This window comes from Giraffa tippelskirchi, chromosome 2 (genome assembly GCF_054371585.1).
Source record: "Giraffa tippelskirchi isolate mGirTip1 chromosome 2, T2T-mGirTip1v1.2.pri, whole genome shotgun sequence".
Classification (NCBI taxonomy): Eukaryota; Metazoa; Chordata; class Mammalia; order Artiodactyla; family Giraffidae; genus Giraffa; species Giraffa tippelskirchi.
This window is the reverse complement of record NC_137276.1, coordinates 84825803-85979235: the sequence shown is the minus strand read 5'-3', so window position 1 is coordinate 85979235 and position 1153433 is coordinate 84825803. Positions and strand designations below refer to the sequence as shown.

At 38.2% G+C, this 1153433-nt stretch overlaps 7 protein-coding genes, 3 long non-coding RNA genes and 2 other non-coding genes across 36 annotated transcripts; 6 read left to right on the top strand and 6 right to left on the bottom strand.

The window, feature by feature from the left end:
- The first annotated feature begins 104676 nt into the window (after positions 1-104676).
- LOC145540027 (small nucleolar RNA SNORA70) lies at positions 104677-104811 on the top strand. Its single transcript, XR_014078157.1, has one exon. It is a non-coding gene; the product is annotated as a small nucleolar RNA SNORA70 (small nucleolar RNA).
- A 30591-nt stretch (positions 104812-135402) lies between these two features.
- On the top strand, positions 135403-135475 carry TRNAE-UUC (transfer RNA glutamic acid (anticodon UUC)). Its single transcript has one exon. It is a non-coding gene; the product is annotated as a tRNA-Glu (tRNA).
- Positions 135476-319937: 184462 nt separating this feature from the next.
- On the bottom strand, positions 319938-954320 carry LOC145539796 (uncharacterized). 2 transcript variants are annotated; one of them, XM_081573949.1, is made up of 6 exons: positions 953517-954320; positions 948010-948117; positions 542144-542244; positions 458186-458267; positions 418657-418748; positions 319938-320361 (listed from the first exon to the last, which is right to left on the bottom strand). In XM_081573949.1, exons 3-6 carry the CDS (start codon positions 542219-542221, stop codon positions 320134-320136), a joined length of 480 nt encoding a protein of 159 aa, XP_081430075.1. In that variant the 5' UTR covers positions 542222-542244; positions 948010-948117; positions 953517-954320; the 3' UTR covers positions 319938-320133. The 2 variants fall into 2 exon arrangements, 1 of the variants encoding a protein (XP_081430075.1); XR_014077963.1 differs by lacking the exons at positions 319938-320361; positions 418657-418748; positions 458186-458267; positions 542144-542244 and adding an exon at positions 804066-807037.
- Positions 336465-338579, bottom strand: APOC1 (apolipoprotein C1). Its single transcript, XM_081569969.1, is given in 2 exon segments — positions 336465-336667; positions 338537-338579. Coding segments are annotated over 2 exon segments (246 nt in total).
- On the bottom strand, positions 611850-612893 carry LOC145534881 (uncharacterized). Its single transcript, XR_014075033.1, has 2 exons — positions 612733-612893; positions 611850-612299 (listed from the first exon to the last, which is right to left on the bottom strand). It is a non-coding gene; the product is annotated as an uncharacterized LOC145534881 (long non-coding RNA).
- On the top strand, positions 714096-766946 carry AGTR1 (angiotensin II receptor type 1). 3 transcript variants are annotated; one of them, XR_014077962.1, is made up of 3 exons: positions 714096-714275; positions 723833-723917; positions 764958-766946. XR_014077962.1 is itself a non-coding variant. In XM_081573948.1 (2 exons), the coding sequence occupies exon 2, from the start codon at positions 765004-765006 to the stop codon at positions 766081-766083; it is 1080 nt and encodes a 359-aa protein (XP_081430074.1). In that variant the 5' UTR covers positions 723832-723917; positions 764958-765003; the 3' UTR covers positions 766084-766946. The 3 variants fall into 3 exon arrangements, 1 of the variants encoding a protein (XP_081430074.1); XR_014077961.1 differs by having other exon boundaries at positions 714096-714285; XM_081573948.1 differs by lacking the exon at positions 714096-714275 and having other exon boundaries at positions 723832-723917.
- On the top strand, positions 855839-890627 carry CPB1 (carboxypeptidase B1). The gene is made up of 11 exons (XM_081573947.1): positions 855839-855909; positions 856019-856094; positions 864668-864792; positions 871196-871295; positions 871384-871485; positions 872338-872439; positions 875094-875204; positions 875290-875380; positions 876292-876494; positions 888453-888537; positions 890250-890627. The coding sequence occupies exons 1-11, from the start codon at positions 855839-855841 to the stop codon at positions 890435-890437; spliced, it is 1254 nt and encodes a 417-aa protein (XP_081430073.1). The 3' UTR covers positions 890438-890627.
- Positions 899019-928752, top strand: CPA3 (carboxypeptidase A3). The gene is given in 11 exon segments (XM_081573412.1): positions 899019-899086; positions 899184-899259; positions 902312-902436; positions 910096-910198; positions 910308-910409; positions 911833-911934; positions 914159-914269; positions 915371-915461; positions 916836-917038; positions 918790-918874; positions 928565-928752. Coding segments are annotated over 11 exon segments (1254 nt in total).
- A 77103-nt stretch (positions 954321-1031423) lies between the features above and the next one.
- Positions 1031424-1067030, top strand: GYG1 (glycogenin 1). Of its 2 annotated transcripts, XM_081573944.1 has the most exons (8): positions 1031424-1031657; positions 1034344-1034479; positions 1036332-1036506; positions 1036807-1036969; positions 1048367-1048493; positions 1064064-1064283; positions 1066432-1066482; positions 1066755-1067030. In XM_081573944.1, the coding sequence occupies exons 1-8, from the start codon at positions 1031471-1031473 to the stop codon at positions 1066926-1066928; spliced, it is 1233 nt and encodes a 410-aa protein (XP_081430070.1). In that variant the 5' UTR covers positions 1031424-1031470; the 3' UTR covers positions 1066929-1067030. The 2 variants fall into 2 exon arrangements, with proteins under 2 accessions (XP_081430070.1, XP_081430072.1); XM_081573946.1 differs by lacking the exon at positions 1066432-1066482.
- LOC145539793 (uncharacterized) lies at positions 1044894-1058165 on the bottom strand. The gene is made up of 2 exons (XR_014077960.1): positions 1058077-1058165; positions 1044894-1047777 (listed from the first exon to the last, which is right to left on the bottom strand). It is a non-coding gene; the product is annotated as an uncharacterized LOC145539793 (long non-coding RNA).
- Positions 1062794-1068170, bottom strand: LOC145539792 (uncharacterized). Its single transcript, XR_014077959.1, has 2 exons — positions 1065018-1068170; positions 1062794-1063043 (listed from the first exon to the last, which is right to left on the bottom strand). It is a non-coding gene; the product is annotated as an uncharacterized LOC145539792 (long non-coding RNA).
- Positions 1068171-1080127: 11957 nt separating this feature from the next.
- HLTF (helicase like transcription factor) lies at positions 1080128-1142499 on the bottom strand. Of its 21 annotated transcripts, none has more exons than XM_081573940.1 (26): positions 1141686-1142499; positions 1140972-1141179; positions 1131728-1131894; positions 1127875-1128008; positions 1127244-1127341; positions 1125875-1125949; positions 1125521-1125712; positions 1122400-1122495; positions 1116480-1116555; positions 1115159-1115249; positions 1113476-1113555; positions 1113346-1113390; positions 1112182-1112271; positions 1104449-1104546; positions 1100310-1100453; positions 1098813-1098951; positions 1097979-1098114; positions 1096302-1096481; positions 1090349-1090473; positions 1089697-1089875; positions 1088438-1088563; positions 1088022-1088134; positions 1087496-1087676; positions 1084454-1084534; positions 1082253-1082419; positions 1080128-1080785 (listed from the first exon to the last, which is right to left on the bottom strand). In XM_081573940.1, exons 3-25 carry the CDS (start codon positions 1131877-1131879, stop codon positions 1082267-1082269), a joined length of 2784 nt encoding a protein of 927 aa, XP_081430066.1. In that variant the 5' UTR covers positions 1131880-1131894; positions 1140972-1141179; positions 1141686-1142499; the 3' UTR covers positions 1080128-1080785; positions 1082253-1082266. The 21 variants fall into 21 exon arrangements, with proteins under 21 accessions (XP_081430066.1, XP_081430069.1, XP_081430062.1 ...); XM_081573943.1 differs by having other exon boundaries at positions 1112182-1112268; XM_081573936.1 differs by adding an exon at positions 1115289-1115291 and having other exon boundaries at positions 1080128-1082419; positions 1142308-1142499.
- Between the last annotated feature and the right edge of the window lie 10934 nt (positions 1142500-1153433).

Sequence of the window (1153433 nt, the reverse complement as noted above, 5' to 3'; positions counted from 1 at the left end):
AAATAGATAGCCAATGGGAATTTGCTGTATGACTCAGGGACCTCAAACAGGGCTCTGTGACAGGCTGAAGGATGGGATTGGAAAGGAGGTTCAGGAGGAAGGGGACATGGATATACCTATGGCTGATTCTTATTGTTGTATGACAAAAAAACCACAAAATTCTGTAAAACGATTATCCTTCAATTAAAAAAAATTTAAAAAGCAAAAACAAAAACAAAAATTAAATAGCAGTATACAGGGGGATGACATCAGCAAGAGGGAAGACTAGGAGGTCCCAACAAAAACAATAAGAACAATGAATGAACAATTATAAGCCAATGAAAATATCTTTCAGAGAGCTCCAGAAAACAATGGTAGGCAGAAACACTATGGGTCATGGAAACCCAGGATTACCTCTTATATAAGCATAGGAAGCATTTGCCTGTGTCACCCCATACCTCACTCTGGCATAGCCCATCCCCAAGAGGGATCCCCTCCATGCAACCTTCTCCTATGCTGGAAAAGGAGAGCAGGAGGATCCCAGCAGCCCTCACCACCACCACAGAAACCTGCAACATTCACTACTTAGGATGCCTACAGTTTTCACAGGCCCTGAACCCAGGCCACTTTGCCTACTTCCCTTGGAGAAGAAGCAAGCAATGCTGTAAAACTCTTTTTTCAAAGGAGCTGCTGCTGTGTGTGCCTCATTCCCAAACTCTGGGGCTAGAACCAACACTCTCCTCTCCTGCAGCCCAGACATCAATGTCACTGCTGCTACAACCACACATGGACCCCAAACCTGGTGCTACTGCCAGTGCATGTACACCTGCAGGCCAGACCCAAAGCCAAGAGAAATTCCCTCAGCCAGGACTTCCTCCTGCAGGGAAAAAGGAAAACTGAAGGACCTCAGAAGACTTCAGTATCACAAATACCCACAGCCTGGGGCACTGAAGATCTCATCAGTCTTCACTACTGAGCCCCCTCAGAACCACCATACCCCACCCATGAGTGTCCTCACATTCACCCATAAATGAAGCTCTTTCCCCACCAAAGCCAGTCCATAAAGTCTGGAAGAGGTGACTATTCCCTCAAACATACAGACAACTATGCAAGTCCACAATAAACATAAAAAATCAAGGAATTAGGATACCACCAAAGGAACCCAATAAATTTTCAGGAACTAAATATAAAGAAATAAAGAGCTATAAAAAAATGCTTGTCAAAGAATTCAAAATAATTTTTAAGTAAGCTTGGTGAGCTAAAAGAGAACATAATTCAATGAAATCAGAAAAGCAATTCATGAACACAACAATAAGTTCAACAGAGATTGATCATAAAAAGGGACCAAACAGAAATTATGCAGCAGAGAAATGCAATGAATGAAAGGAAAAATACAATAGAAAACTTTAACAGCAGACTCAAGCAAAAAAAAAAAAAAGTAGAAGAATTTTGAACTTGAAGACAAGTCATTTAGAAAGAAAAACAAATGAAAAAGAGTAAAGAAAGTCTAAAAGATTTGTGGGAAATAACCAAAAGATTCAATATGAACATTATGGGGTTACCAGAAAGAGCAGAGAAAAACAAAAGGGCAAAAAATGTATTTTAAGAAATAATGGCTTTAAATTTCCCAAATCTGAGGAGAAAAATGGACACCCAGATTCATAAATCCCAAAGCCCAAAAGTTCCCAAGTAAAATGAAATTAAAGAGATCTACACTGAGACACATTATAATTAAATTGCTAAAAGTCAAAGACAAAGAGAAATTTGAAAAGTAATTCATAGCATGAAGGGAAATAACATAAAGGGTGGATTTCTCAGTAGAAAATTTACGTATGATAAGATTCAGATAATAGATTCAAAATACTGAAGGCAAATACTACCAATCGAGATTACTATACCTGGCAAAATTATCCTTTAAAAAATGAAGCAGAGGAACAGACATTGCCAAACATACAAAAACTGATGGAATTGGTCACCACCAGAAGTACCCTGTTAGAACTGAATATGAAGGGCACTATGCTTGGGAAATAAGCCAGTTATAAGTAGAATCTAAAATAATAAATCTCATATAAAAGAGAAGAATACTTGCCAGGGGTTGATGAGAGGCACAGGTGGGAAGATGTTGGTCAAAGCGTACAAAGTTTCAATTATGCAAGATGAATAAGTTGTGTAGATCTGATGTACAACAATATGAGTATAGTTAACTGGACATGGAACAATAGACTGCTTCCAGATAGGAAAAGGAGTACGTCAAGGCTGTAATGGAGAAGGCGATGGCATCCCACTCTAGTACTCTTGCCTGGAAAATCCTGTGGATGGAGGAGCCTGGTAGGCTGCAGTCCATGGGGTTGAGAAGAGTTGGACATGATTGAGTGACTTCACTTTCACTTTTCACTTTCATGCATTAGAGAAGGAAATGGCAGCCCACTCCAGTGTTCTTGCCTGGAGAATCCCAGGGACGGGGGAGCCTGGTGGGCTGCTGTCTATGGGGTCGCACAGAGTCAGACAAGACTGAAGCAACTTAGCAGCAGCAGCAGCAAGGCTGTATATTGTCACCCTGCTTATTTAACTTACATGCAGAGTACAGCATGAGAAACGTTGGGCTGGAGGAAGAACAAACTGAAATCAAGATTGCTGGGAGAAATATCAATAACCTCAGATATGCAGATGACACCACCCTTATGGCAGAAAGTGAAGAAGAACAAAAGAGCCTCTTGATGAAAATGAAAGAGGAGAGTGAAAAAGTTGGCTTAAAGCTCAACATTCAGAAAACTAAGATCATGGAATCCAGTCCCATCACTTCATGGCAAATAGATGGGGAAACGGTGGAAACAGTGTCAGACTTTATTTTTCTGGGCTCCAAAATCACTGCAGATGGTGATTGCAGTCATGAAATTCAAAGGTGCTTCCTCCTTGGAAGGAAAGTTATGACCAACCTAGATAGCATATTAAAAAGCAGAGACATTACTTTGCCAACAAAAGTCCGTCTAGTCAAAGCTATGGTTTTTCCAGGAGTCATGTATGGATATGAGAGTCGGACTGTGAAGAAAGCTGAACGCTGAAGAATTGATGCTTTTGAACTGTGGTGTTGGAGAATACTCTTGAGAGTCCCTTTTACTGTAAGGAGATCCAACCAGTCTATCCTAAAGGAGATCAGTCCTGGGTGTTCATTGGAAGGACTGATATTGAGGCTGAAACTCCAGTACTTTGGCCACCTCATGTGAAGAGTTGATTTATTGGAAAAGACCCTGATGCTGGGAAGGATTGGGGGCAGGAGGAGAAGGAGACAACAGAGGATGAGATGGCTGGATGGCATCACCGACTCGATGGACATGAGTTTGGGTAACCTCTGGCAGTTGGTGATGGACAGGGAGGCCTGGCGTGCTGCTGTTCATGGGGTCGCAGAGAGTCGGACACGACAGAGCGACTGAACTGAACTGAACTGAAGGGACAAATATGTTAATAAACTTGAATGCAGTAATTAATTCAAGACACATATGCACATCAAATGATCAAATTGTATACTTTAAATATACACAGTTATTAACTGTTAAAAAGAACAAAAAAACAAGCAGTATATTGAATTTTATGTATATAAAATAGAAAGTTTAAAACATGCAAGTACATATTTATGTATACGGAAAGTCAGTTTCCATGATTACATTTCAAATTCAATTATTAAAGTACAAAATTTTAAATCTCCAAAATGTCTTTCAAGTGTATTTAGTTTAAAATGTTCCAAATATTTATACATCTTATGGTTGCCAAGTGAAAACTTGAATTGAAAATTTGGAAGGGAACTTGTTAAACTTACAACGATGTCAGCTTACCTCAAATTGCATTTTCTAATTGCAAATATATTCTTGGTCATATATACAAAATTTATATCTCTAGACACAAGGATATAATTTTAAATTTCCCACTTATGGGAACTTCTGTGAAGTATCCAAGATATTATAGAAGGAATACAACATATATATTTGCAAATACATACTGCAACATTGATGTAATAGATGTAACAAAATGCTAATATTTTAGATTCCATTAATTGGAATTTTTAGTTATTCAGATAAAGCCTTAGCATTTTTGGTATCTTTAGAAGTCTGAAAGTCAATAACTTCTCCCCTACCCAAGCTTGTCAGAAAAAAAGAAGCCAAAGCCAATTACAGACCATTATTATTTATATAGCTAATATTGGAGAATGTGCAGGTAAATGAAATATATGCAGATAAATGAAATATCTAATATCATTCCCAGAATTAGACATATGTGTCCATCTAAAGACAGGGTTAATCTAAGGATGACCTTGTTGTGTTAAAATGTATGGCTTGGAGGAGCAGAGTTAAATTTATGCTGTGAGCAACTTCTTTGACTTGCTCAACACTCATACATTTTAAAGCTTTTATCTGTTTTATTGTAACTACCACTACTAATGAGAAATTAAGAGTTTTAGACAGGCAAATATTAATGTAGTTACAGATATTTTATCTACTTGTTCAAAAATTTTAATAGCATGTATTTAAAATAATTAATAGAATATCAACAAATAATTTATATCTACTTATCATAACTTATCATAGCTAATGGAGAAGGAAATGGCAACACACTCCAGTATTCTTGCCTAGAGAATCCCGTGGACAGAGGAGCCTGGTGGGCTGCCGTCTATGGGGTCGCACAGAGTCGGACATGACTGAAGTGACTTAACAGCAGCAGCAGCAGCAGCAGCATAGCTAATCATGTGTTGCTAGTGGTAAAGAGAAGGCAATGGCAACCCACTCCAGTACTCTTGCCTGGAAACTCGCATGGACGGAGGAGCCTGGTCGGCTGCCGTCTATGGGGTCGCACAGAGTCAGACACGACTGAGCGACTTCACTTTCACTTTTCACTTTCATGCATTGGAGAAGGAAATGGCAACCCACTCCAGTGTTCTTGCCTGGAGAATCCCAGGGACGGGGGAGCCTGGTGGGCTGCTGTCTATGGGGTCGCACAGAGTCGGACAAGACTGAAGCGACTTAGCAGCAGCAGCAGCAGTGGTAAAGAATTCGCCTGCCAAAGCAGGAGACGCAAGAGGTGCAGGTTTGACACAAGAGATGCAAGCATGGCAACCCACGGCAGTATTCTTGCCTGGAGAATCCCATAGGCATAAGGAGACTGGCAGGCTATACTCCATGGGGCCACGAAGAATTGGACACGACTGAACACACATGCACACATCATAGCTAATCCAAAAAATAATAATAATAATACTGATTCTTAGGTACATTTCATTAAAATTAGTTTGTACATCTAGAATAAAAGTATTTCAACTGAGGTAAGGAAATATATGCTGAGTCTTTACAAAGGAGATTCCCATGATTGTGAGGTATCACATTTCTGATACAAGTGATCCACTTTTTCTGTGTTATTTTTACTACCATAGTGATCTAAATAGCTAACACTGAAAGATGAGGGGAAAACTGAAATAGAGGTTTAAAAAAGCAATTTCTGTGGTTAAAGAAAATAGTAGGTTAAAAACTGATAAATGAAAGTATAATTGAAACAAGTGAAAATGATGAAACAGATTTAGGAGCCTTTAAATATAAGAATTCTGAAGGATTCTGGATTTTGTATCTATAGCATAGTGTATATTGACTTCCTAGATTCCATGACCTCTGCTCTCTAAGAAAATTTTTTCATCCTCCCCATTTACTGTCTCATGAGTTCATTCACATTGATTTAACACACCATCATCTAAAGGATGTGATAAGTTGGTGTTTATATCTGTCAAGGGACCAAGAAGATGAAAGCAGACATCACCAAAAGGTATAATTTTAGGTTGTTGGATACCCTTGCATTTTTCTTAATTATTTCTGACATTTTACCTATTTGACCATGAGCTTCCTTAGAGAATACAGATGAAAAAAAAATGTTCTTCATGACCCAAAAGAAGAAATACATCTTCTCTTAATAAATCCCATGTGAAATCATATAGGGGAAGGAGAGAAGAAATAGTTAACATTTATCACTCATACTGTGTTTCATTTGCTAAACTCTTTTTGCAACCTGAAAGACAGCTTCTTTTCAGCATGAAAGACATTTCAGATAAGGTGTGAGAGTCTGAGAAAAAGAGTTTTGGATAAACTATATAAGGATATGTCCAAGAGGAAATTGAAATGTGGAAACAGCAAGTACTGCTTGTCCTAATCCTAAACTCTCTGAAGATAAGACAGACTTTTGTTAATTGATATATCCCTAGCACCTAGTATATGGTAGGTATTCAGCAAGTATATCTTAAAATACTTTCATGTGGCATTTTAGTTTCATGTGGCATTTTAATTAAGAATTTGTGAATCCTTTCAGAAATATGTGCTAAACCAGAAGAACATAGACACACTAAATTGAAGATACAAACTGAATCTTTACTGCATACCACATATATTTCCCAGGGCAAAAATTACTGTTTGTGTTATGTAACAGAGGTTATTATTGAATTCATAGTTTCAAAATTAAAGAGATAAAAAACTATTGAGGCAAAAATACATTTCTTATAAATGGTCTCTGTTAGTTTTTTTTGTTTTTTTGGCTTAATGGGTTATAAAAGATGGCAGGGCCTCTTTCAAGATGGCCCTAGTGAGCCATGCTTCCTAGTATTAATTCTTTTGTGTGGTTTCCTCTTATGCTGATCTAGAGGGGCCCTGTATAATCAATAGAAGACAGTAGAAGTAACTCTGTGATTTTTAAGGTCAAATTTGTTGTATCTAGCAGCTTCTTCCTTGCTCTTAGAAGGAGGACTTTGGGGGAAGCCAACCACCGTGCAAAAAGGACTATCCTGAGATTGCCATGCCCTGAGTAAGTCCAAGTCAGCCACATGGGGAAGGTCTGCAGAGAGATAGAGATGCCAACCTGCTTCACAGCATTTTAGCCTTCTCAGATAAGACACCAGAATTGTGAGAGAAATCATCTTAATGAATTAAGCCAAATGTGTAGAAAGTCACACTTAAACTTGGAATCCATTATTAAACCTTCTGCTGGGACTTGGAATGGGGAGGGTAAGTATAAAAAGAATAGCTTAGAGGAGGTTCAGTTATTAAGAATAAGAACAGGCTCATATCAAGCTCTTCAGGCCCAGCAATGCAAGGAGGTGCAATAAATCAGGAGGCTTCCACAGGCACAGGTATTGGTAAGTTTTGGTATAATTAAGGAAGTTCTTATAATTTCATTAACATGTTAAACTGGTGTTGATATAATCAATATCTTGATTTTAATTATTTTCTATGTGGCAGCTTCAGATTTTAATTTAATCTGTGATTTTTAACTGATAAGATCTCCATATAGAGGTTTATGTTAAGGGTAAGTGTCTGTTATTGAACACGGCTTTATTTTTTTCTGGTATGTGTTTGGAAATACAATTAAATTGAAGGATAAAAATTCTGCTCTCTCTGACAAATTGCAAGAGCCGAAGAGACCAAAACAATCTCTTATGTGAAAAAATATTTTACTAGTTATGTCTTTATTTACAGATTAAGACTAAACATGAGGGTAAGTAATCTCAGTAACAGATTTGGTATTAGACAAGAATCAAAAGGAAAAGAACAACTATTAGAGAATATGTTTTTCATATCAATTAGTTTTAATTTGATTTATGTAAACTATTTTATTCAAATTTAATTGGGTAGATAATTTCTGTTATCTGTTAGAGATGGTGTAAAATGTACAAGAAATAACTAAAAAGAAGATAGAGAAAGACTTTGTTCCCAAGGAGATTGTAGTGATGGAACTGGAGAGTAGGGGCAGGTAAACAGAAAGTCAACATGAATCGCCTTCAAGAGCTCAAATATCAAAAGATGTTAGAAATTATAGGTAATCCTGACATACCTGTTGATAATATAATCTTGGAAAGAATATTCCATTTTAGTTGAGTGATGAAGGCAATTTATTATTAACAGTAGACACTGTGGTCAGTCAATCAGTTCAGTCACTCATTTGTGTCCAACTCTTTGAGACCCCATGGACTGCAGCACACCAACTTCATCCACCTGTCCATCACCAACTCCTGGAGCTTACTCAAACTCATGTCCATTGAATCGGTGATGCCATCCAACCATCTCATCCTCTGTCATCCCCTTCTCCCACCTTCAATCTTTCCCAGCATCAGGGTCTTTTCAAATAAGTCAATTCTTTGCATCAAGTGGCCAAAGTATTGGAGTTTCAGCTTCAGCATCAGTCCTTCCAATGAATATTCAGGGCTGATTTCCTTTAGGATTGACTGGTTGGATCTCCTTGCAGTCCAAGGAACTCTCAAGTGTCTCTTTTCCCAGTTTTGAAGTAGTCTCTTGTTCCATGTCCGGTTCTAACTGTTGCTTCTTGACGTGTTTACAGGTTTCTCAGGAGGCAGGTGAGGTGGTCTAGTATTTCCATCTCTTTAAGAATTTTCCACAGATTATCCACATTTTGTGTGATGATACAGAGCACATCATGCAAAATCCTGCACTGGATGAATCACAAGATGGAATTGAAATTGCCAGCGGAGGTATCAACAACCTCAGATATGTGGATAATACCACCCTGAAGGCATAAAGTGAAGAGGAACTAAAGAGCCTCTTGATAAAAGTGAAAGAGGAGAGTGAAAATGTTGGCTTAAAACTCAACATTCAAAAAAACAAAAGATCATGGCATCTAGTGCTTTCACTTCATGGCAAATAGAAGGAGAAAAAGTGGAAACAGTGATAGATTTTATTTTCTTGGGCTCCAAAATCATTGCAGATGGTGACTGGAGCCATGAAATTAAAAGACACCTGGTCCTTGGAAGAAAAGCTATGAAAAACATAGAGAGCATATTAAAAAACAAAGATATCACTTTTCCAACAAAGATTCATATGGTCAAAGCTATGTTTTTTTCCAGTAGTCATGTATGGATGTGAGAGCTGGACCATAAAGAATCAGTTCAGTTCAGTTCAGTCACTCAGTCGTGTCCAACTCTTTGAGACCCCATGAATCGAAGCACACCAGGCCTCCCTGTCCATCACCAACTCCCGGAGTTTACCCAAACCCATTGAGTTAGTGATGCCATCCAACCATCTCATCCTCTGTTGTCCCCTTCTCCTCCTGCTCTTAATCTGTCCCAGCATCAGGGTCTTTTCAAATGAGTCAGCTCTTCGCATGAGGTGGCCAAAGTATTGGAGTTTCAGCTTTAACATCAGTCCTTCCAATGAACACCCAGGACTGATCTCCTTTAGGATGGACTGGTTGGATCTCCTTGCAGTCCAAGGGACTCTCAAGAGTCTTCTCCAACACCACAGTTCAAAAGCATCAATTCTTTGGCACTCAGCTTCCTTTGTCATCCAAATCTCACATCCATACATGACCACTGGAAAAACCATAGCCTTGACTAGATGGACCTTTGTTGGCAAAGTAATGTCTCTGCTTTTAAATATGCTATCTAGGTTGGTCATAACCTTCCTTCCAAGGAGTAAGCGTCTTTTAATTTCATGGCTGCAATCACCATCAGCAGTGATTCTGGAGCCCAAAAAAGTAAAGTCTGACACTGTTTCCACTGTTTCCCCATCTATTTGCCATGAAGTGATGGGACCAGATGCCACGATCTTAGTTTTCTGAATGTTGAGCTTTAAGCCAACTTTTTCACTCTCCTCTTTCACTTTCATCAAGAGGTTCTTTAGTTTTTCTTCACTTTCTGCCATAAGGGTGGTGTCATCTGCATATCTGAGGTTATTGATATTTCTCCCAGAAATCTTGATTCCAGCTTGTGTTTCTTCCAGCCCAGTGTTTCGCATGATGTACTCCGCATAGAAGTTAAATTAGCAGGGTGACAATATACAGCCTTGATGTACTCCTTTTCCTATTTGGAACCAGTCTGTTGTTCCATGTCCAGTTCTAACTGTTGCTTCCTGACCTGCATACAGGTTTCTCAAGAGGCAGGTCAGGTGGTCTGGTATTTCCATCTCTTTCAGAATTTTCCACAGTTTATTGTGATCACACAGTCAAAGGCTCTGGCATAGTCAATAAAGCAGAAACAGATGTTTTTCTGGAACTCTCTTGCTTTTTCGATGATCCAGCAGATGTTGGCAATTTGATCTGTGGTTTCTCTGCCTTTTCTAAAACCAGCTTGAACATCTGGAAGTTCACAGTTCACGTATTGCTTAAGCCTGGCTTGGAGAATTTTGAGCATTACTTTACTAGCGTGTGAGATGAGTGCAATTGTGCAGTAGTTTGAGCATTCTTTGGCATTGCCTTTCTTTGGAATTGGAACGAAAACTGACCTTTTCCAGTCCTGTGGCCACTGCTGAGTTTTCCAGATTTGCTGGCATATTGAGGGCAGCACTTTCACAGCATCATCTTTGAGGATTTGAAATAGCTCAACTGGAATCCCATCACCTCCACTAGCTTTGTTTGTAGTGATGCTTTCAAGGCCCACTTGACTTCACATTCCAGGATGTCTGGCTCTAAGTGAGTGATCACATCATTGTGTTTATCTGGGTCTTGAAGATCTTTTTTGTACAGTTCTTCTGTGTATTCTTGCCACCTCTTCTTAATATCTTCAGCTTTTGTTAGGTCCATACCATTTCTCTCCTTTATCGAGCCCATTTTGCACGAAATGTTCCCACGGTATCTTTAATTTTCTTGAAGAGATCTCTAGTCTTTCCCAATCTGTTGTTTTCCTTTATTTCTTTGCATTGATCACTGAGGAAGGCTGTCTTATCTCTCCTTGCTATTCTTTGGAACTCTGCATTCAGATGAGAATATCTTTCCTTAATGCTGAGTGCCAAAGTCTAATGCTTTTGAATTGTGGTGCTGGAGAAGATTCTTGAGAGTCCCTTGGACTGCAAGGAGATCAAACTAGTTAATCCTAAAGGAAATCAGTCCTGAATATTCATTGGAAGGGCTGATAATGAAGATCAAGCTCCACTACTTTGGACACCTGATGTGAAGACTTGACTCATTGGAAAAGATTGTGTTGCTGAGAAACCTGAAGACAAAAGGAGAAGGCAGTGGCAGAGTATGAGATGGTTAGATGGCAGCACCAACTCAATGGGCACGAATTTGAGCAAACTCCGGGAGATAGTGAATGACAGGGCCCTGGTGTCTGCCATCCTGGGGTTGCAAAGAGCTGGACATGACTTAGTGACTGAACCACAATTAATTCGGATTGAAGGTCAATAATTCATATGAAATAAAACCTTGTGGTTGACTAAGACATTTGCAATCAAAAATAATTTAATTGCCCTCAGGTTTTTCTATATGTTTAAGATAAACTTTAGCACATACTAGGGTGGGTTTCAGCCCTTTAATTCCTAGATAATAGCTTTTCAGAGCCTTATTTCAGAGTACTTTCTGACAGACACTGTAATCCAGTATTGATCCTTCTAGTTTCTCAGATTACTAGTTCTCAGCCTCTTGGTAGATGCCTCTAATACAAAAGTGATAACCCTTTGATATAGTGCATCAATGTAGGAATATATTTTTTTTTCTGAATTGTAGCCTGTGAGTCCTCACTACTTTTTAAATTATCTGATATACTGAAGCAGGTCTTAAAAAATGTTTAATTTGGCCTTTCTAGGTGTTCTCATTGGGAGTTTAAATCACTTATTCCAACATTACTTAGAAGCAGAAGTTTTGCCTTCATATTGCTTTGTGTTCTTATGAAAATTTAAAGGAAAGGCAAAATATGAACTGATCACTATCCAAAGTTTTCTTACATATATATATGTATTAGTCTTTATAGACTACATATAAGATTTTATTTTTCACCAGGAAATTTCAAGTTGTTTTTAACTTTATTATCCTCAGGCCCCATGTCCAGATCTTTGACATGAATTATGCTCAGACTGGAAAAACTTTCATGTTTAATAGTTTCTCGAAAAAAAGTAAATTATCGTTGCCTCATTTATTGCATAGTCATAACAACTCTGTAAGATAAATATTATACTTTTCATATCACACAGAACTTAAATAACTTGTCTCTTTGTTTCCCTGGAGTCAGAGAAATGAGTAATATTTATCTCTCTTTGGAGGAAAAAATAGGCTTTAAAGACTTTAATGTTCCTAAGACCTTAGGATCAATAAATGGCAAACTGGGATTTCCACTTTGACTTAAGTCTTTCTTCTATGCCACATTATCTCTTTACATTTGGGAACAGCCTGTTGTGAGATTCAGAAGAAAAAGTTATGATAAAAAATAGGCTTTCTCTGTTGACCTTAAAAGAATAATGTAATAATGAAAGCAATCTTACCACTATGTTCTTTTTTCATCTAATTTTTTGATTGGGATTTGTATTGGGTTATATTTATTTTATAAGAATGTAAGAATGTTAATAGTTTTTAAGAGCACAAAATAAAATATTATAAAAATCTGTATGTTCCGTAATACAGCTATTAAATCATGTTACTGGACATTAAGACAATGAGATCTACTATTGATGTGGAAAAATGATAGCCATTGATTAAAGTAAGTCATTATAAGCTCATTAATAAAGCTGCAGTTTTTCATACTTGGACATATCTCTTTAGGGAAATTTCTATATTAAAAATGAATTTTATTATTTTAGCTGAGGGCAAGCCTTTCTAAAGTCACAGGAATTTTAAAGCCAATTAATAGTGCTAGTTACAAGTAATACTAGAAATCCCCAAAAGCTAAACTAATAGTCTTTAGCCAAGCTTGAAAGAATATGGGATATCCTTGAATGGTCTTCAAAAGATGGTCACCTCATCTAGTAGTTAAGTCTTTTTTTTTTAATTTCATATGAATTTTCTCATCTACAGTGAGATAAACTAGGTAGCCAATAGCCAAACCAATAATTTCAATAATTTATGTGTCACTTTATTTATTTGGCATCTCACTTCTAAACTGATGTTTGAAAATCTCTGCTGAATCAAAATCAGAAGCATAACATTTTTTTGGTTATACTTCCTTCCATGAAATTATGCACATGTAATTTTCAAAACTCAGATGTTTTATTTTGTAATATTATTAAATGATAATAATTTAATTTTAGCATTTCCTTTATTTATATTTTAAAAGTTAATCTTAGTAGAGTATTATATTGAAACGCTTCTAAAATCATAGCATAGTGGAACTCTATTGGATAGCTATACACAATAAACCTATTTTTAAAATCTACAAGTACAAATGATAGAATGTCAGTGCACAACAATTAGATATGTCTTTTTCCACTAATGTAAATTTCAAAAATGCTAGATTGTTAAGAATGTAAAGCTAAGCTATTAAATGCATGATTATTTGATTAAAATATATGGACTTTAAAAATTACTGATAAGGCTTTTATGAAATGAAATAACTACTAGGAACGGGAGCCACATATTTTCAGAAGCTGAAATATTTGACTAGAAGATGGGTAGCCTTGGTGCATCTTGGTGAATACATCTGATGTGAGCCAGGTAAGCTCCAGAAGTCAGAATAAGCAATAGATCACAAAGATGGAAAGGGTATACCACAATCTTCCATGCCAGTTAGAAAAGGAATACATCCTACAGGTATGAGTGTAAAGTTCAGGGACTTTACAAGCTAAGGTAGCCCTAGAATTCTTTCTAAATATCATCTAAACACATATTTGACTTTTGTGTTATAAATTACTGTATGTTCATGAATGTTCTTTATTATAGCTTACTAAGGGTACTATTTTTCTTTATTTCAAAGATAGTGATTAAGCATTATTATATGAGACTAATGGAAATGTTATTGTTTCACTTCCTTGAGATTATATTATTACACTTTGGTTATTTCTTAATCCTTATAACTACCCCTCAAGAAATGCATGATTATCCTCCTTATAAAAGTTTATGTTTGGTGAGGTAAATTTAAATTTCTGTTAGACAATGAGAAAATGGCAGAACCATTTTCTAAACTCAGATTTTTTTTTTCTTAATGAAGTCTTCTTTTTTTTTCATTTTCTGAGAGAATATACTTTATTTTGTGAGTCTTTTCTGTAGTTCATTATTATGCAAAAAGTGCTTTGTTTCACAAAAATTGAGACCGTTTTCAAGCATTGCTCTCTTTCCTATTCCTGGAGATTGTGTAACCAGTCATCACTAGAAAATAAGTCAATCGTCCATTTTGTTTTTCGTTCTGCTCCAAAGATGGTTTTTTTATTTCCTCTATTTTATTTTTAATTTCTTGTTTATAATATATTTGTAAAATGGCTGAGTAGATAGTTAAACATGAATGTAGTTATATGTTTTTTGGAGACTGAATCTGTAAGCTTAACCTTAAAACAGCCTGCTTTAATCTTAGTGGTGCTATTTTTGCCCCCAAAATCGTTGCACATATTTTTCACTATTATAGAATGATTGAGTTTGGATAGTCCTTGAAAAATATGTATCTTTGTTCTGCCACATTTTTTCAGTATTTTCTCTAGTCCTTGGTGTCTTTCTCTTTCTACTAGCCTGTTTTATTCCACGTCACGTTTTTTCACAGTCTGGTCATCATTTAAAAATATATTAACTGATATCATTTATAAAAATATGGTTTTACTTAAAACATTGATAAATGCAACTATAACACTATGATATCCAACGACAGAGTTAGATTCAAGTGACAGAGTTAGATTTTAAGTGCCTTCCTTTGTACCTCCTCAAACACATATAAGTGGCTGGCTGATCTACTAAACTATGCATTTCTTGAGCAAAATAATTTAAGTGTATTTGTTTTTGTATAAATTGGTATGTGTGTGGATACTCATATGTACATATATGAGCATAAGGCTACTTTTATGTATCACTACATTTACACATATATTGTATGTATTCTTGTAAATGTGTTTGAATAAATACATAATTTATCTTGTTTGACTATCCATAAGATAAGTCCTAATTTGAAATAAATTTAAGGATGACTTAGAACACAATGAAACATATTACCCTTAAAATACACAAAGCAAATATTTCATTGAGGCAGATAAATATAAGAACAAAACTTACAAAAAAAATATCATAAGTCAAAAAACTGTAAACCTTTAAGCAGTTCCACACTAATTCTGTATTAAAAATTTAAAAAGCAAATCTAGGTTTTATTCAGGCACCATTCTCATGCTATCATATTCAGTGTTAGGTGTACCACCTAAATTAAAGATCATTAAAATTTTTAGTACAGCAATTTGTTAAGAGCACTCATGAGTAAAAAAATTATACAAAGGACAAAAAACAATGTTTTCTTTTGTTATTTCAAAGTTATTTGCCAACAGGAGGTTTTTTGTTTTTTTTTTAAAGCATGCAAATGGGAAAACTGTACCAACTAACCACTATATTTAAATGAAATCTATTTACCTTTTATCCAGTCTGAATAGATGCTTTTTAATTATTGCTAATTGTTTAAGATGCCTTTGCATCCCCCAGAAGATTTAGCCTGAATAAATTTAATTCCTTTAAAATCTCCTTCAGTTACAGGCAAATACGGTAAGAAGCCCCATAGGTATGGTAGTAAAATAGTCATAAAGGCAGAAGTGTTTAAATGAGTAGCAAGGAAGTCTTCCCCAAAAGAGGCAGAAAAGAAATGGTTGGAGATGCAAGAGCCAAACATGAAACACAGAGTTGAAACATTTAAGATGACTGTGAAAAAGGTCTATGTTCATTTGTTAAAGAATGCACTGGGGCAGACGAAAGCATATGAATAGTTCTTTCACAGGTCACAGCGTCCATTCAGCCTATGACATTGTTATTACCCGACAGAAATAGATGGGCCTAATTAATATTCTGAACATACCTGGGAGAACATTCTTAAGGAAATCATCCTCTGGTGGTTTGAAAATTGAAAAAAGAAAGAAAGAAACTTAACAGTGAGCATTAAAAATTGGATCTAGATAACAAAGTCAACTGCTCTTAAAGTTTAATGCCAGCTGCAAATAGGAGTCTTGTTTGTGTACATTTCTTGGTGTAAATGGTTGTGCCTTGTAAAATAAAGTTGAGCAGTAGTTTGAATTTATTAGTAATTATATTCTTGCCATTTCATCAAATAACAGGTACAAGTCAGCTACAGAAAGTTTGTCATAGTAAGTTGTGCAAATTCTTTCAGTAATGAGTAATGTAGCAATGCATAAATTTAGTATTTATTAATATAAAATGCTCAAAGTGAAATACACTATCAGGAAAAAATCATTTAGCATTTTTATGAAAAAGTGGATCTGTCAATGACTGGAGAAAGAATCATATGCAAATAATGTTGAAGATATTTCTCAATAAATTATTAATTTTCAGTAATGATTAAATCTAAATTTCTCATACATAGCTATAATACAATAAGCCATGAAACTTTCAGGTTTTTAAATTTTGAACATTTTACATTTAGAATGTCATTTATATAAGATTAACTATAATTGTACTTAAACATTTACTTTTGCAAATTGGGATCTAAAATTATAATCAGTTAAAAAATACAAGAAAAAATGGGAGTGTGGGACAAATTTTAGGAGCTATTTTAACATATAAATTTAAAGCGTGAATATTTATATATAAAAGGCATATATGCATCCACATATGTATAATGCAAAACACATTAGAGAAAGAACAGAGGATAATAAAACAAGATAAATGTACTTATTAAATAATTTTGTAAATTGCTTTATCCTATTTAAATACCTGCATTTAACAAAGTAATTCACTCTGAAATGGGAGTCAAGTGTTTAGTGTCCAAACCTAATACAGTACATATAAAACAAAATCCCTATTGAAATGAATGGAGCCATTCATTTCCCAGACACAAAAAGCTGTACTCTCTTTGTCTTGCTACTTTAAGGCCCCTTGATAGCATTTTTCCTTTTTATAGTGCTTTAGGTATAGATGCCTCTCTGCTCAAAAATCATGAAAAAACTACAAGTAGCAAATACCTAAATATGTAACAGATGTATAAGTGTTCCTCAGAATAAATAGATTATGGACAATTAACTGTCATCATACCCCGTCTTCATTTCCACTCGCTCCTGTAGTGTACACCTGTGGCTTATTAGGAATATAACCAAAGCAATAACATAAATTCCAGGTTCAAAGGTAACCTAGGAAAATCTGCTTCCTTGCTTCTTGAGTGTTCCTTGTGAAAAAAACAATAAGCAATGTAGAAACAAAGCACTAAATGCATACCATTCAAAAGACCATTAACAAAGAGCGCCATCTTATGCTTTTGTCTGGTTGCAAGCATATTTCAAATTAGATGATCAAGGGAGGATTTAACACCACTTTGAAAACTGTTAAATGTAATAGGTGGTCCTTGTTTGGATAAAGATTCAAACAAATCAAACCAGCTGTAAAAGTTTTATGAAAAAATCAAAGGTATTTGAGCACATTGGATAGTTGATATAAAAAAAAGTTATCTATTTTAGTTGTGAGAATAACATTGTGGAGTTTTTTTATTTATGGATGAAATGATGCATTGTCTGGAATCCTTTCAAAATAACTGGAATGATAAGTAGAAAGTAGGTGGATATATTGTGGTGATTTTGAAATATGTTAAAAAATTCTTTGATACTCCTCCTTGCAAGATGTGGAGCTTGACTCCTCTCTCCTTGAGTGTGGGCTGTGTGTGATGACTTACTTCTAGCAAACAGAGTACATTAGAAGTGACAGTGTTTGATTTCCAACACAAGGTCATGAGAGTCATTGTGGCTTCCTTTTTTTTTAATCTATTCTTTTTTTTAATTAATTTTTATTGGAGTATAATTGCTTTACAATGTTGTGTTAGTTTCACAGTACAGCAAGTTGATCAGCCATACATATACATATATCCCCTCCTTTTTGGACTTCCTTCCCATTCAGGTCAGCGTAGTGCATTATGTAGAGTTCTTTGTGCTATACACTATGTTTTCATTAGATATCTATTTTATACATAGGTAAATAATATATATATGTCACTCCTAACTTTAAATGTACTTATATCTATTAAGTGGTTGTTTGTTTTTTTTGTTCATTTGTTTTTGTGGCTTCCTTTTTGTATTTCCTGGAGCTTCTCTGGTGGCTCAGCTATAAAGAATCCACCTGCAATGCAGGAGACTCAGGAGAGACAGTTTCAATCCCTGGGTCAGGAAGATCCCCTTGAAGAGGGAATGACACTCCAGGATTCTTGCCCAGAGAATCCCATGAACAGGGAAGTCTAGAGGGCTACAGTCCACGGGGTCACAAAAGAGATAAATACGACTGAGCTACTGAGCTCTTGTCTCTGCTGCTCTGTGGGGAAACTGTGGCACTATCATGAGGACATTCCAGCTATGTGCTGAGGTAAAGAGTCTTTCTTCCAACAAGCCCTGAGGACTTCAGGACATCTGCCCATAGCCATACAAGAGAATCATGTTGGAAGTGAACCCTTTGGCATGGTCCTACTGCAGATAACCACAGTCCCTGCCAACATCCTACCTGCAACCTCGTAATTGGTGCTCAGAACCACCCAGCTAAACTGCTCCTAAATTTCTGACCCAGAGAGACTGTGATAATAATTCTTTAGTATTTTAAGCTACTAGGTTATTGTTATTTGTTGATATATAATATCTAATATTATCTATGAAATCAGATTCTTTAACTATTAAGTTTTTGAGCTGAATAATAAAATATGAGGAGTTGCTATAATATTTTATTCATTTCAGTTAAGCTCAGTTGCTTATTCACGTCCGACTCTTTGTGACTCCATGGACTGCAGCACACCAGGACTCCATGTCCATCACCAACTCTCGGAGCTTACTCAAACTCAGGCTCATGGAGTCGGTGATGCCATCCAATCATCTCATCCTCTGTCATCCCCTTCAATCTTTCCCAGCATCAGGGTCTTTTCAAATGAGTCAGTTGTTTGCATCAGGGGCCAAAGTATTGGAGTTTCAGTTTCAGCATCAGTCCTTCCAATGAATATTCAGGACTGATCTCCTTTAGAATTGATTGGTTCGATCTCCTTGCAGGCCAAGGGACTCTCAAGAGTCTTTTCCAACACCACAGTTCAGAAGCATCAGTTCTTTGGCACTCAGCTTCCTTTGTAGTCCAACTCTCACATCCATACATAACTACTGGAAAAACCATAGCTTTGACTAGATGGACATTTGTTGGCAAAATAATGTCTCTGCTTTTTAATATGCTATCTAGGTTGGTCATAGTTTTTCTTCCAAGGGGCAAGCGTCTTTCAGTTTCATAGTTGCAGTCATCATCTGCAGTGATTTTGGAGCCCCCAAAAATAAAGTCTATCACTGTTTCCCCATTTATTTGCCATGAAGTAATGGGACCAGATGCCATGATCTTAGTTTTCTGAATGTTGAGTCTTAAGCCAACTTTTTCACTCTCCTCTTTCACTTTCTTCAAGAGGCTCTTTAGTTCTTCTTCACTTTCTTCCATAAGAGTGGTGTCATCTGTATATCTGAGGTTATTGATATTTCTGCTGGCAATCTTGATTCCAGCTTGTGCTTCATCCTGCCCATCGTTTCTCATGATGTACTGTGCATATAAGTTAAATAAGCAGGGTGACAATAAACAGCTTTGACATACTCCTTTCCCTATTTGGAACCATTCTGTTGTTCCATGTCCAGTTCTAACTGTTGCTTCTTGACCTGCACACAGATTTCTCAGGAGGCAGGTAAGGTGTCTGGCATTCCCATCTCTAAATATTTTCCACAGTTTGTTGTGATCCACAAAGTCAACGGCTTTGGCATAGTCAATAAAGCAAAAATAGATGCTTTTCTGTAACTCTCTTGCTTTTTTGATGATCTAACAGATGTTGACAATTTGATCTCTGATTCCTCTGCGTTTTCTAAATCCAGCTTGAACATCTGGATGCTCACAGTTCACATACTGTTGAAGTTTGGCTTGGAGAATTTTAAGCATCCCTTTGCCAGCAGGTGAGATGAGTGCAATTGTGCAGTAGTTTGAGCATTCTTTGGCATTGCCTTTCTTTGGGATTGGAATGAAAACTGGCCTTTTCCAGTCCTTTGGCCACTGCTGAGTTTTCCAAATTTGCTGTGCAGTACTTTAACAGTATCATCTTTTAGGATTTGAAATAGCTCAACTGGATTGCATCACTTGCACTAGCTTTGTTCATAACCATGCTTCCTAAGTCCCACTTGACTTTGCATCCCAAGATGTCTGGGTCTAGGTGAGTGATCATACCATCGTGATTATCTGCGTCATGAAGATATTTTTCGTATAGTTCTTCTGAGTATTCTTGCCACCTATTCTTAATAATTTCTGCTTCTGTTAGGTCTATACCATTTCTGTCCTTTATTGTGCCCATCTTTGCATGAAATGTTCCCTTGGTATCTCTAATTTTCTTGAAAAGATCTCTAGTCTTTCCCATTCTGTTGTTTTCCTCTGTTTCTTTGCATTGATCACTGAGGAAGGCTTCCCTATGTCTCCTTGTTATTCTCTGGAACTCTGCATTCAAATGGGTATATCTTTTCTTTGCTCCTTTGTCTTTTGCTTCTCTTCTTTTCACAGCTGTTTGTAAGGCCTCCTCAGACAACCATTTTGTCTTTTTGCATTTCTTTTTCTTAGTGATGGTCTTGATCACTGCCTCCTGTACGATGTCATGAACCTCCATTCATAGTTCTTCAGGCACTCTATCAGATCTAATTCCTTGAGTCTATTTGTCACTTCCACTGTGTAATGGTAAGGGATTTGATTTAGGTCATACCTGAATGGTCTAGTGGTTTTCCCTATCTTTTTCAATTTAAGTCTGAATTTGGCAATAAGGATTTCATGATCTGAGACAGTCAGCTCCCGGCTGCAGGCACTTAAGCGACTGTGAGGAGACACCTCATGTCCAAGGGCAGAGAAGCCCCAGCAAGATGGTAGGAGGGGCGAAATTGCATTTAGAATCAAACCCCAGAGCCACCAGGGATGCTCAGAAGGCTTAAACATACCTTGTGCACACCAGGACCCAGAGACCCCACAGAGACTGAGACAGAACTGTGTTTGAATGTCTCCTGAGGAGGTACGGGTCATCATTGGACTGCCTCAGGGTCAGGGGCTCTGGGTGCAGTAGACCTGGGTATGGCATAAGCCCTCTTGGAAGAGGTCACCATTAACCCCACCCATAGGGTCGCCAGAACTTATGTAGGACTGGGAAATAGACTCTTGGAGGGCACAAACAGAAACTTGTGTGCACCAGGACCAGGATAAAGGAGAAATGACCCCACAAGAGACTGACCCAGATTTGCCTGTGAGTATCCAGGAGTCTCCGGTGGAGGTGTGGCTCAGCCGTGGCCTGTTGCTGTGTTGGGGGCATTGAGTGTAGCAGTGTGTGCATGGGATCTTTTGAAAGAGATCGCCATTATCTTCATTACCTCTGCCATAGTTTGGCCTCAGGTCAAATAACAGGGAGGGAACACAGCCCCGCTCATCGACAGAAAATTGAATTAAAGATTTACTGAGCATGTCCTCTCCCATTAGAACAAGACCCAGTTTCCCCCTCAGTCAGTATCTCCCATCAGGAAGCTTCCATAAACCTCTTATCCTTCTCCCTCAGAGGGCAGACAGACTGAAAAGCACAGCCACAGCAAACTAACTAACCTGATCACATGGACCACAGCCTTGTCTAACTCGATGAAACTATGAGCCATGCCATGTAGGGCCACCCAAGATGGACAGGTCATGGTAGAGAATGCTGACAAAATGTGATCCATTGGAGAAGGGAGTGGCAAACCACTTCAGTATTCTTGCCTTGAGAACCCCATGAACAGTATGAAAAGGCAAAAAGATAAGACACTGAAAGATGAACTCTCCCACATCGGTAGGTGCCCAATATGCTACTGGAGATCAGTGGAGAAACAACTCCAGAAAGAATAAAGAGATGGAGCCAAAGCAAAAACAACACCCAGTTGTGGATGTGACTGGTGATGGAAGCAAGGTCCAAAGCTGTAAAACGCAATATTGCATGGGAACCTAGAATGTTGGGTCCACGAATCAAGGCAAATTGGAAGTGATCAAACAGGAGATGGCAAGGGTGAACATCGACATTTTAGGAATCAGTAAACTAAGATGAACTGAACTGGGTGAATTTAACTCAGATGACCATTATATCTACTACTGTGGGCAAGAATCCCTTCGAAGAAATGGAGCAGCCATCATAGTCAACAAAAGAGTCTGAAATGCAACACTTGGATGCAATCTCAAAAATGACAGAATGGTCTCTGTTCATTTCCAAGGCAAACCATTCAATATCACAGAAATCCAGTCTATGCCTCAACCAGTAATGCTGGAGAAGCTGAAATTGAATGGTTCTATGAAGACCTAGAAGACCTTCTAGAACTAACACCCCCAAAAGATGTCCTTTTCATCATAGGGAACTGGAATGCAAAGGTAGGAAGTCAAGAAATACCTGGAGTAACAGGAAAATTTGGCCTTGGAGTACAAAATGGAGCAGGGCAAAGGCTAATAGCGTTTTGCCAAGAGAACACACTGGTCATAGCAAACACCCTTTTCCAACAACACAAGAGAAGACTCTATATGGACATCACCAGATGGTTAATACTGAAATCAGATTGATTATATTCTTTGCAGCCAAAGATGGAGAAGCTCTATACAGTCAGCAAAAACAAGACCGGGAGCTGACTGTGGCTCAGATTGTGAACTCCTTATTGCCAAATTCAGACTGAAATTGAAGAAAGTGGAGAAAACCACTAGATCATTCAGGTATGACCTCAATCAAATATTTTATTCATGTAAATTTTAATAACTTGATAACTTTTTAAAACTGGTTTTCCTTTTTCTTATTCTATAAGGATATTGTATAGGTGGAAAAAAATTAACATTTTATTAAAGTGTAGGAAGTGATAGTTTTCTTTAAAAAGAGCTCTTTAAAACCTTTTGGCTAATTTTTTTCTCCAACAGTGCTTAGATCATTTTGATCTTATTCACCATTTTCCAGCAACTTTTCAAAAAGTAGACCTTAATAACAATAATTAAAAAAAAAACACTAACAAAATCATGTAGGGCCATAAAATAGAGGTAGCACTAAGTGGGGAGTTGAATAAATGATTTGTGTCCTCCCCACATCATAATCTTTATCATTCTCTCACAAATAAGCACACTCTGTGAGTAAAACAGTGTGTTTTCCTATTTGCCAGGAAGCTTCCAGATAAGACCTCTTAGCTCTAACTGCAGCAAAATAAGACTAAAAATATGAAAGATATTATCTTTAAGGATTGTTGTGATATGATTACCTAAGCCCCTATCTAAAATGAATATAATCATTGAAAATATATTTAATAGCTTTGAACTAAGTACTACACAAAATGAAAAATATTTTAGCTTAAGGAAAACAAAGTGTTTTTTTTCTTTTTTTCATAGAGTAAATTCTAAAGGGGTTAATTTCTAAAGTTTTGAGTCTTTGGTCTTCAAAAAAATGTAAGTTATACATATTATATTAAGTAGAAAGCATATCTATTATCAACTGTAATCAGGCTTTTATTAAGGAAAATAATGCATATTAGGAGTACATTGTTCTTGTTACATTTTATTATGTTGATTTCTCACATCTTCCCTGTGGTTTTTTTTTTTTCCACATTTATAGAGGAAGAACGAAAGGTAAATTATCTTGCTAGGAGTACACAGTTAAAATGAATGATTTCCTATTTCAGATTTGGGGACTTCCCCGGTGGCAATAGTAGTAAAGTATCTGCGTGCCAATGCAGGAGTCTTAAGAGACGTGGGTTTGATCCCTGGATCAGAAAGATCCCCTGGGGAAGAAAAAGGTAACCCACTCAAGTATTCTTGCCTAGGAAATTTTATGGACAGAGGAACCCAGAAGACTATAGTCCATAGGGTTGCAAACAGTTGGACATGACCAAGCATGCACGCATTTCAGATTTGAGCTTGAATGAATCTAAATTCCCGAATAACTGGGAGTACTGTTAAGTGCCTCACATGGTCCTGTGTGAACAGCAAAGAGGCCTACAACATAACCTCTACCCTCAGTACACATTCACATTTTAAGGAGACAAAACATTAAGTGCAAAATATTAGTGCAAAAAACTTAATTTTTAAATTTTTGCACTTAATTAAAACATTAAGTGCAAAACCTCTCAATAGTATACTGCATGAGTCTGCTATCATTGAAATGGAAATCTACAGGAATTAGGGATGAGTGTGGTCAACAACAGGTGAAGAAATTTTCTTGAAGGAGGTGAGATTTTAGGCAAGCTTTGAGAAAAAACTGTAAATAGACAGAAGATATTATTATTATTATTATTATTATTATTATTATTATAAGACAGAAGTGGATATTATTGGTTAACTTAATCCCCACATTTCTGTTGAAGAATTTCCTAGAAGAGTTCTGAATGATGGCATTTAAGCAAAACTCAGTTGTGTGATTTCTGGGAAGTCCGTTGTCATCTTCACACCCCTTTTTTCTTTTTCTTGTTGGAACTCAGATGTGATGACTGGAGCTGCCAAGAGAACATCCAATGCCTTGGGGTCAACTCATTGAACTGCTCCTAGCACTAGTAACTGCTTATCAGAGGCTTCTTGTTGTATAACAAAAACAAACTTATATTTGTTTAAGGCTCTATATTTGGGCCATCTATTACTTCTTGCACAAACATTTGTAATAGATATGGAGTGGTATACATTATCTCAGGTAAGAGAAATACCACTGAAAATGCACTCATCTTGAGCATAAAAAGCTTAAACTTCCAAGATTGATAGTATTTAAATATAACTTAGTTTGATTCCAAGTGTAATCTTTGGCTAATAAATCCCGATGAGCTCCCTGAGAGAATCAGGCTTGTTTCTTTTAAGGTCTCATGTATTAATCTTCTCCATAAAGTTGGTATCTGAGATCATCTGCTGAATATAGGGTGGAATGAAGATTGTGAGATTGTGTGAAGTCCTGAATAATCTCTATTTGGAATGTTAAATGGAATCCCCCGACCCGTCCATGAAATGAAATAAAACCTGGGTAAGCAACTGTGAAGGTCAGTTGGAAGTGTGTGATTTTTTACTTCTGCTGCATTTAGAAGGGATAGATGATAGTATTAAAATTAGTTTTATATAAGATATGAAAGAAAAACCTGATCTGGGCTTTCCAGTTTAAGGGGTTGATGATATTAATACTTCTGACTAAAATGAAGCTATTTGAAAGGACTGCTTGTCTTGGAGTGAGAGAGATAATTTCCCTGTTGGATATATATATACATCTGTATACCCCTTATGTGACCTATGTAAGCTGCTAAGAACAGACACAGGGACAAAAGCAGTGGATTATGAATGGAGTTTGACATTTAGAAAAAAAAAAATAAAAGCTATTACAGTCATTGATTTAATAAACCTGCTAAACCAAAATTGCAGGTATCAAGAACAGATGTGTAAGCTTTCATAAGGATAAAGCAGCAGTGTAAGGAATGAACAATGTTGGGTAGAGATAGAATAACAAACTTATGGTTACCAAAGAGGAAAGATGGAGAGGGGTAAACTAGGAAGTTTTATCTTATATAAAATAGATAATCAAGAATGACCGACTGCATAGCACAGGGAACTCTACTCAACCCTTTTCAGTAACCCATATGGGAAAAAAATCTGAAAAAGAAGGCTGTGATGTGCGAAGTCACGTTAGTCGTGTCCAACTCTGTGTGACTCCAAGTAAGAATATTGGAATGGGTTGCCATTTCCTTCTCCAGGGGACCTTTCCAACATAGGGATCAAGCTTGTGTCTCTTAAGTGTCCTGCCTTGACGGGTGGGTTCTTAACTACCAGTGCCACCCAGGAAGACCCAAAAGAAAGGGTACACGTATATGTATAACTGAGTCACATTGCTGTATACCTGAAACTAACAAAACATTGTGAATCAACTATAGCATAGTGTTAGTCACTCAGTCATGTCCAACTCTTTGGGACCCCATGGATGGTAGCCTGCCAAGCTCCTCTGTCTATGGAATTCTCCAGGAAGAACACTGGAGTGAGTAGCCATTCCCTTCTCCAGGGGATCTTCCCAACCCAGGGATCAAACCTGAGTCTCCTGAATTGCAGGCAAGTTCTTTACCATCTGAGCCACCAGGGAAGCTCAAAAACCTAACATAAAATTAAGGGAAAGGGAGCAGTGTAAGAAATGAACACTGTGAATGGAGATAGAGGAGCAGTTAGGAAGGTGAAATGTCAAGAAAGCCAAGGGATATGGGTTGGGAACTCAGAAAACCAACACAGTCAAGGGTAGAGTTAGGATTCAGGAAAGATTCTGGTGTTAGAAGGCTTTGTCAACCTGCAGCAGAGCAGAGTTCTGGTTGTGTTGTGGGTGGTCAAGAACCTTCATTTCATGGAATTCCTTGGTGGTCCAGTGACTAAGACCCCATGCTCCCAATGCACGGGACCTAGGTTCAACCCCTGGTTAGGGAACTAGATCTCATACTGAGAGAGTCAATTCCTAGGCAGGTTGGTAAGAAGTCTGGGGTCTCTGAGGAGGAGAAAGGGGTCTGGGGCTCTTGAGAAGGAGATAGGGGTCTGGAATTCTCAAGGAGGGGGAAAGGACAAATGTCTTTTTTTTTCTTTTCTCTACATTACTTAGACTTAGGCACGTAAAACGTTTTTTTGTTTGTTTCTTTCTTTTTTATTTTAAGCCTGGAACTGATGATTACACAATGAACAGCTCAGTTTAAACTCAGTACTAGGGTTATATAACAACAACGTATTCTGCTTGAGGACAGTTTCTCCTTCCTGAAAACCTTCTGACTAATCCTGATATCTTAGAATGTATATTATGGGAGTGGGTCTGGTAAGATCTTTTTATTGTTAAGTTCTAATCTTGTTACCATAAAGTGTAAATTGTGGGAGTGGACCTGGTAAAATTTTTAGAAACTTGAGACATTCTTTTGATTTATTGTAATAGCTAATTTAAAAAGTATATACCTATTTTGCTTAGACTAGCGAGGGGGAAACTCTGTCCCTGTTCTGACTTTAATAAAACTCGGCTACGCGAAAGCTCTTGAGTGATCAAGCCTGGTCCCTGGTCCTGAAGCTTGATCTTCTTCTTCGGAGATCAAGAATCTGACATCTTTCAGCATAAGCTATCAATATGTCACAATTAAGTGTTCACATGCCCAAAAAAAGATCTGGCTACAACTAAGACCTGGGGCAGTCAAATAAAATAAATATTTTAAAAACAAAGAGTGGATGAATGAATGGAAGGAGAGAAAATAGATAATGTCTGCCCGATAGACCCCATTTCAAAAAGAGCTTGTGCAGGATTGACATGCAGTTTCAGGAAGATGGAAGAGGTTTGCTCTTGTCATGGCAGCTGTTGGAAGATGCCGATTCTGGAAGCATCAACTCCGTTTGACTGAACAATTTGATGTAATATCTTTAAAGTCCTTTTCTTGTTTCACATAATTGCTTTTGAACTTTGGAAAAATTTATGTGAATTTTTGTGAGTTGTACAAAGTTTATAAAAACTTATTTTCTTCACTTTATAATAATTGACTTGAATTGCAAGGCACAATTAAGATGCAGAAAGTTGGAAATATTCAGCTCTTAATGAAAAAGTTTCTTCTTACTTTTATGATCAAACTAAAGTTTTTATAATATATTTAGACAGAAAAATGTCTTTTGTTCATGGAAAAACTTTAAGTATATTTTTACACTTATGTTTTTATATCCAACTTTATGAAATATAATTATTCATCGCCATCTACATTCTAATCACTATTGTATGGTATCAGAAAGCTACAAAACCACATCATATTACCATGGCATCATACAAAATTGCCTTTATACAATTATGTACAATAATTTGATTTTCAAATAATGCCACTACTTTCATTTAGTATCTATCTAAAAGTTACTCATGAACAAAATAGCTATATTAAATATTAAAATGAAGACAATAAAATGACTGAAAAAATTATCCCATACCTTATGCAATTCATTATTTTTTATTTAAGGTTCATATGATTAATTCTTCTTAAGAAGTCCATGGTAAGAAAACAGATAAAGAAAGTTGCAAAACCATTAAAACAGTGTATGCTGTGTATCTTAGTTCTGGCAAACAACCAAAAAAGGAAAACACAATCCCTTTTTGTCTAATGGTAGTTCTATAAACCACCACATGGGCTTCCCAGGTGGCGCAGTGATAAAGAATCCGCCTGCCAGGGCAGGAGATGCAGGAGATGAGGTTCGAACCCTGGGTCGGGAAGACACTCTGGAGTAGGAAATGGCAATCTGCTCCAGTCTTCTTGTCCGGAAAATTCCATGGGCAGAGGAGCCTAGCAGTTTACAGTCCGTGGGGCCACAGAGAATCAGACACGACTGAGCAGGCACACAGAAACCATCATGCTCCCTCTTTCCCCCCGGTTATCAGGACGTTCAGTTGAAATTTTTTGAAACATTCTCCAACAGATTATCTTTCTTTTTTTCATAATTATTTCTCTATTCTGGTTTTACTACTTGGATTTTCTATTCATTCTCACACTTTATTGGTTTGCCAGTCTATTGAGTGTCTTCTTTAATACTACTAGTTTTCTTATTTGGAAAGGGGCAGACGTAAATGATAAATACTGAATTATTGTCAAATCACACCCAAGTTCAATAAACAAATACATTTTAGGAAAAATATTAAGATATGTTCTTAAAGAATTAATTAGCATTAAATTAAAGTTACAGATTTAAATACCATTGTTATTTAAATTAATTTAGCTGAATGTTGAATGAATAGCAAGGAGAGATAAGAAAGCCTTCCTGAGCGATCAGTGCAAAGAAATAGAGGAAAACAACAGATTGGGAAAGACTAGACATCTCTTCAAGAAAATTAGAGATACCAAAGGAACATTTCATGCAAAGATAGGCTCAATAAAGGACAGAAATGGTATGGACCTAACAGAAGCAGAAGACATTAAGAAGAGGTGGCAAGAATACACAGAAGAACTGTACAAAAAAGACCTTCACAACCCAAGTAATCATGATGGTGTGATCACTCACCTAGAGCCAGACATCCTGGAATGTGAAGTCAAGTGGGCCTTAGAAAGCATCACTATGAACAAAGCTAGTGGAGGTGATGGAATTCCAGTTGAGCTATTTCAAATCCTCAAAGGTGATGCTGTGAAAGTGCTGCCCTCAATATGCCAGCAAATTTGGAAAACTCAGCAGTGGCCACAGGACTGGAAAAGGTCAGTTTTCGTTCCAATCCCAAAGAAAGGCAATGCCAAAGAATGCTCAAACTACCGCACAACTGCACTCATCTCACATGCTAGTAAAGTAATGCTCAAAATTCTCCAAGCCAGGCTTCAGCAACACGTGAACCGTGAACTTCCAGATGTTCAAGCTGGTTTTAGAAAAGGCAGAGGAAACAGAGATCAAATTGCCAATATCCGCTGGATCATCAAAAAAGCAAGAGAGTTCCAGAAAAACATCTATTTCTTCTTTATTGACTATGCCAAAGCCTTTGACTGTGTGGATCACAATAAACTGTGGAAAATTCTGAAAGAGATGGGAATACCAGACCATCTGACCTGTCTCTTGAGAAACCTGTATGCAGGTCAGGAAGCAACGATTAGAACTGGACATGGAACAACAGACTGGTTCCAAATAGGAAAAGGAGTACATCAAGGCTGTATATTGTCACCCTGCTTATTTAACTTCTATGCAGAGTACATCATGAGAAACGCTGGGCTGGAAGAAACACAAGCTGGAATCAAGATTGCCGGGAGAAATATCAATAACCTCAGATATGCAGATGACACCACCCTTATGGCAGAGAGTGACGAAGAACTAAAGAGCCTCTTGATGAAGGTGAAGGAGGAGAGTAAAAAAGTTGGCTTAAAGCTCAACATTAAGAAAACTAAGATCATGGCATCTGGTCCCATCACTCCATGGGAAATAGATGGGGAAACAGTGGAAACAGTGTCAGACTTTATTTTTTTGGGCTCCAGAATCATTGCTGATGGTGACTGCAGCCATGAAATTAAAAGATGCTTACTCCTTGGAAGGAAGGTTACGGCCAACCTAGATAGCATGTTTAAAAGCAGAGACATTACTTTGCCAACAAAGGTCCATCTAGTCAAGGCTATGGTTTTTCCGGTGGTCATGTATGGATGTGAGAGTTGGATGGTGAAGAAAGCTGAGCGCCGAAGAATGGATGCTTTTGAACTGTGGTGTTGGAGAAGACTCTTGAGAGTCCCTTGGACTGCAAGGAGAGCCAATCAATACATCCTAAAAGATATCAATCCTGGGTGTTCATTGGAAGGTCTGATGTTGAAGCTGAAACTCCAATACTTTGGCCACCTCATGAGAAGGGTTGACTCATTGGAAAAGACCCTAATGCTGGGTAGGATTGGGGGCAGGAGGAGAAGGGGACGACAGAGGATGAGATGGTTGGATGGCATCACCGACTCGATGAACATGGGTTTGGGTAGACTCCGGGAGTTGGTGATGGACAGAGAGGCCTGGCGTGCTGCAATTCATGGGGTCGCAAAGAATCAGACACGACTGAGCGACTGAACTGAACTGAGCTGAATGTTGAAATCAGCTTTATTAATGAAACTTACATTGCTATTAAAAATAATCTAGAGACAAAAAGAGGGCAATAGACTAGACTGTATATTAGAAATGATCTCAATTGTATAAGGTATGAAATGAAAATAGTGAGTGAAAGTTGCTCAGCCGTGTCTGACTGTTTGCAACACCATGGACTATACAGTCCTGGAAATCTCCAGGACAGAATACTGGAGTGGATAGACTTTCCCTTCTCCAGGGAATTTTTCCAACCCAGGGATCAAACCCAGGTCTCCCACATTGTGGGCAGATTCTTTACCAGCTCAGCCACAAGGGAAGCCCAAGAATCCTGGAGTGGATAACCTATCCCTTCTCCAGCAGATCATCCTGACCCAGGAATGGACCGGGGTCTCCTGCCTTGCAGGCGTATTCTTGACCAACTGAGCGATAAGGGGAAGCCCTAAAAAGTGAAAGTCGTTCAGTCTTGTCCGACTCTTTACAACCCCATGGACTACACAGTCCTGGAATTCTCCAGGCCAGAATACTGGAGTGAGCAGCCTTTCCCTTCTCCACAGGATCTTCCCAAACAAGAGATCAAACCCAGGTCTCCTGCATTGCAGGCAGATTCTTCACCAGCTGAGCCACAGGGGAAGCCAAAGAATACTGGGATGTTAGCCTTTCCCTGGAGAAGGCAATGGTTACCCACTCCAGCACTCTTGCCTGGAAAATCCCAGGGACAGTGGAGCCTGGTAGGCTGCAGTCCATGGCGTCGCGAGAGTTGGACATGACTGAGAAACTTCACTTTCACACATTGGAGAAGGAAATGGCAACCCACTCCAGTGTTCTTGCCTGGAGAATCCCAGGGACGGCGGGGCCTGGTGGGCTGCCGTCTATGGGGTCACACAGAGTCGGACACGACTGAAGCGGGTTAGCAGCAGCAGCAGCAGGCCTTCCCTTCTCCAGCGGATCTTCCTGACCCAGGAATCGAACCAGTGTCTCCTGCATTGCAGGCAAATTCTTTGGCAATTGAGCTATTAGGGAAGCCCAAAGTGAAAATAAGTATAATCTATTAAGGGTAGCAGTAATTTTCCTCAGGAGACTGGAGATCCACTTCTTACTCTGATCATTCCATTCACAAGTTATCTGATTTTTACTGAGTCTTGACATTTTGAGATTTCAGTTTTTTTATATCTGTTAAAATGAATAAATTTGACTTACCGGTAAGTCTCCTTCCAACTCTAAAATTCCTTTCCAGGAATGTTTTTTAAAGTCTTGATAGATGTGCTACTTATTTTTATTTTGCTTTATTTTGATTTACTAGATATAATAATGGGTTGGGATAAGCAAAAATATTGCATAAAAGCCACATAGGGAAAAGAAAAACAGAGAGAGATATCTCTGCTGCTCCAGAATTTCTTTTGAAAGAATATGCATAGCACACTTTAGTAAACTTACTTTGGAAATGTTTTACTTCCAGAAGTTTGTGAAATTGTAAACAACAATAAGCAGTACTTAAAACCAGTTACGTTTGCCATAAAATATAGAGACTGAGAATCTTTTCAGAACATTTATGATTCTGGTATCTTACAAGTTACATTTGGTTTGCTGGGTTCTCTGTATAACGTGTTCTATGCACACTTTCTTTCAGAATTTCAACACATTTACCCAAGTGGGAATCTGGAAAACATAGTTCAGTCAAAATAAAAATTCCATATTTTAACATCATTCTTCACTTTTTCTCTGAGTTTCCAAAAATGTTTGATTCTAATTTGATTTGGGAGTGAATTTACTTGATTGCTCGTCTCCATTTCAGATTGACGGCTGGAGGGCATTCAACAAGCACAGACCTAGGGCAGAACTGCCTTTAGTAAAACTACAGTGGACAGAAAGCCAAGGACACTGGGAAACCAAGGACACATCAGCAAGATGGAAATTTTCCTGATGGTTTCTTATTTACACTTGGATTGATTTCTTGTTTATGTCCTTTTTCAAGTGTTTTTTTTTTTTTTTTAACTTTTGTGTTTTATAAACTTTGTGCTCATTGAGAATTGATTTACCCACCTCTGGTAAAAGAGTGGAATCCAAGAGAGAAATATCATTTTGGCTGATTTACTAACAAAGCCATTAAAAATCTATTTTTTACAGTATCTCCTTGACACCAACAGACTATGAGATTTTCCTTGATAGTAATGTATATTTTAATTACAATATCTCAGCTTCTTTAATATTTTTTTTCTTTTTGCTATCTTTTAACCTACTGACATAGTTGTTGAGAAACATATGAGTGTTCAGTGGGAGAATAAAGTCACTACTTAATACTTACATAGATATTAGACCAGTTATTGAATAATTGACTCAGTTTCTACAGCTGCGTAATTGATAGTCTCCAAGTATTAAAGTAATTTATGTAACAGCTATCCAAAAGCTCCTCCTTATTTTTCTGCGAAAAAGACATATTACCTCCAGCATCCCAAAGGTAATTAACAGAGAGAGTTAACAAAGCCAAAGTTGGTTCTTTGAGAAGGCAAAGAAAAAAATGGAAAAACCTTTAGCTAGACTAAGGAAAAAAGACAGAAGGTACAAATAACTAAAATCAGAAAAGCAAGTGGGGACTTTATTAACAATCTTACAGAAAGTAAGAGGGTATTAAGAGAACAGTGAATGATTGTACACCAGTAAACTTAATAATCTAGATTAAATGGACTAATTTCTAGAAGCACAGTATTTACAAAACTGACTCAATAAGAAATAGAGGAGCTTCCCTGGTGGTCCAGCGGTTAAGACTCTGCCTGCCAATGCAGGGGATATGGGTTTAATCCCTGCTGGAAAGATCCCACATGCCGAGGGGCAACTAAGCTGGTGTGCCACAACTACTGAGTCCATGTGCCCTAGGCCTCGTGCTCCACACGAGAAGCCTCTGCAATGAGATGCCGGTGCACTGCAGCTAGAGAGTAGCCCTCCTTCTCTGCAACCAGAGAAAGACTGCGTGCAGTAACGAAGATCCAGTGCAGTCAAAAATTAAATAAATATTAAAAAAAAAATTAAATAAATATTTTTTTAAAAAAAAGAAGAAATAGAAAATCTCAACAGACCTAAAGCAAGTAAAGAGATGGATACAGTAATCAAAACCCTCTAAGAGAAAAGTTTAATACCAGATGACTTCACTGGTGAATTCCATCAAATATTTAAAGAAGAATTAATACCAATTCTCCTCAAGCTCTTCCAATAAAAAAAAAAAGGATACTTGCTAACACATTCTTGAGGTCAACTTACCTTGACCCAAAGATAAAGAAACCACAAGGAAAGGAAACTGCATAAGAATATCCTTGTGAATATTATACAAAAAATTCTCAACAGAATACTAACAAATCAAATTCAACAGCATACTAAAAGGATTACACACAATGTGGGACTTATCCCAGGGATATAAGAATGGTTCAACATAAGAAAATAAAATAATAAAATAATGTAGTCCATAATATACTTAAAAAATTAAAAACTCACATGATCATCTCAATTTACATAGAAAATCATTGCATAACTGGGTATATGCTTGTACTGCAGTATGCTAAGACTTTCAAGAATTCCATCAGTTTATCCAGAGATAACTTTATTTTTTATAGCACACTGTTGTTTTTAAGTTGCTCAGCCATGTGCAATTCTGTGAGCCCATGGACTGCAGCATGCCAGACTTCCCTGTCCTTCACCATCACCCAGAGCTTGCTCAAACTCATGTTCATTGAGTTGGAGATTCCATCCAACCCCCTCATCCTCTGTCATCCCTCTCTCATCCTGCCTTCAATCTTTCCCAGCATCAGGGTCTTTTCCTAATGCCAAGAGTCAGCTCTTCACATCAGGTGGCCAAAGTATTGGAGCTTCAGCTTTAGCATCAGTCCTTCCAATGAATATTCAGGGTTGATTTCCTTAGGATTGACTGGTCTGATCTCCTTGCAGCCCAAGGGACTCTGAAGAGTCTTCTCCAACACCACAGTTAAAAAGCATCAATTCTTTGGCAGTCAGCCTTCTTTATGGTCCTTCTTGAGATCTAGTCACACTAGCCTCTTAGGGTCTGCATCCATCACTGGGCAACCATGAGAGAATTCGTGTTGCAATGTCTCCGTTCATTTTTTTCTTTCATAATCATCTTCTTTTTATAGTGTTTTAACATAACAGGGTTATGTTAACATAACATAACATAAGATAACATAACAGGGTTATGTTAACATAACAGATCATCTGACCTGCTTCTTGAGAAATCTGTATGCAGGTCAGGAAACAACAGTTAGAACTGGACATGGAAAAACATACTGGTTCCAAATAGGGAAAGAAGTACGTTAAGGCTGTATATTTCCACCCTGCTTATTTAACTTATAGGCAGAGTATATCATGAGAAACACTGGGCTGGAAGAAGCACAAGCTGGAATCAAGATTGCCGGGAGAAATATCAATAACCTCAGATACGCAGATGACACCACCCTTATGGCAGAAAGCAAAGAAGAACTAAAGAGCCTCTTGATGAAAGTGAAAGAGGAGAGTGAAAAAGTTAGCTTAAAACTCAACATTCAGAAAGATAAGATCATGGCATCCGGTCCCATCACTTCATGGCAAATAGATGGGGAAATGCTGGAAACCTAGACAGCATATTAAAAAGCAGAGACATTACTTGCCAACAAAGGTCCATCTAGTCAAAGCTGTAGTTTTTCCAGTAGCTATGTATGGGCGTGAGAGTTAGACTATATATACAAGCAACTTCTGCAGCTGAATTCCTGAAAAATAAACAACCCAATCAAAAAAATGGGCCAAAGAACTAAACAGACATTTCTCCAAAGAAGAAATACAGATGGCTAACAAACACATGAAAAGATGCTCAACATCACTCATTATTAGAGAAATGCAAATCAAAACCACAATGAGGTATCATTTCACACCAGTCAGAATGGCTGCTATCCAAAAGTCTACAAGCAATAAATGCTGGAGAGGGTGTGGAGAAAAGGGAACCCTCTTACACTGTTGGTGGGAATGCAAACTAGTACAGCCACTATGGAGAACAGTGTGGAGATTCCTTAAAAAACTGGGAATAGAACTGCCATATGACCCAGAAATCCCACTGCTGGGCATATACACCAAGGAAACCAGAATTGAAAGAGACGCGTGTACCCCGATGTTCATCGCAGCACTGTTTACAATAGCCAGGACATGGAAGCAACCTAGATGTCCATCAGCAGACGAATGGATAAGGAAGCTGTGGTACATATACACAATGGAATATTACTCAGCCATTAAAAAATACATTTGAATCGGTTCTACTGAGATGGATGAAACTGGAGCCCATTATACAGAGTGAAGTAAGCCAGAAAGAAAAACAACAATACAGTATACTAATGCATATATATGGAATTTGAAAGATGGTAACGATAACCCTATATGCGAGACAGAATAAGAGACACAGATGCATAGAACAATTTTATGGACTCTGAGGGAGAAGGTGAGGGTGGGACGTTCTGGGAGAATAGCATTGAAACATGTATATTATCATATGTGAAACAGAACACCATTCCATGTTCGATGCATGAGACAAGGGCTCAGGGCCGGGGCAATGGGATGACCCAGAGGGATGGGATGGGGAGGGAGGTGGGTGGGGGGTCCAGGAAGGGGAACACATGTAAACCCATGGCTGATTCATGTCATTGTATGGCAAAAACTATTACAATATTGTAAAGTAATTAGCCCCCAACTAAAATAAATAAATTTATAAAATAAAATAAAATTAGTCTTTAAAAAGAAAGCTGAGCACTGAAGAATTGATGCTTTTGAACTGTGGTGTTGGAGAAGACTCTTGAGAGTCCCTTGGACAGCAAGGGGATCCAACCAGTCCATCCTAAAGGAAATCAGTTCTGAATATTCATTGGAAGGACTGATGCTGAAGCTGAAACTCCAATACGTTGGCCACCTGATGTGAAGAGATGACTCATTTGAAAAGACCCTGATGCTGGGAAAGATTGAAGGTGGGAGTAGAAGGGGACGACTGAGGAAGAGATGATTGGATGGCATCACCAACTCAATGGACATGAGTTTAAGTAAGCTCTGGGTGTTGGTGATGGACAGGGAGGCCTGGTGTGCTGCAGTCCATAGGGTCACAAAGAGTCAGACACGACTGAGCCACTGAACTGAACTGAACATAACAGGGGCTTCATAGCGGCGCTAGTGGTAAAGAATCTGCCTTCTGATGCAGGAGACACAGGAGAAGCAGGTTTGATCCCTGGGTCAGGAAGATCCCCTGGAGAAGGAAATGGTAACCCACTCCAGTTTTCTTAACTGGGAAATCACATGGACAGAGGAGCCTGACAGGCTACAGCCCTTGGGGTCTCAAAGAGTCGGACATGACTGAGCATGCGCACTATGTAACATAACAGATTTTAAAATCCTGCTTTCCTCAGTTTTTCAATGTATGAATTTCATTCTCTCCTTTGGACAGGTCATGATTGGTCTTGATCTCTTACTCGTTAGATAGAGTCTTCATGACTATCTTTACATCCCAGTACTTGCTATGACACCTGGGACACCATTATTATCCTATACATATTAGTGTATTATTATTAGATATTAGCTAGCTGGCTCCAATACATCATCTTATTCTTTTCAGAACTGATTTCCATTTCCCAAACATTGGGCTTCCCAGGTGGCTTTAGTGGTAAAGAACCCATCTGCCAATGCAGGAGACACAAGAGATGAGACGTGTGTTCTATCCTTGGGTCATGAGGATCTGCTGGAGCGGGGCATGGCAACCCACTCCAGTATTATTGCCTGAAGAATCCCATGGACAGAGTAGCCTGTCAGGCTACTGTCCATAGGGGTGCAAAGAGTCGTATGCAACTGAAGTGAGGCACCTTTCCCAGACATTACTTATTAACCAATTACGACTGTAGATATCAAATAAGGTGCTTGGCTGGTACTTAAAGATTTCAAAGATATACTTCCTTTAACTTTAAGGAAATTGTTTTAAAAATAAAACTACAGCTAAGGGACTTCACCAGTGGTGCAGTGGTTAAGATTCTCAACTTCCACTGGAGGGGGTGCAGGTTCAATCCCTGCCTGGGGATTATTTTACATTCCATGCAGAGTGGCCAAAGGGAAAATTACAGCTAACCTATGAGATGAAATTTATTTTTTGTCAAAAAATGACTATCATGGTTTAATGCTTTAAACCACAAATTAGATCAATACTGAAAAACATTAGAGGAGACCATTATAAGCAATTAAAGTTCAAAAGTGAGAGGGTGTTATTATAGTTATTATATAATATGATTCAAATGTGTAGTTAAAAGTGACTGATGGAAGTACAAGAGGTAGACTAGAGTTACAGAGAACACTTCAAAGAGAACACCTGAGCCTTAACAGATTGGTATACATGACATTAGAATGTAGAAAGTGTAGAGCATTCTAGGTGAGGGCAGGGACAAACGTTCTAAAGAGATAATGTGTTTATAAAGTGTATTTGGAAAATAGGATATAATAGAAAAAATGAAGGATTTCTTAGAACCCTGCATCTTAGAAATATTCCTTTTTTGTTTTTTTTTAAGAAAATGGGTACCTTAAGAATATTTGAATATGAGGAGAATGGGTATCTTAAGAATATTTGTATGTGAGGAGACTCCTTTCCTGGCTTTACTGGCTGTAAGAAGAGCTGGGGGACCAACAAGACTAGGTCATTTGGACCAATGGGAAAATGACAAAAATGGGTAGGTTCCTTAAGCCCTCTTCTTGCAGTAGAAAACTTTGCTAAAATGGTTAACTATAAGAGGCAGGGTATTCTCCTAATGGAAATGCTTCTGCAGTAAATGAAGTCAGAGAGATGGGGCTGGACTCAGGAAAAGTTTCACCCCATGATGGCTGCTCATTCCCCCAGAGCCCTAATGAATCATGTCCTTTCAGCTGCTGCTTGAAAGACTCTTGCCTGACTGCACATAGTAAGGAGAGAAGCTGCTTTGAGGGGAAGGCACAAAATACTTAAATAGCCAGGCCAAGCAGGAAAGCAGGGCTGGGCTGAATTGTGTCCCCATCCCCCAAATTCATACAGTGAAGTCCTAACCCCCAGTAACTCAGATTGTGATTACATTGGGAGATAGTTTTCAAAGTAGTAATTAAGTTAAAATGAGGTCACTAGGGTGGACCCTAACCCAATATGACTTGTATCCTTATAGAAAGAGAAGATTAGGATAAAGACACAGAGAGAAGACCATGTGAGGACACGTAGAGACGATGGCCAGCGACACACCGACAGAGGGGCCTCAGAAGAAGCCACTCTGCCGACACGCTGATCTTGGACTTCTGGCCTCAAGGACTGGGGAAAAAAATAATTTCTGTTGTTTAAACCACCAGGTCTGTTGTACTTTGGTGTGGCAGCCCATGCAAACGAATAGAGCAGGATCCCCAAATGTGTCTTAGTATAGAGTTTGATTACAGCCATTGGGAGAAAAGGAGGTAGATTGATCCAAGAGATTAATAAAGTCAAGTGCATCCAAAAAATTTTCATTGTGTATCTGTATGTTTACCTAAGGGTTACAGAGCAGTGTGGCAAACACTTTTCTGAGGACAAAGTGAGATGACACCACCCTCTGAGGAGGGTGATTTTGAATGTTCGCCCATGCTGAGCACATGGCGAGGAGAAGATATATGCAATTGAAGGTATGAATTAAGAAGGAGCTAAATTGTTCTATATAAGAAAGGAATGAGAGACCAGAAGACAAATTTCTATGTAGAGAGTCAGAAGTCTGGGAGGTCAAGGCCAAAGGGAGGAGGGGCAGAAAAAGGAGAGCCAGAGGTGAGAGGTGGCAAGGTCATTTGCTGTTGACATTTGCAGTCGATCTTGCTATCATCTGAAATTGCCAAAGAAAGTTCTCACAGGGCTTGATGTGAGCAGATCTATTTTTGAGACTACCCAGAAGTATGGCCCCAGTTGGCAAGTTTGATGCAGGCAAAAACAGACTTCTCTGGTGGATGACTTGCAACTTGACTTCAAAGTTAGCATTATCTGGAAAGCAAGAAGGATTGTGTTACAAATTTGTGAGGCTCTGGTTTGAACTTGTGGAATTGAGCAATATTGTGGATGTCACGAAAATATGTGAATTTGACTCTGTACAAAGGATCTAGGTGAGATACAGACATGGTCTCTAGATGTTGGCAACCTAAGAGCTTCTCAGAGAATTTAACTTGTGAGCCTGACCAGTGGGGGAGCCTTAGCTGTTACGGCAGTATGGTAACTCCCCATGGAATGTTCAGAGAAGGCAATGGCAACCCACTCCAGTACTTTTGCCTGGAGAATCCCATGGATGGAGGAGCTTGGTGGACTGCAGTCCATGGGGTCTCGAACAGTCGGACATGACTGAGCGACTTCACTTTCACTTTTCACTTTCATGCATTGGAGAAGGAAATGGCAACCCACTCCAGTGTTCTTGCCTGGAGAATCCCAGGGACAGCGGAGCCTGGTAGGCTGCCGGCTATGGGGTCGCACAGAGTCGGACACGACTGACGTGACTTAGCAGCAGCAGCAGCATGGGATGTCAACCCAGGAGCCAATCTCACTGAACTCTTGCTGAACTCATCGATCAGTGACACAACAATTTTCCCTCTCTTATCAAACTTGCCTACCCTAAATATATATATATACATATATATATATGTGTGTGTGTGTGTGTGCATGTATATATATATGTGTGTGTGTGTGTATATATATGAAAGACACAAAAGTTTGTACATCTTTAGGGAAAGAGCAGTATAGCTAGTAATCCATCCAGGGCTGTAGCATGTGCCATTTTTACTGTAGACCCTCGCAGGGTCTTGGACTGCTTGACAGCTATAGGACATTGGTGGTGGTGCCCAAGAAAGGCAAGTCCAACAGAGTGATGGTGGTATCTGACTATCAGCAGTGCCTGCCTGCACTGTGGCATCTTCCATGATCTTCAGACTAGCAGGGACTCCCAGCAGGAGAATAAAGTGGCAAGGAAGATATGATTAAGCAGGACTAATTTGAGAATGACATTTGGTTTGCATTTATAGCATCTAGCTTCTTGCAGTGCTCAAAGGAGCTGTGAGCTTACGCTGTCTGTGGGCCTGGGGAATAAGAGAAGTAGAATGGGAGAACCATAGATGGGAGCAGGGTAGCATCCATGCCCAGTGAAAGTGAACTTGTTTTGAGCAAAAATGAACGTTATCTGGGGACACCCAGAAATATCTGGGTAGATTGTATGGTTTGCAAGGGGCTCAGGTCCTGAGCAATGTATGTGAAGCTATGAGGCAGTGCTATTTCAGTTATTAATGGTAATGTGATCTCATTTGCTTCCATAGGCTTGTGTGGCCTGGGGAAATTTTGGTTATATTGTGTGTAATGGGGAGATTCTGATTTTTAAAAGCAAAAGAGTTGGTATAATGGAAGTAATGTTTTAGAAAGATTAAATTCCAATTTGTGAGGAAAGAGAAATGACTTTAACAGTAGGAAAACATTAGTTACATTGCTTTAAAAATTGAGGAAAAAAATTCACTGTTGGTTTTAAGCAAAGCTATGCCATTTAACATGCTAATTTATATACCTACCTCAAAGAAAAAGAAAAATATCCAAAACTTTGGAATGACTCACAGAAGTCTATGAAACTGCTGGTAATTAAGGTCTTCAGAAATTCTTTAGCTTGAAGCAAAGGCAATACGACTTCTAATCTGTGTTAATACCTCTGAATAATTGCTAATATCTTGTTTTCATGTATGTATTGCCAACTTCATGCTCCTTGAGCTGGTTTGTGAATCTTACTGTTTATATACATCTTACAATGCTTCTCTTCAAGTTGTATAAGTGGTGGGAAATGACATCAGGTCAGCTCCCTCCAGACAGTACATGAGAAAACAAATGGTGATTAAATCATTTCATCAGGCCTAAATATTTCTGTTTGACTATCTTAGACAAGTTGTTAATTCTCTCTTTGCCTCATCTTTATTCTGTGTAGAATAAAAATGTTCAGATGATCTTCAAGTCTTTTTCCATGCTAAAATAATACAATTCTAGAAAAATAACTCTGTAATTACTTGAGAATCATTTTATTTTCCCATATTGACAAGTTCCTCATGTACTTTTCTTTCAAGCCAGGTTGAAAGATTCAAAATTTCTCTTTAGATAAAATTGCTCTATCTTTCAAAAAAAAAAAAAAGGTAGACAGCAGCTTTAGCTTAGAAAAAGGAGCAAGAAGGAAGTAAGGAGTAGCTTCTGTCTAAATGAAAATCTCATTAGGAAAAATGAACTAATCAGTATGCTCTGAGGAGAAGTCATCTGTTCAGAAGAGCATAGCCTCTGCTGCTACATGTCCTTAACATAATTTATATTATTATTATAATCACTATTTAAATATATATCCATGTATATTTTTATTTATACATTTGGAACACAGCTAATGGACCATATTTTACAATTTAGTATCATTTCTATCAGGAGTTACTAGCTATTGTGATATTTCATTTGAATATGGATGAGATAACATATTCAAGCAAATATGTGCGCTGTGGTGTTAGGAATAGGAAGTAAATTTATTAAACAGACTCTTCTGCAAAGTTGCACATTCTGAGGTGAGTCAGTACATGATAGCAGAGTTGAAAGGTCAGTCCACATCTTACCACATCAAAAGATTGCCTAAAGATATTTATCTATGTTAAGACATAGCTGAAGAAAAATTCAGTACACAGAAATAGAAATGCAAAACATTTATGAACAGTTATTTGGTCTGTCAAATGCCCCAATTAAAAACTTAAACAGGACAGAATTTCACAAAATCTCAGAGAGTGTGCTTTAAAAGAAAAAACGAAAGGAAACAAGAGAAGGAAAGAAAAAGGAAAGAAAAAAGGCAGGAACCATCATAAAAGATACGGTTCCAAAGAGATATCGGAGACTTGTGGTGTAAAAGAGATGATTTAATCATGGCTTATGATATGATAAAATTGACTGACTACAGAAAACAATTTTCTAACTAATTTGCCATAATTTTACAGTGGAGAATGGAAGCAAAAGAGAACTAATATTTATTGACGTCTGCTACAGATTTAGTTCTGTTTACTTTACCCTTAGTATTATAATTCCTTGTAAAATGAAACATAACAGAGAATGAAGTATGATAAACATTATAGGAAACTATACGTTAGGACTGGTGGGAGAAATGGATATAAGTGAACATAGATGATGACAACAAACTGCTTACAAATGGAATGAAAAGGAAAAACAATCACAAACTTAGGTCATGCCTTTTTCTCCCATTAAATTAAGTACCATGAAAAGTAAAAGTGAGAGTCTCTCAGTTGTGTCTGTTTCTTTGTGACCCTATGGGCTGTGGCTTGCCAGCCTCCTCCATCCATGGAATTTTCCAGGCAAGAATACTGGAGTGGGTTGCCATTTCCTTCTCCAGGGAATCTTTCAGACACCAGGGATCAAACTCAGGTCTCCTGCATTGCAGGCAGACTCTTTACTCTCTGAGTCTCCAGGGACTGGTGTACCATAGGCATTGAAAGCAAGCAGAAGAGGTCAATGTTAAAAAGGTCCTTGGAATGGCATTAAGCTGTTACTACTAAAGAGAAAACAAAATAATAAAGTACCTGGAAAGATCCAGCAAATATCACTCAATAAAAAGAGAAGGGATTAATTTTCTGCCTCTTTGTTAATTTTTCTTTCTTTATTGAAGTCAATCTTTCATCTTATGAATTATTAAAGAAATGTCTAGGCCACACAGACTGGTATTTTGTTATGGCAAACACAGCAAATTAAAGAAATACTAATGGCAAAATGGAAGCCAATAGGCAAAATGCAGAGTGTAGCCAAATTAAAAAAGACAACAGAAATCAGAAAAATCACTTTCAAAAGTCTTTACAAAGCATTAATGAAGCAAACATTTAAGTCAATTATATCAGTAACAGTGGAAGCAAAACATGTAGTCAAAGCAAAAGTTTATATGCAAAGTAGAACTTACGAAACACACACACACAGGAGAGAAGAAGCAAAGCACTGTTAAGAAGAAAATAAGGTATGGTTTAATTTAACTAAAGTTTTCTAATAATTAAACCACTTATTTTATTATACCATATGAGAGTAACTATCTAGCTTATTCCTGATGACTCTTTAATGATAATGAAATTATTGTTTCTTCTTTTATATTAGGAAATATATTTTTGCTTACTATACACCTAATATTCTATAAAGTAGATAAGCAAAACTAGCTGTATTAATCAGACTAGGCTAGGTTATGCTATGGTAACAAAAATTTCCCCAAATTCAGGAGCTTAAAACAATAAAACCAACCAAAAATACTTGTTTTTCTCACTCATGTAGTACTGCCCATTGTGAATTCTTAGATTTCTTGGGCTGATATAACTAAATACCATAGTCTGAGTAGACAAAGCAACAGAAAATTATTTCTTTACCAGTCTGGAAACTAGAAGTCCAAGATCAAGGCATTAGCAGAGTTGGCTTCCACTTGCTGGCTTGTGGATGGCTTCTCACTGTGTCAGTGTGAACTTTCTTCTGTGTGAGTATGGGGAGAGAGAGGAGAGAAAGAGGGATAAAACCTCTTATTATAAGGACACTAATCTTATCAAATTACAGCCCTGCCCTTAAATTTGTTTAATTTTAATTACCTCCCTGAAGGCACTGTCTCCAAAACAAATTACACTTGGACTTAGGGGCTTCAACTTATGCATTTTTGGGGAGACACAGTTTAATCCATAAGTTGGTTAGCATGTCACATGACTATACCTAACTTCAAAGGGAGGGAAAGATGGAGACTTACTGTGTTCCTGAAAAGAGAATCATATACTGAAGAGGACCCCAAATGATTATCACAGTGTGCATAATTTTCTCTTGCATCATCATTTTCATAACTAGTCTAATTAATAATGCTATGATAAAAATCACTACAAATCTAGCTATGATCTGATATTATACTAAGATATGATATCATTATTGACTGTATTCCCCACATTGTACATCTCATAACTTTGACTCATGTATTTTGCAATGGAAGTTTTTGGTGATTTTGAAATGCATAGAAATATCAAGTCACTATGTCATGTAATATGAAATAACACAGTGTTGTAGGTCAATTATACTTCAAAAACAAACAAACATAAAAAAGGGATCAGATTTATGGCTACCAAAGGTGAAGTGGGAGGAGGACTTGGATAAAGGCACTCAAAAGTACAAAGTTACAGTTATAAGCACCCCACTCTGGTACTCTTGCCTGGAGAATCCCATGGACTGAGGAGCCTGGTAGGCTGCAGTCCATGGGGTTGCTACGAGTCGGACACGACTGAGCAATTTCACTTTCACTTTCCACTTTCATGCATTGGAGAAGGAAATGGCAACGCACTCCAGTGTTCTTGCCTGTAGAATCCCAGGAACGGGGGAGCCTGGTGGGCTGCCATCTATGGTGTCGCACAGAGTCGGACAAGACTGAAGTGACTTAGCAGCAGCAGCACAGTTATAAGATAAGTAAGTATTGTGTGTGCATGCGTGCTCAGTCTGTAGGACTCTTTGCAATCCCATGCACCATAGCTCACCGGGCTCCTCTGTCAAAGGGATTTTCCTGACAAGAACCCTGAAGCAGCTTGCCATGCCCTCCTCAATTAGTTTTGTACTAGGTGTAATGTCCAACATGATAAATACAATTAGCACTGCTGTATGTTATATATGAAAAGTGTTAACAAAGTAAATTTTAAGAGTTATCATCTCTCAAGGAAAAAAACAGAAAAATTTTGTATCTATAGTAGATGACGAGTGTTCACTAAACTGATTATGATAACCACTTCATGATGTAAGTCAAATCATGATGCTGTATCCTTAACTTGTCCAGTGCCTGCATGTGTGTTCAGGTGCTCAGTCATGTCCAACTCTGTGACCCCATGGACTAGAGCCTGGTAGGCTCCTCTGTCCTTGGGATTTCCCGGGGTTGCCATTTCCTTCTCCACGGAATCTTCTCTACCCAGGGATTGACACTGTATCTCCTACATTTGGCATATGGCTTCTTTACCAGTTCACCACCTTGGAAGCCTCACTTATTCTGTGCTTATGTCTCAATAAAATGGGAAGAAATAACAACAACAAAAAAGAGACATTAAGCTCTATTGGCACATTTTTAAAAGTGCAAAATAAATATAACATAAAATTTACCATTTTAGTCATTTTAAGTGTATAGTTCAGTGACATTAAGTAAATTCACATTCATGTGGCATGAGCATCACTATCTATCTCCAGAACTTTCTCATCATCCCATATTGAAACTCTATACCCACTGAACACCAACTCCCCACTCTCCCTGCCCCCTGTCCCAGCTAACCATGGTTGTACTTTCTGTCTTTATGAATTTGACTACTCTAGGTGTCTCACATAAGTAGAATGACACAGAATTTGTTCTTTTTTTGTTTTTTTGGTAACTAGCCAAAATAAATATACTACGGAAAACTTTCCAAAACATATTCTTCTACTATGAATTCCACGTGAAAAATGTTTGGAAGTAGAATACACGTATTAAACAGTTTGGAACATTTTGAGCATTTTATTTTGTCCTGGCAAATATTTTTCTGAAAATACATTGTAGAGTTATCCCAATTCCTTAAATCCTCGAGAACGTTAGACATTATTTAAGAATTAAAAGAAGACAAGGAGGAAAAAGAGTTGATGAGCATTTTTGCTAAGCATACTGTCCAAAAAACACATCATTTCATTGATTCACTTTTTAAACCCCCAAAATCCATTATTATCTTTTAGCTTGCATGCAGTTTTGATGATAGGGAAAACATAGTCACTTTTTTGGTTATTTTTTTTTCTCAGAAAAGCATTTGCCGTCCAATTACAGACATTTTACCCATCTACATTATTCACTACTTTGAGGAAGAACTCTAAATTCTAACATATGGAAAAACTTGTCCATCTCTATTGGCCAAAGATTCCATATAAGGAGTTGCTATACTAGCACCTTAGATTGATAAAGTCCAAAAGATAAGGTTAAAAAGTAGATGCAACCTTTTGTTTCTCTTTTGTCATACAGAAACTGACATGCCATTACCTGAAAGAGAACATCTGTTGTATCAGAAGGAATGAACACTTCCCAAGAATAATATTGGAATATGACAGATGAATAAACATCTCTGATCTTCATCAGTGTGTCTTTATCTCTTTACCTCACCAGAGAGCTCAGTTAGAGGTGGACAGCCCCCGAAGAAGGTACAAGCCCATGAATCCACCAAGTGCTGAACTTCCTCTTGGCCCTCCTGTGCTTGGTAGACTTCAGCAGCATGTGAGCTCTTGCCTCAAGCTATTTACACCATGATCAGGCTAGTAATTAGCAAAATGTTTAATATAATATAGAAGCAATTAGGAGGTGATAACATGCAATTAAGATGTGTTTTCAGATTAAAGATTTTATAGTGCTCTTTTTCTTAAAAAGATAAAGTGCCTATCTCAAAATGTCAAACTGCAGTGATTTAATCTGAATTATTTTCAATTAATATGCATGTATTCTTGCGATGTGTTCACCGTTGTTATTGACATTGATAAATTAAGCTCATCCCAGCTGAATTTATCCTTGAGTCGCTCTATATTTCCTGAATGTCAGCTCTTCATTCGTGCTTTTTTCTTTGCCGACAAGCTGTGCGTGATCTAACTATAAGTCCCTTGGTTCATCTCTGGGATTACAGTGATGTGTCAGTCTGGAAGAACAATAATCTGAAAGGGCATTGTTATAAATAGAGTGTTAGAATATAATTGTTTGTCATGTCATTTCTCCTCTTTAAATTCCCTTGAGCTCTGTTGAAGTAATTTAGACAGCTAAGATGACAAGAGTCTTGAGACTGTACTTATAGAGTTGTCCAACACATCTTTAGCCTAGTCTGCCTTTTGAGACTGTGTCGTCTGCGAAGTAGAAAATGCAAACATCAAATGAGTTTTGACTACAGTGTGGATTTAATTTGAGAGTTTAAACAGGCCACTCCTCATATAATACAAGCATTATGTCTCCTAATTCATCTGTACTTGTTGGACAATGGTGACGATGGCTATTAAATGCCATTTAAAATTAATTAGAAATTGTCGTGAGCACAGCAGCTATTGCAGATAACTTAGAGGAATTAAATATTTAATGTGTAGGATTTTGTTTTTGTTTTTTTATAAAGATAATGTGCAGATAATTGGGTAAGCAGTAAAATATATAATTTTTAGATAAGTTATTTTATATCAATTCACTAATTGTAAATTAAGTAAAGAATAATATTAATAATTATAGCAGTAATAGATGCCATATAATATGGTGATAAAATAAGAAAAAAATTTAATATTTCTTTCTGAGCAAAACACAGAAATGCCTCAAATTTGAGAATTTTTATTTATTAAGAAACACTTCAACTTACAGTTGGTTTAGTAATTAAAATTGCATTTTTGCAAATTATAAATGAGATAAGATATAAGAGATGAGATAAGGTATAAGAAGCAATAGTTGATAGAATGATGAGTATGTCATATCCCGGGAAGTATTTATAAATATACTTATTGGCTCTAGTAAACAAACATTTATTTTAGGTTCAATTGAATTTTTTTACCTGTTTGAGTTCACTAAAATGAAGAAAATGAATGTTTTGACAAAAATTGTAATGTTTATAAAAAATAATTTAACATTCTTTATTTGATAGGCATTGTGAGCTTGACATTGTCAATGACTGAGGCCCAGGGTCTTTGAAGTGAGGTACATCCACCTGAGTTTCCCTTGTGGCTCAGCTGGTAAAGAATCCGCCTGCAATGTGGGAGACCTGGGTTTGGTCCCTGGGTTGGGAAGATCCCCTGGAGAAGGGAATGGCTACCCACTCCAGTATTCTGGCCTGGAGAATTCCATGGACTGTATAGTTCACGGGATTGCAACGAGTCAGACACCACTAAACAACTTTCACTTCACTTGAGCTTTCCTTGTGGTTCATTTGGTAAAGAATCTCTCTGCAATGAGGGAGACCTGGGTTTGATCCCTGGGTTGGGAAGATCTCCTAGAGAAGAGAATGGCTACCCACTCCAGTATTGTGGCCTGGAGAATTCCATGGACTGTACAGACATCCATCTATATCCACTGTATAGATATCCACCTAGAAGGGATAGACAATCCTTGAAGTAAGCCAACAAAATATTCATTTAAGTGATATTTACATTTCATCTAAAAATAAAAATATATTGAACTTCCAGTGTCGTAAACCACATCCCTGTCCTCATGCTGTGCTGTGTCAAGGGCTCACGCAGAGGCCAGATCCTATATGCATGTGCAATGTGTCCAGGCAGGAGAGGAGTTCACAACACAGAGGTATCAAGGAATCCTCAAGGCATTTGTTTGCCTTTGTTGTATTTCCATACAGTACATATTTAAGTGGGTTTGTGGACCAGGTTTGTTTTAACAAAGCTAGCCCTCAATATTGACAAGTGATTTTATAAGATTCCTGCAAAGAAAATGCTGCTGAATATACTCATCATGCAAGTGTTAGTGAATTTAAATAAAAATTGTCATAATTGAAGATAGTACTGCAAAATTAGCATCCTGACTTAGTAATAAGGGCCAATAGCATTCTTCTTCTATTTGGGACTATCTGTCTTTGAGAAGTATCTTTTTTTGGTGATGATCATAATAATCATTAAGCAGATAACAAAGTAAACTGAGCTTAAAACTAGGACTTTAATAAATATCTATATTTCAAATTATTAAACTAAGAAAATTGAAATAATGAATAAGAGCAAATGGCATTGCTCCCATCATATATCACTTTAGTAATAAAATTAAGATGTAACATTTAATGAATAAAAAAGTAGACACTTAAAAATTTTGTTTATTCTGGATGAATTTCATTCTAACTTTCAGAGTATCTTTTATGCATTCATAGAATGAATAGGTATAGACAACAATAAAATATATTAGCCCAATTTAATAGGTATACATATTAAAACAAAATAGTCATTTTTGTAAGCATTTGGCCTAATCAAGCAAAGTAATGTTTGCTCCAAAATGTTTATTGACCACTGTTGTAGACAATGGATCCTTTGCTCATTCAATATACTGAGATGTAAAACGTGTTTAAATATATGTGAACTTAAATACACACATATGTGCAAAAAGGTATACTCCTGAACCCATATATAAGCTTATGTAGGAATGTAATTTTATTCAATACTTTTATTAAATATTAAGATTCTGTACTAAGTATAGGATAGAAAATATGTAGTAGGTTTTGCCTTCAAAGGAACTATTGTGTGAATTCTCATGTTTGCTGCAAAATTATTTGAAGAAAACGTGATGGAGAGAAGGCCAATATCTTAGTGAAAATTATGTCTTAGAAAAATATCTGATAATTATCTTGTGGTAGGAAGTAAATATTTATTTTTCTGTATAAATTATAATAATATTGTTTATAGCTATGCATCAATTATTCTAAAAATAAATATGAACAAAAATATAGTTAGATCCTATGCAGTTGACATCTTTGCAGGTACAAAACTGTCATTCTGATGATTTCTGTCCACTAAACATTATAGAATAATATTTCTCTTGATTTTATACAACTGTCACATCTTTTTAAGACTGTAAATACCTAGAACAATGCCTTCCCCATGGTAGGTGCACAATAAATATTTGTTGAATAAACACTATCATTAGTGCAGCACTTCTCATGCATTATTACCTACTCATGCATATCCCCATTTCAGTCTCCTTAGAGAAAGTATTGCTTGATGGCCACAGTTGATGCTCAGTTTTGATTGTTGTTGGTTTTTGTTCTTTCTTTTTATTTTGACTGCACTGTGCAGTTTGCAGGATCTTAGTTCCCAGACCAGGGATTGAACCTGGGGCCACAGTGGTGAGGACACAAAGTCCTAATCACTGGACCACCAGGAGGTCTCAAATTGCCCAGTTTAATTCTTTCTCTTTCCAAAATGAGACACTGGCTGACCAGAGCGTGTGCATGCATGCTCAGTTGTATCTGACTCTTTGTGACCCAGTGGACTATAGCTTGCCAGGCTCCTCTGTCCATGCAAAGAGTAGGCAGGCACAACATATTTAATGAAGCTTGGTGAGATCTGTTGAGACCCAGACCAGATGAGGATGTGAAGCACTTGGTACATTCAGAGAATTAGGGTAATTAAACATGCTTTTGTAAATGTTGCTTTGAGAATTTTAATGAAGAGTATTCAGGGTCAACCAATTCACATAGACCTTAGGTCAGTGCTTTGCACTGGAGTAAGTGTGACTGGAAGTCGCATTAAAACTCCAGTTATTTGATTTTTAAACTTCAGTGAAATGATGTCCTAGTGTACGGATGTTTCCTCACTGCTGATCAAATAAGACTTTACTTAAAATTTTGATTGAGCTGGCTTTCTAGTTTCAGAAAATTTCTCAGATGATTTTTACTGCTCAAAGGAATGTGGGTAAATACTGTGTCTGATGTATAGGTCAGTTATTTCTGTTTCTACAATGTACTTAGTGGTAGTCTTAAGAACACACACTCAACAACCAATTGTGTCAGTAATATGATAAAGAATATTGATCCATTTGAAAGATAACAATTAAACAGATTTATGTCAGCCATTTTAAATAATCAGCAATAATTTTTTAATATTAATTTTTTTGATTTGGTAAAATAATATCTTGAATTTAATCAGGTCAATGAAGCATTGCTTTAAAATTCTAGCAACAAATTTTTAATTGACAAAATATATTCTTTTCAGCTTATTCATGTCAACAAATAAAAATGTTTTATCTACAAATCATTTCACTCATTTTAAAGTTTTTATTTTATATAAGTGTCTTGACAACAAAATTTGTGCTAGTATGTTATTGTAAAACAACAAAGTATGTTTTGAAGTTAATTTTTAGAAAATGTCCTACAAACTTCATTTTAAACCACCTAAGCATAAGGTGCTGTAAGAAAATTGCAATTACTTTTATCAGAGAAATAGCACCCATTAAACACTCAAGTCAGTTTCTAATATTTGTATAATTTGAGGATAATTTTTCAACCACCTCCTTAAATGGAACTGATCATAAAAAGAACACTCAGTCCTTAATTAGTATTCTGTATATTATAAAAATGATAAATAATCTATTGGTATTCAGGATAGACCCATGATTTTAACTTTATGTTTTGTTTATTTTTAGCCAGTCGATAAGGGGTTAAGTGGCTCCCCACGTTAGTCAGTTTCTGTAGTTCATTGTGGCTAAACAGAACAATGGGACAATCATCTTAAAATAAATGTATTCATATATGTTACATATGTTCATAAACACTTGAGAACATGCCATGTTTTTAATTCATGAAATGTTTCAGTGCATCAGCAACTCAGCTAAGAGTGTGCAAGGTAGTCTTTAAAAATCTTCCTGATCAAATTTAATTCTACTGGGTGATTTAAAGGGCCCATTTACATTTCTGACACTTTAAGGAAAATTGAAAGAATTTTAACAACTGTGAGTTTAGTTACAATTGTTTGCTAATAAAAGACTGATTTTATTTCAGAGCAAGTAAAAATTACCAACAGCAGCAATGCCTCAACTAAAAACACCGACTGCATTATATCCTACCTAGATGTATGCATGTGTTTATAAAATGTGGACTTTCTACTTTACAATACGTCGAATAACTAACTAATTTTGAAAATCCGATCTTAAAACCTAATTCAAGGGGAAACCTCTCAACCTGACAAAAGGAATTATTGCCGGAGATTAAACTGCTTGATGCTCTTCATTGTTCTAGTTGAGTCAGGAGGGAATATTAATTGAGATGTGCCATGGATTCCGGTGTGTGTTCCATAGTGGTTCACAGGTTTCCTGGTGGTCCTTCCAACAGGAATAGCATAAATGAGTGGAATAAGACGGATCATTCTAAACCACAGTAGTTAAGCCATTGTTCTGTTTGGCACAAAAGGTAATGGTTGGTTGATTTGCTTTATTTTTGTGCTGTTCTGATTTTTCCCCCGTACACCCTAATCTCTACCACTTCCTCTGTGAGTCATCAGCAGCTGGACCCAGAGAGACCACAGGAACTGGCTCCTGGAAAAGAGCTCTAATAGAGCTATTACTCAAGTTCATTCTCTTTAAGTCTGGTAAGAACTGCGAGATACAGGAGATTAAAAAAAAAAAAAAAAGAATTATTTTGCATTTTCTGCTTTGAAGAGCCTCCAAATCATGCTGACCTATTTATGTTTCTTTGCAGACACATGGATAGATGTATTTATCTCAATAGTTCATATGAACAAATACAATTTAGATAGAAAAATAAGAATATTTCACACTACTACCCACAGTAATTTAATTATTTCTGCTGGAGTTTCTTTGTTTCTTGGTTTTGTATTGCAGTAGTCTATTTTCTTTTGCAAATTCCTAAAGCTATTTGTTAGTACTTTATTTCCCACATAAAATCTATCTAACAGTTTCTGTTAGTCTACATCTGACAGTTACTATTATAACCTCCATTAAACATAAACATCCCTATTTTCTCTCCATACAAGGGAATCTTGAATTAGATTTACAAAGAACAACTGTATTTATAGTTGTTTTCTCTTATTTAAAAAAAATTAGCATGGCATCAGGCTTTGATATGAGGGAGTTCACACAGTCTATTGGGTAAAATCTCTAGTTTATGTGGTTTAGAGATTTTGCTACAAGGGGAAAATGTCATATACACCTGAAACGGTGGCTATGGTGCTGGGCTAGTTAATAAGACTGAATAGAGAGTCCAAATCTCAGATTTCTACTATTACGTTACTCCTCAAGTGGAATCTCGGGTTCCTTCAAGTAAACAAGATATTTTAAAATGTTAATAAGTATTAAAGAAAGTGTATTGATTAACAATACATTTCTTCTATAGGTAATATTAAAAACTCGCATGAATTACAACAGGTGATAGTCTCTTCATTGACCATAAGCATAAGGAAATAAAAGGAGATTTTGTGTGCATGCTAAGTCGCTTCAGTCCTGTCCGACTGCGACCCTATAGATGGGAGCCCACCAGGCTCCTCTGTTCATGGAATTCTCCAGGCAAGAATACTGGGGTGGGTTGCCGTGCCCTCCTCTAGGGGATCTTCCTGACCCAGGGATAGAATCCAAGTTTCCTGAATTGGCAGGTGGGTTCTTTCCCACTAATATCACCTAGGAAGACCCAAGATGAGATCTCTGAAATCAATTAGGGTAGTAGAGACTGTAGTCTTCTAGTGTTGGAGGTTCCTCTGCATACTATATCCTCCCTACCCATGTGGACTTGCCTTCTTTCATTAGCTCTTGCACAAATCTCTTTGCTGTAGTTCCCGTATCAGTAATCTCATCATGCCATGTGTTGCCCTAAAGGCTCTATCTACTGAGCCCAACTCGACCTTTGTTCCATAAGGGTCATGTTTCCTGAAACTCTTTAGGCATCCTTCCGTTTCTTTCTATAATCTAATGGTAAAATTGTTCCAAAAAAATCTAGTGATTTGCTCTACTTAGAAATATCTTCAGCCAACAAAAGACTTCAAGAGTTTTTTAAAAAGCAACATTATTCTCTCATATATCTACATTGAAAACCTATTTCCTCTGAAGGGGATTAAGTCTAAATTATTGTATCAGTAAGAAAATGACTTTTTTAGCCTAGTTATATTAGGAATTGGAAAGTTTTAAATATCTGTATGTTAGTATTAATTCTTTCTAAAAGTGTATTTTTAGTACCACAGAAATGCCTACAAAAATGTAATGGTAGCTTTCTAGAGAATTTTAATGATCTCTATTTAAATTTTTTAAGAATCTATGGGAAGTTGAGAAATATTAAGGGATTTAAAGACTCAATATTATAAATCCCACATCTGTCTTCAGCAATGGGTGGTTTTAAAAGTAACCACCTCAAGACCTGAAAATAGTTGTTTTTTTCTTTTTAAAATATATGTGTTTTACATTTTACGGCATTGTCAGATATTCTAAGACTCATAATTACATACTCAAAATATCACTACACCTTTCTCAAAATGAGTGACATGGTAGATAAGCCCAATTTCACCAGTTCAAATGTAAATTAATTTTTGGTTAGGAAAAAATAATTAAGATTTACTCATGTGTTTTGGAGACATTTACTAAGTTTTATAGCATTCCATTGCAAATTAATCCCTGATTAATGCTCATTTGCTTTCATGCATGATCTCTGGTCCTAGGAATGCAATACTTTCCCCCATATGTTTTAGCTTTTATTCATACAGCATGGATTAGTTTTACATAATAAGACATCTGACAGTTTTCAATCTTTTGATATAATAAGAGGTTAAGATAAGCCTGAAAGCCTTCTGGTTGTACTCAGTTTTAACAGATTTGTTTGTTTTATAAAGGAAGTGGTTTTTATCTTTAAAATTTTGAGCTACATAAAATTGCTTGTTTTCTTATGATAACATTTGAAATACTCTAGAAATATAACGTGGCCTCAGTGACCTTTGTTTTACATGAAACACAAAACAGATCACAATGAGAAATTCCAAAAGAGGTGTATATTTTATAAACTGATGTATAATGGTGATAGAAAAACATCCCATATTAATCATTAATTCCCTTTTCTCATTATTTACTTATTTTCTCCATAAAAATTTCTTAAGCTTCTTTTGTATATAAGGCATTGTTCTAGGTAGTTTTTACTTAAACATGAGTGGGTAATATTCAGCTTTACAAAATATATAAGTAAGACAATAACCACCTGATATTTGCTGTATAATTCTTTCTAAAATGTCCTGAATAAATTTGCAAATATTTTATTTCATGGAACCTCTGTACGCCAAGAGAACAGAAAGGAAAACTATTCTGGTGTCTTCTCTAAGTTCTCCCACCTCAAAACTTTTGCCCATTCAATTTTTCCTAAACTAAATGTCTTATTGGAGAAGGCAATGGCACCCCACTCCAGTACTCTTGCCTGGAAAATCCCATGGATGGAGGAGTCTGGTAGGCTACAGTCCATGGGGTCACTAAGAGTCGGACACGACTGAGTGACTTCACTTTCACTTTTCCCTTTCATACACTGGAGAAGGAAATGGCAACCCACTCCAATATTCTTGCCTGGAGAATCCCGGGGACGGCGGAGCCTGGTGGGCTGCCGTCTATGAGGTTGCACCGAGTCGGACACGACTGAAGCGACTTAGCAGCAGCAGCAGCAAATGTCTTATTGCTCTATCCATTTCTTTACATTCTAGAAACACAGTGTGAAGGAATTAAGTCTCAGTCTCTCTAGTCACTCATGATCAAAACAATGATAAATTAAAACTGAAAAGTAGGAGGGGCCCTACAAAGCCACCTCTTCCTTCTGGCACTGTATTGTATCTACCTCAGCAAAGTGGGGATGAAGACCCATGATGACTCCTTGTAATACCTGCTCTTCAGTATCCATTACACCAGGTACTGACTCAAGTCATAGGCACATAGTTTTGTAATACTGAGTTCAGTGGTGAATTTGGGGATAATGTAGAAAATTTGAGCTAGAAATATAGTAATGGAGGGGGAAATGCTAGGAAACTTTCAGGTTACCACTAATAGGATGCTCTCACCAGTGTTGTCTGGAAAGACCTGCTTTACTTGGTACCAGTTACATTTTTTGGATGCTCAAGCAGACTATAGAAAATACTAGCCCAAGAGATATTTGGTCAATAAGGGATTTGCGGACTGAATTAGTGTTGGAGACAATAACAACATGAGATTAAACTTATGGAAAAATTCCGTATTTATTGTACTTGAAATGGAATAGGACAGCTTTCCAAATGTATTGAGATCTATTGGGAGAAAGTAATCACTCCAAATTATGAAAGAAAATTCATTGCACCCACTACACACTTAGAATATGAATGAAAATATGGAATATGTAAGTATTACCTATGAGACTACAAGTTTCATCTTATATGCATCTATTAAAGTGTCAGTGTATGTGACATCATATCATAACACCAGGCATATCAGAGAAGGTGTCTCACAAAAAGGACAGTAAAGATGTGGTTAAAATCATGATTCTAAAGTCAGACAGGTTTGGGTTTAAATCCAAGCTCTACCTTTCTTAGAAATATTACCTTGGACAAATTGCTTCTCTAAGAGCCAGTCGCCTCATCTGTGCAATGGGAACAATGTTAGTCCCTGACACATAAACTGGCAGTGACTAATCTGTGATTACTCAGTGCCTAGAATGGATTAAGTTGTCACTACAGACAAATTATTACTGCCTCCAGGATTTTCACAACTATTTATTAGTACCATTGCAATGTCTACATTGTTGTTGTTCTTTAGTCGCCCAGTCATGTCTGACTCTTTGTGACGCCATGGACTGTAGCCTGCTAGGCTCCTCAGTCCATGGGATTTCCCAGGTAAAAATACTGAATTGGGTAGGCATTCCCTTCTTCAGGAGATCTTCCTAACCCAGGGACCAAACCCACGTCTCCTGCTTGGAAGGCAGATTCTTTACCACTGAGCCACCTAGGAAGCCCCAATGTCTACATTACATTACAGCTATTTGTATATTTAGCTTATAGTTTCTACCAAATTCTTGCTGAAGCTTGGAGCCACATCTGTTTCAACTTTAAACCAACACATTGCCTCAAAAACTGTTTTTCCCTGAAGATTTATTTGAAGTCATCAGAGTGATGTCACCAAAATTGCAACATTAGAGACCTCAGTCTCCATCCAACTTCAAGACTAAAAGGTCATCCCAAATTTCATTTCCCATTTCCCAAGTTTCTCCAAGACACATTATAATAAAACTACTTAAATCAAAGAAAAAAATTATTTTTCAAAGTTTTAAAACAAGAGAGGAAAAAAATCGATCTCATACAAAGGAACACCCCTTAAGGTTATCAGAAGATTTCTTAGCAGAGACCTTGCAGGACAGGAAAGAATGGGATAAATTCAAAGTGCTGAAAGAAACTGGCAATCAAGAATAGTTAACCCTGCAAAGATGTCCTTCAAAAATGAAGGCAAGATAAGGACTTTCTTTAAAAAAAATTTCCGCTGAGTTCATCACCACTAGATTTACCTTCAAGAAGTGCTGAAAGAAGTTCTTCAAATATTTTCTTGGGCTCCAAAATCACTACAGATGGTGAGTGCAGCCTCAAAATTAAAAGATGCTTGCTCCTTGGAAGAAAAGCTATGACAAACCTAGACAGTGTATTAAAAAGTGGAGACATCTCTTTACTGACAAAGGTCTGTCTACTCAAGGCTACGGTTTTTCCAGTAGTCACGTACAGATGTGAGAATTGAACCATAAAGAAGGCTGAGCACCGAAGAATTAATGGTTCTGAGTTGTGGTGCTGGAGAAGACTCTTAAGGGTTCCTTGGACAGCAAGGAGATCCAAATAGTCAATCCTAAAGAAAATCAACCCTGAATATTCATTGGAAGGACTGATGCTGAAGCTGAAGCTCCGATACTTTGGCCACCTGATGTGAAGAGCCGACTCATTGGAAAAGACCCTGATGCTGGGAAGATTGAGGGCAAGAGAAGTGGGTGACAGAAGATGAGATAGTTTGATGGCATCACTCAACAGACATGAGTTTGAGCAAACTCCAGGAGATAGTAAAGGACAGGGAAGCCTGGTGTGCTACAGTTCATGGGATCACAAAGAGTTGGACAAGACTTAGCAACTGAACAACAACAACAACAAAAGGATGCTAATTAATACCACAAAAATGTATAAAAATACACAACAAGCCGGTAAATGTAAGTATATAATCAGATTCAGAATGCTCTCATAGTGTAATATGGCAGTATTACGTGGCACTGTTATATAGCAGTATTAATATGGCACTTTAATAAACAGGTAAATGGCAAAAGTATGAAAAATACTTATAAATACAATAATTTGTTAACAGATACACAATACACAGATGTAAATTGTGATATCAAAAATGTAAAAGAGATTATGAAAGGGTAAAATTTTTGTAGGCAATTGAAGTTATTAGCATAACAGAGACATACCTGTTAGATGTTTTATGTAAGCCCTATGGTAACCACAAAGTTATAACCTACAGTATATTCACAAAAGAAAAGTGAAATGAAGGCATACGACCTCCAGGAAACATGACAAATTTGAGAACCCAGAAATAAGCCCTCTTATATATAGTCAACTAATGGTGGGCTTCCCAGGTGGCCTTGACAATTATTTTTTTGGCTATGACACCAAAAGCATAAAAAAATAAAAGCAAAAATAAACAAGTGGAACAACATCAAACTGAAATTCATCTGCACCGCAAAAGAAAAATCAACAAAATGAAAAGGCAAACTACAGAATGGAGAAAACATTTTCAAATTATGTATCTGATAAGTGGTTAATACCCAAAATACAGAGAGAACTTATATAATTCAATATAAAAAACAAACAATAATTTTAAATAGAGGAACTGATTAGACAATTTTCCAAGGAAGACATGTAAATGGCCAACAAGTACTTGAAAAGATGCCCCACATCATTAATCACCAGGGAATGCAAATTAAAACCACATTAACTGTTGGAAACTACCTTATAACAGTTAGAGAGGCTATCATCTAAAAGAGAGAACAAGTATTGGTGACAATGTGAAGAAAAGGACCCCTGCTGCATTGTTGATAGGAATGTAAATTGGTATAGCCAATTGGAAAACCAGGTCATTTCCTCAAAAATAAAATTACCATATGATACAGCAATCCTACTTCTAGGTAATATCCAAAAAAAAGAAAAAAAAATGAAAACAAGGTATCAGAGAGATATCTATACTCCCATGTTCATTGCAGCATTATTCATAATAGCTAAGATATGGAAACAACCTAAGTTCCCATCAAAAGATAAATGGATAAAGAAAATGTGGTATATATACAAATATACACAATGGGGTATTATTCACTCATGAGAAAGAAGGAAATCCTACCATTTGCATGGACCCTGTGGGCTTTATGCTACATAAAATAAGTCAATGAAAAATAAATTTCTTGCATGTGGGATCTAGAAAAGATGAACTCATAGAAACAGAGAGTAGAATGATGGTTACCAGGAGTTGGGGAATGGGAGCAATGGGAAGATGTTCATCAAAAAATTATTTAAAAATTTAATAAACTGTTCAAAAATCTGTTTTCAAAAAGAATTTGAGGAGACATTTTAAAAGTGTTTACAATTTTTTCATTTAAAGAAAAGTATATGTGTTAAGGTATAAGCCCACATCCCCTTTGACTCCTGCATTGCAGGCAGATTCTTTAGAGCTGAGCCACTGGGGAAGCCCTAAGATAGGATCAGTATTCATTTAATGAAATATTAATGTATATTTGAATTAATTAACTAATCAAATAGATTTTATTTTGAAATAAAATAAATGGGCTGATTAGAGCTGAGAAAACGCGATTTTGAATCTAGACACTGCTCTTATTTCAGTGTTTGAGAGAAGGCTTTATAGTCCCTGAACCTCAAAAACTATGAAAATTTAACAAGATGCCATTGTGTGAAAGCACCCACTCATAGTACCTGGCAACCAATAGCCCTTAAGAAAGTTTTGTGATATTGTCTTTAACCTGATACACAAAATGGCTCAGAACTATTTTATTGTGTTTTCAGCTTTTTATGTTTCTTCCACAAAGTATGTATCCATTAAGCTAATTCATCTATGAAGCTGTACACAAATAACTTGAGATTAGTTATGGAAGCAAAACAGGATAATGAGAAAATTCTCCAAAACACAGATGAAAATGAGATAGGATTCTTTTCGTAGATCTTTTTATTTCCTCCAAAGTAAATTTGACCTGTAACTATTGATCAGAATATGATGATATATTTTTAATATGAAAATACAATTTATCTATGTTTTATTAAAGTTATTTACTAAATATGATATTAGTTTTCTTGGAGAAGGAAATGGCAACATATCCAGTATTCTTACCCTGGAAATCTCGTAGACAGAGGAGCCTGTTGGGCTACAGTCCATGGGGTCGCAAAAAAGTTGGACAGGACTGAGTGATTGAGAACACTTGCATATATTAGTTTCCTTGTTTAGTCGCTAAGTCATGTCCAACTGTTTGTGATCCCATGGACTGTGGCCCGCCAGGCTCCTCTCTCCATGGGATTTCCCAGGCAGGAATACTGGAGTGGATGGCCATTTCCTTCTCCAATTAGCTTCCTAGGACTGCCATATCAAAGAACAACAAATTGGAAGGCTTACAAAAACAGAAATCTATTCTCTCACAGTTCTGGAGACTAGAAGTCTGAAATAAAGTTTTTGATAGGACAAAGTTTTCTCTGAAACTCTGGATGGAATTCTTTTTTGTCTATTCCTACCTTCCAAAGGTAGGGCTTTCCAGGTGGCTCACTAGTAAACAATCTGTCTGCCAATGCAGGAGATGTGGATTTGATCCCTAGGTTAGGAATAACCCTAGAGAAGGAAATTGCAGCCCGCTCCAGTATTCATGCCTGGGCAATCCCATGGACAGAGGAGCCTAGCGGGCTGCAGTCCACGGGGTTGCAAAAAGTTGACCATGACTTAGCAACCGAGCACACGCATGAACCTCCAATGGTAGCCATCAATCCTTGACATTCCTTGGCTTGAGGCTGCATCACTCCAATTTCTGTCTCGTTATAACATGGTGCTCTCCTCATATGTCTATGTGTTTTCTTATTTTGTTGGATTAGAGCTTATAAAAAAACACAAACCTCATCTCAATTTAATTACATCTGCAAATACCTCATTTCTAAAGTTATATTCACAAGTACCAGAGTTTAGGATTTCAACGTACTTTTTCAGGGATACAATTGAACCCACAACAGACCCGTATTATATTTCAGGCAGTATTCAAGGCACGAAGGACACAACAGTTAAGAAGACAAAGAAAGAAGTTCTTGTAATAATGGAAATAACATCATTTCTGTTTTGGGAAAGAAAGTTTGGGTTCCATATCTGTTCAGAACTTCCTCCTTGCATAATTTCTCCATCTCAGCCATTTTTCATTTTTTTTGGAAACATCAATGTTCTTTACAAATTCAGCTTCCTATCAGATTTATAGATTAGAAAAAAATGTTTTTTCTATATGTTCAGTTTAGTAGGTGATTACCCAATAGTAGATTAAAGCTAAAATGTATCAAGAGCACACCCACAAAATTCTCTGGTATCTGTTTAACAGATGTGGAAACACTACCCATCTTATTACTCTGATTGTATCACAACATTTGCTAGGCAGCAACAATGGTGTGCACAGCCCTCCAATTATAGAATTAAACATGGTCCTGACTCAGTTGGCATATTGCCAAATTGGACAAAGACTTGATGCAAACAAACCTAAGGAGGATGTGAGTAATCATAGGGAAGAAAATTCAGTGAATTAGTGTTTGTTTCCAGTATTATTCATATTATAAATGTTGAAATTCTGGGAGAGTTAAATAGAAAGAATGGAAAAGCATATTCAGACCATTAGAGGAAATTAATACATACTTCCTAGAACATTTCAAGAAATTTGTAGAAAAAACTAATTTCTCTCTAGGCACCTTTCAGTTCCATACCCTTTTTTGTATATTGTTGCATGGTTTTAGGTGTGGATATAATTTACAATTTTTTTCACTAGCAGCTCTATCACATACTGAGAATGGTATGTTAAGATCATTACGATTTAATGATTACTAGTGGTTATGAATTTACCAATTTATCCTGTTGAATCTTTCTGGTTTTGTTTTTTATATTTTGAGACTATATTATTAGTTTCATACATATTTAGGATTGTTGTAATTTCTCAGTACATTAAAATATAAAATCAAATCATTTTATCATATAAAATGTATCTCTAGTCCTACTAATATTTCTTGTCTTAAAAACTATTTTGTTTGATGTAAGAAAGCTAAATCAGTTTTTTTTTTTTTTTAAGTTAATGTTTTTCACAGTTTGTTTTCACAGTTGTTGTGATCCACACAGTCAAGGACTTTAACGTAGTCAATGAAGCAGATGTTTTTTCTGGAATTTCCTTGCTTTCTCTATGATCCAACTGATTTTGGCAATTTGTTCTCTGGTTCCTCTGCCTTTTCTAAATTTATCTTGTAGCTCTGGAAGTTCTTGGTTAATGTACTGTTGAAGCCTAGTTTGAAGAATTTTGAGCATTTCCTTGCCAACATGTGAAATGAGCAAGATTGTATGATAGTTTGAACATTCTTTGGCATTTCCTTTCTTTGGGATTGCAATGAAAATTGACCTTTTCCAGTCCTGTGGCCACTGCTGTTTTCAAATTTGCTTCCGTATTGAGTGCAGCACTTTAACAGCATCATCTTGTAAGATTTTAGATAGCTCAGCTGGAATTTCATCACCTCCACTAGCTTTGTTATGTTTTTTCCCCAATTTTCAATGGATTGCTTTTATTTTTATTATCGAATTTTGAGAATTCTTCGTGCATTCTAGATATTAATCTTTTGTTGTTGTATGTGTGATTTGCAAATATTTTCCCCCACTCTGTAACTTACTTTTTTTATTCTCTTCAAAGTTTGTCACAGAGCAAAGTCTTCATTTTTGATGTAATCCAACTGTAATTTGTTGGAGAAGGTAGTATTTTCACTGTTATACAGATTACTAAATAAATTATAAGAAATTAAATGGTTTTTGCCTATGATCACTGAAGGCATGAACATCTCTCTACTGTTTTCCACTACAGCACATCAGCTCTGTCAATGATGGCTGCATTCTTAGAAAATTAGAAAGATATGAAAATGTGCAGTTAACATACTGGATGCAGGACCTCACTACATCTACCACCACAACTACCACCATTCCTACATGGGAAATTGGGGATAAATTAGTGTCATTTTCAGTGACTCTATATCCTGCTTGATTTCTTCCATCCTGATTTTTCTGAATGCAACTAGATTCAGCCGAACTGGAAGACCTAAAATCAACCAGCACTGGGACACATTTCACTTGAACACTTTTGGTGTTACAAGTAGTATAAATACACTAGGTTTTTGTTGTTGTTGTTGTTTTAGCTAGTTTTAACAGTTCAAAATTATCACTTTTATTAAATCAAAAATTATTTCCTTGTCATTTTTTCCCTGAGAGAATGCCAAGACATAGAGAACAGATATTATTATTTGGAATCAGAAGTTATGTAGTTCACAGTGGGGTCTGCTGTTGGTGGACCTGTTACCAGAAGTTCAGGCATATGTGGATCCTGTCTGGTCCCTGGGTGTATGGGACTGCCTCCAGGACTTTGTTCAGAGGATTTGGGGACAAGAATCAGTTCCAGGGTCTGCAGTTGGGTCCACAGACAGTGAGGCTGTTATCAGGTGTATATATGGTGTGTGTGTGTGTGTGCACACGTGTGCGTGTGCTCAGTCATGTCCAACTCTTTGCAATCCCATGGACTGTAGCTCACCAAGCTCCTTTGTCTATGGAATTTTCCAGGTAAGAATACTGGAATGGATTGCCATTTCCTCCTCCAAGGGATCTTCTCGACCCAGGGATCAAACCTGAATCTCAGACCTGTGTCTCTTGTGTCTTCTGCATTGGCAGGCAGACTCTTTACTGCTGCACTGCCTGGGAATCCCCACAGACTGTGTGGCTCCTGCCAAGTCCCTGAAAGGGCTCCTGCCAGATCATTGGGTGGGTCCCCGGGCAGGCAGAATTGGCCCTAAGCAAGTTCTATGGCTGCTTTAGGACTAATAACCCAGACCAAAGTCTACAGACCTGGCTCTAGAGGCACAGACACAAAGGTCTCCCATCAGGTCACCAGGTGGACAGGACCGTTCTCTGACCACAGCTGAGATAGCCTGGAGCCAAATTAAAGTACCATCTCAGGATTCAGTCAGACCAAGTTTGGCAGGCTTACTTCCAAGGACACTGATGACTGTTTCTCCTGGTGGTCTCTGAGTAGGCAGACCTGCTCATGGACCACAGCTGGAAGTTGCTGGAGCTGAGTCACAACACCACTTTAAGATCTGCTGTCAGATGGAGGTCTGTCGGCTTCCTTTCAGACACACAAATAGGCATGTCTCCCTATGGTCTCCAGGCTGACAAGACTGCTCCTGGACTATAGATGAGGGACTGGAGCCCAGTGACAGGGCCATTTCAGAATGGAAAGTTAGACTGAGTTTGGCGAGTTTGACTCAAGAGGCTTCCAGATTACAGCTGAGTGGGGCTGGAGACAGATCATTGAAACATTTCATGGTCCATTGCCTGGGCAAGACCAAGTTCAAATAGTGTAGCTTAGTCCACAGGAGGATGGAGCTGTTTCTTGGTCTGTAGCTGAGATCACACAGTTGGGCACAGGTTTGCCTTCTCAAAGAGTTTTGTTTTGGACTCCTGTTAATTTCACAGTCTCCTATCTAGATCCCAAAGTTTCCACAGAGGTACATTTCTTCTGAGAATGGCTACCAAATTACTGTTGTTGGGAGAGGATATGAGTGTGGGGCCTCCTTCTATTTCATTGTCTTGCTGACATCACTCCCTCTGAAGGAAATTTAAAAGAGTATTAGTAAATGAAAGAATCCAATGTAAAAAAACTACATGCTGTATGATTCTGACTGTATGACATTCTAGAAAAGGCAAAATTATTTTTTCTATGATAAAAATTTTAGGGGTGGAAATTGCCAGGAGTTAGGGGAAAGAGGGATGCGTAGTAGAACAAAGTACTTTTAGGGCAGTGAAACTACCTCATGTAATACTATCAAGTTGGCCAAAAACTTCATTTGGGTGTTTCCACAAGATGTTATGGAAAATCTTGAGCAAACCTTTTAGCCAGCCCAATATAATGATGGAGACATCTCATTATATATTTGTCCAAACCTGGAATGTACAACATGGGGAGTGAATTCTGATGTAAATTATGTACTCTGGATGATAATCATGGTTCAGTGTATGTTCATCAGTTGTAACAAATCTACCACTCTGGTAGGAGATGATGATTGTGGGAGAGGCTATGAATTTTTGTGAGCAGGAAGGATATGGGAAACTCTGTACTTTCATTTTTGCTGTTAACCTAAAATGTCTCTAAACAATAAGGTCTGTTAAAAATTTCCTAGTGCAAAATTTTACATGACATGTTTTTTTTTCCCATTGATGATAATAATACATTGAAAAAACTATGAAATAAACTTCTTAATATTAAGTCATCTTTGCTTTTATTTTTTAACAAAACCCAACTAGATGATGCTGAAGCAATCGTACCTCAATATTAATACACTGATGAGTTCAGATTATTTCTTTAGTCCCTAGCCATTTTACTGAACAACTGTTTTCCAGATTAACTTTGCTTTCCTGGGTAGGGAATCAAATTATTGATCAATACAAAGTGTTACTCTTTATTCTTAATATTTATACAGTTTCTTTGTTTTCATAAATAATTTTATTGGTTAGAAACTTCAGAAAACATTATATAATAACAGCTATGATAATAGGGTTTTTTTGTCTTTTAGTTTAGTGGGATTCCTTCACACTTGTTAATATTTCATTTGATTTTTTCTGTTTATTATATGTAATTTTGCACCACAGTGTTTTTGAGCTATCCTGTTTATATTCTATCAGTTTAGCTTTAAAAACATATGGAGAAGTTTTAATTTGTAAAATAACCTCTCAAAAAGTATAAATAGATAACACCTTTTGGTTCTTAAATATCTGAAAGAAATCAGTAGTGAAATTCTTGGTCCAGTGTCTTATGGCAGGTCATTGTTTTGTTTTGTTTTTGTCAGTTCCACCTATTAGGGTTTTTAAAATTTTCTTATTGAATATTTAGAGTATCAATATTTTAATACAAATATGGTTCACACTTTGGGGCTTCCCTTGTGTTAATCAGTTAAGAATCCACCTGCAGTGTGGGAGCCATAGGAAATGAGGGTTCGATCCCTGGGTTAGAAAGAACCCCTGTAGGAGGAAATGGCAACCCACTCCAGCAGTCTCACTGCTCTTATAACACTGTGTTTTACTTAGTATGAAAAGCTAGAAGTAGCAAAATCAAAGGCAGTAACATTGCACAAAATACAAAAATCAGATCAGACACAAACTCTAGGGACCTACAACCAAACTGAGAAACAGTGGGAAAAGTAACATTGACAAGCTAGACTATGGATTAATTGCGAAAGAACACACATATTGTAACTGACATATTTATTAATCTGAGCTCTATTTTCCTTTAATTTACTCTCACACTCCATGATCCTAGCTTTGGGGCACTCACTATATAAGTGTTTGCCTTTACCAGTTTTGCTGTATGTACTCATATTTCAGAAGCTATATTTGACAAGCAGTTCTTATGACTAAGCTTAAGAGTGGCCTCTGTTTTATTGTGTAATAAAAACAGTGACTCAACTGTGTTTGCAATTCTTGCAAGACCAGTATTTATAATAAAAAGTACCTTTAGTTTCTATTTCCCTCTCCTCTCTGTTGAAACATATTACTGATTACCAATAAGAGGAAACTTAAAATTTGGGGCAGCAGCTCTTCAAAAACCTGTCATATGATGGAACTGAACCTTTGAGTGGTCATCACACTGAGCCCATAGCTGGCTCTTCCCCAGCTGATGCTGAAAATGACTGAATGTTTGTTGATTGGAAAGAAACTCCTTGAGTCAAGTCTGAAGAATTAATGTCATTGTGGATGAGAACAAGTCCTAAGGGGATCATCTCTATTATATGACAACTGTGGATTATCCCAGCTCCCAAATTTCATCTTCAACATCTGAATGCAGCTGATGAAGCAGAAAAGACAAAGTCCCATATATGGTTGGAATACATGCAGCTGCATATGTTATTGTACTTTGGTCAAAGAATAGTTGTTCAGTTGCTAAGTTGTGTCCAACTCTGCATATCCTACTATTTGCAAGCTTATGGACTGCAGCATGCTAGGCATTTCTGCTGAAGAAGAGTAAGCATACTTATCATCTCAAGTTAGTTGACATTTACCTGAATACAAACTAGAGTTTATTAACTCATACGACTCTATTTACTGTCTTTAATCTTAGCTCATTCTGTAATAAAATGGGAGTGCTAATTTGGCTTCTGACAGTGATGGCAAACATAGTTTAGGAAGTAGAAGTCCTAAAATGCAATTTTGATGAATGGAAACTTATCCTGTACCCAGAAGTCCCAGGAATAAACACAAGCAAAGGAGTGTTCTGATTTTCTTAACTAGGAAATGACTAATCATAAGGATTGACTTATCAGTGAATTCTTACCAAACTGATAAATAAGAAAATAAGAGTACATTCTTCTCTTCATCCAATGAAAGTAATTTTACTTTATTTTAGCTACCATTTTGATATGATAATTGTCACTAGAGGGTCAAAAACAGACCAGTCACGGAAATCATTTTAGGGAAGAGGTTTTTTCTTTACTAGCAAAATATTCCTGTGATCTTTGCTGGTTATATACAGAGCAAACATAACAAAGATCATGTTTAGTAAGAGTCCCTTTGGTTTATCCTAGATTATGTTTCAAGATCTAGTACTTTACTCCTCTTATTATTTCCTCTTTAATATGTTTTCCCTCATTTTAAACTCTCCATTGAGACTGCTTACCAAGTCGATTATCCCCAAACTCTCACTTTATAAGTTAAAAAAATTGTATATTCAATAACCTTAGAACAAACATAATTTATAAAAATAATAATTTGCAGTGCCAGCTCTTTGGAGGGATTTTTCCCTCCTCTGTGAATGTGTCTAATGAGAGAATGTGTATCAGGAGAGGAATATACCATTTGGGTTCCCAGATTGCTTGCCCTATTTAGCATTATTATTTTCTTAAAGTTGCAATTAGTATTAGCCTTAAGAAATGAATGAAAATTTGCGATGAATGAAAAAGTTAATAGATGTTAGTACTGTAATTAGCAAGGGTCTGATTTTGCAAGAGCAGTTTTACAACTGCAGTCTTTGGAGGACAGGCAAGTCTCCAGCCTGCCTGCCTGGAGCTTTGTGCCACATGTGAGAGAAAGATTTCAGTGGAAAAAGGATTAATTGCCCTGCTCTGCCACTTATGATGATAGGGAATGCAAGAAAATGATATGAAGTCTGAGTCTCATTCAGCCTCACAGACATAGTCCATCCATCCCCAGACAAGTGAGAACAGAATACCCTGGAACTTTAAATGGGCTACGGGAGCAAACAAAATATAATTGAGATGATGTTTTTATCACAAGACAAAAAAAAGAGACTGTTAGATTGAAGAAAAGAAACATCTAAATAAGTTTCTAGAAACAAGTTATCCCCTTATTTAGAGCAGAAACAACCTGAATTTCTCTTTGTGTGTTTTGTCTACCATTTACCCAGAGGGTAAATTTCTCCCTGCCATCATTCCTCTGTCTGAATGGCACAAGAAATGAACTAAGCTTGAAGTAAAAAGTAGTGGAAAAGAAGTCTAGAAAAAAAGATACAAGGGACTGGGTATAAATAATGTCATTCGTATTTGTTCTAAGTGTGAACACAAAACTTTACTATTGAAAAATATATTTAAGACTAACAATACTCAGCATTGGTAATGATGTCAAAAAATGACATCTCTTGTATACTGTGTGTGGGCATGTAAATTGTTACAATGTTCATTGAGGGTTATGTGGCAGGGTTACACATGTAAAGTATTAAATACAAGAATGCTATTTGAACCTGTAATTATAAGACAAAATAGCCATCAGGAAACAGACATGACTAAAATAATGTATGTAAAAGTTATGGATGTTCTATCAACACTGCTTAGAATTTAAATAAATATATAAATAAAAGACAACAAGCAATAACCAATGACGAGGGATAGGCTAAAAAACCACGATGCATCAATAAATGGTACACTATGTAGGAGTTTAAATATAGGGGAATTTATGCAAAGTGAAAATAAAATTATAGAGGAAGAGAGCCTTTCTAATTAAGCACAAAATGATTTTAGTTACCTAAAATTTAAAATGTTTTCCCGTGGAAGTGGAAAAGAGCATCAATAAAGAAATGACAATCTGTGGAAGACTTATTGTAATACATAAAACCAGGGAAATGTATTGATTTACTTAACATGTAAAGAGCTTTTCTGAATCAATATCAAAAACAATAAACAATCAACAGTAAAATGAGAAATGTTCGTGAAGAGCCAGCTTTCAGATACAGAAATGCAAGCTTCAGTAAGGATTCTTTTACCATATGATTTTAAAATTTTAGTTAAAACAACTGTGTAATACCACTATATCACCTATCATAGTGGTGGAGATTTTTTTTAGTGGTGGTATACAGTGAAAGTATTCCATTAAAAAATAAAAAGTGAAAGTAAAAGAACATAAGTGGCTTCATTCCATTTTTCCGGATAGGGAATGTTAATGTCACTGTAGATCTGCATGGCAATAGCTGTAAATATTTTATTTTCAAATTTTAAATTGAAGGCTTTATTTTCAGAAGTTCCAGTTCTCTTCAACTTGGGAGCCGTCTTTTGAAGGGAATGTCATATCTGCACTATTCAGCAAGTTCTGTTTCTTGCATAAAGAAGTCTTACACAATAATTCAATTTTAAAACATTCCCTAAAGTCTCCCCTGGTAGCTCAGCAGGTAAAGAATCTGCCTGCTATTCAGGAGACCCTGGTTCCATTCCTGGTTTGGGAAGACCCTCTGGAGAAGGAATAGGCTACCAACTCCAGTATTCATGGGTTTCCATGGTGGTTCAGATGGTAAAGAATCCGCCTGCAACGACAAGACCTGGGTTCGATCCCTGGGTTGGGACCATCCCCTGGAGAAGGGCATGACAACCAACTCCAGTATTCTTGCCTGGAGGATCCCATAGACAGAGGAGCCAGCTGTAGTCCATGGGGTCGCAAAGAGTCAGACACGACTGAGCAGCTAAGCACAGCAGCACAGTGTGGTGGCTTAGTGGTAAAAAATCCTCCTGCCAGTGCAGGAGATGCAGGAGGTATGGGTTTAATAGAGGTTGGGGAAATTCTTTGGAAAAAAGAAAGGCAACCCATTCTGGTATTATTGCCTGAAGAATCCCATGGACAGAGGAGCCTGAAGGGTCACTGTCCCTAGGGTCGCAGAGAGTTGGACACAACGGAGCACACACACACACACATAAGTTTAATTAAAAGGACAATTTTTGTACAAATGTTTAAGACAAGTTTGTGAGACTACAGTGTTGGTTTCATTTTTTAATTTTCTGCAAGTTATTTTAGAAAAATATCTTTAAGTGTATTTATATTTTTACCTCATAATTACATTTCTAGGTATTTATCTTGCAGAAATACTTAGACATAGCTTACATTTGGGCTTCCCTGGTAGGTCAGATGGTAAAGAATCTGCCTGCAACGCAGGAGACCTGGGTTCAATTCCTGGGTCAGGAAGACCCCTGGAGAGGGAATGGCAACCCACTCCAGTATTCTTGCCTGGAGAATTCCATGGGCAGAGAGACTGAAGGGCTACAATCCATGGGGTTGCAAAGAGTTGGACAAGACTGAAGCAGGTTAGCACACAGAACACACTTTTTAAAAAAATTTTTATAACTTACTGTATTTTATAATACATAATTCCTATTTCCCTTTGCTTTCCTATATTTTAAAATATATATTTTATATTAATCTTTCATGTTATTTCTTTTTTTGGAAGTTTTGGCAGACCATATTTTATTTTATTGACTTTCCTTTTCCTCCTTGAATTTCTGCCTTTCTACTCTGATGTCTCCCCTCAAAAAGGCAATTACTTTATTACTGAAAAAAATTGGGTAATTATTGCTCACATCTTTCACAAACTAAGTAGCCACATTTTTCTGGTAAGTAGCTTTCATCTGTTGGAAAGTTCTGCTACTTTTTTCTTTTCTTTCATAATTATGGTGGTATTGCATCCAAGCTCTCCTAGTGTCTTTTTAAAAGTTCATTGTTAAATCAACAAGGACCAGCTATTTGCAAAAGATTCCTTTGGGAAGTTGTTACTGCTTTAGGCACTAAGTCATGTCTGACTCTTTTTGCAACCCCATGGATTATAGCCCACAAGGCTCCTCTGTCCATGGGATTTCCCAGACAAGAATACTGGAGTGGGTGGCCATTTCCTTCTCCAGAGGATCTTCTGATCCAGGGAACAAACCCTCATCTTTAGCACTGCAGGTGGATTCTTTACCGCTGAAGCACCACAGAATCCCATAGAGAAATACTTTATTAGTATCCCAGATGGTTGATTTTCATAATTCAAGTCTTAATGTCTGAGTTGCTTCACATTCTAGGTCTCCATGCCACATTCCTTGTTTCTATAAACTAAACCCAATCCGAAAGTCCTGCTTGTTCAAAAAAGGGACATAGGTATTTCAGTTTTGGTTATATCTCTTATCTTCAGAAAGTACACATTTGCTAGTGTTGCTGGAATCTATTGTGACAACCTCTTGCAGAGTCCTGTCTCCACTGCTTTTTCTCTCCTCTTCCTCTAATGAAGCTCTTTTATCACATTTTTAGATTTCCCCAAATCGACATGAAGTCATCACTATTGGAATTGAAATAAACTAATACATTAATGCACTAAGCATTGACTTAAAAATTATTGAATAAAAAAATATTTAGTAAGCGTTTGTGCTCACCATTCATCATTTTGTAGTAAGATTGACAGTTTATCTAAGACATCTGGATCATTGTTCAGTTAATATATTATCAGGAAGAATATGTGGATACCTTCTTAGACTCTGCTTATTTAGGAGTGTGTATGAATTTTATTTCCCTTCAAAAACAGCAATGTGTGTGACAGGTTTTGTTTCCCGTCAAAATCTAGAAGGCAATCTCTATTGATTTCTTGCTTTTAAAATGATGACAGAGATGTCTTGTGTGTGTGTGGCTCAATCTGTGTTCAACTCTTTGTGACCCCATGGACTCTAGCCTGTCAGGCTCTTCTGGCCATGGAATTCTCCAGGCAAGAATAATGGAGTGGATTGCTATTTCCTCCTCCAGGGGATCTTCCCAACTTAGGGATAGAACCTACGTCTTTTGTGTCTCCTGCATTGGCAGGCACATTCTTTACCACTGTGCCACCTGGAAAGCCAAAGATGTCTTTAGCTAAACTCGTTTTGTTTATTTTAAGTAGTCTAATTTGTTCCCTGGTGACATTATTTTCAAAGACGGACAGATTAGTGTAGCTGCGTTTAATATTATCCTATTGCTGCTGTAGCCACAGAACTTCATCAAAATTTCTTTTTGTATTCTCTAGGACTTTTACTGACTTTTACCCTATTTTTACAGTCTGCCAGTTATATATTTATTGGGGATGTGGGCAGGCGCCAGCTAAATACCTGTGTTTAAAATGCTAGCCCCCTTGGCATCTACAAATTAATTCAAAGGAGATTAAACTGCAAAACATTAATGCTAATGCTAACCTGTAAAAGATTTATTTTTTCCAAACCACTTTAAGTTTTCCAATTTTAATAAGAAAACAAAAAACTTGAAACAGGAAATCGCACTTTAGTCTCTACAAAAGTACTTATGATGAAAATATCCAGAGAATTTATTTGGCCAATTATCTTACTTTTAAGCTAATTTCAAAATATGATTATCAAATGTTCTTAACTGCTGAAATCATTATTGAAATAAACATACAGTATCTCAACATTATTCTCTTTACAAATATCTGTTCTCGGGATTTTTATGTTCAAATATGCATGTAAAAATCAATCTCCATACTTTACAGTCACATCTCAGGTAAAATTATACAGAAAATGAATTATTTAATACTCATTAAATCAGATTCTTCTAGTTCATGCACTATTCACTGTTTTAATGAAATAAATAGACCTCTAGTTGCCTGAAAGAGTTATTCAGCTTCCAAAAGTGCTTGGCTTCCACCCAGAAAGGAGTTTACACAGTGACACTTTATGAGCGATAAAGTGATATGAAGAGGTACTTATACACTCACAAGAGCACACATCTGCTAATAACTGGAATTGCTCTCAGTGTCTTTAACAGCTTCTTTTGAATGTCTTCAATAGTGCAAATTTTCATCTTTTTAGGGTGGACCTGCTCTTTGATGTCATCTCCTAGGAAAAAAATGCCCAGCTGCATTGTGCAGTTTGCAAAACTCACAGAAAATCTTTTTATTTTTTTTAATTGGAGAATAATTGCTTTACAAAGTAGAAAATCACCCAGTAAACTAAAAATAAAGGTATTGCACATGGTAACTTTATGACATTATTGGAAAAGCAAATTAAGAAGTTATAAACATTTTACATTTCTGAAGCAGGAATATCTTAAATTGAAACCCAATAATAAAAAAAAAAAATTAAAGATTTACCTATGTCTTGTCTAGTAATGAGTTTTAACATCTGAGGAAATGGCAACCCATTCTAGTATTCTTGCCTGGCAAATCCCACGGATAGGGGACCCTGGCAGACTACAGTCCACGGGGTCACAAAGAGTCAGACAAGACCAAAGCGACTTAGCACACAAGTATGGCCACATAAACAATAATCAATCGCAGCACAAAATTTAGTTGAAAACAACTTTAAGGGGTACATATTCATAAATTTAATTCCTTTTTCTGTATTTAAAAAAATTATTGGAATATAGTTGCTTTATAATATTGTATTAGTTTCTATTGTACATCAAAGTGAATCAGCTATCTATATATATATATTCCCTCTTTTTTGGATTTCCTTCTCATTTAGGTCACCACAGAACACTGAGTAGAGTTCTCTGTACTATACAGTAGATTCTCATCAGTTATCTCTTTATACATAGTATCAATAGTGTCTCCCAATTCATCCCACTTCCCTTTCCCCCTTTGCTATCTATGTATTTGTTCTCTGTTTCCCTATTTCTGCTTTGTAAGATCATCTGTACCAATTTTTACTCTTCTGGTTTACTAGGAAGTGTATCTTTTCTCTTTTTAGACTATACCTATTGACTCCTACTTCTGAGATCTTGATTCTCCCGTTACTACCTTTCTTTTTAAGATAGCTTTAATTTGTTTAATTTGTTTCTCTCTACTTCATCCGGTCTTTCATATTCAAGAATGTAGAGTTATCCTTTATGCTTAAACAACCCTGAATGGCTAACATCTAACGTCTTTTGGGGTTTAGTGAAAGGTGGAAGAGAGACAAATCATTCTGAGTCTTGCATGCTCTATTAAATATTTTAGTCTTTAATTAAAAAAAAAAATTTAGGCATTTATAAGAGGAATGAAAAGGTAATAAAAGTAGAAGTTATATGATAAGTTCTGGATCTCAAACAAATTATCCTTCCTATAGGAAATAAATTTGGTAGTCAAGTGAGTTAATGGTTGGACACACATTTAGAAACTAAAGGTGAATATGGGTTGACTCTTGAGTTTCTAGCTTATGGACCTAGATCCACAGTGTAATTCCCTGAGCTTGAGAATTTAAGTTTATTAGAGGAAAGATTCTAGAAGATGCCATGAGTTAGGAGTGCTTTGGAGATGTCTAGGTGGAACTGTAGAAAAGGTAGCTGGGCTTATATGCTTTTACAACAATAAAGTCTGGGATAGAGATAAACATTTGGAATTCATGTATTAAACTATAGACATGAATAAGATTGCATGGAATAAGATTGCGTGAAAAGAGATTATAAAGTGAACAGAGAATAAGAGACTAAGCTTAGAATAAATACACAGTCAAGATAGGAAGATGTCTGCAATGGAGATTTAATAAATAACCAGAGTTAGGAATAAGGAAATTTTAACATAAATTAAGCCAAGGAAAGATACCTGTATAAGGAAAAATTGTCAACACCACCGCATCTGGCTTGGAGTTCAAAAAAAAAAACAAAAAATGTCCATTGAATTTTGGAACATGGAAATCCATGCCTATCTCAGCCAGAGCTATTTTGGTGGTATTATAGGTTACCCAATTCCTTGTAGACTACTATACAAATATTATATATTTATGCTTGTCACGGGGATTTACCAGTCCAAATTAATATTCTATATTTTGCCTTATTTCTCTTTGAACTCTGTTTGATGATGATATTAAGTACCCTTTTTTGTTTGTTTGTTATTTCTTTTTAACGCCAAAATTCACTTCCAACTCTTCCTTCCTTGGTTCTTTCTGGTTCCTACTTAGGGTTTGGGCTTCCCAGGTGGCTCAGTGATAAAGAATCTGCCTGCCAATGCAGGAGACTCAGGAGATATGGGTTCAATCTCTGGGCTGGGAATATCCCATGGAGGAGGAAATTGCAACCCACTCCAGTATTCTTGCCTGGAAAATTCCATGGACAGAGATGCCTGGCAGGCTAGAGTCCATGGGATAGCAATGAGTCGGACACCACTGAGCAAGTACACACCTAGGGTTTGCTTGTTCATTTGGTTCTCTCTTTGACTAGTTTCTCTTCCAACTTTTCTTTGTATTTGTAAAGATACTTTTAAGATGATAATATTGCTTAGAACACTACCGTTGCTGCAGGATAGACACATACTAATGGCAGGACAGCCAATGAGACAATGATAATTTTTTTATTTTACCTACAAGAAATATCATTGTATTTCTCATTAGTTAATAATTTATGGATGAGATTGTAGAACCTAACTTGTTCTAATAAAAATCTTAATAATTCCGGAGTCCAACTTTGAAAAGGCCCAGAGTATTCTAATTCACCAAGATTTAGAACCACTGATTTAAGCAAAATTTTCCTTCAGATTTGCAATTATGTGATGACAAAAAAAGTTTGAAAATAGATGTAGTTTGAAGTGAGTGTGAATAGAAAGGGTAATAGTGAGCTCCTAGTGTAAAGCAGATATTGTTTTAGGTATTCTATGTTTTTCTCATTTTATCTTTACAAGCTTCTCTTTTAGATGTATTTTACAATCTTTGCTTCAAGTCAGGGAATCAAGACTGGTTAATCACTTTTACTCAAGATGTAAAACTAATACATGACAATAACAGGATTCAAATTTAGTTCACTAAAACTTCTAATTGAATGCTTTTCTCACTTTTATACTCAGTAGGCTTTTTCAAAGTTGCACAATATTCCTGAAGACAAGAAAGTATGGATGGTTACATCAAGATCCTAATTCTTCATTCAATAATTAAATTGTAAAAGGATTTCCATGGGTCAAAATCTTAAGTAATTTAATTTTGTTATATTTGTTAACTTGGTATCTGTGTATACTTTGACGTGAAAATGGATAGTTTCCTTTTGAGAACACAGCTAACCATGGGGTTCACTGCATTTCAAATACAATGAAATTATGCATTAAACTTTGGCTCTGAAATTACAATGTGAATTACTCCATAAATAATCTTCTCTAGCCATCAAGTTCTAAGCATCAGTTTTTAACCTTTCAATTTCATTAATGATAGACTCTCCAAATACCAACCCTCTAGTTGCATCATTATAGTAGCTTATACATTTATGGTGACTAACTAATAATACAGACTTTTAATATACAACACATAAAAGAAAGGCATGTGATGTCAAGTTTCCTTATTTTAGGAAGCTTTTGTTACGTAAAGATTCTGTACAAAGTGAAATCATTATTTGTGTGAATCACTGTTCCCCCAAATCAGGCATTATCAATAACATGACAAATTCAGTTCATCCCTTAAGTAGAAGGTGGAGGAGAGCAAAATATCTCAATAGGTATGATTATTTTTGAGTTCACTTAGAGCACAATTTTAAGTTGTTATACTTTGAATATTTACCCTAAGATTTAAAATTGTGGTTGTAATTGCTAAACGTTGAAAAGTTATCTTTGGAAAAGAGAATAGGTGAAATTTAGGACTTTTTGATTTTTTCTGTTGCTTCAAAACTTTGGTGATTCTTGCAATAATGTATATCTAGATTTTCCATATTTCCCATGCTGAATAGAAAATAAATGTTTTCTGAAACTTACTAAATTTAGATAGTTGATTTTTGTTTTACAATTTAGAATAATAAACTCAAAAAGAATTCATAAACAAGGCTTCCACAAATAAAATTTATATTACATTCCTGAAACTCATGACTTTTTGAATAACAATAGGTCATTTAATTGCTTCTGTCTTTTGGAATTTGAATAATTCGTTATTTTTTGGTCATAGGCATAAGTAGTCACCTAACTACATACTCTTATACATGTGTAGTGCATGCTGTTTCCTTAGTGACAAACAGTAATCATGTGTTTAAAGTGTATTGTAAATTATTATGAAAGTATTTAAAATATACTTATAGTAAAATATACTTAGCTTCCATTTTTGCCATTTTAAAGTGAAGCTAAATCTTCCAGATTAGGAATGATTTTACCTTTAGGGTCTATTATAATTTATGACTTCACTCCACTTCTTTGTTTTGTTTTCCTGTTCCCCAGTTACTTTAAGGAATGTGAATCTCAGTAAGTTACATTTATTTTGAAATAAAAATATAGCTCAAAACAAGTTTCATTGCCAGTGGAAATTTTCTAAAGGTGTCTGTATTTTTTTAAGAAACTGTGATTTATTTACACATTCCCTCTCTGTAAGACACTCTGTTCTATCATAATAAAACCTACAAATAAAGGATCTGCTCTATGGAGCAATGTTGATATAATACTAAGAGTATAAACACAAGACTTGTTTGTCAAGAGGGTTTCCAAAGATTATTTCATCAAAGTAAAAATATAACACTTAGAAATTTCCATTATATACTTGAAATTTTGAAAATATTCATGGAAGATTATAATAACACATCCAATTTTCTTGCACATCTAATTAAGCACTGCTACATATTGATGAGGGAACTAATAATTTTACTGTATTTTATAATGACTTTGAAAAATAACTTGGTTTTTCACCTAAAATAATTATTTTCTCAATGAATTGGCTTCTTAAACCATTCAGATGATTTTTTGACATTAATCCAGAATTTAATTTCACTCTCTGAATCTGAAGAGGAAAGCATAAGTCCAACTTTGCTTTCAAATATAAGTCAGATCCACATAATAATATATTTATATGTGTTCATGTGTCTGTTAAGACATGAGTAGTACAATTGACTATTTCTATTCTAAACAAGAAAATTAACTAATTCTTGCTCTTTTTGTCTGGGGAATATCAAAAGTAATTTTTTCTTAGAGTTACTAGTTTATAATTAAAAATTTCAGCTCAGCTAACTTGGATACTCTCCCTTATATGTTTTGCAATCCAACCAACCATGACTATTGCTGATTAAATTTCTACTATTTTTTATGTGGCATTGGCACAAACTCTAGAAAAGCAAAGACTGAGTGTCAGGTAAAAAGGATAGAGACAAATAAAAAATCCTCTTTATAAGCATAATCATAGCAGAAATGTAAAAAAGGATGAGAGCACTTTTAAAGTTTATTAGGGATTTCAGTTTGACATAGTTGTGTGTGTTAATTGCTCAGTCGTGTCTGCCTGTTTGTGATCCTATGGACTGTAGCCCTCCAGGCTCCTCTGTCCACAGGATTCTCCAGGCAAGAATACTGCAGTGGGTTGCACTGCCCTCCTCCAGGGGATTTTCATGACTCAGGGATCGAACCAGTATCTCCTGCATTGCAGGCAGACTCTGAACCACCAATAATTCAGCTCTGTTTATACCTTGATTGCACTCTCCTTGGGTTTCGAGGGTTTTGTTTTGTTTACGTAAATCCAGTCTTCTCTGATGGATTTCTCACATAGTCTAAATAAATATTAAAAAGGTAAAGTTAAGAATCAATGTAATATGCAAAATCACCTGTCATGAGTATCTGGAATATGGTAGGTATTTGTCAAATCAATTGAAAGATGGCACACTAGTAATTAGGGAGAAATATTTGTATGTATTCTGAATATATAGTAACTTGGTATACTTCTCGTATGTTCGCATTTTGAGAGTTTCAATGAAGGAGCTTTCATTTAATTTACTTGACTTTTTTTAATTGATTTTTCAGAGAATTCCTTATGGTGGCAATGGTTCCCCAGGGTGCCAATTCTGAATCATGCTATGCTTAATTTTTTAAAAATCAACCCACTTAGGCAAATGCATTCATCAATCTAGGAAGAAAACTATTGTGATATTTCCTTTTAGACTGATATCTAAACTATGTGAGATTTTCTTCTGCTCATTTAAACTAGGCATTTTAAACACTTCTAGCATACTTTTTATAGCATTTATGTCTCATATAATCATCAAAGGTCTACTTAAAATTATTAAGGAGGGCAATACTCAGTAAGGTTGACACCAATGTATGTTCTGACAGATTACACTGACAGAGTTAGAAACATTTTCAAGATTGAGTTGTGACCAATGTTGTGTTTTGTTTGCTTGTTTGTCTTGGTATTTTCACCTGCTTTCCCTGTTTGACTCAGACAAAAGCAGTACTTCATTATATCGTGTGCAAAGAAACTGATAAATACTAGAGATAACAAATAGAAGGTTATATGTGTATATAATTTATGTATCTTACAAAGTGCTTTGTTAAAAAAGAAATCAGTATGGGGCTTTCACCAGTATTATCTAATTTAAACCCTATACACTGTTGTGCTGGATGGATCAGCTCCTGTTGGCCCCATAGGAGATGAATGTTCAATGTTCGAGAATGTCTTGAGCTGAGTTGCTGAACACAACTATTATTATAACAAAATACATAAATTATAGAGACATGAAATAAATTATACTAAAAACAAAGATAATAAATTCTTCAACTCCAAATTATTTTACTATATTCCACTAATATCTTTGCTTTTGAGGTTTTTTTGTTACAATTACTACATCTGTATGGTGGAAATATTATTATATAAAATAATATAAGGTGAAATACTGTATTATTCAATATAATGATGTGTAACTGTTCTCTCTTCCCAATTCTGCATTGAAAGTTTAACTTTGGCAGTGCTGGAAAGGATTTGTTGTTGTTTAGTCACTAAGTCGTGTTTGAGTCTTTTGTGACCCCGTAGACTGTAGCTCACCAGGCTCCTCTGTCCATGAGATTTCCCAGGCAGGAGTACTGGAGTGGGTTGCCATTTAGCTGGAAATGATTTTCACCATAAGAAGCCAGCAAATGCTGTAAACCAGACATTTGGAAACATTTACTGTCATAGCACAGGTCTAGCAGTTCAAACAAAGATATAGACTATTTTACAGAAGTGGAAACTTAAACTTAGAGAAATTCACTAATTTACCAATGCCACACATAACTTTTTCACCCAGCATGTTTTACCTGACTCTAAACCAAAATGTCTTTCTTTGATGCTTCATTACCTGGTAAATTCTAACAGCATCAAAGTGGCTAACTTCTTTGAGCTCTTTCCTGGATGCCATATTCTCTGATAATAATATGATACGCCTTATCTTAATTGTTACAGAATACTTTGCAACCTTCATCTTCATTTTATAGATGAATGAAGTGTGGCCTTGAGAATTTATTTGCTTTCTCCACAGTGAGGATTTGAACTCAAACCTGTCTAATTCTGAAGCCAGAAATCTATCCTCCTACCTACCCAAATAACATTCAAAGAGTGATATAGAGCAAATAAAGTAGATGGAGAAACTGTTTATACATGAACTTTTCCAATATTGGCATCAGACTTGAGTCTACTTTTAGTTTTACTTTGATTCTTACCTATTTTTAAATAACTGCAAATTTGCTGCAAAATTCACCTATTCATTCCTTTCTGATGCTGGTTAAAAAAAAAAAAAAAAGACTTCCCTCACCCTTCACTCAGTAAGGGCAAAGATATCTCCTTAGGATTTTCTAATTTAAGCCTGTCCTTTGAAGAAGCCAAATTCTAATGTAAGTTGAGGCATTAAATAGAGGCTTGAGTCTTATTTTAGGAAACATTTTCAGGAATCGCAATACTATTTAAACATAAAATATTACTCTTTTTATTCACTTTTCAAAGCTATTTTAAAGCAGTTTGATTCAATATTATGTTTAAATAATGAGAAAGACTAAAATATAAAATGATAATGTTAGAAAATGTTTTAATTAAAGAACAGAGTCCTTAATAAGACATCAAGGTTTTGGTTAAAGAAACTTTGAGAAATAAGAGTAATGAAATGCAATTAAGAAAGGAGTGCTAAATATCATAAACTAAATAAATCTTTGTAACAGAAAAAAAAAATGAGAGAGAGAGAAAGTAATGAAAGAAAAGAGAAACTCAGTCTGGTAACAACAAAGAAGCAAAGTTGGTGTCTTTATAGTTTCCAGAATGGCCACCATCCAATGAAGATGTTGCTATTTTGGGCCAACATATTCTTTTCTAAATTACACATAAACTCATTTACAAATAAGCCATATTCAAATATATTTTGAAAATATATATTTACTCTTTCGTTGTTAACACATTTCTTTGATAATTTATCAAAGATGGAGTTATGTCAATAGAAAAATTTCCCATTTAAAGATAACTTAATGCCTGAATTAATTTTTAACCTAATGATAGCCAGTGCTTGAAAGCAATAAGATCATGTCCTAGTATGTATATGTATTGCTTACTGAATATCACTTTTTATGACTAACTCCATATAATTTAAATAGAGTTGAAATCCAAGTAATTAATTCTAATTTTCTACCTTTCAAAGAATCATCATTTTTTATTGTGTCAAGAAATCATTAAAAAATATGTTGTGTTTTTTTTTTTCCCCCAGGACTTAAGGAAAAATCTTCACAGGTGAACTGTGAAATCTCTATGAGCATGTCACTTTCACCAAAACTTCACTAAAAAAAAAAAATAGTATCTGGAATAATATAAAAAGCCTTTAAACATTCAGAAATTTAGGTAGTGGTGCTAAAAGAGAAATAAACTATCCTTTCATAGCATATATATAATTTTGAAACAAAAATGAATGATGTTGATATTTATTTGAGGCTCAAGAAAAGACAGCTAAACAAAATTCATTTTTGTTCTTTTTACAGACTGAAAAGTCTTTTGTTCAGATGATACAATAAGAATTGAAAAACTATACACTTATTCAGACTTTATATACTAAGTTGTTTTATTGTCTGTTAGTTTTTCAGATAATACAAATACAAGCTGACTCAATCATTTCAACTTGAAGTGTGTTAAGAATATGGTTTTCATATAGAACTGAAATTCTAATTCTTTTAATCATTCAGATTTTTTTGGTTTATATGATGTGCATTTTAGAGTATCACTAGGTCCAAAAAATGTCATAAATAATACATTCATAAACAGACATATTTCTTTGATTGGCAAGGTGACTTTAGTAACATTTTCAAAGTTATAATTTTGCTTTTAAAATTATTTTCTGAAAATATTTCTTAAATTGCCAATATTATGATGAAATCACCTTTAAGGTATGTTATCTTCTCACTAGATTTCTTATTAATATTTATGTCTTTTGAATGTGCGAGTTCAAAGTTTTATTTATTTATTTTTTTTATGACCTGAGTACTGTTGAAAATAGTAAGCTGTGATGCAGAGATAAAAAACATATTTTATTTTAATGATATAATGATTTTATTATTTTTCTTTTACATTGTTTAAAACATGTGATGATGGTAAGCTATTACTATAATAAAATTACCAAACATTAATGAATTTAATTTGAAAATTAAGATTTAGGTAACTGTAGGCATTTTAATTACTTTAAAACATACAATTCAATTGTTCAATGCCGTTAATATATATTTACCAATGGTACAATAACTAACAAGAAAATATGACAAAGGTCATTTTTCCAAAGCACATACTATCATACTGTTTATTTTTATATTTTCTTAAACATTTAGGATTTTTTCCCACATGTAACAGATGTTTTATTAATGAATGTTAAATCATTATAAATCTTTAACAAAGTGATTCTATTAGATGATGTATTTCAATTTCAATTAGTAGCTTTATAAAACAGAATTTGAACAAATATCACATAATTTTATACTCAAGAATTGGAATAAATTTATCTTGAAACTATAGTCAGCAGAGTGGATAAGCAGAAGAGGTAAAAAGAATTACATATAACTGCATCAGTCCAATTAACTTATTGTTTATTAAATTTATTTATATTTATTGTGTGTTTGAAGGACTTTTTTGGATTAAAACATTGCTGAGAAGCCAGTGCTAGACTTCTTTATTCATATTATCATTTGCAGATATACTTGAAGGTGACCATATCTGATAATGAAATCTTGGATTCTGTAAGGTGGAAAAGAAATTTGACAAAGTGAAAATTGTCCATCCCAGTCAGCTATTAATGATAAATTTAGATGTTGCAATGATTGCTAAAAAAAATATCTAAATACTAAATAGGAATACAAACTATGACTCGAGAGTTTAGAAGCAGAATGGGAGAGGAGAGTGGAAGGAAATAGTCTTAGCTGCTGTATTTGGTTCAAGTCACAGTGACATATTAAGTAAGTGTGTTATTTATCAAAGACTGTCTTTTGGCTATAGATTGTTCATTAATAGATTTCCACTTGTTGTTTCACCATTTCGTGAATATGAAGGAGTAGTTAAATTGATGATACATAGGTTTGTACCAGGATTATACATAGCTTTGATGTATTAACTTAGTCTCAATTTGATGGAAATTTTTGCTACTTGTTTGTCAAAAGTGAAACGATTTTAGAGGTTGAAAATATTACTGTTAGGATTCTTAATTTTGCACAGTAAATCTTAGAGAAAACTATATATTTTGTGGAATATTAATCTTACTGTGAAGTTCTTGTTGTGTTACTCTTTAATTAACAAAAATAGCTGCTTTCAAAATATTAGACATTAAAAAAAAAACAAAAAACTCTTGTCATACATTTGTTAACTGCGTTGTAGTTAACTGGAAGAGGCCTCAGAGATTATCTAATCCCATCTCTGTATTTTCCTTGAAGGTAGAACTGAGGCCAGAAGAATGAAATAATGTATCTAAATTACATAGCTACTTAAAGGCCCTTAAAGGATAGTTATCCTAGGAAATTTAGAAAAAGAATGATACCGTGTAGCATCCATTTCCTTTTACTTATCTCATTAGAACTACTCTGAATCTGTGAAACTATAAAACATCTAAGGTATGATAGATGTCCCCTTGGGGGCAAAGTAGTAAGGCTTTATGCGTATGACTATGTGTGTGTGTGTGTGTGTATCTGGGGATCACTGGACTTCTCCAGTCTATTTTCTATGACCTTGTCTATAACTTTAAGTATCAATGACAAATACTCCTTTCTGTGGGCCTGTTTTGAAGCTTCATGCACTTTTTGTTAGGGTTTTATTTTTTTATTCTTTCATATAACTCTTTACTTAAATGAATATAAGAAATAGGTTTAAAACTAGGAAGAAGGCATATATCTATGTTTAAAAAGTGACCCAGAACTATACTTCAGCTGTTCCAAAGACTGTGTTGAGAAACAGAAAATTATCTCAGCACAATGTGGTAAAACCTCAGTGCATATTGTGATTCCCCTGTTGTAACCATTGCTGATGCCAACACATGTTCTGCATAAGTAGAGAAACACAAATTGAACTCAAAACGCCCCAAGAGTATTGTCCTTCATAACACCCTGGTGTCCCATGTGTAGCTGAATGAATAACAAATGACTGAGCTATTAAGATACTAAACAAAAGTCATCTAGGTCCATAATATTGATGTAAAAGCATCTCGATACTGTATTTGCTTTCATTAGTTTGTGTAGAACAAATCTTTCTATCTTAAAAAAAGAAATGCCCTGACTTGGTGCTAATTTGCTCCAGGAATTTTTTTGAAGAGGAAACCTGCTATAGCTCTTTTTAGTAGTTGCACATGTTTAATATTACAAGCATGTTCACAAATGTGTGATTATATAACTTCAGGGATTTTTTTTTAACAAGGTCTAGTCCTTGATGTTGGCATTTATCAGTTTATCTTCATCATAAACTCCAAATATGCAACTAAAATGGAATCTGTCCAATAGTTGAAATATACAGCATTTACAGCTGTATATGTGTGCCAGACTTTTTCTCAGTATGACTAAACTCAAATTTTCAAATTGATTTGAGAAAGCATGAGTTAAGTTAACAAAGTTTAGCGTATTAAAATATGTACATATACACACATATTCCCTTCTCTACAGAACCAAGAGGGAGTTTAACATTTTCCTTCCAAATGTGAACTCTGTCCCAGTATTATGCCTGGGTAAACACAAGTGTGTTACATGTGGGTTGTGCTCACAGGGATATTAAAAAATGAGTCATAATACGCTACTTTCATTCATATTTCATAAAAATTCAAATTGTCAAGTCCTAATAAATTACAAAACAGAGGATCTTCCATCCTCCAATATTTATAAAGCTTCATCTAAGTTTTAACATAGTAGCCCTCACTACCATAAATATTTCCTATAAAATAATATTCGATGTGCATTCATGTGACCAGACTCCAAAAGCCCCATGATCTCTGTACCAATTTCCATACTGCTGGCAGATGTGCTGAGAGTTTCCCCTCATTACATGTGTGTCATTTTATCTATTTCCTGATCATCCTCTATGTTGGAAGAAACATCCCAGTTTTAAAATTATTTTATTATTACCTAGGCTCCAGTCTTTTTATAAAGGGAAAATTTTTCCTCTCAAATTAACACAGATATAAGATAGAAAGGCGAAAGCACATAAAGGCCAGGGGCTGCCTTTTGCAGGGGATAGGTTCTGGTTGAATGAGATCTGGGATGTGTGCCAAATTAATAGAAAAAAATCCTGTTCTTCCTCTCCAATAGCCACAATGTTCATTATTAGGAAAAGCATATGAACCACAGGATTTAATTTTAATAACACCAATGTCTTCATTAATCTGTGTGTTCCATTTAGCCTCATTATGGAGCAAATGCTGCATTAACGTGGTCCATATTCTTGTTGGACTTCCCTTGCAAAATCTTTCTTACCTCTTTGTCATTCATTCAAGGACTATCAGGTGTATATGTTGAATTTTTCAACAGGCCTGTGGTTCTTGTGAGCTGTTTTCTTACTTCAGTTCTAAGAGGGGAGACTTTAGGCCCAGGGTGTCACCCAAAGAGAGTGGGACACGCAAGTGCAGATTCCCATTCTAAACCGTAATTATTTTTTTCTGTCATTTTAACACCATTCTGTCAAGAAGGTCTCTCTGTCACCTGCAACGGAGATGATACTTCCTCGATGGTTGCTGGGTCTCCTAAATCAAGAGTGGTGATAGCCAACACTGCTTTGTGTCTGCGGAACAAATAGTGGCCTTTGTCCAGCACAAGTCCCTAAACAAACTTAATCTCTCTAACACTGTGACAGATGACATTTAGATGTCCTTGTTACCCTTAAAATGAGTTTTATTGACAATCAGAGAACAAAAAGAAGGCTCAGAGAAAGCCCAATGTTTTATAGACTTGCTAACAACATCTTAGTGCAGAGGGTGAGGAAAAAGCCTGAAGTTGCCCCCATTTTCGCCTGCTTTGCTATATCACCATGACAACAGATATAGAAATCACTTAGTGACTCCTAGAAAGAAAACACAGTGACACAGTACCCCTTGTATGGCGAATCAAACTAAAGCCTTCATTCAAATGGCTATTCAGCTTGGGCATTCATGTAGAGGATAGGGTGGGTTTTACACAGGTAACTACAAGGGAAAGGCCAGCAAACCCTCCAGCCAGAGCATATGGCAGCGTCTCTGTCTAATTAATGCATCCTCAATAGAATTGATCCATTTTAAATTTGTTTTCTTTTACTTGAAACATCATTAATGTAAAGGGCAACATTAATCAACATCGTGGAACTTAAAAGGGCATTAAAGAGTGATCTTTTTCCCTATGCAACAAGAATCTTTTCAAGTAGTTGTGCTAACTGCTGCGGATGCCAGGCGCTTTCTGAGTTCTTAACCAGAAGGCAAATCTAGAGAGGCCTCTACTGGTGAGTGTCTCTCTGTGCAGTTGCCCATGTGGAATGGTGGGTCCTACACAAGCAACCGAGAGGGTGACTTTCAGCTTCTACTGGAAAGTTGCATACAAGTTGGATCACTGATGAACACACTGAACAAAACATTGAATAACAGCAGTCACACTTCTGAAGTTGGCATGTCTGCTTCTTTTTTTTCAGGTAATAAAAGGATTGTTGAAATACTGATATATGAGGTGCTAGTATGTTGCGAGACCTCTTAAGATATTCAACAAGGAAATAACAGATCATTTTTTTCTCTTCTTAAACTTTATACATAAGACTCTCATGCAAGCTGGAGATTTAAAGCTATTCTAATAGGAAATTATACTTCTTGACGTGCTGTGTGTTGAGGAGGAAGGTAATAACACTATTCCCACATATACCCCTTTATTTCCCTCACCTAGCAAATAAAATAAATTAAAATCTTTAGACAAAACGAAAGCATACAAAAATTATTTTTTGATTAATTACAAAGCAAAAGTTTTCTTAGTTATAGTGAAAAATATGGAGCAAATAGAGTTCCTTCAAAGTGAAATTTAACATGAAAATATCATTACATGTTTTCATCAGATGAGACCAGGAATATGTCTCTGTTTTACAGCAACTTTTGGGGAGAAAAGAAAACAAATTTTTATTTTTCTACCAGAAGTTTAATATTCTTTAATATTTCTTAGGATGAGGATATATATGATCTGTCTCTGCATAGGGAAACTCATATTTCTTTTTCCTCATGAAAATTTGCCTAACTCCACAAGTGTCACTTTGGAAGTTTTCAAAAGGCAAAAAAATCCTAACTCTTTCCTTGTTTCCCAATATTTATATTTCCATATTCAATATTGTTTGAAGTCTGATGACACCAGAATACTATTCCAGTTTCTTAAATTTTATCCAAAGCTTCTTAAAGTATTTTTTTTTTTGCAACGTCTGATATATCTTTAACTTCAAGATTACTCCCAGCATATTTTCAGTAGGGTCATTTCACATTTCAAATTGCTTCGTTTATTTGAGATAAAATTTTAGTCAATCGTTTCTTTTCATAGGGTAGTTTGGTTAGCATGGCTCAGTAAATTATCTTTTTGATTATATAGGTAATACATGATTTTCTTTCCTGTAAATTGTGTTTTATGGCTTGGGATCACTACCTTAAAGTCCCAATAGTGACACCTACTGGCAGAAACAGAAACAAAAATAGTTTTAGTTTTCTTGTTTTAGAGAATGCTACTAGGGACTCTATTGGTGTAAAACGGACTTTAGCCACAATTATTTTTTCATCTCTTCCACATTTCCAAAAACCTTACAAGTGAGAGGAAAAACCCAAAGTGTATGACGTAAATAATTATGAAAATGAAAAAAATTACTAGAAGAGGAATGTGTTCTAACTTAACAGAATAATGTATAGATATGTAATTACCAATCTTGTAGGGCCTTTTATAGCATAGATAGTAAGAGTCCAAACTTTAACAATAGTCTTTCTGAAAGTGCCATATTTCACAATTAGAATTAAAGATGGATAGTCAAAATGTTTAACAGAAATGCTTAACATTTCTCTAAAGTTTTCTTAAATGTTTTAATTACAAAAGAGCAAAGCTGATCCTTTTTAAAAAAAGAATATATACTTCATAGCCCAATTGTCAACAATCTGAGATTTTATGCTAATTTTACAAGAAATGCTCTTCCAGAACCTAGATTTATTATTTACCATAAAGAAATGTTGGAGTCACATTGGAATGTGATAATTTCTCCTGAGGTAGAAGCACATGGCAATGGCACCCCACTCCAGTACTCTTGCCTGGAAAATCCCATGGATGGAGGAGCCTGGTGGGCTGCAGTCCATGGGGTCGCTAAGAGTCGGGCATGACTAAGCGACTTCACTTTCACTTTTCACTTTCTTGCATTGGAGAAGGAAATGGCAACCCACTCCAGTGTTCTTGCCTGGAGAATCCCAGGGATGGCGGAGCCTGGTGGGCTGCTGTCTGTGGGGTCGCACAGAGTCGGACACGACTGAAGTGACTTAGCAGCAGCAGCAGAAGCACATGGTTTGTAGAACATTGGCTACAATAAAAACATTCTCTGGGCATCAGAGAGGATTCCACATAAAAACAAACTTTGTCAAAACAGATTCATAGCTATTGAGGAGAGGTATGACCTTCATTCCTCTATGAGGCTTCAGTGACACTCCCCTTAAAATATATTTGTTCTTAATTTGTAATATCAATGCATAACACTTCAAAGAATTTCTAGCTCTTCATACACAGGAAGATTAATAAGAAACTGCTTCAGATAATTATCCAAAGTCCCCTACAGTACCTGTATCGTCCAATTTACCTGTTAAACACTAAAACGCGGTATCAATAATTTGGGAGTTTTATAGTCACAGGAGATTAAACATGGCAGAATAGAAAGAAATCAATTTCCACACATCTTTCATCAGAATAGTTATTTCCATGGAAAATGTGACTGATACGTCTTTCCGAAAACTCGGGATCTTTATTGATGTTTCAGATTGCAAAGAAGATGCGGCTATCGGTTTCCAAAAATATTGTTTTGCCATGGGGATTGTGGTCAGGCATATGGTGAACCAGCGAATCGTTTAATCCATGGTACACATTTATGACTACTTTTGTGATAACACTGTGAGGAAACATGTGAAAATGCCTCACAAATTATGCGGTAGACAGTTATATTGGTGTCTTTGAAAGCATCTTTGGCTCTGTTGTGTGCCTTTGTTTGTACAACTTGAGCACATGCTTCAAAATGTCACCCAGATTACAAGCATGCAGGGGATGAAGTATTGCTTCTGTATCGATATCAGAAGCATGCTACTTTATTTCATTAAATATTCATCCACTAATTGCACTTGGTAAAATCACAAAATTCCCTCCTTGTATTTCTTGCAAGAGATAATTTATAATGTTGTTATTAGTGATCTGAGGGAAAAAAAAAACTTCCAAGATTATTCATGATAATGAAGATGGGGAAACAAAAGACTTTTAAAAATCACATATATTAAAACATAAAAATCAGAGAGCACAGCAGTTATACAAAATCAATGGGCCAACACTCTGGCCATTAGGTTGGGATACGGTGTGTTCAGGAATGAAAACAAAATAGTCACAAATATTGTAAAAGTTTGGATTTTCCTGGGTATCTGAGGTAGCAATTCAGCTGATCATTGACACAACCAGAAAGAAAGGGCCTCTTTTGCCTTTGGAGGAGGATTCATCCAGAGATTGCACGAGGGATTTGCACAAAATAAAGCTTCACAAAACCCAAGGGCTATCAGGAGGAAATGGTATCCAGGAGGACAGAGCAGGCCAAGCATCACTTCAACAGCAAAGCCACACAAGAGAGCCAGAGGCAGCACGGTGGCTGCCAACACAACTGCCTACCTCGTCTGCCAAGGAGCCAGAAACCGCTTGTGGGAAAATATCACTTACCCTTAGCATCTGGGTCCTGTGATTGTTATCCAAAGAGACATAGTGGTAAGATATAGTGGGATAAACAGCATTCCAATTAAACACACACATACACACAGATTCTCTTTCACATTCTCCTTACGTGCTCAGAGAGAGATACGGCATCCATGGCCTTGAATTAGGAAGACTTTGTGTACTTGGAATTCTTTGAAATGACATCTATTCTTAGTTAAATATTCGCACTTCATAATGAGATGAGCTTTAGACATTGCTGTTCACCAATAGCTTTAGTCTGTAAAATCCAGGAATTAGCTGTATGTGTGAATATTTGCAGAGATGTGTAGTCCACTATATTTTTACTCACTTGGGTAGCTTTTTGTAGCTGGCTGATAGGATTATTGAAAAGTTAAATCTTGATCATGGATAAACAAACTAAAGTGGGCTTTGATGTTAAACTTTTTTTCCTGTTTTTGATATTGTATCATTATTTAAGAGGTCAGATTTCAAACATAATTCATAAAAGAATTGTTGAAAATTCTCATTCAATGTGTACTATATTATAAACATACTGTGATATATATAATAATATATAGCTATGATCTGTATATTATGTATATAATATAACATTATGTATAAAAATATTTAAGTTTGATGAAGTCTCTACTTTCAATTTACATCAGTACAAAAGTCTTTGAAGTTTCCAAATGTGATGATGTGGTCATATAGATTCACCCTGTATGGAATGGGGGAAGGAGGGAATCTAGAGAATTTAAAGATTGGAGACACCTTGTGGATAGCGCAAAGGCCTTAACTTTTTAGCCATATGTCCATTCTTTGAAGATTGTCATTACTGGAGAAAGCAAGTTATAGTCCTTTTTTTCTCTTTTGATTCTGCAGCAAAAGGGGAAAGAAAGCATTTTTCATTTTAAATATTCTACTCTGATATCAAAAACAGAAAAGAGTGCTGTTTTAAGTTTCAATGACAACACAATGTACCCAAAGATTACTATTTTTATATTTCAGTGCATAACAAATCAACTTGATCACACAGGTTAATGGAGAGCATTTGGAATTACAACTTTACTTATTTACACAGTGGGTTTGTTATTTAAGTTATTTTATTTTCCATGAATGAAATCAAAATTTCAGTTGCCTTTAGGTGACTAAAAAATGTTCATGTCAAAGCCTTAAAATCCAGCTGCTTATTTATGTATGTTATATGAGACAGTGTACATGATCAGTTTGTATTATATATAATAACATGCATTAACTACTCATAAACATATTACACATAGGCATAAAATATTCATATATTATACAGACATTTAATTTTTTATTTGTATACGTAGTAAATAAATCCAGGAACGTCTAACCACATAGTAACATGAAGACAGTACTCAAAAGAGATGAAATTTTATGGAAAGATTAATACAAAACTACATAGTAAACAATTGATCTGTTTTATTTATTTTTATTGCTTTTTATTACCACATTCACAAACAAAAAAAAATTTGATTCTAACTGATAGTCTTCAATAGATTATTTCTTTTCTGGTACTAAATAGTTCTCAAAATTATACAAATTTAGTTCCATATTTATTGCATTTCTATGCAAGCTAGAAAATTAGGGTGAAAAGTATTTTTTATATTGCATATTTGTATAATGGCAGAAGAGGCTGCATTCAAAACAGTGCTCAGTTATGGGAGTAAGGAAGGAGATAAGGAACAAATAAATACTAAACATTTCACTCCACTTAAAAATTTTGAATACTTAATTGAAATCTAAAATATGTCTCCAATTTTTCTAAAAGTGTGAAATAACTTCTGAAAGAATGCAAAAGATCAATAAGAATTTATAAACACTTTTTCTGCGGTATGTGTTATTTCACTTCCCATAAAGGAAATGCACAGAAAGATATACATAAAATCACATCTTCTTTTTCTAAGGCATTTAAATCATACTCTGAAAGCATACTCTTAAAAGCAACTTTTTAATTTTATGGTCAACTATTTGTCACTTTTGCTATATCTTTTTCTCAATATTTTTGTTTTCTTATCGATTTACCTTTTCCCGATTTCATTTCTCATTGCTAAGATTTGCATCAGTTTCAAGTTTCATTCTTCGAGTTACATTTATTCCTTGCCTTTAATCTGTAATAGTTTTTTGCTTAAGTTTAGCTGATTTCTTAACCCACCAGTTTTAATTAGGTATTCTTCAATACCACAGAATATATCAGAGGATGCAGTGTTATAGACAAAAACATTAGTATATTAAACCTACTGAATTTCAACTTCTTATAATTCCATGCTGCAGAACCATTTAACCCTTGATGATCTTAACATTTTAAATTGTGGAAAGGAGGCTCACACTCATTTACTAAAACCAGCACAGTTTGCATACTTAACTAAACACATAGCCATGATTCCCAGGGATTTTTTTTTCCCCTCTAAGATACCAGCTGAAGCTGTAGAGGACATGTCAGCCTCACATTCTCTGTGTTCATCCTATATTCTTTACAACTGTCCAAATTGTATTAGAATTTGCTTATAATGATGTTATATGATGTCCTTGTTGTGATACCTGCGTTTGTGGAGAACTTAATATTGATTTACTGTGTCTTTGGCCCATCTTGGAGCAGCCTAGATAGCAATTACAGCTGTTGGTGGTATCTATTTTGTCTTTTCATAATTGTCATTTCTTGTTCTACTTAAGATTAAAATATGAAAATTGTACCACGTGTACATCAACAGTGCATTAGCCAAGTTATCAGCAATATCTGTGAAGAAGTATCATTTTAACTATGGTTCTTTACATTACATCTTCATTTGATTTATGAAAATTGCATGCTACAACATCAACTTGCACAAAGAATACATTTGGTGAGTTTCCCTGACATCAAGTCCTCATCTGGACCATTACTATCTTCCTGAGAAATCACTAGTGTTTCCCTAATACCTGCTGCCTCTGCCAAATGCTTTCTCTCCCTCAGACAGGGCTTTCTGACAAGCAGGGGCTGCTTTGTTATTTTTCAACTCTAACTTTAAAGAGCCCTCACACTTTTTGAACTCTCTCCACTACTCTCACTTCTTCATAAAAAAATAATGTGTTTTTATTTACAAGGCAAGTCATTTTTTAATAATAGAGAAGACATGAAATAAGTTTTTTCCAATCACAAATAGAATCACCAGGTATGGATTTCTTCAAAGGAGTGTTCAAAACTGTTCCAAAATTCAAAAATGTCTCATTTGAAAACCAAGTACACTTATGTGTATTTCCTTTCATTAGAAAATTTATCAAACAGAGACTGCCAAAATACTTTTTTAAATGGTGGACAGAGAAAACTCTTTTGAAACTAATCTGGAATTTTTTTCCTGGTCAATTTATATAAAATGCACAGTTGAAATAACTGAAGCATTTTATGATTCGCTCTTGACTCAACAATGCTTGAACTGCTTGAGAAGGATTTTTCTGTGTTGTGCAATGAAAATAAACATCATATTTCAAGATGAAACTGAATAAATATTTGAATACCATGCCCCTACACACACAGAGACAGACACACACTTCCCTACCAGCAGACTAAATCCCTAGTCCCTAAAAGGCATTCACTTGAAGAATCTCTATTGTTTTATTTTACTACATCTGTTTGAAGACTTTTAAAAATGACTATGTGCAAGAAAATAATAAATGCATCTGTAATCTCTAGCAGAGGCTCCTCCTTCCGAGACTATGTAGAGCATTTGTGGGTGTTGTTATTGTTGTTGTGGCAATCTAGCTAATAAAGGCTTTCTTTTGCACAAGAGAATTTTGACAGGGTTGACTCCAGACAGCTTTCCAGCTGAGGTCTGGGGCCTTGCTGAACCTTCAAAATTTTCCCATTTGAGCTGCATCAAAGTGAAGGAAATTCAAGGATCACTAACGTCTCAGATGGTAGCACTTGCCCTAACAACGAAGGTTCAGGAATTCTTTGGAGCAGGCTGAGGTCATTTTTCTCCCCTTTTCTCCTAATGCTTTTCTCTATTAATCAGAGCTCAGAGCTCAGATTGGTCTTCAACTTCCTCCCAATCCTTGCTAAGCCTGTCATTTCTAGCTATTATTTACTTTAATGGACTTTGGCTGATCCCTTATGAAGCTTTGGATCTGAGAATAATAAGGCTGAAGAGTAACGGGCATAGACATGGGTGTGGGTTTGCCTGCAGATTAACCGTGGCAGATGGGCTTTATTGCGGTTTCCTGTGTACTGAGTGTTGATTGAGAGGGTATAATGAGAGAGGTGGTGTCTACACAATGGTCACAGCCACTTCATTGCACTTTGCGTCTAAACAACCCCATTTTTCTAAATCTTTGGGTTGTGAAATTTTAGGAAGTCAGAGCACAAGAACAAGTACAAAAACAACTGTAAATAACCATGAATGTTAATCCAACACTAATTGGTCCCTTCTTTCAATATTAGTCCATTTTGCTCAGTTTTTTAAAATTCTGGGTAAATTAATGGCAAAGATGGTTAAACAAAATGTTATTGCATTAGGTAGTTTGGGATGAAATTGTGAGCAATGTGTATTTTCTGTGTGTGTCTTTTGTTTGCTTGGAGTTTTTGTTTGTTTGTTTGTTTTTGTTGTTGTTACATATATGCTCTATTTTGGGCTCTGTTCTTACCACAGACAACAAAGTCTTCAGTTGGAATTGTTTGCAGATGTTTTGGGAGTTATCACGTTGGAGATATTTTTCTGAATTAAGCTAGACAATGTTCAAAAAATAGCATCAGGGCAATGTTTTATCTGGGGCATATTAAAGCAAAGATTTTTTACCTTTGTTTCTTGCATTTGATGCCAAAGTCTATTCCAATGCAACTTGCCATGCCATTAAAACATTTTTGTTATAGGTGCTGGTGAAAGGTCTTTTACACATTCCTCATTTTTAAGATTTTACTTAATTCCTCCCTTTCACCAATGGATTAAATCACAACTATTGATTCCTTTCTTCCTTTGGGGCTTTACCCATCTGTCTTAATGCTTTCATCCTACACCCCTTGGTCTCAGAGGGGTGTTCTGACAATGAACCGCCAAAACCTGGAGAAGACTCTAGGTCAAGTTTGTGTACAAGAGTTTAAATTTTTAGTGACAGTCCTCTCTCCCAGCAGCCTGAAAGTTTCCACACAGAGCTGCACAAGCGAGCACCACCAATTATCCTCCTCCTTTGAAAACCATTATCAAGTTTTTCAAAACTTCTTTCATTTCACTGTTGTCATTCAGTGAAAAGGAAACTAACCACCATGTCAAGACAACTCTGCTGCCTAGCAACGCAGGGCCACATTTTAATTCTGACTTGCTTCTGGTCTTGACTAATAGAAAGTGAATATGTTAAGCCAGTCACAAGAGCTGTTTGTCACTTCTGAAATGCAAACAAAACTATATTGTTTTCCCAAGTATTGGGTGTGATTGATGTAAAGATTTACAGTAACATCATTCATTTTCTCTTGTGTTTTAGTAGGATTGATGTCATATCTTTTCATGCTTTATTAATGCTTTAAAAGAGCTCAAAAAACTTGATGCTTTTTGTCCTTTAAGGAGTCTAAAGACGGTTGTTTTTTTTTCCAGTGAACTAGACTCCAACAACTTGTGAAATTTAATGAATCTATTCAACCAGTGTCAGCCACGTCAATAAATAATTTAATAAGAAGCCATCATCCATGAAGGAGGGTATAATTCAGACAATCAGAGAGGAACAGACCAGACCAAGGTCAACATTATGGGTGAGGGGAGGAAAAGTTAAGCTTTTAAGTTGTGAATCTTCCAGTTTGATTTGTCATATTTTCCCACACTCCTGTACTTTCATGACTTTCTGTATGAAAAGCTGGTTGCTACCCATGTGATTTAAATTGTAAATTTTTCCAGGCATATATGTTGCAAAGTCTATACTAAAAGCACAGCATATTTAAATTCCCTCAAATCATATAAAATGGTTATTCAAACTAAGAACTTGCAGCTGTGCTCAAAAGCAATTTTGCTGCAATTGACTGGAAGCCAATTAATAAAGTAGAAAAATATTGCTATATTTTAAATGCTTTCTAAAATTTCTGATGCTTTTCATATTTTATATAAACATATAGTTGAGCTTCATTTATCAAATACTTTAAAATATGCCAACTTACGTGATTTGAATATATGTAATAGAGAAAAAGGTAATACTCTTCTTCAGAATAAGATAGAGTATAAAAGAGAAAGTACAAGTATTATTATAATTTCCTTGTGATATTTTAATATTCTAAGTGATATTACAATAATGTTAATCATTAAACAAATGTTTATAAAAAACATAACTTAGGAAGGTCAGAATCACACATGAAAAATTCAACTAGATGTTAGCATTATGGACAAAGAGTGGAAATGCCTTTTCCTTTCAATTCTGATTTCAAATACCATCTGTTTCTATGAAACCTTACTCATATTTGGAAGTGGAATCCAGTTATTAAGAAGGACAAAAACATAGAGCTTAAAACTGTTTAAATAATAATAATAGATGTATATTTTGAAACTAGTAAAAACTATTTCATAATCAATAACTTCATCTATAAAATAAAATTAATAATAACACCCACATCTTAAGGTAATTGTGGGCGTTCAATAAAATATTGCATGTAAAGTACTTTCAACTTGGCCATAATGGTAAATAAACAGTAAGTAAATGTTAGTTGTTCATGTTATAATTACGTCTGTGTTAATATTTTCTTTCCTAAGATATTAAAAAACTTTGGTTCCTCACATTTTTTGTGATAAAATTAAAAGCTTTATTTCCACATCAGTAAGCAGATTGCTAAAACTAACAAAGTCCATCTGGTAACAGAAGGAGTAGAAAGATAAAAGTAAGCTTTTTACATATTGATTATTCTATCGAATATTTAATCAAATACCATCATGAAATATAATAGAACATTACTGTAGTATGCCTTGGCAAACCTCATAATATTCTAGCTCCAAATCAAAGGTGCTTTGCCAAAATAAGTCTAATTATTTTATACAGCCAATCACCATGCAGTAACAGTAATAGGAGGAGACAATAGTAGGCACAAAATCTGATACTTCGAAGCCCACGCTTGGTTTTCTCAGAATTGTCAGCAGGAAAACATATTTATGAGCCAAATGCAACTGCTGAGCATATTTTGTTTGTTCTATATAGATTTACTATTATTACTATTGAATTAATTCACAACATCTGAATTAAGATTTTTGCGTTAAAATCCACATTTCTAGATTCTCAGTCAGGCCTGCAAGGGTGAGCCGGCTTTACTGGGAATGTGTGAGTGATCACGGATCCTTTAGATGCAATCTGAACTGTTCACTTCCCTCTCGTCCACCCTCGCCCTCTCAGGGCACATCCATCTGGAGTCATGTATTTAAGCGAGGTGACTGGCTTTCAGAGACATTTTAGATTTTTAGCACAAGAACTCAAATTAAAAATCATGAAAAATTCATTAGCCAAATCCAACCATACCTACAGCACTCGATGCCCATGGCACTTTGTAATTTCATTGCTCTCCCTCTAGTATCTTCAGAGGATATTCAGTTTAGCTACTCTTGAAAAGTGTTAAAGATTTCTACTCTCCAGACATGACAGTAAGATATCTTTTCTCTTTGTATGAATTTTTTCTCCTGACTAGATAGAGAAGAAATTAAGTCCCCACTTAAGAGATGCAGGCAGGCTATGAACGGCACAGAGCTCTGAGGCCTGTCTTGCGGAAGAGTGCTGTCTGCCCAGAATTGTACCTGTGGCCACAGCAAGCGTGGTGGTTTTTCAGTTTCTTCTGCCACACCACACCAAACACTTTGTGCCAAACATGCTAAGGTGACACTGTATGAAAGGAGACCAGTGGCTTTTAGAGAATTCAGCTGATGGCTTCTCTGGTGGAGATGAGGCTGGGTACATAATTCTTGATGAGAATATATGTGTGTATTAACACCATCACCTAGACACTAATGTTTCCTTTATAGTTTTTTAAAAAATTAATTTAGGCTAGTTAATAATTGTTGTGATGAAAATAAGTATCATAATAACATTCACATAATACTTTTAGGCTTTTTCATAGTATTTTCTAAATGCCTTGATTTGGGAAAATAGACTATATGAGAAACTAATTTCTTTTAAGTTCCAGTACTTCTTCCTATGAGCATCATCAAGTCTCATTTACAGCAAGGCGAGTAAACAAACCTATTAATTAAAGATTAAACTGCATAAATAAAGGAAGAATATAAAAGTAGAAATTTCTGATCCTCTTGCTACATAAATCTAACCTCTTACTACTGTCAGTACAAAATGTGCTTCCAGTTGATTTGTTGAATTGTAGGATTGAATCGCTGAGGATATGAGGGTGTGTTTGGTACCGTTGAGTAGAATGTAGAGTATTGCTAGTGGCCTCTGGATGGAATAGATTTATTTGTTTGCCTTCCACTTGGGATTGTAGATTCTTCTTTATTTGCACAGGGCCCTAATCATTGAAGCAAATTATCTGGCCTATCCTTCAAGATGGGTTAAATAGCTCATTACTTCTTTAAATGCAGACATTGTTGTTACAGTCAAACTTGAATTCCCAGAATTTAAAAGCACCCACAAGCTGTTCATGCAGCAATTTCAGTTAAAAATAGTTTCATACGTCGTTTGTTTGCTATGCCTTCTTTATAGGTATTCTTATTGAATTCTAAATAACTCTTTTTTACTTACCAAGAAATTTCAAGTAAATATCTGCATAAAGAAATTTCCTTATAGGAAAATATACTAAATTTTCATATGATGTCTAGTTGCATGATTTTTAATGCTCTGTTCATTTCCTGTCACAAGATGTTAACCTCAAAGAAACATTTGGTATTACTGAAATGGAAGATTTTTTAATGTTATTTTCAAACCACGGAAATTGCTTTTGATACATGTGCCAGTTGAATCATCATATTGTTAAAATATTTAATCACACTTGTCATGATATATAGAAACACAGAAAAATCATCTTGATATGAGAAGAGGATTTAAGGAAAAGTGTCAATATCCAGTGGAGATTTTGGCCGTTTAAGCTCATAGCTAGATATATAATTCTTATTCCCCAATTTAAACTAAACTGTTTTTAAAAACGAGACACAAAAAGATATGACTAATTTCTAGTTGAAAAGAAAAACAATAAAACATATGACTTGTATACATAAAGAAGGTTATTATTCTAGGTGGAGATTTTTATGCATAAATACTTACATAGGTTCTAGTTTGGAAAGAGTTTGAAAATCAAACAGTGCAGCTTCGTAAACAATGAGGAGACAACCCTCTGCCCCATTCCCTCACCATATGTGTGTCATAGCTCACCAGGTTCCTCTGTCCATGGGTTTCCCCAGACAAGAATACTAGAATGAATTGCCATTTCCTCCTCTAGGGGATCAGGGATCGAACCGGCATCTCTTATGTCTCCTGCATTGGCAGGCAGGTTCTTTACCACTAGCGCCATCTGGGAACCCTATGCCCTCACCTACTGGGTTGCTTTCTGCCTCCTTCCAATAAAGAGAAGGAAGACTGTTTCTTTTTGAGAAAGACTGTTTCATAGGACCATTCCAGTTCCTTTTAGGGGGTCCATCTCACAAGGCAAGTGGAGCTGAGGTTTGCAAGGCCACTGATCTCACCACAATTATCAGCAACTCACATGATGTGTCACACAATATATATTCAACAATTACAAGTGAGCCTTGGTCCATGAGTTAGATTCTTCTGTTATCTGGGACTTATTTGCCTTAAGGTAATAATAACTGTGTTGTTCCTTAGCCATGTCCCCCTAACATTCCCTCTGCTCAAAGAAGGGGGTAGGAGAGGGCAGCAATCACAGAACACGTGAAATTCACATTCAATCACTATTCTGCCTCTTCTCTGCTTCAGAATTTAACCTCATTCCCTCATTGCCCCACACAGTTGGTACCAACAGTTTCCTTTTCGCGTGAGTCCAGACAGGTTGGGTTCATTCACATGATGCAAGGGAGCAACAAAGCAATCAAGGCCGTGTGTTCATTTTCGTCTTCTTATCCCTTAAAATAACATTGAGGCCACAAGAGTTGGCTGAGCCTTGGGCACCGCTGGTCAGGACTTACTTGTGTTGTTTCTAATTTTATCTTCTTATCCAAATGTCCTCAAGTCATTGTTTATTTTGGTGAACATTTATAGAATGCCTGTTAGATGTCAGGCACTTTGCCATGTACAAAAAACACAAAAATGAATATGACTTAGTTCCTACCCTGATGTTGCTTACAGTCTCCAAGAAAGACAGACAGATGAACAAATCTTTTCAATTAAAAGAGCCCCCAAAAGAGATCAGCACCTTCAGCTAAATATAGGAGCAATAAATGCCTGTGATAGGTGGGGAGAAATGATGGGTCGACAGAGTAGTTTGGGCTTTAGTAGAGGGTCTGGAGTGCAGGTCCATGGCTATTAAAAGGAACTATACCTTCAATAGCCCGCTGGTATTTAAGAATATAGGGCATCCTGGAGAGACGGCAAGTAATCTGTGTGATTGAAAAACTGGGCCAGGATGATGGAAATTAGATTAGATTGAAAGATAGTCTAGAGTTATTAACACAATGTGATTGCTTCCATTAACAACAAGATATTTTATCCAGACTGTAAATACACTTTTTTTAAAATGAATTAATCACAAGGGCCTGTTGAATCTGCTTTTTTTCATGAATATACCTTAGCCTAAACAAGTTTTTATTTACATGTGAAAAAGGGGCAATGCGAGAAGATTAACTCAGTAACACATACGTTTTACACAAATTTTAGCTGTATATATGATCTTTAAGATTTTAAAATCACAATTTATAGACTATCTGTTTATCCTCAATACAGTGCTGATAAAATGAATTTTGGATTATCTACGCCTGGAATATCATGGATCTAGTAAAATGAGGTTTAGGAGAAGATTGAAAGCGAAAGTCGCTCAGTTGTGTCCACCTCTTTGTGATCCCGTGGCCTATATAGTCCATGGAATTCTCCAGGCCAGAATATTGGATTGGGTAACTTTTCCCTTCTCCAAGGGACCTTCCCAATCCAGGGATCGGACCCAGGTCTCCCTCATTACAGGCAGATTCTCAACCAGCTGAGCCACAAGGGAAGCAATGGATTATATAAATTGATAGTCATATAGATTATTAGGAGAAAAAAAGCAGGTTTTTAAATACACAGTAAAAATATCTTGAAATATGTATATAAATATTAGTGGTGGTCATCTCAGAGTGGTCAGATTAGGGATTATCATAACTTTTTTTTAGTGTATCTTTTAAATTTTTCTACAATAAATGTGCTTTTAATTGAAGTATAATTGCTTTATAATGTTGTGATAGTTTTTGCTGCACAACAAAGTGAAACAGCTATATGTATCCATATATTTCTTCCCTCTTGGACCTCCCTCCCACCTGCTCCCCACCCAACCCCTCTAGGTGACCACAGAGCACCGCGCTGAGCACCCTGTGCTATATTCCAGGTTCCTTTCTATTTTATCCTGCAAGAGATAAAAATAAACCCTGTAGTAGTAACAAGGACCTTTGTCAAACACTCATGCCCAGTTCATCTTCATGCATAGATGAAGCAGAATAATGTCAAGATGTTTCAACTCGTCGTTAGATGCAACATTCATGTCTGTCTTCTTGATATTACAATTGAGTATGACTCAGTCTGTACATAAAAGGGCAGTCTTTTTCTAGTTAGGTGAATTTCTGAATTTCTCCTACGAAACAAAAGTTGGTTGAAATTCATTAGAACTTATCTACCACTTGTTACATATGTTTATATATATAGTTAGTTTTAGGTATGATATTCTTTAATAATTCACTTTGTTTTGATAATATACAAATAAATAAGGGTTCAGTCCCTGGGTTGGGGCAATCCTCTGGAGGAAGACATGGCAACCCACTCCAATATTCTTGCCTAGAGAATCGTATGGACAGAGGAGCCAGGTAACCTACTGTTCACAGGGTGGAAAAGAGTCAGACACAAATGAAGTGACTTAGTACACATGCACACATAAATGAATAAATATATACCTTCTGCATTTGTCCTTATAGGTGCTGTTTCAGTTGCATAGCATTCCCTTCTATCACCCATGAATTAACTTGGAAGACTTGGCCAAACATTTTTCTGCCTTACTTTTCCTGATTTTGTTTAGATTGAAAATTCATAGTTTCTGCTTAGCATATAACTCAAATAAATAGCAATACATATAACTACTTTATTATATAAATGCAAAATCATATTTTGTATTGACTTTGAAATATGATTAGACCTATTTCCCATTCTCAGTAGATTTAAAAGAAAATTTACCTAATATCAAATTTTAAGTGGAATATTTTTGTCTGCTTCCAAAGAAATTTTAGAAAAAGAAAAAATTTAAAATGATATGATTCTTTGTATTTTATTGGTTCCTTGTAAATGAACATGAAGATTCAGTGATAGCTAAGACTACTAAAATATTACTTCACTTTTGAGTAAGTAATTTGGGAAAGGGACATTTATCTAAAAGGCAGCCATAAATCATCATTGTATTCTTTTGTAAGCAAAAAGTAGAAGCAATACATAGTTTGTAACCAGCAGTTTCATCTTCTCTTCATGTTGTGGCAGATTAATACCAGCTTAGCCCAAACATCCAAAGTTATGCTGTTGGCAATGTAACCATCTGTTTTTAATGAATATCTGGGGTCCATTTTTCAGTTAAGCTTCTCTTATTGTGTGTGTATGTTGCTTTTTCAGAGCTATCTGCATAATTGCTTAAAGATTTTACTACAAAATTAATATCCTTGCTGTGAACAAGGGAACAGGGCAAAAACCAGGATGACAGAGCCTGAGATGAGGTGAAAAGCAAATCCAATTTTTCCTTGCACCATAGAAACCTCGTCAGGACTAGCTTTATCTGGTAATCCACATTTAAACTTTAACCTGTAGGGGGGCTCTTTGTGTTAGATAATGTAAGCATAAAAGGAGGCTGAATCACTAATCAGATTAATCATATTTTGTAAGACTCAAAAGCTTCATTAAAAAGACCTGGTATCCAAGTTACAAATTTTTGCTAGTGGTAGTGGTGGAGGAGGAGTTTGTCATTAAAAAAAAAAAAATGTCATGGAAATGCTCAAATGTCTGCAACTTTTAATGATCCTATAGCAAGCAAGACTGAAGAACAATGTAATATCCTAATTTACAAAATCATACCTTCACAGAATTAGCCCATATTTTATTGCACTTTCTTCCTATTTTAATATAAGAAGGTACTATTGGATAAAGGTTTTCATTGCTACATAGCTTCTTCATATTTTGAGCATATGTTGATATATTTGTATTATAGGCACCTATAATTTATATTTATATAAGCAACATTATAAATGCAGTATACATTATATATATGTAAAAACTAGTTAGTTGATGACTTATTATTCTAAGTCATTTCTCAAAGCATTTTATAAAGTTGATTGTTCAATTAAGGAAAATATTTGATGGAAATGAGGACCCTTCTGAGGAATAAAATGGAAAGGAGAAATTTTGTTGGCCCAGAATTTTATAAAATGTGAAGTAAAGAAATGCAGTCACAAATTTCTTTGGTTTGTTGAACTAGAAGGCAGGAAGAAAAATATGTCATTAAACTAAATATTTGCAAGCAAACCAAATCTTAAAAATAAGCAAATGAGTTCTATGGTTGACAGTCTGTAGCATGACTAGGTAATTATGGGGAAAATGCAATTGCATGTGTAACTTTATGCACACCAAAATCTCCTCTTCAAAAACTCAGCCCTCATATTTTAAATCAACAAATAGTTTTTGGCATATGGTATGTTATACAAATGCTTCCTAGCAAAACAGCTTCAATAATAATCTTGGTGAAAGAGCATGCCTAGTAATAGCTATTGAAAATTATTTCATGCTACCTTTTGAAGATACCATGTAATTCTGATGTCTGATTAGGAGTATAAAAACATTGTATCAGTTCATTTTTCTCAGCACATCCTAAGAGAGATCCATTTACAAAATTATATATTTATATCTGTGGAAGTCTCTATCTTAAAATGAGCTATGCAAAATTACCAATGAAAATACACAAGTCTTTATAACCAAGTCATTTGAGATGAGGAAACTCAATCAAATGAAATGACAATATATTGACAACAAAAAGCAAACAAGACTTTGTAACTAGTTGAGCCAACTGTGCTCTTTTCCCCAAGCAGGCTCAGTCTGCAATGGCTGCAAACAGCAGCCTCCTTGGTAGTGTAGGCAGCCTGCTGCCTGTACAGGTTGCCCTAAGGGACCTTGGAGACAACTCTTTCCAGTGGACATTCATGACTAATTGGCTGTCCCCAACTAAGGCTCCAGACAAGTATGTGTAGTACCTTTAGAAAGCCCAAGGGCACAGTGGCTAAGGTCTATATTGACCAAGTCATAAAGTTCATCCACACCAAGGTGCAGAACAAGAAGCATGTGACTGAGGTCCTCCGGGACCAACTTCAAGTTCCCTGGCCACCAGGAGGTCCACATTTCCAAGAAGTGGGGATTTACCAAGTTTAATGTGGATGAATTTGAAAACATGGTGGCAAAAAAGCAGTTCATACCAGATGGCTGTGGGGTCAAATATATCCCTAATCATGGCCCTCAGGACTCATGAGAGCCTTGGCATTGTCCCCTTCTTAATCATACCCACCAATGAATCCTACATTCTTGTCAAAAAAAAAAAAAAAAAAACCAACCAGGAAACAGAAGCAATGTCAATAACTTTCTTAGCATATGATGAGATTCAGTTCAGTTCAGTTCAGTCACTCAGTCGTCTCCGACTCTTTGCGACCCCATGGACTGCAGTACTCCAGGCCTCCCTGTCCATCACCAATTACCGGAGTCCAACCATACCCATGTCCATCGAGACGGTGATGCCATCCAATCATATCATCCTCTGTCATCCCCTTCTCCTCCTGCCCTCAATCTTTCCCAGCATCGGGGTCTTTTCAAATGAGTCAGCTCTTTGCATCAGGTGGCCAAAGTATTGGAGTTTCAGCTTCAACATCAGTCCTTCCAGTGAATATTCAGGACTGATCTGCTTTAGGATGGACTGATTGGATCTCCTTGCTGTCCAAGAGACTCTCAAGAGTCTTCTCCAACACCACAGTTCAAAAGCATCAATTCTTCAGCGCTCAGCTTTCTTTGTAGTCCAACTCTCACATCCATACATGACTACTGGAAAAACCATAGCCTTGACTAGACGGACCTTTGTGGACAAAGTAATGTCTCTGCTTTTTAATATTCTGTCTAGGTTGGTCATAACTTTCCTTCCAAGGAGTAAGCGTCTTTTAATTTCATGGCTGCAATCACCATCAGCAGTGATTTTGGAGCCCAGAAAAATAAAGTCAGCCACTGTTTCCACTATTTCCCCATCTATCTGCCATGAAGTGACGGGACCAGATGCCATGATCTTAGTTTTCTAAATGTTGAGCTTTAAGCCAACCTTTTCACTCTCCTCTTTCACTTTCATCAAGAGGCTCTTTAGTTCTTCTTTGCTTTCTGCCATAAGAGTGGTATCATCTGCATATCTGAGGTTATTGATATTTCTCCCAGAAATCTTGATTTCAGCTTGTGCTTCCTCCAGCCCAGCGTTTCTCATGATGTACTCTGCATAGAAGTTAAATTAGCAGGGTGACAATATACGGCCTTGACGTATTCTTTTTCCTATTTGAAACCAGTCCGTTGTTCCATGTCCAGTTCTAACTGTTGCTTCCTGACCTGCATACAGGTTTCTCAAGAGGCAGATCAGGTGGTCTGGTATTCCCATCTCCTTCAAAATTTTCCACAGTTTATTGTGATCCACACAGTCAAAGGCTTTGGCATAGTAAATAAAGCAGAAATAGATGTTTTTCTGAAACTCTTTTGCTTTTTCGATGATCCAGCGGATGTTGGCAATTTGATCTCTGATTCCTCAGCCTTTTCTAAAACCAGCTTCAACATCTGGAAGTTCAAGTTCATGTATTGCTGAAGCCTGGCTTGGAGAATTTTGACCATTACTTTTCTAGCATGTGAGATGAGTGCAATTGTGCAGTAGTTTGAGCATTCTTTGGCATTGCCTTTCTTTGGGATTGGAGTGAAAACTGACCTTTACCTGTCCTGTGGCCACTGCTGAGTTTTCCAAATTTGCTGGCGTATTGAGTGCAACACTTTCACAGCATCATCTTTTAGGATTTGAAATAGCTCAACTGGAATTCCATCACCTCCACTAGCTTTGTTCATAGTGATGCTTCCTAAGGAACACTTGACTTCACATTCCAGGATGTCTGGCTCTAGGTGAGCGTGAGTGATCACACCATTGTGATTATCTGAGTCATGAAGATCTTTTTTGCACAGTTCTTCTGTGTATTCTTGCCACCTCTTCTTAACATCTTCTGCTTCTGTTAGATCCATACCATTTCTGTCCTTTATTGTGCCCATCTTTGCATAAAGCGTTCCCTCGGTGTCTCTAATTTTCTTGAAGAGATCTCTGGTCTTTCCCATTCTGTTGTTTTCCTCTATTTCTTTACATTGATCACTGAGGAAGGCTTTCTTATCTTTCCTTGCTATTCTTTAGAACTCTGCCTTCAAATGGGTATATCTTTCCTTTTCTCCTTTGCTTTTCGCTTCTCTTTTTTTCACAGTTATTTGTAAGGCCTCCTCAGACAGCCATTTTGCTTTTTTGCGTTTCTTCTTCTTAGGGATGGTCTTGATCCCTATCTCCTGTACAGTGTCATGAACCTCCGTCCATAGTTCATCAGGCACTCTGTCTATCAGATCTAGTCCCTTAAATCTATTTCTCACTTCCACTGTATAGTCATAAGGGATTTGATTTAGGTCCTACCTGAATGGTCTAGTGGTTTTCCACACTTTCCTCAATGTAAGTCTGAATTTGGCAATAAGGAGTTCATGATCTGAGCCACAGTCAGCTCCCAGTCTTATTTTTGCTGACTGTATAGAGCTTCTCCATCTTTGGCTGCAAAGAATATAATCACTCTGATTGCGGTGTTGGCCATCTGGTGATGTCCATGTGCAGAGTCTTCTCTTGTGTTGTTGGAAGAGGGTGTTTGCTATGACCAGTACGTTCTCTTGGCAGAACTCTATTAGCCTTTGCCCTGCTTCATTCTGTACTCCAAGGCCAAATTTGCTTGTTACTTCAGGTGTTGGGTATATTATTAAAATTAATGAATATTGTAAATTGCACTGCATAAGGTCCAAGTCTACTAACAAATTTGTAGGTTAAATACCAGACGTAATATTTCCTGAATGAACAATTGATTAGTCTGGTGCATGAGTTCTCTGTATTTGACAATACCAGAATGATCTAAATTAAGAATACCTGCATTTACAGATCTTTGTGTCTATTATTTATTATTCACAATAATAATAAAAGAATATTTCTAACTTATTCCCAATATTTCAATAGTGCCTCTTGCCATGATATATAAATACCATCTTTAGACACTGAGGCATAAGCTCTTTCCTATGGAGCTGGAATTTGCATGACTTATATTTTTCTACATCTATCCCAACAGATAAGTGAAATATTGAAAATGCCTACCCTTAAAAACAATGGTATATAAATTTCATCTTTAGATTTTTTAAATGCCTTTTATGACTTTGAATTATAAAAACCTTCAAAAATTCACTGTTAGATTCATCCCATAAAGAAGTAGACTCTTTCAACATATAAACACTTGCTTTACACAAATGTTTTGACCATGTCTGCTCAAAACAAAAACATAAACAAATGAATACAAAACCATATACACACTCCAAAAAATAAAGATAACAAGTCCTTATTCTTTTAAGGATCTAACATCGGCGATCTTGAGCAATTTTAACCTCTGATGAGCTTAAGTCAATGAGGGGCAATGAATGAAGGGCTGGTGACCTATTTATCAATTTACTGGGCAAACGGTTCTTCCAGAGCATCAGGCCAGCTCTGTGTTTTCATGTAAGTCAGATTAGCATCCTGGTTGTCAGTGTGTCATCTATGAGATGGGGAATATGACCTTAGTTCTCTGTAAGGCCACCCATTGTTTGAATATGCAGTGACACTAAATGTTGGATATGGATGAAGGTTGTAGAAAAGGTCTTCCTTATACAAATATAAATATTTAGAGGTTTCTAGAGGAATAAATCAAAAGGCATAACTGCCATAACTCAAGTTCACTTAATTGAATTATGTGGTCATCCTATCACACAAAGAAAATCAGAACTCTCAGAAGCCTAGTGGATGCAGAAAACAGAGGCAGCAATTTGAATCATTTGTTTCCCCTAAGCCTCAAGCTGTTCTCAAATCGGCAATTTTGCCTAAACTAGGCATTTATTTGATTGATTTTTTTTTCCCTTCTGTCCTGAATGAATCATGACAGTTTTTATCTTGTGTCAGCATACCAATTCGGTCACAGAAACAGGAGGTGGGAGATTCCACTCCTGGGTGATTACAGTTCACGGGCCCCCAGTATGCAAAACATTCAGTGAGATTCAAAGAATGAGCAGAACAGATAGTGTGCTTTATTTTCAGATCGTTCTTGATTTCAGTTCTGAAGACCATCTTTCAGGTAGAATCGTTTTTTCTTTTTCCCCCAATGGAGGGAAACAAATCTTCACGGTGTTTTAAATAAAAATAAAATGAATGCAAAACAAAACAACAAAAAGCCTTACATGACTGCTTCTGAGTAAAAAAAGAAAATTCCCCTTTGGAACAGAGAGCAGCTGTGAAGACATCTGTGGGCTGAACAGAGTCCTAAAAGAACAATTGTGCATACATCTGTGGAGATAAAATAAGTGATGGATAAAATGTGAATCAAGAGCTCACATTCTGTAGATACTATTGTGCATGTATAAGAATAAAACGAGACTCATAAAACATCCTTTTTTACTTCATCATCAACCACAGTGAATTAAAATGTGACCATAAAAGAGTCAAACAAGTACTGGATTATGAAAGGTCAGCTGGAGGGGCATAAAACTGTTTGGTGTTTATTTTTTTCAGAGTAGACCTAAGGGCACGTATACCTTCTCCCAGTGAATCCCATACATTTTCATTTGACCATCTGTACAGAGAGAAATTTCAGTAGTATCTGGCATACCACTTGTGTCTTATGCAAACATGCTCTCATTCCTCAAAAACCGAGAATATTTTTCCAAGTCTTTGCAATGCAGTTATGTGAAATTTGAAGTGGACTGCAAATAATTAAATATAGTTAATACACTGAGAAAATTAAATGTTTTGTAAAATCACATAAGACATATATTTTTAGATGTCATCAATTTCTACCTTACTTTGCAAATATATTAATAATTTCAAGTCCAGAGCAGCAAAGTGTCTTGACCAAAAACACACGGATAGTGGCAGAACTCGGATAAGAACGACACAAGGACACAAGATGTCCTGGCTTTCAACCTAAAGTGCTTTATAGTTAGCTATCTTGGAATTATTTTACAAATTTTGTTAAATAGCATTTGATCTCTGGACATAATTTAAAACCAATTAGATTATAAACACCCTGCAATGGAGCATGCCCATGTTACTGAGTTGTACCAAACCTTAATATTCCGATAATTTATTATGTTATTTTAATTATTCCAGATCATATGAAAGGATGGGGTCTTTCCTGGAATGTTTAGTGACTTTCAAACTCCTCTTGCCAAAAACTAGGCAATATATCATACAAAGAACATAAATCCACCATAATTATACTTATTCATGAGTTTAAAAAATCTTTCTATAAAACATTAGCAGGTCAAACTGAGCAGTATATTATATGAATAGCATAACTAGGAGGTTTTATTCCAGGAATTTAGGGGTATTTACTCTAAATGAAAAATGTGATGTAGTCTTTATTAGAGGAAGGTGATAAATTTAATCAATATTTCTTTTCAAAACTATTCCAAAATCGGAAATCAAAAATATTTCTTTCACATGATAAAGACTATCATGAAACAATAGACAGCATAATTTCTCAATTGTTAAATTCTGGAGTCACTTCTGTTATTAAACACAAATATTCAGTTAATTGCTGTAAAATACAATCACTTTATAGCTATAATTAAAAGGAAGAGACAAATCTAGCACTACACTTACACATCGTATGCTTTTTACTTGGAAAGTCCAAAATAGTCAGCTGAATCAATTGAAATATTACAAGCTATAAGATATTAAGTAAAAGCGACAGTCACAAAAATAATCCAAGAATTAACTGCTCAATAATAGTCTAATAGTCTTGGAGAAGGCAATGGCACCCCATTCCAGTACTCTTGCCTGGAAAATCCCATGGATGGAGGAGCCTGGTAGGCTGCAGTCCATGGGGTCGCAAAGAGTCAGGCACGACTGAGCGACTTCACTTTCACTTTTCACTTTCATGCATTGGAGAAGGACATGGCAACCCACTCCAGTGTTCTTGCCTGGAGAATCCCAGGGACGGCGGAGCCTGGTGGGCTGCCATCTATGGGGTCGCACAGAGTCGGACAAGACTGAAGCGACTTAGCAGCAATAGTCTGAATCTGTCAGAGAGAAAGAAAACTTTTCAAAATAGCAAATGAAAGTGTAACTTACAGAGAGAAAAATAACTAACTTCAATACTGACTTAGCATAGAAAATTAAAACCTTCACTAAGAGAGTAAATGAAGGCTCAGATATATGTAGAGTCTTATTATGGTCCTAGATTAAAGGACTTAATAACATAAAGAGATACATTCCCTAGAGGTAATCTATAAATTTGTATAAGTCATCCAATATGCCAAAGGGAGTTTTCTTCAGAATTTTGAAAAGTGATTTTTAAGTAAATTTGGAGAATAATAACAGAAAATAAAAGAATTGCAAAAACATTATTGGAAGGATAATTTGAGAGCCTAGTTGTATAAAATATTAACTTACATTCTAAAGATGTAGTAATTAAAACAGTATGATACTGACATAAGCATCAATGTAAAAAGAGAAAATTCATAAACATGCCCAAGGGCATGTATTAAGTACACGATAAAGGAAATATCTCAAATCACTTGGAAAAGTAATAGAACTTTTAATAAATGACATTGATATAGCTTGTTACAGTGTATAATAAAATTAATCCCTGGTGAATTAAAATATAAAGTAAAAAATGAGCTCTTAATAGTACTATGATTAAAAAGAAAAACTAGGTCAGTAGAGATTGTCATACTGAAGTTAAGTCAGACCAAGAAGGAGAAATATTGTATGACATTCTTTACATGTGGAATCTGAAAAGAAATGATACAAATGAAGCTACTTACAACACAGAAAGAGACTCATAGAGAATGAACTTATGGTTGCTTGGAGGAAGTATAGGGGAAAAGGGTAGTTAGGGAGTTTGGGATGGACATGTGCAGTGGTGGGTTAGTAGCTAAGTCATGTCCGATTCTTGTGACCCCATGGACTATAGCCCACCAGGCTCCTCTGTCCAGGGAATTCTCCAGGCAAGAATACTGGAGTGGGTTGCCATTTTCTCCTCACACGATCTTCCCAACCCAGGGATCAAACCTGGGTCTCCTGCATTGCAGGCAGATCTTTTACCTCTGAGCCACCAGGGAAGCCTGGACATGTACACCCTGTTGTGTTTAAAATGGATAACCAACAAGGACTTATTGTATAGCACATGGAATTCTGCTCAAATGTTATGTGGCGGACTGTATGTAAGGAGAGTTTGGGAGAGAATGGATACACAGGTGTATATATATATATGGCTGAGTCTCTTTGCTGTTTACCTGAAACTGTTATAACTTGTTAATTGGTGATATGCCAATATGAAATAAAAAGTTAAAAATAAAATTTTATATTTTTAAAATAGATCAGGACTTATATAATCTTGGATTATGAATGCCTTTCTAAGTACACCACCAAAAGTAGAACTATTAAGGCAAAAATTAATAGATTTGTCTGCCCTCTTCTCACCACTATACTACAACCTCCTCAGCTAAGATCTCCCTAATGGGTTTGTTTGATGCTTCTGAAACCCTCAAGGCAAACAAATACCTAAGGACTTGGGAGAAAATAAAGTGAGAGAAGTGTTCAGAAAAAGAAGTGAGAAGTTTCCAGTAAAAATATTTCTTAAATTCCCATACCTATAAAATTCAAAGGCAATATAAAATCACAGTTAACTAGTGTACTAATTACAATGATAATTTTCTATATTAAAGAATCATTGATATCACTACTTTACTTCTTCTACAAATGTGTCTCAGTCATATCAGTATTTAGGATTTAGACAATCAGTAATTTCATTCAACTGCATTATAAATGAAACTGAGTTTTTAAAATGATATGCAAACCTAACCACTCTGCTAAACATATGGGTCTGTGGGAAAAAATGTTTTATTTCCAAGTGACTGATTTTTAAATGGACCTTGAAAATATAACCTATTAGTAAAGCATGAAATACTCATATTTCATGCATATATCTCTACACATGCGTACACATATATGTTACTATATAAGTTATACATATATTAATATGTTACTATATTTTTTTAAGGTTTTTCTCTCTTTGTTTTAGGAATGTCATTCCATATAAAAACAATAGAAATATGATAGTCTTAAGAAGAAATTTACAACTGAATATTCAAGTGGAAAATCTGCGCACATTATCATTTACCATAATTTTAAATGGTAAATTAACTGATTGCAAAAAGAAACCAAAATGTTCTTCCTAAATCCCTCTGCTGTCTTAATTCTTGGAGTATTACAGGCAGAAGTCCTACCTAGTGTTATTTATAAGTATCAAATTAAGATGAATATGTACGAAAATCCATTAGTTTAAAGGTCAATTTAATATCTTTGACTGTTTGGTGTTCTGCAGGAGGAAAAACCCACCTTGACAAAAGGACAAAATGAAGATTCTGTAAAGATATTGAAGTATCCAATTCTGAGAATATTTGGTCAGTTACCAGTAAAGAAATCTGGTGCTAGACTGGTCCCAGGACCAACAAAAAAAGATATAGTTAAATCCAAACCAATCATCTGATAAGGGGCAACTTAATGTCTAACACACTTGTGGAAAACCAGTCAAAATATACTTGCCAGCTTAATTCACAGGATAGTAGGGATTAAGCGATTAACTTGGTTATAAGTTTGCTTATGTTTATATATATACAATTTATATATACTAATATATATAATTTTATATACTAGTATATATACACACATACATATATATACAACACATAACTCACATGTACCAGGCAGCGCAGTGGTAAGGAATCCTCCTGCCCTTATGCTGGGAAAGATTGAAGGCGGGAAGAGAAGGGGACTCCAGAGAATGAGATGGTTGGATGGCATCAGCGACTCAATGGACATGATTTTGAGTCAACTCTGGGAGTTGGTAATGGTCAGGGAGGCCTGGTGTGCTGCGGTTCTTGGGGTAGCAAAGAGTTGGACATGACTGAGTGACTGAGCTGAACTGATAAAGTTTAAAAAGCTGAATTTTGAAAATGTTTGGAATGTAACTCTTTTTTTCCATTCAATTTTCTTTCCTTTTAGCCAAAATATCTATAATTGGCATCCTATGCCTGTCCCACCATTGCATTTTGGGAGCAGATAAGTTGGTATATGAATTTCTCAGGTTCAAAGATGAAGCTGGATTGTTTCTCAAGATGGATTATACTACCCAGAGTGTCATGCGTATCTAATTTAGAAAATTTGGGTGATGAGATTTGGGACTTTTGAGTTGATGAAATTTAGGTGAGCTTTTTGGAACTGAATTGATACTGTCATGAGTTGAGATCTTAGAGGATGAATGAATCTTACTTGTGCGATGGACATTAATCTGGAGGTCCGAGATGGAATGTTGTAGGCGGAATAAAAGAATAATATTCCATCAAAGATGACCCTGTCCTAACCCACAGAACCTGGGACTATGTTAGATTACATAACAAAGGGGAATTAATATTGCAAATTTATTTAAGTTTGCTATAATCAGCTGACTTTGAAAGGCATCCCAGTGTAATTACAAGGGTCCCTATAAGTGAAATAGAGAGGCAGAAGAGAGAGAACCAGTGATATGGAACTGTGAAAAGGATTTAGTGCAGTGTTGATGGTTTGGAAATGGAGAAAAGAGGCCAAAAGCCAAGGAACATGAGTGGCCTCTAGAATCTGGAAGCGACAAGAAAGAAATTTGCCCCTCGTGCCTCCAAGAAGAAACATAACACTGCCAACCTCTTGATTTTAGCTCATTAAAAATCATTTTTGGACGACTTCTAGAACTTTAAAATAATGGACTTCTGTGGTTTTAAGACACTAAGTTTGTGATAATTCTTTATAGCAACAATAAGTAACTAATGCAGATTTAGATATATTTAAAAGATTTAGTGTTTCCAGTAATCATGTATGGATGTGAGAGTTGGATCATAAAGATTACTCAATATGCTTTCAAACTGCGGTCTGGAGAAGACTCTTTAGAGTACCTTGGACAACAGAGAGGTCAAACCAGTCAATCCTGAAGGAAATCAATCCTGAATATTCATTGGAAGGACTGATGATGAAGCTAAAGCTCCAATACTTTGGCCACCTGATGCGAAGAGCCAACTCATTGGAAAGACCCTGATGCTGGGAAAGATTGAAGGCAAAAGGAGAAGAGGGTGACAGAGAATAAGCTGGTTGGAGAGCATCACTGACTTGCTGAACATAAGTTTGAGCAAACTCTGAGAGACAGTGAGGGATAAGGAGGCCTGGTGAACTGCAGTCCATGGGGGTGCAAAGTGTCAGACATGACTTAGTGACTGAACAACAACAACAAAAGATTTAGTGTATCTTAGACACATGCTAGTTCTAGAGATTAGTTTTTAGAAGAAGGGCTTCATTGCTTCACTTTCAACAGAAAGTGTTAGTAACTTTACATGGAATTTGGGGACATGATTATTTTTATTATTGGATTGTGATAGCTTTTCAATGTTTACATTTAAAATAAAGTATAAATTAATTTATGATGTAGCCATAAAAAGTCAACATTTCTACTTAGGCTTGACTTTCCTGGGTGCAAGAATTTTGAGTTTCATCATTCATTTATTCAACAAATATTTATTGGGCACTTATTCTGGGATTTGAAAATAGAGATTGAATAATACTCTTTGACCTCATTGATCTTTTATTCTAATGATATAAGAAAGATAATGAACCAATAATTGAGTAAACAAGAAAATTATTGCACGTTCATAGTATTAAAATACTATAATATGGCTGCGGTGTGAAATGGGTGGTTAAGGAAAACCTCTGATAAGTGACACTCAAATTGAAATTTGAATGACAAGAAGAAGCCAAGGATGAGAGGACCTGCATAAAATCATTATAGACAGAGAAAACAGCTACTGGAAAGGTCTTAAGTTAGAGTTCGAAAGCCAAGAGAAGAAGGGGAGCAATATTAACTGTGTCAAATATCCTTGGGAATTACAGAAAGATCATGGAAAAGGAACTATTAGATTTGACAAGGTGATGCCCGAAATAAGGTCTTATTAGAGTGGGAAGAGAGGAGATGCTAAGGAGGGGAAGAAGTGGAGACATTAACTATAGATAATTTTTTCAATAAATGTTGCTCTAACACAGACAGAGAAATCAGACAATAACTGCAGGGTTGATGTGATATCAAGCAAACTTTTTTTAAAGGACATTCTAAAGTATCCTGTATACTGATGGAATTATTGGTGGAGGGGAGAAAGCATGCAGAAGAATGTAGGGATAGTCAGAACAAAGTCCTTGAGCAGGCAAAGGAGAGTGGGTTTGAAACCCATGTGGAAAATTTGCTATTTGAAAGAAGCAGACAGAGAACGCTCATCAGAAATATGACAAGGGAAGGTTGAGGGAAGGTGTAGAATTTAATACATTAGTTGGGCTTCCCTAGTGGCTCAGACAATAAAGAATCTGCCTGCAATGCAGGAAACCTGGGTTTGATCCCTGGGTCGGGAAGCTCCCCTGGAGAAGGGAATGGCAAACCATTCCAGTATTCTTGCCTGGAAAATTCCACAGACAGAGGAGACCATCTGTCTATGGAATGGACAGACTATAGCCCATGAGATCACAAAGAGTCAGACAACTGAGTGACTAACACTGGGAATTCCTTTAGTAGGAAGATAAGTTCACTGTCCATTTTCTTCCATTTTTCTCAAGCATATGAAATGTATTCATATTCATTGTAGAAGATTTGAGAAGGGAAGATAACTTGAAAAGTTTGATGCCTTTTGGTGACTCACCTCGTTCAGGCATGGATCTTTAATGTGTTTGAATGGTTCTCTTTACTCAAACCTCACGAGGACAAAAAGATTTGTTAAGAATAAATCATTTATGAAATTATTCTCCCTCTGTCTCTCTCTCTCTATTTCTCTCTCTCTCTGAACACACTCACACACTTTGTATGAACAAATACCAAATAGATTCAGTGAATACAGTAGCACTTTGACAATGTGAGGGAGGTTATCAGCCACATTAACAGAAAGAGCCTCTTCTTAATTGGGGCCCAAACTTAAAATAGCTCTTTAGCTTGGGCAGCAGCATAACCCTTCCTGTGCAACATCATTAACACCCAGGCAATTATGGATTCAGATACTGAATTTGAATCATTTCACAAGACACTATGAAAATGCAGAATAATTAAATTATCCATTGCTCACACTAGTGGCCAATAATCAACAAAGAACTTTTGTGTCCTCTATTTGAAAATGGGCCATTTTTTTATCTCCAAGTTTCCTGAGGGAGATCATCAGAGAAAAAAAAAAAAAAAAAAAAACACGTTAAAAAGGACATTCTGTATAATTCCCATGTCCTCTTCTTGCCAATATGAAGACAATAACAGTAGCATCAGTGGTCAGTCTCACTGAAAAACTACAGATATATTCTGGGTGGCCTGTTTGTTCTAACATGCTGCATCTCTCTGTCCTTTATCACATTCAAGGATGGAATGCTCAAATTTTTTGCTTCTCCAGATCCTTGGTTCGTAAATTATATCCTTCTTGGCTGGAAAGAACTTCATACTACAGCATGCGTAGAATACTCCATGTGTTAATGAAGCTCTAATGATTATCTTCTCAGAGTCATGCAATCTTTCCTGCGTTAATGGCTAAAAATATAAAGAGAAATAAATCAGATACTGAGTCCTGAGCCAACTAAGGATAAAAGTGCAATTGAATGATGGCTGGATTAGCTAAGAGCCTAGCTGGGATTAGCATGAAAAACATGTATTTTGTGTCTTGTACTGAATTTCTAGCAGCACAGGTTTGGAGTAAGAGATGGAAAGTTAGGGTTATAGCATGGCCCTCCTGGGAGGTCTGGCCTGCTGGCATAAGTTCTTTCGAAGGAGGTCGCCATTACCATCATTACCCCTACCATAGATTGGCCTCAGGCCAAACTACAGGGAGGGAACATAGCCCTACCCATCAGCAGAAAATTGGATTAAAGACTTACTGAACATGGCCTTGCCTACCAGAATAAGACTTAGCTTTCCCCACAGACAGTCCCTCCCATCATCAGGAGGGACAAGCCTCTGGTCCTCATAAACCACAATCACAGAAAAGTAACCAAACTGATCACATGGACCACGATCAGAAAAATATCTACTTCTGCTTCATTGACTATGCTAAAGCCTTTGACTGTGTAGATCACAACAAAATGTGGAAAATTCTTAAAGAGACAGGAATACCAGATCACCTTACCTGCCTCTTGAGAAACCTGTATGCAGGTCAAGAAGCAACAGTTAGCACCAGACATGGAACAAGGGACTGGTCCCTAATTGGGAAAGGAGTACGTCAAGGCTGTATATTGTCACCCCGTTTATTTAATTTATATGCAGAGTACATCACGCAAAACACCAGGCTGGATGAAGCACAAGCTGGAATCAAGATTGACAAGAGAAATATCAGTAACCTCAGATATGCAGATGACACCACCTTTATGACAGAAAGAGAAGAGGAACTAAAGAGCTTCTTGATGAAAGTGAAAGTGGGGAGTGAAAAAGCTGGCTTAAAACTCAATATTCAAAAAACAAAAATCATGCATCTGGTCCCATCACTTCATGGTAAATAGATGGGGAAAGAGTGGAAACAGTGACAGACTTTATTTTCTTGGGCTCTAAAATCACTGTGGATGGTGATTGCAGCCATGAAATTAAAAGAAACTTCCTCCTTGGGAAAAAAAGCAATGACCAACCTAGACAGCATATTAAAAAGCAGAGACACTACTTTGCCTACAAAGGTCCATATAGTCAAAGCTATGGTTTTCCAGTTCTCATGTATACATGTGAATGTTGGGCAGTAAAAAAGGCTGAGTGCCAATGGATTGATGTTTTGAACTGTGGTATTAGAGAAGACTCTTGAGAGTCCCTTGGACTGCAAGGAGATCAAACCAGGCAATCCTAAAGGAAATCAACCCTGGATATAAATTACAAGGATGACTGATGCTGAAACTGAAGCTCCAATACTTTGGTCACCTGGTATAAAGAGCCAGCTCATTGGAAAAGACCCTGATGCTGGGAAAGATTGAAGGCAGGAGGAGAAGGGGACAACAAAGGATGAGATGGTTGGATGGTATCACTGACTCAATGGACATGAGTTTGAGCAAACTCCAGGAGATGGTGAAGGACAGGCCAGGCATGTGGAGACAAGAGCCAGAAACAAAATTGATTAATGCTTTTAAGTAATAACCCACTAGCTACTTCAGCCTGCCATGAATCAGAGCATTAGTAGAAGGAGAGCGTGGAAAGTTTCATTTTACTAAAAAGATGATGAAAAATCAAAGCAACGTGTCAGTCCAAACAAGCACTAGGAAAACAATAATTATTGCAAATGTCAGGAACCTTGGCTTGTACTTAATTGAAATTTTACAACTACAGAAAAAAAGGAGTCATTGTAAGGATGACATTTGCTATAAAATAGTTTCTAATAGTTTTTCTCTGAAGCATAAATCTATAAACTGAAAGTCTATTTGGTGATTCCTTGGCTTCTTAAACCCATATAAGTGGTATGGCTGCAATGCCTCAGCAAAGAAAGAGAAAGAGATGCTTACTTTGAATACTAAAGATTATTGGTGATATTTTTGGTAGTTTCATTAAGAAGGCTGTTGCTGATTGTGTTAATAAATTGGCACAACTTCAATTCAGAATGACAGTGCTCAAAGGAAGACCTCTCTTTTTCTCTGTCCTCTTTCCCCTTTTTATATAAGATATGGCATATAATACACAGGAAAATGCTTGATGTCATTCCTGTGAGAATCAAAAATAGAAATTTAAAATCTCAAACCCATTTCTTAGAGAAATGGAGCAAATTGAAATGACCTCTCTCAACAGATCGTGTCAGAGGAAAAGGGAAAGAGGCCATTCCTCTAAGACAGCAAAATCACATGAAGTGACAGAACCTGATGCCTTAACAGTTTCTGTATGTCAGCAACAACTTGAACTAGAAGAGGCATTTGTACAGATCACATAAACCAGTGGGGAATCAAATTAATCAAGTCAATCAAATTAGCAGGTTAATTTCAATAATCAAAGACATAGGGTAAAGAAAAATGTTTCAAAAGGAAGACTCAATCCAACCACAAGTTGACAATAAAATATTATGCATGCCACAACAGAAGGTCCCATGTGCCACAACAAAGACCCGAATTAGCCAAATAAATAAATAAATATGAAAAAAATGAAATTGAATGTTCTGATTATCCATTGCTCTGTCACAATATGTGGGTTTATTGTAAGAGTTTTTATGCGGGTCTATGAAAGCATTCCTGGATTACTAGCGAATAAAGTTATGTCTTCCTGGAATGGCGCTGTCTCCTGTTCTCTCCTTTGAAGGCTTGAATCCTGTCGTGGGGCCACACATTGTAATCAAATCATTAAGGCATCATCAGTTTAGTTCAGGCACTCAGTCATGTCCAACTCATGGACTACAGCACTCCAAGCTTCTCTGTCCATCACCAACTCCTGGAGCTTGCTCAAACTCATGTCCATCGAGTCAGTGATGCTATCCTCTGTTGTGCCTTTCTCCTCCTGCCTTCAATCTTTCAAAGCATCAGGGTCTTTTCTAAGGAGTCAGTTCTTCACATCAGGTGGCCAAAGTATTGGAGCTTCAGCTTCAGCTTCAGGCCTTGCAATGAATATTCAGGACTGATATCCTCTAGGATTGACTGGTTGGATCTCCTTGCAGTCCAAGGGACTCTCAAGAGTCTTCTCCAATACCACAGTTCAAAAGTATCATAGTTCACAGCAAAATTCCTGAGATTCTTGCATTTCTAGTTGACATAAAATGCCATTTTTTACTTCCATAAGAATAGTGCTTATATTATATCCATCATGACTGAAATCTGGCTAATCTGACTTTAAATTTACTGCAAAATCAAAAATCCTAGAACTGAACAGAAACTCAAAATCAATTTAGTCTGAAGACATACAGAAAAGAAAATTGAGGCTCAGAAAAGTGGAAAGGGTTACCAGGTAGCTACAGGGATTTAGCATAAAGTTAAACGTCTTACACTCAGAGTTCTTTTATTCTTCAGTGATGCACACAAAAGCCTTTACATTGGAGTAGGGTGTTGATTGAAAGCAGTCACTATAATCATTTTTTTAAAATTGAAATAGTCACTTAAAGTTAAATTTATTAAATTTAGTAATAAAAATGTTTAAAACTCACATACGCTTTATTTTTAAGATTCAAATTTATAAAAATATGCAATGTTGGAATGAATGAAATGTAGTAGTCTCAAATATTAAACAGATAAATCATGTTATCTGTTTTTCCTTTTCCTTTCCATTTTCACTTTCCCCCTTTTTTCACTGTCTTCACTGCCTCCTCCTCTACCTTTTCCTTCTGTTGTTCTTACTTCAATTCTTCTGTTGGTACTGAGGTGGCTTTCAAATGTCCATAAATTCCTCAACACTTTTCCTTTATAATGTGGAGCCTATTTTCCAGTGATATAGACCTGGTTACTCTATTTCAATGAATAAAAAAGTGTGGGGGATGTAACTTATGTAACTTGTGACACCAGTCATAATTCTTGGATCATTGCTTTAGAAGAAGCCAGTTACCATGTTGAAAGATGCTCAAGCAGCCCTCTGGAAAGACCCATGTAGTGAGGACCTGAGGCCTCCTGCCATTAGCCGTGTGAATGAGCTATCTTGGAAATGAATATTATGGTTTCCAGTCAGGCCACCACCTTTCCCAGTGGCTTAGCGGTAAAGAATCCCCTGCAATGCAGGAGATGCAGGAAGATCTCTGGGTCAGGAAGGTCTCCTGGAGGAGGGCATGGTAACCCATTCCAGTATACTTGCTGGGAAAACCCGTGGACTGAGGAGCCTGGTGGGCCATATTCCATAGGGTCGCAACGAGTCAGACACAACTGAATCAACTGAGCTTTCACGCACAGGCCAGCAGAGGTCCGCAACCCCAGCTGACTGAAACAGAATGTAAACTCTCTCCTGCATTTCAGACAGATTCTTTACTGTCTGAGCCACCAGAGAAACCCCTAGAAGAGTTTACTTTCTAATAGCTCAGATCATTGACTGTTTTCTTCACTGACTGCAACCTCTTGAGAGTCTCTGAACTGGACCCACCCAGAAGAGCTGTTCATGATATCCTTACCTACAGAGACAATAAATAATACATATTTGTTCCGTGAGCTTCTAAATTTATAGGTAACATTACGTAAGTGTTGTTGTTGTTCAGTTGCCCGGTCGGGTCCGACTCTTTGTGACCCCATGGACTGCAGCATGCCAGGCCTCCCTGTCCCTCACCATCTCTCGGAGTTTGCCCAAGTTCATGCTCATTGCTTTAGTGATGCCATACATCCATCTCATCTTTTGACGCCCTATTTCTCCTTCTGCCCTCAATCTTTCCCAGCATCAGGGACTTTTCCAATGAGGCATCCGTTTGCATCAGATGACCAAAATACTGGAATTTCAGCTTCAGCATCAGTCCTTTCAGCGAATATTCAGGATTGATCTCCCTTAAGTTTGACTGGTTTGATCTCCTTGCTGTCCAAGGGACGTTCAGGAGCCTTCTCCAGCACCACAGTTTGAAGGCATCAGTTCTTTGGTGTTCTACCTTCTCTACACTCCAGCTCTCTCAACTGAACGTGACCACTGGGAAAACTATAGCCTTGACTGGACGGACCTTTGCTGACAGAGTAATGTCTCTGCTTTTCAGCATACTGTCTAGGTTTGTCATCAACAAACATTATGTAATAGGAGATATCTTATATAGCTATCATGTCAAATTTTATGATAGGCTTCCTAAAATTAATTTTCTTTAACAAATGTAATTATATAATTATCACATATTTTCTCTACAAAATAAAGAATTAACATAAACAAATAGAAGTAAGAAAACACTTATAATTGAAGTAGTCCAGATAACAATTATTCAAATTTTAGTGTAGATCTTTGGGGCTCTTTGCTAGGCATTAAATTAAACCTAATAAGGCTACCAGGTGGGGCCACAGTAAGAGAATTAAGAATGTAAACTCTGGAGCCAGGCTGCTTGGATTTGAATCCAGGTCACACCACTAACTAGCTGTGTCACCTTGAATAAGCTACTTAACTTTTTTTCTTTTTGGCCAGTTTTTGCATCATAAAAATAAAGATAATAACTGTGTTATACAAGCCAGGGTTCCAGGCTTATTGTGAGGTTAAGTTAATGGAATTAATATACATAAAAGCAATTGCAAAAGAACTTCATTTGAATCATGGAAATCGTTCTATACATTTGACGTGTTATTATCGTTAGGTTGTCACAGACAATGAATTTTTTCCTATTCCATTGTTGTCTTTTATTTTCATTTTTAGCAGGCTTTGGCACAGTTTTACCACTCCCTCCTTGAAACATCGTCTCTTTTGTCACTTTCTATAAAAACTTTCAAATGTTTTTATTTAACCAGCTGTCCTTAATTACTTCGCTTATTTCTCCTCTTTTCATTCTAAGATCTGGAGTACCTCTATATCTGTCTTTGGATTTTACATTTATCTTTCCCAGAATATCTGCCCAAGAGGTCTCTTTTAGTCTGATGGTTTCATTCACCAAGGACCTGAAGAGGCTGAATCCCAACTCTTCATGCAACAACTTTTCTTTTCCTTTAAAATTAATTAATTTTTATTTTTTTGCCACAACCCACAGTGGATATCTTAGTTACCTGACCAAGGATCAAACCCATGCCCCCTACAAAAGAAGCACAGAGTCTTAGCCACTGGACTGCTAGGGAAGTTCCCAACAGTCTTTCTCCTCACTCACTACATAGTAACTACACTGGCTTCCTTTCTGCTCCCCAGACAGACGAAGCACTTCAGTGCCTTCAAGTTTGTGCAAGTACTATTTCAGATACCTTCCTCCAGCCCTCTGCAAGGCTTGTTCTCATTCTTTATCTTAGAAAAGGCCTTCTTGACCACCTCAATTTTTTTCCCTTGCAAAATCTCTCAGTTCACCCAAGAGCCAGTGGGAATGCATTGTGCCTTTTTTTAAAAATACTTTTTTTTTTTTTAAATCTTTTCCCAAACAGCTTTTCCTTGCAAAATGACTGATGTGACACTAGAAGGGAACCTGCAAGTGGAGGATGTCTGAGGGGGTATTCCAGGGACTTAAATATAAGCTGGGGAGCAGGGCACAGGTGAGACAGCCAATAGCACAAGGGACATGGATTCCTAGGTAGGGAACAAAGTGTGATTTTCTTCAGGAAGTAGCTATGCCAGAGCACAGGGATCTAGGATCTTTGGTTGGAGGGGGTGAACAGAAAGGTTCTCCCAACTTGGGGTTCATCCACACATCCAAGGGGATAAGAATCAAAAGGGGATGAGGATCTGCCCTTGTAGGCTCCAAGGGAGGGCAAGAATTAGCCAGATGTACTGCCTCAAGGGAAAACTCTTCTATTTCTCCCTTTTATACAATCTGATTATGCTGCTATGTTTTGCTATGTTGTCATTTACTTTTGTCACACACAAACACTTTTTAGTACCTGCTATGTGGCAGACAATATTCTAAGTATATCGGTGAAGAAAACAGTCAGTGATCTGATCTGAAACAGTCTAGTTTCAATAGTCAACTAGTAAATGAAAGACATAATAGATGTGTAAATTACATATTATATAAAAGGTCATAAGTCCCACATTTAAAAAGAAAAAGGAAGTGGAAGAAGAGGGTATGGATTGGGGGTCAGGCAGGAGAACAGAGTTGTAATATGAAATAGAGTATTAGGGTAGGACTCTTTGCTATATACTGTGCTGTTGTGGCTCAGATGGTAAAGAATCTGTCTGCAATGCAGGAGACCTGGGTTTGATCCCTGGGTCTGGAAGATCCCCTGGAGAAGGAAACTGTAACCCACTCCAGTATTCTTGCCTGGAGAATCCCATGGACAGCGGAGCCTGGAAGGCTACAGTCTATGGGGTCACACAGAGTCGGACACGACTGAGTGACTAACACACACACACACACACACACACTCTTTGCTATGCTAAGATTCAGGTGAATTCTTGATTATGTCTATTTGGAGGAAGATGATTCCAGACAGAGGGAACAAACGGAGCAAAGACTGTAATGTAGAATCATGCCTGGATATTCAACCAACTGCAAGAAGCCAGTGCTGAAGAGATAGAGTACAGGAAGAGATGAAGTCAGAGAAAAAATTGAGAGTTGGGAGAGACCACTAATGGGGAAGTTGTAGGTTGTTTTAAAGACAAGGATTTTTATTAAAATTTCCTTATATTGTACTTTGTTTGTTAGTTAGACAAGTCTATTTATTGATAAAAGATTAATTTGGCCAGCATATTTGTAGGTGCCTCTCGCTCATTTTCTCTGGAACTCAGTAAGACTGTTAATCTAATCATCCAGCAATGTTTTCATCTCATGAAAGATTTCTTTAACTTGGAATTTAATATTTTTGTTTCTGTTACATTTATTCAGATTTATCTGTTAGGGATTCCAATGATCCGCACCTTGGATGTTCAAACTCTCTTTTAAACCATTGTGTTCTCTGGCATTATTTTTGCCTTCTCTCCCACCTTGGCATTCAGGACTAGTTCTTAAGTTTACCTTCCACATCAGGATTTAGTTTCCTGAAATATCAGCTCTGCTTTTTTATGCCTTGAATACAGATCTCTTATTGTGATAATATACTATTAGTCACTTTTAATTCTTACTTTACCATAGACAGCAGTCTCTTCACATCAACTGGCTATATTAAAAATCTCCTTTCATCTCTTTTTTCCCCCTGCAAAGGCATGTATGACTAAGAAAGCAGGCAACTTTTCTAAAACTACTTCCTGTTTCCCATAATATTTTAATAAATATTCCTTTTTTAGCTTTTTAAGTAATAGCTTATTTTACGTTACATAATCATTTCCTTGCATACTTTTGTTTGTTTTATCACCCCTTGAAAAAAAAGAACAGTCTATCCATGCTTGACATTTTACAAAACTCCACTTGAATGGATTCTTCCTGTCAGTCTTCAATAAAAAAATAAACTTTAGATATCCCTCCTATCTTAATTGCCGGAGTTGGTAAACCTGAATGTCCATTACCAGGACAGTGATCTGCAATTGAATGCAGGAGGAAACTCAGCTGGTCCAAGCAGGGAAACTACCTCTGCACTCCTTGTTCTGGATTTGATAAAATGTGGTACTTCCAACCATTTATGTCCTGTGGTTTTCTTTCTGGTTCAGCCTCTGCTCTAAGCATGTACACTGCACTTTATTGCCTGATGCACTCTACTCACCATGTCTGGAAAAAGTCACACCAGAATGGGTAAAACCTCCCCATCCCAAATTTCTCTGTGGTAAGACTGAGACCTTGTGACTCTCCTTTCCAATAGTGGCCCCTCCAATGATAGAAAGTCAGCAATGAAGTGTGTCTAGTGGTTCTCTGTTGACACCAGCCCTCCAGTTTGAGCTGTTTTCTCAGAGAACATCTTGTAGGTGTAAAACAGAGTATTTCCTGTCATATCAGTAAACAAGGATGTCACAGCCATCAGTTGTTTAGGGCCTCCAAATGCCAATCTTGGTGTCAGGAGGGCACCCAAAAGGGAAAATAATGCCTGAAATCCAGCAGCTGTAAAAAACCAAGAAGCAGGATGCTGGCCCCAGGTAGCTGAGATGTGTAAGAAAGGAATGATTTCAGTGAGCCCAGATGCTTGCATCTTCCCATACATAAAGAAAGAAAGAAAGTGAAGTTGCTCAGTTGTGTCCGACTCTTTGCGACCCCCTGGACTGTAGCCTACCAGACTCCTCCCTCCATGGGATTCTCCAGGCAAGAGTACTGGAGTGGGTTGCCAGATCTTCTCCAGGGGATCTTCCCGACCCAGGGATCGAACCCGAGTCTCCCGCATTGCAGGTAGAAGCTTTAACCTCTGAGCCACCAGGGAAGCTCCCATACATAGAAAAACACTAAATTCCTTGGGATATCTTGATTTCCTTAATTAACAATAATATTTTGTTGTTCAGAGTACCTGCTCCTTGCTGCAAACTTCTATATGACTTGACTCCTCCACCACCTCTTCTGAGCAGTTTTCTCCAGGTCGCCTGAGAAGCTGTCTCCCCGGGTTTGAAGGACTAACGATTCCCACCAAAAAAACATAACTCTTAGATTGTATGTATTTTTTCAGCCACTTCCTCAAAAGAGAGCATTGTTGTTAATCTTGGAAGTTATTCCTCTGGTCTCATTCCCTTACTCTGTAATGATTGGTGCTGCCGCTGCTAAGTCGCTTCAGTCGTGTCCGACTCTGTGCGACCCCATAGACCATGGGATTTTCCAGGCAAGAGTACTGGAGTGGGGTGCCATTGCCTTCTTCGCTGTAATGATTAAACAAAATTAAATAGGAAAGAAGCTTTGCTCCCAAATGTACACATTTTCAGCAGATGAGGAGGTAGTGCTTTTCTCTTCCACAAATGCTCAAAATCTCCTGCCAGAGGAAGAGTACAGAATACATACTTGAATTTTGACCTGTTCTCACCAATTCAGTCATGTCCCCAAAGCTATTTATCCATTTTATACACTATGTCCTAAGCATCTAGAAAAACACCAAACACAAATTGTGATATGGATGAAAAACTGTATATTGCCATTGGGAAGTGAGCTATAACCCAACATTTGCATTCAAACCAGTGAGCCTCTGAATCATTAAATCTGATTCAAGCTCAAAAGAAATGATGTTACTTATACCATTCTGTGGCTTTTTTAGCTCCCATATGGTTGTCTTGAGATAGGAGGCAGGTCAATAAAATTCAAGCAGGAATTGCACTGAGATTTCAGGCAGTCCCTCCAGACATGGCTTGGTAATTTTGTCTCCCAATTTCAAAGTTTGCCCTTTAAGTTTAAGAGAAAGAAAGAGCAGCAAGAAGTTCATCCTGAAAATGTAATCACTATCAATAAGAAAAAGAAATTCATATCATATGTTAAATTTAACTTAAATCAACATAGGGAATTGGAAATCTAATGAAGCTAATAAAATAAGGAGCTGGATTAATACAGACTCCAATGGTTCTGTAATTGTTAAGTCTGTTTTCAAAACAATAATTATTTAATTATATTTTGTATTTGTTTGAACTCCAACTATATGACAATTGATATAGTTGAGACAAGTAGCAAAATATTTTGTCCACCCTAAATTGCATTATATTTTGTTCCTAATGATAGATGTTGTCAGCTGTTAGTTTTGTGAAGAAGATGCATCTTGTTTTATTTCAATTGCATGTGTAGTTTGTATAGAATGATTGTATAATCGATGTAGATTACAGAATTGATGCTTATGCATCATTAATGTCATACCCTTTCCTTTGCCGCTGCTTTAACTCTAACACTATAAGACAAACAGGCCTCTTCTTTTCTTTCTATTGTGTTGCATGTCATTAAAACTGAAAAGAAATGCCATATTTAGCTTAATATATATTAAAAAATAATGAAGAGGATAATTATCAAGGCTGCATTTCAATTTCACGGAATGGCTGTCAGTTCTGAACTGCCCAATCCACACTGTTTTGGTTCATAATGTCAGGGTAAAAAATTGTGTGATTGAAATAGTCATTTAATTAATTCCTCTCTATTGTGGCTTTAAGTGCTATACTTTGATATGGGCTCAGGGATGTGAAATGCAAGTTTGGAAAAATAGAAGACTATGAAAGCTGGTCATTAATTTTAGTATTATTTGGATAATACTCTCTTAGCCCTGAGTGGCATTTGAAATGCTACAGATTTCAAAATATCCAACTTATAGTTAGATGTTAACAATGGAAATATTGTCAGAATGGTTTTGCATTTTCTGGCTCTTAACTACAAAAGCTATTTGGTTTCAGTTCAGTTCAGTTGATGAGTCATGTCCAACTCTTTGCAGCCCTGTGGACTGCAGCACTCTAGACCTCCCTGTCCATCACCAACTCCCAGAGTTGACTCAAACTCATGTCCATTGAGTTGGTGATGCCATCCACCCATCTCATCCTCTGACGTCCCCTACTCCTCCTGCCTTCAATCTTTCCCAGCATCAGGGTCTTATTTCAAATGAGTCAGTTCTTTGCATCAGGTGGCCAAAGTATTGGATAAGCTTCAGCATCAGTCCTTCCAATGAATATCAAGACTGATTTCCTTTAGGATGGACTGGTTGGATCTCCTTGCTGTCCAAGGGACTCTCAAGAGTCTTCTCCAACACCACAGTTCAAAAGCATCAATTCTTCAGTGCTCAGCTTTCTTTATAGTCCAACTCTCACATTCATGCATAACTACTGGAAAAACCATAGCCTTGACGAGATGGACCTTTGCTGGCAAAGTAATGTCTCTGCTTTTTAATATGCTGTCTAGGTTGGTCATAACTTTTCTTCTAAGGAGCAAGCATCTTTTAATTTCATGACTGCAGTCACAATCTGCAGTGATTTTGGAGCCCAAGAAAATAAGGTCTGCCACTGTTTCCACTGTTTCCCCATCTATTTGCCATGAAGTGATGGGACCAGATGCCATGATCTTAGTTTTCTGAATGATGAGTTTTAAGCCAATTTTTTCACTCTCTTTTTTCATTTTCATCAAGAGGCTCTTTAGTTCTTCTTTGCTTTCTGCCATAAGAGTGGTGTCATCTGCATATCTGAGGTTATTGATATTTCTCCTGTCAATCTTGATTCCAGCTTGTGCTTCACCCAGTCCAACATTTCTCATGATGTACTATGCATATAAGTTAAATAAGCAGAGTGGCAATATACAGCCTTGACGTACTCCTTTTCCTATTTGGAACCAGTCTGTTGTTCCACGTCCAGTTCTAACTGTTGCTTCTTGACCTGCATACAGATTTCTCAACAGACAGGTCAGATGATCTGGTATTCCCATCTCTTTCAGAATTTTCCACAGTTTGTTGTGATCTACACAGTCAAAGGCTTTGGCATAGTCAATAAAGCAGAAATAGATGTTTTTCTGGAACTCTCTTGCATTTTTGATGATCCAACGGATGTTGGCAATTTTACCTCTGGTTCCTCTGCCTGTTCTAAATCCAGCTTGAACATCTGGAAGTTCAAGGGTCATGTACTGTTGAAGCCTGCCTTGGAGAATTTTGAGCACTACTTTGCTAGTGTGTGAAATGAGTGCAATTGTGCAGTAGTTTGAGCATTCTTTGGCATTGCCTTTCTTTGGGATTGGAATGAAAACTGACCTGATCTTTTCCAGTCCTGTGGCCACTGTTGTCTTTCAAATTTGTTGGCATATTGAGATCACAGCATCATCTTTTAGGATTTGAAATAGCTCAACTGGAACTCCATCACATCCACTAGCTTTGTTCACAGTGATGCTTCCTAAGGCCCACTGGACTTCACATTCCAGGATGTCTGGGTCTAGGTGAGTGATCACTCCATCGTGATTAGTGGCATTCATTTCAATGTGTGATAAATCCTGATGAGCAGCCATATGGCCATGAGAATGCTACTTTCCCATTGTAGAGGCAGGATTTTTCACTACCAAATCTTAGTATGGTTTCCAAGGTGGCTCAGTGGGTAAAGAGTCCAATTGTAATGCAGGAGACTCAGACGTGCATTCAGTCCCTGGGTTGGGAATATACCCTGGAGGAAGGCATAGCAATCTACCCCAGTATTCTTGCCTGGAGAATCCCATGGACAGAGGAGCCTGGCGGACTACAGTCCATAGTGTCACAAAGAGGCAGACATGACTGAAACAACAGCATACACACATGCAAAGCTTAGTACACATGAAACACAAGACTGTCTTTTTTCTCTGATCTGTCAAAATAACCACATACTGAAAGAGTTGACTTTCGGAAATATTAATCAAAAGTCAATATGCTACTAGATTTATGGAACACTCTGATAATGGTTTAAAATAATTGTCAAATGCAAAGTTCTCTGACCTCTATTATAATGAAGAGTTCTTATAACTGAAGTTTTCTAACTTTTTAAATAAGAATCTTGTATTATGGTTATGAAATCTTGATTGGATAGTTATCTGATAAGAATACAGATGTAAATGGTTCAATAGAAAAAGGGACCAGAATCCATATAAAGGAAAATCAGAAAATAATTGAAGATAATTGAAATTTATAAGAGTAATAAAAAAGACTGAGTGCCAAAGAATTGATTCTTTTGAGTGTGGTGCTAGAGAAGACTGTTGAGAGTCCCTTGGACAGCAAGGAGATCAAACCAGTTGGTCCTAAAGGAAATCAACCCTGAAAATTCATTGGAAGGATTGATGCTGAAGCTGAAGCTCCAACACTTTGGTCACCTGATGGGAAGAACCAACTCATTGGAAAAGACCCTGATTCTGGGAAAGATTGAAGGCAAAAGGAGAAGAGAGTGGCAGAGGATGAAATTGTTGATAGCATCACTGACTCAATGGACCTGAATTTGCGCAAACTCCAGGAGATAGTGAAGGGCAGGGAAGCTTGGCATGCTGCAGTCCTTAGGATTGCAGAGTCAGACACTATTTAGTGACTGGATAACAACAATGAGAGTAATACTGAGTATGGATGAGTTACGTGATAACTTTTCATCTTCCCTTTTTATTGTTTTACTGGAACTAGCTAAGTTAGTTAAGTTCAGTTTGCCTTCTCTTTGTGTATCTTAATGGAGAGGAATCTATTTTCCTCTACCCTTTCAGATTTTTCTGGCTTGTTGAATAATTAAATTGATGTGAGACAGATTAGCAGGAGGAAATAAAACAAATTCCAATAACATGCATACATAGAAGAGACCCAGGAAAACTGAGTAACTCATCAAAATGCATCAAATCTTCATCTTCAGTACCATCTTCAGCTGAAGATGATGAGGATGGTGGGGGTAGTGGTTCGGAACCTCACAGGCAATTCCCAAGAGAGGAAAATGCAAATGTATGGTAAATAAATATTTGCTGGGGCCCTGCAGAGACAGATTTTAACTGACTTTTCCAGATTCCTCCCTGCCTGAAGACCTAGTTTATACATTAGCTATCTATGGTGATAGCTCCCTTCCTGACAACAGTTCTCTGTCTACATTCCTTAGGCAATTCCAAGGGGAAGGTCAAAATTTCTTCCTGAGTCTTTTGGGCCTTGATTGATTTCAGCTCAAAATAATCCATATGCCAAAGGGACATTTTGGTGTGGAAAGTACTGCTCTCCTAAAATCCTATTTCTATAAATTACTATTAAAATGACTTTTCATTTCCTAACAAAGTTTATCACTGAGATGTTTGTAATTTATCTCTTGATTAGCTTAAGCATTAGATGGGAACTGTCTTGAAGGCAGAGTTTATGTTGTAATTATCTTCTTATCTCCATCAGGGAGTGCAACCCTCTTTGGCTGTGTTTGTATTGTTGTTTTTTAGTCACTGAGTCCATGGGACACCATGGACTGTAGCTCACCGGGCTCTTTGTCCATGGGATCTCCCAGGCAAGAAAGGGGAGTGGGTTGTCATTTCCTTCTTCAAGGGATCATCCTGATCCAGGGATCAAACACAGATCTCCTAATTGCAGACTGATTCTTTACCAATGAGCCACCTTTTGGTTAGCTGCCAAATAAGTTTCTTGTACAAAAGAGAAGAAAAAAGTAATGAAATTAACTTTCATTACTAGTTTCTCATTTTTAGCAAATAGTGTGTATTATAGCATGTTTAGCTGTTTTCCACTCTTCAACTGTCTCTATTGCTATCATTTTCCAAGTATTTTGACTTAATAGCCATTTTAGGTTTTCCATAAAAACTTTAAAATCTACCTCTTTTTTTTTCTAAGTGCCTTATGTTCTCACTATTCTTATCTGCTTTAAAAACCTTAACTAGTTCAGCTTTTTTTAAAAAAAAATCACTTTAAATCTTTCCAAACCTCAGCTCAAACTGAAAATTAACTAAACAATTCTATAATATTTGAGGATAGGTTAATTTCAATTTTGTGATGCTTTTGTCCTAAAGTTTTCAGGTCATACTATTATTTTGGAGGTTTGCTGACTACTAGTATCCTTCGAAAGGGAATGAAGTCTTTGAAACAGATATAATCCTTAATAGTTCAGCTGGTCAATGTGACCAAGGAATACATTCTATTTTTCAACAGTCAGTGAAAACAAAACAAACAAACAAAAAAAAACAAGCAAAAGGACATCAAAGGCTTCAAGTGTTTAAATGTTGGTGTTTCTGCTTTACTTATGGTGACACATTAGGTTAATGATAGGCAAATTCAGGATAATAAGAGGGGGGCAGGGGAAAGGAAGAAAGAAATAGAAAACATCTAGGCCCCATACAGCAAAAAGCTTTAACAAAATAATGGAGGAAACAGCAGAATGATTTGACATCCCCAGTAAACTGATTACTGTAAACTATGGAAAACTAAATATGACTTTAAGACTTTTCATGAAAATGTTGCTATTACAGACAGCATCACATATTGAATATGATATTGGCTTTGGCTTTTCAAAAAATCTGTATTTGGAAAAGGAGCAACTTTTCCTCCCATTCTACATCCTACTTGTAAATATGAGCAACTGATGTAACATTTTCTTGCTTATAGGATTAAGTGTGTCTGTGGTATTTGAAGGCAAAGAATTTGAGAATTACTCAACCATTATCACTGAACACTTCTTCTCAGTGTTTTAAAATGTAAAATGATTTATTTTTCCTTAAATATGCTCACTTTCAAAAACTTAAAATTCTCCAGCATCAAATAGAACAATCATGAATATTTTTGCCTGATGTCCCACTCTATGTGACATTTTTTTCCTGCATAAACCTGTATAGGTATAATTTCAAATCATACCTGAGTTTTAAGCAGACCTAGTTCTTCTTTAGAATAAAATGTAAAAGACATTAAATTGCAGCAGGCATGGTGAAACCAGAGTATCAAAAATGTTGAAGGAAGAGAATAAGATTTTATCATCAGCTACATTTGAAAATCTGAGAATAACCTGAGATATGCAATAGGAATTATTCTAGACTTGAATTGGTCGTAGAATTGACCCAGTTTTCTCAGAATCTTTTTTGACACAGGATTCACTAGTTCTTTCAACAAAAATCTTATTGAACGAACTTTATTGAACAGTTGCTATAACAGACACTGGAAATAAAATGATAAATTAAAACAGACATGGCACCCAGTCGCAGGGAATTACCAACCTGGTTGGAGAGAAAGACATCACATTACTACAACTGTGTAATTATTTAGTTTATTCAAAGTAAAGGAATATGATTCCATAAAGCATGTAAGAAAGGACTCTATGTTATACAGTGTTACCTGAAAGCTAGGTTCACCTCTTGGTCTCTTGAGACAAGACACAACTGAGCCAAAGAACTGGAGAAGGAAAGATTTATGACTTGTATCAAGTAAGGAGAATACCAAGAATCTTTCCTGAATCAGTGTCACCCAAAACAGCAAAATTGGGGAAGTTTTAAGCTAAAAGGACACATACATATTTGTAAAGAGGCTTGTGTCATCAACACATCCTTCCCCAGGGTATCTGCCCAACCTAGGGGTCAAACCCATGTCTCCTGATTGACAGGCAGATTCCTTACCACTAAGCCACCTCAATATCCTTTAGGTTCTGGTTGATCTGGTAGTTGAGCCCTTGGGGCTAAACTTTATCATTGAAACAGAACCAGGACTCTTTAAAACTAACATATTATCTTTACTATTGTTACTCCTCTTGCCTGATAATAGTCCTTTGTTTCTGCATTCTTTTATCCCTTTAAGAGGACTAATTACAGAGGCCTATTCAAGGGCAAACATTGTGACCAGGCTTAGATTGCAAAACGGCTTAGGTCCAAAATGGCTTCACTTTGTTAAGAAAGCCAGGTCTGGTTTTCTTACTCTGGGGACCCGCTAACCTTTTTGGTTGCAGTAGAAAGGCCTCCTGAGGAAGCAATATTTAAGCCAAATGAAGGAGACAAGTAAATGGTGAATAGATAAAGAGGGCACAGAGCGGATATGTGCAAATGGCTTCTAGTAGGAGAATGAAAGTTGGATGGATTTGGGAACTTGCTTTATAAATATATGTGGCACCACAAATCGAATGAGCAAAGAGAATATTGTTTAATTTAGGGTTGACATGCAAATTATAGCCCATACTACAAATCTAGCCCTTCTGCCTGATTTTGCAAAAAATGTTTTTATTGGAACTCAGCTACTGCCTTTTATTTATATATTATTTATGGTTGCTTTGGTGTTACCACATTAGAGTTGAGGACCATTTTGTCTCAAAAATCAAGATATTTACTTTCTGGCACTTTGCAAAAAATTGCTGACTCCTGGTTTAATAGACAGTGTTAAAGAAACTAATTATATACACCTGATGTACAAAGGTGACTTGCAGGTGTCAATGGTACCTTAATAATCTAACAGGGAAAAAAAATGTAATAAACTTTATGTCTTAGGCATGAAGAAAGATTCCTTAGCAGCCTTATAAATTACAACCAAAGGCAAATTCGATGTTTTTGACTCTACCAAATTGAAAATTTCTACTCAAAAAAGTATCTCTCTGGAATTCCCTGGTGGTCCAGTGGTTAGGACTTGGCACTTTCACTGCTGTGGGCCTGGGTTCAATCCCTGGTCAGGAAACTAAGATCCCACAAGCCATGTTGCACTCTCCCCTCCAAAAAGTGCCCAAAGTATTCCTCAGAGAAGTTATCAGATGTATGACTCACTGGAAAAGATGCTATAATTTCTACAACCAATAAGAGACTTATGTAGAAATGCACAGGAAACTCCTTCAAGGAAAACACCAATATCTGATACAAAAATGAGCAAAAGATATGAATTAGCAATTCACACAAAAAAGAAATCTGTATGGGTAAAAAGTCTGTGAAAATATGCTCAAACTCAGTAAAAAGAGAAACACAGTGAAAGTAAAAACCCCTATTACAAACATTAGAAAATAGTAAAATATGAAGTGTTTGCAAGGATGTGGAGAGTCAGGAATGTGTATAGAGTGCTACTGAGTGTTGTAGCTATTCCAAAAAGCAGTATATTTACTGAAATTATAACCCAACCATTATGTTCTCTAGACCCGCAGCACCACTTAAAGCGTATATCCCAGAAGAATGATGGCATTTGTCTGTGAAGGAAGAAGCTCAAGGATGCTCACTACAGTGTTGCTTATAGTACTGAAGAGTTGGGGGCACCACAGTTGTCTATCACTCTGTCACTAGAGGAAAACATAAGAAAAGAGAAGGGATATGTGTTGAAATGCCATACAATAGTAAAAACATGCTGTTGAATGAAAAGTAAGGTCGATAAATATATATATATATATATATATATATATATATCCCTGGAGGAGGGCATGGCAATCTACTCCAGCATTCTTGCCTGGAGGATTCCATGGACAGAGAAGCCTGGTGAGCTATGGTCCCTAAGGTCGCAGAGTTGGACAGAACTGAAGCAACTTAGCACACACACACACACGTATATATATTTGTTGTTGTTTAGTCACTAAGTCATGTCCAACTCTTTGAGACCTCATGGACTGTAGCCCACCAGGCTCCTCTGTCCATGGGATTCTCCGGGCAAGAATACTGGAATGGGTTGCCATTTCCTTGTTCAGGGGATCTTCCAGACCCAGGGAAAGAACTCCCATCTCCTGCATTGACACACAGATCCTTTACAGATGAGCCACCAAGAGAGTATATATGTATTTGTATAGATTTCCCATTTTATGATGATTAAAAACATGTTTCCAACATATTAGAAGCAGAGAGAGAAATAAGAGACCAAGCATGAAGGAGAAAATAACATTATAAAATAGTGAGGCTTCCCACAAAATGATGACAGCATGTTATAAGCTGCTGCTGCTGCTAAGTCGCTTCAGTTGTGTCCGACTCTGTGCGACCCCATAGACAGCAGCCCACCAGGCTCCGCCATCCCTGGGATTCTCCAGGCAAGAACACTGGAGTAGGTTGCCATTTCCTTGTCTAATTCATGAAAGTGAAAAGTTAAAAGTGAAAGTGAAGTCGCTCAGTCGTGTCCGACTCTTTGCAACCCCATGGACTGCAGCCTACTAGGCTCCTCCATCCATGGGATTGTCCAGGCAAGAGTACTGGAGTGGGGTGCCATTGCCTTCTCTGTGTTATAAGCTAAAGCATGTTATTTACTCAGCTTCCCACACAAGAGGCAGAGTGTCACTTTTTGAAAAGTCACTCTGGTTACTATGCAACATGCAGATGAAAATGGGGCAAAAGAAGATACAGGAACAAGGTAAGAGTGAGATAAGAGGATGAAGTGAAAGATTAGAGGAAAATGCTGACTCTGGCATTTGTCAAATGTGGCACATTTCCAGAGGGCACCATGTAAGGAGTTAGGGTTTGAGGGAGAAGAGAGATGCTTCAATCTGAGATTAAATATAGCTTCCCAGAGATACTGGTATTGTAGGACCAGTGCTGGAGAACTGGGCTGGAGAACTGCCACTTTGGGCAGGGACTAGTAAATATAAGGAAGAAAAGTATAAAGCTCTAATGTTCAAGAGGACATGAATCACTAGGCCTGGGGACCATATGGACCTAAGATCAACCCATGTAGTCACTGGTAGAAAAGCAGGTCGCAATCAGAATGAACCATCATGTTCTGCTGAGCACATTATATTTCAGATCCTCTGCCAGTGCTTTACACCAGGGGTCCCCAACCTCCAGGATCTAATGCTTGATGATATGAGATGGATCTGATGTAATAAAATAGGAATAAAGTGCAAAATAAATGTAATGCACTTGAATCATCCTGAAATCATCCTTCCCTCCCACCCTTCCAACCCCTGTCAGTGGAAAAGCTGTCTTTCACTTACATGAAACTGGTCCCTGGTGCCAAAAAGATTGGGGATCACTGTTTTACACTATCTCATTTAATCATCACAATTACCTTCTAAGGTAGTGTTATTATACTTACTAATGAAGAAGACAGATTAATTAGCCAGCCCAAGGAATTTTAGACATCTTTCTTCATATTTACCCTTCTAGAGCTCTTAGCAGGCTATGAAGAGCTACAGGAATACTGCTAATGCTTTTGAGTAGGTTCTGCCACATTTTAAAATAGTATGATCTTGTGTGTGTGTGTGCATGGGCTGGGGTAGGGTAAAAGTAAGGTTTCTAAAGTTGCTGGTTGCTGAGTCTCTATCAGGCTTACATGTGTCTTGCACTCGTCGCAAGTTCAGATGCCAGTGTATGAACAGCCATGAACATCTGTTTGCAAAAAAAGGCCTTTATGAACTTAAGTTTCTCTCATGTCTATTCATGGGTTGATAGCTCATTTATTTTTGTGTTGTTATTGTTCAGTCACTAAGTCGTGTCCAATTCTTTGCGATCCCATGGACTGCAGCATGCCAGCATTCCCTGTCCTTCACAATCTCCCAGAGTTTGCCCAGATTCATGTTCATTGAGTTAGTGATGCAAATAGTGATTTCTGTCACCCTCTTCTCCTTTTGCCTTCAATGTTTCCCAGCTTAGGGTCTATTTCAACAAGTTGGCTCTTCGCATCAAGTGGCCAAAGTATGGAAGCTCCAGCTTCATCATCAGTCCTTCCAATAAATATTCAGAGTTGACTTCCTTTAGGATTGACTGGTTTGATCTCCTTGCTGTCCAAGGGACTCTCAAGAGTCTTCTCCAGCACCACAATTTAAAGGCATCAATTCTTTGGCACTCAGCCTTCTTTATTAGTCCAACTCTCACATCCGTATGTGACTACTGGAAAAACCATAGCTTTGACTATATGGACCTTTGTTTTCAAAGTAATGTCTCTTTATTGTGTTGTCTAGGTTTGTCATAGCTTTCCTTTCAAGGAGCAAGCATCTTTTAATTTCATGGCAGAGGTCAGCATCTGCAGTGATTTTGGAGCCCAAGAAAATAAATCTGTCACTGCTTCCACTTTTCCCCCATCTATTTGCCATGAAGTGGTGGGACCAGTTGTCATGATCTTAGTTTTTTAAATGTTGAGTTTTAAGCCATTTCTTTCTAGCCCTGAGTAATATTCATGAAAAGACATGAGGGAAACTTAAGTGCATATCACTGAGTCAAAGAGGCCAATCTGAAAAGACTACACATTCTTTGATTCCAACTATACACCATCCTGCAAATGGAAAAATTATGGAGACACTGAATAACTTAGTGGTTGCCAGAGGTTAGGGAGGAGTGAGAAATAAATAGGCAAAACACAGAAAGGTTTTAGGGCAGGAAAGCTATTCTATATGATACTACAAAGGAAGATATATGTTAACATACATTTGTCAAGACCTATAGAATACACGGGGCTTCCCCAATGGCACAGTGGTAAAGAGTCTGCTTGCAATGCAGGAGACTCAGATGACATGGGTTCAAAGATCCCTGGAGGAGGAAATGACAACCCACTCCAGTATTCTTCCCTGGAAAAATATCATGGGCAGAGGAGTCTGTAGCCCAGTCCATAGGATTGCAAAGAGTCAGACATGACTGAGTGACTGAGCACATACAACATACAATACTGATTGAACCATAACGTAAATTATGTACTTTGGGTGATGATAATGTGTCAATGCAGGTTCATTAGTTATAACAAATGCATCACTCTAGTGGAAGATGTTGATAATAGGGGAGACTATGCATGTGTAGTAGCAGGGGTATATGGAAACTTTCTCTTCTTTCTGCTCAATTTTGTTATGAATTAAAACACTGCTCTCAAAAATGAAATCTACTTTAAAGATGTCCCCAAAAAAGACCTTTGCAAAGAGCCCATGTATCAAGAAAGATTTATGTTTTAATGTAAAAGTTTTATCGTCAATCATTCTTTGAAGAATAGTTTTAACTTTACAATTTTTTAGTAAAGCAACTCTTTGTATAGAATTATATTTTAAAAAATGCCCAAAGTACAAACAGAGCTCTTCTACTGAAAGGATGTCTGAGAGAAGAGTCCAGCTCTTTGTTTTTTCTTTCCCTTTATTCTTATTCTAAAGCAACTTTGCTAAATCCTTGGTGCTCTGAGAAGAAAAGAAGTTCTTCTGTAGATTAAGAGATAATATCAACAAACACTTTTTACTAACCGCAAAAGGAATGTACAGGTGGCTGTATCAAATCTCACCAGTAAAAAAGAATTAATAGATAAGTAGAAAAAGAAAGCATGCTTGAGTGTTCTTACACTCTTGGTAAATTCTATTTCTAATCATGTCCCTCAAATCATAAAATATAAAGGGTTATCACTTGTCCATATAGAATTCAAAACATCTGAATAAAAATAAACAAACAAGTTTTAATATTCAGATATAGTTGACAAAGAGAAAATAGGAATATTGTTTTTAAACAATGGAGGCAAATGTTCATCAGCATCATAATAATATATAAAACACCTAAAAAATATACAGAAGGGATCACAGCAATAGAAAAATGATCAATGTTTAAAATTACTTAAAGAGAAATACACATAAAATCATAGGAAAATCTTAGAACTTACTAATAACCAAATACATGAAAACTAAAACACTGAGATATTTTTTCTCTTATACAGGCAAAGAGTAAAAGGTTTGTCAATACTTAGAGAAATAGGCATTCTTACACACTACTGATCATGACTGAGTGACTAACACTTTGACTTTTCATACGCTACTGATGGGGATGTTAATTGGTACAATCTTTCTGAAAGGCAGTGTGTTGATATGTGGGTGTGTGCTCAGTTGCTCAGTCACGTCCAACTCTTTGCAACCCCATGGACTGTAGCCATATACGCTCCTCTGTCCATGGGATTTTCTAGGGAAGAATACTGGAGTGAGTTGCCCTTCTCTTTTCCATGGGATTTTCCTGACACTGGGATCAAACTCATGTCTCCTACATTGGCAGGGAGATTTTTACCACTGAGCCACCTGAGAAGCCTGGGTTGATGTATATCAGAACATATATTGTGCATTGTCTTTGACTCAAAAGTCTTACTTCTAGGAAAGAAACCCAAATGAGAGAAACAAACATGGTGAACAAAAAGCATGTAAGAAGAGTGGTCATTGCTATTCCTCACACTCGAATTTACAAGAAACATCTAGAAGGTCAGTTGTATATTCTTCATTCAAGTCTTGTTTTTATGCACTAGATTCAAGAAGAGAAATTGCTTCAAACTTTTAGGAAGACATTTTAAATTATAAGTAGTTTGTACAAAAGTTCTTGAAAGAGTTTTAAAACATTCAATGAAGGTTTTCATACTTGTTTGAAATGCCATTTTCTTCATTCTGATATCTTAAAGTCTCTACCCCATTCCTGTGGAGATGAAAGAGAGCAAATACACACTATTGCCATAATGTAGAGAATAAGCCATTTCAATTTTTTTCCTAATATGAGATCAGACTAATGGGCGCAATGATCATATCCATAATATTTACATCTTCTAGTGGACACACCCATCACAATGTCCTATCTTAGTAGTTATATTACATATGAGTGTGTGATGGGAATTTATACAGAGCATACATGTATCAAACTATTTGCTTTAGTTTGTCTAAATTCAAGCCATCTACTTTATCCTTTTCAGCTTAGCCCTCAGATTTTGGACACAGTATTTTCAAGGGTTAGTTATCTCAAATTTCAGATTCTAGGAAGTCATCTCATCTCATTCTCTTTTTGGTGTTTAGTGAAAAAATTTTCTTACTTTCCAGTTTCTCTACCTTAGTAACTGGGGAAACACCACCACCATGACTCACTGGGGTGTGGTGACAGTTATTTTTTCTTAATCAGTCAAAATGTGCAATGTGCTAATTACTTGATTCACAAGGAAGAAAAATCATTATATAAAAATCACATTCGAGTAGTTTAAGCATATTAGGGTATATATTTTTATTTAAATGCAGAGAGCATCTGAATGTTAAATAAGCCACAAAATATGTTCTTGGTGAAACTAATTAACACTACAACCATGAGCACAATTCCCTTATGGGTTAATTTCTCAATGAAACTCAAAGATACTTTTTGACCTACTATAATGCTCCTTCTGCCAAGGTTAAGAGAAAGATATCACCATAATTGGAGCATATGAGTCTATATTAACCTGATTTAGTTTGGGGAATCAAAGATTTGCACAAGGAAGGAATTCATAATAATTAGGGTGTAAAACATGCAAGCATAGGGTCTTAAACACAGCATGAATTAATTATTCAGTGTTGTTCAGTCCATTTGGACTTATAAATTACAAAAGGTCACAGAGAGAAAATTGTAACCCGTATTCCCTTTCCAGTCTAATAGCCTAAGATTTCTGAAGCCTCAGTCCTTGCAGAGCATGGACAAGCATATTTAAAATTGTGAAATAATAATATACAAAGAAAAAAATAGGTAGATACGTAAAACATAGGTAGGGGCAAAGAAAAACCATGTACCCTTTTTAGGTAATCCTAGGAATAAGCGTGCTTAAATTCACATATCACTATATCAGTTTTCACTTTTTTGGTAATCTGTATTATAATTAATGTTGTTTGACTAATGATTTCATTGAAAAACATCGGTATAGTCCTTACTTGGTGATGCAAGTCTCAGAAAATCGATGATTTCATAATTTCTATGTATAATTTGTACTGGGAAAAAAACCTCACAAACTAACAAAAATAAACTTGGAGAATGTGGTAGACTGAATAATGGCCCCCACAAAATATCCACAACCTGTGAATATTTTACCTTATATGGCAGAAGGGAACTTCACAGATGTGATTAATCAAGAATGTTTAAGTGGAGAGATTATCCTAGAATATCCAGATGGCCCATTATAATCCCCAAGAGTTCTTATGAGAGTCAAGAGGGTCAAATTCAGAGACAAGAACATGAAATGTTGGAAACAGATGTGGAAAAGGTGATGAGATATGGGACAAGGATGGAAAGAATGTGGGCAGCCTCTAGAACCTGGAAAAGGCAAAAAATTGATTGTTCTCTAGAGTCTCCAGTAAAAAATAAAACTCTGGCAACACTTTTAATTTTAACCCAGAATGACTGATTTTGGCTTCTGATCTACAGAAGTGTGTAATAATAAAGTTGTGTTAATTTAAACCATTACATTGGTAGGAATTTGCTGGAGCATCAATGGGAAACTAGTGTTAAAAACTATAAGAAGTCCAAAAGACAAAATACATCCCCAACTACCTGACTGTGTTAGTATATAATGTATGATATCACTCCCCCAACCCCCAGCCTCCACAAAGCAATCAATGTGAATATTAGAACTAGAAGAAGATTTGAGAATTTCTTAAGGGTCCATGTCTTTGTTATTAGAGAAATAGTGAAACTAAACACATCATTTTCCCCCTACAGTTAGCATTAATTTAATTCAAATCAGCAAAAAGATATGAAGAACTTTCTTAGAGCAATGTGGTCTATTGAATTACAGTTGAGGATAAAACCATAAAAAACATGTTTTTCTCTCTTCGGCTGCTTTTAGTTTAGAAGAAATAAATGCAAAATCCATGTAGAATAGGAAATGACACGTGAGATTTGTATTTGAATAAAGTGCTGAGAGTTCACAGATTACAGGGTCCAATTTTACAGAGAAAAGACAGCATTAGATATTGCAAGATGTGGTGATGCAATAAGAAAGAAGCAAGTAAAGAGTAAAGATGGTGAAAACCAGATTAGAGGTGGCTGAAAACTGAGAAGTGAGGAAGTGTTGACAATGTAAAAGCATTATTGTTTCAATAAGTTTTGTTAAACCTTTACAAAATTCTTTACTGTGGATTCTACTCAGCCTATGAACATGCTTGAACCTCTCCCAATTTTTAAACCCCACTCTCTTCTACCTTAACACCTCAGGTATGATCTTGTATTTCCATTCCAATCGTAGGCAGCCTTTTTGAGAGACTAGAAAACAGCTGGTGCCACCAATGTCTTAATTTTCATTTTCTCTGAAATCCATAGCAAATCTGGTTTTCAGTCCAATCATACCCTATAACTGTCCTAGCCAAAAGTCATTCCACATTTAGTGGATAGATTTATGTCCTCGACGTAATGGAGTTAACCAGGAGTTAGCCTTGATTTCTCTCTCTCCCCTTCTCCTCCTTCTCGCTTTTCCAGATCTCTCCTACTTTCTTTGTTTCATTCTTTGGCTCATTATTTTGCCCTTATTTCCTGCTCACTCAACTTACTTTTTTCAGTCACTCAGTCGTGTTCGACTCTTTGTGACACTGTGGACTGTAGCCTGAAATGCTCCTCTGTTCATGGGATTTTCCAGACAAGAATACTGTAGTGGGTTGCTATTTGCTCCTCCAGGGGATCTTCCTGACCCAGGGATTGAACTCATGTTTCCTGTGTTTCTTGCATTGGCATGCGGCTTCTTTACCACTGTGCCACCTGAGAAGCCACTTACTTTGGATGATCTCAAAACCACCGTGTGGCAGATACTGTTGGTGCATTGCCCAAACTCCCCTAGTTCCATGTCTTATGAGTACTGTAATTCATTCTTTGGCTTCTCTGTGCTTTGCTCTTAATGGTTGTCATTTCCGCCCTTCTTCAAAGGACTCCCCGAAGGCTATTGGAAACACTTTGCCCTTTGCAGAGATCTGAAAGTACCTGATGGTATATGTACCGTTGGCGGAAGCCTATAACTAAGAATGACTGACACAGAAATGAGACAATCTGGCTTCCTTGTCTTTATGTGAGACAAATGCTGAAGTATTGTTTAAGCATCAAAACTTAAGGGAGAAAACTCAGTATTTTGCCTAAAATTGAGCCCTTCTTCTGTGCCTTCCCCTTCCATCCTCTCTCACTGTTTCTCTCTCTGTCAGACTGAGTTTATTTTTCCTGGAAGCACTTTTTCAATAAATCACTTGCTCATGAATCTTATCTGCTTCTGGGAAAAATTCCCTAAGACATTCCACATGCTATTGATTGTACATTCTATATTATGCTAACCCTTAGTAAGTATCTTTAGTTCTAATCTCTTCACTGAAGAAAGCTTCCTACTGGGGATCCTCAAATCAAGGAGATGTCTTCACTTGTTTGTCCAAAGTGGACAACTCAGACTTAGCTTAGCACAATCTATATTCCTATCACTTTCGTCCTTATTTTCAACATTATTCTTATTCCTGTATTTACTATGTATCTTTGCTAACAGGGAACACAATAATATGAATTGGCAGTGAATATTTGTAAAAAGGAAATTCAATAACAGAAACATAAAATGAAGCACAACTAAGACTAAAAAAAGCAAAAACAAAAAAGACACACCAAAGACTTTTATACATTTCCAGAAATATAGCTGTAAGCCTTAAGGCAGCTAGAAGTTAACAACTGAATACTCATAAGTAAAAATTAATCTGTTTCTTAGAATAAATCCACTTATATTTGAACTAGTTAAAAAGAAACTTCCTGTATATCCTCTTTAAGAGAACATGAGTTTTCTCCGAAACATAGGAATTTTCAAAATTTCAAAAGGATGATGCTGATATTTATCATATCAAGGTTAAATTTATTAAAAAGAGACTAATAAGGGACTGAGCTACATGAAATTTATTCTATTATTGTGTAGACTTAATGTTCCAGGCACTTGGGATATAGCAGTAAACAAACAGACAAAAAAGATATTTAATTTTATGGAGATTCTACCTGCTAAAAAAAAAAAAGAAAGAAAGAAAACAGGCTCCAAGTGGAGTCACTTTGCTAAGCCCACATCACCAAACCAATATTTAATACCTATCTTAATTGCAGTTTCAGCCTCCCCCAGGAATGCAATCTTAATGAGTCAGGGGAGAATTTCTTGGTCAGAGCTAGTAAGGTAATCCATTAGATAGATGCTTGCCATTCTCCAAAGGAAGGTGAATTTATCTGAGATAATACACTCTCTGCTAATAATTTCCATATCTTATCTCCTCCTGCACATAAAAGTCTTCCATTTTGTACTGCTCTTTGAAGCTTCTTTATTGCTAGATGGAATGCTGCCCCATTCATCAATCATTAACTAGAGACAATTAGATCTTTATATTTATTCAGTCAAAATTTTTCAGCATATCTTAATGGGAGAAGATAGACAATAAACAATAATCATAACAAATAAATAAGTAGTGTAGTTTAGTGTCAGGAGATGAGTACAATATAGAAACATAAGAGTAGGTAAAGAAATCAAGAGAGTGTGTGTTTGGGGTGAGGCTATGATATTAGATTCATTGAGAAGCTGGCACTAGGGAAACTTGGAATGTGGTGAAGAATAAGCTATATGGATATATGGGGAAAGATCATTCCAGGCAGAGAGAACAGCCAGAACAAAGGCTGTTTCTAGAAGATTTTATAAGATCTATCAGGCCAGCATAGCTGAATCAAGGTAAGTATGGAGGATGGTTGTAGGATGCAAGGTGAGAGAGGTCATGAAGGCCATAACAGGTAGGTCCTTGAAGACCATTGCCAGGACATTGGCTTTTACTCTTAGTAAAATGCAGAACTATTGCAGGGGGATCACTATCACATTGTGTTGAAAATAGAAGGTGGTCAATAAGTATAAGAAGCAATGAGGAATCTCCACACTGTCCTCCATAGTGGCTGTACTAGTTTGCATTCCCACCAACAGTGTAAGAGGGTTCCCTTTTCTCCACACCCTCTCCAGCATTTATTGCTTGTAGACTTTTGGATAGCAGCCATTCTGACTGGTGTGTGAAATGGTACCTCACTGTGGTTTTAATTTCCATTTCTCTAATAATGAGTGATGTTGAACATCTTTTCATGTGTTCGTTAGCCATCTGTATGTCTTCTTTGGAGAAATGTCTGTTTAGTTCTTTGGCCCATTTCTTGATTGGGTCGTTTATTTTTCTGAAATTCAGCTGCAGGAGTTGCTGGTATATTTTTGAGATTAATTGTTTGTCTGTTGCTTCGTTTGCTATTATTTTCTCCCATTTTGAAGGCTGTCTTTTCACCTTGCTTATAGTTTCCTTTGTTGTGCAAAAGCTTTTAATTTTAACTAGGTCCCATTTGTTTATTTTTGCTTTTATTTCCAATATTCTGGGAGGTGGGTCATGGAGGATCCTGCTGTGATTTATGTCGGAGAGTGTTTTGCCTATGTTTTCTTCTAGGAGTATTATAGTTTCTGGTCTTACATTTAGATCTTTAATCCATTTTGAGTTTATTTTTGTGTATGGTGTTAGAAAGTGATCTAATTTCATTCTTTTACAAGTGGTTGACCAGTTTTCCCAGCACCACTTGTTAAAGAGATTGTCTTTTCTTCATTGTATATTCTTGCCTCCTTTGTCGAAGATAAGGTGTCCATAGGTGCGTGGATTTATCTCTGGCATATGACCCAGCAATCCCACTGCTGGGCATACACACTGAGGAAACCAGAATTGAAAGAGATGCGTGTACCCCAATGTTCATCGCAGCACTGTTTACAATAGCCAGGACATGGAAGCAACCTAGATGTCCATCAGCAGACGAATGGATAAGGAAGCTGTGGTACATACACACAATGGAATATTACTCAGCCATTAAAAAGAATACATTTGAATCAGTTCTATTGAGATGGATGAAACTGGAGCCCATTATACACAGTGAAGTAAGCCAGAAAGAAAAACACCAATACAGTATACTAATGCATATATAAGGAATTTGAAAGATGGTAACGATAACCCTATATGCGAGACAGAATAAGAGACACAGATGCATAGAACAGTCTTATAGACTCTGAGGGAGAAGGTGAGGGTGGGACATTCTGGGAGAATAGCATTGAAACATGTATATTATCATATGTGAAACAGAACACCATTCCAGGTTCAATGCATGAGACAAATGCTCAGGGCTGGGGCAATGGGATGACCCAGAGGGATGGGATGGGGAGGGAGGTAGGAGGGGTGTCCAGGATGGGGAACACATGTAAACCCATGGCTGATTCATGTCAGTGTATGGCAAAAACTAGTACAATATTGAAAAGTAATTAGCCCCCAGCTAAAATAAATAAATTTATAAAAAAAAAAAAAAAGAAGAAGCAATGAGACCAGTTGGGAGACAATTGCAATAACACAGAGAAGAGACAATGGTGGCTCAACCAGTTTGGCAGTAGAAGGCTTGGCATGAAATGGTTGGATTCTGGTTGTAGTTTAAAGTTAGAGTCAATAGAACTTCATCAGAGGTTGGATGCAGGATGTGAAAAAAGAATAAACAGACTTTAAGTTTTTGGCCTGAATGAATCAAAAGATTGAGTTGCCATCAATTAATGTGGGAAAAGTGGAACAAGTTAAGGCAGACTCGGTTTGAAATGCAGCTTTAGGTCAATTGAAAAGAAGAAACATAAAATATTTTATTTTACCTTCATTTATTTCTCCTCAGACACTCTTTCTCTATGTAGATGCAAGTTTCTGACCTGTATCATTTTTGTTTTGTCCAAAGAACTTATTTTAACATGTTTTGCAGGGAAAGTCAGCTGGCAATGAATTTCTTTAGTTTTTATTTGTCTGAGAAAGGTTTTATCACTTCTCTTTTGAAGAATAATTTCACTGGGTAAAGAATTCCATGTTGTTTTTCTGTTTCTCTCACTATTTAATTATCTTTTGTTTGCATTCTATCTGATGAGAAGTCATTTTCCTCTACAAGTAAGGTTTGTTTCATTTTGTTTTGTTTGTTTGTGCTCTAGATTCTTTCTGGAATTTTCCTTTTGTTTTCGGTTTTCTTAAAATTGAGCACAGTAAGCCAAGATGTGGTTCTGATTTATTTGTTTTAGTATTTATCATGGTGATGGCGGTTAGTTGCTAAGTCATGTCTGACTATTGTGACCCCATGGACTGTAGCCTGCCAGGCTCCTCTGTTCAAGGAATTTCCCAGATAAGAATACTGGAGTGAATTACCATTTCCTTCTCCAGGGAATCTTCCCAACCTAGGGGTTGAACCTGGACCTCATGAATTTGTAGGCAGATTCTTTACCAACGGAGCCACCAGGGAAGCAAGCATTTATCATGCTTGTAATTTGAGATTCTTGGATCTGTAGTTTGGTATCTGTTCTTGACTGTTATTTCAATAATATTTTTTTCTTTTTTGTTCTCTCTTTTCTCTCATGTATTGTGATTATATGTATGGTACACCTTTTGAAATTGTCCCACATTTCTTAAGTGTCTGGTAAGTTGTTTTTGTTTTTACTTTCTTTCTTTTTTTCTTTTTACATGTCAGTTGAGAGAGTTTTTATTGCCTTTTCTTCAGGCTCACTGATTCTTTCTTTGGCTATGTCAAGTATACTGATGTGCTTACCAAATACATTCTTCATTTCTGTTATAGTGTTTTTTTCTTTTTTCTTAGCATTTTATTTTGATTCTTTTTTAGTGTTTCCATCTCTCTGCTTATATCATTCATATATGTTTGCACATTTCCACTTGTTCCACTCAATGCTTTAACATATTAATGAGTTACTTTAAATTTTCTAACTGATAATTCCAGATATAGGTCATATCTGAGTCTGGTTCTGATGATTGCTTTGTCTCTTCAGACTGCGTTTTTTTCTTGCTTCATGGCATGCCTTATAAATTCTTTCATTAAAAAAAAATTGTATCTAGTAATAGAAATTAATGGAATTAGACTTTTAGTGTAGGGATTTGTGTTAATCTGGCTATGACTTGGTTTTTTTTTTTTCCTATTTGCTGTAGAGGCTTAAATTCCTCTAGCGACCTTGTTTCCACCTACACCCAAACCCCCAACCACAATGTCTTTATTTTTTCGTTTTCCTGAGTACTTCTCCTCAGTAAGAGTGTGTGTTTAGTAGCTCTTTCAGCTGTTATCTAATGTTTTTATGTTAGAGCCCATTTGTTGTGATGTTAAAGTGTGTGTGTGGTGGGGATGTTATACTCTTCAGATTCTCAATCTTTTAGTGGGTTTGTGTCTTGGGCTGAAATCTTTACAACAGTTTATCCCATGCTATGGTTTTTTTTTTTTTTGTCATCCTTCCCCCTAATTCTTTTCCTTGCTGTAGAGTACTAAATTTATTTTCTTAAAGATATAACCCATATTTTTAATTTTTTTTTCTTTCATTAGGTGAGCCAGAAGGCTATAAGAGACAGGACTGGAAGGAATGCCTTTCTTCCAGCTGGAATAAGGCTTTGAAAAAATATCTTCCCTTGGACATAGGCTTTTGCTATGAAGAAACCTCTGGGTGCATTTTGAAATAATTATACGTCTTCTCTTCTGGCCAGAGTCACAAGGAAATCTTTCTCAGATCTTCCCAGTGAGAACCTGGTAGAATCCCTGGAGGTAAAAACCAAGAAACTGTAGGAGCTCCTCTAGACTGCAGCCCTCAAGAGTTTCTCACTAGCATGCTGATTCAAACTCAACCTCTATATATTTGCAAAAAATTTTAAGCATTCCTATTTGTTTGTGGCTTCTGCAGCTTCTGCTTCCAGGTAAGTGGAACTCAGCCATGTCTTTTTGAATGAATTTCTCTCCAAAGTTTAAAGTGGTGATATACCCTGCAATCTCGATTCTGTGGTGGGTCCGTTTTTATCAAAAGCCAATTACCACACAGTTGCACTCATCTCACATGCAAACAAAGTAATGCTCAAAATTCTCCAAGCCAGGCTTCAAAATTATGTGAACTGTGAACTTCCATATGTTCAAGCTGGATTTAGAAAAGGCAAAGAAACCAGAGATCAAATTATTAACATCTGTTGGATCATCAAAAAAGGAAGAGAGTTCCAGAAAAACATCTACTTCTGCTTTATTGGCTACTCCAAAGCCTTTGGCTCTGTTCAGTTCAGTTCAGTCACTCAGTCGTGTCCAACTCTTTGCGACCCCATGAAGCACAGCACGCCAGGCCTCCCTGCCCATCAATAACTCCCTGAGTTCACCCAAACCCATGTCCATCAAGTCGGTGATGCCATCCAGCCATCTCATCCTCTGTCGTCACCTTCTCCTCCTGCCCTCAATCATTCCCAGCATCAGGGTATTTTCCAATGAGTCAGCTCTTTGCATCAGGTGGCCAAAGTATTGGAGTTTCAGCTTCAGCATCAGCCCTTCCAATGAACACCCAGGACTGATTCCTTTAAGATGGACTGATTGGATCTCCTCGCAGTCCAGGGGACTCTCAAGAGCCTTTTCTAACACCACACTTCAAAAGCATCAATTCTTCAGCACTCAGCTTTCTTTATAGTCCAACTCTCACATCCATACATGACCACTGGAAAAACCATAGCCTTGATTAGATGGACCTTTGTTGGCAAAGTAATGTCTCTGCTTTTTAATATGCTGTCTAGGTTGGTCATAACTTTCCTTCCAAGGAGTAAGTGTCTTTTAATTTCATGGCTGCAATCATCATCTGCAGTGATTTTGGAGCCCAGAAAAATAAAGTCAGCCACTGTTTGCACTGTTTCCCCATCTATCTGCCATGAAGTGATGGGACCGGATGCCACGATCTTAGTTTTCTGAATGTTGAGCTTTAAGCCAACTTTTTCACTTTCCTCTTTCAGTTTCATCAAGAGGCCCTTTAGTTCTTCTTCACTTTCTGCCATAAGGGTGGGGTCATCTGCATATCTGAGGTTATTGATATATCTCTTGGGAATCTTGATTCCAGCTTGTGCTTCTTCCAGCCCAGTGTTTCTCATGATGTACTCTGCATATAAGTTAAATAAGCAGGGTGACAATATACAGCCTTGACGTACTCCTTTTCCTATTTGGAACCAGTCTGTTGTTCCATGTCCAGTTCTAACTGTCTCCAGTTCTAACAGTCTCAAGAGGCAGGTCAGGTGGTCTGGTATTCCCATCTCTTGAATAATTTTCCACAGTTTATTGTGATCCACACAGTCAAAGGCTTTGGCATAGTCAATGAAGCAGAAATAGATGTTTTTCTGGTACTCTTTTGCTTTTTCAATGATCCATTGGATGTTGGCAATTTGATCTCCAGTTCCTCTGCCTTTTCTAAAACCAGCTTGAACAAATGGAAGTTCACGGTTCATGTATTGCTGAAGCCTGGCTTGGAGAATTTTAAGCATTACTTTACTAGTGTGTGAGATGAGTGCAATTGTGTGGTAGTTTGAGCATTATTTGGCATTGTCTTTCTTTGGGATTGGAATGAAAATTGACATTTTCCAGTCCTGTGTCCACTGCTGAGTTTTCCATATTTGCTGGCATATTGAGTGCAGCACTTTCACAGCGTTATCTTTTAGGATTTGAAATAGCTCAACTGGAATTCCATCACCTCCACTAGCTTTGTTTGTAGTGATGGTTCCTAAGGCCCACTTGACTTCACATTCCAGGATGTCTGGCTCTAGGTGAGTGATCATACCAGCGTGATTATCTGGGTCATGAAGATCTTGTTTGTACAGTTCTTCTGTGTATTCTTGCCACCTCTTCTTAACATCTTCTGCTTCTGTTAGGTCCCTACCATTTCTGTCCTTTATTGAGCCCATCTTTGCATGAAATGTTCCCTTGGTATCTCTAATTTTCTTGAAAAGATCTCTAATCTTTCCCATTCTATTGTTTTCCTCTATTTCGTTGCACTGATCATTGAGGAAGGCTTTCTTATCTCTCCTTGCTGTCCTTTGGAACTCTGCATTCAAATGGGTATATCTTTCCTTTTCTCCTTTGCTTTTCACTTCCCATCTTTTCTCAGCTATTTGTAAGGCCTCCTCAGACAGCCATTTTCCTTTTTTGCATTTCTTTTTCTTGGATATGGTCTTGATCCTTGTCTCCTATACAATGTCACGAACCTCCACCCATAATTCATCAGGTATTCTGTCAATCAGATCTAGTCCTTTAAATCTATTTCTCACTTCTACTGTATAGTCATAAGGGATTTGATTTAGGTCATACCTGAATGATCTAGTGGTTTTCTCCACTTTCTTCAATTTCAGTCTGAATTTAGCAATAAGGAGTTCATGATCTGATCCACAGTCAGCTCCCCGTCTTGTTTTTGCTGATTGTATAGAGCTTCTCCATCTTTGACTGCAAAGAATATAATCAATCTGATTTCGGTGTTGATCATCTGGTGATGTCCATGTGTAGAGTCTTCTCTTGTGTTGTTGGAAAAGGGTGTTTGCTATGACCAGTGCATTCTCTTGGCAGAACTCTATTAGCCTTTGCCCTGCTTCATTCTGTACTCCAAGGCCAAATTTGCCTGTTACTCCAGGTGTTTATTGACTTCCTACTTTTGCATTCCAGTCCCCTATAATCAAAGGACATCTTTTTTGGGTGTTAGTTCTAGAAGTCTTGTAGGTCTTCACAGAACTGTTTAACTTCAGCTTCTTCAGCGTTACTGGTCGGGGCATAGACTTGGATTACCGTGATATTGAATGGTTTGCCTTGAAAACGAACACAGATCATTCTGTCGTTTTTGAGATTGCATCCAAGTGCTGCATTTCAGACTCTTGTTGACTATGATGGCTACTCCATTTCTTCTAAAGGATTCCTGCCCACAGTAGTAGATAAAATTTGTCTCTGTGGATCACAGAAAACTGTGGAAAATTCTTAAAGAGATGGGGATACCAGACCACCTGACACGCCTCCTGAGAAACCTTTATGCAGGTCAAGAAGCAACAGTTAGACTGGACATGGAACAACAGACTGATTCTAAATCAGGAAAGGAGTATGTCAAGGCTGTATATTGTCACCCTGCTTATTTAACTTATATGCAGAGTACATCACGTGAAATGCCAGGCTGGATGAAGCACAAGCTGGAATCAAGATTGCCGGGAGAAATATCAAGAACCTCAGATATGCAGATGACACCACCCTTATGGCCGAAACCGAAGAAGAACTAAAGAGCCTCTTGATGAAAGTGAAAGAAGAGAGTGAGAAAGTTGGCTTAAAACTCAACATTCAGAAAGCTGAGATCATGGCATGCATATAGTCCCATCACTTCATGGCAAATGGATGGGGAAACAGTGGAAACAGTGACAGACTTTATTTTGGGGAAGCTCCAAAATCACTGTGGATGGTGACTGCAGCCATGAAATTAAAAGATGCTTGCTCACTGGAAGAAAAGCTATGACCAACCTAGACAGCATATTGAAAAGCAGAGACATTGCTGGAGAAGTTCTGTCTAGTCAAAGTTACGGTTTTTCCAGTAGTCATGTATGGATATGAGAGTTGGACTTAAAAAAAAATCTGAGTGTCAAAGAATTGATGCTTTTGATCTGTGGTGTTGGAGAAGACTCTTGAGAGTCCTTTGGACTGCAATGAGTTCCAACCAGTCCATCCTAAAGGAAATAAGTCCTGAATATTCATTGGAAGGACTGATGCTGAAGCTGAAACTCCAATACTTTGGCCATCTGATATGAAGAACTGACTCATTTGAAAAGACCTTGATGCTGGGAAACATTGAAGGTGGAATGAGAAGGGGATGACAGAGACTGAGATGGTTAGATAGCATCACTGATGCAATGGGCATGAGTTTGAATGGACACTGATGCAAGGGACATGAGTTTGAATGGACATAGGCTCAGGGAGTTGGTGATGGACAGGGAGGCTTGGAGTTTTGCAGTCCGTGGGATCACAAAGAGTCAGACTCAACTGAGTGACTGAACTGAATTTCTCCAGCTTTTTCTTATTGTCAAGCTGGGAGGGATGACTGCTAAACTCTTTGTATGTTGGGATTAAAACAAGAGGTCCTTTAACTGACTTTTTAAACTTTAACAACATGGTTTTGTGATTTTAAACAGTGTAGTAAGGACTATTCCTACAAAGACAGTAATGTTTGAATAAAAACTTTAGGTATAATGAAGATGAAAATCAAGTGCAGATTTGAGGATGAAAGTCCAAGAAAGACGCAATGTCCAGTGTAAGGACAATGAGGCAAGTGGCCAGAGCAGACTGAGTGATGGGGAACATTATAAAAGACTGACCCAGAGAGGCAATGAGGAAAATGGTGTAAATCTTTTATAAGCAATTGTAAGTATTTTGGTTTATATTCTATGAAAAATGGAGTCTTTGGAACATTTTTAACAGGGATGGCATGGTCTGATGGGTTTTAATAGAATCGTTCTGGTTCCTGTAGCGATTAGAGTAGAAAAAAAACAAGGGAAAAATTGGAGAGTCAAGTTAGGATATAATTGCATAATCCTTGGATAGGATCATGGTGATTTTGACCAATGTGAAAATGATGGGCATAGAACTGTTCAGTTTCTGGACATAGATTAAGGTCAAGAAGATTTGCTGGGCTGGAACCGGGATGTGACAGAAAGTATGGCATAAAGCAGAACTCCATGTAACTTTCACTGAGCAATTGAAAGAATTGACTTCTTCCAGATGACAAGATAGTTTTCTGTTTATTTATTTACTTATTTATGGTTGTGCTGGGTCTTCATTTTTGCATGTGGGCTTTATCTGGTTTCAGTAAGCAGGGACTACTCTTTGTTGTGGTTCTCGGACTTCTCATTGTGGAGGCTTCTCTCACTGCAGAGCATGTGCTCTAGGCACATGGGCTTTAGAAGTTGCAGCGTGCAGGCTCAGTAGTTGCTGCACACAAGTTTAGTTGCTCCCTGGCATGTGGAATCCTCCTGGAACAGGGATCGAGCTTGTGTACTCTGTATTGGCAAGCAGATTCTTAACCATTGGACCACTAGGGAAGTCCCACAAGGTGGCTTTCTAAACCATGTGTCTGACTAAATCTCATGCATGATTGAAGTCATTGAACACCTCTCCACTATGTCCAGGCCGGTTTGCTTAGTAGGGCCTCCAAGTACTCTCTGCCCACCATGACTTGGCATTTGGTTTTTGTCCAACTTTCTAGTCCCAGACCTACACTTCCCTGTTTTTTGTACCATTCATGCTAAGATCTTTGAGGTTCTACTAAAATGCCATGTTGTCTTAGATTTTAGCATATTTATAGCATCATTTCTTTTATTCTTCATTCCCTCAGATGGCTAACTCCTGCTGATCTTTACAGATTCAGTTTAGATCTTCCCACCTCTAGAAAATCTTCTGTTCTTTTGGGCTCACTTGTTCCAAGTCTTGGGAGGCTGTCTGTGTCTCCAATGCTCCTGTGACTCTGCGCTGACTGCATGGAACTCCCACAAGTGTCAGGCTACCAGAGGGACCCCACATGACTATGATTATCTTTGAGGGTTATAGTGAACAAAGACCCTATAATATTCATCAGTGTGTGATGACAGCAGCTGACAGAGTCTACACACTCTATATGCATTCATGGGATAAGAACTGATACTGTCATTTTTTGGTTTTGTTTATTTTTATCTTGTTTTAAGTTTTGGACTTCAGAGGGCTCAACAAGCTTTGGAAAGTGTTTGTAACATGTAAAGAAAAATCCTTTTCATTATTTCATGGGCAAAACTAAAGGCAAATAACTAACCAGTGCTTACTGGGTAGCACACTTTGTTTAACAATTATAAAGTCACTTTCAGTTTTAAGAGAGAAAGAAGAACTCACATGTGTGCAATTTTATAGAAATGAAAATCTTAGGCATGTTATTAGTATCTAAAAAATATATGGGAAGATTTTCAAACACTTTTCCCTGAATATTAATGAAACCTTTTATTTTGGACAATTTAACTAACTCGTAGTGCTTTTATGCTCATAGTTGATAATAAATAGCTATGACTACTCTGGGTTTTTCCTTAGAACACCATATTTTATTTTTTTCAGAATCAAATAATTCTATGAAGCAATGGATAATTATATAGAGAGCTCAATAAAGTCTGCTATGTATTCATTGAAAAATAGTGTGAATCCGTAACTTGGAGAAAGAACTGCCTTCTTTGACAGTGTTCACTAAAAAGAAAATAATAAGATAAAAGGTGTCCTCTATGACCACAATCTAGGAAAAGCCAGATGAAATTTGTGTTTACACTTCAAAATAAAAGGTCTAGGTATCAGTTAACTAGGTCAGCAATACCAGCCAACACTCAGCTTTTGGAAAGTAATTAAAATCCAAAGACAGATTTATGGATGTCAAAAATCAGTTTTGAAGGGAATCATATCTTAATGAAAAAACAAGTGTATGTTGTGTAATAAATGCAAAGACCAAATGTGTTACAATAACTTACATCAGGAGTTAGTCTGTTCTTTCATGAACAAAAGATATATATACACATATATACAGTTGTTTGGGTTTTTATAGTTACAAGACTACAGAAGAGAATCAATATGTCAAAATGCATTGTTCTATGTTCAAAATCAACTTGAACTTCAGGGGTCCTGGTATTGTAGTGAAACTGTAAGTGTCAGGGCTTGAGTTTCTTTTAAGAGTAGGAAATATATATTTTTTCTTATAGAAAGATTGAGGTACAGGGAAGGGGGACTCTTTGACATGAACAGTCTTTGAAAACCCAAACATTTTGATGTTACACATACCACTCAGGAAACTTATTGTTCTCTTTTCTGATATTTTTCTTTGAGGAAATGGAGAAGAATTTGGAAGATAATCTACAAAGATGTGCCTAAGAAACTCATCTTACAAACCTTCCTTTTTTTTTTTAAGGCCCTGGCACCAGTAGACCCTTAGGAAACTCTGGAGTTAGAGGGAGTTGATGGGAGATTGGATGAGTAGAAAGACACACAGGGGATTTTTTTCTTTTATACACTTCTTGACTGTGCCCACTGATTATGTATGACAGGGAAGATGCCTGTATCCAAGGCAACTCTGGGACAGTAATCTGGGCAATTTGGATATACTCTTTACTCTAATTTGGATATACTCAATAAAGATATATCCCTTTTGTGCTCCCGAAAAATTAATAACAGCACTTTTTTGACAAATGGAGAGCGAGCAAAAAACTAAATATGCATTTAATGACTAACAGACAATTCAATATTTGCATATTTGGAATCAAATCTAATATAGTAACTTGTTTAGAGGATAATTTATTAAATGCATACATATTTAATTGTCCTATTTATTTTTAATTACTCAGTGAAAATATATGTTCTTCATGTAATGTTTAATCAATAAAGAGCTCATTTTGATTAACACTGTAAATGCAGAACCATAATAGAAATAAGCAGTGTTATCACCTTTTACACACATATAAGAATATGTTAAAAATATACACTTTGTACAGTTTTTGACTGATGTCCCTCATTATACATTATTCTACAACTTGCTTTTTTCTTTTTCCACATGGTTGAAATTTTTTTCATGTCAGGGCATGTATATGCAATTTCTTCCTTTTTGCTTAATTTCTGGATAATATTGTATGAAATGGATTATCTATAGTTCATTTAAACCATCCTCCCTATTAGTGGGTATTTAAATATTTTTCTTTTCTTTCCTTTATTCCCTCTCTCCTCTTATTTTTTAAATTTATTTTTTAATTAGAGAAAAATTGTTTTACAATGTTGTGTTGGTGTCTTCCTCTTTTTAAAAAGTTTTTGTTTTTTATCTATTAACACAATGTCTCTCTATAATCTAGCCAAGAGGGAAATTTTCTGTATTAAAGGATATACACATTTAAATTTTTATAGGTATTTCCTAATTATCTTCCCAAAATTTATATTGAATTATACTTCCATCAGCACCATATAAGAATACTAATTCCTCCCCACCCCTAATAACACTCAATATTATTACGTGCCCCATGGATAAAATATGTATTTCATTGTTGTCTATATCTACTCTGTTCTCATGAATAGTAAAGCTGAGTATCTTTTCATATGTTTATTGGCCATTTGTACTTCCATGACACTGTATAAATGTTAAATAAATGAATGACTAAATTACTGAATGAAACAATACATTTAGAGTGCTAGAGAAATGAAAGTTAATCACTGACACCCAGGAAAATGAAAATGTTTCCCTGGCATAATGATTACAATCTTATTATGCCAAACACAGAAATTAAATAGCACAACTTTATTTTTATTATACACAGAGAGGTCATATATGATTCCTGGTTAACAACTGGACTACATTTAATATGAGTTTACAAGCCCACTAGGTATCAAAATTCATCCCCATTATATTTATTTTCCTTTTGTGTGTGTTGAGGGAAGATTCTAGATTTAGCACCTGTAATTCAGTGCATTATATTACAACTCATTATATTTGGTTGTAAATTAGGTTCGTGGGTACTGTGTGTGTGTGTGTTTACATGCGCAGTTTATTTTTTATCTTTGAAAGAATTGTGTGACAGTTCACATTTGAAGTTCTTTTCTTTCTCCCATCATCTTGCAATTTCCACATCTCCTTTTCTACTCGTGAGCACGATTTCCTCTTTTTCTCAACTCTTTACATCACCATAATATGCTTTCAGAATCTTCATATACACTGGGGACTCAAAGTATTATCTCTCCCAATAGTACTTTATTATAACTGTAAGTACTTTATTATAACTTAAGCTAAATGACAGAAATTCCAAGTGACAGAATTGCTGAAATCAGCTAGTGTGGGAGAAGCTAGTGTACTTCTGATCAGTAGGAACAGTTCTGAAGCTAATATCTCTTTGTTAAATAGGCTATTGTCCAATGTTAAAATAATTGAATTTGGCCATTTAATTGCCATAGGTATAGCTAACTTACTATGTGTGAGGTAGTCCTTGACTGCAATTTGAAAATTTAATCCTTATGGCATCCTATCCATCTCTTTAAGAAGTTAGGAAACTGAGGCTTAAGCACATAACCATAAAAAGAATGTATGAAATACGCCTTTTATAACTAACATAGTGCTCATTCTCAAAGCTGCTTTGTTGGAGGTTAAGTATAATATTAGGACACTGCAGGTGGTCATAAGATCATGAAAATTCTGTAAACACGCCCAAGCATTTAAAATGTCTCAACTTGATGCAGAATCATATAAACAACTGGAATAAAAGCCATTTCCAAATTAAGCAAGTTCTTTCATTTTAGCACACTGATTGAGTTCTTTTGACACCGCATTAAAAAAAAAAGGAACAAAAGCATAATATAAAAACCAACAACACACTAAACTGGAAGAATCTTGATCTTGAAGGATCCAGCAGAGAAAAGGAAAGCACCATTAAGCATGGGGCATATCTGATGTCGAATTTCTTCATATAAGGACATTGCTATAAAATGTAAATATCTTCAAAGGATTAACCCTTCACCATCATGAAAATATGCACATTTTCAAAGGGGGTGAAGCATTTTCTAATCTGAACATCTTTAAAGGGGGGAAATCAATAAATGGCATGAAAAACTTCAAAGCAGGACCTCCTGTCAATGACAGAAGTTCCTCAGCAATGCAGAGGCTTTGAAGGAGGACTCCCAGTGCTGGGAAAGCTTTGAAGTGACTGAAAACAGACATTTATAATTACGGAAAGGTGCAGTGTCCAGCAGGGATCGTACAAAGACACGTCTGAGGTAGGTACAGACGGAGATTGGAAGGTGGCAGGGACACTGACCTTGCACCTCCCAACCTAAAAGTCGTTTGGGTCAACTCAGTAATCATATGTAAAACGGCAAGTGTGGAGTGAGAACAGTGGTGAGAGGCAAAAAACCAAATTATTTTAGAGCTCACATTTCAAAAAAGAAAAAACCCTTGGCACCCCCAAAGCAGATCTTAATACAGACCGCCTGTGCTGGTTTCTTGTGTTGCTGTCCGATCTATTAAGCTGTTATCACCACTCAGCTTTCTGCTAAGTGTCCAGAGCGTGAAAAAGTCTCAGAAGCAGCTTTTTTAGGTCCCTTAGTCCCCATGTTGATGACATTGAAATTTTTTCCATATAGTTATTATAAGTCAGGCAATGTTCTAAAAGGTAGATATCATTAAGATCTATGACTTCTCTGTTGTTTAATTTGAGTCAGAAGTATCCTGGGCCGTGAGTTGATATCTATTTCCCAGAAGTCAATTAATGACATTTTTGAACACCATAATAAGTGGGATAGCACTGCCCTGGGTGTCAAAGGCAACCTATGCAAAGTCATAGGAGGCTGATTTTAATGTCTTATTCCCTAAACGAGTTTTCTTTTTCTTTTTTTCCCCCTTATTTTGCCTGACATCCATGAGGTGCAGTGAGCTAATGACATCCTCTTGTTTTTTTGTGCCATTTATTATGCAGTCTGCTTTCCCCAAATGACTCTTTCATTCATTGATAATTTTTTAATGTAAAATAGTCTAAGCTCTCAGTAATTGCAGTACAGTGCCATGTGAAGACACTTTCTTGTCTTCATGAAAATTGCAATTTAGGGACACAGGCATTACCCAATAAACAAACAGAAAAATGTGAGCTATACTGTGATGGGGTTTGAAAGGAAGGGTACATGAAGGATGTGGGATATTCTGAAGAATCGAGTAGGTTACCCTGAGGAACTGAGAGCTGGACTGAAATCTAAAGGATGAGCAGTCAGAAAGCAGGAGAACTTGAGGGTGTCTGGGTGCATCAGGATTGGATAGCAGGTGCAGCAAGTACAAAAGTCATGAGACAGGAGGTCACAATGAATGATGCTTTCATGGAGGAGAAGTGGGCAAGGCAGGGAGGAGCCAGAGGGAGGAGACCTTGTTTAGGACTCTGATCTTCAACCTAAAATCAATCAGAAACCTTTGAAGAATTTTAAGTACATGTTCAGTAGAATCAGATTTGCATACTGATCTATTCAAAGAGTGGACATGAATAAAGCAGCTTAGCACAAACGCACAAAGAGGAACCATATGTGAGACCAAAAAAGACTAATCAAGAGAGAGGAAGAAAAGCTAGGGAATGTGCTATACAAGAGGGGTGAAAGTTAAGCAAAAAAGAGGGCAAAGTCAGCCTGCAGATACTTCCTCTGAAAAGCACTTACTTATATCAACTCAAGTTCTGCCTCCTATGGAGCACCTCCTTCTCTCCCACACAATTATAGGAACCCCTATCCTTGATGACTGGAATTTCTTAGTGGAGGTGATGGAATTCCAGTTGAGCTATTTCAAATCCTAAAAGATGGTGCTGTGAAAGTGCTGCACTCAATATGCCAACAAATTTGGAAAACTCAGCCATGGCCGCAGGACTGGAAACGTCAGTTTTCATTCTAATCTCAAAGAAAAGCAATGCCAAAAAATACTCAAACTACTGCGCAATTGCACTCATCTCACACGCTGGCAAAGTAATGTTCAAAATTCTCCAAGTGAGGCTTCAGCAGTACATGAACCATGAACTTCCAGATGTTCAAGCTGGATTCAGAAAAGGCAGAGGAAGCAGAGATCAAATAGCCAACATCCATTGGATCATCGAAAAAGCTGGAGAGTTCCAGAAAAACACCTATTTCTGCTTTATTGACTATGCCAAAGCCTTTTACTGTGTGGATCACAACAAACTGGAAAATTCTGAAAGAGAAGGGAATACCACACCACCTGACGTGTCTCCTGAGAAATCTGTATGCAGGTCAGGAAGCAACAGTTAGAACTGGACATGGGACAACAAACTGGTTCCAAATTGGGAAAGGAGTATGTCAGGGCTGTAGGTTGTCACCCTGTTTATTTAACTTATATGCAGAGTACATCATGAGAAACACTGGGCTGGAAGAAACACAAGCTGGAATCAAGATTGCCAGGAGAAATATCAATAACCTCAGATATGCAGATGACACCACTCTTATGTCAGAAAGCGAAGAAGAACTAATGAGCCTCTTAATGAAAGTGAAAGAGGAGAGTGAAAAAGTTGGCTTAAAACTCAACATTCAGAAAACTAAGATCATGGCATCTGGTCCCATCACTCCATGGCAAATAGATGGGGAAACAATGGAAACAGTGACAGACTTTATTTTTTGGCCTCCAGAATCACTGTGGATGGTGACTGCAGTCATGAAATTAAAAAAAGCTTGCTCTTTGGAAGAAAAGCTATGACCAACCTAGACAGCATATTAAAAAGCAGAGACATTACCTTGCCAACAAAGGTCCATCTAGTCAAAGCTATGGTTTTTCCAGTAGTCATGCATGGATTTGAGAGTTGGACTATAAAGAAAGCTGAGCGCCGAAGAATTGATGCTTTTGAACTGTGGTGTTGAGAAGACCCTTGAGAGTCCCTTGGACTGCAAGGAGATCCAACCAGTCCATTCTAAAAGAGATCAGTCCTGAGTGTCCATTGGAAGGACTGACGTTAAAGCTGAAGCTCCAATACTTTGGCCACCTCACACAAAGAGCTGACTTATTTGAAAAGACCCTGCTCTTGGGAAGGATTGAAGGTGGGAGGAGAAGGGGGCATCATTGGATGAGATGGCTAGATGACATCACCGACTCAATGGACATGAGTTTGGGTAAACTCCGGGAATTGGTGATGGACAGGGAGGCCTGGCATGCTGCAGTCCATGGGGTCACAAAGAGTTGGACACGACTGAGTGACTTAACTGAACTGAACTGAATACGCACACTACCTGTATTTTGTTTTCTTCCCTATCACAACCATCATCAGGTTCTTCCAGTTCTGTTTCATCATTTTACCTTTGAATTAATCTGCTTTCTTTGTCTCCCCTGCTTCAAGTGTCTCGCCTGAAACTACTCTTGTCTCCGTCCTAGCAATAGTCTCATAACCTTTCTCTCACAGCTTTTGTCACCCAGATTTATTTCTCTCCCACACTACATTCTGACCAGGGTTTTAAAAGTGTAAATTTCACCATACTCTGTAATTTTTCTTTCAGAAAGCATTTTCTTTTGATGCATAATTTACAAGCAGAAAAGTGCTGCACATATCATCATTATGTGTGCATGCTAAGTCACTTTAGTTGTGTCCTACTCTGTGTGACCCTATAGACTGTGGCCCACCAGCCTCCTCCTCCATGGAATTCTCCAGGCAAGAATACTGGAATGGGTTGCCATGCCCTCCTCCAGGGGATCTTTCCAACCCAGGTATTGTACCTGCATCTCTCGTGTCTCCTGCATTGGCGTGTAGGTTCTTTACTACCAGCGCCACCTGGGAAACTTATCATTATACAGCTATTTAAATATTACAAGTTAAACAGACTCACAAAACCAAAAACAAAACAATAATAGATTCACCAGAAGACCTCCTTCTGTGCCTCTTACTGCCCCATCATCATCTTCTCTTCCCATATATTGTCCAACGGAAATTTTTCCTATTTTTGAACTTGTAAGCATAGTATCAGACATTGAACTTTTTAAAACTTGGCATTATGCTTATGAAATTCATTCACATTTTGTGTGTAATGATAGCTTTTTTTCCCCTTTCTTACTGCAGTATAGTATTACAGTGAATGAATATACCAAAATTTGTTCATTCATTACATTATTGATGGACCATTTCTACTTTGGTATTATTACAAATGCTGCTGCTATGAAAATTCTAAAATTTGCCTGATGATCAAGTGTTTGCATTTCTTTTAGATAAATATCTAGGAGTAGACAGAGAAAGCAAAGGCACCCCACTCCAGTACTCTTGCCTGGAAAATCCCTTGGACGGCGGAGCCTGGTAGGCTGCAGTCCATGGGGTCGCTGAAAGTCGGACATGACTGAACGACTTCACTTTCACTTTTCACTTTCATGCACTGGAGAAGGAAATGGCAACCCACTCCAGTGTTCTTGCCTGGAGAATCCCAGGGATGGGGGAGCCTGGTGGGCTTCCGTCTATGGGGTCACACAGAGTCGGCCACGACTGAAGCGACTTAGCAGCAGCAGCAGCAGCAGCTAGGAGTAGAACTGATAGCATTTAAAGAAAGTTCCAGTTTTTTGACATCCTTAACCAACAGTTAGTATTTTCTGCCTTCTTTATTTTGACAGAAAATACTACTGGGTGCATAGTGGTGTTGCATTATAGTTTTATTTGCATTTCACTCATGTCTGAGAAAGTTGAGGTGCTATCTCCTTCATGTATTTAGTTTACAGCTGGATGTGATCTTTCGGGAAGTGCTTATAAAACCTCTTTCCCATTTTTAAAAGACTTGCCTGTGTGTGTGTGTGTGTGTGTGTGTGTGTTAGTAATTCAGTCCTGTTTGACTCTTTGTGACCCCATGGACTGTAGCCTGCCAGACTCCTCTGTCCATGGAATTCTCCAGGCAAGAATACTGGAGTGGTTTCCCATGCCCTCTCCAGGAATCTTCCCAACCCAGGAATGGAACCCAAGTCTCCTGCATTGCAAGGAGCACTTTACCATCTAAGCCACCAGGGAAGTGTGTTTTATCTTTCATGTCTATATTTATAATCCACATGAAATTTGTTTTTGTTTTTGGAATGAGTTAAAACTGAAGATCCGCATTTTTTTCCCACAGGTACTTCCAATTAACCCTTGAAAAGGACATACTTCTGCTGATGTATTTGTGTCAACTTTGTCATAATTTATATAACCACATGGTGTGAGTCCATTTCTGGATTCTCTCTTCTGTCCTATTGATACTTTCCTCTCCTTCCCCTCTGGTAACACTGACTTAATTACTATAGCTTTTATTAAGTCTTATATCTTACAGTGTAAACAAACCAGCTTTGTTTACGTGTCATGGGTCATAACTGATGACTCCCAGAGGAAGTCCAAACTTCATGGATGTACAGTCATGTCTCTTCTGCCAGTTCATCTGGCACTCGTTGCCACTTCTCAGCAGAATGAGGGCAGAGAGAATTCTCACTCTACTTGAGAAAAATAAAAGTACCCTCTCTGTCATGTGTTTCAAAAATTTCCTCTAAATTCCAAACTTGGTCGAAACCATAACTGGGAACAACCTTAGAAATGTTTTAGTGTACCACATTCACTTAACAAAGTTAGACACTGAGTGACTGAGGGTTGAAGGGACCTGTGTCAAATTAAGCCGCTTTGTGATCAGAGTCTCAGCTGGGGGACCCCCTCCTAACTCTGCAAGCTGTATCTCCACCCTCCCTTCTCCTCTGTGCTGACCCCTTGCTATTATTTCTCTAGCTCCGTTTGCTGGCAATACTTAACATCTTTTTGGTAGATATATCACCTCCAAGCAGGATGGAAACTTACATTAGAGGCTATGAGGTCAAAACTGGCAAGTTGGAACTCAGAAGCAATTTTTTAAGGTGTTTTCATCCTAATTTTCCTTCTCTATTCCAACTATCGCTGGGTCATACTTTTCTTTCTGTAACTCTCCCATTTAGTCATTTGAGGTAGGTCATATTACAAATTTTCCAACAACTAACTTTGTTGTTAGTCAACACAGGCCCAATAGTATGTCCAGGAGAAACATTTTCTCAAAAACATGGTTGCTAATTCCATGTGATTTTTCTCAACATTCTTGCATACTCTTTCTTGATCTTCTGGTTTAATTCCTCTAAAGCCCACCTCAATAATCATCTTCCCATTAAATCTCTTAGAAACAACTCTACACTTACACTGACAATTGTAACTTTTGTGGCTGAATTTTGGCCAAAAATCAACTAAAGACCAATATCAATAACAAAAATTGCACGAATAAGATAGTAAAAGTAATTCATTTTCATCAATTATGTAAATGCTTAGGGTTAGAAATGTTTTAGTTTAAGATAAATGACATAGATTTATTAAAGATATCAGACTTCAGATTTTACTATTAGACTTCAAATTCCTGATATGAGTAAAATGCAAAGTTCAACTCTGTTTGTGAAAAGTCATTATTTGGGAGAAGGTAAAGACTATAATTAATTCCAGTTAATAATGACTGCAATTAATTATAAACCTTTTAACTAATGTAAAACTCAATTTATAATATTTGTGTAAACAAGAAAGTAGTTATCTTATTTGCTGGTTCTTTTTTTTATTTAAATATTAGCCAGCCTTCTGGCCATAGCAATGTCATTAATGGTTTATGCTTTATTTCTGTGTTCTAAAAATAGTATGTGGTATTAATATTTTAACATAAATAGAATAACAAAAATTAAAATAGAGAATAAGAAACAGGCAATCAGAGTTTGCATTGTGCAATATTTTGTTCTTATGTTTATCTCATACTATTTTATCTGACTGGTCCATATTTGATCATTCAACTAAAATGTGCATTCACAAACATTAGAGAGATTAGAACTTTACATAAAGCTATTGTTTGATATGTGAAATTTGAATATAAAAGGCCTTTCACAAATTGTTAAATAGCTGTGACATGGTAGAATTTTCTGGCTTTTATTTGCTACCTGAGAAAGAATTGTTACAATTAAATAAGCAATTGTCACTAAAACACATCCTACAGGGTAGCGCATGTCTGTGACCAATGAATGTGGCTCCATCATTGTGTGCAAATCCAGACATATCTGGTGCTTAAACACAACCTGATTTTCTTACCTCCTCATTTGAGTCTCTGCTTTAGTTTTCATGCTAGATAATTCTATAGCTTTCTGTGGTTATTTACACCTCATCATTTCAACTGTGAGCAAAAGAGAGACATGAAAGGAACTAGATAGTTTTTGAAGAAAACATCAGATTTTGTGAATCAAATTTAACTCAGTGTATCACTTTTTCCAGATTTTTTTATGTTTCCTATATCATAACAAGTGCAATTGATTGAAAAAGAGTTGAGAAATTAGATTTCACACATTCTCTATGGGATAATCTGAGTTAAATTCACCCATTCCAGTCCATTTTAGTTCACTGATTCCTAAAATGTCGATGTTCACTCTTGCCATCTCCTGTTTGACCACTTCCAATTTGCCTTGATTCTTGGACCTAATATTCCAGGTTCCTATGTAACGCTGCTCTTTACAGCACCGAATCTTGTTATCTATCACCAGTCACATCCACAACTGGGTGTTGTTTTTGCTTTGGCTCCATCCCTTCATTCTTTCTGGAGTTATTTCTCCACTGATCTCCAGTAGCATATTGGGCACCTACCAACCTGGGAAGTTCATCTTTCAGTGTCCTATCTTTTTGCCGTTTCATACTGTTCATGGGGTTCTCAAGGCAAGAATTCTGAAGTGGTTTGCCAGTCCCTTCTCCAGTGGGCCACATTTTGTCAGAACCCTCCGCTATGACCCGTCCATCTTGGGTGGCTCTACATGGCTCATAGTTTCATTGAGTTAGACAAGGCTGTGGTACATGTGATTAGATTGGTTAGTTTTCTGTGATTGTGGTGTTCAGTCTGTCTGCCCTCTGATTGAGAAGGATAGAGGCTTATGGAAGTTTCTGATGAGAGAGACTGACTGAGGGGGAAACTGGGTCTTATTCTGATGGGCAGGGCCATGGTCAGTGAATCTTTAATCCAATTTTCTGTTGATGGGTGGAGCTGTGTTCCCTCCTTGCTATTTACTTGGGGCCAAACTATGGTGGAGGTAATGAAGATAATGGTGACCTCCTTCAAAACATCCCATGCATGTACTGCTACACTCAGTGCCCTCAACACTGCAGCAGGCCACCTCCGACCCACACCTCTGCTGGAGACTCCTGGACTCTCACAGGGAAGTCTGGGTCAGTCTCTTGTGAAATCACTGCTCCTTTATCCTGAAGCCTGGTGCACAAGGTTCTCTCTGTGCCCTCCAAGAGTCTATTTCTCAGTCCTGTGTAAGTTCTGGCAGTGCTATGGTGGGGTTAATGGTGACCTCCTCCAAGAGGGCTTATGCCATACCCATCTGCTGCACCCAGAGCCCCTGTCCCTGTAGCAATCCACTGCTGACCCATACCTCCACAGGAGACATTCAAACACAGTTCTGTCTCAGTTTCTGTGTGGTCCTTGGGTCCTGGTGCACACAAGGTATGTTTGAGCCCTCTGAGCATCTCTGGTGGGAATGGGTTTGATTCTAAACAGTGGAAACTTTGGCCAACTTTATTTTGGGGGGCTCCAAAATCACTGCAGATGGTGACTGCAGCCATGAAATTAAAAGACAGTTACTCCTTGGAAGGAAAGTCATAACCAACCTATACAGCATGATAAAAGCAGAGATATTACTTTGCCAACAAAATTCTGTCTAGTCAAGGCTATGGTTTTTCCAGTAGTCATGTACTGATGTGAGAGTTGGACTATAAAGAAAGTTGAGCACTGAAGAATTGATGCTTTTGAAGTGTGGTGTTGGAGAAGACTCTTGAGAGTCCCTTGGACTGCAAGGAGATCCAACCAGTCCATCCTAAAGGAGATCAGTCCTGGGTGTTCATTGGAAGGACTGATGCTGAAGTTGAAACTCCAATACTTTGACCACCTGGTGTGAAGAGCTGACTCACTGGAAAAGACCCTGATGCTGGAAGAGATTGAAGGTGGGAGGAGAAGGCGATGCCAGAAGATGAGATGGTTGGATGGCATCACCGACTTATTAGACATGAGTTTGAGCAAACTCTGGGAGTTGGTGATGGACAGGGAGGCCTGGCATGCTGCAGTCCATGGGGTCACAAAGAGTCGGATACGACTGAGTGTCTGAACTGACTGACTGACTTTGGGATAAAATATGCCTTAAAAATACCTTAATGATTACTGAAGACCTACAAGAGGTTTTAGAACTAACAGCCAAAAAAGATATCCTTTTCATTATAGGGGACTGGAATGCAAAAGTAGGAGGTCAAGAATCATCTCGAGTAACTGGCAAATTTGGCCTTGTAGTACAGAATGAAGCAGGGCAGACTTTTGCCAAGAGAACACACTGGTCATAGAAAACACCCTCTTTCAACAACACAAGAGAAGACTCTACACATAGACCTCATCAGATGGCCAACAACAATATTAGATTTGATTATATTATTTCCAGCCAAAGATGGAGAAGATCTTTACATTCAGCAAAGACAAGACCAGGAGCTGACTGTGGCTCAGATCATGAACTCCTTATTGCCAAATTCAGACTAAAATTGAAGAAAGTGGGGAAAACCACTAGACCATTCAGGTATGACCTAAATCAAACCCCTTATGATTATACAGTGGAAGTGACAAATAGATTTAAGGGCCTAGATCTGATAGACAGACTGCCTGATGAACTATGGGAGGAGGTTCGTGATATTGCACAGGAGACAGGGATAAGACCATCCCCAAGAAAAAGAGGTGGAAAAAAGCAAAATGGGTGTCAGAGGAGGCCTTACAAATAGCTGTGAAAAGAATAGAAGTGAGGAGCAAAGGAAAAAAGGAAAGACATACCCATTTGAATGCAGAGTTCCAAAGAATAGCAAGGAGAGATAAGAAAGCGTTCCTCAGCTATCAGTGGAAAGAAATAGGGGAAAACAATAGAATGGGAAAGACTAGAGATCTCTTCAAGAAAATTAGAGATACCAAGGGAACATTTCATATGAAGATGGGCTCAATAAAGGACGGAAATGGTATGGACCTAGCAGAAGATATTAAGAAGAGGTGGCAAGAATACACAGAAGAACTGTACAAAAAAGATCTTCATGACCCAGATAATCACAATGGTGTGATCACTCACCTAGACATCCTGGAATGTGAAGTCAAGTGGGCCTTAGGAAGCATAATACGAACAAAGCTAGTGGAGGTGATGAAATTCCAGTTGAGCTATTTCAAATCCTAAAAGATGATGCTGTGAAAGTGTTGCACTCAATATGCTAGCAAATTGGAAAACTCAGCAGTGGCCACAGGCATGAAAGGCTCAGTTTGCATTCCAATCCCAAAGAAAGGCAATGCCAAAGAATGCTCAAACTACCACACAATTGCACTCATCTTACATGTTAGTAAAGTAATGCTCAAAATTCTCCTAGCCAGGCTTCAGCAATACGTGAACTGTGAAATTCCAGATGTTCAAGCTTGATTTAGAAAAGGCAGAGGAATCAGAGATCAAATTGCCAACATCTGCTGGATCACTAAAAATCAAGAGTTTCAGAAAAACATCTATTTCTTCTTTATTGATTATGCCAAAGCCTTTGACTGTTTGGATCACAATAAACTGTGGAAAATTCTGAAAGAGATGTGAATACCAGACCATCTGACCTGCCTCTTGAGAAACCTGTATGCAGATCAGGAAGCAACAGTTAGAACTGGAACAGACTGGTTCCAAATAGGCAATGGAGTACGTCAAAGCTGTATATTGTCACCCTGCTTATTTAACATATATGCAGAGTACATCATGAGAAATGCTTGGCTGGAAGAAGCACAAGCTAGAATCCAGATTGCTGGGAGAAATATCAATAACCTCAGATATGCAGATGACACCACCCTTATGGCAGAAAGTGAAGAAAAACTAATGAGCTTCTTGATGAAAGTGAAAGAGGAGAGTGAAGGAGTTAGCTTTAAGTTCAACATTCAGAAAACTAAGATCATGGCATCTGGTCCCATCACTTCATGGCAGATAGATGGTGAAACAGTGAAAACGGTGGCTGACTTTATTTTTGGGGGGCTCCAAAATCACTGCAGATGGTGACTGCAGCCATGAAATTAAAAGATGCTTACTTCTTGGAAGGAAAGTTATGACCAACCTAGACAGCCTATTAAAAAGCAGAGACATTACTTTGCAAAAAAATTCCATCTAGTAAAGGCTATTGTTTTCCCAGTAGTCATGTATTGATGTGAGAGTTGGACTATAAAGAAAGCTGAGCGCCGAAGAATTGATGCTTTTGAACTGTGGTTTTGGAGAAGACTCTTGAGAGTCCCTTGGACTGCAAGGAGATCCCACCAGTCCATCCTAAAGGAGATCAGTCCTGAGTGTTCACTAGAAGGACTGATACTGAAGCTGAAACTCCAATACTTTGATCTGATGTGAAGAGCTGACTCATTTGAAAAGACCCTGATGCTGGGAAAGAATGAGGGCAGGAGGAGAAGGGGACGCCAAAGGATGAGATAGTTGGATGGCATCACTGACTCAATGGACATGAGTTTGGGTAAACTCTGGGAGTTGATGGGTAAGGAGGCTTGGCGTGCTGCAGTTCATGGGGTTGCAAAGAGTTGGACATGACTGAGTGTCTGAACTGAACTGAACTGAATGATTACTGATACTGAAATGCTAAATAGTTCAAATATGTTCATCTGGATTAGAAAATAATCATCTTATTTCCTATAAATTTTTCTCAAGGTTATTGTTATTTTGTAACTTAATATTTATGTTTTCCTCTATATAAAGGAGGACTCATTTTATAAGTTGATTGAGTGAATAACAATATAGGTGATACTCCAAGGAAGACTGATCGATTAAGAGATTCAAGATTGACAAGTGGATCTACTAAGAGAGATTAATTAACAGCAAAGGATCCACCACAGGATTTCTTTAAGAGGTATGACTGTATAATATGTTTTATTTACAGAAACATGGTTACCCATAATTTCCAATAAGACAGGTGCAATATAAGAATGTACCTATTCTGAAATGGGAAAAAATGGGGGTATCTTAAGGATTTCGGAAAACTACATTTTCCTTTTCCATGTCTTTCAGTAGTTGGGATTGTTTCAGATATATTATTATCCTATGATAGAAAACTCTAGTCCATGCCAAATAGAAAATGCTCAGTCAGCAAATGAAAAGTGAAAAGTCAGAATGAAGAAATTTGAAACAATTATTCATTCACATCAGAAAATGTTTCCAAGCCAAGCCTTAGTTGTGCTGTTTTTTGAAAATTACTTCCTCATTTGGATCAATTCTGTGGTGTGATGTACCTTTGTCTAGTTGTGATTATAAAGTAACTGCTTTTACTTTAGAGGCATTCCAAAGCAGTAGTTTGCATTCACATTACATGTGCAGAGTCTTCTGTTTTGAAGAGAATCAACATTTCATGTAAAAAAAACTTTCCTGCCAACACCCCTTCCAAACCTGAAGGGCTTATGACTGAAATATCATCAGCATATGCCTGAGCCACCACAATTTCTTTCTACCTAATGCCTCCCCACTCTAATTCAGCTTTTGACCTTCTGCTAAATTAAGCTCCACAAGATCCTTCATGCAATATATTTTAATAAATTTTGAAAAAAAATTAATATGTACTGCTGGAGTTCCAACCACCTTAGGTTATAAACTAGTTTTACAGCCCTCTCAGACTCTAGAATTGAGGAACATGCACCAATAAGGTACTCAAGAAAATGCTAAATAACAGATAGCATGCTATCTGGTTCCAATCCCTTACTTGGATTACTGACTACTTAAGTCAAATAAGTGTCAATGTCCCTTTTTCATAAGTGAGGACAATAGCAGTATTTATGTCATAGCATTATTCTGAATATTAAATATGTAATCTGTGTGATACGTTTAGCATAGTAGCTGCCACATATTAAGCCCTCCTGAATGTTGCTACAGATTGATTGCTACTAGTGTTAACAGGAAGTTATCCTCCAATCCTTCCCTTCCACCTTCTCATCCAAAAAAAAAGAATACATACTCCTTACTACTCATATAAAGGAATGTCTCAATAACTCATGGACAAGAAAGAACCTAGTGAGTAGACTGCTCACAGAGCATATGGAATTTGCCATGAGATGGGGTAGGACGGGGAAAAGTTGTGGACCTAAATTCAATTTCTAATACTGAGCCTTCACTCAGGTTATCTTTTTTGAATCACAGTATTTTTAATAACAAAGCGGGAATATTACCTACCTTGGGAGGTAGTTATAAAGATTAACCATTATGAAGTACAAATTGCTAACAATTATTTATCTACTTACTTGCTCTGAGCCTCAAGCTTCTCATCTGGAAAATGGGGATAATAATATATATCTTGCATGGAAGTTGGCAAAATTAGAAATGATAATAGTGAAATTGAAAGTAAAATCACTCAGTTGTGTCCGAATCTTTGCTCCCCCATGGACTCTACAGTCCATGGAATTCTTCAGGCCAGAATACTGGAGTGGGTAGCCTTTCCCTCCTCCAGGGGATCTTCCCAACCCAAGGATCAAACCCAGATCTCCAGCATTGCAGGCGGATTCTTTACCAACTGACCCACAAGGGAAGCCTTAATGATAATACTAATACTTCATTAATACTTACTATGTGCTAGGCACTGTGCTAAGTCCTTTATGTAGACTGGACTCAATAGTGTGTGCCCAGTGGTGGGCACACAGTAGGCACTCAGTAAATGTTAGCTATTGTTATTGTTAATAATGATCTAACCTAAGTTCCATCAACAGATGAAAAAAAAATATTGTATATATATATGTACATATATATAATTCACACACACACACACGATGAAATACTACTCAGCCATAAAAATTGATGCAATTTTGCCATCTGCAGCAGCATGTATGTACTTGGTGGGCATTATGTTAAGTAAAATAAGTCAAAGAAAGACAAATATAGTATGATATCACTGACCTAGTGGTTACCAGAGGGGGTGGGGGAGGGATATTGAAAGAATAGTGAATTAAGAGATACAAAGTATCTGGTATAAAATAAGCTACAAGGATATATTATACAACATAGGTAATATAGCCAATATTTTACAATAACTATAACTGGAATATAACCTCTAAAAATTATGAATATTGTATATCTATATTGTATATCTGTAGCATATAATATTATATATATATACATCAATAAAAAATAAATTTAAAGAAAATGGTCTCATTATCTTAGTATTTTATTCTCCAAATAATATTTAAGTTTAAATTATATATGTATTTAAAAATATATATTTCTCTCTGGATGGTAATTTCTAGTTTCATGATAAACAATTCATGACAGTTCTTCAGGCCATGGAATTGGATAAGTGGGAGCCACAACAGGAGAAATGATCAAGGTAGAAAATATATGGTAATCATGGTGGATGTGTTTGTGGAAGTTGGGTTTCAGAATTCCTTGAAGTAACTGCCTTAGATACATGGGAGGTAGAGTTGGAGCATTTATTCCATTTATTAATATTTAGGGTACTTTCTTATCCCCTCCCCCTCCTCTTCCTCTTCTTGTTATTATCTTATTGGCACTATTTTATTTCCCTGATCCACTCATGGTAAGTGTAGAGATGTGACAAAGTAACCTGAAACACAAGGCATTATAATCAGAGATGAAGAATTTCTTCAGTTTCCTGACTTGAACTAGAGAATGAGACCTCATATTATATATAGCTCATTTTGCCTGATAAGCAATTTCTGAATAAACTTTGTATCCTTTAATAATTTTTTTTGCTCACTTGAAACAAAATAGGGGGAAAAATTCAGTGAAAATTTGCTGTTTTATGTGTGTGTGTTCTCATTCCTAGGTATTTTAAGTTATTATCTCAGAGAATTCCTCAAACTAAAGTTCTCCTGAAAATGTGCTTTTCTACAGCCTGAAATATTCACAGTTCACTTCAGAGGCATACACAATAAAGTATGTTATGCAATTTAATTGATACACATTTGAAATGTTTATGATCAAACAAATAAAACTTAATTTGTCAATCTCATCTATTTTTCTTTAAAAATGCAGTAAAAGAATCATAGTTAAAATGAAAAAACAAAAATGTATCAATAGTTACTAATTATATTTTTGAATAGCTATCCATGTGGAGATCTTAAGAATATAGCATTGTTTTCAATGACAAGGAAATTAAAATGGAATTAAAACAAATTGTGAAATGATGAAATAGAATTGACCTACAGCTACAACTGCATCTCAAGGAAATTAAAGAAAAAAGTCTACTACACCTTACTTTCCTTAGATATTCATAAATGCTTTACCAGGATGGGAAGGAGCAGTTGATAACAAAACACTTTCTGCTAGCAAGACACAAAGAAAAGATACCAATAAATTAATTTCAACTTGCAAATATTTACCTAATGTAGATAATCTACTTCAGCACCAAAATGAAATATTTTCACAATTTTTTAAGCATCTCTTATTTCATGTCCTATCTTGAAAACACAGATGGTTTTGCCCTCTGTATTTCCTGAGTAGTAGAAAAACCCTTGTGCTCTTTCCTGATGCAACATCCCCATCTGGTGAATATAGATCTTCACAGTCAATTGCTCATTAAGGTAGGAGCCATTGGTGGCATTTGCAGGCATAAATAAAGTTACCCTAGCATAAAAGGTCATAACACTGACACTACTTTTAAAGACCATTCTGAAATGACTTGCTTTAGATTCATTTAAGAAAAAATTACAGTGAGGTTGTGTTATTGTTTTTTGTTGGGGGAAGGGACTAGGGAAGTTTCAGGAAGAGAAGACCATTTCAGGTGCAACTATAATTGGTTAAATCAGGGATGCATTTTAGTCCTTCACCACTTGGCAAAAACTAATACTGAATCATTCTAGAGCTGGTGAAATAACATGCAGTCAAATAAACAATGACAAGGAGAACGCAAACCTGTGGACCAAAAAAAAAAGGATATTTCATTGCTTCTTAATATTTTTCAGTGGAAAAAAAGGCATAAATGATAAGACAATTGATTTACCACTGGTACTAATTGCAAAAACTAGACAGTGAGTGAGCCAGAAGACTAGACATATGATGTTTGCTGAGACACTTTCTTCAGTTTTCCATGTTCTCAGTGTTCCTACTACTAGAGCTAATGAACAGTTGGTCCTACCCTTACACATATTAAAAAAAAAACAATAAACACGTATTTAATTGTTCCTTAACTCTAGCCTGTATTTAAAGAGGCAGTTTGTGAAAAATATGTGAGAACTATCACAATATGAGTAGATATTTAAGCTGTTTTAGTACACTTTTTGAAGATTTGTTTAAGAATATATTACAAATACTCTTGATAAACCTAATTTTTTTTGTCCTAGAAAAAAGTACATGGGATTGAAGTGTATGAAGATTAGGAGAGAAGGTGGAAAATTTCATCACAGGGACAACTGATAAAATATCTCCAGGTGGTCTGTTACCATCTGTGAAGAATAATTCTTGGCATCCCCCAATTTTTTTCTCTCTCTCTCCTCTGTCTCTCCATATATATATATATATATATATATATATATATATATATATACACACATTATGTGCACTGTAATATATATATCATATATATTAAATAAAATCTGTAATATCATATCATATCTATCTATCTATCTATCTATCTATCTATGTATCATCTATCTATACAGTCTTCCCTGGTAGCTCAGCTGGTAAAGAATCCACCTGCAATGCAGGAAACTTGGGTTGGGAAGATACCCTGGAGGAGGGAAAGGTTATCCACCTTAGTATTCTGGCTTGGAGAATTCCATGGACATAAGTGCCTGGCGGGCTACAGTTCATGGGGTTGCAAAAGTGTCAGACGCGATCTAGCTACTAAACAACAACATCTATATATAGAAAATACATGTACACATATTTACTTATTTCTATTCCTCCTATCTCCACAGGTGTTTTGTGGTCAACCAAAATTAAATACAGGTATATTATAGCTATGAAGTAACTGACTGCATATATTTATACAAGTATATATGCAGTTATTTATATATGTATACAGATAAGGACTTCTTCCATGGCTCAGCAGTAAAGAAAGTGCCTTCAATGCAGGAGGCACAGCTTTGATCCCTAGATCAGGAAGATTCCCTGGATAAGGGCATGGCAACTCACTCCAGTATTCTTGCCTGGAGAATTCCATGGGCAAAGGAACCTGGTGGGGTTGCAAAGAGTGGGACAGGACTGAAGCAACTTGGCACACATGCACGTGTATACAGACAAGCACACACATGCTATGGTGGTTCTGGCAAACTGGGTAATGAATTTGACTAAAACCTTTGGAGATTTTTTTAGAAAGACTTTTGAAAACTCTATAAGCTGCCAGTCAATTGTTGATTACTTTACTTCTATATTCATGGACAGCAGTGTTGTCAGTACTATCATCTCTTATCCTCTCTGTGTCCCTCTTTATTTATAGCTCAGTCTCTGAATCATACTATAGGAAAGAGCAATTTTTGTTCTTGGAAAAATGGCTTTCTTATTTTCTTTGCATAAAATCCCTTTGTCTGGCTAACAGCTCAATTTAATTTTTATTCCATTAAAGTTCTATAAGATTTTAATGTTGCTATTGTTCACAGAATAAAAGAAAGAATAACCTAAATTTTAAAAAATTGTGCTTAAAAAAATAAAACACTCATATTTGAAAGAGCAGAAGCCTTCTTAGTGGGTAGAAATATATATAATAAATTAAGTACAAATTAAATACAAACAGTATATTTAAAATAGTTGGCAAGAATCACTGTGAAATTAAAATAAATGCATGTATTAATGGTTTTTGAAGTTTCTGGTTCTAAAATACTAATACAGCTTTTTCTCAGATCTTATGCCCTTGGCAAGTAAAAAGCTGAGTTATATAGTTATCCTGTCTCTTTTCTGATTTTTGTGCTGCCAGTTTCTATTTCTACATACGTAACAATATTATGCAACCTCTTTATTTATTTTTTTTAATAAATTTATTTATTTTAGTTGGGGGCTAATTACTTTACAATATTGTAGTAGTTTTTGCCATACATTGACATGAATCAGCCATGGGTTTACATGTGTTCCCCATCCTGACCCCCCCTCCCACCTCCCTCGCCATCCCATCCCTCTGGGTCATCCCATTGCCCCAGCCCTGAGCATTTGTCTCATGCATCGAACCTGGAATGGTGTTCTGTTTCACATATGATAAAATACATGTTTCAATGCTATTCTCTCAGAATGGCCCACCCTCGCCTTCTCCCTTAGAGTCCATAAGACTGTTCTGTGCATCTGCGACTCTTATTCTGTCTCGCATATAGGGTTATCGTTATCATCTTTCAAATTCCATATATATGCATTAGTATACTGTATTGGTGTTTTTCTTTCTGGCTTACTTTACTCTGTATAATGGGCTTCAGTTTCATCCATCTCGATAGAACTGATTCAAATGTATTCCTTTTAACGGCGGAGTAATATTCCATTGTGTATATGTACCACAGCTTCCTTATCCATTCGTCTGTTGATGGACATCTAGGTTATGCAACCTCTTTAAAGAGGACACTTAAAATATAAACAGCCTTCAGTCAAGTCTGGGTGATTCTTTGAAGGCTGTTTACCATAATGTGTATAACCATGAACTCTGAGCTTGAATCACAACTTCTTCACTTATTAACTACGTGATTTTTGACAGCAGATTTAGACAAGGCACAGTCTCTATGCTTCATTTTCCCCATCTAAAAAATATTTTATATATAATAGTATGTAGTTAAAAATAATTAATTAGAAAGAACAGTGCTTGCCACATAAGATATGTTCTATACATTCTGGTAATGATTTATATCAGCCTGGAAATTTCTATTGAATCATTAATTCTAAGTATTCATGGATTACCCTTCTAACTAATTTTGCATTGTTTCAGTAAGTCCCTTGAATAAGCAAAGGGTTTGGTAAATAATTTTAATGATACTTCGGAAGAAAATAACTATCGTTTATTTCTAATAATCTAAGAAATTGATTTAAGCCACAGTACAATATATAGTAAAAGAATATTCTTAATGTTTAAAAAAGTATGTGTTCTCACAGATTGTTTCCTCTCTCCTATTAAAGTTTCTATTTAGAAAATTGGTTCAGCTATTTCTTTCAAACTGGTGCTGATTTTCAGTGAAACTATGGCTATTATCTATACTTCAGTAGACAATTCTATTACATATTACATATCAGTGTCGATATATTGACGGTTTTTAAAGAAAATCTTTTAGTAACCTCTTAAGAAGTATAGTATTAAAACCGAAGTGACTAAGGCTACAAATGGAAAATTTTATTCAACCACTTAAATTGAGATAGACCATCCAGCATTTCAAGGAAGTCATAGACCGGCACAGGTCCATGCTTTGAGCCGTCATCCAAAACCACACAACTTGTTTTATTGAATAAATCACCATTTCTTTGAAGTTTAAATTGTGTCATGTTAGAAACAGTTTGAAACACTGAACACTTCTAAAGTATTTCAGATAATTTTGCATTTTCATTCCAGAAGCAAAAAACTTCTAGTTAAAGATTTTTTAGCAAAGGGTTGAGTTTAATTTATTATATTTAATGGGCAGGGAAAGTGAGAGAAAAAGGCTCTCCTACTGTACCAAACTGCTATTTTCCCTCAAAATTATTAAAGGTTTTCACTGTGGAGTCTCCAGTTCAATGAAATCTAAATTACAAAAAAAATATGTAAAGTACCTGCAGGACTTTGTAAGTATAGATATGAGACACAAACCCATTTTAAGCCTGCTGGTGGCCTGAAGGTTTTTAAAACAGTATCTGGTGATGCTGAGTACTTTGTCCTACCAGAGATTTCTGATTTAGAAAGTATTTCTACTCTGTAAATAACACCCACAAAAGAAAGCTATAGATACAAACTATTTGTGCAATCTCAAAAATGACAGAACTATCTCTGTTAATTTTGAAGGCAAATCAATCAATATCACAATAATACAGCCTATACCCCAACCAGTAATGCTGAAGAAGCTGAAGTTGAAGGGTTCTATGAAGACCCACAAGACCTTCTAGAACTAACACCCAAAAAAGATGTCCCTTTCATTATAGGGGACTGGAATACTAAAGTAGGAAGTCAAGAAATACCTGGAGTAATGGGCAAATTTGGCCTTGGAGTACAGAATGAAGCAGGGCAAAAGCTAACAGAATTTTGCCAAGAGAATACACTGGTCATAGCAAACACCCTCTTCCAACAACAGAAGAGAACACTCTACATATGGACATCACTAGATGATCAAAAACAAAATCACATTGATTATATTCTTTGCAGCCAAAGATGGAGAGGCTCTATACAGTCAGCAAAAGCAAGACCAGGAGCTGACTGTGGCTCAGATCAGGAAACCCTTACTGTCAAATGCAGACTTAAATTGAAGAAAGTAGGGAAAATCACTAGACCATTCAGGTATGACCTAAATCAAATCCCTTACGGTTATACAGCAGAAGTGAGGAATAGATTTAAAGCAGTAGATCTCATAGACAGAGTGCCTGATGAACTATGGATGGAGGTTCGTAGCATCGCACAGGAAACGGGCAGCAAGACCATCTCCAAGAAAAAGAAAGGCAAAATGGTTGTATGAGGAGGTCTTACAAATAGCTGAGAAAAGAAGAGAAGCCAAAGGCAAAGGAGTAAAGGAAGGATATACCCATTTGAATACAGAGTTCCAAAGAATAGCAAGGAGAAATAAGAAAACCTTCCTCAGTGATCAAGTAAATAAATAGAGGAAAACAATAAAATGGGAAAGACTAGAGAGCTATTCAAGAAAAGTAGAGATACCAAGGGAATATGTCATGCAAAGATGGGCTCAATAAAGGACAGAAATGGTATGGACCTAACAGAAGCAGAAGATATTAAGGAGAGGTGGCAAGAATACACAGAAGAACTATACAAAAAAAATCTTCATGACCCAGATAATCACAATGGTGTGATCACTCTCCTAGAGCCAGACATCCTGGAATGTGAAGTCAAGTGGGCCTTAGGAAGCATCACTACAAACAAAGCTAGTGGAGGTGATGGAATTCCAGTTGAGCTATTTCAAATCCTAAAAGATGATGCTGTGAAAGTGCGGCACTCAATATGTCAGCAAATTTGGAAAACTCAGCAGTAGCCACAGGCATGGAAAAGGTCAGTTTTCATTCCAATCCCAAAGAGAGGCAATGCCAAAGAATGTTCAAACTACCACACAATTGCACTCATCTCACACACTAGCAGAGTAATGTTCAAAATCCTCCAAGCCAGGATTCAACAGTAGGTGAACCGTGAACTTCCAGATGTTCAAGCTGAATTTAGAAAAGGCAGAGGAACCAGAGGTCAAATTGCTAACACCCGTTGGATCATCAAAAAAGGAAGAGAGTTCCAGAAAAACATCTACTTCTGCTTTACCAACTAGGCCAAAGTCTTTGACTGTGTGGATCACAACAAACTGTGGAAAATTCTTCAAGAGATGGGAATACTAGACCACCTGACCTGCTTCCTGAGAAATCTGTATGCAGGTCAGGAAACAATAGTTAGAACTGGACATGAAACAGCAGACTGATTCCAAATTGGGAAAGAAGTATATCAAGGCTGTATATTGTCACCCTGCTTATTTAGCTTATATGCAGAGTACATCATGAGAAACGCTGGGCTGGATGAAGCACAGGCTGGAATCAAGATTGCCGGGAGAAATATCAATAACCTCATATATGCAGATGACACCACCCTTATGGCAGAAAGTAAAGAGAAACTAAAAAGCTTCCTGATGAAAGTGAAAGAGGAGAGTGAAAAATTTGGCTTAAAACTCCATTCATAAAACTGTGATCATGGCATCTGGTCCCATCACTTCATGGGAAATAGATGGGGAAACAATGGAAACAGTGAGAGACTATTTTGGGGGGCTCCAAAATCACTGCAGATGGTGATTGCAGCCATGAAATTAAAAGACACTTGCTCCTTGGAAGAAAAGCTATGACCAATCTAGACAGCATGTTAAAAAGCAGAGACGTTACTTTGCCAACAAATGTCCACCTAATCAAAACTATGGTTTTTCCAGTAGTCATGTATGGATGTGCAAGTTGGAATATAAAGAAAGCTGAGCACCAAAGAATTGATGCTTTTGAACTGTGGTGTTCAAGAAGACTCTTGAGGAGTCCCTTGGACTGCAAGATCAAACTAGCCAATCCTAAAAGAAATCAGTCCTGAATATTGGAAGGAATGATGTTGAAGCTGAAGTTCCAATACTTTGACCACCTGATGTGAAGAACTGACTCATTGGAAAAGACCATGATGCTGGGAAGATTGAAGACAGGAGGAGAAGGGGATGACAGAGGATGAGATGGTTAGATGGCATCACCGACTCAATGGACATGAGTTTGAGTAAGCTCTGGGTGTTGGTGATGGACAGGGAAGCCTGGCATGTGGCAGTACGCGGGGTCACAAAGAGTCGGACACGACTGAGTGACTGAATTGAGTGACTGATTGTTGTATACAAACAAGGCTGAATTAACATTCTAATAACTTTAAAATTCCCAAACTCTAATGATGTCACTTGGACAGCAAGGAGATCAAGCCAGTCAATCTTAGAGGAAATCAAACCTGAATATTCATTGGAAGGACTGATGCTGAAGCTGAATCTCTAATAAGTGGGCCACCTGATGTGAAGAGCCAACTCATTTGAAAATACTCTGATGCTGGGAAAGATTGAGGGCAGGAGGAGATGCAGGGAACAGAGGTTGGGGTGGATAGATGGCATCATCAACTCAATGGACATGAAATGAGCACACTCTGGAAGATAGTGAAAGACAGGGAAGTCTAGTGTGCTGTAGTCCATGGGGTTGTAAAGTGTCGGGCACGACTGAGTGACTGAACAAAAACAATTGTTACTATGATTTTAACCCACAGGTGTTCATCTCCATCAGTATCAAACTTATGAGTGTTCAGTCTTGAAAAACATTGCATTAAAACATCAGATGATATTACTTACATGTGGAATCTAAATAAATGTACAAATGAACTTATCTACAGAACAGATAGTTATAGATGTAGAAAACAAACTTATGATTACCAAGGGGAAAGGGAGGAAGGGAGGAATTGGGAGATTGGGACTGACATATACACACTGCTATATACAAAGAAAAGTGAAAGTGTTCATTGCTCAGTCATGTCTGACTCTTTGTGACCCCATGGACTGTAGCTCACCAGGCTCCTCTGTCTGTGGATTCTCCAGGCAAGAACACTGGAGTGGGTTGCATTTCCTTCTCCAGGGGATCTTCTCAACCAAGGGATTGAACTCGTACCATCTGAGTCACCAGGCAAACCCTGCTAAGAAAGGTTAGATCATGTAAAAGGAAATCTTGAAACAAAATACGTCAGAGTTGGGTGGATGGAGGTTTGGAAAAACATCAAAGGGGGGATGTTACCATGGTAAACATTTAACTGAGACACAAAGTAAGTTATTAAAATTGACAAATTTTCCCCTCAAATTACATATTTAGCTGTAGGGATGAATTGGGAATGCAACTGGTTTTATAAACTGTAATAATAAGCATGTTTAATCTATTTAATCTATCTTTGCTGATATTTTGAAAAGCAGAGAAATTGTATAAACAAACACCTCAAAAACTTGGAAGATATATTAATAGTGTGATCTTTAAAGATTGATTTAATCATATTTCAAGGAATGGTATATTTTGACTGCTATTTGTTGTTGTTGAGTCTTTCAGTTGAGTCCAACTTTATTGTGATCACATGGACTGTAGCCTGTCAGGCTTCTCTGTCCATGGGATTTCCCAGGCAAGAATACTGGAGGAGATTGCCATTATCTTCTCCAGGGGATCTTCCTGACCCAGGGATCGAACCCTCATCTCCTGCATTGGCACGTGGATTCTCTACCCCTGAGTCACCAGGGAAGCCCTTTAACTGCTTGCTGCTGCTGCTGCTGCTGCTGCTAAGTCACTTCAGTTGTGTCCAACTCTGTGCGACCCCATGGACGGCAGCCCACCAGGCTCCACCATCCCTGGGATTCTCCAGGCAAGAACACTGGAGTGTGTTGCCATTTCCTTCTCCAATGCATGAAAGTGAAAAGTGAAAGTGAAGTCGCTCAGTCATGTCTGACTCTTCGAGACCACATGGACTACAGCCTGCCTGGCTCCTCCGTCTGTGGGATTTTCCAGGCAAGAGTACTGGAGTGGGTTGCCATTGCCTTCTCCATTTAACTGCTTATCCTTTATCAATTATACAAATTTTAATGTTAGTATTGTGAATTTTGAAGTTTAAAAGTGTCTTCAAACCACTCCTTGGGCATTTCTACATTTAGGGATTTAGCATTTTGGAGGACAGAAATATTTCCAGATGATTGGATAAGCAGAAACCAGGCTGCCCACATGTGAAAGGAACTGAACTAAAATAATGGGAAGACATTGTTGCTTGCCTATTTTATACATAGTGGTTTATATCTCTTGATCTCATACCTCTAATTTGCCCCTCCTCCCTCACTCACTCCTTTGGTAATCACTGGTTTATTTTCCATATCTGTGAATATGTTTCTGTTTTGCATATACTCTCATTTGTATTATTTTTTAATTTCACATATAAATAGTATTATACAGTATTTTTCTCTAGACAAACAGGAAGAATATACTGTATGGCACAGGGAATTACAGCCAGTTCCTTGTAATAACTTTCAATGGAGTATAATCTGTAAAAACTCTGAATCACTGTGCTGTACCCCAGAACCTAATCAGTTCAGTTCAGTCACTCAGTCATGTCTGACTCTTTGTGACCCCATGGACTGCAGCACACCAGGCTTCCCTGTCCATCACCAACTCCTGGAGTTTACTTAAACTCATGTCCAGTCAGTGATGCCATCCAACCATCACATCCTCTGCTGTCCCTTTCTCCTTGCCTTCAATCTTTCCCAGCATCAGAGTCTTTTCCAATGAGTCAGTTCTTCACATCAGGTGGCCAAAGTTTTGGAGTTTCAGCTTCAGCGTCAGTCCTTCCAATGAATATTCAGGACTGATTTCCTTTAGGATGGACTGGTTTGATCTCCTTGGTGTCCAAGGGACTCTCAATTTCCAAGATGGTCACCACTAAATTGGACAAGAGTTTGAGCAAGCTCCAGGAGTTGGTGATGGATAGGGAAGCCTGGCATGCTGCAGTCCACGGGGTTGCAAAGAGTCGCACATGACTGAGCAAATGAAATGACTGATTTTACTATCCTGCCAGGGATTCCCTGGTAGTTCAGTAGTAAAGAATTCACGTGCAATGGAGCAGATATGGATTTGTGGAGCAGATTTCTCTCAGTAGGGAAGATCTCCTGGAGAAGGAAATGGCAACCCACTCCAGTATTCTTGCCTGGGAAATCCCAAGGATAGAGGAGCCTGGGGGGTGGGTGGTACAGTCCATGCGGTTGAAAAGAGTCAGACAGGACTTACTGATGAGACAGCAACAAATTTATTACCACCATAACTTTTTTTTCACTCCTGTCCTTCATATCTTCTTTCACTGTTGTCTGTGTCTTTCTCATCATGAGGCTTTGAGGCATTGGTCAAATATCCAGATTTAGAAACTGTTTCATGAGATGTCCCATAGTTTTACAATTCATATAAAGGGATGAAAGCACCAGAATAAACTATAGGAAAAAGAGAGTACTTACAATGTTTCAACTTAATCTTAATAGAAGAGAAGAAACTATTTTTGTTATTGTTCTTGCTCTGTGCTAGGCACTTTTTAATATTTGCTCATTGTATATTTGTTGAGTTACTGAAGCCTTGTTTCATTTTGTTTCACTTCACTGAGCTTTGCAAATAATATATTTTTTTACAAATTGAATGTTTGTGGCAACGCTGCCTCCATCAACTCAATGGCACCATTTTCCCGACAGTATTTGCTCACTTCTTGTCTCTGTGTCTTATTTGGTAATTTTCACAATATTTCAAACCTTTTCATTTTTACTGTATGTGTTATGGTGATCTATGTGTGATAAATGATCTTGGATATTGTAATTGTTCTGGGCTGCCAAAAACTGTGCCCATGTAAGATAGCAAATTTAATCAATAAATGATATATGTGCTCTGATTGCTCCATTGACCAGCTATTCTGTCTCCCTCTCCTTCTCCTTGAGCCTGCCTATTCCCTGAGACACAACAATATTGAAATTAGCTCAATTAATAACCTTAAAATAGACTTCAAGTGAAAAAGATAGTTTCACATCTCTCACTTTAATCAAAAGCTAGAAATGATTAAGCTTAGTGAGGAAGACACGTTGAAAGTGGAAATAGGCTGCAAGTTAGACCTCTTGTGCCAAAGAACTAATTGTGAATGTAAAGGAAATTTTCTTGAAGGAAATTAAAAGTGCTACTCCAGTGAACACACAGATGATAAGAGAAATAGCATTATTGTTGATATGTAGAGTTTTAAAAGATCAAACCAGTCACCACATTTCCTTAAGCCAAAGCCTAATCCAGAACAAAGGCTTAACTCTCTTTAAATCTATGAAGACTGAGAGAGGTAAGGAAACTGCAAAAGAAAAGTTTGAAGCTAGCAAAGGTTAGTTCATGAAGTTTAAGGAAAGAAGCCTTCTCCATAACATAAAAGTGCAAGGTGAAGCAAGTGCTATTGTAGAAACTGCAGTAAGTTATCTAGAAGATCTAACTAAGATAATGAATGAAGGTGACTATACTAAACAACAGATTTTCCATATAGATCAAATAGCATTTTATTGGAAAAATATGCCTTCTGGGACTTTTCATATCCAGAGAATAGAAATCAATGCCTGGCTCAAAGCTTCAAAGGAGAGGTTGGCTCTCTTGTTAAGGACTAATGCAACTGGTGACTTTAAGTTGAAGCCAGTGCTCATATACCATTTTGAAAATGCAAGGCTCCTTAAGAACTATGCTAAATCTATTCTGCCTGTGCTCTACACCCAACAAAGCTTGGGTGTAGCACACCTGTTTATAACATAGTTTATTGAATATTTTAAGCCCACTGCTGAGAAAAAAACATTCTTTTCAAAATATTACTGTTCATTGATAATGAACCTGGTTACCCAAGAGCTCTGATGGAGATGTACAATGAGCTTAATGTTTTCATACCTGCTAACACAACATCCATCTTGCAGCACATAGATCAAGAAGTAATTTCAACTTCTAAGTCTTATTGTTTAAGAAATACATTTTTAAGGCTCTAGCTGCCACAGATAGTGATCACTGTGATGGATCTGAACAAAGTCATTGGAAATCTGGAAATGATTCACCATTCTAGATTCTGTTAAGAACCTTCATTAAAAAAAACAAAACAAAACAAAAAAACCTTTGTGACTCATGGGAAGGGATCAAAATATTAACAATAAGAGGAGTTTCAAAGAAGTTGATTCCAACCCTCATGGATAACTTTAAGGGGTTTAAGACTTCAGTGGAGGCTGTAACTGAACACATGTAGAAATAGGACTAGAATTAGAAGTGGAGCCTGAAGATGTGTCTGAATCACTGTGATCTCATGGTAAAACTTTAAAGGATGAGGAGTTGCTTGTTATGGATGAACAAAGAATGTAGTTTCTTGAGATGGAAACTACTCCTAGTAAAGATGCTGTGTAGATTGTTGAAATGACAACCAAAGATTTAGAATATTACATGTGGCAGTGGCAGAGTGTGAGAGGATTGACAACGGTGCAAGTAATTCTACTGTGGGTAAAATGATATAAAATAGCATTGCATGCTACAGAGAAATCGTTTGTGAAAGAAAGAGTCAATCGATGTGGCAAATCTTATATTTTATTTTAAGACATTGCTACAGCTGCCCCAGCCTTCAGGATGTGACCACCACCCTGGTCAGTCAGTAGCCATCAGCTCTGACACAAATCCCTTTATTAGCAAGAAGATTTTGACTCTCTGAAGTCTCAAGTGATAGTTAGCATTTTTTAGAATAAAGTATTTTTACTAAATCATGGATATTGTTTTTTTAGACATAACACTATTGCACACTTAATAAACTACCTTAGAGTATAAAAATAACTTTTGTGAGTACTGGGAAACCAAAAGTTTCATGTGACTCACTTTACTGTGATATTTGCTGCTCTGAAGTCATCTAGAACTGAACCCACAATATATCTAAGGTATGACTTCACAACGTCATCAAGTATAGAGTATATTGATAAATAACTAAGAAGAATACAGGTCATAGATGTTTCTTCAGGTTTATTTTTGATAGTAGATATTTCAAGTTGGCATCCTAACTCAAGCCTTTGTAAAGAATCCTTTAATATACTTTCTGGTAAAATTTCAAATTTCTAGATATTTTCTAAATGTACATAGCCAGCAAAAAAAATTTTATTCTTAAAATGTAAAGTAATTGTTAAAGATCCACCATTCAGCAGAGTAAAAAGGATTAAGTTCATGATGTCTCTATTTTTTTTATTAGTTCACCCTCTAGCTCTCATCTTATAATAGTAGTTAGTTAACAGAGATAGAGAACATCAAATGTTACCAAGTAGAACGTGGCAAGATCAAACTCAGGGGGAAGAAGTTTAGTAGCTTTCCAAATTTATGCACTTATAGCAAGCATCTTAACCATTCATAGTGCAGTCAGTTCTTGAAGAATAAATACAAGAGAAGACCCAGATCACTTACAAGGTGGAATTAGAATGCTCTTATTCAGCAGAGTTAGTATGGACCTCTTACAAGGAGAAGTAAGAGAAAAAAGAAAACGACAAACTTTCCTCTGGGAAAGCTCTCACACATTTGGGCAGGCTGCTTGAGTAGAGCAGGCCAAAATTTGATACTTTTATTTCCAACCTTTGACCCTACACATCTGGAAACCCAATTTGAGTCAAACAGAAGGAAGTTTTCTTTTCTATTTCAAAAACTTTGGAAAAAAAATTAAGGCACCTAGCATCCATTCTGCTAGCAAAAGTTACTACTATTTATGCACTTGTAGGGAACTATAAAATATGGAGCATTTGGTCAGGAAATCAATGCCCCAGAACTTCAGCAATATTAGTACATTGTTATTTCTGATAATGGATTTATATAATGACTGAGGTAAGCAACATAACTGGGTACTTAGATGCTGTTTGATGCCCTAGTATAACATACACTCTCTAATTCTAGAATGTAAAATATGCTGAACATTCTGTATCAACAAATATTCACAACACATATATATTTTTTATTTTAAAAGCATTTTCATCTACAATAAAATTTATAATCACTATACTGTATTTTAAAATATGTCAAAGCAATGATATAATTTGTCATTGTGGCTTCAATTTACATGGACAATAGTAAAATTAAGAAATTATGTCACAAAATAGATATGTGAAAAGTTTTCATATAAAAAACTATTTGTTGTAGCATATTAAATTTTTATTTGGCCACCTCTAATATAGAGTCACTTAATTCTTGATTACATGATAAGCATTTACTACATAAAGATAGGCAGTAGGGTCTCAGATCCTTGGGCTTAGTCATTCAGACACTTTCTAGCTGTACAATGGTAGAAAAGTTATTTAGCCTTTTTAAATTAATTTTTATTGGTGTGTATTTACTTTACAATGCTGTGTTAGTTTCTGTTGTACAGCAAAGTGAATCAGCTATATGTACATACATATATATTCCCTCTTATTTGGATTTCCTTCCCATTTATGTCACCACAAGGAAAAGTTACTTAATTTTATGAGCCCAGTTTCCTCATCTATAATAAACATTTTTCTGGGAGTATATATATATATATATATATAGCAGGATTATATATATATATATATAGCTGGATTATTGTGAGAGAAACAGTGATTTATGAAAAGTATAGAGTAGGCTCTAAAGGCCGTCATCATAGTTATCATTAACAACTTTATTATTAAAATGCTGGAAAATCTATCCACTAGAATAAGTTCTAGAATTATTAATTGCCCAGGCAAATCTAAGTAGTGGCTGTGACCTTAATTTTAACAGCCCCAGGGGTCATGGTGGCAATGTGAAGGAGAAACCATCTTCTCTTTGTACACAGAAACCACACACAGGGATAATTGGATGTTGGTCAGTTAAAAAAAAAAAAAAAACAGAAAATTCTCATGGCATTTGATTAAATTATATTGCAGAAACCATATCTACTCTATTGTGAATATTAACTATCATGTAGTAAGTGCTAATCATTAGTAACGGGTCTATTCACAACTCACAGTGAAAACTATTTCAGCACCATATAAAAGACATCATATTACCATGCAGCATGCCAAAAATGAATTGACTTGGCAATAAAGCAATTTCTATTTACAGTCTATTTACTTTCTTTCATGAGAGTGACTCAATATTTTCAGTTTTTTTCCATCTTTTTTATTGTTTTGCCAAGAATTTTTTTGCAAGATTTTAATCCTTGCTAGCAGCTTGTACTTAGCTATGTTGCAAGAATTAAAAATATTTACACATTCCCAAATTTTACATACCTCAAAAAAGTACTATCCTTTGAGTTTTTGATGCTACCTGTTTTAATAGGAATTAGTTTTTATTCTTGTCAACTATTGCCTAAAATTGTAATCTTGAAAATATTTTGACACTACATATAACTATTGCTTTTATTTGAAGGATACCTTGATATACAAATGAAAAGCCTATATTGTCTGGTATTTACATAGTAAAAAATTTTATATTTATACAGTTATATTAATTCCAGAATTTATAATTATAATATTTTTAAATCATTGAAAATAAATAACTGAAAAGAAAAAAAATAAAGTCAACACCCCCATGCAATATACCTACTGTTTTATGGAAGCAAATGAATAGCTAAAATACTAGTTGCCAAATATAATCTTGAATCTGAGCTTACACATAGGTGGGAGGGCATGAAACTGCATTTAGTTTCTTTAAAAAGTACACGCTTTCATTTTTGGCATCCACAGTTTTTATTATCACCATAGGAGTACAGAGGCATAATGTTTGGGGTTTCTTTTCTTTCTTGTTTCTTGTTCTTTTTTTTTTTTAACTTCTTTTAAAATCTCATGCCTGTGTTTTCTTTTCCGTTGCAGTTCACCCAGCATAGTGCTTTCTGAAAACACACATGTAATTCCCATTATCTATAATGAAACTTTCATGCATCGTGGAGAGATAAGATTCCACTGCAAAGTATATTTCTTGTGTGGTATTGTGAAGCACCTGGTCTACCTCATGATAAGCTCCTTGGACACTTTGTTTATCCTCAGGGAAGGACATTCTCATCTACAATATTGAAACTCTCCAGATGGCCACCTGTCTTGCCACATGGCAAAACCAGGGGACTTTATTTTCTCATGTAGACAAATATTTTTACAAGAACTCTTGAGTGTGTTTCATGGGAGAATTCAAACATGGATCAAAAGCAATTGGTGTACTAATGAGCATCAGAGAAAATGTGTGTACTTAGTGTATAGTTCTTCTAGTACTCATCATTGACTGGGGATAAGGAACAACCATTTTGTCAAATTTAGAATTCAATTATATCTTATATTCTAAATTAAGAGCCAGTTTCTTGTCTCTGGTGTTCCATTTTCAATAGCCAATATCAGAATCTCTGCATTTATCAAGGAAATAACCAGTCAATTGGAATAATTGTTTTCTCCAATGTATATGCCATTTACCACATCACTGGGGATTTATAGTTATTTTTTACAATGAGGAAACTGATGCACACTGTTTTAGAACAACTTAGATGAATATCTATACTCACACAAGCTGACAGCAGAGCCCATTCTAAATTTAATGGTAAAAACTATTGATCCTATTTGTTGCCTGTTTTTTCTTAAATGCTCCTTGCTCTCAGGGAAGAGATCCCAACCAGGATTCCCATAATAGCTTTGCCCTTCTAAATTGTTTATGTCAGTTCAGTTCAGTTCAGTTCAGTCACTCAATTGTGTCTGACTCTTTGCGACCCCATGAACCACAGCATGTCAGGCCTCCCTGTCCATCACCAGCTCTTGGAGTTTACCCAAACTCATGTCCATTGAGTCGGTGATGCCATCTAACAATCTCATCCTCTGTCTTCCCCTTCTCCTTCTGCCCTCAATCTTTCTCAGGATCAGGGTCCTTTCAAATGAGTCAGCTCTTTGCATCACATGGCCAAAGGATTGGAGTTTCAGCTTTAACATCACTCCTTCCAATGAACACTCAGGACTGATCTCCTTTAGGATGGACTGATTGGATCTTCTTGCAGTCCGAGGGACTCTCAAGAGTCTTCTCCAACACCACAGTTCAAAAGCATCAATTCTTCAGTTCTCAGCTTTCCAACTCTCACATCCATACATGACTACTGGAAAAACCATAGCATTGACTAGACGGACCTTTGGGGACAAAGTAATGTCTCTGCTTTTTAATACCATGTCTAGATTGGTCATAACTTTCCTTCCAAGAAGTAAGCATCTTTTAATTTCATGGCGACAATCACCATCTGCAGGAATTTTGGAGCACAAAAATTAAAGTCTGTCACTGTTACCACTGTTTCATCATCTATTTGCCATGAAGTGACGGGACAAGTTGCCATGATCTTAGTTTTCTGAATGTTGAGCTTTAAGCCAACTTTTTCAGTCTCCTCTTTCACTTTCATCAAGAGACTCATTAATTCTTCTTTGCTTTCTGCCATAAGGGTAATGTCATCTGCATATCTGAGGTTCTTGATATTTCTCCTGGAAATCTTGATTCCAGCTTGTGTTTCTTCCAGCCCAGCGTTTCTCATGATGTACTCTGCATATAAGTTAAATAAGCAGGGTGACAATATACAGCCATGACGTACTCCTTTCCCAGTTTGGAACCAGTCTGTTTTCCCATGTCCAGTTCTAACTGTTGCTTCCCCACCTGCATACAGGATTCTCAAGAGGTGGTCTGGTATTCCCATCTCTTTAAGAATTTTCCACAGTTTGTTGTGATTCACACAGTCAACGGCTTTGGCATAGTCAATAAAGAAGAAATAGATGTTTTTCTGGTACTCTCTTGCTTTTTTGATGGTCCAGTAGATGTTGGCAATTTGGTATCTGGTTCCTCTGCCTTTTCCAAAACCGGCTTGAACATCTGGAAGTTCACAGTTCACGTGTTGCTGAAGCCAGACTTGTAGAATTTTGAACACTACTTTACGAGCGTGTGAGATGAATGCAATTGTGCAGTAGTTTGAACATTCTTTGGCATTGCATTTCTTTGGGATTGGAATGAAAATTGACCTTTTCCATGCCTGTGGCCACGGCTGAGTTTTCCAAATTTGATGGCATATTGAGTGCAACACTTTCACAGCATCATCTTTTAGGATTTGAAATAGCTCAACTGGAATTCCATCACCTCCACTAGCTTTGTTCATAGTGATGCTTCCTAAGGCCCACTTGACTTGACATTCCAGGACATCTGGCTCCAGGTGAGTGATCACAACCATCGTGATTATCTGTGTCATGAAGATCTTTTCTGTATAGTTCTTCTGTGTATTCTTGTCACCTCTTCTTAATATCTTCTGCTTCTGTTATGTGCATACCATAAGGGTGGTGGTACCGTAAGGGTGATTTATTGAGCCCATCTTTGCATGAAATGTTCCCTTGGTATCTCTAATTTTCTTGAAGAGATCTTTAGTCTTTCCCATTATATTGTTTTCCTCTATTTCTTTGCACTGATCATTGAGGAAGGCTTTCTTATCTCTCCTTGCTATTCTTTGGAACTCTGAATTAAATGGATATATCTTTCCTTTTCTCCTTTGCTTTTTGCTTCTCTTCTTTTCCCAGATATTTGTAAGGTGTCCTCAGACAGCCATTTTGCTTTTTTGTATTTCTTTTTCTTGGGGATGGTCTTGATCCCTGTCTCCTGTACAATATCACGAATCTCCTCCCATAGCTCATCAGGCACTCTGTCTAGCAGATCTAGGCCCTTAAATCTATTTCTCACTTCCACTGTATAATCATGAGGGATTTCATTTAGGTCATACTTGAATTGTCTAGTTAAGCACAGTAAAAGAGAAGAGATGCACTATATGGAATATAATGGTTAATTTTCTGTGTCAACTTGGTTAGGTCACAGTGCCCAGATATTTGTTCAAACATCATTCTAGATGTTTGTGTAAAAATATTTTTCAGAAGAGTTTAACATTTAAAACAGTGGATTTTGAGTAACAAATATTACTCTCCTTAATGTGGTAGGCCTTACAATCATTCGAAGGTCTGAGTAGAAAAAATACTGACCTTCCTCAAAGAAAAGAATGTTCTGCCAACAGACTGTCTTCAGATTTGAACTGCAGCATCAACTCTTTGCTGAGTTTTTAGTTTGCCAGTGTATTGTGCATATTTTAGACTTGTCAGCTTTCATAGTTACACAAGCCAGTTCCTTAAAATCTCCCACTCTCTCTTTTTGTCTCTCTTTATCTATATATCCATCCACATTATTGGTTCTGTTTCTCTGGAGAATCCCAACTAATATATGAATTATCAAGTCTTTCCCAGTTTTCCCATTGGAGACTACATGATTTTCAAGTTCCTTAGAGATCCATCACCTACAGTGTACAGCATTTGTAGCATTGTAAACTCTACTTGGAGTACAGAATGAAGCAGGGCAAAGGCTAATAGAGTTTTGCCACGAGAACACACTGATCATAGCAAACACCCTATTCCAACAACAAAAGAGAAGACTCTACACGTGGACATCACCAGATGGTCAACACCAAAATCAGATTGATTATATTCTTTGCAGCCAAAGATGGAGAAGCTCTATACAGTCAGCAAAAACAAGACCGGGAGCAGACTGTGGCTCGGATCAGGAACTGCTTATTGCCAAATTCAGACTTAAATTGAAGAAAGTAGGGAAAACCACTAGACCATTCAGGTATGACCTAAATCAAATCCCTTATGAGTATACAGTGGAAGTGACAAATAGATTTAAGGGACTAGACCTGATAGACAGAGTGCCGGAAGAACTATGGACAGAGGTTCATGACATTGTACAGGAGACAGGGATCAAGAAAATCCCCATGGAAAAGAAATGCAAAAAAGCAAAAAGGCTGCCTGAGGAGGCCTTACAGATAGCTGGGAGGAGAAGAGAAGCGAAAAGCAAAGGAGAAAAGGAAAGATATTCCCATCTGAATGCAGAGTTCCAAAGAATAGCAAGGAGAGATAAGAAAGCCTTGCTCAGCGATCAGTGCAAACAAATAGAGGAAAACAACAGCTTGGGAAAGACTAGAAATCTCTTCAAGAAAATTAGAGGTACCAAAGGAACATTTCATGCAAAGATAGGCTCTCTAAAGGACAGAAATGGTATGGACCTGACAGAGGCAGAAGATATTAAGAAGAGGTGGCAAGAATACACAGAAGAACTGTACAAAAAAGATCTTCACGACACAGATAATCACGATGGTGTGATCACTCTCCTAGAGCCAGACATCCTGGAATGTGAAGTCAAGTGGGCCTTAGAAAGCATCACTACGAACAAAGCTAGTGGAGGTGATGGAATTCCAGTTGAGCTATTTCAAATCCTCAAAGGTGATGCTGTGAAAGTGCTGCCCTGGATATGCCAGCAAATTTGGAAAACTCAGCAGTGGGCACAGGACTGGAAGAGGTCAGTTTTCATTCCAATCCCAAAGAAAGGCATTGCGAAAGAATGCTCAAACTACCGCACAATTGCACTCATCTCACATGCTAGTAAAGTAATGCTCAAAATTCTCCAAGCCAGGCTTCAGCAATACGTGAACCGTGAACTTCCGGATGTTCAAGCTGGTTTTAGAAAAGGCAGAGGAAACAGAGATCAAATTGCCAATATCCGCTGGGTCATCGAAAAAGCAAGAGAGTTCCAGAAAAACATCTATTTCTTCTTTATTGACTATGCCAAAGCCTTTGACTGTGTGGATCACAATAAACTGTGGAAAATTCTGAAAGAGATGGGAATACCAGACCATCTGACCTGTCTCTTGAGAAATCTGTATGCAGGTCAGGAAGCAACAGTTAGAACTGGACATGGAACAACAGACTGGTTCCAAATAGGAAAAGGAGTACATCAAGGCTGTATATTGTCACCCTGCTTATTTAACTTATATGCAGAGTACATCATGAGAAACACTGGGCTGGAAGAAACACAAGCTGGAATCAAGATTGCTGGGAGAAATATCAATAATCTCAGATATGCAGGTGACATCACCCTTATGGCAGAAAGTGAAGAAGAACTAAAGAGCCTCCTGATGAAGGTGAACGAGGAGAGTGAAAAAGTTGGCTTAAAGCTCAACATTCAGAAAACTAAGATCATGGCATCTGGTCCCATCACTTCATGGGAAATAGATGGGGAAACAGTGGAAACAGTGTCAGACTTTATTTTTTTGGGCTCCAAAATCACTGCTGATGGTGATTGCAGCCATGAAATTAAAAGACGCTTACTCCTTGGAAGGAAAGTTATGGCCAACCTAGATAGCATATTTAAAAGCAGAGACATTACTTTGCCAACAAAAGTCCGTCTAGTCAAGGCTATGGTTTTTCCAGTGGTCATGTATGGATGTGAGAGTTGGATGGTGATGAAAGCTGAGCACCGAAGAATTGATGCTTTTGAACTGTGGTGTTGGAGAAGACTCTTGAGAGTCCCTTGGACTTCAAGGAGATCCAATCAATCCATCCTAAAAGCGATCAATCCTGGGTGTTCATTGGAAGGTCTGATGTTGAAGCTGAAACTCCAATACTTTGGCCACCTCATGCGAAGGGTTGACACATTGGAAAAGACCCTGATGCTGGGTAGGATTGGGGGCAGGAGGAGAAGGGGACGACAGAGGATGAGATGGTTGGATGGCATTATCGACTCGATGGACATGGGTTTGGGTAGACTCCGGGAGTTGGTGATGGACAGAGAGGCCTGGCGTGCTGCAATTCATGGGGTCGCAAAGAGTTGGACACGACTGAGCGACTGAACTAACTAGACTCTACTCAAAGAGAAGTAGTTAAGATACTCAAGGGTGTATCTGAAAAAATTATAAGATGGGAAAAAATTACAATTGCTTTCATAATGGCAGCTACATAGCATAGGTCCATTTAAAATTAATAACAAAAGCATCAACCTTATGGAATCTGAACTCAGCAGTGCTGCCTACAATTTAACTGTTGGAGAGCCAAAAGTATTTCCCAAATAAGAACACAACAAAAATAAAATGGAAAAGAAGGAAAAAAGGAAAGAAAAAAGGAAGGAAGGAAAATGAAAATGGATACTTTAACAAAGCATGTGTGTATCTGAAATCTAGTTAGGCTGACATTATTCAATTTTTTGTTCAATACTCAGTTTAGGAAATTTATTTAGGAAAAAAACCACTCATTTTAAGCATTGAAATTTTCAGCCAATGAATTATTCACAAGTATTAAGCCAATGTAATATCTAGTAAAGATGTCAGTGATTGCTGACATTGCATTCTTCGATGTTACCAACACTATGATTATAACATGAGACATTATGCCTTTATAATTGTTAATTCTTGATCTGTCTTTCTTTTGATACACACACATATATATATATATGTATATGTGTGTGTATATATATATATGAAGAGGGGAGAGAACAGTTACTAATTTCCCAAATATTTATTGAGCACATACTATGAACCAGATATCATGCAAGGCACTAACAATACAACAGTGAACCAGAGAAATAGCCTCTGTCCATAAAGACTTTACACTCCAGTAGTAAATTCACCAAAACAAAGAGGAAATCACATTGGAAGACTGAGAAATCACAGTGGGAGAAAGTGCTGTGCTTGGAAAATTGGAGTGTGTCAGGGAGCACAGAGGAGAAATAGCTAATCTGACCTTGGGCCTCAGGAAAGGAAGTCTAGGAAAAGAAGTCGTTAGGCAGAGAAGGTAAGAGTGTTGAGGCGAATTTCATTGATAAAGATGAGCTCAATTATCTAAATCCAAATGGATTTCTGTTTAGAGGCTCTGGCTTATCATGAAATCACTTCTATTCACTTTGCACAAGGGAATCTAGTCTTTGTATTTATGTTCCCAGTGTGACACTTTTAAAAAAGAAATTTACTCTATAAGTGACTAAAAGTTGGCATGATGTTGTCATTCTGTCATTGGTAACCTCAGTCACCAGAACACCATCAGTGATACAGGCCAGAGGAAAGAAACAAAGGAAATGATTATGTGGATGTAATTTCTGTTTCATTTTGGAGTGAAGCCTGAGATAAATACAGTCACATACAAACTCTATGTTTATAAAACCGCCACCTCACTGTCGTGACTAAAAGCAGTAAAGAGAGAGAAATGAGATTAGCTTTCCCCAAACTGCTTGGTGTGGTATCAATTTGTGTCCTGGAAAAATTAACAAACAAAACTTCAGGGGAACCAGATACTAGGAACATTGTTTTTCTAAAATGTATCATGTAAGTGGGTTCAAAAATTGCATAGATTTACTTAGTTATTTTTTAATTTTATTATTGGAGTACAATTGCTTTACAGTATTGTATTAGTTTCTGCTGTACATTAAAGTGAATCAGCTCTGTATATACTTACAACCTCTCCTTCTTTAGCCTCCATCCCACCCCCATCCCACCTCTCTAGGTCATCACAGAGCACCAAGCTGGGCTCCTTGTGTTATATAGCAGTTTTCCACTAGCTATCTATTTTATCCATGGTGTTGTATATATGTCAATGCTACTGGGAATAGAGATGCAGACATAGATAGTTATTTTTAATGAAAAAATTGCCTGAGGTGTATCACCTCAGAGAAGACTAGAAAATTACTGTCACATGAATGAAGGCATGACATTCAAACTGCCCATCTACACATGGGCAACCCCTTCCAATAACCATCTCATCATGTGTCATCTTGTAAATGACTACTGATTCAAATTGTGTATGGATGATGTATCTGGTGGTTATTGTATATTAAACATATAAATTAAATCTAGTGTCAGCCCATGAAGCTATTAGTTTTTCTAGGAGACAAGTTTTTCCTTTCTCCTGTATGCTAGCAAGCATTATAGAGTTCATGAGCCTTAGGAGTTTGGAAAACATAATTTTTAGAGTTTTATGGTCAAATAAGTTTCAGAGTTACTGTTCTAAATAAGTTGAATGAGAATAATTCACTGGTAGATAATTACAGTGAATCAGTCTTGGAATAGGTATCAGGAGTTTGATCATTTACATCATATTAAAGAAATAAGCTAACCAAATATTATTTTTATTAGAAATGAGACCCTATATCTCTTTTTCTTCCATGTGAAATGACACTTAAAGGTTTTGTTAAAAGTGAAAGAGATAATTACCTTCCTGTTTATGGGCAGATACATAAAGATATATGGAGAGTTTGTTCTTTTTAAAATTTTCACATCAAAAGTAGGTACATTCCTGAAAATGGAGTCCCCATTTGGAGCCTCATAAACTTCTGGCCTTTCCTTATTGTCATGAGCAAGTAGGAAAATAGAATATGCCCTATGACAATTCTACTGCTATGCACTAACAAGTTATCAATCTCTATTACATATTAAAATAAATATACAATATGCTATTACAGACTGTGGTAGCACATTCCTTAGTATATTATAAGCATTCCATAACTATATGATGAGTGAGTGAATGGATGAATGAACTCAGCAAAGAACTTCTGTGGAAGAATGTAAGAATTTGAGTCAAAGGTCTTGCCTGGATTCAGATTCTAGCTCCACTTGTTATAATCATTTAAGAAAGAAATTTCTTGTCTCTGGACTCCTTTAGAATACTTTTGTAGGATTCAAAAGAGATTATATATAATTTTATAGAGATGATTTACTGATGTTATTGCTATTACTAATATAAATAGTCATAACCCTAGTGTTCTAAGTTGCTTCATGGAAGAAAAGTTTGAATTTAGTATTAAAATACAAAAAGAAAAAAAAAATCTCTTTTTAGGAAATGGAAGTTAATTGGAGGGAGTATATAGCCCAGCTTCATGCTTGGGAGCCCTAAATATCAAGTAGCAGTAGTGTGTGTGTGTGTGTGTGTGTGTGTGTGTGTGTGTGTGTGTGTGTGTGTGTTTGTATGCTAGTCACTTAGTTGTGTCCGACTGGTTACTAAGTTGTGTCACTTAGTAGCCCGCCACGCTCCTCTGTCCATGGAATTTTCTAGGCAAGAATACTGGAGCAGGTTGTCATTTCTTACTCCTGGGGATATTCCTGACTCAGGGATCAAACCCACGTCTCCCGCATCGGCAGGCAGATTCTTTACCAACTGAGCCACCTGGCAAGCCTCAGACAATCTGTAATATTTTAGAGTTACCTGATTAGCAAATTTAAGTGCATCTACAACCTTAATTCCCCATTACCATGTAATCTAATGGAGTCACAGGTTCTAGTGATGAGGATGTGGATGCCTGTGGGAGATGGTTATTCTGTCCACCACATAAAATTAAAGAAGAAAATTGCTCTGGGGTAGCAGAAATCAGAGCAGTGGTTACTCCTGGGTGTGGTGAAGGGATTAACTGGAAAGGGATATGAGGTAGTTGTTCAGGTTGATGAAAATGTTCTGTACTTTGACTGGGGTATAAATTACCTATGCATAGGTATTTGTTAAAATTTAATGAACTATACATTTCTGCTGTATGTATTGCATATCACTGGATGTATATTATACTCAACTTTACAAAATTAAAATAATAAAAGAACACACAAGCATCTTCATCACTTGAGATCCAGTGTTTATTTCTATTTTCCAGATAAAAGATTTTCTTCTCAACATCCTATCTTGAACTTCAGGGATCTTGCAAGCTGTCAATTCAGTTTATATGGTAACTCAACCATTTGCAGAGATAGTCTTTGTTTGAGAAATCTCAGTCTTGCAATTATAGAAAATAAAATATTTCATTTGGGGGCAGTCTTAGAAATTTTCTGGCTCTTTATTTGCATCTTGAGCTGAGAAATTAAGACCTTGAGCTCATCAGTTTCTTTTTAAAAAATTCTCCAGTGCAGTCATAAATAGCCAAACTACCGATAGTCCTCAAGATCTTATATCCAACATCATGTTCTACTACAAAATCTACTTGAGATTCTAGTCTTTCCTTCTCCAGTTATTTTACTTCAGGAAACTACAAAGGATCATTTAAACAACTCTTTGGCCCCTCCAGATCATAGACTTCACCACCTATCCCTTTTTCTACTAGTAAAGAGGTCATTTTTGTCATCAAATCTAGTCACGTGAGAGAACAATTAAAACTTTCTTTTTGAAAATTTGGAAATAATTTCAAGGAACTTGTCTAATTTTATTTATGTATTTGTGGCTGCACTAGGTTTTCACCCTGCATGCAGGCTTTCTCCAGCTGCCGTAAGCAGGGCTAATCTTCCTTATGGTGCATGGACTTCTCAGCGTGGTGGTTTCTCTTGTGTGGAGCACAGGTTCTAGGTGCGCGGGCTTCAGTAGTTGTGGTGCACAGGTTTAGTTGCCCCACAGCACGTGGGATCTTCCCCAACCAGGGATGGAACCCCTGTCTCCTGTAAAGGAAAGTGGATTCTTAACCACTGGACCACCAGGGAAGTCCTGCCAAATTTTAAGTAGTACAAAACACCCACTATACACACTCACCTATTTTTTTTTAATTACTACATTTGCTTTATTGCTTCCCATCCTATACACAAACACGCACACTTTTTTTTTTTTTTGAACCACTTGAGGGTAAATTCCTTAAATTACGACTTTTTATCCTTAAAGATTTTTTGTACAGTTTATCTGAGTAGAAATAGTCTCTTACATAATCACAATACTGTTATCAACTCCAGTAAATTAACAATGATACAATGCTTTTTCCCAACTGGCTATTTGCATTCAAGTTTTTCCAGTTGAATTAATAATCTGGTTTATAGCATTTTACTTTTCTTCAATACAGAATCCAGCTTAGGATTGGATGTTGCATTTGGTTGTCACGTTAGACTCCTTTAACCTGGAACATTTCCACAGACATTTTTTTTTTTTTTTTTTTGGTGTTTTAAGACAAGATGTTTGAATGGCTTCCACATTCTTCATTTGGCAAAGGTAAACATCTGGCTGCTACTGCCTCTGGAGAAAAACTGCTTCTCCTTCCCCATCATTCAAATTCACCCAAGTTCTTCTAGTTGATTAAACAGGTACCATACAGGGAAAGGCATTCTGGGAAATGAGACTGTGGGAGGAAGTGATGGTGCTGATTTGGCAGCCAGCCATGTGGAACAACTGTGTATACATACATACATACATATATATATTTCAACTATCAGAAAAAACGAAGTTGTTAAAAATAAAAGTATTCATGTTTCATATCTGTTGTAAATAAGGTGAAATAAAGCATTGAAAAAATATTTTCAACTTTAGGCTTTAGCTTAAATACGAATGAGCACAAGGCTGTGATACTGGGGTTAATGTCATTTTAAAGAAGAGGTATAACAGTTAAACTTGGGGCAAAACCAGAAGGATTCTTTTTGCCATAGGAAAAAAAAAATGAATCACTCCCAATTGAGAATAGGGTCACAAACAGGCAGACACAACCGGGCAACTGAACAACAACTATAACTCTAAACCTTCTCTACTATCATCTTCTTAAACGTCTATTTTGTGTTAATGGATTGAATGTTTGTGTCTTGATCTTGGACTTCACAATGCCTCCAGCATTGTGAGAAATAAATTTGATGTATAAGCCACGCAATATTGGTAGTTTTTTTTTTTTTTTAAATAGCATCTTAAGTGACTAAGACACCCTGTTTTCTTTTTTCCAACATAGTATTCATCGCTATTTGAATTATGTTGCGTATCTGTTTTTTTCTGTCTTCTTCTCAATCCCCATTTCACTGATAAGCTTGTTGAAGGCAGGGGTTTTATCTTACACATTGTCACAGCTCCAAAATTTAGAATAGTACTATGTATACAATAGGTGCTTACTCATGTAGAAGTGAAGAGCAGAGGATACTACAGAGGGCTTTCACTGCTGCAAAGAGTCAAAGCATCATGAAAGTGTGAAAGTGTTAGTTGCTCAGTCATGGGCTCACGGACAATCAGGCTCTTCTTCCCATGGAATTCTCAAGGCAAGAATACTGGAGTGGGTAGCCATTCCCTTCTCCAAGGGATCTTCCTGACCCAGGGATCAAACCTGGGTCTCCTGTGTTGTGGGGGGGATTCTTTACCATCTGAGCCACCAGGGAAGCCCCCAATATGGCATGAAAAGCTTACAAGTCATTCCACTTAAAGCTTTCTTCTAATAAAAGCCCAGATTGCCAGGATGGGGCTGGTAATTAGCTACAGGCATCATTTTTCAAGCATTCATATACAAAATTACATTGTGTATTTTTAAATATGGATTGGGAAATGACTGTTGAATGATTATTCAATAGGCATAACATATTGTAGAATTTTAGTCACCAAATATAAAATATATAAGTAAGTATTGGGACTTAAACACTTACTGAAAATTAATCTCTTCATGACTAATTAAACTACAGAAATTATAGGCACTTCCCTAGCTTGTTGGACATCATGAAGCCCATGTTCCTAAGTGGGAATAATCCACTGGACATGATTAATATATGACCTGTGGAAATGGGACATATGCTTAACACTATTATTTGACATCACAACTTCCTCACTAACTGCATCTTCTTGACTTCTGAAGTCACTTGAATTGAATGCTAATTCAGAGCTTCCATGAGGAGGAATGCCTAGAAAAATCCTTCTCAAGCTGAAAAGGTGATCTTTGTCCATTAGTCTGCAGGTTTAAAAGAGAGTTGCAAGGGTCCATGGTGAGGAAGAGGCCCCACTCAGACAGTCAAATTGGCCAAATTACCTAGGCAGCCAATGTAATATTCCAGGCAGATATAACGTAAGCGAGCTTCCCCGGTGGCTCAGCAATAAAGAATCTGGATGCAATGCAGGAGACATGGAGTCAATCTCTGGGTTGGGAAGATCCCATGCAGAAGGAAATGGCAACACACTCCAGTATTCTTGCCTAGGAAATTCCACAGACAGAGAAGCCTAAGAGGTTACAGTCCACCAGGGTCGCAAGAGTCAGCCACGACTTAGCGACTAAACAACAACAAAAGAGAGCTTCATTTAGTAAAACACCTTCATTTAGTAAAACACAGACTGGTTGCTAAATAATAATAATGAGCTTAAGAAGTTTAACCATTATATACATGTAATCACAGGCTCTGGTCCAGAAAATACAGTAACTCAATGCTTCTAATTATTATTCTTGATCATCTTGTTTCCCCATATTTCAGAACACCAAGAAAATGAACTTCCATTTGTCTCTCTTCAAATACAGAATGGTTTAATGTTATGATAAATTAGATGGCACTGAAATTAATAACTATCAGGTGCAGCGTATTATTACAGTAATTTATAATACACAGTACAGTTCTTCTAATGTGATGAATTATCTTTCTAATGATTGTTCTACCATAACATATCAACTAATAGATACTTCTAAGTTCACACAGTAACATGCCTCAGGTACATGATTTTTTATTATGGAGAATTATATCAGGAGAAATCTTTTTGTATTCTTTCCCACATTCTATTTTTTCTTCTTATGCATATATCACTGTTAAATACTATCATTATTATCTAATCCCTAGTCCTCAATGAAAGCACTTGAAGTCCAGAACTCTTGGGCACCGCCCCCCCAAGAGTTCTACACTTCAAGTGCTTTCAACATAACTTTGGAAGACAGATCTTAAGGTGGCTTCAGAGGTCCTTTGGAGAAGGAAATGGCAACCCACTCCAGTATTCTTGCCTGGGAAATCCCACAGACAGAGGAGCGTGGCAGGCTGCAGTTCATCAGGTCTCAAAGATTTGGACGTGACCAAGAGACTAAACAATAACAGCAACAAAAGGGGCCCCAATTTTCTGATGTTTACACCTTGAGCAATCTCCTTCTCTTGAGTGTGAGCAGAACTTGATTCTAACCAGTAGAATATGGCAAAAATGAGGGGGTGTCATCGTCATTATTATGCTATGTTATATGGCCAAGATCATGGGATACCATTCGTTACTGCACATTACATAAGACTCCATCTTGCTAGCAAACTTGCTCTGGAGGTGCCATATTCCTTGCTAACTTTGAAGAAACAAGCTGCCATGAATCCTAAGGTTGCAAGGACATGAATTCTGTCAACTGTGTGAGGGAGCTTGAAAGCAAATCCTTTCCATTGTTCTGAAGAGTTGGCAGACCTGATGTGCACCTTGATCCCAACCTCATGGGACCCTGAAGATGAGAACCTAGCCTGGACAAACCTCAGTTGTGAGTGAGATAACAAAAGTATGTTATTTTAAATCACTTTGTTTGTGGTAATTATTAAGTAGCAGTTAAAAAGTAACACAATTACACTTACAGGACCTCACCCTAAACTTCTGCTTTAAAGCTAATGATATGAAATTTCTTGACTCATTACTACAGCTTCATAGCCTATCAAATTTTTTTGATGAGGGGAGGAAAGTGTGCACCTGAAATCTTAATAGTTCAAAAACATTCACTGATTAACCTCCATATTTTATTATATGCAAGGGCAACATATTTGAATAAGATACTTTATTAGTTTTCAAGGAGATTATAGTATAATGGAGAAGAAAAACACAGAAACCAGCTATTTCAACATACATACGCTCTTGCCATAGAATACAGAGAATGGGGAAGGGACAGGTGGTACAGTTATAAATGGCCTCCTCCAGGAGATGATTCTAAAATGGAAATTGCTGTCCATAGAAAGAAAGAAAACATGCCTTGTTGAACTCCTATGCACTAGGAAATTGATTGAGTGGCTGTAACAACAACAAATAAATAGGCGATATTTATATATCCTTTTCTAGGTATTATTCCAAATGCATTATTTTATTAATTCCCACAACAATTCAATGATAGAAATATTAGTTCCATTTTATAGATGAGGAAACTAAGAGTTTAAGGAACAGTTCAATAGTGACAAAGAGATAATTCATTCCTCTAACGTCTCCATGACTCTTGGACCTATGTTCTTCCCGCTAAAATGCTGCCTTTTGGGAGACAGTCTTTTGACCTGCCTGTCCACTGCTCTTCTAAATTGCATGTTCCCATGGTTTCCTATTCTTACATCTTTAAGGCATCAATTATGCCCTATTATAATTATTGTATAATTCATGTGTCACTATGAATAGAATTTAAATTGTTTGACAGCTGAAATTGTCCAAATCATCTTTGGTCTCTTGTTTCTATCACAAGCCCTGAAATAAGAATGTCCAATAAATGGCAAATGGGGGAATAAATATTTAGGGTCTCTACAGGCCAAAAGAATGCTCATTTTACTGGTCTTTGCCCATGAAAATGACTTATAAGAATGAAAACTTCCATGTCTGAGAGTTTGATTCATTCTTATTTATAAACATTAGTAAAACAAATAATATGCTTAATGAATAGATTAAAGATGAATGTGAGGATAAGTAGATAGATATATAAATTGATAGATAGCTATGCCTAAGGAACATCAAAGGATGCTCTAAGGGAGCATATATATTGATGACCAGCATTTTTGTTTGTTTGTTTTTGTTTGTTTAGTAGCTAAGTGGTGTCCAATTCTCTTGCGACCCCATGGACTACACAGGCTCCTCTGTCCATGGGATTTCCTAGGCAAGAATACTGGACTGGGTTGCCATTTCCTTCTCCAGGGGATCTTCCTGACCCAGGGATTGAACCCATGCCTGCTGCCTGGCAGATGGATTCTTTACCACTGAGCCACCAGGAAAGCCCAATGGTAAGCCATTACTTACCATTAACTGCACACCAGAGCATTATGCTAAATTCTTGGCATGATTTTTTTCATTTGATCTTTACAAGACCCCTCTGAAGTAGATACTCATCCTATTATACGATGAGGAAAGGGAGTCAGTATAATGCTCGTGTCTGTGACCTTAACCACTGTGCATCCTGCCTCCTACTTAGGTCTGTAGTTCACCTTCCTATTTTTCATTTCTATTAATTGTCAAGAGCTCTAAGTAGGAGTATTTTCAGGGCTTTTATGAACAAGTTATGAGGAGAAATGAGGTTCAAAAACAAAATAAGCCTTGCTGACTGTGGCTGGATTGTTGCTTCCCAAAAGATTTTTACATTGTAAACCTGGAGCCTGCAAGTGTGATCTTTTTGGAAAAAGGGGTCTTTGCAGCTGGAAAGGAGTTTTGACATGAGATCATCTTGGATTCCTGGGTGGGATCTAAATCCCATGGCAAGTGTCCTCATAAAAGAAGAAAAGGCAGTCTTGTGGAGGAAAAGGTCATGTGAAGACAGAGGTAGGAATGGGGGTGATGCAGCCAAGAAAAACACTTGAAGCCCCCCAGAAGCTGGAAGAAGCCATGCAGGATTCCTTCTGAAGCCTTTGGAGGGAGGCTAACCACATTGACATCTGGATTTCAAACTCCTAGCCTCCAGAGCTGTGAGCAAATAAATTTCTGTTGTTTTGTGCCATCAAGCTTTTGGCAGTTCGTAAACACAACCCTAGGAAGCTAAAACACTATCTACTTTTCCCATCAAGAATTTATAATATTACCTTCTTTGGTAGGAAACTGAAAATCATACTTTAGAAACCTTGCAATTCAGATGGTTTTTGAGCCCTGTGAAATAATTAATGTATTTTTTTTGAGAAAACAGTCAACACACACTGATTCTCAAAGGGGTCCCTGAGCTAAATCAGAACCGTTAACTTTGAATCAGACAATGCACATCACCAAAAGGCTAGAAGACAGATGTTAATGAAATATGACTTTCTTTGGGCCTAATCTTTGGAGAATCCCATGCTTCTTGGAAATGAATAACAATGGTCAACAGCTCAGTTCCATAGATAAGACAGAAAAAAACCTTAGCCCTAGACAAAAGGTCCTCCCACTCCCAAATAACTGACCTAAATAACAGCATTTATTTTTTGTAATAATGTTTTTGTTGAATATGTTCTTGCAAAACAGACTTAAATATTGTGTGTTTTATATTCAAATTGGAGAGATAACAAGGTGTTGAAGATCAACAAATGCTTTGAATCTGGATGATTCTGGGCTTTTAGTTCTAGGACATGCTACCCATCTTGTCATAAAGAAATTTATGAATTTTTTCTTCTATGATGCACTATCCATGAAACCATAAAGAAATTTACTAATACCCATAAAACTTTTTTCTCTCCTATGTAAAATAGGAACATGCACCGTGGAAGGTTTTATGAGGATTAAAAAAAAAAATAAACATACAAAATTGAGGTTTTCCCAGGTGGCACTAGTGGTAAAGAACCTGCTTGCCAATGCCGGAGACATAAGAGACATGAGAGCCATTCCTGAATTGGGAAGACCCCGTAGAGGAGGGTATGGCAACCCACTTCAGTATTCTTGCTTGGAGAATCCCAGAGGAACCTGGTGGGCTATAGTTGATGGGATCGCAAAGAGTTGGACACAACTGAAGCAACTTAGCATACATGCATACAAAATTGAAACTCAAAAACTGGCACTTTTTAACCAAACAACTATAATAGTAGAAAATACACATAAACATTGTGTTGTATTGAACAACACTCTAATTACCCAAACCTAGAAATCCATTAATGTAAAAATCCAAAAATAATTATTAGTGTCTTTTGAGAATAACAAAGAGATTCTTTCTAAATCAGCCACTAGAATAAGGAAAGGGACCTTTCATTTCAAATTTAACTTCTAAATCATAAAGTCCCACTGGATTTTGCATTTGGAATTTTGACACTAATTGTTGGTACAACACACCACATTTTAGCTGCTGTGGAGATAGTGTCAACATTGAGTTGATGATTCTGCTCAAATCCTCTTGATGACAGCCCTCATCTTAAGGCTGTGATGAAGAAATCAGTGATGTCTGATTTAGAAAGTCTTTTTCAAAGCCCACTCCCTATCTTGTAAAACTAATTTACAAAATTCAATTGGTCCTTTTGATCACTTTCACTAATCCAGTTTAAGAGCTTAAACTCCCCCCAAGTGGCCCTTAATTAGTGGCTAATATGAATGCATGAGCATGCACTCGAACAGTATCTGGAAGCTAACAAGTGCATCTGTAACTTGAGGTTCAATAATGACCTTCCTTCTCTGGACCCCTGATTGAGACAATACATATGGTAGTTGTTTACAAACTTCAAATAAATCTACGAGGTACATTGATTGGTCTTACTCCTATCCTGTAATTTTTACTTTATTGGTTCCTTTTCTTCTTCACCTACTCTACACAGGGGTGGAGAAAAACCAACTACCAGTGTATAACAAAGAAAAGAGTGCCGAACATCACTTCTATAATCTTTGAAGTATAATCATTTTATATTTTTAGAAAAGCTATGTTTTTTTTTTTAGTTTATTCAAGAACAAATCTAAATTTTAGCTTATCAGAGACCAAACATTTCCTTAGGGAATAGTTCCCAAATAAATTTCCTTTCCAAGGTCTTTTAGATTGATAATACATTTTTGCCTATTGTTAAACCATTAAGATATAAATAAAAGCTTTCTCTCATCTAATTTGTCTGTTTCTTCTCTTTGATTCATTCTTATGGTTGTATCATACATTATTCATTATAGTACATTTTACCAAGTGCAGCAATTGGAACACAATTTCACACTAATATTGTCAAATGAGTCAGTCAAAGAAAGTACAGGATGGATTAATAAAAAATGCTTGAATATTTTGTAAGATAGTAAGAGTTTTAATGGAAATTGTAAATTTAAAAGGTGGCTTAAAATACCTTAATAATAAACATCTGTATTTATTAGAATTTCCAAAATCCACAACACTGGAAAAGCAGGAACTTTCGTTCATTGCTGGTAAGGATGCAAAATGATACATCACCTTGGAAGACAGTTTGGCAATTTCTTACAAAGCTAAGCATACCAATGTTATTCATTTCAGCAATCTTACTCCTTAGCATTTACCCAAAAGAGTTGAAAACTTATATCTACACAAAAACCTGAGCTCAGATGTTTAAAGAGGCTTTGTTTATGATTTTTTTAAAACTTGGAAGATGTCTTTCAGGAGAGAAAGGGATAAATAAACTGTGTTACATTCAGGCTAAGGAACATTATTTAGTGCTAAAAAGAACCCAAACAAAAACTCTTCTATTGCTCTTGTGTTGTAATTTCTATCTCTCATTACTTAGGTAATTATATTTTTTGTCCAAATGAGAACTTTGTAGAATTATATTTCTTAAATAAAGTTAATATAAATAATTTTTTAAAAAGTAATAAGCATCTATCTACCTGTTGATATGTATATTCCAATAACCCTTCTCCTTGAGGACTTAAAAGGCTATGATGTCTAATAAGGAGCCACTGGTCACATGTAGCTATTTATATTTAAATTAATTGAAAGTAAATAAGATTTCAAGTTTAGTTACTGGGTTGCACCAAGTGCAACCAAGTGCATTTCAAATGTTCAATAAACACAGATTCCAAATAGCTTCCATAGTTCACAGTGTAAATATGGAGCATACCTTCATCACATAAAGTTCCATAGGTCAGAGCTGCTTGAGAGAGACATTGGTGACCTCTTCCATTGACTTTCATTGTTTATGTTAGCAAAGGGGGAGCAGCAACATTTTGTCATAAGATTAAGTTATTTCAACTTCTCTTTGGTGCTTAAAATAGCCCATCCTCTTTCAAATGTACTTTTCAGATAGTACATGGCAGAAATGACTCCTGAAATTGTAGCCTCACTGGTCTTGTAGAAACCATAATTGCTTCCTAGCTATAGTGTGTAAAATAATATTGAACCACTCACAGTGATTAAAATATCCTCCACAAATTCATATAGAAATCATCCAAAGAGGTAATTGCTGTATATTCCCCTTGTAGTACCATGCTTTTTCATATTTTCCTACATATACATGTTCTTTTGGCATTGTCTTTGATCAGTTTGAAATGAAAGAGCCAAGATGCTCTCTTTCCTGGAAAAAAAAAGCACAAAACAAAACCTCTTTTGTCTTTTACTTATTGTCACAAAAAATAAATAAATGATACAAATGATTCTTTCACTGGTTTTAAAGTAGAGCCAGAAATTATGTGAAGTTGGGACTCTTGAATTATTCATGTATTCTGATTGAATGGGATCATTATCTCTGGCCTTACAAGCTAATAAATACTGTCTAATGCCTGGATACTGTTTTGATGTAATAGTGTCAGGAAAAAGAAAAAACAACTGACTTCTTTGCAAGCTTGGGCCTAAATTAGGGAGGGGCTTCCTGATGAGTTCATTGCAAAGAAGTGTATATGTGTGTGTGTGTGTGTGTGTGCACGCGTGTGTGCACACATTTGTGTGACTGTGTGAGTCTATCTGAAAATGTGAAATATCTTAGACAATTCTGTGAGTCTCCCTTCTCTCATCCCCTGAAAGGCATTTTAAGTTATAGACATGAACTCAAGAGCTGAAGAATGGCTTGGTTGCAATAACTTGACTGCTATTTTTGTTTCCTTCTCTATTCTAATATACCGTATAGTACATACAAAGTATTTCAGAAAACACAGACTGAGGCTCAGTAAATGATTATGCTATCTAATCATTTGCCAGTGAACAGTCAAATAATCCTAAATTATAGACCAGTGAGTTTTTCCTCCCAGATTGATTTCAACAAGTGAATTTGCTTTGAGTTTACTATCACCATAAACCAGAAGGAATGTAGAAAGCCTGAATTAAGGTTGTGCTCTCAAAAGCAATCACAGAAAGGTGTACATTTGTAGCAGGTTTGAAAGCATGGAGATAAATATGGTTGGCAGTCACTTTCACAAAAAGTAAAATTAGAGGTGGACTATATTACAAAATACCTTAATAGGCTAATAGTTGTAGAAATGTAACAGAATCTGTTAGACATCAAAGGAAAATATCGTTATTGAGTATGCTGATTTGTTTAACAAAATACACGCTATCTTTTCTCCTTTTAGAACATCATTTTTTTTCCAAGTGATGTGAAGTCTATTAAGTGCAGAAGAACATCCAACAAAGAGTCTGTTAGCAGTTCAGTTGTTCGCAAAATTTACACAGGACGGAAATTCTTTCGTCTGAGACAGCTGGCTGGGTCTGACACACAGCACATAGACGTTCCAGACTGTTTTTCTCAACATCTAACATAAGATAATAAATCGTGCAATTTAATTAAGTTTTTTAACAGGAATTAAAGTGCTTAAACCATCTACTGAAACGGGTGTGAATATACTGTTTCAATAATCCTGTCCTGGCAGACCTGTCTGCCTATTTCTGTCTCACATAGGAAGAAACGCAGAACAAGTGAGATCTTTTTAGAAAAAAAAAGCAACAACAAGAAACCCTTTATTAGCCAGGAGAGCTAACCCTCACCTGGGATTTTATTATATTTTTTTCCGGAAAACAGCCATGGAATTCTATTCTTAGATTGAAGAAAACAACTTTGCATTTAGAGTGCAAAGCAAAATGCATGAGGTGGTTAAACTATAGGGTTCTGTTTGTGACTGTTTCTATTTCTACCTGTGTCTTTTAGAAATAGGAAGTGCCCCTCCAAAGGTAGGGGGGAGGGAATAAGGCATCTCATGCCTTTGCCTCCTGGAAGACACAAACTGCCAATTTCTCTCCAGCGCTTTCCAACTGTCAGCGTGCTAGGTGCAGACCTGTCAGTCCACCCACGCTCAATTCTGCAAGGCTGGCGTGGTTGGCAGGACATTCACAATGCGCCTGTCCCCACATAGGGCCTTTGGCACTTAGCTTCCTGTTCCCTTGCACTGTGACAGTCTGCACACAAGACAGATATGCGGATCAAAGGGAGTGCCTGTGGATACACCCAGCAGGAGCCAAGGAGCACTACTCGTGTTCTCAATAATTTGCTATTAGTGTTGCAGAAAAAGCGAGGAGTGCACTATTGAGTGATAAAAACTTGTTTTATCAGGCAAATATAAATATACACAGTATAACACAAGATGTATTTTTGATGTTGGAGGTAAAGGAGTCATCCAGAGCTGTGGAAGCAGATGCAAGAAAGTAAGCAAAAGCATGAGGGGCGTGGGGAGCTTCCAGATCCCTTCATATAGTTTTGCTCAACTGTGAAAATGTGATGGATGAACATGAAAAAATTAGGTGCAAGGAAAGATGGGAAAGGATGTAGTTCTGCCCTGACTCTTGTCATATGCTCATATCCTCGAGTGATTATTCTTCGGTTTTCTCTTATAAGATGAAAATTTGGTGGACTATTTTTAATTCGACTTCTGTTTATGTAGAATTTTCTGTCGTGAGACTCTGGTCAGTCAAACTCTTAGAGTAGCTCACATTCAGTTAGCATTGCTTTACCCTCCACATCTGTGAATGTATATGTTTGCTGGTCAGCCTTCTGCTGGGTTCTCAGAAAACCTTAACGGAAAGGGGTGTGCACACATATTTACAATGTGTATATTTATAATTCAATATTAAATTTGTAGGAGACTTTCCTGGTGGTCCCGTGATTAAAAATCCACATTGAAATGCAGGGGGTGTGGGTTCCATGCCCGGTCAGGGAGATAAGATCCCACGTGCCATGGCGCCACTAAGCTCATGCACCACAACTACTGAACCTGCATGAGCCACAACTAGAGAGTCCAAAAAGACTCAACAAAAGACTGGATGCAGCCAAATAAACAAATATTTAAAAAATTCAAATTTACAGAGACCATGAGGCTTGCTCAACTCCGTGATGGTTGAACCTGGCCCACACCACTGAAGATTTGGAAGCTTACTCTCTTTTTCATATCTTACTTTCAGATCTTTGGACTCTGTAATACGCTCCATTTGCTGCCATTTGACAAAACTCATGTTTTCAAACTTATTACTCGATATTCCTTCAACAGAACATTCCACTTCCTCTCCGATCAGGACCCAAGTCAGCACATCATGATCCAGCATGCCTTCCTCAACCATTGGTACCATTTGGCAAGACATAAGGATCTCAGTCTAAAGAATGAGAGGGATACAGCACTTTCCATAGCACTGCCAATTTTTTCTTTCTCTCCTTTGCCCCCTGATATTAGCCAACAGCCTAACTTTCTTTGTTGATCATTGTTGTTGAATCACTAAGTCATGTCCGATTCTTTTGTGACCCCATGGACTGTAGTCTGCCAGGCTCCTCTGCCCATGAGATTCTCCAGACAACAATACTGGAGTAGGTCGCCATTTCCTTCTCCACGGTATGTTCCCCCAGGGACTAAACCCGAGTCTCCTGCACTGTAGGCAGACTCTTTACTGCTGAGCCACAGGGGAAACCTGTTGGTGATCTTTAATTTGATCTTGAAGAGGAATTAATAAAAATAATGTAATAGGAATAATACAGCCAATAAAAATAATGCTCAAGATGAATGTTAATGTGGAAATATGTTCATAGACTAAATAAATGACCCAAATTACAGAGCAGAGTTAAACCTATCTTTTAGTCCAAATGTATGTGCATCTGAATATAGGACAGTATAAAATACATAAATGAACATACTGAATATACATGTATGTGCTAAGTTGCTTCAGTCGTGTCCCACTCTGTGCGACCCCATAGACGGCAGCCCACCAGGCTCCACCGTCCCTGGGATTCTCCAGGCAAGAATACTGGAGTGGGTTGCCATTTCCCTCTCCAGTGCATGAAAGGGAAAAGTGAAAGTGAAGTCGTTCAGTCGTGTCCGACTCTTGGACTATAGCCTACGAGGCTCCCCCGTCCATGGGATTCTCCAGGCAAGAATACTGGAGTGGGGTGCCATTGCCTTCTCCAATATATGTATGTATATATATATTAATATATATGTATGTTTGAGCAATGGGATTACAATTTTTTAGTTTAACTTTTGTTCGCTTATATTACTAATCTTCCAATAGTGAATAGGAATTGTTTTTATGATGCTATTAAAATTATTAATATTTTTCAAATGTAGAAATTTACCAAACTTTTTCATTATACCTGTATAGTATAAATCCATAACCAAGTATTTCACACTTCTCCATGTGATGGAAAATTAATTTCTTAGCATTAGTTTGAAAATACAAAAGAGCTACTTGTAGAGCTAGTAAAAGAACTGAACTTCATGAGGAAACTCACATTTCAGTCTCATCTGATCTCATCACCTGCAACCTTGTAAAGTTACATAAAATATCAAATAAAATTTTCTTGTATATAAAAGAGGACTGAATTAGACATTGGGAATGTCTTTTCAAATTTGAATATCTATGATCCCTGAATATCACATATAATTTGAATTATTTAAATAAGTAGCTCTTAATATTTGGGTAAAATAATACTCCTCACAGGTAATAAGGCTACTAACATGCATTCGTTAGAAACTATATGTTTATTATCATGAAAACCAAAATAAAAAATAACAATAGCAAATACCACTTGAGTACTTATTATGTTTCAGGCACTGTACAATATTATTTACGTGATTTAACGTCCTAAATATTCATTGGAAGGACTGATGCTGAAGCTGAAACTCCGATACTTTTGACCACCTGATGAGAAGAACTGACTCACTGGAAAAGATTCAAATGTTGGGAAAGATTGAAGGCGGGAGGAGAAGGGGACGACGGAGGATGAGATGGTTGGATGGCATCACCAACTCGACGTACATGAGTTTGAGTAAACTCCAGGAGTTGGTGATGGACAGGGAAGCCTGGCTTGCTGCAGTCCGTGGGGTCTCAAAGAGTTGGACACAACTGAGTGACTGAACTGAACTGAGGGACCAAACAACAACAACATCCTCCTATGAGGTAGGTTAGTAAATGAGTATCCATTTTTTTTTAAGAAGGAAAAATGATAAACTATAATCAAAGTACAGGTGGGCACTCATCTTTTGAATAGGATAATTCTAGACAAAACACTCATTAAAGTCAGAAACTCTTAGGTTTTGCTTTTCTTCATGTTTTCGTACAGTGATTAGAAGCATGAGCTGGAATCAAGATTGCTGGGAGAAATGTCAATAACCTCAGATATGCAGAAGACACCACCCTTACGGCAGAGAGCAAAGAAGAACTAACGAGCCTCTTGATGAAAGTGAAAGAGGAGAGTGAAAAAGTTGACTTAAAACTCAACATTCAGAAAACTAAGATCATGACATCTGGTCCCATCACTTCATGGCAAATAGATGGGAAAACAGTGGAAGCAGTGACAGACTTTATTTTGGGGGGCTCCAAAATCACTGCAGATGGTGATTGCAGCCACGAAATTAAAAGACGCTTGCTCCTTGGAAGAAAAGTTATGACCAACCTAGACAGCACATTAAAAAGCAGAGGCATTGCTGACAAAGGTCCGTCTAGTCAAAGCTATGGTTTTTCCATTAGTCATATATGGATGTGAGAGTTGGACTATAAAGAAAGCTGAGTGCCGAAGAATTGATGCTTTTGAACTGTGATACTGGAGATGACTCTTGAGCGTCCCATGGACTGGAAGGAAATCCAATCAGTCCATCCTAAAGGAAATCAGACCTGAATATTCATTGGAAGGACTGATGCTGAACCTGAAACTCCAATACTTTGGCCATTTGATATGAAAAGCTGACTCATTTGAAAAGACCCTGATGCTGGGAAATATTGAAGGCAGGAGAAGGGCATGACAGAGGATGAGATGGATGGATGGCATCACCGACTCAATGGACATGAGTTTGGGTAAACGTCGGGAATTGGTGATGGACAGGGAGGCCTGGCGTGCTGCAGTCCATGGGGTCACAGAGTCAGACGTGACTGAGCAACTGAACTGATTAGAATATAATAAATGAAAGTTGTGTGAGAACCCTCTAGCTCTAAACCTAAATGATTATTTAGGACCATATTTAGAAAATTCAGTAGAAAGAATAAGTGTTAAGTCCAGGACTATGAGAGAGGAAGTCGGTAGCAACGCATTTTTACTTCAGTTCCCTAAAATCTTGAGAGTGCCAACAGGCACCCTAAGCAACCCTGCACTGCAATTCCTTGTCACTAGATGTCAGACATAAAGTCTAGGTGTGGCCATTAAGGTACCTTTTTCCCCTATGGGCTGTTTCCAAAAGGGAGTAACTCCCTGCCATTCTCCTCATTCTGCCTTATGACCAATGATACTACAAGATAGAATGCCAAATGCAACTTATGCACTACCAAATATTTCAGTGTTTGAATCCTTTGATAGTGAACAACAGGTCTGTATACACCCCATCTATAGCCTAATATATAAGTGCTCAAAAAATATTTGCTGTTTGATTCTTGAAGACTTCTTCATAGATTTTAGGGACTCCTCTCTATTTTCAGTCTGCATAATTTGGATGGTCTCATTGGCAAATATTGGTAACTATACAAAGGTATGCTATGAACCTATTAGTGGAGACTCATGTTGACCAGGTTCATGGTGTATTTACATGCATAAGAGATCTAAAATAGCCATGGTTTTCTCTTCCTTAGTTCCCTCTCTTTAAGAAGAGGGGATAATAGCCACATTTTCCCCTACCACTTGGCTATTGAGAATAGAAGGACATTTACCTTCCTTCAACTCTTTCAAAGAAAAGCATAATTCAGTAACTTAATGAACAAATTTCTAAAATGGGAGGCTAGGGGGCTTCCCTGGGAGCTTGGTGGTAAAGAATCTACCTGCCAAAGCAGGAGATGCAGGTTCAATCCATGGGTCAGGAAGATCCCCTGGAGAAGGGAATGGCAACTCACTTCCCAATATTCTTACCTGGGAGATCCTATGGGCAGAGGAGCCTGGCTGTCTACAGTCCATGGGATCACAAAGAGTTGGACACGACTTAGCAACAACAACAACAACTTTCAATTAGAATTCATGTCAAAATTAAAGCTCAGGTCAGATGGTCTATCTTAAGTCAAGACTCAGATGGAAAAAAAAATTAACCAGAGGAGGGCATACTCCCAGGGCAGAGGCAATATCATGTATTTAGACAGGGTTTGTAAGCAGCATGGGAAATGTGATGGGAAATGTATGGAGGTCTGGGGAAGCAGAATGTTACCATTTCAAAGGGCTGCCACATGTGTTTGATAACCAATTATGAGACTTGAAGCTAGAAGACTAGACTTCAACCTCCAGTAGGACCTGCAGAAGTAAGCTTGTCATAGAGAAACAGGACCAACAAGTCAGTGATGCTGAAGTCAACAACAAGAAAGGGATATGTACACGATGAATAAGGCAGCAGTCCAGTGCCTAAAACTCGGTCATGGCAAGATATCAGCTACAAAATCAGAGCAAAAGGCTTGAGTGACTATTGAACCATCCAGTTCTCATTCTAAACCATATAGATTTGATCTTGCAAGGAATTAGATTGACCCCACAGCCGAGACAGGTGTCAATCTGTAGCAAGTGGCCTACAAATGAGAATATTCAAAAAGTGGAGCTGGGGAATCACATACTTTTAAAATTTACCAAATCCCTCTCACTTGCTAGTGGTATGATGGGGAGCTCCATATCAGCAGAAAATGTGACTTCTGAACTTTAGTAAAGGCAACTGGGTGGACAAAATGTGCATAAATACTTTATCCTTGTCTAAAATTATAATAGCCTCTTTTAAACTAAATTTCTTGTACTTCTAGTTTCTGAGAAATATCACAATGATATGTTCAGAAAGAAATCTACCAAAGGTTAGCCTCATGGACATGCCGATGTTATCGTGGGTCTGACACTTTCAGGCTGCCTCACAAGAGGTACTGTGCATACTGAGCATAATGAAGAGGGAAAGACAATCTTTGCTAACTATGAATGGGTGTCCACAGTTTGAACGCAAAAAACTGGAGCCGCATAATCTTTTTCCCATTATTTTCTGTTGAGAGGCAAACTAATACATTAAAATGAGACATAAATAGGTCTGAATGTTGAATTTGTCACTTACTAGATGTGTGATTACTGGGAATTTATCTTTTAGAGACCCAGTTTTCTCAACTGTAAAGTGGGAATAATTGTATCTAATATAAAGGACATCTTTATCTACATTGGGCTATTGAGAATAGAAGGGAAATTACCTTCCTTCAGCTCTTCCAAAGAAAAATAAAGTTCAATATGTTAATGAACAAATTGCTAAAATGGGAGGCTAACTTTCAGTTAGATTTCACATCAAAATTAAAGCTTGCCAGTTGCTGAGCAATTATGGACATGGAGTTAAAGGAAAACACCTCAAAATGAATAGTGTTGGCTCTACAGGATACTGAAAGCCATCCTAGGATATGGACCAGGCTAAACTCCAAACAGTTACTTTATGTGATAATAACCAGAGTGACATGGAATTGATTGCTCATGTACTTTTTGAGCCTTAATATAAGTAGGGAAAGCTGGGATTCTTCACTCTTCCCAGTTCTATTTCCAATGTTATAAAAATGATAGTGATGTGTTAGTTGCTCAGGCATGTCCGGCTCTCCATGACCCCAAGGACTATAGCCCACCAGGATCCTCTGTCCATGGGATTCTCCAAGAAAGAAATATTGGAGTGTGTAGCCATTTCTTTCTCCAGGGGATCTTCCCGACCCAGGGATCAAACCTGAGACTCTTGCATTGCAGAGGAATTCTTTACCATCTGAGCCACCAAGGAAGCTCTAAAAGTCAATTAATTCATTTATTATTTGTTTGATAATTTAAGATAATCTTTAAGAAACTTTTAGACATTACACAGTGGAACTTCAAATAATTCAATGTTAATTAAACTCTGAGAATGGTGTCATTTTATACCATCCCACAACTACCCTCCACACAGGGCCTACATATGTGCATGTTGGCACACACATACACACACATGGGCACAGGTATGTCAGCTTTCAGTTCTCTCATGGCCACATCACATACCTTTCAACAACCCCAAAACACTGTCAATACCTGGCTAAGCAGCATTGCCAGCATCATCTGGGAAAAGCTTAGAGCTTCATGGTTGATATAAAATAGCTAAATTTTAAAACTTATCAACCGTGTGGAAAATGAAGTCTGAAAAGTCATTTTGCTAAAAGATTCCACAGGCAGGTGACTTTACAGTTCTTTTATTCATCTTGAGGTGACTATTTCAAACCTGATAGCTATTATTTCTAAATGTCTCACTCTCTTCAGGTTGCCAGCCACTGCCCCTGATCCTTCCTGCTTCTATAGGGCCTAAACTTCTTTCATTACTAAAATCACTCAGAGTAATTCCTTGAACTTCCCTGTTCTTGACCTTAGAACATCTCTACAGCTGCATTCTTTATAATAATGGGTCTCCTTTCCCACTGAAAGAATAACTCTACCACCACACCCTCCTTGGATGAATCTACCTTAATTTCTCTGGTTTTGTCATCAGCTTTCCCTCACAGACCAGATAACTGACAGGGTTACCTGGTGTGGCCAAGGATGAAATTTGAGCAAATAGATTTCTAAAATTTATCCTCTTCTCTACCATTCTCCCCAAATACTCTTCTCCAATATTCCTTTTCTCAGTGTATACCCCTTTCTCAGGGGAGAAGCCCAAAGTCCCCCAGATGTCTCTAAGTTGTGTAGTACTTTCTGTATATCAGATAGTTTTCAGAGTAGTTTTCATGCACTTACTCATTTAATCTTTTCAACAACCCTGTTTGAATAGGTACCATTAATATGGGCTTCCAGGTGGCCCTAGTGGTAAAGAACCCACATGCCAATGCAAGAGACATAGACCTTGGGGTTTGATTAGTGGGGTCCGAATCTTGGATCAGGAAAATTCCCTGGAGAAAGGAATGGCTACCCACTCTAGTATTCTTACCTGGAGAATCCCATGGACAGAGGAGTCTGATGGACTACAGTCCATGGGGTCGCAAAGAGTTAGACATGACTGAAGTGACTTGCCATGCATGCACACACTATTAATATACCAATTAAACAGATGAGAAACAAGGAGGCATGGAAATTACAGAACTTTTCCAAGGTTGTAAGCCTGGTAAGTTTACCTGACTTCAAAGACATTGTTTACAACTATTAGGATCACTTATTTTTTTACTTTTCCACTTCCTTTATCATCCTAACCAACTTTGAATTCCTGTTGGTTCTACCTCTATAGATTTGTCTTTTCATCCCCATTCCTACTGACTTAGAATAGGATTTCATTTTTAATACCCTTCTAACTGATTTCTTTGCCTCTGTTTTTTTTTTTTTTTCAGTTTCTCTTCCTTCTGGTCCATTTCCAAAAGGTTGATTTTAACGATTTTTCTCTGCCTCTCAATAATATCCAAGAGCATCCCTTTTGCTTCTAAATTAAACATACCTCCTGAGCCTGACATTCATTGTTCTTAGCATTTTTACCTTTATATGTCTTTTTCTGCTTCTTTCCCAAACTGGAGTATTCACTTCCCTTGAGTTCTCATTCATATGCTCTATTTTTCCCTAAGCATTGGCCCCATAATGACTGTGCAGAATATACTGTACTTCTAGAACAGGCAGATTATGTTATACTTCTAAACCACAGAATGCACTGTGCTTCCCCTAAATCAAAGCCTGGCAGTGGATAGAGAGTTCAAATCTTGCTTCAGACAGAATTCCAGGCACCTATTAAAAAGACGAACTTTCCTTTCCTTTGCCTGAAGCACCTCCAACTCAGTATACTGCTAACCAAGGCAGATTCCAAGTAGAGACCCGGTAAGTGTGTGCCCTCGGCTTGTTCCTATCAGCTCCCAATTCGCAAGAGGGACAGTTCTGAAAGCTACTCTGATTTCCCCGGTCCTCTTATTAAACAGTTGCAACACCCAGTTTAACTCTCAATATTCCTATTATCTCTTCTTTGTACTACCCAATGCATAATCCTGTGATGTGAATTGCTTTGGACCACTAATGCATTACTGAAACTGAAAATATAGTTTCCCCTTATCTCGCATTAAGTATGCAGTAGGGAATTTTGGCTGGACTCTACTTTCTCTTAGGTTTTACTAGTTCCCTCTCCCTCAAGTCTGTCTTCCTTTTCCTCTCAGATCATCACCCATGTGTATAGTCCAGGCCTGCTGGAGTCCAGCTCCAGCAGCCAGGGAATTGGCTTGAAGGGATGAGCGGTGTCGGCAGAGAATGATGCAGCCTCTGACTCAAAGTGCAGGACTGCATGTTTATTTCAAGCATCAGGTTTTCTTTTATACTTTTACAAAAGCATTAGGTCAGAGGGTTGACATCTTCACTTCCCCCTCACCCAGATTTACTGGCTCCATAAATCATTGTTGTCCTTCAGAGTTCCCTCTTAAGTGTCCTTGTGATTACATTGTAACTCATGTTTGTCTCTGGGCTGCATACCACGTACCTTAGTTTATTTCTTATCTTTCTAAATCCTGCTAGCCCCTAGTATCTTAAGCTCATTATCTCCTAAAAAGGCTTCTAGCTATTAGTATCTCTAGAATTCCTAGTCTCTATAAGCTACAGTAAAATATGCCAACACTACAACATTCCTTAAACTTTTAGCTTCTAACTATTCTTAATTATTCCTAAACCCTAAACTCAGCAAACTTCTTTTGCCATAAACATTTCCCTCACAAGCAGGTCTCAGATAACATTCTTTCCCACGGCCTCAAGCTGCAGCCTATGTGCTCATCCTGGAACAGTCTTTGTAAAGATCCTTGAACAAATGTAACAATATGGATTATTGCCTGGGCATAACTGCAGAAGGCTTTGTGCTTTCTCATGCTCCTCTCAAGAAAAATAAGCACCTTAACATTCTTTCCAGCCAACTCAACTGAAGGAAGGAAAGGACAAGTCAGAATCACAAGACTTAATTCCTTCATCCTGGGACCGTGCCTGCCGGTTGAGGAGAGGGGTTTGGGGCCATGCTTCCATTTTGTCAGTAATGCCTAATGCGGCTCCTGACACAGGCCAATGATGTGCTAGGGATTAATGATGGAAACTTCACACAAACCCCAAGTATAAATGCCCTCTACCCACCTCACTCAGCTAGGTAAACTTGATAGTATTCTATATATATGCATATATGTATATGTGTATATATGTATATGTATGTGTGTGTGTATATATATATATACACACACATATACACACACACACACATACACATATATATAGTGGGCCCTTGTTAATTATCCATTTTAAATATAACAGTGTGTACATGTCAATCCCAAACTTCCAAGCTATCCCTACCCCTCATCCCTCCTCGCCACCACCACCCCCAGCCCAGTAACCATAAATTCATTCTCTAAATACATGAGTCAGTTTCTGTTTTATAATAAGTTCATTTGTATTTTTGTCTATCCTACATATAAGTGATATCATATGGTATTTATCTTTCGCTGACCCACTTCACTTAGTATGATGATCTCCAGGTCTATCCACGTTGCTACAAAGTATTATTTCATTCTTTTTAATGGCTGAATAATACTCCATTGCATATACATACCCCATCTTCTTTATCCATTCCTCTGTTCGACATTTAGGTTGCTTTCATGCCTTGGTTATTGTGAACAATGTTTCAATGAACTTTGGGGTACATGTATACTTTCAAACCATGTTCTTCTCCAGATATAGGCCCAGGAACACAACTGCTGGATCATATGATACTCTGGTATTTCAAAGTCAATCTCATTCACCATCTGTCCATGGAAACCCTCAATTCAGATCATTTCATAAATCCTCCTTTATTTAAATTTTATGTAGACAATAAACTGGGGAAAATTCTGAAAGAGATGGGAATACCAGACCACCTGACCTGCCTCTTGAGAAACATGTATGCAGGTCAGGAAGCAACAGTTAGAACTGGTAATGGAACAACAGACTGGTTCCAAATAGGAAAAGGAGTACGTCAAGGCTGTATATTGTCACCCTGTCTATTTAACTTATATGCAGAGTACATCATGAGAAACACTGGGCTGGAGGAAGCACAAGCTGGAATCAAGATTGCTGGGAGAAATATCAATAACCTCAGATATGCAGATGACACCACCCTTATGGCAGAAAGTGAAGAGAAACTAAGAAGTCTCTTGATGAAAGTGAAAGAGGAGATTGAAAAAGTTGGCTTAAAGCTCAACATTCAGAAAACTAAGATCATGGCATCCTGTCCCATCTCTTTATGGGAAATAGATGGGGAAACAGTGGAAACAGTGACAGACTTTATTTTTTGGGCTCGAAAATCACTGCAGATGGTGATTGCAGCCATGAAATTAAAAGACGCTTACTCCTTGGAAGGAAAGTTATGACCAACCTAGACAGCATATTAAAAAGTAGAGGTATTACTTTGCCAACAAGGTCCATCTAGTCAAGGCTATGGTTTTTCCAGTAGTCATGTATGGATGTGAGAGTTGGATGGTGAAGAAAGCTGAGCGCCACAGAATTGATGCTTTTGAAGTGTTGTATTGGAGAAGATTCTTGAGAGTCCCTTGGACTGCAAGGAGATCCAACCAGTCCACCCTAAAGGAGATCAGTCCAGGGTTTTCATTGGAAGGACTGAGGTTGAAGCTGAAACTCCAATACTTTGACCACCTCATGCAAAGAGTTGACTCATTGGAACAGTCCCTAATGCTGGGTAGGATTGAGGGCAGGAGGAGAAGGGGACGACAGAGGATGAGATGGCTGGATTACATCACCGACTCCATGGACATGGGTTTGGGTAAACTCCGGGAGTTGGTGATGGACAGGGAGGCCTGGCATGTTGCAGTTCATGGGGTCACAAAGAGTTGGACACGACTGAGCGACTGAACTGAACTGAATGGAACCATGCTCTAACCTATGTATTTTATATGCATTGCACATTTAAGTTTTACAAAGAAAAGATCATCATTATTCAGCCTACTTATTTAGATATGGAAATCGAAGTCTAAGAAACTGTGGCATTATCAAGGTCATACTGTGCTGGGATCAAACTCAGATCCATCTGACTTTTAATTCCTGTACAGTAATTTGCAGAATGTTTTATTTCATGTAGCTATTTGAGTGCTCAAATTATACCACCTCTTCCTTTATTTGGGGTCCATTAAGGCAGATGCCCTATCTTCCTCCATTTTATATACACCTGTAGCAGTTAGTAGAGTGTCTAACATAGTAGGACCTCAGCAAGTATTTTCTGGATTGAATAATTGACAAGAATCATTTGAGACTTACAAGCAACACGTAAGTCTTTACTGTGAGTTTTCAGACTCTAGTCTCTCCAAGTACATAAACAAAACAATATACACTAGCCCCCTACTCATCTTTCAAAGACATTGGATTTAGAAGTTGGTTGTATTTGACATTTGAAATGAAATGCTCTAAGACAAAACTAGAGCACCTGCATTTTTATGTCACTGATACCATTTGGGCAATTCAATCAGAACTCTATTTTTTTTTTAAATTTCTGTAGATCTTTAGAGGCAACAGAGGATGGGGATAAAATAGACAATAAATAGTCCAAATTCTCTTTGCCTAATTTAGGATTTGCGGAAATTCAGAGGGAGAGAAACACTAGGTTTTAGGTTTCTCTTTTTTCCTCTCAGTGGAAGAGAAAAAAATAAGACAAAGACAAAGATAACTAGGTTGACTGAAAGAATGAACAACACAGCCACACTGAACAGGAACACTTACTGACTACTTAAGAGAATACTTTGAATTCAAATACTTGGGGAGCATCTTTCTCAGTGCAACTGACTAGTTAAACTTTAAGGAAAGCCTTGGATTGTTGTGGCAAGTGTTTGCTTTCCCAATTACAAACAATTTTCACCTGCTCATTAAAGTAGAGTTACAATGCAATTCTTGGATTCAATTCAGTTCAAATAAGTAAGTATGTATTGAACGTCTGTGTGCCAGGCTGGAACTCCATGTTCCGTGCTTAGTTCAATGACCTACATGTCTTAAACAAAAATAAAACTGCTACTACGGAAAATCCTGTAATTCATATGTTCACACTCATCTTGACTGGATTTCACATCAGTGAGTCTAAACTGATGTTATGTTATTTTGGAGCTTTGAGGAAGTGAGGTTAAGGAGACAGAAACCAATGGATTGTTGACATTTCTGATGGGGAGAAGAGCGCCCCCTTTCTCATCTGCCTTCTGGGCCTCTGTGGCAGTATCAGCTTGTTAGCACATGGTTTGATTTCACACAAACTTTACCTCAGTGTAGCCATAAGCAAGACCTGAGAATCAATAAAAAACAATCCAAGTGTTAATGTGGCATCGTGCCAAAATCCATTTATTTCATAATATATTAAATTTTGAGTTTAGGCTTAACAAAATCCCAGTGATATACTACCCATTAAGAAGATTTAATAGGTAGAGCAGTCAGAGAAACCTCAAGAAAAAGTATCTCGAGTGTTCAGTTGCCTGTGTATTTATTTAAATGAACACATTTTAGATAGGTCTTTGCTATATGTCTTTATATCAGCTGAGTCCATAAGATTAAAATACAAATAAATATGTAAGTGGTTAACCATTTTCCAGGAAAATAACTAATATCTGGTAATTTCCTCTTTCAAAGCTCAGAACGCTAAAAGTCTGCACAAGTAGAATAACTTTGTAAAATCACTATTGTTATCATGTCTCTTTGGAACCATTGTGTGTAATTGCTATGGAACGGCAAAAATACCCCCTGCTTTTTTTTCCTCCTCTCCACTAGCACAGGACAACCCATTCAGTCTTTTGCAAGTTCGCTGTAAATGATGCTAGTCAAAGCATCCAATGAAACCCTCAGACATTAGTGTATTAGACATTATCCATTACACTACTGGACCAAAATAACAAATAATATGCCTGGAGGTGCTGCTGTTTGTGACTGTGAGTTTCCCTGCATGGCATATGCCTAGAGAGTCTCAGATGAGAGATGACTGCACAAAACTGTGATTGTGAGATGACTTAGCAGAACTCGTGATGATGTCCTAATGGCCTCCTGCTGAGGGGAACAGGAGTAATTGTTTGTCAGGGGAGGGAACACATCTGTAAGAAAGCATCTTCTGCAAACCAAGCAGCCATGTGGAAAGTGAGAACCGTAGAGCTGGGAGACAGTGGAGAAAACACACAGGTTGAGCCAAACACAGCAGTAGCTATAAGAGTAGGCATGGAGCCAGGGAGGAGCTGGGTGGGTAAGACTGAGGTTGTGTGCTTTGGAAAACAATACAAGCAACTATTTAAAAATGAAATGCCTGCCTGCTAAAGTTACCAGTTTCTTCTGGCAACCTTAAATCATAATGAAGATGAGCGACAGTGAAATGCTAGGGAAGAAATTAGAGTACCAAACAGCTAAAGCTTGCATAATTGTACATTCTCTAAGAGTGTTTTCAAAGCTTGGGCATTTTTTCAGCAGGAGTCCTTTCAATGTTCTGTTTTATATCCGATAGCTTCCTTTGTTCACTGCTTACCCTAGTGATCGAAAACGAACCATTGTTTTTAAAACCATACTTTTAAAATCAAGGCAAAGCTATTGAATATACATGCATTAGAAACATCAATGTCATAGCGTACAACTGAAGGATACTCAAAGCCCTGTTTGTGGCTGAACTAAGCATCCTCCATGTATTTGATCAGAAAAAAAGGGAGGGCAAGTAAGCTAATTAATGCTGCAAAATGCTAATTCTCTCCACCTTTTATCCTGGGTCTAAATTATGATTTTATCTAATTTCTGAGGAACTGAAATGCTCATGCCAGTGGAGTCTGTCATTATTAATATATAAATCAATACATAAGAGCATATCGGCCTATGGGAAAGACTGTAAAAAAATTTAATGCCCTCCGCAAACAGCTGTGCGCCTGACCCAGCGGTTTTTTTGTTTGTTTGTTTGCTTGCTTTCCTGACAGACTACCAGATTGCATCTATTTTAGTACTTTAAGCACATCTGAAGATGTCTCTAGCAATTCAGATTTTAAAATATGAAATTTTATAAGTTGCTATTATTAAATTTTAGGCAAATAAACGTTCCCTCCCTGCCTCACTTCTCAAGGCTACAAATCCAATTAGCTGTTTAATATCAAATTAAACACAACTAGATGCAATTTTCAGTTTAAAGGTTTAGAAAAGTGTTAAGGAATCTTTATATCAATGTGAGCCCCATGAAGCTTGGAAAGTGCTGTTTATATGAAAGTCTATGTGCAAAAATTCCCTCTTGTTTCTGTTACTTGGCATTACAAGTAACAGAAGGGAGGCTTTCAACCATCAACACCCATTTCCAATCAGAAGTATCAATAACTGTCATGGTGGTCCTGATGTGCCATTGAATTCCACCAGGCAAAGAATATGGAGGAAGGAGAAGTGAAGGAGGAAACAGACCTATGTTTGTATCATTTAAAAACATATACTGAGAAGGACTTCTATTGTGGTTCAGTGGTTAAGAATCTGCTTTGCAATGCAGAGGACGCAAGTTCAATCCCTGTTCAGGGAACTAATATCCCACATGTCTGGGGTCAACTAAACTGGCGTGCTGCAACTAGAGAAGTCCGTGTGCTGCAGCAAAGACCCAGCACAACCAAACGAAAAAGAAAAAAAAAAGGAAGTGAACATACATATACCCATAGCTGATGCACATTGATGTATGGCAGAAACCAACACAATATTGTAAAGCAATTATCCTTCAATTAAAAATGGAAAATTTTTTAAAAAGAAAAAAAAGAACTTATACTAAGATTTCAGGAGACCAACAAGGAACATATACTAAAATTTCAAGTGACCAACAAAAACTCAGAATATATCAAAGAAAAAGAAATTAAAAAAAGAACATATAGTAGGATTTCAGGTAAATAAGGGTTTTCCCAGGATATAGAGCCTTCAGTGTTGCATCGAGGAAAGTCCCAGGCAAGCTGGCATACGCTGGTTGCCCTAGGCATTGTATGAGCCTGTGTAATCTAGAATTATAAAAATGCAAAGTGAGTTTTCATATAATTTCTTATAATTTCTCATACTTCAGAATCTCTGCTTATGATAGCTTGCTTTTAACTAAAATGTCTTGTACCTTCGCTGATATCTATTCTCATACCCATACATTTCTTCACAGCATCATTAGTCTATTTCAGTCTATCAATTCTATTAGAACTAATTCAATATCTATGCCCCAAGTTTCAAAATAACCTCTGACATTTTTTATATGTTAATCACCAAAAAGATTAATTCTTTTGTAAGCCTGAATGGCCATATTGTTTTAAATGCAGTAGCAGTTTGGACAAACAAGGGCAAGAGAGATATGTCCTTGCCATGACAGTTCATTACAAAGAGCTATTACCTTCAAAAACAGACATGTCCATGCTCACTGGCAGTGCAGATATTATACTATTGATAACTAGATTGTATTCACTTTATTAGGAACACATGTGTATGGGCTCAGACACTCAGTCATGTCCAACTCTTTGTGACCCCATGGACTGTAGCCCAACAGGCTCCTCTGTCCATGGAATTTTCCAGGCAAGACCACTTGAGTGGGTTACCATTCCCTCCTATAGGGGATCTTCCTGATCCAGAGATCCAAACCACATCTGCTGTGTCTCCTGCTTTACAGGCAGATTTTTACCACTGTGCCATCTGGTAAGCCATTCACTTTATTAGGAATAAGATTCTCAATTAAGACAGATCATAATATATGTGTGAATTTGTTACAACATCACCAACAAAAGCAGTACGCTCATTTCTGTTGCCATCTATTGACTTTTTCTTTATTATTATGAGGTGTAGTAAAATAAAAAGTTTCTGCAAAAGTGATATCTATAAAAGCATAGTTTTACAAAAGTGAGATTCTTCAAAACTGTGATCTTAGTCTACCAATAAGATTTTTCTACCTTTGTGTTAAATTGTGGCATTATGATTGACTGTATGGGTCACTTTGAAATGGGTAATTGGATTGAATAACTGACATGTTCAATGGCTATAGCAGGCTAGGTAGAGGCACAAGTCAGCATCTGAGGCTGAAAGGTGAACCTGATCCATTTACAGGCGCACCCACACGGCCTCAGAGAGTATCAGATGACTCCACCATCTGACTTGAGACATCGATGCAAGTAAGGACTCGTGTAAGGACTTGAAGAATCTGTGAGAACAGAAATAACAACTTAAAATTTATTCTTGGTAGAAAAATATATACATACATACTTAAAAAATAGCTTTGAACACTGTGACATGTCATAAATAGGAAGCACATAACCTACTTTTTCACAAGTTCAAAGCATTCCATGGCTCTCTCAGAACCAGCAACAGATGCTTCCTTACAAGCTGGTATTCATCTCTGCTTTTGGTTGTTCTTAATCTAGATCAAGATCTTATCTTGGAATTAGACAACTGGCTCAGATGGATCACTAGTGACAGATCAGCTGGCTGCAGCTCATGTTAGTTGAGGACAACTGATTGACTAAAATATGGTTTTCATCACAATCCCTCCACAGACCAACATCTTTAGTGACACCACACTGCACGTGGAATGGGGTTCAAACTCAGCTCACAGTCAAGCTGATACCGAACCGCCTCCATTATTTTGTCCCTTTAACTAATTTCCTTCATTGTCAAATTCTATGACCACGTTTGAGAAATTCTGGATGATAAATTTTTCTCAGGAATTCTTGTAGAATTACTATCTCACTTCTTTGAACAGACATGAATGGCCCTAAATTGATGTTTAAGTGCTCTGGATGTGTATGCTTTTGTCTTTTGGTCTATTTTCAGTCACTATAGATGTCAAAAGTTCATAGTAAAAGCTGTAGGTCAAATGCTCCTGTCTTTATCCAACTGCCCATGTCATTCATTTACAATGTAGTTGTATCTGTGTTTATCAGTTGCTCAGTCATGTCCAACTCTATGAGACCCCATGGACTGTAGCTCACCAGGCTCCTCTGTCCATGGAATTCTCTTGGCAAGAATACTGGAGTGGGGTGCCATTCCCTTCTCCAGGGGATCTTCCTGACCTGGGGATTAAACCTGGGACTTCTGCATTGCAGGCAGATTCTTTACCATCTGAGCCACCAGGGGAGCTCATGCCATTCATTTACAACCTAGTTGCATTCAGTAGATGCCAATTGCTTCAAATTTTTATTTATGTCAAATTGGTTGGGGGAATATGAATCTGCTCCTTTCAGGTTATCTCCTGCAAGTATGCAGACAGATTCCCTGGAAAAAAACAACCACCTGCCTCCTACTTTAAAAAGTTTACCTATTCTTAGAGTTCGGGACTTGATATATCCCATGAAGCCAAGAACCCCGAATTACTGTGAGAATTTCAATATATTTAAAGGCTGATTTATGTATATCCTCCATTTATGAGTTATCAGTTCAGTTCAGTTCAGTCGCTCAGTCGTGTCCGACTCTTTGCGACCCCATGAATTGCAGCACGCCAGGCCTCTCTGTCCATCACCAACTCCCAGAGTCTACCCAAACTCATGTCCATTGAGTCACTGATGCCATCCAAGCATCTCATCCTCTGTCGTCCCCTTCTCCTCCTGCCCCCAATCCTACCCAGCATTAGAGTCTTTTCCAATGAGTCAACCCTTCGCATGAGGTGGCCAAAGTATTGGAGTTTCAGCTTCAACATCAGTGCTTCCAATGAACACCCAGGACTGATCTCTTTTAGGATGGATTGATTGCATCTCCTTGCAGTCCAAGGGACTCTCAAGAGTCTTCTCCAACATCACAGTTCAAAAGCAACCATTCTTCGGCGCTCAGCTTTCTTCACTGTCCAACTCTCACATCCATACAAGACCACTGGAAGAACCATAGCCTTGGCTAGACAGACTTTTGTCGGCAAAGTAATGTCTCTGCTTTTAAATATGCTATCTGGATTAGCCATAACCTTCCTTCCAAGGAGTAAGCGTCTTTTAATTTCATGGCTGCAATCACCATCAGCAGTGATTTTCGAGCCCCCCAAAATAAAGTCTGACACTGTTTCCACTGTTTCCCCATCTATTTCCCATGAAGTGATGGGACCAGATGCCATGATCTTAGTTTTCTGAACATTGAGCTTTAAGCCAACTTTTTCACTCTCTTTCACTTTCATCAAGAGGCTCTTTGGTTCTTCTTCACCTTCTGCCATAAGGGTGGTGTCACCTGCATATCTGAGATTATTGATATTTCTCCCAGCAATCTTGATTCCAGCTTGTGTTTCTTCCAGCCCAGTGTTTCTCATGATGTACTCTGCATAGAAGTTAAATAAGCAGGGAGACAATATACAGCCTTGACATACTCCTTTTCCTATTTGGAACCAATCTGTTGTTCCATGTCCAGTTCTAACTGTTGCTTCCTGACCTGCATACAGGTTTCTCAAGAGACAGGTCAGATGGTCTGGTATCCCCATCTCTTTCAGAATTTTCCACAGTTTATTGTCATCCACACAGTCAAAGGCTTTTGCATAGTCAATAAAGCAGAAATATATGTTTTCTGGAACTCTCTTGCTTTTTCGATGATCCAGCGGATATTGGCAATTTGATCTCTGGTTCCTCTGCGTTTTCTAAAACCAGCTTGAACATCTGGAAGTTCATGGTTCACGTATTGCTGAAGCCTGGCTTGGAGAATTTTGAGCATTATTTTACTAGCATGTGAGATGAGTGCAATTGTGCGGTAGTTTGAGCATTCTTATGAGTTATAGTATAATCTAATTAGAAATTAGAGATAGATTATTGTTTCAGGCTGTGCGAAAAATGATTGAAAAGTAATATTTTTTTATCCTAACCAACCATTAACCTCATCAATAGCAAGAAAATAGGTACAAATGAATGACTTGAAAAGTAAATAAAGGCCTCAAGGGACTTCCCTGATGGTCCAGTGGTTAAGAATCCACCTGCTAATGCAGGTGACACCAGTTCGATCCCTGGTCCATGAACTAAGATCCCATGCACCACAGGAAACTAAACCCATACAGCACAACTACTGAGACTTCACACTCTAGAGCCCAAGTTCTGCAACAAGAGAAGCCACTTTGATGAGAAGCCTGTGCACCACAACTAGAGAGTAACCCATGTTTGCTGCAACTAGAGAAAATATGGGCACAGAAACAAAGACCAAGTGCTTCTAAATAAGTAAATAAATACATATTTTTTAAAAGGCCTCATATGTGACTCCAAATCTCTCCCACCTATTTTTAAATTTTAATAGCTCATTTGTTCTCTCCCAAAACTTAGCAGAACAAGGATTGTTTGCCCCATCAAAATGAGGCTAGGAGGCATTCATCACTTGCAATGATTATAAAGTTTATAAATAGTAGAACTGGGGGAATAAAAGTAATTTTACATTAACAAACATATTACATGAGTTATTTTTCATTTTATGGAGTGTCACATGCACGAGATGGTCTGAATACAGTGACTCAGTGGATGTAGCATGTGCTTTCCATCCATACTTCAATCAATTCAACAAATATTCATGGACCCCTATCACATAGCAGGCACTGTGACTGACTTGGAGAAATCTATCAGTGGACATGACACAGTACTTGCCTTCAAACTGCCATCCTAAAGTAGGCTGGTGAAATATACAAGTAAAGAGGCCAACAGAATGGAATTTAATCACTGCTCTGAAGCTGAAACTCAAGCCTCCAGGGCCACATGACCCTGTCTTAGGAAGTCAAAAATTCTTCATTCTATTCAGCACATATTTATTAAACTTCTACTGTAGACTTGGCACTTTGCTGACAGAAGGTATAAAATGATGATAAGTAATAATAATTATTTTGTAGCTCCCAGTGAATAGCTAACAAATAATGCAAATTCTGGAGTAGATTTTTCATCTCCTGAGGCTGTTGATGTGTGAAGATATGTTTTATCCTAGTACCTCCTCTCCATGTCCACATCCATCCTCATCTTACAAAGCTGTAGATGTTTGACTAGTCTTAATGTGAGCCTTCACTTGCAAAGGTCAATGCTTAAGATGAAAAATGAGAAAATGAGATAATCACAATTCCTAGACAGCGTTACCTGCACTTGTTTATTTCAGAAGCCACCCATTTAATGTTCGTCCCTGATAGTTTGCATGCTTTGTAAGCTGCTTTCACCATGCTTTTGATCATTCTGTGGATCAATACCATGTTTGGGAGGACTAATCCAAAGCAAAAGCTTTCAAGCCCTGGGTTTAAGAGGTTTAAACAAAAGCAAAAACAGAAGTACAGACAGCCTGCCATTCAACGTCAAATGGAACATAGGGCCTCTCTCTATATAGGCGTCTGCTCCCTTGCACTTAGTCTGAGAGCCACATGTTCAGAAGCCAGAAACCTTGCTAAGCTCTTCCAGCGATTGCAAAAGCATTTGTTGCACAGTTGCAGGATCAAGTCTTTATTCCCAACTTGCAAAGGAAATTGTCTGCTGTGGACCAAGTATAGATACTGTTCATAGGCACTTGCCAATTTCTCAAGGAAGACCAGGACCTCGGGGGACATCAGAGATGCTCCAATCTCAGTCCACATGGCCAGAAGCCCTGTGACATGTATATGCTTTCTTGCCAGGCTCTATGACTCAGTTCTTATCATTTGGCTGGGTGCTAGCCAGGAAGCTCCCCTCGCTTCATGAAGTCACGGGAAATTTGTGTCCTTATGTGTCACCATCTACATTCTGAGAATTGGTTCCACCCATTTCTTATTGTGGCTTCTGTGTAATTCCAAGTGAGGCTTGCCACTAGTACCACTAAGGCTGCTTCCATGGAGTGACCCTCATGGCTCTTTGAATGTGTATATGCTCAAATTTCAGTCTTAGGGAGAGAAGTGAAGCACAGTTGTTCAGTCACTAAGTTGTGCCTGACTCTCTGTGATCCCATGGACTGCAGCAGCCAGTCTTCCCTGTCCTTCACTATCTCCCACAGTTACTCAAACTCATGTCCACTGAGTCAGTAATGCCATCTCATCCTCTGCTGCCCACTTCTCTTCCTGTCCTCAGTATTTCCTAGAATCAGGGTATTTTCTGATGAGTAGGTTCTTTGAATCAGGTGGCCAAAGTATTGGAGCTTCAGCTTCAGCATCAGTCCTTCCAATGAATATTCAGGTCTGATTTCCTTTAGGATTGATTGGTTTGATCTGTTTGCTGTCCAGGGGACTCTCAAGAGTCTTCTCTAGCACCACAATTTGAAAGTATCAATTCTTCAGTGCTCAGCCTTCTATATGGTCCAACTTTCACATCCATACATGACTACTGGAAAAACCATGGCTTTGATTATACAGGCCTTTGTCGGCAAAGTGACTTCTCTGCTTTATAATATGTCCATGGGGTTCTCAAGGCAAAGATACTGAAGTGGTTTGCCATTCCCTTCTCCAGTGGTCCACTTCAGTATCCTTGCCTAGAAAACCCCATGACCAGTATGAAAAGTGAAGCATTACTATTTACTAATGACTAGTTAGAATGTACACAACTTCAAAGTAACTGTAGGACAGAGGCAGACTTTGCAAGTGGGGGGATTAACTTTTTAATTGAAAAGGATTGGCTCCTGATACTCATAACAACTTGGGTGAATCTGAGAGACATTAGACCAAGTGAAGGATGTCATTCTCAAAAAGTTACATACTGTAGAATTCCATTTCTTAGAAGATGGAATGGGGAAAAAGATGACTCCAAATTGATAGGAGAGAGTCTGGCGAGTGATGGAACTATTATTTGCAGAGATCTATACATATGTTAAAATTTCACAGGATTGTACACCAAAGCAACAGTAGTAACAAACCACGAAACAGGTGAAAATTGATGAAATTTGAATAAGTTTTGCAGTTTAGTTAATTGTATTTTAGTAATACCAACTTCCTTATTTTAATAATTCTAGTATTATCTCAGATAATATCACTGACATAGCTGGATGAAAGATAGACAGAAAGCCTCTCTAATATTTTTGCAATGTCTATGAAAGTCTAGGGCTTCCCAGGTGGTAAACTACTTGCCTGCCAATGCAGGAGATTTAAGAGATGCAAATTCTATCCCTGGTATGGGAAGATTCCCTGGGGGAGGACATAGCAACCCACTCCAGTATTCTTGCCTGGAGAATCCCATGGGCAGAGGAGCCTGGTCGGCTACAGTCCATAGGGTCGCAAAGAGTTGGACAGAACTGAAGCAACGTAGCATGCACATATGCATGAAAGACTAAAAATATTTCAGAAAAGAAAGTTTCTTAGAAAGTAGGAAATAGTAAGTATATTAACAAGATCTTCATTTTCAGTGATCAGATATTTGTGTCTTACTTTTTATTTATTTAAAAATTATTTTTGTTGTCTTATTGTTTAAATGAAGATATGGGGAATTGCAATGTGTTATCTTTGCCTATATTTTGATTTGGTCTTTGAGACAGAGCCTATACTACTATATCTTAGTAAGATGTGCAACTAGCATTTCTGCCTGTGGTTTGAACTTTTCCATTACCTAGCTGAATTCCTCTGCCTGAGTGTCAGACTTAAAAGATCCAGTTATCTAATAAATACCCTTAAAGTCAACCAGTTGAAAACTTCCTCAGTTACTACCCATCTCCATACCATCTCTTGCCCCTGCTTCCCACCACCACAACTGTATTTTTTTACTGCTTTTTCCTACCTTAGTTGGTGGTAAGGCACAGACATAAGACAAAATCCTGTGAGTCATCCTCAACAACTCTTTTATTTGCAACATCCAATTTAAGCTAAGTCTCTCTGATTAGATCTCTTAGATACATGCTGAATTCTCCTTTTTAACTCCTATTGCCACTGCCAAGGCATTTCCTCAACTGTCTTGTTTTAATAGACTAGATAATTATATAACATGCGAGTGTTTCACAGTGATCTTAGATCATGCAGATCTGATTCCACTTTTTAGAACCCTATTGTTACTGAAAGGTATGGGTGAGGGGTCCAGCTGCTCACCACTAAAACACAATAAGCAGACCAGGTTGGTGGAAAGGAAAGTTTGCTTTATATCAGATGCCAGCAACTGGTGAAGGGAGGAGGGTGGTGGACATCTGTCCAAAGGCCAACTCCCTCCACCCCGACAAGCAGGGGGTGAGAGAATTTGTAGTCAGAGTCAGGGCAGGGGAAACATGTAGAAACAGCACAGCCATCTCTGACAGTCGTCTTCAAATTGGTCATCAGTGGTCTGACTAACATCATCTTGGTTGCTTTAAGTACAGTTAATCTTTAGTTATGGGGTGCCCTTGTTCTTTGTCGTTAATTCTCGGAATTATGGCACTTCATGTCCTGGGTATAGTTTGGTCATCATGTAGTTAACTTTTTCACCTGAGTTTTTGTATCTATAAGACAGCTCACAGGATATGGCTCAGAATACTATCTATAGCCCTTGAAAAAGAACGAAAGGTCCTTAACTATGCTTAATGACTACATTATTATTGTTTAGTCTCCTTTGCGTGTTTTCCTTTGTTTCAGCACTTGTCACTTCTCTGATTAAACTTATTCTTTGACTAAAGTTTTCCACAGACAAAAGGCAGACAGAGGACATGATATGGGGCCAAGGACATTACAGTCTTGCTCCTTGCAGGAGCAAGTTTAGCCAGCCTTGTACATAAGATTTGTTTTGCTGTTTGGTTGCTAAGTCATGTCCGAATTTTTCGCTACCTCGTGGACTGTAGCCCACCAGGCAACTATGTGCATAGGATTTCCTATGCGAGAATGGTGAAGTGGGTTGACATTTCCTTCTCCAGGGGATCTTCTTGACCCAGGGATTGAACTTACGTCTTCTGAATTGGCAGGTGAATTCTTTACTTCTGAGCCACCAGGGAAGACCCTTTATATATGATCAGTTCTGTTCAGGCACTCAGTCGTATCACACTCTTTGAGACCCCATGGACTGCAACACGCCAGGCTTCTCTGCCCATCACCAGCTTCCGAATGGGAGCTGAGTTTACTCAACTAATGTCCATTGAGTTGGTGATGCCATCCAACCATTTCATCCTCTATTGTCCCCTTATCTGGCTTTCAATCTTTCCCAGCATCAGGGTCTTTTAAAATGATTCAGTTCTTCACATCAGTTGACCAAAGTATTGGAGTTTCAGCTTCAGCATTAGTCCTTCTAATGAACATTCAGGACTGATTTCCTTTAGGATGGACTAGCTGGATCTCCTTATCATTCAAGGGACTCTCAAGAGTCTTTTCCAACACTACAGTTCAAAATCATCAATTCTTCAGTGCTCAGTTTTCTTTATAGTCCAACTCTCATATCCATACATGACTACTGGGAAAACTAGAGCTTTGACTAGACAGATCTTTGTTGGCAAAGTAATGTCTCTGCTTTTTAATATGCTGTCTAGGTTGGTCAAAACTTTTCTTCTAAGGAGCAAGCATCTTTTAAATTCATGGCTGCAGTCACCATCTGCAGGGATTTTGGGGCCCCAAAATATAGTCTGTCACTTTTTCCACTGTTTCCCCATCTATTGCCATGAAGTGGTGGGACAAGATGCTGTGATCTTAGTTTTCTAAATGTTGAGCTTTAAGCCAACTTTTTCACTCTCTTCTTTCATTTTCATCAAGAGGCTCATTAGTTCTTCTTCACTTTCTGCCATAAGGGTGGTGTCGTATGCATATCTGAGATTCTTGTTATTTCTCCCAGCAATCTTGATTCCAGCTTGCACTTCATCCAGTCCAGCATTTTTCATGATGTACTCTGCATGTAAGTTAAATAAGCAGGGTGACAATATAGAGCCTTAATGTACTCATTTTCCATATTTGGAACCAGTCTGTGTTCCATGTCCAGTTCTAACTATTGCTTCCTGACCTGCATACAAATTTCTTAAGAAGCAGGTCAGGTGGTCTGAACAGTTTGTTGTGATCCACACAGTCAAAGGCTTTGATATCGTCAATAAAGCAGAAATAGATGTTTTTCTGGAACTCTCTTGCTTTTTCAATGATCCAACAGATGTTGGAAATTTGATCTCTGGTTCCTCTGCCTTTTCTAAATCCAGCTTGAACATCTGGAAGTTCTCAGTTCACGTACTGTTGAAGCCTGGCTTGGAGAATTTTGAGCATTACTTTGCTAGTGTGTGAGATGAGTGCAATTGTGCGGTAGTTTGAGCATTCTTTGGCATTGCCTTTCTTTGGGATTGGAATGAAAACTAACTTTTCCAGTCCTGTGGCCACTGCTGATGTTTCCAAATTTGCTGGCATATTGAGTGCAGCACTTTCACAGCATCACTTTTGAGGATTTGAAATAGCTCAACTGGAATTCCATCACCTCCACTAGCTTTGTCTGTAGTGATGCTTCCTAAGGCCCTCTTGACTTTGCATTCCAGGATGTCCGGCTCCAGGTGAGTGATCACACCATCGTGATTGTCTGGGTCATGAAGATCTTTTTTGTACAGTTCTTCTGTGTATTCTTGCCACCTCTTCTTAATATCTTCTGCTTCTGTTAGGTCCATACCATTTCTGTCCTTTATTGTGCCCATCTTTGCATGAAATGTTCACTGGTATCTCTAATTTTCTTGAAAAGATCTCTAGTCTTTCCCATTTCATTGTTTTCCTCTATTTCTTTGCACTGATCCCCGAGGAAGGCTTTCTTATCTCTCCTTGTTATTCTTTGGAACTCTGCATTCAGATGGGTAAATCTTTCCTTTTCCCCTTTGCTTTTCACTTCTCTTCTTTTCTCAGCTATTTGTAAGGCCTCCTCAGACAACCTTTTTGCCTTTTTTTGCATTTCTTTTTCTTGGTGATGATCTTGATCACTGCCTCCTGTACAATGTCATGAACCTCCATCCATAATTCTTCAGGTACTCTATCAGATCTAATCCCTTGAATCTATTTGTCACTTCCACTGTATAATCGTAAGGGATTTGATTTAGGTCATACCTGAATGGCCTAGTGGTTTTCCCTACTTTCTTCAGTTTAAGTCTGAATTTGGCATCAAGCAGTTGATGATCTGAGCCACAGTCAGCTCCTGGTCTTGTTTTTGCTGACTCAATGAAACTATGAGCCATGTCATGTAGGGCCACCTAAGACAGACAGGTGTTGGTGGAGATTTCTGACAAAACGTATCCACTGGAGAAGGGAATGCAAACCACTTCAGTATTCTTGCCATGAACAATATGAAAAGACAAAAAGATAGGACACTGAAAGATAAGTCCCCAGGTCAGTAGGTACCCAATATGCTACTGGAGATCAGTGGAGAAATAACTCCAGAAAGAATGAAGAGACAGAGTCAAAGTAAAAACAGTACTCAGTTGTGGATTGACTGGGGATGGATGTAAAGCTTGATGCTGTAAAGAACAATATTGCATAGGAAGCCTGGAATGTTAGGTCCATGAATCAAGGCAACCTGGAAGTGGTCAAACAGGAGATGGCAAGAGTGAACATTGACATTTAGGAATCAGTGAACTAAGACGGACTGGAATGGGTGAATTTAACTCAGATGACCATTATATCTACTACTGTGGGCAAGAATCCCTTTGAAGAAATGGAGCAACCATCATAGTCAACAGAAGAGTCCGAAATGCAGTACTTGAATGCAATCTCAAAAACAACAATGATTCCTGTTCATTTCCAAGGCAAACCATTCAATATCACAGTAATCCAAGTCTATGCCCTGACCAGTAACGCTGAAGAAGCTGAAGTTGAACAGTTCTATGAAGAACTACAAGGCCTTCTAGAACTAACACGCAAAAAAGATGTCCTTTTCATTATAGGGGACTGGAATACAAAAGTAGGAAGTCAAGAAATACCTGGAGTAACAGGTAATATTGGCCTTGGAGTATATATGATAGATTCTCAAAAATCTGCCTCTGACCCACTTTTGTAGCTTAGTAGTTCATCACTTCCCTTTTGAAATGTTTGCTTCAGGAACACTCAACTGCTTACAGTACCTTAATGGACACTTGTAATTCACTCTCACAAACTATTTCCTCTGGCCCAAATTTTATTTTTATCCTGTTCTTTCTGCAGAACTCATATTCATTTCCCAAACTCTTGCACAGTCATAGATTTCTCTGGAATCCCACCGTAAATGTCAATACCCCTTCATTACTTTATATGTATTCCTATTACTAGACATATATATTTTTACATATCTACCTCTTCTTCTCTTTGTGTACTCTGAATCCAACCATGACTTATTCAACTTTGTATTTCTAGTGCCTAGTATAGCATATAGGAGAAGGCAATGGCACCCCAGTCCAGTACTCTTGCCTGGAAAATCCCATGGACGGAGGAGCCTGGTAGGCTACAGTCCATGGGGTTGCTAGGAGTCGGACACGACTGAGCAACTTCACTTTCACTTTTCCCTTTCATGCACTGGAGAAGGAAATGGCAATCCACTACAGTATTCTTGCCTGGAGAATCCCAAGGACGGTGGAGCCTGATGGGCTGCCGTCTATGGTGTCGCACAGAGTCGGACACGACTGAAGCGACTTAGCAGCAGCAGCAGCAGAAGCAGTATAGCATATAGGAAGTCTCAGTAGATGGATTGTTAAATAAATAAATGTATGATTAATGAATAAATCAATGTTTATTTATCTCTTTAAAACTATGTATTTAACAATGATATGAATAAGAGTTGTATAATAAAGTGTTTGAGTTTTCCAGATTTTCTGGCATATCGAGTGCAGCACTTTCACAGCATCACCTTTGAGGATTTGAAATAGCTCAACTGGAATTCCATCACCTCCACTAGCTTTGTTCGTAGTGATGCTTTCTAAGGCCCACTTGACTTCACATTCCAGAATGTCTGGCTCTAGGTGAGTGATCACACCATCATGATTATCTGGGTCATGAAGATCTTTTTTGTACAGTTCTTCTGTGTATTCTTGCCACCTCTTCTTGATATCTTCTGCTTCTGTTAGGTCCATACCATTTCTGTCCTTTATCGAGCCTATCTTTGCATGTAATGTTCCTTTGGTATCTCTAATTTTCTTGAAAAGATCTCTAGTCTTTCCCAATCTGTTGTTTTCCTCTATATCTTTGCACTGATCGTTGATGAAAGCTTTCTTATATCTCCTTGCTATTCTTTGGAATTCTGCATTCAGATGGGAATATCTTTCCTTTTCTCCTTTGCTTTTCGCTTCTCTTCTCTTCCCAGCTATCTGTAAGACGTCCTCAGACAGCCATTTTCCTTTTTTGCATTTCTTTTCCATGGGAATGGTCTTGATCCCTGTCTGCTATACAATGTCACGAACCTCTGTTCATAGTTCATCAGGCACTCTGTCTATCAGATCTAGTCCCTTAAATCTATTTGTCACTTTCACTGTATACTCATAAGGGATTTGATCTAGGTCATACCTGAATGAACTAGTGGTTTTCCCTACCTTCTTCAATTTAAGTCTGAATTTGGGAATAAGCAGTTCATCATCTGAGCCACAGTCTGCTCCCAGTCTTGTTTTTACTGACTGTTTAGAGCTTCTCCATCTTTGGCTGCAAAGAATATAATCAATCAGATTTTGATGTTGACCATCTGGTGATGTCCACGTGTAGAGTCTTCTTTTGTGTTGTTGGAATAGGGTGTTTGCTATTACCAGTGCGTTCTCGTGGCAAAACTCTATTAGCCTTTGCCCTGCTTCATTCTGTACTCCAAGGCCAAATTTGCCTGTTACTCCAGGTGTTTCTTGACTTCCTACTTTTGCATTCCAGTCCCCTATAATGAAAAGGACATCTTTTTTGGGTGTTAGTTCTAGAAGGTCTTGTAGATCTTCATAGAACCGTTCAACTTCAGCTTCTTCAGTGTTACTGGTCGGGGCATAGACTTGGATTACTGTGATATTGAATGGTTTGCCTTGGAAACAAACAGAGATCATTTTAACATTTTTGAGATTGCATCCAAGTACTGCCTTTCGGACTCTTGTTGACCATGCTGGCTACTCCATTTCTTCTAAGGGATTCTTGCCCACAGTAGTAGATATAATGGTCATCTGAGTTAAATTCACCCATTCCAGTCCATCTTAGTTCGCTGATGCCTAGAATGTCGATGTTCACTCTTGCCATCTCCTGTTTGACCACTTCCAATTTGTCTTGATTCATGGACCTAACATTCCAGGTTTCTATGCAATATTGCTCTTTACAGCATCGGACATTGCGTCTATCACCAGTCATCTCCACAGCTGGGTATCGTTTTTGCTTTGGCTCCATCCCATCATGCTTTCTGGAGTTATTTCTCCACTGATCTCCATTAGCATATTGGGCACCTACTGAACTGGGGAGTTCATCTTTCAGTGTCCTATCTTTTTGCCTTTTCATACTGTTCATGGGGTTCTCAAGGCAAGAATACTGAAGTGGTTTGCCATGCCCTTCACCACAGGACTGGAAAAGGTCAGTTTTCATTCCAATCCCAAAGAAAGGCAATGCCAAAGAATGCTCAAACTACCGCACAATTGCACTCATCTCACATGCTAGTAAAGTAATGCTCAAAATTCTCCAAGCCAGGCTTCAGCAATACATGAACCATGAACTTCCAGATGTTCAAGCTGGTTTTAGAAAAGGCAGAGGAACCAGAGATCAAATTGCCAATATCCGCTGGGTCATCGAAAAAGCAAGAGAGTTCCAGAAAAACATCTATTTCTGCTTTATTGGCTATGCCAAAGCCTTTGACTGTGTGGATCACAATAAACTGTGGAAAATTCTTCAAGAGATGGGAATACCAGACCATCTTACCTGTCTCTTGAGAAACCTGTATGCAGGTCAGGAAGCAACAGTTCAAACTGGACATGGAACAACAGACTGGTTCCAAATAGGAAAAGGAGCACGTCAAGGCTGTATATTGTCACCCTGCTCATTTAACTTCTATGCAGAGTACATCATGAGAAACGCTGGGCTGGAAGAAACACCAGCTGGAGTCACAGTTACCGGGAGAAATATCAATAACCTCAGCTATGCAGATGACACCACCCTTATGGCAGAAAGTGAAGAAGAACTAAGAGCCTCTTGATGAAAGTGAAAGAAGAGAGTGAAAAAGTTGGCTTAAAGCTCAACGTTCAGAAAACTAAGACCATGGCATCTGGTCCCATCACTTCATGGGAAATAGATGGGGAAACAGTGGAAACAGTGTCAGACTTTAATTTTGGGGGCTCCAAAATCACTGCTGATGGTGTTTGCAGCCATGAAATTAAAAGATGCTTACTCCTTGGAAGAAGGTTATGGCCAACCTAAATAGCATATTTAAAAGCAGAGACATTACTTTGCCAACAAAAGTCCGTCTAGTCGAGGCTATGGTTTTTCCAGTGGTCATGTATGGATGTGAGAGTTGGACGGTGAAGAAAGCTGAGCGCCGCAGAATTGATGCTTTTGAACTGTGGTGTTGGAGAAGACTCTTGAGAGTCCCTTGGACTGCAAGGAGATCCAATCAATCCATCCTAAAAGAGATCAATCCTGGGTGTTCATTGGAAGCACTGATGTTGAAGCTGAAACTGCAATACTTGGGCCACCTCATGCGAAGAGTTGACTCATTGGAAAAGACCCTAATGCTGGGTAGGATTGGGGGCAGGAGGAGAAGGGGATGACAGAGGATGAGATGGTTCGATGACATCACCAACTCGATGGTCATGGGTTTGGGTAGACTCCGGGAGTTGGTGATGGACAGAGAGGCCTGGCGTGCTGCAATTCATGGGGTCTCAAAGAGTCGGACACGACTGAGCGACTGCACTGAACTAAGTAAAGTGTTTAATATCTAATGTGCTCCACCCTGGAGGGCTTGTTTATCTACTGCTTTTAGAACTAAATACATAAATAATAAGATAAGCTAGATTACTTTATCGTTGTTGAACTGGAGCTGTTCAACTCTATAGTTCTTCCCTAGAGAAAAGAAGTATTTTGTTTCTTATGTAGTAGAAGGACTTTACTCAGAAAAAGAACTTAGTTACCCAACTTGGAGGTTCATTGGATAGTGTCTGTTTGGAGGTCACATTTTCCTTCACCTCATCCCTGTTCCCTGGAAATGAAACACAATGTGCTGATAATGAATCAATAATATGTTGATGCTGTGCACAGGGATTAATCAAGAGCCCTCATTCTCTTTCAGGACAATTTCAAGCTGCCAGTAATCAGCAGAGGCAGGCAAGCTGGAGAGCAAGCCTAGCACATACTTGACAATGACAATCAAGCTGTACACACTAATCTCTGTGGTGAAATTCAGAGAGGGCCTTCCAGCCCCAAGGCTAGAAATGCACAGAATCTAAGGTTAAATACCAATCCCCTCATTCTTTCTTTGGGTCAACTAGTACACATTCAAATCACTTAACCTGAGTTGCTTCTTTTGTAATGGAGACACTAACTTACCTTTTCCTTTATACTTGAGAGGAATATCTAATTAAAATAAAAATTTTCCCCTCCTTTTGGATATAAATGCTTCATTCTTGCAACTGACCATTTTTATCACTTCTTGCCTCCTCATTATATAAAGAGTAAATATCAGCTTCATAGAGCAAAGTAAACCATTACCGCTCTGATTAAAGTGACCCTAACAATCTGGTGTTGATTGCCTCCTTCAGGGAGAATTCGTTGATAAATAATAATATAAGGACACAAAGGATGCTGTTTTAGCTGCTCTTCTGAAAAACAATGCTTTGAACTAAGACCATATAAAAACTGATGAAAAAGTTTGTTCCTGTTTTTATTTTCCCACTGAAAATTCTATGAAGATAAAACAGTCATTCTGTTACAACTGTCTAATTTTACATGCAAAGAAATGTAAAACTAGACATGTTAAAGGGAATGTCCCACTGCACCTTAGTTATTTGTTTCTAGGATGTTAATTCAGTTCAACCACCTGTGTTCACAGAACCTACTTCTACTCCCTGACTTGACTGATTGCCACCTTATTCCGTTATTCCATATCTGGACAGGAAGAGCTCTCACTCAATACTAAATGTTCTCTTGGCCTGAACCACGGATTACACAAACCTCTGATATCAGTCAGAGAAGACTTCTGGGCTTGACCTCTCAGATTCTGCATTCTAGTAGCCAGCTTCCCTGCTGAATATTTACCAGATGTGCAGGACATCCTATGTGTTATCTTGTAGGTCCATTCTCTACCAATTTTTGCCCTACTCTGTGCCCCAATAGGTTGACAAATATAGGTTACATCAATGTGCAACTTTATCTCCTGGTTTCTGGTTGGATTTAACCAATTTGGAGCACCCACAGAAGATGGAGATAGGAGGACAGCAAAGTCAAGCTATTCATTCCCACCGTTCCTTCCCTACAGGATCAATGAACTCCCTCACCCTAAGGTCCCAGCATCTATCAATCAGGTGCCCTCTCATGAGTAACAGACCCCCACTGTCACAGGCTGCACCATAACTTGTGCTTTCTTCACATCATGTGTGTGTTTGTTTGTCACTCAGTCAAGTCTGACTCTTTGCGACCCCATGGACTATAGACTGCCAGGCTCCTCCATCTGTGGAATTCTCCAGACATAAATACTGGAGTGGGTAGTCATTCCCTTCTCCAGGGGATCTTCCCTACCCAGGGAATGAAACTGGGGATCCTGCATTGCAGGCAAATTCTTTACCATCTGAGCCACCAGGACTCATACCTTTATAAGCAGTTTCTTTCTAACTAATTCTCCTTTGGCTACTCACTTTCTTTCTTGTTTGAACTCAGAAGAACATATAAAAGGAAGAAAAAGAAGAAGTAGAATATAAAGAACTGGAAAAATATAAAGAGCTGCTTCTCGCTATCTCATTTCTATCTTGTTCTCCAAAAACTTGTTTCCTGGTAATGCAAACTCAGAGAATAAAAACTTTATTATCTGTACACTATGTTGTTCTCCCTATTAACATGTTTTTTAAAAACACCACTTAAGAAACATATGTATCATGCCGTGGCTTACGTTTGCAGAGCACATAAAAGTAAAATGGTTTTACTTTAGTTGATCTGTGACAATTCTTATCTCCTAAAATATTGACATGTGGAAATACTTTTAAGAGAAACTGTTGATATGTTACTGTCTAATTGAAAATATTCTTATGAAGATGCTGACAATATTACTAAATGTGTGCAATAAAGCTCTAATTGAAACAGGAGGGAAGGGGGTGGAACACAACCTTTAAAAGGATGACAAGGCCAGAGACAAGACAAAAACTGGTTAAACCAACTAGGTCCAAGATGGTGGACAAGTTGAATTCCAGTAGATCTTGAGCCTTATTATATGCTCATTGTAATACATCAGCATCTAAATGACATACTCATCAGCACCATGACAGTACTGAGGCCAGCCATTAAAGGTCAAAAAGTGGGCAGTGGCCCAATTCCTGGAAATCCCTGCCCTTTCCCCAAAGTAATTGGAATAATCCTCCCACTCATTGGGCTTCCCTGGTGAAGAATCTGCCTGCAATGCGGGAGACCCAGGTTTGATCCCTGGGTCAGGAAGATGCCCTGGAGAAGGAAATGGCTACCCACTCTAGTATGTTTTCTTGGGAAATCCCATGGACAGAGGAGCCTGGTGAGCTACAGTCCATGGTCACCAAGAGTCAGACACAACTGAGTGACTAACATTACCACACATTAGCCTATGAAATTACCCATCGCATAAAAGCTAACCATGCCATATTTCTAGGCTCTCTCTCTCACCTTCTGAGATAGTCCACACTCCATCTGCAGAGTGTGTTTCTCTCTAAGTAAATCTACTTCTTACCTATAACTTTGTCTCTCAATTTGTTCTTTCTGAGATGAGACTTCAAGAACCTCAAATTCACTGGGAACATAGTCAATTAAAAAACTGGTTAGTAGCATAAAGTTGGATCAATCTGCTGTGAAAGGGCATTTTCTCCTCCCCAAATTTGAAAGGTGTGTTTCAAAAACCTTCATGTAAGAATGAGCTCTTGACTGGGGTTAAAGTGTAATTTTCAAAATATTCAAAACATGACTCTCGTGTAAATATAAAATAAACATGTATCAGAGATTTTATTAATTCATTAATAAAGGCACCAGTAAGATGGAAAGACTAGCTCAAAAAAGATTTTGAGAAACAGAGGTTTATATAAGAAAAAGATTCCCTTTTGGTTTAATTCTAGTCAGTCTATTCTACGACCTCTAGGCCTTGACTTTGGCCTTTAGTTTCTGTCTTTTGTCAGGCCTGCATCACCTAGTTGTAGTAAGAATTTTACTAAGTCTATTTAGAAGGAACTGCCACCCTCAGTATCTGATCATCCTCAATATCTGAGCAAATTCCTCGAATATAACTCCCCCCCTCTACCTTGTAATATCTGATCACTCTGGCCTGCCTTCAGCAAGAACCCTGCTACATCAGTTTAACAAGAATCTTCCCTAACCTGAGGATCTCTTTATAGTAATTTTCTGTTCACCAACTCCCTGACTCCTCCTTGACTCTAAATTCCCACTTTCACTTGTATTCAGAATTGAGCCCAATGGCTCTCTCACTTATTGCAAAACCTCATTGCAGCAGGTTTTGCAGGTAAAATCTTCCTCACCATTCTTTAAGTGTCAGAATAATTTTTTAACATTAATCAGTCAGCTAATAAAATGCTGTAATGAATTGGCTAATAGACACAAAACTGTGTAATGTCCTACAGAGAAATAAAATAAAATGTTTGGCATCATATTTTCTCCCATCCAGAAATATACACGTTAACATGTAAATGGAAAATAGTGAAAAATCTTTGGGTAGCAAATAGTTAAGTCAACACAGGTGCATTCTCCAATAAAATCAAATAGTTTTTGGGTGAGTGTGTTAAACAATGGCAAATTGTTTAATAATACAAGGTCATTCAGTCATCCTCTGCTTTATTTTATGCATTTTGGGTAAGTCTTAACAAGAGATACTAATACTTTATAGAATACGAGATTGGTATGGATGAGGTTATTAATAAGCCTATGCCAACTTCCCAATTTTCATTTGTTTGTATCAAAATGAAGACAAAATCCTATAGAAGCATATCAGTAAAATATCCATTGATAATGTATTAAAAATTAAAAAAAATCTTTCTGTGGCTTAGGATTCCTTAAGCTTTTATATTTCTGTATCTACCCTCGGTCAATTTAGGCAGTACACATGAAGTTCATGAGAGTCTTCCTTTTCTATCTAACTTTAATAACTTTCTTTTTGATATATTCCCATGGATAACTAAATTATCAAAGTATAGCACTTTTCTTCAATCTAACTGACTGCAACTATTCTCACATATGTCAAATTAATTTTTTTTTAAAGAATTGATTTCACGAGGCTTAGACTTTAAAACTACCACTGGCCTGTAGAAAGAGTTTTAAGGATTTTTTTCTTACTCAGACTATTCTTAAAAGTTTCCAAATATTTTCTCCTTTGAAATCATTTTAAACACATTTTAACATAATATGCAGTTTATAAACACAAGACTCTCTCTCAAAAATAAAGTAATAAAACTAAAGAAAATGTGAATAACCAAAGATACAAAGGTGAAAAATAAGAGAAAATATTCTGTAGAAAACAGAAAGTAATAGCTGAAATAAATACTTACCATATGTCAAGAATGAAAAGTGGTCTATTCCATACCATAATAATTTGCTTTCATGTGAATTATTCATCCTATGGCTCTATGACGGAAAAAGTAGCAAACCCAAACTCATACAGCTAAAAAGTATACATTAGGATGGGAACCTCTGTGGATTGCCTTTCTCTACACCAGGCTGCCTTCCTAACAAATTATATATTTTACCTTTTATAACTATGGGTTATAGTGGCACTAAAACAAAGCAAGCAATCAATTTATGAATGGGCTTCCCCAGTGGCTCAGATGGTTAAGAATCTGCCTGCAATGCAGGAGATGTGGGTTCCATCCGTGGGTCAGGAAAATCCCCTGGAGAAGGGAATGACTATTCACAACCATATTCTTGCCTGGAGAATTCCATAGACAGAGGGGCCTGGTGGGCTATAGTCCATGGGGTAGTGAATAGTCAGACACAATTGAGAGACTAACACTTTCACTCAAAACAAAACAACCAATCAATTTATTAATATCCATTGATTTTTGAGTGTAGCACTTTATTTGCCTTATCAATTCTGGAAATAATTTCTTCAAGAAAATAAGAATAAGATAGACTTCATCATCATTTTTGAAAAGCTTAATAGCTAAATCTTCCATACCTTTTTGAGTTTTTACAAATTATTTCATTAAAAATGTGATTGGAGCCAAATAACAACTTAAAATACTGCCTTGCAAAAAACGAAGCTCTTTGTTTCTTACAAAATTTTGATGTCAGATCTAAAATGTTTTGCTTTCCTGCAAAAGCATGCTTTTTCTCAGTTTTCACCTGCTGTGAGAATTATTCCTACATTATAATTAGTTCAGATAAATGAATGGCAAGATTGCTCTTCAGATTTTACTTTTTAAAGCTCATTTACATGATGGTCTATGATGACATGGTTATTAACAGTTTTTGGGCAATTAATTAGGGTATTTGGTAGAGTTGTTAGCACAAAATGAAACTAAGAGGTTATTTTAGTAAATCCTTCTGCTCAGGAGACATGATAGTAGCCATCAATCCACACTAACTGAATGAATAGTGCTGTTACTCTTCTCACTGTACTTTATTTGGTAGGCACCAGGTTATTTGGTGGTTTGGTGGGCTTCCCTGGTGGCTCAGCGGTAAAGAACCTGCCTGTCAATGCAGGAGATGTGGGTTTAATTCCTGGGTTAAGGAGATCCCCTGGAGAAGGAAATGGCAACCCACTCCAGTATTCTTGTGCCTGATAGGCTGCCATCCATGGAGTCACAAAGAATCGGACACAACCACAACTTAGCGACTAAACAACAACAACAACAACAAATGTTATTTGGAATTTTTTTTTTTTTTTTTTAACTTGAAAGCGTGAAGTTTTGGTATCTGTCAAACCACTGCTGTATCCCTCTTCCTAGTCCTCTCCAAGCTATGGAGCACTGAATAAGCACTGGTCACTTTCCATTTCTCAAGAAGCTCTTTTTGTCTCTTTACAGTCTTCATCCTACAGAAGCATGTCATAGTAAAATGTCCAGTGATAGCATATGAGAATAAAGAAATGTGTTTCTGCGGCTTAGGGTTTCTCCACTTCCTTATTCAATCTCCTCCCCTTTTCCAGATATTCATCTAGGATGCTCCAACATCAGTTCTTATTTCCTTCTGAGGCCCCTGCCTGAAAGCAGCTCTTTTGCCCCTTTCCTGTTTGCCCATTTCTGTTCCCCTCTAATCTTAAAACAACCTAATTATAGGAATGAGATCACTCGGCAATTTAACCTAACTCCTGAATTATGTTCTCCTGAATGCACACCATGCCTTGCCTAACCTGTTGATTTTTTTCCTAGATAAAAAGAATGAAGAAGTTAGAAAATGGCTAGCTCTCTACCTCCTATAGCCCCCTTAGCAACCCTGCAGAAAGACCACACAGGCAAGGTCACATCTGGAGAGAGAATCAGCCAGTTTGCAGAACTCAACCTCCTGTCTCAGTGATTCCTTGAGATCTTTCCCCCATTTTCTCCTTTTAAAAACCATCATGGCTGAGCAGAATCTTCAGAATTGGTCTCTAGATGAGTCTACCTTGTCCCCAGATTGCTGCTTTTCTGATTAAAGTAACTTTCCTTTTTCCTGACATTTGCTTCTTGAATTATTGTCTTTTGAGTGTCGCACAGCTGTACCAGAGTTCTGTAATAAGCCCATGGATTTAGGTGGGACCTAAGGCTAGTGGTTCTGTATACTATGGGAGTGGGAATTGACTTAGAGACTTTCAGGCTGAGCCAATAAAAAGCTTCTGCCCAGTTTTCTCCTCTCTCTCCCCCTGCCACAGAAAGATAGCTGTTCCAAAGTGTGCCTAAGACTCACAGAGAAATATATTTTTGCCTTAGTGGAAAATAAATTTTGCTTGTTGAGCTCCCAAGGTGACTTAATATGGTAGCACGATGTAGGTTACCCCACTAATGCATCTTGGAAAGAATCTGAAGTAAGGGTCTCTGAGACTGGCACCTTCTAGGCAGATTTATTCAGAATACCCTTCACCATTTGTATTTCTAACACTCATAACACCATGCACGTGCCCTTAAAGATTTATTGTAATTCAGAGAAATGGCAACACAACTTTTTCCACTCTATTAAGCAATAACTGACAAAATTGTAAGACATTTAAAGTGTGTATGGTGATGATTTGATATACTGGCAGCTAAGGCTTTTAACCAAAATTTATAAGCAGTGAATTTGGAGTAGAGAGAACATATTATATTAAAAGTTGGCTGTGATTTGACCTGGCTGCACCAATAGAGCAGAGCATAAAGAAAGAATAGATTTTGTTTGAAAATGAACAGCTTCATTTCATGACAAATGAGCCATTTTGTTAATGAAACACAAGTTCCTGCATTGAACTGTCTCAAGCAAACACACAGCATTTGGATAGAAGGTGCCTAAATAACCTTGCTTAAAAAGTGATTGAAATTTTGAATGTCTCTTCAAGAGAACCTTGGAATCGGGGAAATGGGGGGGGGGTGGGGATTAATCAGTGATGGCACAGAGATAAGAACAGTGAGAAGAGGGCAGGCCCTGAGAAATTCCATGTGGAGAAAAGGGAGGAGGAACACTAAACTGTCACTTCAGTAGGACAGGTTCTCTTTAATTTGTCCCCTATACTGCTCTGGACTGTGCTCCCACTTCATGGTCCGAAAACATGCATGGGTGCTCAGTTGCTCAGTCATGGTTGACTCTTTGCAACCCTATGGACCATAATCTGCCATGCTCCTCTGCCCATGGTAGTCTCCAGGCAAAAATACAGGGTTGGGTTGCCAAGCCCTCCTCCAACCCAGGGATTGAACCCATGTCTCCTGCAATGCAGGCAGATTCTTTACTACTGAGTCACCTGGGAAGCCCTCCCCCTCAAACTTCAGGGGTACCCTATTTGTTTCAAAACATTGAATCTAGCTTTTAAAAACCTACTACCCATAGAATATTTCCATGACTTACACAATTGCATTAGTAATGGACAGTTACTGCTTGTATCTGTCCATCTGCCAGTCTCTATTTTCTGAGAGGTGTACAAGCTGAACTATCTTAGATGAGTTTTAATGGACTACCTGAAAATAATAAGCAAAAAGGCGCTGACGACTAAAGCCACTCTAAACCTCTTAACCTTCCCATTCCACCTCTCCAGAGGTTTATGAATGAATAATTTTTAATTAATTAATTACTCAATCAGTGAGCCTTCCAACAGTCAATTCTGACTAATTTTCTTTCCACTAAACTGAAAAAAGAAAGAAAGAAAAAAAAAACCCTGTCACCACTACAGATAAACAAATGCAGCATAGGGAAATATTAAAGACCAAGAAAGGGGAAAACGGGCTTTAAACACATCGTCTTTCCTCTGGGAAAATGATTATGATTGAACTTTTCCTTATCCTCTGTGCATCACACTGCTACAGGATCTCAGGCCAAAATTAAATCACTCATATTGATGTTCATGTCCTTGGTCACAGATAGGGGTTATCTTCCATGTATCCTGAATACTGTCTTAAAATTCTTAATAGACCTTTTATCAGAGGCGACATAAGAAAAAGGGAACAGAAAAGACAAAACAAAGCCTCTTCAAAAAAACACTGTGTGGTTACAAATTTTTTGTCTTGTACTGGACATACCTAAGTAACATACAGTAAATTGCGTGCACGTGTGTTCAGTCCTGTCCGACTCTTTGAAAGCCCATGGACTGTAGCCTGCCAGGCTCCACTGTCTGTGGACTTTTCCAGGCAAGGATGCTGGAGTGGGTTGCCATCACCTATTCCAGGGGATCTTCCAGACCCAGGGATCGATCCCACATCTCTTGGGTCTCCTGCATTGGCAGGCATGTTCTTAACCAACTGCACCACCTGAGAAGACCCAACATACAATGTAGATCAGCTAAACATTTTTTGACAAAAACACTTTATAGCACTTCAAGGTCTCTCCTGGGAAAGCTGTGGTTTGAAGAGTTCATTTGCATCATGGCACCTTATTGTACTGTAGTTGGGCAGCACAACATAAACTGCTGCTTACTTTTATGTTTAAGATATATTCCAAATATCTTTCATTCAAAACTATCCCATGACATTTCATAAAATCAAGTATATGTTGAAAATACTGCACATTAATATTTATTTTCAACTGCATAATCCTTAAGCATCAACAGTAAATAAAAGCAACAATAATTCTTTATAAAAGGAAAATCTGTAGAATTAGAGGCCTTTCTTTTAAAATGAAATTATTATTTAGATGTATTAAAAAAAGCATGCCTTATAAAACATGACAACCTCCTCCCAAATCAGGTCAGTTCATAAAATCCCTCTGTTTTTACAGGCATTTCTATTCAAGGATACACACAAACATTTCCATGCATTTATTTTACATGAAATTATTTTAAATCATGAATTATTGACACAATATATTTGCATTTTATGCAAGATGTTTTCACTAGAGAAAAAATATTTATGGTTATACTATATAAAAATTGAATTTTTTTCAGCTCTCAGTCATGTTTTACTCTTTTGAATTTCATCACTTTAATATTTGGCATTTCTGTGGCCTAAAAAGACTAGAATCATTTAAGATTTAATGAAGAGCTATTTACCTCCTAAATCTTCTTCCCTTGAGTAATGAAATAATTACCCTCCCATAATCAGGGAAACGTGAAACGTGAATCTCAAATTGAGCTGTTGTGAGAAGGGTTAGTGATGCTGCATAGGTGATCACCATGGTAACATTTGGAAATGGAACTGATGTCAAGCCAAGAGTGTGGTATTTCTATTCCCACAAGAGCCCGACCAGGGACTGGAGATGAACTCTTGCATGGTCTCAGGAAAATGACTGAAAGCTAACATTTGCTGGATCTCCCACTGGAGTATACACATTCACCATTTTATATCATTCTCAAAGGAAGATGATTGTAAAATACAACAACATATTCTCAATAGTTTTAATTAAAATTGCTTTGTAACATTATATCACTATGATGTGTGTGTGTGTGTGTGTGTGTGTGTGTGTGTGTGTGTGTATGAACTTGCTGTACATTCAAATGAAGCTTAGCCCGAAGGAAGAACATGATGATGCTAGAAAGGGAATTCACCAAAGCTTTATTCACATAATGGAGATAATTGAATAATTAGACATTCTCTATAACATCAGAGCAAGTTAATTCATTTTTAACAGCATGGATTAGGAAGGTGATGCCATATATACTAAGGAGAATATGATTTACTTGGAATTGGAGATGAATAATTAGTGTCACACTGGCCCTGACATCATGTTTGTGTGTGTGTGTGTATGTGTGTAAAACAATTTCCATTCTAATTTCATGGTATACAGGAAATGCTAAATTGGACTGAGTGTAAAAAAGGCAAACAAACATAAATTAAAAACTAATATAAAATATGTATACAAAATTTGTCATCATAATTTTCAAGTACATATAGTGACTAAAATTGAGATTACTTATAATTCTTCCAAGAGATGGAGTTCATACAATGAGTACATAAACACTAATTGTAATTAGCATATTAAACATTTGCAACTGAGTGCTGGTACAGTGCTTGGAATACAGTTTGTTTACCTAAGTAGATAAACATCTCTTCTGTAATCTTCCTTATGTTTTACTTAACTATATTAAACAGGGCTTCCCTGGTGGTCCAGTGGTTGAGAGTCTGCCTGCCAATGCAGGGAACATGGGTTCAATCCCCGTTCCCGGAAAATCCTACATCCCGCGAGGAAACTGGGCCCGCACACTGTAACTGCAGAGCCTGTGCTCTAGAGCCCTGGAGCCTCAACTACTGAAGCCCACATGCCTAGAGCATGTGCTCTGCAACGAGAAGTCACTGCAATGAGAATCTCACACATAGCAACAAAGAATAGTCCCACTCATTGCAACTAGAGAAAGCCTGTGTGCAGCAATGAAGATGACCCATCACAGCCAAAAATTAATAAATAAATACACTTTCAAAAAACAATATTAAATATTTTAACGATGTATATGTTAACAGTGTATAATATATGTATTTCTAATATAACATGCGGCTTCAACAGTATGTAAACTGAGAAATTCCAGGTGTTCAAGCTGGATTTAGAAAAGGGAGAGGAATCAGAGATGAAATTCCCAATATCTGTTGGCTCAGAAAAAGCAAGACAGTTCCAGAAAAACATCTACTTCTGCTTTATTGACTATGCCAAAGACTTTGTGGATCACAACAAACTGTAGAAAATTCTGAAAGAGAGGGAAATACCAGACCACCTGACCTGCCTCCTAGGAAATGTGTATGCAGGTCAAGAAGCAGCGGTTAGAATGGGACACGGAACAATGGACTGGTTCCAAATCAGGAAAGTAACACATCAAGGCTGTATATTGTCACCCTGCTTATTTAATTTATATGCAGAGTACATCATGAGAAACGTGGGACTGGATGAAGGACAAGCTGGAATCAAGATTGCTGGGAGAAATATCAATATGCAGATTGCAGATATGCAGATGACATCACTGTTATGGCAGAAAGTGAAGAGGAACTAAAGAGCCTCTTGATGTAAGTGAAAGAGGAAAGTGAAAAAGCTGTCTTAAAACTCAACATTCAGAAAACAAAGATCATAGCATCCGATCTCATCACTTCATGTCAAATAGATGGGGGAAACAATGGAAACAGTGAGAGACTATTTTCTTGGGCTCCAAAATCACTGCAGATGGTGACTGCAGCTAGGAAGTTAAAAAATGCTTGCTCCTTAGAAGAAAAGCTATGAAAAACCTAGACAGCATATTAAAAAGCAGAGATATTACTTTGACAACAAAGGTCCGTCTAGTCAAAGCTATGGTTTTCCCAGTAGTCATGTATGGATGTGAGAGTTGGACTATAAAGAAAGCTGAGTGCCAAAGAATTGGTGCTGAAGCTCCAATACTCTGGCCACCTGATGCAAAGAACTGACTCACTGTAAATGATCCTGATGCTGGGAAAGATTGAAGGAAGGAGGAGAAGGGGATGGCAGAGGATGAGATGTTTGAGCAAGCCCCGGGTGTTGGTGATGGACAGGGAAGTCTGGCATACTGTAGTCCATGGGGTCGCAAAGAGTCGGATATGACTGAGTGACTGAAAAGGACTGAGATGAACTGGATATAACATGAAGTGAAAAAGTAGTGTGTTTCCAAGTCATGTCAGACAGCCAGGCTCCTCTATCCATGGAATTCTAAAGGCAGGAATATTGGAGTGGGTAGCCACTCCATTCTCCAGGGGTTCTTCCCAACCTAGGGATTAAACCCAGGTATCCTGTATTACAGGCAGATTTTTTACTATGTGAGTCACCAGGGAAGCCGCATAATATCACATATATGTAAGTATTTAGCAATTTATAGCAAATATAATAACTATTTTCTACAGTCATTAAAAGGTAAATTTTAACCTACCTCACCAATTCATTTCTTCATCTCATCAGTCAAACAGTCAATCATTACTGAGCACCTACCATCAAGTACTAGGCTAAGTGTTGCAGAAATAAAGAACAAAAATAGACACAGTCACTCTTGGAGTTGAAGGTGCACTGGTGAAGACAATAATCAAATATTCACAAAAATAAATGCAAAATCACAACTGTAGCAAGTTTTTAATCAAAGAAAAGTACATGGTGGTCCATAAAACACTTAACTAGAGCTATGACCCATATAAGAGACTGGACCAAGCTCTTTTCAGAAAGTGAAACTAAACTGGCAAACGAAATATATGTGCTATGTAAATAAATAAATATGCTATATTTTATCCTCCATGTTGTGGAGTAAAATGATAACATGAACCCTATGATAATGATATTAATATACATATACATATATTTTTCACTAATGAAATTGAACATTTTCCTATAGGCTTCTTTTAATTCATTGAACCTCATAAATTATTTTTATGATACTGTCCTTTCTCCATTCATCTACCCAGGCCAATACTTCTTTTGTAGACATAGTAGAAATGCAGAAACTTCACTGCCTATCAAAACTCTATGCTTGATGATTATTCCACAAATATTTGTTATTTATGTACAATTATAGGTTAAATTATGTGTTCTCCAAAAGCAGTGTTGAAGTCCTGACTCCTCAATACCTCAGAATGTGAACTTTTTGGGAAATAGAGCCATTGCAGATACAATTGGAGAAGGAAATGGCAGCCCAGTCCAGTATTCTTGCCTAGAGAATCCTGTGGACAGAGGAGCCTGGTGGGCTGCTGTCCATAAGGTCGCATAGAGTTGGACACAACTGAAGCGACTTGGCATGCACGCATGCATTGGAGAAGGAAATGGCAACCCACTCCAGAATTCTTGCCTGGAGAATCTCAGGTATGGAGGAGCCTGGTGGGCTGCCATCTATGGGGTCACACAGAGCTGGACACGAATGAAGTGACTTAGCAGCAGCAGCAGATACAATCAGTTAAGATGAAACCATCCTGGTTTACAATATGACTGGTGTCCTTATAAGAAGACAGCCATGTGAAGACAAAAGCACACAGGGAGAATGTCATGTGGCAAGAAAGGAGGAGATTGGATTCATGCAGCTGCAAATCACCAAAAGCTGGGAGGAGGCGAAGAAGAACCTCCTAGCAGGTCTCAAAGGGAGCTCAGTCCTGTCAACACCTTGATTTTAGACTTCTCCAGAAGTAGGAGACAGTACACTTCTGTAGTTTGAAGCCATCCAGTTTATAGAACTTTATTACAGCAATCCTAAAGCACTAATAGTTTTCAGGGACTATTTTAGGGACTTATTAGATTGACTGACACTACCAAAAAAAAAATGCAACGACTTGAAAAGTATAGTCTGTGCCTCACAAGAGCTTCCAGTAGATATGTATATGAACTAACTTGCGGATAATAAATAATGTATTACCTTTTGATGAATATGTAGTAGAAATTATAAACTTTTACATATTAATAAATTTACAAATTAAGAAAACTTTGGAGATACTTATACTTAAAATAAGTGGAGGGAGAATTCTGGCTGGTCCAGTGGTTAGCACTCAGCACTTTCATTGCCAGGCTTGGGTTCAATCCCTGGTTGGGAACTAAGATCGCACAAGCTGCTCAGAACAACCAAAAAATAAATAAATAAACAAATAAAAAGTAAAAGGGTTAGAGGGATTCTATGGGCAACACATTGTCAAACTTGTTAATCTAAACAAGAACTCAAAAGATGCCCTAAATATAGCAGTCTTCCTCATGAGAAGTGAACAGAATTACAGCAGAATTTCTGACCACATCAACACCAAGAAAATGCCATGTACAATTAAAGTAGTCCATGCACACTTAGAGATTTAGTCAATTACAAATCCCCCTGCTTCTAGAGACTGAGGTCAAACACTTTAGGTTGTGTGAATAATGGTGTAGTAATTTAATTGCTAATTCCATTTTCACATATTATATTAAAATAACAGACTATAATGGAAATGGTATGGGAGTAGACATAATAAAATGTGGTAATTTATAATGTAAATAAAGGCAGTGAGTGGCATACGCAGTGGGCCAAATTCTTCTCTTGAATGAACACACAAGGGGCCTGTTAACTTTAGAAGTAGCTGTGTTCACTCATATGAATAAGATGATTCTCAAAAGCAGTCTTTTTTCCTGAATGAACTGACAATGATTTCTGTATTTTCACATAAATCAGATGAAATTTATATTCATCAAAGAAGTTCACATTCTAGAGGGAGGGGGCAGACAGTCAACACATAATTAAATCTGTGAAAAATTTATCAGAGAATGGTGAATGCTTAGCAGAGAATGAAAGGATGATGATGATATAAGCTAATGGTGCCCAACATTTTTGGTACCAGGGACTGATTTCATGGAAGACAATTTTTTCACAGATGGTGAGGAGGTGATCTGGGGATGATTCAAGCACATTACACTTATTATGCTGCCACTGATCTGACAGGAGGTGAAGCTCCAGTGATAGTGCAAGTGATGGGGAGTGGCTGTAAACACAGATGAAGCTTTGCTCACCAGGCCTGCTCACCTCCTGCTGTGTGGCCCAGTTCCTAACAGACCATGGGCCAGTATTAGTCCATATTCCAGATTCAGGTTCAGTCCCTAGGCTGGGAAGATCCCCTGGAGAAGAAAATGGCAACCCACTCCAGGATTCTTGTTTGGGAAAGTCTATGGACAGAGGAGCCTGCCAGGCTACTGTCCAAGGGCTCACACAGAGTCAGACACAACTGAGCAACTGAGCACACAGGCCTGTGGAAATATCATCTTGATCTATGCCTTCATGTTCACAGGACATGTATACAGGTCTAGATGCAGATTTCCCTGATTTAATATGGATGCCAGTCATAAATGATTAGGGGCCCACTCTACTCCAAATGGGGGCTCCCCAGATGGTGCTACTGGTAGAGAACCTGCCTGCCAAGCAGGAGACATAAGAGATGTGCATTTGACCCTTGGGTCAAGAAGATTACCTGGAGTAGGGCATGGCAACCCACTCTAGTATTCTTGCATAGAGAATCCCATGGACAGAGGAGCCTGGTGGGCTGCAGTCCATAGGGTCGCAAAGAGTCGGACATGACTGAAGCGACTTAGCATGCACATAGGCACACATGCTATTCCAAATAATTTTATCTTAACCAAACTAATTACATCTACAATGACCCTGTTTCTAAAAAAGGTCACATTCTAAGGTGCTAGAGGATAGGACTTCAAAATATGAATTTCAAGAGGACACACCCAACCCATAACAGGGTGTTTAAGGGATGACAAGAAGGCCAGAGAGACAAGAGTGGTGTGGATGAGTCTTCTCATCTGGTGATTTCATGTTTATTGAACCAGTTATGACAGTTTCAACTCCAGATGCCTAAAAATAGATCTCAAATTGGTTTAAGCAATAAGACACCTAATTGACATGTATATCTGGAAGTACAGAGATCGGATGCAATTCCAACTGGGTTTCCTCAGGGTTATAAATGTTAATATTTCCTCAGTGTATAATATTAATCCCCAGATATGAGGGTAAATGACTTTAACAGAAAGAAGGGACTTCGTCCACCTATGACAACATGCAGAGGGAGAGAGAAAACTAGCTTCTGAAGACCACCCTGAATAATGCAGGAAACCTCTCTCCTCCAATCTCAGTGGTTCCAAATACATCTCTTAGCTATTCATAAATCATTTATTGACAAAGAAGTAGGATTAATAGAGCCATGTGCATCCTTGTAGTTGGACGTGCCAAAGATGGTGATGTATAGATGAAGAATGGAGCTCTGATTAGAGAGGAACAAAGAGACTTGATGTTAAATAGATAACTAACAGTATCCACTATGTTCACCAACAGTTTGGTCTTGCAAACATGAGGACAAATTTCAGAATGCACAGATATCTCCTAAGTTTAGGACATCCTGTGGACTTCCCAGGTGACTCAGTGGTAAAGAATCTTCCTGTCAAAGCAACAGACACAGGAGACATGGGTTTGATCTCTGTGTCAGGAACATCCCTTGGAGGAGGAAATGATAACCTAATCAAGTATTCTTGCCTGGAAAATCCCATGGCCTGAGGTGACTGGTGGGCTACAGTCCATGGGGTCACAAAAAGTCAGACATGACTGAGTGACTGAGCATGCACACATAGTTATTCTATAGAAATAATGTATAGAGTTCGAAAGACTTCCTTGAAAAATAAATTATTACACGCTATTCTTGGGAATTGCACTCATCTCACATGCTAGTAAAGTAATGCTCAAAATTCTCCAAGTCAGGCTTCAGCAGAACATGAACCGTGAACTTCCAGATGTTCAACTGGTTTTAGAAAAGGCAGAACCAGAGATCAAATTGCCAACACCCGCTGGATCATCAAAAAAGCAAGAGAATTCCAGAAAAACATCTATTTCTGCTTTATTGACTATGCCAAAGCCTTTGACTGTGTGGATCACAATAAACTGTGGAAAATTTTTCAAGAGATGGGAATACCAGACTGCCTGACCTGTCTCTTGAGAAACCTGTATGCAGGTCAGGAAGCAACAGTTGGAACTGGACATGGAACAACAGACTGGTTCCAAATAGAAAAAGGAGTATGTCAAGACTGTATATTGTCACCCTGCTTATTTAACTTATATGCAGAGTACATCATGAGAAATGCTGGGCTGGAAGAAGCACAAGCTGGAATCAAGATTGCTGGGAGAAATATCAATAACCTCAGCTATGGAGATGACACCACCCTTATGGCAGAAAGTGAAGAGGAACTAAAAAGCCTCTTGATGAAAGTGAGAGAGGAGAGTGAAAAAGTTGGCTTAAAGCTCAACATTCAGAAAACTAAGATCATGGCATCCGGTCCCATCACTTCATGGCAAATAGGTGGGGAAACAGTGGAAACAGTTGCAGACTATTTTGGGAGGCTCCAAAATCACTGCAGATGGTGATTGCAGCCATGAAATTAAGACACTTACTCCTTGGAAGGAAAGTTATGACCCACCTAGACAGCATATTAAAAAGCAGAGACATTACTTTGTACACAAAGGTCCATCTAATCAAGGCTATGGTTTTTCCAGTAGTCATGTATGGATGTGAGAGTTGTACTATGAAGAAAGCTGAGCGCTGAAGAATTGATGCTTTTGAAGTGTGGTGATGGAGAAGACTCTTGAGAGTCACTTGGACTGCAAGGAGACCCAACAAGTTCATCCTAAAGGAAATCAGTCCTGGGTGTTCATTGAAAGGACTGATGTTGAAGCTGAAACTCCAACACTTTGGCCACTTCATGCGAAGAGTTGACTCATTGGAAAAGACCCTGGTGCTGGGAAGAATTGGGGGCAGGAGGAGAAGGGGATGACAGAGGATGAGATGGCTGGATGGCATCTTCGACTCAATGGACATGAGTTTGGGTAAACTCCGGGAGTTGGTGATGGACAGGGAGGCCTGGAGTGCTGCAGTTCATGGGGTCACAGAGAGTCGGACACGACTGAGAGACTGAACTGAACTGATTCTTGGAAAACTATTTCATGTAATAATTCACTTCTGGTGATATATATAGCTAGGAAATATCTGAAGTATGATTGTTCATTGCAATATTATTCAGAGTAGAAAAACTGGAAACAATCTAAACTTCCAACAATGGGTGAAATAGTAAGTAAATACTGGTACATGAAATATAATACAATTATCAAAATCTTTAATATGCAATACTTTTAGTAACAGGGGAATTGCTTATATGATAATGATAAGTTGAAAAAGAAGATTGTGAAATTATATATTTATTAAGATTTAAATAAGGAAAAATAAACAAAGAAGAAACACAGGAAGTATGTTAAAACATTAACAGGTTTACCTCTATGTGGTAAGATTAGGGATGACTTTTTGAAAAACTTCTCTGTTTTATTGTTATTTCTCCATAAATATAGATATCCTTTGGTTTCTTCTCTAGTATAAAGCTCTAGATTTTACAGAAAATATTAGAATTTTCCTCTCTAAGAGAGTAGAAAGGAGAAGAGCTGGTTGGATCAGTAAAATTCAAGCTGAGAGCAGGGCCCTGTCTCCTCATCTTGCTGGTCTGCTTCACCAGTTGGAGATATAAAGCCATCTCAATATCCAGCTCGGAGAAGGCACTGGCAACCCACTCCAGTACTTTTGCCTGGAAAATCCCATGGATGGAGGAGCCTGGTGGGCTGCTGTCCATGGGGTCGCTAAGAGTCGGACATGACTGAACGAATTCACTTTCGCTTTTCACTTTCATGCATTGGAGTAGGAAATGGCAACCCACTCCAGTGTTCTTGCCTGGAGAATCCCAGGGATGGGGGAGCCTGGTGGGCTGCCGTCTATGGGGTCGCACAGAGTCAGACACGACTGAAGAAACTTAGCAGCAGCAGCAGCAATATCCAGCTGCTAGGCTTCAGACAGTCCATAGATCCAGGCTCCATCACTGGTGGAAGCAGCCTCTATTCCTCTGAATCCCATTCCTTATGCCACACATGCCCACGAATAAGGTAATTAATGCTTCAAAAATGGAGGGAACCCAAAGGGGTCAAGGGTGTTAGGAAGTCATCGGTTTCCCATGGCTGTCCTCTAAGTTGAAGGAACCATCAGGAACTCCTTTCCCCTGGGAATGGGCTTCTCTGCACGCTCCACCTGAGAGTGCTGGAGTTGAGCTGCTGCGATTCTTCTCCACCTTAAGCCTGAATCCATCTGCTTAATTTCACCACTCATCAACTCATTTTCTATCAAGAACCCTTTGGAACTTCTTTCCTTTAGAGAAACACTTCTTCCCCTAGTCTACAGCTCTGGTCACTTCCTAGCCCTCAGTTACTCTCAATTACATCCTACAGCTGTAGAACCTTGAGGAGCGTGCAAATAGGCTCATGACTTATCTTCAAAAGAACCACAGCAGGGCCTGCCAGGGCCCACCACTGAAGGCTCAGACAACAGTCAGGCCTGGTACACGCCTTTCACCCCAGCCACTGAAGGAATTCCAAGCTCAGTTCACCACTGCCCTCTAGCCACTCCTGCTTTCCCTAGATACTACAAGCCGGTCAGGCTTATGGCCTCTGGCCACTCAGTGGCTTCCCTATTCTGGGATTTTAGGGCAGAATTCATCCTGAGCACAGAAGAACTAGGGCCAGAGAACTTACTGGAGTTAAACAAGGGAAGAATGGAAATATCTACATAACATTTAAGTCAGTGTAGCCCATCTCAGCTGAATTTTGGGGAGAGGGGATGTGGTGGGGGTGGAGGCTCTAACTACAGTCTGAGGAGGTGGTCAGAGGCATGCTCACTAACTAGAGTCTCCCCAGGCTGCTCATGGTCACATTACTAAGGTCCACAGTGTGGTTAGTCTCCGGAAACCCTGACTATTATGGAGGACTTAGAATCCTTGAAGAAGCTCCCCTATGATGGCAGCCATACCTTTGCTTTAGAATAGAAAGTAACCCAATGGGCCAGTGACATGTTGCTAACCTCATTCTGGTTCAAGCCTTTGCGTTGAAAAGCCAGTTTGTCTTCCTATGCAGGAAGAAGCCCTTGTCACCCTCCTCAGGTGTGTTTCATTTTCCTGGTATCCACTGATACACGAGCATACCTCCAAGATACTATGGGATTGATTTCAGACCATCACAAGGTGGCAAATATTGAAATAAAGCAAGTCACATAATTTTTTTGGTTTTCCAATGCATATGGAAGATATGTTTACACTATATAGTAGTCTATTAAGTATGCAATAGCATTAGGTCTAAAAAAAATCCCAATGTACACACTTTAATTTAAAAACACTTTATTTCCAAAAAGTGCTAGCCATAATCTGAGCTTTCAGTGAGTCATAATCTTTTTGTTAATGGAGGGTCTTACCTTGATGTTGACAGTCGCCAAGTGATCAGGGTGAAAGGGAAGTGTTAATCACTCGCATCTGAGTCTTTGCAACCCCATGACCAGGTTCCCCTGTTCATGGAATTCTCCAGGCAAGAATACTAGAGTTGGTAGCCATTCCCTTCTCCAGGGGATCTTCCCAACCCAGGGATCAAACCCAGGTCTCCAACATTGCAGGCAGATTCTTTACCAGCTGAGCCACGAGGGAAGCCCAGCTGATCAGGGTGTTGGTTGCTAAAGGCTGGAGTGGCTGTGGTAATTTTTTAAACTAAAACAACAATGAGGTTTTCCTCATGTATTAATTCTTCTTTTCATGAATGGCTTCTCTGTAGCACATGATACTATTTGATAGCATTTTACCTACAGTAGGCGTCTTCCCTGGTAGCTCAGCTGGTAAAGAATCCACCTGCAATGCAGGAGACCCTGGTACGATTCCTGGGTCGGGAAGATCCCCTGGAGAAGGGATAGGCTACTCACTCCAGTATTCTTGGGCTTTCCCGGTGACTCAGCTGGTAAAGAATCTGCCTGCGATGTGGGAGACCTAGGTTCAATCCCTGGGTTGGGAAGATCCCCTGGGGAAGGGGATGGCAATCCCCCCCAGGAGAATTCCAGGGACTGTATAGTCTATGGGGTCGCAAAGAGTCAGACACAACTGAGCGACTTTTACTTTTCACTTACCTTTTAACTTCTTTCAAAATTTGAGTCAATCCTTTCAAACTTTCCCATTGCTTTATCAATTATGGAGGAGGAAATGGCAACCCATTCAAGTATTCTTGCCTGAAAAATTACATGGACAGAAAAGCTTGTTGGGCTAATGTCTCTGGGATTGCAAACAGTGGGACACAACTGAGCGAGTAAACTTTTTATCAAGTAAATTTATGTAATATTCTAAATATCCTCTTGTCATTTCAACAATCTTCACAGCATTTCCACCAGAAAACCACTGATTTCAAGTACTTTCTTTGCTTATACGTAAGTAGCAACTCTTAATCCATGAAAGTTTTATCATGCGATTGTAGCAATTCAGCAACATCCTCAGGCTCCACTTCTAATTCTAATATTCTTAATATTTTTATCACATCTGCAATTACTTCTTCCATTGAAGTCTTGATTTCTCAAAAACACCCAAGAAATTTGGTATCAACTTCTTCCAAACTCCTTAAATGTTGATATTTTGTCCTCTTCTTATCAAAAATTTTCTTAATGACATTCTAGAATTTCAAACTCTCTCCAGGAATTTATGAATTGATTTTTGCAGCCATCGGAAGAATCATTATCAATGGCAGCCATTGAAATATATTTCTTAAATAATAAGACTCAAAATTCAAAACTACTCCTTGCCACAAACCTTCAATTTGTAAAAACTCAATAAAGTGTAATAAAACCAAGTATGCCTGATACTTAGGTGTAAATTTTATAGTAGATCATAAGGATATATTTCCTCAATAGAATATTGTTGTTGTTGTTTAGTCACTCAGTCGTGTCCCACTCTTTGTGATCTGATGGATGGTACCCCACCAGGCTCCATGGGATTTTCCAGGTGACCTTAACAGAGTGGGTTGCCATTTCCTTCTCCAGGGATTTAATTATTGAATTAAGAATTATATTCTCAATTATTTTGTTCTCAATAAAGTTGAGAATCATATTTTCAATAGAATATAAGCTCTATTGTATTCTATTATACAGAATACAATGTAATACATTATAATGATATGTAATAATATATGCAAATATATGTAAAATATATGCAATAATAACATACAATGTAATATATATGGGGTTCCCTGGTGGCTCAGCTGGTAAAGAATCTGCCTGCAATGTGAGAGATCTGAGTTTGATCCCTGGTTAGGAAGATTCCCTGGAGAAGGGAATGGCTACCCACTCCAGTATTCTGGCCTGGAGAATTCCATGGACTGTATAGTCAATTGGGTTGCAAGAGTCAGATGTGACTGCGCGACTTTCACTTAACAAAGTTTTTAAGATATTCATCAATAGCTAATACAGTGGGCGATTCAATTGTAAGAAGTTTGCAGAATGGTATGATATTGGAGGATTTTATTGAGTCTATTAATGTCCATGATCTTGAAGGAAAAGTGTACTTCTCTCTGTGCGTTTATCAACATGCAAGAATGGATAGAGCTCTTGGGGCAAGCATTTTTTGATCACTGTGCTATTTAATCTTGGTTCTTACTGTCATGCTGATAGAGACAGAATAAAGGGACAGAAATATTTAATTTCACTAGGGGATCATAAGTAGAGAGAAAAGTATGGGAGACCCCTGTAAGCTAATGATCACTCAAGAAAGTGGGCTTGGTTAACAACAAAACCAAGCAGGCTTGCCTAGCAACAAAACCATGCAATAGAAGCATAAGACATGTCCCCAAACAGTAAAACAATGATGGAATAAGACCTACATCCTACACATTGAAGTCAGAAAGTTAATGATCCTTGAGAAAGGGCTTTTTCTTCATGTGCCATGAAAAGAAATATAGGGAAAGGTGTCATTATACTGAAGCCTGAGATGATATAACATTTTAGTATATATTACTGCTTTTTGCTCATTTTTACAGCACCATGACAGTCCCTGGTCGAGCCATACAGGAGCATATGCATACCCAACTCAATGATGGAAGACTCAAAGAATGAAGAAGAAGGTGGCCTTTCTCCCTCCCCTCTTCCCCTTTGCTTATACAACTGTAACCCTCAAGTGCTTGTTGGAGGTGGGGCGCACTCCCTTTCCTGCCCACTTGTTTCTCTCACAGTCATCTTATACTATTAAATCCACTTCTTATCTATCACTTTGCCTCTTGCTGAATTCTTTCTGTGTCAGAGACAAAGCAACCTGAGCTTCAGTAAGTCCCAAGACCAGGTCAAATCTGAAGACTGGGAGTTAGAGCCCTCTCCTTAATGAGAGAGTATGTGTTCAAGTCCCATCTGAAGTGTGGCTGGATTAGAACCCCATTAGAGTAGTGTGGGGTTTTAGTACTGCAGGACCAAGTTAACACTGGACCTGTATCGCCACTAGGATAGTCGGAAATACCTTGTGGCTTCATAAACCATCATCTGGTAGAACATCTGGTGCTGACTGCAACCTAGAGAAATATACAGATGTGATGGCCAGCAACTCACATGGCAATTGCTTCAATTATTTAACCACATATGGATAGTGCCTCGTGCTGGTTTTCAAATGCATTACTTGAACACCTATGTGCATATAAAGAGGGTAGCCTCATGCATGCTGTGATAACCACTGAAGCATATCACTCTTAGTCACAGAGGAAAGGATATTATCATGTGTTATACTCATCTGATTAGTAGTACATGTCAATTACATTTGTGTTTTGCCTAAATGTCAGGATGAAATTTTATGCTTGCTGTAGAGTGGCAGACATATTTTCCCTTGAATGACCACAGGAAACATGCCAAGAAGTACATTTTGACTGGTATGCTATATTCACGGACTTGCTTTCCATAGCTTTCATTTCTTTTAAGTAAGCTGGCAATGGAAACCTTGCAAAAATCTAGACTTTGTAGAAGGTCCATTTGCTGATTTCATGGAGGGTGATGGCAGGGATTGGAGTAGGTGAAATCACACTTGAATTTTGTATTAAAATTATCTTAGGTAAGTGTTTTGTTTTTGCTATTTCTGCACTACCAGTATTATTTTGTCAGTGTTCATGTTCAAAGACTTAATTTCTAGTTTAACCTCTAATTTAGGACAAAGATGAAGACATTCAATTTAAAATGATTGACTAGAGGGAAAAAAAGAGAATTGAAAACAATTAATAACATATACACTAATGACTTAAGGCTTTCATAAAACACTGCTCAATCCTTTGCCAAAAGTGAGTTTTCTTTAGCTCTGTCTAAACTTGTCCATTCATTCACCATTTATTAAACTGTAATTATATGCAAGATACTGGATTCAAAGACAAAGAAAACAACACTCTCAAAGAGCATACAGTCTTGTGGGAGGCAAGGGGAAAATACCTCAATCTAGAGAACTGTAGTGAAAGCCCAGTTATTCCACAAAATCTAGCCCTATGTTTTTTGTTTATTTGAAATTCAATGAAATAAATCTTAACTATTTTACTTCAAATAAAAAGTTACAAATATGCTTTTATTCACCAATCTTTTGATTTAGAACTATGGTGTTTCCCCTGACTATGCTTTTGATGATCTGGCTATTTTCTTTAATAACTTTAATACACATTTAAAATAATTACTTGAAAATGCTTGTAAAGAAATTGGAGCACAGAATACTTTTGGAATTTTGTGACCCCTGTACCCTCCTCTAAACAAATAATTTTGTCTTAAGTATATCTTATTCCAAAGAAAAATTCATATTTGTGAAGTCTTTCCCAGGTATTCGGATTAGTTTTCATAGAAACAAGTGTTTTGATGTGTATTTTTAATTCATATGTCTAATCATATTTTATAATTATTAAAAAACCACAATAGACATATACACATTTGGAAACTAACATGTGACTCATACACTGAGTTAGTAGGGGCAGAAATGCAGGTGAAGCTTAAGAGCAACCCATCAGAACACAGTTTAGTTCAGTTCAGTCACTCAGTCATGTCCAACTCTTTGCGACCACATGGACTGCAGCACACCAGGCTTCCATATCCATCACCAACCCCCAGAGCTTGCTCAAACTCATGTCCATCGAGTCGGTGATGCCATCCAACCATCTCATCCTCTGTCGTCCCCTTCTCCTCCTGCCTTCAATCTTTCTCAGCCTCAGGGTCTTTTCCAATGAATCAGTTCTTCACATTAGATGGCCAAAGTATTGAAGCTTCAGCTTCAGCATCAGTCCGTCCAATGAGTATTCAGGACTGATTTCCCTTAGGATTGACTGGTTTGATCTCCTCGAAGTCCAAGGAACTCTCAAGAGTCTTCTCCAATACCACAGTTCAAAAGCATCAGAACACAGAGGCATTGGTTAATCTGTTTTATAGAGGGAATAGAGAGCATGGGCCCAAGTTGCCAATTTGCTAAGTTATTCTCCAAGAAAACCAAGCATCAGATAGAGGAGAATAATGTTTCTTTCATCATAAGGCATGCTTTTTATATTGGAACAAGCTAGGGATAACTTGAAACTCTCTCCAGTCTTCCTGAAACTCTAGAATTAACATCAATACTGAAACAAATGGGTACCAAGCCATAGTGCTAATGACTTTGCCAAAAAGCTACAAGGTATAATGTTGTACCTTCGAACCAATGGAAATATCAGCCTTTTCAGAGATGCTACCCATTCAAAAGCAGGAGACAAATTGCAAGACACTTTTAATGCTAGAATGATATTCTTTTTAAGAGAACAAAATATGGTTGACGCTCAAACAACATGGTTGGAATTAAGGGCACCAGACCTTTGAGCAGTCAGATGTCTGAGTATAACTTCTAGTCAACTCTCCATATATCTGTTTCCGCATACCTGCAGTTCTGCATCCATGGATTCAACCAACCATATATTGTGCAGTACTGTAGTATTTACTATTGAAAAAATAATATGCTTATAAGTGGACCCATATTGTTCAAGCACAAGTTTTTCAAATGTTTATTGTGTAATATGTCTGCTACAGCAGCTAAATCTCATAGTTGGAGAATTTAGAATCACAGAAAAAAGTTCGGTGATCAACTGAATAATGAAATATTTATTAAACTGCGAATTTTCCTCTTTGCACTGGGAGCTGAAGAGTCAGGATTCTGTTTTCTTCCTTTTTGTATTTCTCACACATAGACAATATGTTGCACAAAGAAGAACCTCAAAATGTCAAGATGAAGGTACTGAAGAGCATTACCATGACCTCAGAGCAAGACTGTCGCTCATGCACTCAACATGCCGCTTATCTGACCCTGGTCTTGATGAAGTTCACAAGAGACCTTTGTCATACAGCCGTAAACACCTTACTGTCTTAATAAAGTGCTTTGGGAGAAGATAAACAGGGATAAATCAGTAGCAGGGTTCTGTTTACAACAACTACAGTATTTGGTGGTTATCTGACTGAGATAGATTTTTTTTTACATGTAAATAGTCATCTATCAGAGTCTTGTTGATAGGGTGGTCTGCTGTATGTTTATAACAAAGAGGACACAGTTTTTTGTTTTATCCATCAGTTATGACCTTCATTTTCCATATAGCATTATGGTGATCTGTTTCTCAATTTTTTAGCATATTCTCACTGCTGGTCTGTTTTATTTCATTCACACAGATGAGATGGTCAGTGTGCTTTGTATACATTCCTGGTGGCTCGTGTTGTTCCAGAAGTGGCTGGTCTTTTGGTACTCCATTCAATTTAAGTTCTCTTAGATTGTGGGAAGTGGAGTGAAATTCTGGCATTATTCCAACTTAGAGAACTGTGATTTGATAGTGGAGAAATTTCCAATGCCCTTTCTGGCTTGGTGTTAGTGTGAGAGATAAGTATCTTAATGGAGATCACTGCATAAGCCTTCTGGTTACTCAGTTAAGCAAATGTGGCAATCTGAGTAGGAACTAATTTGTTTCATATACCCATTTCAATATCCATAAACATTTTTCAGCTTCAGTTCAGCTGCTTATGTTCTCTTCATGAACTTACCATGTTAGATAAACAGACCTGCTAGATGTAGAATAAGCTTTAATTGACATGCTCTGTTCAGTCAGGAAAAACCAAATCACTCTAAATCTTATAAATAATAAGTACTTTAACATGAAGGATTATTAATATAGGCAGAAAGCAACCCAGAAATTAGTAACAGCAGAAAGTTACTACATAACCTAGTGCTAGAGAGCAAAGGAAAGAAATGGTGTTGCCAGAATGCAGAGGCTGGCTAATGGAAGGTCGGCTTGGGCTGGAAATGGGAGGATCTTTCTGTCAGGAGATAGACCTTGGAAAGTAGAACTTCCCAACAGCATCTAGAGGCTCAGAGAGAATTTAGCCATTGCAAGGACACAAAGGAAGCAGAGAGGGGGGGAGAAATATTTTGACTTCTCTCACCTTCCTATGGGCAAGAAAGTATGTCTTGAAGGCTCAGAAGGGGCCTTGCAGATGTATTTCAATGTGGTAAAGAAAAGAAAGAAAGAGCAGGTAATGAATCTAAATATAAATAAACTGATGACTGACACACTTGCATTTTAGTGGTTTCCAAATAAAGTGTAGGACCAAAGTGTATAAAAGATGATCCATTGAGTTGCAGGAGGAAAATATGAGACCTTCTTTTGTTATTCATTTTTAGCTAGGAGGAGAAAGTGAACATTATTATTATTTAATATTTGGATTGACTCTGACATGGTCACTCAGTTTCTGTGTCAGATGGCCATATGTATTTTCCATAATGTTATTAAATGAGTGTGAGGCACACAGAACACTTGGAGTAGGTTGATGTGGGATAGGAGAGCTTATATATTAATCTGATCCTAGACACTGCATCATTCTGCAGTGTGTTTTGCCTGAATATGTGGACTTACAAATTTGTAGGAGTTAATTTTGACTACACTGACCCACACATCAGTTCAGTTCAGTTCAGTTGCTCAGTCGTGTTCAACTCTTTGTGACCCCATGAATCGCGGCACTCCAGGCCTCCCTGTCCATCACCAACTCCCAGAGTTTACCCAAACCCATGTCCATCGAGTCGGTGATGCCGTCCAGCCATCTCATCCTCTGTCGCCTCTTTCTCCTCCTGCCCCCAATCCTTCCCAGCAACAAGGTCTTTTCAAATGAGTCAGCTCTTCGCATCAGGTGGCCAAAGTATTGGAGTTTCAGCTTCAACATCAGTCCTTCCAATGAACACCCAGGAGTGATCTCCTTTAGGATGAACTGGTTGGATCTCCTTGTAGTCCAAGGGACTCTCAAGAGTCTTCTCCAACACCACAGTTCAAAAGCATCAATTCTTCGACACTCAGCTTTCTTCACAGTCCAACTCTCACATCCATACATGACTACTGGGAAAACCACAGCCTTGACTAGATGGACCTTTGTTGGCAAAGTAATGTATTTGCTTTTCAATATGCTGTCTAGATTGGTCATAACTTTCCTTCCAAGGAGTGAGCGTCTTTTAATTTCATGGCTGCAATCACCAACTGCAGTGATTTTGGAGCCCAAAAAAATAAAGTCTGCCACAGTTTCCACTGTTTCCCCATCTATTTCCCATGAAGTGATGGGACCAGATGCCATGATCTTAGTTTTCTGAATGTTGAGCTTTAAGCCAACTTTTTCACTCTCCTCTTTCACTTTCATCAAGAGGCTTTTTAGTTCCTCTTCACTTTCTGCCATAAGGGTGGTGTAATTTGCATAGCTGAGGTTATTGATATTTCTCCCAGCAGTCTTGATTCCAGCTTGTGCTTCTTCCAGCCCAGCGTTTCTCATGATGTACTCTGCATATAAGTTAAATAAGCAGGGTGACAATATACAGTCTTGACATACTCCTTTTTCTATTTGGAACCAGTCTGTTGTTCCATGTCCAGTTCCAACTGTTGCTTCCTGACCTGCATACAGGTTTCTGAAGAGACAGGTCAGGCGGTCTGGTATTCCCATCTCTTGAAGAATTTTCCATAGTTTATCGTGATTCACACAGTCAAAGGCTTTGGCATAGTCAATAAAGCAGAAATAGATGTTTTTCTGGAACTCTCTTGCTTTTACGATGATCCAGCAGATGTTGGCAATTTGATCTCTGGTTTCTCTGCCTTTTCTAAAACCAGCTTGAACAAATGGAAGTTCACGGTTCAGTTATTGCTGAAGCCTGGCTTGGAGAATTTTAAGCATTACTTTACTAGCATGTGAGATGAGTACAATTGTGAGGTAGCTTGTGCATTCTTTGGCATTGTCTTTGTTTGGGACTGGAATGAAAACTGACCTTTCCCAGTCCTGTGGCCACTGCTGAGTTTTCCAAATTTGCTGACATATTGAATGCAGCACTTTCACAGAATCATCTTTTAGGATTTGAAATAGCTCAACTAGAATTTCATCACCTCCACTAGCTTTGATTGTAGTGATGCTGCCTCAGGCCCACTTGACTTCACAAATCTCTTCCCATAGAGCTAGTGGTTTGTGATGTCTTAATTAAACGCACTGTGAGGTTTGAACATATCAGGAATAAATAATCATTCCAGGAGCCAATCTAAATACAAGTGAAAATAAAATATATGATGCATAAATGAATAAATTATAGACAAAAAGGAGAGAGAACATGTAAAGGACAGATAATACCATTACTTTTCTGATGATTAGTGTTCCTGAAACCACATTTCTAATAATATTTCATATGAACAAGATTAAATGCATTACACATTTCTGTGTACCTTGGTTCCAAAAAACATTTATTCCACTTATATGTTCTTAAGTCACATGTTCCCAGGATTTGGTTTTGGAAATGTCAATTATTTAGGGTTCTTTTGAAAAATCTGTACAGGAGTACTTCTTATTTGTGAAGAGAGATATAAAAATGAAAATTTTACTACATGAAAATTTTGTCAATCAATATGGTGAAATCATCCTGTATCTATTTGACTGTTCATTTTTCAGTTTTGTGTTTTTAATGTAAATATATTAATTATAATCAGAAAGGCAGGCAATGGTTCCCTCCAGCTGAGTTACAATTAAAACCAGTACATGAATCCACCTGTCTGATGGACTGTTTAGCAAAAGCACTGAAATTTTTCAAAACCCTAATTTTCATTTGATACATATATATAATGTATATACCATGTTCCCTTTTGATAAATAAAATGAGCCTGAGTTTAAAACAAGTGATTTGCTCAAGTGTCTTTTTTTGGGTAAACTTAGGATTCTAGGAAGTTCTGAGGACTGAAAAGTAGTCATTCACCTTGCTCTTCTTTTATTAAGCCTCAGCTTGGTGTGTCTGTCTGTAGACAGTCTGAAAGGCTTCAGATCTAAAGATAATCAAGATCACATGACTGAAGAATGGACCAATTGCTTGCAGATCCAGGATCCATCAGTGGAAAGCTAATGCCCTCCTTGTTGAAAGCATATAATCATTTTGAAATATCATCTTTTTCTTTTTTTTTTTTAAGAGAATGTCAAAAAAGCAGAGTCTAATTTTATGTGCCTGGGAGTAGCTATCTAAGCTTCAGGCAATACAAACGCTGCTATTACTGGGGAGTAAAGCTCTGCATAATTAACAAACATCATCAGCCTTACAGTTCCTGCAGAATGAGGTAAGTTCCTTGCCTGAAGGCTGCTCTCATCCTAGTAAGTCTGTTTACCCTGTCCAAGATTAGATTAGTTTAATTATTATGAAAAAGACTGCTAAGATCTTACAGCCTAATTATGCAAATGTTTCTAAATGTTCACAAAAGTAATTTATTTATTTGGAGATAAATGAATCTGTTTTGTCATAAAACAGATTGCAGTCCTGGCAATGTACAAGCAGGGTTATGTAGCCCTGGGCAAATCTTTCACCACAAATATCAGTGGGATCCCTAGATTACAACATTTAAAAATACATAAATGTTTTTAGCAGGTTTTTATTGCTTTTGTAAATTATAGTAATCCCAGAAAAAACTATCACAGGTTTAATACTCACCAACCTTGTTATGAAAACATGGTTTCTCAGCAGAAGCATTTAAAAGATGCTAACAGCCGAAACATTCCTGCTAGACCTATTAAGGTACACCTGTTTTATTATGTTTAGAGCAGCTATCTTCACAAGACTGTTGGTTTTTTTCCCGCCCTCTTTCTTGTAGTATTGTAGTTTAAGTTACTCTTAAATGAAAATACTGGAAACAGACAATAGGATACACATATAGATGATATTACCTATATTCATTTTGCCTGTAAAAATGCTGTTGCATTTTAAATAAGTTAAACCAATGTTTCTATCTGCAAGGGACTTCTACATCCAATTTTAAATAACAATACTTTGATATATAATATAGTTGATCTTACAAACTTGGAAACACACACTTTAATTATATCTAGTCTCTGAATCTAATAATTTTATAAATAATATTATCAATGTCATTAATATATCTAAATAAGCAAGTCTTAAAATAACCCAGCTAAGGTCAGATATCCAGAGCTTCAAACTTTGACATAAGAAAACTTTTACAAATTTGCACAAGCTTAAGGATCTTTAGCAATAAATTCATTCATTCATTCATTCAAACAAGGAATTGGCCAGATTGTTGATAAGGGAATTACAGTGCATATATGTTGTTCCTGCTTGCTTGACATTTGTTGTACCTTCTTCTGGAAATAGAGCCCATCTAGCCTGGGGCAAATCCTTCTCAAAGTTTAATTGAGAGTGAGTATCCTCCATCTCCCTCCCCTCCTACCACAAAGGTGATCACTTGACCTAAGTCAAGCCAATCCCAGGATCTACCTACCAGGAGTTACTAGGGAATGATGATGATGATGGTGATAGAATAACCAAGTGAGCTGCAACATAAAGAGGCATTATTTATTGAGTACTTTCTATATGCTGGATACTGGGATATACTCCTTATAACATAATCTCATTTAATCCTCAACTGCTTTCCTACTGAAGATGCAAAGCTATTAGAATGTAGTATTTGGGATATCAACAGCACACAGTATGGGAAGAGTCTGTCAAAGAGATAGGCTAAGAACAAAGACAGCATACCCTTGACCTGGACTTGAAATTTTCAATTAGGAATTTTATAGTTATTATTGTTGTGTTGCAAGTAACAGATTTTAAAATGGGGACTGAGTTATTAGCCATGGTTGACCACACCCTGAAGAGCCATGTCCTAACCAGAGGACAAATGCAGATAAACTGGAAAATCCTGAATACGGAAATAGATGCAGAATTTGAACACCAGAGAAGGGGTGTATATACTTCAGAGTCTATATGGTAGTTGTTATGTATTATGTTTTTAAAAGTAGATATGGAAGGAAGAAGGTGAGGTGTATATTATGCTGGACAACCCACAATAAAATGCAAGGAAATCTGAGGTTCTAAGGTGCTCAGCAACATTTTCCACTTATTTTGATAAAGGAAACCCTTCTTTCATGTGACGTACTGATACACCATGGTTAGGTTCAAAAGAGCTTGTCCCATTTCCCTGCATGTGGAGACTGGCACACAACCCAATTTAGACCATTCAAATACTCCACCAGGAACTTTTTGCCAGATCAAACAGGGAAGAAGTCATTTTTCAGGTGAGGTTAAGCTGATTTGTTGTGGGTCTTTGGGGAGACTGTTGAGGTGCACTATGGCTGTCTTGCCCCATTTATGGGAGATCCTGTCTGGAAGAGAAGCCAGTGGAAGAGGAAAGTGATGAGCCCCTGGGTCTAACCATGGCTGAAATCAGATCTCACCCGAGACTTTTCAGATATTTGAGTCAATAAATTCTCTTTTCTTTTAAAATTGATTTTATTTATTTTTGGCTGCTCTGGGTCTTCATTACTGGGCATGGGCTTTCTCTAGTTTCGGGGAGTGGGACCTACTCTCTGGTTGCTGTGAGTGGGCTTCTCGTTGCAGTGATTTTTCTTGCTGAGGAGCACAGGCTCTAGAGCATGGGCTTCAGGAGTTGCAGCTTGCAGGCTCTAGAGGGCGGGCTCAGTACCTGTGGCACATGGGCTTAGTTGCACCCCCACCCCCAACCCCGGAACGTGGAACCTTCCCAGACCGGGGATTGAACCAGTGCCCCCTGCATTGGCAGGCAGATTCTGAACCACTGGACCATCAGAGAAGGCCAATAAATTCCCTTTTCTGCTTAAGCTAGTTGGAGGTTGATTCCTCTCACTTATAGCCAGTGTCATACTGAGAAGAGAAATTTGAAGATCAGGTGGGATGAACTCGAACCCACTATCATTTTTCCCCTATATTTATGTCTGTAACCATTATTTTGAGATTTAGTTTGTTTTTAGAGATCTGAATTATGTTCATTTCAGCTAAGGACCCCAAACACAGCAAATCAAAATTTTGTCAACTTTATTTACTCCCACTTGCTTTTCTTCCTTTTGGGATCTGGGGGACATGATGGTGGACACGTCTTAGAGCCTTGGTCAGAAACCTGTACTTCTGGTTTCCTACATTTCCTGTGTTTTTAACCATGAACAATACCATAAATTTGGGGGATAAATCTCAACAGCAAAAGACAATGACTATATAAATATATCAAAGTGTTTCTTTCAGTCAGGGTTTTGCCATAGGAGAATATAGTTTATTTGAAAGAGATGTGTTAGAAATAATGGGGTTTGACTTGTGTGTGTGTGTGTGTGTGTGTGCGTGTCTTTAAATTAACTGCTATTTAAATAAGCAGGACAATGAGTCTACAGGGAGATTCTAGCTGCAGTTCTCTTTTGTTTTAAATGGATGGTATGAACCATGAGCTTAACATACTGATATCACCATTATCTTAGTTATTGAAGCCATTAGAAGCTGTGTGCTGTCAGTTAAACCATCATATCTCAAGTGCACCTGCTTTATAATTATTCGTTTGATGCAAGATCATTAACATATTCCTTAAGTCATTTACAGACAGCCTGACTTAACATTAACAATTTTTTTTTCTTGCTCTTTAAAACAAATTAATGAGGTATATAAATATATGGGTACACAGAAATCCTATACAATTCAAATAATTAAGCTACAAGAGATCTACAATTTGTGTGACTTGCTTATCTGTAGGTAAGTAATGGTTGAGACTCATGAGCAGATATATTTAAGAAATTTCTGAAATAATGCATAAATAATTTCAGTGGACAAACTAATGCAGATTTCTCATTTAATTGAGTAATCAACAGAGTGCTACAAACAACTAAAGATATTTATTATAAAATGGCAATGACATCTAATTAATAGAATCCCAAGAATTAAATGAAATTACAGTTTTTAGCACATTGCACATAGTAAGCACTCAGTTAATGATTATAATATCAATAATGATATGCTCAGTTCTATGGATGTAGAAGGGCTTCCTGAGTGACTGAGTTGTATAGAATCTGCCTGTAATGTAGGAGACATAGGTTCAATCTCCAGGTCAGGAAGATTCCCTAGAGAAGGAAATAGCAACCCACTCCAGTATTCTTGCCTGGGAAATTCCATGGGCAGAGGAGCCTGGAGGGCTACAGTCCCTGGGGTCGCAAGAGTCAGACAAGACTTACAACTAAACTACCACCACCAGGGGCATAGAGAAATACAAAATATAGCTTGTGTACTTGAAAAATTTGTTACTAGAGAAAACATAACCAAAAGAATTCAACAATACAGATACTTTATGTAAATAATGCCAATGCACTTTCCTATTCTGTAGTTGGTTCTTATTCTGTGCCACACATTGTCCTAAGTGTTTCACTTGGCTGTATTAATCAGTTTAATCTTCATAATATACCTACAAGGTTGTACTACTTTTTTAATTACTGCGAGTTCATTTTAATCTTTAATTAAGATAGGTATCTATTTTATTTTTTTTTTATTACTATTATTTTCTTGGCAGCACAGCATGCAAGCTCTTAGTTCCCTGACCAGGAATCAAACCTGTGCTATTAACATCTTCAGTTCACATATAAGGAAAGTGAGACATAGAGAAGTAGCTTAGTTTCAGTCACACAACTGGACTGTGCTCAGTCGTGTCAGACTCTTTTGACCCCATGGACTGGAGCCAACCAGGCTCCTCTGTCCACGGGATTTTCCTGGAAAGAATTCTGGAGTAGGTTGCTACTTCCTCCTCCATGGGATCTTTCTGACCCAGGGATTGAACCTGCATTTCCTTTGATACCTGCTCTGCAGGAACATCCTTTATTGCTGAGCCACCAAGAAAGTGCAGTCACACAGCTACCATGCAGCAAAGTCAAGATTTGATTTGAGTCAGTTGACTCACCTTTACCACTGCCTCAGAAGGGATGTATGTTGGTTGCTCAGTCGTGTCCAACTCTTTGTGACCCCATGGATGGTAACCTGCCAGGATCTTCTGTCCATGGAATTCTCCAAGCAAGAATACTGGAGTGTGTAGCCATTTCCTTCTCCAGGGAATCTTCCCAACCCAGGGATCGAACCCAGGTCTGTCACATTGCAGGCAGATTCTTTACAGGCAGATTCTTTACTGTCCGAGCCATCAGGGAAGACTTTCTATTGTCTGAGTCACCAGGGAAGACCTTCTATCAGAAAGGATAGAGGCTAACTACTTGAGGCAGTGGTTTTAGCTATATATGAGCATCCTAATCATTTGTAAAACTTATTAAAACACAGATGGAAGAGCCAGTGAGACTGAGTTGAGGCTGAAAATTTGCATCTCTAGCCAGATCCCATTTGATATTGGCTCTGGAAGTGTGCTTTGTGAACCACTAGCCCAAGTTACAAAGCAAGAGAAGAGGAAGTAGAAGCCAGGGGCTAGAACTTCCTTAAATGCAGATTAAGCTACAGATAACTGGACTAGTGAAACCCTGGCCGGTACTGGAGAGTCTTTTAAAAAGCCAATCTCTCTGGCTTCCTCAGAAATATTATTTTTACTTCTTTTCAGGCTTTAATGCCTATTTTAAGAGTTACAGCAAAATGAAAACCGGCTATTTTGAGATGACGTGTTTGGGAAGAAATGGCTTTTATAATTATGATACAGGGCACATGCTTGCAAAAATGGGTTTACATGTGTTCACAGAGTAATGAAATAGGTAATCGGTAGATCTGGTGATTGAAAGCATGTGTGTTTCTCCATGATATCATTTTCAAGGAAAATTCATACATTTATTCATTCATTGATTCAATAGATATTGATTACGATCTACTATGTATTGGGTTTACAACAGTTAACAAAACAAAGGGGCTGCTCCCGTGGAATTTACATTCTAGGAGGGAGAAACCAGCACCAAATATAATTTAGAATATGTTAGGTATAATAAGTGCTGTGAAGAAAAATAAATCAAGGAGTGGTGGTGAATTAAAGAATAAGAAAAAAATTTTATAACATTTGGGAGAAACCTGAATAAAGTGAAGGAGGAAGTAGCACAGAGGGAGGAATACAAGGAATAAGAACTTTCAAAGTAAGAACATCCCTAAGGCAAGATAACTACCTGCCAGACAATGAGTAAGGAGGCTAAGGTGAAATGGAAGAGAGAAGACCAGCCAATTAGCCAGAAAAAGAACATAATGTCTTGTAGATCAAGGTAAAGACTTGGAATTTTACCATCAGTGAGATGGGATATCATTGGTGCATTGTGAACAAATCAGGATTGCTCTGTCTTTGACATGGTAGAGAAAAACTAAAAAAACAGGGGCAGAAGTAAAGAAACAAACTAAGGAGCAATTGCAAAAGTCCAGGCAAGAAGTGATGAGGTCCTCACCCAGAATGGTGGCTAAGAAAGTGATGATTGAGTCCTAAAAGTAGTTTTATGCAAGAGCCAACCGAATTTATTGATGGATTATTTGTCAGGTATTAAGAAAAGTGTTCAAAGCTTGGAAATAAGGCAAAAAGTGGATGGGGCATAAGTTCGATGTCCTATGGAGGAAAAGGCCTAACTATATGTTATCTAGGTATATCTACTTTGTTTGCATTAAAGGCTTCAGGCTCACTGAAGTTACAAGTTAACTTATAAACTTTTGTCCAGTGGAAATGTGAATAATTCCTGTCTAGTGGAAAAGATACTCCCAAACACTATAGTTTATTTTCTGTGGGATATTAACCTGTTTTATATATAACCCAGCAACTTCTTCTTGGTATTTTTTAGTGTGCTTATAAATACATATTACTGGTTCCCTCATGCCTTTGACACATGTTCATTTTATATTTGCACGACCATTGTGCATTTTACATTGGAAAATTACACTTAAAACATAAGTAAGAGAACAAATCAAGGATGACATCACAGTTACTTTCTTAGCATTTAAAAGAATGTAGTATCATTTTTTTCTGAATTGAGAAAGTATGACAGTGGAACAGGAGTGTCGGGGCAGGGATGGTGTGGGGGAATAAGAGTTTGATGTGAGGCATTGAAATTTCTATAGTAGAGACATTCAATAGGCAGAGTCAGATATTCAGGTGAGAAGCCCAGGTTGGAGAAATAAATTTGGAAGAGATCATATAGATGACATCCGAAGGCATACTGCATGAGATTACCTAAGCATGAGTATAAATAGAAGAAAAAAGTGTCCAAGGGCTGATACGTGGAGCACTCCAACACTGAAAGATGTAGTCTATGAGGAGGAGTCAGCAAAGAGCACTGATAAGGAACAGCCACAAGGGCAGAGAAAATTTGACGAGGTGATATCTCAGGAAAAGAAACTGTTTCAAGAAGAAGGTTGATGTCAAATGATGCCAGTAAGATCCAGTAAATTTAGGATGGGAATTGACCACTGGTGTTTTGCATACCAAAGACCTTGAACAAAGTGGTTTGGGGCCATGATGAAGACTAAAGGCAGACCAATGCAGTGGCATACAGAGAGACAGTCAACCACAGAAATATAAATGGTAGAATGAATAAAGTGGAGTATAGTCATACTGTAAGATATTATCAGTAATACAAATGAGCAAGCTAAAAGTACAAACAAGAATATAGAGGCACCTTATAAACCTAATGTTGAGCAAAAAAAAAAAAAAAATGTTGGAGAAGACTCTTGAGAGTCCCTTGGACTGCAAGGAGATCCAACCAGTCCATCTTAAAGGAAATCAGTCTTGAATATTTATTGGAAGGACTGATGCTAAAGCTGAAGCTCCAATACTTTGGCCACCTGATGCAAAGAATTGACTCATTGGAAAAGACCCTGAGGCTGAGAAAGATTGAAGGTGGGAGGAGAAGGGGACGACAGAGGATGAGATGTTTGTATAGCATCACTGACTCAATGGACGTGAGTTTGAGGAAGCTCCGGGAGCTGTTGATGGACAGGGAGGCCTGGCAAGCTACAGTCCATGGGGTCGCAAAGAGTTGGACATGATTGAGTGACTGAACTGAACTGAGCGAAAAAAAAAACAAAAAAACAAGACACAGAGTACCTACTACACAATTTCATGTACTAAATGTTCAGAATTAAGTAGAACAAAATAACACTATTAAATATTTATGGACATCTACATTGGCAGTCAAACTATAAAACTTTAAATAAAAACAAGAAAATGATTACCATAAAAGTCAAGTTAGTGGTTCCCTCTTGGGAGGAGGAAAAGGAATGTGACTTAGAAAGGATATGTAGAGGTTACTGGAATGCTGACTATCTATTTCTTATCTTTAGTGATGATTATAGGAATGCTTCCCTTATAAGTGTTCCCATACATTATTCATCTACATTGTGTTTTCTGCAGTGTTTTGCTCAAGTGCTTGTGTCACACTAAAATAAGTTTTTAAGAGTGAATAGAAGGTTAAGCCTTAGTCACTCAGTCACGTCCAACTCTTTGTAACCCCATGGATGGTAGCCCACCAGGCTCCTCTGTCCATGGGATTCTCCAGGCAAGAATACTAGAGTTGCCATTCCTTTGGCAATACTAGGGTTGTCATTCCCTTCTCCAGGGGATCTTCTTGACCCAGGGATCAAACCCAGGTCTCCTGCATTTCAGGCAGATTCTTTACCATCTGAGTCACCACGGAAGACCAAATGGAAGGTTTAGAATATAGAATTTGGACAATCTTTTTAAGAAGTATTTTCAGTAAAGGGAGGGGGCAGAGAAATGAAGCAATGACTGGAAAGAGATGTGAGTTCAAGGGGAGAGAGTGCCACATGTTTGCCAGCTGAGGGAAATTATCCTGTAGTGAGGGAAAATTGACGACTTAGGAGAGAAGAAGAATAATATCAATGTGAAATCTTTGAGTACTTAAGAGGAAAGCACAAATGGGTGTTGGCTTCAGTGGGCTTCCTTGGTGGCTCAGATGGTAAAGAATCTGCCTACAATAGAGAAGACCCAGATTTGATCCCTGGGTCAGGGAGATCCCCTAGAGAAGGGAATGGCTACCCACTCCAGTATTCTTGCCTGGAGACTTCCATGGACAGAGGAGGCTGATAGGCTGCCGTCCATGGGGTGGAAAAGAGTCAGACACGACTGAGTGACTAACACAATTCACTTTCAAGAAAACAAGTAGTTCACACATATAACAAAAAAGAAGATATTCATGGGTGTAGATGCTGGATATTTGGCAAACAAAATGATGGCAGCAGATGGATATTCTTGATTGCTTCTATTAATATTTTCTCAGTCTAATAAGATAAGTAATTTTCTGATATTGCAGAGAAGTAGGAAGTGTTGAGATTTTAAGAAAAAGGAAAGGTGTGAAATCATTATCTAAGGGGCAATGGAAAATGAGCTGTCTACAGAAACGTCTAATAGGATTGACGATTGGGCAGCAAACACTAAGGTTTCACTTGAGGCTAGTGGTCGCAAATTTAATGTGAGACTCTACATGTTTTTCTCCAGCAACACTCAGTTCTGTAGATACAAGATTAATAATTGTATTTAACTAGAGTTAGGATTTTTCTGGTCAGATACTGTTTGGCAGAAACTAGCAAGGAAGTCCATGCAAGGAAATGCTTATAATGGTACACTCTAAGGTTCATAAAGGGTCAAGTGACAGTGAAAAGGTTGTTGAGTCAGTGAATTAAGGGTATTGGTTTTAAAGAATGATGAACCATATCAAGAAAAAATTTATCTAGCTACAGTATTGAGTTACTGATATTGGCCAAATACTGACTTAGGAATATAAAAATTAGAGTACAGCTTTATATACTTTCTTATGAGCACCTTTGTCCCCTTCAAGGCTCCTTTCACTTTCTCCATACATATCTTCCTGAAGCAGAATGAACTGAATAGGAAAGAAAATGCATGTGGGTAGGAATGGGGGAGTGGTGCATACAAAGAAGACATAGAAGGAAAAAAGTCTCCCATCAAAAAGAAAGAGTTCCTGTGTCCCCATGTACTCAGACTAAATCAGTTCACCCATGGGGATATACGAGGAGCTATTTGTCTCAGGCAGCATGTAAGCCATTAAAATAAAAATGCCCATTATCCCCTTCTGGGTGGGCAAGGAGAATTTCTCCCTAGCGACTCCCCACAGAACCTCGCGAAGTGCTCATTCTCATTACTAGTTTAATAGCTAACAAAGGGAAGAATTCAGAGGAAAAGGTTTTGCCAACAACATCATCATTTTCTTATTAAAAATATTGTGCTCCATCTTCAATCTGTTAAAACAATAGCCTGAAATGCAGTCTGAAATTTCCAATTACAGCACCAGCTCACTCCTCTAGACTCTGTTGTTGTTGTTCAGTTGCTCAGTCATGTTCAACTCTTTGCAACCCCATGGACTGCAGCACACCAGGCTGCCCTATCTCTCACCATCTCCCAGAGTCTGCCCAAACTCATGTCCATTGAGTCAGTAATGCCATCCAACCATCTCATCCTCTGTCGTCCCCTTCTTCTCCCGCCTTCAATCTTTCTCAGCCTCAGGGTCTTTTCCAATGAGTCAGTTCTTCACATCAGGTGGCCAAAGTATTGAAGCTTCAGCTTTAGCATCAGTCCTTCCAATGAATATTCAAGATTGATTTCCTTTAGGATTGACTGGATTGATCTCCTTGCAGTCCAACAGGCTCGCAAGAGCCTTCTCCAACACCAGAGTGCAAAAGCATCAATTCTTTGATGCTCAGCCTTCTTTATGGTCCAGCTCTCATATCCATACATGACAGCTGGAAAAACCATAACCTTGAATAGACTCTGTATTCTCACATAATTTCTTTAGAAAGTGATATCTTAGAGATAAGGAAATGAGGTGCAGATATTTGTCCTTTTAAATTAAATAATGTAAGCACTACACATAGGCATTCCATGAAATCCTTTCAATATTACTGTTAAAAAAAAAATGACCTGAAGACTAATACTTTAAACCTTATACTTTAGAGACTACAGACCATCATTTGAAATACTGTGTGAAAGGTTGTGCAGTGGTAAAAAAAAAAAAAATCCTCTTGCCAATTCAGGAGATGCAGGTTTGGTCCCTGGGTTGGGAATATTCCCTGGAAGAAGAAATGGCTACCTACTCCCATATTCTTACCTGGAAAACCCCATGGACAGAGTCCACAGGGTCGCAAAGATTTGGACATGACTGAGCGACTGAGCAAGCACATATATGAAAGTTCTTAGTGTATGAGGGAGCAAAAATATTCATAAAACCTGAGGTATAATTAGCCTATACATAGTTATGTGTGAAGAGGACTCTTTAAGAGACAAATTCATGCTTAAGGTAAAATATGTGGAAGGAAAAAATGACTGCATATCTGATGTCCTATATCTTAGCTTGCTTTTCTTTTTTTTCAAATTGAAGTATAGTTGATGTACCATATTATCTAAGTTGCAGGTGTATAATATAGTGATTCATAATTTTTAAGATTACAGTCCATTTATAATTATTATAAAAATATTGGCTATATTCTCTGAGTTGTACAGTATATTCTTGTAGCTTATTTTATACAAAGTAGTAAGTAACTCTCAATCGCACCCCAATGTTGCCCCTCTTCTCTCCTCTCTACCCATTAGTAACAACTAGTTTGTTCTCTATGCCTGTGAGTCTGTTTCCTTTTTGCTATCTTCACTAGTTTGTTTTACTTCTAGATTCCACATATAAGTGATATCATACAGTATTTGTCTTTCTCTTTCTGATTTTTTCCACTTAGCATAATGCCCTTGAAGTCTATCCTTGTTGTTACAAATGGCAAGATTTCATTCTTTTTCATGGCTGAGTAGTACTCCACTGTATGTATACGTACGTGCTGTCCTATGCTGTGCTAAGTTGCTTCAGTCATCCAACTCTGTGTGACCGCATGGACTGTAGCCTGCCAGGCTCCTCTGTCCATGGGATTTTCCAGGCAAGAATACTGGAGTGTGGTGCTATTTCCTTCTTCAGGGGATCTTCCCAACCAAGGGATCAAATATGCATCTCTTATGTCTCCTGCATTGGTAGGTGGGTTCTTTAAGCCCCCTATATATATGTATGCATATATATATATATATATACACGTATTTTTGCAACAACATGGATGGATCTTGAAGGCATTATGCTAAGTTAAACAGGTAAAACAGAGGGGGACAAAGTGATATATACATATATATATATATATCACATCTTCTTTATTCCTTCATCTGTTGATGGACACAGGCTAACTCCATATCTTGGCTAATGTAACTAGGGCTTCTATGAACACTGGGGTGCAGGTACTTTTCAGGTTAGTGTTTTTGTTACTTCTGTATTAGTTGTTTTTCTTATTTCTACAGAGCAATACTGTCTAAATGGGAATAGTGCATCGATAGTAGAACAAGCAAGCTTTCACAGTGACCCCAATCTGCCCCAGATGGATCCACATCATTTGATATGATGTTACAAGATGTATTCAGGCCTGAATTTCCATATCCCTGACCATTCTTTCTACATTGAGTTATATGGTAGCCCACTTTTATAGACTCTTTGGGCTCAAATTTTTCCTTATAGACCTTGATTGGGGGACTTGGATAGATTGAACTTTTTCCAAGGATTCTTGTCTGTCATACCACCTGGAAGATACAATCACTCACACTGCCAGAGAGCACCTTAAGCAGAAGGTCTGAAAGCTGAGAGCCAAGTCCCTGCTGAGACATTAAGATTAAAGTTCAAATGCTGAGGACCACATCACAAGTCCAGAATGCTTGATAGCAGACAAGCAAGCAAGGGTCTGAAGCTGAGCTGCAACCAGCCAACAGATATTTCAGAGGAGCTTAGAGTTCATCAAAGGACCTTACTAGCATTTACCTTAGCCACAGTCAATTTATAGGAAAAGAAGCATGTTATAAAATTATAAAAGAATGTGGGTTTTCTTATAATAATGTAATTCTAAAAATTCAGAGAATTAAATTTTATTCTTAGAAAAATTCTATAGGTTTATTGAAGTAAAATTAGAAAGTAGCAAAAATAAAAAGGAAAAATAATTTCATAACCTGTCACAAAAGATACATTTATATTTTTTAACAAAATAGAGCTAACAGCAATATTTCATTCTGTTTTTGTCATTTAGTATATTTAGAATGGTATTTTAAGGTATCTTTCTTTTCTAGAAAGGCAACCTACAAAAGGAATAAAATATTTGCAAGCTACCAGATCAGGAGTTAATATCCAAAATGTATAAGGAATGCATACAAATCAATAACAAAAAATAATATGATTAAAAATGGACAAAGATTTGAATAGACATTTTTTCCAGAGAAGACACATATATGGCCAAGAGCCACATGAAAAGATTCTCTAAGTCACTAATTATCAGGGAAATGCAAATCAAAACCACAATGAGATACTACTTCAAAACTCTCAGAATGGTTATTATCAAAGGGATGAAATAACACACACTGGTGAAAATATAAAGAAAATAGAATACTTGTGCACTGCTAGTAGGAATGTAAATTTGTGCAGCAACCATGGAAAACATAATGGAGGTTCCTCAAAAAAATTAAAACTACCATATGTCCCAGCAATCCCACTTCTGGGTTAGGATATGTGAAGAAAATGAAATCACTATCTTGGAGAAATAACTGTATACCCATGTTCATTGCAGCATTATTCACAATAGTCAAGAAATAGAAACAACCTAAGTATCCATCAATAGAGGAATGGATAAAGAAAGTGTAGAATGTCAAAGCATAAAAACGTAATGGAGTATTCCCTCAAAACAATGGAATGCCATTCAGCAACAAAAAGAAAGAAAACCTGCCTTTTGCAACAACATGGTTGGATCTTGAAGGCATTATGCTAAGTGAAACAGGTGAAACAGAGAAGAACAAATACTGTATAACATCACTTACAAATGCAATTTCAAAAAGTCAAATTAAGAAAAAAAAAAGAGTAGAATAGTGGTTGCCAGGGGCTGGGGTGGGGAAAAGGGGGAGATACTTATTAAAGGGCACAAACATCTAGCTATAAGATAAATAAGTTTTAGGGATCTAATGTACAGCATGGTGACTATAATTAACAATATTGTGCTATGTATTTGAAAATTATTGAGACAGTAAATCTTAAAATCTATCATCACAAAAATAAATTTTAATTAAGGGAGGGATGGAGATATAAACCTACCTTATCAAAGAAGTCATGTGACAAAGTATGTGTGCATCAAATCATTATGTTGTACACTTTAAGCTTACATATGTTTTGTCAATATTATCTCAATAAAGCTGGAAAAGAAAGTATAATATTAGGGATCATCTTAATGCTGAAAGAAATAAGATATTCTATTTCATTGATAAACTATTTTAAGTATTTAGATGGTTTCATTGTTGCTGTATACATCTGTGATGCCTTATGTCACCAACAATCTGAGTTAGGCCAAACGTCACAGGTGAAGGGCATACTCCTCCACAAGAATGCCCTCACTTCTGAAAAGAGCCACAAGTTCAAGGTTATCCACGCCACTCCACTCTTGACCAGCTGGCTACAAATTTGAGAATCTCCACTAACCAATCCCCTACTTTGCACAATTTCCTAGAATGTTTTACAGAACTCAAGAAAGAGCTACACTTAGTACAGTTTTATTATAGCAAAACAACACAAGTCAGAACCAGCCAAAGGAAACAATGCAGAAAGACAAGTCTTGGAAGGTACCAAATGAGAAGCTTCCATCATCCATGGGGATGCATTACCCTCCAGGCACACCCATGTGTGACAAAACACAAAATAATCCTGACCAGGGAAATTTACCTGAGTTTTACTGGGATTTCATAACATGGATACGATTACGTGAATGGTTAGTCATGGAGTCAAACTCCATCTGCAGCCACCTTCTCATCCCAGACTCATGTCACAAAGCTTGAAGATCTAACCATTTAATCATGTGGTCGATCTTCCTGCCATGACCAGCCCTCATCCAGAGTTATCTCATCAGCATAAACTGTCCACCATGCATAACATATACCCTCGTCACTTGGGAAATATCAAAAGTTTAGAGGTTAACTTCTAGGAACCAGAGGCAATGACCAAATTCTTTATTATACAACACCTGAAGTAGAAACTTAAACTGATCACATTCCTCCGTTCATAGTTCATTGGCCCAACCAGTGCCCACAAAACTTCTCTTTTGTTTTCTTTATATTTATTTATTTTTATTTTATATCTAATTCTGTTTTAACCCCTTTTTCCCATTGTACTCATTCTAATGCATTTTGTTATATATACTGAGATATATCTTCATCCTTATAAAATATATAGCAATTAATATACATAAATGGCATAGTGTTAAAAAGTCTATCCTCAACTCTTAACATCATTGTTTTACAGCTATGTATATGGCTGTGTGGCTTCTAATTACTGTGTTGTATTCTATAAGATGGGTTTCCATGGTGGCTCAGTCAGTAAAGAATCTACCTGCCATCCAGGAGATGTGAGTTTGATCCCTGGGTCAGGAAGATCCCCTGGAAAAGGACATGACAAACCACTCCAGTACTCTTGCCTGAAGAATCCCATGGACTGAGGAGCCTGGTGGACTACAGTCCATGGTGTGCAAAGAGTCAGACATGTCTGAAGCGACTGAGCACGCACACATGCATTCCATGAGTTTCATCTGTCTCTATTTATTTATCTATTCCTGGACTCACTGATACTCTAGGTTGATTCTAATTCCCCTTTTCCACAAACAGTCCTGGGCTGAGCATATTCCTATGTGTCCCTTTAAGGATTTATACCAGAGTATCACTGGAGTAAACACCAATGAATGGAATTGAAGATTAAAAATTGTTGGAGTATAACTAAATCTAACCAGATTGTGCTTCACAACAGCTGAGTCAGTGGTGTAGGGAGGTCTCTATTTCACAATGTAACTGATGATCCTTAATGCTATCCAGTTTTCTAAGTTCTACAATTTAATAAGGGTGAAGTGGTGTTTCACTGTTGTTGTTGTAATTTGTATGCTTTGATTACTGATGAATTGAAACATCTCTTATTCTTGTTAAGCATTTAGTTTCCTCTGTGAATTGCCAGTTCATATCCTTTACCCATTTTTACACTGAATTTACTGTCTTGATTTTCAGACAACTCTTTCATGTATTTACCTCTTGTTCTTAATACTAAAAACCTTTTCTCTGCCTACAACCATCTGTTATTTTTGTTTGTGTCTTTCATTGAAATATGCCTTTAATTTGATGTAGCTAAATAAACTATTTTCTTCTCTTTATGATCTGTACTTTTGCAGTCTTCTATGCAAAGCTGTTCCTCACTTTCAGGTTGGTCTGGGATTCTCCTACATATTCTTCTATTAATTTTATAATTTTCATCTTTCATATTTAGGTCATTAATCCATATGGTATACACCTTTGCATATGATATAAGAAAGGGATTCAAACATTTCACCCCATGCAGTGTACCAGTTTTCCCAACAACTTCAAATAATTTTTCTTTCTGTATTGGTTTGTATTGTCCAATGTACATATTAATTCCCATATACACAGGTCTATTCCTGAATCCTCTATTCTTGGGCCTCTTGTGTCCAGTATTATGCCCATATTATAACTTTAGTGGGATTCCCAGGTAGCACTAGTAGTAAAGCATCTGTCTGCCAATGCAAGAGACATAAGCGATGTGGGTTCAATCCCTGAGTTGGGAAGATCCCCTGGAAGAAGGCATGGCAACCCACTTCAGTACTCTTGCCTGGAGAATCCCATGGAGAGAGAAGCCTGATCCTCTGAGGAGTCCATTGGTTTGCAAAGAGTTGGACATGACTGAAGGAATTTAGCATGTACACACACATGACTGTAGTATGTTTTATTTACTGAAGGTGAGTCACAATATGTTTATATTCCTTTAAATCATTTCCCCACAAATGTTTGATTCATTTTGCTATTGTATTGTTTTGCTCTTGTAAATGATATAACATTGTCTCCTGTATTTTCTAGCTAGTTATTTTTATTGCCATAGAAAAAGTCTATCGAATTTTGTTAGCTATTCTTGTATTCAGCAAGCTTGGAGTACTGATCAAGTTTCTCATTAGAACTGATAACTTGCCTGTTGATCTCTTAGGCTATCTACACAGCTAAACATATCACCAGCAAATAATGACAGTTTTATCTCTTCCCTTTCAATCTTTATGCCTCTCATTTTTCCTTTCCAATTTTCATTACTGGCATTGCTATAATAAACATCCTGAAAGCTAAATGCTTGAGCACAATCATTTTTTAAATAGGATATATTCATAGAAGTGAATTTTCTGGTCAGAGAGTATTTTTTAATTTTTAAAGCCTTTATGTTATATTTTTATAATTTATAAAATAAATTTACATCAAAACATTATTCCATTAATAGTATAATAAAGTGATCATACTTTGGAATTTTCATCAATATCTGGGGTTATCTATTTATCTATTAAATAATTTAATAATTATTTAATATTATTAAAATATTAAGATTTCTTCTTTTAATTTGCTTTCTTATTATTGAAAGTGTTGAATTTATGTTCAAATACTAGGTATAGAATGAATGCAATGAGGTAGTTAAGAAAATACATTTGTTTTCATCTGTCAAAATTTTATTAAGATATTGAATAAGACAATTAACATATCTGAATGCTCTCTGGCTTACACTCAAATTTCTGTTCTCTAAATGCATAAAATATTCATCATTCATATCTTCAATTTATTGAATATTTGCTTTGAGTAGCCATATGGGACTAGGTATGGTCAGGGAATCAAACAGCTTAAAAATTTTGATTGTTATTCTTAAAGAGCTTCCATTCTATCAGGAAAATAAAACAGACAGACATGAATAGCTATAACAGATGATGTAAAATGATATTTGTCATAGGAGTCTCATGAATGAGTTGTATGGGATGTTAGACAACGAAATGAGAGGATTTTAAAGAATTCAATAGGCAGTGAAGGGCAGTGAAAATATTTCAGTAGGAACATGAAGAGATTGCAGTCACATTTAAGAGACGTTTATCTGCTGGTGGCATTTGGGGTTAACTGGGGGAAGTCAAGTGTTAGTCACTCAGTCATGTTCAACTCTGTGCAACCCCATGAACCACAGACCACCAGGCCCCTCTGTCCATGGGATTCTCCAGGCAAGAATACTGAAGTGGGTTGCCATTTCCTTCTCCAGGGGACCTTCCCAACCCAGGGATCAAACATGGGTCTCCCACATTGCAGGCAAGCTCTTTACCATCTGAGCCACCATAGGAGCAAGGGGAAGGTCAAAAAAGTGGCCTAAAGACTCATCAAGTGGTTGACAAAATATTTAGACCAGTTTGGGGAAATGAGCATCTAACCAAGAAAGTAATGACAAATGGAAAAGAGGGATATGAGAGATAGGTATTAGGGGACTATATAATAGATAATAGGGAATGGTTTCTTTTATTTACTTATTTGGCTACTCTGGGTCTTAGCTGAAGCATGCAGACCCTATTTCATGTGGGATGTATTAATAGTTACTTGACCAGAGATAAAACCCAGGGCTCCTGCATTGGGAGCCTGGAATCTTAGCCACTGGACCACCAGTTCAGTTCAGTTCACTCACTCAGTCGTGTCCAACTCTTTGAGACCCCATGAATCGCAGCACACCAAGCCTCCCTGTCCATCACCGATGCCTGGAGTCTACCCAAACCCATGTCCATCGAGTCGGTGATGCCATCCAGCAATCTCATCCTCTGTCGTCCCCTTCTCCTCCTGCCCCCAATCCTTCCCAGCATGAGGGTCTTTACCAATGAGTCAACTCTTCGCATGAGGTGGCCAAAGTATTGGAGCTTCAGCTTCAACATTAGTCCTTCCAATGAACACCCAGGACTGACCTCCTTTAGGATGGACTGGTTGGATCTCCTTGTAGTACAAGGGACTCTCAAGAGTCTTCAACACCACAGTTCAAAAGCATCAATTCTTCGGCGCTCAGCTTTCTTCACCGTCCAACTCTCACATCCATACATGACCACTGGAAAAACCATAGCCTTGACTAGACGGACCTTTGTTGGCAAAGTAATGTCTCTGCTTTTAAATATGCTATTTAAGTTGGTCATAACCTTTCTTCCAAGGAGTAAGCATCATTTAATTTCATGGCTGCAATCACCATCAGCAGGGATTTGGAGCCCCAAAAAATAAAGTTTGACACTGTTTCCACTGTTTCCCCACCTATTTCCCATGAAGTGAGGGGACCAGATGCCATGATCTTTGTTTTCTGAAAGTTGAGCTTTAAGCCACCTTTTTCACTTTCCTCTTTCACTTTCATCAAGAGGCTCTTTAGTTCTTCTTTGCTTTCTGCCATAAGGGTGGTGACATCTGCATATCTGAGGTTATTGATATTTCTCCCAGCAATCTTGATTCCACCTTGTGTTTCTTCCAGCCCAGCATTTCTCATGATGTACTCTGCATATAAGTTAAATAAGCAGGGTGACAATACACAGCCTTGAAGTACTCCTTTTCCTATTTGGAAATAGTCTGTTGTTCCATGTCCAGTTCCAACTGTTGCTTCCTGACCTGCATACAGGTTTCTCAAGAGACAGGTCAGGTGGTCTGGTATTCTCATCTCTTTAAGAATTTTCCACAGTTTATTGTGATCCACAGAGTCAAAGGCTTTGGCATAGTCAATAAAGCAGAAATAAATGTTTTTCTGGAACTCTCTTGCTTTTTCAATGACCCAGAGGATGTTGGCAATTTGATCTCTGGTTCCTCTGCCTTTTCTAAAACCAACTTGAACATCTGGAAGTTCACAGTGCACGTATTGCTGAAGCCTGACTTGGAAAATTTTGAGCATTACTTTACTAGCATGTGAGATGAGTGCAATTGTGCTGTAGTTTGAGCATTCTTTGGCATTGCCTTTCTTTGGGATTGGAATGAAAACTGACCTTTTCCAGTCTTGTGGCCACTGCTGAGGTTTCCATATTTGCTGGCATATTGAATGCAGCACTTGCACAGCATCATCTTTCAGGATTTGAAATAGCTCAACTGGAATTCCATCACCTCCACTAGCTTTGTTCATAGTGACACTTCCTAAGGCCCACTTGACTTCATATTCCAGGATGTCTGGCTCTAGGTGAGTGATTTCACCATCATGATTGTCTGGGTCATGAAGATCGTTTTTGTACAGTTCTTCTGTGTATTCTTGCCACCTCTTCTTAATATCATCTGCTTCTGTTAGGTCCATACCATTTCTGTCCTTTATCGAGCCCATCTTTGCATGAAATGTTCCCTTGGTATCTCTAATTTTCTTGAAGAGATGTCTAGTCTTTCCCAATCTGTTATTTTCCTCTATTTCTTTGCACTGATCACTGAGGAAGGCTTTCTTATCTCTCCTTGCTATTCTTTGGAACTCTGCATTCAGATGGGAATATCTTTCCTTTTCTCCTTTGCTTTTCACTTCTCTTCTTTTCATAACTATTTGTAAGGCCTCCTCAGACAGCCATTTTGCTTTTTTGCATTTCTTCTCAATGGGGATGGTCTTGATCCCTGTCTCCTGTACAATGTTACGAACCTCTGTCCATAGTTCATCAGGCACTCTGTCTATCAGAGCTAGTCCCTTAAATCTATTTGTCACTTCCACTGTATAATCATAAGGGATTTGATTTAGGTCATATCTGAATGATCTAGTGGTTTTCCCTACTTTCTTCAATTTAAGTCTGAATTTGGCAGTAAAGAGTTCATGATCTGAGCCACAGTCTGCTCCTGGTCTTGTTTTTGCTGACTGTATAGAGCTTCTCCATCTTTGGCTACAAAGAATATAATCAATCTGATTTCGGTGTTGACCATCTGGTGATGTCCATGTATAGAGTCTTCTCTTGTGTTATTGGAAGAGGGTGTTTGCTATGACCAGTGCATTCTCTTGGCAAAACTCTATTAGCCTTTGCCTTGCTTCATTCTGTACTCCAAGGCCAAATTTGCGTGTTACGCCAGGTGTTTCCTGACTTCCTACTTTTGCATTTCAGTCCCCTATAATGAAAAGGACATCTTTTTGGGGTGTTAGTTCTAAAAGGTTTTGTAGGTCTTCATAGAACTGTTGAAGTTCAGCTTCTTCAGCGTTACTGGTCAGGGCATAGACTTGGATTACCGTGATATTGAATGGTTTGCCTTAGAAATGGATAGAGATCATTCTGTCGTTTTTGAGATTGCATCCAAGTACTTCATTTTGGACTCTTTTGTTGACTGTGATGGCTACTCCATTTCTTCTAAGGGATTCCTGCCCACAGTAGTAGATATAATGGTCATCTGAGTTAAATTCACCCATTCCAGTCCATCTTAGTTCTCTGATTCCTAGAATGTTGATGTTCACTCTTGCCATCTCCTGTTTGACCACTTCCAATTTGCCGTGATTAATGGACCTAATATTCCAGGTTCCTATACAATATTGCTCTTTACAACATTGGACTTTGCTACTGTCACCAGTCACATCCATAGCTGTGTATTGTTTTTGCTTTGGCTCCATCCCATCATTCTTTCTGGAGTTATTTCTTCACTGATCTCCAGTAGCATATTGGGCACCTACCCACCTGAGGAGTTCATCTTTCAGTGTCCTATCTTTTTGCCTTTTCATAGTTTTCATGGGGTTCTCAAGGCAAGAACACTGTAGTGGTTTGCCATTCCCTTCTCCAGTGGACCACATTCTGTCATCAGGGAAGTCCCAATAGTAGGGAATAATTTTTTAGCTTCAGCTCCTGAGAAGATAGAAGAGCCATTAACACGAATGGGTTAGAAATCTAGAAGAAGACTAATCTGCCCTTGGGAATTGGAAAATTAATATGTTTCATATGTAGCCAGAAGAGCTGGAATTATGTGTGTGTGTATCTAGTTCAGAATAGAAGATATTGATTTCAGCAGTATCTCTATAAAACTGAAAATGAAAATTGTTTCGCTAAACCTACCAGAGAAAGAAAGAGAGCAAGAAGATAAAAGAGCATTCGGTTGGTGATTAAAAAAAAACAAACATTTATTTATATAGGCTGTGCCAGTTTTTGTGGCATGCAAGATCTTTCAGGTATGGCATTTGACCTCTTAGTTGCGGCATGTCAGATCTAGTTCCCCAACCAGGGACTGAACCAGGGTCCCCGGCTTTGGAATCAGAGAGTCTGAAGCACTGGACAACCAGCAAAGTCCTAATGCAGTGATTTCTTACAGATTTCAAGTACACAATTGACAGGGAATGGACCCACCAGAGAAGCAGGAAAAGAACTCAAGATTGTGGGGTAATGAAAGCCAAGGGAGATTAGAAGCAGGGTTTAATAAAAAGGATTGAATGCCACAAATAATTCACCAAGAACAGACTTGGTTCTGGTGCTTAACAAGCATCAGTGACTTTTAGAGGAGCAGATCTAAGGAGTGACAGGTCTTAAAGCTAGAAGAAATTTATTAGCCACAAGAAAGAACAAGCTATGTCGGTCAGCATTCTATGTAGAAGCACAGTGATGAAAAAAAACAATGAGACATAAGATAGTACCTCAAGTGGATTGTGGGAAAAGGCTTGCTAGGGACAGGGAAACCGGACGTGTTTACAGACAGAATCAATGCAATTTGTAAAGAGGAAAATGTTATAGATACAGTAGGAAAAGCATAATTAATGGAACAAAGCCTTTAAGTATATAGGCAGTAGTGGAATAAAGATGCAGGGAAGGATTAATTTCAAAAAGAAGGGGTAAATTTTACCCAATGAGCAGAGACATTTTCTCTGAATAAATCATTTTTCACAAACAGGGATAATAACATTTTTAATGTTGTTTAATGTAAAAGAGAGCAACTAAATTGTAACCTGTAGAGTTTAGGACTGAGTTCATCCTCCTCTCAGAATAATAGTTTTTAAAAGTGTCAGTGGCAAAAGATGCTTTCTTGATAATACAATGGAGATTTTCTCTTCTATAGAATCATTTGCATTTATAATATTTAATTCTACTATGTATTTGAGTCAAAGGATTACTAGGGAAAAACTCAGGATATATTCTTCCACAGTCCTAGCATATAAACCAAGTCCAAAAGGATTTTTGTGAGGCCCTGAAATATACCTTCCTACATTGTAAATTGCCTCTGATTATAAAACTAGCCACCACATTCTGCTATACCCTAAGGCTCTTTCTTTTGTGGTAGACCATCCATCCTGTAATCCTGTAGGATCAATAAGTGACCTCATACTCTGTATCAGTTATTTATCTGCCCAGTGTGGCATGAAAGATGGGGAAAGTCATGTGACCACACTATGCTGTGTTTCCTCTTCTTGTTGTTGTTCAATTGCTAAATCGTATCCAACTCTTTGTAACCCCATGGACTGCAGGACACCAGGGTTCCCTGTCCTTCACTATATCTCAGAGTTTGCTCAAATTCGTGTCCATTGAGTCGGTGAAGCTATCTAAGCATCTCATTCTCTGTTGTTCACTTTTCTCCTGCTCTCAATCTTTCCCAGCATCAGAGTTTTTAATCAACAAGCCACTCTTCACGTTAGATGGCTAAAGTATTAGAGCTTCAGCATCAGTCCTTCCAAAGAATATTCAGGATTTATTTCCTTTAGGATTGACTGGCTTGATCTCCTTGCTATCTGAGGGACTCTTAAAAGTCTTCTCTGGCACCAGAATTCAAAAGCATCAATTCTTCAGCACTCAGCATTCTTTATGGTCCAGCTTTTACATCCTCACATGATTACTGGAAAAACCATAGCTTTGACTATATGGACCTTTGTTGGCAAAGTGACATCTCTGCTTTTTAATATGCTATCTATGTTTGTCATAGCTCTCCTTCCAAAGAGCAAGTGTCTTGTCTTTTCATTTCATGACTGTAGTCACCATCTACAGTGGTTTTAGAGCCCAGTTTCTCCTCTCAGTTCAGTCGCTCAGTCATGTCCTACTCTTTGCAACCCATGGACTGAAGCACGCCAGGCGTTGCTGTCCATCACCAACTTCTGGAGCCTACTCAAACTCATATCCATTCCATTGGTGATGCCATCCAACCATCTCATCCTCTGTCGTCCCCTTCTCCTCCTACTTTAATCTTTCCCAGCATCACGGTTTTTTCCAATGACTTGGTTCTTCACATCAGGTGGCCAAAGTATTGGAGTTTCAGCTTCAGCCTCAGGCCTTTCAATGAATATTCAGGGCTGATTTCCTTTAAGATTGTCTGGTTGGATCTCCTTGCAGTGAAAGGGACTCTCAAGAGTCTTCTCCAGCACCATAGTTCAAAAGCATCAATTCTTTGGTGCTCAGCTTTCTTTATAGTCCAACTCTCACATCCATACATGACTACTGGAAAAACCACAGCTTTGACTAGACAGACCTTTATTGGTAAAGTAAAGTCTATGCGTTTTAATATGCTGTCTAGGTTGGTCATAACTTTTCTTCCAAGGAGTAAGTGTCCTTTAATTTCATGGCTGCAGTCACCATCTGCAGTGATTTTGGAGCCCCCCCCCCCCAAATAAAGTCTGTCACTATTGTTTTCATTGTTTCCCCATCTATTTGCCATGAAGTGCTGGGACCAGATGCTGTGATCTTAGTTTTCTAAATGTTGAGTTTTAAGCCAACATTTTCACTCTCCTCTTTCACTTTCATCAAGAGGTTCTTTAATTCTTCTTTGCTTTCTGCCATAAGGGTGGTGTCATCTGCATATTTGAGGTTATTGATGTTTCTCCCGGAAATCTTGATTCCAGCTTGTGCTTCATCCAGCCTGGCATTTTGCATGATGTACTCTGCATATAAGTTAAATAAGCAGGGTGACGATATATAGCCTTGATGTACTCCTTTCCCAATTTGGAACCAGTCTGTTGCTCCATGTCTACTTCTAACTGTTGCTTCTTGACTTGCATACAGATTTCTCAGGAGACAGGTCAGGTGGTGTGGTATTCCCATCTTTTTAAGACTTTTCTACGCTTCTTGTGATCCACACAGTCAAAGGCTTTGGTGTAGTCAATCAAGCAAGAGTAGATATTTTTCTGGAACTCTCTTGCTTTTTCAGTGATCCAACGGATGTTGGCAATTTGATCTCCGGTTCCTCTGCCTTTTCTAAATACAGCTTGACCATCTGGAACTTCACTGTTCATAAACTATTGAAGCCTGACTTGGAGAATTTTGAGCATTACCTTGCTAGTGTGTGAAACGAGTGCAATTGTGCGGTAGTTTGAACATTCTTTGGCATTGCCTTTCTTAGGGATTGGAACAAAAAGTGACCTTTTCCAGTCCTGTGGCCACTGCTGAGTTTTCCAAATTTGCTGGCATATTGAGTGAAGCACTTTCACAGCATCACCTTTAGGATTTGAAATAGCTCAACTGGAATTCCTTCACCTCCACTAGCTTTGTTCATAGTGATGCTTCCTAAGACCCACTTGACTTCGCATTCCAGGATGTCTGGCTCTAGGTGAATGATTTCTCATCTAGGAGTGATGAGTGATATCTTATCTAGGAGTGATTTCTCCTCTAGCACACACAAAGCACTACACTTTGTTGAAGATGAAAGGTATAGCTGGTCAACACTCATTCAGTGGGATGAGCTGGTTCAGTTGCTAGCATGACTGAAGTTGGGTGAGTAAAGGCAGCTGGAGTCTTAACAAGGAGGGCAGATTCCTTTCTGTGGCTCTGAGGATTCAGAGCTAGCAAATGAGTTGATTCTTGCATGATGCTCTGATCCTGAGAGACCCTGATACCTGTAAGAATGGACTGGCTGATTGCCATATCAAAATGAAACCTGAGAATAAAGCCATCTAATTAAATACTTACTTAGGAGCTTGTCATAAGGTTGGAGTCTGTTTTCATTCTTTGTAAAAGATGTGCTTTCTGTGACTTCCTGGCAGTCCAGTGGTTACAACTTCATCTTCCAATGAAGGGGGTATGAGTTCAATCCTTGGTCAGAGAGCTAAGTTTCCACATGCTGTATGGCCAAAAATTCAAAACATAAGACTGAATAGATATTGTAATATATTAAATAAAGACTTTTGAAAAAAGAGATATGCTTTCATTTACTTAAGTTGATAAACTCTATGCTTGGTTGGAAAATAAAATAAGGTATCAATTTATTAGTCCTATGGCTTACAAATTAAAAATACTGAATACTGTAATATAATAGTATAACTCCCTTTAAAATGTAATGCAATTTTGTGCTTTTCTTTAACTTAAGCTTTACATGCTCTCAGACATGTCATAGTCACAAGATAAACCTTCTAGTTTTTCACCTGGGTACATCTGGTCTAAAAGCAGATGGTACCATACCTTCTCCTACTTTTAAACTCTGGCTTGATTTATAACATGAAACATGTCTTAGCTTTAAACGCTGCTACTTCTTATGGACTCCCTTCTGCTTCTTTAAATTTCTATCTCTAATTGCCCTGCCCTGTTTTGTGAATGTCCAGGCTTGTGATTCAATGGGACTATTGCAAAACATAGAAGACAGAAGTTTTGGAAGAATTATAACAAAATGTTACCAGAGTTATTCTTATATTGTGGGGTTATTAGTAATTTCCTCTCTTCTCTATGGTACTTCTACATACTTCCTTTCTTATATTTATTATCCTGAAATAGCCACTGATATAATCCATGAAGTAGTCACAAAATATTGTGTTTTTTTAAAAATAAGGAAAACAATACTATTTACATTTTGATAAATGTAATTAATTGTAAATTGTTTATGCCTGAATCATTTTTTCTTTATAATGCCATAAAAAGAAGTTTTGAATAAAGCTAGAGGAAGCTGAAACTTTTAATTCCCACTTTTAAGATTCATAAAACATTGCTCCCTTTTGTAATTAATTTACACATATGTATGTTTGTGATTTTATAAATAATTATTTTTACAGTTACTATTTCTAAATGGAACTGGAGGTAAAGCAAACCAAATTTTTCTAACTCTTGTGACTTAAGAAAAACAATTTTACTTACATAAACCAAACTGAATTCCAAACCATTCATTTCCACCCACCCTCATCTTTTATATAATACAATCAGTTACCCTTTTTTTGATTTTATTTTTCTGGAGTGAGAAATATTGTGGTCAGTATTCTAATTTCACACGCACACACAAAAGAAGACTTCAGTCAGAGCAATGTAGTTAGTCTCATTTAAACTACTGCTGCTTTTCTTACTGTAAGATTTAATTTTAAAAACACATCAAATAACAGTAAATACATTTGTGAAGGACTGAGGATATTGAGTTCTCTTTCACTTACTTGCTAAGTAACTTCATGTCCGACTCTTTGTGAGCCCATGGGCCGTAGCCCACGAGGATCCTCTGTCCATGGGATTCTCCAGGCATGAATACTGGAGTGGGTTGCCATGCCCTCCTCCAGGGGATCTTCCCCACCCAGGGATTGAACCCACATCTCCTACATCAGCAGGCAGATTCTTTACTGGTGGCCACCAGAGAAGTTCTTTTCTCTCCTTACCATTTTTAAATTCAGTGGAGCCATAATCTCTAAGAATTATTGTTAATTTACAAAATTCCTTACATGGAAATATACCCCATTTCTTGCCAAGTTCATGCAACTGGGGTATGTCTTGTTCTTGTGCTATTCACCTCTTTCTGGAGACCTGGCTTATAGGTTTTATTCCTTATACTGTATTTTAAGAGCAATGTGTGCATCAGTGTTGCTGCACACTGAGAAGTAACCTAAGGGGGAAACTGTCCCAGGAGGATTACTGTTCATTTCCAGGAAAGTCTCTATCTTTTAGGAAAAAAAGATAATTAAAATTAAAAGTTTCTGCTTACTCTAGCTTTATCCAAAACTTCTTTTGTGGCATTATAAAAGCTTCCCTGGTGGCTCAGAGGGTAAAGCCTCTGTCCACAATGTGGGAAACCCAGGTTCAGTCCCTGCGTCAGGAAAAGCCCCTGGAGAAGGAAATGGCAACCCACTCCAGTACTCTTGCCTGGAAAATCCCATGGACGGAGAAGCTTGGTAGGCTTTATGGGGTCGCAAAGAGTCGGACATGACTGAGCAACTTCACTTCACTTTAGGAAAAAAATGACTCAATGGGGTCAAGTTGGTAGGGAAAAAATGTATATGATACTAGATTCATTATATATCATCCTCTGGAAAGTAATGACTCTGACCACCTCACTAACCACCTCAAAAGATTATTGTGAAGATGAAATGAGAATTCAGGTAAAAATTTTTGTAAACTCTAAAAGAACAGGCAGGTATACTGTTCTTCTTGAATCACTTATTTCTGCATCACGTCTGGAACAGTGTAAAAATGACCTGAAATGCTATGTGGTATCCTGGATGGGAGGGGAGTTTGAGGGAGAATGGGTACATGTATATGTATAGCTGAGTCCCTTTGCTGTACACCTGAAACCATTATAACATTGTTAACTAGCTATACCCTAATATAAAATAAAAAGTTCTAAAAATATAGAACGAACAACCTAATGTTAAATGGTTTTTTATACTGAGTAAATTAATCACATTTAGAAATATATCAGTTTGTAAAATTCTTTCTGTTATGTTAAAGTTAGAATTCAAGCAATGTGTCACAAATGAGATGATAAAGATATATCGATCTGAATTTTTCTATCAGGAAATTCTGCAGTTCAGAGGAAACCATTGTGGAATAATTCGACGATTTCTAGCACTCTGTCATCTCACCAGTTGAGGCTGTTGCAGCTCAGCACTGATAATGGATTTTTTTGTTGTTTGTTTAATTCCTCCTATTTGTATTTGATATTTGTTATTCATATTGCATTTTTAATCACCATATTGCATTCACAGTTGAAAGACTTATTAATATGATATTTATCCATTATTTTATTTTAATATTAGCATTACAGTACTTGTGCTTAAACTGAAAGCAATACATGCAGTTTTCCAGGTACAAGGCTTTAAAGGGGGTAGAACTGTTCACAGCTTCCATGGACAACAGCAGTGCTGATTACAGATCATTCAAACAAATGTTCCTTGATTTGGCTCTTACAAGCACGTCTGTCTCTGCTAAGGGGTGGGGGTGGAATAAAACAAGTGATATAATTCCCTATGTGTTGAAACCTTTTAGCTGGGAACAGCTTTTTAATGGCTTTTTCTGCAGTCAGCAAGAAATGTACATTTATTCAACTGAAAGCAACAATGATGATAAGGAGGAAAAAAATGTTTCCAACTCTTGTTTCACTCTGTGATTTTCAAGATGGTTTTCTGAAGTTTCATTTACAGTCTCTAACAAAGCAAATCAAGAGATACATATATTATCTGTGTATAAAACACAATAAAAGTATAAAGAGAAATAAAGTGACTACATCAGATGATACTGCAGTGTATCTCCTCAGACAGGGCCTATTTTATTCCTAATCATAAAAAATTGGTTGGCAAATGTTAGGTATTTATTCACTTTTGGGAGGAAAAAAATCCTCAGTTCAATTTAGTATAATAAGTCACATAATGTTCACATCCTTTGAAACAAAAGAACAGAGGAAAATATTGCCTCACTCATCTGCAAGATGGCCTCATTCTAATTAGATGGCAGCAAGAGCCTAAACTGAGGTCGGTTCTCCATCACCAGCACTGAAGGATTAGAATGCAGTATCTCTTTGTCAAATGTAGGCATATCCAGAGACTACAATGATGTTAACTATAATAGGATGTAACCTCTTTTCTGGAATGGGTGAATTTAACTCAGATGACCATTATGTCTACTACTCTGGGGAAGAATCCCTTGGAAGAAATGGAGTAGCCATCATAGTCAACAAAAGAGTCCAAAATGCAGTACTTGGATGCAATCTCAAAAACTACAGAAAGATCTCTGTTCATTTCCAAGGCAAGCCATTCAATATCATGGTAATCCAAGTCTATGTCCTGACCAGTAATGCTGAAGAAACTGAAGTTGAACTGTTCTATGAGAACCTACAAGATCTTCTAGAAATAACACTCAAAAAAGATGTCCTTTTCATTATAGGATAATGGAATGCTAAAGTAGGAAGACAAGAAATACCTGAAAAAATAGAAATAATGGGCAAATTTGACCTTGAGGTACAGAAAGAAGCAGGCCAAACGCTAATAGAGTTTTGCCAAGAGAACGCACTGGTCATAGCAAACACCATCTTCCAAAAACATAAGAGAAGAGTCTACACATGGACATCATCAGATGGTCAATACTGAAATCAGATTGATTATATTCTTTGCAACAAAAGATGGAGAAGCTCTATACACTCATCCAAAACAAGACTGGGAGGTAACTGTGGCTCAGATCATGACCTCCTTAGTGCCAAATTCAGACTTAAAGTGAAGAAAGTAGGGAAAACCACTAAACCATTCAGGTATGACCTAAATCAAATCCCTTATGATTATACACTGGAAGTGTCAAATAGATTCAAAGGATTAGATCTGAGAGAGTGATTGAAGAAATATGGACAGAGATTTGTGACATTGTACAGGAGACAGTGATCAAGACCATCCCCAAGAAAAAGAAATGCAAAAAGGTTAATGGCTGTCTGATGAGGCCTTACAAATAGCTGAGAAAAGAAGAGAAGTGAAAGGCAAAGGAGAAAAAGAAAGATAAACCAATTTGAATGCCAAATATTGAAGAATAGTAAGGAGAGATAAGAAAGCCTTCTTCATGATCAATGCAAAGAAATAGAAGCAAACAAAAGAATGGAAAAGACTAGAGATCTCTTCAAGAAAATTAGAGATACCAAGTGAAAATATCATGCAAAGATCAGCACAGTAAAGGACAGAAATGGCATAGATCTAATAGCAGCAGAAGATACTAAGAAGAGGTGGCAAGAATACACAGAAGAACTGTACAAAAAAGAACTTCATGACCCAGACAATCACGATGGTGTGATCACTCACCTAGAGTCAGATATCCTGGAATGCGAAGTCAAGTGGGCCTTAGGAAGCATCACTACAAACAAAGCTAGTGGAGGTGATGGAATTCCAGTTGAGCTATTTCAAATCCTGAAAGATGATGCTGTGAAAGTGCTGCACTCAATATGCCAGCAAATCTGGAAAACTCAGCAGTGGCCACAGGACTGGAAAAGGTCACTTTTCATTCCAACCCCAAAGAAAGGCAATGCCAAAGAGTGCTCAAACTACTACACAATTGCACTCGTCTCACACTTTTGTAAAGTAATGCTCAAAATTCTCCAAGCCAGGCTTCAACAGTACATGAACTGTGAACTTCCAGATGTTCAAGCTGGATTTAGAAAAAGCAGAGGAACCACAGATCAAATTCCTAACATTGATCGGATCATTGAAAAAGCAAGAGAGTGCCAGAAAAATATCTACTTTTGCTTTATTGACTATGTCAAAGCCTTTGACTATATGGATCACAAAAACTATGGAAAATTCTTAAAGAGATGGGAATACCACACCACCTGATGTGTCTTCTGAGAAATCTGTATGCAGGTCAGGAAGCAACAGTTAGAACTGGACATGGAACAACTGACTGGTTCCAAATCGGGAAAGGAGTACGTCAAAACTGTATATTGTCACCCTTCTTATTTAACTTATATGCAGAGTACATCATGCGAAATGCCAGGCTGGATGAACCACAAGCTGGAATCAAGGTTGCCAGGAGGAATATCAATAACCTCAGATATGCAGATGACACCACATTTATGGCAGAAAGTGAAGAACTAAAGAGCCTCCTGATGAAAGTGAAAGAGGAGAGTGAAAAAGTTGGCTTAAAACTCAACATTTAGAAAACTAAGATCATGGCATCTGGTCCCAGCACTTCATGGCAAATAGATGGGGAAACAATGGAAACAGAGACTTTATTTTGGGAGCTCCAAAATCACTGCAGGTGGTGACTGCAGCCATGATATTAGAAGACTTTGGCCACCTGATTCGAAGAACTGACTCATTTGCAAAGATCCTGATTCTGGGAAAGACTGAAGGCAGGAGGAGAAGAGGACGACAGAGGATGAAATGGGTGGTATCACTGACGTGATGGACATGAGTTTGAGTAGGCTCCAGGAGTTGGTGATGGACAGGGAAGACTGTTGTGCTGCAGTCCATGCGGTTGCAAAGAGTCGGACACGACTGACCGACGGACCTGAACTGAACTGAGCAGAACCCTTTTTCTTGAGTGTGTACTCTATAAAAAGTCTGAAATTGAACATGTACAACACATTTATAATGGAGTTACATTTATACAGGTGTGGGTTCTCCAGTCATCAAGTAAGACAACAATCCGTTTGAGTCAACATTAACAGTGAAAAGTCATTATGATTCCCTCTAAACTGTAAGACTTAGATCCTAATAAAGTCAAAGGCAAAGAGTTATTTCCTTCTGTTTCCTTTTACAATTCACATGCAGCCTCCCCTGAAATAGTGAGGATAGGTCTAACTTGAATCAGGGAAAATCCTTTCTCTATATTTTGCAGAGCCTCAGTCAGTCCAGTTGTGTCCGACTCTTTGCGACCCCATGGACTGCGGTACGCCAGGATTCCCTGTCCATCACGAACTCCTGGAGCCTACTCAGACTCATGTCCATTGTGTTGGTGATACCATCCAACCATCTCACCCTCTGTCGTCCCCTTCTCCTCCCGCCTTCAGTCTTGCCCAGCATCAGGGTCTTCTCCAGTGATTCAGTTCTTCACATCAGGTGGCTTAAAGTATTGGAGTTTCAGCTTTAGCCTCAGGCCTTCCAATGAATATTCAGGACTGATCTCCTTTAGGATTAACTGGTTGGATCTCCTTGCAGTCCAAGGGACTCTCAAAAGTCTTCTCCACCATCATAGTTCAAAAGCATCAATTTTTCCACACACAGCTTTTTTTATAGTCAACTCTCACATTCATACATGACTACCGGAAAAACCATAGCTTTGACTAGAAGGACCTTTGTTGGCAAAGTAATGTCTCTCCTTTTTAATATGCTGTCTAGGTTGGTCATAGCTTTTCCTCCGAGGAGCAAGCTTCTTTTAATTTCATGGCTGCAGTCACCATCTGAAGTGACATTGGAGCCCAAAAAATATAGTCTCTGAGTGTTTCCATTTTTTCCCGATCTATTGGCCATGAAGTGCTGGGACCAGATGCCATGATCTTAGTTTTCTGAATGTTGAGCTTTAAGCCAACTTTTTCGCTCTCCTCTTTCACTTTCATCAGGAGGCTCTTTAGTTCTTCACTTTCTGCCATAAATATGGTGTCATCTGCATATCTGAGGTTACTGATATTTCTCCCGGCAACCTTGATTCCAGCTTGTGGTTCATCCAGCCTGGCATTTCACATGATGTACTCTGCATATAAGTTAAATAAGAAGGGTTACAGTATAGTTTTGACGTACTCCTTTCCCGATTTGGAACCAGTCAGTTGTTCCATGTCCAGTTCTAACTGTTGCTTCCTGACCTGCATACAGATTTCTCAGAAGACACATCAGGTGGTGTGGTATTCCCATCTCTTTAAGAATTTTCCATAGTTTTTGTGATCCATATAGTCAAAGGCTTTGACATAGTCAATAAAGCAAAAGTAGATATTTTTCTGGCACTCTCTTGCTTTTTCAATGATCCGATCAATGTTAGGAATTTGATCTGTGGTTCCTCTGCTTTTTCTAAATCCAGCTTGAACATCTGGAAGTTCACAGTTCATGTACTGTTGAAGCCTGGCTTGGAGAATTTTGAGCATTACTTTACAAAAGTGTGAGACGAGTGCAATTGTGTAGTAGTTTGAGCACTCTTTGGCATTGCCTTTCTTTGGGGTTGGAATGAAAAGTGACCTTTTCCAGTCCTGTGGCCACTGCTGAGTTTTCCAGATTTGCTGGCATATTGAGTGCAGCACTTTCACAGCATCATCTTTCAGGATTTGAAATAGCTCAACTGGAATTCCATCACCTCCACTAGCTTTGTTTGTAGTGATGCTTCCTAAGGCCCACTTGACTTTGCATTCCAGGATATCTGACTTTAGGTGAGTGATCACACCATCGTGATTGTCTGGGTCATAAAGATCTTTTTCGTATAGTTCTCCTGTTTATTCTTGCCATTTCTTCTTAATATCTTCTGCTGCTGTTATGTCTATGCCATTCTTGTCCTTAATTGTGTTCATCTTTGCATGAAATTTTCCCTTGGTATTCCTAATTTTCAAGACATATCTAGTCTTTTCCATTCTTTTGTTTGCTTCTATTTCTTTGCATTGATCACTAAGGAAGGCTTTCTTATCTCTCCTGGCTATTCTTTGGAACTCTGCATTCAAATGGATATGTCTTTCCTTTTCTCCTTTGCCTTTCGCTTCTCTTCTTTTCTCAGCTATTTGTAAGGCCTCATCAGACAACCATTAACCTTTTTGCATTTCTTTTTCTTTGGGATCGTCTTGATCCCTGCCCCATTTACAATGTCCATAGATCTTTAGGTACTTGGGGAGTTCATCTTTCAGTGTCTTACCTTTTTGCCTTTTCATAATTTGCAGAGCCTAGAAAACTGAATTTATGAAATTTAAATGACAGAAATAGTATTGCAGTCTCCTGATCTTCACTATGATATGCTGAATATTTAACTATATTATTTCTAACTTAATCTTTAAAACAACATTTGTGATAGGTATTAAGGACACCACTATTATGTGAGGAAACTGAAACTAACAGAAATTATATAATTTGCAGGCATGTGGCAGAATTTGAATTCAAACCATGCTGATTCCATAGCTGGTCCCCTTTATACTATACTAGTATCAACCTTTAGAAATATAAGAAGGTATTTAAAGTATACTTATAATTATATTAGTAATAGAACTGAACCTGGCTGGGTCATTTAACTAATTTTTTGACTGCTACATTAAAGGTCTCCATTAAATAAAAAAACAGAATGTCTGGGTTAGGAAATACATTAATTGTTTGGGGTTTTCTAGGCTAGGTTACCTAATGCCCTTTATTGTTCTCCTTAGCCAGCCCTCTTTCTCTCCTACTTAGAGGATAGCTAACATATCCCTGTTCATTGATTATTCACCAGGGCTTCTCTGGTGGGTCAGTGGTAAAAATCCCCCTGCAAATGCAGGAGACCTGGGTTCGATCCCTGGGTCAGGAAGCTCCCCTGGAGAAGGAAATAGCAACCTGCTTCCAGACAAGAACAGGAAAATTCCATGGACAGAGGAACTTGGCAGGCTACAGATCATGGGGCTGCAAAAGAGTCAGATGCAATTTAGTGACTACACAACAACAACATATCCTTTTTCATTGATTATTCGCCTCGGTTCCCCCTTATTTAAACCAATATGCAAAGTATTTATATAAGAATCCTTCTAAGAAACCCTTCTAGGAAACACTCATCACATCATTGTAACCCTCAAAATTTTCAATAGCTTCTTATTTTTAATCTCATCAAGCTAAGCTCCTGACCCTGAGTTTTAGGGTTCTCTGTCACAAGAAAGCATTCACCCATTAAATTAATTTCCTCTGTCAACTTCTCATATGCTTCTTCCACTCTGGTGAAAATTTCTCATTTGCTTCTCTCCTATCAGTTTTTGCCTTAAACTTTCACAAGAAAAGGGTAAGTACTTAAACAATTTTTTTCATGCATCCCACTCCTGTATCAACTCTCCTACCTAGAAGACCATAGGTTTTATAGTAACTCTGTATCAGTTGCAATAAACAAGGAAATTACAAATATTTAGCAATTATATCTGCAATTTAACTTTCTGTCTCCTTTATACTTTTATTCAGTGTTCTCTTCATGCTCCATACTCTGTATTTACTCAAAATCTCCATCCATTATTCAAGATATACCCACCATTAAACTCTCAAGTCCATATTCCTCCATGAAGCCTCCTATGACCATGCAGGTCTTCTTATATTTCTTTTTTATTAACTCCTACATGGCTGGCTCTTGTCACATCACAAACTTGAATATGTCTAATATTTCTTTATCTCTAACATCAACTAGAAAAATTCTAAGCATTTGAATACCACAAATTGATTGAAACTTATTAAGAAAAATTTCCCATGAAAGTAATAAATTAAAGATTTTTAGACTGAAATATTTAATCTTATGAAAATTAAAATGTTACTAGAAAACAATAAAAAAAATTCATGCCAGAGCTGTGCAACATAAATATTATATAATGCAAGCCGTACATGCAATTTAAAGTTTATAGTAGCCACATTTTAGAAGATAAGAATTAGTATTAGTTTACTATTGCTTTTGTAACAATATGCATGTATTTAGTGGCTTAAAGCAACACAAATTTATTCTCCTGCTGTTTTGGAGGTCAGAAATCTGAAATGACTTTCACAGGGCTAAAATCAAAATTTGACAGAGCTAGATTCTTCTGGAAACTCTAAGACAAAAAACTATTTCTTTGCCTTTTCAGTTTCTAGGGACCCTGTGCATTTTCACAACATTTCACATCATGGCCTCAACTTCTTGCTTCCATGATCATATGTCCTACTATTCACTGTGAAAAGTGAAAATTCTCTGGCTGCCTTTTGCCTTAGCAGCAAAGAATTATAATTCATGAGCAAGCCATGGGACTGGGGAGGGTGAGGAATGGCCAAGTATTTGCCACATTTGCCATTCTCAATGTAGTAATTTTAACTCAAAAGTATTAAGAAAACATCCATTATCACAATTTGCTTGACATGGGAAATTAGTTCTGTCTTTTGAAGCCTCAGACTTCTCATATAAGAAGGGAAATGACGGCTATTACTGCTTCATTTGGTTTAGGATGTGGAAAAACTCACCTTGTCCATGGGACAAAATTAAAATTAAGTTTTATGGATTTAAATTTTAACAAAGAGAGGATAAAGTAATTTTCTTTTCTTTTTCCACTAACAATAATAACGCCATCTTACAAATAACACATTCTTTTAAAAATAGCTGTTCACATAGTAATATAGACATGGTATTGTTGTTCTTTTTCAGTCACTAAGTTGTATCTGACTCTTTGAAACCCCATGGACTGTAGCCTGCCGGGCTCCTCTGTCCTCCACTATCTCCTGGAGTTTGCTCAAATTCATATCCGTTGAGTTGGTGATGCTATCCAACCACCATTTATTGGGTGAATAATATATTACATAAGTCAACTCTTTTAGTACTCATAATAAACTTTACAAAGAATGCGAGAGTTTATTTCCAGGATCAGTTCAGTTCAGTCACTCAGTCGTGTCCAACTCTTTGTGACCCCCACGGACTGCAGCATGTCAGGCTTCCCTGTCCATCACCAACTCTTGAAGGTTACTCAAATTCATGTCCATTGAGTCGGTGATGCCATCCAACCATCTCATCCTCTAGTGTCCCCTTCTTCTGCCTTCAATCTTTCCCAGTATCAGGGTCTTTTCAAATAAGTCAGTTCTTCACATCAGGGGGCCAAAGTATTGGAGATTCAGCTTCAGCATCAGTCCTCTCAGTGAATATTCAGGACTAATTTCCTTTAGGATTGGCTGGTTGGATCTCCTTGGTGTCCAAGGGGCTCTCAATGTCCAAGATAGTCACCACCAAATTTATCTCTCCGTGTATGCTTTTGATGTTACTTCATTGAGAAGAAGAGTCTATTGTCTCCCTTTCAGTGTGGGTTGACCTGGAAGGCTTGCTTGAACAACAGAAGTGGTAGGAGTGAAATTCTGAAACTTTCAAGGCTGGATCACAATAAGCTTGCAGCTTTTACCAGAGCCTCATGAAAAGCTCCTTCTTGAGGGAGTCAGTCACCACTGAATAAATCTGGTTACTTTTGTGGGACTGCCATGTTGTCAGGAATATCAAGCGATATGTCAGGGGAGTGTGTAATTTCCTCGGTTCTGTCTCACCACAGCAAAGATTTGAAATGGCAGGCCAGTGTTACAGCTCAGAGTTTTATTCAGCAAGCAAAGGAAAGTACACCCTCGAGGCATGAGGGCAGGCCGATCCCAAAGGAGAGGCCTCAATCTGTCTTGGCTTCCTCCTTTTATACGTTTGTCTCCTCCCCACCTCTAGCCTGTCCTATGCATTGGGCTAGCCAAGAAGGAGGCATGTTTGGTTCACCTGAAATTTTCACTCTGGTCAGTGGATTTTCTTTTGTTCCATTTTCACAGGCTTTTCCTTTCTTTGTCTTTTAGCCACTACCATTTTGGACTCCTTTTTCCTATTCTAACTATCTAACACTCCCCCCTCAGAACATGGGAGGCCCAATTCTTTGGGAATAGGGGCGTCAAGTTCTCTCTGGCTACTTCCTGATGAGCTGGGATGGCAAGGGGCACTGGGCCTCCCCCTCTTGCTAGTATCAAGCCTCAGCAATGCCCATCTAAGAATAAATGATATTTTCTGTGGTCGGGTGTAGTTTTACATATCCTTGTTGAACTGGAACTGCATGTTGTAGCTTATTGACCTGGGCAGAGACAAAAGGGGTTAGATAATTGATAATACATGGGCAATCATAAGCAGCATTAATATGGTGTTAACAAGGATTAGTAGGGGCATTAGCTAACTCCAAATGCCCCCTCGCCAGGAGAAGGATCCCCCAAAGAGAGATTGTAGCCACTCTGAGGACCCTCCAGCTCATTCTTTGAGATTCCATAGGATCTGAATGTTTTCCTTGAGGACCGTGAGACTTTTTTTTAACTTGGCTGGAGATATTTACCCAGAAACAAAATATCTCATTCAAGGTGGCTCAAGTCCCTCCTTGTTCAGGGATCAGGAGATATATCTCCTGTCTATTTTGGAGTACAACCCCTGCCAAGCTGCGTTGGCTCTTTAGCGCTATCCTGAGAAATCTTATCCTCAAAAACTTAATTTTGTGGGTGTTCATTAGAATGGCACTCATTTTTACTTCTGAATAGGTATCTGAGATCTCCCAGGGGCTCACTCTCAGGTGTATTGAGTGCCCTCTTCTGGTTTCTTCCAAGGCTTGACTTGTAAGTAGTGAATCTAGGAATTGTGTCCTGGTACCTTGACTGCTGTGGAGGTAGAAAGTATTACAGGATAGGGGCCCTTCCATGTGGTCTGGAGTGGAGCCTTTGGGGACCCATCTCTTCAGACTTTAATTAAGACTAGAGTCCCTGGAGCATATAGTGGTGGTTCTTTAGAATCTTTTGGGTCCTGGTTGGCACCCATAAGCGTATATCTTGTTGGATTTTCCCAATGGCCATGATATAAGACTGGAGGGTCTGAGCCTCTGGATCTAGGAAGAAGTCATTAACATAAACTAAAGGTCTCCCATATAGCTTCTCATAAGGACTAAGACCAATGTGTTCCTTAGGGGCAATACTAGTGCAGAGGAGAGCTATTGGTAAAGCCTCCTTCCATCCCAGGGAGGTCTCCTGGGTTATCTTTCTTATCACTGATTTTAAGAATTGGTTGGCTCTTCCTACTTTTCCTGAAGACTGAGGCCTCCAGGCACAATGGAGATAATAAGTAATGCCCAATGCTTTAGATATCCCTTGGGTGACCTTAAAATAAATGATGTCCCATCGTCACTTTGTAATGACCTGGGCGGACCAAATCTCGGAATGATTTCATGGAGCAGTTTTTTTTACCACTTCCTCAGGCTTCTCAGTCCAGGTGGGAAAGCCTTCAATTCATCCTGTGAAAGTATCTGTCATAACTAATAGGTATTTATACCCTTGAGAAACTGGCATCTGGGTAAAGACCATCTGTCAGTCCTCTCCTGGGTAGGAACCACACCATTGGATGGGCTGGGCCAGCTGGGGTCTTTGAGCTTCTTGGGAGTTGTTTAATTGGCAAGTGGGATAAGAGGATACTACTTGCCTTATAGTGATTTGGAGGACTGTTCCTCTGAAGGACCTTTCTAGTACTCTTTGGAGGGCCTTTCCCCCTTATTTGAGTGATGGCATGTAAGGAGTTAACCAACTTCCATTGAAGGTTCCCAGGCAGGAAAAGGATTCCCTCTTTTTGGAACCAGCCCATATAATCTTCTTGAAAGCCCTCACTCTTAGTTTTAAGAGTCTCACCTTCAATATATGAAGGAGTTTCTGGCAAATTAGTCTGTGGAACTAAGGTGGCAACTCTATTAGGTCATTGTTCTGTAATGCTGCTCTCTTAGCTGCCTGATCAGCTTCTTGGTCCCCTCGTGCCACTTCCGTGCTCCCTTTTTGGTGTCCTTTACAGTGGGAGACTGAAACCTCAGTGGGCAGATGGACTGCCTCCAAGAGCCTAAGGATTTGATCACCATATTTGATTGGGGACCCTCTGATGGTCAAGTGGCCTTTCTTTTCAAACAGTAGCATGTGCATGTAGCACCAGAAAGGCATACTTGGAGTCACTGTAAATGGCTACTGTTTTTCCTTTTCCCAGTTCTAAAGCTCGAGTCAGGGATATGAGCTCAGTCAATTGGGCTGAAGTATCTGGTGGCAAAGGTTTATCCTCTGTGGTTTCAAAATTGGAAACTACTTCATATCCAGCTCTTCTTTCTCCATCCAAGACAAAGCTGCTTCCATCAGTGTACCAAATTTCCTCAGGGTTGGTCAGAGGATCTTCTGACAGTCCCTCTTAGGGTTTTGTCCAGTGGTCCAAGGCTTCTAGGAAAGAGAGAAAGAGGAGAGAGCCCTTAGGAGTAGGCAGGAGTGTAGCTGGGTTAAGAACCTCACAAGGGGATATAGTGAGGCCTGGATTTTCCATCAGCTCTACTTGATATCTGAGGATCCTTTGATCAGACATCCATAAATAGCCTCTCTCATTCAGGAGTTATTTCACTTAGTGGTTGGTAAAAATAGTTTGCCCCCGAGAGAGTTTTAAAGAATCTTCTATTAGGACTGCAATAGCTGCAAGATTTTGAAGGCAGGGAAAGATCTCCTCCCAATAATGGAGTAGGACACTCAGGGACCACCAGAAACTGGTGGGAAAAGAAAATATTTGTCCATCCCAGCAACAAAGAAGTGTGCAGGTGAATCTTTTTGTAATTTTTCTTCCTGTGACACCCAAAATGGTACAGGTTTGGGAGGAGAAGGCTCTGGAGCAGGAGACCAGGACAGAGTAGGTAGCCCCTGTGTCAGCCAAGAAATTCTCAGACCTACCTGCCACATCCAGTTGTACCCTTGGCTCCAGCCCTGTGATGGTTATCTGTGACACGCGGGCTGACTGGAGCGGGCCACTTCAGTCCTATTGAACCATCATGAGGGAACACTTGGCACTTGACCTTGAGGCTCTTGGGTCCCGAGGGCAGAGTGCTACCCAATGTCCCAATTGATGGCATTTGTAGCAAGCCATTTTAGGAGACTTGTCACGGTTTGGACACTCTTTGGCCCAATGCCCCGCCTGTATACAGATTAGGCATTTGCCTCATGCCTTGTCCTTTAAGGACTTGGGGTTTTCCATCGGGCTTCCCTGGAGGGCAGCCAGCATCTGGGCATGCCTTGTCTCTTTCCTCTTCTCACTTCCCTGGACCTTGGCCTCCCTCTCCTGTTCTCTGTTATAAAATGTATTGGTGGCTGTCTGGACCATGTCATCAAAAGAGGCAGCAGGGTCCTGCTGCTGTAGCTGTTGTAATTTTATCCTGATATCTGATGCACACTGGGACAGGAATTTGTCCTTTAAAATCACCTGTCCCTCGTAACAGTCCAAGTCTAGATTGGTAAACTTTTGGAGGGCCTCTTTTAGCCTTTCCAGAAAGGCAATGGGTTTCTCATTGGGCTCCTGAGTTGTTGCTGGGACGGGGCACAGTCCCATAAGTAATAGGCTTCCTTTTGTTTCCATGGGTAGACTTCCTTAGGGGTGAGTTTTTCTGAAGCTTATCCTACCCAGTGCTGTTACAACCTGAGAGCCAGGCATCTCTGAGTCAGGGTGCAGATGCCTAAGCAGTTTGAGGCATGACAGCTTCCTGGAGATTGAATCCCCAGGCAGATTGAGGTATGTTGACCTCCTGGAACCCCTGGACTGGTGGATCCCTGAGCAGGCTGAGGCATAACAAGCTCCCAGGGACTGGATCCCTAGCCAGGTTGAGGCAGGTCGACTTCCTGGGACCCCCAAGATGGAGTTGGGCATCCCCAAAGTCTCCAGAATGACTAGTGCTGGGTAGGATTAAGGGGTTGTAATCTTAACTCATTGTTGATTTGTCCACCATGGATGGGAATAGATACCATGATGTAAAGCAATCCAAGTCTGTGCCCTGAGACTGGGAACCTGGTGAAAGAGCCATAAGCCTTATCCTCTTATTGCTCTGAGAGAATGTAAGTCACTGATTTCTTCCCCTAGTTCTCCATAAGAGCAGTTTAGGGTGTTTCCAATGGTAAATATTTCATTGCCATAGACCCACTTTAGGTAATGACAAAGTAGTGGGCTATCTTGTCCTGTTAGGGGCATTAAGAGTATTTTAATAATAAGTGTAGTGGAGCAATGTTGCCTACAAGAGGGCAGGGTCCTGGTTGTAGGAGTTGATAAGTGGCTTAAGAGCAAATCAATAAGAGGCAACAGACCAGATGTTCCATAAAAGTGGAGTGGAGATTTGATCTGGTGGTATGTCTGTAACTTTAGGAGAAGAAGGGTTTTTGGGACCACACGGCCTGTAGCACTAACACCCAAAGTGGCAAATATTATCCCTGGAAGCCCAATTGTCCTTGAAAGGATGCCACCAACAGATGGACTTCTAGCAGGCATTGTGTGCTTGTCACCCACCTTAGTGGGTTCACTGAGAGTTGCTGTTGTCGCACCTGTTGTGGGAAACATGAAAGATGAAGGCCTGAATCTCTAGAGGGGTTGGATATTATACAGTGTTTTCCTCCCAAGGGCCAGTTATTTTCTGCTTGTCCCACCAGGAGATTGTAGAGGCAACATTGTGGGCCGGACGGGGCTCAGGAAAAGAGCATGAAACAGGACGGAAGGAGACAGGGCACAGCTTTTGAAAGAATAACATATCCCAAGCACATAACATAAACTGATTAAAATCAAATGGGTCCAAGATGACAAGTCAAATTCAACTAAACCTTGATCCTCAATCTGCAAGCTAAATGACATACTCAGAGGTGCCATGACAGTTCCAAGGCACTATCAAAAGACCAGGGAATGGGTGGTTCCCCAATTGTTGGAATGATTCTCCCACTCATTAGCGTATGAAATTACCCAGCCCATAAAAAAATACTAACCACACCACATTCCATGGCTGTTGTGCTCACCCTCTGTGATGGTCCACACTCTGTGGAGTATGCTTCTCTCTGAATCTGAACAAAGCTACCTCTTAACCTATCACTGTGTCCCTCACTGAATTTTTTGCAATGAGACATCAAGAACCTGAGCTTCCTTAGGTCCTGAAACCAGGCACTGTGGGTTTTGGCCAGGCTCAAGTCCCAGTCAGATGTGACTGAGTGACTAAGCATAGCACAGTGTCCCTGCCATGTGGGTTTGAATCCCAATCTTAGGTAAACAGTTTCAAACACAACTTTCAGAAATGGAAAGATGATGACCTGCCCAATACTTTGTAAGCTGTGGCATAGATGGAGAGAAGTGCTGAAGGATGGGAGGAAAAAGCAGTGGGAAAAAAGTGCGGAAAAATCCCCTTCATAACCTGCTGGAAAATCTGCTAAATATCTGACCTGTATTCACAGTTTCCATTGGCCTGATCCTTGGCACAAAGAATATTAAGGACATAAGAACCCCCTCCCACTTGGGCAACAAATACTAAGGAGCAGTGGATAGTAGAGCCTTCAGGACACATTGGGGAGTAGCCCCTGCCAGAGTCCCTCAGTTGCACCTACTGCTGCTCACCTGTTCTCGGGGGGTTTGAGGAAACAAGAAAAGAGAGATTGTAAAGGAATTAAGATTTTGTTAGCCATACGTCCTTCCAGCCATAAGAATGAGGACCTCCTACCTTAACCGGAGGTCTTCTGGAATCTGAGACTGAGCTACGTGAGCTTTCTGACAAGTTTGTTTTTGCTGTCCCGGTTTCCAGCACACTGGGATTCTGGTCACTTCCTCTGCACTGGGTATTCTTCGTGTTCAGCTTCCACCATGGGAGCTTTCGCTGAATTGGGTTTCTGCTGTGCTTGGCCTCCACCTTGCAGGGGGTGGGGGGTGGGACAAGCTGAGGCTGTTTCAGTCAGGTTAAGTCTGAGTCACAGCACCAGATACATCAGGGGAGTGTGTAATTTCCTCCATTCTGTCTCACCACTTCAAAGATTTGAAAATGCAGACCAGTGTTATAGCTCAGTTACAGCTCAGAGTTTTATTAGGCAAGCAAAGGAAAATACACCCTGGAGCCGTGAGGGCAGGCTGACCCCAAAGGAGAGGCCTCAATCTGTCTTGCTTTCCTCATTTTATACATTTGTCTCCTCCCCTCCTTGAGCCTGCCCTATGCAGATTGGGCTAACCAAGAAGGGGGCGTGTTTATTTCACCTGAAGTTTTCACTCTGGTCAGTGGATTTTCTTTTGTTCCATTTTCAAGGACTTTTTCTTTCTTTGTCTTTTAGCCACTGCCATCTTGGACTCCTTTTTCCTATTCTAACTACCTAACAAATCCATGTGCAGAGGCCACATAGAAAGGGTGACCCAGCCCCCACTGTTCTCCCTGTACCAGCCCAAGCATCAGACAGTTGAGTGAAGCTATCAGATATCCACCCTCAGCAGATGTAACAAGAACTACAAAGGAGCCCAGTGACCAGCCAGAACAAAGGCCCCAGATATACACCATGTCCTGTCATCCCAGCCACCCCCAGCCATTCAGGCTTCCATAGGTACTGTCCTAGTCACTACAGAGTTTCTGTCTAAATTCCTGAACTACAAACTAGAACAATAAAGTGATTGTTGTTTTACAGTAGTGAGCCTTAGGTTGATTTGCTATACATCAACACATTAACCAGAATAAAGGTATTATTAGATCCATTTTATAGATAAGGCAACTGAGGCTCAGAGAGGCTAATTCATTTCCTCAAAGATGCAAACACCAGTAAGTAATAAAGCTTGCATTTAAAACTATAGGTAGACTAGTTCCTAGGCCTATGCTCTTAACTACTACACCAACTTTTCTCTGGTTTCAGTTAAAATGTAAAAAAAAGAAAAAAAAAAGGTGAAAAAAAAGAAAAAATCTGTGGGAGTAGAATCTGTTTTTCATGGGAGTGAATTCAAGTTCCAAAAGTCTAAAAGGCTTACCAGAAAATAGATACAGGTGATGGCAGAACAGGAGTAAAACCCTGGGTCTCCCTCTCCAAGCTCAATAAGCTTTCTTTTTTCTCCTACAATAAAATATCTAACTGTGGTCCCAGGTGACCACATATATACACCATTTTTCTTCATGCAAAAATTAAAAATGTATTCAGTCTGACAGATCTGATATCCCATAAAATTCACTCAATTTAAATAGAGAAAAGCAGATGAGTTCTTTAATTGAACTAATCTCAAAGCCAGTGTTTTGAGAAGTAATAGGAGATGAATATTTAAAATAGGTAATAGCTCTGCCTTAACTAAAGACTTATAATTGAAATGCCTGAAGTGACGATCAGAAAGGAATGGTATCAATCCAGATGAAATGAATTTATTTTAAAAGCAAAAATGGCAAATTCTAGCAATGTCTGAAGCAATTAGAAGGCATTGAAAAACCAAAATATTGGGTATGTTTTTCAAATGACAGTGGAAATTGAGCAGCATTCTATTACAAATGAACAATAACCACAGAACAGTTTCACATAAGGCAGATCTATAAGTTTATTAAGTTTAATTTAAAACCTATTTGTACTGCATATAATTAAATTTGCTTACAAAGAAGGAATTCTCAGGTTTTGAGAGAAAATTTGTATAAAGACCTCAAACAATGCTGGTAATGTAGTAGGCAGTTCTCTTACATATTTGTGGAAATATATAAAGTAGAGTCTGTATCTAATTCATATTTGGCCCCTTCAACCCAAGCAGCCTTCTTGGGAAGGAGACATTGAGACTGTTACCGAGTCTAAGCTTGCTCTGCTCGCAGTACAATACGCCAATGATTCGGAGAGAGGAGGTTTTGAGGCAAGGAAAAGACTTTAATCGGGAAGCTGGCAGACCAAGAAGATGGCGCCTCAAAATAACCGTCTTATTGGGGTCTGGATGCCAGGTTCTCTTATAGATCTGAAAGAAAGAAGCAATGAGAAACCAAAGTCAAAAAGCAGAACAGGGAGGGAGATGCAGTGGGGAAGTAATGTGAAGGTTCTTCAGTCTTACAAAACATCTCCAAGGGAATGTCCAGCCTTCAGAAGGGGTGTGTTAATCTCTTCTATTCACAAGTGGACAGGGACAAACTATCACTCCATGAGCTGAACAAAGGCATTTTAGTTTAAAGTCAAGCAGAGGGGCAGGGTCCTCCAGGCAAGCCATTGAGTATGATTATAATAATAAAAGCGAAAGAAACAGTTTCCAACATGGAGTCAGAATTGGCTTCCTCCCTGCAACAAGACCACAAACTTCTCCACAAACAGCATGTTCTCTTCACGCTGTTAACTGGAAAAAAAAAAAAAAAGCACAACCTAAAAGTTGAGAATTGTGTTTTCTTCAGTGGACATTCTGAAAACTTAAGCCTCAGACACAGTATCTCAGATAACTCTGAGAGACTACTCCAAAAAGGCAAGGGGGGAAGACAGAATAAATGGGAGTTTTTGCAACAAAAGACAAGGTGCTTGGAAGATCAAAAGATTATTGTTAATAAAAGAAAGTGAGACATCTCAAGTTAAGGAATTGAGCACTTTTCTATATATGGCAAGATGCAAGAGTCTGGGCTCAGTGAAATCATTTCTTTGATATGCACCTCAGGTATCTGAGGCCAGTCTCTTGTGCTTTCTCATCCTCATCTCCTCAGGGTGCACTATCAGGAAGTGCTGCAGCAGTTGACTGCTAGATGACAGGCATCCTGTTTCTACTGTCAACTGAAAAAAATATTAGGCACAATCTTAAAGTTGAGTGTTAGTTTTTATTCGGTGGGAATGTTAGGACTCAAGCCCGGGAGACAGTGTCTCAGGAGACCCTGAGAGAGCTGATTCCAAGGAGATGAGGAGGAGCCAGGGTATACACAAGTTGGCAGAAAGGGGCAGGTAATCTGAATATTAAAAGATTACTTTTAATTAAGAAAAAGTAGATCTCTCGAACAAAGAGATTTATTAATCTATGTATGGGAAGATACAAGTGTCTTGGCTTACTGAAATCATTTCTTTCATACACATCTAGCTATCTGGGGCCAATCCTACTTTTTTGATTTTTCACATCCTAATTCCTTGTTTAATGTAAGAGATGGCAGATGTGGCAGGTGGCCACCTCTCACATCCCCCCAGCTCCTCAGCACTTACCAGGGAGGAAGTAGCCAAATAGCTGGCCTTGTTTCACCTTTGTTTGCATCTGAAAAAGTCTTATTTACTGGTAGAGTGTAGAGCAGAAAACATTTCATTTCACACTAGTCTGTGTTCCTTCAGGGTTTACCATTTGGGTGGCTATAATGTGGTGGCTTGATGGCTGTAACATCCTTTGTTTACTCACATGGCAGGCTGCATTTTGGTTCACAACACCAGCTACACTGGACCTACCTGCATTTCTAGAATATACCAACCAGCGTCCAGACCCTACACTTGCCATTCCTCTGCCTAGAATACTCTTTCACATGGGTCATTCTCTTAGGGATGCAGCTTTCTGCTCAAATGTCTTCTTCTCGGAGACATCTCCACACCTACCTAAAAATGCAACCACCGAGTCCCTTACTTTGCCCAATTTTTTCTCAACGGTCCATGTCCTTTCCTGACCCTATGTTACATATTTATTTGTCTCTTTATTACCCATCTCTCTCACTGGGAGAAAGTTCTATAAAGACATGAACATTGTTGTTCTAGCTCACTGCTATATGATAGAACACCTAGAACAATTCCTGGCACATGGAAGTGATCTTAAATATTGGTTTAAAATATTGGTTAAATGACTAAATGTACTCTGTTAGAAAGGAGTTAGGGGCTTCCCCGGTGACTCAGACAGTAAAGAGCCTGCCTGCAATGTGGGAGACCTGGGTTTGATCCCTGGATTGGGAAGATCCCCTGGAGAAGGGAATGTAAACCCACTTCAGTATTCTTGCCTGGAGAATTCCATGGACAGAGGGGCCTGGTTGGCTGTGGTCCATGGGGTCGCAAAGAGTTGGACAAAACTGAGCAACTAACACTTGGCTTGAAGAAAGGGAGACAGGTTATTAAGTCAAATAAATGTTTCTGACAAAAGTCTGCAATGAATTCCCATATAAAGACTTCCCTGTTTGGACAAGAAAGATGGTACTCTGAGATATTCAAGATTTACTCTAGAGAATCTACATTCCAGTAAAAAGAGCCTGCTCTGGCATTCATTTAAATAGAAAATAAATCTTCTGCATAGAAATTTCATCCACTGCCACCTGCATGATTTGCAGAACAATCAAGTGACAAGTCATTTGGAATAAACTAAATCAAATAAAAATTAAATGCAAACATCAATACACTGTTAAATTTAAAATACTGTTAAAACTTAAAAGAATGGAAATAGCTTAAAATTAGCATGAGAATTAAGCAAAAACAGCTAAACTGAGTTGTTAAATAGGGCCATTAAAGAGACAAAGTAGTGTTTAGGCTATTTTCTAACCAAATAACAATTTGTTAATATAAGCACATTGGCTTCAAATTAATTCCTTATAATGTAAAATGGGCACTATTTTTATTCTCTTCACTGATGCAAACATATTCCCACTAAAAGCTAGTTTAGAGGAAAACAGGTTAAAGAGAAATGCATTTTGTGTTGTTGTGGGAATCCTCAGTTGAGAATATTACAAATTATGAGGCTTTTGTTTTTTGTTGTTTTGTAAAATCAAGTGGATCTTTTCATAGAGGGGAAAAACATGCCTGGGGGCAAAGAGTTTGCTTCTCTGTATTATCGTGGGTTTGACCTTGTTATTTTGGCCATAAATAGCAATCTGTATTTCGTCTAATCTACTCTTGAGTATTTCTAGTGATAGGACCTTAGCGACCTTTTCCCAGCAAATTATTCCAAAATCTAATCAACTCTACATTTAGAAATACTTTCTTAATGCCTAACCTAATGTTCTAATTTCAGGTTTTTGCATCTCGTTAAACTACCCTTAACAGTTTTAAACATCTTTCCCTGTTTGTTGTTATCACTTCCCAAACATCTATGATCTATTGTGACCATTTGTCCAGTCTATTCTCTACGTGTATATGTGCTCAGTTGCTCAGCCATGTCCGACTTTTTGTGATCCCATGAACAACAACCTGCCAGGTCCTCTATCCATGGGGTTCTCCAGGCAGGAATACTGGAGTGGGAGCCATTCCCTTCTCTAGGGAATCTTCCCAACCCAGGGATTGAACCTGGGTCTCCTGCATGGCAGGCAGATTCTTTACCATCTGAGCCACCAGGGAAGCTACCTTCTCTACATAGAATTCAGCAAATAATATTCCCTTAACCTCACTGCAAAGACCAGGTCCTGCAAATCCCCTACCACCCTTATAACTGTGGTCTAGCTTCCAGTTCTCTGAAGAGTCACAGTGATTGCATTTTTAGTTTCCTTTCTGGCATTATGCAAAACTGTCCCCTAAATTTGGTCATCTTTGTGATGGAAATGAATCTGCAAATGTAATAATAGCAACAGTAGGTGACCAAGATGGCCTGAATGTTCCTCTCAGCTTGACTAAACTTTAATCAGGTTTCTTCTTGACTATAGCTCCTAGACTTATCTTTACTTAGAGCATTTACTTTGGAAAACTGCAGTTATAAATTCTTTCTCTGTCCCTTTAAGATGTAAATCTACAGCCCAGGAGTATCATTTGAAAGGAACCGGGGGCCATCTCTTTAAAATGTAATCAAGAAAAACAACACCCTGATCTCCCAGTCTCTAGGGGAGGGCTGGAGCCTAAAGGTTTTAAGTGTCAATTAGCAAACAAGGAAGGCCTTAAGGGAGTTGACCAACATCCCCCCAAATACCCTCTCTTACTTTCCATTACCTCATCCCAGTACTTAAAGAAGTTGAATTCAATTTGTTTCAAAGGAACTGAGTTCAATTTCTCCCCCTATTGTCATAATCTGGAATAAAGTTTACCTCACTTACTTAACTTTTGTACTTGTTCAGTCACTAAGTCTTGTCAGACTCAGCAACCCCATGGACTGCAGTGTGCCAGATTTCCCTGTCCTTCACTACATCCTGGAGTTTGCTCAAGCTCTTGTCCCTTGAGTCAGTGATGCTAACCAACTGTCTCACCCTCTATCACCCACTTCTCCTGCCCTCAAACTTTCTCAGCATCAGGGTCTTTCCAATGAATCGTCTGCTCACATCAGGTGGCCAAAGTATTGGAGCTGCTTAACTAGTTCAGTGCAAGTTTTTTTTTACATAGGTAAGGGCAGAGGCAGCTTCAATCACTATTAAACATGGTAAAAGTTAAAAAAAAAAAAAAAGGTGCTTTCTCAGTACCTGTAATATTATACTATACATGCACAGGGATGTCAACTTTGTGAAAATTCACTGAACTGTACATAAATTTGTGAATGCTTTTTGTATGTTAAGTTTTAGTTAACAAGCTTACTTAAAAATACAGTTTGAATTCTGACTCTGTCATCTGGAGTGTAAGAGGTTGGTACTTAAGCTCTATAAACCTCAGTTTCTTTATAGGTTAAATGGAGTAATAGTGCTTATTTCACTGTGTGATTGTGAGATTTAAACTAGTTAAATGTTATTAGATGAAGTTCCTGGTAAAGGACCCAGTCTCTAGTGGTGATTAAATGTTGTTGTCACTACTATTGACTGTTAGATCTGAAGCAGTCTTTTGTAGTAATTGGTGAAAAGTCATAAGAATAAAAAATAAGTGCCTTATCTCATCAGCCTACCAACTGGTCAAGATATTCATTCTATCTTATCTACTGCTTTGTAGACTTCCAGATAATTATGATTTTTAATGCATTTGCTTATGAAAAGCAATGAATCCTACATAATTTATAAGACAAAAACTTCTAAGTACAATCTAGCTTTCTTCAGTTCAGTTCAGTCACCCAGTCATGTCTGACTCTTTGTGACCCCATGGACTGCAGCTTACCAGGCTTCCCAGTTCATCACCCATTCCCAGAGTCTACTCAAACTGATGTCCACTGAGGCAGTGATGCCATTCCACCATCTCATGCTCTGTCATCCCCTTCTCCTCCCACTTTCAATCTTTCCCAGCATCAGGGTCTTTTCAAATGAGTCAGTTCTTCACGTCAGGTGGCCAAAGTATTGGAATTTCAGCTTCAGCATCAGCCCTTCTGAAGGAGGAAACAGAGCTGGACTCCATCTTAGGCCAGGCTGCGAACATTGGGCTACACGCATGGTCACCCTCCCAGTGGACTCTGAACTTTGTGCCCCAGGTCTATAGAAATGGCATACCAATGGAAAACCAGACCCCCCAGGGAAAACAGCCTTAGGACTTGTACTTGGACTCTCCCTTGCCTAAAAGAATATGCTAATTATCTCTGTAACAGAACAAAGACATGAATTCCATTACGTTTATCAGGATATGACCACAGGCCTATTGATAAACGTCCACTGTTTATCTAGTCTTATGACACATGAATAATGGGTTAACTTTGATCCTATCTCTCTTTTACCTTGTCCAGACTAGTTGGAGGAGGTGGGTTTGAGCAAGTACACTTAGGATATGTAAGGTTTTCACAAAAACTGGTCGGTGTCCTTGGCTAAGAGGAGACTCTGCCTTGGGCCCACTGGTGCAATAAACTGCACTCCACTACCTGCATTGTCCTTCTGAGTAAGTTTGTTTCCCAGAACTCATGGCTACAACATTTCCAATGAATATTCAGGACTGATTTCCTTTAGGACTGACTGGTTGGATCTCCTTGCAGTCCAAGGGACTCTCAAGAGTCTTCTCCAACATCACAGTTCAAAAGCATCAATTCTTTGGTGCTGAGTTTTCTTTATAGTCTAACTCTCACATCCATACATGACTACTTAAAAAACCATAACTTTGACTAGACAGACCTTTGTTGACACAGTAATGTCTCTGCTTTTTAATATGCTGTCTAGGTTGGTCATAGCTTTTCTTCCAAGGAGCAAGCATCCTTTAATTTCATGGCTGCAGTCACCATCTGCAGTGATCTTGGAGCCCTCCAAAAAAAGTCTGTCACTGTTTCCATTGTTTCCCCATCTATTTGCCACGAAATGATGGGACCGGATGCCATGATCTTACTTTTCTGAATGTTTAGGTTTAAGTCAATTTTTTCACTCTCTTCTTTCACTTTCATCAAGAGGCTCTTTAGTTCTTCTTCACTTTCTGCCATAAAGGTGGTGTCATTGGCATATCCCGGCAATCTTGATTCTAGCTTTTGCTTCATCCAGCCTGGCATTTTGCATGATACACTCTGCATATGAGTTAAATAAGCAGGGTGACAATATACAGCCTTGACATACTCCTTTCCTGATTTGGAACCAGTCTGTTGTTCCATGTCCAGTTCTAACTGTTGCTTCCTGACCTGCATACTGATTTCTCAGGAGGCAGGTCAGGTAGTCTGGTATTCCCATCTCTTTAAGAATTTTCCACAGCTTGTTGTGATCCACATAGTCAAAGGCTTTGACGTAGTTGATAAAGCAAGAGTAGATGTTTTTCTGGAACTCTCTTGCTTTTTCAGTGATCCAACGAATGTTGGCAATTTGATCTCTGGTTCCTCTGCCTTTTCTAAATACAGCTTGAACATCTGGAACTTCATGTTTCATGAACTGTTGAAGCCTGGCTTGGAGAATTTTGAGCATTACCTTGCTAGTGTGTGAAATGAGTGTAATTGTGCGGTAGTTTGAACATTCTTTGGCATTGCCTTTCTTAGGGATTGGAATGAAAAGTGACCTTTTCCAGTCCTGTGGCCACTGCTGAGTTTTCCAAATTTGCTGGCATATTGAGTGTAGCACTTTTACAGCACTGTCTTTTAGGATTTGAAATAGGTCAATGAAATTCCATCACCTCCACTAGCTCTGTTTGTAGTGATGCTTCCTAAGGCCCACTTGACTTCGCATTCCAGGATGTCTGGTTATAGGTCAGTCATCACACCATCATATAAAAATCTAGTTTTAAATTAGTTTTACAAGTTTATTAACTAATTTCTCACATTAAACTTCAATCCAGCCAAACCAATTATCCCTAGCCAATGGCCCTGGCCCCGCCCAACATGTCTTACATATTTTAGTTTTATTTCTCATTCACCAAGTCAATCAATATTTATAACTACATGCTAGATACTATTCTGGGCTTCTCTGGTAGCTCATCTGGTAAAGAATCTGCCAGCAGTGCAAGAGATCCTGATTCAATTCCTGGGTCCGGAAGATCCCCTGGTAAAGGGCATGGGAACCCATTTCAGTATTCTTGCCTGGAGAATCCCCATGGACAGAAGAGCCTACAGTCCTTGGGGTTGCAAAGAGTCAGACTCAACTGAGCAACTAAGCACACAGATACTGTTCTAGGAAATAGGAATACTGTAGTTAAAAAGACAAAGTTCTTACCTTTTGGCACTTATCTTCAATGGTAGAGTCAATAGCCAGGTTAAAACAAACAGATCATCATAAATTTCACTCTTATGAAGAAGTTTTTAAAATATAAGGGAGGATTATAGCATGGGTGATCAAGAAAAGTCTTTCTCAAAGGAAGTGAAATTAGTACAGGGATATGAATAATAACATTTTCTTAAAGAACCTTGTAAATAGCTTGGGCAAAGTGGTTCTACATAGAGGCAACCAGTACAAAGACCCTATAGCAGGGAAAATCTTGACTCAAGACTGAAATGTAGAAAGCAAAGGATGGAGACATGTGATGAGGTCTAGGCATGTGAGGACACTGATCAGAAGTTGTTGTAGGAGGGAGGATGTGATGAGATTTAAGCTTGCAAAATGTTCACCATAGCTATTATATGGAGATTACCCTGAAGTAGCCGTGGAGGGTAGATTTAAAAAGACAAAAGGAGACCAGTTAGAAGACTGAAATAGTAGCCCAGGAAAGAGAAGGTGGTAGCTTAGACTAGGGTGATGGTGGAAAAATCATGAAAAATGGTAGATTCCAGATGTACATTGTAGGTGGGATCAACAAGATATGATGAGTATTAGAGAAAAAGGAGATAAGCAACTCTCTAGGTTTTGCCTGAACAATAGAGTAAAGGGTAGTACAGTTAAATCAGATGGGGAAGGAATAAGGCTGGCTGATATAAAATAATACAAATCTATATGTGTAGGTCTCTGACCTCAATTCCTAATGATATTTGGTCTTTGAATATCATTCCTCATATAGAATTTTCTAATTTCAGAAAAATTATGAAAAATTTTATAATTTCCTGAGTGATAGGAGTGTCTGACATAGAACTCTTAAATCCTTCAGAACTTCCAGGACTAGGGCTGCTGGATGAGGGATAGCCACTAGAAAAAATAAGACATGATTAGAAGCTTGAAATTTTTCAACCTACCTCTATCCTCCAGTAACAGAAGGGGGCTGGAAAAGGAGTTAATAATCTGTCATATCAATTTGATAAAGCCTTCGCATACCTCACTATAGTACAGGGTTGGAGAGCTTCTGGGTTGGGGAACACCACCATGTGCCAGGAGCGTGGTGCACAACAATTCCACGGGGACAGAGTTCCTGCATTCAGAACCCTTCTGAAGGGAGAAGGCCCTATGTTTCTATTCAACTGGCTGTTCATCTATTGTGATTGTTCAGGCATTAAGTTGTGTATGACTCTTTGCCACTTCACAGACGAGCAGCATGTCAGGCTCCTCTGTCCTTCTGTATCTCCCAGATCTGCTCAAAATCATGTCAACTCAGTTGATGATGATATCTAACCTCCTTCTCCTTTTACCTTCGGTCTTTCCCAGCATCAGGGTCTTTTCCAATGAGTCAGCTCTTTGCATCAGATGGCCAAAGTATTGGAGCTTCAGCTTCAGCAACAGTCCTCCTAATGACTACTCAGGGTTGATTTCCTTTAGGATTTACTAGTTTGCTCTCCTGGCAGTCCAAGGGACTTTCAAGGGTCTGCTACAGCACTGCAATTTGAAATCATCAATTGTTCAGTGCTCAGCATTCTTTATGGCCCAGCTCTCACATCTGTAAATGACTATTGGAAAAAACATATCTTTGACTAAATAGACCTTTGTTGGCAAATTGATGTCTCTACTTTTAAATATGCTGTCTAGGTTTGTCATAGCTTTTCTTCCAAGGAGCAAGTGTCTTTGAATTTCATGGCGGCAGTCACCATCTACAGTGATTTGGGAGCCCAAGAAAAGTCTGTCACTGCTTCCACTTTTTTCCCTTCTATTTGCCATGAAGTGATGGGACTGGATTTCAGAATCTTAGTTTTTTAACATTGATTTTCACTCTCCTCTTTCACCCTCATCAAGAGGCTCTTTAGTTCCTCTTAACTTTCAGCCATTAGAGTGGTATCATCTGCATATCTGAGGTTGTTGATATTTTTCCCAGCAATCTTTATTCCAGCTTCTGATTTATCCAGTACAGCATTTTGCATGATGTACTCTGCATATAAGTTAAGTAAGTAAAGTAGGGGGACAATGTACAGCCTTGACGTACTCCTTTCCCGATTTGAAACCAGTCTGTTGTTCCATGTTCAGTTCTAACTGTTGCTTCTTGACCTGCATACAGGTTTCTCAGGAGACAGGTAAGGTGGTCTGGTGTTCCCATCTCTTTAAGAATTTTCCAGAGTTTGTTGAGATCCACACAGTCAAAGGCTTTAGTGTAATCAATGAAGCAGAAGTAGATGTTCTTCTGGAACTCTCTTGCTTTCTCCATGATCAAACGAAAGTTGGCAATTTGATCTCTGGCTCCTCTGCCTCTTTGAAACCCGGTGTATACATCTGAAAGTTCTCAGTTCACATACTGCTAAAGCCTAGCTTGAAAGATTTTGAGTATTACCTTGATAGCATGTGAAAAGAGTGTAGTGTACAGTAGTTAGAACATTCTCTGGCATTGCCTTTCTTTGGGATTGGAATGAAAACTGACCTTTTCCAGTCCTGTGGCCAAGCTGAGTTTTCCAAATTACTTGACATTTTCAGTGCAGTACTTTAACAGCATCATCTTTTAGGATTTGAAATAGCTCAACTGGAATCCATCACCTCCACTAGCTTTGCCTGCAGTAATGTTTCCTAAGGCCCATTTGACTTCACACTCCAAAATGTCTGGCTCTAGGTGAGTGACCACACCATTATGGTTATCCAGGTCACTAAGACCTTTTTTGTATAGTTCTGTGTATTCTTGCCACCTCTTCTTAATCTCTTCTGCTTTTGTTAGCTCCTTACCATTTTTATCTTTATCAAGCCCTTCTTGTATGAAATGTTTCCTTGATATCTTCAATTTTCTTGAAGACTTCTACAGTCTTTCCTATTCTATTGTTTTCCTCTTTTTTTTTTTTTTTTTGCATTGTTCACTTAAGAAGGCCTTCTTATCTCTCCTTATTATTCTCTGGAACTGTGCAGTCTGTTGGATATATCTTCCCCTTTCTCCCTCGCCTTTGCTTCTTTTCTTTCCTCAGCTTTCTGTAAAGCCTCCTTTGACAACCCCTTTGTCTTCTTTAATTACTTTTTCTTTGGGATGGTTTTAGTCACTGCCTCCTATACATTGTTATGAACCTCTGTCCATAGTTCTTGAGGCAGTCTGCTTATCATATCAAATCCCTTGAATCTATTTGTCATTTCCACTGTATAATCATAAGGGATTTGATTTAGATCATACTTAAATGACCCAGTGGTTTTCTCTACTTTCTTCAATTAAAGCCTGAATTTTGCAATAAGGAGTTCATGAACTGAGCCACAGTCAGCTCCAGGTCTTATTTTTGCTGACTATATAGAGCTTCTCGCTGCAAAGAACATAATCTGATTTCAGTATTAATCATCTGATGATGTCCATGTGTAGAGTCATTTCTTGGGTTGTTGTTAAAAGGTATTTGCTATGATCAGGGTGTTCTCTTGAAAAAACTTTGTTAGCCTTTGTCCTTAGGATCACCACCTTATGTTACTTTCACCACCAGACACATTCACAACTGAGTGTCATTTCCACTTTGAGCTGGCCACTTCATTCTTTCTGGAGCTAATAGCAATTGCCCTCTGCTCTTCCACAGTGATATATTGGACAACTTCCTACCTGTGGGGGCTTATCTTTCTGCTTTTCATACTGTCCATGGGGTTCTCCACGCAAGAATACTGGAGTGGGTTGCCATTTCCCTCTCCAGTGGACCACATTTTGTCAGAACTCTTCACTATGATCCATCTATATTGGGTGGCACTGCATGACATAGCTCATAACTTCATTGAGTTACACAAGCCCCTTCACCATGACAAGGGTGTAATCCATGAATGGATTTTGTGTGTGTCACCTTCCACGTGGCTCAGCAGCAAAGAATCCACCTGCAATGCAGGAGCCACAGGAGATGCAGGTTTGATCCCTGGGTTGGGAAGATTCTTTGGAAGAGGACATGGCAACCCACTCCAGTGTTCTTGCCTGGAGAATCTCAGGCACAGAGAAGACTGATGGGCTACAGTCCATAGGGTTGCAGAGTCAAACATGACTGAAGCAACTTAGCACACATGCATGCATATGTGTGTATATATACATGCTCAGTCACTTCAGTCATGTCCGACTCTGTGAACCCATGGACCATGGCCCACCAGGCTTCTCTGTCCATGGGATTCTCCAGGCAAGAATACAGGAGTGGGTTGCCATTTCCTTCTCCAGTGATAAAGTATGAAGTGAGTGAAGTGAAGTTGCTCAGTCGTGTCCGACTCTTTGCGACCCCATGGACTGCAGCCCACCAGGCTCCCCTGTCCATGGGATTTTCCAGGCAAGAGTATTGGAGTGGGTTGCCATTGCCTTCTCTGGTGTGTATATATACATATGTGTATACACATATACAGATATATCACATATATCCTGTATTATATCCTTACAATAAACTGCTAAATGTATTTCCCTGAATTCTGGAGCCAAACTATTATTTGTCAGTCAATATTTATCTATCAAATTACTGAACCGAAAATGGGATCTGGGGAACACCAATTTATAACCAGTCAATCAGAAATACAGGTGTCAACCTAGGGTTTGAGATTAGCATCTGAGTCTGAGCCCTTAGCCTGTGGGAAATAACCCTAATTCAAGGTAGATAGAGTCAGACTAAATTGAGTTGTAGGACACCCAGCTGGTATTGAGGAACTGGTCAGTGTGGGACAAAGCCCTCATACCTACAGTCTGAAATACTCAGTGTGAGAGTAAAGGAAAAAAAAGAACTTTTTGCTAAACAAGGGAGAATAATCCAGGATGTAGTTTGAGATGTCAATCCATTCCTTCTTCCTTTTCCCTTATTGTCTACTTTAACCTAGTCCATTTTTCTACATCCATGTCAAAAATTCTCTCTTTCCTAACCAGTTTGACTTGTGATTATAATTTGTCTGTAAAACATTTAGAGCTATGTGTTATTTAATTGATAATTCACTTAAGTCTCTGCGATTAATCTTTGTGGCTTATTTTATATACTCTCACAGGTTAACTAGATTTTAAAGTCCTTTCAAGGCCAAGAAATTAGGTCTATTGCATTTTTTTAGTATGAAATTTGTTTAAAGACATAGAAGTATAAAAAATGTTAGATAGCCACGTTCTCACAATCTGGCTTCAACATTTGGTGATTTATTACCAATTTCGTTTCATCTAAGTAGCACTCTAATTCTCCACTGCTCCAACTGGTATTTGAAAGTAAATACCAGATACCGTATAATTTCATCTATGATAACTTCAGCATTTGTTTTTAAAAGATTTTTGATTTATAAGCATAATTATAATATTTCATTAAGGCCTAAAACTTAACATTAAGTTACATTACATAAATAACATTAAACTACAGAAAAACATTAATTTCTCAACATTAAATATACTATTGTGTCACATACTTTTTTAATGGATTTATGTATTCAAATCAGAATCCAAGTAATATCCACATTTTGGTATGGTTGATATGTCTCTCAGACCCTTTTAATTTATTGTACCACCTCTATCCTATCTATGTATGTGAGTGTGTGTGTGTGTATGTGTGTGTACAATTTATTTATTTAGGGAATCAGGTCATGTGTCCTATAAAGTTTCTCAGAGTCTAAACTTTTACTGAATTCCATTCTTGTGGTGCCATTTAATGTTTCTGGAACTCTTTATTGCCAGTTTAAAATATTCCTTTTATCACTACAACACACTTTTATCCTCTTGTTAAAAATTGAATAGAAATATGAAAGTATTAGGGCCTGAGCTATGGCAAAATAACTTTCTGATTCCAGAGAGATTTTTAAAATTCACTATTTTACATTTGTATTTTGTGTTCATCACCAAAAAGAACTTGCCTTCCCTTGCATATGATAAAACGCTTTTAGACTATATATTGTATTTACGTACACATAACCAAGACCACTTTTATCTCATTTTCTGCTTCAAAAGTTCCTTTACTTTAACAAAACAGTAGCCTCTTGCCCTTAGCACTTATTATTGACTAAGTAGTGCACAGTGTTTTAAAATAAAGCCCATTATTTCTTGGGGATTTCCCTGTTGGTTTAGTAGTTAAGACTCGGCACTTCCATTGCAGGGGGTATGGGTTCAGTCCCTAGTTGGAGAGTTAATATCCCCCATGCCACTAGTAAGGGTAAAAAAATAGCAATAAAGCCCATTGCTTCCATTTATTACTTTAACCTTAAAATAAATATATTCAATAATTACTTTGCTAAAACCAAGGTAAAAATAAATGTTTAAAATGGTATCAACAGGTTTAAAGTGGAATTGAACTAAATGAATTTGAATTATGTGTCACTTCTCTTCAGTTCTTTCTTGCATTAGATTTTATTCAGACCTCTTTGGGGGAAGTATTTAGAATACAAAATGTAACTGACTTTTTTATACCAGCTGAGAAAGAACAACAGGGGACTCATATCTAAATTAAAATACATCTCACCCAGCTCTATAAAATAACCAACAGTGCATTCAACTGTGGGAAGCTCTCAGTTTTGGAAAGAGAAGTTGGGAACCTCAGATTCTGTTGAGCATGACTACTTCAGTCAGGTGAAACAGCCCCAACCCCCTAAGAAAGACAACTATTGTATTACCTGCATTCGTTTCCTAAGGCTACCATAACAAAATGTCCCAAATTAGGTGGCTTAAAACAACAGAAACTTATTTTCATGGTTTTAGGGGCTAGAAAAGTCTGAAATCAATGTGTTGGAAGGGCCATACTCTCTCTGAAGCTTATAGGGGAAGAGGCTCCCTTGTCTCCCCTAGAGCCTGATAGTCCCACACATCTCTCTGCACGTGACAGCATGACCTAATCTCTGCTTCCAACGCCACATGGCCGTACCTCCTGTGTGTCTCTTTACTCTGCTTATAAGGACACCAGTCATAGTGGATTAGGGCCCATCCTCACCCACTGTGGCCTTGTCTTAACTTGATTACATCCGCAAAGACCCTGTTTCTGAATTGTCACCTTCATAGGTACCAAGGATTATGACTTCAATGTATTTTGAGGGGAGGTACAGTTCAACCCCTAGTATCAATCTCCTTCAGGATGTGTGAAAATCCATATAGTCCAGGTCCTTGTGTTCTCACTTTGCATAAATTAGTGTTCCTGGGCCAAACTGGGAGATTCACCACTTACAAGGTTGATTTGTAGCATTTATATACCCAATAATTAACCCCTACCAAAAATACCACTTAACACTGGAACAGTATAAAACAAAATGATACAAATAGGCCTGAATTTTATTTATTTAATCTATGAAGGCAGATTTATCTTTTTTAGTCAGATAATGTTGTCCCATGGATATATAAGAGAGAAGCAGAAGGAATGACTCACGTACAGGCAATCTAAGCCTTCCATTCCCCTAAGATCATCCCAAACATGACCACTCATCCTTCAACTATTTTTTTCAGGGACTCACTTGATCTTTCCATCTAACTATTTTTTACCAGGAGAGTCTTACTTTATTTGTTTGCTTGCGTATTTGGTTGATTAGTTGGTTCTATTGGGCTTCCCCTGTGACTCAGTGGTAAAGAATCCTCTTGCGATGCAGGAGCCACAGGAAATGAGGATTTGATCCCTGGGTTGAGAAGATTCCCTGGAGGAGGAAATGGCAACCCACACCAGTATTCTTGCCTGGAGAATCCCATGGACAGAGGAGCCTGGTGGGCTATAGTCCATGGGGTTGCAAAAAGTCAGATATGACTAAAATGACTTAGCATGCATACATTTTCCTAAAGCACTTCTTTCTATTCAAGTTGAGTTCTTTCAGTAAATATTGAGAGCTATCTAACACATTGTAGGAGAAGAAAACTAATTTTGCCTCTACCTTCCCAAGTTCTTAGCTGAGACTACTATAAGAAACAACAGATTAACAAGAGGGAAAAAAGAGAAGTTTATTAATATGTATAACACATGTATACATTGGGAGATACCCAGGGGAGAAAAATGAGTAACTCTCTGAGGTGGCTTAGAACTCAGAGTTAAATATCATCTGAAAGGAGAAAAGGAAGGGAGGGATGTGGACCTTCTAGAGGTGAGCAAATAATTTTAAGATGATGAATAGCCCCTTAGAAAAATAAATGGTGTGGACTTCTACTAACTACCACTTCTCATGGTAAGTGTAAATCTCCTCTAGCTGATGAAAGTCCCCAAGAGGGGATTTAGGACAATTGAGTTCCTTTGGAGCATTTGTCTTTAGACAGATAAGGGGAGTTCAGAGAAATCTTCTCCTTGTATATGCTGTTTTTCAACAGCATAGTTATGCTCAACATAACTAACAAGCCAAAGGAGCATAGTTTGGGGGAGCATATTCTGCTACCTTCAACATCTGAAGATGACTTAGAGTCACTTCTTCATGTCCACAGGATCCTTGGTCATGGTTTACTTCAATCTGCTTCTGCCTTAAATTCACTCATTGTCATTGGTAGTGTGGGGACCCACTCAGGACCTTAGATTTTGCATGAAGAATTTATGGTAGGTTTTTTTTAACATGATTTTTATTGGGAGGAGGACAGTGGTGGTCTGGGACATCATAGAGCAAGTCCTTGGCACAGGGGCAGGAGTGTGAGACACAGCTGAGGAGGAGCAATGTGACCCTGCTGGTATTCAGAGGTGGTATTAAGTCCCTCACTTGTTTTGTGGGATATGTCTAAAAGCTAGTGTCAGGCCTCGGCAGAAAAGTTGCTCTGATTGATGTGGTTAACCACATCCTGGATCTTTTCCTCCAGTGTGTTTCCAATCTCCTTTACCTATGCCAGGATGTGGTCCAAGATGCTGCTGATGTCTGGACCCACCTGGGCTGGGGCTGAGCCTTCCAGAAACATTTACAGAGCCACTAGAAGAACCAGGAGCAACAGAATGGGGTCTCATGGTGGGGCAGGAAAGGCCCTGTGAAGGCTCCTTCCTGGGCACTGAGGACTGCACAAGGGAAGACTGTTTCAAACTAAAGACATTTGAGATATGACAGATCCAAAAATAGGCCTTTTTGGAGCTTCCTTGATCTGACTAAGGGCAAAAAACTTTGGAGAGTCAGGCTGCCATAAATTCCCTTTCTGGGGCAGTTTCTCAGCCAGGAGAGAGAGGAACCACTGATACAAGGAGGATAAATTACGTAAACACTATCACAAACTGTCACACCTTCCATTTGTTTTCCTACAAAGATCATTGGTATTTCCCCAATAAACTCATTTGTTCTTCCCAGTGAAGCCCTTTCTCCCACCTCCCTTTCTTCTATTAAGTTGAAATTTAAACCCCATCTCTAGCCATTTTGGGAAACACTGCTTTTGTGACTTGCATGCATATGAATAAACTTTTCTCTTTTTAATCTTTTCCCTTGTTCATCTGTCTGTTAGCTAATCTGAAGCCTCCCCAACCAGGGAACCTATCATAGAAGAAAAACTATCCTAGAACAGGAGGAGAACAGATCAAATTCCACTATAATTACAGGGTTTCAGAAGAAATAAGGAAATTGAAACATGTTAAAAACAAAGAGATATGTTGGCAGGAGAGCCCTACTTAATAGAAAATGGGAAAGAAATCTGGAGAGAATCATGGGAAGAGAAAAAAGTAAAAGGATTTTGTAGATTCCGGCTTAGGCGTCTTGAACTACACGGATAAGTGGTAAACACTATCCTGGTTACCAACTAGTTGGAAGTGGCAGGTCCTAACTTACTGACAAGTTAAAGAGCTATTGTCTAGCTTCCCTCCACACCACTTTCCCTCTCCTTCTTAGCCTACTGTTGCAGAGTGAACACCCACACTGCCACATTCCTCCTTATTCTTGTTCACTCCACTATGTCTCCCTGACTGACAGCCCTTCTTCTGTGGTACACTTATTTTTAATACCAACAGAAAGAATTATCTTTTCAAAATGTCCAAGTATAATTGATTACACTTGGCTTGTTTCCATTAAAAAAAAAAAAAGACAAGGCAATTGAATTTCCCAGTTCTTCCAAGTATATCCTTGCATAAATAAAGCTATTCTTGGTAGACTTCAGTGTAGTGCAGAACATGACACATATTTTCTATGGTTAGTGAACCCTTTGTTTCAATTGCTTCCAAGGCCAATATATTTGGTTCCAATCTCCAGAAAGTTAAGCAATTAATAAAAGTGTCAGATAAATGGCATCAAACCTCAATTGAATACAAATGGATGAACACACAGAGCACCTTTGATACTTAACAGAATCAATCTCAAAAGCCACAAAGTGATGACCACAGTTATTAGCAATAATTAACTCTGACATTGCAATTAACTTATTTCACGTGTCACAAAACATCTTTATATGTGATGAGAATGTTTACAATTATGTTAGGCATTAGTGTTGAGATTTCTTTCTCTCTCTCTCTCATTTTCCCTCTCCCACTCCCACTCCACTTCCTCTCTCCCTTCTCTCTCAGTTCCTCCCTGCTTCTTCTGACTCTGAATTTTATCAAGAATTATGCTCATAATTTGCAGAGATCAGTGCAAAATAAAAATGTGGGCTCCCTGGTTCACAAAGCAGGAAAACTGTACCATTAAAGGTACCAAAGTATAAAGTTTTTCTTTAAAATATTTTTTTACTTATGTAATAGAATACATGAGTGACAACATAAACTTACAAAATATAGAACATATATTTAATTTCATAATAAAAGATGGCTTCTCTTAATATAAACACAATTTTATTACATAAAATTGGCCTCGTGCAAGATAGGTCATGTGCGAACACCCCCCTCACTGGGAGACACAGACCCATGCTGCTCTGACACGAAGACACAGCAGGAACCCTGTCCATGCGCCCTGCTCTCTGAACATTTCCAACTGGATGGGGAGCCAGGTCTTGGAGTCACTTCAGTGCCAACAGGACTGGCTCCCTTAGTGGGAGCAGGGAAGGCCAAATCTTTGTAACTCACTTGGAGATGAGGGCCAGGCTGCCTCCCAGTCTTGGTCCTGCTCCCTCTCCAGGCCTACATATTCTGCTTGCAAACTTGAGCCTCTGGTCCAAATCCCCAAATCCCAAAGAGGGGCTAGAAGAAGATTGGGAGAATACCAGAAGGGTAGGAAGAGAAAAGTTTGCCTCAGTGCATCCCACCGGAGGTCTTTTATGCTGTAGGCAGTGAGGCAGCATTCTAGGAGCTGAGTGAGATGGTGGAAGTTTCTGTGTGACCCTGAGGAGAGGTCATGGTTCTGGCTGCTGCCTCCACAGTTTCTGCAGTAATTATGTTTTGCAGGCTCTGCTACAGAGCATGGGATCTGTGAAAATGGCATGTTTTCAGAAAGACAGTGGCAGAATCAATGAGATTAAGCCACAGCAAGGCCTGAGTAGGAAAGTACTATCCTTGCAGTGGGAAGAGATATATTGTTCACCAAAAGAATTAGTTAATTTGCCATGGAAGCAATCAGGAGAAAAGGCTGAGGAATAGATACTGAGAACTCTTTACCAGGGAGGGAAGACTGTAAGGCTTTGGGGTATTGATTTACTTGAGTTAATTACTATGAAAACACTTGTTTTTGACTCAGGATTTAATCTCCAGGCAAAGACTCCTGTATCTGGTCTTAACCCACTGACTGTTAGGATGTCTCCTTGAAGTTTGGAAACACGGTCATCTGCTATAAATAAGGAGGAGGTGACAGTTATGCCTTGACTTAATATTGAGGAAAGGGTCCAAAAGATCAAAGTTGGGCATATTAGGAAAGATTTGTTATGTAAGATCAGAGAACCTTGATATATTCATAAAAGCTAAATATGATTATCTGTTAACTACAGTCCCACACATGCATGGCATTTAATATACAGTGGTGAGAGAAAATTCTCTAGCAATACACTTGATAATTAGTTCTTCTGAGAAGAAAAAGAGGCCTGACATGAGAATATATATATATATATTCCTGGGGAGTGGCAAATGGGCTGATTTATTGGTCAGGGACCTAGACAGATGGAGATGGGAATACTAAAGGTCAAGGATCTGGGAAAGAAGAACTTGCTGGAGTGGGCACAAAGTCTGTATATCTTTTTGTCTCAGAGAGTACCCACAACAAAGGAAGCACTTAAAAACCAGGAAGACTGAATGAGTTGCATAGTACATATGAACTAGACTTGGTCCTCAGTAACGCTCATGCTTGTTCAGTGGGTTCAAGAACAGAGGGGCCATGATGACAAAAAAAGAGGCTGTGCATCAGTTCCACATCCTGGGCTTCCTTTTAACAAGACAGATGTAGCTACTGCTGTGGCTCTGTGTCTGACCTGCAAATAACAGTGATCTACATAAGATACTAAGCACCCACCAATATAATATCATCTCTGAAAAGACCAAGAAGTCACTGGGTAACAAATTGATTATACTGGACACTCTACTCTCAGGAGGGAATACTGTTTCATCCTTACTTGGACAGAGGTATGTTTTAGCAGTGGGTTTACCCTCTCTCACACCCTAGGATCATATCTGAGAGATCACAGAGTTAGCTGATCTACTGGCATGAGATTCTAATGGGATAGCCTTGGATCAAGGGTGAGGGGATGGGCAAATGACCACACGACTCATTGATGCAATCATATACCACATCATGATAGTCTCTTAAAGTCTCAGTTGAGTCATCTGCAAGGTTGGGACACTATTTTTTAAAATGTGAGATATACTTCCAAATAATGGTCATTATATAATGCTGTGTTTCAGAGAGAATACAATGACCTGAGAACCAAAGGTTGGAAGTAGCGGTAGCCTTTCTCAGCATCATGCTCAGTGACCATCTTGGATAAAGTGTATTTCCTGTCCCTAAAATTTTAGGTACTTCAAGATTAGAAGTTCTGATTCCCAGAGTGGGGATATATTTTTTCCCAGAAAATGCAGTAAGGGTTCCATTAAATATTAAGTTACACCTCTTATCTGATCATTTTAGGCTCCTCATTCTGGTAGAGAACAGACAAAGAAAGTATTGCTGTACCAGGAGGGTAACTGACCCTGATTATAACAAGGAAATGGCTTAATGCTACATAAATGGGGCAAGAAGGCACATATTCAGGAGATTCAATAACATAGCTTTTAGTGTTCCAGTGCCTAGTGATAACTATAAATCAACAATTATAGTAATTATGGCCTAACATGAGGAAGTAACCGTAGACCCCTAAGGGATGAAAGCTTGGCTTATCCACTGAACAAGCAACCTAAACAGCATGAGTGCTGGCTGAGAATGAGAGGAATAAACATTGGGTACATTGTAGATGAGTGAGCAGACGGCCAACAGGTGTGCAGGAAAGGATGCTCACCATCATTAATTATTAGAGAAATGCAAATAAAAACTACAATGAGGTACCACCTCACACAAGTCAGAATGGCCATCATTAAAAAGTCTAAAAATAATGAATGCTGGAGAGGGTATGGAGAAAAGGGACCCTCTTACATCACTGGTGGGAATATAAATTGGTGCAATCACTAGGGAGAACAGTATGAAGTTTCCTCAAAAAACTAAGAATAGAGTTTCCATATGAGTCAAAAATTTGTCTCCTGGGTATATGCCCAGGCAAAACTCTAATTTAAAAATATACATGCACACTTATGTTCATAGCGGCATTACTTGCAATAGCCAAAACATGGAAACAATTTAAATGTCCATCAATAGATGAATGGATGTGGTACATATACACAATGGAATATTACTCAATCACTAAAAAAATGAAATAATGTCATTTGCAGCAACATGGATGGATCTAGAGATTATCATACTAAACAATGTAAGAAACAGAAAGACATATGATATCAATTACATGTGGAATCTAAAATATGACACAAATGGACATATCTCTGAAACAATAACAGACTTACAGATATAGAGAACAAATTTGTGGTTGTCAAGCAGGGAAAGGTTCAAGGGAGGTAAGGACTAGGAGTTTGGGGCTATTAGATGCAAACTATTATAAATAGGATATATAAGAAACAAGTTCCCACTGTATAGCACATGGTACTATATTCAATATTCCATGATAAACCATAATGGGAAAGAACATGCAAACATAGTGAAATTAAAATGCTACGACTGAATCTGAAGGGTACAAAGGGTGGCCCAGAAGAGTCCTGCTTTGCTCTGCCCATCTCCTCTTGGCTCTTACTGTTCTCACATATATAAAACTGAGTCACTTTGCTATACAGTAGAAATTAAACACAATGTTATATATCAACTATACTTCAACAAAAATTTTTTAAAAAGAATATAGTTTACAGATGATGGCCTAGAGACCAACTACATCAGCCCTACTTTTGTCTTCATTTTCTATAATTTTTAAGGATATTTCTATTTGAAAAAACTGACCATCATTTTAAATAATAAGTGACCAAACATAGTGATAGGGCTTCCCAGGTGGCACTAGTGGTAAGTGCTTACCAGTGCAGGAGACGTAAAAAACATGGGTTCAATACCTGGGTCAGGAGGATTCCCTGGAGGAGGGCATGGCAATCCACTCCAGTGTTCTTGCCTGAGAGCAGGGTCGCAAAGGCTCGGACATGACTGAAGCGACTTTGAATGCATGCAAACATAGTGAAATTAAAATGCTACAAGTGAATCTGAAGGGTACAAGGGGTGGCCCAGAACAGCCCTGCTTTGCTCTGCCCATCTCCTCTTGGCTCTTAGTGTTCTCATACAGCTTCTTAAGTGGAGCCCAAAGCTCTGAGCCAGTGCTGAAGCGTGTACGCAGTCACAACACAGAGAAGGCTGCCGGATGTGCTGGAGAATTAATGTGCTCCCCCACAAACAGTCTTCAACAAATGATGGATGAGAGCTGAAGGATAAACACCCCAGCTTTCTATACTTCTGGTAGGACAACTCACAGAGATGAATTACACAGTCCCTCAGAGGTCTCCATCAGGATGGAACTTCAGTTGACAATAGCAACAATCTGCTCATTAATGCTCATTAATGTACCTTTATTGGCTTTCTTCCCCACGCTAACTCACTTCCCTACTTTCCCACCAAGGTTTTCTTGGGTCATTTGCCAAACCAATTACTTTCACGCAAATCCTTGTCTCCGGGTCTGTTTCTTGGGGAAACCAATCTAAGCCAATTTTGCAGAATAGGATATCAACCCACAGAATATCAATTGGGAGATATCTACCAGAAGATAGGTACCTTAGAGAAGGTGTTTTAAAAGTTTTAATTAATCTTATTCTTAAATATAGAAGGAATATAAAATTCCACAATTAATCATACAGAACATAATTGTCAATACTGAGAACAGTTAAAAGAGACATTAGAATAGGAAGAGATTAATGTCATTTTTATTGAAGTGGTATAAGCAAAGGTGAAATATTAGATGTGTTTGTAGTAGGAGATTTTTATTATGGGAAAAGAAAGGACATGCTTTAGTTAAATATCTGATTTACATTTTATTCTTTTGTCAAATCAGGGAAATTAATGATTTGGATAATCGTTGATGGGGCAGAAGCTTTTGGCACTAATCATTGACAAAATATGTTTCTAAGATTTGTTACAAAAGACTTTTCTGTGTTACTTACAATCAGCATGACAAACATAAAAATAATGGTAAGAGTTGGGCACTATTGGATAGTGTGTGGTTAGAAAACTCACTGTTAATCACCATTCATTCATTGCATTTCTTGAGGATGTTGTGCACACAAGGATCTTCTTTTTAGTTGTCATTTAGTCGTTAAGTTGCGTCTGACTCTTTGCAACCCCATGAACCATAGCTCATGAGGCTCCATCCATGGGATTTCCCAAGTAAGAATACTGGAATGGGTTGCCATTTCCTCCTTCAAGGGATCTTTCTGAATGATCCCTTAAATGGAAAGAGGGACCAGAATGAAAAGAGCTGTCTCCTCAATTTTAGTGCTGCTGCCAGACCAGGACTGAAAGCAGTAGAGGCAAAGGACTAATGATCCCTCCAGGTGGTCCAAGAAGTGACTTATGGACAAAAAACCCCAGAGCCTGAATGTCCTCAGGATATGCTTTTTTCAACCTGTGCCACACTGCACTTTTGCTTTCTCCACAAAGGTGAAACCATGGCTTATAGATTACCTCCCTTCCTTCTAATTAAACATATGTAACTACTCACTAATATTTTAATATTTAAAATATTCAAGCTAAAAAAAACATATTAAGCAATTCAATTCCTTTCCCTCAATAAATAGAAAACACTTCATTGCATTTCTAGACAGGCATGTAAGCAATAAGTTTGCTAGAGTACTTACAGGACAATCACAGGAAACAAATGCCCAAATACAATTAGTATGCCAGTAAACACTTGTCACACAAGGCAACAATAATAATTACAACTTATTATCCTAGAGGAAATATAAAAACCAAGAGGTAATCAAAATATCCCAATACACTGTAGAGAAAATCTACCACATTCATTTCTTTGCATTGTCAAATATATGATCCTGAAGAAGTATTTTTAAAAAGTAAGAGAATCCTTCAAACAATGTATAGTACCAGTGGAAACATTTTTCAAAGTCTGTTCTCCAAACTGTTTATGAGTTTAAGGAACTCTGTTCTCTATACTTTCCTTATCTTTTCAAGTTCATAAAAAAATTCCCAGTAAATAGATTTTCATTGCACTTAACAGCAAATTAACCCTTCCCCCTAGATATTCTGTATCACCTCATGAAATAGAAAACAATTCATATCTAGCTTGCCTCTAACTGGAAGCTACAGTCTTAAGACTTTATTCCAAAGGAGCAGGAAGTCCTCCAATAGATTAGGGTAACTAAGGTAATTTAAATATGGGTGAATACAGGAACAAATTCCTAGGTTCCCTTACCCTCTTTGTTGAAACCCATTATTTTGGAAAATCATTTTCTTTAGGCTTTGGACAACAAAATGCATTGTCAAGAAATTTTATAGCAATAATTATAAAAGATGTCCATTTGAACCCATTGAGGTCTCACTGATTTTATAACACCCAGCAGACCTCCCTGCAGGAGAACACTATATTTATGTGAGCAATATATGCGACAATTGAGATCGTAAAATTAAATGACCACATAGAACTGTCATTTATATGATGAGCGCCTACATATGTGATGGCTGGTTTATTTTGCAGCGTCGGGTTGCGTTAAATGGTCCACTCTCAGTGAATGTTTTTAATCACGCATTTCTTCACTCTTTCTGCAATATTACACTTGAAGGACTAGTAAGCAGTTTGCTATGAAATGCTAAATGGTTACTGGCACTGCTATTCTGACAGAAGAGCTCACTAAAATAGAAGTACAGTACATATTGTATGCAATTGTTTTATGAGGGACATTATGGTTACTAGAATAACATTTCACAATTACCAACTGCTGAGAGAAAAGTCATTAAGATATTTGGCGAACCAGTGCAATTTTTCAACAGAGCTATAGTACAAGACCTTAGAACAGCTTCCATAGAGGGAGACAGGCTGTCTCACAAGAGAAAAAAAATAAATCAAGTCTCAAGTCTCTGTTGTTTGATTTATACCATGTTATTTTCAGAGTCCAGTGAGGAAGTTATAGAATGTTGTCAGGAGTGTGAGAATGATGGGGAATGCTTATAGAAAATACATGTATATTCATATACAATAATTTCTGGTATATGTGTGTGATCCTGGTGTGTGTAAATGATTAACCTCTTGTGATAATTCTTAGGACAATGTCAATGTACTAAAACTCACCTTTTCTTGGGGAAATACTTTGGAGACTAACTTGTGTATTTCATACAGCTAATTTCTTTTTTTTTTTTTTTTTAATGAAAAGACATTTATGGATGGGGGAGGTGAAAGAGTAGGGATCCACCTGTAAACATTTCACCCAAATAAGGAGGATAAAATAAGTAGCTTGCTGCAAACATTTAATGTTTCCTGCCAGGACTATTAGTGGTTAAAAACAAGTGATGATAATTTTATAAATGCTGTGTGTAGATATGTATATTTTATATATAAAATGTACAATAGTGTATATATGTGTCTGTATATACTTGAAATATGCATATATGTATGCATATAATATATATGTTAGCTTTTTGATCTCTGAGCTGACAAGGATTGTCCTCTGTTACTGCCAATGCTACTTTCATTACTTCTATTTTTTAAATCAGGCAAAAAACACTAGCATTCACCAAAAACAAATATACTTTGGGCTGTGCTTCTACAATAACAAAAACAGACCAAATTGGAATTACTGAGTCCAGTATGTCAATGTGTATGGATAACAGTGAAGGCAAGACGAAGCAACATCTCCCTTCCCACTGCTGTGATCTGCTTAGTAAGTGACACACTACCTTACACAGAGCTCCCGATTAGCAACTGTTGTTTGAGTAAATTACATTTAAAAACCACTGGAAATCTTTTAATAAATAAAGTGTCGAGCAGATATTTTAAATTTACCAGAAAACTGGATTCTATTCTATTTAATACTTTGGACTTCAGTAAAAAGGTCTTGAGTTTCTCACAGAAATTATAAAGGAGGAAAAAAGACACTCAGTCAATTCAGTTAAAAAAAAAAAAATCAGCAAATCAGCTGAATTTTTCATTCTTTGATGTTTTGGTGCATAAAGAAATGCCTAAAGGGTATGTAACTGACAGAATCATCACATTCGTGTGGCTCATCACAGCCAACTCTTATCTATGTCAGGACCTCTGTGACTTATTTTTTTATTAGCCAGTTTTAACTCCCTGTTTACTAATAATAAAACTCACCAATATCATTAAGATTGATGTGGTGTGTGCGTGTTCAGTCACAGTCGTGTCTAATTTTTGCAACCCTAGGGACTGTGACCCACCAGGCTCCTCTGTCCATGGAATTCTCCAGGCAAGGATACTGGAGTGGGTTTCCATTTCCCCTTCCAGGGAATATCCCCAGCTCAGGAATCAAACCCAAGTCTCCCGCAGCGCCTGCACTGGCGGGAGGATTCTTTACCACTAAGCCACTTGGGAAGCCCAAGATCAATGTGGAGATCACCTTATTTATATAAAAAAGGAAAACAGTTTGGTTCAGCACCAAGGTGACAAGAAAGATATTGTTGTTTTTTTGTTGGAATATAGTTGCTTTACAATATTGTGTTAGTTTCTGCTGTACAGCAAAGTGAATCAGCCACACATATACATTTATCTCCTCTTCCTTGGATTTCTTTTGCATTTAGGTCACCACAGAGTGTTGAGTGAAGTCCCCTGTGCTATAAAGTAAGTTCTCATTAGTTATCTATTTTACACATAGTATCACTAGTGTATATATGTCAATCCCAATCTCCCATTCCATCCCACCACACCCCTATCCCTTCTTGGTATCCATACATTTGTTATCCATGTCTGTGTCTCTATATCTGCTTTGAAAATAAGTTTATCTATACTATTTTCTAGATTCCACATATATGTGTTAATATATAATATCTGTTTTTCTCTTTCTGACTTACTTCATCCTATATAATAGTTTCTAGGTCCATCTTCATCTTTACAGATGACCCAATTTCTTTCCTTTTTGTGGCTGAGTAATATTCCATTGTATATATGGACCACATCTTCTTTATCCGTTCCTCTGTTGATGGACATTTAGGTTGCTTCCATGTCCTGAGTGTGGGCTCCGCAGGTGATGAGGGGTAAAGAATCTGCCTACTAATGTGGGAGCTACAGGAGATGTGGTTTCAATCCCCAGGTCAGGGGAGGAAATGGTAACCCACTATGGTAACCATAATCCCATGGTCCCAGGAGCCTGGAGGAATCCATGGGGTCTCAAAGAGTCAGGCACGACTGGGCACACACGCGCCCCTGCCCTGGCTGTTGTAAGTAGTGCTGCAATGAACACTGGGCTGCACGTATCTTTTTGAATTATTGTTTCTCTGGGTATATGCCCAGGAGTGAGATTGTTGGGTCATATGGCAGTTTTATTTTTAGTTTAAAGATATTGTTCTTGATAGAAGTGATGTTTCCTAACAAAAAAAATATGTTAACTCTTGACTACTGATTTTCCATCAATCTCCTTTTGATCCATATACTTTGTTTCAAAGAAACTATTATATAGTATATTATACAGACGACATAAAGTATAATTTATTTTATTTAGAATCACAAGTTTCTCTCTTACATACCCTTCCACATCCCATCATAGCTACATTTCTTTCCAGCAGTAGCCAAGGGAGTCAGTAAATTTCTAGGCTTAGATATTTGGATTGTGGGAGAATGAAAGAGCTAGAAACTGTTGTCCTTTCATTCTAATTCTCTCTATCCCAGATCCAATCTAGATCCAATAATAGATCAGATACCTGTATACTCAGCCATTCCATTACCTCATGTAGGAAAGAGTTAACTTCACTCTATAGAAAAAGATGCAGGAAAATCAACAACTTCTTCCCCTTCCCCTGCTTCCTCTTCCTCGTTCCCTTTCTTTTCTTCCCCTTCCTCCTCTTCCTCTTCTCCTTCTTCTTCTCCCTTTCCTCCCCCTCTTTCTCTTTCTACTTCGCCTTTTTGGCTATTTCTTTTTTTGTATCTCCTTCCTCCTAAGGGGCACATCTCCTTCCTCCTGCATTTGAATGAATGAATATACAGATGAATGAATTAGTCAATAATTGGAATAAATATAAGAGGGAAGGAATAGTTTGAATTATTGGAAAATATATATTTGGATTATATATTTGAATTATAGCTCCATAATACATTTCCTATATTAAGCACATACATTTAGTTACCTTACAGTGGAAAATATTTACAAGAATATTATGTTTCCAATATACAGATATTGAAGATGTTATTCACCTTTGATAAAAAAATATCAGCACAGTGCAGAAAACTTTAGAGAAACATTTCAGCCCCAGAAGGCACTGTCTTTGCCAAACTAATAGGATTTTTTAATAGAGCAGCAGACACCTTAAAAGTGCTGAACAGCAGCCTTTAGAAAAAAGACTTTAACAAAATCTATACTTCAGTTGAAAGAGGGCTGTGGAAACCTGCCTGGTAAACAGAATAGCTTTGTTTTTTCCAAGTTTTCCAGGCTTGTGACCCTGGGGAAAGCTTAATTAAACTCAATGAAGAAAAAAATTAAATCATAAAAGTTGAATAAGTCAAAATATAAAATATTTAATTATTATGGCCTGTTGGGATTTGTTTTGTAAATATTTTATTCACAGTCCACACTTGGCTTCCTCTTCTCCTCATCTTTTAAGGGTTATCTGGGGAATAAACCCACGCTTCCCTACTCAGTCGCTTGACTTCCTTTAAGTCTTCTTATAATTTATTAAATGATGTTTTTTAGAAACATAAGTACTTCAAGTTTTCCTTCTTATCATTTTGTCTGTTGTTCTTTTCACCCTTTGAACAGCTGCAATTAGAGATATAAAAAAGACCCATTTGGACATTAGTCCATCCTTTGGGGATTTGGCCACAATGGTTTCTTTCATGGGGCTGCCTCCAGCCCTGCAAATACAGCACAAAAACACCGCATTAAATGTCCCAATATGACATAACTCTCCCAAGATGGAAAGGAATTTTTTCATTCAATATACAGAAAACCATCGTTAGTGGTTCTCATTTATGTGATACTTTCTAAAATAACATGTAGACATCAGATTCATCTTGTTAACTTTTCTATTATGTACTTGTTTATAAACTGTGAGTTCAAGGTGAATGCTAAACTAAGTTTAAAGAGCATTAAATGTTAATAAGCCTCCAAGGACCAAGTCTATATTGAAATAAATGGGCCTAAAGTTTAGATAAGAATTAATACTATAACACTATTGCTTTTAATCATTATCTTGATAATCATTCACCATATCATTATGATATTTCAATTACAACAAGACTACATAGTTTTGTCAGTAAACTCAAATTATTAGAAACTGTTAGTATCAGATTCATCTTTTATGATAAATATGAAATATTTTATATTATACTTCATATTATAATATCATTCTTATTTGGAGGTTGACTCAAGTATCATTTTATTAATCAAGCCATACTTTATAGGCCAATGAGAACATGCTGTTCAAATGACAAGCTGCTTTCAACTTAGACTGATTAATTTGATTATCACATATTCAGTCTGGTTAAATAGGAGGATAATAAGTAACAGTAATAAATACACATTTTATTCTACAGCATCTCTTGGTATAAGTTAATCATCTTCATGACTGCCAATTCTTTTGGAATCGTCTTTCTGTGTGTGACAACATTCCCACACTGAGAATCTCCTCCCCAGATTGGATGCAGAACCCAAATTCTCTAGTTCCCTTGCATTTACAGTCACATCAACCATATAAGGCCAGACAAGACTTTTTGGATATGATCAACACTATTTCAAGTACAAAGTGATGGTACAGAGCTTCCATGTTGTTGGTACAGTTGGCATGAAAGTGTCCAACATAGAGCTGCTGAAAAAGCAGTGACTTCCAGGCCATGGGAGCAGAAGTTTCAGAAAAGTCACGTTCCTGGTCTTTGCTTCTCTGTGGTGGCGGTGGCACCAATGGAGGCTTCTTCACCAGGCCACTTATGAGCCTTGTTGTGAGCATTGCAGGCACTGTAAGCACTGAAAGCATTTATATGTAAGTATAAATATATATTTAATTTTGAATCATGGTCTCTCCAACCCTTCTGAAGATTCTCTGAGATACCTAATATCTTTTAATAAATTGTTTATTTTTCTGTTTAAGTCTGCCACAGAGGATTCTGGTGCTTGCAACTCAAAACCTTAACTGATATGCATGGCTCATTATACTCATAAGAACATTAAAGCTTGGACATTTCCTTTATCCTCTACGATTATGAGATTGGAAGAAAAATAAACAATAGGTAAATGAATGTTCACAGGAGTTTTTGAAACCTAAGTTATGATCTAATTTAATCAGCTATAAAATGATTTGGTAGAATCACTAAAAAGAAGCATGAAATGACTAAGAAATAGTTTCAAAAATAATTATGTAAACAGAGACAACTGCATGTGACCAAGAAGACTGCTTTAAAATTTAAAATTGTAGTTATTCAAGGGTACATTGAAAAACTTGTTCATCCTCACTGTCTGAGGTATAATTGCTGAGGATCCCTTGCCTAAAGGTGAATGCGTAAACTTGAGATGGGAAAAAGGATGCAACGATATTAAAATCTCAACAAGAAGGAAGTCTTGAAAAGGCAAATGATACATAAAAATGACTTCAAAGAGTATGCTATAGTTTCCACTCTGAAAAATCAATGTTCAATAAACATTTAAAGAAAAAAAAAATGGTAAGCAAAAGCAGCAAACAGAAGTTCTCTGAAGAGTGACTCTGAATTATGAAATAGTATTTTATATGCCAGAGTAGTAAATGAGGATTTCTAATTTGGTGCAACCAATTCATCCATTTCTAATTTACACTCGTCACTGTGTCATTCATTGACTAATGCTTGAAACGTAGAGATGACTAACAAGATGGCTCTTGTTCGTTAGGACAACTCTTGACATCAAAACAGTAATGCAATTATCCCCAAAGCAACAGACTATTACCAAATTGCTTTATGTGCTATCACTAAGACACTTTTAAATTCATAGCTAATCACATGAGTGTAATATAAAATTCAACTGAGAATTCAGAATTTAGCTCTGAAAGAACATCTCAGCTACACACATAATTGCAAGTGGACATTTGAACAACTGAAATATATTCAGCAGAGATAACCAGAGTTAATTGATCATTGACCCTCCAAAAAAATTAAAATCAATGTTCTTACATGGATTTTGGGATATCACATGAAAGAGAAGGGGAAAAAACTGTACTCTGAACCTGAGCACTCACAAAACCTAATATTATATTCAAATTAAATAAATCAAGATGTGACTATCTTTCTAAAATCTGTCCATTGATTTGATATTGAATTTGAGGCCTGTTATTCAAAGATGGAAAATTTTGAACAGATAATTCAAGATGGAAAATTCACATGCATGCAGTTTGAATACAAGTCTCTTAAAAATGATAAAATTAAAAAAATACATTCACCTGCTTGATAAACAGAGACCTCACATATAATATGAGAACATGTTTTCCATATGGCCTATTATGTTTAATGCTAATATCCATTTGTGGGGAAATGCTGGGTTGTATGAGTCACAAACTGGAATCAAGATCGTTGGCAGAAATATCAACAACCTCAGATATACATATGATACCACTCTAATGGCAGAAAGTGCAGAGGAACTAAAGCACTTCTTCATGTGGGTGAAAGAGGAGAGCAAAAAGGCTGGCTTGAAACTCAACATTCAAAAAACTAAGATCATGGCATCCAGTCCCATAACTTCATGGCAAATAGAAGGAGAAAAAGTGGAAGTAATAGATTTTCTTTTCTTAGGCTCCAAAATCACTGCAGACAGTGACTGCAGCCATGAAATAAAAAGATGCTTGCTTCTTAGAAGGAAAAGTATGACAAACCTAGACAGTGTATTCAAAAGAGCAGACATCACTTTGTATAGCCAAAGCCATGGTTTTTCCAGTCATCATGTACAGACGTGAATATTGGACCATAGAGAAGGCTGAGCACCAAAGAATCAATGCTTTCAATTTGTGGTGCTGGAGAAGACTCATGAGAGTCCCTTGGACTGCAAGGAGATCAAACCAGTCAATCCTAAAGGAAATCAACCCTGAATATTCATTAGAAGGATTGTTGCTGAAGCTGAAGCTCTAATACTTTGGCCACCTGATAGGAAGAGCTGACTCATTGGAAAAGACCCTGATGCTGGAAAAGATCGAAGGCCAAAGGAGAAGAGGGTGGCAGAGGATGAAATTGTTAGATGGAATCACTGACTCAATGGAATGAATTTGAGCAAACTCCAGCAGACAGTGGCTTTCCCTGATGGCTCAGATAATAAAGAATCTGCCTTCAGTGCAGGAGATACAAGTTGGATCCCTGGGTCGAGAAGATCCCCTGGAGAAGGTAATGGTAACCCACTCCAGTATTCTTGCCTGGAGAATTCCATGGACAGAGGAGCCTGGAAGGCCACAGTCCAGGGGTAGCTGAGTAGCTTTCGACTTATCAAATAAACAACAACAATAGCAACTATGTAGAGATATTAACTGGAATCTTCCTCCCATTCTGCACTCATAGATTCCTTCAATTTAACTCCAAAGTATATCTTAAATATCTCCTCACCACCCTCCACTACCACTTATAAAAGCTACACTTGATGAGCTCACCATGATATCCTGTTAAGCAAGGAGCACAGCCAGGTGATTATGAGTTCAGGCTCTTGAGCCGAACTCTGAGTTCAATTGCCAGCTTTGAAAACTGAAAAACAAACAATTTCAGGAAAGTTATTTAACTTCTTTGTGCTTCAGTTCCCGCACATACAAAATAAGGTTGCTAGATAAGTGAGATTATGTGCATATATTGCTTAGAATAGCACTTGACACATGATATCAAATGTTAGCTAATAATTGTTGTTACCATGTTTAAAATCCACCAGCCCAGTCCTGTCATGGTCAGGAGAAGAAGAGTAGAGTTAGGAATCATGCAGGGAGTGTGAGAATAAGCAAGGGACAGAACAAATACTCTCTATTCCCAGCTCCTGAGGGAAAGGCAGATGTCAGGGCTATCTGAACCCTAAATCTGGCCTGTTGTTGACAATCACCCAATTTGGCCTGATGCTTATCTGTTCCTTGAAACTTCATCCAGGTTCCTAGGCTATACCCATCTCGATATTAACAAATTCATACCCAGCAATGTAGGACTGTTTTTTTTTTTTCATGTGAACAATGTTTTAAGTCTTTATTGAATTTGTTACAATATAGTTTTGTTTTATGTTTTGTTTTTTTGGGCTTGAGGCATGTGGGGATCTTAGTTTCCTGACCAGGGATCAGACCCCCACTCCTGCACTGGAAGGTGAAGTCTTAACCACTGGACTGCCAGGGTCCCAGCATAGGACTCTTGTATAAGCCTCCAGACAGAAGGTAATGACACGGATGCCTCATAGGAAGTGGGGGGCATTTGGGAAAGCCTTGCTTTACCACAGGATAAATCTAAAGAAATTAGCTTGAAACATTCCATTGGATTGGTAGGGCAAGGAAATGTGTAATGCCTGTCACATATTTACTGAGTTTCTACTATTTCTACTATATTCTAGATCTTGCCACATACATGATCTCACTTCCTTTTGAACTCTGGAGTACAGTAATACTTACTCCAATTCCTCTTTCCTGAATGTAGTGGTAGAACTATCAAAGACGTTTTTAAAAAATACAATGCCAAGATGCCTGTTTTGTTGTTTTTGTTCAGTCGTGTCCAGCTCTTTGCTATCCCATGGACTGCAGCATGCCAGACCTCCCTGTCCTTCACTATCTCCTGAGTTTGATCAAACTCCTGTCCATTGATGCTATCCAACCATCTCATCCTCTGTTGCTCTCTTCTCCTCCTGCTTTCAATCTTTCCCAGCGTCTAGATGTCTATTATCAGAACTTGGGACAAGAACATAGCTATGAAAGACATCAAGATGTCTGTTGATGCTTCCTTTAATAAAACAGGGCATCCCAGCATATAAAAGCAACCTGGATTTGGAATCAAAAGACTAAAATTTGAATAGTCTCTATGTACTAATAGATGGTCTCATCAAGTCACATGGCCTTTTGAGACCTCAATTTTCTCAGTTGTTAAATGAGAAATACTGCATTTTGTGTCCTTGCAGAATTATTTTAAGAATTCCATGACACAACAAATGTGAGAGGATTTTTAAAACTGTCAAGTGCTCCATAATTATCAGTCATAAATCTGTAACCATTATTATTATTATTATTATTACTATTACTATGCTTAGTTGCTCAGTTTTGTCTGACTCTTTGAGACCTCATGGACTGTAGCCTGCCAGGCTCCTTTGTCCATGGGATTCTCCAGGTAGGAATACTGGACCATATGTGAGCTTATTGTTTTGGCTTGTTGTTTAGTTGCTAAGTTGTGTCAAACTCTTTTGCAACCCCATGGACTGTAGCTCATCACACTCCTCTGTCCATGGGATTGCCCAGCAAAAATACTGGAGTGGGTTGTCATTTCCTTCTCCAGGGGATTTTCCAGGGATGAATCCAAGTCTTTTCATTGTGGGCAGATTTTTTTACCAATGAGCCACCAGGGAAGCCTAACCATATGTGAGCAGCTCCCTTGTAAATGCCCCACAGTCATCTTAATATAAAGTTATTCTCTCCTGAGAGATGTACACTTATATACAGGAAGATAGTTTTGAAGTTTGGCATTAATAATAGTTCATTGATTTTAGTGGAATATTTATTAATTCTACAAAAAAAAACCTGTTTGTAATGTTTAATGATTAAAATGGTTCAATGTTTCTAAATGAAATCATTGGAGAAAATAATAAAGAAAGAGTTGACATAACTTACTTTCCCTTTTTTCTTTTAATTTCAAGACAGAAATACTTTTTTAACAAGTGGACTTCTAGAATTCTAAAGAGAAGATGTCAAACACACATACAACACCTGTATTAGTGTAGTTATTGTGCCCTACAGCAAGAGCCCAGATTAAAATCATAGAAACAAACTCAGCACATATTTGTTGTTTAGATAAGCTGTTGAAAGAGAAAAATAATAGCTATGCTTTTGTCCCAAGTTCTGATAATGACAGTGGTGGGGATATCTGCCACTCAAAGAGGCCAAAGAACAATCCTAGAGCAGTTTACATATTTGGTTTAATTTTATTATGTGAACTTGTATGTATTAAATTCTGATTAGTATTGAGCTGATTATCTAATTTGTAAATTACCTAGGGAGTTTTGGGGTCTCTCATTCCCTCAGGTCTTGACTTTCAGTCATTTCAATGTTAATTAGCCTTTCTGCTGAATGGTGAGTAGAAGAAGCAAAAAGACACGCAGAATGTGTTATGCTCTCTTCTTACTAACAAAGTCTCATTAGAGAGAATCTGGAAGAATTAGCTTGAATCATTTATAGATTTCTATCTTTCATCATATGTGTGTTCTTCTTTAATTTGTCTCATTTAATTAATAACATTTTATTTTCTTATTGTTAAATGGTAGGTCTAAAGAGTCAACTCAAATATATTTTAAATTCCATAAAAACATGCTTATCTAGAACTGAATTAATGAACCTTTAAGATATCTAATTTTTACTCTACATATTTTATCTTGTAATACCAACACATTGTTTGTATTTTATCATGCACTACATTGAAGGATTGTTACATTTTCATAAGTAGTATATAATTCTTCACATTCTAGAATTCATCTAAAACTTGATTTTTAAAAAGATGTATATATGTTGATACACACACACATCTTGCTTACTTATTTTACAATCTGTATACTATTCTGTTAGATGAATGCACAGTATTTATTTTTCAACTGACACATTTTACTTGCTTCTATTTTTTGCCGTTATGAATTATATGATGATCATTCTTATACATGTCTCGTTAAATCATACAAGAGTCTCTCCATGGTGCACACTCAGAAGTGAAAATTCTATGTTGCAAATTCCTTCAATTTTACTATGTATTACTGAACTAATCTCTAAAGAACTTGAACTATTTAACATTCTTGCTAGGAGTATCTGAAAATTTCTTTCTAACACTTGTTATTGTTAGATATTTTTCATCTTTGCCAGTGATGGATATAAAAAGTTTTCTTATGATATAGATACAGGTATATATATATATATATATATATATATATATATGTATATGTTAGAGATGGCAATGCTAGTCTGTCAGTCATGTCAGACTCTTTGCCACCCCATGGACTGTAACCCACCAGGCTCCTCTGTCCATTGAATTCTCCAGGCAAGACTATTGGAGTGGGTTGCATTCCCTTCTCCAGGGGATCTGCCCAACCCAGGGATTAAACCTGGGTCTCCTGCATTGCAGGCAGATTCTTCGACTATCTGAGCCACCAGGGACACAACTATATATATGCATATACGTATATATATAGTTGTCACCATTTAGTCACCAAGTCACGTTTGATTCTTTGTGACCTCATGGACTGTAGTCCACTAAGCTCCTCTGTCCTTGAGATTTCCCAGGCAAGAATACGGGAGTGGGTTGCCATTTCCTTCTCCAGGGGATCTTCCCAACACAGGGATCAAACCCATGTCTTCTGCATTGGCAGGTGGATTATTTACCACTGATTACCAGGGAAGCCCATATGTGTGTGTGTGTATATATACACATTATTAATACTAATACATAGTATTAATTATATATAATCATATAATATACTATAGGTAATATAATCATGTGTACATTACTTTTTTAAAGCAGTCTATCACAGCATAATCGTGGGGAAGAGATTTTCCATATAGCCCTGCCCCACCACATGGATATTCTCCCCCATTAACATCTCCTACCAGAGGGTATATTTATCAAAATTGATGAACCCTACATTTATATATCATAATCACCCAGAGTCATTATTCTACCTCAATAAGTTTCACTCTTGGTGTTACACATTCTATAGGTTTGTACAAATGTACAAACGTATATGGATATATGTCTGCCATTATGATATCATACAGAGCATTTTCACTGCCCTAAAAATCCTCTGTGCTCTTTCTATTCACCCTCTCCCAAACCCACCCACCAACCTCTGGCAATCACTAATCTTTTTGTCATCTCTTTGGTTTTGCCTTTTCCAGAATGTCCTACAGTTGGAATCATACAGTGTGTAGGCTTTACAGATTGGCTTCTTTCACTTAGTAATATGCATTGAAAGTTTTTCCATGTCTATTTGTGGCTTGATAGCTCACTTCTTTTTAGTGCTGGATGACATTCTATTGTCTGGATATCCAGCTTATTTACCAATTTACCCACTGAAAGACATTTTGATTGTGTGAAGAAAAATTTGGCTTCTTCTTTTGTGTCTCTCCTTTACTCTCACACCACAAGCACCCTGACAACACTTCTGATTTTTCTGATCACTGAATGTTTGGGGTGTCTTCCCACACCAAACAATTCTCTGTGACACCAGCTGGGTGTCCAACAAGTAACTCAATTCTGACACTATCTGCCTGGAGAAAGAGTGAATCCAGGAGCCTTTCAGGAGCCCACCCAGAGTTCTTTCATTAGAGCAAAAGTCAACCCTAGTGTTCTTGTCACTTAGGAGTATACAAGGGTTTCAGGAGCTCTGTGCCAGCAATGAAGACAAAGACCAAACATATACTTTTTTATTATAAATTAAAATATCACAGGATACTTTCAAGTTTTGGGAATTTATAATGAAACTGCTATAAATAAATATCCATGTGTAGGTTTACATGTGAACAAAAGTTTTCAGCTCCATTGGGTAAATGCCAATGAGAGTGATTGTTGGGTCACATGGCAAGAATATGTTTAGTTTTATAAGACACTGTCAAATTGTCCTCCAAAGTGGTTGTACCATTCTGCATTCCTACCAGCAACGTATGAGAGTTCCTGTTGTCCTACATCCTCGCCAGCCTTTGGTGTTCTTAGTGTCCTAGATTTTGGCTGTTCTAATAGGTGTGTAGTGGTACCTTGCTGTTGTTCTAATCTGCATTCTCTGATGACATACGATGTTAAGCATCTTTTCACATGCTTATTTGCCATCTGCATATCTTTTGTATATACAGGTATCTTATATATAGATATGTGTATAGAGATGAATCTCTTACAGCTTTCATTTACATTTCCCTGATTACTAGTGAAGTCAAGCATCTCTTAATTCACTTATTGGCCATTTTAATTTTTTCTCTTATGAATGATCTATTCATACACTTTGCAGATTCTCATCGGAAAGGTGGTACTTATTGAAATTTGGGTGCTGCAAAGTATATTCTCTCACTCTATGACTAGTTTTTCCATTTTATTTACAGTTTCTTTTGTGCAAGAAGTTTTAGTTATAATGTAGCTAATATGTGAGCACTTTCTTTTAGGATTTGTGTTCTTGTGCCTTGAGTACATAAATCCTTCCTTACTTGAAGGTCATAAAGATATGATTCTATATTTTTTGAAAAGTCTTAAAGAATCTAGTTTAACATTTTGCATGTGGATTAACAATTGTCCAACATCATCTTATCTAAAAGCCCATTGTAAAGGAGACAAAATGTCATATTTCTTGGCTCACATTCTCCATTTGGGGCCCTTTAAATTACGCTGACAGAAGACAGCTTCATAAGAGAAAAGGAGTGTACTAACATGTATATCAGCATATACTAGAGAAGGAAATGGCAACCCACTCCAGTATTCTTGCTTGGAGAATCCCATGGACAGAGGAGTCTGGCAGGCTACATTCTATGGGTTTGCAAAGAGTTGGTTGGACATGACTGAGTGACTAAGCACACACATATTGCACATACACAAGTAGCAATCAGAGATTAGTAACTTAAAGGAATGATAGCATATTAGCGAAGAACAATAATTTTGTAGAGAAGTGACAAGACACAGGCCTTTGAGCTTCTACGGGTGACAAACTGTGGGAAGGCTAGAGAGAAACTAATGGTAGGTAAGTGCTAGTTACTAAAATTGATTATGCTTCTTTTGGTGCCATGTCTGTGCAGATAAAGGTCTAGAGCTGTTTCTAGTGCTATAATTTTTGTTCTACCTGGTAGAGTGGGGAAGGGAGACACCTTTACAACCTTATGTATTGTTTTAAAAAAAAAACTGAAGTATAGATTTATAATACTCTGTTACAGGTGTACAACACCTGTAACATATAGAATCTGTAACAGATTCTATATTTCATAGGTTATGGTACATTTAAAGTTATTATAAAATATTGGCCATATTTACAGTGTTGTATAATATATCCTTGCAGTTTATTCCTTTTGTGCCTCTTAATTCCCGACCTCTATCATCCTCTTCCTTCCTTCCCTCTCCCCACTGCTTTGTTCCCCGTGAATTTGTTTCTCTCTTGTTATATTTGCTTTTTTATTTTTCAGATCCCAGATATAAGTGGCAATAGACAATTTTCGTCTTTCTCTGACTTATTTCACCAAGCATTATACACTGCAGGTTTACCCGTGTTGTTGTAAATGGCAAATTTTTTCTTTATTATTGCTGAATAATATTCCATTGTATATAAATTATAAATTCTACTTGTACATATATGTATTTATACATATATATTTACACACACACACATACACACATATATATGTATGTTTCTTCTTTACCCATTCATCTGTTGATGGATACTTAGGTTTCTCACATATCTTGGCTACTGTAAACAATGCTGCATGAACATTGAAGTGCATGTATTTTTTTCAAATTAGCGTTTTCATTTTCTTCAGATATATACCAAGTAGAATTGTTGGATCATATGGTAGTTCCATGTTTAGTTTCATGCTTTCACTGCCCTCTACAAGTGTAGATAAAATAAATATGTTTGGCCCTTTGAAGTTTTGGTAAAACACATCTTCTCAGCTTAGTGTCTTCTGAGGCTTTGCTCACCTTCTGGTCATGAGGCTGTTGCGTATGTATCCTGTATCTTACCAGGAGCCATAGCCAGCTCTAGACTTCAAGTAGCAAATCTCACTGCAGTTCCTCTTCTTGAAGGGGACTTTAGGTGCTGGAAACTTCTGTTTACTCAGTATCTAATGTCAGGAAGTCCATATTATCTGTCCTCCTCACAATTTTTATTTCTTTTCTGTTTCTGGCCTAAAAAAATGTTGCCTTTGTGTTTAAGAAAGGCCACATCCTCCTGATTTTCTTATTTGATATTTTACCCATCTTTGATATGTTTGTAACAAGAGGCATCAAAGTATGATGTTTCATACTTTCAAGCAAACACCTGTAAAAATTTAGTTTTCCTTTTCAGATAATTGATACCTAAGTGCATTAACTTTCTAGGACTCCTGTAGCAAAGTATCACAAACTAGGTGTTTTAACACAACAGAAATGTATTGTCTTGTAGTTTTGGAGGATAGGTGGCCAATATCAAGGTGACTGTAGGGTCACACTTCTTTTGACACCTTAGGGAAGAATTTTTCCGGGCCTCTTTATAGCTTCTGGTAATTTGCCAGCATGCTGGGCATGCCTTGGCTTGCAGCTACAGTGTATCAATCCACTGTCAAAATGGTATTCTCCTCTGTTTGTCTCTTTCTTCCTCATGTAAGGACACCAGTTCAGTTCAGTGCAGTTCAGTCGCTCAGTCGTGTCTGACTCTGCAAATCCATGGACTGCAGCACGCCAGGATTCCCTATCCATCGCCAACTCCAAGAGTTTACTCAAATTCATGCCCATTGAGTCGGTGATACCATTCAACCATCTCATCTTCTGGTGTCCCCTTTTCCTCCTGACTTCAATCTTCCCAGCATCAGGGTCTTTTTCAACAAGTCAGTTCTTTGCATCAGGTGGCCAAAGAATTGGAGTTTCAGCTTCAGCATCAGTTTTTCCAATGAATATTCAGCACTGATTTCCTTTAGGATGGACTGGTTGGATCTCCTTGCTGTCCAAGGGACTCCCAAGAATCTTCTCCAACACCACAGGTCAAAACAATCAATTTTGGCGTTCAACTTTCTTTTTAGTCCAACTCTTACATCCATACATGACTACTGGAAAAACCATAGCTTTGACTAGACAAACCTTCGTTGGCAAAGTAATGTCTCTTCTTTTTAATATGCTGTCTAGGTTGGTCATAACTTTTCTTTCAAGGAGCAAGAGTCCTTTAATTTCATGGCTGCAGTCACTATCTGCAATGATTTTGGAGACCAAAAAAATAAAGTCTGTCACTGTTTCCATCGTTTCCCTCTATTTGTCATGAACAGATGGGACCAAATGCCGTGAACTCAGTTTTCTGAATGTTGAGCTTTAAGCCAACTTTTTCCCTCTCCTCTTTCACTTTTATCAAGAGGCTCTTTAGTTCTTCTTCTCTTTCTGCCATAAAGGTGGAATCATCTGCATATCTGAGGTTACTAATATCTCTCCCAGCAATCTTGATTCCAGCTTGTGCTTCTTCCAGCCCAGCGTTTCTCATGAGGGACTCTGCATATAAGTTAAATAAGCATGATGACAATATACAGCCTTGATGTACTCCTTTCCCGATTTGGAACCATCTGCTGTTCATGTAGTTCTAATTGTTGTTTCTTGACCTGCATATAGACTTCTCAGGAGACAGGTCAGGTGGTCTGATATTCCCATCTCTTTAAGAATTTTCCACTGTTTGTTGTGATCCACACAGTCAAAGGCTTAGGCATAGTCAATAAAGCAGAAATAGATGTTTTTCTGGAACTCTCGCTTTTTCAATGATCCAGAGGATGTTGGCAATTTGATCTCTGGTTCCTCTGCCTTTTCTAAAACCAGCTTGAACATCTGGAAGTTCACGGTTCACATACTGTTGAAGCCTGGCTTGGAGAATTTTGAGCATAACTTTACTAGCATGTGAGATGAGTGCAATTGTTTGGTAGTTTGAGCATTCCGTGGCATTGCCTTTCTTTGGGGTTGGAATGAAAACTGACCTTTTCCAGTCCTGTGGCCACTGCTGAGTTTTCCATATTTGCTGGCATATTGAGTTCAGCACTTTCACAGCATCATCTTTCAGGATTTGAAATAGCTCAACTGGAATTCCATCACCTCCACTAGCTTTGTTTGTAGTGATGCTTCCTAAGGCCCACTTGACTTCGCATTACAGGATGTCTGGCTTTAGGTGAGTGATCACATCATCATGATTATCTGGGTCATGAAGATCTTTTTTGTATAGTTCTCCTGTGTATTCTTGCCACCTCTTCTTAATATCCTCTGCTGCTGTTAGGTACATAACAATTCTGTCCTTTATTGTGCCCATCTTTGCATGACATATTCCCTTGGTAGCTCTAATTTTCTTGAAGAGATCTCTAGTCTTTCCCATTCTATTATTTTCCTCTTTTTCTTTGCACTGATCACTGAGGAAGGCTTTCTTATCTCTCCTTGCTATTCTTTGGAACTCTACATTCAAATGGGTATATCTTTTCTTTTTTCCTTTGCTTTTCACTTCTCTTCTTTTCATAGCTATTTGTACGGCCTCCTCAGACAACCCTTTGCTTTTTGCATTTCTTTTTCTTGGAGATGCTCTGATCCCTGCCTCCTGTACAATGTCACGAACCTCTGTCCATAGTTCTTCAGACACTCTGTCTATCAGATCTAACCCCTTGAATCTGTTTGTCATTTCCAGTGTATAATCATAAGGGATTTGATTCAGGTCATACCTGAATGATCTAGTGGTTTGTCCCTACTTTCTTCAATTTCAGTATGAATTTGGCAATAAGGAGCTCACGATCTGAGCCACAGTCAGCTCTCGGTCCTGTTTTTGCTGACTGCATAGAGCTTCTCCATCTTTCGCTGCAAAGAATATAATCAATCTGATTTCAGTGTTGGCCATCTGGTGATGTCCCTGTGTAGAGTCTTCTCTTATGTTGTTGGAAGAGGGTGCTTGCTATGACCAATGTGTTCTCTTGGCAAAACTCTATTAGCCTTCACCCTGATTCATTCTGCATTCCAAGGCCAAATCTGCATGTTACTCCAGGTGTTTATTGACTTCCTACTTTACATTCAAGTCCCCTATAATAAAAAGGACATCTTTTTTTGGTGTTAGTTCTGGAAGGCCTTCTGGTAGGTCCTCATAGAACCGTTCAACATCAGCTTCTTCAGCATTACTGGTTGGGGCATAGACTTGGATTACTGTGATATTGAATGGTTTGTCTTGAAAATGAGCAGAGATCATTCTGTCGTTTTTGAGATTGCATCCAAGTACTGCCTTTTGGACTCTTTTGTTGGCTGTTGGCTACTTCATTTCTTCCAAGGGATTCTTGCCCACAGTAGCAGATATAATGGTCATCTGAGTTAAATTCCCCCATTCCAGTCCATTTTAGTTCACTGATTCCTAAATGTCGATGTCCACTCTTGCCATCTCCTGTTTGACCACTTGAAATTTGCCTTGATTCATGGACCTAACATTCCAGGTTCCTACGCAATATTGCTCTTTACAGCACCGGACTTTACTTCCATCACCTGTCACACCCACAGCTGGGTGTTGTTTTTGCTTTGGTTCCATCTCTTGATTCATTCTGGGGTTATTTCTCCATTCTTCTCCAGTAGTATATTGGGCACCCACCAACCTGTGGAGTTTGTCTTCTAGTGTCCTATCTTTTTGCCTTTTCATGGGGTTCTCAAGGCAAGAATGCTGAAGTGGTTTGCCATTCATTTCTCCAGTGGACCACTTTTGTCACTTGATTATATCTATTAATAGAAATACCCTATTTCTAAATAAGGCCTCATTTACAAGTACTGGGGGTTAGGATATCAACATATCTTTTGGGGAGACATAATTCAATTCACAGCAATAGGTATGTGAAGCCATCAACAATATATGTTAAATTTAATATTCAGCGTTATATAAACCATATATATATTTATCTTTGTATATCTAAATATCTACCTATATATACATACATAGCAAAAAAAAAAGAGAGAGAGAAAGTTAGAGAGATGTTGACACATATTTCTCTACACTTCTCTTTACATCATCTCAAATTCTGGTCTTTTTTTATTCAATCTTGGCTTGCTTCCCTCCATTCTACATAGATATTTTTCCCTTTTGAATTTTAACCATAATCCTGATTATATTATCAAGTAAAAGGCAATGTCTTAGTTTAGGCTGTGATAGCAAAGTACCATAGATGGGTGTCTTATAAATCACAAATTTATTTCTCAGCCTCTCAGTTTTGGAGGCTGTGAGTCTGAAATTATAGTGCTAGCAATTATAGTGTCAGGTTCCTGTGAAAGCTCTCTTCCAAGGTGCAGACTGCTAACTTCTCATTGCATACTCAGGTGGCAGAAAGAAGCAGAGTTCTCAAGGGTCTGTTTTGCTAATCCCATGTTTGAGGGATCACCATCATGACCTAATTATCTCCCAAAGGTCTCACCTCCAATATATGAAACTGTTGAATATGGATCCTCCACACTGGAGATTAGATTTCAGCATATGAGTTTGGCGGGCTGCACGAATAATCATTTCATAATAGGCTATCAGCAGAAAGGACCAAAACTTCTTAGAATAATCTTTCAACACAATTTCTAAATAATAATAAAGAATATAGAGTCCTTTTTGACTAGTAAGATTACCTCCTTGTAATTTATGACTGCTGCTGGTTTTAAAAAAAGCAGATGATTAATATTGATTGAATAAGAAATGAGACATAAGAACTTACCTTCAGTAACATGTCAAAATTTTGCAGTATACTAACAAATCAGGGAATACAGCAACTCTAGTGTACTTAACAGAAAAATGAAAAAATTGGGAAGCAGATCACTTCAAATCATGGCTAAAATGACCTAAAAATGCATGGTGGAATACAGCATACATATGTGTGTAATATATAGAAAATAGAACGAATTAGCTACTTATAAAAGATCACATCATCGATAAATATCTATGGAGTACCTATTATCTGCGCGATCTGTGAATCAAATTCTTATGTAAAACATTACACTAATTTTAGGCATACAATCTATATTAAGAGCTTGGGTATAGGTGTGTGTGTGGGGGGAACAATTTCCTCTATGTCATTATTTACGTCTCAAGCATTGTTTTATTGATTCTAACAAGAAGTGTCAGTTTCACTAGTGATGGCTAAAATATCAAAATCAACAAGTATGAATCTATATTATAGTTTCTTATCTGCTCCTAGTGCTATTTTGTGAGTGTCTTTTGATATTTCTTTGTGTGGCAAAAGTACAAGTCCTCCAGGTAGACAATATTCTCAGACATATCTTATGAATATGAGTCAACAAAGATGCAGTAGTTTGTTTCAAGTATCATTGATAGAGGTTAGTCAATTTGCTTTCAGTTTTACCATGACGAAAGTGTTATTTCTCTTCCTCACCTGCTGGACCATGCCAGCTGGTTAGATAGCAAATCCTTAAAAGTACCAATTAAAATAAAAATAGCTGAATCTAGAATAAGTAACAAAGCGCAGCTTTGGAACAGTGTGAAAATTTATAAGTAATCATTATCAACACCTGCAGTCTGCTTTGCTTTGCTTATGATGACTCATTGACAATAGTCTAGTGGTAGCACAATAGGCTGAAAAGTAAAAAGAGAAAATTCCAACTTTCTTAGTGATAATTAAATTCAAGTTCTCACTAGTTATTTTTAAAACTGACTCAATATATTTTGATATTAAGCTGTGCCGACATAGCTATCCTTAAATTTTTCCATAATTCAACTATAACACTCTGTGATTCTGTGTGGTAGAAAAAAGTTTTCAAAAAACTAACTACAAGGTAGTGATTAAATCAATTTTATCATCTGTAGAATGAGGAAGTATGTCTGGCTCAGAACTGTACATAAAATGCCTCTCTCAACTCCCACACTCAAGGTGGACATTGATTAGGAAGCTGTTGTGTGTGTGTGTGATCTGGGTTATATACAGCCTTCTCTATCAGCCTTTGATGTAGATTGTCTTGTTCTTGGAATGCATGACCTGAAAGGATAGTTAGCTGACTCTCCCCCATGTACTCAATATACTATATGTTATGACAGAAAGGATAATTGCAAAAATCATCACTTAGAAAAGGAAACAATGGAATCAGTAGTCCATAGCAATGAAGGACACTGACAGAAACACCATTAGGAAGGTTAACCACCTTGAGGTTAGCAATTTCCATGATTAGATCAGTGTCTACTTTCTGGGTGGGAAACCCTTGTCCATTATCTTCACGATCTTTTGCCTTTCACTCTGCAAGGGTCTTCATTTTTAGCTATCTTGATTGACATATTTGAAATGGATGCTGGAAAATATGCCCTCTTAGGAGCTGTCCATTTACTCTTGAAGAATATTTTCACTGAGTATAGAATTCTAGTATGGCAGTTACCTTCTCTCAGCAAACTGATACTATTATCCATTGATATCTGTCTTCCATTGTGACTGTTGAACAGTCAGATGTCAATCTAACTATTCTCCTTGAAATAATTTATCAACCCTCATTTTTTGCCTTCAATATTGTATTCTCCTCTTTTATTTTATACATGTATGTATGTATTTGCAGTTTTACTGGGTTAAAAAGTCAAGAACTCATACTGACTTTCTTATGCCAACTGCATTCTATAGTAATCAAATAATCACACAAATTTTATCTTTATGAATATATGATAATTAATGAAGAAAATATAAATATAATATTTATCTTATAACTTCTAATCTACAGGAGAATTTAAGAAATGATTAGTTTTTGATACTATTGCCATTTAACAAATTACCCCAATTTTTAGTGGATTAAACTAATCTTTTATTATGCTCATAATTTTGTAAGTCAGGAATTCTTGAAGCACCTGGCTGAGCATTTCTCATTTGACTGAGGCTACAGTGATCTGAAGACTCAGCTGGACTAAATATCTAAGACAGTTTACTCATGTAGCTGAAAGTTGATTTTGGCTCTCAATTGAGAGCTCCTGGAACATGACTGAGGTATTAACGAGTGGATTTTCCAGCATAGCAGTCTCAAAGTAATCAGACTTGTTATGGCAGCTGGCTTCCCTTAGAGTCGAGTTTCTCAGCTTTGGCACTACTGATATTTTGGGCTGGATGATTGTCCTAAGGGCTATCCTGGGCTTCGTAGGACGTTTAGCCACACCTCTGTCCTCTATCCACTAGATGGCACTAGATCACCCTCTCAGTTTTGACACATCAGGTATCTGCTGTCACTCAGCCACTACCAACTATTACCCAGAGGAAGGAGGGGAGTGAGATCACCTCTGGTAAGGAACCATTGCTCTAGAGAAAGCATCCAAAACCAGCCAAGTGGAAGCTGTATGGTTGTTTCTGACTTGGCTTCAAAAGTCTTATTGCATTATTTCTACTGTGTTCTATCGGTTACAAGAAAATCACTACAGTAAGCTGAGATTCAAGGGGAAAGCACAAATGTCTCACTTTTTAATGGTAGGAGTGTCAAAACATTTTAACATGTTTTAAAATAGTCACAAATGGTCACCAACATAAAAAGAAAAGGAAAATTGCAAACCAGTGTGAATCTGTTAAAGCCTCTAGATCTAACTAGAAATTTATAGAAAATACAGGTAGTACATTAAATGACACACAGAATATAATGAGCAAAATCCAATAATCCAGATCATGGGAAAATCTAAAAGTTAAAAGACCCAGTTTGTCCAACAAATAAAATTCAAGTCTAAAAAACTATTGAGAAACCTATAGACTAAGAGAATTAAGAGATATATCAAACTCTGAAATCTATGTATCTTCTTTGAATTCTGACTCAAATAATGTAAGAAAAATTGTGAAACAATTATTGAATTTGGATATTGACTGGATATTTAATGTTAAGAAATTATTGACACGTTTTCAGCTATGATAATGGTATTGTAACTTTGTTTCAGAAAAGATTTCTTATAGTTTAAAAATATATTCTGAAATAGTTGATGTTGAAATGATATGATGCCTAGGATTTGCTTCAAAATAATGCAAGACTGGGTAATCAGAGCAGATATTTTTAATTTTTAAAAATCATATGAGTTTATGATTCATTACTCATAGTATGTAGAAGATGGTCACTATTTTATTCACTTTTAGAGTAATCAATTTTTTCAAATTGTGAAATGTATGTACATTTTAGTAACATATAAGAGATATTTTTGAAAAGATTTGAAAATCATACTCAAATTATAAATGTGTTCATATACAAAATTTTTTGAAAATGTAGAAATCTTTAAGAGAAAAATAGCAATAACTTAAAACTCAGAGAAAACCATTGTTTAATTTTTACTGTCTCTTTTGGTCATAGTCCTATGCATGGGCAAAATGCAGATATAGCTAGTATCACACTAGTGAAGTCTGACCGTTCATGTTTTTTTGTCAGGTAGCTAATAAATTGCATACTGAACCAAGTAGTGTTTTTATATTTTCTTTATCTTATAGAGAGCAGGAGCAAAAAGCAGAAATTATAAAAGCTGTTACACCTACTCTGTCTCTATTAAGTATTAGAAAAATTGGATAGAAGCAATTATATATGCTATATCTTTTGGAAAAACTGTTTCTGGTTCTAGTCTGTATCAATGGGTGAGTTCTTAGTCTCTCCACTTTTTTTCCTTTTATGTCATTTCCTACTAGCTAAAGCCAGTAAGAAAATCATAATTCTAGGCTAATTATAAAAGCTTTTATAATCAGTGAACTCTCAATCATTTGAGCCATCTAAATAGAACCTGGATGATAATTACAATTTTGTTTAGAAGGGATTCAAGGCTGATTAGATTTTATGACCTATTGTGTCATATTCAAGGCTGAGTTTCTTTTATTCTGTTTCTTAAAATCATAAAGTAAATGCTCTTGCCAGTCTATCATGTTCCAGTTATCTCTTACACAGTGACAAACCACTCCAAACCTTCATGGTGTAAAACAACAATTTTTTAATGCTCCTGGATCCTGTGGATCTGGGATTCAGGTATGGCATATTGGATTTGTTTTTCCCTGCTCCACAGTTTTTGAGGTCTTCATAAAATTGAAACAATATAAAAAAAATAAAATTGAAATAATATAAATAATATTTTCTAACTGCAATGTAATAAAATAAAAATTAAAACAAAACAAAATACCCCAAATCCAAAAAAAATTTTTTTTTATACCTAGAGTTCAAATAAAACTCTATATTAAACAACTCATGGATAAAATCTGAAATCTGAAATTATAGACTTTTTTCTAGAACATACTGATAATAAAAATGTTAATTATACTTACAATGAAAGTACTATACCAAAATCTATAGTATAATGAAAGCAGTGATTTGAAGAAAATCTACAACTTTTCACAAGTGTATCAATAAAAACAATATGATAATATTTCCAAACTCAAAAACATTAAAAAAGAATACAAAATCAACCAAAAGAAAGCATAAAAGGGAAAATTTTAAAGATAAAAACAGAAATTCATGAAGAAGAAATTAGAAAAATAGTAGAAATAGTGGTAGTTTTTGAAAACATTCAACAAAATAAATAAGCCATTAGCTAACCTAATTTCAAAAAGATGAGAGCAAGCATAAATACACAAAATAAGAAATAAGTGGGAAATAACCATTGAAACAGAGCTAGTATACATATATATGTATATATATACACATACACACACATACATGTACATGCACACACTTACAGCATATGTATCTGTTAGTCACTCAGTCATGTCCAACTCTTTGTTACCCCATGGACAATAGCCAGTCAGGTTTCTCTGTCCCTGGAATTCTCCAGGCAAGAATACTGGAGTGGGTAGCCATTCCCTTCTCCAAGGGATCTTCCTGACCCAGGGATCCAATCTGGTTCTATCACATTGCAGGCAGATTCTTTACCATGTGATCCACAAGGAAGCCCTTATTTGCAATATGTATGCCTATAAATATACGTACATACACATTCACATATGTGTGTATGTGAGTATGTATGACCAATCTCTATAATTCAATGCAAATAAATTTGAAATACAAAATGAAATGTGTACTTTTCTATGAAAAGCAATTTAACAAAATTGATCGCAGTAGAAATAGAAAGCTTAAATAGACTAATTGCCATAGAAAAATTAGAAAATGCTATTAAAGCACTATTTATTAATATATAAAGGCACCAGACTCAAATGATTTCACAGAGAAATTCTATAAAACCTTTATAGACTAGATACTACTAAAGTGCTAATCTTGGACTGTTTCAGAACATAAAGCAATTTCTGAATTTTTGCAAACCAAATATAACATTAATATCTAAATCTGATAGACTTCTCAAAAAAAGAGAACCATAGTCAATTTCATGGAACATTAATGTAAAATTATCCTGTTGAGAACAGGGTTTTGTGTCTTACTGGTCAAGTTCAATAAAATGTTCGAAATACTTTTATATTAATTCCATGCTTTAAAAGTTATCTTCTAAGGTTTGGAGACCATCCACAGAGATGCCCAGTGGATTCACCTAACAGAGATAGATAAACTACATTACCAGAGAAGTGAACATCATGGGCTGCTTAGGTCAGAGAACATGGTTCTTGACTCAGTGTGAATCCTAAGTGGCAAAAGAAGTTTTAACTGTTTATTGTTTCTGTAGATTTTTTCCCCTGCTTTGAATTTGTCTTGATTTTTTTTCTGATTTTCATATAACTGGTAAGTTATTCCCCATTGGTGGCAGCAATGATTGGGAATTTATTCTGTGTTCTTATACAAGGGTCAGCAAACAGTTTTTATAAAAGGCCAGATAGTAAATATTTTAGGTTTTGAGAGTCATATAATTTCTTCTTCAACGACTCAGTTTGGCCATTGTAGTATAAAAGAAACCATAGACATTATGCAAATACATAGGCATGACTGTACGCCATGTATATATACATAAAACAACTTGGTATAGGGATGAAAATCTTACAATTTTCATATGTCGGAAAATATTACTTTGATTTTTTTCCCAACCATTTGAAAATGTAAAATCTGTTTTATGTGAGTCAAAAAAAATATGCAGTGAGCCAATCTGGCTCACAGACTATGGTTTTCCAACCTCTGTTCTAGTCATTACCGTTGAATGATATTAGATGTCCATTCAGTTAGATGAGAGAAAAGAAAATCTAAATTATTAGTCTTAGTGATTAATTGCTTATTTTGAGTTCAAATTGATTTTAAAATTCTGTATTCATTGGCAAGAAAGCTCTTGGGTGTGGGAAACAATGTGGTTTTATGTTTGTGTTTACTTTGACCTGTGTGTGAAGTTGAATAATTGATGCTACGTGCTTTCTTTCTGTCTGTTTGTCTGTAAGTACTTTTGTGTATACTTAAACAATGCTTTTACGTCTCATTGTTTTCCTACTTCTGGAAGCTTTCAATGAAATTATACTATTTGTCTCAAATTAAAAGAAATGTGTTGGGGTTGGTTAATAGAGATAAACAAGCACATTTGCAAAATAAAATATTTCTAAAAGTCCCAGAAAATAAGAATTAACTGCTAACATTTTAAATGACCTAGACTTTTTAAAAAGTCATTCTTAGAAAAATTGCTAGCACAGAAACATTTTGAAAAGGAGACTAGTTTAAAGTTTTCAATTAAAAAATGAATAGCTATGTTTCTCTTTGATTTATGGGCTTCACTGGTGGCTCACAGGCTTCCCTCATGGCTCAGATGGTAAAGAATCTGCCTGCAATGTGGGAGACCTGGGTTCAATCCCTGGGTTGGGAAGATCCCCTGGAGAAGGGAATGGCTAGCCACTCCAGTATTCTGGCCTGGAGAACTCTATGGACTGTATAGTCCATGGAATGGGGTCAGACACGACTGGGCAACTTTCACTTCACTGGTGGCTCAGTTAAGTACTACACAAGCATATCTTTTGTTTCACTTGGATTTTTATCACATAGAAAATGTTAGTCTGAAAATCCTAAACTCATATTGGATTTGGACTACAGATCAAATAAGCTAACACTCCTATACAATATTAAGATTGTGAAAAATATGTTTGTATTTAACTAAATTAAGTCAATATGCTAATGAATTTCTATATCACTAGTAATTTAGAATGTGTTGATTTAATTGTAATATTTAAAACTTTAGATTAATGTTAAATTGAGCAAATTAATAGGTAATTCTTAGATATATAGATATTTTCTAAATGAGATAAAATATTTTAACATTCATCAAAGACTAATTTATTTTTGCTTCTTATTTGTATATTCTACAGGAGATTTATGGGCTTCTCTGGTGGCTTAATGGTAAAGAATCTGCCTGCAATGCAGAAGACTCAGGTTCCATCCCTAGGTTGGGAAGATCCCCTGGAAAAGGAAATGGCAACCCACTCTAGTATTGCCTGGGAAATCCCATGGACAGAGGAGCCTGAGAGACTATTGGATCACAGAAGATTCAGGATATGACTTAGCTATTAAAAAACAACAGGAGGTTTATATCACTGAGGCATGAGTGTATTTGCCTTGATTTATGCATGATTTTGAAAACCCCAAGCTATGAAATGTATTATAATTCACACTCTGTTTTTATGAGCTCACCTCCTTGGTTTTCTGATTAAGTGAAAGTGAAAGTTGCTCAGTCATGTCTGACTCTTTGCGACCCCATGTAATATAGAGTACATGGAATTCTCCAGGCCAGAATACTGGAGTGGGTAGCCATTCCCTTCCCCAGGGGATCTTCCCAACCCAGGGATGAATCCCAGGTCTCCCACATTGCAGGCAGATTCTTTACCAGCTGAGACACACGGTAAAGCCTTCGCCTAAAACAAGGGGCAGTGAATCATGTCCCATGGGCAATAATCTGGCCTGTCACCTGTTTTTGTAAATAAACTTTTATTAGAACACAGCCAAGCCATTCATTTACATATTGCCTGTGGCTGTTTTCATGCTATAACAACAGAGTTGAGTAGTTGCAACAGAGACTCTATGGCTCAGAAATCCTAAAATATTTACTATCTTGCCATTTGTAGAAAAAATTCACAACCCTTAGCTAAAATATGAGAAGTCATTCTTTCCCCTCTATGTAATCTACATAGAGGGCAAAGATTGTGTATTATATTATATTATCTTTACCGTGCCCTTGAGAATTAACAAGAAGCAGCTTTTCTTGATGAAAGAGTTAAGATTCCTTACAATTGAGAATTAACAAGAAACAATTTCTTTCTTGGTGAAAGAGTTAAGATTCCTTACAAAAGTATTCTCTCCTTCTATTTTTATTTTTAGATGCTGTACTGTCACATCCATTAAACTGATAACTTAGTGCTGTTTTTCAGGCACTCATGATCCTATCTATCTTAGTCAAAGGCTCATATTTCCTGTGATAACTTTTATTTGCTTTCCCAAGATCGAACATATATTTGGATCTTATTTCTTAATTAGATCCACAATGGAAGAGCTACATGAAAAGAGTTATTAAACCAGGAGAGACACTCAGTCTTCCTTAGGTTAAAATGAATGTTTTATAAGAAAGCCCAGGAGCTTTATCAATGTTCTTTCTAAACATTACACTTTTACCCTCAAGGGAAGACTATCTTTACAAAATAGACATTTATTATACTCAATTAGAGAATATTACTCTCCTCCATTCTATTACTATTTTCAGTTATAAATGAACCACCATCGTTAAATGTGTATCATCTACAGATAATTTTTGATATCCTTAAATTTGTGCCTAAGGGTTCTGCTGCAAGTTATAGACTTGAGTTTTATGTCTTCAACAAGAGAAGTATGAGAACCTCTTGAAAAGGATTGTTCAAGATACTCTAAACAATTGACAAAGAATAGACTCTTGGGTACAAGTTACTGAGCTGATTTTGCTTAGATAACTTTCAGTCCATTCCACTGGACTGAGTCAGTATTAAAAGAACAATTTTTAGTCCAAAGGTAAAAGGCTTCATGAAATTAAGTCTACTGACCTAAATCCAGCAGATAAGAATTAATTAAGTAGCATCCATTGAACTGATTAGAAAATTTTTGTCGTGGTTTTTTGTTTAGAATACTGTTGATGCCATTTTAGTGTTTTTTTAAAAAAACACTGTATGAAGATATTTTTTCTTCTTTTAAATTGTCTCTAACTCAATTAAATAGATTGCTTTGCAAATTAACATGAAACATTTTAAAATGATGTCTGCTTCTCAGTAAACAGAGTTCAGAAACTCTTAGTAGGAATCCTTTCTTTCTATGGCAAGAGTCATTTGCAGAAATTCAAGTATAATCTGTCCTTTATATTAGCAGGCGAGTATGCATGCTAACTTGCTTCAGTCGTGTCTGACACTTTGCCATCCTGTTGCCATCCAGGCTCATCTGTCCATGGGATTCTCCAGGCAATATCACTGGAGTGGGTTGCCATGCCCTCCTGGAGGGTATCTTCATGACCCAGAGATCCAACCCTTATCTCTTGCAAATCCTGCATTGGCAGGTGGATTATTTACCAATAGGGCCACCTGAGAAACCCCCTTCCAGTTCAGTTCAGTTCAGTCGCTCAATTGTGTCCAACTCTTTGCGACCCAATGAATCACAGCACACCAGGCCTCCCTGTCCATCACCAACTGCCGGAGTCCACCCAAACTCATGTCCATCGAGTCAATGGTGCCACCCAAACATTTCAACCTCTGTCGTCCTCTTCTCCTCCTGCCATCAATCCTTCCCAGCATCAGGGTCTTTTCAAATGAGTCAGCTCTTCTCATCAGGTGGGCCAAAGTATTGGAGTTTCAGCTTCAACATCAGTCCTTCCAGTGAACACCCAGGACTGATCCCCTACCCAGGACTGATCTCCTTTAGGAAGGACTGATTGAACCTCCTTGCAGTCAAAGGGACTCTCAAGAATCTTCTCCAACACCACAGTTCAAAAGCATCAATTCTTCAGCGCTCAGCTTTCTTTATACTCCAACTCTCATACATACATGACCACAGGAAAAACCATAACCTTGACTAGATGGACCTTTGTTGGCAAAGTAATGTCTCTGCTTTTTAATATGCTATCTAGTTTGGTCATAACTTTCCTTCCAAGGAATAAGTGTCTTTTAATTTTATGGCTGCAATCACCGTTTGCAGTGATTTTGGAGTCCAGAAAAATAAAGTCAGCCACTGTTTCCCCATCGATTTGCCATGAAGTGATGGGACTGGATGCCATGATCTTAGTTGTCTGGATGTTGAGCTTTAAGCCAACTTTTTCACTCTCCTCTTTCACTTTCATCAAGAGGCTCTTTAGTTTTTCTTCACTTTCTGCCAGAAGGGTGGTGTCACCTGCATATCTGAGGTTATTGATATTTCTCCCGGCAATCTTGATTCCAGCTTGTGTTTCTTCCAGCCCAGTGTTTCTCTTGATGTACTCTGCATATAAATTAAATAAGCAGGGTAACAATATACAGCCCTGATGTACTCCTTTTCCTATTTGGAACCAGTCTATTGTTCCATATCCAGTTCTAACTGTTGCTTCCTGACCTGCATACAGGTTTCTCAAGAGGCAGGTCAGGTGGTCTGGTATGCCCATCTCTTTCAGAATTTTCCACAGTTTATTATGATCCACACAGTCAAAGGCTTTGGCATAGTCAATAAAGCAGAAGTAGATGTTTTTCTGGAACTCCCTTGCTTTTTCGATGATCCAGCGAATGTTGGCAATTTGATCTCTGGTTCCTCTGCCTTTTCTAAAACCAGCTTGAACATCTGGAAGTTCACGGTTCACGTATTGCTGAAGCCTGGCTTGCAAAATCTTAAGCATTACTTTACTAGTGTGTGAGATGAGTGCAATTGTGCGGTAGTTTGAGCATTCTTTGGCATTGCCTTTCTTTGGGATTGGAATGAAAACTCACCTTTTCCAGTCCTGTGGCCACTGCTGAGTTTTCCAGATTTGCTGGCATATTGAGTTCAGCACTTTCACAGCATCATCTTTCAGGATTTGAAATAGCTCAACTGGAATTCCATCACCTCCACTAGCTTTGTTCATAGTGATGCTTCCTAAGGCCCACTTGACTTCACATTCCAGGATGTCTGGCTCTAGATGAGTGATCACACCTTCGTGATTATCTGGATTGTTAAGATCTTTTTTGTACAGTTCTTCTGTGTATTCTTGCCACCTCTTCTTAATATCTTCTTGCTTCTGTTAGGTCCATAACATTTCTGTCCTTTATTGAGCCCATCTTTGCATGAAATAGTCCCTTGATATCTCTAATTTTCTTGAATAGCTCTCTAGTCTTTCCCATTCTATTGTTTTCCTCTATTTCTTTGCATCGATTGCTGAGGAAGGCTTTCTTATCTCTCCTTGCTATTCTTTGAAACTCTGCATTCAAATGGGTATATCTTTCCTTTTTCCCTTTGCTTTTCACTTCCCATCTTTTCACAGCTATTTGTAAGGCCTCCTCAGACACTCATTTTGCTTTTTTGCATTTCTTTTTCTTGGGGATGGTCTTGATTCTTGTCTTCTGTACAATGTCGCAAACCTCCATCGATAGTTCATCAGCCACTCTGTCTATCAGACCTAGTCCCTTAAATCTATTTCTCACTTCCACTGTGTAGTCAAAAGGGATTTGATTTAGGTCATACCTGAATGGTCTAGTGGTGTTCTCCACTTTCTTCAATTTCAGTCTGAATTTGGCAATAAGGAGTTCATGATCCGAGACACAGTCGTCTCTTGGTCTTGTTTTACCTGACTGTATAGAGCTTCTCCATCATTGGCTACAAAAAATATAATCAATCTGATTTCGGTGTCAACCATCTGGTGATGTCTATGTGTAGAGTCTTCTCTTGTGTTGTTGGAAGAGGGTATTTGCTATGACCAGCGCATTCTCTTGGCAGAACTCTATTAGCCTTTGCCCTACTTCATTCTGTACTCCAAGGCCAAATTTGCCTGTTACTCCAGGTGTTTCTTGACTTCCTACTTTTGCATTTCAGTCCCCCATAATGAAAATGACATCTTTTTTGGGTATTAGTTCTAGAAGTTCTTCTAGGTCTTCGCAGAACTGTTCAACTTCAACTTCTTCAACGTTACTGGTCGGGGTGTAGACTTGAATTACAGTGATATTGTATGGTTTGCCTTGGAAACGAACAGAGATCATTTTGCACAAACTTATTATATAAACAAGACCTTACCTTCAGTAGCATAGTTCAGACTGATTTTCATTCAGTCAGTTATGATACGTCACTGACCCCCAAGGAATACTGGCAAGGTAGCTGACTAATGGGTTTCTACTCTTACAGGTAGTAAGGAAGGACAACTCCTGTCAAGTTAGGAAACTTAGCAAATTCGGGGAACCTTAATAAAAGGGACATTGCCCAAAGTTTCTATATGTAGCAGATAAAATTCAGTGAGAAGTTTTGGGAGGGTTTGTGATACCCAAAATAGAAAGTTTTAAAAGTCCAAACTGAGATTCCTTATGAAAATTTCCAGAGGGTGTTTCTATGTCTTTAGTGGCCACTTACTACTGTGTACTTCTACATTTGCAAAGTATCTCAAGGAGGTCTACATGATTTATTATTCTTACTGCCCCTGTATAAATAATAACCACAACCGATATGGGACAATTCATTTTGTGATTAATAATCTTGGGAGAGAAATTATTTATGATGACAAGGTTTGGGGAGGGGACTATAACAAAAAATTGTGGTGAATTTTTAAGCAAAAGAGACTACTAGGTGTCTCTTCTATGAGATGCTTGGCATGTGTAGTCAGTCCTTTGCGATTATCTAATTCCATGATGGTGTGCATGTTTAATTACGTTTAGATGGTTTACTTCTCTGTAGAGATTTAATTTATGCATACCTGTTGGGTATCAGGTATTTGCTGTCCATAGTAATGTAAATGGTTCCTATTCATAGCAAAACAAGTGCAACTTGACATGTAAAGGTAAGATTAAATTAATACACAAGTTGGCAAATTGTTTTTAGATTTGAAATGGTTAAGCAAAGAGGTAGAGTTAATGAAAAACCTGTTAAAGAATTATATGGGGCAGACACCCCAACAGATATCAAAATTGACTATAAAACTTAAAATTAAACTCTGTGGTATTGACACAGAAAGAGGAAAGTAAAACAATGGAGTAAACCCAAAACAAACCTATGAATATATGAAAAAGAATAAATCTGGAATTGCAGATTAGTGGACAAAAATGACCTAGACAATAAATAAAGATGACTTGTTTAATAAACTGCTGAGATGGCAGTTTCCCAAATGGAAAAACAATTAAATGTTTCATAACTCACATAATACATGAAAAGCAACCTTGAGTGGGTTAAAGACATTAAATGAAAATCTACACAGCTTTTTATAAAATAGTATAGAAGAGGATCTGTATGACTTCGGGTTAGGAGAAAATTTCTTATTATTTAAAAAGATAAAAGATATGTGTACTTTCATAGATATTATATTTAATATATTATAATAATATATAATATGCATAACATGATAATATAATATGCATGCTATATATGTATACTATCTATACCACATGTAATATACACATAACAAAGTTTTTTATCAGAGTCATTCTTCAAAAGTCATAACATAAAAAGTGTTACAGTTTTGGAGAAACTCAATGTAACACATAGAACTGACAATGACTGTATTCAGAATACAGAAAGAAATCCTGTGCAGCCACAAGAAACCAACAGTCTCAGAAGTCATTGTGCTAATGATCTATTTGCTGCATAATGAATGCTACCTTAAAACTCAGCAGCTATAAAGCTACAAACGTTTGTTATCTCAGAGTTTCTTTAGCTCTATCTGACTCAGCATCACCCACAAAGCAGCAGGTGTCAGGAGGTGATGCAGTGTCATCTGAAGGCACTGCTGAGGAAGGAGTCACTTTCTTGACCACTCGTGTGCTTTGGGGGTTTTGGCAAGATTTAGTTCTTGGCATCTGTTGGGCTGAGGGCCTCAGTTCCTCACTGCTATTGGCTAGGGACCTTCTTCAGTTGTTTATCACGAGGGCCCCTCCATGGGTTAACTCACAAGAAGGCCCCTGGCATTGTTGAGAGTGAGTGAGTGAAGGAATGGGAGAGTGATCAAGAGGGAAGCCACAGTCTCCTTGGAAGCTAATATCAGAATTAACATTCCAAAATTTTTTGCCATGTTCTGTTTGTTACAAGTGAATCACTAGGTCTACCCCTCACCCAAAGTGAGGAAATTACATGAGGGAATGAAATCCATGAGGCATGGATGACCAGCACTGCTCCTAGGGGCTGTCTACTTAACTCAAGAATAAAAATTTACAGAGAATAAATACAGTCAATAAATCTACTGAAGGATGTTTGGGCTCATTGATAAGCCACATCCACACTCATTCAATTGAAAATAGAAAAGAATTCTGACAATGTTTAAATGTTGGCAAGAATTTGGAGATTAAGTGCTGAAGATATAAACTGATAAAAGTTTAGAAAATAATTTCTTACCAGTAAACAAAGTTCAAATGACATATAATCTATAACTCATTATTTCCATAATCTGTAACTCTCGAGTATATATCCTAGAGAAATTGCACTTGAAAGTTAGAAGATATTATTAGTTACTTTGTTCATGACAGTGAAAAAGAAGAAACTGAGATGAATAAATGAATGACAGATTCATATAACAGAACACAGTACTCAACAACTGTGTATGTGTGTCTGTGTGTGTCTGTGTCTGTGTGCTAAGTCAATTCAGTTGTGCTCAACTCTTTGTGACCCTGTGGACCATAGCCTGCCAGGCTCCTCTGTCCATGGAATTCTCCAGGCAAGAATACTGGAGTGGGTTGCCATGCCTTCCTCTGGGGAATCTTCCCAACCCAGGGGTCAAATCCACTTCTCTATGTCTCCTGCATTGGCAAGCAACTTCTTTACCACTAGTGCCACCTGGGAAGCCTATTTATATCACGAGAGTGGTAAATGAGAGTGAAAGTCGCTCAGTTGTGTCCAACTTTTTGCATCCCTGTGGACTATACAGTCCATGGAATTCTCCAGGCTAGAATACTGGAGTGGGTAGCCTTTCCCTTCTCCAGGGGATCTTCCCAACCCAGGGATCAAACCCAGGTCTCCTGTATTGCAGGCAGGTTCTTTACCAGCTGAGCCACAAGGGAAGCTCAAGAATACTGGAGTGGGTAGCCTATCCCTTCGAACCAGGGTCTCCTGCATTGCAGGCAGATTCTTTACCAACTGAGCTGTCAGGGAAGCCCAATTATCATACACACTTTCAACTACATATTTTAACTGAGATTAGCGTAATTTCTTTGATGTTACAATGAGTACCAAAAATATCACCGTAGCCAATAAGGGCTGACCACAGCAAGTCATGACTTCAAAGAATTAGTGGAAAATAACCTCAACAAGGGCTTCGTTACAAGAACCCATTAAGAATTGATTCAATAACTGATTCAGTAATTCACATTTCTATGAATGCTCTCTCTGAACAAAACTGAGGGTATTCATATTTTCTAGTCTTCCTTATCACTTTTCTCCACCTAAAGCTTTTTAATATTGGGTTGATCCAAAAGTTTCTTCAGCTTTTTAAGTAAAAATAAAAGGTGTATTTTTCATTTTCACCAAGAACTTTATTGAACAACATTTTGTTTCACTACCTTTTTCCATTTTTCAGGCAACACTTCATAATTCCATCTTTCGAAAACTTTTTTTTTATCTTTTTGAGCAAAGAACTACTCCAGGTGTCTTTTACAGTCTTCCAGGGAATTGAATTTTTCCCATTAAGAGAATTTTGCAAAAAGACCAAAATAAATGGAGATCTGAAGGTGCAATGTCTGGTGAACATGGTGGATAAATCAGAACTTCTCAGCCAAGCTGTAACAGTTCTTGCCTGGCCATCAAAGAAACACGCAGTCTCCTGTTATCTTGATAGAAGATTATGCATTTTCTGTTGATTAGTTCTTAACATTTTTCAAGTGCTGCTTTCAGTTGGTCTAATTGGGAGCAGTACTTGTTGGAATTAATTGTTTAGTTTTCAGGATGGAGCTCATAATAGAGTACTCCTTCTTTGGGCAAACACCGATCTTTGGTTTGGCTGATGGTGGTTTATTTCAATTGCCCTACAGTCTCTTCCATTTCACATTACTGTACAATATCTACTTTTATTCACCAATAACAATTGTTTTCAAAATGGAACATTTTTGTTAGGTTAAAATAGAAAATCACATGCAGAGATACTGTCAAGAAGGATTTTTTTTGCATAATTTATGTGGAACTCAAACATCAAAGTGATGATTAACATAACCACAATTGTGCAAATGATTTTCAATGTTTGATTTGGATATTTTGAGTATGTCAGCTATCTCCAGCATGGTATAATGTTGATTGTTCTCAATTAATGTCTCAGTTTGATTGCTATCAACTTCAACTGGTCTATCCATGGAGCAATGTCCAGTGAGAAATCTCCAGCATGAAACTTTGCAAATCACTTTGACCACTTCATAAACCGTGTTTGGTTTATGAAGCACCTTCTCCATACACTGCACAAAAGTTTTTCTGTGTTTCAGTTGCGTTTTTACCTTTCTTGAAATAACAAAGCAAAAAATGCCAGAAAAGTGGCTTTTTTCCTTCCACCTTCAATATTCAAATGGCTACACACACAAAAAAACACCAATCCTGATGTTTTTCTAATGCATGTTGATATGACAGCTGTCAGAATGTAATCTAACAAAATTATTTTCAATGAAGTTAAAGGCAACTAAGTGCTCCTAGACCCGTGTTAGAGAAAAGAAAAAAAAAAAGAACTTTTTGAGCAACTCAAAATGTTAAATATTTCTTTGTTAATGAGAGTGTATCTGATTTTGTTTCTTCAAATTGTTTTTTCCAGAAAGAAGAGAGTGGAGTAATTAACGAAGTAATATAATGATCTGAATTACAACCGCAGCAATGAACTTCAGTTCAATCTTACAATAGTGTCTACTGTTTTTGCATAATCTATTTACAAAACAAAACAATAAACTCAAGGAGCCCTATACATAAAAGTAAAAGAAACTAATGACCTTCCTCTTGAAAAATCTGTATGCAGGTCAGGAAGCAACAGTTAGAACTGGACATGGAACAACAGACTGGTTCCAAATAGGAAAAGGAGTACATCAAGTCTGTATATTGTAATCCTGCTTATTTAGCTTATATGCAGAGTACATCATGAGAAATGCTGGGCTGGATGAAGCACAAGTTGGAAGCAAGATTGCCAGGAAAAATATCAATAACCTCAGATATGCAAATGACACCACCCTTATGGCAGAGGGCAAAGAAGAACTAAAGAGCCTCTTGATGAAAGTGAAAGAGGAAAGTGAAAAAGTTGGTTTAAAACTCAACATTCAGAAAACTAAGATCATGGCATCTGGTCCCATCAGTTTAGTTCAGTTCTGTAGTTCAGTTGTGTCCAACTCTTGGCGACCCCATGAATCGCAGCATGCCAGGCCTTCCTGTCCATCACTGACTCCTAGAGTTTACCCAAACTCATGTCCATTGAGTCAGTGATGCCATCTAACCATCTCATCCTTTGTCATCCCCTTCTCCTCCTGCCTTCAATCTTTCCCAACGTAAGGGTCTTTTCAAATGAGTAGGCTCTTCCCATCAGGTGGCCAAAATACTGTAGTTTCAGCTTTAACATCAGTCCTTCCAATGAACATCCAGGACCGATTTCCCTTAGGATGGACTGGTTGGAGTCCAAGGGACTCTTAAGAGTCCTCTCCAACACCACAGTTCAAAAGCATCAATTCTTCAGCGCTCAGCTTTCTTTATACTCCAACTCTCACATCTATACACGACCACTGGAAAAATCATAGCCTTGACTAGATGGACCTTTGTTGGCAAAGTAATGTCTCTGCTTTTTAATATGCTATCTAGGTTCGTCATAACTTTCATTCCAAGGAGTAAGCCTCTTTTAATTTCATGGCTGTAATCACCATCTGCAGTGACTTTGGAGCCCAGAAAAATAAAGTCAGCCATTGTTTCCACTGTTTCTCCATCTATTTGCCATGAAGTGATGGGACCAGATACCATGATCTTAGTTTTCTGAATGTTGAGCTTTTAGCCAGCCTTTTCACTCTCTTCTTTCACTTTCATCAAGAGGCTCTCTAGTTCTTCTTCACTTTCTGCCATAAGGGTGGTATCATTTGCATATATGAAGTTATTGATATTTCTCCCAGCAATCTTGATTCCAGCTTGTGCTTCCTCCAGCCCAGTGTTTCTCATGATGTACTCTGCATAAAAGCTAAATAAGCAGGGTTACAATATACAACCTTGATGTACTCCTTTTCCTATTTGGAATCAGTCTGTTGTTCCATTTCCAGTTCTAACTGTTGCTTCCTGACCTGCATACAGGTTTCTCAAGAGGCAGGTCAGGTGGTCTGGTATTCCCATCTCTTTCAAAATTTTCCACAGTTTGTTGTGATCCACACAGTCAAAGGCTTTGGCATAGTGAATAAAGCAGAAATAGATGTTTTTTCTGGAACTCTCTTCCTTTTTTGATAATCCATCGAATGTTGGCAATTTGATCCTTGGTTCCTCTACCTTTTCTAAAACCAGCTTGAACATCTGGAAGTTCATGGTTCACATATTGCTGAAGCCTGGCTTGGAGAATTTTGAGCATTACTTTACTAGTGTGTGAGATGAGAGCAATTGTGTCGTAGTTTGAGCATTCTCTGGCATTGCCTTTCTCAGGATTGGAATGAAAACTGACCTTTTCCAGTCCTGTGGCCACTGCTGAGTTTTCCAAATTTGCTGACAAATTTGCTGAAAGAGTGCAGCACTTTCACAGCATCATCTTTCAGGATTTGAAATAGCTCAACTGGAATTCCATCACCTCCACTAGCTTTGTAGTGATACTTCCTAAGGCCCACTTGACTTCACATTCCAGGATGTTTGGCTCTAGGTGAGTGATCACAGCATCGTGATTATCTGGCCCCATCACTTCATGGCAAATAGTTGGGGAAACAATGGAAACAGTGAGAGACTATTTTTGTGGGCTCCAAAATCACTGCAGATGATGACAGCAGCCATGAAATTAAAAGACGCTTGCTCCTTGAAAGAAAACCTATGACAAACCTAGACAGCATATTAAAAAGCAGAGACATTACTTTGCCAACAAAGGTCCGTCTCATCAAGGCTATGATTTTTTGAGTAGTCATGTATGGGTGTGAGAGTTGGACTATAAAGAAAGCTGAGTGCCGAAGAATTAATGCTTTTGAACTGTGGTGTTGGAGAACTCTTGAGAGTCCCTTGGACTGCAAGATCCAACCAGTCCATCCTAAGGGAGATCAGTCCTGAGTATTCATCGGAAGGACTGATGTTGAAGCCGAAACTCCAATACTTTGGCCACCTGATGGGAAGAGCTGACTCATTTGAAAATACCCTGATGCTGAGAAAGATTGAAGGCAGGAGAAAAAGGGGACGACAGAGGATGAGATGGCTGGATGGCATCACCGACTCAATAGAGATGAGTTTGGGTAAACTCCGGGAGTTGGTGACAGACAGGGAGGCCTGGCGTGCTGCAGTACATGGGGTCACAAAGAGTTGGACATGATTGAGCAACTGAACTGAACTCTCCAAGAATTATCAGATTGATACTATTAGTCCAAATAAAATAGTTTGTATCATAAGCAAAATTAAAAATGATAATATAATTTCAGAATGGATTATTTTAAATGAGTTACACAGATAGCACAATGGTTAACTTAGCAAAATATTAGGTCTAAATTATTTGACCCCAGTGATCCCTGAAAAGGGCTTACTTCTGTGGTTTGAATATAAAGAGCTCAGAAATGCTCATCATTTCATTTAGAAATTAAAATCATAAAGTGCTAGATTAATGAATGTTTCTAGTTAACTCTTACAAGGCAGAATGGTAAAGACATTGTGAATTTGTTTTGACAAAAGTGATTGGAATTTTTTTCACCATTTTCAATATTGATTTTGAAGAAATCAAATATGATGTAGTATATATAATTTACATTATAATTTATATATGATAAACTTTATTAAAACACAGAATGCAGTCAAATTACTTAGATAATGTTACTAATTGAAGGGATATAAAATCCTTTGAAAATTTTGAAATTAAAAAATAAAGCAACACTTCAATGTATTGACATTGTTTTCCTTGAAAAAACAACATTTTTAATTGCTAGCTCTTCTATCTGCTTCGGATATAACAATATAACATGAGATTTTTGTGTAGAGATTCTTTACATTTTCATAAAATAGGAGATAATCTACATCTTTTATTAGGCAACTAAATATTTGCTGAAGCTTTGATGTAGAGCTATCATCAACTTACTAAATGAGTATAGTATAAATCATTTGGCTTTTAAAACATTTTTAAATTTTGATATTACTTAGAACCACAAGTGGAACTATCATCATTTCCCCCTTTATATAAAAATTGCTATATAGGTATTAAGAAATATAAAGAAGAAATTTTATTATACTTTAAGTTTGGGACCTGAGAAATGACAAGAATTATCTGATCCTTATTCTGAATAATCTCACAGTATAGTAAAGAGAAAAAGATATTATTAGATAATTAATTGTAATCGTGATGAGTGCAACTGACCAGGAATAAAGGTGCCTTGTACCACTCAATACTGTGATTGATGATGCCAAACTTTGTCTGAGAATTGACCAGAAAAAAAAAAAAAAAACCTAAAAGAAGGGAAAATATCTTGGATGGGAGCCTGTCTAAGGCAGGAAGAAACATGAAATTCTAGGAACTTGAAAGAGAGCCATCTACTGGGGACCCTCCCTCTTGGGGGAGGAAAATTGGAGTGGGATTTATTTCTTTTTTCCATTTCAGTTACTATCCTGGATAAGACTCCAATCATCTTTTCCTGGAGTACTGTACCCACCTTCATCAAAATATTTCTGCTTAAATCCAAAGTACATGTAGCAACCAGAATAATTTTTCCCAGGTTCACTGCTATTGTGATAATACACTGTAGCATATAATGATATACATTGGAGAATACACAGTAAGTCCTTTATCTACTTGCTCTTGCCTTCTTGTCCTTCTCCCTCCTGCCCTTACTCAACTCTCTGTGAACTCGCTTCCTCTAGGTCTCCCTGACACCCACTTTACTCCAACTACATGTAGTCCCTCAGTCATGTCCAACTCTTTGCGCCCCCGTGGACTGCAGCACGCCAGGCTTCCCTGTCCTTCACTATCTCTCTGAGTTTGCTCAAACCCATGTCCTTTGAACCCATGATGTCATCCAATCACCTCATACTCTGTTGTTCCCTTCTCCTCCTGCTCTCAATCTTTCCCAGCATCATGTTCTTTTCCAATGAGTCAGTTCTTTGCATCAGGTGGCCAAAGTATTGGAGCCTCAGCTTCAGCATCAGTCCTTCCAATGAATATTCAGGACTGATTCTTTTAGGATGGACTGGTTGGATCTCCTTGCATCCCAAGGGACTCTCAAGAGTCTTCTCCAACACCACATTTCAAAAGCATCAATTTTTCAGCATTCCACTTTCATTATGGTCCAACTTTCACATCTGTACATGACTACTGGAAAAGCCATACTTTTGACTATATGGGCCTTATATATATACACATAAGTCAGTAACTTCACATTTCCAGAGGTCCAAGAATCATGGCTGATGGTTTAAGGCCTGGTCTGAATCTGAAGACCTGAACACCATGAACTTCAGTGTCCAAGGGCAGGAGAAGATGGGTGTTCCAGATTAAGCAAAAAGATCAAACTTGCCCTTCCTCCACCTTTTTATTCTATTTCAGCCCTCAGACTCCCTGCATTAACAATTACCACTTAAAAATGCCTACTCCCTAGTGGAGTTTTAGATAACCCTTGTATCTCTGTTTCCCTTTAGAACAAGTTGTCAGACTCCCTTATCACAAATTTCTCTACTTCATACTTGAAACCACGCCAATCAGGAGTTGCTCTTACTACTCTACAAAGACACCTCTGGATGAAGTTACAAAAGACACCTGCATTGCTAAATCCAATGATTCTCACTTTAACTTATCTTTTAGTGACAGTTGATACTGTTGATCACTTTCTACTTAAAATGTTTTTTATCTATTTATTTTTCGCTGCACTGGGTCTTCATTGCTATGCACATGCTTTCTCTGGTTTTGGAGAGCAGGGGCTACTGGTAGAATAGAATAGTGGTAGCTAGGGTTTGGGGAGAAAGAGGAAATGAAGGGTTAGTGTTAATGGGTTCAGAGTTTCTGCTGTGGAGCATGAAAATTTACTGGAGATGAATGCTGGTGACGATTTCACAACAACGTGTATGTACTTAATGCCACAGAAAATGCACTTAGAAATGGTCAAAATGAAATGGGTAAATTTTTATATTATGTATATTTCATGTATATTTCACCACCACTACAACAATTAAAAAATACTGCATTCTGAATATATTTTGAAGGGAGAGTCCTAAGTCTGAATGATTTTGCATGGGAATTAAAGAGAAGTATGGGGTTCAGTTCAATAAAAGAAGTGAGAGGACTATAGGAGCTGCAGATCTGGGGAGAAAGAAAAGTGTGAAAATGTGAGAGTGAAGTAAAATGGTACCTAACTAAATTGTTGTAATTGACTGACTGCTGACTGGATTTCTAGCATATACTTTTGCTTTAACATCTAATCTCAACACAGAAAAAAGTCATCCTTATAAATTTAAGTCAGAGTGTCTATACCTTCCCTGAAAAGCTCCACCAGATCCTCGCCTCATTCAGAGTAAAGTGCAATGGTTTTCTTAGGCCTGCAGGGCTCCACGTGATCTGTCTCCCTGTGCTCCTTGCCTCTTCTTCACATCTCCTGTTACTCCAGCTTTACTTGACCTCTGCACTCTTTCCCAATCACCCCAGCTATTCTCCCGTCGCTTCACATCCTTTGAACTTGCTCTTCTCTTCTGCCTAAAACGCTCACTCCCCCAGCTATTGATATGTTTATGCTGACTTCAGAGCTCTCTCTTTGAATAACATCTTATTAGTGAGGCCTTCCTGACACAATATAGAATGATAGCCCTCCCCTTGAGACCCATTGTCTGTTTTATTTTTCTATTACTGATTACCAGTGACGTATCATTTATTTGCATGTTTATTTGACTTCTGTCCATTTTTTCCCTCCAGAGAGTGCAAACTCCATGAGGACAAGGATATTCTTCTATTTAGTTTCCCAACATCTCCAATGCCTAAGAGTATTGTATGTGATATACGATGGTGCCTCTGTATATTTGTTAAATGAGCAAATGAATGAATGAGCTTGTTGTGATCACTCTAGAGATGTGTTCAGATGTTATTGCTCCTTACTTCTCATTTGTAGTAAAATTAGAACTGGAATGGCCCTGCTGTCCTCTCCACTTTTTTCTTTGTTTACTGTATAGTTCTAAATATATTACATTACCAAGGTGAGGGGCTATGCTGTGCTCAATCACTTCAGTCGTGTCCGACTGTTTGCGACCTATGTACTGTGGCCTGCCAGGCTCCACTGTCCATGGGATTCTCCAAGCAAGAATACTGGAGTGGGTTGCTGTGCCCCTCTCCAGGGGATCTTCTCAACCCAGGAATTGAACTCATATCTCCAGCATCTCCTGCACTGCAGGCAGGTTCTTTACCCACTGAGCCACTATACTTAACATGAAATATCCAGTGAGTATTTTCATAGTTTGGATTTCATTGATTACACCCCACTGGTAGGTTTGAAATGTTTCCTTGTTCTCTGTATTTCCTATAAATTTATTATGGAGACTCAAGACTTAACCAGATTCAGGTCTGATTTGGGGGTGGGGGGCAACACCACCTCAGAAGAAACAGAGTGTTCTTCTATCAGCCAGTATTTCAAGTGTTCTTTTAGCCTCTATCTAATTCCTTACCCATTGCTCCTTTATCAGGAGCGTATTCTTTCTATTCATGTTTTTATCATTTTACTATATGGTCAGGTAGGGCTTTCCAGGTGGTGCTAGTGGTAAAGAACCCATCTGCCAAAGCAGGAGACATAAGAGACACATGGGTTCGATCCTTGGGCCAGGAAGATACCCTAGAGGAAGGCATGGCAACCCACTCCAGTATTCTTGCCTGGAGAATCCCATGGACAGGAAGCCTGGTGGGCTAAAGTTCATAGGGTCACAAAGAGTCAGACACGACCGAAACAACTTAGCATGCACACATATGATCAGGCATCCACAAGTAGCTCACTATATATTAACATAATAGCATATTTATGTTATCAAAAATATCATATTTTATATCTTACAATAAAACTTACCTTTCCCACTCAAATTTTTTCCTCATCTATTAAAATTTTTATGTTATATTTTACTCATTTTAATAGGCATATAGTGTCACACAATAAGATGCCATGATATATTTGTTTCCAGTGTAATAAATGCCATAATATTTTGTTAGCACATGTGTACACCTAAACACAGAATTGCTCAGTCCAACAGGAGGCACATTCTAAACTTTGCCAGATAGATTCTCAAAGTCCTGATACAAGTTTAAACTCCCATCAGCATTGTTCTCTCTACATCTACACCAATATTGGCCTTGTCAGACTTTAAATGTTTGCTGATCTGAGATTTACAGATGTTTTATCATTTTTGTTTTCCTTTGTATTGTTCTGCTAAATATTTTGATCCTCTTTATATGTTTGTTAGCATTCAGGGTTCTTCCTCTGTGAGTGACCTGTTCATAATCCTTAGTCATTTTTGTCTATTGAGGGTTTTTAAAAAAAATATTTTTCTTGTTAACCTAGAGGGGCACTTTACTTATTCTACAAAACAATCCTCAGTCAATTATTGCATTGAAAATAGCTTCTTCTAGATTTGTCTTCTCACTGTGTTTATGTTGGTTTTGTTTTTGTCAAACCCTTTTATTTCTCCCTTACAATTTATACTTTCTAGCTTGTTTAAAAAACCCTTACCTCCCTTACAGTAATAAAAATAAACTTCTTTATTTTTCTTAAAGATTTAGATTTCTTTATTCAGTGTTTAGTCAATCTTATTTTTTCTTATGATGTGACATATGGATCTTTTTTTTTTTCCATATAGATAACCAAATCATCCTCAAACTGATCATTAAACAGTCTTTCCTTTCCCCCCTGATTTGTAATGCCACCTCTTTGGTTTCCTGGAGGAGGAAATGGCAACCCACTCCAGTATTCTTGCCTGGGAAATCCCATGGACAGAAGGCCTGGTAGGCTACAGTCCATGGGGTCACAAAGAGTTGGACACAACTGAGACACTAAGCAACACTCTGTGGTTTACCATTTCCCCAGACAATGGTGAGTCCATGTCTGGGACCTCAACTCTATTCCAGTCATGTAATTATCTATCTTTATATGCAAGCACCATTTACAATTTTGGATGAAGAGTTCATAAAGAGGAAAAGACTCAGCCAAACATGGATGGTCCTCTCATAGCCACTTCCTCTGTTTTTAATCATCTACTATTGATTTACTCCAGTTTTAAGAGATCTCTTCATCCATTCCTGTATCCTAGTGTACTTGCCCAAATCCTAGTATTGCTGCAAACAAACACATTGTATATTTCCTCTCTCTTGGACAAATTCCACACCTAACATCCCCCACCCCTACAGCAGTCTAACTGGTCGCCTTACATATTCATGGCTCACATGACCCCCACACATGTCACAGTTCACCAGCTTCCCTGGATTATTCACTAGGTTTTCTTCCTCCATGAACATTTTTTTTCCTTCTTGCCTGTGAACTCTCAAATACGTGTCATGACTGAAGAAGCAATGAACATATCACGAATCTTGGAGCATTTATTCAAAGGCATATCTGATCAACATTAAACATCTGAGGTTCAAAAATTATACCTTAGGCAAATAGTGAAGGAAAATTTACCTATATAATTTAAAGGCAAAAAATCTAGTAGAAACGAAGATTACTATAAATATTTCCTTTCTCCTCCTGTTTGGATTTATCTATTGGACCTCCTTTCTAGTCTCTGACATTTTTTTGGCCAACTTAGAGTTAATATGTCACCAGTCAAGCCAGCAACAAGGAAATCCTATTGTAGGGGAAAAAAATTAAAGGCTTTAAAATATTGTTGATTGAGGAACATAGAAAACATCATTTAAAAGCCTTCTAAATTACCATTCCCTTCGTTGCTGCTAAATTTCCCTTTGTCTCATTTCATGCAGCTGGTCTGAATGATGACAGAGTGGTTTGTGATTATGTGGGTGACATTAGGCGCCAGCTGAAATGGACACTAAAGGAAGAACCCAGCATCCTGCATCTATAATTCCTGCTACATTTGGCACTGCACCAACTTTACAAATATGCAGCCCTCCTCCTTTCTTTTTTTTCCCCCTGTAAATCCCATGGCCGATGAATGCTGCTATGGCAACGAATGCCTGGAAAGCCAGGGGGGCCATGGCTATAAAAAGAGTTTCAGAGCATCATGGTAACTGGGAGCCTAGTGGCAGACTCTCAGGCAACCATACACTGTTTAACATCCTGTCTAGAAGCAAACGCTTCCACCAAATTTATTTACCTATGTTGTCGAATCACTTGCTACAGAATTCAAAGGGCTCTTATTGCTATGATGGTTTTCATTTTCAATTATTGTATGGTTCATTCCAATCACACAGGTACATTTCCAACAGTTATAAGAAGCTTCCTAAAATAGACTTTTAGAAACTGAGCACAGCTGTCAAAATAATGTTATCGTCTTCAAGAATCTGTTTCGAAGATAGTTATTCCAAAGAAATTTAAAAGTTATATTCCTATATTAGCACACTAAGTAGTTCATACCAGTTTAGTAAATCAAATATTCCATACTGCTAGCTTAATAAGATGGGGAGTCATGCATGAAATGACTGCCAGGTTAATGACATAGGGAGCCATGCATGGCATGTATTTGCATATAATAGCACAGAATGTTCTCCTAAATCCTTTAAATTACTCATCAATTCTTAAACAGGCATTTAACTAAATCCCCATTCAGAATCAGGAAGAAAGTTTAAAAAAAAAAAAAAAAACACCTACATATTTGAAGTGATGAGATCAGAGCTGAACAAAACCTAAAGGTTTATTTGGTGCTGGAAATTCTAGCCTTGGGGAAAGAGTTACAGATCTGCATAAAGAAACAAATACATCTGAGCCAGCACACACCAGCATCCAGTCTGCTTTCCAGGACTGCCTCTAGCACAAATACAGGGAGCACAGATCAGAAGTTTCACTACTAACCTCAGAAATAAAGATGCATTTCTAAAGCACTAAAAAACATGTATATTAAATCTACAGTTGTTCACTGTACACAATATTTTAATGGGCCTAATTCTGAACAAAATGCACAGGTTTGCTTTCATTTGACAACGTACATTCAAGGTATTAAGGAGAATATCATTATTCCCAAAGCACCTTGTTTGTAACTGGTTATGCAACCTCCCATACTAAATGAGCAGATTTCTTACTATCAGAACAATTTTGAGCACCAGCTGTTACTCAGAGGAAATCAGAAAAAACCCATATCACATAAAGGCTATTTTCACTATTTGAGTCATGGTCTACAAAGAGCTTCATCAGTCTTCACAAATACTCATTGTGAGAAGAGATGTACAGACAACATTAAAATCAAAGCCCATCCAATAAAGAAAACATGTTTCAATGCAAAGATTTAGGTAATTGGTCTTCTTTTCCTGCTGTATCTAGTAATAAAGGCAACTAATTGCTGTTGAGCATGGATTCTATGTCTAGTGCATCAAGTGCATTATTTGTAGCCTCATGATTATCTTCAATGTACCTTTATCTCCATTTTTACAGACAGGGAAACTGAGCTTCAGAAAAGTTAAGTAACTTGATTGAATAGAAGCTAATGCCAAGATTTAAAGTCTCTTCTGTCTCAATTTAAATCTCATTCCCTTCCCACTAACTACACTATATACATTTCCAAGGTATATTTATTAGCAGAAATTAGCAAAAAAGAAATTATGTACTGAGAGAATAGGGAAAGTAGGCTCAAGAATTTTATTTTTAAAATGTTCTAGCAATACAGAAGAGAGGTGAACTCCAACACCAGTCACTTTTCATGGTATAGCTTTTCCCTCTCAGAGTTTTGGTTGTTTTCAACTGATTGATTATTAGCTAAAATAGCCCAAGGGTATATTTTGTTGCAAACGAATACCTTGAAGCCATTCCAAAGTGTAGATCTGGAAATATAAAGCAAAAGCCCACTCACTGACAACAGAGGAAGGAAGTATGTATGTGAATCTTTACGTATGGTCAGTGGGTTGACATAAACTCCATGAAGCAACACTCTCTTTTAAGTGCAGCACTTCTTTAACTGTCCATTATGTCTGATCGGAAAATGGGATGCTTTCCAGAAAGATGGATAGCTTTTCTGTCAGATAAAATAGGAGCCATAGCTATAGCATGTGTGTCTCTGACTAAGGTGGTTTGGGCAGTCAGCTGCTGAAACATAATTTGAGGCACTTACTTAATATTTATCCAATAAACATAAATATGAAAGCTTTTTAGTTGTAAAATATAGTTCCGCAATTGTATAAGAAACAAGAGTGGTTTTGTTTTTTTTTTTAACTTGACTTATAGGTTGCATCGGAGAAGGCAATGGCACCCCACTCCAGTACTCTTGCCTGGAAAATCCCATGGATGGAGGAGCCTGGTAGGCTACAGTCCATGGGGTCGCTAAGAGTCAGGGGCGACTGAATGACTTCACTTTCACTTTTCCCTTTCATGCACTGGAGAAGGAAATGGCAACCCACTCCAGTATTCTTGCCTGGAGAATCCTAGGGACGGGGGAGCCTGGTGGGCTGCCGTCTATGGGGTCGCACAGAGTCGGACAGGACTGAAGCGACTTAGCGGTAGCAGCAGCATAGGTTGCATATAAAGAAATGCATATGTAAATGAAGAAAACATAGATATCTGATATAGCATCAAATAAGGAGATACAAAAATAAATAAAGTGTAGTATTTTGCCCATCTGGAGCTCATAGTCTAATGAAGAAAAATTCTTGCAAACATTAGTCTTTTAGCTTCTACAATGTCAAAATTGGAGCACAGAGAGATAAATTTAGTCCAGGCAGAGGTGGGTGGTAGGGAAGTTGGGGAAGGTTTCCCAGGTGACATCTAAGTTGAAAATGACAGGAAGGATACAAAGAACTTAGGCAGGCAGGTGTAGGGAGAGGGAGCTTAGTGTGTCAGTCACATACTTTGGAGTAATACTCAGCCAGGAAAGTTTGAGAATTACATGCAGCTCAGAGGTGCCTGATGGGGCAATGGTCTTCTCAATACCCAGGCAGTGTTCACCTCTAGAAAACTCTATGATGGCATGAATGTTGAAACAGTGCTAAACTAAATAACTGTTAAATGTAGTTACAACCAGCATGCTTTCTGATCCAAAGACAGCTGCTGATGATGCCATTGGGTAAAATTTGAGGTCTGATTTTTTTCAAAAAAATCTGCACTACCTGATCACTGTCAAAAGAAAATAAACTGAGTTAGCTAATGGATTACACATAATCTCTGTTCCTTGTATAATCTATAACTAGTTTTTTGATGGTTTAGATTTAACATTTTTTCTTAAACTGTACATACACAAAATTGGATTACACATAATACTTGATTCACATTTACTTAGAATCAGTCTACACATGTCCTGTTTTTTTCTTTCAACTATTTATTCACATTTTGGTAGCATAATAACCACCGAGGAGTTCAACACTTCAAAACAAAACTATGACCTAATCAGTTCACTCGCTCAGTCATATCCGACTTTTTGTGACCCCAGGGCCTGCAGCTCGCCAGGCTTCCCTGTCTATCACCAACTCAAGGAGCTTACTCAAACTCATGTCCATTGAGTCAGGGATGCCATCCAACCATCCCATCCTCTGTCGTCCGCTTCTCCTCCTGCCTTCAATCTTTCCCAACATCAGGGTCTTTTCCATGAGTCAGTTCTTCACAGCAGGTGGCCAAAATATTGGAGCTTCAGCTTCACCATCAGTCCTTCCAATGAATATTCAGGACTGATTTCCTTTAGAATGGACTGGCTGGATCTCCTTACAGTCCAAGGGACTCTCAAGAGTCTTCTCTAACACCAAAGTTCAAAAGCATCATTTCTTTGGTGTTCAGCTTTCTTTATAGTCCAACCCTCACATGCATGCATGACTACTGGAAAAACCATAGCCTTGACGAGATGGACCTTTGTTGGCAAAGCAATGTCTCTGCTTTTTAATATGCTGTCTAGGTTGGTCATAACTTTTCTTTCAAGGAGTAAGCGTCTTTTAATTTCATGGCTGCAGTCACCATCTGCAGTGATTTTGGAGCCCCCCAAAATAAAGTCTGCCATTGTTTCCACTGTTTCCCCATCTATTTGCCATGAAGTGATGGGACCGGATGCCAAACTGGACAGCTACATGTAAAAGAATGAAATTAGAATATTCTTTAACACCACATAGAAAAATAAAGTCAAACGGATTAAAGACCTAAATATGAGCAGATCTTATAAAACTCCTAAAGGAAAACACAGGCAGGACACTCTTTGACATAAATTTCAGCAATATCTTTCTTGATCCATTTTCCAGAGCAATAGAATAAAAACAAAAATAAGCAAATGGGATATAATTAAACTTAAAAGCTTTTGCACAGCAAAGCAAATCATAAACAAATGAAAACACATTCTACAGAATGGGAGAAAATATTTCCAAACAATACTACTGGCAAGGGATTAGTTTCCAAAATATACAAATATACAAAATATACAAACAGCTCATATATTTTAATATATATAGAAATAACCCAATCAAAAATAAGCAGAAGACCTAAATAGACATTTGTTCAAAGAAAACATACAGATGGCCAGCAGACACATGAAAAGATGCTCAATATCGCTAATAATTAGAGAAATGAAAATCAAAACTACAATGTAGTATCTCACCTTAAACTCATCAGAATGACCGTCATTAAAAAGCCTGCAAATAATAAATGCTGGTGAGAGTGTGGAGAAAAGGAAACCATCCTACACTGTTGCTGCTGCTGCTGCTGCTAAGTCGCTTCAGTCGTGTCCAACTCTGTGCGACCCTATAGATGGCAGCCCACCAGGCTCCCCCTTCCCTGGGATTCTCCAGGCAAGAACACTGGAGTGGGTTGCCGTTACTAAACGGGTACACCCGCTATGGAAAACAGTATAGAGGTTCCTTAAAAAACTAAAAATAGTGTTACCATAGGATCCTGAAATCCACTCCTGGGAATATATTCAGAGAAAACTACAATTCAAAAACATACATGCACCTCAATGTTCATAGCAACACTATTTTTAACAGACAAGACAAGACATAAAACAATCCAAGTGTCCATTGACAGATAAATGGATAAAGAAGATATGGTGTGTGTGTATATACATATATATATAATGGAAATTTACTCAACCATAAAAAAAGACTGAAATAATGCCATTTGCATTATCATATTAAGTGAAGTAAATCAGATAGAGAAAGATAAATATCATATATCACTTATAGGTAGAATCTAAAGAAAATGAAACAAAGGAACTTATTTACAAGCCAGACTCACAAAGACAGATAGCAGGGGGCTATCCCCTGCTAAATTAGGAGTTTGGGATTAACATATACACACTACAGTATATAAAATAGATAATCAAGAAGGACCTATTGTATAGCAAATGGTTACATTCAATGTCTTATAAAAACATACAATGGAAAAAAATTCTGAAAAAGAATATATACACGTATATGTATATACATATATATAAATACATATATAAAACTGAATCAGTTTGCTGTATATCTAAATTAGTTATACTTCATTTTAAAAATAGTTAAAAATCAATTGAACTACACACTAAAAATATACTGTATGATGCCTTAAAAATAAAATTATACGTGTAATTAAAAATTTTGAAATGACAGTCATAAACAGGAACACATGGTAACTCGTTTTATATACAATTCATTAGAATGAGTTTCATTAAAATATATATTGTGATCCTTATAAATTAATTTAAGCTTATAGATAATCAGAAAGAAACCACCTTATAGTTCACCCCACATAATCTTGTCAGTTAATTTTAACAGCTACTCAATACACTTTTAATCAACGCCTTTTTTGCTCAGGTCGGCTAGAGTTTGTTTTGGCTGTTTGCAAATAAAAACCCTAACTAGTGCAATTTCCAAAGCTGTAAAATAAGCTACAAGGATTACTATACGTCAGTGTAGTCAATATTTTATAACTATAAATGGAGTATAACTTTTAAAATTTATGACTAACTATATGATATACCTGCAACACAATATTTTAGAACAAATATACTTCAATTAAAAAAAGAAGAAAAATGAAAGGAAAGAAACTGTAGAAAACCTGAAAGAAGATAGAAGAGAAAGGAAAAACTAAACAAAACTGGGGAACCATAAACAGAAAATAGTATGGCAGAAATGTGTCCAAATATACTAGTAAGTACAATAAATGTGGAGACCTGGGTTGGGAAGATCGCCTGGAGAAGGAAATGGCAACCCACTCCCATATTCTTGCCTGGAACATTTCATGGACAGAGAAGCCTGGCAGGCTACGGTCGCTGGACTCACAGAGTCAGACTGAGTGATCCAGCAGAGCATGCCCACAGAGCTGTCCTGAGTCGGGGCGAGAGGGCTGGGTTTTTAAATCTCAGAGAGATGTGGCCACAGACCGGGTGGATCTCTTGACTGAGACAATTCCTGAAGAAGGCTGACCACTGGCAATACTCTCAGCAGTTGGGGTGACAAGTCTTCTTTTCGAAAAGGAGCATCTAAGCAGCACATCATAGCACCCTCACAATTACAGATACCTAGATTTAGCATATGTGAAGATGGGAGAGGAAAGTTCAGGACAAAAAAATGTTTAGAACACTTGAACACAATAAAAACATTTTGTGAGGTAAACGGTTTTCTTAGGGTTGGTATTCCCATAGGTTAACATTTCACTGATCTGAGCTGAACCTATGTATAATTCACAAGCACGAGGTTCCTCGAGGGAAAACCATAGACCATGGCCTCCACGTCAAGCAGCTTGAGAAGCATATGGGGACGTATGCTATCAAAACTTCTTGTTGTCTTAATAGCTCATTCAGGTTTCACCTCGAAGATTTTTATCAAGCACCCATATAATCTGAAAAATAACAGGCCAGTCATATTAAAACCTGAGAGAGATGATTCCATTTCTTGGGTGATTTAATTACTATCTAGCATTTAATATTACTTGGAAATGCAGGCAATGAAGAATTGGGTAAAGTGATAAAGCATCTTTCATGATTGCTCAAATATTAAGCATATCCATCATTTCCAAAAGATGGGGATCAAAAAAATCAGAGGCAGAATTTGTTTAAAGATCAAAGGAGGATCTATAAGGTTAACTGTTAAGGTAAGAACCATATGTCTAAACAAAAAATAAGAAAAATACTATTCTAAAAAGTATCAAACCAGCTTGTGTTATTCCCATTTCTGTACAAATGTGTTTATGTGTGTGTATTAAAGTAGAAAAATCATAGTTGAATATCTACTCATATATAGGGTTATCTATCAGACATTAACTGAATAAAAGCAAAAGCAAGTTGAAAAGAAATGTGTATATTATGCTACTATTCTGGTGATAAAATAATCAACCAACCAAAACTATATTTTTCTGCATTTATGTGCTTGTATTCATTTCTGTGAGTAAGTAGAAAGGTAAAACTAGTAATATGAGAATGGGAGTGAAAAGAATGTGTGATAATTGGCATTTTATCACATCTTTGCTGCATATTGTTTCACCAGTTACAATAAGGACTATTCATTTTTGAGTTGAAAAACACAGGAAGAAATTCATACAAATGAAAAACAACATAGAACAACACACAGATCCAATTCATAAAGTAGGAATTTTAGGGCTGTTTTTTTAAAAGCAGCTCTACAAACCTTTTAGATGAGCCAAAACACCTTTCAAGGAGCTTGGTGTGGAAAAATAAGCATATATGATACAGGAATAAAGAGTTTTTCTTTTTTGTCTATAGCATGTGGTACAATGTTAACCTAAGAAGCAATCTGAGCTAATCAGCCTGCCCTATTCTTATGGGGCCATTCAGAATAGAAAAAATCTTTGCCAAAAATGGTACAATGACCTGAGGAAAATAATTAAAGAATGATTTTTATGAATTACCAGGGTTAGTTTGGATAGAAGATATTTGTTTTAGATTTTGCCTTATAAGGTAAATTGGTTCAATAAGTGCTGCTCTATAGGCTTAAAGATTTACAAAAGAATGTAGCATTATAGAAAAATATGAAGACAGAGCTTTTCTGGATGGGGGAATTCTAATGGGAGGAAAATTTATAATATCCAGTGGATAAATGAGAGATATTGGATTAGCTGATGATCTAAGAGATATTGGATTAGCTGATGATCTACAGTGGACTAATTTAAAAGATGCTATAAGACCATTGTGAAAATTCCTTAAGGGATTTATAAATGGATTCTATTTTGTAAGGAGAAAATACTGAACATGAGAAAGATGTTTGGATTATGAATTATACCTAAATCTTTAAATATATTAGAATAAATTAAAATCAAATGGGACCATGTACATAAAACTACCAAATTTCTCCCAGTGTTGGGAAGAGTTAAACTTAATAATAATAATTTTAAATGTCCTCGAATGTCAGGTTTCATAGTTCACAACTTGATTTAATGTGAAAGTTTTCTTTCAACAGTAAATAGTGCATAATCATGTTCCATAGAGCTTTCTGTATCAAAAATATCTACTACAATCAGTGCTGTCTTACTTATCTGTCTTCTACCTAGCCAGGCCTCCAGTTTGGATGAATTTAGTGTACGAGTAAATCTATTTTCTTAAAAATGAGGCCAACGTATAAGAAGAAAATTCTATTAGCGAAGAGCACCTATAATCTTAGCTGAATGATCTAAAAACATTACATCCACTTTTCATGAAATGAAAACCACAGGACTTCATAAATTCTTCCTTTGTGGAGAACAACTTGGTACATCCGAAAGCATGATCCATCTATACAGTACATGAAAACAACTCGGAACAGGTGTGCAAACCAGCCAAAGCAAGGCAAGATCCCACTGTGCAAAACTGAATCCCATGCAGACAATTTCAAGATTATTTATTGCACCTTGGTGTTACAGGGAATGAAGACGACTAATTGTGCATAACCATTTTTCAAATGGCTTCCACATCAAAAATGTCTATTAAATTCAGCACTACTTCTTTTTCCTGACTCCCAGTTTATCCAAGTCTGCAGTTGACATTGATTTATTTTTCATGTAAAGTATTGGGTTTTGCAGTGTGCCCAGCACTTTGCCAGGCATGCTCACACGTCATATAATCCAGTCTCTAGCACAGACCGTCTCTCCATATTCGGTTCAGTTTAGTCGCTCAGTTGTATTCGACTCTTTGAGACCCCGTGAACCGCAGAACGCCAGGCCTCCTGTCCATCACCAACTGCCCGAGTTTACCCAAACTCATCTCCATCGAGTCGGTGATGCCATCCAACCATCTCATCCTCTGTCGTCTCCTCCTCCTCCTGCCTTCAATCTTTCCTAGCATCACAGTCTTTTCCAATGAGTCAGCTCTTCTCACCAACTGGCCAAAGTACTGGAGTTTCAGCTTCAACATCAGTCCTTCCAATGAACACCCAGGACTGATCTCCTTTAGGATGGACTGGTTGGATCTCCTTGCAGCCCAAGGGACTCTCAAGAGTCTTCTCCAACACCACAGTTCAAAAGCATCAATTCTTTGGCGCTCAGCTTTCTTTATAGTCCAACTCTCACATCCATACACGACTATCGAAAAAACCAGCCTTGAGGAGACAGACCTTTGTTGGCAAAGTAATGTCTCTGCTTTTTAATATGCTGTCTCTCCATTGTACAAATGAGTAAACTGAGGGCAAGAAATATTTAGCACTGTGTCCAAGGTCATACAACCAATTAACAACTAGCCTGGGCTATAGCTCAATTGGTAAAGAATCCGCCTGCAATGCAGGAGACCCTGATTCCATTCCTGGGTTGGGAAGATCCCCTGAAGAAGGGAAAGGCTACCCACTCCAGTATTCTGGCCTGGAGAGTTGCTGGCATTGCTTGTTAAATAAACCATTCTTTCTTGCTGTATTAAGTTTTCAACTTTTGTTACACACTAAACTCATGAACACACTGGCATCTCTTTCTGGGATCTTGTAATTTTGTATCCCATACTATCTCAAAAGCACAAGTAGCACCAATTTTCTGCCAGACTCTGTCACTTAGCAAATACACATTGAGTGTAACATGGAATAAGAGTTATGAAAATACAAAAAAGGGTAGTAACTCCTCCCAGAGGGTCTTACAGCTTGTAGGGGGTAACAGGGTGGTATTATACACATACATAAAGTGTTAATCAACAATACCATGTGTTATCTTTCATGGCAAGACAAAAAATGTAGGAGAAACAGCTGGTGATAGATGGTTTCAAATCAGAAGTGAACACAGTATAGAGTGTAATGTGCATAGGAAATTTGGAGCAAGGGGAACTGACATAGCCCTTGAAATGAAATTAGATGACTAATAATCCAGGAGCTCTGAATATTTGAGCATGCCGATTCCTCTCATTTTGTGGCTATAGGAAAAATCAGAAAATACCTTTATGATGCTAGCATCATAGCTAATAACTGCTACCAATCATCAGTAAAAATGCATAATCTTAAAATAACATTCAATATTGATGGCTCAATTATTTCTATTTTGGTCTTAAATATATTTGTTTTTTGAATTATGATGATATTGCTTTAAAAATTCTAGTTTCATAGCATTAAAAAAGTCATCCAAAGCAAACATAAGCATCTCACTGAATGGTGAGATACAACTAGTCTGCCTTCATCCACTTATGTAAAATTCTAGAGCACATAGGAATAGGAGAGGACCGGACTCAGGCTTGGTTTTTGGTTCTGTCTCTTTTCACCTGTGATGTGTGCAGACTGCTGCCTCTTGGTAGTAGAGGTAGTCCATCATTACGCCATTAAGAGATCTCACCAGAATAAGGTTTCATTACTGTGGATATTGGATAAGGTCCTGCCAGAAGGCCTTCAATACCCTATGGATAAGATGTGCTAAGTCCCCAAAGTAGGTACAGGCGTCTTTGCACAAAAATTTGAGGGTTTATACTGGGTTTGAGGAGCTTTGATCAAGATGTTTCCCCGGGGTGACAAACCCATAATTGCACTTATCAGCTCTAGGCTACCTTGATTAATGCAACCTTCTGTGATTTATCACCCAGACTATTTTTAAACAGGTGCTCTCCTCATTGTAATAGACTAGAGATGTTCAAGAATGCCCATATGGGCTTGTTTTAGTTATTCATTTGGTGAAATTTCCTGAGGACACATTACAAGCAAAAAAACCCTGTCATTTTGTAGCTACCTGGGATTAGTTGATGTCAAACTGGATGTTTTCAGCCCAACCTCCTCAATGCTTTAAAAGGAAGTTTCTGCTTTTTCTTCCTATTATTCTCCGACCACCACACATGTATCCTGACATTCAAAGCATTTGGGTAAGGCAGTGTCTGCCAGACCACTGTGTGTGTGTGTGTGTGTGTGTGTGTGTGTATGCTCAGTCACTCAGTCGTATCCTACTCTTTGTGACCCCATGGACTGCAGCCCGCCAGGCTCCTCTGTCCATGGGATTTCCCAGGCAACAATACTGGTGTGAGCTGCCATGACCTCTTCCAGAGGATCTTCCTGACCCCAGGATTGAACCCATGTTTCTTGTGTCTCCTGCATTGACAGACAGAGTCTTTACCACTTTGCTACCTGGGAAGCTCCCACTCTCCACTGTAAAGTTGCTATTTTTCCATTTCCATATTTCATTCTTTAGAAACGAGTCATTAAATCCAGTAAGGGTAGTGTAGTTGTGTGTATTGGGCATAGGAGGGGGCAGAGGATTAAGTTCTAGCTCTACACCCTGGATGGAGGAATATCAGTGATGGGTTTTGATCAAAGCAATACTTCAAGAAAATTAAATTGATAAGAAATACTAGAGGGGAAGACACTTTGGGTTGAAAGATCAGCTACAAATTTCAAAATCTGAAGAGATGAAAATCTGAAAAAAAAAGAGGACACAATTGGTATAGCACATATGGAAAAAAAATATTGTGGAAGTGAAAGAAACCAAATAATCGAAAATGTAGGCAAGAATGAGAAAACAAACTATGACCTGTATTGAAGTTTTGAAGTGAGTAGCTGGGAGAAAGGAGATTCAATAGAAATGGAGAAGGTAGGCATTTTCAGTTGGGGCATAGAGACATTGAGGCTCCTGTGGGCACTAAGGTGGAGATGTTGAGTGAGCAATTAAAAATGAGATCATAAAAAAGTTTACCTCCTCAGGAAATGTGCTTCCTACTAGGGGCCATTCTATGATATGACACAAGGCTGCTCTTTCCTGCCCTCCCATCATACATCTAAGAAAACTGTGCCCTCTTGTAGGAAAGGCTCAGGATATATGTTGAGATAGGAGCAGAGGTCAGAGGAAAACAACTCCAAGGATAGATCTGGATCATTTCATTTCTCCTAAAAACGAGGCTTGGCTCAACAATCACCACCTCCCTGTAAATTTAAATTTGTTGTGAAAATCTGGGGCCTGTAATTACCTGAAGGATAGAACCTCCCGTGTTTCTCATTACATATGCAAAGGGATAATCTGAAGATATTTGAGATCTAGCATTTCTCAGTTTGGAAAATGGTGACAGACAAGGAAACCCTCATTAGCATTTCCATTTTGCATTTCAAATAGAAGGGGGAGGGTGTTCAAAACTGAGCCTGCTAAAGCTTTAAAGCATCCCTTAATTATATGTTTGGTAATGCCTGAAAGGCTGAGGAGTCCCTGAAAAGAAAAAAAGAGTGCTGACTAAATACCTATGCCTTTTGAAGGTGGATAGGAAGAATGCAAAAATCTTAAAGTCTCAGGGTGGAAGGAGGCTGCAAAGGTGATTTATCATTTTCCAATCCTTCACTGTGGTGAGGATAGGAGACAGGAGCAGGGAAGGCTATGAAAATAGAACCCCAGATGATGGGGTTCTCTCCTCTTTTAAACAGCCATCTTACCAGGAGACCCACAGCCTTCCTGGCAGGCTGCTCCAGCATCTACTGACTGATGGTCAAAATTCATGTCTCTCGTCTCACCTAAATAGTTCGGAGTTAATAACTCATTCTCTTTGGGCTATTAATAATAAACCATTTGTAAAGACAGGCTTAATTTCTAAAAGGCATAGCGCAAACCATGAGATGGAAGTGTCAGGTACAGAAACTTTGAGAAATGTTTCCTTATTTCTTTTTTATCCTTTCTTTTGTATCACACAAACGTTTTTTTCCCCTTCTTCTTCTCCTTTTTCCTCATGTATCGTCTTACTCATCAATTACAGTATTACTTTGTGTTAATAGCATATTATCAATTTCAAAGCTTTTGGCAATATTCGTTTTATGAATGAAGACATTAAAGTGGGTGTCTGAATATCTTGAAATTGCCAATATTTCCTAGCATTATCTAATTGAATATTTCTAATATTAGAAGTGTCTAATATTAGAATGCTATTTGCTATAAGAACTTTCCATGTAAACTGTCTAGATTAAAAACAAATGAGATGTTCATGTATGGCAGAAACCATCACAATGTTGTAGAATAATTATCCTCCAATTAAAAATAAAATAAAATTAGAAAAACATGGGAACACCTTACCAAGAAAATTAACTTTATCATGCTATATCTTATCAATATCCTGTCCTCCCTGGCCACCCACATCCTCTGATTCTCACCAAACCACGACTGTTCCCCATCCTCATTGTTCTCTCCCATTCATTCTACTCAATATCTCCTTCTGGTCCACCCACCACGACCACCCATCTTCTCCTAGCAGGTTCCTCCACATTCACTGTCTAACACGTGAAACTTCACATCTAGTGTTTCTCTCATGCCTCTCATTTTCATTTGCACTTGCATCTTTTCCTATCTGACCCTTTCTGGGGTGATTATCAAAGCATGACTCTCCTTACTCAGCTGCAGAATATAGCTACCATCTACCTCTCCCCCAAAATTCAATAGTGATTAAAAAGAAATAAAACAGTTGTAAGAGATATTGCCTGTAGTATATAGTTCTATCAATCTAGCCCTACGAATATTAATCCTGTTTTAGTCATGAAGCCCTTTGAGAATCTGCTGAAAACTAGGAACTTTAGAAAAGTAGACACAATTTGTGTATATATTCAAATCAGGGTGTGTGGATCCCTGTCACTAGGTTAGGCACTTGTAGGTGAACTAAGATACGTCTTGTACTGAGATGGCCAGTTAGAAATCATGGTCCCCAAACAGCATCATTTGTGGGATTCTGGAATTGATCTCACTGAGTAGCTCCCTAATGTTAAGCCCACAGTACATGATTGAAAAACACCTGAAAAGCACCACCCAAGAAAGTTGTTTGGTTGCTAAGTCATGTCTGACTCTGTGATCTCATGGACTGCAGCATGCCAGACTCGTTTTCCCTCCACCATCTCCTGGAGTTTGCTCTAAGTCATGTCCATTGAGTTGGTGATGCCATCTAACCATCTCATCCTCTGCCCCCCTCTTCTCCTTTTGCCTTCCATCTTTCCCAGTATTAGGGTCTTTTCCAATGAGTTGGCTCATTGCATCAGGTGGCCAAAGTATTGGTACTTGAGATTTTAGTCAAAGAAAAATTATAATTGAGGAGTGTGGCCACTCACTCACACCTCTTTCAGGTTCAGAAATCCTGCTTTCTTTCATTCCCAGGAAACCTTGCCAGGCACACTTCCACCTGTTAACTCTGTTGCTTGCCTTGGCTCCTTCACAGATCTGCAGAGTTGACACCTAAGGTTGACATTCGCTTAATGGAGGTTTTTCCTCAACTACCACTTTCTCAGTAAGGCCACCCTATTTTAGAATGGAAAGGATTCCCACTCTCCAACGATTCCATCTCTCTTCTTTGTTTTATTTTCCCTTGCTGTTGTTTAGTCACTCAGTAGTGTCCATCTCTTTTGTGACCCCATGGACTGTAGCTTGCCAGGCTCCTCTATCCATGGGATATCCAGGCAAGAACATGAGCGTTAGCTACCATTTCCTTCTCCAAGGGATCTTCCTAACCCAGGGATTGAACCTTGGTGCATGCAGTAGCAGGTGGATTCTTTACTGCTGAGCCACTTTACTTCTTTTATTGCCTGTCTCCTTCTACCGAATGAGGAGAACGTTCTGTTTTGCTCACTGGCCTACCCTTAGCCCCTAGAATAATGCTTGAGTACAGAAGATGCTCAGATATTTGTTGAATGAGTAAATGAACAAAAAGATGAAGGCATCCGTCTTTCTAACTGCCTGCCAGGAAGCTCAGGATAAAATTTTCACTTGATCGATATAATGTGTATAGAACTTTGTGGTATGCATTTTTGTATTCAACTTGCTCCTGGCTTCATTTTATTTTTTCCATCCTTTTATGCCCTTTCTCTCACTTTCTCAGTCACATATTTTGTACTTTTTGTGTGTGTGTTATATATAATTTTATTAACCCCTTCAAATCTTTTTTAAAGGAGGCATAGAATTCATGCATTATTTATCTTTCTTCACCACTATCTCCTCTCTTCATTTTTTTTGTCTATTTGTATATTTTAGAATGTTTCTCCCACTATTTTCTATCATCTCCACTTTTTTGCTTTTTTTAGCCATATCTTTTGTATAGAAACATGTGTCCTAGCATACAAGTGAAGGTTGCAGTCTGTGATAGATAGATAGATGATAGACAGATAAATAGAGAGATAGAGATAGAAAGATAGATATAGAGATCCTGTATTTGTGTTATTTTGAATATAATTACAGAGAATAAATTTCCGAATGTTTGTCTTTCTGGAAAGGTCTTCAGACTTGGAGAAACTTAGGTAAATCTGTAATAACAACTGTACTAGAAATATAGAAATAAGTTCCACACAGTGAAATTTTTATTTCTAAACTTAACTGAAAATAAAATCTTCTTTGCTAGTATTCTAGTGAAAATGATCATCCAAAGGGCTTTTCTCTCCTCATGTGACTCAGTGAGGTGTGTTTCTAAAACTGTCTCCACCAAAGTGCCCACAAAGGCAGAAGGAGAGAGCAAGTGTACACCAGCAGGACTTTTAAAGACTTGTATTTTCTCTAAAAAATACATATGAAGCGGTTTTCTGTTACATTTTACATAAGGATAATATTTTAAATTATTTATCATTGAGAGGAACGGACTGTCCCTGAGCAGACATCAGGTAGATCCTGGACTTGCAACACTGATCTAGCACATCACTAGAGAGAAATTCTAGGGTTTATTAATTCCATGGAGATTGAGAATATCAGAGACAGAAGAAGCACTGCCTGATCTAATTCTTATTTTTAAGTCTCTGAACACTTTTACTATTTGAAAATAATTTTTGAAAAATTTCCTTTAACTTAATAAAATCCTTCTAAGTCCAGCACCAATGTTGCATCTTCCATGATCTTGATCTTTTACCTAATTCCCATAATGGAAAGTCAGGGCACCTTATTCTAAAAGTAAGTGGACTAATAATATTTACTTAGATCCTAAAATGTACTTAAAGGAATGGACTGAGAAAAATGTAGGAGGAGTGCTGGCATTTACTGAATTCCTATAATATATCAGCATGATCATTAATGATCTTATTTAATATTTGTACTGATTCCATGAGATTTCTGATGTTATTCTCAAATGAGGATGCGTAAGCTAGATGCTGGTTAACCTGTCCTGACTCACACTGCTAGAAAGTGGCAACGATATTTAGAAGTTTGAGTTTATTTAGTTTCAAAATCCATAATTTTTCATGACATTGAAGTCACCTCTTTGGTCTCGATAGCATTTATCTCTCTTAAAAAGAGAAAAACAAATGCGCCTGTTAATTATAAAAACAGAAATGCTAATCAGCATTGATACTGACTTTGTGTTTTAATGTTTTATCAACAAAGGGAGCCAGTTTTATTTCTTTGCAACAGTTTTTCTCTATGCTGCTTTCTATTTACCAAGAAGTGTCATGTCACTAAAGAATGAAAAGTTGGAAGAGAAGAAATTACTACTTCATGACTGGTAGCTTGAGCTACTGCCAGACTACATACATCTATCTGGAACTGGCTGAAACTTGAGTAATATATATAATGTATCACATACATTATTATATGAGTGTGTGTGTGTGTGTTTTCTGTTATTTTTCAAATGTACAAAGAGACTATGCTGTGTGCTAAGTCACTTTAGTCATGTCTGACTCTGTGACCCTTATGGACTCTAGCCTGCCAGGCTCCCCTGTCCTTGGGATTCTTCAGGCAAGAATACTGGAGTGGGTTGCCATGCTCTACTTTAGGGGATCTTCCAGAACCAGGGATCAAACCTGCATTTCTTTACATCTCCTGCATTGCAGGTGGATTCTTTACCACTAGCGTAATTCATTTAAATACAAAATACATTTTACTGAATTCAGAATAGTTTTTGGACCTTGAGTATTTTCTTCACTCAATGAATATTAAAGTATAACTGATAACACAGATATAATAAAAAAATAGTATTTTATGTTATAAAGAGGTTTTAATGCTAATTAAGGTCATGAGAGACTCCTAGATTTTTTTTAAGAAGGAATTTTGCTCCATGTGGTTTTCAGAAGTACACTAAATTTACTTTTGTACTATTCTGCACTTTATCTATCTCTAGAAAGATTTTGAAGTACATGGTGGATTTAATCCCATTAATCTTTGGAAATATGATGAGTGGTTCAGTTTCTGATTTTCATAATCAGCTGTTCTAACTGTAAGATATTACTGCCTTATAGGGACACCTGCTGGTAGATAAATAAAGGTCTGAAACAATAAAATACAGCCTTCTCAGTGTTTGCCAGGGCACTGATCTGAGGCTGTAGCCTTCCTCATGTGCATCTGCTTCAGATAGTACATGGCTGTTAAAATTCTAAATATTCTATCATTTCATGGTCCTATTCTTCTCGGGTCACATAAAACTTGCCTTTATTACAAATGTGCATTCTTCTCACAACAGATTCACACATGTATTTAATTTTTATCTCCAGACTCACCATATATTATCCTGAAAACCTCAGGCTTTCTGGAAGCGTGTGTGCTCTGGGGCAGATGGCATGAAAATTGTAGCCCTTGGAGTTCACATTCTCCATCATAAGCCATCACCTGTTTAGCTACCTGCTTTGGATTTCCAGATCCTCATGAAACATGCAAGAGAAAAGAAAAAACACTGTCTTCCCACACTGCAGAAACTAAAGTAAAGTAAATTTGAGAATGTTATTAACGTCTTAAACTTCCAACTTCTAATTTTTTCATGGGGGGGTGGGACAGGCTTCTTAATAATTTTAGCAGTAAGTTGAAACATTCCTCTCCCACTCAGCCACACAAGGTTATCCAGCAATAATTAGCTGTAGCTAAGTAATTATCACCTTATGTTTGAAAAAGGATTACCTGATGAAAGTAAAGCAACTGGTAGTATTATTTCTACTAAACTTAACCATCGCCAAGAAGATGAAATAATTTATTTTCTTAGGGTGTTTCACTGAACAAGGATCACCTTCATACTCCATCTTTGGAAAAGCAGAACTGTGTTAAATCATATATTGTAGACTTAAAACTAAATTGCCCATAAAAGTCAATATTACCAAGAATACAGTGGAGCAGCTTATTCATGCCACTTCTTTAAATTCACTGCACATTAATGTGCTAATGTGACAGAAAATAATCGTCATGTGCCTTCCCAGTGCTTTTTTTCTCTATTGTTTATATATGTATATTTTTAAAGCAGGTAGAAGATTGTTTCATCAGTTAGGGCATTCCTTGCCAAAAGAAGTGACATAATCATTAACTAATTACAACTAAATAATAGCATAGTACATTTTGACAGGTTAACGCACATTCTGTTAAGAGTTGAAAGCTCAAGAAAGAGAATAATGAAGCTACTACTCTCACAAAATCTTCAGAGCCAATATGGGAAATAAACTCTTCGAGAGTTTTCACCAACCACGTGTCTTTCTTTTACCCTTTTTCTCTTATTGTGTAAAAAGCATTTGGATGTATGTTAACATTTTACAATAACACACTAAGTGATCAACTTATTTTTCCTGATTTTAACCAATCATAAATCATAGAATCTACTGACATTCAAAGTTTCAACATGCTGAAATCATCATTTTGGCTGTTGCCCCCATTACCAATGAAGCAGCAAGATACACATGGTTACTCTCAGATGTGAAAAGAATAAGGAAAAGCAAGTCAAGAGAGGAAAATCAGTGTTTCCAAATGTAATCCAGTTTGTTTCAGAAGCCAAAACAAACACAAAGACATGCCTGAAATGGCATGTTAGCAATACTGTCTCTGAGGAGCTCATACCCTAGCTGAAAAATAACTTTTAAAAATTAATGCAAAATTAAATTATGTACTTTGTGATTTCTTAAACAATGACTCAAGTTTTTTTTTATTTTCACTATACCAGTGTCTGATTAATGAGCAGTGTCTGATCATTCCCAATCTCCTCACACGCATTCCATCAACATTCTGAAAAGAAAATAATTGAGAATATCTTTCTAAAATCTTTCCTTTGTAAAGCTCATAAAAGGATAATTAATGAATAAGTTCTCCGGTCTTGTAGGAACTATAGATTCTTCTAGTTCAGAAAAGGTGACTAAACAAAACAAATTAGTACAGAGTAAACAACATGAATGTAGGTATAGAATATCAAGTTATTGTTGTTTTTAATTTACTTACATAGCTGTATTTCCTACATTGTAGCTATATTTGTACCTTTCCGCCTTAACTCCACTATCATGAAACTTCATACTAGACTTCTAAAGTTGGTCAGATTCAGTTTACTGCTAGAGAAATGAGGAAAGAGAGGGTATACAACAAAGACTATTAAGGGGTTTTGTACTAAACATTAGAAACCAATTACAATATAATAGAAGTAGTAAGTCATTTAATGTATTACTTTTTGCAACTTGGGTATGGGGCAATAAAATTTGTTCAACAAATGGTTATACATTTTTCTTGAGAGAGACAAATGAATCATTATTTAGCATATACCAAAGGGGAATTCAAAAGAAAAAAATGAAATTAACATCAGAAGGTGGAATGAGATCCACACATTAAAGTAGATCACAAACCATAAAAAGATGTAGGAAGTATTTAAATTATTTACCTTTCTAGTTTGGCACAAATGTCCTACAGCTAATTGTCATGAGATATTGCCTTGAAATTAACCAGTCATGTTGCATTTCTATCTCCAGATTTACAATTAGTAATGCTATTAATGTGGTTCCTGTACTTAGCGTTACTAATTATATTGCTATGAACTAACAGTGTTAAAAATAGCAATAGCCATCAACTACCAATTAATGCTTAATGAGAGCATATAAACCCTGGCATTGTAATGAATTTCAAAATTATTGTTGCTTGTGTTCCTCTTGTCATCGAGCAAAAATGGGTGTAACCAGTAACCACTGAAGTAGGGCATTGATTGAAAGCATAGTTACTACACTGCTGCAGGAAAATCAAGAAATAAATGGCTCCCTGAAGGAATATGGGGTTCTCAAGGCAAGAATAATAAAGTGGTTTGCCATTCCCTTCTCCAGTGGACCACATTTTGTCAGAACTTTCCACCATGACCTGTCCATCTTGGGTGGCTCTACAAGGCATAGCTCATAGTTTCATTAAATTAGACAAGGCTGTGGTCCATGTGATTAGTTTGGTTAGTTTTCTGTGATTGTGGTTTTCATTCTGTCTGCCTTCTGATGGATAAGGGTAAGAGGTTTGTGGAAGCTTCTTAATGGGAGAGACTGACTGTGGAGGAATCTGAGTCTTGTTCTAACGGGAGGGGCCATGCTCAGTAAATTTTAATCCAATTTTCTGCTGATGAGCAGGACTGTGTTCCCCTCCTCCCCATTGTTTGGCCTGAGGCCAAACTATGGTAGGGCCTGACCCAGCAGCAGGCCACTGCTGGAGACTCCTGGGCACTCATAGGCAAACCTGGCTTAGATGGACAGGGAAGCTTGGCATGTTGCAGTCCATGGGATAGCAAAGAGTCGTACATGGTTGAGCAACTGAACTGAACTGAACTGAGGGAATATATATACTCCATTTTACCCTTAGAATTCAACTCACCTGTTTTAGGGAAGAATCTTTCCTAGACACACAACATAAAAAGCAACTGAAACACAATTTGCAAAGATATTTGAAGTCCACAAATAAAAAGGGAAATGTTTTAAAAACAATCTTTTTGAAAAGGAAGTTTTATGGCAGAATCATTCAACAAGTCATCTCTCCTAGAATTATAGAAGACAGAATATCCCAGAAGTTCACTATTATCAGAAGGCATATTTAAGATAAGAATACCGTGTATTAGCTAGAATAGGCTAAGTTATGCTTCAGTAACAAACCCTATCGGCAGCTTAATATATAACATTTATTTCTTGCTCACATTTTATGTCCAGCACCATCACTTAGGGGCTACTGCCCACTACAGTTACTCCTATTAATAAAGTACTCCCTGCCATGTACTCCAATGATCTTCAGAGGGAATTTGGACAATGGTGCCCTCTGTACTACTTCTATGCAGAAGTGACATATCACTTTAGAAGATATTTCACTGGAGAAAACAAATCACATGACTATGTCCAAGTAAAGGTAATGAAGAACGGTACCCAGAAAAATAACAGCTGAAATATTAGTGCACCACCTCATGTTTTAGTTTTTTGCCACTGTTTTAATGACTATAGCAAGAAGACAATGTCTATGAGAACTTCACTAAAGAACTGCCTAGCGGTGGGGGAACGTTAGTAGAACACCAATACACCTCTTTGAGTTTCCATAATTATGTTTGACTTTTTGTCACTAAAAAGTCATTTCCAACAGTGGGTTAATGAGAATACCCTATTAGTATACAGTATTGCAGTATATCAAATGCAAATATATCTTTTCAACTTCAGAAATGCACTTTAATATTTTACCTTGACATCAGCCTTTTTAACCTCTGAGTGAGTGAAAGTCACTTAGTCATGCCTGACTCTCTGCAACCCCATGGACTGTAGCCTCCAGGCTCTTCTGTGCATGGAATTCTCCAGGCAAGAGTACTGGAGTGGGTAGTCAGTCATTCCTTCTCCAGGGAATCTTTCCAACCCAGGGATCAAACCGGGGTCTCCTGCACTGCAAGTAGATTCTTTACTGTCTAAGACACCAAGAAAAGTCCTAGTCAAGACTGTAGTATATTTCAAGAACAGGAAAGAGCAGAAGTTACCATTAAATGGGATAAGAAAAGGAGTAATTTAGCCAATAAAGAGGCTACCAATGTGCACTTGTATGTGTGAGCATATTCTCAAACCAGCACAGGAGTTTGCTTACTGCATCCATACTAACAGTGGCAATAAGACACTAAAGAAAACTAAATAAGACACTAACAGGACTCACAGGACTCAATTATCACATTCACAAATCTATACTTTATTGCAGGAAAATCATAAAAATATAACATCAGTATTAAACTAAGGATATGCATCAGAGCCAAGGTTGCCTCACAGCAAGGGGTCCCAAGAGGCTCCTTGTAGATTCCAATTGTCCTTTCTTTGCAGGGCCATCCTGGAAGAACTTTCTCTCTTAAACAGGAACCTTCAACATGGATATAAAACATCTTGGAAATAGGCCCCCCAAAATGGAATCTTAGCTGGTGCTTCTAACACCCCACTGATCAGGCAGGCACATCCTTGCTATGTGAGCAGTCCAAACAGTAAGCCCATGGGTACCAAAACCAGGTCCAAACCACAAATATTGATTTTATCAATAAACTATATATATTGACAAGCTGGCACAAACTGCCCTGAAGCTTGTGTCAGAACCATGGTTATAAACCACTACTACTAATCAGGCTTGGGGCTTCCCATGTGGCCAAGTAGTAAAGAATCTGCATACAAAGCACAAGACATAGGTTAAATCCCTGAGTCAGGAAGATTCTCTGAAGTAGGAAATGGCAATCTACCCCTTGCCTGGAGAATCCCATGGACAGAGGAGCCTGATGGGCTAGAGTCCATAGGGTTGCAGAGTCGGACACAAAGGAAGTAACCTGCATGCACACATACAAGATTATTTTAAATTTCATCCTACCCCAGCCCAGCCCTCTCTGAAACTCAACCACTGTCATTGCAGGGCTGTGACTTAGATTTTGAGGAAGATATGCTTTAGGCACATTTTCTGTTTCAGTTACTATTCCTGTGTGTCACACATTGCTCCACAATTTACAAACTTAAAATAACCATTCATTAGACTTGCTGAATGTATGCTTTAGGAATCTGCAAAGAAGCACATTACAGTGAAAGATCTACTCCACCACATCTGGGGTCTCAGTTGGAATCACCTCAAGGCTCCTTCACTCACAGGGCTGATGGTTGATCCTGGCGCTGTCAGCAGAGACCTCAGCTGGGCTTACCCAGGACACCAACACCTCTCATTGTGGTCATTTTTTTCACAACAAGCAGATTCAGATTTCTTATATGGTACCTCAGGGCTCCAGATATGAATGATTGAAGACAAAGGAATAGAAGTATCAGCTTCTTAAGGCCAGGGATGGGAAACTGGTCCAGTATGACTCCCAGTATTCTCCACAAACAAGCAGCCTCAGAGCCCAGATTTAAGGGACAGGACAGGACACAGATCCCACATCTCAGTGGGAAAAGTACTAAAGATTTTGAGGATTATATTTTAAAACTAGGACATCTGCCTACAATAAAATGCTTTCAATTTTTTGAAAACATTTTATTGTAGTTAAATTTATTTTCTATTTCCCTATATATCTATGTGAAACAAATTTAGCTGCTTTCTTTGGAAGCTTGTCATTAGAGTTCTTTCAAACAACTGTTTTTCAAGTTAGTGAGTAGAACAATTGGGCAGATGACAGGGCACATGGCAAGTTTCATTACAAGTCCTTGAGAAAAGTTACTGAAAACTTCTGGGACAAGAATAGAAATCCAACTTCAGTATTAGTAGGAAATCGTAACTAGTGAAAACTGCTCGTTTATTTATGAAGAGTCTCTTTTAGAGAAAGAGTAGGAAAGTTCAATGATAATGATTTGAATTTATTTACCTAGTAGATTATTCACAGACAAGTCTTAAATGGATAATATTCACATTGTGACCACTGATTTTTTTTAAAAGGCATCAAAAAGTATCAGTAGTTTTATATTATTATTATTATATATATAAACTGCTGCTGCTGCTGCTGCTAAGTCGCATCAGTCGTGTCCGACTCTGTGCGACCCCATAGACGGCAGCCCACCAGGCTCCGCCGTCCCTGGGATTCTCCAGGCAAGAACACTGGAGTGGGTTGCCATTTCCTTCTCCAGTACATGAAAGTGAAAAGTGAAAGTGAAGCCGCTCAGTCGTGTCTGACTCTTCGCGACCCTATGGACTGCAGCCTACCAGGCTTTCCGTCCATGGGATTTTCCAGGCAAGAGTACTGGAGTGGGTTGCCATTGCTTTCTCCCATATATAACTAGTTCAATCATAAAAGTTTGTCAAATAAACTGATACCATCATAAAAGTTGCTAACATAATAAAAACAGAAATTTTTATTTTATATAGTTATAGCTAGCAATTAAAGCTTTTCAATATATTTTCAAATTTTTATGTCATTAAACTTTCCTACAGTGAGGAAAGAAGATACTATAATTTGAAGGAGAATGATAGCATATATATTGATTCCATCATTGTAAGCTATAACCATACCTAAATTATTGTAAAAGTTCACTTCAACTAAAGAATATAAAAAATAAACTCTATTGCTTTTATATGTTAAAGTACTTTATTCTAGATTGAGTTTCATCGCTCAAAACATCAATTCAACATGATTTTACTGATTGATATCCTAACCAAACTCCATTTAAGACAAGCATAGGAAATGATAATTGAACTTCTGTTAGCTCTTACACAGGAAATGTGGAAGATATTTGATTTATTTTTACCAGCTAATATATTTTTTATGGAAGGTTACTAAGTATACTGAATGGGACGACAGTTTTCTGAGGTTGACATTTGTCTTTTAAATGGCCTCTAGGGTTTATTCCAGTGAATTGATTGACTAAGAGTTGCTCTTTATTTTCCTCCACATTTGTGTATTATTTTTAACACTTGGCAGTTGCCTAATGGGTCATTCCTCCCAGAAAAAGAGTACTACTCTTTAGGCAAGGTTATAGATATAGAGGATCTGACTGCTTATTTATTTTTACTTTTTCTTAGATTTAAGTTTAAATCATTTGACACTTTTCAAGACTGAAGAAAATGACTGCTGCTGCTGCTGCTGCTAAGTCGCTTCAGTCGTGTCCGATTCTGTGTGACCCCATAGACGGCAGCCCACCAGGCTCCGCTGTCCCTGGGATTCTCCAGGCAAGAATACTGGAATGGGCATGCTCCTACATAAGATATTGATAATTTTACAATGATATGCTAATAAGTGCCTCCAACTTAAAATAAAATATAAAGTCTCTGAAATGAGGAGAAAAATCTATTTACAAAAGCAAACAAAAGTACCAAAAACATCAGATAAATTTTTATTAAAAAGATATAGTACCTATGAGAAAAAAAGCTGAAAATTTCATTAAAGAATGTAATCATGCTGCTTAATGAGATTTTATACTTTGAAAGGCTATAGTATATAGCCTTTTTATAACTATATATAAGTATATATATATAAGCATATATAGCCTTTCTACAGTATAGTATAGTATAGTATAGTACAGTATAGTATAGTATAGTAGTATAGTATAGTATAGTATAAGTATATATAAGTATAAGTATATACTTATACTTATATATACTTATATACTTACAGTATAGTATAGTAAGTGTAAGTATATATAAGTATATACTTAGTACTTATATATACTTATACTTAGTATAAGTATATACTTAGTATATAGTATAGTATAGTATAGTATAGTAAGTATAAGTATATATAAGTATATATATATATAACTGTATATAGCCTTTCTATATTATAGTATAGTATAGTATACTACTATTACTAAGTCACTTCAGTCGTGTCTGACTCTGTGCGATCCCATAGACGGCAGCCCACCAGGCTCCACCGTCCCTAGGATTCTCCAGGCAAGAATATTGGAGTGGGTTGCCATTTCCTTCTCCAGTGCATGAAAGGGAAAAGTGAAAGTGAAGTCGCTCAGACGTGTCTGACTCTTAGCGACCCATGGACTGTAGCCTACCAGGCTCCTCCATCCATGGGATTTTCCAGGCAAGAGTACTGGAGTGGGGTGCCATTGCCTTCTCCGATAGTATAGTATAGTATATAGTATATACTTTCGATATAAGTATATATAGCCTTTCTATAAGTATATATAATTATATATAGCCTTTCTATAGTATAGTATAGTATATAGGATATAGTACTATATAGTACTATATAGTACTATAGTAGTATAGTACAGTAGTATACTATAGTATAGTACTACTATACTACTATAGTACTAAATAGTACTATATAGTACTACTATATAGTATATAGTATAGTATATAGCCTTTCTATAGTATATAGTATAGTATAGTATATAGCCTTTCTATAAGTATATATAAGTATATATAGCCTTTCTATAAGTATATATAAGTATATATAGCCTTTCTATAGTATAGTATAGTATATAGCCTTTCTATAGTATATAGTTTATATACACATACAAAATATATATATATATAGTTACAATTGGTATGTTATAATTTAAAATAAAGTTATATTGAAGTTGACAGAATTATACTAAAATTCTCCTTAAAAACTAAAAACATAACCAAAAATGTTTTGAAAAATACAATTCTTGGAGACAGGGTTTGAAGCACCTTACCTGATACCAAAACATACCATAAAGTCATTGCAATAATAACAAAACAAGCTGGAAACCCAATTCAAAAAATCCCCAAATGGAAAATAGTGTTTAGGAAAATAGTAAATAGCTTAGATGGCATTTTACTCAGAAGTATTAGAATTGTCTATCCTTAAGAATAAAAAAGTTAGAGCCCCTACCTCAAACCATTAAGAAATCTCTAACATAATAAAGTTCTAAATTATAGATTAAAAGTTAGAAAAGTACTAAGAAGTATTTTTAATTTAGAATAAAGAAAATCTTAAAGCAAATAATGAAACCCAAAAGCAATAATAGGAAAGAATATATATGACGACATATGAACTTGAACCTTCATATCACAAAACCATAAATAAAAATATCTGAAGCCAAATGACAAAAGGTAAACATCTATAAAGTGACAAAAGTTCTTATAAACTGACAAGGAAAAGATTCACATAGAAGAAATGCACATGAATAAGGAGCATAAAATTAGATCCTCAACCTCACTGGTAATCAGGAAAAAACAGACTTGAATAACACAAAGTATCATTTTTTCACCTACTGAGTTAATAAAAAGTAAAAGCACTGCAACATGCAGCCAAAGTGAGTTTTACTGGTAGGAGTGCAGCTTAATAAAACCTCTTATAAAATAACATAACATTTTAAATAAAAACAAGACATTGACCCAGAAACTTCACTTACGGGAACATAGGCTGGAGGAACCACAGTGTTGTCAATGCGCAGGAAGATATGGAGGCAAGAGTGTACTGCAGTTTTGCCCAATGTTACAAATACTAGAAAATAATAACAACAAAAACCATTATGTCACTTTTAGGAGAATGGTTGAATAGCTTCCAGAAGATCCACACTATGAAATATCAGGTAGTTATTTGAAAGAAAGTCAGAGCTCTGTATATTGACTTGCAAGAGTGTCCGTGATGTATTGAACAAAAAAGCAGTTTCACAGTAAATTCTCTAGCAGAATCCTATATATATTTAGCAAAAGAAGAGGAGAACAGAAATAAATATATATATATTTATATACACCTATATATGAATAAAATTTGTATAAGCTTAAAAATGACGTGTAAGGATTCCATAAGAGTTACATTTGAGGGAAGCGCTCTAGTGGCTAACAGTACTAGTTTAGTTGATTAACAATTTTTCTTTATCTCTTATTTATTTCTCTAAGTATCCATTGCTTTGTAACTTAAAAAGAAAAAGAAAAACTCAAAAGAAATAAAGTGTCTTGAAATTCAATTGTAAAAGCAAGTTCACTCTGTTAAACAATATAGCTATTCTAGATTTTGCACAGATTCTTCTCACTCCAAGTTGAAATTTTTTAAAAAATAAATAAAAGGATTTCCATGTTGCAGCAATAAACCTTTCCTACCATGTGTCTTTGGCCACCTCATGTGAAGGGCTGACTCATTGGAAAAGACCTTGATGCTGGGTAGGATTGGGGGTGGGAGGAGAAGGGGACGACAGAGGATGAGATGGTTGGATGGCATCACCGACTCGATGGACATGGGTTTGGGTAGACTCCGGGAGTTGGTGATGGACAGAGAGGCCTGGCATGCTGCAATTCATGGGGTCGCAAAGGGTCGGACACGACTGAGCGACTGAACTGAACTGAACTGAACTGACCATGTGTCTAGTAAAGATGAATGCAAATGAATATAACCACTTCTAATTGTATGTGCAAAGAACATTTGTGTTCGTAAGAATGATGGAGAAACATATTTTGGCATGTTTTATTAATATATGTTCTTAAATTGGATTACTGAATACCCTATGTGTAAGGCATCTATTATATAGTCTGGGCTTATTTGACCTTTGTTCTGTGTTAGAGCTCCGAGAAAGGTTACTATGCTTTCTCATCTCTTCTCTACTTCAAGAAAAGCAGAAGGTAGACAAAACTCAATGGCCCTGTATGGGGTATGATGTTCTAAAGAAAATAAGTGTTCAGGAAAGAAGAAGACCTCAGGACTAGAAGATAATTCCAGTGGATGCTATTATAAACACCTAGAGGCATGTGTGTGTGTGTGTGTGTGTGTGTGTGTGTGTGTGTGTGTGTGTGCGCATTTCTGTGTAACTTCTTGTATGTTTTCAAGATTGGAGAACATGATAAATCCCTTAATGTATTCCATTCTTCTACCCTATAAGCTCCCAGAACAATGTGTCATCTCTAGAGCTCTTGAGGCAAGAAGAATCTCTGTCTTCACTACATTTTATATCCCGAAGAAAAAAGAGTTCATCTAATACTAAATGAATAGCTCTACAAAACCTTACACTAAGTGTGTGATATACCCAAATGAAATGGCATCTTCTGCATGGAGAGAAACTCCAGACAGAGGGAGAGTAGATATTCATCATGTTTTGGGTGCCGAGTGAGGACTTAGTAGTTCTCATTGTCTGAAGCTGAGAAAAGTAGTAGTTAGTTGAATAAAAAGTAAATTATTTATTCCACTGTTCACACATTAGAATACTGGATCCAGGCCGACTAGTAGAAGAAGTCACAATACTCCTCCAGGAGTAGTCACACGGGCCTGAAGCCTGGGCCAGCTGAGGACACCTGCTGGGAAACAGAGTTTGTTTCACATGTGAACAAGACATGACTGAGGAATGCACCAAGGTTGTTTTGCTCCGGAACTAGGGTGCAGACAGACACGTTGTAAGAGTCCCTGCGCAGTTGGAAGGAGTTCTCAGGGGGATATAAAATCGCTGAAAAGGTGAAACAGAGAGCTCCTAATACTTGATGCCTTCCTAACCCCACACAGGTGGTTTCCTGAGTTGCTGACTTCCCCTTTGGGATCTGAGGGTGGCCAAACCGCTCCTTTCTGGGAGCATGCTGTGTTAACACCTGTTCTAGTTAATCTCTGCAAAGCTATCTCTGTCTTGTATCATTAAAGAAATTATATGTCTTTAGGATGCATCTGCTGGTGTCCTTCTATAAATCACAATACTCCTTATTTTGAGAATAATCCATTTATAACATGAGCTTTTAGAAAGTATAAAGAACATGGTTACTTTTCTATGTAAAATGAACAAATAGTTATTAATTTTTAAGAATGGTTTGTTTTCTAAGGCTAGTTATCCACTGGCAAAATTCCTGTTTTCATGTATATGAGAGAGTGTAATTATTTTACAACTAGGATGTTATTCAAGAGATTCAACGGCTAGTATGGCTTTCGCATGGACCCTACAGAACAGATGCCATCCATAAACAACTAGTACTGATGAGTACCATTCAGATACCAGTCCTGTTTACAACTATCTGTGCAAAGAAAGCACAAAAATAAAAAATATAAATTTGCATTAATCAGTTACTGGTAATGCTTCTCTGGCAGGCTCCTAAATAGTCAAGTGACATTGCTAAAATAACTAAATTACTTGCCTCTTCCCTCAGAATATTTCTGATACAAACAGAATTTGTGACAGTATATTGGATTGATGCATTTAAAACTAGGAATTTGGATATTACTAAACTTATTTGTTTATTTGTATGTATATTTATATCTCACTTTATTTTTTGTAAATTTTGGAAAGACAGTAAAATCTGATTAGTAAGAACTTCACTGACTGCACTTTATAATTCTTGAAAACATTGAGTAAAGCATGGCATAACTTGAGATGAGCATATTTGTGTTATACTGAGAAACACATTTTATTAAGAACTGCATTTAAGAATGATATAATTTGATTTATTACTGCCCATTTAAAACTAGTACAAATGACTTTCAGCAAAGTAAATAAAACCTCTTCATAGATATTGCATAATTTTCTCCATCCATTCAAGCCATACTTCTTATTTTCATCTATATTATTTTGGTGTATATCTAGCAAATATCTAGTAAAATTTTGAGACCAAATCCATTTTGAATTTAATTTTTCAAAAAAAAGTAAAAAATATCATTGACTATGTTTTTACTTCCATTTGTGTCTTCCCGAAAGATAAAATATTCCAGTTTGATCTTTGTACCTATACAATCCTTAACCTCCTTATTAATCACACAAACATGTGCTAGTTAGAATAACATATTTTATGTAGCATATTCTATGTAACATATTTTATGTAGCAATTCCACAATCACAGAAGACTAGTTTGTATCATAAGAGGAACATATTTCATCAAACAGTTGAATAAGTCTTCACAGTTGGGCATTTTTACTGCACCTCTTTAGAAAATGCAACTATTGGTAAATCATAAGTCCCATGAGTCCTGTAGAAAATTATCTATATAATTAAATTTCTTTCCTGATATCTCCACTTTATCTTTAATTTGACTTTATAATTACAGTTTATTTTGTATGTTTTTTCTTCATGTCTTTCTACATTATTTTGCCATCCATCACAGAACTTGGTATATTCATTACCTCTATATGAGTTTGTGGTCAAACTAAGTCATTAAAATAAGACATGTGGCTCTTCTTAAAAGATATATTAAAAAAAATTTTTGTAGGAAGTTACATAAGTCATCTAGCTCCTTGAACTTTAAGAGACATACAAGATTCTATCACACTGAATTATTTTGGCATGACAACTGTGTTGAATTTAACCTTTGGATTTGAAAATCTATTCCCATTATAATTCATATGTATGGAATGTCAGCAAATGTTCATGTTGATAGAGAACATTATGTATATTATACTCACATTACACATTTACCTTTCATATAGGTCATGCAGAAAGAATGAATAATAACATGAATAAATAAAACCTATGTGTAATAATATAAAATATTCATCTTTGTCAGTAGTTCCAATCCATATCTCACAAAATCCTCCCCAAAACTGTTAATAAGCAGCCAAATGGACAGACTCAAAAGGTCATACCCATGCCTTGCCCAAGCTCTAGAGGATGTGCTAATGAGCACAAAACTAGCCAAAAGTTGGCAGCAGTTACAAGGAAGAGAAGCAGGGGATCTGTGGACAATTCGCAAACTAATCAGCTTCTAAGTAATTAGAATTAAGCCACCATCATTTTAAACTTAGTTACATTCCAGTATGTGATTCTCCCGTGAGCACCTTTGCTAAGCATTGCATAATATCTATTTCCAATCTTGCCATGTAAATATGTTCCCACACTAAGCCTGAAAGATAAACATAATGATTTAAGCAAAAGCCGATCATGTAAAATTGAAAAGCACATTTCTACAGCATTTACTATGTACCAGGATATATTAAAAGTTCTAAGGATATTGAGATGAGTAAGATGCTTTTTCTTTCTTATACTTCTGGCACTTATATTCTGGTGGAGATCTAAAATAAATAAGTGGTCTTTTGCAAATTATTCTTTTGTTGAGCAACATAATTGAAAATGGTGGTTATGGAAGCCACATTGCATTGGCTAAGAAGAAAATGGTGGATCAGTTCAGTTCAGTCGCTCAGTCGTGTCCGACTCTCTGCGACCCCATGAATTGCAGCATGCCAGGCCTCTCTGTCCATCACCAACTCCCGGAGTCCACCCAAACCCATGTTCATCGAGTCGGTGATGCCATCCAACCATCTCATCCTCTGTCGTCCCCTTCTCCTCCCGCCCCCAATCCTACACAGCATTAGGGTCTTTTCCAATGAGTCAACCCTTCGCATGAGGTGGCCAAAGTATTGGAGCTTCAGCTTCAACATCAGACCTTCCAATGAACACCCAGGATTGATCTCTTTTAGGATGGATTGATTGGATCTCCTTGCAGTCCAAGAAACTCTCAAGAGTCTTCTCCAACACCACAGTTCAAAAGCATCAATTCTGCGGCGCTCAGCTTTCTTCACCGTCCAACTCTCACATCCATACATGACCACTGGAAAAACCATAGCCTTGACTAGACGGACTTTTGTTGGCAAAGTAATGTCTCTGCTTTTAAACATGCTATCTAGGTTGGCCATAACCTTCCTTCCAAGGAGTAAGCGTCTTTTAATTTCATGGCTGCAGTCACCATCAGCAGTGATTCTGGAGCCCAAAAAAGTAAAGTCTGACACTGTTTCCACTGTTTCCCCATCTATTTCCCATGGAGTGATGGGACCAGATGCCATGATCTTAGTTTTCTGAATGTTGAGCTTTAAGCCAACTTTTTCACTCTCCTCGTTCACCTTCATCAAGAGGCTCTTTAGTTCTTCTTCACTTTCTGCCATAAGGGTGGGGTCATCCGCATTATCTGAGGTTATTGATATTTCTCACGGCAATCTTGATTCCAGCTTGTGTTTCTTCCAGCCCAGCGTTTCTCATGATGTACTCTGCATAGAAGTTAAATAAGCAGGGTGACAATATACAGCCTTGACGTACTCCTTTTCCTATTTGGAACCAGTCTGTTGTTCCATGTCCAGTTCTAACTGTTGCTTCCTGACCTGCATACAGGTTTCTCAAGAGACAGGTCAGATGGTCTGGTATTCCCATCTCTTGAGGAATTTTCCACAGTTTATTGTGATCCACACAGTCAAAGGCTTTGGCATAGTCAATAAAGCAGAAACAGATGTTTTTCTGGAACTCTCTTGCTTTTTTGATGATCCAGCGGATATTGGCAATTTGATCTCTGGTTCCTCTGCCTTTTCTAAAACCAGCTTGAACATCTGGAAGTTCACGGTTCACATATTGCTGAAGCCTTGTTTGGAGAATTTTGAGCATTACTTTACTAGCATGTGAGATGAGTGCAATTGTGCGGTAGTTTGAGCATTCTTTGGCATTGCCTTTCTTTGGGATTGGAACGAAAACTGACCTTTTCCAGTCCTGTGGCCACTGCTGAGTTGTCCAAATTTGCTGGCATATTGAGTGCAGCACTTTCACAGCATCACCTTTGAGTGATTTGAAATAGCTCAACTGGAATTCCATCACCTCCACTAGCTTTGTTCGTAGTGATGCTTTCTAAGGCCCACTTAACTTCACATTCCAGGATGTCTGGCTCTAGGTGAGTGATCACACCATCGTGATGATCTGGGTCGTGAAGATCTTTTTTGTACAGTTCTTCTGTGTATTCTTGCCACCTCTTCTTAATATCTTCTGCTTCTGTTAGGTCCATACCATTTCTGTCCTTTACCGAGCCTATCTTTGCATGAAATGTTCCTTTGGTATCTCTAATTTTCTTGAAGAGGTCTCTAGTCTTTCCCAATCTGTTGTTTTCCTCTATTTGTTTGCACTGATCGCTGAAGAAGGCTTTCTTATCTCTCCTTGCTATTCTTTGGAACTCTGCATTCAGATGAGAATATCTTTCCTTTTCTCCTTTGCTTTTCGCTTCTCTTCTCTTCCCAGCTATCTGTAAGGCCTCCTCAGACAGCCATTTTGCTTTTTTGCATTTCTTTTCCATGGGGATTTTCTTGATCCCTGTCTCCTGTACAATGTCACGAACCTCTGTCCATAGTTCATCAGGCACTCTGTCTATCAGGTCTAGTCCCTTAAATCTATTTGTCACTTCCACTGTATACTCATAAGGGATCTGATCTAGGTCATACCTGAATGGTCTAGTGGTTTTCCCTACTTTCTTCGATTTAAGTCTGAATTTGGCAATAAGCAGTTCATGATCCGAGCCACAGTCTGCTCCCGGTCTTGTTTTTGCTGACTGTATAGAGCTTCTCCATCTTTGGCTGCAAAGAATATAATCAATCTGATTTCGGTGTTGACCATCTGGTGATGTCCACGTGTAGAGTCTTCTCTTGTGTTGTTGGAATAAGGTGTTTGCTATTACCAGTGCGTTCTCGTGGCAAAACTCTATTAGTCTTTGCCCTGCTTCATTCTGTACTCCAAGGCCAAACTTGCCTGTTACGCCAGGTGTTTCTTGACTTCCTACTTTTGCATTCCAGTCCCCTATAATGAAATGGACATCTTTTTTGGGTGTTAGTTCTAGAAGGTCTTGTAGGTCTTCATAGAACCGTTCAACTTCAGCTTCTTCGGTGTTACTGGTCGGGGCATAGACTTGGATTACCGTGATATTGAATGGTTTGCCTTGGAAATGAACAGAGATCATTCTGTCGTTTTTGAGACTGCATCCAAGTACTGCATTTCGGACTCTTTTGTTGACCATGATGGCTACTCCATTTCTTCTAAGGGATTCTTGCCCACAGTAGTGGTGGATACATAAATACAAATGATGAATACACCCCTCATTATAGAAGCTCAGAGTTTAGAAGAATAAAAAGAGGTTTCTTAATCTTTGTATTCAGTGCAGTATTTTCTCTACAATTCTTCCAGACAAATGACCCTCTAATTGCCAACTATTTTTTCCCCACTCTCATCCATCTTTACCTATGAAGAAATCTTCCTGGGAATGTCATTTAAATATATAATTGCCCTGCTCTGAAATCTATCACAAAAAGAATAGCTCCTTAGTGTGCATGGCTTCCAAGACCTTCTGTCTCTGGTCCAAAGTCTTAATAGCCAACACATAGCTCTGGCTCATCAGGCAAGCCTCTTCCTCTGTCATATTCATTGCCACCTTGGGCTCTGTTGCTGACCTTTGTCCTCTGTTTATTTCAACCAAAGACATTTTTGGAAACTCAGCTTGAGTACTACCTCTGGCTTTCCCTAACACTGTGACACAGCAGAAAGAACATAACCCATGTAGTCAAATTCTCAAAAGCTAGTTAGCTTCTTTGATATTCGCTTTCTTATCTATAAAATAGAGTGAAATAATTCCTACCTCCCAGGGCTGTTATGAAAAGAATACTGAGTTCACATGAATCTTTTTTTTTCCATTCCTTTTGTTTTATTGACCTAATGTTATTTAATTTTTTTCCCAATAATACTGATGATATTTGTTAATTCTGGTACCCAAGCAACTTGTAAGTTCTGTGAGGACATAACTTTTGTATTCCCTCACCCCTTTTGTATTCCCTGATGCAGTTCTGGATACATTCTAAGCACTCCAGAAGCAAAGACTTGTAAATTGGTTAATCTCATAGATGTCTGTAAGTAAATAAAAAAGAAAAAAACTAAAGAACTAATTAATGTTTTTGGTGGAGTACAAAACTGCTTCATCATAAGCTAAACTGGCTAGGCGTGAAATCCAGCTATAACAAAACACAAGGAAATACAAAAAATAAAATAAGTGAAATAGAATAATTTACCAGACTTTAAAAAAAAATACTGTACTCGTGGTTAAAGAGAACAGACTGGCAGTTGCCAGGGTGAGGGCTTGGGAAGTGAGCAAAATGACTGAAGGTGATTAAAAGGTACAAACTTCCACTTATAAGATAAATAAATCCTGGGGATGTCATGGACAGTATGGTGACTAGAGTCAATGATGCTGTATTGGATATTGGAAAGTTGATAAAAGAGTAGGTCTTAAAATTTCTCATTTCAAGAAAAAAATGCTAACTATGTGTGGTGACAGATGTTAACTGATAGGTTCAGTAAACATTAACTTAATAAACATTGGTTATTTTGACATGAAACTAAACTAATCCAATATTAGATTTTCACATTTAAATACACATGTACAAAATACAGTTTCTTGAAAATAATACAGTTTTTCTACAAAGGGTGGTCATCACCTCTTCAATCAAAACTCAAAAACTAGATATCAGAGCTGTCTATTTAATTGTCAAGAAGCACATGAAAAGATGTTCAACATTGTTAATTATTAGAGGATGCTAATCAAAACTACAATGAGGTATCACTTCTCACCAATCAGAACAGCCACCATCAAAAAAAATCAACAAACAATGAATGCTGAAGACAGTGTGGAGAGAAAGGAACCCTCCTACACTATTGTTGGGAATGTAAATTGATACAGCCACTATGGAGGACAATATGAAAGTTCCTTAAGGAACTAAAAATAGAGCTATCATATGATCCAGCAATCCCACTTCTGGGCACATGTCAGGAAAAATACATGGTTTGAAAGTATACATGCACCCCAATCTTCACTGCAGTAGTGTTTATAATAGTCAAGACATGGAAACAACCTAAGTGTCCATTAACAGAGGAATGGGTAAAGAAAACATGATACATATATACAATGGAATACTTCTTAGCCATTTAGAAGATCCAAATCTGTTTTCCAGTTCATATTTAGTGATTAAGCACAAAACACTGTCTGATGATGTTTAGGGATATTTTATTCCAATAGTGTTTCAGAGATGTCCATGGATGAATTTAAAAGGCATGATCAGGAATTCCTGCACAGCATCCAATACTAGTTTATATAATCAGGGGATCTGTTTTGTCTCTAGCTCAAATTAGATATTGCTTGGCAAATATTTGTTTATCTGATTATGAGACAAAGTACTTCATTATGTTTCATTATGCTTGAATCCTATATATCAAAGAAGAATATACTCCATAAACTCAAATTCATGAGACATACTCCACTTTCAATGACTTCCTTATCCAAGTTTTCATAACATTTCCTATGAAGCTCTTTAGGCCCTCATAATCTTTTGTTTGGGCTTCCCTGGTGGCTCAGATGGTAAAGAATTTGCCTGTAGTGCAGGAGACTGGGGTTCGATTCCTGGGTCAGGAAGATCTCCTGGAGAAAGAAATGCTTAAAATTCCTATTTATAGACCATTCAGTGTAGCATAGATGCGACCAGTTTCTGGCTTGCAAATAATAGGACACAACTTCAAATCCTGACTTTCCCATTTATCAATTATAATATTTTAAAGAAGTTATTTAACATCTTTAAAATGTATTTTTATCATTTATAAAATGAAGTTAATAATTGCATCTCACTGAGCTGCTGGAAGAATTAAATATTCTATATATATTTTTAACTGTTAAAAGTAACTGATTCCTGGTCCCAAAGTTGCAAATGTTAAGGATGTGAATAGAGTTTATTTTTATATCAGCCCCAGTACCTGGAAGATTGCATGATGTATAATACAGATTTGATAAATATTTGCTGAACAAAGGCAAATAAAGTTTGAATTTAAATGCAAAATATTAAGATATGCCCATATACTTTCCAACTTTTCAGGATGCCATGTGGTCCTAAGTACTTGCTCAGGATGGAGACAGAAAAAGAATTAATGAGATAAGAGGTTCCTACTATAACTTTACTTTGAACTTTTGGACAAGATTGTACTGAATTTCAAATCTACTCATAAAAACTTCAAATCTACTCATAGATATTTCAAAGCTACTTACATAGCTGTGTAAAAATTCTCCTATGTTATTTTAATGAAACCAATAATTAAATTTATTGCTTTCAGAATTCCTCCAGCTTCCCTGGTGGCTAGAGAATTTGCCTGCAATGCAGGAGACCTGTGTTTGATCCCTGGGTCAGAAAGATCCCCTGGAGAAGCAAATGGCAACCCACTCCAGTACTCTTGCCTGGGAAATATCATGGACAGAGGAGCCTGGCCTCCATGGGGTCGCAAAGAGTCGGACACAACTGAGTGACTAACATTTGCACTTCACTTGAAGAAAACAAAATGATTTTTAAACCATATGAAAATGAAGAACAGAAGTAGAGGCAGCAAGCAAAACTATCTCACTTATTTAGATTATGAAGAATTCTCACATGGATGAGTTATTGAGTTCTCAAGCTTTACTTGAGAAAAGATATATAATGTGAAGATTACAATTTTAATTACTTCCTACACTAAAAAAGTAGAAATCATTTAACATATCATGTTCAAATACCTTGACATTTATTCATTCAACAGAGATTTTTCTGTTAAGGCATTTTTGTAGATCTACCCTGTCCATACAGTAGGCACTAGTCACATATGAATATTTAAATTTAAGTTATGTCAAATAAAATTAAATGCAATTTGAAATTTCTTAGTCACACAAACCACATTTCAATTGCCTAGTGACTACCACATTGGACAATGCAGAAAACATTTCTACCACTGCAGAATATTCTATAGCTTAAGTACTCTTCTAGGTAGACAGGGACGTAAAAAAGGGTGAGGCCAGGTCCTGTGTCAAAGAACTGAAGACAGAAGATGAGACATGAGCCAAAATCACTTTAACATGAAACTGTTTTAATTTTATTAAACCAGTGCCCTAGGAATACTGAGGATGAGGCAAGTTTAATTTGAAGACTACATTTGCAATACTCTAAATTTCTTATTTTATATAAAATATAAAACACTTAGATCCATGACTCTACAAAAGTGAAGGTTTGTAATGCTATTTGACTACTTCTTACTACATAAATACTCTTATGGTTTTACTAGAAACATAAAAGGTGAATTTATTTTCAACTTGAGACAGTTGACATTTGGTGGTTTCTAAATAACTTTATTTACTGAATACTCAGGAGATAATGAATGTACTTCTAAGTTATTTCAAATTCAAAATTGCTTTGTTGATGTTTAACCTGGCTCAAGTTAAAAAATAATGAGCATGATTTGTTAAATGCAAAATCAACTTGAGATCAGAGCGATGAATTTAGATTACAAAATTCTTTCTGGAGATGAAGTGTTTATATTAAAAGTTACAAAAAATATTTGTCTAACTAGCTATCTCTTCATATTGTTTTCGTTCCTTATCTCTCTTAGAATATAAACTCCGCTAATATGTAAGGCTGAGCTTAAAACGACTGAGTAGCTATTATATTTGCCTGTTTTATTCAGTAGCATTACTGACAAGCTCTCTTCTGCTGATGGCAAGGGCCTCCCTAGGTGTCCCAGGGAGGTGTAATAACTTACCGACACAAGGTGGTGCTCTGTTCTTATGAAACAGCCTGCCTTTGATTTGGTTCTAGGAAGCAGAGGTCACACAACCCTATCGCCTGACCAGTTTTTAAGAAGATTTTAAAAACTGTTATTGTATAATCCTTATTTGAAAACCACATTGCAGCCATCTAAAAATTATTCCTATAAAGCTATCCTAATCATCATAATTCCAACCACTTGAGAGGATCCAATTTATCTCATTGTACTCAATAGTACTCATTTTGATGACAGTAGGCATTGGATCTCTCTGAATGCTTCTTTTCATTTTCTCTGTTTGTGATTATTTTTGATCAGATAGCTCTTGTATTTCTTTTTGGGTTGTCTCAAGCCTATTGTTTCTATGAATTGATCAGACATTTTCCTGGATATAGTCTTCCAGTTTGGCCTCTGAGTGGTAAGAATGACATTTTATTCTGCTTCTTACATAAGTATGAACATAGGTAAGAGCCATATAATTATATATTTAAATATTTACCCAGCGACAAATCTCTAGCTCTGTCTTTCTCTAGGGAAACCCTGACAGCATAAGTTGAAAATGTGACTTATGTAGAATTAACCACATTCAAAAATAAGCCTCCTTGTTGCTGGACAGGGAGCAGGCAAATGCCATAATCCATTTAACAATTTTTTTCTACTGGAGAACAATTAGATATAGCTTCAAAAATCAGTGTTTTATTAGATAAGTTTAGAATATAGATCTATAGCCCCACAAAGAGCTAAAAGAATGATTACAACATTACATAATTTCACATATGCCAAACCTGCTACTGAAATGGAACCTGTAACTCTATCCCACCAGTTAGGCCTATGTTTATTTTCACCAGTTCTGAAGGAAATTTTTCACAACTGCTTTATGTTTTGGGGATATGATCTCAAAATACTCTCAATCCATATTATTCCATTCTGAATCTTACAAAAAGATTCATCCTGTTTACAAATGCTTAAAAATTTTCTCAGCAAATCAGACCAGGAGAAGTTGCCTACTTCTCAAACGTTTTAAAATTGCAAAATAAGTACACTCAAGGAAAAAAAATGAGAAAAAGTTCTATTAGTTCAGAATTGTGTTCTATAATAACGTCTCTGATGAAAGTTTGCTGATGCCATGACAATGTCATAAGATTGGAGCTTCAAAGAACATATTGTCTGGTTACTATAGCATTTCTATATTTGGATTAACTGGAAATGGAAATGTGGATAGCATTAGCTTTGAAATTAAATGAGACCCCTAATGGGAAAGCTAATTACTGAATTCATTTTGACTTTCTGTTTTACTAGTAAAAATTTAGGCTATTGGATTGAACAATATGTACTCAGGACTAGAAATGGAAATCAGGGCATCCGTGGACAGAGCAGAGTGGAACCAGTGGCTTTTACTGAGTCAGACCTGATATTAGTGTTTTGTTAGAGAGGATTGTTATTGTTAATATTGTCACCTTTAAGACAAAGGTTCTAATATGAAGAGTACTTGCAATTCTTAAAACACTTCCATTAGTCTTTTCAATAACCTACTTCCGACATCCATTAAGGTATCTTTCCCACTGTGTGATCAGGCAGCTCCACCAGAAGCCATAATCTGGATGTGTTGGGTAAGAATTAGAGAGGAAATCCATGAGCTTGAAACACAAAATGGTAATATATCTGGGTTTCAGTATAAAAGTGTTTCTTTTCCTTCAGGTTTCATTTTCTAAAGATAAATTTGTAGTGAACAAATTTTCAAGAAACACCCCACCCACCATATATAACCACAATAAAGATAGTAGCTGATGGGGTTTGGGAAAATTCAGCTGCCTTTGTTATGCTATTTACATAATGAAACATATAGCACTAATATCCATGAAGACTTAAAAATCAATTGGTAAGTAAAAAGGTAAAATAAATAAATATCAAGTAGTGAAGTGAAAGTGAAAGTTGCTCAGTCGTGTCTGACTCTTTGCGACCATGGAATTCTCCAGGCCAGAATACTGGAGTGGGTAGCCTTTCCCTTCTCCAGGGGAACTTCCCATTTGTGGTCATTTGTGGATAAGGGAGTTGAGGAATTTTTGTCTGCATTTGTCTTTTCTCTGTATATAACCCACTCAGATCAAATACACAGAAAGGATTTCATGACCATTGGAAAGTACACTCCAATTTTATTTTGCTCTCCTGCACTACCATTTTGACAGTACTTCTGATAAAATATAAGATTTGTAGTCTAAGGCTTTTTGTTGGTGATCCCTTACTCTTATGATATTGGTTCACTGTTGTAAAAAGTGGCTTAAAACTGATTGTTTTCATGTCTTCTACATTTTTTCTTTCATCTCTTCTACAGTCAAAGCAAATTTGGCAGGATCTTGGAAAATCTCTTTCTGAAAAACTACATCCAACTTGCACATATTACATGTAGCAAATGACTATTCTCTTTCAGAAGGTTTTCATGAGACAGACAAAATACAAAATTTTTATCCAAATCATGTCTTGAAAAACTGAGTCAGAGTGCAAACAATTTCAACAAAGGGGCTACAGTAAGACTAATAACTACTGATTTTCAAAGAATATCTTACTAAAGATGTATTTTACAATGTACATATAGAAATTACATCCTCAAACTATTCACTAAGATATGTAGATTGCTAGAAGATCATCCAAAAGAGATTTAGTTTGCTCCTCACTTTTGGGGGTAGAAGGAGGTATATGGTTTATAGAAAAATACACACATACACAAAAACACACGTATATATCTGTATATAAACATACATGCAGTGTGTGTGTGCGCACATGTGTGTCTATGAAAAGTGGGCACAGATATTCCCTCTAATGAGTAAAATTTGTTTAGATACTTAACCCTTCTGTGAAAAATTACCCAAAATCAATCTTTTCTTTTTTCTGCTGTATAAAATATAACAGACTACAAGAACAAAAGACTTATAAAGGGGGGATTATAGCTAGAAGCCTAACAGGTGGTGTGTGCTAAGTCCCTTCTTTGGTCCCTTTGCAAACTGTCCAACTCTTTGTGACCCTATGGACTGTAGCCTGCCAGGTCCCTCATTCCATGAGATTCGTCAGACGAGAATACTGGAATGGATTGCCATGCCCTTCTCCAGAGGATCTTCCAGACCCAGAGACTGAACCTGCATCTCTTGTCTCCTGCATTGGGAAGGAGACACCACCTGGGAAGCCCCTAACAGGTGGTAGGATGGTCCAAATCCTGGTCTCTCTTTGCACTCTTCTGAAGTGGCTCACCCACTCCAGTAGCAGTTCTGAAGGAAGGACAATGGCCCAAATGGTCAAGGATTGGTGTGCATCATCTCATACAAAGGCAGTTAACTTTGAGGGCTCTGAAGATAGTGTGGACCATACAGATACACATTTGACTTTAGTTTGCCTGTTTTATTTTTGTCTCTGTGTTCAAGACTCACAGAACTTGACATACAGCAGTATATACACAAAGACAGTGACTGGCAAAAAAAAAAAAAAAAAGTATTATTTAGTTGTCTATTTGCCTTCCCCAGGGGAGGTGTATAAAAAAAAAAATAACATCCAAGAAACAATGAGATATGGTCAGATCCTCTCGCTTCCAGTTTTATCACCAGCTGTGGAATACTGGTGATCTGGAGTAGAAGGAGCTTCCATCTTTCCTATGAGATCCCCTGATCAAGATATTTGTTGGATTTGACAGAATTTTCTCCAACTGTTTCTCACAACAATGTATTAATATCGTGAGAAAAGAAGTTAAGTATCAGTTCCCAAAATCATCTTAGAATTTGTTATGAAAATCTAGAAAAAATACTTTAAAGTTTAATAGGAGAAAGTTGCCAATATTCCCTATTTCATTGCTGATGATATTTTATTTCCCCAAGTTTTGTTTTATCATTTGGACAGATTCTAGGAGTGAGGAAAGGGAATTTTAATGTGATTATGTTTGGCTCCATCTTTTTGAAGATTTAATTTTGTTTTTCCTATCTGTTCTGTTCAATGTTTTGGTTCTCTAATGCAGTCAGTTTCTAAGAACTAAACTGTGCTCAGGAAACCACAGATGAGCTTTCTCTTCTCTTGGAAAAGAAGAAAAACATCTAATTATTTCATGGTAAATAATTGCAACTAAAAGTAATGAGGTAATTAGAAGCCATATTATCGTAAGCTAAAGATTTTTTAGAGATAATGGACATTGTATAAGGATGCAATCTGCCTCTTTTATTGAAAATCAGTCCAGTCTCTCTGTTTCCAAAGATCATGTGGTAGGAGCCCTGACAAATTTGGGATTGTTTTCAGTGAGGAAACCCGGTGAGGAAATTGTTCTGCTGTGAATGGTAACAAATTAAAACTACAAATTAACATGAATCCACAGGACATATTGAATATGACTTTGACTTCGTCATTAGCTAGTGGTGCTCCAAATTATACTGGATTTACAACAGCAGAAATAAGAATAATCACTGTCATACTTATTGTCTTTACTACTAGAAATAAAAATTGTAGGATTTGGCTTTTGTAACATTTCCACATAAGATGAATTTCCTCATAAGTTCATTTGTAAAAGGAATTCTCATTTAAACAAAATCTCAACTTCCAAAATATGGCTCTTCAAGGATTATCAAACTTACACGAACATTACACCATGTTGCTTTAAATACTAGCATTTTACTTTTCTTAGCTTCCACATTTCATTTGTCACACACACAGAGGGATACACACATATTTTTGCAATGATAGATAATAAAGTTTGTAAGACACAACTTGCATTTTCCCCTAATATATCTACAATTATAAACAAAAACGATTTTGGCACAAAATTTCAACAGGTTTGAGAGCTAAATATGTTATATTATCAATTTTCTCTTAAACTAAGGCTTTTGCTTTGTTTTCCAACCTAAAAGCAAATGAACATATTTAATAGAAATGCTTCATTCATAGCTGTGTATTTTATATAATAGCAAGACTCAAATATATATGTCAATGCAATTTATTTTTCCAATCAAAGTTGTACTTGCTATGCTTTCATAGCTCTAGGTATACGTATGTGTGTTATGTGTGTCTCTCTCTTTTCTTAATGTCTTCTGATCATTCCATCAGTTAGTCATATCAATCTAGAATTCTTTGACTTTAGTTAATAATTATTCTACTTATCCTGTGTACTCAGCCATTAGTCTGCCATCTTACTTAGTGTGTATATAGATATAATATATACTTAATTAAAATAAATTTATATATATATATAAATATGTATGTATATCCCTCTATAATTATAGCTAATGATTTAACTTTTACTTGTGACTATGCATATAACTAAAGATTATATCAGTAGTAGTGTCCACAGCATTTGTTTTTAGATGTCCATTATCAAAGTTAATTATTTGTTTAAGTAAGAAGACCTCTTTTAATTAAAAGACTCAGGTAAGGGAAAGTAGTTAGTATTTCACAAGTCTTACATTTCACACCAATAATCCATGTTAATACCTTTGATCTAGGTAGAAGGCTTTAATTAAAATAAATGTATTACAATAGAAGTGTTCACAAAGCACGATTAATGAATCTGTTTATTGGTTTTTACTTTGTTGTTGACACAATAGCATTAGTTATTTGTAAAATAGAGTTCTTAAGGTCAGGAACTCTATCTTTTTTTTTGGGGGGGGGTGGTTTCCAGGTGGTGCTAGTGATGAAGAACCCACTTGCCAATGAAGGAGACGTAAGAGGCGCAAGTTTTATCCCTGGGTCAGGAAGATCCCCTGGAGGAGGGCATGGCATCCCCTCCAGTATTCTTGCCTGGAGAATCCCATGGACAGAGGAGCCTGGTGGACTACAGTCCATAGGGTTGCAAAGAGTTAGACACGACCAAAATGACCTAGCATGCATGCATCCCCATTTTACAGATGTGGTCAGGAACTCTATCTTACTCTTTAAAAATTCGTAGCTTTTAGCACAGTGTTTGACATATAACAGACACTCCTCAAGAGGGATTAAATTAAATTTTAATGACTCTATAATATAAATATGAAGATCCATCCTGTTTTCTTCGTTAGAATATGAGCTTAAGAATAATGATCATGCTTCCTACTTCCTCTACTACAGTGCTCATTTCCAATAAATAACTGAGTATTTTCGAATAAAATAAATTCTAATTACATTTAGAAGCATTTTAAATTGGGATCTTTAAAAGAAAAAATCAAAAAGAAAAAACAAAGATATAGGCAATCAAAAACAAAAATCTTGATATAAATTTAAATATTAGTTTGAGGAATAATATAAAACTGTACCTCATAGTCTGGAGTTCTCACATAGTATATTATTTCTAGTTCATTTCACGACACAGTAAAGGCATTAAAAACCAGTCATCATTACTATTAAGGCAAAGTAGAAACAAAGTTATAACATATAGCCAGAGAATTTAGGAAAAGTTCAAACAAGTAATTCTGAGAATTCCAAGATAAACCTGGACTTTTCCTTTTTTTTTTTTTAATTTAAGCTTTCCAAGCAGATCCAAGCTGATTACTGAGGTTGCTCCATGCTTAGGATTTTTATAGAGAAGTTAATGTTATACAGTTAAAACCAGGTATTTAAATTATTTATTAAAATATGACTTATTCTGGATGTTATTGCGATAAAGGATTTGTATTTACAGAAAAAAGAGCAATAACTTAAATTTATTAAACTACATCTGGCAAATGTGATTTTACCAAGATTAGAACCCATCTGAACTTTTTGAACTGGCTTTAAATCTTTGGGGAATTACATGTGTTTATCCGTAGAAAAATATGACTTCCTGTTTAAGAAGAATGCATCTAAATAAAAATTCAAAATGTTTCTTGGAGATCAGGTAGTTAGTGTTATAAATAACTTTCTCAGGAGCTATGCATGAATTAACTATAAATATGTGGATTTTATTTCCTCTAAAAAGACAAATTGTTTCTGATTTTCTCAATAAGAAAAAATCTTGGCAAAATGCCTTTCAAGTTTGCTACACATAACACTGAAAAAAATTTTTTGAAATAGAACACATGTGTCAACTATACTTGAAAAAAATATGCAATTCACCTTGAGTAATTGTTGTGTGTTAAAACTACAGTCGTATACTAGGGTTACCTAGGATTCTTATAGCTCTAAATTTATAGTGAATGCTCCTGGCTTGTGACATTTGAAAATTTAAAACTCTTAATTTCTACTTTCCCCCAAGAATCTGAAAAATCCGTGTCATGCTGTAATTATTAGTTTTGCTAGAGCCAAATGTAAGTCAGGAAATTAGTCCATGGTATCTTCATCTCTATGAAACTTTGTGGTTTTTCTCCTCATCCTCTTACAGCAGCACTCATTTACTCAGATTCTCCAGGTAAGAATACTAGAGTGGGTTGACATTTCCTTCTCCAGGGAATCTTCCCAATCCATGGATTGAACCAGGGTCTCTTACATTGCAAGCAGATTCTTTTTCATCTGAGCCACCAGCGAAGTGAAAGATATTTTGTCCTTTAAGAAAAGTGTTCATGGAGAAATGCAAGTGTCAGTTGAAAAAAAATAATAAAGAAAAAGTAATTAAATTGTTATAGGAGAAAATGAACAGAAAACTCATGACTCTCAACAAAGGGGTTGAAAAAGCTGGGAACCTCTACCAATATTTCCACTTTTGCAAGTTTGGAAACAGCTGTTCTTAGGAGGAATTACTCTTGAAAGCCCACGGACTTCTTCCACTTCTTACTTTCTTTGGAAGCAATTGAATGACACTGACATTTCAAACTAGAAGAGATGAATTTAAAATACTGACATTTAAAAATGGATCCATTTACCATGAGATAATAACGCTAACAGCTGTTTACTATATACAGTGTGCTCACTGAGTTAGAACTTCATATAATCCACATAATAACCCGTATGCCCCTCATTATACACCTGGGAATAAAGAGGTTCAAAATGTTTATAGAGCCTCCTGAGAAAGGTTAAGATCATCCGAGCTCATCAGCCAAGTCTGCTGGATTCCAGTGTTCATGAGTTTTAGTATAAAAAATAGATATTTTAGATATGAGATACACTGATTGCACAAGGCTGAGCTCATGCACTGGATTCTATGTAAAATATATTTAGGATGGATGGAAGGCTTAATATTGTTACTGAGTTGACAGCAGGTTAAGTGAGTGGGCTTTGGAAAGTTGAGTAGACAAGCCCTTGGTCGGCCTCTTATTGACTAGGTCATTTTGGATATATTCCTTATAATCTATGGCTTCAGGTTTCTCACTTGTGAGATGTGGATAATGATGTGGATACCTCAGGAGTATAGGCATGTGGAAAGCACTTAAAATAATGCATGCCAGATAGGCTCCATTCTGTTAAGCATTACTACACGCAACATATACCATGGTCATAGCTTTGATATCTAATTGATATCTAGTTCTTTTGATATCTAATTCTTTGCTATTGTTTTCCTCACTCTCCCTAGAATTTAATCAGTATGGTTAGATATGTTGTATGTTGTTCAGTCACTAAGTCGTGTCTGACTCTTTGTGACCCCATAGACTGCCAGGTCTCCCTGTTCTTCACTATCGCCTAGAGTTTGCCCAATAATTACCCATGGAAACTTTATATATGCTTAAATATAATAACCAATAAATCAATAACTATTCTGTTGGGTTTAGGACTTTGTAGAGAAAGATGTATCTTTAAAAGTTTTAGATGTAATTTTGACTACCTATTTGCTGCAATGTTTTCACTAGATATAGCAATATTTATTTTTCAAATTTGTCATAGGTTTACATATGAAAATAAGATTTAAATAAACATCATTAATAAATTTGTGTGAATATAACTGAATTGAAAATAAGTTTTCAAGTTCCACAAAAGGAAGAATCACTCCATTTGATACAATCTGAATTAAGCAATTTGAATTCCTCTTTAAAATGGCATTTAACTAGCAGACAGAGAGATAAGGAAGCTGAGTCAACTTCGAAACTTCCTGTATTTTGCAGCGACGGTGTTGTGATCCTTCAAGTAAAGGGAGATCAGTTTGATGCCATTTTGAGCTCATTGTGCATTGGAGCATAAAAGGAAGAGGTGGGTGGCAGCAAAGCTGAGCCAGGAGCCTACTGGAATGAGACACGGCAGGAGGCACATGGAGCAGTTAGACAAATGGGTGGATGAAAGGACCGAGGGCACAGAGAAAGATGTTCAGTGATGACGCAGATAAGAAGGGGGAAAAGGTTATGATATGACCCAATTACCACAAATAACCAAAGAAATAATAAGTGGGAGAATAGAATGCAAAAGGAAAGATGAGAGATTCACTGGGATCTTTTCTGGAATTCCTTCTGCAGCCCTCCTCAGACTAAGTCATCCAACTATAATTACCTCAATTGATCTGACAATTCCTTACTTGTGTTCATGTATCTTAGTACAAATAAATAAGGTTACATAGGAATATAATTTTTGCTTCTTTTTAATTGAATTACAAGTTGACAAAGAGCTAAAACTGTATCTTTTATTTCAATATTTCTCCACACCTACATGAGCTTTAAAATTCTGTTACTTGTCAGTAAGAGGCAATATTTCAAATATTGATCAGAACTTTTTCATCATAGCAGGTTATTTAAGTTGGATTCAAAGATGAAGAGAAGTTATTTTATACTCTGATATTGCTAAAAATAAATGCATATTTTAGAGATTGCCTTTCTTTGTTCATAATGAATAGTCATATTTTAATGATAATATTTAATATTAATATTAAATAATTAATATCATTATTAGTAGCAGTGGTAGTATATATAGAACATCAATTGGTATTAAAATTTCAGTCATTTTATAAACTTATTATTAGACTCCTCATCAAACTTCTCTCATGTAAATATTTTTAATGAATATATTTGCAAATTACTTAGCTGATATACAAATCTTACACACTCAATGTATATGACAAATGCTCTGCCAAGGTACTTATGACTCCATGTTTGATATTCAACTTTTGTTTAAAAATTAGATAAAGACACATTTCCAAATTCCTAATACAATAGTTGCATAACTAAACTCAGTGGTCCCCAACTTATTTGGCACCAGGGACTGGTTTTGTGTAAGACAAATTTTCCACGGACCAAGGTGGGGGGTGAGAGGGGCTGGTTTCAAGATGATTCAAGCACATAACATTTATTGTGCACTTATTTCTATTATTATCATATCAGCTCCACCTCAGATCATCAGGCATCAGATCCCAGAGGTTGGGGACCCCTGACTAAACCTCCCTATCTAGTTCATATATTTATTGTTGCACTTATCATGCCATATAATTTAATAATTTTTGTATGTTTGTTTCTTATATTAGACAATGAGATGCCTTAAGGGAAAAGCTGATTTTATTATTTGTAATATATAGTTTATAGTGGAGAAGGAAATGGCAACCCACTCCAGTATGCCTGCCTGGAGAATCCCATGGACAGAGGAGCCTGGTGGGCTGCCATCTATGGGGTTGCACAGAGTCGAACACGACTGACGCGACTTAGCAGCAGCAGCAGCAGTGGCCCCATAGTATATAGGGCCTGGCACATAGTAGTATTCAATAATAATTGGTGAAGAAAAGAAAGAAGGAAAGAGGAGAGTAGAGAGGGGAAGGGAAAGGGAAGGAGGAATAAAAAAGAAGGAAGTCATTATATGTGAATAAGAGAAAATGAATGGTGTTATACAACCTGCTTCCACAATTTATGCAGCAATAATTTGGTGGGACAGGGTTCCATTGAATTTAGTGCCCCATGAGGGGTCAAACAAACACAAAAATAGTGTCTTGCATGTATACAGCACTTCATAATTTTGACAGTTCTTTCATATGCCTCAATTGTTTAATCTTCACGGTAACTCCAAGAGAGAGAAATCATTTCCTGCCCTCTTTTACAAAAGAAGAAACTGAAGCTCAGAGAATTTCAGCTCTCTGAGTTTTGCAAGTGTACCCAGATAATAAATGGCAGTGTTAAAATCAAAGTAAAAATCTTCTAAGGCCACCATCTTCTCAGGAACAAGTTTAAGTTTAATTTTATTAAATTAACTGTACACAATGGTACAAATTCCTTGAGAAGATGCCTAATGTTTGTTTTGTACATACCAAGGAATAATAATGTAATAAAGACAACCACAACAAGACAGCTAACATATATTGACTGCTTGCTTCTTTCAGAAACTATTGTATGCTGTTGTTTAGTCACTAAGTAGTGTCCCATTCTTTGCAACCTCATGGACTGTAGCAAGCCAGGCTTCCTAGTCCTCCACTATCTCCTGAAATTTGCTAAAATTCATGTCCATTGAGTTGGTGATGCTATCAAACCATTTCATCCTCTGCCACCCTCTTCTGCTTTTGCCTTCAATCTTTCCCAGCATCAGGGTCTCTTCCACTGAGTTGGCTCTTTGTATCAGGTGCCAAAATATGGGAGCATCAGCTTCAGCATCAGTCCTTCCAATGAATATTCAGGGTTGAATTCCTTTAGGATTGACTGATTTGATCTCCTTGCTGTCCAAGGGACTCTCAAGAGTCTTCTCCAGTACCACATTTGGAAAGCATCAATTCTTCGGTGCTCAACCTTCTTTATGGTCCAACTCTCACATCCATATATAACTACTGGAAAAGCCATAACACTGACTATACATTCCTTTGTTGGCAAAGTGATGCCTCTGCTTTTTTATATGCTGTCTAGGTTTGTCATAGCTTTTCTTCCAAGGAGCAAGCCTCTTTCAATTTCATGGCTGCACTCACCATCTGCAGTGATTTTGGAGCCCAAGAAAATAAACTCTGTTACTGTTTCCACTTTTTCCCCTTCTATTTGCAATGAAGAGATGGGACTGGATGCCATGAAACTGAAAGTGAAAGTCTCTCAGTCGTGTCCAACTCTTTGTGACTGCATGGACTATACAGTCCATGGAATTCTCCAGGCCAGAATTCTGGAGTGGGGAGCCATTTTCTTCTCCAGGAGATCTTTCCAACCCAGGGACTGAACCCAGGTTTCCCACGTTGCAGGCGGATTCTTTACCAGCTGAGCCATGAGGGAAGCCTAGATGCCATGATCTTGGTTTTTTGAATGCTGAGTTTTAAGCCAGTTTTTTCACTCTTGTCTTTCATCCTCATCAAAAGGCTCTTTAATTCCTCTTCACTTTCTGCGATTAAAACGGTATCATCTGCATACCTGAGGTTGTTGATATTGTTCTACGAGTTAATATGTATTTGTTTGTTTAATCTTGACAAGAACCCTATGAAAAAGGTACCATTATGTTTATTTTATACATGAGAAAAATGAGGTGCAAAAAAGGTGCAGTGACATATCTAAGGTAAAACAGTAATAGTAGAGATCTAGCTATTACTAACATATATTAAAATGTCACTATCCTTTATATAATACATATATGCATTTAAAATAAGAGAAATCACAGTTAACTCATAATCCAACCTGAAACTTTGTACCAGTCTTTGAAGAAAGTTAGCTGTGGTTTTTGGCAAAGCACTACACCTGTTTTGTATCTGCTTCTTTCCCATAAAATAAAGCTAAAGGGAATGATGCCCCAGCTACCCCTGAGTTCTGAAAATCTAGCAGCAAAATCCACACACAATCTTCATAGCACTGCAGTAGCAGATCATGAAAGAAGAAATCAGATTGGCAAGTCAGCATGTCAATTAAGAAAATGATGAGTCAAGAGGAAGATTAAGTATCAAAAATAAAACATCTATATATTCTACAATTAAAGTTCAATATTTATTCTGCAATAACTATCTATAGCCATCTAGGGTAAACTGCTTTTAAGAACATATTAGTGATCTTTTATTTCAACTCTGACTGACTCTAGAAGTTTGGGGCTCAGACCAGAGAGCAGGTCACAATATCAAGCGTCACAAACAGGCAGGAGAGACGCATCATGGAGGTCCAAGTGACTTTCAGACCTGAGTGAATTGGTTCCACTGCAACCCACCCCATTGTCAGTATTTCATGCTCATTGAAAGACAGCCTCTCTGAAACTACTTTTTCTCACTGACTTTTGAAGTATGGAATTACCTTTATTTTCATCCTTCTTATCAACTCTTCTGCTGCTTGTTTTGATTTCTCTTTTCTGATTTCTCAGTTTTTTAATCTCATTTTTAAAGATGAGAACCCTCTAAGGTTTAGTTCATGACCCTTTGTCCTTCTTTTGCTTAACTGTTCCCTTGGGAAACTTGCACAATCTCAATGACTGACTAGAATTCATGAGATTTTGAGCCAGATCTCTCCCTGCCTATTTGTATATTTCAACTGGATGTTTCAACATCACTCAAGTTAAATAGGTACAAACTCTGAAACAACAATTTTTTTCTGAACCAGTGTTGTGTCTGCAATACCCTAGATGGTTCTGCAACTCATCTTTAACTTCTTCCTCTGCTTTCCACAACCCAGTCCCTTACTTTTTTTGAAGAATAAAAACTGATGAATGAAATAACAAAGACATTATTTTTATGCTGTATTCTATTGATCTCCAGAATTATTTACAAATCTTTTGCATGAGGAGCCTTGAAGAAAGAACTTATCAAATGTTGGCCAAAACTTTTTAAAAAAATAAAGGTGTTTTTTTTTTTAATTAGTTTATTTATCTATTTTTTAATTTTACAATATTGTATTGGTTTTGCCATACATTGACATGAATCCACCATGAGTGTACATGTGTTCCCCTTCCAGAACCCGCTTCCCACCTCCCTCCCCATCCCATCCCTCCAGGTCATCCCAGTGCACCAGCCCCGAGCACCCGGTATCATGCATCGAAACTGGACTGGTGATTCATTTTACATATGATGATTTACATGCTTCAAAGGCATTCTCCCATATCATCCCACCCTTGCCCTCTCCCATAGAGTCCATAATACTGTTCTATTTATCTGTGTCTCTTTTGCTGTCTCGCATACAGCGTTATCCTTACTGATTTACTAAATTTCATATGTATGTGTTAGTATACTGTATTGGTGTTTTTCTTTCTGGCTTACTTCACTCTGTATAATAGGCTCCAGTTTCATCCCAAGGAAAGAATAATTGGAAGAGTAGCTTGCACTGCCTCTCCTGAGTTCTGTCTCTTGAACATCTACTTTGACATTTGAACATAAGGAGGGAGAATGCCTGTCTTAGTTAAAGAGCATTTTTGGAACATATATGTATGTGTATATATATATATATATATATGTATGTGTGCCTGCTTGTCCAACTCCTTGCGATTCTATGGACTGCAGCCCATCAGACTCCTCTGTCCATGGGATTCTCCAGGCAAGAATACTGGAGTGGGTTGCCATGCCCTCCTCCAGGGGATCTTCTCGACCCAGGGATCAAACCTGCATCTCTCTTATATCTCCTGTATTGGTAGGTGGGTTCTTTACCACTAGCACCACCTCGGAAGGCCCCCCCAAATATATGTATATTTGTCTATAAAATATTTATATTCTATGAATATATACATACAAATATTTATGTTGCTATTTCTCTCTCTTTCTCAGTCTGGCTAGACCAACCCAACTACTGCTTCACGTACTTTCAAATTAATATGATTGTTGAATAACACTGAAGCTTAAGTGATAGACTTAAACTTAGTTTATAAAATCTAGTTTGAATTGTGCTCACTGCCTCAACTCTATGAAAGGGCTGACATCAGCTTGAGCTCTGCACCCTGAAACTCCTGAGAGAATTTTAAAGTTGAAAAGCACACTGGGAATTAGGTATTAGTTCTTGATAGATCACAACTGAGTTTGACGATTTGTTTTTCCAAAGAGTACTAAATTGTATTAGTTTCACTGTCCTCGTGTGTAAACGAGGATAGTGGGTAAAATGACTCCTCATGAATTTATGAATTCTAGGATGATGTGCTTTTCAATCTGGTTTTCAGACTGATCTTACTGAGAGCAGTGAGTGAATACAAGTAAAAGAAGTAAAACGTTGATATGAAAAGACTATTTTAAATGCTTAAAACATGAATTATAAATAGAGAGATATTTAGTGCCTCTCCAGAAGCAACTTTAGAAAGATCAGGTAAGATACACCATTATCTGTAGATTTTTAGAACTGTTCTTGAGTACTCAGTAGGGAGAAAGTACCTATGTATATTTTAAAATTTCTCATCAACTTGAGGATATATTCAATTAAGGTGTCATGTCTCATCTCAAGTGGAAAAACAAAGGTAAAAAGCCTAGCAGTACAATAGCATTTAACAGCTGATAATAGTGTTTCTGCCTGATTTGGTGTAATTACCCAGATTGAACACGCTCAGCTTCAGAATTATAGGCAACCGTTAATTATCTGTTCCCTATCCCAAAGTGTGTATATTTTTCATGAGCTTTTAGGGTTAGGAGAGAAAAGGAAGTATAGCAGTTTGTCAACCTTAACTTTAGTTTGTAGTATATTTTACAAGACTTTTGGGAGAAAAGTCATTTATAATACAAGACTACTAACTTTATCAAGTACTGGGAAAAAAGAAAAATACCAGCTTAACTCATCAACTCAATGAACTTCAATGATATCTACAAATGAGAATTTCTATTCTTAAAAATCACAGTGTGTTAGAACATTCTTCATTTTCATTTTACATATAAATAGAGCCAATTCCTATAAAAATCTGATGACTTAAATCACTGGGACAGGAAGAAACATTTCTTCCAGCCCCACCCATCCATAGGTATGAAATGTTGAAAGACACACACACACACAAACACAATTAAGAAGTTCTGTTATATGGATTCTTCTGAATCAATGCAATTGCTTTTGGCACTTCCTCTAAATAGTACAGTAAAAATTTAAATTGCTGTTCAATTGTTATAAATGCTAGATTCATTTTCACTGAATGCAACAATGAGCAAGACATGGTCACTTGGCTTTATACACATAACACAAAATTTTGAGGTTTCACTAGTTCATACCACCGGATTTTCCATGATAGCAGATCCAAAGGTAACACTATAACCTTCAATTCAGGGTCTCTAAGGACAGTGGTGCAGGTTGTACTGTACAACTAACTACAGGGCATGCCACATACATAGAAGGCTATGAATATGACACTCCCTGGAGCTGTGCCCAGTCGTATACTTTAAGATGGACTCCTAATTCTATAATGATGTACAGTGACATGATTTTTAAGAATCAGTTCAGTTCAGTCACTCAGTCATGTCTGACTCTTTGCGACCCCACGGACTACAGCAGGCCAGGCTTCCCTGTCCATCACTAACTCCCAAAGATTGCTCAGACTCATGTTCATCGAGTTGATGATGCCATCCAACCATCTCATCCTCTGTCATCCCCTTCTCATCCTGTCTTCAGTCTTTCCCAGCATCAGGGTCTTTTCCAATGAGTCAGTTCTTCGCATCAGATGTACAATAAGTGCATTAAATTAATATCAGATAAAATAATTTTCATGCACAATATCTCTCATTTATAATTCACATCAAGTATGTACTTTTATCACTATTTTTGAGATGAATTAACTGAGCTTCAGAGAATTAAAATTGGGCTTCCTATGTGGCTCAGTGGTAAAGAATTCACCTGCCAATGGAGGAGATGCAAAAGATGTGGATTTGATCCCTGAGTCAGAATCCCCTGGAGTAAGAAATGGCAACCCACTCCAGATTCTTGCCTGGGACAAGAGGAGCCTGGTGGGCTATAGAACATAGAGTCACAAAGAGTCAGACATAACTGAGCAACTGAGCATGTACATATGCAGAGAATTAAAATTACTTCTTGCCTAAGATCACAGGACAAGTATTTTTCAAAGCCAAAATTCAAACACAGATTATTGTGATGACAAGATATACAGATTATAAATTGTCCTCTTTTATATAAATATTTGAAAGAATTTTAATGAAAAACATGGTCTGTGTATGATTGAGTCCTAAGGGAATAGATCTTTCATGACAATTACTTTAATAATGCCAGGAAAGCATTTAAGTAATCTTTCAATTAGTAAAATACTGTATCATATCAAATTGTAACAAATAAAAATACACACCAACATATCTTGACTATGACTTTAAGTAGAAAAAAAAAAGTTTTGAATTATTCATTAAAGTTAACTTTCAGCATGGAGCCAAACAAGCAACAAATAACCACTTAAGGTTCATTCGTTTTAACTTTGTAAATATTCATTTAGGTAAGGGAAATAAAGGTTGTGAAAACACGAGATTCTGTTATTATTTTTATTACACTAATGTCTATAATATTTTAAAAATACTTCTTTCACATTATTCCCTTTGATCCCATTTTACAGAAGGTAGAAATGAAGAGAAGCTCGGTTACTTCTGAAAGGTGATGACGCTACTAAGAGGAACCAATAACAAGACTTGAACACTGGTGTCCTGACTCTAAATGAAGAACAATGCCTACTTCATCAAGAAGAGTTTTGGCTGCTAATACACATTGCCTTTTTTATTAGCAAAGATGCCTACCAAGAATTAGGCAATTGCATCTCTTTATTTTTTTTTTTTATTATTTTAATAAAACTCATTTTATTTTTAGAGGTTTTCTATCAGTTAAAATACAAAATTACGCTTTTAACAGTGATTTCCGAAGGTGTTAGGCAAAAGCATTAAGCCATGCAGGAAAATTGTTTCTGATCCAGATGAAAATGGTTTTATGTTGAGGCCATCTTAAAACAATAGCCTGCTTGTTTTTTTTTTTTTGAAAATAATAATTTTAGTTTATTAAAAATTAAAAAGTTATGGAATTCCTTGGGGAAAACTTCATTTCCCTTTTTAAAAAATTATTCTTTTATTGTGATTCTTTTATTTTTTTTATTTTTTATTTTTTAATAAATTTATTTATTTTAGTTGGGGGCCAATCACTTCACAACATTGCAATAGTTTTTGCCATACATTGAGATGAATCAGCCATGGGTTTACATGTGTTCCCCCTCCTGGACCCCCCACCCACCTCCCTCCCCATCCCATCCTTCTGGATCATCCCATTGCCCCGGCCCTGAGCCCTTGTCTCATGCATCGAACATGGAATGGTGTTCTGTTTCACATATGATAATATACATGTTTCAATGCTATTCTCCCAGAACGTCCCACCCTCACCTTCTCCCTCAGAGTCCATAAAATTGTTCCATGCATCTGTGTCTCTTATTCTGTCTCGCATATAGGGTTATCGTTACCATCTTTCAAATTCCATATATATGCATTAGTATACTGTATTGTTGTTTTTCTTTCTGGCTTACTTCACTCTGTATAATGGGCTCCAGTTTCATCCATCTCAGTAGAACCGATTCAAATGTATTTTTTTTAATGGCTGAGTAATATTCCATTGTGTATATGTACCACAGCTTCCTTATCCATTCGTCTGCTGATGGACATCTAGGTTGCTTCCATGTCCTGGCTATTGTAAACAGTGCTGCGATGAACATTGGGGTACACGCGTCTCTTTCAATTCTGGTTTCCTCGGTGTATATGCCCAGCAGTGGGATTGCTGGGTCATATGGCAGTTCTATTCCCAGTTTTTTAAGGAATCTCCACACTGTTCTCCATAGTGGCTGTACTAGTTTGCATTCCCACCAACAGTGTAAGAGGGTTCCCTTTTCTCCACACCCTCTCCAGCATTTATTGCTTGTAGACTTTTGGATAGCAGCCATTCTGACTGGTGTGAAATGATACCTCATTGTGGTTTTGATTTGCATTTCTCTAATAATGAGTGATGTTGAGCATCTTTTCATGTGTTTGTTAGCCATCTGTATGTCTTCTTTGGAGAAATGTCTGTTTAGTTCTTTGGCCCATTTTTTGATTGGGTCGTTTATTTTTCAGGAATTCAGCTGCAGAAGTTGCTTGTATATTTTTGATATTAATTGTTTGTCTGTTGCTTCATTTGCTATTATTTTCTCCCATTCTGAAGGCTGTCTTTTCACCTTGTTTATAGTTTCCTTTGTTGTGCAAAAGCTTTTAATTTTAATTAGGTCCCATTTGTTTATTTTTGCTTTTATTTCCAATATTCTAGGAGGTGGGTCATGGAGGATCCTGCTGTGATTTATGTCGGAGAGTGTTTTGCCTATGTTTTCCTCTAGGAGTTTTATTGTTTCTGGTCTTACATTTAGATCTTTAATCCATTTTGAGTTTATTTTTGTGTACGGTGTTAGGAAATGTTCTAGTTTCATTCTTTTACAAGTGGTTGACCAGTTTTCCCAGCACCACTTGTTAAAGAGATTGTCTTTTCTCCATTGAATATTCTTGCCTCCTTTGTCGAAGATAAGGTGTCCATAGGTGCGTGGGTTTATCTCTGGGCTTTCTATTTTGTTCCATTGATCTATATTTCTATCTTTGTGCCAGTACCATACTGTCTTGATGACTGTGGCTTTGTAGTAGAGCCTGAAGTCAGGCAGGTTGATTCCTCCAGTTCCATTCTTCTTCCTCAAGATTGCTTTGGCTATTCGAGGTTTCTTATATTTCCATACAAATTGTGAGATGATTTGTTCTAGTTCTGTGAAAAATACCATTGGTAGCTTGATAGGGATTGCATTGAATCTATAGATTGCTTTGGGTAGTATACTCATTTTCACTATATTAATTCTTCCAATCCATGAACACGGTATATTTCTCCATCTGTTTGTGTCCTCTTTGATTTCTTTCATCAGTGTTTTATAGTTTTCTATATATAAGTCTTTTGTTTCTTTAGGTAGATATATTCCTAAGTATTTTATTCTTTTTGATGCAATGGTGAATGGTATTGTTTCCTTAATTTCTCTTTCTGTTTTCTCATTATTGGAGTATAGGAATACAAGGGATTTCTGTGTGTTAATTTTATATCCTGCAACTTTACTATATTCATTGATCAACTCTAGTAATTTTCTAGTAGAGTCTTTAGGGTTTTCTATGTAGAGAATCATGTCGTCTGCAAACAGTGAGAGTTTTACTTCTTCTTTTCCTATCTGTATTCCTTTTATTTCTTTTTCAGCTCTGATTGCTGTGGCCAAAACTTCCAAAACTATGTTGAATAGTAGTGGTGAAAGTGGGCATCCTTGCCTTGTTCCTGACTTTAGGGGAAATGCTTTCAATTTTTCACCATTGAGGATAATGTTTGCTGTGGGTTTGTCATATATAGCTTTTATTATGTTGAGATATGTTCCTTCTATTCCTGCTTTCTGGAGGGTTTTAATCATAAATGGATGCTGAATTTTGTCAAAGGCTTTTTCTGCATCTATTGAGATAACCACATGGTTTTTTTCTTTCAATTTGTTAATGTGGTGTATTACATTGATTGATTTGCGGATGTTAAAAAAACCTTGCATTCCTGGGATAAAGCCCACTTGGTCATGATGTATGATCTTCTTAATATGATGTTGGATTCTGTTTGCTAGAATTTTATTAAGGATTTTTGCATCTATGTTCATCAGTGATATTGGCCTGTAGTTTTCCTTTTTTGTGACATCTTTGTCTGGTTTTGGAATTAGGGTGATGGTGGCCTCATAGAATGAGTTTGGAAGTTTACCATCTTCTGCAATTTTCTGGAAGAGTTTGAGTAGGATAGGTGTTAGCTCTTCTCTAAATTTTTGGTAGAATTCCGCTGTGAAGCCGTCTGGTCCTGGGCTTTTGTTTGCTGGAAGATTTCTGATTACAGTTTCGATTTCCGTGCTTGTGATGGGTCTGTTAAGATCTTCTATTTCTTCATGGTTCAGTTTTGGAAAGTTATACTTTTCTAAGAATTTGTCCATTTCTTCCAAGTTGTCCATTTTATTGGCATATAGCTGTTGGTAGTAGTCTCTTATGATCCTTTGTATTTCTGTGGAGTCTGTTGTGATCTCTCCATTTTCATTTCTAATTTTGTTGATCTGATTCTTCTCCCTTTGTTTCTTGATGAGTCTGGCTAATGGCTTGTCAATTTTGTTTATCTTCTCGAAAAACCAGCTTTTAGTTTTGTTGATTTTTGCTATGGTCTCTTTTGTTTCTTTTGCATTTATTTCTGCCCTAATTTTTAAGATTTCTTTCCTTCTACTGACCCTGGGGTTTTTCATTTCTTCCTTCTCTAGTTGCTTTAGGTGTAGAGTTAGTTGATTTATTTGATTTTTTTCTTGTTTCTTGAGGTACGCCTGTATTGCTATGAACCTTCCCCTTAGTATTGCTTTTACCGTGTCCCATAGGTTTTGGGTTGTTGTGTTTTCATTTTCATTCGTTTCCATGCATAATTTTATTTCTTTTTTGATTTCTTCTGTGATTTGTTGGTTATTCAGAAGCGTGTTGTTTAGCCTCCATATGTTGGAACTTTTAATAGTTTTTTTCCTGTAATTGAGGTCTAATCTTACTGCATTGTGGTCAGAGAAGATGGCTGGGATGATTTCAATTTTTTTGAATTTACCAAGGCTAGATTTATGGCCCAGGATGTGATCTATCCTGGAGAAAGTTCCATGTGCACTTGAGAAAAAGGTAAAATTGATTGTTTTGGGGTGGAAACTCCTGTAAATATCAATTAAATCTAATTTGTCTATTGTATCATTTAAAGTTTGTGTTTCCTTGTTAATTTTCTGTTTAGTTGATCTATCCATATGCGTGAGTGGAGTATTAAAGTCTCCCACTATTATTGTGTTATTGTTAATTTCCCCTTTCATACTTGTTAGTATTTGCCTTATATATTGTGGTGCTCCTATGTTGGGTGCATATATATTTATGATTGTTACGTCTTCTTCTTGAATTGATCCTTTGATCTTTATGTAGTGTCCTTCTTTGTCCCTTTTCACATCCTTTATTTTAAAGTCTATTTTATCTGAAATGAGTATTGCGACTCCTGCTTTCTTTTGGTCTCCGTTTGCATGGAATATGTTTTTCCATCCTTTCACTTTCAGCCTGTGTGTGTCTCTAGTTTTGAGGTGGGTCTCTTGTAGACAGCATATATAGGGGTCTTGTTTTTGTATCCATTCAGCAACCCTTTGTCTTTTGGTTGGGGCATTCAACCCATTTACATTTAAGGTAATTATTGATAAGTATGATCCCGTTGCCATTTACTTTGTTGTTTTGAGTTCGTGTTGAAACATCCTTTCTGTGTTTCCTGTTTAGAGAAGATCCTTTAGCATTTGCTGGAGAGCTGGTTTGGTGGTGCTGAATTCCCTCAGCTCTTGCTTGTCTGTAAAGCTTTTGAATTCTCCTTCATATCTGAATGAAATCCTTGCTGGGTACAGTAATCTGGGTTGTAGATTATTCTCTTTCACTACTTTAAGTATGTCCTGCCATTCCCTTCTAGCCTGAAGGGTTTCTATTGAAAGATCAGCTGTTATCCTTATGGGGATCCCCTTGTGTGTTATTTGTTGTTTTTCCCTTGCTGCTTTTAATATTTGTTCTTTGTGTTTGATCTTTGTTAATTTGATTAATATGTGTCTTGGGGTGTTTCGCCTTGGGTTTATCCTGTGTGGAACTCTCTGGGTTTCTTGGACTTCTGTGACTATTTCTTTCCTCAATTTAGGGAAATTCTCAATTATTATCTCCTCGAGTATTTTTTCATGGCCTTTCCTTTTATCTTCTTCTTCTGGGACTCCTATGATTCGAATGTTGGGGCGTTTCATATTGTCCCAGAGGTCCCGGAGGTTTTCCTCATTTCTTTTGATTCTTTTTTCTTTTTTCCTCTCTGCTTCGTTTATTTCCATCATTCTATCTTCTACCTCACTTATCCTATCTTCTGCCTCCGTTATTCTACTGTTGGTTCCCTCCAGAGTGTCTTTTATCTCCTTTATTTCATTATTCATTCTATATTGATTCCTTTTTATTTCTTCTAAGTCCTTGATAAACATTTCTTGCATCTTCTCAATCTTTGTCTCCAGGCTATTTATCTGTAACTCCATTTTGCTTTCAAGATTTTGGATCATTTTTATTATCCTTATTCTAAATTCTTTTTCAGATAGATTCCCTATCTCCTCCTCTTTTGTTTGGCTTTGTGGGCATTTCTCATTGTCCTTTACTTGCTGAGTATTTCTCTGTCTTTTCATCTTGTTTAGATTGCTGTGTTAGGCGTGGCCCTTCTGTATTCTGGTAGTATGAAGTTCCTCTTTGTTGTGGAGGTTCCTCACTGCGGTTGGGGTTGGACAGGTGGCTTGTCAAGGCTTCCTGGTTGGGGGAGCTTGTGTCGGTGTTCTGGTGGGTGGAGCTGGATTTCTGCTCTCTAGAGTGTAATGGAGTGACCAGTATTAATTTTTGAGATGTCTATGGATTTGGTGTGCCTCTGGGCAGCCTGTATATTGATGCTCAGGTCTATGTTCCTGCGTTGCTGGAGAATTTGCGTGGTATGTCTTGCTCTGGAACTTATTGTCTCTTGGGTGGAGCTTGGTTTCAGTGAATTTATGGAGGCTATTGGATGGTCTCTTATTAATTAATGTTTCCCCTGGCTTTCAGTCTTATTCTTGCAGTAGCCTCAAGACTTCTCCTTCCATACAGCCTCAATAATAAAACTTTTAGGTTAATGGTGAAAAGATTCTCCACAGTGAGGGATACCCAGAAAGGTTCACTGAGTTACATGGAGAGATGAGGTGGGGGGGGTGGGTTGAGGTGACCAGGAGGGGAAGAGGGGAATTCAAATGTGGAGAGAGCAATCTAGCCAGTAAGCACTTCCCTCTGTGCTTTCCACAGTTTGGAACCCTCAGAGTGATTCACAGAGATACATAGAGAGGGGGGAGGAAGGTAACAGAGGTGAGCATGAGTAGAAAGGGAGGAATTAAGAGGGGAGAGAGAGATCTGGGCAGTATCCTGTTCCTGAAGTGTTCTCCGGTACCCAGAACACCCTCAGAGATTCACAGAATTGGGTTGAGAAGAGAAGGAGGAGGGTGGGAGATAGAGGTTCCCTGAGGGAGAAGAAAGAGCATCAATAGGTGGAGAGAGTGATCAGGCCAGTGATCACACTCCTGAGTAAAAGTGGGTCCTAAAGATTGGGTTCTTAAATGTACAAAGTTGATATCAAATATGTAAAACAAAGATTAAAAATCTAGAGTAGAGGTTAGACTCTTATAAAACTTACAATCTAAAAAAAAAAAAAAAGAAAGAAAAAAGGAAACAGTGTAAAAAGAAAAAAAAATAGTAAAACAGTAAAAAAAGAAACAGTAAAAAAATGTAGAACAGGAAAAAAACATTAAAAAAGAAAACACAAAAGGTATAAGATATATGTATGTAGTTTGCTTCAAAAATAGGGTTTTTTTTTTTTGCAAGTTAATAGTGGATTATGAAAATGAAAGTTAAAGGTGTAATAGAGGACTTGAAGAAAAAGGAAAGAAGAGAAAAAAAAAATTTTTTTTTTTAATTAAAAAAAAAAAAATAGTAAAAAATATATATATCCCGGACTTTCTCTGGAGCTGTTGTGAGCAGTGTGGGATCTGCTCAGTTTTAGATAGATCCTTATTCCTGCTTATACTTTTCAAGATCTATAGGTCCTTTTCAATGCAGTCGGTATTAACTACAGGGATCTTAATCTGTTGGCCTGTCCCTTCCAAAGCGCTTCCCTCTGTTTATTTGGCTTCTGTTTGGAGATCTCTTCAGTATCTAATTTCCGCCCTGCAACAAAGCGGTGGAGGTGATCTCTTTAGGTTCGCTTGTTCAATCGTGCTGTGGAGAGGAAGGAACACTGCAATTCTGGCGTGCGTGTGGTAAGCTCGCAGTGTCTCGGCCGCACTGGGTTCGCCCCCGCTCACGGCGTGTGTGCTGTCCCCGTCTACCCTGCTCAGGCTTCAGGTTACTCGGCCGGGGAGCGGGCCCTGAGCTGCGTGCACTTCCCAGGTCTAAGCCGCTCAGGTTCAGGCTCCCGGTTACTCCACAAAGGCGCAGACTCGGTTTCGCCCGCGGCTTGTGCCGTTCCCGGTCGGAGCTGCCCAGGCGGCCAGGAGTTTGGCGAGGGCGCTCTTCCCTGTTGGGGCGGTGCGGCTTATCACCTCCCTGGTCCCCGCCTCGGTTTACGGGCGCGCCCGGCTCCGGTGTGCTTTGTGTCGGTTCTGGGGAGCTGGTCTCTGGCTGCGACCCTCCCGGCGGCTGTCGACCCTCCGGGATCTCAGGCAGTCTTTGCTTAGAAACTGGGAGCCTGTTTGCAGTTTGGTAGGGGGTGCCCTCTCTGGAGCCGAGTTTGCCCCTTTCCGGCTCTGGCGGGCCCCGCCTGCCCGCTGTGTCCGGCGGGGGATGGGGCGGTCCGCAGCCGGCTAGCTCTCCTCTGGTATCGCTCAGTCCTTTGTTCTGTGAGCGGGCCGGCAGTGCCTTAGAGTTGGGCTTTTCGCGGGATAGTTCTTTCTCTCTCGCTGTCCCACAGTTTAGGTTACTATCTCACGTCAGCTCCCTCAGATTGCCCTCGGGGCACTCGGGCCCGGTCCTTACCCTAGGCAATGCTGCCCGCTCCTCTCCGTTCAGCCCCCACTTGCTGGTGGCGGATGATGCGAGCGTCTGGGGTTCTTTGCTGGGAGTTGCTTTAGGCACGTAATCTGTGGATTTTATTTATTTTTTCCTCCCAGTTACGTTGCCCTCCGAGATAAAAAATCCTCCCCCACACCCGCCGGTGAGAGGGTTTCCTGGTGCTTGGAAATTCCTCCTCTTTTACGACTCCCTCCCCGGGACGGGTCTCCGTCCCTAACTCTTTTGTCTCTCTTTTTATCTTTTATAATTTCTCCTACCTCTTTTGAAGATAATGCGCAGTTTTTGTGGAAGCCTGAAGTCCTCAGCCAGCCTTCAGAAGTAGTTTTGTGAAGTTTGGTCAGCGTTTAGATGTTCTTTCGATACATTTGTGGAGGAGAGAGTGGTCTCCCCGTCCTATTCCTCCGCCATCTTCAATTGCATCTCTTTAGATTTGACTAGACATCTTATATTAATCAAGCAAGACAAATGTTATTATCTTGCTGACTTTTCATGTCTAAAGAGGCAGTGGAAGTAACAAAGGTTATATCTGCTTTAGATTTAGTTATTATAAAAAATAATTTATTGATGAATTTAAGTGGCAGGAAGCTTACAAATTTTCTTGTCACTTTAGCCAAGAAGAGAACCCTAGATCTGGTCTCCCATGCATCTTAGACTTTAGAAAAATAGATATCCAGAAATGTAGGGGATGAGGAGGCTTATCGTTGTTATCAAATATACTCAGTGACAAGATAAGAGGAAAGGTAATAACAGTCTATGATCCTAATAAGGATAAACCACCTAATAAGGTGATAACCCCCTAATAAGGAGAAGAAGGCATAATTTTAAATTAATTTTAAAATAAAAATTATATATATGTAAGACATACAAATGATTTGATACACATAGTGAAATGATCACTACAGTCTAGCTAATTAACATATGTGAGGAAAGCACTTGAAATCTACTCTCAGCAAATTTCTAGTATTCAATACAGTGCTATTAACTATAGTCATCATGCTATACATGAAATCTTTAGATTTATTCATCCTACTTGACTGCAACTTTGTACCCTTTGACCAATATCGCTCCATTTCCCCTTCCTTCTTAACCATCATTCTACTTTCTATCTCTATGTATTTGACTTTTTACATTCCATATATTAGTGAGATCATGTAGTATTTTCTTTTCTGTGCCTAGTTTATTTCACTTAGCATAATGTCTTTTAAAATACAGGTACCCATCGCAGCACTGTTTACAATAGCCAGGACATGGAAGCAACCTAGATGTCCATCAGCAGATGAATGGATAAAGAAGCTGTGGTACATATACACAATGGAATATTACTCAGCCATTAAAAAAAATACATTTGAACCGGTTCTACTGAGATGGATGAAACTGGAGCCCATTATACAGAGTGAAGTAAGCCAGAAAGAAAAACAACAATACAGTATACTAATGCATATATATGGAATCTGAAAGATGGTAACGATAACCCTATATGCGAGACAGAATAAGAGACACAGATGCATGGAACAATTTTATGGACTCTGAGGGAGAAGGTGAGGGTGGGACGCTCTGGGAGAATGGCATTGAGACATGTGTATTGTCATATGTGAAACAGAGCACCATTCCATGTTCGATGCATGTGACAAGGGCTCAGGGCCGGGGCAATGGGATGATCCAGAAGGATGAGAGGGGGAGGGAGGTGGGTGGGGGGTTCGGGAAGGGGAACACATGTAAACCCATGGCTGATTCTTGTCAATGTATGGCAAAAACTATTACAATATTGTAAAGTAATTAGCCCCCAACTAAAATAAATAAATTTATAAAAAAAAAAACAACAACAACAAAAAAAATAAAATACAGGTACCCAGAGATATTTTTGATGATTTCAGGTAAAGGAAATGTGGATAAGTAGAAGAAGGAACACATTGAAAAGGGGGAAACCCATAAGTTCATGATAGAGATGTTGAAATATATAGAAAGAAAGGATCACTGTGAAGAGTCTCAAGATTAAAAAAAAAAAAAAGTAAAGGTTATTTACAAGTATGCTTAATGCTAGGAAAAGGAGGAGGAAAGAACATTCCCCAGGATAGGAAGAAGGCAGTGTAATATTATATTTCTATTAGTATAGCGTAGTCATATATGTCCACTGATGGAATTAGGATACCCCCATGTGTAACAGAAAGTAAACATGACTTCTGAATGCAACTTTATTTCTAGCTTTTCTGTTAAGAATGACCTTAAAATCCAAACCAGCAGGGTCAGTTGGGTAAATAAGAGACAAAATTTCAAAGTAAGTAATGGCTAATGAGCCAAAGTTATACTCTAATGTGAATACAAACTTTAGATTTAAATATTAATACTTCTGCTTACCAGTTGTGAGGGCTTCAATACTCCTTGGAGCTCTCTGTTCAGTAGACTCTTCTATAAAATCAATGGCATCAATCCCATGACACTAGGAGGAGTAAAGGAGTATTCAGGAGTCAAACATCTGATAAGTAGTCCTTGCAATGCTCAATTCATTTAACTATTATTATTATGACACAAATTCTTAGCAAGCAAAATTTGTTTATAGTTATTATAGCCCTGATCCCAACTCTGAACCCAAACACTTTAGGCTTGCATAAATATTTGGTGAACAAACAAGCAAACAAAAAATCAAAATAATACAAAAGCACCAAACTGTTTTAAATGACTTTAAGATCCTGGAATTTAATCAGTTACACTCTAGGAAACAAAATCTACATATATGATCATGGAACCACCTGTTAGTAATTATTGAGTAGTGACAAATATGCCAAATTCCATAACAATAGAATAAAGAAAAACCCCAATTTTTAGACATGAGATGAAAGATAGATTCCAGAAACTACCAAACCACAATTTAGACATTGATTTCCAGTATAATTTAGAGTAAAGTGTTTAATACAAGGCTGTGAGCATTTCAGGAAATTGTATATTCTCTAAAGGAAGCCAAACACTGGAGATAACCAAAAGAAATATAATTGAATTTTAGTTAAAAAACGTGATAATGTCTCAAGATATCTTTATAAACACAAGAAAACCTAGGCAGGACAATAGAAGTGATAGGGATTCATGGGTGCTTCGACAACAATTAACAGACTGGCTTCATTATATTTTCTTACCAGGAGTGAACTCTCACATGCTAGCATACTACCTATGCTCTACCTTTATAAATGCTTTATTGATGATTAAAGCCATACAAAGATAGAAATCACACATGGACATGACAGACACCCGTCACTATTTCTATCAAGCCCAGTCCTATTGTGATGGAATTTTCCATGTCAAACACACAATTGCACTGTCTCTGGGCAAGAGGCACCTAAGAAACATTGAATCTCCCCAGTTCCTGGCTTTTCTGTTCTCAAAACTCTGTTTCTTATCATTTTTTTCAACTACACGGCATAGCTAAGCTACTGACACAAAAGTGATCCAGAGGTCTTCAATCATGTCAGTGTAATATAGTGGTCGCATTCTGGGGATGGTTAGGTCATATAGAACATGCAGACATGCTGTGGTTGGCCTCTTAGTGTTAATTTATTTTGTGTTTATTGAAACCCATTTCTAAACCTGAAGACAAATGAACATATGGGCAGTATAAAAGAGCAGTTTCCTGGATTATACAGTTGGCTGGAGCTGAACTCTTTTTCTTCAAAATAAAGATCATGTAGATTATGTACTTTAATGTAAAAACTTATATTTCAATTGATCATATTGTTTATGCTCTGTGCATGGCAATAGCTATTAGGGTGATATACTAATTTGTGATCTTCATTCCTCAAATCATAGCTGTTTTAGCTCCACAATCCAGTTTATAGGGAGGAGGAAGGAGAAGGGCGTGTGTTTTCCCTTGAAAGGTGTTTGAGGAAGTTGCATATGCTATTCCAGCTGACATCTCACTAATCAGAACTTAGTCCCATGCCAGTCAACTGTAAAGGATTTGGGGAAATATCCTTAACTCTGGGTGACTATGGTTCAACTAAAAAATGGGCATTCTGTTATTGGAGAAGAAAGGAGAATGAATAACTATGACAGCCAGCAGCCTCTGACCATGGACCCAAAACCCAGACTAGAATTTACGTAGGGCTTGGGAGAAGGACAAGCTTCCTTCTGCTGGTGAAAGCTGCAAGGAAGATGATTCCCTCTAGGAAGAGCCAGTGCTCACTTAAGAGGCATTGTTGGGAAGGATCAGTGAGGTGATTGAGGATGAATGGGAATCTAACAATCAAAGAACAGAAGTTTCTCAGAGAGCACATTTGAAATTTGGGGAGTTGACCAGGGAGAACAGTAGTAGGTTGAGAAAACTAAAGAGAAAATGGATGATCTGAGGGTCTTACATCTTTAATGATGGCGGGAGAAAATAGGACCATAATTGGGTCAACTTGCTGCAAGTGTGTCAGGATAAAAGAATTGACCTACACCCTCTGCTCCTCAGGACTCGGCTGCATCTTGGAAGGGCACTGAGAATGTGAAATGTGAGAGCTTGTGCATATCTGAGAGGAGCTCCACACGGTAGGTCTACTAGAAGCTCAGGAAAGAGGCAAGTCAGGGCAGCTGAAACAACCCAGATTGTGGCTCAAAGGTATAGATAAATGTCTCAAGAAAAGTTGACAAAATTGATGGACCCCAACAGAATCTGTAGAATCTAGTTTCTAATTCTCAAATGCATGGGTAAAGAAAAGTTTGAATTTTTTTACTTCCTGTTAGCAGAAATATCCTCCAAGGAAAAAAAAAAAACCAGCATTCAGCTTGTCTATGGCAATCATGAACACGATATATAAGCAGATCTAGACTAAATCATGTAGGCTAACAATTTGGTTCCTCTTTTAAAAGATGTTGTGTGAATATAGAAAATGTTTACTTAGAGAGGCGACTGAGGGTGTCAAGTCAGATGGAACCAAGCAGGGCTGCTGTTGGAGCTCATCTCACTCTTGCTTTACTGTCACCCTCCTCTTTCACAAACCTTCCACTGGGGAACATGAGAGCCCTAAAATTTAACAATATTCCTCAGATGGCAATTTGCTGTGGGTGCACACATGCTCAGTTGCTTCATAGGTTGCTTTGCAACCCTATATACTGTAGCACACCAGGCTCTTCTGTCCATGGGATTCTCCAGGCAAGAATACTGGAGTGGGTTGCCAAGTCCTCCTCCAGGGGATCTTCCCGACCCCAGGACTGAACCCATGTTTGTTTTGTCTCCTTCATTGGCAGGCGACTTTTTAACCGCTGAACCACTAGGGAAGCCGGCAATTTGCTAGTCATCTATTATTGTTTGAGCATATTCATTGAGATCTAGCTACCCACCCCGAGGACATATCAATGAAACCCTTATAGAATACAACAGTCTTCCTAAGAGGAAGCAAAATCCATTCTTTTCTCCATCCTACTGGCATTCCCAGTGGTATCTAAGCACCCATACAGAGTGGTACTTTAGCACTCGCTATGTAGACACACTGTTGGTTTGTCTCTGTATTTACAGCTCAACTTAACTCCTGTAAACACAAAGAATAATATGTGGCCCATTCTCAGAAAATCCACAGTTTTCCCCAAATAGACCTTGAGACTGTTTTTCCCTGCAGTAATAAAGCAGTACAGAAATTTATTTCTTTTTTCTGTTTTGTAAATAATCTAAATTAACCTGCTTTTAAAAAAAATTACTGTTATTTAAGCTAAAGCTTTAAAGTAATTATTTTTGGACATCATGCTAAATTTTACTATTCAACCCCATTATTTCTGATGGTTTGTTCACAGTGAGGACTTCTCAGGTAGCCCAGATGGTAAAGAATCTGCCTGCAAAGCAGAGATGAGGGTTTAATCCTGGGTTTAATCAGGAAGATCTCATGAAGGATGAAATGGCAACCCACACCAGTATTCTTGCCTGGAGAGTTTCATGGACAGAAGAGCCTGGCAGGCTACAGTCCATGGGTTTGCAAAGAGTTGGACACAACTGAGTGACTAATACCTTGTTCACACTGAGTATATTTTTTCTTTAGATTGAGTGTTATTTGTCTTTCTCCAAATTTCCATCCAATATGCTTTGCTGCTTTTCTCCTCTAAAAGAAAGGATTCTATTTTTCTCTTCAGAATATCATTTTTCAGAGTTTTCATCAACTATTCTAATTTTTTTTTTTTTTTTTACTTTCCCCTTCTCTCCTCATGGCATTTTGTCATAGGAAAAGTCATTTATAAACTTTTGGAGACTCCAGAGAGAAATTTTCCTAATTGGAAAATAGAACTTTTCAACATAAATAAAAGTGACATTAGCAACAATCTTCTAGAAAATACTGTATTTCTCTAAAGGGTAGCATTGGTAGAATTCAGATCAGCAAAATCTTGCTAAATACTCAATAGCAACTTTTCTAGAATAAATTTGTTTATTTCTAAAGCGTGAAGCAAAAATAATGCCATCTCTAGGCTATTTGGTGAGAGAGAGAGAAAAAAAAAACTCTTGTTTATAGTTATAATGAGTTGGAACTAATTCTATTTCTTTGTTTCTGGTTTGCCATACTCAGTCTAATTGTTAGGATATGTGTACCCTTCTAAATACACTGTCTGCTTTGAATAAGATCTGAGTGAGAAAGAGTCTCAGTTCACAGCCTATGGAATCTATTTGCATCTCCAAGGAAATAGTTGTTTACTACTCTGTTGTCATTGGTTCAGGGCATAACACAGAAGTGAATTCCCATCAATATTCATAGTCCTTGTAGCCTCCAGAGGCTCCCTGTGTGATTGTGCTCCATTTAGCTCTAAATCTGTATTCCCATATAGATTTAAACAAGAGAGCTAGGGAAATTTTGAAGTCTTTTGTTCTCAGTCACAGTAATATTTAAACAGTCCACTGAGTATGCAAGTATTGTGTATTCCTTTATTGCTTTGTTATATAGTCTACCACAAAAAGATCTACCTTAGGGGAACATAACACTTTTTTGCTTTTCTTCATTTCAGATTCTGAAAAATCTTTACCTCTACATTTACTAGTTTATTTAGAAATCAATTTGGTGTCTTAAATTCACAAAAGGTCAGGCATATATAGTTCCTTTCAATGCTGAGGTTGTATTCTGTAGTTCTACCCTCATTCCAGTGTTCTTAGGCTCACTCAGCAGATGAAACCTGAACTTGTCTATAGACTTATTATTACTAAACACCACAAAATATATGGTATACCTGTGATCAGTCAGTGAAAAATATATATAATGAGTTGTGATAATCATAAGATTAGAGAGAAAAAAATCTAGAATCTGTATCAAGTCAATGAGAAGAGTTTACCTAAAAGTCAGCATTCTGCACTTGTATGTTATTTTGAAACATACATTCAGCAAACTCTGTGAACTGTATATGTATATCCAACAGGTGGAGATGTAGACTGCTCCTTTACAGGAGGGAGACATTAAAACTCTCTTTTCCTTTCATTGTGCCATTGTTCTTTGTTGCTGTTGTTTAGCCACTAAGTTGACTCTTTGCAACCCCATGGACTGTAGCCTGTCAGACTCCTTTGTCCATGCATTTCCCAGGCAAGAATACTCATGTGGGTTACCATTTCCTTCTCCAGTGGATCTTTCCACTCAAGGATCGGACCTGTGTCTCCTGCTTGGCAGACAGATTTTTAATCATTGAACCACCAGGGAAGCCCCTAGTTCTTTTTAAACGTGTGCGTCTACCTACAAGAATTTTTATTTAAATAGATTCATTCAACTAAAATTCTAAATTCCTCTAAATACTGATCTAACAACTTCTCATACAGAAAATGATATGATATGCCACACATAGGACTAGAGAAAATAAACTTAAAATTTGGTGAAATAAGATAAAGAAGCGATTCTTGGTGATAAGATAAAGAAAGCATGAGGCTAAATAATAACACAAGATGAGGAATGTTGTTCTATGAGGGATTTTTTTCAAAAAGTATTTGTGCCTTTTGTCTAGAGTGGTTTAGAAAAGAGAAACCTAAAAATATGTGGAGGGAAAAGAAGTAAATCAAACAGACATAAATAATAAATAACCCATTTTAATACAATCTTTTCAATATGCATTTAAGGTTTTGGTACCAGTTGAGATAAAAGTAAAGGTACTTCATCCTCTCTCCAACTGAATACAACTAAAACCTGGACAGATGCGTTGAGCAGCTATCTGAAGACTCGGAAAAGTTAAAAAGTAGCGCACAGAATAAGAAGGAAAACCGGAACTCAAAGTAAGACCAATATAAGAGTGAGTTTCATGTGTTTTTTCCCTTCAATATCTCCCAGCCTGGACTAAAAAGCAGCACAAAAGCCAGAATTGCAATCTGGGTATAGGCAGAAAATGCTCCAAGAGAAGACATTTATTTCTGTTATGAACACCGGAGAAAGGAGCCCCTGGGGTCAGAGACAATGGCTAAGTTTACTGTTTCTGTTTTTTTCATTCTAGTCCCACGTAACCCCGTGGAAATGTGGCAGAGCTGGACAGTGGCAGTTGGGCTGGCCCAGAACTCTGAGGGAAAGAAACCATTCTTTCTAACAGTACTGCTGGGAGTATGCAATCTAGTGGGAAAACTAAAGCCCTAGTTTTCTGGATGGAAGAGAAGGGTGGGACCCTCTGAGAGCCAGAAAGTGTCAAGGAGACTCAATGAGAAGGGGATTCAAGAAAGTGATCCTACAGAAGTGTGTATAATCTCAACTACATATACATGAACGTGACCCTAAACAGCGTAGCAAAGGCTCTGAAAATTGAGCTCTTAGTAAACCATCCTGAAGATCTCAGACTGAATGGCATGTACATGGGAGAGAGCTGCAATTAGTACTGCAAACTCTTTGAAAAATGAACAAAAATCAGAACCATAGCTCACAGAAGGTAGTTTGGAAATTTCAGCCTCAATCTGTCCAGATCTATTAAGTGATAAAACACACACACAGAAACATAGACTCAGAAATCTACACAGTAACTAAACAGACTCAGACTCTCATATTATAATATACCAAATGTCCAGGATACAATCCCAAATTAGCCAGCAATCTACAGATTCAATGCAATTACTGTCAAAATTCCAATAGCAATTTTTCAATAGGAAAATTGATTCTAAAATTCATATGGAATGCAAGTGGTCCACACTACAAAGATATAGTAATCAAAAGAGTGTGGCACTGCCTTATAGATAGACATATAGACCAATGAAATAGAATCAAGAGTCCAGAAATAATCCCATACATCTATGACTAATTAGCTTTTTTAAAAATTTTATTGGAGTATAGTTGACTTACAATGGTCTGTTAGTTTCAGGTGTACAGTAGAATGAATCAAATATATATATACTTTGTAATGGCCTATATGTGAAAAAAAATCTCTAAAAAGTATGGCTTATTGATTTTTTGACTAAGGTATCAATTCCATTCAATAGGGAAAGAATTGTTTCTTCGACAGGTGTACTAAAACAACTGGATTTCTACATGCAGAAAGTGAAGTTGACCCTCTACCTTAAATAATATACAAACATTAACTCAAAATGGATTAATGACCTAAATATAAAAACTAAAACCATAAAACTCTTATTCATAGAAGGAAACATAGGAGTAAATCTTCATAAACTTGGATTTGACAAAGGATTCTTAGATATGACACCAAAAGCAAAAGTAACAAAATAAAAAATAGATAAGTTGGACTTAATTAAAACTAAAAATTTTTGTTCATCAAAGGGCATTATTAAGTGAAAGATACTTACAAAATGAGAACTTTTTGCAAATTATATATCTGATAATGGTTTAATATCTAGAATAAAGAGCTCCTAAAACTCAACAACAACCAAAAATATCCCAAACAATCCAATCCAGAAATGGGCAAAGGATTTGAAAAGACATTCTTGAAAGAAGATATATAAATGGCCAACAATTACATGAAAAGATGCTCAACAATCACTGGTCACTAGGAAATGCAAACCAAAGTGACAAAGATATCTTTTCACACCCACAGGATGTCTACCATCAAAAATATGATAATAAGTATTGGTGAGGGCATGCAGACAATGGAATCCCATGTGTTGTTAGTGGGAATGTACAATTGTATAACATTTTGAAATGTAGTCGAGTGTTCTATATCCAGTAGAAATCAAAATATATGTCCATATAAAAAGTTATACACCAATGTTCAAAGTAACATTTCCTGCCAGTGAAAAGCTGATAACAACCCAAATGTTAATCAACTGATGAATATATAAGTAAAACAGGATATATCCACACAATGTATGCTAGTTAGAAATAAGAAGTGAAGTACTGACACATGCAGTTAATACCATATTGCTGACCCTTGAAAACATTTTGCTAAGCTCAAGAATCAAAACACAAAAAACACATACCATGCAGTTTAATTTCTTTGAAATATCCAGAATAAGTTAATCCATAGAGACAGAAAGTAAATTACTGGTTGCTTAGGACTAGTGGGAAGTGGGGAAGAAAAAGATGGGGGCTGATTGCTTAAGTCTGATGGTATGTGGTCTCTTTTAGGAGTGAAAACTAAATTGTGGTGATGCCTGCACAATCATGGAAATATATTTTAAAACATTGAATTGTACATTTTAATAGGTGAATTTTTACATTAATTGCATCTCAATGAAATTGTTTAAAAACATGTCTGATATTATATTGTAAAATATATAAATAAATTAAATAATTTCTGTTTCCCCTTAAGTTTTAAAAGTCTAGGCCTCAAAGTTATGGCCTTTACTTGGAACCTTTAATTCTAACAGAGTCAGTTTATTGTCATCAGGATCACCCAAAATTCTAAGTTATACGAGTCAAAATTGAAATGTTGGTAATAAAAGATATGCGTTCATTTTAAAATTAACATAGACTGTTTAATACTCCAGTACAAAGAGAGAACATGGAAATGATATATTTAATGCAAAAATATTTTAAGTGACACTTTCATATAGTCACTTATAGTCACATATAGGGCTTCCCTGGTGACTCAGATGGTAAAGCATCTGCCTGCAATGCGGAAGACCCAGGTTCGATCCCTGGGTCAAGAAGATCCCCTGGAGAAGGAAATGGCAACCCGCTCCAGTACTCTTGCCTGGAAAATTCCATGGACAGAGGAGCGTGGTAGGCTACAGTCCATGGGGTTGCAAACAGTCGGACACGACTGAGCAACTTCACTTTTTTTTCATATAGTCATTTCAGCATTGTAACTGAGCAACAAATATTTTTATAGTTAAACTGCTCATTTGCAAGCTACTTACAATACAAACTTTCAGGAAGAGGAAAAATATAAAGGAATCTAGAATACAGAATAAAAGCCAAACATCATGATCTAGTCTTGCACAATACCAGAGAGGAGACACCCAATATATGTTAATGATTGGCTTTAGGGATGAATTTAATCTCATAAACAACAGACTTTCTTTTATTCTTTAAACATTATTAGTATTATTCTTACAGAATGCTAGTAAATTAAAAAAAATTGATCATCCAAGTGACAATGTCTACACATAATAGTGAATGACCCACTAAAGATTAAGGAATCTACATAGTTCAGAATGCTAGATTGTGAAAAGATTTAGAGGAGAATCAAGGGTACCTGATTACTTATCTGATTTTCCTTTAACCAGTCTCATAATGCCTAATTTGTTAAGTCCACTAGATGAGAAAGGAATGTAACTAAACCTTAGCATAACTTTAGAATTGACCCTGTCAGCTATTTTTTTCATTGTGTGCAGCTGCTTAAATGTATTGTCTTCAGCAAAAAAGCAATGTAAGTAATTGCATAGCATAAAAGTAAATGTTAAATTATAATTAAATTATTCTGCAGGCCTATCACACTAACTTTATGGCCATTTTATCATAGTGCAGCGGCATGCAGAACAACAATTATAGAGAAAGAAATGTTCTAAATTGAGATCTCAACTTTCTGAAGATTCGTCTCCTTGAAGGCATCTCCTAACATTGTTTATGTTGTTACTTTTCATTTTAGTTTCTCAACTGTCAGCTTTTCTTTTATAATACATTTATTGTGATCCTTTTTCCTTCAGCAGATAGCCAAACACTGGAAGATTCCAAATTAAATGCCTCTCAGTCTGATTTAGTACAGAAAGGTCCTGATTTATTATTCAAGATTTCCTCAGTGCTTTTCCTTGTCTCAGATTCTTGCAATCATTTATTAGCTTTTCCTGAGGACTATCCTGTGAAGGTCATTTTTAGCACATTTATTTGACAGATGAGAACCCAGACCTTAATTGAGAAAATTATTTTGACTGAGGTGGCAAAAGAAGGTTAGCTCAGAGCCCAGGATAATGTTCAAGGTCATGTTAGCACACTTAGTTTCACATTTTTCCCTCATCTCTCCAATCTTCAACAAAGATGTACAACTTATTCATTTTGTGAACCCCTTTTCTCCCACATGTTCTTCTTACAGCCCAAACTTTCCACAGGAGCCAGCCAGCACTGCAGTGTCTTTTACCTCAATCAAATAATGCTCTGCAAGGTACACAGAATTATGAGAGCCATATTTCCTAGAAAGTGTATGTGTGTGTGTGCATGGACATGCATGTGTGTGTGTGTATAAGTAGGGGGTGATTTATTCAAAATATATTCACTCAAGAATAGTGTTAGAAAGCAATCATGCGACTGCTGCAATATGAGGTTCTGAAGTATTAAGACACAATTTCTGCCTTAGTGAACAACCTACTGGGGAAACAGAATAATATGGTGATAAGCAAACAATTATATATGTATTTAAGGAAACAAACACACAATGTGACAGTAACATTAAAATGTACAGGATGTTTATAGGAGTTCTAAGAAGAGGATAGGCCAAAAATCAGTCACATCTTTGAGAAGATGCAGGCATTTCTGTATAGCCATAAGCTGGCATATTTTGTCAGTAAAAGTTGTGGGAGAGGAGTGGCTCAGACCATCTCCTCGTGTATCTCCTTTCTGTGTTACTGTGCACTAGCAGCATGAGAAGATGAGGGAATATAAAATAAATAGCAGGCATACACTGTGCCCACCTCAACTGTGAAGAGAACAGTAGATTCTCAGTCTTGTCTTCCATGGTCACCACTGACTGCAAGAAAAGCAAGTGATTTTGTCCTCTATAACACTGAATATCACAAATAAAATGATAAAAAAGTAAGAGCTAGGAATGGAGTACATACTAACTGCCTAGCCTATTGCCAGAAACAAGCCATTGCTTAATAAGTGTTAGCTATTTTTAGTTACTATTGACATTGTAACCAATTGTATAAACAGCCCTTTTCAAACTTACTCCATGCTTCCATCTTGATACAATGAACAGAAGGAGGTAAAAACAAGGAAAACAACTAGAAAATGTTGGTACTGGTGTTTTAAGTAGGAAAATAACACAAGATAGAATCTATCATTTATATTACCCTATTTTTGTGCCATCTGTGCTAGACACATTGTTTTATTTACTTCTTAAACAATGAAGAAGGTAAGTAGACTTAACTCTATTTTACAAGTAAGAAAAATAAGAACATTTCTCTACAAGATCATATAAACAGCAGATCCTGGCACCAGGATTGGTTTGTTTGTCTGTCCAAACTCCAGTTTTGCTATTTTTATACACTCTTTTCTCAAATCAGAAGATAGTAGAACCATGGTTTAATTCAACAAGTATTTTCAGAGTTCCTATTATGAGACAGGAACCATATTCAAGGTACTACAGAAAGAATCATGACCGTTCAGGTAGGGTCTCTGACCTCAGGAGGCTACAAATACAAAAAGAGGTATGGACGATGAAGAGGCAATTGTAAAGCAGAAACATGGGCTTGTGGGAGCTTTTGGCAGAAGCATTTAACCCCTAAAAGTTTGAGAACAATTCTCAGGAGTGATATCTTAGCTGAGACAAGGAACATGAGTTTAAATTAGTTTGATGAAGTACAAAGAGGTGAGTTATGTAGGAACAAAGAAAAATAGCCTGTGAGATAGCTCAGAGACAAAACTGGGTATGATAATTTTGAGAATAAGACTATCCACCATAAAGGCAGGACTGTGGGACTTCTCTGGTGGTCCAATGGGTAAGAATCTGCCTGTCAATGCAGGAGACTAGGGTTCAATGCCTGATCTAGGAAGATTCTACATGCCATGGAGCAACTAAGCCCACGCACCCACAACTACTGAAGCCCTCATACCTAGTGCTTGTGCTCCACAATAAAAGAAGCCACAGCAATGAGAAGCCTGCACACAGCAACTAGAGAGTAGCCCCTGCTTGCCTCAACTAGAGAAAGCCCACAGGCAGCAACACAGACCAAACACAACCAAAAATAAAAATAAATGAATAATTCTTTTAAAAAAAAAAGTAGGGGCTTGGAAGGGACAAGTGATAAGGTTGACAGGTCCAGGTCATGCAGTCCCCTTAAGCAACATGATAAAAAAAAAAAAAATCACCGGATCCCAGTTAGGATATGGCATCTATGACACATTTTAAGCAAGAGGATGAAGTAATTAGACATCACATTTTTCTTTTCCTGAATTTAGCTTTTATAAAAGCTATCAGGCTTGTGTAAATAATGAGTAGGTGAACAGCCTTACAGTGAAATACAGTCAGGCCAGTGAAAACTGCTATGACTTATGCCACCTTCGAAGCTAAACAAGCTTGGCCTGACAAGATGTTCTGGTGAAGTTAACTATGGAAGGCCATCTGTTTAGTGATCATTGAGGAGGTGTTAAAGAAAAGCATGCATTTAGCACTCAGTTGGAATTCTGTGACAGGTTGCTTGCCATGGCTTTCTATTTGTGAGGAAAGATTTACAGCAAGGAAGGCAGTTCAGGTGGTTGAGACATGGCCATTTACTAAGCCTCTTGAATCTGGGCCCATTCCAATAAAGAGGAGAAGGCCATTTCTTTTTCTTTTTTTTGGTCAATTTCAAACTTTTATTTCTATTCTCAAGCTCCTAAACTGACATCCTTACATTCAGCAGATGACTTTGCCTCCTAAGTCACTTCCTCAACTTCTCTCCCTGCTACATACAAATGTTTATTCCCCTCCCTCTCACAATTTATCCTTTTTATTACACTTGAAGATAATCCTGCTTCTTGGTCAGGTCTAACATCTGATGTTAATTCTACTCCCATCCCCTCAGTCTTAGATCAGAGCCTCACTAAACCAATTTTCTCCCTCTCTCTCTCATCTTCAGCTTCTCCCTTTTGCATAATTTATCCTCAAAGCCTATTAATACAGTACTCATCTTCCTCATCTAAAAAGAATTGTTTTAAAAGTTTTCTTGCATAAAGTTAGAAATGTTGGCTGAAGTTCAGTTTTATAGAATTCAGGATGGTACCCAAATTGGGGTAAGTGTGGGAAAGTGATGAAGAGGAAGGGAGAAAATTATTTTCACAATCTCATAGCTTCCTATTACTATTCTCTATCTTTCTTTCCCTCCTTAAATACCTTGGCTATGGTCTAAACTTTGCTACTGTCGTTGCCCTATCTTCCACCACTCAATTCATCCCACCAAAATCTAGACTCTGCCATTCTGACTGTTGCTTCGCTTGCAAAGATTACTGCAGATTGTCCTTCAGGTGGCCATTTTTGAATCTTAACTGGGAGAGGATGATTACAGTGGGCTAGACTTGGTAATTCCCTTGCCCCCGGTCAGTTAGGCTCTAGGGAACCATTGACTGAAACCATTCCCCTTGGTCAGGCACGATAATAACCACTCACATGAGCTGTCTCACAACAGGAGGTCTCAATAAGGAACATGTTGCTGCCACTAAAAACCACAAAAACTCAGGAGGGGCCTAAAGGAGGGAGGAGATACCAGTCCATCATATGTCCTGCCCACCTCCCAGAAAGCCTTGCACTGGAAACCATCTTGGCTGAGAGATGCCCATGCACAGCCAGGAAGGACCTGAGTCACACCAAGTTCAATTCAGCTCAATTGCTGAACTGAACAGTTCGTGTCCGACTCTGCGACCCCATGGACTACAGCATATCAGGCTTCTCTGTCCATCAGCAACTCCCAGAGCCTGCTCAAACTCATACCCATCAAGTCAGTGACGCCATTCAACCATCTCATCCTCTGTCGTCCCCTTCTCCTTCTGCTTTCAATCTTTCCCAGCATCAGGGTCTTTTCTAATGAGTCAGTTCTTCATATCAGGTCAGACCAAATATGGGCACAAATAAGATGACTCACGAGAAGCAACCTGGAAAGCTAACCCCATTACCATAAAATGTGAGACTGCGAGTCAAATGGCAGAACCATTTTCCTGTTTACCTATACCCCACTATTCTTAGCCTGGGCACACCTTTCCAATAAAGTTTTTTGCTTTGTCAGCATGTGTGTCTCATTGGACAATTCATTTGATAGAGTTAGACAAGAGCTTATTCTCAGGCCCTGGAAGGGGTTCCCCTTCCTCCAACAAGACTTTGATTTCTTATAATTAATCCTTAATTTTTTTATGCTTTTTTCTCTCTTATAACATTATTCAAGATGTTTAGTAATATTACAAGTAGGTGGACAAATTGGAATCCTTTCTTATTCTTTGCCTTGATAATGATGATTTGAGAAGATTTAAAATAGAAAATTTTAGTTACTTCCATGGAATAGACACTGTTTCTGTAACTATGATATTGGAAGAAAAGTCCAATTAACTCATCAATGACTGTAGATAAATACAGCTTCTATCTTTTGTACCCTGGTGATCTTCAAACCAAAGTCAAGCTAAAAGGTTCAGAGTTCCTAACACTATCTGCAGTAAAAGATAATTCTACAGACATATATTTTAAGGCCAACAGCTGACACTATTCTCTATAAAAGTCTTCCCTGGTGGCTCAGATGGTAAAGAATCCTCCTGCAATGCAGGTGACCTGGGTTCAATTCATGGGTCAGGAAGATCCCTTGGAGAAAGGCATGGATCAATATCTTTGCCTGGAGAATTCCATGGACAAAAGAGCTTGGTGCCCAGAGGAGCTACAGTCCATGAGGTCGTAAAGAGTCGGATAAGACTGAACAACTAACACATTCTCTATGAAGGCTTAAGAGATATCATAACTACTCTACATAATCTATCACTGAGTTTCTGTCAGTATAATAAGGAAGTGTCCTTTGGAGATAACTATAATAGAAATAAATTTCACTTAGCTGCTTGCTAATTTCCCAGGTGGCGATAGTGGTAAAAACCTGATCGTCAATGAAAGAGACTTGAGATATGGATCTGATCCCTGGGTTGGGACGATCGCCTGGAGAAGGAAATGACAACCCACTCCAGTATTCTTGCCTGGAAAAATCTCATGGACAGAGGAGACTGGTGGGCTACATTCCCTAGGGTCACAAAGACTTGGACACGACTGAACATGCATGTACAATAATATCAAAAGATAATAAATATTATCTTAGTTTTTCCATACAGTTCTTTGTCTACTGCTATTTTGTACAAATGAAAAAAACCCCTGCACCAAAATAAGTGATGATTTAATACTGATAATAAAATACTTGCCTTCCTTATTTTTTTAAAAATGCACTAAAATATGATGGATTGTCTAGAAATCCATTCTCGAGTACTAAAAATAGGAAAACATTCAAGGAAGGATGTTCACCAGATTTAATATACTGGGAAAAAGTTGGATTTGGTGTGGTCAAGCAAAGTACTTCCATGAGAAATGTAATGATTTATTATTTTATAATCTGCATAATCAATATATGGTGTTTGCTTATTATGGTTATATAACTATTTAATAATAATAACAAGTAGAATAAAATCCCATGTTTAATTTTTTTCCCCTTCACAGTTGCGACCTCTTTCTTGCTTCCAGTGTCACTACAGAAAATTCTGAGATTAACATAAGTCATTTTGTTTTGTGAAGATCTCATCTATCCATAAGCTTTCGGAATTTCCTCAATATTGTTGATGTTCTTAAAGTTTACTATAATGTGTATGCATCTGAGTTTTTCTTTATTCATCCTCCTTTCCATCCTAGGAATACTTTTCATATGATTTATTTAACCTCACTTTAGTTCTGGGAAATTATGCATAATTATTTCCTCAAACAATTTTCTATCCATCCATTTTTTCCTCTTCTTTGTCTCTTTATACTTATATTTTGACATCTACTAAATTTCACACATCCTAACTTTTATCATTTTTCTATCTTCCCTTCCTTTTCATGAGAGTTTCTTGACCTGATCTTGTTTATTCATTTTCACTGGTAATAATTCTGCTTTTTATCTTATCTATTATCTAATTCTAACTATTGTCTTTTTACACTCAGTTTTTCCACTTTGTGTTTTTCATAATGGTTTATTTATTTTTCATTTTATCATTTTCTCCCATATATTAGAAAATATTATTTTTTTAAAATTCTATATGCCTATTTCATTTAGCCTGTTTCATCTAGTTTTCAGCCCAGAGCCGGTGTCTTGCTCCTTTTGGCAATGAGGACTTCTCATCGGGTGTACCTAGACTGGCGTATGTGGGAAGGGCAGAGCAGAGTGTGTTGCTCCTGGCTTGGGTAAAGCGGGAAGACTGTACCTCAGGGTAGTGGCTAGTGGCTGAGAAGTCACAGTCTAGGCTTGGTTCTCTCTCCTCTGTAACATTTACTGTCTCCCCATGGGCTTCCCAGGTGGCTCTAGTGGTAAAGAACCTGCCTGCTCATGCAAGAGACAGACACAGGAGACACAGGTTTGAGCCTTAGCTTGGGGAGATCCTCTGGAGGAGGGCATGGAAACCTACACCAGTATTCTTGCCTGGAGGATCCCATGGACAGAGGAGCCTGGTGGGCTCTCCAGTCCATAGGGTTGCAAAGAGTAGGACATGACTGAAGCAACCTAGCATGTAAGCATGCACAACAGGTGGCACTGCCCCTCCAGAAACCTCTGCTCCAACACTGCTCTCTCCCTAGAGCTCTTCTTCATGGGTTTGGTTATCTAGAGCTCAGGGGAGGAGATGGAAGAGGAGAAGAGGACAGGACTATACAGAAGTCAGCACTCAGCCTGAGTCACCTTGAACCTCTCTGATGTCACCGTGCTGACCCCAGTGGTCCTGGGCAAGTGCAGCTGCTCTTCTATCAGTAATGAGGGGGCGAGTGGGCCTCCAGGCAGGCAGCATGACACCGCAAGAAAGGAACACAACTCAAAAGCTCTTCCCCTCAGCCATATGCCATGCTTGTGCATGCAAGCCTCTCCAGCCTGCCAGTTACTGCCCTCTACAACAGCACAGAACCAATTCTCTCTGCCCAGCTTTTTCTGTGTCCTGACTTCAGCTCTTCAAACCCACTCTTTTCGTCTTTTAGCTTCTGCATCATTTCCAGATTGAACTAGAGGAGAAAGTCAGGTAAACAGACCACAAAGTCTGATCAGGATTCCAACAGTGACAAGCAAGATGACTTGGACTTGACTTTATTTGTGTGTGGTTTGTTTTGCTGAAACTGAGAAGCAAGCAATACAAATAATTCATGTGAATGGGAAAGGCAATACAGTTCCCCAGGGCCTCTCTCATTCCTCATGATAGTTATCTACACAGGGGAGTCTACACAGGGGAGGAGAGTGCCAATTCAGCCAGAGCAGCCCAGGGCCAGGACTCACTACCTTTTTCATTTAGGCTGGAGGAGGTGCCACACCTCCAGACAACAGTCTACTTACATATAAGATAACCCCCTGATAACCCTGTGCTATGTCTTCCTGCTTCATAAAGCCTACCGCAGTCATATCTATAGCATATTATTTCTTTCAGCTGGGGGAGGAACCATAATTCTTTTTTCCCCGCATTTGCATCCTTTACCTGTCACTCAACTGCAGAAGCCTATCTATATCTGTATCATCAATAGTTTGCACAATGTTAGTGCTCAGTATACACTTGTGCATTATTATTGTTTTGTTGTTTATGAACAAATGGAGAAAAGCAATGGGTTAAAAATAAGTGATAAATAGTTGAAATCACTATTCACAAATGAGATGTTGATGTGTGGAACAGTTCACATTTGGGATGTCAGTCTTGGCATGAGTTTTGCTCTAGAGTTACAAAGGGAGGATAAGCCACAAAACTAAGAAGGGAATCCAAAGGTCACAAACAACTTAGGAGCAAGGGGGACACCAGTAAGAGCAAATCTAGGCCAGTCATCAGGATTCTGTGCAAAAGTGAAAGAGAATTTGTTCAAATCAATTCATAGAATCGTGGGACCTCAATAGATTGACTGATAATAGAAAACAAACATAACATATAACATAACCAAAGCTGCCCCAGCAATACTTGAGGCAACTCCTGACCATTTTTTTTTATCAGTGCTGGGCTGGGTGACCAATGAGTGAGCAGACCCCTCCCTGAAAGAGATGAGTGCTCATGTGCTCAGTTCTCAGTCGTGTCTCCTCTTTTGTGACCCCATGGACTATAGCCTGCCAGGCTCCTCTGTCCATGGGATTTTCCAGGCAAGAATGCTGGAGTGGGTTCCATTTCCTCCTCCAGAGGATCTTCCTGACCCAGGGATTGAACCTGGGTCTCCTGTGTTGCAGGCAGATTCTTTACCATTTAAGCTACAGGGAAAAACTTTTGAATATGGGCATATTTATATCAGTTGTAATGGAAGGTTTCTCCATTAATATTTTTAAAGAGTGAGACTAAATTACTAAAGGAAAAATGAAAAGTTAATTAGTTGCTTTTGACTTGTGCTGGATTTGATGGTTACACAACATTTTGAGGTCATCTTGAGAAACAGGATATTCATGTGTATGTGGTGCTAAGCCCATCCGCTTGTTCTGGGGGCTCTAATTAACTTCCATGCTGGTTTGATTAACACTGGCATTTGTTTTTTCCTAGTGGAAAGCAGCCACTCTATGAAAACGCTTAAGTGAGTCACATTTTGTTAGCAGGTTTGACAATCGTGGGGTTTTATCTATGTGGTGTCAAACATTTTTTGGTCTGGACTTTGAAATACATGATTTCTTAGTTGTAAGGGATTATATAAAATTCATATTTTGTTTTATTTCTTCTCAAAAAGTAAAGAGGCACTATTTTATATTTCTATGAACAAAGGTATAAGAAGCAACATAAAATGGGTCATTTCATTTATATTTAGTTCATTATAATATTAAATAATCAGCATGTTTTATACCTTTTTGTCCACTTGGATAGCCTGTGCAACATAGTGATTTCTCAGTTAACTTACATCTAAGATCCTTTGGGTGCCTTATCACTCCATCTCAGCCACAAATTCTAGTGGCGCTGCCCTGGACACTATTGTCATCTAACCAACTCTATAGGCAAGGCTACCGGATTAAACACTTCATTATATAACTTCAGTGACTTGCTTCTCCTCCAGCTTCAGGGTCATGTTCAGCTATTCCAGTGGTTCTTAGGGTGATCTAGAGAGACCACTTAAAGGTTATTTCAGTGACAGGAAAGTGAATAAATGTGATACTGAACCAAAGTGGTAGTGATGATAAGATGAAAGATGGGAATAAGAAACATTATAAAGGCAAAAGAGACAGAACTTGGTTAAAGAACAAATGCAGAAATTGAAAGCAAAGAAGTATATTAGTCTCTTATTTCTGTATAACAAATTGTCCCAAACCTAGTGGCTTAAGCAACACACACTTATTATCTCTAGTTTCTGTAGGTCTGAAGTTTGGGCATGTTTTTGCTGACTATTCTGCTCAAAGTTTCACAAAGCTGAAAACTGAAGTAGTAGCTGGGCTGAGTTCTCATCTGGAGTTTTAACTAGGGAAGGATCCACTTCCAAGTTTTTTTCAGGCTTTTGGCAGGATTCACTTCCTTGCAGCTGTATAATTCATGGCAGCTTCTTTCTTCAAAGCCAGCAACGGAAGGAGTGTTTGCCATTTCCCATATCTTATTTCAGAGAAGGACAAGGCTCTCTTTTGGAAGGCTCACATGATTCAGTCAGGCCTGCTGAGGATAATTGTCCTTTGGATTAGATCAGTCCTGGGTGTTCACTGGAAGGACTGATGTTGAAGCTGAACCTCCAATACTTGGGCCACCTAATGCAAAGAGCTGACTCATTGGAAAAGACCCTGATGCTGGGAAAGATTGAGGGCAGGAGGAGAAGGTGACGACAGAGGATGAGATGGTTGGATGGCATCACTGACTTGATGGACATGGGTTTGGCTGGACTTAGGGAGTTAGTGATGGACAGGGCGGCCTGGCATGCTGCAGTTCATGGGATCGCAAAGAGTTGGACATGACTGAGCGACTGAACTGAACTCAACTTAAAGTCAGTTGATAGGGACCTTAGATACATTTAAGCAAATCTTTCACCTTTGCCATATTTTAGTGGCTAGAAGTGAATCACATGGGGACTTGCCTGATAGTCCAGTGGTTGAGAATCTGCCTTGCAGTGTAGGTGATGTAGGTTCAATCCCTGGTCAGGGAACTAGGATCCCACATGCCACAACTACTGATCCCACACGCCACAGCTGAGATCCCATGTACCACAACTGATCCAACACAGCCAAAAATAAATAAATAGATAGACACTAAAGGAAAAATAAGTGAATCAGTTTCTGCCTGTTCTCAAAAGGATGGGATGGAATTACCAAAGGTATGTATTTCAGGGAGTAGGACTCACAGGAGCCATTTTAGAATCCTGCCTATCACAAAAAGAAATAAGCACAGGTCTAAAAACATAATCCTGGGGACTGCAGAAATTGTGATACTAGTAAAATAAAACCAGAAAAATCAATGTATGAAAGAGTGGACTTTCTTCGTGGTCCAGTGGCTAAGACTCTGGGCTTCCAACACAGGGGACCTGAGTTGGATCCCTGGCCAAGGAACTAGATCCCATATGCCACAGCTAAGACCCTGGTGTAGCCAAATAAATAAATAAAAGAGTTTGGGAGAGCAGCTAAGTTCAGTTTTGTTCATGCTTTTATTAAGATGTCAAAAATATAAGAAGAGTTGCCTAGGGTAACTGAAAATATAAGATGACACAAAAGATAAAATTCCAAATTAGAATATTGATTTATCAACAGATGTTTACATTTTCAAGTCATGAGATTAAGTTGTTTCATTAAAGAACAGGATAAAGAAAAGAGATACTCAGGTGAGTAGAAGTCAATAAAGAAAAGAGGAAATCTGAATAAAAATGAGGATAAATATAGGAGGAAATGGAAGAAAGAAAATAGTACACAGCATGCAAGCAAACAGTACACAGTAGGTTTTAGATTTGCTCAAGCACACGGATGCCTGGTAGAACTTTTAAAGATACAGAATCCCAGATCCCACTTTAGAGATTCTGCAGTGAGTGCTGATAAGCACTCCAGATGATTCCTAGTCAACATCTTCAAAAATATTGTTCCAGGGATTAGTAAAATAAGATCAGCATTACCGGAAGGGATAGAGGCTTCTTAGAGAGTACATCACAAAGTTGTAGTCTAAATGCTCCCTATAAAAGGCATCAAAGGGGTTTTGAGAAATTCAGATTCTTGGACTCTACTTCAAATCTGCTGACTCTAAATCTGCATTTCATCAAACTTCACAGAAGACTTTTATGACCTGTAATTTTGAGACTAAAGAGTGGTCTGTGAGCTAGTACAGATCACTCTGTCACTGGTCTGGAAAGAGATAAGTAAAGAAAATGAAAATAAATGTTTAGAAACATTTATAGTAATTCAGTATTGTTATGACACCTAAATGCATGACAAGTGACCTCATCCCATTGAGCATCACATGGACCACACTGGGTGTTGTAATACATGTTGAGCCACATGTGGCAGTGATATAATACATGACATGTTAAAGTAAATTCATCACCTATGACTTGAAAGCACATCAAACTATGAAAAAATGAATAGTTTAAATTTTTATGTCTAGTTATTTTTATAAAAATTTTAATTTTTAATCAAGCCTGCTTTAAAATTTATAGTTCAACATTAGTAAATGAATTAGGAAAATGAAATTTGTATTTATTTTTACCATAATTTACAGGTTAAAAAAGCTTCACCAGACATTTTTGTCAAGGAAAGACACAGCTTTTATACATGTGGTCTTAATAGCAAACCAACTGATGTCAGGGGAAGTAACTTCCCCAAATGAAGATCAATAGAGTTATGGTTTTACCACAAACTTTATACAATTCCTTGTATACTGAATTTCATTTTTAGTGAGTATTGATGGCAAAGTGCTAAAGTTAAAATATATTATTTCAGAGATGTACTGGCTAATCAGGGGTTAAAATCATTAAAAAATAAAGAATGTAAGTAAATTTAAATTAAAAGAATTCTTTGAGTGTTGAATTCAAAAGTTGACAGAGATAGATGTTTAATAATTATTCACTGAAACATTATAATTTAATAACTTTTTATAGAGAAGTAGTTTGATTTACTATGAATAAAAATCTGTACTAATTCCCAAAATATAAGTAAAAGACTACATCAAAGATGTTTATTTGAAAATGTGAAGTGTATCTATGACAAAGAAGTACTAAAGTACTGCTTCCCAATGATAACATAGCTCAAAACTGGGAACTGGCAAATGGTAAGAACAGGTAATTGACCAAATAAAGATAGAGACACATTCTTAACTTTAATTTGTTGAATGCACAGATAGTGCTAAAACGGCATTTTTTTGAGTAAAACTGCAACTCAAATATGATGCTAATATGAAGGAGGTTTTTTTTTTTTCCAACTTCATTGCCAACAAATACAATTAGCTCTAAAATGTATAAAAACAGTCCGCACATGTGATTTGGAAAAAAAATATGTGGTTTGGGGTTAAAGTTTTATTTTATAAATATAATATAAAGCAGATTATTTTTAAAAATAGCTATTGTGTCGTGAGGCACAATGCTTATTAAGAGGAAAATTTTTGTTGAAAATGTATAAGCTAGAGTATAAACTCTTAGTGTATATTCAGCTGGGCCCCAAACTTCTAAAGATACGATATTACAGCCATGCTTGCTCATTTATCCGGTATCTTTGATATTTTATCTTTGGCATTTTTGATTATCTTAGTACTCCTGTGGAATGAAGGAATGGAATGTATTTTTTGATGATGGATGAATCAAGGGAAAAAATCTAAATTTAGAGGGTTGAAAGAACAAAATTTATACAGGCTGTTATATGTTCCATTGTTTAGCAATAAATATCACTGAAAATGGTGCTAGTCTTGATATTGCTCATCTTTAAAAAGTTATAATTAAAAACCTTATGTACTTGAATATTGTGAATTTCATCTTCCATAAAAGCATGCATAGAAATTTCTATACATGGTAAATTCATGGCTCTGGAATTTATTTCTTTCATCTAAGCATAATTTGAATTTAACTATAACTTTATAGAATAAATGATTAAAATCAGTTATTGATGAAGAATTTAACACAAATTTTAAAAATACAGCATCATTTACTTCATTTTAAAGTTAAAAACAAAATCCCAAACTTCCTGAAATTACTTTAAATCTCTTCCTGCTAGGATACCTTTGTGAGACTAGTTCTCTATAAGTGTTATGAAATGATAACACAGCAACAATTTAGTTATGAACTATTGTCTACAAGTACATAGTTATCAATATGCTCTAGATTAAATTAACAGGAAAGAAGCAGGCTTATTTTTCACATTAAAGACAAAAATTTTATATTTATGGTGCTTCTTCAGGGTGAACTTCCAGGGGGTTAATATGGGGAGTTGCTTTTTCACTTAAAACGTTTTCTTCTTGTGTTGTGTTCTTGTAGAATGCCACACAGCTAATATAGCTATACTCCATGATAATCATTTAATGAGCACATTTCAATGCATTATGTTGGATTTTTAAAATTCTTTTATTCATCCTATTTTATTTGCTTTGCATGTATTTACTGAAATATATTTTTTTCTGTTGAATCTTAACAATAAACATTTGCTTGATATTTAGTATTGTTTTGGTTTCTTATTTTTAATTCCAATACCATTCATATTTATTGTATTTTACTAATATTAGTTGACAGCAGGTTTGGAAATAAAAAATAGTCCTTAACCTCACAGGTAGTTTGAGAAGAGCTGCTCTGTATTATTAATAAAAACTTACAGAAGAGGCTAAGATATGGAGATAGTAGAAGAGGTAAGGGAGAGTCAGATGAAAGTGAAGAACATTAATGAATAAGAGGAGGAGAGACATTGAAAGGGAAGAAGGATAGAGCACCAAGTGGAAACTCGGAGTATATCATCTTCCATTTGGTCAGTTCCAAGGAATTTCCAGTTTACAGATGTTGTCATACTTAAGGAAGGCTCTAGGGTCATGACAATGGAGGTCACTGGTGCTGAAGGTGAAACTATTGATCAGTGACAGCTACACGGACAAAAATGTCTCTGAGAGAAACAATATCTGCAAGTTCTAAAAATAAAAGATAAAGAAAATGAAAAACACGAAGATGCAGTCTTAGAAGCAAACAGATCATGTCAAGAATGGGGAGAGAAAAGTAACCATCAGCTGTCATCAACTTCAAGGGAAGAGAGATTTCTTTTTTTTACTCCCTTTTTATTTATAAATTATTTTATTTTCAAACTTAAACTTTTTATTTTGTATTGGGGTATAGCCAATTAGGGGCTTCCCTAGTGGCTCAACAGTAAAGAATCTGCCTGCAATGCAAGCGACCCAGGTCGATCCCTGGATCGGGAAGATCACCTGGAGGAGGGCATGGCAATCCACTCTAGTACTCTTGCCTAGAGAATCCCCAGGGACAGAGGAGCCTGGCAGGCTGCAGTCCATAGGGTTGCACAGAGTCAGACACAACTGAAGCAACTAAGCAGCATCAACACCATTAACAATGTTGTGGTAGTTTCAGGTGAATAACAAGGGGACTCAGCCATACATTTACATGTATCCATTTGAGAAGAGAGATTTCTAAATGGCAATGGTGGAATAATGGTCTGGAAGAGGCATCAAGGAATAAGGAGGAGGCTGCCCCCCTTACACCTTGAGTAGGAGAGGGAGAAAAAGAATTTACTTCTACTGTGCGTGCCAAGTCACTTTGGTCGTGTCCGACTCTTTGCAACCCTATGGACTATAGCCCACCAGGCTCCTCTGTCCATGGATTCTCCAGGCAAGAATACTGGAATGGGTTGCCATTTCCTCCTCCAGGGGATCTTCCCGAACCAGGGATGGAATACTCATCTTCTGTGGCTCCTGCATTTCAGGCAAAATGTTTATCACTGAGCCACCAGGGAAGCCCCTTACTTCTACTGTAAAGTCCTCTCATAGAAAAGACACCTCAAGGAGAAAGTTGCACTTGAGTTTCAGGGAACTGAAGCGGCACTAGGGAAAAAAGGAAAAAATACTCAGGTTGAAGAAATTTGTGCTACAAGTAGTTTCCACCTCACACAGGGGAAAGAGTAAGTAGAGTCCCAAAGTACATCTGTCTGGGAAGACTTGGGCAAGCTGTATCAGTGTTAATTTCATGTACATCCAGGATGGCTCCCTAAGGTAATAGGTGAACTGTAGTTTCTGATCACTGAAGTTCAGGAGAGGTAAGAAATCACAGAAAGTGTTGCTAAAGGGAGAGGTAAGTAGTGAGAACTTTATTATTAGAGAATTTTTTGCCACTAAGAGGCCTAGAGTAAGCAAAATGATAACCTGCCCACCCACCCATGCCACAACACCTCCACCAAAAATGTCCAGGTCCTAACACCAGAACCTATGAATATATACTTTACATGGCAAAAATGACTTTGCTGATGTGTTTAAGAATTTGGGGGACTTCCCTGATGGGCTAGTGGCTAAGACTCTGTGCTATCAATTCAGTGGCCTGGGTTCAATCCCTGGTCAGAGAACTAGATCACATGCCACAACTAAAGATCTCGCATGTTGCAATGAAGATGGAAGATCCCATGTACCACAACTAAGACTTGACAAAGCCAAATAAATAAGCAAAAATAAATATTTTTTTTTTAAAAGAGAATTTTGAGGTAGAGATAAGGAGAGACCCTGGATCACCCATGTCAGATGAATGAAATCACAAGGTCAGTCTTTTGGCTAAAATCAAGTGCTATACAGGGGCATCCCTGGCAGCTCAGTGGTAAAGAATCTGACTGCCAGGTTCAGTCCCTGGGTCAGAAAGATCCCCTGGAGGAGGAAATGGCAACACACTCCAGTATTCTTGCCTGGAGAATCCCATGGACAGAGGAGCCTGGTGGGCTACAGTCCAAGGGGTCACAAAGAGTTGACATATCTGAACAACTGAGCACATATAAAAGGGAGGCAGGAGGAGTCAGAGTCAGAGGAGAGGAGAGTTGCTGACGGAGACAGGCCAGAGTGATGCAGTTTCTGGCTTTGAAGATGGAGGAGGGAGCCAGGAGCCAAGGAATACAAGCAACCTCTGAAAGTGAAAGTGAAAGTCGTTTAGTCATGTCTGACTCTTTGTGACCCCATGGACTATACAGTCCATGGAATTCTCCAGGCCAGGGTACTGGAGTGGGTAGCCTTTCCCTTCTCCAGGGGATTCCCAGCCCAGGGACTGAACCCAAGTCTCCCACATTGCAGGTAGATTCTTTATCAGCTGAGCCACAAGGGAAGCCCAAGAATACTGGAGTGGGTGGCCTATCCCTTCTCCAGCAGATCTTCCCGACCCAGGAATCGATCCAGAGTCTCCTGCATTGCAGGCAGACTCTTTACCAACTGAACTATGAGGGAACCCCCTCCAGTAAACGGAAAAGGCAAGAAGAAAGAAAAAGTTCTTCTGTAGGGCCTCCAGAAGAAAGATAATCCTGCTCATAGCCATTTTAGTGAAACCTGTTTTTTACTGCTCCTCTTCCAAAGTCAAAGTAACAAATGTGTGTTATTTCTAGCCACTTTGTGGTCATTTGTTTCAAAAACAAAAGTAAATGAATATACTGCCACCATGTTTTAATTAAAAACTGTAATTATAATGATAAAATGCATTATATTTTATACACACACATACACACAAATACATGCCCAATGCACATATATAGTCACAGAAAATTTGCAAAACCTGCATGACATCCAAGATGTAAGCAGGTACAAAATTACACTATTTTACTTACTGATTTGTTCTGAATTTTCATATCTTGTATAAAGCTGATAGATTAAAAAATTGACTTCTATTAAGTAATCTAACTATAATGAAAATAATACTGAAAGGATAGATACAAAACAAATGTAATCAATCTTCTAGTTGTAAAAGAATGATTAAAGTCAAAGTGTAAATACACAAAAACTTCCAAAGGAATTCATTTTGATATAATAATATTAAAAAAATCATAAGGAGATGACTTTTAGAGGTGAAAATGGAGAAAGTTATTGCTGAGGACTCTGGAGTCTCAGAAATTTATTGATTTCAAAAAAAGAACAGGAATATCCCTACTAAGACAGAAACCCAAGAGGCTTTCCACAAACATCTGTTTTTACTAGCATTGTTAAATAGCAATGAAACCTTCAGTTGTCCTAAGGCCAGGCCTAAGGACGTGCCCAACAACAATTCAAACAGTCATTACACATGTACTGTGTTCTCATCCCTGCCCTAATGGAGTTTGACAGCCACCCAGTACTTCTTTATTTACATGCTTATTAAAGTCACACAGGTAAAACATTTCTGAATGTGTTTTCAGAACACGTTTTATTTTAGTGCTTTCAAATGTTTTGAGGATAATTGTTAGAGGGATGGAGAAAAAAAATAAACGAGCTCAGACTGAGAATAAAAATCTGTTTTGGCATTTTAATGTCTGAAGACTCAAGAACTGCCAAATGTTTGCTAATCAAGAAGCACTAGACATTCACAATCAGTCCCCAAAATATAAAACAATTCTATTCACTGTAAAAATATGTTTACTGCATTTACTTACCGGCTGTTTAGCACAAATGTTTTTTGTCCCAAAGTGGAAAAGCTGGCAATTCTTTAATTTCCAAAGTGCTCATTGAGTGCAGCTGTAGATATACAAGGCTTTTGTTAATGGCCTATCCAGGTACCATTTGCTTCTCTTTTGTCAGATACTGCCTTTATTTGAAGTCAACAGAAGCCCTTTCCCCTTTTCCTCTGGCATCATTTGTAGTTATTGTGTTCACAGAGAATGCACAGGCATTGGGGCATGGACTGATTTTGCTTTGAACTCATTCAGAGGCGATGTTGACATTTTGGTGATAACTATATTTTTTGCTTTCTATGTACCATAGTCTTCAAAAATAGCCCAGAGTATTGCATTTGGGATTCGTAGGCATTAAAATATCCACTACCCAGAGTAAAATTCCAACAATAAATAGTTTTTAATAGCTCAAGGAACACACTTTGTACTTGAAGGAATTTCACTGTCATTTTTCAAAGGCAGTTTCTTTGGTTGAACCATAGTCTCACCCCCCTTCTTGGACCTCAAATTTCCCTTTCAAGTATGAATCTTAAGGGGTCAGTGGACCAGCACTGGCTGATGTAATCTCAGGTTCTCACTGCATGTTTAGTCATCAGAAGAAAAGACTGCCTTTGATGTGTAGGAATAATGACTCTAGGAATCACTAAAATAATTCTGTTGCCAATAAAACTAAATCAAAATTATAGCTGCCTTATCTCCCCTTTTGGAACAAGGAGGTTGAATGTTAAAGAGAGATGTAAAAATAATAAAGGAGTAAATATTTTAGGAATCCCAGTATTTAATAATACAACATGTGTGTACAACTATTTTAAAAGGAGGGAAATAATGAGAAAAGGACCCTGAAGGGTTCAGTCTATAAATGCACTCTTGGGTGGTATGAGCCAGAATTTATGAATTACAGGGACATCACCATGTCACATGGGCTCAGCCTGTCAGCAAAACAGACATTAGCTAGAGAGACACTCAGATTCCTTCAACATGAGAGAATCTTTCTTGGAAACCCAACATTTTCAGCTTCCAACAAGTCAACCCTGCTTTCACTAACATTTTGCTACCACCTCTTCCTAAACGTCTTAAAAGAAATCACTTAAATAACCAACACCTAAGTCTTAGAAATTGCTACCTAGAGTGAGTATTACATTCATCCCAAAGAGTTCATATATCTGATTAGCAATGTTCCTCTGAGTAAAATAAGAAGTTCAAAAAGATGTTTGATGGAATAGATATTTTGGATAGTTACTTGAAGGCCACTTTAAACTTCACAATCACCCTCTGAGGGAAATAAAACTCCTATTAAAGGCTTAATTAAGTTAAAAAAGAACTCTAACAGAAAAACATAAAAGCCACACAGCAGCTGCTGACTCCAGGCACTGAGACCTGTCAGTTCAGTTCAGTTCAGTTGCTCAGTCATGTCCAACTCTTTGCAAGCCCACAGACTGAGCACACCAGGCTTCCCTGTCCATCACCAATTTCCAGAGCTTGCTCAAATTCATGTCCATTGAGTCAGTGATGCCATCCAACCATCTCATCCTCTGTTGCCCCCTTCTCCTCCCGCCTTCAATCTTTCCCAGCATCAGAGTCTTTTCAAATGAGTCAGTTCTTCACATCAGATGGCCAAAGTATTGGAGTTTCAGCTTCAGCATCAGTCCTTCCAATGAATACTGGGACTGATTTCCTTTAGGATTGACTGGCTGGATCTCCCTGCAGTCCAAGGGACCCTCAGGAGTCTTCTTCAACACCACAGTTCAAAAGCATCAATTCTTCAGTGCTCAGTTTTCTTTATAGTCCAACTCTCATATCCATACATGACTACTGAAAAACCATAGCTTTTACTAGATGGGCCTTTGTGGGCAAAGTAATGTCTCTGCTCTTTAATATGCTGTCTAGCTTGGTCATAGCTTTTCTACCAAGGAGCAAGCGTCTTTTAATTTCATGGCTGCCAATCACCACCTGCAGTGATTTTGGAGCCCAAGAAAATAAAGTCTGCCACTATTTCCATTGTTTCCCCAACGATTTGACATGAAGTGATAGGACTGGAAGCCATGATCTAAGTTTTTTGAATGTTGAGTTTTAAGCCAACATTTTCACTCTCCTCTTGCACTTTCATCAAGAGGCTCTTTATTTCTTCTTCACTTTCTGCCATAAGGGTGGTGTCATCTGTGTATCTGAGGTTATTGATATTTCTCCCATCAATCTTGATTCCAGCTTGTGCTTCATCCAGTCCGGCATTATGCATGATGTACTCTACATATAAGTTAAATAAACAGGGTGCCAATATACAGCCTTGACATACTCCTTTCCCAATTTGGAACCAGTCTGCTGTTCCATGTCCAGGTCTAACTGTTGCTTCTTGACCAACATACAGATTTCTTCTTGACCAACATACAGATTTCTCAGGAGGCAGGTCAGGTGGTCTGGTATTCCCATCTCTTTAAGAATTTTCCACAATTTTTTGTGATCCACACAGTCAAAGGCTTTGGCATAGTCAATAAAGAAGAAATAGATGTTTTTCTGGAACTCTCTTGCTTTTTTGATGATCCAACAGATGATGGCAATTTGATCACTGGTTCCTCTGCTTTTTCTAAATCCAGTTTGAACATCTGGAAGTTCACAGTTCATGTACTGTTGAAGCCTGGCTTGGAGAATTTTGAGCATTACTTTACTAGCATATGAGATGAGTGCAATTGTTCAGTAGTTTGAACATTCTTTGGCATTGCCTTTCTTTGAGATTGGAATGAAACTGACATTTTCCAGTCCTGTGGCCACTGCTGAGTTTTCCACATTTGCATATTGACTGCAGCACTTTCATAGCATCATCTTTTAGGATTTGAAATAGCTCAACTGGAATTCCATCACCTCCACTGGCTTTGTTTGTAGTGATGTTTCCTCAGGCCCACTTCACTTCGCATTCTAGGATGTCTGGCTCTAGATGAGTGATCACACCATCATGGTTATCTGGGTCATGAAGATCTTTTTTTCATAGTTCTTCTGTGTATTCTTGCCACCTCTTCTTAAGATCACCTGTTTCTATTAAGTCCATTTCATTTCTGTCCTTTATTGTGCTCAACTTTGTATGAAATGTTCCCTTAGTATCTCTAATTTTCTTGAAGAGATCTCTAGTATTCCCCATTCTATTGTTTTCCTCTATATCTTTGCATTGATCACTGAGGAAGGCTTTCTTATCTCTCCTTGCTATTCTGTGGAACTCTGCATTCAAATGGGAATATCTTTCCTTTTCTCTTTTGCCTTTCACTTCTCTTCTTTTCTCAGCTATTTGTAAGGTCTCCTCAGATGACCATTTTGCCTTTTTTTGCATTTCTTTTTCTTGAGGATGTTCTTGATCACTGCCTCCTGTACAAAATCACAAACCTCTGTCCATAGTTCTTCAGGCATTCTGTCTATCAGATCTAATCTCTTGAATCTTTTTGTCACTTTCACTGTATAATTGTAAAGGATATGATTTAGACTTATAAAAAATATTTAAGAAGTATAGGTAGGGCTGGAATTTTCAGAGATATATGGATTTAATTTTCTGCTTCCACATTGCATTTTTAGTCATTATTCTGGTGCAAGACTGAAGACTCTAGAACATTCTGAAGCATTAATCCTTCAACTACCTCTGTGGATTTTACTTCCCAACATTTTTTTTTCTTCTCAGCCTAGAAGCGTGATCATCATAGAATGTGCTGATGGGAGGTTACATATGGAGGAGGTATTTTTGGTTAGTGCCAACAGGTCAGGAAGGAAGAAGTTCTAAAACTAAATAAACTTCCAGTTATAAAATGAAAAAGTTCTGGGATCTGGCATACAGCATGGTAGTTATAGTTACGAATACTGTATTATGTACTTGAAAGTTGTTAAGAGTAGATCTTAAATGTTCTCACCACACACACACACACACACACACACACACACAAAATGGTAACTGTGAAGTGGTGGAAATGTTAGCTCACACCATAGTGGTAATCATTTTGCAATATATGAGTGTATCAAATCATCACTATGTACACACTAAACTTACACAATGTTATATGACAATTATATCTCTATAAAAGAGGGAAAAATTAATTAAATGTATGTTACCATGGTCCCAAAAATATGTACTATTCAGGAAACACTTATTATCAACAATTCCTTTACCTTCTGATCTCATTTTCCCCCAGCTTTCCTTAAAGATAATGAGCAGAACACATTTTGAAAAATTGATGGCATAGAAAAGAATCAAATTTGAGTAGAACCCAAATTCAGCCTTCAGAGTTTGGTGTGGTGTGGTGTGGTGTAATGTGTGTGCATGTGCGTGTGTGATGGAAAAAGAGCAGGAGGTGGGAGAAGAGAGAGGGGCAGGATGTGAGTTCACGTCGTTGTGATGAGAGCTAGACACCTCAGTTAGCCTTCTAACTGGTGAGCAAATGGGAAACTGTTGTACTCTGTTTCAGCACTGATTGACGTTTTAATTATTCTACAGCTGGAAGTGTTAATCACACCAGAGAATGAGGAGATAATTCCCAGCTGGTAGAAATTCACACAATAGCTTGGCAGGCACCAATGTGCAGATAGTTTAAATTATTTGTTAAAGAAAAAAATCAACATTTAAAATATTTTCACAAATTAAACCAGCAACAATTGGTTTTTACTTAAAAATCTTAGCTATGGTCTGGACTTCTTATATTTGACTGTTAGAGTTAAAACACTTATGAATCTGAGGAAATTACAAATTTAAATATAACTAATTTGAATAGTGTGTGGTGATTAAAGGAAATTAAGATAATTAACTTAGTTTTGCTTATAAAATGAAAATTTTATTACTGTTCAAACTGGTGCATTCTTCTTAACACAAGTGTCTCTCTTAGAAAGCCCATGTTGTCTTTAACTGATTAAATGTCTCAAAAGACATGTTTAATTCAGAGAAACACTTGTTTAAGTTAGTTTACTACATATTTAAGTTTATTACATACTTATCTGATCATAAGGATCACCTAGACTCATGGCATCTGGTCCCATCACTTCATGGGAAATAGATGGGGAAACAGTGGAAACAGTGTCACACTTTATTTTTGGGGGCTCCAAAATCACTGCAGATGGTGATTTCAGCCATGAAATTAAAAGACACTTACTCCTTGGAAGGAAAGTTATGACCAACTTAGATAGCATATTTTTCCAGTAGTCATGTATGGAAGTGAGAGTTGGACTGTGAAGAAGGCTGAGCACTGAAAAATTGATGCTTTTGAACTGTGGTGTCAGAGAAGACTCTTGAGAGTCCCTTAGACTGCAAGGAGATCCAACCAGTCCATCCTAAAGGAGATCAATCCTGGTTGTTCATTGGAAGGACTGATGTTGAGCCTGAAGCTCCAATACTTTGGCCACCTCATGCGAAGAGTTGACTCGTTGGAAAAGACCCTGATGCTGGGAAGGATTGGGGGCAGGAGGAAAAGGGGATGACAGAGGATGAGATGGCTGGATGGCATCTCCGACTCGATGGACATGGGCTTGGGTGGACTCCAAGAGTTGGTGATGGACAGGGAAGTCTAGCCTGCTGCGGTTCATGGGGCCTCAAAGAGTCAGACACAACTGAGTGACTGAACTGAACTGAACTGAGACTGTTATTATTAACTGTCTTAAAGCTTCTAATTTCATAGCCCTGGAATGAACTCTAGGAAACTGAATTATAAAAAAAACAACAAAAAAAAAACCACCTCTGGGTGATGCTTAAAATCAGATGAGTTTGGAAATATTGGAATGCGTATCTGGATTTTCGTACTTTATCTAGTTCTATTTGCACATATAGAAAAGATCTGTTCTTTCCCCAAATTTGTTCTGTCCTTTCTATCTTTTCTATAAGACAGAAAAATAATTACTGAAATTAATTAAAATACAAAATTTCTAACTATTAGTTTTGATGATAAAAAATAAAGTGGAAAATTTTCCCATCAAATTATTATAAACTTTCTAGTTTTGACATGTAATAAAACTTTCAACAATCAAATATTTTTCAATTTTTAACTTATCTGGAATTTCTGAGAATGTGACTGTGGTTTCCTTTTAACAGAGAGACATTTTCAACAGAAAACACATTCCAAGAGAAATGCTATTAACTTAGATATTAACATTTTGTCTTCAAAGCAAGTTCTTCTGTAGATTTTCCTTAATCTGTATGAAAGTGTCAAGCTTCAAAAATAATTGCAAGTTGATTTGAATCCATATGAAATACACAGTAACCAATGTACACGGGTGCCCCCAATTAATCAGGGAAATTTTTAAGGAAAGAGGTGAACTGTCCAACATTTGTGCACCAGGTTTTACTCTAAGTGGAAAGAAACCTTGATGTAGATATTACTGTTATATTATTATAATTCCCTTTTTACATACAAAGAGATGGAAATATAGTGAAAATAATTTATCCAAGATTACACATTTATCAAGTTATTAACTAGCAGATCTGAGAATTAAACCTATGAAGTCTGGCTTTTAAAAAAAAGAAGCCCACCCAAAATCTTGTATCTTGTATCTCTATAATATACCACTACTTCATTTTTTCTATTTCTCCTAAATATGTTAATAAAATGCAGTCACTGTTAAATTGGTATCCTTGATAATCCAATAGATCTTTCTCCCCTCAATTTCAAGACAAAAATCTAAAAAAAAAAAAAAAAACAAAAACTGACAGCTTTCAGTTTGCCAGGCTGTGGAGCCCTCATGTGTCAGAAATTGTCTAGGATACTCAGCAAGCTGCTGCTGCTATAGCTGCTGGATTTAAACCTAGGAAGGTAAAGAAAGAATGGTAAGGCAATAAACAGAACTGACTTTCAGAATGAGTTTTAAAAGATATTCTCAAAAAGTCTTCATGTTGTGAAATAAATGGATCTGTATGGATTATGTTTCAGAGATCTTGTAACTAAATCGAGGAAGCAGGCACTAGATTGATGGTCATCTCCATACCTGAACAGGATCACTTTCCCATGCCACACCCACTTCCTCTCCCCATTCCTTTGCTTCATCTTCTAATCAAAGAAGAAGTACGTTCTTGTTCTGTCATCTAACTTTTAAAGAGAACAATTATTTTTAAAAATTAACAACATCACTATACCAATGTTGGTCTATTTCAACAAAGAAATAAGCTCAGCCTGTCTTTTAGAAGAAGATATACTTTCAGGGGGAAAAAAAAACTTAATAAATGTCGTACATCCTGAATTTGTTTTTTAAGAAAATTGAAACAAACTCTGCTCAGGGCTTCCCTTGTGGCTCAGCTGGTAAAGAATCTACCTGCAATGTGGAAGACCTGGGTTTGATCCCTGGGTTAGGAAGATCCCCTGGAGGAGGGAAAAGCTAGTATTCTGGCCTGGAGAATTCTATGGACTGTATAGTCCATGGGGTCGCAGAGAGTCTGACATGACTGAGCAACTTTCACTTTCTCTCTCAGGTTGTGAAGCTCTTAGGCCTTTGGGTTACTCACTTACAAGCTTGATGCCTACATGCTCTATCTTTTTATTTTCCAGTTTATAATACAGTTATGCAGACCTCTTAAGCTATTAAGACATCATCATTGACACTGCAATTTGTGTATGTTTTATACCTCATTAAATTCTCATCTTTCTAGCTCACAGCAATAGGTTTCTGGCCTAGGCTATAACACAATCTCATAACATAATGAAAAATGTAAAATCATCATGGAGAAAGTTGATGGTTTAAATCTTTACCCCAATCAATGATTTATTGGTGATAATGGCTTTATAGTCAAATAGAAATGTGTCCATGGCACAATTCAGATAATTTCTAAAAGCAGAAGTTCAGCATTCCATCAATGAATCTTCCTGTTTCAAGAAAGAGCTGTATAAATGGCACATAGAATAATAGTATGTGCTGATTCTCTATGAAATAGTTAGGTTATCTACTAAATGGATAAATTTTGTAATCAATGTGATTTTCCCATTTCTGCAGTTTATAATTCACCAAGGCAACTCTTCTCTCTCAATCTTATGATGTTATCATGAGGAAATGTCTCCTGTAATTCCAAACACTAAAGATTATTTGGAATTTTACATGACCAGGTGATTAATTCTAGCCCCTCACTCAGTGCCTCAGACACAGTGAGAGACCAAGAAAGATCTATTAGCTGAAAATAGCCAATTCATTTAACTGAATTAAATGTTGCCTAAAACAAAAAATCATTGTCCAAAGTCTGTAGGAGGAAAGAACAATTAAGAAATTAAGAGATTCATTAATTAACCTTGCATATTTCTATTTACAAAGCTATTCATCTGTTTGCTTAAGAATATATATATTTATTTTGAAAGAAAATAATCTTACAAAACATCTATAGAGAGGAGCCTGAATTCTTTACATGAAGTGAAAAAAGTTGTTTTCATAATTAAAATATTGAAATAACAAATTTATTTTCAAATATAAAATATTTGTATTGGTAATAGACATAAAAAAAATCCATTATAACCTTTTATAAGAGAATAATTTTTCCAATCTAGCTATAAAATGATAAATGTTTGTCTCAAGACCTTGACCTTCTAGTTCCTTCCATCAACTGCAAAAATCACTATTAGTATATTGAGATTATGAAAAATTTGTAAGATATTAGCTACATCTAATGTATAAACTGTTATATGCACCAGACTTGCGTTTGCCAAGAGGGAGGGGATTGGGAGAGGAGTGGAGAGGGAGGTTGGGGTTAGCAGATGTAAACTATTACTTATAGAATGAACAAAGAGCACGGTCCAACTATATAGCATAGAGAGCTATATTCAATATCCATGTTAAACCATAACAGAAAAGAATAGTTTAAAGGAATATACATCTATATATATGTGTGTGTGAGATTCAGAGATATTTATATATGTATATATAACTCTTTGCTGTACAGCAGAAATTAACACATTATAAAACAACTTTGTTTCAATAAAATATATAAATAAAAATTATAGGTATCAATCCTAAAAATCTAACAGGGCTGCAGAGATTGGTTACTCTTTCAAGATACTGATCAATCCTAAGGGTAGTAATCAGAGGACAGAAATGAAGGAAATTCTTCTTAGGAGCCATGTCCTGAGAGACTCAACCTCAAACCAATCTTGCTGCAGTGCTTACATATGTTAAAATAATATATTGGGTAAACAAATGATAGGAAATGTCAACAAAAGAGTCACACTTGAAAAGAATTAAAAAAACAAGAAAAACAAATGTCAGTCACTCAGTCCTGTCTTACTCTTTGCAACCCCATGGACTGCAGCCCCTAGGATCCTTTGTCCATGGAATTCTCTAGCCAAGAATACTGGAGTGGATAGCCATTCCCTTTTCCAGGGGATCTTCCCTACTCACGGATCAAACCTGGGTCTCTTACATTGCAGACAGATTCTTTACCAACTGAGCCACCAGGTAAGCCCTAACAAAGAATAACCCAATGGCAAAAAATAAATATTTGGCAAAGAATAATAGCCAACTTCAGGTAAATCAGATTTAGAGAAAGATTTAGGAGAAAAAGAGAATAGGAGACAATAAGGCTTTCTTCGCACAATGATTCTTCATGAAAAATACATTTCTCACTTTTTTTTTTTCCTTTTCTACTGCTTCTAACCCAGATTTTTCAGACAGGGATCAGAGATAAAAGAGAGCATCAGTTGGCTGCATATAAAACACCTGTGATTCCTTCACAGACAGGATCAACCCCTGATTGTTTAGTGCAATGCCAAGGGAATAGTAGCCAAGCAATACACATTTGCAAAATTAAAAGTGAAATATGTATCATGTTGAGGAAGAAAGCTACTGCCGACAAAACTCAGCTTTAGCAAGGTGATCAGAGATGAAAACTACTGGCCCTGAAGCGTCTTTTATCCATATAGCCTGTGGATTTATTTTAGTATGGTCTCACCAGTGGTGGGTTTTTGTTTTGTTTTTGTAAGAGAAAAATTGGTTCATATATCTGATTTATTTCTGATTTGATCAAGAGTATTTTATGAAGGTCACAAAGACCCACATGGATTTTAAAAAGAGACTTATGAACAATTTAAAGAATTGTTTTCTTATAAACTGGTATGATCTACTACCATAAACAATTTTACTGTATACATTATAACATTACATTTTGTGTCTGAAAGGAATCTGAACTCTGAAGTTAACATATGTTTTGTCGTTTTCATTAGCTGATCTACAAAGAGTGAATGTGACACAAAATATAGACAGCTACCAGCAGAAGCCTGACAATGCTTGGAACATGGATCTCACACATAGTCATAATGGAAAGATAATACCATTCTTTTCAAAGTCTTTTTTTTAAATTTATTTATTTATTTATTTATTTTAACTTTACAGTATTGTATTGGTTTTGCCATACATTGACATGAATCCACCATGGGTGTACATGTGTTCCTCTTTCAGAAACCCCCTCCCGCCTTCCTCCCCATCCCATCCCTGTGGGTCATCCTCGTGCACCAGCCCCGAGCACCCTGTATCATGCATCGAACCTGGACTGGCGATTCGTTTCACATATGATAATTTACATGCTTCAGTGCCATTCTCTCAAATCATCCCACCCTCACTCTCTCCCATAGAGACCAAAAGACTGTTCTATACATCTGTGTCTCTTTTGCTGTCTCGCATACAGGGTTATCTTTACTGATTTACTAAATCCCATATATATGTGTTAGTATCTACTGTATTGGTGTTTTTCTTTCTGGCTTACTTCACTCTATATAACAGGCTCCAGTTTCATCCACCTCATTAGAATTGATTCGAATGTATTCTTTTTAATGGCAGAGTGATATTCCATTTTGTATATCTACCACAGCTTCCTTATCCATTCATCTGATGATGGACATCTAGGTTGCTTCCATGTCCTGGTTATTATAAACAGTGTGGCGATGAACATTGGGGTACACGTGTCTCTTTCAATTCTGGTTTCCTCGGTGTGTATGCCCAGCAGTGGGATTGCTGGGTCATACGCCAGTTCTATTTCCAGTTTTTTGAGGAATCTCCACACTGTTTTCCATAGTGGCTGTACTAGTTTGCATTCCCACCAACAGTGTAAGAGGGTTCCCTTTTCTCCACACCTTCTCCAGCATTTATTGCATGTAAACTTTTGGATAGCAGCCATTCTGACTGGCGTGAAATGGTACCTCATTGTGGTTTTGATTTGCATTTCTCTGATAATGAGTGATGTTGAGCATCTTTTCATGTGCTTGTTAGCCATCTGTATGTCTTCTTTGGAGAAGTGTCTGTTTAGTTCTTTGGCCCACTTTTTGATTGGGTCGTTTATTTTTCTGGAATTGAGCTGCAGGAGTTGCTGGTATATTTTTGAGATTAATTCTTTGTTGCTTTGTTTGCTATTATTTTCTCCCATTCTGAAGGCTATCTTTTCACCTTGCTTATAGTTTCCTTTGTTGTGCAAAAGCTTTTAAGTTTAATTAGGTCCCATTTGTTTATTTTTGCTTTTATTTCCAATATTCTGGGAGGTGGGTCATAGAGGATCCTGCTGTGGTTTATGTCGGAGAGTGTTTTGCGTATGTTTTCCTCTAGGAGTTTTATAGTTTCTGGTCTTAGGTTTAGATCTTTAATCCATTTTGAGTTTATTTTTGTGTATGGTGTTAGAAAGTGTTCTAGTTTCATTTTTTTGCAAGTGGTTGACCTGTTTTCCCAGCACCACTTATTAAAGAGATTCTTTTCTGTATTGTATATTCTTGCCCCCTTTGTCGAAGATAAGGTGTCCATAGGTGCGTGGGTTTATCTCTGGGCTTTCGATTTTTTCCATTGATCTATATTTCTGTCTTTGTGCCAGTACCATACTGTCTTGATGACTGTGGCTTTGTAGTAGAGCCTGAAGTCAGGCAGGTTGATTCCTCCAGTTCCATTCTTCTTTCTCAAGATTGCTTTGGCTATTCGAGGTTTTTTGTATTTCCATACAAATTGTGAAATTATTTGTTCTAGTTCTCTGAAAAATACTGTTGGTAGTTTGAATTGGATTGCATTGAATCTATAGATTGCTTTGGGTAGTATACTCATTTTCACTATACTGATTCTTCCAATCCATGAATATGCTATATTTCTCCATCTATTTGTGTCCTCTTTGATTTCTTTCACCAGTGTTTTATAGTTTTCTATATATAGGTCTTTTGTTTCTTTAGATAGATATATTCCTAAGTATTTTATTCTTTTCATTGTGATGGTGAATGGAATTGCTTCCTTAATTTCTCTTTCTGTTTTCTCATTGTTAGTGTATAGGAATGCAAGAGATTTCTGTGTGTTGATTTTATATCCTGCAACTTTACTATATTCAGTGATTAGCTCTAGTAATTTTCTGGTGGAGTCTTTAGGGTTTTCTAGGTAGAGGATCATGTCATCTACAAACAGTGAGAGTTTTACTTCTTTTCCAATCTGGATTCCTTTTCTTTCTTTTTCTGCTCTGATTGCTGTGGCCCAAACTATGTTGAATAGTAGTGGTGAGAGTGAGCACCCTTGTCTTGTTCCTGAAATGCTTTCAGTTTTTCACCATTTAGGATAATGTTTCCTGTGGGTTTGTCATATATAGCTTTTTTTATGTTGAGGTATGTTCATTCTATTCCTGCTTTCTGGAGGGATTTTATCATAAATTCATGTTGAATTTTGTTAAAGGGTTTCTCTGCATCTTTTGAAATAATCATATGGTTTTTATTTTTCAATTTGTTTATGTGGTGTATTACATTGATTGATTTGCAGATATTGAAGAATCCTTGCATCCTCGGGATAAAGCCCACTTGGTCATGATGTATGATCTTTTTAATATGTTGTTGGATTCTGTTTACTAGGATTTTGTTAAGGATTTTTGCATCTCTGTTCAGTGATATTGGCCTATAGTTTTCTTTTTTTGTGGCATCTTTGTCAGGTTTTGGTATTAGGGTGATGGTGGCCTCATAGAATGAGTTTTGAGGTTTACGTTCCTCTGCAATTTTCTGGAAGAGTTTGAGTAGGATAGGTGTTAGCTCTTCTCTAAATTTTTGGTAGAATTCAGCTGTGAAGCCATCTGGTCCTGGGATTTTGTTTGCTGGAAGATTTCTGATTACAGTTTCAATTTCTGTGCTTGTGATGGGTCTGTTAAGATTTTCTATTTTTTCCTGGTTCAGTTTAGGAAAGTTGTACTTTTCTAAGAATTTTTCCATTTCTTCCAAGTTGTCCATCTTATTTGCATATAGTTGCTGATAATTGTCTCTTATGATCCTTTGTATTTCTGTGTTGTCTGTTGTGATCTCTCCGTTTTCATTTCTAATTTTGTTCATATGATTTTTCTCCCTTTGTTTCTTGATGAGTCTGGCTAATGGCTTGTCAATTTTACTTATCTTCTCAAAGAACCAGCTTTTGGCTTTGTTGATTTTTGCTATAGTCTCTTTTGTTTCTTTTGCATTTATTTCTGCCCTAATTTTTAATATTTCTTTCCTTCTACTAACACTGGGGTTCTTCATTTATTCTTTTTTTAGTTTCTTTAGGTGTAGAGTTAGGTTATTTATTTGACTTTTTTCTTGTTTCTTGAGATGAGCCTGTATTGCTATGAATCTTCCCCTTAGCACTGCTTTTACAGTGTCCCATAGGTTTTGAGTTGTTGTGTTTTCATTTTCATTTTTCTATGCATATTTTGATTTCTTTTTTGATTTCTTCTGTGATTTGTTGGCTATTCAGCATTGTGTTATTCAGCCTCCATATGTTGGAATTTTTAATAGTTTTTCTCCTCTAATTGACATCTAATCTTACTGCATTGTGGTCAGAAAAGATGTTTGGAATGATTTCAATTTTTTTGAATTTACCAAGGCTAGATTTATGACCCAGGATGTGATCTATTCTGGAGAAGGTTCCATGTGAGCTTGAGAAAAAGGTGAAATTCATTTTTTGGGGTGAAATGACCGATAGGTATCAATTAGGTCTAACTGGTCTATTGTATCATTTAAACTTTGTGTTTCCTTATTAATTTTCTGTTTAGTTGATTTGTCCATAGATGTGAGTGGGGCATTAAAGTCTCCCACTATTATTGTGTTATTGTTGATTTCCCCTTTCATACTTGCTAACATTTGCCTTACATATTGCAGTGCTCCTATGTTGGGTGCATATACATTTATAATTGTTATATCTTCTTCTTGGATTGATCCTTCGATCATTATGTAGTGTCCCTCTTTGTCTCTTTTCACTGCCTCTGTTTTAAAGTCTATTCTATCTGATATGAGTATTGCTACTCCTGCTTTTTTTGGTCTCTATTTGCATGAAATATTCTTTTCCAGCCCTTCACTTTCAATCTGTATGTGTCCCTTGTTTCAAGCTGGGTCTCTTGTAGACAACATATATTGGGGTCTTGTTTTTGTATCCATTCAGCCAGTCTCTGTCTTTTGGTTGCGGCATTCAACCCATTTACATTTAAGGTAATTATTGATAAGTATGATCCCGTTGCCATTTACTTTATCGTTTTGGGTTCGAGATTATACACCCTTTCTGTTTTATACACCCTGTCTAGAGAAGATCCTTGAGCATTTGTTGGAGAGCTGGTTTGGTGGTGCTGAATTCTCTCAGCTTTTGCTTGTCTGTACTTCATGGCAGATAGATGGGGAAACAGTGGAAACAGTGGCTGACTTTATTTTTCTGGGCTCCAAAATCACTGCAGATGGTGATTGCAGCCATGAAATTAAAAGATGCTTACTGCTTGGAAGGAAAGTTATGACCAACCTAGAGAGCATATTAAAAAGCAGAGACATTACTTTGCCAACAAAGGTCTGTCTAGTCAAGGCTATGGTTTTTCCAATGGTCATGTATGGATGTGAGAGCTGGCCTATAAAGCAAGCTGAGTGCCAAAGAATTGATGCTTTTGAACTGTGGTGTTGGAGAAGACTCTTGAGAGTCTCTTGGACTGCAAGGAGATCCAATCAGTCCATCCTAAAGGAGATAAGTCCCGGGTGTTCATTGGAAGGACTGATGTTGAAGCTGAAACTCCAATACTTTGGCCACTTCATGCGAAGAGCTGACTCATTGGAAAAGACCCTGATGCTGGGAAAGATTTAGGGCAGGAGGAGAAGGGGACAATAGAGGATGAGATGGCTGGATGGCATCACTGACTCGATGGACATGGGTTTGGGTGGACTCAGGGAGTTGGTGATGGACAGTGAGGCCTGGTGTGCTGTGATTCAAGGGGTCGCAAAGGGTTGGGCATGACCGAGCGACTGAACTGAACAACTGAAAGCTTTTGATTTCTCCTTCATATTTGAATGAGATCCTTGCTAGGTACAGTAATCTGGGCTGTAGATTATTTTCCTTCATCACTTTAAGTATGTCCTGCTGTTCCCTTCTGGCCTAAAGAGTTTCTATTGAAAGATCAGAGGTTCTCTTTATGGGAATCCCCTTGTGTGTTATTTGTTGTTTTTCCCTTGCTGCTTTTAATATTTGTCCTTTGTGTTTGATCTTTGTTAACTTGATTAATATGTGTCTTGGGGTGTTTTGACTTGGGTTTATCCTGTTTGGGACTCTCTGGGTTTCTTGGACTTGGGTGATTATTTCCTTCCCCATTTTAAGGAAGTTTTCAACTATTATCTCCTTGAGTATTTTCTCATGGTCTTTCTTTTTGTCTTCTTCCAGAACTCCTATGATTCGAATGTTGGTGCGTTTAACATTGTCCCAGAGGTCTCTAAGGTTGTCCGCATTTCTTTTAATTCTTGTTTCTTTTCTCCTCTCTGTTTCATTTATTTCTATCATTCTATCTTCTACCTCACTTATCCTATCTTATGCCTCCGTTATTCTACTGTTGGTTCCCTCCAGAGTGTTTTTGATCTCATTTATTGCATTATTCATTATATATTGACTCTTTTTTATTTCTTCTAAATCCTTGTTAAACCTTTCTTGCATCTTCTCGATCCTAGTCTCCACGTTATTTATCTGTAACTCCAATTTGTTTTCAAGATTTTGGATCATTTTCACTATCATTATTCGGAATTCTTTATCAGGTAGATTCCCTATCTCTTCCTCTTTTGTTTGGTTTAGAGGGCATTCATCCTGTTCCTTTACCTGCTAGGTATTTCTCTGCCATTTCATCTTGCTTATATTGCTGTGTTTGGGGTGGCCTTTCTGTATTCTGGCAGTTTGTGGTTCCTCTTTATTGTGGAGGTTCCTCACTGTGGGTGGGGTTAGAAGTGTGGCTTGTCAAGTTTTCCTGGTTGGGGAAGCTTGGGTCGGTGTTCTAGTGGGTAGAGCAGGATTTCTTCTCTCTGGAGTGCAATGAAATGTCCAGTAATGAGTTTTGAGGTGTCAATGGGTTTGGTGTGACTTCGAGCAGTCTGTATATTGAAGCTCAGGGCTATGTTCCCGTATTGCTGGAGAATTTGCATGGTATATCTTACTCTGGAACTTGTTGGCCCTTGGGTGGTGCTGGTTTCAGTGTAGGTATGGAGGCACTTGATGAGCTCCTATCGATTAATGCTTCCTGGATTCAGGAGTTCTTTGGTGTTCTCAAGATTTGGACTTAAGTCTCCTGTCTCTGGTTTTCAGTCTTATTCTTACAGTAGCCTCAAGACTTCTCCATCTATACAGCACCAATGATAAAACATCTAGGTTAATGACGAAAAGTTTCTCCACAGTGAGGGACACCTGGAGAGGTTCACAGAGTTACATGGAGAAGAGAAGAGAGAGAAGGGAGATAAAGGTGACCAGGAGGTGAAGAGGAGAATCAAAAGAGGATAGAGCAAGCTAGCCAGTAATCACTACCCTATGTGCTCTCCACAGTCTGGATCCCTCAGAGATGTTTACGGGGTTACACAGAGAAGAGAAGAGAGAGGAAGGAGACAGAGGTGGCCAGGAGGAGAAAAGGGGGAATCAAAAGGGGAGAGACAGATCCAGCCAGTAATCAGCTCCCTAAGTGTTCTCCACAGGCTGGAACACACAAAGAGATTCACAGAGTTGGGTCAAGAAGAAAAGGGGGTGGGGTGGGGGATAGAGGCTACCTGGTAGAGAAAAAGGAGAGTCAAAAGGGGGAGAGAGCAATCAAACCAGTGATCTCACTCCCAGGTAAAAATGAGTACTGAAGATTTGGTTCTTAAAGATACAAAGTTGATAACAAATACCAAAAAGCAAAGATTAAAAATCTAGAGTAGAGGTTAGATTCTCAAAAATACAATATTAAAAAAAAAAAGAAAAAAAAAAAAACCAGAATCACAAAAATTATAATATGTATATATGAAGTTTGCTTTAAAAATAGGATCTTTTTTTTTGCAAGATAATAGTAGGTTATAAAAATGAAAATTGAAGGAGTAATAGGGGACTTAAAAATAAAAAAAAAGAATTAGAAATAATAATTTAAAAAGTTTTAAAAATTTAAAAAATGATAATAGTAAAAACATATCTAGGACTTTCTCTGGAGCTGTTGCAGACAGTGTGGGGTCAGTTCATTTTCAGATAGTTTCTTGGTCCAGCTTGTACTTCTCAAGGTCTATAGGCCCCTTCCTATGTAGTCGTTGCTAACCACAGGGTTTTAATCTATTGAACCTGTCACTTCCAAAGCGGTTCCCTCTGTTTCTTTTAGCTTCTTCTGTTTGCTGGTCTCGTCAGTGTCTTTTCACCCTGACACAAGGGGGGCGGTGGTCGTCACTTTTTTTTAGTCTCACTTGTTCAGTCGTGCTGTGGGGAGGGAGGAACACTGCAAACAAATATCACTGGAATGTGCTCACACTGATTCAGCCACTCTGGGTTTGCCCTCGTTCATGGCGTGTGTGCTTTCCCAGTCAACACTGCTCGGGTTCTAGGTTGCTCTGCCAGGAACTGTCTGAGGCAGGCCCCTGGGACTGCCTGTACTTCCCAGGTCTGCTCAGGTTCAGGTTCTTGGGTACTCCACAAAGGTGCAGACTTGGTTGAGCCTGGGTTTTGTGCCCTTCCCAGATCCGAGCAGCTCAGGTGACCAGGTGTTTGTCTAGCACAGTCTGAGGCTGAGACTTTTCCCCTCCCCCATCCCAGCCCCTCAGTTTTCTGGGTGTACAATGGGCATGTCTTCTCAGGTGTGCCGTGTGTCTCTTCCGGGGAATTGATCTCTGGCTGCGACCCTCCCGGTGGGTGTCGACCTTCCAGAATCCCAAGAAGTCTTGGTTAGCAACGAGGTCTGTTTGCAGTTTGGTATAGAATGCCTCTCTGGGGCCGCAATTGCGCCCTTCCAGCTCCGGCTGTCCTCGCCTGCCCAACTCCAGCGGGGGATGAGCCGGTCCATAGCCAGCTAGCTCTGCTCAGTCCTTTGTTCTGTGAGCCGGCCTGATGGTGTCTTAGGTTAAGGCTTTTCACGGGAAAGCTATCCCACAGTCTGGGTTGCTGTCTCAATCTAGTTCCCTCAGATTGCCCTCGGGGCATTCAGGCCCAGTCCTTACCCAAAGCAATGCAGCCCACCCCTTCCTGTCCAGCCCCCACTTGCTAGTGGGGGATGCTCACGTCTGGGCTGCTGCTCCACTGGGAGTTGCTGTTAGGTACATAATCTGTGGGTTTCAATTATTTATTTATTTTTCCTCCTGGTTATTTTGCCCTCTGAGATTCCAAGGCTCACCAGAGACCCACCGGAGAGAGTGTTTCCTGGTGTTTGGAAACTTCTCTTTTTTAAGACTCCTTTCCTGGGACAGATCTCCATCCCTACCTCTTTTGTCTCTCTTTTTATCTTTTATATTTTGTCCTACCTCCTTTCGAAGACAATGGGCTGCCTTTCTGGGTGCCTGATGTCCTCTGCCAGCATTCAGAAGTTGTTTTGTGGAATTTTCTTGGCGTCTAAATGTTCTTTCAATGAATTTGTGGGGGAGAAAGTGGTCTCCCTATCCTATGCCTCTGTCATCTTAGGACTGCCTCCTCTTTTCAAACTCTTGAACATTCAAGATGCTAATATTTGCATAGCTATGACATACCCTATCTCATAAAGCACTAATCAATGTATTCTTAAAATATTGTATTACATAGAAATAATTGCATATGCAGCAATCATTGTAAATTGAATCAATTACAAACTTTAGGGGGGAAAATAGGAGTCCTATGATTGAAATGCCAATATGTATGATCCTACTGCTTCTAACTTTCATCTTGGACCACGTACAAATGAAGCATGAGTTATAAGCAGGATGGATGAGAGCACTCTGTGTTCTGGATAAAGGGTAATGAGTCATCTGGAATTGATGTTAATAATAAAAGAACTGAGGAATTCCACAATGGGCATCTGGAGAAAGTGACAAGGGAGAAAGAGCTATTCAGAAATATGTTTATTTTCAGTGTTTTGAGAAGTGGGTGGGGAACATGTGCTCACATTTATTTCTCAAGAGCTGGGTATCTTCGTGTTTGTTTGAACATGAATAGAAATGGCCAGTTAGCATTCAGACCAGAGTGTCCCGGTTGGGTAGGGAGACACTACAGAGATGCCACCTTGCACCTAGTTTCTACGAGTGCAGTGTAAGTACAAGACTGATATCATAACAAGAAAGGCACTGAATTTTCTAAAAATGAAACCAAAGTTAAGAGGGAAATCATAGGAAAATGATGAGCTTCCCTGAGAACTCAGTTACAACAGTGTTTAAACTCCCCTAGATGAGAGTTAGAATTTTAGTCTCATATTCCAGACAGAACTTATCCCATAGTAAGCGTGGGGATGAGGAGAAGGGCACCTGAGACAGAAAGGGGAGTTCAGGGCAGAATACTACCATTAACTTCACCCTCAACTCCTTTCTTTCCATCTTCTTTGAATTCTGGTCCAGTTTCTAGCAGTTTCTCCAACCTAGACTTCAACAGCACGTGAATCATGAACTTCCAGATGTTCAAGCTGGATTTAGAAAAGGCAGAGGAACCAGAGATCAAATTGTCAACATCTGTTGGATCATCGAAAAAGCAAGAGAGTTCTAGAAAAACATCTACTTCTGCTTTATTGACTATGCGAAAGCCTTTGACTATGTTGATCACAGCAAATTGTGGATAATTCTTAAAGAGATGGGAATACAAGACCACCTGACTCACCACCTAAGAAATCTATGTAGGTCAAGAAGCAACAGTTAGAACTGGACATGGAACAACAAACTGGTTCCAAATCGAGAAAGGAGTATGTCAAGACTGTATATTGCCACCCTGTTTATTTAACTTACATGCAAAGTACATTGTGACAAATGCTGGACTGGATGAAGCACAAGCTGGAATCAAGATTGTTGGGAGAAATATCAATAACCTCAGATATGCAGATGACACCACACCATGGCAGGAAGGGAAGAAGAACTAAAGAACCTCTTGATGAAAGTGAAAGAGGAGAGTGAAAATGTTAGCTTAAAACCCAACATTCAGAAAACGAAGATAGTGGCATCTAGTCCATTACTTCATGGCAAATAGATGGGGAAACAATGGAAACAGTGACAGACTTTATTTTGAGAGGCTCCAAAATCACTGCAGATGGTGATTGCAGCCATGAAATTAAAAGACACTTACTCCTTGGAAGGGAGAAGGCAATGGCACCCCACTCCAGTACTCTTGCCTGGGAAACCCCATGGACGGAGGAGCCTGGTAGGCTGCAGCCCATGGGGTCGCGAAGAGTCGGACACGACTGAGCGACTTCACTTTCACTTTTCACTTTCATGCACTGGAGAAGGAAATGGCAACCCACTCCAGTATTCTTGCCTGGAGAATCCCAGGTTGGAGGAGCCTGGTGGGCTGCCGTCTATGGGGTTGCACAGAGTCGGACACGACTGACGCAACTTAGCAGCAGCAGCAACTCCTTGGAAGGAAAGTTACGACCAACCTAGACCGCATATTAAAAAGCAGAGACATAATTACTTTGTCAACAAAGGTCCATCTAGTCAAGGCTATGGTTTTTCCAGTAGTCATGTATGGGTGTGAGAGTTGGACTATAAAGAAAGTTGAGCACCGAAGAATTGATGCTTTTGAACTGTGGTGTTGGAGAAGACTCTTGAGAGTTCTTTGGACTGCAAGGAGATGCAACCAGTCCATCCTAAAGGAGATCAGTCCTGGGTATTCATTGAAAGGACTGATGTTGAAGCTGAAACTCAAATACTTTGGCCACCTGATGTGAAGAGCTGACTCATTTGAAAAGACCCTGATGCTGGGAAAGATTGAGGGCAGGAGGAGAAGGGGACGACAGAGGATGAGATGGTTGGATGGCATCACCAACTCAATGGACATGGATTTGGGTGGACTCTGGGAGTTGGTGATGGACAGGGAGGCCTGGTGTGCTGCTGTTCATGGGGTCACAAAGAGTCGGACACAACTGAGCAACTGAACTGACTGAATTGTTTTTTCCACATAGCCTATTTGAAAATTTTCAAAGCTGATGGAAAAAAATTAAGGCCAACATAGGGAGTCCCTTAAGTTGAAAGGCTCCCCCAAGTCACTTTCTTTTGGAGAAAGAAGGTGATTTTAGAATAGAGAAATAAGATGTCAAAATCCTGTATTTGCCTTTACTTTTTTTCCATCAGCATTGAAAATTTTCAAATAGGCTATATTGGAAAAACAATTATGATTTCTAAAATATAAACATTCCTTCCTTTAAAATTTATGGGATTGTTTTAGATTGCTTTAAGAATATTATTAAAATATGTAATAAACATTTTTAGTAATAAATTTTTAAAAATATCTGTCTTTACTCTTTTTGTAACTTTTTTTTTTCCTCCATGACAGTGAAAACACTTAATTCACTCAGGGGATTAATTTCATATAAAATTTTACATCTTAAAAGTGAATTCATTTTTTCACTGGCATTGAACACAACATCTGCACACTATTAAAAGAAAATTCCTTTGGAAAGCATTATAGTTTGACTATGAGTGATTTTTCACTTGGAATGAAGTCATTCATATGTTTCATGATGTTTTAGAAGCAGCTATAACTTAATAGGAACAAATTTAGGCAATACATTATAAATCAGGTTTCACAAACTATTTTTCTATTACTTGGTATATTCTTGAAAGGTTTTGGATGCTGATTTTTATATTACAGGTATCTCTTAATTATTGTTATTAAAAGTTCCCTTATTTTAAAAAGACACTCTAAAATAGTAAAACAATTTTTTGAAATATCTTATCCTTCATATCACCAGCTAGAAAAAAAATTCTGCATGATAGCATCCAACGATTTTTCACAACATAATGTGCTTTATATAGCTCTACAGGGCCTCCCTTAAAAGGAGTGTATGTGAGTATGTGTGCTGTCATTCCGTCATGTCCAACTCTTTTCCACCCCATGGACTGTAGCTTGCCAAGCTCCTGAACATGCATCAAAGTCTTTTTTCTCATGTTTCAAAGCTAGTTTCAGAGTTGTGTAGGTTTTGAAATGTCAGAAAACAGGATTTGTTGCATGTTCTCCTTTTAAGGCCCTGTATAGCTATGTAACTGTGGAGCAGAAAACGGCAACCCATTCCATTCCAATCCATTCTTGCCTGGAAAATTCCATGGACAGAGGACCTGGTAGGCTATAGTCCATGGGGTCACACAGAGTGGGACAGGACGGAATGACTGAACACACATGCATAGATATGGAAAGCATATTATACTGTGGAAAATCATTGGATGTTATGATGCAGAATTTTTTCCTAGCTGGTGACATGTGGGATAATATTTTGCAAAGAATTCCATTACTATTTTAGAGTGTCTTTTTAAAATAAGGAAACTTTTAATAACAATAATTAAAAGACAGATAGCAGTAGTAATGAAGAAATCACCTGCTAATGCAGGAGACATAAGAGACATGGGTTCGATCCCTGGGTTGGGAAGATACCCATTGAGGGCATGGAAACCCACTCCAGTACTCTTGCCTGGAGAATCTCATAGACAGAGGAAATCCACAGGCTATGGTCTAGAGGGTCACAAAGAGTCAGACATGACTGAAGCGACTTAGTCCATATGTACATACATTTAATTATGCCCCTAGATTATGTTAAAATCACCTGTGTTGTTGATGTTTAATTGCTAAGTTGTGTCTGACCTTTTTGTGAACCCATGAACTGCAGCCCACCAGGCTCCTCTATCCATGGGATTTCCCAGGCAACATTACTGGAGTGGGTTGCCATTGCCCTCTTCAGGGAATCTTCCTGACCCAGGGATCAAACTCATGTCTCATATATCTCCTGCATTGTCAGGTGGATTCCTTACCACTAAGCCACAAGGGAAGCCCAAAAGTCACTTATATAAATTTTTAATATTCATTAAGCCTGATAATGATTAATAATATTTTAAATAGGAAACACTACATTTTAGAAAAACGTAGTAAACTTTTTTGAATCTTTTTTCCTTAACAAAAAATAGTACTAAAACAAATGCTTTAAGCAAAGCCTTTTTCTTTAAAAATCTCATTTTAAAATCCTTATTTCCCTACAATCTTACCTGAATTTTGTGTCCTTCTGCATGGGTGTACTAACTGGAGACAAGCATGAAATGCATAAAGAGATTTAAGAAGAAATTAATTATCTCTCTTGTTTACAACAGCAGAAACATACAATTTCAAGAAATCATTTAGTAGTTTCATTGAAAACTTCTTTTTTTTCCCCCAGTCATGTTAATTTTTTATTGAAGTATACAGTAGTGTGTTAATTTCTGCTTTACAGAAAACTGATTCAGTTATACACATATATGTGCGTGTATACATTGTGTGTGTGAATATAAATATATATACCTATATATAAATTTTTCATTGAAAACTTCTTAACTTTAGGAAGCATTGACAAATGTCCAAACCCAAAAACTTGCTCACTTGCACAGTACTAAACATTTTAAAGTCTTTTTTGAAATGTTCTGCAATCTTTGACTTTTACTCATTTCACCACCTAGTCAGGAGATAATTGTTGTTGTTCAGTTGCTGCATTGTGTCTGACTCTTTGTGACCTCATGGACCACAGCACACCTCAAACTCATGTCCATTGAGTTGGTGATCCTATCCAACCATCTTGTCCTCTGTCGTGCCTTCTTCTCATGCCTTCAATCTTTCCCAGCATTAGGATCTTTTCCAGTGAATCGGCTCTACATATCAACTGGACAAAGTGTTGGAGCTTCAGCCTCAGCATCAGTCCTTCCAATGAATATTCAGGACTGATTTCCTTTAGGATTGATTGGTTGGATCTCCTTGCAGTCCAAGGGATGCTCAAGAGTCTTCTCTAACACCACAGTTCAAAAGCATCAATTCTTCAGTGCTCAGCTTTCTTTATAGTCCTAGTCTCACATCCATACATGAGTACTAAAAAAACCATAGCTTTGATTAGATGGACCTTTGTTGGCAAAGTAATGTCTCTGCTTTTTAATATGCTATCTAGATTGGTCATAGCTTTTCTTCCAAGGAGCAAGCGTCTTTTAATTTCATGGCTGCAATCACCATCTGCAATGATTTTGAAGTCCAAGAATATAAAGTCTTTCACTGTTTCCATTGTTTCCCCAACTATTTGCTATGAAATGATGGGACCAGATGCCATGATCTTAGTTTTTTGAATGTTGAGTTTTAAGTCAGCTTTTTCACTCTCTTTCTCACCTTCATCAAGAGGTGAGGGCGGGAATGATATGGGAGAATGGCATTGAAGCATGTAAATTATCATTTGTGAAACGAATCGCCAGTCCAGGTTTGATGCATGATACAGGGTGCTCGGGGCTGGTACACTGGGATGACCCAGAGGGATGGGATGGGGAGGGAGGTGGGAGGGGGTTCGGGAAGGGGAACACATGTACACCCATGGCAGATTCATGTCAATGTATGGCAAAACCAATACAATATTGTAAAGTAAGAAATAGATACATAAATTAATTTAAACTAAAAAAAAAAAAAAAAGAGGCTCTTTAGTCCTCTTCGCTTTCCGCCATAAGGGTGGTGATATCTGCATATCTGAAGTTATTATAATTTCTCCCGGCAATCTTGACTCCAGCATGTGCTTCATCCAGACCAGCATTTCTCATGCTGTACTCTGCATAGAGGTTAAATTAAGCAGGGTGACAATATACAGACTTGATGTACTCCTTTCCCAAATTGGAACTAGTCCATTGTTTCATATCCGGTTCTAACTGTTGCTTCTTGACCTGCATACAGGTTTCACAGGAGGCAGGTAAGGTGGTCTGATATTACCATCTCTTTAAGAATTTTCCACAGTTTGTTTGGATCCATAGAGTCAAAGGCTTTAGCGAAGCCAATGAAGCAGAAGTAGATGATTTTCTGGAATTCTCTTGATTTTTCTATGATCCAACAGATGTTGGCAATTTGATCTCTGGATCCTCTGCATTTTCTAAATCCAGCTTGAACATCTGGAAGTTCTTGGTTCACGTACTATTGCAGCCTAGCTGGAGAATTTTGAGCATTACTTGGGTAGCATGTGAAATGAGTGGAATTGTGCAGTAGTTTGAACATTCTTCAGCATTGCCTTTCTTTGGAATTGGAATGAAAAGTGACCTTTTCCAGTCCTGCGGCCACTGCTGAGTTTTCCAAATTTGCTGGCAAATTGAGTGCAGCACTTTAACAGTATCATATTTGAGGAGTTGAAATAGCTCAGCTGGAATTCTATCACGTCCACCTGCTTTGCTCCTAGTGATGTTTCTTAAGGAGTACATGACATCACACTCCAGGATGACTGGCTCTAGATGAGTGATCACACCATCATGGTTATTCGGGTCATTAAGGTCTTTTTTGTATAACTCTTCTGTGTATTCTTGCCACCTCTTCTTAATATCTTCTGCGTCTGTTAAGTCCATACAATTTCTGTCATTTATTGTACCCATCTTTGCATGAAATTTCCCTTGGTATCTCTAATTTTCTTGAAGAGATCTCTAGTCCTTCCCATTCTATTGTTTTCCTCTATTTCTTTTCATTGTTCACTTAGGGAGGGATTCTTATCTCTTCTTGCTATTCTCTGGAACTCTGCATTCAGATGGGTATATCTTTCCTTTTCTCCTTTGCCTTTCACTTCTCTTCTTTTCTCAGCTATTTTCAAGGCCTCCTCAAACAACCATTTTGCCTTTTTGCATTTTTTTTACTTAGGGATGGTTTTGATCACCATCTCCTGCACAATGTCACAAACCTCCATCCATAGTTCTTCAGACACTCTATCAGATCTAATCCCTTGAATCTATTTGTCACATCCACTGTGTAATTGTAAGGGATTTGCCTTAGATCATATGATTTAGGTCATACCAAAATGGACTAGTGTTTTTCCCTACTTTCTTTAAGTCTGAATTTTGCAATAAGGAGTTCTTGATCTGGATTTAATACACATTATAATTTAGGACTAGGAAATGTGAGTTCAGACTAAGAAGATAAGGGTGAAATGTGACTCATAATTTGATCTAAAGGTAATATAGGTAAATACTGACACCTCACCCCCAGAAACATATTAATTTTTAAAAACAGTCCTTTTCAATAATATATTGGAGTGTTCATAGCAAATAGAGAAAATTTTATATATATCATAAAATAACAAAATATACATATATCACCCATTACGAAAAGAGCTTGGCCTACTGCAGTCCATGGGATCTCAAAGAGTCAGCCATGACTTAGAGACTGAACAACAGCAAAAACCCTTCTACCATGGATCAACATTGACTGTTAAAAAAAGAAAAAGTGTTTTAATTCTTACCTGAGTCTTACAGAGAAAAGAATTACTGGGAATACTCTTTCTTCTTTATTGTTCCAAGCCGAGAGTAACAAAACAGTTTTTATAGGTGCATAGTGCTTTATTTTATCTAACTAAGGATTCTAGGTTTTCATAACAACACAGCCATGTGCTGGAACTTAAGAATATTATTGCTGAAAGCTTTGGAAGCCCTGGGTTGCATTTTTACAACTATTGGCCTAAAATGATTTTTAATGTATATTTTTAAACAGCACTATTTCCAAAATGGAAGCAATTACTAACAGTTGCAATCCCCCCATACCCAAGTCACACACACTGTGCGTGAGAAAAAGAAAAGAGTAACTTTGGGACTTCCCTGGTGGCCCAATGTTAAGACTCCACTCTCCCAATTTCAGGGGCTGATGTTCAATCCCTGGTTAGGGAATTAGATCCTCCATGCCACAGCTAAAGATCCTGGCACAGCCAAATAAAAAAAGAAGAAGAATAGCTTTAACTTATCCCTCTCTAACTTTTTGGATTCCCCTTTACATTTATAAATATACAAAATAACCCATTCATTCAAAAAATAGTCAGTCACCACTGACCACATGCTAAAAAAATGCCACACAACAAGGAAATACAGTTGAATAAGATACTGTTCTCCAGAGTTTGGAGAAGGAAATGGCAACCCATTCTAGTATTCTTTCCTAGAGAATCCTGTAGATAGAGTAGCCTGGTGGGCTGCTGTCCATAGGGTTGCACAGAGTCAGACATGACTGAAGCAACTTAGCATGCATGCATGCATTGGAGAAGGAAATGGCAACCCACTCCAATATTCTTGCCTGGAGAATCCCAGGGACAGAGGAGCCTAGTGGGCTGCCGTCTATGGGGTCGCACAGAGTCAGAGACGACTGAAGCAACTTAGCAGCAGCAGCAGCAGCTCCAGATTTTAGTCTACTAAAATATCTATAGTCCCTGGTAGACAAGGACCTATAAGCAAACACTGGTGTTACAACATGGGAAAAACCACCATCAGGGTACTGAGTCTAGAACAAGAAGCCTTACCTTCTGACAGACTAGGGTAACATCTGGATATAAATATTGGGAGAAGGGTGCATATCTCAAGTCTTAGAATTTCAGTTGGAATCAAACAGACAAGGCTAGGACAAGTAAATTTGGGAGTTTAATAGGTGAGATTTGAGAGCAAACTTTTCATACTATAGCCACCCATGTATTTTACATCTTATTTATTCTTCCATTTATTCAATGGGTGATTTTGAACATCAGAGCCAGGACTAGGAAAAAGACATTAAAATATATAATTGCAAAACATATGGTAAGTATGATAAAAATGTGTACAGTAAGGACATTGATTTATTTATTCAGTTACAACCCAAGAAATGTCGAAGCACTGTGGATAAATAATATCATCCATGCCTTCAAAGAACAGGAGAAAGATTTCTAAATAGTCACATAAAATACAATGTGATGACTTCATCAGGCTCTATAGAGAAAGGAAAAAAAGATGAAATGTCTTTAATATCAAGGGATGTTATGCTCTATGAAGGAATAGTTAGCCTGGAAAACTTTGAAAAATCTGCATTCACTAATTAGATAAGACATGATGGTAAAGTTAGAAACTTGAGATCTACAGTCCAATGACAAGGACTGAATCAACCTCCACTTTAGTTGAAAATTCATTAATCTGAGAGCCTTAGTTTCCTATATGGGAATAATATTAATAATAGTACCTGCCTCAAAAGGTAATCAGAGAAGGCAATGGCAACCCACTCCAGTACTCTTGCCTGGAAAATCCCATGGATGGAGGAGCCTGGTGGGCTGCAGTCCATGGGGTAGCAAAGAGTTGGACACAACTGAGCAACTTCACTTTCACTTTTCACTTTCATGCATTAGAGGAGGAAATGGCAACCCACTCCAGTGTTCTTGCCTGGAGAATCCCAGGGATGGCGGAGCCTCTGTCTCTGGGGTCGCACAGAGTCGGACACGACTGAAGCGACTTAGCAGCAGCAGCAGCAAAGGGTAATTATAAGGTTAAATGAACTAACGAATGTTAAGTGCTTAGCCCAGTGCCTGGCTCAGCTGATCCTTGAAAAATATTGGCTATTTCTCTTTCCTTCCTCCTCTTCTAACTTTATTCAGCTCTTCAAAGTGCTGGCCAATCAGAAAGAATACATAAGCAAAAGCACAAGAATAAGACTTAATCCAGCATGCTAGCCTGCTGAGGAAACTGCCAGTGATCAGCTATCCATCCAGACAGTCCATGCCTGTCCTTCAATCAGCAAATAACAAATGCCTATTTTGCTATTTTGTATCAACCCCAACCTCAGGTGTTCTAAACGTGTTCAATGGGCTGTGATCAAAACTGTGCAGAATACAAAGAACCAAATAAGTGAGTGACCAATTTGCCTGGTTAGGAGGTTGCTAAGGAAGGCTTTGGGCTTCCCTGGTGGTTCAGTGGTAAAGAAGCTACCTACCAAGCAGGAGATCTGGGTTCAGTCCCTGGGTTGGGAAGATTCTTTGGAGAAGGAAATGGTAATCCACTCCAGTATTCTTGCCTGGGAAATCCCATGGACAGAAGACCCTGGCAGGCCACAGTCCAGAGGGTCACAAAGACTCAGACATGACAGCAACTGAACAACAACTTCTAGCCAGCAGTCGCATTCCTATAAAACGGGGTGAGGAGGGGGGAAATTAAACACAGGTTCTAATTTGTATTGTACATTTATAATAATAACTCCTTATAAATTTACATAATCCAGGGCCAAGAAGCTAAAAATGATTACATTCTAAGAAAAGATTACTCAAGACTTACCTTAGAAGAAAGGTTCAAACCAGTTGAGACAAAAAAGTAAAAAGGCATTTAAAATGGAAACACGGGGTGTTTTGTTTTCAACAAGTGTGTGTCTGTCCCTCATGCCTTGAAGGAGCTTACATATCTTCTTCTATCTCACCAGCAACTCTTGGTCCCTTTTTCTTTTTTGACCCTCTGCTGAGTTGGAATTTTCTGTCGTTTTGCAACTAAGTGTGGAGTTGCCATTGTCAGGGTTCAGAGCCAGGAAGTGGGAAGGTGGAGGCTTCATTACAGTGTTGGCTAACTTGACCTCTGGGGAAGAGGAAGGCTTGAATCACCCCTGGCTTTGAAATCAAACTTTATCATTCCAATGAGAGCAGCTAAAGGAAGTTTACCATTTTCTACCCCCTTTTCTTCACTGTGGAACAGTAAATAGTAGAAGTATCTGAGGCAAAATTCAGACCAGTAATAAATTAACCAGCCTCTTACTACAAAGAAAAGTAAGACAATGAATAGGAAATAAATGGCTGAAAGGGTTTCTTCAAGCAGCAGAAATCCAAGAAGGCAGAATGCATAAAAGGAGAAGATAAAGAAGAGAGATACAAAGAAAATATATGAGGCACCGTGGAGACGCCTGTGAAACAGAGTCTTAAAAAAAATACAAAGACGACCAAAGGAAGAATAGTGTTGTGAAGGACTTTGGAAAGTGGGGGGGAGGGAGGGACCAAATCAAAAAGCAAAGGAAAAGTATAAAAATTTAAAGAAATAAAGGGAACATTAAAAGATACTGAGCTCTCACGTGAGGCCACCGCTGCACCAGAAAACCCTATCTTTTTGCCAAGACTTTGAAAATATAAAATAGCTTAAAATGTGTTGTCATTAGGTGTCAGATTAAAGTTCCAGAAGACTTTCAGATACACACGCTTTTAAATATCATGATAAATTATGCATCTATGACACAGATTGGGATGGCTTGGCCTCCAAGTGATCAATAATTCAAAAACTATGAGCATGAACCTAATCTAAGCAGGAGTTTCAAAGTTGTATTCTGAAAGGAATCCTACCATCAACAAGAAAGATATGCCCAGCAAACTATGTCCCTTGTCTCATAGGAAAAAGGAGTAGCTTTAGCATACACTTGTGAATAAAATGCTGGTGTATTTTAGCTGAACATTTTGTGCTAAATTGTCAGATGAATTATTCATGGATTTTCAAAACTTTGTCTCTCTTTTTTTAATTGTAAATTTTCCATCAAGACTCTGGAACCATCAACTACATGACATCTCATAGATGATTACCATTTCTTGGAACCATGCCAGTGTGAATGTTGAGCAAGCCCGTTGAAGAAAGGAGCAAGAGATTTTAAAGCCTAGCAACATGTAGGATATGGCTAGACATTTTTTATAATATGTGAATGTGTCAACATAAAGAAAATACGGTGACACTAGTAGTTATTTAGCAGTTCCTATTTCTACTCAAAATATTTTCCCCTAGACTTAAACAGAGTTAAGCTATTGCCAAATGATGTACAAGACAGTTGCCATGGTTATATGAATGTTGTATAGATTTTAAATCTGACACTTGAAATTGCTTCTAATTGAAGAGCTGCAAGTTATAGTCTAAATAAGACATGCACAGTCAAACACTTTTCTTGAAAGGCTAACAAATGGAAGATACTTTTTTTCCCCCAAATTAACCTCTGCTATCTTCTGGAATAATAGCATTCAAACTTAATTTTAGGCAACATATTTTAGCCAATAAGTAGGTGTCTTATTTTTAAGGAATGTCTTCAACTCTCTAAATCATGTTACAGTCAGAAGCATTATTTCAAAACCACAGGCATAGACTAATAGGGACATTATAAATTGGCCTTACAAAATATTTGTTAAATATGCAAATTAAACCAGTCTCTCTACCATCACTTTCCCAAGCATAAATCTCTCAGCTTAACTGCCTAAGTGCAGGTATGGTGATTTTCTCTATGTCTCAATTTCCAGCAGTTACATTTCCATTTAACTAGGGCATTTTAGCTGCTCGATATCATACTAATGCAACTGCATTACAGAAATTATGTACTAAGGATGCAGTGATTAAAATTGATATTTGACTTAATTACAGGGTACAGTACATGGATATTTGAATGTAACTTAATGGAAAACAAGATGCTTTATTTGTAGCTTTTATCCTTGCAGGAAACTTGCTTGTTAGTAGCTGTTGAGCCAAGTCTCAAGCTACTGACTCTCTTCAGGAGGAATACAGAAGAATGTGCATAAATATGAAGTTAATGATGTAGTTATCCAGCTAAATACATGAAATATTTAATATAGTCCCTTCTAAATAGTGTCTTTTGCAGTGTATCATCTTAATTCTATTATACCTAACTAAAGTAAACACATTCAGTTAGCTGACAAGTTTTCATGGCACTACACATCAAAGAGCAAATATATTACGTGAATTATGTCAGCATTTTGACTAGCAAAGAAAGAAGTATAAAAGCCATGACTACAAGAAGGGAAAGCATAGTCCTCTAATTACGTGGAATTCAAATGACAAACAACATCTAGAAGTCATTCTTTCTTCAATGAAAAACAATCTGGTTCGAGAAATGCAGTCATTTATTTTTTAATTTCTTTTCTTTCTTTTTTTTTTTACCAAAGCCACATTCAAATCAGTGTTTTACACTTGAAAAATAATACATTGTTTAAATTCTGGTTAACTGTTTCCAATAGATACTTCTAAAACATTCACCATTTTTAATAACTGCCTGGTGGCTCAGATGGTAAAGTGTCTGCCTGCAATGCAGGACACCGGGATTTGATCCCTGGGTCGGGAAGATCCCATGGAGAAGGAAATGGCAACCCACTACAGTACTCTTGCCTGGAAAACTCCATGGACAGAGGAGCCTTGTAAGCTATAGTCCATGGGGTCACAAAGAGTCGGACATGACTGAGCGACTTCACTTCACTTCACTTCACTGTTAACTGTAATTGGGTTTACCATATCAAGTTTTGCTTTTTCGTTTTATATATATATACATATATATGGATGTATGGATGTATGTGTGTGTGTGTGTGTGTGTGTGTGTACACATTCCAATTATGCTAATGTTTGGAGTGCAGTGCAATAATAAATTTTAAATAAATTTATATATGGATTTATTTACATATTCCATAAGCATCTGATTCCAACTGATAATATAACTCCTGCAAATTTGAAAGAACTGAACCAGCTGCAAAATAGGGAGAAGCATGAAAACAGAAACAGGAAGAGGCAACTTCATTCAGTAGGAGTTGTGATTCAAATGAAATTTTACTTTGCAAAAATATTCAACATCTCTCTTCCATAAGTCACTTACCCAGCAGCCTCAACTATAAGAATATATCTGAGAAAGAGTTTGAAGAATCTAAACAGATGTTACAAAGTCATCACTTGCTAACCACATATTTACTCTTATTTTATACACAAATAAGCTTAGTCACCCAGTCCATCAGACTCAGTACATTAGAAGAGGCAAATATAAAGGAGTGAAAAAAGGGGTATGAGAGGTATGAACATGGGTTCAGCATTAAAAAAAGGTAGCAATAGGCTTGACACTGAGGGAAAAAAGAGAAACTGGGAGAAAAAAAAACTCAAAAAGTTCTGCCACTTCCAAACTCTGGGGCTCTGGCCATGCACTCACATCTCTGGGTCTCAGTATCTTCATTTTATCCCATAGATACCTCACATTACTTCATAGGGTTGCTGAAGATTAAGTGTACTAATATATGTAAAGCACTTGGAACCATGCCCAGGGCATATTGAAAACTCAGTAAGTGTTAGTTATAAAAAGCCTAAGAGTCTAAGATTACTTGAAATAGAGGGAAGTAACCGCCTGGCCCAGTAGTCCAAAAGGATGGAAGGATGACTTTTTTTTTTTTAATTCGGGCATAAGCTGAAGCTCCAATACTTTGGCCACCTGATGCAAAGAACTGACTCATTGGAAAAGACCCTGATGCTGGGAAAGATTGAAGGCAGGAGGAGAAGGGGACAACAGAGGATGAGATGGACCGACTCAATGAACATGAGCTTGAGCGAGCTCTGGGAGTTGGTGATGGACAGGGAAGACTATAATGCTGCAATCCATGGGGTCGCAAAGAGTTGGACACAGCTGAGAGACTGAACTGAACTGAATTGAATAACTGATTTACAATGTTGTCTAGTTTCAGCCATACAGCAAAGTGAATCAGTTATACGTATATGTACCCATTCTTCTTTAGATTCTCTCTCCTTATAGGCTCTTACAGAGTACTGAGTAGAGTCTCCTGTACTACACAGAAGGTTAGGATGCTGATATTTCCAGTGCTTCATGTGATGACCCCATGCCACTGTGACTTTTGGAAACTGCAAAACTCTTGCAAAAGAAGGAATGAGAGTGTGTGATATTGTGATTTATGGTAAGAAATACATATTTGGTCTTTGTTTGGCATGAGCTCCTAAAACCCTTGGGATTCCCTAAGTGTTGAGAGCTATAAAGTGTCTTTTGTTGTGTTAATGAGTCAACTTTGAAACTCCATTTAGGATGCTGCTTGCCAGGAAAGCCAATCACTGATAAGAAGAGGGTTGGAACTTCAAGTTCTGCCACTCTGACCTCTGGGGAAAGCAGAGAGATTGGGGGCTCAGTTAATTGTCAGTGGCCAACGATTTAAACAGTCATGTCTGCATAATGAGGCCTCCATGCTGCTGCTGCTTCTGCTGCTGCTGCTGCTAAGTCGCTTCAGTCGTGTCGGACTCTGTGCGACCCCATAGACGGCAGCCCACCAGGCTCCCCCGTCCCTGAGATTCTCCAGGCAAGAACACTGGAGTGGGTTGCCATTTCCTTCTCCAATGGATGAAGGTAAAAGTGAAAGTGAAGTCGCTCAGTCGTGTCTGACTCTTAGCGACCCCATGGACTGCAGCCTACCAGGCTCCTCCGTCCATGGGATTTTCCAGGCAAGAGTACTGGAGTGGGGTGCCATTGCCTTCTCCGAAGCCTCCATAAAAGCCCCCAAAACAAGATTCAGAAATCTTCTGATGAATGTTGGAGATGTAGAGAGCGTGAAGAGGACTTGGAAGGAAGCTCCATATCCTTTCTTCATACCTTGACCTATGTATGTTTTCCATCTGGCTGTTCCTGAGTTATATCCTTATATAATAAACCAGTAATCTAGTACACAAAATTTTTCTCTGAGTTCTATGAGCTGCTTGAGCAAATTAATCAAACCTGAGGAGTGGTCACAGGAACCTTTGGTTAATAGCCAGTAAGTCAGAAGTTCAAGTAATAACCTGGACCTCTGTCGTGTATGTGTGTCATGGGGGAAGGAGAGCCTTGTAGGACTGAGCCCTCAACCTGCAGAATCTGACACTATCTCAGGTTAGATGGTGTCAGAACTGAGTTAAATTGAGGGATACCCAGATGTTGTCTGAGAATTGCTTGGTGGGACGGTGAATGAAAGAACAACAACAAACCCACATGGGAAACTGATCCCAGAATCTTTAGACCACCTGCCCTGATTGCTCATTGTGTTCATATCGATCAAGTAAAAGCTCAAAACCAAGAGGCAATACAAGACATATTTTTTTCAAATAAAGTGATTTTTAAAGCATTTTTTAAATTGAGGTATAGTTTATGTACAATATCACATTCATAAGGAGTATAACATTGTGATTCAAAATTTTTATGGATTATATTCCATTTAAAGTAAATATACAATACTGGTTACATCCCCTGTGTTGTACAATATATCTGTGTGTGTGTGTGTGCATGTGCTCAATTGTGTCTGACTTTCTGTGACCCCATAGACTACAGTCCATCCCAAGAAGAAGAAATGCAAAAAGGCAAAATGGGTGTCTGAGGCAGCCGTACAAATAGCTGAGAAAAGAAGAGAAGTGAAAGGCAAAGGAGAAAAGGAAAGATATACCCATCTGAATGCAGAGTTCCAGAGACTAGGAAGGAGACATAAGAAAGCCTTCCTAAGTGATGAATGCAAAGAAATAGAGGAAAACAATAAAATGGGAAAGACTTGAAGTCTCTTCAAGAAAATTAGAGATACCAAGAAAACATTTAATGCAAAAATGGGCACAATAAAGAACAGAAGTGGTATGGACCTAACAGAAGCAGAAGATATTAAGAAGAGATGGCAAGAATACACAGAACTATACAAAAAAAGACCTTAATGACCCAGGATGGTGTGATCACTCACCTAGAGCCAGACATCCTGGAGAGTAAAGTCAAGTGGTCTTTAGGAAGCATCACTATGAACAAAGCTATTTGAAGTGATGGAATTCCAGTTAAGCTATTTCAAATCTTCAAAGATGCTGCTGCTAAAGAGCTGAACTCAATATGCCGGCAGATTTGGAAAGTTCAGCAGTGGCCACAGGATTGGAAAAGGTCAGTATTCATTCCAGTTCCAAAGAAAGGCAATGCCAAAGAATGTTCAAACTACCACACAATTGTACTCATCTCACACACTAGCAAAGTAATGCTCAAAATTCTCCAAGCCAGGCTTCAACTGTATGTGAACCAAGAACTTCCAGATTTTTAAGCTGCATTTAGAAAAGGCAGAGGAAGCAGAGACCAAATGGCCAACATCCGTTGGATCATAGAAAAAGCAACAGAATTCTAGAAAAACATCTGCTTCATTGACTACACTAAAGCCTCTGACTTTGTGGATCACAAGAAACTATGAAAAATTCTTCAAGAGATGGGAATACCGGACCACCTTACCCGCCTTCTGAGAAATCTGTGTGTAGGTTAAGAATCAACAGTTACAACCAGACATGGAACAACACGCTAGCTCCAAATTGGGAAAGAAATATGTCAAGGCAGTATATTGTCACCTTGCTTATTTAACTTATATGCAGAGTACATCATGAGAAATGCCAGCAAACTGGATGAAGCACAAGCTAGAATCAAGATTGCCGGGAGAAATATCAATAACCTCAGATATATAGATGACACCACCTTTATGGCAGAAAGCAAAGAGGAACAAAAGAGTCTCCTGATGCAAGTGAAAGAGGAGAATGAAAAAGCTGGCTTAAAACTCAACATTCAGTAAACTAAGATCACAGCATCCGATTCTATCATTTCATGGGAAATAGATGAGGAAAGAATGGAAATAGTGAGAGACTTTCCTTTGGGGGGCTCCAAAATCACTGCAGATGGTGACTGCAGCCATGAAATTAAAAGCTGCTTGCTCCTTGGAAGGGAGAAGGCAATGGCACCCCACTCCAGTACTCTTGCCTGGAAAATCCCATGGACAGAGGAGCCTGGTGGGCTGCAGTCCATGGGGTCGCGAAGAGTCAGACACGACTGAGGGACTTGCCTTTCACTTTTCACTTTCATTCATTGGAGAAGGAAATGGCAACCCACTCCAGTGTTCTTGCCTGGAGAATCCCAGGGACAGCGGAGCCTGGTGGGCTTCCGTCTATGAGGTCGCACAGAGTCAGACACGACTGAAGCGACGCAGCAGCAGCAGCAGCAGCAGCAGCTCCTTGGAAGAAAAGCTATGACCAACCTAGATGCATGTTAAAAAGCAGAGACATTACTTTGCCTACAAAGATGCATATAGTCAAAGCCGGGGTTTTTCCGGTAGTCGTGTATGGGTGTGAGAGTTGGGCCACAAAGCAGGCTGAGCACTGAAAATTGATGCTATTGAACTGTGATGTTGGAGAAGACTCTTGAGAGTCCCTTGGACTGCAAGGAGATCAACTCAGTCAATGTTAAAAGAAATCAGTCTTGAATATTCACTGGAAAGGCTGAAAGTGAAGTGAAGGTCCAATACTTTGGCCACCTGATGCAAAGAGCTGACTCATTGGAAAAGACCCTGATGCTGAGAAAGATTGAAGGGAGGAGGAGAAGGGGATGACAGAGGACTGGATGATTGGATGGCATCACCAACTCAGTGGACGTGAGTTTGAGCAAGCTTTGGGAGATGGTGATGGACAGGGAAGCCTGGTGTGCTGCAGTCATGGGGTCACAAAGAGTTGGACATGACTGAGTGACTGAACAACAGCTGCATCTTTAAACATATTTTTATGCCATTTGAAATATATAACTCTAGTATATGCAAAGTGTGTGTGTGTGTGTGTTTTTTTTTATTAAGTACAAATGAGTAGCACACAGTCTAGAACCTTGCCCTTTTTCCCAGCGTATCTTATTATAGTGCATTACAACCTAACTTCCAACTGCCTGATGGCTTTCACTGACTTCTGGGGACTCCTATGCTCACCTGCCGATCAGGCCAGATGTTCCTGGATTTAATTCCTAGGGTGTTCCTAGAAACACCCCTTAATTTATGATTGATGGGACTTATTGTATGAATACCCACAGTTTTCTTGCCCACTGGGTGTAGTAACTCAAGATTCCTTTGTTCCTCATTGGATATCAGAGTTCTCCTATGTGATTAAGCTCTAGTGGCTCCCATGGTGGTTACTGAGTTGGTAAATACTACTTATTGCCCTTTTTCCCCTCTCTTATTTTCCTTGTCCCTATTTGTGGTTTTCTGGGGTCAACCTCAAAATAGACTATTCAAACTACCGTGTTACAAAATCTCATTATAGCAAAATTCAAACTATTCAATTCCAGAAGTGGTTCAAGGAAGCAGATTCTTAGAATGGGAATTTGGCATTAAATACTTACCAGCCACATGGCATAAAGGAACATATTGTTGGTAATAAAGGATAGTGTTAAACCCTGGCATATTAAAACATATAATTACTAAATAATTGTGACAATTACTAAACCTCTCACGTGTATTGAATTAAGATTGGGTACAGGAGAAAGAAGGTACATTGGTTTGTGCAATATCTTTAGCATTTTAAGTCAGATGGAGCAAAATGATTAGGGACAATGGAGGTGATTAATTGTTGTTAAGTGCCATCAGAGTCTTGAACAAAGAAATTGATTAATTGTTGTTAAGTGCCATCAGAGTCTTTAAGAAAGAAATTGACAAGTTTAGATCAGTCAGTTAATTCAGGGTATCACATCTCCTATGGCTGTAACCAGACTGTTCTTAAGATTAGTGATTGTAACAGTAACAAAGTTACAAACTAAGGTGAATTCCAGTCCTGCCATCTGCTTTTGTACAGTCAGAAAGCAAGTAAGTAGAACTGGGATCCTGTGACCTGAGATTGGGTCATTGCTGAATGATTTTTGAGGTGGACTCTGTAACTCAGTAAAAGAACAAACAAACAAACAAAAAAATGTTCTAGCAGCCAGAGAAATTCCTCTTGCTGGAGAAAAACAGCTTTCCCTCCCCTCAAAATCATGCAAAGCCTATACCTGAGTTGGATGTGCTGCAAAATGATACTGTGAATAGCTAGTGAGGAACTGAGGGCTGCCACCAATCATGTGAGTGAAATTAGAAGTGGCTCAATTGGTCCCAGTTGAGCCCCTGGATTTCTGAATCTCTGGCCAATATCTTATGTGAAACATCATGAGACATAATGAGTTGGAACTACCCACCTAAGTTGCTCCCAGATTCCTGACCCACAGTAACTGTGAAATAATAAATGTTTACTTTTTTAAGCCATCAGTTTATTGGGTAATTGTTACATAACAATAGACATCTAATATAGATGAGCAAAATGCTGCAATGGGAATATCGTGATCAATTGCTCAATTTCCAGACCTGAGCCAGTTTTCTGACCCAGGGCCCATCATTTGAAGGGAGGGTAAGACACAGCAAGGCTCCTCAATTCTGGAAAGATATTTCTGGACATTTAGCAAAGCAACTGTACATTGAGGAAAGGGAAATATCTAGATTTTTAAACAGCTGTTGAATACAAGTTCTAAATTGACACCAGTGGATCCAATATGCTATCATGGCAACCTTGTTAGAATGAAGAATTAGAAAGGACTAGCGATAAAGACCCAATTCTGTTTCATAATGCACCCCATATAGGTCTATGACATTATGCTATGGCCATGTCCTCATTACCTGAGTACCTAATTGAGACAGATATACTTAGCAGTTAGAAAAAAAAACAAAAACAAAACTCTCTTGCATTGTTTTTGTCACCTGTGGAGTAAGAACCATAATTATAGGAAAGGTCAGCTATGTCTCACCCCAAACCAAAGAAGTGTATCGAAAGCAATCCTAAATTCATGCTGAGTAGAATGACAGAGATAAGTATCAACCTCAGTGACTTCAAGGCTGCAATGATAGTGATCATAATCATATTTCCATTTAATGAACCTGTATAGTCCTCCAAAAAAATCTGATTCAATTATTTTATGTCAGATGGTAGTGGACTATTGCAAACTTAACCTAGTGGTAGCCCCACTTGTAGCTGCTGAGTTCAGTTCTTCACTGGAAAAATCACATACTCTTGTCACTGGGCTTGTACCTATCCATCCTCTACACACATGCTTTTGGTCCCCAGGAAAAAAATCCTGTTTTAGAAGCAGTTCACACTCATATCTAATGGACAGCAGTACATATTTTCAACATAGTCACTGAACTATGTTAATTTTCCTGATTGCAATATAGTCTGAAACGATCTTGATCATCTGAACATTCTGCAGACTGTCACATTGGTCCAGTAGATTTCTGACATCAAATTAATCAGATCTGGTGACCAGGAAGTTGTAAGTTATCTGAATGTGTGTCAGAATATGGGAGAGTATCCACTAAAGATTCGAGATCCTGCTCTTTTGAATAAAGTTTTAGGAATTAGGTGATCTGGGTCATGCTGAGATATATCCTGAAAGGTAAAGGGTAAGTTACACTTTGCATCTGCTATCACTAACAAAGAAATATAGTATTTGGTAGGTCCCTTTAGATTTTAAAGGTAACACATACCACTTTGGTTATATTGCTAGAAATATTTGGTTATATTGCTCCAACTATTGACAGAGTGACTAAGAATATTGCTAGTTTTGAGTGAGGTCGAGAGCCAAGGGAGGGTTTTATAGCAAGTTTAGGTTGCCTTGCTGCTTGGATCATATGACTTGGCATGTCCCATACTGTGTAGTAGATAAGGACACTATGTGGAGTCTGTCTAAACCTCAATGCAAGTGTTATAACATCCCTCTTCCACACGTTTGGCCACCATCCTAGCCATTCATCAGTGCCATGAGTCCATGGATTTTCTTAATCCCACCACTTCTCTCTGCACAATTACCAGGTATGCTGCTCGTATCCACAGTATACGATGATGTTGTGTGGAGTTTCCTCCAGCTCCAGTAGGAGAGTCATAGCATTCACTCCTTGGGTTCTTGGGTCCTGCTGTCCAGAGCAGAGAAATATTTACATCTAAAAAATAGCTTCTAGAATGTCACTGCCCCTGACCATAGGACAGGAAACTTCTGACCATGGGACATCAAGTAACTATGCAACCAGAGATTTCCATTAAGAGATAAAAATATTTTTACCCACCAAGTCACATAATTAGGCAGCAATAGCAGCAACCCATTGCATGATGGAAGTAGCACATTTAGAATGTGCTCAAAAAAGTCTGAAGGGCATAAATAATTGACAAAAATAGGGGACCAGATCCCCATATCACATGTTTCTATTGATACTATACTCAATACTTTTCCCTTCATCCACAACTGTAATCTCATGAGGGAATACCTGAGACTAAGTGATAGAATGAACGAAAAAACAAAAACCCAATCCTGGTTCTCAGATAGGTTGACTATGTTGATGAAAGCCAAATGTGGACCGCTGCCACCACACTCTAGCCAACTCAGGAGTGGCCCCTGAAGACAGTACAGGGGACTACATCCCCAAAGTAGGTAGAGCTTAAGCAGTGCTTGGTAATCAATTTCATACCAAAGGAGAAATAGTTAAGGATATACTTGGGACTCATGGGCATTTATGAATAGCTGGGATCGTGGTCAAATGTCTGGAAGAAGTAATATATTGGAAGATAGAGAACTGCCTGGAGAAGCAGCATGTGGATGAACATTTAAGAGTGTGTCTCTGATCAATGCTTATAGGATATCAACCACAGAATAACCACATGAATATAATGGCTTGGTCAGTAGATGTCAGCCACATCTTGTCCTCAGTTAGAAAAATGGACCCATGAATGGAGTAATAGAGATGGAGACTATGCATGAGCTCAACATGTGTTCCTCTCACCAAGATTCATTTAACTAATGTCACCACTAACAGTCCAATCTGTCAGCAGCAGAGACCAACACTATGCATTCAATTTAGTCTCCTCTGAGGAGACCAACCTGCCACTTGACTTCACTTTGATCGTGTTAAACTCCCTTCATCCTAGCAGGGCCAGCAGTTGTTCTCACTGGAGTTGGTATTCTGAGTAGGCTTGCCTTTCTCACACACTGTCTTGTCTAGCACTGATATGTGAGGTCTCACAGTGTATACGATTTATTATCACAGAATATGAGTAAATGAGGTGACAATGACATATGTTCAAGAGATCTGTTGGTACTGCCATCTACCACATGACACAAAGGCCTCTAGCCTAATAGAACATGGCTTAGAACCAATGGGCATTTTATGGCATTCTTTCTTTGACAGGTAAAACATGATTCTGAGAACCAAAAGGTGAAGTAGGAGTACCTTCCTTATCATCTCTCCTCATGACCCACCTTGATGAATTTGTGTTGGACTAAAGGTCCTGTTTTGCAAAGGGATGATGCTTCTAAGGTTCCTCTAAACCTAAAGCTGTAATGACTGCCTATTCATGTTAAGGTTGTCATGTCAATAGACAACTATTAAAGAAAAAGTTGCTATACTATTACAATTATATAATAATCAGTGTATACATACCATGTATATCATGAGAAGATACTGTGGCTGCATACTACGTAATTTGCGCAGGGAGGAGTATGTCTAGAACCAAGAGATGCACTAGGTCACATTTTAGTGCTTCCATGAATGAGCAATTATAGCTATGATGACCTGATATAGGGTACCTGCATCTCAGACTCCTTTGTCTGGATGGTCTTAATGGCCAAGAAACTTAGATTAGTAGACGTGTTGGTTAAGAGTGATGGGAAGCTAGAATGGGTAATAAAGGAGTCGTATAATGGGTATTGATTGTGCTCTTAAGACCAACTACAGCAGCTGATCTTAGAGCATGTTCCATTAAACTTCCCCATTGCAAGTCTTTTCCCCCCTAAAATTTTATCTGGTTGCCATTTTTTAGAAGCTCTACCAGGATGAAGTGAACCTGACATGGGGCTTAAGTAAATATGAACAAAGAGCTGACTGTAACAGGTTGCTGCCTGTGTCCTCCTACATCCCTACAAGTATTTACTATTGCAGTGCAAAATAGCTCTTATGACTTTCAACTGTGTGAGGACTTTCTCCGACACCAGAATCTGCTCTGCTCACCAGGTCAAAATGCTGTAGAATTAAAGTCCCCTGAGGGATACCTCAACTAAAGTTGATAGGAGTCAATGCATAAACATCTCAGCTCCTCCTCTTGGGTTGATTTTAAGACAAGGGTTGGGAAGATCCCCTGGAGGAGGAAATGGCAACCCACTGCAATATTCTTGCCTGGCAAAATCCATGGACAGAGGACCCTGGTGGACTACAGTCTCAGTCAGTTCAGTAAAGTCGCTCAGTCATGTCTGAATCTTTGCGACCCCATGGACTGCCACATGCCAGGCTTCCCTGTCCATCACCAACACCCAGAGATTGCTCAAACTCATGTCCATCAAGTCGGTGATACCATCCAACCAGCTCACCCTCTGTCATCCCCTTCTATTCCTGCCTTCAATCTTTCCCAGCATCAGGTCTTTTCCAGTGAGTCAGTTATTCACATCAGGTGGCCGAAGTACTGGAGTTTTAGCTTCAGTATCAGTCCTTCCAGTGAATATTCAGGACTGATTTCCTTTAGGATTGACTGGTTTGATCTCCTTGCTGTCCAAGTAACTCTTAAGAGTCTTCTCCAACACCACAGTTCAAAAGCATCAATTCTTCAGCACTCAGGTTTCTTTATGGTCCAACTCTCACATCCATATATGACTACTAGAAAAAACATAGATTTGACTAGATAGACCTTTTTCGGTAAAGTAATGTCTCTGCTTTTTAATATGCTGTCTAGGTTGTCATAGTTTTTCTTTCAAGGAGCAAGCGTCTTTTAATTTCATGGCTGCAGTCACCATCTGCAGTGATTTTGGAGCCCCTCAAAATAAAGTCTGTCACTGTTTCCATTGTTTTCCCATCTATTTGCCACGAAGTTATGGGGCTGGATGCCATTATCTTCATTTTTTGAATGTTGACTTTTAAGCCAGCTTTTTCATTCTCCTCTTTCACTTTCATCAAGAGGCTCTTTAGTTCCTGTTCACTTTCTGCCATACGGGTGGTGTCATCTGTATATCTGAGGTTATTGATGTTTCTACCACCAATCTTGATCCTAGCTTGTGCTTCATGCAGTTTCCTGGCATTTCTCATGATGTACTCTGCATAGAAGTTAAATAAGTAAGGTGACAGTATACAGCCTTGACGTACTCCTTTCACAATTTGGAACCAGTGCATTGTTCCATGTCTGGTTCTAACTGTTGCTTCTTGACCTGCATACAGATTTCTCAGGAGGCAAGTAAGGTAGTCTGGTATTCCCATCTCTTGAAGAATTTTCCATAGTTTGTTGTGATCCACACAGTTAAAAGCTTTAGTGTAGTCAGTGAAGCAGAAGATGCTTTTTCTACAATCCAATGGATGTTGGCCATTTGGTCTCTGCTTCCTCTGTCTCTTCTAAATCCAGCTTGAACATCTGGAAGTTCTCGTTTTTTGAAGCCTGGCTTGGAGAATTTTGAGCATTACCTGCTAGCATGTGAAATGAGTACGAGTGTGCAGTAGTGTGAACATTTTTTGGCATTGCCTTTCTTTGGGATTGGAATGAAAACTGACCTTTTCCAGTCCTGTGGCCACTGCTGAGCTTTCCAAATTTGCTGACATATTGAGTGCAGCACTTTCACAGCATCATCTTTTAGGATTTGAAATATCTCAGCTGGAATTCCACCACCTCCGCTAGCTTTGTTCATAGTGATGCTTCCTAAGGCCCACTTGACTTCATACTCCAGGATGTCTGCATTAAAGATGCAGATGTGTATGTAATTAGATATTGATCTGTTTATTTTTGGTCAGGTGCATTTTGCTTTTTTCAAATATAAGTGTTTAAAATCTCTGTGCTACTGACTGAAGAAAGTTTATAAATCAACCATGTTATAGGAAACATTGTTACCTTTATCTTATACCAATGAAAAATGATGTTACAAAATTCTGGTCATAGCAATGGTATGTATTGTATGGCACAAGAAAATATAGTTATTGAAAACTAAGATCATGGCATATGGTCCCATCACTTCATGGCAAATAGATGGGGAAACAGTGGAAACAGTGGCTGACTTTATATTTTTGGGCTCCAAAATCACTGCAGATGGTGATTGCAGCCATGAAATTAAAAGACGCTTACTCCTTGGAAGGAAAGTTATGACCAACCTAGAGAGCATATTTAAAACAGAGACATTACTTTGCCAACAAAAGTCCGTCTAGTCAAGGCTATGGTTTTTCCAGTAGTCATGTATGGATGTGAGAGTTGGACGGTGAAGAAAGCTGAGCACCGAAGAATTGATGCTTTTGAACTGTGGTGTTGGAGAAGACTCTTGAGAGTCCCTTGGACTGCAAGGACATCCAACTAGTCCATCCTAAGGGAGATCAGTCCTGGGTGTTCATTGGGAGGACTGATGTTGATGCTGAAACTCCAATACTTTGGCCACCTCATGGGAAGAGCTGACTCATTGGAAAAGACGCTAATGCTGGGAAGGATTAGGGGCAGGAGGAGAAGGGGATGACAGAGGATGAGATGGCTGGATGGCATCACCGACTCTATGGACATGGGTTTGGGTGGACTCCGGGAGTTGGTGATGGACAGGGAGGCCTGGCGTGCTGTGATTCATGGGGTCGCAAAGAGTCGGACATGACTGAGCGACTGAACTGAACTGAACTGAATAACTTTAAAATTGAGATGGATGAAACTGGAGCCCATTATACAGAGTGAAGTAAGCCAGAAAGAAAAACACCAATACAGTATACTAATGCATATATATGGAATTTGAAAGATGGTAACGATAACCCTATATGCGAGACAGAATAAGAGACACAGATGCATAGAACAGTCTTATGGACTCTGAGGGAGAAGGTGAGGGTGGGACATTCTGGGAGAATAGCATTGAAACATGTATATTATCATATGTGAAACAGAACACCATTCCATGTTCGATGCATGAGACAAATGCTCAGGGCCGGGGCAATGGGATGACCCAGAGGGATGGGATGGGGAGGGAGGTGGGTGGGGGGTCCAGGAAGGGGAACACATGTAAACCCATGGCTGATTCATGTCAATGTATGGCAAAAACTATTACAATATTGTAAAGTAATTAGCCCCCAACTAAAATAAATAAATTTATTTAAAAAAAAAATAAAAAAAATAAAATGGATATAATTTATAAAATATTGAATCATTATGTGCTATACCTTAAACTAATTTAATGTTATAGATAAATTATACTTCAATTAAAAACATACAAAATTGTCATAAAGAGGCAACCACACTCAGTAGGAATATATGTTTAATAACATGCTTATCAAAACTGGAAAATATACATTCTTTTCAGTGCACACAGAATAATCACTCAAGTAAATAATTTTCTGAGTCATAAAGCAAACTTTATCGAAATTTTCAACAAATTTCAAAGGATTGAAATTATATACAGCATATTCTGTGATTATATTAGAATTAAATTAACAAATTAACAAAAAAGATAACTAAAATGTTACTAAAATGTTTGGAAAATAAGCAGCACACATTTAATTTTGAATTAAGAAATAAATTCCATTGAGAAATTCAAAAGAAGCAATGAAAATACAGCTAATTAAAATGTGTGGAAAGCAGCCAAAACAGTAGTTAGAGGGAAATACACAGCTGTAAAATGCACCTATTCACATTGAAAAAGACCTCAAGCTGTACATTTAAGATCTCTGCACTTTATGCTTATTAAATTTCAATTTTAAAAGTTTTTAGAAACTGGATATTATCTGATTTAATGAATTTACACCAAAAATACAAAGCAATGATAACATTCAACTATAGTCGACCCTTGAACAATGAGGGGATTGGGGCACTCAATCCCCTAGCAGTTGAAAATCTGCATATAACTTTACAGTCAGCCCTCCATATCTGTGGTTCCACATCTGTGGATTTAACCAACCTCCGATTATGTAGTACTATAATACATATTTACTGAAAAAAATTCATATATAAGCAGACCCATTCAATTAAAATGCATGCTGTCCAAGAGTCAACTATATATCTAATTTTTGAGAAAGATATATCCAACTAAAATAATTTCTATTACACTTTCAAGCAAACGTTGCCATTATAAACTGAAAAGTTTCAGGCAGTCAATGGAGTGCTTTACTCACATCAAATTCACTATTTCTAGCACAACTCTGGAAAAAGATCCCCTTCATCTCTTAGTTGTCCTCCAATTTATAATCCCAAATTCGAAAGAAAGAAAGTGAAAGTTGCTCAGTCATGTCCGACTCTTTGTGACCCCATGGACTGTACAGTCCATGGAATTTTCCAGGCCAGAATACTGGAGTGGGGAGCCTTTCCCTTCTTCAGGAGATCTTCCCAACCTAGGGATCGAACCCAGGTCTCCCTCATGGCAGGTGGATTCTTTACCAGCTGAGCCACAAGGGAAGCCCAAGAATACTGGAGTGGGTAGCCTATCCCATCTCCAGTGAATCTCCCCAACCCAGGAATCGAACCGGGGTTTTCTGCATTGCAGGCAGATTCTTTACCAACTGAGCTATGAGGGAAGTCACACTGAGCTATCAGGGAAGCCACAGTTTTATTTCTCCATAATTCTACAAAGAGTATCTGTCTTACCCTGCCTTCTTCCATCACTGGTTATTTGATAGATTCTCAAGATTTTGAAGTTTATCTTAATACTATGTATATGGCAGCACAATGACAAATATAAGAATGCAACACACACATAGTTAACTCAGGAAGTTATTTGTTTATTGAAAACAATCGATACTTCTTAGTCCATTCCAGAGTCAAATCTAATTTGGTTCAAATGCTTCTTGTTGGTCCTTCCTAAACGCTTGACATTTCAGCTGTTGCTTAACCTAAAATTTAATTCATCTGCCCTTTCTTCCCCTAAGTAAGAAGAAATATCTCCAAATTAGATATAATTTGAATGTGATCCTTTGATTTTATCTTTTACTGCAATGTACAAACCAAGACACTTTCTTCTTCCTCCTTCATCCATTAATACCTACTCCTTGTTCTTCCTGTTTTTCCATCAAAAAGTTTAAAGACAATTTATCTAGTGGCACTTGTCTGTGTACACAGGAATATCAGAACATGAACAAGGAAACATAGCTTTCAAGAACAAATGATATAAGTATATCACCATGTTCACTCATGTTTAGCATCATCTGGAACAAAAAAGAGAACAATTTCTTAATTTCCAACTTGAGTTGCCATTAATAGTTGTGAGGGAAATCTAATATCTGAAATATATCGCAGAACATTTTGTGAAAATGAAAGCAAAATTCCATTTTGTAAAACATAATCACAGCTTAAAATACTAGTCATTTGTAAATTGACAAATTCTCCCATCATGGGGCTCTTGAGTTTCTTCTTGAGTTTCTATTCAGTGTACTCTGAATTGCCTGGATGGTTTATACACAGACCACCATTAACCACTTCTGCATTTCTGGCAAATGCATACTAACCGGTGTCAGAGAAAAAACAGTTCCCCAGCCAATGGGGAAAAAGGCATCATCTAAATATAAAAAATAAACATTATCTCTCGAATATACTCACATGATACCCAATACAACATCCAAAAAAAAAAGAAAAACTGGAGATTTTCTATGCTGTTGTAACACATTGTTGATTTGGATATTTTTTTTTCTTTCTAAAAATTTTAATCAGTTGTTCTATTATAAAAGAAATAAATTCACATTATAAGCAACCTAGATAATATAGAAAAGCTGAAAAACCAACCACACATACTTCCATCATCTAGAAACAGCTGTTATTATGTTAATTTTAAATGCTATTCCTTCCTATTCATTATAATGTGGTGTGGGACGTGAGGTTTTTCCTGCAATAGTTACAATTGCATTGTTTATACCATCTTTACCACTTAGATTTTTCATGTTAGTATACAATATTTCACAAACTTCATTTATATATTTATATTTATAATATATTTATATTATATATTTATATATATTCATTTATATATTATATTTCATCACTATTAGCTATGCAACAGCTATGTAATCATTAAGTCCAAACTTTGCAACCCCTTGGACTATAGCCCACAAGGCTCCTCTGGCCATGGTATTTTCCAGGCAAGAATACTGAAGTGGGTAGCCATTCCTTTCTCCAGAGGACCTTGCTGACCCTTGCTGAACTTGTGTCTCTTGCATCTCCTGCTTTAGCAGGCAGATTCTTTAACACTGTGCAGATTCTTTACCACTTAAGCATTTCTCTATGTTTAAATTCTGAATTTGTTTCTACTGCCCTCTTTATAACTTAAAGCGTTTCTTATATTTCTAGTTTTTCCTTTTGATTATCCTTTTTCCTCCCAAAATTTTAATAATTGATAATTTGGTGTTGAAATATAGTTAGGCATCAATGTTTTAGAAAAGGCAGAGGAACCAGCGATCAAATTGCCAACATCTGCTGGATCATCAGAAAAGCAAGAGAGTACCAGAAAAACATCTATTTCTGCCTTATTGACAATGCCAAAGCCTTTGACTGTGTGGATCACAATAAACTGTGGAAAATTCTGAAAGAGATGGGAATACCAGACCACCTGATCTGCCTCTTGAGAAACCTGTAGGCAGGTCAGGAAGCAACAGTTAGAACTGGGCATGGAACAACAGACTGGTTCCAAATAGGAAAAGGAGTACGTCAAGGCTGTATATTGTCACCCTGCTTATTTAACTTATATGCAGGATACATCATAAGAAACGCTGGGCGGGAGGAAGCATAAGCTGGAATCAAGATTGCTGGGAGAAATATCAATAACCTCAGATATGCAGATGACACCACCCTTATGTCAGAAAGCGAAGAAGAACTAAAGAGCCTCTTGATGAAAGTGAAAGAGGAGAGTGAAAAAGTTGGCTTAAAGCTCAACATTCAGAAAACGAAGATCACAGCATCCGGTCCCATCACTTCATGGCAGATAGATGGGGACACAATGGAAACAGTGGCTGACTTTATTTTTCTGGGCTCCAAAATCACTGCAGATGGTGACTACAGCCATGAAATTAAAAGACGCTTACTCCTTGGAAGGAAAGTTATGACCAACCTAGACCGCATATTAAAAAGCAGAGACATTACTTTGCCAACAAAAGTCCGTCTACCCAAGGCTATGGTTTTTCCAGTAGTCATGTATGAATGTGAGATTTGGACTATAAAGAAAGCTGAACACCAAAGAATTGATGCTTTTGAACTGTGGTGTTGGAGAAGACTCTTGAGAGTCCCTTGGACTGCAAGAAGATCCAACCAGTCCATCCTACAGGAGATCAGTCCTGGGTGTTCATTGGAAGGACTGATGTTGAAGCTGAAACTCCAGTACTTTGGCCACCTGATGCAAAGAGCTGACTCATTGGAAAAGACCCTGATGCTGGGAAAGATTTAGGGCAGGAGGAGAAGGGGACGACAGAGGATGAGATGGTTGGATGGCATCACCGACTCGACGGACATGGGTTTGGGTGGACTCAGGGAGTTGGTGATGGACAGGGAGGCCTGGCGTGAAGGGGTTCATGGGGTCGCAAAGAGTCAGACACGACTGAGTGACTGAACTGAACTGAACAGGTGATAGCTTCATTAGAAAATTACCTTTAAATGTTTTAAAGTTTATATTTAATATTTTCTAATTTGGTAATGATATGCAGTTAAATATCAGTGTTATTCCTCAAATGGCTTGAGAAACTACCTCATATTAAGGTAAAGCATTGACAAAAAGTCTAGTCATTTAACAACTTCTTCAACAAGACACAGGTTCAATGCCCTTTCTAGACTGACTGCCCTCAGTTAGTCATACCAAAGAATCCAGATCCTTAAACTCCTTTTGCATTTCAGCTCTTCAAAAAACTCAGTAAGAAATGTATACAGTTTATTGCCATATGACCCAGCAATCCCACTGCTGGGCAGACACACCGAGGAAACCAGAATTGAAAGAGACACGTGTACCCCAATGTTCATCGCAGCACTGTTTACAATAGCCAGGACATGGAAGCAACCTAGATGTCCATCAGCAGATGAATGGATAAGGAAGCTGTGGTACATATACACAATGGAATATTACTCAGCCATTAAAAAAAAAAATACATTTGAATCGATTCTATTGAGATGGATGAAACTGGAGCCCATAATACAGAGTGAAGTAAGCCAGAAAGAAAAACACCAATACAGTATACTAATGCATATATATGGAATTTGAAAAATGGTAATGATAACCCTATATGCGAGACAGAATAAGAGACACAGATGCATAGAACAGTCTTATGGACTCTGAGGGAGAAGGTGAGGGTGGGACGTTCTGGGACAATAGCATTGAAACATGTATATTATCATATGTGAAACAGAACACCATTCCGTGTTCAATGCATGAGACAAAGGCTCAGGGCTGGGGCAATGGGATGACCCAGAGGGATGGGATGGGGAGGGAGGTGGGAGGGGGGTCCAGGATGGGGAACACACATGGACCCATGGCTGATTCATGTCAATGTATGGCAAAAACTACTACAATATTGTAAAGTAATTAGCCCCCAACTAAAATAAATAAATTTATTAAAAAAAAAAAAAAAGAAATGTATACAGTTTAAAGGAAAACATTCATGGTCTAGGTTTCCAACTGCAAAATCCAACAGAAATTATATCAGAAACTCCAGGTATTCTATTCTAGCAATGTTGTAACTGAAACACCATTATTTATATGCTTATTTATAACAATTTTTTATTCTTTTGAGTTATATCCAACTATTATTTAAAAAAAAAAAACATTTCTCAACACACAATTCAAAGCCATGTAAAGTTTCTATTGTCCTTAACTGGCAACCTGTAGAGAAGATAACTATCTTATTCTGTGGCAAAACAGTACATTATACAGTTGGCACAATAACTCATGTCTCAAAAGTAGTCTTTGAATTATTTAACATAATCTGTTTGTCTCCATGCAGTGCACACACACACCTGTCTTCATTTGCTTAGCTGACAAAACAAAATACTACTCAAATGATAGCATACTTCCACATGAGATAGAAATGGGTTAACTCTTCCTTTTATAATTGAAACTTGCCATCATTAAGTGCCTAAATGGAATTATAGAAGAAAAGAAATTTCCTCTGCTTATATACAGAATAATACTTTACTGCAGTAATTAGTCATGTTGAATTGAAGTGCATTTACGTGTGCAGTGTGGATGACCAGCATGCCTTTTAATCCTATTTCCTGTATAAACGGTGATTCAGAGTCTATGACAAGGAGGCAAAGTTTCTATAGTGTTACCCAAGTACAGAGCATCTTGTTCACAAAATACCCTCTGTCACTTGCCCTTCTTGCAGGGATCACAGCTCATCCCTGCTTCATGAAAGCTTAGAGAATATGCTGATATAATTTTCAGTCCACAGGCTGGAGTTTACCATTTTTAATTGCATCAGAGTACTTGGACTCAACAATTTTAAGATTTATTAATACCTTCTGCTTTTCTGGGCTTATTTGTCACAGCTATTTGTACATTTTTCTATCTGCTTCATATTTTAAGAAACAGTTTAGCTTTGTATTTAAAATAAGTATCAGTTTCAATGACTGAACTTATGCATGGAGGAGAAACAAAGATGAGGAGAAAAAAAGAACTGTGAATACAAATATTGCTTCATTCTTAAACTTTCTTTATATGCTTCCTAACAGCGTGACTACCTCAGGGAAAGTGGTCCACTGTTTTTTCTCCATGTTCTCTTTTTGTTCATTTGCTTTATTTCTGTTACCAGTATTTTACTTTTTATTATTGTTACCAATTTTGAGCAATAAAAACAAATACTAAAGCACCATACACAATGAATACCCACGTTTCACCAGTTTAGAAATGAAAATTTCTGCTCCAGCCCATTTTTCACCTCCTTCATAAATAACCACTTGCCTGAATTTTCAGTTTATTACTCCCTTATTTCTTCCAGAGCATTTTACCACTTTTGCCACATATATTTATTTCCTTCAATGGGATACTCTTTAATTTTTAGTAATACATGCAATTATGTTTTCACTTTTAATTTTCTGCCTTATTTTTGACTGATTATTGTATTTCTGAGATTAATGCATGCTGCATTCAGCTCTAATTCATTCATTTCACTATTATACAGTATTCACTTATAGCTTCTATTACTAATAGAAATGTAGATTACTTATTATATTTTGCTACTATACATAGGGATGCCATAAACCATGCATTTGTACATGTCTCCTGGTACATATGTGCAGGTCTTTCTCTAATGTAGTGGTTCTCATATTTTAGCTTTTATCAGTCACCTACAGGGCTTGTTAAAACATGATTGGCAGGTTTCAGTCTCAGTGTTTCTCACTCAGTAGGTCTGGAATGGAATGTGTATTATGGTTCTCCAGTGAAAAAGAACCAACAGGATACTAACATGGATAAATATATATATATATATATATATTATGTATATATAATATATTATATACACACATATATATATTTATCTCTTTCTATATGTAGAGACGGAGAAGGCAATGGCACCCCACTCCAGTACTCTTGCCTGGAAAATCCCATGGATGGAGGAGCCTGGTAGGCTACAGTCCACGGGGTCGCTAAGAGTCGGACACGACTGAGCGACTTCACTTTCACTTTTCCCTTTCATGCACTGGAGAAGGAAATGGCAACCCACTCCAGTGTTCTTGCCTGGAGAATCCCAGGGATGGTGGAGCCTGGTGGGCTGCTGTCTATGGGATCGCATAGAGTTGGACACGACTGAAGCAACTTAGCAGCAGCAGTAGCAGCATATATAGAGAGAATCAGGAAAGCTGGTATATAATTGACCTCAAGGCAGAAGGCCTGAGAAGTGGAAGAAGGGGTGAAGAATTCTAGGGAAGTCCTAAAGTTGAAAGACCCAAGAACCAGAAGGCGCCATATCTAAGAACAGAAGATGAATATCCCAGTTCAATAAGACTGTGAGAGAACTTGCCCTTCCTCTGCCTTTTTGTGCTATTGAGGCCTTCAATGGACACTGTTTATACTGCTTCAAATGTTCATCTTTTCCACAACATCCTCAGAAATAACATTTTATCAGCTATCTGGGCATGGATTAGCCTAGTTGAAACATGAAATTAATCATCACAGAGCCCAAGATTTTGCATTTATGACAAGTTCCCAGGTGATGTGGATGCTGCAGGTTCAGGTACCAACTTTAAGAACAACTTCTATAGAATATCATAGGTAGGAACAGAATTGCTGGGTCATGGGGAAACAGCAATTTCAAATTTATTATATAATGCCATATTGTATTCCAACATGTTTCTACCAATATAGACTTCCACTTGCAGTATGCATAAATGCTTTGATTTCCCTATATCTTTACCAATACCTGTTAGTTGTTAAGTTTTTAATTTTTGCGAAACAGGTGGGTATGATATTATCTCTTTGTTTTAACTTTAATTTCCCTGATTAAACAAGTTAGATTACATTTCATATGCTTATTAGCCACACGTTCTTCCTCTTAGTTCTTTTTCTCCATTTCTCCAGTGTTTTTTTTTCTTTTTCTTGCCAATTTATGGAATTTCTATGATCTCTTTATGAAGACTCTTACACAGCTATCTTGATACCTTCCAATTTTGTCTTATAAAGTTCAGGAGAAAATTATTTCTACTTTATTCTGTTTGGCTAATGACTGAATATATGGTTGCTTAGTACAGACTTAATGATAATAATATGATTATTTATTAAAAACTTGTCCCTACCAAGTATTCTTTTATCTGATGATGGCTCATTCACTCTACGGCTACTCTCAAGGCAAAGCTGTAGCTTTGACTCACATCCCTATGTTAGCTTCTCTCTCACTCCTGCCCCACTTCCTCTCTCCCCTGCTTACACATCTGCCTCCCCATTCAACAGCCAGACTAAACTTTGCAAAGCACAAATCAGTTTATCTCCTCCCCTGTGTAAATTTCCCCAAAGTTTTCCCTTTATTACACTTAGAATAAAATCTAAACTACTTACTATGGCAACAGACCTAAAGGATCCTATTCCATTCTCAGCTTTGCCACTCTCCTCCTAAGTCATCAAAGTCTGGCAACTCTTGCATTGTTGCTATTTCTCAAACACTCTATAAAAAATGTCCTCTTTAAACAATGCCCTTTTCTCATACATTTCTCCAAAAGGCCAACCAAACTATCATATCTAAAGTAGATCCCTTGCCTCCTCTTCAAACTCATGCATTTTCTATCCTCAATCCTGCTTTATTTGTCTTCAGAGAATTCATCAAAACTTGACATTACTTTTGACATTATAATTCTTAATCATCTGTCTTTGTCCCCTCCTAAAATGTATGAACCATAGGGTAATAGGATTGTTTTGTTCATCTCAAAGCCCAATGCCTAGAAGAGCTTCTAATAACAATTATGCTCTCAAGTATTTGTTAAATAAATGAATGCATTCCTCTCACATAATCTTCACAGTACATTTAACTATATAATCCTTGAGGGCAGAGACTGGATATTATGCACCTTTATACCCTCAGAATCTTAACATATGACCTATAGTACACTGTAGCCACAAGATAAAAGTGTATCAAATAAACTAATAATGTACATAAGTAGAATTTTACAGAGAAGGAAACTGAGAATCAGTGTTCTTGCTTAAAGAGCCAACAATCTGCCCATCTCCAAAGTTATCCCACTGTGTCTTGCTCTTTCTCAACTCAGCATCACAACACACTAGTGAGACACTATAATCTAAATGAATAAATGGATTAGTTCACAGCGATAATACAGACTACAACACCAGTGACACCAAAGAGCCCTGGAGATTAATTCGATTCCTCAGTTCTTTGAATTTCTGAAGGAAGATCTTTTCCCCATCTTCTACCACTTGGAACCCCCTTAAGAGGAGAAGAGTTTGGCATTTGCTCAAATAGCCATATCCACTTACAGCATTTGGAGAGAATGGTATGATTAACAATGCTTAACTTTTATTAAGACACACTTGTTTGGAATGGTGATTTGCATGCAGATATTTAATTCCTTTCCTTTCCAACTTTCCACTGAAATGACAACCACAAAAAATATCTATAAAAGGTCTGTATAAGTGGAGTCACACACATGACAGAAATTTCAGGGACTTTCAGTTACAAATACTTTGCACAAGTCCAGATTAAGGTATTGTCAATTCATCCATGGTTAAGAACATGCCAGTGAATAGGTTATTTAATACAGGTATAAAAGGAATCAAAATCAAGGAGAAGCAATAATCAAAGAAGGAAAAAGATCCCTAAAGAGACAGAATTGAAGCCTCAGATCAGGAAACTTCTTCAAGTGATTGGCTAAAGCTTTCATTTTGTTTGTTTGTTTTAAATTTTAATACCGGATTTGAAATAAAGTCTTCACACATCCAAGCAGAAAAAGTAGCCTTTAAAAGAAAAGAATCTATTTCTCATTGGAATTATCTTCCTTACATAAAAAACAAAATGCTAATAAAGAAAAGAGTAATATATTAAGAATGTGCCACCTACCTGAGGGAACATTTGTGAGAAAAGAAAAAATAAATAAAAACGGTAATAAAAGTGCTTGAGAGTGGCAAAGAAGTGGTATAAGAAATGATGGAGAGTAATAAAATTAGTGAAACTTGACATGAGGTTAAGATTTCTTTTGGAACTGTTAAAAAAACCTCCCCCAAATTCTGGAAAGAAATAAGACTCTAATAAAAATAACAAAGCTATTAAAGGAGATCATCTGAAAAAACCTTGAGATGATGAGAGAACAATGAATAAAACTGTCAAACTTATCATCTGATCCAAAGGGAAGGAGACTAGTCCTAGGCCAATTTGTTTTCAGAGCCATTGTTTTTCCTTACCCCAGTCTGCTTTATACTGCAGGAAGAATTACTACTGCACTTCTTGCTGGGGTTAGCATATTAAAGACTATAAAGGAGGTTGGAAGGAGAGAGGAAAGGAAAAACCTCAGAAGTTTCTCCCCTACCTCTCTGTCCTGATTGGCAACTTCCACAGCAACTGCTTCCACTTCAGAGCTCCGATTCTTGCCAGACAAGTCCATCATGGTACCAGTTTTGACCAGGTAACCTAGACAAAGGTAAAAACATGTTCTCTTTAGATAAAAGAAAAGACAAGTTACACTATCTCTCCAAATATAATTATGTAGATAAAAATACTATGACTCAAATATTACATCTGCAAATTATTTCTACAAATACAAGAAAATCAATAATGTAAGATACAAAAAATCAATATTATTGTAGATTGTCAGAATTTTATAGAAGCCCTCATTTCTCATTCTAAAAAAGTCTTTGCCACAACAATAAAATGAACTCTATCTCTTTAAAAAATAATAAATTAATATTAAAAGTCTTTTCTTTGATATATAAGTCTTACAAAAAAGTTCATCATCAGTTCAGTTCAGTCACTGAGTCGTGTCCAACTCTTTGAAACCCCATGAACCACAGCATGCCAGGCCTCCCTGTCCATCACCAACAGCTGGAGTTCACCCAAATCCATGTCCATTGAATCGGTGACGCCATCCAACCATCTCATCCTCTGTCGTCCCCTTCTCCTCCTGCCCTAAATCTTTCCCAGCATCAGGGTCTTTTCAAATGAATCAGCTCTTCACATCAGGTGGCCAAATTTTTGGAGTTTCAGCTTCAACATCAGTCCTTCCAATGAACACCCAGGACTGATCTCCTTCAGGACGGACTGGTTGCATCTCCTTGCAGTCCAAGGGACTCTCAAGAGTCTTCTCCAACACCACACTTCAAAAGCATCAATTCTTCAGCGCTCAGCTTTCTTTATAGTCCAACTCTCACATTCATACATGACTACTGGAAAAACCATAGCCTTGACTAGACGGACATTTGTTGGCAGAGTAATGTCTCTGCTTTTTAATATGCTGTCTAGGTTGGTCATAACCTTCCTTCCAAGGAGTAAGCGTCTTTTAATTTCATGGCTGCAATCACCATCTGCAGTGATTTTGGAGCCCCCCAAAATAAAGTCAGCCACTGTTTCCACTGTTTCCCCATCGATTTGCCATGAAGTGATGGGAACAGATGTCATGATCTTAGTTTTCTGAATGTTGAGCCTTAAGCCAACTTTTTCACTCTCCTCTTTCACTTTCATCAGGAGGCTCTTTAGTTCTTCTTCACTTTCTGCCATAAGGGTGGTGTCATCTGCATATCTGAGGTTATTGATTGATATTTCAAGTTAATTTTACACTGAACAAAGAATTTTTCTATTAACAACATTTGTTTTTTATCTGTTCACATTTATTCCTAATTTTTACTATAAAAATAATATGTAACAGTACAATAAGCATTCTTAATTATGTATATGTGTGCATGAGTGTACAAATCAATGCAGGTGATTTTATGTTGTATTTTCAAGAGTGGAATTGTTATTTCAAAATGAATAATTATTTTAAAGCTTAAGAGATATTGTCAGATCATTTTTCCAAATTGCTGACAGTTTTCACCTAATCACCAGAAATAAATGAGAATATTCTTCTCTTTTCCTCCTTACCTGAAATAGACTTCACTGTACGTTTTCATTTTTGCCAGTCTTATGAGTATAAACAGATATCAGGCTTTTGCTTCAATTTGCATTTTCGTGATTACCAAAAAAAATCCAGTCTTTTTACATTGGTATTTTAGATAGGCAATTTTGTGAATCGTCTTTATCCTCAATTTTGTATTGGGCTATTTGACTGTTTCATGATACACAAGACTTCCTTACATGTTATAGATCAGGCCTTTCCAGAGCTTTTCACCTCATGACACTCAGAAAACTACTGTATGTTACCATGATATAAACTTACTAAGAAGCTGCCAGTGACTATAGGCTGGTCCACCTGGGGATTCTTGCTCCCTCCTTGCTAAGAGGTAGCCTGAAACAAATGAAACCCATATCTAGTTCAGCTTGGATCAGATACGATAACTCCTATTGATAATGTTAACTTTGATGTTGTGTCTATTTTCCAAATTTATCATTTAATTATTGAGTTTGATCTTTACACTATTTAAAGTATATCTGTTTTGTGTTATGGCTTCTAGATTTCATGTTTTTAAGAAATCCCCTGAATTTTACTGTAGTTTTTAGAATTTTTTACCCAAGACTTGCAAATCATATGTGATGAAATTTTAACACTACTCTTGTTGCATGTGAAGATTATAGAAGATACCAAAGCAAAAAACAAAATACAAGATGCTTCCAGTTTCTGACCAGTTATGGAATATGTACTGGCTGAAATAAAATGAACATGAAAAAAATTCTCTGAAATGTTTTCAATTAAGCAGCATCTTAATGATAGTTTTCAAGAAAAGGAACGTGATGTTATCTAAAAATCCTTTTCTTGGGATTTAATAGTCTTTTAGGGGCAGCTGAGTCCCTGCCTTGGCAAACTGACATTCTCTTGATCTCAATGTTGATGTTGTTAAGGAGGTATATTGGATTAAACAACAGCAGGGATATTTCTTTCTACTCTAATATTCTACAATTCTACTGTATTTCTCAGAGTTACATGCATAAACAGTGAGAAAAAATGAAAGGAAATATATTTTTCAGCATATTGGTGGCATTTCCTTTGGTAAAGCCAGATGAAGATAACTCCAGTGTTAGAAACTTAAATTTGTTTTTTCCTCTTTCTTTTTGCAGCAAAATCTTGATGAGAGGCTCTTAAGGAATACGTCAATTCAGTGTTGAAGTGAGCAAGATTATGGTTTTGCCCATGGGATTTCACAATCTATAGAAATTACTATCTCAGGGATATGGATTTAAAAGGGGGGAAGTATTTCAGAAGAAACTAATTATGGGAAACAACACAGCTTTTAAGGTTATTTTATCAATTCTTTCCATGTTATGCAGTAGGGTCTTATGAGTCAAGACCAGGGTTTAAAATGAGACATCAAAGCCATACAAGTAGACTGAAAGTTGCATATGTTCTTAAGGGTTAGTGGAACTTAGGGTGATTATATTTTAAAATAAACTGAGATACTTTGTAACATTGACCAGAATCCAACCTCACTTGATTCTGATAATATTCCATTAATCTTCCATCTACTTAAAAGTCTCACTGATTTTGTTAAAAGCCCAAATTTATTATTTTCATTACCTGACTTAGGGAAAAATGATAAATGGGACCTTATTCCTATAAAAACATATCCCCATAGATACTAGCATCTGAACAAAATCTTGTTATAATCGTAGCTGATTACATGCCTATCTTCCCTTTTCCTGTTCAGGACATGCCTATCTTTCCCTCTGAAGGATCTTTCTTAGATCTTTTGCCAAAGGAAATTCATTTAAACACGGTGGTATGGATGACCTTAAGGGTAAAACTCACATATCTGCTTTTCACATTCTAATTCTTGTCTTGATCCCTTCCCTCTTGGAACTCTTTACAGCTCACTCAAATCACAGTGATGTTTATATGAATTTTAAAACCAGTTATACATATTGTGTATTTGGAAATTAATCACAGATGCTCCTGTTTTCTGGAGAAGGCAATGGCACCCCACTCCAGTACTCTTGCCTGGAAAATCCCATGGACGGAGGAGCCTGGTAGGCTGCAGACCGTGGGGTTGCTAAGAGTTGGACACGACTGAGTGACTTCACTTTCACTTTTCCCTTTCATGCACTGGAGAAAGAAATGGCAACCCACTCCAGTATTCTTGCCTGGAGAATCCCAGGGACGGCGGAGCCTGGTGGGCTGCCGTCTATGGGGTCGCACAGAGTCAGACACGACTGAAGAGACTTAGCAGTAGCAGCTCCTGTTTTCATATTTACTTTCATGACAGACTTGATTTCATGTTTTGCTTTCAGATTTAGTTTTCTATTTAACTTTCCAAACTTTTTTTATACACACACACACACACACACACACACACACATATGGGCTTCCCTGGTGATTCAGTGGTAAAGAACCCGCCTGCCAATGCAGGAGATGTAGTTTGATCCTTGTGTCAGGAAGCCCCTGGAAAAGGAAATGGCGAACCACTCCAGTATTCTTGCCAAGGAAATCTCATGGACAGAAGAGCCTGAAGGGCTACAATCCATGCGGTCACAAAAGAGCTGGACATGACTTAGCAACCAAACAACAACTCTAAAGTCGTGAGAATAGAACTTTTGTTCCAAAAGTTCAAACCCATGTCTAATCAGTTTAAATAATAGAACAACAGAAAAGCTAAAGGGTCCCGGGTCCAATAGATGTTCAAAGTTGATATTTAGAAGATAGAAAGGCTCAGCCCTTTTAATGTGGTCTCCTTTTCAGTTCAGTTCAGTCGTCAGTCAAATCCGACTCTTTGCGACACATGAACTGCAGCACGCCAGGCCTCCCTCGCATCACCAACACCTGGAGTCCACCCAAACCCATGTCCATTGAGTCGGTGATGCCATCCAACCATCTCATCCTCTGTCGTCCCCTTCTGCTCCTGCCCCCAACCTTTCCCAGTATCAGGGTCTCTTCAAATGAGTCAGCTCTTTGCATCAGGTGGCCAAAGTATTGGAGTTTCAGCTTCAACATCAGTGCTTCCAATGAACACCCAGGACTGATCTCCTTTAGGATGGACTGGTTGCATCTCCTTGCAGTCCAAGGGAATCTCAAGAGTCTTCTCCAACACCACAGTTCAAAAGCATAAATTCTTCAGCACTCAGCTTTCTTCACCATCCAACTCTCACATCCATACATGACTACTGGAAAAACCATAGCCTTGACTAGATGGACCTTTGTTGGCAAAGTAATGTCTCTGTTTTTTAATATGCAGTCTAGGTTGGTCACAACATTCCTTCCAAGGAGTAAGTTTCTTTTAATTTCATGGCTACAATCACCATCTCCAGTGATTTTGGGCCCCCCCAAAATAAAGTCATCCACTGTTCCCACTACCATTTGCCATGAAGTGATGGGATCGGATGCCATGATCTCAGTATTCTTAATGTTGAGCTTTAAGCCAACTTTTCTAACTCCTCCTTCACTTTCATCAACAGGCTCTTTAGTTCTTCTTCCCTTTCTGCCATAAGAGTGGTGTCATCTGCATATCTGAGGTTATTGATATTTCTCCTGGCAATCTTGAATCCAGCTAGTGCTTCATCCAGTCTGGCATTTCGCATGAGGTACTCTGCATATAAGTTAAATAAGCAGGGTAACAATATACAGCCTTGACGTACTCCTTTTCCTATTTGGAACCAGTCTGTTGTTCCACGTCCAGTTCTAATTGTTGCTTCCTGACCTGCATACAGGTTTCTCAAGAGGCAGGTCAGGTGGTCTGGTATTCCCATCTCTTTCAGAATTTTCCACAGTTTCTTGTGATCCACACAGTCAAAGGCTTTGGCATAGTCAATAAAGCAGAAATAGATGTTTTTCTGGAACTCTCTTGCTTTTTTGATGATCCAGAAGATGTTGGCAATTTGATCTCTGGTTCCTCTGCCCTTTCTAAAACCAGCTTGAACTTCTGGAAGTTCATAGTTCACGTATTGCTGAAGCCTTGTTTGGAGAATTTTGAGCATTACTTTACTAGCATGTGAGATGAGTGCTATGTGCGGTAGTTTGAGCATGCTTTGGCATTGTCTTTCTTTGGGACTGGAATGAAAACGGACCTTTTCCAGTCCTGTGGTCACTGCTGAGTTTTCCAAATTTGCTGGCATATTGAATGCAGCACTTTCACAGCATCATCTTTCAGGATTTGAAATAGCTCAACTGGAATTCCATCACCTCCACTAGCTTTGTTCATAGTGATGCTTCCTAAGGCCCATTTGACTTCACATTCCAGGATGTCTGCCTCTAGGTGAATGATCACACCATCGTGATTATCTGGGTCATGAAGATCTTTTTTGTACAGTTCTGTGTATTCTTGCCACCTCTTCTTAATATCTTCTGCTTCTGTTAGGTCCCTACCATTTCTGTCCTTTATTGAGCCCATCTTTGCATGAAATGTTCCCTTGGTATCTCTAATTTTCTTAAAGTAATCTCTAGTCTTTCCCATTCTATTGTTTTCCTCTATTTCTTTGCATTGATCACTGAGGAAGGCTTTCTTATCTCTCCTTGCTATTCTTTGGAACTCTGCATTCAGATGCTTATATCTTTCCTTTTCTCCTTTGCTTTTCACTTCTCTTCTTTCACAGCTATTTGTAAGGCCTCCTCAGACACCCATTTTGCCTTTTTACATTTCTTTTTCTTGGGGATGGTCTTGATCCCTGTCTCCTGTACAATGTCACGAACCTCCGTCCATAGTTCATCAGGCACTCTGTCTAGCAGATCTAGTCCCTTAAATCTATTTCTCACTTCCACTGTATAATCATAAGGGATTTGATTTAGGTCATTCCTGAATGGTCTAGTGGTTTTCCCCACTTTCTTCAATTTAAGTCTGAATTTGACAATAAGTAGTTCATGATCTTAGCCACAGTCAGTCCTGGTCTTGTTTTTGCTGACCGTATAGAGCTTCTCCATCTTTGGCTGCAAAGAATATAATCAATCTGATTTTGGTGTTGGCCCTCTAGTGATGTCCATGTGTAGAGTCTTCTCTTGTGTTGTTGGAAGAGGGTCTTTGCTATGACCAATGTTCTCTTGGCCAAACTCTCTTAGCCTTTGCCCTGCTTCATTCTGTACTCCAAGGTCAAATTTGCCTGTTATGCCAGGTGTTTCTTGACTTCCTACTTTTGCATTGCAGTCCCCTATAATGAAAAGGACATCTTTTTTGGGTGTTAGTTCTAAAAGATCTTGTAGGTCTTCATAGAACCGTTCAAGTTCAGCTTATTCAGCATTACTGGTCGGGGCATAGACTTGGATTATCGTGATATTGAATGGTTTGCCTTGGAAATGAACAGAGATCATTCTGTCGTTTTTGAGATTGCTTCCAAGTACTGCTTTTCAGACTCTTTTTAAGTGGCTCCTTTTAAGTGGCTTTAATTCTTTTATGCTGCAAATAGCTGGGAGGTGAAGGGAACCAATAGAAGGAAAAATAGCCACTGATGGTTTCAGATTTATTTATTTATTTATTTTAAACAATTCATCAGGGACAAAAGATATCTTACTAAAACGAAGTTCCCCTAAACTTGTCCTCTGAGTTTATCATTAACCTCTCTCCAAAACTTTATTGTTTCTTGTCCTGTACTGGTTCACCCTAAAGACTGAGGAGTATCAAAGAAAATCGGGGGTTGTAACAAAGTAGGACCCATAGGACCTTCCTGGAATAGGTCCCCTCACTCCATATCCTCCGCTTGCCTCTTTTTTGTAGAAACTTTTCTCTAGGCCTTCCCCAAGTTCCAAAGAACAAATTATAAACGTGAGAAAATCCAGAAACAAAAGAAAACAGTCAAGCACAACAAAATAATAGTTTAGCCATTAAACAAAGTCAAGAAGCTTTAATTCCTCCAGGGCTATAGACAATATTCTGAAATATATCCTTGAGCTACTTTGCAAATACTGGAACCCTCACTGAGTGGAAGAAGTTAACTGCATGCTGACCACAAGCACATAGACTCCAGACCAGCTGAAACCAGAAGGCTGATGAAGGTGGCTCCTACAATTTGCCTCCTTCATCCTGGCTTTAAAAACCTTCACCTGAAAGCCATCAGGGAGTGCAGGTCTTTTAAGCACTAGCGGCCTAGAATGCTTGCTTGACACCCTGCAATAACAGCTGCACTTTCCTTCACTACAACTCAGTGTCAATACATTGGTTTTATAGCATATTGGCAAATGGATCCAAGTTTAGTTTAATAGCATTACTTCTTGCTCCATTCAGAAAAATCAGTGGACAGAAGATTGACTGGTCCACCTCGCAGCACATTCTCATCTGTAGATGCAGTACTATGGACCAGACTGTGTGATGGCTCAGCTGCAGTATCCAACCTGTGGGAGGTAGCAGAGAGGAGCTCACTTGACATGGCTGTAAAGGAAGATTTTCCAGGAAAATGTTACTGCTTTGGACAGACAAAGCAATAAGTGTCCAGCAATAATTGATAACTAACACTATGCTTTTCACACATGAAATGCTTAAAAACTACTTACTGTTATTCCACTATCACACTACTAGGTTTATAAACAAATTTTTTTAGGTATAATCCCTAAACCATGTGTGTGTGTGCTAAGTCGCTTCAGTTGTGCAGAGCTTCCAGACTGAATGCTGTCCTGTTGAATATATGACATCATGATTTTAGTCCAGTGAGACTTCCAACCTACAGAAATGTATACGTGTATACATTAGAAATGTATACATGTATACGGTTATGTGTAAATATATATATATATATGCATGTATATATACACACATATACATACATGTATGTATAATACATTATATATATGTATACATTATACATAAATACATGTCTGTATATATTTATACATACATGCATATATTTAAATGTATATATGTATACATAGCTGTATACATTTATATATTTGTTTATACAATAGGAAACCAAAACTGATTTAATCTCTCTGAGATTCTACTTTCTTATCTTTAAACTGTACATAACAATGCCTATAAAAATAAAAATATTTTACAGTTCACATATTTGAATATCCAATGAAATGATTGCATAAAATGTAACATTTTCCTAAAATTGTGCACAACTGAGCTTTCTACCGACCTTAAATAATGAATCCTTTAAGATAACTCGGTTTTCTGATAATTGGGAATTAAGTACCATTTGTTTTAATTCTAAATGTTTGCTAAAGAATCACCTTGAATTGTATTATATACATTTCAATTTTCTTACAGTATGTCCATGTGTGCTAAGCTGCTTCAGTTGTGTCCGATTCTTTGCGACTCTATGGACCGTAGCCTGCCAGGATCCTCTGTCTATGCAGATCCTCCAGGCAAGAATACTGGAGTGGGTTAACATGCCCTCCTCCATGGGATCTTTGTGACCCAGGCATCAAACCCATGTCTCATATCCTGCACTGGCAGACATGTTGTTTACCATTGGTACCAAGAGTATACCAAATGTAAATTAAATTTTTTGGTGACCTGTTGTTGTGTACAGTCACTAAGTCATGTTTGATTCTTTGTGACCCCATGGACTGCAGCACACCAGGCTTCCCTGTCCTTCACTATCTCCTGGAGTTACTCAAATTAATGTCCATTGACTCAGTGATGCTATGTAACCATCTAACCCTCTGCCACTCTAGTCTCCTTTTGCTTTCAATTTTTCCCAGCATCAGGATTTTTTTTACAATAAATCTAAATGGCCAACAAACCTTCACATCAGGTGGCCAGAGGATTGGAACTTCAGCTTCAGCATCAGTCCTTCCGATAAATATTCAGGATTGATTTCCTTTAGGATTGACTGGTTTGATCTCCTTGCTGTCCAAGGGACTCTCAAGAGTCTTCTCTAGCACCACAATTCAAAAGAATGAGTTGTTTGATGCTCAGCTTTCTTTATGATCCAACTCTCACATCTGTACATGACTACTGGAAAAACCATAGCTTTGATTATACGGACCTTTGTCAGCAAACGTGATGTCTCTGCTTTTTACTATGCTGTCTATGTTTGTCATAGCTTTTCTTCTAAAGAGCAAGCATCTTTTAATTTCATGTCTGCAGTCACCATCTGCAGTGATTTTGGAGCCCAAGAAAATAAAATCTGTCACTGCTTCTACTTTTTCTCCTTCTATCTGCCATGAAGGGAGGGTTGTCATGGGCTTCCCAGGTGACGCTAGTGATAAAGAGCCTGCTAGCCAATGCAGGAGACATAAGAGATGGGGGTTTGATCCCTAGGTCTGGAAGATACCCTGGAGGAGGGCATGTTGACCCACCCCAGTATTCTTGCCTGGAGAATCCCCATAGACAGAGGAGCCTGGCAGACTAAAGTCCATAGGGTTGCCAAGAGTTGGACACAACTGAAGTGACTTAGCACACAGGAGGGCTGTTATATTGCATACTCAGTATTACACACTTGGCTTTAATACTGTTTACTGTCACAGTCTAGAAGTTTTATACACATATTTTCCCCTACACAACATAAGCCCAAGATTTCTGTGCTTTTCAAAGTTTTCATGTCTGATTTTTTAAATTTTCTGACCCCCACCTTTCTGTGAGATTGTAGTTGTCAAATGTTAGTAGCTATAGTGTGTCTATTTCTAACAACAATAACTGGCAATTACCGAGTGCTTACTCTTTGCCAAGAAATGCCTAAGCATTTTGTATATTACTTCATGTAATGTTTACAACCAATCAATTACATGGGCACCATTTCACAGATGAAGTAACAGAAGCACAGAGAAATGGGAGCTCTTGACCACTATGCCATGTGGCTACCTCCCTTCCAATTGATGTTTTACAGTTTCTTTGGGTTTAAAAATCAAATGAACAAGCTCTGGGTTCATCGACCTCACTAGAGCCAACTCCAATCCATTCTTTTTTACAGCTAAGTAATATTCCATTGTATAGATGTATTTAAGCACATATATGTGGACTCTAGAAAATAGTACTGATGAACCTATTTGTAGGAAAAGAATGAAGACACAGGTATAGAGTACAGACTTGTGGACACAGTGGGAGAAGGGAAGAGTGGGGCGAATGGAGAAAGTAGCAATGACATATATGTGTGAAAAAATCAACATATATGTGTCAAAAAATAACACGTAAGTATAAAATAAAATCTATGTATAAAATAGATAGCTGGTGAGAAGCTGCTATATAACACAGGGAGCCCAGCCTGGCACTCTTTGATGACCTAGAGGGGAGAGATGGGGGAGGGGAGGGAGGCTTAAGAGAGAGGTGATATGTATGTTATTATGGCTGATTTCCATTGTTGTACAGCAGAAATCAACACAATATTGTCAAGCAATTTTCCTCCAATTAAAAAATAAATTTAAAAAATGAAATGAAAAAATGAGAGAAAATTTCATATCAAATATGCAATTAAGAAAGGAATGAGATTTAGGAGGCTTTCTGTGAATGATGTTGTACAAATTGTATGGCATGTACTCTGTAGGACCTCTGCTCTGATGAATAAAGTGTGAAGTGCTAGAGAGCTGAGTTCTGAATAGCCAAAGTACTAGACACAGATGGTCAGGTGTCTTGTGAAAATTGCCCCACTCAGATGACTTTGAAAAATAGTTGTATTATTAATCAAAAATAGTGTTCTGCAAAAACTTTTTAAATTTTTTTTTATTCAGAAAGAACGATTAGTCCAAAGTATTTGCAGGTGTTGAATTTTATGTGTATAAAATATTCTCTCTAGATTGAAGAAGCAGAAGTAAAACTCTGGCTTGACAGTCACAAGACATATTACCATCATGATTTTTCCAGGAAGGAAAGACACAGCCTATCACAGTTTAAGATGATCTTAAGTTCGTACCATGATGGTAATAATAGCTGGGTACACCATTCAACATGGTGCTGCCAGATAAGTGGACCAACATGTTTCCAAAGATCACTAGAGAAGTCTGGCCACCTATTTGATCTATTTATTCAATAAGGCCAAATTTCTTTAAAATGTTTAAGGATAGAGTGAATAACCACTCTAACTCCAGTAGAGATTTGGGTAGGCAAGTATGACTCATCATGGTTCACATAACACAATTACAAAGAGTAGCTGTAACAAATTTCCATATAACCAGAATTTTTTCTATGTTGATATAAACATATACATGCATACTGTATAGGCAAACTTGCAAACTTTTTAATACACACAAATATCTTCATGCAGATACAGCTACCCATATGTATTTGTCCTAACTTTTGTACAGAATTTTGCTTTGTTCTGGGGATTGACTTCATTTTTCAGATGTTGCCACTATTAACAATACTGAAGTATCCATTCTTGAGACTATACTACATTCTTACGTTTCACTTTTTCCATTGCTATTGAGGATACAGCATCAGGATTAAGACTACTTGATCAAAGAGTTGTGTGTATTTCTCATTTTTTGTATATGTTACCAGATTTCTCATTTTTTGTATATTTTGCTTTTTTACTTTTTCAGCATTATTGTGGGAAATAAGTATTATAGCCTTAAAATGTTTTCCAGTCTGATGAACATCCAAAACATCTCATTATTAACTTAATTTGCATTTCCTTAATTAGTAGTAAAAATAACCATCTTTTTATGTTTGTTGGTCATGCAGATTTACTCTTCTCTGAATAGCTACTTCATATTCTCTGACAGTTTTCCTATTGGCTTGTATCATTTTTTAGAGAATTCTTCACATCATGTTGAATATATTTTAATCACTTGACTGTCATCTGCTTTGAAAACTTTTCCTCAAAAATCTATTTATCTATTGATTTTGCTAATGTTTCACATTTCAAGTATTCTTTTTTAAATAATGTCAACCATTTCTATACCTTTTAAATATCTTGGTTAAGATCTAACTTCAAGATTGTATATACAGCCTCTAAAATTTTTTCTAAGATATCTGTTGTTTCATTTTTATATTTAAATATTAATCCATCTGGAAGGTGTTTCTGGCAATGATATGCTGCTGCTGCTGCTGCTAAGTCGCTTCAGTCGTGCCCAACTCTGTATGACCCCATAGACGGCAGCCCACCAGGGTCCCCTGTCCCTGGGATTCTCCAGGCAAGAACACTGGAGTGGGTTGCCATTTCCTTCTCCAATGCAGGAAAGTGAAAAGTGAAAGTGAAGTTGCTCAGTCGTGTCTGACTCCTAGCGACCCCATGGACTGCAGCCTACCAGGCTTCTCCGTCCATGGGATTTTCCAGGCAAGAGTACTGGAGTGGGGCGCCATTACCTTCTCCAGGCAATGATGTGAAATGGCCACAATTTTATATATTTAATTTTTATGGTAGCCATTCCACCACATCATTTGTGCCTGTGCCATTCCACTCAAAAGTTTACCTCTGTTATATGTGAATTCTCATTTATGCCTGGATCTGTTTCTGAACTCTCTACTTCATTCCACTGATCTATTTGCTTATTCCTATGGATTACTATTGATTTGATTATAATGGATTAATAATAGGCTCTAGATCTATAAAGAACACCTGTCCTTATTCTTCATCCTTTTTACAAGCTTCTTGGTTATTGATAACTTTATGAACCTATAGGAAATTCAAGATCATTTTATTCACTTATGAAAAAGTCCTCTTGATATTTCTATAGGATTTATAGAGAAAGAACATTTTTATTACATATATTTTTCACAAAGTTAATTTTGACCTTAGTTTTAGCTTTCTTTTTCTTATGCTCATTTGGAAAAACCCATACAAACTGGTCCACAGGGAGATGTCTTTATTTGAAGTCTAAAGCACAGTATAAATCCTTGGAATAATTCTGGCATTGTGACATTTATTCCTCTGTGTACACACAGAAAACAGAAGGTTAAGCTTCCATAGAAAACAAAAGAGGAAAACATTCAATTTTATTTCTTCCCTTGTGTCTCAAGGGGAACATCTTTCAGTGTTTGGGGTTAATAACAGGGACATAGAGGAAGAAGATGTTATATTTTCCTTATTTTCATAATTGACACATAAATTATTTTACATCCTTTCTTGCTATGGTCTGGAATAGGTTACTGTTAGACATAGTGATACACATTTCAGATATATTTTAGGCTTAGACATTTGGCCAAATACCTGTACAAAAGATATTCTATCATTCAATACGTCTTTTCTGGGGGCAGGTAAGAATAGCTCCATTTTCAAATTTTCATTAAGATTACATATATTTATTTTACAAACAGCTTTCAAATTCTGTGATATTTTGCATATTTGAAAACTAAATTTAATTGCAATGAAGAATATCATTTTGTGGTTTAATGGAAAGGCCACACATTTGGCACTTTACTAATCTGGATTCAAATTTACGGGTTTATAAAGGATTTATAATCTGAGGGAAAAGACCCTGAAAATGTACTCTCTTCAACAAAAAAGCATCTACTACATTCTTACTTAAAATTGTGGATTGTTTTAATAAAAACTTTGCTCCTTGTGAGATAGTATTATCTGCACTGCCTTTAACTTTCAAATCACTGAATCCTTGGAGTAGGACTTCCTGAAACTGAGCAATATGCTATGCTGTACTAAGTCACTTGATTCGTTTCTGACAATTTGTGACCCTCTGGACTGCAGCCCACCAGGCTCCTCTGTCCATGGGATTCTTTAGGCAAGAATACTAGACTGGGTTGCCATGTAGTCCTCCAGGGGAACTACCTGACCCAAGGATCAAACCCTTATCTCTGGCATCTCCTGCACTGGTAGGCAGACTCTTCACCACTGTTGTTGTTCAGTCACCCAATTGTGTCCAATTCTTTGCAACCCCATGGACAGTTGGTCGCAAAGAGTCAGACACGACTGAGCAACTCATGGTACATCAGTGTCTCCTGGTTCCCCTGGCCTGTGTGTTCTCATAGTAGCTGCCTAAGATTACATCTTTATCACTCCTATCTAGGATTACAGCAATGTGCCCAATTACTCTCTCACATCATCAGTTCAGGCTTTACAGTCTACTTGAGCTAAATTTTTAATGGCAGAATGTGACAGTATTACCCTACCTATTATCTCCCTCAAAACAAAACAAAAAATCCAAACTCTGGTCATGCCTTATATATGGTTATGACAGAAAATTAAAACTTATTATTTAAGGTCCCTTCTGCTCTATAATTCCAACACAAGCTACTTTTTATTACTGCAGGACTCCCAAGATTTTCATTTTTACATGCAATGTTCTCAACTCCCTTAACCACCTCAAAAAGTCAGACCTCAAGAAAGTTTAAATATCACCTCCTCTGGGATGCCTTCCTCTAGTCCCAAGCAGGGGCTGCTTTCTTTGAGATCACATTGTAGCACATTGATTTATCAGTAGTTTTCTCTGCTTCAACATCTATATGTTAAGTGTTTTATGGATAGGCTTTATGTTTGGTCATCTACTAGTTAGAAAGAAAAAGTTCCTGATGCCTCACTCAACTTAAAAGATCATTCCAACATGAAAATAAACACAAGGACAACTCATACCTTGATGTTTGGAGTCAATTACCAGTTACCAGAAGGAGAAAATGACTTTCAGCAGGTCTTACTGCTGATGATGAACCATGAAGACTGACTTTTGCCATCACTAGAAACTATGGAATTAGTGAAGCAAGTCTTCTGGATTGGGGACTACCCCTGCAAAATGAAGATATAGCCAACAGACAGTAAACGCACAATAGGACAAGAACTTTTCTAATAAACTACAATTTCCCAAGTGGCATTTCAATTTAAAAATATGTTTAAAGATCAACTTCTTTAACCATTTGTGTGTGCATGCTAAGTTGCTTCAGCTCTATCTGAATCTTTGTGATCCTACGGACTGTAACGCACCAGGCTCCTCTATCCATGGGATTCTTTAGGCAAGAATATTAGAATGAGTTGCCATGCCCTCCTCCAGGGGATCTTCCTGACCCAACCCTTGTCTCAGGCATCTCCTGCACTGGCTGGCAGGAGATGCCTTTACCACTGTTGTTGTTTAGTCGCTCAGTCGTGTCCAACTCTTTGTGATCCCATGGACTGCAGCATGCCAGGTCTCCCTGTCCCTCACCATCTCCAGGAGTTTGCCCAACTTCATTGCATCAGTGATGTCATCCAGCCATCTTATCCTCTGACACTCTCTTCTCCTTTTGCCTTCAATCTTTCCCAGCATCAGGGACTTTTCCAATGAGTCATCTGCTTGCATCAGGTGACCAAAATACTGGAGCGTCAGCTTCAGCATCAGTCCTTCCAGTGAATATTCAGGGTTGATCTCCCTTAAGATTGGCTGGTTTTCTGTACAAGGGACTTTCAAAGAAGGAGTCTTCTCCAACACCACAGTCTGAAAGCATCAATTCTCCAGTGTTCTACCTTCTTTACCATCCAGCTCTCACAACTGTACACTACCACTGGGAAGGCCATGGCCTTGACTATATGGTCCTTTGTCAGCAGAGTAATGTCTCTGCTTTTCAACACACTGTCTAGGTTTGTCATCGCTTTCCTGCCAAGAGGCAATCGTGTTCTGATTTCATTGCTGCAGCCACCGTCCACAGTGATTTGGAGACCAAGAAGAGGAAGTCTGTCACTACTTCCACCATTCCCCCTCCTATTTGCCATGAAGTAATGGGGCCAGATGCCATGATCTTAGGGTTTTGTTTTTTCTAATTTTTAGTCTTAAGCCAGCACTTTCACTCTCCTCCTTCACCCTCATAAAGAGGCTCTTTAGTTCCTCCTCACTTTCTCCCACTGAGGTGGTATCATCCACATATCTGAGGTTGTTGATGTTTCTCCTACCTATCTTGATTCCGGCTTTTAACTCATCCAGCCCAGAATTTCTCATTATGTGCTCAGAATATATGTTAAACAAACAGGGTGACAGCAGACAGCCCTGTCGTACTCCTTTCTCCATCTTTAATCAATCAGTTGTTCAATACAGGGTTCTAACCATTGCTTCTTGACCCTCATACAGGTTTCTCAGGAGACTTTACCACTAGTGCCACCTTAACTGTGTAGCAAACCATTTTTAAATATTATAAAAATAACATCATAGTGACTTTACATATAGGGTCACAGTGGATATCTTTTCATTCCCATCGAGATAAGGGTAGCCAAGAACATAAATGGACATATTTTTGCAAGGTCTTAGATGGAAAATCACTCATGATGCCAGGTGGATTACTTTATTATTGTGTGTGTCACTCAGTCATGTCTGACTCCTTGTGACCGGATGAACTATAGGAAATCTTCCTGACCCAGGGATTGAACCCAAGTCTCCTGCAGGGCAGACAGATTCTTTACTGTCTGAGCCACCAGGTAAGCCCTAAAGAGTTAGTCCCTCAGTCCTGCCTGACTCTTTGCGACCCCATGGACTGTTGCCCTTCAGGCTCCTCTGTCCATGGAATTCTCCAGGGAAGAGTCCTGGAGTGGGTAGCCATTCCCTTCTCCAGGGGATCTTCCTGGCCCAGGGATAGAACCCAGGTCTCCTGCACTGCAGGAAGATTCTTTACTGCCTGAGCCGCTAGAGTTTTTAATATTAAAACCAAGGAATTGTTTCACTGTTCCACATTCAAAAGAGAAGGAATCTATGTTTTACCCACTTTTCATCATGTTAGTCTCAAGGGAAAATGGGAAAACATAGAAGTCCTAATAAGTCTACATCTTAGGTCCTTCGTAAATAGTATCATAATATGATGAGGATTTTCTCAGGGAAAAAATTTAGGAAATATTTCAGAAAGCAAATATAATGAATAAGCACATTTTAACATGTCTATCATTTCCCAGAACTTGAATGGTTTTATCCAGGAACAACCCAATAATGTGAGCAACACATTTTCAAATGGAGAAAGAACAAAGTGTTAAATGCTGAGCAATTTCCCCTCTGTATTTTATTTTTATAAAATCTTTTTCTTTCATTACGTATTTCATCTTATATATTAATTCCTTTCTGCATCTAAACTGTTCACTATAATACAATATTTTCTCTTCATCTCTCTAGTCTGTCTAGGACCTGGCAGAACCTTATTTAGAATATTTATTTGTGTTTTTCTATTTTTTAATAAAAAAACTTTCCTTTCTCCATAAAAAATGAAAAACAAATGAGCCCCAAAGCTTCTAATAATTCTAACAAATCCATTTATGGTGGATTTGGAAAACCTATATATCAATATTTTCCCTTTTTAATTAAAAGGGAAAGCAGAACAAAAATCAATAAATTAAACTATTTAATACTTTGATAACAAATTACTATTTTAAAAATACCAAGATGGGACTTCCCTGGTGGTGCAGTGGATAAGAATCTGTCTACTAATGCAGGGACACAGGTTCGATCCTTGGTCCAGGAAGAGTCCACACGTCACAGAGCAAATAAACTCATGTGCCACAACTACTGAGCCCATGCACCCAAGAGTCTGTGCTTCACGACAAGAGAAGCCATAGCAATGAGAATCCCGCGCATTGCAAAGAAGACCCAGAGCAACCACAAATAAAAGTAATAAATAAATAATTAATTAAAAAAAAAAAACTAGATGACATCAAATACATTAAAAAAAAAATACTAAGACATACACTGACCCAAGCACTTTCTGCTTCCCAAATTTCTACCCAAGTTATAAATGAGGGTCTCATTAACCCACCTTTACTTATTGTACACACTGAAATTGCCCCCATCTGCATTAAGCATTATGTTCAGAGCAAGCATGTTTACAATAAATATATCTGACAGAGATTAAACATTTCATTTTCTTTCAGGTATCTATTATTATATTATGATAGGCCTTCCAGGTGACTCAGCTGGTAAAGAATTCGTCTGCAATGAGAGAGACCTGGGTTTAATCCTTGGGTTGGGAAGATCCACTGGAGGAGGGCATAGCAACCCACTGCAGTATTCTTGCCTGGAGAATCCCCATGGACAGAAGAGCCTGGTGGGCTACAGTTCATGCGATCACAAAGAATTGGACACAACTGAGCAACTAAGCACAGCACACATTATTAATAAAAAAAATTTGCCAACTCGTGCATTATCAACAAAATGTACGTAAGAGTAAAAGTCAATTTAATTGGACCAGGGTGGGGCTTTGGAATTAGCATCTTTAAGTTCCTTGAATGATTTTAATAAGGAAAATCTCTGCTCTATAGGGAAGACTTTTGCAGATGGCAAAGTGTGTGCTGACGTACTTTAATGTGGTTAGGTTTGTCTCAAAAACTCCTGGTTTAATATCATATCAAAGGCTCTTAGTAAACAAACAAATGATGTTAAAAAAAAAAACTGAGTTTACATTTCATTATCGCAATTAACAAGGACAGTCCACATTAGTTACTAGAAGGAATTTTTTAAGAGGGACAAGAATTGGAGGCTTTGAAATATATTTCACATTGGAATTTTGATTTAAAGTATATTTATTTCAATCACATTTGACATATATATCCTGTTACTACATTTTCTTCTTGTTCCACTTTAAATAATTAAAACACTTCAGGAGCTTTTGTTTTACAAATAACTTACCAAGTAATAATTTTTGAAATGAATATTGCTGTAGAAAAAATTATATTTGATTTTCTGAAATATGTGCATTTTTTATATTAACCATCAGGAGTAGAGATGAAATCTAAATATTCTTAAAATTTGAGATTGTTTTTCAGGTTTAACTTTAGCATAGTTTCTCAAAAGTGTGTTTTTATAGCATACATCCCTCTTTGGTTAAAATCAGAATAATTATTTTATCACATTTATGCTTTGAATGATCAAACTAAACTAATATTCCTGGATTACCTACCTGACAAAGGCAGTTTCTGGTATTTTTTTTAATGATTTTACGTATAATATTCTATTACAAACTGTGAATGCAAAGTGAATCAGTCCATGAAAACTAATACATTTAAAATGTATAAACAAGGTCCTACTGTATAGCACAAGGAATTGCATCCAATCTCCTGGGATAAACTGTAATAGAAAAGATTATAAAAAAGAATGTGTGTGTGTGTGTGTGTGTGTGCATGTGTGTGTGTGTGTGTAACTGAGTCACTTTGCTGTTCAGCAGAAATTAACACAACATTGTAATTCAACTATACTTCAATTTTAAAAAGTCCAGCTCACAATGAGTTATTTCCAGTTCACTATTTTAATCAGAGTAAGTTAGTGAAAATTACTATGCAGGTGTGAAGTTTAAAAATGGGTTAATAAAGGAAATAAAATTCTGCAGCCTGAAATACTGTGATATCTCATACATGAGATTCGATTCACATCAGATGTAATATTCTATGTATTATATTAGAGCTACAACTTGAGTGATTTAGAGTGATTTCTTCTTACAATGTATCACTTCAATATTGAGACAGAAGACAAAGCAAAAAATCCTTCCCCTTACTTCTTATTTCCTTAATATAGAGTACATGAGCTCATGTTGTTATATTGAGCATGCATTCATTTGTGCACTATTTCCACAAAATTCCTTCCCTGATAGCTCAGTTGGTAAAGAATCCACCTGCAATGCAGAAGACCTGTGTTTGATCCTCGGGTTGGGAAAATCCCCTGGAGAAGGGAATGGCTACCCACTCCAGTATTCTGGCCTGGAGAATTCCATGGACTGTATAGTCCATGGGTTGGAAAAGAGCTGGACATGACTGAGTGACTTTCATTTTCAACATCCCACAAAATTAGCACCAATTACCAGAAACAGTCCTGGGAAAAGAAACAACAGAGAAAACAGGCAAAACAAATTTGAAATGTATTTACTACTGCATATTTCAGATCATAGAGTTTCAGTGGATATAGTGAACTAGTGGCACATACATTCTCATCCAAGGATAATTTCATAATAATTGTAAAGTCATCTGCATCTGTTAATTTATTTGACTAAACTTTAAATCAAAATCCCAGGTTTATACATATTTGCCAAATACTTATGCATCTTCAAATCACCACTAGCCTATTTAGAAGAACAGGTTGTGGGTATAAAAAGGAAGAAGAGAAGAGGAAGAATAAGGAGAAAGAAAGAAAAAAGATTGTACTTTCTGTTTGTGGCAATATGGTAGACTAAATAACCTGCAAATTCTTAAATGATAAAACATCTAGGAATCCTGAAAAAATAATAGTTAAACCATTACTGTTAACCATCTCATTTAAGAAATGGTTGATCAATAAGAAAGTAAAGGGAATCCTCAGAAACTGAGATCAAAGAAGGAAGTAAACTCCAGAAAGGGGAAAAAAAAAACAAAAAAAAACTGATTTGGGGAATATCCTGGGGAATAAGACTGATCTCAGCACAAAAGGGATTAGAAAAGGGATGAAGCCTTCAGTCCAAGCAAGCAGAGGATTGAAATAAACCTCTCTCAAAAGCTAGAACCTTCCAAGAACTAGAGACTCAATGAAAACGATAATGAATAAGCAAATGAACAAATAAGAAATCAGCTTGAACAGAGACGAGAAGGAAGCTTGTCTACCTCAGCCTACATTCCAGGGTCTGAAAAAGGCTCTCTTAAGAACTCATGAGGCTAGGCTAGTCAAATTCAGGTTTAGATAAAGAAATTGACAACTTTGTGGAGAAAGCTACACAAGCATTGACTGATAAAACAACAATGATAAGCTCTAATTTGAGGAGCAAAAACAAAGTTGAGATAAAATGCTGGAAAACAATAGCATATGATAAAAGAGAAAGACTCAGAGTTCAGGATCGCTGAAAACTTTAACATTTTTTAAAAGAGGTTAGTAATGCTAACTTTGGGTTTTAAGCATTTAGGTTAAATTTTAGGTATAATTTTAAAGTGGAAAAGGAAATAACAAAAAAATCCCAAGAGAAGGCAGAAAGTGAAGAGAAAAATGCATAGAAAAAAGCAAATTAAACAAAAGTTTCCAAAAGATGGCAGAAATAAATCCACATGTAAATAATCACAATGAATACTACAGACAACACTAATTAAAGAGGATTATTGATAAGATTAAATTTAATAAGCTATACATAACATAAAATATATATCTGTTTAAATATTAAGCTATAAATATGTTAAAAAGTTAAAAATAAAGAAATAAAAAAGTAAATGTATCAGGCATCAATAAGTATCCAAGAATACTGATGACATTCTCTAGATAAATTTAATTGAAGACATAAATGCATAATAATAAATAAAAATACATTTTGGAAATTTTCATTATAATTCTAGATAACAAAGGGATCAATAAAAATCAGAACAAATTAGAAAAGTTATGAGTGAACAGTAATGAAAATATTGTTTCCAATACACTTCTACAATGGTACTTAGTTAAGAATTTATAGATTTAAAATCTTTTTTAGAAAAGAGGAAAAGCTTGAGAAGTGTTATTTTCAAAAGTTAGAAAAGAATAATATGATGAGTCAAAGAAAGTACAAGGAAGGGGATAAAAAATAAAACCATTTCTGTTTCTGGTTGTATGGCAGGTCCAACACTTTTTGAAAATAATTAAGATAGAAGATCATAGATAGATAAATATTATAGATAGATATATCATCAATTCTTTCTTAAAATTATTAAATTCTAACAATGAATTACCAGCTAAGAACTGCATAGGAAAGTAAACCTAACTCACTTTTGCCTTGAGGGCTTTTGCTCACCCAGGCGCAATCAAGCCACACATTGGTGGCTTCATGGGGAAAGAGACCTAACACAAAACCCAGGGCTTGCCTAATAATAGTAAATAATAAAATTAAACACATAACACTTCCTAAATGGGCTCCCTGGTGGCTCAGTGGAAAAGAATCTGCCTGCCAGTGCAGGAGATGCAGGTTCAATTTCTGGTCTGGAAAGATCCCCTTGAGAAGGAAATGGCAACCCACTCCAGTACTCTTGCCTGGGAAATTCCACGGACAGAGGAGCCCAGCAGGCTACAGTCTATGGGGTTGCAGAGTCAGACATGAGTTAGTGAGTGAACAAACGAACTTCCTAAATAGGAAGTACTGTTCTGAACACATTATATAATTTTTATAATCTTCACCAAAACCTAATGAGTTTTGCTCTATTAATATCTCCACTTTACAGATGAGGAAACTATTGCATAGCCTCAGACAATACTCAAGTATTAATTATCCAGAATAAATCCCAGGTACTATGATTGCTTCTAATGTATAGTTCATCTCTGTTTCTTCTTTAGTTCTTCTAGATCTTTGATAAACATTTCTTGCATCTTCTCTTTCTTCTTCTGAGATCCTGGATCATCTTCACTATCATTATCCTGAATTCTTTTTTTTTTTTTTTTTGGAAGGGTGCCTATCTTCATTTCATTTAGTTGTTTTTCTCAGGATTTATCTTGTTCCTTCATCTGGGACATAATCCTACATCTTTTTATTTTGGTTAATTTTCTGTGATTATAGTTTTCATTCTGGAATCTATGGGATTGTAGTTCTTCTTGCTTCTGGTGGATGAGGCTAAGAGGACTGTGCAAGCTTCCTTGGGGAAAATATCCTTGAGAGTATAAAATCACAAATCAACCAATGGTAACAAGGATATCTTTTCTGAGATCTTAACAACACTCATAAAAAAAGTCCAAGAAAAATGATTAGCTCTGAGCCGCAGATAACAAAGGCACAAGTAAACAAAGCACAATAAGTGAGAAAAAGAATCAGCAGGCAACAGAAACTGAAGATGCTGAAATTGCCAGATAAAAATTATAAACACCAAGTTAGAAAATTTTTGCAGCCAGGGATTCCCTGGAAGTCTTATGGTTAAGACTCTATGTTTCCACTGCAGGGACCTAAGTTCACTCTCTGGTTGGGGAACTAAGATCCCACAAGCTGTCAGTATAGCCAAAAAAAACTCCCAAAATTATATCAAATAAGAAACATAAATCTGAAAGTTAAAATATGTTTAGAAAATAGCATAGAATGATATTGGTATGACTTCTGGATGGGGATGCAAAAGTATAAACCAGAAAGGAAATAACTGATAAATTTAATTTAATTAAAATTAAGAATTTGTGTTATTCAAAGGACACCATAAAGAGGGAATGGACAGCTTTTAGAGACAGTACAAGTAAGCATGTGTGGGACTTGGAGATCAGTTGGATGCAGAGAGTTATACAGAGCTACGAACCAAAGATGCTAAGTATTCTGGCTTGGGTGACTGGTAGTACCATAACTGAGAGAGGTAATTAAGCAGGAGAATATAGTTTGTGGCATAAAAGACTGGTTTCACCTTTGACAGGCTTAGGGGGTATCCAGGGGAAGGACTCCCAGGAAAGGTGGAAACATACCTCTGGAGTGAAGAAAAGAATTCTGGACTAACGACATATATCTGTAAAATGTTCAGTAATTGCTTCACAGTCCCAGATCGGTAATTTTGGATGTTAGAGAAGATGAAATTCTCTGGTGTAAAGTAAAAATGTCTGCCCTTCTCGTTCAGGGAAAATGTTCCACTCTGCTCACAGGGAAATGTCAGTACTTCAGGGTTTTACTGCTTTGGGAAGCTTTATTTCTCTCTTTGTCTGGTTTAGGTTTTAGCAGACTCAATCACCATCGACCCATCCATCTCCCACAGGCAAACACACTGATACCGAATATTTTAATGAAAAACGCTTGCCTGAAGCTACTCTACAACTTTGTTAAAATTTGACTGTTGCTTTATCTAATGTGATGGGAACCAGAAACAGCACTAGAATATAACTGAGCCATTGGCATATTGTATCTGTTCTGTGGAAACAAAATACAACCGATAACAACCCAACCAGTTTTAAATTTCCCAACCTCTCTCACAAATATTCCAATAATTTTCCTCAGAGATCTTGGAACCCACAAAATCATATGTAACCGAAACAATTTTCTTAAATCTCTCACTTTAGAACAGTTGTTTCGAGTAGGAAAATTAAAAATAAGAGTAAGCTTCCCTCAGGTGGAAGAAAGATATGCTGTATATGAAACAAAAATTTCTCTTTTATACTGTGGTATAAAAAGCAGGGAAACAAGTGTCTCTATTGAAAATGCAGATGAACTGAGTGTATCTTAAGATACACTGGGAGTAAGCGGTTCTATGTTACACTGTTCATTCTTCTGTCTATTGTTATCCTTCATCTCCCTCACTAAACAACATGTGCCTAATTGAGTTCTTACAGGATTCTCTGTGTAATCAAGGAGACCATTCTATGATGACGTTTGCTTTACTCCAGTTGTTGTAAAATTGCTAATCAGGATATTGTAGGTGTTTGAAACCAGCCTGTATTATATAGCTACTCGAGAAGCTGCTGTTTGAGTTAACAGAGGACAAAGTCAACATCTCTCTTGCTTTCTGCTAAGACGTTTAACCCAACCCCAGCTGGGAGGGATGGTTTGTTTTTACTTGAGCCTACCTTTGTATCCTTTTTAACTTAAAGAACAGAGTCATACTGGTATTATATGTGTATAGTTATATTGCGCTTGAAGACTAAATTTTCATGTTGTGAAAGTTTGTGTGTTTTTAATTTTTTTTCCCTTTTCCTTTCATTTTGTTAATTTTTTTAAAACTTTTCCTTTTTTTTGGTTTCATATGAGAGAGAGGTTAAAAGTTTTGGTTTACTCTGTACATGTCTGTGTTCAGAACTAGCCATCTGTGACTACTCAATCTCACTTCATAAAATTAGGTTAATTCATGATGACATTTTTAAAAAGTTTTCTATCTTTATCTACATATTACTTTTCTCAGAGGCCTTATAACAATAACTTTACATCTCTTTTCCCCAAAGGAACAGAAATGAAATAACTGTACACATATGGGTGGGAAAACAAACATTTCTCAAGATTGAACTAGAATTCACAGTTCAAATAAACAGTGATGTACAAAGTTCATTGAGAGTTATTTGCCACTGAACATCAGAAAGGTCAATGCTTCAGCAGAGTAACCATCATTAAATATGTGTTGCTACTGAGCAATTTGCACTGAAGAGAACATAAACTCTACTTGTGAATATTTATATGTTTTTCTTTTTTAAGAAATTATCTTGGCACTTGACATTTAAGCTCGTTTCAGGAAATAAAAATGTAAAATTTGAATGCAAAGAATGATAATATATCAATATGGAAAACTCAGTGAAGAAAAATGGAAATAGTCATCAATAGGCAATTTGGGGGGACAGTCAAGATAGGGCAGGTAGACAAAAGGCGAGAAAAAGAAGGTGAGGCTAGTGGTAAGAGAACGTGTGAATGAATGAAACAGATGAATAAAAGATATTTTAAAAGTGGTAGCTTTGTTGTAGAAGAAGAATTAAGTTACTTTATCAAAAGAAATATTAAATGGAAAAGATAAAAGGGAAATAAATTATATAAAAATATATTTCTATTCCAACCTAAATTTATAGTAAAATCTAGTTACCCTAAGATTTGCAACATCCCTGGCATCTGATGACTGAATGCAGAGGTAAGTGCAAAGACAGAATATCATAGTAGAAAATCCCAAAATGTGAAAGCAAGACCACTAAACAAGTCTTGATCATTAAGACTATAAAAAACATGAGTAAGGATTTTAATAATTGAATCTGACTCTGATGTATCAGAAGTCAGAACTGAAAGAGACACGTGTACCCCAATGTTCATCGCAGCACTGTATACAATAGCCAGGACATGGAAGCAACCTAGATGTCCATCAGCAGACGAATGCATAAGGAAGCTGTGGTACATATACACAATGGAATATTACTCAGCCATTAAAAAAAATACATTTGAATCGGTTCTACTGAGATGGATGAAACTGGAGCCCATTATACAGAGTGAAGTAAGCCAGAAAGAAAAACAACAATACAGTATACTAATGCATATATATGGAATTTGAAAGATGGTAACGATAACCCTATATGCGAGGCAGAATAAGAGACACAGATGCATAGAACAATTTTATGGACTCTGAGGGAGAAGGTGAGGGTGGGACGTTCTGGGAGAATAGCATTGAAACCTGTATATTATCATATGTGAAACAGAACACCATTCCATATTCGATGCATGAGACAAGGGCTCAGGGCCGGGGCAATGGGATGACCCAGAGGGATGGGATGGGGAGGGAGGTGGGTGGGGGGTCCAGGAAGGGGAACACAGGTAAACCCATGGCTGATTCATGTCAATGTATGGCAAAAACTATTACAATATTGTAAAGTAATTAGCCCCCAACTAAAATAAATAAATTTATTAAAAAAAAAAAAAAGTCAATCCTCACACTTAAAAAAAAAAAACAAAAAACAAACAAACAAAAAAAATAAATAACATGAGTAAGGATTTTAATAATTGAATCTGACTCTGATGTATCATCTCAAGTGAGAAAATTGTGAAAAATTGCTAACACTAACAAACGCACATACTATATCTGTTCATTAGGCATTTTTTTTTTGTTTTAAATCAGTACAAATTATTAGCACCAGAGTCTGAATTATTGCAATAGCCTCATAGCTCATCTTCCTGCTCCAATAGCCACCAGTCTTCAAATCTGTTCAAGTCTTTAATATTTATGAAATCACATCATTTCTCTCTCCAAAACATCCAGCCAGCAGAAAAGGCAAGTTCATCCATGTCCTTTAGGATTCAGTCCCAGTCCCCTCTGTGACCTAATCCCTTATCACTCCCCTCCTGGTCACTCTGTCCCAGTCACACTGGCCATAGTCATTCCTCAAATACTCTACTATCTTCTTGTCTGAGGCCTGTGCACTTGCTATTCCATCATCTAGAACAATCCTTTCTTACCTATAGTTGCCATTTTCAGTAGATATTTTCCCAGAACATCCTGTTTAAAATACTAGTCCCTCCCTTCCTCTCCCCATTCCCTGCTCTAATTTTCTCCATAGCACACGCCATATTTTATTTATTCATTGGTTTATATTACAGTGATAGTATTTGTCATATAGAAGACATTTGATATAATATTTTCTTAGTGAATAATCCACATCTACATTTGTTCTCTAGTGGCTCAGTGGTAAAGAATCTGCCTTAAACGCAGGAGACTTTCAGGAGATGTGAGTTCAATCCCTGGGTTGGGAAGATTACCTGGAGTAGGAAATAGCAACCCACTCCAGTATTCTTGCCTGGAAAAACCCATGGACAGAGGAGCCTGGTGGGCTACAGTCCATGGGGGCAAAAAGAGTCAGAGACAGCTGAGTGACTAAAAAAGCTTATAGTGTTTGTTATGTTCCAGGCCTGTTTATGTGCAGTTTCCATAATTAACCCTTTTAAATACTTACAACAACCCTCTGAGATATCAATTCAGTTCAGTTGCTCAGTCGTGTCCGACTCTTTGTGACCCCATGGACTGCATCACGCCAGGCCTCCCTGTCAATCACCAACTCCTGGAGTTGACTCAAACTCATGTCCATTGAGTCGGTGATGCCATCCAACCATCTCATCCTCTGTCATCCCCTTCTCCTCCCACCTTCAATCCTGCCCAGCATCAGGGTCTTTTAAAATGAGTCCACTCTTCTCATTAGGTGGCCAAAGTAATGGAGTTTCAGCTTCAACGTCACTCCTTCCAATGAACATCAGGACTGATCTCCTTTGCAGTCCAAGGGACTCTCAAGAGTCTTCTCCAACAAAACAGTTCAAAAGCATCAATATTTTGGCACTCAGTTTTCTTTATAGTCCAACTATCATGCGTTGGCAGTGGTCTGCTGCAGAGACAGGGGTTATGGGTGTGGGTATGGCAGAAGTCCTCTTGGAGGAGGTTGCCACTGACACCACCATGGAGCTGCCAGAACTTGCATAAGACTAGGAAGTCAAGAGATACCTGGAGTAACAGGCAAATTTGGCCTTGGCCAAATTTAGCCGGGGCAAGGCTAATAGCGTTGTGCCAACAGAATGCACTGGTCATAGCAGACCCTCTCTTCCAATAACACAAGAGAAGACTCTAAACATGGACATCACCAGATGGTCAACACTGAAATCAGATTAATTATATTCTTTGCAGCCAAAGATGGAGAAGCTCTATACAGTCAGCAAAAACAAGACCGGGAGCTGACTGGTTCAGATCATGAACTCTTTATCGCCAAATTCAAACTTAAATTGAAGAAAGTAGGGAAAACCACTAGACCATTCAGGTATGACCTAAATCAAATCCCTTATGATTATACAGTGGAAGTGAGAAATAGATTTAAGGGACTAGATCTGCTAGACAGAGTGCCTGATGAACTATGGACGGAGGTTTGTGACATCATACAGGAGACAGGGAACAAGACCATTCCCAAGAAAAGACACGCAAAAAAGCAAAATGGGTGTCTGAAGAGGCCTTACAAATAGCTGTGAAAGAAGAGAAGTGAAAAGCAAAGGAGAAAAGGAAAGATATACCCATTCTAATGCAGAGTTCCAAAGAATAGCAAGGAGAGATAAGAAAATCTTCCTCAGTGATCAGTGCAAAGAAATAAAGGAAAACAATAGAATGGGAAAGACTAGAGATCTCTTCAAGAAAATTAGAGATACCAAGGGAACATTTCATGCAGAGATGGGCTCAATAAAGGACAGAAATGGTAGGGACCTAACAGAAGTAGAAGATATTAAGAAGTGGCAAGAATACACAGAAGAACTATACAGAAAAGATCTTCATGACCCAGATAACCACGATGGGGTGATCACTCACCTAGAACCAGACATTCTGGAATGTGAAGTCAAGTGGGCTTAAGGAAGCATCACTATGAACAAAGCTAGTGGAGGTGATGGAATTCCAGTTGAGCTATTTCAAATCCTAAAAGCTGCTGCTGTGAAATTGCTCCAATCAATATGCAAATTTGGAAAGATTTTTTTTGTACAGTTCTTCTGTGTATTCTTGCCACCTCTTCTTAATATCTTCTGCTTCTGCTAGGTTCATAACATTTCCATCCTTTATTGAGCCCATCTTTGCATGACATGGTCACTTGGTATCTCTAATTTTCTTGAAGAGAGCTCTAGTCTTTTCCATTTTATTGTTTTCCTCTTTCTTTGCACTGATCACTGAGGAAGGCTTTCTTATATCTCCTTGCTATTCTTTGGAGCTCTGCATTAGAATGGGTATATCTTTCCTTTTCTCCTTTGCTTTTCACTTCTCTTCTTTTCACAGCTATTTGTAAGGCCTCCTCAGACACCCATGTTGCTTTTTTGCATGTCTTTTCTTGGGGATGGTCTTGCTCCCTGTCTCCTGTACGATGTCACAAACCTCCGTCTATAGTTCACCAGGCATTCTATCTATCAAATCTAGTCCCTTAAATCTATTTCTCACTTCCACTGTATAACCGTAAGGGATGTGATTTATGTCATACCTGAATGGTCTAGTGGTTTTCCCTACTTTCTTCAATTTAAGTCTGAATTTGGCAATATGGAGTTAATGATCTGAGCCACAGTCAGCTCCCGGTCTTGTTTTTTGCTGACTGTATGGAGCTTCTCCATCTTTGGCTGCAAAGAATATAATCAATTTGATTTCAGTGTTGACATCTGTGATGTCCATGAGATATACAGTTGTAACTCAAACATTAAGTTTTGCTGTCTTTTTTTTTTACCTCCAAACTAGCAATTAGCAAAGAAACTAATCCTATTTTATAGTCAAGGAAACTGGGGCATAGAGATTTTAAATACCTTGCAGAAGAGTACATACTTAGTAACTGGTACAGCTAGAATTTCAGCCCAAGCATAGAGAGGAAAGTTCCATGCTCTCAGAGATTAAGTTTCACTGCTTCTCCATAAATGAATGGATCAGACTAATCCAAAATACCTGACATGTGTGGAATGCCTAATGATTTTTAAAATCTGTTCTTATGCATGATCTCAGATGTTATACAGAGGGAGTCTAGTGCCTTGGTTATTTTACTGGTAAAGAGGGAATGTATTTTATCTTTTCCCAAACAGTGTAAATTTTAAAGCATCATCATTTAATATTTAGGAAATATCTAACATATAACTGGTGCCAAGAAAGTACCTGAAGGAGGAAGATGTAAGAGTCCATGGAACCAATTTCCATCCTCAGTATGCTTACATTCCATTGGTTAAAACAGAAAATGCAACACGTAAATTATAGATACTGGGTTAACTGCTCTAACAGATGCTTATATGATGTTCTACAGGATGTTTAAATCTAATCCTGTCTTAGGGTAAGTGAAGAAGACTTTATAAGGGGGAAGGAGGGCAGCTTTAGAATAGAGAATGAAAAGACATTTGTTCTGTAGAAAGAAGAGGGAAAAAGACACTCCAGATGGGCAGCTTATTCTAAGCCAGCATGAAATAAAGAGCTTGGTGTAAGTTGGTGAAGCAGACAGTTCTCTATGGGGAAATTATTGAGTGAGTGTGAAAGAGTGGTAAAAAAGAATACAAAAAATGTAGACTGGATCCAGTTTATGAAGGAAGTAGAATACACTCTTTCTCCTGTATACACTGGGAAGTCATCTAAACAAGAACAAATTTACTCTTTAGGATTGTAGAAGACGGATGTTTACACCAGATTTACATGGAACTTGGCAGGATTCAAGGACGAGCCTAAAAACTCCTTGTACTTTGGGGAATGTCCTGGGTAAAAGCCTGATGTGAATACCATTAAGGAAGCCGAGGGCTTCCAGAACACCGGAAGTTCCTCAGATTTTGCACGGAGTTGGCAGGAAGCCAACTTCAAAACAGTCCCCAGAGTGTGATGTGTCCCCCCCTCGGGGAGCACCAAGGGAAGAAAAGGAAATACAGACGGGTTTACAAGCCAGTCATGATGATAAAGGCCAAAGTTAAATTATTTGAGCCCAGTAGGCGGGAGGGCCATGAAGGAAACTCACTTTATTTTTGTGAATGCTTCAAAAGAAGCATTTGACTTTTTCCTTAAGCCTTAAGCTTTGTTCTTTGTTTGTTTGTTTGTTTGTTTGTTTTTCCTTCTCATACATCTACTGTGTGTGCTAAGTCACTTCAGTTGTGTCTGACTCTGTGCAACTCTATGGACCGTAGCCCGCCAGGCTCCTCTGTCCATGGGATTCTGCAGGCAAGAATAGTGCAATGGGTTGCCATGCCCTCCTCCAGAGGATCTTCCCAACCCAGGAACTGAACCCACATCTCTTGTGTCTCCTGCGTTGCAGGCAGGTTCTTTACCCCTAGTGCCACCTGGGAAGCCTGCTTACATCTACTAGCAACCCGTATGAACACTAAACTCTTTAGTAGTTCTTTGGGGAACGGATTGCTAATTTAGATGGTTAGGAATCATGTTAGATAATCAAACAGTTACTCAATTACTCTACATTTTATTTTTACTTAAAGTTCGTTTTAAGTCATATGCTCAAACTGTTGAATTATTTGTTACCATTATGCTTCAAGATATGTTACTCTCATAGAGCTCTCCAAACCAGAAAAGAGGGCAGCATTGTAGATGATTGATAAATTTCTATTGGTTTGATACTATTTTCAGAATAGAATCCTTATTTTCAGGATAAGGTTGGTTTTTTTTTTTCTGAATGCCTTTAAAAAAAATAGAGAATCAAAATAGTATCTTATAGTTTGGGTAATAAATTTCCTCTTAAAATTCTTTCATTTACTTCATTTCATTTAATTCTCACAAAAACTCCAAGAGGAGGGTATTTTCGGGTCAATTCTGCAAGTGAGAAAACTTAAATCTAGAAGTCTTTCAACTGGTACCTGAAAATAATTTTTTAGCAGCCAAAGTTATTTCATTTTATTACAAATTTTTAAAAATGTATTTCCCTTCTTAACATGTGATTGATACTCATTATTTACTCAAACTGATTTACAGAGGTTTAAATGGCTTCCTCAGCCACAAAGCCGACTTTTTTGAGTCTAAGCCTGTCGTTTTTCTCCAGTATCATACCTGAGAAAAAAACCATCAAATTTACCAGTAATTCGAGTTGCCGCCAGAATCAGTAATTGATGATACTTAACACCTATATTATAACCATTCATATTGTATAGAGTGTACATGTGTGTGTATACTTTAAAAGATAAATTTTTTAAAATTTCATTAATTCAGGTGACTTCAGTTAAATCACCTGGTACCCAGATGCTAGTCTGAACTGAGCTTTATCACTTCATATCTGGGAAAAACGTGCTTCTTAATCAACCACTACAATACAGAAGGCAAGTAACCCTTTCATGTCTTATTGTCCAGAGTTCCATGTCCTCATAAATTTAAATAATTTCTGCTCTTCTACCATAGTCAAGGAAATGTCATCGAAGAATCTTTTAGCAATTTCTTGGATCTGACTTCTCTCAAGCATAAAGAAGAAGTATAAATCATTTAGTACTCTCATTTGCTTCTTATAAATAACTTCCTAATAAGAATTTAAATTTATGGAGAACAGGACTGCTATCTTTGTTCTCGCTAGAATTCTTCACATCCGCTAGGTTAGTACCTATGCATGGAGGGTTGACATTTACTGCACGTTTGAGTTCTTAGCAAAGGCATGTTCTACACAAATATGGGGGTCAGTTGATCAATGACGTGAGTTATAAATTAGCCATTTAGTAAAAATTTATTCATGCAGAACTTGTAATCAGAAACAGCTAACTGCGTAAGTTATTTTATTTCATTGAAAAGTAATAAAATCATAATTCCTTATCATAATGTGTGATTCAGATTTATTACTAACTCAGATTGTCCTTGGATCTAATTAGATTTTATTATTTTTTTTAACATATGTACAGCCAAATTCCAAAGATGTGTCTTTTTTTTTAAAGTCATTTAAACTATTCTCTGCTTATCACTAAACTCAGCATCTCGTAATTCTTATGACTTTTATGGAGCATGCAATTGGCTTTTTTTTTTTTATGAAGAACTGAAAATAGGGAGTTATCCTATTGAAATAAAGACTTGAAACTCTGGAGAGAGTCCTGTCATTGCTTTCCATTTCACTTGATATCTTTACATTGTGGTGATTAGGTTGTTTGAAAACTTCCAAATCAGCATAAAGTAACCAGAACACTCTGTGTTCTGTCAGAGACACTTACAGCATCTCTCTGATTTAAATTGTACACCCTGAGGGCAGAAATAGAGGTTTTTCTATCCTGGATAAAATACAACTCAGGCACCAAATAATATATAATAAAAGTAATGACAGCACTTCCTCATCTCCTGTTAGTGTTTGAAACCACATCAAGGCGAAGGTGTCTGGGGAATTTTTTTTAACATTCATTTGTCTTGAAACATATTGTACCCCTTTGTTTAGAACATTTTATATATATTTTTGTTCAATTTGAGAAAATACTGTTATAGTTATTTCTAAAGTTAGAAACCACTTGGGGAATATGACCTTTACATAGATTGGTTTACTTATCTTCCAAGGTCTTTCTGTTTCCCCTTTATAAAAAGTGTTAGATAAAGCTACAGGGAAAAAATGTACATCTGTATGTGGACGCTGACAGTATTCCCTGCCTCACACGACTGCAGCCGTTATCTTGGAAAAATGAGGTTTCTGTTACTATGTTTGCATAACAATTCAACCCCAAATTGAATGGTATAAAGTAACAACGATTTTATTATGCCCACAGATCCTGTGGGAATGGGGTAAGGGATCACTGGGATGTTGTGTTTCTGCTCCTTGTCTGGGGCTGTGAAGAATCTGAGGCTAGGGAGCCAGGATGGCTGAGGACTGAAACCATCTAGAGTGCCTCTCTCTCTCTATGGCTGGTGCCTGAGCTAGGCTGACTTATATATTGTAACTGTCAACAAGAGTACCCACATGAAGTCTCCCCACTTGGCTTGACTTCCTTGCCACATCTTACTTAGTGTTGCCCTTATGTGTCAGCCCATGACTCCAAGAGAGTGTCCAATGAATTCAAGTAAAAGTCACTTAGCCTTTTAAAACTCAGCCTAAACAGTCACACAGCATCACTTCTACTGTATTCTACCACTCAAAACCAATTCAAAGCCCGCACAGATTCAAGAAAGGGAAAGAAGACTCTATTTTTGTTGTTTTGTTTCCTATTGGAGTACAATTGTTTTATAATGTTGAGTGAGTTTCTGCTGTAAGACAAAATGAATCTGCTCTATGTATACATATATCCCCTCCCTCTAAAGCCTCTCTCCCACCACACCCCATACCACTCTTCTGAGTCATCACAGAGCACTGAGCTGAGCTTCCTGTGGTATAGAGCAGCTTCCCACTTGCTATTTTATGCAGGAATGGCAAGCTTGCATAGCAACAGCTCATATGGTGTGGCCACCTTTGGGAAATGAAATCTTCTGCAAATAGATGCAGTCCTTCATATCGGTCTCCACTGGCTGCATGAGTGGAACTTGATTGAAGAAAGAGTCTTACTTGTCTGGGTTGCCATTTTGTCTCCCTTATCAATTAGAACTTGCTGCATTTAGCACTCACCAAATGTTTACTGAACCTGAATTTGAATTAATCTCATTAGTCTTTTCAATGAGGACCCAGGAAAACTTTCACTTAACGTCACAAGAGAAAACTTTTGTGCCATTATGAAATGACAGTGAACATCAATGTGCCAGTTGTCTCAGTTGTAGGCATAAAATTGCCTGAAATTCATGCATCAGCTTCCTAAAAGGCAGTGTTGCCTGGCACAGATTCTGAGGTGAGGCATGCTTATTGTTTAGTCCCTGAGACACTAGCTACAAAGGTGTGTCCTTGAGCAACTTATTTCACTGGGTTCAGTTTCTTCATTAGCAGAAGGAAGAAAACACTGCTGACTCAAAGTGTCAGAAGTGAGCACAACAGCAAAGCCAGCTTGGAAAAGCTGTGATTGAGATTACACATGAGTTGGGTATGATAAGTGCCAACCAGGGATGCAGATAAAGATCTATTTATCTAGCTGTTCATCTATAAATCTTCACATACACACACACACACACGCACAGATATACATATATAATTTGTTCACCCAGAAGGGATGTCTTTTCTAATTTTCACAAAAGCACCATACGTGATTGTGGAGGTCCTTGTGGTATTTGTAAAAACAAACAAACAAAAACAAAAATGAAGCAAGCACCACTATGACTATGACTGTTGAGTGTACCAAATAGCCAGTGAGGCCTGTATAAAGTAAAAAACTCATACATAATTAGTACCAAATTTGGGTTATGTTGCACTGAGGCTCCTGAGCTATATTATCAATAGTCACTATCTAATTATACTACATATACCTTCTACTGTGCTAGAATATGTTGATTTTTAGAAAGGCATCAGTATCCTCTTAGGTATGAAAACACGACATCCATCTCATAATTTGTTTGCTCAGAATCCTGAGATAAATGTAAGTAAAAGTCCAACTATACTCTCAACAAATGAGTTCGGATATGTGATTCTCCACAGTGAATCTACCCTTTTCAGTTCAGTCGCTCAGTCATGTCTGACTCTTTGCAACCCCATGGACTGCAGCACGCCAGGCTTCCCTGTCCTTCACCAACCCCCGGAGCTTGCTCAAACTCACGTCCATCGAGTCAGTGATGCCATCCAACCATCTAGTCCTCTGTCATCCCCTTCTCCTCCTGCCTTCAATCTTTCCCTGAATCAGGGTCTTTTCCAGTGAGTCAGTTCTTCACATCAGGTGGCCAAACTATTGGAGCTTCAGCTTCAGCATCAGTCCTTCCAATAAATATTCAGGTAAATAAAATTACCCTTTTAGGCCGAGTGACATTTTTCACAGATGTTTAAATTTTGTAGAATGAGAACTTGACACACTTTCATAATTCATACAAAAATAAAGTGGCCCTGTAACCCATCCCAGTCCGGGTGGAGGCAGTTGGCTTCAATGATTCTATTTGCACCAATATTAAAAACCAAAGACGATCAGAATTCCAAATGGGTCATTTTGGTGCCCATTAGAGAGCATCAGTGCAGCTTGAAATCATCACCTAATTGAACAAAAAGCATTCTGAATCTTAGGCTTATTACTGAACAGTCTTGAGTGTATCCTTAAAGAGCTAAGAGTTTGCTCAAAAGAAATTAAAAGTGGCCACTTTCCCAAAGGAGAGTTCACTTAAAGACATACACAGACTGGAATCTGCTTTTGCTGCAAATAAGGAACTTGCTGCAACTGGCTACACAGTATTTCCTCGCCATGCAACAGCAAACATCTCTGCCTAAAGTTTATCTTGTTAAAACATCTGATCTGCAGATTAACATTAAATTATCAAATTAGCTTGAGCCAGCATGAATAGAATCTTTTATTCCCCATGCATGAAATAAAAATATTTCCAATAAGATCAATATAAACTGTTTTCTCCCATAGGAGTTGCAATTAAGAAAGTCAAGCTCTACCCACATACACTTCAAACTCTCTATCAAATTCTTTACCTTAAAATTGTATTTACATTTTAGTATCTGGTCTTTGTCACTGGGGTCCTGGAAGCTTTGTCTGTGTCACATGCATAACACATTTATAAAGACAGGAGTTTTTTGTTGTTAGATATATTTTAGCTCCCTCTTCTCTTTCCTCTCTCAAAATGAACATTTTGATCACTTGCTCATCTGCTCAATAATTAATAATTGTCAGGGCTAGAAAGTGAAAGTGTTAATCATTCAGTTGTGTCCAACTTTGTGTGACCCCATGGACTATAGCCTGCCAGGCTTCTCTGGCCATGGAATTCTCCAGGCAAGAATGCTGGAGTGACTTGTGATTCCCTTCTCCAGGGGAAATTCCTGACCCCAGGATTGAACCCAAGTCTCTTGCATTGCAGGCAGATGCTGATGTTTTACTGTCTGAGCCACCAGGGAAGTCAAGGCTGGGGAGTGGGGAAAATGGGGAAAGGGTACAAATTTTAATTATAAAGTGAACAGGTCTGAGGATCAAATGTACAGCATGGTGGTTACAATTGATAATATACTATATTGCATAACTGAAACTTACTAAGAGAATAGATCTAAAGCATTCTCACCAAAAAAAAAAAAAAAGGTAAATACATGAAGCACTGAATATGTTAATTAATTCCATTGTGGGAATCCCTTAAAAATGTACACATTTAACAACTCATCATGTATGCTGTAAATATTACAATTTTACTTGTCAATTACAGCTTAATAAAGCTGGAAAAAATAACTGATAGTTATCAGTTTATTTCTGTCTCTCACAGGTCATCAAGGAGGTAAAGGCAGAGTTATTTTTCTAATGTCACAATACCTAACCCAGGTTTATAGCCGGCCTCTGCTTCTTTTTCTGTGATCTAGAGCAGTGGTCTCCAACCTTTTTGGCACCAGGGACTGGTTTCATGGAAAACAATTTTTCCACAGACTGGGGTGGGAAGGTGTGGTTTGGAGATGATTCAAGAACATTACTTTTGCTGTGCACTTCATTTCTATTATTATTACATTGTGGTAGATAATGAAATAATTATACAACTCACCATGAAGCACAATCAGATCATCATAAGAAGCACGACCTAGATCCCTTGCATGCACAGTGCACAGTAGGGTTCGCACTCCTTAGAGAATATAATGCCACGCCGATCTGACAGGAGGTGGAGCTCAGACGGCAATGCAAGCAATGGGGAGCAGCTGTAAATACAGATGAAGCTCCACTCACTCACTTGCAGCTCACCTCCTGCTGTTCAGCCGGGTTCCTAACGGGCCTGTGTCTGTCCGTGACCTGGGGGTTGGGCACTCCTGATCTAAAGGACAAGAACATGCCTCCCTCTAGTCCAATCGTCTCCCTACCTGTACTCGAGGAGGGGAAAGTCAGGACAAATTCCCTTCTCTGTCCCAAATTTTTCTTTACCTCTCCTTATCTAGATCATAACACCCTGAACTCCAAGGGAGATTTTAGCTTTTATTGTATTTTAGCTAAATATTCCAGCAAGAACTTTAAACCTGGAGGGTTTGATGGAGGGAATTCCACTTCACTAGTGTATAAAATAAATTCCTTTGAGCCCACAAGGGTCTGAGTGGATACGCCAAGTATTAACAATGTTTCCATAATTTCTTTATTTCCTTCCCCTCCAAAATTCTAGGCCTGAAGTCTTTCCCAGTCATTTCTTTTTGTGAGACACCGCCCTTTCCCACAGGATACTGCCCATCCAACCCCAATGCTGATTTGGATCATACAAATCCATTTCCCATCTGAGGTGTTTTCCAGACAGTTGTGGCACTCACCACTTCTCCGGAGGAGAGGAGAGAACTCTGAGTTGTGAGAGAGGAGAGGAGAGGAGAAATGTGGTGATGTGCTTTCACTTCAGTCTGTGGCTAATTTTCTTGTAAATTAATTTCTTGTAAAGTGCCTGAAATTAATCACATCTTGGCACCATAGGGATTGTTATTGTTGTTGTTCAGTTGCTAAGAAAAGTGTGACTCTTTGCAACCTTATGGACTGCAGCACTCCAGGCTTCCCTGCCCTTCACTATCTCCTGGAGTTTACTCAGCCTCATGTCCATTGAGTCAGTGATGTCACCTAGCCATCTCATCTTGTGTTCCCCCCTTCTCCTCCTGCCTTCAATCTTTTCTAGCATCAGGGTCTTTTCCAATGAGTTAGCTCTTTGTATTAGGTGGCCAAAGTATTGGAGCTTCAGCTTCAGCATCAGTCCTTCCAATGAATATTCAGGGTTGATTTCCTTTAGGATTGACTGGTTGGATCTTCTTGCTGTCCAAGGGACTCTCAAGAGTCTTTTTCAACACCACAGTTCAAAATTCTTTGGCGCTCAAAGAATTCTGAGCAAATCCATTGGCACTCAGCCTTCTTTATGGTCAACTCTCACATGCACACATGACTACTGGAAAAATTATAGCTTTGACTATATGGACCTTTGTCAGCAAAGTGATGTCTCTGCTTTTTGACTATATGGACCTTTGTCAGCAAAGTGATGTCTCTGCTTTTTAGTATGCTGTCTAGGTTTATCATAGCGTTTCTTCCAGGGATCAGGCATCGTTTAATTTCATTGCTGCAGTCACCATCCACAGTGATTTCAGAGGCCGAGAAAATAAAATCAGTCACTGTTTCCACTTTTCCCCCATCTATTTGCCATGAAGTGATGGGACTAGATGCTATGATTTTAGTTTTTTGAATTTTGAGTTTTAAGCCAACTTTCTCTTTCTTCTTTTTCACCCTTATCAAGAGGCTCTTTAGTTCCTCTTCACTTTTTGCCATTTGAGCGGTATCATCTGCATATCTGAGGTTGTTGATATTTCTCCCCACAGTCTTGATTACAGCTTGTGCTTCTTCCAGCCCAGAATTTTGCATGATGTACTCTGCATAGAAGTTAAATAAGTAGAATGACAATATACATTGTTGTGGTACTCCTTTCCCAATTTGGAACCAGTCTGTTTTTCCATGTTTTGTTCTAACTGCTGCTTTTTGACCTGCACACAGGTTTCTCAGGAGACAGGTAAGGTGGCCTGGTACTCCCACCTTCTTAAGAATTTTCCATAATTTGTTGTGATCCACACAGTCAAAGGCTTTAATGTAGTCAGTGAAGCAGAAGCAGATGTTTTTCTGGAATTCCCTTGCTTTCTCTATGATCCAACAAATGGTTGCAATTTGATCTCTGGTTCCTCTGCCTTTTCTAAATCCAGCTTGTACATCTGGAAGTTCTTGGTTCACATACTGCTGAAGCCAACTTGAAGGATTTTGAGCATTACCTTGCTAGCATATGAAATAAGCATGATTGTATGGTAATTTGAACATTTTTTGGCATCTTTCTTCTTTGGGATTAGAATGAAAACTGACCTTTTCCAGCCAGTTTTCATTCCAGTCCCAAAGAAGGGCAATGCACTATAGGAATTAATTTCCTCCAACAGCATCTTGAGCCTTAAACTTGTACTTTTCTATTACTATGACCTTGATCTTATTCTATATGAAATAAAACCTTCGCCTTGCTATGCTCCTTTCCTACCCTGAGCTTTATTAAAAAGTACTTCCATATTTAATTAAAATGTTTCCTTCTGAGTTATCTAGACAAATGGGTCATACTCAGAACACTTCTCTCTGGACTATCAGGTTCCTTGTATTTACTAGAAAAGTGGGAGAATAATCTTGTGGGAAAATTTTCAAGTCATCCTGCAGGAACCGAAGGAATACATCCAAATCTTTCCATATTATTACTATAGCATTTGTAAGTCCTGTCGTGTCTTTTTATTTCCCTCTATGTTTTATATCTTTGCTATTATATTCTTCCCTCTGATAGAGTGGTGAAAAGCCTACTAAACAGATAATTCAGTATATCTTCTAAACTCATATAAACTTTTTTTGTTGTTATTTACTCACTAAGTTGTATGTGACTCTTTGTGACCCCATGGACTATAGCCCTCCAGGCTCCTCCACCTATGGGATTCCTCACGCAAGAAAACTGGAGTGTGTTGCCATTTCGTTCTCCAGGGGATCTTCCAGACTCAGGGATCGAATCTGAATCTCCTGCCTTGGCAGGTGGATTCTCTACTGCTGAGCCACCAGGGAAGTCCCTCACATTAACTCTAGAAGTCTTTATACTAGAATTTGTGGTTATTCGCTCAGTCTTATCCGACTCTTTGTGACACCATGGAATGTTGTTCGCCGGCTTCTCTGTCCATGGGATTCTCCAGGCAAGAATAATGGAGTGGGTTGCTATTCCCAGAAAAGCCCAAATAAAAGAAACTTCAGTAAATTTTTCTAAGGAGTCTTCCAATGAAAGGTTGGAGGAGGAATTTCTTGGATTGACAAATAATTGTATATAATCAAATACATAATCATATAGATGGAAGGGTAAATGGGAAGCTAAAGAAGGAGGGGATATATGTATACATATGGTTGATTCACTTTATTGTACACCAGAAACAACACAGATTGTAAAGCAATTATACTCCAATTAAAAATAAATACAAAACAAGTACAATAAACCTTATTGAATGTTTACAGAATTAAAAAAAAATAATATATCCATAGGGTCTACTTTGGTTCTAAAGGTAAACTCCCTTGCACTTTTACTAGATACATTTAAAAGTACAAGAAAAATAAGTGGAAAGTAATAATGTTATCTCATATGGACATTTAACTTCTCAGAATTCAACTCCATGCTCTGTGAAAAAGAGGAGGAAAGAATCAGGGAGAGAGAATGATTTGAATTTATGTAGTAGAGAAGGCAATGGCAACCCACTCCAGTACTCTCATCTGGAAAATCCCATGGGCCGAGGAGCCTGGTAGGCTGCAGTCCATGGGGTCTGGAAGAGTCAGACATGACTGAGCGACTTCACTTTCCCTTTTCACTTTCATGCATTGGAGAAGGAAATGGCAACCCGCTCCAGTGTTCTTGTCTGGAGAATCCCAGGGATGGGGGAGCCTGGTGGGCTGCCATCTATGGGGTCGTACAGAGTCAGACACGACTGAAGCGACTTAGCAGCAGCAGCAGCAGCAGTGCAGAAGTTCCATCTGTCTCTCCTCTGAAACAGTGGGTGCCTGATGTAAGTTTGAGAAGGAAAATGGGAAGTAAGGATCTGCTCTCTATTCAGTCCTGCTTGTGGGAGTGAGACATCAATGAAATTTAAGGCATGTTTAAAACTAATTTTGACTAGTTGTGATCTTTTCCTTACACCCAGTAGATCTCAACCTGAGGAAGTGATAGGCTCCATTAAATAACTTCATTTCTGCCCTGTCCAGAGTGCTGAGAATTCCAGCTGGCTCTGTTCTCTGAGATGACTATGAGGAACTACTCCAGTTCCTCCTTAAGATATCCATGTTACTTGTACCAACTCACTCTAAAAACTTCACCTTTGCGAAGTTTTCCATTGTCTTTTGAATGTGAAATGTTTATGAAATATATGAAAGTGAATTGGATTTTCTGCAGAAAAATAGAATGAAAATATGTTAATTTTTGAGGGTAATATTATGGGTGATCTTTTTTGCTGTTACTTTACATTTGTCTAAATTTCTCAATCACAGCCACAGAAGTATTCATTTCTTAAATAAAATTTAAAAAATGAAGTTAAAAAACTAAGAATGATTTTTTGGACAAATTTAAATGTTTGTTGTTTATGTTATGTGTGATACTTCTTTGAACTAGGTAAAGGTAATCGATAAGGGTTTCACAGGAGAACAATGAGACAAGCCTTTTTTCTTATAGTTTTTTCTGAAAAGGATTAGGACAAGTTTGTCATGTATGTATTAGATAAAGAAGAAATTTAGTAAAGGTAACAATTCTTTATTTTTATGATTTCATGCCTAATTCTGAGTTAATAGAAAAATCAGAGTAATTAATTTTTAACTATAAGATCTTCTTTAAGCAATGGAGGAGAGATTAAAATTAGCCTGTTGCTGGGACCTAAAATTGTCTTTGGGGCTTCCCTTGTAGCTCAGCTGGTAAAGAATCTGCCTGCAATTCGGGAGACCTAGGTTCAATCCCTGGATTAGAAAGATGCCCTGGAGAAGGGAAAGGCTATCCACTTCAGTATTGTCTTTACTCTTAACAAAATCATTATTACTTTCATCACTTTGAAAACAATGAAATAAGAATAGAAAAGGAATAGTTACTGAATACAAAGCCAAAGCCTTTGACTATGTGGATCACAATAAACTGTGGAAAATTCTGAAAGAGATGAGAATACAGACCACCTTGCCGGCCTCCTGAGAAATCTGTATGTAGGTCAAGAAGCAACAGTTAGAACCAGACATGGAACAACAGACTGGTTCCAAATTGGGAAAGGAGTATGTCAAGGCTGTGTATTGTCACCCTGCTTATTTACTTATATGCAGAGTACACCATGGGAAATGCTGCACTGGATGAAGCACAAGCTAGAATCAAGATTGCTGGGAGAAATATCAATAATCTTACATATGCAGATGACACCACCCTTACGGCAGAAAGAGAAGAGAAATTAAAGAGCCTCTTGATGAAAGTTAAAGAGGAGAGTGAAAAAGTTGGCTTAAAATGTAACATTCAAAAAACGAAGATCATGGCATCCGGTCCCATCACTTCATAGCAAATAGATGGGGAAACAATGGAAACAATGGCAAATTTATTTTTAGGGGCTCCAAAATCACTGCAGATGGTGACTGCAGCCATGAAATTAAAAGACGCTTACTCCTTGGAAGAAAAGTTATGACAAACCTAGACAGCATATTAAAAAGCAGAAACATTATTTTGCCAACAAAGGTCCATCTAGTCAAAGCTATGGTTTTTCCAGTGGTCATATATGGATGTGAGAGTTGGACTATAAAGAAAGCTGAGCACCAAAGAACTGATGCTTTTGAAATGTGGTGTTGGAGAAGACTCTCGAGAGTCCTTTGACTGCAAAGGAATCCAGCCAGTCCACCCTAAAGGAAATGAGCCCTAAATATTCATTGGAAGGTTTGATGCTGAAGCTGAAGCTCCAACACTTTGGCCACCTGATGCGAAGAACTGACTCCTTAGAAAAGACCCTGATGCTGGGAAAGATTGAAGGTGAGAGGAGAAGGGGATGACAGAGAATGAAATGGTTGGATGCTATCACCAACTCGATGGACTTGAGTTTGAACAAGCTCCAGGAGTTGGTGATGGACAGGGAAGCTTGGCGTCCATGGGGTCGCAAAGAGGCAGACATGACTTGGTGACTAAACTGAACTGAACTGAATACCTATTATGGGCTAGGTATCATGCATGTAGATATTTACACACATTATTTTTTTTTTTATTTTACTAACAATCCATGAATATTATCCTTACTTATAGCTACGTGGAAAGAAGCTTAGAAAGATTAACTTTACTAGGGTCAAGTAACTAGTAAATAGAAGTGACAAAATTCAAAACAGACTGTTCTAATTCAAAGTCTTTCCTGGAAACCAAAATCAAAGCAATTAGTACATAAATAGTAATTTATTTTTATATTAGAATCAAGATGAGATAGAGGTCACTTAATACATTTTTGCCTTGGTAATATTTTGAGTGAAGTCTTTTGGGAGAATACTACTTAATTACATGCGAATCCTCTAATTTTCAAATTTAACATGGGTGGTAATGATAAGACCAACTAATTTTTTTCTTTTTTTTAGTTTTTACTACATTCCATACATTGTTCTAAGCACTTTAAATAAATTAACATATTTAATCTTCATAGCGACATTATCAGATAAGTTACCATTATTATTCATATTTAAGATGAAATTGTGAGATTGCTAAAGACACAAAGGCAGCTTTCAGATTAATGAATCAGCAAACTACATTTACACAACACTTGAATGTCATGAGAAAAGATACTACAAGGATTTCCATCAGCTACAAGTTTAACTGGATCCTCTTATTCCTAGTTTCCCTGGTGGTGTAGTGGTAAAGAACCTGTCTGCCAATGCAGGATCTGCAAGAGATGCAGGTTCTATCCCTGGGTCAGGAAGATCCCCTGGAGAAGAAAATGGCAACCCATTCCAGTATTCTTGCCTGGAAGATCCCACAGAAAGAGGATCCAGGTGGGCTACAGTCCAAGGGGGTTGAAAAGAGTTGGACACAACTTAGCAACTAAAAACAACAAAATTCCTACTTTCAAGGATGAAGGAATGCCCCCATCAGCTCAAAAGAAATCTAAGTAGTAGTTTATGTTCCATGAGATCACTAAAATATCATACCTATTTAAGTGACAACCTTCAACATTTTTGTTGTGGTTTATTGACCATTAATTCTAGAGGCCAACAGCACTTACCATTTTTTTGTCTATAAACACTTCAAAAGCAAACTAGCCTTCAAAGGTGACCACTTTGTTAAACCTCTGAATGTCCTGAGGTAGGATAATGTTTTATTCTTTCTCTTGGGACATTATCTAAGGAGTGTTTTTATTGCTGTAATTATAGTATTTGGGCCTGTGAGGTATATTCATCTTTATAATAAACTTATTCAAAACATTTTAATTTGAAAGGGAATAAAGTTGCAATTAGAGAGCCCAGAAATAAACCCATACACACAACACACATAGTCAATTAACTTACAACAAAGGAGCCAATAATATACAATGGGGAAAGGCCAGTCTCTTCAATAACTGGTATTGGGAGAACTGGACAGTCACATGCAAAAAAATGAAACCAGACAACTATCTTCCACCACATACAAAAATAAACTCAAAATGGACTGAAGACTTGAACATAAGACATGAAACCATAAAACTCCTAAAAAAAAACATAGGCCTTGACATAGGTCTGGGCAATGACTTTTGAATCTACAACCAAGAGGAAAAGTAATGGAAGTGGAGAGAAACAAGCTGACTATGTCAAACTACAAAGTTCCTGCAGAGCAAAGGAAATCATCAACAAAATAAGGAGGCAGTCCTCTGAATCGGAGAAAATACTTGCAAATCCTGTATCTGATAAGGGGTCAATATCCAAAATAGATAAAGAATCCATACAATTCATTAGCCAAAAAAAAAAATCCAATTAAAAATTGGGCAGAGATTTAAATAGACATTTTTTCAAAGAGAAATGTAGATGACCAGCAGGCACATGAGAATATGCTCAACATTGCTAATCATTAGGGAAAATGCAAATCAAAACACAATGAGGCTATTATTTAAAAAAATAGCTGTCAGGTTATTATAAACAAAAAAAAGACAAATAAGTGTTAACAGGATGTGGGGAAAAGAGAACACTGGTATCTACTGGTGAGAATATAAATTGGTACAGCTACTATGGAAAACAGTTTGATCGTTCCTCAAAAAATTTAAAATAGAAATACCATATAATTCAGTAATTCTACTGCTAAGTATCCAAAATTGACAATACTAACTCAAAAAGATATATACCCCCATGTTCATTGCAACAGTACAAGCATACCTTGGAGATATTGTGGGTTTGGTTACAGATCACTGCAATAAAGTGAGTCACACAATTTTTTTGGTTTCCCAAAGCATATAAAAGTTATGCTTACACTATAGTCTATCAATAGCATTATGTCTAGAAAAACAACACACATGATGTATTAAAAAATATTTTGTTGCTAAAAGGATGTTAACCATCATCTAAGCCTTCAGTGAGTCATAATCGTTTTGTTGGTCTTGCCTCAATGTTGATGGCTGCCGACTGATCAGGAAGGTGGTTGCTGAAGGCTGGGATGACTGTGGCTATTTCTTAAGATAAAAGTATGAAGTTTGCCACATCTATTGACTCTTCCCATAATAAATGATTTCTCTGTAGCACACAGTGCTGTTTGACTGCATTTTACCCACAGCAGAACTTCTTTCAAAACTGGAGCCAATCAATACTCTCAAATCTTTTCAATGCTTTATGAACCAAGTTTCTACATCCTTTCTTATCGTTTCAACAATGTCACAGTATCTTCATCAGAAATAGATTCCTTCTCAGGAAACCACTTTCTTTGTTTCTTCATAAGAAGTGATTCTTCATCTGTGAAATGTTTATCATGGGATTGCAGAAATTCAATCATGTTTTCAGGCTTGGCTCTAGTCTTGATTCTAGTTCTTTGGCTCTTTCCGTCACATCTGCAGTTATTTACTCCACCGAAGTCTTGAATCCCTCAAAATCATCCATGAGTTTGGAATAAACTTCTTCCAAATCCTTGTTAATGCTGATATTTGAACCTTTTCCCAAGAATCACTCATGTTCTTAAAGACATCTAGAATGGTGACTCCTTTCCGGAAAGTTTTCAAGTTAATTTGCCCAGATTCATCAGAATAATCACTATCTATGGCAGCTAGAACCCTAAAGAATGTATTTCTTTAATAATAAGACTTAAAAGTCAAAATGACTCTTTGATGCATGGATTTCAGAATGGATGTTGTGTGAGCAGGCAGGAAAACAACATGAATCTCGTTGTTTACCCCCATCAGAGCTCCTGGGTGACCAGGTGCATTGTCAGTGAGAAGTCATAATTTGAAAGGAATCTTTTTTTTTCTGAGCAATTAGTTTCAACAGTGGGCTTAAATTATTCAGTAAACCATGTTATAAACTGATGTGCTGTCATCCAGGCTTTGTTGTTCCATTTCTAGAGCATAGTCAGGGTGCATTTAAAATCATTTTTAACAGCCTTAGCAATTGCAGAATGGAAAATAAACACTGGCTTCAGCTTAAAGTCATCAGGTGTGTTAGTCTGTAACGAGAGAATCAGCCTGTCCTTTGATGCCTTGAAGACATGCATTGACTTCTCTCTGGCTACGAAAGTCCTAGATGGCATCTTCTTCCAATAGAAGGCTGTCTTGTCTGCACTGAAAACCATGTTGTTTAGTGTAGCCCCCTTCATTAATTATCTTAACTAGATCTTCTGGATTACTTGATGCAGTTTCTACATCAGCACTTGTTACCTGATCTTGCACTTTTATGTTATGAAGATGGCTTATTTCCTTAAGTCCATGCTCCAACCTCTGCTAGCTTCCAACTTTTCTTCTGCAGCTTCCTTACCTTTCTTAGCCTTTATAGAATTGAAGATAGCTAGAGATTTGCTCTGGATTAGGTTTGGGCTTAAGTGAACATTTTGCGGATTTGATCTTCTATCCAGGTTACTAAAACTTTCTCCATATCAGCAAAAAGACCGCTTTGCTTTCTTATCAATAGTGTGTTCACTGGAGTAGCACTTTTAATTTCCTTCAAGAATTTTTCCTTTGCATTCACAACTTGAATAAGTGGTGGTGCTGGTGGTGGTGTTCAGATGCTAAGTTGTTTCTGACTCTTTATGACCCCATGGACTGCAGCACGTCAGGCTTCCCTGTCCTTCATTATCTCCTGGAGTTTGCTCAACATTAAGTCAGTGATGCTAACCAACTATCTCATCCTCTGTAGCCCCTTTCTCCTGCCCTCAATCTTTCTCAGCATCAGAGTCTTTTCCCATGAGCTGGCTCTTCACATCAGGTGGCCAAAGTACTGGGGCTTCAGCTTTAGCATCAGTCCTCCCAGTGAATATCCAGGGTTGATTTCCTTTAGGATTGACTGGTCATATCTCCTTGCAGTCCAAGAGACTCTCAAAAGTCTTCTCCAGCACCGAATTTGAAAGAATCAGTTCTTCGTCATTCAGCCTTCTTTATGGTCCAACTTTCACATTCGTTCACGACTACTAGGAAAGCCATAGCTTTAACTATAGGGACCTTTCTCGGCAAAGTGATGTCTTTGCTTTTTATTATGCTGTCTAGGTTTGTCATAGCTTTTCCTCTAAGAAGCAAGCGTCTTTTAATTTCATGGCTGCAGTCACCATCTACAATGACTTTGGAGCCCAGGAAAATAAAATCTGACACTGTTTCTACATTTTCCCCAACTATTTGACATGAAGTGATGGGACCAAATGCCATGATCTTAGCTTTTTGAATGCTGAGCTTTAAGCCAGCTTTTACACTCTCCTTTTTCACCCTCATCAAGAAGCCCTTTAGCTCCTCTTCACCTTCTGCCATTAGAGTGATGTAAGAGGCCTAGCTTCCTGCCTATCTCAGCTTTCAGCATGACTTCCGCCTTAAGTCTGATCATTTCTAGCTTCTGATTTAAAGTGAGAAATGTGAGACTCTTCCTTTCACTTGAGCATGTAAAGGCTATTGTGGCATTATCAACTGGTACAATTTCAATGCTGTTGTGGCTTAAGGAATAGAGAGGCCAGAAATGGGGGATCATTCAGTTGGTGGAGCAGTAACAGCACACACAGCAAGTGTTTATTGAGTTCTCTGTCTTATATGGGCACCAGTTCATCATGCACCAAAACAATTAAATCATAACATTAAAGATCACTGGCCATAGATCACCATAACAAATATAACAATAATGAAAAGGTTTCAAATATTACAAAAATTACCAAAATGTGACACAGAGATATGAAGTGAGCAAAGCTGTTGGAGAAACAGAACTAACAGATTTGCTGAAGTGGGGTTGCCACAAACCTTCCAATTGTAAGATAAAACTCAGTATCTGTGAAACACAATAAACTGAAGTGCAACAGAACAAAGTATCTATATTTATAATAGCCAAGGTATGGAAACAACATGTTTCCATTGATGAATGAATGGATAAAGAAATTGTGCTATATACAGTCACACAGACACATACACAAACACACATGATTGAATATTATTCAGCCATATAAAGAAAGAAATTGTACCATTCGTGACAACATGGATGGATCTATAGGGTGATATGCTAAGTGTAGTAAGTCATACAAAGAAAGATAAATACAATATTATTTTTCTTATATGTGGTATCTAAAAACAAAACAAGCTGATATGTACAGAAAACAGATGAGTGGTTGCAGAGGTGGGTCCTTGGGGATGTGAAAAAGGGATGAAGGGTGTCAAAAGGTAAAATGAATAGATATTTTTGAAAAAGTGACTTATCAAATATTTTACAGCCTTAATAATTTTTTTCTTCTAGTCACAGAGAAATAGCTCACTATCTGAGTAAGTTGAGTGCTTATTTATTTGATAAATTTAGAATCCCTGATATATAGATTAATGATAATATTTATATGAAAATCTTTTTCAAACCTAATTAATACTAAATCCATAAATCTAACATTGAGGATGATGAAGTTAAAAGCAAATGGGTGAGGGTGAAAATAGCCTTTATAATATATATCAATACAAGGCATTACATTAAACAGGCAGACTTCTGAAGATGTCAATAAGTTCAATAAAAGTACATCAGCACACATATTGGTCACTGGCTCCTGAATATGTGTTGGAACTAGAAGAAAAATAAATATTAATATATGATATATTATAAAGATAAGTTGTTAATAAAATATCATATTAAGAGAGCAAGGACATAAATATAACGTGGATCAATGGATCATTTTTATGTCATTTTATATCATTTTATATTTATATAATTTTATATCATACAAAAGGTAACTTTCATTTTTTATTATCTAAAGGGCCTTTATTAGATGATTATCTGACATCAATTTTCTTGTCTCTTTTAGAAACACTTAAAACACTGAATTCATATTATATACGGTAGCTATTAGCTTTTCAAAACTGATATTCTTTGTGAGGAATCATGTGTCCATTGTCTTATGTGCACTGGACTATCATTGAACTATCTGAGTATGCAAGTCAATTTCCAAGGTACCATCATGAAATGGCAGGTAGTGCTTGGGGGCCAACATGTGATAAATCAAAGAATAGGGCATTTAGGGCATATGGTAGCAATCTAGGAAGAGTTCAATGATGTTAACATTAGCAAGGTGACAACAGCCACAAAGGAAATATTAGATATTGAAACAATAAATAAATATAAGTTTTTAATTATACACAATTTTAAACTATTTATAATGTTAGACAGAAATGATGTTGTATTTCCTTGCTTAAGGAAGGAAGTATTCATGGGTTGACAATGATTAATAAACAAATGCTTATCACAGTGTTTGGTATTTATGTTTTTTTCTCTCTCCATCAACATAAAGTCATTTAGTCAGCCAAGTAACATTGCTTGAAGCAAAGTGTAATAAATATACATATTTACTCTTCAGCGATAATTTCTGTGACTGACATGTGCTACACTCAAACGGTGGAATCTTTTAGGAATCCTCTCAAAGTTATGTTATACTTTACAGGCTAAAGCTTCTGAACTAGAATACTACAGCAAACTAGTATGCCAAGTATAGGATCACAGTGTACCAATATAATATTTTCAGACTTCAGAGCAAACAAATGGAGCTGGAGCTGGCTACTCTCAGAATTACCATTTTCTACTGTGCAATATTTTGATAAATGTAGAGAAGCCTTGCTTTAGGACTATGTCTCTGACATTCAAGTTAGCCAACACTGGTATCTGGTTGTCATATTAGCCTCTCAAGTTGTCAAGACACTTCAGTTCAGCTCAGTCACACAGTTTTGTCCGACTCTTTGTGACCCCACGGACTGCAGCACACCAGGTTTCCCTGATCATCACCAACTTCTGGAGCTTGCTCAAACTCATGTCCATCAAGTCAGTGATGCCATTCAACCATCTCATCCTCTGTTGTGCCCTTCCTCTCCTGCCTTCAATCTTTTCCAGTATCAGGGTCATTTTTCAATGAGTCAGTTTTTTGCATCAGGTGGCCAAAGTATTTGAGCCTCAGCTCAGCATTAGTCCTTTCAATGAATATTCGGGACTGATTTCCTTTAGGATTGACTGGTTTGATCTCCTTGCAGTCCAAGGGACTCTCAAGAGTCTTCTCCAACACCACACTTCAAAAGCATCAATTATTAGGTGCTCAGCTTTCATTATGGTCCAACTCTCACATGCATACATGACTACTAGAAAAACCATAGCTTTGACTATGCAGATCTTTGTCGGTAAAGTAATGCCTCTGCTTTTTAATATGCTGTCTAGGTTGGTCACAGCTTTTCTTCCAAGGAGCGTCTTTTAATTCCATGGCTGCAGTCACCATGTGTGGTGATTTTGGAGCCCTCCAAAATAAAGTCTCTCACTGTTTCCATTGTTTCTCCATCTAATCGCCATGAAGAGATGGGACTGGATGCCATGATCTTAGTTTTTTTAATGTTGAGTTTTAAGCCAGCTTTTTCACTCTCCTCTTTCACTTTCATCAAGAGGCTCTTTAGTTCCTCTTCACTTTCTGCCATAAGGGTGGTGTCATCTACATATCTGAGGTTATTGATATTTCTCCCAGCAATCTTGATTCCAACTTGCGATTCATCCAGCCTGGCATTTTGCATGATGTACTCTGCATAGAAGTTAAATAAGCAGAGAGACAATATACAGCCTTGACACACTCATTTCCTAATTTGGAACCAGTCTGTTATTCCATGTCCAGTTCTAACTGTTTCTCTTGACCTGCATACAGAATTGTCAGGAGACAGGTAAGGTGGTCTGGTATTCCCATCTCTTGAAGAATTTTCCACAGTTTGTTGTGATCCACAGAGTCAAAGGCTTTGGTATAGTCAATGAAACAGAAGTAGATGTTTTTCTGGAACTCTCTTGCTTTTTTGATGATCAACAGACGTTAGCAATTTGATCTCTGGATCCTCTGCCTTTTCTAAAACCAGCTTGAACATCTGGAAGATCATGGTTCACGTATTGCTGAAGCCTGGTTTGGAGAATTTTGAGCATTACTTTACTAGCGTGTGAGATGAATGTAATTGTGCGGTAGTTTTAGCATTCTTTGGCACTGCCTTTCTTTTGGATTGGAATGAAAACGGACCTTTTCCAGTCCTGTGGCCACTGCTGAGTTTTCCAAATTTGCTGGCATACTGAGTGCAGCACTTTCACAGCATCATCATTTAGGATTTGAAATAGCTCAACTGGAATTCCATCACCTCCACTAGCTTTGTTCATAGTGATGCTTCCTAAGGCCCATTTGACTTCACATTCCAGAATGTCTGGCTCTAGTTGAATGATCACACTATTGTTATTATCCAGGTCTTGAGGATTCTCCAAAGAAACAAAATAAAAAATCATAATGAGAAATCCAATTTAAAGAATGATTCTAATTTATAAAATTAAAAAAAAAAATCTAAGCATCAAGATGACTCTCGTTATTCAAAAGCTTTCTCCAGGCTATTGGTCTACTCTTACTAAAACCCTCATACCTATTTTTTCTGGTGATAACCAAGAATGATGGAGATTGCATTTATTGTTGGGTTAATTATAATTAAAAAGTCTTTCCCACCAGGAAGAGGATGGAAAACATTAATCCCCTGCCTTTTGGCTTCTTTTATACTGATGATTCTCCACTAATCTCATCCCACACTGCAGTATCCATTGTTTCCCTGATTACTAGAAAAGTCTTGGATGGAAAGGCCTGAGTCACCCTCCCCTTCACTGTACGTCCAAGTCTCTTCTCTGAAAATGTTCATCATCTATATTTCCACCTTCCACTATGGTTATCCTAGAAAAGCAGATCAGCTTTATCACAGCAGTGGTCATTAAATATCTCACATATCACCTAAGCAAGTGTCTTTAAAAAGAAATCAAAGAAAGTCAAAACATAATAGCATTTTAATAGCCAAACCTTTAAAAAGCAGCTAGTTTTTACATAAAGGCATTAGACAATTTAAGTTTACATGTTTCCTCTTAACCCTTTTGACTACTGCAAGTGATCTTTTAAGGGTCATGACAAGTGGATTTTTTTTTTTCTTTGCTGAGCCATAAATTTAATTACCAACTCAGGGAGGTTAGTGTGTGAGAGAAGAACCTCTTAACTCAGATTAATTGAGTGATTCCCAGACTCCAGAATATCACAAACCAGTTTTAAATTTTCTATTGGGAGTCTAGATATGCCAAGGACAACTCATTTTGTCAAATAACTACCTAAAAAAAAATGATAACTTCTACCTACCATCTCCATAATTTTCAAACTAAATGGCTATAAACTGAATTTGAAAGGGCATAATCTCTAAAAAAAGACTTACCACATGTACTGAAAATACTAACTACATATATTTATGACTCTTTAAATACTTAAAAAAACAAAAATCCACTTGCCATGACCCTTGAAAGATCACTTGCAATAGTCGAAAGTGTTAATAGGAAATGTGAACTCAAATTGTCTACTGTCCTTATGTAAAAACTAGCTGCTTTTTAAAGGTTTGTCTATTAAAATGTTATTTAAGTACTTAAATAGTCATAATGTATGTGGTTAATATTTAAAATATATGACCTGTATTTCCTATATTTCCACTCATGAATGGGGGAAAAAATCTATAATTTAACCTCACATCAATTACCAAAGCTGTGGTGTGAACACTGACCTGCCATCTAATTGAGGTCCTTGGCCCCAGACTCCATGTTGCAATGTACTCTATTCTCTGCAAGCTACCATGACATCAAAATCCTTGGAAAATATCACAGCTACATTCTTTTGAGGAAAGAGCCACTGAACAAAAGAAATCTTTAAGGAAAACGGAAAAAACTGAAAAAGAGATGTGATATACAAGAAATAAGTGGAAGCAGCTGTTCATAGAAATGTTTTAAGCATCACTATCAAATGCAAAGAGTCTCCTATACATAAGGAGTTCCCTACCAGTGTTAACCTTTTCCATTTTAATTAATAATGTAATATCTTATAAGATGATTGTCATTGTGAATGTTGGTTGCTCAGTCATGTCTGACTCTTTGGGATCCCATGGACTATAGCCTGCAAGGCTCCTCTGCCGAAGAAATCTCTCCAGGCCATAATACTGGAGTGGGTTGCCATTCCCTTCTCTAGAGGATCTTTCTGACTCAAGGATAGAACCGGGGTCTACCGCATTGCAGGCAGATTCTTTACTGTCTGAGCCACCATATGTAATTAGTATTTTCAATACGTATAGTAAAGATTTTCAAGTAAAATGACCAAAAAAAAAAATAATTTAATTAATATCAGATTATTTGGCATTCTCTAAATTATTTATTTTGCATGTGGAGTATTTAGGAAAGTCTGCTTTCCATTCTTTTCTCTTAACATAGGCTCTTACTTAGAAGCATTTTACATGCAATGCTGTTTTTGTTTTCTAAATATGCATCTGTTTACTAAGTGTGGTCTCCCGAGTCCAGGAAATAAATTTATGCTCTTTTTACCAGTATTCAAGAATGGAAACTAATTAATGTCAAATATATTATACTTAAAAGACTCTTTTTTTGTAATTCTTAGTTACTACTTCCAGAAAGAGGCCAAAGTTCAAACAGTTAGTAATAAAATAAACTGCCATTTATACTGAAAATTATCAAAACACATGATCTAATAAAAGATCATTGTCCCACACTTCCATCGTATATATGAATCAAGCAAGAAAGAATATCCCAAATAGGCTTTGAAGAATGAGGTATATCATGTTAGTAATACCATTTCATAAATGTTTTTGAATGGGAAAAAGAGTTTTTAAATTCTATCTAAATACCAGCAGTAGGAATGACATTACAGCTTTCCAATCAGTAAGGCTTACATTTTACAAAGTTTTCTAACACTATGTTATCCCCAAATTCACCTAGAACACAGAACTATTGAACATACAACAATCTTACAACATAGACTATAAACATATATTTTTAGAAAAGATGATAATATAAATGAGAAAGGTTAAAATTTACTTTGAAATTACAGAATGTTTTCAAACATAGGTATCAGGGCTTCCCTGGTGGCACAGATGGTAAAGAATCTCCCGCAATGCAGGAGACCCAGGTTCAACCCCTGGGTTGGGAAGATCCCCTGGAGAAGGGAATGACTACCCACTCCAGTATTTTTCACTGGAGAATCCCATGGACAGAGGAACATCATGGGCTACCGTCCATGGGGCAGCAATGAGTCAGACACAATTGAGTGACTAACACTTTCACTTTTTATATTCAGATAAAATGTAGATGGTCAAATGAATCACCTGCCTTTCTGGCAGGATTCAGCCACAAGTTGTGTTACTATAATCAATACGATACACGTGTGCAAGTGGTGGGTGCTTTTTTGCTTTATCCTCTATCCAGCTCTGTGCTATAAGTATAATCAGTTCCATTTTACAGATGGGAAAACTGTGTCACCAACTGGTTAAGTAATGTTTCAAATTTATACAGATTTTTCTATGTCTCATTTGTCCTTTTTATTTTGTTTATTTATATTTTACTGAAGAATTCTACAGAGATTTGTAATTAAAGTCACATCCACACAGCACAGCTAAATGCAAACTTTGTCTTCAAATCCAGATACTTTCACCATACCCCTCTGCTGACAAATACAGCTTCATATTTATGGAATAGACCAGAAAGGACACCTCATTTTCTAAAGTTTAACTAACAATGAACTAAACAAATTCTAACTTCATCCAACCTAGGTTAAAATAAAAAATGGCATCTAGTGGAAAATTTGAAGTATTTAAAGTTATGATCTGTGTTCCAATCTTTTGCCCAATACCTATTAGGTAAAAAATCTAAGAAAAATCACTTGCCTTTTTCTTTTGTAAAGTGGATATAATAATATGCCTGATGTTTCTACCTCACAATATTGTTTAGAGAAACAAAAATGTATAGTACACTTCTGTGCAATTTGTAAAAAGAATTATACTGCACCAAATTAATTTATTTGCAGAATCTATTCAGATCTTCTCTCTCCCTGAATGTGAAAACTTTCAAAATTTTAATAATATTAATCTCAAAAGAACCAGTTCAAAAAAGTCCTATAAGCTGAAATATTAAGTTACATTATAGGATTTATTTTATACTAAAGTGAATAATTTAAATCCACTTAGTATGTGCTCATCATAGAATACAACTAAAGGCAATATTTATATAGCATACATAAAGAGTATCGGAAGTGTCAATTTTTTTTTCTGAGCATCTATTATGTGTTAAGCACTTGCTTAATAATGGTGCTAGATTATGCAGGTAACATTTTGCTTTTGCAAAGATAAATGAGATTCAGCTTCTAACACTGATAAGATAGTGACCTCCTGGATAAATTGAAAAAACAGCCAGTGCTAATACAAGGTGAAAAGTGCTAAAATCAATACATGAAACAGAAAGTTCATTGACTTGAGCCAATTCTGAATATATTTTCACTTCATATTCTTATGTAATTCTTTCTGATCCTTCAGAGACCATTATCTCTGTAATTGCTGGTTATTGATTCCTAATTAAACCCAGTGTATGCAAATTAATTAAACATTGTTTGTAATAAACATCTCCAAACAGAAGCTAACATTATTTCGCATGATCAGCAACACTTGACAAGAAAAACAAATTTCCTAGAAGCAGTGTGACTTAGAATGTTTTGAGGTCAATCAGATTTTTGCTCTGTTAACTTCTACTGTTCTCACACTGTAAATCCCATAGGCCACACCAGTAATATCTTAGAGTCAACAACTCTCTTAAGCATTTATGTATTCGGGGCTGCAAAATGATCTGAAAACTATATGGACATTTTTAACAGAACTAGATGCTTCCTATAGTTAAAATATAAATAAATAAATAAAACTTCATACAGTAACCACCACCATAAGGGCACACAACAAAAGCCAGGATGTTCTGCAAGGCAATTATCCATTCAAACCTGGGAGATTTCCAGAGCAGATGTGCAACAGTCTTCTGTCATAAACAAAGGTCAGAAAAATAAAGACTTAAAACTAGAATGTTTTTATTCAATTTAGGTGCCATACCACAGAGCATTTGACCACAAGTTCTCTGTCTGTATGAGAAAACTGAAGAAATAAATCACACTTCTTTCGCTTAATGGCTGTTTTTACTGGCCAGCGCTTGGCAATATAACTCAAGGCCCAGATTGAATTTCACTTTAGGGCAACTACATTTATCATGATTCCACAGGCAGGTACTGTGGCCATTTGGTTTCAGCACAATGAAAAAATTGCTATTTCAATGGGATTTGTTTTGTTGTGGTGTATGGAGGGGGGAAAATCACAATAGTGTACTCTTATACAGAAGACGATACTGTGAAGATCTTTCAATGAGTAGTAAAATATTCAGCCAGGCATAGCTGATAGTAAAATGGGGTGTTTCACAAGTCCACTAGTTAATTCAGTATTTGTCATGCATCATGTTGGTCACTAAAAACCAAATCCATCACACCGATAAAGGAAAAGAATTCAGCTAAAACACCAGAGTGAAAAACTCATTGCTTTTATTCTGCTTTGCAAGTTTGTATTTTGGAAGTATTCATTCATCAGTATATATTGAATGTTTATTCTATGCAATGCATTGTGTTAGGTGTAAGAACTAATACATTGAATAAGGCAAAATGCCAGCTCTCATAAGTCTGGACTATACAGAATGCTGATCAGAGAGACATTACCGTTAACACATAAATGGGTGGCTAATGGGAAGGAAATGTATCAAGTATTAAACAGAATCCTTTTTTCTGTAGCCTCAGTCCTTTTTGTGACTCAGATTGAGGGTTTCCAGGTTGGTGTTTATCTCTCATAAGCAAAAATAGATTCTAGTGAGGAGTGGGGAATGAATTCTTGTATTTGGGATCCAGTTTCTCTACTCACTATGTGATTTGCGGCAGTAACTTCAAATTTTAGGACTCAATTTACATTTTAAAATTAGAAAATAATAGTACCTATATCTACTGGGTAGTCGTGAATATAAAATGAAACAATGCATATGAAAATACTTTGCAAGAAAACAGAGTAGACTGCCAACTGATACACAAACGCTATTTGTTGTTGTTGTTGTTATTAATGAATCCTCTGGGCCAAATAAACCCCTTATAAAAAAAACAAGCCATCTTAAAAGAAAAAAGTAATAAATCATGTAAAATAGAACTTCCTGCCTGCCTTCCCATGAGAAAACTATATCTGAGCAGTTTCAATTTATCCCTAACCATGTAAAAGCAAATAGACCTGACCCAATTCAAACTTATGAAATTGGAGAAACCTCTGCCCCAGGCCTTGTCTTCTTGATTTGGGGCAAGTTTTTTAATTTGAGTATCCGTTTCTATCACTGGAAAATGGGACTGAAAACACTGAACAGAGAACTACCCAACTATAGAGCCACCAAATGAACAGGAGTGTATAAAAAAAAACCATGAGGTCCTCTGCCAGGTTCATAGTAGGTCCTCTATAAATGTTTATCAGGTCCATCCCCAAATCAATGAGTTCCAAGATTGTCATTAACTCCAATTTAATTAACCAGTTACCCTTTACTATTGATGAATTTTACATCAATAGCATTTGCATTTTGACACTTCTATTTCTAATTACATATAATTTGCTCCCTGTTAAAGGAATTTCAGGCATCAGCAAGCAGGTCAGGAGATACTTCACCAACTCAGAAAGTCTCCTAGAAAGCTGATTCTGAAATCATACTTCTTTATTTGTTTTAATGCAGTCTTCAAGAGAGTAAATGGTGATGGAGATCATCGCTGCTTTCTTTTGAGACTTGGAATTACATGCCCTTCCACAGCTCTTTTCTTTTCCCTAAAGCAAGCCCTGGGGCTTCTCTGGTGGCTCAAATAGTAAGGAATCTGCCTGCAATGCAAGAGACCAGTTTGATCCCTGGGTGAGGAAGACAACCTGAAGAAGGGAATGGCTACCCACTCCGGTGTTCTTGCCTGGAGAATTCCAAGGACAGAGGAGCCTGGTAGGCTACAGTCCATGGGGTCGCTAAGAGTCGGACACGACTGAGCAACTTCACTTTCACTTTTCCCTTTCATGCACTGGAGAAGGAAATAGCAACCCACTCCAGTATTCCTGCCTGGAGAATCCCAGGGATGGCGGAGCCTGGTGGGCTGCCGTCTATGGGGTCGCACAGAGTCAGACACGACTGAGGCGACTTAGCAGCAGCAGCAGCAATGTGTATTATTGTTGCTAGTATAAATAAGTAACCTTTTGTATTTGATTAAAAGTGATACACAGGCTTTTAGTATTTTTATGAAAACAATATTTCAATTAATTCTAATAAGACCCAGCTACAGAGGCAGATAAGAACAAGCAGCAGTATGTTTTCCCATGATGAAGAGGTTTACAGACTCAGTGGCTTGCCTAAAGGATGCTTTGAAAAGTCTTCTATATTTTTTTCTGTCCCAGTCTCTCCAAGGTACTTTGTAAAACAATCAGTTCTTTACCCTTTTGTGACTACCTTCCAAACTCCCAGAGCAGATACAGAGAGGCTAACAGGAATCATTTCAGTGAACGTCACAGTGTTTGGGGAGCCAAAGAGGTAGGCAGGGCCTCTCAGGCTGGTGTGTTCTTGCTGTGAGGATACATGCCAACAGACCTGGCCTCTGCAAGATGTGTTTACATGATAACTCCAATTTTTTACCCTTTTATAGAGTCACCCTTATGATTCTAAACATACGATAAAAACAGACGTTTTAGTTAGCTTGGGCTACTGCAATGAAATATCATAGTCTAGATGGCTTAAACAACAAACTTCTATTCTTCACAGTTCTAAAAACTGGAAAATCTGGGATCAAGGTGTCAAGAGATTTAATGTCTGGTGAGAACATTCTTCCAGGTTTGTTGACAGTCATCTTCTCATTATATCCTCACACAGCAGAGAGCAGACCACCTCTTTCACTTTTCTTCTTACAAAGGGACTGGTGCCAATCATGAGGACTCCACCCTCATAGACTAAACACCTCCCAAAGGTCCCATTATCTAATACAATCAGATTGGTTGTTAGGATCTCAACATATGAATTTGTGGGGTGAGGCTACAAATACTTAGTCCTTAATAATACCTATTCTGCTATTTCTACTAACACTGTATAAACATAGTTTAAATGAGTTACATCAATATAAACAAATTGATTTATACCTTAGATGGTTTTTAAAAAAGCAATACACCAAACTCCCTTAATGCTGACCCCACTTAAAGTATAAAACTCTGATCATCAGAAAGAAAACTTTTGTGTATTTGCTTGTTTGGTCGGTTGTTGAGTTTGAGAGTTCTTCATATATTTTGGACAAAGTCTTGTCAGATATTTCATTTGCAAATATTTTCTCCAAGTGTGTAACTTGTCTGCATCCTCTTGGCAGAGTCATTCATAGAGCAAAAATTTTTAATTTGATGAGATTAAGTTTATCAATTTTCCCTTCTATTGATTTTGTTTTGAGGGCATGTTAGAACTATTGGTCTAGCCCTAAAATTTGGGAGATTATCTCATATTTTTTCTAAAAAGTTAACAATTTTACATTTAAGTTGATCCATTTTAACTTAATTTATATATAGGGGGTGAAGTTTATATGGAGATTCAATTTTTTGCCTATGGATGTCCAAAAGCTCTAGAACCATTTGTCGAAAAATGCTCTCTCTTCTTCTGTTAAATATCACTTGGGCATATTTGTGTGGGTCTATTTCTAGGTACTCTATTCTGTTCCAGTTATCTATCCCTTTGCCAATACCATCAAATCATAATTACTGAACCTATGTAGTAAGATTCCTCCCACTTTTTTCTTGTTTCAAATGTTTTTGCTATTATAAGTTCTTTTCAAGTCCATACAAATTTTAGAATATTTCTCTCTCTCTCTATGTGTGTATATATATATATATATATATATATATATAAACACTTTGCTGCTGTTTCGATGGAAATTATGTTATATTTGCTGTCAAATCCTCTACCACTGAGCTACATCCCCAGACTGTGTTATATCCATATATCAATCTGAGAGGAACTGACATCTTTACTATGCTATCTCCCAATTCAAGAACATTTATTTAGGTCATTTCTGTTTCATTATAGAATGGTTTTAAGCTTATAAATCCTATTGTATATGTTATGTTAGATTTACACCTGTTTCATTTTTTGAATGATTTCAAATCATACTGTATTTTTAATTCCTGTCCACAGTTTTATTGTTAGAGTTTAGAAATAAAAACAAATTTTTATCATTGATTATGTTTCTTATGACCTTGCTGAACTCACTATTTAGTTATAGCAGGTTTTGGGGTGAGGTTGTTTGTTTTTGTTTTTTGAATTCCATGAGATATTTTATGTAGACATTTATGTCATCAGCAAATAGGGAGAGTTTCTTGCTTTCCAATCTGTGTGCTTTTTATTACTTTTTCTTTCCCATTGCGCTGGCTAACACTTCCAGTATTATATTGAATGAAAGGTGAAAGCAGACATCTTAGCCTTGTTCATGATCATAGGGGAAAATTATTCACTCTTCAACCATTAAGTAAAATGTTAATATAATGTGTTTTGTGGATGATCTTATTTGAACAAAAGATACCATCTTTTTCAGTCTTGTATGAGATACTGCAAAACACTGAATGTAGGAGCAGACAGTAGAATCTAGCTACCTTCTATTGTTAGACATTAAAGAGATTAGCAAAACTGTGAAGCAGTGCTACACTTCCACTTCTTTTTTTTGAAAACTTAGTAACTGTCTATAAAAACATGCTATTTTAATTTTTAATGAATTAATAAATGTTTTAAATTTTATCAGTTTTCATTTTTGATATGGTAAATCAATAGATATATGCCAAATAAATACAAAGTCTTTGGAGTCCTCAATAAATTTTAAAAGCATAAAGTGGTCCTGAGACAAAAATGTCTGAGAACCATTTCTATAAGCTAACAGACATCTTTAAATTTTACTAGAGTTGGTGTTTAATTTCTGATAAATGTCTTGCATGTAGGAATTGTACTGGAAGACATAATTTCCATAAATATGTATGTGAGTCATAATTACAGAGACTTTTTTCATGATTCTTATCAACTTTTTCTTGGAAGTCTGTGTTGTTCTTCACTTTCAGCTAATAAAGGGCAACACAACCAAAACCAAAAATTCACTTTTGGAAACTTTATATGGAGCTATACATACTCAACCAATATTGAATGCTTGTTTTGTGCTCTGGGTTTATAGTGGTAAAGAAAACAGACAGAAATTGTTTGCTTTCATGAATCATGTCTTCTAATTGCAAGAAAAAAATTAATCAGCAAGTAATGTTGTACCAGGTACACTGTAGGACAAACAGGCATGGAAACTCCAGCCAGTTATGGCTTTTCTTGCTCTGGGGCTAAAAAGTTCTGCCTCTTCTGGAGTTAGAGCCAGGAGTAAAGAATATTTCTACTGATTGGGAACAAATATGAAAGAGAATATGCATATCCTCACTAGATGAAAGTGCTTTCCTTCACTTTTTCTCAACCCTTCTTCCTTTGCTTGGCCTTGTGTGGAACTCTTATCAAGCTTGGGGTATTACTGTCAAGGTTTCTTCTTATAAGGAGTAAAATCTGTATTACTTCCCTAGAGCATGTTACTGACTTCTACTCTTAGGGGAGTTTTAAAAAAAAGACATTCATTTACATCAGGAAGTTATCCATCAACTTTTCCTTATCCTTTGACTGTTTTAATGATGATACATGAAACAGGCCCACATTTTTTAATAAATAAAAATAGAAATCTTGTAAAGAATTTGTTTCCTGCTGACTGTGAGAAACAGGATCCTAGGTGGCATGGTGGCCTTATTTGTTTGCATATAGTCTTATTTTGAGATAAGGAGAGCTACTGAAAATTACTCTCATGCAAGGCTAATGTCACAGCACATGGAACCCTATAAGAATCAGCAATGTGGCAAGCCAGAGTGTGCAGAAGGCCTCTGAGCTTAATAAGCAACTGCCTTAAATTATTCCATCAAGTTTTTTTTTCCTTAATTTTTGTGCATCCGTTAACATAATCATCTTTTTCATTTCTGGAATAGCCTCAAGAAAAGCACATGTTGTTTCTTTCAGTGATGATCTAGTCTGGCGGGTGGGTCTTATGTTTATAACACGACTCTGCAAACATTATCACTAAGCTCTTGGATGTGCTTAATTGTGTGAGTGAGGAAATTTTAAGTGATAATAATTTGGCATAATTCATGAAATAAGGAGAATGTTGTTAGAAATTGTTCTTGACTGGTCATTTTCTTTACCTTCTGTAATTAAAGCAGCCTTCCTCTTATCTTTCACATATTCCCCTTCTTTCCCATAAACACAGCATCAACAGTGACTTCTTGCCTAAGTTTTCTCATATATTCATTTATCAGTTATGTGTAACTCAGATATTTTTCTGAATATACTTAGATGTGAAACATATTAAGTGGTTTTGGCTCCATGAAAATAAGGCTTGGTTTTTTTTTTCTGTTGATAAAGTTTTACTTCAATGACTACTTTTTCTTTCTTTTTTTCCCTTGGGTCCTTTTCAGGGAAAGTTGGCCACTTTGTGATTGGAAGAAGCAGAAAACAAACAGAAGGAAAATTAATGTGGCTACTTCAGAAAAGGGGATCTCTGGAGGCCTTTCTGAGAAGATGACATAAAACTTGAAATCTAAAGAGGGCCAGCCAGGCAGAAGAAACAGCAAGTGCAAAGGCCCTGAGGTACCAAGGTGGGATAAGCTTGGTTTGTTAAAGGAATAGCAAGTAGAGAAGTGTGGCTGAAGCTGAGTGCCCTAGGGAAGAGAACAGGGGTCTGGGGGGAAAAGATTTTTTTGGCCATGGTGAGAGACTGGATTTGATCTTTAAAGTGATGGGATGTCACTGAAAGGAATTTGATCCATCAGTCATCAAACACCTGTGGAATCTTCCTTCAAAATACATCGGAACACATGCAGACCCATGGCTGATTCATGTATGGCAAAAACTATTACAATATTGTAAAGTAATTAGCCCCCAACTAAAATAAATAAATTTATTTTTAAAAAAATAAATAAATAAAATTAAAAAAAAAAAAGAATCATTCTAAAGAATCCTTACCTGCAGCTTAAGGAAATGCCATAGCTGGACTTGGGAGCCTCCAAGAACTGCTTCATCTAACCCCCTTTGTTTTCCAGAATTTCAGGGAGGGCCATGGCCAACCCCCAGACATGGAAGAGATGGGGAACAAGAACCCAGGCTTCAGAGGTCCTACCAGAGGGGACTGCCTGACTCTTCTTGTTCCATCCTTGCACTTCACATTATTGCAACCATTCCTCCCATCATCTTTCACTTTTATCTCATTTCCAAATCCTGCATCCCTGCTCCCATCTCACCCTCCCCCTGCTTGTGCCAAGTCCTTTTACTTCCCTTTATTCCCCATCCCCAATTCTGAATGGGCCCCCACTGAATTGAGAAGCAAGGAGGAGGGGGGATTTTGGAATGTGGGTGAGGGAAAAGTGGGGGGTAGGTGAGGTGATATCTGCTTCTCTTGCCTCTGATGCCAAAATCCATTCATTAAAATCAAATAATGGCTGGAGCTGATGGGACTGCCTGATTACCTACCCCAAGGTCCTAGATCCCTCTCCATTCCACACACCTCCTTTCTCCTCTATTCTCTTTCTCCATGACCCACTCCCCAGTAACCCCTACACCTTCTTCCAAGATCCTTCCTCCTGACCTGTTCCTCACATTTGCCATGACCTCTCCCTTCACCATCTTCTCTCATTAGCCACCTGAGTCCTGCACAGTCCCCTGTTTCTCCTTTCTCCCCAGCCCTCCCTCTCTGCTCTTTCTTCAGTCTCTCCCTCCCCTTAGCCACCCCAGAATCTCCTTCCATATTTGATATCTCTGGCCAACTCCATTTCACTGCTCCTCCCCTAGAGAGGAGGAAGAGATCTTGATATTCCTCCATCCCCACATCAGTGAGGCTAAATGGGGGGTTCCCCGTGACCATCCCTCACCCCACCATAACTCTGTGTATTTCTGTCCCCAGCTCTTGTCAGTGACTACTATTTCAAAAATGATTTGAAGTTATGTCTTCCCTGGTGGCTCACCTGGTAAAGAATCCGCCTGCAATGCGGGAGACCTGGGTTCAATCCCCGGGTTGGGAAGATCCCCTGGAGAAGGGAACGGCTACCTGCTCTGGTATTCTGGCCTGCAGAATTCCATGGACTGTCTCCATGGGGTCGCAAAGATTCAGACCCGACTGAACAACTTTCACTTTCACTTTTCACATCCCTGTAGTCAGTCATTCCTGTGATATATTTATTGAGCCTATTCTGTGTCAGTCACTAAGCATGATTCTGGATTTAAGTATCCAGGGCTGATAACACATAGCAACCATGACTCATTTACACAGTTATTCAATTCTCTATAGTCCTTATTTTCATATTACGCTCAAAAGACACCTGGAATGTGTTCAATTGTGGCCCCTGTGGTATGAGGACAGAGCTCCACCACTGCTATGTTCTCAGTTCTAGATAATGGAAAATGATATAAATTTAAATAATTGAAAACATACAATTTTAAATGTCAATTTAGATAATTGGAAATATATAAATTTAAAATTTGCAAATTAAAAAAATAAATAAATAACTGGACTTTCATGTAAGATTTCATTTAAAGAGTTGTAAAGCTGACAGAATCCTTTCCTCTGTCATTAAAAAACTAGCAAGATAAAAATATTTTTCCTAAAATCATTCTTTCCTATATTAACACAAGACAATGTGCCTGATGATAAAATGGTAACCCAGAGAATTCATTTAAATAGGAGTGGATTAAATTAGGGATTCTCAAACTTTTTCATTTTAGAATCCCAAACTCTTATTGAAGATCTCAGAGAGTTTTTCTTTATGAGTTCTATCTATCAGTGTTTTTTATATTAGTAATTGTTTTCGCATTCAAGGAAATTTAGAAATATTTATTTAATCCAGTTCCATGGAATTCTACAGGCAAGAATTGCCATTCCCTTCTCCAGGGGATCTATCTGACACAGGGATCCAACCAGGGTCTCCTGAGTTGCACTAAGATTCTTTACCATCTGAGCCACCAAGGAAGCCCAGTTATTTAACAATTCATTTAAAAATAAATGTACACATTAACATACATTTTTGTGTTAATATACATAAATCTGTAAAAAATAACTGTATCTTTCAAAACAAAAAAAAATTAGTGAGTGGTTTACTTTGCACTCTTGCAAGTCTCTTGAAGGGTGGTACATAATGGAAGAACTGCTGGACTCCCAATTCTGGAGCAATATCACATGTCATATAGCCTCTGGAATATGTCACTACAGGTTCATGAAAGAATAAGAACAAAAATGGCAAAAAATATCCTAGTTTAATTTTAAACAAAATTTTGACCTATGGACCCACTGAAAATGTCTCAAAGGACTCCTAGGAGTCCTCAACCACACTTTAAGAACCACTGACTTAAGAGCTATTTTAGAAAACAGCTGATCCACTCAAGGTTATAAAAAGTACTATATAGTAGAGAATAATTTCAAAAAGAACAAATATTTTCCATAAATGTAAAAGTACAGGCATATAAGCTCCAAAACTAAGGGTATACTATTTGTAGATGACATGCTTTTCCACATATAAAACCCCAAGGAACCTATTACAAAAACTCCTAGACAGATGAAGCTATTTTAGCAAGATTGCAAGATACAAGATCAACACATACACACACACACAAAATCGCTCACATTTCTATATACTAACAACAAACATATGGACACCAAAGGTTACATCACAGTGTCATTTTTACATTTGCTTCAAAGAAAATTAAATACTTTGGTATGAAATTTTAAAAAAATGCACAGGTTCTGTATTATCAATACAAAATGCTGATGAAAGAAATAAAAAACTTACCTAAATAAAGACACATATTGTGTTCACAGATTTGAAGATGCTGCAGGAGTAAAGGTGTTAATTCTCCTGAAACTGGTAAATAGGCTTAATGCAATTCCCTTCAAAATTTTGGCAGATTTTTGTAGACATAGACAATCTTATTCTACAAAGAATATGAAAAAGCAAAGGGCCTATAACCATTTAAAACAAGTTTTCAAAGGAAGAATAAAGTTGGAATCATTCTATACAATGTTAAGTCAGACTCGAGAGCTCCAGTACTCAGGACCATGTGTTCCTGGGATAAGAAGAGACAATACAACAGAACAGAGAACCTAGAAACAGTCCCACACAAGTATGTCCAAGCGATGTTGACAAAGATGAAAACTCAATTCAATGAAAGAAGTATAACCTTTTCAACAAATGGTGCTGGAAAAATAAGATATCCATAGACAGGCAAACCTTGATTTCAACTTCACACCTTGCACATGGAATCATGGGCTTAAAACATAAAACTATAAAACTTTTAGAAAATGACAAGGAAGAAAATCTTTGGAACTTAGAAATAGGCAAAAAATTCTTATATTTGACAACAGAAGTTATGCTCACAAAAAAGCCTGTACTTGAATGTTGAAAGCAGCTGTATTTGCAACAGCCAAAATTAGAAACAACCCAGATACCTTTCAATGAGTAACTGGCTAAACAAACTGTCATGCCTCCACACCACGGATTGCCCTCAACAATAAAAAAGAACCCATCACTGAAACCATAACAACCTGGTTTGATATCAATGGTATTACACTGAATGGAAAAGCCAATCTCACCAAGTTACACAATAAATGATTCCACTCATATCATTCTTGAAATAACATACTTATAAATACGTAGAATGGATTAGTGATTGCCAAGTGTTAGAGGTAGAAAGAAGGAAGATAGATATGCTTATAAATGGCTGCATGAGCAAGCTTTCTGATGATGGAACAGTTTTATATCCTGTTGTCATGGTGCTTGTGCTGTGTGCTTAGTCACTCAGTTGTGTCCAACTCTTTGTGACTCCATGAACTGTAGCCTGTCAGGCTCCACTGTCCATGGAGATTCTCCATGCAAAAATACTAGAGTGGGTTGCCATGCCCTCCTCCAGGGGATCTTCCCAGCCCAGGGATGGAACACAGGTCTCCCGCATTGCAGGATTATTTACCCTCTGAGCCACCAGGGAAGCCCATCATGGTGCTTACACAAATCTAAACAAGTGATAATATTGCATAGAACTACACATACGCATGCATACACACACACACACACACACACACACACACACACACACACATTCACAAGTGTACGTCAAACTGATGAAATCTGAAAAAGATCTGTGGATTGTCCCAATGTTAATTCCCTGGTTTTTTATATTCTACTATACTTAAGCAAGATGTTATCATTGGAGGAAACTGGCTGAAAGGTATGTGGGACCTCCATGTACATTTTTACTACTTCCTATGAATCTGTAATTATTTCAAAATAGAAAGTTAGAAAATAGTAACTAAAACTTCAAAGTAGAAAACACATAAAGCACATCTGAAGAGAAGAAACTCAGAATTTGTGAGCAGTTCAGTAGATGGGTCATGTTTCTACCATGCAGTCTCTATGGTTTAGCCAGGAGGCCAAGACAAAGAACCACCATCAAGAGAGGAAGCATCAACATGGAGGGACTAAGTGAGCTTATAATCAGAACAGGAGCATACAACTGGTTACTTTGGCTCAGTTCCTTTGTCAGCCACCATCCTAGCCTACTGGAGGCAATTCTCTCCAATTTCAAAAGAGCTTTAGCTAATTTTATGCTAATTTTTGATCATATAATTATACATTCAATTTCCAGACCCAACTCTGAAGTCAGAGTAGTATTTATGTTTTTAAGTCAAAAGATATGATGTCTTTTATGGTTCATGGTCCAAGTGGGCCATTACTATGCTAACTAAAGTTATTAAAAACTAATTAGATAAAAATGATAAAATGCTGACAACCGAATTTGAATTAATTTCAATAAAACAAATATTATTTTATAAACTACTTCCAAGCCAGTCAGCATGTATTACTACAAGCCTGGATTCTCAGACTTGTAAACTACTGGCTTCAGCATTATTTCCAGAGATGTAGTGTGTGCTCTGACTCTTCAGAAGTAACTGGCTGTGACATGCATCTGGAAAACATGCATTAAAGATCTGTTTTGTCTAAAAGAGCTGACTTCTCGGAATTAAGATATTAGTTATTTCCTTTTCCTTATACCAAAAGAGTGTAGAAATGACAAACTGTCAGAAACTGTTCAACAAAATGATGGTGTTAACCTCATGAGAACAAAATTCAGTTCACCAGTTGTGTGTTCTTATTCTTTGACTGGTGTTGTGAAAACCAGCAGTCTCTCCTGCAATTTTAATGAAGCTTTCTTTTAGAAAGAATTAACTAACTGCTAATTGTAACCCATATCAGTTTTCAAAAAGCTTCTTTCAAATGTTTTAATTCAGTGGCCTTTGAAGTTTGTATGTTGATATTTACATATCAGTAGACACTTTCATACATAACCATGAAAGTGCATTCATACACAAGCATACTGGTACAGAAAATATGCGACCTTTAGATATAAGTTATGAGTTTGAGAAAGGATACATCATGACTAATATTAATTGAAACAACAATAAAAATTCATTTGTGACACAACATCATGGTCTCAGGAGTCAGAGGGTGAAGGTGCACTTGGACTCAGAATGTTTCTTCCATTAGTCTCAGCAAGTGTTTGGATTTTTGAACTTTAATGTTCTGACTTTGAATATAATATATTTTAATTAACTTATCCCAACATTCTAATAATATAAACACTTTAATAGAGCCATAAAGCATACTTCTCTACATCACTTCAGTTCAACCAAAAGCTGGTTGGTATAAACAGCTAACAACATACTAGATATTGGTGTAGAGACAAAGAAATAAAAAGACCAGGCCCGTATTTTGAAATGTTTACAGTTTTTGAATTGACAATATTAAAAAAGGGACTTCTGGCCAGTGGGGGACGGAGACTTTGCTGCTTTGTCAAAGGAGCTGGACTGTCACTTCAAGTTCAGTGTCATGGCTAGCCCTAAAGAAGAAATGTCAGATAATCAAACAAATATTAGATAAAAATTATTCGACTTTCTTTTACCAAGGCTAGAAGTTAGTTTGCATTCAGGATAAATGCACAAGGTTTATAAACTTAAATAGAGATGATATCTCAGAAGCTTCATGCATTTTACTATCACACACCAACAAAGTTCATGTATAACTGTCAGGTGACAAAAGCTTTACATGGTGAACTGCTGTGTGCCCAGTGCTGGTTACTTCCTTTGTCATGTCTAATACAAAACCCCTTTCACCATAAATAAAATGTAATTAGACAAAGTCTTCCCACCGTACGTGGAGGTGAGAGTAAATGCACAATGAGCAAAATAAATGCAGCAGAACATGGGCTGCAAATTCCTAATGGTTGCTTGGCAGTAAAATATGTGTATACAATAATAATGACACTGTATTACCCTCAAGAGCAATGAGGCTCCTATCCAAGGGAGAAGAAGTTCATTAAAGTACCAAGAAACCATCCTGGCAGTATAGATGAGGCCCCCTCCTGTATCATCAATCAGAGAAAGGGTCGGAAGCAATGGGCCTGGTCCCTATACCTGATGCTGAGGCCCAGGGGCAGTGCTGCCTCCACCAGTGGCAGTACAGTGATGCTTTCTTTCGTAATTATGACATAATCTAATGTGAAGGATTTTGGTTACCATGATATTTGGGTTACCATGACAACAGCCTGGAAATATTTGGCTTGGTAATGTCATCATATACTTATTTATAAGATATATGATTCATGTGCTTTATAACTTCAATTCAATAACAAAAGGTATAGTGTTTTACTAAATTACACTATTTTCCTCCCTTTTGGCTAAGGTTTCTTTTTCTTACAAAGACATAAAGAGAAAAAGGAAGAAAAATCTTAAAGATTATGGGACACGTATAAACTTATTCTGAATTTAACCAGGAAACCAGGAAAAGGTTCAATGGGCTTGAATCCCAGTGTTGACAATGGGAACTTGGAAGCCATCATACCAGTGTATGGCTTCATACTACCTTTAATGAAGTATAACAGATTTAATTTCACTTTGATATTTTCAGGGTTTCTGATTATCTCCAGCAAAAGGAAATTAATTAATAAAGCTGTCCAAATTAAGTCATTTTTGCTATATTCCTTGAGCACTAAAGAACAGACTTTTTCCCTAAATTGTCTAAAATGAGCATAAACTACAATAAGGAGGGGAAAATCTTTTACAAAAACCAGAATGTGTTTCCATAAAGATTCAATGTGACCATCAGTTCAGAGTAGTTAGTAGCTAGTAGTTAGTAGTAGTTATTAGATGGCTGGCTTGCTAGATAAGAAAATAAAACGGAACATGTTATATAATATGCCAGTTTTACTAACAGATATAATCCATTATGCATCCTTTGTGAAAGAGATCATATCTCCACTTATTCCAAAGTTCTTTAGTAAGGGAACCGCTGCTCTCACAGATAAGCTAAAAAAAAAAATGCTTTCTTAGAAAAACCTAAGGACTCTCACACCATAAATTTTTGATGAATTAGTAAGTCATTGGTAAAGCTTAAATTTACTTCTTAATTGCCTACTATTCATTAAGCAATAGTAGGCAATTAATGAACTGACAACTAGATACTGTGCTCAACTGAATATTCAAAAACATGATACAGATATTTTGAAATGGAGACATTCTTTTTAAAGAATAAGAACTATTAATTGTTTGAAAGAGTAATAAACAAATAGGAAATGCCTTAAGCAGTAAGAAATATGAGATATAGGGCTAAAAGAGTATTGGAAATATAGAAAATAAATTATCTGACCAAGCGTTTGGACTTACAACTGCAGTAGATGCCATTAATTCCCTTTCCAGATCCCTGACTTGCCAGTGTAACCGTCCTCCACCTGCTGAAAGTTTTGTCTACAATGGCACACAGCTGCTGGAAAAGACACACCTTGCTGGAAGGCGAAAGAAAGGGGCGGCAGATGATGATGAGATGGACAGATAACATGCCAACTCAATGGACATGAATCTGAGCAAACTCCAGGAGCTAATGGAGGACAGAGGAGCCTGGCATGCTGCAAGTGTTGCAAAGAGTTGGACATGACTTAGCGCCTGAACAACAACAACCACAGCTCCCTTCTCCAGACAGGAATTGTGCTGGACCAGGCCAGAGATGCCTTTGTGGTTATGAAAGCTCCCACCTACCTGGGGGAGGAGCTTAGCTCACCTGCCAATAAATGACGCAGGTGAAGGAAATCCAACTTGTCCAAATGGAACAACTCTGAAGTTCTATTCGTACTCTAGAGTGCCCCATAGGATCAGGCTGACCCGTAGACTTCTGCTAAGAGCACATATTTTCCTATCTTCTTCATCTACTCTATTCTATTCAGATTTCATCACTTCCTTATTTTCTGAAAGCATATTCTCAAAAAAAAAAAAAAAACACACCTTCATTTACATAATAATCTCCAATTTGGGTTCTGATCCAGGGAAACTGACCTCAGGATAATCAGACAACTTGATATTTCAGCATAAGGAAACATGAACTCTAAAATGACTCAAGCAATTTCTAAATTTTTTCCTTCAACTTTTGTTCTACTGAAATTCTATCATGTATATTTGCTATCAAATTAGTCAGAGAGTATCCATTAATGTCATTCCTAGTATTTCAAAAGAAACAATGAAAATATGTCTTCTTTAAACCCCTGAGAATCAACAAAATCACTACATTAGTTTGAATTGATATCTTGGAATTTCCATTCTTGCTTGATGCTCACACTTTTTTATATGGTAATACAAGTAAACACAGAATAGGGAATACGTATGGCTATATATTAAACTATTCTACATTTGAACATTTCTCTAAATATGTTTCAATATTGTCAGTGTACTGAATTATGTCTCTTTGAACCATAATTTTGAAAACACTAGGGCATATTTTGTAATTAATTGATCTGCATCAGAATTTTTTCATCTTTCATTTTCATTATTTCTACATTTCAGGGTAACTAAAGAGATTCTTAAGGAAAGGACATCCATTAGTGTCAAAGGTCCAAAATTCAGTTCAGTTTAGTTCATTCGCTCAGTCATGTCTGACTCTTTGCAACCTCATGGACTGCAGCATGCAAGGCCTCCCTGTCCATGACCAACGTCTGAAGTCGACTTAAACTCATATCCATTGAATCGGTGATACCATCCAACCATCTCATCCTCTGTCGTCCCCTTCTCCTCCTGCCTTCAATCTTTACCAGCATCAGGGTCTTTTCAAATGAGTCAGTTTTTCTCATCAGGTGGCCAAAGTATTCGAGTTTCAGCTTCAACATCAGTCCTTCCAATGAATATTCAGGATCAATTTCCGTTAGAATGAACTGGTCAGATCTCCCTGCTGTCAAAGGGACTTTCAAGAGTCTTCTCCAACACCACAGTTCAAAAGCAACAATTTTTTGGTGCTCAGCTTTCTTTATACACTAACTCTCACATTCATACATAACTACTGGAAAAACCTTAGCTTTGACTAGAAGAACCTTTGTTGCCAAAGTTATATCTCTGCTTTTTAATATGCTATCTAGGTTTGTCATAACTTTTCCTCTAGGAAGCAAGGGTCTTTTAATTTCAAAGCTGCAATCACCATCTGCAGTGATTTTGGAGACCAAAAAAAAAAAGTCTGTCACTGTTTCCATTTTTTCCCATCTTCTTGCCATGAAGTGATGGAACCAGATGCCATGATCTTAGTTTCCTGAATGTTGAGTTTTAAGTTAACTTTTTCACTCTCCTCTTTCACTTTCATTAAGACGCTCTACAGTTCTTCTTCCTTTTATGCCATAAGGGTGGTGTCATCTGCAAATCTGAGGTTATTGATATTTCTCCCGGCAATCTTGATTCCAGCTTGTGCTTCCTCCAGCCCAGCGTTTCTCATGATGTACGCTGCATAGAAGTTAAATAAGCAGGGTGACAATATACAGCCTTGACATACTCCTTTCCCAATTTGGAACCAGTCTGTTGTTCCGTGTCCAGTTCTAACTATTGCTTCCTGACTTGCATACAGATTCCTCAGGAGGCAGGTCAGGTGGTCTGGTATTCACATCTCTTTCAGAATTTTCCAAAGTTTGTTGTGATCCACATAGTCAAAGATTTTGGCATAGTCAATAATGCAGAAGTGGATGTTTTTCTGGAACTCTCTTGCATTTTCAATGATCCAACTGATGTTGGCAATTTGATCTCTGGATCCTCTGCCTTTTCTAAATCCAGCTTGAACATCTAGAAGTTCATGGTTTACATATTGTTGAAACCTGCCTTGCAGAATATTGAGCAATACATTACTAGCATGTGAGATGACTGCAACTGTGTGGTAGTTAGAGCACTATTTGGCATTGCCTTTCTTTGGGATTGGAATGAAAAATGACCTTTTTCCAGGACTGTGGCCACTGCTGAGTTTTCCAAATTTGCTGGCATATTGAGTGCAGCACTTTCACAGCATCCTGAAAGATTTGAAATAGCTCAACTGGAATTCCATCACCTCCACTAGCTTTGTTCGTACTGATGCTTCCTCAGGCCCACTTGACTTTGCACTCCAGGATGCCTGGCTCTGGGTGAATGATCACACCATCATGATTATCAGGGTCATGAAGACCTGTTTTGTATAGTTCTTCTGTGTATTTTTGCCACCGCTTCTTAATATCTTCTGCTTCTGTTAGGCCCGTTCCATTTCTGTCCTTTATTATTCCCATCTTTGCATGAAAAGTTCCCTTGTATCTCGAATTTTCTTGAAGAGATCTCTAGTCTTTCCCATTCTACTGTTTTCCTCTATTTACTTGCATTGATCACTGAGGAGGGCATTCTTATCTCTCCTTGCTATTCCTTGGAACTCTGCATTCAAATGAGTATATCTTTCCTTTTCTCCTTTGCCTTTCGCTTCTCTTATTTTCATAGGTGTTTGTAAGGTCTCCTCAGAAAACGATTTTGCCTTTTTGCATTTCTTTTTCATGGGGATGGTCTTGATCCGTGCATCCTGTACAGTGTCATGAATTTCCATCCATATTTCGTCAGCCACTCTATCAGATCTAAATCCTTGAATCTATTTGTCACTTCCAGTGTATAATAGTAAGGGATTTGATTTAAGTCATACCTGAATGTTCTAGTGGTTTTCCCCACCCTCTTCAATTTAAGTCTGAATTTGTCAATAAGGAGCTCAGGATCTGAGCCACAGTCAGCTCCTGGTCTTGTTTTGCTGACTGTATACAGCTTCTCCATCTTCCATCTTTGGCTGCAAAGAATATAATCAGTCTGATTTCGGTATTGACATCTGGTGATGTCCATGTGTAGAGTCTTCTCCTATGTTGTCAGAAGAGGGTGTTTGCTATGACCAGTGCATTCTCTTGGCAATATTCTGTTAGCCTTTGCCCTGCTTCATTCTGTACTCCAAGGCCAAATTTGCCCATTACTCCAGGTATCTCTTGACTTAATACTTTAGCATTCCAGTTCCCTATAATTAAAAGGACATCTTTTTTGGGTGTTAGTTCTAGAAGGCCTTGTTGGTCTTCATAGAACCATTCAACTTCAGCTTTTTCAGCATTACTGGTTGGGGCATAGACTTGGATTACTGTGATATTGAATGGTTTCCCTTGGAAACAAACAGAGATCATTCTGTCGCTTTTGAGATTGCATCCAAGCACTGCATTTAGGACTCTTTTTTCTCTCGAGAAATCTGTTTGCAGGTAAGGAAGCAACAGTTAGAACTGGACATGGAACAACAGACTGGTTCCAAATAGGAGAAGGAGTACGTCAAGGCTGTATATTGTCACCCTGCTTATTCAACCTATATGCAGAGTACATCATGAGAAACGCGGGGCTGGAGGAAGCACAAGCTGGAATCAAGATTGCCAGGAGAAATATCAATAACCTCAGATATGCAGATGACACCACCCTTATGGCAGAAAGTGAAGAGGAACTAAAAAGCCTCTTGATGAAAGTGAAAGAAGAGAGTGAAAAAGTTGGCTTAAAGCTCAACATTCAGAAAACTAAGATCATGGCATCCAGTCCCATTACTTCATGGGAAATGGATGGAGGAACAGTGGGAACTGTGGCAGACTTTATTTCTGGGACCTCCAAAATTGCTGCAGATGGTGATTGCAGCCATGAAATTAAAAGACGCTTACCCCTTGGAAGGAAAGTTATGACCAACCTAGACAGCATATTAAAAAGCAGAGACGTTACTTTGTCGACAAATGTCCGTCTAGTCAAGGCTACGGTTTTTCCAGGAGTCATGTGTGGATGGGAGAGTTGGACTATAAAGAAAGCTGAGCACTGAAGAATTGATGCTTTTGAAGTGTGGTGTTGGAGAAGACTCTTTAGAGTCCCTTGGACTGCAAGGAGATCCATCCAGTCCATCCTAAAGGAGATCAGTCCTGGGTGTTCATTGGAAGGACTGATGTTGAGGCTGAAACTCCAATACTTTGGCCACCTCATGTGAAGAGTTGACTCATTGGAAAAGACCCTGATGCTGGGAAGGATTGGGGGCGGGAGGAGAGGGGGACGACAGAGGATGACATGGCTGGATGGCACCACAGACTCGATGGAGAAGAGTTTGGGTAAGCTCTGGGAGTTGGTGATGGACAGGGAGGCCTGGTGTGCTGCGATGCATGGGGTCACAAAGAGTCGGACATGACTGAGTGAATGAACTGAACTGAACGGCATTTCAGACTCTTTTGTTGACTATGATGGCTACTTAATTTCTTCTAACAGATTCTTGCCCACAATAGTAGATATAATGTTCACCTGAGTTAGTTCACCCATTCCAGTCCATTTTAGTTCACTGATTCCTAAATTGTCAATGTTCACTCTTGCCATCTCCTGTTTGATCACTTCCAATTTGCCTTGATTCATGGACCTTACATTCCAGGTTCCTATGCAATATTGCTCTTTACAGAATCAGACTTACTTACATCACCAGTCACATCCACAACCTGGTGTTGATTTTGCTTTGGCTCTGTCTCTTCATTCTTTCTGGAGTTAGTTCTCCACTGATCTCCAGTGGAGATCTCCAGAATAAGGGGCACCTACCGATGTGGGGAGTTCATCTTTCAGTGTCCTATCTTTTTGCCTTTTCATATTGTGCATGGGGTTCTCAAGGCAAGAATATGGAAGTGGTTTGCTATTCCCTTCTCCAGTGTACCAAGTTTTGTCAAAACTCTCCACCATGACCCGTCCAGTTTGGGTGGCCCTACATGGCAAGGCTCATAGTTTCACCGAGTTAGATAAGGCTGTGGCCCATGTGATCAGATTGGTTACTTTTCTTGGATTGTGGTTTTCAGTGATTGTGACTGTGGCCCAAAGTTAATTCCCTTTAATATACACACTGGAGAGTGCACATGGATGAATACAAGGGTTGAAAATGTCAGAGGGCTGATTTGATTTGATTTTGCTTTGTTTTCCATTATGAACATATAATCCAATGAGACTATTTACACAAACAAATCAAAATCAATTAAGAAACAAGTACTGATTTATTTTGCCATATTTAACAGCATTAAAAGCTTATCACTGTTACAATGTAGTGTTTACAACATGATATCAGGTGGTTTCCAAAGCAAACCATTCAACATCACGGTAATCCAAGTCTATGCCATGACCAGTAACACTGTAGAAGCTGAAGTTGAACACTTCTATGAATACCTAGAAGACCTTCTAGAACTAACACCCAAAAAAGATGTTTATTTCATTATAGGGGACTGGAATGCAAAAGTAGGAAGTCAAGAAACACCTGGAGTAACAGGCAAATTTAGCCTTGGAGTACAGAATGAAGCAGGGAAAAGGCTAATAGAGTTCAACCAAGAGAACACACTGGTCATAGCAGACACCCTCTTCCAACAACACAAGAGAAGACTCTACACGTGGACATCACCAGGTGGTCGACACCGAAATAAGATTGATTACATTCTTTGCAGCCAAAGATGGAGAAGCTCTATACGGTCAGCAAAAACAAGACCGGGAGCTGACTGTGACTCAGATCATGAACTCCTTATTGCCAAATTCAGACTGAAATTGAAGAAGGTGGGGAAAACCACTAGACCATTCAGGTATGACCTAAATCAAATCACTTATCATTATACAGTAGACGTGATAAATAGATTTAAGGGACTAGATCTGATAGACAGAGTGCCTGATGAACTATGCACAGAGGTTCATGACATTGTACAGGGGACAGGAATCAAGACCAACCCCAAGAAAAAGAAATGCAAAAAAGCAAAATGAGTGTCTGAGGAGGCCTTAAAAATAGCTGTGAAAATAAGGGAAGCGAAAAGCAAAGGAGAAAAGGAAAGATATACTCATTTGAATGCAGAGTTCCAAAGAATAGCAAGAAGAGATAAGAAAGCCTTCCTCAGTGATCAATGCAAAGAAAGAGAGGAAAACAGTAGAATGGGAAAGACTAGAGATCTCTTCAAAAAAATTAGAGATACCAACGGAACATTTCATGCAAAGATAGGCTCAATAAAGGACAGAAATGGTAGGGAAGTAATAGAAGCAGAAGATTTTAAAAAGAGGTGGCAAGAATACACAGAATAACTGCACAAAAAAGATCTTCATGACCCAGATAATCACAATGGTGTGACCTCTCACCTAGAGGCAGACATCCTGGAAAGTGAAGTCAAGTGGGCCTTAGGAAGCATCGCTACGAACAAAGCTAGTGGAAGAGATGGAATTCCAGTTGAGCTATTTCAAATCCTGAAGGATGATGCTGTGAAAGTGCTGCACTCAATATGCCAGCAAATTTGGAAAACTCAGCAGTGGCCACAGTCCTGGAAAAAAGGTCATTTTTCATTTCAATCCCAAAGAAAGGCAATGCCAAAGAATGCTCAAAATATCACACAATTGCGCTCATCTCACATGCTAGTAAAGTAATGCTTAAAATTCTCCAAGCCAGGCTTCACCAACATGTGAACCGTGAACTTCCAGATGTTCAAGCTGGTTTTAGAAAAGGCAGAGGAACCAGAGATCAAATTGCCAATATCTGCTGGATCATCGAAAAAGCAAGAGAGTTCCAGAAAAACATCTATTTCTGCTTTATTGAATATGCCAAGGCCTTTGACTGTTTGGATCACAATAAACTGTGGAAAATTCTAAAAGAGATGGGAATACCTGACCACCTGATCTGCCTCTTGAGAAACCTGTATGCAGGTCAGGAAGCAACAGTTAGAACTGGACATGGAACAACAGACTGGTTCCAAATAGGAAAAGGAGTACATCAAGGCTGTATATTGTCACCCTGCTTATTTAACTTATATGCAGAGTACATCATGAGAAACGCGGGGCTGGAGGAAGCACAAGCTGGAATCAAGATTGCCGGGAGAAATATCAATAACCTCAGATATGCGGATGACACCACTCTTATGGCAGAAAGGGAAGAATAATTAAAGAGCCTCTTGATGAAAGTGAAAGAGGAGAGTGAAAAAGTTGGCTTAAAGCTCAACATTCAGAAAACTAAGATCATGGCAACTGGTCCCATCACTTCATGGGAAGTACATGGGGAAACAGTGTCAGACTTTATTTTTCTGGGCTCCAAAATCACTGCTGATGGTGATTGCAGCCATGAAATTAAAAGACGCTTACTCCTTGGAAGGAAAGTTATGACCAACCTAGATAGCATATTAAAAAGCAGAGTCATTACAATGCCAACAAAAGTCCGTCTAGTCAAGGCTACGATTTTTCCAGTAGTCACGTATGGATGTGAGAGTTGGACTGTGAAAAAAGCTGAGTGCAGAAGAGTTGATACTTTTGAACTGTGGTGTTGAAGAAGACTCTTGAGAGTCCCTTGGACTGCAAGGAGATCCAACCAGCCCATCCTAAAGGAGATCAGTCCTGGATGTTCATTGGAAGGACTGATGTTGAAGTTGAAACTCCAATACTTTGGCCACCTCATGCGAAGAGTTGACTCATTGGTAAAGACTCTGATGCTGGGAAGGATTGAGTGCGGGATGAGAAGGGGACGACAGAGGATGAGATGGCTGGATGGCATCACAGACTCGATGGACATGAGTTTGGGCAAGCTCCGGGAGTTGGTGATGGACAGGGAGGCCTGGCGTGCTGCGGTTCATGGGGTCGCAAAGATTCAGACGACTGAACGACTGATCTGAACTGAACACAAGTTATTGCATATTAAATGCAAAAGTCTACCTTAATGCAATGTTGAGTTTGCATGTTTTGAATTAAATAGAGGAAAAAGAAAATACAAAGTTAGATTCTCTTACCAAAGGTCAATTTTTTTTACTAGTTGAAGGATTCACATAAAATCATTTAAATGGCCAAAGTAGCAACATTTTTGCAAGCAAAATATGTAAATTCAGTTTAACAATTTACTTGTCTACCTATATGAATATGTATGTGTTCTGTGTTTGCATATACATATCTTTTTATATTAATTCAATTTTGGTTATGAAGGAAATTAAGTGAATAATTTTAAAACAATCTATGAGTTTATGGATTTCTGTTCAAAAAACAACAAGGCAATAAGAATCAAGAGCTCCAAAAGGAATATTTCAGAAACTATTACTTAATTTAATTTAGTGCAACAAATTTAATACTACAAGTTTAAAATAAATTCATAAGTTTGGTAGAAGGAAGAGACAGATTTGCTGAAAAATCACCATAGTGTAGAATAGGATTATCAAGACCATAAAAGACAAAAGATACCAAGAAACCAACTTCTTGACCTCATGGTCCCTCTGTCCATTTAGAAAGCCAATAAATGTATGTGTGAAATAATGAAATAATCCAGTTAAACTTTGTTCATTCAGTGATAATATCTGTTACCTATCACCACAATAATACTACAAAGAAAGCAACAAGAAAATCTCCGTGATGTAAAACAAGCCCTTATTGCTCACAAGTCTGAGGTGGCCATTAGGTGGCTCTGCTGATCTAAATAGTTCACTTACTCATGGGGTTGGCTGGCTACAGCTACTGTAGGTAGGCCTTGACTAGGCTCATTCACACCTGCAGTTTGGCTCACTTACTTACCTATCTATTGATTGGGTTACTCCACATGGCGATAAAGGGGCTTGTCAGGTGGCTCAGTGGTAAAAAAAAAAAAAAAATCTGTCTGCCAATGCAAGAGTTGAAGGAGACGTTGGTTCGATCCCTGGGTTGGGATGATCCCTTTTAGGAGGAAATAGTAGCCCACTCCAATATTCTTGCCTGGAGAATCCCATGGACAGAGGAGCCTGGTGGGCTACAGTCCATGGGAATTGCAGTCAGACATTACTGAGCAACTGAGCATGTGTCTCTGATGATCCAAAAGACTAGTCAAGAATGTTCTGAAAGCAATGGCCAGAGTGGAAATAAGGACATTCTTCTCCACCTCTGCTGTATCAAATCTTCTAACCTCCATTAGCCAAAGAAAACTACATCCAAGCAGGAAGACACCAAACAGCTATTAACAAAGTCCATGGACTCAAAGAGAGGAGAGAATTTGGGCCAGTAATGTATTCTACCACAATGGGTATTTATTGAGTGGATTATACTATTCTCAGAATTTGTTGGGGTTGAAATATTTCTATCATCTTTATCAGTATATCAACCAAAAAGCAGTGGTATATTGTGCTACCATAAAATGGAAGACCAAATGTATAGCTTTAGATTCACACAATTAAGCTGATTTTTTTCCCTTTTTTAACCATTTATAAGGTCAGATACATAACCATTTATAACATTAGGGTGGTTTTGATGCTTCATTTTGATAACAATGTAAAAAACAAATTTCTGAGTAAGCATAACCTACTTAACTAGGCAAAATACTTTCATAATTATTATAGAACCTGCATACAAATGAGTAGTTGAATTATTTTTACCTCCTCTTTAAAAAGTTCCCTCAAAGATTCCAAGTTGTAATACAGTGTTTGTTACTGTTGAGATTATTATATGTACTTAATAATAAAATCATATTTGGATTTTTAGCCATAAAATTTAAATTTTCTTTTATTAATATTATGTCTTTTACCTCTTTGTAAAATAATTAGTAATTTTTACAATAAGAAATAATAATTCAAAAAATAAATGAAATGAGTTGTGAGTATAAAATTAAGCCCAAACCAATGTAAATATTTACAACACTGTAATAGTAAGATGCTTGCTTCTTAGAAGAAAAGTTATGACAAACCTAGATAGACAGAACTCTGTCTATCAGATTGTCTTGATCCCTGTCTCCTGTACAACGTCATGAACCTCTGTCCATAGTTCATCAGGCACTCTGTCTATCAGATCTAGTCCCTTAAATCTATTTGTCACTTCTACTGTATACTCATAAGGGATTTGATCGAGGTCATATCTGAATGGACTAGTGGTTTTCCCTACTTTCTTCAATTTAAGTCTGAATTTGGCAATAAGCAATTCATGATCTGATCCACAGTCTGCTCCCAGTCTTGTTTTTGCTGACTATATAGAGCTTCTCCATCTTTGGCTGCAAAGAATATAATCAATCTGATTTCAGTGTTGACCATCTGGTGATGTCCACGTGGAGGCCTTACAGATAGTTGGGAAGAGAAGAGAAGTGAAAAGCAAGGGAGAAAAGGAAAGATATTCCCATCTGAGTGCAGAGTTCCAAAGAATAGCAAGGAGAGCAAGGAGAGATAAGAAAGCCTTCCTCAGAGATCAGTGCAAAGAAATAGAGGAAAACCAACAGGTTGGGAAAGACTAGCTGCTGCTGCTGCTAAGTCACTTCAGTCGTGTCTGACTCTGTGCGACCCCATAGACGGCAGCCCACCAGGCTCCCCCATCCCTGGGATTCTCCAGGCAAGAATACTGGAGTGGGTTGCCATTTCCTTCTCCAGTGCATGAAAGGGAAAAGTGAAAGTGAAGTTGCTCAGTCGTGTCCGACTCTTAGCGACCCCATGGACTGTAGCCTACCAGGCTTCTCCGTCCATGGGATTTTCCAGGCAAGAGTACTGGAGTGGGGTGCCACTGCCTTCTCCGGGGAAAGACTAGAGATCTCTCCAAAAAAATTAGAGAAACCAAGGGAACATTTCATGCAAAGATGGGCTCAATAAAGGACAGAAAAGGTATGTACCTAACAGAAGCAGAAGATATTAAGAAGAGGTGGCAAGAATACACAGAAGAACTGTACAAAAAAGATCTTCACGACCCAGATAATCATGATGGTGTGATCACTCACCTAGAGCCAGACATCTTGGAATGTGAAGTCAAGTGGGCCTTAGAAAGCATCACTACGAACAAAGCTAGTGGAGGTGATGGAATTCCATGTGAGCTATTTCAAATCCTCAAAGGTGATGCTGTGAAAGTGCTGCACTCTATATGGCAGCCAATTTGGAAAACTCAGCAGTGGCCACAGGACTGGAAAAGGTCAGTTTTCGTTCCAATCCCAAAAAAAGGCAATGCCAAAGGATGTTCAAACTACCGCACAATTGCACTCATCTCACATGCTAGTAAAGTAATGCTCAAAATTCTCCAAGCCAGGCTTCAGCAATACGTGAACTGTGAAATTCCAGATGTTCAAGCTGGTTTTAGAAAAGGCAGAGGAACCAGAGATCAAATTGCCAATATCCGCTGGATCATCGAAAAAGCAAGAGAGTTCCAGAAAAACTTATATTTCTGCTTTATTGACTATGCCAAAGCCTTTGACTGTGTGGATCACAATTAACTGTGGAAAATTCTGAAAGAGATGGGAATACCAGACCATCTGACCTGTCTCTTGAGAAACCTGTATGCAGGTCAAGAAGCAACAGTTAGAACTGGACATGGAACAACAGACTGGTTCCAAATAGGAAAAGGAGTACGTCAAGGCTGTATATTGTCACCCTGCTTATTTAACTTCTATGCAGAGTACATTATGAGAAACGCTGGGCTGGAAGAAACACAAGCTGGAATCAAGATTGCTTGGAGAAATATTAATAACCTCAGACATGCAGATGACACAACTCTTATGGCAGAAGGTGAAGAAGAACTAAAGAGCCTCTTGATGAAAGTGAAAGAGGAGAGTGAAAAAGTTGGCTTAAAGCTCAACGTTCAGAAAACTAAGATCATGGCATCTGGTCCTATCACTTCATGGGAAATAGATGGGGAAACAGTGGAAACAGTGTCAGACTTTATTTTGGGGTCTCCAAAATCACTGCTGATGGTGATTGCAGCCATGAAATTAAAAGACGCTTACTCCTTGGAAGGAAAGTTATGACCAACCTAGATAGCATATTAAAAAGCAGAGTCATTACAATGTCAACAAAGGTCCATCTAGTCAAGGCTATGGTTTTTCCAGTGGTCATGTATGGATGTGAGAGTTGGATGGTGAAGAAAGCTGAGCGCCGCAGAATTGATGCTTTTGAACTGTGGTGTTGGAGAAGACTCTTGAGAGTCCTTTGGACTGCAAGGAGATCCAATCAATCCATCCTAAAAGAAATCAATCCTGGGTGTTCATTGGAAGGTCTGATGTTGAAGCTGAGGCTCCAATACTTTGGCCACCTCATGCGAAGGGTTGACTCATTGGAAAAGACCCTAATGCTGGGTAGGATTGGGGGCGGGAGGAGAAGGGGACGACAGAGGATGAGATGGTTGGATGGCATCACCGACTCAATGAACATGGGTTTGGGTAGACTCCAGGAGTTGGTGATGGACAGAGAGGCCTGGCGTGCTGCAATTCATGGGGTCGCAGAGAGTCGGACACGACTGAGCGACTCAACTGAACTGAACTGAGTCGCTAAGCTGTGTCTGACTCTTTTGCAACGCCATCCACTGTGGCCTGCCAGGCTCCTCTGTCCATGGAATTTCCTAAGCAAGAATACTGGAGTGGGTAGCCATTGCCTTCTCCAGGGGATTTTCCAGACCCAGGGATTGAACCCATGTCTCCTGCATTAACAGGTGGATTCTTTATCACTAAGCCACCAGAGAAGCCCAGTCTTTATCCTATATCAAATATTTATACTATATAAACTCATACCACACAATGTTTACTCTGGATTAAAATTTCTATTATACAAATTCAGACCTCATTACTTTGTGGCTGAGAAAATAAAATATCTTAATGAAAAGAAAGGTCTTATTTTTCAAAACGTCTCTTGACAAGTAAAAATGAAGAGCAACAATCACAACTCTTATTTTATTTTGGAAAAAAAAGGGAAAGTGAGATTTCCAAAGAGAAGCAATTAGTAATTATTAATCAACCTAATTAAGGGTAGCTGAATTTTATAAAGTGTGCATGACTTTACCTTTCCCACAACATATCTGCATAAAACAGCACATTCACATAACATTGCAATGAAAGCCCAATATGGAAGTAGTTTTGAAGGAGTACTCAAAAGAGGATCTTACTCAGCAACATGGTCCCTAATGAAAAATTGGTGTGTAAACTAAACAAGCAACAAAATAAAATAAAACATACATATAAATATTATTATGATGTAAAAAAATATGGCACATTTTATTTTCAAAAAATAAAATTATTGTTCAAAGTTTCTATTATGATAAATTTTGGTTTTGTCACAAAGTTAAAACTTGCATATGAACACCAAATTTTCATATGCTGTTTACTAGTAATATAATTAAATTTATAATTAAAAAATTCTCAGCAAAGAAAAGTCCAAGACCAGACAAATTCATAAGGGAATTATACAAAACATATAAAGTTAAACTAATACCTATCATTCTCAAATAGTTCTAAAAAATCTAAGAGGACAGAACACTCCCAAATTTACTCTGAGGCCACCATTACGTTGATCCAAAGACCAGATAAAAACAGCACCAAAAAATAAGGTTATAGGCCATTATGTCTTATAAATATAGGTGCAAAAATCCTCCAGAAAATAGTAGCAAACTGATTCCAACAATATATAAAAATGATCACACACCATGATCAAGTAGGATGATTTATTCCAGGGATACAAGGATGGTGCAAATTCACAAATCAATCTATGTGATATATCCCATGAACAAAAGGAAGAATAAAATCACATTATCATCTCAAGAGATACAGTGAAAACATCTGACAAAATGCAACATCCACTCACAATAAAATAAAGACAAATACTGTATGATATCACTTAAATATGAAATCTAAAATTAATACAAACCAATGTATATGAAAAACAGAAACAGACTTACAGATACAGAAAACAAACTAGTGGTTACCAAAGGGGAGAGGGAAAGGATAAGGGAGGTTAGAGAGATGGAATTAAGATACACAAACTACTATGTATAAAATAAATAACAAGTATATATTACGTAGCACAGGAAATTATAGACATTATCTCGCAGTAACTTTTAATGGAGTCTAATCTATAAAAATATTGAATCACAATGCTATACACTAATATAATATTGTAAATAAACTCTAATTTATTTTTTTTAAAATATAACGAAACAGAAACAGACTCACAGAGAACAAACCAGTGACTGCCAGAGAGGAAAGCACTGGGTGGATGAGAGAAATAGGTGAGAGAGATTAAGAGGTATGAACTAGTTATAAATAAGTCCCAGAGATGTACATACAGCGCAGGGAATATAGCCAATAATATTGTAATAACTTTGTCTGGTGACAGATAGTAACTAGATTTAACGAGGTGATCATTTTGCAATGTATAAAAATATTGAATTACTTTGTTGTACATCTGAAAAGAATATAATATTGTAAGTCAATAAAAAATCTGGATTTGGAGCTTCTCGCAAAAACTCAACATGGCACCAGTGGCCCCTGCATTCCCAAAGTTATGGCAATTGACTAATGCTAAGCAGAAGGTGCTGTATTTGGATTGAAGATAATGCCCTCTACGTGCATGCATGCTAAGTCATTTCAGTCACGTCCGACTCTTCGCAATCCTATGGACTAGCTCGGGAGGTTCCTCTGTCCATGGAGATTCTCCAGGCAAGAATACTGGAGTGGGTTGCCATGCCCTCCTCCAGGGGATCTTCCTGACTCAGAGATCGAACCCGCATCTCTTATGTCTCCTGCATATGCAGGTGGATTCTTTACCTCTAGCACCACCTGGGAAGCCCAATGCCCTCTATAGTTCTCAATGATTCATGTGATATTCATGCTGCTATTTATCAAGCCACCTTCCCTCACCTGTTTGACATTTGATGGCACAGGATGTCATTTCAGTTTACAAGCTCTGGCTTAACTCAGATTCTACCTGAAGCTTGTTCTAATAAAAATCTTTTAAAATTATTCCTCTGGGTAAATTATGTCACTTCTCAGTTCAAGTTTCTCAAATATAAGATGACGAGGAAAGACCAACTGGTCCTAAATCTACTAATAGGAGGGGCCTGGGAAAACCAATACCTTGACCTCACCTTCCTTCCTCCTTCTACTCTTGGGCTAGGGCTCTTCATTGCCTGAACCCAACCAGAACTCCAAGGATGGATGAATAGTTTAGAAGAATTTAGAACCCCAAATGGCCAGGCAGCATCAAATTTATCAAAACTGTGATTGTCTTCTGATAAAAGCAGTCCTCTCCAGAAATTTAAAATGCAGAGACCCCAGAGCAATGTGGAGAATACGAAAAAATTCAATCAGTGGATCATTAGTCAAAACAATGATAAAGGCCAATCTCACCTTCATCTTTGGTTTCTGAGAATCTTCTAACTACATAGTTGGAACTAAATTCCAACTTCTGGATTAAGGACTATTAGTTGCATTCCATAGAACAGTACTAAACCTCCCAGGGCATTTTTTTCCTATCTGACACTGCAACTGAGCCTTCCCCAGACCATTACACTGTTTTGTCAAGATCATTGTTTTGGGAGCATGAGGCACAAAGTAAGATCAGAATGAATTCAATGGGCATGAATCCAACGCCACACTTTCTTCACTATTAAATGAGTCCGCTGGACACCATTAAATGAGTCCCTTGATATTTTATAGGATGCTATGGATACTGCAATCTGTAAGTCATGAACCAACATGCCGGCAGAAGCCCTGAAGGCAGGGAAGGAAAGAAAACATTTTATTGATTGACTGTCTCTTTGTGGACCAGCGCTGACTCCTCCCTGATGAGCAGGTAGTGGCCAGCTGTTCCCTTCATGAGTGGTACAGAAACCCACTGTTGCCCTTTGCTGCATTCAGGTTAGACACTCAGTTAAGAGTCTAGAAGCCAGATCAGACTTGCTGAGAGCAGGTGCATGTTGAATACACACAGAACTTCCAGACTTGATGCCATGACCATTTCACAATGGACGTGTGAAACAGTGACCAGGGTGCCAGCAATAAGAAGCTGACTGATATCCAAGCTGACTGATATCCATGATGAATCAAGTTTTCTACCTAATTATTAAGATCCTCCTTCACAAATTTGAAGCCCTATAGTAAGCATGTATGTAGATCATAAATATTTTGCACTCAGTGCCCCATATAAGAGGTCTGTCTATATAGCTTATCTCTAGACCTCTTGCAACCAACCTTCCAAATGTGTTCATTTCAAATCCAAGACCATCCCATCAATCCATTAGCTACAGTTCATGAATCAGATACATCTACACTCAGGCCATCCTTCCTTCCATGCAACCACATGGATCACCTAAAGTCTTGTCTATTCTGGGGATTTCTTTTCACCACTGTTTTTCAGAGCCAACTGTGAGAGGAGCTATAGTTCAGTAGCTGCCCCTTTCTGGCTCATGCCAACTCTAACAGTATGAAGCAGAAGAAGGCAGAATCCTACTCTGATATTTAAGCCCAGTAACTATCCTGATAATTTCTAATTTTTTTTTTCTCAGATGTATAAAAAGTGAAACAAACACACGGCATCAATCTCACACGTAAGCCCATACCAGCTTTGTCCCTGAACTAGATCCTATTGTTTCAGAAACATTTCCTACCAGGCATCAAGCATTAAGAGTCAACTATAAATTAACCTTTCTACAGCAGTAGAAAAAGTTAGCAATAACATTCCTAAGATGTACATATTTTCCTAAAAATTAAACATTGCTTTAGAGCTATGTTGATTTCCCTCCCCCATTTCCATCACAAGCAAACTTACTCTTACTGGAAAGGATACAAATGATGTCAGGAAAAGCAAACAGTCCTCACTCATGTAAACAACCTCATCTGTAATTCATTAACTCTACTGCTCTCACCCTCTTAGAAACAGTGTCTCATTTATTAGCTTCCAATCCCAAGTTCATGTTTGTCTTCCAGTTCGGCAGTATTATTGAGCAGTAAAGAAAAGAGATGTTCTATTACTGATGACATCTCATACATGGAGTTACCAGTCTTACACCAATGATGCAGGTTTTTAATAAATAAAATCTTTGATCTCTGTCCAATTAACTATCCCACTCTCTGCATCATTTATATGCCCTGCCCACTGAAGAAAGTAGAAAAACACATTTGCTGAGGCACCCCACTCCTCATTCTGCCATCTAAACAAGAGAAATAGAAACTGAAGTAGCAGTAGCCACTGAGGAACAGCAATGCCTCTCACAGTGAATGATGCTATTGGTATTTGACATGATTTTACTTAGTAAGCGAGACTACTGATGTCAGATGATACTCTAACCAGGAAAACATTGATATTAAAAATTATCATAAGAAAGTTATTTCCTTTTACATTTTTCTTCAATCCTTTAAAACTATTAGGAAAAACAAGGTCTCAGTTTGGTGATAGTCTTTAATACCTGAGGTTTTAACTCAGAGAGAGCAGGCTTCATGCTCAGAACACTTGGTGGGCAACCACATCTAGCAAGAACTTATTGTCATTATTTTGTTTTTGTTGGCTATTTATGAAAAGTGGTACCACCTGTTTAGTAGAGATAGTGAGGTTTCTCTTTTGATAAACTTACGTTTTAAAAGCAAGTTATTTTAAGCAAAACTGTTAAGCAAATAATAGTGCAGGTGATACATAAATACAATAAACATTTCAAAATGGGAGTATAAAAGAAAGAAATATTGAAAACATTGCAAGAGAAAAAAAAGACATAACTCTTTATGATAGGATGTTGTCCAGAAAGTAGAAATTACTCAATATGGCAGGTGTTTGTGTCTGGGCCATGTGTGTGTGCACAGGAGAGGACCTAAGGTTCTGAATCTTCTTCTACGTCCCATTTCCACACGATGAAAGTATCACATTTTTGTCATATTTCCATTGTGTCAAATTTATGTTTATATTGTATTACATATATATAGTAACATTGGCTCTCATATTACCATATTTTTCAAAACTTGATATATGTGTGCATGTGTGTGTGTGTGTGTGTGTGTGTGTGTGTGTCTGCTATTGCTTCAGTCATGTCTGACTCTTTGCAACTCTTTGGACTATAGCCCACCAGGCTCCTGTGTCCATGGGATTCTCTAAGCAAGGATACTGGAGTGGGTTGCCAAGCCCACCCCCAGAGGATATCCCCAACTCAGGAATCAAACCCGGGTCTCTTATGTCTCCTGCATTGGCAGGTGGGTTCTTCACCACTAGCACCACCTGGGAAGCCCATATGTATGTAGACATACATGTATTTTTATTTTTTACAACTGTCTTTAATCCTGAAAACTCTTTCTGGAATATCAGTTATTTCTTTCAATTAAATATATAATATACTGTTTTATAAACACTACGTCCTTGAGCATTTTTGTTTATTTAGTCTCTGGATTGTCTTCTATTTAGAACCTAGGCTTAACAAACTCATTTTATTGAAGTAAATGTTTCTGGAGATCTTGTTCTTCAGAAAGAATAGATGTAATCGGCATTTTGTGTATAGGAATAGAAGAGTCTTTATTAAACTTCATTAGTCTTATTCAGCTGAGATTAAGTGTTAAAAATTATATTTTGCTGCAGTTATTTATATTTCTCTCTATGCAGTCATATGCAAAATATATTATTTGTTAATTTCACATTAAAAAAACTGACTTTGTAGACAGATCAAGAAGAAGGGCTTATACCTATTTAGAATAATTTATTTTTCATTTCACTACCGTCAAACATTTGTTTATAGCATTGACAACTGTAATAGATGGAAGTAGTAGTTTAAGGATCATCACTCTGTCAGCTTTTCAGTTTCTGGCATTCCACTGTGTCTCCCAATAGTGGTTAGGACCTGCTGCACTGGAAATGTTGCACATAGGTCACTAAACTTCTAAGGTCTCCCAAATACTTCCTAGGCACAGTGTGTTCTTTTCCTTCCATGGATTCTTGAATTGAAGCTAAAATTGCTGTGGCTTTTGAACACAAATAAATAGAAAACTTCTAGAGTTGTTTTTGGATTACTGAGATTAAGTTTTCACTCATTCTCATGAAGAAAGACAGATTTGCCACATGTGCATAAACCCAAAGGGATGCTGAACTGAGAACCAGATTAGTAATCACTGTAGAATAAACAGATGTACACTTTGGCAAGTTTTGAATTTTTTAAAGAACAACAACCAAAAAAAGTTGGTCAAGTTTATTCCCATGCACAAATCTTTTACTTCTTAGTTTAAAGTGCCTTTTGTAAAGTACTTTTTAAAGCATAATTAACGCATTTTGATATGTTTAGTGTCCTACAGCTGTAATACCATGGGACCTGGAATCACTGGTTTCTCATCGTATAGATATTTTTAAATAAACACTCAGCAATAAAAACAACAGCAAACCATGAAATTCACACAGATTTTTTTTCCATGTTGCCTCTAGATTGTATACTTTTCTTTATACACTTCTTTCACTTAAAGGACAATTGACATAATCCAAAAGCACATCATTTAGAGAATGCTTCATGTGTAAAATATAACTTTTAAAAAATTATATTGAAAATGTAACTTTAAAATCAGTTCAGTTCAGTTCAGTCACTCAGTCATGTCCGACTCTGCAACTCCATGAATTGTAGCACGCCAGGCCTCCCTGTCCATCACCAACTCCCAGAGTCTACCCAAACCCATGTCCATCGAGTTGGCGATGCCATCCAGCCATCTCATTCTCTGTCGTCCCCTTCTCCTCCTGACCCCAATCCTTCCCAGCATTAGTGTCTTTTCCAGTGAGTCAACTCTTCGCATGAGGTAGCCAAATTATTGGAGTTTCAGCTTCAACATCAGTCCTTCCAATGAACACCCAGGACTGATCTCCTTTAGGATGGACTGGCTGGATCTTCTTGCAGTCCAAGGGACTCTCAAGAGTCTTCTCCAACACCACAGTTCAAAAGCATCAATTCTTCGGCACTCAGCTTTCTTTACAGTCCAACTCTCACATGCATACATGACTACTGGAAAAACCATAGCCTTGACTAGACGGACCTTTGCTGGCAAAGTAATGTCTCTGCTTTTAAATATGCTATCTAGGTTGGTCATAACCTTCCTTCCGAGGAGTAAGCATCTTTTTAATAGTCACTGTTAAAAAACAAATTTCTTTAAGTCTTTTTTCTTTTACAACATCCAATGTGAACTTTGCATTTATTTGAAAATACAATGCTTCCTTATACATTTCTTGTAGCTTACTTTCAGTTTGGAAATAACGTTGCAACTTAAGATTCAAAAATATTACAAGGAACAAGGAAATATAACTTTTGTAGTAGCTGATTAAATGCTTAGCAAGAAAGTATTTTTTATATAATAGAGAAATTTTATAATAAAATCAGAATCACACAGACATTAAATATATCTGGGATCCTGGTCAGGGGACTATCAAAATCTCTCTGTCACTTTCTCCCCAAGAAGAGTCTTGCCATCAAGATAAAGATGGAGAGAAATTAAATAAAAACTCAAGACTATGTATCCCCTTATATGGAAAGACAAGTTTTCTAGAAAGAAATGTAACATAATCAATCTGGTATCCATTCAAGAAACTTTTGCTCTTAAATCCTACAATTAAATTAAAACCAAATTGCAAGTTGAATATTAAAATGTAAAAACACCCCAAAGGATTGTAAGTAGCCTAACCTATGTTATGGAATTTTACAATGCCATTTTTTTTACAAATATGAGAACAAAAATTTTTTCAGGCTTAGGGAAAACATAACATTTTGTTTTATGTTCTCTATGTCCTGTTGAAAAGAAGGCTTATTTCAGTAGATTACAGAAACGATTATAAAGAAGTATTATTCCAATATGAATTATTAGTCCAGGCATTTAAAACTGTACTTGGGAAAGAAAATCCTGAGTTCATCCTAAAACAGAAAGGTTCAGTGCATAAATATCAATACAACTGGAAAAGAAGTAGAGGTGGAGGAAAACCAAGTCTTAGAGACCAGGATACTCTGCATCCACATGCAAGTGTTAACTGTTAGGCTGCTGTTTGTAATCACTGTCTTCTTGTCCTTCTCAAAGCAAGTTTATGCAATTTCTTTTTCACTTATCCTTCTGTACATGCTGTTTCATCATATTCTAAGTAACACTCCTCTGCACTTGTCTGGTGACTCAGGTAGTAAAGAATCTGCCCACAATGCAGGAGACCTGGGTTTGATCCCTGGGTCGGGAAGATCCCCTAGAGAAGGAAATGGCAACCCACTCCAGTATTCTTGCCTGGAGAATTCCATGGCCAGAGTCCATGGGGTTGCAAACAGTCAGATAGGACTGAGTGACTAACATGCACAAATAAGATTCTAAAAGTTCAAAGTCAGACTGTGTGCTTCCTTCCAGTTCATACTTCAGACACTTAGCAACCTTTCCTCCCAAAATCTGATTAAAATGCTAAAAATATAAATCACAGCATCTAAAATAATAATAGCTTATTTCTATTGAGCAACTACTATGTTTCAAGCATTCTTTTCATGTATCTCATTTAATCCTCAGCAACTCCCACTTTACAGGTGAACAAACTGAGGAACAAAGAAGTTAAGGAACTTGTGCCAAGTCACAAAGTCAGTATTTTGTGGAGCCAGGGTTTGAATCTAGAAGCCATGAAGGGAGCCCCTAAGCATACTACCAGTGGAAAGAAGAAGATGAAGAAAAGGAAGGAGGAAGAGAGAGAGGGGAAGATGGAGGAAGAGAAGGAGAAGGAGATGGGGAAGCAGAAGGAGAAGAAAGGGAGGGGGAGAGAGGTGGGGAGGGGAGGAGAAGGAGGAGGGGGAAAAAGAGGAAGAAATCAATCAAGGTGATGAAAATAAGAAATGTTCTTTTCAGGAGACTAAAATTTTCAAAGGATTTCTATAAGAAAACAGATTGATGGAGGGTGCACAATCATAAGAGGAGCGGCAGGCTATGCGGCAATCACCATCAAGACATTAAATTTCCTAAATGTCTATAATATGTCTAGATTAAGGGTTCTCATCATCCCCATAAGACAGTGCAGCTGCAGAATTTGTCCTCACCCTAAAGCAGGCTCCAACCAGGGAGTCAGAAAAAAAAAATTATTTATACTAGAGGAAATGTCATGCAGGTGATTGATCACACAGAGGACTATGTAGCTGAGAAGCCATGCAGGGATAGAGGGCAAAAGCAGGAAGCAGGGTGGACGTGGAGTTCCTGATGGCAGACAGTCAGGTCGCCAGGTAGAAGCTTGGATAAGGCGTGTCCCGGGAAAGCGGAAGCTATTTCTGGAGACACTGTCTGAGACAGGCAAGCTGAGGGAAGGGGAGAAAGGCTTTTCATTCCCCTCCTCCATGTCCCCATCTGACGCCTCTGTGTCCGATTGGTCAAACCCAGCCAGAACCATTTTTGATGAGACCCAGGAAACACAGCCTGTGAGTCAATTTTCCCGTGATAAGGAACAGAGCAAGAGCAAAAAATGATTCTGAGCGCACAGGCTCCAGAGCAGCATGGATATTTCTAAATAAAGTGACAGACCATCCTGACAAACAGTCCCAGTATGGGTATGAGGGCCAGAGATGAACAAAACAAAACCTGACATAACCCTAGACACCTAACTTCATCCTCTTAGGGGCCTGCACTCACCTTCTATTTATGTCCCACACACTCTAAAGGGAAGCCCTTATTTAGCCCCCAACAGTCCAGGGAGAGACCATGTGTGTGAACTCGCCTAACCAGTTGCAGAAGAAGCACAGTAGTAGGTGCCCAAAATTATCAAACTCCTTCATTCTTTATCAGTTTTAAAGGACAACTCAGAGTTAGCAAGAATCTGAAGAAAATGAACTGTATGAAAGAAAAGGACCATAATAAAAAAACAGGACACTTAACTCTGGAGAAAACAGTGATACTGAAGGAGACAAATAATTCTAAATTAATGTCAGAAGATTAGACAACACCTGCCTCCAGTATTCTTGCCTGGAGAATCCCAGGGACGGGGGAGCCTGGTGGGCTGCCGTCTATGGGGTCACACAGAGTCGGACACGACTGAAGCGACTTAGCAGCAGCAGCAGCAGCCTCCATAAAACTAAAACAAACTGCTATACAAAAAAGAAGCAATCAAAGAAAAAGAAAATATTCTTGGAAAGTAGGTCATAGACTTTTTAATAAAAATTCAAAACTGCTGAATCATAGAGAAAACATTCCTAAAGACCAAATTTGTGATAGAGAAGATAAGATTGAATACATCTTCCAAGATGAAAACAAGACAGAAATTTAAAATATAAAAAAAACCTCCAGATATACAAAATAAGGCTCAAGGAGGTAGGAAAATAATTTTTTAAATAGTCATAGAAGAAACTTCCCACTCTCAAGAAAGATACAAGTTTTAGATTGAAAAGGTCCATCCAGTTCTAAGCAAGAAAAAAAAAAAAAGAGAGAGAAAGATATACATTGAGATTTTTATTGAATTCAGTGGATAGAGAATTCTGAAAGCTTCCAGAACCAACAAACAAATGAGAATCAGACACATCAGACTTCATTTCAATTGTACTGAGAGCCTAAATAAAATGGAACAATAGCTTCAAAGCTTTGAAGGGAAATAAGAGGTATAGATATGGATACATGTATAAATATAAAGTTAAAATCATAGAAGTATATACACGATAATAATAAGAGCAACATTTCTAAGTAAAGACAGCTAACCTGTGTGTTTGCACTTCACTGCATCTAACATAGTCTGTGGCACAAGTAAGTTGCTCAGCCAATATTATTGGCTTTGTGTATGAAACATTGTTGAATGGAATACAGAAGGGGCTGAATAAGGCCACAAAATCTTAACGGGAAGCTATATGCATAGTGACAACCTATATGAACCATTAAATCTCAGTCAGTGTTATCCTCTTGAGGCATTCTTGCTTTCTGAGACTCATTTGTTTGCATTCTCACATTTGATTAACAATTTGATTAAGCAGTCAGATACATTAGTTGAAAGCAGGCATAGGGCTGGTTTATGCCTCCAAGGACTTGCAGGCTGAACAGTACCAAATAGCACTGTACACCACACCACAGTATGGCCAGCCTCAGCAGTTATAACCTCTCTATGGCAGGCAAATGTCAAGGGAACAGACGGAAGGCTGATACCTCAAGCTCGGCTGTTGCCTTTAAACTGACTGACCTTTTCAAGCTTATTTTACACCCTGGTTGTGGAGGATCTAGGACCCAGTGAAAAGGCTGCTAGGCTTTCCTAGTTTTCTTATGGCCCTGTGTTTAACCACAGTTAATTTCTATCAATTCAAGTAATTCCTCTCTTACGCCAAGAACCTGAAGAGTACATATTAAAAGTATTTTGTTACATATGAAATAATATTCTTAATAAAACACAGACAGTAGAATCAAAATTGCCCATAATTCAATTATCTAGGAGAAAAATCACTGCTACCATTTTAATATATCCTCCTCATGTTTTACTTAGAAAAATAAAATCATACTTCTTTTCACTGAATGAAATATCATTAATATACTTCCATGTCAATGAACATGCTTTTATGTCATTAGTTTTTAGTTCTGCAGAGTTCTCTAATGTGTATATATATATATATATATATATCTCAAAATGAATATAAATAAAAACCTATGGTTGGATATTTTGGATTCTCCAACAGAGGGAAGGCATTTTGTGAAAAGAATATCTTAATAATCAACTACTATGACTAAATATTTTTCTGATTATATCATTAAACCTTTTGCCAAATAAAAATTTTTCTGTCTCCATTATAAAGCAAAAGTTAGATAGCACAGTTTTATATCTTCTAATAATCAAAATAATGCTTTATAGTAGAAAGTTTAGAAAATGTAGAAAAATATATTGAAGAATACAAAAAAATCCTAATCTCATCACAAAAAGTCCACTATTTATATATTATTAAGTATTCAATTCTATCTGAATAATTAAATTTCACTATAATTCTTATATTAAGGGAGGTTATTAACACTTTGTTGTTTTTCATGTTGTCCATTTCTTTTATTTCTTTTTTGTTTTACTAAATTATACCTGGAAGCAATGATTTAAGAGAGTGCACAGCTAATTTTTCTTTCTTGTTTGCTGGTTTTATATTTCAGTGTTATTGAGATATAATGGACATATAGGAGTATATAAGTTTAAGGTATGCACTATAATTATCTGACTTACATACATCAAAAAATGATTATGTAGAGAAATATTATGAGTCCATGTCCTCCAAAGCTGTTTTTTACTTTCTCTTCACATCTAATATTTTAAGTCCAAAAGCCTAGGATTAAAATAATTTTCCTCAGAACAGATAAGACTTTAAGCTACATAGGGCACTTAAAAGAAGTTAACTATGAAGAGCAAGAATAAAAGTATTCTGAAAGTAAAGGTGGTGAATGGTTGATTGGTAAGAATATTTGAGGACCCAGAGAATCTACTTATAGTAGAAAAACATCCTAAAATTGAGTGGAAGACGATAAGGTCAAAAGAAGAATATGAATATCTTAAAAGACAATAAAGAATGTTTCCAATTTATTAGAAATTCTTGGGAGAGGTGAAAGAAGTGATGTGAAAAGGACTTCCAGATTCTGGCACCAAAATGCCCAGCATACAGTGGGAAGTTAATGTTGACTGAATGAATGGAGAAAGTTTGCTGCTAAGTCGCTTCAGTAGTGTCCGACTCTGTGCGACCCCATAGACGGCAGCCCACCAGGCTCCGCCGTCCCTGGGATTCTCCAGGCAAGAATACTGGAGTGGGTTGCCATTTCCTTCTCCAGTGCATGAAAAGGAAAAGTGAAAGTGAAGTCGCTCAGTCGTGTCCGACTCTTAGCGACCCCATGGACTGCAGCCTACCAGGCTCCTCCATCCATGGGATTTTCCAGGCACGAGTACTGGAGTGGGGTGCCATTGCCTTCTCCAGGAGAAAGTTTAACATTAACTAAATCATGAGGTTAAAAGGGTGTGCACTAGAGAAAGTGGTAATGAAAACAATGAGAGATTCATCAATTATAAGGGAGTTTCTGACGTGATGTACTGAAAGGCAACAAATAAGTATTTGCCCAAATATCTGAATTTTCCTGTAGTTAATGATGGGTTTGAAATAGTCTGCCCATTCTATCACCAAGTTTCCCTTCTAGAACAGTGTCAATGAATTGCAAAATAACTTGTTTTTAGCTGGGACTGTTTTAAGACATTTGCCTTATGAGTAGCCTATCCTAACTTTAATGGTCCATTTTACCAGAAGCGAGGGCATTCCTGGTGGCTCAGAGGGTAAAGCGTCTGCCTGCAATGTGGGAGACCAGAGTTCGATCCCTGGGTCGAGAAGATCCCCTGGAGAAGGAAACGGCATCCCACTCCAGTACTCTTGCCTAGAAAATTCCATGGACAGAGGAGCCTGGTAAGCTAAAGTCCATGGAATCACAAAGAGTCGCACATGACTGAGCATCTTCACTTCTTACTAAAAAGCCAATAATAAAATCCTTTAGTTGTATTAAAAAAAAAAATCAAGATTCCTGGTCTTTTGTCTGTCTCTCTTTCAGTCCCCTTGTGGGGCCTCAAGGAAGTCAGTTAACCGGAATGTGTCCTAAAGTTAACTTCCTAATATGGTGCCCAGCACATCTCAAGCCTCAATAAATATTTATAAGACAAACACATTTCTATAAGCAGATTAATTGCTGAGAAGTAGTTCCATTAGACAATTTAGCCCTTGAATTTTTATAATACTTTGTACTTCCTAGAGGTACTTCCACATGCATTTTCTTATGAGATTTGATGTGTTGTATATGGATATTACAACTGTCATTAACAGAACACAATTCAAACAGAATAACTAATAATAAAACACAGTTTCTAAAAATGTTAAGACTTTCCAATATTGACTACTCTGGCAGCTTAATGATCTCATCAAGGGTCCTAATTTTCTGCCCTGCTTTCCACTGTGCCAATCTAGTCATAGTTGTTTTCCTAAGCTGCCAAAAATAGAACCAGAGTTGTATCCTTCCTCTTACATGTCCAATTAAAAAGTGTCTCTCCCGGCGCTTAGTCCAGGACCCAGCACCTCCCCTGGAGAGTGTGAGGGCTGTAGAAACTGGGATCTGGACATCAAAGCAGGTTTGAGGCTTCTTTACATCTTGCTCTCAAGTTTTTAACCTCCAAAGGGCTAATGCAGACCACAGCTACCATATTGCATCTCTCTCCACTAACCTCTTTGGTGTTAGTTGTTCAGTTGTGTCCAACTCTTTGGGACCCCATGGACTATAGCACACCAGGCTCCTCTGTCCATGGGATCCCTCCTCTTGCCTGGGATTCTCCAGACAAGAATACTAGAGTGTGTTGCCATTTCCTCTTCCAAGGGATCTTCCCAACTCAGGAATTGAACCCAAGTCTCCCACATTGCAGGCAGACTCTACCAACTGAGCCACCAGAAAGCCCACATTCCTGCTCTGGATGCATTTGGAAGCCTGGTCTAGGCTTTTCTTCTCTGGTTTTCCCATGGTGATCTTTCCCCTTGGGATTGCAATGTGCCTCTGTAATTTCTGCTTCATCTCTCCTCAACTGAGAACCACCCCCCACAGGAGGGCAGGGCTTATTCACCAATGTAGCCCCAGCTAGCACCAAATAGTGACTGGCCTTCAAATGTATAGTAAGTCTGTGCAATAAATCTAACCGTGCATAATTTGAGGGAAAAAGTCTCTGTTAAAAATAATGAATGAAAAAGTTTCCCAGAAATCCCTGAGACACCCCAGTGCCCCAAATTGTAATGCATGTCTATTCCTGAACTAATCACAGGCTGGTAGGTGGGAATCCTCTGATATGCATTACTAATCAGAGCTCATTTCTGGACCTCGTGTGTGTGTGTGTGTGTGTGTGTGTGTGTGTGTGTGTGTGTGTGTGTGTGTGTGTGTAAAGGAAGGTGAGGACAACCAAAACAAAATTAGAATACTTTCAGCTAGAGGAAAGAAGGAATGGATGCTAGGGAGACATTCAACAACATCTACTCCAGTCATTTTCTTGCTTGCTGTTAGTAATACAAGAATGCAGAGGCTGGATTGTCATGCTAGAAATATTGTATCATAGACTCACAGAATTTTAGAACAGGCAGGACCAGAGAAATGTTGAGCTTACTCCTCTTCTTCACAAGTGAGGAAACTAAGGTCTCAAGGTCTTGAAAAGTTAAATGCCTTACCCCAGTTCGCACAGGCAGTTAAAATAGAACTGGTAATAAGAGTCGAATTATTTAATGGCTAATTATATGTCCCATCTGTGACATTCCTCTTCAAAAATAAGGATGGTGACACTAGATAAGAGAAGAACACTCAGTTACTGACATCATGTCAGTAAATTAATGACAAAAAAATATATAGTGTTTAATGAGTGATATTATAAATAAGATAAATGATTAGAATAGTAACTATTTTTAAACTAGGTGATTATAAAAGGATACACTCAGTTTTCATTTGTTAGTTATCAATGTACTGTGACCTTAATTTTTAGGAAAAATTTATAGGACTTCCTCTTTGCTGCAAAGAACTAAGCATATTTTCTAAGAAATGCCATGTCATTAGATCCCATCCAAATCAAGAATAAGAAAGGGCAGAGTTTATGACAATCAGAACTTGAATATACATGAAGGGGAAAAACATTAAGTATTTTCATTTTACAATGACTCAGAACATTCTGTTTGGGATTATTTACATTGTTTTCCTATTTTCAAGGCCATTCCAAAATTTTTCTGTATTGTAAGAGCCATTAAAACTAATGTAAACCAAATATGAATCATGAAATTATGTCAAAGAGGCTTTGACGTATTTTTTACTATATTTTCATAGTCACAAACAGCATAACTACAGATATGATTTCCATGTATTAAATAAAACAATTATTATATAGAAAAAGCTCCTCCTTTCCTTGATGTTTTTTGGTGCCATTTCTGATATAAAGGGATCATATGTTGCCTTCTGGACTGTGATAGCTCTGTCACCAGCAACAACTGAAACTGCTTCAAAGATTAACAAAATTCTAGGAAATAATCATTAAATATTCCAGAAACAAACATGTGAGATGAATAAAATTAGACATTTTCAAAGAAGAAAGAACTAAGAACACCAACTATTGCTCTTAAGCTATTAAATTACATTTATTGTTATGATTTCCACATAGGGAATATTTTATGCGCTACTTTGAAATGTAAAATATCTAAAGAAAATATTTTATGTGACATGAAACCTGGCATAAAAATTAGGTAACCATGCAAGAGAGCACAGGTTCTACTACTTTGGACTTAGCTATCAAATAATGCCAGAGACATTAACATCAATTTTTCCATTATTCATCTTCTGTTTCATATTTCTGTGATGATGAGATGCAAAAACATTTAAAAGTACACATTCACCCTCTGGTAAAATACTAACAATGAAAAACCAAAAGTCAATCATTGAGTGGTACAAGTTAATTCATACTATAATTTTTGGAGGAGAAAAAGAAATCAGCTGTAAATGTGAAATGTTTCAAGATAAACAAATCAGCAGGTATTATTGTATAATTATGTCATATGTAATAATTATGCAATATAGTTTTAATTTATTATAATTTCAAGCATTTTTGTATTCCAAGATAACCTTAAATATGTTTATGCTATTTTGAAATAATTTCCAAGAAATTCCTTGCTTTTGAACTTAGTAGTTATTATAATGTTGACATTTCAACTTATTACAACACTCAATGATTATTTAGCAGTTAATACATCTTGATGTTTCAAGTCTACAGCAGAATTCAGGGAAGAGAAAGAGCCATTTACAAGTATAAATTAATAAGGAATATAAAAAATTAAGTATATGTTTCCAGCTATTATACATCTTGCTTTTGAAAGCATTTGTGAATTATTTTTATTATAATTAGCTTTAACATTTGTTCAGCTTTTGCCAACAAAGGTGTTGTGTTTCAAATATGCTAAGAAAGTAATGTCTTTGAGCCACTTAAAGTTTAGCAATCCCTTTGCTACTCTCAATTACATACCTAGCAGATCAGTTGTTTTAATGGTCCCATTCTATAGATTAGAAGCTGAAAAGAAAAATAAACCAGTCTTTATTAGTTAGAATTCCAACCTGAAAAACCAAAGGTTCAACAGTTATAATGGAGAATCACAATATAAGCTTCAGAAAGGTAATGGGGATAATATTTTTGAAATGCCTCCTGGTGCATTTTTGCCTTCTTGATTTGATAGTTTCTATAGCATAGCCACTCTGCCATTACTGGCTCAAGAAAAGGGAAAGCACTTAACACAGCATTGAGAAGAAGCAACATGTGATGTAAGGGAAATAATGTTCATCAAACCACTGTACTTTCCTCCTCTAAAACTATCATTCCCCGCACACACATACTTGCATCTAAGTCTTTCTTACATCTCTTATATTCACCTTCCAAGTTGTCGTTTCATACTACAGGATTAACAAAAGACAGCACTGGCTCCCTTCAAGGGAACTCCTTCCCAATCATGGTAAAACATACATCAAGGTTTTGGTCTTGTCTTCAGTCTTTGTTCACCGTCTTGATTTTTGCATTCTAATCACTATCAAGACATTACAGCACTGTAATCCAACATCACAGTATTTCTTGAAGCCAGCGTTAACCCTTCTTAAGTAACAAGCCGAAGTCCAGAACAAGGCTAGCTTTCCTAGAATGTTCACACAGCTCTCTCTCAGGTCAGTCAACTGATCAGAGGAAAACAAAAAACATAGATGTGACCAAAGATAATTTCAATTTAGAGTACTGAATAGAATACAACTCTCTTGTGAAAATCTGTGTTTGACCATTTCCATATAGAACTTTCCTAAGTTCATGGTGGGACACCTGCTTTAAATACATACAAATTTAAAAAGTGAATTAAATGTTTCACTTTATGTCTCAGAAAAAATTGTTCATTCCAAAGGTAAATTAAAATTTCTATCTCAAAGCTATCTACTTGTCAAGCAAAGACACCGAAAAAATGTAGAATACACACTATTTTCAAGTGTATACAAAACACTGTGCATTAACAAAACATTAACAGGTGAAGGTATTTCAATAAAGTTGCTAAAAAATATGACCATCTACAAAAAAAAATAAATAAAGTATCAATGAATTTTAAAAATCAAAATCATACAGAAGATATGTTCTGACTATATGGGAATTAAGCTAGACATCAACAACTAAAAATAGTAGAAAATCTTCCAATGTTTAGGAATTAAGCAATATACTTCTAAATAGCCCTTGGGTGATCTCAAAGCTGAGATCACAATGAAAATTAGAAAATATTTTAAATCTAATCTGTGAGATTCAGCAAAAATGTGCTTAAACAGAAATTTTTTTTTTAAATAAATTTATTTATTTTAGTTGGGGGCTAATTACTTTACAATATTGTAGTGGTTTTTGCCATACATTGAGATGAATCAGCCATGGGTTTACACGTGTTCCCCATCCTGAACCCCCCTCCCACCACCTTCCCCATCCCATCCCTCTGGGTCATCACATTGCCCCAGCCCTGAGCATTTGTCTCATGCATTGAACCTGGAATGGTGTTCTTAAACAGAAATTTATAGCTGTAAATGAATACATTAGAAAAGAAAAAGACTAAACTAATGACCTAAGTTCCATGTCAAAGAGCTGGAAAAAGAAAGCAATTGAAGGTAAAATACAGGAAACAAGATAGATGAGGGCAGAAATAAGTGAAATAAAAAAGCTTACAGAAGATCAGTTCAGAAAAACCAGATGTTGGATCTTTTAAACATGAATACAATTGATAAAAAGATAATGGCCAGCATTAGAAATGGAAAAAAAGTAAGCTACTTCACACAGCACATAGACATCGTAAGAGTCATAATAGGAGAGATTATGAAAACTTTATACCAACAAATGTTAAAAAATACATTAATAGACAAATTCCTAGAAATAATCAACAAAAAAGATTTAAAAAAACTATTTATCAAACTCATATAAGAAATTGAAAAAATGGGTATTTCCATACCTAATAAAGAATTTTAAATGACTATTAAAATTCTTTACACAAAGACAATGCCAAGACCAGAAATGTTCCACCTGTGAAATCTACCAAGTTTTTAAGAAAGAAATTACACCAATATTATGCAGACTCTTCCAGAAAATATTAAAGTAGAATATGATAGATGTAATTATACAGATGATTCAAAAGAATATGTAACTATTAATAAAGTTTAGAATTAATGAATGAATTTAGCAAGGGCACTTGATACAAAATCAATATGAAAATCAGTTTATTTCTATAAATCAACAACTATAATTATAAAATAAAATCTTGAAAGTAATGATTTACAGTAGAATCAAAAAGCTTCTAATACCTAACAAATGAATAAAATGAACACCTCTCCAACAAAAATATTATGAAGACTTCTCTATCGAAAGAGCCCAAGGTGTGAAATATTGTTTAAAGAAAATAAAGAATACTCAAATAAGTTTTTAAACATATTAACACTGAGTTATTGGTCTGAAAGATCCAAGATTGTTCTTTCCAAATTATTCTTTAGACTCAAATGCAATACAAATAAATTCAAACAGGATTTTTTGTGATTATTTGATTCTCAAATGGATATACATTTAAATAGCCAATAATACCTACAAACAATGATGAAGAAACAAATTAGAGGACTACCCTTATTAATTTAACTGAGCATCAAGACATTATTAAGATATAGTAGTTAAGGCAGGTTTTATTGCTGCACAAACAGGCAAATACAGACCAATGGAACAAAACACAAGTTCAGTAACAGACCCATACATTTGGGATAGATTTGCTTTATGAAAAAGGTGGCACTGCAGAAAAGTGGATAAAGACTTCTTAAATGGAGCTGGAGGAATTAGTTATCCATATGGAAAACAATGAAATTAGGATTTTTCCTCATACCACACAGAAAAATCAGTTCCAGGTAGACTGCAGATCTAAAGATGAAAGGTCATGTGGTCATGGTCTTAGAGTAACAAAGACTACTTAAGTAGAACCCCAAGAGCACTAACCACAAAAGAAAATTAATTAGGTAGATTACATGAGAATTTAAAACTTATTTTCAACAAAATATTTTATGAAGTATGTGAATGAGTGAGCCACAAGGTAGAGAAGGTAATTGATATACAATTGACAAGGGGTTTACACTTCAAATATATGAAGAACTTCAAATCATGTGAAACAGACAAGAAAAATAGAAAAAGGCAAAAGACTGGAATAGACACTTCAGAGAATATTCAAATGCATAATTAATATAGTAAAGGGTCCTCAACTTCATTAATCACCAAAGAAATGAAAATTTAATCAAAAATATGATATCATTCTACACAAAAAGAATGGGTAACTTTTTTTAAAGACTATACCAAGTGATATTGAGAATGGAGAACAGTTGCAACTCTAATACTCTGCTGGTAAAAATGTAAACTGGTACCAGTTTGAAACACCATCTGACAATATCTAGTGAAGCTGAGTGAACATGTGCATACCCTTTGTTACAATTCCACCTCTAGGTATATACCCAATTCAAAAAGGTGCCCATGTTTGAGAGAAGACATGTACAAGAATATTCATAGTATTGATAGTAGAATATCCATAGTAGCATTAACTGGAATAACTAATAACTGGAAACAATTTAAAGTCCCACAAGTAGCAAAAATGATAAAAAATTTAAATAATTCACTATCATACCATAAAAGGATATACAATACAAAATGAAAACAACTTCTACAAAGAACATGAATGACTCCACAAGCATATGGTGAGTGAAAAAAAGCCAGACCTAAATATCACTATGTTAGAAGGTAATTTTAAAAACACTGAAGACTATTCTGGTGTTAGAAGCCAGAATACTGTCACATTTGGAAGGAAGGAGGGAGTATTATTGAATGTTGACTATGCTGTATCTCTTGAATTGGGTGGGTCTATTCACTTTGTGATTGAAACATACACAAAATATAAGCATTTTTCTATATGTAGAAGTATATAACCTTTTTGAAGGTTTCTTTTAAAAATACATTTGCAACCTATAAATTACTTTTTAACTACCTCTTCAACAATTGTTCCAAAATGATCATATGGCCTATACTCTCTCAATGTCACCATAAGTAAAAATTAAAAAATTACATGTTAAATGTTAATTGGGAATGATTAGAAAGGTCAACAGTGTAAAAGAAATAAAATCCCCCCTGCCAAAAAAAAAAGAAAGAAAATCCCAAGTGTATTAAATGAAGTCGCTCAGTTGTATCCGACTCTTTGTGACTCCAAGGACTGTAGCCTACCAGGCTCCTCCATCCATGGGATTTTCCAGGCAAGAGTACTGAAGTGGGTTGCCATTTCCTTCTCCACGGGATCTTCCCAACCCAGGGATCGAACCCAGGTCTCCCGCATTGCAGGCAGATGCATCTGAGCCACCAGGGAAGCCAAGTATATTAAGGTACTGGTAAATGAAATACCAAACATATGATAGACTCCATCCCTAGTTAATTATGTCCAAAACACTACTCTGTATTAACTTGCTGAAGAAAATGAATGTGATGCTCTCTTCACAGGCAAAGAAACTCATGTATTTAAAAAAAAAATGAATCCCTTTGATTGACTTGGATCATTTCAATGCATTCCTCTTTCACTAAAGGAAGCAGTCATGAAGGAAAATGTGTGTAAGTAATAAAATAATGAAGAACAGTTGCACATTTAAATAAGAGGTTAGACCAATGCAAAATGAGAATGAGGTGTTTTTATAATTTTGTTACTATAAAATATTGTCTACACTAATGAAAAAACAACATAAAAAATGATGGAACACGGGAATTATTGAAAACAAAGTAATCAAAAAATGAGAATTTTTAAGCATTTGCTTTTAAACAAGACTAATTCATTGTTAGTATACAATAACATATGGGATAAAATTTAATTATCAAATCAGCAAAAATAAACAGTTTCAGACACAGCCCTCATCTACAGACCCATTCCAAGCATTTGGTCTCATTTTAGAGTTTACTGCTTCCATTCCTCTTCAAGTGAGGGTGTACACACCAAATGTTGTCTCTGTTTTCAGGATTTTGGTCCTAAGCTGGGCAAGGCACGGGTCCCTGGAGTAGGCCATGTAAGTGGTGAAAATCAAAACAGAACTTGAATTCTTTCAAGCTGACTTATCCCACAAAAACATTCAGAGTAGAAGGAAGAAATATTTTACATGGTGTCTCACTGTGTTTATTTTTGGCATTTGAGGGTTTTTGTTTGGCTGTGTTATTTCTTTTTTTTCCTTCTTTTTCCTTTCCTCCTTTTCTTCCTCCTTTCCACCCTTCCTTCCTTCCTTTCTTTTTGTATATATAAGGTTTAAAAAGAAAGTTTTAAGAAATAGTGCCCCACATTCACATTTTTAGTTGATTTTTCCTGGTGTTTATGTGTATGGCCAAAATCTAATCAAGAAATGTTTCTTCCAGGTTACCATATTTATAAGAAAGAGGATGAATACATGTGATTTAGAATGAGTTTAGGTTTAATTCCTTAAATGATTCTGGCATTTTCCACTTGCTGAATCTATCTTTAATCTACATTGCATTTCTATAACTACATTTTATTACATTAAGACTTTAAAAGTCTTATGGATATGTTTTGGTTGATTGTGGCATAAAATATACCAATGTCCATATAGTGCTTAACATTTCCCCTTAAAGCTCCTTAAATTTTAAATTTGTGTTCAACGTTCACACTCAGCCATTCCCAGGAAGCCTGGTAAATGTAATGCTAAATTTTCACTGCCTCTTTTTTTTTTTTCTTTGCTTGTTTTATGTCATCTATAACTTGTTTTATTAGAACATCTTGAGCAGGAAGTGTACTGTTAGGATACCATTAAAAAGGTAGTGGTGCTGACGGCATATAACAGGAGGATGAGAAGGAAAAAAATAAGTAGCCAGGGAAGAGATGAGAGGGAAATGGCTGATGACAGTTAAAATTTAAGTGACAACTGGGAGGATTCAGCTAGAATGGCTCTGTCTCTGACACTTGAAGCCTGGTACCTGGCACATGGCAGGTGTTCAGTAGTACAGTTTGAACTATTATCATAATTGATATTTCTCAGAGCAAAACATGGTAGAAAGACCAAGACCAAAAGCTAGCTTGACCACTTACTCTATGTATGACTCTTGGCCTTTTCCTTGATCTTCTGAGCCCCTAGATTTTGTTTGTTTGTTTTTTATCAATACATGGATGAAAGTAATATTCACCAAAAACTTTCATTGTAAAAATAAGAAGAAAAAAATGTATGTAAAGTATCCAGCAAGTATCAAGAGCTAGTATGAAATCAGTAAATTAATAAATTACTATTGTTTTCTCAAAGTGACTTTTTTTATACACACATATGTACCTACAATGAGATGTGTGAAAATCACTGAGGCCAAGATAAACTTTCAAAGAAGAAAAAAGGCACTGAAAGTTGTGTTCATTTTAATGTAACTTGTTAAACGTCCACCGCTGAACAAGTTCCATATAAATATTTCCTGATTTAAAAATGGTTTTCCAATGGTCTAGGAGAAAAAGTTGTGAGTATGGCTGCCAATTTTCACATCTGGACACTATGAAATGTAATATGGTCCTTACATTTGTAATCATTTTCCCTATGGCTCAGTAAAATTCCCCTATTAGCCATCATTTATTCAGAATAAGGAAAATTATACAGCCAATAATAGTGCAACTTAACACGATTTAAAAGCATGATGGCTTGTATATCTTAAGACTCCTTATAAATTGGCATCCTTTGTAAACTTAAAACTAGTATAACTAGTCCCTTTTCAGCACCTAAGTCATATACTGTTTTGTTTTGTTTTTTGCTAAATCAAAATGGCCAGGTTTGGCAGGGTTGGTCCAGTTCTTGTCATTATTGAGGCTATCACCTTTAAGATTAACATGGACCCTGGGAATTTGTGTGGCTCCAGAATACTAGGGAATGGACCTGATCCTTGGTGGTCACTACAATCCCACTTACGATTCAGTGGCACTGCTACCTTCTGGTCCTTTGCTGTATCTCCAGACAGGTCACAGTGTCCCCCTGACAGACATCCACAGTCACAGCACTCTCACCCACTGTGGGGCTCTCTCCACTACAGAAAACTGCTCCCCAGAATCCTCCCAACAAATAAACACAAGCACTCCCTTCAGTAAGAAAACAAATCTTCAGTATCTCATAGAAACTCACCAAATCCAAACCCTCCATTCCCCCAGTCCTTTTCCTTTCATCCATCCTTTCCCCAAATGGTCTCCATGGCTTGTTCATGGCTTTTAAAACACAAAGTAGCTTTAATTTCCCTTGGGGCAAGAAATTCAGGAACAAATTGACAAGGCTCCTTTTTAAAGGCAGTGTGCTGGGCCATGTGAGGGACAGAGTGACAAAAATTACTTGCTATTCATTCAGTTGCCCATAAAAGCAAGAATAAACTGAAGTAAAAATCTCAGAGCCACATCCTTCTACAGAAATTATATGGAAGATGGAAACGTGGTCTTGAATAACTGGAGAAAAAAGCAGGGCTCACAGTCAGGCAGACCTAGGTTTCAATGTACGGCAAAAACCACTACAATATTGTAAAGTAGTTAGCCTCCAATTAAAAAAAATAAATTAAAAAAAAAAAGATCTGAGAAACTCTACTCCTAGTATATATGCAAGAAAAACGAAAACATGTCCACACAAAACTTGCACACAAATGGTTATAGTAGTGCTATTCATAGTGTCCCTAACATGGAAACAGTCAAATTTCCAGTCATTGATGAATGGATAAAATGTAGCATATCCATGCAGCGGAATATAACTGAACAATAAAAGGAATACATGTTTTGTATAGCAGAAACTAACATAACATTGTAAAGCAATTGACCTCAAATTTTAAAAAAGGAAGGAGGAAATACTCACTTTGTGTGTGCTCAGTTGCTCAGTTGTGTCTGACTATGCCACTCCATGGACTATAGCCAACCAGGCTCCTCTGTCCATGGGATTTCCCAGGCAAGAATACTGGAGTGGGTTGCCATTTCCTCCTCCAGAGGATCTTCCCAGCCCAGGGACAGAACCCTTATCTCCTGTGTCTCTTGCATTGGCAGGTAGATTCTTTGCCATCACACAACCCGGGAAGAAACCCCAGAAATATTCACTGGTAGGATATTATGGGAAACAAACAGCACTATGAATCTACTGATTGTAAGATAGCATACTGCACAAATCTAACAAAGCATTGAATCCATGTGAAACAAACAATATATTAATTCTACTGATTGTAGGATTATCTTTGAGTTATGTGAATATGAATGCTTTCCATTTGTTTTATTTAAGTATAAACTAAGTCACCTGTTGAGACTGGCTCGACCAGCAGAGTTTCCGAAAGTGCGATACAGCGAGAGAATGAGAAACAAGACACAAGAATTCAGTGAAAAGCGGGGATCAGGGGACCAACACCGCTCCAAGGTGAAGGTGCCGAATCTGAATCCAAACCAGCTTTATTATACTTTCAGCTGTGAATGAAAAAATATGTGAGGAGTTAAGCTATAACTCATGTGGCCTTCAGGACCAAAGAACAAAATGATCATTAACCATTGAGTAATTAAGAAACAGTAATCGATAACAAATCAGTAACTAAGACTAATATTCTTATCTATAGATTTTCCACCAGATTCGTAAAACATGTGACTCTGACACACCAGTTGAGAAACAGTCTGGGGTTGGTTTTCCGACCCCAGGATCATATCTTGTTTTCAAAATTATGAACTGTTCCCTCTGGACTTTTTCCAAGAGTCTCATGCCTTATAGCATCCAATTTATCAATAATTAAAGATTTCTTTTGTGGCCCTTGCCAGGGCCTGCTTTTCTTTTATTCTTCCTGTCTCCTACAGTCACCCAAAACTCATGCTGTATAGGGATTTATGAATTCCAAGGATAACCATTTCAAAGTTTTGTCAAAATAAAAAAAGGAAATGTCAAAAAATGTATAAAGTACTTATGCATGCTCAGTCAGTTCAGTCCAGTCACTCAGTCTGACTCTTTGTGACCCCATGGACTGCAGCACGTCAGGCTTCCTAGTCTATCGCCAACTCACAGAACTTGCTCAAACTCATGTCCATCAAGTCACTGATGCCATCCAACCATCTCACCCTCTGTCATTCCCTTCTTCTCCTACCTTCAACCTTTCCCAGCATCAGGGTCTTTTCCAATGAGTCAGTTCTTCACATCAGTGGCCAAAGTATTGGAGTTTCAGCTTCAACATCAGTCCTTCCAATGAATATTCAGGACTTATTTCCTTTGGGGTTGACTCGGTTGATCTCCTTGCAGTCCAAGGAACTCTCCAGAGTCTTCTCCAACACCACAGTTCAAAAGCATCACTTCTTCGGTGCTCAGCTTTCTTTATAGTCCAACTCCCACATCCATACATGACTATTGGAAAAACCATAGCTTTGACTAGACAGAACTTTGTTGGCAAAGTAATGTCTCTGCTGTCTAGGTTGATGTTGAAGTTGAAACTCCAATTCTTTGGCCACCTCATGCAAAGAGTTGACTCATTGGAAAAGACCCTAATGCTGGGAAGGATTGGGGGCAGGAGGAGAAGGGGGCGACAGAGGATGAGATGGCTGGATGGCATCACCAACTCGATAGACATGGGTTTGGGTAGACTCCGAGAGTTGGTGATGGACAGGGAAGCCTGGCGTGCTGCAGTTTATGGGGTCACAAACAGTCGGACATGACTGAGCGACTGAACTGAACTAAACTGAGGTTGGTCATAGCTTTTCTTCCAAGGAGAAAGCATCTTTTAATTTCATGGCTGCAGTCACAATCTGCAGTGATTTTGGAGCACAAGAAAATAAAGTCTCTCATTGTTTCCATTGTTTACCCATTTTTATTTGCTATGAAGTGATGGGACCAGATGCCATGATCTCTGTTTTTTTAATGTTGAGTTTTAAGCCAATTTTTTCACTCTCCTCTTTCACTTTCATCAAGAGGCTCTTTAGATCTTCTTTTCTTTCTGCCATAAGTGTGGTGTCATCTGCATATCTGAGGTTATTTTTCTCCCAGCAATCTTGATTCCAGCTTGTGCTTCATCCAGCCTGGCATTTCACATGATATACTCTGCATATAAGTTAAATAAGCAGAGTATGCATGCTACAGCACTGATAAAACTGTGAAAACATATTACTGAAAGAAGTCTGCCAAAAAGACCACATGTTGTCTGATTGTATAATATTTGTACAAAATTTCCAAAATAGGCAAACTGATAGAGATAGGAAGCAAATAAGTGGTTGCTTAGGTTCAGTGGGGGGTGCTATGAGGGGAGGGAGGTGATGTAGGTGGAGAAGGAATAATGCATGACTGCTAATGGATGTACAGTTTCTTTGGGGAAGAATGGTAATGTCCTAAAACAAGATTGTGAGGATGGAAAAGTCATTGGAAGGGTTTAACATATTTCTTATTTCAAATCATGACCTGGACAGGACATTATAAGCAAGGCACAGATGTAGATTACACAGAGTCACTTCAATAATATCTAAAACCAGCAAAATTTTGGAGCTCATTAGGATGATTTGTGACCCATTTTTGTTAGTAAATAATTCAATTTACTTAGAGAATGAAAGAAATATATTTTTAATTGTTGGCATATGTTGATTTATAAGTTAATGGGAGCTTTATTTCAGCATTATATTTGTATCTTTATAGAAATGTGGCATTAGTAGTAAAGAACACACCTCCCAATGTAGGAGACACAAAAGATGTAGGTTCGATCCCTGGGTTGGGAAGATCCCCTGGAGGAAGGCATCGCAACCCACTCCAGTATTCTTGTCTGGAGAATCCCATGACAGAGGAGCCTGGTGGGCTACAGTCTATGGGGTTGCAAAGAGTCGGACACAAAAGAAGCAACTTAGCATGCACACCATCACAGAAAATACAAATCATTAACAAGGTACAACTTCTACATATTTCCTGAATATATCAATAGTTCTAGAAAAAGTCCTAGGATTGTTTTGTATTGGATCAGCATGGTCACATGTCCATCACTGAACCAATTACACTGCTTTAGGGGCTGGCTTATTTCATATGTCAGGTCTGCCAAGCACGTAAGAACAAAAAAGACTACAAATATAACTTTGGGAAAAAAATTACCTTTATTTACACTGCAAGAGATGACTGTTTATCAGGCAATACATCCTTATAATTGGCTTGGTTATGACTACAGATATCCTTAATGTATAAATTTGGGATCCATCTACACCTTGGCTCCTCAATATAAAATTCTTATCATTTATTTTATAAAGGAATAAAATTCACAAACTGGAAGAACCTCAAATTCATTTGTTCCAAACCTATCTTATAAATAAAAAAGCTAAAGCACAGAGTGACCAATTCATCAAAGTCGTGTACATCATGGCATGATAGACACTAAATCCGGCTTCTTCCATGCCTCAGAGTGAGTTAAATGGCATTTAGCATGAACCCAAATGACTGTAATATGATGAAAACAGTAATCCCCATTATAAAGGTATAAATTGAGTGCTTTGAGAATTCAAATACAGTAATCATCTTCAGGATGGTGGCAGGCCACACATTTCATCTAGAATGCTCAAACTTACCCCTTTGGATGCTCAACCTATTTTTTTGTATCATTTTATGCAAATTTTTGAAAACTTCATTAAATTCTTCCCTGTCTTTTAATAATAGCAACTGCTGAACATAATTTGGCCTTTTTCATAACTGTGCCATCATAATGAACCACCATCACTGCATAATTTGGTAAAACACACAGTTCCTGTCTGTGTTCTTAATTTTCTGCTTGCCTCTTCCTTATTTAACAACTGTCATTTCCTTACTGCCAGTTTGCTTGCCTCTAACATTCTCTCACCCATTTCTAACTTGTTATTTATGATCTACTTTGAGCTGGGAAGCCAGAAAACCCACAATTATTATGACTTCAGTTAAGTAAGAATAAACAACCTCTAAGTGAAAGCACAGAAGCCTTTAAGAAGGGAAGTCCATGGTTTTAGTCTGTGGATGTGGAAGCTATTTTGAGTACTCAAGAATCTTTTTTGCTTATTTCTGAGTCTGCATTCCAGAAAACAGAGAGTGCTGGGATTTCAAGGAGTACTCTAAATAAACTTTGTAGAGATGTACACTACCAAGGGGTTTCACAAGAATGCAAGATTTGTGTGCTACCAAGTGAGTATGGTTGGTGTGGCAATTGGCTTTGCATTGCAGAATCACTTTTCAGGCCCACTTCAGGAAAGCTCCTAGAATATTGGTCATGGTTTAAGCTCCTAGACTATTGGCCATAATTTAAGCTTTTAAAACTATGAGCCTAGAGTTGTTTTATATCCCAGTTTCCATTGGCAAGACCATAACTCTCAGTCTAGATCCCCAAAGTGCTAAATCATTCTGATAGTTTCTGAGATTTAAACCAGGAGTCTTTTCCCTACCATGAGGGTCATCCAAAATGCCTGCAAGCCAGTATTGTTGTTATAAGCCCACAAAAACTTCAAGCCAGGCCAACATGTCCAGCTCATCTTACCCCAAAATATAGTTTTGCTTAAACCCAGTATTACAGGGATTCATGAAAGAATAGAATCATAGCAAAAATTGTAACTCACATTTCACTGGTTCTGGCCTTTGACAGAAGATTCAAAACCTTCAGCACCCTACAAAATGCCCATCAAATACTTGTGGGGGTCTCCAAAAGTTGACTCAAAAACAAGAGTACTCCTACAAGGCACCACAGTCTCTAACAAGCTGTGAAAATGTTCTTCCATCTTTCACCAGGAAACTGAATTTTCCAACTGATGCTCCAGGTAAGCAGAAGCCTGAAGCACTTTAGGGCTCACAAGGTACCTGGCCCCCCTCCTGCTTCACTATATTAGAGGCATCTCTAAAGTTGTGCTGTTTGTGTTTCAACAACTTTCAAAACTTTCAGGTCACTAGGTCTCTAATCTGTTTAGGACTTGACCATGGGTCACAGATAGGGATGCTTGAGCCAGAAAATAAAGCTGTGGGACAATTACAGTGTCCTACTGAAAAGGACTTTCTCTTTCATTCAATGTCTTGTTCCAGGTATCAATGTCTTGATACCTTTTTCTTCAGGGCAAGTGCTTTCCAAAGGAGAAGTCTCAGCCCCCAGGTAATGAGGCTTCTGGTTGAATTTGCCCAATTTGTTAACATGTTCCCAAAAAAGTCTCAGAATTTAGCTCTGAGGTTGGAAGGAAATGTATGAGAACTATAAGTTCTGATAATCAATACTTTTTCTGTCTCTACCATTATTGTAATTGATCTTCATCCATGTGTGGTACCTAACTATCTATTTTAACTTCCAATTTCATCTTTTCCCTCATCTGTGTCAAATAAATCAATGATCAGTCACCTTGACTTTTAAAAAGAATTCATCACTGAACTGATTCACAAAAATAAAAATTAATTTATTATAGGACTATTCACCTCTTACTTTATCTTCTGCTTCACTAATGATACATTTTCAAAAAGTGACAGCCCCATGCACATACTGCTGCTTTGAATCCCATGATAAAATAGGCTCACAGTAAATGAGCAAAAGAAATATTTGCACTCTGGGGAAATGTGTGAAAGTTGAATGCTGTAAATAGCTCATATTTTCTAGAAGAGTACATTCCTATCAAAAGATAAGTTCATTCAGATATAGCCTCCATTAATTTTCATGTTTCTGAAGCAGATACTATCATTTTCCCTATTCCAGCTAAGAGATACAGCATCCTTCCAGGAAGAGGCAGGGACTAGGTAAGTAAATCAGCTGTGTCAGATGGTTGTATGCCAAGATATCTCAGGTACTGAAATTTCCTTTATAACAAAGTTAAAAATATGTTTTAGACATGCTCAAAATTTTGGAGACTGGATAACCAATTGCAGAGGGTTTTGGGGTAGTAAGAAAAGACATTTTCTCAGCCTGAACATGTGGCAAAGTCCCATAGGCCTGACAGACCTACTCACAGTCTCCTTGGGGAATATAGAATCAATCCATTGTGCCATTGAGACCCCTGCCACCTTGAGGTCAGGCACCCACTCAGCATTTTGGGAGAGGAAATCGAGGGTCAGAATGACTCAGCAATGACTGTACATGCACTTTAATGGGGGCTCAGTGTACCCTCACATACACAGAGGTGTACACACACGTAGTATTTGACCATTGTGTGAAGATTCTAAGTGAGCATGCTTCACTTGAAAAGACAGAGACATCAGCCTTCTCCCGCTCTATTTCTACTTTTCTTCTTCCACCTCCTCTCCCCCTTTCTCCTTCTACTCCTTCTTCTTTCTTCTTGCCTGTGTTCCCTTCAAGCACACCTCCCCTCCTCTTTCTTCTGTAGTCCCTATCACCTTTGCCCTCTTCTGCTTTGCGGGGCACTGCAGAGACCATGTCCTGAACTCCAAAATCACTGCAGACAGTGACTGCAGCAGTGAAACTAAAAGATGCTTGCTTCTCATAAGGAAAGCTATGACAAAGCTAAACAGAGTATTAAAAAGCAGAGACATCACTTTGCTGACAAAGGTCTGTCTAGTTAAAGCTATAGTTTTTCCAGCAGTCCTGTACAGATGTAAGAGTTACACCATAAAGAAGGCTGAGCACTGAAGAGTTAATGCTTTTGAACTATGGGGCTGGAGAAGACTATTGAGAGTCCCTTGGACTGCAAGGAAATCAAACCAGTCAATCCTAAAGGAAATCAACCCTGAATATTCATTGGAAGGACTGATGTGGAAGCTTAAGCTCCAGTCCTTTGGCCGCTTGATACAAAGAGCCAACTGACTGATAAAGATCTGATGCTGGGACAGATTCAAGGCAGGAGGAGAAGAGGGTGGTAGACGATGAGATGAGATGGTTGGATGGCATCACCGACTCAATGGTCATGAGTTTGAGCAAATTCTGGGAGACAGTGGAGGACAGAGGAGCCTGGCATGCTACAGCCCATGGGATCACAGAGTCAGACAGGACTTAGCAACTGAATAACAACTACTACCTCTCTGGGCTTATACATTTATTCCACAGCTAATAAAGCTGGAAAAGGTCAGTTTTCATTCCAACCCCAAAGAGAAGCAATGACAAAGAATGTTAAAACTACCATACAATTTCACTCATCTCACACACTAGTAAAGTAAAGCTCAAAATTCTCTAAGCCAGGCTTCAACAGTACATGAACTTCCAGATATTCAAGTTGGATTTAGAAAAGGCAGAGGAACCAGAGATCAAATTGCCAACATCCGTTGGATCATCGAAAAAGCAAGAGAATTTCAGAAAAAAACATCTACCTCTGCTTTATTGATTTCACCATAGCCTTTGACTGTGTAGATCACAACAAACTGTGGAAAATTCTTAAAGAGATGGGAATACCAGACTACCTTACCTGCCTCCTGAGAAATCTGTATGCAGGTCAAGAAGGAACAGTTAGAACTGGACGTGGAACAACAGACTGTTTCTAAATTGGGAAAGGAGTATGATAAGGCTGTATATTATCATCCTGCTTATTTAACTTCTATGCAGAGTACATCATACAAAATGCCAGGCTGGATGAAGCACAAGCTGGAATCAAGATTGCCAGGAGAAATATCAATAACCTCAGATACGCAGATGATACCACCTTTATGCTAGAAAGTGAAGAGGAACTGAAGAACCTCTTGATAAATGCGAAAGACGAGAGTGAAAAAGTTGGCTTAAAGATCAACATTCAGAAAACTAAGATCATGGCATCCAGTCCACCACTTCATGGCAGATAGATGGGGAAACAGTGGCTAACTTTATTTTTCTGGGCTCCAAAGTCACTGCAGATGATGACTGCAGCCATGAAATTGAAAGACGCTTGCTCCTTGGAAGAAAAGCTATGACCAACCTAGACAGCATATTAAAAAATAGAGGCATTACTTTGCCAACAAAGGTCCATCTAGTCAAAGCTATGGTTTTTCCAGTAGTCATGTATGGATGTGAGAGTTGGACTATAAAGGAAAGTGAAGTGAAGTCAATCAGTCATGTCCAACTCTTTGCGACCCCATAGACTGTAGGCCACCAGACTCCTCCATCCAAGGAAGTTTCCAAGCAAGGGCACTGGAGTGGGTTACCCTTTCCTTCCCCAGAGGATCTTCCTGACCCAGCAATTGAACCCAGTTCTCCCACATTGCTGGCAGATGCTTTACCATCTGAGCAACCAGGGAAGCCCTACTATAAAGAAAGCTGAGCGCCAAAAAATTGATGCTTTTGAACTGTGGTGTTGGAGAAGACACTTGAGAGTCGCTTGTACTGCAAGGAGATCCAACCTGTCCATCCTAAAGGAAATCAGTCCTTAATATTCATTGGAAGGACTGATGCTGAAGCTGAAACTCCAATTCTTTGGCCACCTAATGTGAAGAATTGACTCACTGGAAAAGACCTTGATGCTGGGAACGATTGAAGGCAGGAGGAGAAGGGGACGACAGCGGATGAGATGGTTGGATGGCATCACCATTTCGATGGACATGAGTTTGAGCAAGCTCCGGGAGTTGGTGATGGACAGGGAGGCCTAGCGTGCTGCAGTCCATGGGGTCGCAAAGAGTCGGACACCACTGAGCAACTGAACTGAACTGAAGCTCCTCAAAACCAAGGATACTCTTAGAACACAGATCCTTATGAGTAGCACAATTGCTGTCTTCAGTCAAAGGCAGAGCACAGAGGAGAAATTAGGTGTCCTAGGTCATCCGCGGTCCCTTACACACACAAACATGCTCTGCTTCCCTCAGGCTCTCATTGCAAGATTTGCCCAGGCCTCTCACCGTCCCCTGTGGATAGCACAACCCTCAGGAAGTCTTCTTGGATCTTACAATCCAACCCAGTCCCAGAGCCACACTATGATTTTGCACATTTCCATTATTACTTTGTCCCTGTGTCATCACAACATATATTTCATCAGCCTCTTGCTGTTTTAATCGGCATTTCAAGGAAGAAAAAGATGTATAGAGGGCTCTGTTTGGAGAACAAGTAATTTAGTTCAGTGTTGCCGAGGGTAAGGTGAGCCTCAATCGTTCAATTGTCACTCCCATAAACTACTAAAATTGTTCTACTGAAATAGCTATTTGAATGTTTGAAAAGTCTGTTAAAAATGAATCTTTGAATACCTGAACCTTGCACCTCTTCCCTGTATATAAAAGGAATACAGGATTTTTTAAATGCTTCTTTTTGCTTTAGTTCTTTTTTTTAGTCATTGAACTGCATGTTCTTTTATAGATCATTCTTATTTCTCTTCTGAGAATAGGAAAATGGGAGACACTTTAAGGGATTTTTTTTCAATTAAAATGAGTTGCAGAAAACTAAGAAATGTAACACTTCATTAGCAAGCATTTAATTCCCTAGCTTTTTATTTTTAAGGAAATTAAAAAACCATATGCTCTCTGGTACCATTTGTGTCTTTCAACTGCAGTACACATTATAAGCTAGAACAGGGAATTTTTTTAATAAATATGAGGTGCTAACAAAAGACTTCAACCAGAATCACTAACTGTGATTTCTGTCATTTAATGCCGATGAATGTAAGTTGTTTTTGCCTGAAGAAGCAAGAAGAATGATTAAAAAGCATGTATTAGAAACTGCACACACTACTGATGCAATATTTTAGTGTGTTGGCTTAAAATGGTGGATGTCTAACTACGGTCACTTGTTTATGGTGCTTCTAGTAAGTAAAGGTGCTTGTTTCTCATAAAAATATTAAACATAATATTTGCAATAATGCCGTCTATATTAGAAAAGCCAACCTAAACATGAAACATTTTTGCCTTTAAATAGCATTTTTAGAGATCATAATAAGATGCCGTCAGTTCTAACACATTCAGAATGGCAGAAGATAGTTAACAATTTTTGATATGCTGAGAGAGATTTCATACATGTTATATACATAGTCAAAATTCTCACAGAATTCAAGTCCGGTCAAAATATATTTTGCATAAAGCAACTAGGGAACAAAATTTAATTTTTTCCTGATGATACTTCAAAAATCATTTGAATATCTGGTAGTTTGTGTATTATAGCTATGTACAGCCATTCTCACTGTACTATACATGCATTTCAAGTATATCTGCTGGGCATTTTACAAACTGTTTGAATTCTGCATAAAGGGAAATTTAACATAAATTGGAATTCTGCAACATACTTTCTCCTGGCTTTTGGCTGTCAAGATATTGTCCCAACATTAAGCATGTAAGAAATAGCCCCACAAGAAGAATTTTAAAAACTAAATGTCAAAGATTGTAATGCAGTATCCTGGAACTAAATTAATATTGCTGTATTCTCTCATAAAAAGAACAATATTAACTCTATCTTTTTCTCACTTCTTTTTCTTTCTTCTGACCTTTAGACCAGACCAAAATTCTATTACAGTCTATCTGCATTTTGATCCTTTAATATGACATCTAAGTATTAACAACTTCTTATATGTGGTATTATAGTCACACATAAATGCACATATAATCACCAAAGGTTAACCAGCGTAACTCTTGATTGAAGTAAGCCACTTACACATGATTTCAAAAGCTTTCTGAACTACTTCAGTGAGGCCTCTTTCAAATGAGGCTTTCAAAATTACTTCTAATTAAAAAAAAACAAAAAACTAGAGCTCCTCTCTAGAATGCATTAATCACAGTTCAGCTTTTGTTTTTCTCTCTTTCTTTTCCCTTCTTTTTAATTGCCAGGAAAGAAAGGGTTAAACACTCAGTTGTGTCCAACTCCTTGCAACTCATGGACTGTAGCCCACCAGGTTCCTTTGTCCATGGAATTCTCCAGGCAAGAATACTGGAGTGGGTAGCCATTTCCTTCTCCAGGGGATTGTCCGGACCTAGGAATCAAAAATGTCTTTCTCACACTGCGGACAGATTCTTTACCATCTGAGCCACCAGCTTCTATCAACTCATTCATAGTCTATGACCAATGCTAAAGATTTTTTAAATACATATTCTAGAAAAATATCACAGGATTTTTACTCAATGTTTCTTGGCCTTATTTCCTTTAAATAAAATATTTTCCATTTCATAAATCTAAGCAAATATAATGAGCAATTTGTGACAAAGGGTGACAATTTAGAGACAGAGGGTATGTATTTTACATGCTGACTACAAAAAAGATGGAAATTTCAGCTGAGCTCTTTATCTGCCACTTACCATTCTTAGAATAATGGCTGATAATGACAGAAATCACCCTGGCTAATAGCACTATTAACATCTTCCATATTAGCTTACACTCTTGCTGTATATGAGTTCCTTTTGTAAATTTTTAAAGTTCTATCTGGATTTTCTATGAAAAAAAAAAAGAAACATGACAATGTGGGAATTTAACTTAAGCCACAAATATTCACCAGCTTGCAAGATGCCTTCCATCCTTAGTGATCTTTTGTTAAAACCAGCAGATCTTGACTTTGTACTCAAATCATAATTTGCTTTTCAGAGCTCTTTGAACCTGACCTATAAAAATCTCTTATGGAACCAGTGGGTCATTAGGTGGTTCAATAATCATTAGATATATTTATCTTTCTGAACCAACATGAGGCCAAGACACAGTGTGACAGTGATGCATACATCTTTCCAGAGGCTGAAATTTCACAGACTCTCTGGGTATTATTTTCTAGTATTGACATGAATACACATGCATTGGAATTGAAAGTACAAAACTATTATGCACAAAATGTCCCAGGTAAAATGTTATAGTTTTTGTTTGTTTGTTGTGTTCTGTTTGCCTTGGTGACTTCAAAACAACACAATTAACTTATAGAAAGAGCATCAGCTGGAAAATCCACAATTAGATATGTGGCTCCTTTTCTTGAGTAACTTTTGCATAATTTCTCTTGGCCAGTTTCTGCTTCTTATGATGAATCACAGGGCCTTTGCAGAGAGATAAAAACAAAACACCTAGGTCTTTTGAGCCAAGATGATTACAGCTGAAAAGAATGGATTCATTTCTTGAAGATGGGGGATGTTAAAAACATAGTTATAGCTTGACTAGAAAGGGATTTTGCTGCCTAAAAGATATGGTATATTTGTTTCCTGTAATTGTAAACACAAATAATCCATTTGCAGCAACATTTCTCAATTTATTGTTTATAAACCAACTTCATTTTAAATCAACAGAATAAGTTCCAACAGCACATTTGTAACTTAGTGTTTGGGAGCTCAGAATGTATTTTACGATAGATGAAATGTTATGAATATTGTTTAGGCAGCTAGGCAAGACCACAAAACGTATTTCATATTTTTCATCATTTTGATGTATTTATCAAGCACCAACCAGGCACAATCTAAGAAACTGGGGATGCTAGTATAATAGGTGAGGCCTATGTCCATAATTATGCTCAGGCTTTAGACCGGGAGTACATACAGGCTTTACAACAGTGATCTATTAATATATAAACCACTCCTGAACCCCCAACAAAATTTTTTATGCAAACAAGTCAACCTAAAGAAAATAAATCTTGGGGCCTTTCCTGGTAGTTCAGTGGTTAAGAATCCACCTTGCAATGCAGAGGATGGGGATTCAATCCCTGGTGGGGGAACTAAGATCTCACATGCTGGAAGGCAATGAGTCTGCACAGTACAATTACTGAGCCCGTGCACCAAAACAAAAGATCCCACATGACACAACTGGGATATGATGCAGCCAAATAAATAAATATTAAAACAAAAGAAGTCTTTAAAGAACACAATCAAGAATATTGATGTATCTCCTATTACTATAGAAATTGAACAAAGTTTGCTTTTGTGACACCGTGCAGCAGTGAAATAGTGGAGCTGCAGGCAGATTTGCCAGTGCCGATGCTTTTCTGGTTTGTCTTGCCTGGGTTATTAAAGCAAGTTGAAGCTCCAGGCAGTAGGGCTGCTCCCAGCCTGCATGAAGTCAGGGTACAGTGAACCAGAAGGGCTACAATTAGTTACCACCCCTGGCAATCCTAAGGCTAAAGGGTGATTGATTTTATGCAATGAAGACATGCATTCCTGAAGGTCCTTCCATAATTGCCTTATTCAAGATTAATTTTCCCATAAATACAATGGAGTAGTACTCAGCCATAAAAAGGAATGAAATTAGGTCTTTTGCAGAAATATGGATGGACCTAGAGACTGTCATACAGAGTGAAGTAAGTCAGAAACAGAAAAACAAATACCGTATATTAACTCATGCAAGTGGAATCTAGAAAAATGGTATGAAAGTGAAAGTCGCTCAGTCATGTCAGACTCTTTGTGACCCCATGGACTATACAGTCCTTGAAATTCTCCAGGTGGAGTGGGTAACCTTTCCCTTCTCAAGGGGATCTTCCCAAACCAGGGATCGAATCCAGGTCTCCCGCATTGTAGGTGGATTATTTACTGCTGAGCCAAAATGGTATCAGTACAGTTCAGTCGCTCAGTCATGTCCGACTTTTGCGACCCCATGAATCACAGCACGCCAGGCCTCCCTGTCCATCACCAACTCCCGGAGTTCACCCAAACCCATACCCATCAAGCTGGTGGTGCCATGCAGCCACCTCATTCTCTGTCGTCCCCTTCTCCTCCTGCCCCCAATCCTTCCCAGCATTAAGGTCTTTTCCAATGAGTCAACCCTTTGCGTGAGGTAGCCAAAGTATTGGAGTTTCAGCTTCAACATCAGTCCTTCCAATGAACATCCAGGACTGATCTCCTTTAGGATGGACTGGTAGGATCTTCTAGCAGTCCAAGGGACTCTCAAGAGTCTTCTCCAACACCACAGTTCAAAAGCATTTAATTCTTCGTTGCTCAGCTTTCTTCACAGTCCAACTCTCACATCCATACATGACTACTGGAAAGACCAGAGCCTTGACTAGACGGACCTGTGTTGGCAAAGTAATGTCTCTGCTTTTTAATATGCTATCTAGGTTGGTCATAAGTTTCCTTCCAAGGAGTAAGCAGCTTTTAATTTCATGGCTGCAATCACCATCAGCAGTGATATTGGAGCCCAGAAAAATAAAGTCTGACACTGTTTCCACTGTTTCCCCATGAATTTCCCATGAAGTGATGGGACCAAATGCCATGATCTTAGTTTTCTGAATGTTGAGCTTTAAGCCAACTTTTTCACTCTCCTCTTTCATTTTCATCAAGAGGCTCTTTAGCTCTTCTTCGCTTTCTGCTATAAGGGTGGTGTCATCTGCATATCTGAGGTTATTGATATTTCTCCCGGCAATCTAGATTCCAGCTTGTGTTTCTTCCAGCCCAGCATTTCTCATGATGTACTCTGCATAGAAGTTAAATAAGCAGGGTGACAATATACAGCCTTGATGTACTCCTTTTCCTATTTGGAGCCAGTCTGTTGTTCCATGTCCAGTTCTAACTGTTGCCTCCTGACCTACATACAGGTTTCTCAAGAGACAGGACAGATGGTCTGGTATTCCCATCTCTTTCAGAATTTTCCACAGTTTATTGTGATCCACACAGTCAAAGGCTTTGGCATAGTCAATAAGGCAGAAATAGATGTTTTTCTGGAACTCTCTTGCTTTTGCGATGATCCAGCGGATGTTGGCAATTTGATCTCTGGTTCCTCTGCCTTTTCTAAAACCAGCTTGAACATCTGGAAGTTCATGGTTCACATATTGCTGAAGCCTGGCTTGGAGAATTTTGAGCATTACTTTACTAGCGTTTGAGATGAGTGCAATTGTGTGGTAGTTCAAGCATTCTTTTGCATTGCCTTTCTTTGGGATTGGAATGTAAACTGACCTTTTCCAGTCCTGTAGCCACTGCTGAGTTTTCCAGATTTGCTGGCATATTGAGTGCGGCACTTTCACAGCATCATCTTTCAAGATTTGAAATAGCTCAACTGGAATTTCATCACTTCCACTAGCTTTGTTCATAGTGATGCTTTCTAAGGCCCACTTGACTTCACATTCCAGGATGTCTGGCTCTAGGTGAGTGATCACACTATCTATGCCCCGACCAGTAACGCTGAAGAAGCTGAAGTTGAACGGTTCTATGAAGACCTACAAGACCTTTTAGAACTAACATCCCAAAAAGATGTCTTTTTCATTATAGGGGACTGGAATGCAAAAGTAGGAAGTCAGGAAACATCTGGAGTAACAGGTAAATTTGGCCTTGGAGTACAGAATGAAGTAGGGCAAAGGCTAACAGAGTTTTGCCAAGAGAACGCACTGGTCATAGCAAACACCCTCTTCCAACAACACAAGAGAAGACGCTACATATGGACATCACCAGATGGTCAACACTGAAATCAGATTGATTATATTCTTTGCAGCCAAAGATGGAGAAGCTCTATACAGTCAGCAAAAACAAGACCGGGAGCAGACTGTGGCTCAGATCATGAACTCTTTATTGCCAAATTCAGACTTAAATTGAAGAAAGTGGGGAAAACCACTAGACCAGTCAGGTATCATCTTAATCAAATCCCTTATGATTATACAGTGGAAGTGACAAATAGATTTAAGGGACTAGATCTGATAGAGTGCCTGATGAACTATGGACAGAGGTTCATGACACTGTACAGGAGACAGGGATCAACATAATCCCAATGGAAAAGAAATGCAAAAAAGCAAAATGGCTGTCTGAGGAGGCCTTACAAATAGCTGTGAAAAGAAGAGAAGTGAAAAGCAAAGGAGAAAAGGAAAGATATTCCCATCTGAATGCAGAGTTCCAAAGAATAGCAAGGAGATATAAGAAAGCCTTTCTCAGTCATCAATGCAAAGAAATAGAGGAAAGCAACAGAATGGGAAAGACTAGAGATCTCTTCAAGAAAATTAGAGATACCAAGGGAACATTTCATGCAAAGATGGGCTCAATAAAGGACAGAAATGGTATGGACCTAACAGAAGCAGAAGATATTAAGAAGAGGTGGCAAGAATACACAGAAGAACTGTACAAAAAAGATCTTCACGACCAAGATAATCACTATGGTGTGATCACTCACAATGGTATAGATGATCTTATTTGCAAAGCAGAGATATAGACATAGACACAGAGAACAAATACATGGACAGCAAGAGGGAAAGGGTGGAGTGGAAGTAATTGGGAGATTGGGATTGACACATATACACTATAGATAGTATGTGTTTTTGTTGTTCAGTTTCTCAGTCCCGTCCAACCCTTTGCAACACCCATAATATGTATAAAGTAGATAACTAATATATAGCAAGGAAACTCTACTGAATGCACTGTGGTGACCTGAATAGGAAAGAAGTCCAAAAGGGAAGGTATATATGTACAGAAATGACTGATTCACCTTGCTGTACAGCAGAAACAAACACAATATTGCAAAACAACTACACTCCCAAAAATTAATTAAAAAAAAAAATAAATGGAAAATATGGCACCAGGTCCCATCACTTCATGGCAAATAGAAGGGGAAAAAGTGGAAGCAGTAACATATTTTATTCTCTTGGACTTCAAAAATCACTGCAGATGGTGACTATAGACATCAAATTAAAAGATACTTACTCCTCAGAAGGAAAGCTATGACAAACCTAGACAGAATATTAAAAAGGAGAGATGTCACTTTGCTGACAAAGGTCCACATAGTCAAAGCTACAGTTTTCCCAGTAGTCATGTATGGATGAGAGAGCTGAACAATAAAGAAGGCTGAGTGCTGAAGAGTTGTGGTGCTGGAGAAGACTCTTGGATTGCAAGGAGATCAAATCAGTCAATTTCAAAGGAAATCAACCCTGAATACTCACTGGAAAGACTGTTGGGAAAGCTCCAAAACTTTGGCCACCTGATGTAAAGATTCGACTCATTGGAAAAGACCCTCATTCTGGGAAAGATTAGAGACAAAAGGAGAAGGGGGTGGCAGAGGATAAGAAGGTTAGATGGCATCACCGACTCAACGGACATCAGTTTGAGCGAACTCCAGGAGATGGTAGAGGACAGAGGAGGCTGGCATATGCTGCAGTCCATCGAGTTGCAGAGAGTCCGACATGACTTAAGAGACTGAATAACAAGAATCGGGGGTGCATCCTGATCTGAATAAATGTACAATCTTGAGAATGTATCTTTGCTTATTGTTGCTTTTATAACTTTCGCAACATTATCACGGATATTTCGCAGAGTGCTCCTTCCTAAACAAGTGTGGCAGTAGTTTCCTTCCCTCTAACTTTGGTTCTAGAGTTACTGGTACTCAGGTGAGTTGCTCAGCACAAGTCCCTTCTCCACCACTTGCTGAGTGCTCATGATACTGTTAGACAATATTTCTTAAGATGTCATATATAATCACCATGAAGGTTAAAAGAAGAGTAAAATAGTAAACAAAGCCTTTCCTCTAAGAAGTCCCAGTCTCTGGAAAACTGTGATATGGTAAGTTGTCACTTGTTTACCAGCTGCAGAAGAAACGGCCTAGTTTGCCATTTACTGGGCCTGTCAGCATCGAAATTATACAAGTCTCAATTTTGTTGGTTCTGTTTTTGTTCTTGATTTGGAGCATAGGAGGAAACTCTCTGGATGGAGATTTTTAGCATAAATGCAGAACATACAAGTAGGACCTCGGGTTCCTCCTGAATGTTGGGGTTGTGAGAAAAGTGTGAGAAAAGTTACCACAGTGATGTCAGTCAGTTCTCTAATTTGATATAACAGTTAAGATTTTATTAATATTTTGTCATATTTCAAACTACCATAATTCAAATTTGTATAAAATATAGGCAGTTTCTCACAGAATAAGTTTTTGTTCTTATTCTGTTCTTACTCTGCATGGTATGATCTGTGACACAAGGGGTTACACCTTGGTCTTCACATGAGGGAAGCAGTCGGTTTTGAAGGAAGAGGAAGTGATAGCAAGGATCAGAGGGAAAAAATAAACATTTGGGCCCTGAAGCTTGACTGGCTAGATTCAGCAAGTGTTCTTACCCAGACCCCTGCCCAATGAGCTGAAGCAAAGGCCAGGATCTCATTCCACAGAGTCCAGCATGCCTGGGAAACACGGCCTGATGAAATTAATGGGAAACATGCAATATCCCGCAACAGGACGATAAACATGAAAGTTCAGCACCACCTGGTAGAGTCTTTAAGGATAAACATCTAAGAGCCTCTTTATTCTGTTAATTTAGTTTTGCATGGTGAGAGTCCAATGTTCAAAAAGTCAGTATGATAAAACATTGAAGAAAGGGTATTTATAAAAATAACAGAAATTGGAAAATGTGATTTTTTAAGAGATATCCCTAGAAAAGTACTAATTTGTGACCTAAACCCTTTCTTTGAGCCTTGATGGTGATTGGTACTTTTTTGTGTATCTCCTTTTCTCAGTAAACCCTAGGTTTTTATCCTTTTGGTATTGTGGTGTTTTTCTAAGCTTTATCATTTTTCTACCTCTAAAGTAAAAGAAAGCATATGTGGGTTTCTCAACATAATCCCAGTGACATTTTAAAAAATCCTTTTGTAATTCTCTCTCCTTAAACTGGTGCTTTTATTTGTGCCTCGTGGAATTGTTCATGGGGGTTATTGCTATGAAAACCTATGCAGAAACTTCTATGTGATTGTCTACTAATACCCAGAGATTCTTTGTCTCCTAAATGTTTTGCAGCATATGGCTACTGACAGCACATTCTTTTTGAATTTAGTGTCTAGAATTATTACCTTACATTTCTATCTACTGAATTACAGATAGCACTTATTACATAGCCTCTTTCTAGTCAGCAAGATCCCTCCTATCTATGGCGACCTTTCGCCTAGCATCCCTCACCATCATTGTATGTCATTTGCACATTTCATCATTGTCAATTCATGTTTCATTTTGCAAGTGATTGCTCCATTTATATATTTTAGTTGTCTTTCATGCTTCATGTGAGGTTCTACCTGATGCTTTTATAAAGCAAGAGTTAAAATTTTAACCAGGTGAAACTTTAACTTTTTAAATCTCTTCAGTATGTTTCATTACAGTAAGAAAATACACCAAAGTCTCCTGAAAGTGTTATCTTTGGGGCTGTGACTCTTTTAACACCTTTAATGATGAAGAACATTTTGGCAACTAACATTAGATTTTTGTCCAAGGCAAACTTACTGTAGGGAGTGATCATTGTATTTGGAGCATGCCATTTACCTAATTATGTTTATAATCCCAAGAAAACAAATGACATACATCACTGTAAATTTTCTGTGCAGAATTTTCTGGTAAAATCATTAGTATTCAAAACTTCCCTGTATTTTAAGATAGTTCTAAATTATAACATTTTCCTGGTTAAAATCAAGTATAATTCTATAGTGATAAGGCTTTTTAGACTTTTATCCTGACATTCTAAAACAGGCCACAAAATTTTTTAAATTGCAGTTTTTTGACTTTCTAAATTGCTTTGTTCTTATGTCCTTATTTTATTCTGTGATTACATTTCTAAGTTACACAATTAAAAGGTAACGCTGGGAGATCCTCATTAGACTGTGGACTCCTACAGGGAGGAGACACCATCTTATTTATCTTTGTAACTCTGGTACCCTTTTAGAAAATAACCCTGATAGCAATATAAAACAAATTTATCAAATTGATTTTTGAATGCATTAACTTTTTTCCCTGAACAGTCTCAGTGCATTGCTAATTTCCTATTAAATTCACTACCATTCTCAGGTTTTTCTCATTCTGCTCTGCTGTACTTTGTATTGTATCCTCCATTGTAGAATCAAACATATTTTACACTTTTAAATTAAATTTTATTATACAATGTATACTCAAAAAAGAAAAATTAGGAAATACAAAAACCCAAAAGTCCCTGAATTCCTCACCCAGAGAGAGACATGATGATTTAAGTGGATGTAATGTAAGCCTTCCCCCTCTGCATATAAATGCAACAAATATATGTTCTGTGTATGTGCAAAAATCGTGACCATACTACCTATGCTGCTTTGTTACATCTGTAGCATCTTTATAGGTCAATAAAGATACAATTATAGCATCATTTTTTACTAATGGCATTTTGTTCCACCACAGATTTTCATATAAATTATTTGCTAAAATGCTGTATACTGGCAGCCCATGACTCAGGGCCTACAACTACTTTGATTTTGCCTTCATATAATTTTAAAAGTTGGAAGATAGCTTACAAAAAAATATGGATTTCTAATTTATTTTGGTAAGTCAAAAACTGGCAAGCCTGACCCAACACCCCCACAGGGCAGCCTCCGCTAGAGCTGCCTGCATGATTTGCCACATTTCTAACTCACCACTAATCCCTATTGTCCTACACCCAGCCTCCTTTACTAATTTCAGTTACCTTTCACTTGACTTATTCGCTCTGGGTAAACAATTCCCTGTTTGAGGTGGTTTTTCCTTATTACAAAAGCGTTATGATGAATAATCATCTTTGTACATTCTTTTGTTTTGTTTTTCCATTAGAATAAGGTTCTAGTAGTGGAATTGCTGAGCTAAAAAGAATTTTTAAGTCTTGATTTCTCTCACCAAATTTACACTCTAACCATTGGATTCCATGAAAATCTGTTTCAAACCACCAGCGCTCCTCTCCTCTGTTCATGTGGGCCACAGTATTCTACTGATCTTTACTGATCTGGAAAGGATAAACAAAATGATAATCCTCATTGTCAGCAAGGGTGAGACAGAGGATGGCTATCCCATACTTGCATAAATCAGTATTTCTCAAGCCGATTATCTGCATTGCAAATATTCACCTATTTCTCCCTTAGTCAATGATCATTTCTAAAGCATAATTAGACATGGAATTTTCAGTCTACTCATTTTTATTAATCATAATACCAAACCACACTTTTCCATAGATTCCTTGCCTGCACTTCTATTCTGTTATCTTCTTGTGTAACTGAGGAAACTTATAGAAGGAGGTTAAGCTAAAAATATTTTGCCATAGCTGAAACTATATGCTGAGTCTACTTGATATAAAAAAAAAAAATCAGTTTCCATGTTATTGTCCTCGACTTCCTAATACATGGATCAGGTTGATTTCTATACATCCTATGCTATTAAAGCAGTTCTGATGAGAGAGAAAAAATAAGAGGAAAAATGACTGTGATATGTTAGATTCTGATTTATTTTCATACAAATTGTTATTGTTCAGTCGCTAAGTCATGTCTGACTTTTTGCAACACCACGGACTGCAGCATGCCAGGCTTCCTTGTCCTTCACCATTTCCCAGAGTTTGCTCAAACTCATGTCTGTTGAGTCAGTGATGCCATCCAACAACCTCATCCTCTGTCACTCCCTTCTCCTGCCCTCAATCTTTCCCAAAATCAGGGTCTTTTCCAATAAGTCCAATACAACTCTTTGTCAAAGTATTGGAGCTTCAGCTTCAGCATCAGTCCTTCCAGTGAATATTCACGGTTTACCACCTGACCTGCCTCCTGAGAAATCTGTATACAGGTCAAGAAGCAACAGTTAGAACTGTGCATGGAACAGACTGGTTCCAAATTTGGGAAAGGAAAACGTAAAAGTTGTATATTGTCACCCTGCTTATTTAACTTATATGCAGAGTACATCATAGGAAATGCTGTGTTGGATGAAGCACAAGCTGGAATCAAGATTGCTGGGAAAAATATTAATAACCTCAGATATGCAGATGACACCACCCTTATGGCAGAAAGTGAAGAGGAACTAAAGAGCTTCTTGATGAAAGTGAAAGAGGAGAGTGAAAAAGTTGACTTAAAACTCAACATTCAAAAAGCGAAGATCATGGCATCCAGTCCCATCACTTCATGGAAAATAGATAGGGAAACAATGGAAATGATGAAAAACTTTATTTTCTTGTGCTCCAAAATCACTGCAGATGGTGACTGCAGCCATGAAATTAAAAGACTCTTGCTTCTTGGAAGAAAAGTTCTAACCAATCTAGACAGCATATGGAAAAGCAGAGACATTACAGTACTTTGCCAAAAAAGGTTCATCTAGTCAAAGCTTTGGTTTTTCCAGTAGTCAGAGATGGATGTGAGAGCTGGACTATAAAGAAAGCTGAGCGCCAAAGAATTGATGTTTTTTAACTGTGGTGTTGGAGAAGACTCTTGAGGGTCTCTTAGACTTCAAGGAGATCAGTCCTAAAGGAAACCAGTCAACCAGTCAATCCTAAAGGAAATCAGTCCTGAATATTCATCGGAAGGACTGACGTTGAAGCTGAAACTCCAATATTTTGGCCACCTGAGGTGAAGAACTGACTCATTGGAAAAGACTCTGATTCTGGGAAAGATTGAAGGCAGGAGGAGAAGGGGATGACAGAGGATGAGATGGCTGGATGGCATCACTGACTCAATGGACATGAACTTGAGTAAGCTCCGCTAGTTGGTGATGGACAGGGAAACTTGTCATGCTCCAGTCCATGGGGTCTCAAAGAGTCGGACACAACTGAGCAACTGAACTGAATTGATTTCCTTTTGGATTGACTGGTTTGATCTCCTTGCTGCCCAACGGACTCTGAAGAGTCTTCTCCAGCACCACAGTACGAAAGCATCAATTCTTCAGTGCTCTGCCTTCTTTATGATCCAGCTCTCACATCTGTACATGACTACAGGAAAAACCATAGCTTTGACTATAAATCATGGAAGCCCCATAATTAAGCCTGGTCCTAAACTGTCACTTTTTGAAGGACTGGGAACCCAGAGATTTCTTCTATATTTCATACATATACCTCTCTTCAATACTTGGCTTCTTCACATATAGATGATGGACAATACATATTCGTTAAATCCAATGAATTTCACAACTAAACAAATTAGTTCTGCTAAAAAAAATAAAGAAAGGAAATCCTTCCAAGTGATTTACCCAAGTTTCCCCTTAATGACAAATGACAATTAGATCCATAATTCTGCCCGTGTTCAATCAATTCTTAACCTCATCACAAAAGAAAAGACTTCAGTTTTGAAATAACACAAGAAAGGATATGTGTGATATAATGTTCTTTAGCTTTAAAAAGACTTTATAGTTTTCAATTATTATGTTTAAGTAATTTCATCAGCTGTATCTATAGTTATATACACACATATAATTTATATATACTGACTCACAACCATGTGTATATACAATCACTTATTCCATATATAATAGATAAAACTACAGTACATTCCTAGCTTTTGCAGATAAAACTATTTGTAAAAGATTATCATAATTAACAAATACATAGTTCAAAACATCACACATCCATGAAAATTCCTAAAGAGAATAAACTTTCCATGGACACAATATATCTTTGGGGGTAATCATATTTCTCCTTACCCAGTAAATCTTGAAAGCCATGGCAACTTCGAAACCTGAAGACAGACACACTGAAGAGACTAGTTTCTCTTCTGCCATAAGATACTGATGAAAGATGCTCACATCAGCATACACTGCAGAGTTATCATCAATGAAAGTTTTTTTTTCCTCCAAGAAATAATAGAAATAGAGATGAGCTAGGGTTACTTCATAAATCATATTTTGAATTGTGAATTTTTTCAGGTGACTTAACTGAAGGGTGGAAGATGGGAAGCCATTTGCCATTTAATCCATTTCATTTAAAGGATCACTAGCTATATTTAATGACATCCAAAAATAAACTCTTCAGAAGCTGAAATACTAGGCTAGGAAGGCAGGCAGTGGAATCAGGAAGGCTATTCTAGTTTTATCTCATTTTGTTGGAGGGCAAAGGCAGCTTCTCATTCATAATAAGAAACTGACCCCAAAGTGACAGAAGGTAAAAAAACTATTCTAGGCTCATGGAACCTGAGTTGGCAATTGATATCTATCCACAATAGCAGCAAAATGTTTCCTTCTATAAACATTCAAGACAGAGAGAGACTCTGCCTCTTAGGAAGCTAGAAACTGTGGAGGTTATTAATTCATCTAAAAAATGTGAGAGAGTTTTATGTAGCAAAATATACGCTGACCAGGTACTTGATTTTGTGCAAGCAGTTCTTATAGATTACATAATGCACACTTTTTAAAGGACCCGAGACTCACCAGGGACCTATTTCACTGAACACTCCCAACATCCATTGTAATTGGGCCTTTTTATTCAAGAGTAGCTCTATTGCATCAACATTGTTGAACTGTATAAGAACATCAAGTTCTCAAACATTTTCTTTGTATTTTTGTATCTTAAATTTGCATACTAATATATTTTTCCTTTTAATTTCAGGTGAAAAATACACACAGATAATATCTGTCAAAAGCTGTCTTTGGTAATTAGGTAGCTATTGCACAGTTGGATGGTTTAGATAGAGTTAGGATGTAATATTTTTAAAACAATTCTTTATTAGGATATAGCAGTCTCTGTTACAACACTATCTCCTATTGCCTTTTCTCCTTTCTTGAGTCCCTGCTTCCTAACTATTGAGGCCTTGGGCTTACTCATGTGGAACACATTCAGTTTTATTGAGGTAGTAGCTGAATCTCAGAATCAGTAATTATCAGTGGGACACAAGATAGGGGCATGGCCTGCCAAAGAATGTCACAGAACCACTCATAGTTCTTTGTCAACCCACATGTAGAAACATCCATCACTGGAAAGTTGGCATTGCTTCCCCCGGCAGGCAGGAGTGGGAGAGAACTGCATATCTTGTAGACTGAAAATCAGTGCCACAAAGAGCCACTGTTGTTGACTGTGAATATGGGGTAGCCCTCATGTCCATTTATACAGAAAAAGTTGAGAAATACTCTTATAAATTCCACCCACCCAGAAGTATACTTACAGTTCTATTCCACTTCAAGCACCATGCCCAATATGTAATGTGTTCAAGAAAAGTTGTTGAATAAAATGAGTGAATCAGTGCACACATAAACACAAGCTTTTTACATGAACTCAAAACTTAAACATTTGATTTGCAGCTGAAATTTCATGAAATCATTGTGTGACAGGTGGTTTCACAATAAACACTGCTTCTAAATAAAATGATCTGAGATCTCCATCAATGAACTAGTAAAACGAACATCAACTCTTTGACATCTCAATCATACTGGACTCAAATTAATCACAGGTTATAACCTTATTAGGAGAACAAAACAGTTGTCCTTTGCACCCTTCCTGAAGCCCCAAATTTTTCCAGAGCAGCTGTGGATCCATTGAAGGGAAGACTGATTCAGACGATGCACAAATATGGTTTTTCAATGGATCCCAATCTGCTCTTGAAGATTAGGGGCTTCAGGAAGGGTAGAAAGAATAACTATCCTTCTACCATCGATGCTCCCTCTACCAGCTACCATACTTCTTCAGCTCTAACTTCAGCCTTTAATTAAGCTGATTAGTGAGAGGTCAACAGGTTAAAGAGACAAGCTTTTCTTCACGGATGAGAAAACTGGCTGTCCACCACACTGGGTGCTCCTTCATTCCACAATCTAAACTATTGTTAAGAAGTGGCTACCCAACTAGAGACTATATTTTCTGGTTCTCCATGCATCTAGGTGAAGCCAGTGCAACTAGTTCTTGCCAATGGACTGTCAACAGAAGTAAGATGTGTCCTTCAGAGCTAAAATATTTGAAGAAGCATATGTGCCTTTTCCTCCCTTCCTCTTTCATCTTTTGCCATCTGGATACAAGAGAAGAAAAAGTCCTATGGGCTGGCTGAACCACAAGATGAAAAGAGCCTGGATCCTTGATTCACTGTATGGGCACAGAAGAAAGACACTTTCAATCAGAAATACATTTACTGGTCCCTCAAATGGATAAGAAATAAACTTGTATTCAGTTAAGCTGCTGAAATTTGAAGATTTACTTATTACAGCAGCAAGGATTATACTAATAAAGACTGTCCCCTACCAATTGCACTTTATGTTTCAGCAATAACAACCTATGTGCAATTTTCCAGATGGACCAGGCAGGTCCATGCTTCCCGGTGGGTACAACACTGAACCTTCTGCTTATAATAGGAATTTTCTCCACTTACTCTTTCTCCTGACCCTTTGTCCTTGATCAAGTTATATTAGTCCTTAGAAACCCAACCCCTAATGTTCAGTGAAAGATTATTCTGCCAATGGGCTCCGTTCCTGACATGTACTTCCTTAGCTTGTACATAATTCCACTTCTACACATCACAGTATTTTAGAATTCTCTGTATATAAATATGTCAACTTTACAATATACACATTTGTCATGTTTCTACACTATAAAGCTCCTAGTAGGGTGGTGCTACAGAAGAGATTTACGACTATATGCTGGGTTCCTATGTAACTGGGACTTTGTTTATTTTAAGTTAATCTGATCCATGGAGGATCATAAACAGAATCTGTTAGCCACTAGAAGATGTAGACACCCATAAAGGGAAGGAATCCTGATGTGTGCAGCTAATTACTCACTGAATGAGTAACAGCAACACAACCTTGCAAATAAGAATAAAAAAAATCACACACACTTCTACAGATTTCTAAATTTGACATAAGTACAAGAGAAACAGGATCCTGATATACAGGCAAGGTCTGATTCCCTAGGTCAATAACACTAGTTCAACATAAAGCCTTTATGGTATGCAGTATTTGTATCTTAATATATGTAAATTGTTAACTTAAAAGATGTAATCCTGACTTTTGCTAGAATTTTTGTAAAGATTAAATGAGGTAATACTTGCAAAGACATCTAGAATAGGACCTGAAATTTAATGAGTGTTCAGTAAATGTTGGGTAAATGCACATACAAATTTCCCAGGTGACTCAGTGGTAAAGAACCCACTTGACAATGCAGGAGATGCAGGTTTGATCCTTATGTAGGGAAGATCCCCTGGAAGAGAAAATGGCAACCCACTCCAGTTTTCTTGCCTGGGAAATCCCATGGACAAAGGAACCTGGTGGACTAAAGTCCCTGGGGTCGCAAAGAGTCAGACACAACTTAGCGACTAAACAAACAACAAATGCACCTACAGAATGGTATCAGCGACTAAAATAATAACTATTTTTTAAGCTAAATCCATGTGGTTTTACAACCTAAGCGTTGACCTGATCTTTCTTCCTCTTCATCCTTTTTTTGAGGCAGGGTTGGAGGATGATACATGGAAGAAGAATAAGAGATGCTGTGGATGGTCACAAGGCATTACGAGGTAAGGGAGCCTATTTACAAACTTTTCTGCATCCTTCGTTTGGTGCAAATTTGAGACAAATTGCTTTTCAATTTAGAAAGAGAATCTCTCATTGAATTTTTCTTTGTAAATTATATTTTATGTTACTTACTAGTTTTACACTGGTCCTCATAAAAGGTACATTATTAAAAAAAATACAAAACCTCATTTGATAAGCCTATTACTTTATGTTCATGGCTGCTAGCTTTATTCTATTGAATTCAAATTTGCCTGTGGCAGTGCTTCGTATCTAATTTGTGACTTTTACAAGGTGAACCTCGCATCATTTTCCTTTGCCTCTGCTTTCATTTATCTAAATGAAAACAGTTTCTCTTAATGCATAGGTTTGCCTGATAAGCCATTAATACCACAGATGGGCCCTGAAATGCTCATAAAAAAAAGCATCACAATAAATATTTATTGTTGTTTCACCCAGACACACAAACCCCACATATCTTTAATATGGCTGGCTACTTGGCTTCTCTTTTAATAGAGCTTATTAGTTGATTTCATTTTCTCAAGTAATTGTTCCTCCTCTGAGGGTTATTTGAGGGGAAGGGGCAGGAGAAGGGGTAGGATGAACATTGAAATACGTGAGAGTAAGGCTAGAGGTACAGTCAATTGATTAGAAGAATGAAATGAAATGAAAGTCAAATGTTTTGTGCTTCCATGGATGAATTTTTATGGAATTTATCTAATGCAGAAAAATATCTGTGTGAAACACAGGATTTCATAAACACCGCAACGGGAAAAACAAACAGACTTTTTGGATTACTAAATTTCACAAAGAATGAATCTCAATGGGAGAAACAAATCATGGGGAAGCTAGTGGTGTTTTCTCTAGCTTCTATATCACTTATGGTTGGTGCCCACTGTATTTTTAAATCATATTTACATTCCCAATAACGTCTATTATGTCATGAACAATATTTGCACAACTTTGAAAAAAATCCTTAGGACTTATTTAAAACAATAAATTTCATTAAACACATGAAACTAACTCAAAAATTCCATCTTGTTGGCAGAATCCCATGAAGGGCACCTCACTAGATATATAGTCCCTGAGGGTCCAGAGTCCATGGTTTGATGGAGAAAAACACTTGTCAAGAATGCAAACGTGGAAGTCAGCCCAGTGTGGGTATTGGAGAGGCTTTCCTGGATAAGATGGCAATTAAACTGGGCTTAAACAAGCAAAAGCAGTGGGCAAAAGGGGACCTGCAGAAAAAGGAGATATGTAAGAGGGTAAAACATGACCAAGTTCACCAGGTAAGACAGAGCAACATGTGCAAGGGAGATTGCAACTATTTCTATATTACTAAAGCATGTTTTAACTCCCTCTTCTTGATGACACTTAAGGACACTGTTTCTAGGAATTGTATTTCTTTTACTGTTAATTCTTTGACTGGAAGTTAATTGCATAAATTACGATTTTTTTAAAGTACATATAATTTCAAGGATGAAGATATGGAAAACTTTCTACCACCCCTTGTTGTAGAAGAAAGCCTAATACACACACACACACACATTGTTTTTGCTGTTTAGTCCCTAAGTCATGTCTGACTGTGACTCTCTGGACTGTAGACTGTCAGGCTCCTCTATCCATGGGATTTCCTAGGCAAGAATACTGGAGTAGGCTGCCATTCCCTTCTCCAGAGGAACTTCCCAACCCAGGGATCTTCCCAACCCAGGAGGATTCTTTATCACTGAGCCACTACAGAAGCCCATGAAATATATGTATGTATATATTATATGCTTTATATGTTATAAGCCCATAATACATACAATTTTAAAATATCTGATATTAAAATATTTATATTTACTACATGTATATATACATATATGACTGTGGCATCTGGTCAATTGTGAAAGCTGTAAAAAGAAAAAGAAGCACACTGAAAAAGCTAAGGTTTACCTTTTAAAAAATTAATCATCAGAGCTAAGAAAACTTTTTTTACTTGGAAGCATTTTACTGAGCTTTTTGTAATTAAGGGAGAACTTGGGGTGACTGAAAATTTTTATTTAAAAGAATGATGATTTTAAAGAAAGTTATTTGAAGACATTGTAAATAAAAGTAAATTTAATCTATTTAAGCTTAGATTTAAGAAATCCCCGGTGCATCATTTAAACCAAATGAAAATTACCTCCTATAGATTCCTTTAGATATTTTCCTGGAAATAGCATCTCCTGGGAACCAAAAGAGATATGACTAATATTGGGGAAGCATACCCCTAAGACAGAGAAAATTTAGTTTGCATTTCCATGGGGCTTTCCATGCTGATTGTATAATATTTACTTGTTCAAAGAAGAGGTTCACTTCTTATTTCCTCTTTTTTAAACCATTTAATTTCAGGATTTTTACATTTATTCAATTCCTAGTAAGTGATTATATGTGGCTCTTCTAATTAAAGCTGTCTAAATTGCAGAAGAAAATAATTTACATTTTGTCAGAGCAGTTGAGTCTGCAAAGGATTCTCATTTTATACACAGAATACTGTGCTAGGCCCAGTATTAATCTTGCAAAAGCAGATTTTGAAATCTCATTTCTCTGACCACAACAAGGTTGGGTGAGCTCAAAAATATTCAGAAAATTCATTTATGATGAAATGTAATAGGCAATCTACTCAACAGACTTCAGTAACCTTTCCATATGTATAGATATTGACTCCTTAATTGGATTGTGAATTCCTTGAAAGTAGGAATTACTGTGGTAATTCCTATGGACTTTTCCTCCAGAATCCATTTTTCCAATTTTGTACTTGTCAACAAATGCTGGTTACAGTCCAGTTTTTTATATTAAGACTTTATCGTTTTACAGCAGTTTAAGGTTCACAGCAGAATTGAGAAGAAGGTACAGAGATTTCCACATATTCCCTGCTCCCACACATGTGCAGCCTCTGCCATTATTGACATCATCCACCAGAGTAAGTACACTGAATACAACTATGAACCTACCTTGCCACATTATAGTCACCCAAAGTCCATAGTTTACACTAGGGTTCCCTCTTAGTATTGTACATTCTATGTGTTTGGACAAATTTATAATAACACATATCCATCATAATGGCACTATGCAGAGTACTTTCACTGCCCTGGAAATGCTTCATCTATTTGTCTCTTCCCTTCCCCTCTCCAAACACTGGCACCACTGATCTTTTTATCAACTCCACAGTTTTGCCTTTTTCAGAATGTTATGTCATTGGAATCATACACTATGCAGACTTTTCAGACTAACTTAATTCATTTGCTAATATGCATTTAAAGTTCCCCTATGTCTTTTTATGGCTTAATAGCTCATTTCTTTTTTGGCCCTGAAAAATATTCCATTGTCTTGATGTGACAGTTTATTTCTCCATTCACCTACTGAAGGATATCTTGGTTGCTTTTGGGCAATTATGAATAAAGCTGCTATAAACATCTGTATGCAGGTTTCTGTGTGGATATAGTTTTCAAGTTCTTTGGGAAAATCCAAGTGCCATCATTGCTGGATCTTATGTAAGAGTATGTTTAGTTTTGTAAGAAACCACCAAAGTGGCTGTACCATTTTGCATTCCCATCAGCAATGAATGAGCTTCTACTTCTCCATATCCTCACCAGCATTTGGTGTTGTCAGTGTCTCAATTTTTCGCCCGTTCTAAAAGGTATGTAGTGGGATCACAATGTTGTTTTAATTTTCATTCCCATGATGACATATGATGTGGAACATTTTTTCATGTGCCTATTGCCAACTGAACTTCTTTTTGGGTAAGGTATCTATTATGGTTTTTAGCCCATTTTCTAGTCAGATTTGTTTTCTTATTGTTGAAATTTAAGAGTTTCCTTTTTTTAATTAAAAAAATAAATTTTTAGAGTATTGTGTGAATTACATTAGGGCTTCCCGGGTGGTGCAGTGGGACGGCCAATGTAGGAGGTGCAACAGACATGGGTTTGATCCCTGGGTTGGGAAGATCCCCCTGGAGGAGGAAATGGCAACCGGCTCCAATATTCTTGACTGGAGAATTCCATGGATAGAGAAGTTTGGTGAGCTACGGTCCATGGGGTCACAAAGAGTCGGACACAACTGTGCTCACACATACACACATGAATTATATGACTAATTCTCAAACATATAAACTATCAACTGAAGGAAAGGCAATATTCTATAAGAAAGAAATATGCAACACCAAGCAAATATGTATAGCAGTGATTCCTCAAATTTTCCCCTGAAAGAGGTGCCACATACTCAGGTATCCATACACTGAGGAAGGGGAATATAGATCAGAATGACCATAAAGCATGAAGATATTTTTTATCGAAATTAATACCCACAAAAGACAATCCACTATAAAAGAGGTGCTAAACAAACCAAGAGGGCTCAGTCTATAGTTGTCAGTCAGCCTCTGTTCATGGCTATCCTAGTGTTTGCACATTTATCTCAAGAAGAGAGTAGCCATAGTAGCAAAGTTGGAGGTGCTGGCTGGTTCCAACAGCTTAGTCTTACTATCTTCCAAGTTGACCTAGTTACTACCAAATGATCTGCCAGCAACAGAGACCAACCCTGAGCTCCCTATCAAGGTGCCACCCTTCACAGGAAATGATTACATTGAGCCCTCTGTACCCTGGTTTCACACTGACCAAGAATAATATGTATTATAGATACAGGTGCCTTCCAGGCCACAGTGCCTTGGCCAGCACTACCATCTAAGGCATCATAAAATATCTGCTCTACCTTCATGGAATCCCACATAGTATTTTCAACCAAAAGATTCATTTTAAAGCAAAGGAAATGCTGTGATGAATAAATGAGAAGGTGATTCAATAATCCTATCATGTACCACACAATCCAGGAATTGCCAGTCTAACTGATCAGCAAGAACATAGGCTCTTGAAGGCACAGCTAAGGGTCAGCTTGAATATGACTTCCTGTAGTGATGAGGTACTACCTTTCAGGATGTGACATGCATATTAAACCAAAGCCATTATATGATGCTGTGTCCTTGACTGGTAAATACACGGGCCCAGAAACCAAGAGGTCAGAGTAGGAGTGGACTGCAAACCTCATGCCCAGGGAACCGCTTGGGGAATCTGTGCATCCTATCCATGCAACTTCCCAGGCTATGGGACTAGAGGCCCTGATTCCCAATAGGGGAGGTTCCACAGAAGGATATTCTTAAACTTACATCCAGTCCAGGAGAAGTGGCAACCAAAGGGAAGGGGCTCTAGGATGAGTGATAGAGGATGGAAATGAGAAGAATTAGTTACAGCCTGGGGACCCACTAAGCATCAGGGCTGCAGTACCCAAAATGCTCGTGTAAATTTTCAGATTGTAATCAAACAGAATCCTGGAGAAGCAGTGTCTGGAGAGAATAAAACTAAGGTGAAAGCAAATGTTTCTAAGGGAGGCAAGAGGAAGCCTGTCATGGACACTACTGATGACTGGTGGCCTCGATTCCCTTTCTGTCTGGGGCAACCCTCTTTGAGTTGTTGTGTGTGCTAGCTGCTAATGGCTCACAACTGCCCCCTTCTGGGAGCTTCTTAGCCCTGGAAACCAGTACAACCCCCAACTCACCTAGAGTAGAAAACCAGGTATGCAGAAACCACCCCCTCCCCAGCTTCCCAGATGGCTGAGTGGTAAAGAATCCACCTGCCAACCAGGAGACACAGGTTCAATCCCTGGGTTTGGAAGATCCCCTTGAGAAGGAAATGAATACTGGAAATTAAATACTGGAAAAAGAATACTGGAAAACCACTCCAGTATTCTTGCCTGGGAAATCTCATGGACAGAGAAGCCTGGCGGGCTATGGCCCATGGGTCACAGAGAGTTAAACATGACTTAGCAACTAAACCACCACCACCCCAGCTTCAAGGTGAACCACAAGTAGGGCAACTGGTACTTAAGAGCTTCCTTGTGAAATCAGACTGAAACTGATCTCTGAAGCCAAATTCTTGCTTAGCTCTTCTCCTGACCCATCCTCACTTCCCTCATTCCCTTCTGAAAATGTCCCCCAGTAAATCACAGGAATGAAAATTACTGTCTCTGGCTCTGCTTCCGAAGAGACCAATCTAAGACACCATTAGTATAAATTAAATATACATGTATATCAACAAGTCCACACAATTACAGAAACACACATAAATAAAAGGAAGCATATCAAACATATTGGAGTCACTGTCTTGGTGGGAAAATAGGTTTAAAAGAGAATGAATAAATAAACAATAAATAAAAAGAGGGCTTGCAGGGACCAACCAATGTGGATATTACAACATGAATTGAGGGCTATGATTAACTCTGCTCTCCATATCTGAAATCTAAAAATAAACAAACAGACAGGTAGTTAGATGAACCTTTTTAGTAAATCTCAAACTAAACAAATGTATTCAGGTAAGGGCTCAAATTGTTCTTTCCTCAATATTTATTGGAGAAGGAAATGGCAACCCACTCCAGTACTGTTGCCTGGAAAATCCCATGGATGGAGGAGCCTGGTGGGCTGCAGTCCATGGGGCCGCGAAGAGTCGGACACGACTAAGCGACTTCACTTTTACTTTTCCCTTTCATGCATTGGAGAAGGAAATGGCAACCCACTCCAGTGTTCTTGCCTGGAGAATCCCAGGGACAGAGGAGCCTGGTGGGCGCTGCCGTCTATGGGGTCGCACGAGTCAGACACCACTGAAGCAACTTAGCAGCAGCAGCAGCAGCAACATTTATTATTTGAGCGTTCTTGTACTTCCCGAGAGGTCAAACTAAAAGATTAAGAAAAGTGAAATCCCAGATGCTTTTTATGGGTCTGGGCCAACCTTATTTCTAGTATTCTAAATAGAAAATTTGTGAAGAGGGCTCAGTTTATTACTCTAACCAGATTCTACCTTCCTCTCTCCCTACTTGGCCCCCCATTTCCCCCTGCTCATTCCCCACTTCCACCATTTACCAGGAATAATTTGAAAATCATACCATTGGCATAAAAGCTACCAAAATCATTTCAGCCTGAGTTCTTCTCTTTTGGCAAGCCCTAAGAGCATGTTATAACATCATAAACACAGAAGAACAGAGAAATACAATTTCAGCATAGGAACTGACTAACAGGTTTCCTTCTGAATGTGAGAACATGTTTTTGATATTTCCATAATATTAGGTACAATAATATATAGTCTCCTGTATTTAATTGAACTTGCCACTACACTTCTCTTTAATTCAATTTGATTTAACTAATAAATATTGATTAATGATCACTGCTCTTGGATGCCACAAAAATTATTAAGACACAGACCATCTAGTCTGGAAATATATAATCAGTGTTGGAGACGAGTACTTGAACATATTGAGTCTTTCTTCAAATTCTCAAAGGGAAACTTTCACACTCCTAATTTCCAAAAGTATTCTCATTTCCGTACTTTTAATAAATTTTTGTTGCTCAGTTGCTCAGTCATATCCAATTCTTTGTGACCCCAAGGACTGCAGCAAGCCAGGGTTCCCGGTCCTTCCCCAGCTCTCGGAGCTTGCTCAAACTCATGTCCATTGAGTCGGTGATGCCACCCATATACGTATATATTCCATTAATTCTTTTGTTACTTATTTGTTAAATTCAATAAAAACAAAGTTTAATAATTTTATTATAATGTAAAAAAAAATCATCTCTATGCTTTTCCTGGGAAAGAGTTGAAATTATTTTCTGATACAATCTTTCATTTCAAATCAGCTTGGTAAAGAGTTTTATATTATCCATAATTTCTTCCTTGCCCTGAGATAGCAATGGTTTATTTACCCAATGACTTGCGAAGTTACCCAGCAAAGATCTTGACAGATTCTTAGCTCTCCATAACAGCACTGCTCTTTCTCTTGATAGCAGAAGTGGATTAAAACTATTTGGGATGGCCAGGGATTTCATCGGAAGCAGTCACTAGCATCAGAAGCTCTTTGGGCTTTTTGGAGACAAAAGTTACTACATCATTGCTTGAGAATAGTGGAAAGATATTCTGTGCTCTGCTCCATTTCCATAAATCCAGAGTCTTGTCAACTCCATGAGTATATAAGCTACAACACTGTTGTAACACCTGGTATCTTCTTTATAAAGCACATGAAGTTCAGACCCCAGGACTAGACTCACAGTCTAGCTGCCAACCGTCTTTCTTGACTTCTATTCCTGGTGTGACTTCTGCTCTTCCTAATATTCCCAGGCATCTGGTGGTATTTCACCTGAATGATACTATACACACTCTACTTCTAAGGCAATGCGCTAGCCCCTTACTCTACCTGGGGAAGCGGGACAATGCCTGAATGCCCACATCCCTCATCTCTTATGGTCTCAGAGCTACAGTAGCAGTTGTCAGTAAGATACTGGTGTCCAGAAAAGGTTTTATGCCCACTTAGTCTACATCTGGTTTCCCTGGTGGCTCAGAGATTAAAGCGTCTGCCTCCAATGCAGGAGACAAGGGTTCAATCCCTGGTTCAGGAAGATCCCCTGGAGAAGGAAATGGCAACCCACTCCAGTATTCTTGTCTGGAGAATCCCATGGATGGAGGAGCCTGGTAGGCTACTGTCCACGGGGTCACAAAGAGTCAGACACGACTGAGCGACTTCACTTTCACTTCACTTTCAGTCTACATCTGATCAAGAGGATTGGCTGCAGAGCCCCTTGCCTAGACAGCCTCAGCTCAGACAACTCAGGAAGAAACTCCCAGGCAAACACTTTCACTTACCCCCCTCACAGTCAGGGGTACTTGCTCTTCCTCTAAATTTCAACACCAACCCTGTACTCTTACCTCTCTCTCACATCACCTTTCACTTGCCCACGTTTATTTCATCTACCCTGGGGATGAAAGTGCTCACACAGGGGAATTACTGCCCTCTCAGTGCTTATCTGTCATTTTCCATTCATAGGACTTAACTCGAGTCCGCAATTAACCGGAAAAGTCAAATTCGCCTTTTTAAGAAATAGAGCACGTGGTTAAAATTCAGTTGTACAAATCAAGGGGTCTGGAATTAGCTACTCTGTCTCACATGCACTTTGCTTTATCACCACAATACTGCTTAAGTAAAACATGCAAATCATTAGTGTAAAACTCAGATCACTTTAACTACTAGACATAAAAGCAATGAAGATCCTAGGACCAGCTTGATTTGTACCAAGAGCTCCTAGGACAAGTGGCTCATCTCAGAAGTAGCTGATCCCTCCTTAGAGGCCTGGTCCTCCTCTCCTCTCATCAGACACCAGGAGACAGCTGGGAACACTCGATAGGAGCAGTGAAAACCTTCATGTCTCACATATTTCCCTTGCTGAACCCCATCCTGCACTGGGCTCTTCACCCCCACAGATCCACTCTTCCCCTCATATCTCCCTGCTCCACCTGTGGAACATCTCTGGAATTATAAACAGAGTGTCAACTGTCCTCAGATTCTTGATTGAACATTACATCTCCCACCTCCCTGTGTAGAAACTGGTTTTTCTCATGAGATACCACAGTCTCTGTGGCTTCACAAGGGGAGACAGAGTCAGCTCACTTCCCAGTGCCACCTCTAGACCTCTACTTCTCTCTCCAACTTTGGCCACAAACATCTACCTCTTTGAGGCTTTCCCTCACTGGTGATATCCTCAACACCACCATCACTCTGGGAAGACATTATGGTACCTCTTCTTGTTGTATTTCTCCACCCCTAGATCTGATGTCATCCTGGGTGACATCGACATCCATACACACTACTCAATACTTTGACCTTTCTCCTTGGTCTCCTCACTGGCAGGGACCTAGATATCCAGTTCACTCACAGCCACCCTGGGACTTGAAATAGGCACCTCCAAAACTAAACGAAAGCATCCTCCTTTTGAACCACAAACTTCATTCCTACAAGCTACCTGCTGCAGTTCCTCCTTCTCCTGCTCCTTAAATTTCTGGTTTCTCCAGTCCCACAACCCCTCCACTTTATTCTAAGCCATCAATCCCTTCATGCTTCATCACTTTCCTCTCAAGGTTAGCCTCAATATTTTTGTTCTTCAGCTATCACTTGCCAATATTCTCAACTTCTTTTAATGTTCTTTCTCCATGGCAACCATGTGGCAAACAAAAATAGCTTTATTATTACTATTTTATTTCAATTTTTAACTTGTGATACAACATGGTATGCTTATCTCACATTCTTAACCTAGGATTTTTATAGTTTATTTTTATATTATTTTTCCATCTATAAACTATTAGAATTTTCTTATCCCTGTTCAGTATAAAATACTGTGTACTTGAAAATGCTGTGCAGAGCAAACGTCATGCTGGGCACATACAAGTAAGATAGTTCAGAGCCAGACAGCAAGTGTAGCCAAAGATTCTGAACTATGCACCTCCCATGGTTACAGCGTGGAGAAAATTAGCCTTTAACTATACATTTATAATAAGGGTAGGTAGAAGCAGTGTATAGCATATGGCAGATACCCAGTAAATATTTGCAGCTAATGAATGAGCAAGCAAGATGGACTGATGGATGGATGGATGGGTGGACGGACAGATGGACAGTTAAGACAAAACATAGTCTTTGAATATCTCCAGTCACTCTGCCTTAAGAAATGACATATGGTCCACATGACTGAAGTGATGACAATGCAGGAGAGAAGTCTAAGAAAACAATAAGGGAGAAATTTTTGATAATTAGCCTTTATTTCTGGAATTTTCTGCCTTTATCTTGCCTGGCCAAGGCAGGTTTTTATCACTGCAGGACAAGAAATGATCTGAGAAACTGTCCATCATTCAAGTATCTGAAACTTTATACAAAAATTTTAGGAACTTATGCATTTTTGAATAAATTAAGTAAATTACTACCAGTGTAGGTGGCTCAGTTTTACTGATAACTTGCTTATGGTGACATGCTACTTCTAAGAAAACACTACTTATCAAATTTATAAATACATATTAATGTGGGGAGTAAAATGATATGAATTAATTTCAAACAGAACATCTCGAAAACAAAAAAAAAGTTAGTTAAGTAACTTTTTAAAATGAAAGAAACCCTCCATGTTTTATACTTGTTTCTGGGAAGGGCTTTTATAATTGTTTATTCTTTAAATTTTAAGCACTAACCAGGTATATATGATTAAGTTCCTGAAATCAAATACAGCAAAATCAAGATGATAAGCTGACTCAGCAAAAATTTGTGTTAACTATAAAATAATTACTGATTTTATATAGCCTCTCAGTTCCTGGCACACATACATATACATGCACACATACACACACATACATACAAACATACACACACCGATGTGTATGTACATAGTCAGATATATACCCACACATGAGGGATGAAAGAGAAAATGGTTGAAAACAATGACTCCACTTTCTAAAGTAATATAAAACAACATTATTATGATTTTAAATACCTCATCAATGAAAAGAGAGTCCATTTCAATCAACACTCTATGAAATGGCATGCTCATGTTTATCCCTATAACAAAAGCAGTCAAAAACAGGGTAATGTCTTAAAACCCCAGAAAAGTTATTAAACAGAAAGAAGCAGACTAAATCTTTAAGATCCTTAAAATATTACAAAAAATAATCAAATTTATCTCTTAAAAATTTTGACAGTTTAACAATCTGGACAATCTCATTAAGATAGTCAAAACAGCCTCATGAATATTATTCCACAAATACTAACTGAGTGCACTCTGTGTGCCAGGTACAGTCTTATGTCCTGGGCAAATATCAATGAACCAACACGTAAGATCCCTGCTCCCATGTGGTCTAAATTCCAGTAGGAGGAAAATGGCCACTCATTGCTTGACTAACTCCTATGCATTATGATTAAAAAAAAAAACACTGTTTTTTAAATTTAATGTTTTAAATGTTTTAAAAGAGGGAAACCCCTCCTTTCCTTGTCTCTTCCTAGCTTCTGGAAGTTGCCAGCAATCCTGTAAGTCTCATGGCTTGTAAATGCATCACTCCCTTCTCTGCTTAATCTTCACCTGACGTTCTTTCTGTGTGTCCCTCCCTTCACTTGGCATTCTCCTCTCTTTATCTGTGTCCAAATTACCCTCTTCTTACAAGAACACCAGCTACTAGAACTATAAGCAAGTATGAATTAACTTACTTATTAACTTGCTAAAAAACACAAAGGATACTATTTCCAAACAAGCTTACATTCTCACATTCTGAGCATAAATGTGGGAGAGAGGAAACGTTACTCATCCCAGCATAGGAGCTATTGCAATAAATCCCAGTCAAAAGATGAGGCGAGGCTAAAACTAAGATAGTGACAGAAGACCAACAAGGAAACAGGTTCAACAGAATTTGAGAAGGTTTAATCAATTGAGCTTAATGGCTTATTAGATACGGAGGGTGATTGACTGCATTGATGGCTCATTGTTGGCCTTTCTGTACCTATTCTCCTTGACTTGGGTTTTTTTAAAGTCCCCTTCTACTATAAACTTGACTATCTTGTTACTTTTGATGGAGAAGGAGGAATCAAAGACAATGCCTACTGGTTTTTAAGACTAGATATACAGTGAAAAATGTTAGAAAGTGGCAACTAGTCTGTAGCTTTACTAGTGACACTCAATCTATTAAAATGTTACACCCCCTTGACTTTACATGTCTAAGTACATGTTCAGGTACAGCTTATATACTTCTCTTTCTAAGAAGTATCTTCCAGTGCTCACCCAAATTTATTTCTCACTCTCTTTAGCATTCTTAATAAATTATTTGTGCCACATCTCATCCTCCCTATAATTAAACCATTTCCCTGCCTCTTATATAGCACAGAATTCTTTCAAAAAAAAAACATACTCTAGGTACCAAATACTGTATATTAAAGAGTTCAATAAAAGAAGCAGAAGGACAGTCATATTATGAATTATTATAGAAATTATTATAGAATTTTCCCTTATGTATTTTTAGGAGTTGGCATAATACTTTCTCTAAAGTTTTTGTCTTCACATCTGATGTTGGATCTTGAAGTCTACTGGGTAAGCAATTAAGAAAATGCATATAAAATGGAAGAGAGAGTTACCTTCTCCTGGGTTACAGAGAGGGCTGTCGCCCACAAGCTCAAACTGGAGCCCACAGATAGGTGGCAACCCAGTCAGACTCACTATCTCTGACTTGGATGACGTGGGTGTCTTACCAAAAAAGCTGGTGCTCTGCATCATGGAACTAAACATACATCTCGCCCAGAAGTGGAGGAAGCTGAAAAAGGATTCAGAGGAAGATGAAGCAGCAGCAGTTGCTGGTTGCTGTCCCACACCAGCAAACTGACAACATGAGTGAGCTGTATATAATAGCACCTGCATTGACCTGAGTGTAAAAACAATATGGAGGCCTGCTTTTTTTCCATCCTCCAAATTTTGCAAAAAGAAATCTCTCGTGGCCTATCCCAATTGGATGCATATAGTGAAGGAAATTGAGAGGCATTTATACATGCCTTTAAACCACATTTAGGATCCAAATAAAAATAGTGACAGGAAGCCAGGTGGTTCAGAGGTAAAGAATCTTTCTGCCAAGGAGGAGATGTGGGTTTGATCCCTGGGTCAGGAAGATCCCCTGGAGAAGAAAATGGCAACTCACTCCAGTACCCTAGCTGGGAAATCCCATGGACAGAGGAGCCTGGTGGGCTATGGTCCATGAGGTTGCAAAAGAGTCAGACATGACTGACTAAAATAACGATAACAAAGTCATGCTTCTAGCTCACATGATAAAACTATCCCATGTACAAATGAAAAGAGGATATGAAGTCCCCTCGTCATCCTTGAGGGATGTTCATTCAACTCCTCATCATGGCAGGGTGAGGGCTTCAGTTCAGTTCAGTTCAGTCCCTCAGTCTTGTCCGACTCTTTGCGACCCCATGAATCGCAGCACGTCAGGCCTCCCTGTCCATCATCAACTCGTGGAGTCTACCCAAATCCATATCCATCAAGTCGGTGATGCCATCCAACCATCTCATCCTCTGTCGTCCCCTTCTCCTCTCGCCCCCAATACTTCCCAGGATTAGGGTCTTTTCCAATGAGTCAACTCTTCGCATGAGGTGGCCAAAGTATTGGAGTTTCAGCTTCAACATCAGTCCTTCCAATGAACATCCAGGACTGATCTCCTTTAGGATGGACTGGTTGGATCTCCTTGCAGTCCAAGGGACTCTCAAGAGTCTTCTTCAACACAACAGTTCAAAAGTATCAATTCTTCGGCGCTCAGCTTTCTTCACCATCCAACTCTCACATCCATACATGATTACTGGAAAAACCATAGCCTTGACTAGACGGACCTTTGTTGACAGAGTAATGTCTCTGCTTTTCAATATGCTATCTAAGTTGGTCATAACCTTCCTTCCAAGGAGTAAGCGTCTTTTAATTTCATGGCTGCAATCACCATCTGCAGTGATTCTGGAGCCCAAGAAAATGAAGTCTGGCACTGTTTGCACTGTTTCCCCATCTATTTCCCATGAAGTGATGGGACCAGATGCCATGATCTTAGTTTTCTGAATGCTGAGCTTTAAGCCAGCTTTTTCACTCTCCTCTTTCACTTTCATCAACAGGCTCTTTAGTTCTTCTTCACTTTCTGCCATAAGGGTGTTGTCATCTGCATATCTGAGGTTATTGATATTTCTCCCGGCAATCTTGATTCCAGCTTGTGTTTCTTCCAGCCCAGCATTTCTCATGATGTACTCTGCATATAAGTTAAATAAGCAGGGTGACAATATACAGCCTTGATGTACTCCTTTTCCTATTTGGTGAGGGCTAGTCTTTCCTAATTGTTCAGCTTATGCATCCCCAGCCCCAGAGTTCTCTCTCTTGGTGGCTGGCAATGGCATATGATACTATGAGGTCTCTGTGCTTCCTCAGAGTGCTGGGCAATACCCCTGCAAGAGTCCCCCTGCTATGCATTTCCTATAATAAATGCTCCTCGTCAGAGCCAGGTGGGGCCTCAGAGGGTCACTTCCCCTTGTCTGCCCAACAATGGGTTCTTTCAAAATCAATGAACGATAATGAGGCAATTAAAATTTCTCTAAAATTGTATGGCAGATCACATTTTCATTAATGTTCACTAAAAAAGATCTCACTCAATTATGTACTTTCCTCCAAATTGAAGAATCCATACCCCTATCAACTAAAAATTTTACAAACTGAGTTCCTGATAGTTTCTTTCTGCAAACTGAATTTCTTTCTCTCTTTTCAAAATATGTTTTATACAGAGAAAAAGTTTTACTGAGTTAAGCTTTGGAGAGGAATTTACCGAGTGATCAAAAATCTTACCAGTCTATTTAAAACCCTGTTTACCTGATACTTATTGATTCTCATTTCCTTCTTGTTCACATGCAAAGTACAAACTACTTTACTAATCGTTACATGTTTAATTGCTCTCTCTAAAGACTAGACTCAGGCCAAAATCTGTCTGGTTTTTTCCTGTATGATTCTGAGACATGGTGCACAGCTGGGAATAAAATGAAGAATCATCATAAAGACAAATAAGGTAATAATGGTCAGTTGAGCCAAGAAATGAGTAGAATTCTAACTAAGGATATTTATTAGACTGATTTTTAAATAGCCATGTTCATCCTTGAATGACTTCATGTGAATTTATTCAAGGAACTTCCTCTTTGTTGATATTTGACCAGTATTTTATACATTTTAATGGATGAGCTATTTTATTTTAGCTATTTACTTTATACTGAGGTTGAGCCAATTAACAATGTTGTGATAGTTTCAGGTGAACAGTGAAGGGATTCAGCCATACATGCTGGATGAAATATTTTAGAATAATATTTTCCTTTCTTAATAATTATTGCTACTGTATCATACTATGAATTGTGCAAAGCAACAAATATCAATTTTATAACATAAGACCATTTTGATGTCATTACCAATAGTGTTAAAAAATACATTGATACTATGGTGTGCTATGCTGTGCTAAGTTGCTTCACTTCAGTTCAGTTCAGTTGAGTTGCTCAGTCATGTCCGACTCTTTGCGACCCCATGAACTACATCATGCCAGGTTTCCCTGTCCATCACCAACTCCCAGAGTTTACCCAAACTCATGTCCATTGAGTCAGTGATGCCATCCAACCATCTCATCCTCTGTCGTCCCCTTCTCCTCCTGCCCTCAGTCTTTCCAGCAACAGAGTCTTTTCAAAAGAGTCAGCTCTACGCATCAGGGGCCAAAGGATTGGAGTTTCAGCTTCAACATCAGTCCTTCCAGTGAACACCAGGACTGATCTCCTTTAGGATGGACTGGCTGGATCTCCTTGCAGTCCAAGGGACTCTCAAGAGTCTTCTCCAACACCACAGTTCAAAAGCATCAATTCTTCAGCGCTCAGCTTTCTTTATAGTACAACTCTCACATCCACACATGACTACTGGAAAAACCATAGCCTTGACTAGACAGACCTTTGTGGGCAAAGTAATGTCTCTGCTTTTTAATATGCTGTCTAGGTTGGTCATAACTTTCCTTCTAAGGAGTAAGCGTCTTTTAATTTCATGGCTGCAATCACCATCTGCAGTGATTTTGGAGCCCAGAAAAATAAAGTCTGACACTGTTTCCACTGTTTCCCCATCTATTTCCCATGAAGTGATGGGACCGGATGCCATGATCTTAGTTTTCTGAATGCTGAGCTTTAAGCCAACTTTTTCACTCTCCTCTTTCACTTTCATCAACAGGCTCTTTAGTTCTTCTTCACTTTCTGCCATAAGGGTGGTGTCATCTGCATATCTGAGGTTATTTATATTTCTCCTGGCAATCTTGATTCCAGCTTGTGCTTCATCCAGCCCAGCGTTTCTCATGATGTCCTCTGCATATAAGTTAAATAAGCAGGGTGACAATATACAGCCTTGACATACTCTTTTTCTATTTGAAACCAGTCTGTTGTTTCATGTCCAGTTCCAACTGTTGCTTCCTACCCCAATTCTTTGCCTCCGTATGGACTGTAGACCACCAGGCTCCTCTGTCCATGGGATTCTCCAGGCAAGAATACTGGAGTGGGTTGCCACGCCCTCCTCCAAGGGATCTTCCTGACCCAGGGATTAAACCTGCATCTTTCTTGTCTCCCGAATCGGCAGGCAGGTACTTTACCACTAGTGCCACCTGGGACACCCCCGGTACTATGGTACTTTCATGTAAATTAGCCCATTTAATCTTCACAAAATCCTTGAGATGAGCACTGTTATTAGATCTTTTCTACAGATGAGGAAAATGAGGTCTAGAGAGGTAACTTCCCAATAAGTAGCAGAAACAGACAGTGTAGTTCATCATTCTTAAGTACTAAGTTCTACCATGTAATATCACCTTGCATTATGTAATGCTTTGCAGCTTACAACATCCTGTGAGAACAGGATTTTCGTACCAAAACCACGAAAAAATATATCCATTGTCAAGCTGAAATTAGTGAGACTCAGAAAAGTTAATCTTTCCAAAGTCAAATGGCAGAGACATGATAAATTGCAGGACAAGAACTCCAGTCTTCTTCTGTATTCTTTCTTCTCTCCTTTGCTTTCTATAAAACAGCAAAATTATCCACCTGTGGAAATGTATGGCAATAGTAAAAATTCTTGTTTTCTCATCAGATCACACTGTTTCCTTTAAAATATTTAGAATTTATTTGTGATTTTGAGTGCTCATTTTTGTATGTGTGTGAAAGACATTTGTCCTGTAGTAATGCATATGAGTATCAATTGGGGAGTTAAGACTCCTAAGAACAGTGGGTTTTTCCTAACCTATTACAATTCTTTTCAGTTTAATTCATCATTTCACGTGTGCTAAATAATAGCACTGAATAGGGAGTTAGGAGATTTGTGTTCTGGTCCTGGTTTTATCAGTAACAAGTGAATCTAAATGAGCTGCTTCACTGCTCTAGGCTTCAACATCCTCACCTACACAAGGAAGGACACTGCGAGTTCTGTGAAGATCTCTACAGCTTTAAAAATTTAACAAACCAGTATGTCTTTACAGGAGGACACTTCCCTTTTGCTTTCCTGAGTCTGTAGTGAGGAAAAACAAAAATCTATACAAATTTTATTCAACAGGGAAGCTTTAAAGAATATATGGGTGAATTACAACATATCACCTAGGTGGGATATTATTTCCCTAAGAGAGTGAAGATAAATATTGCTAATAATGCATTTAGCTCCCTCTAGGTTCCAGATTGTGATAAATGTTTTTACATGCAAACTCTCTTGTTACACAGTTGTAAAGCACCCAAGAACTTTAATCAGTTGGTTGGGTACTGCTAAACCTGCTCCTTCTATTATTAATGTTATTTATACTCTATTTCCACTTTGGCATCCTACTTTAGCACTTTTTCCATGATATTAATTGGTTCATTTTGTATTTTTCCAAGTCTTGAACACCATTCAGTTAAAATACACCCAAGGATCAGAAGCCAGAATCATTAACGATAAAACTTTAAAAATTAATATGCATGCCTGTGTGTGTATGCATACAAACAAAAACAACAATAGCTTCATTCTACATCTTCAGAAATTTCACATATTTAAGAACCTTAAGTAATTAAAAGTTAGTAGAAAGGGAAAAATAATTAATTTTGAAAACTCTAAAGACACTGCAAGGTCAAAACAATGCTGAGTGTCTACTTGGACTGCAATATGCATTAAAACCCATTACACTCTTTTTCTTTTCCCTAGGTGCAAATGTTACTGTAATGTGTTGATGCAAATTATATTTAAACTTGTTCTCTTTATTTAAAAGCCATATGTTTTATGTTAGGAGAGGACAGTTGTAAAATTATTAACTGTACATTAGGCTCACACTGATTTCAGAGGCTATTAAGCAATACAAATAGCATCTTGGTGGTTGGGAATTAGCCTCAAACACAGCATTTTCCAAAGGAGTTCATCTTTACAATTTGTTTCATACTGCATGTAAAACACTAGAGCTATAAGCAACGGAACTGTTAGAATACCAAATGAGGCTCATATGATAGTAAATATTTGGCAGGTATGAAGAATCAGAATGGATCTCTTCAGTGATTGGATGACATTTGGCTTTCTCGACAACAGCATGCGATCTTTATTGAGCATCTACATTGTGCAAACCATTGTTCTGAGTGCTAGGGATGTCATTAGCAATATTATACCATTGTTTTCCTTAGAAATAATATACCAAGACCAAGATTTCTTATACTATTTTAGATACACACAAGGTTCATGTATTCACAAGGACCCAACTAAAATATTTCAACAAATAAAATCTTTACCACTTACCCTACCCAAGAGTAATATAGTATATTTGGTGTCAACTGAATATGTAGCTTTGTCCACCTGATGCGAAGGTGGCTTTGGCCACCTGACTCATTAGAAAGGACCCTGATGCTGGGAAAGATTGAAAGCAGGAGGAGAAGGGGACAACAGAGGATGAGATGGTTGGATGGCATCACCAATTCTATGGACATGAGTTTGAGCAAGCTCCAGCTGTTGGTGATAGACAGGGAAGCCTGGTGTGCTGCAGTCCGTGGGGTCACAAAAAGTCAGACATGACTGAGCTGAACGGAACTGAACTGAATATGCAGCTTGTTATTTTTTAGTTTTCTTCTTTCTATAGGTGTGGGGCAGTTGGGTGTTTGTGCTTAAACAGTTCATGATTTTATATTCAGAAATAATATAAATGGTGCTAGAAAAAGATGGTTTTTTTTCATATTATAGTCAAATTAAGTAACAACTTTTCTTTAAAATAACTCCTTTAGTCATTAGTGCTGGAGTTTGATAAAATCAGAATACCCAAGATAAAAATAGATTAGCAAGCATAGGTGTTTGCTTAGTGTATATTAGGAATCTGTGCCTAGCTTACAGACATCAATACCAACAATGCCTCTAAAATCTAAGCTAGGATTATGCACTATACTGAGCTCAATAGAACAGAAATTTTGGAATGTTTGTAACTATTTTCTTCTTCCAAGATCAGGTGTTAGAAAATAGAGGTATAACCTCTGTGTGGTTAGTTGCTCAGTTGTGTCTGACTCTTTGCAACCCTTTGGACTGTAGTCTGCCAGGCTCCTCTGTCCACAGGATTTTTCAGACAAGAATCCTGGAGTAGTTTGCATTTCCTTCTACAGGGAATCTTCCCAACCCATGTATCAAATTCGCATCTCCTGAATCTCCTGAATTGCAGGTGGATTCTTTGCCCACTGTTCCATTAGGAAGCCAGTATAACCTCTAGCCAGTAAAAATGCTGAAATTCCTGATTCTATCAAAGATCTAGCCATGTTACCACACTTAATGAGTATGATGTACTCTCTTCAGAGACCAGAACAAAACGAGGTCAAATAAAATGCAGAATAGCTTAGCTGATCTTAAAGAAGAGCCTCCTAAACTTAAAGCTTAACCTTATAAAAAGTGAGGTAAATAAGACACCCTTGAATATTAGAGATTTAGAAAACCAAGAAAAATTTGACTAGCCACCAACTTGCAGAAAAGTTATATATGATCCTGAATTAATTCATATACTGCTTATTTCAATTCAGTTTCAGGTACATCACTTGATACTCAATTACACTAGTACCTCCTTCTATATTTGGATTGGAGTTTTCATTTTTAGCAACACTTTTCTTCTTAAACCTAAAATAAAATGTAATAACTATTTGGAAAATTTGGACGGACATTGTACTTGAAAAACACTTGAAATTTCTACTTCAGTTTAGTTGAGTCACTCAGTCGTGTCTGACTCTTTGTGACCCCATGGGCTGCAGCACGCCAGGCTTCCCTGTCCACCACCAACTCCCAGAGCTTGCTCAAACTCATGTTCATTTAGTCGCTGATGCCATCTAACCATCTCATCCTCTGTCATCCCCTTCTCCTTGGACCTTCAATCTTTCCCAGCATCAGGTCTTTTCCAATAAGTCAGCTCTTCACATCAGGTGGCCAAAATATTGGAGCTTCAGCTGCAGCATCAGTCCTTCCAATGAATATTCAGGACTGATTTTCTTTAGGATTGACTGATTTGATCTCCTTGCAGTTCAAGGGATTCTTTCTACTTAATAGAAATTTAAAATCCAAGTATCAGGCAGAGTCCCAGTAAGAAACAGAATTTACCCCCAAGAGGATTAGTAAAGATCTTCAAAAGCTCTACAGAAGGCTAGGTAGGGTTAAGCAAACAAATACAGTACGGCAATGAGCTTAGAGACAAGTAATAGTGAGAAGTCATTACCACCCCTAGGACTAAAGAGACCAGGGGATGAAATGGTGGTCCTGGAACTCAGTTAAAACAGGAGACCAGAAAAATGAACCTCTCAGAAGGAACTAGACACAGGCAGGAGAGGAAATACTTCTAGAGGCTCAATGTCAAAGCTGAGAAGAAGCCAGGGAAAAATACTCCAACTTTTCACCCCTCAGATCTCCTGCCTATTAGCCAAAGCCAACAAGACACCAGAACCAGAATCCAAATCCAATCTTCTACAGTTCAAAGCCATAAGCCAGCAAGTAGATGAAGTATGCCCTCAGTAGGAATCAATACACTGAGGAATAGATACACTCAGGATAGAGAAGGAGAGAGAAAGGGTTTAGATGGTGTGGGGAAACAGATGAAGATTAATCAACACACCAGAAGAGTCAAGCGCCCTTTAAATTTAAGAGAGGTAGTCAGTTAAATAGGTTGCTCTTTGGGTTCACCAAGTAATAACAGCAAGAAAAGTAAAAAAAAAAAAAAAAAAAAAAATTTGAACAAAAACACTTAAATGTATTTCCTAAGACAGTGGTTGCTATGAAGCTATTACAAGATGGCCAATTAAAGCTTATGATTCTACTATGGGGATGTTTTCTCTGCAATAAGGAATGATCCTGTCTTTTGAGGTGAAGAACAGAAGAATGAAGCTACACTTCTAAAATAATGTACACTTGAAAATTATTATCTTAACAGACTCTGGTAACCCAGCTATTCTTCTCCAGGGAAATGTGTATATAAGTGGAACCATGGATAGGTGTGTTCATTCCAGCAATACCCACGATGGCCAAAAGGTCAACCCAAATGTCTACCCACAATAAAATTCATGTGGTAGGTATATTTATACAATGAAATACTCTATCATAATGAAAATGAACAGACTAGGGCTAAGCATAGCAACACAGAAACGTCTTACCAACATAATGCTTAGCAAAAGTAGCAAGATACAGACAAATATATTAACAGTGCATGCAAGCTAAGTTGCTTCAGTCATATCACATTAACAGTAGGGTCCATCTATATGAAGCTTAAAATCGACGTTGTTTATAAATACATTGGAAAATGTATAAAGAAAAGCAAGGAAATGATTGCCATGAAGGTTAGCATAGTGGTAACCTCTAAAACGAATGTGATAGAGAAGAGACACATGGCAGCCTCTGACATTCTGGCCCTGTTCTAATTTTTGCTTTGGATGGTGTATTAGTCTGCTAGGGCTGCCATGAGTAAACACTACAGCCTCAGTGGCTTAATCAGCATTTATTTTCTCATGTTCTGGAGGCTGGAAGTACAAGATCAAGGTGCCATTATTAACTGAGGCCTTGAACACGCACAACCTTTAACATTGCAAAGTGCAGTGTGTATGTGCTCAGTCGTGTCCAACTCTTTGTGACCCCATGGACTATAGCTCACCAGGCTCTTCTGTCCATGGGGGTCTCTAGGCAAGAATACTGGAGTGGGCTGCCATTTCTACTTTAGGGGATCTTCCCAACCCAGGGATTGAAAATGCATCTCCGGCATCTCCTGCATTGGCAGGCAGATTCTTTACCACTGAGCCATTTGGGAAGTAATTGAGGCCTTGCTTTCCGGCTTTCAGATGGCTGGCTTGTCCGTGTGTCCTTATATGACCTTTCCTCTGCACACTTGTGGAGTAGGGGAGAGTTCTCTTGTGTCTCTTCCTCTCTCATAAGGATACAAGCCCAACAAAGATTAAGGTCCACTCTCATGAGCTCTCTTAACCTTTATCACTTCCTTACAGTCCCTGTCTCCAAATACAGTTGGATTTAGACTTTCAACACATGAATTTTGGGAGGATGCAATCCCTTTTATAATAGGTGGTGTTTACATGGATGTTTGCTTTAGAATTATTTACCACAGTGTACATTTATTCTGTGTATTTTTCCATATGTGCATGATATTTCACAATAAAAATGTTTTTAAAATTATTACCTGAGTTTCTTTAACCTGAAAATTTTGAATTTTACAATGAGTAGCTTCTTGGTAATTAAATCATTCCTTTCCAGGAACTTTGAGCTCTGAAATAATTTCCTTTGGTTCCTAATGTTTAATTATAACACTCACCAAATATAATAAATTAGAAGGAAAAATCCAAAACATTTTGTCTATGAAAACTCTTTGAAAAAGACATCTTAGGTGTTTCTCTATCAATGAAGACAATTTATCCCAGAACACATGTGCCAAGCATCTGCCTTTGGAAGGAAATAGAGGATAGAAAATATAACTGCATGATTTGATCTCAGAAGAAAAGAATCAGGGTATGGAAACACCATTAAGTAATAATTAAAATAATCTTAGTGTGCAAAAATATATATAAAGTTGGATTCTGGGTGACTTTTGGCTCAGGGATTTATCAAGGTAAGGGTCAAGGTTAGTGATGAGAAAGTGATATTCTCAGGGATGCAGCCAGAGAAGTGAAAAGAGAGCAAGTCTAGGACAGGAGGGAAAGGGCCTGACAAAAGTAAATGTAACTTAACATAGACTCCTAATTAGAACTGGGAAACAATTCAGTCAAAGGATAACCCAGTCTTAATATAATATATTTGATTTCTGCTTCTTAAAATTTAGAAAAGTTCCATTATGCCTTGGCATTATTTCTTTCATATACAAGCATGTCAGAGATGCCACTTATATAAAATATTTAAATAATAACTTAGTGGGTTTGAGTACTAGCCTTTCCTGCCATTTTTCTTTAACTTTTTTTTTCTATTTTGAAATGAAAATGTGTATTGAAGTTACACAAAGACACCCTTCTCTTCAAACTCCTTTTCCCAACATATTCTCCTCATGACCTAAAATGTTTCCAAATGCATGAACTGTTGTTATGCTTGTTCATCTTTCCTTTTAAATGACTTTCCCTGGAGCCTTCTTGCCCTTTCTGGTTAGCACACATTAGGGACTGATAGAACTGAAATAAGGTTGTCCCATTGGTGAGGAGGAGGGGAAGGGACCAGCCAAAGGACAAACAGTTACTTTTTGTCAGGTGAGACAGCCTCGTCTCCAAACTGCTATGGACCTACGGAGGCCCTAGTGAAATTCAAACTGCCGGTAGAACTCAGTTTTTAAACATCACTGCTTCTTCTCCCTCACTATTTTTAGATAATATCTCGCAACATTATCTCATAATGTCTCAACAACATGCCTCAATTATTTTGAAAGTAAAAAGAAAATTGCACTTTTGATGTAGTGAATATTAAAATTATTTCAGGATACGTTAAATAAACTCTCTCCATTATTTTTCAAATGTTTACAAACATCTCTACATTTTCAACAAATTTTTTTAACACTCAGTAATTATCCATTTGCCTGTTCTCTGTCTCATGGCTAGAAAGAACCGAGGGATGGCCATGCTGAGTCAACTGTATTCTGGATGTCAATAGATCAGGTCCTTGTGTGTATATATAGGAATTACCTAAACACAGTTATATAGCTCAGAGTTATAACTCACATTTCCTAAAAGATCTGAACAACTAGAATCCAAAAATTGAACTCTAACTATAAAAGAAATCAATATTCATTTACCTCAGAGTTCCAGAATAGAAAACTACAGGGATATGACTCCATTTTAACATAAGCCCTTAGTCAAAAGATCTCTAAGTACCGGTAAAGAAATGAATGTATCATTCAAATCTTACTTAAAATATCACCACTAAACTCTCCTTCATGCATGCTAAGTAACTTCAGTAGTGTCCTACTCTTGGCAAACCCATGGACTGTAGCCCACCAGGCTCCTCTGTCCATGGGATTCTCCAAGGCAAGAATACTGGAGTGGGTTGCCATGCTCTCCTCCAGGGGATTTTCTTGACCCAAGGATTAAACCTGCATCTCTTGGTCTCTTGCATTGGCAGGCGGGTTTTTTTACCACCAGCACCATCTGGAAAGCCCACTAAACTCTCTTAAGTGTTGCAAATTTATTTAGAAGTAGGAAAGGAAACAGAATACAATGGAAAGAGAACTGGACAGAAATTAGCCTGACTAGGATCTGATCTGCCATCTGTTAGCTAGATGTCCCTGGATACATTTAACTGCTGATCCTTTGGTTCTTCACTTATAAAATGCGAAGGGTAACACCAGATTTATCTGTCATGGAGGAGGATTATTTTAAGGATCAAATAGAATTCCTCTTAGCCATCGTAGAAGCTGTTTTAAAAACATCATTCAGAACAGGGATCACAGAAGAGGGTATGATGGCTTAGTCCAAATCTCAACCAAAGGTAATCTTCCCCCGTGCACAGAACTTTATGTCTTCCTGTCTTCCACATGATGCTGTTCTGCCAATAATTTTGTCTCTACTAAATCAATAATCTCTTCTTTTCTTTTTAAATCTGGCTCCTTTACACTCAAAAAACGATCAAATTGCCTAAATACTAAAATAAGAAAACAGAACAAAAAACCTCTCTATGCATTGCCTTTCCCTTAAAGAATCACCTTAACTCTATCTTTTCATCCTTGCCAAATTCGTTTTTTAAAAGTTCCTATACTTACTCTTCTGACCTCCTAATTATTCCCCAGCCTATTACAACAGGATTTTTGCCCCTTCACTCTGTTAACACCATCCCTACTGGGTCATTAACTACCTCCTGTTCGCAACACTCAGTGATATTTTTAGGGCTCATATGTCTACATCTGACACTTAACACTCTTTTTCTTTAAAACAAGGGATGGCAAACCACAGCCTGCTCTCTGTTTTTAATAAAGCCCATGAGATTAGAATTAGTTTTCACATTTTTAAACAGTTTAAAAAGTCAAAAAAGAATATTTTTGACACAGAAAAATTATATGAAATTTGAATGGCGGTGTCCATAAATAAAGTTTTATTAGCACATAGTCATCTCTATTTGCTTATCTATAGCTACTTTTTTTTTTAATGCAGCCATGAAATTAAAAGACGCTTGCTCCTTGGAAGGAAAGCTATGACAAACCTGAACAGCATATTAAAAAGCAGAGACACTGCTTTGCCAACAAAGGTCCATCTAGTCAAGGCTATGGTTTTTCCAGAAGTCATGTATAGATGTGAGAGCTGGACCATAAAGATGGCTAACTACTGAAGAATTGATGCTTTCGAATTGTGGTGCCGAAGGAGACTCTTAAGGGAGTTTTCTTACTCTTAAGTAATGTGTCTTCTTACTCTTACTCTTAAGACTCTTGAGAGTCCCTTGGACAGCAAGGAGATCAAACCAGTCAATCCTAAAGGAAATCAACCCTGAATATTCTTTGAAAGGACTGATGCTGAAGCTGAAGCTCCAATATTTTGGCCACCTGATGCGAAGAGCCGAGTCACTGGAAAAAGACTTTGATGCTGGGAAAGACTGAGGGCCTGAGGAGAAGGGGGCAACAGAGGATGAGATGGTTGGATGGCATCACCAACTCCATGGACATGAATTTGAGCATTTCGGGAGATAGCGAAGGACAGGGAAGCCTGGCATACTGCAGTCCATGAAGTCACAGAAAGTCAGACACTACTTAGCAAGGGAACAACAACAGTGGCTTCTTTCAGCCTCATAGGCAGAGTTGGGTAGTTATTGCAGAGGCAGTATAGTTCAAAAAGCCTAAAACATTTACCATCTGGCCCTTTAGAGAAAAAGTTTGCAAATACCTACTTAAACTCCCTCCAGACAACATGTCAGGATGCCTTTCCTGGTAAAGCTCCTTCTCTAATAAGGGCCTCCCAGAGCTGTTGTGAAGATCACACAAAACAACATACTCAGGGCACCTAATACAGCATCTGTCCCACAATTTGTGTTTGAATCAATGTGAATACTCTTGTCTGCTAACTCTTCCCCCTCTCTCTATCCCTTAGATGTGTGTTCCTCAAGATTCATCTTCATTCTGTGCCTCTTTTCTCTTCACATCCTTTCTCATAAACCTCATTTCCTCCCATGGCCTTAGGCATCTTCTCCATACTCATGACTTCCAAAACTACAAATTCCGGGTCAGGTCTTGCTTTACTTGGATGCCCTTCAAGAAAGCAAGCTGAGTACACCCAAAATTGAACTCATCCTTCTTCTGAAAATATGTTGCCTTTTAATATCCCTGATCTAAGTTAATAGCACAGCCATCCACTCATTATCCCAACCCAGAAATCTCATCCTTCCCTTTCTACCTCTCTCTCACCCTTCATTTTCAACTGGTCAATGAATCCTTTCCACTGCATCTCGGAAGCTTGTTCCACCATCCACAAAGTCATCATGCTAAACCCTCTTCATTTCTTCTCTGGAATTTCAAAATCAGTGAGCTTGTAGGCTAGCCTCATTTGGATTTATCCTCTACATTTCCACCAAAATCACTGTTCATCTTCTTACACAACAAATGGAATTATAGGGACTGCCTGCTCAATGACCCCTTCAACTCTGACTACCCACAGGATGAATCCAAACGCTTGCACCTGGACTTTCGCAATCCTCCATTCATTCCATCAACAAATATTTATTGAGCATATACTGTGTGCCAAATGTTATGCCAGACTATGGGCACAGCAGTGAATAAGACCAGGACGGTCTCAGCTTGCTGACGCATTCCAATCCAGCAGAAGAGATCAAGATTAAACTAAGTACCATTGCATCTCCCCCTACCCATTTTAGAAAAGGCACACTGTCATAGTGCCATCTGCACATGTTGTGATCTTTCTTTAGAGTATCCTAACTTTCGTGGAATGGCTAAAATACCTACTCTGGTGTGGAAACTTTTTCCAACTTGTGGATATCAGAATTAACGCTGGCCTTCTTTGTATTCTCTGAGCTTATCTCTATCATTTAAACACAGTATTATACACCTCTGCTACTCTTACTTCACTGGATGGTGGACATCTTATATTCAGGGGCTGTGTCTTTCTGATGTCCCCATGCCTAATTGAGTAGTCATTATTGGTGCTTTGATTAATTAGTTTGTCTCTTCCGTGACTAAAGGCTGAAAACTGGTTTAACTGGTTTTACAGTTAACTGTAACAAGCAATATCGGTAAAAATTACACAGTAAAACATATTTGGAGACAACATATATTGTTTATGTATAAATAATATGAACAAAATAATATGTTATTTGCATATTTAAGTTATAAACTTTAAAAATTTTACTTTTATACTTTGTTCATTCAGGAAAAGCTAAATGACCTGCCAATAAAGACATATTTAGCTGTTAATGCTTATTTTAATCTCTAAATTGTTCCTTATTTTAGTATCTTCAAAGCATATTTTAGAGTGAAATACAAATATCTTTGCTAAGAAATATTTGAGAATATTATTCTTACAATAAGATATTTGCTTTATATGAATAATACATCTATATTCTCTAGACCTTTAAGTCATAAACAATGCAGAAAATAGAGAAGGATGGATGGGCTGCAGAAAGATTCAAGAAAATAATTAAAACTACTCTCATCTTTAAGATGTGCCAAAAGAGAGATCCAGGAAATCACCAAGCGGTTAACATCAATACGAGGAAAGAAAATAACAAATAATAATAGAATTGATCAGGAAGTACTTAGGCAAGAACAATATAATGAGCAACTACCAGCATGAGTTCATGCAGAAAGATCGTGAAATACAAAGCAAACAAAAAGTGTTAGTATAAGCAGAGTCAGCCAAAAAAAACCTGAATTTGTCTATATAAAATTATACCAATAGTCAGATGGAAAAGTGTTTTCAATTAAAATAAACCTATAAGGATAAGTATAAATTAACATTTGACTGCTATACTAGAAAAGACAGTACTTATTTTAAAAACCTGCTATCAGAAGATATCTTCAACCCAACCACGCCTCCGCCACCAAACTCCAAGTAATGCATATGAATGCCAATGGCATTAGTTCAATATTCATACATCATCTCCCACAATACAATTCGCTCAAATCCTGCTAATAAGTGGTTTTCGAGTCAGCTAAATATGGGCTTCTTTGCAAATGACTCCAGCATGAAAACCAGTGGAGACGGAATCCTGACAAGATGACAGCAGTTAGCAATCCAGGGGCTGCAGGTGAGTGTATCAAGTTTTACTTTTTGAACATAATTTGCCTACGTGTTAGAAAATATTCGGACTGCAGGGTCAAGCTGAAGATTCTAATTGGGCCAGGAAAAGCTTCATTCATTAGGAGTTCTCTCTGATCACTGGAGCTCAGATCAGCTATAAGTATCTCTCTCTGTCAAACACAGGCCATTCACTGATTAGGGAGGAACCTCCTGCTTGGACCAGGAATCATGCAACTCAACAGCAGGGCAGAAGTGTGCCATGAGCCAGCAGGGAGTTCTCAAGGTGGCTGTGTGCCAGAGAAGCGTCAGCCACAGTAGACAGTCTGTTATCATGACCTCTGTAGTGAGTACAGAACTGACAACATGATTATGTGAACAAACTATTTGACAGGAAAGAAGGAACCACTCACCAGAATTGAACAAAATAAGAAATATAGTGGAAAATATTTGGATTGTATTCTAAAGACAATGAGAATTTAAATCAAATTGGGACAGCTTCCTCTCTGTATCTTTCCTCAGAAAGTTAAATTCAAACACAGTTTTGCAAGTGTCATACATTTTTCTACAATTTTTATATCTGAAAACCTGTTGAGCTTTTATATGGGTCAAAATATTAATATATCCTCTTTGCCATCCTAAATACCGACCTTGCTTTTCCCAGATACTTCATTTCTAAGCATCTCCATTTTTTAGCATTTACTATATAAAACTTCCTTCTCTTAAAATTAAATTCTAGGAAATCGATCCAACTCTTAGTATGTCAGTTCCTGTATACAGAGTATGATGGATTTATTCAATATTTATTAACAATGATGTTCATATAAAAGAAACAGTCATATATTACAACTATCCAGTTGGGAATTATATTTGTGTAGCAAATAAAATATTTCATTCTTTCCTATTATCTAGCAACACTTAATTGGTGAATATAACAACCTTGTTTTTCTAGAAATTAATTCTATACAATATTGATCCATCTTCATTTACTACCTCTGACTTCATTTCTAACATTAAGAATAGCTTTGTGCCTACTACATTTCTCCTCTTTCCTCATAAGCATTAAAATAATTTTTAAAATTTAACTCATAGGGCAAAATCTAACTTTATTAAACATATTTTATTCTTTTAGAGTCTTTCAAGCCTCTACAAATGTTATCACATTTTCCAGTATTATTGGATAACATTCATTGAATAATATCCTTAAGTTCTGGTGAGTTACAGAACCTTGAAAATATTCATTCTCCATCTTTATAAATGACCCCATTTATAAGAAATGGTAAGTGGTAAGAAAACAGAAAACCTGTCTGTGCTCTATGGAATCCATAGACATGATCTATGAAGTTTAGAACTATTTTTTTAAAGCGGTGAGAGTTACAAAACTTAGAAAATAAGAGGGGTAAAGCAGTTGTTTATTCACTCTACATATCAGTTTCTGCAGTATACTATATGGACAACTGAAATAAGCCTCCTGAGACACACACCCTCATTAAAATACATGGTATTGTAAAATTCAGTTATATTTAATGAGGCTATTGACATCCCTCAATCAAGAATGCTAACAATGCTGTTTGGTTGTCATATTCATCTTTTTATATTCCTGTAAAACTAAAGTAGGGATATCAATTTCGGTAAAGTATATTGAGTAAGATAAATCCCTGTCTTATTAAAAGGATTTTTTAGACTAGTGACTGTATTTGAATATTTGGACAACATATAGAATTATTAGAATATGTAGAATTATTAGAGCTAACTTTTTTAAGCTAATATGTATTGAGTACTAACAACAGAGCAAGCTTTGTTCTATTTGCTTTACATTAATTAATTTAATCCTCATCTAACTGAATTAGGTGCTATTAATACATTTTGCTGATAAGTAAGTTAAAAGATAGGAACTTAAATAACTTGCTCAAGTTCACACAGCTAGTAAATAGAATATTGGAAAATCTTTATTTTAAGGAGAGCTGTAGATGTCAACTGTCTTGGCCTAGCTCCACTGATGTCTCTAGAGATAATGGAGAGTGGGCTCCAGGTCTCTGAATTCCAAGTTAACATATCATCCCATAAAGTCATGCTACTTTATATATTCATAAACAGTACAGGTATAGGCATACTCACAGAGTTGAAGCCATGAGGCCTTCAAGTTTAGTGTAAGCAAAAACTGTCCCCAAAAGAGGTGCCCCCCAATGTTCCTTGATCTCCAAACTGCCCCTGTGCTAAGTTCCCTGCCTTCTTGTTCATTCTACTAACTTTTTTATGGTAATTTAATTGCAATGTAAAATTTGAGCAATATAGACAAACATAAAAAGAAAATGGAATTTTAAAGCATCCATAGTTACTGCATTCTTTATTCAGAACAAACCACTGTACATATTTTAGTGACTATACATTGATTTTTTTCCATGCATATGCATGTGTATGTATATATGTATATGTGTGTGTATATGCGTGGGTATGTGTTTTACTTAATCTGGATGCATGCAAGCATGCAAAGTCACTTCAGTTGTGCCCAACTCTTTGCAAACCCATGGGCTGTAGCCCACCAGGCTCCTCTGTCCATGGAATTCTCCAGGCAACAATACTGGAGTGGGTTGCTATTTCCTTCTCCAGAGGTTCTTCCCAACCCAGGAATCAAACCCAGGGATCAAATCCAGGTCTCCTGCATTTCAGGCAGATTCTTTACCATCTGAGCCACTAGGGAAGCCCATGCAACAATCCTATAGCATTGTGTATATATATATATGTGTGTGTGTGCGCACACACACACACACACACACACACATATATATATATGTAATATACATTATACTTCTGAGAGTACCAACTTACCTATTATCTTGTAAAATTGAATTCTGGTGTTATCTTTTTTCTTTAATCTCTGATGCTTTTATAGGTGAAAAAATGTATCGTTTTGCTTTAAATTTCATTTTTATTACTTTGAAGAGTAAACAGTTTTTCATGTTTATTGGGCACTGTACTTTTTCCCATGTCCTGTTGCATTTTTATTCCAAACTGAGTCTTTCTTGAAAGATCTATTATCTGACATGAGCCTAGCTCTGGCCTTAGCAGCAGTGAGGCTCTGCATTCTGCTTCTGCTCACCTAGCATTTCAACAGCCCACTGCCCTTTCCTTCTGTGTTCCCACTTCCAGCCTCATGCTGATGGTTCACTGATTCTGCCTCACATGACATATATAGAGAAGAAAGAGGAAAAAGCCCCCTCCTTTGTCCACTGTATGAGAAGACTTTATTTATGCAAAATTTCAAATTTTAAATACCAGAAAAAAATTAATCATCAGAAGGATATCAAGAGGTTTCTCTCTCTTTTTTAGAGCATCAAAAATATGTCAACATGACCCTGATGGGCATGGAAAACAGCCAGTTACTCACTGAAAATGACTGCCAATTTATTAAGCACTTTACTATGTACCAGGCACAGTATCTGAAGCTTTTATATATACACTTTCTCTTAATCCTAACAAGAATTTCGAGAACATTATTACTCTATATATTTTAAAAATCCATATCAGAGCATAAATTCGTGTATGAGGCTAACAAGCAGCAAAGCTGGGTTCAGCTTAAGTGTTGGGTGTTTAAACCATCCTATTTCTCAGCTGATTCAGCACAATAATAATGATGCCATTAATTTCTTGGAATCTTGTCCTTCTCATCTGCTTGTGTCTGATGATATAACATTCCATTGAGTCAACCCCACCCTTTTGAGAAGTTTCACCCAAAACAACTGACTCTGTAACAAACTTCCAGTTCTCAAAACTATGATCATATCTAAAATCAAGGTGGAATTTAGTACAGGTGTGACTATGGTTAATGATTTATAGCACTAAATACATTTGAAAAACATAAAGCTCTCCTGATTCTTAAAACAATAATCACAGGAACATCTCCTAATATCACTTACAGACTCCGGGATTTGTCACCTACTTTTGGCTTTTCTACAAAAAGTCTTAGGATAAATGATTCCAAATGTCTGTGATATCATGAGACAAGTTGTAGTCCTCCAACTTTGTTCATTCTCAAGATTATTTTGACTATTATGAGTCCCTTGTGCTTTCCTAAATTTTAGGATCACCCTGTTAATCTCTTCAAAGACAACTTGTTCAGATTTTGATATACTTGTGTTTACTCTGTATATCACTTGCAGATTATTGCTATTTTAACAATATTGTCTTCCAACGCATGAACATGGAATGCCATTCCATTTATTTAGGTCTAATTTAATTTCTTTCAACAATATTTTCTGTTTTCAGAGTATAATTTTTGCATCCTTTTATTAAATTTATTCCTAAATAGTTTAATATTTTTGATCTATGGTGAATGCAGTTTTTTCTCAATTGTATTTTTGATTGCTCATTGCTGACATACAGAAATACAACTGATTTCGTATACTGCTCTTGTATCATGAAGCCTTTCTGAACTTGTTTATTAGCGTTAACAGCTTTTTAATTGATTCCTTAGGACTCTCTAAATAGAAGACCATGCTATCTGCATATAAAAATTGTTTCATTTCCTTTCTAATCTGGATGCTTTTCACTTCTTTTTCTTGCCTAATTGCCCTAGCTAGAACCTCTAGAACAATGTTTGATAGATATGTGGAAAGCAAAGAACTTTGTCTTTTTCCTGATCTTAGATGCAAAAACATTATTTTTCAACATTAAGCATGATGTTAGTGAGTTTTCACAGATAGATTTCATAGTTTGAAGAAATTCCTTTCTATTCTAGTTTGCTGAATGATTTTATCATAAAAAGTGTTAGATTTTGTCAAATGCTTTCTAGCTTATTAAGCTTATCTTGTGGCTTTTGTCCTTTATTCTGTTGATATGGTATATTATAACAATTGATTTTTGATAAACTAACCTTGCATTTCTGGGATAAATCTCACTTGGTCACGGTGTATAATCCTTTTAATATATTACTAGATCTATTTGCTAATATTTCGCTGAGGATTTTTGTCTACATTCATCAGGGAGATTTTCTCCTCATCTCTCATCTTGTTTTGGTATAAGGGTGATACTGACCTCATAGTGTGGGTTGTAAAGGGATAATCTCTCTCCTTCTTCGGAAGAATCGATAAAGAATTTATATTAATTATTCCTTAAATATTTAGTCATATTTTGTTTTGTTTTTTAACTTTTTACACTTTTAAAAATGTAACTCCAGAAGAAGGAAATGAATGTCCACCCTTTCACTTTGTAACAACTCTGAGATTAATCTATGGCAGCGATCTTTGATCAACAATGGTATTATCAAAGTTTGAGCTACATCCAGGGACGAGAAAGAAGCTCCCTAATTCATCTTTAAAAGTTTCCCAAGTTTAAAAAGAAAAAAAGTGGAGGAACCTGGATCTTGGTGTAAATGACTGGTCCTGCACCCTCGGCTCTCTCACCTTTCTCCACTCCCTCCCCCGATGCCGGATTCAGTGCTAGGTACTCGCAGATCTAGTAAGTGACATCGGGGATGACTGTGGCATCATCCCGCTTCCGTCAGCATCTGGAGAGGAAAGGGGGTTGGGCCGAGAGGGTCTCCCGGGCGGGGCGGAGGAGGAGGGAGTGCAAAACACAGCCTCGCCCCTGGAACCCTCGAAGCAGCAACGCCCCTCGCTATAAATGTGGAGCTGCCTCGGAGAGGACGATTCCAGCGCCAGTCAGCCAAGGGCCTGAGGCGACTGAGCGCCCGGGCAGACGCGCGACTAGCAGCTCTGCCGACCGGAGACGGCGATCCATGTGGAGTAACCCAAACGGACCCCGGGAGTGAGGGTGAACCCTGAACCGGCGCCGCCCGCTCGGCCCGACGCCGGCGCAGCGTCCCGAGTGAGTGCGGGTGAGTGGCGCGGACTGCCCCGCCAGCTTGGGGGCTGGGGGCGGGGGCAGTTTCGTGCCAAGGTGTCAGCTGCGGGCGCGGTGCCGGGAGGCTCTCGGGGACGGTGGCGAGAGCGAGCTAAGTTCCAGCCGGCGCCCACTGGGAGCTTGAGGACCTTCCTCAAATCAGATGTGGGAAGAAGCGAACTGATCTTGTTTGCCACATGCCCCAGACATTTCATTCTGAACTGACCAAACTCTGTCGAGCACAATTGAGGAATCTGCAGAGATGGGATGTAACCAAGAAACTTTCTTCCCGAGGCTTTTAGCTAACTCATGTCTTTAAACTGTGATCTGAGCACATGACTCCGCAAGGCGGGAGTCCCTTTAAAAGCTGTGCCACTTTAAAGGCGTACTTGATTGTCCCCACACTCTGCTAACCAGGCCAGCCGCGCACCAGCAAGGCTCACCTCCCCACCACCCCTCTTTACAAACGATAACACTGGGTCCTTGGCCCAGGATGCCAAGTCCGCATCGAATTAACTGCGGAGAAGGAAAACGGGGCTTCTCCACACACGCCAATCCCCACAGCCCTGGGCAGAGCACGTTTGTCACTGAGGGGGATTTTAGGAGAAATTCTTCTGCTTCCAAGACCAAACAGAACCTCTTACTGACGCCTTCCCTTCATACACCCCTCTACCTAGCACTCCATTCTCCAGTTCTCTTAACTGTCCAGCCCGATCTATCCACAGTGCCAGATGCTTTGTCTCCAGAAGAGTCTCCTGCCCTGAGCTATTGAACACATCGCAGGCCTCTTAACCTGATCTTTCTTTGCTGATGGCTTAAGAATTAAACACCCACGAGTGGCCCTCTGGAGCTCTCTCTTCTTGGTAAAAGTTTGGGTGCTCACTTTCCCTTGGGATCACATTTTCCACCTGGCTACTTCTAGTGTCACTCCTGGAAGAGAGTTACAATGAGGCAGGGAGGAAATCTGGCACCCTGCTGTCCTGTTTTATGACTTTTTTGAACAACCTCTATCTCCTCTTCAAGTTGCTGTCATCCCCAACATGATTCTCTTGGTAGTTATACCACCCTGGGTCTCCAAGGCTTATTCTCCTTAGCAGAATCTGTAACACCTTTATAAGTCTCCTTTAAAAAGGAAACTGCCTATTTCCCTTGTTGCCTGCTAGTGTTTGCCTAGCTCTCAAGGCCCCACCACATGGATAATCTCTCTGGAGGCTGTGGTGGATTCCAACACCCATCTGGAAGACAGTGCGGGGGGAAGGAAGCACAGAGGCAAGGAAGCCTAGAGAGCTGGGAATGGAGACTCCCACATAACTGGCCATGTGCTGTTAGAGTTATTTCACAACTCGTACCTCAGGTCCCTCTGGTGATAAAATTCCTAGATTCCTTTTGTTTCCTAGTTATTGCTTTAAAAAATGAAGTCTAAAATAATAACCCTTTTAGCCCATGTTTGTGCTCCGCAAAACTGTCTAAATAGCTCTCCTGGTAAATTATCTGCTCTGGAAAATCATTAGGTCCAAGTGTCCATCCCCTAGATTACAGTTGACAGTTTCTACAACCTGGCTTAAGGCTCAGGGAGTGGCCTCAAGTTGCTGGATCTCAACACTTTGCTAAAGTTTTCATGATTGGTAGTTTCTAGTCCATTATCTACTCTATTGCACACACCCCCTCTTTTTTCTTCCTAATTTCCTTATTTTTTGTGTCTATCATGAGGCCTTGATTTCTATCTCAGTTCTTCTTTGATCTTAAACTGAATCAACTGTCCCATCATCCAACCCAAAAGAAAGCTGGTTTGCTTCCACTGACGCCAAAGGGAGACAAGTTTTATAAAGTGTCTTCCAGTCGCTCTTGCTTTGGCAATGCTCTGCATCCCAAGAGCTCTGAGCTCAAATCTCTGCTAACCCCCTCTTACCCTGCTTTAGTGCTCAAACTGTGACTTTGTGAATTGTTCAGGTTTTTTCTTTGTTTTTTCTTTTCCTACTTTGAGTAAGAGTTGTGTGTGTGTGCTGGTATACAATTTGGGGTTATTTTGCTGCTGCTGCTTATTACTGTTGTTGTTGTTACTATGACTAATTCTTGTCCTGTGCTAGATGAAAAATAATGAAAGAAAATTTGCTGCTTACCCAAAGCCCAGGTAAAATACTTGAGAGTTTCTCGGGTAGCTCAAATAGTAAAGGATCTGCCTGCTATTTAAGGGACCTAGGTTCAATCCCTGGGTCGCGAAGATCCCCTGGAGAAGGGCATGGCAACCCACTCCAGTATTCTTGCATAGAGAATTCCATGGACAGAGGAGCCTGGCAGGCTACATACAGTCCATGGGGTCTCAAAGAGTTGGACACAACTGAGTGAGTTACACATTCACACATTCAAAAAGGAGTTTGAAACTCACAGTTATAATGCATGATTCACGTCTCCTATAGTTTTATCTGTGCTGTCCTTTTTATGCAGCTGACAGTTGCTGTGTTTTGTTTTCAAGTTTTCAAATTTGATACAGGAACCAAGATCAAGACCCATCGCACTTAGATGTTTTGGCTGCTTGATGCAGGCTCCCGGTCTTTTGCCCCAAGCTCACTAGTTTACTTAGTCCTTTTCCTGCTCAGTCATGACTGAGTAATGCCAGAGTCTCTCAGAGCAGGCTGAAAAATTAAGAATTTTATTTAGAAGTTTGAAGTACATCCAAGTGTTGTGAAAATTAAAAAGCTGTTTTGAAGACAGACTGTAGCAAATAAACAAATGCAGAGCCAGAGCAATAAAATATAAGGAAGTATCCAAGTATAAAAAAAGTAACCAAACACTTTTCACCCATGTTATCTAGCAAACTGGAAAAATCAGCTTCTTAACCCATCTTTACTGGAAAGTATTATTATTTTCTTCAAAATGATTATAAATTTTCTCTTTCAAAATTGTCTGAAGTCATTGGATAATACGGTTTATGTGTCTTTTCTCATTAGTGTCTATTAAAACAGTACACTAAAGCTTCCACAGCAAAGGTAAATTTTGTTCCATTTTCCGCCTAAATTTAGCTATCACTTTACATTTTTTATTTTTAATCACAGTATGAATTTCAGCTGTGAAAAATCAACTTTTCAATGGCTTAAAATACAAAGTGATCTTAAATCTAGAAGTATCTGTACGGATTTAAGGTAATAGGCAAATGATTTGGCAAATTACTACTATCATCCTATTAAAGCTCTAAAATACATCTAAAATAAATCACAGCAAAAAAACATTTCTAAAGAGTTATAAATTTGCCAGATGATTTGTTTGGTGGTTACTTTAATAACATACTTGACAATTAGAAAACAAAATATATGTTTAGAACAATCATAACATGACAAATGAATCTTAGCTGTGATTGTATTAACATTAAAAGTTTTCTATCTGATTTTGATCCTTTTTCTTCATAGCAGATGATCACTGTGGGAAAATTTCCTTGACTATGAAAACCAAAATTTCTTTCAAAATATTTTACTATCAAAGAATGTATATATATATATATGCTAGAAGTAAGTGTCTAGAATCTGCCAGTTATCATTTGATTTTCCTTCCTATAGTCAAGAATATTTTAAATTGTGTTGCCCATTTACTTTTCTAACACAAATTGGAAAAATGGGTAAGAAATAGGTATGCTTTATTTTTCATAGTCTAAATCCCAATTCTACATGCCCTTAATATTTAAAATCATAGCATTAATAAGCATTCAGTTTGGGTCAAGTTTTATGGGACTTCTTGTTCTCTTCATATAATCAAAGCTGCTTTGTTCTTCATCAGATGATGTTAAAATCTCACTCAGATCAATGAATAAAAGTACTTTAATTACATAGTTCACTTTAGAGTAAGAATACTGAAGAATACACATTTGATTCTGTCCTTTTTTAATAGAATAATTGTAACAATATACTGTAATAAAAGCTATATGGATATGATTCTGTACTTTTAAAGAGAGTTAATGATTGCTAATTTCCTCTTTAATTTTCTTTAGTTATTTCTTATTTTAATCAAAGCTCCTCTTATCTGCCTTGGAAAAGGAAGAATTATATGTATGAAATATATCAACAATAGTAGAAGATACTTACTGAGGGAATGCAATGGATCTAAGAGATATCAGGTCCTGAGGACACACCAAAGTATAAAAATGGTCTTTGTCCTAGAGAGATGTTGGTCAAGCTAAGTACACATTTAGATATAGGTCTCGCCAGTCATCTTAATGCCGCTGGGGTAGGAAGCCATTTAAAAACAACCCTCTCGTCCTTCTACCTTTCAGACTGGGTGGAATATCTAATGTGGTTACAGGTTTGATTCTGGCCCCTTCCATAATAATCACCACAACTTTCCTTTCCCCGTGGGGTTTTAACTCCTTTAATAGTATGCACCACACCCAACTGCAACCTTGTATTCTATTATTAAAGTCACTTTCTTGCCTGTTTGTCTGATTTTGGCTTAATTTGTGGAAAACATTAAATACATTTTCAGATCCTTATATTGTAGAAATGTTAGAAACCTTTCCTATTACAATAAAATGACTTAAAATTGTTGCTTTAGTCTTACTAATGGAATAACTAAGCATTAATACAATTGCTTTAAATCTAAAGCTTTAAGTCTAAGGCAAGGGACCTCCAATTAAAATAAATAAATTTAAAAAAATAAGGCAAAGGAAAGGTAAAGAATAAGAAAAAGAGCTATGAAAAAAAAATTAAAAGTTGAAATATCAAAGCAGTGGTTCTTCAGGCACCAAAAAGCAGGTAAGGCAAGCATATGAAAATCACCTGGGAAGTATTTTAAATCTGTACATATTGTCTGCACTTCCCCCTTTTCTCCTTTCCCCATTTCTTCCCTATTGAGAACCACCATTCTATCACAAATTAGAAGCAACTATTCATCATTACTTCAGGTGTCAAGGTCCCCAGACTAGCATCATGAGTATCACTTGGGAGCTTATTAGAAATTCAGACTCTCAGACCCCACCTGGACCGACTGAATCAGACTCTACATTTTAGCAAGATCTTCACATGATTCAAAAGGACTTTAAAGCTAGAAAAGCACAAGTGACAGTACCTCTGGCTTGCTCAAATGATTACCTAGAGGCTATTTTCTTGGCTTTTTAATAAAATAACATTTTTAACAAAACTAACATTTATTGAGCATATATAATGTGCCAAACAGTGTTCAGCCTTTCAATACTGTTTTTTATTTAATCCTCACAACATCCCTATATAATAGTCACTGCCTCATCCCCATTTTATAGATAGGGATACTGAGTAATAATGCGATAAGCAGCTTACCCACATTTGGTAACCGTTAGAGTCAAGATTTGAACACAATTTTGATTCTGTGCTCTTTGTTGCCACCCACACTGTCTGCTCTACATTAGGCTGCCTGTTTTTTAAGACCAATTAATTATTGGACCAATTAATTATTTATTAATTATTGGATAATTATTGGAAAGTTATAATTGGAAATCAAGTTCTGTTTTCCTCATAGAAAAAAGCAAGATCTATAACATTTTCCTATCACCTTACCTTTAACTTCAATAATGAGAAATTCTAGGAATTCCTTCTTTAGTTGGAAAACAAGTAAGAAAACTATGATAGTTCATAATTTAAAACTTAAGATTTGATATCTCTATTTTCCCAAAACTTACCTGAAATTTATCTTTTTTACCTTTGTGTTCTGATGAACTTTTTAAAAAAGTTCTTGAGTTGAATAACCCATATCCTACATATATAAACTGTTTATCTTTCCAACTCAAATTATATATCACTCTTTCAGGTTTTAATATAAACATATTTATCTATAAGCATAGTTTTAATATAAACACATTTATCTATAAGCATAGTTTCTAAAACTTTAGTTGAATGTAATACTAATCAGTCAGTCTGCAAACAAGGGTGCCTTATTTTAAGCCAGTGACTCCTCAAATGATGAGTCTCTGAAAAATTTTTCCCAGTGCATATAGACTCTCTGCGAGCTGTCAGTTGGATTGGGTCAAATGTCTGTTGTTTTGACAGGGGCTCATTGATGTGGGTCAAACACCAAGGTGAGTTCTGTGCTCCCTGTGATCATGTTTGAGAGGAGAGGTATGTCAACAAAACTGAGCAGCTACGATTTTCTCTGTGATAAAGGGACATCCTTGGAAGACAGAATGTCACCAGCTGCTTAGATCTAGAACTTTCGGCAGCACTAATAGCACAGTGTCTAACTTGTAAGTTATAGATGAGGGCAAAAATCAACCCAGGGATGCCATAAACCCAAGTGGTGAGGGCTCAAAAGGAAACTTGTGCCCAGGAGACATCCTGCATACTAGCAGGCAGAGTTTCTTAGTGCTGATCAATGATAAAGTACCAGTGATTCTCTTGTGACTCTTTACAGTCCAGCGTCTCACTAGCCCCAAATAGTTGTGAGTGTGGCTGAATTTAGTCAGCACTAGGTTTTTTTTTCTAAATAAACTGGAAAAAACAAAAAACAAAAACCTCACAGCATTTCTTCTAAACTTCATCCATTTACAATTTCATCATCATATATGCTTTTCTTCACTTTTGGACTCAAACTCTTCTTGTTATACAATTCAGATGCATCTTACATACTTGTAAATTACGTGGTATGCTGCTAGAACAAGAACGTTCCATTAACCCAGCTTTAATCATCTAATTCTCCTTCTATTCAAATGATGTCATGTCACATAAAATACATTGTCCCATGATGTCTTCCAGCACTTAACCTTCATACAGTTAATTGCTGCCACTTTATCAGGAAGGGAAAATAATCTGATGTGATTCCTACGTGATAATTTCCTGACTGTATTCTAGCGTTTGATCTACTGGGTTAACAGAGTGGATTTTTGTGAGAAATACAAATCTATTCTTTTAAATTCCCATTACTTTAAGCCATATGATGGAATATTATACAGTCATTGTGTATTTTATATGTATATATTTTAAAATACCTAATGACAAGGAAAGATAATCACAAGTGAATACAGCAGTGTATAAAATATAAATCCAATGAGAGAGAGAGAGAGTGTGTGTGTGTGTGTCTTTGATAGATTCTTGTCAAGGTGCCATTAATGTCTTATTTGGGTCATTGGTGTTCTAATGAAAATAGTTTAGTTACACTAGCACTGATTTGAGAGCAAAATCACTTAGAGATGTTTTAAATGCCTGCATATTTGCAGAACAGATAAGAAACACTAGGCAAAATATATAACAAATCTTTAAAGCTTTTGAGGATTATTAAGATCAAGGCTAAGATCAAAGGTGACTTTTCTTTCCCCTTTTTTGGCATGTGCTTTTAGACTTTCCTATCAGGAGCCTCTGTTCATCCTTTTTGTTTATCTTGGAATTTCTTTTCCTTTCCTTCTAACTCACTCTAGATTTCAGATCATAGACAACCACCATTAACCCTCTGGAGAATGATCCTGGCAAGTCAACCCTGTCTCTATTTTTTTTCCCTAAGGTACACTAGAGCCCTATAAAAGTTCACAGATTTTACACCAGAGTGGCATTTTATAGGAAAAAATAACTCATGGGAAAATTTTTGCTATGACAAAAAAACCACCAAAAAATAAGTTAAAAATATATTCTTCTAATGCCAAAATTCGTGTACGTTGTTGCTAGGGAAAAAAAAACCCTCTACACAGTCTTCTTGAGTAATTCATTAACTTTAAACAATTTCTTACTTAAAAAAATCCCCAAACCATAATGAAAAATATTGATGAATTTGGCTACATAAAAAAATTAAAATGGTTGTATAGTAAAAAGCACCAGAAACAAACACAAAAGATAAACAGGAACTTAGGAAAGCTATTTGCCACACAGTACATGTAAAATGCCAATTTTTGACATGAGCTTTTTAAAACGAGAAACAATGAACCCAATGGAAAGATGAGTGAAGGCCATAACTAGGCAAACTAGTGGAAGAATAACTGCAAAAAATAAGAAAACAAAAAGAAGCTCAACCTCATTCACAACCAAAAAAATGTAAACCAAAATAAATATATATTATTCACTTATCAGACTGAGAAAAAAATGTAAAATTTTATACAAATCAGATTTTTGGTATCTTGAATTCATATAGCCATTATAGAGGACATTTTGTAAGTATTTTCCAAAAACCTAGAGTGTATAAACAATTCGTATTGACAGTTATGTTTGGAATTTATTCTACCAGTATAATCATATAAGTACAAAAATATATATGTATAAATATGATCATTGAGGCTTTTTTACATCCAAAAAAGGGAAATAGAAAAAAAAAAACCTTAAGGCCCATGATGTGTGCTGAGTCACTTAGTTGCGTCTGACTCTGCAACCCCACGGACTATAGCCCACCAGGCTTCTCTGTCCATGGGATTTCCCAGGCAAGAATATTGGAATGGGTTGCCATTTCCTCCTCCAGGTGATCTTCTCCACCCAGAGATTGAACCTGCATCTCCTGAGTCTTCTGCATTGGCAGGCAAATTCTTTACCTCAGAGCCACCTGGAAAGCCCCCAAGGCCCACTATAGGGACTGATTATATCAACTATCATATTTCAGTGCAGTGAATAGAATACTATATAGCTATCAAAATGAGTGAGATAGATTCGTGTATCTGATGTAGAAAGTTCTGTGAGCCATATTACTGTTTGTTGTTTTTTTTTAAAGGAAAGCAAAGTACAGAACATATAATGCATAAAATGAGAAACCATGGATATACACATTTACATGCATGGGTGCACTTTTTTTAAAGTTCTAAAGGGTATATAAAAAAATTATTAGTAGTATGTATCTCTGGGAAGTAGATCTGGAGAGATAATTAGAGAATTAAGAGATGTGTACTTTTACTTTATACATTTCCATAACTAGGCACTTGTACCACATACATATATTACTTCTATGAAAAATTAAAACAGAAAAAAACTTTTAAAGGGATTTCTTTTCAAAATTATGTTATACAATAACACTTGTATAAGCTTTATATGAAAAGAATTATATATCACACTACCTACCATGTGTAAAACAGAATCACACTGCCATGCTATAAAGCATAGGGAGCTCAGCTCATTGCTCTGTGGTGACCTGGATGGGTCAGATGGAGGGGTGTGGGTGAGCAGGAGGTCCAAGAGTGAGGGGGATATATGTATACACATAAATTACTCACTTCATTGTACAGCAGAAACTAACACGATGCTGTATAGCAATTATACTCTAATAGTCATATATTAAAGTTTGTTAATTCACAAGTAAAAATCTAATCTATAAGGATGTTTCTTATATTTAGTAGTTATGCCTTAGAAATTGCATTATTGTTGACCCCAAAACTCTTTTTATCCTTCTCTAGCATTCATCTACAAGGGTGTGAGGGAAGATGTTGACTATAATTAGGATGAGGACGAGGTCCCTTGACAGACGGTCACCCAGTACAGCTAAGTCTGTATAAGGAAAAATATGTTCTTGATGTTGACAGATGGCTTCATTCCATTCAAAAACATTCTTAAGATGTAGTGTTAATGCTTAATAAAATTGTGACCGTTTTTAGTGAATCACTTAATCTTTCTTTTTCTTTCCAGATTTGATATATGATAAGCTGATCTAAAATGACTGAGGTTTTATCTGACTAAGTCATTGAAGCCATCCCAGAAGGTCTGCATCCAGGTAAATGTCTTACATCTATAACATTGTATCTGTCAGTAATTTTCTCCTATGTGTCAACAGTGAAGGTAGCACAAAAAGCCACACAGAGGATTATCAGGTGACAGAAACAGGAAGCAGTGGAAAAGAATGACATTCTTAGCCCATTCCTTCCAATATATAAAGAACATATATATTATTAATAATATGAATTTATTTTTTTAAGATTTTTTTGATGTGGACCATTTTTAAAGTCTTTATTGAATTTGTTACAAGATTGCTTCCATTTCATGTTTTGGCTTTTTGGCCCCAAGACATGTGGGATCTCCGCTCCCCGACCAGGGATTGAGCCTATACCCTCTACAACAGAAGGCAAAGTCTTAACCACTGGACCACCAGGGAAGTCCCCCTAGCATGATTTTAAGTATAAACAGTGTTAGAATTAACAAGATATTCATGTATTCATGATAAACCATGTGAGAGATTTGCAACCCCTTGGCAGGGATCTCCTCATGGTCATAGGTGACTGTTCTGAGCAGTGCTTTTTATGTGATGTAGGGCTTTAGGACGGACAGGAGGGAAATGACCATGCTCTCTCATCAGCCACCAAACGGGCAACTGGTGCTCTGTGATCCCAAGATCTCACTTCTTGAGGCATATGTCTGAAGACTATAAACCCTGAAACTACCTATTCCTGTTCAGAAAACCCAAATGTCTTCGAGTTTCCTTCTTACAAAAGTCTCCCTTACTCCAATAAGGTATAGGAAAAAGGTCTCTGAAACTGGGTACAGAGGTACCCTTTAATTCCCAAGCAGTTTAACCCTGGTAGACATAAGCCCCGTGGAGTCACACAGCGGGGCATTCTACTCAGAACCTCAGAGAGCAGCTAAGGGGGTGCTCTGTCGGTTCAACTCCTATCACACAGACTGTACGATATTTTTCATAAAAAGACTCCTTGATTTACCCAGCTAGCAGGATTTTTTTCTCCTGACATAAACTCAGCTCAAAGAACAAACCCTCGGCTTCCCAAATTAACAGGGGAGACATTCTCTAGTTCCTCCAAGGAAAATGAAAAGAGTAGCTTGAATGTGAATGTGTCATGGCTGGATTTTATCAAAGTAGAAGGTAGATAAGATAGGTGGTGGGTGGGCAGACATATGTTAGAGGTAACTAGTCTTTTTGATTGACAAGTAGGAAACACTTGCTGGAAGGCAGTCCACAGTGGTGTTAGAAAACTATTTAGGACTGCTTTAATCTTGGAAGACAAAAATAGTAACGTTCTGCAGAGTTCTGCCACTGGAAATCTTTAGGGGTTTTTTTGTGAGGTGTAGTTGAAACTTAGGAAGCTGGGCTATGTACATTTTCAGCAAAAATCCAGCTCTGGGAAAATATATTAAAATATATGTCCCAGTTAGGAAGATACCAAAACTAGAAGCTTTCTTTTACATCCTAAGAGTACTGAACAGAAGGAGCTCTTTACATATTCACCCCCTCAGCCTTAAAGCAGAAGAATCAGGATAATAATACAGGGGGGTTCCTCCTGGAAATGATCCTTAGCCTTTCCTCCTGTATTTTGGAAGCCCCTAAGTTTCTGATTAACATTCACACATTTGTAGTAAAACTTTCCAAATAACTACAACATTTTGCTTACAAACAAGAAAACACTGAAGAAAAACATCCTGTACAATGTTAAACTTTTTCAGACCTTTAAGTTTCAGATGAATGAGCAAAAACATGCTTAATTCTAAGAAGTTATTTTCCACTGAAGAACTAACATCATACAGTTCTTCCACTAACTAGCAACTTTGCCTTTGGAAGAATCTCCAAGCCCCGTCCCACCCCATGGTCATTATGCTGCTGCTGCTGCTAAGTCGCTTCAGTCGTGTCCGACTCTGTGCGACCGCATAGACAGCAGCCCACCAGGCTCCTCTGTCCCTGGGATTCTCCAGGCAAGAATACTGGAGTGGGTTGCCATTTCCTTCTCCAATATTATATTGAAATACAAAAAATGTTTTCCAAGGGCCTTCTGAACTTTGTATTGTCACTTTAAAACTTTCATCAACTTACAACTACAGAACTTTGATCTTTTATTGATTTAAACCAGTAATGTGTAAACAGCATTTCAGAGCTTGTTTTATATTGTAGAAACAAAAATACTTAGGCTGAAACCTACTTATGATAAATGGGAAAACATGGTTAATACATATAAAAGAATAAAAACATTCAGGGGCTTAAAATCTATGGTAATAATCTGCCCCGTGTAGCTGTTTACATTAATTATAAATGCAATTAAAAACTGAGTTCCTCAGTGATACTAGCCACATTTCAAGTTCTCAATAGACACATGTAGGTAGTGGCTACTATACTGAATAGCACAGATATAGAACATTTCTATCATTATGGAAAGTTCTACTAACTAGACAGTGCTATTATAAAGAAATTATTAATAATGCAGTAGACTTCCATTGCTACTTGGTAAGAAAGTTTTGGGCTCTTTTATATGTCTTTGGAAATTTTTAAATATTTTTTAAATGCTAATTTTCTTAGCTATAGTTTATCTGGTATATGGCTCTCACAAGGCCCTTTTCTCTTTTCTATTTATCTGCATATTAAGATATGTGGAATTAAATGTCTTACCTAAATATTTATATAAATATTTTATGTATTCTTATAAAATTAGAGGTTTTTGTTTTCTTAAAAATTGCAAAAAGTGGTACACATAGTTATGTTGACCTAATATATGGCTGTTGGCTTTTTTACCTGAATCACTGATGTCTCCAAGTAAGCAAAACTAGAAAAGATGTAGGATCATTTTTAAAGGCCAGTATTTTTTCTTTGTTCTTTATATTCTGTAAGATTTTATTTCTCCTACAATGATAGATGGGTCTCAATCATACCGACTTTACTAAAGCTTTATTTTTTTAAGCAACTGAAGAACCAAAGAAAATACCTATTAGATCATTTATTTCCATGTCATTTATGGAAATGTGTAATATATTAATAGTCTCTAGATTTTCAACTTATTGTATAACAAGGAATAATAGCTTGTTTATAATTTTAATTAATACAATCACCCCCTTTTACAGTGTATATTAAAACTTCTTATTCACCATTGTTCCTCTACCATCATTTAACATCAGTTTCAATTATTTTCCAGTCACTTATATCTAGTAGTTCAATTAAATTTGGTTCCTGGACTAATGGTTATATGTTACATAAGGCAAGAAATTAAAAGCAAATTTATCTTTGAGTCATTGAAGCATCAAGGATTTGAAATAGCTATATAACTATCTATGAAAAAGACATAACTACCTAGCCAATACTCCTTTACACATTTAATAGTATCATTTTTCAGTGAAAGCATAAATAATAGAGGTGTAGACCCAGTTTTGAATTGTTAAATTTGAATCTAAATCTTACCAATGAAAAAAAGGCAGAGTAAAGGTTAGCTGTCTGTAGAGTTTTTGTTTTTTTTAATAAACCAAAAAATAGCTTTTCTTTACATAATAACAGGTTTACTGTAAATAACCTATTATCCATATAGTTTATTCATAGTAACATTTGTCCTAGGTTTAAATAATATAGCTAGATATGCACAGCATATAACTATATAGGAGATTCTAATTTAAACTGGATTACTATTAATATTTTTAATAATTAAAAGAGCTCAGAGAACTAGCCTCTAAATTTCATGGTTTGGTTTTGCTGGCAGGAAGCACTTTTCACAGTACTAGAAGTACGGTCATTCTCTCCCTTCAACTAGGTAGGCATTCCTTTTAAGACTCTTAAAATGATTTAGATATATGAGTCATTTTTTTAAATTCAGGGAATATCTAAAATATCTCAGAATGTAATAGTACAGTACAAACTTGGCAGATGATAAGCGGTTATCTAGAATTAGGTCTTTGGCACCTTTCCAGATTTGAAACAAAATATTGGACTTTCTCAGGGCGTCCCTGGGACAACAGGGACAATGTCACATCGCAAGTCCAAAGTCCTGTCGGAAACAGCCTTCCTTCTCCTTTTACCCAGGCGAAGCCAAAATACTTCTGCACACAGCACTGGCCACCATAAAAAGCAAACAAAGCCACTGTAGATAAAACCAGGCAGTGGATAAAGGCTATCTTTTGACCTATTGTCTGAACCTCGACTCCTCAGTGATGTTTCAGGCCAAGGGGGAAGAACAGGATGGGCATTTTGCTGCTTTATGGTCTGTCCAGTGCAGTCAGTATACAGAGCAAGAGGCTAAAACAACCCAGTGTCTTACTTAATGCAAAGAAGGAAATTCTTTAGCAGTGTGAAAGCAATGTAAATTCAAGTCATTGATGAGAACAGCTTCTTATGTGATACAGAAGGTTATTCTGTAACAGTAATGGCCCAGCCACCATTCATTCAACTCTAAACCATTAATGAATGCTCATCTTCATTTTACATAGAACATATTTATCTACATATAACTGAACAAATAGGGAAATGTTGAAAATGACCCTGTGAAAAGCACTGACCCACAATGCATCTGCTTGGTTTGGGGCAATTGAAATAGTTAGTATAGGCTCCCTCTGGATTTATGCTAGAATTTTGATTTAATTAGATTGGTGACTTAGACACACAGCATCTGAATTAAAGAGTGAGAAATACAATATGAACCAGTTCAGTGAAGAGAAATTTATGCTATGAATAAAATAATGCATGTCAAACAATTTAAAAATTGATTTTAGCTTCCTTTGTATGATAAATGTAACAGATCCTAATTTGACATCTTAAAATGAAGAGATCTATGCACAACCTAATTTTGTGATTTTTATCTTCTGAGGAGGATGTTTTGTTATCTTTAACCTTCATTTTAACCATTTTCTTCCTTTTTTCAGTTACTATGGTATAAACATCCATCAATCCATATTTATATATATGTACATATATATGTATTTTATATATATATAAAGATCTCAAGAGAAAATAATGCTTCAGTCCTCCTCAACAATTCATTCTAACAATTAAGAACCCTTAAGCTAAATAGAATAATTCATTTCACAGGAAACTTCTTTTCAATATGTATAATTAGTTTTAGTTAACTTTATTAATGAAATGTCGCAAATCAATTAGGTTTGCAATAATCAGACGCTGAGGACCCAAGAGGGGCCATTTCCGTCACAAGAGGGGAAGGTGACATGCAATTTAGTTGGGAAGCAAATGTAATTAGATTTGATCAGTTGAGTATTCCTGTACTAAAGTGGAATCAGGCACATACCCAAGCCTGAGTGAATAGTTGGAAAGAGGTAGTAAAAACAGTATGACTTGGAAATGTCTTCATGATCCTATTGAAAACCACAGGTCCTTTAAAATCACGGGTAGACGGGTTCTCTTCTGACAGGGCTATGCTTAATTTTTTTTTTTTTTTCCAAATCTGAATGCCTTTAGGGAGAATAATACATGAACTCAACTATTTGTCACAGCCCCCATCACTCCTTAATGATGCATCACACCTGTCTGAATCCTGATGGCATTTCAGTTGGCAACTATTGTGACCCAGAGGTTTATTACTGAGCAGGTGTGGGGTAACCCTAAAGTTTCTTTCTTCTGACTCCAAAAATATGAAAATCAAAGAAGTGTCATGAGAGTAAAAAGTCCTCTGAATGAAAATTATATTAAACACAAGGTATTCCTATTTAGGGCTGCAGTGTACAACAGATTCTGCTGTTATTTACTCAATAAGTATTTTCTTTGGACACCTACATGCCAGTTACTACTCCCAACATGAAGGACAAAGTGTGAGCAAAGCAGACAAAAATCCTGACCCTCATAGAACATTCCAGTGCATTTGGACAGGAAAGAAAAAGTTAAAGTATAGCATATGTTGGATGACATGAAGAATGGAAATAGAGTGTAGAAGCAGTGAGGGAGAAGGGTGCAGTTCTAAAAGGAGTTTAGGGAAAGCCTCCTCAGTAAGAAGAAAGGAACTGTGTGGAGGAAGATGCATCTATGGAGAGAGCAGAGCAAGTGCAAAGGCCCTGAGGCAGCAATGCAGTGGCATATTTAAGACATAGCAAACAGGCCAGCACCCTGAAAGCAAAAATTGAAGGGTATAAACTGACAGGCAGACTAGAGACATAATTTAGAATGGATGCTCGAAGAGGGGAACAAATGAAATTTTTAAACTGAAATGGTTTCATGATTGACGCTGCTTTGAAATGTAGTGAAATATTTTCACAGGAGAGATTATTGAAGAGAAGTCAGGTACATGATTCAATCCCCAGTGACTGGTTCAGCAGCCATCATCATCAGCGGCTACGACTAGAACTCTAATCATTAAAAACCTGCATTTGGTGTCAGTTCCTCCTGGACCACCCACTGATATGTTTGGCGCCTTTGGTATACCTCAAGAATACTTTGCCTATCACTGACCTGTAATCCTATATCTGTGGGCCTGAAAATAAAACCCCCCATAACAGAGATTTAGTGGTGCATGGCATCACCATTAGATTATTGTTAGTGAAGTTTTTGCCTTCTGACACTAACATACCGGTGAACTTAACAATTCCTGGGGCTACCACTGAATGCAAAATGATTTCATACACTGGGTATTCCATTTAAATTATTTTCTCTTCAAGTCCAAGAAAAAGAAAATTCTAAATAAAATGATATGTTTGGGATTGTAAATGTGGCATCCATCCACATATAACTGAAATAAAATAATGTAATGGAAAACTTCAAATTCTACCACCTCTAAACACATAAGACAGTCTGAATGAGAAGGAACGATTCTGAGTTTGTATTATTTTTTTAGTGGTGGTGTTTTCTAATAACCGCCATGCCTTTTTTCCTGTCCTGCTATTCTTCAAGATTTCCTAATGAGGATTAGAGAACAGGGATATTTAACAATCTGTATTTGCAGACTGGAAACAAGAAAATGAAGACGAATAGTTTCTCTCCTGCTAATTTGATTTTCTGCAGCTCCTCTCCTACCAGCTTAGACAAAGGACTTAGTTACTATTTACAGCCGATAGGGCCAAGGACAGAATCATCTGTGATGTCATGCTTCCCCCAAATAGGCCTGTGCCTTACAGACCTCCATTAGAGACTTCCCCCAAGTGAGAAATGAGAAGTGATTGTGGACAGAATAAGGGAGGGAAATGTGATTTCCTTTATTCTAGAAAAACAATACCCAATAGCTATAGTTCACAATGCTATAGTAAAATATTTTTGTACATTTCTCCTGTGCATGAGAAGAGTTATAGGGCATGCAGTTTGAAGTGGAAATGCAGATTTCATTTCCAAAGTTGTGGTGATAGAGGAGGCTTCGGGAAACAAGGTTGTGCTGAGTTGACAAAAGATAAGGGACTCAGTCCTTAAGTGTTAATATGTGACTGGCTCTCTAAACTGAAATATAACCCCAGAAGAACTTCTGATATAATTCCAGGTCCCAGGGCTGCTGATGGTATAAACAATTATTTATAATGATACAGGAATTTATTTCCCAGGACCTCTCATATCATTGACATCTCATAAAATCAGCCCTTGCAAAAGAACAAGAACATTCTGGGAACATACAACATGCAACTTTAAATGAGGAGCTTTCCTTTTCTCACACAAAAACATGAAAGTTGGTTTGGATTGACACGGACTTGTCCAGGCGAGGGCCTGTGATTTCAGGAAGCACGTATCTCTTTTGAAACTCAAGTGTGTCCTTGGAAACTGCTGCATAAAGGCCAAACTGCCAAAGTCTAGTCCTTCTCCTCTGAGTAAAACCTTTTAGTTCTATGTCAGTAGTTGGTCTTTGCTCTCGCCAGGGGTTGTTGCAAACCAATGTTCACACTAAACCCAAATAGTATTGGGAAGACAAGTTGAGTTAAAATAATGCCTGAAATTTAATCAGCATTCTGTCCCTAATAAAAAGCTAGTTGGTCACAGCTTCCTTCAAATTCCTCTCCCACAGATTTTTCTCCTGAAAGGAGACACTACACAGCATTTTAGGCAAAACAAACTTATCTCAATCATGGGGGTAAGGTAATATGAGGGTTGAAAATAGTATTTTAAGCATCACATTTTTTTCTTTCAATTCCCTGAGGTAGAACCTATCCTTAAGTTCATCTTTTTAACTGCCCTGCAAATAGTTTGTCTGTAGTTAACTCTTATTTCAGGGTAACTTTATATCTTCTTAGTCCAGTAGAGTTGCAAACTTAAGTAATCATCCTGAGCAGAAAAAAATAAGTGAGATTTATAAGGTAATCAAAATGGTACAATATTCTCACTCAAAAAAATTAAAAATTCAAGAATGAACCATCTTTAAAACTCTCCCAACCTACAGTCTAGTTTCATGGGTGAAACCTTTTGGGAGATCAGTTTGGGAAGAGCCTGATACTGTTTCATATACTGGGTCTTATTCCCTTCTCACAACACTTAAAAATAACTAGGATTATTGCTGTTGTATTATATTGCTGGGTTTTTTTTAATGCAGACACAAAGAGAATGCATTAGTTAACATCTATTAAATTGGATACTTACTTGGTCAGGCACCAGGTCAGCCACTTCATCTCCATTTTCTTACTTAATTCATAAAAACAAAGCTACAAGTTAGGTTTTCTCATTGGCTTCGTTTTTTCACAGTGAGTCTAAGGGATCTGTCATATCACTAACCAATACCAAGACAAGAACTGGAATCTGGGACTAACTCCAACATCCTAGTTTTCATTTCTCCCCCAGATGTAAGTCATCAAATTCTCCAAAGCCTGAGATCTTCCTTTCTCTGTTTTTAATTAACCGCTACACTATCAGCATTTATATATATATATATATATATGTATACAACTGAGGGCTTCCCAGGTAGTTCAGTGGTTAAAAAAAAAAAACAACTCGCCTGCGGATGCAGGAGACACAGGAGACGCGGGTTGGATCCCTGGGTGGGGAAGATCCCCTGGAGGAGGGCACAGCAACCCACTCCAGTATTCTTCCCTGGAGAATCCCATGGACAGAGGAGCCTGGTAGGTTACAGACCCTCTTTGGTAGGGTCGCAAAGAGTCAGGCATGACTGAAGCAAATTAGCATTAGCACAAGTAAACACTGTGCTAATATTTAATTAGTATGTTTATACATTGTTAGATGCATGTATAAGCTTAGCATAATTTTGAATAATAATAGAAGAGTCAGGAGGTCTGAAAGTAATGTTCAGGATTGGGTAAAGCAGATATTTTTTCTGTCACATTTCAGTGAGAAAATTGTTAATTCATATGCCACCAACCATACAAAGAAATGCAACAGGAAATGAAAAACTTAACCACTTTAAATAATGTGGTCTGTAGTATAACTTATTGCATTGTGAATCAGTTTCCTTCTGCTGTAGAACTAATCATTTGGATTACACAGATACGCAGTATAAGACATTACAAAAACTGTCCTTAAATCCTAGCTTTGAGATCTATAGAAAACACTAGGCAAATTGCCTGAGAATACATAGAAAACACTTTTTAAAAGGATTAGGATGAGTTATTTTCCCCTCTGTTACATATTAGCCTTTGAAATGAACCCAGATGATCTGCTAAATAACACTTGCAAATTGTTGTGTTTTAATAAAGTGACACTGAGACAGAAGCCACACAAGACCTGCTTATGCTTCTAGAGGCTTTCCAGGCCAGGAACATTATGCAATAATGCCTTTTAAGAAGGCAAGGCTTATAGAATTACACCTTGCCTGGCAACAAATGTATCCACTTACTCCAAATGCAGGCGTAATTAGAATCTATGAAAATCCAGCCTCTAAAGCCCAAACCCTTGGTGCAATACATACTCAGTAAATTATAGCTCTTTACCTCTGTAGTGTTTTCAATCATTCCATTTAAGTGTGTGAATATAGGAGTGTGCGGTGTTTTAGGAGGCCCACCCTATAATGCCATGGAAAGGTTTCATCACTATTAATCAGGTGTCCTGAACAGGACACCTCATTTCTGATTTCTGGAAGGCTCAGAATCAGTGCTGCTGCTGGCAGAAGGCAGGCCCAAAATGGGCTATGCTAGTGAAAAATCCCTGGCAAACATGGAACCCAGCAAAAACTTGGGAGACTCAACTTGCAGTCAAGACCACTAGCTATCCCATTAATATAGCTTCAACCAGGCTAGCTCAAGACTCATGCATTTGTTTATAAAATTGCAGCAAAGTCTTATAAATTCAGCATGAAAGAGCATTAATTTTAGTCTAACGTTGGGTCACCAAGAAAAGAAATTCTTATTTAAAAACCCTCATAAAAGTAGTAAAATTGGTGTTCTAACAACTATTGGGGGGCAGGGCTCAGCTTGAACTGAGAATTGAATTGCTTTGGATAAGAAAACAAATGCTTTATATTTAAAATGAAGACAGAGGTCTTAAAATATATTGGGGGAAAAACTGTTTTCCAGAAAATAAATTTGTTCTCCGGATTTGTGACTGGCTGTTGATTCTGTGTTTCTGAGTATGAAGGTGTACTCAGTGGCACCCTTCTGAATGGAAGGGTTCCTATTAGCTTTTCTCCTTCATTTCCTAAAGTGTTGTGATTTTTATTCCCTGGTGTTATGTTTTTAGAAGATTTTAAATCTTAAAACACAGAAATAGGTGTTGAAATTGAGAACTGAAGGATAACAAGTTGAGTATGATTTTTTTTAAATAGGTAATACAGACCTCTAGTGGTTGAACAGCTTGAAAACTTCTGCATGGAAAGGAAATGGTACATCAAGTGCTTGCATTTTAAAGAGGAAAGACAGTTGCTAGTTAAAACTACTCAGGTTGCAAACTTCACGTATTTCATACATATTGAAAAAAGGTAATAATGTGTAGCAAGGAAAGATGGAGCACTTCCCATCCTTTTAGATGCTCTCAGTTCTCCCCAAACGAGCAAGGACCCTCCCATCAAAGTCCCAGCAAGAAGTCTGAATCTATATTGTTTTTCTTCTGAAAGGTTAATATCCAATTCACTTGTTATAGGTATGGAGCTAACAGACAGTAGCTTTATGTAAAATAGATTTTATTTACCTTGGCACACAGTTTTGCCTCCATGAGACTCTTCTTCCTTTAAACTCCAAGGGCTCCCTCTGAAAACGCAAGAGACTCACTCAGCCACTGCTGGTCTGTCCTTTCCCAGGTTCTCTCCACTGGGCTGGGGCTCAGTGATCCGGGCTAACTATTGGATCCCTGCACAAGCTTTGGTGATTACTAAATGTCTCTCTAGACCAGTTCGTCTCAAACATGAAAGAGTACACAAGTCACCTGGAAAATCTTGGCAAAATTCAGGTTCTGACTCAGTAGGTGGAGTGGGGCCTGAGACTGCTTTACTAGAGAGCTCCCAGGTGATGCTAATGCTGGCATTGTAGGACCACATGGGGAGCAGCAAGGATACTCTATAACATCTCTATTTTTTTTTTTATTAAACTTTGTGTTTTACTGATTTTTTTCATCTTCTTCTTTTTACTTTATTGGCATCTCAAAATTTAACTTTTTACTTTATAAGACTTTTAAAATTCTCTTTCACTCGACTATGTATAAATATCTCTGGGAACTGGTTACTCAAATAATGTAAAGCTGATCTTACATTTTAAGAATGGATTCAGTGTCATCTGTTTAGTTTGGTGAGTTCATGGTGGTTGTGAGCACCTCGCTAGCACTTAAAGTCATTAGGCATTTGTAACTACCATTAAAAATCTGATTAGCCACACTTGGAGGGTGCGAGAGATCACATTTTGTGCATGCCGAAAAACTACTAAGCATCCAAAGCAACATCCACATCATAAAATCAGGCAGAATAAAAAGCAAAAGCTGAAACCATAAGAGTCAACAGATCAGAGTAAAATGTGGGAAAAATATTTTTCAGATAAAATCCATCGTCTAAATAAGTTCCTATCATAGCATGTTGTCAACCTCAAATTTGAAATCCATAATTTTAGGACTTATGTCATGAAGTAGTCTTGAAAAGCCTCTTGCAAACTTTTAGCATCTAATTTAAAATCAAAAATAATATATTAACAGGCTGTAGTATGGAGGGAGTACATAAATTGTCATTGCCCTGCATGAATAGTAATTCACAGGTTTGGCTCAGACATGACTTAGATGAAATAATTAACTATGTAGAGTACTTAACAGTATAAAAGTAATTAATCTAGCTGCCTCATACTGGTTTGGCCTAAATAAACATGCAATAAAAAAGCCATATGATTTTATTATATTTTCACTCACGTTCAGTTCAGTTCAGTTGCTCAGTCGTGTCTGACTCTTTGCGACCCCATGGACTGCAGCACACCAGGCTTCCCTGTCCATCACCGCCAACTCCCGGAGCTTGCTCAAACTCATGTCCATGGAGTCGGTGATGCCATCCAACCATCTCATCCTCTGTTGTCCCCTTCTCCTCCTGCCTTCAATCTTTCCCAGGATCAGGGTCTTTTCCAATGAGTCAGTTCTTCCCATCAGGTGGCCAAAGTATGGGAGTTTCAGCTTCAGCATCAGTCCTTCCAATGAATATTCAGGACTGATTTCCTTTAGGATTGACTGGTTTGATCTCCTTGCAGTCCAAGGGACTCTCAAGAGTCTTCTCCAACCCCACAGTTCAAAAGAATCAATTCGGTGCTCAGCTTTCCTTATAGTCCAACTCTCACATCCATACATGACCACTGGAAAAACCATAGCTTTGACTTGAGGGACCTTTGTTTGCAAAGCAATGTCTCTGCTTTTTAATATGCTGTCTAGGTTGGTCATAGCTTTTCTTCCAAGAAGCAAGCATCTTTTAATTTCATGGCTTCAGTCAGCATCTGCAATGATTTTGGAGCCCAAAAAAATAGTCTGTCACTGTTTCTGTTTCCCCATCTATTTGCCATAGAGTGATGGGACCGGATGCCATAATCTTAGTTCTCTGAATGTTGAGTTTTAAGCCGACTTTTTCACTGTCTTCTTTCACTTTCATCAAGAGTCTCTTTAGTTCTTCTTCACTTTCTGCCATAAGGGTGGTGTCATCTGAGTATGTGGGGATATTGATATATCTCCCAGCAATCTTGATTCCAGCTTGTGCTACATCCAGTCTGGCATTTCGCATGATGTACTCTGAATATAAGTTAAATAAGCAGGGTGACAATATACAGCCTTGACATACTCCTTTCCCGATTTGGAACCAGTCTACTGTTCCATGTCCAGTTCTAACTGTTGCTTCTTGACCTGCATACAGATTTCTCAGGAGGCAGGTAAGGTGGTTTGGTATTCCCATCTCTTGAAGAATTTTCCAGTTTGTTGTGATTCACAAAGGCTTTGGCGTAGTCAATAAAGCAGAAATAGATGTTTTTCTGGAACTCTCTTGCTTTTTCAATGATCCAACAGATGTTGGCAGTTTGATCTCTGGTTCCTCTGCCTTTTCTAAATCCAGCTTTAACATCTGGAAGTTCACAGTTCATGTACTGTTGAAGCCTGGCTTGGAGAATTTGGAGTAGTCACTCACGTTACTACTTCAGTAAATTGGAATTTTAATATTACAGAAGAAAGATACCTTTCCTTTAAAAAAATGTTTCTTTGCAAATGTTGATCCACTAACTATAAGCTGAATGAATTCTATATGCTTCTAATTTGGGGCAGATATTTTCAACTAATAGTATTATGCATTCTGCTTCACAGGAGTTTGATGAATATGGTTATCTATTTCAAATGAAGGTGTAAATAAGAAAACTACTTTTTTAAACTATTTTTTAAATGTACTTTTTAAAACTATAAGTCACATATACTCTATTGAGGTACTACAGCTGTGTGGCAGTTTAGCTTTGGCAAAGTGTTTCAGATAAATTTGCTTTTGCCCCATTGGTTCTAAGAGGAGACAAGTTGCCTTTGGCCTAGAGACCCTTCATCAGCAGGTCCATAAGGTGAAGGATGGAGTTATTAGCTGATATGTGGGCAACAAAAAAGGCACATATCCCTGTTCAGGCAAGAGAGGAGAGCTCAGGAGATCCTGTGAGGGTCACCCCACATGGGTCCTTTTTTAGAGTCCACCCTCAATGTATGGCTGCCCCTTTGCCTAATCTTATAGACTATAACATGTTCTACCCAAATGACTACACTGATTAGTCATTATATTATTACCTTTATTTCATAAATGGACAAAGAAGAGGAGGACGCTACATAGTTCTTCCAAAATAAAACACACAAAAAGTAGGTCAAACTCAAGCCAAGATGGAGTGAGAGGGGGTTACTTTCTCACCTAAAACAGCTACTAAAATATTATATAGTTATGTATATGTACACTTTATATATATATGAAACAATGATTTCCAAGACAGTGAACATCAGCCATCAAAGGGCAGTATTCTGTGAGGGTGGGAAGACAAATGGAGTAAGCCCCAGATCACTGCCTGGAGAAAGTGCCAGGCCATAACTCAGGACAGGATAGTCCAGAAGGAGCTCCCAGGTCCCCCTGTGTTGAGGGGAGGGAGCTGGTGTCCAGAGACGCAAGATGCTAGAGCTCACAGAGCAGAGTACCAGACACTGGAGAGCCTTACAAAGAAAGAGCACGGAGATCTGAAAGGTCCCCCCTGTGTTGCAGTGCATGTGAATGAGTAACCTCCGAAAAGGATTAGAGGTAACAACCCCAGAGATGATCCAGAACCAGACATTCCCACTAGCCAGAGGGGCAGAACTCAAAACTCATGGGGCATCAGGTGGCATACTCAGAAGGGTTTTGCTTCAGGACTAGGAAAAAATTAGACTAAATGCTGCTCTAGGCTTCCCTTGTGGCTCAGATGGTAAAGAGTCTGCCTGCAATGTAGGAGACTCACGTTCGATTCCTGGGTTGGGAAGACCCCCTGGAGGAGGGCATGGCAATCCACTCCACTACTCTTGCCTGGAGAATCCCATGTACCGAGGAGCCTGGCGGACTACTGTCCATGGGGTCGCAAAGAGTCGAACATGACTGAAAAGAAGATAACATACACAAATGTTGCTCTGGTCCCGTCTAAGAAGCTTAAAAGCCAGATTTGAAGGAATTTAAGTACAATTTAAGTGCTTCCCAGAACATAGTTGGAGAATTTATGTAGGAATACAAGAACATCCAATATCCAACAAAGTAAAAACAAAGTTCACAGTGTTAGTATCCATTCAAAAGTTACCAGGCATGCAAAGAAGCATGAAAACAAAAATCCATAAAAAGAAAAAAAAGTCAATTAATAGAAACAGACCTAGTAATGACACAGATGATAAAATTCATTTACAAGGACATTGGATGACTATATAACTACATTCCATATGTTCAAGAAGCCAGAGGAATGTTTGAACATATTGAAGCAACATAGACAATATTAAAAAGTCTCAAATAGAATTTCTGGAGCTGAAAACTCAAACTTGGTTTGACCATGTTCCTTCCACTGCCCACACCATATTCTTCCCTGTATCATGAGTTTGATCCGAGCAGCCTAATACTTCATACTTGCTTAATACTGAAATTTCCAGGTGAATTTTCTCTTTAAGAGGGGTTTACCGTCTGAAGACAACAGACTTCCTGAAGGGCTCCACGTTGGCCCTTTCCCATCTCACTTTCATTCCCTGCAGCCTGTCTCTGGCTCCTGAAGCAAATGGCACCATTGTCAGATGGACTGACACTCCACTCTAGCACAGATTCCTCAATAAAGTAGCAGCTAGCAGTCCTCATCATGGCATTTTCTGAATTATAGGAGTTTACATTATTGGTACACTATTTTCTATCTTGATTTTCTATCTCACTAGAAAACTCTACAGCTTGAAAAATCATGAAATTTGTTCTCTTCACCCAAAATGAAATTAAAAGGGAAGTTAGTACTTTGTAGCTCTCCACTCTTCCCATCCAAGGCACTATGTATAAAATCATGAACTGTTTTATTCCAGATCATGAAACAGTTAACCAAGATGTACGTGTTGCCTTTTTACAGAATTCAAAACATGCTCATGAGAATTCAACTATTTTTCCAACCAAGCTAAAAAATAAACTTACTTGTCTAAAAAGTTTTATTAGGGCTAGGACTTCCCTGGTGGCTCAGAATCTGCCTGTGATGCAGGAGACCTGGGTTCAATGCCTGGGTTGGGAAGATCCCCTGGAGAAGGGAATGGCAACCCACTCCAGTATTCTTGCCTGGAGAATCCCATGGACAGAGGAGCCTGGCGGGCTACAGTCCATGGGGCTGCAAAGAGTTGAAGATGACTGAGTGACTAACATTTTCACTTTCATGATCCAAGAAATGTATATGCTAGTCAAATATTACTATTCATCAGAAATATTCCATATTCCTCCAGTATTAACCATGTGTAACTCCCTCAATGTACTCACCTAATCAATAGCACATATAGTCTCTCTATGTACTTTTGTGTGTGTGTGTTCCTAAGCCACAGTGAATGAATTTAGAAAATAGTATCAGAAACACAAATGCAGCCTTGAAACACTAACATGTAGATAATTTCATGCTTGGAATATCACATTTCACTTTAGAAACATTTGACAAGGAAGTTTTCAAAAATGAGTATCTTTCAGTACTTACTAAAAATATTTTTGGTAAAAATTTAATTTTAGTAAAAATTTGACCTCATCACCAGTTATATCACCAGGACCATTTGGTCCTTATGGCTCTATGAAATGGCATCGGGTGCTTTCACTACTGACCATCTTTTGGGCACTAGATGATATTTTTGAATAAAAGTTAAAATAACATGCAGCAACCAAATTTCACAGATCGTGTGCTGTATTCACCTACATGGAGACGTCACTTTAGTGAAGTGTAACAACAGCTCTAGAAAACATACCAGTATATTCTCCACAATATAAAAAGGAAAAAGGAAAGATAAATTGCCATCAAGATCAAAGAAGAAGGGAGATGCAGTCCTGGCTGCCATTCCGCACTAGTTCTCAGACTCTGCCCCAGACCAGTCTCATGAGAGTTGTTGTTGTTTAGTGCTTCTTTGTCCATAGGATTCTCCAGGCAAGAAATCTGGAGCGGGTTGCCATTCCCTTCTCCAGGGGATCTTCCCGACCCAGGGATCAAAACTGAGTCTTCTGCATTGGCAGGCAGATTCTTTACCATTGAGCCACCAGGGCAGCCCCCTCATGAAAGCAGGGGTGGGGAATAACCTCATCCCGTCATATCTCGGTGCCTTCCTGCTACCTGCAAATCCTCAGTCGTGGGTTGTTGTTGCATGTGGAAATGGAATTTGGAGAGGGAGTTGTCTAACAGCAGTATACTTGAAGTATTTAGTATATTATAAAAACACTGGAATGGGGGTCTGCAGCATGTTGTTGGGGCTTGAAATCTGTTTTCTGATTTGTAAATTTGGATCCTAAGCTGTAAACTGGCAACCCTAGAACTAATTTGATCTGCTAAAGAGTTCTGTTTAGTTCCACACGGTGTTGCTTTTTTTTCCATTTAGTTGAAAACATTTCAAAATAGGATATTCCATATAAAGTTTGAAATTTCCAGCTTGCCTTAAAAAAACTCAGCCTGTATCTCCCCCAGTCACAACTGACACAATCAAGATTCCCCATCCCCACATCCTCTGAGAAAGGGGAAAGGTCCACCACCATGCCTGCTTCACCCCTCTCTGTTACTCTCAGCCCCTGTAAGTATTTAAACATGTGAACGCTGGAGCATGTAATTTCCAGGGCCCATTCCAGCAATAAAATGTTATAAATCTCTAATTCAAGTTGTTTCAATGGAAGCACAAGATGGTAGAGCATTCATTATAGGTTACAGGTTCAACTACATTACAGGTTAAAATAGACTTTCTTAGGAAGTCTGACAACGAAGATCCCATTTAGAATATAGTTATTATGTATGTTTACAGGGATAAAGGGCATACATATAGTTTATGGGTGGCCCACCTGGCAGGTATGGGATTTGATTGTATCACGAATGCTCCCCTCCTACTCTCTCATTGTGGCTTCTTCTTTGTCTTTGGATGTAGAATATCTTTTTTGGTATTATTCTTATTGATGGTTCTTTAGCAATTTATTGTGCTTTTGATGTTTTCATAAGAAGAGATAAGCTCAAGTCCTTCTACTCCGCCATCGTGTCTCTGCCTTCCCTGGTGTTTCTAAGGGCATAGATATATATTTCTCTCAAGAAGAAAAGCAACAAATGTGACCCCTAAATTTACTACTATAGCACAAATTTCTGTGACTTCCTGATCCACAGTAAGATAAAGCTACACTCCAAACCTAAATCAAAAGTCCATAGTTACAGAATGACTTTTTATGTAGAGAACATCTTAATTTGCTGGTATAATATGAACCATGTAATTTATCTAGAAAATGGCTTTAAGCTGATGGTTGGCATGCATATTACAATGCCTACTGAAATAGACTGATTTCTAAACATATTTTCTCTGGATTAGAACCTCTTCATATCCAAAATTATTATCATATTATGTTATGCTCACAAAGTTCTAATGAACTTCACAAATCTGCCTGCTCTATTCTGAGTACAAAAATATTTAGCCTAATTTGTTTTTCCATTATTTTATACAGTAATAAAGTAATATCAGAAATGTTATTACCGAAACAATATAATGTTTTATAATTATTAGACAGTGAATCTTGTGAAGTCATATTAAAAAAAAAAAAAAACAGTTACCACATGTTAAATCAGATAATTCAAGGAAGAGACTTATATGAATACTAGGGGAGCTATTGGCAAAGAAAGTTTTTTCTCTGAATCCTGCACTTTGAAGGAAATTTTTGCCACTTAATTAGGTATGATTCACCAACCAAAGGTCTATAGTGTGATATTTTCCCCCTCCCAGCGACTGAGCGACTTCACTTTCACTTTTTACTTTCACGCATTGGAGAAGGAAATGGCAACTCACTCCAATGTTCTTGCCTGGAGAATCCCAGGGACGGGGGAGCCTCATGGGCTGCCGTCTATGGGGTCGCACCGAGTCAGACACGACTGAAGCGACTTAGCAGCAGCAGCAGCTTAAAGTAAACTTAAAATCAACTGAACTTTAGATGTTTATACTGTCACTTATTTTAGAAATGGATCCTTCCTGGATCTTTTCCATTGCTTTATTGATTAATAACAAGTTGTATCACCATACTGTACTGTACTGACAGAGCTCTAAGATCATTCCAATCTGTTTCTTGGCCATGTGTAATAATGTGATGAATTATATACATATGTATAATTATATATATAAAGTATAATTGTATGGGGTAATTCACCTAGTATTTGATGGGGACATATGAATATATATTGAAAACATATAAAATGACAGTAATAATAGATAACATGTACTGAATGTTTAGTATATAGCAATCTCCCCCCTCTCCAAGTTTCATTTAACCCTCACGTTAACATTTATCCTGTATTAAAAGAGGAGACTAAGGCTCAAAGAGGATGAGTAAATTAACCAGTTACAAGATTAGTCAGAGGCTGAGCCAGGATCTTAACTGACCTTTGTGACTGAGAAGCCTATGGTTTCTTTCCCGTGATGCCTGCCAGCCAGCAGACACTGCTAACATTAATGCTCCCTTTTAAGATTCTCAGTGCTGAATATATACCTCCTGACATAAGATTAGCTTTCCACTTCAGCCATGTATTAAACTTGTTTTTATGTTATGTAGTCTATTCATGTGAATGGGTTGTAACTAACTGTCTTTTGAGGAAACTATTTTAAATATAGAATCTCACAACGTTCTTACAAGGGAAGGTAGGAGTTTTATCATCTCGGGCCCATTTATCAGAGCAAAGTCCAGTGACAGTTTAATGATTTGCCTAAGGTCTCAATTTCTAGAACAGCAAAGAAAAGGCCACAAAGTCCTCCATCTCTCGGTTCCAGACTAGTGTTAGTTCTCAGTCCTTTTTTTCCCTCTGCTAAACCCTGCAATCAAGTGATTTCTGCTCTTCAACTTCTTGAATTATGCCACTTTTTACTCGATGCTATTGGTTTTATATATTTATAAGATTCAGCATCAGCATTTATTGTATCTTTTACCTCCTAATTCTGAGTGTTTCCATCTGATCGCCTATTTTTGTACTTTATGGGGTTTTGCTTTATTTCAGTTTTACCCCAATTATCCAGGAAAGGCTGCCTGCGTCTTTTGAAAGCTCTGATGTTCTCAATGAAAAGACCTTCTGAATGACCTTGCTTGTCTCCCATGGAGTTGCGTATCACAACTTCAAATACCCCACTAAAATGTTACCCATTTGGCATCAGTATACAGAAAAGGCTGCATTCTGTGATAAGAAGTACAGTAGTGTTTTCCTAGTGAGAGAAGAGACTACTTAATGGGGAAAAGGAGAAGTATAATTTCCTCAGATTTAGCTGGTATTTCAAACACAATGGTGCTTTTCTTGCAGAACTAGTCTATAAGAAATTTGTAGGGAAAGTACCACAGGAGCCAATGCAACAATCAAAATTTTGGTCATAGAATTCTATTAATATTATTAATAGAGTTTCCTTTAGAAACTCTTTTTTACAGAAATGTTCTTCAGCAACAAAAACAACTACTCATTGCCCTTATTGATCATAAAAAGCAGTTGGGCAGAGGAGACATGTAAGAGAGACTCAAACTAAGTAACTGAAATTCTGGTTCACAGACTTGGAGAGATTATCATTTGTAACTAGGTATGTTTATCCTCTCTTACTTTACTTGATTTAATTCTGAGAGCCTTAATGACAGGCTACATTCAGTGTGTTGATGTACAGAGGGAAAAAAAAGCCTAACTGTCAATCCAAAGATGAAATTACATTCAAATATTGTAAAATCAGTTGGGACACTAATGACTCAGATTGACACAGCAGTTGCCTATGGCAGTGATGCCACCAGAGGGCAGGGTTTGACTTCCGGAACTGCTTCCCTCCAGAGGCAACTGGGGTTACTATAGGAACCATCAAATCCCTTGAAGACCTTATGATGAATCTAGGTTCAAATTCTCTCTTCCATTGTTCTTGTACAGAATCCTAGAATTCTGGAAAATGCTCAAAGAGGATAATTTCTAGAAAGATCTGACATAACAGATATTTAGTCAGCTCACAATTTTGGACCCTCTACTAAGTATTCAACATGACCTTGAACATTTGAAGGTCACCTGACAGGATTTCATCTTTTGAGGAATCTATAGTTTTCCTGGGAAGCTATGAATATAATACATGAAACAAAACCACCAATAAAATATACTGTATAATTAACTCATTCCATGAAAGATGTGAACTACAGGTTATCAGGAATTGCAAAGGGAAAAAAAAGTCCAAACTAGAAAACCTTCTCAACAACAGCACTATTGACATCTTAGACCAGATAATTCTTTGCTGTGGGGGTCTGTCCTGGGCCTTGTAAGATGCTTAGCAATATCTTTGGTCTCTACTCTCTAGGTGCTAGTAAGACCCTCTCCTCCCATTCCCCCTGTTATGAGAACCAAAAATGTCTCCAGACATTGAGAAATGTCTCCGGAGAACAAAATTACCTGATTAAGAAGTGCCAAACCAGAGTATGAAGAGATGACTTCACCAAAACAAAAAGAACTGAGCCTTGAAACTTTAGAATGTCAAAAATATAAGGATCTGCTCTCTAAGCATCAGTTTCCTCATCTGAAGAGTGGGAATAATGGTGTCTTCCCTCATAGGCTTTGTATTAGTTTGCCAGTTCTGCCACAACAAAATGACAACAGAAATTTATTTTCTCACAGTTTTGGAAGGTCAAGGTCAGGGTGCCAGCAGGGCTGGTTTATGGTGACACCTTTCTTCGTCACTTGAAGACAGTCATCTTCTCATTGTGTTCACATGGCTTCTCCTCTGGGCAAGCACATTCCTGCCTGGTGTGTCTCCCCCTTACAAGGACACTAATCATACTGGATTAGGGCTCCAACCTCATGACCTCCTTTAACCTTATTACCTCTTCAAAGGCCCTATCTCCAAATATAGTCGCATTGGAGATTCAGACTTCAACCTATGAATTTGGTGTGAGCATGTGCTCAGTTGCTCAGTTGTGTCTGACTCTTGGTGACCCCATGGACTGTAGCCCACCAGGCTCCTCTGTCCATGGGATTCTCCAGGCAAGAATACTAGAGTGGGTTGCCATTTCCTCCTCCAGGAGATCTTCCCAACCCAGGGACTAAACCCTGTGTCTCTTGTGTCTGCTGTACTGGCAGGCAGATTCTTTACCACCGAGCCACCTGGGAAGTCCCATGAATTTGTTGCGGGGCGGGGAGAGACACAATTCCATTCATAACAGGACTCTTACAGAGATGTAAGCAAGTAGCACAATACTTGGAATACAGTAAGCATTAAATATCATAAACATTACTATTGTTAATATTAAGTCACTATTATTATAAGTCGTCTACATGAATCAGATACCAGCAGAAACAGAGAAGAGTATAAAATGGTTATACATTGAATAAGTTTATCTGAACACTTGTGCGTCACTTTGTGCTGAAGTTACACAGTTGAAAGTTTTAAACAGATATTTTCCCCACTGACACAGATAATTATCTCAAAGATGTGCTGGCTTCCTTTATGCAAAGATCAAAGGGCAGTAGATCCAGCATCTCTAGCATCTAATGAGTGGTAAATGATCCAGAAATAAACGTTTAAGTGCTTTGGGAAATTTCTGTGTATAAATAAATTCTATGTAAATATTTCTCCAAGAGGAGGCTTGAGAGTGATAATTCACATTCACCCTCTTAATTTGATTTATAGGCTTCACTAGTCTTACAAGAGACAAGAACAAAAATAAATTAGGAAAGAAAGGAAATAAATAGTTTCAAACAGTCATGGTCTTCAGTTGGAACCAAATAACTGTGGAGATTTTGAAACTGTGAAGGAACATAGGCCTTCTTCTGCCAAAAATATTTGTTTATAAAAACTAGAGGGTGTTAGATATTTCTACCACACTGGCTTATCATATGAAATTTCTGCTGGCTCAAGTGAAACCATGCTGCCCCATATCCTACTGTGGGGTTTCCTCCCTAACCACAAGTGCTTTCCAATTGGAGGCTTGTAGCTTCGAGAAACAGAACAGAGTCAGCTTAGCTAGCTAGAAGAACAAGAGGAGAGGTTTTATATCTTATGAAAAAAGGGAAGCACTAACAGGGTTGTTGTTACAGCAAGTTCAGGAAGAATGGAGTTGATGTTGAAAGTTGCTGAGCTGAACAGTTTTATTGTTGGTAATAAAAGCAGAAATTGCTTGCTGAAGGTGAAGGCAAGAAAAGATAGGAATTGCTATGGCAAAGTTAAAAACAAGATGGTGGTCTCGGTGTGGCATAGAATGTTTGAGAACATTCACCTTATCCTTAAAGAGGTGCTGCTGGATGAGTTATGTGTAACCTCACTGCATAGCTTTTGTGTGCAAAAATGCTATTATTCCCCTTTACAAACCAAGGGATGCATTTATTCTACGTTTATAGGAGAAACAAACAATCCAAGGCAAAGAAGTACATTATCTTATGCAACTCTTGGAAAGAGTTCATTTTTTCCTCCTGCTCAGACTGCACACAAATACTGGGAATATATTTTAATTTCAAATCTGATGTATGACATCTGGTAACTCATTTATTGCTAATGAAGTTTTCACAGGAAGCAGCAGTCACTGGTATCTCATCGTATTTTTCAGTTGGCAAAGTGTTGTTTACCTTTTATTGGCCCGGCATCCATGCCTCTTATCACAGGCTGATTAATGAGAAAACACAAGTAGCCCCACATAGAAATGAATGGAGAGGTAAATAATGGGAGATAGGATCTAAACTTTTCTATTAAAATCAGTGGTACAGTATCATTGTAATTTATATTTTAAAATTATATAAGTATTCACCTATGGCTGACTTGTGATGATGTTTGGCTGAAACCAACACAATACTGTAAAGCAATTATCCTTCAATTAAAAATAAATAAATTTAATTAAAATTAAAATAATTATATAGGTATTCAAGAGAATGATGAGAGCTGAAATAACTGTTCAAGAAGCTTATCAGCAGTGCCTTTTTAGACCCTCTCTCTGAGTCTTTCCACCTCTTTCTGGTCCTTTGAAGTGACGTTACTCAGTCGTGTCCAACTCTTTGCAACCCCATGGACTGTAGCTTACCAGGCTCCTTCATCCATGGGATTCTCCAGGTAAGGGTACTGGAGCGGGTTGCCATTTCCTTCTCCAATGCATGCACTGGTCCTTTAGCTTCTTCTATTTTCAGAATCACACGTAGTTTTCTAATCCTTCTTACCATATTTGCTTGCAGGGGAAAAATTAGTCACTTACACCACAGTGTGATTTTAATAATGCTAATGAAAGTCTTAAAGCTACAGGATCTCATAGCATCCCCACATACATGACCTCATTTGATTCTCACAACAGTATTGTGAGCCAGAATGGACAGGTATTTTTTGCTTCATTATCATTATTGTTATTTATCATTTATTATAATATTATTATCATTTATTATTATCATTATCATCATGAACTTCATTATCGTCATTTTCCAGATGAGTAAGATAAGTCACAGGTTAAGTACAAACCTAAAAGCTCCATAGCTCAAGAGAGGGAAATCGTGTGCTTGATTCTGACCTTTTGATTCCCAGCCCCACAATCCTCTACTACCTTAACTCTGACTCTCACCTGAGTCAGTGTGTCTCCTCCCCCAGGTAGATCTTGGTTCTAATGAGAGCACACAAATGGGTATCACCCAATCCAGTTAAAGAAATTCCTAGGAGTAGGTGCAAGAGTTATTTGACTAGATGACCTCCTGTTGGGCTGCACTTAAGCTACGCTAGTCCTAAATGTTTAAAAGAAATACACAGCTTAATGAGTAATTCTTAAGCTGTATTTAGGAAGTTGTTCTATTTTTTCAGGTTTTAACACCTTGAAAGGGTCAAACAAAAATATTTTAGCTGATGGTACTTTCGTTATGCATTGGATTTGATTTTGCCTATGAATCACGAAGGGTTTCCCAGGTGGCTCAGTGGTAAAGAATCTACTGCCTATGCAGGAGATGCAGGAGACACGGGTTCAATCCCTGGGTCAGGAAGATCCCCTGGAGAAGGAAATGGAAACCCAATCCAGTATTCTTGCCTGGAAAATTCCATGGAGAAAGGAGCGTGGAGTGCTACGGATTACAGACTCATAGAGTGGCAAAGAGTCAGGCACAACTTAGTGAGACCAGACAACAGCAGTGAATCATGAAAGGCACAGAGCCTGTCAGCAAAGGTTGCAAATGAAGATGCCAATATGGCAGAGTTTTGGGGTTTTTTTTCGTAAATTAATTTATTTATCTTAATTGGAGGCTAATTACTTTAAAATATTGTAGTGGTTATTGCCATACATTCACATGAATCAGTCATGGGTGTACATCGTGAACTCCCCTCCCACCTCCCTCCCCATCCCATCCCTCAGGATTGTCCCAGTGCAGCAGCCCTGAGCACCCTGTCTCATGCATTGAACCTGGACTGGTGATCTGCTTCATATATGGTAATACACATGTTTCAATGCTATTCTTTCAAATAATCCCACCCTCGCCTTCTCCCACAGAGTCCAAAAGTCTGTTCTTTACATCTGTGTCTCTTTTGCTGTCTCACATATAGGGTCATCATTACCATCTTTCTAAATTCCATATATATGTGTTATTATACTGTATTGGTGTTTTTCTTTCTAACTTACTTCACTCTGTATAATAGGCTCTAGTTTCATCCACCTCATTAGAACTGATTCAAATGCATTCTTTTTAATAGCTGAGTAATATTCCATTGTGTATATGTACCACAGCTTTCTTATCCATTCATCTGCTGATGGACATCTAGGTTGCTACCATGTCCTAGCTATTGTAAACAGTGCTGTGATGAACACTGGGGTACATGTGTTTCTTTCAATTCTGGCTTCGGTGTCTATGCCCAGCAGTGCAATTGTTGGGATGTATGGCAGTTCTATTTCCAGTTTTCTGAGGGTTTTTAGAAAACTGGAAAAGGTCAGTTTTCATTCCAATCCCAAAGAAAGGCAATGCAAAAGAATGCTCAAACTACTACACAATTGCACTCATCTCACACATTAGTAAAGTAATGCTCAAAATTCTGCAAGCCAGGCTTCAGCAATACATGAACTGTGAACTTTCAGATGTTCAAGCTGGTTTTAGAAAAGGCAGAGGAATCAGAGATCAAATTGCCAATATCCGCTGGATCATCGAAAAAGCAAGAGAGTTCCAGAAAAACATCTATTTCTGCTTTATTGACTATGCCAAAGCTTTTGACTGTGTCAATCACAATAAACTGTGGAAAATTCTGAAAGACATGGGAATACAGACCACCTGACCTGCCTCTTGAGAAACCTGTATGCAGGTCAGGAAGCAACAGTTAGAACTGGACATGGAACAACAAACTGGTTCCAAATAGGAAAAGAAGTACGTCAAGGCTGTATATTGTCACCCTGCTTATTTAACTTATATGCAGAGTACATCATGAGAAACGCTGGACTGGAGGACGCACAAGCTGGAATCAAGATTGCCAGGAGAAATATCAATAACCTCAGATATGCACATGACACCACCCTTATGGCAGAAAGTGAAGAGGAACTAAAAAGCGTCTTGATGAAAATGAAAGAGGAGAGTGAAAAAGTTGGCTTAAAGCTCAACATTCGGAAAACTAAGATCATGGCATCTGGTCCCATCACTTCATGGCAAATAGATGGGGAAACAGTGGAAACAGTGTCAGACTTTATTTTTTTGGGCTCCAAAATCACTGCTGATGGTGATTGCAGCCATGAAATTAAAAGACGCTTACTCCTTGGAAGGAAAGTTATGACCAACCTAGACAGCATATTAAAAAGCAGAGACATTACTTTGCCAACAAAGGTCCGTCTAGTCAAGGCTATGGTTTTTCCAGTAGTCATGTATGGATGTGACAGTTAGACTGTGAAGAAAGCTGAGTGCTGAAGAATTGATGCTTTTGAACTGTGGTGTTGGAGAAGACTCTTGAGAGTCCCTTGGACTGCAAGGAGATCCAACCAGTCCATCCTACAGGAGATCAGTCCTGGGTGTTCACTGGAAGGACTGACGTTGAAGCTGCAACTCCAATACTTTGGCCACCTCATGTGAAGAGTTGAATCATTGGAAAAGACCCTGACGCTGGGAAGGATTGGGGGCAGGAGAAGAAGGGGACAACAGATGAGATGGTTGGATGGCATCACCAACTCGTTGGACATGAGTTTGGGTAAACTCCCGGAGTTGGTGATGGACAGGGAGGCCTGGCATGCCGTGATTCATGGGGTTGCAAAGAATCGGACACGACTGAGCGATTGAACTGAACTGAAGGGTTTTTAAAAGTGTGTGGCAGAATCGCCTGGAAGGCTCATTAAAATAGCTTTTTGGACACCATCCACAGAGTTTCTGATTCAGTAGATCTTTGATGGGGCCTAAGATTTGCATTCTAAAGAAATTCCCAGGTGATGGTGCTGCTGCTGTTCCAGGGACCACATTTTCAGAACCATTGCTAGAAGGGTTAGGTAAGTGACTTATGTGAGAGAAGCTCCTATGCTGTGTTGTCCAGTTCGGTGGCCAGGCCCAAGCGGTCACTGAGACTTGAAGTGTGGCTAGCCACACTTGAACTAGAATGTGCTGGGGGAAAAAAACAAAACAAAACTATACTGGATTTTGAAAACTTGGTGAAAAATAAAGTAAAATATCTCAATAATTTTTAGATTGATTACATGTTGAAATGACAATATTTTGGATACATTGGGTTAAATAAGATTTATTATTTTTAATGTGGCTACTAGAAAAGTTTTAATTGCATATGTAGCTAACGTTTTTCTTTTGAACAGCACTGGCCGAAAGAATCAGAAACTAGAGAATGATGGGGATTAGTGAACCACAGAACATTCAAATCCCAAAAGTTATAAACCCTTTGAGGGGTGCCAAAGAAAATACATCTATTGGTCAGACTGAGCCTGAGGGCCTCACTCTGTACCCAGACATTTGCTGCTACAACATAAATACAGATGCTATGCAATATCATTTTACCTTTCTCTTAGCATTAATCAAGTACCATGTTATAATCATTGAAGTAAAAGCATTAGATTATAATAATGGAAAATATTTCTGTTGAACTTCTGAATGAAAAAATCCATTAATCTTTTGAAGTTATCAGTTTTCATTCATTAAATTCATTTCACTTATCCTTGCATCATAAAAAGGTTATGTTTTCGAAAGAGAAATTAAGGAAACAGGAAAAGAAATTAAGGAAACAATACCATTCACCATGGCAACAAAAATAATAAAATACTTAGGAATATATCTACCTAAAGAAACAAAAGACTTATATACAGAAAACTATAAAACACTGATGAAAGAAATCAAAGAGGACACAAACAGATGGAGAAATATACCGTGTTCATGGATTGGAAGAATTAATATAGTGAAAATGAGTATACTATCCAAAGCAATCTATAGATTCAATGCAATCCCTATCAAGCTACCAACGGTATTTTTCACAGAACTAGAATAAATCATTTCACAATTTGTATGGAAATATAAGAAACCTCGAATAGCCAAAGCAATCTTGAGAAAGAATGGAACTGGAGGAATCAACCTGCCTGACTTCAGGCTCTACTACAAAGCCACAGTCATCAAGACAGTATGGTACTGGCACAAAGATAGAAATATAGATCAATGGAACAAAATAGAAAGCCCAGAGATAAACCCACGCACCTATGGACACCTTATCTTCGACAAAGGAGGCAAGAATATACAATGGAGAAAAGACAATCTCTTTAACAAGTGGTGCTGGGAAAACTGGTCAACCACTTGTAAAAGAATGAAAACTAGAACACTTTCTAACACCATACACAAAAATAAACTCAAAATGGATTAAAGATCTAAATGTAAGACCAGAAACTATAAAACTCCTAGAGGAAAACATAGGCAAAACACTCTCCGACATAAATCACAGCAGGACCCACCATGACCCACCTCCCAGAATATTGGAAATAAAAATAAACAAATGGGACCTAATTAAAATGAAAAGCTTTTGCACAACAAAAGAAACTATAAGCAAGGTGAAAAGACAGCCTTCAGAATGGGAGAAAATAATAGCAAACGAAGCAACAGACAAACAATTAATCTCAAAAATATACAAGCAACTCCTGCAGCTCAATTCCAGAAAAATAAACAACCCAATCAAAAAATGGGCCAAAGAACTAAACAGACATTTCTCCAAAGAAGACATACTGATGGCTAACAAACACATGAAAAGATGCTCAACATCACTCATTATTAGAAAAATGCAAATTAAAACCACAATGAGGTACCATTTCACGCCAGTCAGAATGGCTGCTATCCAAAAGTCTACAAGCAATAAATGCTGGAGGGTGTGGAGAAAAGGGAACCCTCTTACACTGTTGGTGGGAATGCAAACTAGTACAGCCACTATGGAGAACAGTGTGGAGATTCCTTAAAAAACTGGGAATAGAACTACCATACGACCCAGCAATCCCACTGCTGGGCATACACACCGAAGAAACCAGAATTGAAAGAGACGCGTGTACCCCAATGTTCATCGCAGCACTGTTTACAATAGCCAGGACATGGAAGCAACCTAGATGTCCAACAGCAGACGAATGGATAAGGAAGCTGTGGTACATATACACAATGGAATATTACTCAGCCATTAAAAAGAATACATTTGAATCAGTTCTATTGAGATGGATGAAACTGGAGCCCGTTATACAGAGTGAAGTAAGCCAGAAAGAAAAACACCAATACAGTATACTAACGCATATATATGGAATTTGAAAGATGGTAATGATAACCCTATATGCAAGACAGAATAAGAGACACAGATGCATAAACAGTCTTATGGACTCTGAGGGAGAAGGTGAGGGTGGGACGTTCTGAGAGAATAGCATTGAAACATATATATTATCATATGTGAAACAGAACACCATTCCAGGTTCGATGCATGAGATAAATGCTCAGGGCTGGGGCAATGGGATGACCCAGAGGGATGGGATGGGGAGGGAGGTGGGAGGGGGGTTCAGGATGAGGAACACGTGTAAACCCATGGCTGATTCATGTCAATGTATGGCAAAAACCACTACAATATTGTAAAGTAATTAGCCCCCAACTAAAATAAATAAATTTATTAAAAAAATAAAAATAATAAAAAAAGAAAACAATGAAAAAAATAAAATAAAATAAATAAAAAGGTTATGTTTTCAAACTACCTTCATATCTTCCAAAGACCTAACTTTTTAACTTTAACAACCTATGAAACAGAAGTGAGAACTGGTGTTGGTATTCTTATACAAAATATTTTGTATTATTTAAGAGATAATAAAGTAAGAAATGAAATTACTTGTGTAGTGGTTCACATGGTAAAGAATCTGCCTGCAGTGCAAGAGCCATGGGTTCAATGCCTAGGTCGAGGAAATCCACTAGAGAAGGGAATGGCTACACACTCCAGTATTCTTGTCTAAAAAATCCCATGGACAGTGGATCCTGGTGGGCTACAGTCCATGGAGTTGCAGAGTCAGACACAACTGAGTGGCTCATGATTAGAACACTGATTTTAGGGACAAAACAAGCCCTTGAAATACACTCTAGTCCAGTCCTTTCTCTTCCAAACCACTCTGCTGTCTTTCCATCTCTACAACATTTTAATGTAAAAAATAAATTAAAAGTAGCAAACTGAACTGTGTTTGAAAAAAACAAACTGTGATAAAATCAAAATCTAATGAACATTACCCTTGTTGTTTAGTCATTCAGTCGTGTCTGAATCTGCGACCCCATAGATTGCAGCATGTCAGGCTTCCCTGTCCTTCACCATCTCCCAGAGTTTGCTCAAACTTATGTCCGTTGAGTTGGTGATGCCATCCAACCATCTCATCTTCTGTCATCCCTTTCTCTTCCTGCCTTCAATCTTTCCCAGCATCAGGGTCTTTTCTAATGAGTCAGCTCTTCGCATCAGGTGGCCAAAGTATTGGAGAGCTTCAGCTTCAGCATCAGTTCTTCCAATAAATATTCAGAAGCATTGCAGACAGATTCTTTACCATCCAAGCCACCAGGGAAGGCCCAAACTACTGTAAGCATTTGCTAAACTTTAAAAAGTTGTATTTTCTTCACAAAGAATTTGAGAGTAGATTCGTTTCAAATAAGGTATTTTAATAATAAAACATTGTGCCACTTTTTTCATATGGATGTTATCTTGACTCCCTAACAGCAAAGTATGCTTTTAATTTTGTCTTGCAACTATTAACCAATCTGTCTTTACTCTCACAACTGGAACTGCCAGTGAATAAGACAGGGATGCATGAGAGGTTCACAATCTTTGACCATAAGTGGAGTAAAAATAGCTAGTCTAGATCATGTTGTTGTTGTTCAGTCGCTAAGTCGTGTCTGACTCTTTGAGACCCCATGGACTGGAATATGCCAGGCCTCCCTGTCCCTCACCATCTCCCAGAGTTTGCCCAAGTTTATGTCCCTTGAATCAGTGATGCTTTCCAACCATCCCACCCTCTGTCTAGATCATGTCCAAACCTATAATCTTGATTTCATCAACCTAGAGTCAAAACCAGATGTCCAGATGTTCTGCTGAGGAAACATTTCTTTGGGTAGATAATTAATCTAAAAAAAATGGGTAGAAAAACCCACTATCATTATAACATAATGAACTTATGTTATTTAGTCACTCTGTCATGTCCAACTCTTTGCAACCCCAAGACTGCAACACGTCAGGCTTCCTTGTCCTTCACTATCTCCTGGAGTTTGCTCAAACTCATGTCCATTGAGTCAGTGATGCCATCCAATCATCTCATCCTCTGTCACCCCCTTCTCCTCCTGTCCTCAATCTTTCCCAGCATCAGGGTCTTTTCCAGTGAGTCAGCTTAACTCTACTTAGTGATCTTAAGTAGGGCTTATTTATCTTCAGTAAAAGGTAAAATTCTTTTCATTTCATTTTTAATTAAAAAAAAGAGTTCTTAGATTTAGTTATATAATGTTATTAAATTGTTGTGACACTAATAATACCTATATCAACAGATAAATATTTGGCTGGTTTTATGATTTATCACATAATTTCTACTCATCAAGCCATTATTGCCTTTGTCTTCAAAACTGCATACCTATTCAGAAGAAAGATTATGAAATTTCAATGTTTCAGGAGGTTTTTTGAAGCATGACAATAGAAAGGTCTGGAGAAGCTAAGTGACTCATTCAAGGTCACCTAGCTAATGATCTGAAAAGCCAAAATTAGAACCCAGGCCTCCTCACACATTGTGCAGGACCAATTTGTAGACTATCATTCAAAGAATATTCCTGCTGCAATCAGGACATTGGGTACTTTGGGGAAACATGTACAATATACTGAATATTTAATCCTCCTAGCTTCATTAAAGGAGAAGGCAATGGCAACCCACTCCAGTACTCTTACCTGGAAAATCCCATGATGGAGGAGCCTGGTGGGCTGCAGTCCATGGGGTTGCTAAGAGTCAGACACGACTGAGCAACTTCACTTTCACTTTTCACTTTCATGCATTGGAGAAGAAAATGGCAACCCACTCTAGTATTCTTGCCTGGAGAATCCCAGGGACAGGGGAGCCTGGTGGGCTGCCGTATATGGGGTTGCACAGAATCAGACACGACTGAAGCAACTTAACAGCAGCAGCAACTTCATTAAAATTTATGGCTATGTGATTTGTATAACATTAAAAACTTTAATCTGCAATGAATTGTCATGTGGCCAATAATCTCTAGCATAAAACTCATAATATGTGGAAATTCTATAATATTATCATCATTTCTTAGGGGTATAAATTAATTAGTGCATCCTTTCCTTCCCAATAAATTTCCTCATACCCCTTAATGTGGAATTTGAAATGAAGTAAACAGTTTCTGCCCCTGATTTAAAGTCTCAAAGATGCAAATGTGGAATGGCTTCACATATGAAATCTGGGGTTTTGCTCACAAAGTTGGATAAAGCAGCTGTTGTTTACTGAGATGCCCACCTAGGAACTGCCTCTTTCATCTGTTGAAAAAGAGGCTTGTAAACAGTGTCCAAAAGCCATAGCATTAAAGTGATGTTGCCTCCATCTTGATGGCTGAGATACTGATCTCTGAAATGTGATTATGATTCCCTGGGGGAAATTCTGTGAGTCCATAACTTTGAGGAATTTGGGAGTATTAAAGTACAGGGGTTCATTTATGTACAAGATTTCTTCCAAATTAGATGTTATTTTCCTTTTCTCCTAGTCTCTGGAGTACTACTCTTTCTGTACTCACTAGAAAACCTTCCATGACCTTCTATATTTAACATAAGAAGAGTATTTTTCATTAACACCAACATGTTAAAGGAAGATTATTAAGTACCTGATTAGACTTAATCACATATCTTTCATCCCTATATTTTCTTTTTGAAATTAAAAATAAAAACTCATACAACTGAAATACCCAAGAGTTTAGGACAGACAAGAGTGGGAGGAAATACCATAGGGATGAAGAGAGTTGTTTGCAGAGCTTCGGATATTCATCACAACCAACTTGTTTAAGCTCCTGATAAACGGGAGCTTCTCAAGTAGAGAGAAATTTAATTGTAGACTAGTGTTACATTATTAGATATTAAAGTATTGAATAATTTCCAAGAAGCAAAAATTTAGTATTAACATTATACTTTCCTTGAAATTTATACCCTAACTTGGAAAGAACTTCTGAATTTCCTTTCATAAAACTGAGTTCTTTAGCTTCTTGGACAATTTTGGACAAAGCAAAGGGTAGGACTGGTTGAGGATGACAGAACATTTAACTACTGTCACCAGAGTTGGTTACACTTGGTATGAACAGAAATAAGAAAGTAGTTTGCACTGCTTTCATTTCTTCTGAGGGCAGGCTATGGTGGATGATATTGATTTAGTAAGAGGGTCAGAAACCACTACTTAACCACTTAGACATACCACATTTGTATTCATTAAGCTTGAGAAGATTGAATCTTAAGTATTTAATTAATATGGCATTAATACTTTTACTACATATTTTTGTATTAAGAGAGATTCAGCTGGGAATGGCAGAGGCAAACGAAATCATCTCCAAGGAAAGTAACAGAGAAGGAATCAGGCTGGGATTATCAACCAAAAGCATGGCATTCTCCTGTGTATCTGACTTGAGAGTAGGTCACGTGCCTTACAATATAGACTTTCTGCCACGCTTTCTTCTACATGGCTGCGAGGATTCTCAGCATAAATGAGAGTGTCATCCAGAAAGACCTGGATGCTTCATCAAAGGGCACTATGGAGAGGGTGGAGCAAGAAGAAGGACAAGACTATAGTCTAAAGCTTATTGGATCCAAGCAACTTAACTATTATCCCCAAATAATGTGTAGAGCAACTTCCAGTCAAGATGAGGACAACGGATTAAGCAATCATGGATATTAACCTTTTTTCTCTACATTAAAGATCACGTTAGGGCACCGAATAAGAATTAAGACCACGTGGGCCAGGGACAAACCAACACCAGATACACAATTGAGATAAAGTTCTAATGACTTTACCAGAACGGAAGTAAAGACCATTAGACTCATGTATTGAAGGCAACTGAAACTGGGTTTCCTGGTTAAAGCCAGGAACTGGAAAACTACTGCCCATTGTGATCTAAGACTAAAATAACTTTTGTAGACCAGTAAAAATGTGAGAATGGGTAGAAGGCCTAATGGCTTCCCTGGTAGCTGAGTTGGTAAAGAATCTGTGTGCAATGCAGGAAACCCCAGGTTCCTGGGTCAGAAAGACCTGCTGGAGAAGAGATAGGCTACCCACTCCAGTATTTTGGGGTGACTCAGATGGTGAAGAAGAGACCTGGATTCCATCTCTGGGTTGGGAAGATCCACTGGAGGAAGGAATGGCCGCCCACTCCAGTATTCTTGCTTGGAGAATCCCCACGGATCCTGATGGGCTGCAGTCCGTGGGACCGCAAAGAGTCGGACACGACACGACTGAGTGACTAAGCACAGCACAGCACAGAGGGCCTAATATGCAGTATCTGCAAAGTAAGGGGTAGAAAACTAGGCTGAGAACTGGCTCTAAGAACTTTTCCAGATCAACTGAGTGTTGTATGTCCAAGCAGAAATTTCACCCACCACCACCATCCAGACACTCAGACCTTCTAAAGAAGCTCATTTTCACTAGAGATGGACTCACAGTCAAAGACTATAAAACCTAAAATGAAGGCAAACGCCAAGAAAGAATGTCTGTAGATGAAACAAATAGAATTTACATCTGAAGAACTACAAACAGTAAAGCAATTGAATAGGGGCTCTTAACATACAGATGTTCAAAATGTCTAAGGAGATAGGATAGAAATAGATCCCATAAAATAAGAACAGGAGGTTAAGATATAAGAACAAGTGGATTTGAAAAAGAAACAAGCAGAAACTCTAAAAATTTTAGTGCCAGCTTCTATGATTCAATGAATTCACAAACAGATACTGACTTAAGTTCCCTGTAGTATGCCTCACTCATTACTGGTGGAAAAACACACAGGAGCAAAATCAGTTGCTTTCTAATGTCTGAATTATAAAATAGGATCAATAAAGAGAATGCCTTTTGAACAGGATGCTTTATTTAGCTCTCCATCACGGCAAGAAACTTACAAACACTGACCTACTCTTTCTGATATTTAAGAAAGATACTTTGATAGATTATCCTAAAATGTAACTACTTGGTCTCTTAGTTCTCTCTTTATTATCATAGGAAACTTCAGGGTGTTTTTTTTTTCTTCAGATGGCAAACTCATTAAAAAAGGAGCTTCAAATGGACAATTTAATTAGATTGGTTTGGGCTTGAATAAAAGCCTAAGGAGGTATTAACATTCTAATCAATTTTTATAAATGAGGATGGACCTAGAGACTGTCATACAGAGTGAAGTAAGTCAGAAAGAGAAAAGTGAATATCATATATTAACTCATATATGTGGAATCTACAAAAATTGTATCATGTTCTTATTTGCAAAGCAGAAGTGGAGACACAGACATAAGGAACAGATGTATGGATATCTAAGGAACAGATGTATGGATACCAAAGGGGAAGGGTGGGGTGGGAAGAATTGGGAGACTGGCATTGACATTTATATACTATTGATACTATGTAGAAAATAGATAACTCATGAGAACCTACTCTACAGGGAACTCGACTCAGTGCTCTGTGGCGACCTAAATGGGAAGAAAATCCATAAAAGAGAGGATACATGTGTATGTAAAGCTGATTCACTTTGCTATACAATAGAAACTAACAAAACATTGTGAAGGAACTATACTCCAATAAAAATTAAGAAAATACAAAGCTGTTTTTGAAAAGTCAAAAAAAATATTCTAATTGAAAGTCTTGGGGAAATATTCTTAGAATTAAAAAAAAAAAGATAAAAAGAAAATCTATCTTAGGTTTGTTTTTAAGAACCAGGGAAGCTGTCAAGGACTGCAAGGTAATTCCTACTGAACAACCAGTAGATAAATGTGGTGTGGCCACGTGAGCCAACCTTGTGTTTGCAGCAGACTGAGAGTTCCCACCTGACTCATGGAAAATGTATTCAGCTGCTTAAGATTATTTTTTACTCATACTTTGAAAGAACAACAGCTTGGTGTTTTTAGCCTTTTAATGGCAAGAAAAAGAGCTTACCAGTGATAAACTTTTTTTTTTTTTATCTCTCATGCTTTTTTGACTCATGGCTGAACCAGCCCTTGCTTTGCATTCAAAATAATAATAGTAAAGATCCACATAAAACACACTTATTAAATACTGCTTGAGAGATAGACCCAGTACTTTTAATTTATCTCATTTAATTACAACAACAATTTAGTGCAATAAGAGGCATTGTTCCCATTTCTTATAGATGAGGAAACTGAGACTTACATTCAGAGAAATGGGATGACTTACTCAGAGCTACACATATCTGTAAGTGGTAAAGGAAGATTCATTTACAAGCATTTTGACTCGGAATTCCATCTTCTTTCTCCCAAGAGGAAATGATGTTGTGGAGTTCATGTAAACCACAGAGCCTGAGTAAAAGCCAAAGCAAGACCCAGAAATAGAGAGAGGTGGCCCCTTCTATGTTTTCACTCAGTATCCCATCCTCCTGTAACCCTACTGAGAGAAGCAGCAGAATGAAACAAAAAAATAGCTGCTTTCTGGGACTCAAAAGTTTGGAGACCACATCTCTTCCTCCTTCAGCTGCTCACCAAAACAGCATCCTTTCAAGCTTCAAAGAGAAGCAGCCTAGTCTTTTCCATTTATTTATTATCAATCGAAGGCAACTCCAATCATAGGAGTTCCATTTTTCTCTCTTTCTCAGAACCAGCTTTCTCTAGGGAAGCCTACGAGTGGCAACAGTGCCGACTAAGAGAACAATATGTTTTACACACCCCTACGGCCTGTGTCACCCTTCCATCCAGTAGACGTTCATACACCATCCATGCCCAGAAGGTTTTGCAGTATCTATACATTTACAGGAGCAGTTTCCCATAGATGAAGCTGCAGGCATTCGTAAGGAAGGAGAAGTTCCAAGCGATGACAACATCTCTGGTCTACCTTAGCTGACCAGATGCTTGCCTTTAAGTGCTAACCACTCTGATTTCCATACATCCTCCAAAGCCTACGTGCCATCTCTGGGAAGCATCCCTGATCATTCTCGGGAATCCTCACCACTAGGCAGGGTCTGTAATAAATACAGAACATTTCACATGCCTATGATATGGTATAGGAATTCAACACATTAGAGACAACTCTGGCTTTAAGACTCCTAATCCCCCAGCTGACTCAAATTATCAGGAGGAGCAGAAGGACTGTGATTTTATTCACTTTGCATTCCTTACCCCAACACAGAATAGGTGTTGAGTGAATATGGGATGAATGGATATCTGCCTGATGAATGCACTGTTTGCATTTCTGCTTGTTCCTGATGTTTTCATCACCTGAAGTTCCTCTCTGTCTCTTCTTACTAGGTAGGAAGTCTTGGTCATTCTTACATAAACATTTATATAAAATGTTCTTCCAATTAGTATATTCAGTGCTATGCTCAGAGTTTCTCAAGTAATATGTTCATTAAAACAATAGATACCTTACTCATATTTCCAGGGATGTTGCCCTAGTTGTTCAGAGCAACCTTTTATATTAGTCAATATGTATTGATGGAAACTTATGAGAAGGCTGACCTCACAATGTGAAGGAATTGGACTACAAATCCATGTTTATAAATTGGTCCTTTCAAATACAAAATTTTCCACAGGAATTCTTTTATAAATGATGGTTACAGTTCAGGCCTACTCAATAAAATTCTACCCCCTCTAGACAAAAATTAATGGAACCAACCAGAGTTGTGTGCCCTCAAAGTAAGATGAAGAGAAGAAAGAGAACTTCCTCCTTGCTCTTGGACACTCAACTCAGGGCACCCAAATTTATTCCTTCCTTTTAGTGCCCTTATGCCCAAATTGAAACAAATATTTAACTCTCCGTATTTTCAGTTACAGAGTTATGGAGTTCAACCCAGGACACTTTTAATCTTTGAGATTCTATAACCTTGGCATTTTCCATTTTTCCTAGGCAAAATCCAACTTATCTCAACTAGATATTAGAAGAAGAACAAATAATTAATCCACATTAAGGTATAAATGACTACTAGCCATTTATGAAACATTTACTTTTTAATAGAGAATATTTGTTTACCTAAATGAATATATACTTCTAAACTGGCATAATTTTAGTAACTATGACTTTTTTAAAAACTGAAAAATCAGGAAAGTGTAGAGAAATCCTTCTGGGTGAAAAAGAAATAGCTTAAACCTCCCTGATAACCTAGCCCTAGTTTCTATTAAATTATTCCTTATTTTCATCTTCTTTTGTCTTGTAAACTACAGATTTCTAAAAGTGCCAAGGGTTTATTTTATCAATTTAAATTGGGTTGGGTTTAGGTTTTAGCTTATTATCAAAGGTGAGGCTCAGGTTGACACTGAGCATTTTCAATCAGATTCTTTGGGAGCAGTATGTAAATTGATTTCATTAGCCCCCTAGAAATTAGTCTCAATACTCTCCACTTACAGCTTTAAGTTATATAATATTCACCCATTCATGTGTCCCCTTGTTTTCTTATTCATCAGACATTTATCATCTGCCTTCTGGAAGGTATGAGGGTTTACACTAGTGAACAAGATGATTCCAAACAGGCCTTATCCTCAAATCGCTGACAAATTGGTGGAGAAGACAGATAAGTCAACATGCCATTATAATATATATAGGTCAAAACCTACATCCAAAGGGCACAAAAAAATGGAACAGCCAATTGCCCAGGCAAGTTAGGAAGGCCCCAAAGAGCATGTGACATTTGCTTGTTGGTGGATGCTGAGACCCCCGTGAGTGAAAAGATAAGAAAGGGATTTAGTTCATACAGTTCTGACTACAAAAGGAGAAGATAAAGAGAGCGTAGAGCCAAAAACCTCAGGTAGGGAAAATAACTGCCCCCCTTGAGGGAGTCAAAGAGACCACTTAAGAACCTCTTTTTCCCAGTGTTATATTTTATAATCTGGCTAATTGAGACTCATCCTTCTCATAGCACCACTTCGCTGCTACCTTAGATGCACCTGTTCAGCCAGCTCTCCCAGACACTACGTGCAGCTCTCCTGGGCAAACTAGAAGTGTCTTATTCCCGTTCCTCTTCTTACCCCGGACACTTTGCTACAAGGGGAAGCAAATCTAGGGACCCAGGCTCATCTAGAGACCCACTCCTGGTGGAGCAATGGGGTCTTTATCCAACATCCCTCCCCTGCCTGGCCAGCCTTGCCAATGCCTAGGGCTGCCTTTCACCTCAGAGTGTGCCTGTGCCCCATCCTGCCATGTGACCCTCACAGCACCTTCAGCTTCCCCCCAAGGGTTTTTAGATAGACTCTTGTCTAGGGCAGAATATGATGCTTCTCTAAATTGCATCAATGAAAAGCTTGGTTGTTGATTATGTAAAATATTGGAGCAAATATTTGCAGAGGTCTTTATGGAGCTCATTTCAGAGCATCTGATTCTTCCTAAAATCCTAAAGAACTGCTGCTGCTGCCTTGAACCCCAACAAAACACATTTTATTGGTAATCCTGGCCTAATCTATTCATTTTACATCCTTATTAAACAAATGGTTAATTGAGATTAATCTCCAGAAATGGCTTGTGGGCACAAAAGTTAGGAGATCCAAGCCCTTTTGCTACACTGAGTTGGAAGTTAAAGAACAAGTGGTGACTGCATGTAATGACCTGGAAAACCATACAAAGAATGCTGTTCCCCAAAGCCTTCAGCCTTCCCTTTTATCCCCTCTTCAATCAATTCCTCAGTAACCTAGAGGCAGCAATTCCAATCACTTAAGAAAGGATGCTAATAATTTTTATACCTAAGATTGTGAGATGAAAGAAATGGTTCAAAGAATAAGGTAGAGATATGTCACATTTCTCGGAGAAGGCAATGGCACCCCACTCCAGTACTCTTGCCTGGAAAATCCCATGGACGGAGGAGCCTGGTAGGCTACAGTCCACGGGGTCGCTACGAGTCGGACACGACTGAGCGACTTCACTTTCACTTTTCCCTTTCATGCACTGGAGAAGGAAATGGCAACCCACTCCAGTATTCTTGCCTGGAGAATCCCAGGGATGGCAGAGCCTGGTAGGCTGCCGTCTATGGGGTTGCACAGAGTCGGACACGACTGAAGCGACTTAGCAGCAGCAGTGGCAGCAGCATGTCACATTTCTGAGGTTTAAGACAATTAGCCTTGCTTACCTAAGGAAAAGCTCAAGTCTGAATAACTAATTTAATTCAGTAGTATTTTCTGAGATTTATATTATGTTTTTTAATCTAGGATTTACTCTTAGAAAAAAAGGCAAAGGACCTATGTGAGTATTCACCTAGGACCCCACTTCCACTATCTGGGGGATATTTATCATTCCCTAGAAAAGCAATGTGTTCTGAAATTTAATTTAAATGTGCAATCTTAGATTTTTATCTGCTCACAGATTTTTCTCCAGAAAATATGATCTGATTTTTTTTCCTAAAACTAAAGTTGAGGTACTGTATTTATGAATAAGAAATAAAACTATTTGTTTACAACTGGAAATTTCATTTTTTTCACCTTTTTCATTTTTATTTTTTCTAGGTGCATTTGGCATAGTGTCTGAGACTGACTAACCCAAGAGATCAAAATGATCCTCAACTCTTCCACCGAAGATGGTATTAAGAGAATCCAAGATGACTGTCCCAAAGCTGGAAGGCACAATTACATATTTATCATGATCCCTACTTTATACAGTATTATCTTTGTGGTGGGGATATTTGGAAACAGCTTGGTGGTGATTGTCATTTACTTTTACATGAAACTGAAGACTGTGGCCAGTGTTTTTCTTTTGAATTTAGCTCTGGCTGACTTATGCTTTTTACTGACTTTGCCACTGTGGGCTGTCTACACTGCTATGGAATACCGCTGGCCCTTCGGCAATTACCTATGTAAGATCGCTTCAGCCAGTGTCAGTTTCAACCTCTACGCCAGTGTGTTTCTACTCACATGTCTAAGCATTGACCGCTACCTGGCTATCGTTCACCCAATGAAGTCCCGCCTCCGGCGCACAATGCTTGTGGCCAAAGTCACCTGCATCATTATTTGGCTGCTGGCAGGCTTGGCCAGTTTGCCAACTATAATCCACCGCAATGTATTTTTCATCGAGAATACCAATATCACAGTTTGCGCTTTCCATTACGAATCCCAAAATTCTACCCTCCCGGTAGGGCTGGGCCTCACCAAGAATATACTGGGATTCTTGTTTCCTTTTCTGATCATTCTTACAAGCTACACTCTTATTTGGAAGACCCTCAAGAAGGCTTACGAAATTCAGAAGAACAAACCAAGAAAAGATGATATTTTCAAGATAATTTTGGCAATCGTGCTTTTCTTTTTCTTTTCCTGGGTTCCCCACCAGATATTCACTTTTATGGATGTGTTAATTCAGTTGGGCCTCATCCATGACTGTAAAATTGAAGATATTGTTGACACTGCCATGCCCATCACTATTTGCTTGGCTTATTTTAACAATTGCCTGAATCCTCTCTTTTATGGCTTTCTAGGGAAAAAATTTAAAAAATATTTTCTACAGCTTCTGAAATACATTCCGCCAAAGGCCAAATCCCACTCAAACCTGTCAACAAAAATGAGCACACTCTCCTACCGCCCCTCAGAAAATGGAAACTCCTCTACCAAGAAGCCTGCCCCGTGCATTGAGGTTGAGTGACACACTTGAAACCTGTCTGTGAAGTCATCTTAAAGAAGGAGCAAGAGAAACATTCTTGTACAACACCTCACTACCAAGTGAGCATGGGCTACATTTCAGAATTTGAGGAGAAAATAGATTATGTGGGCTGAACTGACTTGTCTACAGTTCTGAACAAAAGCTCTTTCCCTTTGCAACTCAACAAGGCAAAGCCACATTCTGCCGTGTTTTGCATTAGATAGATGATGCCCACTCAAAGAACTGATGTCAGAAACTGGATGAAAGTGTTGATTTGGAAAATTTTACTGGGAGAAATGTCCTCTCCCTAGTCTGCTCTTGTTCTGTTATTTTTGATTCCCACATGAAAGTACTTAGAATATGTTAAACCTCAAGAGGAGCAACAGGAGAGAAGAGCTTAAGACTGCCATGCCCAATTTCCAAAGGGCAGCAAAGCTTTCGTGCCTATTTAGCTATTAGCAACTGCGGCCCATTTGTACCTGCTACTGCACATTTCATACAAAGACTTGCTAAGCGTAGTAGTCAGGTTTCAGAAGCTTTTATGAAATCCAATCCGTGTCTTATAGATTCACACTGCCAAAATATGCCAGCTGAGTGGCTTATTTGTATAATGATGTTACTGTAGTCATGTATAAAAATTAAATCACTTGTAAAGGTGTTATTCCAGTCCCAGGTAGTAGTATTAGTTTTATTTCAGATCTGAGAAGTATATATATTTTGTGGTGAAAAGATTATATATCATAAAATACACCTTACTGTTTTAAAAAGTATATATTCAACCTGTGCATGTATCTCTCTAAACTGCCGTTATCTTATTAAAATTTGGCAAAGTTATATTCACATTAAAATAATGTTATTGCAATGTATTTAATCTTCATTACTTAAAATAGACGTTGGTTTATTTTTAAAACAAGACAACTGTGGATAAGTACAAATGTATTTCCATTTAAATCTTGAGACAACTGATAGTTGAATACTGTTGGTTTTAGATTTAATATCCTGCTATTGAAAATACAAAGAACACACTTTCTTCCACTGCACAACGTGGAATAAATATACCATTTTGAATTTTCCAAAGTTTGTCATACAACAAAGAAAAAACTCGTTTCTTATAACACTAAAATAATACATTATTTTACACAAAATTTTAATAGGGTTTTTCTATTCACATACATGATAATTGTAAGAAATATAGACTATATAAGAAAGCAGTAAAAAAAAAAAGTCGTATTTAGTTCTCCTGCTCAAAAATTACCATTTTAACATTTGGGTACCTTGTTCTACTTTTCTTGTATTCATTAGACACACATACATGTTTAAATCATGATACTGAAATCATAATGTATTTTGTATGCAAATTTTCCATTTAATGACATAGCATAGTAGTTTGCTACACCATTAAATTTTTTTTCTAAAACAATTTAATACTTGTTTTAGAAAAACAGTTATTGAGTCTTTATTGTAGGGGACTTCCCTGGTGGTCCAGTGACTAAGACTCCATGCTTCCAATGTAGGGGACCCAGGTTTGACCCCTGGTCAGGGAACTAGATCCCACAAGCTGTAACTAAACATCCTGTGTGCCACAACTAAGACTGGGTACTGCCAAACAAATAAATGTAAAAATAAATAAGTAACTGTATAACATTACAAAATACAGACACATCTGTTTGCTAGTATTCAAATTTTTGAGCATTTAATTTTTTCTGATTTTTCAGTATCATAAATTATATTGTACATAAACATTCAAGTACATGAATCTGATAAATCCTTTCTGATACAGTCCTGGAAGTGGTATAAACGATTATACAGATATGAACATTTTTAATATTCTTAACATACCTTTTGCCAAATATTTTCCAGAAAATGTAACTGTTTTCAATGCTACCATATCTCACCATAGCCTCAGCAGCAAGGAATGTTTAATAGATTTCAGCAGAAAAGGAAAATTTACTGGAAGGATTCAAGTGCCATGTGCAAAAGCAGGGATGCAACTGCATTGAAGAAAGTGCTGTAATGTTTCTCCTGCCTTTGGCAGATGCCTCATCCTAGAGTCCATTGCTGCCCTGGAGAATCCACACAGAGCAGGTAGAGGTACTCATCTGACTCCATCAACAGCGGCCAAAGACTAGTGTGATATATAAAGGAGCTGATGGGAGGTGTGATGGGGGGAGCATTTAGAGAGGCCTTGGGGGTTGGGCAGAATTCATGAAGCATCATATGATGTTCACATTCCCAAGGATACAGTTATTTAGTGAATAAATGTGGTTACATGTGCCTCGTTTTCCTTTTATATGATCTTTTTAATTTCACTGATATATAATGCCAGCCGCTAACTCCAAAGATCCTTTACTATTTTCACAAAGAATCACTTCTAAAAAATAAATTCTAGCTGGTCTCAAATTATAGCATAAACTTACCCTATTTGAGATCCCTCCACATCCACTGTGTAACAGCTCATTTTTTATTCAATAGTCATTTAAGCCAAATGATTACCAGTACTTCAAACTTGCTAGAACATTTTATAAGTCATAGCTGATAAGATTTCTGATATATATTAATAATTGTACTCAGATACCCTCTATCTCATGTATTGATTAACTGGTGTAAATAAGTTTCAGGCCTTGTATTCATTTTTATTTCATCAAATTATACAGTGATTTTCCCCACCCCATTTTGTGAAACAGATATTGATAACTTCATGATTAATCTTGCTTTTTCAGTGAGACCAACTTAATATTGAAATTGAAACTACTTACCTAAATCTTAAGATGGTATGCCATGGTTTATTATTTATTAACATATTTAGAGGTTAGGTGGATTCATTATTTCTTGGAATATTTTGTAAATTAATAAGAAAGGAATATTCACCATGAGGATCTAGGTGCTCAGTGGAACTCAATATATATGTGCAATATATGTATTTGTATACTCCTATTTACATTTCAATCCTAGCTTCCCCTATGATAAATTCATTTCTTCAGCCAATAATTGATTAGTTCATGGATTCAATAAATTGTGTATGGTTACATATTCTATGCTAGGGACTAGAGTTATGTGACATACAGCTTAAAATGCACAGTAAACATTTCAACTAGCTGTTATGCGGGGTATGAAAGGAAGCCAAGTGAGAAGTAGCTTGACTGCCAATCCATGGAAAGGCTCCAAAGAAGGGAAAATAGATTCAGACAGGTCACAAAATTTGAAGTGAAATGAGTGAAGAAATGGAGTCCCAGGGGATTTTGAACACTGGTATAAAGGATGATTTCCCTGAGAGCAGTGAAGAAAATAAATCATGAGCAGATGAGATATGAAAAATTGAGAAGTGGTGGAGGCCTGGGTGCAGCCACAAACTGCCTCAAAAGTCAAAGTGCAAACCTCCAGGAGAGCTGCATACAGAAGTCACTAGAGCCATCCACTGGATCCAGACCAACCAGAGGAAGAAAGAATCTATCAGGAAGGGAAGCAAGTAATAAACAGCAGATAATGGTATGGGGCTAAATCCAACAAATCTTATATATTGCAGGCTGCATGTGGGGAAAGGAAAAGTCCTCTGAATTATCCACTGTTGGTTTTGGTGAGACTGAAAATGAATGTAAAGGAAAATGGAAGAGGTGGAATATTGCAGCTGATGATCAGAGAGCCAGACTCTCCAAATTTAACAATTTGACTAGATCAGTTAAAATATGACATCTGTAACTACAGCCACTCTTGTTGATGGATTTGTGTAGAGGACACTGTGGAACTATCTGTACAATGTCCCTCTCTCCTTACCATGGGAATTTCCCAACTCACCCAAGAATATGTCCATTTTCCGACCTAACTCTCTCCCCAGGCCATAGTTCATCAGTAAGGCTTGAAGTGAACTATTCACAGCCTTTTCCCTAAGGACTTTTTAAACAGACACTGATGAAGAGCTGATCCAACTCCAGTGTTGAAAGTTACTGAGAGAGAAGTTGTGTGATGTAAGCTTGGGATCTAATAGCAACCATGTCGCCACTCTGGATAAATCTAGTCTCTACTGAGAGTGAAGTTAACAGAGCAAGAAAGTTCTAGAGATACCTGAGTCCCTGATTCTATCTGTGCTATATGCCCAGCTCTATCTCCGTCCACCAGAATTCATGTCTCTAATTAGGACAGAATATAATATTCTGGAGCTGAGATCTGCATGTGTTCCTTCCTACTTCACCAATACGAATCTCCTTTCTGTTATGGTCAATACATCACCCACTGACCCCACCCAGCAAGAAGACACCAGTCCAGGCCCCAAATATCTTGATCTCTATCTTTAATAAGTGATCCTGTGGATTGTCCTTTTTTCACAAGTGTCCTTATGAAAGGGTGAGGATCAGGACACCCAGTAGTGTGTTAAAGGGGAAGTGTGTGTTAGAGGGGAAGAGGTATGCTGATAGAGAAGGCCCCAATTTAGCTGGGACTAAGGGTACTACAGTACCTACTAGTGTAAATTATTATACACGGAGATCTTCCCCTGAGGTGTCACACTGATAAAACACTCTTCTCTTGCCCAAGAAATCATGATAAGTATTAAGCGAACCATTAAATATAAGTAAAGAGAGGACATCAGCACCCTGAACCTCCTGCTCAAATATATGGTGTCCATGCTACCTGGACCCTGCCTTCTCTCCATGATCCGGATGTTCTCCAGATCTCACAGACCTTGTGAACACTGCATCCTACCCTGTCCAAACAAAACAGAAAAGGCCTTCATTCAACAAGTCCACCCACCTTACTTGAGAAATAAGATAACTGAATTTTCACAATAAGAAAGAGGCAGAATTAGATTACTATCTTTCCCCCACTACCACACACACACACACAAAACCCTTAGAATGAGAGAATTTAGCTTTATTAATATTTAATTCAAAGTGATTCATATAAAGAAACTTTGCATGATAACTCTCTAAGGGTTTAAACACCCTGAGATTTGCCCTTCAAATGGCATGATAGGAAAATATTTATCTATGTGCCCAAGACTTAAATTTGATAAATAAATGATGTTAATTTTGAAACTATTAAAAGCCAGTTTGCTGTTATGATTGTTTTGCTTCAAATATCAAAATGATGATGAGCCATATATGTCTGTGGGCCCATTTCTTGATTCTTTTCATGTCTTACAAAGCTTTTTTGAAAAACTGAACAATAGAAGAAATAGGAATCCTGGCTGAACACACCAGTTCAGTTCATCCAGTTCAGTCGCTCAGTCTTGTCTGACTCTTTGCGACCCCATGGACTGCAGCAAGCCAGGTCTCCCTGTCCATCACCAACTCCCAGAGCTTACTCAAACTCATATCCATTGACTCAGTGATGCCATCCAACCATCTCATCGTCTATTGTCCCATTCTCTTCCTACCTTCAACCATTTCCAGCATCAGGGTCTTTTCAAATGAGTCAGTTCTTCACATCAGGTGGCCAAAGTATTGGAGTTTCAGCTTCAGCATCAGTCCTTCCAATGCATATTCAGGACTGATTCCCTTTAGGATTGACTGGTTGGATCTCCTTGCTGTCCAAAGGACTCTCAAGAGTCTTCTTCAACACCACAGTTCAAAAGTATCAGTTCTTCAGTGCTCAGCTTTCTTTATAGTCCAACTCTCATAGCCACACATGACTACTGGAAAAACTATAGCCTTGACTAGATGGACATTTGTTGGCAAAGTAATGTCTCTTGTTTTTAATATGCTGTCTAGGTTTGTAATAGCTTTTCTTCCAAGGAGCAAGTGTCTTTTAATTTCATGGCTTCAGTAACCATCTGCAGTGATTTTGGATCCCAAAAAAATAAAGTCTGTCATTGTTTCAATGTCCAGTTCCAGTTCTGGACATGGAACAACAGACTGGTTCCAAATAGGGAAAGGAGTACATTAAGGCTGTATATTGTCACCCTACTTATTTAACTTATATGCAGAATATATCATGAGAAACGCTGGGCTGGATGCAGCACAAGCTGGAATCAAGATTACCAGGAGAAATATCAGTAACCTCAGATATGCAGATGACACCACCCTTATGGCAGAAAGCAAAGAGGCACTAAAGAGCGTGTTGATGAAAGTGAAAGAGGAGAGTGAAAAAGTTGGCTTAAGGCTCAACATTCAGAAAACTAAGATCATGGCATCTGGTCCCATCACTTCATGGAAAATAGATGGGGAAATAGTGGCAGACTTTATTTTCGGGGGCTCCAAAATCACTGCAGAAGGTGACTGAAGCCATGAAATTAAAAGACGCTTGCTCCTTGGAAGAAAAGCTATGACAAACCTAGACAGCATATTAAAAAGCAGAGACATTGCTTTGCAAACAAAAGTCCATCTAGTCAAAGCTACAGTTTTTCCAGCTGTCATGTATGGATGTGAGAGTTGGACGGTGAAGAAAGCTGAGCACTGAGGAACTGATACTTTTGAACTGTGGTGTTGGAGAAGACTCTTGAGAGTCCCTTGGACTGCAAGGAGATCCAACCAGTCCATCCTAAAGGAAATCAGTCCTGAATATTCATTGGAAGGAGTGATGCTGAAGCTGAAACTCCAATACTTTGTCCACCTGATGCAAAGAACTGACTCGTTTGAAAAGACCCTGATGCTGGGAATGGTTGAAGGCAGGAGGAGAAGAGGATGACAGAGGATGAGATGGCTGGATGGCATCACCGACTCAATGGACATGGGTTTGAGTAAACTCTGGGAGCTGGCGTTGGATAGGAGGCTGGGTGAGCTGCAGTCCATGAGGTTGCAAAGAGTCTTGACATGACTGAGTGATTGAACTGAACTGAAGTGATTGTTTCCATTGTTTCCCCATCTATTTGCCATGAAGTGATGGGACCAGATGCCATGATCTTAGTTTTCTGAATGTTGAGTTTTAAGCCAACTTTTTCACTCTCCTCTTTCACTTTCATCAAGAGGCTCTTTATTTCTTCTTCTATTTCTGCCATAAGTGTGGTGTCATCTGCATATCGGAGGTTATTGATACTTTTCATCATACAGAACTTATTAAGTAGATGTGAGAGGGAGATGTAGCATCTGGTCACTAAAAAGGCATGGCAGAAATTTTCTGATGTTTTCATAGGGAACATAAGAACAAAGGCAATGTATGAGATCAAAAAAATGAAAGAAAGGACCAAGAATTGGAGAGGAACCAAGCCTTTACAATATCATTCAAGAACTGACTTTCTGTGCCAGGAGCCAGCACTAGCCTCCAGACTTCCCCTTTTTTCTCAAGCTGGTTGGGGATGAGCTTCCTGTCAAAATAATCCACTAAAATACAATCTTCAGCAAACTCATTATAGCCACCATTCATCAAATTCTTAATATGAAACATAGTTCTGTGCTTATCTGCATTATATTATGTAATCCTCACAGCAACCAGTCTTACCAGTTCTATTATCATCCAATGAGACAAAACAGGCTAAGAGATTTTGTATAATTGATCCAAGGTAACATGACTAGCAAATGCCAGAGATTTAATCTGAACCCAGACACTTTGACTCCAAAATCTGTGTTCTTATTTGTTAAACTATGTTGCCCTCTTCCAAGAAATAGCACCACAAAATATGAATTATGTGGGTACCTTCCAAAATGCTGCCCAAGTCTGTTTACACAAAATCAACATGCATATTATTTTGCTTTGCTTTAAACATACTTACTAGGTCTCAAGTTAGAATTTCAATAATATTTGTCCTTGAAAGTTTGTCTCATTAATGGAAAGCACTAATTGACCTTATACAGCATAATACTGGATTTTACATTTATTGTAATTTAATTTTGGATGAGCTTATATTGAGTCTAGCAAATAAACAGGCAATGATTGCTAACTGCCACAGTAATTAGTTCAATGCTCTGGTCCTTGTTGCAGCCAAGAATTTAGACAGCATTTACTAAATGGAAGGGGGAAGGAAATTCCTAAATTAATTTTTAATGTCAAATTTTATCTTCTTACAATTTAATGGAATGATGTCCTTTTGAGAAAACATTATGGAGAAATTACATTCTGAGATATTTCCTTTTAAGTTATACAGTTTAGATTTGGCAATAAATTTAGATGAAGAATATACCTGGAATAATGAAAACAGAGGTGTAATTTATCTCAACTGTGTCCAGAGACCAGAAAAATAAAGGCAGTAAGATCACAGCCATGAGTCTTGAGGACAGTTTTAGCAGTATCATTGAAACTCACCTCACAGTGGATACTATTTAGAACAGTGAAAGCTAAGAAGAGAGCTGTAAAAGTTCAGGAAAAGGATAATCACTCCTTCACCCTTGCTTTGGGATGTAGAACAGGTATAAAGGAGTGGTAACACAGAAAACACCTAAAAACAAGGTGATTCAGCCATAGGCTGAGAGGATGACCATGACATGATGAAAATTCCAACAGCCAATGTGAATCAGAAAGTAGTAATAGAGGAGATGAATCAAGATGGGCAGAATAGGACATGGAACTCATCTCCCCCCATGAACATATCAAAAATAAATCTACATGTGAAATAATTCCCATTGAAAATGAACTAGAAACTGAATAGCACAGGGAACTCTGCTCAATATTCTGCAACAACCTAACTGGGAAAAGAATTTGAAAAAGAACATATACATATATATGTATTAATGAATCACTCTGTTGTACACCTGAAACTAACACAACACTGTTAATCAACTATACTCCAATATAAATCAAAAAGTTTAATTTTTTTAATTTAAAAAAAAATTTAAATAAGTAATGAAAGAGGAGAAATAACAAATGATACCACAGAGACACAAAAAAATTATAAGATAATATTATAACAACCTAAAATAAACGTACTTATTTCTAAAATCATATAACTTGCCAAGACTGAATCAAAGAGAAACAGGCAATCTGAATAGATAGATCATTGGTAGTGAAACTGAATTTGAAAAAAAAACAAAAAAAAACCTAGCAAATGGAAGCCCAGGACTGGATGGCTTCACAGGGAAATTCTACTAAGCATATAAAGAAGAGTTAATACCTACCATTCTCAGCTGTTCCAAAAAAACTGAAGAGGATGAAACACTCCCAGATTCATTCTACATGGTCACCATCACCCACATACCAAAACCAGACCAAACAAAAAAAAGAAAAAGAAAATTAAAGGCCAATATCTTTGATGAATATAAGATGCAAAAATCCTCAACAAAACATTAGCAAACTAAATAGTTCAGTTCAGTCGCTCAGTCGTGTCCAACTCTTTCCGACCCCATGAATTGCAGCACGCCAGGCCTCCCTGTCCATCACCAACTTCCGGAGTCTACCCAAACCCATGTCCATCGAGTCGGTGATGCCATCCAACCATCTCATCCTCTGTCATCCCCTTCTCCTCCTGCCCCCAATCCTACCCAGCATCAGGGTCTTTTCCAATGAGTCAACTCTTCACATGAGGTGGCCAAAGTATTGAAGTTTCAACTTCAACATCAGCCCTTCCAATGTACACCAAGGATTGATCTCCTTTAGGATGGATTGACTGGCTCTCCTTACAGTCCAAAGGACGCTCAAGAGTCTTCTCCAACACCACAGTTCAAAAGCATCAATTTTGCGGCGCTCAGCTTTCTTCACCGTCCAACTCTCAGATCCATACATGACCACTGGAAAAACCACAGCCTTGACTAGACAGACTTTTGTTGGCAAAGTAATGTCTCTGTTTTTAAATATGCTATCTAGGTTGGCCATAACCTTCCGTCCAAGGAATAAGCATCTTTTAATTTCATGGCTGCAATCACCATCAGCAGTGATTTTGGAGCCTCAAAAAATAAAGTCTGACACTGTTTCCACTGTTTCCCCATCTATTTCCCATTACGCGATGGGACCAGATGCCATGATCTTAGTTTTCTGAAAGTTGAGCTTTAAGCTAACTTTTTCACTCTCCTCTTTCACTTTCATCAAGAGGCTCTTTAGTTCTTCTTCACTTTCTGCCATAAGGGTGGTGTCATCTGCATATCTGATGTTATTGATATTTCTCCCGGCAATCTTGTTTCCAGTTTGTACTCCTTCCAGCCCAGCATTTCTCATGATGTACTCTGCATAGAAGTTAAATAAGCAGGGTGACAATATACAGCCTTGACGTATTCCTTTTCCTATTTGGAACCAGTCTGTTGTTCCATGTCCAGTTCTAACTGTTGCTTCCTGACCTGCATACAGGTTTCTCAAGAGACAGGTCAGATGGTCTGGTATTCCCATCTCTTTCAGAATTTTCCACAGTTTATTGTGATCCACACAGTCAAAGGCTTTGGCATAGTCAATAAAGCAGAAATAGATGTTTTTCTGGAGCTCTCTTGCTTTTTCGACGATACAGCGGATGTTGGCAATTTGTTCTCTGGTTCCTCTGCCTTTTCTAAAACCAGCTTGAACATCTGGAATTTCATGGTTCATGTATTGCTGAAGCCTGGCTTGGAAAATTTTGAGCATTACTTTACTAGTGTGTGAGATGAGTGCAATTGTGTGGTAGTTTGAGCATTCTTTGGCATTGCCTTTCTTTAGGATTGGAATGAAAACTGACCTTTTCCAGTCCTGTGGCCATTGCTGAGTTTTCCAAATTTGCTGGCATATTGAGTGCAGCACTTTCACAGCATCATCTTTCAGGATTTGAAATAGCTCAACTGGAATTCCATCACCTTCACTAGCTTTGTTCGTAGTGATGCTTTCTAAGGCCCATTTGACTTCACATTCCAGGATGTCTGGCTCTAGGTGAGTGATCACACCATCGTGATTATCTGGGTCGTGAAGATCTTTTTTGTACAGTTCTTCTGTGTATTCTTGCCACCTCTTCTTAATATCTTCTGCTTCTGTTAGGTCCATACCCTTTCTGTCCTTTATCGAGCCTATCTTTGCATGAAATGTTCCTTTGGTATCTCTAATTTTCTTGAAGAGATCTCTAGTCTTTCCCAATCTGTTGTTTTCCTCTATTTCTCTGCATTGATCAATACACAAAAAAGATCATAGACCATGATCAAGTTGGATTCATTCCAGGGTCACAGGATTATACAATATATGCAAATCAATCAATGTGATACATTATATTAACAAAAGGAAAGATAAAACCCATATGGTCATCTTTATTGCTGTAGGAGAAACACTTGATGACATTCATGATATAAACTCTTATCATAGTATAGAGAGAATATATTTCAACACAATTAAGGTCATTGTAGACAAACCCATAACCAACATAATACTGAATAGTGAAAACCCAAAAGCCTTCTCACTTTATTCAGGAACAACACAAGAATACTCACTCTCATGACTTCTTTTCAACATAGTATCGAAGTCCTACACACAACAATCAGACAAGAAAAAGAAATAAAAGATACCCAAATTGAAAGAAAATAGGTAAAACTGTCTTTATATGGAGATAACATGATATTCTACATAGAAAACCCTAAATACTACACACAAAAACAATTAGAACTATTAAATGAATTCAGGAAGGTAACAGGATACAAGAGTAGCATACAGAAAATTTTGCCTCTCTTTACACTAACAATGAAATATCATAAAAATAAGGTAAAAACAATCCCATTTAAAATCACGTCAAAAAATTGAAATACTTAGGAATAATCCTAACCAAGGAGGTGAAAGACCTATTATCTGAGAACTATAAAACACTGATAAAAGAAACTGAAGACAATTCAAAGAAATGGAAAGATATCCCAAGCTCTCAAATTGGAAGAGTTAATATTATTAAAATGACCATACCACTCAAGGCAATCTATAGACTTAATGTAATCCTTATCAAAATACCACGACATTTTTCACAGAACTAATATAAGTAATCCTAAAATTTCTATGCACCTTCAAGAGACACTTAATTGCCAAAGAAATTTTGAGAAAAAGAAAAACAAACAAAGCTGGAAGTATCACACTCTCTATCTTCAGATTATACTACAAAGCTACAGTAATCAAATAGAAGTGTACTGGCACAAAAACAGACACATAGATCAGTGAAATGAACAGAGTCCAATAATAAATCCACTAACTTATAGTCATTAATCTATGACAAAGGAGGCAAGAATATATGATGGAAAAACGACAGTCTCTTCAATAAGTGGTGCTGGGAAAACTGGACAGCTACATGTAGAATAATGATTTAGAACATTTCCTCATATTACATACAAAAATGAGATCAAAATGGATGAATGACCTAAATGTGAGACCTGAAACCATTAAACTCCTAGAAGACAACATATGCAGACATAAACCGAAGTGATATTTTTTGGATCTGTCCATAAGGCAAAAGAAATAAAAGCAAAAATAAATAAATGAGACCTAATTAGAGGTAAAACCTTTTGCACAGCAAAGGAAACCATCAAAAGAACAAAAAACAACCAATAGGGTGGGAGAAAATATTTGCAAATGAATTGAAAGACATTTGGTTAATATCTAAAGTATATAAACAGCTCATAAAACTCAATTTAAAAAAAAAAATCAAAAGTGGGCAGAAGACCTAAATAGTCATTTTTCCAAAGAAGACATACAGTTGGCTAACAGGAACATGAAAATATGCTCAACACCACTAATTATTAGACAAATTTATAGCAAAACCACCCTGAGGTATCACCTCACATTTGTCAGAATGGTTACCATCAAAAAGTCTACAAATAACAAACGTTAGTGATGTAAAGAAAAGGAAATCTTTGTACACTATTTGTGGGAGTGTAAATTGATGCAGTCACTACGCAAAAATAGTATGCAAGTTCCTGAAAAACCTGAAAATAGAACTACCATATGACCCAGCAATTCCACACCTGGGTACGTATCTGGAGAAAAATGACAACAGTAATTCAAAAAGATACAGGCACTCCAATGTTCATAGCAACAACATTTACAACATTTACAATGGAAGCAACCTAAGTGTCCATCAACAGTCGAATGGATAAAGAAGATATTGTGTGTGTATACACACACACACGGGCTTCCCAGGTGGCTCAGTGATAGAGAAGCAGCCTGCCAATGCAGGAGACTCAGGTTCAATCCCTGGTCAGGAAGAACCCTTAGAGTAGGAAATGGCAACCTATTCCAGTATTCTTGCCTGGAGAATCCCATGGACAAAAGAGCCTGGCAGGCTACAGTCCATGGAGTTACAAAGAGTCAGACACCACTGAGTGACTGAGCATGTACACACAGGGAATTACATCCATTATGTTGAAATAGCTTTTAATAGTGTATAATCTATAAAAACACTGAGTCACTATGTTGTGCACCTGAAACTAATATTGTAAATCAACCGTGCTTCGATAAATAAAGAGACAGAACTTGCAAATATCCAAAAAATGTAGTAATGTAGAAAGCATTAATATAGCATATCATGATAGAAAAGTTGAGCAAAGAGGTAGATCAGTGATTCTCAACTGGGAATGATACACTCCCCAGAGAAACATGGCAATGTCTGGGGACAGTTTCGAATGTCACAACTTAGGGGAGGAAAGTGCTACTGCCGCCCACTGTTTAGAGACCAGGGAAGATGCTAACCATTCTTTAATGCATAAGATAGTCCCATATAGCAAAAACAAACAAACAAACAGAATTATCTAGTTCAAAATGTCACCAAGGCCAAAGCTGAGAATCCCTGGGGTCCAGAAGGAAGGGAAGAGCACCATTTCAGGAGTGTGAATTAATTACCTGCTGTGCATGGTATCCATCTGAAAGTATTGGTCTCCTGATTTTTACTATCCATGAAATATAACCCCATCTCTTTTCTGTCCTCCTACTCACCTTCTCAAATGTCACTGCATGTGAATATCATCCAAATAATATATTTCATGGAAAATTGTATTAAAAAGAGCAGTGTCATTTGGTAGGGGATAAACAGGCAAATCTATTAAGGCTTGTGGAACAAGCTGTATATTTCATTTTTAAAATTTATTTATTTTATTGGATGTACTGAGTCTTTTGCTGCAGGCAGGCTTTCTCTAGTTGCAGCGAGCAGGGGGCTACTCTTTGTTGCACTGCATGGGCTTTGGTGTCTTCTGTTGTGCAGCAGGCTCTAGGTTCATGGGCTTCAGTAGTTGCAGCTCGCGGGCTCTAGAGCACAGGCTCAGTAGCTGTGGCACCCAGGCTTAGTTACTCTGAGGCATGTGGAATCTTCCTGGACCAGGAACAGAACCCATGTCCCCTGCACTGGCAGACGGTTTCTTATTCATTGTACCACCTGGGAAGTCCCCAAGCTGTGTATTTTAAATTCATTCATGAATATTAGGACCAAAGGCAGCTTGTAGCATGACGTAAAGCCAAATGGTTACATCCTCACTGCCATGGAAAATAAAATGAAGGTGTGGGTTCCACTGAGCAGTTAATCCACAGAGAAGACACTAAATGCAGATATGAAACAACTGGGCATGGCAGTGCAGTTGGTGGCTCCACGAAGACACTCTATAGTATTTCTAGCATTTGATGTCATGCTAACAAAATTTTTATTGAACAAAATCAGGGTGAATAATTTTTACTCTAAATATTTCCATAGAGGATTTGAGCAGCTTCTAATGAAGAAGACTTTAAAACAGGACAAACCTAGAAATCAGAAATAAAGACAGTAAAAAGGAAGAAGAAAAACCCACTGATAATGCAGGCTTAATAGAGTAGTTGTGACTGAGAAAAATATTGAGTTCTGACCTTCTGGGGACAAACATCATAACATCTCCCGCAATTTTCACTGACGTGACAAGTGACAAGGCTCTGAAATGGAGCAGAATCTTCTTGATGCTGAATTCCTAAAGGAATTTCTCACAAATAATTGCAAATGGAGATGTAGAGCAACCTCACAGATCATTTCTAAGCAACATTTTTCATTTAGGTGTGATTCTTATATTGTTCTTGTAATGTTCTATAAAAGTCGAGAGCATTTTAATTGTCTCGGCAATTTAAAGCCAAGACAATTCAATGGAGGTGGTGACATGAGGGTATCCAGTACTGTGATGTGAGTCATTGAATAGTATAGTGATATAGTTGTGATGTCAGTGGGACCTCTAGGTCCATTAAAGTCTTAGATGAGATCAACTCAGATTCCCTGGGAAAGCCCAAGATACCTAGAATTTTCTGCAGAAGTCTTAGAAATTTTCATTTCCATGGTCTAATTATAGCTGTCTGCTTCCCCTAGTTCATGTTGGACAACATCTCACTATTCCAAACCAGCTGCAGAATATCCTTGTTCTATGGGACACAAAGGTGAAACAGCTCCAATTACTTACCCACACACACACACACACACACACACACACACATCTGTAAGAACTAAGGGATACCCTTAAATCAAAAAAGCCCCCCATCACTATGGAAATTTAACCCGAGACTCCATGCAGTCCCCATCTTCACCCCATCTCACATATCATCCCCTTCCTTCTCTTCACTCTTTCCTCATTCATCACCAATTCCCTTGGAAGAAGCAAAATAAGAAGTTTCTCTTATTTTCTGACAGAAAACAACCTAGTCATTCATGTCACAAGCTCCCCAGTTCTGAATATTACCCATGCCTGAGGCAGAGACTCATCTTCTCCCCAAAGTAGACTCTCAGAATATTTCCTTAGAGAAATTTCAGCACACACCACTAAGATAAAGAATTGTTTACCCAGTGACTGACAGTCCAATGGTCCTCAAAGAGTAGTAGTGCCAGTCCTAATGGTAGAAAGCAGAAAAATTTCTCATGGAATGGAGTATCCCATAATTGATTTACTCAGGATTCATGCTCCATCAATCCTCATGCTTTTCTGACAATCTGATACATCACTTCTTGCTGTTCCTACGTGCCAGGGACTATCCACTTCTTTGTGTATGGAAGGGTCCCCATGATCTATGTGGACATCCCCTCATGAAGACGTGCTCATGGAGTTCTTCCAATGAATTTTTAAGTGGTACTACCTTTTCAACTTTTTCTCTCCTTATCTATATTTAACATATCATTGGGATTAGTTTTTAAGAAGTTTCCATATTCTACAGTTATTTGAAAATTTTTAAACATCATCTTTATTTTAAAATATAAATTACTATGTAACTAATAACTAGAAGTACACATTCTAAGTAATAATTTTCTCTGTTTACCACATGCAAACATAAAAATTAGTGATGTTGTCAATATAACCTTACATTTGTTAAAGATACTGGGGGGATGTATTAATTTACTGAAGTTAAAAATTAATTTTTGAAAAAAAATTAATTTTTGTTCCCTTGAACTATACATTCTTTTCATAACCTTCTTGGTTATTCTCTTACTTAAAAATACCTTACTTTTATAAATTTTTATTCCCTTGCCCCTTATCAAGTTAAGAGTCAGTTCTATCAGAAAGTCTCTAATAAAGTTTCTTTTGTTATCAATTATAAGAAAGGAGAAGTTATTGGAAGTGATTTTCTGTAACCTCCTCATTAATGACACCATAGCCCTGGAAGGTGAACCTAGCCTTCCAGAGGCTTTTTGCTTTTACACAGGACCATGCCTACAAAGAATGGAATTTCAGAAGCAGAATGCCAACTCTTAAATATCATCCAAGGAAAGAGAACTTTGGAGCAGAAGATGTTTCTAGGACTCTTAAAGTTGTACCATTGATCAGCTCTGATAATAGAAAAAGGTAATTAAAGGAAATGGCATGTCAACCCCAGGGGATCTGGGAATGGAGACAAGGGAAGGTTGGTTTGCAGGTAATTAGAAAAAAAGAGAAGGGCTTCCTAGTAGCTCAGCAGTAAAGAATTCACTTGCAAGGCAGGAGACATAGGAGACTTGGGTTGATGCTTGGGTGGAGAAGATCCCCTGGAGGAGGGCATGGCAACCCACTCCAGTGTTCTTGCTTGGAGAATCCCATGGACAGAGGAGCCAGCAGTCTACAGTCCATGGGGTCACAAAGAGTTGGATATGACTGAAGTGACTTAGCTTGCACACTGGAAAGAGAAACCTAGTTCCATGTGGAAGCAGCTCTCATAAGCCAAACCCAGCTCAGTAGCAGCTTGTCCTGGTTAGTTCTTCATAGTGACAACTTCCACACGCCCCCAGGGTCGTGACTCCCAGCAACTGAGACATTGAACCAGCAAAGCAAAGGGCCTCCCCTCCCAGCAGGGAGGAATCTGAAGCAGTGCTCGTCAAACTTTAAAGTGACAACCTAGCACGGGAGTCAGAGTTCAGTTAGAGTTTGAATTCCAGTCTCCTGCTTCCGAGGTATGTAAGCCACATGCTCTCACCCCGGCAGCATTTCCTACATACAAACACTGGGCTAAAATGAAATTTGGGGAGCTTCTGCTCGAAACTCATTTTTTGTTACTTTTGACATGATGACTGTGACATATCATTTTGGCTGCTTGAGAATAATCATAACAGAAATTTAAAACACTAAAGGCATTCAAACGAGAAAGCACTTCCAAACCATAAACCAAGGTTACTACAGCCGCGCCCACACTGATTCTAGGGTTTCCCTAATATCCTTCTGAGTCATCAAACACCCTAGAAGTGTCTATGGCTCTGTCCCTGCCACTTAATTTGGTACTGCTTTGAGGAACAAGTTGCAATTTCTTGCCTATTAAATGACAATGCTCAGACCTCATGTAGATTCTAAGACTCAGTCTGTGCAGCAGCGCACAATCTCAGGCAGACTGTCTATTTAAAGATGGAGAGAGAGAGTCATTATATCTCGGGGTTTTATATTCTCTCAATTGCATATGGGTGCACAGCAAGCAAGCAGCAATATCACACTTCCCTGGTCATTGACTATCCTACAGTGTACTTCTTAATTAAAACCAACATCACAAATATGATTCCTTAAGTGCCAAAAACCTGGCCTGCTTAATGGCCAATCAGAGAACTACATGATCATTAAATTCATTTGGAACTACTTTTTTTTTTCCTGAGGTAAACAGCTCTAAATATTCATATTGCTTTCCATCCAGTGTATTTTTTAAATACTGCTTTTTTTTTTTAGTATCACAACTTCCATTTCACTTTTGTCATCAGATTTAAACCTATGTTATCATAGTTTATTACAGTTTGGGGGGTTTTTTTGCTAGAGTTTGTAGCAATGCAGGGGGTTAAGGAATAATTTGAGTGAATGACACATTCGGTGTTGCCTAGTAACCCATGCTGATCTGTACAAAGCCATAAATTGCAAAATTTCATAGCAGCATAAAAACTTTTACTGGCACTTAAGCATATTTTTTCCTGATTGAAGCAGAATTCATGCAACAATTACAATCACATGACAAAAGCTGGTAATGATTAGCCTTCAAGAGCTGCTGTTATTTCCTGACAATTCCAAAGCTGTTTTTGTTTGTTTCAGGAAAGAAAGCATCAAATCCTTTATGGACTAGCCTCACTAACAAGGCGGGATCGAGCCTATTAATTAGCCAGTGCCAGCATTTTAACTATAGCTCCCAGTGAAGAATGGAAGAGTCATGTAATAATTTTTACTTCTAATTAAGTTGTGTCAACCAAAACCAGCTCTAAGTATACCCATACACACTTTAAAGAGCAGCCCTCTTCTTATGTAATATAAAGGTGGAAACACAATAACACATAATGGCACAAACACGCCAGAAACAATCACTGAGAAAAGAACTTCATGAAGATGAAAGCTGGGAGTCAGGAAGGCGATTTCATTTATTATAATAAATATGGTGCTATCTTAAGATATTTCAATATTTATAGTTATTAAGTAAAAAATTACAAAATAGTTGTTAAACTGTCTGGGGGAGATTATTTTCACAATGAATTCAAGGTAGCTTGTTGAGTAATAGTATCCCAATGCCAGTACAAAGAAAGTATAGGCTTATGGAAATAATATCTCATCACACACACACACACACAAGGAATGAGTGTTTCACTGACTGAATTGGATACTGGGTTACCGATTTCTTTTTCTCAGAAGGTTACATGTTTTTATGAATAGATTCACCAGTGTCAAGGGATTCATACCACAGCTCAAGGAAATTGAGGAATAAATGCTTTGATCCTTTCCTGTGCTTTTTATTCTTCAAGCTCTGGCTTGAATAAAAAAAAAAGTTGATAAAAGTTTACCAGGTAATGCAGGCACAAAAGGATGTATTTTGAAATACATAGGAAGAAGTGCAGGTTTAGGCTATTTTTGCACTAATTTTGTGGCTGAGCTCCCTGGTATACATGGTAAGTCATGATTTACTTTCACTCGAGCCCCATAGTGTCAAATTTCTGGTTTGGTTTCTCAGAATCCCCAATCCCAACAAAGCTACAGCAGGATACTTGCTAAGATCCACATGTTACCAGAGGAAATGGAACAAGATGGCAAAGAAAGCAAAGATGGATGTCTAAAAATAAAATAATCTAATCCAAAGATCCTCAGCCAAGAAAGTCTATCCACATGCCATGGAAATAACACTTGGAATGCATGAAAATGGTCCAGAAGACTGACAAGCACCTAACTTGGTGATTGTGGTATTTTTAGAAAGTTGCTTAAACTTCCTGAGTCCCAGTTTCCCTTCTTCATAAAATTAGGGAATTGGATTATATGAGCTCTAAAATCCCTAACATCTCCAAGACCCTATAACTAAACCTGCTGATCTATAAGAATGTCCCCATGGCTTTCCTACTCTATCATTTCACTACGAGCAACAATAAGGAAACCAACAGTCAGAGCTGAGAAACTAGGCATGAGCTACCTTAGTCAAGGTGTGAGGTACTTTCCCAACATACAAGTTCACATCACAAAAATGAGACTTGTGCAATTACTTAGCATGCTTGGTGCCTAGTGGACACTCTGCAACAACTCCCCATCCACCAATGCTGCCCCTCATATACACACACAAACATCTAGACAGACTTTGTGGCTTGCCTTCTTTTATGGAATGAGGCTTCTGTGATTATGAGTGTCATCTGTGAGTTTTCTGGGGAGTGCTGCCCTGTGCTGCATGTGGGATTGTAGTTCCCTAACCAAGGATCTACCTTGTGCCCCTTCAAGTGGAAGTGCTGAAATTTAACTACTGGACCACCTGAGAAGTCATGAGTGTCAATTGTGAAGACTGAAAAAAACAAATCTGAAAAACTTTCTTAGAGAGTGGCAGTAGAGGGCTAAGATGGCCAAGGAATAGGATGGGGAGACCACTCTCTACCCCACAAATTCATCGAAAGAACATCTGAACGCTGAGCAAACTTCACAAAACAACTTCTAAACGCTGGCAGAGGACATCAGGCATCCAGAAAAACAGGCCATTGTCTTCGAAAGGAGGTAGGAAAAAATATAAAAGATAAAAAGAGAGACAAAAGAGTTAGGGATGGAGACTCGTCCCGGGGAGGAAGTCGTAAAAGAGAAGTTTCTAAACACCAGGAAACCCTCTCACCGGCAGGTTTGGGGGAAGTTTTCAAATCTCAGAGGGCAACATAACCAGGAGGAAAAATAAATAAAACCCACAGATTACGTGCCTAAAGGCAACTCCCAGCAGAGAAGTTCCCCAGACACTGGCATCTGCCACCAGCAAGTGGGGGCTGAACGGAGAGGAGCAGACGGCATTGCTTAGGGTAAGGACCGGCCCGAATGCCCTGAGGGCAATCTGAGGCAGCTAAAGTGAGATAGCAACCTAAACTGTGGGATAGCCAGAGAGAGAGAGAACTATCCCGCAAAAAGCCCAAATCTAAGGCACTACCGGCCCGCTCACAGAACAAAAGACTGAGCAATACCAGAGAAGAGCTAGCCGGCTGTAGACCGCCCCATCTGCAGCTGCACGCAGCAGGCAGGCGGGGCCAGCCAGAGCCAGAAAGGGGCAAACTCAGCCCCAGAGAGCAAAGACTTCTTGAGATTCCGGATGGTTGACATCCGCCGGGAGGGTCGCAGCCAGAGACCAGCTCCCCAGAACTGACACAAGGCACACCGGAGCCAGGCGCGCCCAGAAACCGAGGCAGGGACCAGGGATGTAATAAGTCACACCGCCCCAACAGTGCACTCACCAAACACCTGGCTGCCTGAGCTGCTCCGACCGGGGATCGGCACAAACCGCGGGCCCAGCCAAGTCTGCGCCTTTGTGGAGTACTCGAGAACCTGAACCTGAGTGGCTTAGACCTGGGAAGTGCAGGCATCTCAGGGCCCACTCCCTGGCAGAAAAACTGGAAGCCTGAGCAGGGTAGACTGGGAAAGCACACACGCCGTGAGCAGGGGCAAACCCAGTGCGACCAAGACACTGCGAGTTCTCCACACACATGCCAGTGATATTAGTCTGCAGTGTTCCTTCCTCCCCACAGCACGACTGAACAAGTGAACCTAAAGATACCACCTCCGCCCCCTTGTATCAGGGCAGAAATTAGACACTGAAGAGACCTACAAACAGAAGCGAAATAAACAGAGGGAACTGATTTGGAAGTGAAAGTGCAGCAGATTAAAATCCCTGTAGTTAACACCGACTACACTGAAAGGGGCTGATAGATCTTGAAAAGTATAAGCAGGAACAAAGAACTATCTGAAACTGAACTGACCACACACTGCCTGCAACAGCTCCAGAGAAACTCCTGTATATATTTTTACTATTATCATTTTTTTAAATTTTTTTCTTTTTTCTTTAAGTCCTCTATTGCATCTTTAATTTTCATTTTAATAACCCACTATTACCTTACAAAAAAAAAGACCCTATTTTTAAAGCAAACTGCATATATATATCTTATACTTTTTGTGATTTGGGTTTTTTTTTAATATCATATTTTTTTAAGAGTCTAACCTCTACTCTAGAGTTTTAATCTTTGTTTTATAGTATTTGATATCAATTTTGTACATTTAAGAACCCAATCTTTAGTACCCATTTTTACTCAGGAGTGTGATTACTGGCTTGATTACTCTCTTCCCCTTTTTACTCTCTTTCTTCTCCCCCAGGGCACCTCTATCTCCCCCCTCCTCCTTCTCTTCTCAACCCAATTCTGTGAATCTCTGTAGGTGTTCTGGGCACCAGAGAACACTGAGGGAACAGAGTACTGCCCAGATCTCCCTCTCTCCTCTTGATTCTCCCTTTCTCCTCATGCTCACCTCTATCTCCTTCCTCCCTCCTCTCTATGTAACTCCGTGAACCTCTCTGAGGGTTCTAGACTGTGGAGAGCACATAGGGAAGTGTTTACTGGCTAGATTGCTCTCTCCACGTTTGAGTCCCCATCTTCTCCTCCTGCTCACCTCTATCTCCCTCCTCCCTCTTCACCTCTCCATGTAACTCGGTGAACCTCTCTGGGTATCCCTCACTGTGGAGAATCTTTTCACCATTAACCTAGAAGTTTTTATTATCAGTGCTGTATGGATGGAGAAGTTTTGAGGCTACTGCAAGTATAAGTCTGAAAACCAGAGGCAGGAAGCTTAAGCCCAAAACCTGAGAACTCCAGAGAACTTCTGACTCCAGGGAACATTAATTAATAAGAGATCATCCAAAAGCCTCCATGCTTACACAGAAACCAAGCCCCACCCAAGAGCCAATAACTTCCAGAGCAAGACATACCACACAAATTCTCCAGCAACACAGGAACATAGCCCTAAGCATCAATATACAGGCTTCCCAAAGTCACACCAAACCCACAGACATCTGAAAACTCACTACTGGACATTCCACTGCAGTCCAGAGAGAAGAAATCCAGCTCCACCCACCAGAACACCAATGCAAGCTTCCCTAACCAGGAAACCTTGACAAGCCAATCGTCCAACCCCACCCACAGGAAGGAACCTCCACAATAAAGAGAAACTTCAAACTACCAGAATACAGGAAGGCCACCCCAAATACAGCAATCTAAACAAGATGAAAAGGCAGAGAAATACTCAGCAAGTAAAGGAAAATGAGAAATGCCCACCAAACCAAACAAAAGAGGAGGAGATAGGGAATCTACCTGAAAAAGAATTTAGAATAATGATAATAAAAATGGTCCAAAATCTTGAAAACAAAAAGGCGTATAGGTAAATAGCTTGTAGACAAGGATTGAGAATATGCAAGAAATGTTTAACAAGGACCTAGAAGAAATAAAAAAAGAATCAATATATAATGAATAATGCAATAAATGAGATCAAAAACACTCTGGAGGGAACCAACAGTAGACTAATGGAGGCAGAAGATAGGATAAGTGAGGTATAAGATAGAATGGTGGAAATAAATGAAGCAGAGAGGAAAAAAGAATCAAAAGAAATGAGGAAAATCTCAGGGACCTTTGGGACAATATGAAACGCCCCAACATTCGAATCATAGGTGTCCTAGAAGAAGAAGACCAAAGAAAGGGCCATGAAAAAATACTCGAGGAGATAATAGTTGAAAATTTCCCTAAAATGGGGAAGGAAATAGTCACACAAGTCCAAGAAACACAGAGACTCCCAAACAAGATAAATCCAAGGCAAAACACCCCAAGACACATAATAATCAAATTAACAAAGATCAAACACAAAGAACAAATATTAAAAGCAGCAAGGGAAAAACAACAAATAACACACAAGGGGATTCCCATAAGGATAACAGCTGATCTTTCAATAGAAACTCTTCAGGCCAGAAGGGAATGGCAGGACATACTTAAAGTAATGAAAAGAATAACCTACAACCTAGATTTCTGTATCCAGCAAGGATCTCATTCAGATATGAAGGAGAATTCAAAAGCTTTACAGACAAGCAAAAGCTGGGAGAATTCAGCACCACCAAACCAGCTCTTCAACAAATGCTAAAGAATCTTCTCCAAACAGGAAACACAGAAAGGGTGTATAAACACGAACTCAAAAAAACAAAGTAAATGGCAACAGGACCATACTTATCAATAATTACCTTAAATGTAAATGGGTTGAACGCCCCAACCAAAAGACAAACACTGGCTGAATGGATACAAAAACAAGACCCCTATATATGCTGTCTATAAGAGACCTACCTCAAAACAAAGGACACATACAGACTGAAAGTGAAGGGCTGGAAAAAAACATTTCACGCAAACAGAGACCAAAAGAAAGCAGGAGTTGCAATACTCATTTCAGATAAAATAGACTTCAAAATAAAGGCTGTGAAAAGAGACAAAGAAGGACACTACATAATGATCAAAGGATCAATCCAAGAAGAAGATATAACAATTATAAATATATATGCACCCAACATCGGAGCACCACAATATGTAAGGCAAATGCTAACAAGTATGAAAGGGGAAATTAACAATAACACAATAAAAGTGGGAGACTTTAATACCCCACTCACAGCTATGGATAGATCAACTAAACAGAAAATTAACAAGGAAACACAAACTTTAAATGATACAATAGATCAGCTAGATTTATTTGATATCTACAGGACATTTCACCCCAAAACAATAAATTTCATCTTTTCTCAAGTGCACATAGAACCTTCTCCAGGATAGATCACATCCTGGGCCATAAATCTAGCCTTCGTAAAGTCAAAAAAAAATGAAATCATTCCAATCATCTTCTCTGACCACAATGCAGTAAGATTGATCTCAACTACAGAAAAAAAACTATTAAAAATTCCAACATATGGAGGCTAAACAACACGCTTCTGAATAATCAACAAATCACAGAAGAAATCAAAAAAGAAATCAAAATATGCATAGAAACGAATGAAAATGAAAACACAACAACCCAAAACTTACGGGACACTGTAAAAGCAGTGCTAAGGGGATGGTTCATAGCAATACAGGCGTACCTCAAGAAACAAGAAAAAAATCAAATAAATAACCTAACTCTACACCTAAAGCAACTAGAGAAGGAAGAAATGAAGAACCCCAGGGTTAGTAGAAGGAAAGAAATCTTAAAAATTAGGGCAGAAGTAAATGCAAAAGAAACAAAAGAGACCATAGCAAAAATCAACAAAACTAAAAGCTGGTTTTTTGAGAAGATAAACAAAATTGACAAACCATTAGCCAGATTCATCAAGAAACAAAGGGAGAAGAATCAAATCAACAAAATTAGAAATGAAAATGGAGAGATCACAACAGACTACACAGAAATACAAAGGATCATAAGAGACTACTACCAAAAGCTATATGCCAATAAAATGGACAACTTGGAAGAAATGGACAAATTCTTAGAAAAGTATAACTTTCCAAAACTGAACCAGGAAGAAATAGAAGATCTTAACAGACCCATCACAAGCATGGAAATTGAAACTGTAATCAGAAATCTTCCAGCAAACCAAACCCCAGGACAAGACGGCTGCACAGCAGAATTCTACCAAAAATTCAGAGACAAGCTAACACCTATCCTACTCAAACTCTTCCAGAAAATTGCAGAAGAAGGTAAACTTCCAAACTCATTCTATGAGGCCACCATCACCCTAATTCCAAAACCTGACAAAGATGCCACAAAAAAAAGAAAACTACAGGCCAATATCACTGATGAACATAGATGCAAAAATCCTTAATAAAATTCTAGCAAACAGAATCCAACATCATATTAAAAAGATCATACATCATGACCAAGTGGGCTTTACCCCAGGAATGCAAGGATTCTTTAATATCCACAAATCAATCAATATAATACAACACATAAACAAATTGAAAGATAAAAACCATATGATTATCTCAATAGATGCAGAAAAAGCCTTTGACAAAATTCAGCATCCGTTTATGATAAAAACCCTCCAGAAAGTAGGAATAGAAGGAACATACCTCAACATAATAAAAGTTATATATGACAAACCCACAGGAAACATTATCCTCAATGGTGAAAAATTGAAAGCATTTCCCCTAATGTCAGGAACAAGGCAAGGGTGCCCACTCTCATCACTACTATTCAACATAGTTTTGTAAGTTTTGGCCACAGCAATCAGAGAAGAAAAAGAAATAAAAGGAATCCAGATAGGAAAAGAAGAAGGAAAACTCTCACTGTTTGCAGATGACATGATCCTCTACATAGAAAACCCTACAGATTCTACCAGAAAATTACTAGAGCTAATCAATGAATATAGTAACGTTGCAGGATATAAAATTAACACACAGAAATCCTTTGCATTCCTATACACTAACAATGAGAAAACAGAAAGAGAAATTAAGGAAACAATACCATTCACCATTGCAATGAAAAGAATAAAATATTTAGGAATATATCTACCTAAAGAAACAAAAGACATATATAGAAAACTATAAAACACTGATGAAATCAAAGAAGGCACAAATAGATGGAGAATATACCGTGTTCATGGATTGGAAGAATTAATATAGTGAAAATGAGTATACTACCCAAAGCAATCTACAGATTCAATGCAATCCCTATCAAGCTACCAACGGTATTTTTCACAGAACTAGAACAAATCATTTCACAATTTGTATGGAAATATAAAAAACCTCGAATAGCCAAAGCAATCTTGAGAAAGAAGAATGGAACTGGAGGAATCAACCTGCCTGACTTCAGGCTCTACTACAAAGCCACAGTCATCAAGACAGTATGATACTGGCACAAAGACAGAAATATAGATCAATGGAACAAAAGAGAAAGCCCAGAGATAAATCCACGCACCTATGGACACCTTATCTTCGACAAAGGAGGCAAGAATATACAATGGAGAAAAGACAATCTCTTTAACAAGTGGTGCTGGGAAAACTGGTCAACCACTTGTAAAAGAATGAAACTAGAACACTTTCTAACACCATACACAAAAATAAATTCAAAATGGATTAAAGATCTAAACGTAAGACCAGAAACTATAAAACTCCTAGAGGAGAACATAGACAAAACACTCTCAGACATAAATCACAGCAGGATCCTCCATGACCCACCTCCTAGAATATTGGAAATAAAAGCAAAAATAAACAAATGGGACCTAATTAAAATTAAAAGCTTTTGCACAACAAAGGAAACTATAAGCAAGGTGAATAGACAGCCTTCAGAATGGGAGAAAATAACAGCAAACGAAGCAACAGACAATTAATCTCAAAAATATACAAGCAACTCCTGCAGCTCAATTCCAGAAAAATAAATGACACAATCAAAAAATAGGCCAAAGAACTAAACAGAGATTTCTCCAAAGAAGACATACAGATGGCTAACAAACACATGAAAAGATGCTCAACATCACTCATTATTAGAGAAATGCAAATCAAAACCACAAAGAGGTACCATTTCACCCCCGTCAGAATGGCTACTATCCAAAAGCCTACAAGTAATAAATGCTGGAGAGGGCGTGGAGAAAAGGGAACCCTCTTACACTGTTGGTGGGAATGCAAACTAGTACAGCCACTATGGAGAACAGTGTGGAGATTCCTTAAAAAACTAGGAATAGAACTGCCATATGACCCAGCAATCCCACTGCTGGGCATACACACCAAGGAAACCAGAATTGAAAGAGACGCGTGTACCCCAATGTTCATCACAGCACTGTTTATAATTGCCAGGACATGGAAGCAACTATAGGTGTCTAACATCAGATGAATGGATAAGGAAGCTGTGGTACATATACACAATGGAATATTACTCAGCCATTAAAAAGAATACATTTGAATCAGTTCTACTGAGATGGATGAAACTGGAGCCCATTATACAGAATGAAGTAAGCCAGAAAGAAAAACACCAATACAGTATACTGATGCACATATATGGAATTTGAAAGATGGTAACGATAACCCCATATGCAAAAGAGACACAGATGCATAGAACAGTCTTATGGACTCTGTGGGAGAAGGTGAGGGTGGGACGATCTGAGAGAATAGCATTGAAACATGTATATTATCATATGTGAAACTGAACGCCATTCCAGGTTCAATGCATGAGACAAATGCTCAGGGATGGGGCAATGGGATGACCCAGAGGCATGGGATGGAGTGGGAAATGGGAGGGGGGTTCAGGATGGGGAATACATGTAAACCCATAGCTGATTCATGTCAATGTATGGCAAAAACCACTACAATACTGTAAAGTAATTAGCCCCCAACTAAAATAAATAAATTAATAAAAAAAAAAGAAAGAAAGAAAGTGGCAGTATATTGCGTGGATTATGTATAGGCTGAGTTATAATTTAGTCACTAATTTCTGATTAAATTTTTAAGGCTGATCCACTTAGATATTTTGAAAATAAGTTGACATTCATCAAATCAGTGATTAATGAAGCATGTCTTCTACACTGTGTTAGAAAGCAATAGAAATATCAAATTTGTGAATGATCATTAAATGAATTAGATGAATTATGAATATTTTGTTTCATTAAAGCTAATAATTTATTCTGAAAAGAGGCAACAGAACATGGATTCAATAGTCTACTAAAGCTAAGAGAAGCATAATGAGAATAACAGAAACTCTCAGCATCTTTCTATAATCAGTCCAGGAAGAAATAAATATACTTATCAAATTACTCTCATTTGTTGCTAGTCAGAATAAAATAAAGCATACAGATTCCCTGATACGTTTTCTAAAATATATTTACTTGAAATTTCTAAAGACTTCTTAAAGATGAATATTGTACCATCTTCAATAACTAAGGTAAAAATTGTATGGGTTTTCATGTGTGTGTGGCTAAGTCACTCAGTCATGTCCACCTCTTTGCAATCCTATGGACTGTAGCCGGCCAGACTCCTCTGTCCATGAGATTATCCAGGCAGGATACTAGAGTGGGTTGCCATTTCCTCCTCCAGGGGATCTTCCTGACCTAGGTATCAAACCAGTGTCTCCTGCACCTCCTGCAGTGGCAGGCAGATTCTTCACCACTGAACAATCTGGGAAGCCCATATGGGTTATCATAGCCATCCATAAATTTTCCAGGTTTCACTGGTGGCTCAGTTGGTAAAGAAACCACTTGCAATGCAGGAGACCTGGGCTTGATCCCTGGGTTAGGAGGATCCCCTGGAGAAGGAAATGACAACCCACTCAAGTATTCTTGCCTAAGAAATGCCATGGACGGAGGAGCCTGACGGACCACAGTCCCTAGAGTCAGACACAGCTTAGTAACTAAACTACCACCACCACCATATAAATTTTGCAGTTTACTGAGTTAATGGACATTACTGAAGTGCTTTAGACATTGCAGCACACAAATACAATGCACTTTTATTAAAAATCTCCGGCCCAAATTGACAGGTAGAAATTCTGAAAATCTATTTTATTTTTTCTTTTAATCTATTCTGTCCCTCAACCTCACAACTTAGGAGTAGTCTAAGGTAGCCAAAATTGGGGGAGGTCAGGTTCCTAACCAAATTAAGTTTCAAACTATTTTTTTTCTTATCTACAATGTCATTTCATTTCCAAAGGAATGGAGTATTTCAGCTTTTTATTATGTTCAAAACAGTTTTATTTTAACTATTGTTAGTGTTCTGTTTGAGGCTGTTCCCATTTACATGAATAATGTTGGACACACAGATTACCTCATGTAAGATCTGAAGGTCTGAAGAAAACCAGTTTTCTTAAATCTAAATTTTAAAGCAAAAACTGTTCAAATAATATAATTTTCTTAGAGACTACATCAGATATGCTCTGCCTTTTAAACAAGGTGCAACAGACAGTAACATTTTCACGTTTCATTCTAGGATTTATAATGGTAGGACCATGAAAAGGTAACAGTGAAGAACTGGGGAAAAAAAATGAAGCATAAGTTTTCTTTTGTTTTTTCCTTTTACTTGAAATAGTGGCTTCTTAAAATCTCATGGAAGACTAAAAAGTAGTTTTCAACTTGCAGACACAGAAAGTAAAATAGGTCAAAGTCCACTGCATCTACTTTCAATTATTGAGATACACAGTCCTTAAGCAGCCAGAGTCAGCCAGAATTGTCTGAGACCTGGGGATCATAATGAAAATATCTTATAGTAAAATGTATTCCCCATAGGTTTAAATGCAAAATGAGAACCCAACTTTTTATTACTCGTTAAATGAAATGTGCAGTCTTTATCCCCTTTTAAGGTCAAGTATGCAGTATTTTGGAAAACAAACCATAAAAACATGATTAGAGAGAACAGAGGAAGTCATTATTTTCTCCAGTCATAAAGAATGCAGCATCATTCTATCAATCTAATGTATCTTTGTAACAGTGGTGGCAGCATGTGGCAGTGCTTAAATTGCAAATACAGTATTTAAGAAAAAGCTTGGATTAAAGGATCACCAAGATGAGCTGAAAAATATCTAAATAGATTAGATTCTTTTTATAAATTCCATTTTCTTCCCAAAGACCCACTTAACATTACATATTGCCATATTATCTACCTACATGAAAATAACACATTCATCAGGCCAAAAATCATACAGTGAATTCAAACGTACATAGATAGACTCTTTTGTGATATACGGTATAGGAAACAAAAATATCTATGAAATTAGTATAGAAAATGTTGAGCCTGAATTGATAAACTTACATAACATCTCTTGATTTACTTTGCTTTCTTGGAAAGATTTATGATTCAAAAACTGAAGATGGCAAATGCACCTTCTATGGGTTACCATTAGGAGAGACCTCATGCAAAAGCTTATCACAGACACAAATATTTCAGAGCATGTTGCCTTTGCAAAGCACAGCTTTGCTGTTGAGACAGTTTCAATGCAGTGTCAGTTTTTCAACAACAGCTGCTAGCTATCTGTCATATTCAGGGCAGTTATGCTTTTGCTGTACTCCACTTGAGGCAGCTGGATCAACTTGAAACCAATTTGAAAAACATATTTAGGAAAGCAAAGAAAAAGACCTTTAATATTAGAAACATGGCATATCATACATGAGATTCTCACCAGCCTAGCTTTATCAAGTAAGGTTATCTAAGAGAGGATGAATTTTTAAGTCACCATTCAGGCTCAGGATTTCATGTTTCAGGGCTAAGTGTTGGCTTCTATTTCCAATCTGTCTTCTTTCAAATGATGTACAGCAGTTTCTACAAGATCTGGTTCTCCATAAAATAAAAGAACAAGAAGGTAAATCCTACTGAAACTTGAATGTCTATAATGCATGATGAGCAAAAACTCCTTCTGACAACCTGGAGAGTTGGCAAAATTCATAAAAGTAGACTCTTTGTTTGCTTGGGTGTTGGTTTGGACCTTCTGTGTTTTGCTTTTTGTTTTTTGTAAAGAGGGTTGATGTTGCAATCTTGCCTCACATGCTAACATGAATTAGGAAAGCTGCCTCTCCAGACCAGTTTGTTTCTCATCCTGATGGTTTGTTAATGTAATAAATGAGATAAATAGTCTGTGCAAGAAATAAAACTGACCTCCTGGATAGGCTTAGGAAATGTCAGGCCCCACTTATTACAGAAAATTCGGCAGAAACCTACAAAGACCCCAAGTAACTGGAGGGATGCCAAAGGCACAGGCACCACAAACTAAAGATTCGCTTTCAAGTTTCTGCTTCTTTATCTTTTCTACTCATGTCTCATAGTAAGACTTAGGATTTGACTTGGCACTGCTAAGTAAGACTCGAGTTCATGAGAAAAATTGGCATAAAAGAAATGAAGATTAATTATTTTTTAAAGTTGTATTTTTTCTTACATTCTTAAGCCAGATGTTCATTGGACTCAAAGTTGGTGGGCAGACTGAAGATTTGAACATTTATGTCTTCAAACAAAATGTTCCTTTCTAGTTGTTGTTTCAGAATTATTAACAATAGGAATAATCCGTCTTCGAAGCAAATTAATAAGATAATAGTTCCAACTCTCCCTCTGAGTCATTTCTGGCTCACAGATCAGCCATTCATTTCTAAGAGAAGATGCAAATGAGCACATAGGACACCAGCTAAGGTGTCTGGGTCCATAAAAACGCATGTGTGAAATACATGCTGAGAAAGACTTTGCATAGCCACCTGCATCTCCAGCCATAGCTCAGCATCAACACTTAGCAAAGTAGTCTAGGGCTGAAAGAGCCACGTAGATGAGCTGCTCTTGATAACAAAACTGGGTGGTGCGTGAATCAGTCCTTTCATTGTGTATGAGGTCATACTTGAACATATAAAACCTTGGTAAGTTCTGTAGACAGTTCTAATATTGTGAATTTGTGCATTTTGTTAGCCTAAATATTGTTCTCCTGTGTTCCAAGTGCTACTGCAATCTGATTCCTCAAGTTAATTTGATACTAAAGTTAAAAACAATAAAAACACCTTCAGAAGCCTAGTTCAATGTGCTGGGTGACTGATATATACAAACGAAGCTCAGGGCTGATGAAAAGAAGGATCTAAAGGACTTTAACCATTCCTCTCTCTTTGTTAATGTCAATGACAAAGTGAAGTTAGATTGACAACTAGACACAAATTTAAGATTCATTTGACAAATATTTTTGAGCAACCGGGCACTCTTAAAATTTTTGGATATATCAGTTCAGTTAAGTTCAGTCGCTCAGTCGTGTCTGACTCTTTCCGACCCCATGAATCAGAACACGCCAGGCCTCCCTGTCCATCACCAACTCCCAGAGTTTACCCAAACCCATGTCTGAGTCGGTGATGCCATTCAACCATCTCATCCTCTGTCATCCCCTTCTCCTCCTGCCCCAATCCTTACCAGCATCATGGTCTTTTTCAGTGAGTCAACTCTTCGCATGAGGTGGCCAAAGTACTGGAGTTCCAGCTTCAACATCAGTCCTTCCAATGAACAACCAGGACTGATCTCCTTTAGGATGGATTGATTGAATCTCCTTGAAGTCCAAGGGACTCTCAAGAGTCTTCTCCAACACCACAGTTCAAAAGCATCAATTCTTGGGCACTCAGCTTTCTTCACCGTCCAACTATCACATCCGTACATGACCACTGGAAAAACCATAGCCTTGACGAGATGGACTTTTGTTGGCAAAGTAATGTCTCTGCTTTTAAATATGCTATCTAGGTTGGTCATGACCTTCCTTCCAAGGAGTAAGTGTCTTTTAATTTCATGGCTGCAATCACCATCTACAGTGATTTTGGAGCCCCCCAAAATAAAGTCTGACACTGTTTCCACTGTTTCCCCATCTACTTCCCATGAAGTGATGGGACCAGATGCCATGATCTTAGTTTTCTGAAAGTTGAGCTTTAAGCCAACTTTTTCACTCTCCTCTTTCACTTTCATCAAGAGGCTCTTTAGTTCTTCTTCACTTTCTGCCACAAGGGTGGTGTCATCTGCATAGCTGAGGTTATTGATCAGCCCAGCGTTTCTCATGATGTACTCTGCATATAAGTTAAATAAGCAGGGTGACAATATACAGCCTTGACGGACTCCTTTTCCTATTTGGAACCAGTCTGTTGATCCATATCCAGTTCTAACTGTTCCTTCCTGACTTGCATACAGGTTTCTCAAGAGACAGGTCAGATGGTCTGGTATTCCCATCTCTTTCAGAATTTTCCACAGTTTATTGTGATCCACACAGTCAAAGGCTTTGGCATAGTCAATAAAGCAGAAATAGATGTTTTTCTGGAACTCTCTTGCTTTTTCAATGATCCAGCGGATGTTGGCAATTTGTTCTCTGGTTCCTCTGCCTTTTCTAAAACCAGCTTGAACATCTGGAATTTCACGGTTCACATATTGCTGAAGCCTGGCTTGGAGAATTTTGAGCATTACTTTACTAGAGTGTGAGATGAGTGCAATTGCGTGGTAGTTTGAGCATTCTTTGCCATTGCCTTTCTTTGAGATTAGAATGAAAACTGACCTTTTCCAGTCCTGTGGCCACTGCTGAGTTTTCCAGATTTGCTGGCATATTGAGTGCAGCACTTTCACAGCATCATCTTTGAGGATTTGAAATAGCTCAACTGGAATTCCATCACCTCCACTAGCTTTGTTCGTAGTGATGCTTTCTAAGGCCCACTTGACTTCACATTCATAGCAGTTTAGAAACGCTAAAGAATTAACCTCTGCAGTTATAGAAATTACATTCTAGAAGAAGGAAAAATGTAGTGAATGGGATAGTTAAGTGAAATAAAATACATAGAAAATAAAGCTGGTAAGTGAGAGTGTACGAGAAAAATAAAACAGGGGAAAGGACAACGATTTTCAGGTTTAGAGAAGGGGACAGTGATTCAGTTGAAAATAGGGTAAGGTCAGAGAAGACCTTGTTGTGATGGTGACCTTCAACAAGTTAATGAGCAGTCAGCCACAGTAATATCTAGGAGAAAAGCATTACAAGCAGAGGATATGGCAAACACAAAGTGCGGAGGAAGTGCAGACTCTGCAGTAATTATATAGGTTATTGTAAGACTTCGTTGGGTTTCACTGGTAGCTCAAGTGGTAAAGAACCTGCCAATGCAGGTGACATAAGAGATGCAGGTTCCATCCCTGGATCAGGAAGATTCCCTGGAGGAGGGCATGGTAATCGACTCCAGTATTCTTGCCTGGAGAATCCCATGGAGAGAGGAGCCTGGAGGGCTACAGTCCATAGGGTCTCAAAGAGCCAGACGAAACTGAAGCCACTTAGCATGCAAGACTCTGTTAACATAATGAATGAGATGAACAGATTGTGAGCAAATAAAACTGACCTCCTAAACATGCTAAGGAAACTGACTCAGAGACAAGATTTACACTTGTCTGGATTCAAAGACAAGATTTATGTTTCTACACAAATATGAAAAATCCCACAAACAGTAGAAAAGTTAGAATTGGACATGGAACAACGGACTGGTTCCAAATTGGGAAAGGAGTATGTCAAGGCTGTATATTGTCACCCCGGTTATTTAACTTATATGCAGAGTACATCATGTGAAATGCCGGGCTAGATGAAACACAGGCTGGAATCAAGATTACCGGGAGAAATATCAATAACCTCAGATATGCAGATGACACCACCCTTATGACAGAAAGCGAAGAGGAACTAAAGAGCCTCTTGATGAAAGTGGAAGAGGAGAGTGAAAAAGTTGGCTTCAAGCTCAACATTCAAAAAACTAAGATCATGACATCTAGTCCCATCACTTCATGGTAAATAGATGGGGAAACAATGGAAACAGTGAGAGACATTATTTTCTTGGGCTCCAAAATCACTGCAGATGGTGACTGAAGCCATGAAATTAAAAGACACTTGCTCCTTGAAGAAAAGCTATGACCAACCTAGACAGCATATTAAAAAGCAGAGACATTACTTTGCCAAAATAGGTCCATCTAGTCAAAACTATTGTTTTCCCAGTAGTCATGTATCGATGTGAGAGTTGGACCATAAAGAAAGCCGAGTGCCAAGGAGGCTTTTGAACTGTGGTGTTGAGAAGATTCTTGAGAGTCCCTTGGACTTTAAGGAGATCAGACCAGTCAATCCTAAAGGAAATCAGTCCTGAATATTCATTGCAAGGACTGATGCTAAAGCTGAAGCTACAATACTTTGCCCACCTGATGCAAAGAACTGACTCCTTTAAAAAGACCTGATGCTGGGAAAGATTGAAGGCAGGAGAAGGGAACAAGTGACAATGAGATGGTTGTATGGCATCACCGATTCTACCGACACGAGTTTGAGCAAGCTTCAGAAGTTGGTGATTGACAGGGAAGCCTGGCATGCTTCAGTCCACAGGATCACAAAGAGTTGAACACGACTGAGCAACTGAACTGACTGATAGACACGGCGTAAGTTTCTATGTCTCTTATCTTCATAGAATACTAGCAACATCAGTGAGTTTGGGAGGCTCACTAAGGTCCCTTTTTTTAATTAATTTATTTTTTAATGAAGGATAATTGCTTCACAGAATTTTGTTGGTTTCTGTCAAACCTCAACATGAATCAGCCATAGGTATACATATATCTCCTCCCTTTTGAACTAGCCTCCCATCTGCCTCCCCATCACACCCCTCTAGGTTGATACAGAGCCCCTGTTTGAGTTTCCTGAGCCATACAGCAAATTCCCATTAGCTATCTATTTAACATATGGTAATGTAAGTTTCTATATTACTCTTTCCATACATCTCACCCTTTGCTCCCCTCTCCCTATGTCCATAAGTCTATTCTCTATGTCTGTTTCTCCACTGCTACTCTGTAAATAAATTTTCAGTACCATTTTTTGAGATTCCATATATATGTGTTAGAATATGATATTTACCTTTTTCTTTCTGACTTACCTCACTCTGCATAATAGGTTCTAGGTTCATCCACCTCATTAGAAATGACTCATATGGGTTCCGTTTTATGGCTGAGTAATATTCCATTGTGTATATGTATCACAGCTTCTTTATCTATTCATCGGTCAATGGATATCTAGGATGCTTCCATGTTCCAGCTGTTGTAAACAGTGCTACAGTGAACAATGGGATACATGTGTCTCTTTCAATTTTGGTTTCCACAGAGTAAATGCCTAGGAGTGGGATTGCTGGGTCATATGGTGATTTTATTCCCAGTTTTTTAAGGAATCTCCATACTGTCTTCCATAGTGGCTGTATCAATCTACGTTTCCACCAACAGTGCAAGAGGGTTCCCTTTTCACCATACCCTCTCCAGCATTTATTGTTTGTATACTTTTTGATAATGGCCATTCTCACCAGTGTTAACTGATATCTCGTTGTAGTTTTGATTTGCATTTCTCTAAAAATGAGCGATGTTGAGCATCTTTACATGCGTTTGTTGGCCATCTGTATGTCTTTTTGGAGAAACGTTAGTTTAGGTCTTTTTCCCACTTTTTGATTGGGTTGTTTGTTTTTCTGGTATTGAGTTGTATGAGCTGCTTATATATTTTGGAAATTAATCCTCTGTCAGTTGTTTCATTTGCTATTATTTTCTCCCATTCTGAGGGTTGTCATTTCACCTTGCTTATAGTTGCCATTGCTGTGCAAAAGCCTTTAAGTTTAATCAGGTCCCATTTGTTTACTTTTGTTTTTATTTCCATTACTCTAGGAGGTGGGTTATAGATGATCTAGCTTTGATTCATGTCATTGAGTGTTCTGCCTAGGTTTTCCTCTCAGAGTTTTATAGTTTCTGGTCTTACATTTAGGTCTTTAATCCATTTTGACTTTATCTTTGTGTATCGTGTAAGGAGGTGTTCTAATTTCATTCTTCTACATGTAGCTGTCCAGTTTTCCAAGAACCATTTATTGAAGAGGCTGCCTTTGACTCATTGTATATTCTTGTCTCCTTTGTCAAAAATAAGGTACACATAGGTTCATGGGTTTATTTCTGGGCTATCTTGTTCCATTGGTCTATATTTCTGTTTTTGTGCAAGTATGATACTGTCTTGATGACTGTAGATTTGTAGTATAATCTAAAGTCAGGAAGGTTGATTCCTCCAACTCCATTCTTCTTTCTCAAGACTGCTTTGGCTATTCGAGGTCTTTTGTGTTTCCATATGAATTGTGACATTTTTTGTTCTAGTTCTGTGAAAAATGCCATTGGTAATTTGATAGGGATCACATCAAATCTGTTGATTGCGTGTGGTAGTATAGTCATTTTCACAATATTGATTCTTCCTACAGAAAACATGGAATATCTCCGCATCTGTTTATACCATATTTTATTTCTTTCATTAGTGTCTTATAATTTTCTGTGTACAGCTTTTTGTCTCCTTAGGTAAGTATATTCCTAGATAATTAATTCGTTTTGCTGCAATGGTGAATGGGATTGATTCCTTAAGTTCTCTTTCTGATTTTTCATTGTTAGTATATAGAAATGCAAGCAATTTCTGTGTATTGATTTTGTATCCTGCAACTTTGCTAAATTCACTGATTAGCTCTAGTAATTTTCTGATCATACCTTTAGGGTTTTTTAGGTACAGTATCATGTCACCTGCAAACAGTGAGAACTTTACTTCTTCTTTTCTGATCTGGACTCCTTTTATTTCTTTTCCTTCTCTGATTGCTGTAGCTAGGACTTCCAGAACTGTGTTGACTAATAGTGGTGAAAGTGGAGACCCTTGTCTTGTTCCTGATCTTAGGGGGAATGCTTTCAGTTTTTCACCATTGAGAATGTTTGCTGTAGGCTTATCAATATGAGCTTTACTATGTTGAGGTAGGTTCCTTCCATGCCCATTTTTTGAAGAGTTTTAATCATAAATGGGTGCTGAATTTTGTCAAAGGCTTTTTCTGCATCTATTGAGATGATCATATGGTTTTTATCTTTCAGTTTGTTAATATGGTATATCACATTGATTGATTTGCGTATATTGAAGAATCCTTGCATCCCTGGAATAAACCCAACTTGATCATGGTGTATGAGCTTTTTGATGTGTTGCTGAATTCTGTTTTCTAAAATTTTGTTGAGGATTTTTGCATCTATGTTCATCAGTGATACTAGCATGTAGTTTTCTTTTTTTGTGTTGTCTTTGTCTGGTTTTGCTATCAGGGTGATGGTGGCATCATAGAATGAGTTTGGAAGTGTTCCTTCCTCTGCAATTTTTTGGGAGTTTTAGAAGGACAGGCATTAGCTCTTCTCTAAATGTTTGATAGAATTCTCCCGTGAAGCCATCTGGCCCTGGGATTTTGGTTTTGGGGAGACTTTTGATCCCAGCTTCAATTTCAGTGCTTGTAATCCGGTTGTGCATAATTTCTCTTTCTTCTTGGTTCGGTCTTGGAAGATTGAACTTTTCTAAGGATCTGTCCATTTCTTCCAGGTTATCCATTTTATTGCCATATAGTTGTTCATAATAGTCTCCTATAATCCTTTGCATTTCTGCATTGTCTGTTGTAACCTCTCCTTTTTCATTTCGAATTCTGTTGATTTGATTCTTCTCTTTTTTTCTTCATGAGTCTGGCTAAAGCTTTGTCAATTTTGTTCATCTTCTGAAAGAACCAGCTTTTAGTTTTATTAATCTTTACTATTGGTTCTTTCGTTTCTTTTTTATTTATTTTTTGCTCAGATCTTTATGATATCTTTCCTTCTACTAATTTTGGTGTTGTTTTTTTTTGTTGTTGTTGTTCTTTTCCCAGTTGTTTAAGGTATAAAGTTAGGTTTTGTCTATTTGATGTTTTTCTTGTTTCTTGAGGTAGGATTGTATTGCTATAAACTTCCCTCTTAGAACTGCTTTTGCTGCATCCCATAGGTTTTGAGTTGTCGTGTTTTCATTGTCATTTGTTCCTAGAAGTGTTTTGATTTCCCTTTTGATTTCTTCAGTAACCTGTTGGTTATTTAGAAATGTGTTGTTTAATCTCCATGTGTTTGTGTTTCTTACAATTTGTTTCTTGTAATTGATATCTAGTCTCATAGCATTGTGGTGGGAGAAGATGCTTGATATGATTTCAATTTTCTTAAATTTACTGAGGTTTGATTTGTGACCCAAGATGTGGTCTATCCTGGAGAATGTTCCATGTGCGCTTGAGAAGAAGGTGTATTCTTCTGCATTCGGATGGAATGTCCTGAAGATATCAATGAGATCCATCTCATCTAATGTATCATTTAAGACTTGTGTTTCCTTATTAATTTTCTGTTTTGATGATCTGTCCATTGGTGTTTGTGTGATGTTAAATTCTTCTACTCTTATTGTGTTAGAGTCAATTTCTCCTTTTATGTCTTTTAGTGTTTGGCTTGTGCATTGTGCTCCTATGTTGGGTGCATAGATATTTACAATTGTTATGTCTTCTTCTTGGTTTGATCCCTTGATCGTTATGCAGTGTCCTTCCTTATCTCTTGTAATCTTCTTTATTTTAAGGTCTATTTTGTCTGATATGAGGATTGCTACTCCAGTTTTCTTTTGCTTCCCGTTTACATGGAATATATTTTTCCATCCTCTCACTTTCAGTCTATATGGTCTTTAGGTCTAAAGTTGGTTTCTTGTAGACAGCATATATATGGGTGTTGTTTTTGTAGCCATTCAGCCAGTCTGTGTCTTTTGATTGCAGCATTTAATCCATTTACATTTAAAGTAATTATTGATATAGATGTTCCTATTGCCATTTTCTTAATTGTTTGGGGTTGATTTTGTAGGTCTTTTTTCTTCTGTGGTATTTCTTGACTATATAAGCCCTTTTAACATTTGTTGTAGAGCTGGTTTGGTGGTACTGAATTCACTTAACTTTTGCTTGCCTGAAAAGCCTTTTATTTCTCCATCAATTTTGAATGAGATCTTTGCCAGGTACAGTAATCTCGGTTGCAGATTTTTCCCTTTCATTAATTTAAGTATATCCTGCCATTCCCTTCTGGCCTGCAGAGTTTCTGCTAAAAGGTCAGCAGTTAAGTGTATGGGGTTTCCCTTGTATGTTACTTGTTGCTCCTCCCTTGTTGCTTTTAATATTCTTTCTTTGTGTTTAGTCTTTGTTAGTTGATTAGTATGGGTCTTGGTGAGCTTCTCCTTGGGTTTATCCTGTATGGGACTCTTTGTGCCTCTTGGACTTGATTGACTATTTCCATGTTGGGGAGATTTTCACCTATAATCTCTTCAAAAATTTTCTCTTACACTTTCTTTTTCTTTTCTTTTTCTGGGACCCCTATAATTCAAATGTTGGTGTGTTTGACATGGTCCCAGAGGTCTCTGAGACTGTCCTCAGCTCTTTTCATTCTTTTTACTTTATTTTGCTCTTCAGAAGTTATTTTCACCATTTCATATTCCAGCTAACTGATTCGTTCTTCTGCTTCAGATATTCTGCTATTGATTCCTTCTAGAGTATTTTTAATTTCAGTAATTGTGTTGTTTGTCTCTGTATGTTTATTCTTTAATTCTTCTAGGTCTTTGTTAACTGATTCTTGCATTTTCTCCATTTTATTTTCAAGGTTTTTGATCTTTACTCTCATTATTCTGAATTATTTTTCAGATAGATTACCTATTTCTTCTTTTTTTTATTTGGACTTCTGTGTTTCTAGTTTGTTCCTTCATTTGTACAGTATTTCTCTGCCTTTTCATTATTTTTTTTAACTTATTGTGTTTTAGGTCTCTTTTTCCTAGGCTTCAAGAAAGGTTGAATTTTTTTCCCTGAAGAAGGTTGAATTATTTCTTCCTTTTGGTTTCTGCCCTCTTAAGGTTGGTCCAGTGGTGTATGTGGGTTTTGTACAGGGTGAGGTGAGGTTTGTGTCAAGTTTTTGTTTGTTTTTCCTCTGATGGGCAAGGCTGAGTGAGGTGCTGATCCTAGCTACTGATGATTTGGTTTGTATTTTTGTTTTGTTTGTTGTTTAGATGAGGTGTCCTGCACAGGGTGCTACTGGTGATTGGGTGATGCCAGGTCTTGTATTCAAGTGGTTTCCTTTGTGTGAGTACTCACCATTTGATACTCCCTAGGGTTAATTCTCAGGTCGTCTAGGGCCTTGGAGTCAGTGGTCCCACTCCAAAGGCTCAGGGCTTGACTCCTGGTCAGGAACAAAGATGCCACAAGTGGTTTGTTATGTCATTAAGTGAGGAAGACAACGTCAAAGAATGCTCAAACTACCACACAATTGCACTCATCTCACATATTAGCAAATTAATGCTGAATATTCCCCAGGCCAGACTCAACAGTATGTGAACCATGAACTTCCAGATGTTCAAGCTGGTTTCAGAAAAGGCAGAGGAACAGAGATCAAATTGCCAACATCCATTGGATCACTGAAAAAGCAAAATAGTTCCAGAAAAACATCTATTTCTGCTTTATTGACTATCCCAAAGCCTTTGATTGTATGGATCACAACAAACTGTGAAATATTCTTAAAGAGATGGGAATATCAGACCACTTGACCTGCCTCCTGAGAAATGTGTATGCAGGTCAGGAAGTAACAGGTAGAAATGGACGTGGAAAAACAGACTCATTCCAAATCAAGAAAGGAGTATGTCAAGGCTGCATATTGTCATCCAGCTTATTTAACTTATATTCAGAGTACATCATACGAAATGCCAGACTGGATGAAGCACAAGCTGGAATCAGGATTGCCAGGAGAAATATCAATAACCTCAGATATGCAGGTGACACCACTCTTATGGCAGAAAGTGAAGAAGATCTAAAGAGCCTCTTGATGAAAAGGCTGAAAGAGGAGAGTGAAAAAGTTGGCTTAAAGCTCAACATTCAGAAAACTAACATCATGACATCTGGTCCCATCACTTCATGACAAATAGATGGGGAAACAGTGGAAACAGTGACAGACCTTATTTTTTTGGCTCCAAAATCACTGCAGATGGTGACTGCAGCCATGAAATTAAAAGGTGCCTGCTCCTTGAAAGAAAAGTTATGACCAAGCTAAAGAGCATATTAAAAGGCAGAGACATTTCTTTGCCAGCAAAGGTCCGTCTAGTCAAAGCTATGGTTTTTCCAGTAGTCATGTATGGATGTGAGAGTTGGACTACAAAGAAAGCTGAGTGCTGAAGAACTGGTGTTTTTGAACTGTGGTGTTGGAGAAGACTCTTGAGAGTCCCTTGGACTGCAAGGAGATCCAAGCAGTCCATTCTAAAGGAAATCCTGAATATGCATTGGAAGGACTGATGTTAAAGCTGAAACTCCAATACTTTGGCCGCCTGATGGGAAGAACTGACTCATTTGAAAAGACCCTGATGCTGGGAAATATTGAAGATGGGAAGAGAAGGGGACAACAGAGGATGAGATGGTTGGATGGCACACTGACTCAATGGGCATGAGTTTGGGTAAACTTCATGAGTTGATGATAGTCAGGGAGGCCTAGCATGCTGCAGTCCACGGGGTCACAAAGAGTCGGACATGACTGAGCGACTAAACTGAACTGAACTGAACTAAGTGAGATTAAAACAAATATCCAAAAACAAGAAACCAAAAATGAACCCCAGCCAAATGGCAGCTACAAAATACGGCAAATGATAATTAAAATAATGATATATACACATATACACATACCCATGAGCAAAGTGAAAACAGTCCAAGAAAAATAAAGTATAGTAGACTGACCCAGGGAACAAAGGAAATCAAAAATTATATCTACCAGTTAAGAACAAAACTAACTTAAGCACAAACTGGAAAACAAAACTGAAGCAAGGTGCCAAGTGGGGAATAAAGCAATGAAAACAAAACTAACAAATATGGTAAGAGGAAAGTAAGGAAAGAAAGATTAGATATGCAAAGTTAAATAGAGGTAGATAAAGAAGATTTATATACTTTAAAGATTAACTGCAAGGGGAAAAGAACAGTAGGAAAAGTAAACAAAAGAATAAATGTAGAAAAAAATATTATAGGTTTAAAAAATTGAAAATTAAAATTAAGAAAAGAGAAAAAAAAAAAGAGGAAAACTCCACAGAACTGCAAAAGCCCAATGTTGAGGCAGAGGCTTATGACAACAATATAAAATGTGACTGAGAAAAAAAAAAGCTCAAAAGCATAATTGGATTTCTTAGTGCCAATAAAATCAACTGCAACAGAGAGGGGGGAAGGGGAAAAAAAAGAAAAAAAATCCAAAAGAATCTACAGAACAAGTCATAAAAGAAGAATAAGTGTTTTTCTTGAGTCACTGCTGTCAGAGTCCTTTCCCTCGATGGGAGTCACAGTCCAACACTCCAACGCTGTGCTGATCTCTGGACCTGCTGTGGGGGCAGCTCAGATTCCAATCTGGTCCTACTCCTGTGTGTTCTTGCCTCCAGTGTCCACAGCTATCAGAGCTAATGTGTTTTCTTTTGTGGGAGCTCTCAATGGCCCTTTGTATATTCCATAGACACAAAGTCTGTTTAGTTGATTGTCAGCTGGTGGAAAGGTTTTGGGTCTTCTTCCTCAGCCACACTGCCCCTGGGTTTCAATTATGGTTTTATTTCCACCTCTGCATGTGGGTTGTCCATTGGGGGTTAGCTCCTGAGACTGCTCTGGAGGGCTTGGGTTTGCCCTTATGAGGGCCAGGTGTGGAGGTGGTGCAGCTGCTTGGGTCACAGGGGTTCTGGCAGCACCAGGTACTCAGGGGGGTTGGCAGCTAGGGCACAGGAAATATAGTGTTATAGAGGGGTATGGCAACCAGAATTGGCCAATATGCTCCAGTATTCTTGCCTGGAGAACCCCCTCCCTGACAGAGAAGCCTGGCGGGCCACAGTCTACAGAGTTACAAAGAGTCGGACATGACAGAAGTGACCCTGAGCACATAGACAGAAGTCTTTTTTTGCCTGTGGCAGCTCTGCCCCAGTGACAGTTGTGTGTAAAGGTGGCATAGCTGCTTGGCTTGTGGGGACCCTGGCAGCGCCAAATGTGCAGGGACATGGACTGCCTCACCACAGGAGTTATGGCCCTATCAGAGTCTTTTCTCAAGCCTCTTGTAGCTGGTGATCAGAAGGCCTCTTCGGCCAGTCTTTCTCTGTAGTTCCACTCGTTCAGGCACTTAGACGGCTCCCTTGCCTGGGGTCCTTCTCTGTTGTTCGCAGTGTCCCAGCCACCCTCCCACCCCCTCCCAAGGCTGGGATCCTAGTCTGTAGATGGGTGCATCAGGCTCTTAAAGGGGCACCTTGGGTGGGGTCCTACTCAGTAGTTCAGAGCATCAGGCGTTTGATGGGCCAGCCTCTCTATTGTTTAGCAGCCCATGCTGGCATGTGGGGAAAGAGAGGCTATGGTGATGGCTACACCCCGTATGCATGACTCAGCAACATTGCTTTGCTTCCATGGCTGCCTGGCTTTCCTCCACTGGCATTTCCCACCACGATTTCCTCCCTCACATCCCCTCAATCTGTCTCTACACAGTCAATAGCAGCCCTAGCCCTTTGATTGCTCCACAATCTCTAAACTCCAGCTCCCAGCTGCTGCACCTTCCAGGAGACCAGCATTCCTATCCGGGGTGTGTTTGGCTTCAGCAAGGACTGTCTGATTCTCATTCCATTTAGGCTGCCACAGATCAGCTGTTTCACTCTCAGCCTTAAATGTTCCTCTTCTGACTCAGACAATTGGCCCACTGTGGGAACTGGACCCCTGCTTCAGTTCCCCCACCCACTGGGGGCAGGTCCAGTCCTACTAACACTCCTGTATTTCCCCCTAGTTCCTTCGTCTTACTGAGTTTTACATGGCTCTATATAATCTTTTCCACTGGTCAGGTACTCCTGTCTGCTCTCAGCTGGTGTTCTGCATGTACTTCTGTGTCTGAAGGTGTGTTCCTGATGTATCTGTGGAGAGAGATGTACTCCACGTACACCTACTCCTCCGGCATCTTGTTCTTCTTAATCACCAAGCACTTCTTAAGAAACGATATTTGATCTGTTATGAGGCACTTATCTGCATTCATCTATTAACTTGAGAGGTGTTTTGCTAAATGTGGAAGACACTGCCGTGGCTTCCTAACTGGTCTCTCTGTGTCTACCTGTGCCCTCCCTGGTGTTTATTCTACATATGGTAGCCAGAATGAGCCTTTATAAAATAAAGCAATCATGAACTTTTCTCCCTAAAATGCTCCAGTGATTTTCCCACAATTCAGAATGAATCCTCAGTGTTGATAATGAATAATTCAAGTAAGAAAAAAACCCCAGTGTGAAAAGCACAGGCATTCTGGGCCTAGCTCTGGCTCTGCTAGCATATAAGGCTATGACCTTAAGAAGTCATCTAATTCCGCTGAGCATCTTTTTCTCTGACTTAAAAATAAGAGAGCTCTTAACACCCCATAACACCAATGGATAGATCATCAAAACAGAAAATTAATAAGGAAACACAAGTCTTAAATGATACATTAGATGAGATGGATCTCATTGATATCTTCAGGACATTCCATCCGAATGCAGAAGAATACACCTTCTTCTCAAGCGCACATGGAACATTCTCCAGGATAGACCACATCTTGGGTCACAAATCAAACCTCAGTAAATTTAAGAAAATTGAAATCATATCAAGCATCTTCTCCCACCACAATGCTATGAGACTAGATATCAATTACAAGAAACAAATTGTAAGAAACACAAACACATGGAGATTAAACAACACATTTCTAAATAACCAACAGGTTACTGAAGAAATCAAAAGGGAAATCAAAACACTTCTAGGAACAAATGACAATGAAAACACGACAACTCAAAACCTATGGGATGCAGCAAAAGCAGTTCTAAGAGGGAAGTTTATAGCAATACAATCCTACCTCAAGAAACAAGAAAAACATCAAATAGACAAAACCTAACTTTATACCTTAAACAACTGGGAAAAGAACAACAACAACAACAAAAAACAACACCAAAATTAGTAGAAGGAAAGATATCATAAAGATCTGAGCAAAAAATAAATAAAAAAGAAACGAAAGAACCAATAGTAAAGATTAATAAAACTAAAAGCTGGTTCTTTCAGAAGATGAACAAAATTGACAAAGCTTTAGCCAGACTCATGAAGAAAAAAAGAGAAGAATCAAATCAACAGAATTCGAAATGAAAAAGGAGAGGTTACAACAGACAATGCAGAAATGCAAAGGATTATAGGAGACTATTATGAACAACTATATGGCAATAAAATGGATAACCTGGAAGAAATGGACAGATCCTTAGAAAAGTTCAATCTTCCAAGACCGAACCAAGAAGAAAGAGAAATTATGCACAACCGGATTACAAGCACTGAAATTGAAGCTGGGATCAAAAGTCTCCCCAAAACCAAAATCCCAGGGCCAGATGGCTTCACGGGAGAGTTCTATCAAACATTTAGAGAAGAGCTAATGCCTGTCCTTCTAAAACTCCCAAAAAATTGCAGAGGAAGGAACACTTCCAAACTCATTCTATGATGCCACCATCACCCTGATAGCAAAACCAGACAAAGACAACACAAAAAAAGAAAACTACATGCTAGTATCACTGATGAACATAGATGCAAAAATCCTCAACAAAATTTTAGAAAACAGAATTCAGCAACACATCAAAAAGCTCATACACCATGATCAAGTTGGGTTTATTCCAGGGATGCAAGGATTCTTCAATATACGCAAATCAATCAATGTGATATACCATATTAACAAACTGAAAGATAAAAACCATATGATCATCTCAATAGATGCAGAAAAAGCCTTTGACAAAATTCAGCACCCATTTATGATTAAAACTCTTCAAAAAATGGGCATGGAAGGAACCTACCTCAACATAGTAAAGCTCATGTTGATAAGCCTACAGCAAACATTCTCAATGGTGAAAAACTGAAAGCATTCCCCCTAAGATCAGGAACAAGACAAGGGTGTCCACTTTCGCCACTATTAGTCAACACAGTTCTGGAAGTCCTAGCTACAGCAATCAGAGAAGGAAAAGAAATAAAAGAGTCCAGATCAGAAAAGAAGAAGTAAAGTTCTCACTGTTTGCAGGTGACATGATACTGTACCTAAAAAACCCTAAAGGTATGATCAGAAAATTACTAGAGCTAATCAGTGAATTTAGCAAAGTTGCAGGATACAAAATCAATACACAGAAATTGCTTGCATTTCTATATACTAACAATGAAAAATCAGAAAGAGAACTTAAGGAATCAATCCCATTCACCATTGCAGCAAAATGAATTAATTATCTAGGAATATACTTATCTAAGGAGACAAAAAGCTGTACACAGAAAATTATAAGACACTAATGAAAGAAATAAAATATGATAAACAGATGGGGAGATATTCCATGTTTTCTGTAGGAAGAATCAATATTGTGAAAATGACTATACTACCACACGCAATCAACAGATTTAATGTGATCCCTATCAAATTACCAATGGCATTTTTCACAGAACTAGAACAAAAAATGTCACAATTCATATGGAAATACAAAAGACCTCGAATAGCCAAAGCAGTCTTGAGAAAGAAGAATGGAGTTGGAGGAATCAACCTTCCTGACTTCAGATTATACTACAAAGCTACAGTCATCAAGACAAATCAAAACTACAATGAGATGTCACCTCACACCAATCAGAATGGCCCTCATCAAAATGTCTACAAACAATAAATGCTGGAGAAAGTGTGGAAAAAAGGGAACTCTCTTGCCCTGTTGGTGGAAATGTAAATTGATACAGCCACTATGGAAAAAGGTATGGACATTCCTTAAAAAAGTAGGAATTAAACCACCATATGACCACACAATCCCACTACTAGGCATACCCTGAGGAAACCAAAATTGAGACATATGTATCTCATTGTTCACTGCAGCACGATTTACAATAGCTGGAACATGCTAGATGTCCATTGACAGATGAATGGATAATGAAATTGTGAAATGATGGAATATTACTCAGCCATAAAAAGGGACACATTTGAGTCAGTTCTAATGAGATGGATAAACCTAGAACCTATTATACAGAGTGAAGTTGAGTCAGAGAAAGATAAATACCATATTCTAACGCATATATATGGAATCTAGAAAAATGGTACTGAAGAATTTATTTATAAGGCAGCAGTGGAGAAACAGACATAGAGAATAGACTTATGGACATGGGGAGAGGGGAGGAAAGGGTGAGATGTATCGAAAGAGTAACATGGAAACCTATATTACCATATGTAAAATAGATAGCCAATAGGAATTTGCTGTACCGCTCAGGAAACTCAAACAGGGTCTCTGTATTAACCTAGAGGGGTGGGATGGGGAGGGAGATGGGAATGGGTTTCACAAAGGAAGTGATATATGTATACCTATGGCTGATTCATAGGTTGAGGTTTGACAGAAAACAGTAAAATTCTTTAAAGCATTTATCCTTCAATAATAAATAAATTAATTAAAAGCAAACAAACAAGAAAAGAAGTGCTTGGTGCTTTGTATACACATTTGGAACAGTAGAGATACCAAAGGAATAATAAAAAAATATAGCCCCTGGGGATTTCCACTTCTAGAGAGAGCAGAGGTACATATTCATATTCTACCTACTGAGTACAACTAAAACTCTGAACATTATATATAAAATAAAAACAAGAAGACTCTGGGGACTTCCCTGGTAGTCCAGTGAGTAAAAATTTACTGTGCAATGCAAGGGACACAGGTTCGATTCCTGGTCAGAGAACTAAGATCCCACATGCTACAGTGCACCTAAGCCCACGCACCACAATGAAGACCTGATTCAGCCAAATAAACAAACATTAAAAAAAAAAGAAGAAGAAGAAGAAGAAGAAGACTCTGAAAGACAGAGAGAAGGTGGCAGACTAGCTAGGGACCCTAGGACAGACAATGGTGAGTTCCTGGGTTTACTTTCTGCTTCATACATATCAGATATCAGACTTGGAATTAAATAATATAACAATCTGAGACTTCCCTGGTGGTCCAGTGGGTAAGAATCCACACTTCCACTGCAAGGGCATGGGTACAATCCCTGATCAGGGAACTAAGATCTCTCATGTGCAGCACGGCCTAAAAATAATAATATGACAAACCAAAATTAGCTGTGGTCACAAACCAAAATTAGCTCCAACAAAAGCCTGCTCTCTCTAGGCAAAGGACCAGGGAAGGAGTAAACTAAAAAAGTCAGAACATGTTTAGATAATAACAGCTCCACTGCAGACAAACACCGCAGAATAAACTGTGGCCTCACCCACACCCACACCAGCAAAAGCCAAGTGTGGAGCCTAGACTTCTACCCTCATGAGGCTGTAATGAGGCCCCAACACCCCTGCCAGGGTGGAGTCAGAGAGCATTAAGTAGTAAGCTAGGACTTTCATCTCCACTATATAAGAAAAAACTTCTCCCACGGTAATGGTAAAGACCACTGGGCACTTGGAATTCCACTTCCTCCCAGTAGTAATCAGGCACCCCTCCTCTTTCCAGTATAGTAATATGGGGGGAGGCCTGGGAGAAGGTCAGGAATTTCCCTATATCAAGGCCATCCCTGGTGTGGTCTCAGTAGAGACTACACAGTAAGCCAGAACTCCCACCCCCACTGAGCAGTTGGAAAGCATCTCCCCACTTAGGTGTCAAAAGAGGCTGAAGGAGGAACTTGAACTTCTGACTTTGTCTGGTAGCAACAAAGTGGTACAATCCCTTCCCTTGTCACAGCATTAGAGAAAGCCAAATAAAACAGAAGGCTTAAATAAGATCCAGAGTTTCACAATATAGAGTGCAAAATGTCCAGATTCTAATATAAAAATATCTCATCACACAAAGATCAAAAAAAAATTGAAATCAAATTCAAAAAAACAGTTGCCAACACTGAGATGACAAAGAGATTATCTGATAATGATGTTGAAGCAGCCTTGGTAGAAACACGTCAATGAGCAGTTTTCAGAGTGAATTGCCCAGATGGAAGAGAAGAAAGATCCTGAGTTCACCCTCTCACTCAAACGCCAAAATTACAAGTATTTAGAAGTAACCAGCAATGAGAACAATCTGAAGACTAGCAGAAAAGGCCTTCGATAACTGAAGATATGAAAAAGAAACACAATGAGGTGAGTAAAAGGGATGGAGATGTGGTATAGTCAAGACCCATACCACAGGGTGGGCAACCTACAAATGGGAGAATTATTACAATTCCAGAGGATCTCCCCAAGGAGCAAGGGGTCCAAGCCCCAGGAAGGGCTACCCAGCCTAAGGGTTCTACACCAAGAAGATGAGCCCCTAGAATGTCTGACTTTGAAGGCCAGCAGGGTTTACTTTCAGGAGAGCCAGAGGATTGTGGCAAATAGAGACTCCACTCTTAACAGATGTACATCCTCCAGGACCTAGACAAGAAGCAATAATTTGAAAAGAGCCTGGCTCACACTCACTTGCTGATCTTTATTGTTTAGTCGCTGAGTCCTGTCTGACTCTTAGCGACCCCATGGACTGCAGCACACCAGGCCTCACTGTCTGATCTTCAAGAGCTTCCAAAAGGCAGGAGGCAACTGGGACTCAGCAGGGGGATACAAACACGAGCAGCAGCCATTTTGGAAAGCTCATCCCATCAGAAGGACACAGAAGAGAGAACCAGAGAAATGGAACACAGAATGATAGAACTTACCCCAAATAATAAGAAATTAGAAAAAATACTAAATAAACAGAGCCTCAGGAGGCTGGGCGACTATTATAGAAGATCTAGCATCGATGTCACCAGGGCCCCAGAAGGACACAAGAGAAAGAGGGCAGAGATGAAAATGTACTCGAAGAAATTATGGCTAAAAGCTTTCCATATATTTGGCAAGAGTTATAACTTATAAATTCAAGAAGCTAAGCAAACCCTAACCAGGGTAAACCTAAATAAATTTATGCCAAAAGCTTCTGAAACTTCTGAAAGTTAAAGACAAAGGAAAAACCTTCAAAGTAGCCATAGGGGAAAAAAAAAAACTTTACATATGGGAAAAATCATTTGAGTGATAGCAAATTTCTCATCAGAAACCACAAAGGCCATAAGGAAAAAGCAAAGCATTTTTCAAGCACTGAAAGAAAAAAAATGTCAACCTAAAACCCTATGCCTACTGAAAACATCCTTTAGAAATTAAGCAGAAATCAAGGCATTGTCAGAAAAAGGTAAACAAAGAGTTTTTGTCACCAGCAACCCTACTCTAAAAGAACGGCTATAGGAGTTTCTCTAAACAGAGAGGAAACATAAATAGGAGAAAACGTGGAACCTCTTGACAGAAGAAAAGACACAATAAGCAAAAATATGGTAAATACAATAGCTTTTCTTCTAAGTTTTCTAAATTATGTTTGACTTTTGAAAGAAAAGTGTTAACACTATCTGATGTGGTTCTAAATGTATGAAGAGGAAATACTTAAGACAATTATAAATGGAGGAGAGTAAAATGACAACAGCGGTGCACTGTGAGAAGGTATACATACTGCAATACTTAGAGCAATCACTAAAAACAGCTATATAATATGATACTCTCAAAAACACTTTACACAAATAAAATGCAATTATTAAAAAATATTCAAATACTCACAGAAGTGAGGGAAAACAGAGAAATGAAAAACAAAGAGAAAAACAGAAGACAAAATAAGCCCTAATATACCAATAATAACAAGTGCTCTATTGGTTTTCCATTGCTGCTATAACAAATTACCACAAACTTGGCAACTTTAAAACACAAATTTATTATATTATAACTCTACAGATTGGGCTTCCCAGATAGCACTAGTAGTAAAGAACTCACCTGCTGATATGGGAGACATAAGAGACACAGGTTTGTTCCCTGGGTCAGGAAGATCCCCTGGAGGAGGGCATAGCAACCCACTCCAGTATTCTTGCCCGGAGAATCCCATGGACAGAGAAGCCTGGTGGGTTACAGTCCATGGTGTCTCAAAGAGTCGGACATGACTAAAGCGACTTAGCACAGCACAGCACAGCTCTACAGATTAGCTGTTGTACACAAGTCTCACTGGGGCATAACCAAGGAGTTAGCAAGAATGCATTCTTTTATGAAGGCTCTATAAGATCTGTTTCCTGGCCTTTTCCAGCTTCTAGAGGCTGCATGCATTCCTTAACTTCTGGCTCTTTCCCGCATCTTCTAAGCTAGCAAACCTGAGTTGAATCTTCTGACATTATATCACTCTAATATCCCCTCCGGTAGTTCTCTGCCACTTTTAGGGACCCATATGATTACACTGTGCCCACTGAGATAATCCAGGTATCAAAATTGCAGAGACAAGGGATTCAGTTCAGTTCAGTTGTGTCCGACTCTTTGCGACCCCATGGCCTGCAGCACACCAGGCTTCCCTGTCTATCACCAACTCCCAGAGCTTACTCAAACTCATGTCCATCGAGTTGGTGATGCCATCCAACCATCTCATCCTCTGTTGTCCCCTTCTCTTCCTGCCTTCAATCTTTCCTAGCATCAGGGTCTTTTCAAATGAGTCAGTTCTTCACATCAGGTGGCCAAAGTATTGGAGTTTCAGCTTCAACATCAGTCCTTCCAACGCATATTCAGGACTGATTTCCTTTAGGATGGACTGGTTGGATCTCCTTGCTGTCCAAGGGACTCTCAAGAGTCTTCTCCAACACCACATTTCAAAAGCATCAATTCTTCGGCCCTCAGCTTTCTTTATAGTCCAACTCTCACATTAACATATGACTACTGGAAAAACCATAGCTTTGACTAGATGGACCTTTGTTGGCAAAGTAGTGTCTCTGCTTTTTAATATGCTGTCCAGCTCGATCATAACTTTTCTTCCAAGGAGCAAGCACCTTTTAATTTCATGGCTGCTGTCACCATCTGCAGTGATTTTAGAGCCTCCCAAAATAAAGTCTCTCACTATTTCCATTGTTTCCCCATCTGTTTGCCATGAAGTGATAGGACCAGATGCCATGATCTTAGTTTTCTGAATGTTGAGCTTTAAGCCAACTTTTTCACTCTTCTCTTTTTTTTCATTTTCTGCCATAAGGGTGGTGTCATCTGCATATCTGAGGTTATTGATATTTCTCCCAGCAATCTTGATTTCAGTTTGTGCTTCATCCAGCTCAGCGTTTCACTTTTCCTGATCCTAATAACAGCAGCTGCTATTTCTGGGGAACCTACCAGTTGCCAGGTACTGAACTATATACCTGGTATCTCAGAACAACCCAACAAGTACAATTTTCTTCTTTTCATAGATAAAATCTGAGTCAATAGTTATGGAAATTAAATGAGGCCAGGTCACCAGACAACTGGCAATTCAGGATTTGAATCCATGTCTTTCTCTCTCCAAAGTCCATGCTCTTTAGAAACACCCCAGATTATTCCCCTGAGCCTCAGTCTATAATTTCTCACTTTTACCCAGATAGAATCTGCTTCCCAAGATAGTATTTCACGACTGGAGTTGTACATGTCTTTTCAAGATAGAACAAAAGCATTCCAATTAACAAAGATCTTATCTAATATTTTTTCCCTTTATCAAATTATAGCTAGTGTTATTTGCTATAAATTATTATATGTTTCGCTCTGAGAAAAATGCTCCCACAGATTTTAGAGTTTGTGAAATGCTCATTAAGAGCCAAAATCTTAAATTAGGTGTTCTCTACCTTGAAGAGGAACTATCTCACAAGAATGCAAATTCAGTGAGCATTTTTATTAAGATATAAGGAGCTAGAGAAATCATCCTCAATTTAAAAGAAGAGAATTCTGAGTATCTGATGCTTTTTATACTATCACTATAAATTAATACAATATTCCTGGTCCAAAAGTACCTTCATGATTACCTATCTCAGTCCTTATTTTATTAATTCAAACTTGCTTATTCAGAAAATGGATTTGAAGGAATATTTAATTAAAAGATAGATGAGCTGGAATATTTAAAGTAAAAAGATAAATAACCATATAAAGGAAGGAGAGATCATTCCATCTGGAAACTAAAGGGAGATCACAATTGTACTTGGGTATAGTTCCATTTGTGGCTTGTTGGCAAAAAAGGTAAAAATGGAAAATGTCATCTGTCTGTAACAATTTATATTATGTAATAATATTAATAGCTACATATATATATATATGCTACATATATATATATATATGTATGTATAAGAAAGGATAAGGCAGTACCTAGCACAAAGTAAGCTGTTCATTAAGTGTTCCTGCCTCCCCTTTATTTAAAAGAGACTTTTTCTTTATTTTATACAAATTCCAGTTAGAGGGTAGCATCCCTTTCTGAAATAACATGGTTTTGAACATGGGGAACAGTTCTTTTCTTATTAAATAAATAAATAACTCCTATATTGTAAGATGAAATTCAAAAAATAAGTGATAAATTCTTCATAACCTTAAATTGCTCAAAGAACTACATTTTAAATGAGCAAGAGGAAAAGAAGGGAAAGGAACAGAAGGAGAGAGGAGGAGAAGACAGGAGGGAGGGAAAGATAGGAGAGGATAAAACCAACATCTAATATGTGTACACATTTATAAAAGTTTAATTAAATTTCCTCAAGATTTCAAGATTCAGCTGACAGTATTTTCCCTTAATCCCTCAAGGCAACTCACCCATAAGCACCCAGTGATTTAAGGAAAGCCACATCTATTCACTTATATATACCAATGAGGACTAGTGACCAGTAGGTGATGATTATTCTTAAGACCTATATGCATTTGAGGGTTTGATTATTTAATCCAACAATTTTGCATATTTTAAGTATTGGTTCACTTAATCAAAAGTTTTAAAAAAATGGCAAAAAAAATGGTGAAAAAATGACAGAAGCATATAAGAACACTGAGACCCCATAGACAAAATCCTAATGAAATAGAGACAACACGGAATAATCCAAAGCTTCCGAATTGGCAAGCCACTGTCAAGGGTCCAGGTGTGCTAACAGGAAACAGGTATCCTGAGTGAGTGCTCTCTCAGCCTTGGGGCTACTGGAGTAAGTAGCCTCACCTGTTTACCCCATTATATATATGTAACAACAGTATCACTTTCTATGCATAATAAGAAGGGGAAAGCACCCAAAAAAGACTATGAAACAACAGCAATGAATATGGAGAGAGAATGTTGATGAGAAGAATGATTTGAAAGAGAAGGAAAAGAAGTCATTGAAAAAACAGGTCACAAATGGTTACAGAGATTGCAGTCAATTCAAAAAACATAGTAATTAGAAATATGAGTTGCAGTTATAAGCATTTCCAGGCAAGATAATATGGTTAAGAGTTAAACAGGCAAAGAAATACATTAAATGCTCTAATGACAGTAAAGTGTCTGAAACAATCTCTTTATTATATTATATCTGTTTCTGGGAAACCAAGGGATAATAAATTTTGTTTTGTTTTTGTTATTTTTCTTAAAGCTGTGCAACTCAAAATTGCATTCCCACCAGTGTTCTTGAAAATGAGATACCCAACTGGACACAGTAATTCAGGTTTTAATGATATTAAAAAGGATAACTTTTTATTGGTAACTATAAAAATCTGAGTACAAATATGTATGCTATTCCATGAACTAATAATCAGCAGTAGTGTTTCTGATTTCAGTGAGTTTAAAATTCAAAATTTAGTACTTGGTGCATTAATGAAAACAAAGATGGGCTAAGTTACAAAGTTTTATTTAAACTTAACTTAGATAATCATATGAAGATTGTTTCTTAGGAATATTCAATTCAGGGACTTCCCTGGTGGTCCAATGGCTAACTCTCCATGCTCCCAATTGAGGAGGCCAAGGTTCAATCCCTGGTCAGGGAACTAGATCCCACATGCTGCAATCAAAGATCCCACATTCTAAAATGAAGATCAAAGAGTGCATACGCTGTGCAACTAAGACCCAGCACAGCCAAATAAATATTTTCTTAATTTAATTCAAACTTAGGTGATAAAACCCCTTTGAGAATGTTCACAATAGTTTGAAATTAAAGTAACTTATCCACTTTGAAAACTTTTTATTCAATCTCAAATATACAGAAAATCTTACAACTAAACCTCCTAGAAACCGTTTTTACTTTTAAGGCACAGCCAGTCTTCACATATTGTTGTTATTACTATTTGAGGAATTTGATGGTCTAGGAATGTTTATCAAAGTTACTTTTCTGTTCTCTCCACAGAAAATAAAACTAATTCAATAATAATCCCACAAAACCAGACAATTACTCCTAACATTTTAATATATTCTTAAACACATTTTTCTTACATGTTTTTATTTTTACATAATAAACATCCTATAGTTTTGTATCACACTTCCTAATATTATAGAGTAAAACTTCCTATATATCACTTCTACCTGATATTTCAATCACATTATTTGTAATAGTTTATATATTACTCTATCATACAACTACACTATAATTTATTCTAGCAGTTTAAACTATTGTTAAACATTTAAGTCATTTGCAATATTTTATTACTAGATACAGTACAGAATTCCTTGGCCAAATATTAAAATGTGCAACAATGTACAACCAAAAAAATAAAAATAAAAAATGATTTTAATACATAACCAAGTATGACAAAATGAAAAGTCTTAAGGATAAGTAAGAGATAAAACCACTCACCAGGGGTATTAGAATCAGATAGGCTGGGGCTGAGGGCTGTAATTTAATCAAGTTAGGAAATAGAAGAGATGTCACACCCATGAGAGTCAGAACTAAACTTTACATAAAACTGGGGGCCATGAAGGGCTGTGCATTCTATTCTACAAGCTCTGCTTGCCAGCCTTGAAAAGCTGTAAGGAAGTTGATCATGTACAATGGATAAGGTTGAAAAAGAATCACCTGTAGTTAGGAAGGAAGAGCACCAAATCTGTGCCATGGATAAGAGGCTCATATTCCCCGGGAATGGGAATCACAACATGAGAAACTAATAGTACACTTTGCTCAAAACAGTAAAACTCATAAATCCTAGGAAGAGGCAAATACAAAATCATTCCACAGGAATGACTCCACAGAGACAATTCCACAACCCAGGACATTGGGGCTTCAGTAGTAAACAACCCCTACTGAAGAATTGCTCACAGTAAAAAAAAAAAAAAAAAACCAACCTGCAAGCCATACATAAAAGTGAGTTACACTGTAGCAGAGTGAATAGATGCAACTAAGGGAATCATTTGAACCCTCAAAACTGAAGATAATAGAGCAGTCCAAAAGAAGCTTGTAAGTAAACATGAAAATAAGTCTCAAATGATCAGAGAAACAGAGAAAAGAACAGAATCTCAATGTCAAGAACAGAGGATTAGGTACAAATGTGATTTAAAACAAAAATGGTCTTCCCTGGTGGCTCCGTCAGTGAAGATTCTGCCTGCAATGTGTGAGACCCAGGTTCAATCCCTGGGCTGGGAAGATCCCTTGGAGAAGGAAATGGCAACCCATTCCAGTATTCTTGCCTAGAGAATTCCATGGATAGAGGAGCCTAGCTGGCCTACAGTGCATGGGGTCACAAAGAGTCAGACAAGACTGAGTGACTAACACTTTCACTTTCATAAACAAAAATGTATGATCGACGCAATTTTTTAAATTTAAATGTTTCAATTCAAAAGTCATTAAGTGGATCTGAGTATGACAGATGTCCATGAAAAGGTCAATGAGTGGGGAATACAGATGCAAGGAGAAATGGACCACATATAGGTAGGACTGATGCAATAAATATATGGAGAATAAATGTATGAGAAACATCAGATTCCTCATGTTAGAGAAAGGAGAGACATATACAAAAAAACAAAAAAATAAGGTGGACTGGAACGGAAAGTATAAAGGGAATTCATGGATATCAATGTAAATGGTTTGAGATGTAAATACAGCAGTATATATATATACATATATATATATATATATGTTTATATATTTATGTATGTGTATCTAGATAGATGGGGCTTCCTTGGTGGCTCAGTGGTAAAAGAATCCACCTGCCAACGCAGAAGAAGCGGGAGACATGGCTTCAATCCCTGGGTTGGGAAGATTCCCTGAAGAAGGAAATGGAAACCCACTCTAGTATTCTTGCCTGGAAAACTCCATGAACAGAGGAGCCTAGAAGGCTATAGTCCATGGGGTTGCAAAGAGTCAGACATGACTGATCTATTAAACAACAACAACAATCTAGATACATACATAGAGAAGAAGAGAGAACTAATGTGAGAGTGATCTGAGAATAACAGCAATGATTACACCTAACACTCAGATCTCACTCTCTTAAATAACCACTCTCCACTAAAAAGAACCACAGGGCTTCTTGGAGAAAGGCTGCTTTCTGAGCTGAGCAAGGAAAGTACTACTATAAGGTGAGCTTGAAACATCTTTGGGCCAAAAAGTAATAAAATGCTCAGGGAATCATGGGTAAAAAATCAAAGACATAGACATCAGTGTAAAGGGAATCCTAGCCCATTTTTGGACAATTTGAGCATGAAAATAGATAATTATTGCAAAGGATAATAATCCATTCAATAAAACAAATTCATGTATTGTATGAAACAAATTCTGTATAGTCAAAGCTACGGTTTTTCCAGTAATCATGTGAGAGTTGGACCATAAAGAAGGCTGAGCACTGAAGAATTGATGCTTTCCAATTGTGGTGCCAGAGAAGACTCTTGAGAGTCCCTTGGACATCAAGGAGATCAAATCAGTTAATCCTAAAGGAAATCAACCCTGAATATTCATTGGAAGGACTGATGCTGAAGCTGAAGCTCCAATACTTTGGCCACCTGATGCGAAAAGCTAACTCATTGGAAAAGACTCTGATGCTGAGAAAAATTGAAGGCAAGAGCAGAAGGGAGTGAAAGAGTATCAGATGGCTGGATGGCATCACTGACTCAAAGGACATAAGTCTGAGAAAACTCTGAGAGATAATGAAGGACAGGGAAGTCTGGAATACTGCAGTCCATGGGTTGCAGAGTCATACACAACTTAGCAACTGAACAACTCTAATGCTAATATAAATAAACAAGTGAGTATCTAAACAAGGAGAAAAGAAAACTTTTCCTTACAGTGGACTGCCAGTGAATATATGGAGGTACAATAAAGAAATCAGAAAATCACAGTTTCACAAGCATCAGAGTAATAATTAATTCAGCCAAGCAACATCAATGGATGCTAGAGCCACTTGGTGGAAATTTAATGAGAAATGGGATGTATAGTTTCAAAGTACTTCTTCCCAAAATCCTCATTAATTACTAAAGGACAAAAAGTACCTTTACAGTGGAGAATCCTGGCATATACTACTCTAACCAGGATTATGATCATCAGTAATGGGACAAATCAAAACCATGTGCCATCTAATAGAATGCAATGAGCAGAATATGGTATCACTTCTGTAATATTCCTATCAAAATACATAGGCTAAATTTAACCATGAGGAGCTATCACAGGTATGAAAACTGAGAGACATTCTACAAAATAACTGAATGGTAATCTTCAAAAGTGTCAACATGAATGTCAAGAAAGACTGAGGAACTGCTCCAGACCACAGGTGACTAAACAGACAAGACAACTATTCACAATGCATAATTCCAAGCTAAATCCTTTTAATAAAAGGGTATTACTGAGACAACTGGCAAAACCTGAAAGGAGTCTGATTAGATGGTAGTAATGTATCAATGTTAATTTCCTGATTTGGATGATTGTGCTTATGTAGGAGAAGGTCCTTGTTTGTAAGAAGTACACACTAAGTAATCAGAAGTGATAGGGCATCACGTCGGCCACTTACTCTTAAATATGTCAGGAAGAAAAGTTCTTCATCCTATTCCTATGAGTCTTCTCTAGGTTTGAAATTATTTCGTGTTAAAAGAATACAAATGGCAAACAGTAGAGCAGGCACAGCTAATGGTGAATTAACTACTTGGAACAGAGAACAGAAATGATTTTTAAAACAAGGAGATTAAAATATGGGACAAAAACTAAGAAAATGAGTGGGAGATTTCAGAGTTAAGGATTTTCAAGGGCCTTACATTGGTTCATAGGACCATACAGATGTACTATTTAAGAATTTAAGAAGGCACATAGAAATTAAAAGGTAATGGAAAGTAGATATAGAATTAAAAACTTCCATATCAGTAGAGAAAAGTGTGAGAACTAACAAAAACATGACCAATCTTATAGAAAGCTGGATAAGGAATAAAACCATAGAAACTTAAAAAGCATAATTTTTAAAAGTTAGCAAAATCATAATAAAGATTCTTGGATATAACCCTCTTTTGATATATATATATATTTGATCATGTCCTTAGGATCCCTAGAAATGGAATCACTGTGTTAAAATTTATGCACACAATTTTATTATAGATATAATAACTTTTGATACACCAAATAAACTAAGGTTTTGTTTTAGAAGCTACTTTTTTTAATTAATTTATTTTAACTGGAGGATAATTATTTTACAATATTGTGATGATTTTTGCCATGCATCAACATGAATCAGCCACGGGTAGACATGTGTCCCCCATCCTGAACCCCCCTCCCACCTCCCTCCCCACCCTATCCCTCTGGGTCATCCCAGAGCACAGGCTTTGGGTGACCTGCTTCATGCATCGAACTTGCACTGGTCCTCTATTTTACATGTGGGAATATACATGTTTCATTGCTATTCTCTCAAATCATCCCACCCTTGCCTTCTCCCACAGAGTCCAAAAGTCTGTTCTTTACATCTGTGTCTCTTTTGCTGCCTTGCATATAGGATCATTGTTACCGTCTTTCTAAATTCCATATATATGCATTAATATATAGTATTTTGTGTTTCTCTTTCTGACTTACTTCAAGAAATTATGCTTTTTAATAAGAAGTTTTAACTGCATGTCTCTTGGGTGCTTCCCCAGCAACTCAGAGGTAAAGAATTCGCTTTCTATGTAGGAGACGCAGGGGACGCAGGTTGAATTTCTGGGCTGGGAAGATCCCTTGGAGGAGGGCATGGGAACACACTCCAGTATTCTTGCCTGGAGAATCCCATGGACAGAAGAGCCTGAAAGGCTACAGTCCATAGGGTTGCAAAGAGTCGGACACAACTGAAGTGACTTAGCATGCACGCATGCACATCTCTTAAACTTCACTTTGCCATGATTCACTCTGTTAATTATGCCCCAGCTGCACTATTTTCCTACCTGCTCCAAACATGCCAACCTCTTTCTCGCCTTAGGGCCTCACAGATGCTGTTCTCTCTGTCTGGATGGTCCCCCACTTTCCCCCACACCCCACAATAAATTGCTTCCTTTTGGTCTTCCCACAATTTCCACCTCCCCAGGGAAATCCTCCTATGATTCTTCTTTAGCCCCTTGTGGGAGATCACCTTCAAGGGAACCCAGAGCCACATGCCGCAGCAAACTTTCCACAACTTTCTCTCCTAAAATGGAGGGGTGCAGTGTCACCATCCTATGTTAATTTTTATAGCACAGTCTTTCTCTTTCGACACTGTAGTCAGAGGTTTTTTTCTTTCATAAATCAAGCTGCTAAGTGCTAACAAAACATATAATAAAAAGGTAAATGGCCTCTGTATTAATCTTAAGTACTGCCTCCTGTAATATGATTTTTAAAGCTATATTCTCAAATTACATAAATCCCGTGGGCCGACTGTCAATGTCTTTCATACATTAGAAAGCCTCATTGTGGCTGTCATATAACTTATGCCAAATCTGTTTTCTTCTCCTAAAAAAAAAAAAAAGAAAGAGAAAAGACAAAAACATCTTGTTATAAGAGACTTTTGTGAACTCCGTGCTGGTGAAAGGAGTCACATTAACAGCTCATGACCTTGGCTTCCCCACAGAAGAAACACCCTCTTAGAGCACTCATATGCCTCACACGCACTTCAAAACAAATCCACAGTTTTGTTGTTGACAGTCATCGAATATTGCTGCAACTTTCTGTCATCTGAGTTTTTTTCCACTTCCAGTAGGAAGTGACCTGGACTACTGCTAAGGAATTGGCTTTAAGGGTTTGATGATGGCCGCCAGGCATGAGCTGGTTAGTTATTAACATTACCAGACCTGTCTGTAGCATTTAGGATTTGCACTGTGTTTTACAATCCCTTTTCTTAGTCATAACTCTCAGACTTGTGAACGAGGCAGCTGCTGTCACTTCGGCTTTGCAATTTGGATGCTGATCCATGGAAAGGTTAAATACCGTTTCCAAGGTCACTGAGAGTTTTCCCAACAGAGCCTACTTAAGCATTCACTGCTGCTGACATAGGACTCTGGAGAGAAGGAAAGAGATGACGTGAGGAAAAGCCCTAGGCTAAATGAGAATGCTACACCATAAGCATATCCTGGGAATAGCCTCTCTCATAAACTACTGAAGACAACTACACCAGGAAATATCCGATTTTGTCCAATACTTGCTAATATTAAATAAAATTATCCTTGAGGGTGAGAGGAGTTGGGAGATTGGGATTGACACATACACATCATTGATGCTAAGTATAAAAGAGATAACTAACACGGATATACTGTATACCACAAGGAACTCTACTTAATGCACTCTGGCGACCTGAATGGGAAAGAAGTTCAACAGGGAGGGGATATATGTACACACACAACTGTTCATCTTGCTATACAGAAGAAACTAGCGCAACATTGTAAAGCAATTATACCCCAATGAAAATTATTTTTTTAAAAACAGAGGACAGAGATTTGAAGACAACATGGTAAAACATTTCCTCAAACTGAGAGAGGGGTATGCAGATATCTGGCAAAGGAAATGGCAACCCACTCCAGTATTCTTGCCTGGAAAATCCCACATACAGAGGAGCCTAGCAGGCTCTACAGTCCATGGGGTCGCAAAGTATGGGACATGACTTGGCGACTAAATAACAATAACGATTTATAGTTATCAGTTGTATGTTTTATACCGCACTGCATGTTTGAACATTTCTTGCCCTTTTTAAATTTTATCATCACAGACAATGTTTTAAGCCCACCCCATATTAACAAACAATGTTCTAACTAGAAGTTCTAGACTAATGGTTGAAATGGGTCTCCTAAAGCTTTGTAGTATCAACCTCTATCTGAGAACTCATCAATTTCAAGATATATGAACTTGAAGACAATAAAACTCTATTCCTTAAAAAGTGAAAAAAAAAAACAACACATTATTCTCAGAATTCCTGGGGATAGAAAAGCTATTAACTGAAATAGAATGGAAAGGGGCTGAAAGAGAGTACATTAACTTTTTTTAATTTTTCCAAGACATATGGTTTACCTCCTATTTATATCATGTTGATGCTAATACATGTAGCAATATTTACAAACACTAACGTAGTCCTATTGTTATGTGCTGAGAGCATTAGGTAGGCATTGTCTGATTTTTCTGTCTAAGGGTCACAATAGGATCTTATTGTCAAAGGAATCCTCTCATTACTGAGAGTAGCTCACTGTCTTCAGAAAAGTTAAGTGGCTCATCCAACATCACATAGCTACCCCAGGGCACCTTTCCCCCAGTTCAGTGCCCTGTTCTCATGCCATGCAATCTCCCTCTGACCTTTCCATGATGACACTACTGATACCCTCAAATATGTAGAAAACAATATCCATGAAGACATTTTAGTCTGGGGGTGGCCATGAGTGGAAGGAATCAATCGGCAACAAGAACTACCAGTCAACTGAATTTGGATGAAATACTGAAAATACTCTAAAATCAATTAAGCTGAAGACCTTTAAGAAGAGGAACACCCCACTGCTCAGTAATTATCAGCCTCTGTTCACCACTTATCCTAAAAACATGGACCAAGAACTGGAAACCCAGATGAGCTCTAGAGCCAGGGTGTGCCTCCAATCCTAGGCTCTCATCCCCATAATCACTTGTTTATCTAGACCACCTCCTGCACATAGAAGAGTGCGGTTATGCCTATTTCTCACAGAAAGCAAACTAATAACATACAAATCAAGCCTCTGGTCTTTTCTCTGTTTATTCCAGAAACAAATTTACTGTGGTTCAAATCCATTGCTCCGCGATTCATGAATACATTTGATCATCAAATCTTGGCAGCTCTTCAGAGTTAATGTTGTCTAACATGGAAGAAGATAGATGCCAAGGCAGGGCCTAGAGCAACCAAACAGAATTGAACCTTCAACACATTTCCCTCAGCCACACCACCCTCTAAGAAGAGTCCAAGCATGGCTCTCTCACTTCTGCCTTCAGCAATAAACCAAAGACTTCACAGTGTGGGATTTGGGGATTTGGTTTGTTTTCCCTTCGCCCTGTGACCATGACTTTTCTAGGACGTGAGCAAGTTCACTGTCTCTCTGCCAAACTCCCCAACTGGTCCCCACAGGACAGACTTGGCACCCGAGGTAACATAGCTAGGCAGACCACAAAGTCTCCAGAATGAAAAAATGCTGGAAGCTGATAATGTATTCAGCTGAGCATTCTTCCTGGCAGGGTGAGCGAGAGCATTATTGAGACCTTAAAAGCTTGGTGGTAACAACAAATGAGCACTGGCCTGGAAAATCCACTTCCTCTTAGGCATGATGAGGTAGGGAGCTGGAAAGTAAGTTTTAGCTATTTGCAGAATCTCCCTGCATTAAAAAGAAAAAATGGTCACAGTCCTATACAGGCTGCTTTCATGGAATCATTCAGTTCTGCGGCCCCTGTATGTGATCCAAACCTCTTTGCATCTCTAACTGCAGCCCAGTACCTGAGGGTCAAGTACCCCACTGAGAGCTCAGAAAGAGAAGCCAAAAAAAGATATGGAGCTGGTACGGGTGACTGTTGAGCACAGATGGCCAGTTATCGATGTAATCTGTGTATCTGGGAGGCATGTGCTGTAAGGAGGCAGTTGCTAAACTGAATTAAGCCACAGTTTTTAAGAAGAGAAAGTAGATTGGAAAAGGATAGAAGTTTTGAGTGTATGCGTCTGTGTGAAGCTATGATCTATGGTTAAAAATCAAGATGATGTGCACTAAGAGATTGAGGATTTTCCCAAAGTACAACTATGGAAGTCAGAGTGAGAATCCATTTTACTGTGTATTTTGGGTGTGCGGGTGCTCATGTTTCAAGCTCACCTTTAACTCTCTCAATCACTGTTTGCCAGTAAGCTAGAATGTGTTATATTACCATCACTGTTCCATGCTTTGGGATAGGATAGTATGTCTAAGTTTAAAAGAAGGTATTGGCCTGCCATTTTCCTATGGGGGCAGAGAAGAGCAGGGAATATTTTCACTCCATTTATTGGTCACTTAGACGTGTGGCTTCATCTATATGGCTGGATAAATTCTGAATTTTCTATCTATCCACAGTGCAAGCCATAACGTCTGTGGAAAATGAGCCAACGTTACTTTGTTCTGGCTATGTGAGCAGCACTGAATTCTAATTTTGTTTCTCTATCTAAGCTCCAAATAGGAAGCTGCCAAGATCAATTCATTTGGATAAATCAATTGTTTCTGATGGTCTTCTACACTGAAATACAGCTGCTGTTCTTTTTTTTTTCCCTAACCAAATGATCATGAAGCAAGCATGAACCAGCTATTACTCAGACTGTTTTACTGAACTAATGAATTGCTCTGGGAAGCCTGTTATGAAGATGTGTGATCAATTACTGTATACAAACTGGTTAAAAAGAAATACATCATAATTAGGCTAACAAATCTACTGTGATGCAGCCTCTCCTGACGAAAGAACTCCTTTGAGACAGTGTGGGCACACTGGGGTACTTTGTGTTTTTCTGTTTATTGATTTTCATCTTTTATAATTTGATGGATTAACCAACACTGGTTCACAACTGTTCTCTGTCCAGTTTAATGGAGAAAAAAAAAAATCCTTTTGGTCTCTTTAAAAAAAATCTTCTCCTAGACATGTGAGAGGAATAAGCATTTGGTCTCCAGCAATACTACTGAGAACATTCACCTAGATCAAAATGAGGAATTGCATTTCAGCTGTCACTACCATGTCATTACGGCCCCTCCTCTTCTGCATTTCTGTTGCCAACAAGAATCCTCACCAGATCAAAATGATTGGAATCAGGCCCAAGACAGCTGTGGCCTAGATAAAGAAAACCAAGCGATTTTCAGTCTCCGGGATACCAAGAAACAGTAAATGTCGCTGATGGCCAGCACTGCTCATCTGAATGTGACACTTTCTGTACAGTCCTTGGCCCATTGTTGTTTAATAGGAAAAGGAGTACATCAAGGCTGTATATTGTCACCCTGCTTATTTAAGTTACATGCAGAGTACATCATGAGAAACGCTGGGCTGGAAGGAGCACAAACTGGAAACAAGATTGCCGGGAGAAATATCAATAACCTCAGATATGCAGATGACACCACCCTTATGACAGAAAGTGAAGAAGAACTAAAAAGCCTCCTGATGAAAGTGAGAAAAGAGAGTGAAAAAGTTGGCTTAAAGCTCAACATTCAGAAAACTAAGATCATGGCATCTGGTCCCATCACTTCATGGCAAATAGATGGGGAAACAGTGGAAACAGTGTCAGACTTTATTTTTGGAGGCTCCAAAATCACTGCAGATGGTGATTGCAGCCAAGAAATTAAAAGATGCTTACTCCTTGGAAGGAAAGTTATGACCAACCTCTCCCCGACCTTTCTCACCTCACAAGACACATAAAGTTAATGATTGCATAGACAAGGTGCAATAGGTGTGGGGTTGCTCCAGCTGCAAGCTGCCGTCCTGAGGACTGACAGCATAAATTTCTCAGATATATTATGAAGCTATCCACATGGGAGGGCTTCCCTGGTGAATAAGTGGTAAAGAATCCACCCGCCAATGCAGGAGACATGGGTTTGATCCCTGGGTGGAGAAGATCCCCTGGAGGAGGCCATGGCCACCAACACCAGTATTCTTCTTGCCTGGAGAATCCCATGGACAGAGGAACCTGGCAGGCTACGGTCCGTAGGATTACAAGGAGTTGAACACGACTGAAGCAACTTAGCAGCAGCAGTAGCAGCAGAGCAACTCAGCACACAAGCATGCATTCACATGGGAAGCTTTGCTGTCCAGCAGAGAATATTAACCTTTCTTGTGCCTTTGAGTGTGTTAGTCGCTCAGTCGTGTCTCACTCTATGCAACCCCATGAACTGGGATGCACCAGGCTTCTCTGTCCACGGAATTTTCCAGGCTAGAATACTGGAGTGGGTTTCCATTCCCTTCTCCAGGTCTTTGTGTCTTGCACCCCTTACTACCTGGTGATGCCTATGGATCCCATCTCAGAATAATATTTTTAAATGCATAAAATAAAATTCATGAGATTAAAAAGGAAACTGTATATTAAAATACAGTTTTAAATATTTAAAAGCCAAATGTGTGATATAGCCTTTTTTATTAAAACAGGAAATAGGAAGATCTAGTGACAAGTCTAGTAACTGCCATAATTTCAAAGTACCTATGACAGCGGGTAACATCTGCAACAATCACACTGTGATAATATCAAAACATTTGTTATCTGTATGAAAGACAAAATCATGAGTGTTGCCGATATAACAATGTTTTGTCTTGTAGCTTAAATTCACAGTTGAAGGATATGCCAACTTTGAGTCTGAAGTGAGAAGAAATAAGCATGAAATATTTTTGAATCCCACAAATTCCTTGATTTTTCTCTGTCAAGCTAATGCTGAACCCTGCTTTAAAAGAAGAAAGGTACAGAAAAAACTCAACATTCAAAAAACTAAGATCATGGCATCTGGTCCCATCACTTCACAGCAAACAGATGAGGAAACAATGGAAACAGTGACAGACTTTATTTTCTTTGGCTCCAAAATCACTGCAAACGGTGACTACAGCCATGAAATTAAAAGATGCTTGTTCCTTAGAAGAAAAGCTATGACAAACCTAGACAGAGGATTAAAAGCAGAGCCATCACTTGCTGACAAAGGTCCCTATAAGTCAAAGCTATAGTTTTTCCAGTAGTCATGTACGAATGTGAGAGTTGAACCATAAAGAAGGCTGAGCACCGAAGAGTTGATGCTTTTGAACTGTGGTGTTGGAGACGACTCTTGAGAGTCCCTTGGACAGTAAGGAGATCAAACAAGTCAATCCTAAAGGAAATCAGTCCTGAATTTTCATTAGAAGGACTGATGCTGAAGCTGAAACTCTAATACTTTGGCCACCTGATGCAGAGAACTGACTCATTAGAAAAGACCTTGATGCTAGGAAAGATTGAAGGCGGGAGGAGAAGGGGATGACAGAGGATAAGATGGCTGGATGGCATCACCAATTCAATGGACACGAGTTTGAGCAAGCTCCAGGAGTTGGTGATGGACAGGGAAGCCTGGCGTGCTGCAGTCCATGGGGTCACAAAGAGTTGGACATGACTGAGCGACTAGACTAAACTGAACTGAACTGACTGATGGTACCCACCAAAGGTTTGGGCACAGGCAGAAACGCACCGTGAAATGCGGCCAAAGGTATGAGGTGAATGTGGCTTGCTCCAGCCAGTCCTCTCTGTCACAGTGAAAGACAGGAAGCAGTCTCCACAGCTCAGAATGAAAATGGGCAATTATTTGCTAACTTTAGTCAATATTCAGTCAATAAAGTCATCCAATCTCCAAAGTAAAATATTTTGACATATTTTTTATCATTTAAACAACAAATTATTCCTATAGAAACTAAGGTTATATTAGTTAATCCATGTTGTTATAGAAATTTGTATTTTAAAAAACCCTAAAAATCTTCTGGTCAAGACTGTAAGGAAATTCAAGCATTTAAAATTGTTATCCACATACCTCAAATACACAGCACTCAAAAGTGTAACAAGACTTCACACACACACTTATTACCCTCCTCCTCAAATAATATTCTAGAAGCATCTTCTATGATTATTCTCTTAGAGACCACTGAATTCTCTGCTTAGCCTTCTGGGCCATGATGTTTAATCCAAAAGATGGTTAAATTCCTTAGTTTGTAAGTTAATAAAAAAAAAATACTGAATAAATATGGGAACACTAGGAAAACAAGAGACTCAGAAATGAAATTTATTTTTAAATTGTGCCAGAAAGATCAGACTTACCAATGAGGAAAGGGATTTCATTAAATGTTAAATATTTCATCTCAGTAAAGCATGTGTAACATTTAACATACTTTTGTGTGAGACCATCTGAACTAATTTTGCAACCAAAAACTCAGCCACCTGGGTAGAAAACTGTCTGAAAAAATAATGATAATTTATAAAAGTGCTAATTGGAGGAAAGCACTTAATACTATGCTGCCTAGCCAAAGAAAATGAGATCTTTTCCAATTACTTCAATCCCCTGACATAAAGGTTTTTGTGTTATTTTGTTCTTAATTCACCATGAAGAAGACTCAGTCAGGAGGCAGGCAGAAGCTTCTGTGTGAAAGTTGCACCTGAAATCACATCCTTTTTTTTTCCAGATAACTCTCCCCTTTCTGGACTACATAGGTCTCCCTTCCTGTTGTTTCAAGTACAAATAAACATTTCCAACTCAGTTCTTGGCTCCCTGACCAATTGTGTGACCTTGAGTAGTTAGTTTTTTCTGAGTCTCAGTTTCTTCAAATATAATGTAGGTGTAATTCATAGAACAAATATGAAAACCAAGATAGACAAACAAGGCTAGTTGTTAGTTCTAAGCCTGGCACAGAGTAATAATACATAAATAATACAGTGATGGTCTTTAACTGATCTATCCAACTGATCAGATAATATTTCATACTGTGAGAAGAAAGGACAGTTGAATTTTGTATGCTGTGGAATACCATCTACCAGTTTAGGAATCTATTTTGTTCTCTATATATTTTGTGAGATATATACCAACGGTGTGCCAATGCTGTGCCATTTTTTACACACCATAATTGTTAGAAGTAAAATTTTAGCTTCAACTATGAGTAGCTCATATTATGCCTGGGACTAAGTCATCTGCCTTGAAACAACATAAAGAAAAATTACATCCACCTAGAGAGAAGGAGAGGAAGCATTGCTTCTATTAGTGAGAATAAATAAAAACTTGGTGGTTGCTATACTTTGAAATCCAAAGTACACGAGCTTAGCCTGGGGATTTCCAAAATAATAATTTTTTAAAATAATAGTGATCTTTAAAACTAGGGAAATGACTAAAAATCCATCTCCTTTATTCAGCTCATTCAAACATAATATCTATAAACGCTTTGTGTTGTGGTAATAATCCCTTACTATTTCCTCTCTCTACTTGGTCTTTTCATTTATTCATTTCCCATTAATCATAAAATTGAAATAAAAAGAGAATGAATTTTTTAACGTCACTTTCCATTCTGGAGCTTTGCTAATTTCTTCTAAGTGCACTTTAGTGCTGTTTAATTTGTATCTAGAGGTAGCACACTTTTACTGCACTATTCGCTCATTCCTCTAGATAGAAGCAATTAGCTGGGCTAGCCAAATCCTCCACCTGGCCACCGTCAGCCTATGCACAGCACCAGGAGAAAACAGGAGACTGAGTGTTCCTTCGGGCCTGCTTCCTTTGGTAGCCAAAATCCCCACTTTCTCCTCTGTGCCTATGGTAGGGAAGGCATATTTATGGAACTCAGATCATCCCTGATCTAATCCCCACAGACAATAAACACAGTTGTATTCCTCTTCTGATATTTTAAACCCAAACACAGAGCTTTCTATTTAGAAGCTCTTGCACTAACAAAACCAGCTTTCCCCATAGCTCTGTCAGTAAATAATCTGCCTGCAAGGAAGGAGACTCAGGTTGATTCCTGGATCGTTAAGATCCCCTGGAGAAGAAAATGGCAACCCACTCCAGTATTCTTGCCTGGAAAATCCCATAGACAGAAGAGCCTGGCAGACTACAGTCCATAGGTTCGCAAGACTCATACATGACTTAGCGACTAAACCACCACCAGCAGGGAATCTTTTATCTTCCTAAGCAATACTCAAACTCAGAAGACATTAGGGAAAATATGGAAAGATTTGATACAATTAAAATTTCTGAATGACAAGAAGCAGCTGACAAAGAAAAAGTCTTTTAAGCCCTAACAAAGGGCTTCCCAGGTGGCTCAGTGGTAATGAATCTGCCTGCCACTGCAGGAGACTCAGGAGACAGGGATTCAATCCCTGGGTTAGGAAGATCCTCTGGAGAAGGAAGTAGCAACCCACTCCAGCATTCTTCCCTGGGAAAGCCCATGGACTGAGGAGCCTGGTGGGGCTACAGTCCATGGGGTCACAGAGAGGTGGACACGACTGACCACGTGCAAACACATGTACTAACAAATAGAGAATCTTTCAGTTGCACTTACTCATTTGACACTGGTTGATATTCTGATGTGTTTTAACACCACCAAGCAATTTTCTGTGACACCAGCTGAGTGTCCCACAGCTTAACTCAGTTCTAACACTGTCTATCTGGAGATTGCATCAGACCCTACAGGTTAAGGATTCACAAGACTTACCCACTCCCCCACCCACCCACTTCAGATGCCAATCCCAAACCCAGGTTGTTACTGTGTTTCCGACCAGCCAGCTATAGACCAGATCGCCCCTCATTTGAGTTCAATTAATTTTCTAGAGTGGTTCAAAGAACTCAGAGAAACATTTTGTATACTAGATTACTGCTTTATTATAAAACCATATAGCTCAGGAACGGCCAGCTGGAAGACATGCATAGGAAAGAGGCTGAAAGCTTCCATGCTCTCTGGGTGCACCACTCTGCATGCATTCACCAACCTAGAATCCCCCCGAACTCCATCCTTTTGGGGTTTTAGGAAGACTTCATTACACAAGCACAACTGATTCATCACTGGCCATTGGTGTGATTGATTCAACCTCCATTCCCCTCCCCACCCCCAGGTCAGGCAAGTGGGACAGAAAGTTCCAACCATCTAATTACATGGTTAGTTCGCCTGGTAACCAGCTCCCATTCTTATGTGCTTTCCCAAAGTCACCTCATTAACATTCACTCTGATGTGGTTGAAAGGGGTTTGTTATGAATATCAAGACACCTTTATGGCTCTCATCACTCAGGAAGTTCCAAGGGTTTTTTAGGAGCTCTGTGCCAGGAATATGGACAAAGACTAAATATTTCTTATTATAAATTACAATACTGAAGCTCAATGTTTTTTTAATGCTATGTAAGAAACGTCTAGGAAAAAATAAGAGTGACCCTGGTATGGCTCAACCAGTATTATGGATGTCCACACTTTGGAAAATGTAGGATAGATGCTGGACTAAGGTGAGATTGTCTTTGGAAGGTCCCTGGACTACTCTATATCCCTGTGTATTAGCATTTAATAAATTTGAAGTGTAACTTGATATATGCCTATGCTGAAAATGGATTTTCTCTTAGACGATAGCTTCATTAGTTTCTAGGCGTTCTTCTCAAAACTTAGGGAAGCATTTTCTAGATTATAAGGAGTTTCACTCCCTAGACGTCATCTGATGAGTGCTCATTTTGAGGCAGAGAAGTATCAATTTAAAAATTAAATCATTCTTCATCTGGGTATTCATCCAGGAACCTGGTACCCAAGTCATTTTTAACTAAGTATCTATTGAGTCCCACTTGACTGAAGCAAACATTGAGTATCTTGTGCAAGATCAATAGTGTAAAGAAATGTGCAAGAATTTTAGATGAATAGAACACAGCACCACGTTTTTTATTCTGTATGAAATGCTTGTTATTAATCTTGCACTTTTATTTTTGAACAATATTTATAGCTTTCTCCTCAGGTTTCAATAAGAGACATAGGGTTCAAAAGGCCTTATCTGAGGGGCTTTGGAACTTTCACTTTAGAGAATGATTATTCCTGTCCTTGGTCATATTTTGCCTGATCTTAGAAGTTGCTCAATGCCAAACTCATAGGTGATTCAGGAAAAATGTTGACCAGGATATTATACCAAAGAGCTGAAAGGAAACCCCACAGATCTTTAAATTAAGTAAGCAAAAGTTGCTAACTTCTCCTTCCAAAGCAATTTAACTCTCCTTTTTAATTAGTTGGGAAAATCATCTGCTAAATAGGTTCTCTCTTTAGTATGTACAGTTTAAAGTGCTGTTTACAGTTGTAATCGAGGTCCCTGGTTCAGTGTCTAACGTATGGAAGATGGTTACATAAATATTTGTAAAAATAATGAAAGCCTAGTTTAGTGACTAGATGAATGAATGAATAAATGACCATAGCATGAGTCTTATTCTGTCACTAATAATTTAGCAGAAATGTCCTGATAAGTGTTATTGCTAACATTATTTAAACATTCACCATCATCACATCTTCCCTATTCATACCGTCAAAAATGTGCAAATGGAAAACTAGACTGTAGATTGCTCTGCAGTTGTAAGAAGACAGGGAACAGAGCAAATAAAGGTTGGGGAAATTTTCCAACCTCTTAACTTCTCTGGCAAATTAATAAACTATCCCTCATTTTGTTCTGGATCTGAAAAGATTTTAAAATAAATTACTTTTTTCTCTTGGCCCCTTTAAGAATCTATTTAAATCCCAATTGTCAAATGTGAGATGTCCTTCAACCACAAAAGGATAAAAAAGGAGGCAATGAAATGATACATTCAAGAACACAGTTTTAAAGAATTAGATTGCTACGTCGCCTGAGAGCAATCTGGAAATGACAATTGCTAGGCTTTTTGGTGGTATTAGCAGAGTAGTAAATATAATGTATATGTCATTTTTATTCCAGACAGGAAGACTGGAGGTAGTTACTAGTGAATGACAGTAAATTGTACCAGATGCCAAATAAATTTTAACAGCCTTTTAGCTGCACTTCTCATATTCACATACTCATTAGTATTTTAATTTTTAGGTATATTACTCAAGGTTTCAATACAACCCCATGTAAAAAAGAAAATTGCAAAGATGTCAATAGAACATCCCTGCTCTTGAGACAAGAATCCATGGTTCAATCAAGAAATTATTGAACTATGAACTGAATTGAATTCATAGTGAACATATTGAACTACTATTGAATTATTCTGTGTCTACCCAAGAGAAATGAAAAAATATATCAACATAAACTTATATGTGAATGTTCTTATTCATAATAACAAAATAGAACAAACAACCCAAACACCCATCAACTGGTAAATAGAGAAACAAGAGGTGGTCCATCCAGACAATGAAATATTATTTGGCAATTAAAAGGAATGAAGTCAGTAAAGAATCCACCTGCAAGGCAAGAGACCACCTGCAGTATAGGAGACTCAGCTTCAATCTCTGGGTTGGAAAGATTCCCCTGGAGAAGGAAATGGCAATACACTACAGTAGAGAGAGAAGCCTGGCAGGCTATAGTCCATCCAGTCGCAAAGAGCTGGACATGACAGTGACTAAATCACCACCACTGATAAATACTACAACATGGATGAACAGCAAGAAATATTATGCTAAATGAAATAACCCAGGTGAAAAAGATCATTTGTTATAGCATTCAATTTATATAAAATGCCCAGAAAAAGAAAATCACTGGAAATAGCAAATTAGTGACTGCTTGGAGCCAGAAATGGGAGCAGTGATTACCTGCACATGAACTTGAGAGACTGATCTGGGGTAATAAAAAGGTCCTAAAATTTGTATTTCAGCGATAGTTACACAGCTCTATAAGTTTACATCCTCACTGGCTCCTCAGCAATCCTCAGCTTACACAACCTGTCAGGAACGTGCTTTCAGGCATTAGGGTTGATGCTGTAAAGGATTGAGACTCTGGACAGTGTTAGAATGAGTACATGTACTTTGTACCTTCACCTCTCCAAAGACCCAGACAGTCACTTCCAACTGCCTACTGCACATCTCTACTTGGACAACGTATTGGCAGTGCAGATTCATATACTATATTTCATCAAATCTAAATCGCCATCAGTTACAAACTAAATTATTGCTTTCTATAATCACAATGGTGTGATCACTCACCTAGAGCCAGACATCCTGGAATGCGAAGTCAAGTGGGCCTTAGGAAGCATCACTATGAACAAAGCTAGCGGAGGCGATGGAATTCCAGTTCAGCTATTTCAAATCCTAAAAGATGATGCTGTGGAAGTGCTCCACTCAATATGCCAGCAAATTTGGAAAACTAAGCAGTGGCCACAGGACTGGAAAAGGTCAGTTTTCATTCCAATCCCAAGGAAAGGCAATGCCAAAGAATGTTCAAAGTACCGCACAATTGCATTCATCTCACATGCTAGCAAAGTAATGCTCAAAATTCTCCAAGCCAGGCTTCAGTAGTACGTAAACCATGAACTTCCAGATGCTCAAGCTGGTTTTAGAAAAGGCAGAGGAACCAGAGATCAAATTGCCAACATCCACTGGACCACCAAAAAAGCAAGAGAGTTTCAGAAAAACATTTACTTCTGCTTTATTGACTATGCCAAAGCCTTTGACTGTGTGGATCACAACAAACTATGGAAAATTCTTAAGGGGATGGGAATAACAACCACCTGACCAGCCTCTTGAGAAATCTGTATGCAGGTCAGGAAGTAACAGGTAGAACTGGACGTGGAACAACAGACTCGTTTCAAATCAGGAAAGGAGTACATCAAGGCTATATATTGTCACCCAGCTTATTTAACTTATATTCAGAGTACATCATACGAAATGCCAGACTGGATGAAGCACAAGCTGGAATCAAGACTGCTGGGAGAAATATCAATAACCTCAGATATGCACATGACACCACCCTTATGGCACAAAGTGAAGAACTAAAGAGCCTCTTGATGAAAGTGAAAGAAGAGAGTGAAGTTAGCTTAAAGCTCAACATTCAGAAAACTAAGATCGTGGCATCTGGTCCCATCACTTCATGGCAAATAGATGGGGAAACAATGGAAACAGTGAGAGACTTTATTTTGGGGGGCTCCAAAATCACTGCAGATGGTGACTGCAGCCATGAAATTAAAAGACACGTGCTCCTTCTAAGAAAAGTTATGACCAACCTAGATAGCATATTAAAAAGCAGAGACATTACTTTGCCAACAAAGGTCCATCTAGTCAAAGCTATGGTTTTTCCAATAGTTATGTGTGAATGTGAGAGTTGGACTATAAAGAAAGCTGAGAGCCAAAGAATCGATGCTTTTGAACTGTGGTGTTGGAGAAGACTCTTGAGAGTCCCTTGGACTGCAAGGAAATCCAACGAGTCCATCTTAAAGGAGATCAGTCCTGGGTGTTCATTGGAAAGACTGATGCAATTCTTTGGCCACCTGATGCAAAGAACTGTCTCATTTGAAAAGACCCTGATGCTGGGAAAGATTGAGGGCAGGAGGAGAAGGGGATAACAGAGGATGAGATGGTTGGATGGCATCACCAACTCTATGGACATGAGTTTGCATAATCTCTGGGAGTTGGTGATGGATAGGGAAGCATAGCATGCTGCAGTCCATGGGGTCGCAAAGAGTCGGACACAACTGAGCGACTGAACTGAATTGAAATGAACTGAAGAAAAAAATTTCACCCATTTGATTACGATTTGCTATTCACTGTAAGAATCAAAGCAAATTGATACACATTAAAATAGGGAAGGGGACAGTCTATCTTGGATTCAATAAACTGTGGGATGGAGGTGAAGAATTTCCTCAGCTGGGCTTCAGAAAGGAAGCTATTTCAGAGACTTCCCTGGTAGCCCAGTGGCTAAGATTGTATGCTTCCAATACAGAGGGCCTGAGTTTGATTTCCAGTCAGGGAACTAGATCCTACATACCACAACTAAGAGTTCACATGCTGCAACTAAAGATCCCGCATGATGCAACTAAGACCAAGAACAGCCAAATAAATAAACTTTTTTTTAAATGGATCTATTTCAAGCAGCTGGCAGAGCAAAAGCAAGGGCACAGATGTTTGAAAATGCTTAGTGCATTTGGGCAACTATAGCGCCTGGAAAGACCAAAACCAACTTGAAACAGTCTGTTATTAAAAGGTCTGAGCAACTAACCAAGCAGGTTTTCAATAATTACCCATAGTCCCCTACCTGTGAAATATCCTCAGCATTCACATTCAAACTCTCACTGAAGCACACGCTCATTTCAAATTAAGAAACGCTGTTCAGTCTTGAACCACCCTCTTTTAAATCACCTAGTGAGCAGCTACACATTTTTAAGAATTCTATAGCTTAGAAATCAGCAAGTTATACTGGTTCTTTAAAATTCTAAACAGACACCAAGGAAGAAGCTAAATAAACACAATATGCTTTTAAAACACATTCCTTTAAAAATATGTGTGAAATGTAAAATTAAGCAATATAAATAAGAAGGATGCCTGCTGCTTGCACAGATTTTTCCTAACAGCATTAGGTAGACTGAAGTCCAACACGTGTTACAGGGAAATTTCAAGGGTGTGTGTGTGTGTGTGTGTGTGTGTGTGTGTGTGTGTGTGTGTGTGTGTGTGTGTGTGTGTGTGTGTGTGTGTGTGTGGATGTGTTTTAGTCATTCAATGTCCGACTCTTTGCAAGTAAGTAGCTATTCCCTTCTCCAGGGGATCTTTCCAATCCAGGGCTCAAACCCTGGTCTCCTGCATTGGTAGGTGGATTCTTTACCACTGAGCCACCAGGGAAGCCCAACATCAAGGATAACAAACATCATTTAATTGGATCACAAAGAGATAAGAATTTAGCAAAGAATGTGTCCTTCTTCTTTCCTTCACTTTGTGGAGGTAGTATCATAACTAAAACAGAAAGAAATTAGAAGTACTCAGCTCTTAGCTGCCCCTGCCCCTGTCTGTCTTCACTTGGAAAGGGCAGAAGAAATCAAGCACAAGAAATGTGGGGAACAGTGAGAAAGCATCAGTCCATTTACTGTGGTCATGGGCTCCAGGCCAAGCTGGACTGCACCAGGGAACTCAGGTTTCTCTAGGGGACTGGCAGTGCTTGCAGATTGTTCAGTGCTTGTTCAGAAGGAACAAACACTAAGGAACTTGCAAGGACTCAAGATACTTCAAGTGAAGAAAAGCATCTCACTCAGTAATTGCTACCCTCTTTGTACTCCACGGCTGCTGCTTTCTAGTTTGTAACATCTCAGCTTCCACTTCTCAGGCCAAGTTTCAAGGTTTCTTTTGCCCTGGGTACAGTTTTTCTGGGGCTTCCCTGGTGGCTCAGCAGTGAAGAACCTGCAGTGCAGGAGCCTTGGGAGATGCGGGTTCAATCCCTGGGTCTTGAAGATCCCCTGGAGGAAGGCATGGCAACCCATTGCAGTATTCTTGCTTGCAGAAGCCCAGAGACAGAGGGGCTGGTGAGCTACAGTCCATAGGGTCACAAAGAGTCAGACACAACTGATGTGACTTACATGCATGCATAGTTGTTCCACTCACTTCACCTCACAAAACCACAGCTGCCTACAAAGCCACCAACCTCTCTGCCCTGCTCAGTTCCAGAAAATAATCTACTGGAGCAAGCATTGTGCTCCAGGGCTGGCATGTAATAATCTCACTGTCACTGGTATTGTCTTGTGACTGAATGCTCAAATGAGTTCTCACAGATGCTGATGGAACCATCAAAAAGTCATGACTGATGTCTAATCTAAACATATTACATGTATGCCTTCTTTCTGATTTGCCTCTTCATCTGGGTCTATAGTCTTACCAAAGTTCAGAAGCCTTAGCTTGACTTGGAAGCAAGCTCATCCATCAGTGGACCAGTGGTTCTCAACAGGAGAGGTTTAGCCCTGGATGGGGACATATGGTAAAATCTGAAGACATTTTTAGCTGTCACAATGCAGAGGACGTAGGGGGATTACCACTGACATCTAACTGGCAGAGTCCAGGAATGTTGTTAAATAGACTAAAAGTCACAGGATAGTCCTCGAAGAGAGAATGACAAGCCCAACCAAAATGTCAATAATGCTAAGATTAAGAAATCTGGTAGTAGCCCAACAAAATATCATTAATTCCATGACTTTAAGCTCAGTTCTCATTTGTCATGTATTTTTGGTGTGTAGATTACAGTGTGTGTTAGTTGTGTCCAACTCTTTGCAACTAATGGACTGTATGTAGCCCACCACGCTCTCTGTCCATGGGATTCTGCAGGCAAGAATACTACTGGAGTGGGTTGTCATTTCCTCCTCCAGGGGTTCTTCCCAACCCAGGGATCAAACCCGTACCTCATGTGTTTCCTGCATTGCAGGCAGATTCTTTACCCACTGAGCCATTGGGAAAGCCAGAGTTCCAGTACCTGCCATTAAAGATTGAACAATGATATGAGCTAAAATATAAAACTGCTCAGTATACCTACCATGCATACATTTAAACCATATTCAGAGATCACCGACATCACATAAAATAATACATGCCAAAAACATTGCTGACTCTTTTTTAATTCCCAAAATACATAAAGCTATTAAGCTATGCATAAATCATTAACAATTCATTTAATAAGTGCATGAAAGAATAAAGTCCTGACAGCTTCCATAATTTTCATCTATGAACCTGTCTCTAGACTCTTTCCCAGACCCTTTAAAGTCTTATCTGCATTAAACATAACATCCCCTTCCATAACCAGGAAGATAATATGGAGTCACTCTTTCACATCAGCAGATTTGAGCCACACACCAGACCCCGCATGGCAGCAATAGACCCTATATTCTGAATCTGCTTGATACCATTATGGTAATCTCATGAGGGATTAATTTTTGTAAAATTTTCATTTAATGGACAAAAGGCTAATCTGAAATGAGGAAATGAATGAGTTTTAAAATGGGTATGAGGACTTCCTTGGAAGTCCAGGAGTTAAGATTTTGTACCCCCAATGAAGGGCACACAGGTCTTATCCCTGGCCAGGGAACTAAGATCCTGCATGTTGCATGGGACGGCCAAGAAAAAAATGTGAGTATAAGTGACAGAGCTGATTCACTTTGCTGTACAGTAGAAACTAATGCAACATTGTAAAGAAACTATACTGCAATAAAAATTTGTTTTTTAAAAAAAGGAAGACTAGGAACAGAAAAAAAGAGAAAAAGAGAGAGCTTTGTAAAAAATCATCACCAAAAAAAAAATCATCAAGGCTTATGCCAAAAAATGTTGGGGAATAATTACTTCAGCTATGCCCTTCTCTCAGCCCCTGAAGCCCTGCCATTGTCCACAATGCGTCACTCGCTCCTGAATCACTCTTGATCAACTGGTCAGTCTGCCGGTTACAATTTGCCATCAAACAAAACTTTTACCAACTGCTACCCTTATGCCCATTGGACTTAAACCAGCCACTCTTTCCCATATTTTATACTCTGGACTAAATTGTGTGTGAAAATTACCTTTTATTGACTTTAGCAAGAGCCTTATATAAACAACCGAGGGCAGATTTCAACTGTCCACTGCCAAAATAGCCCTCTGTCCCATCTGTTGGATGCACATATCATTAAGACTTTTATTAGCCTCAGAAACAGAGAACTCGTTTTATGTGTGAGCTAAAAATCTACAAAAGTCCTTGAAAAGCAGTTCTTACTCATCCTGGTAACCACTGCATCTGAGCAAATGCTGCTAAAGAACTGGAAACAGGTATTAAAAGAATGATAACACCAAACTGTAATTTCAGGTCTATAAATTCATACTTTACATTAAACTGCTCAAAGATAATCTGCTTGTTGTCTTTCCAAAATGGAGACTTTTTAAAATTTAGGTTTTGAAAGGAGACAAGAAAATTTCCTCAAAAACATTTGGAAAAACATCATTTCTTAAAAAAAAGCCATGGTGAAGGAAAGACACAGAGTAAGAATCACCAGCAGAAGAAATCAAGAACTTTCTTGGAAATGGAAATGTTGTGAGAGGCTTAACCATTGGGAGCCCAGGGAGAAGTAATGATCTTTCACCAGAAGAAGAGAATAAAATCATGAAAGCCTAATATGGCTTTTTACAGTTCTGCTTACAATTACACATTAAACAATTTACCCCTTGTGGATGAGTTCCTAAAGCCTGCTGAGATGTTGCACTTGGAGAAATGAGTACATGCTGTTTTTTCTTCTGTTGAGGGTTATTTTTATTAAAACAAAAAACTTACAACAACTGAAAACAATTCATTTTTGCTGAATCTTACTCTTTCTAAGAAGACCGACAGCATGGATGAACATTTGTCCAATGTTTGTGGTAAGTCCAACAATAAAAGACAACGGTTTATACATTCATGCCCAGTCAATGTCCTATGGGCTGGAATTCATAAAATAAAGGCAGCAGATGGCATACCTAAATTTAATTTGCTATTTGATTCACCCTTGTGTTACCACTCTGAAATGCAGGCACTGAATGTTTATCTAACACTGTCAGAAAACACAAGGCCATGCTTTGAGCAAGTTTAACATGTAATCTGATGTTGGATCATCAATCCTGAGAATGAAAACTGCAACCCATCCACAGAAGCACTCTCTTCAGATTAAGGGGGACCTGTCAACAGCCAATACTCCATGTATCAGAGATGGCAATTCATATGGTTTGGAATCACTTCTCATGCCAGTAAAGCAATACCAGAGACCATCAAAAGGAAGAATGTGCTTGGATTTTGTTGTTCTAATTTGACATTAAAGAGGATGTTTTTGTGTGTTTCAGCCTTAGCTCCCAATGCTCCATTAATGTGATCACTTTTCCTTATGGATTCTTCTCTTAAATACTGTGCTACTGTCCTGGATTGTCTATTAGTATGTATATACCAGACCAATATTCTAGATCACCACACTCTAAAATGAAAACCTCCTGAGTCTTATGTTACTGCTTCTGGCAGCTGTCAAAATAATTCCTGCTGACATCATGTTTAACAGACTTGCCTCCCAGTCAGATCAATGTTGGGGAGCAGCACACAGTGCTGCAAAATTAGGTCATTAATTGTGAAGCCAGCTCACCCCTGCTTGCATTTGGAGACCAAAACACTCTGAGGTTAAAAAAAAAAAAACTAAACAATCCAAGATTCTAGAATCTTCTTTTAAATCTCAAAAAAGGTGTCAATTTAGCTATTTATAATTATTTTCAGAGTTCTTTGGAAGAATTTTATTATTTAAAAGTATGGTAATACAAAAAGGAATGAGTTTGAGTCAGCTCTAGTGAGGTGGATGAACCTAGAGCCTGTTACAGAGTGAAGTAAGTCAGAAAGAGAAAAACAAATATCACATATTAATGTGTACATATGGAATCTAGAAAAATGGTACTAATGAACCTATTTGCAGGGCAGGGATAGAGGTGCAGACATAGAGAACAGACTTACGGACACAGTAGTGGAAGGAAAGCAGGTACGAATTGAAAGAGCAGCAATGAAACACATACATTATCATACATAAAACACCTAATGGGAAGTTACTGTATAACACAGGGAGTTCAACCCAGTGCTCTGTGACAACATAGAGGGGTGGAAGGGAGGTTCAAGAGGGAAGACACATGTATTCTTATGGCTGATTCACATGGTTGTTGTATGGAAGAAACCAACGCAACATTGTATGGAAGAAACCAACGCAACATTGTAAAATAATGTAAAACATTGTAAAACAATTATCTTCCATTAAAAAATTTAAAAAGTGACAAAACAAAAGATTTTTAAAAAGTATGGCAATATAATACCTAGTCTTCCAAAGGGGCTAGAAAATAAGCCAATATTAAAATATACACACTCCTAAAGGGTGAAAATCCAAGTGCTAACACTCATTGTACTGATCATCATTTTGAGAACTCAAATGTTAACTTTCTCAAATGACTACAGGAGAATCTGTTGTTAACCTTTTCTCTCAAGTGTCAACCTGAGTGGTTGGCATAGGATTTGCTTATAAAATTACCTCATAGTAATATAAAAGAAACACAAGAGTCTCAATGACTGAGAATCTGGGAGCAGGAAAAACCAAGCTGGTAGTCAGAACCAGATTGCCAAACGACAGCATCGGCTGAATTATCTGTGTGCCTGGGGGCTGCTCTTCCAAACTAATTTTAAAAATAAATTGAAATTGAATTGGGGCCATACAAAGTAGAACACAAACCTTTTTGAAGATTCATTTCAGGTAATAAGTAAACAGGTTGTCAGAGAATATTGACATTTTCTTTTTAGAATTGATTTTATGCTTTTATTTTTCTACCCATATGGTACTTCATATTATTAACATTTATTTATTAAAACCCTGGCCTTTCCTCCAAAGGTTTTAAGGAGTCTTAATGTTCTGTTACAGCATTTCAAGATAAAAATAGCTCTCCACTACTTTAAAAACTATAATAAAACAAATATGTCTCACATTTGAATTAAAGGAATAATTGTACACATTAAAAGTTTGTTTCCAGTAAAGTAAACCTATTAATATAAAAATTCAAAAATTATCATTTATTAATGTAAAAATTCAAAGTACCTGGGAATTTTTCCCTAAAATCTATCAACTAACACACAAATCAAAGGTCAAAATATTAAGATGGTCTATAAGAATTAACAAAGATAAAGGTAGATGGTAAAACAGGTTGATTTATTTGGCATCATTCCAATTTATCTCCCCACTCTTCTGATTAGTTGCCCTCAGCAAGGAGCTAGAAGCTAGTTATGCTGTTTTCTTAATTCCTGTTGGTGGGGTGTTGACATAAGGATAAAAAGAGAACCAATTGCCTTTTAACGAACCCATTCTTCATGAACTAATCAATCATAACTTGTTCATTTTAATTATCTCCCAAATTCCAAATAGAGATATGCTTGCAGTTTCCAAATATTTTCATGATTAAAGATGTTTTTCTTGTTTCAATAGGAACTTCAATTTGATGAGTAAGGTGGTAAGATTTATGGGATGAAGTTGTCCTGTTTATCTCCCAGCTTTCAAAAATACTGGTCTGCAACTCAGTAACAAGCAACATTCGCATCAGAGATACGCAGACTATGCCCATTCACGATGATGAACATGTTTAAATACATAGATACATACACCAACAGCACTAGATGCCAAAAAGAAAAGCCTTCAAGCAAATGTTTACTAGCCTCCCTTTTCATATCTATAAAAAGACAATCTATTTGAATATTAAATAATTACACAAAGCTAACAGGCCATTGGTACACCTGGATAACATTTTCAGGTCGTTTTGCCCTCCTTGGAGCAATACCACAGACTGTCATCAATCAGTTATACTCCTCAAATTACAGGGAAATTTTGGCTGACTCACAAACAACTGGACAGATCAGTTAAGACAGAATTCTCACTGAATTGACTAAACCAGTTCGTTATTTTGATGGGTGCAAACAGAAACAAAAGCTAACTCTTTTCAAACTACTTCCATTTAGGAGCTTCCCTCTTCCATCACCTAAAACTCTGCCACATTTAAAATATCAGAATTGAAGCAATAATGTTCCTCTTTCATAGTAAATGGTCTAGCAACTGATGGCAGAATATGGTGATGATGATGGCAACAATGATGATGATACAGGGTTTCTTAGCAAATAATTTTTATATGAAAATTCTCATATTCAGTATCCAATAGACACAAATAAATGTACAGAAGTACTTGTACTCCTCCAAGTCATTAGAATTGTTTTCTCTGATTTAACAGAAATTGCACATTCCCTGATTTCTCTCTCTTCCCTTATATCATCTGGTCCTTTAACAGTGAAGAGTCCTCTATTTAATCCTCACCCATCAGTTTGAGGTGGCACTCAAGTTGAGACAATGGTTTGTCCAGAATAATCAACTGACCCAATTGTTAAACCTTGTTGTTGTTTTTGTTTAGTCTCTCAGTTGTATCTGACTCTTTGCAACCTCCATGGACTGTGGGACCACCAGGCTCCTCTGTCCATGGGATTTCCTAGGCAAGAATACTGGAGTGGGTTGCCATTCCCTTCTTCAGGGCATCTTTCCAACCCAAGGATCAAACCTGTGTCTCCTACACTGGTAGGTGAATTCTTTACAACTGAGCCACGTGGGAAGCCTGCCTGGTAAAACCTGGGTGAGCCTAACATCCATGACAATGTCATCCTGGAGGCAGGGTACTGCTCAGAAACCTAGAGAGTGCAGGTCCATCTCTCTTCTTCTTGGACCTATACGTCCTTAACTAAAGTTTTATATAGCTCCAAAATCAGTTATACTTCAATATGAAATTATACAATCAAATGTAATGTTATATATATATATATATATTTATATTTGTATATATTCATTGACACTTAAAATTTCCATGTAAAGAATATAACTTATGATCAAAGGTGGGTGTTCAAAACATGTCTGTAAACACTCTTCTAAATATATACTTGTCATTGTTTAGTCACTAAGTCGTATCCAACTCTTTGCAACCCCATGGACTCTAACCCGCCAGGCTTCTTGGTCCATGGGATTTCCCAAGCAAGAATACTGGAGTGGATTGCCATTTCCTTCTCCAGGGGATCTTCCTGAGCCACAAATCGAACCCACGGCTCCTGTACTGTAGGCAAACCCTTCACCACTGAGCAACCAGGGAATTTTATAATTACACTGATAACGCTTAGCCAGTGACCTTAACACTGAAGTCACAATAAACTTTTTGGCCTTGAACATAAACAGACCACGAATCCACAAGTTAACATGGTTCTATTTGTGAACTTAGTCTGGAATTTCCCAAACTGTGTTCCCTAAACCGCTGGTCCTAAGTGATGCTTTTGAGGAAAATGTTCCACATTCAAACACAATGGAATGCAGCAATAGTCCTAAATCTTCTAACTTAGCTGGACTGAGCCAACCTGGCACTCTACTGTGAGATAAGTTTGGGAAATGCTGCATACGAGTCCCTTTTGATGATTTACAATACATGTTAACAACTCTAAAAAGCCCTACACTAAAAGAGTTTGTTTATTTTAGTTTAAAGCAAACACATTTGACCTTAGAACCCTTCCCTATTTAACACCAAGGGATATGCTTGGGGAAGTCGTTTTCCAGGAAGTAAGACCTCACAAATGATGAATCATAACTCCACGGGGCAGTTAACAGAATCTCCAAAATCTCATGCTGTTACATGAAACACACACAGACACAAAGGTGTCTCTTGGCTTATTCATCACCAAAATGGTGCATAAAAAAGAATTTAAATATATAAACATGAGACAGGAAGCAGGAATTTTAAAAGTTATCTGTGAAAAGTTATTACAACTAACAAAAACAAATTTTAATTACTAACTGAAAATCCTAACTGTCCTCCACTTGGATTCACAAAGCATCAGTTGAAATAAATTCTCTAGTATGTTTATCATCCCAAGTACAAGTCATGCACAAATGATTACGACATTATTTTTAGCCATCCAGATCCAAACCTCTACTCTAAGTTTGGAGGCAGCTCTAGCTAAGAAGCCAAGGGAGGCAGAGATCTTTCCCACTATCAAAGTTAAAAGTCAGACTTCCACTCACCCAGTCCTCTTTCGTAGCTAGGCACTGACCTACGACTTTGACTTGATTTGGGATCTGGTGACAAACACAAGTGATGACTGCGCAAGATCATCCTGGGAAAGGCAGCAGCAGCAGCAGTAATAGTTTTATAAGCATTTTAATTGGGGCTTATTCCAAGGTTCTGAAGGTGATCAAATGACTTAGCACATTCCATCATCCTGACCACAGAATTGCTTCAAGGATAGAGATGTACCAAGTCAGGCCACTGAGATTCATTCTGAAGATCTGGTAGATTTTGGGGGAAGAAGAAATTATCTTGCCATCAGGACTGCCAACCCAGTAAGATGCTAACCTGGATCTATTTGAGGCATGGTCTTCCCTGGTAGCTCAGTTGGTAAAGAGTCTGTCTGCAATGTGGGAGACCCAGGTTCAATCCCTGGGTCAGGAAGATCCCTGGGGAAGGAAATGGCAACCAACTCCAGTATTCTTGCCTGGAGAATTTCATGGACAGAGGAGCCTGGCAGGCTACAGTCCATGGGGTCGCACGAGTTGGACGTGACTGAAGCAATGCACACGTGCAGACTCCCTTCTTGCAGCCAATGGTGGAATTTACATAACAGCTAATCTTTCCTGTTGTAATTGTAGTATTGTCTCAGTGGAACAGTCAATACTGAAATTTAAGAAAGCTACCTGACTTTCTAAAACAGACACTGATAGTTTATGGAATTTCTTCAGCTGGTAAGGCCTGGTACCCTAGGGAGGCATGGCTGAGGTCAATACGACAGACTGGTTTCATCATACTACTGGGAGTTCCATTGAAATTAACCTTAATTAAATATCACATTAGGCAAACTGAATGGATTTGATCCCAGCCCCTGTCAATCAGATTAGTAAGAGTGACCAACAGGGTAGCATACTCATGGAAAAATTCAGCAGAAGTCAAGAGTGTATAGAAAGAGGTAGGAATTGTTGAGAGACAAGTCTGCATGGATCCCTCTATTTCTGCATGTCCTGGAACAGCTTTTATTTTGGACTATCTTTTCCAAGATGTTTGTATAGCAAACAGCTTGAGAGACAGAATGACATCTCCCTCTAGGGCAAATGAGAGTTCTGCTTGCAATTCAGAATATTAATGCTAATGTGTCCTCTGGGGCAAAAGCTAGGCAGATTTGCCAGTGGTTCCCTCATAAGATTGAGAGTTTCCTAAATTTGGTATACCTCAGTTGTGACACAGACCTGTGTACCCAACAGCCACCAGGGTTCACAGCACTACAGAGTAAAAAAAATGAAACAAACATAAAGCTTATGCTGCCTTCTATGCTTGCATAATAAGGTCCTTTGATTCTGATCAAGGAGTTTATCTTCCGCCAGCATCTAATCAACTGTGGCTGGATAACCTTTTATCTTGTAGGTAGGATAATATCTCAGACCCTTCACACTTTCTGATAAAGACCAAGATTAATAAACAGAGGTAACATGCTTGTAAGTTGGAGGACTCAAAATTATATCAGCTCTTCCAAAATTGATCTATAGATCAATGCATTATGGAGCAAAATTCCACAAGATTTTTCATAAAAATTGACAAGTTGACACTGATAGCCAAAGCAATCTTGAAAAAGAACTAACTTGGAGGATTTGTACACTCTCTGATCTTAAGACTTACTATAATGTATAGTAATTAAAGACATTGTGATGGTTGTATGAAATTAGAGAAATACATCAGTGGAACAAAATATGAAGCCCAGAAATTACCCTGCACATACACGGCCAAATGAACTTGACAGACACCAACTGTAATTAAATGGGGAAAGAAAAGCGTTCTCAACAAACAGTACTGTATCTACTGGTTATCATATTTTTTTAAAATGTGCTGATCCACACTTTACATCATGCATAATGACCTAAACTACAAAACTCCTATAAGAAAACATAGGCAAATACGTTTGAGGTCTTGGGATAGCCAAAGATTTCTTGGGAAAATGCAAAAAACACAAATTATAAAATAATAATAATAATAAGGCAAACAGCTCATTTCTTTTAAAAGGCAAAAGATTTCAACAGATGCTTCACAAAGAGGATTTACAAATGGCCAAAAAAATTCATGATAAGATGTTTAACTTCATCAGCATCAAGGAAATACAAATTAAAACCACAGTTAGATACCACTGTGCACCTACTAAAATTACCAAAATTAAAGACTAATACTACCAAAACACTGGAGAGAATGCAGAGTAACTGGATACTGGTGGAAGCTTAAAATGATACAACCACTGAGGAAAAATGTTTGTAAGAATCTTAGAGTGTGAAACCCTCACCTACATTATTATTTATCAATTACATTCTTAAATTAGGGGCTTTAAACAGTGGCAAAGTATCCACCTGCCAATGCAAAAGATGTAAGAGACATGGGTTCAATCCCTGGGTCAGGAAGATCCCCTAGAGGAAGGCATGACAACCCACTCCAGTATTCTTGCCTGGAGAACCCCATGGACAGAGGAGCTTGTCAGGCTATAGTCTGGGGGGGGTCACAAAAGAGTCAGACATGAGGGAAGTGACTTTGCACACAGCACATTCTTCAATAGCTATGTAACCCAGCCCCCACAAAATGAAAACACATGCCTACAGAAAGACCTGCATACAATGTTTATTGCAGATTAATTCATAATAATACAAAATTGGAAACAATACAAATATCCACCAACAGGAAAATAAACTGTGGTGTACAATAAAATATAACTTGCTAGTAAAAAGGAAAAAAACAATAATAAAAGCAAAACACTAATCAATTTCAAAAACATTATCATGAATGAAAGAAACCAGACACAAAGAAATATATACCATATGATCTCATTTATATCAAGTTTTAGTATAGACAAAATTAATACACGAAGCTAGAAATAGGAATAGTGGTAGCATGGGGTCGCGAAGAGTCAGACACGACAGAGCGACTTCACTTTCACTTTTCACTTTCATGCACTGGAGGAGGAAATGGCAACCCACTCCAGTATTCTTGCCTGGAGAATCCCAGGGACGGAGGAGCCTGGTGGGCTGCCGTCTATGGGGTCGCACAGAGTCGGACACGACTGACACGACTTAGCAGCAGCAGCAACAGAGGGGAGTATAGAAATAAATTGAAAAGATGCTCAAAGGAACTTCTTAGGGTGATGAAAATGTTCTATACCTTGACTGGGATACTGGGATGTTTATTACATGGGTATATATATTTGTCAAAACTCACCAAACTTTATACTTAAATCTATAGAATTTATTGTATGTACTTCTCAAATCCAAAAAAAAAAAAAAAATTAAAGGCTACAAAATAGATTTTATTTAAAACTTCTCAGGACTTCCCTAGTGGTTCAGGAGTAAAAAAGTCCAATGAATGGGATTCATTCTGCCAATGAAGGGACATGGGTTGGATCCCTGCTCTGAGAAGATCCCACATGCTTCAGGGCAACTAAGCCTGTGTGCCACAACAACTGAAGCTGGAGCGCCCAGGGCCCGTGCTCCACAACAAGAGAGCACCCCCCACTTGCTGCAACTAGCGAAAGCCTGAGCACAGCAACAAAGACCCAATGTATTCAGAAATAATAAAATAAAAATAGAATTTTATAAAAAAAAAAAAAAAATGTAAAAAGCTTCTTTTCCTCCAGATAGTCAAGGTCTGACATCCAAATTAGATAGGCTGAACTTCATATTATTTGCTCTGTTTCCACAGGTGTTGGGAGAGATAGACTTCTAGACTTTCCACAGCTACCAAGGCAACAACGCTAAGAAAACCATTAATCAAGATCTGACAGTGCCTATTTGCAATCAGAACACAGAGAACACCCCGGATTATAAAAGCAAGTGAAACCTACCTAAAGACCTAGTCAGGCACAATGTTGGCATTTGTGATTCTGGTGACCGTGACCCTAGGATCTGCTCACCATCCTGGTGAGCACTTTGAAGGGTAAGTAGCCTACGGCTTAAATTAGCAAGCCCTTCCTTGTTAACCAAAAAATTTGAACACATTACCCAATTTTAAATGTTCTCTTCTTCTTCTATATCTCATCATTTAGTGACAAGGTGTTCCGTGTCCATGTTGAAGATGAAAATCACATCAACTTACTCCGTGAGTTGGCCAGCACCAGGCAGGTAAATGCCAATCTATGCTTACAGGTTTCCTATAACAATATTTAAAAAATCTTAGATAAATTTTTAAAATCTTAAGATTGCACTGTGATTTCATCAAGGGAAAAATGACATGAAATATTAACTACAGCACTTTTGTAGCAAGAAATAAAAACTTGAAAAACATTTAGTGGCACCATGCCTTCATTGTCTGCCTAAATTCGATTGCCATAAGCCCTACAGAATTATAAATCTAGGGTAACTTTTTAAAGAGCTGCCTGAGCATGACAACTGGATGAGTCAAAATTGTTGCAAAGGTCAAAGAACATCTAATGTATAGCAACTTCCCTTCTAAGTCAAAGAGAAAAATGATCAACTTGGATATTACAGAAAAACTGGGCTTTGGTCCAACTTGAAATTTATTTCCACATCCCATGTATCATCTGTTCTCTTTGATTTTCTTTCATTCCAAATCAAAAAGCTTGAGTTTTCACGACCTTGATTCAGGCCCTCTTAATGATAGGACTTGAAGGGGGTAAAAATGATAAAAAGTCATGAGTGATTTTCATACTTTTATTTTACTATTAAGAAACCAAAATCTCTAGGCTACTTTATTTTTTTTTTAATTTACTGTATTATGGGGTTAAAACTGACATTTTAAATTATATATATATATATATAAGTGTATGTGTGTATATATATATTAGTGTATATGTATATATATATATATATATATATATATATATATATATTAGTGGCAGGGAGCTATTGTAGACCACAAATAGTTTACTTGATCCAATGCTGTCTTTTCATTAATATAAAAACCAAAACATGCAAAAAATAAAAAATAAAAAAATAAAAACCAAAACATTCTACTAGCTCCTAAGTATCTATCTATCTATCCATCCATTATCTTTCTATAGTTATCTTTTTAGCTTTTAAGATGTGGAGGGAAAAAAAAGGTAGAGAGTATCATAAACTGAAACAGATTCAGAAGGTTAGATATGAAAGAGAATTTGAAGTCATCTATTGCAGGCTTCCACTCAAATTTGAACTTCTTCAGTGGAAATAGCATCTCTGGTTGCTAGCCCTAGTAAAACTTGTTTGAGTACTTCCAAGGATAGTAGGAATACTTTTTCAAAGTAGCATTTGCCTTACAAACCACTCAAAGTCCAGTCCAGATGTTTTCACTGAGCTGAAAACTACCTTAACCTTGACCCATTGGACCTAGCTGAGTCAAATACTATCTCACTTCTGAGATTTATTAATACTCTTGGCACGGGTTTACAGACTCTTGGTCTTTCTGGTCACTTCTGGACATAGCTCAATCTTTCTGTCTATATTTATTTTTTTTAAATGTAGCTCTCAGAATTGACAATGGACCTCCAGGTGTACTCTGATTAATACATAGTGTAGGGCCACTGTCTGCTTTCATTTGTAAAGCAGACACTTACTAATGAGGTATGAGACTCTTTTTACAGCTTGAACAGTTAGAAGGCTCTTAGCTTATAGTAAACCTAATGCCGATCAAAGCTATCAGGGTAGTTTTTTTCTCACATGAAGCAAGGTATTCTTCCTTCTAGACTTGCCTAATTGATGTTTTAACCTAACTGCAGGATTTTATTATATATTTAGTCAGTTAAAAATTACCTTTATTGCATACTGAGACAGTTTTAAAAATGAATTCACTCAGGGAAATAATTTGCCCTAACTTCACATCACCAGCAAGCTTGATAAACATGTCTTCTTGACTTTTACCTTTGTCATGGATAGAGTAAAAATATTAAGTAAGTAAAGGGTCAGTACAGAATTAGGGGCATCTTCCATGATTCATTCTCTTAATATCTATTTATCAAGAGTCTCCAGTATGCCAGATGCAGTTAAGTAAGCACTGAAAGTGATGATAAATCAACGCATCTCAGATGAGTTTTCTCTCCTATCCATGCTACTGTGGTGTTACCTACAGCTAACACTGTGCTTTCCAGCTTATAAAGAAGAATGTAAATGTAGAGACTTGGTCAAACATTTTGCTAAGATCCAGATTCAGCACTCTGGCGGGCTAGTGTTTTCTTTCAATCATCACATGAAGTTAATTGGGCTTGACTTACTCTTGCTGTACACTGTGCTGGCTCCCAAGGATCACAGCTCCCTTTTCTGAGCATTCACAGCTCATATGCTTCCAGTTAACTTTGCCAGTATCCATGCCAGGCCCTGGGAGATCCTGCTTCTGAGATTCACCTGTCTTCTTGTTTATGAAATCCAAGACATGCCCCCTCCACTTTTCAGCGATCCCGTCAAGCTCTGATTCCTCTAAGATTGCTGAGAAAAAGTTTTGCAGTCACATCCTCTGCCTTTTTAGTTACCTAAAATTCAGCACTTTCTAGTAGTCAAGAGCAGAGAATCTGGACTCATATTTCCTGGGTTCAATTCCTGGCTCTATCACTTGCTAGCTGGACCTTGGACACTTCTCTGGGTCTCAACCATCTCATGTCTCAAATAAGGAGAATAAGACCATCTACCTTACAGAATTTTGTGAGATTTAAAAGAACTAATATAAGTAAAGCACTTGGAAAGAATTTACATAGTAAAAACTATGTGTTTGTTATTATGACCACCATGAGATCCAGGATTCTGAACGTAATTTACATGACCAGTATAATCCCTTCTCTCCTTATCTAACCTGGGCCTCAAAGTTCTCTTTCCAAAGAAGGTATTTCTCCTAAAATCTTAACATGTGAAAAATTATTTACTGAGGGTAATTTCATCTCTCAGTAGAAGTAGGAAAAAATAAGAGATAGTGTAACTCCTTAGAAAAGACAAAAGCCACACAAGAGTTAAATAAGGTTACTTCGTCTCTTCAGCTGCAAACATTATGCTTTAGCTCCAAGCCATGAGACAGCATGTTTCTTCTTTATTCATTCTACTTCCAATGTGATTGAAAAAGAGGTTTTACTCTTCTTAGTAATCTTGCAAGTATAGCATATTCTGGACTGTAGCCTTCCTGATAAGATCATTACAAGGGCATCTAGTCTGTGTATTCATCCTTGGCCATGTGTCCTTCCTCCCAGCTTTTGAACATGTCCTTTTAAAAGTTGAATGTATTGAAGAGACCTGTGACCACACTGGACTTTAGTAGCCTCCCTCTTTTCATTATTTAATTGTATAATAAAGGTTTTCTTTTACCTTCTTGTTCCTTTATTAGAGGCATTCACCACAAAACCTATCCTCTTCTCTCTATACTTTCCTGAACTCTGTTTCTCTAGATTCAGGTACACAACCAAAGTAACGTGGTTACAGTCTTCTAATGTTCCATCACTCCTATTATACTTGTTAAGTTCCTCCCCACTGTCTGGAACTAGACCTAGTTATCACCTCTTCCAACAAGAAAGGAAAATTCCATCAAGATAAATTAAGAGTTAATCCTATGCTGAATTTACAGTCAAACACAATGTGAAGAAACAAATATGTGTAAATATGTGAAGAACAGACATTATCCAACATAATTATTAATTTGTTTGCATGTCCTTCTTATTCCCAAAAGAATATAAGGTGAATACACTACTTTATCTTGTTTTTGCGCTGGTTTTGTATCACATTTTAGGACGGACTCTTTGGTTATTAGCCAGATGGATGGTTTAGTTGACATTCTCACAGTGCTATCACTTAGAGTTATTCCTTTATCTTCCAACAAATATTCTTTATGGTTCTTTGTTACTCAGATAAGTGGATTTATAAATTTACAACCTCAATCTGTGTATCTGTGTATGTGTATGTGCTCAGTTGCTCAGCCATGTCTGACTATTTGTGGCCCCACAGACTTGTAGCCCACCAGACTACTATGTCCATGGAATTTTTCAGGCGAGAATACTGGAATGGGTTGCCATTTCCCACTCCAGGGGATCTTCCGACCCAGGGATCGAATCTGTGTTTTTTTTGTCTCCTGCATTGGCAGGTGGACTCTTTACCACTAGTGGCAACTCCTTAACTTATAATTCAATTCCCCACAGCTCAGATCATATATTTTACTCTACTTCCATATTTTAAACATAGATCTCACTCACAAAGTGTTGGTAATTATTGAAATTTATATTTATCTCTTTGTGCTAATGTTTTAAGTTTATTATTTGTAACCATACTTAATGCATTAAAAACATCTTAGGGGCTATGATCTTCCTGATTTTTGGCTCCATGTCTCTTAAGAAGCACTGGTTACTAAGCCCAGGTTAGTAAGTATCCATCATATTTGTAGGACTCCATAGTGTTGGATGTATGTTTGCTGACCAATTTTCTCCTCGTCAAACTGAAGGTTTTAAGAGATTTCAGGTTAGGTCAGCAAGTCCTTTGTCAAACATGTTTATGAGATTTCTCTATCTCATTTGTAAAATATATATATATTTTTTATATATGTATGTATATGTGTGTATATATATATATACATATATATACACACACACCAATATTTGGCAGAGCCAAGACAGATGGACAAGAGGTTAAAAGATTAGGGAAGGCAACTTTCAATTTAATATCAAAAAGAAAACCATCTATAAGGCAATTAGGCTGTTCTGAAGCAGTACTAGATATATTCAAGATTGTATTAGAACTATCACCAAGGATGTTGTGTTACTCTAGGTGGAAAGCTAACTTCTTAACATAGCTTCTTCCAGAGCAGATCCTTAGACAAAGATTCAACGGCAGATTTCACTTGGAAAGTAAAGGGAGCCTGGGTAGAGAAGTGAGGAGCGATGCAGATAAAGGAGGGCAGCCAACAGAAGGGGCACTACAAAGTCGGCTAGCATACAGGATGACTAGAGCTTCATCCGACAGAGAAACTCTAGGAAAGGGTGCAAACCACACACTGCAAAATTATCCCACCTGAGAAGTGAGAGAATTGGAATATTTAGACACTTCCTTTCTAGGGTCATTGATTAAGCACTTCTCTGGAAAGTGCTTCTTTGGCAGCTCCTGCCTGCTGTGAGCTGTTAGGCCTTTTGCAGTTCTGGGAGAGCTTTCAAGCACAGATATGTAGATCTTGGCAGTGAGGAGTCTCCTGAGGAACACTAAAAGGTCCCAGTGTTGTGTGAGTAGGGCACTGTCTAATTGCCTACATGTGCTTGGAGAACATTATGTTCTTTACCAATTCTAAACCTCTGTGTCTGTAATCAAGATACACCTCCCTCTCCCATCCCACCATGGAATGACAGATATTTATGAAGAACACACATTCATGGTTAACTTTTTGGTACTGTTGTTTATTTTTTTATTTTGGCTGTATTGGGTCTTCATTGCTGCATGGGCTTTCTCTAGTTGCGGTAAGTGGGGGCTACTCTGTAGTTGCAGTGCACGAGTTTCTTATTGCAGTGGCTTCTCTTGTTGAAGAGCACAGGCTCTAAGGCACATGCACTTCAATAATTGTGGCTCATGAGCTCAGTAGTTGAGGTTCCTGGGTTCTAGAGAGCAGGCTCAGTAGTTGTGGTGCATGAGCTTAGTTGCCCTGGGGCATGGGGGACCTTTGAAGATCAGGGATTGAACCCCGTGTTTCCTGAATTGGCAGGCAGAGTCTCATTCTCCACTGAGCCACCAGAGAAGCCCCAGAGTTAACTTTTAAAAACTTCTCCTATAACGTGCTTGTCTTCATGGCCCTTCTTTCTACAGTGCTCGCTAACTAGAATTCATCACCAGCTCTTCCTTTCTCTATCTTTATCATGATAAGCTTCCTTCACTATCTTTTAACGTCTCATCTTTATCTTCTCATCACATTCAGTAGCCAATCCTTATCAAATTATCAATACTCTCTCCTTTCAGCAACTTAATGACAACCACACTCACTCTCTTTCTTCTGAAATCCCTCCTGTGTAATCCTAATGTCACACCTCCCACTGCGCTAACATTCCCTATGACCCTGACTCATGATTCAGCATCCTCTAGACATCTGCAGTAGCTGGAAGATTACCAGGACGGGAGATAGGCAACTGGGTTCTCCACAGGCATATCTAAAATTGAGTCATCTTAATATCTTACATCATCAGTTTCTATTTAACAACCTCTAAGTCTGCCCAAACTCCCAAGTTCCAAAGCAACAGTCCTAAATATCACCACCTGCCACATCTCTAGCCTGAGATTAGCTCATAAATATCTGAACAGGTACTGGGGGAGACAAAGAGCACAGAATGATCCAATGTCAGGGTCACCTTAGGCTTCTAGGCTTTTATTCAGCTCAAGGAAAGAACAGAAAATCAGAGACCTGTTAGAGGCAAGATGTCCTTGGTTAACATTTTCCCAAGGAAAAAAGGAGATTTGAAACCACACATCCACAAAGAAAAACATCGGAATTATCAAATATGTCATCCTACCTTTGTGCGTAATTGCCTCTAAAATCTCCCCATGTTTGATTTGCTCATGAGTGTGTTCCTAGTCTCAGGTGCAGAGCCTAGGACATAGTTGTTCTTTATTGTTGTTGTTCAGTCACTCAGTCATGTCTGACTCTTTGCAACCCCATGGACAGCAGCACGTCAGACTTTCCTGTCCTTCACTACTTCCCAGAGTGTGCCCAAACTCACGTCCATTGAGTCAGTGATGTCACCCAACCATCTCGTCCTTTGTCATCCCCTTCTCCTCCTGCCTTCAATGTTTTCCAGCATCAGGGTCTTTTCCAATGAGTCAGTTCTTTGCATCTGGTGGCCAAAGTACTGGACCTTCAGCTTCACCATCAGTCCTTCCAATGAATTTTCAGGACTGATTGCCTTTAGGATGGACAGGTTGGATCTCCTTACAGTCCAAGGGACTCTCAAGAGTCTTCTCCAACACCACAGTTCAAAAGACTCAATTCTTTGGTGCTCAGCCTTCTTTATACTGTTCATGGGGTTCTCAAGGAAAGAATACTGAAGTGGTTTGCCATTCCCTTCTCCAGTCAGATTGCCAGGTGAAATATCAATAACCTCAGATATGCAGATGACACCACCCTTATGGCAGAAAGTGAAGAACTAAAGAGCCTCTTGAAAGTGAAAGAGGAGAGTGAAAAAGTTGGCTTAAAGCTCAACATTCAGGAAACTAAGATCATGGCATCTGGTCCAATCACTTCATGGCAAATAGTGGGGAAACAATGGAAACAGTGGCTGACTTTATTTTTGGGGGCTCCAAAATCACTGCAGATGGTGACAGCAGCCATGAAATTAAAAGACATTTACTCCTTGGAAGAAAAGTTATGACCAACCTAGACAGCATATTAAAAAGCAGAGACATGACTTGCCAACAAAGGTTTGTCTAGTCAAGGCAAGGCTAAAGTTTTTCCAGTAGTCATGTAAGGATGTGAGAGTTGGACTATAAAGAAAGCTGAGTGCCAAAGAATTGACTCTTTTGAACTGTGGTGTTGGAGAAGACTCTTAAGAGTCCCCTAGACTGCAAGAAGATCCAACCAGTCCATCCTAAAGGAGATCAGTCCTGGGTGTTCATTGGAAGGACTGATGTTGAAGCTGAAACTCCAAAACTTTGGCCACCTGATGCAAAGAGCTGACTCATTGGAAAAGACCCTGATGCTGGGAAAGATTGAAGGCAGGAGGAGAAGGGGATGACAGAGGATGAGATGGTTGGATGGCATCACCGACTCAATGGACATGAGTTTAAGTAAACTCTGGGAGTTGGTGATGGACAGGGATGCCTGGCGTGCTGCAGTCCATGGGGTCACAAAGAGTCAGACACGACTCAGCCACAGACCTGAACTGAACTGAACTTTATGGTCCAACTCTCATATCCATATATGACTACTGGAAAAATCATAGTTTTGACTTTGTGTAATGTCTCTTCTTTTTATTATGCTGTCTAGGTTGGTCATAGCTTTTCTTCCTAGGAGCAAGCATCTTTTAATTTCATGGCTGCAGTCACCATCCACAGTGCTTTTGGAGCCCAAGAAAATATAATCTGTCACATAGTAGGTCCTCAGTGATGGTTGACAAATAATTGAACAAATGAAAATGTCAGCACACTGGTGGATTCTTGAGACTATCTTGTTTCTGTCCATGGTGCCAAGATGACCATCGTGGAAAGTTACAATTTTCCTCACTGATGGATTCTCCACAGGTCAGGGATGGTCTGGTTCCCACATTAGTGTGACTTGTACGGCACTGAGTTCCAAGAGAAACTCATACAATGAGTTCACTAAAAAGTAAAAGGGAAAGCTCCATTTCTCTCTATTAAATTTTGGGCTCCAGGTAATTCAGCATCATTCATTTATCACATATATCCATTACCACAAACACTGCTATGACCAATAAGCAACTGCTCTAGAAAATCAATAAACAGAAGACAGCAGTTATAGAACACTTCAATTAAATACCATTATGGGAGATAATCATATGCTCTTCATGCTTGTTGATAATTAATGCTATGTATGTATGTGTGTATAAACACTTTTATTGACATCCAACTGCTTGGTCCCAACTTTTGTCCACTCAAAAATAAAGGAGATATATAAAGGAGATATTTATAAGAGATTTCATGGATAATTTGATTCATAATAATTCACGGGGGTAATGTGCTCGCTAGTGATGATTCACCCATTGAATTATTGGTATCTGATACAATATGTCTTATTCATTATTCAGCTGGATTTCTGGAAACCAGATTCAGTCACACAAATCAAACCTCACAGTACAGTTGACTTCCACGTTAAAGCAGAAGATACTGTCACTGTGGAAGACTTTCTGGGGCAGAACGGACTACAATATGAGTAAGCTTATGTTTTATGGTTATGAAAATTCTCTGTCAGGTATGCTCTCATCCCAGGAAGATAACAATAAGACCAAGACACTGGCCTCCTCAGGGCCCCACACAAAGGTCATGGCAGAGCTGGCCCTGAATTTCAAGTCTGATGACGTTAGGCCTGAGAGACTTTGTGTTGAATTATTGCCCTAATAAAAACAGGCCTGGCTCTAGAATCCCAAATTTTTAGCCAGATATTTGACCTGCTCCTAGTTCACAATGTTCTCCTAAGTGAAGGCAGTTGTCCATCTGTTGATCCAACAAATAGATAGTGAGCACCAATCTATCATACAATAAATGCTGGGAAAAAAGATAGGACCCGCCCCCTTCACAGGAAAATGAACAAAGGATTGCAATACCTTTAATAGATGTCAAGAAGAGTGAAGAGCTAGAGATGCAGGTGAATAGATTAAGTTGAAGGATCACAGGGGGCCATACTAGGAAAGGAGCCTTCAACTGAGAATTAAAAGACTGATGAGTTAGCCAGACAAGACAAGGAAAAAAATCACACTCCAGGCAGAGAACAGACTTGATGCTTAGACTTAGAACTTCCCTCCATCTTCATTTAAGGGAAGGTGGGAATAACCAAATTAAATGACTAAAGTAGAAAAATTCAACTTTAGTCTTTAGTCTAAAGCAGAGTTTTTCCTCCAAAGAGTGAGTCAGCGAGGAGCAAAGAAACAGTCTCCAGCTCCAGTCCTGAACCATCAAATATTTATCCGACAATCCCCAAACATAAGCACAAGTCTCCATTACATTTTGAGAAACTGACCTACATAATTTTCACAGAAATTTTCTATTATTTTTTACATCTTAAAAATATAGAATAGTATTTATGCCAGTAAAGATATCAAAATTATCACCTATAAAATCTTCACCTCCATCAGGAGAAGTGGTGCAGAATAATGCAACAAGCAAATGCTTTGGGAAAAAAATACACAAGAAGACTGAAATCCCAAGTCTTCAACTTCCTGGCTGTGTGATATTGGATAATTTGCTTAACCTTTCTGAGCTTCAGTTTCCTTGACTTTATAAAGAAAGGATCCTTAGAATCGTATTTTCATAAAGTGAAGATAAATATAATACCACTTTCAAAGGGCTGTTGTGAAGATGAAACTAAACAATATATAAATAAATTGCAACTGACATTGTTATCACTGTGAATGCCGCTATGGTTTACTATTCGTACTACTGCATAAAGAGGGAGATCATACATTTTTTAAAGGTGAACAGAAACTGTTTTGTTTAACCCCATTATCATACTTCACACAGCTTAGCTATCTGCTTCAGCCTGAGGGAAGTGTCAAAATGTGACCTTAAGAATTGACTATCTTTTTAAAACAAAGATATAATGCAGTAAGTTTCAAAATGTGACTGAGATTCATGTCTGTGATATTTTGCTCTTTTCATTACACTAGGAAGGACTTCTAAAATCCTAGCCTTTAGGAGCCCTCAATAATGTTCAAAAACATGACAGTTTCTCTAAAAGTCTTCAAGAAAAACAAAAGGAAGATCAGCGACCATAAGCTAACCCTAGTCGCTTGAATTGATGTCCTTATTCTACTCAGACCACAAAATGGTAGAACAGCTTCTAATTGAGTATCAGTCTTCTTTTAGCAGGTAGAAAATTCATGCACTTTTATACCAGGTAAACTTTTAGGGAACTATGTATGAATGCTGTCTCATGTAGAACACAGGATGTTCCCTGAGGACAAGATCTTGTTAATTTTTGCTTAGCACATTAGTGGCTTATAATTTTCTAAATATTAAGTAATAATAAGTCCCTAGAAATCCTGTAGAAGCACACCAGCAATATCTTTGCCAGGGATGCAAGCAGTCCCTGGGCATCCCATTATTACCTTGTATGGTAGCTAATGTGTATTTAGATGGTTTCCTGCCAGCAAGAATTTGCAGTTTTTCTATGTAACGGGCTTCCCTGGTGGCTCAAACAGTAAAGAATCTGCCTGCAGTGCAGGAGACCCAGGTTCAATACCTGGGTCGAGAAGATCCCCTGTAGAAGGGAATGGCAACCCACTCCAGCATTCTAGCCTTGAGAAAACCATGGAGAGAGGAGCCTGGCCAGCTACAGTCCATGGAGTCGCAAAGAGTCGGACACAATTGAGCAACTAACATTTTCACTTTCTATGTAAGAGGAAACATTTACTGCACACGTTTCACCAAAACAGCTTTTCAGATTTTTCAATGATTCCAGCTCTCTTCATCAAGACTTGCATCAGTTGGTAGTTTTAATCAGGTTCTGAATTACCATGGGAAAAAATTCAAAATGTGTGCACCAAGGAAAATAACTGCACACGTTTCACCAAAACAGCTTTTCAGATTTTTCAGTGATTCCAGCTCTCTTCACCAAGACTTGCATCAGTTGGTAGTTTTAATCAGATTCTGAATTACCATGGGAAAAAATTCAAAATGTGTGCACCAAGGAAAATAACTATATTTTTAAATGCTTATGTTGTACCCTAGGTACACAAAGACTAAGAATTGAATGGTGTAAATCTCGCACTTATGGTTCTGAACGTTGACAGAACCTTTCGGTGGGTCTATGTCCTACCCAATCCAGGAAGAGACTGATTGTTGCTTTCTATCTGTAATATTTTTCTGCATATTGCAGATCTGAATAGTAAAGTGTCCTTGGATAACAATGTGTACACAGTAATGTTCTTCAGTGGCAATGGATGTGTAGTCTGGGAAGTGACCAAATACTCCATTTTCAGGAATCTAAAAGGGGGAGAAAACTGTCATGTCTCTCCTCCTCAGACATTGTATTTCTTGCTTTGTTGGGAGTCTCTTATCTAATTTGCATGCAAACTTGAAAAAAAAGAAGTTGGATAGCACTACAAAAGAAACATATAAAAGTATAAAATAGTGTACATGCCTCTGTACTTTGGAGCTGTAATGCAGTCCCTGTTACATTAAGAGGCATTGTTTTAATCTCCTGTAATAGAAGCTCATTATTTAGTAATAATATTTTGTAATATAGCTAAAGTAGTGCTTTATCCTAAATCTAATAAAATCAAATAATCATAGGGCTGGAAGGGTTCATTTAAGGTCAATCCCTTACCTTCAGGCAAAAATCAGCACCACATTTCAACCTCATTCTGATAGTCTTTTGTAACTTACTAGAGGACACTTTTATTCTTGGGTGTCATCTTAAATCTAATTGGTTTTATTATGCTTCTTTGTTTTGATTATTGATGAAAATGTTTAATATTTAACACAACAATAACTCTAACAGAATGTCTCCTTTTAGTACCAAACAAAACACCAACCTCCAAGTAGTCACTTATTCTCCCAAATAATTTGAATCTGAAGATTGGATGAAAAAGTAAAGATATTGCAACATGCTCTGGAAACCCTACTTCCTACTCCATTTAGAGCTGGTTCATGGTAGGTCAGAAAGCACCATGGGTATGGATACAAATGTCTATTGAATGTCCTGAGGCTGGGAGCAATTAATTCATGATTTCTTTTCTCTGGGCACCCATTAAGAAGCCATGTGACCTAGATGATTATTTTACTTGTTCACTGAAAATGGAAAATCTTGATAAAGGGAAAGTGGATGTCATTGACCATTTCCTCTTGTATTTTTAGTTTTGCCATTCTGTTAGAGAAGCTTATACTTACCAGCCAGGATTGTTCTTTCAAATTGATGATCTTGGAATATAGCTGTTTTCTTAAAGGTTTCTGCCTACTGATTTTTGGTTTTCAAGGTTTTTGTTTTGCTTGCTTTGGCTTTGCTTGTTTTTAGTTTTTAGTTACATTTGAAAATCATTTTCCTAAACTATCTCAATTCTAGACACTTGCTTCCCTGGAGTTTATGAAGATGGTGAGGTGAAAAAGTGAAAGTGTTAGTCGCTCAGTCATGTCTGACTCTTTGTGACCCCGTGGACTGTAACTTGCCAGGCTCCTCTGTCCATGGAATTCTCCAGGCAAGAATACTGGAGTGGGTAGCCATTCCCTTCTCCAAGGGATCTTTCCAACCCAGGGATCAAAGCTGAGTCTCCTGCATTACAGGCAGATTCTTTACGGTATGAGTCACTAGGGAAGCCCATAACTGGCAACTTTACTATAGTTTAACTTTTTTCCATAAACCTTGAAAAAATCTATATAAATGACCAAGACCTATGAATCTGAGTCAGGTCATTGCATTTTAGAACTGAAAAGGACACTGAATATCAGCTAACCAAATAACTCGTCATAAAAATTATGAAAGTAAGGCCCAGAGATTAAATGACTTTGCTGAAACCAATCTACATATGAGGCAAAACGATGACCCTCATCTTTTGATTTCTAACTCTAGATTCTTCCTAATTCTACCCTATTTCCTAACAATCCAACTTGGGTGTTATAATTAACTTATATAATCAAATAACAATCACTTATTATAATCATTGTTCCTAACCATAGCAAGCAGAATGACTGCCCCCGCCCTAAGAAAAGGACTATATTCCAATCTCTAGAACATCTGAATGTGTTACGTTAATGGCAAAGAAAAGAATGTATATGGAATTAAGGTTGCTATGGAATTAAGGCTGCTAAGCAGCTGAACTTAAAATAGGTAGATTATTCTAAATATATGGGCTTCCCAGCTGGCCTTATAGTAAAGAATTCACCTGCCAATGCAGGAAACACAGGTTCAATCCCTGGGTGGGGAGGATCCCTTACAACAGGAAATGGCAACTCACTCCAGTCAGTATTCTTGCCTGGAAAATCCCATGGACAGAGGAGCCTGGTAGGCTGCAGTCCTGGTAGCCTACAGACTCCTGGTAGGCTAGGAGTTGCAAGAGTCACACAAGACTGAGCAACGGAGCACAGCATACAGCGCAGCATTCTAGATGACCCCCAAGTAATCACGGGGTCCTTACAAGAGGAAGAGAGAGGCAGAAGAGGAGGTCAGAGTGATGAAACATGAGAAGGACTTGAGCTGCTGTTTCTGGCTTTGAAAATGGAGCAGGGCAAACAGCCGAGGAACGTGGGCAGCTTCTAGAAGCTATAAAGGGCAAGGAATCAGATTCTTCCCTAGAGCTTCCAGAAAGGAGCATATCCCTGTGGACACACTGATTTTTACCCCAGCAAGACCTGTGCTGGACTTCTAAATCATAAAATAATAAACTCATGTTGTTTTAAGCCACTTAGTTTGTGCTAACTAACAGCAACCATAGAAATGAAAACACTAACAAAGTACTGATGGGTGTGCTTAGTGGGAAATTTTCTTTCCACAGAATAAATTTTAAACTCTTCTCCTTTTCCATTTTATTTTTTTTTAATACTACCTTAAGAGAGTTAAGACCTTAAGACAGTGTTTCCTTCTTGCTAGGAAATCCATACCATTTAGTATTGATTTACTGTATTTTTCCATAAACAGATGCAAGTTCACGCCCAAGTTAACCAAATGAAGGAGAGACCAGGAGGGAGGTTCGGAGAATGTCCCTGACATACTTCATCAGAATGCCCTTGGGGCAGTCGGAAGAGACTTTTGATGTGCGGCTACAATTCTCTGTGTGTCAGATAAAAATATTTCAAGGCTTGACTGTGGATAATAGAAGTTTCTGCAAGCTAGCTACTGCCCATAATGTTTACAGTGCTATGACCAAGGACATTAATGCTCATAAAATTTTGTCCCTTCTAAATACACTTTCCATTCAGAAGCTACAAAGTCAAAGTCACACATACCCACACCTTCACCCTTGCCTCTTATAATATACACTTCCACCCGAATAATCGTTTTTAGGAAATAGCAGGCCTCAAAGTTTCTGTCAGCAATTTTCGTATTACCTTGCTACAGGGCCACTCTTAGATTACTTTAAACATGCCAAAAGAAAGACAAGTGGAAGCTAGTACTTTACACTCAGTGTTCTTTTGTCTAATAAAGCTTTAATAGCTTGTTAATATTTCTGAATTTCCAGGCATCTAGGTATTTTTCTCAAACCCTAAAGAAAGGCCTCAGATGACTGGATGTCCCAATTTTCCTGGGAATGAATGGGTTGCTGGGACATGGGACTTCCAGTGCTAAAACAAGGGAAGTCTTGAGCAAGAAAGACCATAGGTAGGCTTGAGGGCATGCCTTTGTGCGGCAGCCCAAGGCCCTGACCCAGAGTGCCCCAGATACCAGGGAAATCATTTTTCAAATTTAAGGTCCAAGGACAGCCAAACAAGTTTGGGCCAAAGAAGAGCCTGCCTTACTCATACTCTCTGGTACCCTTCTCAATGATTTTCTCACTTTCTGAGACAAGTAGCTCAAGTTGAAGAGCATAATCAGAGGACACATTTGACTAGCAGAGACTGGGTTGTTGCACATGTTCACTGGGAAACATGCTTATGTTCACAGGAGCACTTCCTCTGATTTATTACAGGGTATTGATAAGCAACCTGAGATCCATGCTGGAGGCTCAGTTTGATAGCAGAGTCCGTACTACTGGACACAGTTACGAGAAGTACAACAAATGGGAAACGGTATGAAGTATATGTGATTTAGACCGACATTGCCTTGAGAACTGAACTGAGAATGTCACATTAATCCATCAATGGTTCCATTTCGTAGATAGAGGCATGGACTGAACAAGTCGCCAGTGAAAATCCAGACCTCATCTCTCGCAGTGCCATCGGAACTACATTTTTAGGAAACACTATATACCTCCTCAAGGTAATCCTTTTTAACCATAACCTTGCCATGTCTGAGCACTTTAAATCAATGAATTCTAACACAGTAACATCTGTTTCACAGACATGTTCATCTCAAACATTGTTGTAACTCTTTCTCTGCCTACATCCCTCAGGGAATCAAACAGAGTATCCAGATTCTTTTATCATGTGTGAATTTTTAAATCATTATCTTGATTTATCCAAAAGGAAAAAATGCAGTAAAATAGGAGAAGTCCTATAAATTTAACCACAATTCCTGTAAGCAATGTAAATGATCATCTACCTTGATGGAATTCTCCTCTCCCAGATGTTGTTTGCAAATCCATTTGCTAAAGAGGTTCATAAACTTCATGTCTATCAGATAACATTACACAGCGTATCAACAATTTGTTACTTTTGTCCTCTAATGCCATTTTTATTATGCAACTCTAATGAAGAAAATAAAAAGACAAGGAATAAGTGGGAGAAAAGAAAAAAATCTTACAATATTAGCAACAATCATGATTACTTCTAATTACTTATCCAGTCATCTTGGTCATGTCATCTAATAATAGCAATAGAAAATAACCTCCATGTGAGTACAATTAAGCAGAGTAATCAAGCATCTTCTGAAAATATGAGCTTGTCAAGCTTAATAAAAATAACAAACAACCATGTCAGCCTCCAGCTTAAACACTGTGAGTGTCTATAGGCAAGAATACACTGTGCAAGTATTATGTTTTAATTTAATCATGGAATATATCTCTTGTTGCTGTCAAGTGTCACCAGTGGAGTCCAAACCCCAGACAGGTAGTGAATGTTAACCTCTGAATGTGATGAATCACGGTCTTCCTTTTCCTTTTGTTTGCAATAGGTTGGCAAACCTGGATCAAATAAGCCCGCCATTTTCATGGACTGTGGTTTCCATGCCAGAGAGTGGATTTCCCCTGCATTTTGCCAGTGGTTTGTCAGAGAGGTCAGTATGTAGGATGATTACTGACAGAGCAAAGTAGAAAGTATTTTTTTATTTCAATCAATCCCTTCTAAATTAGCTATAATAAAAGAAAATAGCAGCACAGAAAAAAATCATAATTCCAAGTTCCAAGCTATAAAGGTCACCTAGAAAACTTGATAAGGCAAAATTTTAAAACAGTTAGCAAATTCTATTTATTGGAATTTCACTCATCTTAATTTTCTCACCCACTTTTGCGAAAAAGGCTAACAGGTAGTAAGTACAGTGAATAGGTCATTGAAAAGTTGTGATTGGGGTAAACCACTAACTTGACCATTATCTCCTAGATAATAATCAGTGTATATTTCAGAATAAAAGAAAATAACACATAGGAGCCCCTACTGTAAATGATACTGTTTTTCACTCTTTTATAAAGCTCAAGGTAAGATATGTGTGAAAACTCTTTTAAATACCCATAAGCCCATAAATGATATAAAAAGATAATTCAGTCAAGAAAGAAAAGGAAGGAACAGTTCTTTCTTATGGAAGAATTACAACTAATGGATGTACAAATGAGCAAAACAGAAAGCCATCATTAGAGCACCATAATAATAAATGCTTCATGAAAACCTACAGATGGATACAAAAATTATGGGGTAAAAGTTTAAAGAGAAATAGGTTATTTGCAGCATCAAAGCATTTCCCCCAAAATGTATTATACTATATTACACAAGCAAAATTTATAGTAGAGAAACCTAGCAGTGACTACCTTAACCAAGTGATCAGGTTAACAACACTAGTAACATCACCAGTGTAAGATATAATCGTTATCATGTAACCCCTGATATTGTGCACTAAGAAGATAAACCATCTTTTTGGTATTCTTTCCCAAAACGCACAACTTCCTTCTAATCATTACAAAATAAATAAATAAATAAACTCAAATTGAGGGACCTTCTGTAAAATACCCAGACCAGTACTCATTAACAATGTCAAAGTCATAATGAAAAGTCAAAGGAATTGTCACAGATAAGAAGAGACTAAGGAGACATGACAACCAAATACAATGTGGGAGCCTAGATTGGATCTTGCAATAGAAAAAGGACATTAGTGAAAAAAAAATAGTGAAATCTGAATTAAAGTCTATAGTTTATAGTACTGTACCATTATTAATTGCTTCACTTTGATCATTGTACCATGGTTATGTAAGATGGTAACATTTAGGGAACCCGGGTGAAGGGTATATGAGAACTCCCTGTACTTGCAGCTCTTCTATAAGTTTCTAAAATTATCTCAAAAGTAAAATTACATTTAAAATATTGAAGTACTTTAAAAATATAAGAATATTATTATATACAATATACTTTTGTATAAAGCATTTTCTGTATGAATTCATTAGGCTCTTGGTGTCTAGACATGTTATGTGTCCAACTGGCACCATTTAATTTCAGTGAGTTATTGCACCATCTATAGGACTTCCCAGGTGGCGCTAGTGGTAAAGAATCTGCCTGCCAATGCAGAAGATGCAAGAGACATGTGTTCAACCCCTGGGTCGGGAAGATCCCCCAGAGGAAGGCATGGCAACCCACCCCAGTATTCTTGTCTGAAGAATCTCATAGACAGAGGAGCCTGGCAGACTACTGTCCATAGGGTTGCAGAGTCAGACACAAGTGAAGTGATTTAGCATGCACACTCACCATCTGCTCTCTAGGAGAAAGAACTTTCATCATTACTTTGGTTACCTCCAATTATAGACCACCAACAAAACATACTTTATACCTCCTCCAACCTAAAAAGCACATGCTTTGTCATGTATTAATAAACATACATGTGTAGAGCCACAAAGAGTATTTAAAAACCATTACTACATAGAAGTCTTAAATGTTTTAAAATCTATTCAAGCAAGCCTAGGGAAGAGCTGAAGGTAAATTTAATATGATCCTGGGGCTGAGGAACTGTGACTAAGAAAATATAATAAATCAGTATAAGCTCCTCCATTCATACGTAAGTGTCCACATCACTTAGCAGGAAGAGCTAGACCCTTAACAGAGCTCCTTTCTCAAGAAAGGGGAGTAAGAAGACTTCCATCATCATGCAATTTGGAGACTTGGTGACAGCCTCTCCAAAACCCATCAGAGTGATCTCACTTCACAGTGGGAGGCCTCTTCATTCTTCCATGTCAGCCACTTCCTCTAGTGAGACCGTCTACAGGAAGTCTCATCAAAATTAAACAAATTTCTAGATAATAGTATAAGGAACATGCAAAGCCATCCACAGATATTCCTTACTTACTAGGAATAGGCCTTATTCTCATATCCTACTAACTTTGAAAAAAAGTTATTGCAATTACTATTTCAAAAGAAATAAGCATTTATGTTCTTTAAAAGTCTTTAATTTTATTACAATTTTGTCTATCTTTAAAAAGTTAAAATAAAAATAATAACTAAATGAGTTATGTGTGGATAAAATACAGTACTTAGAAACAGAGAATCAGAAACTATTTTAAACAAAACTATTAGTAATACTTTGCTATTTGCTTTTTTTCAATATTAATAATCTCTACCTCAAAAAGGGTAACCACTTTTGTTATCAGAGTCAACATTTGTCCAGTCTTTGTAAATTTCAGTGCATAATGCATACCATTTCCCATAAAATTTTGCTTTGTAATTTGTATACAGGCTGTTCGGACCTATGGAAGTGAGATCCACATGACAGAATTTCTCGACAAGCTAGACTTTTATGTCTTGCCTGTGGTCAACATTGATGGCTACATCTACACCTGGACCACGGTATAAGAACCAATACTAAGAGGAGCTATGAAATTAAAATTAACCATTCTGTTATACTTGTCCTAACCATACACTGCACTTTCAGAACCGAATGTGGAGAAAGACCCGCTCCACCAATGCTGGATCTACCTGCACTGGCACAGACCTCAACAGAAATTTTGATGCTGGTTGGTGCAGTAAGTATCAGGCTGACCGTTTGGCTCACATAGTGAAAAGCATAGGAAGCAAAATAACAGAGGAAAACACAACAGCATCAAAAACAAGAAAAACTATAAAATTTTATACTTTCACATTCCAGGTTTCTAAAAGCACAGACAATAAACAGTTTATATATTCAGTCAATAAAGAGGCATTGCCTATTCTATTGTGTTCCCAGCTGTGTTAGATGCTGGAAACATAAGACTGAACAAACCAGACATAACCCTACTATTTGTGGGATGTACAACCTAGAGGAAATCATGATTAAATAATTATTTAAACAATTACTTAAACAAAAATGTGATAGAATTATAATTTTGTGATTCATCTCTCAGTAAATGATTACAGTAACACAGAAATTTCTCATGGGTATTTGTTCCTTACTTATTAGTTTTCTTACACTATACTGATCTCATCGTTTAGTACTACACAGGGACATTAGGGTTTCCCAGGTGGCACCACTGGTAAACAGTCTGCCTGCCAATGCAGGAGACGCAAGAGACGTGGGTTTGATCCCTGAGTGGAAGGTCCCAGGGAGGAAGAGCTAGCAACCCACTCCAGTATTCTTCCCTGGGAAATTCCATGGACAGAGGAGCCTGGTGGGCTACAGTCCACGGAGTCCCAATCAGACAAGATTGAGCATACACACAGGGACATATTGGTGATTCCGCATGCAAGTTTTTACCCTGTTAGCTTAAAAGCACCATAATCTTGTGACTAAAAGTATATATACTTTATAATGTATACATACATGGGATGATTATAAAAACTCTTGTGAAAACAACTTATTTTTTTAACTCTCTAACACTGTAGTTTGAAATTTTGAAACATGCCCTGTAGAAACATCAGTAGATGACCACTTGCCATTAACAGCATCATGTTTTTCCAGGTATTGGAGCCTCTACAAACCCCTGTGATGAAACTTACTGTGGATCTGCTGCAGAGTCTGAAAAAGAGACCAAGGCCGTGGCTGATTTCATCCGCAACCACCTCTCTTCCATCAAAGCATACCTGACAATCCACTCCTACTCTCAGATGATGCTCTATCCTTACTCCTATGATTACAAACTCCCCCCAAACAACGTTGAGTTGGTAAGTCATCATGGTGGTAGATACAGTATTTTGCTGTTGAGTTTTCTTTTTTTTAATTCTATTCCTAGGGGAAAAAAATTATACAATTTCTGGAAGGTCCATGGTTGATCTTTAGTAATAGAAGCAAAACAGATTTACAAGGAATCTGAAATTGGCTAGATATACTGGCTAGAAGAAATATAATTTTCATGCAGAGAATGATCCCCAACATATGGTTCATTCACTAATCTTCCAAACAACAAGAGTTCCACTTCCTCCTGCTTCACCACAACACTGACACATATGATGATTTCAGATGCATCTGGGGTAATCAACAAAGTTTCTTCACTTCATACATAATCTTCATCAGAAGTTAATGTTATCAAGCTGCCTCGAACTGGATTTGACATACATAGGCAGAGTATGGCAGATGTTAATAGGAACTAGGCATATCTGGTTGATGTTGAGCTAAGTGATAAGATCCTAAAATGCCTATTTCACTGTTGGATTAGGTGAGACACAGATGTAAATCAATCAATAAACAAATGATGTGAATAGGTCTTTACTAGATATGAGAAAAAATTAAGTATCCCTGCCTCAAAAATTAGCAATCTTGTTGGAGAGTCACAATACAACCATGTGAAAAGTTAAATAATGAGTTTTATAATATTCATGTTAAATATGGTATACCTGCATAAATTTTTTAAAAATAAGCATATGTGAATCCTTCAACAATTTTTTTTAATTATGAACATCTGACTACCAGAAGTTGGAACCAGTGATCTAAAAGAACAAGTATAAGGTTTAAAGCATTTGACTTATGCCAAAATATAAAGTATTCCACTTAGAAAATGACATAGATATTTGGCTTACCTAAATGCATAAATTCAAAGGCCCAAAAATTAATCAACTGGAAATTGTTGTTTTGTACTTTCAGATTCGGTCTTTCAGAGGCCAAATAAAATATGTAATGCTGTAAATATTTTGTGAAGAGGAAACCGGAAAAATAACTCAACCTCTTAGAAAACTGATAGCTAATAGTTGGCCAGGTCCTTTTCTTAAAAAAAAAAAAATGCTATTTTCCAAAAAGCTTCCCATTTTCCCTATCTGTAGCCAAAAAACAAAGGAGAACATCAATAGTTGGAACCATTAAATATTTCAGTTTTCCAATAATGCTCAGTCTGTGAGTATTCTCAGCAGTGGGTGCTCACAGGCCTGCTGTCCCAGAGATGAGTATGGTCAGCTCCTCATTTCAGTCCTAGATTTCTGGCCACCAGAGGAGAGGAAGTGGGGGTACATTGCTTGCTTAATTCATGTGAATATGTTTAAACTGTACCATATCAAAAGAGAAAAAGACAAAGCCATAAAAACTAAGCACTAATGAGTTACTAAATAAAATATTAAAACTAAAATTATAAACCACATTAAATATAACAATAGCTAATATGTCCAGTTTGCTTAATAACTAGTTTTAAATATATAAACACTAAAAGACTAATGCTGAAGTGTTAAAGTGTTCTTTGACACAGAAAAGCTTAAAGTGTTCTTTGGAATGGAACTGCTTCACAATGTTGCAATACTTCTTATTTGAGGTGTAAGTCTAAACTCTTTTAGCAATGAAAACTTTCTTGCCCCACTGGCTCCATACAATAAAAACCTTGTATCTGGATTGCTCTAAAAGTCTATAAATTGTCCTTTAGAAAAAAGAATCAAGTTAGTTCTACCGTTAGAATCTCAAGAAAAATTCTTACTACGTCCCTCCAGAGATTGTGATCCACTGATACTTTTCTCTAAGAATCACTTCTCCATTTAAAATCAAGGAAAGAGAGGCAATAGAAAAAAATACATACTAGAAATTCTATCCTTCAAGATTGTTTTTAAATTCTAAAGTGAAACAGAACTATACAAAAGTAAAATATTCATAATGAATTCTCAAAAAAAAAAAAACACAAACTACAAAATAATCTTACCTTGGATGTTTATATTTACAGTCACAAATCTAATAAATTCAAGGAAAAGGACATGCTATTTCCTATGTTTTTTAGAGCATGATAAGATATGTGATAAGATGCATGCATGCATACTTAGCATGATAAAATACAAAACTTATTTGCACTTATATCACACAGATTGATTTAAAAGTCAATTTCCAACAATTTTTTCTCTATGACTAAACTTTTGCCTACCATCTTAAATCAGTTCAGCTCAGTTCAGCCACTCAGTCGTGTCTGACTCTTTGCAACCCCATGGACTGCAGCACGCCAGGTCTCCCTGTCCATCACCAACTCCTGGAGCTTACTTAAACTCATGTCCATAGTGTCGGTGATGCCATCCAACCATCTCATCCTCTGTTGTCCCCTTCTCCTCCTGTCTTCAATCTTTCCCAGCATCAGGGTGTTTTCAAATGAGTCAGTTCTTCACATCAGGTGGCCAAAGTACTGGAGTTTCAGCTTCAGTATCAGTCCTTCTAATGAATATTCAGGACTGATTTCCTTTAGGATTGACTGGTTTGATCTCCTTGCAGTCCAAGGGACTCTCAAGAGTCTTCTCCAACACCACAGTTCAAAAGCATCGATTCTTCAGTGCTCAGCTTTATGGTCCAACTCTCACATCCATACATGACTACTGGAAAAACCATAGCTTTGTCTAGACAGACCTTTGTTTGCAAAGCAATGTCTCTGCTTTTTAATATGCTATCTAGCTTGGTCATAACTTTTCTTCCAAGGAGCAAGCACCTTTTAATTTCATGGCTGCTGTCACCATTTGCAGTGATTTTGGAGCCCCCCAAAATAAAGTCTCTCACTGTTTCCATTGTTTCCCCATCTATTTGCCATGAAGTGATGGGACCAGATGCCATGATCTTAGTTTTCTGAATGTTGAGTTTTAAGCCAACTTTTTCACTCTCCTCTTTCACTTTCATCAAGAGACTCTTTAGTTCTTCTTCACTTTCTGCCATAGGGTGGTGTCATCTGCATATCTGAGGTTATTGATATTTCTCCCAGCAATCTTGATTTCAGCTTGTGCTGCATCCAGCCCAGCATTTCTCATGATGCATTCTGCATACAAGTTAAGTAAGCAGGGTGACAATAAACAGCCCTGTATATTGTCAATATACAATATACAGTATATTAACAATATACTCCTTTACCATCAGTAAAATCTGAGATTCATATTATTTGATTATTTGATTAATTTAGGATCTGACACCCCAAAATAATGTAAATCATTTGAATAGTTAACCAGAAATCCTTTCGGTCTTGTTCTTATTTTGTATCAATCCAATTCACTTACTTTCTAAGAACATTTTGCTAGAACAACTTATAACTACAGTGTTATTACAAACATATGTATAGCCAAATGAGAATTAGAGTCTCTCAATAAGAAAGATACTGGCTTTTGCATGGTTTTTATTTGTAATAAAGATACCAATTAAAAAAAAAGTAAAAGTCTTGACTTAGAAACATGAATGTTCCACCCAAATCTAGTGCCTCCATATTAATTCTCAATTAGAAAAATAGGACCCCACTATTAGAAGACAAAAGATAGTAAAAGATTAATAAGACGAATTATTGGTACCACACTACATTTTAGATAACTCGGATTTTCTTAGAGCAATGCAAAGCAGATTCTGTCATACAGATTTTAGCATATATATGATTCTTTTTCTTTATACATCTAAAACTTATAAGATCATATTTGTAGCAAAAAGTATGCTTCAGTGAAATAGTCAGAAGGAAATTATTCTAGACAGAAACATTAGCAGTTTCAGTCCAAAGTTAGAACATACCATAAGCAGCAATCCTTTTATATCAGAGTTGTAATAAAAATGTATATGGCTGCATTTCTGAAAAATCTTACATGGAGATTACATGACAGTTACTCATATCATAGGACAACTTTCAGGGGGAAAAAGGGCAGAGATGAGAAAGCAAAAGACCAATGAAATAAAAGTACAGAAGTAATAGTATGGATTACAAAGGCTACCAAAAAATATATCTCCATCAGATGAGTACAAAGTTTGAGGAAACATAAGTGCATCTTACATGCACATGCTCTCCTGACAGCAAACTACTTTTACACACACCATAATTATTTAAAGAAAGAATACAAAATGTACTGTGAGTTTTCAAGTGGCTTCATAAACTGTCCAATCTCAGTATTTACTGCAATATATATCTATCATTATCTTCAAACGAAGTTTTAAGACTCAGAAAAGAATATACTTACAGCTCCAAAATTCTAAAGGGTAATGAAATATTGAGTTATATGACCTCTTTATCATCAGAGGAAATAAAAACTGGGAGACATAATTAAAAAGGCTCCCAAACCAATCCATATCCTTCTATTTATTGAGCATAGAGAATCTCACAATCTTTGGTCTACTTTCTTCCCAAAGAGGGCTACATGGTACTGTTAACAATGATTATTACTATAATACTACTTCTAAATTCAAAAGCAGGAACAGAACTTCACAAGTGGGAATCTTGAAATTTCCCTGGTTTTGCTTTCTCATTTTCCAGCTTAGACAATGAAGGCTTAGCTGAGCCAAGGCCAGTAATAGAGGCAACCTTGCGCATGGAGCTTGTGGACACAGAAGAACTCTCTAGGCTACCCCAATTCCCAAACACACACACACACACACATACACACACACAGATTTGTATGGCCGTGTTCTATGCTGATGCCCCATATAGCCGGTTTGCAAAAGACCTTTCATTAAATAAAATCTTTTACCCCACAAATATACCATTATTACTTCTAGCCCTGGACACTGCTAAGGATTTACACTGGCCAACTAAGATCCCTGACTTCTCAGGGCCCAGTCTTTATGATTCTGGCCCATCCCTTCATGGGTATACATACATAAACCAGGAGAGATATAACAGGCTAATAATTTCTGAAAAATTATTGACCTTGACCAAAAGATAGAAATCCATTTCTAAATTCTAATACCATCTAGCCCAGTGACACCTCACTACCTCTTCATTAAAGTTTTAGTTAATGAGCCACCAAGATAGAAACGCACTGTTCCACTCAAGCATGTGAGCATAAACCAAGACTATGATTAGAGATAAGCATAAATATCAGAGGGAAGAAATATTGTGATTAGGAGGCGGGCAATTACAGGGTCATGAGCACGCTCTATCACAGCTGTCACCATGTCCCTTCCTAATAGCAAGAGTAACAGGGTCAGAGCCCGTCTGTCAGGCCGGCTGCCAGCAGTCAAGGCAGATAGGACTTGAAGCACACATCTGCTTCAGGAGCTTTCTCAGAATTTCTAATCTCACTTATAAAACAAAAGAATTTTAAATGACAACTGCAGAATTTCTTTGACTGGAGAGACAGTTGCTGATTTACCATTTTTAAAGTGGCTTCTTGGCCTGTTAAAATTCTCCTGCAGGGTCTGGTGACTCATAAGGCAATTGCCAGAAATTCTACTGAGCACCTATTAAGTGCTCAGCAGAAACCATGGTTCCTGCCATAAGAAGGGAGTAGACAGGGGTCAGCCTGTTATGAGTGTTTTCTGGAAGGAAGAGTGGGAGGGAGGTAAGCAGACTATGGAGGGACCAGGATGTCAGAATGAACCCTGTGTCACACAGCAGGCCCTGGAGCCAGTGACCTGATAAACAGAACTGCCAGGTCAAATACAGGACTTCCAGTTAGATCTGATTTCAGATAAACAACAAATAATTTTTAGTGTTTAAGTATGTTCCAAATAGCTCATGGGACAGACTTTACTGGAAAAACATTCATTGTTTATCTGAAATTTAAATGTAACTGGGTAACCTGCCTTTGGTTATAGCCACCCTGGAAGTAAAGTGTTCTTCTAGTAGGAGTGACCTAGCAGCAGTACTGAGGAGGTACTTGTACCATGGTCAGGAGAGGAAAACAAAATAAGGCATTCAGAGCATCTTGAAAACCAGTTGTCTTCTTTTTCATTCATTTTCTCTACAATACTTTCTTCTTTAACATAATTATATCTTTTATCTGACTTTAAGCTGATTTTTGCCTCCTTCCCTTCCCCCAGAGGACATTTGGCAATGTTGACTGGGCCGGAGGGGGTTGATTGTTTTAACTGTGGGAGTGCTCCTGGCACGCAGTGGACAGAAGCCAGGGGAGGCTGATCAACTCCTACAATGCACAGTTCAGCCCCCACACACAGGATGACCCAGCCCACCTGTCAAAAGCACCAAGGTTGAGAAACCCCGCTTTAAGCAAAGATAAGAAAAGTCTCATTCCTGGCCAGAGTCCCTGGCTTTCACAGGATCTTACACCTACACACACACACAGTTTACAATTTTCTACAAAGCCCAAGTGCAAGACAGTACATCCCCATTATACTGCATTTATTTGGAAGAAGCACCACTGCCATCAAAAAAAAAAAAAAAATTCTGGGCTTTGCAGCTTCAGCTGACTCATGCTTCACATTTTACTTGAATTCTAAAGAGCTAAAAAACACATATTTAGATCAGCCACAGAAAGAATTTAGTTTACATCAGTGAAAGCATTGCCACGCTCCCCATGGGGTCTGCCAAGATAGACAGGCTCCGCTCTCCTAAAGCAGACCCTTCGTTACTCCTTGTCTTTTTTTTCCCCTACCTCAAGGCTTTGCAATCAGAGTCTGCACTTGTTTACTCTTTTCCTTCTTCTCAGAAACATATTTGTTTTTTCAAGTCTCGTAGGCTTTCTCCTCAGTCCCTGCCTTAGTAGGCCCTGGGGGTTTCTCCCTTTGCACCAAAATTACAAAAGTTCAGTTCCTCACTGGTCCCTTGGTATAAGTTACCCAGGATCACAGCACAGAAGGAAGGAAACTGCAGCGACAGATCATTTTGATGTTTCCATTATCACATGTACTCACCCAGAGGGATGGTTAAACTCAGGACTTGAAGTTAGAAACAAAGTTCTGAAGCAAATCTCCTTTGCACTGGTGTATACCCCACCGCCAGTGTGGGGCTTTTGCTCTCTTGTACTGTAAGAATGGGCCAGGGGAAGATTAGAAGAGGCAGCCCCCGCTGCCATGACACTGGCTGTGCACCAGAGGTTGCAGTGAGGACCACGAGCACAGTCGTGAGACAGGGGCTTCCTGATCACGTGTTACGTGGGAATGCAGGTCACTGAAAGAGATCACCCTAGCCTTGTTCATCTCACCAGCCTCCTGGAGCTCAGAGCCTGGGGAGATGTTACAGGAGTTGGCCCTTTGTCTCTTGGGCTTTGAGTTAGATGTGACATTTTAGACTCTCTCTGTCTTTTGCTCTATGACCAAGGCCTCTTTTTAAGAAGATAAGTGACAAAAGAAAGCATGCATAAGATGGGCTAGGAAACTCCTAACTAAGGATTAATAAAGGCTGGCCATGTTTGGCCTTGACTGAAAGCAAAGTTTTCTCTCAGACTGGTTTATATTTAGCTTCCTTCTGTTCTTTACAATTGGTAAAACCAGCTCGAGCAACACTTCTTTTGAAGTATTCCAAGGCCACAAGGAGAAGTGAAAAAGAGCACAGGATTTAAAGCAAGAAGAACCTAGCTCAAGTCAGCCTCTTACAGGGCTGCGTGCCCTTGGGCAAGTTCTTTTATCCTCTCTGAGTTTCAGTTCTTTTATCTGTAAAATGGGGATAAAAATATCTAGCTCTTAGCAAGAGCTCTTTGTAAAGTCTAAGGTTTTATGTAAATGTTAGTTCTTATTTTGAACCCATTGAGGATGTAAGGTCTCCATTAAATAACAGGTTTTATAGAAAGTGTCATTAATTAGTGTTAAGATATGAATCATGGTCTCTGATATACTATTGTTTCTGCCGGACTTCTGTCAGCTGTCTTAGTCCCTTTTTACAGAAACACACAAGGAAAAGGAGTTACCTTCTCTAATATTTTAGCAAATTCAGGAATCACCTCTCTCTCTACCATTCCTGATAGGCAGGGGTCAGTCATCCAGCTTGGTTGGAACATTCTCACCAAGCGTGCTGCCCCACATGGCATTCCATTCTGCTAGAAAATTCTGTGTTGATGAAATGTGGACAGATAATGTTGGGAAGATAAATGAGTAACATTTGTGAAAGTATTTGAACTCGTCAAAAGAAAAGACTCACACTGATTCCAGAGATTTTTGTTACCATAACTGGAATTTAAAATATGATATTTTGGTTGATTAATGTCTGTTCTGACTTTTTTGTCTCTTGGCCTTAGAGGGGCTGAAAGAAAGGGTCCACAGACTCTACTTTTTTTATGAAAGGAAATAAGCCAAGTGCATAGCAGAGGTCAATGTCTGAATATGCTAACCCATCAACCCCCACTACATAGTCCCACCACTCTCCCCACAAGCATCCTAATCTCCACCCAGGTCGGGGGGGGGGGCAGGGGTCACAGGCCAGCCTCTGTAGAGCTCGGCACTCTGCACCCCCAGTCAGACCACGCCCACATGCAGCCCCGGGAAGAGAAATCAATCAAGCAACCATGTGCTAGGTGTTATGCAATCTGCTAAGGATACAAAACGAACAGCCAAGAATCCTTCTCCCCCAACACCACCCCACCAAAAGCTCCACTGGGGGACAAACAGAGGCAAAAACAAATGATGACAGCACAGGGTGATAGGAACTCCTATGGAGATGTGAGCCCTCACAAAGAAGGGGGGCTCGCTGCTCCTCACAGAGTTGGGGGCAGCTTTGCAAAGAAGGTGACATTTAGACTGAATTTGGAAGAACAACGGCAATTCCCCTTGTGAACAAAAAAGGCAAGAGGATTCCTGCAAGGGGAGAAGGACACCCAAAGTCATGGAGGTTAGGAGAGGCAGGGAACAGTATGAAAGCAGTTCAGGGCAACCTGGCTTGGAAAGAAGGTGGGGATGCACGGCAAGTGATACACGGCCAGACTTCATGAGAGAAGGCGAGAGAGCCATTCAAGGATGCGGTGATGAGGGGATGGTCAGGTGAGTGAGGAGGTAGATATCAAGATGAGAGAGCAACTGAAGACAAGGAAAGCCAAGACTGAGACACAAACTAAATGTCCCTTCAATGGGCACCAGTGACAAGAGCACAGCAAGAGCTGTTTTACATTGACATCAATCTTAGGTATTGTTTCAGCATCGGAGGCAGAGCAACTGTTTGCAAAAGTTGTCTCTGAAGGCTTAGAGAGCACTTGGTTATTGCTTTGAGGAAAGGAAACCAAACATTTTATGTGGCCCTAATGGTAGTTATGACTAAATGGATAAGTTGATAAATCAAAAGAGATAACAGATCACAAGTAAGCCTCTTTGATTTTGCCAGATAACTCAAATATTACATTACACCAATAAAAATACGGAGAGACTTTGAAGACCATCTGACATGCAGGAGATCAAGAGATAATGACAATGATCTTGTCTTCAATCGCCTAAAGTCATCATAACTTTTCACATTTGGAACTAATCGTAAAGAATCTCCTTTATTCCAGATTTATGGAGATAAAATAAATTTCAGGTGTACACTGTGATGATTTGAAAATATAAATACTGCAAAATGTTTAATTAATTGGCATAGTCTCTATCTCACATAATTGTCATTTTGTTGTTACAGTGAAAACACTAAAGCTCTACTCTCGTAGCCATCTTCATGTATTCCATGAAGTCTTGCTATCTATAGTTACAATGCTGTACATTACATATCTGGAACTAATTAGAATCTTATTTCTACTAACTAAAAATAAGAATTCATGGCTTAAGGTGGGGTTGGAAAGCAGAACAGAAGAAAAGCCTGAGGAAGGCAGCTAGAGAAGGAATAAGAGCTCTTTAGGATCAGAGGTTCTACCTTACAGAAAAATAAATAATAGAAATTTCCTTGGTTGAATCAAAAGTTAAGGAAACTGTAGAAATGTAGGAAATATGCTATTTATCTAGGGCTTCCCTTGTAGTTCATTAGGTAAAGAATCTGCCTACAATGCAGGAGACCCAAGTTCAGTTCCTGAGTAGGGAAGATCCCCTGGAGAAGAAAATGGCAACCCACTCCAGTATTCTTGCCTGGAGAATCCCACAGACAGAGGAGCCTGGCGGGCTACAGTCCATGGGGTCGCAAGAGTCTGACATGACTTAGTGACTAAACACCACATGCTGTTTATCTAGCAAAAAAAAAAACCTAGTACCTCCTCATGTTTCACATCTCTAAAAGATGGTTTTCAATGTATTCTGAGTATTGTGCAATGTTTACAGGGTATTCTGATTTCAATTGGCAATAGACTAAGGGATGGAGAGAAGACCCAACTCTAGTATGCTGGTTAGAATAAGATTAAACAACAGAAACAGTACCTTTGCATCACAACAGGAAAGATTCCACACAGTATGAGAAAGCACACATTATTTTACCAGTTTGGAAAAAGGGGAAGTGAAACCCTGAAATTCAAGTTCAAGTTTCTGTCTCAAAACTCTAAGAATAATAAGTTAGTTCCAAGAAACTGATTGCATCATTTCAGTGGACCAGACCAGAAAATTGGGCTTTAGATCATGATTTATAATTCCTTTTAAATTTTCAAATTTACCATTTGGTTGGTGAAGCATTCATGCTTTGGGAGCTGAAATTCGTAAAGTCTTACAGTCATGCCCTCATCAATTTAACTGAAGACTACTAAACTGGTTTTAATATTAGAGCAAGGAGTAAGGGAAGTTCCTACTTCTTAAAAATGGAATTATTCTGATGTCATCACCAACCTCACAGTTTTTCAGGCATATGTACAAGACAATTATGTTGCCAAAGTATGAAATACAGCTAGTTTCATACCCAGAATGAATTACGTCCAATTCTCCTGCAATAAACAATCAGATTCACCAATCTGTATTCTCCCGACAGCTAAGTCAAGCCTTGCTTTTCAAGTGATTCAGTGCACACTGGAGACTTTAGAGCACAGGGAGGAGCTGCATGCAGAGCCCTTCTCCCTGAGGAACTGAGTGTAGGGGCCAGGAGGGCAACTTAAGGTGATGCAGCTTCTCAGAAAAAATAAATAAATTAGTACTTACTACTTTTCTTAATTCTGGGATTGAAATGTTCTGCATTTTGAAATAAAATAAGTGTTCTCTAATTTTTCAATCTAAAAAAGTCTCCCATGCTGGAACTACACTCCTCCTTAGAATTGTCCACTCTGGTGGCTCAGATGGTAAAGCATCTGTCTACAATGCAGGAGATCCGGGTTCAATCCCTGGGTCAGGAAGATCCCCTGGAGAAGGAAATGGCAACCCACTCCAGTATTCTTGCCTGGAGAATCCCATGGACAGGGGAACCTGGCAGGCTATACTCCATGGGGCCACAAAGAGTCGGACATGACTGAGCAACTAACACCCAAATTTTACTCCAACAATGATTTAAAATACATGTAAGTACCAAATTCTCAAATAATGTGGTAGGAAGAGTGCTTATCATTCTCAGAGTTTCAAAAATATAGTTACTGAGTAACCACTAAGTGGGCTTCCCAGGTGGCACTAGTGGTAAAGAACCCGCCTGCCAATGCAGGAGACATAAGAGACATGAGTTCAATCTCTGGGTTGGGAAGATCCCTTGGAGAAGGGCACAGCAACCGACTCTAGTCTTGCCAATGAACAGAAGAGCCTGTTAGGCTACAGTCCATAGGGTCAGATACAACTGAAGTGACTTAGCATGTACACACAACCACTAAGTAACACACCCTGCATTAGGCCCTGGGAACACTGAGATAAAGGACAGGAAAAGTCACTGAGAACTTAGAGGGCAGCTAATGGTCCTGACACAATATGACACACTCTGTGTGTGTGACAAAGGAAAGCTCAGCCCGGGTGCTTGAGCAGGGTGTTAGGGAAGACATCTTTCTACCAGAATCACTTGGATTGTGTGACTAAATTCACTGCAAAACGGGGCTGGGCACTGAATAAGATTAAGACACTAACCCAAATTATGACTTATATGTCTTTGATGTCTTAGAAATAATGGACAGGTGTCTGTTCATCAGTGCGCGCTTTATCTCTTCACTCATGTACCACTGGCTCTTTTGCAGAACACCCTAGCTAAAGGTACCGTGAAAGAACTGGCCACGCTGCATGGCACCAAGTACACCTACGGCCCAGGAGCTTCAACGATCTGTAAGTCTTGGCTTCAGAACTGTGCAAAGGCAACAGACAGCCCCCAGAGTCTTTCCTTTCTATCATTTAAAGCATGTGACTTTTGCCTGAGAGTAAATGTTTTATAAAACATGTAATCAGTTTTCTGTTTAGAAGACAAAAGGGGGCGGGGTATATCCCTTTCAACTCATGGACACATCTGCTCTCTGTAAACATCTACTGAGCATCTACCCCCATGCCAGGCCCTCAAGAAGTGCCAGTGGAGAAAGGAAGGCAGGACAGAGAGAAGGCAAGAGGGAAGGAAAAGGGAAGGAGGGAGACCAGAGCCATCTTCCAAGAGCCCACAGCAGGGAAGCAGGAAGAGTTCATGCCATACAGGTGCAAACTGCTGAGACAGAAGGATGTACAAGAACAAAGCACACCCAAAGACTAGCCAACCCAACCCACCGTATCAGGAATGGTTTCCCAGGACGATGACACAGAAGCTTTATCTGGAAAAACAATTGCTGGGGAAAAGCAATAGAGGGAAGGTTTGCTTGGCTAAACAGACTGAAGTTTCAAAGGGCTACTTCAGGCTTAAGCTGTTTTCATGGGGTGCAAGCAAGTAGCAAAAGAGTTAGTTATGGGCTGGACCCCAGGGCCTTGGTGCTACAGTTTGATTTCACTGAGAAAGCACATACTGCAGGTTCCATTTTCAATTTCTACATATATTTGCCTTTGCATGATTTTCTTCTGCCCCAGGCCTTAAAGGACCAGAAATATAAGGGAGAAAATGGCCAGCCTCACCATCAATGGCCTTCAATGCAGCTGGAGAGGCTCCTCCAATCATGAGGGTTTTAAAAAAAAAAAGCTTCATGTAGAATACAGTTTTCTGTATTCTTGTCCTTTATTAAACTTCTCTGTATCAGATGGGGTATACTATTTTCTTAAGGGGGTTCTATTAGAAATAACTCATCTATTCACATACTGTGAACTTCATAGAAGTTTTATTCAGGCCAGTTCAATGAGATTTCTTTTCCCATTATACCATAAGTCCTTGGAGGGCAGGGGCCATGTCTTTCCTTTGTCCTAGTATCTCCAAAGTTGAGCACATGGCCTGCTGTTCAATGAGAACTGTACAACTGTGGAATGAATGAATGAATGAATGAACAACTGAATAAATGAATGACACCATAACTGTTGCTGAATGAATGTCTAATCTATGCCAGGCCATATGTTAGATCCCAAAGAAACAAAAATGAAGACCCAGCCCTGCCCTTGAGCTGCTCCAGTTTCATCATTCAGTACAGTTTCAGCAAGGCTCAGAGTCCTCTCCTCTCACCAATCATCATGCAGTTTTCCTTATTTTTCTAGGAGATACACATTATTTTCCCAAGAACTATATATATATGTTGTAAACAAATCACACACTATGTAAGTGTGACAGTTTACCACAGCAGAGAAGCACACTGAGTGTATATATATATATATATATATATTACTGATCACATCCTGAAGTATTAAACACATCACTCTTACCATGTAGAGGTAAGAGGTAATCTTACCAAGAGATAAGATTAGACTAATCTTTAAAACAGCCCCTATAGCTTTTGTAATCTTGGTGACTAGAAAATGTCCCTACCTGTACTATTTTGTGCAACGAAACATTTGTAATTATAAAAGAAAGCTGGCATGATTTTAAATCTCCTTCCTAGATTTAAAGTGTTTTTTCCCCTTTGATTTGCTCATTTCAGATCCTGCTGCTGGGGGCTCTGATGACTGGGCTTATGACCAAGGAATCCAATATTCCTTCACATTTGAACTCCGGGATAAAGGCACATACGGCTTTGTCCTCCCTGAATCCCAGATCCAGCCAACCTGTGAGGAGACAATGCTGGCCATCAAATACGTTACCAGCTATGTCCTGGAACATCTGTACTGAGCCAGAGTGCTAAGAGCTGGATTTCTGAATATTCACTCGGTTTCTCTTCTATCCTGAATTCCTACTTTTGTGGGCCTGGATGTTTCTTTTTTTTCCAGATCCTCATCTTTCTTTTAAGCTTCTGAGTCTATCAAGCTACTTGGATCTTTAATATTGATCATAATAAAAGTGAATCAGTATAACTAAAAAACCTGACAGACTGTCTGATTCTTTGGGGGGAAAAGATATGAACATATGACTAAGCAAGCTGTGCACAACCAATGATGTAGGTCAGCCTACAAGGAGTTGAAGTCATTGGGGGTACTGCCAATCATGGTAGATTGCAGAGATGTCCAGGTTATAGTGGGGGGCTGATGAGGAAGAAGTAGGAGAAATTTAAGATTGTAAGACATGGTATAGGTGAAACAATCTCGTCACAGTTTAGCTTTCACATCAGCTCATTCAAGTTATTTTCTGAGCTGTTTACTACACGCAAGTACTTTGCTAAGCAACTGAGGACCGAGCGACAAAAAAGAAAGAAAACATGCCTGCCCTTAATGGTTGTACAGGCCATTTGAGATGACAGACATGAAACAAATAATGATTTAACTTATTATGTAAGCTAAGATCAAGGCATCCAGTCCCATCACTTCATGGCAAATAGATGGGGAATCAGTGGAAACAGTGGCTGACTTTATTTTGGGGGGCTCCAAAATCACTGCAGATGGTGATTGCAGCCATGAAATTAAAGACGCTTACTCCTTGGAAGGAAAGTTATGACCAACCTACAGAGCATATTAAAAAGCAGAGACATTACTTTGCCAACAAAGGTCCATCTAGTCAAGGCTATGGTTTTTCCAGTGGTCATGTATGGATGTGAGTTGGACTATAAAGAAAGCTGAGCGCAGAAGAATTGATGCTTTTGAACTGTGGTGTTGGAGAAGACTCTTGAGAGTCCCTTGGACTGCAAGGAGATCAAACGAGTCCATCCTAAAGGAGATCAGTCCTGGTTGTTCATTGGAAGGACTGATGTTGAAGCCGAAACTCCAATACTTTGGCCACCTGATGCAAAGAGCTGACTCATTTGAAATACCCTGATGATGCGAAAGATTGAGGGCAGGAGGAGAAGGGGACAACAGAGGATGAGATGGTTGGATGGCATCACTGACTCAATGGACATGGGTTTGGGTGGACTCCAGGAGTTGGTGATGGACAGGGAGGCCTGGCGTGCTGAGGTTCATGGGGTCGCAAAGAGTCGGACACAACTGAGAGACTGAACTGAACTATTATGTAATAGCTAGTGATTTAATTTATATTACTGATCTGAAGTAGAGGAGAAAGCTCAGGAAGTGCTGAACTGAAGAACGATTATCTGGATGAACGGAGTACCCCTTCCAGGCACTATTAACTATGCAGAAGCTGTAAGAAGAAAGCCAGAAAGGGTGGAACTCAGAGAACTGAGGGAAGATGGGGCAGGTGTAAGGGCTGAGGAAAGAGTTGAGGATCATATCAGGCAGGTTTAGAGGTCAGGTTAAGGATTTGGAACACTGGTCTAAGAACAAAGAGACACATTTTGGATCCTTAGAAGATGGATCCACTGCTGCAATTTGTGTCAAAGAGTGTGTCTCTGATTTCCTCTAGGAGTTTCATAGTATCCAGTCTTACATTTAGGTCTTTAATCCATCTTGAGTTTATTTTTGTATATGTTATTAGAGAATGCTCTAATTTCATTCTTTTACAAGCAGCTATCCAGTTCTCCCAGCACCATTTATTGAAAAGACTGTCTTTCTCCATTGTATATTCTTACCTCCTTTGCCATAGATAAATAAGTAAAGGAAAAAGGAACAAATGGGACCTAGCTAAACTTAAAAGCTTTTGCACAGCAAAGAAAACCATCAACAAAACAAAAGACAACCCAATGAATGGGGGAAGATATTTGACATCATTTGACTGATGAGGGGCTAATACCCAACATATATAAAACTGAACAACAAAAAATAAACAACTGGATTAAAAATGGGCAGAAGAATGAAACAGACACTTCTCCAAAGCAGAAATGCAGACAGCCAAGAGAAACATGAAAAGATGCTCAATATCGCTAACCATCAGGGAAATGCAAATGAAAACAATGAGATATTACCTCACACATGTCAGAATGGCTAACATCAAAAAGAACACAAATAACAAATGTTGGCAAGAATGTGGAGAATAGGGAACACTCCTACACTGCTGGTGGGAATGTACACTGGTGCAGCCACTGCGGAAAACAGTATGGAGGTTTCTCAAAAAACTAAAAATTAAACTACCATATAACCCAGTAATTCCACTCCTGGGTATATATCCAAACAAATATAAACACTAATGTGAAATGATATGTGCCACACCCATGTTCACAGCAATACTATTTACAGTTGCCAATATATTGTAGCAACCTAACTGTCCGTCAACAGACAAAAAAATAAAGAAGATGTGGTCCATATATACAACAGAATAGAGCTCATTCATAAACATTAATGAAATTTTGCCATTTGCACCAAATGGTAGATATGGAAGGCATTATGCTAAGCGATGGAGAAGGAAATGGCAACCCACTCCAGTATTCTTGCCTAGAGAATCCTGTGGACAGAGGAGCCTGGTGGGCTGCTGTCCATAGGGTCACACAGAGTCGGACATGACTGAAGCGACCTAGGAGCAGCAGCAGCATGCTAAGTGGAATAAGTCAGACAGAGAAAGACAAATACTGTACAATATCACTTATATAAAAAATAAGTGAAAAAATACAACAAACTAGTGAATAAGACAAAAAAGCAGACTCACAGACAACAGAGAACAAACTAGTGGTTACTAGTGGGGAGAGGGGAGTGGGGAGGGGTAATGTAAGCGTAGGAGGAAAAGGGGGTTATTATGGGATTATATGAAATCATGTGTGTGAAACTTCTGAAATCTGTAAAACAGTATAGAATTTAAAGAATCTTTCATTCAATTAAAAAAGAGCAATAAGTGACTGTCCTGGTGGTCCAGTGGTTGAATCCATGCTCCCAATGCAGGTACATGGGTTCAATCCCTGGTTGGGGCACGAAGAACCCACATGCCACAGAGCGTGGCCAAAAAAAATACAAATAAAATTTTTAAGAGAACAATGAGAAGCCATTGAAGATGTTAAATTATAAATGACATGATCAGAGTTTTGGGTTTAAAAAAAAAAAAACAACATACCAGTCAGGCTACAGTGTGGAAAGAAAATTGGACGTGAAATAAGAAGGGGCCAGGGACCCTGACTGAACCTGTTGGGCCTAAAATAAAAGAGGCAAAAATAACACTTTGACTTGTACATCAAATATGACTTGAAATTTTCCAGAATTAAAACTGAACATGCTAATAATGGAGAGTATTGTTGTCATTGTTCAGTTGTTCAATCGTGTCCGACTATTTGCAACCCCATGGACTGCAGCACACCAGGCTTCCCTGTCCTTCACTATCTCTCGGAGTTTGCCCAAACTCATGACCACTGAGTCGGTGATGCCATTCAACCATCTCATCCTCTTCTGCCCCAGTCTCCTCTTGCCCTGAATCTTTCCTAGCGTCAAACTCTTTTCCAGTGAGTCAGCTCTTTGCATCAGGTGACCAAAATATTGGAGCTTCAGCATCAGTCCTTCCAATGAATATTCAGGGTTGATTTCTTTTAGGATTGACTGGTTTGATCTCCTTGCTGCCCAGCGGACTCTCAAGAGTTTTCTCCAGCACCACAGTTCAAAAGTATCAATCCTTCATCACTCAGCCTTCTTTATAGTCTAATTCTCACATCCGTATGTAACTACTGGAAAAACCATAACTTGGACTATATGGACTTTTGTCAGCAAAGTGATGTCTCTACTTTTTAATACTCTGTCTAGGTTTGTCATAGGTTTTCATCCAAGGAGCAAGCATAATGAGCAAAGTTCAAATTTTAAAATATAATAATATGTATTTAGATTTTAATGGGAGGGGCATTGCTTACTTTAAAATCATAAAGCGAAACATGACCTCATTGTTTTCCATGTGGAGTCAAGGTAAACAGGATTCCATATATAGCATAATACATTAAAGTAGCTGTGACAGTGTCTATTCAAAAACAGAATCCACTCGTCACTTGTTCAGAAGTTGTCAAGCCAAAGAATGATTAATTGCATTAATTGTCCACTAGATGGTAGCAGTGCAGCTGCTATAATTTGTGAGGCAATCCTCTTCAAAATAATTTAGTAATATCAATATATCATTTATTTTTTAAAAAATAAATCATTTAAGTAGACACAGCAAAGGAGAGACCCTTAAGTGCAAAAATAGAAATTCTCATAAAGTTTTAAGCAGTACTGATGCTAACTTTAAAAATGAATGTAATTTAGCAAAATCATCTTTCCCCTATTCTATTTAAGTTCTATCCATGTGAACTGCAAGGATAACTCAACCAGTTACTGGAGTGAAGTTACCTTGATGGAGGTGTATCATTCAATTCATAGACAGCTCCACAGGACACTCCCTCACCCTACCTTTAGCAGGGAGCATCAACCTCTAAGGGATGCTGTGGCCCTAAGTTCAGTGCTTTAAAGCGGAAATTAGGAGTCTATATGGGCATTTCTAAAATTCCAAGGAATTTTTAAGAAGAATAAAGCATAGGAAAGCAAATAAAATCCATGTATCTGAGATTTCCTGCACTTGAGACATTTTGGCTCTGTCTCTTGCAACTGAAACTTAACAGCTGGCAGGTTAGCAGTGTCACTTGCCTGAGCCTTGTAAAGACTAGTAAAGACTGAGAGAAAAAGAGAAAGAGAAGTTTCTGCATTTGGCCTTCCCAGTACAATGGTACCATGTACCCTCCTGCCTGGCTGACCACAGGCTACTGCTTTGGCAGACCGGACGCCGCCCAGCCTTGCCTACACAGGAGCCCCTGACTGTGAAGGCTCCTCTCTTTATCCTTCCTGCGACGTACTCTCACCCTCGGGACCTAGGACAGGCTCCAAGCTCTTCCTTCAGTCCCCAACTCTCACCTCTCCAAAGCAGCAATTAACAGACAGCACAGGAACAGCTCCCTGGATCTTTCCTATCTCAGATGGTGTTGCCACAAGACTAGCAAGACTGGTTTTCCAGCCTGGAGAATGGGAGTTCTGCTAGAATCACATCTCATGTATTCATCTGCTTTGCCAGATAACCTGTATGAATTGATCAAAGAGAGAATTTCAGGTGTAGAAGGAAGACAGGAGGAACTATGCAATTAATAAGGTTATTTGGTGGCAATATGGGGCTGTGAGGAGCCTCTTAGGTCATCTCATTTGAGCAGGTAGTCATCCCTCTCTAGCCCCATCTGACACTGCCTGAATCACACATCCATGTCTCTGTCCAGAAACACCACCTTTCATGCAACTAGTAAAGACATGTTTCTCTGCAGCACTCTACAGGGCAGTTTCGGTTCCATGTTAAACATACAGTATCCATAACTAAAGGCAGCAATTTGTCTTTCTGACATTTCCTTTATGAAATATGTAAAGGTATTCCGTCAGTTTACTATATTTGATTTACAGACAGAGAATTATTTGAAGAATTCTAGTAAATCACACGAGAACATTCACTTCCATTTTCTAGGATATTTCCTTTATGGTGATAATGTTTGAAAAATATGAAGAAAAGCATACTTTAAAAAAATAAAGTGATATTTTTAACTGTGTCTAGACACACAAAAATCCTAGGAGTGCAAAGACCCAGAAAGATGGAAAATTACTGTTATGTGAAGCATTCAACTTTAGATATCTTTTTAAAGAGGTTAATTTAACCTGTGAAACACCATGCCACCTTACACAGTCAACCCTAAAATGATATAGTGTCCAACAACTACTCATCCTACTCCATAAATATTCCAAGACCTCTCATAAACCTCAATGCAGCAATATAAGGTTGTACTGAACTACGCCTGCCAAGAGATAAAGAGCTCCAAAATATTCTTGAAATCAATAGATTGGGGAGGAATGGCAGGTCTTAAAGCATCACATACCTATGTCCTACTCCAGAAACAAGGAATTGTCAATACGCAACAGACGTTAAGAAGTCAAAGATTGTTTATCACCAAAGTCTTAAGAAAAACCAGGATCCTTCCAACCTTTACTTAGATCCTCAAATAAAAGTGTCCTTCCCAGTTGACCTGAAAAACAGACATATAAGCCTTTTCTCTATAGTTTTGAAATGAACCACACAGAAAAAGGCTTTAACATAGAAAATTTATCAGAATGCTAGAATTGAGTGACTTCTATTTTCTTCTTTCAACTTCTCTGTATTTTGATAAATTATTTTTCCATGTGTATTTATTACTTTTAGAATCCAAATAAAATTCTAAAAAGCAAAGCTATAACATAAATTTTTTTTACCTGAAGCAATACACATTAAAACAAATACAGAGATATTTTGGCCTTATTGGACACGGTCACCACTTTAACCTCCCACCTGATATATGCTGATACTCATCAGTTATGCAGCCTGATAATGGCCAGTATGTCTGTTTATAGAACTTGACAATTGTATTAATACTTAGAGGATGGGTTTCCCAAGTGGCCTAGTGGTAAAGAATCTACCTGCTGATGCAGGAAATGTAAGAGATGTGAGTTTGATCTCTGGGTCAAGAAGATCCCCTGGAGGAGGGCATGGCAACCCACTCCAGCATTCTTGCCTGGAGAATCCCATGGACAGAGAAGCCTGGCGGGCTACAGTCCATGTGATCACAAAGAGTCAGACATGACTGAAGTGACTTAGCAGGCACGCACTTGGAGGACACAGGCATGTTTTTTGTCTCAACCATCCACCAAATCTCTTACATATATATTCATCTCATTTAGCCCTCATAACCACTTGTTAGGGTCTCATTTGCATGCCCAGGAAACAGATCTGGAAGGCAGCATGCTCAAGGTAAAGTAGCTAGTGTTTGGGAATCACTCTAAAGTTACATTTGTCTAACTCCAAAGTCAAGTTCTCCTTTTCCTCTGTTCTCCTGCCAAACACACCCTTAGAGTCAATGGAGCAAGAATATGCTCTGGAATTTTCTAGTGCTGATACCGTTCTCCAATATCAACAACACGAAGGCATTTGTAATCCCCTCTTCTTCTTTACCTGCAGGATCATAGCAAGGGGACCCTCCTGGGTGACAAGTCATACTGTATATCTCTGATGGAGAGGAATGAAGCTGTCGCTGCTGTATGTATAACAGGAGTACTTCCCCAACAGAATTATTTTGATAATAAAAATATAAAACTATGACACTGAGAAGTTTCATTTATGATTGTCTATACATCTGTCAATGTGAAGAGGGAGTTTTAAAAGGAAATTCTAATAAGCTATCTGATCAGACAAATTCATTCACTGTATTACCTTACCTATAATTCTGGGTAAAGCTATTGCCTTCTCCAATCCATAATTAATTGAGTTGTGTTCAAGATTAAAGATCCCCTGTCAGACACTTTAAAAATGACTTATAAATGACTTTCATAAATTCAACTTTCAAAAAGCACTTATTGGGTATCTATAGCATTTAGACCCTAACCAGAATAGCCAATGAATAAACATTTGAGCAACCATGTTATCTTGCCCTTTACATGTCTTCAAGTTGCTTTATGAATAGGGGTTCTCTCTGGGATGGAGGGATAAAAAAGGAGAAAGGAGCAGGGAAGTAATTCAGCAATTTCTGCAATGTTTACTTCTTTGCCAAGAGTAATTTAGCAATTTCTGTCAGGTTCACTTCATTATACTTTTGCCATCATTTATATAATCATCATTTATATAATGATGGCAAAAGTATAAAATTTAGACAGTGAACATAGCTACATTTTCCAGATTACTTCTAATATTTTTAGCATATTCAAAATAATTTGTAATATAAATGTTTTTAATTTAACAACTTACAATGGGGTTTCAAAAACATAGTTTTTTGCCATCAAGGTTCTGTAGCCAGATACCCTAATTCCTCCCAGGTTCCAAGTGCAAATTTAAACCAATTTCTTCCATCATTTACATCAAGCACATGATAGAGTAGTATTTTAGAACAAAGAATTGGATTCAAAGGTCAACTCTGAACAGACTAACTTTGCTCCCGAAGGCAAAAGTGAAAGTGTTAGTCACTCAGTCGTGCCTGACTCTTTGCGATCCCATGGACTGTAGCCCGCCCAGCTCCTCTGTCCATGGAATTCTCTAGGCAACCACACTGGAGTGGGTAGCCATTCTCTTCTCCAGGGGAACTTTCCAACCCAGGGATCAACACCAGGTCTCCTGCGCTGTATGTGGGCTCTTTACCATCTGAGACACCAGACAAGTTATTTGCTAAACAAGGAATTTGCCTCCCGTTCCATCTGTACAATGGGAATTCTTAACTGTAAAAGGTATATGAGTAGCATGGAATTCACCTGTCACAAAGAGGGCAATTAGGGTTAATGTTGCCACCCTACTCCCCTCCCCAATTAGAAAATGGTGGGGCGAAGGGGTGGGGGACTCTTTCTATCCACCAGAACCCAAAGAGGAAACTAGCTGTTCCTCCAGATAAGAGTTGAGACGTAAAACCAGCAGAGTGTCTTTGGACAGGCAAAGAAGAACCATGAGGTTCCTCCTGCCTGTGAGTTTGATCGCCACCACCCTTGCAATTGCTCCTGTCCGCTTTGACGGGTAAATCTCACGGCCCTGTGTACCAGACTGTGTTTGGGAAGACAATGAGGAAATGTTTCTTTCCAGTTCACGTGTTTCACTTTTTGTGTTCTTACAGGAACAAGGTACTCCGTGTGAAGCTCCAGGATGAAAAACAAGCAAACATCATCAAGGACTTAGCCAAAACCAGCCAGGTAAAGCATGTAAAGGGCTATCTTATCTTTTCTATTTCCTAAAAGCTGCTTCTTTTGCCTTTTATTTTTAACAGCCACAGAGCTACCAAAGACAAAGATTGAGGGAAACGGTGATAATTGGATAATGCAACTCACTGCTAATCCTTTCATTGTTTCTGTTTATTTTTCTCCAAATTACCACTTCTTTTTCCCATCCAAAAACTTTGCAAACAACAGTGTTTTTTAGGTGGAATTGTGAAATAGGGAGACATTCCTGACTTTTATCATGGCCTCTTCTTCAATCTTGACAGTGCCTGCCTACTCCATTCTCCTCACTACCACCTGGATCTATACCAGTGGCCTAATTTCTGTGACATATCATAATTATGATTACATCAAGGTACTGCTTAACTAATAACATCAATGCACTGTTTGATAAAACCAAGAAGCGTCCCTTTCTAAGAGCAGATCCATTTTGAAAGAAAACTCTTAAAGTTAGCTCTGTCTTTTAAAATCCAATGGACTAAAGTAATCATTGTATCATTTGTTTAACTGCTTCTCTGTATAAGACACACTGTTCCAGCCACTTGTTGTTATTATTCAGTCACTAAGTCGTGTTCAACTCTTTGTGACCCCATGGACTGCAGCACACTAGGTTTCCCTATCCTTCACTGTCTCCCTGAGTTTGCTCAAATACATCATTTCAAATTCATTAGATTTTCAATGTCTGTGTCCCAATTTAATGTGTTTAAAACAGGAGAAGTGAAGTTCAAAGATGGTAAATTAAATGACCAAGATGACACGTCAAATTTAAACCCAGAATGGAATATGAGATTTAGTTTAGTCAGATACTCCCTTATTTCCACATCAAATCAATCTGCCTATACTAATTCCCAGATGCTTCTCAAATCCATACTTTCCTCTTCATTCCCCTGTCACTGCCTAATTCATGTCTGCTCTATCTTTTCCAGGGACAACTTCAATAGACAATTACAATTTCTCTTATGTTCAGGGTTCTAGTCTTGCCTCCCACAAAGTCAAATCCATACTGCAACTTGATTGCATTAAAATTAGACACTACATTCCTCTGTTTGAAGGTTTTCAGTGAGAGGTGGCCTAGTATGGAAAGAGCATGGTCTTCAGAGGTTCAAATCCTAGTTTTACACTAGCTCTGTGTCCTTAGGCAAGTTACTTAACCTCTCTGGGCTTCAATTTCCTTCTCTGTAAAGTGGGGACATAATAACCATACCTATTTCCTAAAGTTTCTATAAAGACTAAATGAGCTAATATTTGGGTAATGGTCAGCTGGCCTGGCCATAATAAGTACTGTAGAAGCATCTTCTATTGATATTGATGTGGTATTCCAAGAACTTCATAATCTCCAACCTCTGTACTCCACCCTCTTTCTTACCCTTCAAGCACTATTAACACCAAACACTCACCCACATTGGCCCTACACACCTTTTCTCAGGAGGAATGTATTTTCCTCTTTACTTGGCCAAATGCTACTTATTCTTCAAGATCCAGCTCAGGCAGTATCTCCTGGAGAAAGTCCCTCTCTGTTCATCAACTCTCATGACCCAGATGGGTTGCTTCTTGTGCTCCTAGAAGCAACCTTGTGCTTGCCCCTGGCACAGGTAAGCATATTGGAAATGCATAGATGGCTCTGTCTTCCACAGTAAGCTTCTTGCTTCTCTTTTATTAACCTCCACAACCCTGGCATCCAGCTCTGCGCCTGATGCTTAGTTCATGAAAGTCCACTGAGCCCTAAACTCTTGCACTGTGCTTTCCTGGTGGCTCAGTTGTAAAGAATCCACCTGCCAATGCAGGAGACATTTTTGATTCCTGGGTCAGGAAGATGCCCTCAAGGAGGGCATGGAAACCCACTTCAGTATTCTTGCCTGCCGAATCCCTTGGACAGAGGAGCCTGGCAGGCTAGAATCCATAGGGTTGCAAAAGAGTCGGACTTGACTTAGCAACTAAACAACAACAACAAATTCATGCACCACATAACCCTGTTAGGATAGAGAAATTGCTATTGTGATGGCCTGTCTAACTCACCTTTAAATCATTCTTATACCTCCCAGATGTCTAATTTATACTGTAGCCTTTTGATCAAAACAAACCAACAAATACTGGTTGGTTCACAGCAGCCTTATACTGGAACAGGACTGACAAGAAGTAGAGTGGAATTCATCTACAGAACAGCCAGGCAGACTCAGCTATGCCCACAAGCTTGGCACGATGGGTGGAAAATGAGCATTTTCTCCACATTTCCGAGGCTGGGAAATGATACTTCATTTGGTTTCACGGTTGAGTATGATTTTCAAGAATAAGAACTGGGAACTTCTCAAATTATTTTAATCTGAATTCGATCTTTACAGTCCTGTTCACCAAATTTCTGAAATTCTCAGCTAGCAGAAGATAAAGAGAAGGGAACCAACAGTTGCTAAATACTGCGTGGCCCAGATGTCATAGCTGTTTCATAACCTCCACAACACTCCCAACGGAGCGCTGTTAGCTCCACTTCTTAGGAGGAGGACTGAAACTCAAAGAGTTTTAGTAATCTGCCCAAGGACACACTGCTGGGAAAATGACAGGGCTAGAGAATTTGTCTTCACTGGACACCATCTTTCCAGGAAATTCAGAGTTTACAGGGACATCTGGTTCTGAGGCCTGACCCAGGAGCAGGGGCAGGGGAGGGAGAAGCCACATATGAATCCATGTTCCCAACCAGAGGCAGATGCTGTGGCTAAATCAGTTGTGAAACCACTCCAACTGGTGGTAGAAGAAAACAGATTAACCAAAAGCTGATCATTCTTTTTGCATCTGAATATATTATGTCCAAAAAAATATGATCATTACAATAGCTTTTTTTCCCACTGCCTAATATTCAACAGTTTTTAAATATATTTGCAAAAATCTCATAGGTTTATTAAGAGAAGAGTTCATACTTCAGACATGTTGAACCCCCAATTCCTTTCATTGCATATGACAAATGGTCATTTATTAATAAACATGTGTTGCATGAGCAAATAAACAACTGTGACTAACACTGAACTTATCTTCACAGCTTGACTTCTGGTACCCAGACTCCACCCACCATGTAGTTGCTAACATGACGGTGGATTTCCAAATCACTGCAAAGGAATTCCAGTTTGTTTAGTCTGTGTTGGATCAAAATCAAATGCACTATGAGTAAGTCCTATGAAAATATTCAAATGTGTTAGATTTCAAGACTGAGGAGTCTTGAAATTGAAAGGAGAGTATAATTTTATATTGGGCCCCTCAAAATGAAAGCTCTGTCTATGAAATAACACTTACAGTTGCCTCCAAACAGAGTATGGATGCCTGCTTATAAAAATGATGAGCTCAAACTTGGCACTCAAGTTCTATCTTATGTTTATTATGATCTGCAAGAATGACAGTTATGGTATCTGCCATCCCTAAAACTCAACCCCTGGTAAGGACAAAGAGCACGTGAGCAGGTATGGATGGTCTGGTCACACTCATTACTCCTGACAGGTAAGCAGCCCAGAACTCAGCACTACCGATGACTACCAGCATTGCATTGTTTTTCATTATTTAAACTTTTTATTTGATACTGGAGTATAGCCAAGTAACAATGTTGTGACAGTTTCAGGTGCACAGCAAGGCGACCCAGCCATATACATACATGTATCAATTCTCCCTCAAACTCCCCTCCTATCCAGGCTGCCACATGACATTGAGCAGAATTCCTTGTGCCTGCACCAGATTCTTGTATTCAAATTCTCCTGATACATAAAAAGAGACCTAAAGTACAATGTTTATCTTTGAGTCAGAGATGTGAGAATGTAAAATATATAATAAATAATTCTTTATGAAAGAAATTCTTCCTCAGAGAAAGCAGAACAACACAGTAAAATAAGACTTAAATCTAAGAGGAGAGAATTCTCAAATGGCCTAAGATGCAGAAATGAGTCATTGTGGTCCCATAGAGAAATAAGAGGAAATTAGAAATTGTCGAGCATGAGCCATGGGTCATGCACACACAGTCTGGGCCCTAGGGCAACAAATAAGAAGGGAGCTCAGAGATGAATATCACAAATCAATGTATACTAGAGAAAACAAAGTGTGTTTTTATACTTTAAAATATTTAGCAGTTTGATGTACTGAGGGGTCCTGTTTGAACTCCCCTAGCCCTTGTCATTCCAGCAGCCCCCTTTACAGAGACCCCATCACTCAAAATTGCTACACATTAGTTCTTTCTTTTTGATTTAATATTTCATGCCTCTGCTACCTAACTTAGTGCTGTTAACACAAAAAACCTTCTACTTCTGGTTCAAAGATCCTACAGTGTCATATTAGAGAGCGGGATTCATTGCTGCTCATCATGACTTGATTGTATTTATTAAATTGCTACAATATCCCTAACAAATTTAAATACTATTGAAGGAAATACATACATAGACAAGTAAACAAAAAACATTCTTGCCTACGGCTTAGAGTCACAGGTTATTATGTGTGATTATGGTTGGTCACTATGTTTGTTTTTGCCATTGTTTCAAGAAGGCTGTGAAACAAACGTGCAAGTTTATATATGGTGAGAACATATTCAAAAGTAATTTATTCTTGTTGTTTAATCACTGTCATATCTGACTCTTTTGCAACTCCATGGACTATAGCTTGCCAGGCTCCACTGTCCATGGGATTTTTCAGGCAAGAATACTGGAGTGGGTTGCCATTTCCTTTTCCAGGGGATCTTTCCAGGGGACCCAGGGATTGAACCCATGTCTCTTTCACTGGCAGGCGGATTCTTTCCCAATGAACCACCAGGGAAGTTAATATATGGGGAGAACATATTCAAAATTATGAATCTAAACACTTTTAATTAATACATTGATAAGTTTTTCTATAATTTTATAAACTGTACCATTAAAATTAGAAGCAGACACTTTATAAACATACCTGTAAACTCACAGAAATTAGTAGGACATTATGGACTCTGGGCTTATGCTGAGGTTGATATGCTGTCTTGAATATTTCTAAAAGAAATCACCCCTCTACACTATATACTTCCTGATGACCATCTCTTGAATCACTTGACAGCCAGACTTCTAAAATATGTGCCTCGATGTATACAATCTTCATTTTACTTCATTAATACAAACCTGACCCAGATTCCTTATGATCAGCTAATTCTTACAAAGTATCTAGCCCAAGCTAAAATAAATTTTACCTAATTTTGTATAATTTGATTTGAACAGCAGGTTAAACATAAAGTAGTACATTTTCCTCAGTATCCTGATACTGTAGACAAGAAGCTGACTGCTTGACACTGAGTGTAGTTAGTGGCATAGATCACTGTGACAGGAGACTCTAAGGCAGGAGGCTGCCAGCCATCCATTTTATCAGCCCTTATTCCTCTTTGGCCTTCTCCAAGCTTGGAACAGCTCTGACTCAAACAGAGGTCTAAATCCAGATCCTCATAAATAGTGTGCTTTTCATTTTGTCTTATGCCAAGTACTTTCTTTCTATTTACATCAAGAAGCAAAGTGTTAAACTACCTATAAAAATTAGTTTTATCTAATTAGGACATGATTTCTAGAAATTGGTCCAAATTAGCCACAGTTGTGGGAAAGCCACATAATTAGATAGTTACCTTCCTCGGAAATATAAATATGTAAAGTGATCTGTGCAGACAAGAACTATTTAAAATCTTGTCTCCAAGTACTAATTATATGGATAATTTTATTTGCATATTAATTATATGTGTTACTTGGTGTCAGTCAGTAACAGAAGTGGGTTCTAAGCACAGAAACATCTGGTTGGACCAGACACCAGTCTGAATAAAAACACATTAAGAGGCTGGTTTGACACAATGATTTACTTAGACACCCTTCATTAGACAGTGCATATAAACCACTATTTAGTTTAAAGCATCTGTGTGATATTTTTTTTAATTTCAAGAAAATTAAATTACCAAGACAGATTTTATTTTAAAGTAGCATGTTTGCTCCCTTTCCCACAGAAAAAGAGCAACAGGATAACTAGAGACTATCAGCTGTGGCACACACATCATCATGGCACCCTTTCCCTCCTACTGAATAAAAATTAGTGCCTTAAAGTTTATTATCTAACATAGAAATACACCTCAAATGTTGGGGGAAATCCACATCCATAAGTGCTGAGTAGAATAAAAGGTAATTCAATTAGGGAGCTCCTGAAGAGAATTGAGATCATGCAGAAACCTGGAATCATGCTTTTTGAGTAGACTCTACCCTGCAGGAATGTGGATATCAGGGAGAGGCAGTCCAAACCAATTTATCAGGCAGCATAACATGACTCTGCCTCCCTAAAACATCCTTCCCCACTGCACTTACACACACACACACACACACACACACTCCAAAACTCATGGTAACACATATACCGGCCCACAGTTCTCCATTCCTTCTTTTTTTAAAAATTGAAGTACATTTGAGTACAATATTTGTTTCAGGTGTATAGCACAGTGTTTCCATATTTTCATAGATTATACTCCATTAAAATTCATGCCAATGGCTGATTCATGTTGTGGTTTCACAGAAAACAAAATTCTGTAATGCAATTATCCTTCAATTAAAAAATAAATAAATTTTAAAAACCTTATTACAAAATAATGGTTATAATTCCCTGTTTTATACAGTATATTCTTACCTACTCTTATAAAAGTAGTTTGTATCTCTTAATCCCATACCCCTATCTTTTCCCTCTCCCCACTACTTTGCTTTCTAAATCTGTGAATCTCTTTCTATTTTGTGATGTACATGTTCATTTGTTTTATTTTTTTAGATTCCATAAATAAGTGATATCATATAGTATTTGCCTTTTTCTGTTTGACTTATTTCACTAAGCATATTATTATCTAGGTCCATCCACATTGCTGCAAAAGGATAATCTCATTCTTTTTACGGCTGAGTAATACTCCAATGTATATGTATACCACATCTTCTTTATCTTTTGTCTATTTGTCTATCTTTATCCATTTGTCTATTGATGAACACTTGGTTTGCTTCCATATCCTGGGTGTATCTTTTCAAATTAGTGGGGTTTTTTTCTGAATATACACCCATGAGTGGAATTGCTGACCACATGGTAGTTCTATTTTCAGTTTTTTGGGGAAGCTCCATACTGTTTTCCATAGTGTCTATACCAATTTACATTGCTACCAACAGTGGGAATGGACTCTCCAGACCCTCTATTATGTTCCATTGATCTATGTGTCTTTTTTTGTTCCAGTACTCTACTGTTTTGATGACCTAGCTTTGTAGTATAGTCTGAAGTCAGAGAGAGTGATATCTCCAGCTAACCAAATCTAACAATATATAAAAAGGGTCATACATCATGATTAAATGGGATTTATTCCAGGGTCACAAAGATGGTTCAATATTTGCAAATTACTCAATGTGATATACCACAAAGACAAAAGGAAAGATTAAAAAACAATCACTTGATCATCTCAATAGAGATGACTAGGTACCTGTGGTCACCTAACCTATGACAAAGGAGACAAGAATATACAGTGGAGAAAAGACAGTTTCCTCAGTAAGTGGTGCTACAAAAACTGAACTGCTACATGTGAAAGAATGAAATTAGAACATTCCCTAATACTATACACAAAAAGTAATTCAAAATGGATTAAAGACCTAAATGTAAGGCCAGACACTCTAAAACTTTTAGAGGAAAACAGAGAGAGAACACTCTTTGACATAAATTGCAGCAAACTCTTTTTTGACTCGCTTCCTAAAGTAATGAAAATAAAAACAAAAGTAAATAAATGAGATCTAATACAACTTAAAAGCTTTTGCACAGCAAAGGAAACCATAAACAAAACAAAAAGACAACCCTCAGAATGGGAGAAAATATTTGCAAACAAAGCAGCCAGCAAGGAATTAATCTTCAAAATATACACATAGCTCATGCAGCTCAATATCAAAAAAACAAATAACCCAGTCCAAAAAATGGGCAGAAGATCTAAACAGACATTTTCCCGAAGAATATATACAAATGGCCAAAAAGCACATGAAAAGATGCTGGACATCACTAATTATTAGAGAAATGCAGTCAAAACTACAATGAGGTATCACCTCACACTGGTCAGAATGGCCAGCATCAAAAAATCTATGAACAATAAATGCTGGAGAGGATGTGGAGAAAAGGTACCCTCCAACACTATTGGTGGGAATGTAAACTGGTATAGACACTATGGAGAATATTCATGGAGGTTCCTTAAAAAACTAAAAATAGAGCTACCATATGACCCAGTAATCCCATTCATGGGCATATACCCAGAGAAAACCATAATTTGAAAAGATATATGCACCTCAACACTCATTGCAGCACTGTTAACAAAAATGAGGACTTGGAAGTAACCTAAATGTCCATCAACAGAGGAACAGATTAAGAAGAAGTGATACATCTATACAATGGAGTACTACTCAACCATAAAAAAGAACAAAATAATGCCATTTGTAGCAACATGGATCTACAGATCATTATACTGAGTGAAGTCAGACAGACACAGAAAGACAAATATATTATATCACATGTACGCAGAATCTAAGATAAAGGGTACAAATAAATATATTTACAAAACATAAGTAGAGTCACAGATATACAAAACAAACATGGTTACCAGGGGATAAGGGGCAGGAGGGATAAACTGGGAGACTGGGATTGCCATATACACACTACCGTATATAAAGTAGGTAACTAATAAGAACATGCCGCACAGTCCAGGGAACTCTACTAGTACTTGTAATGGCCCAGTTGGGAAAAGAATCTTTAAAAAAGAGTGGGCATATGTATTAATATATGTATAAATGATTCACTCTGCCATATTCCTGAAATTAACACAACATTGCAAATCAACTCTACTCCAATAAAAATGTTTTTCAATTAAATTGGAAGTAAACAGGCAAAATTATCACTATTTGCAGAAGACAAGATACTTTACATAGAAAATCCTAAAGTCTCTATCCAAAAACTATTAGAATAAATGAATTCAGCAGTTGCAGGATACAAGATTAATAAGCATTGTCTCTTGCTTTTCTATATACTAACATGAACTATCAGAAAGAGAGTAAAAAAAAAATTCTGCTTAAAATCATATCAAAAAGAATAAAATACCTGAGAATAAACTTAACCAAGGTGGTGAAAGACCTATACTCTGAAAACTATAAAATACTGATGAAGAAAACTGAAGATGATACAGATCCCATACCCTTGGATTGGAAGAACTAATATCATTAAGATGCCCATACTACTCAGAGCAATCTACAGGTTTAATGCAATCCCTATCAAAATACCCAGGACATTTTTCACAGAACTAGAACAAATAATCCTAAAATTTTTATGCACCCACCAAAAAAAAAAAAACCATACACACTCATATACACACACACATTGCCAAAGCAATCTCCATTCCTACTAAAAGCAGCAAATGGAAGGAGCCATGAAATTGTTGAAATAAGATTCGTTTTGCCTCTTCTCTGAACTAACCTGCTCCCTGATCTTGAGACTCAGGCTTTCTGGAGAGCTGGTCAACTGAGCAAACTTCGTACAAGCTTCAGTAGACTAAGGAGAGTTTAGATCTGACAGCAATACCCAGAGCTTTCCTTCCTTATGATGGATAACTGTTGTATAATGGCTCACGGCTAGAGTATTGAAGTCAGACAGCTCTAGGCTCAAATTTCAACTTCTGTATTTTAGTTATATCAATGTTGGAAATCTACCTAACATCTATGAAAATGGAAGTTATCATGGTACCAAATTAATAGTGTTGATGTAAAGATTGAGTGATAAAATGTAAATATCATGCTGAACAGAATGTCTGGCACATAAGAAAGACTCAATAAACATTGGCCATTTACATCATTAAATCCTCAGGGGTGATTATTTATCCTTTCACCTATATTTAGCAATATTTTTTAACAAATTAAGGAAATCTTAGAGCGCTAAAATAATATTTAAGAGAAAGTACTTTGGTTTCATCTACTTAAACCTGGCTGCTGGTTAGTGGAAGCCCTCAGGAAAATAACATCTGGACATGGATCTTAATTTCCAGCCTTAGGCTTAATTTCTAGTTCCCATCAGCAGCAATCTGGCACCATTCTGATGTCCTCATGCAGCTGCAGATGTGGGAAGGTCGTATTTCAGCTCACACAATTTTCTCTTGCCGCTGTTATCACAAGAGCTAAATTGATATGTGTAAGTCTAAAAATATTCTTAGATACAAGCTTCCTGTGACTAATTAATACTGCCATATGTTACCAATCAACCTCTGAGACCATAAAAATCTCCCTTTTGCCTGGTTCCTCTGCTTTTAATGCAGGTGGAGCAAAAGCCACAAGCCCTCTTTAGAGTTTAAGACAATTAAATATGGCTGCAGGGACAACCCAAAATATAATCTCCAAACTTCTCAGACTTCATGTGAGTTTTAGCGCACAACAGGCGCCCCTTGATTCCAAATCTGTTGTCAAATTTTTCTTTCTCAAAAATCCCAGATTCATCCTAAGTCAAAAGCCAAGCATACAGTGAGCAGTACATGGTCTCATGTCCGAAATAAACTCTAATTAGGAGTATACCTCACTTCTGTTCTTCCTCTAAACTCAGATCAGTCAATCAGCAAGAACAGCACAGCTCTAGATAAATGGGAAGATAGGAAGCCAGACACATGACATATCTAAAAGACACGGTTAGAGAATCATGAAGAAACAGTATAAACTTGATCAAAGACAGAGATGAGGGAAGAGAAAATTTCTGCAAATGAAAGATAACTGTTTTTTCTTTCCCCCGTAAGTGTGTATTTTATCATTTCCCCCTGTCAAACAGAATCTTGATTCACGATGCACAAGAAGAGGTTGAAAAACAGTTTGATGTTAAAGAAGATAACCCAGGCAGGCACAGCTATGCAAAATATAATAACTGGAACAAGGTATCATATAAAATGCCTGTACTTCCAAAGAGAAAAATGTTACCCTCAACATTTGTTGTCACTTAGTTATCTTTTATTCTAATCTCTCAAAATCGGTTTTGTTCCTAAGATTGTTGCTTGGACTAAAACAATGGTGCATAAGCATCCTAAAATGGTCTCTCATATCAAAATTGGAACTACTGCTGAAGATAATCCACTGTATGTTCTCAAGGTAAAAGTAATTCAAGAACTACTGATTCTTAACTATTGTTCCAAAATATGAATTTTAAGAGTTACTTTGTGACACAACTAGCTAGTTTTTGTTTATTTATTGTTTATTTTTGGCTGTGCTGGGTCTTCACTGCTGCTCGGGCTTTTTCTCCAGTTGGGGTGAGCAGGGGTCACGTTTGCAGGTTTCTCATTGCAGTGGCTTCCCTTGTTGTGGAGCACAGGCTCTAGGGCACAGAGGCTTCAGTAGTTGGGGCTCCCGGGCTCTAGAGCGTAGGCTCAATAGTTGTGGCACAGGGGCTTAGTTGCTCCTTGGCATGTGGGATCTTCCTAGACCAGGGATCAAACCCATGTCTCCTGCACTAGCTGGCAGATTCTTATCTACTATGCCACCAGGGAAGGCCCTAGCTAATTTTTATACAATAAAAAGTCTTATTTCTTTGAAGAACACGTAAGCTTTAGACAACCATTCAAGAATAGAAGTGACAGATGGTTTTAGGTGGGACCAAGAAAGTCTATGAATAAACCACTTGACAGACACAGTGGACAAAACCAGACAAGTTTCTTATCCTATATCTTTATTACAAGAGCATATGATGTCCCTGGTGTATAAAAGAGTTTTTCATCCATTAAAATTCAGGGAAATGGACAACTAAATGTCAAGAAGAAAAGAAATTTAAGATTCATATAATTGTAGGAGTTCAGTACAGTAAGTGAGGCATTTTAACTGTGTTGATAGGGATTTCCGTCTATGACTGAGTTGACAACTGCCATTCAGCTGCTGCTGGATTTCTGTACATCCGAAGACATTGCTCCCTAAAGCATCCTCTCAATAACTGAGAAGCCCTTCCCTACTCTGAATTCCCATCCATTCGTGCTCTCCAACCACTCAAAACAAATATAAATTCTCCAAATGACAGCCCTTCAAATATCCAGCCCTATTCCTCCTCCCCACTGAAACACAACTACAGAGTCTTTCCCACTTCTTGTTTACGAAGTAAGAAAAACAAAAGAAAATGGCAGAAACAGAAGCAACTTTATAACATATATCTCAGACCAAAGGATGTTAGCAATAAAACAAGAAAAACAATAGATTGTGATTTTTTAATTTATTTAATTTAATTGGAGGCTACTTTACAATATTGTAGTGGTTTTTGCCATCCATCGACATGATTTTTTAAAACTCGAAAAGCCACTCTGACATGAAGAAAAATTTTTGAAAAATATACTGTGAAATAGATGATGAATTATGTATTTTAAAGATACGTACCACGGTCCTCCCTGAGAAAAATAAGTGCACACACAGTGACTCACGCAACAGGAGACAGGTGAAATAACTGCTTTGAGACTACGAGTGAGTTCTTGGACAACAAGGGATCAGTGTGTGAGTTCATGTAAAATAACACCTCAAATTTATTTTTTAAAAGATTGGGGGAAAGGATGAAAGAAGAAAGGCTATTTTTATGGACTGTGGCATTCATGCACGAGAATGGATCTCCCCAGCCTTCTGCCAGTGGTTTGTCTATCAGGTAAGTCAATTGGAACATTCACGCAATTCTCCTTTGTCAAGTCTCCAGCACTTCACTGGGTGGCAACACCCCTTTACAAATGAGTGCAGTTCCACTTAACTAGAAGAGCCCACATTTGATGCTGTCAGGGAATAAAACACTCTGGATTTTACTCATCGTTGAGGTTTTTTTTTATAAAATTGACACCTTCCTTCAAACTTCTTGAAACCCAGATGACGGCTTATAAAATATTTTAAAAAATGGCTACAATATGGTTTTTCCTATAGTTAAGTATCGGAGAAGGCAATGGCATCCCACTCCAATACTCTTGCCTGGAAAATCCCATGGACGGAGGAGCCTGGTAGGCTACAGTCCATGGGGTCGCTAAGAGTCGGACACGACTGAGCGACTTCACTTTCACTTTTCCCTTTCATGCACTGGAGAAAGAAATGGCAACCCACTCCAGTGTTCTTGCCTGGAGAATCCTAGGGATGGGGGAGCCTGGTGAGCTGCCGTCTATGGGGCCGCACAGAGTCGGACACGACTAAAGCGATTTAGCATAGCATAGCATAGCATAGTTAAGTATGGAAAATCTGAAACTATCTTTATACTTAAAATCTACAAACTTGGCCTTACTTTGGTGAATTCAAAGCACAGAACACTAGTTCCCACTTAGATATTTAATTGGCTACACACACTTTTGGAAGTTTCATGCTTAAGTTTCCTTTCCAAGTGAAAAATAACTCACTTTTTAAAAAAGTAAATCCAGTTTATGGGCTTCCCAGGTGGCATAGCGATTAAGAATCCACCTGCCAAGCAGGAGATGCAGGTTCGATCCCTGGGTCGGGAAGATCCCCTGGAGAAGGAAATGGCAACCCACTCTAGTATTCTTGCCTGAAGAATTCCATGGACAGAGAAGCCTGGCAGGTTACAGTCCACTGAATACCAAGAGTCGGATACCATCTAGTGACTAAATAACAACAAATCCTGTTTATAAGTTTGTTGTTCCTCTCACTCTATTTCTATTGTATTCTGATTCCCACGATCTTTTAACTCTCTCTTTTCTGCCAACTTGTGCATATAACATGCTGCTGGAATACGACATCACAACCACTTTCAGGGCAAGTTTATTTCCACTAGGAATGAATCTGCCAATCAAACTGATTTATCCCTGCAGTTGTTTTAGTTCTTCAGCTGAGGGCCGAGAGCTCTGTTTACTTAAGCCATAAAGGAACACACAAGATAGGCCTATAAGAAATACCTTTTCTTGGGACTTCCCTGCGGTCTAGTGGCTAAGAGTCTCAGCTCCCAATGCAGGGGGCCCAGGTGCAAACCCTGCTCAGGGAACTAGATCCCACATACCACAACTAAAGATACCACTTGCTGCAATTAAAACCTGGCACAAACAAATAAACTTATTTTTTAATGAAAAGAAACATCTTGGCTCTAGTGCAGATAAACATGGAAGAGATTTTCCAAGAATAATGAGAGATTTTAGTTAGCCATAAAAAGGTCAGATAATCAGAGAAATTTCCATCTGATGTGAGAAAAGTTGACTGGTCAATCTAAATATTCTAATTTTTTTTATTAATAGTGTTTTTTTCTTTAATCCTACTTATAATTAATTCATGAATCCTCTGCAATATTTACATGTTCCTATGCTTACAAACTCAATCTCTATTTACCTAAAGATGTGAGGGAAAGAATCTACTTAAATCGTACTGCTAATTTTTCAATTGGCCTCCATTCTTTCTATGAAATGCATCTTGCATTCTACGTTTGGAATGCTACTAGTTTTTATAATTAAATGATCCTTTAAAGAATATCCGAGCTTCCTTTGTGGCTCAGCTGGTAAAGAATCCGCCTGCAAAGTGGGAGACCTGGGTTCTATCCTTGGGTTGGGAAGATCCCCTGGAGAAGGGAAAGGCTACCCACTTCAGTATTCTGGCCTGGAGAATTCCACAGACTGTATAGTCCATGGGGTCGCAAAGAGTAGTACAAGACTGAGTGTCTTTCACTTTAAAGAATATTCAGTCAAATTAATTTCACTAATCTGAATAAGTGTAATTTTTTCTGTCATCTATATGAGTCATTTATCTTTATGCAGTTTAGGTGAAATATGTTTGAAATAATGTCACCTTGGGCAAATGACTTAAGGAGTTGTCGTCATTACAATTATAACCACAGCTCTCCATACAATAACTAAATTTTATACCAATAGCTTAATTTTTTCCTACTCCTACAGGCAACCAAAACTTATGGTAAAAACAAGATTATGACCAAACTCCTGGACCGGATGAATTTTTATGTTCTTCCTGTATTCAATGTTGACGGATATATTTGGCCATGGACACAGGTACTGATGTTTAACTCTTGTTTGAATTTAGATAATATATTATTTACTGACTTTCATGCACATTGGGGCTTCCTAGGTAGCGCCAGTCGTAAAGAATCCATCTGTTAATGCAAAAGAAAAAGCCGATGCAGGTTTGATCCCTGGGTCATGAAGATTCCCTAGAGAAGGGCATGGCAACCCACTCCAGTATTCTTGCCTGGACAATCCCATGGACAGAGGAGCCTACAGAGGCAGGCTACAGTTCATAGGGTCGCAGAGAGGGACACGGCTGAAGTGACTTAGCACGCATGCATGTTGATTGTCAGGCATTAAGTTTAAGATTTAGCTAACCAATTAATTCCAATTCAAAAACTCAATTTAGACTAAGAACAGCATGATTTCCTGGTTACACAGGAGTCCTTGAAATAATATGAAATTTCTGCTCCTGAAGCTAATAATGGAGAAAAATGAAATAAAGCAGTAATTATAAAGGAAATGTATGTTACACAATATGGTGAAAGTATTTATAGCTAAGAATAAAAGTCACTTAGAGACATCATGAACATACTGACTTCAAAACCAAAGTCATTGTATTCAATCAATTTGGGACAGAATTTGAGGTGAAATAATTATATCAAAAAATCAACAAAAGAGTGACATAGGTATCTGTCTTTTATGAGAATTCTTTATGCCCTGCTGTTGCTAAGATTAAATTTGAGATTTCAGACTGATACTACCACAAAAAGTTCTTTTCTGAAAATTATGCTCCAACAATCACAATTTGACCTGTATTATATCTGAATCTGTAAATGGCAAAAGGTGTAATGAAGTTAAAATTCAAACTACAGATAATTTCAGAACATCAGGGATTACTTTTTAATACTCAGAACTAAACAACTGTTTTTAAAACTGTATTTTTTATCAAGGCCTTATAATATTAATATAAAAACAATGTTTCTGAAAATATTACAAGTTACAAGAAAAATGTTTATTTTCTTTAATGAGTCTCAGGTTAACTAGATAAATTTCAAATAAAGCTATAGACACCTGCAGAGAGAATCTGAAATGATCAAACTGAAAAATGTAAACTTGTGTAAACACTTCCATCATTCAATCCTGTAGAACCGCAGGTGGAGGGAAAATCGTTCCAGGAACCAAAATTCCAAATGCATTGGAACTGACCTCAACAGGAACTTTAATGTCTCATGGAACTGTGAGTAGCAGACAAGATCTCAAGGGAAATAGCTATAAAGAGTGTTTAGAGACTGAATTTAGTTCAACTACCTACTTATTTTAGGAAAGATAGGTATTCGCTGTGTTAGTTTTCTAATCTAAAAAATGAAAGATACATGTCCATCCCAAACTTCATAACTATCCCATCTCCCCAACTTTCCCCTCAGCAACCATAAGTTCACACTGCTATATTCAAAATGGATAACCAACAAGGACCTACTGTACAACACAGGGAACTCTGTTCAATGTTATGTGCCAGCCTGGATGGGAGGGAAGTTTGGAAGAGAATGAATACATGTATATATATATATATATATATATATATATATATATATATATACGGTTGAGTACCTTTGCTGTCCACCTGAAATTATCATAACATTGTTAATCAGCTATACCCCAATAAAAAGTAAAAAGTTTAAAAATAATAATAATAATAATTTTAAAAGAAAGCTATAACTAAAAATAAATGAAAGATAATCACCACTACTTAGAAGTATTATGAATGTTTTGTTGAATGGGAGGAATAGGGGGTAGGACTGTTTATAAAACCATCTCTTACTTAATATATCTAGTTTGCTAAAAATCAGGTGCAACCCAGAAACTCAGATCATCTGAACAGAGGTCTCAACTCCCTTCCCTTCCTGGTCTGATAAAATTTGAGAAATACCAGTGGTCAGAACCAACAAATAGGCAGTTCCTCAAATGTTTAGTGAAAAGAAACATCTGGGGCAAAGAAAGTGAAAAGGTTTCATAGAAAAGCAGAGGCCTGCTACACCAGATGATATACAGTTGCTACATAAATATGATTTTATCATTATACACATTCAAGAAGAAACTACCAATACCCCAATTCATAAATTTCTTCTTTATCTAATACTGTTGAAAATACCACCTCAGCATCTAATTCCATTCTACCATAATGAATATAATAAACGCATATGTCCCTAAGTGAAAGCTGCCTGCTGAAGCAGATTAAAGAAACTCAGGCTCAAAGAAGGTAATGTACACCAGCCTCCAACAAGTCAAATCTGAGGCTGAATTGGAACTGACTCCAGGCCCCTGGCTGCTTCTGATGCATTATTCCCACGACCCTTAGAAATGGAAGGAAAACAAACAAGGCTAAGAATAAGAATATTCAAGTGGGCTGTCTGTCATACTCTGTGTCATGTGTGCAAAGTACTGTACAGTGTCTGTAGCACCAGGGACATTGGGGCAGCCCTACAAACCTGGAAGACTAAAATGTTAGAAAGAAAAAAAATTGTGAATCTATATCAAAAGAGGTAGAGGCTGTACTGGGGGGTAGGGGGAGAGAGAGACAGATTCTCATCTCCACCCTCCGTGTCCTCTGCAGCTTTCCTGAACACCAATGATCCATGTCAGGAGATCTATCGGGGTCCTGCACCAGAGTCCGAGAAAGAGACCAAAGCTGTCAGTGACTTCATTCGAAGCCACCTAAAATCAATCAAGGCCTACATTACCTTCCATTCCTACTCCCAGATGCTGTTGTTTCCCTACGGGTAGACATCAGAACTGCCGCCAAACCACAAGGACTTGGTATGTAGGAAAAAGCCTGTGGTTTATGCATTGGTACCACCACTGCCTTTCAGTCTGTTCATCATTAACAACTTGGGTTATTTTGAAAAAAATTCACGTTTTAATACCAAAGAAGAAAACTATTGAAGTCTACCTTAGAGTTAAAATCATAGTCTTAAGTTAGTTTTTCATGTGGCAAACATATATAGATAATGAAACCTTTTGATGTGATTTTACGATTAAAGCCACTATGAAGAAAGGTCTAGCCTACCAAAGTAGAATTCCATTACTATCCAGATGACTGTGTAGTTAAATGTTTACCATGAGTCATAACAGAAAACAGAGAGAGCAAGAGCCTAAGACAACAGCAAATACATCTTGCTATTCCTATCCCGAGACATCAGATTTAAGGAGAGACACTGTATTTTTTATCTTCTTGATCAACTTGGAAATTATATTAATTTTAAGCTTCTGCACTAAAAAATATACTCTCTCCAAAATTTTGATCCACTTGGACTGCAAGGAGATCCAACCAGTCCATCCTAAAGGGGATCAGTCCTGGTTGTTCATTGGAAGGACTGATGTTAAAGCTGAAACTCCAATACTTTGGCCACTTGATGCAAAGAGCTGACTCATTTGAAAAGACCCTGGTGATGGGAAAGATTGAGGGCAGGAGGATAAGGGGACGACAGAGGATGAGATGGTTGGATGGCATCACCAACTCAATGGACATGAGTTTGGGTGGACTCTGGGAGTTGGTGATAGACAGGGAGGCCTGGTGTGCTGCAGTCCATGGGGTCGCAAAGAGTCACACACGACTGAGCAACTGAACTGAACTGAACTGAAGCATTCTTTTCCTTTCTATGAAAACTAGTTTGACCGTGTTAGCTTAAAAAAAAAAAAAAAAAAACCTGCATATGAGAGATATTAAATACGTCTAACTGCTACAGAAGAAATAAAGCAGAAAACATTCAACATCCCAGATCCCATGGCGCTAGCAAATATAATATCCAGTAAAAGCTGTAATTCTACACCACCTCAAAAAAAATTTTTTTTTAATTTTTTAGAGGTTACAATTGTCATTCTGACTTCAGGCAACTGTTTTCAACATTTCATTTTGAGTAGGAGCAGAGATTTGAACCAGTAATTAAAACCTTCTGTGTATATACAATAAATATACAGGTAATATGTGGTCCATATGTGATCTGAATTTCGGAAAGACAAACATCTGAAGTCAAAAAAACCTCAGAGGAAAAAGAAAGAATATGTTTTTTTAGAAGGAAGGCCAGAAGGCAAAAAGGAAGGAGGAAGGGGGAGAGGAAAGAGAAGCAAATATAAAAGAAGGACAGAAACACAAAATGAGATACGAGTTTACTGTATATAACTAATTTCACATTTAGAAGGCCTCACATTAACAACTGGAGAAGGAAATGGCAACCCACTCCCATATTCTTGCCTGAAGAACTCCATGGACAGAGGAGCCTGGTGGGCTACAGTTCATGGGGTCGCAAACAGTTGGACACGACGGAGCAACTTTAACTCACTCACATTAACAATATGTGTATCTCACTTTCAACAAATTTCTCAGTCATTTATTTTATTTTGATCTTCAAATGGCAAATAACCAGTAAAACTGACCTTTTTTAATCCCCAGTAAATTAACTGCATAGGCTGCCGTCTATGGGGTCACACAGAGTCGGACACGACTGAAGTGACTTAGCAGCAGCAACACAGTATCCGGTTATTCTACTCTAATTTCCCTTTCTCTCCAGGCCAAAGTTGCAAAGATCACCACTGATGTTCTTTCAATTCCATATGAAACCCACTACACCCACGGCCCAATAGCGTCAACAATTTGTAAGTTTTTCCTATTACTTACTGTGTGGTTTCCCCTAATTCTCTTTTACAGATATTAAGGAAAGCTAAAGAATTCATAAAATAGAATTAGAACATATGGAATTGCTAATTTAAACTTCAGTTTTAACAGGAGATCCTGAATTATACGTGAACTCAGAAGATAGATTCTACCTTTTGAGAGGATAAGATTTTTCTAGAAGCAAATTATACTGAACCTTTACAAGGTGACAAGGTCAACAGAAATAATTACATCAAGACAAATTTACAGTTTAATTCTTCCTCCTTCCTATTCTCTACCACCACCACCACCACCACCAAAGCTGTGGCAGAGTCCACCTTTTTTGTTTTTAATCATTTAGCTTTGACTGGACTCTTTCTTCCTTGGCCTTGTCCCTACACAAGCACAGTCTTTCCCCTAGCTCCTGGTGAGTAAATAGGTAGGCCAACAGTTTCAGCCACTTTGATCATGTAAAAACAGTCTCCTGTGGCTCTCATCAGCCATTTCCTACTGTGTTCAACTGAAATCTACATGGTGAATTAAGAAAGGAGGTCCCAAGGTTCTAGTTCTGCTGCTCTTTTTTTTTTTAATGTCTCAGCATCACTTCTTATTCTTTACTATTTTTAAACTTTCTTTGTCTTTCCATTTTGTTAATTATTGATTTAAATTCCTTAAAGTCAGGCACTGTGCTTAGCCCTTGATTTTCACAATCTCAGTTACTCCTCACAATATTCTATGAGGTATGCAGCACTTGTAGCCAGCTTAATGGGGATACAATCCCAGGTTTTAAAAAAAAACCAAAGTCCATGATCTTAACTGCTGTGCATATACTCATTTCCCATTGGTTTTGCAGCTAAAATAACTAGGCTTTTCCATTTCCAAGCAATAAAAAGAAATTCATTTGGTTTTCACCAAAGACCCTTAATTCAGATCCTGGGAAGTGAGACCATTTCTCCTCTGATTCCACTGACCTTAGCTTGGAAATTCTTTAGTAAAAACCACCTTTTCTCCAAACTATTCCCAAGCTTCAGTTCTTATGCCCAAACTTTACCAGAAATTTCAATGAAACTGCTTATACAGTATTAACTTCCTAACAAAATTTAATTCCTCAAAAGCAAGGATTATACTTCAGAGGTCCTCTCAGATCATATAATGTCTAGTACAGGACATGCAACAACAGCAGAACTGATTCTCATAAACTTACTCAATGAAATGGTGTCCTAGCTTGTCCAAAAGAAGTGAACATGGGTTGAAACCACAACAAAACTAGACTTGATATAGAGTAACCTATATTACTCTCTAGAGCCATGATAGCCAACATTTTTAGCATGAAGACTATTGCTTAACTTTTAAACGTTTCATGGATCAACTCACCAGCACTAAATACAAATGATTATTTCCATTATACTTTTGGAATGCGTGGATTGAAAAAATAAATATGTGCATTCTGTGGGTTCCATGTAATAACTCTACTTGACCATACATTATAAACTACTTCCCCAACCCAAGCTGAAAGAATAAACTGTAACTAAAAGTCTATATCCTCAACAATTTCTGTGGAATTTGAAAATGCTGCAGTCATCACAACAATTTCTAGAGCCCATTTACTGGAGGTTCCCTTGGTGGAATTGGAAAAATGACTTAAAAAGCCAGACAAGCTCCATTCTTAGAGAACATTCATCAGCAATCGCATATCAACCAGCTGTGAGCTTTAAAGGGCTGAAGAGAAAATACAGCGACACAGCCAATCACCAGCATCCAAATAGATCTTGCTGCAACATAACCAGGCCAGGGATTCATTACACATACAAGTGGATAATAAGATTTCAAAACAGGTGATGTACCCAGCTACATGATTGGACAAAAGTACACAAAGAACCGAAGGACAGAATGTCAGCCTACTTAGTGGATACTGAGAAATATCAGGGCCAGATAAACCAGCCAGGTATGATGTAAGAGTAATTTCTACATCATAACGAGGGAAACATACAAATATTCTTGGCAGCAAAGAACAAAGGGTTGTGAACAGGGACAAACTTTGCAAATGGCAGCTAGGGCATCAAAGGATTATTACTCTCACACTTTCAATATACATACATGTAAACACACACATACATATATGTATATGAAAACATACATGTATGTGTATATGATATATATTTGCATCTATGCAAATTATTAGCATACTAGAGCTATGCATTTGCATTGCATCACAATCATTTAATAAGCAAGAATTTATGGAGCACCTACCTAATAGCTCAACACTTGGACCTTTGAGAGATAGGTGAAAGACACAACAACTGCATCCAAAGAGTTACCTTCTAACTGGGAGGAGGAGATAGCTAAAGATAACACAGCTCCAAGCTACCATGTGTCACTTTAAAAATGGGAGGATAAGAGGAATTATTATTCTATACAACTGTGTTGTATTTTAAACATTTTTATTATATATTGTATGATTTTTTAAGTAATTCAGATTTAGAAAGAATTGCCTCTTCCATCGGAGAAGGCAATGGCACCTCACTCCAGTACTCTTGCCTGGAAAATCCCATGGATGGAGGAGCCTGGTAGTCTGTAGTCCATGGGGTCTCGAAGAGTCGGACACGACTGAGCGACTTCACTTTCACTTTTCACTTTCATGCATTGGAGAAGGAAATGGCAACCCACTCCAGTGTTCTTGCCTGGAGAATCCCAGGGACGGGGAAGCCTGGTGGGCTGCCGTCTATGGGGTCACACAGAGTCGGACACGATTGAAGCGACTTAGCAGCAGCAGCAGCCTCTTCCATATATGGGCTGCAGAAACTTGATAGATGTATAAAACTCTAAGGAGTCACTGCTTTAATAAAGCATTTGATTAAATGTTAATCAAATATTCATGAGAAGCAGGGGTAGCCAAGCAGTTGACTCGGTAAGAATAGAGAAGAGATGCACCCCACGATTAAAGTTTAGTCATTCCAGTATTCTAATTGACATTTAACATGTTCGAGGATTTGGGGGAAGCAACTAGCATTTACCAGTATTTTTCTCTTTGATTTGATGGAGACAGAAAAAGAGAACTGAGAGCGTATTTTTAAAACCCAAACTGTGGAAAGATCCCTGGCCTCCAGAAGAACATAAATATATCTGCAATTTTAACCTAATAAGCAAATAAGTTCAAACTGTAAAATCTAAAACCAGGAGGAAACTAGATGATCTAATTTATGGTTCTCAAGCCTGACTTCCAATTAGCATTATCTGAGGAGCTTTTACAACATGCAGATGATCAGGTCCTGTCCCCAGAGATTCAGATTTCATTAGTCCACGATGAGGCCCAGGAATCTGAATTTTCTTAAAGTGGTTGAAGCAATTCTAAGATGAAACTAGGGAGGAGAACCACTGATATAAGCTAAACCCCTCATTTCATACACTATGAAATTGAGATACAGAAAGATTTCATCCCTTAGGGGCAAAATAGGATCAAAAATAAGCATTCCAGATCACAAACTGTACACCAGGAAGCAGCACTATTTAGATGACACAAAAATTGATATTAAAAGATCATGAAATGCTTATATTTGCATATTGACAGCCTAGCCAATCCTTTAGCATCTTAGAAATAACTGAAGATAGTGCCTGGTTAGCAAGAATAGTTCACTGAATTGATAGAAACCAAGGAGTTTGCATCAATAATATCATCTGTCTATGGGTCACATCATGAATTAAAAAGCTAATTTCAAAGTGCCGTTCTTGTTGCTTTCCTACACATCAAAATCGCTACCTCTGCTCTTGTTCCTCAGCTCTAGAGTACTATTCCCTATACTCTTTACCACTCTACATTTTGAAAAGAAGAAAATCAAGACCCCCAAATTTGTAGCTCTACATCCAATATCTATCCACTAAGACATTTGAACTGAAATTATACTAGGGGCAATAGATGTGGAAAAAAATTTTTTTCAGTCCATGCCCATGCATCCAGAGCTTCAGCTCTTGCTGAAAACAGAATTTTGACTCTTGGTGACATAAAAGTGTACCTTATTAGTTTAAAGCATATTGATATGTTTTTAAAAACATACAAGTTAAGCCACCAGTGTCACTTTATGTGGATTTCTTTGGGATGAAACCAGATTGTTAGTTCAGTTCAATTTTATTTTGACTTGTTTTGAGTGTATTACAGTGAGTTCCTTGTGCTTAACATGCCTTGAAAAGAGTAGGAAATTTTCTTCTTATTGTCATTATTTCAAGTAAACGCTGTGAGCAAAAAAAAAAGATTACCTTGCAGAACTTGATTAAGACCTTTTATTAGGAGGACTACAGATTGACATATGGTGGGTAGGACAGTACAATGGTTAGTCATACAAACTCTAAAGACATGCAGCTTGGGTTTGATTCCTCATTCAACCACTTACTAGCTATGGGTCCTTTTTTGTAATTGAAGTATTTTTTTACTTACACTATTATATTAGCATCAGGTTTACAGCACATTGATTCAGTATTTTTGCAGATTATAGTTTATTATAGGTTATTATAAGATAATAGCTATAATTCCCTTTCATACAGTATATCCTCATCACCTATTTTCTACATCTAACTGTGTTGTCTTTGAGTAAACTGCTTAATTTCTCTGTGCCAAAATTTCCTCTTCTGTAAAATAGCAATTGGTGCTTAAATCATAAGGTTGTGATAGGAGTTAATGAAATGAGCTACCATACATAAAGCACTTAGAAGGGTGCCTGGTATTTAGGAAGTGTTTGTTATTATATTTTATAAGTATATCCACATATTTTAGTGGGTACAGATGGAGATAAACAAAAGGCTAAGCAACATGTTCAACTAAGTTGTATAATAATATATTTTAACAAGTAAAAAGCTTTCAATGTTGTATTTATTTTATGTCTTAATATAGTTTTTGTTTGCAAACTTAAGGTTTCAAAGATACCAAAAATGGTACCATAAAAGAAAATGTACTACACTCAATAACATCACACAATTATGAAAAATCACAAATTACATAAACTCTCAATCACCACCATTAATCTTAATGAGAGATGTCACATAAAGTAAATTTGTCAAAATTGAATATCCATATTCTTTAATTCTTTGAAACCACAGCAGTTCACTTAACTGCAAATGGGAGGCTGGTACAGCTAAAAATTGGCCACATTTATTGAAATGTCTAGCACACTCTAAATCATCATGCAAGATACAACCCCTATTTTCCCTACCTCCATTGCTATAGATCTCCTACCTTCAAGTTCTTTTTTCCTAATGAACTTAAACTCAACTCTAGCTGAAAATGGTAGCCTTCTTGATCACTAAAGCTAGTGTATTTATCTCAGCTAACATGCTCCAAAAACTCCCTGCAACACTGGACCTTGTTGATATACCATTCTTGCCATTCCCTTGTCTTCCTTGACACCAAACTCATCTGGTTTGCCTCTTCCTTCTTCTTTTCTACTCTGTCTCTGCTGACTGCCTCCAAAGCAGCTATTTTCCCCAAAATAGATATGACTCAGTTATTTCACCAGGTTCTCTCTGCAGGCACCTTCCTTCTTTCCTCATCAGGAAAGTGCTCTCTGCCCTCACAGGCTGGAGCCTGCATTTGCCACCTAGAGGCTTCAGATGGCCCAGCCAGGAGATCACCTTTCACTCATGCAGCAGTTACCTACAGGGATCAGTGGAAGCCCCGCAGCATCAGAGGAACCAACGAGATGAAAACAGCAAGTTAAAGGCTCTGAAAACTATATTAACACTGGAACCAGAAGTCACTAAAGAAGAATAGAGCCTGCATGCTAAACCTAAACAGGGTGACTGCCTGCTAAAATAGATTTCCATTAAGATTTGACATAGTAGACAAAGTGTCTAAGATACAGTCAAAAGTCACTTATCCTGACAAAAATGAAAAAAATGTCACAGTGAGTGAAAAAAGACAATCAACAGATGTCAACACTGAGATGATTTAAGTGTTAGAATCATCTGACAAGAATTTCAAAATCATCATCATAAAAATGCTTCAATGAGCAGTTACAGATAGCCATGAAACAAATGATAACATAGAAAATCTCATCAAAGAAATGCAAGGTATAAAAAAAGAAGCAAATAGAAATTACAGAACTGAAAAACACAATAACTTAAATTTTAACAACTCACTGGAGAGGATCAATAGCAGAATGAATATGATGGAGAGAAGAATCAGTTAACTTGAAGACAGACAGAACAATAGAACTCAACAAATCTGAAGAGAGAAAACAAGTTGAAAAAAAATAAACAAAGCCTAAGGGACTTGTGGCATAATAACAAATGATCAAGCATTCATGTCATCAATTATCAGAAGGAGAGGAGAAAGAGAAGGTTGGGAAAAATTATTTGAAGAAATAAAGACTGAAATTTCCCAAATTTCCTAAACACATATACCAACATACTTAAGAAATGACTGACCCACAAACAGAGTAAGTTCAAAGAAACTCAGACCAAGCCACACCATAAGGAAAGTTCTGAAAACTAAAGACAAAGTAAAAACTCTTGAAAGCAATGAGACAGAAACAATCTAAGGGGGAGAAACAATTCAAATGACAGCAGATTTCTCATTTGAAATCATAGAAGGTCAAAAGGAACGGATAACATTTTTCAAGTGCTAAGAGAACTATCGATCATAAATTCTATATTCAGCAAAGACATCCTTCAGAAATGAAGAGGAAATAAAGACATTCTCAAAGGAAAACTAAGAGAATGTGTTACCTGCAGACCTACGCTTTAAAGATGGGTAGGGAAAGCTCTCCAAATAAGAAATAAATAATAACAAGGCCTGAAACTGTGGAAAGGAAAGAAAACCAACAGATTAGGGAATGAATAAATAGACTATCTTTCTCCTTATGATAGTTGAATCAATATAATTCCATCTGATGTGGGGTTTAATATATGTAGAGAAGTAATTGAGACAACTGTATTTTAAAAGTGGGAAGGGGGAAAGAATCTAAAGAAAAATAGGATTTCTATATATTACCTGATATGCTAAAACACTGATACCAGTAGACTGTGATAAATTATGTGTATATATTGTAATACATAGAACAACCACTAAGAAATTATACAAACTGATACACTCAAAAGCAATATTATAAATACATCAAAATGGAATCTTAAAAATATTCATGTAGCCAAGAATAAGGCAATAAAAGAAATGGAGGAATGAAAAATGGAGGGATCAAACAAAAATCAAATAGTAAGATGGTACATTTAAGGGATATCAATAATTTACCTACATATATTAATTAAAAGGCTGAAATTGGCAGGGTGGGTTCAGAAAAATATGACAACAATACATTGGCTACAAGAAACCCACATCATATATAACACAGGTTGAAACAGAAAGGCTGAAAAAAGATATATCATGCAAACATTAACTGAAGAAGGAGTGCTATACTATATACCAGATAAAGTAAATTTCAGAACAAAGAAATTTGATAGAAACAAAGAAGAACATTAATGATAAAAGGATCAATCCACCAGGAAGACATAATGACCCTGAACAAGCGTGTGTAAGCTAATTTCACCTAGGATGCTTCTGCTAGTTAATTTCCAAATCCATCTTCCCAGACACTTTCCTCTAAGACACAGTAAATCAGAAAGGTGGCAGCGACCCCTGGCTTTCATCAACCTCCCTGGCTTTCATCAACCTCCCAAACTTTCCAACTCACATGTCAAAAGCAAGAAGCAAGAAGCAAGGCTTCACATATCCTTCCGCATCAAACACTGTTTATTTGGCAGGTGCTGTGGACAGAACTGAGGGGGGAAAGCACACGAAGCCAACTATTGCCTCAGAGAGTCTGCACAAGCCCCGCCCAGCAGTTCCCCCCACCTTCTACCCCAGGGCTAAACAGGGTTCTTGCACTTTGTCAAGGCTGGACATCCGACAGTATTTCTCTGGCTGTTTCAGGCACACAGCTTCCCAGTGTTCTGCCACCAGTCCCCAGATCCCTAGTAGGAGGCACTATCCCCTGACTGATGCTAAACATATCCTTTTGTCTTCCTTGCTTTACCCTTTCTTTTCCCCATCACTGCTCTCTCTGAATTCCTGTTTCTGTTAATAGCACGTGGATTTTTTCCAGCTATCCAGATCGAAATCTCTATCATTTTCTTCAAATGCTGTGACTCTTCCATTCCGGCGTTTCTTACAGCAAGCCCCACCAATCTGTTCCCTGTGTGGTGACTCGATGCTAGTTCAGGCTTTCACTCCACAATACCTCCTAACTGGTCTCTTTCCAATGCTGCTGGAAGTACAGCACTGAAATGGCTATGACTGGTTTCCAAACAAAACATCTTTCCTGACTTAGGCTTTCTGAACTTTGCCCACAAATTCTTGCTGTTCCATTTTCCAGTCCAGTTGGATCTCACTGGTCCCTAAACCCTTCCATGCTTTCCATCCTTGTGGTTCACTGGCTAGAATGCCTTTCTTCAATTCCCATCTGGAAAAATACTAGACTTTCTTCAAGGCTCTCTCCAAATACAATCTCCATCATGAAGGTGGTATTTCAGCAGGTATTGAGCATGAAATGTCATCTCCTTCACCAGGCCTAATCTCTTTCTTCCTCTGAATCTTCACAAGATACTGTACCTTTCCTATGATTCTATAATAGTCTGCCACATCTCTACTGATTTGCATATTTGACTTCTTTCCCCACCAACTCTAAGTTCCAAACACACCAATAGTATCTTCTTTATCTCTATACCCTGTACCACCCACCCTCTACAGTTCCCAGTAAAGTGCATTGCACATATTAAAAGTTTGATACATACTGAACAACTTTAAAGCCAACCCTATCTCTCTAACAAAATATTCTTTCTCTACTTCTTCATCACAACTTTGAATTCTTCTCTTTCAAATCTAAAACGTTAGTATCAGTTAAACTCATTACTTTTTCTAAAACATAAGTAATTTTATATATAAAAAATATATATTTTTCTATTATGTAAGTCAAAATGTACAAAAGTGTATTTATAGTATTTATATACACTTATATAAAGCTTGTATATAGCCTCTAGATGTTTATATTTTTGGTCTTTTTAACAAATAATATTCTTAGTAAAATTTCACAAACACTGACATGGAAATGTTGGATTAGGGGGATTAAACACATCCTTAAAAGAACTGATTTAAACTTTCTTCGCCTTTTAACTATGAAATATTTTATCCTAGCAACATAAATGGAAACAGACCTGAACTATTAGAAAGAATCTAATTTCTCAAATCTTGTATGTATTGTCCTCCCTGGTGGGTTTTCAGTGACCCACCCACTCCTGAGTTGGTCTCTTCAACTGCTTGCATTTGCTCAGACCACCTCCATCTATGACAACATGCACCCAAAAGACAGACTCAGTTTAGACTCAAAATGATCCAAGCAAAATGTAATTCTGAATATGAAGTACATATTTAAAGCACGTGGTGGATTCTAAGGCCATGATTATTTTTTACTCAGCACTGCAACCTCATGCACAGAGGAGCCTGACGGGCTATAGTCCACAGGGTCACAAAGAGTTGGACACGACTGGACACACAGGCATGCACGATACTATGCAGACCACTACTCTCATTCATTACTGCAATTAACTGAACATATAATTACTTTTCATTGCTAATTTTACACCAGTGAATTTCTTTTTCAAAAAATTTTTAACAATTTGTTTCTAATTAAATATTTACTGCTTATGTTTTACAGACCCAACATCAGGTTCTTCTTTAGACTGGGCTTACAACCTGGGCATCAAACACACATTTGCCTTTGAGCTCCGAGATAAAGGAAGATTTGGTTTTCTCCTTCCAGAATCTCAGATAAAGTCAACGTGTAAAGAGACCATGCTAGCTGTCAAATTTATCGTCAAGTATATCCTCAAGCATACTTCATAAAGAACTGCCCTCTGTTTGGAACAGGCCAGTTAATTCTTCCCATGCCTTTCACTAGAAAGTCGTCTGCTTATACCTAGATTGGTTTCCACATCACCTGAACAGGTCCTTTCTTGCTCACTTAAGTCCTGTGTTATTTCTTTTTGCTTTTATTTACTCTCTGTAACATCCTAACAAATAGCTTTAGGTGAAAGTTTAACCAAGTTAAGTTATAACACAGCACAAAGTATTATTTTGAGCATTTTGAAAGGTAGTAGATCCTGGGTCATGAGACAAAAATGAGAACCTTCACTTTCTTCACAACCACTTTTACTATGCAGCTTCATCATTTCCTGCACCAATATAATCAAAATAAAACATATTCCAAAACTCACCTTCTGTTTTTTATAAATTTTGTTCTCTACATTCCTCTATTAGTGTTAATAATCATGCATTAATTCCTTCTATGCATTCTGTTAACACAGAAGAATATCTTCAATTTTTAAAAATCTATTTTGCCTACATCTGTTTCATACAAGTAGACCATGTTTATATCTTCACAATAGCAAAAGGATGTTCTAGAAGGAAATAAAGTAGTTTATTTAGAAATGAATCTCAGTGCCTTAAACAACCAACCCAGTTCTCATCAACATAATGTACACTAAATTCAAAACAACTTAATTTAAAGTGTCATAATCAGAGGAATTACCTGCCAAAACACCTCTTTGGCAGTTACAGACACAGCCAGAACGTCTAATCCGCTGTAATCCCTGTCTAGCAATGGATAGAAAAGAAGCCTGGAAATACAGTACAAATTGGAAAGAGAAAGTCATGTTGACTAAAGTCAATCTGAGTAACTTACTACCTTTATACGTCTATAATCGTATTGCTTAAGATAGTGTTACAAAATACCTTTTCCCTAACTTTATTCTTCTATATCTCATCATATGATAACACTGGTATCTACATTCTGGAAATCCAGAAAGAGATGATTGATGAGAATTTAAGGGAGATTTAAGTAGAGAGTTCCTTGACTTTCTATAAACTTCTCAAAACAATCTATAAAAATTTAGAGGATCTTAAAAGATTCTGAGAAACCAGGTTAACAAATAGTCTGGGACATTTCTTATGGCTCCTTTAAGGCCCCACAAAAGAAAGAGTGTCATCAAATCTACAAGGTGATGGTATATCTGATAGTTAGAAGGTTAGGTAAAAGTTTCCCATGCAGAACTGTCTAAAACCTATATAGGGAAACTTATATAAAACTAATAAAATTGCTCTACAGATAGAGGAGGAAAATGCGACAGAGACAAAAAAAAGATAAAAGATAAAGCCCTGATTATAAGACTAAACTGTCCTTTATAAAAAAAATATAATATCTATACCTAAATATTTAGCATTCAAAACTGGCTCAGAACACAGGAATGTAAATGTGTTCCATCAAATATGCCATATGAGAATTACACACTCATTCACACTTACTCAACTGATAAAGGACTGAAAGAAATTGTAATCTTAAAATGTACATAAAATATTTCTAATTCCATTAGGCCTGTAGGTTGTAGAGATAAGAGAGATAATCCCAATCGTTGAATATCATCCAGTGTTCACTCAGTTTATAAAAGGCACAAAAGTTTTACTCACCATTTTATTTGAGCCTTTATATAGCTTAATATCTCTTTTCTCAATCAGACAGAAAGCATTTGAGTGACAAAAAATCAAAAATCCTTACAAGATCATTCATATCTTAATTAAATACTTTTTGCATGACTTCTCTGGTGGCTCAGACAGTAAAGCGTCTTGCTAATAACGCAGGAAACCCGGGTTCGATCTCTGGGTCAGGAAGATTCTCTAGAGAAGGAAATGGCAACCCACTCCAGTATTCTTGCCTGGGAAATACCATGGATGGAGGAGCATGGTAGGCTACAGTCCATGGGGTCGCAAAGAGTCAGACACGACTAAGCGACTTCACTTTCACTGTTGCATGATATCTGAGGTATTTGCTTGACTTCATATGAATTGTGAAAATAAATATGTGAAGAAAATGCCTACATTAAAATTCAAAAACTAAAATTTCATTGTATTTATGGAAAAGTTTGAGTTGTCAGTGGTTGATTCTTCCCTTGTCATTTCTCATTTATCAGTAAAAATGACTGTGTATCCAAGTCACAAGTAAAGCTGTCTCTTAAGATATTCTTAACAATGTCTCACAAAAAGTCTTCTAAATTATCATTACTATCCTAGTGTTCATACCACCAAATTCACTCAAGAAACATTGTTTAATATTTAGAACATTTTTATGGCAATGATCTAGTAACTGAGACATATGTCTTCATTACAAGAGAAAATGAAATATCTTACTGATTATTTTTCATAGTGCAAATAAATTTTAGTTTCCAATGGGCATTATGACTTCAAACTGATTTTTAAATGCCACATCAGGCACTTCCTTGGTAGTTCAATGGTTAAGAATCCACCTGCCTATGCAGGGGACTCAGGTTCGATCCCTGGTCCAGGAAAATCCCACAAGCTTCTGGGCAACTACTGAGCCCGTGTGCCCCAGAGCCCATGCTCTGCAACAAGAGAAACCACTGCAATGAGAAGCCCGTGCACCAAGAGAGTAGCCCCAACTCACTGCAACTAGAGAAAGCCTGTGTGTAATCAAAAATAAATAAATAAACTTAAAAAAAAAAAAAAAGAGCCATAACAGAAATATCTTCCTCACTCCCAGCACACTGGATACATTCTATAGCTACATAAGTACTCACTGGCTAAATAAATATGAGACTTACTGACAAGAGTTTGTTTCTCATTTAAAACAAACATTTATGCTTGATTTTCTTTAGATGAAATTCCCAAAGAAACTTGTAGGACATCACTGAAAATGTACAAGTTCTCTTTATTTTCAGGTTCTGCTGACTTGTTCTTGCTAAGTGTATAAATTATTCTGGTCATTTCAAATGGATGAATGTTGGGTTTCTCTGGACATGGGAAAAGATCAAAGACAGAGAACTTGTTGATTTCACCATGTGGTTCTCAGTACTATAAACTAACCTTTTGCCTTTAACATAGAAAATACAAATGAAAGCTTTTCTAAAAGAGAACATGCCAAAAACCTACAATGAGATATGGTAGTATTAAATTGATGCTGATTTCCCAGGACACAAATAATAAAGAGCAGTAGCAGTAAACAATCTCAGTTGAATACTCATTTATACAAATGTCTATAAGAAGCAATAACATCTAGAAACTGTGCCCAAGTTTATAAACTGCTACGTGTGAGTTTGTGTGCTCAGTTGCTCAGTCGTGTCCAACTCTTTTCGACTCCATGAACAGTAGCATGCCAGGCCCCTCTGTCCGTGGGATTTCCCAGAAAAGAATACTAGAGCAGGTTGCCATTTCCTCCTCCAGGGGGTCTTCCAAACCCAGGGATAGAACTCATGTCTCCAGCATTGCAGGCAGATTCTTTACTGCTGTGCCACCAGGGAAGCCCAATTTAAGGGTTATTGATCCTCAAAAGTCTATAAGCACAACTGAAAACAAAATCTAACATAATTTGAAAAAATATATGCACACATAAAAGTGAAACTTAACTCCAATCCAGAGATCTCAGTTTGTATAGCAACTTGCGTCTCTCTTGTAGTTGTTTGTTACTATTGATTTTCTCCTTTGTTTTTTTAAACAATATTCAGAAAAAATACATAAATGTATACTAGATAGCTGGAAAACATAAAACATTTCCAATTATCAAAAACAAGTAAATTAGATGTCCTGAAATTTTACAAGATAATTATAGCATGCCAATGCATTTGTTATAATAGGTGGCCTGAATGTGTCCCTGCTCTCAAGTTCCACCTACAGTTTCCCTAGTTGTTCTGACCCTAAGCTGGTGCTTGTTCAAATGTAATATATGGAGAGTGACATTACTAAGATGGCCAAATAAGATGTCCCTCACTAACACGTCCCCCTCAACAACAATAATTTGGCATCCATCCAGGGACAAAGGTGCCTCTGTAGGAGCAGCAGAATCCAGCTCCATATGCCAAGTGGAATAGGCATACAGACCCCAGTACCAGCTGTGGACCCTGAATTGCCCATGAACTGGCTCTAGCCCCTCTTGGCCAAAAACCAGGAGTCCCTATAGAATACTGACTTGAACAATGGGATACTTACTTTATGGAAGCCCAGGAGTTCAGTGGAGAAGCTCCAACATACCACTGGAGAAAAAATAAAATTCCAAGATTGGACACATTGGAGAGGATAAGAGGAATAGTTTGACTTTACCCTCATCACATTTCCCCGAAGGTGCCACAACTCAGTCTAAGAGAACTCTTCTTGGCCTGTGATTCATCTCACAGAGGAAAGGGAGGGCATGTGAGTGAGCACCTTGCTCCCTCAGCTATGTGGGATACTATCCAGGAGGCCCATTTCTCTCCGGTGTCATCCAGCATACTGAGTCATGAGCTGCATGGCTGGGAGCAGTGAGCAGCTGGGAGAACAGCAGCAGGGAGTAGAATGCATCAGAGAGACATGAATGATTCCAACCACATCACACATTCCATTCTGGAGGCTTGCCTATGAGTCACTGGGATATCTTGCCCACAGATTTCCCCAACCAGCACAGTTACTCCAACCACTTCACAAACACACACACAGAAACACAAATATACACACCTCATGGCCAGCTCCCTGTGTATGCTTCCAATAGTAGTGAAAACACACTTTAGCAGACAATGAGCACATACTCAAAACAAAGCAGGTCTGAATCTGTGGGCCAAAGAGAAACCACAAACTTAAATTTTGAGCACTTCTCTGGGGAAAGTAAAAGGGAGGCTGTCGGCGCCCAGCCTGGTATAATGCAGGATCAAGAGAAGTTATACAAGCTTAAAAATTCTGCCATAAGATGTAGTAAAAAGTATGGAGCAGGCTATAGAAAGTCTGAGAAAGTCTCAGAATTCCTAACAGGGCTGAAGGAAAGTTATTTCTCTCCTGAAATCAGTCAGTAAAGACTGGAGGAAGTGACTGCTACTTCAAATGTGAAGACAGCAACATAAAACTTCAAGGAACATTGAAAGTCAAGGAAACAGGATACCACCAAAGGAAACCAATAATATTTCAGTAACTCACCCCAAAAACATGGAGATCTACCATTTACCTGAGAAAGAATTCAAAATATCTGTTTAAAGGAAGCTCAAGGAGCTACAAGAAAATACATACAAAATAATTCAATGAAACTGAGAAAACAATACACAAACAAAATGAGACGTTTAACAGAGAGAGAAATCACACACACAAAAAAGAGTCCAGCAGAAATTCTGGAGTTGAAGAATGCAATGAATAAAATGAAAAGCTGCAATGGATAGCATCAACATCAGAATGGATCAAGCAGATGAATCTGTGAACAGAAGAAAAGAACCTTGAAATTATCCAACCAGAGAAGAATTAAGAAGAAAAGCGAATGCTTATGTGAATTATGAAATACCATTAAGAAAAGAAATCTGCAAATTAGAGAGTCACAGAAGGAGAAGAAAGGGAGAAAGAGAAAGCTTCTTTAAAGAAATAATGGCTGAAAACTTCAAAATCTGGGGAGAGATTTGCCCATTGCAGTTCACGAAGCTCATAGGTCCCCAAACAAATTCAATGAAAAAAATCTTCTCCAAGACACATTATAGCAAAACTGTCAAATATTAAAGACAAACACAGAAGCTTAAAAGCAGCAAGAGGAGAAAAGCTTGTTACTTACCAGAGAATCCCCATAAGTCTATTAGTGAATTTCTTCAAAGAAAACTTACGGTTCAGGAGCAATTAGAATGATATATTCAATGTGCTGAAAGAAAAATACTGCTAACCACAAATACTTTATCCAGAAAAGTTTTCCTTCAGAAATGAAGGAGAAATAAAGACTTCCTGAGACAAATGAAAATTGAGAGCCCATCACCACTAGACTTGACTTATGAGAAATGGTGAAAGGAATTCTTCAAGTTGAAATACAAGGGCACTATCAGTAACATGAAAACATACAATACACTGGCAAAGACAAATATATACTCAAATTCACAATACTATCTTTAATATGGTGGCATATTAACCTATTTAACTCTAGTAATAAAGATTAAAGGATAAAAGTATTAAAAAATAACTTAGCTTCAATAAATTGTTAATAAATACATAATATAAAAGAGGTCAACTGGACATCAAAAACATAAAACGTGTGGAATAAAAGGGTAGAGTTTTTGTATGCAATTGAAGTTAGGTGTCATCAATGTAAAAGAGACTGCAAGGTAATTTATGTAAGCCTCATGGTAATCACAAAGCAAAAACCTATAGTAGATATACAAAGGATAAAGAGATGGGAATCAAAGCACACCACTACTGAAAGTCCTCAATTCTAAAGGAAGACATTAAGAGAAGAAAAAAGAGCAAAGGAAGAGCAATAGATCCAGAATGCAATAATTTGGCACCATAAGTACTTATCTATGAATAATTACTTTAATGTAAATAAATTAAATTTTATATTAAATTCTATAATCAAAAGACGTAGAATGAATAATAAACCAAGACCCAACTATATGATGGGCTTCCCTAATGGCGCAGACACCAAAGAATCTGCCTGCAATGCAGGAGACCTGGGTTCAGTCCCTGTATTGGGAAGATCCCCTGGAGAAGGGAATGGCTACCCACTCCAGTATTCTTGCCTGGAGAATCCCATGGACAGAGGAACCTGGTGGGTTAAGGTTCATGGGGTTGCAAAGAGTTGGACACAACTGAGCAACTAAAACTTTCACTTTCACTTTCAACTATATGATGCCTACAAGACACTCACTTCAGCTTTAAGTTTGCCCACAGATTCAAAGTGAAGGAATAGAAAAAGATATTCCATGCAGATGGAAACTATTTTACTCAAAATGGATTAAAAACTGAAACATAAAACCTAAAACCATAAAACTAGAAGAAAATTTAAGTAAAAGGCTTCATGAGATCGGTCTTGGCGATGCTTTGGGAATGTGATATTAAAAACAAAAATAAGTGGGGTTACATCAAACTAAAAGGCTTCTGTGCCGCAAAAGAAATGATCAACAAAATGAAAAGGCAACCTGTGGAAACAGAGAAGATATTTACAAACCATCTATCTGATAAGTTAATATCCAAAATATACAAACAATTATACAATTCAAGAGACAAAAAAAAAAAAAAACAACTCAATTGAATAAAAAAATGGGCAGAGGACCTGAATAGACCTTTCCAAAGAAGACAACATTTCCATTAGTGATTAGCAACACTAACCATGAGGGAAATGAAAATCAAAATCACAATGAGATATCACTTCACACCTGTCAGGATGGCCATTATAAAGAAGACAAGAGAAAACAAAGTGTTGGCAAGGATGCAAACAAAAGGGAACTCTTGGACACTACTGTAGGAATATAAATTGGTGCAGCAATTATGGAAAGCATATGGAGGTTCCTCAAAATATTAAAAAGAGAATGATCATATGATTTCCCTTCTCTGTACACATGCAAAGTATGGTGACCCAAGGACCAAAGAGCAGATAAAACCAAGGAGAGTCTTGGAATGCAGGAACAGAAAAAACCAGACACTTATTATCCTCCCCTCCCCCATGTTGTAACTATTAATGGATTTCAGATCCTCCTGGAGAAATATCAATAACCTCAGATATGCAGATGACACCACCCTTATGGCAAAAAGTGAAGAAGAACTCAAGAGCCTCTTGATGAAAGTGAAAGAGGAGAGTGAAAAAGTTGACTTAAAACTCAACATTCAGAAAACCAAGATCATGGCATCCAGTCCCATCACTTCATGGCAAATAGATGGGGAAACAATGGAAACAGTGAGAGACTTTAATTTGGGGGGCTCCAAAATCACTGCAGATGGTGACTGCAGCCATGAAATTAAAATATGCTTGCTCCTTGAAAGAAAAGCTATGACCAAACTAGACAGCATATTAAAAAGCAGAGACATTATTTTGCCAACAAAGGTCTGTCTAGTCAAAGATATGGTTTTTCCAGTAGTCATGAATGGATGTGAGAGTTGGACTATAAAGAAAGCTGAGCGCCAAAGAATTGATGCTTTTGAACTGTGGTGTTGGAGAAGACTCTTGAGAGTCCCTTGGACTGCAAGGAGATCAAACGAGTCCATCCTAAAGGAAGTCTGTCCTGAATATTCATTGGAAGGACTGATACTGAAGCTGAAACTCCAATACTTTGGTCACCTGATGGGAAGAACTGACTCACCGGAAAAGACCCTGATGCTAGGAAAGATTGAAGGCAGGAGAAGGGGACAACAGAGAATGAGATGGTTGGATGGCATCACTGACTCAATGGATATGAGTTTGAGCAAGCTCCAAGAGTTGGTGATGGACAGGGAAGCCTGGAGTGCTGCAGTCTACGGGGTCACAAAGAGTTGGACACAACTGAGCGACTGAACTGAACTGAACTGAGCAGTATAACCTATCTCCCCTCCTATCCCATAGGGAGAAGGTATTTGCCTTACTCTTCCCCCCACCTAGTATATGTACCTCTTCCAATCAGCAAATGACCTGCAAGACCCCTATCCCACTCCTTGTGCCCTGGGTATAAAAGTGGACTTAGGACCCTTTCTCAATGTCAGTTCTCCCTTGAGTTGGCTCGCTATTTTAACAGCATCTCCCACTCTAATAAACTTTATTTCCCTCTCATTCTGTCTCATGTCTGGAAATTCTTTTCCAACCCCCACCCAGACCACGACACAAAGAAAAAGAAATCAGGATCTCAAAGAGATATTTGCACTCCCATGTTCATAGCAGAATTATTCACAATAGCCAAGAAACTGAAAAACCCTAAGAGTCGAGCTATAGATGAATGGATAAAGAACAGTATTATTCAGCCATAAGAAAGAAGGAAATTCTGCCATTTGTGACGAAATGTATGGTCTTGAAAGCATTATGATAAGTGAAATAAGTCAGATAGAGAAAGGCAAATAATATATATCACTTATATGTGAAATATAAAAAGCCAAACTCATAGAAACAGAGTAGAATAAAGAATGGTTGCTAGCCATGGGAGATTGGGGAATGGAGAAATACTGGTCCAAGAGTACAAGCTTTCAGCTATAACATGAATAATTTCTAGAAATCTAACGTATAGGATGGTGACAACAGCTAACGAAATTATATCCTATACTTCAAAGCTAAGAGAGTAAATCTTAAACATTCTCATCACAAAAAAAAGCAATTATATGAGTGATGAAGGTGTTAACTAACCTATTGTGGTAATCATTTCACCATATATGCATATATCAAATCAACAAGCTGCACACCTTAAACTAACACCATGTTATGTCAATTATATCTCAGTAAAACCAGAGGGAGAAAAAGAAATAGTATTTGGTCCTTATGAATGCTGTGATATTTTTAATTGCACATGTTGCAATATTATGAGACAACTTCACATACTTTCCCTCAAGGGGAAAAAAAAAACTGAAAAGAGAGAAGAAGCAGTATTCTACCACTCCAGGAAGAAAGAAAGAACTTAGGAGAATTTAAGTTCAGATTACCTCTCATTGCAAAGGACGCCTTCTTTTCATTCCACTAGTGACAAACAGAAAATTATTAGTGCAACTCAAATTAGGAGAAACAAATATATTCAATCTTATAAATTAGAAGGTTTTATTATGTAAAACCATTTCAAAAGCAACAAAATTTACCAAATAGTACAGCTAATGAATACATGGCAATTTTTCAGACTATCCTTTATGCTTCTTTCTCCTTTTTTCAACACAATTGTATCTCATGATTAAAATACCAAGTCACTTTTCTATAATGAGTAGAAATGAGTCATAATAGCATCTTGAAAATTTCGGCAGCATAGAGGCTACTGACAGAAATTCCTTAGGCAAAGCTTTTGGGAGACTTTCTTGCATTTTATTGTCACAAAATCCATTACACCAGGACAGATCTCAGCCTGCCTGAGTAACATCTATTTGAGGGTTATAATTTTGTCATAAAAATGTACTCTCACATGAACTTAGCATAAAAGGTCTCCGTCCAGAAAATAGGAATTGAAATGGATATATTATCACTTGAACTGCTTTTTTGCTCACTTATCCTTCAATTACAAGCCTTAAGTTCACTGGTGTCAAGAGAGGTTAAACCAGAAAAATGTAAAACAATTTTTGAAATATGTGAGGGAAATTTGACACTTAACGTTCCAAATGCATTATTATTGCCATGGTATCACTGAAGTGTGCTACTGATTCATTTTACCTTGTGGATTAAAGGCTTAAAAGACTGTTCACGAAACAAAGAAAAAATCCATATGTATCATTTCATATAGAAAAGAAACTGCAAGAACGCTGGTTTCTTTTCTAATTTGAAAAGTCTCCCATTTCTTTTTTTTAATCTCTGCTTTGCAAAACAAATTTCAAGAGCAATCAAATTTAATGGGGCAAAGAGGGGGAAGGTGAGAAGGAAAAATCTGGGGTATTGTAATCATACCGGCAGTTAATGATCATATGAAAAGTAACATTTGCATAGCATTGGATAATTTAAAAATTGCCCTCATTTGTATGTCTGCATTTGATCACAACTCCTCTATGAGACTGAGTTGGGAGGAGGCTAGTATTATCCCATTTTATGTATTAGAAACCATGGCTCAAAGTACTTAAGTGACTTACATACAAAAAGTTGCCACTTAAAACTAGGCCTTCACAGTTAAAATTCAAATTCTTTTTCTAAGACCACAATGTCCCATAGTTATCACGTTGCTAGAAAGCAGAGAGAGAAAGAGGTTGTCTAATTTGTGAATCATCAATTTAGGGTCTAATTCTTGAACCTTGCCAAAGGTGTATCATCTTAATGACCCATCAGACACTCTTCTAAATGGTTTAGACTTGAACCTGTACTAAAATCACCTAGGAAGTTTAAAGGACAGACTGCTAGGCCCCTCCTGTACAGTTTCTGAAAATAGATCTGGGTGGAACACAATAATGCTCACTTTAAACAAATTTCTAGATAATGCTGATGCTGCTGGCCCAGGAATCACACTTTGAAAAACACTGATATAGGGTAATTATAAACGTTCTACAATAAAACTAATTCTTATCTTTCAATGACTGTTTTTCTCAATAATTATATTGATCTTTATTGACATGTGCAGTTTATTTACAAAAAGTAATTTACTCACACTTCTTATCTCCAACTAAAATTGTAGACAAATCAAATAGATGAAATGGGGAAAATATTTCCATTTCACTTTCTATCTTTCCATAAAAATGTTTGTAAACAAGTGTTTGAACAAAGATTTACACATTTCAAATCCATTACACATTAAAACAGTTTAAAATATACATAAATAAATATGTATAATAAAGGGTCCTTCCTTTGAAATTTCATTGATTCTACAGATTTTAAGATAACTGGCATCAATTTATTTTTTATTATTTATATCTTATATTTTTATTTATTAATGTATTCAATTTTTAAATGTTTAAAAGCTTTTATGTTAAAGTCGTGTCCAAATCCATTTTTAGAACATAAAAGTAAGACTTCTGCCAAGGCCCAGGTTCACTGTGGCTACATCCAACTGAGGAAAACTGGTTTGGTTTGGAGTTAAAAATTCCTTCAGCAATGACAGTAGCTTTCTTAACAGTAAAACTGAGCAAATTCTATGCTCAGTATCTGCAGAAGTCTTTTTGGAGTTAACAGCATTTGTTTCAGGGAAGACAAAGGGGAGGACTCCAGCTGACATGGTTCTCTGGCTGTCACATAAAAAGCTCAGACAGGACGATGGGATAATCTGAGGACTTTCTTACGCTCGGGCATCTCTTGATGTTGCCACTGGACAAAGCTCAATTGAATCTGCTCCAATTAATCTTTTACAAAGACAGAGAAACGCAGAAAGATAAAGAACACATGTCTGGTCATTTTTACAGAAGACTAGGAAAAAAGGGTCGGGAAGAAAAAAGTAATAAAATCAGATTTTCCCTAGCTACTTCCTCAAATACCCACCCTCTCCCAGGATTATTTAAATATTCTGCCTCTAAGTTTCATCTTAACCCAACTGTCCATTTCATTTGGTCTACAAAAAGCAAGGTTCTGAGATGAGTCACCTTTCCTCAGACTGTGGACCAGGGTAGCCTTGTGATTCTGGTGTGTCCAGAATATTCCTATTTACTACTTACTGATTTTTGTATTAAAATAACCTCACGGAAGTTAAAGATATTTTATTCCTTTATCTTCAGTTCAGTTCAGTTCAGTCGCTCAGTCGTGTCTGACTCTTTGCGACCCCATGAACCGCAGCACGCCAGGCCTCCCTGTCCATCACCAACTCCCGGAGTCCACCCAAATTCATGTCCATCAAGTCGGTGACGCCATCTAACCATCTCATTCTCTGTCGTCCCCTTCTCCTCCTGCCCTCAATCTTTCCCAGCACCAGGGTCTTTTCAAATGAGTCAGCTCTTCACATCAGGTGGCCAAAGTACTGGAGTTTCAGTTTCAACATCAGTCTTACCAATGAACACCCAGGACTGATCTCCTGTAGGATGGACTGGTTGCATCTCCTTGAAGTCCAAGGGACTCTCAAGAGTCTTCTCCAACACCACAGTTCAAAAGAGTCAATTCTTTGGTGCTCAGCTTTCTTTATAGTCCAGCTCTCACATCCATACACGACCACTGGAAAAACCATAGCCTTGACTAGACGGACCTTTGTTGGCAAAGTAATGTCTCTGCTTTTTAATATGTTGTCTAGGTTGGTCATAATTTTCCTTCCAAGGAGTAAGTGTCTTTTAATTTCATGGCTGCAATCACCATCAGCAGTGATTTTGGAGCCCAGAAAAATAAAGTCAGCCACTGTTTCCACTGTTTCCCCATCTATTTACCATGAAGTGATGGGACCAGATGGCATGATCACCAAATAGGCTTCTTACATACATTTTGAAAGACTAATAATATAGGAACATTTGAGCGTACAAAAGATGTAATGGAACATAGAAGGACTCAAAGGCAGGTCTGAAGAGAGGTTTCACCACTTACTAGCATGGCTCATCTATGAAATTCAGGTAATGCTACCTGTTATGAGGTTACTGTGAAGATTTCAAAATAAGTATATAAAGCATGTGAGAGTGTTAGTTGCTCAGTCATGTCCAACTCTTTGCGGCACCATGACTATAGCCTGCAAGACTCCTCTGTCCATGGAATTCTCCAGGCAAGAATACTGGGGTGGGTAGCCATTCTCTTCTCCAGAGGATCTTCCCAACACAGGGATCAAACCCAGGTCTCCCATACTACAGGCAGATTCTTTACCGTCTGAGCCATGGGTGACCAGTTGTTCTCATTTGCTCAGAAGAAAGACATTTCCTAGGATGTGAGCCTTGCAGTGCTAAAATCAAGACTGTTCTGGGAAAACTGTGACAGTTGGTCACTGAAACACTTATCAGGCAAAAGTAAATAAATATTAGGATGCCTTCCTCTGCCCCTCCAATTCTTGAGAAACATTTCACCAGATAAAATCTCTATCTATATTTATCAGTAGTTATCATGTTGCTATCAGGTGTTAACTACTTTACATGAACTGTAACAGTTGTTCTTTAAGTGAACCCTTAGAGCTAAATACCATTTTAATTACTCCCATTTTGACAGATGCCAAAATTGAGAGACAGAGCAGCTGAATGCCCTACTCAAAGTCACAGAGCTAAGAAATGGAACAACACACATTCAAGTCCTAGCAGGCAAATTTTAAAATGTGCCGGCTGAACACTTCCTACTCAGTGTAGTCCTTATACAGTAGCTTTAGCATCACCTAGGAGCTTGTTAAAAATGCAGACTCTCAGCTCCACACTCACCCTGGACTAACTGATCCACAATCTGTACTAAAAACACTAATGCCTGAGACGTTTACAGCTTAAATCGTGAGCTTTAGATAATATGAGCAAATTTCTTCATTCCATGCCCCTGCTTTGTGAGGTCACAAATCTGAAGTCTAGAATCTCTAAAAGCCACACAGAGACTCAGCAAAGGAAACTAAAGTTGAACTAAAGTAGAACTTGCATCTCTGGAAGTAGACAAATACACTAGGCACTCTTGAAACTGAAATAAAGCCAAGTAGTACTTTCTTAAAGCATGGGTTTAGGGAGATTTCCCCCCAAAACACACCTACTTAGAATAGGACCAAAACTAGACCTTTCTTCTAGTATAAGTGCAGCAGGAACTGAGGAGAGCAAAGACCAAAATATCAAAGCACTTTGCAAAGGAACTTGGAGCTTATCTATTCTTCGTGCTGTGCAAATTCTTGGCTTTCACATAAAACTGAAAATAGAAAGAAAATTCATAATTAGGAGTCTAGCTTATGTTTAGCCCAGATTTAGACTTTTGAATATAAATATAAATTAACAAGTATTTAATGTTCTTTTCAAAAACAGGAACTCAGCAGAGAGGGTCTATCAAGCACTCTTACAAAAAGCTGAAAGCACAGCAATAAAATCTCATTCCAGGCTGAAACCAGACATACAAAGTCAGAAGTGATGAAGTCATTATCATTTGCTAGATTAAAAACACTCAGTCTCAATAACAACTCAGACCCAGTTCAGAGCAACAGCTTCAGTCTATCAGAGTAAATATTTTATGTGCCAGAATATGTTGGGTACACAGTCTGTACCAAATTATGTGTTTAATTAGTGGCACTTCATCAGATGCCTTTATACCAAGCCCATGTCTTCTGTATGACATATTTCTTCCATATAAAAATGAATAAAATAGTCACCGAAAACAATTACATTTAGGAAATAAGGCTATAATTCCAGCTTCAGAATTCCTTGGCTTAAATCTAAAGATTTTTCTCACAGTGTTTCTTTTTAAAATAATTCATTAAATATCTTAGTTTTTCATTAATTTTAAACTGGACTTTTAAGGCTCTAGCTTCAGGTATCACATATTAGTCTGTATGAAAAAGGAAATGACATTTCTGGAGCTCCATGCCAGGCACTTTACATCATTTGATTTAATCTGCCAACAGTGTTATGAGACAGGTATAATTAACCACCATATAAAGAGGAAATCAAGACTCAGAGAATCTAAGAGAATTACCCATGGTTCAAGGTTTTCACTGGAGGGGCAGCATTAAGATTTGAACCCAAGTCTGAGCCTCAAACACAATGCCTTCCAAAAGTGACCCTAAGTTCTTGTGGTACATCATTCAAGGCCTTTGGAGCTTGCAAGTGAACTGTTTTCTAACAAGTGAGCGTTTACAGACACCACAGCCTCACAAGAAATAAGCAGACAAAGGGAAGGTTTAATGCTCCTTCCAGCCACCTTTGACCCCTGGCTTCATCCCACAATAGCCATGGAAAAGCAAATGGTTACAGTTCTTTCCTAGCGATGAAGAAGAGGGAAGCATGGCTCCAGAAGGTACAGGTCCACCCAGGAGCTGGTCAGTGTCATCCACCGGGCCAGGGACAGCAATTTCACCAGAAATCTGGCTGTCTCAAAGAGCAGGCTACCAGGTTCTCCCTCATATGGGTCCCACTGAATCTACGACTCTTATGCAGACTTTCCATACACAAGTAAGCCACCAAGCCTCTCCAAGGACACTGCTAAACAGGTCAGTCACCAACCTCCTTGGCAAACATACATTCAGACCTCAATCCCACAACCAAGTTGCCTGCTCGTAGGGTCTATAGACTTCGACTAACTTACCAGACAATTTGGTGACCAGAGGGGAATAAGATCGAATTTTAAAATGGCATTTGCTTGGAAGGCCCAGGTTCCAAAAGAATGTGTCCTAGGAGTCTTTATCAACATCACTCCTCAATTCAAAACCACTGCTCAGACCTGGGCCCCTTATGGAAATTTTCCTAAAGGTTCCAGTCTATGTGAGCATCCTCCTTCGTAACTGCTCCCAGAGTTTGACTCTGGTAAACTACCCCCTTATGCAGGGTTACTCCTGAACATACGGCTATCCTCCTGGAAATCAGCTGCTATTGCAGACTTCTTTTTTCTTCCCTGTAGGACGTAACACGTCTACGGCATAGCAAAGGAGAAGACCAATGCTGGCAGGCTGCTTCAGCAGGGCCTCCAGGGATGGCAATGCCTAGGTGGAGGGACCAGAGTTCAGAATCCGACGTGCAGAAGAGCGATGAGGAGTGAACAGGCTCTGCTAAATGAATGCATGTCAACCAGACTCACTGGGGTCTGACTTCTACAGTGAGATTGCCAAGTTATTAATTGATGGTGGGCTGATAGGGGTCTGGAGTGAACTAGAGAACGCAGAGAAGACACACTTAGGAGAGACAGGCAGTATCCATTCCAAGCAGGTGATGAAGAGGCGGAAATGCAAACAAAAGCTGGGGAAATACATGTCATAAGATCATGCCAAGTCTCAACTTTATGCATTTTGTCCCAGCAAGTATCACAGAAAAAACAGAACCAGCAGAGCACCTTCCAGCAGCCATCACTATGTCTTCGTCATCATTCTTTCCCTTTCTTCAAAACAATAAGGGTGCTTCTGCTTTTCTCCCTCAGAAAAGCCTGGAAATTGGGGTGCAAGGGACAGTAAATATCCCCAGGGGTGACATTAATGCCCCAGACCACCTGCCTTCAGAGACCACTTTCTAAATATGTTCTCTATGCACCCATGTCCTTGTCTCAGGCTCTGCTTTTAAGGGAACCCAAACTAAAGGGGAAATAAAGGCAGGAGAAATGACCAAATCATCAAAAAGAGATGAAAGAGAGGCTTATGCAAATAATCCATGCACCACCCAGAATCACCCTTAAGGCCCTAAGGATCAATTTGTCAGAAACTTTGCTGATTGTGAACAGAAGTTGCTTAATTTCTAGCAACATGTGATTCAATTGAGAAAATTAATAAAACTAGTTGTTTATTAGCCAAATAGAAAATGCTAAAGAAACTCCAGTGATGACACTATCACTGATAAAGGTGCTAAAGAGGTCGAGATTATGATGCAGGTTATAAAAAGCAGCCTACCATCCAGGGTGCCACATAACACTGAGCAGAGCTCCACATGTTATACAGTAGGTCCTTGTTGGTTACCCATTTTAAATATAGCAGTGCACATGTCCATCCCAAACCCCCTATCTATAAGGTTGGGGGAGAATGGATACATGTATATGTATGGCTGAATCCCTTTGCTGTTCACCTGAAACTATCACAACATTATTAATCAGCTGTACCCCAAAACAAAACAAAAAGTTTAAAACAAAAAAAGGAGCCTAAATCTATAAGGCTATGGATAGTTGCCAATAACTGTATTTGTTATGGGACTGCAAAGTCGTTGTTATACTTAACTTTTAATAGACTTTATTCTTTAGGGCAAATTTAGATTCACACCAAAATTGGGCAGAAAACACAGAACATTCCTATATAACTCCTGCCCCCACAGATGCAGAGCCTCCCTCATCAACACCCTGAACCGGGGTTACATTTATGACAACCAGTGAACCAACACTGATACATCTCTGCCACTCAAAGTCCTTATTTACATTAAGGTTCACTCTTGTTGTTGTACATTCCATGGGTTTCATATTTAATTGCAAACTGCAAAATGACAATGACAAAAATAAGCTCTTCCCCCAAAATGTTATGGTATGTGCTCAAGAAACATGAATGGTTTGCCACTAAGCTAGCTCAATGTCCTCCGAACAGATTTATCCAGAAAATCTACCCAACCCATCAATTGGGTTGGTTCTTGAGACATTGCAGAAATGTGTATTAAGATGGGTAAAGAATAAGCTCATTGAGAAGGACAGAATCTCATGGTTATTCCCAGTGGCCTACCTGAACCACTGCAAATCCTCACAGACCATTCAAGTACTCTTCGAGGATATAATAGAATATGAGTTGACAGAAAATCAAGATTAACTCCAACCAGAATGGCAGAGCAGTTTTTAGCAGCTTGGAAGGAAAAAGACAGGAGATAACGATGGAGCACTCTTTTAAGAAATGATCTGTCATCAATGCTGATGGGTGGAAAAACACAGACACTGGGGCCTCTAAATGGAGAAAAATGATTCATAAGAGCAAAATTCTGAATATGAGGTTATTTCAGTAATAACAGCAAATTGACAGCGCTCATATTTGCATCTTTATGTATGTACAACTGCGATATATGTTTTTTAGCACACATATTTTTGAGAGCTGTCCAAATAAGTCTAAGAGTCTTTTTTCCAAAGTGTGGAATAAAAATCCTCGGAATTAAAAAATTTTAGCTTTTTAACAGTAGCCTTTTTCTTTCTTAGTGACACAATGGATGGCATCTTAACTTCAGGAAAATATGAAAAGTGTTTACAAAATCAGGGAAACCACCACTGCTTTCAGAAATGAGAAGACTTAAGCATCATGGAAAAACCTCTGCTGATGGCCCATCTCAGCTGCCCCCAGCACCAAAGCAAGTGATTGGGAAAAGTGGCCAGAGTTCAAAGTAAACTTCATGCTCTTTGCCTTTTACCCGCCCATCTGCTGACATACAATGTCTTCAAATTTTCAACATTGGATATCCCAGTTAAGTGTTTCTCATTAACAGAATCTGACCCAGGAGGCTAGGGGTTTCAGAAAATATTGCCCTTGGGTACTATGGTCTGAAATGTGTCCCCCCCACAATTCACATGTTGACAGCCTAACCCCCATATGTGATGGTATTTAGAGACAGTCCCTTTAGGAAATAATTAGATTTAATAAACAAGGTCTTTAGGGTGGGCCCCCCATAATGGAATTGGTGCTCCTATAAGAAGACACAGAGAGCTTGCTCCCTCTCTCCACCCACCACATAAGGTTGCTGTGAAAAGGCAGCAAGCCAAACAGAGAGCTCCTACCAGAACCCAACCATGCTGCCATCCTGATCTCAGGCTCCCAGCCTCCAGAACTGTGAGAAATAAATATCTGTTGCTTAAGCTGGCCAGTCTACGGTATTTTGTTATGGCAGCTGAAGCCAATTAATATGCTAGGCTTCTCCCCTGAAATGCAGTGCAATCGGCATCTTTAACGTAAGGGCCAGGGATGATGGTGAGTTAACAATAGACAATCTATACAGCTGCTTCGAGGTTTATGATATACAAGATTATTACTCTCAATTCTTCACTCACTTCCTAATAAAGTTAAACGTCCTCACTCTTTGCCATGTGACTTTTCACTGCCTCCCACTGTGAGGCAGAGTATATATCCCAGCCCACTACAGTGGGGCTTGGCCAAGTGATTTGTGTAGGACAACAGAATGTGAGCAAATGTGATGCAAGCAGAAGTTTTAAATAAGTCTGCGTGGTTTGGCCTGCTGACTTACATTTCTGTGGTCTGCAATGAGAATAGCATGCCCCAGACAGCCACTGGTACTGGTGAAGCAGACGAGACCCCAATCCACAGACATGAGCCAACCTAAGCAACAGAAAACCTAGGGAGAAAAGGAATGTTTATTATTGTAAATCCCCAAATCTTTGACATTATTATGCAGCAAAAATTAATGCAGGGGTTAAACACAGAGTATCCAAAATAGTGCTTACCACATATTAACCATAATTATTTCAGGAATCCTATAAATTATACTGAACAATAAAAATGTAAGCAAGATATTCAGAATCTCTGTTTAAAGAAAATAGCAGGTATGAGGAGCAGGCCTTCACCGTGTAAAAATGGTACCTTTTTGCATTTTTCTAGGTCAAATTAAATGTAGTTTGAGTACCAGGCTTCAGAGCTGGAAAGAAGCCTAACAGCTGTTCTTTTCAATTCCCAGCCCTTTCTTACATGACACAAAACCCCAGGACTTATATGGTTCTAAACAGAGGGGGATAGTCATAATTTCAGACAACTTCTGGAAGTAACACTGACTTCAAAAAATATTTTCTACATTTCTGGGAGACCTAAGACTTCAAACTATATGAGTAATATGTGCTCTCTATATTGGTAGAATCTGAGGGAGTAAACATCACCCATTGTCTTAATTTATATTTATATTCCTAATTACTTAAATTAGAATTAGAATTAAGAGGATTTTACAGGGCTATTTGGAAGTAATAGTGGATTTAAAAAAAAGAGAACATGGTCTATCACCATTTTAATTTAATGTATCCTGAAAAAATGTAATCAGAGTAGTGTAAAAAAGACAGAAGAGGATTTGTCTTAAGTGATATACAACAAGTCTGTGCATATGCAATTAAGTATACATCAGAATAAGTGTATAGAAAACCATTCAAAGAATAGCATCATTCTTTGAAGGGCAATTTGGCAATACTTATCAAGAGCCATAAAGCTTTTACATCCATGGACCTTGTAATCTCATTCTTAAAATAAATCTAAACTGATAAATCAAAAGAAAAAGATATATTTTTAAAGATGTTATACTTATCTCTAGTAGTGAGAAGTAAAAATAACCTAAATACACTCAAAAATAATCTAATCATAACACAGCTTTAATAAATTTTAGTATATAATTTTTAGAATATTATGCACCATATTAAGAATAAACACTAAAACCATTAAAATAAAAAGAACAAAGCAAAAGAAGTACACTCAATATAATAAGGTGAAAGAAGCTTGCAGGATTAAAAACATGTTATTGTATATGGCTAAAGATGGGGGATGGAACACAGACAAAGAGCTTTGGTATAGTATTTGATATTCTATGTTTATATTCTAAACACTTTGTAAAAATAAAATCATAAGACAAAACTATATGTTACTTTGTGCTGGGAGAAAAAAAAAAATGTTGGCCCCTAAAAACAGAAGCAAAGGGCAGTGGATCTATTTCTAGGTCCTACTAGGAAGGTGAGCAGGCAGTTATTGCATTTCATACCCAAGATCAACCAAAGACACCAAAAAACATATAAGAAATCCTTGAAATAAAAGACAGAAGGCTGTTCTGAATTACTGCAAGACAGAAGGAGTGGCTTCAGCCAGCACAAGGAGCAGCCCAGCATAATGTAGAAAAATGTACTCTTGAGACAAAGAATACCTACCCTACATCTATAGCAACTCAGACTTGGTCCAAGTGTTCCTCCCCACGAAGGCAAAATCAAAGGCAGAAGCCAGCGTGACACGGTGTAAAAAAAAAAGAACAAGGTAATGACTTTTGGAAGTTGTTACAGTTAAGAAAGATCCCCACCTAAAACTGAGAGGCAAAGAGCAAAACCCTGCTTTCTTTTTTTAGAGTGAGGAGTGACTGACTCAGTTTTCCACTGCCTGGACCTTTCCACACTAACCCTAACCCTAGTGATAGAGACAGGGGTCTGGCCTTCCCATACATTCACGGCTTGATAAAGTGAAAAATACCTCCAGGAAATAGAAGGCCACTAACCAAGAAGATAAGATACTTAAAGAGTACAGCTATCTGTATTCTAGATTCCATCAGAAGCAAAAGGATTTAAACTTAATCATTTTAAATCACCGTAATGAAATATATTTTTAAATGAGAAGAATGTATCAATATGGTAAAAGAAAAGTACATTAAAAATAGTCAAGTAGATACTTTAAAAATAAGATTACTGTAGAAACAACGAACAGAAAGATAAGATACACTTTGAAAAGGGATCATGCTGAGAAAAGAAAGAAAATGCAGAGAAATTAGAAATAAAAAGAAGTCAATAGGTAGAAAGAATAGACATAGAAGTGCTAAAATCCAAATAATATAAATCACAGAAAGAAAAGAAAATTTTAAAAGAGGGGTAAATATTTGAAGAAATAATGTAGATAAATCTCGCAGATTTTTTAAAAGATAACAAGAGTAAGATTGAAAACACCTACAGAATGCCAAAGAGGAGAAAGAAAAATCCACACATTATACTAAAATTTAAGAATAAGAAAGAGAAAATTCTAAAAGCTAACAAAAAAAAACAACCATGTGTGTGTTAGTCGCTCAGTCCGTGTCCAACTCTTTGTGACCCCATGGACTGTAGCCTGTCAGGCTCCTCTGTCCATGGGGAGTCTCCAGGCAAGAATACTGGAGTGGGTTGCCATTTCTTTCTCCAGGGGATCTTCCCGACCCAGGTCTCTTGCACTGCAGGCAGATTCTTTACCATCTGAGCCAGCAGGTATTCTTCAAGAAAAGCAACATTGACTGTAAGAACACTATAGGAGTAAAATTTCCAAAATATGGAAGGAAAATAACTTAGAAATTTGAATTTCATATCCAGCCCAATATCAGTCAAATGAAAGGCTTGATAAACATGCTATGTTTGTTCTCTTAAAAAAGAGAGCAAACAAATACAAGAGATGTTGTGATGTATGAATAAAAGAGACCCAATATCTTGGCTGTTACCTTAAAGTTGGTTGCTATTTTAAAGAGAGGGCAAGAAAGAATTTTATTTTCAAAGTAAAAAAGAAACATAGCATAACAACCCATATTTAAAAGCTTAGATACTATCAGGATGTTGAAGGTTGGGATCTCACAAAGGATGGGAATACACACTAAATGGTCTTTCTCAAAATGTAGTCCACCAAGCTGGTCTGTGAACTATTTAGCAGTTCTTAACAAGAGAAAGATTTTACATCAGAGTGTACATGAACCACGTCATCAACCACACTGAGGTCTTACCTTGCTGGATCAGTAACAAACAATTCCTAGACCAGCATTTTGAGTAGATACAGCTATAAATTTAAAGGTGGGAGGGAAGTGAAACAGGTGAAAAGAAATAGAAATGAAAGAGAAAACAGAAATAATAAGCCGAGATATTTAAAATTGGTCCAAGTATATTGGTAATTAGCATAAATAAATATCAACTAAAACTTTAAAAGATAAAAATCACAATTTGGATTTTATAAAATTTAAAATTGGCTATTTATAAAAGATATACCTAAACCATAGAAAACACAAAGGGTAAAAGTAAAAGGATAGAAAATGAAATATGAAGCAAATACAACTAAAGAAAGTTGCTGAAACTATATAATAACAGATAAAATAAATGTTAAAGTAACATGTACTACTAGGGACAGATAATTCAATTCACTATTTAATTCAATTCTCCAAAAAGATGAAGTAATTCTAAATACATAGTTACTAATAAAATTGCCTTAAAGCATATAAAGTTAATTTTATTGGAACTGCAGGGACAGAGTAATAAATCCACCACCATAGTAAGAGATTTCAGAATATCTCTCTCAACTTTTGAGAAGTCAAATAGACAAAAAAAAATCAGCAAGGATATACAAGATCTGAAGGACAGAACTAAAAATCTTAATGAACATACAGTGAATTCTGCATCCACCAAATAGAATCAAAATGTTGTTTTCAAGTACATATGACTATTAATAAAATTTATCATGAATTAGGTCATAAAGAAAGCTTCAATGATTTTATAAAAATAAGTATGCAACTAGGTTAGACAATAATAATACAAATTTTTGATCCCCACTTATTTGAAACTTTATTTTAAATTCTGATCAATAACTCAAGGCTATAAAGAGGTCATAATGAGAATTTTAAAATATCTGGAATTGATTTAAAAGCTTTTAAACTATGTAGCAAAATTCATGTGTTATAGTAAGAGTAGTAATCTGAGGGAAATTTATAGCCTTAAGTATGAACATTAAAGGAAAAAAATGAAAGTCCCCTAAGTAACAAATTAATTGCCCAAATTAAGAGGTTAGAAAAATAACAGGGTAAAAACTAGAGAAAATACAAGATAAGGGATAAAAGAAAACAAAGATAAAATAGAGAAGACTAGCAAAGAAAAAAAAAAGATGGCTATTTAGAAAAACTAACAAAATAAAGCTTTAGCAAAATAAATCAAGTAGAGAGACAACACACACAAACGATTTTATAAATAAAAGCTGAGACAATTACTACAGAAAAAGAGGGGCTAGAATGATTTTAAAACACTTCTACTTTCAAACAAGATGGAGAATCAGGGACCAGACCGACTCACTTGCCAAAAACAACCCCAAAAAAAGCCAAAAATAAACAACAGTAAATTTTATATATTGGTTATTAGGCAACAACTGACAATAAGTGATGCCTGAGAGGGGAAAATTTGAGGGAGCCCCATAATTACCCCGGCTTACTGCCTGGAGAAAGTCTTCAGGGTGCTGCTCAGTAAGGATCTGTAGTATCACTAACACATTACTAGTAGTAACATTAAATTAGTGAGACCACTCTAAAAAAGAGTTTAGCATTATTTTCTATAGTTTAAGTTTTACATAATCAGTAGCCTAACAATTCCACTCCTAGATCTATTTCAAGAGAAACTTTAGCACATGTAAGACAGGATGCGTGTAAAAGTTTGCTCACACCATCATTACTCACACTGGAAACATCACAAATATCCATCCACAGGCTACTGGATGAATAAAACAGTATATATACACAGCAGCCAGATCTAATAAACTACACTGGGATATGCTGCCTTCTGGATGACTCCCAACAGTATGATATTAACATGAAAAAAGTCCTTAAAGAACAAGTTCAGCATGAGACTCTTTCTGTAAAGTTAAAAATAAGTAAAATAAATTCTAAGTAAGTAGAGATACAAATAATCTATATAAAAAGAAAATCAGCTTCCACTTCCAGGAAGATAGACTGATGTATTTTTACCAAATCTTCCTATTAAGTACCACTACAAACCTTGGATATAATACACAAGACTAACATCATGCTGTATGTTACATGCCCACGACCTTTAATTTATGACTGGAGGCTTTTTACCTTTTGACCCCTCACCCATTTCAGCCACCTCTTCCCCCATCCAGAATATGTCTGGTGTATTGATGACCCCTGCCAATAAGGCAGCACCCAATGGTGTCCACCTGCTCACCCCAAAGAGACTGGCATAGAATTTTCACTGCTCAATCATACCTACTTACACAAGCTGTCTGGCAGTCAATAATGAAGACTGGTTTGCAACTGTGTCCACATTTTGTGGGATGGTGGGCAAGTTGGCCGTCCCTTCACCTCTGCTGGCTTTCAGGTACAGGGTGGGTATCCAAATGCAGATGGGGCCACGGTGGAGGCAGAAGCCTGGAACAGGGCGGTGAAGCCTCCCGGGGGCAAAAGGAGAGGGGAGCAGGAATAGAAGAGGGGGCCTATGGCCCGGCCATCTGTCACCCCAGTCCACAAAGTATGCGAAAGCAGAGAAACCCACATGAAGGCGTAGCGTCAGGAAAAGGCAGGCCCGGCGGTGGTCTCAAGTACAGTTTGGCCACACACGCCAGCCTGTGGCCAGGGATCAACAAGTTACCGGTTTCAGCCTAGCAGAGCCTCTGAATGCAGCCCAGGGGCCAGGCGCACTCGGTAGGCAGCCAGGAAGGGATTCATGTCTTCAGTGCTGATGACTCCAAACTCAGTGATGGCCAAGGCCCCCTGTGCTGGGCGCGGTCCCCTCCAGCTCTCGGTTCACATCTACGTGTTTGGAGATTCGGGGCAGCTCTACCAGGTGGCTCCGGGCAGGACCAATCCATGGCTGGTCTCTGGCTGGCGCCGGGCTCGGGTGCGGCTGCAACTGGAATAGGTAGAGAGCCAGGTCGACCAGGGCTGGGCTCCCCTGGGGCAGAGACACAACCAGGCACGCCTGGCAGCTGGAACTGACGCGGACAGAAACGAGGCCCTCAGAGCTTTCCCCGGCTCACTGAGACCGCACGCAGCCATGCCTGCCTTGCTCCGCGCACTGTGCGCATGCGTGCCCAGGGATCCTGCTCCGCTCCCTGGTTGCCCGTCGCAGGGCAGGGTGGTGAGGACCACGCAGCATGGTCCTGGTTTGTGGCTGCGATTCCTGGAAGGCAGTACTTCCTCTGCCTCCTCCCATGTCTGCTCAGAAGAGTCTGAGCGCTCCAACTCCTTCCACAGAGAGTAGTACTCCCCACTAGCGCCATGGACCACTTGTGCACCTTGTTGCCCTTGATTGTATGGAAGCACTGGGGATTCACAGAAGCCATGTTCAAGTCAAGCCTGCAAGGGGCCTCAAGCATTGAAATTGCAATTCACCAGCACATCCTGCGCCTGTTTGCTTTCATTTTTTCTCCCTCTGAGAACTGAGACACGGCCTTCTCATTTCATCACCGGTTCGCCGCCAGGTGCGGTAACTTCCGTCTTGGGGAGGATGTTTGGGTCCCAGAGCAGCTGGTCTTGGTTCTCAGAGCTCGTCTCACCTTAACGGTTCAAGTACAGATCAATGAGGTCTAATTATATAGCGTGATGTATAGCATAGTTAATATAGCTAATAAGACTGTATTGCATATTTGAAAGTTGCTTAACAAATCCTGAAAGATGATGCTGTGAAAGTGCTGCACTCAATATGCTAGCAAATTTGGAACATTCAGCACTGGCCACAGGACTGGAAAAGGTCAGTTTTCATTCCAGTCCCAAAGAAAGGCAATGCCAAAGAATGCTCAAACTACCACACAATTGCACTCATCTCACACGGTAATAAAGTAATGCTTAAAATTCTCCAAGCCAGGCTTCAGCAATACATGAACCGTGAACTTCCAGATGTTCAAGCTGGTTTTAGAAAAGGCAGAGGAACCAGAGATCAGATTGCCAACATCCGCTGGATCATCAAAACAGCAAGAGAGTTCCAGAAAAACATCTATTTCTGCTTTATTCACTATGCAAAAGCCTTTGACTGTGTGGATCACAATAAACTGGAAAATTCTGAAAGAGATGGGAATACCAGACTACCTGACCTGCCTCCTGAGAAACCTGTATGCAGGTCAGGAAGCAACAGTTGGAACTGGACATGGAACAACAGACTGGTTCCAAATAGGAAAAGGAGTACATCAAGGCTGTATGTTGTCACCCTGCTTATTTAACTTGTATGCAGAGTACATAATGAGAAACGCTGGGCTGGAGGAAGCACAAGCTGGAATCAAGATTGCTGGGAGAAATATCAATAACCTCAGATATGCAGATGACACCACCCTTATGACAGAAAGTGAAGAAGAACTAAAGAGTCTCTTGATGAAAGTGAAAGAGGAGAGTAAAAAAGTTGGCTTAAAGCTCAACATTCAGAAAACTAAGATCATGGCATCTGGTCCCATCACTTCATGGGAAATAGATGGGGAAACAGTGGAAACAGTGGCTGACTTTATTTTGGGGGGCTCCAAAATCACTGCAGATGGTGATTGCAGCCATGAAATTAAAAGATGCTTACTCCTTGGGAGGAAAGTTATGATCAACGTAGATAGCATATTAAAAAGCAGAGACATTACTTTGCCAACAAAGGTCCATCTAGTCAAGGCTATGGTTTTTCCAGTAGTCATGTATGGATGTGAGAGTTGGACTATAAAGAAAGCTGAGCGCAGAAGAATTGATGCTTTTGAACTGTGGTGTTGGAGAAGACTCTTGAGAGTCCCTTGGACTGCAAGGAGATCCAATCAATCCATCCTAAAGGAGATCAGTCCTGGCTGTTCATTGGTAAGACTGATGTTGAAGCTGAAACCCCAACACTTTGGCCACCTGATGTGAAGAGCTGACTCATTTGAAAAGACTCTGATGCTGGGAAAGATTGAGGGCAGGAGGAGAAGGGGACGACAGAGGATGAGATGGTTGGATGGCATCACCGACTCAATGGACATGGGTTTGGGTGGACTCCGGGAGTTGGTGATGGACAGGGAGGCCTGACATGCTGCAGTTCATGGGGTCGCAAAGAGTCGGACACGACTGAGCGACTGAACTGAACTGAACTAAGAGTAGATCTTAAAAATCATCATCAGAAGAAAAAAAATTTTATGACTATGTGTGTTGATGTGTTAATTAGACTTATTATGGTCATCCTTTCACAATATATCCAAATATGGTATCATTATGTTGTACACCTGAAACAAATGTCTACTATTCCTCTGTTTTAAATACATACGTACATATAGACATACATGCAAACATCAGAAGCCCCAAAGGGTGGAGAGAAGAAGGCAGATCATGTGCAGATGTTGAGACTCAAGGAAGGATATGCTGATGAGTTCCCTGGGTTTTCTTTTTTGCTTTATATGCACCAGACTGCAAGCTGGGGAAACCAACAACATAGAAATACCAACGGACACAGAGTAAAAAAGCCCAAACAAAAGCCTACTCTCCCCATAGCCAATGAACCAGGAAAGAGGCAGCTTAACAAGACAGAAAAGTTTTAATCACTCAGTCATGTCCTACTCTTTGCCCTCCAGTCTCCTCTGTCCATGGAATTCTCCAGGCAAGAAAGCTGGAATGGGTCACCTTTCACTTCTCCAGTGGATGATCCCAATGCAGGGATCAAAGCCAGGTCTCCTGCATTGCAGGCTGATTCTTTACCACCTGAGCCACCAGGGAGACAGAAAACTTTTAGGCAATTAACACTCTATTTCAGCAAAACACTACATAAAAACTGAGGCCCAACCCATCCCAGCAAAGACTAAAAGGGGAGTCTAGGCTTTTATCCCCCACGCTCCCATACCCCACACCCTTTACACCCTCATACCCCCCACCCAGCCCCACCCACCCCCATCAGTCTATAACAAAGAACTCTAAAATACCCACAAATATGGTGTCAAAGACAGTGCAGTAGGGATCCAGAACTTTCATCTCCACATGAGGTAATGAGGTCTCCCAGTGGGTTCAGTGGGAGACAACATGGGAACCAGGATTTTCCCCGGAGCCAGGCACTCACAAAAGGTTCCTTCCTCTCTCCACAGTGGTGGGACGTCAAGCCTTGGAGAGATTTAGGACTTTATCCTCCACCCAGCAGTGAGGAGGCCACTCCTGCCACCATGGAGTCAGTGGAGGCCACATGAGGAGCAGTAATGAGGTATTCATGCTCCTCTCTGCCTGGGAAGTATCAGTGGAGGCCTAGGAAAGAGCCGGAATTCCCAGTTATGGGAGAACCCCAGCCTTAGGTATCAACAAAGGTGAGGTAAGGAACCTGGACTTCTACATCTACCTGGCAGTAATGAGACACTGCCCTCCTTTACCCTGTCAAAGAGGTGTCAGGGGGAGCCAAATAAAACAGAAGGTTTGAACAAGAGCCAGAATCTCATAACATAATACCCCAATGTCCAGGTTTCATTTGAAAGTTACTCAGCATATCACAAACTGAGATGTAGAACTAAATGAAAAAAGACAATAGTTGAAAAGACAGAGACAAAAGAAAGGTATTATCGGATAAAAATAGTAAAGCAACCATGATTTTTTTTTTTTTAATGTTTCAGTGAGTGATTAGGAGCACGCTTGAAACAGATGAAAAATATGAAATCTCGGCAAAAAAAAAAAAAACAACAAAGTATCAGCAAAGAAGCAGAAGATTAAAAAGAAGAACTAGTGGAAATTTTAGAATTAAAAAAAAAATGTTTGACTAAATAAAAACCTCAGTGGATAGGATCAATAGCAGAATATATAGACAAGTAAACAATAGAATAGAATAAGTAAAAATTACCCAATCTAAACAATGGGAAAAGCTGACTGAAAAAATTAACTGAATTTAATACCAATTCTAAAAGTCTCTTCCAACAAAAGGCATAGAATAGAAGAGGAGCAGGTACTTCCCAATTCATTGATGAAGCCAGTGAGGCCTCCCTGGTGGCTCAGCGGTAAAGAATCTGGTCGCCAGTGCAGGAGATGCAAGAGACACTGGTTTGATCCCTGGCTCGGGAAGATGCCCTGGAGTAAGAAATGGCAACCCACTCCAGTATTATTGTTTGAGAAATCCCATGGACAGAGGAGCCTTGTAGGCTACAGTCTATGGAGTCGCAAAGAATGAGACCCAGCTTAGTGACTAAATAACAACAAAGGTTATCTGTTCTCACCACTTTTATTCCAGATAGAACGTGAAGGTCTAGCCTGCAGTAGTGCAATAAAATGAAATAAAAGCATACAGATAAGAAAGGAAGATATGAAAGTGTCCCTATTGCAGAGGACATGATTGTCTATATAAAGGATTCCAAGGAATTTCAAAATCTCCTATAAATAAGCAAATTCAGTTAAGTTTGAAAAATATAAGGTAAACACAGAAATATCAATTATATTTCTATGTACTTACACAATCAACATATGTGGACTCTGAAATTTAAAATATATCATTAAAATTGCATAAAATAAATTAAGTATAAATCTAACAAAACATATACTGGACTTGTATGATGAAAACTATAAAACTAATGAAATAAATAAGATCTAAATAAAAGCTATCGGAGAAGGCAATGGCACCCCACTCCAGTACTCTTGACTGGAAAATCCCATGGACGGAGGAGCCTGGTGGGCTACAGTCCATGGGGTCGCTAAGAGTCGGACACGACTGAGCGACTTCACTTTCACTTTTCCCTTTCATGCACTGGAGAAGGAAATGGCAACCCACTCCAGTGTTCTTGCCTGGAGAATCCCAGGGACAGGGAGCCTGGTGGGCTGCCGTCTATGGGGTCACACAGAGTCAGACACGACTGAAGCGACTTAGCAGCAGCAAATAAGAGTTATACCAAGTTCTTGGATTGGAAGATTCAGACTTCTCCCCAAATTGATATACAAGTTTAATGAAATTTCTATCAAAGTCCTAGAAAAGTTTATTCTAAAGTTTATTTGGAAAGGTGAGAGAACTAGAGTAGCTAGTCTAGGTGAATTAGTATACACTGCTTGGAGAAAAGCTACCCCAGAAAGCCTCCTGACCAAGAATATCTGCATTGCCACTGCAGGAGCTAGAAAAACCTTCACTGAATTAAGCCAGTAAGGATTTGGGTGTTAAGTACTACAGAATAATCAGTCTAGCCTACTTAGACTGAAACAGACTGATACTTTAAGAGGCCCCCAGAAGATGATGGAAACTCATAGCAGCAAAAACTAAAACGGACAATTAACTGCTGAAATCAGAGAGAAATGGCCACTATTTGCAAAGCCCTTAGAATTGGACTGAGAAATAGAATCGGTGACCCATGAATGTGTTGGCAGTGGACTGTAGAAAACCTGATGGCTGAAAAGAAGGTAGAAAGATGCTTTGCTCCTCCCCACTGTCTGCCCTGGCTCCAAAATGCAAAGACTCTGCCAACCAAAAACTGGGGCAGGCATTCTACTGCAGCAGTGATTTCAACAAAGACTGTTCTCCTGTCTCACACTCTAGCCCATCTTCAGCAGATTTAAGTAAAAGAACATTAGAGTCATATTTGAAAGGCCCTTTGTAATCTTCCCAAATCTTTCATCCTCCCTTATTCCTCTGCTCTGAATATCGTTTCTCTATATATTTTTATACTTTCACTACATGTGTATTTGTCCCAAAGTGAAAATAATAATGTGGGGTGTTTTTAAAAATTTACATAAACACTAGCCTATGCTGTGAATCTGCAACTTATTTTTTCACTTAACATTATGTTTTCTGTATATATTCACATTGATACTTATAATAGTTTATTCATTTTAACTGTTCTATATATTCAATATACCATAATTTTTATTCATTTCTCTATTAATATGTTTTATATACATTTTGGCTGTTAGAAGTGATTGTTGTATGTCTATGTATATTTGTATGCATTCTCTAAGGCATACATCTAAGTGTATAGAGATTTTTGATTATACTAGATGTAGTCAAATTGCTCTCATATGGTATACCAATTTATATTGACATCGGCAGTGTATGAGTTTCTACTTCTCCTCATTTTCCATAATACTTAATATTTTCAGACTTTTGATGAGCATGAATTGCTCATTTTAAATAATCTCATTTTTCAATTTTCAGTTTGGCAATCATAGCTGGGCTACTTTCTTGCTGGCATATTCTCCAAGTACTTCTTTAAAAGAAAATAATTTGAAAAACATGTATTGAGTTGCTCCCTGCTTTTCCTGCCAGTATTCTAATTGACTATAACTAGGCTCTTTTGGCTTGATGCATAGTGTGCCAAGTTTTCAGACAAACCAGTAAAGAACTGGATCTGTCATGCATGTGGTGGTGGAGGGAGCTGAGTGACATTAACTTTTCAAGTTTCCCAAGGATGAGAAGGCTGGTATTTTTCCTGTTTTGCCATGTGTCATTATGAAGCAGACAAACTGTGTATTTACAGATGCTGCTCAACCTATGTATGGGCTTTCTGCCTTCCTGGCTCTTTGCCCCACTGACTGACATCAGAAGAATTTTTTCAATCACCACCTTGAACTTTGTGTGGATTCTCACTAATTTACTTTGAACTTTTTTTTTCCTATCATTTGCGCTAATCTTTAATGTTTTTGTTTCTGTTGTCTCTTTAAAAAAATCTTTCTTCATAACAATTTTTATTCTTCTGAGGTTTTTAATCTTCAGTTTTATCTTGTTTCCAATTCCTTTTCTCAGTCCTTTATCCCCTCTATTTTAATATTCTAAGCTCTTGTATCATGGGTTTTAGTTTTTTATTTGGACTTCCCTCATAGCTCAGTTGGTAAAGAATCTGTCTGCTATGCAGGAGACCCTGGTTCGATTCCTGGGTCAGGAAGATCCCCTGTAGAAGGGATAGGCTACCCACTCCAGTATTCTGGTCTGGAGAATTCCATGGACTGTATAGTCCATGGGATCACAAAGAGTCAGACACGACTGAGTGTCTTTCACTTTCACTTAGTCTTTTATGTGCCTCTCTTCTTCTGTTATATTTTTAATCTCTGATTATTTGTTCAGTTCAGTCGTTCAGTCATGTCCGAATCTTTGTGACCCCATGAACCACAGCACGCCAGGCCTCCCTGTCCATCACCAACTCCCGGACTTTACCCAAACTCATGTCCATTGAGTCGGTGATGCCATCCAACCATCTCATCCTCTGTCGTCCCCTTCTCCTCCCGCCCCCAATCCTTTCCAGCATTAGGGTCTTTTCCAATGAGTCAACTCTTCGCATGAGGTGGCCAAAGTATTGGAGTTTCAGCTTCAACATCAGTCCTTCCAATGAACACCCAGGACTGATCTCCTTTAGGATTATTTGTATCTTTATTTTAAATCACTATTTAGCCATAATTTTAGTTCCCAATCATTTGTCTTTATGGAAATGTAATTGTCGTGTTTAGTTTCTGTTTTTCCTTTTAATTTCTTCCTACGTCTCACATTTCTTTTTGTAATTTCATAATACTTTACAGTAACAGGTAGGGATCCTTCTATTCCATGTGACAGAAGCTCTCGCTCAAAATGACTGGAGCAAAATAAAGGTTTGGATAAAGAAAGTGGAATATATTAACTCACATTACTGAAAATATCAATTTGGAGTCTTGGATTCAGGCATAACTAAGTTAAAAATTCAAAAGCTTTCATCAGGACCCAGTTCCCTCAGGCTTCCACTGTGCTGCTATATTCTAGACACGCTCCACCATCACTGCTCGCTGGGTGGACGTCTAAAACAGTTGTAGGACTTCCATGGTGGCACAGTGAATAGGAATCTGCCTGCCAATGCAAGGGACACCAGTGCGATCCTGGCCCCCGGAAGATTCCACATGCCTAGAGCAACTAAGCCCATGTACCACAACTGTTGAGCTTGAGCTCTAGAGCCCCCGAACTGCAACTACCGAGCAATCAGGCTACAACTACTGAAGCCCCTGTGACTGGCGTCTGTGCTGGGAAACAAGAGAAAGCACCACGGTCAGAAAAATAAAACAGTTTCAGCCTATGACATCCTTCCTCATTCAGATCCCCCAGAAGAGAGAGAGTACCACTCCTTACCAGTCAGCCCCATTGCACAACTAGGACTTCACTCTAACTGGTTCCACTTGAGTACCGTGCCTCTTCCTGACATCTAAAGCAATCACTGTGACCCCAGGGAGTTTATTAACTGACTTAGACCTACATCAAGTGCCCATTCCCGGAGCTGAAGAGGGCCCAGTCAAAGCACCTTAATTGACAGTAGAAGAGGAAGGTTCCTCAGAAGGAAATTGGGAATACATTACCCATAAATGAGAAAAAGGATGGCGGGTAGACAAAAGATGACCAATATCTGCTTCAGCTCCCCTCTATTGTCTTATATTGTTTTTAAAATGCTCAAAACAATGCTTGACCTCAGAATGGGCAAATGCACCTACATCACATCTGGGCAGGCTGGAGACCCTGTTTTTTCCATCTTTCCTGGAAGCTTCTTCTCCAGCTCTCTATAGTGGATACTCTAGCTTTTTTATTGATGATTCTCCAAAAACAAATACTTTTGTTGGATAAAAATCTACCTGCTAATGCAGGAGATGTGGGTTCAATCCCTAGTTCAGAAAGATCCCACATGCCTCGGGGCAACTAAGCCTGTGCACCACAACTACTGAAGCTCATGTGTCCTTGAGCCTGTGCTCTGCAAGTCTCCACAAGGCTCCTGAGAAGCCACTGCAATGAGAGGTCCATGCAGTGCAACTAGAGAGTAATCCCTGTTCACCACATCTAGAGAAACCCTGAGCACAGCAATGAAGACCCAGCTCAGCCAAATAAGTAAATTTCTTTAATTTAAAAAATAAAATCCAATGGAAATAGTGTGTATACTGAGCCAAGAGGAGTTGGTATACAGTCCTTCCTTGGGGAGACACTCCATTTGCAACATAACTGGCCTGACATCATCAGATACAATGGCCTGAATGAGTAACAAGCATCAAGATAAGCCAGTAACTGCACTTTTTTAAGCTCCAATAGCCTCCTTGGAGTGTGCTCCTCAGTGGCAAAGACTCCGTATAAAACAAGGCAGAAACCCACATTTTAAACTATTTATCTTATGATTTTATAGTTTGTTTCTCCCCTCCTTTCACCTCTTTGAATATAGAGGGAAAAGAACTGTGGCAGGCATTCGTGTGGACTAGCTGCATTGGTTGCACCCACTCTGATGTCCAGTTTTGCACTCAAGTCATCAGAACTCCTTCTGTCCAGGCTTAACTCAGTTCCAGGAAGATGACAGGGTTATCAATCCACTCCTAACCCACTGTCTGTATACACAGCATGGGGAAGATTTCACAATTTTTTTGATGATTTCACCATTTTTATTTACTCAACACTTCAAGAATAGAATTAATCACGTGAGGGGAAATGAATGACCCGTGCATAAACTTATCACATGTGTTAACATAAATGACCCCTCTCTCTCTTTCCTTCCTGTTTTGCAGGAACCCTTTCCTGGTATTTTGGCAGTGATGTCTATTGCTTGAACATATGTGTGAGGAATTCTATCAAATGTCACTGGCCAAATCATTGTGCATTGCCTCTTGACTTAATGCCTTCCACAATATATAAATCCCAAGCGCCAAGGTTCCGCACTGAGCCAAAAACATGCCACATCTACATGACACAAAAGGGCTTAACCTTGAAATGCATGATACCAAATGGAACCCCATTCCTTGCCAAATTCTTTGCAGACATCTGTCACAACATTTATCTCCCTTCAAGCAACAGCATCAGCAGTTCACATTGTTTTCTAACATTGGAGCACTGGGCCAAGTCTCTCTTATTCCATCTTCCACACATCTTTCTCCAAATGCTTAGAAAAGATTTTCTCTGCACAGCAGCAAACCTCACCTTCTTTCCATCACAATTTCCCTGTTTTAACTTACAATAATTTTTCCCCACTGGTGATAAAGTACTTTAATGTATTTGGAATTAACATGCATCTTTGTGGGCAATTTCTTAATTCAGCCCTTGCTCTATGAGTATCGTATGATTCTAATTAGTTTTAAATTGTTTGTTTTTTAAGTAATACATGCACATAGTATTTTTTTTTAAGTTCAAAAGGGTATGGAGGGAACGGTACATTTTCTTCCCACACCGACTCCCGTCTTGAATTTCCCTTTCCCAGAGATAATTATGAAAACAGTTTACTGTGTTTTCAAGACATGCTCCTTTATTTATATAAAGAGATAGATATCCAGTTTGTTGAGAAATATCAACTTGGTGGAGTTTAAATTGAGAGAGCTTTATTTTTTTCAAGCACTATATTCAACTGAGAACTTTCCTTTCTCTTCCTGTACAACTGCTTAGGCAGATCCTATAACTTTCTTGCCACTTGTAGTTAAATTTCATTTTAATTTGTTTAAAATCCCCACCTCATTTTCAATTTTAATCTCTTCTCCTCTCTTCTCCCCAGTGAAGACCTAGCATTGGCTCAAGGGACTTAGAATTGGGAAGAAGCTCTTTCATTGGATGGAGGAAGCAGGAATCCAGTTCCTTTTGCACATGAGGCATTTTGGGTTAAGAGTCAGGGGGTACGAGGAATAAGAAAAGCAGAGACTCTCTTACATTACCAGCAATGTACAGGTGTTTAGGAGGCCTCTCTCTTTAGGAAGTCTTTCTTTTTATGACTCAATTTAGTTCCACTTGTTACTGGTAGCCTCTGCTGATGGGGAGGTCTCCTCATGAGGGGGATGATTTTTCTTGGAATGGTACTCAGCTTCCCCATGCTTTCCTCCATTGCTGAGCCACCTCAGAACATGGCAGCCCTCCAGCCAGCCCCATAAAAGACTTGATTTCTGCTATGAGTGGAACTATGTGCCCTACAAAATGTATGTATGGAAGCCCCAAAACTCCTATACCTCAGAATGTGACTATATTTGTAAATAGGGTATTTTAAAAGATATAAAGCTAAAACAAAGCTCTTAGGGTGGACCCAAATCCAGTATGAGGTGGTGCTCCTTTAAAAAGAGGAAATTTAGACACACGAAAAAACACCAGGCCTGCACACACACTGTAAGGACACAACGAGAAGGCAGCCATCTCCAAGCCAAAGAGAAACTTCAGAGGAAACCAACCTGCCGGCACCTTGGTCTTGGACTTCTAACCTTCATAATTGTGAGAAAATAATTTATGTTGTTTAAGCCTCCCGGTCTGTTTTGTTATGGCAGCCCTAACACACTAATACAGTCCCCAAACATTATGTACCCACTTGGACCAGAGGCTGCCTGGACAACGCCATAGCCCACACTCTCAACTCTCTCCTTCATGCTCTTTTACGTGAAGATCCAATCCTCTGTGAGTTCATCTTCTGTTTTTCCTAAGGGCACGGAGAGATACAGGTGGGGCGGCTGCCTTCCTCTTCCCAAGCAAATGACCCCCATCCCTTCTCACCTCTCTGCAGAGGATGACACTGCAGGCCTCCTGCTTCCAGAATCTCCCAACTAAGCAGTAGTCTCTGGGTTCAGATTACCTCCAAACCCCTGGAGGAACTGTCAAGCTCTCCCAAGAAGGAAACTTCACTCCAGTGGCAACACCACAGTGAGCCCTGGATGGAACTACATCCAACCAAGAGAGGGAATGCCACTTCTCACAGGAGTCCCCACCCCTAAGAGGGAGTCTTCGGGAGCCCCACCATATCTTGGGAAACAGAATCATGACCACTGGACTTATTCTGAAATCTGTTCATCTATGCATGTTGGGGTAGAGGAGATGATCAAGGGGACAGCCCTAGTTCAGCACCTCTTGGGAAGTGCGTGCTTGCTAAGTTGCTTCAGTTGTGTCCAACTCTTTGCAACCCCATGGACCACAGCCCACTAGGCTCCTCTGTCCATGGGATTCTCCAGGCAAGAATACTGGAGTGGTTGCCATTTCCTCCTCCAGGGCATCTCCCTGACCCAGGAATCAAGCCCACAACTCTTTTTTTTTTTTTTTTATAAATTTATTTATTTTAGTTGGGGGCTAATTACTTTACAATATTGTAATAGTTTTTGCCATACAATGACATGAATCAGCCATGGGTTTACATGTGTTCCCCTTCCTGGACCCCCAACCCACCTCCCTCCCCATCCCATCCCTCTGGGTCATCCCATTGCCCCAGCCCTGAGCCCTTGTCTCATGCATCAAACATGGAATGGTGTTCTGTTTCACATATGATAATATACATGTTTCAATGCTATTCTCCCAGAACGTCCCACCCTCACCTTCTCCCTCAGAGTCCATAAAATTGTTCTATGCATCTGTGTCTCTTATTCTGTCTCACATATAGGGTTATCATTACCATCTTTCAAATTCCATATATATGCATTAGTATACTGTATTGTTGTTTTTCTTTCTGGCTTACTTCACTCTGTATAATGGGCTCCAGTTTCATCCATCTCAGTAGAACCGATTCAAATGTATTTTTTTTTAATGGCTGAGTAATATTCCATTGTGTATATGTACCACAGCTTCCTTATCCATTCATCTGCTGATGGACATCTAGGTTGCTTCCATGTCCTGGCTATTGTAAACAGTGCTGCGATGAACATTGGGGTACATGTGTCTCTTTCAATTCTGGTTTCCTCAGTGTATATGCCCAGCAGTGGGATTGCTGGGGCATATGGCAGTTCTATTCCCAGTTTTTTAAGGAATCTCCACACTGTTCTCCAGAGTGGCTGTACTAGTTTGCATTCCCACCAACAGTGTAAGAGGGTTCCCTTTTCTCCACACCCTCTCCAGCATTTATTGCTTGTAGACTTTTGGATAGCAGCCATTCTGACTGGTGTGAAATGATACCTCATTGTGGTTTTGATTTGCATTTCTCTAATAATGAGTGATGTTGAGCATCTTTTCATGTGTTTGTTCGCCATCTGTATGTCTTCTTTGGAGAAATGTCTGTTTAGTTCTTTGGCCCATTTTTTGATTGGGTCGTTTATTTTTCTAGAATTCAGCTGCAGAAGTTGCTTGTATATTTTTGAGATTAATTGTTTGTCTGTTGCTTCGTTTGCTATTATTTTCTCCCATTCTGAAGGCTGTCTTTTCACCTTGCTTATAGTTTCCTTTGTTGTGCAAAAGCTTTTAAGTTTAATTAGGTCCCATTTGTTTATTTTTGCTTTTATTTCCAATATTCTGGGAGGTGGGTCATGGAGGATCCTGCTGTGATTTATGTCGGAGAGTGTTTTGCCTATGTTTTCCTCTAGGAGTTTTATAGTTTCTGGTCTTACGTTTAGATCTTTAATCCATTTTGAGTTTATTTTTGTGTATGGTGTTAGGAAGTGTTCTAGTTTCATTCTTTTACAAGTGGTTGACCAGTTTTCCCAGCACCACTTGTTAAAGAGATTGTCTTTTCTCCATTGTATATTCTTGCCTCCTTTGTCGAAGATAAGGTGTCCATATGTGCGTGGGTTTATCTCTGGGCTTTCTATTTTGTTCCATTGATCTATATTTCTATCTTTGTGCCAGTACCATACTGTCTTGATGACTGTGGCTTTGTAGTAGAGCCTGAAGTCAGGCAGGTTGATTCCTCCAGTTCCATTCTTCTTCCTCAAGATTGCTTTGGCTATTCGAGGTTTCTTATATTTCCATACAAATTGTGAGATGATTTGTTCTAGTTCTGTGAAAAATACCATTGGTAGCTTGATAGGGATTGCATTGAATCTATAGATTGCTTTAGGTAGTATACTCATTTTCACTATATTAATTCTTCCAATCCATGAACACGGTATATTTCTCCATCTGTTTGTGTCCTCTTTGATTTCTTTCATCAGTGTTTTATAGTTTTCTATATATAAGTCTTTTGTTTCTTTAGGTAGATATATTCCTAAGTATTTTATTCTTTTTGTTGCAATGGTGAATGGTATTGTTTCCTTAATTTCTCTTTCTGTTTTCTCATTATTGGAGTATAGGAATGCAAAGGATTTCTGTGTGTTAATTTTATATCCTGCAACTTTACTATATTCATTGATGAACTCTAGTAATTTTCTAGTAGAGTCTTTAGGGTTTTCTATGTAGAGGATCATGTCATCTGCAAACAGTGAGAGTTTTCCTTCTTCTTTTCCTATCTGTATTCCTTTTATTTCTTTTTCAGCTCTGATTGCTGTGGCCAAAACTTCCAAAACTATGTTGAATAGTAGTGGTGAAAGTGGGCATCCTTGCCTTGTTCCTGACTTTAGGGGAAATGCTTTCAATTTTTCACCATTGAGGATAATGTTTGCTGTGGGTTTGTCATATATAGCTTTTATTATGTTGAGATATGTTCCTTCTATTCCTGCTTTCTGGAGGGTTTTTATCATAAATGGATGCTGAATTTTGTCAAAGGCTTTTTCTGCATCTATTGAGATAACCATATGGTTTTTTTCTTTCAGTTTGTTAATGTGGTGTATTACATTGATTGATTTGCGGATGTTAAAAAAACCTTGCATTCCTGGGATAAAGCCCACTTGGTCATGATGTATGATCTTTTTAATATGATGTTGGATTCTGTTTGCTAGAATTTTATTAAGGATTTTTGCATCTATGTTCATCAGTGATATTGGCCTGTAGTTTTCCTTTTTTGTGACATCTTTGTCTGGTTTTGGAATTAGGGTGATGGTGGCCTCATAGAATGAGTTTGGAAGTTTACCATCTTCTGCAATTTTCTGGAAGAGTTTGAGTAGGATAGGTGTTAGCTCTTCTCTAAATTTTTGGTATAATTCTGCTGTGAAGCCGTCTGGTCCTGGGCTTTTGTTTGCTGGAAGATTTCTGATTACAGTTTCGATTTCCGTGCTTGTGATGAAGCCCACAACTCTTATGTCTCCTGCACTGGCAGACAGGTTCTTTACCACTAGCGCCACCTGGGAAATGTCTGATCTTAATTGTTGACAGCTTTCTTTAGCATGTGAACACTTCTTTTTTCTCCACTTTGAAGCATATTCATTAATTTGAGAGAAATAAGAAAAGTTCAACTGCACACAGGTGTATGTTCAAAGTTTTTACTCAGAGGTGCCAAGAAAATGTAGTTTTGACTATAACCAATGTGGTCTTCACATCAGCCCCCGCTTTCTAGGAGGTGGTAAGAACACGGAGCACTTTTTATTCCTGTCCAGTTTGCAACTTTGTACAATTCCTTAAATAGAGCCTTCAGGTAATTCTCAGTCTCTTGGGAGAGCTGCACAGTCTTCACACAATGAGTGATGTTCAGTGGCTCTCAGTGTCTATGTCACTTTGTGCCCTGTGTGTCATCGAATAAATTCCTAGAAGTAGAACAGCTGACAGAGAAGGCAATGGCACCCCACTCCAGTACTCTTGCCTGGAAAATCCCATGGATGGAGCAGCCTGGTAGGCTACAGTCCGTGGGGTCGCACAGAGTCGGACACGACTGAAGCGACTTAGCAGCAGCAGCCGCAGAACAGCTGAATCCAATACCATTCAGTAAATTCAAAAAAAATCCAATGAGCATTTTTAAATGTATTTATAAATAAATATTTATTTGACAACTTACCAAGCACTGTCAATAAATAAAACAGAAAAATTCATTTCTTCCCTAATGGAACTTACATCCTTATGAAAAGAAACAGACACAGCCAAAACAAATGGGTCAGCCATCGAGTACATTAGATGCTAAAATAGCTGTAGAAATAAGTAGAGAAAAGTTAAAGGGAACAGAATCAAGAGTTTGCTGTTTTAAACTGAGTAATTAGTGAAGGCCCCATTGAGAAAGTAATATTTCATCAAAGGCCACAAGGAAGTGAGGGTTTTGACCCTGCAGATATCTAGGGAAGACTGTTCTAAGAAAAAGGGACATCCATGTAAAGATTCTACAACAAAAGGATCTCTGGAATGTTCAAAGTAAGCAAGTAGGCCCGGGTGGCTAGAGCAGAGGGAGGAGGAAGGACAGAATAAGATATAAGATCAAAGAGGTGCTGGGCCCAAGTTCTGTAGGGCCTCACAGCCCATTATGGGAATTTGGGGTTCTGCTCTTAATTAAATGAGAACAAATGGAAGGAAGCCAACAGAAGTCTTTGAGAAAGACATGTGACATGATCTGGCTTCTGTTCTAAAATATTTACTCTGAACATATTGAGAACAGAGGATGTGTTGAGGATAGAGTTTGGGAGGCAAGAGTGAAAGCAGTGAGACTGAACAGGAGGCTCCTGCACAACCCAGATGAAGGGACAGTGACTCAGAGCTGAGCGGCAGAAGCGGAGGTTCTAAGATGTGGTCGGAGTCTAATTAAAGTTTGAATGTACGTGGTAGAGGTTGCCAAACTGCCCTCCAGAGCAGTTGCTTCAATTTATCTTACCATGAGCAAAGGAGACTTCCTATTTCCCCACACCCTGGTCCTGCCAACACAACACATGGCAAACTCTTGGGGCTTTGCCAGACTAGGAGTTAAAAACAAATAGGAACCACATAGCCCCCAGTAGCAGTTGCCCGGGCCATCCTCATCCAACACAAGTCAGGTGGGGTCTGCCCCAAGTTGTTGCTGAGGCCTCAGCTATGAAAGCGCAGAGAATGGCAGAAAATTGGAATTGGAGGGAACCAGGGCTAAGGGAATTGATCCAAATTAGGCTGGTCCTCAAAGAGGTGTACTGAAACACTGAATGACGGTGCCCAGAGGAGATCTAATTGGGTGGCGCAGTGAAGGAGGGGCAAGTCTACCACTGGGCTGAGGCTGGCCAGAGCTGCTTAAAATAGGGCTTCAGACAGGAGCACAGGCATCAGGGAAAAGAGACCAACTCAGATGGTAAAGAATCTGCCTGCAGTGCAGGAGACCAGGGTTTGATCCCTGGGTCTGGAAGATCCCCTGGAGAAGGAAATGGCAACCCACTCCAGTATTCTTGCCTTGAGAATACCATGGACAGAGGGGCCTGGCGGGCTACAGTCTATGGGATCACAAAGAGTCAGACCCAACTGAGCGACTGACACTTCACTTCAGAAAAGGTAGATGAACTAAGTGGTTAAAACCAAGAGTTCTGATGCCTCCTTGTCTGGGTTCAAATCCTCATTCCACCACCAACTGCCTGTGTGACCACAGGCAAATTTCTTATCCTCTCTAGGCCTTAGATTCCTCATTCCTAAAAAAGGATTAAGATGGACTTCCCTGGCAATCTAGTGGTTAAGAATCCATGCTTCCACTGCAACGGGCATGGGTTTGATATCTGTTCAGGGAACTAAGATCTCTCATGCCATGTAAGGCTGCCAAAAAAAAAAAAAAAAAGGAGTAATAGTTTAAGACTCAATGAGCTAGCATCCATCAAGAGCTTAGAACAGCATCTGGCATAAAGTAGAGACTAAGGAGAAGCAGTTCAGGTTCAGGAGAAAGCAGATACTCCATGTTTTCTTTTTTGATTTGTTTGTTTGTTTGTTTTGGAATAACCCGAAAGTTGGGAGAAAGGTCCTAAGTTTAAGCACAGCAGGATACAACAGATCCAGATTAATCATTTCAGTTCAGCTAGATGCCTACAACCACAGGACCAAAAATAAACCTTTTAAATACTAACTCAGCGTCAAGACCACTGCTTTCCCAGATGGTATCTTTTCTGCAAATTGGAGGGTGAAGGGGAAGCCCCTTCTCAAAACATTTCCAGGCTTTTTCTAGGGAATTGTTGTAATAAGTATATAAATTTACAATAGCTCTGATGTGAATGAGGTCCCCAGCATTGTGTGGTGTGCATTCTATACAACAGCGCACCCCAGCCTTCTGGCTTCAGCTCAAAGTTTGTTTTATTGTCTTAATGTAATATGTTGCATATTCTTTATCATGAGAAGTCTTAAATAACAAGAAAAAGAAGAATGATCTAAGCCATGTTAATCCTTTTTCCTGTTGGGGTAGACTGGAATATTTTCATCCTTATCAGATTTTAAAATAAATTCCTGCAAATCTGTTTGACACAAGATGAGACTACTTCCAAATGCAATTAAAAAAAAAGCATGAGAGAGATTTGGTTCCGTAAGTTCAAGCTGTTTAAAAGTAGAGAGTGTTGAATATGATCTAATGTTGGGAAAGCTATGTTAGTAACTCCTTCATCTCTAAATAAATTTCTGGGGAGGTTCAACAAAACCTGAAAAGCTTTAAAAACAGTCCTACAACAATCAAGGTCCATAGACGTACATGACAGGGCTGGAAGCAGTTTGGCTGAAACAAACACAAACTCAACTTCTGGTCTGGGTAGGGCTTTTCCCCCCAAATTATTTTTCCTTTCATCACAAAATAGAAAACCTCTTTGTTTCAAGTATCCAGCTGAGCACCCATGGGCATTCATTCTGGTTTGGTCTCGGCTAAATGCAGAAAAACACAGTGGGCCTGTTTCAAGCCGACGCTATGGAGGCGTCATGAATTCATCACTAAACTGTCACAAATGTCCTCCTACAGCGTTTTTCATTGCCCAGTGGTACCAGGAAAAAGGAGCCAGTATTGTTTATGAAATGGCTGTGAAACAGATATTTGATTCTTTTTTATTTTCCCCTCTGAATCTTATAAGCAAAGGAAAAAGGAAGAAAAAAAAAAGAAGGGCAATCATTTCAGTAGTGTCACCCAGAGCAAAAGGAAAAGGGGAGAAAGGAATGGAAGGGGCTAGTTGAAAGAGAAAAGAAGAAAGGTAAAAAGAAGGTGGGAAAAATCTCAGCTCTCCAACCTAATACCTGGATTATAAATGGACCTTAATGTGGAGGAAGTTTTTTGGTTTTTTTTTTTTTTTGCTTAAATGACAAATGTTTACATCTTGTTTAAAACCTGACCATATACTTCTGTGGACCTTGATTGTTCTGGAAATGTTTTTAAAGCCTTTCAGGTTTTGCTAAACCTCCCCAGAAGTTTATTTCAAGATGAAGGAGTTACTAACAAAGCTTTCCCAACATTAGATCATATTCAACATCCTTTACTTTTAAACAACTTGAACTTGTAGAACCAAGTCTCTTTTCATAAGAAAAAAGAAAGAAAGAAAGAAAAAATTGCATTTGGAAGTAGTCTCATCTTGTGTGAAATGAATTTTCACGAATTTATTTTAAAATCTGATAAGGATGAAAACATTCCAGTCTAACACAACAGGAAAAAGGATTAACAGAGCTTAAACCATTCTTCTTTTTCTTGTTATTTAAAACTTCTCATGATAAAGAATATGCAACATATTGCATAAAGACAAGAAAACAAACTTTCAACTGGAACCCGAAGCCTGGGGTGTGCTGTTGTTTATAATGCACACCACAAAATGCTGGGGACTCCATTCACATCAGAGCCATTGTACATTTATAAATGTATTACAATTCCCTAGTGAATAGCTTGGATATGTCTGAGAGAAAGTGTTCTTCCCTCACTCTCCAATTTACCAAAAGGTGCATCATTATTGTTTACTATATTATAAACCCAGTATTCATCTGAGACTTTCCTTCCCAGAATTTAGCTATTTAGATTTTTATCAGAACCTCTGGGTAACCAAAATAGGAGGTAAGCTTGAAACTGTCTTGGAGAAACCAGAATCTCTCTTCACTTTACTCTACCCCCAAGACCTGGACTAGGATGTACAAGCCAAGCACCCAAGATGCAAAATTTAAGAAGGCACTCACTCTCAGATGTCCACCCTGCATCCACATGAACCTGTCCGTGAGTGCCTCCTGCCTCCCACATAGTCCCCCACTGCCACCAGCCCAAAGCCCATCCACCCTAGGAGTAACTTCAGTACTCTTTTTCTTATTTCCACCTAAAAGCCAGTTGCTTTAGCACATTTCACTTCCGAATCCCCACCCTATGGCTTCCCATAACACCCCAACCAAGCCTCAGTCTAACCTTTCTCATCCAACTTCTTCTGTCCTTAGACATCTATGGATGAGTTTTAAACAAGCCACCAAGAATTTTAGAGGTTAATAAGTAGTTCTGGGCTTCATTTCAAAAATAAAAAAAAAAAAGAGAGAACATTTTTCTTTGTTATGCTATAAAACTATGAAACCACATCTAGCAACATCATGCCTTACCTACCATCCACAGTTCTATTCAAAACAGATTTTTTATCTAAGGATAAACAAGATGGCCCTTTCTAGTTAGTTATGGAGCATGTGTGCTAAATTGCTTCAGTTGTGTCCGACTCTTTGCAACCCTGTGGATTGTAGCTTGCCAGGCCCCACTGTCCATGGGGTTCTCCAAGCAAGAATACTGGAGTGAATTGCATGCCCTTCTCCAGGGGATCTTCGTGACCCAGGGATTGAACCCACGTCTCTTAAGTCTCCTGCATTGCAGGAGAATTCTTTACCCCACTAAGCCGTAGGGGAAGCTTGACATTGAGTATATTACTGTTCAGTTAATTTGCTTAGATTCCTGACTGGGGTTTTCTGGAGGAAATTGTGATATAACAGAGGCATCTGCTGGGGGCTTGCTTCGATCATCTAGAGCCATCAGGTCTCCATAATCCACCTTCTTCCTTCCCCAGACAATTGCACTGTTAGGCAGAGGGGTGCATCGTATCCCTCACATGTGTTGAAAAGCACGATTTTTGCTGGAGATATCGAAATGACTCCGGAGAGAACAGATGACATAGGTCAAAGCAACAGGGCTTCAGGGAAGTCCTGCAGGCTTGGTGGCAGGGAGGCAGAGTCCTTCCTTGGTGAGAGGCACTCCTTCCCCACCAAGTCATCACCATGGGCAGCTGGGGCTCTCCTCACTTCCTCTAGAAGCAGTCTCTGATCCTAAAACACCGTTCTTCTTTGGATGAAGAGCAACTGCAAAATGCTGTGGCAATCAATACTGTCTGAAAACAGCATATTAACTGTTCAGAGTTTTAATTGAGTTAATCAAGGAAACAGTGCAGATGCTCTCCGCAGCCTTCTCATAGAGATGAAATCTTCATGCTGCATTTTTGAAACCTTGCGCCTTCTCACTCAGGACTCCCTCTGGCAGACAGGTCTGGGGATTCAGGGGAGTGACTTCCACACGGGATGAGGGCAAGAATGAAGACATGCCAGACATTTGCAGACACTCTCTCATTTAATTTTCTGAAGAACCCTGCCAAACACAAGCCTGTGTCACCATTTTGCCAACCAAACTGATGCTCAGAGAAGTTCAGTGGCTTTCCCAAGGTCATTAGGAAAGGTTGGCATTAGAGTTGGGTTTCCTAGGTGCTAGTGAAAGAACCCACCTGCCAACACAGGAGGCATAAGAGACTCAGGTTTGATCCCTGGATCAGGAAGATCCCCTGGAGGAGGAAATGGCAACCCACTCCAGTATTCATGCCTGAGAATCCCTTGGACAAAGGAGCCTGGTGGGCCCATAGGGTGGCGAAGAGTCAGACATCACTGAAGCGACTTAGCAGGCACGCAGGGCATTTAATGTTGTTGGACTTCACACTCTTTGTTTCTCTTTAACCCTCCTGCCACCACTGTTTCCTCCCATAATGCAAGGCGACCAATACTCTTCTCAGGAGTTCAAGAACTTGATTGGCAGCTTGGTCTATTTATAAATACTGGATATTGGCCTTTCACTTCTGAGCTCTAATCATTGGACTAATGCCAAGTGAATCTTTTAACACTGCATTATGCAATCCCTTTAAATTAGGATGAGAAAATTTGTGCAGTGATTGAAGTACTATGTCCGCAGTGAGCCATTGAGTCAGGACCAGCAGGAGCTCCAGGGCACTATTTCGACACCACGTGGTGCTACCAAGATCATTTAAGGGGAGTCCTGTGTCCTAGATGTGGGGTGCTGATTCTCTCAGCCCCCAACTTTTCTAGGGACACGGGTGAGTGGTGAGGTCTGGAGTGGCCCCTTGGTCCAAGTCAACCTAGTCTATATATAGTAGCCTCCACACTTGACTTACCTACTCCCAGTTCTGGCCCAAGTCTCATGCCCTGCCTCCTGGATCACTGCCTCCTCCTCCCTTCTAGCCCCCCTCTCCCAGTTCCTCTAAGCCAGGATTGCAATCACAAATGTCTTGATTCCTCTGTAATTTTTCCTGATTTATTATAAGTACTCCAACTCTACACAGCAGAGGAATGGATAATTTTTCTGTGACTGGGGCCAGGAAGGTATGAGAAATATGTCACGTGCTGGATGCACAATGATAGGGGACGTTGGGAAATACAGCAAACTAAAAAGTACACATGCCCTACTTAAAGAAATTCAAGTTTAAAAAATTTAAAGCATTCTGCTGATCCAAGTACTTCTGCAGCGGGATTCAGAGGGCACCAGTTTTCAACCCCTGTTAAGCCTCCTCTCTAATCTGCAGGCATGACTTTCTTCAAATCCTGATTCAAGCTTCAATTTACTATCCTAGAACGTTCTTTACTAATCACTACTCCTTTATATCCCATGGAATACAATTTGAATCATATTGGCTTTTGATTTCATACCTGAGGGCAAGAATGGTTTACCTAGGTTTTTGGTTTTTTGGTTTTTTTTAATAAATTTATTTATTTTAGTTGGGGTAATTACAATATTGTAGTGTTCCTTGCCATACATTGACACGAATTAGCCATGGGTTTACATGTGTTCCCCATCCTGAACCCCCCTCCCACCTCCCTCCCCATCCCATCCCTCTGGGTCATCCCATTGCCCCAGCCGTGAGCACTTGTCTCATGCATCGAACCTGGAATGGTGTTCTGTTTCACATATGATAATATACATGTTTTAATGCTATTCTCTCAGAACGTCCCACCCTCACCTTCTCCCTCAGAGTCCATAAGACTGTTCTATGCACCTGTGTCTCTTATTCTGTCTCGCATATAGGGTTATCGTTACCATCTTTCAAATTCCATATAATATTTCAACTTTGTATTAGACCCTGCCTCAAATTTACTTAATCAGAACTTCCAAGGATATATAGTACATAATGTGCAAGTTTTATGGGAAAAAAAATAAAAGTGTTTGGTGCAAGTCCTACTCCTAAGTGTGTAAATTCGTGTCATTAGCATCCTCAGAAACTCCTAATAATGGGACAGAAGTTAATTTTCTGCTTCCCCATAGTTTGGAGAAAAGGGAAACATTCTGTTTTTAATTTGCACTAATACAAATAAACCATATGGCTTTCTGAATGACAGAATCACTGTGACACCCAGCCAGCTCCGCTCAGACCGTTTCTCATCCCAAAAGCTGTCAACACAGGAAGTTAACCTTAATGGCCCATGAATTCTTCTATCATCTGGTGCCCTCTAGTGGACAGAAGGGATAGAGCAAACAGTGTCCTACTAAATCCAGAGTACCCTGAGCCTAACTCCGGAAGAGAGTGAACAGTCACAGAAAAACCGTTCCTTCCTCTGTGGTGTACAGCTAGAGTAATTATAATAGTAAAAAAAAAAAAAAAAAAGAATCAAGCTAATTTTTTCCACTGTGGAAGGCAAGTGTGAGTTGAAGTAAAATAATTACAAGTCAAATACAGATACCAACAAAACATCTGGAGAAATGTTCAACATGGCTCATTAAAGAAATGCAAATCAAAACTACAATGAGGTATCACCTCACACCGGTCAGAGTGGCCATCATTAAAAAATCTGCAAACAGTAAATGCTGGAGAAGGTGTGGAGAAAAGGGAACCTTCTTGCACTGTTAGTGGGAATGTCAGTTGATACAGCCACTATGGAGAACAGTATGGAAATTTCTTTAAAAACTAGGAATAAAATTACCGTATGACCCAAAAACCCACTACTGGGCATATACCTTGAGAAAACTAAGATTGAAAAAGACACATGTACCCCAACGTTCTTTGCAGCAGTATTTACAATAGCTAGGACATGGAAGCAACTATATATCCATTGACAGATGAATGGATAAAGAAGTTGTGATACATATATACAATGGAATATTACTCAGCCACAAAAAGGAATGAATTTGAGTCAGTTCTAGTGAGGTGGATGAACATATAACCTGTTATATAGAGTGAAGTAGTCAGAAAGAGAAAAATAAATATAATAGCATGTATATATGGAATCTAGAAAAATGGTACTGATGAACCTATTTGCAGGGCAGGAATAGAGATGCAAACATAGAAAACAGACTTGTGGACACAGCAGGGGAAGGAAAGGGTGGGACAAATTGAGAGAGTAGCATTGAAATATATACATTACCATATGTAAAATAGATAGCTAATGGGAAGTTGCTGTATAACACAGGGAGTTCAACCCAGTGCTCTGTAACAAAACAGAGGAGTGGGGTGGGGTAGGGGGTGGGAGGGAGGTTCAAGAGGAAGAGGATATATGCATACCTGTGACTGATTCACGGGTTGTTGTATGGCAGAAACCAACATAATATTGTAAAGCAATTATCCTCCAATTAAAACGTTTTTAGAAGTATGAATCAACAATTCAACAACATGTCATTTTTAAAAAATCACTTTCAGTGGTTTTTCTACAATAGAAAAGTATATAAGCTTTATTGTACAAGTTTATTATACAAATATGTGTTCATCTTAGGAAGTGTAAATAAGCAACAAAATTAAAATGAAATCACCCAGAAACCACCCTCCATTAAAAGAATACCTTTACCATGAGGTTTCATTGTGAATGTATCATTCTAGACATTACTGGATGCATATGTAGACAAATGAGTCTGTCTTAACAAATATGGATCACATTTTGCATCCCGTTTCACAATCTGCTTCTTTACTGAGATATTCTGAGGTCACAAAAGTGTTCATGCTTTCTGAAGTCATCCCTAACCTGTGTTTCAGCCACCAGAGAGCAGGCTCGTGAGGGTGCCATAACAAGCAGAGGTCATTGCAATCTTCCTCCGGAATAATCTCTCACCTGACTTTTCCAGCTGGCTTAAGCAACTGACCAATCAAAAAACATATTATTTTACTTTTTAGATGGTAGTTAAAATAATACATCTGAGCATATGGAAAACAAGTTAACATTAATATATTGAATATAACTGTATTCAACACAGTGAGTTGTTTAATTGTTTAAGATCTACTACAATACTGGATTTAAACTTTGTGGATATGGCATTTTATCCCTGCTTTAATAAATATATATTTTTTATATTTTTTAATATTTATCTTTAATTATATCTATGTGAAAGATTTTTCCCCAAAATTATGGGAGATATTTAACTTTCATGAGGGAAATTTTCAAATGTCACCAGTCTGCACTTCTCTCAGGAGCAAAACATCATCATTTCTCCAGGCATGTGTAGCTTGTCCCTGTGTTATAAACACAAGGAAAAGAACAGTATCTACTTAAGAGAAAGCCCTGATGATAGGAATGAAAGACAGCATGACCAGATTTAATGTTAAAGGAAAACTTAAAACTCCAGGATGGTACTTAAGTGAGCGTGATGGTAACGTACTGTTTCCTTATAATGATTTTAAATGGAAATTACAATTCAATCACAAATAAAAGTAAATTGTAGACAGTGAGGCGAACAAATCTGTTTCACTCGGATTCACGGTGATTATCAAATTAGCAGCTACTCATTCACCACTAACCATTTTCAGTCCTCTTGGTCCCCCTAACAATGCTGAACTGCAGCTTCATGGTGATTGCAATGGTGGTGGCTCATCAGGGCTGTGTTTTCACTGTGCTTTTACCTTCCCTGTTTTTCCTTCTCATTGCTTGGCAAGATAAGGGGCAGAGGAGAGAGCATTAGAGGAATGACAATGCATGTGTGCACTTGTTTGAAAAGCTGTGCAACACCACTTGAAGGCCTAACATCTGGCTGCCAGCCACATCCTGACCCATCTCCCCTCATCAACACCACCCCAGCCACACTAATTTCCTTGCCATTTCTCCATACCAAGCGCACGCCTGCCTCAGGGCCTTTGCACCTGCTCATTCCTTTGGTAGAACACACTTCCCATGTACATCTGCAAAGTTTACTGATTGGCTTCAACAGGGTCTAAGTTCAGATGCCTGTTCCTTGGAGGGGCTGCTGCTGCTGCTGCTAAGTCGCTTCAGTCGTGTCCGACTCTGTGTGACCCCATAGACGGCAGCCCACCAGGCTCCACCATCCCTGGGATTCTCCAGGCAAGAACACTGGAGTGGGTTGCCATTTCCTTCTCCAGTGCATGAATGGGAAAACTGAAAGTGAAGTCACTCAGTCGTGTCCGACTCTTAGCGACCCCATGGACTGCAGCCTACCAGGCTCCTCCGTCCGTGGGATTTTCCAGGCAAGAGTACTGGAGTGGGGTGCCATTGCCTTCTCCACTGGTCTTCCCTAATTGCCCCTTTCTAAAATAGCCCTTCCTGTCAATCTCTACTCCCTCATTCTGCTTTTTTTTTCCCCTTCCCCAAACATTCATCACTACCTGACATGGTATTACATACCCACTTTATGTTTCTTTATTGAATGAACCCAATATCACACAGGGAATTCTGATGGAGAAAGTCCAGCATGAGTCTGGGAGGACATATATTGAGAAGCTCCCCAGGAGATTAAAATGCATAGCCTGGTTAAGAACCACTGGTTTAATGGATATTAGTTTTGGGAGTCAGATGGTCTGGGTTAAAATCCCCACTTGGTAAGCAGGACATTACAACTGTAGTCCCCATGAGAAGTGAGAAACATGGTAGCAATGACCCCTAACACCAAGGCTTGTACCCAAGATCATACCAGGAGCAGATTTAGGACAACCTCTTGAACTGGAAAGTGTGATATAAATATGTTCTTATAACCTATTCTCTGAAGGTGAACTACTTATATTTTGGAGAAAAGAACATTTTTTTAAATAATAATGAAATTATGTTTAATTAGAAGCACAATCTAACTGAATCAGATTGTTCCTTTCTTGTAAACTCCAAACTGTATATCCATTTTTATCCCCGGAGGCAGTGCAAAAGACAAATGAATGGAATTTGGCCAATCCTCATAGCTAATGCAAATAATTCCAAATTCTGACATTCAAAATTGCTAGCAGCGACTTTACCTGCATTAGGCCATAGCGACTGCCATGAAGAGAGGATCTCCCCAACCCCCACCCCTGTCCCAACTCCCCTGGGCTGAGCGGTCCCTGAACGTCCCCATTCTTGGGGAAAGCGGCTCAGGGCGCGCTGGGTGCCCGGGAGCGCGCGGAGATGATGGACGCATGGAGCAGGTGAAAGTGCTGTCTGCAAAGACTGGGAGACAGCACTTCAGGAAGCAGCAAGTGGAAATGGGGACTTTTAGAAACATTTGGCTCTCATAGTCCACTGTGATCTCCAAAGGAGCTGGGTCCAGTGTCATGAAGAGCGATGGATGAACTGAGAAAGCCCCAACTCAAGCGGCCAGGCTGCAGCTCCCAAGAGGTCTCAGAACAAACGTCTGTGATTGGAATGAGTTCTCTGGAGAAATGATATAGGGTCCCCTTTTATGACAGAAGTCACCAGCAAAACACTTAAGAACACACAAGTGGGGACATTTTGTTATTCATTTTTATGTAACCAAGGAAATAAATACCTTACACGTACTTGTTTTTATGAACACCGTTAGCCAGGTGTAGTTGGATAAAGAGTGACACCTAGTGGACAAGCTCTGGTAACTTCTATTTCCTGTTCCTCTAAAGCAATTTCGTTTCCAAACTTATTCCACAGTGTAACCAAACTGTCATAAAGCCAACGCCTTTGAAAACCTCACCCCAAATTCTATAACTTCTATTTCTGTAAGAACAACAGCAAAAGGCCACTGGCAGACTAAAAGTAGGTTTGAAGCATTTGTGAGTGAAGAAACGGATAAGAAAAGGAAATAGTAAAAGATGTAAAGACATATCTCTGTCTCAAGTTTCTTTAACATAGTATGAAAATTTCCCATCAGATGGAAAGAGGAAAATTTGAATTTTACTAGGAATCTGTGAGTACGACTTTTTGGATTGGAAGCAGGTGAAAAACAGTAGCTACTGCCTCTGGAAACCTGGCCTGGCGACGTTGGCCCCTTTACCTTGTGGGATCCAAATATCCACTCTTGCAGAATCTGAAAGGTTCATCAATTCACATGTCCCAGCTTACAGAGCAGAGCCATCTGGTGGGCACCTTGGGCTTCTGTCCTCAGGCACTTTCACCATTTTTTTTCCCTCAAATGTTTACCCTAAAATCAAGTAACACTGGGATCTCTCCAACCATCCAGTGGTTAAGACTCCAACTTTCCACTACATGGGCACAGGTTCAGTTCCTGGTTGGGGAACTTAAGATTCCACATGATGCTAGGTATACCCCCCCAAAAAAATTAAAGCAAAATAAAATCAGGGAACACTACCTAACAGTCAGTCGCACCATAGGACAAAGCCATTGAACTAAAGGCTGCCCCCCGGGAAATTCAAGATATGCGCTTGCTGTGACACATAGATTCACCCATTTTGATCTTCATAAAGAATTTATTCTGCTTCCTAAATGTCCTCTGGGGTAATATTTTGCTCCCCTTCGCCTCAGGAACAACCATTTGCTACTATTCAGACAGAAGATTTTACCAGCCCCTCAGTAAAGTCACTGTGCCTCTCTAGTGCTAGCAGCTTCCTGTCAGTTCTCATCCCTGCCTAGCACAACTGCAGCTTCCTGGTTTCTCACCCCTCCTCACCCGCACGCCTCCCAATTACCTTCTCACAGGACTCAGGCGGCCCCAGCCCAGGGTTTCCCTCCCACAGTGCTTCCACCCAGGACCTCCCTCCCAGTTGCATCACAGTGATTCCTCTGAAACTCCCCAAAAAGTGTTAGTGGCTCAGTCGTGTCCGACTCTTTGCAACCCCATGGACTGTAGCCCACCAGGCTCCTCTGTCCACGGAATTCTCCAGGCAAGAAAACTGGAGTGGGGAGCCATTTCCTTTCTCCAAGGGAATCTTCCCAACGCAGGGATCAAACCCAAGTCTCCCACATTGCAGGTAGATTCTTTACCATCTGAGCCACCAGCTGCTGCTAAGTCACTTCAGTCGTGTCCGACTCTGTGCGACCCCATAGACGGCAGCCCACCAGGCTTCGCCGTCCCTGGGATTCTCCAGGCAAGAGCACTGGAGTGGGTTGCCATTTCCTTCTTCAATGCATGAAAGTGAAAAGTGAAAGTGAAGTCGCTCAGTCACGTCCGACTCTTCGCGACCCCATGGACTGCAGCCTACCAGGCTCCTCTGTCCATGGGATTTTCCAGGCAAGACTACTGGAGTGGGTTGCTGTTGCCTTCTCCCGAAACTCCCTGAGTAAACATAAATTTGCAGTGAAATAGCTCCCACCTGAGCACCTCCTCCCCGCCAGAAACACACACTTTATTACTCCCATGTCTGGGCGGCACCGAGCCGTTTGTTTGCTCCTCTAACAGCTCTGTTGAGCCTAATGGTGTGACTCACTCCTGTTTGTTTAATTGGTTAAATCAGATAATGTGTTTGGGGCTGGGATACAGTGTGCTCACTTGTGTGTGTTTAATTGATACACACTCACCCCCGATGCTAAGAGCCAGAAGCACAGTTTAAAAATTAAAAGTTTTCAAAGCCACGTTGATGTCAACAACAGTTCATAGACTTCACAGCCAGCAAATACTTCAAATAGGTTTAATTATTGAAAACAACTGATCTTCAGGCCCAAGGAGGTATTACTTCCTTCTTCAAGTTTCCCAAACCTGGCTGCACCCGAGTCATCAGAAAACCATCATGAAAAGACAAAGCCCAGGTCCCCATTTCAAATCTCCTGCACTAAAATGTCTAGGTAGGGACCTGGAATGTGTTTTCACAAGCCCTCAGCCAATCCTAGATCACTTGAGTCTAGTGTTTGGAAGCCCCGCTTTGAATCACAGCTCAAACCTCACCTCATTTCAGAGAGGTCTAATTAAATAAATTCTGCCAGTGTTTCCTGGTATAAAGTCATGTATGTCATCTTGATTTTTGCCATATCCATGGACCATCTGTACTGCAATTTACATAAGATGTCTATATCAATTGGCCTGCATTTTTGCATAAATAGATTTCAGTTTTTTTAAAGTTATATCACTACTATGAAATCATGGCTTTGATGGATGTTGGTGTATTTTTTCTAATACACAATACTTGTACACCATTAAAAACTGTTTTAAAAATACATTTGCCTATAGGACTAAACTAAGTTTGTATTCCAATGGGCACACTTCAATACTGGAGAAAACACTGATAAAAAGAAATAATTTCTGATTCTACCTTTCCTTCCAGGAGACTTTATTGTGGCCCCTGCTGCAACAGGGGGGATGTAAGAACAAACAACAGATTCCCTGACTTGCCAGCTCCCCAAGGAGCTAGCAAACTGGTTCCTTCTATGGGGTGAGGGTAGAGGTGTGTCCAGGGTTGGCTTAGGTGTTCTGTCCACCCCTTAGGTGGGGGGGAGATGGGGCATGCCCAGTACCCTGCCTTTGCTCCAGGCTCTTCAAAAGTTGGAGTTTCTTTGGTCTCTTTGTATCTTTTGTCCAAAATTTATCTCAACTACTGCATGTCTGCAGTTATTTTTAATCTCATAAAGTTTCTTTGTATTTTGTTGCTCAAGGAGAGGTGCGTCCAGGTACAAGCATTGCAGCGCTGCAGCTAAGGGTCCCAGCTGGTCTCACCTTGACTCCAGAATTCCAGGGAATCCCAACCTCCAGGGATACCATAAAACGCATACTACACCGACACACCTAAACATCCACTACAGAAGGCCCTGGTTTCTTCTTTCGTTTTTTCTTCCTTCTTATCCTCTGTTTTTTATTTTTATTGGCTAAAAATAAATAACATACTTTTTTTTCTTATTTTGAAAGCAAATGTTCAATGTAAGAAAAATTAGAGGCAGACTGCTGCTGCCCCCTGTTGTCAGACTCGCTGCATCCTGCGATGCAACTGGTCAAATACAGGGTGAGGGACAGGACAGGAGGTGTCATGAGCTGGGCAAAGCGCTGACACTCACCCAGGTTGAGGTTAAGAACCAGCCCAAGAGCACTGCAGGTGGTAGAGTTGATCCAGATAAATGCTACATGTTGTTCTTGACAGAACTGAATGCTCCCAGCCATTAGGGCACCGTTTCCTAGTGGTCAACACGAAGGGCAGGAACATCAACAATGACACAGTCCTCTCAGATTATGTGGGCCTGGGACCCCAAGGAGAATGGATCTTCACTGCTATGTCTGTCTGGTTTACAACCAGGACTGGCCGCTGAATGAGGCAGGCCCATTATCAGCAGCAGTTATGGAGACCATTGTGGCAAATTCACACCGGAGTCTTTCCACAAAATGAGAAGGCAATGGCAACCCACTCCAGTACTCTTGCCTGGAAAATCCCATGGACGGAGGAGCCTGGTAGGCTGCAGTCCATGGGGTCGTGAAGAGTCGGACACGACTGAGCGATTTCACTTCCACTTTTCACTTTCCTGCATTGGAGAAGGAAATGGCAACCCACTCCAGTGCTCTTGCCTGGAGAATCCCAGGGACGGTGAAGCCTGGTGGGCTGATGTCTATGGGGTCGCACAGAGTTGGACACGACTGAAGCAACTTAGCAGCAGTTTCCGCAAAAGGTGAAAAGCTTGGGACCCCATGGCTGGCACGTGTTACCAGGCTGAATGGGATGGCTGTGTGCCCAAACTCTGTGGGGATCTGGGAAGTAGAGGAGGAGATGGAAGCCTTCTGGGAATTTCCCAAGCAGAGTTTCAGTTCAGCGATGCATATAGATTTGGCCCCTTCAGTTCCAACACCCTGAGCAGTGAGATTTAGGTTTAGGGTGACTTTTCCTTCTACCTGTCCTCTATAATTCTAGGAGGTTTATGTTTTGATCAAATTTGAACCCCATTTGAGAAACTATTTTTGGTGCTATGAGAGGGCCATCAAAATTTTAATATAAGGATAGCAAACTCAGAATTTAATGAAGAAAAAAATCTGGTAAAAGGACCAAGTTTACAGTATTAGAATAGAGTATCAGAGAATCTTTTAGTGAGATTGAAAAAGAAAAGAAAAAAAAAAAAAGATGGATTGCCTCCACCCATTTGAGCCCAAGCCCAGATTTGTGTGGGATGGCATCTTCATGGCTTGTGTTTTCATGGCTCCGTCTCTCACCAAGACAACCAGAGGCTGGCATATACATTAACCCCCCCCAAGTGGTACATGTCAAGCTGCTTACTGGGTGCCAGTGTCCTGCTCTGGCTCCTTAAAGGGCAATAGTGGAAAAAAGCAATAGGGAGAGAGTCACTTTGCTTTTAAAACGTGGCCATCTAGATGAGCTGCAGGGCTGAGTGAGAGGTTATCAAAAATCTGAAAATCTGTGCCTGTTAAATTCATCACTCCTCTCTGGTATGAGAAAAGCCTGTCTGGAGTTGCTGAATGCTATGTTCATTCTGCTGTTTGCTTACAATTGGATAAAAATAAAAACAATGTGTAGATGGGAAAAAAAGAAAAATTAGAAAATAAAAATAAGCAATATACGTAAGCTTTTTTTTTTTTTGGCTGCGTAGTGTGGCACGTGAAACTTCCCCAACCAGGGATTGAACCTGTACCCCCAGCAGTGGATGCATAGAGTCTTAACCACTGGACTGCCAGGGTTAAGGTAAACATTTTTAATGATCCATAATATCACCATGGCAAGACATCCACTTTTAACATTTTAGGATACACGTTCAGAACTCTTTCTAGAATGTGTGCCAGCATACAATTCACGGATTGATGTGTTCTGAACTCACTGCTGTAACAGAATGAGTGGTGATTTTTCCTCCTTCATTCCCAAGCCAATTCTATGTTTGGAACCTGAGCTTCCCAGGCTCAGCAGGTTATTACATTCTAGTAGCAGAGCTAGAAATAGAAGCTAGGAGTGATAGAAAGCTAACATCTCATCCACCCTGAATGAGGCTGGTGCAGAGATGGGAGGCCTGCAGCAGGGCAGAAGGCTCACTAGGAAGGCCAATGGCAGCGGGGTCCACAAACAGGGAAGACCCACGCCCCAGTCCCAGAGAGTCCTCGAGGAGTGATCTGGCTTCTGGGGAACAGGGACTGAACCCAAAATCTTTGGCCTTATCCTGCAACCTAAGGTCCTTGTAACCAGCGTGGCACAGAGCAAATGAAGTTGCCTTCTTCAAAAGGATAACGAGCACCTCAGTGGCTCCCACAGGGGCCCTAACAGATGGGGCCTCATGGTTTGCTACACACCATGTAAAACTCAAATGGGATTTCCAGCCAGTCCTTGTGGGTGGGAGGGGAACAATTTTATCTCCTTTAGAATTGTAAAAGCCCATTGACTGAAAGCACCAGGAATATACGTGGAACCTCTCAGTAAAAAGGAATTTGGAGAAGTTTCTTATAGGATTTGGGCTTTTTATGGATACAATAGTCCCACCTATCCATGGGGAATATAATCCAAGACCCCCAGTGAATGCCTGAAACCTCAGATAATATGAAGCCCTATATATACTATGTTTTTTCTTATACTTACATAGCTATGATCAAGTTTAATTTATAAATTAGGCACAGTGAGAGAATATATGAATTGCCAGCATCAATAACTGCTCTTGAGCTTTGGGGCCCTTTTAAGTAAAATGCTTGAACACGAGCACGATTACTAAGTGACTAATGGGCAGGATACGCTGGACGAAAAGATGGTTCACAAGCTCTGCAGGGCTGAGCGGGGATGGGGAGAGATTGTATCATGCTACTCAGGACGGTATGCAATTTAAAACTTATGAATTGTTTATGTCCGAAACTACTCTCATTTAATCTTTTTGGACAGAGTTCTATCTTGGTTAACTGAAACCACAGAAAGCAAAACCACAGATAAGGGGGACTACTGTACTTTGAAGGAGAAATCAAGGAAGCAGAGATAAAATCTGGATAAGATTCTGTCAAGAAGAAGAGGCAAGCTGGTGATAAATATCTTAATTTTTATCTTGCAGGGGGAAAAACTAAAGAGGGTGACAGTTGTCATTAGTTTAAAAAGAAAGTAGCGGTCACTTGTGTTGGGAGATACTGAGATGTTAAGGTCAGTTTTCATTCCAATCCCAAAGAAAGGCAATTTGAAAGAACGTTCAAACTACCACACAATTGTACTCATCTCACACACTAGAAAGTAATGCTCAAAATTCTCCAAACCAGGCTTCAATAGTACATGAACTGTGAACTTCCAGATGTTCAAGCTAGATTTAGAAAAGGCAGAGGAACCAGAGATCAAATTGCCAATATCTGTTGGATCATCAAAAAAGCAAGAGAATTCCAGAAAAACATCTATTTCTGCTTTATTGACTATGCCAAAGCCTTTGACTGTGTGGATCACAACAAACTGTGGGAAATTCTTCAAGAGATGGGAATACCAGACCATCTGACCTGCATCCTGAGAAATCTGTATGCAGGTCAAGAAGGAACAATTAGAATGGGACATGGAACAACAGACTGGTTCCAAATTGGGAAGGGAGTACGTCAAGGCTGTATATCGTCACCCTGCTTATTTAACTTATATGCAGAGTACATCATGTGAAATGCTGGACTGGATGAAGCACAAGCTGGATTCAAGATTGCCAGGAAAAATATCAATAACCTCAGATATGCAGATGACACCATCCTTATGGCAGAAAGTGAAGAAGAGCTAAAAAGCCTCTTGATGAAAGTGAAAGAGGAGAGTAAAAAAGTTGACTTAAAGCTCAACATTCAGAAAACTAAGATCATGGCATCTGGTCCCATCACTTCATGGCAAATAGATGGGGAAACAATGGAAACAGTAAGAGACTATTTTTTTGGACTCCAAAATCACTGAAGATGGTGATTGCAGCCATGAAATTAAAATATGCTTGCTCCTTGGAAGAAAAAACTATGAAACCTAGACAGCATAAAAAGCAGAGACACTACCTTGCCAACAAAGGTCCATCTAGTCAAAACTATGGTTTTCCCAGTAACCTGTATGGATGTGAGAGTTGAACTATAAAGAAAGTTGAGCACCAAAGAATTGATGCTTTTGAACTGTGGTGTTGGAGAAGACTCTTGAGAGTCCCTTGGACTGCAAAGAGATCCAACCAGTACGTCCTAAAGGAAATCAGTCCTGAATATTTATTGGAAGGACTGATGCTGAAGCTGAAACTCCAATACTTTGGCCACCTGATGTGAACAACTGACTCCTTTGAAAAGACCCTGATGCTGGGAAATATTGAAGGCAGGAGGAGAAGGGGACGACAGAGGATGAGATGGTTGGATGGCATCACCAACTCGATGGACATGAGTTTGAGCAAGCTCTGGGAGTTGGTGATGGACAGGGAAGCTTGGCATGCTGCAGTCCTTGTGGTCACAAAGAGTCAGATGCAACTGAACTGAACTGAACTGAGAGTAGCTTTGTCTTTATCTTCCAAACTTGATCAGAGTGGCCTTGTCTGAACATTGTTTATATTCTGTGAATATCATTAATATTCACTTGGGAACTTCATGATCAGCTGCCACCATTGCCAATTTCTTTCTTTCCTGAACAAAAAGCATGTATCATCTCTTAGGCCAAATTAATATTTGTCATGTGTGTGTGTATGTATGTGTGTGTGTATATATATATAATATATATATATATTATATATATATAACAAATACAGGATTATACTACACACAGTATGTGATAATTTATATTACCTAATGATATATCAACAACGGTCTTCCCTGACAGTATTCATTTGTATCACTTCAAATGGATGAATGGAGTTCCATTGTACAAATGAACCACACATATTTAACTAATACCCTATTTCTGGCATTTAGAAGGTTTTCCTTTGTGTGTGTGTCTGTGTGTGTGTATGGATGTATGCACTAGGTCTGCTATGACAAAGTACCACAGACTTAAACAACAGTTTATTTTCTCACAGTTCCTGAGGCCAGAAGCTCTAGACTAAGGTATCTACAGGGTTGGTTCCATTCTGAAATGTCTCTCCTCGGTTTATAAATGGCTGTCTTCCTCCAGCATCTTTATACAGTCTTCCCTCTGTGTGTGTCTGTAACTGAATCTTCTCTTCTTATAAGAACCATTCATATTGGATTAGGGCCCACCCATGTAACCTCATTTTGTTTTGATTTTCACTCTAAAGGCTCTATCTTCAAATACAATTACAGTCTGAGTTACTGGGCACCAGGACTTCAACAGATGCATTGTGAATTGGTGGGGGAGAATTAAGGAGACACAGTTCTACCCAGAATAGTGTGTGTGTGTGTGTGTGCTTATAATCAGAGCTGAAATGAACATCTCTGTATCTAAGATTTTGTTTATATCCATAGTTATCTCTTTAGGGTAAGTTTCCAGAGATGGGATTGCTACATCAAAGTACACAGTTCTAAGGCCTTTGGTAATATTATCGAATTGCCCTTAAAATTTACTACAGGGACTTCCCTGGCAGTCCAGAGGTTAAGACTCTGCACTTCCACTGCAAGGGGGCCTAGGTTTGATCCCTGGTAAGGGCAGTGAGATCTCACATGCCTCCCATGCAGTCCTGCCAAAAAATAAAGTTATTACAATGTACACTCTCACAAAGCAGTATAGGAGAGTGATTTTAGCCCCATTTCCTTCAGTGTGCTTCATAACTTATCTACTCCATGTGAATTCAGATGGTCCAAACATGTTAGTGAGATCAAGACTATCCATTTAATTGCTTTAGGAGGTAAGAGTTTTTATAAATAGTTAAAGTAAACCAAGCAAAGGGAATGTCCTATTGATAGGAAATCAGAACGCTGCCATTTCCATACACAAAGGACAACATATTAAAGTTTTTTTTTAGTGACAGAAATAGTCCCTTGATTTTTATCTTAAGCATTTAAAAATCTATTTGTACTCTATGAATTTCAATAAACATCTATTGATTTTCATTTAATCACCATCTGATTTGATGAGATATCTTTGGGTGGCAAGTGGTAGAAAACTCTAAATAGCTTAAGCAAGACATAATAATAATAAAGCAATGTATTGACTCATGTAACCAAAAACCCTGGAAGACAGTATAGCCACAAGTGAGGCTTCATTCTGCAATTAAATGCTGCCACCAGGACCCATCTCTGACTGACTGCCTAAGCCATCTGTGGTGGCTTCTGGCAGCTTCAGGCTTTGTCACAAAAGTGACAGGTAAGTGCAGGAAAATCAGAAGGAAGTCATCATGAATGAAAGTGAAAGTGTTAGTCTCTCAGTCATGTCTGACTGTTTGTGACCTCATAGACTGCAGCCCGCCAGGCTCCTCTGTCCATGGAATTCTCCAGGCAAGAATACTGGAGTGGGGAGCCATTCCCTTCTCCAGGGGATCTTCCTGACCCAGGGATCCTACCTGGGTCTCCTGCATTGCAGGAGGATTGTAGCCAACAGGTGGGCAGTAAAACAACAAATACCACCATTCTGAGTCTCATAGAATTCTGGAGCTTGTAGGAAAGTAGGAATCATCTGGTCCAAATATTTTTTCAAGGTTTTCTTCTGGGACTGAGGGTCATGTTTTGTTTTGCTGGATCAAAAAAGATCTTTAGCTTTCCTCAAACAATATCTTAGGAGGAAATCAAATATTTAAAACAGAATAAAACTGTGCTGTTCAGGTAGAAAGAGATGGGGACACCCTACTTCCAACCATGTTGCCTCCCACCTGCCCCTCCTCCTCCTTCCTGAGGTACCCCATAGCAGCACACTACTGACAACTTTAAAGACAGGAAAAATGAGCCCCAGAGCACATCCATGGCTGACTCCAGGATGGCCCATGAGGGACAGGGCCAGAGGAGCTCAGGTTCTCTCCCCAGTCTACTCTGTCCTGCCTCTCCCCTCACCTCTGTTCACTTCTCACTGCCATTTTGAGTATTGTGTTAAAATTCTATCCTTAATTTAGTACCTCTGCTCCTACCAAAAGACGGTAAACATAATTAAAAGGCTTAATTGGCACTTCCCTGTTGGTCCAGTGGTTAAAACTCAGTGCTTCCAAAGCAGGGGGAAGGGGTTCAATCCCTGGTCAGGGATCTCATATGCCTCGAGGCCCAAAACCCAAAAACATAAAACACAAGCAATATTGTAACAAAATCGGTAAAGACTTTAAAAATGGTCCACATGAAAAAATAATCTTTAAAAACAAGACTTAATTGTCCAGCATCAGTGAATACACACAGCCTTATGCCTCCAGCCATAATGGATCATTGAAACTGGCTCAGGATAGAGCAGGTTCAAAGCTACATGGAGCCTCAGAACTCCCCAAGTCTATTTAAGGTTTTTATTTCAAGTCAGCATAGTTCAGTTCAGTCTTTCAGTCGTGTCTGACTCTTTGTGACCCCACGAACTGCAGCACACCAGGCTTCCCTGTCCATCACCAACTCCCAGAGCTTGCTCAAACTCACGTCCATTGAGTCGGTGATGCCATCCAACCATCTCATCCTCTGTCGTCCCCTTCTCCTCCCACCTTCAATATTTCCCAGCATCAGGGTGTTTTCCAAGGAGTCAGTTCTTTGCCATCAGGTGGCCAAAGTATTGGAGTTTCAGCTTCAGTATCAGTCCTTCAAATGAATATTTAGGACTGACTTCCTTTAGAATTGACTGCATAGATCTCCTTGCTCTCCAAGAGACTCTCAAGAGTCTTCTCCAACACCACAGTTCAAAAGCATCAATTCTTCTGCATTCAGCTTTCTTTATAGTCCAACTCTCACATCTATACATACATTTGCCATGAAGTTATGGGACAAGAAAGAGGAGAGTAAAAAAGTTGGCTTAAAGCTCAATATTCAGAAAACTAAGATTATGGCATCTGGTCCCATCACTTCATGGCAAATAGATGGGGAAACAATGGAAACAGTAACAGACTTTATTTGGGGGGGCTCCAAAATCACTGCAGATGGTGACTGCAGACATGAAATTAAAAGACACATGATCCTTGGAAGAAAAGTTATGGCCAACCTAGACAGCATATTAAAAAACAGAGACATTACTTTGCCAACAAACGTCCATCTAGTCAAAGTTATGCTTTTTCCAGTAGTCATGTACGGATATGAGAGTTGGACTGTAAAGAAAGTTCAATGCAGAAGAATTGATGCTTTTGAACTGTGGTGTTGAAGAAGACTCTTGAGAGTTCCTTGGACTGCAAGGAGAGTCAACCAGTCCATCCTAAAGGAAATCAGTCCTAAATATTCATTTGAAGGACTGATGCTGAAGCTGAAACTCCAATACTTTGCCTACCTGATGTGAATAACTGACTCATCTGAAAAGACCCTGATGCTGGGAAAGATTGAAGGTGGGAGGAGAAGGGGATGAGAGAGGATGAGATGGTTGGATGGCATCATCACCAACTCAATGGACATGAGTTTGAGCAAACTCTGGGAGTTGGTGATGGACAGGGAAGCCTGGTGTGCTGCAGTCCATGGAGTAGCAAAGAGTCAGACACAACAGAGTGACTGATCTGAACTTAACTGAACTGATGGGACTGGATGCCATGATCTTAGTTTTCTGAATGCTGAGTTTTAAGCCAACTTTTTCACTCTCCTCTTTCACTTTCGTCAAGAGGCTCTTTAGTTCCTCTTCACTTTCTGCCATAAGGGTGGTGTCATCTGTGTATCTGAGGTTATTAATATTTCTCCTGGCAATCTTGATTCCAGCTTGTGCTTCATCCAGTCCAGTATTTCACATGATGTACTCTGCACATAAGTTAAATATTCAGGGTGACAATATTCAGCCTTGACGTACTCCTTTCCCGATTTGGCACCAGTCTGTCGTTCCATGTCCAGTTCTAAGGGAACAAGTCAGCACAACAGTGCCTAAATCAGTGTTTATCAGGTATGATCAATCTAAGGACTTCGTGGGTCCCTCTCCAAACTCCCCTTAGGAATTCTTGTGTTTAGAAGATATTTTTGGACAAAGCATAGTCAGAGCAATAGAGATAAAGTGAACCAAGACTGGAGTCCTAACGAGATCTGTCCTGTGAGCGAGAAAAGTTATTGGTTCCGCTTGAAAGGATAGAAATGATGTCTTTAGTGCACAATTGAGAGTTTAAAAAAAAATGAAAGAGAAATTTTAAATGACCAAATTTATGCAAATACCAAATACCTCCTAACTATTCTAAACTAAAATAAATAATTTAAATAAAATAATAACACCAATCATGTTTGCTGAAAAGAGGCATACTCCCCAAATACCACCACCATTTTTTATCTGAATTTATAGCTAAGAGTGCTCACCAGAATGGTCTCTCTCCACACCAATCCCCAATCTCTTTCTCCCAGTTTTATTTAAAGCTTTTCTCATGTAGAAAGCTTGGGGCATAGAGAAAGAAAAAAAAAAAAAAAAAACACTCTAAAAAATGCATTAATAAATTTTCCAAATAGAGCAAAATAAAAGGTTAATGGTCTCTGGGGCACTGGGTAATGGTCAGAACCACATATGTACAAGGCCTTGGGTTAGAGCCAATGAGTAAATGTCACAAGAGAACAGGGGAAGGGGCAAGCCTCTCCCCGTGAAGAACCATTTTTGGAAGGACTCATTAAGTACAACTCTCCTTTTCTGTGAGGGAAAATAATTTCTACCAAAATTATCACTTCTAGTAAAACCCACACATAACGTTTTTCATTGTACACTGGTGTTCTGCAGGAGGGTAAAGCATCTGCCTGCAATGCAGGAGACCTGGGTTTGATCCCTGGGTCAGGAAGATCCCCTGGAGAAGAGGATGGCAACCCACTCCAGTATTCTTGCCTGGAGAATCCCATGGATGGAGAAGCCTGGTAGGCTACAGTCCATGGGGTCGCAAAGAATTGGACACAACTGAGCCACTTCACTTTCTTTCTTTCTTAATTAGTTAAAACTAGAGACACTGAGTCTCTCCAAGTGTTCAGGTTATTAAAAAAAAAAAAATTTCCCTGGGGCATTTGAATTGTAATGATACCAGACTACATATTAATGTAACCCTTTCAGATCTGAAATCATTCCTTGGATTAGTAACACAGAAATATATTAAATCCATCATAACTTGTTCATAGAATCTTGAGTTTTAGTGCATAGGAGAGATGTTACTGTCAGGAGAAAAAATTCAGGTCAGGGAGGCTTTCATTTTTTTCACCTTTGAGTTTGAACAACCAAAAAAGTTCATTCCCCTCTGACCACCCACTTCACTGTTCACACCTCAATATTTGTCTCCCAGTGTTATACCTTGGTTTCCTCACCCATCTTTCCCATCACCCACCAAGCTCAGCAAAGACAAGGACTGTACCTTATTCACTTAAGATTCTTTAAAAAAAAAAAAAATTATTTATTTTGTTGTGTCATGTCTTAGTTGTGGCAATGGGATCTAGTTCCCTGACCAGAGATTCAACCCTGGCCCTCTGCATTGGGAGTGTGGGGTCTTAGTAGCCACTGGACCACCAGGGAATGCCCTCATTTAAGATTCTGAGAGGCCTCCAGCATTCAAAAACTGAGTAGACAATAGATGTAATAGAAATAAGGGGCAGAAATAGATGTAATAGAAATAAGGGGCAGAAATTGATCCAATGAATTTTATCAGTACTCCCTCCAAGCCTTGAATTGCAGCCCTTTTTACCTTTTTGTTTGTTTGTTTGTTTGTTTAATGAATTAGTAAAAGATTAAATGTAAATCCCAAAGAAAGGCAGGGTCAGAAGATTCAGAAACCATGGCCAAGTAAGGATGAGGACTGTTCATGAAGGCTCTAGAAACATTGGGTGAAATTAATTTATCCCAACAATACCTTTTGCTTTTCTCCACCAATTTATTTAATGAAATGATAAGGAAGCAATTGCCAAGGCAAGGCAGCCAACGACAAATAGAGCATACCAACAGAGGGCACTCTTTCCACAGATGTTTACAGTCGACGCCTTCTTTTTTTGAACGTTTGCCCACAGCGGGGGCAACAGAGAAAGCCCAGCATTCTTTCCTAAGGAGCTCATCGTAATTCTCACAGCCAAGCAAGAAGGAAAAGGGAAAATACCAAGGGTAAAATATTAGTAGAGAAGAATGCCAAAGGTGACTGCTGCATTGCACTCCAGAGGCAGAGCTTTATATGGCTCTCAAAGAACTATCACTCCTCCTCACTGAAGCCTAATCAACAAAGGAAAAAGTGCCAAGAAGAAGCTGTACCAAGCCAACCCACATTCTGGACTGTATTAACCCTCCCCCTGCAATGCCTTTCACATCTTTTTATTTCCACTTGTTAGAACAAGTCATTTCATTCGAGGCTTAGACCAAACCAGGATGTCTGGGACATTTGCCAGGCCTGTAGTGATAAGAAATAGAGTTGCTATATCTTTCGGGGGAGAACATTTGTGCTCTCTCCCCAAGGAGACTGCCCAGGCTTCTGAGCTGTGGAAGCAAATGAACTCTGTCTCTTCCTTCAGCCTTCTCTGGGACAGTCAGACTGATGCTCTGAACTTTGGGAGAGAGAGAGAGAGCTGTGGTTCTCCTCCTTCTCTGATGACTGCCATCACACATGATTGATCCAGAGATTGGGAGGTAAGTACCCCAACTCATCCTGTCTCAAAGCCCTTTATTCCCCCAAGGCCAGCTCTGTTTGGGGACTTCATTTGTGTCCTGGTCCAAAATGCCCCCATCTCCTAAGTATGACTCTACAATTCCAACTCCATTGCTCCTGTGATGGCTCAGACCCCCATCATTCCCGTAGGCATGTAGCAGTCTCCCCTTCCAGTCTTCATCCCCGATCCATCCTTCACACAAATTGGAGTTCCCTTCCTGGAAAAGATCTGATCCCTGACTCCCTCAGCCTCACTGCCCACCATTCTTCCAGTTGCTTACTCCTGCCAGATTGGCCTGTGTTGTTCCTTGAATGTAACTGTGTTCCTGCCTCAGGACCTTTGCACGTACGTTCCCTTTGTCTAGAACAAAAGCTCCATGATTCATTCTCTGATTTCATCCAGGGTTGTACCCAAATACCAGGCCTTTCCTGATCTGCATCTATACCAGCACCTGCCATATCCATGCTGCACCTTACACTGCTTTACCTTTCATTGTAGCACTCATCATTCCCTGACACTGTGTTCTATTGACACTGTGTTCTGTATCTGAGTGTTTATTTCTGTCATGGAGGGCAGAGACTTAGTTCCATCCTGTCTTCAACTGTATTTGCAGCACTTGGCATATTAGATGTTCCTAATAATTAATTAATGAAAACATACCCTCCATCCCCTTCTGCTCCTCATTTACTCCAGAATTAAACCAAATCCTATGGTGGGGCATTCCAGAATCATGATCCAACTCTCCCCCACTTTTCTGGTCTTATCTCCTATCATACAATTCTCACATGCAATGTACCCTGAACTCTAGCCAAACTTTGTAACACACCATCCACTTTCACCCCCGCCTACCTTAGCTTCTGCCTTCTGTTCCATCACTGTTCATTGAAATCTTCTGAATCAATTAAAACCCTTCGACATGGTCTTCACATAGTGAAAACTTCTCTTCTCCCTTCCATGCCCCCCATTGACAGTTCTGTCCTTTGATATCCGTTTGTATACCTCTTACATTGCATCCTGTCACAAATGATGTCTCCATTTAACTTTTTCCCCACCAGTAGACAAAGTATAGGACATGGATATTCACTTTCAACACTCAAGGACATAAAGCAGGAGTCTCAAGCTCGAATGCCCACAGAAGCGAGGCACAGAGTAAATGAGGCACATGGGTGTGTCAGGCTGCCAAAACAGAAGAGCACAGACTCAAGGGCTTAAACAACAGATTCAGTTTCTTACAGTCCTGGAGACTAGAAGTCCAAGGTCAAGGTGCCTCCAAGTTGGTTGCTGGTGAAGCCCCTCTTCCTGGCTTATAGATGTTGCCTTCTTCCTTTGCCCACACGGAGAGAGGAGACAGCTCTCTGGCGTTTCTTCCTCTTCTTAAAAGAATGCTAGTCCCTTGGGATTAGGGCCCCGCCCTTATTTTTTAACTTTATTTACTTGGCTGCAATGGCTCCTAGTTGTAGCACTCAGGATCTTCCATCTTCACTGTAGTATGTGGGACCTTTAGTTGCAGCATGAGAACTCTTAGCTGCTGCATGTGGGATCTAGTTCCCTGACCAGGGATCAAACCAGGGGCCACTGCATTAAGGAGTGTGAAGTCTTAGCCACAGGTTCCACCCTTATGATCTCGTTTAACCTCATTGCCTTCTTAAAGGTCCCATTTCCAAATATAGTCACATTGGGCATATGAAATGAAAATATCTCCTGCCATATCAATAAACAAGAAATGTCACAGCCATCAGCGATTTCTCCAAATATGAATGAGGGCTCCCAAAACTGATTCAGCGGATGCTGCTGGTGATTGCCAAGGACCTAGGGGAATGCAAGAAGCGGGATGAACTAGGAAACAGGATTGGCCCCAGATCACTGAGGTGCATATGAAAGGAATGAATTCAGTAAGTCCAGAGTCTTGCATCTTCCCATAGGTAGAATGCTAAATTCTTTAACTTGATACCTGATCTTTGATGTTAAGACTGCATGCTCCCTTTGTTGCAAACTTGTATATAGCCTGATTTCCCTTCCTGCCTCCTTGCAGCAGTTTTCTCAGAGCTCCTGAGATGCTGTTTCCCGGGCTCGGAGTCCTAAACATTCCCACCAAATAAAATAACTCTCTACTTTCTGGTTGTGATTATATTTCTTAGTCAACAGGGGTTAGGCCTTCAACATATGAATTTGGGGGACACAATACAGTCCATCACAGCTGGTGAGGTGGGACTTAGGAGAACTGGAAAGCAGTTCCCATGCACATGACGTGGGAGTTCGTGCAGGCAGGTAGGAGAGCCGCAGCTCAGCTTTAGCACATGATTCCAGGCCCGACGTGCCAGTCTAATATTCCCAACCTATCGAATGTGAAAGAAGTGGGGTTCCCTGGTGACCTGGTGGTTAGGATTCTGTGCCTTTACTGTGGCGGCCCAGGTCCAGTCCCTAGTCGGAAAACTGAGATCCTGTAAGCTACATGGCCAAAAAAAAAAAAAAATGTAAAAGAAGCTAGAAATCTGGATAATTCTTAAGTGAACTATCCTAATTTTAAAATGTCAGTAGCTAAATAAAACATTGTACACTAGGTGAAAAATACAAACACTGCCCACAGGCAGCTTTCAACCTGAGGACCCAAAACTGGCAGTTTTCTGAATCCCCACAGAGGTACTAAGCCCATAGCTAAGCCTTGTTAAATGCTTTGTGAGGAAATAGTTCACTGACATTGTCTGGAAAACTCTTAAGTGTAAATGATAGGGTGGGTAAAACATCTGACTTCTAACTCTTACACAAAGATGCCTACTCCTGTCCTCTTTCCCACCTTGTTTGTCCACTAACAAGCCGTTTGCGGTCACTGCCTGCCAGTCCACTCCCATATCCCCTGCTCAGCCTCGCAAACACGGGCAGACCCTTCCTGAACACGGAGTCTGGTTCTGGTGCCTGCAATTAATGGGAAAGTGAGAGAAACTGCAGTCAGTTCAGAAGCCACGGGAGTGATTAGAGAGCTGGAAAATAAAGAACAGGAGAGGTTAAAGGAACCAAGGTAATTCTGTTTGGAGGCAAGAGGGTTACAGGGTTAGCTAACAGCAATTTTCAAGTGTATAAAAGGCTTATAGTACCTAGGACAGTATGAGATCTTCTCCCTACTGAGAACAGAACAAACAGAAAACAGACTCCAAAGGCAGCATGGGGACTTGGAAGTGCCTTTCCTTACCTTTGTAAGGACTTCTATATTTGAATAGACGTTTACAGTGGAAACATTCTGTTTTTCATTCCTTATCTCCCTTCTGGCTGTAACAGTGTGTGATTCTAAGAAAATGCTGTTAGAAAAGGTTGTTAATAATGAAAGAAAGAGCCATAAAGTAAAAGAATAACTTTCATCTCTCTAAGAAGCTGGCAATGTGATGGTGCTTAATGAAGAATGATATTTCTGTGTTTACCCATGCGATCCACTTCAGACAGGAAGCAGCCAAAACCCAGATGACTTTGAAAACAGGTTCAAGGTCACAGGGGGCGATAAACAGCCACATTTTCCCCATCACATTCTTCCCAAGTTACATACTAAGATAGCTAGATTTTCTCCAGTAAATGAGGACAGTGAGGAAGCTATAATAAGTAAACAGATGTACAGAAGCAACCAAAGAGCCTGTTCCTTTAAAAGTGCATTGTCATGGTCCTCCAGGGCAGAGACGAGCTGCTGCCCTCACAGGACAGCTGGACCTTCCCCAGGGCCTGTGGGATGACTTGCATTTTATTAATTTTCTAAGTGGAAGGAAGAACAAGGGTGAGCTTTTGTCTCTGCAAACTTTGGCAGGGCAAGCGCTCATTTCAACCGGCCTCCGAGGAAGTCCTCGGCAGGATGGCAACATTGATAAAATCTTAGATGTTTCCTGTGGGCCTCCTTTCTCCATGGGACCCAGAGCCCTCCTGACCTTGGACATATCCACCAGCAACAATTCCTTTCTGTCAGTTGCCCCCCCAACCCCTGCAGAGAAGGCTAATCAGACCCAGAGACCAGCCTAAGTTATCTGATTTCCTCACAGCCTCTCTCGGTATAGGAATTCCAACCAAAGCAATATGGTCTTATTCCTCTTTTGAATAACGCCAGATGGTGCAGTAGTAAAGAATCCACCTGCTGATGTAGGGCCCATGGGTTTGGCTCAGGGAGATCCCCTGGAGAAGGAAATGGCAACCCAATCTAGTATTCTCACCTGGGAAATTGCATGGACACGGGAGCCTGGAATCCTACAGTCCATTGGGTCGCAGAGTCAGACACAAACTGAGCACAAACACACACACACACACACACACACACACACACACACACTGTCCATAACTCACAGGCATGAATTTGGAGGGTCTCCACCCAGCAGGTAAATACATGCCCTTGCATCCCCTCTTCACTGCAGGTTTTATCTGCCTGGTTAGATTATGGTCCTCTCTCTTCTTTCCACCACTTCCCAAGACTTACTTCTATACCCTGATATTACCTAGTTATATATGTCTTCTTGTTGGACATGTAAAGGCCTTCAGTATCATATTTTGACATGTTATTCATGAATAAGAATGACTGTCAACATTCAATGGAAAAGAAGTGTTTTCTGTTGCTCTGTTTCACGTGGTAGGACTATATCTAAAGGGTCTGATAAGGATGTAGTATCTGACAAAGGTCCATCTAGTCAAAGCTATGGTTTTTCCAGTAGTCATGTATGGATGTGAGAGTTGGACTATAAAGAAAACTGAATGCAGAAGAATTGATGCTTTTGAGCTGTGGTGTTGGAGAAGACTCTTGAGAGTCCCTTGGACTGCAAGGAGATCCAACCAGTCCATCCTAAAGGAGATCAGTCCTGGGTGTTCATTGGAAGGACTGATGTTGAAGCTGAAACTCCAATACTTTGGCCATCTGATGCAAAGAACTGACTCATCTGAAAAGACCCTGATGGTGGGAAAGATTGAAGGTGGGAGGAGAAAAGGGCTACAGAAGATGAGATGGTTGGATGGCATCACCCACTCGATGGACTTGAGTTTGAGAAAGCTCTGGGAGTTGGTGATGGATAGGGAAGCCTGGGGTGCTTCAGTCAATGGGGTCACAAAGAGTCGGACATGGCTGAGCGACTGAACTGAACCAATCTGATTTAATTTTAGGTGGTAAATTGTTCCTGGACATTTGGAATCAGGAGCAAGTATCCCAGGAACTGGCAAGCTGACACATGTGAAGAAGGTTTTCTTGAGACTGTGAATCTGGGAATAGCTAAAGGGGCAGCTTTTTAAAAATATTTATTTGGCTGCACCTGGTCTTAGTTATGGCATGTGGGATCTAGTTCCCTGACCGGTGATCGAACCCGAGACTCCTATATTGGGAGTTTGAAGTCTTAGCCACTGGACCACTAGGGAAGTCCCTAAGGGGGCAGCTTATCTTATTGCTATTACTTCTTATCATGCCATTAAGTTCAGTGCTACAATGTTCTCAACTTACTTAAAGTATAAAAATTGGGGGATGAGGGCACTGAAACTATTTCTGAGTAAATATCAAATTACTTATTTGGAATTCTGTCACATAAATTTGGAGCCAGATAAACCTCAAGTCAAATCCCACATCTGCCATTTGCTGTGAGAATCTGGTCAAGAAATGTCATCTCTAAAATAAAGATTAAAATACCAACCTCCAAGTTTTTTTGTAAAAATTAATTTCTATAAGATACATCATAGCACATATGAAATTTGTGATGAGTGGTAGCTGTTACTTTGAAAGAAGAGATCTGGACAAGATTACTTGTAAAATCCTCGGATTGCACAGAAATTCATGGCCAAGTGTGTATCTAAGGTTTACTGGCCTGCTGGCAGGAGAGTTTTTTCAATGACCCCCATCCCCACTTAATTTAATCCCCAATAATTTAATCTTTGTTGGTAAACTATGGGATATTTAGATCTATCTGGAGAAACTGGGTCACCCCCAGCCCAAACACAAAGGCAAACAGTATTAACCTCCTCACCACCACACTTTGGAATGGTGGCTGGCCCCTGTCCCACACACAAATATGGCTAGAAAATCAAAATTAAGTTACCACCTGTTAAGGATATTTATGGACAGTCAAAGAAAGCAGGGGGCCACTCAATCCTGGAGGGAGTCTTTGTTCAGAAGCTGTGACCTCAAGTTATCAAGGCATGACAGCCTTGTTAAGCAGACTCTTAAGAACAGCCCGGGCAGCTGAGACTTCTGATAACATCTGCCAGGTTCAGGCTAGGGTGAACTGACCTGAAGAGTGCCATTTAGGCAAGTTTGGGATTTGATGGCTGGTTTGTCAAGCAGAGGACGATCCATGGGACTGATGGCTCCATAAGAGCCCAGTAATGGAATTATGGGCCTAAGGTACACAGCTGGCAATTATACTCTTTACAGATTAGTTCAGGCAGCAATAAAGATAAAGTGCTTTATAATGTATTCATTCATTTCAATACAGTCAATGATAACATTCGAAAGCGGTTCATGGCAAGAAAAGGCTGAGCTGCATTTGAAAAGGAGAAATGTGTTTTCTTAAAGGGATTATTTCAGAGAACCAAATGAATGTGCATGAACTACTTCATTAAATCAGAAGTCAGTTTGGGAGATGATCTAATCTGCTCCTGGCAAAAGTGGGAATTGAAGTAATTGAAACAGTGGGAACAAATGAGCTACAGGTGTGCCTTGTTTTTGTTTGTGGCCTCATTTGGATTATTACAGGGTGCATCAAGTATATTTCCAATAGTTTGCAGTAAATCATTGTGATAAATTGATTTGGAGTTCCTAGAAATCATCAGATGTGTATTTGATGGACAGTTTAAGAGAGAACACTTGGTTTCAGGGTTGTCTTCACAGAAAGTCAACAGCATCCAGGTCCACCCTCTCTTCCAAAGCTCTTCGCCTCTCCTCTCTCCCAGGAAGAAGGTGAGTTACAAGGGAAGTGGGAGGGTGGACGCCTAAAGAAAGTTGAAAACTACTGAGACAGCCACCCAGAGAACAGGACTGTCTTAAGGGGGCTGTCCTGATGCTTCAAAAGTAAATGACCTTTGAAGGGCGCAGAGCTGAATCCCCCATCCTTGAGATCCCGCTGATTGCCATGTAAAGTATCATTTCTTCTAGGACGATCTCTGTTTAAAACTAACTCATCAGGAGCTAACAGTGTTGTGTGTGCTCAGTCACTAAGTCATGTCCAACTCTTTGTAACCCCAGGGACTGTGTAGCCTGCCAGGCTCTTCTGTCCATGGAATTTTCCAGGCAAGGCTACTGGAGTGGGCCATTCCTGTCTCCAGGGGATCTTCCTGACCCAGGGATGGAACCCACGTCTCTGGCATTGGCAGGCAGATGGATTCTTTACCACTGAGCCACCAGGGAAGCCCAACACAGTGTTGTAGGACAATCATATTTCAAAAACAAGCAAATTCATAGAAAATGAGGTCGGATTTGTGGTTAGGGGGGTATTATGGGATGGAGGGAGGGGGAATTGAATATAGGTGGTCCCAAGAGACAAATTTCCAGTTTTAAGATAAATAAGTACTAGGAATGTAATGTACAACATAAAACACATAATTAACACTGTGTTATGTTATATATGAAAATTAAGAGTAAATCCTAAGAGTTCTTGAAATAAGAAAAAAAATTTTTATTTCTTTAACTTTATACCTATATGAAATGATGGATATTTACTGAGCATAATGTAATAATCACTTCATGATATAAATCAAACCATTAAGCTGTACCACTTGTACAGGGCTGCATGAGTATATCTCAATATTATATTGCAATAAAACCGGAATTAAAAAAGGAAAAAAACTAACTCATTATCTTCCGACTCCTCTTCTCTTCAAATTAGCTCCCTGTTTCACTTATTTAATTAACATATATTTATTAAGAACCTACTATCTGCCAGGCACTGAATTTACCTGGTATTTTACTGCATAAAAAAAAAAATAAAAATAGAAACATAGTCTCTGCTCATATGCCCTTACATACTAAAAAGAAAAAACATAAACTAACTGAACAAAGGACTAAGTACTTAACACATATACTCAGCTGAGGAAACATGCTACATGGAAAAATCAAGCAGGATAAAGGGAAAGTTTGAGGTTGAGCAATCAGGAAAGGCCCCTCTAATGAGGGCATATTTTAGCAGTCTCTGTAGCTTAAGCCCTCCATCTCTGCACCTGCAAGAACTTCCAGAGAGAGTAATATTTTCATAATTAGAGGACTGGTTGAAAATTCCAGTGTTTTCAAAGGCAACTTAAATGAGTGGAGAGGGCCAGGTAAAGACTGAAAATGAAGAAACAAATCAGGTAGAAATCTGGGAGAAGAGTGCTCAGGATGGAGGAATTGGCAGTGTCAAGACCCTGAGGTGGGATTATGCTTACCTTGCTTCAAGGAACAGCATGGAGATCCGTATAGCTAGGGAAAGGGAGCACGGTGAGACGAGGAGCAAGGCATAGATTCTCAGTTCTTAGTCCCTTCCAGGTTGGAAACCGCAGGTGAACTACAGTTACCTCTTATACCTCCCTCCCTCTCCTTGATCCAGCTGTATTTAGTTATCTTATCTTTATATTATATATAAAGAATTCCATTTGAGCTATTTCAAATCCTAAAAGATGATGCTGTGAAAGTGCTGCACTCGATATGCCAGCAAATTTGGAACACCCAGCAGTGGCCACAGGACTGAAAAAGGTCAGATTTCATTCCAATCCCAAAGAAAGGTAACGCCAAAGAATGTTCAAACTACCACACAATTGTACTCATCTCACACACTAGAAAGTAATGCTCAAAATTCTCCAAGCCAGGCTTCAATAGTACATGAACCATGAACTTCCAGATGTTCAAGCTAGATTTAGAAAAGGCAGGGGAACCAGAGATCAAATTGCCAACATCCGTTGGATCATCAAAAAGCAAGAGAGTTCCAGAAAAACATCTACCTCTGCTTTATTGACTACACCACATTTGACTGTGAAAATCACAACAAACTGTGGAAAATTCTTCAAGAGATGGGAATACCAAACAACCTTACCTGCCTCCTGAGAAATCTGTATGCAGGTCAAGAAGGAACAGTTAGAATGGGACATGGAACAACAGACTGATTCCAAATTGGAAAAGGAGTATGTCAAGGCTGTATATTGTCACCCTGCTTATTTAACTTATATGCAGGGTACATCATGTGAAATGCTGAACTAGATGAAGCACAGGCTGAAGTCAAGATTGTCAGGAGAAATATCAATAACGTCAGATATACAGATGACACCACCCTCATGGCAGAAAGTGAAGAACTAAAGAGCCTCTTGATGAAAGTGAAAGAGGAGAGTGAAAAAGTTGGCTTAAAACTCAACATTCAGAAAACTAAGATCACGGCATCTGGTCCAATCACTTCATTGCAAATAGACAGGGAAACAATGGAAACAGTGAGAAACTTTATTTTGGGGGGTTTCAAAATCACTGCAGATGGTGACTGCAGCCATGAAATTAAAAGACGCTTGCTCCTTGGAAGAAAAGCTATGACCAACCTAGACAGCATATTAAAAAGCAGAGACATTACTTTGCCAACAAAGGTCCATCTAGTCAAAGCTATGGTTTTTCCAGTAGTCCTGTATGGATGTGAGAGTTGGACCATAAAGAAAGCTGAGAGCCCAAGAATTGATGCTTTTGAACTGTGGTGTTGAAGAAGACTCTTGAGAGTCCCTTGGACAGCAAGGAGATCCAACCAGTCAATCCTAAGGAAATCAGCCCTGAATATTCATTGGAAGGACTGATGCTGAAGCTGAAACTCCAATACTTTGGCCAACTGATGCAAAGAACTGACTCATTGGAAAAAACCTTGATGCTGGGAAAGACTGAAGGCGGGAGGAGAAGGGGACAACAGAGGATGAGATGGTTGGATGGCATCACTGACTCGATAGACATGAGTTTGAGTAAGCTCTGGGAGCTGGTGATGGACAGGGAAGCCTGGTGTGCTGCAGTCCATGGGGTCACAAGGAGTCAGACACGACCGAACGACTGAACTGAACTGATATATATATATAGTCTAATTGTTTACAATGTTGTGTTAGTTTCTGCTGGTGCAACGAAGTGAATCACTATATGTGTACATGTAACTCTCCCCTCCTGTATGTGGAATCTAGAAAAATAGTACAGATGAACCTAGTTCCAGGGCAGGAATGGAGATGCAAACATGAGAACACAGGTTGGGGGGAGCGGGGGGACGGGAAGCAGAAAGGGGAAAGTAGGCTGAATTGGAAGATTAGGTTCATTTATCTTTTCTAAAGAATAATTCTCTAAAAGCACCCCTCCCTGTTTCTCCCTCCCCTCCCAGCTAAATTCAGACTTCACTTACTTTCTGCCTGGATTATTCAAGAGCCTCCTAACCAGCCTTCCAGCCTCTTGCAGCTTCTATTGCTCTAATCGCTTTAAGCTTCCAGATTAATCTTCCTAGAGCATTGCTTTTGTCACGTCTTTTCCTCTTTTTCAAAATAATGGCTTAGCATTACCTGGAGAATAAAGCAGAAGCTCTTCTGCCTGCTCCTCCCCACCCCTGCCTAGAAACTCCATCACTCTGTAACTCTGTTCCCAACTTCCCAACTCCAGTGACCTCCACCCATCATGTCATATGCTGTGTCCTCACTCTCGACTCTTTTTGAAACCCAGTCTAAGACCCAATTTTGTCTGCCCTGAATGGCCCAGCCCAGAACAGACTGCCTCCACTCTCAAACAGCTGGGGCACTGTCCACTTATCTGTAAACCTCAGGACAAACTTCTTCCCCAGTGTGAGCTCCCAGGGACCTGGCAGTGTCCTGGGAGACAGCTCTAAACTGATGCACCGAAGGTCCTGCCCCACCCATCCACAGGAAAGCATAATGGATGCCACTTTTCCAGGCACCTTCAGATTTGGAGATGACATGGATGGTTCCTGCCACAGTTAGAATCTCTCTCTGAACCAGCTGTCCATAGATTAAAGCAAATAGGGTCAAGGGCACGGGCCCTCCCCTGACAGCTTGGCCCTGGGAAACCCTTTACTTCTCTAGAGAACACTGCATCCCTCACACCCCAGCCAGACACCTTATAAATGTCAATAAAAGAACTAGAACTGTCCAAACTAGAACTGTAGTTAGATCCACTTTTTCACATATCAGATTGGCAAAATTTTTTAAATATATTATATATATATGTGTGTGTGTGTGTGTGTATGTACACATATATCCATCCAATTTAGTGCTTAATATACAACAGTACATAAGGCCCATTGCCTCCTTCTTTGGTCCTGGCTCACTGACTGAATTCACTGAGGGTAGGAACTACATCTTCTACATCCCATGCATCATTTGAATCCCATATACATACAAGCCACAATCTATATACTATGTGGACAATCAATATTAACAAAGAAAGATTTCTGAGATGTCAGGCATTGAATTGGGTAGGAAAAATGAAATGCAATGACTGTATTTTGTCCACAAAGCCCTTCTTTTTCTGCAGGCAGAGGGGGCTTTTCAGGGCTCTTACTAGGAAGGATGGTAAACTCAGCAGCACGGTCACAAAATCTTATTTTGTTCACCTCCTATATTCAGTAACTAGCTATCTAAGTAATCACATTCCTCATATATTTATGTTAAGTACTAAATATATGTAATTATAAACTCTCTAGGGAAATACTACCAACATGGTGAAACCAAATGTGAAAACACCTACCTGGACTTCTAGCAGTTAAGCTAATAGATCTAAAGAGCTTTATAAAAATGAGAATGAGGGATGAGAGACTTTATAAACATGAAAATGAAAATGAGGGACTTTCCTGGTGATCCAGTGGTTAAGATTCTATGCATTCAGTGCTGGGGCCATGGGTTCAGTCCCTGGTCAGGAAACTAAGATCCCACATGCCCCACACTGCCAAAAAAAAGTGAGAATGAGAAGTTGCATTTCTTCAATTTTCAGCACCAACATCAAAAGCTGGGCCACAGCAATATTTTGCCCACACAGAAAGCTCCCATGGGTGCCAATAAAAACAAAGACAAAGTTTAGAAAGCCTTCATTGTTACGGAGGAAATATAAAATCTCATTCTTAAATAGAAAGGCTCCCACAAGAAGCTAAAATAAAAATCCTTTCACCTTTGGATGTCTGTTGGGCTTGCACAGAATCACCCAATGCAACTCAACTGTCAGGACAGTGTTTTATGTTCGTTCTTTGAGGTTAGCACCTGCCAGCTTCCTTGAAGTTCTGTCTTTTAAAACAATAATAGTCACAATACAGTTAAAAAGAAGATATGCATACATTCTGTATTCAATTCATATTTCACCTGGTTTTAGCAGAATGAAGCATGGAAAGTAGGGCAAGTGAGATTAGGTGGCAAATCGCCAACTTCCATGGCCTCTCCTGATTCACATTCTACCTGCCTTTATCCCTGCAAAGTCAGGCTGTCCTGGCCACACCATTCATGTGATGCTTGGGACAAACCTTGCTCACAGTGAACGCAAGCAAAGGGCTCACCCGACGTGAAATGCTGAAGCCCTGATGTTCTTCATGCCTTCCCAATGGCTGAAGCCTGTAATTCCATTGTTGTTGTTGTCACTAAGTCGTGTCCGACTCTTTGCAACCCCATGGTCTGCAGGACGCCAGGCCTCCCTGTCCCTCACCATCTCCCTAAGTTTACCCAAGTTCATGTTCCTTGCATCGGTGAGGCCATCCAGCCATTATCATTGAATAATTACTACAGCTTTCTTCCTTCTCAGTAAACCTGCAAGAATTTTGAGGTAAGATAATGTTTCAAGCTGTCATTTATATCTTAGCACAAAGATTTGAAATTCTTCCATATTTACAGGGCCAGGCAGGGCTGGGAGGAGCTGAAGCGATGGCTCCACTCACCTCCAGCCAAATGGAGCTGTGTAATACTGGCCCAGCGCTACTAAGCCTTCTGATTTTTCAAGAGAAGACAGAAATCCAGATTTTTATGTGAAACCTCCCATTTTTTAAAAAATTGTTGGCAACTACAATAAATTCCCTATATGTGAACTTTCAAGTTGCAAACTTTAAAAAACGGGAATGTGCCCTCTACCAACGTCAGGCATGAGTGAAATTGCAGCTTGTCCTCCTCTCCTATTGCTGACGAAGCTTCAGCTCTACCATCTCCCCCCTCCTCTCCCTTCTCCAGTCAGTAACTCTTCTTGCCTGTTCATTCAGCGCCAACCCCTGTTTGCCAGCTGTTGTACTGTACTACTGTGCTTTTCAAGGTTCTGTACTGTAGGATTAAAAACGTTTTCCTTATTTTTTTGTGCTTGTTTTTTATATATTATTTGTGTGCTGTGCTGTGCTCAGTCACTTCAATTGTATCCAACTTTTTGCGACCCCATGGACTATAGCCCGCCAGGCTCCTCTATCCATGAGATTTCCCAGGCAAGAATACTGGAGTGGGTTGCCATGCTCTCCTCCAGGCGATCTTCCCAACCCAGGGATCGAACCCTCATCTCCTGTGTCTCCTGCATTGCAGGCAGATTCTTTGCTGCTGAGCCACCAAGGAAGCATATTATTTGTGTGAACAGTATTATAAACCTATTACAGTACAGTACTATATAGCCAATTGCATTACTTGGGTCCCTAGGCTAACTTTGTTAGAACTTACAAACAAACTGGAGTTGTGAACACACTCTCGGAGCAGAACTCATTCTGATGTAGAGGGCTTACTGTATTCTGATTTGTTCAAACATTGTAAAGACCAGACAAGACCAGACCCACCTGCAGGCCAGCAGTGAAACAGGCTTGCCTCAGTACAGGGCAGGAGAGAAGAGAAAAGTTCCATCCACCCAGTGACCAAGGCAGAGGGAAGGGCACTCCCAGGAGAAACCAGAGGTTTGATGCTGTGTTGAGCCAAAGATGGGCTGTATGGCAGCTTGCCTGGGTACCACCCTGCAGAGAAGAGGAAGAGACCAGATGGGAAGAGCAGCTTTGTCCATGTCTATCAACTTCTACTCCAGTCAGGCCCACACTATAATGTTCCTGGGCACATTTAAAAATATATAAAATATAGATTATGGCAATGCTGATATACACAAATATGATCCAGGCTAAATTATATTTGGGGTTTTTTCCTTCTGATTTTAAAAGAAACTAAAACATTTTCTTGGGCCCCTAAAAGTATCATGGGTCTTAGACCCTGGCCTTCTGTGCCTGAAAGGTAGATCTGAGCTGCCTCCAGCTTAGCAGTGCTTGGGTTAAACACTGGTTACTCTTGGTTACTAAGTGTGTGTCACTGTGAATATGACAAATGGGTAGTCATGTTAGAAGGTAGCTATGTTATTGAGGACATAAGCATGAGCCTTAAACATAGACCACACAGGTTCGAATGCCAGCTCTGTCATTTACAATTTAAGTGATATTAAGCAAGTCATTTATCTTCTCTGTGGCTTAATCTCCTCATCCATGCCACAGGAGTAATAACAGTACCAACCTGAGGATTGCTGCAAAGATTAAATGAGTTAATATTATGTAAGAGGTTTAGAAAAGTACCTAACAAAGGAAAGAAACAAATGCTAGATATGTCCTGTTGTACCCTGGTGGCTCAGACGGTAAAGAATCTGCCTGCAATACAGGAGACCTGGGTTCGATTCCTGGATTGGGAGGATACCCTGGAGAACGGAATGGCAACCCACTTCAGTATTCTTACCTGGAGAATCCCATGGCAGGCTACAGTCCAGGGGGTTGCAAAGAGTCAAACACCATGGCTGAGCAACTAACACTTTCACTTTTTTTCCCTCATGACTATAACTGACTGGCTTTAAGTTTCTGATATTAACAAAATTACTGAGTTACCATAGAAAAGCTCTTGAAGAACCAAACATTCTCAGGACATTAAGGCAGTAGCTTTATCATGATTTCCTAAAGGTAGCTTAATGATATAAAATTCAAGAGACAGAGGAAAGAGCATGCAGGCTTGATTAATGTTTTTTTTTGGGGGGGGGGCCATGTTTCATGGCATGCAGGATATTAAGTTCCCTGACCAGGGATCGAACTCACATCCCCTGCAGTGGAAGTACACAGTCTTAATCACTGGACTACCAGGTGAGTCCTAGGCTTGACTAATTTTTAATATTTTATGTACCTTCTATCAGCTTCCCCCATTTATCTATGAAAGAAATTCAAAGTGGAGACTTAGGTTTAGAAACTTACCCATGGATTTGTCTTACATCCTGAAGAATTGTGATCGTTCAAGAAAATATGCCTTGTATTCAAGTACCTAAGAGCTTTCAAAGCACTTGAATATTAGACAACGGTAAAATGTCCATTCAAAGCATCTGAAAACTAGAGAATTTTAGAAAACTTCATACCCTTGGGAAGACTCAGAGTGTCAATCTCTCCTATTGTGCTGGCATGATTATTATTATTATTATTATTATTATTATTAGTGATTCAACAGTGATTTATGTTGTGATTCACAGAATTGCTGAGTGAGAAGGAACCTCTCAAGTTACCAATCAATTCCTCATTTGCTGAGGACACTAACGCAGAGAGAATTCAGTTGTTTTTTTGAGGACCCATTGGTTAGTCTCACGTTCTTTCTCTGTCCCTTCTACCTCTGTCATAATTTTGCATATATCGTTTATTCTGAATTATTTTGGACAAATTCCTCTCTCTAATCCTAGAATTGCTGTAACTAAAGACAGTTGTAGACTTTTGTGCAAATTTTACATTTCTCTCTGGGTGGAAAACAAAAACAGTCAGTGTACAAAAATACTTGTTGAATGAATGAATGAAAATTTTTAAAGCTTTTGTTTCATATCATCTTACAATCTCGTGGTTGAATTCCTAACCATTTTATAAAGTAGGAGGAGGAAATGGAGACCCTGGTGTATGATCATTTCAGCCTACATATAGTCCATATGGTTCAAACTACATGTGGTTCATGTATTGTGAAACCATGCAGTATTTCTATTTCCCAATGTTTAAAGATTATATTTAAATGAGTGTTGTTTGATTTCAAAAGAGCTGACAAAGATGTATCCAAAGCCACATGATGCTGTAATTCCTGAAGATAAGAATAAGGGCAGTCTCATGGACTTGTGGGCTAAGCTGAGACTGCATTCCTATACTCAATATAATATACCCTTAACTGCTCAAAATTGCAAAAAAAATTATTATTCTCATCTAATCTGGAGGAAATGGCCTTTTAACTCTTCATTAGCCAAGGACAAACTCATTTTTCAAGATATATCTTTTATGGCATAAATTTCCATTCCCAAAAAGAAATCAGCAAGATATCTCTTGCAGATTTGCAAAATACTTTAAAATTGGTAATTCCCTCCCATAGCTCTGTTAGCTTATTTGATAGTAAAGGTGCCAAAGAAAGTTAGAGGCATATTATGGGATTTTATGTAACTCACATTCTATTTGCTTGTCAAGTCCAGTGAGCCGTGCTGTGTTCCTAATGTACAAGTAGATGTCCGAATCTTTCTTTGGGCCAAAATAAACCAATGAATTGCATCTAAAATAGCTGCTTTGTTAAAAATCAGAGTCACTTGTAAACAGAATGGTTATTTCCTTATGCCAGAAGAACAAAACCCATTCTTAACCTATGCTCACATCTGATGTTCAGCTCTATGGGCCCAAATGCAATTCTGGAACATAAGCCATGTCAGCATTAAGTGCTGAATACAGGCTAATATATTGGGTCTTTTTAACTGGACTATTAAGTCCATTAACATTTAATGAAACAATTTTAACTTTACCCACAAAAACACTCACAATGAATTTCCATCAACTCCCTAAAGGCAAAACAATGTAAATTTGAAAGAAAAATAACTGTGAGGCTTTGCTAAGCACGGATGATTTCCACTGGACAGGTTAAGTCCTGAATTTCTGTTTCAGTGCAGTCCACATTTGATTTTTACTGCAAAGATAAACCTAAACTGGCAATTACCCTTCGGTTACCCTACCAAGTAATCTCAGCATGAAAATTCTGATGTTTTTCTTACTATAATGTCACGTATAGCGAATCAACTAATGTAATTTCACTAAAAGTCTTAGTAATCCATTTCAAAATTGTGCTGTGAAACATTATCTTTTAAAATATCACGTTAATTCCTTTCCCTTCATAACCATCTCCGAGTAAAATTACATTCACTTTGGTTTGAATGATTAATATCTAGAAACCAAAGTCCTTTATAGAGATCCAACTGTCACACTGCCACAGAGAGATATATATGGAACACAAATAAATCAAAGTATTCATTCAGTTGTGCTTTACTCTGCTACCTTCAATGCATGTATACACTAAACTTAGGTTCATTCTGAACCTTTACTCTGAACCTTTTTATAAATAGATCTTTTTCCCAAGGCCTATTTGGAAACTTCTAAGGTAGACAGAAGTGAATTTAGTCCTTTTATCAAGCTCTTAAAAAAATAACAAGCTAATCTAGTCTTCTTTTCTTAGTGTGATGCTACTACCTGGACTGTCCTATAGATTTAACAATCCTATATCCATGCTTGCCAAACTTGATCCTTTTGAAAACAGCTCTCCATCAATTAAAAATAAAGAAAAAGCTGCAAACATTCATGACTTGTAGTCATGTTTTCGGCAAACTTATTTAATAATCTAGTGATTAAAAAATAAGTCACTTTTTTAAAACATCTGTCTTGAAAAACCTCACATGGCAGCTTCAGTGATTTGAATACCTTTGAGAAACCTCAACATCTAAAGGAGTTAGTGGAACTGACGCGGTCGAGGCACTGAACATTTCACGAGGCAATTGTAGAAGTTGTAAATGCACCTCAGTAGGAAGCAGCTTTCCCTGGACTTCAAAGCAAACGGCAGTTAATTATCTAGCTTTCAGGAGCAGCGTGGACTTACCGTGACAGCTGTTAGGCGAGGACACACGGGCATCTCCACCACCAAACATCAGCTCATGTCATTGTTCAGCTTGGATCTCATTGGGAAGAAATGCTTAAGGTCTCAGCTTGGCTCAATTCAAATTAGTTGAAGAGTTTTCCCAGATGGTTTCTCAGCACAAGCTTATTTCTCAGCCCAGAGCCTATGCTTCACCATCATCTCAGAGCTGCCATCGACTATGCTATTTACATATGCTTAAGCTTCATTTTTAATGCCATGAATGGGATACATCTATTTGAACTTTTTCTCCACTCCATCATTATTGTGAATTCAACCTGGAGGCCTTGAAACTTCGGTTAAAGAAAAAAATACTGCTTCTTTTTAATCTCTCTCTCTCTCCCACTCCTTCCCACACACTCCCCTCATTTTTTAACTGACAGACAAGATTGACTGTTTCTGCCTGGTGCCTAACAGGTGGGGTGCCTTGGGGTGTTCTCCATGGCTGGCCAAGTATAGTGGATCCAACCATTATTTGCCTTGCAGGACTCCTGACGGTCTGGCTTCGCTGTGCATTCCCAAAGCATCCGCTTCTATCTATGGCTACATCAGGCTCCAGGTCAGCCATGAGAAACGCTTAGAGCCACTGAGTTCACTCTTGGCCTTTCCTAATGCCACCTCCCAATCAGGGGTTGTGGTCACAGTTGTGTACTTTGCTGCATCTGGCATCTTTTTTAGATCCCAAACTCATCCTTCTTCAGTAATATCGAGTGGTCCATAAACACAAAGGATCTACCCTCGAGGAGAGAAAACAAAAAGGAAGTAAAGAATATATTGCTTTGATTAGATCCTCTCAGAGATAGGAGAGCACAGAATTTAAAGGTGGAGGGGGGGAATAAGGGGCAGAGTTATGAGGATCAAACAGCCAATTAAGAGAGGCGAGAGAAGGAAAACTTTTCTTAAAAAAAAAGAAAAAAACGAGGAAAATTAAAGTTCCAAACTGTTCAATATGACCTAACCTTATTTCACTCCTTTTAGAAAAGTTCGGTGTTTAATCATTCTAAGTTAGGGAAGTCTTGCTCTTAAACTTGAAAAAAAAACTTGAATAAAAATCCTTTAGCAACTGCTGACATCACATTGGCATTTGCTTCAGTCAGCCCCATACTCTTTCTTGACACGTCCAAAATCCCAGTGAGGCCTCGCTGATTTCCCATGGTTGGTAGCTATGTAAGTATACGCTGAATCATCTGTGGACTTCAGAAACCCAGGACTCTTCTTCCATCTCCAGGAAATAAATATCGAATGCTTTCATTTTCCTAGTGTGCAAAATGTTTTCAAGCTGCCTGTAAGAAGTGTGGTACAAGTGATTCGACAAAACTATGATACAAACATATTATCTTTAAACATGTTTCTTTGCAGTTTTCAGTTCATCTTACAGCAAGTGCTGAGCAGAAATTGGCTTTGTGTCTTACAGCCAAATTACACAAGAGGCATGAATCTTTAATGTTCTTGGTTTCCTTTCATGACTTTGTTTTCTTCATGCTGCTGCTGCTAAGTCGCTTCAGTCGTGTCCGACTCTGTGCGACCCCGTAGATGGAAGCCCACCAGGCTCCCCTATCCCTGGGATTCTCCAGGCAAGAATACTGGAGTGGGTTGCCATTTCCTTCTCCAATGCATGAAAGTGAAAAGTGAAAGTGAAGTCGCTCAGTCGCGTCTGACTCATAGCGACCCCATGGACTGCAGCCTACCAGGCTCCTCCGTCCATGGGATTCTCCAGGCAAGAGTACTGGAGTGGGGTGCCATTGCCTTCTCCGTTGCTTTCTTCATAAAAGGGTCGAAATACCTCTGAAAAGCATGCTGGATAAATTCCCAAAGTGCCAGGCTGCTGACCAAAAATACTCAAAGGTGAGAGGCCACAGCTGCTTCCTTCTTTCTAGGGGAAAGGGTACAAAGGTGCAGGCCACTGGACACTGGACAAATACATGCTTACCAGGCTTTGTCTTCTGAGGAGATTCTGGGTAGACTATGTTTCAAGCAAACTGATTTATATGGAGAATGCGTAGTTAGCCTGACCTAGGTTTTCTAGGCTAGGTAAGGCAATGTTTAATCAATAAAATATAAAAGCTGAGAATCGAAATATACTTTAAAAGTCATATGGTCCACAGATTTGATCCAAGAATATCTGATATAAAATTCTTATCTTACCTTATGTTTGAACACCATTGGGGCAGAATATCTACTCTTTGTTAAAATAGTCTGTACATATATACATTCAATTGAAATTCATATCAGATAAATGGATAATCTTCATAATAAATAAAAAGCTACTACACCTCACAAGAAAAATACCAACAGTCCAATAAAAAAATGGGCAGAGGATTTAGAAAGAAAAAGAAACATAAATGACTCAAATATAAAAAGAGAAGATATACTCAACCTTGCTCATAGTAAGAGAAATATAAATCAAAACTACACTGAGATGCAGCTTTTCAAGTATTTCACATATGGTATGAGTATAAATTGGTACAATTGCCTTGTGAAAGACACTCAAGAGAATGGAAACATAGGCCACAGGCTGGGAGTATGAGTATAAATTGGTAGAATCCCAGTAGAGGGTAATTTAGTAATTAAAGTAACAAGTACATATACATGATTTTACTCACTATTTCAACACTATTTCAACTTTTCATTCTTCAAAGTTGCAGAATGATCTGTGTGTCTGGTTAGTCACTACAATATTTTATATACATACACACACACACACACACACACATATATATATATATATATATAAAATTAAGTTGCTGATCTCTTAAGTTTAAGCCCATTTTACCAACCTTGCATTTTTTTTCTCCTTACCCCCACCAACATTTTCTTGTTTGGACATAATATTTTATATAATCTTGTTTTGTGTATCCCTTAACTACTTATTGTGGATATAAATGATTTTACTACTTTTGTCTTTTAAGCTTTCTACCAGCCTTATATAAGGTTGACATACTACTTTTACTGTACATTTGCTTTTTCCTTTTGTAATTTTCAGCTTTCTAGTTGTTGCCTTTTCCTTTTTGCTTAACCTTTAACATTCCCTGTAAAGCTAGTTTGGTGTGCTGAACTCTTTAAGCTTTTGTTTCTTTATGAAGCTTTTGATCTCTCCATCAAATCTAATGAAAGCTTAAATCAGGGGTCCCCAACTCCCAGACTGTGGACTGGTACCAGTCCGTGACCTGTTAGAAACTGGACCACACAGCAGGAGGTGAGTGGCGGGCGAGTATTTACAGTCACTCCCCATCACTCACATTACTGTCTGAGCTCTACCCCCAGTCAGAGAAGTGATGGCATTAGATTCTCATAGGAGCATGAACCCTACTGTGCCTGAGTCATCCTGAAACCATTCCCCCATTACATGTGGAAAACTTATCTTCCATAAAACCAGTCCCTGGTACCTAAAAGGTTGGGGACCACTGGCTTAGTGTATTCTTAGTTGTAGGATTTTCTCTTTTATCACTTTAAATATACTGTACCAGTTGCTTCTGACTTGCAGAGTTTCTGCTGAAAAGTCAGCTCACAGACTTGTGGGAGCTTCCTTGTATATAACTTGTTACTTCTTCCTTGCTGCTTTTAATATTCTCTCTTTATCCTTTAATTGGACTTCCCCGGTAGCTCAGTTGGTAAAGAATCTACCTGCAATGTAGGAGACTCTGGTTCAATTCCTGGGTCAGGAAGATCCACTGGAAAAGGGATAGGCTACCCATTTCAGTATTCTTGGGCTTCCCTTGTGGCTCAACTGGTAAAGAATCCGCCTGCAATGTGGGAGACCTGGGTTCGATCCCTGGGTTGGGAAGATCCCCTGGAGAAGGGAAAGGCTACCCACTCCAGTATTCTGGCCTGCAGAGTTCCATGGACTGTATAGGCCATGGGGTCGCAAAGAGTCCGACAGGACTGAATAACTTTCACTTTCATCCTTTAATTGGGTTTCCCTTGTAGCTCAGTCGGTAGAGAATCTGCCCGCAATGCAGCAAACCTGGGTTTGATTACTGGGTTGGGAAGATCCCCTGGAGGAGGAAATGGCAACCCACTCCAGTATTATTGCCTGGAGAATCCCATGGACAGAGGAGCCTGGCAGTCTACAGTCCACAGGGTTGCAAGAGTCAGACAGGACTCAGCAACTAAATCACCAGCATCCTTTAATTACAATGTATCTCAGTGCAGTTCTCTTTGGGTTGATCTTGTTTGAGGCTTCCTGTGCTTCCTGGACTTGGATGTCCATTTCCTTTGCCAGGTTAGGGAACTTTTCAGCTATTTATATATGTCTTCAAATATATTCTCTGGCCGTTTCTCTCTTCTCTTTCAGAGATCCCTATAGCGTGAATGTTAGCGTGCTTGATATAGTCCCAGAGGTCTCCTAATGTGTCCTCATTTCTCTTTACTCTTGTTCTCTTTTCTGTTCAGCTTCAGTAATTTCCACTACTCTGTCTTCCAGCTCACTGATCTGTTATTCTGTATCATCTATCCTACGATTGATTACTTCTAGTGTATTTTTATATCAATCATTATATTGTTCAGTTCTGTTTGATTCTTCTTTTAACTCTATTAATAACTTCTCACTGTGTTCATCCATTCTTTTCCTGAGTTTTTTGAGCATTTTTACAATCATTTCCTTGAACTCTTTATCAGGTAACTTGCCTATCTCCACTTAGTTCTTCTTCTGGGGGTTTTATCTTGTTTTTTCATTTGGAATATATTCTTCTGTTACCTTATTTTGCCTAATTTGCTGTTTTTATTTCTATATATTCGGTAGGTTGGATACATTTCCCAACCTTGGAGAAGCTGCCTTTTATAGAAGTCATCCTATGCATCCCAGCAGCACACTCGCCTCCATCACTAGAGCTATCCAGTCTAGGCATGTCCCTTATTTATGCTGTGCGGGGCCTTCTGTATATATATATATATATATATATATATATATATATATATATACAGCTGACGACTGTATATATATATATGGCACCTGGGCTGACAACTATGGGCAGTGTGGTAGTTGTGGCAGGCCCTCAGGCCAGCTGGTTGCCAAGCCCTACCCTATATGGAGGCTGTCGGGTGCTGGTGGGTGAGGCTGGATCCTGGGACACATGTAAGCCCACTGGATAGTGGAGCTAGGTCCAGGGTCTCTGACTGCAGGGCCCTGGCGTAGGTTTGGGCCCACTGGTGTGTGGGGCTGGGGCCCAGGTGGGCCTAGAACTGGTGACTACCCCCTTGTGGGTAGAGCTGAGTCCCAGGGCTTCTGACTTCAGGGTCCTGGGGGCCAGGGACTACTGCCATGTAGGCTTGCAGACCAGGTGCTGGGCCCTCTGGTGGACAGGGCCGGGTCCCAGGGCAGCTGAAGGCTCAGGGGTCTTAGAGTAGCAGGCCTCGTGGCGGATGGGGGCGGGCAGGGGTGGTTCCTCAGCTTTTCTAGTTGCCTGGTCTAAAGTGTCCCAGCACTGGTGCTGACAAGCTGGTGGGTGGGGCTGGGTCCCAGTGCTAATAAACTAGAGAGAGGATTCCAAAATGATGCTTGCCAGCACCAGTGTCCTCATGATATAACAAGCTCCCCCAAATGGCTGCCTCCAGCATCTATGTCCCCAGGATGAGCCCCAGCTTTTTGATGCCTCTCCAATATCAGCACAAGGGTCTGAACAGGCTCCTTTCAAACTGCTTCTTCCTACCTGGGTCCAAGTGTGACGTGTGCACCCTTTAAGTGTGCAATCTATTTCCCACAGCCCTCTGGTTCTCCTGAAAATAAGTCTTGCTGGCCTTCAAAGTCAAACATTCTGGGGGCTTGTCTTCCTGGTGCAGGACCCCCAGGCTACAGGACCCAATGTGGGTCTCAGACCACTTCCTCTTTGGGGAAAAACTTTGCAATTTTAATTATCCGCCCATTTGTAGGTTACCTACCAGTGGTATGGGTCTTGACAGAATCATGGCTCCACCCTCTCCCACCTGTCTCACTGAGGTTCCATCTTTATATTTTTAGTTATAGAAGATCTTTTCTACTGGTCTTTAGGTTTTCCTCAACAATAGTTTTTCTATAAATAGTTATAATTTAGGTGAGCCCTTGGGAGGAGGTGAGCTCAGGGTCTTCCTACTGCACTAGCCTGTGCACCCCCTCACATGGCACCACTTACCGAGATGGATAGGACGTCTCCATTTGCATAAAAATGGAGGAGGTTCCTATATATACATGGCATGGTTACCCATAGAAAGCAAGACAGGAGTAGGAGGAAGATTTTTCACCACAGACCTTTTTATACTTATTTTGAAATATTAAAACAATTTATCTACTCTAAAATTAAGTATAATAATGAAAACCACATTTGTAACAATAAATAGCTTACTCTATCCCTTATTAGTCAGGCACTGCTCTAAATAGTTAACTCTTTATATATATATATATATATATATATATATATACACACACATGATATATTTTTTTTCAACTGAGACAATTACACAGTGGTGTAATTATTTTTAGGGCTTCCCAGGTGCCATAGTAGTAAAGGATATACCTGCCAATGAAGGAGACTCAAGACACTCAGGTTCTATCCCTGGATTGGGAAGATCTCCTGGAGTAGGAAATGACAACCCACTCCAGTATTGTTGCCTGGAAAATTCCATGGACAGAGGAGCCTGGTGGGCTATAATCCACGGAGTAGCAAAGAGACACAACTGAGTGCACACACACACACTATTTATTTTAACCTTGAAAGTGTGGACTCAATTTTCAATCTTCTTGAAACCAACAAAAGTATAAAGAAAATCCTATAAAGTCTCCAAAAGAGAAAAGTCAAATCTTAAATCAATGTGGATTCCTGTATTAACCTCTGCCTTCCATTTTTTCTTTATGTAAACTTCACCTCTAACATCAGCCACGTCTTGATTACTTGTCTTCCATTTAAGGCCTTAACTTCTAAGCCTCCAATCCAGAAGATTCTGTGAGCAGGGAATACACGGTGCTGTGTGCCAGGTGTGTCAGAAACACCCAGCTGTCCTTATCAACTGAGTATATTTCTTGGGAACTGCAGGGCCTTCTGTGTTGTGAAACATTTTTCTCCTGACCTCGAAAAGCATCTAAACACCTTTTCTAGGTAAATACTATTTCTTTCAAAATCTATTTGTCTAGGAGGTCTGTTGGCCAAATTTCGAGAACCGGTATCTTTGATAAAAGCCATCCTTCTGCTTGCCCCTGGGGTGGGTATTGCCTTTCTTATAGACATCCCCTTGTGAGTTTCACTTAACAGTGGTCACACACTTCTTTCATGAATTTGATTCTAGCCTAACACACCAGAATCCTAAGCAGTATTCACTTCAGGGCAGGTGGCTGGTCATCTTTGCCTCATCTCCCTTTGGGAGAACCCACTGGCTTCCAGAAAGGGCTGCCCTCAGTTGACATCAACTGAACTTGCCAAGCAGCTCACATGCTGATTTTCTGATATGCCTGGGGAGGTTAGATACTGTCACCCCTCCTAAACTTTTGGCCAGGCCAGAAGCCGGGTGAGTCCTAATGATGTACCATGATAGAACTGTTTTGGCAGTAGGATCCTGTTTGGCAAGGAGAGGTGTAGTATCAAATTCTGACGACAGCTTTTGGCTCTGTAGTAGTCAAGGAAGATCCTGGGCTGCAGGAGGGGTTTTCCTGATGTGAACTGGCCGAGAAAAATCTTCAGTTCAAGGTCAGTCTGTGCTGCATGGAGCCAGTTCACCCACACACCCTACAACTACTGTTTGTGAATCTTTCTGAAATACAGGGGTTAGGAGACTGTGAGTCCTAAATCCTTGCCAATGAAGGTTAACATGGTGGGTAATTGAGTAAATTTTTATAGCTGTTTAATTCCAAATCAAAAATTATCTCAGTCATCCAACAGAACAAAATCTGAAATGTTTGGGGAAATGTTTATCTGGTCACAAAGAACTTGAAAGTTCAGCAGCAGCAAAAGTGAAAGCAGCCAGCTGCATAACTTTAAGAGCCATGGCATACAAACCACTACAATATTGTAAAGTAATTAGCCTCCAATTAAAATAAATAAATTAATTTTTAAAAAAGAGAAGTGAGTTAGTATTTTCTAGCTCAAGGACCTTATTGGTCTGGACAAAATAATAGTAAGTCACTTTTTTCTTGTCTTACTGGGAAAAAAATGTTTAAAATACATATTTGGGGGAAAAATAGTCCTTAAATAATCCTTAAAAAGTTTTAGTACCAGGACTGAGGAAATGTCTACTTCTACATAAACACATTTTCAATTTACAAATGACAATAGCACTAGGTATTCATGTTTCCAAGAATCATATGTTACTATACGTGTTGCTTTAGTAAGCACTTTGTTTTAAAAAATCTTCAGCAGTCATTTCAAGCCAAACCAAATGTACTCATATATGACAAAAATACCTCCGGACACAGAGTCTTCTTTCAGTTCAGTTCAGTTCAGTCGCTCAGTCGTGTCCAACCGACTCTTTGTGACCCTGTGAATCGCAGCACGCCAGGCCTCCCTGTCCATCACCAACTCCCGGAGTTTACCTAAACTCATGTCCATCGAGTCGGTGATGCCATCCAGCCATCTCATCCTCTGTTGTCCCCTTCTCCTCCTGCCCCCAATCCCTCCCAGCATCAGGGTCTTTGCCAATGAGTCAGCTCTTCGAAACAGATGGCCAAAGTATTGGAGTTTCAGCTTCAACATCAGTCCTTCCAAAGGACACCCAGGACTGATCTCCTTTAGGATGGACTGGTTGGATCTCCTTGCAGTCCAAAGGACTCTCAAGAGTCTTCTCCAGCACCACAGTTCAAAAGCATCAATTCTTCAGCACTCAGCTTTCTTCACCGTCCAACTCTCACATCCAGACATGACTACTGGAAAAACCATAGACTTGACTAGACGGACCTTTGTTGGCAAAGCAATGTCTCTGCTTTTTAATATGCTGTCTTCTTTACTGGCTCACAAAAGGCATAGTCACACATTGAAAGTTCAGTTCAATTCAGTCGCTCAGTCGTGTCCGACTCTTTGTGACCCCATGAACCGCAGCATGCCAGGCCTCCCTGTCCATCACCAACACCCAGAATCCACACAAACCCATGTCCATTGAGTCAGTGATGCCATCTCACCAATTGAAATGCCATCCAAATTGAAAGTTAACAGTCTCTTAACCTCTCGGTTTCATCATTTTTGTTTACTAAATGGAGCTACTAGTCTCTTGCACAGGCTGCTAAAAAAATTAAATGAGATAGTATATATAGGACTTCTTCTTTACTGCGCTTGATACTAATTAGCACTCAAAATAAGTGTCTCTCTTCCCTCAATCAGAATTTATTTTTCTCTCTAACTGTAGGTGACATATTTGTCCTCAAAAAGAATTTCAGACTCGTGGAGGTATTTCAGGATTTTAGGACACTCCAAGAAATCATTAAGCCTTCATCCAAATGACCCCTCCCTGGAACCAGAAATATGCGACAGTATCTATTCTAGGAGCTGCTTGGGAATCACAGGGAGGGAAATCATGTATGTCCTTTAACACCAGCTTTTCCAGCACCTTGGAGCTTTCTTTACTCTTCCACTCTCACCCCTTCTCCTTCTCTGCCTGCCCATGGGCTGGGAGCCTCTCTCAGGCTCCTTCTTGCATCCATCCATCTTCTTTTACTTTCTACCTTTATTTTTATTCTTAGAGATCTTAGAGAGCTTCTTCAAAAATCCAGTGCCCATTCAGTCCTCCACTTCCTTTACATCAAAAAAGCAGCAGATGGTGGGGGTGCTGTTGACATATTGATTGTTTCCACTGGAGATGAGTGTCTCTGAGGCCCTAAATTCTGAGGAATGCTTTGCTTCCCACTTACATGGCAGTGAGGCACCACAGCTTAAGGAGACCAGATTTGCTACTCTCTACTAAAATGACCCTGAACAATTTCTTCTCTTCTCCACATCTCAGTTACATCACTGGTCATATACATTCTGCATGAGCTAAAGAAAGTCATCTTCCTGATGGAAAAGAAAAAGACAAGACAGAAACCAAAAAATGAAACTTTTTGTTTTCAAACACTGTGCTCGATAACACATCCCTCACCCTCATCCTCACCTTAGAGGTTCAAGGTTGAGATTGAATCAGAGATACAATAAGTCTGAGGGATGGGGTGTAGTTCAGTGATGCGAAGTTGGCTCTGAGTTAGGTGGGGGTACTTGTTACAGCCTTTAATATTTTTAAAACTGGAAGCTTAATTTTTTAAAAAAAGAAGAATTAAACTGTTCTAGATTCCCAGAGTGGCCTTCTGAAAATGTCATGTATCCAGCTGGATTAACGATTGGCTATTTTGAAGATCAAATGACACAATCCATGGGAGAAAACTTTTTATAATATGTGTGGTGACCTTGAGGTTCGGTAATGTTTTCTATCTCCATGTTTTCTGCTCTTTGGGCAAAATCCCTGCAGCTGACAGAGCACTAAGACTTTGGACTGTAATGAGCCTTGGGGTCATCTTTTCCAGTCCTTCTCAAAGGAGGCCCTGTGTGTACACATGCTGGACAAGTAGAAGTGAATGGCACTGCCATGCTTATAAAAAAGAAATTCTCCAGTGATACACATGGGGATTTATGTCCCCCTTTCTCTCAGTGAACTATGAATGGACATACGATCATCTTACGACATAATCAATTTGTATAAAAACAATAACTTCTGTTTTTCATGATCATATCTAAATTTGGCAATGACCTTTGAAAGTTAACTGCCATTCCTATAAAGTTAAAGGTTTCTTTATAAAATTAAATATACCATACTATACAAACCAGTAATCCCACTCCTTTGAATATTCCTGGCAGCTTTATTCATAAAACCCAAGTAGAAGCAGCTCCAATGTCCACCGGCTGAATAAATACATTGTGGTAAATGCACGCAAAAGAATCCTACTCAGCAATATAAAGGAATGAACCACTGATATTCAACCACATGAATAAATCTCAAAAGCATCATGCTAAGTAAAAGAAGCCAGACATGAGAGCCTACATACTGTATGATTGCATTTCTATGAAATTATAGAAAAAGTAAATCTATACATATGGAAATCAGAGCTGTGTTTGGCAGGGGAGAAGAATGGAATTGACCACAAGATACAATAAGAAAGTTTTGGAGATAATTGTGGTGATGGTTATATGATTGTATATTTGTTAAAACTCATTGAATTGTATCCTTTTAAAAAGTGAAATCACTGTATATAAATTATGCCATCATAAAGCATTTTAAAGAAAAGGTAACCACCAAAGAGATTCTCCTAATTTTAGCCTGATAATTAGCTAATTTAAATAACAACCCACCAACTAAAAGATCACAAATATGATAACTAGAACTTGAAAGGTGAAAAATATTTGAAATATATTTGAGAAACTGGACAACCTTATCCTTCCCTTTTGACCATTATCATGTTGTTATTGTATTACTGGTTAGAATAGATAATAAAACTAAGGCTGACAAATAAAGCCATTACTGTGTCTTTTTAAGATTTTAAACTAATTACAGGTTATTCCCATGTCTGGATCAGTTAAGCCTGTCTATGAAATTTTCATTTTACTGACAGATAACTAAAAAAAACTCCAGTCACCCAAATTGAGCTGAAATGTCATCTTCCCTTCTCTACTCCTACTAGAAAACTCTGATCACTTAATTATTTACTAATTAATTCCACATTCTTTCCCCACTTCCAAAGGATCTCAGCAACTTCAGAAACAAATCAGGCAAGATAATAATGGAGACAAAAGGTTAAAGCATAAATAAATGCAGGGTGAAGAGCCAAGTAACTACTGGAAAGTTACAAATTTCGCTCTAAGCCTCTTAGTGGCCTAAAAAAAGAAAAAAAAGAATTAATATGACTCAAAAAGTCTATTAGATAATGAAAAAAACTCAGTATTAAGGCATACAACACTCTTTCTGATACCAAGGTGAAAACTTTCCCATGGAGCCTCTGAAAGAGGAAATTCTGTGACACCAAGAAACATCTATAAGAGCCCATCAAAGGGACCTATTAACCCTGGTGGTCCAGTGGTTAATATTAATAATCTGCCTTCCAAAGCAGGGGTCACAGGTTTGATCCCTGTCTGGGAACTAAGATCCTACATGCCTCAGGGCATTGAAGCCCGCATGCAGCAATTATTGAGTGCACGTGCCCGAGGGCCCATGATTAGAAACAAGATGCAGTCACAGCAGTGGGAAGCCTGCGCACTGCAACTAGAGAAAGCCCACATGTAGCATCAAAAAGAAATAAAATTAAAAGAAATAATAGAATCCATGGAATTGATGCTTTCAAACTGTATGTTGGAGATTTCTGAGAGTCCCTTGGACAGCAAGGAGATCAAACCAGTCAATCCTTTAGGAAATCAACCCTGAATATTCATTGGAAGGACTGATGCTGAAGCTGAAGCTCCAGTACTTTGGCCACCTGATGTGAAGAGTCAACTGACTGGAAAAGACCCTGATGCTGGGAAAGATTGAGGGCAAGGGGAAAAGAGGACAACAGAGGACAAGATGTTTGGATGGCATCGTTGACTCAACGGACGTGAGTTTGAGCAAGCTCTGGGAGATGGTGAAGGACAGGGAAATGTGCTGCAGTCCACGGGGTTGCAAAGAGTCGGACGTGACTAAGCGACTGGACAACAACACAGGTAAAATCACAACAGTGAGTTTTTTGTGACATCCTTAAAACCATGGGAAAAGTCAAGAAGATAATGCCTTTCTAGGAAGGAACATGGTAGCTGGGGCGGGGGGAAGGTAGCAGGCAAGACTTATTTTCACTGTACACATATGCTTTTTAGTAGCGCACAAACTATACACATTGCCAAACAGAGGTTAGTACTCAGACTGGAGAGGCAAGCCACTTGGTTCAAATCCTAGCTGTACAAATTACTAGCTGCAAAATGTTGGGCAAGCTCTGTGCCTCACCTCTAAAGTAGGGAGTAGAGACTACCTCATCACATTGCTGGGAACAATTACATCATCTAGCCTTGACTAGACGGACCTTTGTCAGCAAAGTAATGTCTCTGCTTTTTAATATGCTGTCTAGGTTGGTCACAACTTTCCTTCCAAGGAGTAAGTGTCTTTTAATTTCATGGCTGCAATCACCATCTGCAGTGATTTTGAAGCCCCAAAAATAAAGTCTGACACTGTTTCCCCATCTATTTCCCATGCAGTGATGGGACCAGATGCCACGATCTTAGTTTTCTGAATGTTGAACTTTAAGCCAACTTTTTTACTCTCCTCTTTCACTTTCATCAAGAGGCTTTTTAGTTCCTCTTCACTTTTTGCCATTAAGAGTGGTGTCATCTGCATATCTGAGGTTATTGATATTTCTCCCAGTAATCTTGATTCTAGCTTATGCTGAGAGCCAAAGAATTGATGCTTTTGAACTATGGTCCTAGAGAAGACTCAGAGTCCCTTGGACTGCAAGGAGATCAAACCAGTCAATCTTAAAGGAAATCAACCTTGAATATTCATTGAAAGGACTGATTCTGAAGCCCTACTTTGGCCACCTGATGTGAACAGCTGATTCATTAGAAAAGACCCTGATGCTGGAAAAGACTGAAGGCAGAAGAGGGTGACAGAGGATGAGATGGTTGGATGGCATCACTGATTCAATGGACATGAATTTGGGCAAACTCCAGGAGATGGGGAAGGACAGGGAAGCCTGACATGCTGCAATCCATGGGGTCACAAAGAGTCGGACACAACTTGGTGATTGAACAACAACAAAAGTTTCTTTTAAGGTAATGTAGCTAGTCACCAAGCTCTTGCAACTTGTGGAGTTGGGACTCCAACTCTCGAGTAAAGAATGGACTCCAAGGATAATATTTCTTGAAACTAAGCTTCCAGTTAGATATTAACAGGGTTGTGATCCCTGGCAACAATTCCAGGTATGGATTTTATGTATTATCAATTAACGGAAAACTTTTAAGCTGTCAGTTACCTAGGTAGTTCCTGTGTTTGGCCAGATGTGGTTTATCTATTCCATAGACTGTCTGTGGAACTCTTTGTGTCTTAGGGCAGCATGTTGCCCTCTGCTCTTGAATATATTTCCAGGTCAGTTGTTCCCCCCATCAATTAGCATGTGTGCTCAAGGGAATGCAAACTGATTTCGGCATTATCTTAAACAAAACATAATCAGGAAGGTAAGTATCCTGCCAAAAAAAATTACATAATGCATTCCAAGGCCAACTAAAAATTAATTTGGACCAACCATGCTGAATATATGGATTTAGCAACAGTTTAAATGGTTAATAGTTCTGGGTACTCTTGTAGAATACAGATTTTTGTTTTAACCTTAAATCTTTCTTTAGGAATCAGAAATTCTACAAGTTTAAATTTCACAGAAAAACAATAAACAAATGAAAGTCTCAAACATCTGTCTCGGTACATGTATTAAGGTAGTGTTTGCAGGTAGTATCTATCTACTACCTGCAAAGCCTTATAAGCCAGAATGTTTGAATACCTACTTGGTCCACAGCCTGGAACATCACCTGAGAGATCCACCCCTAAACCACTGAGTTAGAATCTGCATTTCAACAAAATCCCCAGGCAATCTGTGGTCACATTAAAATTTGAGACGTTTTGATCTCGAAACTCAATGTGGAATAGCCTCAGGAAAACTGGTCAGTGGGTCACTATTAGTAATCTCAATTAAGACAACATGCCAGAATAGATTGTAGCAACCTCAAAATGCCCCTATTTGACTCAATGTGGTAAAAGCTGCAAAGTTTCTGTTTCTGTAACTGTTTCATGTAAATGTTGTTCTCATATGAAACACAGGAAAGGAGGCTATGGTGACTGCTTTTACTGAAACACCTCAGGTTGGTGGGCGGGGTGGGGGGACTGTGGAGCAGAGGGGAGCTGTTTCTGAGGAAAGCCTGCCAGTTCTAGCTGTCCACAGCTCTTCCTCTAGGCTTCGCCCTTCTGGCCCCAGAACCATACCCTGTGGGAGCCCAGTCTGAATACTTAGACTTCAAGCAGCAGGTGGTTAAGTGTCATAAGGGCAGGAGGGTTCCTGGGTGAAATAGGAAAACCTCACTCTCTTGAGTCCACTTATCAGTATGGAAAAGAGCAATTCAAACCTGAAAGTACCGCTCTGTTTTCCTGTTCCCAGTGACTATGTGTGCTAAGTCATTTCAGTCATGTCCAACTCTTGGCAACCCCGTGGACTGTAGGGTGTGAGGCTCCTCTGTCCATAGGATATTCCAAGCAAGAACACTGGAATGGGTTGCCATTTCCTCCTCCAAGGGATCTTCTGGCCCAGGGATTGAACCTGCGTCTCTTCCATGTCCTGGATTGGCTGGCGGGTTCTTTACCACTAGTGCCCCTTTCCTCTCCTCAGGTAGGTACAACTCAACTATAGCCTTTTATCTTCCTTGCGTGCTTGCTAAGTTGCTTCAGTTGTGTCCGACTATTTGTGATCCTACGGACAGTAGCCCACCAGGCTCCTCTGTCCATGGGATTCTCCAGGCAAGAATGCTGGAATGGGTTGCCATTTCCTCCTTTAGGGGATCTTCCTGACCCAGGGATTGAATCCTAGTCTTTTTTATCTCCTGCATTGGCAGGTGGGTTCTTTACAACTAGCACCACCTGGGAAGCCTTATCATCCTTAAAGAGCTCCAACTCTTCTAAACTTGTAGGCTTTGAGTAAGTGGTAACCCAATTACTGCCCCTTCTCCCCACATTTCCACTTCCTTCAAAGGAAGTTTAGAATGCCAAGTAATCAGGTGGTCTTCCAAAGTAAATCAGTGGTGTCAATTGCTATGGTCAGGATGGGGGAAAGGATTCACGAGTCTCCCAGAGATGACATTTAAAATGCTGATTGCTGGGTTCTATTATTAAGATTCTGATTCAGGGGTATGGGCTTAGAACCAAAATTCTGCCTTTTTAACAAGTGCCCCCAAGTGATTCTGATGTAGGAGATCCAGGCCTACACTTGAATAAACAGTGATATAATTAGTTTGGGCTTCCCAGGTGGCACTAGTGGTAAAGGATCTGCCTGCCAATGCAGGAGACACCAGAGACTGGGGTTCGAATACTGTGTCAGGAAGATTCCCCAGTGTAGGAAATAGCAACCTGCTCCAGTATTCTTGCTTGGGAAATTCCACGGTCAGAGAAGCCTGGTGGGCCACAGCCTACAGGGCTGCAGAGAGTTGGAAGGAGTTGTGTGAGTGACTAAGCACACACACATGATTGGTTTGAGAATAGCAATACCACCTTTACAAATAAATCACCTATTCTAAAGCATCTGTTTCGTTGTTTCAACTGATGTTGTCAACTTCCTGTTTGGTTTCCATTCAGCAGATACTGAGCAACTATTGTTTGCAGAGAATTGTATCAATACTAGCTGCTGCTTTCCTGTGTGATTGGACTGGATGGAAGAGATGGGGAGAGAAGGGTGTGATCACATCAGAGAACTATTTCTCAACTTCCTAGAAAAATGACAAATTCACCTTTTCATGATTTGTGAAACAGATTAACCTAAAAGACTGTATTACCCAACCACAGTTAGCATAGTTTACTAACCTTTTGGGCACCAGTGTACCAGAGATATCATGGTCTTGCTTGCAAGGTCAGTTCTGTAACAAAACTGCCATGGTTCAAACCCTACTTTCTCCCCTTACATGCTACGACCATAGACAAGTGACTTTTCTGTGACTAAGCTTCTTCATCTATAAAATGAAGATTATAGAACCTACTTCATTGAGTTAACGTTTGACAATTCAATGAAACACTTAAATATCTAATTGATGCAGAGGACTTCGAAAATCTAACACACTAAAAATTTATTGTTTTTCCGTTAAGGCCACAAAACCGCTGTGAGAACACTGAGAAATGCTTCCGGAGGGTTATTTGGAACTCCAGGTGAAGAAAGTGCAGTTAAACTTTATGTTTCACACAAGCAGTTCAGATGAATTATTCTAACTGGAGTGATCTGGGGGTTTTGTTTTGTAAAGTTCCCTAATCCTTGCCTTCTTTGGGAGTTTGTCCCTGGGATGTCACACTCTGCCGCCAAAGTCCCCCTCCAAATCCCCAGCTCACGATCTCAGGCAGGTGCCCCGCGGAAACCGGACCAGGACTTGAGCGGCCGCGGGAGGTGCACGCGGAGCCCAGCCCCCCAGTGGAAGGGCTGGGTGAGGACCCGGGTCCCGCAGTCCCGGGGCCGCCTCCCCGCGAGGATGCCGGCGGGCGCGGGGAGCGTGCGCGGCCACGTGACGGCCGCTATAAGAGCGCTCCGGGCGGACGCTCGGCTCCCGCCGCGCCTCCTCGCCGGCCGCGCTCGCTCCCCGCGCCGGGCGTCTCCGAGTCACGAACCTGCGGCTGCGGCTGCGGCGGCCGCCCGCGCCCCCGGCTGCACCATGACAGGTACGCGCCGCCAGCCGCTGCCGCAGCGCTTCCCCCCGCGCACCCGGCCCTCCGCCCCGGGGGAGCTCCCGGCAGGACGAGGACCGCCGCGAAGTTACAGGCTGGCCGTAGCCGGGCGTGTCGCTTCCTGCGTCAGCCGCTGCCCGGCCGTCCCGACCCGGAGCGCAGCCGAGGGGCCCCGCCGGGCAGCGCCTGGGCCCTCCGCCGAAGCCCCCGTTCCTGCTTCCGTCTCCTTGCCCTTCCTCCTGCGCGCACCGTGAAGGGCGGGCGGGCGGGCGGAGCAGCTGCGGCGGGCTGCGTAGGGGCGGGGAGCCGGCTCCCCCGGGGCGCCCGGCCCGAAGCCCGGAGCGCGGCGGGGTCGCGGGGCGCCGCCCCCACAGCCCGCGGGTTGGGACCCCTGGAAAGGGGCGGCCGCGAGGCAGGCACGCCGGCGGCCCCGGCCCGGCTCCTTGGCCGTCCGTCCCGGCGCTGGCCGCCTCGCCGAGCCTATTTTTAGGCCTTTGGGGCTGGGTTGCGGGAAGCCCGAGCCCGGCGAGCGCCCCCCGGGGAGCGGGACCCGGGCGGTGGGAAGGCGCCGGCCCACTTGTTGCAGGGTGTCCGGGTCGCTCGGCGAGTCTGCCCCACGAGGACCGCAGACCGTGCTGTTGAGTCTGATAGTGGGGTTATTACAGCCACTGAACTGCGGAAAGATTGCAGAAGTCACCCGGAGCTCGGCCATCTCTGGGAGGGTTTAGCCTCCTCCCCAGCTGTCACTGGTCTTTCCTTTGCTAGGTTTGCCTTGCAAACCCCAGTTCCTAAGGTTTGTCCTGCCTCCCGCTTCCTTTGGGAAGTCATCCATATCCTTGCTTCCTGAAAGCCTCGAATCCTACTTACCTGTAAACTTTTCTCCTTGATCTCCCGGTGTGTGTGTGTGTGCTAAGTGGCTTCAGTCATGTCCTACTTTTTGGGACCCCATAGACTGTAGCTCCTCTTTTCCAGGGATTCTCCAGGCAAGAATACTGGAGTGGGTTGCCATGCCCTCCTCCATGGTCCTGGAATGGACCATCTTTGAGTTGAAACATCATTCATCATGCCCCAGGTTAAGCGCCCTTGCGGTGGGCTGACTAAAATATTGCTATCTTATGACAGGTTGAAAAAACGAGAACAGGAAGAAGTTGATTGGTATGTCAAGGGATGGGGACCCTGTCCTGAGCTTTCCTAGAGTGACTGGCTGAGAAGCAGATGACCCTGGGGAAGGGCAGGGTGCAGGTAGAAACTCCAGATCTTCGACTGCGTAACAGAGAATCCAAGGCTATGTGTGAAGGTTGCCCTCAGATCTGCGGCTGGGGAGTGCGCTGGCTCACTGGACAGCCTACAGTTTCCTCACTGGAATTTGCCTCCAGGCTCTACTGGAAAATGGGCAAAGGGAGGAAGAGGAAACCTAAGACAGAATCAGAGTGACTTTGTTACAGTGTCCCAACTCCCTACTTGGGCAACAGTGACCCACGTGAGCCCCAGCAGCACTGGATCCTTTGTGTTTGGATGCCCACCAACCTGTTTTAACGTTGAAATCCCTTTCGAGAGGGAATGTGTCCCGGAATCATCCTGGGAAGGACTAAAGAAATCCTAAAGGCTTGGCTGGTGGCTTTGGGAGGGTTGGACTTGTTCAGGAGGAAGAATAATTCATGTATTTGCAACTAAGTCATTATTGGAGATTGATTTTTGAATGTGTGTGTGTGTGTATGAGAGAGGGGGGGGTGGATTCCCTGGTGGCCAGGTGGTAAAGAATCCACCTGCCAAGCAGGAGATGTGGGTTTGATCCCTGGGTCGGGACAATCCCCTGGAGGAGAACATGGCAACCCACTCCAGTGTTCTTGCCTAAAAAATTCCATGAACAGAGGAGCTTGGCGGGCTACAGTCCAGGGGGTCACAAAGAGTCAGACACGACTGAGCGACTGAGAACAAGCAGGAGTGTGAAAGGGTTGAGGGGCCCCAGGGTACTGGGTAGGATGTACTGCTTGCTTCTCCAAGGAAAAAGAGGCAGGTTTGTTAGAGCTTGTGAGGTGGTCCCTAAATCCATTCAACAGTGATGGGCCACTATTTAGATGGAAGCATCAAGGAGGGAACGCTTCTCGGGGAAAGTGGTGTTTAAGACAGACTCAAAGCGACTCTGGAGAGGTGGTTGGGTGACTGTGGAGTCTTGGCTCCAGGTTGAGGAAAGAGTTGAAAAAGCCTGAGGCTTGGCACATGTGAGCACCAGGATGGAGAATATGGCCTCTGCTTCAGATGCTGTCAGTTGAGGTTGTTGGCTGGATTTGTTCTTGACTGAGAATACTGTCTATGGTACCTTGTAGGACAAACAGAAAATGCACTTCTTGATCTCTTCTCTGTTACCTGGTAATTGCCCTCTGGGTGTTAAGCTACTGTGTAGTCTGGGAATTTAGCATGTGTGGCCTCTAAATTAGATTTAATTTTTATAGCCACCTGAAGGTTGCCAATGATCTTCTGCTAAAGAATGGTATTGAGACACTCTTAAAGTGGGCACTGGGTTCTCTCTCCCACCCGCCAAGAGGCTGTTCCTTTGTTGATTGAGCAGGTTGATCACAGAGGAGTTGATTTTGCCCAATTATTGGTTGACCAGGGTCCTGGGGTCATGTTTTTTAGTTAGAATGATGTAATGAATACCTTCTGTCTTCCTTGTTTTAAGATCAGGCCTTTGTGACACTGACCACAAACGATTCCTATGCCAAAGGAGCCCTGGTCCTGGGCTTGTCTCTGAAACAGCATGGGACCACCAGGAGGCTGGTCGTGCTCGTCACCCCACAGGTCTCGGACTCCATGAGGTGAGGACCTTGCTGCCAGGCTGTTGGTCGGGCTCTGACATCCCCTCCCCTGTTCTGGCATCAGTGGACCTTAAGGCCAGACCCTTTCCAGGGGTTTAGTGCTGGTGGAGAACGATGAGAGCTGCTGAGTGAAGGATTCCTGGGTCTGAATCCTCTTCCTGGCTCTTGGGAGATGTTCTAACCAAGCTCCATCTGGGAGGTGGGGTTCTGGCCCTTGTGCTTACTGATCCCAACCAGGAGTTGGGCTCTCCCGTAGGCAGGTCCTCTCCGGGTGATCCAAGTGAGTGACTCAGTCCAGCCATTCCCTCTGTGTCCTCCTGCTTCACCTGCATACCTTTCCCCCAAAGGGAGCAGGGGCTATTATTCCTGTTTCCAGCCAAGCAAACCTCCCTTGCCTTTGAAAGAAAATAGCAGTTTTCTCCACCACATCGGACATTATTAACCTAATGATCTTTATTTACAATTCAGTAGACTAGAGATTTTCCAAAGGGCTCTCTGAATTAGAGGTCCTGCTAGGAGAGACCCTGAGGGGTACAAGCTGCTTGTTGATTGGGTTAGTTCATGTTACTTTTTGGAATTAAATTTTGAAGTATCTGAATCAACTGCCTTGATCCTCATACTAACTTATTTAGAGTATCTTGCCACACTAGCACCTCTGTATTGCATTTATTTTTGTGTTCTTTTATTCCTTTTAGAAGTTGAAAATGCCCCTTTTGTGACTCTTTTAAAAAAATGTAAGCACATGCCAAGGACCCCTGAAAAAGAGGCATTATATATGCATAAGTGTATCTCACACAGTAACCATCTTGTTCCTAAAGGGTAATTTAGGAAAACCAAATTACCCCCAAACTGTCTCCTATGTGTATGTCCTAATCTATAATCACTTTAGTAAGGATACTGTAAGAAAGTGGATGTAGTCTTAGAAACCAAGCCCCCTTTCCGGTGATAAGTGGTACACCAACCATTTCTTTCAAAGAAATCAAGTTTACAGTGTGAACTGGAACATATTTTTGTACCGATTTGGAGATTACTAGTACAATACCAGTTTTGTTCTGCATGCTTGATATGCTGTATGCTTTCAGTGATGATCTGTCTTTATCGTGTGTTTTTCTTGTGCTGAGTTTAGTGTCTCACCTAAGAAGTACACGCCAACTTCTCTCACCTCTGGCTTGCTTTCTACAGTAAGTCTTTAGTTAATTTTTGGCAGGGAGAAGTGTTGTACCTCACAAACCAGAGTGAGTCTCTCATGCCAGGGGTGCTAAGCGTATAATAAATGCTGGTTATATTCGATGAAAAAGAATGGAAACCGAGTAATTGAGTCACTCAACTTCTTTTACGACACACAGCTTCAGGCAGTTGTCAACTGCTTTAGCAAAAATTATTAATTAGTTATAGGCTTCAGTGCAGATATTGTATGCCTTAACTCAGCATCACTTGAAAAAGTATTCAGTGGTCAGCAAGAATCAGTTCTAATAAAATATTATTGTTAAAGACATCGGCTGTTGAAAAGATGTCTGACTAGACATCAGTTACATTTTTACAGGCTGTTTCACAATTTGCCTGGTATTCAGTGGTACAATAAAACATATGGAAAACTTCTTCTGTGATAGTGGTTAAGACAAGTAGCTCATCCTCACCATAAGCAGTTCTTACCATTTTAGTGAAGTTAACTGCACATGCAAATTAACAGTTTGTGCTGAAGTCAATTAGGACATATTTAAGAGACCGTAATATACCAAAGTAACAGATTGCTGTAGTCGTTGATAAGCTAATAAGAATGCAGTCTTATGTTATATGGGTCACTTTTTCTGAAGAGATGCTAAGAGCTGTTTCCTGGATTTTATTTTGGCAGGAAAACTTTAGAGACAGTCTTTGATGAAGTCATTGTGGTAGATGTCTTGGACAGTGGTGATTCTGCGCATCTAACCTTAATGAAGAGGCCTGAGTTGGGTGTCACGTTGACTAAACTCCACTGCTGGTCACTTACACAGTACTCAAAATGTGTATTCATGGATGCAGATACTCTGGTGAGTATGACTTTGATGGCTGGAGAGATGGATATAGTAACTGAAACCAGTTAGGCATGTGAAGAATGCTGTCAGGACTTGACAGTAACGTTCAGATAAAACCGCTGTTGTGAAAAGTGTCAGGTGTTGAAGGAGAGTAGGACCAGTCTGCCTCACAGGTGTCATCTGAAGAGTTAAAGACCAGCAACAGGTTGCATCTTGTGTGTTGAATAACTTAAGGAGAACTTAGGAAGGGTTGTGCTATAGAAGAACAGTTCTGAAATGCTTTCCCTTCTCCCCACCCCCTTACCCTTGAATCAGGTTCTAGCCAATATTGACGACCTTTTTGAGAGAGAAGAATTGTCCGCGGCACCAGACCCAGGGTGGCCTGACTGCTTCAATTCTGGAGTCTTCGTTTATCAGCCTTCAGTTGAAACATACAATCAGCTGTTGCATCTTGCTGCCGAGCAAGGTAGTTTTGATGGTATGTATCTGTTTTCCTTGTATCAGATAAGCTGTGTATAACTTCTAGGGGCTTCTCTTCTCAGGGAGTTGCTACGTTTCCTTGTGTCTACAAGATAGTGATACATGTGATATGACAAGTGTTTTAAGTAGTGTTCTGGGAAATAGTGTGTTTTGTGTGTGTATGCATGCATCTTTTTCCTATAGGTACCTAGGCTGTTTTATAGACTTGCCCTTCATTGATCTTCCTGTGTCTAAATTAGAATATGATTAAAGCAACCATGGTTATTCAGGAGTTCAAAAGGCCGCTAAACAAATGAAAGAGTTTAACAGCTGTCTTAAGCCTGAGTAAACTGAAGTACAAGAACAGGAGGACCCAGAATTTGTCTCCATGGAAATTTGAGGAATAAATTTAGGCTCTCATTCTCAGAACATGGGCTCTGTGAGTAATCTTTGCCTCCAAATTTTCACTGCCTATAAGGCAGGGCATCAGATAGAGTGCTATCTGCAAAGTTAAAGCATAGAACCTTGGCAGAGTCACCATCCATTTTCCATAATGCGTATGTGTATCTATAGCTGTCAGTATATGTTTATATAGAAAGGTTATGACTGTGATTTAGGGCCTCACATCCTTTGGAGAATTTTGGTTAAATTAGTTAGTTAGGTATACTTCTATTTTAGGGCAGTCTCTAAAATAATAAATAATAAGTCACTTTTGTTTTTAACAGCACAAACCACAAAACTAGCAGGTAGTATGCAAAAGCAGCTCTTTTGAAAATAAATGTTGATGGATCCTTTGAATTAAGAAAAGACCCAATTGTATCTAGGAAGAAGGATTTGTACAAGGAGACCCCCTCTCAGCAATGACTCTCTGTCAGATACTTGACACTGTGGCAGAAGCCTGGGCCAGGAACATGGGGGTAGGCCAGAGCCCTGAGCAGACCCCAGGCCCCAGGGGCTACTTTCCTCTCCAAGAGCAGGTATGAGATTTGCAGTGAGTAGATCTTTTGACACCAGCAGGAATGACCATCCTCAACTAACATCAAGTTCAGCTGTGGATGCAGATATGGGGGTTCATCTCCATTAACTAGTTGTAAAATTAAAAATCACAATTTCAAATGTAAACTTTTTGAGTTAAAAGTACATCTAGAAGTTCATGGGATTGCTGAAATTAAGGGATTGGAATTTAAAACATTTTTGTGTGTGTTAGTCACTCAGTCACGTCCAACTCTTTGTGACCCCATGAACCTTAGCCTGCCAGGCTCCTCTGTCCATGGAATTCTCCAAGCAGGAACACTGGAGTGGGTAGCCATTCCTTTTTCCAGAGGATCTTCCTGATCCAGGGATTGAACCCAGGTCTCCTGCATGGCAGACAGATTCTTTACCTTCCCTACCCGGGAAGCCCAAAACATTTTTAGTTACATATAAAATTGAAATTGGGTTTTTGTTGTTGCTGTTCACAGAAATTGAATTCTGTTTAGTCATTTGAGGATTTGGAATAGCAGCTATTTGAAATGTCATTGAAAAGGAAGGAGAAATTTAAATCTCAATCTTGTTTCACTATTTGACTAGTTTGTACTCTATACCAGTAGTGCTAAACCGGGGGTGATTTTGCCCCACCCCCTGGGGACTTTTGGCAATGTCTGGAGACATTTTTAGTTGTCACAAGTGAATGGGGAGGCAGGACTGACATCTAGTGAGTAGAAGCCAGGGATGCTGCTAAACATCCTCCCACGCACGCCCCCACACCAAAGAATCATCTGGCTCAAGAGGTCAGTAGTGCCAAGGTTGAGAAATTCTGCTCAATGCCAAGTCATTATGTGCCCTTAAAACAGTGAGCAAAAGTATCTGAGCGATAATAAATGGCAGCCTCCAACAGGAAGTGCATCCTTACTTTAAGCAATCTTAAGAGAGAAATAATGTGTTGAGTGCTCACTGTGGTTATGACCAAATGTAACTTCTTCACTTCACTGACTCATTTTGTAGCTCCTGCTCTTTTCTTTTCATATAAGGAATGAAAGTTATATTGGCATTTGAGTTCAAAACATGTATTTCTCTTGCTCACACAAAAATAGTTACCTTTGCACAGAAGGAAGATAAGAGTATTTTTAGCAGAAGTCCACTGTTTGTGTTAACCTTCGTGTCAGATTGTGGCTTTCTTCACCTCCTCTCATTAAATTTAAAGGAAGTAGCATAATCCTGCCAGAAATTCCATATAAATTCTCAGATCTAGTGAGTGAGTTGCATTCTACAGTAGATCTAGCTACCTAAAATGCACACGATTGTAATCGTGTAAAGAGAATCCACTTTCTAATTCTGAAGAATACTAGATTCTGTTGTTGGAAGATGAAAGTTTGGATACCAGTGTGCCGTAATAAATTACTGGGTTACAATTTCAGAATATAAAATGGTTTAATTAGCTGGTAGAAAGCAACCTGGATCATGTATTTGTTCTGGAACCAAGAGGTACTAAAGGAGTTGATGCTCGGTTGTTAAGAAGCAAGAACGTGTGAAGAGGGCTCAACTAGAAAGCACTTTCTGCTTTTTCAGCTAGAATCTGAAACCACAGGAGATTCTCTCTGTGCCTGGGAGCACATTCATTATTCAGCATCAGGGTTTTCAGGAGCTGGCCTTTCTGGAGGGTGCTCCATTTACTGGCCCGTTGGTGGCAAAGGATTTGAATTTTTTCTGTGACTCATAGAAATACCTAGTTGAAAGAGGAAAATTCAACTATGTAGATAGGAGCTTATGGTTATTCTTTTTTTTGTTAATGTTATTTATTTATATTTTTGACTGTGTTAGGTCTTCGCTGCAGCATGGGCTTTTCTCTAGAGGTGAGAGGACTTCTCATTACAGTGCGTTGCAGTGGCTTTTCCTATTACTGAGCACAGGCTGCAGTAGTTATGGTTCCTGGGCTCTAGAGCACAGGCTCAGTAGTTGTGGTTCCTGGGCTTAGTTGAACCGAGGAACTGACATCAAGCTCTCAATGCAGAGCCCTGTCTTGTTTAGATGTCACGCCACAGGCTCTGAGATGAGCACTTTCAGGTATTTCCTTTCACCTTACCATACATTTTCTAATATCCACAGATATTTCCCCCCACCCCCAACCCCCAGGTGTACTGAGCAGGGGTCTTCAGTCCCAGCACTTTTAAACTGATATTAAAGAAAACCTGTTTGCAGATAACTGTATCTCAGTCTGAATGTCTTACAAGTTCTGCTTAATCTCCTCATATGTTCAGCAAAAACTGATGGGGCCTGATGTCCACTGACAAGCCACGCGGGCTGCTGATGGCTGAGTATTTGCAGCTGCTTCTGCAGCCCTTCTGATGTGAAAGAATGTGGCTGTCAAGGCTTCTAATCACCAGTCCTCTAATCACACCGCACCCTTGCCTCTGACCAAGAGGATATTCCTAATATGGCAAATCATGCTAGGGACCTTGACATCTCTTTTCTTCCCTAATATCTATAGAGTATTAGAAATTTTGAACTAGTGATTTCATACCTAATTCCTGGCTGGCGTTTAATTTCCCACAATGAAGTGTCTAACTTCCTATGCTGTTAATATTTGTTGACTGTCTTGCACTTACTTCATAACCAACATTATATGTTTTCTGAAGAGTTGTACAATAACTGTTGCAAAACACATATACAGTAACATTTTATAGACTCTGACAAGATAAGGTCAACTTCAGGACTTTAACAGTGAGAAGGAAGAGAGGTGGTGATTTCGTAGATACTAGTCAGCAGTTTTGTCTCCACACATGAGTGTGCAATAAGGCTGATTCACTTGACTCTTCATTTGATTAAATTAATCTGGATGCAAGTTGAGATTTTATTTCCTTTCTTCCCATGACTCCAGAGTATCCTAAATTAAGGATGCCTATACAGTTGAAATGGTTGGATGGCATCACTGACTCGATGGGCATTAGTTTAAGCTCTGGGAGTTGGTGATGGACAGGGAAGCGTGGCGTGCTGCAGTCCATGGGGTTGCAAAGAGCTGGACATGACTGAGCAACTGAACTGATACAGTTGAAAAGTTTAGTGCTTAACAGTTGCTGTATATTAAATTTTGTTTCCATGTGTTACCTTCAAACACCTAAGTGAAAAATTAGAATTCACATTTTCCAATTTCAAGTATCCATCTTTAAAAAAAATGAAGTTCATTAGTGTAATCTAAATAGCCTAAACTGTTTTTGAAGTCATGAAATTTTGGTCTGTAGTTGAATTAAAAAAAAAAGAACAGAGTAAATTGGTGTAGAATATTAGGTATGGTTTTCCTTCAGCAGAATCTAAAATCTGCTGTGAGGTCATTAAACTGTGTGTTCCCTATTCTGATTTTAAGGGGTCACTGAGACCCTTAAACTGAAAATTTTTTTCTGTGCCTGGAAATGTAAACTGGGAGAGTACAACGAAGTTTTAAAATAATTTTAAAAGAGTTGGTTCTAAATTCTAAATTTTAAAGTGTAAAATTGACCCCAGGGCTACCTTCTCTAACCTTTGCGATTAGTTTCAATTCAAGCTGTCCAAAAAAGGAGTGAAGGAGAGAGGTATTCCCAGATAGTACTTGTCTTGTTCAAACCAGAGATGCTCAGAAATTCAGACGGGCCTCACCTGGTCCCCTGACTCGAAAGGTTCCACTTTGACAGGTGCTCATGGTAGGCTTTCCCCGTTGCCCACAGACTAGGCTACTTGTGGCTATATAGGCCTTAAGCTGTGTTGTCAGTTGCTTTGCAAATTACTCTGTTCTCTTGTGTTTATATCATTCAGTAATTAAATTTGAATTGATAGTTTGGGTAGTATCTTGAACAAAGATGAAAAGCAAAAGTCATATCATGTAGCAAAATAAATGAGTACACACAATTTTTAAGAGCTATTTTTATCTCACTCTTACCCATGAGTATTTTTTTTTTAACTTAGCCGTCTATTTGTAGCCTTGTAACCAGCAGAGATCATGAACTCTTGAGAAATAGAGACGGAAGGAAGTACTAAAGTGTTCATGTGTACAGGCTCTTAGGGGGGTCATTTTACTTCTTCATTTATTCCTTAACAGTTTTGTGAAGTAGTCATTTATTTATTCATTAATATATTAATTCAATAGGTATTAATTGAAGGCCTGCTCTATGGCTGTACTGGGCACCAGCATCGATACAGTTCGGACAGCCACTTGCCAAACAGTCTGGCAAGGTCTGGAGCAGACAGTCTTTCTTGAAGCTGTGGCTGGGTTGTATGAGTGTAGTTTTCTGTCTTCTCTTCCAGTGGATCATCACATGCTGCAACAGTCATGAAAGTATATCCTGGGAATGGTACAGGATGGAGGAAAATACTATACTGGGTGTATTACAGATTAATTACTTAAAACTCATTGCCCTGACTAGAGAAAGCAGTTGATATATTCCTCATTTTAGAGATGAGGACACTTAAGTATTCCATCTCTGCAGCTACTGTTTCTCCCCTCTAAACCATAATGTCTAGAATATTTTGTCTTTTTATTGTTAAAATATAATGGATGTGTTTTATTTGATTAATGAGACATGGTTGATTTATAATATATGTAAGTTTCAAGTGTACAACATGGTGATTCACCATTTTTTAAGGTTACACTCCTCTCATAGTTTTTATAAAATATTGGCCATATTCCTTGTGCCAGACAGTCTATCCATGTAGCTTATTTTATACATAGTAGTCGGTACCTCTTAACCCCCCGGCCCCTATCTTGTCCCCACTTCCCTCTCCTCACTGGCAACCATTAGTTTGTTTTCTGTGTCTATAAGTAAGTTTGTCTTTTTTAATCAGCAGCACAGTTGATAGTCTCGTATTGTTTTGTGAGTCTAGAAGTATTTTTGCAAATGATTAATTTTGCCTTCATTTCTGTAATCCATTCCTATAGTATTGAAAAAAAATCATTTGAGCACCTCATCTGGGGAAGATACTAAGTTTAAGGGCTAGGAATAGATAAGTAAATAATACAGTTTTTTTTTAATCCCTACCTGTATAAAGCTTGTACACTGTATATTTTATGAGACCCTACATTTAACACCTAATTACACAATTATGTAATTGTGAATCTGATAAATTCAGAGTGCTAAAAGAATCTAGACTTAAGAGGATCTGCCTTAAATTGAGAAAGTGAAATTTAAACCACAAATAAGTGTTCCGTTGCATCTATGTGATTATTTAATAGCTTGATTATTAAAAATATTTTTTAAAGTGAGAAAAGCTGAACATGAAATGGTAAAATAAATCAATCGTTCTTGGTTTAAATGGATTGAGGCCAGTGAGATGCAGTGATGCTAAGACCAGGGCTCAAAGTACCTGGATTCCCATGAGCCACCTGGGTTAATCCGATGATCCTTAGTAAACCTGATGGAAATATCCCCAAGAGCTGGAACATTCACAAAAAGTAACTTAGTATCCTTGGCATGCTCTCTGTAGGCAAGAGTGGTAACACCTGCCAAGCATTTATAAGAATTCAGTGTTAAGGAGTGAGTCACATTTTCATTTCTTCATTTGTCTTATCTCTTGCTTATGTTGTTCAGTCACTAAGGCGTGTCCAACTCTTTGTGACCCCATGGACTGTTGCCTACCAGGCTCCTCTGTCCATGAGATTTTCCAGGCAAGAATACTGGAGTGGGTTGCCATTTCCTTCTCCAGGGAATCTTCCTGACCCAGGGATCAAACCTGCATCTCATGTGGATTTTTTACCACTGAACCACCTGGGAAGCCCATCCCTCTCATAATATTAAGCATATTTTGCTTTAAATTGTTTGCTTGATTTATGCTCTTCTACTCCCTGATAAGGTTGAGAACCATTTGAAAGCTGGAGCCTATTTTAGTCATCATCCTATAGTACATATATGTAATATATATAACCTCAGACATTTTCTATAGAAATGACATTTCTGAGGGTTACATTCTCTAATATAATAAAATTAAAAAAGGGTCGTTCTCTAAAAGACCCTAGACCAGTGCTTCTCAGATTTTAATATGCAAACAAAGCATCTAAGGATTCAAATGAGCATTCTGATTCTGTGGGTCTGGTGGGATTGGGGACTTACTCCACAGTTCTGTCAAACTCTCAGGTGATGCCCCTGCTTCTGGATCCTTTTGTTGAGAAGCATGGTTCTAGGGGAACATTTCCTTAGGGCTGAGAAATTCAGGTTCATGTTTAAACCAAAATTCATCCCCCCACTCCTGCCCTGCTATTCACAGTAGGCAAGCCAGCTGCCAACAAACTGTGGGAAAACACACAAAATACTTAAGCATTGAATAGTGCACACATTAAAAAACAAAACAGCACTCAATTCCATTTCTGTCCCGTAAAATACTGGACACAGTTTCTGATAAGTGCTGTGATATGTTCATGTTTATCAGGTTCATGACTCTGGTCAAAAGACCTGGAAATAGTGAGTGGTTGTAATGTTATCACTAGCACTTGGCGAGCCTGGGGGAAGGAAGATACAGCATCCTGATGTTTGCTTTTGTTGCAAAACAGGTGCCATGCGTCCCTTGTTCCATTTCCTTTCCCTCTATCTCTCCCCTGTGTCACCACACCCGCGCTTGCTGGATCACAGCTGCTGGCATGTCTGCTAATCATGCTTGTTGGTTCTGAGCTGATTGAGATGGACAGTGTCTTAACCTGTCAAAATAAATAAAGTTGCCTCTGGAAGCCTGACTAGAATGTACTGGACAAAAGTCCTGGGGTTTTCATTAGGAAAATTCAGCAGCCTTCATTACATCCTTGTATGTCTTGTAGCACACCTGCTTAGATTTGCATTCTGCTTTAAAGTGTGGGACTTCTAATGAAAGAATATTGATAGCACCAAACACAGATTTTTCTGGTGAAACTAAAACATAGCTTTGCACGATCTTGAGATGTGCAATTGTATATTTGGAAGAAGATGGTTAGATGGCTGAATTAAAAAATTATGTAAGAAGCCATAGACTTGTAGGTGGTATTTAATTCTATTTTTAATCCACAACTTTTGACTAAAGGGTGACCCTTCATAGTCACATAATGAAGTCAGTGGCCATGGAAGTTTCATGGTCTGTATGTTCTGTGCCCTGAGAGGCAGGGTCCTTGTTGAGGGCTTAGGACTAACCAGCTGAATGAATACCATTGATTCACACGTCCGCTGCCCTGCCTCTTCCACTTCGTGCTTGTTTCCTGTTCTAGCAGTGCTTCTCAGCCCTGCCATGGCACACAGCTGAGGGACTGATGGTATTTGGAGGGTACCTGAGAGTGAACGGAAGTGGCCTTTTGTGGCTGGAGGCAGCTGTCCAGGAGCTCTGAGGGATCAACCAAACTCTTGACTCCTGTTTCCCAGGCTCACCCTGTCAGACTGGGGAGTTCTGCTTTATGCCTGCTCTTCTAACCTTCATGGAATCGGGTTTCTTCTCTGCATTACAATGTTGTCAGTAGTCATTTGAAGTGGAATTGCTTAATTTTAAAAGAAAAGTCTTTAAATGTGGCAGGAAAAAACAAGTAGTAGAAAAAGATACGTAGTATGATGCCTAATTTTATAAAGTTCAAAAACAAGTGAAAATGCATATATTGTCTGGAGATACACACACATGTGCTAAAGGAAATCAAGATAATTACAAATAAATTTCATGATAAATAGTTCCTTCTGGGGTCCGGGGCAGTGAGATTAGGTAAGGGAACCCCTACAGAGAATTTAAACAGTGTTGGTAATGTGTGAGTTTTTCAGTTGGCTATTGGGTATATTTAGTGTTATTTTATGCTTTATAACCTACACATACATTTTTCTTTTGATAATATATTTCATACTGAAAATAAGTGAAAAATGGAAAGAAAAGGTCTCGGCACAATTCTCATTCTTTCTCCAGTTATTATTAATATGCTAGAATTATAAAAATAATGTAACAATATTAAGGAAAAGTTGGAGTGAGGAAACATTGGTAACACCAATCCCCTTACACTGCTACTGTTGTTGGATTTATTTTCTTCTGGTAGGAATGTGTATGTTCTTGGGGCTTCCTCAGTGGTAAAGAATCTGCCTGCCAATACAGGAGACCCAGGAGATAAGGGTTTGATCCCTGGGTTGGGAAAATCCCCTGGAGAAGGAAATGGCAACCCACTCCAGTATTCTTGCCTGGAGAATTCCATGGATGGAGGAGCCTGTCAGGCTACAGTCCATGGGGTCACAGAGAGTCAGACACGACTGAGCACATATATGCACACACACACACACACACGTATGCTCTTAATCATAATGTGTGTCATTGTATATTTTTGTATTACACAGTATATTGATGGTCTTTATAACCACTGGTTTTAATGGCTGAATAATGCTCAGGGAGTGGTTGGTATCACGGTATACTAACCCCTCTTCTGTGGTGGAATATTCAGGTTGTTTCAGGTTTTCTGCCATTAATGTCCGTCTTCATGGTTCTTTTGTTCATTCTACAAATAACTTACCCATGTGTAAGGCATTCTGCTAGCTGCTAGAATTACAATGATAAGCAGAAAGAGCCATAATCTCTGTCCTTGTGGAATCTAGAATCTAATGACTAACAATTCTTGATGGCATTTTGCATTTTAGCCACATTAATCTTTGAACTTTAAAAAAAATTTTTTGAGTGAATTGTAGATTTACATGCAGTTTAGAAAAATGTATAGAGAGACCCCATATACACTTTATTCACCCTGTTTCCCCCAATGGTAACATCTTGTATAATTGTAATTCTGCAACAGGAATTGATGCATTGATGCAGTCCACCAACCTTGATTTTCTCTGTTGAGCTACTAGTCCCTTAAGTAATGGGGGCCTATCAGAACTTTCCGATACAGAGAGATCACTCCATGTGAGGTCACTCCAGACAGTTGGTCAATGATGCCTTTGATCCATACAGTTGATCGAGGGCATGTGGAAAGGATGGGACACACAGAGGATAGGTAAGGTACATTTGGACTTTAAACCTAATGCCCTGATCTTACTACTTAGCTCTGAATATTAAATACATCTCCAGATCTTTAAAGTCTTTTTCAGAACCAAGAAAAACCAAATAATAATGATAGCAAATTCGGGGACCTCCTGTATGTTTAGAAAGGAAACTACGTCTTAGTGCAAAGCAAACCAGAGAGGGAAGGAACTGTGCAGTTTACCAGCCTTGCACTTTGAAAGAGCAGGATTCTCCTTGCCTGTCACCCTTTCTCCCTCCTAAGCACACATACACACACCTGCACACCTGAGCTGCTGTTCTAATTCATGGAGACTCTGGTTCTGGGTGTTTCTTAGGCTCATGAGCCTAAGGTGAGAAGCACATAGGTCCTTGTTGCTGTGTGGACTACTCTCCGGTTGTGGTGTGTGGGCTTCTCATGGTGGTGGCTTCTCCTGTTGCAGGGCATGGGCTCTAGGGTGTGCAGACTTCTGTAGTTGTGGCTCCCAGGTTCTAGAGCACAGGCTTAGTAGTTGGGGTGCATGAGCTTTGTTGCTCCCCAGTATGTGGGATCTTCCTGGATCAGGGTTCAAACCCGTGTCCCCAGCATTGGCAGGTGGATTTTTTTTTTTTTTTTTTCCACTGAGCCAGCAGGGAAACCCTGTCCCATTGCTCTTTAACCGAGAACAGTCTAAAATCCAAGCCTGGGGTGGTCTAGTTGTTGCCTACCTCTTGGAGACCCACCTGGTGCCAGGTGACCCCCACCCTCCTCTGCAGTCCACTTACCCAGGCCACCTTTCCAGGTCTTCTTTCCACAGCTGCATGTTTTGCCCTCCTCGGGTCTGTGGTGCTGTGTTCTGCCTGGAACACCGTCTGCCCACCTTCTCTCCAGCTGCAGTTGTCAGCCCGCCTGTGCATCCCTCATACACCCTGTGTGTGTAGGCAGTTCTGGCTTACATACCAGCCTCCGCACGGAGGCCTCCCCCAGCCTGTCAGACCAAGTCTCAAGCCACTGCCGTGTGCCTCTCAGCACTCAGAACTTTCCCTCACTGCCCTCAGCCCCATTTGCGATGCTGTTGTGGATTCTTGATTTGCTGATAGGGTGCCTCCCCCCCTACCCAGACTGTCCTAGAGATGATGGCCCTATCTCTGCTCACAGTTGATTCTCTAGTGCCTGGGCTGGTGTCTGGCACATAGTAGCTTCTCAGTTAATGAATTAACTCAGGGAGATGGCTACCCTCTAAAATGTCCTTCGGGAGCCTGACAGAGAATTTATTATTTTTAAAATGGAATTAGTGGGAATTTCCTGTTAGTCCAGGGGTTAGGACTCTGGGCTCTCACTTCCGAGGGCCTGGGTTCAATCCCTGGTCAGGGAACTAAAATCCCACCAGCCGTGAGGCACGGCCAGAAAAAAAAAAAATAGAATTACTACCTATTTGTAAAGGTCCGGTTATATATTCCTGTAAAATTATTGACCTGTCTTTGAAGTCCGTGACTGAAATTTGTGTGTTTCTTTCAGGTGGGGACCAGGGTTTACTGAACACGTTTTTTAGCAGCTGGGCAACAGCAGATATCAGAAAACATCTGCCGTTTATTTATAACCTGAGCAGCATGTCTATATACTCCTACCTCCCAGCGTTTAAAGCGTGAGTGCAGAGGGTTTAACTGTGGGGTGGGATGGTGAGGGCAGGGGGTGGGGGATGGGGGTGCCTCAGTGTCATTCCTGTGGCAAAAACAGGTGGAGACTTTGAGGAAAGTCCTTTCTCTCATAAGAAACTTGGCTGTGATGGGGAGGGGCCTTGCTGGTATTGATCGCTTTACATTTGGAGGAGCCCAGAGGGCCCTTTGCTGCTGGTGTGAAAAGGTTCCCATTGGTTCCTGGGATGTCAGGCCCTCTGATGAATCATCTGTCATGGTCAAGAACACTTCTGCCTTGTACAAGCTGTTGAGCCTCAGCGCTCTAAAATGAGGGTGTGACCAACTCCCTCCGTGGCTGTGGTGGGGATGACACAAGATGTGTGGTGTCATGGTCAAGGGCAGGGCCTGTGGAGCTGGGCTCCCTCACTTCACATCCTGGAGAAGCCACTTCCTGGATGGTTACTAGTTACTGAACTCGCAGCTTAGTAGAAGTTGGGCTTGTTACTGAACACTCATCTGTGGTGTCCTCCAAAGGTCATTGTGAGCACTAAGGGAGGTGGCTCAGTCAGTAAAGAGTCTGCCTGCAATGCAAAAGACCAGGGTTTGATTCCTGGGTTGGGAGGATTCCCTGGAGAAGGAAATGGCAACCCACTACAGTATTCTCTGCCTGGGAAATCCCATGGACAGAGGAGCGTGGAAGGCTGCACAGTCCATGGGGTTGCAAAGAGTCAGACGTGACTGAGCCACTAAACCTACCTAAGGGAGGCAATCATGTGAAGAGCTAAGAGCTCCCTTTGTTGTGATTCAGTCACCAAGTCGTGTCTGACTCTTTGCGACCCCATGGACTGCAGCACACCAGGCTTCCCTGTCGCTCATCAGCTCCAAGAGTTTGCCCACGTTCATGTCCATTGAGTCAGTGATGCCATCCAACCATCTCATCCTCTGTCGACCCTTCTTTTCCTGCCCTCAATCTTTCCCAGCATCAGGGTCTTTTCCAATGAGTCAGCTCTTCGCATCAGGTGGCCAAAGTATTGGAGTTTCAGCTTCAACATCCGTCCTTCCAATGAATATTCAGGATGGACTGGTTGGATCTCCTTGCAGTCCAAGGGACTCTCAAGAGTCTTCTCCAACACCACAGTTCAAAAGCATCGATTCTTTGGCCTCCCTTAGCATTTAGTAATAGCAGGGGATGCCTCCTCTCTGTCTGGGAGGTGGTCTAGCAATGCAGGTGATCTCTCAGCCTGAGGAGCAGCGTGTGTGTCCTCATTCTGCCATTTCCCTGCAGTGTGGGGAAGGCTCTTGGCTTCAGTCCACCATATGTAAAATGAGGAGGGAAGTAATAACCTCCCTCATCAGGCTGTTGGGATAAAGCAGTTCATATACGTAAAGTGCTCGGTGGACATTTGTTGTTTTTGCAACATGCTCATTTCACACTGTTCTGTGTATTTCTAATTCAGCAGCTAATACAGCCCAGTTAACAGAGTTTGTCTCCCAGTGAGGGCCTGGGCCCTGTCCTTTAGCCTCTGACTCATTTGTGTGCAACCAAGAAGATGATTCAGGCTTCTTGAGTGGAGGCCAAGCTGTCAGGTTGATCCTGAGACACAGACGTGAGCAGCAACACTCTCTGCTGAGTTGTGCTAGGCTCCTGATCTGTATCCCGCATGGGCATTCCTGAGTGAGCACAAAACAAAGGACCTTTCACTCCTTGTGTTTCATTATCCAAAGTCGCCTCTAGACATCTTGCCCCACGGTAATGAGCATGCCTGGCTTTTTGAGGCAGAAATGTTTCCTTTTGTGTTCTTTTTTGGGCAAACTCTGTGGACGTTACCCAGATAAAGATTACAAGTATCTTGCGTTCTTTCCTCCCTAACTGTTCTCTTGGAGTGTGTCTCTGACTATTGCAACCTCTTCCTTTCTAGAACAAAACAGACAGACTCTCAAACATACCAACTGTGGTGTGAGTAAAGCAAACAGAACACAATTCACTGTCAAGGGACGGAATAGGAGATGCATTATCTTTACCTCTTGTCCTTGGCCTTGTGAGGTACAAGCCTGTCTTGCTTGGAAGTGTGGACCTGATTTTCTCTAGTTTTGTTTTTAGTTTCAGATATACAGCAAAGTGATTATTTTTTTTCAGATTATATTCCAATAAAGGCTATTACAAGATATTGAGTATAATTCCCTATGCGTTACACTATATTCTTGTTGATCTTTTTGATGTATAGTAGTTTGTATCTGTTAATTGTAAATTCCTAACTTGTTCCTTCCCTTCCCTTTTCCCCTGTAACCATAAGTTTGTTTTCTATGTCTGTGAGTCTGTTTCTGTTTTGGATATAAATTCATTTGTATTATTATGTTTTAGATTCTATGTATGAGTGATAACATAGAATATTTGTTTTTGTCTGACTTACTTCACTAAGTATAATATTTTCTCTGTGCCTGATTCTTTATAACACTTATTGCCTCATAACTAACAGTGTTCCTACAAATCGTGGTCACTTTGTTGTTATTCAGTCACTCAGTCATGTCTGACTCTTTGCAACCCAGTGGATTGCAGCACACTGGGCTTCCCTGTCCTTCATTGTCTCTCAGAGATTGCTAAAACACATGTCCACTGAGTCGATGATGCCATCCAACCATCTCATCCTGTGTCGTCCCCTTCTCCTCCTGTCTTCTATCTTTCCCAGCATTAGGGTCTTTTCCAGTGAGCCAGCTCTTCGTATCAGGTGGCCAAAATATTAGAGCTTCAGCTTCAGCATCAGTCCTTCCAATGAGTATTCAGGGTTGATTTTCTTTAGGAGTGACTGGTTTGATCTTTCTGTCCAAGGGACTCTCAAGAGTCTTCTCCAGCACCACAGTTTGAAAGCCCTCTAGAACTGAATTGCTCTATAAGAGGGCAGTTGCTTAATTTAATTGACTAGCTTCAGCTGAGCAAGCAAAGGTGAGCTTGCAAAAGAGAAAGAACCATTAGCTCATTAGTGTGAGCAATTCTGCACCCCTTTTCACTCAAGTCTGCTCATCAAGCTTGTATCCTGAGATGACTGTCCTGGGGAGACATGAATTTGACATCCTCCCTGTTGGACTTGGTTCCCAAACCGTGTTGTTACAGAGTTTAAAGATTCATGTTTTTCATGTAACATGGCCTTATTTCCACTATGGTTCATTGAGATTCCCTCTGATTTTCATTTTCCTACCAACGTTGAACTTACTGTCCCTTTAGTGATAAGCCTGGTTTGCACAGACACTGCTTGCATTCATTTTATTTTGACAAAGAACAAGAAGCAGGTGGAGCTGAGTTAAGTTATTTGGGGAGAAGATAGACTTACTTGCTGGAATCTCGGCTGCCTCCCTTAGAATCCCGGTGGTTTTTATATCCTCTAAATGAATTTCCCAGCACAACAGTTTGGGATCTAAATTACCAAAATGGTTAGGATGGTTTCTTCTTCCTGACTCTAGAAATGAGTGCTAATTTTGGACATCTGCTTGGTGTATTGCCATAACCGTAGCGTAGATGATGCACTGGGAGGTTAGGAGCAGCCCCATCACTAGCTCGATGTCAGCTGGCGTGTGACCTGACGGGAGTTAACACTGCCTCCGTGCTGCTCTCCCTAGGGGGTGTCGGCTCCAGAGTTTGGTAATGAGGCTTCTCAGAGAGATGCCTTGCCTCTGCCCATTGCTAGTTATTTAGGGATGTGGAAACCAGATCACAGAACTCATTTTCCCTTCCCTTTGCCAGAAGATTCTTTTGTTTTGTTTTGCAGATATCCGTCTCCAGAGACAGTTTTCCTTATGTTTTTGTTACAACTGGAAAGGGTTAAAAAGGCAGGCAGTTACATTTTCTTTTTTGTTTTAAGTTAATATAAAATTGTGGCCCAAATCTTTGAAGCTTAAATAGACAGTCATGAGGGCTTCCCTGGTGGCTCAGTGGTAAAGAATATGCCTGCCAATGCAGGAGATGCGGGTGTGATCCCTGAGTCGGGAAGATCCCCTGGAGAAGGAAATGGCAACCTACTCCAGTATTCTTGCCTGTAAAATCCCATGGAGCCTGGTGGGCTATGAGTCCATGGGGTTGCAAAGAGCCTGATACAACTTAGCAACTAAACAACAACACAGACAGTCATGAACTCTTGGGCTGCCAGTGCTACCTGACCAAGAACCCTGTGCACAGCTGGGAACTCAGAGTGACTTCAAAGCCCCACTGTTGGGCTCAGGATAACCTTGCTGGCCTCCAGGACCGAGTGGCCCTGTGGTGTGCTGGCCTTCCCCAGGACAGCACAGGTGGTGGCAGGTGGAATGAAACTAAGGAGTGGTTTAGAGGCTTCTTGGAAGAAGTCAAGAACTTGGCTCACCAGCTCCTAGCAAATGTGTGCCTTGAGAATGCCAAGACAGTATTTAGATGCCCCAGAATTTCACCACCTTGGATATCTTAGAGCAGTGTAGCCTTTGATCTTACATGAAGTTTCTGCAAAAGGATGGCCTGACATGAATCAAAATTAACATGAATTTGATCCACAGAGGTAGCATATCTAAAGCCTTTCTCTGCAAACTGTTGGGACAGAACAAAGCACAAAGGAAACACATGTACTAGTTTTACCACTTTGAATGGATTCTCAAACATAGCTTCTGAAAAACCAAATTAATAATATTTTCTGTAACAGAAGATCCTGTTTAATAGTGTATAACTTGAGAACCAAAATGCTTGGCCTAGAACTTTTCAATTAATTTGTAATATATGTGTTGAAAAACAGGCTCATAAATGTATTTCTTAATGAAATAATATTTATGAAAGTGCCTAGCATAATGTTTGGGAAATAGCAGGCTCCTAGTTAATATTCATTTCTTTATGTTTTCTCCATCTGGAGGGCCTGTTTTATCCATATAGCATAGAATTTGGCTTGTAGATAATGCTGGGCGAAATCTCATTAGTCTTTTTAAAATCAGCCATTTAGTTCCATTATTACTTTCTATTAAATCCGCTGACTAAAAGCTGCTTATGTTATATTATGCTATATAAAATTGGCCTAAAGCAAAGATAAAGAATTCTGTGGTGTTGCTTCAAACTGCCATACATATTGGTCAAATTGATTGACTAAAAAACTTGATTTGCCAAATAATTTCCAAATAAATATTTTAACTTACCCTTTCACTTGAGTTTAAATATGATCTAAGACCTGGCCTAGTGATCGAATCTCAGAAACTAGATCTACAGACCCAAAATATTTCTTTCCAATTGTTTGCTGCTTTAAATGTTTCGGAGGATGTTCATATCCATAATTTCTTTCCCAGAAATGTAGCTTATTCACTAAAACCTTTTCAAGCCCCTTTAAAGTCAGTATTTTCTGAAAGTGAAATTGAACCTTTGGTGTCCTCATTTCGGTTGTGTATGCATATTTTTGATGTGGTTGTTTTTCCTTGATCCCTAAGAGACCCCTGGCTCCAGTTCTGCCTGGGACTGTTGTCATTGAAGATACAGATCATCTGTGTTCATGTCTTTCCATACTCCTCCATCTTCACCTAAAACCCTGAGGAGCTGTAGTTGGTATGGCTCTTATGTTTTCATCCATTTGTTGTCTTCCTACTGATTATCCAGCTTGGAGCATATGGAGGGTGCCTGCCTTCTGCTCACAGAGAACCAGAAAAATGAATGAGGACGCTGTAATCTAAACAACCTGGAAAATGCTTACGTGCGCAGAGCTTCCTGTACACCCCATGGTACAGTCCAGCATGGTTTGAGTGTCGAGGAATCAAGTCTGTGCTTCCACGGATGTCTTTCTCCTTTCTGGGTGTCAGGGGTGCCTGCCGGGCCCCAGGTGCCCCATGTCTCAGCACAGCCATCGAGTCGTTCTGACTTCACCTCTAGGCACCTGTCACATGGTCTGTCCTCAGATCTTACTGCTGCGGCCCATTCTGCTACCCGGGTCCTCATCACGAAGCGGGAAGCTTCCATGACAGATCCATCACAGCCTTCAGAGACTGCTCTGACAGTAGGCACAAAAGGGTCCGAGGAGTAACATCTCGTGGGCAGGATTCTGACTGAGAAAGGCTGTCTCACAGGAGAGGGAGCTCGTGGGAGGGGAAGAACATGGGGATTGCGTGGAAGATTCAGGCTCCTCAGAGGTCTCAAGCTGGTGGGCTGCAGACTGTATTTGTCCCACGGATATGTTTTGTCTTCCTTACGTAATTTTCTTTTTTTAAATTTTCTTAGTTATTAATGTTTAAAATTAGGAAATTTCACATGAAATGCAAATTTCCAAGCCCTTAAAAAAAAAAAAGTCAAATCTTTAGCAGGATGTGGAAGAAGAATGTCAAAGATACTGTTACCAGTATGGGACCTAAGCAGCTGGAACAGAGGAGCTGCCATTTCCCAAGATGGGGAAGACTGTGAGCAAAGCCAGTTATTAGGAGCGGGGACTGACCAGAGATGTATCCAGTGTGTGAAGTTTTGAGGCAAACATTAAACATCCTAGTGAAAATGTGGAAGAGGTGAATAGGTACAGGAGTTGGGAGTTCAGGAGAGAGGTCGGGTAAGACATTGCCACAGGAGTATCAGCATATAAGTGATATTTATAGCTGGGAGACAAGATGATATCAGCAAGAGAGTGGTTATGATACAGAAGAGTCCTGGAGACTGAGCCCTGAGACGGGGAAATGTGGAGCAACAGGAACAAGAGACCAAGACCAGCAAGGGAGGAGGAAGCCCTGCAAAGTGAGGTTTTGCACAAGCCAAACAAAACATTTCAGGAGAGGGGTAGTGATCCATCCATGTCAGATGCTGTGGTAAGCCAGGTAAGAGGACCGCAGAGAAGTGGTCCTGGACCTAGAACATGGGGTCACCAGTGACTTTGGCAGGGACACACCTGGTGGAGGGTGGAGGAGAAAACCTTATCAGGTTTTCTGATAAGGTTTTTGGCAGGTCCAAGGGAAGGGAGAACTGGAATCCTTCTGAAGCATTTAATTAAAAGAAGAGAAAGGGACTCCTAACTGGATGGGGATGTTGGACCAAGAGACAGTGGTGGTGGTGGTTTTTTAAGATGGAAGCAATTACAGCATGTTTGTGTGTTGATGGAAATGATCCAGGAGGGGGAGAGAGCACTGAAAAACCTGGAGGGGGACTTGCTGAGTGATGCCTTTGAGTAGGTGAAAAGGAATGTGTCTGAGTGCACAAGTGGAGAGGTTGGCTTCAGACAAGGGGAGGACGGTTGTGCGGGCACGAATGCGGGTAGGTGGCTGTATTTTTTTGCTCGAGTGAATGAATGAGCAGTCAGCCAGAAGAGACTGAGAGTGACACGCTACCCCCAGGAGAGTCTCCCTAGTGACTTACCTCCTGGGGCTCTCCCTGCTACTTTGTGAAGAGAAGCCAGCCAGGTAGGTGGTGGAGTTGACAAGGGCCAAGTTGAGATTATGTTTTGTTTTGTTTTTTTTAATATTTATTTATTTATTTACGGCTGCACTGGGTCTTCATTGCGGCATGTGGCCTTTCTCTAGATTCAGTGAGCAGGAGCTATTCTTCACTGTAGTGTGCTGGCTTCAGTAGCTGCAGTGCTCAGGTTCGGTTGCCCGCGGCATGTGGGATCTTCCTGGACCAGGTATGGAACCTGTGTCCCCTGCATTGGCAGGTAGATTCTTGGCCACTAAACGACCAGGGAAGTCCAAAGTTGAGGTTATCAAAGTCTGGATTTGAGTACTGATGTTGTTGGCATTTCCAGGGCACAATTGGGAGGGTTATTTAATTTAGCTTGAAAGGCAAAGAGAGATTGGGTGGGTCCCTGGAGGCCGCAGTTGTTTGTTGCTGGGTAGCAGCTGTCTTCTGGTGATGGGAAAAGCACTCACCCCATGACCCCCCCTCACCAGCTCCACTCTCTGCATGACCAGCCCACCCCATGGGCACTTGGCTTGATAACTCTCGATCTAGATTGTGGGTAAGAGGAGGAAATTTTTGGTGAGAGAGGAGAGGTGGCTGATCGACTGTGGGGATGGGTTTGGGTTTGTGTGTGAGAGGGAACCTGAGAAGATACGAGAGTGAGTAGCCACAGACCAGAGAGCATGAGTCACTGAAATGGTCCGAGGATGGTTGGCACGGCGGCCACATTTCCTAGGGAAGAATTGGGCTGGCAGTGCTGCGTGTCTCTTCTTGGAACCTGCGTGAACACCGCACGCAAAGAGCTTCGTGAGAATTGAAATTGCTCCTGTGTGAACCGTCACGGGTCAGTTCCCATTCTGCTCTGACCAGTCCTGTCGTCTCATCCACACCTTACCGGCTGCACTTCTCAACAGCTAAACTGGTCGTGAAAATTCTATCTGATCTTTTGGTAACACCAGGTCACAGGGATTATTTTAACGGCTAACCTAAGCAGTATTATTGCTGGCTTGGGTTCAAACTATGTCTTGTGATCTGGACGTCACTTTTGAGATTCTATCAAGTTAAAATTAGAACACTTATTTTAAGAGATGTGTGCAAGCTGAGACAAATCCCCAGTAGTGGGTCAGAATGAATGGCTGTCAGTAATTTAGAGACAATTGTGATATGTACCCAATTTTTTTTTTCCTGGCTGGTAAAATTTGGTGGATAAATCGGGCAGTGAGTCAGTGAGTCTTCTGGTTATCCTTGCCCTGAATCGAGGTCAGTTGAACTTGATCTTCTTATATCAACATGCCCCCTTCCTGTTCACTGCCTACTTTGCTTTTGACTAAAAAAGCGACCTAAATTCTGACTGTTGTACCTGTTTGGCCTTTGGTAAGGGAGAGAGAGACCACCAGAAAAATACCCTGGGTTTCTCTTCTCTAAGAAACACCCCTCCCCCAAATTTGCATTTAAGCTAAATTGTTCTTTTAAACAGAAGTAATTTTCCCTTTTCTTATGACCTGTGCTCGCTCTTATTTCATTTCACATGGCTATTTTGGACTTTCATAAATAGCTGAAGAGGAAGTTGGTTAAAATGATAGAAAGTGATTTTTAAAAACATTCCTCAGGGAACATGATTGTGACAAACATAATTACATGAAATCCGTATCTAGATGAATGGAAATTCCAGATACAAAAACTGAGACCTTTTGCTCATCTCTTTTGCAAACAGACTGTTTTATCGTGAAAGCTAATAGAGCAGGCCATTCAGGCTACTGTGTTTTGTAATTAAATACCATTCTGTTTGTGCAGCGAGACCATAGTTACATAAACTGTGTAACTGACAAACCTTCATATGTGGTGGTCAGGGTTAGGCCTAATGAGGCTGCCCCTTTCGTGAAGCCCAGGGCAGCCTCAGGTGATCTCCAGAAGCATCCTTTAGGTGACTATCTTTTGCACAACTGCTGAGTCTTCACTTCCTCCCACCTTTCTGTCTGAGCCCCGTGATTCCCACTCAGTGGCTGCCTCTCTCCCCACCCTCCAAGGGCCCAGGGCAAAACCTTCAGTGACTCACCAGGCTTGTTCTTCTCATAAAGCATCCTTGCTCTGAAACTTGTTTTTCTCCCACCCCTATTCATTCCCACAGATCTGTCAGGTAGGTGACACTGAGGTTAAAGTAATACCTCAGCACTTAAAAAACAAGTTCTGATTCCTGACTATGCAGAAATAGGGCTGACTGTAGTATGAACCTGTGACATCAGAAGCCTCCACACCATGGGCTATAAGCCCAGCATCTTCCTCTCTTGCGTATCTCTCTGCTCTCGCCTCCTGAATCCTTGTGAACTCTTGCCGGTCTGCCCCTCAGTACCCTGGACCCAGTCATTTTTTTTCCAAGAAACACCTCACATTGGGCATTTTGTGACTTGCTTTGTTGCTGGAATTTGAGTAGCTGTTGGGGGAGGGTGTCACACTGGGCAGCCTTCCACAGTTCTGCTCACCTCTTGACCCACCCCACCCTCTCCCCAGCTTACCAGCACCCAAGGGATTCCTCACCTTTGAGCAGAAAGAGCAGTTCACCCCACATTTAGGACCCTTTAAGATCTCAGTTTCTACCTCTAACAGACTTAGCAAGAACTCTCTTAAAACCAGCACCACTCTGTCTAGGAAAGGACCCTCCAGTGAATAGAATTTTTCACATTGTTAGGGTGGAATGTGGAGTCCTTGAGAAAAGAAGTCCTTCCCCTGGCCACAGAAGGTAACGGTGACTTAGCATTAAAGAAACACTCAGGCACCGTGGATTCCTGAAGGAAGAGCCCAGGCCTGAACCACAGTGAAATGCAGGGTATGGACCGTCCCCAGCAGCATTCCTATTGACTAGGAGAAGGCCGTGGGCCACGTGGGCAGGAATCCAATGGGCATGAGCCAGGTATCCAGGGAGGTGGCAGAGGCCCCTGAGCCGCCTCGGGGCACAGGCAGAGCCGATGTACGCTTCTGCCTCCCACAGACAGTGGGCAGTCCTGCGGGCAAGCGGGTTTGCTGCTTTGCAGTGGCATTCAGCTGTAGATTAGACCATTGTGCCTTCCTCAGCATGCGCTCTGATGGCCCAGCTCATGGAGTGAGGTGCTGGGAAGGCCCCTAGACACTGTTAAGCACAGTCCACTTGAGAGTCCCTAAGAAGCACCACCCATTTCTTGCTCTTGTTTTCCCCTTTCCCCCTAAACTTGGTGCAGACTGCATCCTTCTGAGAACAGTTTTCAGACAGTGCTAAGTTGCTTGCTCTCTAGCTTTCTTTCCTGTTAATTACTTCCTGCTGCTATGTCTTTGACTATATTGGGGATATTTCCAGGGTTCATTTCCAGCTTTGATATTGACTGTCTGTTGCATTAGTCACTCAGTCATGTCTGACTCTTTGCGATCCCATGGACTGTAGCCCGCCAGGCTCCTCTGTCCATGGAATTCTCCAGGCAAGAATACTGGAGTGGGTAGCCATTCCCTTCTCCAGGGAATATTTCTGACCCTGGGATCAGTCGTGGGTCTGCTGCATTGCCAGCAGATTCTTTACCATCTGCGCCACCAGGAAGCCCAACTGTCTGTAGGCAAAGGGTTAATCTGTGGAGTGACAAGTGATACTCTGAGATTATGTCCTTAATAATTCTGGGAATGTCTTACAGCCTGACTGTGGTGGAGAACCTTGGCTCTGGAGCCAGACTGCTTCGCTGAAATCCTAGTCCTGTTATTCACCAGCCACATGATTCTAGACAAGTTAGATAATTTCTTCCTACCTTGGTTTCCTCACAAAGTTGTTTTGGAAATTAACTGAGGTAAATGGCACTCCACTCTAGTACTCTTGCCTGGAAAATACCATGGACTGTATGTAGCCTGCCAGGCTCCTCTGCCCATGGAATTTTCCAGGTAATACTCAAGGGAGTTGCCATTTCCTCCTCCAGGGGATCTTCCTGACCCAGGAATTGAACCTGCATCTCCTGAATTGGCAGGTGGATTCTTGACTACTGAGCCACCTAGGAAGCCCTGATAGAGGTTAGCTATTCCGATTACTATTGCTTAAGCGTGTGTGAACTATGAGGAGAGTGGGCTAAAAGGAATAAGCATGTGTGAACTATGAGGAGAGTGGGCTAAAAGGAATAAAGTTCATGCTGTATTCATGTTTTAATATTTTTCTTAGTGTTGCTGTCTCTCATGTAATGACCATACGTGACATTTAAATTAGGCTCAGCAGGTCATGGGTTGAGACATTGGTTGGTTGATAAAGGAGAAGCGGACAAGTGCTATTGCTTCAGGCAGAGAAGTCGGGGCAAGAGGGGCGGATATCAGAGCAGGTGGGAGGGGCCCCCCTCACCTGTGTTCTATTCTGGTTTTAGGCTTAAGTGTCCTGCTAGGCTGAGGCAGTGCCTGTTGTCCCTGCCTGGCCCCCGATGCCCCAGAACACAAGTATCAGGTCTCTGGGATGGGTTGCCCCCTCATCATTAGAACATTTGTTGAAGGCACTTCTCTTAATCCTGCTCATCTTTCTCAGGCCTTGACTGAGCCTCTTCGGAAAATACCCACCTGCAGTAATTGCTTTGGAATGTCCATAGCACTTAACGTCAGGACTGCCCTGCTGGCTCTGATGTGTTGCCTGCTTGTGCTATTGTTTCTTATTTTTATGTGGATGACATCTCCATGTTTGGATAAAGGCTGTTGGGGCTGCACACTGACCATGATCATGGTGCCTTACATGGAACTGTTGGTTATTTAATTGATTGCCCTGGTGGTGGTTTTGTCGCTAAGTCGTGTCCGACTCTTGCGACCCCATGGACTGTAGCCTGCCAGGCTCCTCTGTCCATAGGATTCTCCAGGCAAGAATACCGGAGTGAGTTGCCATTTCCTTCTCCAGGGGACCTTCCCGACCCAGGGATTGAACCCAGGTCTCCTGCATTGCAGGCAGATTCATTACCTGCTGAGCTATGAGGGAAGCCTGTCTATGCACAAATTTGAGCATTATGATTTATCCCTTCAAGAATAACAGAGTTTGTGTGTGATGTGCCCAAGTATGTGCATGCATGTAAAATATACCACATGTATAAAATAAAGAGTGTGCTTGGGAATATCAAGTATCCACTCCATCATTAGAAGAAATGCCTTGAGGGGAAATAGTTATACTTAGGAGGAATTAGACAGTAGGCTCTTTTTGTGCTTGGTTTTGGAGTAGCAGCATGGTAGGATGGTAAGAACTTAGACTTAAGAGAGGGACAAGACCCCATTGCTGCCACTAAATAGCCATATGACTCTGGACAACTCAGCACTAGGACCCTCCATTTAACACATTAGTAAAATCTACCTGGCAGGACTATTATTATTATTCCCAAATGTGTCCTGAAAGAATTTGGACCCCAAACATAGTAAAATGTCAGATGTTGTTGTTCAGTTGCTCAGTCGTGTCCAAGTCTTTGTGACCCCATGGACTGCACACCCCAGGCTTCCCTGTCCTTCACCATCTCCCGGAACTTGCTTAAATTCATGTCCATTGAGTCATTGATGCCATCCAACCATCTCATTGTCTGTCGTCTCCTTCTCCTCCTGCCTTCAGTCTTTCCCAGCATCAGGGTCTTTTCTAATGAGTCAGCTCTTCGCATCAGGTGGTCAAAGTATTGGAGCTTCAGCATCAGTCCTTCTAATGAATATTCAGGACTATTTTCTTTTAGGATTGACTGGATGGATCTCCTTGCAGTCCAAGGGACTCTCAAGAGTCTTCTCCAACACCACAGCACAGAAGCATCAATTCTTTGGTGCTCAGCCTTCCTTATGGTCCAACTCGTACATCATTACATGACTACTGGGAGAACCATAGCTTTGACTAGACGGACCTTTGTCAGAAAAATGTCAGATAATGATAGCTATATAACAGGTCTCTGACATTAAAAACAAAGCAAAAAACCTTTAGGAGATAAGAAAGGTTACATGAATAGAGTTTGCATTGTTTTGATCTGTACATCATGCTCCAGTACTTCAGTTGCCTATAGAATAACTCCACTAAAATCTGACACTTGAACCCAACACGCAAGGATCTGTCCCATGTTACCTTTCCCTATCAGAGCTTCCTGAAAGTGAAAGTCGCTCAGTCATGTCCACCTCTTTGCGACCCCGTGGACTATACAGTCCATGGAATTCTCCAGGCCAGAATACTGGAGTGGGTAGCCTTTCCCTTCTCCAGGGGATCTTCCCAACCCAGGAATCGAACCCAGGTCTCCCACATTGCAGGTGGATTCTTTACCAGCTGAGCCACCAGGGGAGCCCTCAGAGCTTCCTGCTTGTCTCTAATTGGAGGACACTCAGTCTGGCACACACATGCTCTGTGGCCCCTACCTAGAAGACCCTGTATGAGCACCTGCTACCCAATGTCTGTCTGCTGTACAGGTTTTTAAGTCACATCCTCTATCTCATCACCACCTGCCCCACTGACCTTAGCTGTCAGTGACCTCTTTGCCTCTGAACTCCTAGGGCACTTGCTGTTCCCATCTTCCTTTTGGCACTTGTATTCACCTTTATCATTATTTCATTTTACATGTATATAGATTATATACATAGGACAGACAGAATAGGACCATTCTTAACTCTTACTTTTCTTATATTATGATACATAGTGTGTGTGTATTGTGAAATATAGTATATACACAAGAGGATATACAGAAATGTTCAGTTTTAAGAAACCCACCACCCAAGTTCAGAAGTGGACTATAACCAGCATCTTAGAAGCCCCTTTTTATCTCTTTGCTATCACAGCTTCCCCTCTCTTCTCAAGACAACCAGTATCATGAAATTTATATTGATTATGGTTTTCTGCTCTTTAAACAGTACTTTTGTTTGTCCTTATGTAAGTAGATTCATATGTATGTATTCATATTTCTGTTTGAATTTGTATAGTTCAGCATATTTTTAAAAATCAGTCATCTTTTGGCTACAGGATGTGTATAGCTACAGTTCATTTATTTTGGTTGCTGTATTGTATTCTAAAATGGGTAAGTAACCATCAAATTTCAGTGACATTCAACAGCCAGCAATGTATTTCTTGCTCATATGTTAGTGACTAGATTGGGACAGCTCTGATTGTCTCAGCTGAGTTAGGAGCCAGGCCACAAGTTTGATCCACATCTGTTGCGATTGTCTCATTGTTCTGGAACATTCTTCTGCTGGCAGAAGTTGTAGCTTCTCAGGGAGGCTGAACAGAAACAAGCAATGGTTTTAGAAGGTACACTGTCCCTTCTGCTCACATTTCATTGGTGAAAGCAAATCATGCACACTTCAGGGAGGCAGGAAAGAGATTGGGCAAAGAAGTGAACATTTGCTGAACAGTAAACCAACCTGATGTGTGGCCATTCCGGTTGTTTCCAGTTAAGGACTATTTCAGTGCTGTGGCTGTGAACGTTTTGATTATGTCTCCTACTGCGCACGTGTAGGAGTTTCTCTAGGGTTCATGCCTAGGAGGTGAGCTTCCCTCTGGGCTGTGAAGCGTGAGCATTTTCAGCTTTACTAGGTAATATCAAATGGTTTTTCCAAGTGGTTGTACCTTTTCTATCCTTGTGTGTGCTTAGTCATTTCAGTTGTGTCTGACTCTGTGCAATCCCATGGACTGTAGCCCACCAGGCTCCTCTGTTCATGGGATTCTCCAGCCAAGAATACTGGAATGGGTTGCCACGCCCTCCTCCAGGGGATTTTCCCAACCCAGGTATCGAACCCACGTCTCCTGCGTCTCCTGCATTGCAGACAGATTCTTTACCACTGAGCCACCGTCTCTATCCTTGCTGGATCGGTATTTGGTTGTTGCACTGATCCACTGTTAGTTTGGGATTTTTGTGTATATTTAACATACAATTGAGGACTTCCCTGGTGGCTCAGTGGTAGAGAATCTGTCTGCAGTGTAAGAGCTGCAGGAGACTTGGGTTCAATCGCTGGGTCGGGAAGATCCCCTGGAGGAGGGCTTGGCAACCCACTCCAGTATTTCTGCCTGGAGAATCCCATGAACAGAGGAGCCTGGCCGGCTCCAGTCTATAGGGTTGCAAAGAGTTGGACAAGACTGAAGCAACTTAGCACTCAGGCACAATGTACAATGGAGTAATTTTAGAAGTAGGTCTAAAGTTTTTTCAGTGAGCTCAACTTTTCTAACCACAACTGTAGGATGGAAGGTGCACTGTCAGTGCTCAGAATTCATTAACTGTTTCAACTTGTGTTCACTTGGCAGATTTGGTGCAAATGCCAAAGTTGTGCATTTCCTAGGACGAACCAAACCATGGAATTATACTTACAATCCTCAAACAAAAAGTGTTCAGAGTGAGTCCCATGATCCCAATATGACTCACCCAGAGTTTCTCAGCCTGTGGTGGGACATCTTCACTACCAGCGTGTTACCTGTGCTTCAGCAGTTTGGCCTTGTCACAGACACCCGCTCATATGTACATGTGGTAGGTTCTCTTTTTTTCCTTTCAGGTAATTTGGTGTTTTTTTAAAAACTTAGTATACTAGTAGAGACAGACTTTTTAGTGGTATTTTGAACAGAGAGATAAGTAAGACTTTGTGGAAAGAAAACTGTTCATCTTAGAGGGGAGAAATATTACCAGCAAAGATTAAAGCAGAAGTAGATTTTGTGGCGATTTCATTAGACTTGGGAGCACAAGAAAGGTTTTTAGAGGTTTAGACTGAAGATGTATCTGTATATATATATCTGTATGTTATAACTATAAAATTCTTAGTCCATTGTCCTAAGACTGTAAGATTATTCCTAAAGTAGTGGTTCACAAAAACAAAGAATGCCCCAGTTCATGTTTTAGAAGCCGCAAAAATTTTAAATATACCTATTTTAGTTTTGCCATTTGTGTAGAAGAATATTTTTCAAGTGAAAATTACAATAACAGAAACATAGAGTAAATACTTTTTTGGGATTATTTTGAGTTGCCATGTTTTATTCCTCTGGTTATATAGGATTTTAGAAAATCTCTTTGTAAGAGATTACATAGTAACATTTACAGTTATATCCTGCTTAGCATCTTTTCTGAGTTGAAAGGTCTTCCTCTGAGGTTGGTTCTTTTGGAAGAGTTGGAGGAGGATGGGAAATTAAACTTTTATGTTACATATTAAGATATAAAGAATAAAACTAAATGGGTGAATTATAATCAAGTCTAAAAGATCAGTTAATTACCTTGCTATAATATAAGAGACTATAAGGTTAGATTTTAGTCATTTCACTCACGAGCACTGGTGCTGAAATATAAAAAGGAGAAAGTGAAAAACAACACTTACATTCTTACACTATTTGCTTTATATGGACCATGAAATAATACTTATACAGTACTTGGAATATTGCCTTGTACATAGGAAGTGCTTACAAAAAGTTATCTATTCTTATTTAACCCTTATAACCACTCTGGCAAGTAAGTATTATTTTTGTTAATATCCCCTTCTTATATATTAAAATTAACTGAGACTTAAAGAAGTCACACAGCTTCTCTTAGTTATGTAACAGACTAGGCAGCAGCAGAACTGAGACTCCCATCCAGGTCTGAGAGACTGTTTTCCTTATGAAGAGCATTGTGAAGGGGACTCCGAGAGCCTCCCTGTGTCATTCCTGTAGCAAGGGGAAGGCAGAGGCAGGACTAATCCAGGGGAAGGACAGATGTTGCCGCAGCTATAATAGAATCCCGTGGAGTCTACTCAAATACCTTGGAATTCTAGAATATTTAAATTCATACATACATACTCATACTTACACACATATATAGCAATAGAAATAGGTAATCACATGTTCTGTTCTAACATTTTCTCTGTTAAAAGCAATACCTGTATGTATTCATTTGCCTTCTTTTTCTGTACTGATGGTTCTAGTCCTGTCGCACCTGAGAGCTTTATGAAGGATAACCTTAAATGTTCTTTTATGATACTACTGAAGTTAATTGCCTGCGTTGTGTGTGCTCAGTCATGTCCAACTCTTTGCGACCCCATGGACTGTAGCCCACCAGGCTCCTCTGCCTTTGGAATTTTCCAGTCAAGAATACTGGAGTGGGGTGCCATTTCCTACCCCAGGGTATCTTCCTGACGTAGGGATTGAACCCATGTCTCTTGTGTCTGCTTCATTGGCAGGTGGATTCTTTACCACTAGCGCCACCTGGGAAGCCTGAAGTTAATTCCCCACCTGTATGTAATGAGAATTGAATTTAATGCAGAGTAGGCTTGCTCCATTTCCTGCACATTTACCTTGTTCCTTCCACACAAGCCAGGGACGGAGGGTTTTGAACCAAGGGAAGTAAAGATGGGAAATGAAGATTCATTAAAAACTAAGCAGATTAACAGAAGCTACAGGAATAGACTACAGGAATAGATGCTACTTGGCAATAAACTTAACAGGAAGATAAGTTTGGTGTATAGTCTCAAACCATTTAGCTCGCTTTTATGTGACGGCTATATATGTGGTGCGGCTCTCTGCGTAGGTTCTTAGCTTCTGAGGTACCATTTTGTTTAAGTTCTCAACCTTTCTGAGCCCACACAGATCAGGAACTTATCATGAGACTTGTGTTCCCTTGTCCATCCATCTTACGCTTTCTAATGAACTGTTGCAGCTTTCAGACTTGGTCTATACACTGGCTTTCTCTTGTGGCTTCTGTAGAAAGGTATGCAGAACTTAAACATTAACCCTACCCAGTTAATTTGTTCCCCCAATGTTTTCACCAAGTCGAGAAGTCTTCATTTTGTTAGGAAAAAAAAAATCATATGATCCTTGTATTTCTGTGTCTTTGTTTTGTTTCATGTAATACTTTTTGGTTTTTGCTACTTTGCATGATAATTCATCCTGGTTTTACTCACCTTCCTCAATTTATTGCATTCTTTAAAATGGTCTGACTTTAAGCTCTAAAGGAGTCTCTACTTATTCTCTCCTTTCTAGGAAAATGTCTCAGGAGCCGTATCACAGCTGTCCCTTGGGGAGATCCCAGCTCCGGCACAGCCTTTTGTATCCTCAGAAGAACGGAAGGAGCGGTGGGAACAGGGCCAGGCTGACTACATGGGAGCAGATTCCTTTGACAACATCAAGAGGAAACTTGACACTTACCTCCAGTAGAAACACTGCCACTTTCCGTGGACACACCCACTTCACAGGCACTTGTTTCTGATACTTAGTACCTAGAGCTGGGTTAAGAAAGGTCTGTTACAGTTGCTAGAGGCTTTCACTAAAATTTATCAGATGGGGGGTTTTTTGCAAGACAACTGGTGAGAACTGGGCAAAAGTTGTGTAAGTAGCAATTCTGTTATATGGACAACGGTTCTGCTTTTTAACCCTGAGCTTATATTTCAGAAATTCTCAATTAAGCTGATTGCCAATGTATATGGTAAGGGAAACTCAATCTTAAGTTGTTCAGATAACTGTATCAACTCTTAAAATGTGCCAAGCCAGGCTGCAAATCAGTTTCCTTTCAGAATGGGACACGCACAGTACATGTCTCTTGCTTGCTTGCTGTACCCATTAGACCTGCATTTTAGAGTCACCCAGAGGCTGCCAGAGTGATTGTAATTCTGCTTTCAGATAAAGACAGCCTATAATAGCACTGCTGAGTGATTCATAAGCATATCAACAAATGGTGTTAACCCATTTCCTAGTCTTAGTGTCTGAAGATGTTCACCAGTTTTCTGTGTACAGTAAGGCGGCATGCTAAAATGCTTTGTTCCGTTCTGTATATCTGAAAACAGCAGTGTGATGGTTCCCTGCAATGGCACCCTGTATGAAAAATAAAGACTTATTACCATATCTTGGTTGTTTCATTAAATTAAGGATGCCCACTCCTCATGGGGAAAAAAAGTATCAGGGAATTTTTCATAATTTGTCGAATTTGTATTTTAAAAACCAGTGTAAAACTTGACAGTGAAATATATGCTTTAGAAGTTGTTTTCTAGATACCTAGGGAAATCTACATCTGGTGTTCTCCAGTGATGGTGATGTATCTGATATGGTAGATGGAGGAAAGGAAGATGAAGTTTATCTCATCTGTCACTCACATTTCATCTCTATATTAAGTGGGTACTCAAATTTTAGAATATTGTAACCTTAATGAACCTAGGTTCATTGTTAGTCTCTAAACATACTCAATAATCTTTCAGGACTATTAGAATCAGTATCAGACCCAGGGTCTTCTAGCATTTTTATCTGTGGCTTAAAATGATAGAAGTATCAATATAAAACATACTTATTAAATGTGCAGGTGATTCCAGGTTGCACTGATGGCAGGCTAGTGAAGGGCATGATTTGAATGACCTTTTAAATCTGAAGTGAGTAATCACAAATTATTCTGTTGAAGAAAATGAGAGAAGACCATGACAAGAAACTTTAGAGGTTTAATTGGCCAGAAGCTGCAGTGGCTTTTAACCTTCAAGATCAGAAATAAAGATTCCTTTATTTCCACGGTAAGGATGTGAATGAATGTTGGAATATGGAAACTTGGAGGCAAGAATGGATTGGGGGACCACCTTGGAGGTTGGCTCCCAGAAGAGCTTTAGAAGAGCCTGAGGATTTACGTCAAAGTATAAACTGTTAAATAACAAATGATTTCTGAAGGTGAAATAGGCTAGTTATTTGGACTGGTAGAAAGTGAGTTGCTGTGATCTTCAAATACATGAAGCACTACCAAAGATTTAAGTGCCTCCACGTGTTAGGTGCAGCCATACAAAGAACCCTTAAGATCCTCCTAGTCCAAGAATCTCTGCATTGAGGGGTATGAGAATCTCTTCCAATGAGAATCCATTGCATAAAAAATTCTGGCAAAACTGAAATTAAATTCATTGCAGTGCAATTTACAAGTCACACAAACAAGTATTTCTGGACAATCTATTTGTATCTTATATTAAAAAAAATTTTTAATTGAAGGATAATTGCTTTACAATATTGTGTTGGTTTCTGCCATACATCAACATGAATCAGCCATAGGTATACATATGTCCCTTTCCTCTTGAACGTCCCTCCCACAACCCACCCCATCCCACCCCTCTAGGTTGTTACTGAGCCCGTTTGAGTTCCGTGAGTCATATAGCAAATCCCCACTGGCTATCTCTTTTACATATGGTAGTGTGTATGTTTCCATGCTGCTCTCCCCATTCATCCCACCCTCTCCTCTCCTGCCCCTGCCGTCCCATGTCCATAAGTCTGTTCTCTGTGTCTGCGTCTCCACTGCTGTCCTGTAAGTAGGTTCATCAGTACCGTCTTTTTAGAGTCCATATATATATGTTAATATACATTTGTTTTTCTGACTTACTTCATTCTGTATAATAGACTGTAGGTTCATCCACCTCATTAGAATTGAGTCAAATGTGTTCCTTTTTATGGCTAAGTAATATTCCATGTACTGCTGCTGCTTTATCCATTCATCTGTCGATGGACAGCTAGGTTGCTTCCATGTCCTGGCTATTGTAAATAGTGCTGCAGTGAACATTGGGGTACATGTGTCTTTTTCAGTTATGGTTTCCTCAGGGTAATGCCCAGTAGTGGGACTGCTGGGTCGAATGGTAGTTTTATTTCTATTTTTTTAAGGAATCTGTGCCTAATTTTAAAGTTGGTCTCAGCCCTATGTTGCTTTCACAGTCTCAATGGTTATAAAAATGTTCTGATTTCAAGGAAATACTTGAGCTTATTCCAGAAATTACATCTACCAAAGCATTTATTCAGTCATCTTATTTTCACATCAAACACAATTTGGGTTGACACATTTGTACAACACAACTTTGAATAATTCATTCAATAAGCACTTACTAAGTACTGACCATATCACACATGTGATGGACAGTAGATACAAAGGAATGTATAAGACAGACATATTTCCTTATATTCTAGTAGCAAACAGACCGAGAGAAACTAACATATATAACTGCAAATTATGTTAAATAAAATACACTGACAAATACACTTGCCCCTGGGCAAGTCCAGCCTTAGGGTCTTCAGGAAAAACCTCCTACAAGATGCTGATTAAGCCAGAAAGAGAGGCTCTGCAGAAGCCAAAAGGGAGTGAGAAGGAAGGCTATTCCATTCAGAGGAAATTGTGGGAACAGGAAAACTGGGTGGATATAAAGGCTTTCAAGACCGGATGGATAGGAACGTATTGGCTTCATAGATGAACATTTGGGCTTTGGATTTTAAATTCAATAATGACTGAAGTTTTATTAATGTAACTTATATGTAATGTTTTATTAATGGGAACTTACATACCAAGGTAAGCAGAATAGTATAAAGAACTCCCATCACCTGCTTTTCAACAGTTGTTTCATCTATGTTCCTATATCCCCACGAACTCTTCCCCTACCAAACTATTTGGAAGCAAATCCTAGATAAAAAAATTCACGTGAAATACACCATCTTTAAAACATATGGACTTCAAAAATGCTCACACCAAGCAACTTAATTCCAAATGTCCTCCATTATTTTGTGTTTTACTTCCACTTGATCTTAACAGGATCCAAGTGAAAGCTTAAGGTGAAGGATGTCAGATTCTGATCTCCGAAAATTTAGCTTCTGGACCAGGGACCACATTTGATCACTCAAGAGCTTTTGTGTCAGTTCAGTTCAGTTCAGTCGCTCAGTCGTGTCCGACTCTCTGCGACCCCATGAATTGCAGCACGCCAGGCCTCTCTGTCCATCACCAACTCCTGGAGTCTACCCAAACCCATGTTCATCGAGTCGGTGATGCCATCCAACCATCTCATCCTCTGTCGTCCCCTTCTCCTCCCACCCCCAATCCTACTCAGCATTAGGGTCTTTTCCAATGAGTCAACCCTTCGCATGAGGTGGCCAAAGTATTGGAGCTTCAGCTTCAACATCAGACCTTCCAATGAACACCCAGGATTGATCTCTTTTAGGATGGATTGATTGCATCTCCTTGCAGTCCAAGGGACTCTCAAGAGTCTTCTCCAACACCACAGTTCAAAAGCATCAATTCTGCGGCGCTCAGCCTTCTTCACCGTCCAACTCTCACATCCATACATGACCACTGGAAAAACCATAGCCTTGACTAGACGGACTTTTGTTGGCAAAGTAATGTCTCTGCTTTTAAACATGCTATCTAGGTTGGCCATAACTTTCCTTCCAAGGAGTAAGCGTCTTTTTATTTCATGGCTGCAGTCACCATCAGCAGTGATTCTGGAGCACAAAAAAGTAAAGTCTGACACTGTTTCCACTGTTTCCCCATCTATTTCCCATGGAGTGATGGGACCAGATGCCATGATCTTAGTTTTCTGAACGTTGAGCTTCAAGCCAACTTTTTCACTCTCCTCCTTCACCTTCATCAAGAGGCTCTTTAGTTTTTCTTCACTTTCTGCCATAAGGGTGGTGTCATCCGCGTATCTGAGGTTATTGATATTTCTCCCGGCAATCTTGATTCCAGCTTGTGTTTCTTCCAGCCCAGCGTTTCTCATGATGTACTCTGCATATAAGTTAAATAAGCAGGGTGACAATATACAGCCTTGACGTACTCCTTTTCCTATTTGGAAACAGTCTGTTGTTCCATGTCCAGTTCTAACTGTTGCTTCCTGACCTGCATACAGGTTTCTCAAGAGACAGGTCAGATGGTCTGGTATTCCCATCTCTTTCAGAATTTTTCACAGTTTATTGTGATCCACATAGTCAAAGGCTTTGGCATAGTCAATAAAGCAGAAATAGATGTTTTTCTGGAACTCTTGCTTTTTCGACGATCCAGCGGATATTGGCAATTTGATCTCTGGTTCCTCTGCCTTTTCTCAAACCAGCTTGAACATCTGGAAGTTCACAGTTCATGTATTGCTGAAGCCTGGCTTGGAGAATTTTGAGCATTACTTTACTAGCATGTGAGATGAGTGCAATTGTGCAGTAGTTTGAGCATTCTTTGGCATTGCCTTTCTTTGGGATTGGAACGAAAACTGACCTTTTCCAGTCCTGTGGCCACTGCTGAGTTTTCCAAATTTGCTGGCATATCGAGTGCAGCACTTTCACAGCATCACCTTTGAGGATTTGAAATAGCTCAACTGGAATTCCATCACCTCCACTAGCTTTGTTCGTAGTGATGCTTTCTAAGGCCCACTTGACTTCACATTCCAGGATGTCTGGCTCTAGGTGAGTGATCACACCATTGTGATTATCTGGGTCGTGAAGATCTTTTTTGTACAGTTCTTCTGTGTATTCTTGCCACCTCTTCTTAATATCTTCTGCTTCTGTTAGGTCCATACCATTTCTGTCCTTTATCGAGCCTATCTTTGCATGAAATGTTCCTTTGGTATCTCTAATTTTCTTGAAGAGGTCTCTAGTCTTTCCCAATCTGTTGTTTTCCTCTATTTGTTTGCACTGATTGCTGAGGAAGGCTTTCTTATCTCTCCTTGCTATTCTTTGGAACTCTGCATTCAGATGAGAATATCTTTCCTTTTCTCCTTTGCTTTTCGCTTCTCTTCTCTTCCCAGCTATCTGTAAGGCCTCCTCAGACAGCCATTTGGCTTTTTTGCATTTCTTTTCCATGGGGATTTTCTTGATCCCTGTCTCCTGTACAATGTCACGAACCTCTGTCCATAGTTCATCAGGCACTCTGTCTATCAGGTCTAGTCCCTTAAATCTATTTGTCACTTCCACTGTATACTCATAAGGGATTTGATCTAAGTCATACCTGAATGGTCTAGTGGTTTTCCCTACTTTCTTCAATTTAAGTCTGAATTTGGCAATAAGCAGTTCATGATCTAAGCCACAGTCTGCTCCTGGTCTTGTTTTTGCTGACTGTATAGAGCTTTTCCATCTTTGGCTGCAAAGAATATAATCAGTCTGATTTTGGTGTTGATCATCTGGTGATGTCCATGTGTAGAGTCTTCTCTTGTGTTGTTGGAAGAGGGTGTTTGCTATGACCAGTGCGTTCTCGTGGCAAAACTCTATTAGCCTTTGCCCTGCTTCATTCTGTACTCCAAGGCCAAACTTGCCTGTTACGCCAGGTGTTTCTTGACTTCCTACTTTTGCATTCCAGTCCCCTATAATGAAAAGGACATCTTTTTTGGGTGTTAGTTCTAGAAGGTCTTGTAGGTCTTCATAGAACCGTTCAACTTCAGCTTCTTCGGCGTTACTGGTCGGGGCATAGACTTGGATTACCGTGATATTGAATGGTTTGCCTTGGAAACGAACAGAGATCATTCTGTTGTTTTTGAGATTGCATTCAAGTACTGCATTTCGGACTCTTTTGTTGACCATGATGGCTACTCCATTTCTTCTAAGGGATTCTTGCCCACAGTAGTAGATATAATGGTCATCTGAGTTAAATTCACCCATTCCAGTCCATCTTAGTTCGCTGATTCCTAGAATGTCAACGTTCACCCTTGACATCTCCTGTTTGACCACTTCCAGTTTGCCTTGATTCATGGAGCTAACATTCCAGGTTCCTATGCAATATTACTCTTTACAGCATCGGACTTTGCGTCTATCACCAGTCACATCCACAGCTGGGTATCGTTTTTGCTTTGGCTCCATCCCATCATTCTTTCTGGAGTTATTTCTCCACTGATCTCCATTAGCATATTGGGCACCTACTGACCTGGGGAGTTCATCTTTCAGTGTCCCATCCTTTTGCCTTTTCATACTGTTTATGGGGTTCTCAAGGGAAGAATACTGAAGTGGTTTGCCATGCCCTTCTCCAGTGGACCACAATCTGTCAGACCTCTCCACCATGACCCATCCGTCTTGGGTGGCCCCACACGGCATGGCTTAGTTTCATTGAGATAGACAAGGCTGTGGTCCGTGTGATCAGATTAGCTAGTTTTCTGTAGTTTTAGTTTTAGTGTGTCTGCCCTCTGATGCCCTCTCGCAATACTTACCGTCTTACTTGGGTTTCTCTTACCTTGGGCCTTGGGTAATTCCTCTTGCCGCCGCCACCGCCGCCGCCGGCCCCAGCCCCCGGCCTGGCCTAGCCTCTCTCGGCTGCCGCCCCCGGCCCCCGGCCCTCGGCCCCCTGCCCGGCCTAGGCCCTGTCAGCCGCCGCCCCCGGCCCCCGACCCGGCCTAGCCCCTGTCGGCCGCCGCCCCCGGCCCCCGGCCCGGCCTAGCCCCTCTCGGCCGCCACCCCCGACCCCCGGGCCCTGGCCCGGCCTAGGCCCTCTCGGCCGCCGCCCCCAGCTCCCGGTCCCCGGCCCGGCCTAGCCCCTGTCGGCCGCCGCCCCCGGCCCCCGGCCCGGCCTAGCCCCTCTCGGCCGCCGCCCCCGGCTGCCGGGCCCCGGCCCGGCCTAGCCCCTGTCGGCCGCCGCCCCCGGCCCGGCCTAGCCCCTGTCGGCCGCCGCCCCCGGCCCCCGGCCTGGCCTAGCCCCTCTCGGCCGCCGCCCCCGGCCCGGCCTAGCCCCTCTCGGTTGCCGCCCCCGGCCCCCGGCCCCCGGCCCCCGGCCCGGCCTAGCCCCTGTCGGCCGCCGCCCCGGGCCCCCGGCTCCCGGCCCGGCCTAGCCCCTCTCGGCCGCCGCCCCGGCCCCCGGCCCGGCCTAGCCCCTCTCGGTTGCCGCCCCCGGCTCCCGGCTCCCCGGCCCGGCCTAGCTCCTCTCGGCCACGCTTCTGCGCCGAGCCGTCGCAGCCGCCTCGCTTCTGCGCCGAGCCGTCGCAGCCGCCTCGCTTCTGCGCCGAGCCGTCGCAGCCGCCTCGCTTCTGCGCCGAGCCGTCGCAGCCGCCTCGCTTCTGCGCCGAGCCGTCGCAGCCGCCTCGCTTCTGCGCCGAGCCGTCGCAGCCGCCTCGCTTCTGCGCCGAGCCGTCGCAGCCGCCTCGCTTCTGCGCCGAGCCGTCGCAGCCGCCTCGCTTCTGCGCCGAGCCGTCGCAGCCGCCTCGCTTCTGCGCCGAGCCGTCGCAGCCGCCTCGCTTCTGCTTTTGTGTAGCAGAGTTTATTAAAGTATAAAAAGGGACAGAGGAAGCGTCTGACATAGACATCAGAAGGGGGACAGAGAGCCCCCCCTCACTAGTCTTATCAAGGCCTTATATACTTTTACCAGACCCATTCCCACAACATACATCTTAAATTAACAAGATTAGAACTAACAATAGAAAGGTCTCACCAGACCCACCCCTACAATATACCTAAGATAACAAGATTAGTCAGAAGGTTCTTGTTAAGGAGAAACATGTCCTTACATTGTTATATTGACTAAGACAAAGCAATGTAGAAAAAGGTTTGTCCTTTTCTCCTCGAGAACTCCAAACCCCTATCTCCTCCTCGAGAGCCCCAGACCCCTTTCTCCTCCTTGGGGACCCCAGACTTCCTATCAACCTGCCTAGGAATTGACTCGATCACAAGTAAGGCCCTTACAGTGCAACTGGTTGATATCTCTGATTAAACTGTTTCCTTACACTCCCTTCCTGTTTTGTTGTTGCCTTGCAACTTATTTACTGAAGAAACCAGATTATTTGTCCTTTAGTCTCTTCCACATTCTACACTTTACTGATGGCAGTTTGTTTCCTTGTATGCTGTATTTCTTATAAACTGATTCAGAGGACCAGTCAGATTAAGGTGTGATTAATCTCATTATGGTATTAACTGCCATTAATGATCATTGCCTAGATACATTATCTCACTGGGGTTACAAAATGGTAATACTCTCACTTACTAGCTGAAATATTTCTATATACTTCCATTCATCAGCAATCTGGTTATCCTGAGTTTTTCCTATTAAAGAGGCAGGATAATTGCTTGATTCCTTACCTTTACTCACTAGTCAGTACATAAAATATGCAACTGGTTTCATAGCATCCTCCAAAGGTGGTTTTGAGGGGGTTTGTTGTAGTATTATGAATTAATTAATTTTAATATAGTTTGTTTCAGTCCAATGCCAGTCATCTTAAAGAAGGTCTAATTGTCTTACCTACATTTTAAGAACACTTCTTCTGAAGCTGGTGAAAAACAGCTTAAATGAGAACAAGAGTTGATTAGAAGGCAAGTTAGTTTACTGTGGTGGTCCTGGAGAGAGACAGTGGTATTCCAACACACCTTCCACCAGGCTGACGGCATAAAGCTGCTGATGGATTGGATATGAAGAGAGAGCAAAGGAGTAAATAAAAACTAGAGGCTTAAGCAACAAGTCTCCAACCTGGCTGCTCCTGAAAAACACTGGAGTTGTAAGTAGTCTCTTGGGCTTATCACTATAGATTATGATTCCATAAACATTGGTTGAGTTGAGGCCGTAGTAGCTCTATTCCAAGTACTATCAAGGAGTGACTATGACCCAAGGGACATTTGAGAACCATTTGATACATTAAGAAGATATTTACACTAAATACAACAGGGAGTCAAGAGTTTTCAGAAGATGCATGGTGCAATGTTCTTACATAGCAGGGGATTCAACTTCTATTTAGTAAAGGCTTTCCAGAAGACAATCTCAGCCCCTTGAGTGACATAGGCAATATTATCATAAATAACATCTATAAATTAATTGTATAATGTTTACCTCTTTAATGTAACTGAAATGTAGGGAATTAAGCTAAGGAAGACTTGGTTTCCCCTTAAATAAAAGTTTGCCACAGTCTGCTTTTTTTCTATTACAAATGGATTATTAACTATTTTTACACTTGGGTATGTTATGTGATGGGCTTCCCTGCTGGCTCAGCCTTTGATAATTTATTTCTCTGAGTTTCTGATGCTGAAATTCAATGTTCTTTAAGTGAAAACAATCTGTAAGAAAGCAATGAGGAAAGACAATATTTACTAGGTACTTATAGCTCAATTCTCATATCAGCCCTATAATGTATATATAGATTTCTCATTTCTTTGGTAGTCAGAGAATACGAAAGGTTAAAGACTTTGATTCAGATCTGTGTATGTTCTAAATCTAAAGCTATGCTCTGCATTAAACAAAGGAATGATCAATACAGACAATGAGATCAGGGAAATGGGCCAAGAAATTAAGAGTGTTCTCTGTATATACCCAGAAATATAAATGCCAGAAACAAAGAATGGAAAAGGTTTCATTTTGTTTGCTATGAAGATAAGGACAATGGCCTTGAAATAGGACTTGGAAGATACTTTTTACAAAAAGGCATTCCTAAATAGGCTGCCTGAAATTGTAATATAAAAATGAATGTGTAAGAAAATTCAAGGCTAGAGTTAAGTCATGAATTTAGGCTTGGACACAATTCAGCTTCACAATGTATAGACTTTGTATCTTAAAAGCCTATATAGAATTATCCTGTTTTCACAGTTGTTTTATTGAACCAGAAGAGGGAAAACTTCTATGATATGACTGTATGATACTGTGGTGTATTCAGGGTCAACATCCTTTTAGAGATAAGGGCTCCGTATACCTATACTAAGCCACTCAGCTCTTGTGATTTACTTATTCTGTGTTCACTTTTAAGTTTCCTTCTACAATGTCCAGTCTACCAGCTACCACTTCTCACTACTGTTTGCCTAGAACAAAAATAGGAAAAGAGTTAAATGTTCAATAACAGGGCCTTTGAACACTAGGTCCTTTCCTATTAAGTATATGGATTTATTGAACTCTTATTTTAGGTGGTTAGAAGCCTTTTTTGGTTTCTGTGCTCCTAGTTGGGATGAACAGAAACCTAGTCTTCAGATAAAATACTGCCTTATTGTTGTGACCATGTACCATGCAATCCAAATAATTTGGAGCTCTCCATCTGTATCACGAGATCACAAGACTCAAATCCTTTTTTTTTTTTAATAAAATTGAGGATATCAAAGCACCTAACTAAACATATCATCTGGTATAAACTTTTTGTGTTTACTTATTCCCTTTGGTTCCCTATTTTTTTACACTGCATAAGAGAAAAGCTCTAAACTTAAAAGGTTTACATAATTTATTTTTGGTTGTGCTGGGTCTTTGTTGCTGCACATGGGCTTTCTCTAGCTGCAGAGAGTGGGGGCTACTCTCTAGTTGTGGTGCGCAGGCTTCTCATTGTAGTGGTTTTAAAATCCTATGATGTACTATTAGGGAATAGCCCTTCTCTACCCTAACAAAAAGGGTAAATTAGTTTAAGCATTCAGGAAACTGTATCCTAGTTAATTTTATCTGCCTTTCTAAGACACTATTGACAGAATGCTGAAAAGATGGCAAACTTACTGAAAACATTTCAAAACATTAGTCCTATCTCTGCTTTAGCAAATGGCCCACACGTTTAAACAATATATAATCTCTGGCCCACACGTTTTAACAATATATAATCTCTCTGATGACTTAATATCACATCTACCACATTAAAAACCCTCTTGGAATACTAGATTGGGTTTCAACTGTGCAAAGACATGCCCTAGAATTTATCTACCAATTTAAGAAATCATTTTGACATTTGCTGTTCTTCTAAGTTAAGTCCCAGTGTAGCCTAGTTATTATATCTTGGTTCAGATTAATGGAGGTGTCCTGTTCCATGTACATTTGAATATGTTATTAAAATTATATTTTCAATGAAAAATTAATTTTCATATTTAAAGGTAGAAGTGGATTTAAATCTGTCAGAAAACTTATGATCAAGAAGGTTGAACAGGGAGCTTGAAAAGAGATTTTTTTAAATCCCATCTTAACCTTTGGAAGATCTGATTGGGAATAAGAAATCATCTTCCCTTTCAAAAGCAGCATATTATTATAGCTTCATCTAGAAGACTGTTCTCCCTTATTACCACACAATAAGTATAAATATATTAACATGGAAGAAAACATGTCTGCTAACAGGGTTTCTAATCAACAGAGTTTCTCCCTTTGAAGTATACATTACTGCAGGGTAGCCTACCAACCATTATTCACAGCTATCAGTATCTTGGGATCTTTTTATTTAGAAGTACCATAAAAATGAGGTACTGAATTCCAGATTGTAGAACTTGTAAGGAAGGTTATACATACTTATTGGTGAATTAAATGAAGGAAAGCTGTTGTATTTCACCTTTTGCAAATATTTTCAAGTTTAATATAGTTGAAAACTTAAGGTTAAGCATTTGAATTGTTATTAATAAGCCAAACATATCACTGTCCTCATGTTTTTGATGAATCTTCTTTCCAAATACTAATGAACAGACCTTTGTTAAGCACTATAAATAAAAGGGAATAAAAAACACACCAGTGAGTGGGAATGCAAACTACTACAGCCACTATGGAGAACAGTGTGGAGATTCCTTAAAAAACTGGAAATAGAACTGCCATACAACCCAGCAATCCCACTGCTGGGCATACACACCAAGAAAACCAGAACTGAAAGAGACATGTGTACACCAATGTTCATTGCAGCACTGTTTACAATAGCTAGGGCATGGAAGCAACCTAGATGTCCATTGGCAGACGAATGGGTAAGAAAGCTGTGGTAAACATATACACAATGGAATATTACTCAGCTATTAAAAAGAATGCATTTGAATCAGTTCTAATGAGGTTGATGAAACTGGAGCCTATTATACAGAGTGAAGTCAGAAAGAAAAACACCAATACAGTATATTAATGCATATATATGGAATTTAGAAAGATGGTAACCACGACCCTACATGCGAGACAGCAAAAGAGACACAGATGTAAAGAACAGACTTTTGGACTCTGTGGGAGAAGGTGAGGGTGGGATGATTTGAGAGAATAGCATTGAAACATATATGTTACCATATGTAAAATACATCACTAGTCCAGGTTCGATGCATGAGACAGGGTGCTCAGGGCTGGTGCATTTGGATGACCCTGAGGGATAGGATGGGGAGAGTAGTGGGAGGGGGGTTCAGGATGGGGAACACATGCACACCCATGGCTGATTCATGTCAATGTATGACAAAAACCACTACAATACTGTAATTAGCCTCTAATTAAAATTAATTAATTAAAAAGATACACCAGTGAATGCCTTTGATATCCCCCAAAAGAAAATATGCATTACCTGAGTATAATATTATTGGTACTTACTGGTTTTAAACATAAAATGATTATTTTCTTGATATTCCCAATCCTGGAGCTGTAATAAGGGCAAAGTCTATAATCCATAGTGGTATCTAGTATACCACTATACATAGCTGTTATCACAGCTCCTTTTTTTCTGCCTGACGGGAAAATAAAAATAATTGAAACCAATGTTTAAGATCAAGATACTTAAAATTTTAAAATATATACACTGAGTTCTAAACAAGAAAGTCAGTTAAACTGAAATTTAGTAAAATTAAAAAAGGGTAGGAATATGAGTCAATTTTTCTCAGCTACTTGTAGTACTTTTTATGTATTGTCAGTAAAAAATAATTATATAAAATAGACATCGTAACAAATATGAGATTTATAAAGATTAAATATTCTTTAAAGAAAAAGTACTCATTAAAATATGGCACTGAGAAAGTAATAATTTTTGAAACTTTTATTAATTTTAAATTTAAAACAAAATCCAGTTTGAACCACAAGTGGAAACACAGTAGTGGAAACACAGTATTTTCAAGATATTTCTAAAGCTACTACTCTACATAATAATGAAACAAGAGTTAACAGCATAAACATAATGTGAACTTTTCATTCCAGTAGTTTATATATTTTAATAGGATGAATTTTTTTATTTAACACCACTTAATGGAACTTTTTGTACAAAACCAAAAAGGTACTTTTTAAATGACTTGCCACATTTATCATTATGAGTGTGTTTAAAAACACAAGCCTGTAAATGCTTGGGTAAAGAAGCAAGCAGTCTTCACCTTACAGTGAGTTTGTAAGGTTTTGCCTTTGTAAGCAAGGAGAGTGTTTTTTGCTGCGAACTCTTTTTATACTTAATCTCACAGGAGTATTGGTATACTGAGAACCCACGCATCATGTTTATGAGATCCTGATCAACTTGATTTTTTGTGCTAGTCCTACAAAGTAAAGAACTTCTCTATCACTCCTTATGCTAGTGGACCAACCTCAAGTTATAATTCCATTCTCATCGCCGCAGCAAGGTCTATTGGTCCTTTTCATCACCTGCTGCTGAAGAGAAAAAGGCCTGGGAAGATTCTTGCTGTCCAATCCACTGTTCCCTTGGAGCAAAGGATAGGTAGCGCTCAGAGAAGGGAAGGACTTAGCTGGTGATAAAGTATGTGTTAAATCTAAGATGTGTGCCCTAGAATACAACCCTGCCTCCAATCTCCTCTTATCTTTCAGTTAAGTCACTTTCAACACTGTAAGTAAAATATAAGGTGTTCTTAAATTTGTGTCATCAAACATGAAGCTTCTCCTGCTATAGTGATCAACTTCTTCCTTCTTTGGATTAAAAATAAAGTTTCCCTTAAGGAAAAAACACCACTTACTACCTAACCTGATTGATAAAAGTTATAGTTTGTTTTAAATGTGACTAAACGAGTTATCAAGAATTCTGTGGCAGCTACTGTTTGATTATTAACAAAAAAGTAGGAAAATGATGACTGATTCTATAGGTAGATGTAAGGGTGAATTACTCAAGTTCCAAAATCAAATTCTGATTCTAAACATAATATCAAAGAAAATTCTCCATTTAGGGATTAAGATGTCTTTAAAAGTTGAAACAATTTTGGACGTCATCCAGCCCAACTTCCATCCAGATATCATGCCTCTCACATATAGTAGTCTTCTGAATTATAAAAATTTATAAAGTTTTTTTTTAAAAGCACATAAATAATATTATCTATATATAGAAATATCTATTCAGCAATTCCATAATTTAAATACTCAAATCAAATTGGGCAGAACTGGTTCCTTCTCATCCCCACAGACTGTATTTACACACTAATACCTCAAGTTATATTTAAATAAAAAGAATAGTATCACCTGACTAAATGGAGAAAATAGTGCTCTAACACAAACCCTAATTTTTTTTCATGAACATAAAATTTTAAGTCACTTATTTGAATTTTACCTCAATGATACTATGAAAAAAAACAAAACAAAAAAACCAAAACACACATACATATATGAACAAAACCAAACAAAAACCAAGTAACTTGCTAACCTGGACTTTGGTCTCTCATTTAACGTTCTGGAATGCATACATGGTTTTCAAAGGTCCAATAAAATCAATCTCTTGTATAGTCTGTGTACATATTAATCGTTTACAAGGATTATGAATCCACAGCATCACAAATGGGAGGCTTTGGTGACTAACCAACTGTGTCAACATAGAAAATAACTCTCTATTTGGTCAAAAGTATAAAAGGTTTGACCTTTTTGGAAATATGAAAAAGCTGAGTACTTGGGAGATATATGAAAATACTCAGCACAGATAGTATGAAAAGTTGAATAAAAGTAACTTTTTCTCCCAAAAAAATTATTTTAGGCCACGGCATATAACAGAACTTATTGCTATTTGAAATATCATTAAAAATAGGTTCATATATAGAAGGCGATTAGTAATACCTCTTCACTAATATAAAATATGCCCCTTTTAGAAGACATACTCCAGATATCATTTCTAGAACTGCATTTTTCTCATTTCTAAAACTTGTGTATGTATCTGATTAAACTGACCTTACCAAATTCCACAAATTTATAAATCAATTAAAGTTCTGATCTCATTGATTTTAGCTTGTTTCATTTCACTCGCATTTGTCTTCTTAGTTCCAAAGGCTCCAGCTGCAAGTTCTCTCTTCGTGTCTTGTATTTTCAGCATGTTTTCTTCAACAGAATCCTTCACAATGAACTGTACAAAGAAAAACAAAGTTAAATTGGTTAGGTATTTTTAGGTCACAATACTTAAATTCTTTAATTAAAAAAATGAGATCTAATGAAAATAATGCTCTACTCTAAAGGAATCTGCTTCCTTATAGTATTATGTACTATCAAAAATGATCAATAATAATCTATTAGAAACTGTTTCACTCTCCCTTTCTTTCTCAATATACAGTGGGAATATTAGAATATGATATGATAGCTACAGATGAACGCCATTTTTCCCTATTACTCAGTATATTTCTCCTGTATAAAGACTATAGCTGTAAGGACATGTTATAACTCTATCATCAGATAAGAGCAACATATAAAAAAAGCAAACTTTATGGACAACGCTGTAGCTGGAATATTAGCAAAATAAATTCAGCATATTTAAAAAGCCAAATAAGACTTTCCCAGAAAGAATATGCCTTCATCTGGTATAATTCAGAAAATTAAAAGAGAAAAAATTTGATCATCTCAGTAAATGTCAAAGAAGAATTTGATAAAGTTCAACATTTATTCCTGATTAAAAACTTTGATTTTAAAAAGAATCCTCATTAACCTAGAAATAAATGTCCTCAATCTTATTAAGGACATCTACTAGAAACTTACCAAGAACACATACTTAATGTAAAACAATAAAAGTATTTCCAACAAAGATAGGAACAAGTCAAGAATGATTACTATCATTACTACTATTTAACACTGTACAAGAGGTCCCAGTTACTGTAATAACAAATTGTGTTATAAAATGTTACTGAAATACATAAAAGACCTAAATAAATGGAGAGTGATACTGACTTCTTATATGGGAACACTCCTTATTTATAAAGAATACAGTTTTCAAATTAATCATAAATTCAGTAAACCCCAAACAAGATTTCTTAAATGGGATTTGGTAATCCAAATCCAAAGTTCAATTCATGACTAAATAATAAAAACCAACACAATTTTCAGAAAGAAGGGTAATGAGAGCACTATGCTCTGTTATATATCAAGGCATGCTTTATAAAACCACAGAAATTATTAAAGTAATATGTCCTGGGAATAGGAAAAGAGATCAATGAAATGGAACAGAGCCCAGAAAGAGACCCAGATAATATATATGAATTAGTTTATGAAGAAGTGACATTTCAAATTGGTAGAAAAAAAAAGATGGACTTAAAAATGGTAATGTAACAAATGATTCTTCATTTGAAAACAATAAAGTTAGACCCATATCATGAATCATAAACAAAAAGTAAAATATTTCAAAAGAATCAGAACTACAGATTTTTGGGGGTAACATTTTCCAAATTTTGAATATGACAATTTTTATTGATATTTTTATAAAACACTACTTCCAGTGGTAGATCAGACGGTAAAGAATCCACCTGCAATGCAGGAGACCTGGGTTTGATCCCTGGGTTGGGAAGATCCCCTGGAGAAGGGAAAGTCTACCCACTCCAGTATTCTGGCCTGGAATATCCCCATGGACAGAGGAGCCTGTCTGGCTCTGGTGGACTACAGTCCACGGGGTTGCAAAGAGTCAGACACAACTGAGAGACTAAGCACAGCACCCCTCCAGTTTACATAACTTACAGAAGATTCATTTTTACAATTTGAAGATAAAAGTCTTCTGTTCTAAGCAAGACCTCAAAAATACAGGAGATACAGAGAAAAAGGCTGACATATTTTAAATCATAAAAATTTCTAAACTTTCATGACAAAAAAACCACAAAGTTTAAAGATAAACAAGAGCCTGGGATAAAAAATTTCCAATACACATAACAAAACATTTAAAATCAGAATTTAAAAAGTCCTTTATACTATAAAACTATATTTGTTTTTTATGAAAACTTGGCAAAAGATATAAGCAAGCAATTCACATAAAAAAAATTAACAAGACCAGAATAAAGATGACCCTCATAGTTTGCTCTGCATAATTCTATTTCAATCTTTTATAACAATAAATTCGTGCACTATTTATGTAGTTTTTAAAATCTTACAACCTAATTTTAAGATAAGTATCTTAAAAACTCACTTTTGTGATAATAACTTCTTGCTTCTGGCCAAGTCTGTGGCATCTGTCAAAGCACTGATCTTCAGCAGCTGGATTCCAGGCCTAGTAAGAACGTGAATTGCATCATTAACACCCTAATCTGTATGTGTTCTATACAAGTCCTTTTGTTGCAGTATTATTCATTCACCTTTTACTGCCTGAAATCTTTCTGAATGAATTCAGATAATGATATATTAATAAATGTTCTGGGGACAAAACAATCCATACACCCCCGACTGCCTTCCCCAATCACTACTATGATAGGCAGGTGTTCTCTCCCCTGCCGTTTCACCCCACTGCCTCCAGTATCTAATTGAGGGTCTGAAAAATAGAAATCACACAGTATAAATGACTGTTGAGTAGTCAAATAATATCTTTCCAGTTTCTTCTCAACCCACTTTCAAGTTAAACTATATTTGCTTAACAGAGGAAGCTTGTACACTCTCCAAAATAATTTACATCAGAAAAGATAGGTGAGTCCATTTAATGAAAACGTTTTCTCCCTTTTTTGCTGGTCTTTGGTTCTTTTTCTTTCATTTTCCTCCATTCATTATGTAAAAGTACAAAAAAAGATTTCAGGAGTAGTCAAAAGTCCTAAAAATTATTTAAGACTTTGCAATATAATTTTCAGTGTATATACTTGAAATCAGTTTGACTTCAAAAATGATCTAAGAAAGTAACATTAGCTAATTAACATAAGCATTATCATAGGGACTCTCTTATGGTAAAGAATAAAACAATGAAGCACTGTAAAGGGAAGAATAAGCAAGAAGGATATAGAGCTTTTCAGTCTAGAAGATAGGAGTCAAGTGGTTTTGAAATAATATCATGAATTGTCAGGGTAGGGATCATCAAATTTTAAACTAAACTATGGAATGATTCTTGAAGCTGAAAATAGGGTGTTTTGGAGAAAAGGAAAATTTATACAACAAAGTACCAACGGAAAATAGAAACAAAATCATAAATGAATAATAAGTAGATGACAAGTTCACAGTACAATTTATACTTAGGAAGTTATTTTCTTCTTTTTAAAGTTCCCTTGAGATCTAGAGAAAAGGAGATTTTTTAAACTATTAACTTGCTATAATTTGATTTGGGGATTGTTTTTTGGTATAGAAGTTAGATTTAAAGGACTTATGTAGCTTATGATTTTCTAAAATTGACAGTCATGTTCTGTGAATATTTTGTAGTTTGCAACTGGACACACTTTGAAACCATTATACTAAAAACCCAGATAAAATGTTCCTTTCTGCTGTCTGTATTTTGTCTAGGAACCTCATGGTGAGATGGTAGTATACATCAAGTATGACTAAGATGTATAATAAAATTTATTTCATGGTAATAGAAAACTGATAGCTCCCATTTTTATAGGAAGTGATGAAGGAAGCAATTAACTTTATCAAAAGCTCATAATGAAATATCAAAATTTCTTATCTTTTATATAATACTGCATAAAGAGGTAAAAGATTTTCATGAGCAATTTTTTTTTTTTTTGACTGAATCTTATTTTTTGGGGACCTGGCTTCTAAGTTAGAAACAATATCTGAAAACTTAAAATATTCAATGAAAAACAATTCAACTTACTATGAAACTATTAAACATTCTGTAAGTTTTCTAAAAGTATAACTGTTAAAAGAGTTTAGTCTCTGGTCAACTTTATAATACTAATTAAATTACTGTATTTGGTATTAACAACCTCTTTCTTATCAAGTACTAAGATTATAACCGAAGAAAAAATAATTTAGGAATCTGTTCCAAAAATCAGCTTCTACAATTATTATCTGTAGTTACAACACATAGTTTTTATAATAACCATAATACCAGAACACCAGCAGAGATTTAAAACTTCATCCACAGAACTAAGGCAAGAAAATACAATAGACACTGCCATCCCCATGGCATTAACATGAAATCCATGAATGCCTGAGTATGGCTTATGGCTGTGATATTACTGGAAAGGTTACCCTCAGGTGAGGGAAAAATAAAACCTTGGTAACAGGTATATGCTTCAACTAGACTGTCTATCCAGAATAATTCAAAATTTTTATGTTAGTAAAATTTCTTTAAGGTAAAACCGCAAACCTTAATTAAATCTGTGGTTACACAAAAATTGTACAGGGTTTCCTCTAGCCAAAACAGAATGCAATACAAATTAGAAACTGAATTAGTTCAGAGGGTTTCCAGTCCAACAAAACCCTTTGTACAATCAAGAAAAAGTGCTCCTATGGGGATGCAACTCTAAGTCACAGTTTGATGAGTCAAGTTCAGAGTGAATTTTAGCTCCCACTCTATCCCTGTTTCACACACAGTGACTGCACTGTATCAGACATTAAAATTTACCCACAACATTCCATTAATGTTATTTGTTTCTAAACTGTGATTCTGGACCACCTGCACCTATAAAAATGCAGTTTCCCGGGTCTCATCTAGGAACTCCTAAATTTGAGGACAGAGATCAAGTTGTATTTCTTAATTCTTATACACAGTAAAGCTTCAGACTATTAGTACCATGATGGTGGCTACTTTGTCTATTCTGTTTATAGCCATATTCCACATCTGGAAGATTCCCAGATACAAAATAGGATCTCATTATTCATGGGCCAAATCAATGAAAGCACTTCCCTAAAGCATTAGAAATAACAGAAACGTATTCTGCATATAGAAGAGCAGTAGAAAAGCACAGCACAATACTCATGAACACGGACTCAGATCCTGATTTGTGTATTACTAGCTGTGTGATAGGGCAAGTTATTTCACATCTCGGTTTCAGTTTCCTCACCTGCAAAACAGGCATAAGTAACAAAATCTACTCACAAAGATGTTGTGAGAATTTCAGTTGATATATATAAAGCACTTAAAGAGAAAGCCCTCAAAACACATTTCCTAAGTTATTATCTATTTCTAAAGTTTGCCTAAGCATTTTCACAATCAGTTACAACTATAAAGGTATTTTAAAAAAATAAACAAAACACTATTTTGGTAAAGAAGTAGTAACAGATCAAAAAGTCTTATAAAACTACTTACTGGATCCATTAAAAAAACTCGAGAAGCTGCAGAAAGATTCAAACCAACTCCACCTGCTTTTAAGGATAGAAGCATTATAGTTGGAGACCCTGCTTCAGTGTTTTGAAAACACTGAATTGATTCAACTCTTTTTTTTTGGGCCATGGAACCATCCAAACGAGTAAATACAAATCCAGAGGTTCTAATGGAGGGGACAAAAGAGACAAGTAAGTTACTACACTATAAAAACATGGTAAGTAATTGTAATCTTTTCATTAAACCAATTCTTTCATTCATTTCTTTTGACAAATATGTACTAATCATCTACTAATATGTCAGGCTCTACAGTCAATGTTTTCTCCTATAAATTCAGGACTTAAAACTTAAAAACTCTAAGTTCTCAGGAATATCCTTTATTGTTACTGTTATTTTAGATAGATGAAATGAATAAAACTGCTAAAACATAAATAATGGGTTTTTTGCTATTCAAATTAAAACATATATATAAAATCCTTTTGCTCAAAGTGAAAAACACTGTTGAACTTACCTGAGGGGTGTTTCTATTAAAGACAGAAATGTTGTAAACTGAGAAACAACTAAACTTTTTATCTTGGGGTTCTTCTTTCTTAAATCAATCAATGCATGCATTAGAGCATTAATCTGAAAAACATTAGGACACCCATTAGGTTCCATTTTGAATGGGAAGAGAAAGGTTCTTACATATTATCTCCCCAAAATGCAACTGTAAAAGACCACTAATTTTTTTTTAAAAATTGAGAATATCATATTTTTCATAATCTGAACCCTTTCTCTCTCCCCTTAAATTCACCACTATAAAAGCCACTAACCACCAACAAAGTATAATACTCAAGTGACAAGATTAAAAGAATTATTATTTTTAAATGATTATTTCTTTATATAAACACAAAACAAATATTCAAATATTTGCACATGTATATTTACCTTCGAACTGGATGTCCATTCCATATTAGACTTTTTCTCAGTGTCACATGTCAATTCTTCTGGAGGACATTCTATTAAACTGTCTCCATGTATATCATTTCTGCATAAAGGGCATTTAGCATGAGGCTATATAACAAAGAATAAAGTATGAGTGACACTTAACAAAGGAACAGAAATATAAATTTGCCTAAAGTTTAAAAGGCAAGATAAATTCCATATCCCAAATAGTCAGCATTTTATTAAACCTTTTATTAGATTCATCCATTTGAGATAAATCTGTACATGCTGAACTCCAGGCAGATATAATGTTCTAATGTAGGAAGTGGGATTGGTAAGAGAGCAAAAGTAGGTAATCCTGACTAGCCGCCAAGAGCTTGAAACAATAAATATTATTTTCAGACAAATAAAGAAACTATGAATAACAGTTTCTTGAGCTAATTAAAATACAGCATACTAATTGAAACTATTCTTTAGAAGAAAAACAATTCCTTCTTAATAGCTTATAAAGTAGTTCAGAGATGAGTTAAGTCCTAGCAGGTTCATTCAAAGCAGTTGTCTGTTGTGTCTATTTTGTACCAAGGCATACTAATAAGATTATCTCTAAAATAACTACATACCAAATACCATTACAATAAAAAAGATTCTGAAACTATGTACAATCAAGATGTGCATTTTCCCCTATATGTATATTACCTCTCCATAAAAATGTTTAAAAAAATTATACCTTAAAAGGACTGCTTAGAGGATTATTACACTTCACATAAATTTAGACCTACCTAGATATAACAGTCCAATAGCCATGGCATGGCAACTAAGCTGTTGAAATATGGCCAAGACAAATTGAGATGTGCTTTAAGTGCATAATACCATTGAATTTTGAATTCCTAAGTTTAAAAAAAATCATATAAGGCATTTCATTAATAATTTCTATATTTTAGGTATACTGGATAAATAAAAATGCAAAAAATTTTAAATTACCTTTGTGTCTAACATTATAAGTCTATTTCTTAAAAATGATCTGAAGAATCAGTAGAATTAAAACAGTGACTGTGAAATATACCTCCAAAGCTATGTCTTTTTATATAACAAGAGCTTAGTTACATGAAATATAAACACTGATAAAATTAACTATAAAAGGTGTATTAGCAAACCCAAGCGAAAAGCTCCTTATAGTCTTTGTTGGGATTGGGTTTCCATTACACTCAACACTGGAACTCCACTCCATCAAACACTGAATTTGTACTAGGCATAAAACTCACCTGCTCATTCTGAATGACTTGGCAAATACAAGGTTTACAGAAGACGTGTGCACAATGTGTTATGACAGGAGCCATTAAAGAATCCAAGCAAATTGCACATTCTTCATCAGAACCTGAGCTCAGAATTAACTTCATCTTCTTTATTAACTTCTTTCGTAGTTCTTCAGGTGTATCATTCCCTAGAGAAAAGGCCAAATAATTAACTTCAGAGGAAGACTTGTAATACGACTAGACAATCTTAATCTTCCTTATATATAGGGAAAACTTTTGCTTGGGTAGTTCTTAGTCTTTTATTTTTTTATCATAGGTAAAAAGCATGATTTAAATTTGAAATTTTAAGAAAAATTCAGAAGTTCCACATAACATACCTTTCACAGAAACAATATTATAACACAGTCTGCAGGTACTACCATAGAATAAAAGGCTGATGTAATTTGATCCTTTCTTGTAAGACTATCATTGGAAATCCTGGAAAATCTCATTAATATTCCATTTCATTGTTAAAGAGACTTTTGAGTATATTTCTAGTTGAGTCCTATACTAAAAATCAATGTCCATTTGACAAACCAAATTTAGGCCACATGAACAATTTCTTATTTTGATTTAAATATCTCTAATAAATATAATGTGTAAACCAATCACATTTACCTACCTGAGGGACCACTGGAAGACGCTGCATTTGCAAGAAGGTGTGTATGACAACAAATCTGCCGCAATCTAAGCAAAAGACCCAGGACATCTGCATAGTGTGCAAGGACAGTCCCTTCATTAAAATACCTAGAGGTAAAAATGTTAAATACTATGAAGGCCTCTAAACAATAGTATTCCATATTCTCAAACAGCACACACACACAAAAAAATAGCATTGTTCTCTTCTTCCCTAGAAATCGCTTCAAAACAAGAATGGAAAACAGAAAAGTAAACTCTTATCTTTAATGAAACCAGGAGACATTTACACCAATAAAGCAAGGTATATGAGAAATGGCTGCAAACTACAGTTAATATCAAACAGGAAGATAATGAGAGATATGACTGCAGATCTCAAGCAGACCTGCCAGAGCACAATTCTTCAAAATAGACAGCATGCCCTAAGGAGAAAACCACCATTTCTTACATGCAGAAACAAAAACAGAGTGCATGGCTCATGGCTTGAACATCCCAGTACAAGTTTATACCAGGACAGAGGGAAGACAAACTGAATAAGGAAACACACTGACCTACTGTGTTTTTTTTTCCAGAAAATACTACAAGCACAGCATTCCATATCACAGAGCACCCTAAAGCTTCCAATCTCTGTTGACAGAACTCACATGTAACACCCTGAGTCATAATTAAACAGGATATATTTCTTACTAGTCAAGGATACAGCTATGATTCCTATCCCTTTGTATGAATCTCTTGCAAACAGCTAGTCCAGAAAGAACTCAAGACATTCATATATGAGTAATAATCAGCACAGATCAAGGGAGAAAACAAATAGCATCAAAAGAAAACTCACCAGAAAAAAGTTGCCATAGAACAAATTAAAAATTATGACCAAGAATTCTGCCATGGTAACACCACTTGATAAAACAGTTCCTCCTAAAAAAAACACCAATACCTTAAAGCAGAGACAAAACTTTGAAAAGGTATGGCAAAACAAAACAGAGATCAAAAATGAGCTGGTACAGCTAAAGAGTAAGAAAGAGAAAAGTGAACTATCAGAGAAAGCCACAGGAAAGCCAACTTAAAAGAGACTCTGTGTGTGTGTGTGCTCAGTCGCTTCAGTTATGTCTGACTCTTTGTGACCTTATGGACAGTAGCCCGACAGGCTCCTCTGTCCATGGGATTCTCCAGGCAAGAATACTAGAGTGGGTTACCATGCCTTCCTCCAGGGATTCTTCCCCATACAGGGATCAAACCCGTCTCCTGCATTGTAGGTGGATTCTTTACCATTGAGCCACCGGACTAGCCACTGATAAACACAGGAAGAATGTAGGAAACAAGATTGAGAAAAACAAAATTAAACACAAAGATATAAAAGATTAGAGTAAAATGACACCTATGGAAAAACAAAGACTATCCAACATACACAGAGAGAAATAAAATAATGGAGCAGAAAGCAATATTTAAGAAAACTTTCCCAAAGTGGGGTAGAGGGGAATCCTGGAGTCTACAGATTTAAATGGAACCACTCGTTCCAGGAAAAAAAAAATCAACAGAGAGAGGTCCTGGTGAAATTGCTGGACTTTAAAGAAAAGAATAAAAATAAAATCAAGGTTTTCAAGGGAAAGAGTCAAGATAAAGGTTCTGAAGGAAGAATGAGTGATCCAAAAATTATATACCATTATATACCAAGGCAATCTGATATTTAAGTATTAAGGGAATAGAAGAAATATAGCCTAATGGTTAAGAGGACAGACTCCAGAGCTAAACTGTCTGAATTCAAAACCTGACTTTGTCAGTTTAACCGTGAAACCTTGGGCAGGTTTCTCAACCTGTGCCTTGAGCTTCCTCAGTTGTAATAGTGGCATAATACATACCTAATAGGATTGCTATATTAAAAAAGTTACCACATGCAAAGCATTTACAACAGTGCTGAACTACAATGAATGATATATATGTGCTGATATTATTAGTAAGGGTAGTATTGTGGCAACAAATGCTTCTCAGTATTCAAGAATGCAGGCTTCCCAGGTGGCACAGTAGTAAAGAATCCACCCGCCAATGCAGGAGACACAGGAAACTTGGGTTTGATCTCTGGGTCGGGAAAAACCCCTGGAGCAGGAAATGGCTACCCACTGCAGTATTCTTGCCTGGGCGGGCTATACAGTCCACAGAGTCGCAAAGAGTCAAAACACAACTGAGCATGCACACAACAACATTCAAGAATGCAAGGAATAGGCAACATAAAGATTAAACCTACAAATTCTAGAATCAAACTGCCTGAGTTTAAGCACCAGCTCTGTCACAGGAGACAGGGATCAAGAAAATCCCCATGGAAAAGAAATGCAAAAAAGCAAAATGGCTGTCTGAGGAGGCCTTACAGATAGCTGGGAAGAGAAGAGAAGCGAAAAGCAAAGGAGAAAAGGAAAGATGTTCCCATCTCAATGCAGAGTTCCAAAGAATAGCAAGGAGAGATAAGAAAGGCTTCCTCAGCGATCAGTGCAAAGAAATAGAGGAAAACAACAGATTGGGAAAGACTAGAGATCTCTTCAAAAAAATTAGAGATACCAAAGGAACATTTCATGCAAACATAGGCTCAATAAAGGGTATGGACCTAACAGAAGCAGAAGATACTAAGAAGAGGTGGCAAGAATACACAGAAGAACTGTACAAAAAAGATCTTCACGACCCAGATAATCACGATGGTGTGATCACTCACCTAGAGCCAGACGTCCTGGAATGTGAAGTCAAGTGGGCCTTAGAAAGCATCACTACTAACAAAGCTAGTGGAGGCGATGGAATTCCAGTTGAGCTATTTCAAATCCTCAAAGGTGATGCTGTGAAAGTGCTGCACTCGATATGCCAGCAAATTTGGAAAACTCAGCAGTGGCCACAGGACTGGAAAAGGTCAGTTTTTGTTCCAATCCCAAAGAAAGGCAATGCCAAAGAATGCTCAAACTACCGCACAATTGCACTCATCTCACATGCTAGTAAAGTAATGCTCAAAATTCTCCAAGCCAGGCTTCAGCAATACGTGAACCGTGAACTTCCAGATGTTCAAGCTGGTTTTAGAAAAGGCAGAGGAACCAGAGATCAAATTGCCAATATCCGCTGGATCATCGAAAAAGCAAGAGAGTTCCAGAAGAACATCTATTTCTGCTTTATTGAATATGCCAAAGCCTTTGACTGTGTGGATCACAATAAACTGTGGAAAATTCTGAAAGAGATGGGAATACCAGACCATCTGACCTGTCTCTTGAGAAACCTGTATGCAGGTCAGGAAGCAACAGTTAGAACTGGACATGGAACAACAGACTGGTTCCAAAAGGAAAAGGAGTACGTCAAGGCTGTATATTGTCACCCTGCTTATTTAACTTATATGCAGAGTACATCTTGAGAAACGCTGGGCTGGAAGAAACACAAGCTGGAATCAAGATTGCCGGGAGAAATATCAATAACCTCAGATACGCGGATGACACCACCCTTATGGCAGAAAGTGAAGAAGAAGTAAAGAGCCTCTTGATGAAGGTGAAGGAAGAGAGTGAAAAAGTTGGCTTGAAGCTCAACGTTCAGAAAACTAAGATCATGGCATCTGGTCCCATCACTCTATGGGAAATAGATGGGAAAACAGTGGAAACAGTGTCAGACTTTATTTTTTTGGGCTCCAGAATCACTGCTGATGGTGACTGCAGCCATGAAATTAAAAGACGCTTACTCCTTGGAAGGAAGGTTATGGCCAACCTAGATAGCATATTTAAAAGCAGAGACATTACTTTGCCAACAAAATTCCGTCTAGTCAAGGCTATGGTTTTTCCAGTGGTCATGTATGGATGTGAGAGTTGGACGGTGAAGAAAGCTGAGCGCCGAAGAATGGATGCTTTTGAACTGTGGTGTTGGAGAAGACTCTTGAGAGTCCCTTGGACTGCAAGGAGATGCAATCAATCCATCCTAAAAGAGATCAATCCTGGGTGTTCATTGGAAGGTCTGATGTTGAAGCTGAAACTCCAATCCTTTGGCCACCTCATGAGAAGGGTTGACTCATTGGAAAAGACCCTAATGCTGGGTAGGATTGGGGGCGGTAGGAGAGGGGGACAACAGAGGATGAGATGGTTGGATGGCATCACCGACTCGATGAACATGGGTTTGGGTAGACTCCGGGAGTTGGTGATGGACAGAGAGGCCTGGCGTGCTGCAGTTCATGGGGTTGCAAAGAGTCGGACACGACTGAGCAACTAAACTGAACTGTCATTAGCTGCGTGACATAAGGTAAGTCATTTAACTGCCTCTGTGCCTCAGATTCTTCCTCAGTAAAATGTAGGTAATCTTTGTACTGACTTAATAGAATTGCTGTCAATTAATATACATAAAGCACTTTCAGATGACTGCATTAACACCTAGTAACTGCTCAATGTTTGTAAATGTATTACCTATTAAGATATTTTTAAAATACTTGTTTCTCTAAGAACAGTTTCAATAAAGTTGTTTTTTTTAAAGCTTTCAAACAGAATAACATTACTAATAGTCTAACTACTTCCTGGCATCACTTCTTACACTGAAAATGGCTTTAACTATCATTTACACACAGGTGACTTTCAAATTCCTATGAACTCTAGATAATTCCTATGAACTCTAACCTCATATTCAACCGAGTATATGACATCTCCACTTGGGAAACACACAGGCATCACATAATCAATGTGTCCAAAGCGGAGTTTCTCATTTTCCCTGAAAAAACTCTGCTCCTCCCATAGACATATGCTGCAAATGGCAATTTCATTCTTCTAGTCACTCATGTGAAAAACCTTACAGTAATCTTCCACTTCTCTCACACCCCATGCTATATAAATCAGCAAGTTCTGTTGGCTCTCCCTTCAAAATATAACAAAATCTAGGCATTTCTCACCCTCCTCATCACTACTACTGTAGTAAAAAAATACCATCATCTTTTACTTTGATTACTGCCACTGTTCTCCCTGTGCTAACTCGCTTCAGTCGTGTCCGACTCTTTGCAACCCTATGGGCCGTAGCCCACCAGCCTCCTCTGTTCATGGGGATTCTTCAGGCAAGAATACTGGAGCGAGTTGCCACGCCCTCCTCCAGGGGATCTTCCCAACCCAGGGATCGAACCTGAGGCTCTTATGTCTCCTGCACTGGCAGGCAGTTTCTTTACCACTAGCGCCACCTGAGAAGTTCCGATTGTTCTCCCTATTTATGCCTTATTTCTAAATAACACAACAGCCAGTGATACTTTAAAATAAAAATAAAATTAAGTCACTCTTGTGGTTCAAAACACTTCAGAGGTTCCTAAATCTCATAAACAGTAAAAGCCAAAGTTCCTGAAATATGCCACAATGCCTTACATAATTGTCACCAGCCCCTACTCCAACAGCTCTCTACCATCACTACTATTTTCCACTTTGCTCATATTATCCAGCCACACTTGCCTCTTTGTTGCTTCAGTTCCTCAGGTTTGCTCCCAACTCAGGACCTTTACACTTGCTGTTCCCCTCTGCCAGAAATGCCCCTTAGCCCCAATCTTCTTTAAATCCTTACCCACATATCACCCTCCTGGTGAAATCATCTTCCCTGAATGCCATAAAAATTTCAAGTTTTAGTCCTTCATAGGTTTATTTTCCCTATGTATACTTCTTTCAACGCTTTTAATTTTCTCCCATGTCACAAAAACAGGAATAGAAGCAAGAAAGGTCTTCTGACTAGCAATTCAAAACTTGCCATTTCACATAAACTTTTTTCCCTAACTGTAGGAGTTACTTACCTGGTGAATTATAATACTATTTCACTCCAACTATTAATTTGTAAAAAAGTAGTTTTGAATACTTAAAAACAAATTATACTTCAGTGTACTGAAGGCTTTTATAGCTTACATTTCTAAAAAGGCTCTTCAATTAAAGTTAACAAAGAAAAAAACTAATTTCTAAAATGACTTTCTTTCTCCATACCTCCCAATAGTAGCTCTGCCTTCATTTTTCACGGACTGGTAAATCTTTCTCTCTTCATCTGTAAGTGTAATGTGCTGAATAAATACTTTACGTTCTGGTAATTCCAAAACAGGTTTTCCTTTAATTTTGCTTGTCTTTGTTCTTCTAAGTGTAATATTTTTAATTAGGGACTGCAAACGCCTAGTCAAAATAAAACAAATAATTATATAACTTTTTATTCCTACATAAGTTGATTCAATGAGAACAAAAATAAATATATTAATCTGTTAGTTTTATAAACTTAGTAAAGATTAAAAAAAAACCCTTTATTTAGGGATTTTTAACCAATCTGATAATGACAGACATATACTACAGAGAAAATCAGAGCAACAAAATGCATCTAAATTTGCTCTCAATTCAGTACCTGTCACAGTTTAATCTTTTATTCTGTCCTTATTTTTCTTACACTCTTCTCCCCATTTTTCTAATCACTAACCCTTTTTACTTCTCAATTCTGTCAACTATATCACCCAGTGTTTGACACTCAAATTCTTAATAAGCACCTATTAAGCACAAGGCATTATACTAAGTATCATAAGTTCATATATATGAGTAAGATCTTATCTTCAAAAAGTTTCTCCAGTAATATGAAAATCAAGGTACATAAATAAGTAATTTTTATAAAGTAATGACCAAAAATAAAAACATGATGTGACAATTCAGAAGAGAGATAAATGCCTTTTTAGATTCTACAACCTTTACACTCTCTTTTCTTAGTATCAGGGTAAAAAGGAAGCATATCAACTCTTTAAAAAAAGATATTTTCCTAACACTGAAATCCAATTTCTTAAATTAGAATTTAAATAGTTGATTCTAAGGAATCAAGTAGACAATACTGCAAGCTAGGTTAGTGGCTTTTGAACCTTTTTCACTATAACTCACAGTAAGAAGTATATTTTACTCTATCCAACAAACATACACACAAACACATACATGACAGAAATGAATATTTCACAAAACGATACTGTGTGATACACTCTGTTTTATTAAATCTTCTACTCGATTTCATTTTCTTTAATGAACAGCTATGCTAGCTGCCATCTTTATGATTTCACAAACTGCTAATGAATCCTAAACCCTGTCTGAAACCCACCACTGTAGCAAAAAATCTGAACCACGTTAGCCGAATACCTTGCTTTTAAAATGGCTACCACGAAGTTGACTTTAATGTTCTCAACTTTTATCTATCTCCACCAGAAACAACTTTCTCTCTTGTAGAAACTCTTGGTGATACCACTGTATTACCACATCATTCAATTATCACTATCTAAAGCTTAAACAAGGTAAGTTATGAAAATTTAGCACATATTGCATTCTCTGACCATATAATGTTTTTCCTATTACTGTTTATTAATGGTGGTTTTGAGGGTAAGAGCAACACACAAAGACTATATGGCTATGCTCTTTCTTCACAGTTTTGACTAAAATCAGGGGAAAGTCTGGTTAACCTTTTAGTGATAGTTAGAAATTTTCATTTCCATAAACAAGAATCATTAGATTTTGACAGTCAAATGCATTAAGCTGTAAACACGTTTTGGAGAGGAAAGCCACAGCAGTCAGGTTAAAATGTTAATGAAAGTGGCAACTGGTTCAAGCTGCTAATAATTATTTGCAGCTATCAGTTGTGAAATTACTTACCTAAGTCCAGCTTCATCTCCCATTGTGACAGGACGCTGTATTGTTCTATGCCACCATTCTCTATCAACAAATGGTTTAAGTTTTAAAAAGGAAAGAAGAGACCACAAGTCCTTTAAAGAATTCTGAATTGGAGTGCCTAAAAAGAACAGAAAACTCTTATAACTCTACAGCAAGAGTACACAATCAAAATATCCACTTGGCCCAATTAACTGAGACAACACTTGAAAATGGGCACTTAGCTCTAAGCATACTCACTGTTAAGCTGCAACTATAATGCTTTGTTAAACATATACACAATCTCAAAATCCAGCCTGGCTCTAATTTTTATCTCTCACTTGCCATACTAACAAAAAGATCACAGATCCCGTAAACTTAACTTTCCCCTTATCAAGAACATTTGCTTATCAGATTTTTAAATCAGCAGCACTAGCAAGAAGATAAAAACCAATTTTTGAGTTTATATTCTTGTCCCCATCTTCCAGTACAGGTTCACATGTAGCAAACAAGCTCCAAGATACAAAGCAGAGAAATCAAGATTCTGATTGGAGAATTAGTGTCAGATTCCAACGCTGAAAAATTATTCTGGTGACTGTTCTATAAATAAACTATAATTCAAATGTTGCTGTATCATGGGCAGTTATAAAAAAAAGTCAGTTTTATTAAATGATTTCTATAATTAATTTTTGGAGAGACTTTATACCCACTTGAAATTTACAAGTTACCTCATAACTTACTTAACAATACTTATTTTGTAATTAACTTTTCTAAAGTATATATATGCTATCTCAAAATCCAGTGAGATAGTATATGCTATCTCAAAATCCATATCATTACCTGTCAAAACCCATCTTCTTTCTGCTTCTAAATCAAGTACAGCTTTTGTTTGCTGAGCATTTGGATTTCGTATGGCATGTCCTTCATCCAGGATCACTCTTAGCCACCTTATGCTATGTAATGGACTATCACCCTTAGTCTAAAATAAATATTTCATATGAATTAAAAACACAGGAAATTAAAATAACACTTTATGTAATCTGATAATAATGAGTTCTTATTTTTTAATATCATCACTTACTATGTGGTAGGTACTTTTTTAAGCATTACATACATTAAATTATTGAATGTTCACAAACTTATAAAGTATTATTATTCCTATTTTACAAATGAGAAAATTGAAGCACCATGGTATGGTATATGTTACTCAAAGTACCACAGCTAGGAAGTGCTGAGCTAGCATTCAAACCCGGGTTGTCTAGCTTTCTGCTGAGACCATGGTTCAAAACACTAAGTTATCATGCCTCAGAGTCAAACACATGAAATATGATGTCAGCTATAAGAATTATTTGAATATAACAGAATGACTTTTTTATGTAAAAATCCATGTTCTTACCTGAAGACTAAAATTTTTATAATGAAGTATTTTGGAGAACATTTTCACTTAAGAACTGGAATTAGACAATTAAAATCCTAAATGAATTGGGAAACTCCTCAGTTTCAGATATTAAAAAAGCTTACTTTTAAATAGAGATAAACAATTATCAAATCATTGTAACAGAAAACAATATTCCAAATTAGAAAAAGAATTCATTGACAAATTGCTGGATACACTTAAATTCAAATTTAAAAATTTAAGTGGTCTAAATATAAAATATTCCTAAATTATTATCTAAAGGAAGTTGAACCTTCTTTTTTTTTGGCAAAATATTGAAAAAACAATTTTCTCTTGTGGCGACTAGAGAGGCAGAACAGCAGCATCACCGTCTAGGAGGTGGCGCCCTGGGCCTGCCCTCCACACCTGTACATGGGGGCCAGGCAGCCCCACACCCCAAAGACCGGAGGACGGGGTGCCCGCGCTAGCTGTGATCACGGCTAGAGGCACAGCTTGATGCTCAAGCTCCTCCATCTGTGCAGCGATGGTGCAGCAAACTCCACATCTAAAGAAACCCATCAACTCCTGAAACAGAGATCCTTAATGTGGAGGTAGAGTCCACAGAAGGGATTCAGGGCACTCCCACCAGTTCCTGAAATTATATGCTAAATTATGTGGATAGGTATGGATGTGAATGGTTCTGAAAAAAGGGTCTAGAGCAGCACTGTCCAACAGGAATGTTGTGCAAGCACATATGTCATATTCAATTTTCTAGTAGCCACACTTAAGTAACAAGATGTAGGTGAAATTAATTTTAATAAAATATTTTACTTAAAAAATTTCTTATATATTCAGAAAGAAAAAAGGGAAGAGTATAAAGCCTAAATTTTAGAACACTTTAGAAACCTGAAGCAATTTCTTAAATTAAACTTGTGAAAATCTCTGAGTATCAACACACTTACACCATAGTCATGAGTTAAAATATTGTATGTAGTCAAAACAATATCCTGTTTTGAAAGCAAGGTTGGGTCTCTAACACGATCAGGACCATAATAAACATAAAAATTCAAGTGCACATCTGATTTTATGTGTTGTCCAAACTGGTCCTAAAAGAAAATTAGAAATATTTTAATAATGAGAAGATTAGTATCAGGTTTAATATGTGTATAAAATATACTGTCTTGGCAGTTTCACAAGTCAAACTACTAAAATCCCATAAAAACAAGTTTCATGAAATCTAAACTAAAACAACAATAACAATACTAATATTTTATTGCCAGAGAAACTGACATATTTACAGTAACAATAAATTATATAAATTTTGCCTGGCCCTACCAGAGAGCAGCTGCTTCATCTTTAGAAGTTAAAGGCAACCAAGCTCTTTTAAGATAGTAATTAGGTTTTTTTAATTTAGTATTCTACAAAAAGGATCTTTAATGATTCCAGTTAGTGACTTAATATTATAAAAATTAAGCAGTAAAAGAACAGTAAGCAATATTTTCATAAACGTAGGTAGAGTTTCAAGCACAGTATCCACTTTCATTCATTTATTATAAGACTACTATTTGTCAGGTATAAACTAGAAAGATGGTACAGCTAAAGAAAAAAATAAGACCAGGCTGCTGCCCTCCTTGACAACACAATCCGTTTTTAAAACTTAAAAGAGTTTTTTGTTTGGGTTTTTTAAACTTATGAAAACAACAGAGCTGAGAGATTTTGAGCAGAAAAAAAACACAAAAGATGAGAAAGAGAGAGAGAAGACACTGAGGAGACATAGCTGGGAAACTATTAGGTGAAAAATGATGAAAGATGAAGACCTAAACCAGAATGGCAAAAGTAAGCCCAGAATGGAAAGGACTGATGTGTACATGGACTGATGGGGACTTGAGAAATAATTAAACATGGAATATGAAGAAAAGGGAGCAAACAAAAGAAGACTCTGAAACTTAAAAAACTACTAGAAGAACTGTGTGATAATGATACAGAGAAGTTTTAAAAAATAAGGAAAAATAGGCATAAAGATGAGAAAGAAGTATTGAGTATTACTATTTTAGACATTTTAAAATTTTGGTCACCTTAAAATATCTAACTGGAGAAATACACCACAAAAATTTAAATATTGGCCTATAATGCAAGTGTAGATATAGACTTCAAAGTTATCAGTATCAGTACATGAAACCACCGGAATAAATAAGATTCTCTAAGGACAACAAATACAATGATAAAAGTAGGTTTAGGGAAAGAGACTACAGAGAGCAATATTTAAAGAGCAAAGCTTATGCTTCTACTGGGAAATAAGACATGAAGTCTGAGGTACAATTTAAAACATTCCAGCAAAGAAAAATATAAAGCAAATGTGGTGAACTTTTGATTCTTGAATCTAGAGGACTAATACGAAAGAAGAGAATGAAAAAGTTGGCTTAAAGCTCAACATTCAGAAAACTAAGATCATGGCATCTGGTCCCATCACTTCATGGCAAATAGATGTGGAAACAGTCGAAGACTTTCTTTTTTGGGGCTCCAAAATCACTGCAGATGATAACTGTAGCCAAGAAACTAAATGACACTTACTCCTGGGAAGGAAAGTTATGACCAACCTAGACAGCATATTAAAAAGCAGAGAAATTACTTCGCCAACAAAGGTCTGTCTAGTCAAGGCTATGGTTTTTCCAGTAGTCACGTATGGATGTGAGAGTTGGACTATAAAGAAAGCTGAGCACCAAAGAATTGATGCTTTTGAACTGTGGTGTTGGAGAAGACTCTTGAGAGTTCCTTGGACTGTAAGGAGATCCAACCAGTCCATCCTAAAGGAGATCAGTCCTGGATGTTCATTGGAAGGACTGATGTTGAAGCTGAAACTCCAATACTTTGGCCACCTGATGCAAAGAACTGACTCATCTGAAAAGACCCTGATGCTGGGAAAGATTGAAGGCGGGAGGAAAAGGGGACGACAGAGGATGAGATGGTTGGATGGCATCATCGACTCAATGGACATGAGTTGGGGTAAACCACGGGAGTTGGTGATGGAGAGGGAGGGCTGGCATGCTGCAGTCCATGGGGTCACAAAGAGTCGCACACGACTGAGCGACTGAAGTGAACTGAACTGAACAGAGATCTCATTACAAATTTTCATAATACTAAAAAAAAAAAAAAAAGCTTAGGAGAAGAAAGGCAGACTACATATGATGTATAGAAGAGGTAGAGAAAAACAATGGTCACTGAGACAGCAAACAAAATCTTGAGTGAAGGCCTAAAGAATATCAAAGTTTCAAGAACAAATACAAGATTAATTTTTTAATTTGTAATTTATGCTCATTCCCTCTATTTACCAAAAGGGTAAAAAACGATTTACAAAATAACTCATAACAGAAAGTAATAAAAGAAAAACAAAGTCAGCGCAGGGGAAAAGAAAAAGGGAATTCATTGGACATGGCAACAATGAAGTCTTTGGTGAAAGTTCAAAGAGAGTTTCTAAGGAAGATGGGAGCAAAATCCAGACTTACTGTGGGCTAAAGAGAGAATGGAATCTGAAACAGCAAAGGCAAAAATACACAGAAGATAAAACATGAAGCATTAAAGGTGAAAATGCAGAGATTTTATCAAAAATCTTTATCAATTATCAAGAGAATTTTATCAAGTGGAAAAGGAAAGGAGAAAGAGAACAGTATGAGAAAAGTCAATCAATGTGTTAGCCTTGAAATGGAACAGATAATATTTGTGGAAAGATCAGATTTGACATAAAAGAAAATTAACTCTTTTGGTGAAAGAGAACCTATAGTATTGAGTTTCTAGTCACTGTGGTTAAGTTGTATGTGTGTGTCTGTCTGTGTGAATGAAATAGGAGTTACTACTTAATTTTCCATTGGGAGGATAGGTAACCTAAATACCCCAAAAAATTATGTGGTGTATGTGGGATTGGTATCTTACTTCTTTAACTGGATTCTTTCCTACATCTGAAGACAAAGAAGGGAAGGAAAGGTTACTTCTAGCCTGCTTATTACAGTACTGTACAGTTATGTCACTGGGGGGCTTGGAAGACAGCAACTTGCAGAGATTTCAAAATTCTAATTCTTATCCCTATATGCTCAACCATCATTCCTTTAAAAATGAGACATAATCATTAAATGTGAGATATAATCAAGAGAAAGTATTTGAAAATCCAAAGGATCTGAGTACATTTCATGAAAGAGCCAGTGGAGAGAGACTGGATAACCAGGCAAGAGGAATAACAGACAAAATGCAAAAGCAGAAAGAGATGGAATCTAATGTATAGACTAATATACTGATCTTACAAAGAATAGGAACTCTTCCACGTCTGAGATAAAAAAAGGCAAGTCAAGGACAGATGCAGATAACCTTGCAGGTGGCAAGAATGGAAGTTCAAATCCAGTGGTCTATGTTCACAATGCTTCCAACAGTCATTATTTCATTATAACATGCAGCTTGAAGGTCAAACTAGAAAGGAAATAGAACCAAGCTGCGCCTACACAAAAAGAGGCTCCATTCCAATGTAATGTTTTACAACAGAAGAGCAACCTCGAAGGAAAAAAAAAAAAGACTGTATTTTCTGGCAAGTGGCCTTAAAAGTATAGGCTCTAGAGTCAGAATGTTAGACACTATCTCCTTGCTCCATCATTTATTGGCTGGATGACCTTAGGCAAGTTATTTAATTTCTCTGTGTTTTAATTCAGTCACTTGGAAAATGAGAATACTAGTTGTGAGGGTTCGTTGAGAAAATCTATGAAAAGAGTTTAGGAAAAACTGAGCACATAAGAGCTCATGTAGTGGTGCACTTAAAAAAGAGATTTCAACAGCTCATAAATATGTTGTGGTCTTAAATTATACACCTTTCCTACTTCAGGGGACAGAAAGAAAAGAGGCAGAAGTACAAGTCAAATCTTACAATAGCAACTGACAATGTTCTTTCTCTACTATACATTTTCAGAGAAAAATTACTTCAATTCAGTAAAAATAACCCCAATTAACAATTATTTGAACTTAACTATGAAGTGCTGACCAACCATATTTCTCCCAACGAATGACTCTCTTTATAGTGTAAGACAAATATAAATTATATTTTTAAAGGGCTGTGAAGACTTACCATCCAGTTGCTTAGCACAGAAAGTGGGCAGATGATCAGTGTTGTTCTTGGTTTATCTTCAACATCAGTTTTCTTTGAACTCTCCACTGCAAATGCTCCTGAAAGAATGAATCAGCGACACATCCTTCAGCAGTTTAATTTTTTCTCAAACATACATGAAGTCAATAAAGATATGTCAAAAATGTGCCTCTATGAAGAGAAATTAGGAATAATTAAAAAGAAACAAAAAAACTTCTGTTTCTAGCCAGAAACAGGAACTTCTAGTAACAGGAACTAGATTTTACCTTGCCACTTTATACAACTAAAAATCTGAATAGTGATTATTTATGGGGGATGTAGAGGATGATGACTTAGAAAGGGCATAGGGAGGAAGTTTGGAATATCTCCTAATACTTGTTAGGTTATTCATAGTTATTAAAATTTGTTTTATGCAGTTTTCTGAATTTGTACTATAGTTAATGTGGTATCAGACTCCAAGATGGGCCCAAATGGTATCTATTTCCCCAAAGTCACAATCTTGTATAGCCCCCTTCCACATTCAACTAGACTTGGTGTATATAATCCCCTGGAGAAGGAAATGCCAACCCACTCCAGTATTCTTGCCTGGAAAATCCCATGGACAGAGGAGCCTGGTGTGCTACAGTCCATAGGGTCGCAAAGAGTCACACAAAACCTAGCAACTAAACAACAACAATATGACCAACAGGATATGGTAGAAATGATAGTGTATCACTTCTGAGATTGTTATAAAAGACAGAACTTCTGACTCAGATGCTCTCTCCCTCTGTCTAGTCAGCTTCTCTCTCTGATCACTCTCTGGGAGAGGCCAGCTGCCACGTGAGGACACTCAAGACAGCCTATGGAAGAACACACTACAATTTTATTTTCCACTTCCCTACTGGACAGTACTGACATTTTTTCTAATATGTTGCTAAAATAATGTGCTAAAACTATTTTTTCATATCTCCTAGTAGATATCAAGAGTTCTAAGTCATGTATCTTTGGGTTCATTGTATGGCTTACTTGTTCTCCAAGGTAATTTACACTTCCATACACTGTGTGTTCCTGTTCTTGCCTATAAACTGTGAGATTTTTGGGGGGGACAGGGCGGGGCAGGCTGTGCCCCACAGCTTCTGGGATCTTGGTTTCCTGACCAGGATCTAACCCTTGCTACCTGCATTAGAAGCACAGAGTCTTAACCACTGAACTGCCAGAGAAGTCCCACATTTCTTAAAATTTCTAAAGTTAGGGTTAAGAGTAATCTAAAAAGAATTTTCTATTTCTAATTTTCCGATTTTAGACAAAACTTAACTCTTTCTCATCATTCTTTGCTAGTTCAAATATCACCTTCTTAAACAGGTTGTTGTTGTTTAGCTGTGTTTAGTTGCTCAATTGTGTCCAACTCTTTGTGACCCCATGGACTGCAGCACACCAGGCTTCCCTATCCTTTACCATCTCCCAGAGTTTGCTCAAATTCATGTCCTTTGAGTCAGTGATACCATCCAACCATCTTGTCCTTGCTCATCCCCTTTCCCTCCTGCCTTCAATCTTTCCCAGCATCAGAGTCTTTTCCAATGAGTCAGCTCTTCGCATCAGGTGGCCAAACTACTGGAGTTTCAACTTCAGCATCAGTCCTTCCAATGAATATTCAGGACTGATTTCCTTTAGGATTAACTGGTTGGATCTCTTTGCAGTCCAAGGGACTCTCAGAGTCTTGTCCAACACCATAATTCGAAAACATCAATTCTTCAGTGTTCCACCTTCCTTATGGACCAACCCTCATATCCTGTACATGATGACTGGAAAAACCATAGCTTTGACTACATGGACCTTTATTGGCAAAGTAATATCTCTAATTTGTAATACACTGTCTAGGTTTGTCACAGCTTTTCATCCAAGGAGCAAGCGTCTTTTAATTTCATGGCTGCAGTCACCATGCGCAGTGATTTCCGAGCCAAGAAAATAGTCTTTCGCCGTTTCCATTGTTTCCCCATCTATTTCCCATGAAGTGATGGGACCAGATGCCATGATCTTTGTTTTTTGGATGCTGAGTTTTAAGCCAGCTTTTTCACTCTCCTCTTTCACCTTCATCAAAAGGGTCTTTAGTTCCTCTTCACTTTCTGCCATAAGGGTGGTGTCACCTGTGTATCTGAGCTTATTGATACTTCTCCGGAAATCTTGATTCCAGTTTGTGCTTCATCCAGCCTGGCGTTTTGCAGCGTGTAATCTGCATACAAGTTAAATAAGCAGGGTGATAATATACAGCCTTGATGTACTCCTTTCACAATTTTTAACCAGGAACCTTAGGTCAGTATTTATTTCACAATTTTTCTTTATTTTCTTCATGTCTGCTGCTCGCTAAGTCACTTCAGTCATGTCTGACTCTTTGCCACTCTATGGACTGTAGCCCACCAGGTTCCTCTGTCCATGGGATTCTCTAAGTAAGAATAATGGAGTGGATGGCCATACAGCCCTCCAGGGGATCTTCCTGACCAAGGGATCAAATCAGAGTCTCTGTGTCTCTTGCATTGCAGATGGATTCTTTACCGTCTGAGCTACCAGGGAAGCTCCATTTTTTAAGTCTTTATTGAATTTGTTAAAATAATGATTATGCTTTATATTATGGGTTTTTTGGCCCCAAAATATGTAGGATCTTAGCTCCCTGACCAGGGATTGACCTGAACCCCCTGAATTGGAAGGCAAAGTCTTAACCACTGCCCATAAGGAAAGTCCCACTCTGTGTCTTTTGACTGGAACATTTGGTCCATAATTATTGATATATATCTATCTTCTTCTTGCCATTTTGGTAGTTGTTTTGGATTTCCTTTTGTAGGTCTTTTTTCCCCTTCTTTTGTTCTCTTATTATTTGATGACTATCTTTAGTGTTATACTTGCACTCCTTTTTCTTTTTTGTATGTATATTATAGATTTTGGTTTGCAGTTACCATGAGGTTTTGTAAATCCTAAAGAAAATCAGTCCTGAATATTCTATGGAAGGACTGATGCTGAAGCTGAAGCCCCAATACTTGGCCACCTGATGCAAAGGACTGACGCAATGGAAAAGCCCCTGATGCTGGGAAAGATTGAAGGCAGGAGGAGAAGGGGACGGCAGAGGATGAGATGGTTGATGGCATCACCGACTCACTGGACTTGAGTTTGAGTAAGCTCTGGGAGTTGGTGATGGACAGGGAAGCCTGACATGCTGCAGTCTATGGGTCACAAAGAGTTGGACACAACTGAGTGACTGAACTGAACTAATGAGGTTTTTGTACAACAGTTTCTATACATACATGATTATTTTAAGTTGCTGATCTCTTAATTTCAAATGCATTTTAAAAACTCCCTTGTGATTACTATTTTTGAGATATTTCACATCTAATTGTTTGTGTATTCCTTAATTGCTTATTGTGGACACAGATGATTTTACTACTTTTGTCTTTTAACCTCTGTACTAGCTTTGTATGAGGATGATTTTCTACTTTAACCGTATGTTTGCCCTTTACTGGTGAGTTTTTTTCTTTCCGTAATTTTGTTCCTAGCTGTGGCCTTTCCTTTTTTGCCTAGAGAAGTTCCTTTAACAATTGTTGTAAACCTGATTTGGCAGTGCTGAACTCTTTCATCTTTTGCTTGTCTGTAAAGCTTTTATTTCTCCACCAAATCTTTAGGAGACTCTTGCTGGTAGAGTATTCTTGGTTGTAGGTTGTTCCCTTTCATTACTTTATCAAGCCACTCCCTTCTGGCCTGCCTAGTTTCTGCTGAAAAATCAACTGATATCCTTAAGGGAGTTTCCCTGTATGTTATTTGCTTCTTTTCCCTTGCTGCATTAAATATTTACTCTTTATCTTTAATTTTCGCCATTTTAATTACAATGTGTCTTAGCATGTTCCTCCCTGGATTCATCCTGTATGGAACTCAGCTGTTCCTCAATTTGGGTGACTGTTTCCCAGGTTAGTGGTTTTCAGCTATTACATTTCAGGCTTTTTCTTTTCTTCTTCTCCTTCTGGGATTCCTATAATGCAAATATTAGTGAGCTTGGTGCTTTCCCAGAAGTCTCTTAAAGTGTCCTCATTTCTTTTCATTCATTTTTTCTTTATTTTTCTTTTAATTATTTTTAATTGGAGTATAACTGCTTTACAACAGTATGCTGGTTTCTGCCACGGATCAACATGAACCAACCATAGGTATACATATGTCCCCTCCCTCTTGAAACTCCCTCCCACCCCATCCCACCCTTCTAGGTTGTCTCAGCACACCAGAATTGAGCTCCCTACGTCACACAGCAAACTCCCACTAGCTATCTAATTTTACATAAGGTAATGTACATGTTTCAATGCTACTCTCGCAATTTGTCCCACCCTCTCCTCCTCGCACTGTGTCCACAAATCTGTTCCCTATGTCTGCGTCCACACTGCTGTCCTGTAAATAGGTTCATTTTTTTTTCTTTTTTCTGTTTAGTAGCAGTGATTTTTACAGAGCTGGAGGAATCATGCTCTCTGACTTCAAATTACACCACAAAGCTACAGTAATCAAACAGTATGGCTGTGGCACATAGATCAATGGAACAGTACAGAGAGCTCAGAAATAAACCTACACACTTATTGTCAGTTAACCTACAACAAAAAAGACAAGAATATACAATGGAAAACAGCCTCTTCAATAAGCGGTGATGGGAAAACTGGACAGCTACATGTAAAAAAATGAAAGTAGAACATTCTCTAACACCACATATGAAAATAAACTCAAAATAGACTAAAGACCTAAATATAAGACCAGATACTATAAAACTCCTACAGGAAAACAGAACACTCTTTGATATGAATCACTGCAATATTTTTTGGATCCATCTCCTAAAGAAAATAGAAGCAACGATAAACAAATGGGACCTAATTAAAAGATTTTGCACAGCAAAGGAAACCATTGACAAAACAAATAAGCTAAATTGGAGGCCTACTAAATGGGAGGATATATTTGCAAATGATATGACTAATAAGGGATTAATATCCAACATATACAATCAGCTCATATAACTCAACATCAAAAACACAAACAACCCAATTAAAAAATGGGCAGAAGACCTGAATAGACATTGTTCCAAACAGGAAATGTAGATGGCCAACAGACACATGAAAATATGTTCAACATCACTAACCATCAGGGAAATGCAATCAAAACCACAATGAGGTATCAAACACCTCATACCTGTCAGAATGGCTATCATCAAAAAGAATGCAAATAACAAATGTTAGTGAGGCTGTAGAGAAAATGGAACCCTTATATACTGTTAGTGGAAATAAAAATTGGTACAGCAACTGAAAAACAGTAAGGTAGTTTCTCAAAGAACCATATGACCCAGCAATTCTACACTTGCTGCTGCTGCTGCTAAGTCATTTCAGTCGTGTCCGACTCTGTGCAACTCCATAGGCGGTAGCCCACCAGGCTCCCCTGTCCCTGGGATTCTCCAAGCAAGACACTGGAGTGGATTGCCATTTCCTTCTCCAATGCATGAAAGTGAAAAGTGAAAATGAAGTCGCTCAGTCGTGTCCGACCCTTCACGACCCCACGGACTGCAGCCTACCAGGCTCCTCCGTCCATGGGATTTTCCAGATAAGAGTACTGGAGTGGGGTGCTATTGCCTTCTCTGATTCTACACCTGGGTATATACAAAGATAAAAACATTAATTGTAAAAAAACACGCTCACCCCAATGTTCACAGCAGCGTGATTTATAACTGCCAAGATACAGAGCAACCTAAGTGTCCATCAGCAGATGAACAGAAAAAAAAGATGTCACACACACACACACACACACACACACACACACTGGAATATTACTCAGCCATTTAAAAAGAATGAAATCTGGGGAATTCACTGGTGGTCCAGTGGTTAGAACTCAGCACTTTCACTGCTAAGGCCCATGTTGAATCCCTGGTCTGGGAACTAAGATTTCACAAGCCATGTGGTACAGCCAGAAGAAAAAGTTAAAAACAAATAATGGCAGAGAGTGAAGAGGAACTAAAGAGCCTCTTGATAAAGGTGAAAGAGAAGAGTAAAAAAAATTCAACAATCAAAAAACTAAGATCATGGTATCCGGTCCCATCACTTCATGGCAAATAGATAGGGAAACAACAGAAATAGTGACAGACTGTTTTCTTGGGCTCCAAAATCATTGCAGATGGTGACCACAGCCACAAAATTAAAAGACTCTTGCTCCTGGGAAGAAAACCTATGAAAAACCTAGACAGCATAGTAAAAAGCAAAGATATCACTTTGCTGACAAAGGTCCATCTAGTCAGAGCTATGGTTTTTCCAGTAGTCATGTATGTGTGTGAGAGTTGGACCATAAAGAAGGCTGAGTACCCAAGATGGATGCTTGTGAACTGTGGTGTTCAAGAAGACTCTTGAGAGTTCCTTGGACAGCAAGGAGATCAAACTAGTCAATCCTAAAGGAAATTAACTCTGAATATTCATTGGAAGGACAGATGCTGAAGTTCCAGTACTTTGGCCACTTGATGCAAAGAGCTGACTCATCGGAAAAGACCCTGATGCTGGGAAAGACTATGGGCATGAGAAGAAGGGAACGACAGAGGATGAGATGGTTGGATTGCATCACCAACTCAATGGTCATGAGCTTGAGCAAACTCCAGGAGATAATGAAGGACAGGGAAGCCTGGCATGCTGTGGTCCATGGGGTCTCAAAGAATTGGACACAACTGAGTGACTGAACAACAACAAAAATAAATAAAACAAGTAATATTTTCAAAAAGAAAAATGAAATTTTACTATTTGAAACAACATGAATGGACTTGAAGAGCATTATGCTAAATGAAATAAGTCAGACAGAGAAGACAAATATTGTACGGTATCACTTATAAGGAGAATCTAAAAAACACAACAAACTAGTGAATATAACAAAAAAGCAGACTCACAGATATAGGGAACTAGTGGTCACCAGTGGGGAGAAGGAATAGGGGAGAGGCAAAAGAGAGGTAGAGAAGTAAGTACAAAATATTAGGTATAAGCTACAAGGATATATTGTACAACATGGGGAATATAGCCAATATTATATAATAACTGTAAGTGGAGTAGTACCTTTAAAACTGTATACCTGTAACATATAATACTGTAAAGCAACTACACGTAAATAAAAAATAAAAACATTTTAAATTATGTTTACATGTTTATGTTTCCACCTCATCATTAGACATAAGCCCCATGAAAATAGACTTGTCTGCTGCATCTTCAATATGTAAAATGGAAGATACCAAGGTACAGAGATAAAATAATTTGTTAGATCTCTTTAACCACAGTCCAATCTTTTTCCATTTCAAATATTTAGACTCTTAGGCAGTGTCATTTTCCTACGAATTACAAATTATAAAGTAATAATAAATATCACTCACATTTTTAATTGAAAAACAAATTCCTCTCATACCAATAATAAATATTTACAATTCTAATTAATTCAAATTAAACTAAGTTTTAAAGAAGACATAAATTGCTGTGCCTTTACTAGAAACAATATCTCTGCTACTCAGATGAATAAGAGACCTCTGTCCATCATATTTTTGACCTAACTTATATAAATAGAATAGGAAAATACATAAAATTGTACTTTTAGAAATGAGATTATCTTTTTTTCTCTACTTTTTTCTTGCAATATGATTTTATACTTTTGTCACTTAAAATTTTTTTATTTGAAAAACAGAAAAACCAAACAAAAGCAGATTTACTTACCCCTTTTCAACATTTTTTTTTTTGTTGCAGGGGTAGATGAAGTAAGTGCACATGCGAACTCTGCATCCTCTTGAACCTTAGAAGATCCTGCTGAAGTACAAACCACAGAATCATTAAGATATTTGAAAACTAATTCTCTCCTGTACTTACGTACAGATAACTTTCTAAGGATAGGAAACATAATACCACTTACACATTTCAAGAGTTTGTATTATTAAATAAATATAAACTAATTTCTAGTAACCAAAGCTGCCTCTTTTGACACTAAGCATCTTTGTAGCTCAGAGAAGAAACAGTCATTCATGATAAATTGAAGCTTCTCCTAAGGAAGAAATGTGAAAGTAGAAGCAGTCAAATGCAAAGTGATTCAGCTCCTAGGTGGAAGGATAATATTTTCAATGAGCATGAGACAAGGGCTCAGGGCCGGGGCAATGGGATGACCCAGAGGGATGGGATGGGGAGGGAGGTGGGTGGGGGGTCCAGGAAGGGGAACACATGTAAACCCATGGCTGATTCATGTCAATGTATGGCAAAAACTATTACAATATTGTAAAGTAATTAGCCCCCAACTAAAATAAATAAATTTAAAAAAAAAAAAATTTTTCAATGAAACAGGTGTTTAACTTTTAATGAAGATGCTGCCAAATTTTCAGATCAGTCAAATGGTGATAAGTTATTTTCCAAATGCAACACAATTTCTTAACTTAGGAATATAATACAACCAGATTAGGAGATAACCAAAGTAAAGTTATGTTTTAAAGACAAAGGAAAAAGTAAAGATACTTAACATTTGTAAATTTGTATAATGTTAAATAACAGCTGAGCTATATTGACAAAAAGGCAGTCCCACCCTACTTCTGTAACTACAATTTATACATATATAAAACAGGTTTTATTGAAGTCATTTTATAGGTTGTAGAAAGATTTTCATTTTGTCTAAGTTGGTTTAAATATTTTCTCTTAGATTTTAATTTGAAACTATTCTTTCAATATGCTTCATTCATTTAACACCCTTGGTAAGCTCCATAAATAGTTCAAATGTAAAAAGTAGTCAAGTTTAAGACCTATTACTAAAGAATTCCAAGCTAGACAGATAGAAATAATAAGCCTTTACTTTAATAATCTTTAAGTGTAGATAGGGGATATTGAGATGTATATACATACCTTTTACTCTGATTTTAGTCTCTGATTGTGTTCTTTTCAGTTTGCCTAAAAACAAAACCAAATATAACGTGGTCACACTAGGAAATTAAAATACAGGACACATTATCAAATCAAACTCATTTCATATCACCTTTCATTTTCTGTGGCAATTCACTTGGTTCAACTTCCTCCGAATCACTACTTTCAGTGTACTGTACAGCAGGCTTTCTCCTAAAATTAAGTATACACAATTTTTTTATCAACCCAAAACAAAATGGGATATAAATCTATGTTTAATAAATGTAATACAAATACTTTTGTCCTACCCTGGTTTACTTTTTGAGAAAATTCCAAGGGAAAAAAAATTTTATTTGATAAATGAAAGCCAAATTTGCTAAAAGCATTTTGCTTTCACAGCCAGATGCACTTAACTGTACAAAATGCAGTAACATGATTATTAAAATAAATGTGAGAAAGTAAACCATTCTAGAATAGTAATCTCTTCAACACTTTATTCAGTATTTGGTAATTCAATTAAAATACTTGTATAAAACTAGAACAAAAAAGAAGTGATTCTGATTATCAAAGAAAATCCTCCAATATAAAGTAAGCAGCTAAGAGGCAAAAATATAATTCTTTCACAATGGAAACTTTTATAAATTCTGTGTAGAAGTTGTACAGTACTATGTTTAAGTGCCTAGAAACAATGCACTGTGGAATGAGACTGCATAGATTCAAATCTCCGTTCCACCATTTATTTGCTATGTGACTTTTGGCAAATTACCTAATATTCTTCTAAGTTTCAGTTTCCTCATTCGGAAAATAGGAATAAAGATACAATTCACTCTGTACAGTAAAATGTGTTACCACATGTAAAGCCTCTAAAATAGTCCCTGCTGCACAGTAAGTATGTATCTATTTAATTTTAATTAACAGTTTAATTAATAGTTGGTGTGTTGGTTGTTGTTTATCCCATATCATCATTATTTCCACACCCTTGAACCTAATCTGGTCCAGCTGATAGTGCTCTGTTACCCAGACTCATGGTCAGTTCAGAGTTATATAAGATTTGAGATCTAGATAAAAGGGAAACTGATGAGTCCTGGTTTTATACTCAGTTCAGACAGGTGTTAAAGACAGAACAATTAACAAAGCCCCAGATTTGAAATCTCTATTTCAAATAGAATAGCTAAGAGGGACTCAGATTTGAGGTCACACCTGCAGGTATCGATGGTGAACAACAAAATACAAAAGCCAAGTATTTAGATCTACCTCAGAGAATAAATAAAATTTATGAACTTAACAATTCAAGTGGAAATCAGAGGAGCATTATGGGTTTTATTCAAATTCTCCTTCTAGTCTACATTAATATAATACTGTCCATAAACAACTTTATCATGTTTTATTTCTACTAAAGGTGAATTGAGAAACAATTCAGATGAGCAAAGAATGCTTTTGTCAAGTGGTCCAATAAATATACATCAGTTCTCAACTCCTTAAATTCACAAAGAAAACTCTTTTCTAAAGTCTCAATGAAAACAAAAAACCCAAGGGTGAGATCTCAGTTCCTACGTGAAAGAAATAGAAAAATGATAGAAAGATAGTGATTATTAAAAATTACCAGTTACTTCTTTTATATATTAATGTTACTTTTTAACCTATAAAATGAGAACAGTCTACCTCCCTAAGTCACAATGATTTTAGCAGTTTCAAATTAAAAAATGTATTTGAAAGAACTATGCTGTGGAGATAATGGTCATATCTTTCTTCTACATGTAAGAAAATAGAGAAAGAGTTTAAACATATTACATGAAATCAAACCATAATAGTTTACCTTTTGGGGCGGGAGCTAGAGAATTCTGACTTGGGATATTTATCCTTTCCCTTGACATCTGAAATACTGGGTTCTTCACTACATCTAGATCCTTCCATTTCAAAGAAAAAGATAAAGAGTATTAGCAAACTGTCTCAGATAAGAAGCATCTTTCTTAAAATGTTGGTTTTTCTAGCTCAATAGCTACAGTTTCCTAATCTAGTATTTTCTCACAAAGTACCTTCAATTTTTTTGTAACCTAGTCATTTCCCCTGTAGTCATCTAGTCAGTGCCCATACTGACTATATTTCCTGCTATACCAAGGCAGTTGAGAGCTGCTGCAGAAAAAAAATGAACAATAAACAAGTGGTATAATAAATGTATACTTCCCAATCTCAGTTGTCAACCTTGTATCACTTAGCAACTCTTCCACCTATCACAGAGCCTCCCTACCCATCACCTGGAATAGCTATACTATCATATAATGGATCCTCTGCCCAAATTTTAAACTCCTTTTACTCCCAGCAGATGACCTACTTCACTTTATAAAGAAAGTCAGATGTCATCTTCTATAAATTAATCAATTTTTCTTTTTTTAAATTTTTTAATTCTCTCAATTAACTATATTTTTCCTCAGCATTGCTTCCTTTCCTTCTAATGCTAACTCATCCACCTATTTTCTTGATCACATTTCCTCCCAAAGGTCAAATTATTCTTTCCATTACATACAAAATTTTTTCCTAAACCCTGCCCCCACCACGAAGCCCTCAATTCTGCCTCTCTCTCCAACTGTTTTGCCCGTCTCAAACACAGCAAAATTCGTAACAGAACACAGATGTTATTTCTATTTCTTCATCTACTAGTCTTATTTTAAAATATTTTCAGTCTTGCTCTGTTCTAACCAATCTTCAGAAATTAATTTTATGAAAGTCACTAACTGCTAAATGCATCCCTTTTCATTTCTCCTCTAATTTGGCTCTAACCTATCTATCTTAATCTGCTGCTATTCACACCTATTTATTCATATTCAGTTATTTATTTACATTATAATACCACAAACTATTCTGAGGTCCTAGAGCAAGATACTCTGTTTCGTTTTGCTTTTAGCTGCCCTTTCCTGGGGCTTTTTTTCTCAACCAAAAATGTTCTTCCTCAGCTTCTTTAATGTGCTACCACCCAATTTCATCATGGCCTCCTTCATGATATTTTTCTTGACTACCAGTTTTCATGAGATTCTTTATAAAAAAATATCTGAAATTTTTGTACAGTACTAAAGCCAGAGGTGGAATTACATCATTAAATTGGAAAAATCTATGGGGTCATGTTCAAAATTAAGGTTTACCTTTGATTAGTCCAGCTGCCTTTTCACTGGTATTGTTTCCTCCAAGTTCCATAGATTCATCATAAACATTACATTCCTAGATGAAAAGGCATATTTCTTACATAGTACTGCTGTCAGTTTAGAGTAAACTTAAAAATATATCCTATTTTATACTGCTTTACTTTACACAATAAAGACTACTTAAATGGCTACCCTATTCTGGAGCAATGTAAGGAGGTACATTAAGAGGAAAAATGTACAAACTGAAAAAAAATTTTAACAGGTATCTAAAAAAAGAAAACTAGTCTGTCTCAACCTTTTCAAAAGAAATACAAAAAGCAAACTTCAATTATAAATGGCATATTACTGTGAGAAACAGTCACAAATGGGATTTACTTCAGAATTAAAAGGAATTCTAACACTAGAAACTTTCAAACCAAGAGTCCCTTCTCAATAGATAACAGATCTATAATGAAGCTAAGCTGCCCTTGACATCCTTTTTTTCTCTGTAATTCTTAGAGTGGGTAGATTCAATAGTCAGGTATCAGAGTACCTTCTCCCTTGTTCTATCAGGGATTTTCCTGCCAACTCTTTGTTCTTTTCCCTTCCTGTTTCTTTGTTTCAAAAATGCATCTATGTGAGCACAAGAACTTCTATAAAAGCAAACTTTTATATATCTCTGTGAAAGTATTTTCAACTGAGTCTACTAGGGCAGGGTTCCTCCAATCTTAATTCTAGACTTGATTCTGTATGAAGGAATGACAAAATTGGGTTTAATTAAATTAATTCTTCCAGTTTAAAAAGAAAGGTAGGTATATTATGAAAGGAAGATCATTATTTTGATTCAAAACCTCAGAGTGGGTCCAAGATTGGATAGCAGGAGTACAATGTAATTTTTGCCTAGAATTAACGCCAGTAAAAAATATTTTATTTTAGTTTTTTAAAAGACAATTTTAAACATTTTATAAAATCCCACCAAAGTTTACATTTCTCTAAAATCCAAGATATACCATTTTTAGAACCATGTACCTAGAAATTAGATAATTAATTTTTAAAAGCATTAGCTCCAAGAAGCAGATGTTAAAAATGCCTTTAGTCAGACATCCTACCAAGTCTTCCTCAGTAATCAGCACAATCACTTACATTAAATAGCATGCAGAAATAATTTAAAAATTTATCTACAAAATAAAGGATGTCCTTTACATTATTCTTTTCACATTAAATTACTGCTCAACAAGCCTTTTATTCATGAAGTTCAAATAAAATGTACATATAAAGTCTAACGTATCAAATACTATGCTCCAATCTCATGGAATTTAACATTTCACTCTGTAAGTTTGCAATATCCAAATCTATTTGAAATAATGAAATTTCTATTGCAGTAAATGCCTGGCTGGAAATCACCTTTTCAGTCTCAATTTCAACTAATGTAGAAAACGAAATATCCTAAAGCCTTTCTAGTACATAACACGTTAAATGCATGGCTGATCTTAAGGGGAAAAAAGAATGCCTTACTGTTAAACTGGTAATTAACAATGAAGTTCTAAGTAGTCTTAGGTACTGTTTTTCAGTTTTAATAACTAAAATGTAGGAAAAACAAAAAACGTAAAAAGCACTGGAATATTCAGGGTAGGTGACTGAAATTTACATGTTAATAACATAGTTAAACTCCCAATAAAAGTACAAAGAAGGAAATCCAACTAAGCTTAGAAATTAAGAAAATGGAAACAGATATGCAGCATCTTTGAAAACTAAAAAATCAGAAGAATAGCAGCAGACAAAAGTTCAAAAAAAATATTTTGCATATACCTTGTACTTAAATTATTTCCTATTTTAAGTTCTTTGGACTTTCAGCTCAGAATGAAAATGACCATTTCATTCTAATAGAGCTTATTTTCCTTATAAAACTAATTCTTTATTAATTCTTCAGTTCAGTTCAGTCACTCAGTCGTGTCTGACTCTTTGCGACCCCATGAACCGCAGCACGCCAGGCTTCCCTGTCCAACACCAACTACCACAGTTTACCCAAACTCATGTCCATTGAGTTGGTGATGCCATCCAACCATCTCATCCTTTGTTGTCCTCTTCTCCTCCTGCCCTCAATCTTTCCCAGCATCAGTGTCTTTTCAAATGAGTCAGCTCTTCGCATTAGGTGGCCAAAGTACTGGAGTTTCAGCTTCAACATCTGTCCTTCCAATGAACACCCAGGATTGATCTCCTTTAGGATGGACTGGTTGGATCTCCTTGAAGTCCAAGGAACTCTCAAGAGTCTTCTCCAACACCATAGTTCAAAAGTATCGATTCTTCAGCACTCAACTTTCTTTATAGTCCAACTCTCACATCCATACATAACTACTGGAAAAACCATAGCCTTGACTAGACAGACCTTTGTTAGCAAAGTAATGTCTTTGCTTTTTAATATGCTGTCTAGGTTGGTCATAACTTTCTTTCCAAGGAGTAAGCGTCTTTTAATTTCACGGCTGCAATCACTATCTGCAGTGATTTTGGAGCCCAGAAAAATAAAGTCAGCCACTGTTTCCATTGTTTCCCCATCGATTTGCCATGAAGTGATGGGACCAGATGTCATGATCTTAGTTTTCTGAATGTTGGGCTTTAAGCCAACTTTTTCACTCTCCACTTTCACTTTCATCAAGAGGCTCTTTAATTCTTCTTCCCTTTCTGCCATAAGGGTGGTGTCATCTGCATATCTGAGGTTATTGATATTTCTCCTGGCAATCTTGATTTCAGCTTGTGTTTCATCCAGCCCAGCGTTTCTCATCATGTACTCTGCACATAAGTTAAATAGGCAGGGTGACAATATACAGCCTTGACGTACTCCTTTTCCTATTTGGAACCAGTCTATTGTTCCATGTCCAGTTCTAACTGTTGCTTCCTGACCTGCATACAGGTTTCTCAAGAGGCAGGTCAGGTGGTCTGGTATTACCATCTCTTTCAGAATTTTCCATAATTTATTGTGATCCACACAGTCAAAGGCTTTGGCATAGTCAATAAAGCAGAAATAGATAGTTTCTGGAACTATATTTTCTGGATTAGTTTTTCTGGAACTCTCTTGCTTTTTTGATGATACAGCGAATGTTGGCAATTTGATATCTGGTTCCTCTGCCTTTTTTAAAACCAGCTTGAATATGTCGAAGTTCACAGTTCATGAACTGTTGGAGCCTGGCTTGGAGAATTTTGAGAATTACTTTACTAGCATGTGAGATGAGTGCAATTGTGCGGTAGTTTGAGCATTCTTTGGCATTTCCTTTGGGATTAGAATGAAAACTGCCTTTTTCTAGTCCTGTGGCCACTGCTGAGTGTTCCATATTTGCTGGCATATTGAGTGCACCACTTTCACAGCATCATCTTTTAGGATCTGAAATAGCTCAACTGGAATTCCATCACCTCCACTAGCTTTGTTCGTAGTGATGCTTCCTAAGGCCCACTTGACTTCACATTCCAGGATGTCTGGCTCTAGGTGAGTGATCACACCATCGTGATTATCCGGGTCATGAAGATCTTTTTTTGTGTATTTCTTCTGTGTATTCTTGCCACCTCTTCTTAATATCTTCTGCTTCTGTTAGGTCCATACTATTTATGTCCTTTACTGAGCCCATCTTTGCATGAGATGTTCCCTTGGTATCTCTAATTTTCTTGAAGAGATCTCTAGTTTTTCCCATTCTGTTGTTTTCCTCTATTTCTTTGCATTGACTGCAGAGGAAGGCTTTCTTATCTCTTCTTGCTATTCTTTGGAACTCTGCATTCAAATGGGTGTATCTTTCCTTTTCTCCTTTGCTTTTTGCTTCTCTTCTTTTCACAGCTATTTGTAAGGCCTCCTCAGACAGCCATTTTGCTTTTTTGCATTTCTTTTTCTTGGGGATGGTCTTGCTCCCTGTCTCCTATACAATGTCATGAACCTCCATCCATAGTTCATCAGGCACTCTGTCTATCAGATCTAGTCCTTTAAATCTATTTCTCATTTCCACTGTATAATCATAAGGGATTTGATTTGGGTCACACCTGAATGGTCTAGTGGTTTTCCCCACTTTCTTCAATTTAAGTCTGAATTTGGCAATAAGGAGTTCATGATCTGAGCCACGGTCTTGTTTTTGCTGACTCTATAGAGCTTCTCCATCCTTGGCCGCAAAGAATATAATCCACCTGATTTCGGTGTTGACCATCTGGTGATGTCCATGCGCAGAGTCTTCTCTTGTGTTGTTGGAAGAGGGTGTTTGCTATGACCAGTGCGTTCTCTTGGCAAAACTCTATTAGCCTTTGCCCTGCTTCATTCTGTACTCCAAGGCCAAATTTGCCTGTCACTCCAGGTGTTTCTTGACTTACTACTTTTGCATTCCAGTCCCCTATAATGAAAAGGACATCTTTTTGGAGTGTTAGTTCTAGAACATCTTGTAGGTCTTCACAGAACCGTTCAGCTTCAGCTTCTTCAGTGTTACTGGTCGGGGCATAGACTTGGATTACTGTGATATTGAACAGTTTGCCTTGGAAACGAACAGAGATCATTCTGTCGTTTTTGAGACTGCATCCAAGTACTGCATTTTGGACTCTTTTGTTAACTATGATGGCTACTCCATTTCTTCTAAGGGATTCTTGCCCACTGCTGCTGCTAAGTCACTTCAGTCGTGTCCGACTCTGTGCGACCCCATAGACGGCAGCCCATCAGGCTCCGCCGTCCCTGGGATTCTCCAGGCAAGAATACTGGAGTGGATTGCCATTTTCTTCTCCAGTGCATGAAAGGGAAAAGTGAAAGTAAAGTCGCTCAATCATGTCCGACTCTTAGCGACCCCATGGACTGTAGCCTACCAGGCTCCTCCGTCCATGGGATTTTCCAGGCAAGAGTACTGGAGTGGGGTGCCATTGCCTTCTCCGTTCTTGCCCACAGTAGTAGATATAATGGTCATTTGAGTTAAATTCACCCATTCCAGTCCATCTTAGTTCACTGATTCCTAGAATGTCGACGTTCACTCTTGCCATCTCCTGTATGACCACTTCCAATTTGCCTTGATTCATGGACCTAACATACCAGGTTCCTATGCAATACTGCTCTTTACAGCATTGGACCTTGCTTCTATTACCAATCACATCCACAACTGGGTGTTGTTTTTGCTTTGGCTCCATCCCTTCATTCTTTCTGGAGTTATTTCTCCACTGATCTCCAGAAGCATACTGGGCACCTACCGACCGGGGGAGTTCATCTTTCAGTGTCTTATCTTTTTGGTTTTTCATACTGTTCATGGGGTTCTCAAGGCAAGAATACTGACGTGGTTCTGAATATAAATATATTATGTGTATATATACTATATATAAAAACATACATATGTTAAGTATCAAGAATAGTCACCCATACACTCATCAACAGGACAGAATTATCACTATTAACATTTTGGCACATACAGTATATGTGACTACACTTAAGACATATACAAATATGTATTTACAAATGAAGATTCAAATTCTATACAAGATGTACCTGGCCTCTTTTTTTTTAACTAAAAAAGATCATGAAAGTATGCTTCAAAAAAAGGATTTTATAGTTTGATAATAAGTTAACTATCATCTTATTGAAAGGTATTGCTTTTCTGCCTTTAAAATAATGCTGGGGCAATAAAGCTGTATTTTTCTCTTTGGAATAAATACATTTCTGATAACTGCTTCAGATAGTTTTTTTGAAATGGCATTATTGAGTCAATGATTATAAACGCTTTTAATGCTTCTGATACATATTACCAAACTGACTTCAAAATGTAGTATCACCTTTCACTCTCATCAGCAATATACAAGGCCATTCATCATACCTCTAAAAACTGGGTATTATCAACTTTTTTGATAGTTTAATGACAAAATTTAATGACAATAATTTAATGACAAAATTTAAGTTTTACAATAAACCAGAGAGTTTAGAAAAAACACGCTAATACTTTACCTTCTTCAGTTGATTTTTCTTAATTCTTTCAACAGGAAGAGACTTGCCATCATGGAAGTTGGTAAGAATCACTGCAATGGCTGTCAGAGTTTTGCCCTATAAAATGTTTCACAAAGAAAAACGGTCAGATTCTGAAACCCAGATGACCAGATAACATTTTAAAACCAATTTTTAAATAAACTAAGAAAATATCAAACAGTATTCAGGGCCACAGAAGTGTGCTGATGATTATACTAAATAATATACATATTAATGAAGTTATTTCACTGATTACATTAGGAAATGTCTTACCATGCTGTATTACTGGGAGTTATTAAATAATTTACTCTAAAATACTATAAGCGTCTTTGAGAAATGTTATTTTATTGAACAACTGCCATTTAAAATTTCACATTTAACCCTGAACTAATAACTTTACCATGAAACTACAACTATTTGCTTGCCATATAATTCAAAGCTAACTTAAAATGATTAGTAATCCCAGTATGAACATAAGGTCATTATTTTACTAAACTTAATTTAATTTCAAAACTTAAAGGTCACACCTTACCAATACAGCATAAAGGACAAGATACTTCATTTGTATTTTTTAAAAGTAGAAATATAAAAATTTTCATTATTTTCCATTATTTAGCTGAATTTATAATGAGCAACACAGAAATAAATCTCTCTCAAGTTGGAAGCAGTGTAAAGCAGCCGTTTTCAAAGTGTGGTCCACAGCTCTTAGAAGTTCTCCCTAGGACCCTTTCAGAAGTGTGTACAGTCAAAAATATTTTGATATTACTCAGACTTTATTTGTGTTGGATACCTGTAATTCCACAAAATGCAATGGTGGGCAAAGCTGCTGCTGCTGCCTTAGCATGAAACAAAGCAGTTGGCACTGTACTATACCAGTAGTCATTGTATTTCTAACTAACACATACAGTAAAAAGAAAAAAAATGTTTTACTTTAAGAATGCTCTTGATAAAGCAGTACACATTCATTTTACCAAATCTCACCTCTTAAGTATGGATCTTTTAACTCTTCTTATAACAAGATGGGAAGAACCCAAAATACTTCTTTTGCATACCAAAACATGAAGGTTATCTAGAGAAAAATCACTTGAGACTGAATAGCAAGCTCAACTAACTACCACACATCATCATTTTCAAGTATCACCATTTTAACTTGAAAGAATGGCTGACAACTAGTTATTTATGATTGAGCAGCAGACATTCTCTTGAAAAATGAATAAAGTGAGCCTATGAACAAAGTGAGCCTATCAATTCCAAAGGAAACAAGTGACGTTTGTGGTTAATGATAAAATTTGAGCTTTTAAGCAAAATTTACATTAGAAAACTTTTATCAACACCATAAGCACAGAAGCTTCCCAAATGTAAATGCCTTTCTAGTAAGATCAGCTGTAATAGCAATGAATGTAAAGTTCTTTATATTATACAATGAAATGCATCAACATTTGGCAGATCTGTGTAACTCAGTGAACCAATATATTACAAATGAGTGATACCTCATGTTACAAAATCATGCATGGATAAAATATCCATGCAATGTGCAAGCTACACCAATGAATTTTAACGGAACAGAGTATAAAAAGTTCACTGACATATTTAATTTTTACATTATCGCAATTTCCCTGGCAGTCTAGGGGTTAAGACTCCACACTCCCAGTGTAGCAAGCACAGGTTCAATCCCTGGTTGGGGAACTAAAATCCTGCATGCCACAGGCGTAGCCAAAAAGAAAAGTTCCACATTATAACTATTAACCTTTAATAGGGATTTTACTGGTGTTCTGGTGGTTAAGAATCCACTTTCCAATGCAGCGGATGTGGATTCTAGCCCTGGCTGAGGAACTAAGATCCCACATGCTCAGGGGGATCTAGGCCCATTCCCCACAACTACAGAGCCCATGTGCTCTGGAGCCCATGCCACAACTACCACTACTAGACAGACACTCATAAGCTGTAACACTGGAGCAGGTAGCCTATCCCTTCTCCAGTGGATCTCCCCGATTCAAGAATCGAACCGGGGTCTCCTGCATTGCACGCAGATTCTTTACAACTGAGCTATCAGAGAGGCCCTTTAATAAACTAACACCTGCTTAATTTTGATGTGATGTTTTGGCAAAGAAGATCTAGTTATCCAAAAAACTGCTAAAGTACATCTCTTTCAAATACGTATCTGTGTGAGGACTAACCTTCTCTGTATATCTCAATGAAAACAACAGAATGAACGAAAAAACAGGTATGAGACATCAGCTATCAACTATTAAGCTACACATTAAAGAGACCTGCAAAAATGTAAAACAATGCCAGTCTTCTCATCAAAACTGTTTTCGTTCTGGAGTGCACTTTTCACTGAAAAATATGCTAGTTCTGTTAGCAAGTAATGAGTTAAAATAAAAAATTTATTTTATTATCAAAACGAAAAAGTATAAAAACTGCTGATGTAACAAATCATATCTTTCCTTTAATAAAATCTATAAAAGATAAGCAATATTAGATTTCAAAAGAAATTGAGAAACATATTTATATCATTACTGCCAATTAATTTAATAATACCTTGGGCAAACAAGCCAAAAGAAAGAAAAAGAAGAAAAATTCAGCATTATTTTAAGTGAAAACCATAGGAAAAACTACATTCTACACTAATAGTGATATCTATTCCCAAACTGGCACCAATATATTCCCATCTCTATCTACTTTAAGATTACTTCATATACATCTTAAGTTACTGGACTTCCCTGGTGCCCAGAGAAGAGCCTGCCTGGAAATGCAGGGGACACAGGTTCAATTCCTAGACCAGAAAGATACCACATGCAGCAGGGCAGCTAAGCCTATTCTTCATAACTACTAAGTCTGTGCTCTGAAGTCCACAAGCTGCAACTACTTAGCCTGTGGGCCACAATTACTGAAGCCTGTGAGCTCTGGAGCCTGTGCTCCACTATAAGAGAAGCCATTCCAATGAGAAGCCTGCTCACTTCAACTGGAAAATAGCCCTTGCTCGCCACAAGACAAAGCCTGTATGCAGCAATCAAGACCCAGTGAAGTCAAATAAATAGAGTTTAAAAAAAATCTTAGTTAAAAAATAAAATGTTATTAACTTAATAAAAAATATAATTACCAAACCCATATCATCAGCTAAAATTCCTCCATGAACATTTTCTGGTCGGTCCTTTTCAGAAAAATTTGTTATTGTGTTATAGTATAAGTCACTTCGCTGTTCCCAGAATGGTGGAAGTTCTTCACTGTTTTCCCGTGAAACCATCCAAGCTAGAGCTTGTTTTTGATGTGGAAGCAATGGTGTTTCAACAGCCTATAAGAAATGTCATAAACAGAAATATAATAAGCCCTTTCTTATAATAAACCCCACAAAGAATCTGGAAAACAGTTGATCTTCTGATTAAAAAAAATGTATATATTAATGCTACATTTTAAAATTTCAAATAGTTTTAGATAAAAAATATTGCCTCAGTACCTCAGCTGGTTCCATTTCCTGAGTTTTATCATCTTCTTTTAAATCTTCAAACAATTTGTCAAACTCTGTCTTAAGCTACCATAAAGAGCAACAAGAAACATGGTGAAACAAACCAATTAATAACTGCACTTAATTCAGAGACTTCAAGTCATTTAACTAGAACAGTTGCATACCAAAAGGTACATAAAATATATTAATTCTTTGAGATACTACACTGCTCAATAAAAGTAGAATAGATCCTTTAGGAAACTGTTATAGTCGAAAAAATATAGGATGGAGTTTTAAGTCCTGGGTTTCAGTCTCAGCTCTGTCACAAATAAACCTCTATGTAACTTTGGGTAAGACTTAACTTACATGACCCTGTATCTTATTACTGCAAAACAAACAGAATAAATTAAATTTAGAGTGTATCTAAGGTTCCTTCTTCCATTGAAATTCTATGATTCTACTAGCTGTATTCAAACCATTTTAGCAGATCCTATCAGGTATATTTGACTTTTTCAAGTAAATGACCTTACATTGATTAATACTATAATCAGAAACTTGCTATGTGCAACAAAATATTACAATAATTTCAATCTTAGTGCTAATTCAGTTGGTTCTTTAAACTGATCTTGTCCAATTTTATAGTAACATATATGTGTTATAATTACTTGTGTAAATTAGCAAATAAATACAGAGCATCAGTCCAGAAGAAACCATGCCAAGTCTAAAAGTGAGGAGAAGTAATCTGGGGTTTACCCACCAGACACAAGCTCAAGCCCTTCTAACAATGAACAGGGAAAATACACTAACTACCTTAGAATATAAAAAGGCTAACACTGATGAGTAGAGACAAAAAAAAAATCATGTAATTTTTTTTTTATGTAATTGTGTAACTGGTAGATTGATTTCACTAATTTATTTTATATCCATTTTCCCCCAAACTAACCCAATTTGTAATAGTATCCTGGATCACAAAGTAGACAAAAGTAAGAAACAGACTAAGGCCAAAGATTTGGAACTAGTTTTTTTTTTGAGCATTGAATTTGCAATCTTACTGAAAGGAATAAGTTTCAAGCTTGAGTTTTTTAAAAATTATGGGCACTTTAAAATTTTCAAATAATACAAAAACATCAAAACATAATAAAATATTCCAGGTATATATAGCAATGTATGTTTCAATGTATGCATGAATATAAGTATGTAGATATATTCCTTATCACTGCTTTCTTTATACATAAATATTTACAATATATTTTATTGATTCTACATTTCATAACAATATAAAATCATTAACACTAGCACATGCATACTTATCTCATTTTTAAACATCAATCTTCAACATTTAAAATTCACTTTCAAATTACAAAATTTAAAAAAAGTACACCTGTTCAGTTGTCATCTGTACTGCAGCATGAACTGGCATACTATAGCTTGGTCCAGCTCTTCCAGAGCCCCAACCACTTTCCAAATTGAATCCTAAAGCTATAATTTACAAAATGAAAAGAATACAAAATTATCTTTTAGTAAATTGTTTTTAAAGCTTGTCTAATAAGCTGAATTAAAACTTTCCTTAATACATGTTTTAAACATTTTAAAGGTAGACTTCCTAGGTCATTCAAAAAATACATTAAAAGAATTCCACATTATTTGAACTTTTGAAACACAAATAATACATTTTCATTCTCTATTAGGAAATTCCTTTTGTCTATTATTTATTAAAAAGAAAGTTTAAAATCAGGGAGTTCCAGATATTATCACTGGGGGAAATATGGGGAGGGCCTTCCCTGTACATTTTTCTGTGTGTGTGTGCAACCTCCTATGAATCTATGGTTATTTCAAAATAAAGAAAAAAAATTCAGGGATGTCCTTAAAAATAGTCTTAAAAAAGAACTTGGAGGCTTCAGCACTAATTAATTTAGTCAACCAACTCAAAACTATCACTTAAGAGGATAAATGTTTTATAATTCTGGCATCTTACAATATCAAAATAATAGTATATTAAACCCTAAACTTACATTTTGGTGCAGGTCCCAATTTAAATCCATGTTTCTTTAACTCATCTGAAACTGCTTTTCTATTTTCTTCTTTTCCCCAAAATGTCATTTGCAGAGGCATGGTAAAAGTATTGTTTGCACCAAAAGGAACTACCCTATTATAATTAAGGGAAAAAAATGAGAAGTTAGTAGAGTTATTTTTTCACATTGATTTTAAGTCCCATTAAGAATCATGTTAAATAACTGTCACATTCAAATTTTGCACGGCAGTAAAACAGAAAGAGGTTGTGGAGGACAGAGAAGCCTGAAGTGCTACAGTCCACAGGGTTGCAAAGAGTCGGACACAAATTAGCAACTGAACAACAACAACAAAAAGGAACTAACTGGGCAGACTAGCAAGAAAAAGAACATGGCAGAAGACCAACAATGAGAAGGAAAGGGCAGTTTTTAGGATCAGAATGCCAGAAGAAACTAAGATGAGACAAAAGTGTTTAAATACATAAGATAACCTATTACCAACGTTGTAAGAAAAGTAAAATACTAAGTTTACTTCAGAAGGTAGAGCTTTCACCAATGGAACCACTGAGTGTAGCAACCCATTCTGAGAAAATGGGGAATGATTTCGAAGATTATTTCTGATTCAGGATTCACTGAAAGTCTACTCTCAACATCTGAAAAACCTGAGAAAGGAGATGAACTGAGAAAGGAGAAAACAAGTAAACAAGTGAGAAGACACTGCTAAGTATTTATCTTCCAAACTCACCTTTAAATATCCTAAACAATCTACATTAAAATTTAGATCACAGACACAAATGCATACAAAACATAACCAAGGAGACTGAGTTTTAAAAAAGGAACAGGTGGTAAAACTAAGAAGGGATATGCCTAATTAATGCAACAGCTGCTACCTAGCTCTAGTCAAACGATGTCACATGGAAATGAGTATCCTGAATTACCAGATTTTCCATTTATCAAGAGAAATCTTTGTAAATAATGTTTTATAAATAGGGAAAAAATAATATGCATAAAATGCAGAATGTCCAGATATTTTAATATTGGAAATAACTGAAAAAATTTAAACACTGTTAGGCAAAATCAAGGCTGTATATTGTCATCCTGCTTATTTAACTTACATGCAGAGTACATCACGAGAAACACTGGGCTGGAAGAAACACAAGCTGGAATCAAGATTGCCAGGAGAAATATCAATAACCTCAGATATGCAGATGACACCACCCTTATGGCAGAAAGTGAAGAAGAACTAAAGAGCCTCTTGATGAAAGTGAAAGAGGAGAGTGAAAAAGTTGGCTTAAAGCTCAACGTTCAGAAAACTAAGATCATGGCATCTGGTCCCATCACTTCATGGGAAATAGATGGGGAAACAGTGGAAACAGTGTCAGACTTTATTTTTGGGGGCTCCAAAATCACTGCTGATGGTGATTGCAGCCATGAAATTAAAAGACACTTACTCCTTGGAAGGAAGGTTATGGCCAACCTAGATAGCATATTTAAAAGCAGAGACATTACTTTGCCAACAAAAGTCCGTCTAGTCAAGGCAATGGTTTTTCCAGTGGTCACGTATGGATGTGAGAGTTGGACAGTGAAGAAAGCTGAGTGTCAAAGAACTGATGCTTTTGAAGTGTGGTGTTGGAGAAGACTTTTGAGAGTCCCTTGGACTGCAAGGAGATCCAACCAGTCCATCCTAAAGGAGATCAGTCCTGGGTGTTCACTGGAAGGAGTGATGCTGAAGCTGAAACTCCAATACTTTGGCCACCTCATGTGAAGAGTTGACTCATTGGAAAAGACCCTAATGCTGGGAAGGATTGGGGGCAGGAGGAGAAGGGGACGAGAGAGGATGAGATGGTTGGATGGCATCACTGACTCAATGAACATGGGTTTGGGTAAACTCCAGGAGTTGGTGATGCACAGGGAGGACTGGCGTGCTGCGATTCATGGGGTCGCAAAGAGTCGGACACAACTGAGCGACTGAACTGAACTGAGGCAAAATCAAACTCATCTGCAACTGATCATAGCCCATCAGCTTACAACCAGATTTAAACAAACATTGCCAAACTTCTAAAATCGACACACTAAAAAGGCTTTTTCTCCTCAAAAAAATTAGAGATACCAAGGGAACATTTCATGCAAAGATGGGCACAATAAAGAACAGAAATGGTATAGACCTAACAGAAGGAGAAAATATTAAGAAGAGGTGGCAAGAATACACAAAAGAACTATACAAAGAAGATGTTAATGACCCAGATAACCACAATGGTGTGATCACTCACCTAGAGCAAGACATTGTGGGCAAAGTCAGGTGGGCCTTAGGAAGTATCACTATGAACAAAGCTAGTGAAGATGATGGAATTCCAGCTGAGCTATTTCAAACCCTAAAAATGATGCTGTGAAAGTGCTGCACTCAATATGTCAGCAAATTTGGAAAACATAGCAGTGGCCACAGGACTGGAAAAGGTCAGTTTTCATTCCAATCCCAAAGGCGATGCCAAATAATGTTCAAACTACTGCACAATTAAACTCATTTCACACGCTAGCAAGGTCATGCTCAAAATCCTCCAAGCTAAGCTTCAACAGTACGTGAACTGAAAACTTCCAGATGTACAAGCTGGATTTAGAAAAGGCAGAGGAACCAGAGATCAAATTGCCAACATCCACTGGATCATAGAAAAAGCAAGAGAATTCCAGAAAAACATCTGCTTCATTGACTATGCTAAAGCCTGACTGTGTGGAGCACAACAAACTGGAAAATTCTTCAAGAGATGGGAATACCAGACCACCTTACCTGCCTCCTGAGAAATATGTACACAGGTCAAGAAACAACACTCAGAACCAGACATGAAACAACAGACTGGTTCCAAATTGGGAAAGGAGTACATCAAAGCTGTATACTGTCACCCTGCTTATTTAACTTATATGCAGAATACATCATGCAAAATGCTGGGCTGGATGAAGCACAAGCTAGAATCAAGATTGCCAGGAGAAACATGAATAACCTCAGATATGCAGATGACACCATCCTTATGGCAGAAAGTGAAGAGAAACAAAAGAGCCTCTTGATTAAAGTGAGAGGAGTGAAAAAGCTGGCTTAAAACTCAACATTCAAAAAACTAAGATCATGGTGGACAAAGGTCCATCTAGTCAAAGCTATGGGTTTTTCCAATAGTCACATATGGATGTGAAAGTTGGACCATAAAGAAGGCTGAGTGCTGAAGAACTGATGCTTTTGCACTGTGGTGTTGGAGAAGACTCTGGAGAGTCCCTTGGAGAGCAAGGAGATCAAACCAGTCAATCGTAAAGAAAATCAACCTTGAATATTCACTGGATGAACTGATGACAAAGCTGAAGCTCCAATACTTTAGCCAACTGATGCAAAGAGCCCACTCGTTGGAAAAGACCCTGATGCTTGGAAAGATAGAAGCCAGGAGGAGAAAGGAACAACAGAGGATGAGATGGTTGGATGGCATCACCGACTCAATGGACATGAGTTTGAGAAAGCTCTGGAAGGTGGTAAAGGACAGGGAAGCCTGGCGTGCTGCAGTACACGGGGTCACAAAGTCAGATACGACTGAGTGACTGAACAACAACAACAAAAAGGGTTTTTTCTTAAAAGATCGTGTGGACTTTCTAATATTTGAACCAAAGTCTCTTTTTCTCCATGGTAATAATTTACCAGGAAAGTGAGGGAATAGCTATTTGATGGCTAGGGTAGTGCAGGCAGATAATAAAATTAAAACATTTACTGAACACATATTAAAGGTATAGTGACAAAAGTTGTCAGGGCCAACTATACATATCCTGAAATTCCAAGATCACCACAATTCACAATTATTAAAACTCAACTCCAAAAGTGCATTACCCTTCAATTTGTGCCAATTTGTTGTCCATGATATAGGCCAAGGCAGCTGCAAGATCTTTCTTTATATGACCAACCTGATTTCCATTCACATTGTTTACTTTAATTGCATTCTTATCATAAGGGTTATTCGGCTCTCGTTGTAATGCAACCATTTCATTATTATTAACCTAATAAAAAATAAACAGATATGTTATAAATAACAAACACATGATAGATTTCTTCACTGTACTTTATCTGGGATTTCCACTCATTTTTTTAATGCGTACTGAATAACACCACGCCTAAGAAATGTACATTTTCTTAGACTCATATTTCTATAGAAATATTAGAGAATATATTTTATAATAATTCTTTTGCAGTATTTTCCTAATTTACATTAATTGGGAAGTTAACAAATCCTTGGTATATAAAAGGTACAATCAAAACTAACAGATACACATTATATAAAATTCCTAACATAACTTCAAAAACAGATAATCTCTTGAGTGCTTATTATATACCAAACTTGTTCTAAGTACCTTATATGGATTGACTTTAAAAATTGTCACAACCCTACTGGTAGGTCATTATCTCCATTTTGCAGATGAAGACACTAAAGCACAGGAAAGTTAAGTAACTTATCCAAGGTCATAAAGTTAAGCAGCAGCAGAGCTTAGAATTTGAATCCAGGTAGGCTGGTTCCTAAGCCTAAATTCTCCAGAATCTGAAAGGGGAAAAAGGTATTAATTTTAAGTCAGAATGGAAGTGGATCAAGAAAACACATCCAGCCTTCAACTCCTGCCATTATCTGATTCCACTTAATTAAAAACTGTCAATTTTCTAATTGAAAATGGAAGAGTAAAGATTTCCAAAAATTATCTCTTCCATAAAAGCAATAAAAAATCTGGCAAAAACTGAATCAACTTTTTCAGAACTCTGGAAACTAACCTAAGTGTCACAGAAACCTGGGGAGTCTTAATTCAAGAAAACAGCTGAATATCAATGCCCTAGTCTCATCTCCAGCTCTCAGTTCATGATAGCCTTTTAAAATAGAACAACCTACTGGAAGTCTCGGTACAGCCTAGTAAGCATACTGAAGTAGAATCTTTCGAAGATTCATTTCTATAGAATTGTCATTTGACCGGTATGGTGGTTCCCTAGAAGACTCCCACTTACAAAGCTGTTTCTGCTTGACCTCTGAACCTACCCAGTACATAATACTTCTCCCTTGGGTGGGTGTTTATAAATAATAATTTTACAGGGATCTCCCTGGTGGTCCAGTGGTTAAGACTCCACACTCCCAACACATGGGCTGAGGTTCAATCACTGGTTAGGGAACTAGATCCCATATGCCACAACTAAGAACTAGTACAGCCAAGTAAATAAATAAAAATATTTTTTAAAAAATTTACAAGCAATGGTTAATAGCTGAGGCAAACAAAACAATAAGCAGAGAGTTTAAAAGGAAAAAGTGGAAAATAAGATGTCCATAGGGGCTTTGAAAAGCTCCAGCATATTCCTGGAAATCTAGAAGGGCAACAGCAAGCACATGGCTATTTGCATGCCCAGGGTTGTGCACATGTTCAAGAAAGACCTGAGAGGCCCTAAACTCTTACCTCTGGCTGAACCTGATGACCTGAACAGGCAGAAAATAAAGGCTAAGGCACAGCTGTCGACTGCCAGGCTGAGTGTCGAAGGAGTGCCCCAAATGCACACAGGTCCTCTCACTAAAGACTGGGAAATTTACCGGTTCGAATTCAATCATTAGCTGACCACTAAGCTAACAAAATACAGCTATCAGTCGCCATACACAGCAAATACTTTCACAAGGTTAATTTAGAAAAGTTACTAAACAAACAACAATTACTAAAATCAACAACAACCAGCAACTATGGGGAGAAGAAAGAATATGATTTTGAGAGTTGCCACATTATTTTTTTGTTTGTTGTTCACATTCTTTTTTTTTTTTTTTTATATAAATTTATTTATTTTAGTTGGGGGCTAATTACTTTACAATATTGTAATAGTTTTTGCCATACATTGACATGAATCAGCCATGGGTTTACATGTGTTCCCCTTCCCGGACCCTCCACCCACCACCCTCCCCATCCCATCCTTCTGGATCATCCCATTGCCCCGGCCCTGAGCCCTTGTCACATGCATCGAACATGGAATGGTGCTCTGTTTCACATATGACAATACACATGTCTCAATGCCATTCTCCCAGAACGTCCCACCCTCACCTTCTCCCTCAGAGTCCATAAAATTGTTCTATGCATCTGTGTCTCTTATTCTGTCTCGCATATAGGGTTATCGTTACCATCTATGTGTTGTTCACATTCTTTATCTCACATAGATTATTCTTTTAATTGAAGTATAGTTGATTTACACTGCTGTGCTAGTTTCAGGTGTATAGCAGTGATTCAGTTATACATATATATTTGTGTATATATAGATATACATATACACATATTTATATGTACAAAATCTATTATTTTTCATATTCATTTCATTTAAAAGTCATTACAAAATATTGTGTACAGTTCCTTGTGCTATACAGTAGGTCTGTATTGGTTATATAGTAGTGTGTACATTTTAATCCCAAGCTCCTAATTTATCTCTCCCCCTACTTCCGCTTTGGGAACTATGTCTTTGGACCTATTTCTGTTTGTAAACAAGTTCATTTTTATCTTCTTTTTAGATTCCATGTATAAGTGATATCATATGATACTTGTCTTTCTCTGTCACATTTACTTCACTTAGTATGATAATCTCTAGGTCCATCCATGCTGCTGCAAATGGCATTATTTCAGTCTTTTTTATGGCTGGGTAAAATTTCATTGTATAGATATACTACATTTTCTTTATCCATCCAACTGCTGATGGACACTTAGGTTGCTTCCATGTCCTGGCTATTGAAAATACTGCTGCAATGAACATTAGGCTGCACAAATCTTTTCAAATTATAGTTTTCTTGAGATATATGCCCAGGAGTGGGACTGCACGATATGATTTAGAGTTGCCACATTATGCAAAACGTCTAATTTTCAACAACAAAAAAACATGACACATACAAAGAAATGAGAAAGTATGTCCACACATAGGAAAAATGCTATCAATTACCTATCCCTAAGGAAGCACAGATAACAACTAGAAAAAAACTTAAAAGTTTTAATTTTAAATATGTTCAAAGACCTAAAGCAAACCATTTCTAAAGAACTAAAGGAAAGCATGAGAACTATGTGTTGACATCCAGAAATCTGGAGTCAAAAAAGTACATAGTTAACTAACGTTTAAAATTCACTAGAGAGGACCAAACAGCAGATATGAGCAGGCAGAAGAAAGAATCAATGAAGCTGATGATAGGTCAACTGAGACTGTACTGTCTGAGGAAAAGTTAGAGGAACAGAAAGAAAAAGAAATGAAGAAACATGAACAGATCCTATGGGACAGCAGCAGCATTACCAACACACACAGAGTCTCAGAAGGAGGAAAAAAAAAAGGTAGAGGATACATGTGAAGAAGTCATAGCCAAAAACTCCCCAAATTTGAAGAGAAAAACATTAATCTACATATTTAAGAAACTGAACAAATTCCAAGTAAAAAACACTTAAGACTTCAAACCCAGACACATCATAATCAAACTGTGGAAAGAACACTGAAAACAATAGGAAGAAGCAACTCATCACATACAGGGGCTCCTCAAGAAGATTCACAACTGATTTCTCACCAGAAACCGTGGAGGCCAGAATCCAGTGGGATAACTTCTCAAAGTGCTAAAAGGAAAAAATTCAACCAAGAATTCTTTATCTGGCAAAACTATCCTTCAAAAATAAAGAAGAAATGAAGACTTCCCAGACAAACAAAAACTGAGAGAATCTATCACTTGCTGACCTGCTCCACAAAAAATATTAAAAGACCTTCAGGCTGAAATCAAAGCCACTAGACAGTAACATTTGTCAATCTATATGAAGAAATAAAAAGCACAAGTAAAGGTAATTACACAGGTAAATATAAAAGACAGTATGAAATTTCTGGTTGTAACTTTTTTTTCCTCACTGATTTAAAAGGACATATAACAATCATTTTAAACCTGTATTGATGAATATACAATGCATGTAAAGATTTAATTTGTATGATAACAGCACAGAAGAGTGGGGAGGAAGACAATGGAACTATTTTAAAGCAAAGTTTTTATAAACAATTAAAAGTAAGTTGGCACAAATCCAAACTTATGAATTAAGATAACTGCAATTCCCATGGGCATTAGTAGTTAGTAGTAGTTTCTTAGTAGTAGAAAACTCAAAATATAGAATAAAAGAAACAAGAAGGGAACTATTACATATTTAACACAAAAAAAGATAGTAATGGAGGCCAGACCCAAGGGTTACATATTGTATGATTCTTTTTATATGAAATGTCTAAAGTAAATCCATAGAAACAGAACATAAATTAATGGATGCCATGGGCTAAGAGAAGAGAGAAATAAGGAGTGATTACTTACAATAGTAATAGTATACTATAAAAGTAATAGTATAAGGTTTTTTGGAATGATGAAAATATTTTGGAACCAGACAGTGGGGATGGTTGTACAACCTTGTGAATATCTAAAAACCACTGAATTGTACACCTAAAAATGATGTTATGGTATGTGAATTACCTCAATTTTTTAAATTGCCTGAAAAATATGCAGGAAAGCTGCTTAAATCTCCCAGTATCTGTCTACTGACTCAAGAGACTACAGTCTGACTAACGAGATTATCAGACAAATGTTACTCCTTCAAGATATTCTGTGGGGCATAACTGTTTTCTACCAGCCCACCTTCCCCATGCCACTCTTAAAGCATGATCTTCTTTAAACCATATTAATGCAAATTCCAGGAAATATATAACCAAAAAGTAGGGCAAAATGTGGAGACTATAAAAACAAAGAAAATATGATCTAAGCACAAGACAAAAAATGATATATTAAAACAAGATTAAGACAACAACAAAAAGAATCAGGACTAATTACAACAGTATTTTTAGACAGGAAATAATCTACTTTATTATAAAGGCTTTGAAGGGTCAAGAAATAAAAAATGTAAACATAAGCAAATGGAAAACATTTTTAAAAAGTTAAAAATGTATAATGCCAATATTAAATAACAAAACCTAGGAGATACAGCCAATGCAGTACTTTGAAGAACATTTAAAAGATTAAAAGCTTTTATTATTAAGATTAAAATTAAGCATTCAAATCAAGAATCCAAAAATAAAATGAACCTAAGGAAAACAGGATAACAGAATATATAAATCAATGAACAAAGAAAGATGATAATCATTAAAAAAAATTCAAGATTACATGAAGATGAAACAGATAAATCTCTATTGAGGCTAACCAATAAAAAATAAGAATAGACACAAATACATAACACAAACAATGAAAACAGGAATACAACCATAAACATAGCCAAAATATTTTTAAGTATAAATTACTATTATCCACATTTTGTGGCAATAAATTTGAAAATATAAATGGATGCTTTTCGATAAAAATGTAAATTGCCAAAACTGACTCAAGAAGTATTTTAATTATGCTGAGTTTGAATGAAACCAGACTTAAAAAGTACATATTGTATGATTCAACGCATATGAAGCTCTTCAGAATTCCCTGGCAGCCTAGTGGTTAGGACTCCATGCTTCCACTGCAGGGGTCACAGGTTTGATCCCTGGGCATGGAACTAAGATCCCGCATGACTCAGGGAACACCAAAAAAACAAAAAATAAAACAATGTATATGAAGTTCTAGAACAGGCTAAACCATCTCCAGTGATAGAAATCAGACTGGTGGTTCTTAGGGCAAAGGCAGGGATGAATGACTGCAACAGAATACAAGAGAACTTTCAGAGGTAATGGAAATGATCTGTATGTTGATGGGGTAATGATTATTAGGTATATATCTTTGTTAAAATTCAGAATCATGTACTTACAATGTGTGCATTTAAAAATATATACATAAATCACATCTCAATAAAACATAAAAAAGTTGAAAATAATAAATAAAAAAAAGTATACAAAGATAAATACCTCAATTTTTATTTCAATATTTTTATCAGTGATCAACTCCAACATGTCCATCAACAAGAAAATAAAAGGTACAATAAACATTTATACTGACACGAAAAGACATTATTCCTAATATTTTACTTTAAAAAAGGTGATAATATATATAATACGATCCTCATTTTTGTTAATATATAATAAGATTGCAATTCATATGCATATGCTCTCAAGGTAAAGTGTGGAAGACATTACAAAGTAAGTTGTGGTTCTGGACTGAGGAAGACTTATTACTTTTTCTTTTAGCCATTTTAAAATAATAAATGTGTAGTACTAATAAAATAATACACATTTTATAAAATTAAAAAATTAAGCGATAATAAATTTTAGACAGCCCAAATCAGCCCATCACATTTTTAGTAGCTTACCAGTGTCACAGAAATTATTCTAAGATTAACAAATAGTGATTGTTCTATAATAAAAAACAACCATGATTTAATGGTTGTTTAAATTTAAAGTAATTTAAAAACAATATTTAGTTTGGAAAATTTTCACAAATCTAAAATAGGAAAGTTCTGAAATGAGTATGAGAGCTGGAGAAAAGATGGGATACATGAACTGAGAACTGACAGACTTCAGGAAAAAAACAGAAAAGAAAAACTACTACATAATTAAAGAATAGAGACTTTCCTGGTGGTTCAATGGTTATGACTCTGTGCTTCCATTGAAGGAGCACAAGTTCAAAGCCTGGTTGGGGAACTAAGATTCTACCTGTCACACAGTGCAGTCAAAAAAAAAAAAAAGTAGTATACAGAATTAAAGCATAAAGTAGAAAGAACATAAAAGTGAACAGATCTTGTTAAAAAAAATGGTAAGGGAAATAAATGATGAAAAGAGAAAAGTGAAAAAACATGATAAAAATGATCTCAGAGGAAGTAATTGGCATATGTATATGCACAGAAGATCTAATAGAGAGAGTAGAATGGAGTGTTCTGAAGAAAAAAAACAAGCTTTGAAACATTTAAAACTATAATTAGGACTTCCCTAGTGGCCTGGAGAATCCCAGGGATGGGGGAGCCTGGTGGGCTGCCGTCTATGGGGTCGCACAGAGTCGGACACGACAGAAGCGACTTAGCAGCAGCAGCAGTGGTCCAGTGGTTAAGAATTTGCCAATGCAGGGAACACAGTTTGACTTCTAGTCTGGGAAGATCCCACTTGTTGAGGGACAACTAAGCCTGTATGCCACAACTACTGAGACTGCACTATAGAGACTGTGCTCTGAAACAAGAAAAGACACCACAGTGAGAAGCCCAGGTACCACAGCTACAGAAAGTCCATGCACAGCAACAAAGATCCAGGGCAGCCAAAAAAAGAAAAACTATAATTAAAGTTTTCTGAAATAGAAGAAAACAAAGTTACAGAACCATCAACACTAAGACATTCCCTAATAAAAATTACGAGATTTCTAATTCACTTATATAGGAGAGAAATTATACTGGCATTTCACCAACAATATCTTATATAACATCAAGATATCATGGGCTTCCCTGGTGGCTCAGTGGTGAAGAGTCCACCTCCAATGCAGGAGACACAAGTTCGATCCTTGATATCACCAGGAGGATCCCACATGCCATGCAGCAGCTAAGCCCATTCGCCACAACTGCTAAGCCTGTGTGCTAAAGCCCAGGAACCACAACTACTGAGCACCTGCCCCAGCAATTGAAGCCCATGCATCCTAGAGCCCGTGGTCTGCAACAAGAGAAGCTACCACTATGAGAAACCTGCGCACCACAACTAAAGAGTTGCTCCCACTCTCTGCAACTAGAGAAACGTCCACGCAGCAACAAAGACCCTTCACAGGCAAAAAATAAATAAATTTTTTTTTAAAAAGATATCATGGAGAGAAAATATGAGTCAAGGATTTTATATTCAACCAAACTGTCCTTGAAGCGTATCACAATTACAAACATACAAAAACTCAGGAAATACAGTTGCTTCTTAAGGAATCTCCAAACAACACACTTCAACACATTTCAGACAACCACAAAATGATTTGAGAAGCTCTAATATTATAAAGAAAATACGAGAGGATAAAACACTAGACAAATGGAATTCTTCCCCAAGGACTGCAAAACATAGTTCACACAACCAAAAAATGATTTGAGAAGCTTCAACATAAGAAAAATATGGGAGAACGAAAGAACTGGTAAATCAAATTTCCATAGAACAATATAAGCAGCTTATGCAATAAATCAATGACATAAAACAAAGAGTAGGAAGATGATTTACATAACAACCAAAGATACTATTATTAACTTGTTTTGATCCTAATTAAAAAAAATTAATTATAAAAAGACATTTTAAACAATTAAGAAAACTGGTTATATACCAGCTATTGGATATAATAGGGAGTTATTATTAATTTTGCTAAGTACAACAATGATGTAAGAAAATGTCTGACATTTTTTACAGATACACACTTAGATGTGTAAAGTGATACAGTTGGAATTTTTAGTACCAAAGGAAAAAAGTGATGAAGCAAATGTGCAAAAAAATTGTTAACTACTGAATCTGGATCATGGGTATATGGAAGTTTACTGTATTATTCTACTTTTATGAATGTCTGAAATTTTTCAAAATTAAAAAAACTAGAGATATATCATCCGGATAACACAGAGGCATACTAGGCAACCATAACAAAGACAACTGCTTTCTCTGTCTTTGTCTCTGTTCTCTCTCTCTCTCACACACACACAATGCAGAGAAACACAGGAAGAAAGAAAAGGACCTAAAAACAGACAAGTCCCATATCTAGCATGAATTGATCTTCCTAACTTAAAAAAAAGTGTAGAAATGGGCTCAGGGACAGGAGAAGAGAAAGCAATTAACTGACTTAGAAGTAAGTCACTTTGCAAACAGTATCTGTGCTTTTTGGGCAAATCATTTAACCTTCCTGAGCTTTAGTTCTTCAGTTCCTGAAATGGGATAATAGGTGTTCCATCTACCACAGAGACACTGTAGTGATCAAATGAGACTACACAGGAAACAGTGCTTTGTATACTGTAACCATGATATAAAAGTAAAGGAACATTAATAATTAAGTATTTGTTATCTCTTGACCAGATATATTTCAATTATTTAAATATTTACTGCACATATCACCTAATTCTTATTTTCTAGGTTAATAACATCACATCACATTAATATCTAATGCTGTACTCACTACTCCTGTGTAATAGCGTAGTCCAACGACATGGCCTCTCAAAGTTCCAAATAAAACTGAATCTAACTCTTCATCACTTGTTAGGAAGTCATCTGGAGGAATAATATCTTGAAATTCAAAACGAGGAAAGAAAGTTGGATATGAGAGGCGTGGAAAATTTCCATGGACTCCATACTGGATAGTCTGCAAGTACTTCCAAACAGGATCTCTATTTAAAAAAAAAAAAAGCACAAAAATACAATATTTAACCAAACAGTCATCAAAGACCATACCATATTTAAAGGCCAATTGCTTTCTCACACTTTATTTCAACAAAATAAATCTAATACGGGAAGTGCTGTATAGAGATGAATCGCGTTCCTCTGGCTAAAGCAAGGATTGGAGTGAGTGGGGGAGGCTTCTAGAAACCCTACCTGTTCAATAATGCGTCTTCTACCCACAGGTATTCAAAGTGAAAACACCAATAATGGTTCACAAACCTTTCTTAGTCACAATCACTTACTTAAACTGAAAAATAATGTGATGTCTCTAACTAATTTTACACCAAAATTTCAATATTGAGCTAGAAGAAACTTGAAAATACATAACTATTTTTTACATGAAGCCACTTACAGCTTTACAAATAATACATTCAGCATCCATTTCTTTAATTCCCTTCGAAGAGAACCCTTCTTTTATTCAGGTATCTAAGCCGTGCCATCATGGGAAGCTTACCCTGAGCCTCCCACTTGGTTTAATGGTAACCTCAACCCCAAGATGGAGAACTGTTTCCGGAACGAATATGTAAACCAATTCGGACAATGAGAAGTAACAGGCAGTTAGCTGGGGCCTTCCAGGAAGCTTCCACTTTTCTGGAATGGATAGAAGCTATTTCCCCTGTGTTTTCCTCGAACGTCGCGCACACTGCTTTTTGCTCCTCTGCAGATAGATATTTGCACGTCTGTGCATACACATCAACTGCGAAGTGCTTAGGGACAGAGGCTGTCTTACCCGGCCCTTTCTGCCGAGCACAATGCCCAGCGCACAGTGGGTACCTGATAGGTGTTTCGTGGAATAAAGCACAGGTTGAGACCCCGGGTAAGGAGTGAGCTTCGAGCCCCAGGCTCCCCACATCCCTTGACAGATATTTCCCCAAAGCTCTAGCAGGAGACTCGCCCGAGGATCCTCCCCTCTGCATTTATTTCTCCCGCGGCTATACGAACCGCCAGCAGGACGAACAACAGCTGCACAGCTAGCACCCCGAACGCGAAGGAAAGGCTGGGAAGGTCAGGTTCATTTCAGAACTCCGCTAGACGGTTACCGCCGGCGCCCCACCCCCCCTCTCCGCCCCCTTCACCTCTTGAACATCCAGGACATGGCGCTGAATGCGTGACGAGCGGAACACTCAGACGCCCAGGGTCGTTCTCAAGCCGCCTAAATAAGCCTCCTTCCAGGCCCCGCGGCCGAAAAGCCGGTGACAAGTTCCGAGCGCCGGAGCGACAGCCCACTCCAGGAGAGTAAGACGCCGCGAATCTAGTCATACGTCTGCAGTACCGTCTGCTTCTAGCAACAATTTCAGTGACTAGCGACGCTTTGTGACTGGCATCCGGAAAGTCCAATCCCAAGGAGGGATCTACGGAGGCAAACCAATCAAAGAAAAGGAGGGAGGGTAACTCCGCCCCGCGCAGCGATTCAAAGACTGGGGGGTGGTCCCAGCTGCAGGGGTGGTTCCATCCGGGTTCTTCCCCGCCCCCAAGACAGGGCGCGGGAAAGCCACGCGGCCCCAGTAGCACGAGTGTGGTGTTCAAGGCGTCCGCGGTTCGTCCAATTACCCACCTCAAACAGAGGGCGACAACTCCCTTATCCGCTATTTCCCTCAAGCCGTAAACCTCGGTCGGCCCCATTTTTCAGCCTTACCTCATCCTCATCCTAATTTTCTCTTCATCTGATGTGACTCGTAGTAGGAACTTCCACTCAATAAGCTCCGCACTTTACGAACCCTACCAGCCAGATTCTTCACTTCGTTTTCTGTGATGAATCCGGGTAGTGGCCCTCAACATATGCCTTTTAAGCCCCACGAGCGAATCAATGAGACACACCGGGTTCAGAGAGTTTAATTTCAATTTAGATTTTTGGAGTTTACATTTCTCTCTCGCTATCGCATTTTTTTTTTCTTTTCTTTTAGGGAAAATGTTCATTTCTACTAGAGAAAAACCATAGAACGCGATGAGAGCGAAAGAAGCTCCTGGGTGACTGCTGGAAGTGTCCCGGCTTCCCTTGAAGGCACGTGACTATCCCTGCAGTACTAGAAGAAGCTGGTTTTCCTCAGGGAACTGTAGGGAGAGCTCCCTCGTGCCCAATAGCCAGCTTTTGAGAGTCTGAGAAGACTCGGTAGAATTCAGCTCTGAGTAGGTGGGCAAGTAGGCCGGTGCAGCTCAGGTACTGGCCCGGCTGGTCTCTGCACCTTGTCTCTGCACCTTGTCAGCCTTTTAACTGGTGCAGCAGCAGCACCAGGGTAAGAAGCTGGCCTGACCTGCCCTTCAGATTAGGTATAAATGCCAAGACAAGTGCAGGATCAAAGAGGAAAGGTATTTGAGAAAGTGATTACTATCGACCCTAACCCTTCAAAGAGTGCTCCATTTTACGCTTCCATCAGCAGAGTATTTGGAAGGAAATGGCAATCCACTCCGGTGTTCTTGCCTGGAGAATCTCATGGACAGAGGAGCACGGGAGGTCTTCAGTCCATGGGGTCGCAAAGAGTTGGACACGACTGAAGTAACTTAGCACGCACAGCAGAGTATTAGAGGTGGTCAGTGAAACAGGTTTTTAGGAGGCATTTGTGCATTATTTTAAACTATCACAATCTGTAAATATGAACCCAGTGTAGAATGAGAAGTAGCATTTGCAGCAACACAATACTTTATTTTACTGAACATGCAGGGCATGTGAGCTTCCCTGGTAGCTCAGTGAATAAAGAATCCACCTGCCAGTTCAGGGACGTGGGTTCAATCCCTGTGTCAGGAAGACCCCTGGAGGAAGACATTGGCAACCCACTCCAGTATTCTTGGCTGGAGAATACCAAGGACAGAGGAGCCTGGGGGACTACAGTCCATGGGGTTGCAGAGAGCTGGACACGACTGAGCGCACGCACGCATGCACACACACACGCACACGCAAGGCATGTGGAATCTTAGTTCCCCCCAAGGGATCCAACCTGTGTTCCTGCAGTGGAAGCACAGAGTCTTAACACTGGATGGCCAAGGAAGTCCCTCAAATTATTTCAGTTATTTACTTTCTTCTAGAAGTCTTAGGAGGCAAATGGCAGTATAGTTCAATTTGGGGTGTGCCAGATCTAAGTTCTTGGAAAATATGCCCAAAAATGCCCAAATTGAAGATGTTTTGTGTATAAAGTTAATGAGAAAGTTATGCTCGTCAGATTGAAAGATAAAATTTCAAATGTCACAATACAGGTAAACCCGATCCTCTCAAGACTTGAAACCTGTGAGCAGTGACCATACCATGGTTAAAGAATGTGGATTGAATGAAGTAAAAATTTGCTAAAGTCAATATTTTTGTCCATATTGTCACTATTTTACATCTCAGATCTAGCAGTTGAACTTCAACTTGAGCACTCTTTCACTTAATCATTATTATTTTAGTTTTTAAAAAGTGCAATGTGTACTAGTTTGATTAAAATGTTACTACACTTACAAATTCATAACTATCACATAAGATAACGTTTTCTGAAAAATGAACTTGTAGCTAAAAAATAGAATGGCAACTGTACAATGGCTTGTGTGTTGGACTGATGTGTAAGGAGGAGAGTGTCACAAAGAGGATAACAAGATAAGAGCCATGTGATATAGAAATTTAAGGTCTATGGTAGAGTTTATATTTTATTTTAAATGTAATAGAAAGCCATTAAATGTTTCATGCAGGAGAATGACAACCTAAATTGGGCTTAAAAAAATTCACTCTGGCAGCTCTGTGGAGAATGGATTATAGGAATGGAGAGACTGGTTAGTTAATCAGGAAATGATTGTGTCCAGGTAAGAAATGATAATACCTTGGAATGGGGAAGTGATGAAGCTACTCTGACCAGGAAAGTTTGCTAATAAATTTGGATATGGGTGCTGAGGGAGGAGAAGGCATAAAAAATTCCTCTAACCATCCACCTCCTAGTTACAAACATGCCTTCTCATCCTTTCCCCCTCTATGCAAATTAAACATGTCACTTCCCTGTTTGATGCTATGGGCATGAAATCAAACAATGGCATGTGTGGCTCTTTATAATCTGTCCCCTACTTCCCACTCCTATCACTTCCGAACCCACACGTTCTATAATGACCTTCGCATACATAACCACAAGGCCATTCTCGCACCCAACAAAATTAATAAATCAATCCTTGGTGTCTTCTAATAACTAGTTCATAATCCAATTTTCACAACTGCCATTTTCCTGCATAAAACATTTAATGCTGTTTCCTTCTCCAGGGGATCTTCCCAACCTAGGGATCGAACCCAGGTCTCCCACATTGCAGGTGGATTCTTTATTGTCTGAGCCACCAGGGAAGCATCTACATCATAAATAATGTGGCTTGGCAATATACATATTAGAGCCTTTCAGAGATTGCCAGAAATAAGGGTTTTCCTCTACACCCCAAACAAAAAGTAAGCTAAAAATGTTCTTTCACAGGTTCTTAACAAAATAGAATTTTGAAGCCCCTGGCAAAGAAGAGTCTGACTTTTCTAAAGCCTGGCTTCAATACAAAAACTTCTAAGTTTATGCAATTAACTAATGGGTTCCAGAAGAATATATGATGCTGGGACTTCCCTGGTGGTCCACTGGTTAAGGCTCTGTGCTTCTAATGCAGAAGGCACAGGAACTAAGATCCGGCATGCCACACAGTGTGACCAAAAGAAGAATATATGATGCTGTAAAAACTTACTTGTTTTTTCAATTCATTCATCCAAAAGAAGATGAAGACAAAAATTCAGTATAACAGAATTTTCAGGAATGATGTAGAAGAGTTCACAGAGCAAATCTCTGAGTTGCTCTTAGAGTCCAGCACAACAGAGGGCTTTCCAGGTGGTGTAGCGGTAAAGAATCTGCCTGCCAATGCAGGAGATGCCAGAGAGCGGATTCAATCCGTGAGCTGGGAAGATCCCCTGGAGGAGGAAATGGCAAGTCACAACAGTATTCTTGCTTGGAAAATTCCATGGACAGAAGGGCCTGGCAAGCTACAGTCCATGCGGTCACAAAGCACCACAGAAGGAGGGATGAAAAACAGCTTAGCAAAGTTCCTGAAACTATAAGAAAAGGAAACTCTGCCTTGTTTTCCAAACAGTAGCCTCAAGATTTTGCAGGTCTTAGAGAGAGCTTCAGAGGTCCGAAGTGTGCCACGGCAGTAAAGGAGTAAAGGCTAATGCTAATGAGGTGGCTCAGTTAAGGGGCCCAAAGGCAGTCCTGGAAATCCTACAGGAGTCTCTTGTGAGTCTCCAGGATCATGGTGATAGCAAGCAGAACAGCAGACTGGTGCCTAAAGATGAGGTGAGATAAGTTATACCACCAGTGGGTGGCTGCAGAAGACGAATGAATGAAGCCCAAAAATTAAGTCCCCTAAAGGGTGAAAGAAACAAGATTGAATTTTGAAACTTGAATTTAATTGGTATTAAGGATTCCCTGGTGGCTCAGCAGTAAAGGATCCGCCTGCAACACAGGAGATGTGTGTTCGATTCCTGGCTCGAGAAGATGCCCTGGAGAAGGAAATGGCAACCCATTCCAGTATTCTTGCCTGGAAAATCCCATGGACAAAGAAGCCTGGCAGGCTACAGTCCACTGGGTCACAAAAGAGTTAGACGTGACTTAGTGGCTAAACAACAACAAAGTCTTAAAATGACTGAAGTACCTGGAAGTGACTAAATCATTACCTCCCATTAGGCAAACTGAAGGGTAAGACAAATTAAGCTCAATAAAAAATTATAAAGTTTTGTCTTCGTTAACAGTCACTAATTGAAATTACTACATTCTATACATCCATATACACACACATCTCAATGAATTTACATCTAGGTATTTTTGGCAGATACTTCTACTTGGTTGAATTAGGGGATTTACATTTTCTTCTTTTTGCCTATATGCACGTAAAATATTCTCTATATTGAACATGTATTGCTTTTTTAATAAGAAAATAATAAAAGATATAAACTAAATTCTTGTAAAGAAATCAAATTTTTTAACTTGCTATTTTAATAACTTTAGACTTATAGAAAGTTGTGAAATGAGTACAAAAAGTTACCTCATATCTGTTACCCCATTTACTTTTACAACATACATAATCATAGTACAATTATCAAAATCAGGAAATTAATATTTGTACAGTAGTATTTCTGAACCATTTTTTCAAATAAGACAAGGCAGAGGAAATGATAGAAAATAGTCTTTTGTAACTTACTTTTTACAACCAATTTTCTTACACTTATTTGGGACCCCTATAGATTTTGGGGCAGATATGTGAGTACAACAAGAACTGATAGGGTAGAGGAAGTAAGGTAAAATGAATGCCAAGTAAAATTCTTCTTAATTAAATACTGCAATAAATATCAAGTGACTGCCTTGAAGTAAGCATTCAATAATTGCTCTTAAAAGCCCATTCTTATTACTGTTATTGTTGTAATAGAGTTATTATCTAATGAGTCTTCTAGCACTTAACAAGGAATATAGTTGATTGAGGATGATTTCCTGATGCTCGTCAGCAAGTTGTTCCTAAATAACAGAATAACACTGTTTCCAGAAGCCAGTGATTTTCCCAGGTGCAAGTCCTTGAAACAGACTGAAAAGTTTCATCAAGAACCAGGAGACACTCTTTTCCCAACTCCCACTCTGAGAAATCTGTGGTGTTCCAGATTACAGAGGCCTTTCCCAGGAGATAATTGTTTCCTCCTCCTTTAGGCCTTGGCTCAGTTTGTGCTCCTACGTCCCGGAAGACCAGAGTGCCTCCTGCCCAGGATCCTCATCTCAGGTTCAGGAAAGCATCACTCTGGTCTGTGAAAAAGAAAACCATAGTCCCCAAATGGTGTCACTCATGCTAAAACACCTATGATACCAAACCTAGTTTTAATACCCGATTTAACTGCAGTTTTAACCTCTCCCAGAATGTAATCTTAATCAACCAGTCTGGAAATTTCTGCTCAAGCACCACTAATCTGTCACCCTGGCCCTCTCAATCCTCCAGAGAAACAGGCAATCTGCATGATAAAACCCTTGTGGTTCCCTACCCACTCCACCCAACCCCACACCCAAGAAACATGGGCCTAAAAATAACCCTTTCTTTTCTTTTGCTAATAGCTCCATTGCTACCTCACCCTTCTTTCACCCCTCACGTTAAACACCATCCAAACCAAAAAAATAAAAGTCCACATCAGACTAAAAATCCTACCATTATACAACTGTATAGCTATGATACTATTATCCCAGTAGACTGAGTAGAGTCCGGGAGTTGGCGATGGACAGGGAGGCCTGGCGCGCTGTGATTCATGCGGTCGAAAAGAGTCAGACACGACTGAGCGACTGAACTGAACTGATTATCCCAGTAGGATTATATCATATACAAATAGCTACCTATTCACAAAATATCCCCCTTCAAAGAGGAAGGAAAGCATTACACATATTGCTGTTTCAGATTTCTATCCTTGAGGTGGTTGGGAGTCCCAAAACTAACAAAAAAATTACACATGTTTCTTCATCATCACTGAGGATTTATTATCCCAAAAGACCTATGGTCTAAATCCGCATTTCCTGATTCCCAGACTAGTGTAATGTTTTCCCCCAGATCATACAATTTAATCTAATAATTGAAAATATACACAGAGAGATAAAAAGTCACACAAGAATCCAAAGTTTTTAAAAATGCCCAAAAGGGGGGTGGGGAGGAGTGGATATGTGGCATCACACTACAGAACTAAACTTAAAGACACATAACTGTTTTTCTTAACTACAGGTATTTCAGAAAGTACTTGAGAAACGAACAGTTTATAAAAATGAGGTAAAAAATTTCAGGTGGGAGCAGAAAACTAAAACATGTCATACTTTGGCAAAGTCTTTAAAAATGTCACGTCCTTAAAGTGACGTTTTATGAGATTGTTCTGAGGCTGAATCATACATGAGATGATTTTCAAGCCATTTCACTTTGCTTTTTTCCTCATATTGGCTTCAAAGTTGTCCCTGTGTAACAGGAAGGAAAGGGGCAGGGCACAACCACATGGGTTCAAGTCTCAATCTGTGGTAAATCAGGTAAATCTGTTTCACCTGGGGGACAAAATTATTCTCAGTTAAGGATCATTGTCATGAATATGCATGTGTGCTCAGTTACTAAGTCATGTCCTACTCTTTGTGACCCATAGACTGCAGGCTGCCAGGTTTTCCAGACAAGAATACTGGAGTGGGTTGCCATTTCCTTCTCCAGGGGATCTTCCTGACCCAGCGATCAAACCCATGTCTCCTGCATTGGCAGGTAAGTTCTTTACTGCTGAGCTACCTGAGAACTATATGTATACTGATCACTCCCAACTGTGTATCTCTAATCCAACTTTTTCTCTGAGTTCCAGAATCATACGTAATGGACTTCTTAAATTTAAAAACCTGAAATACTGCTAAGTCACCTCAGTCGTGTCCGACTCTGTGTGACCCCATAGATGGCAGCCCGGCAGGCTCCGCCGTCCCTGGGATTCTCCAGGCAAGAACACTGGAGTGGGTTGCCATTTCCTTCTCCAATTCATGAAAGTGAAAAGTGAAAGTGAAGTCGCTCAGTCGTGTCCAACTCTTAGCGACCCCACGGACTGCAGCCTACCAGGCTCCTCTATCCATGGGATTTTCCAGGCAAGAGTACTGGAGTGGGGTGCCACTGGACTTCTCAAATTTACAAACCTGAAATAGGACTTCTCTTTTTTTTTTTTTTTTGGCTACGCCTCACAGCTTGTGGGATTTTAGCTCCCCAACCAGGGATTGAATCCAGGCCCTCAGCAGTGAAAGCACAGAGTCCTAACCAGTGGTTAGCCAGCAAATTCCCTGAAACAGGACTCTTAATTCCACCTCTCCCCTTCCGCAACATGCTTATTCTTCTGGTTTCCCCCATTTCAGTAAATAGCATGCCGAAAAAACTTGTCATGGATTCTTCTCTTGCTCTTACACCACACATTTTATCCCTCCTGTTAGATCAACTTCCAAAATATGACACAAATTTACCTAATTTTCTCCATCTTTATTATTATCACTGTGTCCAAGCCACTGTTTTCTCAGCTGTATTGCAATATTGCAAAGGTGTGTCTGAACTCCTTCCTATTTTCTGTTTTACTCATCTAACCCTACTCCTAGTTCCATTCTCCACTCAGAAGCCAGTGAGATCTTTTCATACTATCAATTATATCCCATCACCCACCTGCTAAAAATGCTCCAATAAATTATCTTTGCCTTAAAATGAAATCTAAATTCTTCCACAGTACATTATCTAGCCCTGCCTCTCTCTCTTTTATCTTATTTCATTCCACATTTTCCTGGGTTCCTGATGTTCTAGGAATACCTACCCTCTTTCCATTTATGGCATACATACTGCCAAGATTGTTCAGGCCTCCAGGCTTCTGAAATTCCTCTTTCCTTTGTGTGGACCCCCAGATCTTTCCCTGCTGGGTTCTTATGTTTCAGGTCTCAGCTCAAAACTACCTCCTCAGAAAGGCCTTCCTTGACTTTCTGATCTAAAGTACTCATTGCTCAGTTACTCTCTCTCCCAAGAGCCAGCAAACTTTTTCTGTAAAGGGCTATAGAGTAAATATGTTCACCTTTGTCTACATCACTCTGCTGCAGTACGAAACGCAACCATAGACAGTACTTAAATGAGTGGGAATGGCTGTCTCCCAATAAAATGTTATTTACAAAACAGCAGGACTTGATTTGCTTGTCCCTCCTCAATCACATTATCCTGCTGTGTCATCTTCAGAACTTACAACTAACTGGAATTACTTTGTTTTCTTGATTACTTTCTGTCTCGTTTCCCTAGATAAGCTCTACCAAAAAAGGGACTTTATCTTGTTCACAGTTTACATCCTGTAGTAACCAAAAGACAGTCTAGGTGCTCAGTAATTTTGCTGACTGAGTCTATATAGTAAATAAACTTTCCTTGCATTTGATATAATTTATGAAATCACTTTAAGGCAGGAGGAGAAGGGGACGACAGAGGATGAGATGGTTGGATGGCATCACTGACTCAATGGACATGAGTTTGGGCAGACTCCGGGAGATGGTGAAGGACAGCGATGCCTGGCGTGCTGCGGACACGACTGAGTGACTGAACAACAACAATGAAATCATTTAAAAATCAAATTCTATTATACATAAAAGACACATTCTCTGGGCTTCCCTGATGCCAATTCAGGAGACACAGGTTTGATCCCTAGTCCGGGAAGATCCTACTTGACAAGGAGCAACTAAGCCTGTGCACCACAACTTCTGAACTTGTGCTCTAGAGCCCAGGAGCCGCAGCTACTGAGGCCTGCGTGCCCTAGAGCCTGTGCTCTGCAACAAGAGAAGCCACAGCAATGAGAAGCCCACACACCTCAACTAAAGAGTAGCCCCCACTCTTGGCAACTAGAGAAAAGCCAGTGCAGCACTGAAGACCCAGAGCAGCCAAAAATAAATAAATAAATAATTTTTTTTTTAAAGGGTTGCTTTTTCTTGTAGATGCTTACTTACATTAATATAATTAAAAGAAAGTAATCGGTAATCCCCCCAAAACTACTCAGAAACTTATCTGAAACTTTTTTTAAAGATATTTCAGATAATTTATCCAAATTACTTCTGATTTCAGATATTTTGCTATTCTTTTATACAAAACACACCTATATTTTCATTTTAAAGAAAACAAAGTCTTACAAACCTGACAACCTCGACAAAAATTATATATCTAGAACAGAGTAAGGGAGGTCTCCTTCACCAGAGAATTTTTGAGATAAATCACATCCCCTTCTCACGCCATAACCAAATAGTCTCCCAGTTCACATCCTTTCCTTGTCCTCCTTCTGCCATTCCTTAAGCTCTGGCACTTAGAATGTGTACATTTCTGCACAGACCAACTACAATAAGCTTTCAGCTCAATCTGGACTTTTTATGGCAGGTGCTACTGATGCTTTTAAGTTTCTTGGGGGCATTTTTAGTCCTCCTCAAAATGTTCCTGGAATTAAATTGTTTACATAACATGGAAGTTTTGAATAGAAGATCCCTGTGTAACTAGCAGTAAGTGTTCTGACTTTAAAGTTTCACTTTATCTTTTTGGGGAGAGGAAGTTGTGAGGTGGTTTTTGGACTTTGGATCTAAAACTCATTCCACTTGCCTTTCAAATGAAAATTTTTAAGACTCTTAAAATAGGCATTGACTGCTACTACATTTTTATGTTCTGAAGCTGGAGGTAGGAAAACCTGAGAATACATGCTAACGGAGGAAGTAATAAATAAAGGCTACACTGAGACTACTCAAAAAATATTAAGTCAGTGGGCATAATGGATGGTGAAAGTGTGATTCATTCAGCATTTGTCAAAGTTAAGAGAGGTCTCTTCTCCCCAGGCAAGAACATACCTTCATTTCCCCCAGTTCAGTTCAGCTCAGTTCAGTTGCTCAGTCGTGTCTGACTCTTTGCGACCCCACAGACTGCAACACTCCAGGCTTCCCTGTCCATCAGCAACTCCCAAAGCTTGCTCAAACTCATGTCCATCAAGTAAGTGATGCCATCCAACCATCTCATCCTCTGTCTTCCCTTTCTCCTCCTGCCTTCAATCTTTCCCAGCATCAGGGTCTTTTCCATTGAGTCGGTTCTTTGCATCAGGTGGCCAGAGTATTGGAGTTTCAGCTTCAACATCAGTCCTTCCAATGAACACTCAGGACTGATCTCCTTTAGGATGGGCTGGTTAGATCTTGCAGTCCAAGGACTCTCCAGAGTCTTCTCCAACACCACGAGTCAAAAGCATCAATTCTTCAATGCTCAGCTTTTTTTATGGTCCAACTCTCACATCCATACATGACCACTGGAAAAACCATAACTTTGACTAGATGGGCCTTTGTCCGCCAAGTAATGTCTCTGCTTTTTAATATGCTGTCTAGGTTGGCCATAGGTTTTCTTCCAAGGAGCAAAAGCATCTTTTAATTTCCTGACTGCTGTCATCATCTGCAGTGATTTTGGAGCCCAAGAAAATAAAGTCTGTCACTGTTTCCATTGTCTCCCCATCTATTTGCCATGAAGTGATGGGACCGGATGCCATGATCTTAGTTTTTTGAATGCTGAGTTTTAAGCCAGCTTTTTCACTCTCCTCTCTTACTTTCATCAATAGACTCTTAGTTCTTCTTTGTTTTCTGTCAGAAGGGTGGTATCATCCGCATATCTGAAGGTATTGATATTTCTCCTGGCAATCTTGATTCCAGATTGTGCTCATCCAGCCTGG

What these genes read in the sequence shown, in the direction of transcription:
- CPB1 (XM_081573947.1), top strand. Translation starts at nt 855,839, where the DNA reads ATGTTGGCATTTGTGATTCTGGTGACCGTGACCCTAGGATCTGCTCAC. An exon ending in CAGAACGGACTACAATATGA is followed by an intron (nt 864,793 to 871,195) that starts GTAAGCTTATGT and finishes GATTTATTACAG; the next exon opens with GGTATTGATAAGCAACCTGA. An exon ending in AGTACAACAAATGGGAAACG is followed by an intron (nt 871,296 to 871,383) that starts GTATGAAGTATA and finishes TCCATTTCGTAG; the next exon opens with ATAGAGGCATGGACTGAACA.
- GYG1 (XM_081573944.1), top strand. Translation starts at nt 1,031,471, where the DNA reads ATGCCGGCGGGCGCGGGGAGCGTGCGCGGCCACGTGACGGCCGCTATA. An exon ending in CCCCGGCTGCACCATGACAG is followed by an intron (nt 1,031,658 to 1,034,343) that starts GTACGCGCCGCC and finishes CCTTGTTTTAAG; the next exon opens with ATCAGGCCTTTGTGACACTG. An exon ending in CAGGTCTCGGACTCCATGAG is followed by an intron (nt 1,034,480 to 1,036,331) that starts GTGAGGACCTTG and finishes TTATTTTGGCAG; the next exon opens with GAAAACTTTAGAGACAGTCT.
- AGTR1 (XM_081573948.1), top strand. Translation starts at nt 765,004, where the DNA reads ATGATCCTCAACTCTTCCACCGAAGATGGTATTAAGAGAATCCAAGAT.
- HLTF (XM_081573936.1), bottom strand. Translation starts at nt 1,142,327, where the DNA reads ATGTCCTGGATGTTCAAGAG. An exon ending in TTTTAACTCATGACTATGGT is followed by an intron (nt 1,098,952 to 1,100,309) that starts GTAAGTGTGTTG and finishes TATTTATTTTAG; the next exon opens with ACTAAGGGTGATAGTCCATT. An exon ending in AATGGACATCCAGTTCGAAG is followed by an intron (nt 1,088,135 to 1,088,437) that starts GTAAATATACAT and finishes AATGTTTTTCAG; the next exon opens with ATTAATGCTCTAATGCATGC.
- LOC145539796 (XM_081573949.1), bottom strand. Translation starts at nt 542,221, where the DNA reads ATGATGGACTTGTCTGGCAAGAATCGGAGCTCTGAAGTGGAAGCAGTT. An exon ending in TTGCCAATCAGGACAGAGAG is followed by an intron (nt 458,268 to 542,143) that starts GTAGGGGAGAAA and finishes TACTCCTCCTAG; the next exon opens with TGTCATGGGATTGATGCCAT. An exon ending in TATTGAAGCCCTCACAACTG is followed by an intron (nt 418,749 to 458,185) that starts GTAAGCAGAAGT and finishes ATTATTTTCTAG; the next exon opens with TATTTGTAACATTGGGCAAA.